Source organism: Lissotriton helveticus, chromosome 5_1 (assembly GCF_964261635.1).
Source record: "Lissotriton helveticus chromosome 5_1, aLisHel1.1, whole genome shotgun sequence".
NCBI classification, from domain to species: Eukaryota; Metazoa; Chordata; class Amphibia; order Caudata; family Salamandridae; genus Lissotriton; species Lissotriton helveticus.
Window position 1 is genome coordinate 771,524,533 of NC_136065.1, and position 1,127,600 is coordinate 772,652,132.

Here is a 1,127,600-nt window from a genome sequence, read left to right on the forward strand (position 1 = left end):
CCGGTGAAGCCACGCCGGCCCCCTGACCCTCTGCAGCCGTGACGGAACCATACCGTGCACGTGCAGATATTTCTGCTTCAAGTATCCCTCAGGCCCACGGAGGAGACGGAGGTGGCGGTCCAGCATCCAGACGAGGCGGTGGAGGAACGCGGCGAGTCCCGACCAGAGCCCAAGCCGAGAGTCCAAGGTCCGAGGTATCCGGAGGCCCACCCGTAACAGAAGTCCGAAGTTCGTCCGTCCGGCGTCGAAGCAGTCCAGTCCAGTCCGAGGCCTTCCGTTCTTGCTGCCCGGTGAGTACCGTTGCTGGGGTAGTATCTAGACAGGGTCAATCTAATTGTCTCTGGTCCGTGGGTTTTGGTGGTACACAGACCCAAAACGAAGTGTCCACTTCGGTGGATGCGGGTCCTGACGTGTCTCTTTATGAGACCGGTAAGTTTCGTACTGTTTTAGCAGTGCATCTAGTTTCTGTTCTAGTCAGTTCAGTTCTCGAGAAAATTCATGTATTCTGTTTTCCGTATTCCAGGTAGTATTCTGTTCGAACTGTTATTTTAAATGTTCTTCATGTATTTTAATGTCGTGGTATGAATGTGGAGTAATTATCGTGTTCATTGTGTATTGTATTGTGTCTAGATTACAGTTCAGCCATGCCCTTATTTTCTAAACTACGTCAGTTAAAAACCAGAAAAGGTCTGCTAGAAGCCTAGGGACAGTCCAGGTCATTTTATGTATCAGAAGCATGGCATAAGTGCCATATTATATCTAGATTTATGGGTGGAGTACACCAAAGAGTTAGAAGAAAAGTATAGATGGCCCGTATCAGGTACGTGGGATGCCGAGTGCATCATGCGAGTAGAAGAAGCATTATGGAAAAAGAAAGCCAGACAGTCACAGAAAGATGCCATCGAGTTATGGCGCAAAGAATCTCATAAAAGAACCGAAAAAGAAATCAGAAAGTCAGAACTAAGTAGAGAATCCTTAGAACGAGCCCAAGAAAGGGAACTAATCGAGATAGGTGAACGAGTTAAAACCGAACAGTCAGACAGACAGAGGAATGCCCTTATTAAGGGTATGTACCCTCTTCTTGCCGAGGGCTTGTCGAAAGCAACCCCGGAGGCATCCAGTAATTTTCCGCCACCATTAGTTCCGACCAAGCTACGTCACAAACCGACCGCAGCTGATATTTTTATCTCGTCCTATTTGGACGACACAGTCCCGGAATATGCAAATCCTGTTCCGCCAGCTCTTGTAAATAATGTAAATCCTGCTCTTCCAGACACCGGGGCACCTTTTGCAGTACCTGCTACGGTACCCCCGGTCCAGCCTACATTACAATTTCCCACTCTGCCAGCACGAAGAGTATCAGTCGACGATTCCAGTTTAGGGGCCGCAGGAGGAGGTCCTCCTGGTACCCCGCCACCACACCAACGTGTAACGTTAGTCGAGTTACATGAACGTGCGTTACAGCGTACGCCCAAATATAAGTCCGTTGCAGAAATCCGACGAGCCCTTACTGAATGCCGCTATGATCCAGTCGCAGGTGATGATAGTACAGTTATATATTCCATCCGTGTAAGACGGGTGACCGGGTATTTGGACACCCTACCGAATATGAAAGAAGATCTAGACAGAATATATCGTTTCATCCGTACAGGGGATGATCCAGAAAGTATTGGCGAAGCCATGTCTCAAAGGAAAGCTGAGATCCAGCTCATGCTATTAAAGTTTCTGATTAATTGTTTAATAAGAGAGCAAGATTACCCGTCCAAAGATCCGGCCGAAATGAGAATCCTGACAAGGTGGAGTGATAATATAGCCGAGGGTAAGCACAGAACCATCAGTAGTATAGAGAGTATGTACAAGAAAATTCGTAAAGAAATAATAAGGTTACACGAGAAACGCAAAGAAGCACAAGTAAGCGAGAAAGAAATGACTCTTCTACTGAAGAGGTAGACGACGAGAATCCCACCAGAATAGCGTATGTAGGTAGAACTAGACTTTCCGACCGACATTCACGTCTAGATTACAAGAAAACTATTCCTCATCCAGCACCAGAACAAGGTTCTCTAGAACAAGTATTTCAAGCTACCGATCACATTCTGAAATCACGAATCGGTTACAGTGAGTTAAGTACCATGCATGAACAAGAACTAGCCCGATCAGCAGTCCGATGGATTACTGATTCTACCACTTTTCCAGACGAAATAGTGGCACAAATGTTTCTGAAACTGCCCCCAGCCGAGCAACGACTGGTGGGTATGTATATGATCCAGCACCTCATTACTCTGTATGAGGGTCAACATTCTGATCCAGGTCCGTTACACGATGTTCTGAACGAGTTACTCCAGTATAGATGGAAAGGTCTAGGTACCGATTTAATTAGTGTCATTCTAGAACAGCGCCACAAATATAGTATGTTTTTGAACCCGCATTTTGTTCATGTCTCACCCCCAGAAAGTAAACCCTTTTACATAGACAGACAGAATCCGTTACGAGAAGTACACCCAGTCAGGACAGCAGATGGTGAAATGCAACGAGTGTTTGTTTACACTCCGATTACAAAGATGGAACTCTTAGAGATGAAGAAATTAATTCCCTGTCATGACAAAGATCCAGCAGGGTTCCACCGAGAATTAAAAGACATGCTCCGTATGGGAGAATACACGTATCCAGATATAATTAAAATGTTAAAGGTCCTGTTGCCCGCAGGGGTATACGAAAAACTCAAGGAAAAAGAATGGGAGGTGGGAGAGAAAAAGATCGACTGGGCAGTTCTAGAAGCTGAAGATAAGATACGAGTACCAGGTACCGGTCTAGGAGAGAAATGTAAAGAATTACCAGAACTATTAATACAAGTTTTGCCAAGATTATTAGCCACTAAAAAGGAAGACTGGGATGCAATCTCAGCCTGTAAACAGAAACAAGATGAAGACACTAGTGATTTTTATTCTAGATTTGAGAAATGCTTTAGTATTAACAGTGGCCTCAAGACAAGTAGCGAGTCATACCCTCATCTTTTTGTTACTAAACTAGTCGAGAATTCAAGTCCACAAGTTAAAAATCGAGTTTTGAAAGTGGAAAGTACCTGGCAAGCTAATACCCCGTCCCAAATGTTACAGATGCTTCAGTATCACCAGAATAGAATCAGAGAAGAGCAAGATCATGAAAGAAAACGTATGAAAGACACAAAAATGAAAGTATTAGTTGCACAATCTGTTCCTCAAGACAGTCAGAAGAGGGGTACGAATCAAGCCAGTCATCCTGCAGTTCCCGTTAAAGGGACATGCAATTATTGTAAACAGCCAGGTCATTTTATAAACGAGTGTGCAGTTCTGAAACACAACATAGCTACCGGTAAGACTAAAGAAAGACCACGTCCGCCTAGACAAGAACAAGTTTCACAGACTTCTCAGCCACAGAATGCACAACAGACAGTTCCAGCACCGCAGCCTATTGCTGCAACACAGCATGTTACACAGCAGATGTACCAGTATGCACAGTCCGAGTATCCAGAGTATCAGCCATATTCATGAAACAGCCTAGAGAGGGAGGTAGGCTTGCCTCTCATCGAGATACCTGTAGATCAAGAGGGTCCCTATGTTCACAGTCAAGTATTAGGGAAAGACAGAAAGTTTCTGATTGATACAGGGGCAAGTAGGACGACCATTAGTCACGACGAGGTTCCAGGGGCTCCGCTCTCAGGCTCTAGAAATGTTTCCCTTGGATTTTCAGGAAAGCCTATTGTAAACGAGATATCTAAGCCAGTTACTCTAGAAGTAGGTCCATTGTCCCGCACTACTGATCTGTTACTTACGAAGTCATGTCCAGAAAATCTGTTAGGTATTAAAACACTGAAAGAATTAGGTGCAGTCATATGTTGTTCCCCCGAGGGAATACGCTTGTTTTTACGTGACTTCAAGGGTCACTATGTATTACGAGATTTTGATCCGAGATTGTCCAATGTTCCACAGCATTTATGGGCGCAAGGTCCAACTGATGTAGGTTATATGCAAATCACACCCCATCGTGTGACTCTCAAGCCAGGTGTAGTGTTACCACGAATCAGACAGTACAGATTGCCACCTGAGGCTGTAGCAGCCTTATCCAAAATTATTGACGAGCTCATGGCTCAAGGAGTAGTTGTAGAAACTGACTCCAATGTATGCAATTCTCCGATCATTCCCGTCATGAAACGTACTGATCCAAATGCACCCCCAGTATATCGATTAGTGATTGATCTCCGAGAGCTTAATAAATGTATTATTCCCCAGTACCCCGTTGTCCCGGATATCTCTTCCCTATTGACAGCCATTGATTCTGAAGCCTCATTTTTTACAGTCATAGACCTCAAGAACGCGTTTTTCAGTGTCCCCATTCATCCAGACAGCCAGTTTCTTTTCGGATTTTGTTTAAATGGAAGGAGCTATAAATTTACACGAGCTCCTCAAGGTTTCACAGAAAGTCCTAGTATTTACAGTCAAGCACTTAAGAGACAACTAGACAATATTCACATGCCAACTGACACTGCCCTGCTCCAGTATGTCGATGATCTACTGATCACAGCCCGTTCTGAACGTGCTTGCGAGCGAGCATCCCTTACAGTCTTGTATTTCCTAGCCGAGATGGGGCACAAGGTGTCCCCTTCGAAGCTTCAATTCTGTGTCCAGCAAGTGATCTATTTAGGCCACTTACTGTCCAAGAGGGGTAGGCAGTTGACACCTGACCGTATCCAGCTAATAGCGAGTCTTCCTCAGCCCAAGACCCAGAAGGAGGTACGTGCTTTTATCGGCCTCACTTCTTATTGCAGACAATGGATTCCTCAGTATGCATTTCTAGCCAAGCCACTGATACAGTTAACGACACAGGAGGCAGCCGTATCGACTGTCCTCCCTTGGACATCTGAACATACACTTAGTTTCAATGAGTTAAAGAAAGCCTTATGTCAAGCTCCAGTTCTAGCTACACCGAACTACAGTAAGCCTTTTACACTTTTCGTCACTGAACGTGAAGGTACAGCATTATCTGTTCTCACACAAGATCAAGCAGGACAATACAAGCCCTGTGCTTATTTTTCGAGCACACTAGATCCTGTAGCCCAGGCTCTGCCTGCGTGCCTCAAGTCAGTTGCAGCCACAGCACTAGCTATCAGACAAAGTGATTCCATAGTATTAGGACATTCCTTGACAGTACAAGTTCCACACTCCGTGGAAGTTCTTTTAAACCGAACACAGACTCAGCACTTGACAATTGCACGTTTAACAGGTTATGAACTGACACTGTTCCAGCCACACATAGAAATCAGACGCTGCAGCGTTTTAAATCCTGCTACACTGTTACCATCAGTTACTTCAAATCCTGCCACACATGACTGTGTGGAAGTAGTTAACACTATGACTAAGCCAAGACAAGATTTGACAGATATTCCATTACCAGATCCCGACCTGACACTTTATGTGGATGGTTCATGTATGAGAACAAGTACAGGAGAACTAGTAGCCGCGTATGCAGTGACTACAGACACTGAAGTTATAGAGACACATCGTATTGACACTCTGTCCGCTCAAGCAGCAGAGCTAGTCGCTCTGACACAAGCCTGCATATACGCTAAGAACCTGAAAGTCAATGTTTACACAGATTCACGTTACGCATTTGGAGTCGTACACGACTTTGGAGTGCTCTGGCAGGAGAGAGGTTTCATGACTTCTCATGGAACCAAGATTCAGCATGGTCTCCTTATTCAAGCTCTGTTAGATGCCATACATTTACCGACATCTATTGCTATCATGAAATGCAAAGCACATACGAAAGTTACTGACACTATTTCCCAAGGTAATGATCTAGCAGATCGCACAGCCAAGCTTGCAGCTCAGACACCAGACATTCCAGTTAATAAGACACCGACACACACTCCAGATCTGACTACATGTATGACAGTTAAGGACCCCACTCAAGATGTCATAGACATCCAGTTACATGCTACTCCCGATGAAATCAAGAAATGGTCCGAACAAGGAGGGGTCCAGACAGATCAGGGATGGGTAACGAGGGGAAAAGCCACATGGTTTCTCCCCGACTCTATGGTTCAAGTCATTATCAATACCGCACATAGTCCAGCACATTTAGGAGAAAAAGCTATGTTAGACAGTATCCAGAACCTATGGTTCAACAAGCACTTACGAGCTGCAGCCAAGCAGAAAGTCCGTACCTGTATGATATGTTGCCAGTTCAATCCAGGTAAAAGTGTCCCGGTGGAACAAGGTGGATTCCAGCCCCCTGACCACCCTTTTGAAGTCCTCCAGATGGATTATATTCAGATGGAGCGATGTCGAGGTTTCAAGTATGTCCTTGTAGTTGTATGCGCTTTGTCCAGATGGACAGAAGCATATCCAGTCCCAGATTACACAGCCGCGACCACTGCCAAGCAGTTGGTTCGTGAATTCTTCCCCCGTTATGGACTCCCTAGAGTCGTATATTCTGACAACGGCCAGCCATTCTCTTCTGAGCTCATGAAACATATTTCCCTTTTGTTAGGGTACCAGTGGAAGTTTCATTGTGTACGCCATCCTGAAGCAGCCGGTCTCGTAGAGAGACATAATCAGACCCTGAAAATTCGAATTGCAAAAGTATGTAAAGAGAAAGGGGTGGACTGGCTAGTAGCTCTGCCAGTTGCTTTGTTTTATATGCGCATGGTCGCACATTCCAGATCAGGTCTGTCCCCGTACGAGGTCGTATTCGGCCGCCCCCCTAATATGTGGGGTACACCTAGACCCCGAAGTATTACCGATGTTTCAAGTAATATGCTGACAGATTACCTAGCTTCCTTGATGTCTGCCCTACACTCTTGTCGTTCACAGGTTGCCGCCGCATTTCCAGACAATACCGAGGTGGCACCGCATGAAATCGTTCCCGGATGCATGGTTCTCGTGAGGAACTTTGATCGTTCAAGTCCGCTGGAGCCCCGCTGGAAAGAACCCAAACAGGTCCTCCTGGCCACCCGTACTGCCGTCAAGTTGGAAGGCAGGAAGGGCTGGGTCCACCTGTCACATGTGAAAAAGTTTTATGGACTAAAAACTGTTACCAAGAACATTCCCGAGGATTTTAAAGACTGCCAAAGTACTATTCTTAAGGACTGTCCCGCAAAAGACACTGATACAAATTCCTCCCTGTTAGAGAAAACTCCGCAGCAGGAGTACAAGCTAAAATTAAGGTCTAGTAAAATAAGTCAGCCAGTTTGATTGTCTAAGTCCTCCCCTAGGTGAAACGGTTAGACCGGTTTCTGACATGTATATAATAGACCCCCACAGAGAGAGAGTTAGTGAGAACTCTAAAAGTTGCACTATTATTTTATGTTTTCTGCTATATTTCAGCATTATGATTTCCTGCACAAGTTATGCATTTTATTTGTGTTTCCCAGTTTCTCATGTAAATAAGTCTGCTAATGTTACAGTAGAACACACGTTTAGTGATCTGCCTCCTCATGAACTCTCTTATCGTCTTGCTATGCGTAATAATTCCTTCATCCGCATGTTACATTATTCACACCAGACCAGCAATGCCACTAATTGTTGGGTGTGTGGTCGACTCCCCCCTTTCCAGACACCGAAGGGAGTTCTGCCACTCTTTCCTTATCCATTTTCACATAATGGTTCGTGTGGAGCATGGTCCACGTTAACGTCATCCTCAAATGATATGTCCCTACTTAACAGTACATATTTTCCAGACAAGCAAGGTCTTCCCCACAGAACAGGGTTAGATCTAGAAAATGAAGTTTATAATTTGGGTAATTATTCTTCGAATTTTATGGTCCTGAATGTTCAGTCTGATTCTACTCCAGACTTACCTGCTATGTCAGTATTACCAGTCAAAGGTGAATTATGTGTCCGAAAGAATGGTTCCGTACATGTAGGTCATAGTGATTGTACTACTATTATCAAGTATAGTGACAGTAGGAAATCTATTTTCAAAGCTTCACGTCATTCTTATTTTGTTTGTGGTCAGACCGCATATGTTCGTCTGCCCCTTGATTGGGATGGTACCTGTTACATTGCCTTCCTACTGCCACCAGTTTTCCTAGCCCCACCTGACTATCATAGGAATTCCCACCTAGTACATACTAGACACAAGAGAGACCTCCCGATTGTCGATTATACTGAAACTGCTCTAGAGCAATACATAGATATCAATAAAGGTGTCTTCCCTTACTTAGGTACTGTCGTAAATAGTAAATTGATACGTAGATTAACCAGAACACTTGAAGCAGTAGTGATTGAGACTACCTCTGCTCTAGGTAACTTAACCGAAGAGCAATCCTTTATGAGAATTGTCGTGCTCCAGAATCGTCTCGTCCTTGACGTCATACTGGCCGATAGGGGCGGGGCATGTAGAGTCATCGGATCTAGTTGCTGCATTTTCATTCCTAATAACGCACCGTCTGTTTATTCAGCTATTACCAGACTCCATAATATTGCCCATATGTTACACCAAAATCCAGGCACCTGGACATGGTCCGGTTGGTTCTGGAATATAATTTCCGCCTGGGGATGGAAAGTATTGTCATTTCTGGGTATTGCAGTAGCGATCATATTCAGTTGCTGCCTCTGTTTACAATGTGGCCCTGCGATTTGCGGCATTTGTGCTACCTCTTGTATTCCTAGTCCCAAGTCCCGTTCTAAATCCAGTTCCAAGAAAATTCGAGACGAGCAAATGATACTATATGAAATGATAGATGGTATCATGAATATTGATGTTTCCTGATGGAAACGTAGTGACAAGGAGGGAATGTGGAAAAGTAAATTTTGCCATGTTCTGTGTCCCTACGTGTCCTCCATCTTATGTTATGTGTGCATGATTAATATGCATATGTATTCCCCATGTTTGATTAAAGACGCAATTACAGTTGTGTCCATCTCTAGTATACTAGTTTCCAGTTCTCGTGAAAGCTACGAGTATTAGGCCTATGTAAAGTTGCGATGCCACGTTTCTCAGTGTGCACGTTATTTCATTGGAAAGTCCCCGTTTCTAGGCCTCAAAAGGGCCCGGACACCAGATTCAGCTTCTGTCTCCTGAGCCCTCGCTGAGGAGCGATACAGCCCCCACCTGTATTCCTGACCCTTCACTTACTTCCTGCCTCACAGTGCCCGGCTCAGCCTGGCTCTGCCTACGAGTCTGCCAAGAGTATGTTATGATTCTAGTTATCAGTCCAGCCCTCCTTCTCTGCATTCCTAAGCTACTGAATCGCATCAATAGTTTCCGTCATTGTCTAGCCTTTACGTCTCCATGTAAGAGAAATACTGCATTTAATGGTCATTTAATATTCCTTTACACGCACTACATGTAGAATAATGCATGCACCAGTCTTAGAGTCTGTTAGCCTTTGCCCTGATAACTTTTGGATTCTATCAACATGTTCTCTAAACATCAGATACTAGATACTGTTTAGGTACATGTCGCCCTGACTCTCCAGACTTCAGTCTCTGCTCCTAGCACAGAGTTCATAGCCCCCAGCTTCTCCTAGTAACACGTCATTGCCAGTTTGCGCGCACCATTAGGTTAGAGGTCCCGGCTCCTTGGGTAGCCCCCTCCATGTTTCCGCCCCATTTATGACATATTCTGTTACGTTTACATCACATGTCTATGTATACGCCTCCTGTTACACCCACTTTCACCCTTATCTTTCGCGACTGCTATTGACCACACCCACTGCTCCGCCTACTGTATTCACTGTAATGCAATTGTTTTAGTATATATATGTTGTACATTGTTATTAAAGCTAGCGCGCTCATCCCAGATCCAGCCCCGGCAGCTGCCGGGCCCTGTCATCCTATTCCTGTGCAGGTTGTCCTGTTCCTGTCCTTTATGCTGTATTAAACCTGCAAACTCCTACTACTACCTCGAATCTTGACTCTTATTTATTGAGCTATCTGTTATTGCTATGTCCAGTCAAACCTAGATCCGGTATTATTTATTTATATACCACACCCTGGGTCCAGATTCAGCCGAAAAAATGGGCGATCTGCCCCCAGGGGGTCAGAAAAGTCTAAAATAATATTTTTGCCCCCAGGAAACGATCCTTGCCCAAGGGGTCGCTTCCTTATGATAAAAAAAATAATCCCTGGTGTCTAGTGGGCTTTTCTGCCCCCCCCCCTCCTGGGTCCAGATTCGCCAAAAAAATGGGCGATCTGCCCCCAGGGGGGGCAGAAAAGTCTAAAATAATACTTTTTCCCCCAGGAAACGATCCTTGCCCAAGGGGTCGCTTCCTTATGATAAAAAAAAGAATCCCTGGTGTCTAGTGGGCTTTTCTGCCCCCCCTGGGTCCAGATTCACCAAAAAAACGGGCGAGCTGCCCCCAGAAGGGGGCAGAAAAGTCTAAATTAATATTTTTGCCCCCAGGAAACGACCCTTGCCCAAGGGGTCGCTTCCTTTTGATAAAAAAAAGAATCCCTGGTGTCTAGTGGGCTTTTCTGCCCCCCCTGGGTCCAGATTTGCCAAAAAAACACGCGATCTGCCCCCAGGGGGGGGGGCAGAAAAGTCTGAATAATTATATGCCCCTAGGAAGCGACCCTTGCCCAAGGGGTCGCTTAGTTTTTTCAGCAAAAACACATCCCTGGTGTCTAGTGGGGGCATTCCTGGTGCAGGATCGCGACGCTGTGCGCGATCCTGAACCAGGAATGCCCTGCATTGGTACATCAGGGGAGCCCCCCCCCCGATGCCTCAAGGCACAGGGAAACGGCCCCCCCGCCCCACCGGAGAGCAGAAACCTCACCTGCTCGCTGGACGTGCTGGAAAGAAATGGCTTCCAGCGCGTCCAGCACTCCCTGGTGACGTCGGCGCGCGCTGAGCACGCTGACGTCACCAGGAAGCGTGGGGGGGCCCGGGGGTGGCAGCAGAAAGTCTTGTCAAAATGTGATTTCTTAAATTTTTTAAAACGCTCCCCACCCTTATCCCCTACAAACCCAACATCCAGCTCCTAAAACAACTTTTTGTAATTAAAAATTCTAATATTTAAAATTTTGATTTTGAATTATTTTAAAACACTCCCCAACCATTATCCCCTACAAACGCAACAACCCGCTCCTAAAACATCATTTTATAATTTAACATTTAAAATATTTAAAATAAAAAAAAAATGATTTTGAATTATTTTAAAACACTCCCCACCCTTATCCCCTAAAAATCCAACATCCCGCTCCTAAAATTTTTATTACAATTTTTTTAAACAATATTTAACAACTAATATTACATTTAAAACAATATTTTAATATAAAATAATACTATGCCGATATTTAAAAATATGATATTTTATACATTCTATATTTTTTATCTCAATATTTCAAACTAAAAAATATATATTTTAATTACGATATTTTTAATTCGATATTTTATACTTCAATATTTAAAAAAAACACAACATTTTTAACATTGATATATATAACATCGAAACTTGATATTAATGTATATCGATATTAAAAATGTGATATTACGACTAGTTACCATTATAAAAAGAATACAACAACATCATGGAGAAAAAAGGTGTGAAGAACTGCAAACAGTTGTGCCAAATCAAGTGCCTTTCATTTCACAGAGTGATATTCAGATCTCTTACAAAGAAGAAGAAACTAAACCTCAAGCTGACAAAACTACAATGACAGCATCAATACGAATAGAGGATCTGGGTGAAGGAACAAGCATTGAAATGAGAAAAGTCACCTGTAAAGTTGAAAGGTCACGAGACAGTAATCAAAGGAGATTAAGAACAAGTGTATCTGTTGATCGAATACCATTGATTATCACTGAGAAAACAAGGTTGAACGGTGAAAGTGACACAGAGAAAGATCAACAAAAGCGGAGATCAAAAAGAGCGAGAGTGCCTTGTCGCAGGTATTCTGCACCTGAGTGGACTTACTACGTGAAAAAGGTACTGAATGTATCATTGGATGAACTGTTTGATGTGAAATCTGAATTGTTTAAGCCTCCATGAAATCATTTCAATACAAACATTGGATAAAGCTGTTGATAAAGTTTTCTGGAAAATACTAAGGGGGTCATTACCATGTCGGGCGGATCGCCACCGCCATGGTGGCGGTGGCGATCCGTCTGACAGAAATGCCTGCCCGCCACCCTTTCCCCCCCGGCCACATTACAATGGCGGGGGGACAGCAGGGGAGGCAAACACCGCCCGCCACTTTTCAGCCCCGGTCGCCTTGCGGCCGGGGTGGAAAAGGGTTCATATGGTGGCGGTGTCTATCAGACACCGCCAGCCATATTTGGATGCTTGAAAATAGGTGCCTTTCCGCGGCGGCAATGCCACCACGGAAAGGCAGGCGGTCTTTGCTTTGGGGGGGCCCCTGCGGGCCCCCCTGGTGAAGGCCGAGGTGGGGGTGCACAGGGGGGGTACCTATGGTACCCCCTTCATTTGCATGTACAAAGCGGCAGGCACCGCGCTGTGCCTGCCGCTTTGTATATGCAAATGCGAAAATGCATTTTTAGCATTGTGGCGGGCGGTGCAGGGTGCACCGCCCGCCACAATGCTAAAAATTAAGGATGTGCCCGCCACAGTGGCGGGCACATCCTAATTCCCCCAACGGGACCCCCGCCCTTATGGCGGGCGGTCCAGAATACCGATAGGGTATATCCTAATGAGGCCCTTAGAGATACTCAAAAAAACTTTTGAAAAAGTGCTAAAAGAATTAAACTAAATATTAATTTCTTTTTTTGGTTTTAAGAAGGTTTACCTAGGCACAAGACTGCAGTAGAAGAGTTGGGATAACATTTTAGAAAAAGACAGAGTAGGGCTAAGGTGGTCTATAAGAACAATTTAAACTTAACGTAATTTTGCGAAAAAGAGAATATTTGAACACACATTTGCAAAGAGACTATTTGGAGAAAGTCTGAATTGAACTCTTAAGCTGTTGCTGTGCACTTGGCTTGAAACGACCTTGCCTTAGAAATAGATGCAAGATCATTATGTTTTATATTTTCATAATAACAGTACTCATGATTATATAATTATTAGCAGGGTTCTGTTTCTCACCTGATAGAGAGATTAGGTCCGCAAACACAACTACAACATTTGTACACACCACTGATGAGCGATTTAAGCATCATTTGTGAGCTGTAAGAGAGATGATTGCACAACCAATGTTTATTCTGGATTAGTGCAAGAATACATACATGCAAAGGATTTTCATGTCTGCATTTACTTACCGTCATCAGCAGCAGAAGTTACATACCAACACAATTCATTGTCATGCAGTTTCATGTAGTGTACATTTGTATATAGACAAGCATATTTTTAATATTTTTATTCAAGCCATGATTTAATACTTTCTAGAGTACCTTTAGTGCAAAGCATGAGTTAACACCTACGAGCAAAAAACTAAGTATGGGCGAAGTGGGAGGTTAGATAGATACTGGCCACAATAGTTATGTACTGCGCTTGCAAGTTGCTAGTTCTACTGTGACACAACTTTCTGCTGAATCATTTTGTGTTAATCTTAAAGAGCATTGGTTACAAACTATGTCTTTCTTTCTTCATATAGATGCTCCTTCCAAACCAACACGGAAGGAGCTGGCTGAAAGGGCCCGGCAACGGAGGCTGGAGGCGACTGTCGCTGAATATCGGCGGCTGGTGGCCCAGGAGGAGGGGGACACGCAGTCGACCACAACATCGACCGATACAGCTGCATCCTCCTCCGCGCTCCCTGGGTCAGCCAGTCAGCGCAGGTCTCCAGCGGTACGGAGCCGGGGTACCGCAGCCACCCGCCACCGCCGAGCAGCAAAAAAATCAGCTGCCCCGCACAGCAGTACCAAAAAAAAGGTTGCACCACCTTTCACTGAGGGTGTCCTACCTCGAGCAGGAGCTGCTCAACACCAAAACCCTGCTCGAGACCCTCCGCAAGGAGCATGCCGACCTGGCCCGAAAAGTCAACAGCAGCCAGCAGTAGGAGGAGACTGTCCCTTGCCCCTTTTTTAAAGACTTCTGGGGGGTGGGAATTGGGAGTTGGATTTTCTACTTTTTTGGGCTTAGTTTTCACGGACATTCGTAGGGGTTTGGGAGGGGGGTGGGTTGGGACTTGCGGGAGATTATTTATGTTAGGGCTATAAATATACTTTAAACTTTATCTTAGCATATGTGTTTTTTACTGCTTTTGAGGCTGGTGGGTGGGGGTTTAACAGTAAGTTTGTTTTCCTGAAACTTAAGTGGCATCTTGATTCAAGTTGTGCAAGTAATTGCCCAAATGTTTTCAAAACTAAGTGCCTCTCACAGAGTAAGTGAATTCAATAGTCCTAGGACCGTCAGTCTCTCGTCTCTCCTAATACTCCATTATACTACCTCCCCCCAAACGCTTATCTTACCTGTAATTTGTGTTTGGAAATAGGGCTAGGCACAGGGCTGGCTGCACGGGAAATGGTGATTAAGGTTGGCAATCCTGGGCGGATGAAATGTCATCATTGTGGTGGTACTAGTGGTGTTACACAGTGGCAGTTGCAGCATCTGGAAAAAAAGAAAATGAAACCTTGTTTGTCCTTACCGTAGCATTAGAACGGTACGATAGAGAATATAGCAGGTGACAGTACACTAGAACAGTGCCACAATGTAGCCCAACAAATGGTATAGTATTGAAAGTATAACTACTACTTGTGTTGAATTTCTTTGACATTGGTACTACTACAAGAAATAGTACTGAAGGTGAAGTACACAGCAGCGTAATCATTTGCCACGCCTAGGAGGAGGATGTTCTTGATGAGCAATCAAGTTGATGGCGCACATGAAAATCTGCGTTCATTTGCCAATAGTCATGGGTCTGTGTCAAGCTGAGTAAGATATATCCTCGGATTCCTTCACCAGCCTGTTGCTATGACCTTATCCTCCCCAGCAAGTGTGTGGAATTATTGCTGTAATTTAGTCACACATCAATCAAAACCACACAGCCCGGGGGAAGAGGGTTAGGGTTTGGAAAATGGATGGGAATGGGGGTTTTTGGGAAAGTTTTGTTGAGAGAAGAAAAAAAAAGCACAGCATGGACAAACAATAATTGAAGATAAACAAATCTTTGGGTACACAGCTATCCATAAATCTTTTAAGTGACATAAAGGAAGTGCATGCACTACTGCAATTGTTTATTTTTAAATTCACTCACCCCTCTCCCTGTCACACGACTGGTGTGTGCAGGCACATGTCCTTCGACAAAAACGAGCGCTGTAAAGGGCGAAATCGCCTAATTTACAAACCGCCATTCTCCTCGCCCTCAGCAGGACACGCCCACTCCGAGGCCACGCCCCCTTCTCCAACACCATTTAAGGCGCGCTGAACTGCTAGCGCACAGGTAACCCTTTCCTCCTGAGGCACAGCCGGGAGTTGTTGTACTTTGTAAGCTTCTGCATTGTTTTAAAACTTTAAATTGTTTATTTTTAAATTCACTCACCCCTCTCCCTGTCACACGACTGGTGTGTGCAGGCACCTGTCCGACAAAAACGAGCGCTGTAAAGGGCGAAATCGCCTAATTTACAAACCGCCATTCTCCTCGCCCTCAGCAGGACACGCCCACTCCGAGGCCACGCCCCCCTCCATCATCCCCTCTCTACAAAGATGTGCATGCACCGGAAGCGCAGCGGACGAGCGCAGCGGGCGCGACGATTGCGCGCCGAGGGCGCGCATAAGGCAAGCTCGTCTGCGCTCGTCCGGGCCCAGGGCCACCCCCCTTACATCTCTAGCTTCAGAGCCCAGATACTACAGTGCTGAAACCCTCCACAGCCTTAGGCCTTCCAGTAGCATGTGCACTCGGCACACCTATCATGCCGTGACCTTGCCACAAGTCTGTCCCAAATGCCATCTACCCCTTAACATCAAACCAGACCCGGAACTCACACATGATTTTCGCATGTTCCTACTGAACTGTCGCTCCCTGCCGAAACATTGCGCCGAAATGGCACTGTTAATAGAGGAACATACTCCAGATATATTGTTTCTTACGGAGACATGGCTGACACCTGAGTCCGACCCTGCGGTCGTAGGCGCTCTTCCGCCAGGCTTCCAAATCAGTCGGCTTGACCGACCCAAAGGGAGAGGAGGAGGTTTGGCAATTATCTATAAAGAACAGTATCATTGTAGAGCTGCCCCTGAAACCATCCCGGACTGTGAGAGTCTTGCCTTTAACATCGAACTCTCACCCAACAGCTGCTTCTCAGGCACTCTAGTCTACCGCCCCCCGGGCCCCCCGAAGCAGTTCCACGGAAACCTACCTTCAAGTGTGGCCGAACGAGTCAGTACCACAGCCAACTTAACCCTGCTTGGTGACCTCAACCTGCATTTTGACTCCTCACTAGACCACATAGCTGCCACCCTAGCAGACGACCTAGCTGCCCTCCAACTCACCCAACGTGTCTCAACCCCTACCCACGTCAAGGGCCACCTGCTGGACCCCGTCTTCAGCAACTGCCCCGATCTCCTAGTCGGCCCACCTATTCCCCTGCCGTGGACAGACCACTTCATGGTTCCCATCAACTGGACCTCGCTCAAACCCCCATCCACTGTACCCACTACCAAGCTCATGCGAGCTTGGTCCCGTCTCGCGGTGGATAACTGGTCCACTAAACTTGCCAGCACTCAACCCCGTGATCACGAGGACCCTGGCCTAGCCAACCAGGCCTACGTCAACTGGATCACACAAACTCTAGACACTACTCTCCCAACAAGTAAGACTACGCTGAAACGCCCCCACAAAACTGCCCCCTGGTACACGGACTCCATCAGGGACAAGAAACGTCTATGCAGGAGGCTGGAAAGACGCTGGCGCTCAGATTACTCGGCTGACAATAAAACCCGCTACCGAGAATCTATCAGCGAATACAAAACGCAAGTTAAATCAGCTCAGGCCACATATTTCTCTGATAGAATAGTGATGACCAAGTCCAAACCGAAGGAGATCTTTCACATCGTGAAACAGTTAACGAGGCCTCCCCCCGCCTTGCAGGTTGGAAAAACCACCACCCACTGCAATAATGTTGCGGAATTCTTCTTCCAAAAAGTAAACACCATCTACTCAGCCTTCCCCCCCCCCCCGAACATATCGCCTCTTCTATCCAACCGAATAAACCCCCAGCACCATACCCCCCCTACAACCCCAATCCACCTTGACTCACTATCCCCTATTGGACCTCACAACTCTTGAATCCTTAGCGAAGAGAGTCAAATCTGGATCCCCTGACGACCCCGCCCCTCCAGACATAATAATGGCCGCCTCCCAGATCACCCTGCCTATAATTAGGGAGGTATTAAACACTTCAATCACCTCCAGCACCGTTCCGGTCGTCTGGAAGCAGGCCATGGTCAGAGCTCTACTAAAAAAGCCCAGCCTAGACCCAACTGACCTGGGCAATTATCGACCCATCTCCCTGCTCCCCTGGGTGAGCAAGATCCTAGAAAGACATGTAAATCATCATCTAGTTAACTTTCTGGAAAGCTTTAACTTACTAGATCCCACGCAGACGGGTTTCAGACCGAAACACGGGACCGAGACCGCCCTCCTCATGGTCACCGAGGAAGCTAGGAAAATCCTGGATCAAGGAGGGTCAGTGGCAGTGATCCTCCTTGACCTAAGCGCAGCGTTCGATACGGTCAGCCACGACACCCTGCTACACCGTATGTCCTGCGCCGGGATCAAGGACAAAGCCTGGCTATGGTTCAAATCCTTTTTAGAAGACAGATCCTTCAGAGTCTTTGAAGGTGAGTCTGTCTCCTCCAGCAGACCCCTGAAGTGTGGAGTCCCCCAGGGCTCCTCTCTGAGCCCCGCACTCTTCAACCTGTACATGAGGCCACTGGCTGAAGTCGTCCGCCCTTTCGGGATTGAAATCATCTCGTATGCGGACGACACACAGCTGGTGGTCTCACTGGCGCAGGAGGACAACCGACCTGCGTCAGGTGGGCTCAGAGAATGCCTAGAAGAGGTGAAGACCTGGATGTCCTCTTCATCCCTCAAGTTGAACGGGGACAAAACGGAGCTGATGCTCCTAGGCCCCCCAGATCTTCGCCTCCCCGACGCCCTATGGCCCCCATGTCTGGGCCCTCCACCAACTCCTAAAGATAATATCAAAAGCCTTGGAGTTTGGTTGGACAGCTCCCTCTCCTTCAACGTGCAGGCCACAAAACTGTCTGCCACCTGTTTTGGCATCATGAGCCTGCTAAAGAAAATCTTCCCCCTCCTTCCCATGGAAGCCAAACAGGTGGCTATACAAGGGCTTATACAATCTCGCCTTGATTTTAATAATGTGCTCTATCTCGGCGCCCCAGAGTACACTCTGCGCAGGCTGCAAACAGTGCAGAACTGCGCAGCCCGTCTACTGCTGGAGATCCCTCGCAGACAATCAGTGAGGGCCGGACTGGTCAGCCTCCACTGGCTACCGGTCCGCCAAAGAATTCTATTTAAGGCAATGTGTATTGCCCATCAAGCCTTCTGGGACACTGGCCCGAGTATTACTCGCGACCTAGTCACTCATTACATCCCCAACAGAAGTCTTCGCTCCAGCCAGACCTTTCTAGCAGTGACTCCCAGAATAAAAAAATCCAGATCCGGCGGCAGGTCCTTTGCCCATAACGCCTCCAGAACTTGGAATGCCCTTCCACTGCACCTCAGGGCCAATTCCAATCTCACTGCGTTCCGCAAACAGCTTAAAACCTTCCTTTTTTAACTCATCGTTTTAGACCTTCCTCCCTTCCCCATTGTCTCTCTGGTAGGTTTTGGTTATTGCTAGCGCTTGGACGCCTCAGGGCAGCAATTCGCGCTCTACAAATCCACATCAAATCAAATCAAAAATGCATGGTTACTGAAAAGTAAGTAGTACTTTAGACAACCGTGAATTAAAGAATGCGACAGTACAGGGCTGCAGTAATTATACGTTTTCACTTGCCTATCTCTGCACTCAGAGTAACACTTTGTACATTAAATTAGGTTTGAAAAATAGCAGAAGTAAAACCTATACAATGGCTGTAGGGATGAATTTAGAAGCAGAGATCAAAGAAATGTAGAGTCACACTCATAGAAGTTCACAGCAATAACATTACTTAAAATATAATTAGAAAAGAACGGATAATGTATCTGTATGTTGTTGTAGGTGTCCTGTTGAATTTGGGAACCATTCCTCTTATTAGCGGGACTCCTCCATTCCATTTGATGCTCCGTCCATCAATGTTGGTGACCAGAAGACACCCTGTCCACTGCCTGCCTGGCGGATGCTGAATTGCGGCTCGCTAATGTGAAGCCTGACTTCATCCTTTTTTTCCCATTGCACAGGCTGAAACCCGGCCTGTAATTATTGATGGAAAAACAGGAAGTTATATTAGAACACCACTGACAAATAAATATAAGGTATGTACGCTGTGTAGTGCAAAAAGTCACACTTAGAGTTTCCTAATATTCAGTACAATATTTTTGAAAGTGCGTACTCTGTCTGAGTCTCCTTTTGAAGGATAAATAAGTATGGGTGAATTAATTTAGCGGATCTTTCCCCTCAAGCTAGGTGTACTGTAAACTGTGTTTTAGAACAAAATTAGACCTTCCCAGCAGTGCTCCCAGACCCTTACTAAACCCAGTCGCAAAAATGTAGAAGACCCCCAATCAGATCTCAAAAACGTGCGATACTGCTAGCTGTCAGAGGCCTAGTAGAAAATGGTGCCCAAACGTACTTTGAAAGTAAAGTAGGCCCAAATCCCCCCTTACCCACCATGGATTGTATTCAAACCACTTGCAAGCAAGCAAAAGTATCCATACCCAGCATTGCTCCAAGACTCGCAAACCCCCCCACGAACAACAGGAACCCCCACAAACAGCCCCCCGAAAACGGTAGAGTGAGCGAAATCTCAGAAAATGCTAAAACTTTTTCACCAGGGATTGTCTCCAAAACACTTTCTTTCGGGTATTAGACCTTCAAAGCAATGGCCCCAGAACTGTCAACCCGGGCGAAAACAAGTTTAACACCCCCAACAAGCCAAAAGGCAAAACCCGGGAAAAGCCACACTTAGAAAACGTTGGGCCCACCTGGAATGCAGTCCAAATGAGCTCTGCAGCTACGCCCTAACTCCCCTTTTCCAACATGGATTTCCTGTAAAACAAATTCAAACAACATTAGAATGTGCCAGCAGTGCTCACAGACCCCAAAACCCACCCCCAACAACCTAAAAGCCCCCCAAACAGCACCCCAAAGACAGGCAAGTGATCAAAAGCGCAAAAACTTTTTCTGCTCCGATTTTCTCCAAACCACTTTTAGCCGGTATTACACCTTCTAAGCAAGGCCCCCAGACCCGTGAACCTGGTCAAAAACAAGTTTCACCCCCCAAAAAGCCGAAAAGCAAAACCGGGAAAAGCCACACTTAGGAAACTGTGGGCCTACCTGGAATGCAGTCCAAATGAGCTCTGCAGCTAGGCCCTAACTCCCCTTTTCCACCATGGATTTCCTGTAAAACAAATGCAATCAACATTAGAATGTGCCAGCAGTGCTCACAGATCCCAAAACCCACCCCAACAACCTAAACGCCCCCAAACAGCACCCCAAAGACAGGTAAGTGATCAAAAGCGCAAAAGCTTTTTCTGCTCCGATTTTCTCCAAACCACTTTTAGCCGGTATTACACCTTCCAAGCAAGGCCCCCAGGCCCGTGAACCCGGGTAAAAACAAGTTTCACCCCCCAAAAAGCCGAAAAGCAAAACCGGGAAAAGCCACACTTAGGAAACTTTGGGCCTAGCTGGAATGCAGTCCAAATGAGCTCTGCAGCTAGGCCCTAACTCCCCTTTTCCACCATGGATTACCTGTAAAACAAATGCCATCATCATTAGAATGTGCCAGCAGTGCTCACAGACCCCAAAACCCACCCCCAACAACCTAAAAGCCCCCCAAACAGCACCCCAAAGACAGGCAAGTGATCAAAAGCGCAAAAACGTTTTCTGCTCCGATTTTCTCCAAACCACTTTTAGCCAGTATTAGACCTTCACAGCAATGCCCCAGACCCGTCAACTCACCCGTAAAGAAGTAGAACACCCCCACAAGTGCAGAGTCTTTCTTCATTGGGTGTAATCCAGCCATCTGCTTTGAGGGAAATAGGAGTCTGGAGGAGGAGGATAGAGGAGCATTTTCTTGTGAACCTGAGGAATGCAGACTGCGGCACCTTCAAAACAATAAGCAAATAAGTGAAGACAGTTCTGCTGATGGGCTTGTTTTTGTGATTAGGTGATTAAAGTTTTTTTATATAGATTTTGCAAAACAAAGAAAGACAGACACACAGGAATAAAAGTGAATAAGGACGAAAAAGAAAGTTAGTGATTCATTGACTCATTTTCAGGGCTCGGTGTCAGGAAAGAAGAGCTTGTCCTCAAACTCTGCTAATTCAGACGGGAGTAGGTCAGTTAACAGGGAAGAACTTCCCTCATCTAAGTTGGTATCCTCCTCGTCTTCTTCCTGCGTGCATACTCGTATTTTGTAATCTGGTGGTATGAAGTGCTGATTCATCTTGATCATTGTTAACCTCTCCACATTTTTGGGCGAGAGGCGGGTCCTTTTGGAAGTTACAATGCCACCAGCAGCACTGAAAACACGTTCAGAAGACACGCTTGCGAGTGGGGAAGACAAGTAATTTATAGCCAGGTTGGTGATCTCTGGCCACACATCTCTTTTCCCATGCCAATACGCCAATGGGTCATGAGGAACATGGACCTCTGTTGAGTCATTCAGATAGGCCTGCACCATCCACTCAAGGTTCTCCAGGGTTCCTACACTTTGCTTACTTTTTTCTGGGACCATTTGAGAAGCAAACCCAAGCTGAGTTAGCCAATCCTCTTCTTCACACAATATTACTGTTGTGTCTGGTGCAGATGATACGGTTGCTGGTGTCGTTAACGGCTGAGAGGGAAAATCACTCACTTCTGCCACAGCCACAGATGTGGATTTTTTTTGACTGCGGATGGCCTGCTGATGCTGATGTACTGCCTTTTCCTTCAATTGCCGTTCTCTTTCAAACCTAGTGGCTGACACAGCTAGCCAATGTTTGTACTTTGTAACATCTGCGTCATCAAAAGGAAAGAATACTCTGCCTGCCACTGCCTTTTTGTACCGTGGATCCAGAATAGTAGCACAAATGTAATGCTGTTCTGTGTGGATCATTTCAAGACGACCATCGCGAAGTAGGCGGTGTAATAACTTCTCCACCAACTCAAATGCTTCTTCCTTTCCATCTTTTTCAAACGTAGAAGACACCGCCTTCAGTTGGTGCTCTAGCATGCGCAACAATGGGATAGCTTTTCCCAAATTACAGTCCTCCCTGCTGACTGCACGCGTGAAGACCCCAAAAGGACGAAGCATGTCTGTCAGGCTTTTAACTAGCTCCCATTGCTCCACCTGTATCCTCATGTCTATCATAGGTGTACCCAGTTTAAAGAAATACTGATTGACTACCGCATACTGCTCATACAGACGCTCAAGCATGTAGAAGGTTGAGTTCCAATGTGTTGCCACCTCCTGGATAAGTGCTTTCACTGGCACTTTACGTTCATGTTGCAGGCACCTCAGCTGCTTCCGGGCCTTAAAAGAATGGTTGAAATGTGTGCACATTCTTCGGCAGGTGGTCGTAACTCGGAGACTGGACTTTCTTCACTCAAGAATTTTGTAACAACCAGGTTTATACAGTGCGCCAAACACGGCACTCTGAAATAGTTACCCTTATCCATGGCCTTAACTACATTGGCGCCATTATCCGTGGAAACATAACCAATCATGCGTTTTCTTGGGGACAGCCATTCAAAGACCTTTGTGTTAAACTCATGCAAAATGTTTTCTCCTGTATGTCTTTTCTCCATGGCAAACATGGCTATTGTTGCATGTTTCCGAGCAGCTTTATAAACTTTGTCCGTGTCAACACCTGCGTTTAGCTTTGCTTTAACCCCTGAAAAAGAGACCCAGTGTGCCGTGATGCACATGTAATCAGTGGCTTGGCAACTGGTCCACATGTCTGTTGTCAGATGTATAGTGTGAACAGCACTCTTCTGCAAAGCTGCCCCAATCACCTCCAGCACATCTTCATGTCGTGCTGGAACCGCAACTCTGGCAAAATAGAACCGGCTAGGAACCTTCCATTTAGGGCAGAGCATTGCAACCATTTCAAGAAAACCCACCCCTTCCACAAAAGAAAAAGGGAGAAGGTCCAGCGCTAGCATTTTAGCCAGCTTAGTGTTATACAGACGCACCATTGGGTGGTTTCGTTCAAATGGCGCATCTGAAAACAACTTGCTTCTAATGGTGGGCTGGACCATTGTACGGGATGATGAAGACTTCTTCGACCCAGTTACGCTCTGTGATGATGAACTTTTTCGCATTGGTATCTCACTCTCCCCCACACTCTTAGTTTGGCTCATATATCTTGCAGGGGGTGTGCTGCTGACAGGGGTACTAGGTGTAACTGAAGAAATGTTTGACGCTTCTTCCTCCTCGTCATCAGCAGATGAAACATCAACGGATACAATTTGTTGACTTGCAATTCGGGCTGCCTTGATCTCCCTTAGGTGCGCATGCCATTTGACAGTGTGCTGTCTCTCAAGATGACCTCTCTGGCCTCCGGTACCATAGTTGGTACCAAGCTTACCACGACTAACTCGAACCTTACAAATGGTACAAATTGTTGGGCTAACACTAAAGAAGTCCCAAACTGCGGACTTCAAATGTCTGTGGGGGGCGGAGGAGGCGATACTGGGAATGCTGCTAATGCCAGATGAACTGGAGGATGTGGGTTGCCGAAATTTAGTGCGTTGTGCACTTACAGCACCACTAATTGAGGAAATGGAGGTCGAGGTGGATGGAGGCCCCTTCTGGCGAGAAAATATGGAAGCTGTAGGTGGTGGTGTGCTAGTTAACTGCATTCGTGGTGATCCCATTGACACGTCGCCAACATCACGCTCAGCAGCATTTTGTCTGTTTGCTGCATGCCCGCTGAGGCTAGAGTGACGTCTATGATGACTGCGTCGTCGTCGTGAGAGTCTTCATCAGCAGGAGTATACCCCACTTCTTGTTCAGCGTCATCATTACACTCCATAACTCTGAGACTTTCGGGGACCTTCCTTTTACGCTTAGCTACCTTTGTCAGATCATGGTGTGCCTCACTCTCAGACAGGCCTGGTGGTTCCCAATTTTCATCCATATCATCAGAAGGAAGGGGGCTTGAAAAAGATGTAGACACCATCCTTGATCTTTTCCTTGCTGGGGATCTGGAAGACAATGAATCATCAGGAGGAGTGGCTTCCTCATATGATACCTCGGCTTGAATGTCGATTTCCTGATGTGCCCCTACTTCGGGAGGAACAACTATTGTGGGCACTTGTGCCGCTCCATGCACCTCTGCTTGCGCCTCTCCTTGCGCCGCCTCTTCTTCCACATGTACTTGGGCTTGTACTTGCACATGTGTTTGTTGTTGCCGCTGTGGTTGTTGAACACTCGTCAGATGAGTTACAACAACCTGTGTTGATTGAGGGATGCTGCTACTTTCTTGCGATGAGCCAACATCACTGCTCGATGGTGATTGAACAACTATACTGGCTGCCTCTGCAGCACTCAAGGGCTTGGACCTAAGTTGGCGTGGTGGTGGTGGCACTGAGCCCAATGGAGCGGAGGTGCTGCTCCCAGCTTGGTGCCCAGCAGACCCCGCTGCTGCTGCAGGCGTACTTTTTTTTCGCCAAAAAATGCGGCGGTCGGCATACCAGTCTCCTTGGTAAGTGGCGCCACTTGCTTCTTCTGCTCCTTACTGGCAACTTTCTTGCTAGAGGAGCTACGGGCAACTTTTTTTGGGGCCATCTTCTTCAGATGTCAGAACAGCAGGCCGCAGTTGCACAAGTTGCAGAGTTGTCTGTGGCCACACGTGACGTTGTGCTCCACACACCGCAGCTGGCCTTCTTCCTGGCACTGATGAGGAACGATGAGGCTGATGATTTGTCTTTCTGCACCTAAAAGCAAACGAAGCCAGAGGAACATCAGTTAAATAAATGTTGCATATGTAGCGCTTCAATTAATAGTTTGCAAGTAAGCATTTTTATTATACCCACCCCCCAAAATGGAAAGACCAATAAAATGCCCCACTGACAGAGTACCCCTGGGCATAATGGATGAAAGCATGTCAGACTGGGTGCAGGCCTATGGCACAACAAAGCATACTGCCTGGCTTCAAAATGGCCCCTAGACCCCCACCACATGGCCAGGCCCTGTCTGTACCAGTCCTCAAAATGGCCCCAACCCACATGGCCATGCCCCACCAACAGCCCAAAAAATCAAAAAACACACAAAAATCACCACAATACAATGCCATTCATGCCCTCCATGATGTTTACATTAGAGAGACCCCACAGAAAGACTCAGTCCATGCACCACTGAGTACCCCTGGGCAAAAGGCCCCAACAACAGCCCAAAAATCGAAAAACACACGAAAATCACCACAATCCCATGCCATCCATGCCCTCAATGATGTTTACATTCAAGACACCCCACAGAAAGACTAGGCCCATGCACCACTGAGTACCCCTGGGGATAATGGATGAAAGCATGGCAGACTGGGTGCAGGCCTATGGCACAACAAAGCATACTGCCTGGCTTCTAAATGGCCCCTAGACCCCCACCCACATGCCAGGCCCTGCCTGTACCAGTCCTCAAAATGGCCCCCACCCACATGGCCATGCCCCATCAACACCCCAAAAAATCGAAAAATACACAACAATTACCACAATCCAATGTCATCCATGCCCTCCATGATGTTTACATTAAAGAGACCCCACAGAAAGACTCAGTCCATGCACCACTGAGTACCCCTGGGCAAAAGGCCCCAACAACAGCCCAAAAATTGCAAAAACACACAAAAATCACCACAATCCCATGCTATCCATGCCCTCAATGATGTTGACATTCAAGACACCCCACAGAAAGACTAGGCCCATGCACCACTGAGTACCCCTGGGCAAAAGGCCCCAACAACAGCCCAAAAATCGAAAAACACACACAAATCACCACAATCCAATGCCATCCATTCCCTCCATGATGTTTACATTAAAGAGACCCCACAGAAAGACTCAGTCCATGCACCACTGAGTACCCCTGGGCAAAAGGCCCCAACAACAGCCCAAAAATCGAAAAACACACAAAAATCACCACAATCCAATGCCATCCATGCCCTCAATGATGTTTACATTCAAGACATCCCACAGAAAGACTAGGCCCATGCACCACTGAGTAACCCTGGGCATAATGGATGAACGCAAGGCACATTGGATGCAGGCCTATGGCACAAAGCACACTGCCTGGATTCAAAATGGCTCCTTGACCCCCACCACAAGGCCAGGCCCTGCCTGTACCAGTCCTCAAAATGGCCCCCACCCACATGGCCATGCCCCATCAACACCCCAATAAATAAAAAAACACACAAAAGTCACCACAATACAATGCCATCCATGATGTTTACATTAAAGAGACCCCACAGAAAGACTCAGTCCATGCACCACTGAGTACCCCTGGGCAAAAGGCCCCAACAACAGCCCAAAAATCGAAAAACACACAAAAATCACCACAATCCAATGCCATCCATGCCCTCAATGATGTTTACATTCAAGACACCCCACAGAAAGACTAGGCCCATGTTCCACTGAGTACCCCTGGGCAAAAGGCCCCAACAACAGACCAAAAATAAAAATAAAAACACAAAAATCACCACAATCCAATGCCATCCATGCCCTAAATCAAGTTGAGATTCAACAAAACAGTTGTATCATGCACCCATAACTAACCCTGGTCCTACTGGATACTACTGTGGCTACCCACAATATTTTTTATTTAATGTTCTGAGAAAGTTCCAAAATTATAGTTGCAGCAACGGTAATGCCTCAAACAAACTTACTTGTGAAATTTCTAATCCAAAAGTGATCCAAAGAAAGTCAAAAAGGCCTCAAATCCAAATATCCAGCAGCATCCACAAAAAGTAATCCTTCCGGGTCAAGATCCAAATCAAAGTGACCAGCACATGAAGAAAGCACTGGAAGGAGCCTGCTGGACAGGAACAGTAAGTTGGAGACTGTGGGGCACTTCCTTCCTCCCACCCCCCACCCCCCAAAATGGACTCCTTGCAAAAAAAAGTGCAGGCAAATGTTAACCTGAGGAGTTATTCTGATAAAAATCATCATTTTCAGAAGGTTTATGCTGACTGCTGGTGGATTTCTTGTGCGAAATTGCAAATTTTGCAATTTTGCAATTGCGAGATTGTCGCTGCCCGCCGCATCTACGTGTTCGCAAGTGTTTACTCCCGCGATGCGTGATCACGGGCCTTTATGACGTACTCGAGTTGACAAACTCTCGCTGTGCAAGGTGGCAAGCCGTGATGACGTAATCGCGGTCGACAAACTCCCGCTGATCCAAAATGGCACAGCACACGCAAACATGGAGAAAAACAACTCTTCAAACGCTGAATGACGGTAAGTGAATGCCGCGCGCCGCAAAATTGTATAATATTCTATTTGTCAAGCGCGACCAAGCAAAAAAATCCGCTTCGTGCGAATTTCCGAATTTTCGGCAAATTCGCGAGAGTTCGCGGATTGCGAATTTGCCAAAAATCCGCAAAATCCACAAGCGGAACGGATTTTACACCCACAGCTTGGTATTATTTTAAACTGTTGAACGCCATAGATAGGGTGAACAGTGATGGCTAGTGCATGTATGACTGGTGGGGTGGGGTGGTGGAATCGACAGACGACGAGGGAAAATAATATTTAAAAAAAATAAAACCTCTTAAGTGAGAGGTAAGTGTTTTTCTCTTTTTATTTAATTTTCCCTCGTCATCATCTGTTGCCATCCAAATGGAACACTAACATTTCACATAGCAAGGATAGAGAAAATAACATTTGAAAAATGGTTGAAAGGAGTGAATTAACAAAGAAAATGGTTTACCCAAAGCTGAAATTAGAGGCAAAAAGAGAACATTTTTGTTTACAAAAGAAGAACCCACACGAGAACCTGACATCTGGGAAGTAGTAGCTGCGAACACGCAACTAAATGAATGGCGGGTACGTGGCAAATTTTACAAGGGGAAGAAACAGCAATTCCAGGAGTTTCTTTTGTTTGTGGACAAGACGCTTACTTCCAGTTACTTGCTAATTGGGAAGGTATTTGCTACTCGGTTATCTTATTACCTAAGATGTATCACCTATACAGTATAGAGGCATTAACAATGACACCAGCACACAGACATATAAGTAGTGCAGAAGATGGAACCCAATTGGTGCAATTACGCCACCTGTAGAAGTTATACTGAATGACGAAAAGATTAGAAAACTGTCAATAGTTGTTGACAGTCTGGCACTAGTAATTCTAGAGCTTTATTAGTTGTAAACACTGAACTGGTGTCTCCCACGAAATCCTGCTTTTTCGGCTGCGGGAGATCAGTATCACGGCAAAACCCTCGCCTGGTTCACATTGTTTCTGACCAACAGGTCCTCGCCCCCCTTTTAATTCTATACACACTTCCTTTGCTGCGGTATACCCCAGGGTTCAGCAATGAGCCCTACCCTGTTTAATGTTTACATTCAGCCATTGGCATTGCTGGCCAAAGCCCGCAACATCTCCCTGGTGTCATATGCGGATGACACGCAGCTTATACTTTCCTTTACCAAGGACCCTAACCAGGATGTCGCTAAAGTTCAGAATGACCAGACCGCCATTTCTGCCAACTGAACTACACCAAATCTGAGATTCTCCTACTAGGCAGAGACTCCCTTCTACTGAGCAGCAATTGGTGGCCTCTGAAGCTTGGCTCTCCCCCTCTGCTGAAAACCGTTGTAAAAAATCTAGGCATTTAGGTTGATAGCGCCCTTACCTTTGAAGATCATGCCAAGTCCGTCGTAGGTAGCTGTTTTGGCTTGCCGCACAGCCTCAATCCCATTTTGTTTTTTTTGGACCCCAACACTCACCAGCTGATTGTCCATGCCACTGTTCTAGCCAGGCTGGCCTATTGCAATGGTCTGCTCCTTGGCTCCAACAAGTCAGTGACTAAAAGAATGCAGCGCACATTGAACGCTGTAGCTTGCATGCTGTTTGCCCTACCAAGGCACTGTTTGGTCTCCGGCCTTCTGCGCCGCCTTCACTGGCTGCCGATAGAGCAGAGAATTCATTTTAAAGCGCTTTGCTTCGCTCACAACATTTTTGCAGGCTCAAGCCCAGTGATTTTGAGTGAACTATGCCATCCCTACATCCCGACATATGCTCTACGCTCAGCCGACCTCCATCTGTTCCAAGTCCCTCGGTTTCACAGAACCAGAGCGGGAGAGCGTTCATTCAAGGTGCTTGCGCCGTCCCTCTGGAATTCTTTGCCTCTTTTCATCAGAAGCATTCCTAACCTTCTAGCCTTCAGAAAGGGCGATGAAGACCTGGCTCTTTCGCTGATCTGTAGTTTCCTCTCCCATCCACTCTTCCTGGCAGTCAGTGCTAGGACGTCCCTTTTTCGGGACAGCCTTGCGCTTTACAAATCATATAATCTAACATAATTTGTAGCAATTAGATCTATGGTTTTGCAAAACAGATTAGCATTATACATTTTACAAGCAGGAAAATGTGGAGTCTACAAGATGCTGAAATCTTAGCATTGTTGCTTGTATATACTTGTAAATACTAGACAAAATTAAGAAAATTCAAGAATTTGCAAAGAACATTTTCATTCTAAAACCTGAATTAGAACAGTTGGAAATACCAAATCCGTTTTGAGAACTTTGGAAAGGGATACACACAATTTGAAACTGGTTTACAACTGCAGGAGGAGGAATCCTCAAAGCTATTTTAATGCCAATATTAATTGTAGGGTTTTGTTTACTTTCTTTATTTGCATTATTCAAAGGATATAGATAATGCATTAACAGAAGAAAAAGCAGAGAAATGAGTAAGAGAATAGAAAAAGAATTAGCATTAAGTTATCGTCTTAATGACAACTATAGAAAATCATTACAATTCCAGACAAGACTAAACTCATGCTGAGGGTGCGCTCTGATGGGAATTTCATGTGAAAGATGTGATGTAAGTTAACCATCAGATAGGAGATGGAAAGTTTTATTAAAAATCTAAAAATAATATCATTAAAATCATATGTGATATGCTAACATGCAATTTACATTGAACAGGCACACCATTTGAAATGTGCAAAATGCAATATGCTATTATACTTTTTACCACTAGGCCTTAAAATGCCTAAAGCAGCTTTAATTTACAAGCGGCTTGCCCAAATGTGCTGGGATGTGCATAAAATGTTTTAAAATTGACCTGACCTAGACATGCTCCTAAATGAAAAGCTTCACATAACACTGACAAATGTTTCTGACTAATAACGGTTTGAATATTTTTTTGATAGAAAGCTTTATCGTTGAATAAAACAATTCATACAAAATACAATACATGAATAGAAATGTTGACTTTTTTGTCATATTTCGTTTTATAATGTAAAGATGTGCTGAATAATACTCTGTATCATCTGATGTTTCTATTTCACATATTCTATTGTTTAGTTAACATACAATGTATTTATTATTAGGTTAAGAATGTAGTCATGCTCATGGGAAAAGAAGGTTTGGAAAAAGTAAAGCTTCATATGTAAACACTCTCATAATAATGTTTCAGATTTCATGATAACTCTCTGTAGTCCATTGTACCTAACGAGAGAAAGGGAGAGGTGAGTGTTCTCAGAAGACTACTGAAAGCTGATTGGATGAGAGGAGTAGAAGATACAATGTGCACAGCAACATTACCTTTTGACTGTTTATATTAGTGCGTGCGCCTAGAGTAGGATAATTCTGTTTTCCAGACCCTTGCTCCATACGCTTTCCATTTCTCCTACGCTGGAGGCTAATGGCTTAATGCTGAAGGCTGAACACTGATTTGCCTTCCTTTTCTGAACCTGTAGTTTGCTACTGCATGATTATTTTGCCTTATTACTTAAGACCTAACGGAGCTGCATGAGTCTCTCTGCGTGGGAAGTTCTTCAGATATCAATTGATTAAATTGGAGCTTCATGCTCTATCTCGTTCTTTCCACTTCAATCTTTATGGGTTCCCGCCAATACCATTTTAGTCCCATTCATAGGGCTTGACGCATTGTTTTTTTTTTTTTTTATTCTTTTTTTATTAAACAGTTGTGATAGTACAGTGGTGGGACGCAAGGCTGCAAAACAATAACAGACAATGGTAAAGACTCATGACCAGTTTCACAGATAAAACCTTTTCTCTGTATAGTCTTAGGGAGGAAGAAGATCAATGCCCAACTCTGCTCTCTGCAGTTCGACTGATGAAGATACACATATTTCACCACGGGATACATTCCATTTAGCTCATTTGTGTTCCTATTTTGCTGGGCAACCCCTACGTTTAAACACATTCTTTTCTGCGAGCATCGCATTATACATGTCATTAGCCTATTTTTGGAACTTAGGTAGATCTCCAAGCCCCCACCCCTGAGCTATGTTTCGCTTGGCAAAAACAAACCCCAACGATGCCCATATGCGCCCAGTTTGGGTCAGGTCCGTGGCCTCCCACACATTTAGTTAACAGAGTCGCAGGGAGTGGACAATGTTTTTCCCACTTACCATTGCAAGTGTAGAGATGATTTTCACCCAGTATGGCTGGACATTTGGACATTCCCTGATCGTGTGGAAAAATTTGCCCTCTGCAGTACACCCTCTAAGACACCCAGGATACGGCCTACGTCCCATCCTGACCTCTGTATGCGTAGACAGGTAAGTTCTATGTAGGACTTTAAGCTGAATGAGTCGTAGTCTCATTGAGATAGCAACTTCTTTGGGGGAAGAGAGGGCTTCCTGCCAGTCATCGCCCTCTAGATACCCAAGGTCCGACTCCCACAACTGTCGGAGACATACCAATGGGTCTGGTTTGTTGTTTATTAATTTCTGCTATGTGAGTGATCTAGCTTTGTGTGGCAGGGGATCTATTAAAAGCTGACCTTCTAGTGGGGAGGCCTCAGGTAGAGGCTCACCCCAGTCACAACAGTGGGTAGTGCATGGTGGATTTGTAGGTAGCGGAACAGCTCAGACCCAGCTGACTGGTATTCTGCTTGTAAATCTGTAAATGGGACCATCTTGTTTCGCTTCACAAATCACCAACTGAGGAAATGCCAGTTAAGTACCACTTATAAAAGTCCGGACATCTACTTAATGTACCGAGTTGCTCGGATTCCCACAGGGGAGTGAGCAGTGTCAATTTCTTGTGCCACCCCAGTGCTTTTGTTGCGCGGTGCCGAAGTGCCACTGTATGGGCCGTGGGACCAGTGAGGTGCTGTCGTTTGGGATTGGAATATAGCGCACGCCGATACTCTCCCCCCCCCGGCCATTATCCATCTGTCTGTGCGGTAGGCTGGTTCAGACAGTGAGGCAAAGACCCACTGATTGACCACCGGAAGCTGGGATGACCAATAGTATTGCTTTAGGTCAGGCAATGCTATTCCTCCGTCATACCATCCCCTGGTTAATTTGTGTGTCGCAATGCGTGGGTTTTTCCCGTCCCATAGAAGAGTTCTAAACTCACTCTCCACACTGATAAAATAGGCATCTGGGACCCTATGGGGGGTGTTTTGCAGCACGTACAAAAAGGGGAGCAGCAGCAGCAATTTAAACAATGTTGCTCTACTGAGCAGAGTAAGGGGCAGCGACCGCCAGTGGAGCACATCGTTGTGCATCCTAGTTAATGGGGCATTAAAATTAAATAAAATTAATGTCATAGAATTTGGCAGGGTGTTGTGTATCGTACATGCCAAGAGAACGGAATCGCTTGGTAGCCACAGCAATGTTGGTGCCCTTGGGCATCCGTGGCACTGAACCCCGAAGCATGAACAGAACAGACTTTGTCTAGTTAATTGTGTATCCGAGTGGGCTCTGAAGATAGCAAAAATATGTAGGAGCAGCTACGTACAACAGGGCATCATCCGCATAAAGGGAGAACAGGGCAAATATGAGGGGCGACAGGGGGCAGCCCTGTCTAGTCCCCCCTCTCTAGGCAGAAACATCAGGAGGTATGTTGGTTAATAACTACTTGGGCCGTTGGGTCTGTGTACAGTATTTGAACCCATTTTATAAAGTGTGGGCTGAACCCCATACGCTTGAGGAAGGCAAATAGGTAAGGCCACTCAATGGTATAGAACGCCATTTTTGCGTCCAGTGACAGCAATGCGGCATCTTCCAGGATAGTGTGAGTTCTCCCCAACACCTCATACAGTCTTCTAAGATTAAGAGCTGTGGTCCGGGTGGGCATAAAGCCTGATTGGTCAGGGTGCGCAAGTTTACATATGATGGGGATCAAACGATTGGCCGGTACCGTGGCAAGAATTTTAACTTCGGCGGGTAACAATGAGAATGGTCGATAGGAGTCACGTCTCGTCACTGGTTTGCCTTATTTATGTACGACGACCACTGAGGCCATCATCGAGTCTTGGGGCAGGACCCCGTTTAGTAACTCTCTGACTACATGGCATGAAGAGCGGGTGTTATTTTTGAGGTCACCAATTTAAACAGTTCTATGGGGAGTCCATTGGGGCCCATGGCTTTACCCGATTTAATCCCGCGTATGGCAGCCGCTAATTTCTCCTTTGTAATGTCCTTCTCCAAGGATTCGCAATAGTCTGGGGTGAGGGTGGAGACCCGGATAGTGGCCAGAAGGTCTCTGGAATTTTGTAGGGTGGTACAAGTGGTGGAGGAGAATATGGAGGTGAAGTGGGAGGCAAAGGCCTCAGCGATGTGCTGTGGGTCAGTCACCAGGGCTACCGCATCTGTCTCAATAAGGGGCACCCAACTCTGTGAAGTTTCTAGTCTCTATAGCCAGGCAAGCAATTTCCCAGTAGTGTCCCCCAACTCATATATTTTGCGGAAACTAGCTCTCTGTTTTGACCTAGCTGTTTATTTAATTTGTACATCAATGGCTTGGACAGTACCCTTGTGGAGTCCTGTATTGACCTGCCTCAAATCGGTAATAGGCCAGTACCAGTATTATTGTATGAGGATGACGCGGCGCTTATGGCCCTCACCCCCAACGCTCTTCAGCATCTTTTAGATAAATTTGTAAATTTTATGGAGAATTTGGGTCTTTTAATTAACATAGGTAAAACGTATGTTATGAAAGCTGGTTGAAAGTTAGCAAAGGAACGCAATGTTTCAATAGGAAATTAGATTTTACCTCAAACATCACCTTTCTCGTATTTAGGAATTTTATTCGATAGCAATGGTAACTGGAAAAGTGCAGTAAAATCGAGAAGAATGCAGTTCCTTAGATCAATTGCGGTTTTGAGTAACTTTTCTAGGAAATTGGGACGCACATTTCCCAGGGATATGTTGAGTATTTATAACGCTAAATGCCGGTCAATATCGATGTATGGTTCTGAGTTGTGGGGACACGTAGATGTTGATTCCTTACAGCTGGTAGAAAATGGGTTTCTTAAAAACCTTTTAGGGCTTTAAACCAGCTATTCTAACTTTGTGTGTCATGCGGAATTGGGCGTAACCTATTTGGAAAACTTGATAAGGGTGCAGCCAGTCCTCCTTTGGCACAAGCTATGGACATCGGATCATACGAGCTTTAAGAGCCATTGTACATGACTGCTGCGGTGCTGATCATGCACTGAAAATACCATGGCTGAAGTACATAAAAAATTTAATGCATGATATTTCTCACTCTGAATATTACAAAAATCATTCAAGAGTATCATTCAAGAGAGTATGCTTGAACAACTTAGAGGAAAAGAGATTAACACTGGAACTTGTGAAGCCCACCGTACCACATAATCAAATCATACTGACCTGTTAAGCGATGCAACCATATTTAATTGGTGTTTTAAATGCTCAACATAGATTTGTCTTGACATGTTTTAGATTAGACATTTTCATCGCTTTGCAAGTTTCCCCAATACCAAAAACTGGTCTTGTCAACTAATATGCTGTCCTTGTGACCAGATCTCTAAACAATCAACTATCCACGTACTGTTTTTCTGAAAATTTTATACAGACTTAAGGATTATTTTTATTAAGCCTTTAATAAAATTGTTAAATTTTAGACAATGCATACCAGCCTACTTATTTTTACAATTGCTCCCGGACTTGTTTACATGTGTGGTAGTGGCAAGATTTTTGAGGTCTGTCATCACTAGAAGGAAGTTTATAACTGCTGCACCCTAAATCTGTGAATGTTTTTATTGCATCTATTTTTAATGATTTGATTAGTTCTTTCCTTTTTAAAATTTGTATTGAATTGTAAGCTTTTATTAATCTCTGTCTGAATCGAATAAAGTTGAATAGAGACCTAGCTGTCTCCGTTGCTGTTGGTAGTCTTGTCGTTTGACACTTGGAGTATGTGTGAGCTGTTCATCGTCGCTAGTCGCCAACCCGTCCTCCAGCTCCTGATTCTCAAGTTCCAGAGTTTCCAATCGAGCCTTCAGTTCCTTCTCGAGTCCCGCCATCAATTAAAGTGCCTGGCCTTTGATTAATGCCTCAAAGGCCCCCCAGATGATCTGATGGGATTGGACTGTGTGTGTGTGTTTTCAGTGAAGGAGTGATCTACCCCATTCAGAAGGACGCTCCTAATATGTGGGATCTTCAGACTCCACAGATTAATTAATAGGGTGAGACGGCTATACTCCTGGGGCAGAATCAGCTGAATCAGAACAGGGGAATGATGAGAGATACCGTGTGCCAGGGACTTGACTTCAGTAAAATAAGGAAGGTCTGCAGCATGTGTGAGCAAATGGTCAAATCTGGATTGACTGCCGTGGGCACCAGCGTGGAAGGTAAAATTCTGCACCAAGGGGTTAAAATGGCGACAGAGATCTACAAGGCCAAAACCAAGAGGAAATCCATCAGGGGAGAGTTATCATGTGGATCGTGTCGAGGGGATGCCGGTCGACCCGGCCATCCACCGTTAGGTTAAAATCACCTCCCACCACCAGGATACAGTCTGGGAGGTCAAGCAGGAGTTTACCCAGGTCGGCCTGGGTGGCTTTTGTAAGCGCCAGAGGGATATAGAGCGACAGCACATTGAGGGGTTTCCCTTCCCATGTCCCGCAATAGGAGTAAATCTACCCTGGCTATCCACCCATGTATTGTTCATTATGAATGGGCAATGCTTGCGAATAAGAATGCCGGTGCCCATGAGCTAGAAGTGAATCCCACGTGTGCCACCAGCCTGTAGCCCCATCGATCAAGTAGTAATACTTTATTCGATACATTACATATCATAAAAGTACAAACATTTATATACATAGAACCGAAAGTACAAAAGTAATACATCCGCCGTCTTTTATACCGCCTTGGCCGCCATAAGTGTGGCAGGGTATTCTCAGACGTGAGTCCCTTGCTCACTTTGCCACTGGATTCAAGCAAGCCGGGCTAAAGACGGCTGGAATGCCAGAAACCGGTCCTCGGAAGCTTGTTTCCGGTCCAGGGAAGGCATGGCTTTGCAGTTCGGGCTGGACTGTTCCCATGAGGCACAGGGTCAGACTGATTTGCATATAGCCATGTCTGAACTGGGGTGGCAGAGTGGGCTAAAGAACGGTGATGGATCAAACCCAGATCTTTTGACTGGGTGTGAGTGTTTGATTGGTTCAGATGCTCCATCCATCACCACCCCCTTTTGTACCATCATTTAAAAAAAGGCTAAAATCTATATACAATAAAAAATTGTGGTTACAGACAAGGTAAAATCAATCTAAAATTCCTCTATATAGGTACGGGGATCTAATTATTAATGTTACTTATCAGCCTGGTCCATATGAGCCAGGCACTAGCCAAGAACTTTGCAATCCCGCAAACAATAAACAGCGATGTAGTGTCCGATAGAATAATACGTAAAGCAATCCTGAAATCTCTGACCCCCATCTCCCTACACACAGGTTTTAACCATCTTGCTCTAGGGAGTTTATAAGCTTTACAAGCAAATAAAAAATGGGTCAGAGTTTCCCTGTTGCACGGACACCCTGGGCAAGTAAGATTGTGGTCCCTCACTCCTTTCCACCCCTCTGTGAACTTTTTGAGGGGATTATACCATACCTCATCTTCAGGAAGAGGGATCTGTCTCTCGGGATTTGGATATAATCCAAAAAAGGCTCCAACTTCCTCAATGGCTTATGTTCAAGGAATTGAATAGTTAGTTGGCCCCACTTTGTACTTTTTGATTCCTCAGACTCAACCCACTCCCAATAGATTTTCTTAACAATTTGTTTGTGAGGTGGCGTCTGAGAATTCCAAAATTCAACCATTCCTAACTTCACAACTAACTGTTTCAAGGAATTTAGCCATTTTATCTTGTTCGCCACATTCAGTTTAATCAGCTCATCCAACACCCTAGTATAGCTTGCTAACTCTGGGGTCCTTCTCAGGCGCACCCAAAATAGCAGTGGGCGAAGGCGTACTATGTCTGCGATTGAGGGTTTACCCATATCGTTATACAGGGTTTCAGAGGGGCTGAGACGGGGAGTGACACTAAATCTCTCACAAACTTGTTCTCAGCGGTAACCAGATCTCTCGTGTTTTCATCCCCCCACAATTCAGAGTCATAAACCGCCGAGCACAGTTCCTTCCCCTCATAGACCACAAGGGCCGATGCTATTGGCCTACTAGTGGTCGCACGCTGGTCTCTCAGGATAACTCCTGAGACCCTTTTCAGGTTTAAGAGCATCTTCGCTAAGTGGGAGTCCCATTTCATGTTGTTACATAGCCTGACCCCCAGGTAGTCAAACTCTTCCACCACCTCTAGTAGGGACCCATCTACGGTAAGATGAACCTTCCTGGCTTTTTTTTGGTAGATAAGACCATCAGCTTGGGTTTTGTTGTGTTCACTGTTAGCCCACACTCTACGCAAAACAGACTAAAGCGGTCAAGGTCAAGTCAAGGTCAAAACATACTTTATTCGATTAAATAAAAATCATAAAAGTATACTATGCAAATACATAAAAACATCATACAGAGCTGTTAATAACTGTACATTTAAAATTCATTAGCAATACATAAGAGTTGTGTGGCACACAGGATTTACACCAAATATCAACATTGTTTCACAATTCATTATAAAGCATATATAAAATGAAGCAGAACCTGGAAATTTAATAATACTGTCAGGCATAAGGTAAACATTCAGCTATAGTCAACTGGAGTCTCTTCCGTCTAGCGCGGATTGATGCAATCAAAAAATTCGCTACACAGAACATGACCCGATGATTTTCCATTAATTGAAGAAACAACAATGCAGGTTTTAACTGTAAAAAGCCCATTTCTCTTAGGAGGGGCTTAATATATTTTGCCCTGCCTTCCGAAAAGAAGGGGCAAAAGAATACGAAATGTATCAAATCCTGATCAGAGAAATTGTCACATTTACATGGCACATTATCCATTGGGGCACACCATTTCTCATAAACACCCAGCAAAAAATGTGCCTGATTAAATCTAAATTTGGTCAGCAACCAGCGATGATAAGGGCGTGTAACAATGGTCAAATATGGTTGCACTGATATTGAAGTAATCAACATAAAATGTGACCTTACTGTGGGTTTAGAGATTTCAGTCGACTCTCTTTCCATTTCTCGGATCTTAATAAAGTTCAGTTTTACCCAGTTGATGTCTTCTTTATTCAAATTTTTCGGGTCTAAGTATAATTCCGGTCGACCTAAAAGTGCTGAAGTTTTTTTAATATAGGTCAGCCATTTAATATCAGCCACTTTGTCCCGCCCCAGACAATCCATAAGAATCTTATGATTCAGTGTAAGTTTGGCATTAAGCCAGGTTCTAATCCATAATAAAAGCGGTGCCATGTTTAGGATGTCCGCGATATATCCCATACCCAGCTCAGAGTGAACCGCAAAAGATGATGTGGATTGGGGAAGGCCCAGAAGGGAACGTAAAAATTTGTTTTCCTCTCTCTGTAACACAGTTAAATCTTTGTAGCCCCAAATTGCTGCCCCATACCTGGCTATGGCTATTGTTTTGGCTCTGTATATCGCCAAAATTGCCTCAGGGGGTTTCCCACCCAATCTTTTCGCAAAGCCTAGGATAGCGGCCGATGATCTTTTTACTGCCACTCTTTTATTGGTAACTTGGGGAATCCAGCTACCTAAATCATCAAACACTACCCCAAGGTATGTAAAGATTTTTACTTTTGATATTACTGCGTCATTGCAAGAGAGGGTCTTGATCTTATTTCTGCCTTTCCCAACGAACATCACATGCGATTTTTCTACATTAATCACAAGGTCTAGATTTCGCATAAAGTTCCCAAAGGAATTTAAAAGACATTGTAAGCCTATGGGTGTCCTTGCCAGTAGTACTGTATCATCAGCATACAGCAAGACTGGCAATGGGGTACCCCTCATGCACGGGACATCTACAGGTGTTGCAGTCAGATTTGCACCCAAAGATTTAATATATAATGAAAATAACATTGGGGCCAAAATACAACCCTGTCGTACTCCCCTCCCTGACTTAAAATCAGCCGTACACTTCCCGTCCTGCGACATGCGTATGGCCGCTGTCAGATCTCTATGCAGATCAGCCAGGAAGTACACCAATGCCTGATCTAACCCCATGTCCAGCAGCATGGTCCACAGCTTTGACCTATTGACTAGGTCAAAAGCTGTGGACAAGTCCATAAATGCCAAGTAGATTGATCCCTGTTGGGCCACAGTGTATTTACTGATTATTAGATGTAAATTGAGGCACTGATCTTCAGTGCCTCTGCCAGGTCTAAAACCATACTGTGCATCGCACAAGATGTCATTGTTGGTTGCCCATGCAGAGATCTTAGCTAGGATCACCTTCCCTAGTATTTTAAAGGACGAGTCCAACAATGATATCGGCCTATAACATCTTGCGTCCCCTCTCTGGCCCTTCTTAAAAATTGGGACAATTATAGACCGTGACCAGGTTTTAGGCAATCTACTTTTATCAATACTTGCTATATTAAAGATATTTGCGAGGACAATTGACCATGTAGTGGAGTTGGATTTGTACATGTCTGCTGGTACCCCGTCAGGGCCCGGGGCCTTATGAGCAGTTGTGTCCTCTATAGCCTTTTGGACTTCTTTAATGGTGAATCTCAAGGGTGGCGCTAATAGTTCACTTACTACTGGTACAAATGGTTCTATCTGAAGGTTGCTACCATATATCTTTTCAAAATGGTTCAGCCATTCCTTTTCAGATATATTCAGTTCCAACGGGGAGTTATCCTTATCACTAAACAAAGGTGTATTTACAATTTCCCAAAATTTGGTGCTATCCCTCAATGTGGCCCTATCATAGAGCGAGACCCAAGCGTTTTCCTTGATCTCCTTCTTACAGGATTCTACTGTGATTTTATAGTTTTTCCGTAATTTGGCCACTGCTTGTTTATCCCGGGGAGACATTTTTAATTCTGCCAGTAGATCTTTATGAGCCTTAGAGCATTTTTTGTTGAACCACCTGTACAGCTTTTGCTCCTTGGGTTTCGTCTTAGACGTTAAATTCGACGCTACTTGCTGGCAGATAGTTTCAAAGGAAGTAATGATATCACCCCCGAACCTAAGCGGGTCCATGCAGGTGTTAATTTCATCTCCCACCTCCTCGGTAAGTTTAGAGAAAAAATCTTCTGGGATAATATTACTCCACTTGACCCGTCTCCCCTGATCTTTAGCAACTAACTCCATGCGTGGAGCAGTCCTTGTATTTGCAGATAGTATTGCTAGGTTTTTATCACATAATTCCATAACCACTAGGTTATGGTCACTAAAAGTTGTTTGCACAGCATTATAAAAAATTACATTCTGTAGCAAACCTGTTGATATGAATATAAAGTCTATGATAGTATTTGCATCCCTTGCACTAAATGTGGCTACCCGGTCATTGATGTCGATGAACTCTGGTTCAGATAAATCGACATCTGCCAATAATTCTTCTAGTGCAGCCCCCTTTATAGAGTGTTCAAAGTGAGGGTGAGGGAGACAATCCATATCTGCATACACCCTATATTGACAGTTTAGCTGACACAAATGTATGTTAAAATCTCCAAACAAAATCAGATGAACGAAAGTAGTTTGACTCTCCTTATAAGTGATTAAAAATTTTGCTAAATCGCAAATATTTGCATTACAGTGCGTACCATGAGGGGCATTATAGAAGTTAACGTAAAGAAATTTGACTTTATTAGGTAAAGTTATTTCGCAGGCCAAAATGTTATGGGATGTTGTGCTTACAATTCGCGCAACTCCCCTATGTTTAACAGAGATCAGGAACATAAGCCCGCCTCGATCTCTCCCTGAACTGGAACCCTGGGCAGCTTTAAAATAAGAAGAATACCCGTCCAGCCAGAAATTACATTCCCTATCCCAGGTTTCTTGAAGCGCTACTACCTCATAGCCCTTTAATTGTTCCAACCATATTGCATCATCTCTTTTAGAGCGGAGACCTGCAATATTCCAACTTGCCATTTTAACAGTCTCCCTGTTTTCCCTAGCAATGGTGGTAATACAATGAGTCTGTTCTAAATCTGTCAAGCAGCTTCTGTAAACCAGATGGGGTTTTAGACATCAGGAGGATGTTGTCTGCAAAGAGTAGGGTTGGTGTTTTTTCCCCGGCCAGGACTGGGGCATCGGCAGTGTCCTCCCTCAAATAGTCTACCACCCCATTTATAAAGAGGGAGAACAATGTCGGGGCCATAACACACCCCTGGCGGACCCCTCTGCTAACTGGCACCCTCTCTGTTAATTGGCCTTGATTCCCCCATCGGACTCTGGCAAAATTTCCCTTGTGGAGCCTAACAACCAACTGCAATAAGTAACTCGGTAACCTCATGTCCAGCAAGACTGTCCACAACTTTTCGCGGGGGATTACATCGAATGCGGTTTTGAGGTTAATGAATGCTAAGTATAAACAACCCCTCTCGATGGACACAGTTTTCCAGTACACCGCACAGAACCTGAAAACCTGGTCCATCGTGCCAACATTCCGCCTGAATCCCGCCTGATAGTGTGTCAAGATGTTATTATCATCTAACCAGGTCCCTATTCTATTAACGACGACCCTGCCAACTACCTTCTGAATTGTATCAATCAGACTAATAGGTCTGTAGTTGGCAGGGTCCTCCCTATCAATTTCTTGTAAATGGTTACAACCTCCGCCCCCTTCCAAGATTCAGGGACGGGGTGTCCAAGTAGAATTAAATTCATTATAAGGACTATAAAATCAGACCATAGCTTTGGGTCGTGCAGAAGAAAATCGCCTGGCAGCCCGTCTGGCCCTGCAGCCTTACCCGGAGTTATGCGTACGATTGCGTCCTGTACTTCCCGAGCTGTAAAGAGTTCCAGCTGATTGGGGGTCTCCGTATTCAGTTCATTGTCTATCCTTATTGTGGGTCCCGGATCCGCTTCTCCACAGTATAATTTTAAGAAATGTGAGTGCCACTGTGATTCGGTGATATGGTTGGATATTGGCTCTGACCCTTTTCTATCTAATTTCTTAACCAGGTTCCAGAATAAGGTTGAATCTTTTGCATTGGCTGCAGCCTTTAGTTGCTGCCAATGGTCATCCTCCCAATCCCTCTTTGCTACTTTAATAATATCGGGAGTAGTCTTTTCTGGCTAGTCTTACCGCTGCAATATTGTTGTTTTTTATGGCTGCTGTTATTGCTTTTCTTTTAACCCTGCATTCAGTAGTGTACCAAGGGCTACCATTCAAGGGGTTTTGTTTGGCTTTAGTCAATCCCCTATTGACCCCTGCAATAAATATCATGCCAATTTTGTCGATTAAGATCTTATAAGTGTCTGGTAAATTAAAATCAGCATCTTTAGGTTTCAGAAGCCTACATAATGTAAGGTCGGCCGTTTCTGCATGGACAAGCTTTTTAACACTGGCTAGTTTTCCCTCGTCACATCTTACCCTGCTCCATTTCATCTTCCGATTACAATTTGTGGGGACTACTTCCTTCGTAATCAACATGGGGACAGCCCTTCTTTCAATCTCAGGCCCCCAGTTTATCTTCATACCGAGTGGATTGTGGTCACTGTCCTGGGATTGTATCACCTCCATATCCAATAAATTGTTCCATGATTGGGTATCTAATACGATATAATCAATACGAGATTGACTACCTATTCTATTATATGTCATGGTCTCATTGGGGTCCGAAGGAGTCCTCCCATTAAGAGCCCGTAAATTGTGTTCCAATGTTAGAGCGTTCATTTGAATTACTCTAGCCGACCATTTCTTAATGGGTTCCAAAGTTAAGGGTGGAATGGACTGCCTCTAATCGTCTTCCATAAAGCCAAATGACTCTTCACCAGGTAAGGGCTCAAATGTACAGTTAAAATCACCCCCACAATTACTTTAGACTGTGGGGGGTATCAGCTAGCGTAGCGTCCAGTAATGATATTATCGGTGAGGATTTACCGCCTATGGTGCCCCTGGCATATAAGCAGAACAATTCCAAGGTCTTGCCACCACTCGGACCCTTAAGGGATAGATATAGTATATCATTTGATGGTAAATTATGGATGGTGACAGTCCAATTCAATGATACACTTATCCATACATGAAGACCGCCAGAAGGGCGTCCTCTCCCCACTGTAGTTGCTGGAATGAAATAAGTGGCATAACCATTTTTGTAGAGTGGGGTCATGCTCCATGTCTCTTGGAACATGCAGATGTTAAATTTGTCAATAAAATCATTCCATTCTGGAATGGCTAGTTTTTTTTGTAGCCCTGCTATGTTCCAAGAGAGGAGATTGATAGTATTAGAAGATGGAGCTATTCCTTTGGGCCTGTGGTAAAGGAGATCAAGTGCCTTACAAGTGTTGCCGATTAGATGTGTCTCCTGCAATAGAGAAATGTCCGGAGCTTGCCTCTTAGGGTATTGGAGCACTACCCCTCTCTTCAATCTATCCCCTAATCCATTAACGTTCCATGTGATAATGCGGAGTGTTCTCATCACAGCTCGGTCTGACATGGTGCATCTAGGTGATTAGGGGTGCTATCCGCTCATACCCCGAAAGTAGGTAGCAAATGGTGATACAGAGATTCCGCCAACCCTGAGTGTGTTTGCATAGATGACATTTGTTGCGCCACAGCCATCACAACTAAACAACAATAAAAACTAAATAAACAAGTCCCCCCCACCCTCAAAATGCCCCCCTCACTCCCCCTTCCTGCCTCCCTGCATGACGGACACTGAACCTCCCGCCACCCCAAACGTGCAGAGTGCCTATCGCCCACCCTTAAAATAGTCGGGAACGTGATCCAACCCCACTCCCTGGGTCATGAATTTGTTTTAGTGTATTTACCCCAGTCATTTTTCATTGAATGTTAGACTGGACCCTAACAAATTGTAAATAACAACAAAACAGCTATACCCCGCAACAGGTGGCAGTTACGTCCTTAGATCTACTGGCAATGGCATCAAATACCCACAAAATACTGATACAGAGCAGTTCCGTAGTAGGTAGACCTGTGCCTGCAAGGACCCTGTCGCTTTGGCCTTGCCAACTGGAAACAGCAGTTTCACTCCTTCAGTCTGCCTGTCGCTGTTCCAGTGTACTCCTCGTCGTGGCATCGCCATCCGGTGGGGACCCTGGCTGGCGGCCTGACCTGTCTTTATTCCCAGTACAACAGATCTTCCGCCCAGAGCACCGCATCTGCCCTTTCAATAGAGAAGTATTGGGACAAACCATTAGGTTGGAGATGTTGCAGCACCAGGTCTTTTATAAACAGATCTGCTGCTTGCCCCTCCGCACGATCTGGCACTTCTAGTATTCGAAAAGATTGGGAGTCAGCGGGCAATCCCGTTGTCTAAATGGTAATGTTCTGCACACTTTCACTGGGAACCTGTTTGGTTCTCTTCTGGTAAATTCGTGAACAATAATAATCCATTCAATGAGATTATTCTCGTTTCAAACTTTCATGTTTATTGATTTCATCTTTTTAATTACTGCGAATCCTTTTGTTTCCATGACATTTCAAATTAACATTTCCCATTTACCCAATGCATTTCGGGTCTATGGTGACCCTTCTTCCGGGGTCTCTATTAGAAAAATCAAGAAAAAATGCAATCAGCCTCATAACCATCTCTATATGTATATACTACTACATCCTAATACATTAGTTAACACTCTGTATTTATATACAAACGAAAAAATCATATGTCAATCCATACATAGCCCAGCTAGAAAATATTTACCCTGTTCCATGGTGGTTTAAAAACGAAAATGACCGTTACATTTACAAGAGCTTCTAGCGCGACTAAGAGAAAGTTTCTAGCGCGACTAAGAGAAAGTTCTGCCTACGTGCTCTCAAACAATACGTCCTGCCTTGTTCTGTTAAAATTAATCAAAAGAAACCAAAGCTTCTCGAGCTTAACAAACGCCCTGCTTTTCATTAGCGCTTACTTACTAGGAAATGCAAACGTCCTCGATTTCCGAAAATGCCAACCAATCCGCTACTACCACACATTAGGTGTAAGGCTATATGCAGCTCTATGCGCTGTGATTGGATAAACATGCGATCGCGTGACCGCAACCACGGACTCGTATTCAGCCCTCATTTAATTCTTAAACAAATTCAAATAAATGTAGATAGCTGGTATAAAAAATACCACGCTTGTATAGAGCATAAGTACCAATGATAATGGACAATAAATGAAAAAATTCCGTTGCATTTCTAAAAAAAGTTCGCACATCAAAAAACACTGCTGTATGTTAATCATAATTATGTTACCACACTATATATAACTCTAAGTTCATACTGCTAATGGTCTGCTACAATAAACAGTTACAAAGCTAAACAGTTACAAAAAATGTGGCCTACACTACCAGAGTTTTCACCATCACTCCTTAAAGAAACATCTTCCAGTGTCTCAATTTATCCGTCAAAAAAGAATCACCTCTGATCCAGAAGATCTGCTCTCCACCATTGACAAACAGATCCAAAAGTACCTACAACGAGGTTACCCTAAACCATTATTGGAGGAATCCAAAATCAAAGTCTTGAAGATGAAGAGAGAGTCTTTACTTGCAACCAAAAAGAGAAGCGAAACTAAAATGACAGTATGTGTTCTGAAACATTCTACACAATCAGTGAAGATAGCCAACATCATGAAGAAACATTGGGCACTCATTGCACAAGAACCTGATCTAGAACCACTAGTTGCTGATCGGATAACGTTTGCATATAACAGGTCAAAGAACATGAAAGAACTTTTAAAAAAGAAAAAGAAACCGGATGTAATCAACCACGAAGGTATGCAGAGATGCGAAAATTGCGTCCATTGTAACAATGTGATGGTAGGACAGATGTTCACACACCCAATGACTGGCAAGAAGGTGACCTTGTTACATTCAGGAACCTGTGACACGAAAAACGTTATTTATGGCATCAAGTGCCCATGTGGAAAATTATACATAGGCCAAACTGAACGAAAAATAAAAGTCAGAATAACAGAGCATAAGAGCAACATTCGGTTGAAAAATTTGAAATCTACAGTGAGTGCACATTGGGTAGAAGCAGGACACAATGTTGCACAATTACGTTTCACCATACTGGAAGTCATCAAACATTATCCTGAGAGAGACTCACATAAACAAAGACTGAGATCCGAATATTTTTGGATAAAGAAGATGGGCAGCCTACAACCTAATGGATTGAATGACAGGATCGAATTATCCTGTTTTTTATAAACAGATTTTGGGAGAGCCGACAATATTTCCATGCACAACATTAAGAGAGAGAATTTCCCTATCCTAAATGGCCGACATTTTTTGTAACTGTTTAGCTTTGTAACTGTTTATTGTAGCAGACCATTAGCAGTATGAACTTAGAGTTATATATAGTGTGGTAACATAATTATGATTAACATACAGCAGTGTTTTTTGATGTGCGAACTTTTTTTAGAAATGCAACGGAATTTTTTCATTTATTGTCCATTATCATTGGTACTTATGCTCTATACAAGCGTGGTATTTTTTATACCAGCTATCTACATTTATTTGAATTTGTTTAAGAATTAAATGAGGGCTGAATACGAGTCCGTGGTTGCGGTCACGTGATCGCATGTTTATCCAATCACAGCGCATAGAGCTGCATATAGCCTTACACCTAATGTGTGGTAGTAGCGGATTGGTTGGCATTTTCGGAAATCGAGGACGTTTGCATTTCCTAGTAAGTAAGCGCTAATGAAAAGCAGGGCGTTTGTTAAGCTCGAGAAGCTTTGGTTTCTTTTGATTAATTTTAACAGAACAAGGCAGGACGTATTGTTTGAGAGCATGTAGGCAGAACTTTCTCTTAGTCGCGCTAGAAACTTTCTCTTAGTCGCGCTAGAAGCTCTTGTAAATGTAACGGTCATTTTCGTTTTTAAACCACCATGGAACAGGGTAAATATTTTCTAGCTGGGCTATGTATGGATTGACATATGATTTTTTCGTTTGTATATAAATACAGAGTGTTAACTAATGTATTAGGATGTAGTAGTATATACATATAGAGATGTTTATGAGGCTGATTGCATTTTTTCTTGATTTTTCTAATAGAGACCCCGGAAGAAGGGTCACCATAGACCCGAAATGCATTGGGTAAATGGGAAATGTTAATTTGAAATGTCATGGAAACAAAAGGATTCGCAGTAATTAAAAAGATGAAATCAATAAACATGAAAGTTTGAAACGAGAATAATCTCATTGAATGGATTATTATTGTTCACGAATTTACCAGAAGAGAACCAAACAGGTTCCCAGTGAAAGTGTGCAGAACATTACCATTTAGACAACGGGATTGCCCGCTGACTCCCAATCTTTTCGAATGTTCAAAAAGTGTTTTCAGACTAAACACTGGGTTAATGTTGCACAACAACGAATGGATTAAATAAGAAGAAAAAACCAAAAATTAGAGTGCTGGATGGACTCAATAAACTTCTAGTATTCGGACATTATTGCGGCACATTCGGCCTACGTAATCGGCAAGTTGATGTTCTAACATGTCCTGGATGACTTGGAGATCCACGACTTGGCGTTTGATGAGGTCGGTGTCAGTCGTTAGATCCTTAGTTGTTGATTCCACCCCTTTGATTCGCTAGGTCATATTCTGCATATCCACCCTAATCAGGGAGACCTCGGAGGCGACGGAGTCAATCCGGCCCTCCAGAGAAGTGTGTACAGTTGTTATGGCTGCTAAAAGGTCCTGTAGTGTGGGGTCCAGCTGGTCCCCCATCGATTTTGGATTAGTCTGTGCCTCCTCTCGGCCTTTTTGCCATATACATTTTCCCAGCTTCGTTTGGAGCGCACTACGACCGCTGCGGCTGCTCGCCATGTTGTAGTCAGTGTGCTGGATGTAGCTAAAGGAGAAATTGGGCCCCGCTGGCTACTTGCCACCACCTGCGTAAGGGACAAAGCCCTATCCTGCCTGTCAGGTTTCACTAGCCGGGCCTGCGCCAAGGAGGACACTCTGCAGGTTGCGCTCTATCCGAAAAATGGGGGGGGAGCACTGACTTGATGTGACTGTCATGTGACCAAGGTGGAGGTCACCTACCGGCATGCTATGGTTGCATTGATGATTATGGCAAAGTTCAGTGCCTATGAGAGAGAGCTGCTCCTCCCCACAGCAAGAAATCTTTATACCTTTCGCCCACCGCATTTCCTTCTCTGTAGATCAGCAGGACAAGTTCCCAGCGCTCCCCACGCCCCACAACAATAAAATTAGGGTACCAGGTGAGTACCTGCAGTCTTCACTGCCAGAGGAGCCGCCGAGTGTTGGAAGCGCTGTTTCTACGCCGCAGTGCGTGCCAGATTCCTGGGGCACCCCGTACCAGTGATGGAGTACAGTTCACGCAGCGAACACCGGCCGCTCTAGATGGTATCAGGGAGGCGAGGGGCATGCGCTGAATCCCGCCCCTTACGGGAGTCAGAAACTCTGCAGGGCAGATGGGGATGGCTATTCTCAGTGTGGGCCCCCTCATTAAGCACAAGTTAGTCCGCTCTACCGCAGCCGTGGTATCCATGCCGTTAGACGGCCGAAGGCCTGCAGGGCGCTTGGTGCAGTTGGTAATCAGGCCCCAGGAGTTGCAGGGTTAGAGACCCACCACGACAGGTGAGGGCAATTTCGGATGGTGTGCAGCCCCCCAGTAGGCACTCGTGGGTATGTCTTGCCGTGATTTTCACTCAATCAGGCGATCAAAGGCCCGTGGGGCATGCTCTTCATTTGGCAGTCACACCCTGAGGGTCCAAGGGCAGAGAACTCACCAGGATTCGTGTGACTGGCTGTCTGATGATGTGCGACCCATCTGGAGAAATGCTGGCCAAGGGTTCATACCGCAGCAGTAGTATCTGCGTAGTCAGGTGGCCGAAGGCCTACGAAGCACGCCTCACGTCTTCTATGACTGCAGCCTGGGTCCGGACAAAAATATCGTTGGATCGGAGCGTCGTTCGGTACAGGAATTCGTCACCCTGCGGGGGATAACTGGTCTCCTTTACAGCGATTTTCATTTAGGGCAAATCTTTTAAATACGGATTTTGCGGGAGTGGTGCGACGGAGCTGAGCTACCGTGCGGCCATTTCCCTTGGCCACGCCCCCGGGCTTGATGCATTGTTGATTATGGTTTGTTCTAACCATATTTTTATTATCAGTTTTGGTAACGGACTGATAATTGAACTAACTGAATAAGGGAAAATTACTAAACTCTTAATGAAATTAAAACCCTTAAAACTTACACCTTAGGCCTTTGAAGATATATGATGCTTCCAAAATGCCCCAGTTTCTTAGTGGCCTGCATATTTTGTTTGTCTCCAGCATCTATTCTTCCATCCAGAGAGGCTTGATGTAAGTTGCCTTAAGGCACTAACAGCTCCAATAAGCGCACCTCATATTCCTATGCTGGAAATAGTCCACACTTCATGAAAAACTTTCTGTGGCCATTTCAAATGAGGGTCATATGAGTTTTAGCAATTCCTTTATTTCCTCCCAATACCTTTTATAGTATTAGAACAGGGCCTATAATTTGACAATGTCAATTTATAGAGGCTCCTACTGAAACCCTTTTGCCAGGTGCACATACTTTCTTGTTGTCTTTGCTGAAGGAGAATCTCCTGCTCCTACAACCACAAAGAGTGAGGAACATGACCGGTAATGTAAACAGGGACCAGTAAAACATGCCTTTTACATTCTTTCCACTCATGGTGTTACTGCTTTAGTCTTCACCTTCTCTTTAAAGTTCTCCTGTGTACTTTTTTAAAGACTTTGTAGCATAGAAAGATACTGAGTCTTTCTTCTGTGTTTGTGACAAACTCTCAATTAAGAAATCATCACATTCCTCCTCCCCCTGTATGTTTGTCCCTGGATAGTCTTATGGAAGATCCAGCTGAATTTTATTCCTGACATCATTACACATGTGGCCTTCAGTCTGATTATGTTCTTTTTAATATACATCAACACGTGCAGCAAACAAGCAGTAACTTAATTTTTGAGTAATAAGGAATGACACTTCCAAAAAGACATAAACCCACTCTCTTTTCCCCCAAAAGATAGTACCTGCGATTTAGGCATGGTTATAGTCTCTTCCTAACGGGACATTCACATTTTTTACGAAACACGTCTTGGTAAATTCAGCGTTTCCTCTATGGTGTCACCTGATTGACAGGATTCAATGCTGCACTGAAGTGCACAACATGTCTAATTCTTGCCATGATAAACACTTAAGGATATCCATACTATGTACCAGAGGGAAACTCCTATCTCTGCAACACTCTGCCTTACCTTTTGGGCACAAATATGTAGACATGGTCCAATCTGCCAGGCCAAGTCCTCCCTGGACTGGAACCAAGCATCCTAGGACCGGTTTCGGGGTTTCGCCCATCATCAGCCAGGATAGCTTGACTTGTTTCCGGTCCAGGGAGGACCTGGCTTGGCAGTTCAGGATGGGCTGTTTCCATGCTGCACAGGTTCACTGATTTGATTATGGCCAGGACTACACTGGGGTAGCATGGTAAGCAAAACAATGGTGGATTTAACCCAGATCGCTTGACTGGGGGTGAATGTTTTGATTTGCATTCCTTCCATCAACTGTGCGTCTTTTGCTTTCTCTTACAATCTAAATGGGACATTATTGCAACACCCACTGCTCTGCAAATATGGAATAAATGCATTAATCAGAATCAACTGCTGCCCAACTGCTGTTACTTGCACTTGTCGGATGGCAATGCTGATAGTGTCTTAGTATACCAACCAGGTCTCAAAGCAATTTTTTTCTTGGGTGTTCTCTTTCATTCACTGTTGAATTCGTAGTCAAAGCGCATCCTTTCAGATGTGAGGTTGTATGAGCAATGTAACCTGGAGAAGATGCACATCCCATCCACCCCACATTAAGTGCATGAGCAGCACCCCAGGGTCTATAACTTCTAGCGTCTGTAAACCTGTGACTGAATGTCACCCCTTCGTAATGTAATTTACGAATTCTGCACTGTGATTACTAATCTGTTTGTGTAACAATGCGCTCCTGCAGAATCACTCCGCAGATACACTCTCCATCTTCACTTGTTAAGCAAGCGGCACAGTGAAAAAATGGTGGTTATGTAATTAAACTTTCAAATTCTCAGTATAGGCTGGCTGCAGCATTCTAGATTGTGTATACTATAGAGGAGCAGTAGGGGTACGCCAGATACAGGCTATTTTGATAGACAAGAATTGGAAAGGTTCCACTTTAATTGGGCATTGCATTATATTTTCAATACTGGAGATAATATATAATGAAAATGCTTTGGCCATCAAAAATGGCCAATATTTAGTCATAAATTATATTCCATCAAGCGCTTCATAAATTTGCCAAAACGCTTTAGAATCTAAATCCTACAAACAAAACCTGTGCACCTCAAACAAAAAAGGTTTACCCACAGTACCTACATGCAGATTGCATATACTGTATTAGTGAAAGTAAATACAATAATGAGATGGATTTTCAACCCATATAGCAAATAAATGGGGACAGTTTATAATGAGTACAGTATAAGATTCAATATGATAGTGACATTAAAGGAAAATGGCACCATCATCCAAAATGAGAATGTGGGAAAACTATGCAGTCAATTTCCACTTATGGGAGGTTGTTTTTAGGAAGATAAAGCTAAAAAGGTAATCTTGGCTTACAAAAACAGGGAATCTCCTGTCTGAACTGGGAATGTTGCTACATATGTATATGTACAAAAACCATGGAAATTCTAGTTCCAAATAAGTAACTCACTAAAAACCTCGGAGAAACAAGTTTTGGCAAGGTCAATAGCTCTCATCTGCGAAACCTAATAGATTTGCCAATAGTTTATAGCCATGATACACAGCATCCCCGATGCCTTGCAGCATGACAAAAAAAAAGTAGCTATGACACACTCAGTCTTGTCATTTTGTAGGTGCATGCACCACAGTTGCATGTGTCTACAAGATGACATGTTTTTAAAAAAAAAAAATGTACAGATTCGAGTTTGATCGGTATATTAAAAAAAAGGAGCACAAAAGTGTTGCGTGGGTGGAGTAAAGAAACGGAGCGCACAGGTGCATGAAGCAACATGGAGGGTGGGTGGAGAGAGGCAATGGACGGGACAAAAGCAACATGGAGTGGGCAGGGGGAGAACCACTTTGGAGAAAAAGCAACATTTAGTGGAAAAAAGTGAGCGTAAACGGAGCATGGAGAGGACTGGGGAAGAAGCACACAGATGACTGAGAGCAAAACAGATTGCGGAGGGGGAGAAGTACCCTAGGCAGACAGCTGGAAACCACACGTCCTCACATAGAATGCTAAACACAGAAGAAAAAAGTAGTTTTTGAAAAGTAAGCAGTGGAAGGACACTGGTCCATAGATGTGCACTCCAGGAGAGGGGCAAACACAAAAGGAAAGAAAGCCCACACAAGCCGATAAATAAAAAACAAGCAAATAAGAGTGAAAAGGGAAACCAGTGGTAAGCAATGGATTGGCTCTAAGCCCATTTAAAACTGATAATAGGTATTTTTGCTAACAGACAGTTTGCGCTCTTAATAGGTGAGATCTAAAAACATGGTGCTGAGCCTCTTATCATTGTTTGTGCTTTAAGCATTTTGTACTTAAAAGGAGCAATCCATTACCCAGTACTGTTCATCCGTTTTCCCCAAACACCCTTATCCTTTTTACATCAATCTGCCTAAAGGCTGTCTGCCTAATTGTTGGGGGTTACCTTAAAAAAAAGTTCTAGCTAAAAGACGTGGATGATGTGGGTAAACCTGGTGCCTGGCTATGTAATCCGGAAAGAAATGCCACCAAGCAATATGTGTACGAGTATAGGGGACAATATAATCATACAAACATGTAAACACATTGATCTTTATTACAAAACGGATACAAAACATGAGTATCTTGCCAAGTATAAATCCAGGTGGTGGCCCTTATATAGATATACAACAAAAACCAGACACTTTCCTACATAAACACGTTTTTTTTGTAAATATTGCAAAATCTTCAACGAAATTCAAGTAGTCAGGTTTGCATATTTCTTATCTCTGTTCCACCCCTGCTATTGCGGCATGGTCTGGCCCATTCCCTTCCAGCTTTTTCCAACAAATAAGTCCTTGCTCTTGGCAAAGACTACAACTGTTCGTCCTACTTTGCAGGCATTGATTTGGCCTACTCCATCATCTCTTCCCATTGACAGCAGCATGGTGACTGACCCTGAAAGATTAAGGGAAAGGTAAAGTCAAGTGAGTTTTCAGGCTTGGTATAAAACGTAAGCTACATACACTTTTTGTGTTTCAAAACTTTGTTCTGACTTTTTAAAACATATCAGAAACTATCAGGGGGAAGATGAAAGTAAAGGAATTTTCAGAAGTGTCGCTGTTACCCTACATTGAACATGTTAGTTTTACACATCAGTGAAAATAATATTCAGTAATTTGCTGTTAGGTCATTAAAGTTAGGTCATTAAATCAAGTTTACATCCATTTCTTTGTTGAGCACCATAACAAAATAGAATTGTATTTTCTGGCACATTCAAAGCTTTACATTGGTGCAGTCTGCTGGTTAATGTATGTTTGCACACTGAAGATGTAAAGTAAAATGTGATATTCTTTGCACATTTGTAGAAAAATTGTAGAATGGATTATTGTATTTTTGGATAGGGAACTTTGAATCTCAGAATGCTAACAAAGAACTGTTGTCCTTAGTCTAACTGTATCTGTTATGTCCATTGTGGCGGTGTTCACAGGGCCTATGATCTACATAGACACATAACACTACTTGGTTGCTATGAGCATACTGCATAAAACTGGCTCAAGAAATAAAAACTTATAAAAAGTATAGGGCACTTTCTACTTTCATTTGCTTGCATAGTAGGTTCAGTGGGAGGGATGTGAAACCGGTGGAAACAGTGGGCATATTTGTTACCTGTATTGAGCTTGGTTAGGTATCTTAATGCTTATTTACCCATGTTGTTCACATAGATAGGCATCTATTTATTGCCTGTGCCGTTAATACAACACTTTGGACCTGATTACGATGTGGGGTGGAATGACCATCCAACCGACGTGGCCGCAGTGAGATTCTGACGGACTCATCTGCGGTGTCTCCGACATCCGCATTATGATGCATACAAGTCTATTCTCTGACTGAAGGAGTCAAAGAAGACTCAGACAGGACTGCATTGGTCAGAGACGACTCCGACAGGACCGCGTCAGTCGGAAAGGCTGTTCATAGGGATTCTGATTCCACGAATGCATTTGTTGTACCACCGAGCAGATTATGATGCATCTGATACTTTGGCGGTTCCATGGTGGCATCAAGAACAAAAGAACCTCCCCTAGAACAAAATATAAATAAAGGCAAACGCTCTAATCTTTGGTTCAAAACATCATCATTGTCCCACACAAGAATTATTTATTTGAAAAGCATATGTCTATTTATTTTCTGAAATGTTTTTCATTTGTAAATCCAAAAACAATACGGACATAAATGTATATACATATCCTATTTACATTTCAAAAACAAATGTGCAGCCTGCCCACTCACAAATTCAATGTAACCAATCACACTCATCCAAACCATCATCAGTCATAGCACTCAACAATATATACAAAAATCACAGACAAATCACAAAGAATTAACATTCATATATATACACCATTTAAAAACAACATACAAAAGAAGAGAGACAACAAAACAACAAGCGCTGACGCCCATTTCGGAACAGGACCGATATTCTCCAATCCTTCGACAGGGCGCAAATGGGTACATGAAATTTTTTTCCAATAATATATCAAAACATCAGAAATATACCAAAAGGTTCAAAACAATAGTCAAATACAATGCTTTTTATAAAGTTTGCGTTGAAAAATGAAATCCGGTCTGCAGCTTCACATCACATTATTCGATCATATCCCTATATTCAGAAAGGGAAGAACAAGACGATACACGATGACAAAAGGGTGCTTCACTGGAGGGCTGAATTTCGGCTCAAATAGATCGTAGATCTAAATCCAGGGTGGAAAATCACAACGTTGGTTCGGTCTGCAGTGCATGAATTCACGCTCCCAAAAGTCTCTCCAATTGGAGAGGGCCTCAGAATCCGGGAGAAATACAGGTAGCCCACAAGAGATCACAGATTCCAATCGATACTCTTGTTGGGGAAAATGGGCAGGGGGCCCAGGCTCTTACAAGGTACCCCGAGGGGAGAATTCCCGTGGCGCATGAAAATAGCGCGTCTCTTCAAAGTATATCATGGCCAGGATCCGACGGAAAGGCTGGTGGCTACAAGTGTAATTTTGAGAAACTAATGTTAAGGATCACAACATCAACCATAGTATGTGTTCACAAAACTACACAGTTGATGCCAATTGAAAGAGCAGACACACCTACCAATCCACTTATATAAATAAAACAGTACAAGGCTATGATCCTTTGCTATCACACTTCTGCAGAGTTGGACTGATCATATTGCTTTCTCCTGTCACACAGCAGCCAGCCCTTCACACTATCATACAGTCATTGCACCACTCACTGCACACATCACAATTATTTTACACTTTTTGTACACTCCTTCAATTTCAGACTGTTGGTATAGAAAGTGTTAATATAGTTAGTGAGGAGTGAGACTGAGAAAGTGCCACTGAAAAACCTCACCTGCACCCACATACAAATGTACATGATTAGACAGCAGTATGTGCCAAATGCTTTGAGTTAATGAATTACTGTAGACAAGCTCAGAGAGAGAACAGATTCAACCTTTTATACATACTGACGGTAGCCAGTAATCAATAAAACAACCAAATCAAGAAGTCTCTAGTACAATACCCAAACCAGTATTCACAGTACCTCCAGAGAATCATCATGTGAGGGGTGGTACAGGGGGTGAGATGCACGCAACCAATCAGCTTTGAGGTCAATTTAGTAGGGAAAGATAAAATGCAGGAAAGATCAAAAAGAGTTGCAATAGGATCACGCATTCTGCTGTGCTGATGTTTAAGAAATAGACACGTAGTCAGATTGAACAAACCAAATAACACGTAATCAGATGGCACAAATAACACATAGTCAGATGATTGCGCCAATGAACATAGGAGGGTGGGAGGCTTGGCTTTAGTAGTGTAATGTTGCTCAAATATACCACATATGTCTATTGTCGGTCACATTATTAATATATATATGATTCAGCAAAAATACACTATATAAAGGGCTACCTGCTGTAGCCAATTTGAGAGTTGGGTAGCAATCCTACCTGGGTTCATCACTCTCCCAGCCACTGTAAAATAAAACCTTTATACTTTATCAATTACTCTTGCTTGTTTTCCTACATCAATTAAAATCTAACCAACATTCTGGTGAGCCAGCCAGTAGAGATCCTGGAGGTCATCACCGAAGGCAACCGACGGACAGGAGACTGTCCGTTGGGAATAGGACTGCACATTTCTCGCAGAAGGTTAGCAGACACCTGTTTGATCAAAAGACTGTCTATTTTCATGGGTACTTCTCCCCCTGAGATGGTGGCTGTCATAAGGTGAGGCCAATGCAGACTACATGAATTATAACAATTGAAGTAAGGTTGTGATAAAGTTTAAAAGAAAATTGTTATGATAAATGAGCACAAGGCATCTAGGGTGTGCATAAAGGAGCTCCACACCACAGACCAGTAAGGAAAGTATTTCTGAGAGAAGAAATATGTCCAAAGGAATAGATAAAAACCTTATTCTACGGTTAGAGAGTCAAACCCAGACCAGGTCATATCAGATGTAGTTTAGAATAAATCAGCAAGTATATTGAAATACATAAAGGCTCTAAAAAGAACTAAAATAGTCCAAAAAGATAGAAGGACAGTTAGCTACCAAATACTAGATAAAAAGCTTAGACACACTGCAGGTAGAATGCGACACATATTACAGGCATGCAAGATGAATAGGAAAATGAATGATTTCTGCAACTCTACTTAAAAAGATATACATTCAGAGGATAAACTGTGGTCTCCCCTAGAACACATACTAAAGGCATTTCTAAGTGACATGAAAAGAATAAACAAATATAACCAAGAATGGAACAGGGGAACCACAAAAGGTTTACATTTGTGGCCAAAAGATGATTCATTTGACAAAGACCTCGTAGCACACACATTAACATGTATCAGGGCTAAATATAACGGAATTAAATTAAATAAAAGAGAGTCCATTCTTAGCTTATGGTCTATATTTAAAAACAACTTTGAAAATCAAGAGGAGCTGCTAACTGAAAGCCCGCTTAAAGATAAGAATAAAGAAACAGAGGCAGAGCCTATGACACACACCTACACCTCCTGCATATGTAGGAATATACCCAAATCTATTGCTCCGAGCAGCAGGGTATGAAAGGTAGAAAAAAAGGTACAAAGGTACAAAAAATCTTTATTGCGTGATTAGTTAAAATCCTTGCAATAGGAAAAACACGTTCAAAACCAGTCTATGTTAAAAATACTCATGAATTACAATTAGACAGGGTAAAAAGTCGTTAAAATACATATGAAATTCCATTTCTGTGCAAGGTTAAAAATACAGTAAACGAACCTGAACATTCCGAATGAACTGTTATCGAATTCCGCTCTTGATTCCGAAAAGCACAAAACTGGTTTGCTCGATCCGCTAAGAAATCAGCATTCAAGGTTCGTCTCGACAACAACACTCATAACAGCAAGGAACTCTTCAACATCGTCAAAGAATTCACCAACCCCACCGCAGCCTCTAACGACATCACTCCCTCCCAAGACCTCTGCGACGCATTATCCTCCTCCTTCTACAACAAAATTGCCGACATCCACAACAGCTTCGAGAATTCTCCGAGCGATCAACCCTCCCAACCCCCCTCAGATCCTACTCCGCCAACTAACAACCTCAGCGCTTGGAACCCAATTACCACGGAAGACACCATTCGCCTCATGAACTCAATCCACTCCGGCTCGCCCACTGACCCTTGCCCCCACCACATCTTCAACAAAGCTGACTCCATCATCGCACCCCATCTCCGTGATATCATCAACTGCTCGCTCAACTCTGCCACCTTTCCAGAAAGCTGGAAACACGCCGAACTCAGCGCCCTTTTGAAGAAACCCACAGCAGATCCCTCTGAACTTAAAACTACCGACCCATATCCCTCCTCCCATTCCCGGCCAAAGTCATCGAGAAAGCCGTCAACAGCCAGCTCGCCGCCTTCCTTGAATCCAACAACTCCCTTGATCCATCTCAATCTGGATTTCGAGCCAAACACAGCACCGAAACCGCCCTCATTGCAGCGACCGACGACATCCGAACACTCCTGGACAACGGAGAAACAGTGGCCCTCATCCTACTTGACCTTTCCGCCGCTTTCGACACAGTCTGCCACAGCATCCTTATACATCGCCTCAGCAACATCGGCATACAAGGAAAAGCCTTGGACTGGATCATCTCATTCCTCGCTGGGAGAACCCAAAGAGTCCGACTTCCCCCATTCTACTCAAAGACCACCGAAGTCATCTGCGGCGTACCTCAAGGATCCTCACTCAGTCCCACCCTCTTCAACGTCTACATGAGTCCTCTCGCCTCCATCGCGCTCCAACACAACCTCAACATCATCTCCTACGCCGACGACACCCAGCTAATCCTCTCCCTCACGAAAGACCCCAACACCGCCAAAACCAATCTTCACGAAGGCATGAAAGAAGTAGCTAAATGGATGAAACATAGCCGCCTAAAACTCAACTCAGACAAAACAGAGGTACTCATCCTAGGATCTTCCCCCTCAGCTTGGGACGACTCCTGGTGGCCTTCCGCGCTGGGCGCAGCACCCACACCCACAGACCATGCACGTAACCTTGGCTTCATCCTAGGCTCCTCGCTCTCGATGTCCAGACAAGTCAATGCCGTCTCGTCCTCCTGCTTCAACGTACTTCGCATTCTCAAAAAGATCTTCCGCTAGATCCCCCTCGAGACAAGAAAGACTGTCACCCACGCACTGGTCACAAGTCGACTGGACTATGGTAACACACTTTACGCCGGAATCACAGTAAAATTACAGAAAAAACTCCAGCGCATCCAAAACGCATCTGCGAGACTCATTCTAGACATCCTGCGCCAAGATCACATCACCGGATATCTAATAGACCTCCACTGGCTTCCCGTTAACAAAAGAATTACTTTCCGCCTTCTCACCCACGCACACAAAGCCCTCTACAATCTAGGACCCGAATGCCTCAACACTCGACTGTCCTTCTACAAACCCACCCGCCAACTTAGATCGTCCAATCATGCCCTCGCCACAGTCCCGCGCATCCGGAAATCCACCATGGGTGGCAGATCCTTCTCCTTCCTGACTGCCAAGACCTGGAACTCACTCCCCACCCACCTCCGCCTTACTCAGAACCACATCTCCTTCAGAAAAGAACTTAAAACCTGGCTTTTCGACAAATAATGTACCCCTTCCCCTAGCGCCTTGAGACCCTCTGGGTGAGTAGTGCGCTTTACAAATGCTTGAACTTGAACTTGAACTATCAGTACAATAGAATGCATATGAAACTTTAGGCAGAGTTTCTGAATTCTAGGTTATGCAGCTTGATCTATCTTTTGATAATATCCTACTTTGATTGAATCGTCGCTTAGTAGTTCAATTTAACCTGGTTTTTGCTTTATTCATAAATCGGACTAGCCTACATGCTAGCTGAGTGTCATTTCCCTCAAAGCTGGCTATTAGTGCTTGCCTGCGTTTTCGTATTCCTCTTTGGTTCCAGAATGGTTTTAATAACAGTCTCCACTCATTATTTAAAGCTGTACAGCTGCACAGTATATGCAGGACATCATCTTTAAAATCGCCACAGGTTCTGCAGTTTATTTTTGTTTCTATACGTTCCCAGGGTGCAGATGCGGATTTACAGGTAGGATTCCCATCCTCAGTTTCAAATAGGACTCCTTCACTTTTCTTGAGAAACCTGTTCCCAAATAAGCTTGTGGCAGAGACTTTGTATAACTCTGAATGACAAACCACCCGTGGGCCCTCTTAGTCAATGTTGCCTTGTCTTCCTCCAGAGATAGTAGCTTAACTGTTTTATTTACAAGCTTCTTAAAGATGAGGCCCATTAAGTTCCCAGAGATCTTGTAGGGCAAGAGATCTTATTGACGTTTGGAGGTAGATCATTGCAGGACTGTCTTTTTTCTTTTCTAGCTCGTTCCATAAGAATGAGTTCAGAGAGCCTTTATCTGCTCCCTTTATCTTGTGCCAGCATTTAGTATACGCTCCTTTTCGAGCTAATTGCTGTTTATCGGAGGCCAAACTCTAGCCTTAGTTGTGCTGGCGATGTGTACTGTGGGAGATTAAATATTATTCGTATTGTTTTTGACATCACTTTTTCCAAAATTGACTCATCTCTCCCTCTCTTACTTTCGCTGCCATAAGTAATGGATGGTAGCAGTTTTGCTCGAAGCAATACTAGTAAACAAGTTAGACTCGGTCCTGCTATTTTTTGCTTGAGGTTTTTTTAATGCCAGTGTGATCCCTCTTGTTTTAATCATTGCTTTTTGTTGTCCAAATGATCCCCTTCTATTGAACGCTATTCCCAAGTGTTTATATTCTTTGACCACTTCCAGCTGTTGACCTTGCAGTTCCCATTTAAGAAAGTGTTTTTGGTCCTTCCCATTGAGTATCATCACTGTCGATTTTTTAAAGTTTATTGATAACCCGTTCTTGTCTGAGAAACTGCTTGTGGTACTAATGAGATGATGCAACCCAACTGGGGTTCTACTTATCAGTGTTAGATCGTCCGCATACAATAAGTTTGATAGTGTTAAACCTCCCTGGTTTGGGCCATGATGGTTACAGGTGTTGAGCTCTGATGAAAGGTTGGAAATAAAGAGGTTGAACAGAGTCGGGGCAAGAACGCATCCCTGCTTCACCCTGTTAGAAGGGGCGATCTCAGGGGCGTGGCTTGGCTGCCGAGCGGAATGGCTGCCTAACTCCGCAGCTCCGCCGATCGAACTAATTAATCCGTATATCCTGACACTGTGACTCGGACCCCACGATCCCTACAGACTGCGGAGAACACCCGCTTGATCCTGTGCTGATTTCGTTGCAAGGAACATCCGTTTATCGGCGATACGAGACGGCCCGGTCTGCGGCCGAAAGGAGGCCTGGTGCATTGCTGGAAGCCGGGGACTCGCGTTGGGACAAGCCGGCCGGAAGTGCACGGCCGCCCTGGTGCGCACAACAGACTCGAGCCGCTTGGGCCCTTGGCGAGGGTAAACAGCTGCGGACATACTGTCGGAGGCACCTCACGGCTAGGCTGGAGGACCGCGGTGAAAACTGCCCCAATAACCACCTTTCTACACGGAGCTACCGCTGGGAGAGCGGCGGGTGCTCGGAGAGATAAATGGTCGCCAGCATAAGCGTGTCGCGGAGGCGTAAGGGACTCACCGCTTCCAACCGTGAGCTCCAAGTAAGCCCTTCCTAACGCTATAATGACTTTAAACAATGCAGACGCTAGACTGAGCTGGTCACAACAAGCCGCGTAGGGCGCCAACGTGGGCACAAAGGAGTAAAGCGGTGCGAACCGCCATTTTGGTTGTGGTCTGGATATAGCGGACGGAGTGTAAGAACGCTGGGCGTGAGGCCCGGGCACTGGCCCTGCATTGCCCCTACTCCACCTCCGCCTGACCGCCCATACAACACCGGAGGAGATCGTGGATATTTGTGATAAAGTTTGTTTTTATCGACATAAAGTGTTACTTACTTAACAGATATAAAGTGAGACTGAGAACTTTCTCCTGGGCGTGTAAAGTTACCCTTACTGTAGCTTACCAGACGACGACACGCTTGCTGCTCGTGGTGGATGGTGGTGGTGCCCCGGTCTCTCACCAACAGCGGACATAAAATACGACCCTAGGTGACACCACTGCGATCAGAGGATCATCGGAACACTTGGTCACACAGTGCCCACGCGGGTCTCGGTCGCGTGCAACAGCCTCCCAAACGACACGTGGCTGTGATTTGCCATGGGAAAACCCGACACAAGACAACCCAAAATCACGTTTGACAAGTCGAGAGAGAAACCGCCAAGACCGGACCCACCGGAGCAGGAAGTATCGGGAGAGGCTCGGCTTGTATTGCCGGCGGATGACATCAGAGCCATGTTCCAGGATCTAAAAACGAGTCTGCAAGGCATAGATACCAAAATGGACGCCCTGGCTGCACGCTTGGACAGCATGACGAAAAGGATGGACAAGCAGGAGGGCAGAGTCGAAGTGCTGGAGACACGCGTGACCGAAACGGAAGAAAGCCAAATGGAGTTGGACAAAAGAATACGGGGTAGGGATAAAGTGCTAACCTTGATTCAACAGAAAAACGAGGATTTGGAAGCAAGGTCGCGACGAACCAACGTCCGCATCACGGGCGTGGCAGAATCCACGGACATAGCCAATATGGAACGCTACATCGAACAAATGATGAAGGACATCTTTGGCGATGGACTGTCGTCGATGTTCCTTGTGGAAAGGGCTCATCGGACTCTAGGACCCACGCCCAAACCAGGTGCCCCACCGCGGCCCATACTGGCTCGTATCCTCAATTACAGAGACAGAGACACAATCCTACGTTTGGCACGCGGAATGGAAGATTTGCAATACAAGGGGAACCGGATTGCCATGTATCCTGACTTCACTCTCCAGGTACAGGCCGCCCGGCGAGAATTCCTGCCAGCAAAGAAGGTGTTCCAGCAGATTGGCACGAAGTACTCTTTAATTTACCCAGCAAAACTGAGGGTGCAAGGTCCAGGGAAGCCCACCTTTTTTGTGGATGCGAAGGCTGCCTTGAAATATGCCAAACAACTTGCTAAGGAGCAAAAGGGCCAGACGGCAACAGAAGAACGTGATGCAACTGAGCAGCTAAGTGACGTTGAATGACACTATGTGCTATTGGTTATGATTGGGTTAACAACATAGACGTGAACCCCCTGATAGACCGAGGGTCTTGCGATCCATACTGGGTATGTCAGGTTTCCCCGAGCACAGGCATACGCTAATTCGTTAGATTAAGGGGTGCTGGGGCTCCTGGAGCAGGCAATGTCAGATCAGCGCTCGATCACCCTGTCATAAGTACAGGGCTAGGTGGCGCCTACCTGCGTACCCCACGGGATGACTCCCACATTCTGGATGACTCAACTACTATTGATGTTAATTGGTATTGGTTGGACGGGAAGAGGGGGGGAATATGCACAACCTGATTGGGGGGTTGGAGCGGGAGGGCAGGGAGGGACTGGGATTTGGTTAATTTGTTTGTCAATGTTACTCTGTAGAGGCGCTTCACTACAAAGGTCACCAATACTCGCTTTGACTGAGAACGCTACCACTGTTGATGTATACGACCAAAATTTGGGGTGCCTGACCGGGGGGGTGGTTGAGAGAGGTTTTGCTAATGGCTAGTATGAGAGGACCCCTGTACAACCAACCGCACACAGCATACACTCTGGTGAACCGCATGCTACACAATCTCCTCGGGTTAATAGCTATATGGCATTTAGAGAGAGATTTGCTACAGGTGAGCCGACGACCCCCCGAGGCGATGCAGTTATGACGTCGATACAGTGCTTATCTTGGAATGTGAGGGGCATGAATGTCAAGAGGAAAGCGAGGCTTATACACTCCTATTTGATACGGAAGCAAGTAGATATCTGCCTGCTGCAGGAAACTCACCTGCCTACCACTGGCACGTCACTGCTTAAGCACACTAGATGGGGGGAGATAGTCCATGCCCCCTACTCGAATTATGCAAGAGGGGTGGCAATCTTAATCCGGAGAGGCCTACACTGGAAAACACATAAGGTATTGACAGATACAGAGGGGAGGTACATACTGATCCTGGGGATGTTGTGTGGAATGCAAGTGTTGCTGATAAATGTTTACGGTCCAAATAATGATAATCCTGAATTTTTCGAGGGATTGTGGCATACGTTACAGACATTTGGCCCAACAGCGATACTGTGGGGGGGGTGATTACAATGTGGTGCTGTCTGATGCTATGGTCAGGCAAGGTACTGCCCGTGAACACCACCCGAGGGCAGCTGAGGCGCTGGGAGACATTATTACGGAGGCGGCACTGGTGGACTCCTGGAGGCTGCTACATCCAGAAACGCGGGCGGGCACTTATATTACAGCACATAGGGCCGCTTGGTCAAGACTGGATTATTGGTTAATGCCTAGGGATCTTCATACTTCGGTATTGGCGGCTACACACCTACCGAGATCTCTGTCCGGCCATGCGCCAGTGAGTGTAACGCTTGCCACCCCAACACAATACATACAGCGTTTAGCTGGAGATTCCCCTCTCATGCACTGCTAGATCAAGTATTTAGAGAGGAGTTACGAGATAAAATAGTGGAATATTTTGAACTAAATGAAGGGTCTGTGGAATCGCCTGGTACACTCTGGGAGGCTTGTAAGGTGGTCACTAGGGGACACTGCATGGCGCTCAAAACGGGAGTGCTGCGGTCCATTAGGGACACACTGGATAGACTGGAAAAAGAACTAGCAGCCCTGGAGGTCACTCTCACTGCGTCACCCACTGACAGATCCCGAGCTGACTTTAGGACGAAACTCACCCAATATCAGGAAGAAGCTGAAAGGGAAGTGACATTCTTAAATAAGTATGTGCAGGCTAGGCGTTATGGGGAGGGGGACCGCCCTGGAAGAACGTTAGCCAACATGCTCCGAAAACCTAGAGGTACGGAGTCTATCATGGAGTTGAGACACGGGACTGGGAGCCTAGTCAGGACGCCAACGGACATATTGCATACAATGGCAGACTATTACGAGACACTGTACACTTCCAAGGTGCAACCGGAAGAACAGGTGATTACTGACTATCTTGACACGATAGCTCTGGCATGGTTCAATAATGGGGCACGTGAGTACATGGATCTACCGATATCGACAGAAGACATACGGGTGGCCATAGCAAGCTTGCCCTCGGGAAAAGCGCTAGGCCCGGATGGTCTAACTGCGGCGTTCTACAAGGAATATGCCGACATACATGTACCTAGGCTTCACAAGATGTACATGGAAGGGATTGAGACCGGGAGTCTCCCCCCATCGCTTCGGGAAGCCATGATAATCACACTCCTAAAGCCCGATAAAGACCCAACAAGCCCGGACTCGTACCGGGCGCTCTCATTGATAAATCTTGACGCCAAGATCTATGCTAAGCTTCTGGCGGAAAGATTGAAACCCATGTTGCCCCAGATAGCATTGTCGGATCAGTCGGGATTTGTGACGGGCAGGTCAACCTCCCATAACTTGCGAACATTGTTCGGCCTACTCCATTACCTGGACCCCAAGGTACAAGCCACGGCTGCCCTGTTAGATGCTACTAAGGCATTTGATTCCCTCGAATGGAAGTTCTTACTGGCACTATTCACCCGCATGGGCTTCAGCCGGTTATTCACACAGAAGATTAGCATCCTATATAATAGCCCAACAGCGAGAGTGAAGGTGAATGGAAAAATTTTGAATCCTATAAACATCACAAGGGGGACCAGGCAAGGATGCCCCCTGTCGCCACTGCTGTTCGCCATCGCCACGGAACCGCTCGCGGCGCGGCTGTGGCAACATCATACCCAACGCAGCATTGGCTTTATCTCTAGGGGGCTACTTGTGTCCATGTATGCGGACGACATAACAGTATACATGCAGAACCCAGCAGACAATTTTGACCCCCTGATGCGAGAACTAGTGAGATATAGCGGTCTAACCGGCATAAACATTAATTGGGCAAAATCCACAATGCTGCCTCTGACAGATGGCACGACCAAATGCCACACCGAATTCCCTATTGAATGGGTGACAGATGAGGTTAAATATATAGGCATAAGGATTAGTCGCTCAATACAGGACATATGGCTATCAAACTACGGAGTAGCGGTGGAATGACTTGAAGGCAAAGTCAAAAAGTGGAAGACCCTACCTCTGTCCCTAACGGGTCGTATAGCCATAACAAAAATGGTAATATTGCCAACATTTCTGTACCTCTTCGCGAACATACCTCTCCCGCTTACACTCTCCTTCTTCAAGCGTCTACGTTCCGCGATTCTGGAGCTGGTCTGGGCCGGGAAACAGCCCAGAGTTACATGGAAATTGCTGACACTTCCTTTCCGTCAGGGTGGGCTAGCGGCCCCGGACTTTGAACTCTATGCATACAGTGCGCAAGCCCAATACTTACACTATTGGCAACATCCGATACCATATCAGCCACACGTGTCGATCGAGAAGGACGTGTCGGCACCCACCCCATTAGCGACGACACTTTATCGTAAATATAAGCGATCACCGGTGGACATAGATACAGTGGAGACGGTAAGGTGGGCCTGGCTGAATGTAGCGAAGCGAGCAGGACTGGCTGAGCTATACGCCCCATCCATGCCGCTGAGTGGTAACCCGCTACTGGAACCTTTGCAGGACACAGCAATATCGGAAAGGGCACGCAAATGCAGTCTATCGGTGGCAGGCGACCTCTACCCCGATGACACATTCGTGACTTTAGGGGAAATCTGCGAGTCCGAGGTGCCCACAGCTTCTGAATTGCTCCTTTATTACCAATTACGAGCGGCATGTAAGGCCCGATACCCGATGTTTCCCGCTGTACCGCCGACATTATCGGCGCTGGAAGACGTATTAGCTAATAGCTCGTCAGGCAAACTGATTACTTGGATATATAAAATCACGCAAGACACGGCTCCGGTGATAAAACCCGACTCAAAATTGCAGTGGGAGGCGGAGGTGGGAATCAATATAACGGACAGGCAATGGGCGTTCTGCTGTACCCAGCTTGAGCACCTGTCGCCTAATTACAGGCTGAGATTGATCCATTTTAATTTCCTACATAGGACGTACCGCACGCCTACACAACTATTTAAAATGGGCCTATTGGCTGATGCTACCTGCTGGAGATGTGGGACTGCAGACGCTAATTTCTACCACTTAACGTGGGAATGCGCGACTGTAAATCAATACTGGACAGAAGTCTTTGTAAAGCTTGGACAAATAGTGGGGGAAAAGATAGGGCCAGACCCACTTTTAGCCCTACTAGGCTTCGTAGCGAACATACCGAGTGCTTCCAGGAAATTGGTTGCCCTCTTGCTCCTGCTAGCAAAAAGACAGATTGCAATACACTGGAAACAAAAGGCCCCACCGGCGACGACAGGGTGGTTGAATTCTGCATTGTACTGTAGGGACCAATTGACAACTTATTGGGAACTAATGCCACAGAGGTCTCGGCCTGCTGATATCTGGCAGCCCTTGACAATCTGGTTGAATGGTGCAGGGATGGAAACGTGAAGCCAGAGATGTGTGGGGTGGGTAACCAGGACTAGAGTGTAAGTGGCCTACGCAGAAGATCGAACTTGGGGAGGGATATGTGTTGACGGGTTGGTAACTGAGAGGCGAGACAATCTGCGAAGATGGGCGCTCATTGTGTGATTGGATGTAGGCGACTGAATGAGCTACGCAACTCATGTGTGTGAGTTAGATTGAGTACCCCCTTAGACAGGTACCCTACGACAGAACTGTGGTGATACTGATACTTACGAGATAAGGGAATGACCGATTTGGTGTGTAAAGCGCTTCTAGTTTGGTTATTTAGTGCATTACAGATTTCAATACAGAAGCAATGTACAAGTGTGTAAATGCGCAACCACACATTGTGGTCCTGATAATTCTTATAATGCTGCCTGCCTCCGGGTTGTTGGCTAAATAGCGGTGTAATTACTTGTACCAACGAATAAAGGTTTTGAAACTTAAAAAAAAAAAAAGAAGGGGCGATCTCAGAGGGCCAGGTTATGCTCACCCGACCACCCCGGGACCCACCTCTCCCACAAATACTGCCGAGTCTTTAACGTGAGGTCCCCACCGGGGAGGACTGCGAGTCTAGGATCGTACACACTGAGCTCACACAACACTTACGAACGGACACCACACCGTAGGTGTTCAGTAAGAAGTTCTTTATCAAACAGTAAGAAGAAATCAGCACTCTTATGTACGAGCGATCGAGGGATCGTAAAGTCTTTGGGAATTCGGGAAGAGGGAAGCGGGACAGTCTCAGTCTTTAGGCCAGTACGAAGCGTACCCTGCGCACAGCTCTCAATCCTCGAGCCGGGGGATACAGAAGACGATGGTCGTACTGGCTGCTTCACTCACTTCGAGTCGACTCAGGTTGTGATGGTAGCGTCGATGGTCCAGCCGGACCAGAGTACTCCTCGAGCCGCGACGAGGTCAGCAGGGCTCGATCTGGAGGTGTTCTTGAGGAGCCGCAACAGCGTCAGCAGGGCTCAGGTGGTTTCACGCCGATCTCTTTCGAGTTCAAGCTCGAGCCGCGTCAGTGTCAGCAGGGCTCCGAGGTCTTAGTTCCGTCTTGGCAAGGTCGAGCTGCGACAGCGTCAGCAGGGCTCAAAGAGTCAAATGTTCAGTTCTCCCAAGGGTCAGCCGCGATCAGATCAGCAGGGCTTTCTTGTCCAGGATACAACTGCCCGCTAGTTGGGGTGCGGGCCTTGATATAGTCCAGGGGCCCTTTGATGTCCGGACCCTCGCAGGCGGAGGCCTCATGACTTGGGGGCTGGTCGTTGGAGAGGTCCCACGGTTGGCTCTTTGATCCTTTGAAGATGCGTCCGGGAATTCCCAGACACCCAGCAGGGTCTGGAGCCAGCACTCGGGGAGGCCAGAGGTGCCATCGAAACTCCCTGGCTTATCTCACTCGGGGAGCTCTTTACCCCCCAGCCGGGACAGGCGCGCCTGGGAGTCTAAGTTTCGCTGGGGCCGGGGTCATGCTAGGCCCAGGGAGTCAGGGGTCTCGGGGAAGGAAAATGGCTGCCGGGCCTTGTGGGTCATGCAGGTTCTGGGCGCTCGGAGCCGGGAGCGGGACAGGACATGCGGGGCTGGTCGTTGATTACGGGGTCTGGGAGTACAGGGAGCAGAACGACCAGGGGACTCTGGGTGCAGGGCTACGCTAATGGGGTGCTGAGGAACGGGGGGAACCACGCCACGAGGCCAGGTCCAACACACGTCCCCCCCAGCTGAAAGGCGGAGAGAACTACCCATCCTCTTGGGGGTTCTCTTTACTGAGGCGAAAGAATCGGGACAGGCCGTCGGCGTTGGCCGGTGCGCAACAGTGAAATCCATCCCCTGGAGGGAGATGGACCAGCGCAACAGTTTGGGGTTCTCCCCTCTCATTTGCATTAGCCACCGGAGGGGTCGGTGGTCGGTCTTGACCCGGAAGTGAGTACCGAACAGGTAGGGCCTCAGGTTCTTCAGGGCCCAAACCACCGCGAAGGCCTCCCGCTCGATGGTGCTCCACCTTTGTTCTCGAGGGAGTAACCTAATGAATGCCACTGGCTGATCTAGGCCTTTGTCATTCATCTGGGACAGGACTGCTCCGATGCCATGTTCGGACGCGTCCGTTTGGACCACAAACTCTCGGGAGTAGTCGGGGGCCTGTAGTACTGGGGCAGTGCACATGGCGTCCTTCAATGCTTCGAACGCCTCTTGGCAGGCGGGGGTCCAGCTGACTTTCTTCGGCTGGTTTTTAGACGTTAACTCCGTGAGGGGGACTACGATGCTGCCGTATCCTTTTATGAATCTTCGGTAGTACCCCGTGAGCCCTAGGAACGCCCGCACTTCCGTCTGGGTCGTGGGGCCTCCCAGGCCACGATCGCATCGATCTTGGGCTGGAGGGGGGCTACGAGGCCGCTTCCGACCTGGTGCCCCAGGTAGACTATGGACCCTTGTCCGATCTGGCACTTGCTTGCCTTAATGGTGAGCCCGGCCCTCTGCACCTCCCAGAGGTGTTGGAGGTGCTCGGACCAGAGGGAGCTGAACACCGCGATATCGTCTAGATACGCGTCGCTGAATTCCTCCAACCCAGCCAGTACCTGGTTAACCAGCCTCTGGAAGGTGGCGGGGCGTTTTTTATCCCGAAGGGCATCACCCGGAAATGGTAGTGACCATCCGGGGTGGAGAAGGCGGATCTCTCTCTGGCCCCCTCTGTGAGGGCGATCTGCCAGTATCCGCTGGTCAGGTCGAACGTGCTGAGATAGCGAGCAGCCCCTAGGCGGTCAATAAGCTCGTCTGCTCGGGGAATTGGATGGGCGTCGGTTCTGGTGACTGCGTTGAGCCCGCGGTAGTCGACGCAGAACCTCAGCTCGGGAACAGCGCCGGGGGCGGCCGCCTTCGGAACCAGGACCACGGGGCTGGCCCATGGGCTGTCAGAGGCTTCGACCACTCCTAGAGCTAGCATCTTAGAGACTTCGGCCTTGATGCAGGCCCGGACTCTGTCAGGGACGCGGTAGGCTCTGTGCTGTACCGGAGGGCTGTCCCCGGTGTCCACGTCGTGGACGCACCAGCCGGTGATGCCGGGGGTGAGAGAGAAAAGGTCCGAGAATTGTCCCAGTAACTGGCGACAGTCCTCACGCTGCTCGGGGGTGAGGGAGGAGGAGAGACTCACTCCCTCTACGGAGCCATCATTTTCCTTTGCACACAGGAGATCGGGGAGAGGCTCCGTTTCCTCTTCCTCTCCGTCGTCAGTGGCGAGGAGCAAACTCAACTCGGACCGCACGAAGTGGGGTTTGAGGCGGTTCACATGGAGGACCCTCAAGGGGTTCCGGGGGGACTGCACATCGATGAGATAGGTCACCTGGCTCTTGCGTTCCACCACCTTGAAGGGCCCGGTTCATTTGTCTTGCAGGGCACAGGGTTCCACTGGGGCCATCACCCAGACCTGCTGCCCGGGGTGAAACTCGACTAGAGTGGCATTCTGGTCATACCAACGTTTCATCTCTTCTTGACTGGCCTCGAGGTTTGCCTCGGCCAGTTCTCGGAACTTCCAAGTCTGGTTTCGGAGGGCCAGGATGTATCGAAACACATCCGGAGGGGGCTCTGGGGCCGCCGTTTCCCAACCTTCTTTGACCAGGCTGAGGGGTCCCATGACGGGGTGCCCATAGAGCAGCTCAAAGGGGCTAAACCCCAAGGATTATTGGGGGACTTCGCGGTACGCGAACAGGAGACAGGGAAAGAGGACGTCCCACTTGCGCCTCAGGGGCTCTTCGAGACCCATGATCATTCCCTTGAGGGTCCGGTTGAATCGCTCAACCAGGCCGTTACCTTGGGGGTGGTATGGGGTGGTGAACTTGAACGTCACCCCACATTGTTGCCAGAGGGACTTCATGTACTTCGAGATGAAGTTTGTTCCTCGGTCGCTCACCACCTCTCGGGGGAATCCCACCCAGGAGAAGATCCCCATGAGGGCCCGCCCCACTACGGGGGCCGTCACCGTTCGGAGGGGGATGGCTTCGGGGTATCGGGTGGCATGGTCCACCAGGACGAGGATAAATTGGTGGCCTAAGGAGGTCCGTGGGTCAAGAGGACCCACGATATCAATGCCCAACCGCTCAAGGGGGTACTGACCACGGGGAAGGGTTGGAGGGGGGCCTTGCGCCTCCCACCGCTCTTCCCGCTGGCCTGGCACGTGGGGCAGGACTTGCAGTGGGCCTCCACATCGGAGCGCATGCCGGGCCAGTAAAAGTGCGTGACCAGGCGGTGATATGTTTTGTCTTGTCCCAGGTGTCCCACCAGGGGTACATCATGGGCCAGGTTCAGGAGGAAGCCGCGGAAGCGTAGGGGTACCACCAGCACCCGGGCTGACCCTAGCTCGGCAGACTTCTGTTCGCTATATAACAGGCCGTTTTCCCAATAGACAAGGTGGGAGCCGGACTGGTCACCGGCGGCCTGGGCGGAGGCCTGCTGCTGCGGCCCAACCAAGGACGGACAGGAGGTCTGTTCTAGGCAGAATTCTTCTCGGGACGGTCCTCCCTCTTGGCGCCACTGGGCCAACTCAGGAAAGTCGTCCAAGCTCGGGGTCTGTTCGACGGCAGGGCCGAGGGGACCTGCGTCGGGGACAAGGCTCTCGCTGGGGGACAGCTCAGGGGTTTCAGATGATCCGTGGACCTCGGGATCCTCGGGGACTGGCTGGGAGTTCTCGGGACTTACCCCCTCTGGGGAGGACACTCGGGTGGTCATGGAACGGGTGCTCACACGGGCCCATTCGGGCAAGCCCACCATCTCCAGGTGAGTCCTTCGTTCTACCTGCTTCCACGGGGAGCTCTCCAGGTCGTTACCGAGTAGGCAGTCCACGGGCATGTCGGTGCGGCCCGCTACTCGTAACTCTCCGGAGACCTGAGCTATTTGGCAAGTGTGGATGGAATTGCCAGCTGCGATCACCCTGCAGGAGGCGTGGAGTACAATTTGGTCTTCTGTGACTAGGTGACACTTTACTGCCGTGATGCTGGCCCCTGTGTCTCGGAGCGCCCCTATGCCGTGGCCATTGATGGTCACCTGCTGTCGGTACTTCTCAGTGTGGTCTGGCAGGGGGGCTCCGGGGACCATTTCCCTATCACTCAGGGAGACTAAAATCATGGCTGCTGGGTCACCCCCCTCGGAATCCTCCCCCTCTTCTTCTTCTAGGGCTACGGAGGCTAGCTGGCGCGCTGGGGGACCTGCAGCAGCGGGTTTCTTGAACAGAGGGCATCGGGGGTCATTGGCATAATGCCCTGGTTGCTGGCAATGGTAGCAGGCTTGGCTGATTCGGGGTCCTAGTTTGGCTGGAGGAAACCCTGCTCTCGCTGTGGGAGGAGAGGTTCCGGACTGGTTTCTGGGGGGGCTTCGTGGGGGCCCTACCTGGGATCCCCTCGGTCTACTCTGACCCCCCCTCCCCTCTGGCGGGAAGATCCTTGCTCGTTTCGGCCATAGTCTCCCCCGGGACCCCGGGGGACTCTGGTGCTCACCCAGCAATCTGCTTCGACGGCCAGCTTCCGGGGGTCAGCCAACTTGCTGTCCAGAAGGTGCTGTCTCAGTTCCACAAAGCAATTCGTGGACAACTGTTCATAGGCGATGAGATCAATGAGTCCCTCAAAGGTGGACACCTTGCTGCACTTGATCCACCCTTCCAAGGCCCGGCTGTAGAAATTCACATATTCCACCCATGTGGTGCCGGGGATCTTCTTGCAGTCTCTAAACCGTTGTCGGTACATTTCTGGGGTGAGCCCGTACCTTGTGAGGAGGGCCTCCTTCATGTGGCTGTAGGATGTTTGCTCGGTGGACGGTAGATCGAGTAAGGTGTCCCTCCCCTCGCTAAGGAATCGACCCCACAGCCCGGCTCCCCAATCCGTCCGCGGAACTCAGTGGGAGGTCATGGCGACTTCGTAGGCCTTGAACCATTGCTGGATATCATTGTTCTTGTAACACCCTTTTACCACATCCTTGGGGATGTGCACCTTGGGTTCCGCCGGGGGAACGGCTTCTCGGGTCCCCGAGGTTCGGTTGTCGTGGCTCCGGTCCTTTAGTTCAATCTCCTTCAGGCCGCGCTCGTACTCCAGTTGGAGTCGTTTGCCTTCATGTTCTCTCTGGAGTTTCTTCTCCTCCAGTTCTCCTTGCAGCCGTAACTGCTCGATGGCCTGTTTCTTCTCTGCCAACTTGAGTTCTCCTTCTATCTTCAGGCGCGCTAGTTCTAGCTCGTGGTTTCGGTTGCGCTCTCGGTCGGTCATCTCCTCCAGTGACAGACCTCTCTCCGTGCTGGGACTCCGCGTCGGGGACTCTGCTCTCTCACCCTCTTGGACGCGGGTTTCGGTCGGGGCCCTCCCTCTCCACCGTCTTCTTCTGGCGGGGGAAGATGGGCTCCAGCCTCTACCCATGCTGTCAGGGCTTTTTGGAAGTCCTCTTTGGTGCTCAACCCAGTGGTAGTAATACGGAGATCTTTGCAAAATTGTTTCAGCTCTCGGTGGGTATAATCTTCCAGAAGGTCCATCTGGAATGTGGTCTTGTCGCTCGTTAGGATGAGACTCATGGTTGTTCTTCGTTCGGGTAGTGTGTCAGTTGTTTTACTGTACGATCCCTAGACGTGGGTTCTTATCGCGTCGCTGCCACCAATGTTAGAAGGGGTGATCTCAGAGGGCCAGGTTATGCTCACCCGACCACCCCGGGACCCACCTCTCCCACAAATACTGCCGAGTCTTTAACGTGAGGTCCCCACCGGGGAGGACTTCGAGTCTAGGATCGTACACACTGAGCTCACACCACACTTACGAATGGACACCACACCGTAGGTTTTCAGTAACAAGTTCTTTATCAAACAGTAAGAAGAAATCAGCACTCTTATGTACAAGCGATCGAGGGATCGTAAAGTCTTTGGGAATTCGGGAAGAGGGAAGCGGGACAGTCTCAGTCTTTAGGCCAGTACGAAGCATACCCTGCGCACAGCTCTCAATCCTCGAGCCAGGGGGATACAGAAGATGATGGTCGTACTGGCTGCTTCACTCACTTCGAGTCGACTCAGGTCGTGATGGTAGCCTCGATGGTCCAGCCGGACCAGAGTACTCCTCGTGCCGCGACGAGGTCAGCAGGGCTCGATCTGGAGGTGTTCTTGAGGAGCCGCGACAGCGTCAGCAGGGCTCAGGTGGTTTCACGCAGATCTCTTTCGAGTTCAAGCTCGAGCCGCGACAGCGTCAGCAGGGCTCCGAGGTCTTAGTTCCGTCTTGGCAAGGTCGAGCCGCGACAGCGTCAGCAGGGCTCAAAGAGTCAAAGGTTCAGTTCTCCCAAGGGTCAGCCGCGATCAGATCAGCAGGGCTTTCTTGTCCAGGATACAACTGCCCGCTAGTTGGGGTGCGGGCCTTGATATAGTCCAGGGGCCCTTTGATGTCCGGACCCTCGCAGGCGGAGGCCTCATGCCTTGGGGGCTGGTTGTTGGAGAGGTCCGACGGTTGGCTCTTTGATCCTTTGAAGATGCGTCCAGGAATTCCCAGATGCCCAGCAGGGCCTGGAGCCAGCACTCGGGGAGGCCAGAGGTGCAATCGAAACTGGCCCACAGGGGAGGGCCAAGGGTTTGACAGAAACCAGTCTCTCAGGGGAGGCGGGAGGTGCCATCGAAACTCCCTGGCTTATCTCACTCGGGGAGCTCTTTACCCCCCAGCTGGGACGGGCGCGCCTGGGAGTCTAAGTTTCGCTGGGGCCGGGGTCATGCTAGGCCCAGGGAGTCAGGGGTCTCGGGGAAGGAAAATGGCTGCCGGGCCTTGTGGGGCATGCAGGTTCTGGGCGCTCGGAGCCGGGAGCGGGACGGGACATGCGGGGCTGGTCGTTGATTACGGGGTCTGGGCCTACAGGGAGAAGGATGACCAGGGAACTCTGGGTGCAGGGCTACGCTAATGGGGTGCTGAGGAACGGGGGGAACCACGCCACGAGGCCAGGCCCAACACGCGTCCCCCCCCAGATGAAAGGCGGAGAGAACTACCCATCCTCTTGGGGGTTCTCTTCACTGAGGCGGAAGAATCGGGACAGGCCGTCGGCGTTGGCGTGGTCAGCACCAGGCCGGTGCTCAACAGTGAAATCCATCCCCTGGAGGGAGATGGACCAGCGCAACAGTTTGGGGTTCTCCCCTCTCATTTGCATTAGCCACCGGAGGGGTCGGTGGTCGGTCTGGACCCGGAAGTGAGTACTGAACAGGTAGGCCCTCAGCTTCTTCAGGGCCCAAACCACCGCGAAGGCCTCCCGCTCGATGGTGCTCCACCTTTGTTCTCGAAGGAGTAACCTCCGGGTAATGAATGCCACTGGCTGATCTAGGCCTTTGTCGTTCATCTGGGACAGGACTGCTCCGATGCCATGTTCGCACGCGTCCGTTTGGACCACGAACTCTCGGGAGCAGTCGGGGGCCTGTAGTACTGGGGCAGTGCACATGGCGTCCTTCAATGCTTCGAACGCCTCTTGGCAGGCGGGGTCCAGTTGACTTTCTTCGGCTGGTTTTTAGAGGTTAACTCCGTGAGGGGGACTACGTTGCTGCCGTATCCTTTTATGAATCTTCGGTAGTACCCTGTGAGCCCTAGGAACGCCCGCACTTCCGTCTGGGTCGTGGGGGCCTCCCAGGCCACGATCGCATCGATCTTGGGCTGGAGGGGGGCTACGAGGCCGCTTCCGACCTGGTGCCCGAGGTAGACTATGGACCCTTGTCCGATCTGGCACTTGCTTGCCTTAATGGTGAGCCCGGCCCTCGGCAGGGCCGTCAGCACCTCCCAGAGGTGTTGCAGGTGCTCGGACCAGTGGGAGCTGAACACCGCGATATCGTCTAGATACGCGGCGCTGAATTCCTCCAACCCAGCCAGTACCTGGTTAACCAGCCTCTGGAAGGTGGCGGGGGCGTTTTTCATCCCGAAGGGCATCACCCGGAAATGGTAGTGACCATCCGGGGTGGAGAAGGCGGATCTCTCTCTGGACCCCTCTGTGAGGGCGATCTGCCAGTATCCGCTGGTCAGGTCGAACGTGCTGAGATAGCGAGCAGCCCCTAGGCGGTCAATAAGCTCGTCTGCTCGGGGAATGGGATGGGCGTTGGTTCTGGTGACTGTGTTGAGCCCGCGGTAGTCGACGCAGAACCTCAGCTCGGGAACAGCGCCGGGGCGGCCGCCTTTGGAACCAGGACCACGGGGCTAGCCCATGGGCTGTCAGAGGCTTCGACCACTCCTAGAGCTAGCATCTTAGAGACTTCGGCCTTGATGCAGGCCCGGACTCTGTCAGGGACGCGGTAGGCTCTGTGCTGTACCGGAGGGCTGTCCCCGGTGTCCATGTCGTGGACGCACCAGCCGGTGACGCCGGGGGTGAGAGAGAAAAGGTCCGAGATTTGTCCCAGTAACTGGCGACAGTCCTCACGCTGCTCGGGGGTGAGGGAGGAGGAGAGACTCACTCCCTCTACGGAGCCATCATTTTCCTTCGCACACAGGAGATTGGGGAGAGGCTCCGTTTCCTCTTCCTCTCCGTCGTCAGTGGCGAGGAGCAAACTCAACTCGGATCGCACGAAGTGGGGTTTGAGGTGGTTCACATGGAGGACCCTTAAGGGGTTCCAGGGGGACTGCACATCGATGAGATAGGTCACCTGGCTCTTGCGTTCCACCACCCTGAAGGGCCGGGACAATTTGTCTTGCAGGGCACAGGGTTCCACTGGGGCCATCACCCAGACCTGCTGCCCGGGGTGAAACTCGACCAGAGTGGCATTCTGGTCATACCAACGTTTCATCTCTACTTGACTGGCCTCGAGGTTTGCCTCGGCCAGTTCTCGGAACTTCCGAGTCTGGTTTCGGAGGGCCAGGATGTATCGAAACACATCCGGAGGGGGCTCTGGGGCCGCCGTTTCCCAACCTTTTTTGACCAGGCTGAGGGGTCCCCTGACGGGGTGCCCATAGAGCAGCTCGAAGGGGCTAAACCCCAAGGATTTCTGGGGGACTTTGCAGTACGCGAACAGGAGACAGGGAAGGAGGACGTCCCACTTGCGCCTCAGGGGCTCTTCGAGACCCATGATCATTCCCTTGAGGGTCCGGTTGAATCGCTCAACTAGGCCCTTACCTTGGGGGTGGTATGGGGTGGTGAACTTGTACGTCACCCCACATTGTTGCCAGAGGGACTTCATGTACTTCGAGATGAAGTTTGTTCCTCGGTCGCTCACCACCTCTCGGGGGAATCCCACCCGGGAGAAGATCCCCATGAGGGCCCGCCCCACTACGGGGGCCGTCACCGTTCGGAGGGGGATGGCTTCGGGGTAGCGGGTGGCATGGTCCACCAGGACGAGGATAAATCGGTGGCCTAAGGAGGTCCGGGGGTCAAGAGGCCCCACGATATCGATGCCCACCCGCTCAAAGGGGGTACTGACCATGGGGAAGGGTTGGAGGGGGGCCTTGCGCCTCCCACCGCTCTTCCCGCTGGCCTGGCACGTGGGGCAGGACTTGCAGTGGGCCTCCACATCGGAGCGCATGCCGGGCCAGTAAAAGTGCGTGACCAGGCGGTGATATGTTTTGTCTTGTCCCAGGTGTCCCGCCAGTGGTACATCATGGGCCAGGTTCAGGAGGAAGCCGCGGAAGTGTAGGGGTACCACCAACACCCGGGCTGACCCTAGCTTGGCAGACTTCTGTTCGCTATATAACAGGCCGTTTTCCCAATAGACAAGGTGGGAGCCGGACTGGTCACCAGCGGCCTCGGCGGCGGCCTGCTGCCGCGGCCCAACCAAGGACGGACAGGAGGTCTGTTCTAGGCAGAATTCTTCTCGGGACGGTCCTCCCTCTTGGCGCCACTGGGCCAACTCAGGAAGGTCGTCCAAGCTCGGGGTCTGTTCGACGTCAGGGCCGAGGGGACCTGCGTCGGGGACAAGGCTCTCGCTGGGGGACAGCTCGGGGGTTTCAGATGATCCGTGGACCTCGGGATCCTCGGGGACTGGCTGGGAGTTCTCTGGGCTTACCCCCTCCGGGGAGGACACTCGGGTGGTCATGGAACGGGTGCTCACACAGGCCCATTCGGGCAGGCCCAACATCTCCAGGTGAGTTCTTCGTTCTACCTGCTTCCACGGGGAGCTCTCCAGGTCGTTACCGAGTAGGCAGTCTAAGGGCATGTCGGTGCAGACCGCTACTCGTAACTCTCCGGAGACTCCCCCCCATTCGAACGGGACCTGAGCTATTCGGCAAGTGCGGATGGAATTGACAGCTGCGATCACCCTGCAGGAGGCGTGGAGTACAATTTGGTCTTCTGTGACTAGGTGACACTTTACTGCCATGATGCTGGCCCCTGTGTCTCGGAGCGCCCCTATGAGGTGGCCATTGACGGTCACCTGCTGTCGGTACTTCTCAGTGTTGTCTGGCAGGGGGGCTCTGGGGACCATTTCCCTATCACCCAGGCAGACTAAAATCATGGCTGCTGGGTCACCCCCCTCGGAATCCTCCCCCTCTTCTTCTTCTAGGGCTACGGAGGCTAGCTGGCGCGCTGGGGGACCTGCAGCAGCGGGTTTCTTGAACAGAGGGCATCGGGGGTCATTGGCATAATGCCCTGGTTGCTGGCAATGGTAGCAGGCTTGGCTGATTCGGGGTCCTGGTTTGGCTGGAGGAAACCCTGCTCTCTCTGTGGGAGGAGAGGTTCTGGACAGGTTTCTGGGGGGGCTTCGTGGGGGCCCTACCTGGGATCCCCTCTGTCTACTCTGACCCCCTCTCCCCTCTGGCGGGAAGATCCTTGCTCGTTTCGGCCATAGTCTCCCCCGGGACCCTGGGGGACTCTGGTAATCACCCAGCGATCTGCTTCGACTGCCAGCTTCCGGGGGTCAGCCAACTTGCTGTCCAGAAGGTGCTGTCTCAGTTCCACAAAGCAATTCATGGACAAATGTTCATAGGCGAAGAGACCAATGAGTCCCTCAAAGGTGGACACCTTGCCGCCCCTGATCCACCCTTCCATGGCCCGGCTGTAGAAATTCACATATTCCACCCATGTGGTGCCGGGGATCTTCTTGCAGTCTCTAAACCGTTGTCGGTACATTTCTGGGGTGAGCCCGTACCTGGTGAGGAGGGCCTCCTTCATGTGGCTGTAGGATGTTTGCTCGGAGGACGGTAGATCGAGTAAGGTGTCCCTCCCCTCGCTCAGGAATCGACCTCACAGCCCGGCTCCCCAATCCGTCCGCGGAACTCGGTGGGAGGTCATGGCGACTTCGTAGGCCTTGAACCATTGCTGGATATTCTCGTTCTTGTAATACTCTTTTACCACATCCTTGGGGATGTGGACCTTGGGTTCCGCCGGGAGAACGGCTTCTCGGGTCCCCGAGGTTCGGTTGTCGTGGCTCCAGGCCTTTAGTTCAATCTCCTTCAGGCCGCGCTCGTGCTCCAGCTGGAGTCGTTTGCCTTCATGTTCTCTCTGGAGTTTCTTCTCCTCCAGTTCTCCTTGCAGCCGTAACTGCTCGATGGCCAGTTTCTTCTCGGCCAACTTGAGTTCTCCTTCTATCTTCAGGCGTGCTAGTTCTAGCTCGTGGTTTCGGTTGCGCTCTCGGTCGGTCATCTCCTCCGGTGACAGACCTCTCTCCGTGCTGGGACTCCGCGTCGGGGACTCTGCTCTCTCACCATCTTGGACGCGTGTTTCGGTTGGGGGCCCTCCTTCTCCACCGTCTTCTTCTGGCGGGGAAGATGGGCTCCGGCCTCTACCCATGCTGTCAGGGCTTTTTGGAAGTCCTCTTTGGTGCTTAACCCAGTGGTAGGGATACGGAGATCTTTGCAGAATTGTTTCAGCTCTCGGTGGGTATAATCTTCCAGAAGGTCCATCTGGAATGTGGTCTTGTCGCTCGTTAGGATGAGACTCATGGTTGTTCTTCGTTCGGGTAGTGTGTCAGTTGTTTTACTGTACGATCCCTAGACGTGGGTTCTTATCGCGTCGCTGTCACCAATGTTAGAAGGGGCGATCTCAGAGGGCCAGGTTATGCTCACCCGACCACCCCGGGACCCACCTCTCCCACAAATACTGCCGAGTCTTTAACGTGAGGTCCCCACCGGGGAGGACTTCGAGTCTAGGATCGTACACACTGAGCTCACACCACACTTACGAACGGACACCACACCGTAGGTTTTCAGTAACAAGTTCTTTATCAACCAGTAAGAAGAAATCAGCACTCTTATGTACAAGCGATCGAGGGATCGTAAAGTCTTTGGGAATTCGGGAAGAGGGAAGCGGGACAGTCTCAGTCTTTAAGCCAGTACGAAGCGTACCCTGCGCACAGCTCTCAATCCTCGAGCCGGGGGATACAGAAGATGATGGTCGTACTGGCTGCTTCACTCACTTCGAGTCGACTCAGGTCGTGATGGTAGCGTGGATGGTCCAGCCGGACCAGAGTACTCCTCGAGCCGCGACGAGGTCAGCAGGGCTCGATCTGGAGGTGTTCTTGAGGAGCCGCGACAGCGTCAGCAGGGCTCAGGTGGTTTCACGCAGATCTCTTTCGAGTTCAAGCTCGAGCCGCGACAGCGTCAGCAGGGCTCCGAGGTCTTAGTTCCGTCTTGGCAAGGTCGAGCCGCGACAGCGTCAGCAGGGCTCAAAGAGTCAAAGGTTCAGTTCTCCCAAGGGTCAGCCGCGATCAGATCAGCAGGACTTTCTTGTCCAGGATACAACTGCCCGCTAGTTGGGGTGCGGGCCTTGATATAGTCCAGGGGCCATTTGATGTCCGGACCCTCGCAGGCGGAGGCCTCATGCCTTGGGGGCTGGTCGTTGGAGAGATCCGACGGTTGGCTCTTTGATCCTTTGAAGATGCGTCCGGGAATTCCCAGATGCCCAGCAGGGTCTGGAGCCAGCACTCGGGGAGGCCAGAGGTGCAATCGAAACTGGCCCACAGGGGAGGGCCAAGGGTGTGACAGAAACCAGTCTCTCAGGGGAGGCCGGAGGTGCCATCGAAACTCCCTGGCTTATCTCACTCGGGGAGCTCTTTACCCCCCAGCCGGGACGGGTGCGCCTTGGAGTCTAAGTTTCGCTGGGGCTGGGGTCATGCTAGGTCCAGGGAGTCAGGGGTCTCGGGGAAGGAAAATGGCTGCCGGGCCTTGTGGGGCATGCAGGTTCTGGGCGCTCGGAGCCGGGAGCGGGATGGGACATGTGGGGCTGGTCGTTGATTAGGGGTCTGGGCGTACAGGGAGCCGGACGACCAGGGGACTCTGGGTGCAGGGCTACGCTAATGGGGTGCTGAGGAACGGGGGGAACCACGCCACGAGGCCAGGTCCAACACACCCCCTTTGTGGTCCTTATGTTTCTTGGTAAACAGTTGCCTGATCCTAGTTTCATTTGCACTCATGTCTCCGAATGAAGTGAAATCAATTGGTTCAAAAGTTTCGGGTCTATGTCCCAACCGGATAGTTTTCCCCATAGTTTCCCCCTATCTATGCTGTCGAAGGCTGACGAGTAGTCGATAAAACAGACGAATAGTGGCTTTTTAACTTTTATAGTCGCATCTATTAACAGTGAAAGAGCAAGGATATTGTCACTGTCCCTGAGCTTTTTTGGAAGCCGGACTGGTTGAACGGAATTACGCCTTTCTTTGATGCCCATTCCGTTAGTTCCTCTAGCTGGAGTCCCTCAAAATATTTGGCGTCTATATCAATTAATGCTATAGGCCTGTAATTCTTTGCGTGATTTCTGCTGCCTTTTTTATAGATTGGCGGAAATAATTGATGCCTTCCAGGTATCTGGAATTCTTCCTACTCTTAAGATGTTTTTGAAGAGGACACTTAGTTGCTCTGCCCAGTAATTCAGTTCCTGTTTATATAAAATTGGTGGTAATCCGTTGGGCCCGGGGGCCCCCTCTTTCCTGCCTTTTGTAATTCAGTTCTTAGTTTGTTTGGTTGTGCATGAAAGAAAGGCCTCCATATCTAGATGGTTTTGGGCTTGTAGACTATGGCTAATAATTTTGGTGTCTTGAGAAATTCTGCCTGTTTCTTTGTTGAAATGATGTAACAGGTAATTTACCCAGGATTCCTCTATTATATACGAGTTGACATTATGGGCCCTTGGATTGTCTAAGTTGTTAACTGAGTGCTAAAATCTGGCGCTGTTGTTAGTTTTTGCATCATTTAAAAGTTTGGCCCATATCTTCTCCGCAGATTCCTGTTTCATTTGCCAGATGTATTTATTTTTTCTACGCTTTAGCCCCCTCAGTTCCGTCTGTATGCCGACGTTCGGGCCCATCTGGCGCAGTTTGCGGATCTTTCTATTAATTTCCCTTTTTATTTGCCTTAATTTGCAGCTTTGACTTGTTGAGAGATTTAATCTTTGATCATTTATGTGCCTACATGGTGTATATTCTCCTTTTTTAGGTTTCGGCTACCGTCGCACTGCGTAAGCAGTGGGCGGAGCCGAAATCTTTTGTCTGTAGTATGGGGGCTGAACACGCCCCTCTTCTCCATTGGCTGGCCTCGTAAATGCTGGCCAGCCATTGGAGGAGAGGAGCGTCACTGAGTTCAGGGCCCGCCTTGACGCGATTCGGGGGCGTTTCCGTGTCTTTTTTTAAGTCACGCCCTCTCCTCTTCCCATTGGCTGGAATTTTACCTTCCAGCCAATGGGAAGGGGAGAGGGTGAAAAACACGCCCCCGAATCCCTACAGGGTGCGCTGTGCTTTCCGAGCAGCGTCTACCGAGGAAAGCCTCTGCCCCCCTGTTTGTGCCGTTGTTTCTTGCCTCTGACTCCCTGTTTGTGCACCCCTTCCCTCCACCCCGCAGCTCTCCTTTGTCCCGCTCTAGCCCCCCTCTACCCATGTATTCTTTGCCGTGCTGCATGCTCGTGATGTATACTAACGGACACACTGACGGCCCAAATTTGCTCCTGCTGGGTGTCGGAGCCTCATGGTGTGCGGGGGAATCCTCTTGTGCCGTGATCTGTCCAGCCTGCACCACGAAATCGGCCGCGGCAGCTGGAGAATCATACGGCCGTGAAGAAACAAAATGGCGGCTCGGCGTTAGATCCTGGCGTATCTCCCGACTCCCGGCACTGTGATTAATTGGCCGAGCCTGGCTGCACACCGCTGGGACTGGATTGGCCGATTATCCTGTTGACGCCGGAGGAGAACGGGCGTCTTGACCGGACCTTGGCGCATCCCCGCCTGAATAACCTTCTGCCGGATGCCGCCGCTGAAGTGGGGGGGGACGAGTGGACCGACGGCTGCCCTGACTATTACCACTGTGGTGGTGGTGCGGTGAGTGGCGTGTAACCCTGCTGGGCTTTCTGGCCGTGCTGGACGCGGCGCTGCCGGGAGACTGCTTCCTTCCCCGCCCCCTCCGTTATCCTGGCTGCATTCCCCCGTCTTGCCCCCTGCCCCGATAGTGGTGCGGGCTGGCCGGGGTGACAGAGAAGCGCTGCAGTGACAATCCTAGGCTGGCGACCTGATTAATATCCCGGAGTTTCCCTCAGCTGCTGGCTCCGTGTAAGGGGTGAGGGGACTGATTTCAGGATCCTGCACATGGTGGGCCCGAATTTCTCATTGCCGGCTGGCGGGAGGTGGTCGGGTGGAGTGCCCTGCGGCCCGGGATGACTGCCACTTTGGCTGGAGGGGAGACGGAAGATCCAGCACTAGCTTTGCCCAGGGCTCCCACCAGGCAGTACAACAACTGGGATCAACAGTATTAACCTCCCCGACCGTCCACCACCCGTGGGACACCCCTCCTCATCCGCTGGGCGCCTACCGCACTGCTACATATCTACCCGGGCTGTTCTCTCTGCCCCTGCTGAATGGGCACCTTCTCACAGCAGACGGACCACGGCGGTATTTTCGACTAGACAGGGCGCCGCAGTGGTGATGTCCCCCTGCGCTGGGCGGTCTGGTGGCACTGCCTCCTGAGTGTTCTTGCCCCCCAGCGACTTGCTCCCAGCCTAGGGCCCCCATCCTCTTGTGTGTTGCGGCCTGAGGGACTTGAGGCGGCCCTCCGTGGAAAAGAACTACTCATCGCTAAGCTGCACCCGTGCTCCAGTGCCTCACTTGGAGCAATGGTCTCTTAAAGGCAGAGTAGCTCTAGCTTCTTTCCGTCTCTCAGCTGCTTTCCCACCTCTTGCCTACACGGAGGACTAAAGCAAGTCTGAGTGCAACATAGCTGGATAAATAAAATAAAGAAAGTTTTTTAGGTCGGAGCCCACCAGACCGTGTGCTGGCTTCTTGTGGACATGCTGAAAACGGACCTAGAAGTGCACTTTTCCCATTGCTAAACACTGCCTTTTTGTTTTGTCATTTACTTTTGGTTCGCTGGCGCAATGTATTAGCTGGGCCAGCCTGTAATTGTCCCTCCCTTGGACCCTTCTGATTGGCTGCTTCTATGCGTGCGCCAGTGTCTGCTTTTCAGGTTTTCTTTTTTTCTTTTTGCGAAGCACTCCATGAGAGTGCATGTGTGTCCACCTGTTGTCTGTCATGTACTTTTCTCCCCACTGCTTTCCTCGGTTTCCAGTGTGCTTTTATTTTTCAACTCCGCTTCTCCCCCACCTGCCCTCCATGCTATTTCCCCTACCTGTCCTTCTGTTCTGATTATTTTACTCCTCCTGTCCTTCTTTCACGTCTCACTGCCAAAATATATATTTATTTTTTAAAGCCTATTAGCTTTGCCAATGCTTGTTATTGCTTGCTCCCGTCCCTCTCCCTTTCCATTTTGCTATTGTTGCTGCTTTTCCCTACTCCTCCCGCCTCCCTGTTCGTTATTGTTGCTTGCCTTGAAACTTCGACCCCTCCCCTGTTGTTGTGGCTTACCTGTCCATCTTCCTCACAGACACCCTGGCTCTGTGCATGTGTGTGTGTGGCTCTGCAGGTATGGATGTGTGTGGGACTCTGTGGGTCTGTGTGTTTGTGTGTGGCATTTGCGAGAGATTAAGCTACTGGCATTGTAAATGACAGTGCCATTTATTTATCTGTTTTGAAAATCAACACATAAAAAAAAATGTTGTCATTTACAATGCCAATAGGTCTGACTTTTTCAAAGGCGAAACCGTTGCATTGTAAATGCTTGTTATTGACAGGTTTTGCTTGTGTTGATCTTGAGTTTGAACTAGCTAAGCCTAAGTTTTTTATAAAGTTCTCCCAGTTGTTAATTCCATCGCCTTCTTGCTGTTTATGAGCTTCCCATCAGATTTTTGCCTCATCCAAGAGTTTTTCGGGGTCAGCCATTTTGTATTTGATCCTCTTGAAATTTGATGTTACTATTAAGTTTTCAGATTCAGTTGGGGATGTTATTGCGGCTCCGTGAGCCATAAGTGTAAGCTCCAGTGGCATATGAGCACTGCACTCTTGCATCCCTATCTTAAAGTCAATAACTAGTTTGAAAAGCGAAAGAGATAGGAAGGTGTAATCTATTGCTGTACTTGCCTTTGAGTTGTGGTAAGTAGCTGAGGGCGGTCTCCAGGGAATCTGCCGTTTGATGCTATCAGGCCTAGACTTGTTAGGTCCGCCGGTAAGTCTTTAGATGCCTTGGTTTGTTTGCCCCATTTACACTCTTCTTGGAGTGGGATACCCAATCGGGAGGATGATTTTCGGCCAGCTGATCATTCCCAGCCTTCCCCGAGAGTATCATGTTAAAGTCTCCTGAAACAATATAATTCGATGTCTCCTCTTCAGTAATGAGCCTCGTTAGTTCCGACACTAGAAACTTTGCACCAGATTTCTTTCCACTCGGATAGCCTTGTAAATGTTAAGGCTCTTCTAGCCAAGTTTCTTGGAGTAGGATTAAGTCGAAGTGCTGGAAATACATTATTATGTCTGCGTACAGAGATTCTGATCCTAGGCCGTTTACATTCCACGAGCAAAACTTTAGATTTGGGGCATTCTTTAGTTGTTCCATGGCCTGTCATTGGCTAGAGTGTCTACTATTAATGGCTTTAGCTACCCAAGACCAGTCTTTTGATGTATCTATCTCGCAATTATCCCCAACTCTCGGGATGGCTTTATCTGTGAACTCCACAGTGATGGTAGGGGCACCTTTTAGCACAGATTTTGTAGGTGCACCCGACCTTGACATTGTTGCAGAGTTTTCTGTATGGACATAGTAATTTCGCAGAAATGGCGCAGGGTAACCAGTTTAGTGAACGGGTTTTATGCAAATCCCCCAAGCTTCTAACTTATGGACTTCCTTTAATATTTTTTCCACTATTTCCCCGGTGGTCCAAGTGGTTTTCGTTATTTCTTGCTCTGATAGATGTGTGAGTCGTACAAATTTGATGGAGTCCAGATCTTGTGTAACAATGCCTGCTAAATTACTAATGGAGACTATTACTTCTGGAGAATATTACTTCTATTTAGAATATCTCCCCGCCCTTTAGATTTATACTCCGGAATGAATAGGATTCTTTTTGAATCGTTCCGCCGGAAAAAAATCCGGAGTGATGCATTTCTAGAGATTAATTTGTGCCCCTTCGACTTTTGGCTTGGTCGGAGCTCATATCCCGTCTGATTTACTTTATCCATTTCTTGGTTTATGTCATCTGATTCTAATTCTACTGGCGTTGTAGATGCTTTTTCTACTGTGGACTCCATGGTGTCGGTTTCCCTGATTTTTAACGTTTTCATATGCTCCGCTGGTTGATCTATCGGGCTTTTAATTGCTGGGAGTTTATTTTCAGTCAAGATTTTCTTACCAGCATTTCCGTTACAGGTAGTTTCCCCTTGTTTTTTTTAATTAAGTTGGATACTATCAGGGTTTTGGCCAGTGGGGTCTCTCTTTTTTGCAAAGCTATCTAGTTTGCGTACAAAGGTGGATTTTTTGCGTCTTCAGTTCCCCTTGGGCAGGGTTCTTTACTAGTTATTGGTTTCTCTTGCGCGGTTGGTGTTTCATTGATTTGGTTTTTTTGCATTAGGTCCCCCGGTGGGCTTTTGGTCGCTATTTGGAAGAAGGTTTTTATGGAGGAGATTTTGTTCCTCCGTTTTCTCTTCATTTTACGTTGTTTTTTCGATGTTTTCCTTTTGAAAAACTGTGCGTTCCCTTCATCTGAGTTACTTTGCTGCTCGACTTGGCTGCACGAATGCTGCTTTTCTAGTAGCGATTTGTCGAGGGGCCCTGTTTGAGCTGACCCCGTGGGAGTGCTACCCTTAGATTACCTTTAATCCAGAGTGATTCTTGGTGTGGAGACCGAGAAATGTTTCCTTGTTTGATGAGTGGTGTGTTTTTCTCTTCTCTTCGCGTTTTTGAATTATCTTGGTGCAAAACCTCCTCCTCTGTTAAATTGAGAGGAGGTTCCCTTCCTAATAAGCTGCCTACTCCATCTCCTATGCCTTCTATTTTTTTAGATCCATATAAGGCTAGTTTGTCTATAATTGAGTAGCAAGCGCAGCTTGGTGGGCTTATTGCCATTTCAGATTTAACCCTCCTGATCAGATTGTTCAGTTCCGATAGTTTATTATCAATACTTGTGACGTGTATTGCTAGGCAGTTGAGAACGGTTTACTGGATATTCATCTTATCGTAGTGCTATTCCATGGCTTTTGTTGATAATTGCATGGTGTTAAGTAGGGATTTCCATAATTTATTCTCTTCTGTAAGTAAGTACTTGGTCTTGTCCTTGGAGGCGTTCCCGTCATCTTGATGTTTTGTGTCACCATTTCCTAGGGAATATGTAGTAACCATTTTTTCCAATTCCTCCGCTGTAAGGGAAGATAGATTGCTTTTTTGGTGACTGGGAATCTTGTCTTGTTCCGCTCCGATCGTCTCTGCTCTGCTGTTAGACGTCTTAGGCATGGAAATTGATTGATATCCTTCCGGCACTTGGACGTCAAAGCTAATGGCCGATAGGTCATGCCTCTTATACTGACGGTTCTGTATTTTCGTATCCAAACTAATATGGAAAGGAGATAGTTCGCCTGGGGACTTTTGAGGGTCCATTACTTTCTCAGTAGTTGTCGATTGACCAGCTATCGTCACAATGTCCTGTTAAAATTCTGAAAAAGTGTTGAAGATGGAAACTGTTGCTCTGGGTTTATCGCCTCTGTTTCTTGCTTTAATTGAAGGGAAGGACGGATCTTTATAACTTGTTCCAGTGGGAGACTTGATGCTTCTGGGAAATTGGTGATAAATAAGTTTCCTAATATTTGCTTGGCGTCATTGTTCCCATTTTCGAACATTTTGATAATAGGGTCCTCCTTCCGCACCTTACGAACATCGAACATTGTTGTTGATTACCTGTGTTGGATCTGTATCTTGATCTAGGGCTTGGTTGTGGCTGGGAGTTCCTCCTTCAACTCCATCTACTCCTTTTGTGTTTGAGGCTTGACACTGCTGTTTTCCATTGCCGTTTCTCTGAGTAGCCTCTGCTGGTCGGCCTGTTAAGGCTGTTGTCTCTTCCCCTTTTTGAGGAATTTTTTCAGGGTATAATGGAGAGGGGAGTCCCTTTGTATTTTGTTTGAGAAGTTTAGCACTGCCCCTGTGTCTTTTACAAAGGAAAATTTGGAGTAGATTTTGGGTTGGAACAGTATTTTTGGTGCTTTCGTGGCTCTATTGATTTCACTATTCAAATCTACTAGCACTTCATGCTCTCGGTTGGCCATTGAATCTGTTTCTCCCTCTCCCGCGTTTTCATGGTTGCTGATGGATGCGTTAGATGGCTCTTTGAGGATCTTATTTTTTTTTTTTCAATTGTTTAAAGCACTTGTGATGCTCCGCCTTTCTTTCCCTGACCTCATTTTAATCCGGTTGTCTCTGTTTCATTGTTACAGCTCTATGTTGCTGCTTGGTTAAGTAAGTTTTTGGAGACCTTCCGTTCTGATTGGAGGCTTTTGGAGCCTCAGGTTTGGGTTTGAACTTGAGCTGTTGATGGCTGTTAAGGCTTTTCGAGCGAGCAAGGCTCACTGGCAGCCCACAACCTGCACCCAACCTAGTTGGGCCAGTTCCGTGGTCAATCCTGGCACGCACTTCGCGACCACCCACTACTGGCAGTCACGCTCGCAGTGTTTACTATTAGAATGTGTTTATTTGACTTTTGTGGCTAGTTGTTTAATCAGCTATTCCAGCGTTTCTTCAGCAGTCGCTATATTGAGCTCTGGTCTCTTATCTCTTGTCTCTCTGTCACTGAACACTTTGATTGTATGGAGGTCCTGTGCTGGCTCAGTGGTGGGCAGCAGCAGAATATGAAAACCCACCAGAAGTACAAAATCCTACAACTATTAATTAAAGCCTAAAAGGGGTACAGACACAAGGAATAGGATTAGCTCAAAGAAATGTGGGGGCTGGACATAACATTGGAAAGTAGAGAACAGGGCACCTTTTATTTGAAATAAATGAAGGAGGAAATGACAGATTAAAAGATAGAGCCAGGGTTCAATGCATTCTACCCGTCAGTAATCGTCGGAGTACTTAAAAAACCCTCATTCACGTAGGCAGGTCATATGGCAGTTTATCTTGATTCTCATTGAACTCTGGCTGCAGGTACAAGTGTTCCATTCTCTTTGATTTTGACTAACAGGAAGCTGAATGGATCACAGCTCCTTCTAACCCCCCCTTCCCTGATTTAAATAGATTAACCACATAATTTGGTGTAGTATCGTATAAGGAGCTAACAGATGCTGCCTCAGAAGATGAATGGGACACAGAGGAAGAACTAGGAAACCTAATACAAACCCTAACACAAGCACCATCACACTATTCCTCTATGCCTGCACCGGTGCATCCAATCATGTAAGGGAATATACATAATAATAATACTATGCCATCACCAACTCAAAAGAGTCAATACAGCACCAAGGATGAGAACCGCAAACTTCAATAGAATAGCAGACAGGTTATAAGCACATATAGGAAAGCAAGTAAGAAGACCAGGAATGACTACTAAAAGTATGAGCTCATCTGCCAATGCTGCATTGATTGTGAGAAATAAAGATAGATTAAGAAGTAGAGATCTCACACCTAAACAAATAATATCTGAAAAAGAAAGGGATATATACGCGAACCCCTTCTGTGATTATTTTGCTGGATGAACAGAAGGACATGCCACACAGGAGAGACCATGGCCCAGGGATGGATCAGTTGACCCAGACGACATGGCAATAGCAGAACGATGCATAAGGGGTGGGAAGGAGACGCAGACTGGAACTATGATTATATGCAAAAATGTCAAACAGTTTGGGAAAAGTATTCAATACAACAATCTAAAAGCCAAATTCAACAAGGAATTTGTGGCAGGGAAGGATATAATGATATGGACACCTACGCAATAATTAGTAGAATAATGCAGTTATCACTAATTCAGAAAGGAGCAGGCCAGTTAAATGATATCTCATGGCCACAGATGGACTACAAAACAAGCTACCGCACCTGTCAGATGGGGCAGCTAAGAGGATCACTAGCTTTGAGGGACATACTGCAGGGATGACCTTATCTATAGGAGACATAAAAAGTCGACTGAGAGGGTAATTGGAAGCCAAACTGACAAGATTTTCTAAACCGCTAGAATTCCAGGACTAACAACGAAAAAGTTTGAAGGATCTCAATCTAACAATTACAGAACAGCAATATGGGAAGCACCGAGGACAAACTATCCCAATAAACCAGATATAGGAGGCATGATTACAGATTCAAACGACCAGATGAAAATGTAACTGATTATGCAATAGAATGAAAGAGAGCTGAAGTCAAGAAACAAAGAAAGCATGAGAGATCGAAGGAAGTAACACTACATTCTATAACATAAAAAAGGGGGCTACCAGCAGATATACAGGCCAATTTAGAGAAAATAGTGGGGTTGGAAACAAAGCCCTGGATGGAAATCCTAGCACATATTGTACACTTTTACAAAAAGAAGGTAGAAAAGGAGAAAGAAAAACTGATGGAAAATGAAAGAGCAGCTGCCAGACTAGTACAACATAAATTTAAAAAAGACAGAAACAGAAGGGGCAGTATTGGCTGCAGCAGTACCCCAAAATGTAACGTCGCAACCACAGCGGCAATATTACAGAAGGAACCAGTCACGTGGTGGAAGGGAAAGGGGAAGTCTTAGAGGAACCGAAAGTAGAAAGAATGCTTCTACTGTCATAAAATGGGCCACATGGCAAGAGAGTGCAGACACAAGAAAGCAGACATGCAGACACAAGCAATGCAGATACAAGGGCAGGGACAACAGATACAAGTGCAGGAAAGTGCCCCTTTTTGCATTGTTTCCCCTCACTTTTTGCCTGACATTGATGCTCTTTTGGCTAAGTGTGCCCTGGGTTCCAGCTAATCAAGTACCCAGGGCTTATTTTCTTTTCCGAAACTGTACTGCTGCACACATTATTGGCAACTCTCTGGCCACATAGAAGTCCCTCGTAAAAGGTACCAAGGGCTCTGTGACCAGGGAAGGCCTTTAAGGGCTGCAGCACAAATTGTGCCACCCTTAGGGGCCCTGTTCCCTGTCACAAACACACTGCCATTGCAGGCTGACATGGCACCCATCCTTGTGTGCCACACCTACAACCCACTGCCTATGGGTGCACTATGCCACTGGGGAGGGTACAAGTGCATGAACCCTGTACCCCTATAGTGTCTAAGTCCATTCTTAGATATTTTAAGTGCAGTAAATCCATAAAGAGTATATGGTCTGGGAGTTTGTCATTATGAACTCCACAGCACCATAATAGCTTTACTGAAAACTGGGACGTTTAATTTCAAACTTCTCAGCACATTAAACCCACACTTAGGCCAGTGTGGGATTTAATGCCCCCTGAAAAACGACCTCACCCTAGTATACGGGCTGACAGTTTGCTCGTCATCTTCCACTCCCAGACATATTTCTAGACCCCTGGGTCGAGAGCCTCCCTCTCTTGAGGTCCTGAAGCAAAGCACATCCAGGGCAGAGGTGCCAAACCTCCTCCCCCAGGATGGGCAGGGTCCACAAAGGGGAAAGTTCAAAGCTTTCTGCCTTTGTGAGCTGACCCAGCCATTTGCTTCTCCCAACAACTGGCCCCCACTGGTTCTGACCCCCACTTTGGGTGGGCGAATCAGCGGGAAAACCAAGATATGAGGAGAGGTGTTCCCACCTTTGCCTACCCCACCCCTCAGGTGGGGGAGGCGAGCTGAAGCACAACACTCAGTCCCTGCCATCTTGAAGCGGGGCGACCCAGCCAACCAGAATGAGGCTTATGTCCTTCTCCCACTGTAGGGTGGCATAAAAAGGGTGTACCCAACCCAAGGAAGGGACCCATTGGTCCCAACCAGTACCTACCTCAAATGCTCCTAAATTTAGTATTTAGGGGCAACCTGGAACCTGCCTCCTCAGTCAAGAATAAAGAAAAAGGACCGAAGAGCTGTGCTGAAGGAAGAAGAGGACACCAACTGACTTGGCCCCAGTCCTTCCGGCTGGTCCCGACCTCAACCTGCTCCAGCAGAATACCACCGTGTCCTGGAGCCAGCAGCTCCCCAGAAACCAGAGGGCCTGCCTTGCCTTCCCTAACAAGACTGTGTCTCTTGTGAGCACAGGATTTGCTCACCAACAGACTCTGGCTCTGGCCAAATCCACACGTCTGCACCATGGAAAAAGCAAAAACAAGGAGAAATAAAGCATTTCTCCATGTTTCGTCAAGTTAAGACCAGGTTTTCCCTGGTCTTAATTTTGACGCTACCTCCTATTTATGCCACCCTTGTAAATAGGGGGCAGAGTAAAAATCAATTGGTGTTGCGGTGGAACACCCACCGCAACACGCACTGCTCACTTCTTTCTCACTAAGTATAGCGTGAAAGGGGGCCTTATTTAAAAGGCAGCCTTAAGCCACATTAAGTGGCTTAAGGTTGCCTTGTAAATAAGGCAAAGCCCCTGTGTGTTTACAAAAACTGACGTACTTACCTTTTATATAGGAAATGTCCCAGTGTGATATCTAGGCATCTATCACACTGTAGAAAAGGTAATCTAAAAAAGTAATCACAATGTAATTGCAAAGTTTCTGAAAAGTAATTTCATCTGTTTCTAAACATTTGACCTACCTGTAACAAAGCCAACTGCATTCAACTGTATTATACCAGAAAAGCACTATTTTACTTACTTGCACCAAGTCTGGCTTGATTCTAAAAATAAAATACAACAAAGAAATATTTCTATACAAAACAATTGGTCTGAGTTCAGTCTTTGAGTGTGTGACACTTCTTGCCTGATTGTGTACAATAAATGCGTAACACTACCCTATGATAAAGCCTTACTGCTCGCCCACACTACCACAAATAGAGAGTAAGCTATTATCTACTTTAACCTCTGTAAGCATTTGGGGGTCCACTGGACTCTGTACACACTATACCTTACTTTGGTATATTATATACAGAACCAAATTCTGAGCCCACCCCAGCAACATAACTTCCAAGGTTATCAGAATCAGGGTACACAAATCCAACAGCAACACAGCAACCCCTCAAAACAGCAAAGACAGAGAGGAATGGTATTGATGGCAGAAGCAAATCCATTCTATGGAAGTATGGGAGATAATGGCCAACAACAGTACATTCAATTAAGTGGCCCACAGAGCATTCTAATGTGTCCATTTTTATTGGTAACGCAATGAATCGGATAAGGAAACCACTGTGACAGTTGCCATAAACAAAATCCCATATACCTTTCTAGTAGATACAGGGGCAACAAAAACATGCATCAAAGAAGAATTTTATTTTATCAAATACAGCTATGGACACACAGAGATTCTCTGGGGCAGTAAATAGGTTTCCATTTACAGAAACAGTCGAGATGGAAATAGGAGGAGCAAACTCCGAAAAACGTTTCGATGGTTCCCATCGGAAAACAGAAAAACGGTTATGCATGCCTCCATCACTAGCAGACTGGACTATGGCAATACCCTCTAAGCCGGAATAAACAAGAAGGAATATGCTACTTACCAGTATGCATCTGTTCTTGGCATGTAGGGCTGCTGACATTCATATCTTGCGGAGGTGTTGGATGATTTGGTTGTGACAGGGGACGTCTAGGATCAGTCTGGCTGCAGCATTCTGGACGGTCTGGAGTTTACAAAGTAGTGTTCGAGGCATGTGGGCTGCTGAATTCATATCTTGTGCATAGATCGTCGCCTAGTGTTGGGTCCGGATGTTTGCACTTTGTTGTCCTGGAAGAGTCTTCGAAGTATCACGAGATAGGTGACTCCTCCCCTGCACTACAGTGCGGATGGGCATCTTCTCCATCGTCAGATTGTTTTTCGCCATTGTGGCAAAGATGGTGTATAGAAAAGTAAGAGATGCCCATGTAAGTATATGTTAAGAATTAACTCCGCAGCTGCAACAGGCACCGGGGAGGAGGGTGGGCGATATGAATGTCAGCAGCCCTACATGCCAAGAACAGATGCATACTGGTAAGTAGCATATTCCGTTCGAGGCATGTGGGCTGCTGAATTCATATCTTGTGCATAGACTGTATAGCAGTATCTCCTCTAGCGGTGGCCACCTGTACCAGCTGCAGCAGTTTGAAAGAGAGTTTTGAGGACAGCCTGACCTACAGCTGCTTGCTGCTTCGCGTGCACGTCTACACAGTAGTGTTTGGTGAAAGTGTGTATGGTAGACCATGGAGTTGCCTTACATATATCTTCTAGAGGAATATTCCCTAGGAAAGCCATGGATGCCCCCATTTTACGCGTTGAGTGTGCTTTTGGGGGAACTGTTAAAGTGCGCTTAGCTTTTTAATAGCATATTTGAATGCATTTAACTATCCATCTGGCTATTCCTGACTTTGAGATGGGATTTCCCTTATGTTGTGGGGAAAAAGGTACGAATAGTTGCTTTGTTTTCCTAAATGATTTAGTCCTGTCAACATAATATAGCAGAGCTCTTCTCACATCTAATGTGTGTAGTGCTCTTTCAGCCACTGTCTGCGGGTTTTGGAAGAAAACTGGCAATTCTATTGACTGATTGATATGGAATGTGGATATCACTTTTGGCATGAATTTAGGGTTAGTACGAAGCACTACCTTATTGTTAAGTATTTGCATGAAAGGTTCTTGAATGGTAAGAGCCTGCAATTAGCTCACTCTCCTGAGGGAGGTAATTGCAATTAAGAATGCCACTTTCCATGTTGAGAATTGTAATTCGCATGAATGGAGTGGTTCAAAGGTATGTCCCATAAGTCTGGTGAGTACTACGTTTAGGTTCCAGACTGGTGAAGGTGGATGTTTTGGAGGGATTATTCTTTTAAGTCCTTCCATAAAGGCTTTGATAGGTGGTACCCCGAAGAGAGACATGTGTTGTCTGTTCTGGAGGTATGCTGCTATAGCAGCTAGATGTAATCTTATGGAAGAGTATGCTAGATTGCATCTTTGAAGATGCAAGAGGTAACAGATAATGTTTTGGATAGAAGCATCAAATGGATTGATTTGGTTATTATTGCAATAAATTACAAATCTTTTCCATTTAGCTGCAAAGAATGCTCTAGTAGTTGGGCGCCTTGCCTCCTTGATAAGGTTCCTGCAATCAGGAGGCAAGTTAAGGTATCCGCACTCTAAAACTTCAGGAGCCAGATCGCTAGGTTCATCTGATTGGGATCTGGATGCCTGATTTCTCCATGGTTCTGAGTTAAAAGACGTGGCGAGAGGCGCAGTCTTTGATGAGGAACTACTGAAAGTTCCAGGAACACTGTGTACCATGGCTGTCTTGCCCATGTGGGAGCGACCAGGATCATTGTGAGTGACTGTTGGCGTAGTGTGCGTGCCACTAGCGGAATCAATGGGGCTGGTGGAAAAGCGTACGCAAATCTGCCTGACCAGTTCATCCATATCGCATTGCCCTGTGAAAATGGATGTGGGAACCTGGCGGCAAAGTACTGGCATTTTGAGTTTTCTTTTGTGGCAAACAGATCTATCTCTGGATGCCCCCATTCTTGGAAGAATGGTTGGAGAACTTGAGGGTGAATCTCCCATTCGTGAAGCTGTTGACTGTGTCTGCTTAGCAGATCTGCTATTTGATTGTCTTTCCCTGGCAGGTGTTGTGCTAGGAGAAAAATGTTTTTGGGAATTGCCCATCTCCATATGCTCTGTGCTAGGTGAGACAGCTGTGGAGAGTGTGTCCCTCCTTGTTTCTGGATGTAATACATGGCTGTCATGTTGTCCATCCGGATCAACACAGCCTTGTTGTACAAGTATTTCAGGAATGCTTTTAGTACCAGAAATACTGCTAGCAACTCTAAGTGGTTGATATGCAGTGTTTTCTCTTTGATTGCAGAGCCCTTGGACTGTGTATTGAAGTAGGTGGGCTCCCCAACCTGTCAGTGATGCGTCCGCTGTTAGTACTACTTGTGGAACTGGCTCTTGGAACAGTCGCCCCTTGGAAAGGTTTTGTGGGTTCCACCACTGCAGAGAGCTGTAAGCTTGGTTCCACTGCAGTGCTAGGCATTCTTGCAATGGACGCATTTGAAGTCGGGCACGAGGGACAATGAATAAGCAGGAGGCTATCATGCCTATGAGCTGCATGAACACTCGAGCTGGCAGAGAGTGTTGTGGTTGAAACTTCTGATTGAGAGCTTGCATGTTGTCTATCCTGGCTGGACTTGGATATGCCTTTGCTACTGAGGTGTTTATTGTTACTCCCAGATATTGCTGTATGTGGGAGGGCTGTAGGTGTGATTTTGGGTAATTTATTGAGAAACCCAGACTGTGCAGCAGCTGGAGTGTCTGAGACATATGGCTTGCACACTGCGCGTACGAGTTGGCTTTTATGAGCCAATCGTCTAGGTATGGAAACACATCTATGTGTTGCCTTCTGAGGTGTGCTGCCACTACCGCTAGACATTTTGTGAACACTCTTGGGGCTGTAGTTACCCGAAGGGGAGAACTTTGAATTGATAGTGTTGACCTTCTATTGTGAACCTGAGATATTTTATGTGAGCTCGATGCATAGGTATGTGAAAATATGCATCTTTGAAGTCTAATGTAGCAAGGAAGTCGTGTTGCAGGAGTAACGGGAGTACCTGTTGTAGAGTAATCATATGGAAATGCTCTGAGAGTATGTATTGATTCAACGGTCTGAGGTCTAGTATGGGTCTGAGGGACCCATCCTTTTTGGGAATTAGGAAGTATAGAGAGTATACTCCTGTTCTTTGGTGTTGAAGAGGGACTAGCTCTATGGCTCCCTTTTGTAGCATGGCGTGACCTCTTGTTGTAGCAGCGTGATGTGTTCTTTGGACTTAGGACGGTGTTTGGGTGGTATGTTGGGTGGAGTAGAAGTGAGTTCCAGGCAGTAACCATACTGGATAATTTGTCTCACCCACCTGTCTGTGGTGATAGCGTTCCAGACTGGTAGGAATTGTGTTATTCTGCCTCCGACCGGTGTTGGGTGGTCTGGAGGGCGTGTGATGAAGTCACTGTCTTTTGGCAGTGGAGGCTCTGGTGCTATTGTCCCCACGTCCCCTGCCTTTGTTATTGTTGCCCCTATAACCTCCTCTGTTGGAACCTTTATTAAAGGATCTCTGTGTGTTACTCTTGAATGTAGAGGAAGTTTGTGATGTGTTTCCTCTTCCTGAGCCCCTGTAGGAGGAGCGACAAAAGGAACTTCTATGTAGTTGAAACTGAAGTGCGCCCATTGACTTAGCAGTTTCAGTATCTTTTTTCATTTTGTCCAGAATGGTATCTACTGCAGGGCCAAACAGGAAATCTTGGTTAACTGGTTGGTTGAGTATGGTGGATTGCACCTCGTTCTTAAAACCAGAGATGCGTAGCCACGCATGCCTGCGTAGTAATACGCTAGTATTAATGGACCTGGCTGATGTATCAGCTGCGTCAAGCACACATTTAATGGAAGCATTAGTTATATATTTGCCTTCCTGTATGAGGTCGTTAGCTTGAGCTTTAAAAGGTTCTGGTAGGTGTTGCAATAAACCTTCAAGTTGGTCATAATGTGCCCTATCGTAGCGTGCTAATAGAGCTTGTGTGTTTGCAATCCTCCAAGAATTTGCGGCCTGTGAGGGTACTCTTTTGCCTGAGGCTTCTAAAATCTTAGATTCCTTGTCAGGAGGGGGAGCATCTCCTGTTGTTTGAGAATTAGCTCTCTTTCGAGTGTTTGCTACTACCAGTAAGTCTAAAGGTAACTGGGATTTAATATAAGTAGGGCCTGTAGGTGCAGACTTATACTTTTTCTCAATCCTGGGAATGAGTACACGCGCTCTGGCTGGGTCTTTGAATATGTCTGGCGCATGTTTTAGTACCCCTTTAAACATAGGAAGTGTTTTTACACTTTTTTCAGAAGTAGGAAAAGTGTCAAATAGAAAATCTTCTTCTATTGGGTCAGTGTGCATGTCTACATTGTGGTATTTTGCTACCCTATCTAGCAGTTGGTTGAAAATGATGGTGTCGTCCGTATGCGACGGCTTTGTAGGGTATCGGGAGGAGTCAGGGATAGGTTGTGTGTCATATGGATCATTCTGGTCATCCCACGTGTTATCTTGTGCGTCAGGATCCTCTGGTTCTCCGAAATTATCCTGAGGATCTTCTCCCATGTTATCTCCCTCATTATAATCTGAATGTGTAGGAGAGTAAGGCACAAAAGGCATGTTAGGAAAGAAAGGAGGAGGAGTAAAAGGCCTTGAGGGAGATGTCCCGAAGTCTTTTCTCTTTAGAGGAACAGGGGAGGAAGTGTCTGTCTCCAGTGGTCTCTTTTTCCGGTGGTAAACTGTAACGTGTCCTGTTTCAGGGTCTATGTACAGTTTAGATTGTTCCTCACTCACTGGATCAGGATGGAAGAGTTCTTCCTCGACTGTCCGTGGCCTTGGCGCAAATGTTTTTAGCGTAGTTACTTGTTTGTGAGTCTTTGGCTCGACGGCCTTTTGTTGTGGAGCTTTTTTCGGCTCCGCTGCCGCTTTTGGGTTTGGGACCTGTTTCGGTTCGACGACTTTGTTTCCGTCGACGTCCTTTGTTGGTTTTACTGTCTTTTTTGGTTCGGTAACCTTCTTCGGTTCGACGCCCTGTTTCGGATCGACCGGAGTCTTCGGTTCGATTCGTTTGGGTGTTTGGGCGTGTTTTTTATGCTCGACGACCTTTTTCGGCTCGATGTTCTTGGTCGAGTCGGCGGCTTTTTTCAGGTCGATGGGCTTTTTAGTGTGATCTTGTTGTTGGTGTTCGACACTCTTTTTAGGCTCGACGGCCGTCTTCGGGTCGAGTGTTCTTTTTGGATCAACGACCCTCTTTGGTTCGAGAGGTTTCGGCTTGATAACCTTTTTGGGGTGGACGGCCTTCTTTTGTTCGATACCTTTCTTCAGTTCGACAACCTTTGGATCGACAACCTTCTTCGGTTCGACCACCTTCTTGGGAAGAGTGTTGCTCGTTCCTGGGCTATCAGAAGGCGTATGTTTGGTCTTCGGAGCTGAGTCAGAAGGCGGGGTCTCTGAAGGAGTTTGTTGATCTCGGCTAAGGCCTTTAGGCGATGCCTCGACCGGAGCCTTCTCTTTCGGTATAAGCAGGGTTGGGGGCTGGGTACTCACTTTTTGCCTGGCGTGATCTGGTCATCGGAGTCAGAGTGGTCCTCAACGGTGATGATTTCTAGATCCGAGTCAGCCGCTTCCGGGAGGTCGTGGTCGTCATCGAAGATGTCCTCCGGTTCCGGTGCTTGCCGCTGCATCTCTTGCCTAGCGGCCCGTCGATTCCGGCTAGTCTTTTTCGAATGGAATTGGGCACACGCTGGGCAATTTTGTTTGTCGTGCTCTGGAGATAAGCACTTGTTGCATACTGAATGTTTGGGGCGCCGCTCATGGAAGCTGTTTTTTGCTTTGGGGCATTTTCGTGTGTGGCAGCAGTTGGGGGACACGGAGCACTCTCGCATCAGGAGAACTGTGCCTGTACGTGGGGGAGGACTCCAGGGACCAGGAGCCTCCAGGAACACTGCACCTGCGATCGAGTCGCAGTCCCCGCCTACAGTTTACTTTTAGCTTCTCGCGGCCCCCGCTTCGCGGGAGCCGCTCGTGGAAGCTGTTTGTTGCTCTGGGGCATTTTTGTGTGTGGCAGCAGTTGGGGGACACGGAGCACTCTCGCACCAGGAGAACTGTGCCTGTACCGTAGGGGAGGACTCCAGGGACCAGGAGCCTCCAAGAACACTGCACATGCGATCGAGTCGCAGTCCCTGCCTACAGTTTACTTTTAGCTCTTCGCGGGCGCCACTCGTGGAAGCTGTTTGTTGCTCTGGGGCATTTTCGTGTGTGGCAGCAGTTGGGGGACACGGAGCACTCTCGCACTAGAAGAACTGTGCCTGTACCATAGGGGAGGACTCCAGGGACCAGGAGCCTCCTGGAACACTGCACCTGTGTAGTCCCGCCTTTATTTCTTCCAATTTCAACAGTCACGGGTCTTCTGCGGCCGTCACAGGCCGGGCCGGGCCACCCCTCTAACGTGTGCCGTACCGTGCCCAGAACTTCTACAGGTGACCTGGACTATTATCATATCTTGTATTATATTGCATGCATTAGGGTTTGCTTTGTTCGATTTGTATAAGACTATCAATAGCGATTATGGCTCAGCTACCAGGGAAAGGCAGGAAGATAGTGCAAAGTATAACAGGGGGCAGTGTGACAGGGACACTAGATAATTTTATTATAAGAGCGGCAGCAGTGTTAGAGCGTGAAATAGCCATCACAGAAAAACGGTTATCCCTGGAACTCCTGGGCTCTAAGCGGTCTTCTCTGGGTATAATTAAAAACGCTATAACACCAGAAAGATCCAACCCCGCGAGAATAAGTGGGACTAGCCCGAGGAATATATGCACAGGTTCAGATGGGTGTAACCCCATTACCTCTGTGATTAACTCCTCAGATAGTATTTCATCTCCCGAAGAACATCGACCCATTGTAATAACCACTAAGATAGCGCTTGTTGTCGATATTCCGAAATCCACAGTCTCATGCCCCATTCAAACAGGGAAAAGGAAAAGGGGCGGTGGCCGACAAATGGGAAGAAGACCGAAAGTCCCCAAGACGATAAACAAACCAGTTAAACTATTTCCCCCTAAAGACAAAATGTTTAATAATACACCCTCCATCCCAATGAAAGTATTGCCAAACATAACATCTAATGCCACATTACACTCTTCTGCATGTGTCACACCCGGTCTCAGTGACGCAGTAGGATTTATATCCCAAATGGAACAGCTGCTTAAGTCATTTATGCCCCCACTTATAGAGAGACTGAAGATAATTAACCAGAATCTAGGGAAGGTACAACAGGCAACCCTAGAAAACACCCAAAAGCTGGAAAGTCTATCAGTCAGCTCTCAAATGGGGGGCTTATCGCTACTCCCTAGCATACAGTCCACAAATCGATCTTTACCATCATGCCCGGCCCCCAACATCTTAGATGCTGAGCGAAGGACCACAACTAATAAGGAGCATGGGATAAATGAAGGAAGAACTAACACACCGGGGGTCACAGGTAACACATGTGCGGTAGGTGTGAGCATCAAGCACCCTAAAGACAATGCCTTGCCATCTTTCCAGGCCGTGGGAACAAGAAACTCAGACGAAAAATCTAGAAATATGGTTAAACTTCCGGTTATTGACCTACCCCCGGAATCGACACCATTGGTGCTGGTCTTGGGTAATGCTCCATCCCTCCCCGAAGGAACCAAAGAGGATTTTAACTAATTAAAAAATAAGGTTACTCATTGGCTGCACTGTAATACCAGGGAGGGGTACATGGCAAGGCATAATGTCATCATGGTTCGCCGTGTGTCCTGGATAGGCAGTTCGCGGAAATCTAGTAATGGTGACTGCTTAGTGGTAAAATTCAACAACCCAGTAATAGCAGAAAGGATTCTTAGAGATGTGGAGAAAGGATGGGAGCCTAGGGGGCAGGGTATAGAGATACTGTCCCTAGGCTTTTTCTACAGGGCAACTACCCAAATTCAACCCAACACTAGGAATGGGGGTTATTATGATAGGATACCCCACTTTAGAGGGCAACAGAGAACGGGCCTGTCACTGTTAAGACCATTAAGGGTGCCCACTTGGGGCGGATTTGGTCTTCCTTCGCCATTTGGGGGTCCAAATCGTTTTGCAGTTTTTTCCGGACTTAATGACAGTGATTGACTGTGTGGGGAACAACTAACCCACAATTCCCATATTAGTAACACCCCATCTATAACCAGCTGCCCAGTAGTCAATCCAGCGCTTGAGCCTGTATCCTCGGCGGCCATACCAGACAAATTTGTTTACCCTTTACCTGATGGGGTCTGGGAAGATAATCGCCCTGAAATAACATTGTCCGACCCACTAGGTGAGGTCGCGCAGGGTACTACTGAGAATCATCGAGTTCATAATGTTCTCTCATGGAATATCACGGGGTTAGCAGGAAAAGTCACAGACCCTATATGGGTAAAGTTTGTTAGCAAATTTATGCTAATCTGTCTTCAAGAAACGTGGCTTCTGAATTGCGATATTTCGATGATGGGGTACAGAGCTTTTTTTGTCCCAGCGACTAGAGCCACCAGTGGTAGAGCCAAGGGAGGTCTTGCAATCTTTGTATCGCTGGCCCTACGTTGCAGCATCAGGACCATCCCCACGCACAATAGAAACATACAGGCTATTTCTCTTGGTCAAAAGGATAGTTCCCTTCTGGTGATACATTTGTATAATGCTACTAACAAAGAAGAAGGTTGTGGGATTGCTGAGTTGAACAGTTTTGTCAAACAGGAAGGTGGCTCTTATAAGAAGAACCTGCTCATTGTAAGAGATTTTAACATTCACCCGTGTGGCGACCCTAAGTTGATTGCCCGGGCCACACTGGGATGCCCACTGATATCGGGTCTCCACTTCGAGCATACCACACAGGGTAGCACACTGAACGATATGCTCGACGAGCAAGATCTATTCTCTGCAATGAGTTTTGCCCCCACACTTAGCAAACAAAGGGATCCCACGTTTAGGGGTAGAGGTTGTGGGACTTTTATCAATCATATATTATTATCCAGACCCATCCTACCACTCCTCCAGGGTTTTTCTATCATTCCAAGTTCACTTAGTGACCATAACCTTGTCTGTGTCACCATAGGAGGGAGCATAATGAAGACTAAAGATAAAGCACACGGTAGTAATAATTTACAACCCATAGACGGAGGGCGCCGGATTAAATGGAGTCAGATAATATCGTCCATCTTTCATGACTCACTTAAGGTCACTTGTGAGGCAGAATTCTTTTGTTGCCTTAATCACGAATCTTCACCCACAGGTATCTTAAAATCTTTTGAAGGGATCGCATCCAAAGTAGGAGGCATGTTAATTGCCCACGGGAGAACTAGCATGCCCACTGCACCTAAATGGTTCTGTCGCTCATGCTCTAAAGCTGCGAGTGACCTTAAGGCTGGGCTGAAAATAATACCCAGGGATAGAGCTTTGCTCTGCACCCTTAGGAAAAACTACAAAAATGCCCTGGCCAAACACAAGGCGGAAATAAAAGAAGTATTATGGAGGGAGCTCCTAGATCCCGTGACCCTATCCAGTAGCGCTAGATTTTAGAGCAACATTAACCGATCACCTTTTTTAGCGGAAGGGGTCAGAGAAGTGGGCTCCAACATTACTGAGGATGAATGGGTGTCCCATTTTGTAGGTATATTTAAAAACACGTCCAGCCAGCCAGACTCACTCGAAAGGTTCACGGGCAAGGAAACAGTGGTGTTCTCTGAAAACGAAATTGAGGAGGGTATTGATAACTTGACCAACAAAAAATCACCAGGCCCGGACGGTATCCCTCCGGACCTTTTTAAATCAAACCCCTCGTTTTGGGCTTGGATCCTGACTGCCGTGGGTAATGCTGCAGCTAATGGAGCATGCCCAGCATCCTGGGGCGTTTCGGCGATTGTACCAGTATATAAAAAAGGGGATTGAAAGTGCACGATGAACTACAGGCCAATCTCCCTGATTGACTCTGTTGTTCAGGTCATTGGGGGGGTCATCTTAAAGAGATTGTGTACCTGGGCAGAGGAGAATAAGATCATCTCGGATATCCAGTATGGGTTCCGCCCAGGTCACTCAACTATGGCCCAGTGCTTAAATCTCTATTTGATCATAGGGAAGTACACCATGGCCCGATCTGGGTCTATCTTTATGGCCTTCATGGACCTCTCATCCGCCTTCGATTGCGTTAATCGGGGAAAGTTGTGGCGGTCCATGGAGGCCATGGGAGTGGAACACAACCTGGTAGACTTCCTGAGGGATCTCCATAGAGACACTAAGGCCAATATTAGATACTCCTATGACCTGAAGATACCAAGGAATTTTGACATTGAAAGGGGGGTTAGGCAGGGGTGTATATTAGCCCCCTTCCTTTTTAACCTATATTTTAATAATTTGGAAGGTTCTTTGTTAGAAACAGGGGCCGGTTATCCGTATGTGGGAAGGCGAGGACTGCCCGTCCTGCTTTATGCGGACGACGCAGTCCTCTTGGCACGCACCCCAAAGGGGCTTCAAACCCTACTTGATGCATTTCACGGTTTTATGGACAAGCGTGACTGTCCATAAACAATACTAAATCTTACGTGATTGTAACCTTGGCTGGGAGGAATAGGCAGAAGGCGAGTTCTGGTAACGGATGGTTTTATTGTGTCTTACAAATAGTCTGTACAGGTTTTTCTGTGATGGATACGTCTCCGGGGTGACCGACTACGACTCGTCTGCTTCGGCTTCTCTCGTGTGGCTGGGCTCCGGCGTTGACCCTCGGGGCTGCTCCTTGGTGGGCTGGTGTCGACGTCCGTGGTTTCTCCCGATGGATACCGGAAAGGAAGGAAACAGGGTATCAGGATACCGGCCAAGAATTATGAGTGTAGAGGGAAAAAGGAGTGAGGAGTTCAACCCGTGACTGTACACACTCTCGTCTGTGAGGGGCCTGTGCTCAGGGTAAGGGAACACCACGGGAAAATCAGGAAGGGTAAATCCAGGTTACTCGGAGGTCTCTCCTCCCAAACCAACCCACAACCTTCCCACGTACCTGGGCCAGCCACACACCTCCCCCGGGTGTGTGGCAGGGCGAATCGTAGGGACGGTGGCCTCCTGGCTTCCTCTCCACCTCCGAGCCGATTCTTCTCACTCCCTCCGGTCTTCCTTCGCTTTTCTCCTCCGCTGTACCGCTTCTCTCCTCCTCCGCCAAACTCCGCTCCACTCCGCTCCACTCCTCCGTCTCTCCGGGTGAACAAGCACCCCGCGTAGGGTCCCGCTTCGCCTTTGACGTGTCGACGTCATCTACGTCACCAAGCCCCGCCCATTCGTCAGGAGCTGTGTAGTTAAAGGGCCAGTGGCCCCCAACCAGGTTGTCATCTGAGTCGTAGTGGCTATTATTGTAGTCCTTATAGACCGGGTCTTGCTGCAGAGGGCAGAGAAGAGGGGAGGGACCAGGTAAGAACTCCTCTGTGGCACCCGCACCGTTACACACCTTCCCCCCCTGGACGCTCCCGATCGGGGAGCGGATGCCGTGACAGATAGTCCGCACCGTTATCCTAATCGAGGGTAACGTCCCCAAACGCACACTATATAATGCAAATTGTCAAGAGTTCGTTGTTCAGTTGAAACAAATAAAGTTTTATTCAAAAATCATTGTTTGTCTTCATTCTTTTTTGGTATTTTCGCTTGTTTACAATGTTATAATCACATCCAAACATTATTCGTAATTTCATTTTCATTTGCCCAATGCATTTCGGGCACTTGGCCCTTCCTCAGGGGCTCAATCTCTTCAAATAACGTGTAAAACAATCTTACAAGAATGACGAGGTATTCACTCCAAGTTCATATCGACGCTACTATGGCGCCAGACTTTTGAGTTTCGAATCTGGACGGATTCATTCTCTTTTAACTACGAGGTTATGACCGCTGAAGATGCATTAAGATACGAACTTGGAGTGAATACCTCGTCATTCTTGTAAGATTGTTTTACACGTTATTTGAAGAGATTGAGCCCCTGAGGAAGGGCCAAGTGCCTGAAATGCATTGGGCAAATGAAAATGAAATTACGAATAATGTTTGGATGTGATTATAACATTGTAAACAAGCGAAAATACCAAAAAAGAATGAAGACAAACAATGATTTTTGAATAAAACTTTGTTTCAACTGAACAACGAACTCTTGACAATTTGCATTATATAGTGTGCGTTTGGGGACGTTACCCTCGATTAGGATAACGCTACAGACTTCTACAGAACCCTGATACTCAGAAGGGCATACCAAACAGCACCTACCGACCAATAATACACATTTACTACCTTCACGCTAAAAAGAAGTGCGACTGTTCTTTCTAAATTGAGGTCAGATAGTCCGCACCAACATTCTCAGAGCCCTTTCGGTGGTGTATGGAGAAGGAGTATGGCTGTAAGGACAGGAACCAGCGCATCACTCTGGCATTATGGACTTATTGCGTGCCATCCACAACAAGGGGGCGTGATCTGTGTATAGAGCAAACGGGCGCCCCTCTAGATAATAGGAAAGTTTCACCACCGCCCACTTGACCCCTAAACACTCCTTCTCTATTGTGGGGTAGCGAAGCTCTCTCGGGAATAGTTTTCTACTGATGTAAAGTATTGTGTAATCGAGACCGTCCTCCGTGGTCTGGGAAAGGACCGCCCCTATACCGTAATCGGAGGCATCCGTGTGTAGGGTGAATGGTCTGGAAAAGTCGGGGGATGTCAGTACTGGTGTGGAAGTGATAAGCCCTTTCAGGGTGGGGAAAGCCTTTTGGAGTACCTCGGTGCTGCATATCGGGGAGTTGGACTTTCCCCGTCCTCTCAGGGCATCTGTAAGCGGGGCGGATATATCGGCAAACTGGGGAATAAATCCCCGATAATACCCCACCAGACCCAGGAATGATCTCAGCTCTCTTCGGGTTGAGGAAAAAGGGGTGTCGGCTATGGCCTTAATCTTCTCAATCTGCAGCTCGATGAGCCCGTGCCCCAGCACATACCCAAGGTATTTCACTTTTTGGTAGGCTACTTTAGATTTCTTCGAATTGACCTTCAATCCAGCATTTTCCAGGGCGGCAAATACTCGATGCAGATGTGTGAGATGGGTATCCCAATCGGGGCTGTAAACGACTATATCATCAAGGTAAGCCGATGCGAAACCCTTCAGATCTTTTAGTACTACATTCATCAGGCGCTGGAACGTAGCAGGGGCCCCGTGAAGGCCAAAAGGGAGGACTGTGAATTCATAATGTCCGTCGTCGGTTGAAAAGGCAGTCTTCCTCCGGTCTTCCTCCCTCAGGGGCACCTGCCAGTAGCCTTTTGTTAAGTCCAATGTGGTAATGTAGTTAGCGTCGCCCAATTTTTCAATGAGCTCGTCCACTTGTGGGATTGGGTAGGCGTAAAAGCTGGAGATTTCGTTTAGGGCCCTGAAGTCAATGCAAAACCGTCAGGACCCGTCGTTCTTCGGGATCATAACGATCGGGCTGGACCAGTTGCTCTTGGAGGGCCTGATGACTCCTAAGTCCAGCATGTCCTGTATATCCTTGCTAATATCACGTCTTCTGGCTTCGGGTACCCGGTATGGTCTTATCCGCACGATCTGTCCGGGAACGGTCTCGATACAGTGTACCGTTAGGGTGGTTCGTCCGGGCAGATTCGAGAATAAGTCACCATGTTGTTGAAGGGCATTTTGTAGTTCGTGCTGCTGCGTTTTGGTCAGCTCCTCATTACATGCCAACTGGTCTAAGGTAGACTGGGTGTCTGTACTGGGGGAGGCGTTTGTCAGATGAACCCCTGTGGGAAGGGGGCCGAACCATTGTTTTAGCAGATTGATGTGGTAAATCTGCGTTTTCTTTGGGGATATCTGTAACTTGTAACTGGTCCGACCCACTCTGGCCACCACTTTATAAGGTCCCACCCATTCCGCCTTGAATTTCTACGTGGAGGACGGCAATAGTACTAGAGCCCAATCTTCTTCTTGTAGCTGCCTCCATTTCTTCCCCTTGTCGTAGTGGATCTTTTGTCGAGTCTGGCTTTTAGCCAGATTAGTGTAGGCCAGATCTCTTAGTTTTCCCAGCTTTATTTTCAGGTTGAGTGCGTACTCCAGCGGCCTTGCGGATTCTTCACCCGTCTCATTCTCCCATGCATCTCTGGTCATCTCCAGGAGGGAGCGGGGCTGTCTACCATACAAGAGTTCAAAGGACAACACACCAAGACGGCTTTGGGTCTGTCTCTTATGACGTATAGGGCCAATGGTAATACTTGGTCCCACTCCGCTCCGTTCACCTCCATCATCTTCCTGAGGGTAGCTTTCAGCGTTCGGTTATACCTTTCCACAAGGCCGTCGGTTTGCGGGTGATACACTGAGGTTTTTATCTGCTGTATGTTCAGGCTACTACACACCTCCTTCATCAGCCGCGAAACGAACGGAGTGCCTTGGTCCGTAAGGATCTCCTTAGGGAATCCAACCCGGCTAAATAGCTCCAACATTTTGTCAGCCACCTGTTTCGTTGTGGTGGCGGTCAGGGGGAATGCTTCCGGGAACCTGGTGGCATAATCGACCACCACCAGGACGTGCTGATACCCCTTACGCGTCTTTGGGAGGGGTCCGATTAGGTACATTCCGACCCGCTCTAAGGGTTTTCCGATGATCAGCAATGGCTGCAACGGCACCGCTGGGGGTTTAGTCATATTCTTGCATTGACAGATATCATATTTTCGGCAGTATTCGGCGGTGTCCCTATAGATTCAGGGCCAGTAGAAATGACGTAGGATGTTCTGTAAGGTTTTTTCAGACCCGACATGTCCGGCTAGCAGATGGCTGTGGGTAAAAAAAAGTATCTGGGGTCTGAAAGCAACCGGTACCAGGACCTGGGAGGGATCGTCTTTCCTTCCTTGACGGTACAAGAGTTCATTGGAGCTATAACATCGGGGATAAGTAGGGGGGTCATCATCCTGGGTACGATGAGCCTGTTCCCAGGCGTTGAAAAGGGTGTTATCATTTGCCTGAGCGAACTTGTAGCTTCTGTCCACCACCCAGGGTCCGGGGTGACCAATGCGGGGGAGGGGTCCTGGGGTCTGGTTTCCGGTACTGGACATAATGGTTCTTGATGTAAGCTATTCCGGAACATTCTTATGAAATCAGGATTGTCTGTACCTATGATAAGGTCTTCCGGCAAGGAAGATAATACTCCCACCCTTATGACATGTGTTTCACCCTGTGACGGCAAGATGGGTACCTCTGCTACTGGGTAGGGTTTTATGTCCCCGTGTACACACCTTATGTTGACTAGAGTCCTAGGAACATACTAGGAGGGTTTTACATGCTGTGTTTGAATCACCGACTGACGGCACCCTGAATCTAAGAGGGCGTGAATGGAGGACCCGTTTACTCTAACACTTACTCGAAAAGAGCTCCCCATCTCCGCTGAGTAGAGTACTGCCTTTGGGAGGTACCCCACCTCCATGGGTTCATCAGCTTGTTTTCTCCTGGGACACATGCGCGCAATGTGTCCCCAATTCCCACAGTCAAAACATTGAGGCCAGTAGTTCCAGGGGGCTCAGGTCTCCATACTCTTTGTCGCAGGGGCTCCGGGATTCTAGGCTGTCGCGCGTCAGGTTTGAAGAGAGGTTTCGAAGGTCTTTCGGTGTCCCCACCGGGGCCCCTAGGTTGGGCTTGTGCAAAGTTCGTGGCCATGTCTATGGCCTGAGTCGTCGTCAGTTTATGGTGTTGTCGTAACCAGCGTTGGGTGGAAAAAGGTAGAGCCTCTAAGTATTGCTCCAAGTATATGCGATCCATTATTTCCTCCTTGGAACTGGTTGCCGGGGTGAGCCACTTGTCAGCTGCCATTTTTAGTCTCACAAACAATGTTCGGGGGTTCTCTCCCGGAGTTCCCCGTTCTTTCCGGAACCTAAGTCTGTAGGCTTCGGCGTCCAAACCTAAATGGCCGAGGATTATTCTCTTTACTTCGTTGTATGGGGTGTCACCATTGGGGTTTGCAACCTGGTAAGGGGCCTGGGCCTCTCCAACCAGGAGAGGGCCAGAAAGAAGGGCCACTTGCTGACGGGCCACCTACAGGCCCGGGCCGCCCTCTCAAAATGTAGGAGAAAGGAGTCCGGATCTTCGCCCCGTTGATATTTCTGTAGGGCCATTCCTGCCGAAGCGTGAGACATGACCCTCTCCTCTGAGGGTCTCGTGATGGGGGTCTCCACCCATGGTTGTAGACGGGTCTCGAGCGTACGGGAGGCAAGGACGGTCTTCATGATCTCCCTTTTAGCCTGGGCGGAATTCAATTGCTGTTCCGCTATCCACTCCAGCCTTTCCTGCCCTTTGGCTAGCTGTTGCAATAGGGTTTCCATCTCTTTGGTACAGATGGCCGTTATGCCCGCATTCTCCACCACTGCAACCTTGGCGGGAGGAATAGGCAGAAGGCGAGTTCTGGTAACGGATGGTTTTATTGTGTCGTACAAATAGTCAGTACAGGTTTTTCTGTGATGGATACGTCTCCGGGGTGACCGACTACGACTCGTCTGCTTCGGCTTCTCTCGTGTGGCTGGGCTCCGGCACTGACCCTCGGGGCTGCTCCTTGGTGGGCTGGTGTCGACCTCCGTGGTTTCTCCCGATGGATACCGGAAAGGAAGGAAACAGGGTATCAGGGTACCGGCCAAGAATTATGAGTGTAGAGGGAAAAAGGAGTGATGAGTTCAACCCGTGACTGTACACACTCTCGTCTGTGAGGGGTTTGTGCTCAGGGTAAGGGAACACCACGGGAAAATCAGGAAGGGTAAATCCAGGTTACTCGGAGGTCTCTCTCCTCCCAAACCAACCCACAACCTTCCCACGTACCTGGGCCAGCCACACACCTCCCCCGGGTGTGTGGCAGGGCGAATCGTAGGGACGGTGGCCTCCTGGCTTCCTCTCCACCTCCGAGCCGATTCTTCTCACTCCCTCCGGTCTTCCTTCGATTTTCTCCTCCGCTGTACCACTTCTCTCCTCCTCCGCCAAACTCCGCTCCACTCCCGACACTCCTCCGTCTCTCCGGGTGAACAAGCACCCCGCGTAGGGTCCCGCTTCCGCCTTTGACGTGTCGACGTCGTCTACGTCACCAAGCCCCGCCCATTCGTCAGGAGCTGTGGAGTTAAAGGGCCAGTGGCCCCCTACCAGGTTGTCATCTGAGTCGTAGTGGCTATTATTGTAGTCCGTATAGACCGGGTCTTGCTGCAGAGGGCAGAGAAGAGGGGAGGGACCAGGTAAGATCTCCTCTGTGGCACCTGCACCGTTACAGTGATGCAGGTAGGGCCGCATCTAAAAAGACAGTACCCTTTTGTGGTGAATGGAGTGAGGGTGCCAAACTGTACAACATTCTCCTATCTGGGTGTTTTGCTAGATCACCGGCTTAACTGGGCTGCACTCTTAAACAAAAAAAGGGGTCAGGTTACCAGGGCAAATGCGGCGCTATTTGGATTTGCAGCCAAAATGGGTAAACAACCAGTGGCAGCTATGCTAAAAATTTATCGGGCCAAATGTATATCCATAGCAAGTTATGGAAGCGATCTATGGGGATACTGTGCTCTTGAGGGTCTTCAGGTGACAGAAAACAACTTTTTAAAGCAACTGCTGAGCGTCCCAAAGGGGACTGCGAATCTGTCAGTTCACAAAGAATGTATGCCCTTCATAACTGACATTTTGGCTTACGTCCTCTTACCTTTTGGCTGCAATGTTGGCTCAATAAGCACCTAGGTCTCACTCATAGTATTCTAAGAGAGGCCCTGAGCCTAGATCATATGACGACCATTCCCTGGTTCAAATATCTAAAAACTTGCTTTAGGGAGCTGGGACGTCCGGACTTTTTTTTAAAACCTGAAGGTATTAATAGAATGGATGTAGCGCTTGTAAAGTACTCCTTCTCACAAATAAAAAAAATAGAAAGAGAGGAGAAAGAATTGCTGAAACCTAGTGTGAGGACACATTTGATGCTTAAAACCTCCCTAGATATGGAGCCGTATTTATCATGGCCGTTGCCAGCATACGAGCGATTAACCAGGTTTAGATTTAACCTTTTTCATTTTTTATTGGCAGTTCCAAGGGGCAGTCATAAAGAGAAGGTGTTAGCACCCTGTGGCTGCGACAATAAGTCTCCACAGGATTTGCTTCACTTTATGTTCTTTTGTAAATACTATGAAATGCCCAGGACTATTTTATTTAAAATCTCTTTAAAAAAAGCTAAACTTGGGGCAAGTACGTCCCGCTCTTTTTTATTTGCAGTTACTTAAACCTGATTGTATCCCTTTTGTGGCCGGTTTCCTGAAATGTGCAATGAATTACAGAAAATGTTTGGATTTTTAATGTTACAGTATTTTAATGGTTTTATTATTGGTCACTCTAGACTCCCTCTTCTTTTTTGTTAATGTTGCTAACAAATCACCACTATCGTTTTTATCTAGGGTAACATGTATACTGTGTTTATAACTAGTGAATGTGCTGTATTTTTATGTGTAACTTTTATGGTTTCTATCAAAGAATACCGAATAAAGTATTTTGAATTTGAATTTACCGAATGTTTGTCAGTATGTGGGAATTTGGAGTGGCATTGTGTGCACCTTTTGAACGGGCTCCTTTCCATCGACGTAAGTTCCACGTGGCGTCGAAAAGGCCCAACGGCCCGCATCGATGACCGGATCGAGATGGAAAGCTTGATCGAGTCAAGAAGTACCGAGCGAGAACAATACCATTGAGGTAGAAGGCCTTCTGGCCTTAGAAAGTAGTTTAGTTTCGGTTCAGAAGTTGGAGTAGAGGAATAACATCCGAACCCAATGGCGGAAAAAAACTATCTGACGATGGAGAAGATGCCCATGCGCGCTGTAGTCCAGGGGAGGAGTCACCTATCTCGTGATACTTCGAAGACTCTTCCAGGACAACAAAGTGCAAACATCCGGACCCAACACTAGGCGGCGATCTATGCACAAGATATGAATTCAGCAGCCCACATGCCTCGAACACTACTTTGTAAACTCCAGACCGTCCAGAATGCTGCAGCCAGACTGATCCTAGACGTCCCCTGTCACAACCAAATCATCCAACACCTCCGCGACCTCCACTGGTTCCCAATCGAAAGAAAAAAAACCTTCAAGCTCCTCACTCATGCATACAAGGACCTCATCAACATTGGACCTGCATACCTAAAACAATCACCTCTCCTTCCACGCACCCGAGACACATCCAATCAGCTGACCTTTCTCTAGCCACCATCCCATGCATCTACAAAACCAGAATAGGAGGAAAGGCCTTCTCCTACCTCGCAGCCAAGGCCTGGACCAACCTCCCCTCCACCTGCAGCAAGTCCCTATACTGCTCCAGTTCAGGAAGGATCTCAAGACCTGGCTCTTCGGATAACCCAAGCACTCAACGGAACTGCGCCCCCCATCCCCCCTAGCACCTTGAGACCCTTGCGGGTGAGTAGCTGTGCTTAACCAACCCTGATTGATTGACTGATTGGTTGATTGATTGATTTATTAGATGGAAAACATTTACACTCACCATCATCTCCAGCTAATCTGAAAGGAAAGGATTTGATGTCCAAACTAAATATGACAATACATTTTGGCTCCAATGGTACAATGGTCCGCACAACTTCATAACAGTGCCGATCTCTACTGCAGCCCCTTTTACTGATTTGACTGCACATCATGGGTTTTACTCGGGAGGAGATGGGTCGCTGCACCACAAATGCTGTCGTTTATTATATGCAAAAGAAACAATTGGTGGACGGAATGCTGGACAATGCAAACATTCACCCCAAGTCACAAGGATCTGGGTTAAATCCATCATTCTTTTGCTCCCCACACCACCCCAGTGTGGACCCAGCCATATGCAAATCAGTCTTGACCCTGTTCCTTGTGGGAACAGTCCAGCCCGAACTGCCAAGCCAGGTCCTCCCTTGACTGGAAACAAGCATCCTGGAACCAGTTTCAGGGCAACACACTTCATCAGCCAGGCTAGCTTGAATCCAGTGTTGTAGTGAACACGAGACCCATGTCTGGGAATACTCTTCCCACTTAGGGCAACATATGCTAAATAAACAATTGATGGATGTAATGCTGGACAATGCAATCATACACCCCCAGTCACAAGGATATGGGTTAAATCCATCATTCTTTTGCTCACCACACCACCGCAGTTTGGACCCAGCCATATGCAAATCAGTCTTGACCCTGTTCCTTGTGGGAACAGTCCAGTCCGAACTGCCAAGCCAGGTCCTCCCTGGACCGGAAACAAGCATCCTGGCAATGGTTTCAGGGCATCACCTTTCATCAGCCAGGATAGCTTGAATCCAATGTTGTAGTGAGCACGGGACCCATGTCTGGGCATACCCTTTCCACTTAGGGCAATATATTCTGTCCATCAATTGTTTCTTTTGCATACGTAGTTACTTATACAACTGTTAACGAGGATGGCTCCTCCAGAAGACGTTCAGGAATTTGAAATTGGTGCAGTGTCGATAAGACTGTGCAGCAGTTCCATCATTATCTTACTATAATGGGCTTTGCACAGCAGATTGTTAGTTGTTCTTCTTAGGCACCTGGCTGTCCTACCTTTCAGTCCCCCATCCGTCCCTGACCCTTGAAGAGCACGCGGGACAAAGCTTTCTGCTGTCTTTTATTCTGGTGAAGCAAACGTTTCCCTGCAGAGATTGTACTGACTCCAGCAAAACTAATCCCAAAGAATCTCCATAGGACATTAACTCAATAAACGTCAGTTCATTAACAGTTTAAGGACTCCAAATATAAAACCTTATTTTCAAATAGTGTTTTGCATGCGTAAGTGCATCTTATGTGAGGCAATTTCAGAAACCTTCATGCCAAAGTCAGAAGTAAGACACAATTACAGAAAACTCAGAATCTGGCCTGCACTGCCAAGGCGTTCCATACAAAGTACTTTTTTTTTTTTAAAGGTAAGGTTTTTTTAATAAAGAGCACAAAAACAGTATTCGCAAGTAAAGTGTTTTGTGTGACATTTTCTTTAGTGACATTTTCAGGTGTCCATTTCTGTGAAGAAAAAGAGACTAACCAGGCCTGGCAGGTACTCAATGATGCTAAAAACTGAGAGTACATTCACAGTACTAACATTTCAAAAGTTGGTCTTTTTCACATGTAGGCTGACACCTATGTTTGTGTAAAGATCCAACTCAATCCTCAGATTATTCTAAGAGAAAGCTGCAACCATTGCTCATTTTCAGGATTGCACATTCATTAACACTTCACCATATGCACGTGTTCATTTCCACATACAAAAAGTGCATTTTCACTTTGTAACTTTCTTTTTCTCCACAGGAACATACAGTGGCGGCTGGCATGGAACCTTGCATGCTGGGGAAAAGTGGGAGTTCAAATATATATTTCTAAAATGTATGTTTTCCGACAGCCATGTCTCTCCTCAGTCTGCTTCTCTGCTCTTCCTGACTACAGTCCGGAAGAAGCAGCAGGAAGCTCCCGGACACGGACACTCCCATGAGTCAATTGCAACGCTGCAATGCAGTGTTGTGATTGGTCTGAGCATCGTGGATCGGCGCTTAAGTCGGGACAGGGATCCTGTGCATATTCCCCACCAGTCTGTGTAGTGCAGCCTGGTGGGTAATATGCATAGAGCGCATAACTGCTTGGCCGGCCAAATACGGCCGTCCAAGCAGTCATGCGCATTTACTGTGCACAGTCCACTCCTCCTCCATGAGCCACGATCCCCTCCCCGCCCAAACCCTGCGCCGCAGCAACAAAAAATAAAACGATAATAACTTTGTTATTATCGTTTTAGTTTTCCCCTTTTCACTGCTATAGGAGCAGTGGGATGACACTCCTCCGCCTTAGCAGAGGAGCCGCCGCTGGGAAAATATTTTGCCCTGCAGAGAAACACCATATCTATAGTCCCATGAATTTTAAGCCTGCCCATTCCCCAAACATACACCTAAATACATGTCCTCATACTCTTAACATAATTAAACCTAATATGATTAAATAAGTAGAAAACTACCTGTAAAAAAAATCTGAATACTGCCAAAAATGCAAATTTGACAGTTTTCACTATCTTTTACAGAAACGTCCAGCTTGAAATGCACACAAACTCACCCAAAGAGCACAGTTGTTCAAATACACATTCCAACAAGCTGGCAGTTTTATTATGTGCATTAATCACTCACTTTGGAGTCTTAGAATCAGGAATTGGATTTTAATTTTGTAAAGGCCTGTAATTAGCACAACTATATTGCACTTATTTGACAAATACCTTAGTGAGTAGGGTCTGAGATGTTTAGAACGATTCCACTTAAATCCTGACTACAGAAAACTCGAGCCAGTCTCAAGCATGAAGAAGCCTGGCACTAGCTCAGCTCGCGGTCGTGCTGGAACCTCAAGCTCACAACAAGCCGAGCTCTCATGTGGCTCAACCTGCCCCTCTCCCTCCACCCTCATGCACAGAAGTAAAAACAAAGAATTAAAGTTTGGGGTAAAAAAGGAGTGACAAGTAAATAGCCATTTATTAGCTGATTTGTACTTAATGAAATCCACATAAATCACTGCTTCCCCACTTAACCAAATTGTGTGATCTTCAGAAAATATCATTTTTACCAATCCTCCTGTTTCTTCACTATCGCATATGAAAGCATGAGAGTTCATAATATCAGTTGCACAAAAACCTATTGTTTATTTAATTTCACTGACTATAATGTTGCTCTGTCTATACGATTCTGGGCCATATACAAGGTTCATGTGACAACTGTCTTGCCTCCTAGTTGACTAATGGCACTGTGGCCAGCATGGGGACAGGGCAGAATGGTTCTATGTTCTTGTTTAAAAACTATAACTAAAGCACTAAAGTATGACATATTAATATCAAAGCTTTCACATGTTAAAGAAATACACTTTTTTAAGAGTCTTCATCATACTTGACGTTATGTACTTTGTTGGAGGATTTAGATGGCAAGCTTTTTCAGAGCTTTGTTTGTGCACAAGCTCTAGGAGACAAGCAAGACCCTCGGCTTGGTTTGCCATATTAATATGCTGGCTCACCCACCTTTACTCCTGAAGGCTCAAAAATGGCCATTGTAAATACACAGGGCTATTCACCGATTCCAAGTAGGTCGTAATAGGGGTGTAATTTATTATTCCCCATCTGTACAACGATTACAAAGATGGAGGTCATAGAGCTCTGGTTATCCCACCCCAGGCGCTCAGCTTGCGGTACACACAGCACACACCAACAAACTTCAAAGGATATGCGTGCATGCTCTCACTGCAGCCAGACCTCCAGGTCTTCAGTACTGAGCTCGGGTAACTTGCTTTTCAGAATGTTTTAATTTAACACTGGTGACTTCAGAGGAACCATACTATGGAACGTGTTGTAGTAATGGTTGTAAATAACCAAGCCGGAAAGGATGGACGTAAACCAAGAAGTCTTTAATGGAAAGTATACACTCCCGTGACCTCAGCCACAGCCTTGCTTCTAGAGCCGCCTCACAAGGTCCCCGGCGCTCGCCTTGGAATGCTGGTCGCGGTGACATTCTAAGTGATGTCACCGCGAGCAGCTCCATTACATGCGAGGCACCGGGGGAGTTTATGCGTGGAAGATACCACACATCCCCCTTCCCTGCGGAAAGAAAAACATAAACATAGCAAACAGCGTTAGAGCACCAAGAGGCACAGAAACACCCAACTGGGTGTGGAACAGTCAAATTATCCTAGGCCAAACGGAAGGGTTAAAAAAAAAATGGACATAACAGATCACATCACATCATTATATACTGATCAAAGTGTCTAGGTGGTCTGGTCACTCTCTTGCTAGGCCTGACGGTAGAGTGGGGAATTATGGTTTGCCTCTTCGTGGTGGAACTAAGGTCCCGCCCAGGGTCTCCCTCCTGTCCCCTTGGATTCTCAGGTGGATGGTACTTCACGACCCTCCCAAAGTTCCATATTTTCCCCTCTTGTGTCTTGACAGCATTGTTGAATAGTTTGGTGATCTTGGTGGGGTCGGTGTATGCTGACCAACTAGCCTTCCCTGTTGGAGCTCTGATCTTGATACTGTCTCCCACCTTGAATTCTACTTCCTTTGTGGCGTTGTGCCGGTCATATTCTTCTTTTCTCTTTTCCATGGCTTCCTTTTGTTTCTTCAAGCTTTCAGCTTCTTTAGATTGGTGTGACCGCCCCTTATGCCACTCCATCCATCCCGGGGTTAGCTTCGTGTTGGGTATCCTGGCGCGGAGCAATTCAAACGGGGTGACCCCCGTCGTCTGATGAGGTGTGAACCTGTATGCTTCAAGCCGTCTCCACGCCTCCTCCTTCCAACTCATTCCGCTGGCTTTGGCCAATTGGATGCTTTCTTTGAGGGTTTTATTGAAACGTTCGACCATGCCATTGGTTTCGGGGTGGTAAAGGGCGCAACGTTTGTGTCTGATGCCTCTTTCCTCCAGGAAGTCCTCCATCTCCTTTGAACACAGTTGTACACCGTTATCTGTAAGGATGTTGCTGGGTAGTCCTTCCCGGATGAACACCTCCTCTAGAAACCTGATGACAGTTTTGGTGGTGACCTCGCTGACAAACTTTATCTCAGGCCACCTGGAATACATATCCACAAGCACCAAAATGTAAGGTGTCCGCTGTTCTCCTGACATGGGGCCCACGATGTCTAATGCCAACTCGACCCACGGCCCAGAAGGGGCCGGCCTGCACACCATTGGGGGCGTCTGTTGCTTCAGGACTTTGTCGCTGTTGCTGCACGGAATGCACTCTCTGATTCTCCTTTCCGTGGTTAGATCCATGCTTGGCCACCAATAGCTCTCCCTGAGTCTTTGCTTGGTTTTAGTGATGCCCAAATGTCCTTCGTGGGCTAATTCGACCAGGTTGTCTCTCACGGTTGCGGGAGGTACAAGTCTCGTGCCCCTGAATAGACATCCGTCTATGACGGACAACTCGTCTTTGATGGCCAGGTATGGCCGCAGGTTTTCATCCTGTTTGTCACCGTGCTTCCAACCGCTTCTTACTCTTTTGTAAACCTCCTCCAAAAGTTTGTCTTCTTCTAGCGCCTTTCTCCAAGTTTCTTCTCCCAACGCCCTCTGGATGGTGCAGACATCCTCCATCTGAAAGTCCTCTTCCTCTACATCCGCCAACTTCTCTCTCTCTCCTTCATCGCCAACAAGCCTAGACAGACAGTCAGCTGCGAGGTTCTGTGTCCCGGGGACGTATTCGACGTCAAAGGTGTATTCTTGAAGGCCGACTACCCACCGCCTTATCCTGCTGGAGATGGCATCCAAACCCTTCTTGCTGAACACCTCCACCAACGGTTTGTGGTCAGTGCGGAGGGTGAACTGGGTTCCCCAGAGGAAGTCTCTGAATTTTCCTAACGCCCAAAATGCAGCCAAAGCCTCTTTCTCGATAACCGAGTAGTTGTTCTCGGACTTTTGGAGTGACCTTGAGGCAAATGCTATGGTTTCTTCTCCCTCTTCTCCAATTTGGGTGAGGACAGCTCCCAAACCCTTCGCACTAGCGTCGGTGGTGACTATGGTTGCCCGGTGGGGTATGTACGACTTCAGACTGGGGGCCTCTGCGAGTGCCTTCTTTACATCCTCGAACTCCCTCTGGCACTCCTGACTCCACCGGAATTCATTCTCCTTCTTCAACAGAAGCCTGATGGCGTATGTCCTTCCTGCCAGGTTCCTTATGAACTTTCCGTAGAACTCTAACATCCCCATAAATGACTTGATCTCGTCCTTGCCCTTGGGGGATGTCAGGTTCACGATGGTGTTTTGTAATTCAGCTTTTGGACATATGCCTTCAGTAGTCACCTTGTGTCCCAGGAAGTCCAATTCAGCACAGCCAAACACACACTTGTCTCTTTTCACTGTGAGGCCTTGTGACTGAAATCTCCTCAGAACGCTTCTCAACCTACTATCATGTTCCTCATGGTTCTTTGCAAATATTAGCACATCATCCTGGTAGCACATGACGCCTGGGATGTCCTTCAACATGTTGCCCATGATTCTCTGAAACACGGCGGCCGCCGAGACTAGCCCGAATGGCATCCTTTTGAATTTATATGCGCCCATGGGTGTCACAAATGCCGTGAGCTCTTGAGACTCCTCGTGTAGTTTTATTTGAAAATAGGCTGAGGTAAGGTCCAGGGTAGAAAAGACTTTGGCCCCTTCTAGCATGCTCATCATCTGGGTGATGTTGGGCAAGGGGTAACGGTCGACCACGACTTCCTTGTTTAGTGCCCTCAAATCGATGCAGAGCCGGACCGAACCATCCTTCTTCTTGGCTGCCACGATAGGGGCCAGCCATTCTGTTGCCTCCACCGGTTCGATCACTCCGGCCTTGCAGAGTTTCTCCAGTTGAGCCCTCACCTCCTCCTGGATGGCAATTGGAAGCTTCCTGACTTTGGCCACGACTGGCCTGGCATTCTCCTTCAGTCTTATTCTGTGGCAGTAGTTTTTTAAACATCCCAATTCTTCCCTGAACACTTCTTGGAACTCTGTTACAATGTCTGCTTTGTGTTCAATAATTTCTTGTACTAGGATCTGGGGATCACAGTTGGGATTAAGATAGACCCCTAACTCTTTCTGTGCCTGCCACCCCAAGATGTTGTCTCCTACTGTGGACACATATACCTTTGAGACCGTTGTTCTGTTGCTGTATTCTACTCTCCCCAGGAAATACCCCTTCATGGAGATGGGGCGACCAGCATACCCCCCTGGCCTCAGATCCATTCTTTTCAAGGTAATCATTCCCCTTGACACTCGTGAGAACTCTTTAGCATTAATGATGGTGATTCTGGAGCAAGAGTCAAATAATGCTTCCACTTCAACCTCCCCAACCTTTATGGTGTCCTTGGGACTGCTGACTTGTCCTCCCTCGACCTGCACCACTATTTCCGCGCACACGGGGTTGCTGGGACTGGGGGCTAGTAACTCTTGTACTTGCACAACAAACTCGTCACACACCACATTCGTCCTGTCTCTACTCTGTCTGCTGACTCCCTGCCCACTCTTGCAGTACTGCTTGAAATGTCCTTTCTTCCCACACTTGTTGCACGTGAATCTGAGAGCAGGGCATTCTCTGTCGTTAGCTAAGTGCCCCTGCTTGCCACACCTATAGCAAGTGCCTTTAAACGTTCCTCCTAACTTGCCTTCTTTGTGTTCTCTACTCACTATTTTCTGGCCTTTTACTACAGACACTGCTTCACATTCAGTCACCACCTCACTGACATTGGCCTTTTCATCATTTTTCTTCTCCCCTGCGTCTAGCTTTATTTCTTTGACGCATTGGAGCATATGCTCCACTTGTTGGGCTATAATGAGGACCTCCCGCAAGGGCGGGTCGTCCTTGAGCCATAGCTCCTCACGCACCCTTTCCATCCTGCACGCCAACACAAATTGGTCCCTGATTCTCTCCTCACTTGCACCACCAAATTTGCAAGAGGCGGCTAACTTCCTTAGGTCGGACACAAAGTCTTCTATCGATTCCCCCTCTTTTTGTGCTCTCTTACCAAAGTGGTACCTCTCCATAATCGTGCTAGTCTTAGGAAGGTAGTGTAAGTCTAACTTCTTAAGACTCACTTCAAATTCATTCAGACCCCTAGCCTCCTGCGCCCCTAACTCTGGGAGATGGTCCATGACCTCTTCGCCTTCCGCGCCTAGATAATAGGCCAATAATGCAATTTTCCTTTCCAAACCCAGGTTTGGCCCACAAACAGTGGCGTAATTCAAAAACACCTTTTTCCATTTCTTCCACTGGATATTGGGATCCCCAGGGGTGGTCAAAAAGAAAGGTGGGGGGGTCACACTCTGCATGTTAGTTTGCTCAGGCCTCCCCTGCTGGCGCCCAGTGAAAATTCACACCTAATGGACACACTGATGCTGAAAACAAAAAAGTAGGATAGCGTGAGCCTTGAGGAGTACACAATTCTTTGCTTCACATTCCCCCTGCGACACTGGACAGGAGCGGGACGGGGAAAATAAATCTTGCACAGTCCTTAGGATAGGGGAAACGAGACACAGGACATTAGAGCGAGTGGTGCTGATGGTTATTATGCAATGTATTCTCAATGTGCCACACCGCGCTCTGCCTATACCCCAGGGACAGTCTGACTAGAACCTATCAGTGGCGGGACAGGAGAGTCCAGAATCCCTCCGTGCACCTGGATGCGCACTTGCAGTACACAATTCAAAATTCACAGTCACAGTTTCCACCCTTTCAGTGCCCTCCAAATGCGCCACCACAAAATACAGTTGATGTTCCTGATATTCAATTCTATGATCCTCCTACGCTGTCAGCCAGTAACAGTGAAGGGCCAAGTCTCTCTGCGCTGCTGTGCCTCAATCCGCTTCCTGCTTTGTGCTTCTCTGATGCCCTCAGGGGTGCTGCTCCTAGACACCGCAGCGCTGAGGGTGCGCCTTGCCTCCCCGCAGAGCTCCACACAGACGCTCCTCGCAGCCCCCTCGATGACTCACAAACCGTCTGCTAACGTGGCGGCCTTTCATGCACAGTCTTTCTTTTCACCGCGCTGTCCCAGTGCGCTGCTTCAGATGAGGGGAAAAAGCCGACAGCGTCGCACAGGCACAAGAGTCTGTAGCGGATCCCTCGCGCTTCTGAGGCGACAGCGCGAGACGCTTCTCTGAAAGGAGGGGGGGGCGCGATCAAAGTCTCTGCCACCGGCCAATGACTCGAGTGGGGCAGTGGGGGCTCGAGCGGAGCCTGAGTCTATGTTCTAAACAGCGCCCTTCAAGAGATTTCTACTCGCCAGCCAGACTGAAGCGCAACTGACCTTAATAGCGCCTAGAGGACACCAGCGCCTGAGTGAGGAAGTCCGTCAGAGCGCTGAAAAGGGGGCGCGCTGGTACTTCATACGTGGACCAAGGCAGTTCCCACGCCTTACACTGCTCACCCCTGGCAGCTGTTCGGCGACCTCGGGACTGCCTTCCGCTGCTTGACACTGTAACCGGAGCCCCACAGCCACATCCGTCTTCTGCTCTGTTCGTCCTCAGAGCTTCTTCTTGATTCCTGGGCGTGTTGAGGTCACAGGGTTAGTTTACCCTCGTCGCCAGTGTAGTAATGGTTGTAAATAACCAAGCCGGAAAGGATGGACGTAAACCAAGAAGTCTTTAATGGAAAGTATACACTCCCGTGACCTCAGCCACAGCCTTGCTTCTAGAGCCGCCTCACAAGGTCCCCGGCGCTCGCCTTGGAATGCTGGTCGCGGTGACATTCTAAGTGATGTCACCGCGAGCAGCTCCATTACATGCGAGGCACCGGGGGAGTTTATGCGTGGAAGATACCACACGTGTGTTTCCACCACAGCTGCAAGCAGCAAATGCATCCAGCCGTCTTGTGATCTTCACAACTTTTTTCGTTATTGCGCTTCTCAAACACTCTGACAAGTAGCTCGTACATGGATCAAAACTGTACAGTATCTTCCTAGACTACAGCAGGCCATGAGCACAAATCACTGTCTGGAAGTTTTACATTTTTTTTAAAATGTGTATCCTATCCCTCACTGCACATTTTGGTTTTAAGGTGGCCAAATTGCTGTATTCCACACCCGTACTGTGAATGGTTAATGCGTCCCCAATAATGACTATGCTCTAAAAACTAGGAACATGCTGCCTCCATCTTCAGAAGTTGTAGCATTGCCATTTCAAACTACTACTTTAAACAGGAAAACTCCACTCCTCGTGACGCTACCGCTATCCTACCCCCTTTACCTACAATTTATGGTCTAAAGGTGAAATTCTGAAAAAATTGTGGCTGCTATGTTCCCCTTAACAATTCATATAGGGACCAGCAGTGGTATTGCAGGCTCTGTAGCAACTTTAAGAAGGGACATCTATTGGTGCCATTGAAGCCTCTTTGAAGGGACATCTTTGTACATTGAGCAAACTTCGTCTGCTCCTGTATGTTAAGCAATACTCCATCCGCAGAGCACCTCCTGATCGGTGGGTGTGGGCAGAAGTTATGGATAATGTGCTGCATAGCTAAACACTTAAAAGGTCCCAAAGCCAAAAACATAGATAAAAGATATTGGGCCATATGTATCAATGTTCGGTTTTGCGATTCTCAAATAGCAAATTTTTGGGAATCGCTATATGAGAATCGCAAAATGCTATGTATGTCGGGTTTGCAAAACATTTTGCGAATCCTACATATTCCTTAATTGCGAATCGCAAATTGCAATTCGCAATTAAGCACTACCTCTCCATTCATTCTTATGGGCCTAGAGGCCCATAGTAAAGAATGGGAAGACATTCTCAATTTGCGATTCCAAATTAGAGAATCGCAACTTGAGAATGCAATTTCAAGTGTGCCAGGGTCTCAAAAGGACAACCTGTTGCACCCCTGAAATGAGCATGGGTGGATATGTGTCTCACATACATGCCCTAGGGGCATGTGTGTGCGCCACATGCCACTTTGAAAAATGCAAAAATTTGCATTTTTTAAAGGAATCGCAAATTACCACCAACCTGTGGTTGGTGGTAATTTGCGATTCCTTATGCCATAGTCGCACAACTTGGTAGCCTCATACACTCCATTTAAGGAATCGCAAATTTTGCGATTCCCTATTTTGCGAGGCAGTTTTCCTTTAATACATACCATTAAGCCTTATTGCGAATTTCGGCGTTTGCGATCACAATTTTGAATTATACATATGGCCCATTATCATTTACAATGCCAATAGCTATAAAGCTCCCAAATGCGAGACCTATTGAATTGCAAATGCTTGTTGAGTAAACTGCTGCCATGTTTCACTTCTCGACTTAGCTATGGTTTTCTGCACTCCTTATAGCCCCCCCCCCCACTAAAATCCCCTTGATGCAAGACTTAATCCAACATCTCACTGCACTCAACGTTCAACCAACTTTTGTGGACTCAGCAAAATGCTTGGGAATAACTCTGGACAGCAATCTCACTATGCATAAACACATCAGCAAGGCTACAAAGGGAGCAAACTTCCAGATAAACATTCTAAGGAAGCTGAAGCCCTTCTTGCCAGTCAACGACTTCATGCTGGCTGTACAAGCTCTAGTTATCCCTCGTGTGGATTATGGTAGTGTCTCTTTATGCGGCCTTCCAAAACCGATTACAGCCTTCCCTTAGAGCCTCAATAAACTCTGCAGCAAGACTCATCACTGACTCGAAAAGAAGTTCCCACATCTCCCCTGATCTAAAATCCTTGAACTGGCTCTCGCTTGAAACAAGAATTAATCTTAAAATAGCTTGCATGACACACAAGGCCTTACACCACAAGGCACCTATTTACCTCGCACAAAAATTGACAATCTCTGGTGGCTCAAGGTCCTCTAGGGGTGCAGATAACCTACTACTGAAACCTCAAAGATTCAATAAAAAGAAAACATATACACAAACCTTCTCTGGGATGGCGCCTAGGATTTGGAATACTCTTCCCCCAGAAACCAGACTGAATTCCTCTACCGTATCTTTCAAAAAGGAAGTAAAAGCGATTCTCATGGCGAAATTTACTTCACTACTCTACCCTGCCCTGGACCTTTTTCAATTGAGACGCTCCTGTTATGTTGTTTTCTGTGTTTTTGCCCTGTGATCCCATGCTGCTGTACTTTACGACTTTTCCTGTGTATTCGTATTTTTGTCCCATGCTTGTTCCTTCCCTCATATTACTGCATGTATAAATGTGTCATGCTATTCATTATGTATAATCAGCTTTGATCATTGGAAAGCGCTCTGATATTCGCAAGGATCTTGTTCGCGCTCTATAAAACCTTCATAATAAATAAATAAATAAATGCCCAACTTGTTCTGCGTGTACTAGCAGTCCTGCATGACTAAATTTCCCCTTTCTTAAGTACTCAGAGGATGTTTTAAAATCTTTCTTGACTGGGGACTCTTTTTTTTTAATCAAAGACTGGTATGGGTTGTTATTCCAAAAAAAGGCAGCCATAGAGATTCAGCATACTTGTAAAAGGAGGTTCCTTTACAGTGAAAGACACAAACACACGTCTATGATGAAAAGGTAAAGAACTTAGGGTAGCACATTTCCTGTTTTTGTATATAATTTCCTGTCAACGGGCATGTTCTTCACAAGGATGGGTTTTTCGTGCAGTAATATCGGCTAGCATTATTGCTCGAAAAACTGAATGTGTAGAAGTGCATGAGAAATTAACAATCAGTAAATCATATACCACAGGACCTGGGGAAAAACTCATAAATGTAGGTCCCAGTCGCAATTTTCCTCTCGGATACAGGATCTCCAGGTGTCGAATTAACACAACCGTATTTCACTCAACTCGTACTCGGACACTATGAGGATAGAAGTTCATTAAGTAACTACACACTACAGAGTATAATTTCAGACACTATTATCAAAAGTACCACTTCACAAAATGCCCTCTTGTCCCACAGCTACACTAATGACAGTAAAATGTTAAGAGTAAAGGGGTTATGTTACCTGGTTTGTGGGATTTGAGGGGTTTGTTTTTCAAACTGTTGATGATATTTGTCACTGCAACCTTGGCATGGACTCCAGCATAATAAGCCATCTTGGGTTCATTCACATCAGCACAATCTCCCACAGCATATATATTGGAATGTCCTTCCACCTGGAGATGTTCGTTAACTTTTAAAGCACCATTAATTGCTAGTTTGCCATCTGTTATAAAAAAACATAATCAATGATTAGTGTTTAAAATGTATCCAGGGATCTAGTAAATCTTTATATTATAAAGTGAAATACATTTCATACCCTCCCGGCATCCAAATTAATTCCTGATGTCACTAGCTGCTTAATACCAGAACACCATTTTGCATTTGTCTATAACAGTTTTTTTTCTGCTTTACATTTTTTGAGCTTGCATTATCCAGATTTTGTAGGCCACCGTAATAACTGCTCATTTGATGTTACTTGAAACATCCAGTTAACGAGGTCATTTACAAAATCCCAGTTTACAACGTATCCCTTAACGGTCCTTTCTGCGCAGAAGCTCCGCAATCTTCACAGGTCTTACCACCTCAAAGGCTCCTTCCCCTATAACCAAATCGGCCTCTCTGCTCCTAAACCTTCTAGCAGACAGTGAACACACTCAAAGCCACGCCCTGTTGTCACTCACTATTATGTTGTCTCTGGAAAAAACAATCCGTCTGAACAACTACATTGCTGACTATTTTAGCTCTACTTCCCCTATCTCCATGTTGTTGACACCACTGAAACATCAATCTATCAAAAGATGTAAGCATTCCAGCTGCGCTCCACTCCGACCAAGCTAGCATAAGACTATATGGAAAGGTGCTCATTTGAGAATTCATTTACACAGATCCCTCACTTTCACACCTGCATCTAAGCCCTTCTTCAATGAAACACATTACCATCCCAATATTCACCACTTTTAAGTTCCATCTTGTGGTACTCCATTTGGTATAGTTTTGTTTTTTCAATAGTCTTCACTCAGTCCTTAATCTACCCTAGCCACGTAGTCCTTGAGCGTCTTCAATCTGAAAGAACACCAGAAATCCACCTCTTTGACCAGCTACATCACGCTTCAACACTCCTATGCTCCCACACACTTGACTGTCAATTCACTTGGGGCTCATTTTAGTCTAAGCCAAATCATAAATCCCATTCAACCACTAATTAATTCCAATTCAATCCATTTCCGATCTGTCTCACGTTAAAATATTTCAATCTCTAAAGGAATATCGCTCCATTAAATATCCAAGAACACCTTAACCATAGGGACTGCAGTGGCGATACGACACAGCATAAGAACACTAAACATAACAGCAACAGTGATGGCAATAACATAAGATTATTTTGTCCATTTAACAATAAAATATATACAATAGGGACAATCCTTAACAAACAATGGCCAATAATTCTAACGAATCCTATATTAGGACCCATTCTGCTGAGTAAGCACTCCAACGCTTTCAGAAGAGCTCTGTCCATGATCAATGTATTAGTGACAAGCAATGTATTAGTGACCAGTAGCAATTGGCCTTCAGAAGGAAAAGGTTCTTTAAATGGAGTTCTTGCAGAGCATGCCGCTATGTGTGAATGTGTCTCAGTATACTGCGGCTTTCAGTGACAAACCGATAACATTTAAGGGGTTTTTCACATGCAAAAATGACTATGCAGTGTACGTCCTAGAATGTACTTGCAAACTTAAATATGTCGGCAGCACCAAATTGCAATTACATGTACGAATCTTACAACATCTAAGAGACATAGTTAACTTTGATCCAATCTATCCTGTAGTCTTGCACTTCAAACAAGCTCACAACAATATTCTCAGTTGTCTCAAAGATTATGATATCGATTTGATTCCCAGGCTACTACAGGCAGGTAACCAGGAATCACTCCTCAGACAACTTGAAAGCCGGTATATTTTGAACTTGGATACCAGAATGCCCAATTGGTTAAACCTTGGGGAGGAGTTACATCATTTTCTGTAGTCAACAGATAGCGACAACTGAGTGTCCCGACAAATTATTAAGTGATAGATAAGGATTGCGAAACTGTGAGTCATGGTGGTTTTAATTTTATATATTAGTATTGTGATTTAAATTCATGCTGCTACCTAATTTTGCACTTTAATCATGCGCTGCACATTACACATTTGGCACTTAATAGAACCGGAAGCCGGGGGTCCAGATTTTCTGTTAATATTCTGTGAATTTTAAGATCGGACTTGATTGTGAAAATGAAAAAAAAATGTGATAATGACATTACAAATCAGTATATAAATTGTTATTAGCTACCAGCACAGAATCTAATGACACTTCCCACTGAGACCGTGACATTTAGGGGTTTAGTTAGGTTTTATCCACTTTTATGAATTTTATTAACTTGATTGATCTCAAAAGGTAGTTTTTGAACGTATGTGTCCTATTAAGGACTAACTTAAATTACAAGTTTCACAAAATTCAGTTTTGATATCAGCTTTCATTGTCCGTTCTATGAATGTCTTAATAATTTTTTGCCTGCGATTCTAACATTGTCTTTTACGTGCCATTTGATGAGTCCTTAAATGTATGCATTTTATATTTACTTTAATTGTTATTTATGTATGGATTACTTAAAAGATAATTACAAGATCTAGTCATGCTCCTATATAGATATATCAGAGAGCATACCCATCAACACATATATCACAATGCAAAATTGGAGGCTGTCTTTCACAACCAAATATGTAATGCGTAATCTGCTTTCAGTGGTTAGCTGAACTAACTATAACGGGGGAATTTCAAAGGTTTTGTATGAGTGAAACGTCCAGCTAACTATAACATGTGTGAAACCTATGGTTTTTTCAATGAATTTGCAAGATTTTTTAAATGCTAATTCCTAACTATAACATGTGTGAAACCTCTGGTTTTTTCAGTGAATTTCAAAGGTCTTGTAAATGATAATTTTTAAATGTATTAATTATTATATTTCTTTCTTTTTATACTAATTTCCTAAATTTTTTGTATAAATATTTATGTTTATTTTTTTAAGTTATATTTCATATTCTCAATGTAAAATAATAAAACTAAATTCAAAAAATGTGTTTATTAATTACATTTTTCTTTCAAAATATTCTATATAATTCTTTTTCCATTGTTTTTTTTGGGGGGGGGATAATCTTGCCATACGCGTACGGTGATCACACTATACTTTGTACAGCAATTTATACTCTGCGCATACACGTCACGAATGCGCTTTGACGTTACGCTTCGCATCTACGCTTCCATGTGACGTCATGTACGGTGTCCCGTACGCGTACGGCACGAAAGTTTCTAATTGTTCAAAAACATATATTTATGTATTTAATGTACATATTAAGGGAAGACATTATCTGGGATAATCATGAAACTAGTTTTTTTAACTTATAATAAGCGTATATTACTTTTAAAAACGCTGTCATCGTCATTACTTTTTTTTCACATTCCATTTTGTTCCTGTTGGACACTTTTTGGGTTCCTGTTCTATTTTTTTAGTTTTCAAAAAAAAAAAACTTGTTAAAAAAATACAAAAAAATAGAAACCAGTTCTTTTTAGAACTACCTACACTGCTCAAAGAAAGAACTATATTTCAATGATAGTCTGTAAAATTTTGACAGAATAAATGTGCAGTTCATGAATGAATGAATGAATACATTACTACTGTATGGTGAATGTGAAACTGCAGAACTATAAGGAAGTGCTACAGCATAAATCTATAAGGTATTTATAGTATAGTGAGGTACTTCCGAAGCACTTGAATGTAACATATCCATATAAATATGTTACAAGTCTATACTTCAATTAGCACTGCTAGTGAAACTACCTGGGTGAATTTGTATGTGTTAGGACATCTGTTGCGTCACTTTCGTGATGCAGCGGTGGTGCAAAAGATGTGCCATAGTGTGTGGTATTCCCAATGACATGCATATGGAAGGTGCATCACATTGTAAAGCCCTGCGCCAGAAGGAGGCTTTCCTGCGCAGGGGGAGGTGTTCTGGTACAGGAACGCCTCCTAAAAGTGACTAAGTGAAATCTATAAGATTTCATTCGGTCACTTTTATGCTTATGCTGCATCAAAACCCTGCATCTGCTTGAAACAGGTGTAAGGATTGACACAGCATTGTAAGCATAGGGCCCCAAAAGCATTGCTGGAGCTGCATTATGTTTCCAACGCAAGTCAAGCAATGTGCCACCTTCACAACACAAATACATCACATATCTGTACCGTTTTTGCCCCATAATACACCACATTGTAAATACAGTGCATCCATGGTGGTGATATCACAGTGCACAATAACTGGCATATCTCTGGGCATGTACCACTTATTGTACATCTGCTGATTACTGTTTAAATGTAATGAATGGATTACTACACACTGATTAATGAGTCACTACAAAACTATAACAGGAATGACAGAGTGTTTCGTGCAAGTGTAAGGATAAAGACTGGGGAATTGAACATATAAAAGGTAAATATGCAGGGCATAGAACAGTGCATGCATAGTCTATAGGAGATTCAAGCAGTCCATGCCCTAAGCCCCACTTTGCACCAACAGTACTTAGGTACTGACTGAATTATTACAATTGTGCAAGCAGAGTGTGTGGCTGAATGCCTAGCAGCTTTACTTTTACAACAATGTATAGATAAACACACACTACTATATGGTTCACTACAATACTGAAACAGTAGTATGATAGTGTTTGCTGGAAGTGTAAGGATACACATTGAGGAATTGAAGGTATAAAAGATAAGTTTGCTGGTGCATAGAACAGTGCATGCACAGTCTATAGGGGTTTGAAACAGTCTATGGGCTAAGGCCTGTTTTAATCCATGAGTATCTAGATAGTGAGTGGATCATTACAGTTCTGCAAAGAAAGTTCCTCACTAAATTTATTACAGCTTCAGTTTTACCACGGTACAATGGAAAAGAACAAACTGCTGACTGGCTCACTACAATACTAAAACATAGCGGTCGGCAGAGGTGTTAGACAAGGGTGTGTTCTTGCCCCACTTTTATTTATTTTATATATTAATGAACTTCACAATGTTTTGTCTAACCAAACCCCGACGTCCCCATAATTAATGGTAATAAATTGCCTGCCCTATTATACGCAGACAATGCTGTTTTAATGGGTCGTACACAAAATGCTTTGAGAATTTTAGTTAGGGGATTTTCAGATTTTATGAATAGTTTGGATCTCTGCACAAATTTAAAAAAATCTTTTATAATGTGATGTGGCCCCAAGAAATGTTCTATTCATAGAATTACTTTGGGCCAAGATTATTTGATATGCACTCGCACTTTTCCTTACCTAGGCTTACAATTTTAGGACAATGGGTCCTGGACTCCACATTTGGCCTATGGACGGACTAAATTTCTAAGAGCTATAAACTCAGTACTAAATCTCCCCAAACCAAAAAGAATTGAGGTGGTTCTGTCCCTACTTAAAATCTATAGGACACAATGTGTACCCACCATGACCTATGGGGCTGAAATCTGGGGCCACATAAACTTGAAAAGCGTTCAGGTCGAGGCAAATAGATTTTGTATGAGGCTCTTGGGTCTACCAAGTTCATCGTGCACCTTTGTATGCAATAATGAGCTAGGAATGTCTTACTTGGAGGACTTTATTAGGTCACGCCCTGTCCTGTTCTGGCTAAAGGTTTGGAAAAACCCAGCAGCCACTTTGACTAGGGAAATTTTGGCTGACTGCCTAAAATGGGACAAGGGCAACAATATCCCCTGGCTGGCCCAAGTACGGGCAAATTTGATTGCGGTTAATCTTGAACATATCTTTAATAATCCTGATCAATTAGATGGTATTGACGGAAAGATTATTCCCAAATTTTATATAAACACTATGGGGAATGCAAGATACGCCCCGGAATCAGTTAATTATCCGTGAAACAGTATATTGTAATGACAGGTGATGGCGGACCCCCTTCGTGCTTACCTTTTAGTTATCTTTTAAAGAATATTTCATGCTGGGAGCATAGCCTTCTCTTTCGTCTCAGATCAGGGTGAATAAAGTATTTACTGTGCTTCCCTATAGGCTATCAACTCAATGTTGAGAATTTGGCCTGCCCATGTGGCAACCTAGGGAAACAGTCTTTGTTACATTTTCTGTTCTTTTGCTCTTTTTATCAGCTCTACAGTATGCAGTTACTGATACCGTTCTTTAGAGCCAAGGGCATAAAGGATTTTAAGGTAGCATACAATACTATTCTCCAGCTTAAAGATGACGACCTTATATATCGAGTGTGTACTTTTCTGAAAATGGCCATTCGCTCACGTTACTCTATGAACTGATGATTGTACGGTCAGGCTGTACAACATGTATTTACTGGTTTTGTATTGTTTGCACTTACACCTGGCACTATGCACAGTTGCACTTTATTTGATGCTGCTAATTGTAATCTATCTGAGATCCAGTGAGTTGTTCATCGTAGCTGCTTCAAAGGGAAAATATTGCATTTTGCACACTGTCACTTTAATACGGTTGTTGTCATCAAAGATATGGATAACCCAGTATTATTTTATTTGAATATTTTAATGCAGATTTTACTATTAATAATGATGGACCATGTACGTGATTATGTGTATGTTTGTACTTTTATGGATAATCTATATCCGAATAAAGATTTTTTACAACTCTAAAACAGCAGTGTCAGAGTGTTTGGTGGAAGTCTAAGGATACCGACTGGGGAATTGAAGGTATAAAACACAAGGTTGCAGGTTCATAGAAGACTGCATGTATACTCCATAGGGATTTTAAGCAATCCATACCCTCAGACCCACTTTGCATATTTTAAATCAATACAAAAATGTAAAGAATGTATAAATGAATCTATAAGTGATTCACTTTTAGTACAATGAATACATTAGTAGATAGTGCTCAAACCTTTATTATTTTTAAACAATACATTTATTCTTCTAACATCTCATAATTTAACAGACCTTCTAAAACAAGTTCATCAGGTATTTCATGCATATCAATTCCCTCGTTAGCAGTTTCGGAATTCATTTGTTCTAAAATTTCAACATAATTTAATGCTGCCAGAAAATCTGTATCAAAGCTTTCGTCTTCGAAATCATAGCTCATGTCTGCAGCACTAATTTCCCCTTCTTCACTCTCATTGCCTGTGACAGATATGATTAGTTCTTCAATTACACTCAAGGTAATATCCAAAATCTCCTCAGTATGAGGCTGTTCTCTTTCCATAATTTTTCCTTTATGTTGTTGCTCGTTGTATAAAAATATAAACAGTTAATTTTAACAGTTTTCGTAATATATAATACAAAACTAGCGTTTTCATCTATTTTGGCCTACAAAAAATATTATATAAATACCATTGTCTAATAACATTCCATTAGTAGAGTTTTACTCATTTACAAAGTTACATAAATATAATTATTTATAAGGATATCCTGTTCTTAGGTTTTCTTAAATTTTGAAACCAGTCACTCCTTATGACTATAGGAAAAGACTCAGGCTGTTGTAGCAAAATACAGTACTAAAAATGTAGAGTATGTCTATGCACCTTACCCATTCCAAAATAGTAAATGTGTTTTAGTAAAATGCAAGAGATACTATTGATTGTCTAGAATAACACTGTGTATCTGTGTATATTTAGATATCATTATCACACTACTTTTTGAATACTTCATGTGTTTTCACACAAATAAACTCTTAAAGACCTATCCAGTACTTACCTTTTAACATAATTAGAAAGTAGTAATTCCTTATATAATTCGAAAATACTCACAACAACAGGTATAGAACACTGGTACTGTCAGGAACAGTAAGCCCAGAAACTCTTACCGAATACATGCACAGGAACAGATGACGCTAGTTCCCAACTCCCCCTTCAGGATCCTCCAGAGACCAAACTTTTTAATCTAATCTCTAAAAAAAAACACGGGAGAAGGGGGATGGGAAAAAATAATAAAGAAGAAGAGACTGGCTCGCGACCTCTGCATTTCCTCCTTGGCACCTTCTCTCTGGCTGTCTTGTTTTATTCACCGACAATCCCTTCTCATGGATACATAACGGAAACTAACAAAGAACAATTATTTAATAACCTACCCTACTCTATCTCTATTCCTTATCTATAATTTAGTCTAACGCTACTAATTACCTACCCATTGGTCTTTCGAACAAGCCTCTCCTCTAGTGTTTATCTGCAACCTTGTAGCTTGCGGTTCTTTATTTTTCTCACTGCTGATAACCTATAATTACATAACATTCATTAACCTAGGACTCTCAGTTTATTGTCTGATTTTTATATTATTAATTTCCTTGTGTTCTTCTACCAACCTTTCTTTATGCAGTTGCTTGTTATCTATTCTGTCAATCCTTGAATATCTTGTGTTTTTCACTAATGTTCCATCTTAATTGAAGAGTCTTTCTGGTATTCCTTACTCAATGTGTTCTTTTCCCTTAAGACCTTGCTTATCACGAATTTTATCGTTTCTTGTTTTAGGTTAGAGAAAATACATCGACTGAGTACATTCAAAATTGTCTATAATGTCAGGTAAGTTTAGTCACTCAGTAACTGGTCATACAATTATTTTCCAAGAATATACTTTTGTCAACTATAACGTATCACTTAGCTTTCTTGTATGGTTTCTTGTTCTCTCTGCTCTACAGGTGCCAAACACGACTGAGACAGTCTTTCCGGAAGGAGCCGCAACGGGAAAATCCACTGCTGTGCAATGTTCGGGCTTCTTCCAACTCGGAAGCTGAATTCTAGTTGCGGGCACGATGACTAAGGTAAGTTTAAACGGAAACCTTCTTTAACTCTCTCAGAAATATTTGTGCTTTCTCTTCAGGAATATCTATGGAGCAATTGAAAAGAGGTCTGAACTCGGGAACGTCTTAGGTGAAGTGCGCACTCGTTAGGAAGCGCGCGCCTCACCAAGGATTTCCCACAGGTGTGTGGTAAATGACTAGACTGCCCCCGCGTCTTTCCTCGAGGCGGCCATCTTAGCATTTCTCTGTTGCACTAAAGCACTCCAAGTCTGTTTCCTTGCAGATTCTTCATCTCTCCTGCGCCAGCTAGGGTTTAGATAAGTCATTATCGTATCTACTGATTGATTAGGGGTTCTGACAAGTACACTCCGTATATAGGGGCTCATTAGGATGGCGGACGGACTTGCGTCCGTCCGCCACCCTAGAGTAGGAGGGACCGTCCGCATGGGCTGCGGCGGTCCCTCCGTGCAAATTAGGATGTGACCGCCACCCTGGCGGTCACATCCTGGATATTTAACATTGCGGCGGGTGCAGCTTCAAGCTGCACCCGCTGCAATGTTAAAAAAGCATACATTGCATATGTATGCAGCAAGCAGCAGGCACCGCGCGGTGCCTGCCGCTTGCTGCATACATATGCAGGGGGGTACCATAGGTACCCCCCATGTGCACCCCCCACCCCCCTTCACCCAGGGGGCCCGCAACGGGCCCCCGCAGTGAAGCTCCGTATGCTTTTACACGGCGGAATATCCGCCGTGTAAAAGCATTTCTTTCTGTGCATCCTAATATGGTGGACGGTGTCTGAGAGACACCGTCACCATATCAGAGCTTTTCGGCCGCGGTTGTAAGCCAACCGCGGCGGAAAAGCTGCGGACGGAAACCAGGACCCACCAGCCATCCTAATGTGGCGGTGGGTCTTTGGTGGGTCCGCTGCGGTTTTTCCGCATCCTCCGGGCCGGCGGTGGATTCCGCCGGCCCAGAGAATGCGGAAAAAACGCCATCCTAATGAGCCCCATAATTTTTTGAAATATCTTCAAAAGATACAAACCATCTTTACACACTTATGTTCTCCATCCATGTTTTGTTACTTCAGCTCTGTTGAAGCACATTCCATCGACCATTTTTAACAGTTACTTGCACTTACCTTAAGCATAATAAATAATAAAAAAATTATATATTATAAAATTACCATCTGTAGAAGACACAAAAGAATACAGTTACAATATAGCTTTTACTACACAAAATAATTTGTAAAGTATTACATTTGCCTTTTTTGCTGTTCTCAGAATATATTGAATTTCACTAGAAACCGTGATTTCAATATTACTCATCACATAACAGCGGGCAAAAAAAAGACAATCAATAAGATTATCTTAAAAAAAAACAATCAACATTCTCAATAACAATCTAAAAAATAGAAATGAAACATATATTAAATGTTTTTTTCTAAGAGCAATTTCTTACGTAAATATGACATGTCAAACAATCATAAAATAACAAAACATTATGATTAATTTTCTTACACTGTAAATATTATTACTTACAAATATATGCTGACAAAATATACAACAAAAACTCGTTATTGGTTTCACATACTTTTCCGCACGGCCAAATAGTATGCGTCAAATTCTTACTTTGGAAATTGTTTAATAGTAATCCTGAGCATCTGCCTCGCAGCCTTCTGATCCAAAACCACCGACATCATTTGCTCCGTCCCCCAGTGCTCATCCCTCAACCCGACGCTATTCAACATCTCAATGGCCACCCTCACACAAGTAGCCCACCATCACAACCTCAACAACATCTCCTACGCCAACAACACCCAGCTCATCCTCTTCCTCACCAGGAAGCCACATACCAAAACACAAGCAACCTCCACGACACAATGAAGGACGTCACCAACTACATAAAGAGCAGCTCTCTAAACATGACCTCGCACAACATGAAGGTACTCATCCTCAGACCCACCCCCTCAGCCTCGGACGACTCCTGCTAGCTGACTACACTGTGGACAGTACCAACACCTACCAACCATGTCCACAACCTAGGATTCATCCTCAAATCCTCCCTCTCCATGTGTAAGCAAGTCTACACCATCTCCTCGTACTGCTATAACACCCTCCACATGCTCCCCAACATGTTCAAGTTCAAGTTCATGAATTTATAAAGCGCACTACTCACCCAGAGGGTCTCAAGGCGCTGGAGGGAGGGGTTTACTGTTTATCGAATAGCCATGTTTTCAGTTCTTTTCTGAAGGAGATGTGATTCGGAGTAAGGCGGAGGTGGGTGGGGAGTGAGTTCCAGGTCTTGGCAGCTAGGAAGGAGAAGGATCTGCCACCCATGGTGGTTTTTCGGATGCGAGGGACTGCGGCGAGGGCTTGATTGGATGATCTTAGTTGGCGGGTGGGATTGTAGAAAGACAGTCGGGTGTTGAGGCATTCGGGTCCTAGCTTATAGAGGGCCTTGTGTGCGTGGGTAAGAAGGCGGAAGGTAATTCTTTTGTTGACGGGAAGCCAGTGGAGGTTTTTTAAGTGACCGGTGATGTGCTCTCGGCGCGGGATGTCTAATATGAGTCTCGCTGATGCGTTTTGGATGCGCTGGAGCTTTTTCTGCAATTTTGTTGTAAATCCGGCGTAGAGTGTGTTGCCATAGTCCAGTCGACTCGTGACCAGTGCATGGGTGACAGTCTTTCTTGTTTCGAGGGGGATCCAGCGGAAGATCTTTTTGAGAATGCGGAGGACGTTGAAGCAGGAGGACGATACGGCGTTGACTTGTCTGGACATTGAGAGGGAGGAGTCTAGAATGAAGCCAAGGTTACGTGCATGGTCTGTGGGTGTGGGCGCAGATCCCAAAGCGGAAGGCCACCAGGAGTCGTCCCAAGCTGAGGGGGAGGATCCTAGGATGAGCACCTCCGTTTTGTCAGAGTTGAGTTTTAAGCGGCTCTGTTTCATCCATTCGGCTACTTCTTTCATACCTTCGTGAAGGTTGTTTTTGGCGGTGTTGGGGTCTTTGGTGAGGGAAAGGATTAGCTGGGTGTCGTCGGCGTAGGAGATGATGTTGAGATTGTGTTGACGTGTGATGGAGGCGAGGGGACTCATGTAGACGTTGAAGAGGGTGGGACTGAGTGAGGAGCCTTGAGGGACGCCACAGATGACTTCGGTGGGCTCTGAGTAGAAAGGGGGGAGTCGGACTCTCTGGGTTCTCCCGGTTAGGAACGAGATGATCCAGTCCAAGGCTTTTCCTTGTATGCCGATGTTGTTGAGGCGTTGTATGAGGGTGTTGTGACAGACCGTGTCGAAGGCGGCGGAGAGGTCGAGTAGAATGAGGGCCACAGTTTCACCGTTGTCCAGGAGTGCTCGGATGTCGTCGGTCGCCGCAATGAGGGCGGTTTCGGTGCTGTGTTTGGCTCGAAAGCCGTTCTGTGAGGGATCCAGGGAGTTGTTGGATTCAAGGAAGGCTGCGAGTTGGCTATTGACGGCTTTCTCGATGACTTTGGCCGGGAAAGGGAGGAGGGAAATGGGTCGGTAGTTTTTCAGTTCTGAGGGGTCTGCTGTTGGTTTTTTCAGAAGGGCGCCGAGTTCGGCGTGTTTCCATATTTCTGGAAAGGTGGCAGAGTTGAAGGAGCAGTTTATGACATCGCGGAGTTGGGGAGCGATGATGGAGTCAGCTTTGTTGAAGATGTAGTGGGGACAGGGGTCAGAAGGTGAGCCAGAGTGGATTGAGTTCATGAGGCGAATGCTATCTTCAATGGTGATTGGGTTCCAGGAGTTGAGGTAATTAGTTGGAGCGGTGGGATCTGAAGGGGGTGGGGTGAGTTGGTCATTGGGGGTATTCTTGAAGCTGTTGTGGATGTCGGCAATTTTGTTGTAGAAGAAGGAGGATAGCGCATCGCAGAGGTCTTGGGAGTTAGTGATGTCGTTGGAAGCTGCGGGGGGGTTGGTGAATTCTTTGACGATATTGAAGAGTTCCTTGTTGTTATGAGAATTGTTGTCGAGACGGTCCTTTTGTAGTGTAGTTCCTATTATCCCAATAGGCTCTGCGCATTGGAATAATACCTTCAATAGTATAGGCCTAGACCAGACGTTAACTAGGTCTACTACTGTCGATATTAGACTTAAAGTTTTGGGTTTGCCAGCTAGCTCAGAGTTCACTAGAAACTTTCTCGAATGTTCAGGAAGGAATTAACTTCCCTGATTAGACAAGAAGGGATTTAGTTTCTGACAACCATAGAACATGACAACTTTGCTCTCCCCTAATCAAGAGTGTATCTCGAGAGTCGTGTGAACAAAAGGCAATTTATTTTACTCAGTCACTACGTGCATTCTTAGTCTCATCAGATTGTAGAGAAAAGGAAGAGACGGGCGTGTTCAATAAAAGATGTTATTTATTGATCAGTCTCTTTTCTCATACAAGAGAAATGGATCGATATTATTGCAATACTTATAGTTAAGTAAAGTGCATACATTAAAAGCAGAAGTATAAAATAATACTGTAAAAACATTGATATGGTTTCTAAGCCATATGAAGGTTTAAAATGAATAAAATATATTACATACACATATAAATTTGGCTAATCGTACTCAACTGGTGTTTCTAGATACGCCTACCCCGTGTACCTGACCTAAGCCTAATACGTGGGCGGGAATAGAAAGTTACAGTTTAAGTTAAGTTTGTTTTTGCCAAGTGACTGACTAAAGAATTCTCTGCGAGGGGTTATTCAGTTCTGTACCTGGAAGTTAGGATGAATGAGTGATGGTATCTCTCGTCTCTGGTCTCGATATTCCAGGCTGCCTGCGAGGGCTACCCGGAAACGCCGGAGCTGGATTTCTCGGCAGGAGAAATAGGCAGCTGCTCGATCTCAGCGCGTCAAGAAGGCGGGGCTGCGCCAGCGGGGTCTGCTCTGCTCTGGGCTTCGGCAAGTCTGGCTGCTCCGTCCTCGTCACCACCGCGTGTCTTTGCATAGGGCAATATCGGTAATATTTATACCTTTAAGGTGCCGAGATTGACGTAAGGATGGACATAGATACGTCAATAAAGATGTCATACGACCAGGTCGTTAGCACATTCTTTTGCTGAAGTTCTCTGTGAAATCAAAACAATGGCCGCAGGGTTTTTCCCAGGTTGTCATAGGTTTGATTTGTTTTGAGAACTCCGTATGCCTTATCAGGGGCTGGAGGAATATCGCTTGTCTAATTAGATGGCAAGCGCTATGACCTAATCAGATAACACGTTCCTGTGCCGTAGTGTGGCTTTATCAGATAACGGTTCCTGCATCATGGGGGTTTTCTGCCTCATGGGATGACTGCTAGTTAACTTGTTAGTTTGCTAACCAGAATAGGGTCAGGAATAGGGGGATCGATACAGAACCTATAGGAATACATCACACCCACTCCACGCTAACTATGGACATATTTACTAATCTATGCATAGTAAAACATACTGTAGAGTATTGTGTATACCTTACCACCCCAAAATACATAAATGCATTTTGAAATTATCAAATATACGGAAAAAAAAGCAGTTACATGTATTGTATGCACTCAAGCTGTAGAATAATGCTAAAGTAATCACGCATTTGTATACATTATTGCTATTTTGTATATGAAAATTTACACATGAAATGGCTCTTAATACAGAAAAAAGGTTCGAGACCATTTCATCACAGAATAAAATATTTATGAACAAACCAGCGGGCAGCTAATGTCTATAAGCTGTCTAAAATTAGAAATTTTAGTTCTCTAAGAATAGTTCTTACTTTAAGCAGAAGATAGTGTCCCGAAAAATATGCAAAAATATTTAGGGGCTGCTGAAAAATTTGCTGTCCGTGAACTGGAGGGAAAATTGTTCATGTGACTTTATTATTAAAGTTGAAGGCCAAATTCAGGGAACGCCGTGTACAAGCTTGCTCAAAAGTCTCTATTTCTGCTCTGGTGAGAACATCATATCATTTAGGCTTTCGAAAAAGTTGTCAACAGCTTCCTGGGAGAGTTCCACTAACTCGGAAATAGGTGTAACCATGCATTCGTGCGCATGATTGTCTCCATTGACATTCTGATTTGGATTGCTGACAGAAGGTCGTACCTGATCGATGCTGCTTTCATCTTGAACTTCACTACCCCTTAATCGTAGTGGTGAAGCTTCCACAAATGCCGTCATCAGGATTGGTAGCCGTTGAGGGCAGCACAAAGCGTGAGCCTTTGTTGGACTCAACAATGTTGCTGCATCCATTGGCGCATCCGATTGTAGCGTCAGACAGGTGTCTAACACGCATTCTTCTCCGCATAGCAGGCACGTTAATACAGGTAAAACACATCGCTGCCACATTGGTCGAAAGGATAGAAACCAAGTCATGTTCAGGTCTCTAAGCCGGAATAGTCCCAGGATTTTTGATATCCGGTCCCGGTATCCAATGGCTAGGATTGTTTCTTCCCTTGTCGCAGGTGTTCTGTCTGTGACATGGTTTGCCATAACGAAACATAAGGACTAGGAATAGGATTCCTGCAATCAGTCCTAAAATGAGGGGAAGTCCGCCAAAAATCGAATGGACGAAATCTGGAAAAATACCCAGTATGGCTTTGAATGGTGTTAATGCCATCGAAAATACTGTCTTAAATACTTTTGAGACTCCACTGGTATCAGAAATATTTAAGATTTCATTCAGGATTTCTGCGAAATGTATGGGGGAATTAGTTGATAACAATGAATGTATCTCTGCAGTCGTCCTTGCGACTTGGAGATCATACGTTTCTTTTGATGACGTGAGCCTTGTCGGCGTCTGAAGAAGCACTGTTTTCATTCTGCTTAAACTATCTATTCGAATAGAAGTAATTTTCAAGTTGGGCCATGCCCTTGCCTCCCTGTCTGGAAAGGAGCTGGGGAACAATGAGTGTCCACAGCACTTGACCTTCGCAGTCGTAGTTACGAGATAAGGAGTCCCGGGCATAAGACTACAACATCTGCGATCTACAATTAGAATGTAACTCCCATTATAGAGTCTTTGAAAGAATGGTTCAATCTCTGTTGCAGGTGCGCCTTGCTGGTGACATGAAAGGTTATTTGAGTTCCCTTCACAGGCTCCATGCAAACTAATTCCGTTACACAGAAGTGTACCGCTTAGTGACATTGCACAATTATTGCCACTAAGAAACACTTTCTGTCCTTTATTACTGACACATGCATGTGAATAGGGCAAGTTCCATGTTGTTTTTATGTACCCTTTTCCCAATTTTTCGTACATGCCAGCCTGTATATATTTTTGGCAGTATTGAAACCTGAAGGTTGATATTGGAATATTTATTATCCCATGTATTATCCATTCACTGACAGGTCGTTCTGACATTGTCACTGGTAATCTCTCAAGTTTCTCAATGCTCAGGATTGTATAATCAGCCCCCTTCTGTGCCATACTGATTTGTCTATCAGTAAGGTTAAATATATAGAATAGTGACGTTGTGTTGATTAAACGCCAAGGCACATAGCCTGAACGCAGATTTTGTAACGTCCAGCCAAGCTGTACAATAGAACGCAATTGGGACTGACCGTGTTGTAATAACAGTAAGTCCTGCGATAATATGTCGATTGCTGAAGACACAATGCTGTCCAAAGAAAAAATTCTGGAGGACAGAGTCATTAACCCATTGTCCACTACAGAAAGTGATTTTTCCAAATTAATACGGTCAATTTCCCGTATCCTTTCTGCTGTCTCAATTTGAGTAACCTTCCAGGCCTCATTGTATGCTGCATATACAGAGGCTGCTATAAAACGCTTTTGACGCTGTTTGCGTGGTCCCATAGTGAAATCACGCAAGTCAGCACCATCAGTAAGTAAAGTTAGGTGTTGCTTAATTTCTGCCAGTGTGGAAGTCTGTAGCCATTGAAGGCATAATTTGCCCACACTGTAGGTGGTTATTATCCCTGGGTGATGTCTTTGAGGATATCTAGGGTCTGGCCTGGTCATTTTGAACCCCTGTGTTTTGTTCAGGAATCTGTCTTGACAGTTATTAGTATCTGTGGGCCAGATCAACCACTTTTTCCAATCTGGATGTGTTCTGTTTTGGTTTAATACATAATTTACGTCTATCTCTTCATCTGTAGAGCTATTGCTGTTCATTGTTGGTTTTGGAATAGACGGTTTATTTAAGTCTTTGATTTTGGCTAGGCCAAGACAGGTGGTTTGTTGAACAGTGTCATTTAAAAATATAATTTGTTCTGGGATCATGCAGGCTCTAAACAAAGATTCTATACCCTGTACTTGCCATTCTTTTGTACCCAAAACACTTTTCAATTCAACATTTTTGTCCCAATAATCAAAACCAAAAGTATTCATTTGTTCAAAGAATGAGTCTGAATATATCAATTTCGTGTTGGTTATCATGGTCTTTGTCCCTGTCTTGTTTGACAATTTGAAATAAAATGTTTCAGCATTACTAATGTTAAAACCTGAAAAGTATGAATATTTGTCGTAAACGGTTCTTGAGCTTCCTTTTGGAGGTGTTGCACAATGTTCCCATTGATTATAATTTAAAACATTTCTAGGTTGTGCAGATCTATGTAAAAAATGGTTACCATAGTGGTTGTAGCAATACATACTATCATAATTTGTAGAACCCTGCAAATAATCATGTTTGGTAAATTTAGCAGACATTACTAAGTCAGACATCATATTATTAATGCTTTCGAAGTCCCAATCATCAGCAAATGAGCTTGGTTTTACAAAGTCACTCAATGAGATCTTAATTTGGTGTGGATATTTCAGGATTTCAACCGGACCATAGATTTCGTAGTCAGTGTTGTCCCATGCTACCCCACCCGGTATAGGATTGGCTGTGAAGTTGGCTGAAGAAAGTTCTCTTTTCTCGACGTGTGAAGATGTGTGTGGTTTGAGGATCAAGTTGATTTTCTGACTTGCTGTGTCCATTTTAGCATATTTTCCCTCAATGAAGCGTCCCAATGTTAGTATCATGATGAGCCAAAGTATGAGGATAAATGCACCAAAACCCACCCAAAATTCGATCCATGGAGAAATCAGATATGTTTCTTTCAGTTGTTTCAAAAGTTCTTTTGCTTTATCTTTAAAGGTTTTTGATGATGGCTGTGTCTTTGATTCAGTGAAGCCTTCAGAGGAATCATCGAAGTTTATGAAGTAGCTGGATGCAGTTCTGTCAATAGTTCCAATTGCTTCAGGATTACTGTTTCTTGCATAGTCGTTTGTTACTTCATTATAGGTTGGTGTGTCTCTGCTAAATGTTTTTATTTGGGTTTTCAGAGGTCTAAGTTCCATTGCATTGTTGCATAGTCCTTGTTGTTCTTCTGTAGGCGTTTCGAATGTGATTAGCCTCTTTGTTAGGACCTCTGTGCTGGTAGCAAACCTTGGTGTTCTGCTACTTATTGGGAGTCCACTTGGCCTACTATTTGTTATCGGCCACATGATTGTTGTTTTACCAGGTCGATGGATACAACTCGGTTCTCCTTTTTACCAGCAAGCGGCGGTAGTACAACTGATCTTGTCCCGTTGACAGACAAGACAGGAACTGCTTTTCTGTAAGAAGGCCCAAATTTCTTCTTTACCGCGATCTTTTCTCTGACTAGATCCCCGACTTTTGGAATCCAGACAGGTCTTGCTGGGACAGGTGGTGGTTCTTCAGTGGTTGTTGGCTGTTGTTTCAACTTTATGTTGCTCAGGTCTTTTCTTGTTTCATTTAAGTCCTGCAAAATAGCCAAACGGTCTTTGATATCAAAGCTTTTTTCCTTCACCACTGAAGTTTGACTGTCAAGGTCAGAGATTAACATCCTAGTTCCAAATAATAATTCGTACGGACTGAATCCCTTCAGAGAATTTCTTGGCAAGTTATTTAGACTACGTTGGACACTTATTAGATGTTTGACCCACCCAGCTCCCGAACCTAATATCCTTTCCGTTATAGATTGCTTTATGCCTTGTTTTTTTCTTTACACCATCCTGTATCCCTCAGGAAGGAAGTGAGAAGATTCCCGCTGTGCTATGCTCATTTGGCCATGTTTCCCATCAGGCTGGAGGGCTAGAGTGAAAACAATGGTCAAACGTAGCATGCTCTAAGCGTATATGCCATTTAGACTCGCAAATCTTTGTATAACAGTCCAGACGTCAGCCGAGTGCTGGTGATCTACATTATAAGTGGAAACTAGCCTGTATATGTTAATCGCAAGCCTTGCTTTTTACTCTTGATTTTTTCTGGAGTGAAACGACGAGGTATTACACTGTTTCTCTCCCCACTGCGATTTCTGTTGCAGTTTGGGCAGTTTTTCACAAACACGGTGTGATGCAGGCTCATGCCTGGCCACCAGTACCTTGATTGTAATTCTTCCAGAGAATCTTTTAGTTTGAGGTGTCTGAGACCCTCGCCCATATGTGCGTCTGCGATTAACAAGTTTCTCCTGTCCATGTTTGGAATCACTCTATCCCCCACTCCAGGGATTCGAGCAAAAGGGACGGAGTTTGCATCGATTATGTATGTATAATTGAGTGGATAGTTGATCGGTAGCGCTGAGCAGTCGCCTTTTAATGACGTTTTCACCGCCAGCACTGTTTCACCGTCAATATACTTCACTGTACGCTTTTTTCGAACTACGGAAGCCGATTTAGTTGCTACCGCTGTGGCTGTCTCAGCCAATCAATTCCCTGCAACGTGAACGCCATCACGCTGATGACTCAGTGAGTGTGTCACGTGAGTCTTTGGTAGTTCTTTTTGTAAAAGAGCTATTTGTTCCCAGAGCAGTTTCTGCTTTATTGTTGCATCTGTGTCATCTTTTTAACCATTTTGAATCCATGTCTGCAAATCGTTGTTATATGATTTGACGCAGTAATATGAATCGGACACTATAAGTGTCGGGAATTCGCGATCCGCATTATCTAGCGCCATTTTCAATGCTATTATTGCAGTCTGTTGTTCTGAATTAGTTTCTACTGAGTGTGTTTTTGTTAATAGAGGTCTTAGTTTACCTCCGCGCCACACTTCTTTTGTAATCTCACATGTGGGGTTGTATGCTTGTTCTCCCCAAACGGAGGGTTGAGCATGTCCGTCTGTATAGATTACACAAGCGTAGTGTCGTAGGGGCAGAATGTCGATTGGCAGAGGGAATGTTCTTTCATATTCTAGATTTTTTAGTTCCTCTAGTTCTGGATCAAAGTAGTAGTATACTTTGTCCGTTGTGATTGAATTCACCCATTGTATCCATTCCGGATTCAATGTCGTTGTTGGTAAATTACATGGGGTTGTTAATGCCTCAAAGGCTGGTTCTGCTGTTCTGACTGTGATATGTCTACCGTCAGCTTGATCTTTTTCTCTAGCTATTGCGGTTTGAACTGCATGAACAATTTTTTCTTCAATGCTGAATTGCTGTTCAGCTTCTGTGTACAAGTGGGATTTGAATGCAATCGGTACCTTTTCTCCCTCATTAGAGGTCAGGTATGTGAATCCGCATCTCCCTGGGATGACTCGAATCACAAGATTGCGTGTGTTATCACGTGTTTCTAATTTTGTTTTAATTAGCATGTCTGTTTGTAAGGATCTCAGAATTTCTGTGTGTATTTGAGTCCAATTGGTTCTTTTAAAATCTGGTTTTATTAGATCATAAAGGGGTTTGACCCTTTCTGCGTAATTTGCAATGTATGTTCTTCCGAAATTTAGGAAGCCTAGAATTGACTGTAGGTTTTTTAGTGTTCTAGGTGCTTGGAGGACGGCACATTTTTCTAGAAAATTGTCAGCCAGGCTTTTGCCTTCACTTGATAATTCATATCCTAAGAACAGGACTGTCAGATGGGCAATTCTGGATTTTTTAAAGTTGAATTTGTAACCCTCTGCTGCGAACCCAAGTATTATGGTGTTCACTCTCTTCAAGTGAGTCTCCAAGTCATCATCTGTTAAGTATATGTCGTCGACATACGATAATGCTTCGTCATCATATGTTTGTAGTAATTCTGTTACTCTCGCTGAGAATACTCCCGGGCTGTTTTTGTACCCCTGGGCTAACCGACAGAATTGTTTTTGAGTGCCATTTATTGAGAACGCAGACAAATATCTGCTCTCTGGTGCTATGTTTTGACAAAAGAATCCATTAGAGATGTCTAATGTTGTTTTGTATTTTTTGCGCACTATGTTATTCATTAGTGCAGCACTATGCGAGTTTTGCACTGCAAAAGTTTTGCAACATGAGTTAAGGTGTCGGTAATCCAAAACTAGACGATATGAATTGTCTGGTTTGGAGACCGGAAACAAAGGGTTGTTTATTTGTGAGGTGCAAGTTTCAATCACCCCCTGGTATTCTAGCTGATCTAGGATTTCTTTTACCTGTTTTTTAGCTTCTTGCTTAATTGGGTACTGCCTTTGTGCAGTAGGTTGTGATTTTAACTGGATTTTGTGAGGAGGAGAGTCCTCATCCCATCCTACGTGATTTTTATATAAAGCAGGAGCTAGAGCTACTGCCCACTTTCTGGCAAGTGTGTATTTTTTATGAATTGGGATGTGATTTGAGAAGGCAGGCATAATTATTTCTTCGCCATGAGGGCACTCCCTGACAAACTCTGGTGGCCAGTCTTTTTCAGCTAGAAGGATGTCATAGCCCTTGGAGAGATTATCCCAAAATAGTCCCCTTATTTTTCTAGTCTTATCCCCCTCTATACGTAATGGTATTTCATATATTTTGTGAGGTTTGCTAACTCTGGTGTCTGCAGTTTCCACTTGAAGATATTCATTCGTGTCCACTGTCTCCAGATGATTCATAAGGACTTTGCGAGCTATGCTCACTTCTGCTGCGCTGTCTAGCATTGTCTGAGCCCACTCTCCGTTTTTCAGTTGTGTCCTCAGTATTCTCGGCATTGTTAACTACCTTGATACTGGCTACCTTCTTTTTTGGAAATTGTAATTTCTTTTTTAGCTGAGCAGGTTCCTTGTCTTTGGACTTGGCGTGCTCTTCTCTTTGTTCTGATCGTCCTCTTCTTTCCGATTTCTGCGAGGAAGTCTGAAAAGATTGAGAGGGACGTGTATCAATGTCTTGATATCTATCAGGCTTCTTTATATTATCCCTATTTCTAAGGTTATATCTTTTCCCAGAGGGGTCACTCTGGGGTGACCTGTGTCTTTGGTTCGGAGATTTTTCTCTTCGCCTAGGAGACCTTCCTCTGGACTGGAATTTCTTTTCTTTAGGATTGGATTGTTTGTTTCCATCCCAGCTCTTTTTCTGTGATGTTGAATTATTATAAAAAAATATTTTTTCAGGACTTTCAATCAGTTGTGGTTTTACTGGTATTCCACCTAAACTATCTCTACCTAGTTCCTCATAGGATTTTTCTATGATTCTGGCAATTTCAGCTGGTTGGTCTGCTATATCTGTCTCTTTTAACCTCTGGCGGATCGCCACGTTCGCTGCTTCTCCCTTTATGTTGGCTAATAATATAGCCGAGACCTGCTTGAAGTCTTTTAGTAATTTCATACCAAGAGTTAAAGCGGGTTCTGGACCGTATTCATCTTGAATTTGTTTTAGCACATCTGGTATTACCGAAATGGATGGAACACCGTGCGTTTTTGCGTAAATGGAAGCAAAGACTGTACCCCAAGTGTCACAGTCCTCAATGTGTGGTGCGATTCCCATTGGAAGACAGATAGTCAGAATCCTGTGTTTTTCTAACGGGGTGGTGTCTGGAAACACCGCCTCTATTTGGGTGATTTTCTGTGCTAGACAGAATGGTATTTGTTCCCGTTTAGCTGGTACTTTACCTAGGCAGGATTGTATGTTCTGAGGTGTAATTTTATTTGTGTTCCCCTGGTGAGGGGTCAGCTGTGGAATTTTAATTGCTGGTTGAATTGTTGAAGTCCGCATCACATATTGGACTAATTGTCTATGTATTTTTACTAATTGTTTTAGCTGTGTTAACAGCTCTGCTGCAGACATCCCATTGATGTCTGGATGTGGTGTGTATCCGGCTAGGACCGGCCACGTTGCTCCTGGTCTACCTAAAGGACCGAGCCTGGTGATGTGATTATTATGTTTTAGGGCGCCATTAAATAAGAGCAAATGCTCTTGAAATTTAAGTGGTACTTCCACCTCCTCGAAAGGAGTGTACTCTCCAGGAGGTTCCTCTATTTTGTAATAGTGGAAGTACTTTGTTACAGCATTTGCTGCTGGAAAATGTATCCATGAATAGTATACCTCTGTCTGCCGATATTCGTGTGCCTCAATTACGAATATGACTGTGCCACCTCTAGGTGTCAGTCCATTTTCTATAAGTTTTAAGGTTATAGATTTTCTTTTGATGACCGGGATGAGTATTATATCCGGGTCAGCATCTTGTAGTGCAGTATCAGCTTCTGCTATGTCAGCTGCTAATCAACTGCCTCTCTTTCTTCATCACTGTCTACCATTTTACCGACAGGATGGTTATTTCTTTTGTTTGCAGATCAGGTTTCTTATGGAAACAAAAATTAGATGCACAATATTTTGGAACGGTGTATCCTTCAACGTTGACTATACCAAGAACCATACATAGGAGTTCCCTCCTGCGAGGTCTGGCGGATATTACCTTTCACCCACTCCAGACGTCTTTAGAGTATTATGGGAGAAGGGGTCTGAGGGAGAAAGCACGACTGAGTTACTCTAAATGTCTTACGTTAGTTTTATCGCCCTTCCAAACGCGTTGGGCGCCATGTAGTGTAGTTCCTATTATCCCAATAGGCTCTGCGCATTGGAATAATACCTTCAATAGTATAGGCCTAGACCAGACGTTAACTAGGTCTACTACTGTCGATATTAGACTTAAAGTTTTGGGTTTGCCAGCTAGCTCAGAGTTCACTAGAAACTTTCTCGAATGTTCAGGAAGGAATTAACTTCCCTGATTAGACAAGAAGGGATTTAGTTTCTGACAACCATAGAACATGACAACTTTGCTCTCCCCTAATCAAGAGTGTATCTCGAGAGTCGTGTGAACAAAAGGCAATTTATTTTACTCAGTCAGTACGTGCATTCTTAGTCTCATCAGATTGTAGAGAAAAGGAAGAGACGGGCGTGTTCAATAAAAGATGTTATTTATTGATCAGTCTCTTTTCTCATACAAGAGAAATGGATCGATATTATTGCAATACTTATAGTTAAGTAAAGTGCATACATTAAAAGCAGAAGTATAAAATAATACTGTAAAAACATTGATATGGTTTCTAAGCCATATGAAGGTTTAAAATGAATAAAATATATTACATACACATATACATTTGGCTAATCGTACTCAACTGGTGTTTCTAGATACGCCTACCCCGTGTACCTGACCTAAGCCTAATACGTGGGCGGGAATAGAAAGTTACAGTTTAAGTTAAGTTTGTTTTTGCCAAGTGACTGACTAAAGAATTCTCTGCGAGGGGTTATTCAGTTCTGTACCTGGAAGTTAGGATGAATGAGTGATGGTATCTCTCGTCTCTGGTCTCGATATTCCAGGCTGCCTGCGAGGGCTACCCGGAAACGCCGGAGCTGGATTTCTCGGCAGGAGAAATAGGCAGCTGCTCGATCTCAGCGCGTCAAGAAGGCGGGGCTGCGCCAGCGGGGTCTGCTCTGCTCTGGGCTTCGGCAAGTGTGGCTGCTCCGTCCTCGTCACCACCGCGTGTCTTTGCATAGGGCAATATCGGTAATATTTATACCTTTAAGGTGCCGAGATTGACGTAAGGATGGACATAGATACGTCAATAAAGATGTCATACGACCAGGTCGTTAGCACATTCTTTTGCTGAAGTTCTCTGTGAAATCAAAACAATGGCCGCAGGGTTTTTCCCAGGTTGTCATAGGTTTGATTTGTTTTGAGAACTCCGTATGCCTTATCAGGGGCTGGAGGAATATCGCTTGTCTAATTAGATGGCAAGCGTTATGACCTAATCAGATAACACGTTCCTGTGCCGTAGTGTGGCTTTATCAGATAACGGTTCCTGCATCATGGGGGTTTTCTGCCTCATGGGATGACTGCTAGTTAACTTGTTAGTTTGCTAACCAGAATAGGGTCAGGAATAGGGGGATCGATACAGAACCTATAGGAATACATCACACTTTAATGCTGATTTCTTGGCGGATCGAATCAGTTGGTGGTGTTTGCGGGTTGCTGTCTTGAGGGAGGTCATGTTGTCTGAGGTTGGTTCTTTTCTCCAATTCTTCTCCAGGGTGCGGCATGTCTTCTTGGATTTTTTAAGGTCATCATTGAACCAGGGAGCTTTTTTGCTGGATGATTTCGACTGGTGTTTTTTCAGGGGTGCTAGTTCGTCCGCACTGTGGGTAATCCATTGCCTGAGGTTGGTGGCCGCTAGGTCTGGGTCCGTTGCTAGGGTGGGAGTGTTTTGGCTGAGTGATGTGAGGAGTTGGTCGGTGGTGATTTTGTTCCATTTTCTTCGGGGAATGGGTTGTGGACGGTTGTGTGTCAGGGTTGTTTTGTAGCTGAAGTGAACACAGCTGTGATCCGTCCAGTGGAGAGCTGTAGTGTGATCGAAGGAGATGTGCTTGCTGGAGGTGAAGATAGGGTCGAGCGTGTGTCCGGCTATGTGAGTGGGGGTGTCAACAAGTTGTTTGAGTCCGAGATTGGACAGGTTGTCCAGAAGGGTGGTGGTGTTGTTGTCGAGAATGTTGTCAAGGTGGTAGTTGAGGTCTCCTAGAAGAATGTAGTTCTCGGAGGCGAGGGCGTGCGGGCTGACGAAGTCAGTGATGTCGTCGCTGAATTGAGATCGGGTACCTGGGGGCCTGTAAATGAGGGTTCCTCTAAGTGTGGTCCTGGGGTCGGTGTGGATCTGAAAGTGGAGGTGTTCGGCGGTTGCAAGATTGTCGTCAGAGCTGGATGTAATTTTGATGGTGTTTCTATGGACGATGGCGATGCCTCCTCCAGTTTGATCGGTGCGGTCTTTTCGAATGATCTTGTAAGTGTCCGGTATGGCTATGGCGATGTCGGGGGCAGAAGAAGCATTCATCCATGTTTCAGTAAGGAAGGCTATGTCAGGTGACGCAGTGTCGATTAGGTCCCAGAGTTCGGTTGCATGTCTGTGGACCGAGCGGGTGTTCAGTAGGATGCATTTCAAGTCATTGTGTTCGGAGCTGTGCGTGGAGGAAGTGTGTTTGGTGAGGGTCCTGAAGCAGTTGAACTTGCAAGAGAGGCAGGCGAATGGGCCGTGGGTACGTCCTGGGGTAGCTTCGCAGCAAAGTGGGGTGCGTCCGGGGTTGAGGGCGAGGAGAGTAGCGGCATCATAAGTTACTCTGGGGGGTTGGGAGCGGCATAGAGCAGGGGGACGGGCGCTGGGCGCGGTCCAGGCGCGGACGGGCGCAGACGGGCTTACCTTTGGCGCACCTTCGGCGTGGCCGAAGCGCGTGGACGCTGCGCGTGGGCGCATCTGTCATTAAAAGCACTTTGAGGGGGGAGGGGCGTGGGAGGGGCAGCAGGGAGGCGGGAGCGGTGCGAGGAGGAAGGGCTCAGGGAGACAACAACAAACAAAATGGAGGTAGTGAAAAGTCGAGTGAGGCTGGGGCACTGATATAATGTTCACAAGCGCTTTTAAACAGGCAGCTTTATTGTTAACAGATAGAGCGCAGCTCCGTTTCCGTTGCGCTGTTTAAATGGCATAAACTATGCTACGCTGCAGAATACCAGAAACGCTGTAGCGTTAATAAGTGGCACAAGCTAAGCAGACTGCAAACTTCACCACAAGCGCTAATCCAAATGCACAACCAGAAGCGCTAATGCAAACGCACAATTAAATTACAGACACACAGATGGTCGGAGGTCAATGGAAGAGTAACGATACCACCAGGAGCCAGGGAGCGTGGGAGCGACCGTGTCTGACGAAGTCAGGGCGGTCACAGCTGTGCTTTCTACGGGGTCTACAGTAAGGGTCAGTGGGTGGGAGGGGCAGCAGGGAGGCAGGAGCGGTGCGAGGAGGAAGGGCTCAGGGGGACAACAACAAACAAAATGGAGGTAGTGAAAAGTCGAGTGAGGCTGGGGCACTGATATAATGTTCACAAGCGCTTTTAAACAGGCAGCTTTATTGTTAACAGATAGGGCGCAGCTCCGTTTCCGTCGCGCTGTTTAAATGGCATAAACTATGCTACGCTGCAGAATACCAGAAACGCTGTAGCGTTAATAAGTGGCACAAGCTAAGCAGACTGAAAACTTCACCACAAGCGCTAATCCAAATGCACAACCAGAAGCGCTAATGCAAATGCACAATTAAATTACAGACACACAGATGGTCGGAGGTCAATGGAAGAGTAACGATACCACCAGGAGCCAGGGAGCGTGGGAGCGACCGTGTCTGACGAAGTCAGGGCGGTCACAGCTGTGCTTTCTACGGGGTCTACAGTAAGGGCCAGTGGGTGGGAGGGGCAGCAGGGAGGCGGGAGCGGTGCGAGGAGGAAGGGCTCAGGGAGACAACAACAAACAAAATGGAGGTAGTGAAAAGTCGAGTGAGGCTGGGGCACTGATATAATGTTCACAAGCGCTTTTAAACAGGCAGCTTTATTGTTAACAGATAGAGCGCAGCTCCGTTTCCGTCGCGCTGTTTAAATGGCATAAACTATGCTACGCTGCAGAATACCAGAAACGCTGTAGCGTTAATAAGTGGCACAAGCTAAGCAGACTGAAAACTTCACCACAAGCGCTAATCCAAATGCACAACCAGAAGCGCTAATGCAAATGCACAATTAAATTACAGACACACAGATGGTCAGAGGTCAATGGAAGAGTAACGATACCACCAGGAGCCAGGGAGCGTGGGAGCGACCGTGTCAAGTGGATCCTAACTAAAAGAAGAAGAACAGTGACACAGTCCCTCATCAGCAGCAGACTACACTGTGGCAAAACACTCTACATAGGAATTCCAGCCAAACACCTACAACAGCTACAACAAATCCAAAAGACCTCCACCTGAGAGATCATCAATGTCCCCTGCTGCAGCCACATCACCCACCACCTGATACACCTACACTGCCTCAATATCAACAAGAGGATCACCGTCAAACTCCTCACGCTCACTTACAAAATACTCTACAACACCAGGCTAATCTACCTTAACAGCAGTAATCCTGAAAGGCCAAATTTTGATCTTACAATTTTGGCTTTAAAAATATTACGTAAGAATTTGGTAACTCTTTAGGCAAACGTTGCTTAAAAACGAATTGACTATCGTTACAATGTATCCAACCTTTCAGACATTTTCAATAAACAGTGTAATGTCCAGATGTTGTAGAAGGTCCATCATGAAAAAAAATTGCAACAGCTACAAAAGTTTTTCCTGATATTAAAACTTGACCAGCTACAAAAGTTTTAATTAAAGTTTCCAAATTTCTTCCATCAGCTCTACAACGTTGCAGCATTAAAATTACATATTGTCCATATCTTTGTAAAAATAATATTGATGACATTTCTGATTTACATTAGCTACACTCCATGTTTTGACTTGCTCCTCTAATTAGATTGTTAAAAGACACTGATTCACGGTCAGGTAAAGTAAAATATATGAATCTTTCAGTGTCTATGTTAGTGCTACATGTAAACAAACAATTTTGACAGTCATGTTGCCATTTAAAAAGGCCAAAAAGGTTTTCAATATCTATACCTTCATCTTCCAGTACACCAAGCATAAACATTAAAAATTCCTGACAATCTTGCTGAATATTCTGCGTAAATTGACTAGAACCAGAACATATGTCCAAAACATTTCGAATATCAGAAACACTTTGTATTTTACTTTTATCACTACCACATTTCTCATAAACAGAATACAACAATGAACAGAATCTTTCGTCCCGATTTTCAACAATTTGCTCTTGCAAACTTTCAAGAACAAAAACAACATTAACAACTACATTAGCATAGCAGTTGACACCACAACTATTTTCAAACCGATAACCAACATTCTCTTCAACACTGTCCTTTTTCTTTTTGCTTGCAGGCGCAACTTCATCTTGTTTTTTTTTCTTTCTCTACAGTTTCACTACAGATATTCTCAAATCTTCTTTTTCTACCTACCACACGCTTTTCAAATACTGGATATTGACCTACATTGGGTGCATATTCTCTTCTTAACCTATTATACTCTTTCACACAATTTGCATCTGCACTAACCTTTGTCTCATCAAAATCAATCAGGTACAATCCAGATAAAGTTCTGACTCAAGACAAAGCAACATATGCCATACCCTCTTTAAACACGGTACTTCCAATATTCACTAAAGCACTATCTACACTTAAACCTTGAGATTTATGAATGGTCACCGCATATACCATACAAATAGGAAACTGTTTTCTGCGTACATACAAGTCTTTTACAAGCAGAAACCGAGATGAACAACGACTAAATTGTTGTACTTCAACAATTTCATCAAATTTGATTTTCAAAAATTCAATCCCATCTCTACTTACATAATTAACAAAATCAACAATTTTACTCATTGCTCCATTTACTAAACATTTTTCCACATTCAAATTACGTCGTAAAATTACCCTACAGTTTACACATGCATACAAATTCTTTTCTAAACCAGCAGTTAGACACCACTTGAACGCGGCACTATAACAGAACTGAAATTTACTAGGCACACTGCACACGTCAAACTGTAGTGTTACCTTCATTTGAGAAAGGAGACAGTCGGTAGTGTGCAGCAGCTTCACTGTGTAAAATGTATAATTACCTCCGAGCAGTGAAAACAGATAGGTTACAACAGTCTGACAAACAGATCTACAAGCTTATTACGCCACTTTTCAGTCACTTTTAACATGGGAAAAGTAACGCAAGGAGCTTGTAAATCTACGTCTGACTTTTCATGAAAAAATCTCAACTCCAGACTCTGCGAGACAGTTTTAATGTTGTTTTCTCTCTCTTTCTCTCTCTCTCACTCTCTGTGACATCATTTCTATTTCTCTTTTAAACTTATAGACACTGCTGTCTCCTTTGACTTGTAGAACAACACCTGAAGTGAAGCTGTGAATTCCACTGGCCGCAGTGTTTGGCCGCAGTGTTTATACAACAGTAAGCACAGAGGCCCAGATATACGATGCCTTCATTGTAATGCATTACAAATAAGTCGGCATATTTATAATCCCGTTGTGCCACTTATGTGTCAGTAACGCAGTAGGCACTTCCACTTGAACGCGGCACTATAACAGAAGTAAAATGTACCAGGCACACTGCACATGTAAAATCGTAGTGTTACCTTGACTTCTAATGCTTCAGCTCATTTAGTCACATCTACATAATTCTAAACTCTAATTTTCTGTTTTGTTTGCAGATTACCAATCGTACGTCTTTTGAAGTCAACTTCACAATTTGTTTTTACTATTGTTTTTTTAAAGTTATTTTTTCTAGTTGTTTATTATACAGTTATCATCAAGTTTCGTTTATTGTTATTCTTTTAATAAAAGTTAATTAAAAAAAACGACATACTACTTTTTGTTTGGGGGGGGGGGGTGACGGTCCACAATAAAAATAATATTTATAATGTTTAACTACTATAGTAAGATGTTCAAGACTAGGATTGAAAAGTACTGAGTTATATTTTCTCTGGATACACTACAACATGGTAAAGAAATCAAACTAATACGAAACAATGTGTACCACATTTACAAACCTCTTGCGACATTTCCCCATGCAAACCTACCCCCCTACAAAATTAACTGTGTGGGCCTCAATGACGCCCCTCAAACCACGGAAACAATAACCCCACAAAGACTTCTATATTGTATGAGAGGGGCTGCATGGCCCTCCGCCTGGTGCCCTGGAGTCCACCACGCCCAGACCCGGTTTCCGCAGTGTCCTGGGGGGAAACAGCCATTACAACGCGGTCATAAGCATGCGTGATCGTCACCACGAAACCATTAGCAAGCATATGACTTTACCACACATGCTTTTACTACTAGTATGCATTTACTACACATGATAAACGCATAATCTTAATAATGTCTTTAAAATGTCTTTGTGTTGACGAACATGCGTTGTAATGGCTATGCCTTACGTCCTTCAAATTAGTTTCTAAGTATACGTGTGACCAAGTCTGATAAGATCGGAGGCCAAGGACAAACACTGTGGCAGGAAATCTCATCGATCACAGAGAAAATAAGCGGAGGGTAAAATGAAAGTAACAGGTACAATAAAAATAACGGAGTAAAACTACTAAAATGGCGGTGGACGGAGTATGTAATCAACGTTTGGTGCCTCGACACTACATTTCAAATAAATATAGATACAATATGTTTATTAATATATTACAAAAGTATAGCAGCGGATGACACACACGACCCTGGATAAGAAAGTGACAAATTTAATACCTGAAATGAGGAGGGGTTTGCTTGCCGAACTTGAAGAAAAAGAAAAAATTGTGCGCTTGGAAACAGGGCTGCGCATGCGTAGAGTACAACTGGTGCAGAAAAAAAACGGAAAGTTTTACATACTATCATAGAAATATAGTTAGTTCTCAAAAATAACTTTTTTCTTTTTTTTTAGCCCCAATGCCCTCACGATCCCAGGCGGATCCCTGCGTCCTTCGACAGCCCACATTGCTTTAACACTCTCGCTGATGAAAAACAATCTTTTTTTCTTACTTGAAAGAGAGAGCAGATTAACTTACTCTCTTTTTCAAATAAGAAAGCGGTTTTCTATGGTAAAGTGGGAGCGGAGACGGTACCGCCCTACCATACCAAACAGCAGTGTCCCGGAAGTACGCATCCCGAGACACTGCAAGAGCCGGCCCTGGGAGATGGTGGACCCCAGGACCATCAAGAGTTCCACTAAGGGGGCCGCACGACCCCCTCCCAACATTAAAAAACCCCGGGGAGTCCACGTACCCGGGACTGGAAGATCATTTTACATATTACTGCCCCAGGAAGGTGGCGGTCCCCGCGACGTGTACGGGAAGAGAGAGAGGGAGAGCTGAAAACATACTTTAAAAAAATATATATTTTTTTTAAAAAGCCTCGTCGGGGTGACAGTCGCCGAGACTGAGGGCAGGAGGACCGTAACCCCCCGCATACTTCAAAATAAAACCACAGAGGGGTGGCGTTCCTTGGTGCTCGGGGCACTTTACAAGCCCCCATTATGAAAAAAATTGCCCCCGGAATTTGCCCCCCCCGGGACCTAATGAACAAAACAGACTTCTAGTTATGTTTTCCCTTTTCCACCGCGTACGAATACCATACGCGCACGCCACGATTTTTTATTTTAAAGAAAATAAAAATTGAGCCTGAAAATCCATGTACGACCCCCTGAGCAAGCCTAGAGGGTCAGGATGTTTCTACCCTGCCCCCTTTCCTTATTTCTCAACTTTGTTTTACTGTTTTCTTGACACTCGGATCTAGCGACGAACAAGATGGCTGTCAACACTTCCTGGTTTGGAGTGTTGACAGACAGTTGACAGCCAATCAGCATGCAGCTCGTGCTCGTAATTGTACGGATTTCCGTACTCGTTCCGTACTTCATCTCTAGATATCGCTATGATTTCACTTGTAATTTTTCAGAAACTACTGAACAGATTTACACCATTTAACAAAAAGCACAATCTGCGAACCAAACTCTTACCTCTCTGCCAAATTTGGAGTAATTCCGTTCAGCCGTTCAGGCTGTAGCCCTGGTTTAAGGTCCCTATGGAAAATTGCATGGGCAAAACACGTTTTGGGACCCCCCTTTATTCTCGGCCCCCGGTTGACGAATCACCCCCAAACTTTCAGGGAAGGAGCGGAACTAAGCAGGCCATATACCTGGAGAAATTCGCGTAGATTCGTCCACCGGCGCCAAAGTTATTCCAAATAGAATGTTGTAGATTTCCTATGGAAAGTAGGTCCTAACTATAACTACCTACTGGCAACCGCCAGTAGGTAATATATATATATATATATATATATATATATATATATATATTATATATTACCTACTGGCGGTCACCAGTAGGTAGTTATAGTTAGGACCTAGCTACCATAGGAAATCCGCAACATTCTATTGGGAATAACTTTGGCGCCGGTTGAGGAATTTGCGTGTAATTTTCCAAAATTTAGGCCAGCTCCGCTCTGCTCCTTCCCTGAAAGTTTCAGAGGGATTTGTGAAGTGGGGCCGAGAAAAAAGGGGGGTCCCAAAACGTGTTTTCCCCATGTAAATTTCCATAGGACGAGCAGACAAGGCTGCAGCCCGAACCGCTGAACGGAATTACACCAAACTTTGCAAAATTGTTGGGACTGGTACGCAGAAGTGCCTTTTCTATATTTGGAGAAAATAGCTCCAGTGTTTTTTTTCGAAAATTAACTTAAAAAAACCCATATATATCTATAGGCGTGCTCCGAGCGCTCACCGGTACGAGTACCGGGGAGCGCACCCGGCGCGCCACGGAAGTTCGCGAGCGGAAAGCTGATTGGCTGTTGGGTGTCTGACAACATTCTAAACAGTCCGGAGAGTCCGCCATCTTGGGTCTCGGTAAAATCGAGACACAAGTGGTGAAAAAAAAGGGGCAAATGATTAAAAAGGGGCAGGGTAGACACCCCCTGACCCCCTAGGTTTTCTGAGGGGGACCTAGAAGGACCCTGAATTTGTTATTTTTTTTTATTTTCGCGAGGTAAGCGCTGGGTGCGTTCCCATGTACGCTTCCCGGTACGCGCACCCTGAGCGCACCACGGGGAAAAACAGTGTAAAAAATTAGAGTAAAAAAATAATTTAGAGTGCTTATAGGTAGGGTAGCTCTGAAAAGAGCTGTTGTGTTATGTGGATGTTTTTTGTACCTACAAGTAGGTACCAATGCAGTCTCAAATTCAAGAGGAAGACTCCATTCCCCTCATCTGTAAAATGTACACCATCTCTCCTATAGATGCCTTGCATGTTGTAACGCAAGTTGTTGTGGTATATGGAACCCATGCCATAGTCTCTGAGGAAAGCAGAAACAGATGTATTCACGTGTCCTTGCTTTCTCAATCTGTGGACAAAATTGGTTGGACCAGTTCCATTTTTGCCTTTGGCATATATTAGAAAATACCAAGGCAGTTTTTGGAAAAAGTGACATCAATTGCCCAAAGATGTCCTTTAAAATCATTTCCAGACCTACCCCAGTCAAAGTGCCCAGGTCATTGCCACCACAGTGCACAATTATGAGGTCAGGGTGTGGTAGATGCATAAAGGATTTTACCAATGGTATTAATTGGTGACTTCTCAATCCTCTCTGTCCAATCCACACAATGTCCACATTTGGTAAATCAAGGTTGCAAATACCTCTGTTACTTGCATATTTTTCACTCCAGTGAACAAAGCTATGACCCACAAACCAGACTTTTGGCATCTTGAAGGTAGATGTGCTTGTATTCAGATGAGTTGTGGAAATGAAATGGCAGTTTGAAAGTAGGAGTTATGAAAAAAAAGTGGTTGAGATTCAGTGCACTTGAAAAACAAGAAATGATTGGTGGTTTCTTAACATTCTCCACTGAAAATTAGGGTGGATGCATCTGTTTTTTGAAAGAAGTAATTCTAATGGTTGAGAAAAAGTAATTGAAAGAAACATTGCACATGATTAGCTACTACATTGAGAGGTCAAACACCCTTGCTGGATTCTTTTGCAACATAGTATGATGAACTTTTCAACTCTGTGCTGAGTTAGGTGGGAGTTACCATGGTAACAGGGTGAATGAGCACTGGGGGGATGGGTGAATATTATGTGAGTTTCAAAGTGTTGAAATGTAGAACCAATTAAAATGTTAGTTTGGTTTTGAAATAGTGTGGGAAGAATTTTAGTTGGTTAAGTCCAGGAATATGTCTGAAGAATTACAGGGAATCAGGGCCATTTGTGGTTGTAGTGTTTCAGGTGCATTTCAGAGATTCTGCTTAAGAACATCCGGTGTGTGTGAGACTGACACTGTTCTAAATCTTCCAAAGCATTTTAAAGGTGAGTAATGATTCTTTTAATAAAGATAGACTGCTGTATGCACTATGCGAAAGATTAAGAAGCATATTGTGCTTCTTTATTCTTGCATTGTGTGTCATGTTTTTTGTAATGCTGTTAAAAAATGTAATGGTGCATATTGGAAATTTATTTTGGAAATGAGTTAGGTTTCTGCCTTGTTTTGTAGTGGTCATTTAAATGGGCTGTGCTCTGTGTCAAAAACGATTTACTATGGAAAATGTTTTCTGGTTAAATGTCTGGGTTTTAAATTTTGGTCAAGGATCACACTGAGTGTCTGTGTGAAATAAGGAATTACATTCTCACATTTTTCAATAATGTCACCTGTGCCTGCTGTCTCATATATGATTCATTTAATGAAGATAGACTGCTGTATGCACTATGGGGAAGATTAAGAAGCATATTGTGCTTCTTTATTCTTGCATTGTGTGTCATGTTTTATGTAATGCTGTTAACAAACTTTAATGGTGCATATTTGAAATGTATTTTGGAAATGAGTTAGGTTTCTGACTTGTTTTGTAGTGGTCATTTAAATGGGCTGTGCTCTGTGTCAAAAACGATTTACTATGGAAAATGTTTTCTGGTAAAATGTCTGGCTTTTAAATTTTGGTCAAGGATTACACTGAGTGTCTGTGTGAAATAAGGAACTATATTTTCACATTTTTCAATAATGTCACCTGTGTCTGCTGACAGTTTGGGTCTCTTAGCTTAAAGGGTACTCTGTGCCTGTGTCTCAAGTCACTTTGCACATGCACAATCTTTCTTTTTCTGTGTGTCATTTCTATCTTTGTCTGTGTGTCATGACATGGGTCTCGTGTGCCTAAGATCACACTGTGAGTCAAGCTTGATTTTAAATGGATCTGGGTGAATAATTTGCTTAGTTGATGTGTTTAAAAGTATGGCAATACATGTATTCTTGAAGTCAGTTAGGCTTTAGGATATGTACTAGTAGGGAATCTTAGGCAGCATTTCTGTTAGGCCTCTTACTTCACAAATAGGCTCTAAGCTGTGCAATCAAGATCCAGGGTGTGCCGTGGAAATGAAAAAGGAATGTTATGTCTTGCTTATATATATGTGGTCTGTTTTTGCCAGTAGAGACTGTGAAATAGTATGAGCAGAGACACACATATTGCATGCAGAGACAGACATGGTAGATTACATGTAACATCCTGGTCACGTGCCTAAGATCACACTGTGAGTCAAGCTTGATTTTAAATGGATCTGGGTGAATACTTTGCTTAGTTGATGTGTTTAAAAGTATGGCAATACATGTATTTTTGAAGTCAGTTAGGCTTTAGGATATGTACTAGTAGGGAATCTTAGGCTGCATGTCTGTTAGGCCTTAGTGTAAGTGTATCACATAGTGAGTGATGTGAGTATTGTAGGAAGTATTAATCATAAGTAAGACAGAGGTGGAAATATAACTCTTGTTTCATAATGTAAAAGATGTTGGAGCTTTTCTTTCAGAAACTCGGGTAAATGGAAGATTAAGAATACTATTGAGTAATTTCCAAAGAAAAGGACTTTCCATATACTATTTGGCCTCGCGGAAAAGTATGTGGATCAAAAGTGAGTTAAGATATGTTTTTTTCTAAGTTTTACATTATTTATTGAAACGTTCTATGGGTTTTTTAAACACAATCTTTTTGATTGTGGTTTTTTTTGCCCGCTGTCATATGAGTAGCATTGAAGTCACTGTTTTAAGTGAAATTCAATATATTCTGAGAACAGCAAAAATAAACCATATAACATGTTGTACGAATTATTTTGTATTTTGTATTATGATATATATATTATTCTCCCCTTGTCTCAAGCTCACTCACCTTTTTCCACCCTCTATCACTCCTCTTAACTCACCCTCACTGACCTTCTCTCACCCTCCCTCACCCCTGTTCCCTTACTCCACTTCCCTCACTTATCCTCATTCCCCATCCTAAACTGCCCTTCCCCTCACTCTGCTCCCACAGTCACCTTTTCACACTCCCTCTGCTTCACTCCCCTTCCCCTTCTTTCCTTCCTTTACTCCCTCAGTCATTCTCCTTCCCTTACTCAAATTACTCCACTTTACTCACTCCTTCTCTCACTCCCTCTGTCCTGTCACATCCTCACTCCTCTTCCCTCATTCCCTCTCTGTTACCTTCACTCCCATTGTCCCCTCACTGTGTTACGCCCCTGCATTCACCCTCACTCACCTTCCATCCCTCATTGTCATGAATCCAACCTCACTCACTCCTCCTTCCCTGTCACTCACTCCCCTTTGCTTAGTCCCCTTTCTTCCTTTAGTTTTCCTAATTCACATTCCTTTAGTATCTTATTCACCTTCACTTCATTTCTCTCTCCTTCTCTTCCTCTCTGTCACTGAATGTATCCATCTGATTATCCTCTTAGTAATTTGCTCTCCCTGTATTTCTTTTTCACTCTCTCTAACCTTGACCATTCCTTTGTTTTCCTTTCTGTGTCCTTCACTCCTACTTTATCTCTTACTACCCTTTTATGACTTTTAATCTCCTGCCTTGTCTCTTGTATTGTGAATTATATATTGTAAATACTATAACTTACTTTTTTTCTCTTCCACAGATATTAAAAATATGTAATTAAGTTTACATTACTTATAAGGTAAGTTTGACATACAAAATGTACTTTCTCATCACTCTTTTCCTTAACCTCACTACTCTTCTCTCACCCACCCACACCCCTGTTCCATTACTGCGCTTCCCTCACTTATTCTCAATCTGCATGTTTACTCCCCTTTCCCTCACTCCCCTCCCACAGTCACCTTCTTTCAGACCTCCTGCTTTACTTCCATTCCTCTCTTCCCTTCCTTCGCTCCTTCACTCTTTTCCCTTCCCTTACTCTCCTTACTCCACTTCACTAACTCCTTCTCTCACTGCCTCTGTCCTCTTACTTCCTCACTCCCCTTCCCTCACTCCCTTTCTCTTAGCCTTACTCTCTCCAACACTTCAGTCTCTCACTCCTCTTCTGCCACGCTCACTTCCTATAACTCACCCACAGTCTTTCACTTACCTTTCTTTGCTCCCTTACTCAGTCCTTTTCTCTCACTCTTTCCTTCACTACCTCTATGTCCTCACTTGCTCAGTCCCCTTGTCTTACACTCACTCGCCTTTATCCACCCTCTATCATCCCTCTTTCCTCAACCTCACTGCCCTTCTATCACCCTCCTTTACTCCTGTTCCCTTACTTGGGTTCCCTCACTTATCCTCATTCCCTATCCTTAACTCCCCTTCCCCTTTCTCTCCTCACACACTCACCTTTTCTCAGTCCCTTTGCTTCACTCCCCTTCCCCTTCTTTCCTTCCTTTGCTCCCTCAGTCATTTCCCTTCCCTCACTCACCTTACTCCCCTTTACTCACTCCTTCTCTCACTCCCTTTGTTCTCTCATATTCTCACTCCTCTTCCCTCACTCCCTCTCTGTTACTCTCACTCCCATTGTCCCCTCAATGTCTAACTCCCCTACACTCACCCTCACTCACCTTCCGTCCCTCATTGTCATGAATCCACCCACACTCATTCCTCCTTCCCTGTCACTCACTCCCATTTCTTTACTCTCCTTTCTTCCTTTAGTTTTCCTAATTCACATTCCTTTAGTATCTTACTCACCTTCACTTCATTTCTCTCCTTCTCTTCCTCTCTGTCACTGAATGTATCCATCTCATTATCCTCTTAGTAATTTGCTCTCCCTCTATTTCTTTTTCACTCTCTCTAACCTTGACCATTCCTTTGTTTTCCTTTCTGTGTCCTTCACTCCTACTTTATCTCTTACTACCCTTTTATGACTTTTAATCTCCTGCCTTGTCTCTTGTTTTGTGAAATATATATTGTAAATATTATAACTTACTTTTTTTTCTCTTCCACAGATATTAAATTTATGAAAAATATGTAATTAAGTTTACATTACTTATAAAGTAAGTTTGACATACAAAATGTACTTTCTCATCACTCTTTTCCCTAACCTCACTATTCTTCTTTCACCCTCCTTCACCCCCGTTCCTTTACTGCGCTTCCCTCACTTATTCTCAATCCGCATGTTTCCTCCCCTTTCCCTCACTCCCCTCCTACACTGACCTTCTTTCAGACCTCCTGCTTTACTTCCCTTCCTTTCTCTTCCCTTCCTTCGCTCCTTCACTCTTTTCCCTTCCCTTACTCTCCTTACTCCACTTCACTAACTCCTTCTCTCACTGCCTCTGTCCTCTTACTTCCTCACTCCCCTTCCCTCACTCCCTTTCTCTTAGCCTTACTCTCTCCATCCCTTCAGTCTCTCACTCCTCTTCTGTCACGCTCACTCCCTATAACTCACCCACAGTCTTTCACTTATCTTTCTTTACTCCCTCACTCAGTTCCTTTCTGTCACTCTTTCCTTCACTACCTCTATCCTCTCACTTCCTCACTCCCCTTGTCTTACCCTCACTCACTTTTATCGACCCTCTTTCATCCCTCTTTACTCATGCTCTCCGCCGTTCTTTCACCCTCTTTCACCCCCGTTCCCTTAGTCTGGTTCCCTCACTACCCCTCATTCCCTATCTTTCTCTCCCTTTCCCTTTACTTTCATCCCCCACTCACCTTCTCTCAGTACCTATGCTTCAGTCCTCTTCCCCTCTATTCTCTTCCTTCGCTCACTCACTCATTCCCCTTCCCTCACTCACCTTACTCAACTTTACTCACTCTTTCTCTCACTCCTTCTGTCCTGTCACATCCTCATTCTCCTTCCCTCACTCCCTCTCTCTTAGCTTTACTACCTCCGTCCCCTCACTCTCTCACTCCTCTTCCGTCACGCTCACTCCCTATAACTTTGGAACACTCCCTCACTTAGCTTTCTATGGTCCCTCACTCAGTCTCCTTCTCTTACTCTTTCCTTCAGTCCCTCTGTCTCCTCACTCCCCTTGTCTCATGCTCACTTGCCTTTATCCACCCTCTATCACCCCTCTTTACTCACCCTCACTGGCCTTCTCTCATTCTCCTTCTCCCCTGTTTCCTTACTCCACTTCCCTCACTACCTCCCGTTCCCCATTCCTTTACTCCCCTTCCCCTCTCTACCCCCCACCACTTACCAGCTCTCAGTCACTCAACTTCAGTCCCCTTCCCCTTCTTCCCTCAGTAATTCCCCTTTCCTCAGTCACCTTACTCAACTTCATTCACTACTTCTCTCACTCCCTCTGTCCTCTCACATCCTCACTCCCCTTCCCTCCCTCTCTCACTGTTACTCTCACTCCCTCCATCCCCTCACTTTGTCACTCCCCCTTCCTTCACACTCCCTTTAACTCACGAACACTCCCTTATTTATCTTTCTATGCTCCCTTACTTAGCCTTCTTCTCTCACTCCTTCCTTTACTACCTCTATGGTCCTCACTCCCTCACTCCCCTTGTCTTACGATCACTCGCCTTTATCCACCCTCTATCACTCTTCTTTCTTCAACGTCACTGCTCTTCTCTCACCCTCCCTCACCCCCGTTGCCTTACTGCACTTCCCTCACTTATCGTCCTTCCCCATGTTCACTCCTCTTCCCCTCCCTCCCCTCCCACACTCACTTTCTTTCAGTCCCCCTTCTTTACTTCCTTTCCCCTCTCTTCCCTTCCTTCGCTCATTCAATCATTCCCCTTCCCTTACTCACCTTACTCCACTTCACTCACTCTTTCTCACATTCCCTCTGTCCTCTCACTTCTTCCTTGCTCTCCTCTCACTCTGTCTGTCTTACCCTCACTCCCTCTGTCCCCTCATTCTCACTTCCCTTCAATCACCCTCGCTCCTCTTCAAACCCTCACTGTCATCAACTCACTCTCACTCACTCCACCTTCCTTCTTCCTCACTCCACTAGCCTTACTCGCACTCCCATTACTTTATCCTCCCTCACCCTCTTTCCCTCAATATCAATCCCCTTTTTTCACCTTGACTAATTTCTTTCCGTCACTCCCTGTCACTCTCCTTCGTTCACTCCACTTCAACTCACTCTTGTTTACAACTCACCTTCTCTCACTCCTCTTCTGACACTTGTTCGCTCTGTCACTTTCTCCTCTTCATTCACTCATTTCATTCATTCATTCATTCAGTACACATTCTCAGAAAAAAAGATTTGCAAAATCTGTAAAGAATATAGCTCTTTTTGGAGAATTGGAGTTAGTTCTTAAAACAACTTTTTTTTTCTTCTTTTCTTTTTATATTTTTTTTAACTTTTTCATAACGATTTTATATTTTGTTTGTATTTTTTTTCAGGGGAAAAACAAAACCAGGGATTCCAAAACTGCTCAACAGGAGCAAAAAAAAGGTGAAAAATGAGGGATGGGGAGGGCAGCCGTGTTCCTCTCTCTTCCGAGCAATCAGTTCAATACTCTGCTCCCCATAACAGAGCAGTTCATCGTAGTCCATGCATAGAATTATGATGCGTGCAAACACCGGCTGCACGTTCAGGATCATTCTTCCACCTTCTCTTCCAGAAGCTGTTGCACCACCAGTCGAGGTGCTGGCCCCATCTCTCGGTGCATTCCGTGCCAGGTCCCTGACACTCTCCCGGGCATAGTTCTGGGGTTACCTTCTTTGCACATGTCTAATCATGGTGGAGTTCCCAAAACTGTATTTTTTCTGGGGTCACCACGTGAAAGAATTGTGTGGCATATCTTGCATTCCACCTTTGGAGCATTTACTTTCTTCTCACCTTCTGGAATGCTGAAAAACTTCCAGATGAAGTGCTCCTTAATTTTTGGTTGAGGAGGGTCCTCATGGAGAAACTCATCAGAGTCACTGCTGCTTGGTGCTCTTGCAGCCATTCTTTCCAAAGAATTGAAGAGGAGAAACAGGGAACAGGTCTTGCTCTCTCCAAAGTGAAAGAGGTAGTGAAGAAAATGGGTGGGGTTTTCATTAGTTGTAAAAAAAACTGTTAACAACCAATGAAAAGTGTTATTTTAAGGTCACATGACTTGACGCGCTTACGCTACGCGCTCCGGAGCGCTTCCGGGGGCGCTTACGCGGCACGTACGTAGGCGCTTCCGGGGGCACTTATGCGGCGCGCCTGCATGACATTTTGTTAGATTTTAGGAAATGCGTTTAAAGTTAAAATACGGTTATTTAAAATCAAAAATACTACTTTTATAAGTATGCCACTGAATGTCTTGCATTATTATTTACTTTAAATACATACTTATATTTTTTTTCGCACGCGGGTATATCGCTCTCGCTACGTGTACGGGTGCGTTTACGGGTGCGCGTACCCTGAGCGCTCCGAGGTAAAATTATCAACAAAAAAAAACCAGGAAAAATACATTGAAAAATTAATTTTAGGGAAAAAAAATATAATTTTATAAAAAATATAATAATTAATAGTTATAAAAAACAGCTATTAAAAAAACCTTAATATTTCACTTTAAAAATCGTAGGTTACAAACTCGTTATAGTAAGGAATTAGCTTTTAAAAAACCTTTGAAATTCACTGAAAAAACCATAGGTTTCACACTCGTTATAGTTAGGAATTAGCATTTAAAAAAACTTTGAAATTTACTGAAAAAACAATAGGTTTCACACCAGTTATAGTTAGCTGAACATTTTACTCATACAAAACCATTGAAATTCCCATGTTATAGTTAGTTGGACTCACTATAACTCGCGCGCCCGCAATCCACTGCTGATGATGTCACATATTACATCATTCATGACATGGTCAGTGACGTCACTGATGACATCTCAAATGACATCACTGATGACATCACTGATGACATCATCCAGTGAATGTGTGTTTCTGTAAAGTTTAAATATGTTTTACATATTGAAGAATGAGTGGATGTATAAGTGTCTGGATGAAGGATTTAGTAGGTGCGTGACTGACTGTATGAGTGAGTGATTAAATGTGTCTTACTGAATGCATTGGTTAGTGACTAAACTGTCTGAATGTGTGCATCAGTATGTCTGTTGTTGTGTAAGCTGCTGCATGTGTTGATCAGTAGTTATATGAGTGGCTATATGGGTTATTGATTGGTTGCCCAAGTATTTGATTGTGAGGCTGAGTGTGTGTGTGGGTGGCTGGGAGGTGTATGACTGTGCATAGATGTGTAAGCAGTTGATTCACCTGGTGTATGGGTTCAAGAGTGCATGTGGAAACAGCTGTATGGGCGGTTGACTGTGTGCATGGGTGTTTTGGTGACTGAATGGATATCTCAGTGCTACATTTCCAAGTAAGTAGATATGTAAAACACAGTGCATGTGAGGGTTGGCATATATAAATGACTATACATGAGAGCCAGTGATTGTGTGAGTGGCTGTATGGATCAATGTGTACTTGGATCAGTGAATGGTATAAGAGAGTAAGTATGTGTTAGTATATGTTTGTATATTTGAGGTGTTGTCTGTATAACTGTATAGATGAGGAAATGGGAGTGTGATTGATTCTTTGCATGACTGATTAGGTGTGTGAGTAACTCCATGGATGAGTGGCAGTGTGTGAGTGTCTGTATAGGTGTATGAGTGCATATGATAGTGTTGTATTAATGAGTGTCTGTATGCATGAGTGATTGTATGTGTGAATGAGTAGATGTGTGTGTAGACCTAGGAATCAGTGAGTGCGTATGTAGTTACTGGTATTGGTGTGTCAATAATTTCAGGAATGGTAGTTTGTATTTAACACTTGGTGTATCAAAGGTTAGATTAAAGTGGCAGTGATCCTCCTGGATCTTAGTGCAGCCTTCGACACAGTCAACCATCGTGTCCTTCTCCAGCGGCTTGCGGCAGCAGGGCTCACCGGGATGGCGCTCAGGTGGATAGAGTCCTTCCTTGCCGGGCGCACGTTCCAGGTATGGGACAGCAATCACCACTCGTCCACCCTCCCCCTCACGAGCGGGGTCCCCCAGGGATCATCTCTAAGCCCTACGCTTTTTAATGCTTACATGGCCCCCCTTGAAGACGTGGTGACACCCTTCGGCATCAAAATAGTGAGTTACGCGGATGACACACAGCTGGTCGTCTCCCTATCCCAACTAGACGACCACCCAGACAATTTGGCAAATTGCCTTACGGAAATCCACGGCTGGATGTGTGAATCATCACTCAAATTAAACGGGTCGAAGACCGAAGTGATGCTCATGGGAAAGCAATGGGTGACCATCCCCCCATCGGTCTGGCCAGACGTGTTCGGGGAAATTCCCACCCCGAAAAAAGAAATTAAGACCCTAGGAGTCTGGCTAGAACCCGAGCTTTCAATGAAAACGCAAGCGGCCAAAACTGCAGGAACCTGTTTTGGGCTTATGCGCACCACCCGCAAGATTCTTCCCTTACTCCCGCCCGCCTCCAGAAAACTCCTAGTCCAAGGGCTAATACTGTCACGGTTGGACTACAGTAACATGGTTTACCTGGGAGCCCCAGAGGCCACCTTGGCTAAAATGCAACAAACATAGAACGCAGCAGCCCGACTACTCATGAACCTTCCCTCCAGAGTGTCAGCTAAACCTGCCATCAAGGCCCTGCACTGGCTCCCTGTGCGTCAAAGGGTGGAATTCAAAGCCATGTGCACGGCATACAAACTGATTAATGGAGTTGGCCCTCCGATCCTCAGCGACCTGGTAACTCCTTATAAAGCTCCCAGATCCCTGCGGTCCGAGAATGAACATCTAGCCAACATCCCCAAATTTAAAAAGACACGCACTGGAGGCCGACGCTTTTCTGTGAAAGCTTCCACCGGATGGAACTCACTCCCCCGCACCCTCAGACTGGAACCCAGCTATCTGATTTTCAGAAAAAAATTGAAAACACTTCTATTCCCTAAATAATGTCCCCCCCTTTTTCCTCCATCTCTTCTGGATATCAAAATCATTACAGCGCGGGGATGCCTTCGGGTCACCAGGCGCTCTACAAGTCGTTAAAAAAAAAAAAAAAGAAAAAAGAAAGTGTGAGCAGGTGCATCGTATTATCACATGGATGATGTCATCAGTGATGTCATCAGTGATGTCACTGACCATGTCATGAATGATGTAATATGTGACATCATCAGCAGTGGATTGAGGGATCGCGAGTTATAGTGAGTCCAACTAACTATAACATGGGAATTTCAATGGTTTTGTATGAGTAAAATGTTCAGCTAACTATAACTGGTGTGAAACCTATGGGTTTTTCAGTGAGTGAATATATATATATATATATATATATATATATATATATATATTACCTAATGGGGGTCGCCAGTAAATAGTTATAGTTAGGACCTATTTTCCATAGGAAATCCGTAACATTCTATATGGAATAACGTTGGCGCCGGTTGACGAATCTTAGCGAATTTTTCCAAACTAATGGCCTGCTCCCGTCCGCTCCTATCCTGAAAGTCTCAGGATGATTTGTGAAGCGGAGGCCAGGAAAAAAGGGGGGTCCCAAAATGTGTTTTCCCCATGCAATTTTACATAGGAATAGTTCATCGCAGCAACAGCCTGAACTGCTGAACGGAATTACACCAAATTTGGCAAAGAGGTAGTCCTTGGTTCACACTTGCGCCTTTTGGTTAAATGGTGTACATCTGTTCAGTAGTTTTTTAGATATTAAAGGAAAAAAATACATATATATCTGGGCGTAGCCTAACGACATATCTCATCGTGAGATCTGATCAGCACTTCATCCAAGAAGTGTTGGCAGCCATCTTGGGACCAATATACATGATAGTACCTCATTAAAAAGCATTGCAGTTAATAGAAGGTTTTAAGACTTTATTTACATTATAAATCATTTGTTGATGGTACCATACTCATTTCATAAATTGTGGTGTGTTCTAACGCGATTTTACCAAGTGAAAAAGCCTTCTGCTAGGATATCATGAATGATGTTTGAGAGAAAACTATTTTCTCATGCTTTTCCCACAGAGGTTTGGAAGGTGATCTATAAGCTACACTAAGAGCATATTTTCTGTAAATTCACATTATCTTTCTCAGTCATGTGAGAATGAAGTCTGACATTCTCAGTAAAACATGTACATCCAACAAGGGCAGACACTGTCAGTTGATTCCTTTGTGTTCTACTCCAGCTTCCCAGTGTTCTAAAGAACTAGAGCGCTAACAGCCTTACTTATGACAAAAGTATAGCACACCTGAAGCCATCTTGATTGGAATACACTGGTAACACTTACATTATTTAAAAAGGAACACAACAAGGGGGTTAATTTTGCCATAGAAAAGTATGATTAGTGCTGCAGAAAGAAAAATTAGGGCACATTTTGAGTGACTTCTCAAATCCTATTCTATTTCAATAAAAAAAATTCTGACATGCAGACTGAAACATGTACTTTCAATACCAGCAACATACTTCCATGGTGAGCAGTAGCTTTATTACAGTGATCTAATGAGCAACTAGAGTGCTAACATTCAGAATTTATGGCAAACGTGTGATATATCTGAATGCCTTCTTGATGGAACCAAAGTAAAACACAAAGTATTTCCTACAGAGGAGACTGTAGTAAATGAGGAAATTAGGAAACTTCATAACAAATAAGTCTCCCAAGATGGCCGCCAGAGACAAAAGAGGCCAAATGTATTACAAATATCACCCAGATGTAGCCCAGGTAAAGCCCAAAGACAGAATGTCCCAGAGTGTTCTAAAGAACAACTAGAGTGCTAACAGTCTTACCTATGACAAAAGTATGGAACACCTGAAGTCATCTTGATTGGAATATAAGGGTAACACTTACAACATTTAATTTGCAAAGGAACAAAATGAGGGGCTCCATTTTGCCATAGAAATTATGATTAGTGCTGCAGAAAGAAAAATTAGGGCACATTTTGACTTCTCAAATCCTCTTCTATTTCATTCAAAAATTCTATCATGCAGACTGAAACATGAACTTTGAATACCAGCAGTAGACTTCGATAGTGAGCAGTAGCTTTACAACAGTGAATTAATGAGCAACTAGAGTGCTAACATTCAGAATTTATGGCAAATAAGTGACACATCTGAATGTCCTCTTGATGGAACCAAAGTAAACAAGCATTGAAAATGCAATAGGTCTCGCCCTCCTTTAAGTTAAAGCAATTCTGTTTGTAATTAGGTGGCTTTTTAGCTTTGCTTGCATTAGTGTTTTTCAAACTTTCATGTACATAACATGCATGCGTATATGTATGCAGGCATTTATATTTGTATTTATATAGATATGAAGATTATATATATGTTTATATATGTATGTATATATATATATATAAGTAGATATATTCACTGAAAAAAACATAGGTTTCACACCAGTTATAGTTAGCTGAACATTTTACTCATACAAAACCATTGAAATTCCCACGTTATAGTTAGTTGGACTCACTATAACTCACGCACCCGCAATCCACTGCTGATGATGTCACATATTACATCATTCATGACATGGTCAGTGACATCACTGATGACATCACTGATGACATCTCAAATGACATCACTGATGACATCACTGATGACATCGCAAATGACATCACTGATGACATCACTGATGACATCCATGTGATAATACGATACACCTCCTCACACTCTAATCTAACCTTTGATACACCCAGTGTTAAATACAAACTACCATTCCTGAAATTATTGACACACCAATACCAGTAACTACATACGCACTCACTGATTTCTAGGTCTACACACATCCACTCATTCACCCATACAATCACTCATACATACAGTCACTCATCAATAGAACACTATCATATCCACTCATACACCAATACAGACACTCACACGCTGACACTCATCTACAGAGTTACTCACACACCTAGTCAGTCATGCAAAAAATCAATCACACTCCCATTTCCTCAACTACGCAGTTTTACTCACTAAACCTTACTTAATCAAACATATACTAACACATACTTACTCTCTTTTACAATCACTGATACAAGTACACATTGATCCATACAGTCACAGGCTCTCATGTATAGTCATTTATATATGCCAACTCTCACTTGCACTGTGTTTTACATATGTACTTACTTAGACATGGAGCACTGAGATAGCCATTCACTCACCAACACACCCATGCACACAGTCAACCACCCATACAGCTCTTTACACATGCACTCTTGAACCCATATACCAAGTGAATCAACTGCTCACACATATATGCACAGAGTCACACACCTTCCAGCCACCCACACACACACTCACCCTCACATACAAATATTTGGGCAACCAATCAATATCCCATATAACCACTCATATAGCTACTGATCAACACATGCAGCAGCTTACACAACAACAGACATACTGATGCACACATTCAGACAGTTTAGTTACTGACCAATGCATTTAGTAAGACACATTTAATCACTCACTCATACAGTCCGTCACGCACCTACTAAATCCTTCATCCAGACACTCATACATACACTGATTCTTCAATATATAAAACATATTTTAACTTTTCAGAAACACACATTCACTGGATGATGTCATCGATGATGTCATCAGTGATGTCATTTGAGATGTCATCAGTGATGTCATCAGTGATGTCATTTGAGATGTCATCAGTGATGTCATCAGTGATGTCACTGACCATGTCATGAATGATGTAATATGTGACATCATCAGCAGTGGATTGCAGGCGCGCGAGTTATAGTGAGTCCAACTAACTATAACGTGGGAATTTCAATGGTTTTGTATGAGTAAAATGTTCAGCTAACTATAACTCGTGTGAAACCTATGTTTTTTTCAGTGAATTTCAAAGGTTTTTTAAATGCTAATTCCTAACTATAACGAGTGTTAAACCTATGGTTTTTTCAGTGAATTTCAAAGGTTTTTTAAATGCTAATTCCTAACTATAACGTTTGTGAAACCTATGGTTTTTTCAGTGAATTTCATAGTTGTTTTAAAAGCTAATTCCGTTGTATATCGACTTTGTAACCTACGTTTCTTTGTATTTTTTTTTATTAGCTGTTTTTTACAAATAATAATTATATATATATATATTTTTTTTTAATTATTTGTTCAAAGTATATATATTTTTTTAAATAATTTTTTCCTGGTGCGCGCACCGGTAAGCTTACCCGTATCATTTTGACTTGGAGCACTCAGGGTGCCCGCACCGGTAAGCTCTCCCGAGAGCGCATTGAGAGCGCTATTTCTGCGTTCGTAAAAAAAATATGTATAAAAACTAAATAATAATGCAAGACATTCTGTACCATACTTATAAAGCAGTATTTTTGATTTTCCGAATGAAAATGATTTTGCATTTTCGTAAAGCTACCAAAACGTCACGCAGGCGCGCCGGGTAAGCGCCTACGTTCGCGCCGCGTAAGCGCCCCTGGAGCGCCTACGTTCGCATCGCGTGAGCCCCCCCGGAAGCGCTCCGGTGCGCGTAGCGTAAGCGCGTCAAGTCATGTGACCTTCAAATAACAATTTTCATTGGTTGCTAACAGATTTTTTTTCCAAAGAATGAAAACCCCACCCTTTTCCTTCACTTCTTCTTTCACTTTGGTGAGAGCAAGACCTCTTTTTTTCTCTGCTTATAATCTGTGGATACAATGGCTGCCAGAGCATCCAGCAGCAGTGAGGAGTCAGATGGTTTCATAGATGAAGAGCCTCCTCAGCCGAAGGTGAAAGAACATTTCATATGGAAATTTTTTGATATTCCTGAGGGACATAAAAAAGTAAATGCTCCAAAGGTGGAGTGTAAGATCTGCCATACTGTACTTTCCAGAGGAGACCCCAGAAGGTAGTACAGTTTTGGTAATTCTACTATGATTCGGCACGTCCAGAGGAGGCACCCACAGAACTATGCCCGGGAGTGTGTCAGGGCTCTGGCACGAGAGGCTCCAAGGGATGGTGCCTTTACTTCAACTGGAGGAGCAACTGCATCGGTGAGGGGGCGACCAGAGCAGCTGATCCCAAATATTCAGCCTATTTTTAATGAGGCCTCCATCAAATGCAAACATTGTGATGCCCTACTTTTGTTATGGGGAACAAAGTATTTTGACCGCTGCCGTCCCCAGCCCTAATTTTGATTTTTTTTTTGCTCCTGTTGAGCAGTTTGCCATTCCCTGTTTTTGTTTTTGTTGAAAAAAAAGAAAAACGAAGAAAAAAAAAAGTTCTTTTTAGAACTACCTCCAATTCTCAAAAAAGAGCTGCATTCTTAAAAAAATGAAAAAGAGTAACTGAAGTGGAGTGCAGTGAGAGAGGAAAGGAAAATGAGTGAGAAAGCAAAGAAAGGAACGAGAGGAAGGGAAGTGAAGTAGGGGGACTGAAAGAAGGTGAGTGTGGGAGGTGAGTGAGGAGAAGGAGAGTGAACATGGGGAATAAGGATAAGTGAAGAAAATGTAGTAAAGGAACGGGGGTGTGGAAGGGTAAGAAAAGAGCAGTGATGTTTAGGAAAGAGTGGAGATACAGACTGGATAAAGGCAAGTGAGTGTGAGACAAGGTGAGTAAGGGAGTAAAGAGACAGAGAAAGTGAAAGAAAAAGTGAGAGTAGAAGACTGAGGGCCTCATTTATGAGGCCATGCGTCACTTTTACGCCGCCGGTGCGTCACTTTTTGTGACGCACCAGTGGTGTTAAAAAAGGACCTTGTTGAGTCATATTTACAAAGTGACGCATCTAGGTAGATGTGTCACTTTGTAAACCCCTGCGCCACATTATACCTGCGTCAGGTATAATGTATGCAAAGGGGGCGTATTGACGCAAGGAAGGGTCGTAGAAGTAACGCAGTGAAATCTATGAGATTTCACTGCGTCACTTTTAGGACGCCGTTGCATCAAAATCGTGCGCCTGCCTCACAGCAGGCGTAAGACTGACGCAGGCCCTTTTACATGGGGCTTGCCCCATGTGAAAGGATGCATTGCTGGAAATTATTTTTTTACTATAATTTTTTACACTGTTATTCCTTGTGGTGCGCTTGAGGGCCTCATTTATGAGGCCATGCGTCACTTTCACGCCGCCGGTGCGTCACTTTTTGTGACGCACCAGTGGTGTAAAAATTGCACCTTGTTGAGTCATATTTACAAAGTGACGCATCTAGGGAGATGCGTCACTTTGTAAACCCCTGTGCCACATTATACCTGCGCCAGGTATAATGTATGCAAAGGGGGCGTATTGACGCAAGGAAGGGTCGTAGAAGTGACGCAGTGAAATCTATGAGATTTCACTGCGTCACTTTAAGGACACCGTTGCGTCAAAATCTTGCGCCTGCCTCACAGCAGGCGTAAGACTGACGCAGGCCCTTTTACATGGGGCTTGAACCCATATACCAAGTGAATCAACTGCTCACACATATATGCACAGAGTCACACACCTTCCAGCCACCCACACACACACTCACCCTCACAGGTCTGGAAATGCTTTTAAAGGATATCTTTGGGCAATTGATGTCACTTTTTCTAAAAAATGCCTTGGTATTTTCTAATATATGCCAAAGGCAAAAATGGAACTGGTCCAACCAATTTTGTCCACAGATTGAGAAAGCAAGAAAACATGTAAATAATTCTGTTTCTGCTTTCCTCAGAGACTATGGTATGGGTTCCATTTACCACAACAACTTGCGTTACTACATGCAAGACATCTATAGGAGAGATGGTGTGCATTTTACAGATGAGGGGAATAGAGTTTTCCTCTTGAATATAAGACTCTGCATTGGTACCTACTTGTAGGTACCAAAAACACCCACATATCACAACAGCTCTTTTCAGAGCTACCCTACCTCTAAGCACTCTAAATTATTTTTTCACTATTTTCTTACACTATTTTTCCCTGTGGTGCGCTCAGGGTGCGCGTACCGGAGCACGCACCTGGGAACACACCCAGCGCTTACCCCGCGAAAATTTCAACAAAAAAAAAAGGTTTTTTGCCCTTCAGGGTCCTTCTAGGCCCCCCTCAGAAAACCTAGGGGGTCAGGGGGTGTCATTTAAACCTGTCCGACTGTACGTGAGTGGAGAAGCAGGAACTTGAAAAAGTTTTCTAATTAAAGCAATTGCAACTTATCTACAGAAAAGAACTGAGTCGTCACTCTTTTGTGTTGTTACCGCTCCAACTGGGTTGGCAGCACATAACATTAAAGGGATTACTGTACATCGTTTATTGATGCTGCCAGTGGAGCACAAAAATAAATTAGAATACCACAAGCTATCTGGAGAAGCTTGTTGTGAAGTTTCCAGAGTCCTAAAAAAAAATGAAACTTCTCAATATTGATGAGGTAAGCATGGTATCAAATTTAATGCTTGCTTTTGTGCATTTAAGAATACAACAAATTCCTAAAACAGAGTATGATGTGTTATTTGGAGGCAAACACGTCATCGTTTTTGGAGATCTACTACAGCTAACTCCTGTGAAAAGACAACCAGTATTTAAAACTGTTACACATGAAGATACCAGAAAGTGCCTGGGAAGCATTGGAAATGTTAATATATGGTTATATTTCAAATATTCAGAACTCATTCAAAATATGCGACAGGCAAAGGATGCTGATTATAAAAGTATTCTTCAAGATATAAGAATTGGAAAAGTGAGTGAACATGGCAAAGAAGCTTTACAGGCACGATTACTTTCAAATTTGTTTCCAAATGAAAATGTTGGTGCAGAGAATATATATAGAAAAATTGCAAAAAATAAATCAGTGATATGCTTGATGCCAACTCTGCAAGAATGTTCAATCTTCAATGAAAAAATGTTAAAGTTAGAAAATCAAGTAATTATAAAACTGGAAGCTATTGATAGAATAGAGCATGAAGGAGCTACTATTATTTTGTCAGAAAAGTTGAAGTCAAAATTGGATTCTTTAGACAAATCAATATCTAAAACGGCTGGTTTAGAAATGAATCTATATGCATGTTTAAATTGTCGGATAATTTTACAACGTAATTTACATGTGGAAAGAGGTTTAGTAAATGGAGCAATGGGTCATGTTGTTGATTTTGTGAATTACCCAAATAGAGATGACATTGAATTTTTGAAAATCAAATTTGATGAAATTGAAGAAGTATAACAATTGAGTCATTGTTTGACTCGCTTTTTGCTTGTAAGAGAATTATATGTCCGCCGAAAACAGTTTCCTGTTTGTTTGGCATATGCAGTGACTATTCATAAATCTCAAGGTTTAAGTGTAGATAGTGCTTTGGTGAATATTGGAAGTACTGTGTTCAAGGAGGGTATGGCATATGTTGCTTTATCTCGAGTCAGAACTTTATCTGGATTATACTTGATTGATTTTGATGAGACAAAGATTAGTGCAGATCTAAATTGTGTGAAAGAGTATAATAGGTTAAGAAGAGAATATGCTCCAAATTTACCTCAATATCCTTTATTTGAAAAGCTTGTGGTAGGTCGAAAAAGAAGATATGAGAAAAATTGTAACGAGGTTGTACAGAAAAGAAAAAAACTAGATGAACCAGTAATTGTAAGCAAAAAGAAAAATGATAGTATTGAAGAGGTTGTTGGATTTTAGTTTGAAAACAGTTCTGGTGTCAACTGCTATGCTAATGTAGTGGTTAATGTTGTTTTTTTCTTCACACTTTACAACAACAGATTGTTGAAAATCGGGACCAAAGATTTTGTTGTTTGTTGAATTCTATCTTTGAGAAATGTAGCAGTGATAAAACAAAAATAGAAAGTGTTTCTGATATTCGAAATGCATTTTAATGCTCCAACGATGCAGACCTTATGGAACAAAATTGACAACTTTAATTAAAACGTTTGTGGCTTCTCAAATATCAATTTCAGGAAGAACTTTTGTAACTGTAGCAATTATTTTCCATGATGGTTCTTCTACAACATCAGGACGTTACACAGCTTATTTAAAATGTCCAAAAGGCTGGACTCATTGTAATGATACTCAATTGACTTTTAAACAACGTTTTTCTTTTGACTTACCAAATTCTTACCTAGTGTTTTTACAACCCAAATTTTAGGGAAAACAATTGGCCTAGGAAGATTAGTGCTGTTAAAAAAGGTTAGTCTGCTGTTGAGAATTACTTTGTAAGTGAGGGTGATCAAGATAAAAAAAAAACTTGTACTTGTCATAGAGGTAGTGTAAGTGTATCACATAGTGAGTGATATGAGTATTACAGGAAATGTTGATCATGAGTGAGGCAGAGGTGTTTTAGATTTGTTGTAGTTGTTGGAGATGTTGGTGACATTTTTTTCCCTTGTAGAGGTTTCTTTTAAAGGTATACAGCTCCTTGGTAAAAAAAGGATGAGCAGAGTGTGATCGGCATACCAGATGATGTTGAGGTTCAGATAGCATGCTAGTTGTTTAAGGTTCTATGTTCATGATAAATAGCATCGGGTGGAGGTATAACCATTGTTAGATGGTTCAAAAGATGTTAGTGCTTTTGGTTCAGAAGGTTGGGAAACGGACGCTTAAGAGTACTATTAAGTAACTTCCAAACTAAGGATTTCACACATACTATTTGGCCATGAGGAATGGTATCTGAAACAAAAAATGACTATTTTGAGTAAATGTTGTCAGCATATGTTTCGACAGTACTTTATTTAGAGTGTATAAGAAAGAAGTAATAATGTTTTGTTACTTTGTGATTGTTGGTGACATTCCTTACTTGCGTAAGAAATTGCTGTTCGAAAAAGACATTTAAGATATGTTTTTTCTAATTGTTACATTCTTCATGAAAATGTTGAATGGGTTTTTTAAACACAATCTTTTTGATTGTGTTTTTTTTTGCTCGCTGCCATATGATGAGTAGTATTGAACTCACTGTTTTTAGTGAAATTTAATATATTCTGAGAACAGCAAAATAAAATATATAACATATTGTACAAATTATTTTGTATTTTGTATTGTGAAATATATATTATAACTCAATTATTTCTTCTCTTCCACAGATATTATATTTATAAGGTAAGTACGACAAACAAAAAATACTTTTTCATCACTTTCTTACTTCTCTTTCTCTCTATCCTTTCTTCACTCTCTCTCTCACTCCTTTACCTTTCCTCATCTTACACCTCTTCCCTCATTCTACTTACTCCCCTTCATTCACCTTTACACCCCTTCTCTCACCATCAGTACTCTTCCTTCACCCTCACTCCTCTTGTCCAACTCCCTCTTTCCCCTGTCTGTCCCTCACTTGTCTTTCCTATCTTCCTCCATCACTACCCTTGTCTTGCTGTATCGATCAGTCTCTTCTCACTGCCCCCTTACTCTCTTTCCTTCACATCATCCCTCAGTGACCTTCACTCACTCCACTTCTTTCACTTCCTCACTCCCTTTCGCTCACTCCCCTTTCCTCCATCCGTCTCTAAGTCTCTTCCTCTGTGTCAGTCACTATAACTGATTTACTCCTTCACAGTCCGTCACTCTCCCTCTGTTTGTCTCTTTTACTGTCTCCCTCTCTCTCCACCAGTCTTCCTTTTCTTTTCTCTCTTTCCATAAATCCTTCTCTCTCACTTACTTCTTTTACCTTTCTCTTAATATGCTTCTTTTTCCATCACTCCCCTTCCCTCACCCTTATATCCCTTCCCTCACTGTCACTGCCCTTCATTCAATCTGAGTCCTCTTCCTCCACTTCATGTTCTCTTCACTCAGCATCACTCTCATTCCATTTCTCCTGCACCCATTCCCTCACTCTTCCTCACACTCTTTCGCTCACTCCATCCGTCAATCCCCTTACCTTATTCCCCTTTCCTCAATCCCTTTTGGTAACTCTCATTCCTTTATCTCTCACTCCTTTCCCTCCATTTCTCTCTTCCTCTCTCCCTCTGTCTCACTCAGTCTAACCACTTCATTTCCTGTCAGTCACTCGCTCTCCCTCTCTTTCTCTCACTCTCTCCCTCTGTGTTTCTCCCTCACTCTTCCTTTCTTTCCCTTTCTGTTTTTTCACTTCTACTTTCTTTTGTATTATGAAATATATATTATAACTCAATTGTTTCTGGTCTTCCACAGATACTTTATTTATACAAAAATATTCTATTAAGTTGTCATTATTTATAAGGTAAGTATGACAAACAGAAAATACTTTTTCTTCACTCTCTTACTTCTCTTTCTCTCTTTCCTATTCTTTAATCTCTCTCTTACTCCCCTTCCTCTACTCATCTTACTCTCCTTTTCTCATTCTCATTACTGACCTTCATTCACTTTTACAGTCTTTCTGTCACTATCAGTACTCTCTCTTCACCCTCACTCACCTTGTCCAACTCCCTCTTTCCCCTGTCTGTCTCTCACTTCTCTTTCCTATCTTCCTCCATCACTACCCTTGTGTTGCTGTATCGCTTAGTCTCTTCTCACTCCCCCTTACTCTCTTTCCATAACATCAACCCTCACTCACTCCACTTCTCTCACTCCCTCACTCCCTTTCGCTCAGTTCCCTTCCTTTATTCCCTCCCTCACTACCCTTTCCTCCATCTGTCTCTAAATCTCTTCCTCTGTCTCAGTCACTATAACTGATTTACTCCTTCACACTCCCTCACTCTCCTTCTGTTTGTCTCTTTCACTGTCTCCCTCTCTCTTCACTACTCTTCCTTTTATTTTCTCTCTCTTTCTATAAATATGCTTCTTTTTCAATCACTCCCTTTCCCTCAATCTTATATCCCTTCCCTCACTGTCACTTCATTCAATCTGAGTCCTCTTCCCCCACTTCATGTTCTTCTCACTGTGCATCAGTCCCATTCCCTTTCTCTTGCTTCCATTCCCTCACTCACCCTCACTCTCTTTCACTTACTCCATCCGAAAGTACCCTTCCCTTATTCCCCTTTCCTCATTCCCTTTTGCTAACTCTCATTCCTTTAGTCTCTCACTCCCCTTCACTCCTTTTCTCTCTCCCTCTGTCTCACTCAGTCTAACCACTTCACTCCCTGTCACTCACTTGCTCTCCCTCTCTTTCTGTCTCACTCTTTCCCTCTCTCTCTCTCTCTCTCTCTCTCTCCCCCTCACCCTTACTTTCTTTCTCTTTCTGTTTCTTTCACTTCTACTTTCTTTTGTATTGTGAATTATATATTATAACAATTTTTTCTTGTCTTCCACAGATACTATATTTATAATAAAAAGTACTAATAACTTGTCATTATTTATAAGGTAAGTATGACAAACAAAAAATACCTTTTCATCATTCTATTATTTCTCTATCTCTCATTTCCTTTCTTCACTCTCTCTTTTACTCACCTTCCTTTTCTTCATCTTACTCCCCTTTCCTCATTCTCCTTTCTACTCTTAATTCACCTTTACACTCCTTCTCTCACTATCAGTACTCTTCCTTCATCCTCACTCACCTTGTCCAACTTTGTCTTTTCCCTCTCTGTCCCTCACTTCTCTTTCCTATCTTCCTCCATCACTACCATTGCCTTACTGTATCGCTCAGTCTCTTCTCACTCTCCCCTTACTCTTTTTCCTTCATATCATCCCTCACTCTCTTTCACTCACTCCATTTCTCTCACTCCCCTCACTCTCTTTCCCTCACTCCATCCGTCAGTCCCTTTCCCTTACTTCTCTTTCCTCATTCACTTTTGCTAACTCCCATTCCTTTAGTTCCACACTCCCCTTCACTCCATTTCTCTCTCCCTCCCTCCCTCTATCTCACTCAGTCTAACCGCCTCACTCCATCTCAGTCACTTGCTCTCTCACTCTCTCTCTCTCTCTCTTTCTCTCCCTCACCCTTCCTGTCTTTCTCTTTCTGTTTCCTTCACTCCTACTTGATCCCTCAGTCCCCTTTCATCTCTAAATCTCCTTCCTTCTCTCTCATTCCCCTTTCTTCACCCTCATACCCATTCTCTCATTGTTACTGCCTTCCACTTGCCCTCAGTACTTTTTCCTCACTCACCTTCCCTCACTCCTCTTCCTTCACTCCTCTTTCCTCACTCCCTCACTCCATCTTACTTACTCTCCTTTGTTTATTCCTTTCCCCCTCTGCACGTTATCCTATCTGTATTTCTCACCCCTTCACTTTCCTGCTCCCTTTTCCTCATTCCCCCTCGCTCTGCTTCTCTCCCTCCCCTTCCCTCACTCTTCTTCCTTTACTCCTCTTTCGTCACTCCTTCTCTGTTATTCCCCTACGTTCACTCCCTCCTCACTATTTTTTCATCTATCTTTCTCTACCTGTCTCCTTATGTCTCACTCATTCTAACTGCCTCACTCCTTCTCAGTTCCTTGCTCTCTGTCTCTCTCACTCTCTCCCTGTCTCCCTTACCATTGATCTACTTAACCTCTCTGTTTCTACCACTCCTCCTCTCTCCATCACTCACTTTCCCTCTGTGTTAATTTTTTACCTTCTTAGTCATTCCCCTTCCCTCACCTTCATACCCCCTCCCTAACTGTCACTATCCTTCACTCATAGTCACTCCCCTTCCCCCACTTCACTTCCTCCTGTCTGTATCTCACACCCCTTCTCTTTTTCGCATTCTTTCCCTCACTCTCCTTCCCTCATTGAAATCCTGACTCCCCTTCTCTCACTCCAGTTTCCTAACTCCCTCCATCCTCTCACTCCACTTCTCTCTTTCTCACTCCCCATCTCTCACTTCCCCTTACCCCCCTTTTCTTATCCTCATACCCCTTCTCTCACCATCACTCCTGTTCTTTTACTTTTACTCCCTTTACCCTGCTCTACTTCTTCCTCTTCGTCTCTTACTCCCCTTTCCTGTCTCCGTCCCCTGCTCTCCTTTTCTCACTCCCCCTCCCTCACTCTCCTTTACTCACTGCCATTCCCTTACTCTTTCACTCCACTTACCTCTATCCACTACCCTTAGTCCTCTTGTTTCAGTCACTCTTTGACTCCCCTTTCCTCACTCATCATACTCCCCTTTTCTCACTCATTCTCTCAGTGCTTTCCTCCTCTTCACTCAGTCATTTCAGTCATTCATTTATACACTACACATTCATTAAAAAAATGATGACACAGTATATTAGAATTATAGCTCTTCTTGGAGAAGTGAAGTTAGTTCTGAAAAAAACTGTTTTTTTTGTCTTGTAGTTTTTTTGTAGTTATTTAACAATTGTATATTTTTTTTGATTTTTTTGAACAAAAAGAAAAAACAGGTAACAAAAAATTGTTCAACTGGAACAAAACTAATAAAAGAAAACAAATTATCTCCTGGAATATGTGTGCTCCTCAATCTTCTTTTCAATTAAATTAACACTGTATTCACCATAACACAGTATCTCGTAGCACATGTTGCAACGTATATGAACATTCTTAAACAGTGGTCAGATATCCAAAGCTCTTGATGTTGGAGAAGCTCCTGCCGAAGATATGCTGGGCCCAGCAAGTGCAGGGTTTTATAAAAGGGCTCGAGTGGATGTCCGAGCATAGTTCATTGGATGGACATTCTTTACATGTCGTACCATGGTATGGATATTAAACAGTAATGTTTTTTAGGATCCCCTCTAAATAAAACAGAGCCACAAATGTTACATGTGAGCTTGGGGGCATTAACTTTTTTTTGCCCCTCTGGGAAAGAAAAAAATTGCCAAATAAAAGATTCTTTCTTTTTCTCCTTTGGAGGTTCCACAACAAAGGTCTCCACCTCACTGTCTGAAGAAGACTGCTGTTCTGCCATGTTGAAAATGGATTGGAGCACGATGTGTCTTCAGGTCCTTCTCTCAACAAAGTAAAAGAGATAGTGAGGGAAGTGGGTGGGGTGTTTGAAGATTCTGGAACAGAAACTACTATGAACCAATCAAAAGTGTTGTTTTCAAGTCACATGATTTTACGTGCGCGCACGCATGCGAGCACGGTGCACGCACGCATCGCAAATGAATGACATTTTACCCGATTTTCATAAATGCTTTTAACAACGTGAAAAGGAGGCAGGGAAGAGACTCCCTGACCCCCTAGGCCTTCTCAGGGGGTCCCTGAAGGACCCCAAGGGGCAAAAAAAACATTAAAAAAAATTAAAAAAATCGCGAGGTGCGTGCACCCTCGAGGCTGAAGTGAGTCAAAAATAAAAGTGGAGAACGAGAAAAAGGGGCAGGGTAGAGACTCCATGACCCCATAGGCCTTCTTAGGGGGTCCCTGAAGGACCCCAAAGGGCAAAAAAAAACTTTTTTTTTTTTTAAATCGCGAGGTTCGCGCACGGTGCACGCACCCTCGAGGCAGAAGTCACTCAAAAACAATAGTGGCGAACGTGAAAACGAGGCAGGGTAGAGACTCCCTGACCCCCTAGGCCTTCTCATGGGGTCCCTGAAGGACCCCAAAGGGCACGTTAAAGTTAGAAATTAACATTTAAAAAAAACTTTGAAATTCACTGAAAAAACCATAGGTTTGACACACGTTATAGTTAGAAATTAGCATTTAAAAAACCTTAGAAATTCACTGAAAAAAACCATAGGTTTTACACCAGTTATAGTTAGCTGGACATTTTACTCATACAAAACCATTGAAATTCCCCCGTTATAGTTAGTTGTACTCACTATAACTCGCGCGCCCGCAATCCAGTGCTGATGATGTCACATATTACATCATTCATGACATGGTCAGTGACATCACTGATGACAGCATGGTTGAATACCAGCTAGCAAACACAGATAATATAGCATTATGAACTGCATATAGATGTTCAGCACATTTCATAACATCATTAATCAAATTCATTTTTCAAAATTGATAAATTGCAAATAATTACAAATAATGAGCTGTCCATCATAAAGCGAAGGCTACCATGCCACTGACACTGCAAATAAAGGGAAACACAAATTCTGAAAGACAATCAAAGAGTAGAGGAAACGTTTCATGCTCATGTTTAAATTTCATCAATAGAGCTAGAGAAATAGTAATTGTTCATAATCAATAAATGAATGATACATCGATTCATCAGATGAACTGTAGTGATACTCAGTAAGGGAAGGTCCATTTATATAGCAAAGGATAATGCAAATCAGAAGGTCACATCTTGATCAAGGGCAAAGATAAAGATTATAATTGATTATATTATAAACTCCCACGTAATTTAGCCAGGGTATAGGCAAAACAAAACAAAACAAAACACACAACTTGCCTAATTCAGTACATTAAAGATGTTATAGTTGTTAATCATTATTTGTCAAGGTGTACTGCCATTTCCTCCCCGCTATTCATGCCTTTCGGGTGCTTGGTGGACAGATCAATGATGTACCTTGATTCGAGGCGTCGTAGCCTTCTAAGCCTGTCCCCACCCCGTGGGCAATGCGGAACATAATCAATCCCAAAGAATCGCAATTTGTTTCTATCTTTGTTATGGTGTTCCGCAAAATGTCGGGCCACTGGGTACGGGGGGTCTACTCTATCAATTGCCCTTAGATGCTCCAGCACTCTCAATTTTAGTTGGTTAAAGTGCTCCCGATGTAACGTAAGCCACACGGGCATACTAGGCAGTACACGGCATAGGTGGTAATGCACATGATAAATTTGTGAATTTTGTTGGTCCTGCCCGCATCCGGTATATCATAATGGAGCACCCTACGGCTGTTGGCACACGCTTTGCATTTACCGCATGGAAAAAACCCACTCATTGCCCTCAAGGTGTTAGTTTGGGCAGTAGGCATTTCCAAATGGCTATGTACCAACATATCCCCCAGGGACCTGGCCTTGCTAAAGGTCACTAGTGGGTGTGGTGGAAGATCTTCTTTCAACACCTCATCGGTTAGCAAGATGTGGCAGTTTTTTCGCATCATTGCTCGAAGTTTATCGGCACCCGTAGAATAAGGTGTTATCATCCTAAAGGTATCTTTTTTAGAGATGTTGGATTCCTTGGGTTTCACTTTAAGCAAATCGTGCCTAGGGATCTTCCTGACTTTTTTGAGAGTGTTCTGTAAAAGTGGCTCGTCATATCCCCTTAGGCGGAAGCGTGCCAGGCAATCCGAGGCAGCCGCCTCGAATTCCCGGTCTTGGGTGCTATTCCTCTTTATTCTCAAGAGTTCCCCATAAGGGATACTCTTGATAAGTTTTGGTGGATGTCCACTTTTAGCAAAGAGGATAGAGTTACCCGCTGTTTCCTTGCGGTACAGCGAGGTGTGGACATGGCCATTTTCAAGATACACCCGTAGATCCAAATAGTTGGCTGCCACCCCACTAATTGTACCAGATAGGTGTATGTTGTAGATGTTGTTATTAAGAGATCTGATGTAATTATCTGCCATGTCTTTGGTACCTTGCCACACGATGAATAAATCATCAATGTAGCGGTACCAATGTACCACCCTTCCACTCTCCTGGCCTTCCTTCCAGCTCCTGGGCACCCGCTCCTCCCACCAGCCAACGAACAAGTTCGCATAGCTGGGAGCGAAGCAGGTGCCCATTGCCGTACCAGAGATCTGTCTATAGAATCTATCCTCAAACAAGAAAATGTTATGAGTTAGGCAAAACTGCACAAATTCTATCAGCATGGTGTTATGATGTGCAAAACGTATTTGGCGTCTGCCAAGATAGTATTCGATAGCGGCCAGTCATGGGTATGGTCGATGATCGTATAAAGGCTGGTGATGTCCATCACCAGAAATAGATAGTCCGATTCCCACTTCATCATAGCCACTTTACTCAAAAAGTCTTTGGTATCTTGGATGTAAGACTTCAATTCCAAAACCAGTGGAAAGATGTAATTGTCCACAAATTTAGACATATTTTCGGTTAGTCCATCGATGGAAGCTACAATAGGACGGCCCGGGGGAGAGGTATTGTTTTTATGTAGCTTGGGCAAGTGATAGAAAGTTGGTATCATGGGGTTATTGCTGCGCAGGAAGATGTGTTCATCCTTACCCAGCATAGAAAGGTTATACCATTTTAGAACCAGATCATCATATTCTCTGATGCTCGCTTCATATACACTCCTGGTGGTGATGGAATAGTACTTTATATCGGAGAGTTGTCTCATTGCTTCATCCCGATAATGGTCTCTTGTCATCAGTACAACATTCCCCCCTTTGTCCGAGGGCTTTATTTTCTTATTGTTCATTAGATCTTTCAATGCTCTTTCTTGTGATTCTGTGATGTTATATGATTTTATTTTGGTATCCTTCCTCTGCTTGACCAGTTCCATAGTTATGGCCTCTGAGAAAGCTTCAATAGCATCCCATGGTGACTGGGGAACAAATGTGGAAAAAGGTTTAAAATGACTCTCATCTCGTTCAATCCCCTGTAATTCTGCCCTTTGTACCATATCCATTCCCGTGACGGCTACATCATCTGTCTCAGTTCTTAGAGCTTCCATAGCTTCAATGCAAGGCATGTCATTGCCTATAAGAGCATTGGTGGCTGTTAGTCTTGTTCCTTGTTTGGATGTTAACTTAATATGTGGTCTCAGTTTGAAGTGTTTATACAGTTTCAGTCTCCTGGTGAACCGAAAGAGATCAATTTTTGTTTGCGTGTATTCCAGGTTGGTGTTAGGACAGAAGGTGAGCCCTAGACTCAGTAGTTCATGTTGTTCCGCAGTAAGGGGTTGGTCCGTGAGGTTAACCACAGTCAAATTGGTCACCTCAATCTGTGTATTGCCCGTTACTTCTTCTTGTTGTTGCGGTAGGATCAGTTCTGGGGTTTTGCTCGCCCTCTTCCTCTTCCTTTTGCCGCCGCCCCCTGATCTCCGGGTTCTCCTTCTTCTTGATGCTCCGGGGGTTTGTTCTCCCCTCCCCTCAGCCAATTCTGTCTTATCAGTTGGAACTCGATGTGAAAAGGAACAGCCCCTCTTCTTCGTTCGTTCCCACAATCTCGCTGTTCATCACCTGATTCCTCGGCTGTGGCATCAGATTCTGAGGTCGCCACACTTGAGGGGAGGGTTACCAAGGTTCCCTGGTTCATGGCCTTTCGTGGTGCATCGTATTTCTTAGCGAACGTTAGGACACGGCCTTGGCGATAATCATTTTCGTCGCGCTCAAATTTTTCTTGTTTGCGCGTCATGATTTTCTGTTGGTACCTAATTAGGCGTTTTTTTCATTGCCTTCTTAAGTTCTTGTACCTTGGCAGTATCTTCTTCCTTATCGATGTCATCCTCCAAGGTCTTGATTTCTGCCAGTGCCCTGTCCCTATCGCTCCATGCATATTTGACCAGTAATTTAAGTATCCCCTCGCAATAACTTTGCGTTTGTTCGTGCCAATCCGTTAGCAGTTGGGGGTCTGGGTGTTCATAAGATGGTACAGTATACACCCTCAGTCCCCTTGGCACCCGCCTCACCTCTATGGAGCTACTCAGACTAGTGTCCTCCCACCACTTCCGGATTTCACGCTCATGTAATTTCTCAAGTTTCAAGATCGTCTCATTCAGCTTGTTGTTCCCCATTGCGATGTCAGTGGATGGGGCCACCGCTGTTGATGGTCTATCGCGCCTTTTAAACATATCTTGCGCAAGGGCACGACGCTCTTCCTCGCCGAACACATCCATGCTAATAGCACGTGGGTAAGTTCTTTCCGGTTGCTGCGCTCGCGTTCCCCTTGGCCGAGCTATTTACTGTATCTGTCGTCTGCCTAGACGTTCTGCCGCAATATGCACCCCCTTCAACAGTTATCACAGATAATATATATCGCATTAAGTAAGCTTTAAAACAGTGAATAGGTACTGCACATTACATTGATACTCTGTACCAGATGGCTTTAACTGACGGTAACTGTAAAATGCCTAGTGCATTATAAAAAGGTTTAAAAATATACATAAAGTGCATAATACCAAAGCAATATAGTACATGTTATACTTTGTGTATCAACACAGACACTGAACAGTAAATGCCTTTCATGTTGTTATGAACCTGGTAATCAACCATAACCACCAAAGGTCATTATGTTAAAAACATTTGCGCTGGTTGCATGGATTGAAAAAGTCTGGCAATCGCGCTGCTCAAAACTGCAATTTCGGGGAGATTGCTGCGTTCCGATGACATTACATAATTATTGAAAAATAATGCAGGGAGCAATAAAATTTCGGCAGGCTCAATATGAAAAGCGACTGCATATATATATATATTCACTGAAAAAACCATAGGTTATAGACCATATATAGTTAGGAATTAGCATTTACAAAACCTTGAAAATTCACTGAAAAAACCATAGGTTATACACCATATATAGTTAGGAATTAGCATTCAAAAAACCTTATTTTACTCACACAAAACCAATGAAATTCCATATATAGTTAGTTGTACTAACTATATATCGCGCACCCGCAATCCACTGCTGATCATGTCACATATTACATCATTCATGACATGGTCAGTGACATCACTGATGACATCACTGATGACATCTCAAATGACATCACTGATGACATCACTGATGACATCTCAAATGACATCACTGATGACATCACTGATGACATCTCAAATGACATCACTGATAACATCTCAAATGACATCACTGATGACATCTCATTTGACATTACTGATCACATCACTGATGACATCATTCATGTGATAATACAATTAACCTCTTCAGACTCTAATATAACCTTAGATACACTCAGTGTAAACAGACACTCACAGACTGTCACTCATCCATGGAGTTACTCACACACCTAGTCAGTCATGCAAAAATCAATCATACCTCCATTTTCTCCACTATACAGTTATACACACCTTACTTATTCAAACATATACTAAAACATATTTACTCTCTTATACAATCCCTGATACAAGTTCACAATGATCCATACAGCCACTCACACATTCACTGGCTCTTATGCACAGTTATTTATATATGTCAACTCTCACATGTACTGTGTTTTACATATGTACTTACTTTGACATGTAACACTGAGATATCCATTCACTCACCAATACACTCATGCACACAGTCAACCGCCCATACAGCTGTTTCCACATGCACTTTTGAACCCATACATCTAGTGAATCAACTGCTTACACATCTATGCACAGAGTCATACACCTCCCAGCCACCCACACACACACTCAGTCGCCCATACAAATACTTGGGCAACCAATCAATAACCCATATAGTTACTCATATAGCTACTGATCAACACATGCAGCAGTTTACAGAACAACAGACATAATGATGCACAAATTAAGACAGTTTAGTCACTAACCCATGCACTCAGTGAGACACATTTAATCACTCACTCATACAGTCAGTCATGCACCTACTAAATCCTTCATCCAGACACTTATACATCCACTCAAGACATATTTTAACTTTACAGAAAAATACAGTCACTGGATGTTGTCATCAGTGATGTCATCAGTGATGTCATTTGAGATGTCATCAGTGATGTCATCAGTGATGTCATTTGAGATGTCATCAGTGATGTCATCAGTGATGTCACTGACCATGTCATGAATGATGTAATATGTGACATGATCAGCAGTGGATTGCGGGTGCGCGATATATAGTTAGTACAACTAACTATATATGGAATTTCATTGGTTTTGTGTGAGTAAAATAAGGTTTTTTGAATGCTAATTCCTAACTATATATGGTGTATAACCTATGGTTTTTTCAGTGAATTTTCAAGGTTTTGTAAATGCTAATTTCTAACTATATATGGTCTATAACCTATGGTTTTTTCAGTGAATTTCATTGGTTTTTTAAAAGCTAATATCTATAGCTGTAAAATGTATTCTTCTTTAAATCCAAAAATATATTTTATATGTTTATTAATAATTTTTTTTAAATATTTTTTTTGTTTCGCTCCCGGTCCGCGAACCGGAAAGCTTCCCGTTAGCTCAAATTGATGCCGCGACCCGGTCCGCGAACCGGTAAGAAATCAACATAGTGACGGTATCGCGTTGCCGCGTAATGCGTCTTATGACGTACTGCGTTAGCGCACCCGGAAGTGCCCCGGGGCGCGGACCGAGGCGCGAAACGCAGCTCCCCGGAAGCGATCCGCGGCACGTCGCGAAAGCGCGACGTATCGCGTTGCCGCGTAATGCGTCTTGTGACGTACCGCGTTAGCGCACCCGGAAGTGCCCCGGGGCGCGGACCGAGGCGCGAAGCGCAGCGACCCGGAAGCTAACCGGGGTGCGTACCGCAGCGCGTAACATGAGCGTGAGAGGTCATGTGACTTGTTATTAAAACTTTTCATTGGTTCATTTCACTTTTGGTTTCATAATGATGTAAGGCTAGGTCAGGTGACCTAAAAATAACACTTTTCATTGGTTGAGAAGTATTGTTTTTCCCAAATGATGAAAAACCCTCCTTCTTTCCTCACTCTGACTTTCATCATTGTGAGAGGAAGACCTTTACTACTATATCAGAAATGGCTTCATTGGTAGCTTCAGCTGGTGCACCCCCACCACCACCTCCACCTCCTCATGGGAAGAGAGGACCACCTCCCCAGGTCATGACCAACACTGAGGAGGAAGAGGAAGAAATGGATGAAGAGGAGGGAGAAGAACCACAGTTCTTAGAAGAGGTGCCCCGGGTTTCACATAAGAAAGCCAGTTTCATCTGGCAGTTTTATTCGATCCCTCCTGGCCAAAAAAAAGTCAATGCGAGGTATGTCACCTGCCTCATCTGTAAAGAAAAATTATCCAGAGGGACGGATAAGAAATATAGTTACGGAAATCATACTATGCACAGGCACATGACAAGGAAGCATCCACTCAATTATAGCCGGGCGGAAATACGGGATTTGCAGGAAAATCCAAGATCAACTCCTGTGGCCAGATCAAGAATACCCATTTCATTGACACCAGCAGAGGCACGGGAAACTGTGCCAAATATACAAGAAAATTTTGGCCACATGATACACTCTTGTATGCACTGTCGTGCGTTGTTAGCATGTGGCAACATGAGCATAAATGCTATAAACCTGGCGTATGAACACCATAATTGCCCTAACCGCCCCCAGTAATTTTTTTTTTGCTCCTGTTGAGCTCTTTTCAATGCCTGTTTTTTGTTGTTTCCCCCCCCAAAAAAAAACCAAACAAAATATAAAATCGTTCAAAAAATACAAAAAAAACTAAAAATGTTCAAAAAATAAAAAAAAAATATAAAACAACAAAAATATTTAAAAAAAAGTTCTTTTCAGAACTACCTTCCCTTTCAAAAAAAAATTGCTAGAATGTTTAGCACTCTGGCAAGCTCTATTTCTTGTGGTTCGCTTCCCGGTTAGCTTCCCGGTACGCGGACCGGGAGCTAACCAAAAATTTTTTTTTTTTTTTAAAAAGAGTAAGTATAAGGAAAGTAAACAGAGAGTGATGTTAAAAGAAAGACAGCTATAGGGAGTAAAGAAGAGATACTGTTTAATAGATCTATTTACCGAAGAAAAGACGGAAGAGGGTATAATTGTGAAAAACAAAATAGATAACGAAGTGAAAGAAAAAAAAAGAGAGTATAACATTAACAAAGAAGAGTTTCTTGGAGAATGTGAGTGAATGTTCAAAATAAGATTAAAACATGAGGAATAACAGAGAGAAAAAATAGAAAACAGAAAACAAAAAATAACAGAAAAAGATTAATTGAAACAGCAAAGAAATGTAAGTAACATAGAGCCATATCATCAACATAGGCAATAAAAGTTTTGCAGCTTTTATTGGCAGAAATGTGTCGCTAAAGCTGCTTTTGCGGCAGAAAACTGCCGCTAAAACCACTTTTGCACCAGTTTTCTGCCAATAAAAAGAGCAATAATTTTATTGGCTGTGTTCATAATATGCCCCTTAGTGTGCTTCAACTACACAGAGAAAGCATTATGAACAAGTAGTGATAGAGTGATCAGTCAAAGACACTAAGAGTAATAGAGACGGAGTGAGTGAACAAGAGTGAGGAACTATGAGAAGAGAGGGACTGAGAAAAAGAGTGGAAGGAGTTGAGTAAGTAGGTAATAGAGAAAGGAATGAGGAAAGTAGCAAAGGCAGGAAACTGAGGGTTAAAGAAATGAAGCAGTGGAACTAATAGAAGTTAAATGTGATAGAAATGTAACGAAAAGAGTACAAAACATTTACCTTATAATTGTCGTTAAATTACTCACTTTTTGTTTTTATACTTTCAATCTGTGAAAGAGAGAACAAACATTTGAAAAATATTAAAACATGTATTTAAAAATTACAAAAGACAAGGGAAAAGATTGAAGGACAAACAGTTTTTCAACAACTTTGACACTTACAGAAGCTTCTGCTTCTCCAGGCCCCCTACACAGTCCTAAAGATATACATTTTAAACTAACAGTATCTTGATGCAGATGAAGTGAGGCCTATCTTAAAACATGGTGCATCTTTTGCATTGCTGTTGTCTCAGAAAAGTGTCGCAAGACACAAAAATTTTAAATAATTGCTTCAGGATGCCAATAAGATGTCTCCTATCCAGAGGTTTGTTTGAGGTGAGGCCTACTCAGGGTTGCAGATGAAATTTCGAGTTGTTGAAGAGAATAGAGGACATAATATATGTGAAGGTCTACCAATGAAGTGAGTCATGTCCACTGCACTCTTGAACAAAGTCCAAACCTCCTATGTTTCCCTGGACAGACCTAAACTTGATTTGCACAATGTGATTCGTAATGATAGGAAACACAGGTGATGTAATTGAAATACGTGCAATTTATTTTGCTCATTTCACAATCACATCACTTGTGTTTCCTTTGCTTAGGTATCTCATTGTGCAGATGTAGTCCAGCATATGAAAGAATACGCAGAAGTGCAGCACTGCATGCAACAACTTTGACACTTACAGAAGCCTCACCTTCTCCATGCCTCCTACACAGTTCTACATATACATCATAAATGCAAACAGTACAGAATTAATTATACATGTTAAATGGTTTATTTTTGCTGTTCTCAGAATGTATCAAAATTCACTAAAAACAGTGACTTGAAGGTATTCATCATATAACAGCGGGGAAAAAAAAACACAATCAAAATGATTGTGTTTAAAAAACCCATACAACATAGCAAATCAGAATTCAGAACTCCTTAAAGTTAACTTACTTTTCATGACGTCAAAGGATGTCCTATGAACAGCTTACACTCTGTTGTGCTGTTATTACTTTCAGCCCGCCACTTTCTGAAAGAAAATCTCCATCGTTTTTAAAAACATGTTACATGCAATAAATGACTTCTTGCTCTCTACCACAAGTTTCCACAAGGCCAAATCTTGTCAGACCCATTTATAACTCTTGGATTTCTTGTAAGCCAATCCCGTCATTTGGCATTTCCGCAACTTTCAGAATTAAAATGTTGAAGATCATTTTCACAATCCTGGAATAGTAATATCTTCCCCTTCTTGCTCAGTCATGTTCTACATTTCCTATGACACTGATACTGCTTACTATGAAGCAGACTTACACTACCTCTATGACTACTACAATTATTTAATTCTCTACATCACTTTTAATCACAAAGCAATGTAAAACAGTAGACAGCATTGCAGACTTACATTCCCTCTACTTTATGTTTTGATTGGCTGCTTCAATTAGCTTATAAAAAGAAATAGTTTTTCTGAACTCATTCAAAGTGCACTTATTTCTCCATGACGTCCAGTCTTATGGTTAGAAGTTATGTCTCTGAACTACACTTATCCTCAAGGCCAAATTGTGTAGGAGCCATTAGAACTTCTTGAAATTCCACAGAGCACATCCCGAGATTATTTCCCTAAAATTTTGGTTTTAAAAACACCAGGTAAGAGTTTTTAAGGTCATACGGCAATTTTTTTTTTAAAATTAAAACAGAATCGTTGCAGAATGACCAGCCATTTCTAGACTTTAAATAAGCTGTGTAATGTCCTGATGTTATTGAAGGACCGTCATGATATATAATTGCTGCAGTTACAAAAGTCCTTCCTGATATTGACAACTGCGAAGCTACAACATTTTTAATTAAAGTTGTCAATTTTGTTCCATGAGGCCTACATCGTTGGAACATTAAAATGACATACTGGCCATATGTTCGTATAAATAATGTGGACATCATTTCAGATTTACATTGGCTACACTCCATGTTGTGATCAGCTGCTTTTACTAGCTTATTAAAGGAGACTGATTTACTGTCTGGCAAAGTTAAATATATAAATCTTTCTGAGTCTACACTAGTAGTACTTGATACCATACAGTTCTCGCAGTCATGCTGCCATTGATAAGAAAGCCCAAACAGCTGATCTACATCTACACCTTCAGCATGTAATACATCAAGCATATACATTAAAAACTCCTGACAATCTTGCTGAATATTTTGAGAGAATTGTGTTTGGCCTGAACATCTGTCTAACAGATTTCGAATTTCAGACACACTTTCTATGTTTGTTCTATCAGTGCTACATTTCTCTAACACAGAATTTAACAAACTGCAAAATGTTTGATCAGAATTGACCACAATCTCTTCTTTTACATTTTCTAGAGAAAACAAAACATTAACCACTACATTAGCATAGCAGTTGACACCAGAACTGTTTTCAAACTGAAAACCAACAACATCTTCAACAGAACCCTTTTTGTTTCTGCTTGTAATTTTAGGTTCATTGACTTTTTGTCTTTTTGCTACAACCTCCCCAGTATTGGTCACATTTCTTCGTTTCCGGCCTACCACACGTTTCTCAAACAAAGGATACTGAGGCAAATGTGGCGCATACTCTCTTCTTAACCTATTGTATTCCTTAACACAATCTAGATCCGCACAAATGTTTGTGACATCACACTCAATCAAGTACAATCCCGATAAAGTTCTAACTCGTGACAATGCCACATATGCCATACCCTCCTTGAACACAGAACTGCCAATATTCACCAATGCACTGTCTACACTTAAACCTTGCGATTTATGGATTGTCACCGCATATGCCAAGCAAACAGGAAACTGCTTACGGCGAACATATAAGTCTTTTACAAGCAAAAATCTAGCAGAACAACGACCAATTAGCTGTACTTCCTCAATGCCATCAAATTTAATTTTTAAAAATTCAATTCCATCTCTATTTCTGTATTTCACAAAATCAACAACATTACCCATTGATCCATTTACCAGACCTCTTTCAACATGTAAATTCCTTCTTAAAATTATACGGCAGTTCAAGCACACATTCAGAGTCTTTTCAAAACCTGCAGTTTTAGATATACTCTTCTCTAATGAATCCAATTTTGTTTTCAGATTCTCAGACAAAATAATTGTTGATCCCATATGCTCTACTCTGTCAATAGCTTCCAGTTTCACAATCTCTTGCTTTTCTAAATGCAACATTTTGTTGTTAAATTTGGCACATTCTGCAAGAGTTGGCATCAAACATATTCCAAATTTCTTCTCAGTAATTTTCTGAAAAATATTCTCAGGCACAACATCTTGTTCTGGATATAAATTTGACAGTAATCGTGCATGTAAAGCTTCTTTCCCATGCTCGGTCACTTTTCCAATTCTAACATCTTGTAGAATAGTCTTGTAAACTTCATCCTTCGCCTGACGCATATTTTCATGCAGTTCAGCATAATTGAAGTTTAACCATATATTGACGTTGCCAATGCTGCCTAGGCACTTCCTGGTATCTTCATGCGTGAGCATTTTGAACACAGGTTGCCCTTTCACTGGTGTCAGCTGCAGAAGATCTCCGAAAACAATGATGTGTTTGCCACCAAATAACACATCATACTCTGTTTTGAGAACTTCTTGCATTCTCAAATGCACAAAGGCAAGCATGACATTGGAAACCATGCTTACTTCGTCAATGATAAGAAGTTTCATTTTCCTCAAGATTCTTGAAACTTCAAAACAAGCATCTCCAGATAGCTTGTGATATTGTAATTTGTTGTCATGCTCCACTGGCAGCATCAGTAAACGATGTAAAGTAATCCCTTTAATATTATGTGCTGCCAGTCCAGTTGGAGCAGTGACAACACAAGACAGCGATGACTCTGTCCTTTCCTGCAAATAGCATGAAATTGCTTTAATGAGGAAACTTTTTCCAGTTCCCGCTTCTCCACTCACGTACAGTCGGACAGGCTTCAACGACGTACATGAGCACTCTTTCTTATCATGACTTAATCCATGATCAATTTGCATGGTAACTTCGTCATATATTTTCCTCTGCTCAACGTTGAGTTGTCTTTCCAACTCTTCTAAGTTAACCGCATCCTCTTGAGCATGTGCCATGGCTCTTTCCACTTCATTCATAGCAGTGGCAGCTTCATTTTCAATAACAGGTCCTCCTAGTGGATCCTGACTCAATGAAGCAGAACTCTGACTGTCCTGAGAACTGTCTCTGGCAATCTCGGCTGCAATCGTTGCTTCCTGCTCAATTTCCGCATTCAACATTTCTACATATTTGGGAAAAGCAGGACATTCTATGGTCTCCTTGGCGGCATTGAAAGAGTCTTCGTAACAGAGAAAATCTCCAAGCAGTTCCTCTTCTGCACGCCAAGGCTTGAAAAGTTGCAAAAGGGCTAAATAGAAAAACTCCTTTTTTTCAGGAGATTCGCCACTCAATTTTCGATGGTTTACCAAGTGGCATTTTCTTTGCTTGACCAGACATCCCTCACTTCCTATTACAGCATACACTCCTTTCTCAGTATCTTCTTTGATGTTCCTCTTGAATATGTAATTTTGAAGAACCTCATACAGACAAATGTAAATGTAAATGTAAATGTACAGGAATTTATATAGCGCAAATCACCGAGCGGTTTCTAAGCGCTTGCTTAGGGAACCCGTCCTGGTATTCCCCTGTGAGATAACCCCGGCAGGGTACCCGCAAGGTGAAAGCCAGGCATCCCGCCGCGAGGGGCCGTTGTGGAGATTAAGCAAGCTATTGCCCAGAGTCGCAGAGTGTGAACCCGTGAATCGATTAGGCACCGGAGCGAGAATTGTCGAGTCCATGGACATTTTTAGGACTCATGACCCCGCCGAGCCGGGAATTGAACCCTGGTCCCGGGCTGACCTCTGCTTCCAGGTCTGCCTCCTCTAACCAGTGAGCCACACTTCGAGTGAGTGAGCCACATTTACATTTACATTTACATTTACATTTTTACAGACAAACATTCTCGAGGTGAATGCTTCGATTTGGATAATATGTATCCAACATGTTGGTCTTCAAAATGTCGGTACTGTTTGGCTCCTTTTCCGCCAAATACTCAATTTCCCGGACAGGTTTGAGAACTCGATTACGCGTTGCAGCAAGACCAAGACTCGCCCAAACGATACTCCTGGACTTGGCATAGAGACTTGCTGAAGACAACCGGTCAGAACATTCGTACGCTCCGATTTCTCGATGCGACAACATCTTCAGACTGAAACTGTACAACTTCTTGCTGAGGCTCTTTTCATGGGAAATGTCCTCCCACATATCCTTCAATTCTGTCTTCTCTTTTTTGGTGATGTAAGACGTCACATACCTAGCCACAGCCATACAGTTATCAGCCACAAACTGTATATCCATGTTAGCATTCCACATGGACAAAATCACCGGGTTGTAGTCATTGATGTACTTGGACTCTTCGTTCCTCTTCAAATTGTATGTGTTTTTAGGTGATTTCTTCATGACATTGTGTCGCAGCGAAGACATCAAACTGTTTACTCTTCCTTTAGAAATCACCGGTCGTGGAAAGCTGAAACGACATTTGGTGTAGAACTTGTCCTTGTTTCGGAATTTACGACGGCAGTACTTTCCACATCGATGGCTTTGGAAACGCAGAACTTTTTCTCTTAGGCTTTTCTTCTCCTTTGCGTTTGGAACAGCACACGTAGAATACTGTTGGATGAAACTCATCACTGAGTCTTCTGGATCCGTTCCAAATTTAGGTGCATCCTTGATCCACAGCAACATATGTATATGAGGAGCACCTCTTGCTTGGTACTCCTTTCTCCAGAAGAAATCCAACACCTCTCCAAGAGGTGGATTCTTCTTATTCATGATGAAAGACATCATAGCTTCAAATCTATGATTGAAGTACCTACATACATTGACTGGATCCAAAGAGCACAGTTCTCCGGGTGTCTTGAATTCGATGTTATCTACGTTAGCATTTGCCTCTTGTAGAAATTCAAGTAAGTCTTCCCAGCCATACTCGGCACAGCTCAGAGTGAGGAACCATGTGGGAGTACCTAAGTTCCTCAGCATACATTTTAAATCACCATGACGACGGTACCAGTACTCATTAGTACCACGCTGACACGCCATGAGATTAATCAGGTGAGAATCCAAAATACTGTCTTGGACATTGACTTTATCCATAAAGTCACTTGCCGAGATGTTTTGCATGTGTATACCACTTTTCAAGATGTGGTTCACTGCATATGACAGTCCAGACAGATCGCTTTCAAACAGGAGATGAAACAAATAAGGAATGCATTGTCGAAACCTAGCATCTCCTGCATACAATCGCAAAGTCCGGTATTCAGAAGCAGGAATTTGATGAGGTCGCTCATCATATCTTCCTCCCTGACCTGTTGGAAAAAGCTGTGGGAAACACCGAGCTTCCAAACTTTCCTCCCAAACACTAATGGGACTCCCTTTGGCTTGTTTCATTTGAAACAACTCAATAGCATTCCCCATGACTTCCTTGGAATGCAAAGGATGAACACTATAATGTTCATATATTTCTTCACTAGTAGAGGGTTCTACTTTCTCAATTTGACCAGCACACAAATCGCTATCCTCTTCCTCACTTACTTCCTCTTCTGCAACATATACATTCTTATAGTATTTATTATTTTTTTTCAAATACAATGTTGCCTTTTTAACTTTCCTAACATCTACTAAATCTTGCCATATTTTCTTATTCTTTGTCAGAACCCCATTAACTAAGATAACCAGAGGTTCCTCTTCCACTTTTTCTACTCCGATTGTGTTAATGTTTTTCTTCAAATCTAGAGGCAAATAAACAACTCTTCCCTTTAATCCTCTCTGTAAATCTGATGGAGGCAATTTCCCTGTCTTTGGCTCCATTCTTACAATAGCCTGAAAGGGATGGATACTTTGAATCAAAATAGATTCATAAGTATTTAAATCCTTCAATTCAGAAGGAATCTCAACCAATTCCAGATTATTATGAACTGCTCTAGCAGGCATCTGGTTTTGATTTAATTTGCAACAACAATAAGTACACACACGTTGATCCAATCCCAAATCAAAACAATTTTCTACCATCAAGTATGTTGCGAAATCCTTCCATTCACTATTATTTTCCCTTTCACTTTTTGCATATAAATCCACTAACTTAGTCTGATTCTTATAATAAGTGCGTCGACAACACACACAAGTGAAATTTGGCCTCTCACTTGATTTGACCTGAAACGTGGCAATTTCCCTCTGGAAATTATCTGTACTGGAAACCTGTACACTATCTTCCACATTACCCGCTTCTTCTTGGTCAATTTCAACATTCTCCTCTTTACTTCCAAAGTAACAAAACTCAATTTCTTCACATATATTCTTCACATCTATTTCAGAACCATGCAAAAGAGCAGCACATAATTTTTTAAGCATAATTGCTGGACTCTTAGCATAATACAACATTCTAACTAATTTCCTCACTTTATTATGATGCACTGCTAGCATCCTGAAATGATGAAAAACACTCTGGCATACTCTCCTGGAAAGACAAGCCAGTGAATGACCATGCAAAACCTGTCACTTCTCTCACTCTGCAAGGATCTAATTCTTGCAACAACCTTATTTTCCGCTTCAAACTTTTCTTATTAAATGACCGTACAAAATCACAAAGCAAATTGATGGAATCCTGTCGCACACTGCAAATACTACTACACTTCCAGGTGTACACAGGACCCTTAGCACGTCTTCCTAAAACCTCATTACCTAACACCTCTTCTGCCTCTGTTGTCACAAGTTTTTCTTTTTCAACTGGACAACCATCTTTCACTTCATAAGCACGACCACTGGTGTCAACTGCATGCACCAAATCATTATCCTGGAAATAACTCTCCTCATTAAAAAATGCCTCACAGCTTGAACTATGCATCCATTCTCCAGAAAAAACTTCACAAAAATTACTACGATTAACTATTCTCTTCCATCTACTATTTCTTTTGAAATCATAAATTGCCTTGTTTAGCTTCCTAATTCTATTGATTATCAAAATAAATAACTTACGTTTAATTTCAAATGCCTGATCAATAACTTTCTCAACTTTTTTTTTTCTCTTATAAAAAACAACTTTCTGTTGACCTTTCTTAATATTTTTTAACAAATTGCCAATTATCCTGTTGCGGAACATTCGTTTACGAATGTCCCTAAACTGTTGTTTCCTTCTACTATCATGCACAGAGTTATCTCTTGCTCTAGCAGTAACATTTTTGATTGGCCTTTCCTTTCCATTTGAATTACTTCTCTTTTTCTGGACTGAAACATTTTCTGTAGTAATATTTTTTTTACTACACATATTTCTTATGAAATATTTTGTGCTCTTACCCGGTGCTTTCTTCGTGACTTGACAAATCTTTTTGTTAGAGGACTGCTGCTTATTTTGTTTCACCTGCTGTCTTTGACGTTTTGCAGCCTTTCTCTGTCTTTCTATTGTTGGCATGGTGAAATCTTGAAATGATCTGCAGTTGAATCTGTGGTAAAATATAATAAAAAATGTTATTAACCACTATTACCAAACAGTAAATCAATAACAGTGATCAAAAACTTAACACACTACTTGACATTTTAAATAGAAGATTTTTTAGTCCTTGGCAAATTTACAATACAGAAATAGCAGAAAAGAAATGACATTTATATTTATGTTACCTGTGCTATTTTATATGTGAATCTGATCTAATTTTATGAGCATATTTTAATATTTTATTGAAGACACTACACATAAACTGTTTTTGAAGGTGTCTTTATTTTTAAATTAAACGGTTTACATTTTTACTTTTTATTAATTATAAATTTTAAAAATAAATGTTTATATTTCCATAGGCTCAAGCAGGTCAGCTTCCCACCCTATGTCATATAATTCGGACAAATCTGCATCCTCATCACGCTCTTCTTCATCCTCAGGATTTAAATCATCCAAGGGATCAACATCCACTGATGTTTCAATTACAAGTTCAATGATGAGGTCAAAATCAACTGATTGCAGATTGTTGCTCATGTTGATGTTGTCTTTATCTTTAAAGAAAGATAACAACAATGAGATGTTGCAGAGTAAGAGACAAATCTCAGAGATTATAATAGTAAAATTGTTTAACAAGAGTAATATTTTGCAGCTATTTTTAGCCATGTCCAGCAATGCTGAGCAGGTGAAGACTATGTCTAATTTTTCAGTGAACAGGACTCATCTCTTCTTAACCTTGGATAAGCCTCACCGACTCTGTGTGTCCTGCACATACTTAAATGTAAAGGGGCAGATTTATGTTAAATGGCACATCCCCAGGCATGCACCAGTTAACGTGCACCGCTGCTCTGCCACCCATGGTGTGCCGTATTTACAATCAGATAGGAGAAAGCTGCGTCAAAACCCTGCGCCTGCTTTAAGCAGGCATAGGTCTTGATGCAACATTGTGGAGATGGGGCACCCCTGAGCCTTGCTTGAGCTGCATCGCACTTGCGATACAACTCCAGCAATCACTACCTTTACAGCACAGATACGTCACGCATCTGTGCCATTTTTGCCCCATGATGCCCCGCATTGTAAATGCAGCACACCATGGGTGGCGGAACAGCGGCGCAGGATGACTGACACATCCCTGGTGATGCACCAGTCATCATAAATCTATCCCTAAGCTTCTTATCTTGTTACAGATGAACCGCCATATGTAGCATGAAACTATTTTGCATTTCCTAAATAGCGAATTTTAAGGAATAAATAGCAATTCTTTACCATTCCTAATTTGCAATGAGCAAATTGCTAATTGCAAGTTACCCATTCATTTCCATGGGCTAGGAGGCTCATAGGAATGAAGGTTTAATTTGCGATTAGCAATTTGCTCATCACAAATTAGGAATTTTTCCAAGGGTGCAGGGGTGTCTCAAAAACACCCTGCTGCACCCCTGAAAAAGAAATTTGGGGGCATATGGCGCACATACATGCCCTAAGGGCATGTGTGGGCGTCATATGGGACCTTTTGTTTTTGGGAAAAAAAGCTTTTTGAAAAGAATTCACAAATTACCACCAACTAGAAGTTGGTGGTAGTTTCCAAATCCTTAATGTCATTTTTTACATATTTTTTGTTTGATACATTGCATTTAAGGAATCGCAAAATTTGCAAATCCTTCAGTGCAATCGCAAAATAAGGAATAGCAAATATTGCTATTCCTTATTTTGCATCAAACTTGTTTGATACATACCATTTGTCTAATTAGCATTCGCAAAGGCCGAAATTTGCAGAATTTTGATCTTTGCGAATGCTAATTAGCTTGATACATATGGCCCCAAGTGAGGCCTGTCTTGCAACATGGTGCATCTTTTGCATCACTGCTGCATCGGTTTCATGTGGCACGTTTTTTTTACACCATGACATATCTGCCTAAATGCATCAATTTGTAATTTTGTCGCCTCATAGCAAATCTTTTGCACCGCCGCTGCATCATAAAAGTGACGCACAGTGGCGCAAAAGAGGCATACACCTATCATAAATCTGTCCCTAGCATTTTAAATGATTAATCCAGGATGACGATAAGGTGTGGCCTATCCAGAGGTTTGTTTAAGGTGAGGCCTACTCAGGATTGCAGATTAAAGTTACGCTTGATGAAGAATACAGAGGAGATAATACATGTAAAGGCCTACCAATGAAGTAAGTAATGTGCACTTTATTTCGCCAGTCATCATAAATGTATCCCTAAGCTTCTTATCTTGTTACAGATGAACCACCATATGTACCATCAAACTATTTTGCATTTCCTAAATAGCGAATTTTAAGGAATAAATAGCAATTCTTTACCATTCCTAATTTGCAATGAGCAAATTGCTAATTGCAAATTACCCATTCATTTCCATGGGCTAGGAGGCTCATAGGAATGAAGGTGCAATTTGCGATTAGCAATTAGCTCATCACAAATTAGGAATTTTTTCAAGGGTGCAGGGGTATCTCAAGAACACCCTGCTGCACCCCTGAAAAAGAAATTTGGGGGCATATGGCGCACATACATGCCCTAAGGACAAGTATTGGCGTCATATGGCACCTTTTGTTTTTTGGAAAAAAATGCTTTTTGAAAAGAATTTGCAAATTACCACAAACTAGAAGTTGGTGGTAGTTTCCAAATCCTTAATGTTATTTTTTACATATTTTTTGTTCGATACATTGCATTTAAGTAATCGCAAAATTTGCAAATCCTTCAGTGCAATCACAAAATAAAGAATAGCAAATTTTGAATTAAGGACATTTTAAGTAATTTCCACATGTGCAGTGTTTTCAAATTATGATTTGAAAATCGTTTTTGGGGAAAAGGAATGGTTTGCAAATTTATGACAAGGACATAATGGTGTATGCTTCTCTATAAGGCATTTCAGTGTCTCTGATGTCATTTTTCCCATATTACATTATAAGACCTTTCCCCATGGAGCACATTCCTTGTAAATATGCTCCCACCTGTGCATGGTGAATTTAGATTTTGACTGTTTGAGTCACATAGCCATGTTAAAAGTGACCCAAAAAAATTGGAAAAGCTTTAAAAAAACACATTCATGTGTCTTAAGGACATTTTAAGTCATTTTCCCGTGGACAGTGTTTTGTAAGTGGCGCAAAAGAGGCATACACCTATCATAAATCTGTCCCTAGCATTTTAAATGATTAATTCATGATGACGATAAGGTGTGGCCTATCCAGAGGTTTGTTTAAGGTGAGGCCTACTCAGGATTGCAGATTAAAGTTACGCTTGATGAAGAATACAGAAGAGATAATACATGTAAAGGCCTACCAATGAAGTAAGTGATTTGCACTTTATTTCGCCAGTCATCATAAATGTATCCCTAAGCTTCTTATCTTGTTACAGATGAACCACCATATGTACCATCAAACTATTTTGCATTTCCTAAATAGCGAATTTTAAGGAATAAATAGCAATTCTTTACCATTCCTAATTTGCAATGAGCAAATTGCTAATTGCAAATTACCCATTCATTTCCATGGGCTAGGAGGCTCATAGGAATGAAGGTGCAATTTGCGATTAGCAATTAGCTCATCACAAATTAGGAATTTTTTCAAGGGTGCAGGGGTATCTCAAGAACACCCTGCTGCACCCCTGAAAAAGAAATTTGGGGGCATATGGCGCACATACATGCCCTAAGGACAAGTATTGGCGTCATATGGCACCTTTTGTTTTTTGGAAAAAAATGCTTTTTGAAAAGAATTTGCAAATTACCACAAACTAGAAGTTGGTGGTAGTTTCCAAATCCTTAATGTTATTTTTTACATATTTTTTGTTCGATACATTGCATTTAAGTAATCGCAAAATTTGCAAATCCTTCAGTGCAATCACAAAATAAAGAATAGCAAATTTTGAATTAAGGACATTTTAAGTAATTTCCACATGTGCAGTGTTTTCAAATTATGATTTGAAAATCGTTTTTGGGGAAAAGGAATGGTTTGCAAATTTATGACAAGGACATAATGGTGTATGCTTCTCTATAAGGCATTTCAGTGTCTCTGATGTCATTTTTCCCATATTACATTATAAGACCTTTCCCCATGGAGCACATTCCTTGTAAATATGCTCCCACCTGTGCATGGTGAATTTAGATTTTGACTGTTTGAGTCACATAGCCATGTTAAAAGTGACCCAAAAAAATTGGAAAAGCTTTAAAAAAACACATTCATGTGTCTTAAGGACATTTTAAGTCATTTTCCCGTGGACAGTGTTTTGTAAGTGGCGCAAAAGAGGCATACACCTATCATAAATCTGTCCCTAGCATTTTAAATGATTAATTCATGATGACGATAAGGTGTGGCCTATCCAGAGGTTTGTTTAAGGTGAGGCCTACTCAGGATTGCAGATTAAAGTTACGCTTGATGAAGAATACAGAAGAGATAATACATGTAAAGGCCTACCAATGAAGTAAGTGATTTGCACTTTATTTCGCCAGTCATCATAAATGTATCCCTAAGCTTCTTATCTTGTTACAGATGAACCACCATATGTACCATCAAACTATTTTGCATTTCCTAAATAGCGAATTTTAAGGAATAAATAGCAATTCTTTACCATTCCTAATTTGCAATGAGCAAATTGCTAATTGCAAATTACCCATTCATTTCCATGGGCTAGGAGGCTCATAGGAATGAAGGTGCAATTTGCGATTAGCAATTAGCTCATCACAAATTAGGAATTTTTTCAAGGGTGCAGGGGTATCTCAAGAACACCCTGCTGCACCCCTGAAAAAGAAATTTGGGGGCATATGGCGCACATACATGCCCTAAGGACAAGTATTGGCGTCATATGGCACCTTTTGTTTTTTGGAAAAAAATGCTTTTTGAAAAGAATTTGCAAATTACCACAAACTAGAAGTTGGTGGTAGTTTCCAAATCCTTAATGTTATTTTTTACATATTTTTTGTTCGATACATTGCATTTAAGTAATCGCAAAATTTGCAAATCCTTCAGTGCAATCACAAAATAAAGAATAGCAAATTTTGAATTAAGGACATTTTAAGTAATTTCCACATGTGCAGTGTTTTCAAATTATGATTTGAAAATCGTTTTTGGGGAAAAGGAATGGTTTGCAAATTTATGACAAGGACATAATGGTGTATGCTTCTCTATAAGGCATTTCAGTGTCTCTGATGTCATTTTTCCCATATTACATTATAAGACCTTTCCCCATGGAGCACATTCCTTGTAAATATGCTCCCACCTGTGCATGGTGAATTTAGATTTTGACTGTTTGAGTCACATAGCCATGTTAAAAGTGACCCAAAAAAATTGGAAAAGCTTTAAAAAAACACATTCATGTGTCTTAAGGACATTTTAAGTCATTTTCCCGTGGACAGTGTTTTGTAAGTGGCGCAAAAGAGGCATACACCTATCATAAATCTGTCCCTAGCATTTTAAATGATTAATTCATGATGACGATAAGGTGTGGCCTATCCAGAGGTTTGTTTAAGGTGAGGCCTACTCAGGATTGCAGATTAAAGTTACGCTTGATGAAGAATACAGAAGAGATAATACATGTAAAGGCCTACCAATGAAGTAAGTGATTTGCACTTTATTTCGCCAGTCATCATAAATGTATCCCTAAGCTTCTTATCTTGTTACAGATGAACCACCATATGTACCATCAAACTATTTTGCATTTCCTAAATAGCGAATTTTAAGGAATAAATAGCAATTCTTTACCATTCCTAATTTGCAATGAGCAAATTGCTAATTGCAAATTACCCATTCATTTCCATGGGCTAGGAGGCTCATAGGAATGAAGGTGCAATTTGCGATTAGCAATTAGCTCATCAACAAAAATACGAAATTTTTTCAAGGGTGCAGGGGTATCTCAAGAACACCCTGCTGCACCCCTGAAAAAGAAATTTGGGGGCATATGGCGCACATACATGCCCTAAGGACATGTATTGGCGTCATATGGCACCTTTTGTTTTTTGGAAAAAAATGCTTTTTGAAAAGAATTCGCAAATTACCACAAACTAGAAGTTGGTGGTAGTTTCCAAATCCTTAATGTCATTTTTTACATATTTTTTGTTTGATACATTGCATTTAAGGAATCGCAAAATTTGCAAATCCTTCAGTGCAATCGCAAAATAAGGAATAGCAAATTTTGAATTAAGGACATTTTAAGTCATTTCCACATGTGCAGTGTTTTCAAATTATGATTTGAAAATCGTTTTTGGGGAAAAGTAATGGTTTGCAAATTTATGACAAGGACATAATGGTGTATGCTTCTCTATAAGGCATTTCAGTGTCTCTGATGTCATTTTTCCCATATTACATTATAAGACCTTTCACCATGGAGCACATTCCTTGTAAATATGCTCCCACCTGTGCATGGTGAATTTAGATTTTGACTGTTTGAGTCACATAGCCATGTTAAAAGTGACCCAAAAAAATTGCAAACGCTTTAAAAAAACACATTCATGTGTCTTAAGGACATTTTAAGTCATTTCCCCGTGGACAGTGTTTTGTAAGTGGCGCAAAAGAGGCATACACCTATCATAAATCTGTCCCTAGCATTTTAAATGATTAATTCATGATGACGATAAGGTGTGGCCTATCCAGAGGTTTGTTTAAGGTGAGGCCTACTCAGGATTGCAGATTAAAGTTACGCTTGATGAAGAATACAGAGGACATAATACATGTAAAGCTCTACCAATGAAGTAAGTGATGTCCACTTCATTGCGCCAGTCATCATAAATGTATCCCTAAGCTTCTTATCTTGTTAGACATCAACCGCCATATGTATCATATAACTATTTTGCATTTCCTAAATAGCGAATTTTAAGGAATAAATAGCGATTCTTTACCATTCCAAATTTGCGATGAGCAAATTGCTAATTGCAAATTACCCATTCATTTCCATGGGCAAGGATGCCCATATGAATGAAGGTGCAATTTGCGATTAGCAATTAGCTCATCGCAAATTAGGAATTTTTCCAAAGGTGCAGGGGTGTCTCAAGAACACCCTGCTGCACCCCTGAAAAATAAATTTGGGGGCATATGGCGCACATAAATTTTAACAACATTCCATTACCTCAAAAACGATTTTCAATTCATAATTTGAAAACACTGCCCACAGGGAAATTACTTAAAATGTCCTTAAGACACATGAAAGTGTTTTTTGAAAGCCTTTGCAAGTTTTTGGGTCACTTTTAACATGGCTATGTAACACAAACATTTAAAATCTAAATTTGCCATGCACAGGTGGGACCATGTTTACAAGCAATTTGCGCCACAGAGAAAGGTCTTACATTAAAATGGGAAAAATAACATCAGGGACAGTCAATTGCCGTATAAAGAAGCATACACCATTATGTCCTTGTCATAAATTTAAAAACAATTCCTTTTCCCCAAAAACGATTTTCAAATCATAATTTCAAAACACTGCACATGGGAAAATTACTTAAAATGTCCTTAAGACACATAAAAGCGTTTTTTGATTGCCTTTGCAGCATGTTTGTATCACTTTTAACATGGCTATGTAACACAAACATTCAAAATCTAAATTTTCCATGCACAGGTGGGAGCATATTTACAAGCAATTTGCGCCACATAATTCATAATTTTCTCCTTAAAGCACACTATTCTCTATCTAAATTAAAGAAATATTTTCTCACCTTAGCAAATACTTTGAGTTTGAAAACAGTCTCAGAAACACACCAATTTGTCTTCAGCAGAGCAAAAGGTATGCACTCCAGAGTCTGCAGCTATCAAAAGCACAGAAATGCTGTAATTCTTCACACATATCTCTCATGTCACCCAATCAAAACTCTTCCCTCACTTTTTTTCAAATGAAAACCCTTCCCCCCTCTGCCATTTCATGCCTTTTCTGCATAGCAACCACCTCTTGGAAGACCTCTGGTGTTTGCAAGTTCACACAACAATGTTGCAATTGAACTCTGAACTCTCAGTGCACCTGCGTATCCACTGCAATCTTTCATTTAATGATTTTTTATTGACCACTCAAAATACATCTTTCAAAGAACACATCCATGCACCCTAACTTTCTGTTTTCAGCAATCAAAATCCACCAATCACTGTTACTGCTTCATGAACACAGAAACTCCACAGTTTTTTTCATTTTAAACTCTCATTTTTTCAACTGCCATTTCATTGCCACACTTCATCTGACTGCAGGAGAACCTCCTCTCACCATGTTTTCTGTCTGGATTGTTGGACATAGTTATATTCACTGGGCTCACAGGTATTCTGAGAACAGAAAATTACCTAACCTCAATTTACAAGATGTGGAAATTAAGTGGTTTGGCCACAGAGGATTAAAATGTCACCAATTGATACCATTGGTGAAAACCTTTATGCATTTGCCCAAACCTGACCTGTTAATTGTGCACTGTGGAGGTAATGATTTGGGCACTTTGACTGGGGTAGGTCTGGAAATGCTTTTAAAGGACACCTTTGAGCAATTGATGGCACTTTTTCCTCAGACTGCCTTGGTATATTCAAATATATGCCAAAGACAGAAATGGAGGTGGTCAAACCAATTTTGTCCACAAATTGAGAAGTCGAGAAAGCATGTAAACAAATCTGTTTCAGCTTACATGAGAGACCATGGAATGGGCTCCATGTACAACAATAACTTGTGTTACTACATGCAAGATATCTACAGAGGAGATGGAGTTCACTTCTCAGATGAGGGCAACAGAATTTTCACTCTGAATTTAAGACTGTGCATTGGTACCTACTTATAAGTACCTAAATGTACCATAAACCCAAAAGCTCTTCTCAGAGCTACCCTACATCTGATCACTCACAATTATTATTTTACTCTAACATTTTTCACTAATTTTCAACAAAGTACGCTCCCTGGGACGCTACCCGGTACGCGAACCGGGAGCTAACCTCGCGAAATTTTTAAAAAAAATGTTTTTTTTCGCACATATAAGCCTCCTCAGCCACCCTCACAAAACCTAGGGGGTCAAGATAAGTCTACCGTGCCCCCTTCTACGCATTCTGAACATTATTTGCCCTCCATTTTGTATCTTAATTCGACCGAAACACAAAATGGTGGACTCCCGTAACGCTTAAGGTTCGCGAACCGGGGCGCTCAACGGTTCGCGTACCGGGTCGCTCCCTGGGAAGCGCACCATCAAAAAAGGTGGGAAAGTAGTTCACAGAAAAGCCACTGGAGACAATTTCACCAAATATAGATTAGCTCATACTACATACCAATCCCTACCATTTTCACAAATTTGATTGGAATTCCATTTAGCCATTTAGCCTGTAGACCTCTCTAAATACCCTGAGGTAAATTACTTCACAAAACACATCTGAAGTGTTGGAATTGACAACCAATTAATATGTTACTTTCATTTTCTACTTTTTTTACCTGACATTTCATTGGTTATATACCTGAATATATATAAAGGAAGAGAAGAAAACACAGCCATTTTGACTACTACTTCTTGGTGTACATTTCAATAGTATTTTCACTAATTCCTTCAACTTCTTTCTAAAGGTAAGTTTTTATTTTTAAAACTGAAGTATATTGTGCACTATAAGTTAATATGGTAAACTTTTTCTGATAGTTATATACTATCCCTCTGTAGTAGTTATAGATTTAGATAGACTTCTCTGTTATAGTTATGGATGGAGTTAGGCTTCTCTTGTATAATTATGAATTTACTTACGTTAAATCACATACACTTTTTTATATTCCTACTTCCACTCTGATACTATACACTGCCCAAAGATAAATTCACTGATAAAAACTGCCTATCTAAAATTAATCCCAACAGTGCCCTATCTCTACTAATATATATTTTTTTAATCTAAATTTCAGGCAAAATGGAAGGCGAACAGAAAGTTGAATTTCAAATTGTCCTGCAAGAGAGCAGCCAAGAAATCATTGATGAAAATGATATTGAATTTTTCGATGAAACTTGGGACAAAGAACTACTGCAATGTGTACAAGCAGTAGATAACCTCCTTGAAAATGAGGACATTTTACACCCTCAGAGACTACAATGTATATTCAATGATAATTATGAAATTTCTGACAATGAAATGTTAGAAAGTTTAATAAATTATGAAACACAATCACAATAAAAAAAAATGCTTAAAAAATAAAGAAAATAAAAAATAATCAACAAAACCAACAATCAATTAACATACAGCATTTGAAAAGTCTATCATTCATTTTTCATTGCAGTACGCTGCCCAGAACGCTTCCCGGTTCGCGGACCGGGCGCTACCCACTTTAAAGCCCTTTTAAAGCCTCCACATTAAACCTAGGGGGTCAGGGAGGATCTACTATGCCCCCTTATGGTTATTTCCCCCTTTGTTTTGGCCTCCTCTTGTCTCTCAATCCTACCGAGAGACAAGATGGCGGCCGCTCCGGACTGTTTAGAATGTTGACAGACACCGGAGAGCCAATCAGCTTCGCTACGCGAAGTTCCGGTACGCGCCCCGGTCCGCGAACCGGGGTGCTGCCCGGTCCGCTGTTACAGATATATATCTTTTTTTAAACGTTAATTTCTCAAAATCCACTGGAGCACATATATTGAGACCTACAAAAGGCACATCGGGCTACCAGTCCCTACAATTTTGCCAAGTTTCGTGCAAATCCATTCAGCCGTTCGGGCTAAAAGTGAGGCCAACCGCCCTATGGAAAACTCAATGTTAAAAACACGTTTTGGGACCCCCCTTTTTTCTCGGCCCCCCCTTGACGAACCCCCCCCAAATTTTCAAGGGCTGCTCAGAAACAAAATGTTCCATTTTCCTGAAACTTTCAGCCAATTCCGTCCACAAACGCCAAGGTTATTAGACATAGAATTTTCAAAAATCCCATAGAGAAAAAATCCTAACTATATATACCTACTGGCGACCGCCAGTAGGTAATATATATATATATATATATATATATATATATATATATATATATATATATATATATATATATATATATATATATATATATATATATATATATATATATATATATATATATATATATATATATATATATATATATATATATATATATATATATATATGTATATATATATATGTGCATACGTGGCCGTGTAGAGAGGCTAGAGGTGTAGAAGTAGAGGTAGAGAGGTAGAGAGTAGTAGAGAGAGAGGTAGAGAGTGAGTAGTAGAAAGTATAGGGTGAGTAGTAGAGTAGTAGAGAGAGTAGTAGAGAGTGAGTAGTAGAGAGTAGTAGAGAGTGAGTAGTAGAGAGTAGTATAGAGTGAGTAGAAGAGAGTGAGTAGTAGAGAGTGATCGTGGACAGTAGTAGAGAGTGAGTAGTAGAGAGTTAGTAGAGAGTGAGTAGTAGAGAGAGTGAGTAGGAGAGAGAGAGTAGTAGAGAGAGAGTAGTAGAGAGAGAGTAGTAGAGAATGAGTAGTAGAGAGTGAGTAGTAGAGAGTGAGTAGTAGAGTGAGTAGAAGAGTGAATAGTAGAGAGTGAGTAGTAGATTGAATAGTAGAGAGTAGTAGAGAGTGAGTAGTAGAGAGAGAGAGTAGTAGAGAGTAGTGGAGTAGTAGAGAGTGAGTAGTAGAGTAGTAGAGAGTGAGTAGTAGTGAGTAGTAGAGTGAGTAGTAGAGAGTGAGTAGTAGAGAGTAGTAGAGAGTGAGTAGTAGATAGTAGAGAGTGAGTAGTAGAGAGTAGTATAGAGGGAGTAATATAGAGTGAGTAGAAGAGAGTGAGTAGTACAGAGTTAGTAGAGAGTGAGTAGTAGAGTGAGTAGCAGAGAGAGAGTAGTAGAGAGTAGTAGAGAGTGAGTAGGAGAGAGAGAGTAGTAGAGAGATAGTAGAGAGAGAAGTAGTAGAGAGAGAGTAGTAGAGAATGAGTAGTAGAGTAGTAGAGAGTGAGTAGTAGAGTGAGTAGAAGAGTGAATAGTAGAGAGTGAGTAGTAGAGTGAATAGTAGAGAGTAAGTAGTAGAGAGTAGTAGAGAGTGAGTAGTAAAGAGAGTAGTAGAGAGTAGTGGAGTAGTAGAGAGAGAGTAGTAGAGAGTGAGTAGTAGTGAGTAGTAGAGTGAGTAGTAGAGAGTAGTAGAGAGCGGGTAGTAGAGAGCAAGTAGTAGAGAGTGTGTAGCATAGATTGAGTAGTAGAGAGTAGTAGAGAGTGAATAGTGGAGATAAGTAGAGAGTGAGTAGTGGAGAGTGAGTAGTGGAGAGTAAGTAGTGGAGAGTGAGTAGTAGAGAGAGTAGTAGAGAGTAGTACAGAGTGAGTAGAAGAGAGAGAGTAATAGAGAGTGAGTAGTAGAGTGATTAGTATAATGAGTAATAGAGAGAGAGTAGTAGTGAGTAGTAGAGTAGTAGAGAAAGAGTGGTATGGAGTAATAGAGTATTAGAGAGTGAGTAGTAGAGAGAGTAGTAGAGAGTAGTAAAGTGGTAGAGAGTGAGTAGTAGAGAGTAGTAGAGAGCGAGTAGTAGAGAGCGAGTAGTAGAGAGTGAGTAGTGGAGAGTGAGTAGTGGAGAGTAGTAGAGAGTGAGTAGTAGAGCAAGAGTAGTAGAGAGTAGTAGAGTGAGTAGTGTAGAGAGAGTAGTAGAGAGTAGTAGAGACTGAGTAGTAGAGACTGAGTAGTAGAGTAGTAGAGAGTGAGTGGTAGAGAGTAGTAGAGAGTAGTAGAGTGAGTAGTAGAGAGTGAGTAGTAGAGAGTAGGAGAGAGTGAGTCCTAGAGAGTGAGTAGTAGAGAGATAGTAGTAGAGTATTAGAAGATAGTGAGTAGTAGAGAAGTAGAGAGTGAGTAGTAGAGAGTAGTACAGAGTGAGTAGTAGAGAAAGAGTAGTAGAGCGTGAGTAGTAGAGTGAGTAGTAGAATGAGTAGTAGAGAGAGAGAGTAGTAGAGAGTAGTAGAGAGTGAGTGGTATGGAGTAGTAGAGTAGTAGAGAGTGAGTAGTAGAGAGAGTAGTAGAGAGTAGTAAAGTAGTAGTAGAGAGAGAGTAGTAGAGTAGTAGAGAGTGAGTAGTAGAGAGTGAGTAGTGGAGAGTGAGTAGTAGAGAGTAGTAGAGTGGGTAGTAGTAGAGAGTAGTAGAGACTGAGTAGTAGAGAGTAGTAGCGAGTGAGTAGTAGAGAGAGTAGTAGAGAGAGAGTAGTTGAGAGTAGTATAGAGTGAGTAGAAGAGAGTGAGTAGTAGAGAGTGATCGTGGACAGTAGTAGAGACTGAGTAGTAGAGAGTTAGTAGAGAGTGAGTAGTAGAGAGTAGTAGAGAGTGAGTAGCAGAGAGAGAGTAGTAGAGAGTGAGTAGGAGAGAGAGAGTAGTAGAGAGAGAGTAGTAGAGAATGAGTAGTAGAGTAGTAGAGAGTGAGTAGTAGAGAGTAAGTAGTAGAGTGAGTAGCAGAGTGAATAGTAGAGAGGAGTAGAGAGTAAGTAGTACAGAGTAGTAGAGAGTAAGTAGTAGAGAGAGTAGTAGAGAGTAGTGGAGTAGTAGAGAGTGAGTAGTAGTGAGTAGTAGAGTGAGTAGTAGAGAGTAGTAGAGAGTGAGTAGTAGAGAGCAAGTAGTAGAGAGTGTGTAGCATAGATTGAGTAGTAGAGAGTGAGTAGTGGAGAGAGTAGTAGAGTGAATAGTAGAGAGAGTAGTAGAGAGTGAGTAGTAGAGTAAGTAGTAGAGAGTAGTAGAGAGCGAGTAGTAGAGAGTAAGTAGTGGAGAGTGAGTAGTAGAGTGAGTAGTAGAGAGTAGTACAGAGTGAGTAGAAGAGAGAGAGTAGTAGAGAGTGAGTAGTAGAGTGAGTAGTATAATGAGTCGTAGAGAGAGAGAGTAGTAGAGTAAGAGTGGTAGGGAGTAGTAGAGTATTAGAGAGTGAGTAGTAGAGAGAGTAGTAAAGTCGTTGAGAGTGAGTAGTAGAGAGTGAGTAGTAGTGAGTAGTAGAGTGAGTAGTAGAGAGTAGTAGAGAGTGAGTAGTAGAGAGCAAGTAGTAGAGAGTGTGTAGCATAGATTGAGTAGTAGAGAGTGAGTAGTGGAGAGAGTAGTAGAGTGAATAGTAGAGAGAGTAGTAGAGAGTGAGTAGTAGAGTAAGTAGTAGAGAGTAGTAGAGAGCGAGTAGTAGAGAGTAAGTAGTGGAGAGTGAGTAGTAGAGTGAGTAGTAGAGAGTAGTACAGAGTGAGTAGAAGAGAGAGTAGTAGAGAGTGAGTAGTAGAGTGAGTAGTATAATGAGTCGTAGAGAGAGAGAGTAGTAGAGTAAGAGTGGTAGGGAGTAGTAGAGTATTAGAGAGTGAGTAGTAGAGAGAGTAGTAAAGTCGTTGAGAGTGAGTAGTAGAGAGTAGTAGAGAGCGCGTAGTAGAGAGCAAGTAGTAGAGAGTGAGTAGTGAAGAGTGAGTAGTGGAGAATAGTAGAGAGTGAGTAGTAGAGAGTGAGTAGTAGAGCGAGAGTAGTAGAGCATAGTAGAGTGAGTAGTGGAGAGTGAGTAGTAGAGAGAGTGTAGTAGAGAGTAGTAGAGACTGAGTAGTAGAGTAGTAGAGAGTGAGTGGTATGGAGTAGTAGAGTAGTAGAGAGTGAGTAGTAGAGAGAGTAGTAGAGAGTAGTAAAGTAGTAGTAGAGAGAGAGTAGTAGAGTAGTAGAGAGTGAGTAGTAGAGAGTGAGTAGTGGAGAGTGAGTAGTAGAGAGTAGTAGAGTGGGTAGTAGTAGAGAGTAGTAGAGACTGAGTAGTAGAGAGTAGTAGCGAGTGAGTAGTAGAGAGAGTAGTAGAGAGAGAGTAGTTGAGAGTAGTATAGAGTGAGTAGAAGAGAGTGAGTAGTAGAGAGTGATCGTGGACAGTAGTAGAGACTGAGTAGTAGAGAGTTAGTAGAGAGTGAGTAGTAGAGAGTAGTAGAGAGTGAGTAGCAGAGAGAGAGAGTAGTAGAGAGTGAGTGGGAGAGAGAGAGTAGTAGAGAGAGAGTAGTAGAGAATGAGTAGTAGAGTAGTAGAGAGTGAGTAGTAGAGAGTAAGTAGTAGAGTGAGTAGAAGAGTGAATAGTAGAGAGTGAGTAGTAGAGTGAATAGTAGAGAGGAGTAGAGAGTAAGTAGTACAGAGGAGTAGAGAGTAAGTAGTACAGAGTAGTAGAGAGTAAGTAGTAGAGAGAGTAGTAGAGAGTAGTGGAGTAGTAGAGAGTGAGTAGTAGAGAGTGAGTAGTAGAGTGAGTAGTAGAGAGTAGTAGAGAGTGAGTAGTAGAGAGCAAGTAGTAGAGAGTGTGTAGCATAGATTGAGTAGTAGAGAGTGAGTAGTGGAGAGAGTAGTAGAGTGAATAGTAGAGAGAGTAGTAGAGAGTGAGTAGTAGAGTAAGTAGTAGAGAGTAGTAGAGAGCGAGTAGTAGAGAGTAAGTAGTGGAGAGTGAGTAGTAGAGTGAGTAGTAGAGAGTAGTACAGAGTGAGTAGAAGAGAGAGAGTAGTAGAGAGTGAGTAGTAGAGTGAGTAGTATAATGAGTCGTAGAGAGAGAGAGTAGTAGAGTAAGAGTGGTAGGGAGTAGTAGAGTATTAGAGAGTGAGTAGTAGAGAGAGTAGTAAAGTCGTTGAGAGTGAGTAGTAGAGAGTAGTAGAGAGCGCGTAGTAGAGAGCAAGTAGTAGAGAGTGAGTAGTGGAGTGAGTAGTGGAGAATAGTAGAGAGTGAGTAGTAGAGAGTGAGTAGTAGAGCGAGAGTAGTAGAGCATAGTAGAGTGAGTAGTGGAGAGTGAGTAGTAGAGAGAGTATAGTAGAGAGTAGTAGAGACTGAGTAGTAGAGTAGTAGAGAGTGAGTGGTAGAGAGTAGTAGAGTGAGTAGTAGTAGAGTGCATAGTAGAGAGTAGTAGAGGGTGAGTACTAGAGAGTGAGTAGTAGAGAGAGAGAGTAGTAGAGTGAGTAGTAGAGAGTGAGTTGTAGAGAGATAGTAGTAGAGAGTGAGTAGTAGAGAAGTAGAGAGTGAGTAGTAGAGAGTAGTACAGAGTGAGTAGTAGAGTGAGAGTAGTAGAGAGAGTAGTAGAGAGTAGTAAAGTAGTAGAGTGAGTAGTAGAGTGAGTAGTAGAGAGTAAGTGGTAGAGAGTAGTAGAGAGTGAGTGGTAGAGAGTAGTAGAGAGTGAGTAGTGGAGAATGAGTAGTAGAGAGTAGTAGAGTGAGTAGTAGTAGAGAGTAGTAGAGAGTGAGTAGTGGAGTGAGTGGTAGAGAGTAGTAGTAGAGAGTAGTAGAGAGTGAGTAGTAGAGAGTAGTAGCAAGTGAGTAGTAGAGAGAAGTAGTAGAGAGATAGTAGTAGAGAGTAGTAGTAGAGAGTAGTAGAGTGAGTAGTGGAGAGTGAGTAGTAGAGAGAGAGTAGTAGAGAGTAGTAGAGTGATTAGTAGTAGGGAGTAGTAGAGACAGAGTAGTAGAGAGTGAGTGGTAGAGAGTAGTAGAGTGAGTAGTAGTAGAGAGTAGTAGAGAGTAGTAGAGAGTAGTAGCGAGTGAGTAGTAGAGAGTGAGTAGTAGAGAGTGAGTAGTAGAGAGATAGTAGTAGAGAGTAGTAGTAGATAGTGAGTAGTAGAGAAGTAGAGAGTGAGTACCTGGGCACTTCTATCCCGCAGCTGGTCTCCCCGTGGTCTCCCTCTGCCGCCGCTGCTTTCCGGCACCAGAGCGCGGCCGCAGTGTGGGAGGGGACTACAATACCCAAGCGCCCTTGTGGCAGGAAGCCACCACCGCTAATTCCGCGCCAGGAGGCCCTTTAAATTCAGATCAATCCCCGCGTCGCGGGACCGCGCGCGGGCTAAGTCCGGGCAAAGGGCGGGCCATCTGTGGCCATCAGGGGCCAGAAGAGGCCGGGCCAGCCCCCTAACACCTCCGCCATTGCTTGGGACTCAAGCACAGCTAAGTGAGCTGCTAGACATTTATTGAATTCCAAAAACTATATAGTATTGTATGATACAGTGTGGTGGGGTACTACTGCCATTAATAGTGATTCGTCTTCAAGTATGAGTAAATCCAGCCATAATGGGGGGGTAGGGGCAGGGGGTGTGGGGACGTTGGATGCTTTCCTCCGACGGGCTGAATCAGTATTGACCAAGGAGATAGAGCTCACAGAGGGGAGACTCTCACTTGATCCACTTAATCAGATTTTAAATCCAGCACCAGGGATAGAGACAACTGGAGGCAGACTTGTCTGCCCCAATTCCCCGCATGTGTTAGCATACTTCTCCCATGGTGACCTGGTGTTGTCTACACATATGTCAAATACTACCTGTTCACCCTCAGCCAGTTCCCCTCCCTCACCTCCCACTACACGCACAAGGCAGCTACGGGCTCCACCAGTTGTTAGAGGTAAAGACCTACCTGGGAAAAGAAAAGCTAATAGTGCTCCTAAAGGAAGTCGCCAAAATGCCAAACATGCTAGGAATAAAAATTCTGCACTTGGGTTGGGAAGCCAAATAGAAAAAGTAACGAATCAGGAAACTCACCCTATGATGCAAGGAGGGAGTAAGTCCAAGACATCCGTGCCAGATTCTATTACTGAGGGTATCATGCCACAGTTCATTGGGCATATGGAGGAAAGGCTTAGGGCACTTATTTATCCAGTCATGGAGAAACTTGACCTAATTGACCGTAGACTCCACATCTTAGAAAAGCACTTATTGAAAGAGCAACCTCCCACTAAAGGGACACAATCTATAGCAGTATGTCCGTACAGTGCTTCCACCTCATCGGCAACTGGCCTGAGTGGACCTTTTGTGGCTCCAGCGGCCTCAGTGCCAAACATACCGGCCCCTGTTACAGGCATAAATCCTGGAGCGAAGTCTGTCCCCAGGGGTCCTGTAGGGAGATTACATCAAACGGGAAATGGCTCTCCTAAGGATGTATTTCTTCACCTCCCTCCGGAGGCATGTCCATACTCTATCATTTTGGCAAATGTCCCAAAAATTCCGGACATCGAGGAGGAGCATTTTTCCACGCTCAAAAATAAGGCTCTCCATTTTTTTAATAAGAAAACAGTGTTAGGAGAACATCTCTTTAAAAATTTTAAGATGGTGAGAAGGGTGGCCTGGGTGGGACACACTGGGAAGGGTATGGAAGGAGACTGTGTTGTTGTGAATTTTAGTTCCCCAGAGTTGGTGGGGCATATCCTGAGGCAGGCAGGATCATTTAGGATCCATCATGACTGTATCAATGTTTTACCATTGGGTTATTTTTATCCACCCACCCACCCACCCACCCACCCAGGAGCCCACAGTAGGAGAGACTACGCAACCCGGGCAGATCCCCCCACTAGTTTTGTCCCATTGAGTAATAGATTTGAGGTTTTCAGCTCACTGGACATTAATGATTGACTGCCATGTGAACTAGGTAAGAAACACTTGGAAGTAAGTCCAGCTAATACCCATAGAGTGTGTTCACCCTTAGGCCCTTGGTCACCGGAAGTGAATCCCTTTGCCTTGGTAGATAATGCATCATTGAGCAGATCTGTCAATATTAACAGTCTGTCCCAAGAGGTTTTTCAAATTGGGCAAAGAGGAAATGGAGGGTTAGCCGATAGTGGACCTCACGGTCAACATAAAATCGATATTGATCCTGATGCAACATCATTGGTCTTGTGGAATGTGGTGGGGCTTAGAAGCAAGGTGACATCACTAGATTGGTTGTCTTTTTTAGATAGCAAAGATCTAATATTGCTTCAGGAAACCTGGCTGGTTGCACCAGAGCACAGACCTGGATATCTTAATTTTTATGTTCCAGCAATCCCAAGTTTGCGTGGGAGTCCCAAGGGGGGTTTACTAACGTGGGTAAGACAAGATAGTAGATATATAGTAAATCAACTGGACACTAAAAGCAGTGATATTCTACTAATTCAAGTTCAGTGCCCGAATCTAAGGTTCTTTTTATTTGTAATATTTATTCAAGGGTTTGCCGGGGAGTAAACCCTTGAACACTATTGATCAGTTAGATGTACTCCTTGAGTTTTATCATAAGAAAGGTAACATCATTGTAGCGGGTGATTTCAATTGCTGCTTTGAACCGTTGGACAGCAATGATATAGATTCCACCCTGGAAGAAGATTGTTCATGGAATATCCCTCAGCTGACAGTATTGCCAATTAAACAGTGGACAGAGGCCGCACTCCAGCTCAAGGTTTTATGTGTTGGACAAGGGCTACGTGCAATAAATGGCAGATCAGCCAAACATGGGGCTGTTACTTTTAATAATGGTCTACGTAAGAGCCGCATTGATTATATACTCACTAATAAAGAGAATTGGCCCAACATCAAGGACATGATGGTAGTTGAAAGGGTCGCAAGTGATCACGATCCATTACTACTATCATTTAAGTTATTTAAATTTTATCACCAGGAGGCTCCCTCAGATGGTGTTGATATTGTCCTTTCAAATGATACTAGACGTATTAGATGGGCAAATTGCTTAGTGAAAGAGGATAAGATACCGGCAATGAGGGAATTGACAATCCAGCCAACAATTGATCTCCAAAATTGTACCACACAGGAGGAGGTGATAGCAAATGTCAATCCGATCCATACCAAATTTTTTAATCAATTAAGTTTTTTTTTTACAAAATAGGTTTCTAATAGACAGAAGAGGCCTGTTAAAAAGGAAGAACAATGGTATGGGAAGTCTTGCAGGGCCACGTATAAAGCCCTGGCAGAGGCAGTTACAACAAAAGATAGAGACAGAATTAAGAATGCCCGTGCTCTCTATAAAAAAGCCCAAAATGATGCTAAACGAGCATGGGACGAGGATTATTGAAGGTAGCTGTATTGTGCTAGTAAAGAACGGTCAATGTGCACCTTTTGGGATATGGTTAAGTGGGGTAGGGGGATTCAAAGTGGAGTACCAATAAACCACGTTTCGCCCAACCTCTGGGTCTCTCATTATGCTTCCCAGTTTGCATCCATAGAAATGGCTAGTGAAACGAGTGAAGATCTTATCCTCTTTAACAAGGATATTACTCCGTTACACTTTGAGAGAACCGAGGTTGAAAAGATATTGAATATTATCCCTAAGGGTAGAGCACCAAGATTGGACCTAGTTCCAGCCGATTTATTTATGCACAATAAGGAGGTCTGGGCACCGTATATTCAATCTCTAGGCATTGCCAATGGCTCACCCATACCTGATACCTGGAAGGGTGCCGAGATCATTCCGATCTTTAAAAATGGGGAGCACTCAGATCCAGGAAATTACAGGCCTATAAGTTTAATAGATTGTATACAGAAGGTGGTAGCAAGGCTTGTTCTGCAGAGAATCTAAGGGTGGATTGAGGAGGAAGAAGTACTGTCACCTCTCCAGGCAGGGTTCCGCAGTCATACAAGCACAATAGATCAAGTTTTTAGATTTGTTTTAATTTATTGGCGGGTGGTAGTGTTGGGGGGGGTACGCTCTTCGCGGCATTTGTCGACCTTAAATCAGCGTTCGACTTGGTGCCACGAGCAAAAATGTGGGCTGTTTTTGTAGAACAGGGCATGCCATTAGATATTTTGTCCTTTTTAATGAAACTACACGAGGACAATTTTGCCCAAGTTTGATGGAACCAACTGGGGAGTGTAACAGATAAGTTTCCGATAGCCAGGGGAGTACGCCAAGGGTGCGTACTGGCCCGACCCTCTTTTCACTGTACATCAATAGGGTGATCAATTACTACGAGCATCAACCATCTGATGCCCCCAAGTTGGATGGTAAGTTGATCCCCCTGTTGATGTTTGCAGATGATACTCTATTAATTTCGAAAACACAACTAGGCCTATTTTGCAAAGACCATGGACTTTCCATAAATGTGAGCAAGACCAAGTTCATGGTCCTCCATAAGTCGAAGCATGTGAGAAGGAAGGTGGCCATGAATGGGGTTCAACTCGAACAGACTCAGGTTTTTTCATATCTGGGTATAACCCTTGCTTCTAAATTAGATTGGAAACATCATACGACCCAGTTGGTTTCAAAGCATGCACAGTTAGCAGGTGCCCTAACAAAAGAGTTACTTCTCTCCCACACAAGGCCAATTGCCCCAGCACTCAAAATTTACGATGCAAAGATTGATGCAGCAGTTCTTTATGGGGCAGAATTGTGGGGGTACATCAATCTTGCCCTATTAACTAGGGCCCAAAATATTTTTTTACGTGGAATCACGGGCCTCCCAGTATCTACCCCCTTGATTCCCCTTTTTTATGATTTGGGATTCCAACGTTTGGAGGATATGGCCCGTTACAGACCAGTGGCATACTGGAGGAGACTGTGGGTTACCCCAGGTCTCTCCCAGTATGCATGGGCATTTCTTGAAGTTAGAGATGCTGACAGGGCACAAAAAATCCCTTGGATGAGGGAGGCAAGGGCAACATATATTGCCATGGGCCTAGTCAGTTTGTGGGAAGACCCAACAGCCAATATATTCCCACCTAGAAAGACATTTAGAGAACTTTACTGGAGCATGGTTTCATTGAAAAGATTTGGTAACTGTACCAGTCTATCATTAATTGCGGACTTTTTGGAACTAAAACACTCAACTGCTCTTGAGGGATATTGTGATTGTATTACCGTTTCTGGGGATAGGAAGAGATACCACCAATTTAGGGTTGGTACATTACCCATTAATTCCTTTATTGCCAAATGGAGCGGAGGCTACGACCCCAGTTGTCCTTTTTGCCTTACTCAACGGGAAAGTATTGGCCACATTTTATTTTTCTGTCCCGAATAAAAAAGCCCCAAGGCAGACTTGGTTGAAACCTATCTGCTTGCAGTTGGGACTTAAAACAGTTTGTGAGTCTCTAAGGATTCTCAAATTAAATAGCTCTCAGCCTGTGGTTATAGCTGCTGCAAAGTTTCTACACTGGATGTGGATAATTCAAGCTCGTAAATTATGTTTACACTGATTATTTATGTATTGCTACCCAAAGAACATATATGGACATTTATTGTACATGGAACCTTCTGTATTCCTCTTTTTTTATCTTTTAAAAATTCTTATATTATAATCAAACGTGTATAAAACTGATGTTAAAATTAATGTTACACGCTAATTAATGTACTTAAATTATTTTTTTAGTAGTTGGATGGTTAACAATTTGTTATATCGTCCTGATGTCACTCTGTGTTATGAAATCAGCTACATGATATCTTACCTTACTGGTTTTAAAGTTATTTTTTATAATGCTGTCTTTTATGATTCCAAAATCGAAATAATGAATGAGTAGTAGAGAGAGAGTAGTAGAGAGTGAGTAGTAGAGAGTGAGTAGAGAGTGAGTAGTAGAGAGAGAGTAGTAGAGAGAGAGTAGTAGAGTAGTAGAGAGTAGTCAGTCAGTGTCAGTCAATCAGTGCCAGTCAGTCAGTGTCAGTCAGTCAATCAGTGTCAGTCAATCAGTGTCAGTCAATCAGTGTCAGTCAGTCAGTGTCAGTCAGTCAGTGTCAGTCAGTCAGTGTAAGTCAGTCAGTGTCAGTCAGTCAGTGTCAGTCAGTCAGTGTCAGTCAGTCAGTGTCAGCTAGAGCAGTTCTGCTGACCTGGTTTTCTGGCTCTAAAGCAGCTCTGCTGACCTGGTTCTCTAGCTGTAAAGCAGCTCTGCTGGCCTGATTCTCTGGCTCTAAAGCAGCACTGCTGACCTGGTTCTCTCTATCTAAAGCAGCTCTGCTGACCTGGTTTCTCTGGCTCTACAGCAGGTCTGCTAACCTGGTTCTCTGGCTCTAGAGCAGCTCTGCTGACCTAGGTCTTAGGCTATAGAGCAGCTCTGCTGATCTGGTTCTCCTGCTCTACAACAGCTCTGCTGACCTGGTTCTCTGGCTCTAAAGCAGTTCTGCTGACCCAGTTCTATGGCTCTAAATCAGTTCTGCTGACATGGTTCTGTGTATCTAGAGCAGCTCTGCTGATCTGTTTCTCTCCCTCTAGAGCAGCTCTGCGGCTTGCAGCGTCACGCTGCAGCACTTCCTCATAAGTCTGCCCCTATAAATTCACCATACAGTACTAATGCATTCTTTCAGTCAATCATGCTATACACATACATTCAACCAAACTTTCAGACATTACCATGCAATTATAGTTCTTTTTTTTAACCAGATAAGGTAGTTCTGAACTTTTTTTTTCTTCTGTTTTTTGTTTTCTATTTTTTTTGTAGTTTTGTAACAATTTTGTACTTTTTTGGTGTTTTTTAAAAATTGAACAAAAAAGGAACTAAGTAAACAGTTAGCTTTTGGAATTCAACATCATTCCAAAAACAAAAAAAGAAAAAGAAATTGCATTTGTGGTTCCGTTGAGCTGCACAAACAGCGTCCACTGACTGTTCACCATAACAGATGATGATTTTGCACTTAGTGCAGTGCTGCTACAGAAAAGCAAATTCTGGGCCAATGTCTACTGGTGGTGCTGAAGTGGATGCTCCGGAGGTGCTAGCAATGCCTGGTGGTGGATTTTTTGTTGGCCCGCCTCATTTCTTCTCGTGCCAGAATCTCCGGATGAATGGTCCGCAGATTTTTATACATACTCGCTACTTCCACAGGAGTATTTCTTGTCACTGCCTCGCGACAGGACCCTGTCACACAGCAAGCATGTGACTTTTCTTGCGTTGACCTTTTTTTCTCCGGCAGGAAAGGTGAAAAATTTCCATACCACTGATTCAGGCCTCTTCTTGGGTGGATCTTCCTCCAAGATATCTTCATCTGAAGAACGATGAGGAGCTTGCGAACCAGATGCCATTTCTCCAATGCAATTTTTCAAAAACACCCAAAAAATTCCAAAACCAGCTCTGGAAGAAGAGATGTCTCTCAACAACTGCTCCAAACAGAATAATTAAAATGGGTGGGGTCCTTCAATAGTTACAGTGGGAAATGTTATGAACCAATCAAATCTTTTTTTTTGAGGTCACATGGGATCCGCGCACCGTGATATCACGAAGCGCGCACCCGACGCAACTTAGCGAAAATATATTTAGAAATAATATAAGTTTATTACAAGTAGAAATATATTATTTTTATGAATACTTTAGATAATTTTTTGCCCTAATATTTACATTAAAGACACGTACATATCACTTTAGAAGATAAAAAATTTCACGGGAGTCGCACACCCAGCGCGCCCCAGCAAGTATATGACGTCAGGTGGAGCCTGCCACCACGCAAGCGTTGCGTACCGTAATACGCATGTCTCGCGAATGTGCAGGAGCAGGAGTTGCGGACCGGTCGCATACCGGTCACGCACACCACGTAACATTGTACGTATATGCCGTAACTGAAAAAAACATGCACTCGTCGCTCACCATACGCGGATCTTTCACGACTTTTCCAAAATGGCAGCTAAAATACGCGGACCCGCTGTGGTAGGTACGCTTTGGGTGCACAACTCCCTAAAAAATTTTGAAATTTTTTTTTAAAGAAAATTATATCAATATATTAAAATATAAACAAAACAAAATAATAAAAAATATTTCAGTTTTAATTTTTTGTTGCCATTTTCAGAAAAAAATATAATTTTGTTTAATAAATATAATATTTATAAATAAACAGTTAAACTCTAGAAATTCAGTACACAAAATAGGTATAACTACTATTGCACTTAATTCAGTGAATTTCTAAGGTTTTTTAAATGCTAATTCCTAACTATAACATGTCTGAAACCTATGGTTTTTTTAAGTGAATTTAAAAGGTTTTGTAAATGCTAATTCCTAACTATAACATGTCTGAAACCTATGGTTTTTTCAGTGAACTTCAAAGGTTTTGTAAATGACAATATTTAAATGTATTAATTCTTATATTTATTTATTGATACTGATTTACTAAATTTTTTTAACTATTTATTTTTACATATTTTATTTTTTAAATTACATTACATATTTTTAATATAAATTGAAAATAAAATGTTTTAAAAGATATTGAAATTCTAATATTGTGTTTTCTTTTTTTATATATTTTTTAATATATTTATCTCTATTTTATATAGCAAGCAATGATATCCTGAGGTCTCTCATGATAACAGGTGAGTAAATCGGAATTCGTAGCTTGGCTGATTTTAGAGGAATATTTGTAAGTTTAAAAAATCGACACAGGGACCCCCTGTATTCAAGGGGAATGTGTTCCCCCTCTGCAAACGCGGCAGGGGGCAAGAGTTTGCAGAGAGCTGAAAGAAGGGGGCATGGCCTCCTGCGTGATGCTGTTTTTTCCCCTTTTTTTAAGAAGGTGGCTGTGTAGCCCCCCTTCTTTTTCTATTTTTTTGGCTCTGGGGACCCCAACCCCCAGGGCCTGCCCCCTAATTTTTTTTAAATTGTATATATGTGGAAGGAGGCAGCCTGACCCCCCTCCAAGGCCTTAATCGGCCCTGGAGACCCCATCCCCCGGGGCATGGCCTTTTTCTTTTTTATTATTTTCAACTTTTGGGAGGGGAGCCACGTGGCCCCCCTCCCGGGCCACTTATGACCCTAGGGACCCCATTCCCCGGGGCAGCCTTCGTATTTTTTTTTTTTACTTCTGGGGAGGAGAGCCGTGTGGCCCACCCGGGGCTGGCCCTCTCCGTTGGGGACCGTGGGGGGGCCCCCAATCTCCCCACGGTCCCGCCGGCTCCCCGCGGCCTCCAGGAGCTGGCACTGCTTTTTCACATTGGGAGCTGCTAAGATGCAGCACCCCGAGTGGAAAAACAATTTGGTTTGAAATTTCAAAGAGATAGCAGGTTTCCTGCTCTCTCTTTCAAAATTCAAACCAAGTTTGCTATGACAGGGCGGGAGCGCCCAGCCCCGGGGACCACCACTCCCCGGGGGTTTGAAATGTGAGGCGGGGGCCACGCGGCCCCCCTCCTGGAGCCATTGATGGCCCTGGGGACCGCCACCCCCCAGGGCCGGCTCCTGCAGTGTCCCGGGGTGCCTACCCCCGGGACACTGTAGTTTGCTATGGTAGGGCAGAAGCCTCGCGGCTCCCGCCCTACCATAGCAAACTGCTTTGGTTTTTAAAAGAGAGAGCAGGAAACCTGATCTCTCTTTCAAAAACCAAAGCAGATTACTTTTCTGCATGATGAGCAGCATGTTAGCTGCTCCCCATGCAGAAAAGCAATGCCGGCTCCCGCAGGATGTGGGGAGCCGGCAGGGACCGCGGGGGGCTTGGGGTCCCCCACACGGTCCCCAACGGAGAGGGCCAGGCCCTGGGGGTTGGGATCCCGGGGCCAGAAGTGGACCGGGAGGGGGGCCACAAATAATTAAAAAAAAGGAGGCAGGCCGGCCCCGAGGGATGGGGTCCCCGAGCCTTAAGTGGCCTGAGGAGGGGGGCTATGCAACCCCCTCAAATTTTTTTTTATTTAAATGTGGCCATGCCCCGGGGGATCTGGTCCCCGGGGCCTGGAATTAGCCACGGGAGGGGGGCCACGCGGCCCTCTTCCCATTAAAAAAGTAAAAAAAATATATATATTGGGGGTCAGGCCCTAGGGGATGGGGTCCCCAGGGGCCAAAAAAAAGAAAAAAAGGGGGCCTACACAGCCCCCCTTCTTAAAAAAAAAAAATCGAAAAAAAGGGATCGGGAGGAGGCCACGCCCCCTCCCTGCACGTCTCTGCAAACGTGCCCCCTGGCACGTTTGCAGAGGGGGAAGTAATTCCCCTTGATTTCTGGGGGTCCCTGAGGGCTAAGTAGCCCACCAGGAACCTCCAGTATGCGCAAGGGGGCTGCCTTGCAGAGAGGTGTAATGAGGCCACGCCCCTTTTTACACCTCTCTGCAACGCAGCCCCCTGGCGCATACTGGAAGTTCCTGGTGGGCTAGTTGGCGCCCAGGGACCCCCTGTATTCAAGGGGATTTAGTTCCCCCGCTGGAAACGCGCCACGGGGCTGCGTTGCTGAGAGGTCTAATGAGTCCACGCCCCTTTTTACACCTCTCTGCAAGGCAGCTCCCTGGCGCATACTGGAGGTACCTGGTGGGCTAGTTGGCCCACAGGGGACCTCAGGATTGTAGAGGAATTCATTTCCCCAACTTAAAACGCGCCACAGGCGTGTTTGCACACATGTCTCCTTAGGCCCCGCCCCCTTCCTTCACTATTGAGCAAAATATTCCTCTAAAATCAGCCGAACTACGAATTCCGATTTACTCACCTGTTATCACGAGAGACGTCAGTGCTGCATCTTTGAGCCCAGTACGGACCCTGAAAAATAAATCTAAGCATACTTACCAGTAACTTGTATGTCCTTCCATAGGAATCTATTGTGTGGTTGTCACCTGAAAAGTTTTTAAGTGTCTATTTTTGAAACATACAAATATTCCTCTAAAATCAGCCGAACTACGAATTCAGATTTACTCACCTGTTATCAGGAGAGACCTCAGTGCTGCATCTTACAGCCCACTACTGATCCTGAAAAGTAATTCTAACCATACTTATAGTAACTTGAACTTCCTTCCATAGGCCAACATTGACTGGTTTCACTTGGAAATTCTTCTAAGTGTGGAGTTTTGGAACTTTAAAAAATTCCTCTAAAATCAGCCGAACTACGAATTCCGATTTACCCACCTGTTATCAGGAGAGACCTCAGTGCTGCATCTTTCAGCCCACTACTGATCCTGATAAGTAATTCTAACCATACTTATAGTAACTTGAATTTCCTTCCATAGGCTAACATTGACTGGTTTCACTTGGAAATTCTTCTAAGTGAGGAGTTTTGGAACTTTCAAAAATTCCTCTAAAATCAGCCGAACTACGAATTCCGATTTACTCACCTGTTATCAGGAGAGACTTCAGTGCTGCATCTTTCAGCCCACTACTGATCCCGAAAAGTAATTCAAACCATACTTATAGTAACTTGTACTTCCTTCCATAGGCTTACATTGACTGGTTTCACTTGGACATTCTTTTAAGTATGGAGTTTTGGAACTTTAAAAAATTCTTCTAAAATCAGCCGAACTACGAATTCCGATTTACTCACCTGTTATCAGGAGAGACCTCAGTGCTGCATCTTTCAGCCCACTACTGATCCTGAAAAGTAATTCTAACCATACTTATAGTAACTTGAATTTCCTTCCATAGGATATAATTGCCTGCTATATAAAATACATATACATTAAAAAATATATAAAATTAAAAAAAGACAAATATTACAATTTCAATATTTTTAAAAACATTTTTTTTTCAATTTTATTAAAAATATGTAATGTAATTTAGAAAATAAAATATCTAAAAATAAATACTTAAAAACAATGTAGTAAATCAGTATAAAAAATATAACAATACATTTAAAAATGATCATTTACAAAACCTTTGAAATTCACTGAAAAAACTATAGGTTTCAGCCATGTTATAGTTAGGAATTAGCATTTAAAAAAACCTTAAAAATTCACTGAAAAAACCATAGGTTTCACACATGTTATAGTTAGCTGGACATTTCACTCAAACCATTAAAATTCCCCCGGTATAGTTAGTTCAGCTAACTATAACTCGCGAGCCCGCAATGCACTGCTGATGACGTCACATATTACATCACTCATGACATGGTCAGTGACATCACTCATGACATCACTGATGACATCTCAAATGACATCACTGATGACATCATCCTTGTGAAAGAGTGGCAGACCTCCTCTCACCGTAATATAACCTTTGATACACACATTCAAAAATAGAAACAAAAATTTTCAAAAAAATTGAGATACCAAAACCAGTTACAACAACCTATTCAGTAATTCCAACATCTACATACACATCCACTCATTCACCAACAGTTCTATATAGTCACTCATACACGTACTCACTCATCATATGTACTCATACACCTATACATCCTGTTATACACCGATACGCATCCATAGTTACTCACACACATACTCGCACATGCAAATAAACTATCAAACATCCATTTACTTGCATATACAGCTATATCCACACCACTACACTTACTTCTACAGAAACGTACACATACTTACTCTCCTAAACAATCACTTACAGAAACACATACTTATTTATACAGGAACTCTTCCGATCTCTCACTCTCACATATACTCACTTATATACATCAATACTCATACATACTAGTTTAAAACATATGTAGTTACTCATAAAGATACTAGACAGTCATTCACTCACTAACACACTCATACACCATCATCATCACAAGCTTTATTTTGACACAAAGTCAAAGGAGCAACACAAAACAAACAAAAATAGCACCCACACAACTGCATATAGATTAAAAAATAGAAAAGTACAATGACACAAATACAATCAATTCATCATAAGATAGAATTCAAACTGGGAAATAATTACAAACTTTAAAATACACAGCTAAAACTTCATAGTGCGAGCAAAAAGGGCAATATTTAAAAAGAATAAAATGCTTGTGCGTGATAATGTTTTCAACAATAATAGTATATAAAATTGGATGCTGCCTGGACAGATAGAACTACTACATCATCTTAGCAAATGCTTTTCATCGTGTCAGGCACGCTTGACCCAGAAAATTTGCCATACAACAGGTTATAAAAGGTCTGGTATCAGTTCTGAGGATTCGAAGTGCAGCATTGTGATCCCGTGTTCCAAACTGCCGGCAGAGCGGGCTCAACCATTTTTCTCGTGATAGTTTGTGCGGCGGATAGGCAAATAAGATATGTGCAGTACTTTCCACAGGGGCCAAACAGCTAGGGCAACCTTTTCCATTATTGGTGGACCACTTTGCCGTCACCTCCCTTACTGGGAGAGAACCGTACCTGAAGTGCATGTAGAGTATTCTATCTCCAGGTAAGGTTCCAAGTATCTAGTATGCTTGTGTAGGTAGAACTCTGTTGTCATTTTACCCAAGTTAGTTCTTCTACTATCGCGTTGGTCCACCCATTCCCAGTATAGGCATATAAGTGCCTCTCTCCTTGGTGGTTCCTGGCTAGCCCAGCAACCACTGAGCCCAATTGCCGATAGCATATTTTTGTGTCACGTATCCAGCCTATTTTCCCCCCGGTATCAAGCCAAATGACCTCACTAAGTGCCTCTGCGTATGTAGAGAGCTCGGGTGTCCTCCTAATGCGAGCCCAGAATAGTAGAGGGCGCAACCTGGCTATGTCGCTTATCAACCGCCTGCCCATATCCAGAAATAGTGGGGTAAGGGGAATATATTTTGGTGCTGACACTAAGTCTCTTAGGAATTTGTGTTCTGCTATGGAGAGCTCATCCAATTTATCGTAACCCCAAACTTCAGCGCCGTATAGGGTTAGCACTGACCACCTTTGCGTTGTATATCTGGAGGGCTGGGGCTACAGGTCTTGTATGGGAGAGGCGATGTTCTTGACTACTGTGCCTGACATACGCTTGTGGGCCAACAACAACTTTCCCAGGTGTGGCCTCCAAGACATTTTATCGGAAAACTTTACACCTAAGTAGTCAAAGGTGTCAACTTTTTCGAGGGGGGTCCCTCCTAACAGTGGGCCCTTCCTGCATGCCCAATGGGGGTTAAAAGCCATAAACTTAGTTTTGCTGGCATTTATGATGAGGCCTCTCATTTCGCAGAAGTGATGGAATCTGTCAACTAAGCGCTGTGGCCCTGCCGGGGTCTTAGATATCAACAAAGTGTCGTCCGCGAACAACAAAGTTGGTATCTATTTCCCCTCCAGGGTCGGTGTATCCGCTGGCTCCTCTAAGAGAAAGTCCACCACCCCGTTCACATATAGAGAGAATAGGGTGGGGGCCAAAACACAGCCCTGCCTTACCCCTCGCTTGACAGGGATAGGCTCAGTGAGTTGACCCGGGCCTCCCCACCTGACCTGGGCATAGGTCCCCTCATGCAGTCGAATTAATAAGTTGAGGACGAAGGGGGGCATACCCATTTCGCCGAGTGTGTCCCATAGCCTGGATCTGGGGACCAGGTCAAAGCCAGTCTTCAGATCGATAAATGCTACGTAAAGACTGGCTTTGCCTAGTACCACGATCTTCCAGTAGATCAAAAGAAATCTGAACACTTGGTCCATTGTCCCGGTCTTTATTCTGAAACCCGCTTGAAACTGGGAAAGAATGTCCCCTTCTTCAGACCATGCCTGGATCCTTTGCAGTAGCATCCGACCAAATACTTTCTGCATAGCATCGATCAGGCTTATTGGTCGATAATTAGCGGGAGCATCCCTGTCTCCCTTTTTGTATATTGGAACTATTTCTGCGGACTTCCAAGTCGCTGGGACAGGTGCACCTTTAGCTATGGCATTAGATAGTATTAAGATGTAGCATGTCCATTGGGCACAATCAGCCAGGAACAGATTGCCTGGTAGGCCGTCTGGACCTGCGGCCTTTGCAGGGACTATTTTACTTATTGCCGTTTCAACTTCCTTAGACGTAAAGAGTTCCTCCTCTAATGGATACCCAAATTGCCCAGTTGGTTCGCCCTCTTGGCCGTCTCCTGCTATACAATATAGAGCCCCTCAAAATGTTTAAACCATACTTGGCTGGTAATGTGGTTTGCGGGCGGGCGCGGGCCTGATCTACTGCCCCAGGTGACCAATTTCCAAAAGAGATTGTTATCCTTAGATAAACATGCAGCATTCAGCTTTTCCCAGTGGGAGACATCCCATGCTATCTTAGCCTTACTTTGGGCAACTTTGTAAGAAGTTCTAGCAGCTTTGATTTGTATTTTGTTCTTCCCCTTTATAGCCTTAATTAAGGCCAGCTTATTTTCCCTACAATCCCTATTAAACCAGGAGTAAGGGTCCTTGGCAAAGTCACTTGCTTTCGCCTTTTTTGGTGTGGTCAAGAAGTATGCATTGATTTTGGTGATTGCATGCTCGTGGATCCCGGATACTTCTAGAGATCCTGTAATACTAGCTGCCGCAGTTCGAAGCTTTGCCAAGCCAGGAGCTAGTTCTTGTTTAATGCTCGTGATTTTACTCTCGCTAATTGCTACCTTTTCCCACTTCAAGATCTTTTTGCAATTTGATGGAACTACATTTTTGGTGACTGCCGGGGGCAGCATGTTCGCTCGCTCCAAAGAATTAACAACCCAAAGGGGTTTCAGGGTTAGGCACAAAGTGTTATGATCGCTGTCTGTTGTTGTGCCCACTTTCATATCAATGAGATGGTCCCATAGTCTTATATCTAGAAGGATATAATCAATCCTTGATGGGCCGTAAGTTCTATTAAAGGTATTGGCCCCTACCTTATCGGATTGTGACCTGCCATTGGTGGCTCTTAGGCCATACTACATAGTAATAGAATTCATTTGGAGAACATAGTAATAGAATTCATTTGGAGAACCTGAAAAAGACCTAGGTTTTCAAAATGTGGATATTAAATAGATTGCACAGAGAGGATTAAAGTGGCACCAATTGATTCCTCTAATTAAAACCTTTTTGCATCTCCAACTCCCTGATCTCATGATTGTGCACTGCGGTGGCATTGACCTAGGCACATTGAATGGGGGAGGACTGGAAATCATAATGAAGGATACCTTTGCACAACTGATGGTGCTTTTGCCTCAAACTGTCTTTGTATACTTTAATATATACCAAAGACAGAAATAGAAGTGGTGAAATCAATTCTGTCCACAGATTGAGAAAGCTAGAAAGAATGTCAACAAAGCTGTTTCAGCTCACCACAGAGACCATACAATGGGCTCCATCTATAACAACAATCTACGTTTTGATATGGATTACATCTACAGAAGTGATGGAGTTCACTTCACAGATCAAGGGAACAGAGTCTTTCTCAAAACCTTAAGCTGTGCATCCGCTCCTACATGTAGCTCCAACAAACTCATAACGAAAAAAATGCTCTTTTTAGAGCCACTCTATAACTTAACAGTGAATCTTATTTATTTTTTAACATACATAATCTTTTTTAATTTTTTCCAGGTTTGTGAACACGTCACAAATCCACAAAACAAAAGTACAAATTCAATGTACTACAACACAATACACTTTTCAAGTTTATTTAAAAAAAATGTTTTTTATATTATTACTTACTCTATCAAATTTAATGTCATTATTAACTTAAATCTCACTCACTCTATAAAAAAAAGTTCACAAATGCAACACTACTTTCTGAATTATATACTATTAAATTATTTATTTGAGGTGGATCCGCAAATCCACCGCAATGTTACACTGGGGGGGGCGCGCTGAGAGCCGCGATGGCGTCACAACTCCTATCACGAGAGAAAAAAAAATAATTAATGCCCCTGTTGGACTTGGCCCTTTTTGCAGGGTCATCCCTGAACTTTTTGCCTTCCTCCTCGATTTTTTATGACCTGTTGTTGGCTGTTTTATGACTCTGGGTACTTTACCACTGCTGATCAGTGCTTAAGTGTATATGCTCTCCCTATTGTAAATTGATGTATGGATTAGTGACTCCATGATTGGCTGATTTGTTTTACCTGTCAGACCCTAGTACAGTGCACCAGGTGTGCCCAGGGCATGTAAATCCAAATGCTGCTAGTGGGCTTGCAGCACTGGTTGAGCCACCCACAGAAGCAGCCTTGAAAAATGTGTCTCAGGTCTGCCATTGCAGAGCCTGTGTGCAGTCTGTTACTGCCATGTTGGCTGGGCACGTGCACCCATTTGCCAGTCCCTAAACATGCCCTTTTCTTCATATCAGACACCCCTTTGGTAGGCCCAAGGGCAGGGTGCATTGTAAGTATAAGGTAGGGCATGCCCTGGTGTGTGTGGCATGTCCTAATAGTGAATTACAGCCATTTTCGTTTTTCACTATTGCAAGGCTACCTGTTCTCCATAGGCCAGAATGGGCAATTAGATTATTACATTTAATAATCCTAACTGACTCAGGGAACATGGTAGAAATTTGAGTTTAGTATGCCTGAACTCAGAATGATAAAATACATCTTTTAGTGAAGTTGATTTTAACATTCTGTGTTTGAAAATACCACAAGTAGGTATTTTCTTGTCTAACTATCCAAGCCTGCCTATGCTAGGTGTGTATTCCTTGTCTGGAGTTTGAGTGACAGGGCTGGGGGATTCCTGGAGACAGGATGAGTCAGCCCAGTGGTGAATTGAGAGATCTGCATCTAGATGAGTGGGAGGAGTTGCACCTGGGACCTGAATAGGGCTGTGCCTGCCTTCCTCAATGCCGATGTCTGATGTCTCTGCCCTGCACTGTGAAAGAAGAGGAGTCATGTCAACAGAGTGTTCCAGGGCTGTGCCTTTCTTCCACAATGCTGGCTCCACCCCCTGTGGGGCTTCGGATGTTTCTGCCCTGCACTGTGAAAGGAAAGAAGGAGTCATGTTACAGAGTGCTCCAGAACTGGTTTGGACTGGGCAAAGGCCCCATTGCCCCTAGAGGACAAAGGATTTTAGGGTATAAATATTGGGACCCTGATCCCAAGAAATTAGATCACTTTTGGACAAACAAGAAAAACCTTTGCTGAGGAGAGGAACCTGAAGAAACTGAGGAGAGACTATTCTTAAGCTGAAGTGCTGCTTGGGGGATTAGCCTGCAATGGTTGCCTGACTGCCAAAGAAAGAAGAAAGGACTTTATGTGCACTTTATTCAACTTGTAAAGGATCTCCAAGGGCTTGAGAGAAGAGCTTGCCTCCTGCTGAAGTCTCAGGGACAGCAGACTTCAACCCCCAGCTCCCGAGAGTTCCTTGGGAAGTGCCTGCTGCTGTTTTGGGCCTTCTGAGGGACTGCGTCTCGCAAGTAGCTGGAAGCGCGACTCAAGAGGAAGAAGAGTGTTGCTGCTGCTGCCGTCGCATGCTGGATGCCGCCGCTTTAGCTGACGTATTGCACCGCATCGAGAGGAGCATCTCCCAACAAAGAGGAAGCGTGTCGCCGTCTTTGCTGCTGCTGTCGCATCTTGAATGTCGGCGCTGTAGTTGTTGCATTGAGCGGAAGCGTCTTGCAACGTCGGAGAAGAGTGTCGCAGCCGAAGCTGTTGTCATCGCATCGCGGAACAAGGGTGTCACCACTGCAGCTGAAGCATTGAATCGAGACTTCTCGCATCATCGGAGAAGCGTGCTGCATCTGGAAGATCTTCACGTCTTTATTTCTTTGCACCGGAACTTTGCTGCATTTCCATCGCTGCAACACTTTTGTTGTGGAAGCGTATCGCATCGTAAGGTACATTGACTTAAAGTATTGCATTTTAAGAACTGAACAGAACTAAGTTAAAACTACCATTTTAAGTACAGTATTGTGGATTTTTGTTGTTTATGTTCTTGTGTTAAGTCTATATAAAGAATACTTATTTTTGATATAAAACCTGTGTGGTGTCCATCTGTAGTGTTGTCACTTGATTACTGTATGTGGTCCCAAATGCTTTACACACTGTCTCTGAGATAAGCCTGCCTGCTCGTGCCAAGCTACCAAGTAGTGAGTAGGAGTGTACCCCCCTTACCCTGACTAGAGGCAAGGGACCCTACTTGTCACAAGTACCTACCTGTGCCAACTAGAGACCCCGAAATCTAACAGCCCCCCAGTTCCATTACCGGATGTCAACCTGATCCCCCGGAGGCTGGCCATTAAAAAAAAAAAAGGAAGAGGGGCCGATTGCCCCCGTGCCATTTTTGGCCCAGGGAACCCCATCCCGGGGGCTTGGCCTATCCTTTATTTATTTATTTTCTTTTGAAAATGGAAGGGGGTGAATATCCCCCTCCCAAGGCCGATTTTGGGCCCGGCAAAACTTTATTTATAGAAGGGGGGCCACTTTTGACCCCTGGGACCATATCCCCCGGGTCCAGCCCAGACTTTTTTTTTTTATAAATTTTGGAGGGGGGCCGTGTGGCCCCCCTCTTCAGGCCTTGTCTAAAACAAATGCTGATTCTTCCGTTCTCGTGACTTCATTCACTCCGGACAAACTGACGCAGACCCAAAATTCGGTGCAATACTTATTTAATTGTAATAACGCCCTGCACCACCTGCATATATATATATATATATATATATATATATATATTCACTGAAAAAACCATAGGTTATAGACCATATATAGTTAGGGATTAGCATTTAAAAAACCTTATTTTACTCACACAAAACCATTGAAATTCCATATATAGTTAGTTGTACTAACTATATATCACGCACCCGCAATCCACTGCTGATGATGTCACATATTACATCATTCATGACATGGTCAGTGACATCACTGATGACATCACTGATGACATCTCAAATGACATCACTGATGACATCACTGATGACATCTCAAATGACATCACTGATGACATCACTGATGACATCTCAAATGACATTACTGATGACATCACTGTTGTGATAATACGATGAACCTCTTCAGACTCTAATATAACCTTAGATACACTCAGTGTAAACACAGACTCACAGATTGTCACTCATCCATGAAGTTACACACACACCTAGACAGTCATGCAAACAATCAATCACACCTCCATTTCCTTAACTATACAGTTAAACACACCTTACTTACTTATTCAAACAAATACTAAAACATATTTACTCACTTATACAATCCTGGATACAAGTTCACAATGATCCATACAGCCACTCACACATTCACTGGCTCTTATGCACAGTTATTTATATATGTCAACTCTCACATGTACTGTATTTTACATATGTACTTAATTTGACATGTAGCACTGAGATATCTATTCACTCACCAATACAGTCATGCACACAGTCAACCGCCCATACAGCTGTTTCCAACATGCACTTTTGAACCCATACATCTATGCACAGAGTCATACACTTCCCAGCCACTCACACACACACTCAGTCTCCCATACAAATGCTTGGGCAACCAATCAATAACCTATATAGTTACTCATATAGCTACTGATCAACACATGCAGCAGTTTACAGAACAACAGACATAATGATGCACAAATTAAGACAGTTTAGTCACTAACCCATGCACTCAGTGAGACACATTTAATCACTCACTCATACAGTCAGTCACGCACCTACTAAATCCTTCATCCAGACACTTCTACATCTACTCATTCTTCAATATGTAAAACATATTTAAACTTTACAGAAACACACAGTCACTGGATGATGTCATCAGTGATGTCATCAGTGATGTCATTTGAGATGTCATCAGTGATGTCATCAGTGATGTCACTGACCATGTCATGAATGATGTAATATGTGACATCATCAGCAGTGGATTGCGGGTGCGTGATATATAGTTAGTACAACTAACTATATATGGAATTTCAATGGTTTTGTGTGAGTAAAATAAGGTTTTTTAAATGCTAATCCCTAACTATATATGGTCTATAACCTATGGTTTTTTCAGTGAATTTTTAAGGTTTTGTAAATGCTAATTCCTAACTATATATGGTCTATAACCTATGGTTTTTTCAGTGAATTTCATTGGTTTTTTAATAGCTAATATCAAAACCTTTACAATGTATTATTCTTTAAAAAGAAAAATATTTTTTACATGTTTTTTATACAATTTTTTTTTTATTTTTTTTTGTTTCGCTCCCAGTACGCGTACCGGTTAGCTTCCCGTTAGCTCAATCCGGAGGCGCGACCCGGTACGCGAACTGGTAAACGTTCCTTTAGCGCACCTCTCGCGTTACAAAACAACATCGCGACGCTTCGCGTCAGCATGACGTTTCGCGTTCTCGCGTAATACGTCATATTACGTGCTACGTTCGCGTACCCGGAAGCGCAGCGGTACGCGAACCGGAAGCGATCCGCGGCGCGGCGCCGACCGCGTAATGTAAACATAGCAGGTCATGTGACTCGATAATAACACTTTTCATTGGTTCATTTCACTTTTGGTTTCCTAATGATGTAATACAAGGTCATGTGATCTAAAATGGACACTTTTCATTGGTTTAGAACTTTTGTTTTTCCCAAATGATGAAAACCCCTCCTTCTTTCATCACTCTGACTTTCATCTTGGTGAGAGAAAGACCCTTTATTGAGACTTTGTGATGGCTTCATTAGTAGCTTCAGCTGGTGCTAGCCCACCACCTCCACCAAATCCAAGAAAGAGAGGACCACCTGCAGAAGTAATTCTGCAAGAAGAGGAAGAACAGGAAGAGGAGGAAGAGGAGGAAGAGCATGAGTTTTTGCCAGAGGAGCCCAGGAGGTACAATCGACAGGAGAATTATATCTGGCAATTCTACAGAATTCCTGAGGGGCAAAAGAAAGTGAATGCTCGTTACGTGTTTTGCCGCATATGCGGTGACAGATTGTCAAGGGGCACTGATAAAAAATATAGTTATGGCAATCATACTATGCATCGGCATATGAGTAGGTGGCACCCAAATAACTATAGTGCTGCCCAGCTACGTGACCAACAACAAAATCCCCTCCAAATGGCAAGAAGATCGGTGGTTCCAGAGGTGTCGGGACCAGAGGCGAGGGAGGTGATTGCAAACATCCAAATGTTGTTTGGGCACGTAAAACAAGTGTGCGTGGAATGTGGCGCTTTCATCTGCTACAGAGAAAGTAGCATCACTTTGATTTTGCGAGCAATTCAAAATCATATTAATGTTTGCACAAGACGCACCAAAAAATAAATTCTTTTTTTTTTTTTGCTCCTGTTGAGCCCTTTATAATGGATCGTTTTTGTTTCCCCCCCCCCCCAAAAAAAACCAAAAAATTTTTAAAAACGTTCAGAAAATACAAAAAAAGTAAAAAAATGTTCAAAAAATACTAAAAAAAATATAAAACAACAAAAACATAAAAAAAAAGTTCTTTTCAGAACTAACTCCCCATTATAAAAAAATTGGTAGAATATTTGGAACTCTGCCAACCTGTATTTCTCTTAGTTCGCTCCCGGAGCGCTACCCGGTACGCGTACCGGAAGCTAACCAAAAAAATATTTTTTAAAAAAGAACAGTAACTATAAGGGAAGGAAATACACAGTTATGTTAAAAGAAAGACAGCTCTAGGGAGTAAACTAAGGATACTGTTACCTACAATCCACTGTTGATGATTTCACATATTACATCATTCATGACATGGTCAGTAACATCAACAGCAGTGGATTGTAGGTAACAGTATCGTTAGTTTACTCCCTATAGCTGTCTTTCTTTTAACATAACTGTCTATTTCCTTCCCTTATAGTTACTGTTCTTTTTTAAAAAACATTTTTTTGATCAGTCATAAACAGTGACATTAATAGAAACAGAGAGAGTGAACAAGAGTGAAGAACTATGGTCCTCCTCAGCCACCCTCAGAAAACCAAGGGGGTCAAGATACATCTACCGTGCCCCCTTCTACCTATTCTGAACATTATTTGCCCTCCATCTTGTATCTTGATTCGAACGAAACACAAAATGGTGGACTGCCATAACGCTGCTGGTTTGCGAACCGGGCAACTTCCCAGGAAGCGGTCCCAAAAAAAAAAAAGTTGGGAAAGTAATTCACAGACACTAAGAGTAATAGCATCTCCATCTGAGTGAGTGAACAAGACTGAGGAACTATGAGAACAGAGGGACTGAGAAAAAGAGTGGAAGGAGTTGAGTAAATAGGTAATAGAGAAAGGAATGAGGAAAGTAGCAAAGGCAGGAAACTGAGGATTAAAGAAGTGAAGCAGTGGATCTAATAGTAGGTGAATGTGATAGAAATGTAACGAAAAGAGTACAACTATTTACCTTGTAATTGCCGTTAAATTAATCACATTTTATTTCTATACTTTCAATCTGTGAAAGAGAGAACCAACATTTGAAAAAAAATTAAAATATGTATTTAAAAATTACAAAAGACAAGGGAAAATATTGAAGGACAAATAGTTTTTCAACAACTTTGACACTGACAGAAGCTTCTGCTTCTCCAGGTCCTCTACACAATGCTAAAGATATACATTTTAAACTAACAGTATCTTGATGCAGATGAAGTGAGGCCTATCTTAAAACATGGTGCATCTTTTGCATTGCTCTTGTTTCAGAAAAGTGTCGCTTCAGTATGCCAATAACATGTCTCCTATCCAGAGATTTGTTTGAGGTGAGGCCTACTCAGAGTTCAAGATGAGATTTACACTTGTTGAAGTGTACAGAGGAGATAATATCTGTGAAAGTCTACTAATGAAGTGAGTCATGTCCACTGCACTCTTCAACAAAGTAGAAACCTCCTATGTTTCCCTGGACAGACCTAAACTTGATCTGCACAATGTGATTCGTAATGATAGGAAACTCAAGTGATGTAATTGAAATATGTGCAATTTATTTTGCTCATTTCACAATCACATCACTTGTGTTTCCTTTGCTTAGGTATCTCATTGTGCAGATGTAGTCCAGCATATGAAAGAATACGTAGAAGTGCAGCACTGCATACAATAAATTTAACACTTACAGAAAACTCACCTTCTCCATGCCTCCTACACAGTTCTACATATACATCATAAATGCAAACAGTACAGAATTAATTATACATGTTAAATGGTTTATTTTTGCTGTTCTCAGAATGTATCAAAATTCACTAAAAACAGTGACTTGAAGGTATTCATCATGTAACAGCGGGGAAAAAAAACCACAATCAAAATGATTGTGTTTAAAAAACCCATACAACATCAGAAAATAAAATTCAGAACTCCTTAAAGTTAACTTACTTTCCATGACGTCCAAGGATGTCCTATGAACAGCTTACACTCTTTTGTGCTGTTATTACTTTCAGCCCGCCACTTTCTGAAAGAAAACCTCCATCGTTTTTAAAAACACGTTACATGCAATAAATGACTTCTTGCTCTCTACCACTATTTTCCACAAGGCCAAATCTAGTCAGAGATATTTATAACTTTTGGATTTCTTGTAAGCCAATCCCATCATTTGGCATTTCCGCAACTTTCAGAATTAAAATGTTGAAGATCATTTTCACAATCCTGGAATAGTAATATCTTCCCCTTCTTGGTCAGTCATGTTCTACATTTCCTATGACACTGATACTGCTTAATATGAAGCAGACTTACACTACCTCTATGAGTACTACAATTATTTAATTCTCTACATCACTTTTAATCACAAAGCAATGTAAAACAGTAGACAGCATTGCAGACTTACATTCCCTCTACTCCATGTTTTGATTGGCTGCTTCAATTAGCTTATGAAAAGAAACAGTTTTTCTGAACTCATTTAAAGTGCACATACATCTCCATGATGTCCAATCCTTTGATTAGAAGTTATGTCTCTGAACTACACTTATCCTCAAGGCCAAATTGTGTAGGAGCCATTAGAACTTCTTGAAATTCCACAGATCATATCCCGAGATTATTTTCCTAAAATTTTGGTTTTAAAAACACCAGGTAAGAGTTTTTAAGGTCATACGGCAATTTTTTTTTGAAAATTAAAACAGAATCATTGCAGAATGACCAGCCATTTCTAGACTTTAAATAAGCTGTGTAATGTCCTGATGATATTGAAGGGCCGTCATGATATATAATTGCTGTAGTTACAAAAGTCCTTCCTGATATTGACAACTGCGAAGCTACAAAATTTTTTATTAAAGTTGTCAATTTTGTTCCATCAGGCCTACATCGTTGGAACATTAAAATGACGTACTGGCCATATGTTCGTATAAATAATGTGGACATCATTTCAGATTTACATTGGCTACACTCCATGCTGTGATTAGCAGCTTTTACTAGCTTATTAAAGGAGACTGATTTACTGTCTGGCAAAGTTAAATATATAAATCTTTCTGAGTCTACACTAGTAGTACTTGATACCATACAGTTCTCGCAGTCATGCTGCCATTGATAAGAAAGCCCAAACAGCTGATCTACATCTACACCTTCAGCATGTAATACATCAAGCATATACATTAAAAACTCCTGACAATCTTGCTGAATATTTTGAGAGAATTGTGTTTGCCCTGAACATCTGTCTAACAGGTTTCGAATTTCAGACACACTTTCTATTTTTGTTCTATCTGTGCTACATTTCTCTAACACAGAATTCAACAAACTGCAAAATCTTTGATCAGAATTGACCACAATCTCTTCTTTTACATTTTTTAGAGAAAACAAAACATTCATTACTACATTAGCATAGCAGTTGACACCAGAACTGTTTTCAAACTGAAAACCAACAACATCTTCAACAGAATCCTCTTTGTTTCTGCTTGTAATTTTAGGTTCATTCACTTTTTGTCTTTTTGCTACAACCTCCCCAGTATTGTTCTCATTTCTTCGTTTCCGGCCTACCAGACGTTTCTCAAACAAAGGAAACTGAGGCAAATGTGGCGCATACTCTCTTCTTAACCTATTGTATTCCTTAACACAATCTAGATCTGCACAAATGTTTCTGACATCACACTCAATCAAGTACAATCCCGATAAAGTTCTAACTCGTGACAATGCCACATATGCCATACCCTCCTTGAACACAGAACTGCCAATATTCACCAATGCAGTGTCTACACTTAAACCTTGCGATTTATGAATTGTCACCGCATATGCCAAGCAAACAGGGAACTGCTTACGGCGAACATATAAGTCTTTTACAAGCAAAAATCTAGCAGAACAACAAGCAATTAGCTGTACTTCCTCAATGCCATCAAATTTAATTTTTAAAAATTCAATTCCATCTCTATTTCTGTATTTCACAAAATCAACAACATTACCCATTGATCCATTTACCAGACCTCTTTCAACATGTAAATTCCTTCTTAAAATTATACGGCAGTTCAAGCACACATTCAGAGTCTTTTCAAAACCTGCAGTTTTAGATATAGTCTTCTCTAATGAATCCAATTTTGATTTCAGATTCTCAGACAAAATAATTGTTGATCCCATATGCTCTACTCTATCAATAGCTTCCACTTTCACAATCTCTTGCTTTTCTAAATGCAACATTTTGTTGTTAAATTTGGCACATTCTGCAAGAGTTGGCATCAAACATATTCCAGATTTCTTATCAGTAATTTTCTGAAAAATATTCTCAGGCACAACATCTTGTTCTGGATATAAATTTGACAGTAATCGTGCATGTAAAGCTTCTTTCCCATGCTCGGTCACTTTTCCAATTCTAACATCTTGTAGAATAGTCTTGTAAACTTCATCCTTTGCCTGACGCATATTTTCATGCAGTTCAGCATAATTGAAGTTTAACCATATATTGACGTTGCCAATGCTGCCTAGGCACTTCCTGGTATCTTCATGCGTGAGCATTTTGAACACAGGTTGCCCTTTCACTGGTGTCAGCTGCAGAAGATCTCCGAAAACAATGATGTGTTTGCCACCAAATAACACATCATACTCTGTTTTGAGAACTTCTTGCATCCTCAAATGCACAAAGGCAAGCATGACATTGGAAACCATGCTTACTTCGTCAATGATAAGAAGTTTCATTTTCCTCAAGATTCTTGAAACTTCAAAACAAGCATCTCCAGATAGCTTGTGATATTCTAATTTGTTGTCATGCTCCACTGGCAGCATCAGTAAACGATGTAAAGTAATCCCTTTAATATTATGTGCTGCCAGTCCAGTTGGAGCAGTGACAACACAAGACAGCGATGACTCTGTCCTTTCCTGCAAATAGCATGAAATTGCTTTAATGAGGAAACTTTTTCCAGTTCCCGCTTCTCCACTCACGTACAGTCGGACAGGCTTCAACGACGTACATGAGCACTCTTTCTTATCATGACTTAATCCATGATCAATTTGCATGGTAACTTCGTCATATATTTTCCTCTGCTCAACGTTGAGTTGCCTTTCCAACTCTTCTAAGTTAACCGCATCCTCTTGAGCATGTGCCATGGCTCTTTCCACCTCATTCATAGCAGTGGCAGCTTCATTTTCAATAAGAGGTCCTCCTAGTGGATCCTGACTCAATGAAGCAGAACTCTGACTGTCCTGAGAACTGTCTCTGGCAATCTCGGCTGCAATCGTTGCTTCCTGCTCAATTTCCGCATTCAACATTTCTACATATTTGGGAAAAGCAGGACATTCTATGGTCTCCTTGGCGGCATTGAAAGAGTCTTCATAACAGAGGAAATCTCCAAGCAGTTCCTCTTCTGCACGCCAAGGCTTGAAAAGTTGCAAAAGTGCTAAATAGAAAAACTCCTTTTTTTCAGGAGATTCGCCACTCAATTTTCGATGGTTTATCAAGTGGCATTTTCTTTGCTTCACCAGACATCCCTCACTTCCTATTACAGCATACACTCCTTTCTCAGTATCTTCTTTGATGTTCCTCTTGAACATGTAATTTTGCAGAACCTCATACAGACAAACATTCTCTAGGTGACTGCTTCGATTTGGATAATATGTATCCAACATGTTTGTCTTCAAAATGTCGGTACTGTTTGGCTCCTTTTCCGCCAAATACTCAATTTCCCGCACAGGTTTGAGAACTCGATTACGCGTTGCAGCAAGACCAAGACTCGCCCAAACGATACTCCTGGACTTGGCATAGAGACTTGCTGAAGACAACCGGTCAGAACATTCGTACGCTCCGATTTCTCGATGCGACAACATCTTCAGACTGAAACTGTACAACTTCTTGCTGAGGCTCTTTTCATGGGAAATGTCCTCCCACATATCCTTCAATTCTGTCTTCTCTTTTTTGGTGATGTAAGACGTCACATACCGAGCCACAGCCATACAGTTATCAGCCACAAACTGTATATCCATGTTAGCATTCCACATGGACAAAATCACCGGGTTGTAGTCGTTGATGTACTTGGACTCTTCGTTCCTCTTCAAATTGTAAGTGTTTTTAGGTGATTTCTTCATGACATTGTGTCGCAGCGAAGACATCAAACTGTTTACTCTTCCTTTAGAAATCACCGGTCGTGGAAAGCCGAAACGACATTTAGTGTAGAACTTGTCCTTGTTTCGGAATTTACGACGGCAGTACTTTCCACATCGATGGCTTTGGAAACGCAGAACTTTTTCTCTTAGGCTTTTCTTCTCCTTTGCGTTTGGAACAGCACACGTAGAATACTGTTGGATGAAACTCATCACTGAGTCATCTGGATCCGTTCCAAAAATAGGTGCATCCTTGATCCACAGCAACATATGTATATGAGGAGCACCTCTTGCTTGGTACTCCTTTCTCCAGAAGAAATCCAACACCTCTCCAAGAGGTGGATTCTTCTTATTCATGATGAAAGACATCATAGCTTCAAATCTATGATTGAAGTACCTACATACATTGACTGGATCCAAAGAGCACAGTTCTCCGGGTGTCTTGAATTCGATGTTTTCTACGTTAGCATTTGCCTCTCGTAGAAATTCAAGTAAGTCTTCCCAGCCATACTCGGCACAGCTCAGAGTGAGGAACCATGTGGGAGTACCTAAGTTCCTCAGCATACATTTTAAATCACCATGACGACGGTACCAGTACTCATTAGTACCACGCTGACACGCCATGAGATTAATCAGGTGAGAATCCAAAATACTATCTTGGACATTCACTTTATCCATAAAATCACTTGCCGAGATGTTTTGCATGTGTATACCACTTTTCAAGATGTGGTTCACTGCATATGACAGTCCAGACAGATCGCTTTCAAACAGGAGATGAAACAAATAAGGAATGCATTGTCGAAACCTAGCATCTCCTGCATACAATCGCAAAGTCCGGTATTCAGAAGCAGGAATTTGATGAGGTCGCTCATCATATCTTCCTCCCTGACCTGTTGGAAAAAGCTGTGGGAAACACCGAGCTTCCAAACTTTCCTCCCAAACACTAATGGGACTCCCTTTGGCTTGTTTCATTTGAAACAACTCAATAGCATTCCCCATGACTTCCTTTGAATGCAAAGGATGAACACTATAATGTTCATATATTTCCTCACTAGTAGAGGGTTCTACTTTCTCAATTTGACCAGCACACAAATCGCTATCCTCTTCCTCACTTACTTCCTCTTCTTCAACATATACATTCTTATAGTATTTATTATTTTTTTTCAAATACAATGTTGCCTTTTTAACTTTCCTAACATCTACTAAATCTTGCCATATTTTCTTATTCTTTGTCGGAACCCCATTAACTAAGATAACCAGAGGTTCCTCTTCCACTTTTTCTACTCCAATTGTGTTAATGTTTTTCTTCAAATCTAGAGGCAAATAAACAACTCTTCCCTTTAATCCTCTCTGTAAATCTGATGGAGGCAATTTCCCTGTCTTTGGCTCCATTCTTACAATAGCCTGAAAGGGATGGATACTTTGAATCAAAATAGATTCATAAGTATTTAAATCCTTCAATTCAGAAGGAATCTCAACCAATTCCAGATTATAATGAACTGCTCTAGCAGGCATCTGGTTTTGTTTTAATTTGTTACAACAATAAGTACACACACGTTGATCCAATCCCAAATCAAAACAATTTTCTACCATCAAGTATGTTGCAAAATCCTTCCATTCACTATTATTTTCCCTTTCACTTTTTGCATATAAATCCACTAACTTAGTCTGATTCTTATAATAAGTGCGTCGACAACACACACAAGTGAAATTAGGCCTCTCACTTGATTTCATGTCAAACGTCGCAATTTCCCTCTGGAAATTATCTGTACTGGAAACATGTACAGTATCTTCCAAATGACCCTCTATTTCTTGCTCAATTTCAACATTCTCCTCTTTACTTCCAAAGTAACAAAACTCAATTTCTTCACATATATTCCTCACATCTATTTCAGAACCATGCAAAAGAGCAGCGCATAATTGTTTCAGCATAATTGCTGGACTCTTAGCATAATACAACAGTCTAACTAACTTCCTCACTTTGTTATGATGCACTGCTAGCATCCTGAAATGATGAAAAACACTCTGGCATACTCTCCTGGAAAGACAAGCCAGTGAATGACCATGCAAACCTGTCACTTCTCTCACTCTGCAAGGATCTAATTCTTGCAACAACCTCATTTTCTGCTTCAAACTTTTCTTGTTAAATGACCGTACAAAATCACAAAGCAAATTGATGGAATCCTGTCGCACACTGCAAATACTACTACACTTCCAGGTGTACACAGGACCCTTAGCACGTCTTCCTAAAACCTCATTACCTAACAACTCTTCTGCCTCTGTTGTCACAAGTTTTTCTTTTTCAACTGGACAACCATCTTTCACTTCATAAGCACGACCACTGATGTCAACTGCATGCACCAAATCATTATCCTGGAAATAACTCTCTTCATTAAAAAATGCCTCACAGCTTGAACTATGTATCCATTCTCCAGAAAAAACTTCACAAAAATTACTACGATTAACTATTCTCTTCCATCTACTATTTCTTTTGAAATCAAAAATTGCCTTGTTTAGCTTCCTAATTCTATTGATTATCAAAATAAATAACTTAAGTTTAATTTCAAAAGCCTGATCAATAACTTTCTCAACTTTTTTTTTTCTCCTATAAAAAACTAATTTCTGTTGACCTTTCTTAATATTTTTTAACAAATTGCCAATTATCCTGTTACGGAACATTCGTTTACGAATCTCCGTAAACTGTTGTTTCCTTCTACTATCATGCACAGATTTATCTCTTGCTCTAGCAGTAACATTTTCATTTGTCCTTTTCTTTCCATTTGATTTACTTGTGTTGTTATGGATTGAAACATTTTCTGTACTAATATTTTTTTTATTAGAAATATTTTTTATGAAATATTTAGAGCTCTTACCCGGTGCTTTCTTCATCGCTTGAGAAATCTTTTTGTTAGAGGACTGCTGCATTTTTTTTTTCTCCTGCTGTCTTTGACGTTTTGCAGCCTTCATCTCTCTTATTTTTGTAGGCATAGTTGAATCTGAGGAAAAATATAATAAAAATGTTAATAAAAAAATATTATCAAACAGTAAATCAGTAATAGTGATCAAAAACATAACACACTACTTGACATTTTAAATAGAAGATTTTTTAGTCCTTGCAAATTTACAATACAGAAATAGCAGAAAAGAAATGAGATTTATATTTATGTTACCTATGCTATTTTATATGTGAATCTGATCTAATTTTATGAGCATATTTTAATATTTTATTGAAGACACTACACATAACCTGTTTTTGAAGGTGTCTTTATTTTTAAATTAAACGGTTTACCTTTTTACTTTTTATTGATTATAAATTTTAAAAATAAATGTTTATAATTCCAAAGGCTCAAGCAGGTCAGCTTCCCATCCTATATCATATAATTCGGACAAATCTGCATCCTCATCACGCTCTTCTTCATCCTCAGGATTTAAATCATCCAATGGATCAACATCCACTGATGTTTCAATTACAAGTTCAATGATGAGGTCAAAATCAACTGATTGCAGATTGTCGCTCATGTTGAGGTTGTCTTTATCTTTAAAGAAAGACAACAACAATGAGATGTTGCAGAGTAAGAGACAAATCTCACAGATTATAATAGTAAAATTATTTAACAAGAGTAACATTTTGCAGCTATTATTTAGCCATGTCCAGCGATGCTGAGCAGGTGAAGCCTATGTCTAATTTTTCACTGAACAGGACTCATCTGTTCTTAACCTTGGATAAGCCTCAACGACTCTGTGTCCCCTGCACATACTCAAATGTTAAAGTGCAGATTTATATTAAATGGCACATCCCCAGGCATGCACCAGTTAATGTGCACCACTGCTTTACCACCCATGGTGTGCCGCATTTACAATCAGATAGGAGAAAGCTGCTTCAAAACCCTGCGCCTGCTTGAAGCTGGCATAGGTCTTGACGCAGCATTGTATAGATGGGGCACCCCTGATCCTTGCTGGAGCTGCATCGCACTTACGATACAACTCCAGCAATGCGCCACCTTTACAGCACAGATGCGTCACGCATCTGTGCCTTTTTTGCCCCATGCTGCGCCGCATTGTAAATGCAGCACACCATGGGTGGCGGAACAGTGGCGCAGGATGACTGTCACATCCCTGGGGATGCGCCACTCATCATAAATCTATCCCTAAGCTTCTTATCTTGTTACAGATGAACTGCCATATGTATCATCAAAATATTTTACATATTATAAATAGCAAATTTTAAGGAATAAATAGCGATTCTTTACTATTCCTAATTTGCAATGAGCAAATTGCTAATTGCAAATTACCCATTCATTTCCATAGGCTAGGAGGCTCATAGGAATTAATGTTGCAAGTTGTGATTAGCAATTAGCTCATCACAAAATAGGATTTTTTTCAAGCGTGCAGGGGTATCTCAAGAACACCCTGCTGCACCCCTGAAAAAGAAATTTGGGAGCACATGGCACACCTACATGCCCTAATGGCATGTATGGGCGTCATATGGGACCTTTTTTTTTTTTAAAAAAAAATTCTTTTTGAAAAGAATTCGCAAATTACCACAAACTACAAGTTGGTGGTAGTTTCCAAATCCTTAATATCATTTTTTACATATTTTTTTTTTATACATTGCATTTAAGGAATCACAAATTTTGAATTATTGACATTTTAAGTAATTTCCACATGTGCACTGTTTTCTAAATATAATTTGAAAATCGTTTTTGGGGAAAAGTAATGGTTTGCAAATTTATGACAAGGACATAATGGTGTATGCTTCTCTATAAGGCATTTCAGTATCTCTAATGTCATTTTTCCCATATTACATTATAAGACCTTTCCCCATGAAGCACATTCCTTGTAAATATGCTCCCACCAGTGCATTGCAAATTTAGATTTTGACTGTTTCAGACACATAGCCATGTTGAAAGTGACCCAAAAAAATTGCAAACGTTTAAAAAAAAAAACATTCATGTGTCTTAATGACATTTTAAGTCATTTCCCCATGGACAATGTTTTCTAAGTGGCACAAAAGAGGTATACACCTATCATAAATCTGTCCCTAGAATTATAAATGATTAAATCAGGATGACAATAAGATGTGGCCTATCCAGAGGTTTGTTTAAGGTGAGGCCTACTCAGGATTGCAGATTAAAGTTATGCTTGATGAAGAATACAGAGGAGATAATTTATTGTAAAGGCCTACCAATGAAGTAAGTGATTTCTACTTCATTGCACCAGTCATCATAAATGTATCCATAAGCTTCTTATCTTGTTAGACATCAACCGCCATATGTATCATATAACTATTTTGCATTTCCAAAAAAGCGAATTTTAAGGAATAAATAGCGATTCTTTACCATTCCAAATTTGCGATGAGAAAATTGCTAATTGCAAATTACCCATTCATTTCCATGGGCTAGGAGGCTCATATAAATGAAGGTGCAATTTGCGATTAACAATTTGCTCATCACAAATTAGGAATTTATTCCAAAAGTGCAGGGGTGTCTCAAGAACACCCTGCTGCAACCCTGAGAAAGAAATTTGGGGGCATATGGCGAACATAAATTTTAACAACATTCCTTTACCTCAAAAACGATTTTCAAATCATAACTTCAAAACACTACACATGGGAAAATTACTTAAATTGTCCTTAAGACACATAAAAGCGTATTTTGATTGGCTTTCCTGCATGGTAGGGTCACTTTTAACATGGCTATGTAACATAAACATTCAAAATCAAAATTTTCAATGTACAGGTGGGAGCATATTTACAAGCAATTTGCGCCACAAAGAAAGGTCTGACATTAAAATGGGAAAAATAACATCAGGGACAGTCAATTGCCTTATAAAGAACCATACACCATTATGTCCTTCTCATGAATTTAAAAACAATTCCTTTTTCCCAAAAACGATTTTCAGATCATAATTTCAAAAAACTGCACATGAGAAAATGACTTAAAATGTCATTGAAACACATGAAAGCGTTTTTTTATTGGCTTTCCTGCATGGTTGGTTCACTTTTATCATGGCTATGTAACACAAACATTGATAATTAAAATTTTCATGCACATGTAAGAGCATATTTACAAGCAATTTGCGCCACAGAGAAAGGTCTTACACTAAAATGAGAAAAATAACATCAAGGACAGTCAATTGCCTTATAAATAACCATACACCATTATATCCTTGTCATGATTTTAAAAACAATTCCTTTTCCACAAAAACGATTTTCAAATCATAATTTCTAAACACTGCACATCAGAAAATGACTTAAAATGTCATTAAAACACATGAAAGCATTTTTTGATTGGCTTTCCAGCATGGTTGCGTCACTTTTAACATGGCTATATAACAAAAACATTCAAAATCAAAAATTTCCATGCACATGTGAGAGCATATTTACTAGCAAATTGCGCCACATAAATCATAATTTTCTCCTTAAAGCACACTATTCTCTATCTAAAGTAAAGAAATATTTTCTCACCTTAGCAAATACTTTGAGTTTGAAAACAGTCTCAGAAACACACCAATTTGTCTTCAGCAGAGCAAAAGGTATGCACTCCAGAGTCTGCAGCTATCAAAAGCACAGAAATGGTGTAATTCTTCACACATATTTCTCATGTCACCCAATCAAAACTCTTCCCTCACTTTTTTTCAAATGAAAACCCTTCCCCCTCTGCCCTTTCTGCCTATTTTCCATAGCAACCACCTCTTGGAGAAACTCTGGTGTTTGCAAATTCACACAACAATGTTGCAATTGAACTCTGAACTCTCAGTGCACCTGCATATCCAGTGCTTTCTTTCATTTAATGATTTTTTATTGACCACTCAAAATACATCTTTCAAAGAACACATCTCTACACCCTAACTTTCTGTTTTCATCAATCAAAATCCACCAATCACTGTTACTACTTCATGAACACAGAAACTCCACAGTTTTTTTCATTTCAAACTCACATTTTTTCAACTGCCATTTCATTGCCACACTTCATCTGACTGCAGGAGAACCTTCTCTCACCATGTTTTCTGTCTGGATTGTTGGTCATAGTTATATTCACTGGGCTCAAAGGTACGTTGAAAGCAGGAATTTACCTAACCTCAATTTACAAGATGTGGAAATTAAGTGGTTTGGCCAGAGAGGATTAAAATGTCACCAATTGATACCATTGGTGAAAACCTTTATGCATTTGCCAAAACCTGACCTGTTAATTGTGCACTGTGGAGGTAATGACTTGGGCACTTTGACTGGTGTAGGTCTGGAAATGCTTTTAAAGGACACCTTTGAGCAATTAATGGCACTTTTTCCTCAGACTGCCTTGGTATATTCAAATATATGCCAAAGACAGAAATGGAGGTGGTCAAACCAATTTTGTCCACAAATTGAGAAGTCGAGGAAGCATGTAAACAAATCTGTTTCAGCTTACATGAGAGACCATGGAATGGGCTCCCTGTACAACAATAACTTGCGTTACTACATGCAAGATATCTACAGAGGAGATGGAGTTCACTTCTCAGATGAGGGCAACAGAGTTTTCACTCTGAATTTAAAAATGTGCATTGGTACCTACTTATAAGTACCTAAATGTACCATAAACCCAAAAGCTCTTCTCAGAGCTACCCTACATCTAATCACTCACAATTATTTTTTTACTCTAACTATTTTCACTAATTTTCAACAAAATACGCTCCCTGGTGCGCTACCCGGTACGCGTACCGGGAGCTAACCTCGCGAAATTTTTAAAAAAAATGTTTTTTTTTCCGCACATATGGGCCTCCTCAGCCACCCTCACAAAACCTAGGGGGTCAAGATAAGTCTACCGTGCCCCCTTCTACCCATTCTGAACATTATTTGCCCTCCATCTTGTATCATAATTCGACCGAAACACAAAATGGTGAACTCCCGTTACGCTTAAGGTTCGCGTACCAGGGCGCTCACCGGTTCGCGTACCGGGTCGCTTCCTGGGAAGCGCACCATCAAAAAAGGTGGGAAAGTAGTTAACAGAAAAGCCACTGGAGACAATTTCACCAAATATAGAATAGCTCATACTACATACCAATCCCTACCATTTTCACAAATTTGATTGGAATTCCATTTAGCCATTTAGCCTGTAGTCCTCTCTAAATACCGTGAGGTAAATTACTTCACAAAACACATCTGAAGTGTTGGAATTGACAACCAATTAAAATGTTACTTTCATTTTCTACTTTTTTTACATGATATTTGATTGGTTATGTACCCGAATATATATAAAGGAAGAGAAGGAAACACAGCCATTTTGACTACTACTTCCTGGTGTACATTTCATTTGGATTTTCATTAATAACTTCAACTTCTTTTTAAAGGTAAGTTGTTATTTTTAAAACTGAAGTATATTGTGCACTTTAAGTTAATATGGCAAACTTTTTCTGTTAGTTATATACTATCCCTCTGTAGTACTTATAAATTTAGATACACTTTTTTATATTCCTACTTCCACTCTGATACTATACACTGCCCAAAGATAAATTCTCTGATAAAAACTGCCTATCTAAAATTAATCCCAACAGTGCCCTACCTCTACTAATATATATTTTTTTTATGCAAATTTCAGGAAAAATGGAAAGTGAACAAAACATTTCATTTGAAATTGTCCTTCCAGAGTCCAACACAGAAATCATTGATCCAAATGAGATTGAATTTATGGATGAAACATGGGACCAAGAACTACTGCAATGTGTGCAAGCAGTAGATAACCTCCTTGCAAATGAGGACATTTTACAACCTCAGAGACTACAATCTATATTCCATGATTATGAAATTTCTGACAATGAAATGTTAGAAAGTTTAATAAATTATGAAACACAATAAAAAAAGTTTAAAAAAAAAAAAAATAATCAACAAAACCAACAATCAATTAACATACAGCATTTGAAAAGTCTATCATTCATTTTTTATTGTGATACGCTCCCCAGTACGCTTCCCGGTTCGCGTACCGGGCGCTAACCACGAAAAAAAACAAAAAAAAATATTTTTTTTTTTTGCTTAGCGGGGCCCCTTTAAAGCCTCCACATCAAACCTAGGGGGTCAGGGAGTATCTACTATGCCCCCTTAAGGTCATTTGCCCCTTCGCTTTTGACCTCCTCTTGTCTCTCGATCCTACCGAGAGACAAGATGGCGGCCGCTCCGGACTGTTTAGAATGTTGACAGACACCGGAGAGCCAATCAACTTCGCTACGCGAAGTTCCGTTACGCGTCAAGTACGCGTACCGGGGCGCTGCCTGGTCCGCGCTTACAGATATATATCTTTTTTTGAACGTTATTTTCTCAAAATCCACTGCAGCACATATATTAAGACCTACAAAAGGCACATCGGGCTACCAGTCCCTACAATTTTGCCAAGTTTCGTGCAAATCCATTCAGCCGTTCGGGCTAAAAGTGAGGCTAACCGCCCTATGGAAAACTCAATGTTAAAAACACGTTTTGGGACCCCCCTTTTTTCTCGGCCCCCCCTGGACCAACTCCCCCCAAATTTCCAGTGGCTGCTCAGAAACAAAATGTTCCATTTTCCAGAAAATTTCAGCCAATTCCGTCCACAAACGCCAAAGTTATTAGACATAGAATTTTCAAAAATCCCATAGGGAAAAAATCCTAACTATATATACCTACTGGCGACCGCCAGTAGGTAATATATATATATATATATATATATATTAAAAACGGGAGGGGGCGGAGTGGCCCCCCTCCGGTTCCAATATTGGCCCCGGGGACCCCATCCCCGGGGCATGGCTTCACGTTGGAGACCACAGGGGAGCCCCAATTCCGCGGTCAGCCATTGAAATCCCTAATGGCAAACCAACGCGTTTCAAGCAGAACGGTCTTGATCACGGTTTGTGTCAATCCTGCTACAGTTTCTATTTATACATAAATGCCAAAAAAGTCCATTATGAGGCATTATGGGAGATGTAGTCCATTAGGTGAAAAAGAGTATAAAGTAAGTCCACACTGTTCATTATTGAAAATTATTGCAATATTGCTCATGTTCCCATAGCTGTTTGTTAATAGAATTTCTAAACCAGATAGAATCACAGTAAAATTGTTTAGAGTTCAATATTCTTTGGTTTACTTATCACTATCATCTCCCTGTTGTGGCTGAGTGCCACAGTTTGAGTTCCATTGCTCAATCTGCGATTTGTGTTGACAAGCTTCCATAGCTTCCATACTGGTAAAATGTGTTTTATCAGGCTAAGTGGCATATATTATTATGGAATTTTTGAGATTATATGGGGAGAATTATCTCCAATGTGTTACTTGTAGCTTGTCCTTGTTGTTTCATCTGAGTGATCTTATGATTCAACAGAGCTTTTTACATATGATTTTGTAGTTCCGTTTTTCAATATGACTCTGATCGAACTTCTGGGAGCTGTTTAGTCTTACACAGGATTATAGGTGAACATGTAGTTCTTCGTTCCCATTTAATCCATATGGTTGTTTGGTACGGAAAATAATTATCAATTTTTGATTCCAGGTGTTGCAACTTTGTTGTTCTGTCCCCGCCCCTCTCACTTGGGGGTACTGACACAATGCCCCAGTATCACATTTGTTGCCAGCTGTAATCCTTATGTGTGCGCATGTGTTTTGTCATGGCATAGTTTATGTCATTGTTCTGTATTGCGCAAATGTGTTCTAAAATTCTCAGAAGGGTGGTCCTTAGCATACTCTGCCAATTGCTCCATGAGCTTGGACTCGGAAGGATGGGACCCCACAGAAATCTTTTTTTTCTTTTTTAAAAACAATTTTTATTGACAGGAAAAAGAAAACAATCTTGGGCATATATAGCATTTTCCTTGCAAACAGAGAGGGAGTCAAATCAAGAAATCCAGTACATTAATACATAGAAGAGGGTAACATCAGTATCCAATGAGCGTCCCCCCCCTGTCCCCCTAGCTCCACATTATCTTCCATTCTATTCCGAGTCATTGTCGCTATCAAGTTGCGGTGGTTTGCAAATACACCCCCAGTACTCATTCCATGCACCCCAGATCCTGGTCCATTTCCGCCGACATTTACGATTCAAGTACACTGCCCTCTCAGCCATCATTGCAATATCTAAATCTGAACACCAATCCCTAAGCTTTGGCACCGAATGAGACCCCCAAAGTCTGGCAATATTCCTTTTTGCATGCATGATTCCCAATGTGACCCAGTCCTGCATGTAATGATTAAGGTCAGTAGGCTCCCAAATGTTCAACAAGCAGCAACGTGGCTCTGGGACCAGGGAGTCCCTTACCACCTGTGATATAGTTCGCATAACTTGAGCCCAGAAATCTGCAACCCGAGGACAATCCCAGATGGTATGGAAGAACATCCCTTCCTCTCCGCAGCCCCGCAGACAGTACTTATGTGCAGCTTTCCGTATCTTGTGGAGGGTGACTCCAGTATAGTAAATCCGGTGTAGAATTTTCAACTGTATTAATCGGAGTCTAGATGTTATGGCCACCTCTCTGTCAGGTGCCCCACAAGACTCACCGGTCCGTTATCACCACCTCAGGAACGCCATGGAGGCGAACCACGTTGTTCACGAACACCAATGCCAGCTCTGCCGCGGTGGGTATTTTGGGCAGAGGCACGAAATGAGCCATCTTGGTGAGGTGATCCACCACGGTGAGCACTGTGGTATGGCCGGTTTTGGTCAACGGAAGCTCCACCACGAAATCCATGGAGATGGTGTGCCAAGGATACGGTGGTACCGGAATGGGACGTAGATAGCCCACAGGGGTTTCCGACCTGTTTTTGCCGTGTAGGCATATGGCACAACGGGAGACGTGGTTTCTTGTGTCAGTTTCTACTGTTGGCCACCAGAATCTTTGTACTAGATCAAGCGTCTTGTGGTATCCCGGATGACCGGAGAGAACGTGGTCATGACACATGCGGATCGTTCGTTGCTGATAGGGCTCCCCAGGTAGATACAACTTGTTTCCCTTGACCAGGAATCCGTTCTCACGAACCACGCCTTCGTGTCCCTTCTCTAGGGCCGCGGGATCTATTCCGTCCGTGTCCTTACGTAGCTGGGTCATGAATTCCGAGGAGGCCACTACTCCCTGGAAGTGCTGGTCCGAGATGACGGGAACTGGTTCAGCGTTTTCGGCGGCATCCTCTGACTCGTCCAACCTTGAGAGAGCATCCGCCTTGGCGTTGTCCTTACCGGGTCGGTATGTGATGGTGAAATTGTATTCAGTAAAGAACAGGGTCCATCGTAGCCGTCGGGCGGTAAGGGCGCGTGCAGAGCGTAAGAACTGCAAGTTCCTATGATATGTGTAAATGGTGACCATGTGTTTTGCGTCCTTCAGGTAATGACGCCATTCTTCGAACGCCGTCTTGATTGCCAGGAGCTCCCTATCCGACACCGTGTAGTTCTTTTCTGCAGGCTGTAGCTTCTTGGAGTAAAAGGCCACCGGATGTAGCTTTCCGGTGTTGGCATCCCTCTGTGATAACACGCCTCCCAAGGCGTCCTTAGAGGCGTCTGCCTCTACCACGAAAGGCTGATCGGCGTCTGGATGTATAAGCACCGGGGCTGTGGTGAACCGCATTTTTTGTTCCTGGAACGCATTGTCTGCTTTCTGGTCCAAACAAAAGCGCTGTCCTTTGCGCAATAAGCGCGAGATAGGTGCCACCATTCCGGAGAATCCAGAGATGAAACGGCGGTAGTAGTTGGCAAACCCCAAGAACCGCTGCACCCCTATCACAGAGTCCGGAGTAGGCCAAAGAAGGATGGCCTCTACTTTCTTGTTGTCCATCTGTATTCCTGCTGGAGTGATGAAATGTCCCAGGAACTCCACGGAGGTAACGTGGAAAACGCTTTTCTCCAGTTTTACGTATAGCCGGTGTTTTCCCAGTTGTCGTAGAAGCGAACGCACGTGTTGTACGTGTTCGGTGATGGTCTGTGAGAAAATCAGGATATTGTCTATGTACACGATACAGAAGACGTCGAGGAACTCCCTCAATACCTCATTGATGAAGTACTGGAACGCTGCGGGGGCGTTGCAGAGTCCGAAAGGCATGACCTGGTACTCGAACAGGCCGAATTTGGTCCGGAAGGCGGTCTTCCATTCGTCACCCTTCCGGACCCTGACCAGATGGTAGGCACCCCGCGGATCCAGTTTGGTATACACTGAGGCGTTCTTGACTTGGTCCAGGAGGTTGGAGATGAGCGGGAGCGGGTATCCGTTTTTGAGCGTAATTGTGTTCATCGCCCTAAAGTCGATGCAAGTCCTCAGGTCCCCTTCCTTCTTCGACACAAAAAAAAGGGGGGATGACATCGGGGACCTGGAATGGCGGATGAACCCATTGTCCAAGTACTCATCCAGATAGGAACGTAGGTGGACGTTCTCCTTTTCGGTAAGGGAATAGATCCTGCTACAGGGCAACGTAGAGCCGGGTATAAGATCGATCCGACAATCAAAGGAACGATGCGGTGGTAAGGTGTTGGCTCCCTTTTTATCGAACACTTCTGCCAGTCCTCTGGTACTTCGGCTTGGGATACCATTCCCATGCCTTGTCCTGGTAACGACTGGGCTTGTATGGAATGGATACCATGCATGTTGTCCTCTTCGTAGCAGGTGCTACAGCAGTGTTCGGAATCCAAACAGATAACCCGAGACACCCAGTGGACTCGAGGATTGTGGTTTACCAGCCATGGTAGGCCCAGAATGACTTTGAACTGTGGTGCGTCTATGACGTCAAAGCTGATGGATTCGGCATGGTGGTTCGTGAAGCACATGGTCATGGCTTCGGTCTGGTGTCTGATGAGACCGGATGTCAGGTCCGTACCATCAACTGCCTTCACCGTTTCTGGTTGGTTTTTAGGCACCGTGCTCATCCCCAGGGTTTGTGAATAGGCGGTGTAGATGAAATTGCCAGTGGCTCCGGAATCAAGCATAGCGATTACCACCCAAGCGTCGCCCGTTTGGTTCCACAAGGTCACTTCCATGCCTATGTGGTGGTTGCCGTCGAAGACTGCAGGGATCGCTGTCGTGCAGAAAGAAAAACCCAGAGGACGAACCCCTGTGTCTACTGGGTTGTCTCGTTTCCCGTCTTGTTTCCTTTGTCAATGGGAAAGACGAAGGGCCGTTTGTTCCGTGTGCGGTTTGGTTTAACCGGGCACTCCCTGACAAAGTGACCGCTCTTCCCGCAATATAGGCACTGGTTTTGCTTCCTCCTTTTTTCTCTCTCTTGGCTGTTTAGGGCCCCTCTGATGCCTCCTATCTGCATGGGTTCCGGGGTGTCGCTTGGCGGGGAAGCTTCTTCTTTGCCTTTTTCGGGGGTCTTCTCCGTGAAAGGGAGGAAACGGTTGTCGCTGTTTTTTCCTTTTTCTGTGTTCCTCTCTTGCAACCGGAAGTTCATCTTGACCACCATGTCAATAAATGGCCCTATCATGTCTGGAGGGTCGGGGTGTTGGGCTATGAGGTCCTTTAGGTCATCCCGCAACCCTTGGTAAAACACTGACACCTTTTTGTCCTCTGGCCAATGCGCCTCGATGACTAGTCGGCTGAAAGTCATGATATAGTGGAGAAGATCACTGTTACCTTGCCTCAATCCGAGCAACTGGTTGTCTGCGGCTTGTACAAACGTGTGACGGGCGAACATTCGTCGCATGGTCTCTTTGAACGTTGGCAGGTGGTTTAGCATGGGGTCATCGTTTTCTACTAGCGAGATGGACCACTGCGTGGCGTCCCCGCCCATGTATGACAGTATAAATGCCACCTTTGATGCATCGTCAGGGAAGGCAGATGTTCTGGCCATGAAATGCAGATGGCATTGGTGGATAAAGACGCCATACTTGGTGCTGTCGCCATAGAAGTGTTCGGGTGGAGCCAGCTGCACCGGGTGGGGCGTGACGACTTGGATAGCAGTGTCCTGACCGGTGGCAGAGGAGGACCCCCCAAAGGTGAATGTAGGCGGTCTAAGCAACCCCTCTTGTCTGGCTCTGGGACTAGGAGTGGTTCCCCAAGGATTGGTGACAGCAGCCGCCACTTGGCCCTGTAGGGCCGTCATATCATGGCGTAAACTGAGATTGTCTGCCTGCATGGCAGCCAGCAAGGCTGCTATGTCTTGCAGGGTTACCTCTGGTTCTCCCATGTCGTCTGGGCAGAATGTGTCAACGTGGGCTTCTGATTCTGTCAGGTGCCCCACAAGACTCACCTGGGCTTGTGAAGTGTTTCTGCAGAGATGACAGGGACCACCGTCCCTGTTCCCAAATAACCCCCGTGGGGAATAACACCCGTCACGGATTGGATGGATCCAGGGATGGGGGCCAATAAAGCAATAGGAGTGGCCTTGGTGGATGGGACGTAGGGTAGGGTCTTGGCACAGCTGAGAAAATGAGAGAAGACCAGATTAGGACGTGGAACTTTTCCGCACTAGAGAACACCCCACAACACACATGCAGGAAGGAACCCCTGGCTCCGGTACTCACCAAGACACACTCGTGCCGAACCAGGGAAGAGGCCAGCAACGTAGAGTCCAGGTGCCTTGATGCCTTGGAGAAGAAATGAATGAGAGCGCTCCTGCGCAAGAACCACCAAGTACAAACAAACAAAAGAAAGCGCTCCTGCGCGTAAGTGACCAGAACTAAAACTCCAGGGTAAGCGCTATAGCGCGGCCCAGTGCATGTAGGCACATGCCATAGAACAGCAGTGTTCCTACGCTTCTCGCGTTAGGTCACTAGTAGTAGCGCTCCTGCGCAACTACCAAAAGCAAGGGAAAAATGAAGCAATGTCTGTCACAGCGCTCCTGCACTTACTAACAGGGAAAGCAGCAGCGCTCCTGCGCAACTGCCAAAAGCAAGGGGACACACAAGCAATGTCTGTCACAGCGCTCTTGAGCTTACTGACAGGGAAAACAACAGCCCTCCTGCGCAACTGCCAGGGAAGGGTTAATCCTGGAACACTGCGCTTCTAGCGCTCAGCAACCGGTGTAGCGTCTAAGCTCTGGGGGCTCCGGGAAACACAGGCCAGCGCAACCCTAGCCCTTCAGAAACAAGCTGCCAGGAATAAGTCACGTAACGCATGCAGGCTCTGGAAAGCGTTACCGTGACTCGTCGTGCCGAGGAACCTCCAGGGATTAAGTAGGGCAGAGCCGAATCACTGCCGTCTGCTGGGCTCCGTGCACACTCGGGAAACGGAATCAGAAGCACCGAACCGGAGGTGCTTCACGCCTTTCAACTCAGGCCCCCGGAAGTGATGACATCGGCCGGAGGACTAGACCGGGATACTACTTCCGGACGGAAGTGAGTATTCCCGCATGCTTGCTGTGGCGCCCGTAACGGCGGAAAACCGCCACCTGACACTCTCGTGGTGAGGAGAGCGCAGTTTGCCAATCCGACTTGTCGAACTCTCCCACCTCCCTGGTCCTGGCCGCCCTGAGCTTTAGAGTAGGATCAGGCAGATTATTAATACGTTTTCGGTAGACAAACGAGGTCGCCTTTTTAGGCATGTGTTCCGTCAGAAGCCTATCCTCTAGTGGGGTGGATTCAGGTAAATCCTCACCTGGATGAATCAGCGACTTCAGGGCATGACTAATTTGCAAATACCGAAATCGTTCCGAGTGCGCTAGATCATATTGTCTCACGAGCTGTTCAAAGGGAAGAACGGCACCCCTCTTCCAGAGGTCTCCCACCGTGGAGATGCCTATCTAGTCCCAGGCCTCAAATCCTTTACTGTTACACAGACGGCCTAGTCTACGTGACGACCAGAGCGGTGTCATCTGCGTAAGTGTGTCCTTACATTTTAGGCGGGCCGAAGCCAGGCACCACAACCTCACCGTAAGGGCCGAGCAAGGTCGCTGCACTTTTTTTATCATAAAGTGCGGCCATTACACCGCCATTGCCTAGATCATACCTGTCCGCTTTGAATGTGGGCTTCGTCTGCGGAGCGTGCAGCCATTGGTTTATGGTCTTCAGCTGTGCCGCCCAGTAATATAGTTGAACATCTGGGAGTGCTATGCCTCCATCGAACCAGCCTCTAACTAACTTTTGCCGGGAAATGCGCGCCGGCTTGGCCCCCCAAAGGAGACCTGAGATCAAAGTGTCTATGGCTCTGAAATATTTAGGAGGTAAAAGAAATGGAGTGTTTTCGAAGATATAGAGTAGCCGTGGCAGACTCATCATTTTAAATAATGCCGCCTTTCCCAATAGGGTCAGCGGTAAGGTGTGCCAGTGCTTTACGTCGGTACGAAGGCGTTCCAATGGGGGCGTCAAATTATGTTGAAAGAAGGCCTCCTGGTCGGGTGTCACCCAGACCCCCAGATATTTAAAGGGCTTGGCAGTGATCACCAATGGGCAATCAGCCGGAAGCTGTGGTGGGGGGCCTTTAAGGGCAAATAAAACAGACTTGGACCAATTAATGGTATACCCCGAAGCCCGTCCAAAGATTTCAAAGATGTTAAGAAGTACTATAATCGAGCGTCTGGGCAGGGTCAGATAGAGGAGGATATCATCAGCATATAATGGTATGCGGTCCTCCCATGTCTCAGTCCAGGTGAGTCCTTTAATCATGGGGTCCCACCGTATCCATGCTGCTAATGGTTCAAGGATCAGGGCGAATAACAAGGGCAATAGGGGGCATCCCTGACGCGTGCCCCGACCGAGTTGGAACTCCCTGGAGATATGACCATTAGCCACCACATGGGCAAGGGCCTTAGTGTAAAGTAGCTCCACCCACACACAGAATTTGGGTCCGAAGCCAAATTGCCGAAGAACCGCGAAAAGATAAGGCCAATTGACCATGTCGAACGCCATTCGAGCGTCCAGTGAGAGGATCACCGCCGGTTCAGGAAGATTCGGTATTTGCGCCATCACTGCATGGACCCGTCGCAAATTAAGAGCAGTATTTCTGTTTGGCACGAACCCAGTCTGGTCCGGGTGTATCAGTTTCTCCAAATATGGGGTAGGCCGGTGAGCTATCATTTTTGCCAAGATCTTTGCCTCCGCATTCAATAAAGAAATCGGACGGTACGAGGTGCACAGGTCATGAGGTTTGCCAGGTTTCGGAATAGCAATTATTGTGGCTGTTCGTTGGTCTCGCGGCAATTCCCCCCTGCTCAAACTATCTACAAACATCCCCAGAAGGTGTGGAGCAGTTAGTTCAGAGACTCGCTTATAAAGTTCTATGGGGATCCCATTGGGACCAAGGGCTTTACCCGATTGTAAAGAGTGGACCGCAGCAATAACCTCATCCTGTGTGAAATCATTGTCCAAGGCCGAGGCCTCGTCCTCCGATAGAGAAGGCATTTTTATATCCTTGATATAGGTTTGCGCTTCTTCTGTAGACATGTGTGTGGTGGGGGTATAAACTGTTTCGAAATGATTAGCCAGGGCGTCTACAATGTCCATTGGGGTAGGGACCAGTTCGCCCTCCGGGTACGGAGTTGCGCTATCGTCCTCTGGGCCTTTTCTTTCCTATCCAACCATGTCAAGAGCTTCCCCGCCTTATCCCCTACCTCATAGATAGTGTGTTGCATGCGTTGCAGCCGTTGTCTAACCTGCTCCCTTTGATATTCCGTGAATTTGGATTGTTTGAGATGCATTTGTAGTGCGGTCTCTTCAGTGGGGTCAGCCTCCTGTTGGGCCTGTAGCACGGACAGATCAGTTAGGTTCGAGCGTGTGTATGTTGGTATTTGTCTCTCGCCTGTGACCTGTTATCGAGGCTATAGCTCGTCCCCTGAGCACCGTCTTATACGCCTCCCACAAAACACCGGGTGATTTTACTGAGTCTGTATTTTCTTGGAAAAAATGCTTTGTGACCTTAATCAGTTCTTTCCTAATCTTTGAGTTGTGTAAATAGCCTGGAGAAATCGGAAAGGTACGCCTCAGGGCTTTGACATAGGAGGTGTAGGTCATAGTGACCGGGGAGTGGTCGGAGATACCACGCGGGCCTATCTTAGTCTCCACCAGGTGAGGTAAACTGTCGGCAGAAAGGAGAAAATAGTCAATTCGGGAAAGGCTATTGTGAACCCCGGAGTAAAAAGTGTATCTGCGACCCCGAGGGTGTTGGAACCTCCACCCGTCCGTGAGTCCCAGTGCGTCTAGAAAGCCTGCCAGTCGGCGTCCTGCCTGGGTAGCGGTCTAGTTCGTCATTGATAACTGCTCCCCATCCGGCAGCGTAAGTAAAAATGCACTAAGGGCGGGAAGCACAACAGCGTGAAGGGCCGGGGGAACATAGACTGTCACAACATTAAACTTCCTCCCTTCCCACAGGCCTGAGACCGCCGCGAATTGTCCCTGTGTGTCCTTCCAGACCTGCTGTACAATGAACGGGAAGCGCTTACGTACTAGTATGCCCACCCCTCTAGAGCCCGTCGTAAACTCTGAATGCACTACCATTGTATACCCCCAACGGTCCAAAGCTTTGCAGGACGATCTCCCAGATGTGTTTCTTGAACCAACACCAGTGCCGGGGCTGTGCGGCGAATGTACTGCAATACCAATCCACGTTTAATTTTGTCTCCCAGCCCATGAACATTCCAGGTGAGTAAGGCAATAGGAGCCATAGGGGTCATCCAGGGGGCACTAACTTCCGCCGTAGCGCTCGACGAGTCTACCTCTTTCATCACAATTAAGACATCTCTGTGAGTCCATCTCTGTAGCATGCAGCTTAACAATTAGAACTTTTAAAGACAGCCCAGAATTACTACTAACAACAAACCTTAACAACCCTCCCCCCGTGCGGCCGGAATCTGTGCAGTGACATAGCAAACAATACCACCCTCCCACCCTACCACTGGAACGTCCCACTGAATCCCCTCCACCCCCCTCCCTGCTCCCCTGCCTGTGGACTTCGAACTGCCCACCCCCCAACCCAGCAGAGTGCCTGTGCATTCCCCACCCGTGCTAAATGCGCAGTGGTGAAGCGATCCCCTCCCCCCGCGGCAGTCTATAAAGCCAACAATACAGTACAGCCTGCAATCGTGGATAATAGCCTAAAGAACATTTTCAGAACATGTCTAAACAATTTACAAATGAAGCACATTACATACCCGGAACCTTTAAATCCTAGCACCTACACCCATTCACTCCTTCGCTGACATCTCCCCCACACCCCACCCAATACTTGCGAGTGTTAACAAGGACTAGTCCATCGAGAGGCCGCAGATGTCCCTCACTCCTGCTCAGACAGGCCGCTTGCCCCCAGCTCGTCCCCCGTCGCTGTAGTCTCAGGTCTGTCACCAGTCCTCCGCTCTGCAGCATTACGCCGGCTACCAGTCTTGTCACCAACCTTTGTCCAACCTTCTAACCAATCCCAGGTTGCATCCGGTGAGTCGAAAAACCACGGTTTACCGTCCCATTCAACTCTCAGTTTTGCCGGAAAAAGCATTGCCTATTTAATGTCCCTGCTGCGGAGTTCCTGTTTGACTGCCTGAAAGCTTCGTCGTTGCGCCTGGACACTTGCCGTAAAATCAGGGAAAAAGGAGACCTCGTAATTGTCAATCTTTAACGGGTGGCCCGTTTAGGAGGCTTGCAAAATATTATCCTGGTCCCGAAAATTGAAGACTCTGGCAATCAGGGGTCTAGGCGGGGCCCCGGGTTTGGACCGTCCGCCCAGCACCCTATGGGCCCGTTCTATGGAGAAATAAGCGGAGAGCGCCTTAGGCTTTAGGTGTTTCGTGATCAGCTCCTCCACATAAAGATCCGCTGCAGGCCCTTCTGTTTTTTCCGATACCCCAAGAATTCTTACGTTATTTCGGCGGGCCCTCCCTTCGTAATCGTCCAGCTGTTGTGCCATACAGGTCTGCTTTTTTTCCATGTCGGACATTTGGCGCTGCAGCTCAGAAGTGTCTTCTTGTAGTGCCGCCGTCACCACCTTGAGCTCCCTCACTTTCTCGTTCATCTGCTTAAAGTCAGCACCGAGTAGGGAAACTTCTGTCGTGACTGAGTCTATGGATGTGTGCATCCCCCCTATGGCAGCCAGGACGTCATGTAGCGTGGGTTCTTTAGTCGGGGGGGATGACCCTTTTGCACCGTCCTTGTCCATTCTTGGCGAATCTGATTTGTCTCCGCTTTGGTTCCATGCGAATTTTGACAACTTCGCCTGAGCGTTAGTCTTTGAACCTCTGCCCCCTGCAGCCATTTTCTTTCCCGAAGTGAGAGGCAAGCCGGTGGCACTCACGGGTGCGACTGCGTCAGTGCTCTTTTATCCGCCTCCTAAACTGGGGTCCCCGTGAGATGTTCAGTCCCACGTCCAGCAGGCCAGCATGAGGCTCGCCTTCCGTCCCACAGCCCTCCAGAACCGGGTCGCGCCCACCAGCACCGCTTATCCGGCAGAGGGACTTCACCAATCTGTGGCCAAGAAGCAAGGCCGGGCGCGTCCCGTCCGGAGCAGGCCTTGTCAGGGGAGGGGGAGTGGGACAAAGGTACAGGCCGTAGCACGGCGGATCTTCCGGGGCTCCCAGGCGCCTCAATATGTCAGGTGCACTGCAAATCTGGCTGTGCCTCCAGTACTGTCTGAGCCCAGAGATTACTCCCCAGGAGGCAAGCGCAGAATCTTGGCTGGTGGATGCACTGCCGTCTGTAGCGTGAACTTCAATAGGCCTGAGGGAACACTCAGGCGGTGGGCCGCGTCTCAAGGGTCAATCCTGCTGCCGTCGCTCCTCTCACCAGCCGGGCCTGGACCGCTTCATTGCCTCTTTATCGGCGTCGGCCGCCGGTAGGCCGCAAAGCTGGGGTCTCGACTTTTGCCCCGCCCCGGGGCTGATTCTGACACACAATCTGGAGTTAGCAACCGGAAAGCCACAGTCTTGGTTCCCCCACGGTGTTCCACCGTCGCTCTCAGGGGCCAAGCCCCCGTCCGCCTGCAGCCGGGTGGGGAGGGTAGCCGGGGGGGCCGTCGAAAGCAGATCCGGTCCCTGCTCCGGTCACCACATCGGAGTCGCCATCTTGTGTGCCTCGGCCCCTGAGTCGGTCGGCCGCTCTAGCACCACTTCTCGGGGACAGCGGCCCCCAAACACTGCACCGGAGCCTCCCCAAGGGCGCCAGCCATCCAGTCGAGCACTTTGGTGCAAATCGGTCCGGGTCCGTGGGCTGTACACGGATACATCGCCGCGGGCAGGGTAGAGCTCGCTTAAGCTGCGGCCATTACTCTCGGCCGCTAGCCATGCCCCTCAGAAATCTTTATAAATTTTCACAGAGACCTTAACTCGCTCATATCTAGACGGGGGTACGGGGTGAGGTCAAGCTCCTCAACCATATTCTGTGCAGCAGTCATTTATTTTAGTAATATAGGGGGATCTTTTTACCCAATGTCAAAAAACGTCTAGAATACTTTTACCACTAACTATGGTAAGTTTTAGATGTTTAAAATGTTACAGGGACTTAAACAAGGCCCTAGCAAGACTTTAAGAATGTAGAAAGAATTCAATTTAAAAAAATGAGCTGAACTAAAGGCATATTTTGTATTGAATTTGTGTGATCAGTCCAACAAATACAAAGCCGTAGACCCCACCGCTGATCCACCAATGTAGGAAGATGGCTCTGTATATACTTTACCACAGAGTCCAGGGAGTCCCCAAATGCACTGCATAGGAAAAGGTAGATAGAACCTTACTCTAAATTTAGTGGTAGCTGTGTTGAGCAGTTAGGCTTATCAGAAGGTAATGTTAAGCATTTGTTGTACACACTCAGGAAAGACTCGATGTCACACAGTCAAAAACTAAATCTAGGCCAATTGTTTCTATAAAAAGTTGTTACTTTGTTATGTTTATTACTAGAAGCAAGATTTACTTTGCGACAGGTAAGTGATACTTTCAAAACAATAATACTCTTCAAAATACGGTAAGTACTGGTTTTATATAAGCATACATGTTGCTTTGCAGTATATTAAATATTTTTAAAACTCTTTGGAATACTTGTAATTACTTCAGATTACTTTCAAGTTACTTTCCAGTTACTTTACTAACTTAGTGAAAAACAAAAAAATAACACAGTTTAGGCACTACAGTACATTAGTAAGCAGGACAACTCATTTGTGGACACTAAATTACTTTTTTGCACTACAAGGCAGAGTCAACACAGAAAATCTTTCTGAAAAAGGCCTCGCCGTGCAATCCTATGGGGAAAATGAGGTTAGTACTTGCATGTAGGTACAATAGCTTTTGGTTTGGTCCTTTTGAGGGTAGACCCAAGGTTTCCCAAGGTTCAATTCTGCACTCAAGGTGCACCACCAGCTGCACTAAGGCAGTCAGGTGCGGAGGTCAGGGGTGCCAATGCTAGTCAATAGGGACAAGGGGCATATCAGTTGGAGGCTGCTCACCTGCAGGTAAAGCGGCCTTGGAGGACAATCTTCAGAAGTTAATTAAGGTGAGTACAAAGGGTGGCCCAAGGCAGCACCAAAACCACAGCACCAGCGGCAAAGAGGTAGCCGGCTGCAGGGTGCTCACAGGAGCGCTGGGCGGCTAATGTTACCCTATTGAGATCGTCGGTTGTGGTTTCAGGCTGCAGGCTCAGACCAGGAGGTCTTGTCGATGGAACCAACAGCCAGGGGAGGAAGTTGCGATTCAAAGCTTTGGAGTAACACCATTGGTTCTGGTCACCAGGACACAGGGCTGGAGGATGCAGAGGTGTCTTTGGCGGTCAGGTATCTCCATACATTGCAGGTTTTGGTTGAGGGGGGTCTTGGTGCAGAGGCTACAGGCGTCATCACAAGGCTGGGAGATGTCACCCCTAAATGTATTCGGGCTCGAGACAGCTGGGAAACCTCTTCTGGACCGGTGGACTTCCTGGACTCTAACGTGGGCGTCGAGTGCAGAGGTAGGTCTGGAAGATGAATATTCGCAGTTCCGCAGGGTCTTGGAGTTTGCTGGGCAATGGACCTTTAAATACTTTGTTCAGATGAAAAGCTCCGCACAATTGTTGCCATGGAGCGATATGGGTTACTTATGGCAGTGTTTGTAGAAATCTCATCGTTTAATATTTAGCGAGTCGAGACTTCTAATGTTAAATGTGCATGAAACCATCAGCAATCAGCGTTCCGACACAATCAGAACAGGCTTTTTTGTTCGAGTCAGAACGCTGAGTAACCCATATCGTTCCATGGCAACAATTGTGCTAAGCTTTTCATTTGGACAAAGTATTTAACGGTCCAAAGGTGCTTTTATCTTGAGGGTCTTCAGTCTATTTATGAACTCTCTGACTTGAAGATGGTCTTTTACATGTTATACAAGATAAGACTGAAACATCGACATCTGTATCCCACTGATGTTAAAATTGTTACACAGGAGTTAATCATTGTATTTTTGATGATGATTCCATTTGTAAAGAAGTGAAAGAAATGGGTTTTCTCAAATGTGATCATGAGATAAGATTATTATGAAGATTATCAATCTCAGTCATTTTTGTTTATGTGAACTGTGTTTTGTACCCTTTGTTGCTACATTATTTATTCACGTAAATTTGTATAGGAAAAGTATACACCCACTTGTTTTGTTTTTAATATGCTCTTTTGTGATTTTAGCAATTGATTTCAGTAATTCATATCGTTGAAGCCATTAATCTGGCCAACATAAATTGTTTGTTAAATATCCGGCTTGATTGTGTTGAAAAGAAATCCCTTAAAAACACTGTTACCTGATACCTATTTCTTGTTACCCAAGCTTCCAACAGCGTATTGGGTTGCCCAAATTTCTTGAGAAGCATGACTGTATTTTATAGCAACTTATTTCAAGAGACAGTGGTCTCTGAGAAGAACAATGATTAGACATTAAATAAATATAGCCCAATCTGTACAATATTTGAGCCTTTGATCCATTCAGAAAAAAATACATTTTAATATGCAAATATATAGAATATATACAACATGTGAATTAGTAACAGTGGGACACAAGCCTGTGTCCAAAGACTCACATAACAAGAAACACAGAAGAGGGCTCAGGCAGCATGTGATTGTCTGTATAGGATCATTACGATAGAACAGACAACAATTGTGGAAGGTCACCTTTACACACAAAGTAGCATATAAATCATAGTGTATAAGGTAGACAACTGTGTCAATGGTGTTTCGATACTTAACATGAATATAGGATCATCATCCGGACTGTCAAAATAGCGTGCCTGAAAACATTTTGCCTGTAATTAACTTGCATCAAGAGCAGGTAACGGAGCAGCGCAGAATGGTTGTTGGATAATCCAAGCGTGAATCGGACCTAGTTTGTGGTATGAAGCGGATAAATCTGTTCAATGGTAGGGGTAATGTACCCCAGTACCGGTAGGTTTAGGAAAAGGAACCGCAGAGTCCTGGATGGGCGGCGGTTTTGATGGTTGAGCTGTCTGGATAAGCGGCGGCAGAAAATCTGGTCACAGGATGTGAAGTGGCATACCACAAACTTGGTCCGATTCACGCTTGGATTATCAGAATTTTGCCCTGCTCCGTTCCCTGCTCTTGACGCAAGTTAATTACAGGCAAAATCTTTTCAGGCACAATATGTTCACAGTCCTGATGATGATCCTATATTCCTGTTAAGGTTTGAAACGCCGTCGACACAGTTGTCTACCTTATACGCTATGATTTATATGCTACTTTGTGTGTAAAGGTGACCTTCCTCAATTGTTGTCTGTTCTATCGTAATGATCCTATACAGACAATCACATGCTGGCTGAGCCTTCTTTTGTATTTCTTGTTATGTGAGTCTTTGGACACAGGCTTGTGTCCCACTGTTATTAATGTACATGTTGTATATACTTGCATATTAAACTGCCTTTTTCTGGCTGGATCAAAGGCTCAAATATAGTACCGATTGGGGCTATATTAAATTATTGTCTAATCATTGTTCTTCTCAGGGACCACTGTCTCTTGAAATAAGTTAACTCCCAAGGTCCCTGACCGATCTAATTTGGGTTCCCTTGTTCCTTATACATGTATTTTATGGCAATGGCTTCATAATGCGCTACTAGGATATGACTCTGAGTTTACTCTGTGGAACTACTGGAAGTGCTGCAATAATGAGGAGTGGAGTAACTGTTACAACATCATACATCATTTGCTTATTAATCCGATTTTTCACTTGATTTGATTTGAAAATGATAAAAAACAAGTATCTTTCATGTTTCTTCCTGGTAGGGTACGACTACATTGGAACTACAGGTATGATGTTCTTGTAGACATGCGTACTTCTGTATTCCACCTGGTGAGAAAATGTATGTTAGATTGTGTATGTCTGAAATAAATTATGAATCGTTGCACAACTCCAGATGTAGTGGCACAAAATAATGACCTGGGCACTGTGGTGGGTTTGCCAACTCCCATAGTGAGGATGGCAATGTCTATGAGAAGGTATGAGAGTGGTCTGCCACACACTCAACAATACCAACAACTAGGTGATGGTTGGAATGCGCGAACTGCCAGACCAGTTTGTTCCTGCACAAGCAACCCAACACCAGTTTTGACCTGGTCGGGTTCATCAGCTGGGTATAGCTTGATTCTAGTGGCACAGTGAGCATGGGACCTACATCTGGGCATACTCGTTGCATTTAGGGTGTCAACTGCAACAACAAAAACAAAGGGGTGGATTGAATGCTTGAATCAATCTCAGCACTGGCAATCACCTCGGGCAGCATTCCAGTCCATCATTTTTTACCCACCATGTCACCTCAAGTTTGGACCCAGTCATGTGCAAATCAGTTTTGACTCTATTCCAATAGGAACGGTCCAGCATTAACTGCCATGCCATGTCCTCCCTGAACTTTAACACAAATAACCAATGACCGGTTTAGCCCTGACTAGAGCTCATCAGTCTGGTATAGCTTGGTTCCAGTTGCACAGTGAACAGGGGATCCCTGTGTGGGCATACCCGGCGCACTTGGGATGTCAACTGCAACAACAATAAGGTCATAGGTGGAATGCTTGAAATAATCTCAGCCACTTGCAATGGCTCAGTTGATAGACTGGGGTGCAGCCAGAGCGACTGCAAGCAGCTATGATTAAATCAAACATTTCATCCATTAACTAGTTGTTGTTACACGCTCAACATGTCAGGCTGTTGGGGAAAAAGTGGCCCTGATGAGCAAAACTTGACAGTGGTCAGTTCAGGTTCCTTTTGCATTTAGAGGTGCAGCCGATTGCTAGAATTTTGTTTTTCCGGTTTTTTTTTATAGCGTATACTTGAACCGAAGATATTGGTTATCAGAGCGCTTTACATGAGCACAAGTTTTGTTACAGAGGGATACATAATTTTTTTTTACACACGAGGAGAATAAGTGATTTGCCTAGAATCACAGGATATTGAGCGTCATTACAGAGACTCGAACCCGGTTCCCCATATTTGAGGTCGACCGCCCAAGCCGTTAGGCCACATCCTATGTAATAAACAATAATCCCCAATAAGTATCATATTATAGTGCTGACTATGAACTTACGGAATGCACCACTATATCCAGTAGAGTTGATCTTGATTCCTGTGCAGCTAATGACTAAGTCACTAACAATAATGTCCGGACTCTTGTCCAGCTTCACCTCAATTTTCTCTTGTGTATGGTTCATGATTAGTTCCTCCAGGTTGCTGACTCTTTGACCTGTAAAGAAATTAAAACACATGCCATGAGCAGCAAACATAATACTGTCTAATGGAAAAGAAGTTGTATGAGGCGCATGCATAGGACACTACTGTAATACAATCAGTTAATATTAGAATGTAATCTATGACAAATATCAAACCCAATAAAATAAACAATGCCAAAAAGAGATGTGATTCAAAGAGTGGAACTGGAAACAGAACAAAAATAAGACTAAGTTGATCAAAACATAATTGAAACAATTGCTGGCCTTTGACAGGGAGATCTTGATCAAACCATCAGGTTGGGGGATGTTTGTTGCTACCTTTGTACTGCCTTAGATCTCTGGGTTTTCTCTACATGGGTTCATGCTGGGAATGGTCCTAAGGGGTAGAAGGGCCCTGTTTTACAATTGTCTGTTTAACCGTCCTAGAAGGGAGTGGATCAGGCCTGGGAAGCTCAACAAAAACCTGATCATGAACCTTTGAGTCATGCCTGTCCAAGGATCTGCCATTAAGAATACCTCTGCAACTAAGCATATCTTCGTTATTACATTACCAAACTGTGAGTTTGAAGGCAGACAGCTCTAGGGGCGAGAACCCATTCAGGAAAGTATCTACATCCACAGCACAACATCATATAATGCAGTACTATTCCAGTGTGGATATGGGTACATGCTAAAAGAATACTCACTCCCGTGACTGGGAAGTATACTTCAGCATAATTCAACATAAGGCAAGTAGGTCTTATCACAGAATCTTTCTACTCCTAGCAACGGGATACTTATTTACGGTATACTGAGTGGTGTGGTCTTGAGACACCTGCCATTCTAAAATATAAAAATCTGGATGCCTTTCTTAAAGCCTAAGACTTTCTAAACTTACTGTACTTTAACATATAGCTCTATCGCAGGGATACAGGAGGGGGTGATTTGGTGGTAGCTGTCCCTTTTAATTCTATTACATTAGGTCTTGCTTGGAAGAATGTCTATGACTGTGGAGGTACTGCATCCTATGGATTCAGTTGCCCTGGGCATCCTGGTTTTATGGGCTGGTTTTTATGGAGTACCAGTGAAGAAGTTTTTCGGACTCATTCTCAGTTTCTCATGGATGGTTTGCTAAAACCACTAGATTGCTCAAAAAGTTTGCCACATTGGTGCACCAGGAGCATCTGCTTGGAGTAAGTAAGTAATACTTTATTGCTTGATTGACAAAAATCATTGCAATTAAATCATTAGTATCACGAGTAAAAACAATTTTCTTATTCACGATGAATGTACAACTGTTGGGAAAAAATGGTCACATGCCGTACTAGAACATGGATACCACAAACACATTTTTTATCGCAGTCGGTCATTTATCATAAAACTAATAACATATAACAGTAAAATTCCCAGGAATATATAATAAAAACCATAGACATTATTTAACATGGTGCAAATAAGCTTTAAAGTGCCTAAGTGCAAAAGCTGTAAACCTTATGTGCCATTGTGCAAATATAACAATAGAGTGCCCATATGCTCTCATACTCTTTAGAGCCTGATTACCAAAATTGCCTAAAAACAGAGTCATTGGGTCAAACTGCAAAGACGTTCCAGTATCAGTAGCCCAAAACAGCACCCTTATATGTCCTGAACCATTAAAACATCCCTTAACAATAGTAATACACCTGTAGATTTAAACCACAGACACCAGCAGTTTTTCAGCAATTGTTAACATTTTTATAATTTGACATATTAATGGAACTGAGTCCCCCGATGAACATTAAAAAAGTGCAAGGCGAGCTGATCATACCCTCTTAAGGAATAACGGTTTTATTAGCGCACAAGTTTTTAGCAATTTAGTACACATACACACAATATGTAATAAGGTTTCACATGGCCACGCACATAGTCTACATTCTGTAGTTGGCCATTGTTGTATCCAAGTCGGTGTGCCCTACTTAGTTGCGTATATGCCAAGTATTCATTTAAAAATGCTTCCTGGCTAGCAGCCGAAGAAGATGGCCGCTGCCTAGGGAGTCTTCGTGGTCCACAACCCATCCCCGTAAATCCGTACACTTATCCGGCGGCTTTTTCGTCTCCTAATTGCAGCACGTAGTGTCAGAAGACCCCGTGCGTCCGGTGTTCTTGGTCCGGAGTCAATCGATTAATCTCTGAGGCGACAGCAGTACACAGAAGAAACAGCCCTAACCCGGCGAGGTAAGCCGGGGACTAAAGTTTGCACAAAGTCGGCCGTGGCGTCCACAGTGGCTGGAGCTCACGGCAAGGCGAAGAGCGGTGTGAGGCCAGGACGAAGGCGGACGGGCAAGGCTCCAACACAGCAACTGCTTGCGACTGCACGATGATCAACGGACAGCGGTGCGCACAACTGGGGGACTCCCACGCCTGCACGAGGACAGCAATGAAGGCGCAAGCGACGCTCTGGAGCCCCTACGCAGCCAGCAATAGTCCGGGGAAAATCATCAGGGGCTCCAGAAAGCAACATTGGGAGCCAGCGTGCCGGTGAGAAGTGCAACCCCCCCACCCCCTCCAGAACGTCCCCACTCCAGCTGAACGGGGGTAAGAATACGGGCACTACATATCGGCGAGGTATGACACAGTAATATTGACGCACCATATTAGCAGACAGGAGGGGAGTCACATATACTGGCAACTTACCGCTAAGCAGAAGAATTAAGGCCCCTCCCTGAGCGTCTGCCCATACAGTGACCCGTGCCAACAGTGCCACTGACGGAGTGGGTGAGCAAACGCAAAGCCGGCGGGAAAGAGGTGCGAAACCCTACAGGCCGCATGAGCTACGATAGCCCACTGGCTGGTGGCAGCGAGTACCACCCCGGACCCTAACCACAACACGCAACAGCCTCGGCGACAAGATGAGCAGTAGAAACCTAAAGGGCCCGAATCAGGCGAAACTTGAAAAATATGCCTACACTAAATCGCAGCCCGATCCCATTGGCCAAAACACTGGGTCTGCATCAAGCTCGAAGGCCACAGAACCACACAAAATCACGTTACAGGACATTATGACCGCATCCCTGGACACATCCCTGGACTCTCGTATTGGGACCCTTTCAGTGGAACTTTCATTAATCCGAGCAGACTTTAACAAAATGTCCGCCAGAGAAGCGGAGGTGGAAACCACAGCAACAACCCTGGTGATTGACACCACCACACTCAAGAAACAAATATGCCAGCTCGAGGCGGATAACAAGCTGTTGTCTGCTAAACTGGAAGACCAAGAAGGTTGATCGAGGTAAAACAACATCCGCCTCATAGGTGTGCCGGAACAGATAGGTGGCCCAGCCCTCGACCTTTTTGTTGAAGATCTCATTGCAAATAATCTACAGCCACGAGCCTCTCTAGCTATTTCTCTGTGAAGAGAGCGCACCGGGTCCCCGGAGGAAAACAGAGACCGGGTCTCCTCCACGACCCATCCTGGCCCGTATTTTTAACTACAGAGACAGAGATGTGATATTACAAGCTTCAGGCGCCGCCCCTCCATTGCGTCTTGACAACAGTACGGTTACCATCCTCCTGGACTACACTGTAACAGTCACGAAGCAACGCTGTGGCTTCCTCGAAGTCAAGAAAGCTCTCCGAGACCGTTGAAACAAGTACTCAATGCTGTTTTCCGCGAAGTTAAAAGTGGAGGCCGAAGGTAAAGCATGTTTTTTTCTGACACCTGAGGATGCCCAGGAATGGCTGGAGCGTTGGCTCCGGGTCTCACGATCAGATCGCTCTGGAGGAAGCAACGGACAACGTGTTGGGAATGAACTGACAGAGGGACCGGAATAGGCAAATGCGACGGGACAGACTGCTGAACGCCTAAGGGAGAGAGTGAACACGACTTAGATGTAGAGGTGGACTGGCTCTGATGGAATGGCGAGACTTACTAACCTATCGACTGGGTCGGCGGAAACCCAAACAGTACTATCCAGCCACCAGCGCTGTTGCTCCATCAAGGCTACATTTCAGTACAGGACAGTTTCCAGTCCAGGTCCTGAGGAGAACCCCTTAAAAACACGTGGGTTCGAAACGCGTTGACTCTATGCTGGAACAAGATTCAGGAAGGGCATATCAGGACTGTAATTGCAGACAAAGTCCACCTGGTTTTTGACCCTTGGATTTAGAAGGTTCCAGCATAATCAAGCAAGCAGGCCAGCTAAAAGACTGAACGGCCCCTTGCTTGTTGGTTGGTTTTATATCAGGACTGGTGCCTCAAACATTGAATGAAGATAGGCATTTTCTGTCTGTGTTTTTGTATATATGGTGTAAATGTAAATATGTCTCATTTATAGTGTTCGTTAAATTTGTGTTTTGAATACAGTATTTCTATGTGAATTTTGTCACTGAAATGGTATTAATGTTCGGACATATATGAATATTTTTGAAAATGAAGGACTGAGTAAAAATTACTAAATGAAAAGTGTGTCCGCTTATATCTATTGGATAAGTGGTACTAGATTAGGTCCTTATAAACAATCTACCTGGCCATTTCCTTTGCTGTTTCAAAATAACACCCGAGGCAGCTCTCACGCTTGAAGCTGACCTCACGACGGATGAAATACAATTAGCTATAGGGACTATACACTCAGGGAAGGCAGTGGGGCCTATACCAATCGAACTTCATAAAAAACCAGCTGATACTATCTCCCATATCTTCTGAATATGTACCTCGAGAGTCTGGAGGCGGGAGAGCTCCCGCGGGATCAATGTAGGGCCACCATAGTGACAATTCCTAAACTAGGTAAACCTACCGAAGAATGTACCTCATACCGCCCAATATCACTGATTAACGCTGAAGCTAAAATCCTTGCTAAATTCCTCGCAACGAGATTACCCCCATCTCATTGCCCTAATACACCCGGACCAATCTGGCTTCATGCCTGGTAGGAACATGGCCCTTAATTTGAAACACATGCATGGAGTGATGGCCCGTATACCTATCATCCAAGAATCAGCACAGTTCTCTCACTGGACGCCTGTATGGCGTTTGATATGGTGGAGTGGCCTTTCCTCTTCGCCATTTTATAACATTTAGGCTTCGGCCCCAAATTTTGTGCATGGGTGCACTTTGGGTACTCGAAGCCTCTGGCTCATGTAACAGTAAATGGTCACATGTCGGAGGATTTTCCACTAGGGCTTGGAACATGTCAGGGGTGTCCCCTCTCACCATTACTGTTCGCCCTCGTTCTGGAGCCCTTGGCTGCATGGATTAGATGGGAACCGACTATCAGAGGGCTCATGTGGGCGGCAGATTGGGAGGATTGGATCTTCCTGTATGCCAATGACATATTATTATACATGACATCTCCCAGACGATCCATTTCGGTGCTCCTAAATATCTGTGACCTTTATGGTCGGGTCTCTGGCTACACTATTAATTGGTCCAAACCCATTATATACCTACTTTGCGTCACCCCCGCAACTCCCGACAGGTTGTAACCTGCAGATCACGGAGGGGAGTTTTAAATATTTGGGTATCCATATCACACCAAGATCTGACAAATTTATTTTAAAAAATCTTATGCCCCCTTGGAACGTCTCAAACGTGACACAACACATTGGCATTCCCTACCATTGACATTGCTTGGAAAAGCAGCACTTATTAAAATGATGGTGCTTCCCCACTTTCTATATGCTTTGGAGAATACCCCGTTTCCCGTACCATCAAGCTACTTTAAAGCAATAGCGGCGGAGGTCTCCAGTTTACTATGGCGGAGCAAACCGGCATGCATTGCCATGGACAAACTGGTCCGAGGTTGGTCTGATGGAGGCATAGCTCTACCGAACATACAATTATATTACTGGGCATCGCAGTTGAAACTCCTTAATCAGTGGCTACATACCCCGCAAACAGACCCCGCGTTCAAAGCAGACAGATATGGGTTGAGAGATGGAGGCCTCATGAAAGCACTATACACCAAAAAGATGTCTACCCCAGTAATCGGACCAACGGCACATACAGTAAAAATGTGGTACACAGCACGTACAGAATTGGGCTGGAATAGGGTCATTACCCAGCTCACTCCACTTTGGGACACACAACGACCTGTAGGACTCAAACAGTAAAGGTTTCCACAAGTGGGACGCGATAGGCATCTCTACGGTGGGCGACTTATGGATCAAGGGTGAGATGGCTACTTTTGCACATCTACAGAAACATTACAAGTTGGAGCCTTCTGAAAAGTTCAGATACATGCAGATCAGGCACGCACTAACGGCAGTTATACCAACTGACATCATACTACCGGAGGCCTCCCCCTGGAGGATAGGTTACTGACCAAATACATGGACAAGAAGGCTACCTCTCTCACCTACCATAAACTCACTAACAATTTACCTGATCCAATACAAGCGCTACGGCAAAAGTGGTCTATTGAACTGGGGGACCTCAATGACACAGACTGGCAAGAGGCACTCTCGTCTCCTCGCGAAGTAGCAATACCCTCACGACTGAGATTGGTACAACTTAAGATACTACTTCGCACGTATTATAACAGAGTGACCCTGCATAGAATAGGGAGTGCCATGAATCCGCTCTGTTTGAGGGATTGCCGGGAGGGGGCACGTTCTACCATACCATAGATAACGGTAATGAGAACTATATCTGAAGTAGGGGAAATCTCAATGGTACCAGAACCCAAAAGATGTCTATTAAATATATGGGCGCCCACTGATCTTAACCACGCAGCACAGGATTGGGCGGCCCTCTGAATGATGTTTTCCAAATGCAATATAGCCAGATTGTGGTGTTCACGGAACTCGCCAACGCTCCGTGATTGGTGTAAAGACATGGATGAGGCCATGATGGCAGAGAAGGTGGCATATGTCAATCGGGATGCCCCTAAAAATAGGGTAGAATTTGGGGAGCATGGAATAAGTATAGAGGGTATATTTGTACCCCACCCGTCAGCAGATGATGAGGGTTCAGAGTGAGGGGGTGGTGAGGAGAGCAGGGGGTTTATACTATTATATTTCTTATTCAATGTACTAACTGTATTATTGATGGTCATAAATCAATGGAACAGCGTGAATTTCTCAATTTGTATGACTTTATTAATCTGCCCTGTAATTAAGAAACAGAATTTTAAAAAAATATGTTTCCTACATATGAGCCAAGAAATAGGCAGTCAAATTGGGCTGGATTCGCCAGGTTTGATGAGAATTAATCACAGACCAAGCATTTGTTTTTGCCACTAAAGCTGCCTTATATACTATACTAGATATAGGCTCTGGCACGCTGGGCTAATTGACCCTCTGCCTACGGTGCCAAACCATGGATGGTACCCTTATACATACGGTGTCACAATGCTCAGCGGTTCCTAAATTCTGGCGGGCTATAAATACATGCATGTCAGAGGTTTTGGGATGGGATACCCCAAACTCCCCACGATTGACCTTGCTCCACATCACTGATGGTATTGGGGGTAACATATACAAACTGCAGCTATTACTCCTCGGTCTAACACTGGTGAAACGAGACATAGCCAAGGCCTGGAAAGATGCCTCCCCACCTTCAGTGGGTGTATGGAAAAAGAGTCTTGATTTGTGTATGGGGTTGGATAAAGCACGAGGTTGCCTTCAAAAACACTTCAAGATTTGGAAGAGATGGGCGGAATACCGGAGACTATCTGAAACCCCTCCTAGCTGCAACAATAGACTAGCTATGGATGATGTGGGATAAATATGATTGCAATTGCTCTTCTGCTTGATCTGGGGGGTTATGTACAGGATGCACTTGAATTTATATCAAATGTATGACACTGCTGTTCATTGTTGGGGAAATATGTTTGACAACATCTGTTTTTCAATTGCTATAGTCAAATCAAAAAGTTGACATCATTAATGTTACTATGTACATTCTACTATTTGGAAACCTGGTCACTGTAGACCAGCTACGGCTGTCGAAAATAAAATGTGTTGTGAAGTAACAAAGCTGCCTTATCCTCATTAAGTGAATTCATTTTAATCTTTCAATTTAAAATTGTTCAAAACTAGGCACTGTCATTCCTGGAAGCCCTGACTGTAGATAAAAACTCTGAAGGCATGTTAAAATATGGGATCGCCTGGCATCTGTATAGACAGGCGAGTTATTTCACACCACCAGTTATTTGCTAAAGAGTCAGGGTCAGTTAAAACAGGTAATACATACACTTCAAAAATGCTTGGAGTAGTCTTTGTATTCCTTTGGCTACTACTGCCTTCCCTGCTTTGCACCCAGTAATTGACAGATGCGATGTCTGGGCACTTGATTGCCATACGATTACCAGCCAGTAGGAATTGCTCCTCCATATGCATTTCAGTGGTAAAAGGTCTCTGTGCTGGCTGGCCTGATTGACCTGGTTCTGAAGGTGTTTGAGAGCATAGATTCTGCCTTTCATTTTCATGGCAAATCTTGCATTCAGCTGCACTAATCTATTTCCAGACATTCTGGGGCAATTTCTGATGGTCCTGGGTCTTTTTAGTTTTTGAGCTCCATTTTCTGTTGGTCTCTGGCAGTAAGAGGTGGAAGGCCTCTGTCTGGGAGTCTCCAGGGTGGTCAGTGTCAGATTATATTGAGTGGCTTTTGTTCTTCAAACATTTGCAGTATTGTCTTTGGTCACAGGGGGATAATACATCCTTCGAAGTCAGTTGGATTGGTGATTATATCTGCCTCTAGGTACACCTACAAGTGGTGATCACTGTTGGTTGGGGTCGAGGCTCACGCAGCATTGATGTGGTGATTTTTGTTCCTTCTCTGGGACAGGGTTGCATATTCTAGTCTTTAGTTTTTGTGGTTCCTATGGTTACTGAGGTGTTCTGGCTGATGTTAGACCTCAGTCGGCTGATAGGTTCAATTACATTTCTGCCCTACCAGTATTTACTAAGATTGAACTTATTGGTAAAACCTGTCTTTATTAGGTCTCAGGATGCATATCGTCATATCCTGTTTGTCCTCCTTCACTACAGAATCCTTGATTAGCAGTGTATAGGTAAAATGCTCTGATTCGTGGTGTTACTGTTTGATGCTGGCTCTAGTTCTGATCCTCTTGTAGGGCTACTCAATTTGAGTGTGGCTATGGTCCCTCCCTGGATTACTGGTTGCCTCATTACACCAATTTACAGCTTGCCACGGCTCAGCCCCTGCAGTATGTGTGCAGTGTTTTTTGCATTTGGAATTCCCATCTTTCTCCTGCACTGCATTAGGGGTTCTTTGAAGCATCCACTTGTAGTAGTTTTTAATGCTGTTCTTTATCTTTGCCTTGAAAATGAGGCTGGTTCCCAATGCTCATGAAGTTGGTGATGGTCCATGCTTAGACTCCGCCCTTCACACCATGTCGCTATCTAGAATGGGAAATCCTCCTATGTCTCTGTTGTTGGCTATTTTGAACATGAGTGGCTGGGCTGGTTCCGTTAGGGCTCCAAGGGATGCCGGCTGTAGAGTTTCAACAATTTTCAAGGTCAGTCCTCCTGCAGGCTGTCCAATCACTTCAGTTGACTCTGGAATATTGATCTCTATTACGGGTTGGACATGCTGTCTCCTTTGGTTCAGTAGTTTCTGTGGGTATTTTTTCATTACTCCTTGACCCACCTAGAAAGTTTATTGTTGCCCCTTACGTTTTGACTCTTTGGTTTGTAACGTGCTACAGCCCACTAAGTGTGCTTTTGGTCCAGATTTCCATGTTTCTTCTGCCCTGGTTCCAGATGTTTGTAGGCAAGCGACTGGGCCTCCCTGTCCACTTTTGTGACACTTTGGCGTTTCCATACTCCTGAGGCAGCAACATCGGCGATGGGTTCAATAGTTATGTCAGAATCTTGCCCTTGGTGTATTTTGTCTACATTAAAGGTCAGTGTGTTTGGCATTTATTGGGCTGTTGTTTGTCTTTCAATGTGTTGTTCATAGCTCCACCACTGGTTATTTCTTTGGTATATCCTCAGTATGTAATGACTAGAACGAGGAACCAGAAGACTTTTGGGTTTTAATTCACGCATTCATGTCAAAGCCCGAATCTGGAACAATACTGCCATACGTGTTAAAGGAAAAACTATCTCCTGGCCCCACTAGAAACAGGTGGGTATTTTTACTTTAGATCAACTTCTGCATGATGGTGAACTCAAACCCTTTGCACAATTGTCTGAAGAATGTGGTCTTTCGTTATATCAAGCAACAAAATATACTCAACTTCATCTCTGGCCTTACCAAAGTTCTAGGAACACATCCATGGTCCGTCCAAACTTAACCAATAGTATCCTACCTACATACCTGGGGGACTCATAAAGATGTTATTTCTGGTTTATACAAGCTATTTACACTACAACTATTTTCCCAACCCTTATCGTGTGCTCTCCGCCTCAAATGGCAAACACGCTTATCGGTTACTTATGATGATGAAGAATGGATTGAACTTCTGGAAAATTTAAATAGAGGTGCCAGAGAAGCACAACTGCAGTTTTGCTTGTTTAGAATTTTACATGATTGGCATTGGTCTTCAGCAAAATTAAATAAAACTGGACTCCTCCCTCATACCAATTGTTGGAGAAGTGATGCTCCTAGTTGCGACATAGTCCGCATTATCTGTATTTACCCTATGGTTCAATACTATTCGTCCTATATAGGCCAGGTTTTACAACACAATTTGCCTCTGGGTTTACTGTTAAAATCAGCTACCATCCTCTTGCATGATTTCCGAACTTCACCACACCTTTCCAAACTGCAACGCTGTCTTTTACATACTGCTCTAGCCACAGCTAAAATATGTATTTTACGACAATGGAAACCTCTGATTCCACCCTCCCATGAGTCTTGGTTGGTGACTAAGGTTCAAACCGCCTCCTATGAAAGAGTCATTTATACTTTGCATGAGCAGACAGAATTATTTAATCAAGTCTGGGCCCCCTTTTTACAAATGAATACTGATACTGAAATAGACAATGTTGCTCACCCTATAATGGATACTACAGTACCTTAACTAGTCACTCCTTCTTATTTTTCTTTCATCCCTGTTTCTACTTCTTTTTCTTGCTATTCTCTTTATGCCTCCTTCCCTCTCTCAACCTCATTGTTACAGGTTTGGGTAATTACACTGGGAAGATATGATAAATCCCCTCCTATCTTGTATCCTATATCTTCTATCTTGTATTTACATAATTGTTTCATAGAGTATACTATATTGTATATTCTGTTCTATTGCACAAGTTACTTACCTTCGGTAATGATATATCTGTAGGAAACATTAGTTAGTTATAGATTCCTTACCTTAGACTTACCCCCAGGCGTCAAACTGGACCCAGAAAGTTTTTTCGTCAGTAGTACCTCTACGCGTCGGATGGTGGCATCGGTTGGCTCCGCGTCAGAGTCGTGGTCACCAGGGTAACGTCACGGTAGCTACTTAGACGCCGCCCTCGTGCGCTAACGTCTGTTCTTTCTTTTTCTCCGCCAGCCAGTGCAGATCCGGGAAGATCGGTACCTCAGTCATTTTTTCACTAAGTTTTTCTCGACTTTTGTCAACGTCTTGTTTCGAGTCTCTGACTACGAAAAGGTGCACGAGGGATGCCCGATTTTAAGGCCTTCGGTTCCTGTAACTGATTGATGTCGGTGACGGATCCGCACCGCGTGTGCCTCTTTTGCCAGGAGCGCAACCACAACCCAAAGTCGGGCTCCGACTGTCAATTGTTGATGCGGAAGGCTATGCGGGAGCGGTCCCGAAAGCTGCTTGAACGCTGACAATCGGCTCAGAGACAATCAAGGTAACGGTCAAGGCACCGGTCGCAGAGCCATCACCATTCTGGTTCCAAATCATCGAAGTCTTCGGGGTCGGGTAAGTCGAAGCCAAAGAAAAAGTCGAAGAAGCATCGTCGCTCTTTGACTTCTCATCGGTCGGCTGATTCAACGAGGCACACGGGTGGTGCCACTCCCACGGCGCCGCGCGCAGAGCCTAAAGGGTAAACTCCGAGCTTGTCTCCTTTTCCGGGACCCGGAGCGACCCCAGCCAGCTTCGTACATTCTACGGAGTGACGTATGCCATCTTTGAGTGGAGCAACCCCGCCGACACACCTTCGGGCCCCGCGGGTTCGATTGGGGTCTTTGCTGCCAGCGGCTATGGCCCCTGCGCCGCAGGTCCCCCTTGGATCCAGACCTGGATCCGGATCGGCGCCGGCTGACCTCATTACGCCTCCACTGGCGCCGCTTCCTCAGGCATCGATTCCGCTGCCGACGCCAGTCGTGCCCCCTTGAATCTTGTATTTATATAATTCTTTCATAGAGTATACTATATTGCATGTTCTGTTCTATTATACTATATCACATTTATATTTTTCTTCATTAATATTGCTTTCCTATTTAATCATTTTTCCTGTCCCTCCTTTATTCTCAACTCTCCATCTTTATCATTCATTATTGGAGTTTCTGTATTAGACTACCTCTGTTCTTTTTCACAAGTGGGCTTCTATATTTTCCTTATATTTTTTTATTGTATTATCTGTTTACTAGTAAGATAAATTTGATTGTCCATCTAATAATCCTTTTTCTTCAGATTTATGGCTATATGCACCTTTCTGAATTAATTCATTTAACTATTTATACTATTATGCAATGTAATCCGCGTTCTTGTATTACAAACTCTTGTATTGAATTATATTTATAAAATACTAATAAACAATTTCAACACAAAACAAAACAACACGCCTGTGGCTGGTTACCGGCGTTATTTAAATCACGCTGTGCTTCCAAGGGCAGGCCCGTCCGTGCCCATCATCACCCGGAAGAGGCTGGGGTTGGGCCACCCACCCTTGGCTTCTTCAATGGGGAAAGATCTGGATATTGCCAGTTTCTTTTCATTGTTGCTTGCCTCCTCAGGCTGCCGAATGAGGGCCCCTCGCTGCAGGCATCAATGCCAACAGGAAAGTGAGAATGTAATTGCTGCCTGCTTTGACATTTTTGGGTATAGAAGGCACTTGGAACTTTGTGGTTTTTTTCTGAAATAGTGGATTTCTTGTGGGCGACATACGGATTGAGGTCCATTATATAACATGGGCAAGAGGAAGCATAGGGCACTTGACAAGGGGAGAGCAGGACTCTTGGAAAAATATCTAAACGGAGCAATGGGTGCATTAAATAAAGAGATTCTTAGGACAGAAGCTAAATTGAAAGACACAAGGAAAGTGGTGACTGCGCTAATTGAACATTACCTGAAGTCCCTGTCATATTACTAAGGCTCCCTGTTTTCCATTTTTACAGATTTTTACTGATAAATACAGACAAAAAAACTTTTATTTTCTTGTCTGTAATTATTTTTAAATGTGGATAAAAACGGAAATTGGGTGCTTTTTGAGTGATTCAGTGCCTAGACACCTGCAGGTATCAGTGCGCTTTAGAAATTTTCATTTAATTTCTAAATACACTTTGCCATGACTGCCAGGCCAATAACTGTGTGGATTGATAGGTAAGGGGGTTAAAAAAGGAATTTTAGTAAAGAGGCTTAAACTGCAGTAGATATGCACAAGGCTGATACTGAAATGTGCATATTTTAATATAAGTGCATTAATTTATCTTCTGCGGGTGTTCATATCACTGAAACCTGGCAGGCATTCAAGCTTGAGAGCATATTTATTGGTTAAATAAATGTGGAAATATACCAGTTTCAGCTTGATTTATTTCACAAACCCCATGATAATTATGGATAAATACAGATAAAGTTGACCAAAATTAAATATGGATAAATACAGAAGGAAATGTCAAAAAATAAATACCATAAAACCGGGAGCCCTACATATTACCAACAAAGGAAATGATCAATGATTTGGTGCAGCTGTGTAGCACCAGTATGGGGCATTTACCCCCAGATGGTACTCAGGAGTCAGCTGTTTCATTCCTCTCTACCCATGATATGGGTTATTCTCCTAAAAAGAAGTCCAAGACAAAGCTGAAGGGGCAACAAGTTATTGCTATCTAAGATGCCCCTTTACATAAGGATCTTGATAAGATCAGTGGGCTGAGTTCTAATGTAGAGAGGCTTCAACAAGAAATAGAAGATAGGCTTCTTCATCACTGTAAAGACCTACCTGTTACCATGGAGCAGCATTTGGTGTCCATGTTAAATTCAATTAATAACAGACTCTCTGTGATTGAAACTCTGATGAAGTCCTGTGCTGGCCACTTGGACCACATGATTAACACTGAGACTGTCTCAACTGGAACTGCCTCATTTTCTCTCCCAACTGGTAACTCACTGGTGTCTGTCCTTGTGAGGGGGGGATCTCCAGGGACCTGAGGAACCCTAGCCGGACAAAAATAACTGGGTCAAGGAACACATGAGTGTCTAAGTGATGCACACATATTACTGAGCAGTCAATTTCTTAGGCCAGAAGTGCCAAGGGTCTCCTTTATGCCTGCCCTCAATTTTCCTTCATAGTCTGCTTCCTGAATGGAGGTCCTGACAAGAGCATCCTCCCTTCCTGATAAAGAAGGCGAGTTTAGGGAAGAACTTAAAAATAAATGTGTCCAATGGCTAGGTTCCAGGATATGTTTAACCAACATCAATACCCTGTATCAAAATATGATTATGATAAGGTGAGTAGGATGGGTGGGGAAAGCCAGTAAGAGAATTGAGGGAGATTGTATGGTTTTACATTTTCAGGATCCTGCTCTCCTGGGAAAGATAATGCAGGTATGCGGGCACAAGGAACTTTTACTGTCTGCACAAGATGTAATATGATATGTTTTATGTTACATTTATGCATGTATTATTTCTGTTGTAATGAATTTCTCACTTGCTGTGCTTTTATGCCACAGAATTGTCGTGAAATAAAGCTCTTTTTGATTGATTGATTGATTACTGTAATCATCTTTTTAACTCTGTTACTGAAGAGAAATGTACTATTAAACGTATCCTTATGCTTGTCACCCTAGGGCTTGGGATAATTTTAATAGGAGGCTACATGAAGATAAATCAACAAATACTTGGAGGCCTCCAAGGATGCTTGCACATGCAGTTTTTAATACTGCTATGCACTCCTTCTACTTAACCAAATAGAGCATATAGTGCAAATTATGGCATTTTAAATATTTGCTGAATAGTGTATGATTTAACACCTGTCCTGATTTCACTGGAAAGTAAAGCCATAGCTCTCCACGACCTGTGCGTCTACAGATTAACGACAGGAAGAGTATTCTTTGAAGTTTTTTTAATTGCCATTTGACATTGTCACAAATTGAACTGTGTCAGCTGTCTTCTGTATTTTTTTTAAATCTCCTGAAATGTAGGGTAAGGCTACTAGAGGAAACAAATAGCTTGCTTGCTTTCCCAAGAGTTTTTCTCGGGAAACATCCTTTACAACGAAACTTTTTATACGCAGTACCTTTACAACGCAGGTATTACAAGGCAAGTCGTTACAACGACTTGCACTGGAGGGCGCTGCAGGATAGGGAATAGTTTAATTTACTATCCAAAACCTTCCCTACTTTCCACGGGGACTGGAGTTGGAATGGTGAATTAAACTATTCCACTATCCAGCGCCCCCGAACACAAGTCGTTGTAACGACTTGCGTTGTAAAACCTGCGTTGTAAAGGCATGCGTGGAAAAAGCATGCGTTGTAACGACATACATCCGTTTTTCTCAGTGGCGTAGCTAAAGCTTTTGCCACCCGGAACGGTCACTGAGCTTGCTGCCCAGTGACAGCCAGTGCAGGTAAGAGCTGGGGATGGGGGGGAATTGGGGTAGTCGACGGACAACACAGAGGGAAAAATAAAAGAAAACCACTTACCTTGCGCTCGCTGAAATTGCTCACCTCACATGAAGTACCACCGTCCCCGAAAAAGTGCAGCACCTGTGATGCATTGGCCAGCTCCAAGCCCAATCCACTTTAGTGACAAACCCCCACTGTGCTTGGCCTTCAGCCATGTGCAGTGGGAATTGGCCGCGCAGCCTGGCCTATGGCCAGACCCTGCGCCTAAACCGCAATGGGACAATCAACTCCGCTGCACACAGCCTTTGGCCGCAGAACATGACAAGTGACAGGCCCTGCATCCAACCTCCCACGAAGTGAGAAAACCACCCCTGTGGAGTGTTCAACTCCCTCAGCGCAGGGCCTGGCTGCCACGGGGCATCCAACTTCCTCTGTGTATAACCTTCGACCATGAGCTGCACACAGCATTTGGGACACTGCTACCCTCTCAATTTTTTTAACTACTATTTTTGGTTCCGTAATACTCCAGCAGTAGTAGTAAAATGTAGGAGTATCTTGTTACCTTACAAGGCCCCATGATGAGCCCCATGGGAGTACCACACACCACTGGTAAAACCAATTATGAAATACATAATTATATACTGGTGGGAGGGTGTTACCACATGGATCTGTGGGTCAGGGTGTAGTCTACTCACCCTGCTCCCCTTACATGCCCTTTATTTTTTTTCAGGACTCAGGAACTGAGCCACAGTGTCATGTAATGGCTGACGCAACATTTTACTCAATGCTGTAGACAGTATTTCAGATTCTGCTGTGATAAAAAAGCAACCTTGACCAATCAGGTACAAGTGTTTTTGGATTTCAGCCTACAGGTACTCCAACGGTACTGCACTGCAGAAGTACAGTGGGACCAACTGTCCAGATATCTCTAATTATATTCTGAGGTTTAACCCCCTTCATGCCTATCTATCTATCTATCTATCTATCTATCTATCTATCTATCTATCTATCTATCTATCTATCTATCTATCTATCTATCTATCTATCTATCTATCTATCCATCTATCATCACTGAAAAACCAAAAGGTCAGAGGGATAGTTAGGGTAAAATGTCAGTTACAAAGTACCATTTTAAACTAAAAAAAACATTGAATTTTACCAGTGAAAGTTATCACATAACTACAACTCATGCCATAAAAAAAGTTAGAACTCTCCCCCCACAACACAGAGTAATGTTATCAATAATGTTATTGAACATGTCATGAGTGATGTGATATTAGAGGTAATAAGCACTGCATGGAGAGGACGCAAGTTATAGCTTTTTAGGGCACAAGTAACAGCTATGTGAGATAACTATAACTGGTGAATTTCAGTGGTTTTGAAGGATTAACAATACATTTTAACTGATATTTTCGTCTACCTATAATGTCCCCTTAACCTTTGTTTTTTTCAGTAAATATCTAAAGTTTTGTTTAATGTAAAGTAAAATATTATTATAATTTGTGTCTGTAACGCCACTTAAACCTTTGTTTTTTTCAGTGAATTTCACTTAAAGTAAGATGTCCATTGCCGTGAGCGGCCTAGTGCCCAACCCCTGCGGTCATGCACAGCTGACTATGCCATATAAAATTATAAATGGTGTGAATTTAAATAAAAGAGACTTGAATTTGTCATAGGGTCAGAGCCCCAAAATATAAATTGTGGGCCTATTGGCTTTATGAAGGATTCACTGACAAAATATGGACTACAAAAACATATTTGAAAAAAATATTGAGGTAAAATAGAGAATGTAAAAATATCGACTCCCTATACTTAACCAGGTAAGTACAAAAATATTTAAAAATAATGTTGATGTCAAACATATAGTTGTACGAAATATCGATTTTTATACATATAAAATAAAATAATAAATATTAAATATATTAAATGCACTGCTGATGACTGCACATATGACATCACTCATGACATGGTCAGTGACATCACGGATGACATCACTGATGACATCTCAAATGACATCGCTGATGACATCATCCAGTGACTATGTGTTTCTATAAAGTTTAAATATGTTTTATATATAAATATATGCCTGGGTGAATTGAAGACTGAGTGGGTGTATAAGTGTCTGGGTGGAGGATTTAATAGGTGTGTGACTGACTGTATAAGTGAGTGATTAATTGTGTCTTACTGAATGCGTGGGTTAGTGACTAAACTGTGTGAATGTCTGTATCAGTATGTGTGTTGTTGTGTAAGCTGCTGTATGGGTTGGTGAGTAGCTACATCAGTTTCTATATGGGTTATTTATTGGTTGAATGAGTATCTGCATGGGTGCCTGAGTGTTTGTGTGAGTGGGAGGGTATGTGACTTTGTGCATAGATGTGTGAGTGGGTGATTCACTGGGTGAATGGGTTCAAGAGTGCATGAGGAAATAGCTGTATGGGTGGGTGAGTGTGTGTATGGGTGTGTTGGTGAGTGAATGGATGTCTCAGTGGTATATGTGCGAGTAACTACATATGTGAAAGGCAGTACATGTGAGTGTTTGAGTATATAAACGACTATATGTGAGAGTGAGTGATTGTGAGAGTGACTGTATGAACGAGTGTGTGCTTGTGTCAGTGATTGTATAAGAGAGTTAGTATATGTTAGTATCTATATGAATAGGTGAGGTAGTAAATGTATACCTGCATAGGAGCGTAAATGGCAGTTATTGATTCTTTACATGACTGGCTAGGTATGTGAATAACTATGGATGAGTGGCAGTGTGTGAGTGTCTGTATTAGTGCATATGATAGTGCTGTATTGATGAGTGAATGCATGTATGAGTGAATGTTTGGGTGAATGAATGGTTGTGTGTATAGTTAGGAATCAGTCAGTGGATATATAGTAAGTGCTATTGGTTTGTCTATGGTTTCAAAAATGGCAGTCTATATTTTAGAGTGGGGTATCAAAGCTTATATTAGGGTGTGAGGAGGTGCATAAAATTATCACACAGATGTTGTCATCAGTGATGTCATGAGCGATGTCATTTGAAATGTCATCAGTGATGTCACTGACCATGTCATGGATGATGTAATATGTGACGTCATCAGCAGTGCATTGCAGGGGCGTGAGTTATAGGACCTCATCCCCTGAGGCATGCCCATATCTACATCATTTATAAAAAAAAACATTTTAAAGGGGGGGGCGCGTGGCCCCACTCCCAGGCCACTTTTGGCCCCGGGGACCCCATCCCCCGGTGCCTGGCAACTCTGTTGGGGACCATGGGGGGGAACCCCAATGCCCCCACGGTCCCGCCGCCTCCCCGCGGGAGCGGGCATTGCTTTTGCGCAACGGAAACTGCTAACATGCAGCTTCCCTTGCCCAAAAGCAATTCTCATTTCCTTTATTGAAGCGAGAGGAGGTTTTCCTCCTCTCGCTTCAACACTCGCTTCAACGAAGCAAACTAGGGTTTGCTATCACAGGGTTAGAGCCATGCTCCCGCCCTGTCATAGCAAACGGCAATGTCTCGGTGGTGGACACACCGGAACGTTGCAGGAGACGGCCCTGGGGGTGGCGGTCCCCAGGACCATCAAGCGCTCCAGGAGAGGGGACGCGCGGCCCCCTCGGTCTATTTTCAAAGGCCTGAGGTGGTCCCCTGGGCTGCAGGAGGGCTGTGTGCCCTCCCGTACCTAATTTATACAGCCCAAGGAGGTGGCGGTATAATTATCCAATTGCCCACTGGACCTGGCCCACCTGGGGGGTAATTTTTTTTTTTAAAAAGTGTCCGGATTCGCGCACCCAGTGCACATTCAGAAGCTTAAAAATAAATAAATAAATTGGGGGGTACTTGTGGGACCCCATGGGCAGGCCTAGGGGGTCAGGGTCTTTCTACCCTGCACCCTTTTCTTCATTTTTCACTTTCTTTTACTGTTTTCTTGTGACTCAGTTCTACTAAGTCACAAGATGGCTGCCAACACTTCCTGGTTTGGAGTGTTGGCAGCCAATTACAATTAAGCTTGTGGTCGGGAGGGTACCCGAACCCACTTTGCCCCTAGATATCGATATTTTTATTTTTTTATTTTCTCAGCAACTACTGAACGGATTTACACCATGTTAAAAAAAGGTTGCTTTCTGAACCAAGAACTACCTTTTTGCCAATTTCTGTGTCATTCCGTTCAGCAGTTCGAGCTGTAGCCTTGGCTAAAGTTTCCAATGGAAATTAACATGGAGAAAACACTTTATGGAACCCCCTTTTTTCTGAGCCCCGGCTTGACGAATCATGAACAAAACTATCAGGATAGGAGCTGACCTGCATAGACCTTTTTTTGAGAATTTCACAAAGATTCGACAAACAACGCCAAAGTTATTAGCAAATCAAAAAATGCTTATGGAAACTAGGTTCTAACTATAACTACCTACTGGCGATAGATAGATAGATAGAGAGATATACCAATAACATAAAATCTAATGAAAAAAACGTTATATAATAAATTAAAACATTAAACTATTAAAAAAATCTATGAACTTAAATTTCACACTACAGTCAGTAAAACAGTAGGGAAAGTGTTGGATAGTGGATGGGTATAAATTACTATTCCCACTCCAATGAGTGCAACAGTAGGGAAAGTGTTGGATAGCGTATGAGTAAAAAATACTATTCCCACTCCAGTGAGGGTCACAGTAGGGAAAGTTATGGATAGTGGATGGGTAAAAATTACTGTTCCCGCTCCAGTCAGTGCAACAGTAAGGAAAGTGTTGGATAAAGGAGGGGTAAAAATGACTATTCCCACTCCAATGAGTGGAACAGTAGGGAAAGAGTTGGATAGCGGAGGGTTAAAAATTACTATTACCAGTCCAGTGAGTGCAACAGTAGGGAACGTGCTTGATAGCAAAGGGATAAAATGTGCTATTCCCACTCCAGTGAGTACAATAGTAGGAAAAGTGTTGGATAGCGGAGGGATAAAATTTACTATTCCCACTCCAATGAGTGCAACAGTAGGGAAAGTGTTGGATAGCGGAGGGCTGAAATTACTATTACCACTCCAGTCAGTACAACAGTAGGGAAAGTGTTGGATAGCTGAAGGGTAAAAATTACTATTCCCACTTTAGTCAATACAACAGTGGGGAAAGTGTTGGATAGCGGAGAGGTAAAAATTACTATTCCCACTCCAGTGAGTGTAACAGTAGGGAATGGGTTGGATAGTGAAGGGGTAAAAATTACTTGTCCCACTCCAATTATTGCAACAGTAGGGAAAGTGTTGGATTGCAGAGGGATACACACTACTATACCCATTACAGTCAATTCAAAATTAAAAACAAACAAAATATAAGTAACAAAAAATATTTGAAAAACAAAATGTTAAAAAATATATAAATATGAAAAAAGTAAAATAGAAAAATATTTAATTTTATAAATTAAAAAAAAACATATTATAATGTTTAATACATATCACAAATACCTACAATAGTATATTAAAAAATATTAAAATATTTTTCAAACAAATATTTTTAGTTAGAAATTATTTATAAACAAAAACATTATTACATATATTTATTTTATGTACATCCTACCCTATAACACCACACAATTCACAGCCCACATCTAAATTAAAAATAAAATGTACGTCCATAATAAACATAATTAATTTTCTAATAAATAAATATTATTAATTTTAAAAAAATTAAAACACATAGAAAATAATTAATTTCCCACCTTTTACCCCAGTAAACCCCACAACCCTCACCTCAAATTAAGTACACAATTCCTATATTGAATTTTCCGTCAATTAAATATTTTTAATTAACAACTAATTACTAATTAATTAAAAATAAATTACTTCCCACCCTTTACCCCAATAAACCCCACAACTTGTACCTAAAAATGTTTACACAATTTCCATATTTAATTTTCAATCAAATAATTAATAATAATTAACTAATTATTAATTCATAAAAAATGAATTACTTCACACCCTTTACCCCTATAAACCGCACAACCTGCACATAAACTTAATTACAATTTCCATATTTAATTTTCAATTAGTTAAAGAATAATTAACAACTAATTATTAATTAATTAAAAATACATTACGTCCCACCCTTTACCCCTGTAAACCCCACAACCTGCACCTAAAAGTAATTACACAATTTCTATATTTCATTTTCAATTAGTAAATATTAATTCAAAACAAATTATTCATTCATTGATAAACTACTTCCCGTAATTGACACTATAAAATCTCAATTTAATAAATAAAAAAAGATCAATAATGTATTATAATTAAATTACTTCACAACCTATTCCCCTATAAACCTACAACCAGCTGCAGAACTAAAAAACACAAAATGTAATTGAAATAAAATTGATAACCACGAAAGATTTAACACAAATATTAAAAATACAGGAACCATATTTATATGGAAAAATACATCACATACATTTAAAATATATACTGAAATACATAACACTAATTAAAAAAATCGATATTTTAAACAACTATATTTTTGCTAACGATATCATTGACTTCTATACTGTTAAAAACAATATTTCTTAACTTCAGAATCGATACTCTTGACCATGATATTCTTGCTGTCAATATTTCACACTGACGATATTTAGAACTCAATATTTCTGTAGTTTGAAATTTCCAACTTGATGTTTTGTCTGCACACCTAATAAATTTGACTGGGTGTGAGTGTTTGATTGGTTCAGATGCTCCGTCCATCACCACCCCCTTTTGTACCGCTTTGGCCGCCATAAGTGTGGCAGGGTATGCTCAGACGTTAGTCCCTTGCTCACTTTGCCACTGGATTCAAGCAAGCCAGGCTGAAGACGGCTGTAATGCCAGAAACCGGTCCTCGGAAGCTTGTTTCCGGTCCAGGGAAGGCATGGCTTGGCAGTTCGGGCTGGACTGTTCCCATGAGGCACAGGGTCAGACTGATTTGCATATAGCCATGTCTGAACTGGGGTGGCAGAGTGGGCTAAAGAACGGTGATGGATCAAACCCAGATCTTTTGACTGGGTGTGTGTGTTTGATTGGTTCAGATGCTCCGTCCATCACCACCCCCTTTTGTACCGCTTTGGCCGCCATAAGTGTGGCAGGGTATGCTCAGACGTGAGTCCCTTGCTCACTTTGCCACTGGATTCAAGCAAGCCGGGCTGAAGACGGCTGTAATGCCAGAAACCAGTCTTCGGAAGCTTGTTTCCGGTCCAGGGAAGGCATGGCTTGGCAGTTCGGGCTGGACTGTTCCCATGAGGCACAGGGTCAGACTGATTTGCATATAGCCATGTCTGAACTGGGGTGGCAGAGTGGGCTAAAGAACGGTGATGGATCAAACCCAGACCTTTTGACTGGGTGTGAGTGTTTGATTGGTTCAGATGCTCCATCCATCACCACCCCCTTTTGTACCGCTTTGGCCGCCATAAGTGTGGCAGGGTATGCTCAGACGTGAGTCCCTTGCTCACTTTGCCACAGGAGTCAAGCAAGCCGGGCTGAAGACGGCTGTAATGCCAGAAACCGGTCCTCGGAAGCTTGTTTCCGGTCCAGGGAAGGCATGGCTTGGCAGTTCGGGCTGGACTGTTCCCATGAGGCACAGGGTCAGACTGATTTGCATATAGCCATGTCTGAACTGGGGTGGCAGAGTGGGCTAAAGAACGGTGATGGATCAAACCCAGGTCTTTTGACTGGTTGTGAGTGTTTGATTGGTTCAGATGCTCCGTCCATCACCACCCCCTTTTGTACCGCTTTGGCCGCCATAAGTGTGGCAGGGTATGCTCAGACGTGAGTCCCTTGCTCACTTTGCCACTGGATTCAAGCAAGCCGGGCTGAAGACGGCTGTAATGCCAGAAACCGGTCCTCGGAAGCTTGTTTCCGGTCCAGGGAAGGCATGGCTTGGCAGTTCGGGCTGGACTGTTCCCAGGAGGCACAGGGTCAGACTGATTTGCATATAGCCATGTCTGAACAGGGGTGGCAGAGTGGGCTAAAGAACGGTGATGGATCAAACCCAGATCTTTTGACTCGGTGTGAGTGTTTGATTGGTTCAGATGCTCCGTCCATCACCACCCCCTTTTGTACCGCTTTGGCCGCCATAAGTGTGGCAGGGTATGCTCAGACGTGAGTCCCTTGCTCACTTTGCCACTGGATTCCAGCAAGCCGGGCTGAAGACGGCTGTAATGCCAGAAACCGGTCCTCGGAAGCTTGTTTCCGGTCCAGGGAAGGCATGGCTTGGCAGTTCGGGCTGGACTGTTCCCATGAGGCACAGGGTCAGACTGATTTGCATATAGCCATGTCTGAACTGGGGTGGCAGAGTGGGCTAAAGAACGGTGATGGATCAAACCCAGATCTTTTGACTGGGTGTGAGTGTTTTAATTGGTTCAGATGCTCCGTCCATCACCACCCCCTTTTGTACTGCTTTGGCCGCCATAAGTGTGGCAGGGTATGCTCAGACGTGAGTCCCTTGCTCACTTTGCCACTGGATTCAAGCAAGCCGGGCTGAAGACGGCTGTAATGCCAGAAACCGGTCCTCGGAAGCTTGTTTCCGGTCCAGGGAAGGCATGGCTTGGCAGTTCGGGCTGGACTGTTCCCATGAGGCACAGGGTCAGACTGATTTGCATATAGCCATGTCTGAACTGGGGTGGCAGAGTGGGCTAAAGAACGCTGATGGATCAAACCCAGATCTTTTGACTGGGTGTGAGTGTTTGATTGGTTCAGATGCTCCGTCCATCACCACCCCCTTTTGTACCGCTTTGGCCGCCATAAGTGTGGCAGGGTATGCTCAGACGTGAGTCCCTTGCTCACTTTGCCACTGGATTCAAGCAAGCCGGGCTGAAGACGGCTGTAATGCCAGAAACCAGTCTTCGGAAGCTTGTTTCCGGTCCAGGGAAGGCATGGCTTGGCAGTTCGGGCTGGACTGTTCCCATGAGGCACAGGGTCAGACTGATTTGCATATAGCCATGTCTGAACTGGGGTGGCAGAGTGGGCTAAAGAACGGTGATGGATCAAACCCAGATCTTTTGACTGGGTGTGAGTGTTGGATTGGTTCAGATGCTCCATCCATCACCACCCCCTTTTGTACCGCTTTGGCCGCCATAAGTGTGGCAGGGTATGCTCAGACGTGAGTCCCTTGCTCACTTTGCCACAGGAGTCAAGCAAGCCGGGCTGAAGACGGCTGTAATGCCAGAAACCGGTCCTCGGAAGCTTGTTTCCGGTCCAGGGAAGGCATGGCTTGGCAGTTCGGGCTGGACTGTTCCCATGAGGCACAGGGTCAGACTGATTTGCATATAGCCATGTCTGAACTGGGGTGGCAGAGTGGGCTAAAGAACGGTGATGGATCAAACCCAGGTCTTTTGACTGGTTGTGAGTGTTTGATTGGTTCAGATGCTCCGTCCATCACCACCCCCTTTTGTACCGCTTTGGCCGCCATAAGTGTGGCAGGGTATGCTCAGACGTGAGTCCCTTGCTCACTTTGCCACTGGATTCAAGCAAGCCGGGCTGAAGACGGCTGTAATGCCAGAAACCGGTCCTCGGAAGCTTGTTTCCGGTCCAGGGAAGGCATGGCTTGGCAGTTCGGGCTGGACTGTTCCCATGAGGCACAGGGTCAGACTGATTTGCATATAGCCATGTCTGAACTGGGGTGGCAGAGTGGGCTAAAGAACGGTGATGGATCAAACACAGATCTTTTGACTCGGTGTGAGTGTTTGATTGGTTCAGATGCTCCGTCCATCACCACCCCCTTTTGTACCGCTTTGGCCGCCATAAGTGTGGCAGGGTATGCTCAGACGTGAGTCCCTTGCTCACTTTGCCACTGGATTCCAGCAAGCCGGGCTGAAGACGGCTGTAATGCCAGAGACCGGTCCTCGGAAGCTTGTTTCCGGTCCAGGGAAGGCATGGCTTGGCAGTTCGGGCTGGACTGTTCCCATGAGGCACAGGGTCAGACTGATTTGCATATAGCCATGTCTGAACTGGGGTGGCAGAGTGGGCTAAAGAACGGTGATGGATCAAACCCAGATCTTTTGACTGGGTGTGAGTGTTTTAATTGGTTCAGATGCTCCGTCCATCACCACCCCCTTTTGTACTGCTTTGGCCGCCATAAGTGTGGCAGGGTATGCTCAGACGTGAGTCCCTTGCTCACTTTGCCACTGGATTCAAGCAAGCCGGGCTGAAGACGGCTGTAATGCCAGAAACCGGTCCTCGGAAGCTTGTTTCCGGTCCAGGGAAGGCATGGCTTGGCAGTTCGGGCTGGACTGTTCCCATGAGGCACAGGGTCAGACTGATTTGCATATAGCCATGTCTGAACTGGGGTGGCAGAGTGGGCTAAAGAACGCTGATGGATCAAACCCAGATCTTTTGACTGGGTGTGAGTGTTTGATTGGTTCAGATGCTCCGTCCATCACCACCCCCTTTTGTACCGCTTTGGCCGCCATAAGTGTGGCAGGGTATGCTCAGACGTGAGTCCCTTGCCCTGGATTCAATCAAGCCGGGCTGAAGACGGCTGTAATGCCAGAAACCGGTCCTCGGAAGCTTGTTTCCGGTCCAGGGAAGGCATGGCTTGGCAGTTCGGGCTGGACTGTTTCCATGAGGCACAGGGACAGACTGATTTGCATATAGCCATGTCTGAACTGGGGTGACAGAGTGGGCTAAAGAACGGTGATGGATCAAACCCATATCTTTTGACTGGGTGTGAGTGTTTGATTGGTTCAGATGCTCCGTCCATCACCACCCCCTTTTGTACCGCTTTGGCCGCCATAAGTGTGGCAGGGTATGCTCAGACGTGAGTCCCTTGCTCACTTTGCCACTGGATTCAAGCCAGCCGGGCTGAAGACGGCTGTAATGCCAGAAACCGGTCCTCGGAAGCTTGTTTCCGGTCCAGGGAAGGCATGGCTTGGCAGTTCGGGCTGGACTGTTCCCATGAGGCACAGGGTCAGACTGATTTGCATATAGCCATGTCTGAACTGGTGTGGCAGAGTGGGCTAAAGAACGGTGATGGATCAAACCCAGATCTTTTGACTGGGTGTGAGTGTTTGATTGGTTCAGATGCTCCGTCCATCACCACCCCCTTTTGTACCACCTAATAAATTGCATCACACCAGGTGATTTAAACAGGGCCAGTTGGTCTGGCAAACACAAAACGTCCCAAATGGTTTCCAAATAAACTTTGATAGTGCCCACTATAAGACGTTGGAGGAACAAAGGGAAAACAAACATTAAAGCATCCTACAGTTTGGCTTATAAAAGGTCAGTCTTGAGGACTTCACACCGAGCCCACATCTTCTTGATCTTCTTCAGATCTCGGGCAGGAGTGGCAGAGCTAGGAAGGCACACAGGGGTCTTGTGCTGTATTTCATCCAGAATGCATCTCTTACCAAGCAAGAATTGTGGCAGGGACTCCAAATAGCAACGATTTTGACACTGCACATTCTTGACGGTGCTCATAAAATCTTGCAAGGATTCTGGGCACTTCCGTACCACCTCGGGATGCAGATGCCATTTGTAATCTGTCAGGTGGCACCATTTAAGGATCCCACAAGGTGGTTCATTTAAAGATCCCACAAGGTGGTTCATGACCAGGGAGATGTGTGACACTCCAGCCAACCCCAGAGGAAAAGATCCTCTTGGCACTGGACCCTGGACCCCACCATGCTTGCAGCAGTACCACTTGGCAGTGGTATTGTCCTTTACAGGAAAGCCTCCAATGCCAGATGAATGGGCAGGACCTCCAACAGACTTTATATGGAGTCTGGGTTTTGCCAGTGAAGAGAGTAATATGATCTCTACCTCCACTGAATGATCTCCACAATCTCGCAGTGGCACATCTGTCACTAGCATCAGGTCTGAGTGGGGAAGGGAGAACGGCCTCCGTGCTGGTCCAACTCCGGTTGAGCAGACTGCGTGGAGTTGCGTCTGAAACCTCTGACAGGTTGCCTTGGTGCAGCAACCACTGGGAATCTGAATTCCACTGTAGAGCCCCCATATATCTCCTGGTGTAGTAAACAAAAAGGATGCAGGAGGCTTATAGTACTAGAAGCCTCAGAGTCGCTCTCACCGAGATCCAGGACTAAGACTGAAACATCAGGATCATAGACAAGTTTTCTGGACTCATTGCAACAGAGCAAATGCCCTCAACTGCACTGTGTCCAAGACACCACCTTTAAAAGGATTCCCCAATGTTGTCATGAGATGGTCCCCGATTGACTGTAGTGAGCCTGTCTTAAAAAGTCAGTCTTCAAGGTAGGGAAAACTGGTATTTCGTGAGCACCTAAGGCGCACTGAAAAGGTGAAGGGGAGCACATAAATTGAAAATGCTCTAAGTCAGCTCTTGGTCTTCCTTACCACAGGTAAAATCTGTGAGACTGCAGGACAAGCATATAAAAATATGCGTCCTGCAGGTCAATTCGCAAGAATGCAGGGCAGGCAGAACCTGGGCCAATGTAAGCATTCTGAATTGGCCCTTCTAATAGAAAGCATTTAGAGGAGGAAGATACTAAATAGGTCGAAGCCCTTCATTCTTCTTCTGCACGAGGAAATAGCAAGAAAACCAACATGCCCCTATTTCTGAGTTCAGAGTCCTCTAAATAGCTCCTTTGCAGAATAAAGCTTGCACCTCTAGCATTCAAATGGACAGGGCTTCACAGAAAGTCGTTCTGATTTGGGATGAAGGTGTGGCAGGGCAGAAAGAAACAAAGGGCATAGCCATGATGAATAATTTGGAGGACCCATCTGACAGATGTGATAGAGTGCCACCCTGAAAGAAAGTGTTAGATTCTGCCTTCGAAATGTATATCCATAAGGGAGGCCTGTACATCTCCCGAGTAAGCGGTAGACTGGATCCATGTATGGTAACAGAGCAAAATAGTGGTGACAACCGCCCACCCAAATCAGTAGTATCAAGACTGCACTAATCACGCACTTGGCTGCATCTTGGCTGTCTTGAATGGTCCGAGCCAAGGAGACTCTAAGCTCTTCTGTGACTGCCAGCAAAATATCGCTGCTCACGTCCCAAAAGGCATGTACATACTTGCTGAACACATAAACAGCACTGACCAACCTCAAAGCTAGGTGAGCTGAAGAAAATGTTGTGTTTACAAACACCTTAATCTTCTTCAAGTCCCTATTTGGGGGTACATATGGAATGAATTGGGGTTCACCTTGCAGGTGAAAGCCTGGACCACCGGACTCTCAGATAGGATGCTGTGTAAGGAAATCAGGGTCACCAAGAGCTGGTCTCTGGCATCTGGTGATGTGCCTTTTCGCCAGCGGGTACGAACAGGGCTGAGACCAAGCATCCGTTAATGCGTCCAGGAGGGCTTGGATTGGAAGCAAGGCTAATATGAAGCTGGATCAGACTGCAAACCCCCGGTAAGGACATTTGCCTTAACTTCAGCCAAAGGTAGTTGTAGGTCCATGATCTCATACACTGTCGAATTACTGTACCAAAGACGGCCCTCTCACAGTAAATACTGTCAACATCTTAATGAGGAGTGGGGGGAGTTAAGTCATCCCCATTCCCACCATTGTTATCTCCAAGTGGTGACAAGCTATGTTCGGACTCAGGCAGTGAGAAAATGGAGCTCCTGAGGGTTGCTCCATGGTACTGGAAGCATAAGGTCAGGCTCTGCTCTGCCACAGACTGTGTCGGCACCGGCATTGATGAAGACGTGACCAACGTGGGTCTCAGAGCTGGAGGATGAATCCACTGGCGATAATCTGGTTGAGGGCCCCTGTGGATGTTTGGGGCCTAAAAGCATGCCAGATGGGGCCAGAAGAGTGCCAAATATAAGCAGCATGGCCTCCTTAAAGGCCTCAACCTGAAATGGGGTCACCAATGGCCTGGAGAACTCTGGCGGCATCTGGATCACTTCTTTTGATACAGAATGGTGAGATGAAGTAGAGTTTCATTTTACTTTCTGCTCGGACTTCAACTTACTGGAGGACTTCGACTGAAAAGAACAATTCTTATGGGAGTGATCTCAGAAGAGAAAGCCAGTGAGGGCCTTCGACTTGAAGCGAGAGGAAGACTTATGCAAGGCCCCTTACTTCTTCTTGTGTTCAGCAAAGTACAGCTTCGCTTTGAGAGGTCCAGGATTGCCTTTGGGTGCTTGAGAGCACTCTTCACATGACTTGAAGTCATGTTGAAAGTCCAAACACCAAAGGCACACGACATGCGGGTCCGTGACCGATATCTGCTTTCTGCAGTCTCACCATGGTTTGAAGCCTGAAGTTTTAGGAGGGGACATCCCTTCCCTACCACACTGGATTTGGTTTTGGGGATCATGAAAACACAGATGAAAATGAAAGCAGAGCTCCAGATCTGCTTTGGAAGGTGCAGAAAGAAAGGGACTGATGTTGGTGCGCAGGGGACAAACTTATATGCACCTACGGTCCATCACTTCCATTCAACCCTAATAGCTGCCAAGGTTTCAGATTGCTTAAGTACGACATTTTCATTATTTCAGAGTAATTATGAGTGACATTCAGCTACTATGAGTGGCACTTTCTTGCGAGCAAAATCAGGCAATGAAACGGATGGAAACATAAATATAAGAAATTACACCCATTTGAGCAATGAGAAACTCTAAGAAGATCTTAACACTGCTGCAAATTAGAAGAAATGGAAGGGCACTAACCTTGCGCCCTGCTGTAATTTTTAAAAAGACTTTACTTATGCTCATGATGATGCGCTCTAAGTTAGTAAATTAAATTAGGATTGATTGGTGAAGAGTGACTACTATAATGTCACACGTGGGTGAAAGGTCTTGATGCATCACCCTACGAGTTTTGTGATGTAGCACCTGTGTTAAACCCTGTTCCTAGCCTTATTCAGTAGTGTAAGCAGTACGTCTGGCATGTTGGTTAAAGAGGAACAATGCATGCTTTTTAATTAAGTGCAAGCAGACTTAATAAAGAAGAAGGTATAGTTTCTTACCTGTAATTCTAGTTCTCTCGTAGGGATATTTCCATGATAGTCATAAGCTATGAATTGTCCAGCCCATGTGCAGGGACCACAGAGCACTTTATCCAAATATGTTCTTAAGTGATGAAGTTTGCCTTTCTCCGGGAAGGCCTTGAAAAAGTCACTTAAGAATGTCAGAATGCAGCCTAGGTAAAGGCCACAGAGGTCAGAGTTCTTCATCTTGTAATAGCAAAAGATGGGACTGTGAGAATATATGCTCTCAGAAAATATCTTTTCTGTAATAGCACAGAAAAAGAACCTTCACAAAGCCTTTTGCTATTAATAGAAAGATATGAAGAAGTGCCTGACCCTGTAGCCCATAGGCTGCCATTATAAGTATAGAAAAAGTAAACTGTGCCTTTAAAAGAAGAGAGACCACCAATATCCCATCATCCTCAGCCAGAGGCAGTTACCTCAATTCTTTTTGAAGACTATAGATACCTGATAGTAAATGTAGCATGAGATAATGTGTCCACTCCACCGGGGAGGAGGGAGGGCTGCTTATGACTATCATGGAAATACCCCTACGAGAGAACTAGAATTACAGGTAAGAAACTATACCTTCTCTCGTAGGGATTTCCATGTATAGTCATAAGCGATGAATAGAGTAGCAAGCTCATCCCCCTAAGGCAGTGGAGTAGACAGACGGGTACCAAATGTGAAATCCCGTTAGGAAAAAAGATTCCTGAGGGATGCTTGACCTACTTGTGCATCCACTCTGGTATCTGTGTCAAGGCAGTAATGCTTAGTGAATGTATAGATAGACCTTCATGTCGCTGACTTGCAGATAACTGCTAAAGGGATATTCTTCATAAGGGCAGCAGTAGCCGCCTTACCCCTGGTAGAGTGAGCTTTGGGCATACCAGAAAGGGATTTATTGGCTAGTTGATAGCAGCAGAAAATGCAAGAGACAATCCACCTAGAGATTGATTGTGTAGTAGTCGCTAACCCTGCGTGGACTGGACCATAACTGATGAACAATTGTTGAGAGCTACGAATGGCTTTAGTCTTGTCCAAATTTTAATGCCCTCTTTAAGTCCAGCGAATGGAGAGAACTCTCTGCTGGAGAAGAAGGGGTTGGAAAAAACGTGGGCAAAGCAATGGTTTGATTCACGTGGAAATCTGAGACTACTTTAGGGAGAAACTTGGGACGTGTGCGTAACAATCCCTTAGAGGAATGGAACACTGTGTAAGGCTCATGAGTGCAAACAGCCTGAATCTCACTAACTCTCCTTTCTGATGTAATAGCCACTAGGAAAGCGTTTTTCCATGTGAGATGATGTAAAGAAAGTTTGTGGATGGGCTCAAAGGGAGGCAGCATGAGATGAGTCAGTACTACGTTCAGCTCCCATGGAGGAGAAGGGTGTCTAAAGGGAGGATAAACCTTCTTTAACCCTTCTAGAAAGTCCTTAATGACTGGAATTGTAAAGAAAGAGATTTGTGAAGGACTTTTCCTATATGCTGTAAGAGCAGAAAGATGGACTCTTATTGAAGAGTATTGAATGCCCGATTTGTCGAAAGACAATAAATAGGGAAAAATAGCTTCTTCCTGGCAGTAAGTGGGATCAAACTGGTTAGAAGAGCACCAAATACAGAATCACTTCCATTTAAAGGCATAATCTGTTCATGTAGATGGTCGCTTGGCTTCCTTTAGGATGTCCATACAATCCTGAGGCAGGTTTAAATGACCATACTGAATTATCTCAGGAGCCATGCTGCCAAACTCAATGATGACAGGCTGGGATGTAGTAGTTGGACTTTGAACTTCGTGAGGAGGTCCGATCTGCAAGGTAGCCTGAGATGTGGACAGATAGACGGTGAAGAAGGTCTGGGAATCACAGTTGTCTCGGCCATTCTGGGGCAAGGAGTATCATCTGGGCTGTTGTGAACGCCAGTTTCTGCAGGACTGTTGGTATTAATGGTATTGGAAGAAAAGCGTAAAGAAATGTGTTCGACCAGTCAATCCATAGGGTATTTCCCAGAGATTGTGGATGGTAAAATCTGGAGGCAAAGTTGTGTCATTTTTTGCTTTCTTTTGTGTTGAACAGATCTATAGAAGGTGTGCCCCACAGACTGAAAATACTGTCCACAACTTCTTCGTTCAGAACCCACTCGTGGTTGTCGTCGAGAACCCTGCTGAATGTGTCTACTTGGATGTTCTGGTCCCCAGGAAGGGGAGTCGCCACCAGTGTAGATTCCTGGCAAGGAGCCAATGCCAAATCGATTGGGCTTTTTGTGACAGATGTCTGGACCTCGTTCCACCCTGCTTGTTCATGTAGTACATGGTGGTTGTGTTGTCTGTTTGAACAAGCAGGTTGTTGGTCGTGAATGATGGGTGAAAACCCTTGAGAGCCAGGTGTACTGCTCGAAGTTTGATGTGAAACCTTCGTTCTCTGGGGAACCAAAGACCCTGTACTTGTAGGTGGTCCATATGTGCTCCCCTGCAGAGCAGAGAAGCATCTGTGACTACGGTCTGTGTCGGCGGAAGTGGGTGGATGGAGATTCTTCTGGGAGCACCACCACTGAAGAGATTCCACTGCATGAGTTGATATTGTAATCTTGTCCTCCCAGTTCCCCAAGACTTGGTTCCACTGGTCCTCTAAACATTCCTGGAGAGGACGCATATGGAGGTGAGCGTTAGGAGTCAGGAATATGCAGGAGGCAACCAAGCCGAGGAGTGAGGAGATTATGCATACTGATAGATGGGTAATCCGCTGAAGGTTGTGAAATTTTAGGAGAAAGGAAAACCGTTATTCCTCCGTCGGTAACACATTTTCCTGTAGTGTGTCGATGGTAGCTCCTACGTAATGTAGAGTCTGAAAAGGCGTTACAGTGGGCTTTTTGCATATGGACAAGCAGACCCAAGCGATAAAGCAGATTGCATGTCCTTAGGAAATGTTTTTGGGCTTCTGAGATTGTGGCTGCTTTGATGAGCCAGTCATCCAGGTAAAGATATATAAAGATTTTTTGTTTCCGAAGATGCACTGCCACTACAGCCATGCATTTGGAAAATGTCCGGGGCGCTGACTTGTGGCCAAATGGGAGAACCGCATACTGGTAGTGATTGTGTCCCAGGCCAAACCTGAGAAACCTCCGATTAAACTTTGTTATTGGAATGTGAAAATAGGCGTCATGAATTTGTTGGATAAATGTGATGTAAGAGCAACTTTCAGAATTTTTCCTTTTTGATCCACTTGTTTGCGATGCGAAGGTCGAGAATCGGCCTGAACTTGAGTCTGGGTTTCTTCTGCACTAGAAAGTAACGGGAGTAGATACCTTGACCGCGTCGGTTCTGTGGGACAGGTTTGATCGTTTTTTTGTGGCACAGGATGTTGACTTCTTCCTGTAAGAGCTTTAGGCGAGACGCAGATGCCTTCAGAGGGATAGAAGGACGTGGGGCAGTGAACCTGTGATGATAGCCATGATTGACAATATTCAAGACCCAGGCCTCTTTTGTGAAGCATTTCCACTCGGCCAGATAATTTACAATGCTTCCCCCTACCGGTGTGGGTAACAGAAGAGGGGGAAGTGAGGATTCATGGTTTTGGTACAGCAGTTTGTCGTCCTCCTTGAGTCGTTTGTTGGGAGTTACGACCTCTCGGAGGTTTGCGCTGTTGGTACGGCCGCTGGTATTGTTGTGATTTGTTTGATTGCCATTGAGGGGTTTAAACCCTATGACAGGAGAAACTTCGGTGGTAGGGGCGAAAAGAGCGTTGCTGGTTTTTTCTCATTTCTCTAGCCCCACTGCTTTTAAGGTATCCGTTAGACCTGGCATAGCTTGGCGTGATTACCCCTGACTTTTTGTCTTTGCCTCCTGTGAAGTTAGATGCTGTAGGTACTTGCCACTGCTAATCAGTGTGCAAGTACAGATGTTCCCTGAATAAATTGTAGTGGTGTTTGGTTTATTTATTTATTTTATTTATTTTGAAGGGGTTTTATAGATAGAGAACAAGATCCTGTCTTTGATTGGTATATTTGCCTTACTAGCAAGATCCCTAAGTGATGTGCACTGTGTGTGCCAGAGCTAGTACTAAAGAAAAGCGCAGAGAGGGAACACAGGTCTTCAGTGTAGGGCCTGCGTGCATTATGCTAAATTAGCATGTTGTCATGACAAGTACTACCACTTGTCAGGCCTTACTTTCCCTTTGTTATACACATGGGGCACCCCTGTAGGACGTCCTGGGTAACCCCTAGGCAGGGTGCAGTGTAGGTAAAAGGCAGGACCTGTGCCAGTGTGGGTGCTAGGCCCTGACAGTGGAAAAAACTCCATTTCATTTTCCCTGGTAAAAGGCCATCCTGCCCATAGGACAGAATGGGGGAGACTGGGTGTAGTATTGTTAGCCTAGTTTCCCAAAAATTGGAAATAGAACAGTGAAGTTTGGTATGTCTGAACTCACAGCCTCATAAAGCATCTTTTTTGGTAGATGGTTTTGTCGCTGCGTGTCCAGAAACGCTGTTTGAAAAAATGGCTGAGTTTGTGCTTTAGACCTTTTGTGTGTCTCAGCAGAATGTGAATTGCCTGCCTGGATCTGGGAGAGTTGAGAAAGGCTTAGGGAGGTCGTGCCCCAGGGGAGGGGTAGAGACAGCGCCAGGCTGCCCTGCACCTGGAGAAGGGAGAAGGAGAGGCTTTGTGACGTGAAAAGGCCTGGTTCAGAGCCATAAAACAATAGACCCATCTCCCTCTGAGTGATTAAAGATCCAGGCTCCCAGTATTAAAGAGAGGACGGTGACACTGGGGGGGGGAGATACGCAAGACTGATTTAGGGAGGTGTCGGGGACCCCTGAGCACAAGGAAACTTCAAAGACAATGAGGAGTATAACTGGAAGAACTGAAACCCCAAGACTTTGGTTATGTTGATGATGTCGTCGAGAAAGGTCCCAGTATCGTTCAGAGAAGTGCTGGGAGCGCTTTGAAGACGCCGTGGACTGGTCGAGTCTCTGGCAGCTTTCACCTGTCCGCGATCGGGAAGAAAGCCTCTGCCTCAGGAAGAGTTTCTGAATAGGATCCGGAGACACTTAAAACCTTACTTCATGATCGGGGGCTTGTGGGCAGTTGTTAGCTCTTGACCGAGGAGAGACTGAAGGGGGACTGCAGTGGGTTGTGTCCCCCCTTCTTCCTTCGCAGGACTCTGCTGTGTGCTGCGTCCTGTACCCCAAGGGCCCGAGGTGAGCTGGCTCCCTGTTCGGAAACACAGGAACATAAAAGTTTCCAGGAAGTCTCAAGTGGCGCGGTGGTGGGACCGTGTCATGACAGCCTGAGACCTCCGAAGCGGTGCCTTAGGTGATCGTGGGGACCCGGAGCGAATCAAGATTCTGACATACAGGGTGCGTGTATAGGTGCGGCTACAGGTGTTGGAGCGCCTGTGGATTGTGGGCATCGTGGAAGAGAGCAAAGATTTGGGACGCGCAGGGGGTGCGTGTCGCAGTGCAGTCCAGGCACTAGTGAAAAGTGCCGGGACATCGTGGGCACTAAGAAGGAGTGAGTCTCCGACACGCGGGTCGGAGTGTGGTGGTGCAGCTAGGGCGTAAGTGTAGAGCGCCTGGTACCTCGTGTGCACCAAGAGCAGAGGTGAGACTCAGATGCACAGTGTGCGTGTTGTGGTGCGACCCGGGCGTGTACACCAGGAGACGGAGTGAGTCTCGGACGTGCCAGGGGTGCCTATCGAAGGTGCCACTGGAGGTTCTGGTAAGGAGTCCCGGAGAGTGGTGAGCACCAGGGAGCGAAAAAGTCCTAACAGCGCTGGAGAGGAGGGCCAAGTGATCGGGCCCTCGATGGCAACGTGAGATAGCACCAGCGTCGTGTGATAGGCTTCGTGGAAGGAGGTTGTGCTGAACGTTGGCCGCCGGCCCAGCAGCCCAGCAGGAGCTGAACTACCGGTGCGAGCGTGCCTTGCCCATGGTGACAAGGTTCTGGAGTGAGGCCAAGCCGCTGCGGCGGGAGAGGAGAGTGGGGTTGTGCCCCCCCCCAGGTAAAGTGGATCATCGCCTTGGGCGGGGTGCGGGCCCGGAGGGACACTCTCTCGGCCTCTCGCTGCTGGCAGCTGTGTGCGCCTGTTGCTTCGGCCCAGATCTCGGTCTGTGCTAGCCCTGGATGGAGCAGTACAGGGGCCAGGGCCCGGAGTAGAACTTGGGTGTCATCGTTGATCCGTGTTGGGGGCAACCGGTCGCACTTCTAAAAACTGTCATATAACATTTCGCATTTTTGCTGCTAACGAACTATCGAATTATTGGACAACGTCTGACACTAGAGGTGCTTAACGAACTCAACTACGTTATGCTTCTCTTACAGGATATAGGGTCATAGCGTAGCGCACTGCATTGGTTGTTTACTGCACTGTACTGAATTGCACTGTGACGCATTACCTTTTTCCTTCCTTGCACAGGGCATGCTGGTGGTGTTACGCATTGCATTGTTTTTCTATCGCACTGTACGTAATTGCAGCGTGATGCATTGCTGATTCCTTCCTTGAACAAGGCATGCTGGTAGCGAACTGAGTTTCATTATCTTGTGTTGACTCAGCACATGATCTTGACGCTACGCATTGCATTGTTTCACTGTGGCACCGTACAGGAAACCATCGTTAAGTAGTGCAGTATTCCTTGTATTTTGCAACGTGTGTGAATCTAGTGATATAACGTACCTAACCTGTTGAGAACGGTTAAAAGTCACCATAAATGTTGGTTAGAAGCGGTGGTTGGGGATTAGGACCGTCCAACCCACCGGAAACAATATTACCCAGTATATATATATATATATATATATATATATATATATATATATATATATATATATATATATATATATATATATATATTCACTGAAAAAACCATAGGTTAGAGACCACATATAGTTAGGAATTAGCATTTAAAAAACCTTGAAAATTCACTGAAAAAACCATAGGTTATAGACCATATATAGTTAGGAATTAGCATTTAAAAAAACGTATTTTACTCACACAAAACCATTGAAATTCCATATATAGTTAGTTGCACTAACTATATATCGCGCACCGCAATCCACTGCTGATGATGTCACATATTACATCATTCATGACATGGTCAGTGACATCACTGATGACATCACTGATGACATCTCAAATGACATCACTGATGACATCACTGATGACAACATCCAGTGACTGTATGTTTCTGTAAAGTTAAAATATGTCTTACATATTGAAGAATGAGTGGATGTATAAGTGTCTGGATGAAGGATTTAGTAGGTGCGTGACTGACTGTATGAGTGAGTGATTAAATGTGTCTCACTGAATGCATGGGTTAGTGACTAAACTGTCTTAATTTGTGCATCATTATGTCTGTTGTGATGTAAACTGCTGCATGTGTTGATCATTAGCTATACGAGAGGCTATATGTGTTATTGATTGGTTGCCCAAGTATTTGTATGGGAGATTGAGTTTGTGTGGGGGTGGCTGGGAGGTGTGTGACTCTGTGCATAGATGTGTGAGCAGTTGATTCACTAGGTGTATGAGTTCAAGAGTGCATGTGGAAACAGCTACATGGGCAGTTGACTGTGTGCATGAGTGTATTGATGAGTGAATGGATATCTCAATGCTACATGTCATAGTAAGTACATATGTAAAACACAGTACATGTGAGAGTTGGCATATATAAATAACTGTGCATGAGAGCCACTGAATGTGTGAGTGGCTGTATGGATCATTGTGAACTTGTATCAGGGATTGTATAAGAGAGTAAATATGTGTTAGTATATGTTTGAATAAGTAAGGTGTGTATAACTGTATAGTTGAAGAAATGGAGGTGAGATTGTTTCTTTGCATGACTGACTAGGTGTGTGAGTAACTCCATGGATGAGTGACAGTGTGTGAGTGTCTGTATACACTGAGTGTATCTAAGGTTATATTAGAGTCTGAAGAGGTTTATCGTATTAGCACAAGAATGATGTCAAATGAGATGTCATCAGTGATGTCATCAGTGATGTCATTTGAGATGTCATCAGTGATGTCATCAGTGATGTCACTGACCATGTCATGAATGATGTAATATGTGACATCATCAGCAGTGGATTGCGGGTGCGCGATATATAGTTAGTGCAACTAACTATATATGGAATTTCAATGGTTTTGTGTGAGTAAAATAAGTTTTTTTAAATGCTAATTCCTAACTATATATGGTCTATAACCTATGGTTTTTTCAGTGAATTTTCAAGGTTTTTTAAATGCTAATTCCTAACTATATATGGTCTCTAACCTATGGTTTTTTCAGTGAATTTCAATGTTTTTTTAATAGCAAATATCATAAGCTGTCGAATGTCAAGTACGTGGTAAGTAAAAACATTTTCGTGTTTATGCACACTGATCTGCTTTGAATGCTGCCCCCCCACCTCATTTCTATTAGGAGTACTCTCTCTTTGCAGATAGTGAAGGGTAGTTAACGCAGGCCTTTGCCCCCGTTGTAATCCGTCGTGCCTGCTTCTCTCTCCATTTGATTGATTGTTATCCAAGCATTTACTGTTTTAGAATTGGTTCTCTTTGGTTCATTCTCTATTTACAAACAAGCACAGAGTCGCAATACTCTGTTTAGTCTTTGCAGATAGTGAAAAATCGTGTAAAAAAACAAAAGGAATCGAGCAAAATCAGTAGGCCACTAATGGGATCTCTTTTTGACCTCGCTAAAACGGCCCCCGAGGGACGGTGTGATGGCGCGGACTCGGAGGGGGCGCTTGGCTCCGGCCCCCTCCCCAAGTTGTGTTGCCCTGGTGTGGCCTGAGATTGCCCCCGACATAGGTGGCCGGCTCCCGGGGTCAAGCGGAACTTTTTGCCTTTAGGTGACTGTTCCATTCTTGACCTTGTCCCACAATCCGTTTGACCTGAAGACACGCTGTAGTGGGGCGCCCCTTTACCGTTTCAGTTGCCATTCCGCCCGCTTTTGCTACACTGTGCCTCTTCCGCTATTCAGCTGTTTACCACCCGCTCTTGCGACTACAGCGTTTCGCTCACCATGTAGTTGAGTTGCTCCCGCTCTTGCGGTGCAGCGATAGGCGGCTGCCACAGGACTCTCAAAATGGCGGCCGGCTCTTCAGATTTGGGCGTGGTCCACTAAAATGGCCCTGCAACACCTTGGAACTCGGACGCTTGTCTGCTAGGGCTTGGGCTCCATTCTCGAAAGCGTCCCGTCAGCCTTGAAGATTCTACAAAAGTCTTGGGGGCCCCCGACTCCCGCAGGCTTCTGGTGGGGAGCGGCTGCCATGATTGCTCGTGGAATGGCCACGACGGAGCTACGAGATGATGGTGCTCTCATGCTGACGCCAGCTTCAGTCTGAAACATCCAGAAACACTGTAGACTACCAATTCGATCAGTTCCGGTAGCGCCCCAACGTGACCCGGTAGAGAAGAACTTGCCCTCCCCTCTTTGACTGATGGTTCTTGTTGCCTGTCCCTTCTGTTGTCATTTAACAGAACTATTTAGCCTGCTGAAAGGGGTTGTGTTCCGACCGCTGGTTGGTGGAGACATTTTGACTATATTCTGGACCTGCGTTGTCGCGTAATGCGTCATATGACGCGCCGCGTTAGCGCATCCGGGGCGCGGCGCGCAGCGCGTAACGTAAGCATAACAGGTCATGTGACTTGTTAATAAAACTTTTCATTGGTTTTCATTTTACTTTTCTTATTCTAATGATGAAAGGCTTGGTCATATGACCTAAAAATTACGCTTTTTATTGCTTTCGAACATTATTTTTTCTTAAACATATATGTTATAATGTTCCAGGCTAACGTACTTTCCCGGAAAATTTTCAACTGTCCTGCAAGTAAAATATATTCCTTTTTCGAGAAAAAGGGCGTTTCTTCGTCCCATGACGGAGCCGTTGAGCAAAAGAGGCTCGGCCTGCTGTCTTAGTCGCCGATACGCCTGAATATCAGATTCTTATCGATCACTTTATGTTGCAGAAGTAGAAACACAACAGCCCTTGACCATTTATCTTTACTGCGTTCCTGCGTATTATACCTTTTACCCTTCATGTAATTGGACTGCTTTATTTCACTTGCCTTTTACTGATTCGAAAACAGTGACTATTATTAAAAACTTTACCAATGTAAATACTACTACCATGTTTTCTTTTAAAAACCTTTATTGTGAAAATGTCAGTATACAAATACGGGCCTATAACCACGTGGGCCGGCCACGGAGCAAACTGTAATCGTATATGATGAGGAGACATTTACACTGTAGAGGAACGTAACGGGCGGGCCATTAGGTTGCAAGAACTAAGGTGTCTAACAGTTGCGGAATCGGTGGACGTACATTTTATAATTAAAATACGACAGGGCCAGTTACAATAAAATTATCTAGATATACATTTGAGGGCAAGTACCATGGGTGACGTTAATTCGAACTTTCAATAGTACAGTAATCAATAACACATCAGAACTTAATATCAATAGGGATGTCGAAATATTCAATCAATTCTCATCCCCGCCCGCCATGTGCTTCAAAACTGCATACGTATCTCGTGATATCAAGGTTGTGCAACCAGTACACAACAAGGAGTTACGAGTCCCATTTATTCCGGCGCCATTTTGGGCGAGGACGGGCAGGTCCAGGATATAGTCAAAATGTCTCCACCAACCATCGACTATGATGATGTTCATATGCTGTATTTATTAGAGTAACACTCATCTGTCCACATGAAATTAATTTGCCACAATCTAAACATGTCATTTTAATCTTTCCAAAGTTCTTCTGAATATTTGGGACCGTTTCCCTTGCCTCTGATGCTGTCAGTGCCACTTCTTTGGTGAATGTACTGGCAGGTCGGGGGTTGTCCTCCAAATCTCTCTTTTGTGCAGCACTATAATTAATCGGTGCCACCTCTCCATATGACGATGCATGGTATAATTACCATAACTATATTTTTTTTCGGTTCCTCTGGAGAGTACATCGTGGCAGATGAGGCAGGTAACGTACCGGGCATTTACCTTTTTTGCATGTAGAGGAAAGGAAAAAAAATTCGAGCGTCCGAGTTCTAAGGTGTCCCATGGCCATTTTAGTGGACCAGGCCCAAATCCAAAGAACAGGCCGCCATTTTGAGAGTCCTGTTGCAGCCGCCTGTCGCTGTAGCAGCAAGAGGGGGCGAAACTCAGCTAGACGGCGCTCCACTGCAGATGAAGTGCCTCAAGCTGGAGAGGCGGGAGAGGCTCGTTTGCGCCGCCTCCCCCCCCCCCCTTCGGGCACCCCACGCCGACTTTCGGCGCAGCATTGTAGGATGGCCACACCAGTGCGGCAACTTGCTAGACACCACCTCGGTGCCATCCGGATCTCGGCGCCCCACTGCAGATGAAGTGCCTCCACATGGAGGGAGAGACTCGTTTGCGCCGCCTCCCCCCGCTTCTCAGAACTCTCAACTATGACACCACCTCGGTGCCATCCGGATCTTGGCGCCTTGTGCTGGTTCCGGCCTATTCACACATCGGTCCGCTACTGACGCCACCTCACAGGCCAACGGGGCGCCCCACGCCGACTTTCGGCGCAGCATTGTAGGATGGCCACACCAGTGCGGCAACTTGCTGGACACCACCTCGGTGCCATCCGGATCTTGGCGCGTTGCGCTGCCTTCGGCCTATTCGCACATCGGTCCGCTACTGACGCCACCTCACAGGCCAACGTGGTACCCCACGCCGACTTTCGGCGCAGCATTGTAGGATGGCCACACCAGTGCGGCAACTTGCTGGACACCACCTCGGTGCCATCCGGATCTTGGCGCGTTGTGCTGTCTTCGGCCTATTCGCACATCGGTCCGCTACTGACGCCACCTCAGAGGCCAACGTGGTACCCCACGCCGACTTTCGGCGCAGCATTGTAGGATGGCCACACCAGTGCGGCAACTTGCTGGACACCACCTCGGTGCCATCCGGATCTTGGCGCGTTGTGCTGCCTTCGGCCTATTCGCACATCGGTCCGCTACTGACGCCACCTCACAGGCCAACGGGGCACCCCACGCCGACTTTCGGCGCAGCATTGTAGGATGGCCACACCAGTGCGGCAACTTGCTGGACACCACCTCGGTGCCATCCGGATCTTGGCGCGTTGTGCTGCCTTCGGCCTATTCGCACATCGGTCCGCTACTGACGCCACCTCACAGGCCAACGGGGCACCCCACGCCGACTTTCGGCGCAGCATTGTAGGATGGCCACACCAGTGCGGCAACTTGCTGGACACCACCTCGGTGCCATCCGGATCTTGGCGCGTTGAGATGCCTTCGGCCTATTCGCACATCGGTCCGCTACTGACGCCACCTCAGAGGCCAACGGGGCACCCCACGCCGACTTTCGGCGCAGCATTGTAGGATGGCCACACCAGTGCGGCAACTTGCTGGACACCACCTCGGTGCCATCCGGATCTTGGCGCGTTGTGCTGCCTTCGGCCTATTCGCACATCGGTCCGCCACTGACGCCGCCTCACGTGCCAACGGATTTTCTACGCTTTTTATAACCCTATGCCGCATAACAGGTCATGTGACTTGTTTATAAAACTTTTCATTGGTTCATTTTACTTTTGGTTTCCTAATGAGGAAGGCTTGATCATATGACCTAAAATAACACTTTTCATTGGATTAAAACATTTTTTTTCCCCAAACGATGAAAGCCCCACCTTGTTTCTGGATGTTTCAGACTGAAGCTGGCGTCAGCATGAAAGCACCACCATCTCGTGGCTCCGTCGTGGTCATTCCGCGAGCAATCATGGCAGCCGCTCCCCACCGGAAACGTGCAGGAGTCTGGGGCCCCCAAGACTTTTGTAGAATCTTCAAGGCTGAGGGGACGCTTTCGAGAATGGGGTCCAAGACCTAGCAGACAAGCGTCCGAGTTCCAAGATGTCCCAGGGCCATTTCAGTGGACCAGGCCCAAAAAGGAAAGAGCCTGCCGCCACTTTGAGAGTCCTGTGGCAGCCGCCTATCGCTGCACCGCAAGAGTGGGCGCAACTCAGCTGAATGGCGGATTTTGGCACTGTGTACCAAAAGCGGGCGGAATGGCAACTAAAACGGTAAAGGGGCGCCCCACTACAGCAGACGAGCCTCCACCTGGGGAGGCCCGTTCACGCCGCCTCACCCCAAACCCCCCCCCCCCCCCCCTGGAGCGCCCCACGCCGTTATTCGGAGCAGCATTGTAGGATACCAAAACCAGTGCGGCAACTTACTGGACATCACCTGGGTGCCATCCACATCTCAGCGGGGAACATCCTTTACAACGCGGATGTTACCCTGAAGTGCAGTTACGACGCGTCTTTTACAACGCAAGTCGTAACCACGACTTGCGCTGGAGGGCGCTCGAGGATAAGGAATAGTAGATTTACTATTCAACACCTTCCCTACTGTACGTAGGCTGGTGTTGGAATAGCAAATTTAACTATTCCTAAGTCCAGCACCCCTACAGCGCAAGTCGTGGTAACGACTTGCGTTGTAAAAGACGCGTTGTAATGTACCGCGATGTAATACATCGCGTGGTAACAACGTACATCCCATCTCAGCGCGTTCTGCTGCCTTGGGACTATTCGCACAACAGACCGCTACTGACAATGCCTCCCCCGGGACGCCCCACGCTGTTTTTCGGAGCTGCATTGTACAATACCAAAACCAGTGCGGCAACTTGCTGGACATCACCTGGGTGCCATCCACATCTCAGCGCGTTCTGCTGCCTTGGGACTATTCGCACAACAGACCGCTACTGACGAGGCCTCCCCCCGCACCCCCCGGGACGCCCCACGCCGTTTTTAGGAGCTGCATTGTAGGATACCAAAAACCAGTGCAGCACCCAGGTAACATCACCTGGGTGCCGTCCAGAACTCAGCACGTTGTGCTGCCTTGGGACTATTCGCACAAAACACAGCTACTGACCATTGTTGCTTCTTTTTTCTAAAAAACTTTTACATGTATTTACTGTTTTTGTTGCGTTGTATATATTTATAAGTTATTAAAGTTTTATAATCCTACTACTTTGTTGGAGTGCTATATATTTTTAATGTGACACATAATTGTAAAAACTTTGATGTACAAAGAGGCATCCCTGGAATCTTCCGCTTCAGGCTGGGTCCCCTCCCCAATCACAATACAGGATGGTTTTCAGATAGTAGGAGCGCGTGTGGTGTGACGGATCTCATCGGGTGGGGGCCTTGATCTACTGTAACTCCTTTGAAGAGGGGTGATTCTTTACAGCTGGAGCCATAAACTACATCTGCAGGGCTAGGTGATAGCCTGGGACCGGCCTGGACAATCGGACACATAGGAAGAGGAGTGTCAGAGGGTGCGGTAGTGAATAGGGCGAAAGGGAGGTGTCGGGCGGGCACAGGGTGTGATTCTCAAGGAAGAGCAGCGCAGATGGGGGGAGGTTTATTGCCCATGCATAAGACAGAGAGCGGGGGTGACCAGTGCCTGGGGGAGATGCTTGCGAGGGTGGGGTGCCATGCTAAGGATCCACAGCGTGCAGAGAGTGGGTCTGGTCAAGGCATCTAAAATGGCTGCCATGCACGACAAAAGTGTGGCATTTGAAAAAAGGCAAGATGGCGCAGACAATGTTTTTCAACACTTCCTGATTTCCTTCGAATCGAACATTAACAGACGTTATCTCTCCCACACTACCGGTCCCCCTGGGCTTAAACGCCGAGATGGTAGGGACTGCATCCCGTGGAGATAGGCCGAGACGTCACTCGGCAGAAAAAAAAAAAATATCAAAAAAAGTCTATAAACATACAATAAGTTAAAAGTCAATCATTCTTGTTTCCTTGTAGTACGCTCCCCAGACCGCTTCCCGGTTCGCGAACCGGGCGCACCCCAGGAAAAAAAACGATTTTTTTTTGGTTTTTTTTTGCCCCGCGGGGCCCTTTTAAAGCCTTCACATCAAACCTAGGGGGTCAGGGAGGATATACTATGCCCCCTTATGGTCATTTGCCCCTTCGCTTTGGCCTCCTCTTGTCTCTCGATCCTACCGAGAGACAAGATGGCGGCCGCTACGGACTGTTTGGAATGTTTACAGACACCGGAGAGCCAATCAGCTTCGCTTCGCAAAGCTCCGTAACGCGAAAAGTACGCGAAACGGAGCGCTACCCGGGACGCTGTCACAGATATATATCTTTTTTTTAACGTTAATTTCTCAAAATCCACTGGAGCACATATATTGAGACCTAGCAAAGGCACATCGGGCTACCAGTCCCTACAATTTTGCCAAGTTTCGTGCAAATCCATTCAGCCGTTCGGGCTAAAAGTGAGGCCAACCGCCCTATGGAAATGAACATGGGAAAAACGCGTTTTGGGACCCCCCTTTTTTCTCGGCCCCCCCTTGACGAACCCCCCCCCCAAATTTTCAGGGGCTGCTCAGAAACAAAATGTTCCATTTTCCAGAAAATTTCAGCCAATTCCGTCCACAAACGCCAAAGTTATTAGACATAGAATTTTAAAAAATCCCATTGAGAAAAAAATCCTAACTATATATACCTATATATATTCCCGCTCCGTGTACACCTGCCTCCCGCACTCGTGGGCTGGTGCTTGCTTTGTCGGGGGTGTGCCCGACACGTAATATCTGCTCAAAAAGTTCTCAGACCGCTGTCACGCGGAAGAAGAGATAGCAGCACTCCAAGGGTAAATGCACAAAATGTATTCAATAAATTTTGTGCATTTACCCTTGGAGTGCTGCTATCTCTTCTTCCGCGTGACAGCGGTCTGAGAACTTTTTGAGCAGATATATATATATATATATATGGGAGTTGTATTGTGTGGTCATTTCGTATATCTTTTTATATAAAGTATACTTGTTTTGTACAAACTCGTGTGGAGTCCATTTGTGGTGACATCATTGGGATTGCTGTGGGTGTGGTTGCACAAACTGAACACTCGTGCCTTAGAGATACGCCTGGCTGCTCGGGTCAAGTTACTAAGGGGGTCACAGGGGGTCAGCAGGGCTGTCTCACACGGTGTCCTTTCTTGGCCTAACGTGGGACCAGGGGGGTCCGGGTCGCACACTTGACAACAAAGGTGCGCGTGGGAACGCCGGCTTCTAACAGTATCCATCTCTGTTTTCACACGTGACATCTCGTCATCAGCGTGTGAACCGAAAAGAGTGGAGCCAGAAAATGGTAAGTTCTGTAGGCGTAATTGTGCGTCTGGTTTTAGAGATGTTAAACTCAGCCATGCGTGCCGACATTGGGATATTCCATGGCAGTAGCCATTGGTAGCCAGGAGTGAGGAGTCTGCAGCCGCGGTGATTATTTGATTGGAGACTATCGCACCCTCTTGCACTACTTCTAGGAAATCTTGCCTATGCTCTTTAGGGAGTTGGTCTGCGAAGTGCAAGATTGAGTCCCACAAGGAGCGATCATAACGTCCTAAGAGGGCCTTGGCACTGGTTGCTTTTATTGATGTAGCAGCCATGCTGCAGATCTTGCGTCCTGATGAGTCCATATTTTTGCTTTCCTTATCGGGGAGAGATGTCGCCGATGGAGAAGTAGCGTGAGACTTTCGTGCGGCCAGAATTACCACCAAATCAGGAGGAAGATCAGTCCTTAAGATCAGAGGATCTTGTTCCGGTGGGCGGTACTTCTTGATGAGCCTTGACGGTGCAGATTTTGCCGCCGCCAGTTTGAGGAACAACTCCATGGCTGGATCAAGCAGGCCGGGCACTAGAGGAAGTAGCGGTCCAGACGCCGTGCATTGATGTGTGTGTAATAAATAACAGATGTTGATGAAGTAGGCGTCTCCATAGGCATGTTCAGTTTAGTAGCACCCGAACCAGGACATTTTTAAAGGCATTAATGTTATCTATCGGAGAGGACCAAAGTGAAACGGACAATGTAGGAGAGTAGTCTCTAGTAGACAATGACGTGTCTCTATGGTGGTGATGGCGTGAACGTGATCTGGACCTGCGGTAAGAGTGGTGCAGTGAATGTCGTGATCAAGTGGAGGATCGTGAGTACCCATGTCGAGATCGACATCGCAATCTCAAACGCGATCTTCTAGGAGCCGGTGAGGTCCGAGGTGCCGCAAGAGGAACCGGTGCTGATATTATTGGAGTCACCGGAAGCTGAGGTACTGGAAGCTGAGGTGGTAGAGGCAAAGCCGGATTAGGAGGCCCTAAAAGAACAGGTGCAGGTAATGCCCCAGTGGAAGATTCAGGTATCTCCACCAATGAAGAAGATCTGGAGTGAGAGTCCGATGAGGAGTAGATTCTCCTTCTTTTAGATGTCTTTCTTCGCCTCGACGCCGATGATCCCTTCAACATCGATCTTTGCCGTCAACTTTTTGACTAATATCTGCTCCTCGACACCGAACATCGACCACGCAACAAAGAGCGAGTTCTCGAAGTCAACCAATCATGGAGTCAAGGTTTAGCTGTCTCCGTCGACCTTCCATCTCTCAGCAATGGAGAGTCAGTATCCCCCGACGTCGAAACTTGTCTTGACGGCTGTCAACGGTGAGAGCCAGAAGCGATATCGAGCCAATCAATGACGGCGAACCTGTCGGCACCGTACCTCCATTCAACATCGACAGCCATGACGGCGACGTCCTCGACGGCAACCTCCTCGGCGTCGATCAGGACCGTAAGCGTTTCCTAGATGATAAACACCTCTCACGTCCACTAGGGGTTGAGGTAAGGGCTCTGGATGGAGATTTTCTTTCCCTTCGCTCAGAGGTCCCACTGGTTACCTGCTGTTTTCTTATCTATTCTCTTCCCTGCAGGTGAATCTTCTCCCTGTCATGCAGGGTACGTCTGGAGAAGGTCTTGCAGATGTTATAGGAGCTAGGAAGATGAGAGGAAAGCAAACACAGAATACAGACATCATGAGAATCTGTTTCAGCTTTTTTTCTGCCACACCTAGGGCATTTGTTGATAAGAGATGGCATTATGAAAAGGAAAAAAAACTTTGCTTCACAGAGAAGGACAAAAGACATTAAGTGAAGCAAAAAGCAATGAAATATGAAGAGTTAAATTGAAGAAAAAAAACTAAAAAGGTTGAGTTCAATTCTACAAGGGTCCAGTAAGAAGGCGCCTGGAACAATGACGCACACTTTACATATCTTGTTGTCCTGTGGAAAGGGCCGGAGGTTGATAGCCTTGCTCTACGCTGCGATGAAACGCGACTTGATCCCTCCGGTGCCGCCTTCTTGGGCGGCTTGGGAGGCGGACTTGGGAGCCCCTCTGGATCAGGGACAGCGCAGGCGTGTGGGGATATTAACACGTCGGGTGTCTTGCAATGCCTGCTTTAAGCTTATTCACTTCAACTTTTTACACCGCACATACCTCACCCGCTATCGCTTAGTCGCTTTTCTGACAATAGACGAGACAATTGCCCCAGGTGTGGCGGGAGGGGGGCCGGGTTCCTGCATTTGGCCTGGGAGTGTCCGCTGGTTGCGAATTTCTGGACGGACGTGGTGGCCCGTATTCAGTCCACTACTGGTCTCCGTATTGAGCACTCCCCCTTGCACTGCATGTTAGGGCTGATCCCCAGGCCCAAGAGGCGGAAGCTCCCGTTTAAATTGTTACAATTAATGCTGGTCCTGGCCAGGCGCAGGGTAGCCATGGCGTGGATGGGACAGAGGGCCCCTGAGGTGGATGTATGGCTTAGAGTTGTGAGGGAATGGACACTTGCGGAGGAAACGCATATGCAGCTCTCTAGAAAGGATGAGAAGTTACAAGATGACTTGATGGCCTGGCGAGTTCTGTGTCTGGAGGGTCTGAACACAGAGGATCACTCATCACATAGTGACTCGGAGGGGACTAGTGCCGAGTTATTTTCAACATCCGAGTGGGGCTCTGGGGGGGAGGGGGAGGAGTACGACTGAGGGGTGTATTCTGGGGTGTGTACCTGATGTGGGGTCTGGTCTGAACCTCACTTACGACGTTTGTTAATTGCGATGTGATGATGACCCGTGACTTTTTTTGATTTATCTCTTTTATGATTCAGAGACTGTCCTAATCCGAAATGTGCCGTAATGAGTCTGTCACCCTGTAATCAATTATTGTTCTTACAAGATGCCTGGGGGGAGGGGGGGGGACCTATTGTTGTATTCTGTGCAATTGCAATTGAACAAAAACAAAGTTTTTTTTAAAAAAAGAAGGCGTCTTGAAAAAAGAACTGAGATAACTGCATCTGACTGAGCATGATGGGATATTGGTGGTCTCTCTGCTCTTAAAGGCACAGTTTTATTATATACTTATGGGAACAGGGTCAGGCACTTCTTCATATATGTCTATTCATAGCAAAAGGCTTTGTGAAGGTTCGTTTTCAGTGCTATTACAAAAAATATATTTTCTGAGCGCAAGATGAAGAACTCTGACCTCTGTGGCCTTTTCCTAGGCTGCATTATGACATTCTTAAGTGACTTTTTCAAGGCCTTCCTGAAGAAAGGCGAACTTCATCACATAAGAACATATTTGGATAAAGTGCTCCAGGGTCCCCGGACATGGGCGGGACTAATCATCGCTTATGACTATACATGGAAATCCCCCACAAGAGAACCATTTATTATTTCAGTGCAGGAGTCGCAGTGTATCCGAGGAGCTGGAGGTGGTGTGGGGTGAGGTACCCTTGCAGTGAGTTACTGCACAGATAGCAGGCTCTGATGTTTGCCATCTCCATGCTGGGCTCGACGGGTTGCTAGACCGTGTCTGAGGACGCCTGGTCACATGACACCTGTTACAGAGTGCTTGGCCTGGTCTACATTTGGGCACCTTTGAAGCCGCGGGAAGGGCAGCACCGTACGTATAGGATAAGTCTAACACAGCACAGCAGATCTTGTGACCGAGGAACTGCCTAATGTATAATCCCACCTGGGGAGACACTGCTATCAATGTGTTCTGAGGTTGTCAGCTGCTACCCTGGCTGAGATGATAACAGTGCCCGGACAGTGCAAACACACTGCTTGAAGTATTTTTTTAGTTCTAGTGTCCGATTTTGGAATTCTATAGGTTTTTCTCTAATGCAGACATACCTGCACGTAGTATTTGCTACAAGCCTCCTTCTTTTCAAGCATGGGGTTTCAGATGTTACTGGCTCTGCAGAAACTCACTTGATGATATAGGCACACACGTGGAATATACTCACATGGAGCTGGAGTGAGAGGCGGCTCGAGCAATGTGTCGGGCGACCACTCAGACAGGGTGGCAGCTTGAGGCCCCCAGGTACGGCCATGTCTCCTGCACTGTGAAAGCTATTCATGCATGCGCTGAGAATCAAAGGATTTAAGGGCATGTGCACATTGAATCACGTAGGACTGATTATAAGGGGTTGTTCCTATATTAAGACCATTTTAAAACTTTAACAAAGACGACAAGTTTGACTTTATTTTAAGCGTGTACTAAAACTTAGAGCAGCTCCATGATGGTACAGGCCAGCAGCAGGGCGCGACAATTCCTCCCTTCATGGCATGGGCTGACGGCAGCGGTCCAGGACTCGACAACTCGTGCAGGCTGCAACCTGCTGACCTTGAAGCACCACTTTGACAACTATGACGACCGCTGCGGTCCGTGCCATCAAATTACGGCCTAGCAGTGTGAACGGCGGAAGGATGCTGCTGCCAAACTTAAGCTGACTGCAAGCTACTACAGGTTTGTGTTGTCAATTTGTCAGAAGTAGCCATTAAGCATGGCAAATCATGCAGACTCTTTCGAGTCCTCACATGATGTCAGTAAATCTAAATGCTGCATCGCTGGAGATGTTACATTGTAGCCGAAGCCCCTCTAGCCATCCCAGAGTGAGCTGAGCCAGCCCCCAAGCCTGCTGCAAGCAGTGAAACTCGTGCAATGAGAGCTTTCTATCAGTGCCGCAAATCAGTGGTGCTAATTAGCAGCCGGCGCTCCAGCTTGACAACTGAGGTGATATAAATGAGTGACTTAACATTTCAGTGAGACAGTGCAGACCCCAGCACTGAAATGCGTTAACGCCTGATGCGTGGTACTTGGCAGTGATTTGGTGTTGCTGTACCCGGTTTCTTGGGATGTTGTAACATCAGACCAGATTTTACTGGGAAGTATTTCAACACGGAAAAATTGCATGAGTCTTTGGCTGTAGAACTTAGCCTCCCCTTGTTGTGTAGTTCCTAGGACCTAAACTGAAGGGCTTGGTGTGCAGACAAACTCTGGACACCCCCACAAGATGAGTCAGCCATTAGACCAGCTACCCCTATGGTGCCACTATCACCCCCTGTATTCTACAGCAGTTTAGGTAGTTTCTAACAACCATTGAACATGACAACCTTGATTTCTCAAGTATCGTGGAAAACAATATGGAATCTTTCGCTCAATCACTCGTGCCTACTTTTCTCAGAATAGACATAGAATGACAATTGTAACGGTTTCAATAATCATTTACTGGTCAAGCGTCAGTCTAGTGTGAAACATATTAGCTGTGACAATCGAAAGACAGGAGCAGACAAATGTGATCGCTAGCACCAATATTGTAAATAGTAAATACATTTCTACCATAGTGCTAGTAAGTTGAATATAAACAGATTATAAAAAACAATAGCATTGGCGTACTCCTACAATCTGTAGCCTACCTAAAAGGACCTAGCCTAGATATGCAGGTGAAGCTTGTGTATGTAAATGTCAGGATAATCCTAATGGAGCCAAGAAACCCCTGGGGATGTACTAACCCCTCCCCTAATGGTTCTGAATGAAGGGCCCCGTCTTTACGTCGAGATGGCACCACGCAAGGGATGTTAGGTCTCTTCCTGTTGAAGTATCAGCCTGGAAGGAATTCTCCTCTGTTCTGTAAGGGAGAGTGAGGGTCTTTTACACTAAAGTGGTCACTCCAGGGTTTCTTCTAGAATCAACATGTTTTGAAAACATTCACTAATCCTCTTCTAAACCTTTTCTAAACAAACATAATCAGGCACAGCTGGCTGTTGGCCATGGATGAAAAAAAGCAGTAACCCTTATTCAGAATAAATCTGCCATGCCTGGGGACATGTTTATGTACGTCAGGTACAGGGATTAAGATAGGGTACCAGGAGCCTGACGTCAGCGACAGAAGTAAGCTACTAGGTAAAAGGTCACCTGTGTTAGGACCGTTATGTCGTGTGGATGGGACAAAATGTATGTAATTGGTATGTACATGATGGGACTATCCTAAAGAACATGACACCCAAACCTCATCAAAAGGTCAACAAGGTCAGCTATGTAACGACGGAAAATGCTAAAAAAAAGGCATAAAATCATGTATATTAAAACATACTAAAAAGGCACTTAAAAAGTCTTTAAAATGTTCATAAAAGCAATGTCTACATCAAAAGCATTCTTTACCTAGAAAAGGGTTCATAAAAGGTCCTCTATATGTTTGCATTGTTTTTCTGAGCACCTTGAAAGCCACTATGTTCAGATAGAACAGAGAAGAAAAAGCCAAGTCAGTTCGACGTTCAATTTGGTACATGTTTAAAAATTCCCAGCACAGGAGAGGACAGATTGTTCAAGAATCCTGCGCTGAAGACTCAACATCATCGAACATGTCATGCGCAGGAGGCAGTCCTTCTAGAACCTCCAGTATATCAAGTGAGCAGAGGTGGTCATCACTGGTACCCACGGCAGCCGCTAGGGAAGAATTAGATACCTGCACATCCCTGGTTGAGCCGATCTCCATTCCAACAGGATCTGAAGCGTCCCGTGGAGGCTCTAGGAACTCCATCATCAACATGGGAATATGCTGTGAACAACTGTGCACATGGGCCCATAAAGGTGCCAGGAGCATGACTATGTACGGGGGCGCAACCGATTGAAGTGTCAGACAGAGGTCCAACACGTGTCCGAATCCGCTAAAGAGGCAGCGGAATCCTGGCAGAATGCAGTCAAGCCAGGCAGGTCTGAAAGACAGGAACCAATGCTCACTCAGCTCTCTAAGCCGAGGTATACCCAGGAAGAACACCAATCACGCAACGTAGCTCAAGCAGTGTTCTCTCCATGTCTAGAGTGATGCTGACATCCATTTCGAAGCAATAGGATTAAAATCAGGATGGCTGCCACTGAAAACAGGACCAAAGGAAGCCCTCCAAAAACGCTTCCAAGTACGGAGTATATAAATGATGGAATCACTCCGAAAATGGTTTGAAAGGTGGTTAACAGACCTGATCCAATGCTCTCAAATAAGTGTACTATCCCCCCGTATCAGACCTGTTAAAGATATGATGGACCATTTCTCCGAAATGGAGCGGGAAGTGTGTACGGACCACAGCCTCTATCTCTGCTGAGTACCTTGCAACTTGGAGATCAAAGATCTCTTGTGCGGAAGTTAGGGCAGCATTTTGCTGAAACAGCATGGCTTTAGTCTGCTTAGAGAATAAAACCCTATATTGGAAACATTCAGTGAAGGCCACAGTAGTGCCTTGTTACTGTGTGAGCTGGGGGAAACAATACATGCTTACAACAAATAACCCTGGAGTTGACGGTCACTAGATAAGCAATGCCTGGCGTCACACCACAGCAGCCTTGGTCATTCAGCACCAAGTAACTCCCATTGGAAAGTAACTCAAAAACGGGATGAATTACAGCAGCTGGGGAACCCTTCAGGTAGCAGGATAAGTTGCTATTGACGCATTACACGCCCAGTGAAGCAACACTTCTTTACACACTAAAGACCCACTCAAGGCATTTTCGCAGTTCGTACCATTCAAGAAACCTTCCTTGTCCTTATTCCTGCTCCTATATGTGTATGGCAACTCCCAGGTTTCGCATATGTATCCTTTACCCAACACTTCATACCTGCCTACTGGGTAAAATGACAGGCAGTATTGGAATTGCAATGCTTGAATTGGCAGTGTGATTTAGCCATGGATTAACCTTTCCGTAGACGGTGATTCTGCTACAGTAAGAGGTAACTTCTGTAGGTTTTCAATGAGCAGCACTGTACTTCGCATCTCTGCGTGCCATGGTCAATTGTCTTACGGTCAGATTGTAGGCCAAGAACAGATTGGTGTCTTAAATGTATCGCCAGAGAACATGGCCAGAACGCAATGATTGAAGCGTCTAGCTTAGAAGCATAATAGCACGCAGCTGAGACTGCCCATGCTGTAGAATAGATCTTGTTCCATTAAGACGATAGCTGAGGACATGATGTTGCCCAATGAATAAATACGAGACAAGAGTGTGGTCATTCCTTTGCCTACCACAGCGCAGGCCTTTTGTAGGTTAATTCTCTCTATTTCACAAAGTCTCTCAGCAGCTTCCTGTTAATCAAATCAATCAATCATGTTTGTTAAGCGCAACTACTCACCCAAAAGGGTCTCAAGGCACTGGGGAGGAGGGGAGGTGCGGGTTCCAGTCCATCAAGGAGGAGGTCTATCGAAGAGCCAGGTTTTGAGGTTTCTTGTGAGGATGGGGAGCGATGTTGTCTGTCTAAGGTGGAGCGGTAGGGCGTTCCAGGCTCTGGCCGCCAGGAAGGAGAAGGAGCAGCCTCCCGATCTGGTCTCTCTGGTGCGGGGTACCACGGTGTAGGAGAGCTGGGCTGATCATAGAGTCCTTTGGGGTGCGTAGATTTTGAGTTGGCTGTTCAGGTATGCTGGTCCATTTTTGTGGAGGGCTTTGTGTGCGTGGGTGAGAATCTTGAAGGTGATTCTGGCCTCAACGGGGAGCCAGTAAAGTGTGCGCAGGTGCTGGGAGATATGGCAGTTTCTTGGCAGGTTGAGGACCCGTCTTGCGGCGGTGTTGTGGATGTTTTGTAGCTTGCGGGTGAGGTTTTTGTTTATTCGGCATAGAAGGTGTTGCCGTAGTCAAGTCTGCTGGTGACGAGGGCGTGAGTGACGGCCCTTCTATGCTTGAGGGGTATCCATTTGAAGGTCTTACTTAGGAGGCGGAGGGTGTGAAAGCAGGAGGATGCGACGGAGTTGATCTTGGGGTCCATTTGAGCTTGGAGTCCAGGATGATTCCAAGGTTGCGTGCGTGGTCCATGGGTGTGGGTGAGCTTTCGAGGGCAGGGGGCCACCAGGTGTAGTTCCAGGAGTCGGGTGGGGGCCCATGATGGGTACTTCTGTTCTGTCAGTGTTTAGTTGTAGGCAGCTGCTTTTGGTAAATTTGGTGGCAGCTTCCATGCATTCTTGAAAGTTGCGTTTGGCTGAGTTGGGTTTGTTGGATATGGAGAGGATGAGCTGGGTGGCATCTGCGTATGAAACAATGTTGAGTCTGTGGGTTCTGACAATAGGGGCGAGCAGTGCCATGTACATGTTGAAGAGTGTGGGGCTGAGGAAGGATCCCTGGGGGACTCCGGAGGTGGTAGATGTGGGGTCCGAGAGGAAAGGAGGGAGTCTGACCCACTGCGTTCTGCCAGAGAGGAAAGAGTGGATCCAGTCGAGGCACTTGTGCCAGATCTCTGCGTCGTGGAGTCTGCGTGTTAGGGTGCGGTGAGAGACTGTGTCAAAGGCCGGAGATGGTGAGGAGGATGAGGGCTACTGTTTCTCCTCTATCCAGGAGGGAGGGGATTTCGTCTGTTGTGGCGATGAGGGCGGTTTCTGTGCTGTGTTTTTTTCTGAAGCAGGATTGGGAGGAGTCGAGGATGTTGTGCACTTCGATGAAGGTGGCGATTTGGCTGTTGATGGTTTTCTCAATAACTTTCCCTGGGAACGGGAGCAGGGAGATGGGTCTGTAGTCTTTGAGGTCGGTGGGGTCCGCCGTGGGCTTCTTCAGGAGGGGGTTGATATTGGCATGTTTCCAGTTGTCGGAGAAGGAGGCATGCACCAGGTAGCGGTTGATGTTGTGGCGAAGTATGGGTGCGATGGTATCGGCAGTTCTGTTAACTATGTGGTGGGGGCAGGGGTCCGTGGGGGCCTCGGAGTGGATTTACTTCATCATCTTCAGTGTGTCTTCGGTGGTGAGGGCTGTCCAGCTGTCAATCCTTGGCTTCAGTATGTCCGGGTTGACTGGTGAGGGTTCAGTGTGTTGGTTGTCTTCGTCAAAGTTGTTGTAAATGTTCTTGATTTTGTGGTGGAAGAAGGTGCTGAGTTTGTTGCAGAGGTCTTGTGAGGGAGGGATGTCAGTAGACTCACTGATGGGTTGGGCGAACGTCTGGATGATGCTGAAGAGCTGTGTATGGAGATTCTGTCTTTGATCACTGTTTTTCTCGTATTTCTGATGAGTTGGTGGTGGGCATTGAAGGCGGCTCTGAAGTTGTTGTGGGCATCTGTGGATTTGAAATACCTCCAGGTCTTTTTGAGGCGGCGGCATGTGCATCTGGACTCTCAAAGTTTGGTGGTAATCCAGCTGGCCTTCTTGGCGTGTGTGTTGTTGTTGTTCTTGAGGGGGGGCATGGTGTTGGTGCTGTCGGAGATCCATCTGTGCAGAGTTCAGGCTGCGGTGTTGGGGTTGTCACCTTCTGCGGTGGTTGGGGTAGAGTTGCCGAGTGAGGAGGTGAGGTGGTAGTCGGTGATTTTGGTCCAGTTTCTTCGTGGGAGCAGGTGCTGGTTTCTGTGGATGGTGGGTGTTCTGAAGGTGAAGTGGATGCATCGATGGTCTGTCTACGGGAGTTCAGTGGTGTGGCTGAAAGTGATGGAGTTTCCTGTAGTGAAAATGGGGTTGAGGGTGTGTCCTGCTGAGTGCGTGAGTTAGGTCACGATCTGACGGAGTCCAATGTTGTGGAGATTGTCCTGTAGGGAGACTTTCCAGACTTCATTGTAGATGGTATATAGTATGGTATGTTTAGTAAAGGAAGATGCACAGTCCACTGTGTATGTCAAGATCCTTTATTGTAAGTTCCTTCCAAGATGATAAGTACAGAAGTAAAAACCCCACCAGGAGCCAGCTGTTAGCAGCTCAGCCTGAGTTAACCAACTGCCACAGTCAGGTAGAGAGAAACACTGTGAGCCAGAGAGTCACCCAGGCATTCTATGATGTCACAGATGACAGTACAGTCTATCTAGTGAAGAACAGTGGAGAGGACATTTACTACACATCCTCTTCTCTTATGGAATAGGAACAGAACATAGAACACAATAGGCAAAATACCTCAAATGCAACATCAGCAGAAAAGTACAAGAATGAACCAAATGAGATGTTCAAAGATAATATTAGCATGAGGTATCATTAGCAGAAATGTGAACAAAGAAAAGTAAATGTAATACTATATGCCTCATCCCCCTCCCTTAACGAACCAAAGCAGCTAAGCTAAGTGGTCACACTCAAGACCTCCCCACACACATGGGTACACCACAGGGTAAACACCCTAGAACAGTGGTTCCCAAACTTTTGACTCCTGAGGACCCCCTCCGAATCACTACTGGAAGCCGGGGACCCCCAAGCAATTTGTCCAATTTAAATTTCAAAAAATTAAAACAGTAATCACTGCACTAAAATGCATAGACACACATTAGCACCCCTTCCACATGACCAGCTTGCTTCCTGATGGAGCCGGTCGAGAGGCTCGATGGACGATACTGAGTGAAAGCAGGAGAAAATAGCAGCACAGTGACTCTGTGGGCTTAATCTAATGGCCTGGCGACTAATAAAAAGCAGCCTGTAAATGACAGCTACTGGCTCTATTCTAACCTGAGGCCGTGCTAATCAGATGACGTCACATGCACCCACCTCGGGAATCAGACTCAATGCCCAGCTGCCACTCTTGTTGAAAAGTAACCAAGAGGGGAAGGAAGGAACAAGAGTTTCACGCTTACTTGTAGCAAATCCACAGCAAGCGCAGCAACGTGTTTGAATCCTTTCAATTGAGCAGAAAGGTTTGCACGCATACATGAAAAGAAGGAAAGGCCTCTGTTTTTACAGTGCATTTCTTTAAAAGTGTCCGGCTCAACTGAAATGTAAAGAAAGGAAGTGTCACATTTACTTTGAAGTCTTGCTGTGGTTCTGCAGACTCTAAACACAAAGATAAAACATGCCTCTTTCTCATGTGCTTCTACGCCAGACTCAAAGTGCTCTGTGTTGTGCTGCTTGGGGAGAGGGGGTTGAGCTGCAGCCTGGTGCTCAAAAGGCACAGAGGGACACGTTGTAAAGGCACAGGCTCACAGAAGGCATTTGAGCTCTCACCGGCAGAGTCCACTTGAGTGTGTGCACTGCAGAAGGTATGGCCCGAGGCTCATTACATTCACTGACTGACGTAAAGAGTCAGTGCCGGGGCTGCCCAATGGCTACTTTCATTCCCAGCCACTGTGTTTTTGAGAAACAAAAATCGGCTGCAGCGCAAATGGGCGGCATGTTATGAAATTTGCACTGCAGTGAGGAGCAATCATGGCACCAGGGCAGTTATGATCCGCGACTGGACCCGATCTTACTACCAGCGGCAGACTCGTAAAAGTACCTCCTGCTGGCAACATGTTGGAAGAGTCGCTCCCACAGCGGTGGTAATTATTAATTAAATTGATCCCACTGTGACAGGATTGACCCGACCCCATCCGACACCGGCGGCCAGGCTGAGAGAGAACCACGGACCGCAGCGGTCGCTGGAGTGGTTGTCCTCAGCCCAGAGCAGTCACCAGTTCAATGCGTGTACCTGCCAGAATTATGAGGCCTGTCGTTGGTTGCCGCGGGAGTGAGAGTCCATGACTGTGGGCCGGCCTGTTGCCCTGGCACTGGCTCGCCTCGCCAAGACTATGGCTGATTCTCCTAGTTGTAGTTAACTTGTTATGCCTTTAAAGGCGCACTGCAGTCATTTAGTGCTGCCTGGGGCCGTGTTACCGAGAACTGTGCAGTCTTTTTTTGTGCATTATGATTAGCGCATTAATTCGTTTGGCCGGGGTGACTTACCGCCTGATTCATCAAGCTAAATTGCACTCGCAAAGGGCAAGATTCTCAGAATCTTGCCTTTTGCGAGTGAAATTTTTGCATTTGGGATTCATCATCCCAAATGCAAAATTCGCTATTTAAGAATTCACACATTTGCGAAGAATTGAATTTAAGGAATCTCTATTTGAGATTCCTTAAATGCAATTCATGAAGCATTTTAAAATTGCGAAATTGCAATTTTGGGCCGCTATTTACCGAGAGGTCAGACCTCTCGGTAAATAGCAAAAACTTAGAAAAATGCATTTAAATGCATTTTTCTAAGTTGCATGTTACACACACACATGTCCTTTGGACATGTGTGTGCGCAACACCAATGTAGATTACATTTCAGGGGTGCTACAGGGTGTCCTTTGGACACCCCTGCACCCTTGAAATCGCATCCTTATTTGCGATTAGCTAATTGCTAATCGCAAATAAGGAATAACTCCCCATGCATTCCTATGGGCCTGTAGGCATGGGGAGTTATTCCTTATTTGCGATTAGCAATTAGCTAATCGCAAATAAGGAACATGTAGGAATCGCAATATTTATTGCAATTCCTACATGAATCCCGTTTTGCAAGTCCTTAATAGCGATTCGTTATGAATCGCTATTAGGGGCTCGCAAAACGGGAGAATGATGAATCAGGCTGTTAGCGCCTTTGATGTGGCAAAATAAACTTGCAAGTAGCGGGCAGCACGACGGACCCTGGGCGGTAGGCCACTCAGCTATTAAAGAATTTTAGCAGTGTGAGCTAAGTCTTTATGAAATAATTAATACAGTCTCTGTGTTTCCCAATGCTTCATGCTACTCGGGAGAAAGTATCACTCATGGTTGTTGAAATGACTCACTCATAATTACTTTAAATTATGAAAATGTCACACAGCAGTCTGGAACCTTGGCAGCTATGGCAGCTATGTTACACGAGGCGCTGATGAAAGGAAACACATTGTTATTAAAGCATGCGTGCGCTTTTACTGTAAATGCGTACACACTAATTAAACATGCAGTTCCAGATGGAGAAGAGCCCTGCAGCGCGGTCAAGGTGCTCCGATGCTTTGCAATCTCGAAACACAATTGTCTGGGCCAGATTGTATTGTAGTCTTGCCTGCCGCCCGGCGCCAACATTCACACCTCTTATCTGCTGTGAGGGCGCATGGGCGTTTTGTTTTTTACTAAGAAGTTGGGCACTCAAGTCCTGCGGACCCCCTGGGAATGTTTCACGGACCCCTGGGGGTCCGCGGACCACAGTTTGGGAAACGCTGCCCTAGAACAAAAGTGAGTGTAGACGGAGACGCTAGAGAGAGACACAATAGGGGTAAAATTCACTCAAGACAAAAGAGAGCAAACCCCTTTCACAAAAATTCACCAAAGAAAAACAATCTTTTCAAAGAACTAGAGCTTCCCCTGATAAAGACGTGCTGACACTAAAGATATGATAAATTCACAGCTCAAAGTCTTACCAACATGAAACCCTGGCCACGAGTTACAAGAAGATAGACTTAGACCAGAACATAGTGCACAAACAGTCTCCACCAAAAGCAGGGGAAAGCGCAAAGTAGAAACTTTGAGATTAAAAAAAACACAACCTCCCCTAAATAGGGTACACCACAGGATAATAGACCTGGGAACAAAAATGGGGCATGGACTACCCACAAACACCACTACATGGGGCATGGACTACCCGCAAACACACAATCTCCCCTGAGTAGGGTACACCACAGGATAATGAACCTGGGAACAAAAATGGGGCATGGACTACCCGCAAACACCACTACATGGGGCATGGACTACCCGCAAACACCACTACATGGGGCATGGACTACCTGCAAACACACAATCTAAAAAAAATATATATATATATATAAATGGGCATTGACTACCCACAACCACACAACCTCCCCTTAGTAGCTCCAAGCAGTTGCCAGAAGAAGAGACCATGCCAAACACACGCTCACCCAAAACATGCCTTTAGAAGCTAAGCACTTCAAAAGTAAATGAATAAATAAACACAAGACTTGAGCTCCGGTGAGCGGTCTCTCACCCGGGGTCTTCGTACTCAGCTCTCCACAGTTGTCGCTGAATATTGCCATAGAAACAATATCTCAGAGAGTCAATTAGGAAAGTCAAAAGCTCCGTTGTGTTGCTCTCAGCCTTACCGATAGATGTCGTGTTCAACCAGACACTCAAATTGCCCAAAAGGTGAAGAAAATGTAGCACCAACCATGCTTTCCAGGAAGCAGGCAGCACCACGTTTGCAACAACTTCTTCACTGCGATTGCTAGGGCGAGGAAAGGACACCGAACACGGCCGGTAATCTGAAGCGTTTCTAAGGAAATAAAACAAACCAGGGCCAAAATCAAAATGGCGGCACGCTGTCACGTCCGCGCCGGATGGTTCGCGGAAAAGACTTGCTGTCCAACGTTGCGCCGTAGTAGGCAAAGAAGAAAGCATCACAGAAAGCGTCACAGAGGAGAAGATGATGATGGCATCACAAGACAGGTAAGACTGTATGTCTCGAGAATGTGTGCGCGGCAGAGCTTGTGACTCGTTTAAAATGTGGCGGTTCCACTGCCATGAAGTCAAATGCACCATGAGTGCAGAAAATAGTAAATAAAATTGCCCAAACACAGTCCAGCCTCCTCAAAGACACGCCTCGGCAGACCGCAGGCGCTGTACGTAACCCTGTCCAGCCTCCCCAAAAGACACGCCTCGGCAGAGCAGAGGCGCTGTGCGTATGCCAGTGCAACCTCCTCAAAGACACGCCTCGGCAGACCGGAGGCGCCGTATGTGTCTAAAGTTTCAACACAAGAGTTATGTTGCCGCTTGACGAAAGAAACCACTCTGGATCTACCCAACACCTTTGTTCCATAACAGGCACAAGCTGCTGTTAGACAAGAAACTAGTTGCTGGGTAGACTTGTAAACGGTAGAAGTCCTCTAGATGACAGCAGACACCAAAGAAATGACAAACGCCCAGGGTGCAGGCTGTCCAGATGGAGCAGGACACTGGTGGGGTCAGCTGGGCGTTACCTTTGGGTTTCAATTGACGTCTTGAAGCTCTTAATGTCTTTACTTCCTTTTCATTAGGTTCCTTGTTGCTTAGTTGTCCTTATTCTTAACTGCACATGTAGGTTAATCCAGTTCAAATCGTCGCCAAATTGTAGTAAAGGAAGATGCACAGTCCACTGTGTATGTCAAGATCCTTTATTGTTAGTTCCTTCCAAGATGATAAGTACAGAAGTAAAACCCCACCAGGAGCCAGCTGTTAGCAGCTCAGCCTGAGTTAACCAACTGCCACAGTCAGGTAGAGAGAGACACTGTGAGCCAGAGACTCACCCAGGCATTCTATGATGTCACAGATGACATAGTACAGTCTATCTAGTGAAGAACAGTGGAGAGGACATTTACTACAGTATGGTATATAAGAAGTGTTTAACAAGAAATCCCTAATATCTGTGTTGTGTGATAGAAGGGACAAGTGTTGTTTCACCTGTGAAAGGGTTGAGGTCTTTAGCCAATCTAGGCACAACATCCGGGACAATATAGGAAATCACTACCCCTGGGTCGTCTGTGTGTACATAGCGTGGGTTGGGCCAGTGGATACTAAACGCTTCGGTGGCACCCTTGAATCTTGAGTTACACGTATTTGTGTCTACAGGCCAAACCAACTAACCCTTCCAATCGGGAGATGATGAATTGTACGTATTTTTACCAGGTGTCCCTTCACTTGTTAGTGTGTTATTTGAAATACCCTTAATAGGTTTGGGTGAAGGCATGCTCGGTGTCTTCAGGTCATTGATTTTTGCAAACCTGTAACAGAAAGTCTGTTGCACTGTACTGTTCAGGAACATCATCTGTAATGGCATGAGGCAGGATCTGAATAAAGACTCAGTTCCCTGAAACTGCCACTCTCTTGCCCCCCAGATAGTTTTTGTGTCTATGGTGTTTCTCCAGTAGTCGAAACCCTGTATAGACAGTTGGGAGATAAAAGGTGCTGAATATATCAGCTTTGTGTATGTAAGCATCATTTTCTTCGCAGTTGCATTAGTTTGTGCACGTTTGTAGTAAACCGATTCTGGGTCTGATGTATTGAACCCTGAAAAGTATTCACATTTCTGTGTGAATGTGGCAGAACTACCCTTTGGTGGTGTTGGGTAACGTTCCCATTGATGGTACACATTAGCAGTGCATGGAATACTTGCTCTATGCAAACAAGCATTGGCATAGCCAATAGGTCTCGCCTTTGGGACCTTATAAGTGGACTACTGTTAACAACGTTTGCAAAAAAAAACACTAGAGCAGTAGAGACCTACCTTTCTAGGTAAAGAAAAGACAATCCAAGCATGCGTAAATACATTCTCCACCCCCTCCCCCATTAGCTATGCCACAACCTAGTTAGCCCCACTCTGTCTCCCAACCTTCTGCCTGAAAAACAATTTACTTAAGGAGACATTTCGGTTCTCCTTTCAGGATGACTTGACCTTTGTCCCAAAAACCGGGACATAAGCTTAAAATTAAGGAACGCGTCGGGACACCGGGACAGTCCTTGGAAAACTAGGAGTATCCGGGCGTCCAGTCACCCTATCCAGAATGCACCCGTGTCCTACTGAGTGGGCATGGCTCGCTTGCTGCCCTTGTTCTGTGTTTTGGATTTGTCACGCAACCCCTGTGACTTCAATGGCCTTACACTGATGGCAGCACTCCCACTCTGAAAACTGTTCTAGCATCACTGCCCACAGCAAGCCAGGCCGATTAGCTTTGCCAAGGTTTGTTAGCAGTATCAGATGAGTAACAATACTGAGAAGCTAGAACTGAAACATTTTCAGTTCTGACAGTGAGTGTGGATTAAACATTACCAAGATCAGTTGAAGGACTAGTCTCTGGGCTAGTCATTCACTTCAGTTCTCCCCCTCACTCCTTTGCAGCCGCAGACAGCGCACGTTTTTCTCCACGTCTGATTCTCCATCTGCATGTTTGATGCTCTGCAGCTTGAAGTGCTTCTCGTATCCGCTGTAAGCACTACGTTTTCTTCTAATGTCACCCTGTCCATATTTAAACAGATTGCACCTCCTTCACATTTTAGCCCATACACACAATTATGAGGCACATGAGTGCATCCCTATGTGCACGCAGCAGAGAGGCCAAGGATCGGTTGTTGTGTAGGTAGACTTTATGACGCAGCCTTAACTGTAGGTCACGGAAGTCACCAAAGGTTGGGCTCGTCAGCATCTTCTCCCAGACCTCATGCAGGGAGGTTGAGGCACATAAAACGATGCTGACGTGACAATGGGCATGGAAAGAGAAAGAGGGCTTTACACTGACCCTTTCAGCTTGGCGGAGACTGTGCCCAGTGTGCCCCTTGGTGATCGGTATATATTTCAATATTGTGCAGCACAACGGCCATTCAAAAATGCATGATAAATCGAAATAAAATTATGGAAAAACACCCATTTGCAACTTTGTGCTTCTTTTTATAATGGTGCTTTCCTTTGCAGGGATTTAAAACCAAGCAGGTGGACAAAAGTAAACACACTTCTGCCGTGAAAGTACTCAATATTGCACTACAAAAATATACAGGAACCATGTGCAAATTTGCCCGTGCAGCAACGAGTCCCTTGGCTGAAGGAAAAGTAATACCTTTTGACTGACATGGGAAGGAAAGTGAAGTTTATTAGAGTTGCAGCTGGGGTAAGGCTTGGGACACAGTTGTGTATCATCAAACAATTCCAAAGGCACCCAAAAACTAATATTTTTAGCATTACTTAGCTCTACAGATATTTGGTGTGATAAGAAAACATACGCTTCCTACACAGTTATTTTCTTACAGACAGAGCTCTGTAAACAGTGCATATATAAAACAGTTTCCAATCGCAGATGATGCCCGTGCTATTAATTATATTTTGCATTATTATGTATCGCGGACCCAAGGTGGCACTTGTTTACACAGGATGATGGGTTTTGGGTGCTGTTAGCTATCTGTCCACTCACAGAATGGCCAGTAGAAGGGTACACTACGCGCCTCAGAAAAGGCCACATTCATGTGTTCTAGAGAAGAGCAATCTACCAGTCCTCGGCTCCTACAATTTTTGGCCCCTCTGCTGAAACCGTACCCAAATTCCTTTAGCCTTGGATCAACCCTCTCCCTGGTACGTCATATATAATCTAACACTGGGAAGAAGAGAGTGGACAGTCTTGGTTCACATGTGGCCCCCAGATCCTTAAATAAATTAGGTTTAGAAAACAGAGAGAAGGTGTCTACAATTGTATTTAACTTGAAAAAACAACAAACATCTAACGAAAGCCATGCATGAAGTTTGCTGCATGTGAAACTACTGAAAAACACAAAATAACATTGTACGTACTGAAAACTACAAAAATACATTTAAAGTTGGTAACAAAGATGGCAGTGTGAGCGGACGGAGAGCTCTGGAACTCCAGCCGACGGCCCACATAGCGCCAAACAGCAGCAGCGGAGAAGGCGCGGAGTCTGGGGGGACCCCAGAGCACTGGCTGGAGTTAGCGGAGGCGGCTGTGGCCCGGCTCGGCGCCCGGAACTAGGAGGCCTGATCGGCGGCCATGGTGATGGGTTCCGGCGCTGCGGGCGGCCGAGCGGGAGATTCCGGGAGGATGCTGTGATTAACGGAGAAGCCTGTGTCGGCGGCGGAGCGGCTGACAGAGAGAGCCGATTTGCGAGTCCGGAGCTGGGGGCGACTGGTGGCAGGTAGCGGCCGGCGGCTGTGAGAGGCCGCGGAGGGACCTGCGGCTGCGGATCCGGACCGCGGCGGGGCCACCATCTTGGAGCTGCCGCCGCTCGCGGGCCTGAGTGCTTGGCCACCTGTTACAGGTACGCCATGTTCTACCAATCTCAGAGTTACTGCCTGTCTGCAGTTCTCTATGATGTTTAGACCGTTCGCAAATTTGTCTCTTTCCACACTTGCACTGCTACTTGCAGGTTCAGTCATTTTGAATGGAGAAAAAAAGTAAAGGTTTAGGAGGTAGGGTTTAGCACTACATGGGAACCTTTAATCCCTACAAGCTTGTCTAAACCTTCAGCCAATAAACAGGGTGAACTTGCTCAGCTGAAGCAGATTTTTCTTCCCACTTCAAACGTCTCAGAAAAATATGAGTAGGGCTGTCTGAGAAAGCACAACTGAACTACTTAGATTTTACAGTTAATATAAGAACCAAACCAACGTTGGCGGCGTCATGTCGTGTAGTTCCCAGACTGGGCGTTTTGGATGACCAAAACTCAGGGCTTGGTGCGCAGACAGACTCTGGACACCCCCACAGGATGAGTCAGCCATTAGACAAGCTAACTCTACGTTGCCAATACCTGCCTTCTGTATTCTACAGCGGTGTAGGTAGTTTCTGGCAACCACTGAACATGACAACCCTGACTCGTCAGGTATTGTGAAAAACAATACAGTATCTTTCGCTCAGTCACTCGTGCTTACTTTTCTCAGAATACACATAGAATGACAATTGGAATAGTTTCAATAATCATTTATTTGTCAAGGGTCAGTCTACTGTGAAACATATTAGCTGCGATAAACAAAAGAGGAGCAGACAAATGTGATTGCTAGCTCCAATATCGTAAATAGTAAATACATTTCTACCATAGTGCTAGTAAGATGAATATAAACAGATTATATAAAACAATAGCATTGGCGTACTCCTACGATGCGTAGTCTACCTAAATGTACCTTGCCTAGATATGTAGGTGAAGCATGTATATGTAAATGTCAAGATAGATTCTAATGGAGCTAAGAAACCCCCGGGGAAGTACTAACCCCTCACCTGATGGTTCCGAATAAAGGACCCCGTCTCTGCGTCAAGGATGGCACCCCGCAAGGGATGTCATGTCTCCTCTGCCTGTCGAAGGATCAGCCTGCAGAGTCTCGGTCCAGCCTGGAAGGAATTCTCCTCTGTTCTGTAAGGGGGAGTGAGGGTCTTTTATACTAAAGTGGTCACTCCAGGGTTTCTTCTAGAATCGATATGTTTTGAAAACATTTGCTAATCCTTTTCTAAACAAACATGATCATGCAGAGCTGGCTCTTGGCCATGGATGAAAAAAAGTGGTGACCCTTATACAGACTAAATCAGCCGTGCCTGAGGACATGCTTTATGTACGTCAGGTACAGGGATTAAGATAGGGTACCAGGAGCCTGATGTCGGAGAGTAAGCTACTAGATAAAAGGTCACCTGTGTTAGGACCGTTTTGTCGTGTGGATGGGACAAAATTTATGTAATCGGTATGTACATGATGGGACTATCCTAAAGGACATGACACACAACCCTTCCCTCCCACTATCTCCCCACACCCCCTCACCTTTACCCAGTCAGAGGCCGCAAAATACATTTAGCCCCTGCTCAGAGCAGATGTTAAACATATGCCTTAAATCCCACTGAACTGGGAATTCCGTATTGGTTTCCAACTGGTAAATTAGGTCCCACATGGGGCTTAACTCATAATTGCATTGTACTGGTGTGGTGTTACTACACAGGAAAAGATTTTGAGTGTGTGACTTTACCACACCGCCAGTACTCGCAACTAAGAACCGAACCTTTCTACAGTAGTTCTTGAGCAGATCAAGATAAACAAATGATAACTGGTGCATGCCAGCATAGCATTCATACCAAAATTGTCATTGCTTGCAGTATTTTTCTCAACAGCCATTTGTGCTTAGAATAGTAACAGTCTAAAGCTTTGGGAAGTAATATTGCTTTTATTAACATAAATATATATTAAAAAAGTATTTCATAAATTCATTGCGCAGCTCCTCACAAAATCATGAAAAACTGGAAGGATAAACACACCTACCTAATACTAGCTTCACCCCTTTCTTCAGTAGGATTTCCTTCACAGCCTGACGGACACTGGGCTGCAGACTCACATCAGCTAAAGCAATGTGGGAGTGAATGAGAGTGACCTAGGGGAAACAAATGCAGAACCATCTGACAGAGTTACCAAATACATTTTGAAAAATAAGCACTGAAAGTATAACAGACTATAATAGTGCGCAAAAATCAGGAAAGAAGGCCCAACTGTATAAAGCCATTTTGCAGTCAACAACCCTGTGATTCACAAAATCACAGGCTTTGCGGCCACATGATTTTCTTTTTATTAGTATTTACTGAACCCCATTTTGCAAGCCAGTAAATTATTTCCACCTCGCAAAATGGGTTTAGCGACTGATACCAAATAGCATTTCAGAAGGAGTGTGAAAGGGGAATCCCCTCCAAATTGTAATTCAATAAAGTATGTTACAAAGGGTCTTTAGCCACAGTTGCTGCTTCAAACCATTGATCAGTTACTCAACACCTCAAAGGAGGAAGAAACTTCTGTAAATAGTCTCAGGCCAACTCGGGAGAATGGGAGGAGGCAATAATCTGCAACAATTTCTTTAAGAAACACCGTTTGCTTAAGAAAAACGTGTTACTCTAAAACGCAAACACTGTGATGGTTGTCTACTGTTCACTGCAGATCACCATCAGCATGTTTGTAGGCAATTATAGGGGGTCACAAATAGCGACCTGCCTGATTAATATACTCATGTACAAAAAGAACAGATGATGGTCGGAATGCTGAACAAATCAAACATTCACCACGTCACAGATCTGGGTTAAATCCATTATTATTTTGCTTGACATGCCTTTTCAGTTTGGACTCAGCCATGTGCAAATCAGTCTGGACTCTGCTCCCCATGGGAACAGTCCAGCCCGAACTGCCATACCAGGTCCTCCCTGGACCAAAAACAAGCATCCTGGGACCGGTTTTGGGGTATCACCCCTCATCAGCCAGGCTAGCTTGAATCCGGTGGTATAGCGAGCAAGGGACCCATGTCTGGACATACTCTTCACACTTAGGGTGACAAATGCAAAAAGAACAGACGATGGATGGAATGCTGTACAAATAAACCATTCACTCCCAGTCATAGATCTGGGTTAAATAATATACTCTAGGCAGGCCATTCTGAACTGCCTGTGGCTAGAAATTTTGTGATTTGACCTATTAGTATATACAAGTTGCTCACACAATCAGATACAAGAAGCAAAAAGTCATTCACCAATATGCCCCCACATTTTGCGACTTGCCTCTCAGTACACTCGGTCCAAAGAGAACGATTTGCAATATACAAAAGTATTCCAACTGAGTGACCCCAATCAATTCAGCTGATGGCTTACTAATGTAAAACGGACATCAGTTTGTGTATGTGTTTTATGTGGGAGCAGGACATCCTAAAGGCAAAATGTTCCATGCCAAGTGGCTTGGCACCCAGGGTTTGTACCCAAAGAGAGTTGTGTATTGTATTTGTTTTATTTTATAAATGTTAAGTAATTTCCTTAGTTTGCTATGCACACCTCAGTCATTAATATGCAGTAAACATGTTCTTTTCACTCTTACTCCTCCCTCTTCTTTTTGCTCCTCTGTCCCGTCTACTGCTTATCCCTGCCCTCCTCACTCCTCAAGGAGCCACAAGCATTCCGAGCCCCCAAGCAGGTCTGCAAGGCATTTTCCACAGCCCTTGTATTCAATCCTCTACCCACTGGTCGGCAATCCAGACACCCAACCATTGTGGCGGTTTGTCCCACACATGTCAACGCTAAGTTTGCTCACTTGCACGTTTCTATTTCACATCTTCAAGTCACATCGACTCTCTGCTAAATATTCCTCCTCACCATTAACTGATGGTTGACATCAGAATTCTATCACAAACCACTAAAGGTCTCTTACATCTGGTGAAATGGGAAAATAAAATCTCTGTTTACTGCAACAAACAGAAAGGAACCATAATTCTCCTACAAGAGACTCATATTGAGTCTTTTAATGATGACAGAATCTATTGCCTTTGGGTCACACAGGACATCACCCTATTTGCAAAAAGCAAACAAATCTGAGGTTTCCGTCCTCTGCCACACACACTATTATCAAGGCAGATATAGTTAATCACCAGGATCTTAAAGAAAAACAAAGAGATAGCCGTAGTAATATATCTATGCTCCTAACAATAACTTGCCTGCCTTCTGGCAGGACCTGGACAAAGGCCTCTCACAAATCCCAGATAAAGTGAGTGTCATTGTAGGGGTGGACTTCAATCTACCAATGAGCTGCGTCCGGGATAGAATCTCCTCACATAAATTTCCGGGCAGCAGATCTCATAAACAGATGACATTTTACTTCAAGATAAACAACCTATTCGACACCTGGAGACTATTCAACCCAAAAGGGAGTGAATAGACGTCCTAATCCCCTCATCACCATACCCTCATGAAAATTGATTACATCCTAATAGATAAGACCCTAGTCCCCTTGGCACCCAAGATTGAGCCCATACTAATTAGCGACCATGTGTGCATATCTATCGATCTTTCTCTCGCAGGTACTCAGCCACCACCAAAGGTTTAGAGCCTCAACAACTCACTCTTGAAGGATGACCTATCAAAAATTAAAATCAGTGAAATAATCCAACACTTCCTGTAATAAAACAGAGCAGGGGACACCTCAGATTCGATTTGTTGGACGCCTAAAAAGCCTCTCTCAGAGGCACCTTAATAAATCTAGTTGCTACCAGAAACAAATCCCTGAACAAGTGTCTCAACTCTATCTAATCAGAGATCAAATCCCTAAATGAATCATCGGACACTCGCTGGCTACCAAGAAATCCCTAAGCTGCGCAGACTGCAATATGAATACAATCAACTACTAAGTATTAGAGTTCAGAAATGGGTGGACATTGGCAACCCTGAGAAATCAGCCATTGGAAACAAAGCTGGGAAGGCCCTTGCTAACTATCTGAAACACTCCAAAAACAAAACCATCACCATGGCCATCAAAACCAAATCTGGTGTTACGGTTGCCTCCCCACCGGAGGTTCTGGAGGTCTTCCATAACTTCTACTCTGACCTCCACACCGGAAACAATACAACCAACCGCAAAGATTGCGTTATGTATCTGTACACCTGTTCGCTACCATCAGCCTCAGCAGAAAACAGATCCCAACTCATTGACCCAATCACCTCGGAGGAAATCCACAAAGCCATTAAAACCCTCATGCCAGGTAATGCCCCAGGACCTGATGGGTACTCAGTGTTTTTGCAATCTATTCCCCACTCTTCTATCATCATAAATTCTTTATTTCGACAGTGTGTTTGTCATAAAAGAGCAGTTACAGATGTATACATTTAAAAATGCTAAAACAAAAATAAAAATTAACCAATAAACGATTCATTAAAACTGATGCCTTAAACAGTGCTAAAGTGCATGATAGATAATTAAGCAAAACCCAGCACAAAATAAGGCACATCAACCCCCGGGTGGTCCAGTCACAGTCATAGATCTAGTCTTTAGGGGTTCCAACAGAGACCTCCTCCTAAACCACATTGCAGCTAGAAACTTTGTTACAGCGAAAACAACAACCGGGGAAAGATCGGACTTAAGAAACCTGAAGGCTTGGGCACAGTGTGTTAAACCCAGGTTTTTACATAACGGGACAAGCCAAATCCTCCTTGGAGTGGCATAGGCAGGGCAAAAAAAGATCACATGAACCTCACTTTCAAGACTAGCAGTACATCCTGGACATCTCCCAGAGGATGAAATGGTCCATTTCGAAGTCAGCGCTCTAATTGGCAAGGATCCATGACGCCACTGAAAAAAAAGCTTTCTCGACATAGTGGGGCTAATCTCATCCAGGACTTGCTCAAAGTGATAGTTATCCTTGATTACTAGGAACGTAGCTGTTAATGATCCCATGTCCTTGGTAGATAGTAAGCGTGCCCTTTTGTTTTCCCGGAACAGATTAGCCAACTGCTGTCTCGAAATGCCAGCACATGCCTGCTCCGGGTCAGTCCACAGTGCCTCAAGGCCTAGATTCAAAAGTTCCCCTCTGACGTGCATAAGCCAAGATAGTTTAGCAGCATTAGGTAATCGCAAGATCTCAGATAACTCTCCCCTATAGACACTCAACTCTGGGGTAACCCAGAGCCGCCTCCAGAAAGTTAATGGTCTTAGGGCCAGATCTTCTTCTATGGACCGGATCCCCAAGTCAAGTCTAAGAGGAACCAGAGGGGTGCTAGGTGGTAAAGCTACCAGCTGCCTGAGAAACCTATTCTCTGCAACTGCAATCCCCGGCACAGGCTTAAAACCCCAAAGCTCGGCCCCGTAAGTTACTGCCCCACGTGCTCTTAGTTTGTAAATTTCAAGAGGGGGGCCAAGCGGCTTAAAAGCAGATTTATTCAGTAGTTTCACAATGCCCCCTGCTATCTGGGTCAGCTTGAGTTGTGATCTTACTTGATGGTGTGCCCAATTAAATGATTCATTGAGGGTCAGGCCAAGATACTCTTCTATCAGAACCTCTTCTGCCCTTATTCCAATCGTATGTCCCCTCCGGCCGCATCTCTGGCTTGGCCTCAGAGCCCTCAATAGTTGTCATTGCGAAGGAAGGAAAGGATGCAGTAGACTTCAAAAACTAATGGCACATATCATTAATCAAACAATCAAAGAATGCTTTATTCCATTTTAGCAAAAGTATAAAATCATAAAAGCAGCAATTAAAATAGTCCAATTCATACAAAATCACCTTTAAAAACATCATTCTATACAAACGTTAAAAACTGTACATCTGCAATATTAATGAACATTCCATACGTAGATAGCACTTGTCTCTATCCATATTATGACAAACAAGTTATTACATTTCGTCTCTTCAGAATGCTCTTTAACAGACCGGTCATAATCACAATGCAATATTCACTATCCAGTTGTTGCAAAAAGATATAAGCTGGGCGGTATTGCCTCCATGTGCCCTGCTTCAACTATTACCTTCATCCACCTTGCACGATCATTAATATAATAATGACAGAATAAAACCATGTGAATGGTAGATTGCTGAGAGACATTGTCACATGGACAAAGCGCCAAGTCCCTTGACCAGTCATTTTTCATTGGGAAAGTTACAAGGGGATGAAATGAATCGAATCTAAACCTGGTCAGTATATATCGGTCAAAACCCTTCAAGCAGTAACGCAGATAGGGTTGAATCGTGATTTTTTATTAATTTCCCCTGTTAATCTAAGCATTTTGAAGTGGCTCATGCATAATTGTTTCAATGCTTTTCTGGATATATCACAGACCGACTCCGGATTATCATAATATTCCGGTCTGTTTATATCGTTTAACAGCTTTGTAACGTAATTTAGTCATGGAATATTTCTTGCCTGGTCCAAGGCCATAACATCCATAATAATTTCTCTATTTAATCCCAATGTGGGTGTGGACCAAACTCTGTGCCATAATAAAATTGGTTGCAATTTAATAAGATCCGTAATAAACTCGATACCCAATTCAGCATGGCAATTAAAGACAGATGTACTCTGTGGAACCGCTAAAATGTATCTTAAAAAACTATTTTCTACAATTTGAATTGACGCAACATTGCAAAAACCACAAATGCCCGCCCCATACATTGCTATGCTCCTGCATGTTGCTAAATATATTTTTATTAGGATCTCCGGTGGTCTTTTACCTAATTTGTGTGCAAAATTCATTAATGCAGCGGTCGATCTTTTAAATAGAAGGGTCCTACTCCTAACTGCTGGACTCCAAGAGCCTGCACGCTTGAGAACTACACCTAGATAGGAAAAGGTTCTAGTATACTCAATTTTAACATCATCCACTTCTAGATTTTTATCCTTTTTTTGTCCTTTCCCACACAACATTACAACATTTTTTTTGCACTTAGTTTTAGGCCCCTACTGGCCATAAACTCTGTGTATGTGGAAAGTGCTCTCTGGATTCCTATCTTGGCTCTAGCCATTAGTACCGCGTCATCCGCGTAGAGAAGGGAGACGACCTGCTTTTTGTTATGTCTTGGGGAGTCTATAAAGTTGGCCCTCAATTCCTCCACCAAAGTGTTGGTATATATGGAAAAGAGGAATGGGGCCAAGACGCAGCCTTGTCTAACTCCCCTCTCCACGCAGAATGACTTGGTACACTCTCCCTTAAGGCCATATCTAACCTTTGCTGAGGCTCCTGAGTATAATTGCCTTAAGAATTGCACAATAGCTGGCTCGACCTTCATATCCTCTAAAATGCTCCATAGCTTATTATGTTCTACACCAGTGGTTCCCAAACTGTGGTCCGCATACCCCCAGGGGTCCTTGACACATTCCCAGGGGGTCCGCAGGCAACAATTTCAAAAGCACTTGAAAGTATCTTGTCTAATTAGCAGTTTTCAAACAACAATAAAAGTGTCAAGATAACATCAGTGATTAATGTACCTGCTGGGGAGAGAGGAGAGTTTTGTCCAGTGGCAGATTTGAATTATCTAATGAAGCACAGAGGGTTAACATGCCTACTGCAAAGAACATGTATAATGCATTTTAAAAAACAGATTATTTTGGTACTGTGCAGTTCATAAGTGACAATCGTAATCTATCACAGTGACCTATAAACTGTCATCAAAGAGCTGCTTGCAAACTGCAAGGTACAAGTTAGTGACATGCTTTTCCCAGTCTTTCTAAAAAGGTTTATTTGGGTGGAAATATATTTTTATTGTTAAAGTCAATGCTAACTACTGTGTTATGTTCTGAATGCTGAGTTTGTGCTTTTCCAGACCAAGCACTGTTTAAAAATGCCTACCAGTATGAATGACGTGAATTCTACACCTTGTAGTCCCCTTTGCCTTATGTGACATTTTTTATACACTGATTTACATGTATGATTCACTGTCTCTATATGTGTGTGATGTAAAGTGATCTCTCTCATACAATGGTATGATAGATGCTATACAAAATGTAATACATGTGACAGAGGGGCTATGGAGAGATGAGAGGTAATGTTGGAGGGTGATAGTGGGGGAATCATTGAAGAAACCCAAAAAAGACTCTCGTATTCTGGTGCATAGTAAGGACTTAATTTACTATTCTTTAAAAGCTAATACAAATCAATATGTAATGATAACTGTGATGTAGACCGTACCATTGTTTCCTAAAAGTTTTTTAAGCGGGAGCATCCCAAAGCCACCTTTGTAGAAGTCAGGCTCACTCACTGCACTTGATGTGCACCCTATGGGGACTGGTCTGAAAACATTTGCCAGGGCTGCTTTGGGTTTCCAGACAGGCCCTGGCAGGAGCAGGAACCTCATACTGCAAAATAAAACCAACCATTTAAAAGTTAGTCATGGAGATGCAGCACCAACCTTCCCATCAATTTTCTTCATTGTTTCCAAATTCTTTCAATATAAAATACAACAGAAGTGGCAGAGAGAGTCGTTAGCCTCCTTGGCTTAACGACACGCTCCGCCACTTCAGAAACGCAGGGCTGCACCTATATTTACAAGAATATGATGCAGCCCTGTGTTTCCCCTACGCTCACGCTAAACTTAACTTTGTGGCGCCAACATAGGCACCCTTGCACCATAGTGCAAGGGTGTCTGTGTGCAGGAGAAGATTGTTTATGTACAGTAAGGTCCCCCTTCCTGCACATAAACAATTTTGAAATGATGGTTTGTCGTCACTTCTATATGTGCTGCTTAATGCAGCACACATTGAAGTCACAAAATGTCATTTTTTTAAAAGATTGTTTATGTGCAGGAAGGGTCATCTTCCTGAACATAAACAATCGAAGGGGTTGCGCAAAAACGAGGAGAATCAAAGCATTTCTCCTTGTTACGTCAAGTTGAGACCAGGTTTTCCCTGGTCTTAATTTTGGCGCTGCCTCCCATTTACGCTGCCCTTGTTAATAGGGGGCAGTGTCAAAATCAATGGGTGTTGCTGTGGAACAGCTACTGCAACACCTACTGCCCCCCCCTTTACGCTAAACATTGGGTGAAAGGAGGTCTTATTTACAAGCCTTAAGCCATGTTAAGTGGCTTAATGCTACCTTGTAAATAAAGCGAAGCCCCTGTCGCCATGGGAATATCGCAAAAAGTGACGTTCTCATGGTGATAGGGGCTTGTAAATATGCCCCTAAAATACCTACTAATCCGAGTATTTGTTTTGTGTGCACATGTGTGTTTATTTTTTTCAAATTACTGTTTTAATGTTTGAATTTTAAATCTTACAAATTGCATGGGGGTCCCCAGCTTCCAGTAGTGAATCAATGAGGGTCCACAGAAGTCAAAAGTTTGGGAACCACTATTCTACACAATCCAAGGCAGCCGTGAGGTCTGCAAATATTGCAACAAACGCCCTGTCTTTGCTTGGGTATACTTCCCTTGTAATAGTGTAAAATTTAAAACCTGCTCTACCGTGCCCATCCCTTCCCTAAACCTATATTGAACCGGGCTTAGAATACTGTTATCTTCCAGCCAGGTTTGAAGTTTATTTAGCACCACTCTTCCTGCGACTTTCATTAATGAGTCCAGGAGCGATATTGGCCTATAACTAGAAGGACTCTCCCGGTCCCCTTTCTTATAAATGGGTATGATGACCGATTTGGACCAAGACTTTATAAACCCTTCTGAACAACAAGCCCCAGGGACTCGTGTCAGAAGTGGGGCCCAAAGATCAATAGTCATCTTAAATAAATCAATTGGAATCCCATCGGGACCTGGGGCCTTATTTCCCTTGCTTTAATTATTCGCCAATAGTACTTCTTCAAGGGCGATCTCAATTGCAATCGTCTGAGCCAGCTCACAAACCTCTGTTTCCCTGTGCTCAAAATCGCTTACTACATCAGTAACGTCCCTGCTATAAACCTTAGAGAAGAACTGGATCCAGGTAATTTCATCGATCACAATTTCCAACCTAGCACCTCCTTTATTCACAAAAAAGGGGCATTCACAGCCTGCCAGAATGAACCAGAATCTCTACGCAGAGAGGCCTCATACAGATTATCCCATGCCTGTTCCTTTATTTCTCTTTTACGAGTTTTTCTTAATAAGTTATAAGCCTTCCTACAGGCTCTGATATCCTCGCTGTCCCTAGTTAGCTTACTAAGTGCGGCTTTAAGCAGAGAATAGGTTTTGGTACACTGACTATCAAACCACCCGTTACCCTTTATATGTTTCTTATGATTCGAGATAGTCATGACCTTTTGAATAGTTTCCGTGATCTGCGTGAAGGCGTTTAGAATATCAGCATTAGAAGTATCCTCATTTAGACATGTTAACATTGGTGTTAAGGCCTTTGTGACTATATTCGTATTCGTCAACGTTGGGTCTTTTTTTCCCCATCTTACCGAATATCCATATCCAAGTCCCCACCCCATATCAAAATGACCTCTCTTCCTTACACAATAACTTGATCGGTTAGATCCTCATTAAGGTTTTTTAGCACATCTGCATACTTAACTTTATCCATATTGTTGTAAAAGTTTACAATTAACAGCATTGTGTGCAGAGGCAAATAGATGGAGACCATTTGATAGTAGGGAGTACTTTTTGACATTTTTATGTTCTGGACTATCAGCATGTTTGATATATACACGCATATTCCCCCTCTGTGTCTCCCATGAGTTGACCGTAAAGCAGGGACATGGAATGTTTTATAATCGTTCAGATGTTGCTCGGATAATAACCATGTCTCTTACAGACATATTACATCATAATTCCAAATAAAATCACTCCACACACCATCGTTAACTTTTGACTCAAGGCCACAAATGTTCCAAGATAGAATCTAGACAGTCCCGGGGGTAAGTACAGAACTAGTGACCATGTCACATTCTTCACCTGCATCTACCACCGTTGTTTTTTCTTGTGGAGGGCTGTTAACAAAGGCTATATCTGGAGCGGTAGGGTCGAGAGAAGGCCCTGTTCCATTAAAATTTGGTTCAACCAAAATGATTGTTGAATTTACAGTTGACAAAAAATCATTTTCCCTATGGGTTTCTTGGTGGTTTTTATAAGCCCAGTGTTTAAAGGGTATTGTCTTCTGTATACAGGAAACGGCAACCCCACTCTGGCATTCTAGTTGGGTACTATTTATACACTGCTTATTAGGCATATTCCTTTTTGACTCAAGACTACCCAAATCATAATCATTGCCATGATGTCAATCTACATCCTCTAAATGCTGTAATCCTCCAAACCTATTTTTCACCGCTACATTGTAGGTCTGTTTATTTGCATGATGGAAATTACCCAAATACTGATCTCGCCTCCCAGTCATACGTGGACGATAAAAAAAGCCTAATGGGAGGACATTTATTTCATCCTTACTCAACCCATTTGACCCAGCACGGTTTAGAATTTCACAAACCAATGATGGTGACCCCAGGGTTAAAACTATACAATCCCCCTTTAGGACCCTTCTGTCCATGCCCACCCATGAGACCCGTCTCACCATCTTAAATGCCTCGAACATCTCATTCGTTAGGCCACTCTTACTGCCTAAGTGATAAATGGTCTGATTCCGCAAGATGGCCCATGATTCTTTATCATGCTCATTTATTGATGGGACATTTGCTAGAACAATAGTATAGGGGGCCGCAGCGGGTGGAAGGTTTAAGGTAATGAGTTCTGGGGTGGCCCTTCGGAGAGTCGATCCTACACGCCTCTGGTCTGAATAGGATTCATTGGTGGACAGCATCCCCTTCTCTTCTTCATCACTACTTCCTATTGCCCTCGGGCCTTCCTATTTTATAGGCCCTCTACACCTTGATGAAAAACCCTCCCTTGCGGATTGTAATACATTGCTATGATCACTTCCTCCCCGAATCGAGGTACAGGTAGTCTTCTCAATTATTTTTTCACCACTCTCCGTTCCAACCATCTTGGGAGTGTCAGGAGCTAAATTACTTAGTTTGTTTATAATGGTGATTTGACTTGCCTCTACCTTACTTAGATTAGATTAGTCTGTTCTCAATTGGATCAATGAGTGCCTTTATGATAGAAGTTGAATCGGAAAAAAGGCACTCAATTTCCGTGACAATATTATTTCCTTTCCCTTTATGTTTACTTTTACAGGTGTTACTATTTTTTACCAGATTTGACCTTTTCCTTGCTTTAGTGGGCCCTGTAACTGACTTCCTCGACTCTAGAATTTGTGCAGGAGCGTCATTTTTTGACGATGCCTTTGGTACATGCACCAGGGGTGGATGACTTGTAGGGGGAATTTTCTTTGTTTTTGTGCAGGCTCTCTTGGGGGGAGGGAGGGCCAATATATCTGGATCATCTGATGAGATCTCGTCTCCGCCTATAAGAATACAACCATTGTTTGAGTCCATTGGTAATTTTGGGGAGCCATGCAGATCAGATAACGATTCCCCTAAAAGGCTAGGGACCCTGCTACCCTCCACTGAATTTAAGGCCTCCATGTCCTTAATCAGGGCGTCTTCCACACTAGATATATGCTTTTCTATTGCTCCCACCGCCCCGGTCAAATATTTCATTAGCGTCATATAATCTGACTTCACGTTAAGGGTAGACTGCCCCAAGATTGTTTTATTTACTTTCCTTTTTCCCATCTCCTTAAATTGTACAAACCGGGCACATGTACCAGAGTCAAATCCAGTAGGACGAAGTTTCAACAAATAAGGTCACACTGTTGTACACTTACAGTTTTTGTCCCAAGGAACCAAGAGACGGTGCCCAGCCCGGCCTCCTTCGGGCTGTGCTTCGCCCGGGCGAGCCCACGCCGCAGAAGCCCCAGCGATGTTTTATCCTCCTCAGTGTAAATGGCAGTGACCTGTGACCTTGCCTGTAATCCCGTGAGAGCGCGCTGCCTTCTGGAGACTGAAGTCCCGGCAGTCCTGCGCTCCGTGGAAAAAGGTGTCCGAGTATGCAGTAAGTCAGAGGCTCTCAGCGGGCAGGTCCCTGGACAGCACAGCACAGCAGCGAAGAGCAGGTATTGTAAGTATTCAAATGGGCGTCCCAATATTGACTGTAAAATATACACCAAAAATCCTGGGGAAAATATTGGAGAAAGCGACACCAAAATTCATTGCCCATACCCAAACTGGTAAAAGGTAGGCTAGCCGCCGACAATATTCGAGTCTACAAACACTCGTAAAAGAGCTTAGTCATCACCCTGCCAATCGCAGCAATGGCTCTCAACGCGGAAAAAGCCTTTGATAAGGTCTCATGTACCTTCGTACAGGAGGCACTACACCAATCTCAACTAGGCGAGAACTTCATTCAAGGGTGAGTGCTTCCTATGCAACACCAATGGCGAAAGTCAGGATTAAAAGCTACTTATCCAACTCATTCCCATTAGGCCAAAGAAACAGACAGGAATGCCCCTATCCCTACTCCTGTTCCTATTAGTTATAGAAGCCCTCTTATGTTCTCAAAAAGAGAATAAAAACATCAAAGGTGTCCAATTTGAATCGGGCAGGCAACTTGTTGCAGCTTACGACGCCGACGACATTCTAATCTTCACTGAAGACGCAGACAAAGCTATTCCCCACATTATATTGGATATCAACAACTACTCTTAGGTATTTGGCTACATTCTTAACCACACCAAAGTGAAGATCTTCCCCATGAATATCGACTGCACCCCCACGATTCTTGGCAACTCTAGCCTGAAATGGCAACCTGAGGTGCTCAAATATTTAGGCATTTGGTTTAGCAAAGATTTTCAGGTCACTATCTCAATCAACGAAAGAAAAACACTTTCCAAAATAAACAATTTATTAAACTCATGGTCTCTCAAACAACTAATAGTGTGGGGTACGGTTGATTAATCGAAAATGATGATAGCGCCCCTAGTCAACTTCTTCTCCAGGATGCTTCCCATAAACTTATCTAATTCCTTCTTTAAAGCTGTGGAGAAGGCTATCTTGAACTTCATTTGCAAGTGGAACAGAACTAGGACCGCCAGTCCTTTTCTAACAAGCATTGGCATAGCCAATAGGTCTCGCCTTTGGGACCTTATAATTGTTTAGCCATGCAACAGTTGATGTTGTTGCACAAAGGATTTTGTACTGCATAACTAAATACTTATAAGGTCCCAAAGGCGAGACCTATTGGCTATGCCAATGCTTGTTATAACACTGAAACACACACATGGGCCGCCACAGCAGAAACCCTTTCACTGCTGCGGCGTCACCCTTCTCACTCTGCCATATCACTGTTTTGCTAATCTGTTCAACCTCATCATATGAATGATCAATCAGCAGGAAGGGTGTGAAAGAGAAATGACGAATGAAACAAACTACCAGGAAATACTTTCGGAATAAACAGCCTTAAACAAACACCAGCACGACACACAGGGGGGGTGAAGATTAGAGGTGAGCTGTGGGCAAGTCAACAAACTAATAGGCAGGGCCGAGCCTGAGCCCACCTAACGAATACCCCCTAAGGGTCAGCTTGAGCATGAGCCGAGCACCCCAATATTTTGCATGTAAAACGTGTAACAAACAAAATGTAAAAATATGGCTAAGTCATCCGGACGTCCCTGGGCCAGCAGATGGAGACTCTTAACACCAAACTAGACACCGTCTCAATAGAAATGGGGCTGATCAGGGCAGACCTCTCGAAGGCGAATGAGAAAGTTAAAACGCTGGAAGTAAAAACGACAAGCCTTATTGACGACGTGAACCAGTTGCAGCAGGAGGTGCGTGATCTTCGGGCCTCGAGGGAGTCTACGGATCGTCGGCTCGATGAGTATGAAGAGATGGCCCGACGCAATAATGTTCGCATTCTGGGAGTCCTGGAAAAGGCTGAGGGGCAGGCCACAGATCTATTTGTTGAGAACCTTATGCTTAATCATCTCAAACCCAAGGGCCTCAGTAAGTTTTTCACGGTGGAGCGCGCTCACAGGGTGCCGGGTGGCAGCCCCAGGCAGGGGCAAATCCTAGACCGATCATTGCGCGTGTCCTCAACTTCCGAGACCGTGACACCATACTGCAAGCGGCCCGTGCGGCGGACCCTTTGGAGTTTGAGAATGCGACGCTCCTGTTGTTTCCGGACTTCACGCAGGCGGTTCAGAAGCAAAGGCAGCGGTTCCTTTCGATCAAGAAGAAGCTGAGGGACAGGGGCATGAGGTATGCAATGATGTTTCCCGCCCGCCTGCGGGTGGAACTGGATGGGAAGACCTGGTTTTTCGATAATCCTGAAGTGGCAGCGGACTGGCTGGATACCATTCAGTGGCCGGACTCGGAGTCCAGCGATTAAGGGGAAGCAGAAGAAAAATTACGTGGTGCAGCGTGAGGCCAACAGGGGGTTATTGAATAATGTTTTTTGGGAATGTTCCAGTGGGGGCTAATGCTTGGGTTGCCAGCAGATTTGTGTTCATATGTCATTGTGTTATTTTATGATGCGGGTATATCCACAAAGAGTCGGGGGGGTGGGGAGCAAGTCCGTTGGCCCTCCTCTATTTTCTACTTTTAGATTTTTGTGGTGTAGTAGGGGAGACAACAGGCACACTGCTAGTTGGGGATGAGCGAAAGCTGTATGCAGGGAAGGGGGATAGAGGGGGGCGTTTTTGGGTTGGATGGGGGTGTTTGGGGTTTGTTTTTGTATTATTGTATGTCGTTTTATTTTACACTGGGTGCCATCGATCTATCCTGTTCTCTCTGGAAATGGTGATGTCTTCCGTTAGAGGGGTGGTCGGGATTTCCGCCTTGAGTTGGTATGTGAATGGGCTGGGAGATAAGATCAAGAGGGGTATGGTTGGCCAGCTGATTCGGAGACACTCCACAGATGTTGTGTTATTGCAGGAGACTCACCTTATGGGAAAGCGGTGCATGGCACATCATAGAGGGGGCTATAAGTTGGTTGTGCATGCTGGTTTTACGACTGGATCGAGAGGGGTTGGGATCTTGATCAAGAGTTCCTTCCCACTGGCCATACAGGCCACATGGACCGACAATAGGGGTCGATATGCTGGTATATCGGGGCTGTGGGAGGGGCAAATTGTAACCTTTTTGTCTGTTTATGTTCCTCCGGCCCTTCAGTCCGATACATTTCATGATTTGTGCAAGATTTTTTTGACGTTGCCTGTCGGGTTATTGATTGTTGGTGGAGATTTTAATGCAGGTATGGATGGGAAGGTTGACAGGAGCCCGGCTCAGGAGTTGTTGCCATCCCGGAGGTGGTTGGCTGAGTTTGTGGAGACTGTGGGTTTGGTGGATGGCTGGAGATTTCCGGAACCCTTGTGACACTCAATACACTCACGTTTCGGCTGCACACAAGTCCCTTTCTAGGATAGACTATGTACGGATACCTACGGCACAGGCGGCGTGGCTCCGAGAGGTGCGCCACTTGGCGAGAGGGGTTTCGGACCAATCTGGATTGGTTTAGACCGTGGCAGGCGGGATGTGGCCAGGGTTGCACCAATTAATGCTTGGCGGTTCCGAGACCCAGCGGCTAGGAAAGAGATCGCACGTGTGGCCGATAGCTACTTTCAGGAGAACGTCGATTCGGTGGACTCCAAATGTTCCCTATGGGAAGCGTATAAAACTGTCCTTAGAGGGGAACTGCTATCGTTTATTTCCCGTAAGAAGAGAGAGCGGCGCGCTGAGATGGACAGGGTGGAATCGGAGCTGCTTACGCTGGAGTGAGAGGTGTTGTCTGACTCCTCCCCGGAGGGTCAGCATCGCCTGCGCCTCCGTCGGGATGAGTATCGGAGCCTGGCCCGAGATAATGCGAAGAAACAATTGGCAGATACCCAGAGTAGAGTGTACGAACACGGGGATAAGGCAGGAAAGCTGATTGCCTGGTTGGAAAAGGGGGAATGGGGGTCGCGGCTGGTACCGGTGCTGCATCCCATTGGTTCAGATAAAATAAAGGATCCGCAGGAGATTGTTGACGCATTTGCGTGCTATTATAAGTCGGTTTACGCGGCTGAATGTACATACTCGGAGTCCGAAAATGCGGACTTAATTCGTGACATCCCAATGCCCACCCTATCGGATGAGGACAGGAAATTCCTGGACTCCCCATTTACTAACGACGAGGTGGCGCAGGCGATCAGAGGGGTTCGTTCTGGTAAGGCTTCTGGCCCCAACGGGCTCCCCATTGAGCTCTATAAAGTGAACGCGTATAAATTGGCTCCCTTTATTAGAGAAATGTTTACAGAAAGTAGGGAGAGGGGTCAGCTTCCGTATGATCAGCGTGTAGCAAATATCATAGTCCTGCACAAGGAGGGCAAGTCGAGGACGGAGTGTTCCTCCTACCGACCGATCTCTTTGTTGAATGCCGAGCCCAAAGTTTTAGCGAAACTACTGGCGACCCGATTGGTTACGGTCATCACGACACTGGTTCACCCGGACCAGTTGGGTTTTATGCCTCGCCGTAACACGGCTCTTAATCTACGCAGGTTGCATGGGGTTCTGGGTGGGGCATCACAAATACATGAGCCGACGATTTTGTTATCCTTGGATGCCACCATGGCGTTTGACAGAGTGGAATGGCCTTATCTTTTTGCCGTCCTGGGAAAGTTGGGCATTGGCCCGGAGTTTGTTTCTTGGGTCCGCCTCTTATACTCCGATCCACTGGCCCGGGTAGTTGTCAATAATCATAGATCAGCTGAATTCGCGTTGGGGAGGGGCACCAGACAGGGTTGTCCTCTTTCCCCGCTGTTATTTGCTTTGGCACTCAAGCCGCTTGCGGCTTGGGTCCTTTGGGACAGATCGATAAAGGGGATTAGGTGGACGCTCGAGTGGGAGGATAAGATATCGTTGTATGCGGATGACATCTTGTTGTATTTGACATATCCCCGAGCTTCGCTTATAGCATTTTTAGACGTTCTGGAGGTGTTTGGAAGATACTCCGGCTTCGCCATCAAATGGGCAAAGTCGGCCCTTTTTGTCTTGAGTGGCGATCCCCCGGAGGTTCCTGCAGGCTGTCCGGTTAAAGTGGAAACGGAGGGATTCAAATATCTGGGTATTTATATCTCCTCGGACTCTTGGAGTAGGTACTTTAATAATTTGCTGCCACCCCTGGTTCGGCTTAGGCGAGATCTGGTCCGATGGAAATCGCTTCCGCTCTCCCTTCTTGGTCGTGCTGTTCTGTTTAAGATGATGGCCCTTCCTCGTTTCTTGTACGCGCTTCAAAACTATATGGACCCGGTTCCCCCGTCATATTTCAGGGAGGTCGAGTCTCTCCAGACACAACTTCTTTGGGATGGCAGGCCCCGAATCGCATTTACGAAATTGACATTGCCATGGTATGACCGGGGGATTGGCCTGCCTAACATGCGTTAGTATTACTGGGCGTCCCAACTGGCGGCGGTGAATCATGCAATCTATGGCTCGCCACTTGACCCTGGCTATGCTATGGATCGTGGCCAGGTACCCGCGGGGGAGTTCTCCAGGGTACTGTATGCTAGACATGGGCGTTTTCCCCTGGTGGGGCCAACGGCGGCTGCTGTCCAGGTGCGGCATGAGGCTACCCGCTCTCTTAAATGGGGGGGAAGGATTACTCTGGCTACGCCTCTCCGGAATGCGGAACGCTTGGGAAGTCTCTGGAAATCTAAGGGTTTTGACAAGTGGGACCTCATGGGGATTTTCCGAGTGGGTGATCTCTGGGGTAAAGATGGAATCCTCCCGTTTGAAACTTTGCAGGAACGCGATCAGCTGCAAGGGAGTGAGCGGTTTCGCAACCTCCAGATTAGGCATGCCCTGCTGGCCGCCATTCCACGGGATGGGACGCTCCCAGAGGCGTCCCCTTTGGAGGATCGAGTGTTGGACGGTCATATCCCAGCAAAGACGATCTCTTTGATTTATAAAAAGTTAGTTAACCATACGGAGGATCCCATTGTGGGTCTTAGAGACCAATGGACAGCTGAGGGATTGATCCTTGATGATGAAGCCTGGAGGGAGGCTGTGGCCTCTCCAGGGTCGTTGCAATCCAAATGAGACTCAGGTTGGTCCAATTAAAGATCCTCCATCGCAGCTATGTCACCGGCCCGCGATTAGTGTGAATGGGTTTGGCTGTTAGTGATGAGTGTAGGAGAGGATGTGGCGAGGTTGGAACGTTTTTTCATGTGGTGTGGGACTGTGCTCTCATTCGGGGGTATTGGTCCGCGGTTCATGCCAAGGTGCGTGAGGTGTGAGCTTTGAATTGGAGGCGCGGCGTTGTCTTTTGAATGTTTGGGAACCCACTGACCTCACGACCCATGGAAAGGTGTGGGCCACGCTGGCATGCGGCATCACCAAGCGTAATATCGCTCAACTATGGGGGGCGACTCAGCCGCCTACTATTGGAAAATGGATGGAAGATCTGGACTGGTGCATGTTTAGAGAGCGGGCTTTGTATGTGGCCAAGGGGAGGCCCAGGAAATGGGGCAACATTTGGGGGCCCTGGAATGTATATAGGGGCGATATCTGCGCCCCTCCTGCCGTACCGGATGGCCCTGTATTGTCGGAAGATCCCTGAACCCAAATGTCGATTTCTTTTTTGTATTTCTCTGTTTTGGAGGACATACCTATTTGTAATACTTGATACGATGCAACCCAGTGTTTTATTGTATGTGTTTATGATTTATTTTGTGTGCATTAAAAAGAAGTTTAAATAAAAAAAATAAAAAATATATGGCTAAGTCAAAAGAACCAAGATCCAGGTTAGTTATTTTGTGCCCCCTACACATGGCCTGCATAGTTTACATACATACATTATTAGAGGCTTTTCAGCCATTCACTGGAAATGATTTTACAAATGCTGCTTTTTAAAAATATAAATGCCGATGTGAAGCCCTTGTTGCAGGGTTTCTGTACTCACACAGAACTGTGCACAGAGGAGTGGAACCTCGGCAAATTAGGGTGTCCCAAAACTTACCTTAGCAACCAACTCACCCCTTACCGAGCTAGCTACAGTGTCTCATTGGACATATCAAACACCCAATGTTTAGACAAACCAGAACATGAACTTACAGTACCTCAGGGTACGTGGGACTCATGAACACTCTTTCGTTATATTATCATTACAAACCAGAACATGGAGTAAAGAAGACACATGTGCATTTGAAATGTTTATTTACTAATGCCGTCTTCTCAGGCGCAGTATCTTTGATAATACAAGTATACTTATTATCAGTAGCAAAATTATCAGCATAGTTACTAAGACATAAAAAGCGAATGGTGACAGCATGTTAACATGCTGTAATGAATAAGAGTTAACAACACTTATATCTCACCCTCCCTAACACATATATTATATTATTATCTAAGAAGGTCTCTTTGGGTTGTTTTAGGGCGGGCCCATACCTTAGTGTCCTAGCATGAAGGAATCACATCAGCATACACCAGCTCTCTCTGCATGTGCACCGCATCAAGTGTGTTAACAATTCTCGTGCAAAGCAATATCAATCCCGCCTCAAGCCCAAGTTGGCAAAGGCTGCACTTGTGTTATGACTATGAAGGCGTGGAGATCAGACCTCATAACAATTCCATATCGTGTTGCTCCTGAAACTTCAGCACTCTCCGTGCAGACATGTTTTATTAAACAAAGCAGATATCAGAGCAATAACATATTATTCTCACATTCACCACGGCAAACCACTAGGTTGAAAGCTAAGTCAACAATTAAGGGTCGTGTGCAGAAGTTGCAAGAAAGGAAAAATGGCGTTTAAATCTGAAATGTACCTATGCTAACTTAACACGAAATATGGATATATAGGAGCTATACAACACCCCCCCATGATCCGAGAACGGACTAAATAAGGTAACAGAAGTGCCATCACATGAGAGCAGAATCCATTTAAAAACGAGCATGAATAAAAATTCAATTATAAAAACTAATGCTAAAAAATAGCCCACAAATATAATGTGGCTCAAGCCAATAGGCAAGCAAAAATAAAATGTCTTGACCAAAAGTCAATAAAATCAAGGAAATGCTATCAATCAGCATGCCAATCTGAGGCAGTGTCTATGATAAGACCGTATATGAAAAGTAAGCTGCAACAGCCTCAAGGAGGAAGTCACTGTCCTCATCCGAAAACAGTTCAGCCATCCAGCTTAAAAGATGAAAGGAACATACGTGATCTTCCAGCACCGGATCCTCTATAACCATCAGAGGACAGCTCGGTGGGTTTTCAAGAAAACTTTGTTCCAAGAAATTTCGCGCTGCCGACAACACATCCCAGGGACCCATTAGTCCATGTGCCACCGCCAAGGCCATAATCCTTTCGTCAGAACAAACCAACTCGTGAGCAATGATAGGACTCATCAGTTGATCAAAATCGACGTCAGAAGATGCTGGTCCGCAGAGACACAAATCAATGGCCCAAAGGAAATCACAGGTCAGGCAGCGAAATACAGGCTGGACACAGGTGAAATAGGAGAACCGAAAAGATAATCCAAACGCCGTGCTTAGAGTCGCCAACGGCAGTGTGCCATAATAATCAAGCATGCGGTTGCGAAACCGCGTCAGTAGTAGCTGTGCGTGGTCTTGCACAGGAAGGGCATCCATATTTAAAAAGGCAGAAAACCACCAATGCGCCTGCCGCTAAAGCAAGTAAAAACGGGAACCCTCCAAATAAGGAAGAAAAAATAGAATGGAAGAAAGCAGGGATGACTCCAAAAATCTTCTCAAAGGAAGTCACGAGACCACCGCTAACAACTTTAAAAAAATGTGCTAGGCCCGTTGTGGAGGATGCGTTAAAGATAGAACGGACCATGGCTCCGAAATGCAAGGGCAAATCAGTGTTTAAAAGAGCCTGAACCTCCGTGCGGGTGTTAGCAATGTGAAGCACGAATGTTTCACGGGCCGAGCTCAAGGCCACCTCTTTCTGGGACAATAGAGCTCTTATTCTAGCCATGCCGCTGAATTCTGCTCCCAAGGTCGGTATCTGTGGCCAAATGGAAGACTCCCTATGTTCACGTGTGGGAGGATAAAGAACATTTCTGCAGCAAATAACTCGCTCACTAACTGTTACTATGAAAGCTATACCTTTAATTAAACCACAACAGTTTTCATTATTGAGCATTAAATAACTACCATTCTCTAACAACTTAAACGTGGGGATGATAGCAGGAACTGGCGTGCCCTGTAAAACGCAAGCCATATTCGGGCGGTCCTTATTACATGAACCGTGTAACTGTATGTGTCTGCACATTAAAGAATGATCTGGCGTCTCAGTGCACTCATCCCCTGTTAGATAAACCTCTTGGTCATCCTTGAAACATCTGTATGTGTATGGGAGTGACCAGACCTCATGAAGAAAACCGCTACCTAAGGGTTCAAAACGACCTATTGGCACATATTTCATACAATTTGAAAACTTATATAAAGCAAAAGGCAGTGTTATTAAACCGTGGATAAGCCACGTAGCAGCGGTGGATTCTGCCACAGAAAAAGGTAAAGATTCCAACCTTTCAATATGTAGCATGGAAAAGGAAGCATCACGCATTGAAAGCAAGCGTTGTTTGTCTGTCAAATTAAACGGTGCAAATAAAGAAGAAACGTTCATGTATCCCCAGGGAACTTTACCCATTTTCAGAGTCTGAAGTGTCCACGCAAACTGCATGATTGAACGTAATTGATTTTGACCATGGTATAATACAGATACTTCATCATGTACAATATCAACAACAGACGACACAATATTATCCAATGTGTAAATTCTTGAGGAAAGCACGTTAATGCTATTGTCAACAACTGCAAGAACTTTCTCAAGATTTGCCTGATCAATAGCCCTAAGGCGTGAAGCAGCCTCAATTTGTGAGAGTTTCCAAATTTCATTGTAAACACCATATAACCAGCGTTTCGACCTGCCACTAGCTGGGCCCTTAATGAAATCATTCAAATCCACGTCTGCATTCAGTTTGGAAAGGTGATACTTAACCGCAGGTAAAGTTGAATGTTTCAGCCAAGCCTGACACAACTTGCCAACTGAGTAAGAGGTGACAGTATGACTCAAATCAAAACGGGGATCAGATCTAACAGTCTTAAAACCGTCAGTTATATTTAAAAATCTTTTTTGGCAAGCATCAGCACTACGGTGCCAAAGCAGCCAACCCTTGGGATTCATACTGGAAATGTTAAAGGAGGAATTCAGAAGCAGAGCCTGTATTTCTCTAATGGACAATTTAGTAAAATTACTCCAATTCTCATATTCCTCCAACTCCGGGAAAGACGGGGTGTTTAACCTTTTAGATGTAGCCAATCCAAAGCACGTGGTCTGGGAAATGGTTTCATTCAAAAACCACATATGATTTGGGATGAGACATGCACGGTGCAAAGCCTCAGTGCCTTGTACCTGCCAGGCCCTTGAGCCCCAAACTGATTTAAGGTCTATGGTATCCTTCCATAACTCATACCCTCCAGTAACTAATTGATCCAGGAAGGCCTTTGAATATAACAATTTTGTATTTGTAAGTCGAACCTTGGACAGTGGCTGTTTGTTAAATTTAAAATAAAAGGACTCGGGATTGGACTGATTGAAGTCAGTGAAATAAGTATACTTTTTTAGAAACGTTTCTGAACTCCCTTGTGTAGGTGCTGGGCAATGTTCCCACTGAGTAAAATTAACCGCATCCCTTCGGGAAGATGTCTTGTGTAAGAAGTGATTGCCATAATGTTGGTAACAGAACAATTCACCATAATTAGCAGATTCTAAATATAAATCCTCAGCATCAAAAGCAGCATAATATTTCAAATCAGAAAACAAACTTTCCACAGCATTAACATCCCAATCATCAGAACGAATGTTTTGTTTCACCACATCCCCCATATTAACTCTTAGTACATTAGGGACATTAACGACTTCCGTTGGACCATGAATCTGAAAACGAACTGCATCCCACGCGATTCCATCCAGAACAGGCCACGCTGTGATGTTAACCAAAGTCAAGTCTCTTTTTAATCTGTGTGTAGAATGTGAAGAGGAAAGTGGGGCCAAAGTTCCATTTAAATGAGTAATGCAAGTTCTCTCCTCGACATAGTGTCCATTCATAATCCGAAAAAAATAAAACACAAAACCAATTGACATAAAAAGGTAAACTGAAAAAAGGACCAGCCAAATGTATATCCAAGGAGGTATCAAAAAATGTTTTTTAAACAGGCTGGCATATACTGCAATTTTAGAGGGTTTTTTCGAGGCAAGGGAAGCAGAGTCAAATGAAAATCTGGATTCCGTGGCTAAACGAGCTTGCAGGTCAGGCATGGACAAATCAGTGGGGTATGTATAGTCTGTCTCATCAAGATTAGTTCCTGGTAAGTTATTCAATAATGGACTGGAAATAGCAGGTAATTCGATGGCCACCTCAGGTTCATTATTAGAAGCAGTGGGCATAATTGAATTTCTCACAATGGAAGGACAGGAAACAGCCGGTGTCATGCTAAGAAGAATCGGCCACTCTGTGTATCTTGACATTGTCAATAGAAATAAACCTGTTTTCCTTACGACCTGGAAGTGGTGGTAGAATGACTGTTCTTGTGCCCTTCACTCCAAGCACTGGGACTGGAGCTCGATAGGAGGGACCAAACTCTTTCTTGTTGTCGATCTTCTCTCGAACCAGTTCTCCAACTTGGGGTAGCCAGCCAACTACCGGGATCTGCAACGCATCATCCGATGTGGAGGGCAAATGTTCCTTTGCAAGAGTGTCTCTCGTCTTTTGTAGATTCTGTAAAATATTGCAATGTTCATCTGCGTCAAAGGAAGTGGCGCGAACCACTGAGTCTAGACCGTCAAGGTCAGGGACGAACATCTTGATGCCAAAGAGCATTTCGTATGGGGTCCGCCCACCCAGAGACCTTCTAGGGAGATTATTAAGAGCACGCTGCACGCCATAGAGGTGGGCCAGCCAGTTTCTGCCAGTGCCTATAACTCGGGCTGTCAAAGATTGCTTTAAATCACGGTTCATTCGTTCAACTACACTATTACCCTCGGGTCTGTAGGGTGACGAAAACTTGACTTGGACCCCCATCGAAGTCATGGCATCCTTATACGCCTTAGAGGCGAAAGCCGGACCCTGATCCGAATGGAAGGTACCACAGGCAAAAATCCCTATAAAGATACGCAAATCTCTGATGACAGTCCGGGAATCAGCGCTGCGATGTGGCCATAACCACACAAAGCGTGTGCATGAGTCAACTGCTACTAAGATGTATTTATACGCAGTATCAGATGAAAATGGACCGCAGTGATCTAAATAAACGCAGCCTAGTGGTTTATTAGAAATGTACAACTGAGTCTGAGGCGGACGCGTAGCAGTTGAAGGTTTAATCTGCTGGCATATGTCACAAAGAAGGACATAATCACGCGTCTGTTTGTACAGTCCCCGCCACCAGAAACGTTGTTGTAGTTGCGTTACAGTGGCTGAGACGCCCGCATGCGCAGACGCCACACCTTCATGAGCCGCTGTAATCAAGTCTGTTCTGCGATCCGAGTTGGGAATCAGCCGTTCCCCAACATCAGGAATTGTCACAAAAGGAACCTTTTCGGGACTTAAGTGGTATTTATACTTCGAAGGGAATCCCGAAGGATGTTTACTTCCCTTCTCAGAGGCAGCAACCGCTGCCAAGATGTCGCTATCAATCTTGGTTTTAGACCTAGTAACCGCTGCAACTAAGTATGTAGATACTGCTGATTTCGCCGCTTCATCAGCAAGCGAGTTGCCAAGAGCGTGTACTCCCACGCGCTGATGACCGAGAGTATGAATCACATAAACGAGTGGCAACATAGCCTTAAGCTCTGCCACTCGAACCCAGATCATTTTATGTTTTATTGTGCTACCCTTGGAATCACGAAAGTCATTTTGAATCCCAAAGAACAAGTTTTCACTGTAAGACTGGACACAGTAGTAAGAATCACTTACAATTAGAGTAGTAACACTTGGATCTGCGTACTCCAAAGCTAGTAATAGAGCACGAAGCTCTGCTAATTGTGCAGTGCAATCGCCCAGGGGCAACGTGTGTACCTCCCTGGAAATGAACTCGTCATTCAACATAGCACCGACCACAATGGCGCATGCGGAAACGTAGGCATGTTTAGAGCCATGCGCAACCTGCGCCGACCCATCAGTGTAAATGATGCAATGGAAGTCCTCCAAAGGTCGCATCGCCAGAGGAGCAGGATGAACGAATTCATACTGCAAGTACTCCTGTGACCGTAAGGAGGCGTCAAAAATAAACATGACATCTGCGGATGACAATGACGCAGCCCACTGAATCCACCGAGGGTGCAAAGCCTTTGAATTTGGTACACTGGCTTTCGTGACTGCCTCCAAATGAGGACAGGGTGTTACCACCAGCATGCGTTTCCCCTGTGACAGAGCACGTTCTTTTAGAATTGCCATCTGTACAGCAGTTAAAACCTTTTCTATGGTGGGAAACCGCATCTCAGCCGAGGTGTACAAGTGTGACTTGTAAGCAATAGGTACTGTGTCACCTTCATTAAAAGTGAGGTAGGTGAAACCCACCGTCCCAGGAATTATTCTTATTACCAGGTTGGTGTGGTTATCACGAGTCAGTAAATATTTAGAAGCGAGCAGATCAGCCTGCAAGGATTGCAAAATGGCTGAATGCTCAGGCAGCCAGCATGATTTTGAGAAAGTTGGTTGTATCAAAGCATACAAAGGCTTGATACGCTGGGCATATTCCGGAATGTAAGTTCTGCCGAAATTCAAAAAGCCCAGTAAGGATTGTAATTTTTTCAGAGTCGTTGGTGCGCGCAATTGTGCGCACTTCTCCAAGAAGTGAGGAGCCAAACCTCTACCTTCATTGTTGAGCTCATAGCCCAAAAACAACACTGTATGTTCAGCAATGTGCGACTTTGCAAAGTTGAATTTGTAACCCATGTCTGCGAAGTTGCAAACAAGAGAATTCACACGACACAGATGCTCCCAAATATCGTCGTCTGTGAGATATATATCATCCACATACGAAAAAGCATCAGGGTCGAGTGCCTCCAGAATAGAGACAATTCGAGCGGTAAATACACCAGGACTATTCTTGTAGCCCATTGGAAGACGCCGGAATTGCTTTTGGACTCCAGCGCTTGTAAAACTGGTCCATTGGGAGCTAAAGCTGTCCAATCTGTGGGCATAAAAACCATTGGATATGTCAAGCGTTGTCTTGAAACGCTTACGCACGAGACTATCCACTAGGGCAGAGCCGTGGGTATTCTGTACCGCACAGTTACGGCAATGCGAGTTCAAATGCCGGTAATCCAAAACCAAACGATATGATCCGTCAGGTTTATTCACAGTAAAAAGGGGATTATTCATCGGTGACACACACGTTTCAATAACTCCCTGATATTCCAATTGTTCAAGGATTACTGCGACGGAAGATTTGGCTTCACGTCGAATGGGATATTGAGGTTGAGGCTGCGGCTGAGACCGCAACGGAATTTCGTGGCAAGGCGACAATTTATCCCAACCACATTGGTTACGGTACAGAGCCGGCGCGAGAGCCCGAGCCCACTCTTCTGCAAAATGCTGCGCATGCTCTTTCGAGACAGTGTTCGCGAAACTGGGTAGGATTACCTCCTCCCCTCGCGGTGCCGCGAGCACAAAAGGTGGGGGCCAGTCAGCCTCCGAAAGTAAAATATCATATGTGGAAGACAGATTCTCCCAAAATACACCTTTAACGGTACGCTGTATGTCACCTTCAATTAACAGGACGATTTCATATTGTCTTTCAGGGGGAGCAAGTCTCGTATCCGCTGTTTCTATCACAACGTAGACATCAGTCGCTGTCACCCTCAGTAGTGGACGCAGCGCCTCTCTGACTATTGTTATCTCCGCCGCGCTGTCCAGCAAGGTCAGAGCCCACGTCAGATTCCGAAGCCGCGTTCTCACTATCTGTGGCATATCGATGCGCTGTTAAGGCTGCGACTTTCTTTTTCGCAAACTGCGGACGCCTAGGCGTAGAATCCTCCTGCTTCACTGCGCCGTCCGTCTGGCGGGACTGACCACGTCCTTGTTGGCCACCACGTCCACGTCCACCCCCTCCTCCTCCACCGGTTTTCTGTGCCGATGCGTCCTGAAAGGAACGAGGAGAGCGTTGATCAGAAACCTGAAAACGATCAGGTGATTTAATCATCGCGCGGTCGCGCAAATCATAAACTTTTTCGGATGGCGCAGGAGCTTCTATTGCAGGAAAAGAACCCTGAGTCTGCATTGTCTGCTTCCCCTGTGTCTGTTTTTTAGGCCAATTTTGTTTCTTGGACTTTGGCTGGGCATCTGTCACTGCAGACTGCCCCTGTGGTTGTTTTTTCTCCTTCACTGGAAAATATTTCAGACCTCTACTTGTGCGGCCAATCGTTTTATAAGCGGCCACCACAATCTTTGCTAACTGGCGGGGTTTGTCGGCATCGGGCAGAGCAGCCAAAGCATTCGACACCTGAAAGTTAACTGCATCTCCTTTAACATTGGAGAGAATGAGATCACTTACAATCTCAAAAGAACCACACAGGCGCATACCCAATTCAACCGCTGCCTCTGGACCGTGATCATTCTGAACACGTCGAACGATTTCAGGCAGGGCAGTCATAGACGGGGTGCCGAAGCACCTTGTATAAACTGCCGCAAATGTTTTTCCCCAGCTGTCACAGTCAGCAAGTTCAGGAGTAATATCCTTCGGGAGAGTAATCGTCAACATTCTATGTTTATCAGCAGGAGTGGAATTCGGAAAAACCGCTTCCAGTTGATCAAACTTCTCTGCTAGCCAGAATGGGAAGTCATCGTTGTCAACAGGACGCGCACCAAAAACCGAATTTACCATCACTGGATTGAGACGCATTCCGCCTCGTTCCAAGGGAGCGGCCGCACCCCCCTGGGGACCACCAGGAAGATGTCGACCGATGTATTGCACTAATGCACGAATCACGGAAATGGAAACTACATGTAGCCGGCGAATTTCTGCCAGGGTACAAGCCCCGTGATTCGGGTGCGGGGTAAAGCCACCCAACGCAGGCCAATTAGTACCTGGAATAGAGAGTGGACCTAACCTCGCACGGGACAAAGAGTGGGGGAGGGCGCCATCAAACCAAACTCGATGCTGCCAATGATCAATAGGTATTTCCAATGCCCTGTATGGCGTATATTCAGCCGGGACATCCGAGGCGGTGTAGGAGTGGTACAAACCAGAATTAGCGTCCACAGCCGGAAACGTAACCCAAGAGTAAAACAACTCGTAAGGAAACGCCGGATCCGCACTCACCACGAAAATCACAGCCATCCCATCTACTGGGACCTGGTACGTCTGAAGATGGTTGCGTATCGCTACGCGACTATGCTGCGCAATAGCCACCGCTGCCGCCATCACAGAATTGGAAACAAGAAAACACAAAGAATACTTTGTAGCACAACTGGGTAGTAATTCAAAGAAACCGTTTAAGTAAGAATCAAGCTTGAATAAAGACCTATTTCAAAAAATAGGTAGGTTTCACCAACACCCCGTTTTCCGGAAACGGATGTGAAGGGGTTAAGGCATGAATGATAAACTACTCGAGTGTCATGATATAAGACCACCGAAACCGTTGGGCGCCATGTTGCAGGGTTTCTGTACTCACACAGAACTGTGCACAGAGGAGTGGAACCTCGGCAAATTAGGGTGTCCCAAAACTTACCTTAGCAACCAACTCACCCCTTACCGAGCTAGCTACAGTGTCTCATTGGACATATCAAACACCCAATGTTTAGACAAACCAGAACATGAACTTACAGTACCTCAGGGTACGTGGGACTCATGAACACTCTTTCGTTATATTATCATTACAAACCAGAACATGGAGTAAAGAAGACACATGTGCATTTGAAATGTTTATTTACTAATGCCGTCTTCTCAGGCGCAGTATCTTTGATAATACAAGTATACTTATTATCAGTAGCAAAATTATCAGCATAGTTACTAAGACATAAAAAGCGAATGGTGACAGCATGTTAACATGCTGTAATGAATAAGAGTTAACAACACTTATATCTCACCCTCCCTAACACATATATTATATTATTATCTAAGAAGGTCTCTTTGGGTTGTTTTAGGGCGGGCCCATACCTTAGTGTCCTAGCATGAAGGAATCACATCAGCATACACCAGCTCTCTCTGCATGTGCACCGCATCAAGTGTGTTAACAATTCTCGTGCAAAGCAATATCAATCCCGCCTCAAGCCCAAGTTGGCAAAGGCTGCACTTGTGTTATGACTATGAAGGCGTGGAGATCAGACCTCATAACAATTCCATATCGTGTTGCTCCTGAAACTTCAGCACTCTCCGTGCAGACATGTTTTATTAAACAAAGCAGATATCAGAGCAATAACATATTATTCTCACATTCACCACGGCAAACCACTAGGTTGAAAGCTAAGTCAACAATTAAGGGTCGTGTGCAGAAGTTGCAAGAAAGGAAAAATGGCGTTTAAATCTGAAATGTACCTATGCTAACTTAACACGAAATATGGATATATAGGAGCTATACAACACCCTTAAGTGTAGGCGCCCGCGGGACCTGTGCAGAAAGGGTGTAAGGAGTGAGGGAGGGGTCGGGCAGACTAGGGAATGGCTGTGGGAGGAGGAATAAGGAAGTGTTCACACTTGCTTTAAGAAAGGCTCCGTTTGTGCTCAGAGCGTGGGGAGGGCTTGTGATGCGAAGCAGGAGGGGGGAAGCTTAATGATAATGCACATATAAGTAAGGATTCAGATCACATGTAAAGCAACTGTGCAGATAAACTGAAAAAGAACAGGCAAACACACACTGTGCTTGATACCTTGAAAATGTGCCGTAGACATTTCTATAACACTGAAACACACTCATGGGCCGCCACAGCAGAAACCCTTTCACAGCTGCTGAGTCACCCTTCTCACTCTGCCATATCACTTTTTTTCTAATCTGTTCAACCTCATCACATGAATGATCAATCAGCAGGAAGGTGTGAAAGAGAAATGACGAATGAAACAAACAACCAGGAAATACTTTTGGAACATACAGCCTTAAACAAACACCAGCCCGACACACGGGGGAGGGGTGAACGAAGATTAGAGGTGGGCTGTGGGCAAGTCAGCAAATTAATAGGCAGGGCCGAGCCTGAGCCCACCTAACGAATACCCCCTAAGGGTCAGCTTGAGCATGAGCCGAGCATCCCAATATTTTGCATGTAAAACGTGTAACAAACAGTATATTGCTAAGTCAAAAGAACCAAGATCCAGGTTAGATATTTTGTGCCCCCAACACATGGGCTGTATAGTTAATATACATACATTATTAGAGTCTATTCAGCCATTTACTAGAAATGATTTTACACACGCTACTTTTTAAAAGTATAACTGCAGATGTGAAGCCCCTACCTTGTAGGCGCCCACGGGACCTGTGCAGGAAGGGTGTAAGGAGTGAGGGAGGGGTCGGGCAGACTAGGGAATGGCTGCGGGAGGAGGAATAAGGAAGTGTTCACACTTGCTTAAGAAAGGCTCCGTTTGTGCTCAGAGGGTGGGGACGGCTTGTGATGCGAAGCAGGAGGGGGAAAGCTTAATGATAATGCTGAAGTGGAGGTCAGCATTTACCGTCATTATCTTCGGTCCGTACCGCATTGATGCGGACTAACTACAGACCGGTTCGAGTCTCCCTTTAAAATGTTTTTTTTTTAAACGTGGTAAATGGGAAACAAAATATTAAATATGCCTATCGCATTACGGCAAATGGATGAACTCCCAGAGGGTGAATGCAACAAACAACAACAGAAAAAGCAATCTTGGTGGGTTGGGGGTAGGGAAAAACAGAAAAAAATATAAATGGCGATGTGAAGCCCCTACCTTGTAGGCGCCTGCAGGACCTGTGCAGGAAGGGTGTAAGGAGTGAGGGAGGGGTCGGGCAGACTAGGGAATGGCTGCGGGAGGAGGATAAGGAAGTGTTCACACTTGCTTAAGAAAGGCTCAGTTTATGCTCAGAGGGTGGGGAGGGCTTGTGATGCGAAGCAGGATGAGGGAAGCTTAATGATAATGCCGAAGTGGAGGTGAGCATTCACCATCATTATCTTCGGTCCGTACCGCATTCATGCGGACTACAGACCGGTTTGAGTCCCCCTTTCTCTCTGTACCTCATAAAACAAGTTGGCAGGTATGCTACAGTAAGCTACAGTTATCGCTATCTGCAAGGACCTCCACCCCCTCAACAAGCAGGGAGCTGCGCGTGTGTCTCAGCTGCAGCAGAAGGGCACTCGGGCAAAGCAGGAATAACAAGCATTGGCTGGCCACGAAATTTTTTTTTTAAACGCGAGTGGTGACCCGAGTGGTGCGCACGCGCGTGACCGCAAGTGCTACTTTGCCGGCCACCAGCTTGCTATTACGCGCATGCGCGCGCTCTTGTGCGCGTTCTAGGAAGCTGGTCGCCGGGAAAGTAGCACTTTTAAAAGCCCTACTAAATGTCTCGGCCAGATCAGCGCATGCACTGGATCAGGCCGAGACCTAAAAATGAACAAAACCAGAGGAGGCATAAACATGCCTGACTTCCGCAGATACCAACAGGCATTCCTAGACGCTCAGGGTATCGGGTGGTTTAATGAGATGACTAACCCCTCCCCCATCACTCCAAATGGAATACCATCTACTCTACCCCATCCCGCTAAATTCACGCTGTCCATTTGCGGTCTCCTAAAACTACCCATGGCCCTTTCACTCCTCTTAGTAGCAGATACAGTATCAGCTCTTTTATAAGTTGATAAAATACTGACCAACCATCTCATCGACTCTAATATAGCCGCTCTATGGCATAATCACAAAATCAAACTAGATGGCAGATCCCTATTCTGGAAACAATGGTCTGAAAGAGGTGTTAACTCTATTGGAGATTTAGGCACAATACTTAACCCCACTACATTAGCTGGCCTGAGTTCACACCCGACCTTCGACTGATATAATTTTACAACTTCTTAAAAGACAAAAAAGCCACTAGGAGGTTCCTGAAGATGCACTATCCAGACCTCTCTGGCCTAAGGAAATTAAAAAGATTAGGTCATACCACTTCTCACATCTATAAACTATTAGATCCTCAAAAACTATATCTCCTCAAAAACCTAAAAAAAGAAATGGTCCTCATATATCCCAGAACACCTAGTCTCACATGTCTCAGACACTTCCTGCCATAGAATCTGGCACTCTCCTTTCCTAGCTAAAACTACATCTGCAATCGTACAATCAGGATTTAGGTTGGTACATAAATCCTACTGGACACCATCCAGGCTACACAAACGGGAGATCCTGCAATCTGACAAATGCTGGCGCTGTGGGGAATCCCACGGCTTGCTTGAAAATATGTTCCTCACATGTAAACTGGTCCCACTAATATGGTTTAAAATACAACAACCCATTCAAGACATCTTTAAAATCTAGTTTACTCCAACCCTTCCGACTTCAACACTTGGCCCTGCGGCACACTACCCTAACATCTATCTATCCGCGCATGACTCACTTGTACTCGACTTTATGCTAGCTCTAGGAACAAAAGTAGTTCTACTGGAAAGGAAATCCACCACAGAAATCCCCTTCAAGAAATGGTGGAACATTTTATGTGCTACAGGAAGCGCAGACAACATTATGTATACAAAAGTATACAACAACACACAAACGCCTGGAATACACTTAACCTTTATCTTCAAAAAGTGGATCCCCATAATCCCTGAATACCAGTGTGTCAATCATATCCACCCTCCATAGCTCCTGAACTTCAGTGTGTCAATTATGCCCCTCTTCTAAAGCATTACAGACCTACATTCACCTGCCTTTACCACACACCAGGGGACAGTTCCCTCTCTACTACCACCCCTGTATTTTCTCTCTTTCTATCTCTCCTACCTTTTTCTATCTTCTTTTCTGATCCAACTTTTTGCACACTTCGGAATTCCTGCCCCACATAAGATGCCTCCGCTTTGCTCTCCCCCACCACTGGGTACACCATCTTGGTCCCCCTACATTTACTCCTATTCTGCAATACTGGCAACTCCGAAGTCACCTCACCTCTTATTGTTGACTCCTACCAACATACCACACCTTGTTCACCTTATCAATGCTTACCAACAGAACTAAGTACTGTTTTATGCCTCCCCCGTAGTGTACATATACTTATTACTATGTAACAGTTTTTCTTTTTCCATGCTTCAGAAAATAAAAAATATTTGAACACAAAAAAGTAGGTGTTTTTTTAGCTGAATTAAGTTTGATAGGATCCATTTCATATTGCTATTTACATTTTAATCTATATCATACAGTACTTGTAGATTTTAATTTATGCTGTTCTAATTGTGATTCTATTTTTACTAAAAACTTTTGCAAAAGTGGAATTCATTAATATATCATTGGAGTGTAGACACATTGCCAAAGCTTGTCTGCATGTACGTACTCCCCGAGTATTAAAACGTTTCTTGAGTATGATTTTTCTTTCAATTTTCAGTTCTGGGCAGAGACACAGCAGGTGAATAATGTTCTCCTCTCCTAATTTACATAGCCTACATAATGTATCTTCTTCTGACTTTAGCCACGGCGGGAGATGACATAAGCCCAGTAATATGCCAAAACAAGCTTTTGTGAAGAATTGTTTATATTTCAACGTCCATGGAGTTTCCAAGTGTGCTTGAACTTTAATTTTTGGAAAACCATTCATTATTGGTCACACAGGTTTTCTTTTTGCTAGTATGCCTTTATCCCTTACCAGCGATAGATTTGTTATTTTATTGATAGCTTTTTTAAATGATTCCAGAGTTATTGTAGTCCCTCAGATTGGGGTCACAGCGTATTCTTCTAATGCAGCATTTAAGTATTTCCAGGCCTGTGATTTCCTATTGACGTGTATTTCCTACCATAATAATTGAGACATTTGATTTTCATTGTCGCTTTTTAATCTATTCCTTACTTTAATAAATTGTCATTTTCTCGCATATAATTGGTTAGTTAGTCCAAACTCCAGCCTTATTTGCGCTGGGGATGCATGATTAGGCAACTGAAAGAGAGTTTTAAAAGTTTTTTGTGACCGCATTATTAATGGTCACAGCGTCTTTCCCACTTAGGGCCTCACTGCCATATGTTAAGGTAGGCATCAATTTTGCTGATATAACCTTTAAGAATGGGCGGTAACTCAGGTCACGTAATGATTTCTGCTAGATCCTAAATGCAGCTATCAAAGCATTTGCCTTCCTTTGAATATCTGTTTTTTGCGGGAGAAAATTTCCATTAGCATTGAATAAAACTCCGAAGTATTTGTATGATTCTACTTGTTCTAGTTGCACTTTCTCCAGAAACCATTTGGATTTATATTGTAATCTTGAATTTTTGCTAATCACCATAAATTTGGTCTTTGTTTTGTTTATCACCATTCCGTATTCTTTTGAATATAATGCTATTCGATCTATTAACCGTTGTAACCCCACTTTTGTTTGGCTTAGAAGGATGACATCATCTGCATATAGCAAATTGGAGATCTGTTTGTTGGCTAGTTTAGGCGGGTGTGCATTTACTTTGTTCAGTGCATTAGTAAGATCTGCTAAAAACAGATTAAAAAGTAAGGGGACCATATTATGGAAGGGATTGGGGGCAACGTCTACAAACGTCATTTGTTGCTCTTGGGGTTGGTTGTGGCCAAGCGGGACCTGGCCCGGGCATGGAAGTCGGTGAGGGCTCCCCCCCTGTCTGCTTGGAGGGCTGGGTTGGATTATTTTATGGGTCTGGAGAGGCCGATCTTTGAGGCGAGGGGCTGCCCACGCAAGCACTACAAAATTTGGAGGCGTTGGGCTGACTATCGTGGCCTGTTCTTGGACCCCCCGGCAGAGCAGGAGGAGGACACTTGATCGCAGTGACATTTCTGGCCCGAAGCGGCGAGGCCCTGGAGGCATTACACCTACTTTCTTTTTCAGTTGCGGCTATACACGTGTGGTAGGGGGGGTTGGGGGGGGTATCTGGAGTGGGGAGGGGGGGCAGAGTTGTGGGCTAGGGTGGGTTGCTGGGGAGTTCGTATACTGAGCATATTCTGAGCCTGTTTTATCATTTTGCTGCTTATGGAACTGCTATATTGATATTGTTGTGGTGATCTTCGGGTGTGGAGACGCCACATTCTTGGTGCTCATTTGCTCAATAAAATTGGTTGTGAAAAAAAAAAAAAAAGTAAGGGGACCAATACACACCTTTGCTTTAACCCTGCCGTGGGGAAAATTTCCTTTGTTAGCGTAGAGCCATCCCCCATCCGTACTCTAACCCAAGTGTCAGCATTTAGAAGTTGAATTCATTTTAAAAGTGACACTGGGATATCTTGTTCCTGCAACTTTCCCCACGGAAGGTGTCTGTGCACACAATCTAAGGCCGATCTAAAATCGACATAGCACAAATACAAGGGTTGTTTCATTGAGATAGTTTTATCCATTAGTACGGATAAGGCTAATATATTTGTTGTGGTTCCAAGTTCTTTAATAAATCCTGTTTGATTGGGCGGGAGTATCTGGTGTTCCTTTGCCCATTTTGATGAATTTGATAATACAACTCCTGCAAATAGTTTGGCATCTGTGTCTTGAAGAATTATTAATCTGTCATTTTCAGGGTGAGCCCAATTTCCTTTTTTATAAATTAGGAATAGTAGCAACCCTCTCCAAGATTCGGGTATTGTCAATATCCTGGCTATTTCTTTAAAAACTGCGGTTAGATATTCTGACTATAGATCCGGATCTTCCTTATAAAGTACAAACGGAATACCGTTGGGACCTGGTGCCCTGTCGTTTTGTTTTTATATTAATTTAGATAGTTGAGTTTTTGTTACATCAAATTCATGGTCCAGTTCCTGACTTCGTGTATCCATCATATTCCACTTGCCATCAAGATTCATTGTTTTCCGGACGGAGTTTAAGTGTGTTGCCTGAAAACGAACCCATTATTTTTCAGTTAATGCAGATGATACCACTGATTTATTAGGTCTTAATAGACCATTTATCTTTTTCCAGAATTCCCTAGAATTCGTTTGGTTACTAGCGTAGAAAATTTTAGCCCAAAGATCGTGCTTAGCATGGTTTCTTTCGTTCCAGATTAATTTCCTCAAATTTTGATTTATATTTTTTAATTTGATGGACAATTCCTTATTATATGGAAACTTAATTAACTGTCTCCTGAGATTGTTACGAGGCTTTCTTATATTCCTTTTTGTATAGGATAAATTAATATTATTATTCCCTTTCTCTTTTGATTTATGTTTTTCTTGGCTTTCTCTGGAGGCACACTTTATGTCAATCCTCTTGCTGAAGTATACTTGGTTCCAGCTGATTACTAGCTTTGGAGTTTGCCCTTGTGTTATTCTTCTTGCACATTTTGATACCAGCTTTCTATTGAGATTTGAATTGCTAATTCTCTAGATAGCTACTTTTTGCCTTCTGTAAATATCTTTACTTTCAACAAACCTTTATGGCTTTGACTTTGAATATTGTCTTGCGTAGGTTTATGTGATTTGGCTTGGACCCAGTCTAACGAAGACTCACAAAGTCTTACACCAACTGAGATAGTCCTAATCCTATGCATTGAACCTCCTGTTTATTTTAATTACAGTGTCAACATTATTCATTTCTTTAATTGGTGTTCCATTTTTTTTGATTCAGTGTTTCCTTACCTTGTGAAATTGCCCTTTCCTTGCCTTCACTCCACCATCAACCTCCAATTCGTCATTCGCTCTCCTTCACCTGACTTCACTCAATGCGATACTGCACTAATGATCTTCTCTCTCAATCCTGCTCTCTCTAAACCTCCTGACTTACACCTTCCTCCCTAGTAATCACTCTCTCCGCATACAACCATTACGCTCACCCTTGCCCACAAGTCCTACTCATGCAATTAACTCGCTCTCTTCACACTCTTCTCTTCTTCTGTCCCCTTGCTCAGTTTCTCCGTACTCACGTGTCCTTCCATTGCAAACTCCCATCCCTCACTGATATTGCTTTGTCATCCAGACTCACACTTGCCTCTTTTTCTCGCTCTCCCACTAACCACCACCTGACTTGTACCTTTTACACATACTAATGATTCTCACTTTACACTCATCCTCATGTCTTCTTTTCTTAAGAACACATGGTCTTCCCGCCCCTTCAAGCTCCCCAATATCACCCTCCCCTTGCTCTTTTGCATAAGGTAAACATGTACATTCTTTGCTTATGTGGTGCAGGAATATATATCATGAGTAGAAAGGTAAAATAAATGACAAAAATAAATATTTTTCAAAGTTAGTTAGAGGCTTCAAGATATGAAAGATTAACAACATGTAAACGCCTATTAAGGATGTGCTTTGGACGCTGGAGTACGATGACTGTCTGTCCATGTAGCAGTGCAGCTTCAGAGGTTCAAAATAAATGGAACTGGTTCAGGAAAGAGGACTACGGTTCAGTGGTTTTCGAGAAGGAGAGGATCCAGGTTAAGTGGTGTAGGGCAGTGCTCAGATACAGGATGGTAGATGAGGAAACATTTCAAGACTGCAGTTTAGATACATATTTGCAGGTGCTGAAAGGAAGGTAGAGATTAAATGATGTTGGGCACAGCTGAGCTCCAGTCATTTAGGAAAGACTGTGCTCTTCAACTGTACAGTACAGAGTGTATTGGTTTAAGGGTACATGAGCGAGGCCACTAATTAATGAATGTAGGACAGATGGAATGCATTATGAACTGCAGGAGATAGGTCAATGGTGTAATAGAAAGGGCACTGATTAGGATGTGCAAAGGTGAGAAGGCGCCATTCTATGAGTACACAGTTGAGGGTACAATACAGAGGTGCAGAAGAAAACAAATGTCTTCATGAGGGCAGTTGATGACATTGGTTATGGGGGTGCAAGACATGGTAGGAAGTACAAGAAGATAGCAAAAGTGAAAAGAAAATAAGAACATTTGAAGAAATTGATAGTAAGGACAGAATGAGTGTCGGTGCAAAAAGGAGGAAAAATTGTGATGGCTGGAGGGCAGAAAGTGAACCAGCTACAAGTACATTGAGATGAAGAGATAACAAAGGGGCATGAAAGATGGTGAGAAAGGGAGAAATAACAGAAAGAGCTGAAGTAAACCTTTGCAACAAGTGACACATTTGTCTTTTAAACCAAAAGCTTTTTAGGTTAGGCAATGTCTTAGGGAAAATGTGATGCAAAATGCACAATTTTGCCTTCTATTTTAAAAAAATCCTGAGGTAGAGAGGCGACCCTGCCAAACGCTCTTGATGAAACCAGGCTTATTTGCTTGACTTAATGCAATCCAGCTCTGGGCATAGTACTTGTAGGCAGCTGGCAAGGCCAATGTTGGAAGTGTACAGGCCAGTTGGGGAACTGGGTGGTGGTCTCCTTAAAAAACAATTTGGGCCACCTTCACTTATTTTTTTCACAAATTAAATACAGAAACAGCTTAATGTTGGAATTCTGTTACGCACTTCATATGAATGAGAGACCAAATATGAGTGGAAGGCAACACACCTTGTCGACTGTAGGTGGGATGACAAACAAAGTATCTTTGCTCAGGTCCGACTGCCTGTCAGAAACCACACACTCAGTTCTCTGGAAAAGTTACTCTTAGCTCTGGTTTTCTGAAGAAAAAAAATAATTATGGGCTTTGTATCATGAATGTTGGAATATTTGTGGCAGTGAGTGGAATATATAGAATTAACAAAACTGTATTTGGTAGCTAAATGCCTCATCTGGCACCAGTTGCCCTTTTTGCACACTGCTGAACAATCCTAAGCATCAAGTAACTCTTCAACATATATATTAATTGAGAAGGTTGACTCATAATACGTTGTTATAGCAGAAGAACCTCAGGGAAATTATGTAGTATTTTAGTATTTCTGGATAAGCAAATAGGCATGGAACTTTTTTTGTAATTTTCATTGCTATGAAGCACATTGACATTAATTTTTATGTCAAAGTAGGTAAGTCTATCTTTGCCCCAAAGCCTTAATTCAATGTTTACTACTGTTTTGAGACTGTAATTAGAAGACGAACTACAGCATGCATTAAAAAAACTGTCTTGTCTGTTTCCATTGTTTGTCATCTGTTCCACCGCTTTGTTTTGTTAATTTCTTTCATGTACCTACAATGAAATATGTGGTAAAAGTTGGAGAAAAGGATGGAAGATGCATACTAAATTGATAGTGAGGAGAACGTGTCTACAATCATAAATGGCTATGCTTCACTGCATAGTTGCAAGTTATATGCAAGAGGTGTTTTGTTACAGATCGCATAACCAAAACACCAACTCAGTTATTTCTAGGCATGGCTCATATTGTGAAGCTAAAAGACATCGTCTGGCCAAATGTCTGAGGAACAGTAGATTTTTTTCAGAATTCTCTGAAAGTGAAAAGAAAGGAAAATATTTAGACGTGAACAGAAACCTAGATTCTGCAAATAGAGACTCATGATGTTTTATTATCAACCTGAATGCTCCTGTCAAAAGTGATTTTATAGGTAGGCTGAGGCACTTTCAAAAGATCCAGTAATCATATGTACTTTTATAAGAAGCACCTTATTCTAATTAACATCCTAATTGGTATGACAGCTGTACGTGTGCACTTACTTTTTCAGACAAAACTTCTGCATGTTGGCAGATTTTTTTTATTTATCAAACAATGGCAAACTAAAATCGAAGTGTGCTTATCAAACAAGGTTGGATTTATGTACTGTGAGGACTTGGTGAGGACTACCTGAATGTCAAATATATATGTTTATATGTACAACCTTTATTTTAAGAGTATACTTTGTTTCACATTACTGTATCCACTGTGAAGCTATGTCTGACACTTGCAGACTGGCCCAAATCTTAAAAGTAACGTGCATGACAATTTGTAAACTAAGCACCCAGGGCCTGATTCACAAATTGCACTTTATAGTACGTTGTGGAGTACTACAAAATGTACTGAAAATTGCAATTCACAATCTACATCTGGAGGTTTATGCCTCTGCGTTACCTATACATATATGTGCGGCATGGTCCACCCAGATTGTTAAATGCCCTTACACTTAAGTATACGTTTTAGTGGTAAATGTGTGGGACTGGAGAGAGGGGGTAGGAAAACGGAAAGACTTACTTAAAAAGGTGTTTCATGGTCATGTGGAGCACATCGAATTGGAAAAATCACAGACAAAGTTACAAAAAGTATTACAAATCGATTTCAATGTATCCAGTATAAATTCATCATTGATTGTGCATACAAATCTCAATTTAGATACAAAGATTAAATGCGTTACAAGAAAGGTACAAAGAAAGATTAATGCCAACATGTAATAATCAATTATTAAAAGTCTAAAGAATTTGTGAAAGAAGAAAAATAATATAAAAGGAAGAAGAAAAGTTGGGGAGGGTACCCCAATCACAAATGTCACCCTAGATATGTATGATCAGAGAAACATGAATAGTGCTTAAAGAAAAAGAAAAGAAGGAGAGAAAGCTGTGGCGCCAAGTATGTCAAATAAATAAATAATTATATGCCACTGTTCCCTTATTTATGTTGGCAGTAGGATCAGGTGTTTCAGAGAAGGAATCCAAGAGCATATTAGGGCAAAATGGAACAGAGATGATAAATATTCTCTGCAATACAACACTGCACATGCCAACCTTTAGGATATTAGAATTAAATGTCATGCCCTTGAAATTGTCAATACCCCACCAAGAGGAAATAGAATGGCCATCCTCTGTAAACAAGAGGCGAAATCGCTCCTTAGACTGAGAACAGTAGATAGGGGCCTGAACATTGACAGGCAGTTGTGTCGTTTTCTGGACATAAATTAATGGTATGAGGTAGCCATAGGAAAAATAAAGCCTTTATTTTGAGTGAGTTGTCCATAATGTGTACAGATATTAGGGTTTGGCATTATTATAAATGAGAACATTTCAGTGATTATAAAACATTTGACGTTGGTTATGAATGTCACACCTATTGCACCATACCATCTTTATGTTTGAACCTATTCCATGATTCTTACAAATATGTTTGTTAGAAGTGCATGTTGTCATTAGCTGGTAGCTGGTAGACTACCTGGTAGACTACCTAGATGTTACCATTAAGTGCTCGGATGATCAATTATATACCACCCTATTTAGAAAGCCAACTGAGCGTAACACCCTGCTCGAATACCATAGCGCTCATCCAAGGGGTCTCAGGGACGGCCTCCCATACGGCCAATTACTTAGGATCAGCCATAACTGCAAGTTTAAAGAGGACTTCTTCCAGGAGGCCGAGACAAGGAATTATTTCTTGTTCCAAGACACCTATTACAGGCAGTGCAAGGGTACATCAAGGGGGACAATTTTTGCCCCCAACTTTCCATTCTGTTTGTGGATGATTTGGAATCCGACATCATTCTCAATACCACGAATCCACACTGTGACAAAATTCGCCTTTGGCGCAGGTACATCGACGATGTCCTTATGATCTGGGGTGGGGACCAGAATGCACTAAAGGAATTCTGCGAATGGCTAAATTTGAGCCAGCCAGACCTCAAATTTACATTTAATTATGACACACACCAGGTAAACTATCTAGATGTTAACTTTAATTGCTTGGATGATCAATTATACTGAGCGTAACAACCTGCTTGAATACCATAGCGCTCATCCAAGGGTTCTCAGGGACGGCCTCCCATACGGCCAACTTCTTAGGATCAGGCGTAACTGCAAGTTTAAAGAGGACTTTTTCCAGGAGGCCGAGATTCTATGTAGAAAACTTACATCAAGGGGCTACCCTAGGAAACTAGTGAGACGGGCCATGAAGAGAGCATGGTACGCCCATCGAGATCACCTACTCCAACCACAAGAAAAGAAATCATTGACTAGGATTACCTGTGTCACCACATTTAGCACAGTAAGCAATAAACTGACCAAACTAGTAAAAAAACACTGGTCAGTGTTAGACCCGTTGGAACTTAACACAGGAACACCACTGTTTTCATTTAAGAGGACGCAACATAAAAGATCACCTAGAGAGGGCGTCCACTCCTACTAGAAAGAACAACACTATTCAGGCATGTTTCAATCTAACGCCTATCCTTGGGCACTATAAATGTAATCACTGCATGGCATGCGACTCCACAACCAATACCAAAGTATTTGAATATGACAATTGTAAGCATGTGTTAAAGTCATTCACCAATTGCAATTCCAAAAATGTAATCTACTGCATTGAATGCCCCTGTAAATTACTCTACATTGGCCAGACAACCCAGCAGATAAAAACCCGGATCTCCCAACATAGAAGCAGAATCCATTGCAAGGTATCCATGGCACCACTTGTGGAACATTTTTTGGCACATGGACATTCAGAAAACGATTTAACGTGGCAGGTGATGACCGATAAGCTGTTGTCTAGCACAAGGGGAGGCAACCAACAAACCATACTTAATCGTCTGGAGTGCAAATGGATTTATAATTGCAAAACCATTGAGAAAGGACTCAACACTCTTGATGAGTGGAACACATGCATTTGACATTATGTATTGTAATTGGCTGTGTTATATCTGTAAACATCTGACTATGTATTTTGTATCCAATGTATGATTCATGGTATGCGAAGCTACAGCCCAAACAAACTCCCCGCTATTGAGCTTAAAATGCGCCCCTTTTGGTCCCCCCCTTTTTGCGTATCACCGGACCGTCTAAGTGGCTTCTAGTAACGCGCACGCGTGGCTCTCTGCACAGTACATATGCATATGACCGACAAATTCACCTCTATGTCCAAGACAGACCCTTTATCACTGATTATGCCGTATTGACTCTACAGACACTCTAGTTGCTGCATCTCCACAGAATAGCAAGCATGCGCAAGAGGGATACTGTCCCTCGAGCTCCATAGACGTATGCGAGCACTGCCTGGCACACATACAGCACATGCGCGAGAATAACTTCTCACAGCGTGTGCGTGCAATTACAGGAAGCAAATATAACGCTGCCTTCCGCCTCTCGGCTTCCTCTGACTAAGCAGCAGCTGATTGAATCAAGGGAGGAAAGAAAACTAATCACGGCCGCGGAATGCGACGATTAAGTAAGTGCACCCTGACTCCCCATGCCGGATAATGGTCATTTATTCAGCCTGTTTCAAATTCTAAATCTCCACCGTTTCCCTTCCAGATCCCGGCAGGAATCCGACAAGCACACTGGTAATTATACTGTGCCCTTGAATTATAATCACTCTCGCGGTTCACGCCCATGCAGTTTCCATTGAGTAAGCCATACAATGTGCCTAAACTCTGTTTTTTTTAAATCCCAGGTCGTTGCGCCCAATTGAACTGATCCCTTTGTAATAGTTTGAGCACCGCGCAACTATCACATCTGACTCACAAGTAAGCATTGTGTAGATTGTTTCCACTTCATACCTGTTTCTCGCCATGCAGACACTGATTGATTCCCTTGTCCTAGATCGCACAGAGTGAAAAATCCTTGAACTACATAAGCGGTGTGGATGAGACCTAACCGGATCTGATCACTCTTACTGTAAGACACCTTTTAGCTTCTCTTAAAGCTCAGATTAGCTAGCATCACTCAGGAGAGCAAAAAATGACGCTTTGCACTTTTCCCACATAATAGATCTCTCCCATGACTGAACCTTAACTTAAGCCAAGCTGCACCCCGACCTTCTGAGTTGAGCGTCTCCTATATTCTCCTTTCCAATAATTGGGTCTCTAAAGGAAGTAAGTTCAGCAGCATCTAGAACTCTATAGCGCGCTCCTTACCTCACAGTAACTAGCATCCAGAACGCACCCTGTGCGCCCCAACCACGACTGCCTGGTTACCTTTTAATTAAATATGTGAACAATGTGCATGCCGACAATGCCTATCATGCCACTGGGAGCACTAAGTCACTATGCTAAGAAAACATTGAATAGGGCAAAGTGCTAATTTAAACTTACCTTACTCCAGTTTCAGGCTGCTCACCCTGTCCCGATGATGATCTTGACTTACTAAAGATCGAAACGTTGTCCACCCCCCTCAAGGAACAATTCCCTCCATTGTATATATTTTTGTGGATTACCCCTTGTTGTTTATGTGATATTTCGTCTACCTTCACTTTTTCACTCAAGTTACGATATGCACTCCATCACTTATGTGAGCACCTGAACGTATATCTACATGTTGAAAATACGAAATGATTAAAATTTCACATGTTGCCTTACTCGTCTGCTCCCAGATTGATTTAATATCAAGTTTAAGTAATTGCTTTCGCGTTGTTGGACCTAATTAGGCCACCCTTGAACCATTGTTCTCCTTATATACATCACAACCCCAGGCACACTTTATGGGGTACCCTTGTTTCCTTAAACCCCACGTCATTAGCTGATATACATTAATAATGGGATGGACTTCCTTTACTGATTTATTAACATCTTGTGTAGAAAAACAACCTTTTCCTCTCACTTTTTCACCTCGCCTTCTTATTGTACTTCTCTATATGTAGTTAGTTGTATTGTTCCAATATGATGGGTTTGTTTTCCATTTCAAGGGTATTAGAGGAAGCAATCGGAGTATACTTAATTTATTTCTTGGACTCTGATTCTTTGACTGATACCGTGAAAAATGTTGAATATTCTTTGTTCTGTAAAACATTTCTGTTGTGTACTTAGATACTGGTGATAAATATTGTGTATCTTTAGTGTAACCAATTTTGAGTGGTTCCAATATGGAGGCTTTGTTCCCTCTTTTCTTCAAATGGGTCTGCAAGTGTGACCTATCCTCTTTCTTTGTTGATAAAAGTTGGTAAAAACCAGGCGATAGGAACATGTTGAACGTTACTGGTTGGCTAAAGACACGTCTAGTTGTTGATTCTGACATCCGTGGTAATTGTTGAGACCAAACTGTTTATTGGTAATACTCTTGGCTGCAGTTTGTGGTGTACGCGCACTGTGTAGCTTAGTTTTAAAACTTTATGGTGTATTTTCTATTTCTTCAGTGATAAAAGCATGGATGCTGTTTGTCATACTATCACGTTTTTGTGTTAGGGATTTACTTTATTTAACTACTATATTTGACTTGGCGCTTATCGTATCACTGCAATTTTTTTTAATGACTAGAAGACGTTTTGGTGCTTGTTACATTGTTTCATTTCTGCTTTTGGTGCCTAGTATTTTGCTACTTTTTTCTCTTTGAAACAACTGATATAGGTATCGGCGGTCCAATCATACGTGACTATTTATATGCTTGCTAGAATGTGGAATGTTGCATCGTTCTGCCTCGTATGTTCCTTTCAGATAATATCATCACATATGAAGCACTTTACAACATAAACATTGATATGTGCTAGGGGGCGAGGCTTAGCCAGCTGGAAAATAGCCGCACCTTGAAAATCCTGTAGGTATCCAGCACATCGCCGCTTCAAAATTGCAGCATCGCCACCCACCAGCTCTTGTGGAGTGCCCTGAGCAGTTTTTCACCTACCTGGACTGCTGTTTGTCCGGGAATCGTTCCAGCTGCATGTCCCAGGCCCCGTTCTGGTGGTGCTCGCGGCCTCCCCGGCCCTTCTGCTGCTGACTGCGAGGCCCTGACTGTCCCCTGCTCCACAACTGACGCAGCATCTCAACTCCACTGACGCTGAGGCCGGTAAGTGCTGCTTGCTCTTGCGAGAGTGCTTCGCGGCAGGGCTGGGGGCCCGCTCGCTGTAGCGCCTGGCCCAGCCTCTGCTCTCCCGGGCGCCTGATCTCCTCTATTGGCACCCGCGGCTCAGGCCTCCCCCATTGGCCCGGCGAGGCGAGCAGCGCGCCTTCCTTGACTCCCTCAGTCTTATTTGCTGCGGGCTCCAGTTCTCTGCCTACGGTGTCCGCTGCTGTTGAACCGGCCCTGCGGGCTTTCGATCCTTCCCGCGGAGGAGTCCTCGCCCTACCGGGTGTGCAGTTTTCCTGGGGACGACCGGGTGACACCCACCTTAAGGCCCTCCAGTTGACCTCTGGTGGCCGTGGGCGGCGGACGGTACTACCCGCGGATACATCCTGGCTGCATCTGTTACGGGCCCCCTAGCCCAACCTCTTCTACTCCCTTGGGCCTGGCCACCTGCTCCTCTGTGGTCATGTCCTGCTGTACGGGCGCTGTGTCCCCCTGACCTCTCCCTGGCCGCCTTTACAATTGGGTTGGTCTTCAGCTTCTTTTGCACTTCTGCTGCCCGGGGGTCATTCACAGTGGTCCACACCTCCCGCGCAGGACACTGCTCCTCTTCCATCCGTCGTGCCGCGTCGGCCGTCCTCCTGCGGGGGCCATCTGACGCCGTTCGCTCTCCAACTGGAACCCCAGTGACAACTTCCAGCTCACCAGTGTATTGTGCCGAAGTTGCCTGCCGGGCCCCACCTGGTGCCTTTCTTTCGCTGCCTTAAGAGCGTTGAGTTTACCATTGTGCGGGCAACCTCTCCTCTGCTATCCGGCTGCCACACTCTCCTCTGACCCTTGGCCATGGGACGAACTGACCACAAGCAGCCCAAAATTACCTTCGACCAGCGCCGCCAGACGCGGCAGGAAAGTGCCGGCGCTGATGGAGGTGACCCGCTGGCTCCATCTGACATGGCGCAATCTCATGAAGATGACTTGAAGGCAATACTGCTGGATGCCAAATCCACAGTCACCACCATAGCGACGCAGCTGGATCAACTATCGGCATGCCTGGACACAGTAAAGGCCCGGGTTGACTCCCACGATGCCAGACTCCTTCACGTTGAGGCCAGCGTTTCTGATGCGGAGGACGCGGCTACCCAAGACCGCCAAAAACTACTTCAGTCTAGCAGCTGGCAGTGATCTGCAACAAAAACGAGGATTTGGAAGCGCGCTCACGCAAAAGCAACCTTCGTATAACTGGAGTTCCTGAATCCACTAACATCCCTCGCATGGAAGATTATGGCTGGCTCGGGAGCCCTTAGGTGACGTCCTTTCACCGTTTTTTATTGTTGAGCGCGCTCACATTCCCTTGGCCCCCCTCCTAGCCCCTGGCCTCCCGGCTCGACCCATGATAGCCAAAATACTGAACTGCAGGGACTGCAACGCCATCCTCTGGGCGGCCAGGGAAAAGGGGGACATTCGCCATCCGGGCAACAACCTCTCATTTTATCCCAACGATACCGTTGCAGTTCAGGCAGCATGCCTTGAATTTGTGCCAGCCAAACGGCTCCTACAGAAGCATGGGATTCCCTACTCGCTAACGTACCCGGCCAGACTGCGGATCAAACAAGGCACAAAGACTATCACCTTCCCGGATCCAGGAGAGGAGCTGGTGTTTGCTAAAAACTCGATAAGTCCCATCACCCTTCGCCTTCTAACTTCAAAGTTGCTGGTGCTGACAACCTCAGTGACAATGACTGACTCATACATGGACTCTATTCTTGGTATCCTTTGAAGTGTTTTTTCGTTTAGTTTTTTTTATCCTCCTTTACATGACTAACACTGACACTCCATGGGGCCGCTGCTTGGGCTCTTATGCAGCCCCCCAGGTTTTTACGGCTGCTGTGGGCTTTGCTTTTATTGTCAATTATGTAATCTGGTCCCACAGTATTGGTGGTCTCTGTTATCTTTCTGTGTTGGGCATCTGCCTGTACTATTGGCTTGGCCACCCTGTCTTCCCGACAGGGGTGTACGCTGGGCGACACCAGGCCCCACGGGATGATTCCCACTTTGGTCATTGATTTTCCCCTTCCCAGTTGTGGTTCCCTTGGGTGGGTAAGGGCGGTATCTCAACCTGAATGGGGGGTTGGTGTGGGTTGGGTCATTCGGAACTGTTGCCTCCCATTGAGGCGTGTTTTTTGTTTTTGTTCACATGTTCTTATTTTCTACATCTCCTCAGTATGCACCACATCACCACTATGCTTGATCACCTCACTGTGTTTGTACTCAACCCCTTACTCTCCCTCAGGTTGGTATTCGCTGGTTCTCGACCACTTACTTCCCACTTGTTCCGCTTTTTTGTGATTCCCCCCATGGTTAGGTCGCCCCTAATTGAAGGTACCTGTTGGCTCCATTGCATTCATCCGGCGACTGCCCCGTCCCTTTTGCCTCCTGGTACGCTAGCTTCAGCATGCACACCAGCTTTCTGCCACATTCTGGCATTATTGCCCTGTGCCCCATTTTTCCCATGGTCTAACATAGGATGACCGACATGTTGGACTTGGAATTGGAATGTCCGCAGTCTTAATGACCACCGTAAGGCTAGGCTCATCCACTCCCACTTACTCCAGTATAAAGTTGACATATGCCTTTTACAAGAAACCCACCTGTTACCTGCGACCGCTACTAGACTTCAGTTGCGGTATTGGGGTGAACTGCACTCTTCTTTCTATTCCTCCTATTCTCAGGGTGTATCCATTTTGATTAGGAGGGGTCTCCCCTGGCATACCATTCAGGTACTTACTGACCCAGCTGCCCGGTACGTCATTTTGCATGGATCCCTACTGTGTCAGCCTATGACGATTGCGGCGGTGTACAGCCCTAAGTTGAATGACCCAGATTTCTTCACTCACATTTGGTACCTGGTCTCATCCTTGGAGGAGAGGAGGGGGTGGGGGGGGAGGGATTTTAACATTACACTTTCTGCAGCCCTGGATCGCTCTGGCTCCTACTCTTCCCACCCTCGCTCCACTGCCCTCTTTCAGTCCATACTCACTGACAACTCGCTCTATGATGCATGGCGTCACATGTGGCCTGAGGCCTGCGAGGGTACTTGTGTCACCGGTGCTGGCGGCTGCTGGTCACGTATTGATCTTTGGATTACCTCCCCGGATGTCCTCACTTGGCTAACCTCTGCCACCAATATGGCACTCAATTTTTCTGATCATGCTCCAGTACAGCTTCGCCTTCGTCTTCCTAATTTTCGACTTTATATAATCCTCCCCCTCTCCCCAGAAGCTGGTGACCAAACTATATACACTTACCCTGTCGACCGCCTCCATCTCCAGTGATCGAGCTCATAGGGCTTGGGGCGAGGATCTCGGTGTAGACATTTCTCAAGCCGATTGGTTCTACTGTTGCATTCAGACCAAAATACTGTCTCCCAACTATCGTCTGGATTGGCTGTGCCCTAAGGTGTTGGATTTCTGGCGGGCATATTGTCTCTGAGATTACCTCCGCGCCGGTTTGTCCCGACCCGCCGTTATGCCTGCTGGGCTTTGTTAAATTTTGACCGGATGCCTCTCGCCGATTGGTTGCGATGCTGCTCATTCTTACACGGCGTAGGGTGGCCAAGTGCTGGGGGTGCAGGCCTTCTCCTCAGTTTGCCCAGTGGCTCGAAGAGGCCTCTAGATGTCAGACATTATTATCGGAGTTCTAGGACCTAATGCCTGCTAGGTCTCACCCGCTCGACATTTGTGGCCCCCTAGTGACTTATCTTCACACCCGACCACACCAGAGTCAGACTAGCTCCCCCGCGCTCCCCGCCGGCAACTCACCCGCGGCGGCCGCCGGTGCTTTTCAGTAGCCACTTTCCTCCCTGTCCCCATCTCTCTCCTGTCGGACCTGCTCCCTTCTCTAAGGTGCTGACCTCATATTCTGCAGCTATGTACTGCGTTAAGGTGCTATTGTCGTATTCGATTGATGTTGCTCTATTTTTGCTGGACTCCGTAAATGTGTAATTATGTCCGAAGCTCTGATTTGATACACATTGGTATTTTGATGATGTTGATTCTGCCAATAAAGGTTATGAAATGTAAAAAAATATATATTAACATTGATAGGGTGAGTTCAAGGCCCTCTCAACATGCCATCGCATTCTGAGTGGCAAAGCTCCTGTACCACTTCAGAGTCTGGTAACCCAATATGAGCCCACTCGCAACCTACGGTCCTCTCAGACTGGGCTACTAAGAGTACCCAGAGTAAGGAATGCATGAATGGGAGGGAGATCTTTCAGACATCTAGCCCCCAGATGCTGGAATGTCTTACCACCAGAACTGCGTCTTGAACCATCGGAAATCGTATTCAGGAAAAAGCTTAAAACTCACCTTTTTAGCAGGTAGCCTTAGAGGGAGGGGAAGACAGCAACCACTCACTTATCATAGCGCGGGGACACGCCAGTGGCGTCACCAGGCGCTCTACAAATGCCCTATAATAATAATAATAATAATAATAGGTGCTGATATACTGACAAGGTTCAGTGTTCCTTGTCCTATCAAGCAATTTAATTGATCTTTTATTTTATATACCTCTGTGCAGGCATCATTATTTACTATTGAGATAACCTGGTTGGCTGTGCAGAATTCCGAAGTGGTTATGAGTTATTTGATAGTATCACAGGGAATAAGGGACCATTACATACAGAATTTGTAAGTCCTCAATCGTTGACAACTATACTCGATACTTGGTCCGGGTGGTGTGCCTGAACATTATGATTTCAACTAAAAGTACATCTTTTTTACAGATTAGTGTGTCTACTGCACGTTGGTTGCTCTACTTACAGCCTTAAAATTGTTTCCATACTGTGTACTATAAAAAAAAAGTGGCTTACTATTAGTTGTTTTGATTTTTTTTCATATTTTATTCAGTAGGGATTCTTTTTTCACATCAAAGGTACATTTTCCATTACTAATTTTTATTTTGGAACATTGGTACATTCATTTAATTATTAGATTATGAGTTGGTCTTCGACTCAGCTTTCTTTTTCTTTAACACTTTGCACCGTTTTTTCTCTGATCATACAGATCTAAGGTAAAATTGGTGATGGGGTGCAATCCCCATCTTTTCTTTTTCCTTTTCCTTTTATTTCCTTCTCTCACATTTTGAATTTTTATAATTAACTATTACGTGTCGGCATTAATCTTTTGTGTTTCTACAGCCCTGAGGAAGTCTAGTAGACGAAACACATGTTGGCTGTGGCCTTTGATTGGACATATCATAGGAAGATTAATCTCTTTTCTACTTGTCTTCCATCTTTTGTCTAATCTACATATACATTACATGCATTGTAAAATTGTAGAAGCTCTGTCTATCGCTGCTATATTGGGTTGCATCTAATAGATCGGCCTAATGGTCTAATGCTTTTTTTAAAAACTGTACTCGTAATAGCATCTTCAATCATTGTATTTTAAAATTGAGCTTTCTATGTACAATCAATAATTCATTTATACTACACACATTGTAATACATTTATAATACTTTTTGGAACGTTTTGTGAGATTGATCTAATTGGGAGAGCTCCAGTTGAGCATAAAACATATTTGATAATTACTGTCTGCAATTCTCATTTTCTACACTTTTTTGCAGCAGTGTGTGTCGACTGTCACCTCTAAGATTGATTCTACGATCTTTACATTGACCACAGATTGTTAGTGGGATTGTGTGGGTTGATTTTTCCCCTGCTGAAATTTGTAATAGTTACCTCAAAAGGGAGTTGGGATTATGGAGGAGTAAAAAGGGTTTAGGGAGGGTCAGAAAGGCATTTAGGGAGGGGAGGGTCGATTTAGGGAGGGGCGACACTCACAGACACAAGAGTAGGCCAATTGCATTATTCTGAGGTTGGAGACATGTCATTTATACTTTTGTAGTAAGTTTACACTTGGAGTTCGCAAATACCAAAATGAGTAAATTTACACCAAAGAGTAAACTTGGTCTGAAGTTTAAGCAACCTTTGAGATCAGGCCCATGTACTTTAAACACATCACATGTGGCTAGGCCTAGACAGTTGGTTGTAGTTATACAAAAGGAAAAAAGATAGATGTCCAAAATAGATAAAAGGGGGAACACAACAAAAAGATGGATTCTTTCACACCAAGGTTTCTTTTGTTTGAACACTAATAACTGTACAAATATAGGTGAGGCCCACAAAAACTGATAGCTTCGGACGGACTCTCATTAAAGTGGTCTAAGGTTGATGCAGATTTGCTAACTAAAAATGTTTTAGTGAAATGCAGGTCTGAGATAGAAACCTGTCTAAGCGAGGATGCCCTGGATGCAACAATAGTGAACTGCCCTGTAGATATTACCAGGGTGGCTAGAAATGTATTGACAGTACAATTCAGTAATAAACCGAAACAATATTAAAAATTATTATTAATAATTATTAAAAAAGGCACTGCACACTAAGCCAAGATCATTACCCAACATCCGCCAAGTTAGGCTAGACTGCAGAAGGGCATTAAAAGAAAGAAAACAAAACCCTTTCTAACGAAGCTTGGGACTCCTTACATAACGCCGCTGAGCAGAAAGATAGTACTGCTTTCTGGAAGGTCTTGAGAACCTCCTTTCTAGCCCCAAGCAAAGGACCCTCAGTGGAGATAGCTATCATAGAAGAAGCTTGAATTACCCACTTCTCCAAAATATATAATGAACAAGGGAATTTAGGGAGCCATCCGGAACATTGTAATATAAATACCTAGGAACATATTAATCTAGAAATTACCCTGGAGGAGGTGACTAGGGCTCTGGCACATAGTGCGGGTGGTAAAGCACCCGGGCCCGATGGGGCACCAGTTGACCTGTATAAACACAATGTTACCCTGTGGGGGCCCATACTGACACAGGTTTTTAATGGCAGTATAAGGTCTACCCTCCCTGTGACATGGGCACAATCAATAATAATTCCAATTTTTAAAAAGGGCAATCGTGAAGATCCAGGATGCTATAGAACTATTTCGCTCCTAGATTCAATGGTTAAGGTGATAAGGAGGGTCATGCTAGAACGTTTAGCAGACTGGACCGAGGAAAATAAGATTTTATCCGACCTGCAGTATGGGTTCCGCAACGGCCTTGGCACCATTGAGCAATCCTTAAACCTCACAATATTGATAGGCAAGTACACTAGAGCGAAGAAGGGCAGCCTCCATCTGGCCTTTGTTGATCTCACCGCAGCCTTTGATTCAGTCAAGCACAATAGGCTGTGGGAGATCCTTGGAGGGGTGGGGGTTGATTTACAAATCATCACGCTCCTACGCCCATTGTATAGTGACACGTCAGCAAGCGTCCGTTTTGGCCAACAGGGAGAATGCACTGAAGCCTTCCCAATTAGGAGAAGGGTCAGACAAGGTTGTGTGCTGGTCCCCTTCCTTTTTAACCTTTATATAAACGGACTGGAAGATGCACTGCTTCTTCAGGGCAAAGACTTTCCCCAAGCTGGTGGCAGATTCCTTCCCGCACTTCTCTATGCGGATGATGCCATAACGATGGCACGCACTCAAAACGGCCTCCAGAGAGCCCTGGATATTTTTAGTACATTCATGAGCGATCTTGGTCTTGAAACTAATATAACCAAGGCGTATGTTATGAGGTGTAACCAAGGGACGCAGAAGACCTGTGAAATGTTTGACGGGAAAAAGTTAGCATCAACAAAAAAAAATCTTACCTAGGTGTATTTTTTAACTACCATGATTCCTGGGCCCCCGCCATATCCGCCAAAAAATCAGCCTTTCCTAGATCTACTGCTGCACCAATAAACTAAGCTAGTAAGTTAGGTAGGAAACCGCCCACAGAATTGCTGCATATATATATAAAGCAAAGTGCGTTACCATGGCAACCTATGGAGACGGGGTGTGGGGATTTGTGGACATTATTCCCCTACAAACAATCGAAAATATGGTCATAAGGTACATCCTCTCTGCTCCTCCTAGTACATCTACTTTTATTTGCCACAAGGAGTTAGCTCTCCACCATATAGCAGACCTGGTAAAATTAGAGCCTATTCTTCTGTGGCATAGAGTCTGGTGTAAGGACCAGACAGGGCTGAACAGAGAGATTTTAAAAGATAACCTAAGACTAGAGGGGGCCCTTAGAATCCCTTGGATCAAATTTGAACGTGACTTTATGAACAAACTGGGCCACCCTGATTATTTTTTTAACCCCATCTTCATTGATGGAGATCCCTAGAAAGACTTTAAAGAATGAGGGCATCAAGTTCCTAGAAGCTAAAAGATTGCACGGAGAATCTGTAGCAAAAATAGGTGTGAGATGCCATCAATTGTTACATACTATCATAGGGATGGAGCCCTACTTGTCTTTTGTACCAGGAACTTTTGAAAGATTTCTTCTCACTAGGTTAAGATTAGGTATCATCCATATGATGATGACATTCCCAAGAATTAATAATTGGTCTCGTATTCTAATACTGTGCCCTTGCGACAACATCTCTGCCCAATCCACCTTGCATCTAGTCTTGTGAATTTTATCATGAGCAAAGGAAAGCTTGGATTATTCCTCTTTTAAGAAAACTTGGGAGGCAAGATGGCGGCGGCTCGCTAGGTCGCTGTGAGGCTGCTCCCAAGCCAGCCCAGTGATGAAACAGCATAGTGAGAAAAGAATGTAAAAAATATCCCGGTCTGGAAAAAATGTAGTTACTGGATTTGAAGCACTTACCCTCGGTAATGTCGGAGATCAACGGAGCCGGTTTCAGTGAACAGCGTAATCCGACTTTGTTGCAGCAGCGTATGCTGTTCTACACTTCATTAATTGGTGTCACTGTCCTGCGGCTCTTCACTCGCCTGCAGACCAGTGGAGGAGCTGGGTTGATCGGACGGAACGGAACTCCGGAGTTTCCAGCTCCACAACTGCATACAGTCTCAACTTTGGCGATTACCAGCGATAGAATGGCGCCAAAAAACGCTGCTGCTGTGGCCGCCGCCGCAGCAAAGACAAGAGCAGCAAAGCAGGCTATGCTCAGAGAAAGGGAGCTGGCTGCTAAACGAGGCGGTTCACGTTTGGAGAGTGGTGGCAACAGCGGAGATGTTGCTGATCTTGAGACAGGGGCAGAAGCAGGAAAAGCAAAAGCCCCGAGACGACAGCAAAGTGCTTCTGTGATGGATCTGCTCCGGAAAGCTCCTGGGTCAACCTCCGCTCCGGCTATGATTTCAGCTCCTGTTTCTCAGCCCTCTGCAATCTTGCTGGTAACTGACACTGCTCTGAATGCTCTGAATGCTAAACCTATGCCTATAGCGACATCTAGTGGGCAAAAGAAAAATGATATAACTAAAGAAAAAGAGAAAAATGTGAATATCAATAGTAACAGCTTATTAACTTCAGGAGGGGATTCTCCAGTAAAAAACGTGGAAATTACAGATATAGCGGCAGGTATATCAGACCCTAAAGGTGGGGCGAATACGGACGCAGATGCAGATGCAGATGCAGAATTACAAGGTATGGAGCACCTCTCCTTATCCGAAACTCCTCCTGTTTCTTCTTCTTCTATTCCGATAAACTCTCTGATAGTACAATCCTGTACAGCAGGCATGATAGAATCAGTATCATCAACAGAAAAAGCGCTAGAAAGTACACCAACAGTTTGCGAAGTCGCTAATTCTGTAATTGTACAGGAAATATTGCAAAATCAGTCACCAGACATCGCTCCTGAGAATAATTTTGTGGCATCTGATCTTAGAGATATCACAAAAAATCTGGGGGGCTTGTTGGAGGCCACTGAAGGTAACGAGATGAGTCACAGAGAGGCGATAACTCCTGATCCTACTGATACTGATAGGGACCCATCAGACTTTTACTCACTATCAGAGGGGATAGAGGATGCAAGATGGTCAGAGGATTCCGAGCTAGAGATTGAAACAGACACAGGCTCTGCGACAGAGAGTGACCAAGAGGAAAAGACGACAGAATCCAGGGAAAATAGAAGAACTATCATACGAAAGAAGAGAGCCCAGGGGCTTACATGGGACTATTCAACGTCGATCGCCCTGGGGGGTCAAGAACATATCAATGTATCCCGGACAGCTCAAAGGAGCTCTACCCAACAACCAGAAGCCACACTCTCCACGGTAATGGATACAGTCCTTCAGGCCATTGCATCACATCGAGAAGAAACATCAAAAGATGGGCGCAAAGCACAATCAGCGCTGCATAAGGTTCAGGGTGTAGTGCGCAAACTGTCAAGATCAGTAAATGCCTTCAACACTAGAATGACGGAGATGGAAGAGCGAATAGTCCTTAATGAGGCAGAGGCTACAGTCACACAAGAGAAAGTTGAATCTCATGAGGCAGAATTAAGTGATGTCAGATGGAAGCTCGAGGACATGGAAAATCGTTTACGTCGTAACAACCTCCGCGTACTTGGGATACCAGAAAATATCGAAGGTTCCGATATCCGAGCTTTCATCATTCAGCTCTTTAAAGACACTCTTCCAGAACTCTCTTCATGGGACTGGGAGCTCGAAGTACAACGAGTGCATAGAACCCCATTTACCCTGAAACCCACTAGCAAGCAGGGGAATTATCCACGGGCTGTCCTTGTATTTTTGGGAAATTTCCTCCTCCGACAGGCTATTTCGGAAAAAGCCAGGCCAGAAGCTCGTAGGACCAGAGACACCATCTCTTATTTTGTAAGACCTGATTTCTGCCACACGACAGTGGAAAGGAGGTGGCGTCTGCGACAGCTCATCAAACCCTTTATGGAGAAAAGAGCACAAGTCTACTTAAATAACCCAGCTAAACTGAAAGTTATATACAATGGCCAGACTAAATACTTTACCTCTGAAATCAAAGCTAAAGAATTCCTAGATAGCCTCTCTTAAAGACATGCTGGCGAAAATACGAGAATAAGTGATTCTCTCAGTAGATACTAAGGGGGGAAAAAGAGGAAATAGAGAAGTCTGATATTCGTTGGTGGCTAATCCAGTGGAATATAGAAACTATATGAAACTATATGGGTCTATTCTGAAACTATATATATATAATGTCTCTTATTCTCGTCCTTCTTTTCATTAGTATCTCTTTTTCCTCTCTTTCTTTTCTTTTTTTTTTTCTCTTGTCTTAAATGACTTTATTTTGAATTCGAACCTGGCTTGGGAGTGTCTCTCCAACACCAAAGACTCTGATAGAGTCTAACTGCCTCACATCGTGGAGGGAGGGGGGGTGGGTTGCAGGGGGTTGGAGGGAGTGGGAGGGGGAGGGGGAGGGTAAAAGGGAGGGGGAAAAAAACGAAAAAAAGAGTGTGATCTGTAGAGCGATTTGTAGTACCAAAAATTGTGATGAATATTTTGTGTTTGTGAGTAACCGAAGTAATGTATGCTATATCATGACTAACCTAAATTGGGAGAGAAATTGCAATTTATGGTATTGGTCTAAAATGAACTATAGAGATGCCACAGGTTTAATTGGTTTATATATTAAATGGGGAGAGTAAAACTGAGATGCTGGAACATAGCAGGTCTTAATGATGGGAGGAAAAGGGCCCAACTTTTTCAATTACTGCGCCAAGATCCTGTGGACATCCTCTGTATTCAGGAAACTCACATAGCTGGCTGCGATAAAAATCTGTTAAAAATTCCCGGGTTTAATTTGCTTGCAGCAACAACACAGACAGCTAAAACACGAGGGGTCGCAATCTTGGCTAGACCAGGATTAGGGAACCCTAGACGCCAACTAGTTGACAAACAAGGCAGGTGGGTTGTGGTTCAAATGGAGTCAGATATAACCATTTGCTCACTTTATGGTTCAAACCTGGACGATCCACAGATTTTCACCGAGCTAGAACTAGAACTGGCCTCTTGGGCCGGCCCACTAATTCTGTGTGGAGACTTCAATATAAATATTGAAAAATTAGTAAATAATCGACTCCCACAGAATTATAGTGGCCGTAAACCCAAAGTTTATAAAGCAGTCTCTCAACTGATGGACAGTCACGATTTAATGGATGTCTGGGATATGCTGAAGCATAACGCGAATGGCTATACGTATTACTCATATCCCCATAACAAATATGCCCGGCTAGATTATATCATGACATCACTACACAAGACAGCTTTAATAAATATAACCAAATCCCCCAAAACCATCTCTGATCACAATGCATTAACACTAACCTTTGAACTGGACAATTTTAATAGACCCAACACTCAATGGTCATTTGACCGAAAGCTCCTTACCAATCCAGACTATATTAATCATATTATATTATTTGCTCAATCCTTCTTTGATAATAATCAATACAGTGCACCCAGATTTAGTGTATGGGACTGTTTTAAGGCAGCAATTAGGGGAGAGACGATTGCATATGTGGCAAATTATAAGAAAACTCAGGATCGTACTAATAAACAACTAAATACTGAATTAATCAATCTGGAAACAGAACATGCCAAACAGATTCAGCAAGGAAAATCAACCTCCGATATACTACAAAAATTACTGATTACAAAAACAGAAATCAATAGTTCATTAACTCAAAAAGCGGCAGAAATTTATCAAGCGAATAGAGCTAGAATCTACGAAGCAGGAGAAAAAGTAGGGAAACAATTAGCTCTTAAAACCAGACAGAAACAAACCTATAATAGAATAAAAAATATTGAATATGAGGGTCAACAATATACTACCTCTCAAGACATCGCAGAAGTGTTTAGGAAATATTATCAAAAATTATACCAAAAAGAGAATGAACATATATCTACAAGAGATATGAACATCTTTCTTAGAGAGTGGGTACCGGAATCAGAAATACCTAGAATACTTGACAGTGTTGATAGAGAAGAACTGGAGAAAGAGATCACAATGGAGGAAGTAGAAAACGCATTAGCAGACTTAGCTAACGGGAAGGCGGCTGGGCCCGACAAGATCCCATTAGAGCTGTATAAACTGTTGGGCAAACAGATACTACCTTACCTACTAGATCTGTTTCTAGGGGTACAATATCACTCAGATACACCGGATTCATGGAAGCACACAAACATAGCAATATTTCCGAAAAAAGGTAAACCCTCTCATCTCCCCTCCTCATATAGACCAATTTCACTCATAAACTCAGACTCAAAGCTTTACTCAAAGATACTCGCAAATCGTCTAAGGGGAGTGATCAAACATCTCGTATCCCCGTGGCAACATGGCTTTATTCCAGGGAGGGGAACAACTGATCATACTCGAAGAGTCATTGCCTTATTTGACATCATGGGCGCCACGGGGGGAGAGATGTCAATGGTCCTATTAGATGCTGAAAAAGCGTTTGACCGTGTGTCTTGGCGGTTTTTATGGGAAATTTTGAAATTTAACAACTTTGGTCCTGGCTTTATTAAAGCCTTGAAAGCCTTATATATTAATCCTAAGGCTAAATTATCAATTGAGGGTTTTGAGTCAGAGTATGTCGAGGTACAAAGAGGTACTAGGCAGGGTTGCCCGTGCTCCCCGATATTATTTGCCTTAGTAATCAATCCCTTAATCTTAAAGCTTCTTAATTCTCCCCAAATCCAACCAGTAAATGTGGGTCCATACTCTACTAAAATATTGGCTTATGCCGACGATATTGCTGTCCTTACAACCAAACCAGCAGATGCAATAGCTGAAATAGAACAATTAACTCAAAATTTTGGACTTCATTCTGGTTATTCACTCAATAGAGATAAAACCATGGTAATATGTACAAATAATATCACATATGACAGTCCCTATAAAGTGAAAAACGCAATATATCTTGGGGTGAATATCTCTCCGGAAATAAAAGTAATTAATCAGCTCAACTACGATCCATTGCTTAATTCAATAAAAACAGACTTAAAGAGGGTAGACAATCTACACCTCACAATAATAGGTAGGGCTAACTATATTAAAATGAGTATATTTCCTCGTATACTCTATCTATTCCGAGCTATCCCATTGATGGCCGATTACACCATTATAAAAATCCTGGATTCAACAATCTCTAAATTCATTTGGAATTACGGTAAGATAAGGAGAGCATTACCAGCTTTAACTCTTCCCCCGAATAGAGGCGGTCTAGGAATCCCGAATTTGACATTCTATCTTTGGGCTACACTACTTCAACAAATGGGCTTGCTTTTCAAATTAAAACCTCTCAATTCACCTATCACAAACACCTACATCCCCTCTATTTTTGAACTGGGACTAGGAGATAAATGCCGAGGATTACTGTTGAAACAGCTTGAAGCATCTTATTATAAGAAAACAAAGTTTAAAGTAATCGAAGATGTATGGAAGGTGTGGAAACTTGCTTCTAAACAGTTAGGTATACCTAAAATAACAAGGTATATCTCTCTCTGGCATAGTGAGGTTATATCATCATCCCTAAAAGATACTGTCTCTAGGAGATGGGAAAATTCAGGCATATACACACTTGGCCATTTTTTTGGACAGAACGTTGCTCCATCCTTTGAGAGATTTCAGCAGAGATTTGATATACCAACTACAGATTACTTAAAATACTTTCAAGTTTATACCAACATTCGTAACTCTAAAGCCATCATCAACCTAGATAGTTTTAACTTTTTTTCTGTTATAGGGAAACTAGACACCAAAATAGGTACTCTATATAACTTATTCTCTCACTCCTCTAAGGATGATTTAGAAAGTGTTGAGAGGTCCTGGGCACAAAAACTTGGTAATTCTGATGTAGATATCAATAAAAGTATAACTCTTTACACAACTTTATTTTTAGCACCTAACCTTAAAGCACAATACTTTAAAACCATTTACAACCTTTATTTTACTCCGGCTAAACTGTTCACATGGGGTATGCGATTAGATGACAGATGCCCCAGATGTAGACAGGGACAAGCTAATTTGATTCATATGTTTTCCGAATGTCCGAAACTAAATAACTTACAGACAATGATCGAAGGATTCTGGATTCAAGTTTTTGGACGGAACCTCAGATCCTCCACCACTTTATATCTTTTGGGCCACGATGAATCTTTAGGCCATAGCGTAGAGGAACAGAGAATTGTATTTCTGGGTACTGCCGTTTTCCGCATTCTTCTAGCGGCATGTTGGAAAGATTCTAATGTTCCCACTTTTCAGATGTGGCTCGGCCGATTTCTTGCCACCTACAAGCAGGAGATGGCTATATATCGCACAAGGGGTAGGAAAACAAGAGCTAGGGGTACTCAGATTTGGGCCCCAATTTCGAACTGGTATCACAATGTAAGATCCTCCACCTGATATGATAAGGGCTGACAAGGAACTACATGCTAAGAAAATGGAAAAAATGTATTATTTATAATTGACCCCTCTTTTCATTTTCCTTCGCCTCTTCTGTTACCTTCTTTCTTTTTATTCTCTTTTCCGTTTTCCCTTTTTATTTTATTTATTTATTTATTTATTTTTTTTTTACTTTCTTTTTCCTTTTTTCTGTATTTTTTTCGTTAAAATTTTACGGATGTTGTATTGTATTATTAAGAATTTATTCTCTACTGTACAAAATACGTTTTTGTTTGACTACTACAGATCATGCTCAATAAAAAAAAAAAGAAAACTTGGGCTTAGGCAAGGTTTTTACTCCAACTATTAGAGAACGAGCACATAGCATGGCGGGTAGCTCAGTTCTTAAAAGCTGCACTTTATATAAGGAAAAGTATTTTATTGGAATAGCAATGCATGTATCATGTTTTACTTCTTTTTAATTGTACAATTATATGTACCATTTATTACATGTAAATATTATGCTGTGTTTTTAAGTTTTGTGCTTTTATGACTGTTTTATATAGCAGCCGAATAAAGCTTTCCTTGACTTGACTTGATAGCTCCAGTATTAGACACAGTGGGCAAATTGATGGTTCATCTGTTGAGAGATGACAGGATTAACTTGGGATGTATGAACTCACTGTGGTAAGCCATATTCCCCTAGCCATTACTGGGTGTTGGGTGCTGGGTGCTGAAACAAATGGAATCAACTTTGACAATTAAAACACAATCAAGATTTTTATATCATCATACTAACAACATTACTGTTAATGTAAAGACAACTGGCTTGCTAGTTTTGATGAATGTTTGGAGTAGGAGTTTGGAGAGGTGAGGATTGTATTGATACATATATTTTTCTTAGAATACCTGATAACAGAGTTTGAATTTGAAATACTTTTATGAAAGAATTTCCTTTTTTATCAGTCTCCTGGCTTCACAAATTGAGTCAAGGTAAAATATCTGTAATTAGATATGAACTTGCAGAGGCAAATATAAATCTAGGGATACTATGTGAGCAAGCATTGAGTGATAATGGTAGGGGAAGTGACTTCTAATTCCCCTTGAGCTACCGCGGTGGATGATAATAAAGGAAGTGATATAACAGGACACCGTTGCCAATGATAAGAATGTGTATTTTTGCAGAAATATTGTTTAGTATTTTCGTCAATGTATAACATACGAAGAACAATCCCTAACCACGCCCAACCCTGTGCCCAGCTGCAGCACTTCACAAGCGGGAAACATTCAAAATATATATAAAGTACTTGAGGCAGTCTCCAACACTCCCCTCTGGGAAGAACCCAGCCACAGACATATTTCAAGATTAACACAGCTCAAACAATAAACTAATGTGCTTTCAGTCACACTGGGTAAAAAACAGTTGTTCCACTTGCATATTGTAGTCTATAAAGGGCTTCCAAATCTTCGAAAAATTTGCCTCTGTACTTGAGAGATCATCATAAACAACACAGACTAATCTGAGAAGCATGGCCTTGTCCCATTTGTTCTAAGAATTAAGTAGACCACAGCTCTCTGCAAGTAGCCCATGAGCTAGGTGGCTTGTCAAGCACTTCTAGGGCTTCATGTCTGCTGACAGTTAATCACTTACCAGCCGTCAATCCCTCACTAACATGGCTATGCCACCTTAAATGCATCACACTGCACCGTCAGTGACATATTCCATGACCAGTTGGACAGAAAGCATTCCTCTATCCTCCTAGCCAATTCCACCTTAAAAGTGGGGTCCGTAAAATGGCCCATATATAAAGTCCACAATTCCCTGACAGACTGCACCAAATGCTCCAAATGGTTCTTGGCTAGGTGGGCATGATGTGTAAGAAATATAAGCTTCTGTTGGTTCTTTCCGGGACTTAGGACATGAAAAGATCTATAAAGGAATATCATGCATGAACATGGATGAAACCCATTCTCTTGAGGTGCAGGCCCTCATCCTGGAATTTTGCCCCCTACTCTTTAGACATCATTTCAGTTGCAGCTCCGATGAGACGCTTACTGCCCAACTCAGGGTCCCAAACAACACTCACATCACATCATTCAAATCATATCCACTGGAATGAAGCTACACCAGACTAATGAGCACTAACAAGGGTGAAACTGGTCTTGGGTTACCCAAGTTTAAGTTCAGGGAAGACCTGGCCTGTGAGTTCACACTAAACGGTTCCCATTGGAGCAGGGTTAAGACTGATTTCCATATGACTGGGTCGAAACAGTTGGCATTGTGTGCACAATAATGATGGACTGGGATGTGGCCTGAATAAATACCAGTGGCTGAGATAAAATCAACCATCCCATCCACCTATATACTTCAGGGTAAATATTAATCAGAACAATATTTTGGTGAGTGGCAGATCCACAGCGGCACTCTCATGAGTCTACCATCTGGATGCCTCTTCACTTTCATCAGGAACACCCTCAACTGCACTATTACAGGCTATTACTATTACTATTGTGATTATTTTTTCCCCAAAGGCGGCATTACACATATATTATGCACGTCACTGTAAGATTGACTTAGAAATTGAGTTATTCTAATTTCATAATGATTGAGGGTCCCTTTAATAGTTCATAGAAAAGTTGAAAAACATTCTGTTGAGCACTATCATCACCATGTGATTCTGTTGGGTTCACATGCGACATGAGAGTACTGCCTGTCCACTAAACAAACCTAAGTGTATCCCACATGATGGTATAAAAACACAATGAATCTAACAATTCATGTCCCATATGAGGCCAGGAAAAGAAAAGAGGGTGAGAAAGCAACGACAAAAGTGAAGACGAAGAATGTCAAAATTGTATAAAGGTCCCAAAAGAATATTTTTTTAAATAAGATGGGTATGCAATGCTCCCTCACAAGATTACAACTCAGAAACCTATTTACCCACTCATTTATGGGGTTTGCGAATGTGCTTCAGCTCACTACTGATCAAATGGTTCCAGGCTGCTTCAGTATAATTACTGTAGCCCTCTCACGAAGTTCGTTCTCATCTAAAAAGCAGTTTAACCTGAATGGTCATCATCCATATTGTACAGTGTTTTATTAACGTATCTTGTAGAAATCCTCAGTAGAACTGGACATTATTCAATATATACTTGGATCACACATGGATTCTTATTCCAATAGGTTGTTGTATGTTGTACAAGGTGGCCTCTAGTCTCGTGTTCCTACATTTATCCCCAATATAAGGACAATTTATTTATAATTTAGTATGCATGAGTACTGTTTATTCATGTGGAAAGCTATATGTAGTCAATGTCTAGTCTTGAGTAATCACAATCATTGTAATGCTTTCTCAACAGTTCCTTCTACCTAACAAAAATAATTCCAATGAGCCAAGAATATGCCTACCAAATGTATCCCTTCACTGAGAAATTCTGAGCATACAAAACAAGGCCTTCAGTGATTCACCAGTAATCAGAGACCATAACTGAAAGTACTATGCCCGGTACAGAAAGTCTATTAACCACCTGGCCTCCTCTATCCCTGCAGACTAATATGCATTTTAACTTAAATCCAGCATCCACCAAAAAATAAGAAAGGACATCCTTGTATCTTGTGGCTGCAGTAAGAACCCTTCCTATTTCTGATATTATAGACTGTCTATGTTCTGTATGTGATGTCATATTGTTCCTTAGGCTTAGGAGTGTCAGGAGAAACCAATAGAGACTACCCAAGGACCATGCTGATAACTTGGTAAAGAGTCAGCATTAAAAAGATATACACAGTGTTCCATAAAGAAACCCTATACACTAACTAAAAGGATCTTTTCTAAAAAAACTCATTAAGAGTTGGAGAAGAATGAATAAGCAATTAACTTCTCATAAAGAGTAGTTCTGGAAACTCAACTGAGTTCTCTACAGCTGCAGTAAAACTTGTACATGAGAGAGCTATCTTTGCATTAGCATTGATCACCAAGAATACAGATGTAGTCACCTTAGTGGAATAACAAGCGAAATCAAATCTCCATAAAGATGAGTTTCAAGATAAGGAAAGATCCAGCAGGGAGACCACTGGAATTTGAATTCAGAGTCCAAGTCGGAGAAATAGGAGAATCTCTGCCGAACTACCTAGGAACACTCAATAATATAGATTCATACTTTCGTATCATTTCAATAAGCGTCTTCTGTTGATATCTAATAGGAGCAGTTCACGAGGTGCTGTCGTCATTCACAGGATGCTCCTTCTTCTGATTGCCACAGTTTGTACCCTCCTTGACATTAGTGGATACAATTTATTCAATACTTGTTACATGAGGGAAGGTTCTTATGAGAACTCTTTTACCTAAGCTAGAGCTCGACGTGTGAACAATAACTAGTCAGTAATATGAAAGCCTCTATCAATATTATTCAGAAACATCATTCATAAAGTCTCCAAGTCATCATTAAACATAAAAAGCTAAACATAATAAGCTCATTGTATTCTAACACATGATCTAACATGGGGTGAGGAGCTGCATAAACACAGTGTTATAATCAGCATATTTCTGAAAGATGTTATGCTGTATATAATTAGTCTGCTATTTATTCTTGTGCTGATTTTCAATATTTTTATTAATGTATTTTGAAGTTTTTAAGTATTTGGATTGTTGTATTTCGTGGATAGGGTTTTTTTTATTATTTGCTTCATTGTGTGCTTTTGTGATTTTCCTGAAAAATCCAATACATCTATTCACTAATGTTAAGCAGGTTTCTAAATATCTCGTTCATGTAACTGTGAGCAAGAGTGAAGTGAGAAGACGTTTAGGCCTTGTTAATATGCACGTTAAGAAATGGTTGTTTAGTGCAAAAACATTCTCTGAAACACGCATTAATATACATGCATTTAGTCAATGTATTTTCACAGTTTATTTTACTGTGATTTTAAACATTACACATTTGTTTGCTAAAAATTATTTCCAAACATAAATGTTTCTACAACTTGTTAAGCATTTTAAACGCAATTGTAGAAAGATAATAAAGTCGGTTATCTAAATTCGTGTTCACTTCTTCCATGAATGTCCAGCATAAGGGGGTGTCTCGTGAACATTCTCCTTCATGTGAGCAGAGGTTACTGACAGCCAGATGAAGGACTGCACAATGACTTTACAAGCAGAGTAATAAACAGGCTGTAAAATGTACATGTGTTTAGTTTGATTTGTCCATTAGCTCATGTTGGTGAACACAATGTTCTTCAATGTAACTCACCAGTGTACTCACTGCTTCAAGACCGAGGTGTCGCTTTTAATGCAAATAATGTTTAGTGAAGATGGGCTAGAATTATGGCAGTGAGGAAATAGAACTAGGGATGCCTATCCACAGAGCTGGTAAGAGCTACGATTGGCTAGAGAAAATGCAGTAACTTTTTTTCTTGAAATCCATAAACGTCATGTATGGGTTGTCACTGTGACCGTGGGCTTTCCCTTTGCAACCCCTGGCCTCAGATGCCTAAAGGCAGTGGCTGGCAGAAAAGTTGAACAACGGCCCTCATGAACCTTTATAATATTTTGCATGTCCTCCAATTACCACAAACATTTGAGTTTATGTTTTATATAAACCAAATGTTCTTGTTGTAATAAAAACAGAACAGTAAGGCACACTGTACAATCAAAGTATCAAAATTAATCCAAGAAGGCAGCACATATCTGAACATCACATTAACCATCCATTTGATCTGAATAATCCCACCAATCTTCCCACAATCTTACGGTATTTATGTGAGCATCCTCTGGACTTATAAATGGACTCCTCTGTTTTCTCACACTAGTCCATTGCTTTACACAGACCTCCAATGTTGGGCGATGTCGCTTTTGGCAATCGTTGTCCCAATACCAAGCAGGGGAGTTTTTCTCTTCGACCCCTTATGTCCTCCAGGTTTCCAAGGAGAGTAATACAGGGAGAAAGATTAACAGATCTTCCTATTTTGCACCAGTATTTTTCCATAAAAGGGCAATTTCAAAACACATAGAGGAAATCACAATTGGCAGTATTATATCAGAAGCAAGAATGCGAGGGAATTTAGCCACCTCGCCAAAGTTTCCTAGAGGGGAACTAAGTAATGTGTAGATGATTTAACCATAGGAGACACAGCTGCAAGGGAATCACAAGCTCGCGTGGAGCCACTTTAGCTTCTCTCAAATCCCTTTGCTCCATGACGCCCACCCAGATTTCCCACTGTTCTTCAAGCTCCTCAAACAAATCAGGGGCATTTCTAATGAGTGAAAGGGGATAAGAGCACACTGCCATCACGTCTCAGCGTCATTACCTCTAGGCATCTTGGTTGATGTAGTACATTGTTTTTCACTCAGTACAAAGGTCAAAATAATATTTGGCTAATGCCATATTTTTTGTCGCGTATCTATAGACATGTGTTTCTGGATTCCTCCGTCATCAGTAGGGAAAGGTTAGGAGGTGGCTGGACATGCTGCCACTTAATTTTCACAGCAAAACACACAAGATGATGGACGGAATGTTGCACAATGGCAAAACATTCACCCCCAGTCACAGATCTGGGTTTAATCCATCGTTATTTTGCTCACCAAGCCACCCCAGTTGAGACATGGCCATATGCAAATCAGTCTTGACCCTGTGCCTCATGGGAACAGTCCAGACCGCTATACAGGCTGATGACGGCTGATAGCCAGAAACCTGTCCTTAGATGCTTGATTCCGGTCCAGGAAAGACATGGCTTGGCAGTTCGGGCTGGACTGTTCCCATGAGGCATAGGGTCAAGGCTGATTTGCATATGGCCATGTCTGACCTGGGGTGGTGTGGAGTGCAAAAAAACGATGGATTTAGGCCCAGATCTCTGTACTGGGGTGAGTGTGTGACATTGTTCTGCATTCTGTCCATCAATTGTTGTTTTTGCATTTGTCACCCCGAGTGGGATGTGTATGCTCAGACGTGAGTCCCATGCCCTCCACACCACTGGAGTCAAGCTATCCAGGCGGATGACGGCTGATAGCCAGAAACCGGTCCTTGGATGCTTGATTCCAGTCCAGGAAAGACATGGCTTGGCAGTTCGCGCTGGACTGTTCCACTGGGGCACAGGGTCAAGGCTGATTTGCATATGGCCATGTCTGACCTGGGGTGGTGTGGAGTGCAAAAAAACGATGGATTTAGGCCCAGATCTCTGTACTGGGGTGAATGTATGACATTGTTCTGCATTCTGTCCACCAATTGTTGTTTTTGCATTTGTCACCCCGAGTGGGATGGGTATGCTCAGACGTGAATCCCATGCTCTCCACACCACTGGAGTCAAGCTATCCAGGCTGATGGCGGCTGATAGCCAGAAACCGGTCCTTGGATGCTTGATTCCGGTCCAGGAAAGACATGGCTTGGCAGTTCGGGCTGGACTGTTCCCATGAGGCACAGGGTCAAGGCTGATTTGCATATGGCCATGTCTGACCTGGGGTGGTGTGGAGTGCAAAAAAACGATGGATTTAGGCCCAGATCTCTGTACTGGGGTGAGTGTATGACATTGTTCTGCATTCTGTCCATCAATTGTTGTTTTTGCATTTGTCACCCCGAGTGGGATGGGTATACTCAGATGTGAGTCCAATGCTCTCCACACCACTGGAGTCAAGCTATCCAGGCTGATAGCCAGAAACCGCTCCTTGGATGCTTGATTCCGGTCCAGGAAAGACATGGCTTGGCAGTTCGGGCTGGACTGTTCCCATGAGGCACAGGGTCAAGGCTGATTTGCATACGGCCATGTCTGACCTGGGGTGGTGTGGAGTGCAAAAAAACGATGGATTTAGGCCCAGATCTCTGTACTGGGGTGAGTGTATGACATTGTTCTGCATTCTGTCCATCAATTGTTATTTTTGCACTTAATTTTCACAGGCACAATTCCACTCAGGGTAAGCAGGCGCTCCCAAGCTCGTCAGCTCAAGCAGCTCGAGGGAGTTTTTTAAAAACAGTGAAAGGGGATAGGGGCACACTGCCATCACGTCTCAGCGTCATTACCTCTAGGCATCTTGGTCGATGTAGTACATTGTTTTTCGCTCAGTACAAAGTTCGAAATAATAATTTGTTGCATCTGGATTGGGTTTTGAAACTGCTTGCCTGGAGCCTTGCCTGGCCCCACGGAAAACCCGGGAGGGGAAAACCTTTTTAATAGACGTGTGAGCCCTGTCAAGGGACGTGAAAGTATTGACGAACTTGCCCAGCTCTCTAATAAAGGGCTCTCTGAAGAGACCACCCTGGGCAACCGCTCCTGCCTCAGAATCAGCTACGTCTCCTAATTTTGGGTCAACCTTGATCAAGATAGACCTCGTTCGCTCTGTAGAGAGCGCACAATTTGCGTTGCCAAGAAAAACCCAACCGCGCCCAACAAGACAGGGCCTCTGGTGAAATAAGAGCTCCTGTGGTTTTGGCATCCTCTGCCATGTCTAGGATCATAGTGAGGGGTCCCAGGACGCCCAGTAACTTATCTTGGCACGCCCTCCAAGATCTGTACATCCCCTTTTTGGGGTCCTTGATGAACTTCGCCAAGAAAGTCGCCATCCTAGGATCTAGTTCTGGAGGCTGTGTGACTTTGCCGTCTACGGAGGGACGTGGGCATTGCGATCGCAGGCAGCTACAGGCCTCTTTCCCCATGGAAGTCCGAATTCTGTCTGCCACCTTGGTGGAAGGGGTCCATTCTGAAGATCTGGGATGCATAACTAACTCGGGGTCTAGCATGTCAGAACCGCCCCCTACCCCCTGAGACTCAGTCGAAACGGCACTAGCTGCTGGGCGCCAACGTCTAGATGGGCCGGGTTCTGCATCCGTGTCGCCATGGGTGTCATCCCTGTGCGACAGACTAGGGGGAGTAGTATGAGTAATCGGAAGGGGTGGTATCCAAAGGAGTGGTCTGGGGTTGGTTCTGCACCAGAAAGGCTTCCCGTAAATGCTCAAAAGTGTTCTGGTCCACCCCATCCACCTTGGGACGCTTGGCTGGGATCGGTTCACCCCCTTGCGCGCCCTGGGCATTGGTAGGGGCATTGGCCGGTGGATGGGCCCACTGAGCACATATGCGCTCCAGCTTTTGCGCCAAATGGTCCTCTATAGGAGCCATCACCTCCTCCAATGCCCGGTAAATGGATGCATCTACTGTATCGTAGAACTCATCGTCCCAGGGCAGTTGAGCGAGGGGATCCTCCTCCCATTTCATATCGGCCTGTTCAGACATGCTAAAGGGTCTACGACACTGCTAACCTAAAAGGGGGTCAGGTGTCAGTGGTACCTCCACAGCCGGAGAGACTGCGTATTAACCCCTTGAGTGTTGCCGTCAGCCAATGGTCGTCGCGAGCAATATCTTGCCAGTGCTGCGCACGTATGTTGGCCGACGCGGCCGCACCCGTTTCTTCGAACGTTCAGCACTGGCGCAGAACCCGCGAAGCAACAAACGGGTTAAACACTGGGCAACCAGCAAGATTACAAAGGGAGACCCCAAGAAAAAACTTGTAGAGGGAAAAACAACCCCCTGGGACACACCCTGCACTGAGTATACATATCACAGGCCTTAACCCCTGGGAGCGTGTCCCTGCAGGTCGGACTTCAACCTGCTGCTGGTAAATACACCTCAACGGGCAACAATAACATGTAGCAGCACACACACCGACTCAGGGTAAAACCTGAGCGTCAGAAATAGCCAGCGGTAAACAATACCAACCCATCTGAAAGGGCGTCACTGTCCAGGGTCAGAGGGGCACAAGCAGCGGGAGCGGAGCCTGGAAACCAACTGACAGGATTTCCAAACTCCGTGCTTGATGCCAAAGAGCTGGAGGCGCGCTATGCGAGCTCCACAGCGCCCCCTGGTGGTCGAAGGCAGACCACGACCCGCAGCAGGTAAACAAATTCAGCAACGCGTACGCCCAAAGGTGGACCAGCGAGCCAGAGTAAGAAAAATGAAAAAAACGGCAAAGAAGAAGGAACACACACCGCGCGTAGGGCCACCAAGCAGACGCTACGCGTGAGGGAAAAGACAATGCCTATCGGCTGAGGTAAAGAAAGCACAACAGCAACAAAACATTATGCACAATGAAATCAATCGAATCAACATATTGTTTAGTCGCGGTCGGGGGTGTAGAAAAGAAACAGCACCGCGACCGAGTCAAAACCGCATAACGAAGCAGGCAAAGTACGACAAAAGGAATTTCACTCATCTCATGTCTGCGAGCAGCAAAGAAAGAGGAAGGGCAGTGGCTTGAAGAGGGACTATATGTGGAGCCCAGTGTTGTGATTGGCCTATGCACTCAGGGATATGTTGTCCCTTGTTTGTTTCTTTTTGACCACTTTTTCCCGAGGGTGTTTGGGTAATGTGGTCTAGTTATCAAGTTTTAAAATGGCTGCTATCAAAATAAAGCATAGGAAGAATAGCATAATCCGAAGCCTTCGGTCCTGACATAGAACTACTTAATTTGTTTGCCCTGACAGATGTCTTTCAGCTTAGAAATTTTGATAAGGTCCCATTGCCCAAATCCTCTAATTAAGGCACTATGAAAACATAATTTCCACAGTCAAATAGGCATGTCAAGCATGAGTTTTTTTTTTACTCCAACCTATCCAGCAAAGGGCCGAGCACCAACTCAGAAGCCACATCCTGGGAGCGAATCTGTGATAGGATCCCCCTACATTAGGATCAGTATTCTTTCTCAACCAACTAGGGAGTTTTCGGTACAAAATGCAGGGTTTTCATGTTCCTTGTACAGACAATCATTCAGCACCAAGATTTGTGAGGTCCAGTAATAAAGATGGAGGTCAGCCATACCCATACATATGCCTGTCCTAGGTGGATTGGGTGCATTTTTCGAATGCCATACATGGGATCTGATTCGTCCATATACAGCAGAACATGCCCTGGTTCTAAGGTCCGTAAACCAAATCTGAGGCTTGCCAAGGGGGGAATTCTGAAGACTATATAGGAATCTAAGCAGTACCCTCATTTTAAAAAGAGCTACCCTTTCAAAGATATTGAGCTCAAGCTTGGGCCACCTACTTAAGGATTTTCTTGTCTGAGCAAACAGTGGGGATAAATGTAGACTCCATGGGAGTCCTGGCACCAAAGTAATACGTAGGTCAATGTATTTGAAGATAGGTTTGCAGATGCAAAGACAGGCATGCCACTCTACTGTCTCTGCCCCCAGTGATTATCCCATTAACCATCAGGACTGAGGCTTCAACGTATAGCTCTAGCATCTGGATCAGTCAGGGTCCTGTATTGTGGGGACGGCTCACAAATAGGAGCACATTACCTGCATAAAGCACAATGTGGTCTTCTAAATCTCCCTTTCGACAAAACCTCCACTCCTGAGCACAACCATTTACCCACTCTCCCAGAGGCTCCATCGCTAGGGAGAAAAGGAGTGGCAATAAGAGACAGCCTTGTCTGATCTCTCTGTGAATTTAAAACAGAGGTGATAGGGTGCCGTTCACTTTCACAAGGGCTTGGTGTTGGCATATAGAGCTTTAACTTATTTGTTGTACTGTTAGGTCCCTTGGAAAGTGGTATGCAAAATACCCAGGGCCTGTACTTCAAAGGCTTCTAGTGGGCTGCAGCAATGATTGTGCCACCCACAGAAGTAGTCTTTCAAACTTGTCTCAGGTCTGCCACAGCAGGTCCTGTGTGTGCAGTTTACTGCCACTTCGATTTGGCATTTAAAACTACTTGCCAAGCCTTAAAGTCCCCTTTTATTACATATAAGTCAACCCAAAGGTAGGCCCTAAGTAATCCTAAGGGCAGGGTGCCAAGTGAGTAAAAGGTAGGACATGTGCCTGTATGTTTTGCATGTCCTAGTAGTAACAAACAGCCTATTTTGTTTTTCACTACTGGGAGGGATACCCCTCTCATAGGCCAGCATTGGGAATTCCTTAATACACTTTTAAGCTGTAATTTCCGATCAGAGAGGAGTACTATTTTTATGCTTGATATGTTTGGAATGGTAATGATAAATCCTCCTTACTGATGGAGTTGAATTAAACATTCCTGTTTTAGAAATGCCACTTTCAGAAGGTCGACACTTCTCTGTACTTACTGCTATTTGTGTTTGACAGCCTGTCTCCAATGCACATCTGGGTTGGGCGGCAGCTACACTTTGTGCATTCCCTCTAGACAGCCACAAACACAGGAAGGTGAGTCTCACCTGCATTTTGAGCACTCATCTACATTCTGATGGGTCTTCCTGGGCAGTGAGGAATGGGAGGGGATGACCCTTATACTTCAATACGTAGTGTCCTGTCCACACACAAAGCACTGAGTTACATCCCTCCCCCCCCCCCCGCTGGCAGCCTGGCAGACAGGACTGGGTTGAATGTGATCCTTGTGCACTGACTGGGTTGAAAGGGATCCTTGTGCACGTCAGAGAGTTCCTTTGTTGTCACCCTCTTAATAAAATGCACTTATGGGTAGATGTACTGGGTCTCTGACCTCCTAAAATCAGACTGTTCTGGATCCTGAACTGAACCTCTGTCAGAAGGACTGCTGTGCTGCTTATAAGACTCAACTGGATTGATTTTCTGGAAGGACTGCTGATCTGCATTTTTGCCCTGCTGTCTGCTGCTTCATGCTTGACTCTGCTGGAAGTATTTTGCCTTCTGGGGGTCCTACCCTTGCATGAGGTGCCCCCTCCAAGCTCTGAACCTCAGAAATGGGTTCTGCAGTTGTTATAAACAAAAACCGACACATTGCATCGACTGTATGCGAAATTGTGCCACATCACCCTTCAATGCCGATGCAGAAGCTGCCTGACGATAGCAGGTCCACAGTTTGCGAGGCTCGATGACAACACTGCACAGCTCAACGACGATACATTGCATTCACTTCAATGGAGATTGCCAATGACACAGGACTCCCTTTGCACGGCTCGATGATGACGCAGTAGACTCTTGATGTTGACAAAAGCTCAATCCAAGGTATTTCTTCAGCAGGGGTCCTGTAGCCGGCCTGTCGTAGATCGGGGTTCGCCTGAACTTTCAATTTGCACCGGTCCCACACGACCTCAAGTAAACTTTTGCCCACGTGTGACTTCTAAGCACCATTTTTGATTTAATGTTTAGAAATTCATCTTAACTTCTATACATTGGATTATTGTTGTTTTAGTCTTGTTTTGTTCAGAATTTAATAATCTAGTTTTCTTAACCTGCTTGGAATCTCATTGTTGCTGTGTTGTAGTGTAGTTCCTATTTCCCTTATAGGCTCTGTGCATTGGAATAATATACACTATAGTTTTAGCATAGGACTGAGGTCAGTATGCTCCTATCGAGTACATTAAACTTCATTACTTTTTGTGCCAGCTAACTCAGAGGTCACTAGAAACTTCTCGAATGAACAAGAAGGGATCAGTTTCTGACAACTGCATAAACATGACAACTTTGTTTCCCTTTAGAATCGGTACAGTCTCAGAATCGTGGAAACAATAGGTAACAGTTTCACTCAGTCAAACGTGCATGCTTCATTTCTGCAGAGTCACACAGAAAGAATAGACAGGCGTTTCGATAAAAGGAATTATTGAACAGTCTTATTTCTCGTGCAAGAGATATGAGCCGTTACGATAGTTAGACAATATGCAAGATATAAAATGTACAGCGTGAGCAGTAGGAAGAAATAATACTGTAATAGCATTGTCTTTTACCCATGACCTATATTCATATACATACATAAATAACACAGGCTAAAAATGTGAATACTAGTCTGGTGCCTAAGTGTAGTACAAGGTAAGAAGTAGGTGCTAATTTCTATAGTATGGTATGCTATAGTTTAAAGTTTAGTTAGTAAGTATGCCAAGAGTACCTCTAGGTTCTAGTGTGCTCCATACCTTAGAATGAGAGAGGTTGGATTCTCTTTCCGGGTCTCGATCTCTAACACCCCGCGAAGGGAGTCAGAAAACACTGGAGCTGGATTCTCTGCAAGGAGGATGACAGCGTCTGGTCAGTGTGTCAGGCGGGAACTCAAATTCCTTCCAAACTTGCCGTGGTGAGACGCAGCCGAGCCGTGCAAGTATGCAGTCATGCAGCCGGTACGTAGCCGTAACTTGCCATGGCAAGTGAAGGTATATTTATGCCTGGAAGGTACTTAGGAATGCTAGCATTGACGTAAAGTCGGGCAGAGGAAGACGTCATGAATGAACCCTTAGGGTATAGCAGTTCATGCATAATAAATGAGTTCTTGGAGAAATCAATAATCCAAGCAGGAAATGTCCAAATGGCTTAACGGTCTGGTTTCTAAGAACTCATTGTGACGTGGGATGGACGGATGTAGGTGACCATGCATGTATTTGGATTGCATGGCCAATGCCTAAATAAGGGCTGGGATTCTATGCCTAAATAAGGGCAATGCGAATTCTGCCTATATAAGGACATGATTCAGTAAACCTACGTACGGGTATCTAAATCGACACACAACAGTGTGTGTGTTGCACAAATACTTTTCACATTGCCTCTTTAGATAAGCCTGACTGTTCTGTGCCAAAATAAAGAGGATGAGTACAGGTTACCTTTTAGTGTGTATCTAGCTTACCCTGACTAAAGTGGTAGTTTCTGCCTGGGTGCATATCTCATCCAACCAGGAATCCCATTTCTAACACCACCTGTAACATTATATTAGCCAGGACCTTGGCGTAAATCTTAATCTCTACATTTATGTTGGAAATCAGAAACCAGGAGGGACATTGCTCTGGAGGACATCCTGCTTTATGAATGTGTATTAATGAATTTCAGGTAGTTAAAGATCGGAAAGAAATTGGCCTGTCTCTATGGCCTCCTAGTACATATTTAGTAGACACAGAGAGAGGACTGATTTACATTTATTATGGTATCCAAGGAGTTTTGCCTGGTTTTATGTCACTAATGTGGAGCAGGGTCGGTACTGAGTTGCATAAGGCAGGCCTTTGTCTAGAGTGGCATGGAAGATGAAGAATTATGGATAAGAATGCAGCCCCAAGCGACTGCCAGTGGACACAATGAATTCAAGCATTTAATCCATCACCCTGTAGTTGTTGTATCACTAATGGCTACCTCAATTTCCTCCATTGTAATAATTTGTTACAACACATTTCTAACTATGTGTTCAGCATCACTGGGAGGAGGTCATCCATTGGGGAGGTGGCGGGTTTACATGGGTTTCATTTCTGCTGTACACAGAGGTTTATGTAATAAGAGACCAAAGCTAAGACAATCTCCACTGCAGTGTTGACTTTCCTGTTTGAGTCCATTAGCCCTACCACGTGCCATGCAAAAGGGCTTTGACTAATGCATTTTAGTGGGGTATCTGCCTCACCATATTAAAATGTTTAGTCAATCATTTCTAGCTCCTACCAGCGAGACAAGATGCTGGAGGCAGGTACCCAGGCTATTGGTATATAAATAAAGCAGCCACAGGCAATAAGAAGGTGGGCTTAGATCAGAGAGAAGTGATCAATTGTTGACCTGATGGCCTGAACCTCAGTTTGGTATTAGAATGACATTCTGCTTTAAAAGCACTACCCAGTGACATGCAGACTAGAGCCTTAGCAGAGGAGCTCTCAGCTGGAGCTACTATTAGAGCACCTTCCAAGGCCAATCACAGCACACCCATCCCGGCCTCACCCCTCAGCATATATTCCGCATCATTCAGTAACACTCAGCCCAGCCCAAAGATGCTCTGGCTCAGCTTGTCAGCGAGTCACTAGGAAACACATGACTCTTGTTCCAGGTGAATCAGTTCATCACTGGGATAGTTAAAACTTAATATATTGCTTGAGGGTCATGATCATCTTGGTACACAGGCCGTGATGGTAAGTCAATAGTGTGGTGGTCACGGGGGGAATCCAATTACAGCCCCATTGTTTGGTTTTACTTGTGAGAAAGTGTCACTACTCCCCCGTGAGGGTCTCAAGGCGCGAGGGTGGGGAATGCTGCTACTGCTCGAAAAGCCAGGTCTTGAGGAGTTTTCTGAATGTCAGCAGGTCTTGAGGAGTTTTCTGAAGGTCAGCAGGTCTTGGGTCTGCCGTAGGTGGATGGGGAGGGTGTTCCAGGTCTTGGCGGCGAGGTGGGAGAATGATCTGCTGCCGGAGGTCGCTCTTCCGAAGCGGAGGACTGTGGCGGGGGCAAGGTCAGCGGAGCGGAGCTGGCGGGTGGGGGTGTAGAACCTGAGTCGTCTGTTGAGGTACGTTGGTCCGGTGTTGTGGAGGGCCTTGTGTGCGTGGGTGAGGAGCTTGAAGGTTATCCTCTTGTTGACTGGGAGCCAGTGGAGGTCTCTCAGGTGGGGTGTGATGTGGCTGCGGCGTGGGATGTCGAGGATCAGGCGTGCAGAGGCGTTCTGGATGCGTTGGAGCCTTCTCAGGAGTTTGGCCGAGGCTCCTGCGTAGAGGGCGTTTTCGTAGTCCAACCTGCTGCTGACGAGGGCTGGGTGACCGTTCTTCTCGTTTCAGTGGGCATCCACTTGTAGATCCTGCGGAGCATGCAGAGGGTGTTGAAGCAGGAGGAGGATACGGCATTGAGCTATTTAGTCATGGAGAGGGTGGAGTCGAGGATGACCCCTTGGTTGCTTGCGTGGTCGGTGGGTGTTGGTGTGGTTCCCAGTGCGGTCAGCCACCAGGAGTTATCCCAGGCCGAAGGGGTGGACCGGAGGATGAGGACCTCCATCTTGTCAGAGTTCAGCTTCATTCGGCTGTTCCTCATCCATTTAGCGACGGCCTTCATTCCTTCGTGAAGATTGGTTTTGGCAGTGTAGGGGTCCTTGGTGAGGGAGAGGATCAGCTGGGTGTCATCGGTGTAGGAGATGATGTTGAGGTCGTGCTGACGGGCGACGTGGGCGAGCTGTGGCATGTAGATGTTAAACAGAGTTGGGCTGAGGGATGAGCCCTGGGGTACGCCGCAGATGATCTCGGTGGCTTTGGAGCGGAAGGGGGGGAAGGCGGACGATCTGTGTTCTGCCGGAGAGGAAGGAGGTGGTCCAGTACAGGGCCTTCTCTTGGATCCAGGCTTTGCGGAGGCGTATTCGTAGTGTGTGGTAGCAGACCGTGTCGAAGGTGGCTGACAGGTCCAGGAGGATGAGGGCCGCCGTTTCTACGTTGTCCAGCAGAGACTTGATGTCATCGGTGGCGGCGATGAGGGCAGTCTCTGTGCTGTGGTTGCTGCGGAACCCGGATTGGGAAGGGTCCAGGATGTTGTTCTCCTCGAGGTAGCGGGTAAGTTGTTCATTGAAGGTCTTCTGGATGACCTTTGCCGGGAACGGGAGCAGGGAGATGGACTGGAAGTTCTTGAGGTCCTTGGGGTCTGCCTTGGGTTTCTTGAGTAAGGCGTTGATCTCGGCATGCTTCCAGCTCTCCGGGAAGGTTGCTGTCTCGAAGGAGGTGTTGATGACTTTCCGGAGATGGGGTGCGATGGATGTGCTGGTTTTGTTGAAGATGTGGTGTGGGCATGGGTCTGACGGAGGTCCGGAGTGGATGGTGTTCATGATCTTGATGGTGTCATCTTCGTTGATGTTGGTCGAGGAGAGCAGGCGGTTGGTGGGGATTGTGGTTGTGGGGGCGGAGGTCTCAGTGGTTGCCGGGCCGTCTTGGAGTTGAAGCTGTCGTGGATGTCTGCGATCTTGTGGTGGAAGAAGGTGGCCAGCGAGTCGCAAAGGTCTTGCAAGGGTGGGACGTCGTTGGAGCTGGGGTTGGAGAGTTCCTTCACTACGTTGAAGAGCTCTTTGCTGTTGTGCGCGTTGTTGTCTAAGCGGTTTTTGAAGGAGGCCCTTTTGGCGGATCTGAGGAGGTGATGGTATCTGCGGGTGGCGTTCTTGTGGGCTACGTGGCTGTCCAGTGTTCGTTCACAAAGCCAGATCTTCTCCAGCTTTCGGGAGGTTTGCTTGGAGGCCCGGAGGTCTTCAGTGAACCAGCTGGCTTTCTTGTTGGTGTGCCTGTTGGAGGGTTTCTTGATCGGGGCGAGGGTGTTGGCGCAGTCGTTGATCCATTGTCTGAGGTTGCGGGTGGCGGTGTCGGGGTCGGTGGGGTCGGCGAGTGGGCTCTGGGCGAGGGTGGTGGTTAGCTGGTCTTGGGTGACTTTGCTCCAGGAGCGGCAAGGCATCTGTTGGGTGCGGGGGTGTGTGGTGGGTTTCTTGAAGGTGAAGTGGATGCAGCGATGGTCGGTCCAGTGGAGTTCGGTGGTGTGGTTGAAGGAGACGTGGGGGCTTGCGGAGAAGATGGGGTCAAGCGTGTGACCGTGGAGTGGGTGGGTGTTGTGACGTGTTGTCTGAGTACGAGGTTGGCTAGGTTGTTGATCAGGGTGGTGGAGTTGGTGTTGTTGTGGTTCTCGAGGTGGAAGTTCAGGTCCCCGTGGAGGATGTAGTCCATGGAGGTGAGGGTGTGTGTGCTGACGAAGTCGGCGATGGAGTCGCTGAACTGTAGCCGTGGTCTGGGGGGTCTGTAGATGAGGGTTCCTCTGAGGGTGGTGTTGGGGTCGGTGTGAATCTCGAAGTGCAGGTGTTCGGCGGTGCTGAGGGTGTAGTCCGTGTTGGCCAAGACTCAGAGTGTTCCTGTGGACGATGGCGATTCCTCCTCCTGCTCCGTTGGTGCGGTCCCTGCGGGTGATCTTGTAGCCTTCCGGGCTGGCTATGGCTATGTCGGGTGCCGAGGCGGGGTTCAGCCAGGTCTCCGTCAGGAAGGCGGCGTCTGGGGAAGTTGAGTCGAGTAGGTCCCAGAGTTCAACGGTGTGTTTGCGGGCAGAGCGGGTGTTGAGAAGGATGCATCTGAGGTGGTTGGGTTCTTTCCTGGTCGGCAGCAGGGTGGGGCGGATGCTTGTGAAGCTGCAGCTCCGGCAGGTGAAAGCTCAGTGGGTGCGCTTTGGGTGGCCAGGAAGCAGGAGTGTGATCGTCCGGTGTTGAGTGCGTTGAGGGTTCTAGCATCGTAGCAGTGTCGGGCGTCGTGGCGTTCGCGGGGTCCAGGGGCCTGGTGCTGGGCGCGGTCCAGGCGCAGACGGGCACAGATGGGCTTGCCTTAGGTGCACCAGCGGCGCACCCGCTGCGCATTAGTGTTACAGTGTAATTCCCTCTGCTACTGACTCGGGTAACTACGTATAGACATAACAATCCCTTGCATCCATAGTGTCAACATACTCATAAAGCAACTTAAAATAGGCATTTGAAGAATAATCTGCTCTAGATGCATCTACATGCAAAACTATATATGCTAGTGTGTGCAAACAAACTATTATCAGTAGGAATCAGAGTCTTGGAGGTTACAGTAGGCTTAAGCTCACCTACCTTAAGCTATCTGCACATTTAGCAGGAGAACGTCTTTCATAAATACACCAAAACTAATGAAATGTCACAGATATCAATGTGAAAACTTGCTAGCAATGTCTATGTTGGGGATCACCAGGAGGGGATATCTCCAGTTGCCTGCCAATTTATCAACCTCCTGTATTTGTCCCCCCATTCGTAGACCTGCCTGTTTGAGGCAATCCAGCACTGCATAGCATTCTGTTGCAGCCCCATTGTTTGGTTTTACTTGTGAGAAAGTGTCACTCGTAGTGTTACTTCGAGTAGAATGTCTTACATAAATATACTAAAACTACTGAAATGTCACACATATCAATGTGAGAACTTGCTAGGAATGTCTATGCTGGGGATCACCGGAGGCGACTTCTCCAGCTGCCTGCCAATATATCAACTTCCCGGATTAGTCATCCCTTTCGTAGACCAGCCTGTTTGAGTCAATCCAACACTGCATAGCTTCCTCCAGGTAAAGTTGTTGCAAGGAGGCCCTATCAGTCGCTAGTTGGTGCAGGAGCCCTTCTCAGTGCTTGGTGAAATTCTCAAGTTCAAGTTTGATAATTCTTGCCGCCACACTGGTGACATGATTGTTTTCCTACTTTTTCCCTCATAAAAAATGCTTTGGTCTTTAAGCACAAGGTGGCCTTCCCTGCAGCCTACGGCATTCCTGAGGACTCTAATAAAGCCTTGTTAAGCTCTAAATAGGTTTCCAGTTCTTACACTAAAAATTGCAATTGTGTCCTGTCAACCACACACAAAGCATTCAGATGCCACATGGGATGATCCCCTCGCCCTCAGGCTCCCATTTTAATTTCTATTGGGGCAGTGGCATAACAAAGGTCCATGCAGCCCCCACTGTGTGGCTGGGGGCCTGGGCTCCAGGGGACAACCGAAAGAACAGTAACCTGGCCTGAGAGCTTCTGTTTGCATCTGGAGGGGCCCCCCCCTCAAGTTTCATTACACCACTGTACTGGGGAGTGATCGGAGATCCCTCCGGTAGGATGCTCTCAGCACATCAGGGGCTAGGAAAAAGAGAAAATAATAACTAGATATGGTTTTGTGGGCAGCTGAGATATGGGCGTCTTCTTTGGCATGGAGAAGTCATATTCACCGTACATCATATAATCATATGAACGTTGTTCAATCGGCCAACACAATAGGCCCATGTGGCCTTGTAGATTTAGTCCCAGTTGAGTCTCCCACTGGATCAAATACCTTGCTAAAAATCCCACCCATCATAGTTAGGTCTTGTGGTAGTCCCAATACCAGAGACTTGAGGTACCACAGGTAAACTTTGAATGCTGTGGGCGAATGTATGCATTGATGAAGTTATAGTGCTTCACTTCCAGCCAAACTCCCACTACCATAAACCTACCTTAGACATCACTAGCAACCCGAGAGACAGACGGGGGAGGTTTTGCGTAGTTAAATGGCTTTGCCCCTCCCTTGAGCATGTCGAGTGACCAGCATGGCATACTGTAGTATACACGAATCTGTCCAGGATGGGGCAATGCAAACCAAGGAGTTGGGTTTCCTGAAAGAACAGCACTGCCACAGACAGACGCCTAGCAAATCTGAGCACTGCATCCTCTTGATCGGATCACTGAGGAAGCCGACATTCTATGACATGACACCAAAGGAAGTCACGTGGGCCAGGATAACTGGGAAAGCAGTTTGACCCTGTTAATGGGCGCTAGAACGGGATGCACATAGTGCACTGTGGGAAACCCTATGCAGTGGTACCCATCGTGCAAGTACCTTTGGAAAAGTGAGCACAGTAATTAAGAACAGAACATAATAGACATCTAAATAACCAGTCTGTTAACCTCAATCACCCCTAACTACCCGATCCCACACTTCCATCCCAGAAGCATTTGTCACCCTAACAAACCCCATTTACCAAAGAAAACTGATGAGTTTGGTACAGGCAGAGCCCATTCCTACGCATTAACAAAAAATGAGGATAAGTTGTTGATGGCAAAAGTAAAGGTACACAAGGTGAGAGTAGAGACAGGGAATTCACCAATCTTTCTCTAGTAAAGAATGGCTTATGACAGTTTGACTCATGACTGACTCATCCCAGTTTAGAGAAGATACCCTCTCTGGTTACAAAATCGGGACCTGGGAGGGCTAGGCAGCAGGGCACTCCTTGCCTGTGTATCGCTTACCAGGTGATTTGGCTTTGTTCGTGTATTCACCCATAGGATATTATCTATTGTATCGGCTTGGATTCCGGGTGCTAGAATCTTCGGCTGTCTGTTAAGCACTTAAGGACAGCTCTCAATATATACGACCCGACGTTAATAATTTTTATTGATCGTGTCATCTTAGATGCAATATTCCATTGCGATCTATTGAAAGTGAGCTCGGATTACACATTTTTTTTAAAACACAGTTGACAAGCATATGGTAGCTAGTTACCCCTGTTACAGACAGGCCAACTTGAACTATTCGTGGCATACCAGTTCCTGTGTTCTGAGATTATCTATATTCCTTTTTGACGTACATCTTTCTTGAACCAGAACCTTTCAAAAACTTCTGTTTTATATATTGTACAGAGCCCGATTCACTATACATAATTGGGTTGAGTGCATTAGTTACAGATGTTTTTGAACACTGATTAAAATGTGAATCCAGCCCCCTGATGAAGGATGGTTTAATTATAGTGTACTTCCGAATAGCGCGTTGGAACATTTCTTCTGTGTTTGTACATTGTGAAGTATTATTTCTATTTATATGTATTGTATGTCATTTTATATGTATGTCGAGGGCATAATTGCATTGTGTCTTTGGGTTCACTACATGTTTGTTTGTTAATATGGGGACGTGTACAGCTTATGTATGGTTCTTCATCATGTTCATGGGGCTCTCTCTCATTTAATGTACTATATTTATGTATTTGTTTATTCGTATCAACAATGTTTGAATATGTACATGAGATACTAAAAGGAAAACATTTTTTCTGATCTATAATTTTTGATAATAAATTATTAAAACTATGAGTCTCTGGGGCATGTTATTCTGGATGATTACCGGAATTCGAAGTGTTAACGTGGGGGAAGTTTTTTGTTGTGTATCGCACATGATCAACCACAGAAAGAGTGGGGTTTTGCGTTGAACCCTTTATTTCAGCTGCCCAATCCCTTTCTGTCTATGGGTGTCAAAGAAGAAGGAGCCGGAGCCATGGAGGACTTTTGAGTCTAGCTGGGAAAATTAGCATGCATTTAAGGTTCATCGCCTGCAAACTCTGTTTGACTGCATTAAAGGATTTTCTTTGTTTTTGAACCAATGAGTATAGTCGGTAAATATCGTAATCCAAGGGGACTGGAAGGACAGGATCTCCACTGTTCTTGAGCCCTTAAGGATTGCCTCCCTGTCTCTAAAGTTCAAGACCTTAGAAATGAGGGGACAGGAAGAGAGGAATGTTGGGAAGGGGATGCTGTGTTAGCACCCCGTGGACACCCTCTAGGATATAGCAGTGCGAAAGTTTGTCGGGTGGCAGCAAGGAAGTAATCCACGTTTCCAGAAAAATGTTGTGCGACAGCCCCTCCTTCCCCAAAGCATTGTTACTCCATGATCTGTTTTAAGCATCTTCAACTCATTCCTCCAGCATTTTAAATGTGTGGTGAAGCTGTGTGATGAAGCGGGGAATGGTGAATTTTAATTCTATGGCTACATCTTCCAGCTCAGCAATGCACTGTTCTGTTTCAGAGACTATCAACCACAATATGTAGGTCTTGTCTGTACCCACGTCTCCTATCCTGGCATCGATACAGTACAGAAGGCGTTCTATTGCTTGGAATATGGCGTCAGTACCAAATGATTTTGGTCTGCGACTGTGAATAGACAGGTCGATCCCTCCTCATAAGTGTAGCGTTGATTTATGATGGTGCGCCTGTGCAACTAGTCTGATACATTGCAAAGTCCACCCGACCCATGGCACAAGGGTTCAGTCATGGGTAGGGACCACAGGTGGGTCTGGAGGGGGTCCAAGGATTCTCCTGCCTCATGGCCACAGATGTGGCAGGGTGATATATAGAGTGCCCTAGATGTACGTCCTCTCTACGCAGGTGGGCTGCTGGTCTCACCCAGTGAATCAATGCTGCAGCAGGCCAGGAGGTGGTGGGCTGGATTGGAGGGAGTCGGTTTAGCACACTGCAGGCCTGATGAAAGCAATCCATGGCTATGGAGCCCACAGAGATTTTAATTCTGCATGTTCACTGCAAATCAATGGTATCACCCTCCACCTGCCACCAGCTCACCGGTGGTGCCATGAGGCACAGTCCAGCTGCTGCCGAAATCCTCAGGCCCTCTTCAGGGGCAGTGTCACATACTGAGCACTGATCTGTGCGAGACCTACCTCTGCCACTCGGCCAGTACATCAGTTCTGGCGGGTTAGTGTAATGGCACCACTTACCTCCACTCTGCAGACAGTGCCATCATATGTAGTCTGGATGGAGTGGCCGACGCCACCACAAGGCCTTTTACACAGGTCCTGTCCGCTGACTTCTCCTCACATGGCCGGTTATCTTCAAGAGGGCCACTCCATTTACTGTGTATCGCTGGATGGTGAACCCAGTGCTGTAGAGTCCGTCCCTCCATATGTGCCTCATTCTATCATAGGCAGGCCGTCTTATTTGAGCAATCACTTAAAGCAAGCCCTTTGGCCACAACATAGGCTAGCTGCCGAGCAGCACTACCATTTTTTAGACCATTTGGATTAGGTCTTATTCCTGGGTCCCTGCCATCCATCAGGTGAGTCAAAGTCAAAATCCTGCCCCATTCCCTTCCTGCAATTGCAGTTTTCTGGGAAGGGATGCGGTAGTGGTGCCGGGTCACCTGCAACAGGATGCAGGAGAATAGTTAGGAAAATGTCATCCATTGCATCAATCCAATCTTTCTCTCTCCTCTTTCTCTCTATTCTCCCTCACTGATCTCTCGCTCTTTCCTTCCTTATCGCCTTCTGTCTCTTGGAGCCTACCGTGCCTGCTCCATTTACACTGAGGAAAGAGAAAGATGTACCAACAGCTTCCCTTCGCTTTCAAAATCGACCTCCAATGGCTCCAGCTCACCGGAGAAAGGCCCAATAGAAATAGGCGCTGCAGCACCCCCATGCAGTAGTTCAGGTGAATAAGCAATAACGAGGGCTTACATTTTGTCACATTTGCTGTGCCTTCGAAGATAGAGGTCAGGCTATGTCTTCTGACAAATTTCTGCGTATTCTTTCAACATGGAGACAGGTGTTTATTTTTCTGTACTTTCTCTGACTGCAAAGTGAGAAGACTTTGTAATGAGAACTATGTGACAATTTTATTGGGGTACACGGATTATGAAAGGATGTCCATTTTTTTCCAAAACAACAAATTAAAATACTTGGAATTGAACTGTACAAATACTTCACACTATAAAAGCATTGAGGATATAGCACCGAGAGGAACATTATTTTTTCATAATTCTGAAGTGTGGTAGAAAAAAATATTTTAATAAGATCAAACAAATAAAGACATTTTACTTGATCCGTTTTGCGAATGATAAACATTCATAGAAACCCAATTTCCACACATTATTGTTTGTGCACCATATAGGTTTATCGGTAAAACTACATGCCTGATAGTGTGCTACCACATCATGCCTTCGTATAGATGTGCAAAAATCTGCTCTAAAACGAACCAGCCACATACTACACCCTCAACAATCTCATGGTGAATGGGCTACAATTTTTGTTTATGCGATGCTTGGATTTTTCACAACCCCTAGGAGTTGAGTGATGTAACCCAGATGGCAGCAGCCCCATTCCGAAAATTGTTCCAGTGCCAATGCCAATGGAATAAAAGGCCAGTGCAGTCCTGGTATCTAGTGGGAATTCTCCACTGAGGTGCTCCTCAGCTAACCTGTCAGCTTAGGAAGGCATGAAAGACAACGTGCAGCAGGATGACAGCAGAAAGTAAACTATCTAAATAGTACATTGATTTTGCTAGTGGGGGTGGACTAGGCAAATTGTGACTCCTTGACATTGGCCGACTAAGCATGTGTGGGGAGTAATAGAACGAGCATAAAAGCAAGAGAGTAGAGGGAGAGAGAATAGAGAAAGAGGACTAGAGGAAGCAGAAGGAAGATTGGATGAAGACTTGCAGGTCAGTGACAGAGAGAGAAAGACAGGTGTGTGCCTATTTCTGTATGTTTGGGAAAGGGAATATAGAGACAGCGGAGAGCAATGGAGATCAACAGTGAAATCAGACGTGAAAGAGTTGAGAGAGAGATTAGGAGGGACAGAAAGAGGTTACGGCAGATGTTACAAAGAAGTGATAAAGAGACAGATGGGTGACAGAGGTAAAGGAGCAACACAAGATGGACAGCTCAGGAAGGGACAATCCTGAGAGACAGCGAGAGCGGGATGGGCGGGTGTGTGAGAGAGCTGATGAAGAGGCAAACTGTAGTTGGAGATAACTTTGAGAAAGATGGGAGAGACAGGTGAAAAGGGGATTTTATTTATTTTGAAGGTTTTAGAGCGCAAACAAGATCCTTGTGGATATCAGAGCGCTTTCCAATGATCAAAGCTGATTATACATAATGAATAGCATGACACATTTATACAGGAAGTAATATGAGGGAAGGAACAAGCATGGGACAAAAATACGAATACACAGGAAAGTCGTAAAGTACAGCAGCATGGGATCACAGGGCAAAAACACAGAAAAGTCATCAAAGATCATAACAGGAGCGTCTCAATTGAAAAAGGTTCAGGGCAGGGTAGAGTAGTGAAGTAGATTTTGCCATGAGAATCGCTTTTACTTCCTTTTTGAAAGATATGGTAGAGGAATTCAGTCTGGTTTCTAGGGGAAGAGTATTCCAAATCCTAGGCGCCATCCCAGAGAAGGTTTGTTTATATGTTTTCGTTTTATTGAATCTTTGAGGTTTCAGTAGTAGGTTATCTGCACCCCTAGAGGACCTTGAGCCACCAGAGATTGTCAATTTTTGTGCGAGGTAAATAGGTGCCTTGTGGTGTAAGGCCTTATGTGTCATGCAAGCTATTTTTAGATGAATTCTTGCTTCAAGCGAGAGCCAGTTCAAGGATTTTAGATCAGGGGAGATGTGGGAACTTCTTTTCGAGCCAGTGATGACTCTTGCTTCAGAGTTTATTGAGGCTCTAAGGGGAGCTGTAATCGCTTTTGGAAGGCCGCATAAAGAGACACTACCATAATCCACACGAGGGATAACTATAGCTTGTGCAGCCAGCTTGAAGTCGTTGACTGGCAAGAAGGGCTTCAGCTTCCTTAGAATGTTTATCTGGAAGTTTGCTCCCTTTGTAGCGTTGCTGATGTGTTTCTCCATAGTGAGATTGCTGTCCAGAGTTATTCCCAAGGATTTTGCTGAGTCCACAATAGTTGGTTGAACGTTGAGTGTAGTGAGATGTTTGATTAAGTCTTGCATCAAGGGGATTTTAGTGTGGGGGGGGGGGGAGGCCTATAAGAAGGAATTCGGTCTTTAGAGCGTTCAGTTTTAGATGATTTTCTGCCAGCCAAGTGTGGGTGTTCATGAGTGTGGTGTTAAGCTGTTTGATAAGCAATAATAATGGGACCCCCTCAAGACTAAATAAAGTCAGGGAAGGAGGGGAATGAAACAACTTACCATAAAGAACAAAATACCCTAATCTAATACATGAGTTAAATATAATAATCGTTCAAATCATAATTCAATATTGGTGACAGGAAACACAATAATGACTTTTGTTACTTCAAGAAAATATATGATTTTTTTTTAATACATTAGATATAGATCCTATTTCTTTGCATCCAATAACATTTCTTTATATCTTGAAAAATTGCTATTTTTTTATAAAGACAACACATTTTTATATTTTTATATAAACAGAACCAATATAGAAAAGACATAAAATACATGAGAACTATACATAATTCATAACCCCTGGAGGAGAGAAGAAAAAACATCAACATACACACACACTCGTAACAATCTCAACATTTTCACTCTAACTGCATACATTCCCACACCATTTAAAAAGTAGGAAGTTAATTCATGAATACAAGTCTCCAAGATCAATGTGAGACCCCGCACTTGGTCGACGCGCGTTTCGGCGGCTCAAGGCCACCTTCTTCAGGACCACTTCCAATAAAAGCACCCAATTATCCATGGGATATTGATATATGCGCAAAGTATCGTAGATACAGGAGGGATTCTAATGAGGTACATCTATCTCGAGACAAGACATTCACGATCTGTACATCATCCAATATTTCAGTCACTCTATGCCAGAGTCCTGTACTCTCATAGACTAATAAATTCTCTTCTGATACTGAGAGGAGCAACATGTCCCCTATAAAAGATAAGAAATAAATTTGGGATCAACGAGACTCTGTGCATAGTCCTTGAAGCTTTTGAAATAAGTCAAGTAACTCAGCGGAAGAAGGGAATTTATTAGTCTATGAGAGTACAGGACTCAGGCATAGAGTGACTGAAATATTGGATGATGTACAGATTGTGAATGTCTATGTCAAAGGCTGAAGATAGGTCTAGCAGGATGAGTAGGCATGATCCATTCTGGTCAAGGATTTGTAGCGCATCATCAATAATGTGAGTCATGGCTGATTCTGTGCTGTGTCCTGCTCTGAAGCCTGATTGGTAGTTGTTAAGGAGGTCAAAGTGATTGATATGTTTAGCTAGTTGGTGGTGCACACATTTTTCAAGCAGTTTGGCCAGTGTAGGAATATTGGATATAGGGCGGTAGTTGTTAAGATCCGTGAGGTCAGCTGTTGGTTTCTTTAGGATGGGTGAGACCTGTCCGACTTTGAGGGCGTCTGGAATGCAACCTTGTTGCAGTGAACTGTTGATGATTTTGGTCTATAGCGGTAGTAGCCACTGGGTTAGGTCTTTAACAGCGTTAGCCGGGAGCGGATCGATGAGGTGGTTGGAAGGTTTCAGGGCATTGAGAATCTTACCCAAAGCCTCTTCAGAATAGGTGTCAAAGGAGGACCAGGCTGCTTTGATCTTAAGGTCACACTTTGAAGGGATTTGGTGTGGCGTAGTTGGTGGTGACGGGGAGGTTTGTGAATGAGGCAAAGAATATAGTAATAGGTCATTTAGGAGATCCTTCTCGAAGATGTGGGTCTTCTGAGTAAAGAAGGCAGAGAATTGTTCACAGTTGGGTTGCGGTTGGGCGGCGTCTTGTAACCGTTGAGGTGAGTCCTTAGTTTGAGTTTTGATTAGCTCAAAGAGTTTTTTTGGGCGATGTCTAGCTTGGTCTAGTTGGTGTCTGAAGAAGTCTGCTTTGGTGCGCTTGATCTTTTTGTAATAGGCATTTCTCTTTTTCCTTAGTAACTTGAGGTGATTAGTAGACGGGACTGATCTCCAGTTACGTTCAGAAACTCTGAGAGAGCGTCTGTCTTCATTGAGTAGGCTATTGTACCAAGGTTTTGAGTCTTTAGTGGAGACTCTTTTTAGTTGAAGGGGGGGGGCTACGTCATTGATTATTGCAGTCATCGAGTTGAGGTAGTGGTTGGTGAGATCATGGACGTCTGTGGTACCAGCAGGTGGCAATAGAAGGTTGTAGCTTGAAAGAGGTAGTGTGTTTGGGTTGAGTAGTTTAAAGTCTCTTTTCCAGATCTTAGGTTTTGTGGCCAGAACGGAGTTAGATTTTACTGTTTCCTTGAAGGTGATGATATGGTATCAGACCAGTCGCAGGGTTGTATCAATTCCAACTGAATGACTTCAGTTGTGGAGATTATTAGATCCAAGGTTGAAACTTTCTTATGTGTAGGGCACTCCGTCGTTGTTGTCATTCCAGTGGAGATTGAAATCGCCAAGGAATATTTGGGTATTTTGCCGACCGTTGTTAGTTGAAATCCTATCCATGAGGTGTTCCGAAAATATGAGGTTGTCGCCTGGTGGATGATAGATGATGTGAAGTGAGCAAACTGGTTTGCCGTTGCAGCGAAGGTCTAGGCAAAAGTATTCGCAAGAAGGGAAGACCGGGGATGTGGCTCTATTTACATTGATGGTAATACGATGAATACAGGCTATACCTCCCCCTATCTTATCGATTCTGTCTAATCTGATGATGTCGTAATTCGGGGGAACTAGAATGTCAATCAGTGGGGTGGAGGAATCTGTTAACATTAGCAGGTCTAGTTCCTGTGAGATGATGAGCTCAGCTATATCCGCAGCATGTCTGGAGGCAGATCTACAGTTTAGGAGTGTGCATTTAAGACGGGGAGTAAAGAGGTACCAGTAGGGGTCTTGGGTGAGAAGGACGCTTCTAAAGTTGCTATCGACGACACCTCTATTGTTATGTATGGCAGCTCTGAGTGGGTTGGGGGGGATAGTAGGTATGATCAACTGAGTAGAGATAATTGAATTAGTGGGAGAGGGTTCGTAGGAGTGTAGAAGAGAAAGATCGCTCTCAGAGAACGGATTGATGCTTCGCCTAGGGTAAAATAATGTATTGTGGAGGGGAACTGAATTCCAATTGGGTGGAATGAGTTTAGGGGTGTGAGTTATGTGGAGTGATCGATCATTCGGGTTAAAGGCTCTTGAGGAAATATTACGCCAAGGTTGACCAGATACAAGAACCTTGAAAGAATGGAGCTCCTTTTTAATATGGTGTAGAGCCAACATTATTTCCTCAAATCTACGGTCGGGTTCATTTAAGCACGGGGTAGGAGGCTGTGTTATGCATGTGGATGGCTGCAGAGGTGCGGGTATGGATAGTGTTGGAGGTAGTGTTGTGTGAGAGGGTGGATGAGTGGGAGATGTAGATGTCTGAGTTGAAGGGGTGGGTGGTTGTAATGTGGGCGGGGACGGGGAAGTAGGGGCGGGGGGTGCTTGTCAGGGGATGTATGACATTACAACGCATGCTATTACAACGCATGCCTTCACGGCGCAAGTTTTACAACGCAAGTCGTTACAACGACTTGCGTTAGGGGGTGCTGGATAGTGAATAGTTTAATTTACTATTCCAACTCCAGTCCCCGTGGATAGTAGGGAAGGTGTTGGACAGTAAATTAAAACTATTCCCTATCCTAGAGCGCCCCCCAGCGCAATTCGTTGTAATGACTTGCGTTGTAAAGGTTGCGTCGTAATGGTAGTGCGTTGTAACAGTTGCGTTGTAAAGGATGTTTCCCCTGGTCAGGTAGTCCATTATCATTGCAGTAGTGTGAAGTCGAGACATGTGACAACCCAAGACTTTGGAGGGGGTGGGTGTTGTTGGGAGAATACGTGTGAGGAGTATCATTATAGGGCAGTGATGCCGAGGCCGGCGGGATGTTGGAGGATGTAGATGGCTGAGTAGAGGGGGTGTCTGGTTGTAATGTAATGTGGGAGTGGTAAGGATAGATGAGAGCAGGGGGTGCTCGGAAGGTAATGCGTGATCACTATGTTCCTGTGGTGTCAAGACATGTGGCAAAGCATGACCTTGCATGGGGTGGCTGAGACGGGGTGAGTACTTGAAAGGAGTAGCAATATAGTGCAAGGATGCTGAGACAAGAGAGGTGTTGGTGTTAGGGTGGAGGGGAACTATAGTCTTGTAATGTAGGGGTTCAGTATCTGTAGGTGGGACTTATGCTGTATCTGCCGTGTTGGGAGGTTGAATGTGTGGGATTGTTGAGGTGTTGTGAAGTGTGAGGTTAGGGGGGGTCGTCTGGGTGTAGATAACGTAAGAGTCAGACGCCAGTGGTGGACGGGGAGGACGAGAAGCGAGGAAGATCGGAGTTCTGGGTGGATTTGGTGGGGTGGGGTGTAGTATATTGGAGGGAGGGGTAAGATGAGTGTCAGCGTCGGAGTCTGATGTCGGAAGAGGACAGGGTGGTAGCGGGAAGTCAGGCGTGTTGTTTGGTTTTGGTGCCGTAAGATGTGGTATGTTAGCGATGTGGGAAAATTGGGTGGAGATCTCGTAGGACTCCAATGTCGGAAGGGGGCGGGGAGGTTGGGGGTCAGGGTTTTCAGACTGGTTGAGTGAAGTGACTCCCTGTGCGAATGGTACTGGATGGAGATTGGGTAACCACATGGGGTTTGGACACTAGGTTTTTGATGGTAGGGAAGATGTTGTCCAAGAGATTAAGATTGCGGTCTGTGGCTTGGATGAGGATAATACCGTTATTGTATATGGTGATGGTTGCTGTCTCATGGAAGAGCTGGAAGGGTGAAATACAGAAGATAATACCATGTGCGGTTTTCCTCGAAGAAGAGATCGAGAGTGAGGTGAGGAATGCTTTCCTCCATTGGGCTATTCGCTTTGTGTGGAAAATGAGGTCAGTGGTTGTGATCCCGTTGTGTGTTGAGAATTAGGGATCGGCAAAGAGTGTTTCCGGGTGCCGTTTTATAGAATTATGTTTGAATCGTTTGGCTGATTTTTTTGTGAGGTTGAAAGGGTAAATGATGTTGTAGGTTTGTGTGCCTGCGAGTTCCATTATGAGGGCAGTACAGAAGGTGAGATGATATGAGAATAGAGTGTGAAAGGGAAAGGGAGCATGGTATGAGGAGAGGGGTGTGAAGAGGGGGGTCGGTACGGATGAGGGAGGACAGTCACTAAGGAGGTGGCTGTGGGTAGTTGTTAGCGGGCTGTGTGGGAGGCGGGGGCAGGGTATCAGGAGTTCTGGTTGTAGTCCGAGGTGCGGGTGTAGAGTTAGATTGAGTTCACGAAAGTGGGCGGGAATGGTGATGAAATGTAGTGGGAGGGAAGGTGAGAAAGAGCCTTGTGCGGGTACCTGGTAAGTGTGGAGGCGTGCTGTAGGAGGATGGGAAAAAAACCTATAAGGAAGTGGCTAGATAGTCGTAGGAGAAAACGGGGGTGGGATCTCAAGATTCATGTTGGATATCAAGATTCATGTTGGAAGAGGTGGGAAAGAGGGAGGAAGGGGAAAGACCAAGGTTTGGGGAAAGAATAGGGTGGGGTATGACACCAGAAGAAAGAGTGGAGATTCTCGAACTGGAGTGAAGGTCTGCGGACACTTAATTGTAAGGATAGTTCTAAGATGTCCGACACATTGTCATTGTGTAGTCCTTTGTCTATGTCCATTAAGTGTGTGGACAATCTGAAGTGATAGGCTACGTGCACTCAATGGAAAAGGCAGTCTAAGATGGCCGACACATTCCCAATATGTAGACCCATGTCTAAATCCATTAAGTGTGTGGGCAGCCAGTGTAGCCCTATTTCTATGAACTCTAGGGCTGATGTGGTTCTGATGGACATCACTAGTAGTCCTATTTCTCTGTCCACAGGACTGTAAAGGGAAGAATAGTCCTATTTCAGTTAAGACTCCAAGTGGTCAACAAAGGGACAGAGAAAAGAGACAAGCATTTACAATGCAATGGTCTCATCTTTGTTAAAGTTAGAGCTATTGGCATTGCTCATGACATTATTTTTGTTTTTAAAACATATCAATAAATGGCATTGTCATTTACAATGCCAATAGCTTAATCTCTCGCAAATGCGAGACCTATTGCAATTGCACCCACAAACACACACAGAGCCACACACAGAGCCACACGCACACACACACGGAGCCACACGCACCCACCCACACCCACAGTGCCACACACAGAGCCACACGCACCCACTCACACACACAGACACACAGAGCCACACACACAGAACCACACACACACACACAGCCACACACACACAGACAGAGCCATACACATACACAGCCACACACACACACAGAAACAGAGCCACACACACACACACACACAGACAGAGCCACACAGACAGAGCCACACACACACACAGAGCCACACACACACAGACAGAGCCACACACACACACAGAGCCACACACACACACAGAGCCAAACACACAGAGCCACACACACACAGAGCCACACACACAGAAACATCTGCTCACACCAACATAAGCACACATAGAATCACATGCTTTAATACAAAAACACCCAAATACATGTCCACACCATCACACGCACAGACATGCACAAGCACACAGAAATGTGAACATAGTCTTTCATACACGCACAGGCGCACACACACACGTGCGTCCGCACACACCCCCTCATACACGCACAGACGCTCACACAAAAGCACAGTATGCTGCTTACTTAGGTGCTTCAAGGTCGGCTTGGGCAGTGGGGAAGAAAACCACACACCCTGATCTCACATGGGTATGTGTTGAGTGCAGGCGAGTTGTGTGAGATCGGCTCGCAAATATAGAATGGATGATGATGTTGGAGTGAATTAGTGGACTGGAGGCCTGTATGGGTATCAAATAGGCAGCCAAGTGTCTCTTCCGGTGGGTGACCCTCTAGCGTATGTGGTCGCAGCCTCCCGGGCACGGCGCATGGCAGGCAGCGGCCTTGAATCCAGAAATATGGAGTTGACCAGGTTATCGTCCCTGGAGCCCCCGCTGGCGCAATCTTAGTTGGGGGCAGCCACCCCTCCGCCTCCACTCACCGCAGTGCCCAGGAGGGGGGGGGGGGGGGGGTCAAGTCCCGCAAGGGGCCCAGCAGGTCTTAGGCCTTGCCACTATTTCAGCAGGCCATTAGGAAATATGGCGGTCTTCTATGCTCATCTGGCCGCACCGCCCAACGGCTGCACAACAGTCCCCGTGTGCAGCAGGGTCCCTGGGGCGGTCACAGCCGCAGCAGCGCAGGCAGGTCAGCCGCTGGAAAGGGAGCCAGAGTCTCTGATCGCGCCACAGTCCCCCAGCGCAGCCAGTGCTTCTAGGGTAACAACGCACTGGGCCGAGCGCCGGTGAGCCCTCTCGCCACGTTCCGCCCGGCCGCTGCCGCAGCCAGCCAGGTAGGGGGTAGTACTCCCTCTCGCCGCACCGGACCAACACAGGGGAGATGCGGGCCCCACAGCACCCGCAGCAAGGGCCCCCAGCCAGCGCGTAGCACTCACCGCGGCAGTCCAGCACGGTTCCGTCCGGGTCCTCCAATGCTGTAGACGCCTCTGCAATGCACTGTCAGAGGGCAACAGCACCAGAGGACAGTCTCCTTTCGTCTCGGGCATCACTCCACGCCCAGTAGGTCCACAGCTAGTTGGGGCCAGGAGCACAGCAGGTCTCCGTCTCCCCAGACCGTCAGCGCCGCTCCAGTCAGCGCGCTAGTGTCTCCGGCCGTTTTCCAGGGCGCCGCGGCCGCCATTTCATGATTGTCAGTGGCAGGGATCAAAGGACGAGTAGCTCGAGATCGGGCCGATTTGCGATCTACAACGGGTCTCGCAGGGAGCAGGGCAAAAGGGCCGTCACTAGAGGCCGGATACTTACCCTCGGTAGATGGCAGCAAAGCGAGCTCCAGCAGGAAAGTGGACCACGCCGTGACACCACCATGTTTCTCCAAGGTCCAGCAGAAATGGCTCAGAGAATCGCCCTGTCTTTTTTGGATTCGGGGGCGTATTTTTCTTTCTCTCCTCTCCCCATTGGCTGGAATTGAAAATTCCAGCCAATGGGAAGAGGAGAGGAAGAACCTAAAAAAATACGCCCCTCAATCCGAAAAAGACGGGGCTTAAATGGACAGACGCCCGTCTTCTCCAATGGCTGGCCTCCGTTTAGGATGCCAGCCAATGGAGAAGAGGGGCGGTTTCAAGTCCACTCTGGAAAACATAAGATCTCGCCGGCGAGACTGCGCAAGCACAGCCTACGCAGGTCGAGACCTAAAAAACAGGCATTAGTCTTGGATTGGGGTGGGCTCTTAGTCATTTGTATTTGCAACCACGGCCACTTTGAGAAGATACAAACTGAGGGCAATGCCATCTTAAAAATAAATGTAATTGACACCAAAAGTGCTGAACAGGAAATAGTATAAATAAAAAGATAACTGATAAAGTCAAAAGACCAACCATGAAGGAGGTATCGTTACCTTAAAAAGATGAGCAATGATGCGGCCGTATTTTTGATGGCAAAAACCGTATCCCTTAGTAGGCGGAGGGCTGTGCTTGAGAGGAGAGTTGGTCGAGCTGAGCTATTTGCTTTGATATAAACCTTTCCGTTTCAATCAGCCATTGTTTTCAGCTGAGCTAAACTGAACCTGCGAGGGCGGGGCCGAGCTGCGAATAAGTTCCAAACCCCAGGAGACTTTGTTCCAGGTCGCAACCGGGAACGTCGATATCTCGAAACCTGGAGCCCTGCCGCAAAGGAATCCACCACTTCTGAAAGGCACTGAAGTCTTAGTGCGATGAACTCTGCGAGTCAGAGTTCGGGGCACGCCAACACAGCCTCAAAATGGAGAAAACTATCCCCCACGAAGACAATAGCACCAAGTCGCCTCAGGGGCACTTTAGGAGCAGCAACCCTTGGAGGCTCGGAGGCTCGGGTCGTGTCCCATTGTACCTGCGTTCCCGATCGACCGCTTGGCTAATAGGTGGTGGCCGGACCGACCGTTGCAGTGGCAGTGAGGTCCCAAGGTTTCCGATGGCTCTGGTGCCAAATCCAATCCCGCCGCAGTGGTTACAGGGGCCCTGAGCAATCAGGTGGGGAAGCCAGGGGACGTGACCCGGGGTCTGCACGGCAAGCGCGGTGCAGGGTCGAAACTGCCCGGGGGAAGCTCACACCGGGAGCGCATCAGCATGCCACTGCCCATACAAATCTGTGATCGGGGAAGCAAGGCATGTGATATAATTAGTCTGATATCACTTATGCTACTCCAGGCACTTTGTTTACTTGATATCCATGTTGAAATCCTTTCTACTTTTGAGATGCTGATTGGTAAAGGATGCCAGGAGAATGCATTTCTCCTATTGATAAAAGCCTGACTGTGCCTTGTCAAAGTTGATGGAACATTTAATATTGTTTTGTAATGAACCCAGATAAGAAACATGCTGGCTCATGGAACTGCTGTTTTTCCATGTTATATACCTTAGTTAGATGTAGTGCATATTGTCTTTGGGGGAAATAGAATACAAAAATGCTCCATAACATCAACAGGTTACATAATAGAAAATGTATTATGTTCATGCATTGGTGTTTCCTTCTAATGGGTTAAGAGGTTTGGGAAAAGGTGTTACAGAAATGTTTTTCTGTAAGTAAACGCTCATTTGTAGAAGGAGGTGTTGATTGGGCAGGCAGATTAAATGTGCACCGTGGTGGTGTAAAGTGTGAACTGCGATTGTTTTGCTCTTGTTCCTTGTGCTGCAACTAATGCAATGCTTGCATGTTATGGGATGTTGAAGTTGTTTGTGCACGATGTTTGCACATAAGAATGTTTGTAATTTGTTGCATGCTACTCGTCAGTTCTACCACTAGATGTTGGTGTAATGAAAGTACCAGTGGACTTGCTCCATGTGGCTGGACCGGTGGGGATTGATGTACTTACCTCTTCCATTGTAAGGTGCCTTTTTACACTCTTCATGTTCCACTGGGTTCTGGCTTCTTATGTTTAAGATCGGGCTGTGGTGCACGGTAGGGCAGAATTATGTATGGTGTATATTTCCTGTACTTTTGTGCACTTGTTTAGGCAACGGATTAATGATGTCACTTAAGGAAGGTTTAGTTTTAGGCTCTTTGTGTTGCATGTCCAAAATGTGAGCGTAGGTTGGTTTGTTAAATTGCATATTTATCAGGTAAGTGTTTAGTAGGGGTGGAAGATCCTTCTCCTACCTGGCGGCCAAGACATGGAACTTCCTCCCCATCCACCTTCGGCTGACCCAAGACCATCTCGCCTTCAGGAGACAGCTCAAGACCTGGCTGTTCAAGCAGTAGCTGCCCCCTTCCCCCAAGCGCCTTGAGACCCTCCCGGGTGAGTAGTGCGCTATACAAATGCTATGATTGATTGATTGATTGATTGAAGTTTATAAGTTGAGCCCCATGGGAGACGGTGACATTGGTCACCGTCTAATTTCTTTAGGTGGTGTGCCCAAATTTCCTACCCTCCTTGGGGGCTAGAGTGGATGCAAGGGGGCTGTACGATAGGGTGCATTCTCCATGCTGCTGTGACAGTTCTTGTGTGTTTATAATGGGCGGGATGAGCATGAATGAGATGTGGTATTTAGATTCACTAAACTCTACAGGTGGGCGGGGGGCTATCTTCTTGGGTCTAGGCATGTTATGCCACGATACAAGAATTGTGCAAGGTGAGGCTGTTTGTGTTGCAGTTGGTGCTGTTGCTTGAAAAGGTTTGGGCAGTGGCACTTTGTACTTGAGTCTTTGGAATACATTGGTTAGCATGGTTGGATGAATTGGGGCGTGTTCTGTTTGGGAACGTGAGGTTCATTCTTTTGGATGTTTGGTAAAAGAGAGAGATGTGTTATAATTGGTGAATGCCATTTGCTTCTTGATGGTATGTCCTGTGATAGTTCTGTGAGTGATGGCGCATTGTCCTTTAGGATTATGTGTGTGAGCTGGAACCAGCAGAAGCTGCGCATGAACGGAGTTAATAAAACATTGCTCTTGCTGGGCTACTTACAGTTATACTTTTCTTTGATATTTATGTTCGTGGTAATAATACTTCTATTTATGTACCTGTCTGTCTTACCTCGACACACAGTTTCAACCAGTCCCTTGGAGAAGGGCATGGCTTTATATACAACATGCAAGCACTCTTACTTTCACCCTGTTCCCCTTGTGCTAAAACGGATCACTTTTATCACAGCTTAGCGTAATTTCATGGTTTATGTGTTTTATTCCAGTAAATAGCAAGAAGCGGCTCCCCACTTTCACCTTGTCACACCAAACAGTTCTAAATAGAGGAAGTGATGTCTCTACCCATCCGGGGAGGTTGTCCCAGCAACAGAAGTTGCCTAAAACATATGTCTCCACTCTTCGCTCGCACTTGCTCCTTTCTGCAACACACATTTGGATAGGAATACTACTCTTTCCTTCCTACTCATTTCCTGTCTTTTGACTTAGCTCTCCCTTTTCAATCTTTAAGATGCGGGGGAGTAATGGGGATCTGGAACAGTGAAAACCCAGGACCTAACGAGTCCTAACAGCCCAAAATCAATTGTATGCAAGTCTGATGCTGCAAATGTATACTTCTGACAGGTAGATATTACCTACTACAAACATGGATTCAAAAGCACCTCTTTTTGTGTTCTTATGTTTATGAGCAGTACAGTCCATTATTGTTGCATTGTAACCTGAAACTGTCTGGTGGTGGCTATTGGAGCCATATAAACCAACAATAATAAAATAAATAAGCAGATTGCACACCGCAGAAAATAGTGAAGAAGGGAGCAACATGATGAGTAGTACATACCTCTTTATCTGGATAATCAGTTTTCACCTCAGCAGCCATCTCCACACCAGCAGCACCACCTCCTATCACTACAATGCTGTTTGCTTTTTCGACCTTTACATACAGGGAGACAAAATATCATGTTTTATTTGTTTGTGTAGCATTTGTGAATCTTCCACTGCCTATCTCAACATATACCTGTACGAGGGCGGGGGTGGGTGGGAGAAGGGAGAAAGAGATTTGCTAGCCAGTCACAATCCCAATCGGGGATTTCAAATGTAAACATTTTGAATCATCTTGATGTACGTTTTAACCATACACAACTTACTAAAACAGAAATAAAACCTTGGATATTAGTCTTCCCTCTACTAAGTAGAATATTTACTAATGAATGTTTTCCTACTGCCAACAGTATATTGTTCAAATGTGGGGCAGATACCCCAATAAGATCACCTCCAACATCATGATTCCTTTACACTCTCAACAATCCCACAAGTGTACCATGAGTCTCTTTATCTAACCATTATACCTTTTGGTGGAGCATACAAACACCGATTAGTGTTCTTAGTGTAGTGAAAAGCCGTCACATTGCCAGGTCTTTGCATTTTACATAGGCTAGATGTTTTTTCATCTCTCAGCACGGATTTCCAGAGTTTGATTCTTGGCATTCGAAAGGCTTTTCCAACACACACTCTTCATCAAAATTTGAGAACAGACAAAAGATGTAGCGGCACAAAGTTTTCCAGATGGCACTCATGAATACCTTTCTTTTAGCAAAAAGCTAGGTCTCGACATACAGAAAATGTGAAGAATGATGTGCAAAAATAATTTTTTTTAAATATCTTCTTTCTTCACTGAAAGCCATTGATCTGTCTAATGTGTTCGGAGCGGGAGTCTAATTTCCACACCACCAAACATCAAAAGTCTAGCAGCAACATGTTGAATGTTCTTTAATTTGTTCACCTTCTTGCTCAGCTGTCCCACATATAGGGACATGTTTCAATCTGATTAAGTAGTTAGCACAGTAATTTCGTGTGAGAAACAAAAGAACGGAAAATCCTTGGTCACACAGATAGGTAGAAATAACAGGCACTATAACTGCTGAAATTTGATTGAATAACATAGGTTACAACCGATCGGGTCCCCCGTGTTTCTCTCAATATTTGAAGGAGTGAGGCATGTGTCTATGGAGCTATGCCTTAAGGTTCCAATTCAACTGTTGAGAAAGTTGTGAGTGAGCACAGTTTCTGATTTAGAGGGGGTTCACGTAAAGCAACGGATATTCATCCCCAACGCCGCTGCAGAGGCCAACCCCTCTCCTAAAGTCTAACATAATCTGCATGTTGCTCATTCTCATACAGAAACATATACCAATTCCATGCTGCAGCTGGGCCAGAGGTGTCATACAGACAATGAACAAGAGCAGGGAGAGAGGCAAGTTCGAGGGTCCCACAGGGACTCACCTGTGGGTGAAGTAAAGGAGCTCAGCTAAACTCACAGAGGTCTTGTATTAGGAAATAACTTAATACATTATACCGCCATTCCAATTAAGAAGAATATAGCAAGATGACGCAAGAGGGTCTGATAGGTGGTGAATTTGAAAGCCTTCAAAACATTCAAAAGGATTAGGGCCCTAACAATGCCATCCATCGAACACACATGCAACTCATCCAGCACTAAGGCTACAACCACTTCTGTGCCAATTTCAGGGTGCAACTTTGTTTCAAATGCTTGTCGGATTGAGTAAAGGTCTATAAAGTCGAGGATCGGATTAATTACCACTCGCTTAAATAGCTAGGCCTGGAAGTTCATGGCATCTATGGCATTCAAATTAGGACTATTCAAGGGGTGGATAATTATCGCTTTTACTTTCCATGTACTTCAAGAGCTGTTAACGATTTTTAGCAAAAGAGGGAAGATAGCTTATATGGCTAAACTTAGAACTTTTCTGGGACAGTGTTTCAAGTCCAACAAGCAGCCAAACTATGTCAGTCAGTCATAAGCTTTTATTCGATATGCAAGATATCTTATAAGCACATTTACAATATAATCATTACAGTGTACAAAAAAACATTGCTTTAAGAAGTCAGTATAAAACACATTTAAAAGGGATAAAAGGACATGAAGTGCCCATTGATAAATTAGCTAAAAAAGAGAATTAAACCGCTACTGACAATCTCTTACAACGAATAAGCCAAAACTGTTTTAAAAATGTTGCTGTTCCACACACAATAGGGGGGGAAGTGTCCGTAATTAGGATGCGCAAGGCTACTAGGTGGCTACGTGTACCCATATTTCGGAAGAGAGGTTTCAACCAGAAGCTCCTGGGCCTTGCATAGTCCGGGCATTCAAATAGGACGTGAGCAATGGATTCAACCTTGTGCGGACAACAAGCACAGTTAGGGGAAGATCGGGCCGCTGATGTCCACTTCGATACCACAGCACCTAGCGGGAGAGATCCAACTCTAAATTTAAAATAAAGAGCTCGGTCAAGGGGGAGGGTGATCAGGTCCAGGTAGGGTTCAAAGGCCACAAAGTCTTTAATATGTAGGAAGGAGACAGTGGACTTACAGTGGTTCGAGTTTGTAATTAGGCGCTCCGCCGTCCATTTCCAGTAAAGCGTCTTGACCACTTCTTTTGGAGGGGCTGAACGCGATGACCAACAGTCCCCTAGTCCGATCTTCTCCAAGAGCTTTTTAGTTTCCCTTAACCATCTGATCTTAGCCCAACCCCCCAGACTCATTATTTCCCCCAGACCCTCAGCGTAGGATTTTAATTCTTCACCCCTCCAGATTCGTGTCCATAGCAGGAGCGGGCGAAGCTGAGCCTGATCTTTAATGTTTTTACAGCCCGTATCCAACAACACTGGTACAGTTGGTGTGCTCAATGGGATAGAGATAATGGACTTTAGAAGCTTGCTCTCCGCTATCGCTAGGGCATCCAAACGGCAGTGGCCCCACAGCTCTGCCCCATACAAGGCTGATGTCACTACTTTGGCCTTGTAGATATTGATTACTGGGGTAAGCGATCTCCTAGGTGAGGCCCGGAACTCCCTTATGAGGGCTCCTCCAACTCTCCTATGGTTTAGGACCATTTTGTCAATGTGATTTGCCCAAGTCAACTTATCCGTAATCCGAATACCCAGGTAATCGAATTCGGCTACTTTCTCTAAGGCAACCGAGTTAAGTGTAGGTGGGCGGCCCAGTTTCCTAGGTGGATTTAAAACTAGATATTTTGTTTTGTCCACATTTATTATTAAACCTTTTGCAGCACAAAACTCCTGAAAACGTGTTAGCAATTTCTGCAGGCCTTGAGGGGTCTTCGAGATCAGAAGCGTGTCGTCCGCAAAAAGCAAGGTGGGGATACGGACTCCTCCGAGACAGGGGGCGTCGGCTGGTTCTTGTTGAAGATGTTTTACCACCCCATTCACATATAGTGAAAATAGGGTGGGCGCCAAGACGCAGCCCTGTCTTACGCCCCTGGACACTGGTATCTTCTCAGTGAGCTCTCCGTTTTTACCCCAACGGACCTGTGCAAAGGTATGGGCATGGAGACTAATGAGGAGGGACAAGATGTAAGGAGGTAATCCCAACTCGTTAAGCACCCTCCAAAGCTCTTCCCGGGGGACTAGGTCAAAGGCAGTCTTCAGGTCTATAAAGGCCAAGTAAAGACTACCCTTGCCCAGTTCCACCACCTTCCACCCCAGTAGTGCCAACCTAAACACCTGCTCTATTGTCCCCATACAGCCCGAAAACCTGCCTGAAAATCTGATAGGATTTTATTCTCCTCCACCCAATGTAGGATCCTTCCAAGGATAGCTTTACCAGCTATCTTTTGGGTGGAGTCTATCAGACTTATGGGGCGGTAGTTCCCCGGGGTTTCCCTACACCCTTTTTTGTAAATCGGGACCACCACCGCCCCTTTCCAGGATTCTGGCACTGCCCCTCCCATCATGATGTCGTTTAAGAGAGCGGCAATGACCCTTCCCCATTCCGCTGGGTATGCCTTCATAAGATCCCCTGGAAGGCCATCTGGGCTCGCTGCCTTGCGAGGCGCTACCCATCCTATAACCCCCTCAATCTCTAGGGGAGTGAAGAGATCATAGGCATGGGGTTCAATTGCTAGTGTAAGCTCCCTCCCGGCATTTAGTTCCCCATCTGGAGGGAGGTATAGGGTCCCGAAGTGTTTTATCCAGTTTTGAGGAGGGATGTTGCAGGGTCTCATAGATCCATCAGGTTTATTCCGTGTGGCTATGAGATTCCAAAAGGCCCTTGAATCCCTAACTTTACTAGCCTGGAGCAGGTCTTCCCAGAATTTGTCTTCCCACTCCCCTCTAGCAAATTTAAGGGACTTGTTATAGGCCTTCCTTGTTTCCTGTATCTCACCTCGGGATTTGTGTTTAACTGCCTCAACTAACTTTGCCTTGTGATCCCTACATGTTTGGGTATACCAACCATCAACAGGTTTTCTAAATTCTTTGTTGCCTAACTTGTTGGGATGTGAGGTAAACACGCTAGATAAGGCTTCTACCAAGGAGACAAAAAGCCCACTCGCTCTGCCCACCCCTTCTAGGGAGGGTCCGAGGTTTGTTACCGCATGATTTAAGAGGGTTTGAATTTCCCTTACCTTTCCCTCGGAAAGAACCAATTTCGCCCATTTTATTCGTCTTCCACAGGGGGAGACTTCAGAATCATCCGGGGGTGCAGCTACCGGGTAAATATTATCCTTTCTTAAGGGGCACCACCACTGATCCATACTTAAAGAGAGTGAGTTTTGGTCACTCTCAGTCGTAGGGACCACCTGCATGTCCCTTACGTAAGACCATAGACACACATCTATCAGGATATAATCTAACCTAGAGGTGTGTCCTGGCCTGTTGTACGTGTGGACACCCCCCCTATCCGAGGTTGTCCTCCCGTTTGCTGCCATTAAATTAAATTCAAGGCTCAGGGAGTATATCTGGAGCGCCACTTCTGTCCACCTTCTGATCGGTGGGATTTCCAGTACCGGAATCCCCAACCTACTATCATCCTCATCTTGGTCGAGGGAAACGTCCGAGCCCAGGGGCTCGAACGTACAGTTCATATCGCCCGCAACCAATGTACGCGTCTTGTGAGGGGAGTTTTTTAGCAGGGTCTCGAGGAGTGATATTACGGGAGACTTCCTCCCTCCCTTGGTTCCCCGGGCGTAAATATTGAAAACATTTAAGACAATTCTTCCCCTTTGATCTATTAGGGTAATGTTTTGTATGTCCGGGCAGCCTGTGGGAAACTCCACTACTCTGCAGTCTAAGGAGGCTGCGACCCATATGAGAAGGCCACCCGAAGGTCGCCCTCTCCCTGATACCGAGACTTGTGCCGGGGAGGAATAGGAAGAAAAAACCCACCCTATGAACCGGCACCAAGCTCCATGTCTCTTGGAAAAGGCACAGAGAGTGCTCATCAGCCCATGCAGTGAATTCAGGTATAGCCAATTTTCTTGCAATCCCTGCGACATTCCAGCTGCAAACCTTAAAAACTAGGTCCGTCACAGCTGAAGTGTCGTTGGGCGCCAGAGTGTCCCTGTCTATGGTCCTCCTCAAGGGTATTTGAGGGGAGCAGCGATCTTGGGGGGTGACTAAAGAGGCTGCTATCCCACTTACAAGGTTTGCATGGGTAGATGGTACTCCTGATGGCTCTACTCTACTCTCGATTTCCAGTCAATGAGGCCCTGGTGCCCACAATTGGTTCTCCCTTGGACCTCCCGTGACCCCAGCCCAATTTTGACCAGAAACAGGGGGACTTGAACTTCCTCCAATTAGGACAACACTTTGCCTGGGGTAAAAATAAGAAAGATCTACCAGTTTAACCCCTGGAACTCCCATATTTTTTTTTTTATTTTTTTATTTTTTTTTTTTTTAAAAACCTTTATTTGAGTAAGCAAAAAAGTACAAGGATGGGCCTACAACCACACGGGCTGGCCGCTAAAAGAGGAATGGACACATATCATATATGCCCGCAGAGGTAAAAGTCGATCAACAATGCAATACTCAGCTCTATTTACAGGACAAAAACAGATTTTATTTATATGAAAAACAAACACACACAAAAGGCGAAAGTATAGTACCGAAGGTCAGCTCAATGGATGTAAGGGGGGGACAGCAACAGAAGTACAGTAGCAAAACACCAAGCACCGAGGAGCTCGGAGGGAGGGGGGGGGAAGGGACCCAGAAGTCAGTACAAAAAAGAGAAGGGGGAGGGCCGGAGACACCAGCACAACCCCTATATGAAAGGTTCCAAGAACGCCCGCCTATGGAGACAGGGCAAGCCCAACAGTGCCCACAAGGGGAGGAGTACAAATGTCGCCACGGTAGTCGTTCCAGTGACCCCACATCTTCACCCATGCCCTGGGTCTACCCCTGGCCACATAGACAGTTTTCTCACGGAACATGGACCAATCCATGTTATCCTCCCATTTCGAGAGGTCCGGGGGCCTGGAGGCCCCCCAGAGTTGTGCAATGTCTCGCTTCGCAACCATATATCCCAGGGTGGCCCATCTAGTCTGCGCCACCGAATAATCCGTGGGCTCCCAAACATTCAAAAGACATCGACGGGGTTCCGGACACAAGGACACACCTGTCACCACAGCCATCACGTCAAGCACGGCCGCCCAATAAGCAGCCACCACCGGGCACTCCCAGAGAATATGTAGGAAAGTAGCACGCAATCCACACCCACGCTTACACAGTCCATCGGAGGAAAAGCCCATCACCACCAGTCGCGGTCCCGTCACGTACACCCGATGAAGGATCTTCAATTGAACCAGACGGAGACGAGCCGGAATAGCCACCTCCTTCGGGGAGGAGAGGGCCGATTGCCAATCCTCATCGTCAAGTTCCAACCCATCACCCGTCCACAATTCCCGAAGTCGGGCCAATAAGTCGGACCGATTGTTAATCAACTTTTTATAGATCAGGGAAATAGTGCTGTCAGGAAGATGTCCATCAAGGATACGGTCTTCAAGGGGGGGAAGAGTCAGGTGGAATCTCACCAGGAGCAAACACCGAAGTCAGGGCGTGTCTGAGCTGTAAATAACGAAAGAATTCCCGACCACTCAGGCCATAGTCAGCCTGGAGGGCCTGAAACGAACGCACAGAACCCTTAGAGTACACATCCCCCACCTTGGAAATCCCAATCATGTCCCAACGGTCGAAACCCTTGGAAGACCAAAGACCGCCCAGACGTTCTGAAGCATAAAGCGGCGTCGCCAACGTCAAGCGACCCTCCCATCCCAAGCTCACATTCGCGGCACGCCACACCGTCAAAGCAGTCAGTGTAGGTCCCACAAGATGGCGCCCAGCGGAGCGAGAATAAAGCACTCTGTTAAAGTCACCTCCCGGAAGCTGAAGTTTATCCAGTTCAAACGCCGGATTACGACCTGGCGAAAACATAGCGTGATTGATAGCGGACAGATGGGAAGCCCAGTAATATCTCTTAATATCGGGGAGCGCCATGCCCCCATCATACCACGGGATGGAAAGTTTCGCGAGAGCAATGCGCGGACGCCCATCCCAAATAAGCTGCCTCTGGAGGCTCTCAATCTCCCGAAAATAGGACTTAGGGATAGGATCAAAATAATTCTGGAGAGCATAGAGAAACCGTGGCAATGACATCATCTTAAACAGGGCCGCCCGACCCAGGGGAGACAGGGGAAGTCTGCGCCAACGGGCAACGTCCAAACGTAGCCTAAGTAACGGGGGAAGGAGATTACGATCAAAACGAAGGGACGAATCCAAGGTAACAAAAACTCCCAAGTATTTGAAGCCATCCCTGGCCACCTGAAGAGGAAGTCTGCTCGGCAACGGAGGCAAGACACCAGACAAAACATACACACAGGATTTAGTCCAATTGATGACGAGGCCTGAGTTAGCGCCAAAGGACACAAGAACGTCAAATAAAACAGTTAAAGACTTGCGAGGGGAAGTAAGGTACAAAAGGATGTCGTCCGCATAAAGCGAGACGCGGTCTTTGAAGTCCGGGGCCCAGCGAATCCCTTTAAGGGACGGTTCCCACCGGAGCCAGGCCGCCAATGGTTCAAGAGCGAGCGCAAACAACAACGGGGACAGGGGGCAACCCTGGCGGGTACCCCTGCCCAAGGAGAAGGGAGCCGACACTCTACCGTTTACCACAACTTGTGCCAGAGGTTCTGCATACAATAACTGAATCCAGCTAATAAACTCGCACCCGAATCCGAATTTCTCAAGAGTCGCCCATAGATAGGGCCACTCCACAGTATCAAAGGCCATAGAGGCATCCAGGGACGCCAAAATGGCCGGCTCAGTCAGAAGCCCCGCCCTCGCCACCACGCCGTGAAGGCATCGCAGATTCAAAGCAGTGTTGCGATGCGGGATAAAGCCAGACTGATCCGGATGGACCAAATCCCCGAGAACCGAGAGGAGACGAGTCGCCAAAAGTTTTGCCAAAACCTTGGGTTCAACATTTAACAGGGATATGGGTCTATATGAGGAACAGAGGTCACGTGGTTTTCCATCTTTAGGGATGACGACAATTGTCGCCAGGCGCTGATCATAAGGAAGGATGTTACGTTCACGAGATTCTAGAAACATGGCGCGAAGATACGGCGCCATCTTATCGGGGCGTAGCTTGTATAACTCAATGGGCAACCCGTTCGGGCCCAACGCTTTGCCCGAGCGGAGTGAACGGATAGCAGTCGCTATTTCATCATTCGTAAAAGGGGAGTCCAAAGCAATACGGTCCAGGTCGGTGACACAGGGCAAAGTGATATCGCGCAAGAGTAAGCGGGAGTCAGCCACGTCCCTCTCAGACACGGGAGCATACACAACACGGAAATATTCCGCAAAACGATCAACAATGGCAATCGGATCAGTCACATTCTCACCACTCGCAGACTGAATCACAGGCACCACACGATTCACTCTTTCCTTCTTGTCCAACCACGCTAGGAGTTTGCCCGCCTTATCACCCACATCGTACAATCTGCCTTGTTGCTCACGAAACATCACCTTAGCAGCGTCTGTGACCAGGGATTTATATGCAAACTGTTTCAGACCCAGGGCATGGAGCTTCTCAGGCGTGACACCAGAGTCCAACTCATCCTCCAAAGCAGAGATCTCCCCCTCAAGGTCCACCACCTCCCTCCTCCCGGCTTTCTTGGCTTCAACAATCAAGGAGAGGGCCTGTCCACGAATCACAGTTTTAAAGGCTTCCCACAGGGACACAGCCGAAGGGACCGACCCCTCGTTCTCCAGGAAATATGCATCTATGGACTTGAGCAAGAGGGTACGAGTCACAGGAGAGGAAAGATACCATGGGTTAATTGGAGCCACTCGGCCCGCTGTCTCCACCCCAACCTCGAAACGAAGCCAAAGCGGCGAGTGGTCAGAAATACCCCTCGGCAAATGCAAAATCTCGCGAACCGCTGACGACTGGGCCGCGGGCATCAGGAAATAATCCAGCCGAGACAGACTGCCATGAGCCCCAGAATGGAAAGTATATTGGAGCTGAGTGGGGTGCAAAAGTCGCCAGCAGTCCACAAGGCCAAAGGTATCTAGAAACCCACCCAACCACTGCTGAGCCTGCGGAGTATCCCTAGGGGGATGGCGATCGTGAAGGCCGGAAAGCACCGAATTAAAATCTCCGGCCAGGAAGAGAGTACTTTCAGGGAGATCTAACAAAACACGGCCCAAATCAGTGAAAGTAGAAGTCTGCAAACCCGGGGGAACGTAAACATTAAAGAGAGATAGGGTGCGGCCCTCATATCTACCCACCAAGACAGTATACCTCCCACGGTCATCCTGAATCACCTCGTCAATCGCCAGGGGGAGGGAGGTTCGAACAAGGATACCCACACCCCTAGATCCGGAGGTGAACCCCGAGTGCGCCACAAGGCGGTAGCCCCATCTATTCATCGCATTACAAACATTACCAATCAAATGGGTTTCCTGCATGAAAACAATATCTGGTGACAAACGCCGTATACAATTCAAGACCACACTGCGCTTAATACGATCTCCCAGGCCATTAACGTTCCAGGAAACAAACTTCAACCCCCTACCCCCCATCCCAACCACCCGAGCCCATACCCCCCATCCACGAGCAGGACACCAGAAACAGCAACAGAGACAGGAGCAATTCGCCTTGAAAACAACACACAAAAAAGAAAGAACTTCCCAGCCCCCCTCCCCCAAACTGAAAGGAAACACCCCCCACCCTGCACCCCTGCAAAAAGCTAAAGAGCCACCCCAACCTGCAGTGTGCCTGTCGCCCCATAACCCCTAGTCTACACAAAGACCCCGGAGGAGGAAAGGTCTCCGTTCCACCCGCCCCCGACAAACATCAAGAACGAAAAGTAACAAAAGAAAGATGAAATAATCACAATGCAGAGGAACGCCGGTCAACAATCCTGAAAATGTGTTCAAAATAAAACATGTGAGCCAAACAGTCAGATCTCCACACCACCCTCGGCACCACCAGGGCGAGCGGCGGATTCAGTCTCAGGAGCACGGTCAGGCAAGGAGTCTAGCCAGTCATTAACAGCATCTGGGCGATCAAAGAAAAGGGTACGCTCATTATACTCGATCCGAAGTCTGGTGGGATAGAGCATAGCATAACGTAAGCCCCGATCCCGAAGACGTTTCTTGGCCCCACGAAACTCCATACGTTGTTTCTGAACTTGTTGGGAAAAGTCCGGGTAAAAGTTCACCGTAGCATTCTCAAAGGCCACCGGGCCCTTCACCCGTGAGGCCTGCAGGATAGCGTCCCGGTCTCTATAGTGAAAAAGTTTCGCTACAATGGGTCTCGGCGGGGCTCCCGGCCGAACCTTGCCCCCCGGAACACGATGTGCGCGTTCCACCGTGAAGAACTTCGTAAGGCCGGAAGGGGCAAGATGGTTCAAGACCAGATCCTCAACCAGGAGATCCACCGAGTGGGGTTCAGGGTTCTCCGGTACACCAACCAGGCGAACATTGCAGCGACGTGCCCTATTTTCAAAATCCTCCAGACGTCGGGTCATGAAGTCGTGCACCCGACGGAGATTGCCGATTTCTGTCTGGAGCTCAGAGACGTCCTGTGTGAGGCTGGACGATTTAATGTCCAACGATTGCACCCTTTCATTCGTCTTGCCGAGATCAGCACGAATAAGATTAACCTCAATAGCCACGGTGTCAAGTTTATGGGCCAAGGCCTCGTACTGCTGGCCGGTGGATTCCCTCACACCCGAGATAGCGCCCATGATGTCCTGTAGGGAGGGCTCCGCCGACTCTTCAAAAGCTCGTTCGGACGCCGTACTAGAACCAGGCAGGGCAGCTCCGGGGGACCCCTTAGAATGAGTATAGCGGTCCATGACATTTGATTGAACCGGGGCTCCGCGCAGTGGTGCTTTCGTCTTGCGCGTCTCTCTGTCCCCTCTGCCCGCCATTTTGAAGATGCGTCACAGGACAAGCCACCAGGGCCGACGGGCCCAACACCCAAAGCACAGGATCAAAAGTACACAAAAATGAGGGGCACAACTCGGGTAGAGGTCGCCAAGCCAGCAAATAGTCCGGAGGTAAACCCAACAGCCGATCCGCCTCCAGGTCTCAGCCGCAATGCGATAGTCACACCCGTGGCCCAAGTCGGAACAGAATCGAAACCGAAACTTAGGAAGGGGGACCCACAAGGCCAGATCTCCTGCCGTTGTTGTTCAATTCCAGGACGGCTACAGAACCGCACCCCGTCCCGGGCGCACCCCGAGGGCGGAGTCCAAAAGTTCAGACCATCATATCTCAGGAATAAAAGATCCAAATCAATTTCTGAAAGGTGCCAGGCTGATCAGCCAAACGTCCTCCACACGAATTCTTGTAAGAAATCAGGATTCAGTCAGGATAAAGTGCCGGGGGCGGCGAGGGTCCGGAGAGCGCTGTGCTCAAGCGGCCATCACGGATGCCCGCCAAGCTCCTCCTCCAACTCCCATATTTTTAATAGGAGTACAAATCGCGGGCACTACTCTTGGGTCTTGAAAATTTATAATTATACAATCCCCCTCCTGAGTCTTTTTCCCCTGCCCCACCCACCCCACTCTGCGGACACCCAGAATGATTCCATCCACATCCAACGGGATTGGCCTGTTTGCCTTCAGCCAGTGGATACACTTATTCTTAAGTGATTGATGGTTTTCCGACTGGCCTTCTTTTAGTGGAGGCACATTAACCATAACAACAACAAAAGGTTGACAGTCTGGTGGGAGGTTTACTGGAGGGATTCGTCGTACTAGATTTCTAGGCACCGGTAAGGTGGTGGTTGGGGCAGCAGGTTGGACTACAGGTCTAGGGGCTTTCCCTGGCGCTAACCCGTTAATTTTGTTACATGCGCCTAGTTTTTGGGAGCCTTCCATTTTGCCACTAGCTGACTGTGGCTGCTTTTGTGGAAAAGGGTTAGGCTTACTTTTATCTGGCTCTAAATATGATGGTGGCCCCTTCTGTTTTGGTCCTGCTTTCGGACGGGGAGGAGATTTAGGAGCTGGGATTAATGGACTATAAGAGACAACTTTATCTGGACATATTGGGGGCTTAGGGTCTCTCTGTGATCGTAGCTCGTTCCCCTTTGCGCCCATGTCCTTATTTTCACTCACTCTGGTTATTTGTTTAAATGTGGTTTTGAGTGAGTGGAACCCGTCAAGGGTTGATTGCTCTAATTTATCTATCCGCTCCCCTAAACCCTTGACCTGTATTAGTAGCGGTTTCAAGAGACTGTATACTTTCTCGAGGATATTTTCAGCTGCTACGGGGTCAGTGAAGTTAGGAACCTTAACAGTGTTAGCATCTATGTGTAGCCCCTTAGAAGAGATCAGAACATCCCCTTCAGAGTCAGCTTCATTCACTATAGGCCTACCCCTTATGTTTCTCATCCCAGATCCAGGAGACTTTCTTGCTCTTTGATAAAGAGCAGCCTGTCTCACTAATCTACCCTTTTTGCATTTACGTGATTTTTTACTTAAGGGCCTATTCTCCTGACTAATCTCGGGAGTTTGGCTGTTGGGGGAAACCCTCACTGACTCCCCTTCTGATATAACTAAGGAGGTGGTGAGCGGTTTTGAGGGCAGAGAATCACTGGTGGCTTCATGTGGAAGGTTAGGTGGAGAAGGTGGAGACAGCTTACTAAGTCCACCGTCTTCCTCAGTAACTATGGGTATAAGTTCGGTCAGATTTTCCAGCCTATCTATATTTTGCTCTATGCTTTGCTCTATACCAGCCAGCTGGGGGGGTCAGAGGAAACGCCAGGCACACTAGATGGAGAAACAGATTGAACCCGGACACTAGCCGGTGTAAGCGACTGGGCAGCAACCCCCAGGGATGAACGTCTTGAGGGGAGGTACACCTCTGATAAATGCCGCTCAGACATAGCAATCTCCTTTTCAATCACCGCCGCCACCCTAGTGATAAAACGGTCCATAGATCCTATAACAGGGCTCGCTGCAATTGACCCCCTTTCGCCTTCACTCCTAAGAAGCTTCCCAGAGCGGGTAGACATGATTGCGGGGAACAGCTCGGGGACTCACACTGGACGTATGTACTCACGGCTGATGGAAAGGAAAGGGACGTGGCCCAGCCCAGCCTTGACAGCCCCTGACGGCCACAGACGGCCCGCCCTCTGCCCGGGCTCCGCCCGGCGCCGCCCGCGCGCGTCCGCGACGCGGAGGAAGCTGTTCCCTTTTGTGCGCCTCCTGGCGCTCCTGGCAGGAAGAGGAAGCGGTGTGGACGCAGGGCGCGCTGGGAGCTGTAGTCCGTTCACAGCGTCAGGGACCCAGCGTCGCTGCGAGATCTTCCCTCGTGCAGGTAAGGCAGGCAAGCAGGCGGTGAAGCGCTAAGACCCCTCCTCGGGCCGGTATGCGCAAAGAAATGACTCCCAGCTCCTCAGTGGGAGCTGTTCCCTTTTGTGCGCCTCCTGGCGCTCCTGGCAGGAAGAGGAAGCGGTGTGGACGCAGGGCGCGCAGGGAGCTGTAGTCCGTTCACAGCGTCAGGGACCCAGCGTCGCTGCGAGATCTTCCCTCGTGCAGGTAAGGCAGGCAAGCAGGCGGTGAAGCACTAAGACCCCTCCTCGGGCCGGTATGCGCAAAGAAATGACTCCCAGCTCCTCAGTGGGAGCTGTTCCCTTTTGTGCGCCTCCTGGCGCTCCTGGCAGGAAGAGGAAGCGGTGTGGACGCAGGGCGCGCTGGGAGCTGTGGGAGCTGTAGTCCGTTCACAGCGTCAGGGACCCAGCGTCGCTGCGAGATCTTCCCTCGTGCAGGTAAGGCAGGCAAGCAGGCGGTGAAGCGCTAAGACCCCTCCTCGGGCCGGTATGCGCAAAGAAATGACTCCCAGCTCCTCAGTGGGAGCTGTTCCCTTTTGTGCGCCTCCTGGCAGGAAGAGGAAGCGGTGTGGACGCAGGGCGCGCTGGGAGCTGTAGTCCGTTCACAGCGTCAGGGACCCAGCGTCGCTGCGAGATCTTCCCTCGTGCAGGTAAGGCAGGCAAGCAGGCGGTGAAGCGCTAAGACCCCTCCTCGGGCCGGTATGCGCAAAGAAATGACTCCCAGCTCCTCAGTGGGAGCTGTTCCCTTTTGTGCGCCTCCTGGCGCTCCTGGCAGGAAGAGGAAGCGGTGTGGACGCAGGGCGCGCTGGGAGCTGTAGTCCGTTCACAGCGTCAGGGACCCAGCGTCGCTGCGAGATCTTCCCTCGTGCAGGTAAGGCAGGCAAGCAGGCGGTGAAGCGCTAAGACCCCTCCTCGGGCCGGTATGCGCAAAGAAATGACTCCCAGCTCCTCAGTGGGAGCTGTTCCCTTTTGTGCGCCTCCTGGCGCTCCTGGCAGGAAGAGGAAGCGGTGTGGACGCAGGGCGCGCTGGGAGCTGTAGTCCGTTCACAGCATCAGGGACCCAGCGTCGCTGCGAGATCTTCCCTTGTGCAGGTAAGGCAGGCAAGCTGGCGGTGAAGCGCTAAGACCCCTCCTCGGGCCGGTATGCGCAAAGAAATGACTCCCAAACTATGTGTAATCAGTGTCTCACACTCAAGAGTCAAGATGCAAGAGAACTTCTCAAAGCTGATCTACTATTCCTGATGCAGCCACCCTCTATATCCAGATTTAGTGGCATTGCTATATTTTTTGTAAATGTTAACTCTGACCGTTTGAACCTTAAAATTCAGAGAGAATCTGCTAATAAACCGGGCCGCTGATATACCGTAAAAAACAATTGCTGATCCGAGATTTTCATTTTTGATATGTGTTTTTAGATCATTAGAGAGGTAAATTAGTTTGGGTAGACATTGCTGACCTGGGCAAAATTTTTCTGGATTACATTTTTAAAAATGGCGTATGTGTTGCAGTGATGAGATCATATATCAGGAACCATGAGACCTATATACTGCATTTTGGTGTCAAAACTTCAGAGCAACCCTTCTGCCATTTTCCAAAATGGGCACTCTATAATGATGTATTTTAGCCATCATATTGATAATTACTTTTAATATTGTTATAGTTTCAGGTTTTCTATTGATTCAGAATCGTAAACATGAGCGAAACAGGTGGTAACAGATGATCTTTACCTCCTAACAGAGTGTTGAGAACTACAAAATCTGAGAACTCCTTCAACAACAAAAAAATGTGACATATACTAAACTAATTAAAAAGAAGAGCTAACATCAACTGCGGCTGGACAGAAGAAAGAGAACATTTCAGAAATTTCTGTAAATACCAATTCTCTTCTATGGGATTTAGTGGTAATGCTGCAGTGACTGAGAAATAGTTGCAGTTGCACAGTCGGCACTAAGATGCTACAGCTGATATTAGCAGTTTCAAAGTGTTTTTCAAGATAAATAGCAAGATCAAGAATAGAGATCTTATCCCATTAATCACTTTTAAGAGACCTAAATGAGGATTTTATTCATCTGCAATCTAAAAAAAAAAAAAATCCGATGGTTGTCAGACCAAAGAATGGATGTTGTAGCATTGACAGAAACAAGTCTGTTTGGGTACTAACAATTATTATTATTTTATTTTACAGAGTTTTATATAGCGCAAACTTGACCCGAAGGTATTGGGTATCAGAGCGCTTTACATAGCACCAGTTACATGAGGACACTTTCATTTTTGTTAGGCAAGGGGAGATTAAGGGATTTGCCCAGAATCACAGGTTTGCCGAGACTTGAACCCAGTTCCCCAGATTCGAGGTCAATCGCCCTAGCCGTAAGGCCAACTCCTCTTCTCAATTAGAACTTTGGAGTGAAATCCTAATATCCACATTCATATTTGTAATACAAGTTCAAACAGTAGGAATGACGGGGTTCAAAGCAAAAAAGGAGAATTACTGTAATTATTATGTAAGTGTGTAACTTCATTGTTGAAATCTCTGCTGATTAAAAGATAAACTGCATTCCAGGTACTTACTTCTTTTGCTAGGTTCTCATATGTCTGGATGGCTAATTCCATATTAACTGGCTGGTTAAACTTGCCGGGAAAGGGCCCATCACTTCCTGTAGCCAAGATAAGATGTGAAAAGTACAGTTCCTGAAAGGGAAGTATAGACCACTGTCAATAGGGTGATAATGTTTGCATTTCAAATCCAAAATTCAACAAAAACCTGCTAACTGTCACCACAATATTTGTCCCAAAGGGAATCAAAGTACAGACCCAGGAAAACATAACTTCAGGGATTGTGAAAGAATAATATTTAAAATAGAAAGAACAATCTTCTGTGCTAAGGTGATGCCTCACCCCAACACGGTTGCTTGTAAAAACGGGAATTTATTGGCTGCTTAGTCAATTTATAAGTATTTCACAATAAGCGGATTTTCTGCTTTGCTACACATCACTTCCGGCTTAGCTTGTTGCCTGGAACAAACAGTGTTCTTGGAGTTGCTGCATTCTCATCGTTTTGGCTCATTTTTGTTGACAGTTGGAATATTAATATACTTAGCATTCTAAAGAGGGCATGGAATAGTGCTTGTGTTTATTTTTATTTTTTTGCCACTTTGGCTCTTCCATGTTTTTGGGTTTTGATGCAGAGTATTGCTGGTTACCTACCAGTGAAAGAGGAATCTAAACTTCAGTGAGAACTGTCCTTCAAGATAATAAACATCACTGCTGCAGGAGGTTTGTCTCATCTCAGTTCACTATACCTTAATGTAGAACTGAATATGCTGATTTGAATGCAGACATGTGGTGTCGTCCTTAGATATTCCTGGTAAATTGTCAGCATACCACTAATAGGACAAATGAAGCAGGATTTCAATTCCATCTTTATCTTGGCTCATTTCCTGTTGCACCGGATGATCATTTTATTGCTTAACAGTCCCCATTTCAAGAGGGCCTTTGTCATGTTTATGCCCAAAATGGGCCTCCGGCAAAATACCTCTAGACATCATCATCTATATATATCTCTATATCACCACACATCACCAATCTGAATTTTTAATAACTACATTAGAAAAGTGATCAATGAAAGCACCTTCCTGTCTTTTTATAAGTGACAGAACTCAGCGGTGACAGGCAATTGCCTTTTTTGCAGAGGGTGGTGAGATTAACAAATTATGAACCAATGCCCAGCTCAAAGTCAACACTCAAAGAATATTACAGATCTACCATCTGTAGGATCCGTGTAATCTTAGGAATGCAGGTCCAAGAAACAATATCTAATGTGACCTTTGCTCCTTCCACTGTGGAGAAAAAGAGTACTGAATCTCTTGAACACCATATACTTTGTAAAGAGCCATTTTGTCCTTCAAGGGTCCCGCAAACTCCACAAATTGACGCTGAGGGGAGTTTTCCCTCTCTAGCGGCTCACCATTTGTAATTTGTCAAGCATTCACGAGAAAAAATCATGCGTCATCACGGGCAGTCGTGGCAGTTCGCGAATTGTGCTTGTTTTTGCCTGAATTTGTGCTTGTTTTTATTTCTTCCCCAGATCGTCTGTCACTGTATTTTTCACCCGCTTTTTGCCTGAATTTGTGCTTGTTTTCCCCAGATCGTGTGTCGCTGTCTTTTTCCCCTGTTTTTCACTTAGATTTGTGCTTGTTAATTGCCGTTTATCGTCGCGCTTTGCCCCCGCTTCCCGCCACCGCCTTGAGCCCCGCCCCTTTTCTCTTCTGTTTCCCTCCCCGCTCCCGCCTCCCAGCTGCTCCGCCCACCCGCGCACTTCGCCTTAAATGGCGACCGTGCGAACGCGCAGCGGTCACGCGCAGCGGGCGCGCCGATTGTGCGCCGAAGGCGCGCCAAAGGTAAGCCCGTCTGCGCCCGTCCGCGCCTGGACCGCGCCCAGTGCCAGGAGCCCTGGTCCCCACCGACGGAAGCCGACCCGACGAACCTACAGCGCCGCCGACCTCATCGCACTCAACACCGGCCACATCCCAGGATGTCACCGAGCCGCCCCGAAGCACACCCACGGACCTTTCAGCTGCCACGCCTGCAAGTTCACCTGCATCCGGACCTTCCCTGCACCCGCCAAGCCGAACTCCAGCAGCACCCACCTCAAGTGTATCCTGCTCAACACCCGCTCCGTCCACAGACACGCCGTAGAACTCTGGAACCTGCTCGACACCACCGCCCCCGACGTTGCCTTCATCACCGAGACCTGGATGAACGCCTCCTCAGCCCCAGACATCGCCATCGCCATCCCAGAAGGCTACAAGATCGTCCGGAGGGACCGAGACAACCAGACCGGAGGAGGCATCGCCATCATCCACAGAGACACCATCCGCATCACTACCAACACCGATGACACCCTCACCACCGCCGAACACCTGCACTTCCAGATCCACACCAACCCGAAGACCACCCTCAGAGGCACCCTGATCTACCGACCCCCGGGACCACGCACACGATTCAGCGAGGACATCGCCGACTTCGTCAGCCCGCACGCTCTCCCCTCCGCCGACTACATCCTCCTGGGGGACCTCAACTTCCACCTGGAGAACAGCAACGACCGCAACACCATCACCCTGCTCGACAACCTCGACAACCTCGGACTCAAGCAACTGGTGACCACCCCCACCCACCTCGCCGGACACACTCTCGACGCCGTCTTCTCATCCAGCAAAGACGTCACCTTCAGCCACGCAACAGGACTCCACTGGACGGACCACAGCTGCGTCCACTTCACCTTCAGAAGAACGACGATCCACCACCTCCAGCAACAGGTTGCTCGAAGAAGCTGGAACAAGATCACAGCCGACCAGCTCACCGCCTCCCTGAGCCAGCACCCTCCCGCCAACTCAGCGAACCCCAGCCAGGCCGCCGACAACCTCACGAAATGGATCAACGACTGCGCAGACGAACTCGCCCCTCTGAGAACCCCACCCAGCAGATCCTGCAGCAGAAAAACACCATGGTTCACCGACGAACTCAAGAGCTCCAAGAAGAACTGTCGAGCCCTCGAGAAAGCCTGGCGCAGAGACCCAACACCGAACAACATGACTGCCCTCAAGCTCGCCACCCGGAAACACCACCAACTGATCCGCGCCACCAAGAAAAATGCATACAAGGACCGGCTGGACAACAACGCACACAACTGCAAGGAACTCTTCAACATCGTGAAAGAGCTCTCCAACCCCAGCGCCGGAAACAACGACATCACCCCATCGCAAGACCTCTGCAACTCCCTCGCGTCCTACTTCCACAACAAGATCACGGACATACACAACAGCTTCAACAACCAACCAACGCAAGCCACAACCGCAACGACGCCACCCACCACCACCCTCCGCACCTGGACCCCGATCAGCACCGAAGACACCATCCGCACCATGAACTCCATCCATTCCGGATCTCCGACTGACCCCTGCCCTCACCACATCTTCAACAAGGCCGACGCTGTCCTCGCACCCCACCTGCGGGACATCATCAACACCTCCTTCGACTCCGCCACCTTCCCTGAGAGCTGGAAGCACGCCGAACTCAGCGCTCTCCTCAAGAAACCAACAGCAAACCCCACCGACCTCAAGAACTACCGTCCCATCTCGCTCCTCCCGTTCCCGGCCAAAGTCATCGAGAAGACCGTCAACAAACAGCTGGCCGCCTTCCTCGAGACGAATGGATCCCTCGACCCCTCACAGTCCGGCTTCCGAGCGAACCACAGCACCGAGACCGCCCTCATCGCCGCCACCGACGACCTTCGAACCCTGATGGACAACGGAGAAACAGCGGCCCTCATCCTCCTGGACCTCTCCGCGGCTTTCGACACGGTCTGCCACCGCACCCTAGTACAGCGCCTCAGCAACATCGGAATCCAGGAGAAGGCACTGGAATGGATCACCTCCTTCCTCGACGGAAGAACACAAAGAGTCCGCCTACCACCGTACAAGTCAGAGGCCACCAAAGTCATCTGCGGCGTCCCTCAAGGATCCTCACTGAGCCCCACCCTCTTCAACGTCTACATGAGCCCCCTCGCGACCATCGCACGCCAACACAACCTCAACATCATCTCCTACGCTGACGACACCCAGCTGATCCTCTCCCTGACCAACGACCCCGACACCGCCAGAGCCAACCTGCACGAAGGGATGAGAGACGTAGCCGAATGGATGACGACCAGCCGCCTGAAACTGAACTCAGACAAGACGGAGGTCCTCATCCTGGGCTCCACGCCCTCCGCCTGGGACGACTCCTGGTGGCCCCCCGCCCTGGGCACCGCACCCAAACCGACGGACCACGCACGCAACCTGGGCTTCATCCTGGACTCCTCCCTCTCCATGACCAGACAAGTCAACGCCGTCTCCTCGTCATGCTTCAACATCCTGCGCATGCTACGTAAGATCTTCCGGTGGATCCCCACCGAGACGAGGAAGACGGTCACCCAAGCCCTCGTCACCAGCCGACTGGACTACGGCAACGCCCTCTACGCCGGAACCACCGCCAAACTCCAGAAGAGACTCCAGCGGATCCAGAACGCCTCGGCGAGACTCATCCTCGACATCCCCCGACGCAGCCACATCTCCGGACACCTGAGAGATCTGCACTGGCTCCCGGTCAACAAGAGAATCACCTTCCGGCTCCTCACCCACGCGCACAAAGCCCTACACGACCAAGGCCCGAGCTACCTCAACAACCGGATCAACTTCTACACTCCCAAGCGCCTCCTCAGATCAACCAACCACGCCCTCGCCGCCGTCCCCCGCATCCGAAGAGCGACAACAGGAGGAAGATCCTTCTCCTACCTGGCCGCCAAGACCTGGAACTCACTTCCGACCAATCTGCGCCTGACCCAAGACCACCTCTCCTTCAGGAAAAAGCTCAAGACCTGGCTGTTCGAGCAGTAGCGGCACCCCCCCCCTCCCAGCGCCTTGAGACCCTACGGGTGAGTAGTGCGCTCTACAAATGACCTGATTGATTGATTGATTGATTGACCACTCACGTTGAGAAATCTGCCATTCGCGTTGAGGAAGCTGCCGCTTGAGTATAATGTCTACTCAAGTGGCAGAAAGCATCAGCGCCCTATGGTACGACACGTAGTGTCGTTAGCGTGGTTTTAAAGTGAGGGACAAACTCCTGACGCTAAAAATCAGTGAGAGCAGTGCGATTTAACAGGCGCCGCAGAGTTTTTGGGGCACTTTGTGGAGTTCCATGGAGTAAAACTCTGCGAACTCCGCCCAGGCCTAATCTGAATACCCTACAATTATTAATCACCTAAAAAGCTGTCCTTTCCAAGTCACTGATGGGTAAAGACATGTAAAACATGAAAGCAAACAGTTGGCCACCTTATGACAAGGAATGAGTAAAGATATTGAGCACAAGTTAAGTGCCAGCCCATCTTGGTTGTTAAACCTAATCTAAAATTTTGATTGGACAAGACACAAGAAGTAGCTGTTAATAGCACCAAGTTTGATAGTAAACCTTAGACAACTGGCTGATGCTGACAGTTAGAACTTTGAAAAAGGTGCAAATAATGTCGAAATTAATTTAAAAAATCATTCCTTTTACTCTATGCATATTGAATACAATACACTGACAGCTTTGAGAATTATTGGAAGATTTAACCTGCAAAGGACGTGAGGCTATCAGAATGGAAAGAGGTACTTAAGTTAAAAACTAGAATTGTTTGGATTTCCACTGTAAGTATGAGATACTGGAAGCATTCCTTACTGTACTATTCGGTCTTAAGGTTTCATGCGCTTGTTTACAGACTGGGTACAGTGACAGAACGTTTTTTAAAAAAAAGTTTAAGTCCCCAAAGCTATGTATAGTTTGAAAAGGAAATGCAAGCCACAAATACATTTAGTAAATCGCCTTCTTTTATTTCAAATAAAGTAAGAGTTCTGATCCCAGACAATATTGAAAGCAGCTGGCACCCGGGCTGTTACACACATTCCAGTCAATGATGATAGAACAGCTAAGGTGAAGGTACAGATCAGCAAATGCCTCGGGTGCGGAGAGCAGGCAGTGAAATGGACGGGCTACATGTACCTGGCAAACGTTGTAGTGAGCCAAAGCTATGCTCTCAAGATACCTTTTCCTGATAGCTACAATAGCTTTGTCCCACTACACTTACTTCGCCACTCTCCAGAAGAACTTGCTGCCTTTCCAGGTTAATTCCAATCAGCTGTCCTTGTTTGAAATTTTCCTGAAAGGTGTTGGCATAGGGTATGAAAGTTTTCCGGGCAAATCCTGTTTAAAGAAAAAAAAAAAAACTAGATTAGTGCCATTTGTAAGTTACTTCAGAGAAATGATTTTCCAAATGACCATTTGCTACCCTGCTTCTCCAAGGCATAGTTACACTAATCGTTACCTCAGCAACTGCTGCTAATATTTCTTCGCCTCTCAAAAATAGTGTAGTCCAAGAGAAGAACACAGTGAACTAGTGTCCCCTTTGCTTTGGCTGTCTGAAGGTCCACAATTCACTAAGTGGTAAACTAGAACAGCCTCTTTACAACCATAGGGGCTTACTTTTTGGATCTACCATATACACTTTGAAAACTGAATAAGCATATACACAACACAGGGTCGTGACTGCAGCCAACAAAGGGAGCATACACTGTGCTGAATTTGAAGGAAATAACTTGAACAAATGGATAGTAAATGAGTGAGGTGACTACAATAGTGAAATAAAGTTACCGCTCTCTACGGAGGCTCGAAGAGCGGCAACATTATGATGAAATGAGTCCCTCATATCCAGAAGCAGGAAGGGGACGCCCCAAGACTTCAGATGGCTGGCTGCAGCAGTCCCTGCAAAGCCTCCTCCAACAATCACCACACGCACAGATTCATCGACTGAAAGCGTGGATCCCATCTCTACAAAAAGATGCCTAAGATATTAAAACCAGATACATTTAGTAAAAGGTAGAGATATTCACATATGACAACATTTAGACATTCAGTGGTTTAATCATTTTTTTATCCAAACGTGTTTTATTAGTATTGCCATAAGAAGGAACAAGAATACAGTGAAAAAAATAATCATGTGTGAGAAGACATTGCCACGGAATGAGTAGCATAACGGAATCGTTCAACACAATCAAATGGCCAGTTACAATCTGAATCAGCCAATTGCAAAACAATAATAGGAACAGAACAAAAAGCAAACATTACAATAGCAAAAACAATCAAGCTCCCACTGTGAGAACCACCACCCACTGTCCGCGGATGTTCAGGTCAGTAGCGACTGGATGGTTTTATCTAATTTTACTTGTAGCTTGTTTGTTTGCTTTAAAGATATCGGCTAGTTTTAGACAGTTTTAATAGTTTTGATATAGTCAGCACATATACTTCTAGCGCATATATTTTTACCTTGTCCTTGCACCTTGCCCAGTTTCTTTCTGTTATTGCTCTACTCCCACCCACTCGCCGGTCTGCCGCGGTATTTCCGTTTGAGTGTAGAAGAGAGAGCGAGAGCAGACATGCATCCTCTTCCGGTTTCTGCCCGAACAAGTGGGAGTTTACGGTCTAGCTGTATACCAGATCTCCTATTTAACCAGCATGCCTCTGCTGACGCACACAGCGAGCACGCCGCTGGCGCGCCAAAGACAAGCTCGTCTGCGCCAGTCCGTGCCCAGCTGTCACCAGGAGCCAGGACCCCTGCATCTTTTACATTAGCCACCACTTCAACATCGAGATGTGTCTACTCGGCAGAAGCACTTAATGCAATTAGACTCCTGGGTAGTAGGCAGCTTTCACGCAATGCATGTAATACAGCCAAACCCTCTGCCATCTTTGAAGGTCCTCTTTCATGCATACATTGCCATTTTCAGAGCCATACGTAAGATCAAGAGGCGGTAATACAGGTTACTTCATCCCAAGAGGATCAGAGGTCAATCTTACCTAAGTCCTCCCTTTCCCCTCACTTCCCGTCCCCTAACCCCCATCCATGGCGGCAAGCACTTTTTAGGTCTCGGCCTGCCAATGCGCTTGCGCATTGCTGGCGGAGATTATAGTAAGGGCAAAGAACAGTCTACCAACGGCGGATTTGCCACAGTTCATGTGTCTTTGCGCGTGCACAAACCAGCTATGTCACAAACCACCATTTGTCTGTGCCTAATCACACTTCAAAGGCTGCCGCCCCCGCCCCCCGAGTGCACATCGCACTCTCCTACTTCCTCTCCCACCTCCCACGGCCGCTCTTCCCATTCACGCGCTCTGCAGGTTACCATTTGCCAGCATGCGGCCGCTAGCGCTTTCATCCCTATCACTCCTCCCTCTCCTACTTCCCCTCCCATCTCCCAAACAGCATCGAGCCGCGAAGACTGTCACACGCTGCTACTACTATGTGCATTTTGTATCCTACTCCATTCCTTGTTTTCATTCATAGAAGCAGCATGAACCATGGGGCTGAAACACATGCAATGTTGCAAAAATAATTGTAATACTGCTTTGAAGTTTACATTTTTTACCACAGCCTTCTTCCTCCCTCTGTCTCCACCGCCCTGTTTGCTGCCAAACCCGTCTCCTCTCTTCTCTGTCACTTCAGGTACTTCCTCCCTCCTCATTTGCTGCACGTTTTCTCTCGCTCCTATCTCTTCTCTCCCTGTCCTCTCCTCATTGTTTTTAAGCCCCCCCTTTCCTGCACCCTTCTTATTCCTTACAAGTTCACCCGCACCCCCAACCTCTTCTGCAGCCTGTCCCACACTCCTCAGCCGCGGCCTGCACCCCTTCACCCCTCTTCTGTTGCAACCTGTGCCTTCTTTCTCTGTCACCTGTTCCCCGCCCCATTTTCAGCAGCCTGCACCACTCTCTGCACTCCTGTTTCTGCAGGTTGTACCCCTGTTGTACTCTTCCTGTGCCACCCGTTCCCTCCTTGTTTCCACAGTGGTTCTTTTCTTTCCTCATTACATGCCAGCACCTTTTAATACATCAGCACAAGGTGTGCGCCGCACAAAAACAAAGGCCTATAAATTACTCCATTCACAGGGCTTTAAGTGGGATGAAAAAACTGGGGGGTGTCTCTCAATGTGGCGTGGTCTATATAATTAAAAGTGTGGCTTAAAACACCTAAGCTAAAACCCGTTCTTAGCATAGTGTGCTGTCCGACTTATTTTGCTGTTTCTCTCACTGCACCCAGAAATGTAATACAGCAAGTAACATTATACCTAACAGCCAGGACTATTGGCTTTGTCAATGGTTGTTACTACTGCCCTGTGAACGCACGTGCCCTTGTGCCGCGATTGCTTTCCACCCTTGACACGGGCTCCCCTCCCCCAACGCTCACTGCCACAACCCCAGCCTGCCACTGCAATTACATGCCCCGACACCAATGATCAGTGTGGCAGGGTAAAGCGTGCTATCGGTTTCCGTGACTTTGCTGCAGGTTAGAGTATTCTTCATGAACAAAACATGCATTAAGTAGATGCCATTGCCATCAAATAAACCATACATTTCTCATACACAGAGCAGAATTACTGGCCACTGGGTCATGAGGCACGAATCTTTGGAGAAGTCAGTCTATGAAGGTGACATTCGTCGTAGTGCCCTTTTGTGTGCTCCTATCTGTATACCCGTGTTCTCTCCACAGTTGTCTTGTGTGGCCACTTCATATTCTCTTCTTACTTCATTCCCTCGTCTCCTAATGCTTTACGTCAAACTCCGTTTTGTACATGTAAATTTTTCCCACCAAGTCTGTTCACAGTTTTGCCCCGTTCGGTTAGTGAGTCCTACACCGACCAATCTTGTATTTTGTTTTGTAGTTTTTATAAAGCGCAAATGCGACCTACAGGTTTAGGATTGCTTTACATGAGCACCAGTTATATTATATAAGGACAGATTCATATTTATGTAGGGAGCTCTGACCATTCCGCCACATCCTCTTCAAATGAATCTCTGTGCCTCATCACACTTCAAAGGCTGCCGCTCCCCGTCCCCATGTGCACATCGCACTCTCCTACTTCCCCTCCCACGGCCGCTCTTCCCATTCACGCGCTCTGCAGGTCACCATTTGCCAGCATGCGGCCGCTAGCGCTTTCATCCCTATCACTCCCCCTCTCCTACTTCCCCTCCCACCTCCCAAACATCTTCGAGCCGCGAAGACTGTCACACGCTGCTACTACTATGTGCATTTTGTATCCTACTCCATTCCTTGTTTTCATTCATAGAAGCAGCATGAACCATGGGGCTGAAACACATGCAATGTTGCAAAAATAATTGTAATACTGCTTTGAAATTTACTTTTTTTACCACAGCCTTCTTCCTCCCTCTGTCTCCACCGCCCTGTTTCCTGCCAAACTCATCTCCTCACTTCTCTGTCGCTTCATGTACTTCCTCCCTCCCCCTTTGCTGCCCGTTTTCTCTCACTCCTATCTCTTCTCTCCCTGTCCTCTCCTCATTGTTTTTAAGCCCCCCCTTTCCTGCACCCTTCTTATTCCTTACTGTTGTATGCTGCCTGCGCGTGTCCCAGCACGCGAGCTTCTGGAATGTGGAATGCTCCTACGCTGTTCTGGGTGAGTTGGTGCTGGACTGTCCTGGTGGGCAGTTGGTGGTTGTCTAAGCTGTTCCCTACCTACAATAAATCTATCCTATGAAGACTACTTGATGTGTGGACCTCCTATGTATCATAACATACTGGCGACGACGGGAGCAACCCTGGAAGATTACGAGTCCTTAGACTGGTAGAGGAACGGCGTTCACGTTGGTTCCAGCAAGAAGTAAGACTGTGATTTTATATTTATGCGCACTGAAAGCGCCAGCGGCGGGAAAAAAAAGGATAAAATAACAACCCTTGTGCCTTGATAGCACCCGCGGCTGTGTTTGACTTGTTGTTACAATTTAAAGTGCGTGCGCAATCATCTTGTGTATCCCTGCTCGGCGGCGGTTACAATCAGTGCATTTGATGGCACCCGCGGCTGATTTGCTTAAAAATGTACCGCCTGTAAAGGGTACACAAATGCAGGGGAATTGAACATTGGGAAAACGTCGTGTGATTTTTAAGGCCACTCACTTGAGCGCATTGAATTCCCAACTGCGCAGTAGAACGTCGAGGCTCACCATTCCTCTCCTCTGCTGCACTGACGTCGGGATCAGTTTGCAGTGCATGCTGGGTGTGACATCTCACATCTCCTTTTTGGATCGGCCATCTTGGTTAGGGAAAGTTCGAGGAGCTCGTTCAGCAAAAAAAAAAAAAAACATAATTTTACTGGGAAAACGGCACTTGTATTTCACTGTTTACAACGATTTTAAATTGTACATTTTCACAACGTGGAGTGGAAATTAATACATATTTATCCAAAAAAAAAAAAAAAAAGTGAAATTTAATTTTTTTTTTTTATTTGAAGAAAAGAAAAGGGAAACTTATCTATTTCTTTTTGTTTGTTCCACAACTTTAGCAGTTATGTCGAACATTATGGTTCCACCACATTTCCTACCCGTAGCAGGAGATCCTATTATGGATTGGGACTTGTGGTATCCTATGTTCCTGGCCTATGTCAGTGTGTTGGAAGAAGAAGGTTGTTCGGCAAAAAGGAAATTAGATTTATTACGCTTGTCTTTAGGTGGACAAGGGCTAAAGGAGTTATCGGATTTGCCTCCCTTGGAAGACTCTGACTCTGAAACAAATGTTTTTGAAATTGCTGTCAAGCAACTTACCATTAGATTTGGGAAAAAAGTGAACACAGTAATGGAACGTTTTAAATTCTACTCAAGGTCGCAAAAGGAAAACGAAACTATAGAGAACTATATTTCTGCGTTACGTGCTCTGGCTGGTTCCTGTGCTTTCGACACAATTAATTATGAACAGGTGCTCAGGGACCAGATCATGATGAAGACTAAGAGCAAGAAGATACAGGAAAGATTGTGGTTAGGAACGGAAACTTCACTTAAGGCTGTAGTCAATATAGCCAAAGGGATTGAACAGTCAGAAAAGTTCGTTTCCGAAATAAGAAGTCAGGGCCAGGGCATTTCCGTCAAGATCCAAGAATCTGTACCTGAAGTGTCCGTTGTCAGAGGTCAAGCATTTCAAAAGAAACCTGTTGTTTCCAATTTTAAAAGAGAAGGTTTCACGAGAGATAACAGGTTTAATGAAGGTTCCATGAAAGATAATAGGTTTAATAATAGACGCTCTTTTATTATCTGTTACAGATGTGGAAGTTTTGAGCATGTGGGGAATTTTAAAAGTTGTCCTGCTCTAAATAAGATCTGTGTAAAATGTAAAAAAACTGGTCATTTTGGGAAAATGTGTCGTTCACCCCAAAAAGTTAATTGTATTTCTGTGGATGAAGAAGAGTTTGACGCAGAATTTAGTGAGTTCAACTGCATTTCCTGTGTATCTTCTGACGAATGCAAAAGCTTCCCTTCTGCTTTATTTTACATTGACGGTAAAGAGGTTTCCATGCTAGTAGATTCCTGTGCTTGGTATTCCATAATTGGGAGAGATGTGTTCGAAGAATTGTGGCCTAACAGAGAGTTCATTTGCCCCGATATCAAACCGGGCAGCTATTCTGGCCACAAGATTGGATTAGTTGGTTTCTTTTGGGCAAAGGTTGAATTTAAAGACAGGTTTACTCAAGCCAAAATATATATTGCTAACAAAGGGGAATCACTTTTAGGCTGGCCCCATCAGAAAGAGATGGGCATTAAATTAGACCCCAATGCCTCACCCCCTGTATATATTGACGCAAGCATTTCATGGCCAGTTTGCATGGTAGCCCCGAATGACAATGAATTTGTAGATAGCATCAAGAAGGAATTCCCAAAAGTATTCAATGAGAAGTTAGGCGAGTATGCCCAATTCAAACACAAGATCATTCTTAAAGACAATGCGGTACCTGTAAGACATAGGGTGAGGAATGTACCGTTAGCCTATCGTAGCAAAATGAAAGGGATTCTTGATGACCTAGTTAAATCCAATATTATTGAACCTATTGAGTCTTCCCCTTGGGTTTCCCCTATCGTTTTGTCCTTAAAAGCCAATGGCGAGCTTCGTTTATGTGTGGACCTTCGAAGCCTCAATAAGGAGATATGGTCGGACATGCATCCCCTACCCAAGATCAATGAGCTCATTTCCACCCTCTCTGGTGCAAGCGTATTCTCCACCTTAGATCTTGCCAGTGCATACCACCAAGTTGTCTTGCATGAGAATTCTAGGAATCTTACAGCTTTTGTCACTCCTGAGGGTATGTTTCGCTATTTACGCATGCCGTTCGGCCTTGCCAGTGCTGCATCAGTGTTTCAGCGCTTAATGAAGGAGGTGTTGAATGGATGTGATGGGGCTATTGCATTCCAGGACGACATCTTGGTTTTTGGCAGTAATGTTCAGGAACATGATAAGAACCTCAAAGCTGTGTTGGGGGGGATACAATCAAAAGGGTTGACCCTCAAGTTTGCCAAGTGCAAATTCAGACAGGAGAAGGTAGATTATTTGGGACATGAGATTTCCAAAGAAGGGATAAAACCTAAATTTGATCATATTTCAAGTATTTCAAAGGCCCCTCCTCCTACCAATAAGGACCAATTGTATTCTTTTCTGGGGTTAACTGAATACTTTAGCAAGTTTGTGAAGAACTATGCTTCCAAAGTGGCTTCTCTTCGACTGTTGCTAAAGAAAAGTGAGAAATTTGTATGGGGAAATGAACAGCAATTGCAATTTGATGTGTTAAAAAGAGAAATCTGTTCTGCTCCATTTTTGAAACCTTTCGTTGTGGGTCATGAATGCATTGTTTCAGTTGATGCATGTAATACTGGGTTGGGTGCAGTCCTGATGCAGAAAGGTATGGGTGAAGAAAGTATTATTTCTTATGCTTCAAGGACATTGAAAGGTGCTGAGTGCAACTATTCGACGATCGAAAAAGAGCTATTAGCGTGCACCTGGGCAGCCCAGCATTTTCGACAATTTTTGTGGGGCACAAAATTTGTGCTCAGAACGGACCACAAGCCTTTAGTAAGTATGTTGTCTGCGGGTGGTGGAAGGATTCTTACTGCCCGGTTGGCCAGATTAGCGGCCAAACTACAGGAGTATCAATGCACTGTGGAGTATATCCCTGGTAGACTCAACGTGCATGCCGACTGCATGTCAAGGTTAGCTTTACCTCATCACGAAGTCGAACTCTCTGATGAGTGTGATGTAGCTTACACTATGAAAGACATTAAAGTGGATGACTCAGAGGTCATCAGTGAGAATCTTTGGGTGGAAGCCATGTCTAAGGATAATACATTGGGTTTAGTCAATACTTATCTTAGATGTGGTTGGCCTGAAGAAAGGAAGTTGACGGGTGAATTAAGTTCATTTTTTAAGGTTAAGGATGAACTCATGTGTTCTAACAACATTATCACCAGGGGTGACAAGATCATTCCTCCTTCGTCAGTCAGGGAAAATTTAATTAAGATTGCTCACGAGGGTCATATGGGCATGTCCACCACGAAGAGGAGGTTAAGGGAGTACTATTGGTGGCCTTCTTTAGATGCCGTTGTGGACAGATGGGTCAGGAATTGCGTTTCTTGTTCCAATAGTGACAAGAGTGTGAAACCACTATCCTCCCCAATCACTCCCATTGAGTATGCTGAAGGGCCTTGGAGAAGGTTGGGCATTGACATCATTGGTCCTTTAAATTTGCCTGGCTGCAAGGAGGTCTATGGGTTAGTTTTAATAGACTATTTTTCGAAATGGCCGGAGGTCAAAATTGTTGAAAGAATCACCTCCAAGCAGGTCATTGATTTCCTCAATAATGTCTTTTGTCGGGAGGGCCTTCCTTCTGAGGTGATATCAGATAATGGAACGCAGTTCACTAGCAGTGAGATTGAAACATTTTTTAAAGAACATGGCATATCTCATAAGAGGGTTTCCAATTATAATCCTCAAGCCAATGGCCAGACCGAGCGCTTTAATAGAGTGGTCAAGGAATCTATTCAGTTAGCGGTCAGGAATGATTTGAATTGGAAAAAAGCATTAAGTGCTACCTTGCTTACATATCGTACTTCACCTAATTCGGTGACGGGGTGTTCCCCTTTCGAATTGTTAAGAGGTCGCAAACCTGGATCTAGGTTGCTACCTTGGTGGCTGAAATCCATTGGTCCCAATGTGTCTGCTTTCAATGCCGAGGAAATGGGAGAACGTGTCAAGATTTATCAAGAAAAAATGGGCAAACGTTCTGTGGAAAGTATTTCACGCCACAAGGTCAAAGTTGGCGATTTGGTGCGTGTGAAATTTGGGAGCTCGTCTGCCAGGAATTGGGCTAAGTGGTCGGATCCTGTTAGAGTGCTTGAAGTGTTTAGTAAGGCTGTGCGGGTTGAAGGGGGAAAAATTTGGAATTTCAGACGTGTCTCTGTCGTTAGATCTGACAAATTGGTTATGAATTCTAGAAAATGTCTTACTCACTCTAATACTGAGGATAATGTTCAATTGTTTTTGGATGATTTCAATACTTTGCAAAACTCTCAGGTTTCGCTGCCTATTAATTCTGATGTACCTGTTGTCACCACCCTTGGCCCGCAGGAGATTTTCAATGACTCAGATGGTTTAGTTGATGTCGTTGAATTGGGACCTGTGGTTCAAGATGAGTCTGTGCAAAGAGATGCAGACGTGGTACCCAGAAGGAGTGTTCGTGTCTCGCGACCACCTGCAAAAATGAAAGATTATGTTTGTTCTTAGTTTTTTTGTTTTTTGTTTTTGTTTTTGTGTTTTGGGGGGGGAGGTGTGTTGTATGCTGCCTGCGCGTGTCCCAGCACGCGAGCTTCTGGAATGTGGAATGCTCCTACGCTGTTCTGGGTGAGTTGGTGCTGGACTGTCCTGGTGGGCAGTTGGTGGTTGTCTAAGCTGTTCCCTACCTACAATAAATCTATCCTATGAAGACTACTTGATGTGTGGACCTCCTATGTATCATAACACTTACAAGTTCACCCGCAACCCCAACCTCTTCTGCAGCCTGTCCCACACTCCTCCGCTGCGGCCTGCACCCCCTTCACCCCTCTTCTGTTGCAGCCTGTGCCTTCTTTCTCTGTCGCCTGTTCCCCGCCCCCTTTTCAGCAGCCTGCACCACTCTCTGCACTCCTGTTTCTGCAGGTTGTACCCCTGTTGTACTCTTCCTGTGCCACCCGTTCCCTCCTTGTTTCCACAGTGGTTCTTTTCTTTCCTCATTACATGCCAGCACCTTTTAATACATCAGCACGAGGGGTGCGCTGCACAAAAACAAAGGCCTATAAATTACTCCAATCACAGGGATTTAAGTGGGATGAAAAAACTGGGGGGTGTCTCTCAAAGTGGCGTGGTTTATATAATTAAAGGCGTGGCTTAAAACACCTAAGCTAAAACCCGTTCTTAGCATAGTGTGCTGCCCGACTTTTATTTTGCTGTTTCTGTCATTGCACCCAGAAATGTAATACAGCAAGTAATATTATACCTAACAGCCAAGACTATTGGCTTTGTCAATGGTTGTTACTACTGCCCTGTGAACGCACGTGCCCTTGTGCCGCGATTGCTTTCCACCCTTGACACGGGCTCCCCTCCCCCAACGCTCACTGCCACAACCCCAGCCTGCCACTGCAATTACATGCCCCGACACCAATGATCAGTGTGGCACGGTAAAGCGTGCTATCGGTTTCCGTGACTTTGCTGCAGGTTAGAGTATTCTTCATGAACAAAACATGCATTAAGTAGATGCCATTGCCATCAAATAAACCATACATTTCTCATACACAGAGCAGAATTACAGTTGTCTTGTGTGGCCACTTCATATTCTCTTCTTACTTCATTCCCTCGTCTCCTAATGCTTTACGTCAAACTCCGTTTTGTACATGTATATTTTTTCCCACCAAGTCTTTTCACAGTTTTTCCCCGTTCGGTTAGTGAGTCCAACACTGACCAATCTTGTATTTTGTTTTGTAGTTTTTATAAAGCGCAAATGTGACCTACAGGTTTAGGATTGCTTTACATGAGCACCAGTTATATTATATAAGGACAGATTCATATTTATGTAGGGAGCTCTGACCATTCCGCCACATCCTCTCCAAATGAATCTTTTGTACCACTACTGCAATAGCGTGCTGCACACCTTCACTTTGGTATCTACTGCAGGTAAAAGTTGGGCGGGGTCAGATGGGACCCTTTAGTGAGTTACATACCTAAAACAGTAGACCTGTCTTCAAACAACCCCGGGCAGTTTTGAACATGTTTGAGACGGCGTGCATGCATGCTTGCTGCAACCAATGATTGTGGTAATATCAGGGGAAACAGCCTTTATAACGAAGGGTGAACAACAAGATGCCTTTACAATGAAGGCATTACGACAAAGTTCTCATGATACTTGTTTTTAACATGCTTTCAGTTTAGGCAGTTTCGGTACTAAAATGTACTTTCAGCTGTGTACTTCTAGCAATGACCTCCTTCATGATTTCGGACCAGTAATGTGAGTGAGACATCCTGTCCAAAATAAACATGCACACCCTCAGCGAATGACTGCAGCAGCAGTTGGATGGTGACGGCCGGTTTGGGTTGGTGGTGAGTGTAAAACAGGTAAAGTAGTAGCCCCACGCTACTTTCACCACTCTCTTATCCCCTACTATCACTACCCGCTCACAGCTCTTCCACACTAGCAGTTCCACAATACCCACAACAGCCATATCCCTCACAAACTAGCAGTCTTACACTACCAACAACACTTGCACACTCCTCATAGAGTAGCAGTCTCCCACTAACAGCACTCTCACACCTTCACACTACTTACAACACTCGCACACCCTTCATAGACTAAAAGTCTCACACGCCTCCCAGACTAACAGTCCTGCACTACCGGAAGCACTCTCACACCACTAACATCCTCTCACTCCCCTCACATGCTGGAAGTCAGACAGTACCAGTAACACCGTCACACCCCTTGCAGACCAGCAGCGAAGCCAACAGGTCCAGCACAGGCACTGTAATTAAAGCACACAGTGTTGTGTAAAATACCCCTCACACACCAACAGGCCCCTTGGTGTCATGCTTCATCATCGGGGTCTTCGCACCCCGCTGAAGGGATGCGGCACGCTTCGACCTGCGACTACGCGGGAGCGTTGACAAATCAGACTATGTGTGGTGTGTGTTGAGTGCAAGTGAAGTAAAAAGATTTTTATTAAATACCCCTAGCTGGTGCTGTTAAAAAATGTGCAAAGGGACGAGGTTTTCTGTCTTAATTAGGGACAGAACCTCTGGTGTGCGTCGACATGTTTCGGTACGGGTGTACCTTCTTCAGGACTGGGCACAACTCCCAACCCTACTCACGTTTTTCTAAAGAAAATGGGTTTCCATTTATTTATAAAATGATTACCTTCATTAAAGGTGGCTATAATGTGCCTACAGCGGTTATCTGGTACATGTATTTACATGTCTTGTGATCTTGGTTGGCTATTACCTCATGAGCAAAACTCTGGCATCAAGGTAGGTAGGTGGATCCACAATGAAATCCGCCTATATTGGCCTCCTTCTACCACCTTGTGCTGCTCCGCCGTGAAAACCTCGTCCCTTTGCACATTTTTTAACAGCACCAGCTAGGGGTATTTAATAAAAATCTTTTTACTTCACCCACTAGCCAGGTACTTTTTAAACTTATCACTACACCTCCCACTCACATCCAAAACCCTTCACTTGCACTCAACACACACCACACATAGTCTGATTTGTCAACGCTCCCGCGTAGTCGCAGGTCGAAGCGTGCCGCATCCCTTCAGCGGGGTGCGAAGACCCCGATGATGAAGCATGACACCAAGGGGCCTGTTGGTGTGTGAGGGGTATTTTACACAACACTGTGTGCTCCTCCCCCCCTCCTGTTTCTCCCTTTTACACAGGTAGTAGGATTCTTCTTGTTTAGTTACTAGTGCCCGTGGAGTAGGAATCCTACTTTATACTCTACCTCCCCTCTTTGTTAAGTATAGACTGTAATTAAAGCGCCACCCTCAGGTCGGTATTCCTAATGCCTCGGTATGGTAAAGCGCGGACACAAACTACGCAGAATGCACATTGGCGCAGTTTGTAATGCGCTAATATTACCCACGAACAGGGGCGGCTGGTGACATTTGAAAGTGGTGAGGCGTAAACTAATTTGCATATTGCACCGCAGCGAGCGCAGCGAGCGAGCGAGCCCGAACCACCTTGCATCCATCCATACATCATTCATGCATCCATCCACCCATCCATCCTGCATCCATCATTCATTCATCCACCCATCCACCCATCCATCCATCATTCATTCATTCATGCATCCATCCATCCACCCACCCATCCATCCACCCATCCATCATCCATTCCTGCATCTATTCATGCATCCACCCATTGAACCATCCTGCATCCATCATTCATTCATGCACCCATCCATCCATCCTGCATCCATCATTCATTCATCCACCCATCCTGCATCCATCATTCATTCATACATCCACCCATCCATTCATCCACCCATAATTCATCCTGCATCCATTCATGTGTCCACCCATCCACCCATCCATCCACCCATCCTGCATCCATCATTCATTCATGCACCCATCATTCATTCATGCACCCATCCATCCTGCATCCATCATTCATTCATCCACCCATCCATCCACCCTGCATCCATCCTGCATCCATCATTCATTCATTCATCCACCCATCCTGCATCCATCATTCATTCATGCATCCACCCATCCATTCATCCACCCATCATTCATCCTGCATCCATTCATGTGTCCACCCATCCACCCATCCATCCACCCATCCTGCATCCATCATTCATTCATGCACCCATCATTCATTCATGCACCCATCCATCCATCCTGCATCCATCATTCATTCATTCATCCACCCATCCATCCACCCATCCAGCATCCATCATTCATTCATGCATCCTCCATCCATCCATCCACCCACCCATCCATCATCCATCCTGCATCCATTCCTGCATCCACCCATCCATCCATCATGCATTCATGCACCCATCCATCCACCCTGCATCCATCCTGCATCCATCATTCATTCATCCACCCATCCTGCATCCATCATTCATTCATGCATCCACCCATCCATTCATCCACCCATCATTCATCCATCATCCATCCATCCTGCATCCATCATTCATTCATGCACCCATCCATCCACCCTGCATCCATCCTGCATCCATCATTCATTCATCTACCCATCCACCCATCCTGCATCCATCCTGCATCCATCATTCATTCATGCATCCACCCATCCATTCATCCACCCATCATTCATCCTGCATCCATTCATGCATCCACCCATCCTGCATCCATCATTCATGTATTTTTATGACCATATAACTTGCACACAGCTTGTCAGTGTTTAATACCAGTCTCGAACCTTGTACTCCAGCACCAATGATACATGATTAATATTAATTGTTTTTAAAAACATGTATTTATTCGACACCAATTTCACACCTTAGTCGGAACATCATTTTTATTTGTTTTTTAAAATATTTATTTATTTAACACCAAAGTAAGTCATGTATCCATTTTTATGGTTCGATAAGAGGCTCGAACCTGGTTTCCCAGCACCAAAGTCGGCCGTGCTATCCGTCAGGGGTTATGTAACCGGGCTATGTAGTGACCAGCCAATCCTGCGCCAGGATTGGCTGGGGGGGCACCATGACTCCTCGCCCAGTCGCCCTGTGTTACCCCGGGGGCTGCGGCCCGCCCCCTGGTCCTCTCTCTAAGGGGGAATTCACAAGAAAACGATCTGCGCATGCGCGGGCATGTTTGTGCCCAAAAATACACTTGCGCAGCTGCAGCAGCCCGATCCTTCCCCCCCCCCCCCACCCCCCCTTGTGCACTCCGGGAAGGTCGGGTGTCTCCCGGTTCCCGGCCGGCAGATAGCGCGATTTTTTAAAATAATTGTGTTTGGCTTCTAGTGAGGACGTGGTGGGTCCATGGGGCTTAGTGGGGCTTCGCCCCTACGCCCCAATGGACGCACCGCGCCTGCCCACGAACCAGAATGAAAACCCACTCCCGTCTGACACGTGGTCCCCAGCTTTTGGTTGCTGTGATACTTTTCAGTTTTTTGCACTGCGCGGCGGCTTGTCTTAGGTCACGGGCAGGTTTTATTTAACACAAACGCGAACATTACCTGAAGGTGTCAACAACACACACAACCACACACACAACCACACATACAACCAGACATACAACCAGACATACAACCAGACATACAACCAGACACACACCACCACACCGTCAGTGCACTTTTTCACCAGGCACAGACTCCATCAGTCGTCAGTGCACGCTTTCATCGGGCACAAACACCACCAGCTGTCAGTGCACACTTTCACCGGGCACAAACAACACCAGCCGTCAGTGCACGCTTCCACCAGGCACACACCACCAGACGTCAGTGCACGCTTTCACCAGGCACACACACACCACCAGCCGTCAGTGCATGCTTTCACCAGGCTCACACACACCACCAGCCGTCAATGCACGCTTCCACCAGGCTCACACACACCACCAGCCGTCAGTGCACGCTTTCACCAGGCACACACACACCACCAGCCGTAAGTGCACGCTTTCACCAGGCATACACACCCCCAGCCGTCAGTGCACGCTTTCACCAGGCATACACACCACTAGCCATCAGTGCACGCTTACACCAGGCACACACACCACCAGCCGGCAGTGCACACTTCCACCAGGCACACACACCACCAACCATCAGTGCACAATTTCTACAGACACAAACACCACCAGCCATCAGTGCACACATCATTTCTTAACGCATCCACAATTAACTATTGTAGTAATCACAGTATGGCGCACTTTACTTTTAAACATATTCATCTAAAGCACAGCATACCACCATTGCTACAAAAATACATACACATTTTTTTGGCCTACAATTTATAGACTTTTGTTGCAGTTGGTGTTGCAATATTTAGCAATGCCAATAGCTCAAACGTAATTATTCCGAGACCTATTGTATTGTAAATGCTTGTTAAGTAATGTGAGATCCTTGCCTAGGCATGCCATTGACCTATGGGATTTGCTTACTCATCGAGACTTGGCTCAAACTGGCCTCCACTCCCTCTATTGCCCTGGCTCTACCTGAGAACTCCCACATTTTAAGGTTGGACAAGGAGGTCAGATGAGGCGGAGGCATCGCTATTATCTATAAAGAGTCCTTAATAATTTCTATAATTGAGAAGAACTCGGAAGAAAAGCTTGAGATTTGTATCTTTAAAATCGAGCTCCTCCCAGAACTGTTGGAAAGGTGCCCTGGTGTATCGCCCACCTGGGCCACTTTTAGATTTCACTGCCAAATTGTTGGAAAGAATTGCTATTCATGTTATCTCCTCCAAACAGTTTATGATTTTAGGCAATTTTAACATTCACTGTGAAAATAGTTAAAATGTAAATGCTGCTCAGTTCCTTGCAGATTTAGCCTCTCTAGGACTGAAAAAGACTAACCCAGGCCCCACCCATTTGGCGGGCCACACACTGGATCTCATTTTGACCAACTCTCCACGCGTACATACAGAAGCTTCCCGTACTGTTGTTTGGTCTGATCACTCCATGATTAATTTTCAGATCCTTGAAAATAATGTAGCTCCTACCTTTAATAAGTCCTCTCACAGTGTTAGGAGACAATGGCACAAAATTACCCAGGATGCCTTTATGCAGGAATTTAAGGGCCCTACTATGGGAGAGTCAGGAGATTTCAACTCTAGATTAGATGAATTGCATGGAACTATAAAAGCAGCTATAGATACTCTCGCCCCTCTAAAACAACAACACAAAGACATGCAGAGGCATCATGCAGCCTGGTACTCACCCGAACTGCGTAAAGGGTAAGCAAGGTGCAAAAAAGTAGAGAAATATTGGCGACAGTCTCATAAACTAGACAAGGACATTTTTAAAAATGCACTAGCACTATATCACAAAAATATAAAAAAATCCTGGAAAGCACATATATCGCCATCCAATTAAGCCAGGCAGGTAATTCCACTAAAGAACTTTATAAAGTCCTTAAATCCTTTACCCATCTCACCTCAAGTATTATGTGATAACATCACTGACCATATTGAAGAAGAAATTAACAAAATAGATGATAAATTCCCTAAGGCCACAAATACTCCGAAAGCCACACCCAGTTCCACCTCATCTTTCACCAGAAATACTTCTCTTCTGGAGAGAAATATTTCTCTCCAGAAGAAGTTGAAAATAAAGTACACAAAGTTCTTTCTCCTTCCTTTGGCAGTCAGGCAACCACTGCAGGCCAATCCCCCAAGGAGCACTTCAGCTTGGGAATAGTCTCTCCTCAGTTTTTTCAGGTTCCTCTCCTCAGCAAAGGTTTATACTTGTAGTCCAAAATTGATCTAATTTCTTGGGATCAGGGTCCCAATATTTATACCCCAAAATCCTTTGTTCTCTGAGGGGAGAGGGGCCTGTGCCCAGTCCAAGCCAGTTCTGAAGCACTCTGTTTACCAGACTTCTACTTCCCTTTCATAGTGCATGGCAGGAACATCAGACGCCCCACAGGAGGTAGAGCCAGCATTGTGGAAGGCAAGTACAGCCCTGGATCACTTGTTTGACAGTATTCCTTCTCTTCTTTCAGTGTGCAGGGCAGAGACATCAGCCACACCCCAGGAGGTGGAGCCAGCATTGTGGAAGGCAGGCACAGCCATATTCAAGGTTCAGGTGCAACTCCTCCCTCCCATCTAGATGCAGACCTCTCTATTCACCACTGGGCTGACACAGCCTGTCTCTTGGAAGCCCCAGCCCTGTCACTCACAAATCCCAGACAAAGAAATAAATAACCTTGCAGAGGCAGGCTTGAAAGGTTAGGCACGCAAATACATACTTTCTCAAAGTGGTATTTGCAAACACAGAATGTTAAAACCCACTTTACTAAAATATGTATTTTATCATTCTGAGTCTAGGCATACTAAACTCGAATTTCTATCATGTTCTCTGAGTCAGTTAGGATTATAAAATGTAATAACTCTAACAGCCCATTCTGGCCTATGGTAGCCTTGCAATAGTGAAAAACGAAAATGGCTGTAATTCACTATTAGGACATGCCACACACATCAGGGTTTGTCCACCTTATACTTACAATGCGCCCTGCCCTTGGGCCTACCATAGGGGTGTCTGATATGAAGAAAGGGGAAGGTTCAGGGACTGGCAAATGGGGGGGACTTGCACAGTCAGCATGACAGTACCAGAGTGCACGCAGGCTCTGCATTGGCAAACTTTAGACACATTTAACACGGCCGCTTCTGTGGGTGTCACAACCAGTGCTGCAAGCCCACCAGCAGCATTTGATTTACAAGCCCTGGGCACACACAGTGCACTGTACTAGGGCCTGCCAAGTAAACCAAAGCAGCCAATCATGGAGTCACCAATTCATACATCAATTTACAATAGGGAGAGCATATGCACTTTAGCACTGATCAGCAGTTGTAAAGTGCCCAGAGTCATAAAATAGCCAACAGGTCAGAAAAAATAGAGGAGGAAGGCAAAAAGTTCAGGGATGACCCTGCAAAAAGGGCCAAGTCCAACACCCTGTGTTTTAGGAAGTCTCGCACCGGGGGCAAGAGCTTTTCCTATTTGGCTCCCCTATAGTGGAATCCTAACCTCCTTATCTCTGCAAGTGCACTGATCTCCTTACTTTTAGAAAACTTCTGAAAACTGAACTTTTCCGCGACTAATATACTGGACCATTACTTCATAGTGTGGAGATACCCCTGAGGGGGTCATTGAGGTGCTTTACAAATCTTTCATTCATTCATTCATTCGGTCATTGTAGCACCAAAGAATAAAGAGAGAAAAAGGAAAACCCCAAGCAGACAGGGGTGAGGGGGAAGAAAAGGAAGAAAGGAGATGTTTCCTCCTGCCCATTGTCACCATCCACCCTCTACCCTCCACCCAGGCAACTCTTAGGACATGAATGCCCTGATCTCGGCCTCCAGAGGTCCGTCCAATTGGGGACATGTGTTTATCTGTTTCCCACGATAGACAGCCCAGCATTCCCAGATTTTGAAGTATTTTTTAATACAGCCCCTGGCTAAGTATATATGCCGTCTCCAGGCTGTCTCTCCAAACCTCCAATGAAGGAGCTGAAGTCTCCTTCCAAGCTCTGACAATATCACGCTCAGCCACTATTAGGCCTAGACACAAAAGTACATATCTATAGCGATTGACATCAATATTGTCCAAGATGTGAATTATAGTGCATCTCGGAGATCGTGGCATTGGAGACCCAACACCTCCTCAAAATAGTCATAAGCCCCATCCCGAAATTGGGTGAGGACGGGGCAGCCTCAGACCTTATGTAGCTAGTTGCCTGGAGCGGACAAACAGAGAAAACAATTAGCTGAAGTGATGAGGCCTCATGTCCACAGCCACACCCTTGTATAATAGACCCTATGAAAATACCTCAGTTGTATGAGGTGGAATTAAAAAGCAATCATCGCTTTAAGTGAAGAGCCCAACGCCTCTCTCCAGTCGTCGTTCAGGGGGCTGAGATCACGCACCCATGCTTCCCTAAGGGCATGAAAAGTTTCTCCAGCATTGATCTCCAGTGAACGGTAAATTACCGAAATTTTATGTTGTGGGATATTTGCTGGCAATATTTTAGCCTCAAAGGGGCTGTACTCTGAAATGGGCATCATTGTGACAAATAGGGCAAAAATGTGTGACAGAGCTGCAAATACTTTTGAAATTGTGACCGATGGAGTTGGAATTCATCTTTAAGGGCGAAAAAGGATTTGATTACAGCCAGTCAAGGACATCCCCAGTCTAGAGATGTATACGAGGTTCCAGCTGCGCAACCCCCTGCAATTCAGCCCCCAGACGATGGACTGGAGTGGTTTTATCATTTTGATTGTTTTTTTTTCAAATAATCATCAACGGAAATCTCGTCCTCTGCTCAACTACATTAATAGCACCTCAAAGATTAACCCATTCAGTAAAAAAAAAGATGTTTGCCTACAAGCCGTTAAGAAATTCAGTGTCAGAAGGGACCTGTTAGGAATAATTAGAACATAGAGCCGTTACTCACATATAGGGGATCACCTGGGACAGAGGACCGGCAATCAGAAACCCGGGTAACTCTTGGTCCGGGTCTTTGTTTCAGGAAGTCGAGGGAGGACCTGACGTCAACAACCAATCAGAGCAGGTGCTTCAGGGGGAAAAGGACGGGCTGGACGCACAACGGGGTGACGTCATTGGAGCTGTAAGAGAACGCCAAGAAGACCCACGAGGAATCGGACAGATCGAAAAGCCGGAGAGACGAGACACCGCAACGGAGGAGAGAGGAGACACCGCAACGGAGGAGCCCGCTGAAGACGGTGACATGGAGGAGTGGTCCGAAGAGTGGTGGATCCCATTCTCCCCCCAGGAGGGCGCAACCGCCGCCGTATCTCAGGAGAGTTACGGCTTGGACGGTGAGTGACTCCGTACACCGGGCACAGTTGAGCCATAATAGGAAGCGGGAGGGAAGCGGCAGGGACGTTTGGGGAGGAGGGAGGAAGGATTAACAGGACACTGTTAATAGCGCTAAAGACAACATTGTTGTAATTTAACCTATGTTCCCTAAATATCTTCCCTGAGCACTACCTCCCGGCACTTCCCACTTGACCCTCACGCTAGGCAGCCAAGGTCACAAGTATGATTTTGGCCATCCAGTTATCATCACCTTAGGAGGTCAAACGTCGAGTGAACCTCCCTCAACTTAAGACCCTGGACAAGGCACCGGGTGTGGTGAAGGTTTTCCCTCTTTTGGTATACTTAAAGAGTTCTGTGGCCAGAACACTTACCGTCCTCCTTGTCTTTCTCTTTGAGCATCCTGGGGGTCGGCAGACACCAGAGAAACCAACAAAAGAAGAAGACCCTGAGTACACCAGCCCAAGGACTCTAAGCCCTAAGAAGACACCACAGCCACCCTTAATTTCTTTAATAAACCGCCCAATTGACAGAACATTAAAGCCTCCTAGCTTCTATTTCTGCCCATCCCTCCCACATTCAGCAAAGGATTATCTTCCACAGTGAATAATAGAACAAGGCAAACTTTAAATCACTTTCTTAGAGGTATGTAGCAAAGACGTAAAACATGATTTTGATCATGACAGTGCCACCTCTTCCACATCCCCTTGCATAGTGACTAATCAGTGCAAATCATTCGGGTATTGTAGAAAACATCATGGTTATTTTTTAAATGAAAGAGTATCAATCAGGTAAGATAGAATTTCAATGACTGTAATCCTCAATTGGGAAAAAATAATGAAGCATTTTTGTCAGAGTTTGTGAGTAGGCTTTTACCACTTTCACAGTAATTTGGTAATGAAACACTTTTAGGCACATTGTACTATTATTGTTTTACCAGTGCTTTACCATGCTTTATCAGTTCTATTGTACTGTATACATACTTAGAAAAAACAAAGGGAGTTTGATTTACTTCAAAATGTATCCAACTGTTGGATGTAGTGGGAAAGAAGGAAAAATAAAAAGTGAGTGAGAAAGAAAGAGAAAAAAATGATGTTATCACTTACATCATGTAAATTAAATGCTGATGATTTACTGAACGTGCAAAATGGGACATCCCTTACTAAAGTTGCTCATAAAACTTAAGGCAACACGAAGTATTCCACACACACTCTCTAAATAAACAATAATTAAAATCCTGAAAACACATGCATCATTCGAATCTAAACAATCCTTACTTATGTCCTAAACAAGGTTACTTATTATTTCCGCAATTTAGAGCGATGTGCTTTCCCGACTAATCAAATCAATTACCAGTAAATTAAAAACATTTTGTTAAAACAGTACTGTACTCTCACAATAAAAAAATTCTCAGAAGAAAAGTATATGCAAACTTCAGAGCACAATTTGGCAGATGTCCAAAATGCGAATCAGTTTAGCATGATCAATAAATACATTCAATGAATAAAGGAATTTGGAGTGACACAGAATGTGCAAATATAACAAAACTGGAATCAGTATAATGTACACATGTGCATGCTCACATTATACCATACAGCACGTCACTGCAAGTCTTCAGAACATGTCACCTCACCTCTACTCAGTACGTTTCTAGCTTTAAATCCTAGTCCCAGCCTCATCCCAGAACATGTTACTTTACTTCCGCAAGAAGTGCCTCCATTTCCTGTCTAGAGAGTAGTATTTATTCCAGCCCAGGGAAACCGCCTTTCCATTGAAACCTGTGACCCAACTTGCTAGGGGAAGGCACTGCTCCAGTCTGGGATGTTAATTCCTCCAGAAGCTCCAGGCAGCTCCTTTCCTTCTGTGTCTGGCCCTTCAAGACCCATGTCCTCTCCCACAAAGGACACCCACATGATACCTGAGGGACTTCCCTTACCTACTCTTCACTCCCCCTTGATGACAGAGTCTACTCCCTCCTGTTCAAAGATCTGTAACAGATAAATCACCTTCTACTTCTGGCTCTCTAGTTCCTTTATCTATTCATCTAATCTGATATATTTGCTTACATAAGGTAGTCATTCATCATAGAAGACCCGAGTAGCTTGATAGGTTAAAATTCGATACCATTGTGTGGTATCTTGGTATTGCTAATGTGAGGGCTTGCCATCGAGTTAACATGGAGAATGTATAACATACGAAATTCCAACAATGGGATATGTAATAGAATGGAAAAGTACTTTGGAATGGGTCTAAAGTCAGTTAATAGCTCGTGGTTTGGTGGCTCGAAAGTTTCCTGTACACTGCTATACCCAATTAAACTTCTTCACTTCACACTTGGAGGCTGATTATGATGTTGACTGGAGTTTCCTCTGCTGAACATCATGGCTCATTACGATGCAGTCGGAAAAGGCTCCGACCATCGGTCGGAGCCTTTCCGACCGCTTCGTAATATGCCAGTCGGATTCCTTTCCGACCGCTTCATTGTGATGGAGGCAGTCATAAAGGAATCCAAACAGTCATTCGACTGGCTTTCGAAGTGCTCGGAGAACCCATCCGTCAGTCGGAATTGGGCCAGTAATCCTAAGGGTGGCTCTTTCCACCCTTGGGATTATGACGACGGGTTTTGGCAGGCTTTCCGTGCCGCCTTTCTGACACAGAAAGGCTGTCGGAACTCGACTTCAGGGGCCCCCAGCAGGGCCCACTTGGGTGCACAGTCTCCGGTTGGACCCCAAGGGGGCACCTATGGTGCTCCCCTGTCGATCCGTGTACCAGTGACAGGCACTTGAGGTGCCTGTCACTGGTTTACAGCCAGAATACATGCTCCCATTGTAAAGTATAGAAATGCGCTGAACAATTTCAGTCACATCCTAATTAGTCGGTCGGTACTAATCTGTGTGGGTGTATAACTTCTTCACACTGGTGACGAGATGGTGAAGCTTCATTAGATGCTATTGGAGAACCCAGAGTTCTGAATAAGTTTACTAGCACCTATTCATTACTTCACGGAGAGTGACCTATCAGGGAGTGTTTATGCAGTCTCAATTAAGAAAACGTCTCAACACCCTCATAAACGCCAAACGGGAGTTTGCTTAAGATACCATGTTTGGCTGTGCTGCGCACCATTGTTTGGAGGATGATCGCGACCTTTTGTTACATTTTAATGTACTTTTTAATGCACACACACAGTTTTCTTACATTTAAAAGGTGGAGCGGTGATTCACTTGAACTTGAAGCTATCATTTGTCACCGCTGGCTGCACTCTCCTAGTGACCGTGTTGGTTGCTCACTCTGCCGTGCTCTCCAAGTGATGGTATACGTTGCTTGCGCTGCTTCCGTCTGGCGTGACGGAGCATCACTATCTGCGTGTTGCTGCTGACGCACGCAATGTCTCTTTGGCTGTGCTGTTGTAACGCTACTGGGGCGCTCGTTGCGCCCAGTTTCATTGTTGGTCTCTCTGTTAGCGGGGATAACAATCCAGCCAGCTATGCCCGGCCTAAGGAATTCTTTCAGGTGGTGAACCGCTTTTCCTAGGATCATTAAAACACTGTGATTTTAGTTGACCACAGATAGCTGCATTATTTCCTGGATCGCGAGAATATCTACTAAAGTGGGTTTTGTTTTCTTCCTTTTTTGTTATTCTTGATTATTTACAGGGAGTCCTTGGGTATGTGGATCGTGCCCTGGCATTGTCTTTCTCAATTACTTTGAACGGTGTAAAACGTTAAATTCTGAAATGATTGAAGGAGGGTTTATTTTCTTTGCGGTTTGTTGCTTTCTGTAATTTTATAGCAGATTCTCGGGAGTGTAACCGCACACTGGTGTAGTGATCCTCAGCTCCCTTGATCTGTTCTCAGACTTTGTGTGATCATTTGAACCATGGACATATTTAATATACTTGCAGTTGCTCCGTGGATATCTGTTCGAAACATAGTGACCCTGCACATATATCTTAAGGGTACAAAGGTATTAATTTGCGATGATCATTTTGATAACGGACATATTTATTATATGTTCTAGTGTTCATGGATTTGTGTTTGTATATTTAGAGTCTGGGTGCATATATATTGTGAGGATGCAAAATATTACTCTACCACAGTTTTTCTTGTCCTCTTCAGGGGAACCAAACATCAGGTTGTCCAAGAGGAAGAAAGTGTGCTAGTACTATACCTATGTCTGCGGGGTTTCCTTGAGTGCGGAGAGGAGAACCTCTCTGCTTCTTCACTGTCTTGGGCCTGAAGGTCAGGAGGTTTTCAAAGACCTCCCTGGTCTGGAGGAGAGCGAATCAGAAGATTTAAAAGAGTTTGAGGTGTTATTAAAAAAATAGACAAACACTATCTTCCAAAAGTGAGTACCATATTCGAAAGGTACCACTTCGGAAGAAGATTTCAGAAACTGCAGGAGTCTGTTGAGACATACATCACTGAGCTGTGCAACTTGGGTGCCACTTGCAAGTTCAAAGATACCTTAGTGGGAAAACACCAATTTATGTTGGGTTGTAATATTGAGAAGAATAAAGATGAGTTGTGGCAGAAGGATGAGCCAAAGTTGGATGAAGTGTCGCTTGTAGCAAAATGGATTGATCATTCTCTTGCCTGTGTGGCAGTGATAAAAAAGGATAGTGGCTCAGCACCCATAGAGAAGGTGCACAGAGCAAGGTGTATGCACAGAGTCTGCAAAATGCATTGCCAAGCTCTCTTCTATTCCTTCCATTTCCAACCCTAGGAAGCCTTTTAAAGGCAAGTGTTTTAAGTGTGGTATGTTGGAACACCTGGCGAATGACAAGTCTTGCCCTGCACTGCTGGCCAATTGTCATGGTTGCAGTACATCTCAACAAAAAAACTAAACAGGTGAAAGAAGTTGCATTTGAAGATGAAAATGACCTTGGGTATGAGGAGTTGCATTGTGGTGAGCTGGTGCTTCAGGTAAGATAACACAAGGGTAAAAGCCTTATCGATGGTGTCAATGGGAATGGTATGCTGTTTGATTCTGGGGCAAGAATTTCTCTAATCCTGAATGATTTTTATCACAAAAGATTAAGGAGAAAGGTTAAGGTGTTTAAAACTGGCATTAAACCTTTGGCCCATGGTGGTAAACCGATAAAATTACTTGGGTACTTTTTAGGTGATCTTGAGTACAGGGGTCACTTGAATGCGGGTAAGATTTACATCTCATATAAAGGTGATAGTATCATTAGCTGGTTTCACCAGAGGGACCTCAATGTCCTGTCAGATACTAATAATGAACCGTGTGTTGCCCTGAAGGATATATCATCCTGTGGAGAGTCTGAGAAATTGGAAGTGAAAGCAGATACTTTGAACAACGAGTAGGGTGACATGGTTCATGGGCTACACCATGACTTTAAGGAAGTTTTTAATGAAAGTTTAGGATGTCAGTCAGTCAGTCAGTCAGTCAGTCAGTCAGTCAGTCAGTCAGTCAGTCATAAGCTTTTATTCGATATGCAGAGATATCTTATAAGCACATTTACAAAACAGTCATAACAATGCACACAGTAAAAGCATAGCTATAAGAAGTCAGTATGAGAACTCGTTAAAAAGGATAAAAGGACATGAAGTGCCCATAGATAATTTAGCTAAAAAAAATTAAACCGCTACTGACAATCTCTTACAACGAATAAGCCAAAACTGTTTTAAAAATTTTGCTATTCCACACACAATAGAGGGGGAAGTGTCTGTAGTTAGAATACGCAAGGCTTCTAGGTGGCTACGTGTGCCCATATTCTGGCAAAGAGGTTTCAACCAAAAAGTCCTAGGCCTTGCATAATCCGGGCACTCAAATAGGACATGCGCGATGGACTCAACCCTACTCGGGCAACATGCACAATTAGGGGAAGTACGGGCCGCTGATGTCCATTTTGATACCACAGCACCCAGCGGGAGGGATCCAACTCTAAATTTAAAATAAAGGGCTCGGTCAAAGGGGAGGGTGATCAAGTCTAGGAAGGGTTCATAGGCCACAATATCCTTGATTTGTAAGAAGGCAACAGTGGACTTGCAGTGGTTCGAGTTTGTAATTAGGTGCTCCGCAGTCCATTTCCAGAAAAGCGCCTTGACAACTTCTTTTGGAGGGGCTGAGCGTGTTGACCAACAGTCCCCTAGTCCGATCTTTTCCAGAAGATTTTTAGTTTCCCTTAACCATCTTATCTTAGCCCAACCCCCCATACTCATTATTTCCCCCAGGCCGTCAGCATAGGACTTTAGCTCTTCACCCCTCCAAATTCGTGTCCATAGTAGGAGTGGGCGGAGCTGGGCTTGATCTTTAATGTTTTTACAGCCCGTATCCAACAGCACTGGTACAGATGGTGTGCTCAATGGAATAGAGATAAAGGATTTTAACAGCTTACTCTCCGCTATTGCTAGGGCATCCATACGGCAGTGGCCCCACAGTTCTGCCCCATACAAGGCTGATGTCACTACTTTGGCCTTGTAGATGTCGATTACTGGGGTAAGTGATCTCCTAGGTGAGGCCCGGAACTCCCTCATGAGAGCTCCTCCTACTCTCCTATGGTTGAGGACCATTTTGTCAGTGTGATTTGCCCAAGACATCCTATCCGTAATTCGAATGCCAAGGTAATCGAATTCGGCTACTTTCTCTAGGGGAACAGAGTTAAGTGTAGGTGGGCGGCCCAGTTTCCTAGGTGGGTTTAGGACTAAGTATTTTGTTTTGTCCACATTTATTATTAAGCCTTTAGCAGCACAAAACTCCTGGAAACGCGTTAGCAATTTCTGCAGGCCTTGGGGGGTCTTCGAAATCAGAAGCGTGTCGTCCGCAAAAAGCAAGGTGGGGATACGGACTCCTCCAAGACAGGGGGCGTCAGCTGGTTCTTGTTGGAGATGTTTTACCACCCCATTCACATATAGTGAAAATAGGGTGGGCGCCAAGACGCAGCCCTGTCTTACGCCCCTGGACACTGGTATCTTTTCAGTGAGCTCTCCGTTTTTACCCCAACGGACCTGTGCAAAGGTATGGGCATGGAGGCTAATAAGGAGGGACAAGATGTAAGGGGGTAGTCCCAGCTCATAGAGCACCCTCCAAAGCTCTTCCCGGGGGACTAGGTCAAAGGCAGTCTTCAGGTCTATAAAGGCCAGATAAAGGCTGCCCTTGCCTAGTTCCACCACCTTCCACCCCAATAGTGACAACCTAAACACCTGCTCTATTGTCCCCATACCCACCCGAAAACCTGCCTGAAAGTCTGATAGGATTTTATTCTCCTCCACCCAGTGAAGAATCCTACCAAGGATAGCTTTACCAGCTATCTTTTGGGTGGAGTCTATCAGACTTATGGGGCGGTAGTTCCCCGGGGTTTCCCTACACCCTTTTTTGTAAATCGGGACCACCACCGCCCCTTTCCAGGATTCTGGCACTGCCCCTCCTATCATGATGTCATTCAGGAGAGCGGCAATCACCTTTCCCCATTCCGCTGGGTAAGCCCTCATAAGGTCCCCCGGAAGGCCGTCTGGACCCGCCGCCTTGCGGGGCGCTACCCACCCTATAACCCCCTCAATCTCTAAGGGAGTGAAGAGATCATAGGCGTGAGGTTCAATTACTAACATAGGGTCTATCCCAACATTCAGTTCCCCATCTGGAGGGAGGTATAAGGACCTGAAATGTTCAACCCAGTTTTGGGGCGGGATATTACAGGGTCTCATAGCTGCATCGGGTTTGTTCCGTGTGCCTATGAGATTCCAAAAGGCCCTTGAGTCCCTACTTTTACTAGCCTGGAGCAGGTCTTCCCAGAATTTGTCTTCCCACTCCCTCCTAGCAAATTGGATGGACTTATTATAGGCCTTCCTTGCTTCCTGTATCTCACTTCGGGATTTGAGCTTAACTGCCTCTACTAACTTTGCCTTGTGAACCCTACATGTTTGGGTGTACCAACCGACAACTGGTTTTTTAAATTCTTTGTTGCCCGACTTGTTAGTTTGTAAGGTAAACACGTTAGTTAAGGCTTCTACCAAGGAGACAAATAGCCCATTGACACTACCTGCCCCTTCTAGGGATGTTCCGAGGGATGTTACCGCATAATTTAAGAGGGTTTGAATTTCCCCTACCTTTGCCTCTGAGAGTACCAATTTCGCCCATTTTATACGTCTGCCACAAGGGGAGACTTCAGACTCATCCGGGCGTGCGGCTACCGGGTTAGTGTTGACCTTCCTTAAAGGGCGCCACCACTGGTCCATGCTTAAAGAGAGTAAGTTGTGGTCACTTTCAGTCGTGGGGACCACCTGCATGTCCCTTACATAAGACCATAGGTTTACATCTATTAGGAAATAATCTAACCTAGAGGTATGTCCTGGTCTATTGAACGTGTGGGCACCCCCCTATCCGAGGGTGTCCTCCCATTAGCTGCCCTTAAGTTAAATTCGAGGCTCAGGGAATATATCTGGAGCGCCACTTCTGTCCACCTTCTAATCTGTGGGATTTCCAGGACCGGGATCCCCAACCTGGTGTCCTCCTCGTCTTGATCGAGGGAAACGTCCGAGCCCAAGGGCTCGAACGTACAGTTCATATCGCCCGCAACCAAGGTACGCTTCTTATATGGGGAGTTAGTTAGCAAAGTCTCGAGGTGAGATATTACAGGAGACTTTCTCCCACCCTTGGTTCCCCGGGCATAAACATTATAAACATTTAGGACAATTCTTCCCCTTTGATCTATTAGGGTGATGTTTTGTATGTCCGGGCAACCTGTAGGGAACTCCACTACTCTGCAGTCTAGAGAGGCTGCGACCCAAATGAGAAGGCCACCCGAAGGTCGCCCCCTCCCTGTTTCCGAGGTTTGCGCAGGAGAGCAATAGGAAGAAAATCCCACCCTATGAACCGGCACCATGCTCCATGTCTCTTGGAAAAGGCACAAGGAGTGCTCATCAACCCAAGCAGTGAAATCCGGTAGAGCCAATTTTCTTGCAATCCCTGCGACATTCCAGCTGAAAACCTTAAAAGCTAGGTCCGTCACAGCTGGGGAGTCGCTGGGCGCAAGAATGCCCTTATCTGTGGTCCTCCTCGAAAGTATCTGAGGGGAGCAAGGATCTTGGGGGGTATCTATAGAGGCTACTAACCCACTTGCAAGATTTGTTTCGGAGGGTGATACTCCTACTGGCTCTACTATACTCACGGCTTCCAGTCAGCAAGGCCCTACAGCCCACAGTTGGTTCTCCCTTGTTTAGGATGTCTGCCTAACTATACCCACAAGATTGAAGTCAAGGAGAAGGCTTTTCCTGTGGTATGTAAACTGCGTGGGGTACCGTTAGCTTTGAGAGAGGTGATGCTCTCTGAGCTCAATAAATTGATCAGTGAAGTTATCATTGTGGAGACTGAAGCAACAGAATGGCTCGTGTCTGTGGGTCTTGCACGTTAGGCTTCTGAGGAAGTAACACTTTGCGTAGATCTAAAAGCCCTTAACAGGCCTATGGTTGCAGATAGGTACACAACATGGCGGAGATGATTGATCAACTTGAAGGTGCGGTTTTGTTCTCCACATTAGACCTCAACACTGCGCATCATCTTGTCAAACTTGATAGTAAATCTACTGACTTGACATCTTTAATCACAACTTTCGGACTGTTTAAGTTCACGAGGTTGCCTTTTGGGTTACATTCGGCGGCCTCTGTGTTCCAAAGAGCTATGGAAGAAATTTTGGGAGGTACTCGCATTAAACTTTACAAGTACGATGTTTTGATCCATGGCTCTTCCCAAGGGAAACACGACTGCAGATTGTGATTTGTATTGGGGAAGTTCAGAGAATGGGGCCTCACATTGAGGGAGACTAAGTGTAAGCTTAATCTTGCTGAGATCACATACCTGGGACATAAATTAAGGGGTGGGGGTCAGGCCAAGAAGCAATTGGTGTAAACCATTGGGAATCTTCTAGCTACGGGGTGCCGGGATGATTTGGTCACCTTCTTAGGGATGGCCGAGTACTATAATACATTTGTACCAGGATTTGTAAGGTTGAGTACATCCCAGGGACGGAGAACAGGGTGGCTGATTGCCTTTCATGCTTAGTTTCAGTGCAGACTGAACCTGAGGCCAAGATGGAAGATGACCATGGGACTTGGAGGAATTTGAGGTATGTGAAGTCACTGAAGGTGTTGTCCGTGAAGAGGGATGGAAGAACATGTTGAGGAATTATTTGGTGTTACAGGAAGTGACCAAATTAGTCACCAAGGGTTGGTGTGCAAAAAAGGGACACGAGTGAAGATATTCTGAAGAAATGGAAAGTGAGATAGGAGTTGTCTGTGAGTGATGACGTACTATGGAGATGCAGAAAACAGGTTACTCCTGTCTTGGTTAGGGAAAAACTCATTTAGTTGGGTCATCAGGGCCAACAAGGGATTACAGAAGCCATGAAAGGATCAGACTATATTTCTGATGGCCTGGTATAGGCGTACTGGTAGAAACGGTTGCAAGAGACTGGAGTGTAGCACAAGTGATACAGTATGCAAGACCAGGGTGCAGACTATGGTTGTGAGAGAGACTCCAGTCAGGATTTGTCAAAAGGGGACCTTGGACATTTTAGGACTGGTCACTAGGAAACATGGTCATTCCTATGTACTAGTAATATTAGACATGTTTTCAAGGTGGCCGGATATACGCATCACACAATGCATAAAGACAAACATTGTCACTGGGTTTCTTGATGGCTTTTTTAGTAGAGAAGGGTTTCCCAAGTACATCTTAACGGACAACGGCGTACAACTAGTTTCCAAAGAGAGGGAAGATTTTCTTTATCTAAAATGTAAAATTAAACACAAGAAATACTCTAACTTCCCAAAACCAACGGCATGGTAGAGAGATTCAATAGAGTATTGAAGGAGTCCATCTAAATCGTGAAAGCTCACAACAGGGATTGGAAGTCTGAGATCCTTGAGAGAGTGAGAATGCACATACTTTTGCCTCAATTAGTCACATGCAAATTATATTTTGACCTGTTCAGAGGCAGGAAGCCCAATTCAGTAATGTACCCATCTTGGATGATCTGTAAAATTTGGATGAGTTGTCAAACAATGTGAGGTGGAACGTGGCACAGTAGGAAAAGATTTGGAAAAGGAAGCATCAGTTTGATGTTAGATATGCCACTTCCAAAACGAAGGTAAAGGTGGGTGACAAGGTGAGAGTAAAATATCCTCAGAAGTGCGGAGCACCTACATGTTCTACTCCATTCAGGGTTGTCAAGGTGTTCCACAACTCAGTGAAGGTAAATGATAACCACATCTGGAATTTGAGTGGAATGGTTGATTCATAAAGTCATACAAGTTCTGAGGAGTACACGTAAAGGTGTTTCTCCCAAATTCATAGTGGACTATGTATGAAATTGAATATGGTGCATGATATGTAACATGCTTGTATTTTGCTTAGCTATTGAAATACTGTTTCTATATATTATTAGAATTCTTGTTTTATGTATTTTTAGCTCTACACATTTAGTTGTATGTGTTTTCATTAGTGTATGTTGCATTAGCATTTATTTCACTCTTGTTCCAGAAAATACTGGAGGGAGGTGACAGGTATCTTGGTATTGCTAATGTGAGGGCTTGTCATCTAGTTAACATGCAGAATGTCTGACATACAGGATTCTAAGAATAGGATATGTAGTAGAATGGTAAAGTGCTTTGGAATGGATTTGAAGTCAGTTAGCAGCTGGCAGATCTGTTGGATGGGACATTTTCTGCACACTGCTGTACTTCATTAAACCTCATATTTACACTTAATCTGTGTGGGTGTTCAACTTTGTTAGAAATGGTGGTTTCTAGATGGCAGTGCCTTGCACCATTTCCTATTAGGGGGCCTTCCTTTTAGTCAGGGTAAGGGGATTACACAGCTCAGTTCCTTGGTAGCATTGAACGAGCAGTCAGGCTTATCTCAGAAGCAATGTGTAAGGCATTTGTAAATAAACACATAGTAATACAGTAAAACACTACAAATGGACACCACACCAGTTTAGAAAAATAACCAACCTTTACCTAAACCAAACAAGACCAAAAAGAAAAAAGTCCAACATACACAACCATAGATATCACTTAGAAAAGGTTCAACAGTTCAGTCCATAGGAAACTATGGGCGTGTCACTTTTTAGTGCAAAGTACCTAGGATGCATCAACAAAAGACAAAAACAGGCGCAGGGGAGATTAGGTGCCAAAAACAAAGCGATGGGTCAATTCCTTACTCTCATGGGAGGGGATGCGTTGTTTTCTTACTGCCAGAGGAGGTGATGCATCAATTTTCAGACACACTGCCTAGGTTCCTTAATGCTGGGCAGCATCGATGAGACCTTGGCGCACAGGCACGATGCGTGGTTGATGTTGCAGCGGCAAAACAGACGCTAAGTTGATCCTCACGTCCACGAGCAGGTAATACGTTGAATCATCAGCTGCACAGCAGAGCCTGCATCAAAGTCGGAGCGGGTGCCTCGGACGTCGGAGACACAGTGCTTGGGCTGCGACGATCTTGGAGCTGCACAACTGGCGCTCCGTCGACTCTTCTGCCGCGGTGATGCGTTGATTTTTCAACCGCATGGCAAGCGTGCGGCAGGAAAAATAAACACTGAAGACCTGTGCATGGAGTTTCTTCTTTTCTTGCAGCAAAATCCACCTCCAAGGGCCCAGACCTCGAAATGGCGCCACTAGGCAGGTCAGAACTCCCAGCAGAGCAGTTCATGGGCTGTAAATTAAGTCTTTGATTGCCCTCAGACTTCTAAGTTGGAGGCAAGCACACACAAGCCATTGGAGAACCTTGGTAAGCAGGATACAAGAGCAAAGTCCAGTCCTTTTACTGTCAAAGACAGAAGGAGCAAGCAGCAGACCAGCATAACACATTAAACAAGCAGAGTGGCAGTTCACCTCTTATAGCTTTACAGCTCTTCTTCTTGGCAGAAGCTCCTCTTGGTCCTGAAGTGTTCTGAGGTTATGGGGTCACAGCCCCAGTACTTATACCAGTGTTCTGCCTTTAAAGTAGGCAAACTGCAAAAGAAAGTCTTTGGAGTGCACAAGACCATGCCTTTCCCATACCAGGCTCCAGACACACTACAAGGGGTGGAGACAGCTTTGTTAAAGGACAGGTACAGCCCTATTCAGGTATCAATGACAACTCCTCCTCCCACTGTAGCTCAGGAAGGCCCATCAGCCTGGTGATGGCCATCAGGATATGCAGGGCACACCTCAGATCCCTTAGTGGGACTGTCTACAGTGAATGCACAATTAGCCCAACTGCCAGCCTCAATAAGACATGGATTCCACAGGCAGACAGAGTACACTGAATGGCATAGCTAGAAAATGTATTGGTCAACAAATTGTAAGGGCAGACATTTTTCCTACACAAACAAAAACCAATACACAAACTCAGTGGCAACTTAAACCGGTTGAAGGTCACCATAAATGTGGAAACTGTTCTGCTTGTGACTCTGTAATTGAAGGATCTGAACTCATACATAACGCCATCAAATGGCGGCATTCGAAGTTCACCAATTGTAAAACCAAAAATGTTGTTTATGCCATGCTTTGCCCATGCTCCAAGCTGTACATAGGCAAGACAAATCAGCAGATTAAAAAAAGTTTTGGCTGCACCTATGATTGAGCATTTTATTGAAAAATCCCATAGCAAAAAGGACTTTAAGTGGGGGCGTGGCCAAGACGGCGAGCATGGCGGACGTGGCTTGAGCGAGCTCCGTCCCGCCGCCAGCGATCCTTCCTAATATCCTGCGTCGCCCCGACCTCTGTCCGCCCTAAAGTGAGCGGCTGTCCGCGGGAGCAGGGGGAGACGGCCCGACGGCGATATGGGGGCACCGGAGGCGTGATCTCTGCCGCCTCCGGCAGCGCAGAGCCGAGACAGCGGTGAGGCCTACATTGGGCGCCGGAGCCGGGGCCTGGATTTGTGGGCGCCCCGCCCGGAAGTGAGGCGACGCCGGACCGGCTGGGGTGTGGAGAGCCGCCCCGCCCGCGCGACCGGTGGGGCCGCGGCGGAGCATACCTGGCGTAGAGTGAGCGGCGTTAGAGACCCACCGGCGGAGAGACCAGTGCCCGGACTCCTACGGTGCGGTGAGGGGGAGCCGCGTGGAGTGCGGCCTGGTGGGGGAGGGGACGCTCCTGCGGAGGTGCCTGGCCCCGATCGGCGGCCGAGTCGGACCGCGGGGTTTGTGGCCCTCGGAGCGCCGGGAGACGGCTGGCATCCGATCTCTCGCTACTCCCCACCATAGCACCAACACCCCCCCCCCCTCCACCACCTCCCATCGATCCTGCACCAGCCCTCTGTGCCCTGGGCGCCAGTGGGGCATTACCCATCACTCGGCAGTCGGGCCGGACCGCGGTGGGGGACACTGGCCAACTACGACGGCCCTATTGTGCGCCTGTGGATTGCTGACGGACGTCTTTGCCGGGTGCCACGAGGGGGGGCCGGAGCTGCCATCAGCATCTCCTGTGTCGGTGGGCACAGCCACATTCGGATATCCTGACTCCACCACGGGGCCCTCCTAAGGTGGCTAGACTCTTGGTTGTGTGGTGGTGTGGGACGCCTCCTGTGGTGCAGTGCGCCGGGCCTGCTTGGGGTGCTACTCATTGGACGCTACGGGATCGGTTGGGGCTGTCTCTGTACCCCGCCATCCCCGGCAGACGGGCGTGAGCCCCACGAGAACAATGACTAGAGGAAACAACAGCGGCGGCTCTTCCAAGCAGGGCCCGATGGACAAATTTGCGGGGCCGAGTGGGGATGCGGGGGCCTCAGGAGGACAGCAGAGCTCGGGACCAGATAATGCGGCGCTAATGACAGCTATCACGCAATCTAGAGATATGCTGGATGCGAAGATCGGTGCGGTCGGAGCGGATGTTACCCTGCTTCGACAGGATTTGCGCAACGCTGTCGCCCGCATCATGGAAACTGAGACCAGGATCACGGAGGTAGAAGACGACGTAGTGATCCTCAAGAAGAAGGTAGCTGCCATGGAGGGAATCCAAAAGGGCCTGGCGCTGCGAGTGGAGGACGCGGAAGGACGGGCCAGAAGAAATAACTTGCGCTTTGTGGGCTTTCCGGAGGACTGTGAGAAAGGGAATATGGAGGCCTTCTTGACTCAGTGGCTGGAGGGGTGGCTTCCGCCGGAATCCCTTTCGCGCTGCTTCATCATCGAGCGGGCCCACCGGGCCTTGATTCTGAAGCCGCCCACCGGGGCTCGCCCCCGGGCCGTGATAGCCAAACTGCTCAACTATCACGACAGGGACACCATCCTACGTCAGGCTCGCGCCAAGGACCCCCTCATGTTTGAAAACCACAAAATCCTGATTTTCCCGGACTACACCAGGCTGGTCCAGCAGCAACGACAATCCTTCACGGCAGCGAAAGCACGCCTTCGTGAGTTGAAAATCCCGTATGCCCTGCTCTACCCGGCCCGCTTACGGGTGGTGTTTCAATCTCGCACTCAATTCTTCAACTCTCCGGAGGATGTATTTGAATGGACGGACGAAACAGTGCGGGTTAAGCTGCACACTCCTCCGAGGAGGGGCTCGGATTCGTCATCCACATCGGAGCCCAAGAAGGTGCCCCGCAGGTCGCGCAGCAGGAGTAACTGGAGAGCGCGCTCCAAGAAGCGCCCGCCTTCCCAGGAGAAGACTGTGGAGGAAACTGAAGCGACGGATTCTTCCCCCCTGAAGTCTTGAGTCCCTGTGATATACTGGCCCTAACAGATGTTTCCGGCTCATGGGGCCGTGAAGGTGCTTAGAGGTGCAGGGCAGACAGATTCGGATATCGGACTTGCCATCTGGACTACTGCTAACTACATAGTGATCCGTGGGTGGATCATGGGTCGGGAGGCGCTCGAGAGAGTGCGGGTCTTCTCCCGGAGTTAGTTCCCACGTTGGGTAGAGGGTAGTTGGACACTTAGTGGGTAGTTGGGAGGGATCCATTGGTGTTGTGGATCTCCGACCTCCCGTTGGGGGTCTGGGATCGCCTGCACCGCGACAGGTACTTCAATGTTGCTGAGGTATGGGGTGGGGGGCTGGAGGGGGGGTTGTTGGTGTAGTTTGAGGCTGGGGGGGGTTGGCGGGGGACGGGTAGGGGGTTGGGGGTAGGGGGGGAGTTGTGGGTGTGGGTAGGCCTAGGGTAAGCACGGTGTATGTGAGGGTCTGGAGGATGGTAAGAGTCTGTATGTGGCCTCTGATGCCCGACAAACTGAAGATCTGGCCCCCTGATGGCGACTGACGGACAGGGGGCGGAACCCCCACGAGCTTCATTGCGCATTTTGAGCTGGAATGTAAGAGGGGTGCTCGACAGAATTAAGAGGGGTGCAGTTTTGCATATGGGGAAGAAGGAGAAGGCGGACGTTCTACTCCTCCAGGAAACTCATCTCATGGGCACCAAAACCCTTAGCTTACGTAGATATGGTTATGACCAGGTGTTCCATGCAGGGTTTACGAGGGGATCCAGAGGAGTTGCAATATTGATACACCGTCGTGTGCACTATACGCATGAAACGCAGTGGCTGGATGCGCATGGCAGGTTTGCCTTGGTCAAAGGAAAGGTGGGGGAGGGGCCTGTGGTATTTGGCAGTGTCTATGCGCCGCCCCCGCTGCAGGACGCCCTGTTGGAGCGGCTGTTTGATGTCTGGGCTGAAATCCCGCATGTGTTAACTATCGTGGGCGGTGACTGGAATGACGTGATGAATGGGAGGCTGGATCGCTGTAGGCCAGGGGGTGATCAGTCGCCTGAGGCTACGACAAAACTGAGCAGATTGGTGCAGGGGCTGGGTTGGGTGGACGTTTGGCGCTATCAGCATGCTTGTGGTCGTGAGTACACGTTTGTGTCTGCTGTTCACAAATCCTTTTCTCGCCTCAACTACCTTTTTGTCCCCCAGCCCTGGATAGGACGGGTGGGCTCTACCGCAATACTCCCTAGGGGACTATCGGATCACTCCCCGGTTTCATTGACACTGCTTTTAAACACAAAGAGACAGCCGTTCCGTTGGCGCCTTGCTACGTGGCACTTGCAGCGCGATGATTACCAATCGCACATGAGGGAGGCTATAGCGCACTACTTGACCGAAAATGACGGCCCTGATACGGACGCCATGACCTTGTGGGAGGCTCTAAAGCCGGTGCTCAGAGGCGTGGATATAGCGTGGTGCGCGGCAAACCGTAGGGCCCGCGGGCGGGCCATAGCGGAGGCGGCGAGTCGGGTTAGTAGCCAGGAGGCCGACTGCACGTCGGGAGAGAGTGGCGCAGCGGTGGGGCAACTGCTTTATCTCCAACAGATGTATCATTCCTTACTGTTAGATGAAGCCCGCCATACCTGGCTGGCTATGCAGAGTAGAATTTGTCAATGGGGGGATAAGTCCGGCTCGATCCTCTACAGGTTGTGCCAAGGTACCTTTCAGGCCCAGCCCCTGCCTGGGCTCCGAGACGACGCGGGAAGCCCTATCACTGACCCGGAGGTCCTGGCTGAGACCTTTGCTCGTTACTATGAGACGCAGTACGCGCCCCGGGAGTCTCTAGCGGCGGAGGACATCGACAGATTCCTGGCTGATCTCCCGCCTCGGGCGCTCTCGGATGAGGGCCGAGCCCGACTGGACCTCCCCTTGTCTGCGGAGGAACTGGGAGAGGCTCTGGGTGAACTGAACGCTGGGAAGGCCCCTGGGCCTAATGGTTTCCCCTGCGAATTTATGGAAATGTTTCATCTTCAACTGGGGATGCGCTATAGGAAGGCACTAGAGGCGGCTCGGGACTGTGGATGCCTTCCGGCGGACTGGCGACATGCGGAGGTGGTCGTCTTTTGCAAGCCTGGGCGGCCGCCGGATCGCCCTGAGTCATATCGTCCGATTTCCTTGCTAAACTTCGAAGCGAAAATTTTAGCAAAAGCCTTGGCGAAACGCCTTTGTCCCTATATATCGGACCTGGTCCATCCGGATCAGGCCGGTTTTATGCCCCACAGGGCGACTCGACATAACATTCGCAGGGCGCAGTTGGTGGTGGAAGCGGCGCGAGCGGCGGACATCCCGGCGGCCCTTTTACTGGCAGATATCGATAGAGCGTTTGATTCCCTGAGCTGGCCATATCTTTGGGCGCTGCTTCTACGCCTCAACCTAGGCCCCCGTTTTCTGTCCTATATTCACTTACTCTATACTGACTTGACAGCGGCGGTGCGGGTTGCGGGAGCGGTGTCCAGTTCCTTTCTGATAGGCCGGGGTACGCGGCAGGGGTGCCCCCTCTCGCCCTACCTGTTTGCACTAGCGATGGAGCCACTGGCGGCCTGGGTGAGGATGGATGCACAGTTGCGTGGGGTGGAATGGGTGGGAGGTCCGACTGACAGAATCGCGCTTTATGCCGATGATGTACTTTTCTTTCTTACGGACCTGAACAGATCCGGTCTCAGGGTCCTTGACATAATGCGCATCTTCGGCGACGTGTCCGGCCTCCACTGAACGTACAGAAGTCCAAATTGTGGGTCCTGGGAGATAGTGGTGACTTGGGTCCTTGGGCTTCGGCCCTGCAGGAGGCGGTGGGAGGCCTTAAATATCTAGGTGTCTTTTTGACGGACGTGCCGGGAGTGTCGTGGTCCCGCAATGTTCTACCCGTGTGGGATAGAATACGATCGGACATGCAAATATGGTCCAGGATGCCGCTGAATGTGTATGGACGCTCGGCCATCTTTAAGATGGTAGCCCTACCTCGCCTCCTTTATCAGCGTCAAAATTATCCATACCCGATATCGCGGCAGTGGTTTCGGCAGGTGGATTCGGCGTTGGGTCGGTTCCTGTGGACGGGAGGGGCAGTGAGGGTGGCGCTTCGCACATGTTTCCTCTCGACGTACTGTGGGGGTCTGGCAGCCTCAGACATTCAGTCTTACTATCAAGCGTCACACCTGCTGGTCCTCAATGAGTGGTGGTATGGGGATCGCGGCGACCCGACTTACGCCCTGGAGAGATACCTTATGGACCCGCACACGCTCCATACGATATTATACTCGGTGGCACTCCGCAAAAGGCTCCCGGCAGTCACACAGACGGTGTTCCGGGTGTGGCGCGATGCACTCCGCCGTATGGGATGGTGGAACAGGCTGACGGGGGAAACCCCGCTGTGGCACAATGGGAGGCTGCCGGCTTTGGCTTCCCTGCGGGGCTTTGGTGGCTGGGACGCAATTGGCGTCTCGGCGCTGGGTCACGTTATGAGGGGCCCGGTCCTTAAGTCGTTTCAGGCTCTGCGGGATGAGTATGATATGTCCCAATCCCAATTCTTTAGATACCTGCAGCTTCGACATGCCCTGACCCCTACCATAGCGAACTTGACTTCTTTGCCAGAATTCAGTCCTCTTGAGGCTAAATTGTTCATGGGGGAATTGGAAACAAAAAAAATCTCTAGTATATACCAGACCCTAGTCACCCATTGTTCCCCCTCCCTTGACAAATTGCGGTTGGTGTGGGAAGGAGAGTTGGGGAGTTTGGAAGAGGAGGATTGGAGGGAGGCCCTGGAGGCCCCTAAGGGAGCAGCGATTGCGGTGCGCTTGCGCTTCATTCAATTCAAGTACCTCCATAGGGCATACTACACGAGGGAACGACTGTGGAAAGCGGGACTGATTGCCTCCCCGGACTGTCTGAGGTGCGGCAGTGCAGTGGGATCCTTTCTTCATACGGTGTGGGAGTGTGTGAGACTGCAGAGATTTTGGTCAGGAGTGTGGGAGTGCCTGGAAGAGGTGCTGGGCTGGGAGCTCCCCCGCTCGCCGAAGTTGGGCCTTCTCCATGTCATGGAACAGGTGGGGGGGGATTTGTACAAGCGGCATTTGCTCCTATTGGGCCTCATAGTGGCCAAGAGGGATATAGCTAGGGCCTGGAAGGCTACTAGAGCCCCACTGCTGGAGGTGTGGAAACGAGGTTTGGATTTTAACATGGGACTAGAACGTCCGATATTTGAAGCGAGGGGGTGTCCTGCAAAACATTATAAGATCTGGAAGAAATGGGCTGACTACAGAGGCCTTCTGCTGGATCCCCCGGAGCCTCGGGTCACCGACGCAGATCGCGTCCGTACTGGCTTAGGGTGACGTGGCTCACGTGCAGCGTTTACGATTGCTAGGCTCCTCTAGATGGACAATACAGACACCGTGCGGGGTGGAGGGAGGGTTCCGGGTGGGTTAGTGGTGGGTGGGAACTGAGGGATTATTAGCTGGCTGTATTTGAATGTGATGTTTTCGATATGCCCACTGCCTCTCTGCTACTTAGGGAGCGGTGGATTATTGCTATTATGCTGTCAACTGCCAAAACCTAATAAAATTTGTTCTGAAAAAAAAAAAAAGGACTTTAAGTGGACAGCGCTGTCAGTCTTAGAAACATCTAAACGTGTACTTGATATTGACACTGCCTTACTTCAGAAGGAGGTGTACCTCATATTAAAATACAATTGCCCAGTCACCAGACTCAATGGAATGACAGAACTCTCAAAAACATAACTTTTTTTTTTAAACTATAAGTCCCACAATGCATCATGTCAGCGGTCAGAATGACCCCTTTCTGAATCACACTGCTATTGGTAGTTCATTTTGTACTACAATTCCCATGATCACTTGTGCAGCGGTGCATGCGATATAGTTCCAACGAGAAATGCCCCCAGTTACCTAATGTGCATTCATGCTGGTCGATGTAATGTCATAATTCACCCACGCTACAGAAAGTAAGCGTGGCCCCTTTGGTTTGAGCAGTCTGCTCTTGCACTATGGCCCGTAGTGGATACTAAATTGACACGTTTAATTTTGTACTGCAATTCACATGATCATTTGCGCAGCGGTGCGCGTGATATAGTTCTAACGAGCAATGCCCCCAGTTACCTATCGCGCAAATAAGGACTCTCACACAACTCTGAATATAGTATAAAAGGTCACCTTTATTACCAGGACAGCCAAAGACAGACCCGCAACATAACTTTTCCAACAAACTTTATCTTTATTTATTTCTCCAAACCTTTCATATAACCATTTCCTTTTTCCAATTCTTTCTTTTCCGATAACATAACTTGTTTTGATACCATCCTTGAGTTTTCCTTCTTCTTTTTCCATCTCTTCCCCCACCTACCCTCCCAAGCCCTCCCCCTTAGAGAAAGGATGAATCCGCTCTAGATTATCCAATCCCCATCACACACGCCGACGAGACAACAAAAGAGTCTGCCTGAGTTGTCCTGAGGTGACATCCTGACACATTGACCTAACTCAATAGGTAGGCATGCCTGCACGACTTTATGATCAAGCTGCGAAAACTTTCTTTGCAGCCTTTTTTTTTTTTTTTTTTTTTTTTTATTTTTATTTAACAACGTAAAGACACCACAGACACAACAAAAACACCAACCCTTGATTTGTTGAAATCCGGGCGGGTGGGTGGGTCAAAAAGCGACTCCACAGTTCACCTCACTCGCTCAGAGTGACGTCGCCCTCCCTCCCCACCCTTCACTTGACCCTAAACCCCTCCCACCACCCAATCAGGTCGCGTGAGGTCGTCCCTCGCGCGAAATCCCCCAGGGGGACATTGGCTTTGCCAAGTGCCCCTGGGGGCCCATCGCGCAAATAAGGACTCTCACACAACTCTGAATATAGTATAAAAGGTCACCTTTATTACCAGGACAGCCAAAGACAGACCCGCAACATAACTTTTCCAACAAACTTTATCTTTATTTATTTCTCCAAACCTTTCATATAACCATTTCCTTTTTCCAATTCTTTCTTTTCCGATAACATAACTTGTTTTGATACCATCCTTGAGTTTTCCTTCTTCTTTTTCCATCTCTTCCCCCACCTACCCTCCCAAGCCCTCCCCCTTAGAGAAAGGATGAATCCGCTCTAGATTATCCAATCCCCATCACACACGCCACCCAGGAAAACCCTTGAGTTTTCCTGCCCCACCCTCAGAAAACCCTCCCCTAATGCAGAAAACATAGTCCGCTCAAGACAATACCTAATGACGGAGAAGGAAAAACCTCATTTCCCCAACTTCTTCCCTTCCTTACTTTGGTTTGGAGCACCACAAATCGACACACCAGAGGTTGGCCAACGTATCTCTGAGCTCCATCAAGTAGTATGACTGCCCCATTTGTGATAGATGAACCCCGTCTTCCCTTAACAAGTGCATCATTTCACCATTAAAATGCTCATGGGCAATGACCGTAATTCCCATTGCCACACAGTATGTCTTCAATGCTTTGTTAACTTTCTTGCGGGCCCTCTCAACCGCGGCATGAACCCTGGCACCCCTCCACTGGCTCCTGTACATAAATTCTGTCCACACAAGCCTGGCCCCTTGCCATCTGTCCTTAATCACAGCCAAATCCAGCTTCATCTGCTTGATTAAAGCAAGACCTGAACACTCCACCAAGTCATTTTCCCCCAAATGTAGGATCAACAGATCTGGAATGCCCCACACTGCAGCCATTTTGTTCAGTACTGAAAACAACTCCCCCCATTTCATTCCCCCTAAGCCCTTCCAAATCACCTCATGATCGTTGCCATATAGTCCCAGCCCTCTCCCACACAGCTGCTGTTCGGCAAAGTTCGCAGCCCACTTTACTATAGAATGGCCGACAATCCATGTCCTCTTTTTTCGAGGAAAATCCGCCACTCGACCTGTGATGGAAAAAGTAACATTAACTAACTGACTTCCACAACGAGTAACTCTTTTTTTTTTTTTTTTTTTTTTACAACCGGACATATTTAAAACAACAATTCGATTTCCATCTACCAATTCGCTGCAAATCTTCTGCCCCCCAACCCAACCTTGCCGCTTCTGTAGCCGCACCTATTCGGAACGAATGCGTCCCAAAACAGTGCGAATTTTCACCCACGAAAATCAATGCCTTCCGTAAAACCGCTAGAAACTGAAAACAAGTTAACTGTGTTTTGTTCTTATGGCAGAATATCCCACCCTCTCGAAACACTCCTGAAGCCATAAATGCCTCCCACTCCCCAACAGGACAGCAACCCTCCACCCCACTCCTGCCCAGTCGCACCAACATCCCTCTTCCTGCCTGGTCTGTCTTTGACCTTCTCAATGTGATTTGCAACACACCACTACCCAACAGAGCAATATCAGATGACCGGATCCCTTCTTGATTACGTAACCCCAATAATTCTGATATCCTAAATGCACCGAAAAACAACCATATCATGCATAACTTGAACCGAAACCATTCCCACTCATCATAACAACAGGAGGGCAACACCCCCAACAATTTATGTAACAAATTGAACGTAATGGGGGCCCTCAACTTCTTTGCCTGCCCAAAGGACCTCCCAAAACCCTTCAGCATTTTCTGTAAACGAAAACCTTTCTGCACCTCACACCCCAATTCTAGCTGACTATAAAATGAAATGCCCGCTAACTTGCCAGAAATGGTGGAAGGCGACAAACCTTTATCTATTAAACTCAGAACAAAACACCACATAAACTTTTCATCCCGCACCGCCGAGCCATCCCTGCCGTGCTGTGCGGTGTAAATCAAAAAACCAGACCATGCTAGCTGATAGCTGCGACGCGTGGCTTCTGATAAGGACTGCTCCGCAAACTCTGCCATCCTCAATTCCCCAGGTCCCACATGTTCGGCGGAATCGGTGTTCTGCATTGGTCCGCTCCAGGCGCCAACTCCCGAAACCTCTGCCACTGGCAACGAGACAAAGCGTCGGCAATTGAATTGTTGACACCAGGGATGTGTTGGGCTTTAAACACAATATTCAGCTGCAGAACACGCAACATGAAGGCCCGTAACAATTGCAACACCTTTAAATCCTTTGCCCGCTGCCCGTTCACCAGAAAAACCACCGCCATGTTGTCGATGTGAAACAACACGCAGCGGTCTCTGAACTCTTCGCCCCAAATCTGCAGCGCCACCAACAAGGGAAAGAATTCTAAAAAGGCAATGCTGCGGCCTTGCTGCAACCACTGTGCCGGCCACTGCTCTGCACACCACCTTCCGTCCCAGAACACGCCGAAACCTAAGGCCCCAGCCGCGTCCGAGAATATCTGCACTGGCCAGACTGTGTCCTCAGACACAAAATTGATGGACACGCCATTGAAATCGTCCAAAAATCGTAGCCAAATGCTCAAATCCTCCTTGATTTTTGCTGTCAAACGTATGTGGTGATGCGGCAAGTATGCCCCAGCCAACGCAAAGCCCAGCCGCCTGCAAAATGTCCTGCCTGCCCTGACAACTCGACAAGCAAAATTCAAATAGCCCAGAAGCTTCTGGACTTGCCTCAGCTGCACTTTTTTAGCTCCCAGTATTTCATGCAAAAAAGACCTGATCTCTTGTACTTTTGTTCTGGGCAAACGGGCCACCATCTCCATTGTGTCTATTTCTATGCCCAGGAAGGTCAACCGAGGCGTTGGGCCTTCCGTTTTGTCCTCCGCCAAAGGCACACCAAACTCTTTAGCCAAGTCCTGGAAACAAGCCAAGACTTTAGTACATTGCTCCGTCTCCGCTTTGCCCACAAACAAAAAATCATCCAGGTAATGGCATACAGCTGCGTGATCTGATCGCTGGACTACACACCATTCCAAAAATGTACTAAATGTTTCAAACAAGGAGCAAGAGATAGCACAGCCCATGGGTAACACCCGGTCCACGTAATATTCTCCTGCAAAGTACATACCCAGCAAACTAAAATCAGCTGGATGAATAGGCAAAAGGCGAAAAGCGGCCTGTATGTCACATTTTGCGAGGTCAGCTCCTACCCCTGCCTTGCGCACCAATGCCAACGCGTCATCCACTGACGCATATGCCACTGCTGAATCGGAAGTGGAAATGAAATCGTTAACTGACAGCCCCTCCGGCCAAGACAGATGATGTATCAGGCGGAACTCACCCTTTGCCTTCTTCGGGATAACACCAAGTGGTGACACAATTAGGTTTGGTAAGGGACAAAATTTGAAAGGGCCAACTACTCTGCCTAATTCCACTTCTTTCATTAACTTCACCTCCACCACCGACGGCAACTCCTTAGCTGACTTCAAATTATCAGCCCAACGTGAAACTCTGGGGCCTTGATAACCAATCCTAAAGCCGAGTCTAAACCCCCAAAATAACTTGGCCGCTCCTTCCAAATCCGGGTATTTTTCCAATGCGCTCAACATGGCCTGTAACCTAATTGGAGTAGGCGCCTTTTGGCATAAGAGGCGGCACAGATCCTCTCCCCCCCCTCTGGCCCCTACCATGATCTCCCGGGTGTTGGTTAGGGAAGCATTGGAAGACAGCATGTCTGCCCCCACACTGGGAGCATTCATGTTTAAATTTACAATACTGGCGCACGCAGGAACCTCTGTTGAAGCTCCAACATGCTCCAGTTGTGGGCAACTGTCCACGTCCGACGCCAATTGCCCCTTGTGTGGCGGGACGCTGAGAAAAGGGCCGGTAAGGAATCGGCAAACCACTGGCTGTGTGGATCGTGTTGGCAGAAGAATGACCTGTCATCCACTGCAACCACAACTCCTGATCAACCTCCCCCCATGGCTTATCGTGGAATAAACCCATTCGCGCCCTAAACTCCTCATCGTAGTTCAGCCAAGCGTAACCCCCTGCCTGCAAATGTGCTTTTCGTATGACATCTAAATATTTGAAAAGCGAAACCGCCCTCTCAGGGTACCGTTCACTGTATACGCTGGCATAAATCAAAAAGGCCGCTGTCCAGTTTTCTATTGTTTTAGGAACTTTGGGACGACGGGACAATTCAGCCTCCTCCTCCTTAGAACCTTCCTTTGCTTGCAATTCCCTATGAAGGAGCCGAAACACATCTACATATTCATGATCCCAAATACGCTGCCTAGTTCTGGTTGACAAATGTATGCCCAACGGCATTGATACTCCCATGTAAGGCAATCTCGTACCACTCACTTTCGGCAATTCACTCTGTTCCGAACTAGTAACCGATGAACCCGGGCTTTCATATCCCGGCCTCCCCCCATCCCCTGACACTGCCTTTACATGTTTGCTTTGCTGTGAACCTGAGCCGTCCCCAACCTCCACCCTCACTGGACCACCCTCTGCAGGCGCCCCACCTGATACACCTTCCAACGGCCGTGTCCAAGCAGCCCACCAGTCCGTCTTACCTGCTGGTAACTGCGCAGACCGTTGCCGAAAATCCTCCAGACCATCACGCCGATGACGTCCGCCTTGCATCCCGTGTGCCGGTGAGAGATCCGCTCCAGAACTCTGTAACACACTGGTAGAAGTTAAACTCGTTTCCCCCCTCCCCACCCCAGTTCTACCACCCTGAGACAGACCACCTCTCGTCCCATAAACATTCTCTTTATCATAATCACCAAACTCATTTTCGAGGTGTTGTTCACCTTCCGACCTTACCAAACTCCTACCTGGCCTATTGCCAGACGCCAAGTTAGTAACAGCACCTTGAAACTCAGACTCGGGCCTCCGTGCAAAGCGCCCAGTCGCTGATGTGAAATCCGCACCAGATCCGCCTCTCAAACTCGCCCCCCCCCGAAACACCGCGCTCTGCGGCGCCGCCTGTGGATAGCAGAACTGCTCATCTGGTACCATACCAGCAGCTCCAGAAAGGTACTCGCCGCTCGAGCGAGGACCCACACCATACTTACCTGCCTGAGAAGCTGAAATACCCGCCCTGCCTGACCCAGGCAGCTCTGTATGTTCCACCCACACCCATTGGCCTTGTGAAATCGCAGACCCCATGCTATGACATACCTCAGGACACACAAGCGGGGGCCTGACATTTGAAAACATTGAAGTGGCTTCTTGCACCTGCCTGCCCTCCCCCTTGTCACCCCTGCCCCCCCACCTCCCACCCTTGAACTGCCTTGCTGGTTGTTTCCGTCGCACCCCACCCAACCCCTGTTCCTCCTGCAAAAACTGAACATCATGCGTTAAATCAACATTAAATTCCTCCTCCACCAATTGTCTCGGGGGGCCCCTAGGCCGGGGAACAAGAATGTTCTGGCAGTCCTCGAACTCAACCAGCTGGTGTTGCTCATCGACGTCAGATGCGCCTCCCTCGACCTCCTCGCCTTCCTCCACTCCAGAAAGCTCATACTCCTCAGCCTCGCTATCGCTGGAATAGTCCACTAACATTGGACTCCGCCTGGCAGCCTCTAAATCTGGCGCAATTTCAATTTTCTTTCCGCTCGCCTGCTGCCCTGCTGCCCTCACAGGTAGACCTGAGGTAGCCCTCATGCTAGGACGTGGCGCAGATTCGCAAGGCTCCTGGGACGTCGACGCTCTCTGCGCTTCAAACTCCCTGTCAGCCTCTCCTTCAAACAGCTGGACCTGAGACACGCGCGTGTCAAAACTCACACCAGCGCTGCCTCCTCGCCTGCCAGCTCTACGACGAAGGGGTGCCACACTGACACTGCGGCCCCCCCTGAACTCACTTGGGGCTGACAACGAGCGCGGGGGCGGCTGCTTCTTACCCCGGCCTCCTCGGCTCGTCGATCGCGCTCTCCTGACCCTCGCCGCTGACGTCCTCACGACGCTGTCCTCCTCCTGACGGTCGCTGCGTGCCGACTGACAAGCCGCCACCGCCCGAGACACGCCTTCCGCTGCCAAGCGACGTGGACGCTTAACCACAGCTGTGTCAACGAAAGCGCCGGGCCTCAACAAGTCGCTCCTCCCTACCGCCACCAAAGCTCGCACTGCTTCCAGGGCAATCTCCTCCGACGACATGTTTCAGCAACTGACTGAAATTCTATCTAACAAATCACTCGCAACAGCGACTGACAGCTCTGACAAGAAGTAAACGGGCGCCTCAAAAAGCGACTCCACAGTTCACCTCACTCGCTCAGAGTGACGTCGCCCTCCCTCCCCACCCTTCACTTGACCCTAAACCCCTCCCACCACCCAATCAGGTCGCGTGAGGTCGTCCCTCGCGCGAAATCCCCCAGGGGGACATTGGCTTTGCCAAGTGCCCCTGGGGGCCCAATCTGCATTCACGCTGGTCGATGTAATGTCATAATTCACTCACGCTACAGGAAGTAAGCGTGGCCCCTTTGGTTTGAGCAGTTTGCTCTTGCACTGTGGTCCGTAGTGAATACTAAATTGAAGTGTTTCATTTCTTTAGGAAATCGGGTTGCCAATGATTTGAAGTACGTATTGTCAGCAATACTCGCGTGTGGATTAAGGTACACTTCAATCTTTGTCATAACCAATAATAAATGGTTGAGAGATAAATAGAGCCACAGTTACTAATGACAACTGGTGTTTTTTTTCTGTAGACAAACAAGGGATGCCATTTTGCATTCGCATTTGCTAAAAGCTACGAGCTACACTGCTGTTGTTCAAAATTGGTATACATACGCCGTACGAACATCCTAAGAATGCGAACTGATGGTGACAACTAGTTCCCATCAGGTAACTGCGGCTTTCTGAGTGCTTAACCCAGTTGGAGACTAGGAGAGTTTTTTAATTTACTTACACCCGTTTTTGCATCATTTATTTTGTAGAACACTCTGAGACCCATTAACATGAAGCCCTGATGAGAGTCCCAGTACTACAAGTCTGGGCCTTGAAACGCATTGGCATCTTTAAACACGGAGGAACTGTGAATTAATATGCTTGACTGAAAATTATCCCCTGCTTATACGCATAAATGAGTTCCCTGTGTTAGGCATTTCCTTTAGCTTGACACAATTGGTAGTTCCAAGGCTCGCCTAATTGTCAAATGAAATGGTGTAAATGTAATGTTTTTTTTTTAATCATTGTACATAGCGATGTCACATTTCACGGTTTGTTGTGAATTGTTTAATGTATTGTTTGTACATGTCATTTGAAAATTAAGTGTTTTTATTCCTTTCATGCATTTGAATTTTGGTAAAAAAATATAGGAAAATAATTCTAAATGGAATGGTTAAATAAATAACCCATTCAAACAGAAAAGGTAGTTGTTTGATTGATGCTCTAAGGTAAAAGAGCGCAAGTTGTGAAAGAGTCAGGTCCCCTTTTTGTATTTGATAATTATTACGGCCCTACCTGACCCCTGTCCTTTGGGCCTAAACCCTCCAGATGTGGCCCTTTCTAAAAGTGGCATTTTCAAACACACAATTTAAAAATCAACATCACTAAAAGATATATTTTTTAATTCCGAGTTCACAGGACCCAAACTCCAAATCTCTATCTCTTCTCAACTGAAATTTACACTTGCAAGATGTCGCAAGACAGCTCCAATGATAACCTATGGGAGAAAGAGTCCTTGCAATAGTGTAAAACAAAATTCACAGTATTTTACTATCAGGGCATGTAAAACACACCAGTACTTGTCCTACTTTTCACATACACTGCACCCTGCTGATGGGGCTACTTGGGTCTACCTTAGGGGTTCCTTACATGTCGAAAAAGGGAAGGTTTGGGCCTGGCAAGTGGGTGCACTACATAAGGAGGGCCAAAAGGGAAGAATATTTATAGACCAACCAAATTTGAATCCCCTATTTCTTACAATCACAACAACAATAAAATAAGGTGGTCTCGAGATTTGTGTATGTCAGAAGTATAATCTATACATTCCTGTTCCCACTAACTATCTCCTGTCAGAGTAGTGAGAAAAAAGGCAATATGATGCAGACGACTATAATCAAGAAAAGTGAAGAAAGAGGTGAGCCGTAGCCACTCGAGGATTTTTGATATCCCATCATTGCACATAAATGTGTGCCCAGTGTCATCATCTGGGTATTACCAAACAACTGTATCAAGTTCTCCCTTCAACATTAGGAAGAAACAAGAGCAACAGTTGTATCCTCTTGTGGATTCTCACAAGACAAAAGTGTGCAAAACAAGGAAAAATGTTCTTCCAAAGTTACTGTGAAAAAGCAGTGCATGTAGTGAAAACTGTGAGATAAAATAGGATAAACTCCTAAGGTATCTAGTACATCCGTTTCCTTGGTATATATTCAGCAGAGTTTTCCAAATTAAAATCAAAAGTGCAAGTGAAAGACAGTTATGACTTAATCACTGTCCATTTGGTCAACATGTTTCAGCCCTTGGGACAGCGCTCCCATGGCTTTCGTCAGGACCTCTAAGAATATAATGTCACTGCAACATTAGATAAAGGATAAATACATACTTTATATATCCTGTTTCAAACCCTTGGAACAAGTGTGATGATTGATGAAAATCTAATGGAAAAAAATGAAAAAATACAAGAAAAATAGTCTCTGGAGTCATTAATTTAAGTGCCAACATATCGAAATATAAGGACATATAATTATGAAAAACAAAGTGCTTACCACTACTTGTTCAGGTCTAGACCTCACCTCTCTCGGATCCCGCTCGAGTATCAATATCTGAGGCCCCGCTCTAAAGGGTAATCAAATGATTATTCCACTCAAAAAAGCCTTAAATATAGACTCTCCTTGCTGTTTAGTAAATCAGCCCCCACTAAGTAGTGGAATTATCAGTCTAAAAACTCTAATCTCTATTACTAAGACACATGTAGGAAACAACGGCAACCAGCCAAGGTGAGCCTACCATATATGTTGGTGCTCTTAAAAAATGATAACGAGTTTGTCCCGTTTTTAAGCAGTTCTATAAAAGATGTAATTTTCAAAATTATAAACAAAAGCACTGGTCATAATATCAAAAAACTTGTGTCTTCGTGTATATAGTAAAAAAAAAAAGTAAAGCGTGTATGCAGGCGTTAAGAGACAGCCACTGCTTAACCGCTAATGCCTCAGATAATGCCAGCCGCATACTACAGTAAACTTCATAATCTCTCTCTTTATAGTGTTAGTTCGTGTTGGCAAAGGAGAATGTCTTAGAACAGTTAGACGGTGCTACCCGGCATATAAATAAACAAGAAACTGATACTCCGGCTCAAATTGCCACTGCCTTAGGTATCCGCATATTTACAAAGGTCATTCTGTTTACCCATACTGATTAGATTTCGAGCAGGCAGCGAAGTTAGTATTTAGTCATGCAGACAAAACAAACGAAAAAAAACAAAATACGGCCCTCACCGACATTCCAATGAAGAGGCCTCATCCTGCGGCTATACTCGCCTCTCTGTCGGTACCTCGGCCTGAAGACTCTCGCTGGGTGGAGGTAACTCGACGGAGAGGTCGGCATGTTTAAATACAAAACCGCCCAGGTGTCCCTCATTAACCAAATGTTAGGCGCGTATCAACGACGTTGCCACAATGAACTACAACTTAAACGAAGGAATGATGGGACATGTAGTTCTCGTCCCTCTCGCGAAAATATAACCGGCAATTAGGCGTTTAAATAGGTTAAATCTACCTCCACTAAATTAATCTGACCTTATGGAGAAATATGGCAATCTGAAAGGTGCATGATTTGGCGATGTGCACTAAATTCGAATAGAACAGCACTCCAGAGAAGTTAGAAACTACCAAAACCCCGCAGGCATGCTGGGAGTTGAAGTTTTAATGTCGATCAACCAGAAAAAGACGGCTGACACTCATGGTCTCTCCATGTTAAGTCATAATGACAGTAATCAATTTACTTAATAAGTAAAAAAGATGTACAAAAACTTAACAACAGGTATTAACACAAGAAACTGCAGAGGGGCATATGGCTTAAGTCAGACTGCCTATCAATGACAGCAGAGATACCACGTCTCCTGTGTAATATAGTAATTAATGTTCTGGTAAAGAGTGTCAGTTTTTGAACACCAGTGTAGCTGACGCAGTTACCAAATTGCGATCTTCGAATGGTGTATAAGGCTATGTAAGAATCTTTATCACTGTGAGGCAAATCTTCCAGTGATAATTGTGTTATAGCAACATGAAAATCATATGAAGGTGTACATCAGATTCATCAATTAAACTCGAAATCAACTTCACTAAAATATATATTTTTTAATTCCGAGTTCACAGAACCCAAACTACAAATCTCTATCACTTCTCAACTGAAAGTTACACTTACAAGATGTCACAAGGCAGCTCCAATGATAACCTATGGGAGAAAGAGTCCTTGCAATAGTGTAAAACAAAATTGACAGTATTTTACTATCAAGACATGGAAAACACACCAGTACTTGTCCTACTTTTCACATACACTGCACCCTGCTCATGGGGCTACGACGGTCTACTTTAGGGGTTCCTTACATGTCGAAAAAGGGAAGGTTTGGGCCTGGCAAGTGGGTGCACTTGCCAGGTCGAAATGGCAGTTTAAAACTAAACTCAGACACTGTAGTGGCAGGTCTGAGACATGGCCGCAAGGCTACTCGTGTGAGTGGCACAATCAGTGCTTCAGGCCCACTAGTAGCATTTGATTTACAGGCCCTGCGAACACCTGGTGCACTTTACTAGGGACTTACTAGTAAATCAAATATGCCAATCACGACTAACTAATCATAACCACAATTTACGCAGGGAACACATGCACTTTAGCACTGATAAGCATTTCTAAAACCAGCAAAAATGACATGCCCGTGTTTGTTCACACCTTGCTTTAAAAACTCGCCGCACCACCACAGCCTGTCGCCCGACCCCACTGGGACCTGTAAGGGGCTGCTTGTTGCTGGTTGCTCCGGGAGGTCACCTTTGTCCCGACGATACCGGGGACTTCAATTCCCAGCTGCCCTAGCGGCGGGGAAGCCACAGCCACGCCGGAGAGCGCCAGGAGGCGTACAAAGGGTGCCTGGGCTCCTGCAGCGCGGAAGCCCGTGTTTATTCTCACCTTGCTTGAAAAACTCGCCACACCACCACAGCCTGTCGCCCGACCCCACTGGGACCAAGGGTGCCTGGGCTCCCGCAGTGCGGGACACGCACGGAAGTGCCCGGGCCAGGGGCGGGCCCGTCCGTGCCCATCAGGGGCCGGGCCACACCCCTTACGTCGCCATTTAGAACCCCAAGGTACTGTAGCTGGGAAGTAGATTGGTGGACTGGGCAAAAGCATCAAACAGCTGTTCCTCATCTTACAAACATACGCCAGGAGGCGCCTGTAGTGTTGTCTTCCGACATTAAGGATCCAGGGTACCTCGAGGCCACTGGGACAGTCTTATAATAGTTAATAAGGTACTGTCTATTGACTTATTCATTGATATTTCGTCAAATACAAGCCCAATATAAGTCCACCATTTTGTGGGATGAGCAAGCGCAATGCAGTTGCTCTCTGGTGGGGGGGGGGGGTAAAGGGGACTCTCGATGCCTTCCTCACGAGAGCAGAATCACTACTAGTTCACAAAATACAGCATGCTGAGAAGAGACTTTCTGTGGACTCGCTCACAGAGCAAAAGCGATCCTCTTTGGGCAGTATAGCCATGACTAAATCTCACCCAATGCTGTGGCTCCCATAGGTCAAGTTGAGCCAAAAAGCGGTAATAATACAAAGGGCTTAACCCCCGCCTTTCTTTCGCCACAGGGGGCGGACCTGTTAACTCAATCCACTGAATTGTTAGCTGATGACATAAGCCCGCCACATATCAACATAGAAGAGATTGAGGGGGACTTTGAATTAAACTCTGTGTTATCCCACGGGGCAGGGATGGGAGAGGGAGAGATTGCTCCGGCATCAGACTCAACCGGCGTAGAAATCATCCCGAATGAAGGCGGGGGATGGTCACCCAATCCAAAAGGGCCTTAAAAGTCCAAAGCACGCCCAGTAGTGTTGTCACCCCATTGGCTGACCCCATGGTCCCAGTAAAGCGAACCGGGGGGGGGGGGATTCGGGTAGCACCACATTCCTAAAGCTAAATCGAAACAGAGGGGTGTGCCTAACGCGACCAGGGCCAAAGAAATAGAAGGGCCCGTAGTTAACCATCAGTATCAAAATTGCCGGGAGGCGGAAATAAATCTGGGGTGGGACAAGGAACTGTGGTTGAGGTTGGAAACAATGCTAACTATCCATCTAGGGCCGGTGCATGAGAAAATAAATTTGACAGAAGGGAAACAATCTCTGCTTCTTGCCCAGAGTAGTATCCTGACTACGATGTCCACGGGGCAATATGCTAGTAGTTTGGGGGCATTAGATGGCTCCACATGGTTCTAAGGTAGTTACCCCACGAGAGAGAATTGATGGTAGGAACCACGAGGGTAAACAGCCTGATGGTACAAAGGAGGCTGTAAATAATGGGTTAATCGTGTGGCCTACCGAGGGAAACGTACCAAGATTATACATCACATCATGAACTAACAGGCATACAAGGGCGGGAACCTCAGTACAAAATCCCAACCCTAACAGCCCCCATAATTACAGAGGGAAGATCACCCACACCTCATGATGCACCGCCTACATTAGCTGACCACGCACAGTGTACTCCGGACCTGCCGGTCCTAGACCTACCTTCGGCATCATGCCCATACACAGTAGTCCTGACAGTGGTCCCGGCCTGTAGCGGTGATAGAGAAGAAATGCAGCAAAGGCTGATTAACAAGGCGGCCCACTGATTGAACAGAAATGTAGGTTTTAACATGGCACGCCATAGGCATATTCTAATGACAAGAAGGGTGTCCTGGATTGGAAATAGTAGGAAGTGCTTTCCAGGTGACAGTGTGATCCCAAACCTAAGGCATCCAGGGTTGGTTCGAGATCTTCTTAATCAGTGCAAGGGGCCCTACCAGGAGGAGGGCGGCTCAAGCATTAGAATACTCCCCCTGGGATTCTTTTATAGGGACCTGAGGGGTGTAAACAACCGAGATAAAGAGGGGCAACATCTAGACGGATCGGATCGGGTGGGCCTGACTGTCCCGCTAATTAACCGGTATGCCCCTCTCTATAATTTATATAATATATAAACATTATTTTGCACCGCCGTTTGGTGGGCCCGGTTCTGGGGTGGTGAGGGAGCGCCATGTTGGTGTAGCCTGCGAAGCCTGACGCCGCCATCTTGGTGCGGGTCGTGGCGCCTGGGTTGCTCTACTTCCGCCGGCCTACTTAAGGCGGAACCTTCGGACGATCCTTCTTGGCAAATTGGTGCCTGCAAGGGTAGGAGGTAGACGCTGTGATAAAGGGCTGCGCGATTTTGCGCTAACGCGCTTATTTTTAAAAGTAGCATAACGTTTCATTTTTTGTGTGTATAATTTGTGATTTTATAACAAATACTTCCCATTTGCCTTAGCGCTTGTTCTGGCCCCTCACCTGCATTTAAAACATTATTTTGCACCGCCGTTTGGTGGGCCCGGTTCTGGGGTGGTGAGGGAGCGCCATGTTGGTGTAGCCTGCGAAGCCTGACGCCGCCATCTTGGTGCTGGTCGTGGCGCCTGGGTTGCTCTACTTCCGCCGGCCTACTTAAAACTCCACCTTATTCAACGCGCAGCGGTGACGCGCAAGGTGGCGCCTTCCCTGCGCCTGAGTCGTGCCAGAGTCCTGCCCGTCTGCGCCCGTCAGCGTTCCGGCAGCAGACGGTGCAGGACGGCTGGCAGGCTCTTTTTAAGTTGCTGGTTCGGTACGTTTTAAACTCTTATTATGTGCTATTTTTATTCTTCAGAGACTCTTTCTGATCTCCGTCCGCCGCTAGGGCGCTGCCACTCGGTCTTTCCGGGACATCGGACCTTAAGGAAAGGGTGTCAGGTTTGTGGTTGGCGAGCCCCTCCATGTAATAGACCAAAACATATTTCTTCGGAAACTACTATTACTTGCTTACTCCTTAATACACGTTCATTAGGCTGTCATGCCTTAGATATATGGAATTTACTTGATAACTCCGACATATCTTGTCTTTTTCTCACGGAGACATGGTTGAGTGATACCTCGGCCCCAGATTTAGCCAACGCCATCCCACCTAATTATTCCATCTTTAGGAGAGATAGAACATCTGGGCGTGGGGGCGGTGTAGCAATTATAGTCAACAATAAGCTGCACTGCACCACTTTTACGGTAGATAACATCCAGAACACCGAGGCGCTGGGCTTCACTCTCCATTTGTCTCCTCATTATGCTTGTACTGGTATTTTGGTATATCGTGCCCCTGGTCCTTTAGGCTCTTTTCTGGACGAGCTACAGGTTGCTCTTTCAGTTCCATGTCTCAAATCTAAACACTGTTTATTTTTGGGTGATTTGAATATACATATGGACGAGGCTGTAAACCCCGACACGATGAAACTTCTGGAGGTTACGGCTACACTAGGACTTACTCCTTTCATTCATGATCCCACTCACAATAAGGGTCATACTTTGGACCAAGTATTTTCCACTGTTTTGATCAATGTACTCGCTCCCCAACCCGTATTATGGTCAGACCATTCCCTAATCACTTTTAGTCTTTCAAGTGTCTCTTCTTCCAGATTGAACTCCGTTAGTTCTGCCAAACGTTTGTTTAGGCCTTTTCATCTGCTAACTAGTGATACGTTACTCCAGGTTTTGGCTCGTTCACCTTGCACTTTGTCCGGTGAGGTGGAAGTTGACCTACCCCGTTATACGGAGTGGCTCACGGCCATACTGGCGGATCTCGTGCCTGAGAAAGTTGTCAAACCTGGAATGAAACGTTCTTCTGCTCCTTGGTTTTCATCTAAGCTTAGAGAATTACGTCAAAATTGCAAGAGAGCCGAAAGAACTTGGAGGAAAGACTATAACCCTCGTGAGAGAGAAAAATTTAAAGATCTGACCAAATCCTATCATAGGATGATCTGGAGTGAAAAAAAATCCTTTCTTGAACGGCGGATAGATGAATCGGATAATTCCTGTAAGGAAATTTTTAAAATTGTTAGAGACTTCACTTCCCCATCCTTAGCCACTTCTGTGCAGTGTCATTCAGAATCTTGGCTGAATGAACTTGCACATTATTTTGTTGAGAAAATAACCACTATTCAAGCCGACCTTGCCATTCACTCCATTCAGCCTCGGGCTGTGGATCCTGATGCTATTTCTCTTGCTATTCCCACTCTCTGGGAATTTCCGCAGCTAAGCCTTACTGCTTCATTGGATCATTTGACAAGCTTGAAATCGGGCTCTCCCCTTGATCCTTGCCCGGTCTCGTGTCTTAACAAAATAGCCTCTGTGCTAAATAGTCCCATTAATTCCATTCTAAATTCCTCATTGTCTTCTGGCATTGTGCCACAGGCCTGGAAGAGCGCCTGTATTATTCCTTTAATAAAAAAACCAACTTTGGATCCCATCATACATGCCAACTATAGGCCTATTTCCCTGCTCCCTGCTCTGGCAAAGGTGGCGGAAAGACATGTGCACCGATCCATCTCCGATTTTATCGAGACTAACAACTTATTGCACAGTACTCAATCTGGGTTTCGTGCGAATTATAGCACAGAGACCACATTACTGGAAGTCACCACCGCCATTAGGGAGGTTTTAGACTCAGGAGGAAAGGCCATGTTGGTTATGTTAGACTTGTCGGCGGCGTTCGACACCGTTCCCCATGACACTCTCCTAATTCGACTCTGGGATTGTGGTCTAAGGGGGACGGTGTGGAAATGGCTTAAATCATTTCTAGCCAACCGTCGACAAACGATCTGGGCGCCACCTCACTCCGCAGCTATGTCAGCCCTGGAAGTGGGGGTCCCTCAGGGGTCTATTCTTAGCCCCCTGCTTTTTAACATCTTTATGGCCCCCCTTGCAGAGGTTGCGGAGTTGTTTGGCGCCCAGATCGTGTCTTATGCTGATGACACCCAGCTCTTGTTCACTCAGAATAAGAACGAGGTGTTTGATGGGACCCGCATCAGAGGCTGCTTAGAAGCAGTCTTTGATTGGTTCAGGAGGCATGGCCTGAAATGCAACTCCGATAAATCGGAGCTGCTTTTTTTCGGGTGTGTCTCCGAACCAAACTGGAAGAACTGGTGGCCTCAGGATCTTTTTCCCCCTGCCAATGCCAGTACCAAGGCTAAAAACCTTGGTATTATTGTTGACAATGAGTTGACTTTTGGACCTCAAATAGCCTGTCTTGCAGGGAAGTGCTTTGGTATCCTACGGATGCTCAGGAAATTCCTCCCTTTGATTTCTGTGAATCATCGAAGGGTTATTGTCCAGGCATTGGTAGGGTCGCGCCTGGACTATGTTAATGTCCTTTATTTAGGTCTTCCTAAGTATCTTGTAAGAAGACTCCAGGTTGTGCAAAACTCAGCTGCTCGGGCCATTTATGGTCTACCTAGACGAGCTAGTGCTTCCAATTTGCTGAAGGAATTGCATTGGCTTCCTATAGCCAAAAGGGTGCTGTTCAAAAGCCTGACGCTTACCTATAAGGCCCTCCATGATTTGGGCCCTAGGTATATTAGAAAGCGCCTTGCTTTGTACCAACCGAGCAGAGCTCTTCGCTCCGCCTCCTTGTCTACAATGCGCGTTCCATCCATCAAACGAGCCAGACAAGGGGGGCGTTCGTTTCATTACCTGGCCCCACGTGCTTGGAATGAACTTCCAATTGCTCTTAGACAGGCCCCTAGTCTGTTGTCTTTTAGAAAGGCATTAAAAACATGGCTTTTTATTTAGGAATTGTGTTGTCTTTTATTCTCAGTTATGTTTCCTTTCCATTAAAGGTCCTCTTCGCCAAAGCGCCGGGACACTCCATTGTGAGTAGCCGTTGCGCTATAGAAGAGCCAATTAACATAACATAACATAACATATAATGTATCGGCCCTAAATGATATAGATTGACTGTCCAGTGGGATGTCGACTGGGAATGGTCCTAGACGGGAGAGCCCGTCCCTTAATGTAGGCTTAGAAGGGATAAACATGCCAAAGACTAACGAACCCATTGTACCCGCTGGACCTGGTGAGTACATTGGGCCCGGTCACGATAAGAATACCCAAGCTCTCAATGTACCCCATAGTCCTAATATCCGCCCTGTGTTAGAGAGTCCTGTCGTCCCCAGACATGTTGACGTCGAGATAATTTCCTGGAATATAGTAGGACTATCCTCAAAAATACAAAACCTTGACTGGTTAGAGTATATAAAGAAATTCCAGGTTATTTGCCTACAGGATACGTGGGAGGTGGACAGCAGTGAGTTTGCTTTAGAAGGATATAAAATGTACTTTCTTCCAGCTCGCAAGGCAGCCTCTGGTAGAGCAAGGGGCGGTTTGATTACATATGTGGACTTAAGGTTACAGGGGAGGTGGGACGACTTGGGCTGGGAATCGGATTTCATGCAAGGGATCAGATTTTATAATAAGGGTCATAAGTTAATTTTTATTAACTTTTATAATGCCATTGTAGTGGGACAGACCACACTAAGATTGGTCGAGTTGGAGTGCAGGCTGGCAGGAATACAAGATCAAAGGGCGTCGAGGTCCAAGTTGGTGTTACTTGGTGATTTCAATTGCCACCTGTGCCCCCATTTAAAAATTAGCAGGGGGGACTGGTCCTCATGCCCATTGGAAGAGGGCCTGCATTTGGAGCATACAAGGGAAGGAAGGGAGTTAAGTAAGGTGACGGGCATACATGCCCTCACATACACTATGGTTTGATTAGAGTGGGGGAGGATAGAACGGTTCATCCTACTTTCAAAAGCAGAGGAAGGGATTCCTTTATTGATTTTATTTTTGTTACCAACACGTTAAAGTGTTGGATTTCAAGTTTTAACATACAGGTTAGCATTTTTAGTGATCATAACCCTCTGATTATGTCGCTCAGGGACCCAAACCCGAATAAGCATTCTGTGAGAATGGGGGCCAGTCGCACAATAAGTGCCACTGATCAAGGAAGGAGGGTCAGATGGTCCCATATCAATGGTGAAGCCTTTTATAGAGCGTTAATTTCAGACAACGAACAGCAGGTTTGGAAGTGTTTAGATGTATCAGTGGATGGGGCAGATCGGGTCTAGGCCTTTGAGGGTGTTGCCCAACATATTGATACCCTACTTAGGAGCAGAACGCAGAAAAAGGGAATGGATGATCCAAGGTGGTTTGACCGTCAATGCTCCATTGCCCTGAGGGAACTGAAGTCCGCTCTAAAAACTGTCCCTAAAGATAAAATAAAAGTGTCCTCATGTCGGGCTTTCTATAAACAGGTTACAAAACGACGTAAAATTACATTGCAGCAGCAGGCGTGGGAGAACCTGAGGGGAGCGGCCAAGTCAAAGGACTCGACCGCCTTTTGGAAAGTTATAAATGATCCTTGTTTCCAAGACACAAATAAACCAAAGGTAGTAAGCCATATTCTACCAGAGTCTTGGTTTGAGCACTTCCACGGCCTTTACAATCATGGCAGCACCAATGATTCGCCAGAAGTAGAGGAGGGGAGCGAGAGTACCACTCAGATAACATTCGCCCTGGGAGAGGTAAAGTTGGGCATCGAGGGTCTGACACGGAATAAGGCCCCGGGTCCAGATGGGATCCCACAAGACCTTTTTATGAGTCAGGTAGAACTTTGGGCACCCATATTAACTAGAGTTATTAATGCAGCAGTGGAGTCAGGTATGCCAGTATCTGGGTCCTCAGCCATAATTGTCCCTATTTTTAAAAAGGAAAATAAGGATAGCCCACTATGCTATCGGCCCATTACCCTTATTGATGTGACAGTGAAAGTACTAGGCAGGGTCATCCTCAATCGGTTAATAGATTGGGCGGATGAACACCACATAATCACTGACACTCAGTACGGATTCAGGCCGGGTCGGTCAACTGCCAATCAATGCCTCAACCTATATTTATTGGTAGCCAAGTACACTGTCGCTAGTCATGAGACAGTGTACTTGGCTTTCATGGATTTGACGGCAGCTTTCGACCGGGTGAATCGTTGGAAATTGTGGGAACTAATGGGGGCCCTTGGTGTAGATCCGGGACTGGTGAACATTTTACGAGTATTGCACTGGAACACTTTTGCCCAGGTTAGATATTGATGGAGCGAGGTGGCAAATGCAAAATTTTGTGTACCCCTCGTAAAGTTAATGTCCCATAACAGTAATGTTCACTGATTGCATGTTTTTCGAAATTAACCAACCATAGAATAAAGTGCAAACATTATGTTTTTATTACACATGGGGAGAACTAACTTTGCTTGCATGTCGCAAATAAAACGTAGCTAATATGTATTGTTAAGGTGTTGTGAATGAATGCATAGCTTGGAAATTAAGCAAAACACAATTTAAATGAGCTTATTGTATTCATTTATGTGGTGGAGAGGTCGAAATATAAGTATAAAATGCTTTTATGTAGCTTATTTGCTAGGTAACAACTAACTGGGAAACATTAGTTAGGTGGGACGTAAACAGAACAGGTTAAAATTCACAATTTAACATAAATCTGGGTTTGTTTTTGCAATAGTTCCAAAAGTGGCCTCTGAGGCCTAGTTTGAAAATGGATGGTCGGGTAAACTGTGAGCAAGAGCTGAACTGCGCAGGCGCGCCAAAACCTGCAAGTCAGAGTGAACTGCCTGTGCTAGAGGAGGTTCAAGGCTGAAGTGGCCCGGAACCTAGGATGTGTGCCAAGCATGGATGATGTCGTGCTCAGAGCCTAGGAGAGTTTATGGATGTTGCCACTCAAGGAAGCGCCTAGGCCAAGTACTGTCCTAAAACAAAGCCCCTTTCTTTTTTCGCTGACACGTTGTGAAATTCATGCTGTAAAGGTGAGATGATGCTCACCCAACCCAAAATTGTCCAATGAAATTTGGAATAAGAGATGTTAGATACTTTTAGATAGATTAAGTTAGGGAATTTAGGGTATAAAAACCCCTGGATTTGTCTAGTCGGGGTCGCTTTTTCCATTTCTATCGGAGATGCTGCCCGATTGCTGACCGATTCCTGGATGTAAGAAATCTAACTTTCTTTACTTGTTTGCTTTGCAGGATTGAAGGATAAGATGAGGGTGTTAGTTAGGGATGTTAGGGATGTTAGAAGAAAATTGAAGTTGGAACTATCCGTTCTTTGCTAATTTAACTGTTTTCTAAAATAAAGCGATTTTTCTTGAGTTCTAAATAAAATGATCATTTTGAAATAAAGTTTAAGATTTTTACTGAATAAAGATTTACTAATACCTAAATGTTAGACATGCTAAATTTTGGCTTTGAATAAAAATTAGAGAAATGAAGAAGTAAGAGCTGGTCTTTGAATTCTTCCTATGCCTAATTTTCATTCTAGCAGATCCATTGCCATTATGATGGTGTGTCTGAATAATTTAAGTCTGAAAAAACATGATAAAATGTCTTTAAATCTGCAGGTGTAAATAATAGTTAAATAGGTTTAGACGCTCCACCAAATGATACAGCTTTTCTCCATTGTGATTCACCAGAGCCTTGAAGCCAAGAGTAAGTGAACAGGGTAAATGCGCAGTGTTATGGGCCCCACTGATGCATGATTTTTGTGGTTTAAGGTTTCAGGGAAATGGTGAGTATTGATTAGAAATGATTTTTGGAGCATCGCTGGATCAGGATATAATGAGGAGGGGAGTACCACTGACCCTTTTCCATGTTCTAGGGGGTGAGACAGGGTTGCATATTGGCGCCTTGCTTATTCACCCTGTATATAAATGGCCTGGACCAGGTGCTTGGAGCCCTATGGTTGGACTCTCCAAGGATAGGAACGAGAGGGATCCCTGTTCTGCTGTACGCGGATGACGCAGTGCTTCTCGCGCGCACCTCGTGTGGGCTCCAGTGTCTGATAGATGGTTTTGTCCGCTTTATGGAGAGTTTAGACCTGTCCCCCAATCTTTCAAAATCATACATAATGTAAGTGGCAAAAGCACTGAAAAGGACATTTATTTACAGGATTGGTACTCACTGTCTGGAAAAGGTGCAGGTGTTCTCATATTTGGGGATTCTACTGGACACCCGCCTTAGTTTTAAAGCCTTTGCAGATGAGAAATGCCGCACACTAGCTAATTGCTCCGGGGCAATTATGATTTTTGCGCGAAGGCTGGGTCGGTGGTCCCCAGAACAAATTTTGAGATTGTATATGTGCTGTGCTAAAGTTCTATATGGCAGTGAGGTCTGGGGTTTTATTGACCTACAATACTTACAAATTGAAGAGAATAAATACTTGCGGCGGCTGTTGAAAGTGCCCCAGAGTACACCTCCCAATATTATCCATGAGGAATTGGGTGTTAGTTACATTAGAGAGAAGTCGAAACTCAAACCCCTAACATGCTGGATTAAAATCTGGACAAACCCTGAGGCCTCACTAAGTAACCAGATCATAATGCTGAGGATTCACTCCAGCAGAGATACAGATGGTGTGACTGATCTACACCCTTCTACCTCAACTAACGGACACAGTTACCGGACACGAACAGCTACTCCCCTTTGGAGGGGTTCTCCAAAATCACTTCAACAACGCTAGTTCCCAACTCATCTGGGACTCCATACACACACCTACAGTTCTCTTTCTCAGAAGAACACAATATCCTTTCAACGGCGCGAGTCTCCAACCGAAGTGGGACCTCCCAAACGCCACAAAATATATGTGCTCATTACTTCTCTAGTCCTGATGAAGACCCTAGACTGAGGTACTACCTGCCCTTACCATAGGGGTCGAAACGTCGACAGTATTTTCTTCGACATACACGCTACAACAGAATTAGCCATATATGGCCACCGTGTAATGTTTATGTAGGGAACCTTGTGATCTATACAAGACTGGAAAAGTTCCTTGATTGATGCAGAATTGTTCGCATGACACAATTCCTTTTCCATGTCCCCCTATCTATTCCAACCACACCCTACCTTACTTAATCCAACCCCCTTTTCCTTTACACCCACCGAGCACTGTATTGAATAATGACTCCATCAATTATTATGTACTGTATGAAATGAAATATAATACATGTGAAAGTACTGGATATCACTGAATACAGCTGAATTAAATTCAGTTTCAAATTTCCTCAGTTTTTGTGTGTACCTCTTAACATTTATTGGTGAAATTATGTTATGAAATGTTATGTAACCGACCATTTTGTTTTGTAACTACAGATCATAATGGACTGCATTGCCCACGACCGGGGCCGGAACATCCCTTGGCTTAAGTATATGAGGGAAACCCTAACAGGCATGGGATGTGCGGATTATTTTAACCATCCAACAAAGTTGTTACCCCGGGATAAGGCGCATGTCAAGGCTGAACTTCTAAAGCATTTACGTGCACATGCATCAACGATAATTGCATTCGCAAACGGTGCGAATCGCAATTTCCGGCTGTTTGCGAATGCAATTATCAAAATTGCAATGCATCATGTATTTCGCAATTTTAGGAATCGCAATCATGTTGCGATTTCTAAAATTGTGATTGCATTTCAGAAATCGCAATTTCAGATTTCTGAAATGCAATGCATGATCATTTTTAAATTGCGAATTTTCAATTTGGACGGGGTAAATTAGCATGAGGTTGAACCTCGTGCTAATTTACCGAAAACCTTCAAACATGCAGAAAAAAGCATTTTTGAAAGTTGCATTTTACACACACACATGTCCTTGGGAAATGTGTGTGTGTGTAAATTGCACTTAAGTTTAATTTCAGGGGTGCAGGGAGGGGTTCTTTGGACCCCCCCCCTGCACCCTTGAAATTGCATTTTCAATTTGCGATTCGCAAATTGAAAATCGCAACTTGTAAATGCCTTCCCATTGATTCCTGGCCCAGAGGAATCAATGGGAAGGGTTTTCCTTAATTGTGATTTGCAATTTGTGAATCGCAATTAAGGAAAATTAAGAAATCGCTAAACAAAAAGCGATTTTTTAATGCATACCAATTTGCGATTTCTTAATTGCGATTCCTTAATTTTCGCAATTGAGAAATCGCAAATGGGCACTTTGATGCATGTGGCCGATAGTATCTATTAGGGAAGAAAGGGAGTTGATCAAACCATCTGTGAGAGCTTACCTGCTGACCAAATCCTGCCTGGGCATCGAACCTTATCCGTCTCTTATTCATAATGCCCAGGACAGATTTATAATGACTCGTTGTAGGCTGAACCTACTGCATCATATCTTAGCAGTTCCGGCAAGATATACAACATTTATAGAGTTGAAGGGCCTGTGCGGTTGCGACCAACGGCCTCCGCAGGATACCCTTCACTTTGTTTTATTATGCCCCTATTATGCTGGCCCCAGGAAGCTATTTTTAAAACGCGTTCTAAAGAACGCCAGCTTCAAGCAGGCAAAGGTGGCCCTATTGTTTCTGAAATCGTCCACAGAGGTTTTAACACTGTTTTGCACTGTATATTTTTTAAGGTCGGCTGTGAGATTCAGAAACACAAGAGGCGAGGGGTGAATTTGCATGGCTGTAATATTTATTTGTAAAAATGTTTTAATAATGAACTGTGCGGGGGAGGGCAATTTTTAGTATCAATGGATTAATTACCTGTGCACCTTATCTGATTGATTTTATATGTAACCCCCCCCCCCCCAAACTCACTCCGACCCCTCCAACCCAGGAGATTCTACACATGATCCTAAAGAAGAATGACATTGGAGAAGTGGCTCAATATATGAATTGATTGCCCATGTATCTTAGCCTGGTTTTAATTTTATTAGCGGATGTTCTTTTTAAACTGTACTTTTATGGTATTGTATTCATGCTGAATAAAGTATTTTGATTGATTGATTGACATGCAGCACACCGTCAAAAACAGGCGGTCAGAAGCAAAAAAGACAGGGGAAAAACAGGCAAAAGATGCCAGGTCTAACAAACTCCTTCACACAGTCCCAAGAAAATCATTGAAAATATGGGAAACATGGACTTCAAACCAATAGAAACCATAATTTCCATAACAGGAATGGGAAGAATGTCAACTCAGACTCTTTCCTTCAAGCTCTCTTGGCCACTGAAAAACATTTTACAGACAAAATCAGGTAAAATCCTTGCACATTTAGAAAGAATTGTTTGCTCTTAATCAACTTACAGTTTTAATTCCACAAAACCAAACTCTATAACAGAATAAAAACAACCTGTGCAGAGATTCACACAGTGATACAATGTCTAAGAAAATAATGAAATTAAAAGAACTGCACTAAATGCAGAACATGTGTATGATGGTGTAAACCGGTAAGCTATAGATGACAAAAAGACAATAAATGGAACTCCAGAAAAGAACTGTTGCATATATACCTCTAATGCACTTCTCCACCCATGTGACACCAACATCCGTTCTTCCTCAAAATACTTTTTTTTTCAGCTTGGTCTGAGGGACCAACTTCCAAGGTGCCTTTCTGAAAATGGGCCAAGAAGAAACTCTTTTCACACTTCACAAATCAAAATACTCACAGACATCTGTAATGAACAGGTGATTGTACTAGGGCTCCCTGCTTGTCTTCTTTATCATTAGCCTCATTAACATATCCTTTTCAAATGGTGAAGACCCATCAATCTCATCGCATCCCATCTGGCGATAATTAACACTGCCCTGAAAAGGTCAAACGCTGACTCTGAAGTATCGACCAACAGATCTTTTCAGCAAAGAAGCATTACTCTCCGGAAAATTAATCAGAGTATTCACAAATATCTACTCCATATCAATTCTGTAGGTGGACAACTACCAAGAGAGCCATCATCAAAATAATTCAATACCAAGGGCCTCATGCCGAGTGCCCCAGTAATCCTCATTGAACCGGTCATGGACGTTAACAGCCCTATCAGTTTACATACATGTTGTAGTGTTTAACACGGATTACATTGCGGGAAAGGGTGTAGAAGCAGCGATTCCCAAATCCTATTTGCCAGATACTGAGACCTTGGTACTGGCAATTTTGGGCAGCAAGAAAATAACAGGGATTATTCCGGGGCATACGTAATGAGGCTCTTAATCCAATTTTCCTTGTTTAATTCTTCACCTTGTAGTGTATCAGTTAAGGATACAAGCTCTTGTTAAATGTAGACTTTAATAACACACACAGCCATCTGCATAAGCAGAAGCTACGCATGAGCTAACATCTGGCACTTCGATATACATTCAGTCCAGTTAAACGTCCTTAAAATCAACTAAAACAAGCATTGCAAAGACAATAGATCTGGCATTGGTTGCCAGCATTTTGGCTTTACTTATACTTTAGTTTTGTCATGAGTTTTGTAAAACTTTATTGTTGAGGAAACAGCTGGACTCTCACCAATATAAAAGAAAGTGGCTAACAGCAAAAAATATTTTCGGTCTCAATAATCACACATTTGCATAGCTGTCACTAGCACTTAAGAGAATTACTTTATGTATGGATGTGCTCCTTGGGAAAGATCACAATCCGGTCACTCATAGTGGGGTTAGCCAAAGGCGATTCATTCTGCCCCTGGCATTCCATCGCCGACTCTACTTTAAATATGGCTTGCTCACAAACAGTGGTCAACCAATCTGCAGATATGCATCGACCTTCAATTCCGTTTTAAAGACCGTTCTTGATTGCATAATAACTTTAAGAGAGCAAAAAAGCAGGAGGAGTTCCATTCCCACACTTAGGTTTTCTGCCACATTTAAAGCGGAAAAACTGAAGTGCAAAGCGCTAGAGAGGAAATGGTAGCTCAACTTTTTTTGAAGAAGATAAATTCATGTATAAATGAGCCCTCAAACAGTTTAGAAAACATGTTTAAAATACTAAAGCCTTTTTTTACCACACAAATCAACAAAGCAGAACATGCACCTTGAACTATTTTTTTAATTGTGAAACCTCTGCTAAATCCTTTCTTTACAAAACCAAACTATGCTGCCATCACAAGAGTTTAACGATAGCCTATCTGAATTGTTTCAGGTTAAGGTGCTCAACATGGACTCCAAGTTCTCAAATACCAAAGGAGCTGTGTCAGTGTTACCTGGCCCCATCGCCTACACTTGCAACTCGCATCTCGCGTCCTTTGAAAAGCTCTCAATTAAGGATTTTGAGAGTTTAATCCTAAAAACCCAATCGGGATCTGCTTTGGACCATATATTCTCAAAAGGGCTTCTCAGTCCTTGAACCCACAGATCAATGCCCTCTTTAACCTTTCCTCTGACTCTGGCTCAGTACCAGCATATTGGTAGGAGGCGTTGGTCTTGGCTCTTTTAAAAAAAACTAATCTAGTCGCCACATGTTCAGCTAACTATAGACCCATCATTCTCCCTGCTTGTGGAAAGTTGCTGGAATCTATGGTATATCACCAGATTACCAATTTTATTGACGAGACTAACTTTCTACAATCTTCACAGGCTGGCTTCCGGGCAGGCTTTAGTACAGAGACAGCACTTTTAGAGGTGACAGAGTTTATCAAAACCTGACTTGATCATGGCACAAATGCCATTGTGATTTTGCTGGATCTCTCAGCTGCTTTGGACACAGTGTTGCATGATATTCTTCTTCAGTGACTGAAGAATGCAGGAATGGTCAGCGCCTTGTGGAAATGGATCTAATCCTTTTTTACCAATCAAAAGCAAGTAGTTTATCTTACCCCTTTTTCAATGCACTACAGAGATGTCAATTGCAAGAGGACCTAGTATCGTCAATATCTATATAGCTCCCCTTGCTGCCATTATTCAAGAGTAGGGTTTCAATGTGGTGTCCTACGCTGATGTCACCCAGTTGATGTTTGCTTACAAAGCGCTGGAAGTCTCAGTTTCAGACAATATTCAGGGCTGTCTATCAGTAGTGGCTGAGTGGATGGACAAAAGGTGTCTCTGTTTAAAGTCTGAAAAATATTATGTTTTGATATTCGGTACATCCCCCATATCGAACTTGACTCAGTCAGTCAGAAATATTTATTCGGCTATATTCCAAGCCATAAAAGAATACATCATACTTAAAAAAAAAAAATCTGATTAAAGACACAATAAAATTAATGAAAAAACAGTTTACAAATGTCCAGATAACTATCTCTTAGGTCAAATATTACAAATATAGGCACAGCGATATTTGTACTAGGGATGATAAAAAGACAGAAAGGGAGGATCTACATACTTGCTTAATGGCAACAATTTCAAACATTATCGTTAATAGGTGTGGGAAACAATCACACACCAAAGGATCTTTAATCCTGAGCACAAGTTATATTATAAACATAAAGTCATTTTCCAACAATATTCCAAAGTCCGACTGCAGAATAAATATATTTATAGACCATTAAACAAATAAATTCATTCTTTAAAAGCTGAAGACAATGCAAGGCAGTCTGACATTTTCTTATGTTAAGGAAGTGGTATTAAATAAGCACGCCTTGGATTGGTATAAAAATTACAGAAGAACATGAAGTACAACATGCTCTGTATGGAGTTTGAGTCACATGGGCATGCATCCAATCTGGGGTCAAAATATACATTTTGTGGATAAGATACCAGAAAATAAGAGGTTCCAAACCTAAACCTTATAAGATAGTATAGTTTTGCATGGCTAAATTGAAAAGAAAGGTAAGGCTCAGTGCCTAGAGAACATACTAGAAGGGAGTGTTTGATAACCCTTTTTCCCCCATCTCCTGGATGTCTCTTTTCAAATAAGAGTACACCAGAAATTATTTATTCAAATTAGCCCTTGTTATTTTAGTAATATTTCCTGGGTTGTCTGAACAGTCCGACAATCCCAAATTCTTCAGCTGGGCTTTTACGTAAGAGATCCAAGGGATTTTATTTGTCCACTGTAATTTTAAACAATCTGTGATAACGGCACGGTGCAGGGCTGTTTCTTATTTTACCCAGATATTATACCACAGTAATAGAGGTGCTGATTGTATACGTAAGGACAGGGGAATCACGCCAAGTTCACGATGACAAATAGTGGCGGAGCGCTTGTTGGAACAGTCAACAGGCATTTCAAAAACCTGTTTTCAGCTCTCTGTAGGCCAAAATTATTACAAACCCCCCAGACTCCAGCACCATACAAAGTAGCAGCACACGTACGTGCCTTGTAGATTTCAATAATTACTTTTAATGGGTGTGAGCCTAGTTTTTTGGCAAATCTAAAGATGGCCTCCAGATTTCGGTTAAATCCCCAAGTCCTTGCCTGCATTAACTGAAGCCAAGTACTTTTGGAATCAAAGAGAATTCCTAAATAAGAAAAGGTAGGCACATAAAGCAGTTTCTCACTGCCTATAAAAAATTTCTTTACAGTTGTTGGATGATTGCCCACCACTATAATGTGGGATATGGCTACATTGGCCTTGAGGCCAAGGTCATTCATAAAATTGTTAAAACTAGTTAAAAGCCGTTGTAACCCCACCCCAGTTCTAGATATTAAAACACAGTTGTCTGTATATAGTAGCACCAGTAACGACCTTCGGCCTATCTGGGGAGCATCCACGTTCTCATTTTTTATAAAAGTTTCTAAATAAATGTATATACAGACAGAATAAAAATGGGGCACGGACACAGCCCTGGCGGACCCCGCGGCTCATTTTAATCGGGGCAGTGAGTTCCCCATCTGTTCCGTAGCAAACTCTCCCCGTGACATCCTGATGCATGGGTGCTATAAAATGCACAATCGCTGGTTCTATGGCCATTGCCAGCATCTTCTCCCAAAGCTTTCCTCTCTGCACCCAATCAAAGGCAGACTTCAGGTCCATACACCCTCGATAAAGGGACCCCGGCTTTGCCAGGGTATATTTGCCTACAACCAGGTGCAGATTGAGGCACTGCTCTACCGTGCCCAGGCCTCTTCTGAAGCCATATTGGATATCAGAAAACTTACCGTTCTCTGTTACCCAGGCCTTCAGCCTTTCTAAAATTACTCAGTTCATGAACTTACAAGTGCTGTTAATCAAAGACATCGGCCGATAAAATTTGGGATCCACCCAATCACCTTTTTTAAAGACGGAGACTATTGTCACGGATCTCCAGGTATCAGGGGGGCCTTGAGCTACGTAGCAACTTAAAATATTTGTAAGCAGCGGGAGCCACAGGAACGTGTTAGCTAAATACAAATCCGCGGGGATACCTTCTGGGCCTGAGGCCTTATTCCTCACAGTCTGGGTTAAGGCTCTCTCTACCTCCTCTAGTGTTGGGGGTGCCATAGTTATTGCCCCATGATTAATATTAATGCTAAAAACAGGTCTACTACCAATTTTATAGAGACCCGAACAATGTTCGACCCAGGTCTAAGGCATAATTGCCACATCAATTTTTCCACTACTGGTCCCATTAAAATAATCCTGGTTAACAGTCTGACAAAAAAGTTTAGAGTCTCTGCTCTGGCAGGCTACATGCAGTTGTTCCCAAGCTTCATGTCTAATTTCTTGCTTGCGTTTCTCAAGTGCCTGCTTATATTCAAGGCATGACTGTTTTACCTCTATTGGATTTTGGGGTTATATTTTCAGTGTCTTAATTAATTTGTTGTGAGAAAATGTGCAGTCGTCATTAAACCACCTTTTGGTGCTCTGTGGCCTAGACCTAGGTTCCTTTATTAAAACAGCCTTTATAGTCTGTTATTGCCTCGAAAGATGTTACCATGACAGAAGGATGTATACTATCTTCCAGGCAATCTAGGACTTAGGTCAAGTTAGTTGTTATAATTTGATATAAAACCCGATGAGGGTTTATGGTAGACCACTTCAGCAATAGCCCTTTTTGTCATATATTAATGGACCTGATCTAACAGATGCGGATTGATCATCAGATTCTGTCACCAACTCTAAAGAAATAGGGTAGTGATCACTATGATAAAGTTTGTGTATGGTAAAAACCAAGGAGTGGGGTTTAAAATACTCAGAAAAAGCAATAAAATCAATTAAAGTGCCTTGGCCTCTCCCAATGTATGTTACTAAATCGGTGTCTACTAAATTGATGAGATCCACAGTAAGGAAACCGGAAAATGTTGACAATATTGAATAAAAAATATTCCCACAGGGATCTTGATTAAAATGAGAACTACCATCAATATCCCCAGCTACTAGATGGCACGCTCCAAGTTTTGAAAGGGGGCATAATTTGCATTTGAAATCACCTCCCCAAAAGACTAGGAAATCCGTGTGCAACTCCTCTATGTGGGTTGATAATGCATATTCCAGCTCTTGGGCAATACTTGTATTTGTAGCATTAAAGTTATTATGATAAAAGTTCACGAGGACCAATGTCAAAATATTTCCTGAAGGAAATGTTAATATTCTGGAAATGCGTTAAATCACACCTATTCTTTCCTAACCTGCCATTCATTGTCATCGAAACAAGTGTCAGTAAGCCTCCTTTTGCATGTCCACCCAGGGAAATATTAGCTGGGGTATGGATCGAATAAAACCCGTTTATATGTACAATATCTCGCAGCCATGTTTCCTGGAGGCATACTATGCTATACTTTTTCATGAAGGCAACCCATTCTGGGGGGGCGTGGCTTGACTGCCGAGCGGAATGGCTGCCTGAAAGCGCAGCTCCGCCGATCGAGTAAATAAATCCGCCATCTATCCGTTCTAAACCGACTCTGGGGCTCGGGTCTAGGGTCCCGGACACGGACGGACGGAGCGACCCCGCTACATCCGTGAGAGACTGCCGGAGCTGCGCCCGACATATCGGTGTGACTCGCCTCCCTGGTCCTCCGGCGCTGAGAGGCCTGCGGCGGCGTGTGAAGCCGGGGACTTGCCCTAGAGCTGACCGACCGGAAGTGGCTAGAGGACCGGCGCCGCACCTGTTGAATACACCGCTGGGGCCGGCGGCTGAGGGCCCGCCTGCGCCCTCTGATTGTCGGACGGCTGGTGGCGGCGACTGGAGGCGGCGACAACTGCACGCGCCTTCGCCCCGGACGCTGGTGTGAGGGCGCCTAACAGGAAAAGAGGTGCCGGTCGGCGCTGAGAGTGGCGCGGGCCGCGAGGCCGAGAGGAGGAGCGAGGCTGAGACGCATAAGCAGCGGTGAGGAGCGGATGGGATACCCGGTGTACATGCTCCCGCTGGGCGGACTGAGACTCTGATGCACGTGGCGCCCTTAGACCCCTTCTCTTTGTGGAGGTAATTGTGGGGCGCAAGTTGAGGGTGTAGGAGTGCGTACCGCCATTTTGTCCTGGTGTGTGAGCCCTGACGTCGCGGCACTGGAAGTGGGTGCCGTAATTGGGTCACTGTCTATGATTTGCCTCCGTGTGTGCTACTATAGTACTACATCGACATATGAACTGCAGAGACTGGTGATTGCCCATGCAGGGACCTTGCATGCAACACGAGCGACTATCTTGATGTGCCATTGGCTGCCATATCTGCCGACCAGTGCCGCTGACTTTGGGGCCGAGCCACGTTGCTGAGAGCTGGCCCTGGCGCGGGCCACACTAGGCTCGCAAGCGGACGCCGCTATACATACAGACGCTTGGGCTGCACGACGTCGAGGGTAAAGGGGGGATCCCCGCTGGCCCTAGCGGAGCACGACACGACCAGACGTCGCCATGGGCAAACCAGACACGCGGCAGCCCAAAATAATGTTCGACAAAACGACCAAGAAACCGCCGAACCAGGACCCACCGGATCAGGAGCCTTCAGGGGCGGCCCAGCCTGTACTACCGGCAGACGACATCAAGGCGATGTTTCAGGATTTAAAATCGAGTCTGCAGGGCATAGACGGTAAAATGGACGCACTTACTGCACGGATGGACGGCATGTCAAGGAGAATGGACAAACAAGAGGGTGTCGTCGGGGTGCTGGAAGCACGTGTGACGGAGACGGAGGAATGCCAATCGGACCTTGACAAGAAACTACGGAGAATGGACAAAGTGCTCTCCCTGATCCAATTGAAGAACGAAGATTTGGAAGCGAGGTCCAGAAGAAATAACGTGCGCATCACGGGAGTGGCAGAATCGACAGATATTGCGAATATGGAACGCTATATAGAGCAGATGATGAAGGACCTATTTGGGGAGAATCTCTCCCCCATGTTTCTGGTGGAAAGGGCGCACCGCTCATTAGGTCCGGTGCCCAAGCCTGGAGCTTCACCTAGGACAATCCTTGCTCGCGTGCTGAACTATAGGGACAGGGACACAATACTGCGGCTGGCACGAAATATGGTGGATTTGCAGTACAAGGGGAATCATATTGCTATGTATCCAGATTTCACGCTTCAGGTGCAAACTGCGCGGCGGGAATTTTTGCCCGCAAAAAAAGTGTTCCAGCAAACCGGCACAAAATACTCTTTGATTTACCCGGCAAAGCTGAGGGTGCAGGGACCGGGTAAACCCACCTTCTTCACGGACGCAAAGGCGGCATTGAAATTTGCCAAACAGCTTGCTAAAGACCAGAAGGGACAGTCGGAGACCCGACACCAAGGGGACACTGACCAGCTAAGTGATATTGAATAATGTCCTATATTGTTGGGTGCGACGCCGCTGGGGCCTGTATATTACGGGAGGGAAGATGTAGCACTGCAAATTGACATGATGGGGCGCTCACTGCTTAACTGAGAATGTATCGTACCTATTATTACATAATTCAGACAGCTCTTATCAGATTGTTGGTGCTTCGCTTGGTTCGGGGGCCGATGGGCCCTGCAGCGCACGGAGTCGGGCTGCGCTCGATCGCCCTGTCAAAAGTACAGGGTTAGGAGGCACACACCTGCGCACCCCAAAGGATGTCTCCCACTACCTGGTTCGACCATCTAATACTATTGTTATTTGGTTTTGTTGGGCTGGTACAGGGGGGGATGAATGCACGACCTAATTGGGGGGTTGGAGCGGGTGGGAAGGGTGGGTTGGGGTTTAGTTCTGCTGTGTTGGTTCTGTTAACCTATGAAAAATCTGTGTTGAATATGTCACTGAAGATCTCCTGTATAGTGGTCACTGGCACTAATGTGAGGAACTGGGGATGGAGCCTGGCACGGCCGTGTTTCCGATTGCCCGTTAGGTTGGGGCTTCTAAGCTGCAGTAACAATGTCTCAAGCACTATGCAAATCCGCTTGCCCATTCCTGTTTTAGTATCGTGATGGCCACTGGAAACGGCTTAGAGAATGGAATGCCCAATAGCTCGACTGGACACGCCGAGTTGAAGTCCATAACATGCTTATCTTGGAATGTAAGAGGTATGAATGATAGGAGGAAGGCGAGATTGGTACATGCCTATTTGTCGAGGAAACATGTAGATATTTGCATGCTGCAGGAAACACATCTAAATACCACAGATGCCCCGCAACTCAAACACACCAGATGGGGAGAAGTGATACATGCCCCATACTCGAATTATGCCAGGGGGGTGGCGGTCTTGGTCCGCAGGGGCCTACATTGGGTGACACAACGAGTGCTGAAGGATGGAGAAGGGAGGTACACGTTGATTCTGGGAATGCTGTGCGGAATCCAGTTGTTGCTGGTGAATGTTTATGGCCCGAATGATGATAATCCTGATTTTTATGAGAAACTGTGGGAGAAAATGCGTCCCTTTAGCGATGCTGCGATCCTGTGGGTGGGTGATTTCAATGTAGTGCTGTCTGACGTATTAGACCGACAGGGCGCTGCCCGCGAACACCACCCGAGGGCGGCTGAAGCACTGGGAAGCATTATCATGGAGGCGTCCCTGGTGGACTCCTGGAGACAATTGAACCCGCGCGGGCGGGTACTTGCATGACGGCTCATAGGGCCGCGTGGTCGAGACTGGATTACTGGCTGCTATCCAGGGACCTACATGCCTCGGTTTTGACGGCAGTGCACTTACCTAGATCGCTTTCGGACCATGCGCCCGTGGGTGTAACACTGGCCACTCCCGCTCAGTACGCACAACCATTCAGCTGGCGATTCCAGTCACAGGCCTTACTAGACCAGGTGTTTAAAGAAGAACTAAGAGAGAAACTGGAAGAATTCTTTGAGTTAAACGAAGGGACCGTGGACTCGCCTGGCACGCTTTGGGAAGCCTGCAAGGTGGTGACTAGGGGATACTGTATGGCTCTAAAAACGGGAGTACTCAGGTCCATTAGGAACACATTGGACACGCTAGAGAGGGAGTTGGCGACTCTAGAGGCTGAGATTACTGGGTCGCCCACTGCTAGTAATAGGGCGGCGTTCAGGACCAAACTCACGCAGTATCAGGAGGAAGCTGAAAGGGAGGTGAAATACTTGCATAAATATGCTCAGGCCCGGAGATATGGGGAGGGGGACCGTCCTGGGAGGACGTTGGCCGCTATGCTTCGTAAGCCCAGAGGTGCGGAATATATTTTGGAACTCGTCACTGACACTGGCGAATCTGTCAGGACTCCGGATGATATCTTGCACACTATGACCACCTATTACGAGGACTTATACACCTCCAAAATACAACCAAAAGATGAGGTGATAACGGAGTACCTGGACACAATTGCACTGGCTTGGTTCAACAACGGTGCACGTGAATATATGGACTTGCCTTTAACACAGGATGACATACGAATGACAATAGCCGGCATGCCTTCCGGTAAGGCGCCGGGACCCGATGGCCTTACGGCGTCATTCTATAAAGAGTACGCAGACATCATTGTCCCTAGGCTGCATAGGATGTACATGGAAGCGATTGACACTGGGTGCCTTCCCCCGTCGCTCCGAGAGGCCATGATAATAACGCTCCTAAAGCCAAACAAGGATCCCACGAGTCCAGATTCCTATAGGCCACTCTCACTGATAAATCTAGATGCCAAAATTTATGCCAAACTGCTGGCGGAACGCCTGACACCGATGCTGCCCCAGATAGCGCTATCTGATCAGTCGGGATTTGTGGCAGGTAGATCTACCTCGCACAACTTACGCACATTATTTGGACTACTTCATTACCTAGACCCCAAAGTCCAGGCAACCGCTGCCTTGTTAGATGCCACCAAGGCATTTGACTCCCTCGAATGGAAATTCCTGCAAGCTCTGTTCACCAGAATGGGATTCAGTAAACTATTTATTCAGAAAATATGCATCCTCTACAACTGTCCTATGGCACGAGTGAAAGTCAATGGAAAGATCTCGCAGCCTATACATAGCACTAGAGGGACCAGGCAGGGCTGCCCATTGTCGCCATTACTGTTCGCCATTGCCACAGAACCGCTCGCGGCGAGACTCAGGCAACACCACACCCAGCGAAGTATAGGCTTCACCTCCAGAGGATTATTGGTGTCCTTATATGCAGATGACGTGACGATCTTTATGCAAAACCCGGCGGACAATTTTGACCCCCTCATGAGGGAACTGGTGCGATATGGTGGCCTGACTGGCATTACCATACATTGGACTAAGTCCTCGATGCTTCCGTTGACGGACGGCACGGCGGAATGCTCTACCGAATTCCCCATTACCTGGGTAGCGGAGGAGGTAACATACTTGGGGGTCCACATTAGCCGCTTGGTTCAAGAATTATGGCTACTGAATTACGGCACGGCAGTGGACTGGCTAGAAACCAAGGTGAGGAAATGGGTCACCTTACCGCTTTCAATGACGGGCCGCATAGCCATAACCAAAATGGTTGTACTGCCCAAATTCCTATACTTATTTGCAAACATACCCCTGCCACTAACCTTATCCTTCTTCAAACGCGTGCGATCTGCGCTTTTGGATCTGGTATGGGCGGGAAAACAGCCGAGAGTGCAGTGGAAGGTATTGACGCTACCTTTTCGACAAGGTGGACTGGCGGCCCCGGACATTGAGCTATATGCGTATTGCGCTCAGGCCCAATACCTGCACTTCTGGCACCACCCGGTCCCATATCAACAGCATGTGGCAATTGAAATGGACGTTTCGGCACCCACTCCTTTGAACACAACGGTCTACAAAAATTATAAACGCGCACCGGAAGATGTGAACACCGTGGAGACGGTTAGATGGGCGTGGCAAAACATAGCAAAACGGGCGAACGTCACTGAACTATACGCGCCGTCTATGCCACTGGGCGGTAACCCGTTACTAGGCCCTTTGCAGGACGCGGCGATAACCGAAAGGGCGCGCAAGTGCGGGCTTCTGGTCGCGAGTGACCTATACCCGGACGACACATTTGTGGAACTGGGTGACATCTGTGTTTCGGACACGCCTACAGCATCTGAGTTGCTACTCTATTATCAACTTCGAGCGGCATGCAAGGCGAGATACCCGACGTTCCCAGCGGCGCCGCCAGCGCTCTCAGCGCTGGAAGAGGTGCTAGTGAACCAAATCCCCGATCAAACGGATTACCAGGATCTATAGGGCAACACAGAACACGGCGCCATGGACGCGACCTGGTTCAAAAACGCAGTGGGAAACGGAGATGGGTCTAAGCATAACAGATAACCAATGGACGTTCTGTTGCAGCCAACTTGAAAATCTATCGCCCAATTACAGGCTGAGACTAATACACTTTAATTTTCTGCACAGAACTTATCGCACGCCAGCGCAGCTCTTCAAAATGGGGTTGTTGGCCGAGTCCCGATGTTGGCGCTGTGGTGCTATAGATGCAACCTTCTTTCACATCACATGGACATGTCCTCCCGTGCAGCAATACTGGGTAGAGGTGTTCACGAAACTGGGACACATAATAGAAGAACAGTTGTCTCCTGATCCACTGGTGGCTCTGCTGGGATTGGTGGCCGCTATACCCCGAGCCTCGCGGAAACTGGCCGCTATGTTGCTCCTCTTGGCGAAGAGGCAGATTGCACTACATTGGAAACAAGGGGCAGCTCCAGGGGTGAAGGGCTGGATTAACTCTGCCCTATATTGTCATAATCAATTAACTACATGTGGGGAACTCCTCCCGCTGCGATCTAGGCCTACTGATATTTGGCAACCCTTGACAGCCTGGTTGACTGGCGAAGACGAGGATGGGTTGATACGGTCATGAGGTAGGCATGAAAGTACTACAATAGACTGGAGCTGACACGTGGGAGGCTGCCTGATATGACAAGGTGCTTGGTGAACTGGAGATTGACTGGCGAGGTGATTGAATGAGAATGACTCCTAGCAATGTGACCACTTATGGACGTATGGATGAGAGGCCAGGTGTGGCTTGCCCATTGAGATGGCTCCACTTCCCCCCCACCCCCCCAACCCTTACATTGCTGCGACCTCCCAGACTCACTCCGGTAAAGGTGACAAGACACTGTAAGTACGAAACAATTAGACGTACCACAACACAGACCTATGTTGGTTTAGTTATGAATGTTTGTTTTATAGTTTTTCTTCTCTATTATGATAATGCACGAAGCCGTATTGGAAGTTATGTACAAATGTATGACCACATCATGAGGTCGAATTGAAAATACAGATGCTGCCTGCCTCCGGGTTGTTGGCTAAATAGCGGTGTACTGACTTGTAAATCTGAATAAAAGTCTTTAATCCAAAAAAAAAAAAGGCAACCCATTCTGTGATTTCTAATTTGTGAGACAAACCTGCAATATTCCAGAAGAGACTTCCACAAGTGGTCATGTTATTTGGGCAGGCAGGCCCCTCCTCTATAGAGGACGGAGATGAAACCAAGCCCTCTTTGGGTCCCGTGCCCGGAGATATACCATGGGAAGTTCCAGCTCTCCGCACGACATAACATTCGATGGTGATAGAGTGCTCTCTAACACTACACGTGAGGTAGTGCTAGCTAAGTTAGACATCACAGGAAAAACAAAATTATCCACACCCCATGCATAAACATTGGGCATATCTTCTTGAAAACTGACATTGGGAAATGCTGGAAAATTCCCAACAGAGTTAACACTATCTATTACGGTCATAGAGGGGGGTAATGACTTGACCACCTCTGACACCTGGCTATTGGGTAGTGTGTATAATAAACTGCAATTAACCCCAGACAAGCTCCAGGCCGAAGAGTGCAGTCAATCTACATACTTTAATGGAGAAAAACGGTTAAGAGTTGGGATAGCAAAAGCAGATGACAAAATAGCAGCTGTGGTTTCAGGGCCAGGGCCTCTATTTATTTCCGGCTTATAAAAGTACCCCAGTGGAACGGCCTCAATGGGGCTCCTCACGTTGCCACTCCGGAGGAGCATATCCATGAGCCAATGGACTAGGGACCTATCCCTGAAATTAACAATACAATAGCCTAGATCTGTTTTTGCTTGCGGACTCACCCATGACACCCGTTCAACATTATTTATGTTGTAAAACAGTTTGCTGCTACTTAGCCAGTCCACAGCTTTTGCCAAACAATGAACAATTTTATTCTTGAGCTGCTTCCAATCCTCTTCTTTGTCGGCTGGCAAAGGTGGGACATTTTTAAGAATGAGAATATATGGGGGCATTTGGCGGGAGGTGAAGTGTTCTTTTGATGTCTTTCCGATTACCACTTAAAAGGGTGTTATGTTGACCATCTACAGAATTAAATCCTACAGTCTCCCTCTGCCTAGGTGTTAGGCCTAGCCGACCATCACCCCAAGTTTGCACTTCGACTGTCTGTGGTATCAATAATTGCAGTGCAGTCTGAGAGATGTTAATAGCACAATCTTCATCTAGGGATACCAACTGTCGGGGTATTTCTTTTGGTATGCCCTTTGTGGAAAAGTAAATTTTGCCATGTTCTGTGTCCCTACGCCTCATCCATCATATGTTATGTATGCATGATCAATATGCATATGTTATTCCCCATGTCTGATTAAAGACGCAATTACAGTTGTGTCCACCTCTGGTATGTTATTTTCCAGTCCTCGTGAATACTACGAATATCAGGCCTATGTAAGTAATGTTGCCACGTTTCTCAGTGTGCACGTTATTCCATTATAAAGTCCCCGTTTCTAGGCCTCAAAAGGGCCCGGACCACAGATTCAGCTCCTGTCTCCTGAAAGCCTCGCTGAGGAGCGATACAGCCCCCACCTGTATCCTCGACCCTTCACTTACTTCCTGCTTCGCAGTGCCCGGTGCAGCCCGGCTCTGCCTCTGAGTCTGCCAAAAGTATGTTATAGTTCCTGCTATCAGTTCAGTCCTCCTCCTCTGCATTCCTAAGCTACTGAACTGCATCAATAGTTTCCGTCATTGTCTAGCCTTCTCGTCTCCATGTTAGAGAAATACTGTATTTAATGGTCATTTAATATTCATCACGCACTACATGTAGAATAATGCATGGTCCAGTCTTAGAGTCAGTTAGCCTCTCCCCTCATGACTTCTAGTTTATATCAACATGTTCCCTAAACAGTAGATACCAGATAGGGTTTAGGTACATGTCGCTCCGACCCTCCAGACTCTAGTCTCTGCTCCTAGCACAGAGTTCGTAGCCCCAGCTTCTCCTAGTAACACGTCATTGCTAGTTTTCGCGCACCATTAGGTTAGAGGTCCCGGCTCCTTAGGTAGCCCCCTCCAATGTTTCCGCCCATTCATGACATATTCTGTTACGTTTTGCATCACATGTCTATGTATACTCCCAGTTACACCTACTTTTACTCTTATCTTTCGCGACTGCTACGCGTCACGCCTTCTATTCCACCCACTGTTACGCCTACTGCAATGTAATGCTATGTGTTCGCGCTATGTATATATGTTCCTGCATTGTTATTGAATGTTAGCGCGCTCATCCCAGACCTAGCCCCAGCAGCTGCTGGGCATCTTTTTCCCCTACTGGGTCCCAGTTGTCCTGCTGGGCCCTGTCATTCTGCTCATCCTATGCAGGTTGTCCTGATCCTGTCCTTATGCTGTAATAAACCTGCAGAAACTCCTACTACCTCGAATCTTGACTCTTATTTATTGAGCTATCTGTTATTCATTCATTCATGCTATCAAAAATAGGGTATTATTTATTTATTTACCACACCTTGTTTGGATTAATACAAATGGAGTTAGGCACAACGCCAGAGCCTGAGACATGCTTGGAAACACTGGAATCAGTTAATATTTTTAGTGATGTGTCAATACTGTTCTGCACTCCCATCAGTAGTTCATCCCCATATCGAACTTGAATCATTTGTGGACACCGAAGTAGGTCTTCCTCCAGCTCCTTCTACTACTGCCAACAAGGTGAGGGTAAGGCTAGACAATGCTCTATCATTTAAATGACATACCAAAGCTATTGCAGTAGTTTGATACTACCTGATGAAATCTTTAAGAAAGGCACTCAAATTCCTGCCGGAACACACTAGAAAACTGCCAACAAGGTGAGGGTAAGGGTAGACAATGCTCTATCATTTAAATCACATACCAATGCTATTGCAGGAGTTTGATACTACCTGATGAAATCTTTAAGAAAGGCACTCAAATTCCTGCCGGAACACACTAGAAAACGTTTTATTCATGCATTGATGACATTTAGACCCGATTATGCCAATGTGCTGCTTTTAGGATCTTCCCGGGCCGCCCTCACATTTTTCTAGTCTCCCCTTGTTGTGTCTATTATGACCAAGCGCCAGGACGTTCCTACGCTCCTTTTGGAGCAGCTGTTTGGGCTCTACAAATCCTAGTCAATCAATGGCTGAAGTAGGCTGGGCCATAACACCATGATGTAGTGGGCGGAAGAAAAATGTGAATGACTCAACAACAGACCAATGGATGAAGAGGGATGGCTCAAAGTCACTGTAAGTATGAACCTTTGGCAGTGGATGATATCCTTGGAGTGCATGAGGATGATGCACAGTGGGGCGTCCCGTCTCTTACCCTCAAGCCTGTGAGGAAATGGTCTCCTGTAGTCATTCAATTGAATGCCTTAATGATCGAAACAGGTTTAAGAGCTGCCAACGGCCGTACTACCTCCGATGCTCAGGGAGCAAACACCTACAATAGAGTATCGTGTGAGAGTAGGATTGACTACATAATGGTAGACAGGAGGGCTTGGAAGTCAGTGGTGGATATGGTCATTATACCATCGGTGGAGAGTGACCACAACCCCCTGTCCCTTACATTGCTAGATCCATGGCGCAGAAGGGAGCGTATATCATCAAATAGCGGGGGGCTAATAACCAAGCAAATTATACCATCCAATTGTAATAGATTTCTTAAGTGGCCTAAGTTCTGTCTGGACGAACCTAGACTGAGCGCGCTGGATGGAATTCTTGATGAGCAGTCACTAAGGCTATCTGTAGTATGCAATGAGACGGCTGGGCCAGCTGAGGTAGAAGCCATCTATACTGCCACTATGGATCAGATTGGCAAGTTGTTAACGGTCCCAGCCAAAAAGAGTCTGGCAACTATCAAACCAGCCCAGAATTGGTTTGATAGTAACTGTAGAAGGAGGAAAAACAATCTAATTATTGCCATTAAATCTTCCAATCCAGTATCTGTCCGGCTGGCCAGACTGTACTATAGACAGGCTATAATAGCCGCCAAAAGGGCTCGGGAAGAATCCCATTGGGAAAACCTCAGAGATGCAAGCCAAGCTAAGAATGGTAACTTATTCTGGGCATTAGTCATAAAATTGACTGGCTGCGACTCGAACCAAATTCCAAATCATATTACAGACAGTGAATGGTTTGAACATTTTGCCAAACTCTATGGTGGGAATGAAGTGTCCGGGATTCCAGGGCATTTGAGCGGTGCTCTGGATGCTGGTTCCCGGCGGCTCGTACCCACTAGAGTTGATAAAAAAGAGGTTCTTACGGCAATAGCTAAAATAGTATCTGCTAAAGCCCCAGGACAGGACGGCGTGCCAGGTGACCTTTTTAAAGCCAATACTGACGGTTGGGCAATTTATTTTTCTACTCTGACAAATGCACTGCTAGCTGGTTCACCTGTTCCTAATTCATGGAAGGCGGCCGAGGTGATTCCTATCTACAAGAGGGGCCCTAGGGAGGATCCTGCCAACTATCGCCCAATTAGTCTTATAGACGCTGGGCAGAAATTGGTTGGCAGGGTTCTCCTGGAGAGGATCCTCTTGTGGGTAGAGGAGAATAACATCATCTCTCCCTTTCAGGCAGGCTTCAGGGCATGCACAAGTACGGTTGACCAAGCATTTAGGTTGTTACTCCTTCACTGGAAGGTGGTTACCATTGGCAAAGGCAGTCTATATTTGGCATTTATTGACTTAAAGACCGCCTTTGACCTGGTTCCTCGAGACCGCCTGTGGTTAATCTTGGAGGAGATGCGGATCCCCCTACCAATCCTAAATCTTTTGGCCCGCATGCACGATGGCACCTACGCCCGTATTAGATGGGTATCCCAAGGGCAAAAAACTGATAGAATACCTGTGAATCGAGGGGTACGCCAGGGCTGCGTGTTAGCCCCAACACTTTTTTCGTTATTTGTGAATGGTGTAGTCTCTTTTTTACTTGAAATAAACGCAGATACTCCGGTTCTGGCGGGTGATAAAGTGCCCAACCTGATTTTTGCAGACGACACGTTGTTGGTCTCAAAAACCCCGTGGGTCTGCAAAAGTTGTTGAACCGCTTCTGTTTGTTTTGTAAGCTTAGGGGCCTTGTCATAAATACCTCGAAAACTAAGCTCCTTTACTTTAACTCAAGTAAGTCTTCCAGATCCACCCTCTCCCTTGATGGAGAATCACTGGAGCGTGTAAAAGAATTTGACTACCTGGGAATCAGAATTTCACAAAACTTAAAGTGGCAGCCTCACATTGATAAAATGGTCTTAAATCATAAAAGGGTGGTTGGTGCATTAGGGCGAGAACATCGTATGTCCATCTCCAAGCCCATTGTTCCTGCCTTGGATATCTACGCTGCTAAAGCTGTAGGCAGCGCCCTTTATGGTGCAGAGTTGTGGGGCTTCGATTGCATCAACGGCCTGACCACCTCTGAGAACAAGTTCCTTAGGGAGCTGGTATCCCTTCCAAGGGGCACCCCCATTAAACCATTATTGAGTGATCTGGGTCGCCGCTCTATTCAGGACCTAGCCAGGTTACGGCCTCTCTTATACTGGGCTAGGTTAAGGCGGACCCCAGAGTTCTCAAAGTACCTAGATGGTTTGAAAGAGGTCATGAACCTTAATGGCGCCCACAAAATCAACTGGATCCGCAATATAAAGAAACTTCTACACGAGACTGGCTTGCCAACTGATTGGGAGCTTGGAGTTTCTTTATCCAAGGCCGAAACTAAGCGAGTTTACTGGAATTGGGTTGATGAGCAAGACCTAAGGGACCCAAACCAAGGAAGGTTGACCGAAGCTTTTAAACAGCACAAACCTAAGCCTCGCTTGGAGCCTTACTTGGATTTTATTAAGAAACCAAGAAACAGATCCCTATTTATTCAGTTCAGGTTGGGAAACCTCCCCCTCCATGATTTCACCTGTAAGTGGAAGCCCCCGTACCAAACCTCACCTGACCTCCCAATTTGTGAAGGTGTCACTGAAAGTATCGCTCACATTTTCTTTGCATGCCCAGCCTATGTAAAACCCAGACAGAAATGGCTTAAACCCGTGTGTTTATTGCTCAGAACTAGGGATCATTCCTCAGCACTTAGAATACTCAAGGCTGACACTAGTACAAGCTTAGTGTGTGGGGTTGCCAAATTCCTGAGCTGGGCATCGCTGATCAGATCAAAGGCTACGAGATGACCTTAGTTTTAGCTAAATTCTTAACATTCACAAAGCTGCTAATGTTTAATATGCCTTTTAAACCATTCATTGTAATAAGAATGTTTTTATTGTAACCTACTGTTTAAAATGTAATATCTATGAATTGTGTTTTTTATGTTTTGTATGTGCTTTTATGATATCTTGCATATCGAAATAAAGCTTTTGATGATTTTATTAAAATCAATTGCCAGACCACGCCAAGGAGAGAGGGTGAGAGAAATAGAGAGAAGGGGAGGGCTATTTGCCATGCTTTTTTCTCAGGTTTGGCCCATATTTTATTGAGAATGTTTATACAAGGCCACCAGACCACGTGAGCAAACACTCAGAATAGGGAATGACGGACCTGGCTGTGCATGTAGCCCTCAAGCAGCTTTAAACAGTGCAGTTGCCCTTCCTGTTTGAAAGATATTTATGTTCGTATGCGGTCGCTCGGGGTGGATGGATATTGCAGGACTTGGGGGCTGGCTCAGGAGTGTCAGAATACAGGCAGTCAGCTGACAATAGAAAAGGACTAACATATTCAACATTGTCGGAGTTCCTTTCCGTAATGCTGTACATGTCGAAATTAAAAAAAGTCTGTTCAAAAGCCTGGGTTTGCAGAAGAATGTTGTAATTCACGCCCTCTGTGTGTTCTGGAAATCCTGTCTTATCATGTGCACAAGATGAGGCCGGAGAGTGATAGAAAGTAGCACTCAGATTGAGGGTAGGCAGGTTGATAGATATCTTAATTACTGATTGATACAAATTAAAGCAGTTAAAATAAGGAAGCGCTCCAAAACTCATGGAGTCCTATCACAAAATGGTGCTGGGGTATAGCCCCAAAACCAATTAGTGTTGAAGCAGTTAGGCATTATAAAACAAATAGCATGGCATCTTATCCTCAATTTTATCAAATGGCAAACCTTTTGTGGGTCCGAGTATAATGTGTACTTTATGTCACATATGTCTTCCCTAAGGTCTTTCCTGGCTCCATGTATCTGGTGGCAGAGTCGATCACCGTAGTTCTCCAGGTGCTGCAAATATCCTCTCGTGCCAGTTCCCCAAAACGAATTCCATGGCTTTGCACTGCTGACTGCCTAAGGAAATGGGCAGGCTATGTTGAATGAACATACTCTACCACAGCCAAGCCTATCTAATTGCTGAACATAGCAGACACGCTCCTGAAATTGGCAACAGATTGTATTGAAACTTCATGAAAACAGAAAATGTCAATCAGCAAACTTAACAATCCTCACGCTTCTGATCTCACTAGTGCTGGGGATTGACAGCCGCTGCACAGCAGGGCTGATTGGTGGGTAGGGGCTGACTCTGCCTATATCCTTTATACTGGATCAAGCGCGCAGCGCGCTCGCGCAGCGGGCGAGCCGGCGGCGCCCCAAAGGCGCGCCAAAGGCAAGCCCGTCTGCGCCCGTCCGCGCCCTTCCGGGCCCAGGGTCCATAACCCCTGCCCTTGGCATACGGTATAGTTTCTCGGACCTGCACCAACTTAAAAGTCCTCCAGCACCTCTTGATAAAAATGCCGCTATCCTCCTCAAAGCTGAGGGCCTACTAAGGCCCCACCCTGAGAAAGCATCCGATCGATCGGGGAGGGCTGCCACCCTCCAAAATCCCTCCCCGACCCTCACCTTTGCCTCTCTTAACACTCGCTCACTCCAAAAACATCATCTAGAGGTCTTCACCCTGCTACAAGATGAAACTATCGACCTCTTGGGTCTCTCTGAGACCTGGCTGGAAGATTCATCCACCCCCGACCTGGTAGCCGCCATCCCGCCGAACTACAGGGCCGTCTATCATAACCGGCCAGGCAGCTCACGCGGTGGTGGGGTGGCCATGCTATACAAAAATACCTTGAAAGCCGAGACCCTGCTCGCGGAAAGCATCGAAGGGGCGGAAGTACTTGGGGTCAAACTCCACTCTCCCTCACGGTGTATCATCGCCATAGTCGTGTACCGTCCCCCTAAAACACCACCCAAGTTTGTCAAGTGGTTGGTGGAACTGGCACACGATCTATGCTCCCGTTAACAATGCCTAATTATATTGGGCGACTTTAACTTCCATTGGGAAGCATCCCCCAAGGAGAGCAAGCCACCCTCCTAGATGAAGCTCTGACCGCTCTCGGACTGAGCCAATCTGTTACTGGCCCAACTCATGCTAAAGGTCACACTTTGGACCTAGTCTGGACCTCACTGCCCCTCACCAGCCCTCCTGTTATACATCCCTGTGCCTGGTCCGATCACTCAATCATCTACGGCACCTTTCAACCCCCCAAACTAGGACTCCAACCTCCTCCTAGATGGAGGGTAATCAGAAGCTGGAACAAAATTAGTGCAGTCAACCTCGCCCCTGCCCTCAGACTGTCCGGCCCTCCAGACTATCCATCTGGAGATATCAATGCAAAAAATTATGCACTAACAAAAAGAATTAACAAGGCCATAGATAGCCTTGCACCCGCTCGTAGGGAAAGGATCAAAGATAAGGGGAAAGGAGCCCCGTGGTATAACGACAAACTACGCATTTTGAAACAACAGCTTTGCCAAGGGGAAAGAGCCTGGCGGAAAGCATACGACCCTCCCACCCTCTCACATTATCTTGAAACCTTCTTAGCATATAAACACGCAATACAGACTGAAAAGGCGGCTTATTATGAAAACAAGATTGTGTCTGCCTCCAACACTCAGAAAGAAACGTTTAAAGTGCTAAAAGAACTCCGACAGGTCAAAGAACAGAAACCTGCCTTTAACAAAGAGGATTGTGAGAAGTTCCAAACCTTCTTCACCTCCAAAGTGGCGGACCTCTTGATTACCATCGAGAATACTCCTAAGCTGACATGCTCGTTAAACCCAGTCCCCATCGGCCCTTCCCTAGAACTCTCCTTCACGTCCTTCCCTCTGCTCACACACGAGGCCCTGGGGCCACTCTTCGGACGTGTGAAATCTGGTTCCCCAGCCGACCCCTGCCCACCCAGGATCTACAAGCTGGCCCTCCCCGAAATCGAAGGCGAGACTCTCTCACTCCTGAACATGTCTTTGGAAACAGGAGTGGTCCCGAGTGCTTTCAAGGAGGCGCGCGTGATCCCCCTTTTGAAAAAACCTGGGGCCGACACTAAAAACTTGAAAAATTTCCGGCCCATATCCCAGCTCCCTTTTCTCGCCAAAGTCCTTGAGCAACATGTGCTCTCCTCCCTCGCGCACCATCTAGAGGCCAACGACCTCCTGCAATTCAACCAGGCGGGCTTCCGACCCCATCACAGTACCGAACTAGTGATGCTGGCAGTCCTAGACGATCTGAGACTGAGAGCCGAGTCGAAGGACCCCTGCGCCCTGATTTTGTTAGACCTATCCGCGGCCTTTGATACCGTGAACCACGAGTTACTCCTGTCGCGGTTGTCCGATTTCGGGGTGCAGGGCATTGTAATGACATGGCTCACATCCATCCTAAAAGATCGCTCCCAGAGAGTGCAGTTGGGGGAAGCCGTATCCAGGTCAGGTACCCTTCCATGCGGAGTCCCTCAGGGATCCACACTGTCTCCCCTCCTATTCAATGCTTACCTTCAGTCCTTGATAGCTGCGCTCAATCAGTTGGAGTGCCAGATATACAACTACGCAGATGATACTCAAATTATCATTCGGATAGACAACTTCTTACCAGCCCACCAGAAAGTTCAGAACATCCTAAAATTCACAATAAACTGGATGTCGGCCAACTATCTCAAGATCAATCCAGATAAGACGGAGGTGTTGGCAGTCACCAATGACGCCAACCTCTGGAACTGTCTTTTTTGGCCACCAGAGTTGGGCAAATACCCTGAGCCTGCCACGGCAGTCAAAAGCCTGGGAATAAAAATTGACAGCAAACTTACCTTGGCTCCACAGGTATCCACTACAGTCGGGGTCTGTTCCAACATAATCAGACAGCTGCGAAAACTGGCCCAGCTACTCACCTTTGAGACCCTCAAACGCGTGGTAGTAGCACTCATCCTATCCCGGCTGGACTACGGAAACTCACTTTACCTAGGACTCCCAGACTACCAACTGACCAGACTTCAGACCACCATGAACGACGCGGCTCGACTTGTGTTTAAAGTCCCACGCCGCACCCATGCCTCCCCCCTCCTTGGCCAGCTACACTGGCTCCCCATCAGACAGAGGATCAAGTTCAAGGGCTTGTGCACTGCACACAAAGCCATCTATGGCAATGCACCAACTTACATAAAGAATAGCCTTACGAACTACGTCCCAACTAGAGCACTTCGATCCTCGGAAGCCAGGATGTTAGTCTGCCCCCGCACCCGCCTATCCTCCATGGGAGGCAGAGCCTCCTCGTCTATCATTCCACAGATCTGGAATCGACTGCCTGACAACCTCTGTAAGGAACACTCCCTGTTACCTTTTAGGAAACACCTCAAAACCCTCCTGTTTAAAGAAGTCTGGGGCACGCAATAAAGTACCTTCTCCCCTCCCTCAACCCAAGCAGGCCCCTCTATCACAGCGCTTAGAGACCGCTGGTGATAACGCGCTTTATAAATATAAATTACAAATTACAAATCAGTCTTCTAACTAAACACTCCAAACAAACACATGTAGCCGCTAAAATCTACAGAACCTTAAACATTATAGTTCGAAACAGCTAAGCAACTCCATACAAAGTAAATGCTCGATGATAAGCCTCTACTTCCGCTCCTTCTAGTTTGAACAATGGTGCGCTATATGGGATGCTTCATTCAAGAATAAAAGGTCCCTAGTGTTAGCACAATATACATTTTAGACGCTACTCAGACCATGCTGGATCCCCGAAAATCTTTGCAAAACAGGCCTCAGCGCATCCAACAAGTGCTGTAACCGCAACACTGAAACAGGCTACCTTGATCACATGCCCTTTCATTGCATAAAACCTAGACCCTTCTAATCACAAATTGAAAACACCATTAATGCGCTCTTTCATATTACCTTCCCATTCAATCATATTGCTGTTTGTCTAGGGCCAGGGTCCCTCTCTCCTCTACTCAACATAAACCACCATGACTTTCAAATACTACATCTACTCTTATGTATTGGTATCAAAAACATGTTAAGCAAACGGAAAACTTAAAATAATCCCTCAAATCGTGCGTGGATGTGTTTACTAAGAGGGCTGACAACAATGTAGTCAACCGCTACTACAATTGCAAAAAGATCACACAAATGATGGAACAAACTAGATTAATTCATGCAGAAATCCAAACCCTGCCTTAAAAGGAATATTGTTTTTAACAGTCTTTCTTCCTAGAGACACTCTACCTTTCAAAGAGGTAGCAGATATTTGCCTCGCTGCAAAAGCAACCCTTAGTGCTTGCTGAGACCCCTTTAAGAATGACTGTCATGCAGAGCGACAGTTAAGCTGACAACATTGAGAACGTTCAAGCTTTCCATTGGATCCAGCCAGCCACACCGACGAGAACACTGCTTCAGAAAAATAGAGTAAGTCAGAAGGTAAACTTTTCAGTTGAAAGAACCTGGTCCTTCTAGTAGACCCGTGCTCCTTTTGCCTTTGCTTTTGACCCAGTATAGCGCAACCAGGTTCTCACAGTTGGGGCTATGAGCTTTTTGATACTAGAAGACTCAAAACACCATTAAAATCATGTCTCGGGTTCCCCTGATCCCATTTTTGCCATTTTGGTGTCTATTTGATCAATGAATTTAAAGTAGAACGTGGGATGGGGTTTTTATAGTGTTTTCAACGTATTAACTGTTTTGTTACTGATAAGTTCTTTACACTTGTTTTATTTTAGTTACGTCTGACTGCTCTTCACCACAGCTACCCAGGAATAAACAGGCTACCTTGATCACATGCCCTTTCATTGCATAAAACCTAGACCCTTCTAATCACAATTTGAAAACACCATTAATGCGCTCTTTCATATTACCTTCCCATTCAATCATATTGCTGTTTGTCTAGAGCCAGGGGCCCTCTCTCCTCTACTCAACATAAACCACCATGACTTTCACATACTAGATCTACTCTTATGTATTGGTATCAAAAACATGTTAAGCAAATGGAAAACTTACAATAATCCCTCAAATCGTGCGTGGGTGTGTTTACTAGGAGGGCTGACAACAATGTAGTCAACCGCTACTACAATTGCAAAAAGATCACACAAATGATGGAACAAACTAGATTAATTCATGCAGAAATCCAAACCCCTATAATTAGTAACCTTCCATGTTTCCCTACCATACTCTTGCATTCTCACCAACACCCCGACTATATCCTCCAGCTTCTTAATATCCCTGTGCCCCATTACAATTTCAGCGCCACCCAGGAAGCACCTTCTGCTGCTCTATGTTTCAATCTCTAATGCTCGAACCTTTTCCACTCTCTTCTTCCTCCTTCTTACCTCATCTCTCTTATATCTACTTTCTCCTCTTTCTATTTTTTTTCTTTCTACTCTTTTTTTAAACAAGACCTGAAATGCAAATACTATTTTAAATAATCCTCCACTTTCTGTAATGTAAATGTACCTACAGTATCTTGTCTCTACATGCTGCATGCATCTGCATTGCACATTGAATATACCATTGAGAATTACTATTTTCTTGTTTTATTAAAAACAATTTTAAAAACACTGAAAACTAAAATGGATTTATATAGAGCTTACTACTTTAGATGAGGCGCTGACGCACTAAATGGCGAGCTACCAGAGGGCCCAAAGTTAGTTTTCAGTCCATTGCTCATTGGGCTTAATCTTGTTCTCACAAAAGAAACAATTCCATTAATTTACTCTAGTTTCTTTGTGGCACATTAATAATCTAGCTGTTAGCAAATGTTTGATGGAATGAACAGATATTGTTAGTTGTAGGGATGGGGTATCAAAAAAAGATATGACTGACAGGCATGTGATTTAGAATAGTCTATATACATAAGAGGCATGCAGGTTATAGAGGTGAAGGAGAGGGGCATTCAAAATAAGAAGGGAAGGGAAATTGAATACTTAAGTCAAGATGAATTTGTCAAGCAGGGTTTTAGGAATATAGGCAGTGGAGATTTTTTTTACTATAGAAAGCAGTCAGTGAATGTAAATATGATGAAAAAAACTTGTACATTCTGCCTTAAAAGGAATATTGTTTTTAACAGTCTTTCTTCCTAGAGACACTCTACCTTTCGAAGAGGTAGCAGATATTTGCCTCGCTGCAAAAGCAACCCTTAGTGCTTGCTGAGACCCCTTTAAGAATGACTGTCATGCAGAGCGACGGTCAAGCTGACAACATTGAGAACGTTCAAGCTTTCCATTGGATCCAGCCAGCCACACCGACGAGAACACGGCTTTCGAAAAACAGAGTAAGTCAGAAGGTACATTTTTCAGTTGGAAGAACCTGGTCCATCTAGTAGACCCGTGCTCCTTTTGCCTTTGCTTTTGACCCAGTATAGCGCAACCAGATTCTCACAGTTGGGGCTATGCGCTTTTGGATACTAGAAGACTCTAAACACCATTAAAATCATATCTTGGGTTCCCCTGATACCATTTTTGCCATTTGGTGTCTATTTGATCAATAGAATTTAAAGTAGAACGTGGGGTGGGGTTTTTATAGTGTTTTCAACGTATTAACTGTTTTGTTATTGATAAGTTCTTTACACTTGTTTCTTTTGAGTTACGTCTGACTGCTCTGCACCACAGCTACCCAGGGCTAAACCAGTTTAAGTTAAAGTAACATAACTGGCCCTGATACAGAATAATGACACTATTACTTCAAGTCAAGTCAAGTCAAATGATCTTTATTCGGATTGTAAAACATCCATAAAAGTACACGTAAATTCCAACAGAAATGAAAAACACACATTACATTCCAAATGATTACAAATTCATAGCAATACATCTTTTTCCATGTGCAAAAATGCAATCGTTAGTGCAAATATACAGTGTGCAATAAGCAAAGTGCAAAATGTGACACTATTACTTGACGAGTTCCCCTAAACACCCCCCAAAAAAATAACACACTATATCACAAGGTGGCTTTTGTCCAGACCCTACATTTTACAGGAAAATTAACTTGATCTGCATTGCATTAAATGTTGGTCTCCTAAAACTAATCTGTTATTATGTAGGACATACCGTCTGTACTCTTGTTCAGAAGTACAGCCCAGTCTGTGTCAGAAATAATGTCTTCCTGGAATCAACTTACCCCCACTTTTTTTTTTAAATGGCTCCAACAATTTGCATTACAGATACTTGTGCAGCTGGTGTGAGAGACATCCAGGAACAGCTATCTTTAAAACGTATCTTACATGATAGCATGGTGCCTAAACCAATACCATAGCCCCTATGTATCAAAGGTGTTAAAGGCACAGGCACGCTTCCTTTAATTATTGTGTTAATTTTTCCACTTTTGACTATCCCCCAAAAGGAATGTACATCCTCACCAGGCAACCTAAGGGTTTTTGGGACATAACCTCACAACTATCAGCCAAAAGGTCATGATAGCGGTGAAGAGCAGCAAAGAAAACCTGATGCGATACCAACACTTTCTGCAAACATCAATGTGCCCTCCATAGAACACGGTTGGTCCTGCACACAGCTTCACAGTAACAAAATAGACGCATACCATGGCACACACGTGCCCTCCATGGAATCTCATTCATCCTGCTAACAGCTTCTCAGTTATAAAATATATGTGTACCATGGCAGACACAGTGCACCACACACAATGAAATGGGGTATGGGGTAAGGATCCAAGGTATGGAGTACTGGAGAGGTGTTGAACAGGCTATCCACTAGGTCCTTTAAATTCCTGGGACATATTTAAAAATATCCTGTTCCCTGAACCCAAATCAAGTGCCCCCAACCTTCGAGCCTCCCCAGTAGCCACACTCAACTAGGGATAGGAGGTACACTTTGGATGCATCCTCTGGCAAAGAGAGCAAAATTACTCTACAGCTGGACATTGTTAAAAGCCTGGCGTACTTCAAGGGGACTCAGAAGGTGTGGAGTGAATTGGAGGAAAAATATGGGCTGCCCAGAAAAGGTTAAACAGCAGCAGGGTGGCACAGCTTTCCTCCAAAAAGTCCCATAACTACAGGTTTGAAGCTGCACACAGTGATCTTAAAGAGGAGCTAAGACTGAATCTAGCAATCCAGTAAGCAGTGTTCCCCCATCCGTAAGGGACAGCAACAAGGGCCTGCAGGTGGTGCTGCTGAAATTGTTGGAAAGAAAAATATGATTCTACAGAGGCCAAACGGATTGTAAGCTATGTATGCTTTCTATTTCATGTGATCCCTGAATGATAGACATAAGTGTGTGTAGTGTCAATGGGTTTGTAAAGGTTTATGTTGGTTAGGCATGCCTGGATTTGTACTTGGAATGGGCTTCAATTAATGTGAAAAGCCAGAGCCATTAGAAAATAAGTTTTTGGTGGGGTCCTTGCAGGCTCTAAGGCACTGGATGCCAGATGGTGATTCTTTCAGGTATAGGTGTGTGCCAGTGCCGTGCTGGCGTAGGTGTAGGTTGTTCTCATTCCTAGCCCGCTATTACTGGAACACACTTCCTATTCATGAACGAGAATGTACTGCTCATCGTAACTTCAGGAAACTATTGGAAACCAAACTGTTTTAATATTAAAGTGCACTGCCGATGTTCTCTCTGCTGCGCCGAGATATCCCTTCGGAGAGGATTCATGTGCATTACAAAGAACCTTAATAAAATTAAGAACTGTAGGCAGTGCGAGAATTTTGTGGCTCTTGAGACCAATCAAGAAGGTTGCAGGGGAGAACTTGGGGCTGCATACATGACTGTTCTAGCTGGAGCCTTTCAAGTTTTTTATACATGCTGAATAGGTTTTTGGGTAAGCTGATTTAACAGATGATGTGTGGATATGAGCGGGAAATGTACAATGCTTGCTGTCTAGTCTGTAATTGTTTTGTTTATGGGGAGCTAGCACTTACTCTCTGTCTGTGCTACATCTATTCTGCTTACATTTTCAACAGTACCATAGAACCATTGGTTTAGCCCACACGTTTTAAACCAAAATGTACAGAGCTTATACGTGTATTCCCTAAAGGAGCAGGGGTTCACACTGATAAATAATTATCCCTGCACCCCTGTACCACAGAATGTGGTTAAGTCCAAACACTAATCCCTACCACTGGCAAGGTAGTGATCAGTCTTAATTAATACCATGCAGAAAATTGTGGGTTGCCTCAAGAGAAATCTAGCGGTATGCACTGACTCTTTGCTGTTAGCGGCCTTTTTTGCTTTTAGCGCAGGGACGCCCCTTTGCTGGGGCAGCTGTTGCGCTCTACAAATCAGCCTAACCTAACCTAATGTGGAAAAAACTGTTACTCCTGCCAGAGTATAGACTAGTTCATGTAAATTGGGCAATGGATGGCTATCAATCCATATTTCGTTATTCAGACTCCTAAGATTCACACATAAACGGGGATCTCCTGAATGCTTCAAAGCTATAACCATAAGTGAAACCCATTGTGATGATTTCATCAGCTGAATCACTTCCTTCTTGCATAAACAATACAACATTTCTTTCAATTTCAACATTTCAAACATTAAGCCTGACAGTACCAAGTTGACAGTTGCATTTTCCAACAAAATAATTGTGTATTTGAATCAAACACATTTTCCTAATTTGTCAGAAACAAAACCCAGAAAATTCTGCCTTTACATCATTCATAAATAGTTCATGTTTCCTTCCCCCACAGTGTACACAGGTGGAAGGGCGTTTGGGTTTAGTTTTATAGTTAATTCTTGTTGATGTGGCCATCCTAAAATCGAATCACCTTTAGTAGCCACATACATTTTCCCACAAGTTTTCTTTTCCTTAAAACAAATGTTAGCCCAAATATTACTAAGCAAAGGCAATCCTGTGACTAGTATAGCCTCCACGACACACACAAGGCTATATCAACCTTTCATTCTGCCAATTCAATTTGTATAATGCTTTACTGATAATGCTACACCAAGCAATGGAATCCACCATAACTTCTACATTTTTTCTATTTATGCCGATCACACATTTCGGAATGGTATTCACCCCCCCAACCCTAATACATCATACTGCGTTGGAATTCAACACAGTTACACAACTTCTCAACGACAGGACATCCTTTTTAAACGCCTGCCACATTTATAATGATTGGAAAAACTTTTCTTTTTGTTAGCAGCAATTCTTTTCTCCTTATCATTCCCAATAGCATTTGACACCTGCACTTCCACCTGTACAAGACCCATGTGTTTCCCAATCTCTACTACCATTTCCACTAGATCCTCTAATCTTTTGCACAACCTTTTCAGATTGTTCAATAATCTGGGCAAAAGTAACAGTAGTACTCAACGTCTTGCCAGTCCCCACCCAAAGTCTTTCTTGCATCTTCTTACTTTTAGTTCTAATCATGACCAGGTCCCTGAAAACCTGTTCATATGTTATGGCCTCATGCTCATGCAATGATGCAAACGCTCTAATAGCCAATACATATTCCTCTATGCTTTCTACTACTTATTGCGCTGTTGAATAAAAACTTGAACCATTCCATTACAGTGTTAACCATTTTACCATTTCTATTGGTCAGTTGTTCTAAAGCATTGTCAAAAACATTTAAAGTTCCTGGAGTTTCCACAGGTGGTAATGTTTTAAATTCTTTGAGACCCACTCCATCCAATGTATGTTTAAATAAGGGTAATTTTCTTTGAGGAGTACACATCTCACCTTCTAACACCTCCACATAGGCTAAAAACATTGGATATCAGAGTTCTCATTCCATAGGCGGTTCACCTTTGTTTTGTAAAAACGAATGAAGTGGAGCAATGCTAGGTATATCTGAATATTGGTGGTTTATGGCTAAACAACAATAAAACAAAATCAGGTAACAAGCAAAACTATTGATGCAAGAACAACAAAAACTTCCACTCGCTAATAATTAACTCCTCTTTGTGAAGGCAGACTTGATCCTTAGCAGCTCAAAAAACTGGAAATTGCAAAACTAAATAACAATAGCGAGTCTTTCATGCACTCCTGTATGTAGAGTACAACTGTTAAAAATTGGTGAGGATTTCACTGATTGTTGAAATGGTGAACATATCACCATAGGTATAATCTTGTTCGCAGTAGCCTTTGATTAAAAAATTGGTGAGCGAATCACTGTGAACACGTTCTTGAATGCATTATAATGGTGAACATATCATCGTATATATGGTCTGGTATCCGGGAACCTCTAAAATGGTCAGCTTATCACAGCATATACAATCTTGAATGAGTCTTTCAATGCGTCGTACTCAAAATGGTAAGCATATTACCATTAGCTCTTAAACAGTTTGGACCCCATCTAAGATGGCTGACGCTTTGCGCTGTGCATTGCTGCCTGAGTCACTCACCCCATTGTCATGCACTTGAGACTGTGCAGGTGCTTGACACCTCAAGAATATACTGCATCAAGCACTTGGGAATGCACGTGCAGTTTAACCAGCAGCTTCAGTAACTGCTCATGAGCAAACTCCCCCTTGCTTAAGTAACTGCCAGTAAAGCCAAATACTGTTTTAAAGCTTAAGTTAATTTAGCCACCCCGGGGCCCCCAGAGGCTCGCTAAGCAAAAACCTGGCGATTTCCACTCGTAAACGTTGAATATCACAGCTAGACTTCGTGGTTGCTCCTGCTCCCAGTCGTCTCCAATATGTAGTAACAAAGTACTCTGGTACAATGGTTTCAAAGTATGTTTTTTCCACACAAATGGAGCAGTCAACGATCAGTCAGAAACAGAGCCCTCTCTGTCTAACTGCCTTTCCTCAAACCACCTAAACCTTCTATCCCACAGCATTCCACCCACAACATTCCACCCACACCCTGTCCCTCCCAGATTCCAAGATGCAGGATATAACAACATTCACGCTCTTTGAGTGCAGCCTGCCACTTGTGACATGTTATCAAGAGTAGGCACATCCATGCTCACAGAAATCTGCTTTTACTTTTTAGGCAGTAGATTGTTTATCTTTGTCACAGCTCGGTCACAGCTCACATCCAGCCTCGGGCAGACCTCTTGCCTTGTAACAAATCCAGTTATCTACAAAGATCAACGTGAATAAGCAGGCATAGCAGGGTTTTTAACCATGCAGCTATTTGTGTGCATACATGTTTTAGGAGACAATACGCCATGCGCTGGTGACAGGATACGCAAAACAGTCTCGTGTTTTCAGATCCAGAGCAAGCAAATATCTATTTGCTGATGCCTCAGAAATGCCGGAGCAAAACTGGTATGTACTATGCATCCCTTACAAATTTGTTGGGGCAAATTCACAGGGACCTCACCAGAGCATCTAAGGGTGCAATCCTGAGCTCTCAAAGGCAACACTAAGCCGCTACAGGCTAGAGACTGAAAAAGGATGGCATTTGGCATCCTGTGAAGGATGCCTCCTAGAAATCACATTAATCTGTCCTCGCAAACGTCCAAGCACAAACGTCCAAGCACTAATGGGAAAGTATATGTAACAGAAATAGTGTAGCTAATAAAAAGCCTGACACCAAATGCTAAAAGGGGAGGTTAATTTCTATGTCAATGGGCTGTTTCCCAGACTTGCCACAGAATATTTGTAAATATGTACTGTTGTTTCTAGGTCAGGCCCTTGCCATCTCCCAACTTCGTTTCAACCTCATGCTATCTCCTGCTCCTTGCTTACCTGCTATTTTGTTCACTCTCCTACTTCTCCCATGCTCCCTGTTTCCCGACCAGACCACCAGAGCAGTAAGATCAACTACCCACAATGCACTATCATTCTGTTTGGTAAAAGACAAAGCATTTGGGAGAACTAGTGCTATGCTGAGAAAAGGTACATTTAAATACACCGCCAATGCACCAAACCATTTCTCTCAGACAGCTGCTTCCGAACTGTTGTTCAAGCCCTCATACTCTTGCATCTGGACAGTGGTAATGTCCTACTCCATGGTCTTTTAAGGCTCCACCCTAGCACCCTTTAGTGACGTCCACCATGCTGCAGCATGTTTCATGCAGGGTCAGATATATAATTGCATCATTCCCATCCTGAAAGATCTGACCATGTCATGTGTGATGTAATATGTGAGTTCATATGCAGTTCATTATAGGGGGTACGTTATAGTTAGATCAGGTAACTATAACTGCTGAATTTCACTGGTTTTGTACGAGTGAAATCTGAGCATAACTATAACGTCCTTGTAACCTTTGTTTTTTACCTGTGAATTTCACATTCCAACAAGTTCTTAATGTTATTTACAAACTATAATGTCTATATAAACACATATATGTGTATGTATATATATATTCAGTAAGACACGTTTCATCACTCACTTACACAGTCAGTCACTCAACTACTAAATCATCCATACAGACACTTATACACCCACTCATTCTTCAATGAACCTTGGCGCATATATCATATATAAACTTTACAAAAACACACAATCGCTGGGTGATGTCATTAGTGGAGTCATTTGAGGCAGGGGTGCAGAAAGAAGTGAAGCGCAGAAATAAGTATCAGAGGTGCTGAAAGAGGCACCAAAAGTTCAGAAAGAGGCAACAGAGGTACAGAAAGAGGCAAGAGAGATGCTGAACCAGGCAGGAAAGATGCAGAAAGAGTGAACAGGGGTGCAGATAGATACAAGAGTGTCACGACTGCCAGGTCACGTTTACCATCAAAGATGGCCGCCCGCAGCGCGCATGTGCAAGGAGGTCAGGCAACAGTTAAAAGCCTGACTTCCCCCAAGAGCGGTGTTTCGCGCTCTAGTGTTTTTGACCTTGCGTCGCGTCACTTCCGCCTAGCCGCATTCACTCACTGTTCCAGTTTACAGAGCATCTTACGTTTCGGAATACCTTCGTTGTTGCGGGACAGGTATTCCTCCCGTTTTGAACTCCCTCTGAGCACCTTGCCACTCAAAGTGTTTCGCTGCTCAGTGCAGTGCCGTGTCAATCCCTCACTTCGCCTTCGTCCTTTATTTTCAGGGCGGACTCGGGGATTCCCTCTCCATTGCTCAGTGCCGTCTATCCTCTCCACTGCTCCCTGGGGTTAACCAGACTGTTTCTCCCGGTTCCGCCCACCGACCGGACTTCGCGTTCCGTCGGTCGGCCGGACTTGGGTTTGGCAGGTGGTCGACTGCTCCAGGAGCATTGTGGTAGTTGGGGTCCACCAAGAGTACTTCTATCTTCTCCCTATTCATTTATACTCCCTTTTTGTTTCGGACATCCATATGGTATCGGATCCTGGCATTCGTCACAGTCTGGAAACTTAAAGAACTGGTAAAAAGCGCTTTGCGCTATTTTCCTATTACTACTATATGGAACCATCTGTATGCTTATTTTTGTTACTATGTTTCAGAACCTGCAGGCTTGCGAACCAATTCTAGGACTTTATTACCTCCTCTGACTAAGCAGATCAAGATAGGGTAAGACCAACACTGTAGCGCTAGTCAAAAGCAGCATTGAGTAAGCACACCCTGCATACACACTTGTCTTCACTCATATAGGCTGCCTAAGAGTCGTTATTGTTGTGGTCCGGTCCTTTGAACACTCCTGGGAGCAAGTTTTAGTTACCAGAATTGTAGGAGACTTCAAGAAATTCCCTAGGTAACTACATATAGAAACACATTATATTGCTGTGCGTTTTCTATTGTTGCATGCTGACCAAAATCCTTTCTTTTAGCTCCTGTCCCCAACCTGCTGGATTGTCCTGTCCAAGGAATCTTTTTCCCCCTTCCTTTCCTTGTTTTGTTCCCTCCTTTCCCTCCATTTCACCATTGTGTCCTAGAGTTTGATAGACACAAGAGGTGTAGGGGGGACGGGTTGGGCTTGTCTTCGGTTCCTGACACTCCTGCGGAAACAGCACTTGGATCCTTACAGAGAGGAACAGAAAGAGAAAAGAGGGGTGCAGATAGAGGCAAGAGAAGTACAGAAAGAGGCAAGAAATTTGCTGAAAGAGGCAAGTGAGATGCAGAAACAGACAAGAAAGGTACAGAAAGAGACAAGAAGGGTGCAGAAAGAAGCAAGACAGTTGCAGAAAGAAGCATGGAAAGTGTCGAATGAAGCAACAGGGGTGCAAAAAGAGGCAAGAGAGGTGCAGAAAGAAGAACAGTGCAAAAGAACCAACAGAGGTGCAAAAAGAGACAATGGAGTGGTGGAAGGAGGCAAGAGAACTGCAGAAAGAGGCAAGAGAGTTGCAGGAACAGGCAAAAGAGGTACAGAAAGAGGGAACAGGTGGGCAGACTGAGGCAAGAGAGGTGTAGAAAGAGGGAAGAAGGGTACAGAAAAAGGCAAGAGGGATGCAGAAATTTGGAACAGTAGTGCAGGAAGAAGCAAGAGCAGTGCAGAAAGAACCAACAGAGGTGCAAAAAGAGGCAAGAGGGGTGAAGGATTGCACCTGTTCACATACCCACACAGACAATCACGCACCCAGTCACAGACCCACTCAAGACACACGCCCACTCACACACCGACAAACTCAAACATGCACTCGCATATCCCATGCAGACCCGCAAACCCACAGTGAAGCTACGCGGGCCGTGCTGAGCGTCGCAGTACATCTGTGGATTTGTGGAAAAACCCCAGCAAAATTGGGCTTCTGCACAAGCTGAAGAAGCGTTAACCCACTGGGTAAAGTCCCCCGGTTGCGCAGCCAAATTCCCAAAAGGGACTGATCCAATGAAGTTCAACAGGTAACCGAAGAGTTAAGGTTGCCTAGTATTTATTCTACATCATCGTTCAAATGAAATTCCAATTTTTTCAAGACTAAGTGTCATCAAAGACATGGATGAGTCAAATTGTTTGTACCCGATGGGTCAGGTAGTACAGACACAATGCATTTAGGGCAGAGCCTTTAGTCAGGGTAAGTTAGATCGAAACAATGAAATGGAAAAAGCCAGAAGTCATTCTAAAAGGAGGGGTCATCAACATTAGGTCATACACATTCACTAATAGAAGTCTCGTACCCCCAATACAACGAATGCAGAAGTAGAACCTTCCCCTGATCATCAGTTTCAGAGCGGATTAACTTAAATGGGATCTCCCCGTTTAATCAATATTAACACTCCTCTTGAGTATGCAGAATACGAGGAGACGACTGATAGCTGCCCAGCGGGTGCCCACCTTTTGTTCCATGTGCTTATTCAGGTGCGTTTCCTGCAAGAAAGCCACCTGAATCTCATGTTGGTCTAAGTAGGCAAACACCTTGCGAATTTTGTCAGTATTATTTAACCCTGCACATTCCAAGATAATAAGTTAATAGAACCTACAATGTTTAAACATATCCATTCGTAGCCATTTCTTGTAATACCTGTAAATCATTTGCACATCTCTGCACAGTAAAATCACTGACGTGCAAACTGCACATCGCACCTGCCATAAAATAAATACAGCTAAACCAACCCCCACCCACTTCAGCACCCGCAACTCGCCAAAGCCATCCCAGAAACAGAGGAACAAAACCCATACTAGAAACTTCAAATAAGAATAATTGTGGAGATCACCCATGTGGGGACACCACAGTACAGTCAGTCTCCCAGAAGTGAAGGGAGATGGCCAAATGATATAGAAACACTGCTCAATAAGAACCTAATCATGCCCAGGAGGAATACAGTGGGTTTAATAAACATTTGCAATATTGTACAATACTAGTATCGTCATGCACTATTTACGGTGGGGAATCCAGCCAAGCGAGGTCCTGCTAGCGCCGACCAATTACAGTGATTACACTTCGCACACAGGCCAGTTTGTAGTAGGTGCTTCCAAGAAATACTCAGGAATTACAACAGTCATCATTGTAAATTGTGGTGTCAGGCCATCAATCCTCCTCCTTGTCCAGTGTGTTCGAAGCCCCGTGCTGGTTCCACTTCAATGACTTGGCATAGTCCATAGCAGATTTTGGGTTGGTATATATTTTGGCTTTTTCCGTGGTACCAATATGCAGGCAAGCCGGGTACAGCATGGCATACGTAACACTTTCTGCCATCAACAATTTCTTGACGGATTGAAATTCCCTTCTGGCTGCCTGAACCGTTGCAGTGAAGTCTGGATAAATAGCCAGGCAATTGCCCTGCTAGAAGATAGTTCCTTTCTCACGAGACATCCTCAGTACCAAATCTCAGTGTCTATAATTGAGAAGTCGGGCAATGATTGATGATGATGTCTCGGCCGGGCCCCAGGGGGCGGCTGTGCCACCAGAGTTCTGTGTGCTCGCTCAGCAATCAACACCGCTGATAGATTCTCAGGGCCAAAGATCTTAGACATCCGACTCCAGCCGCCCAGTGTTGGTGGATTCCCGCAGGCCCATAAGGCGTAGGTTGTTGTGCCGAGATCTAGCTGCGAGATCTTCGTTTTTAGCTTGATTTAATGCAAGTACTTATTCCATATCGAGGGCTTTTGATGACACGCTTTGTAAACTGTCCTCCACATCCGATATGCGCTTCTCAGCTTCCCCCCCGTCGAGCACCCTGCTTGTCAAGTCTGGCAGACATATATTCAATTCTGAGATGCAGGGCATCAATTTTGCAGTCTATGGAGTGCACGATCCCCTGCATGCAGGGTAGCATGGCCTCCAATGTCAAAGGGCTCTCTGATGGGGCATCAAGCTTGGAGTCTGAAGTGGCTCTTTGCAGTACCTTGCCCGACTTCCGTGACTCAAAAGTGAGACGGGCTGGGTTTTGTCAGGTTTGCCTATTATGTGACCTAATGTGTGTCTTCCAAGGAATCTCGTGACGGCAGCAGGCCCGAGCAAGCAAAACAACAGGTAAGTGGGACCAGGAGCAAAACAGAGTATCACACTCAGGCCAGTCACAGCGTCACACCAGCAGCAACTGCGTTGTCCAGCAAGTAGTGTCAACCAGCACCTCCAAACGAGACATGCACAATGCTTAGAAAAACTATCGTTCACAATCTTAATCCAAAAGCACGGCAGTAAGGAGGGGACGTGCCCAGCACCAGTGCAGGGTATGCAACGTCGCCTCTGCGAGTCAGCCACGACTTCAGAGCACCGGAGCTGAATCAGGAACGCAGCGCCAGGGGATTCACACCTCTATCCATGCACAGTGCTATCAGCGGTAGGGGCACTCCATCACCAGAGTCAAGCCTTGTGCACACAGAGGGGACTAAATCCAGACTATGTCAATATATCCACTGCCATAAAAAAAGAAAAATGCTCCTTTAGCGAGCCCTCAGTGAGGAGTAATGTGCACTGCTGGAAGACAGGCCCCACCCCACCACCAAGCGCACACAGGTAGCAGGAGCAGGCCACCCACATGGGCACACTTAGCCAAGGCCCCCTGCACGCAAAAAGCGGGCAACTCCAGCCACTTTTATCAGTTGCCGCCCAATATCAGGATCCCAAACAGGAGCTCTTACTACCTCTTGACTGCCCACATCACCTCACCAATGTTAAAGTGTCCCGCTGAGCTCCGCAGCTGACGCCCAGCAGCAGCCTGGGAAGGATCCGCAGCGCACCAGAGAAGCGCCTTGCCACCTGGGTCGCCTCCAGACAGCTCATAGGAGGTCACAGCAGGCATCCAGACCAGCGATCAAGCCATGTAAGTCGTGTGGGCGCCGGCGGATCAATTTGCGTGCTCGGTAACCCTCAGGCAGCCACGCCGCTTCGCCTCATCGATGTCCCCCGCCATCTCACAAGGTCGCCATTACGACCACAGCGCCACATGTGCAACCGATCATAGAGCACAATAATCCGGGCAACTTCCCGTTCTTGAACCGCTCCGATGCTGTCAGCTCTAGTCCGGCTGCAATTTCCTCCAAATTCCTGTATGGATTGTCATGAAAAGAGTAGGATATTGCACAGATTACAAATTCGGCCAGCGGAGCTGCACTACAGGGCAGCCATCCTGCTGTGCGCCCTCTAGCGCCCCCCAGAGGGTGGGCATTTGTGTTGGCTAGTGCTATTGACAAGTATACCAGGAAGATATTAAACAGCAATGGTGCTAACACACAGCCTTGTTTTAATCTCGTAGAGGTTTGGATCTTTCTAGAACACTACTGCAATCTCCAATCTTTACATGTATCCAGGTCTTGGTGTTTAGTAGGTTAATTACTTTTAATAAAGTCGGTGGGGTACCCATTCTTGACAGCTTAGCCCATAAGATATTTATGGGTACTGAATCAAATAGCAACTTAAAGTTAACAAAGCATAAATAAAGCAGTACTTGGTTATTCAGGGTTATGTCGATTTGTAGAGCTAGTGCCATCAAGTTAGATAGTTTGCCCATTCAAGTCCGGTAGCCTGTTTGAGAAGGAGATCAAGCCATTAAACCAGAGTCCCAGAGAGCCAGATCTTGGAGTAGTAAGCCGGCAAAATACTTGGACTCAATATCCAAAAATATATTTGTCTGTAATTAGCAGGGATGTCAGGATCTCCTCCCTTGGAAATTGGGTGATCACTCATGGTTTTTCCAGGGAAAATAATCCTCCAAAGCAGGAAATAATGAAAATAAGAATTAAAAAGAGAAATAGATGACAACAGTAATTTTATTTCCTCAGGGCCCATTCCTAAAAGTAATATACCATTACGTCAGTCAAACTCTTCAGGTTGCAGAGATGTACAGTGTTTGTCCAAAGCCACACATTGCAAAGAGCACAGATGTAGCACACGGGGCCACCAACCCTCTAGGTGGGCTCCATTCATCCTAAGAGCAATGAACATATTACCCACCATACCGTCCAGTACCACCCGACAGGAACTGGATCAAAGTAACTGAAAACTGTTGAATCAACACCCTCAGCATCTCACCCCCAGATGCCTCTTTCGATCTCGAGGTGGTTGATGAAAAGTTCAACTCATGGATCACCGAATGCACCAACATAGTTGCTCCCCTCAAACCCACCAAATCATGCAGACCTCCCTAAACACGCCCGTGGTACACCCCAGTTCTCAATTCCTCCTAGCTCTTCTGCAAAAGTCTTGAAAGAATCTGGCGCTCAAGAGAAGCACTCACCGACAGAGCTAATTTCAAACTAGCCCTCAACAGATACCACCAGCTCCTGAAAAATTGCCAAACAAAACGCTCTGACTCGAAGCCAGCTCAAACCACAGCAAGGAACTATTCTGCAGCATGCGATACCCTCGCAGACTTCTCCTAGAGCAAAATCGCCGACATCTATGAGCACTTAGACCCCCACCTCCCGTAGCGGATCTCAGCAGACTCCTCAACCTCACTGACTCTAACAGAAACGCAATAACTACGTGGGAACCGCTCTCTACACAGACCCCGCCGCCATCATGAACACAATCCACTGAGGATCACCCAACAATTCCTGCACCCACCACATGTTCAACCTGGGGAATAGCGCCATCAGCAAGGAACTCACCCCAATACTCAATTCATCCATCTCCTCTGCCTCCTTCTCAGAGGGATGGAAACATGCGGAAGTCAAACTGCTCCTCAAACAACCCACCATAGACCCCAAATAACTCAAAAACTACCAGCCAATCTCCCTGCTCCCTTTCCCCGCAAAGCTTTTGGAGAAAGCAATAAACCTCCAACTCACCAACTACCTAGAAAACAACAACCTCCTGGACCCCTCCCAATCTGGATTCTACACAAATCACAGTACAGAAACCTCACTCATCACAGCCACCGATGAAATCAGGGGTCTCTTAGACAGAAGTGAGACAGTCACCCTATTCCTCCTCGATCAATCTGCAGCCTTCAACAACATATCCCACTACACCCTTTTACACACGCTCCACCAGATGGGGATCCGAGGGAAGAACCCAGAGCGTCTGTATCCTACCCTACACCTTGGACTCAAAGAACATAATCTGTGGCGCTGCCCAATGGTCCTTCCTCAGCCCAACCTTGTTCAACACGTACATGGCCACCCAGGCCACCCTGGTAATATCCTATGGCATGAATATCATCTCCTTTGCTGACAATACACAGCTCATCCTCTCCTTATCTTCTTTCCCCACTAACACCAAATCCAACTCCCACAGGGGCATGACCAGTGTTGCCAGCTAGATGCTGAACAGGTGCCTCAAACTCAACACTGACAAAACAGAGATGCTCGTCTTAGGGAGCAACACCTCCCCATGGGACAACTTTTGGTGGCTACTGAACTTGGCCACTCACCCACACCAACAGAACATGCAAGGAACCTCGCCATGATACTCAACAGCAAGCTCACTATGAAGAAACAGATAAACGATGTCTCGTTTTCCTGCTTCCTCACCCTACACATGCTCAGGAAGATCTTCAAGAGGCTCCCCATCAGCACCGGGCACACTGTCACCCAGGCACTCATCACTAGCTGCCTGGACTACCGCAACTGCCTATACGTGGGGATCACCTCACAACTACTAAACAGATTCTAGATCTTCCAGAACACAGCAGCCAGGCTCATACTCAACCTTTAAAGGTGGACCAAATCACTCCTCACCTCAAGTCTCTCCACTGGCTCCCCATCAGCAACCGGTGCCAATTCAAAGTGCTTACCCATGCCTACGAGGCCCTACAAAACAAGGGACCGGCCTACCTCAATCACAGAGTGAATTTCCTCAACCCATCAGACCACTAAACTCTGTTTCCCTTTCCCTTGTCCACACATCCATTAAAGGCAGAAGTGGTGCCGTACCTTCTCCTACCTGGCTGCAAAATCCTAGAACAACCTCCCCCCCTCCATCTTCGAACAGCCCCACCCTGCAGGATTTCAGAAGATGCCTAAAAACTTTATTATTTGACTAGCGTCCTTCGGCAGCAGCATCCCCAAGTGCCTGGATACCCTCATGGGTGATAAGCAGCGCTATACAAACCCTGTTTGATTAACAGATTGAACATATGTGAAATATGGGAGATTCCAGGGCCCCTAATCACACTCTGCAGGGAGGCCCAATCATTTTGTGTTATATTTGAGGAGTGGTGGAGCTACTGACAAGGTTTTGTTGAAAGAAAAGCTAATTGCACCATTTTAAAGCTTGACATTCCATAAAGGCTGCAGGGTTTTTGCCTGCTGGGCATGCATATGTTTAGAATTACTAAGATGCATCTTGTCTGCATATTTACTACAAAGAAATTTGTTCTGGTGAATGTGGGAAAAATCCTTCAGTTCTTATTTTATGACAGGAAAATCTGCTCATGGTACAGCTTAGAAAATGGCAGCTATACATATCTTGATTGAAAGGTGACTTACTCTGTGGGAGGAGTGCATGCTGCAGAGCTCACTTGTGTAGCAAGCATTTAGCAGACTGAAATCCCTTTAATTCTTTAGATTAAAGTGGCATAACTGGTTGGGGTAATTTTGCAATGTATTATTTCAGAGCCGACTGGTACTGTTCCCTGCATAAATGGCAGGTATATTATATTAGCATCGCCATCATCTTTAGTCGTTTTTTTTAATACAAGCATAAAAGTACAGGTAAAACTTTCACATATGAAATATCTTCATATCAACATTGTTCAGCTGATGGTCCCAAGGGTGGGAGTTGTCCCATTCACCAGATCACAGTGAATGGGGTCCCTTTCGCTGCCCTGTGGGATACCTGTGCCAGCCAGTCCATGATAGTGGAAAACTGGATTTCCCAGAGCAGTGTTTGCCAAGACAGATATGTAGGGTAACCCAGGCTCATGGGCAGTACCTTTTCTACCCTATGACCCTGGAATAGGTGGGGGAAGAGGCCTAAAGAAGGGTCATTGTCAGTCCCCAGATGTCCAATGATTGCATCCTTGGCAATGAATATCTACAGGTGAGAGAAGAGCTGTGTCGGGCCTTCGTGCCTGGCGAGCCAACACCTCAGATTTCTGGGGGTACTGTCTTCCGACAAAGTTTGGAGAAGGCATAGGAAGAGGAAACAATCCATAGTGGGACGACCAGTTGGTCAGGGGTTACCTGCCGTGAGAAAAGAGCACCCCAGGACTGACCCGGGCGAGGCCACTTCTGACCTGGAGGTGCTGCCTCGGGTGATATAGCACACTCTACAAGTTCTGAATGATTGATACCTTATTGATACGCTGTTGTATTTCATAATAATGTCCAACCTTGGCTCCACAAGAGGATTAAGGGTACACACCTCTCAATAATTGCTTTCCTATGTGGAAAGGATATGTGAATGAATATTATATTCCCATGCCCTTGAACTAGCAGGTAAGCTAAATCTAAATGGGAAAGTAGCCTTGTTGCTGTATGTGCGCTCTACCAATTCTGCCTAGGTTTGCTGTTTTATGTTTACTTCCTTTTTATAATCTTTATTTAATATTTTTCTTATGATAACAACAAAAAGAAAAATTGTAACCATTGTTGCAGTTTTTAACCTCCTCCCAATTTTTAGGTTTCACTTGCGCTGTGCTTGTGAAATCTTAAAAGGGGCTTCTACATCCAACCCCCTCTCTTTCTGGCTTCTCATTGGTTCCTGTGTGTGTCACTTACTTTTCATCCATTTCTATTGGCTGTAGCATATTTTCCTGAATTTATCAGCACTTGTTCGTTGTCTGCTTCTCTTATGGGTTTCCCATAGTCGAAATACTGTTAACATCCACTTTGGTGGCACTATTTTTCCATAAAATGTTGCCTCTTTTTGCAGCAGATTTATATAGCAATTTATCACCTGGAGAGATTAAGTGATTTGCCCAGAATCACAGGATGTTGTGCCGGAGAGACTTGAACCGGGATCCCTAGCTCTGGAGTCAGCAGCTACGGCCGACACTGCACCACATCCTCTCCAATCCGTGTCATCTGTCCGGGAGCTCTTTCCTTTGTCCGGACGATGAAACCGATGCAGTACCAATGCTTGTTAATTATTGAATCCCAGTGCAGTTCTTCTGGCTGTTCTTTTTTGTAAAATATCTTATCTTACTATGCTGTATTTTCATACTGAAATTAATATATTTCACGTATTTTTGAGACATGAAAGGGCGGTTTGATTAAGTGTCCACGATTCATATTCATGGGTTTCAACATGCTAGATTAGAATAGGCCACTTGGTACAACATTGCCCCTTCAAAGAAGTAGAACGTATCAGGCTTTGTCTTGCACAAAAGCTTTCTTTACTGGCGATTGATGTCAGAAGAATTTCATCAGCAAAAAGTGTCTGGATTTTATTCTAAAAAAAACATCTTGGAAGGATTTTTCAAAACTTTGGGTCAGGTCAAGCCTCAAAAAGTGAAGCAAACGTACGCAAAGTGTGGATCAACTGATACTTTCCAGCGCAATTCTTTTTATTTGAAAAGTTGGCTAAAAGTAATGCAAACAGTGCTTACGTGTGGACCTGCACCCTACAAAACCGGTTTGGTATTTCTATACATGGCCATTCCGGCACGAAAATACCAAACCATTCAGAGTTACCTGGCCCCTCTGACAGCTACTCCGGGCAAGTCCTACTGGAGTCCCAAATAGTAGTGCTTTTCCCACAAGTTTTTGCATGCAATGGAACTGGTCTCAAGTGCACTGGAGAAGATAGCAGGGCCACTTTACCATCAGTCCTATCTAAGGTGGAGAGATCCTGGCTCAGTAAAGCTAAAGTGTATTTCCTATTTGCATCCGTGACTGCTCTGTTGTTACTGCCTTTAAAAACATTCATTCACCTGGCAGCTGTCTAAACTGATCAACCTATTTCACATAGTTTGCATGTCGCATAAGCCCCTCGATGCTACTCGATACCACTAGATGTATTTTAGCACGCCCTGGGGACGAAAGGCATTAACAACCCGATTACAAACAATTGAGCTGCAAAGACCCATTTTTAGGTCTCGCATGCACAGAACCTGCACTGTGCTTGTTAGGTTTTGTCTGCACAGCGCTTGAACTGTGCTTGTGAAATGTATTGTTTTAATATATCTTAATGGGCTTTACATCCCGTAAACCTTCACTTTTATTGGTCTTTAAGCTTGCCAGTTTACATTCCTCTGTTTCTATTTCTTGTAGCCTGTTCTCCCTTCTGTGTCTCTCTTACCAGTTTTCCATGACCTAACTATTCATTCGCATCTGCATTAGTGGTTCAAACTTTTTTTGGGGGTTAAAGCTGCATACAGTTTACTGTTTACATTTTATCTTTCCCTCTAAATACATATTGCAACATTTTACAACTAAACAGCCAGTCACAAACGCAGTTATCTTGCGGGCACTAGGGTCATGATTTGAATTGTGCTGCAGGTACAGTGACACACGGGGACCAAAGCTCTAGGAACCCCTCTAAACACTAAATACTGCTATATTTTACTACTAAACAGGCAGTCACAAGGGCAGTTACCCTTTAGGCAACAGCGTCATGATTGAAATGGTGCAGCAGGTGCAGTGGCACCGGGGCCAAAAGTTGTCATAACTCAGCTAACCACCAAATATTGCTCTATATTACTACTAAACAGGCAATCACAAATGCAGTAATCCTGCAGATACTAGGGTAATGATTTGAATGGTGAAGTAGGTGCAGTGGGTGCAGTGGCACTGGGTCCAACCGTTGTCACATCTCCACTAAACACCTAATATTGCTATATTTTACTACTAAACAGGCAGTAAGAATTGCAGTTACCTTGTAGCTAAAAGGAGCATGATTTGAATGGTGTAATGGCACTGTGGTCAAAAGCTTTAAGGACCCCGCTAAACACCGATCATTGCAAAATTTTACTACTAACCAGGCAGTCCCAAGTGCAGTTACCTTGCAGGCAATACTGGCTCATGACTGAAATGGTCATCACCCAGCATGAGCTGTGACCCATACTGGCTCTAAAATATTTGTATAGGTAACTACTAAACAGGCAGCCACATCAGCAGCTACCTGGCAGGCACTAGGGTCATGATGTCTGTGGTGCAGAAACTGCAGTTACACCGAGGCCTAAAGCGCTAGGAGTCCCTCTGAACACCAAATATTGCCCTATTTGCCTACCAAACAGGCAGTCACAATTGCCGTTACCTTGCAGTTCAAAGGGGCTTGATTTAAATGGTGCAGCAGGTGCAGTGGCACAGGCGCCCAAAGCTCTAGGGACCCCTCTAAACACCTAATACTGCCATATTTCACTACTAAACAGGCAGTCACAATTGCAGTTACCTTACAGGGTCTTGATTGAAATAGTGCAGCAGGTGCTGTGGCACCAGGGTCAAAACATGTTATAACTCCTCCAAATAACACATATTGCTATATTTTACTACCAAACAAGCAGTCACAATTGCAGTTACCTTACAGTTAAAAGGGGCTTGATTTGGGGCGTGGCCAAGATGGCGGCTTGACTGGACGTGTCTCGAGAGGCTCCCCGGCCCTAAGCCCCATTACCACGTAATTTCCAGCTATCACCCCCCGTGCCTCAGCCCAAATCCAAGCTCGACCCTCTCTACTGCCTTGGAGAGCTGCCGCTCGGACTCCTCTGGGCGTTTGACCGCCGGTGGCCCCGCATTCCCGGTCGCCGGGGAGGACGGCGTGTTGGCGACGGGGGTCTGAGCCCTTCCACAGCGCGGCTACACCGCGAAGGCTGCATTCACCACGCCGGAGCGCCGTGGCATAACCCACCGGACTGCAGCGAGACGTGCCCGGCGGCCTCGGGAGCTCCCCGGGGGACGCGGTGCGTCCCGAACCCCCTGGACACAGAGCACCACGCAGACGGACCCCTGGCAACTCTAAGCCCCGGCGTGGGCCTACCAGGAGGCCGGACTGGCCCGACTCCGGCGGCCCCACAGCGCCCACATCCCGCGCACATCCACCCTGCTCTGCCGAGGGACCGCCGACCGGAGACTTGGGCACCAACGGACACCGACAACCCGCGGCTTCTGCTGTAGCTGGGCCCGGTGCACCGGCGAAGAAGGTTAGAGCCCTTCCGCCGCGCGCCGGCTTCCCGGTGGCTGCGGGAGTAGACGGGCCTGCCAGCCCTGCGGTCGGCCGCCCGAGCACGGATGCCCAGAACACTACACGGCGGACCACCTGGGGACCGGAGATCTCAACCCTCCCGGGTGGCCTCATAAGCAGCGGACCGCCGACCTCGGGCCCCGGCGTGGGCCTCCAGGCGCATACCCGCGCCCTCACCTGGCGGGCCTACGGACCCTTGACCCGTGGGGTGCGCCGGCCTCCGGTCCTGCGCACTTTCGCCGGCCATCCCCCACCTCATCAGTGGCCCCTGGGGGGGGCGCGCCGGGATCGGTGGCTTTGCTCCGCAGGTGCCTCGTGTGCCCCAACGGGAGCCCTCTGGACACTCTGGGCCCGGGCGGTGGCACAGACTCACCCCACAGCGCCATTCACCAGGCGGGGAGTCGTTCACCCGCCCCCACACCTCACCGGAGTCTCCCCCGCACCCCTGCTCGCCAGCGGAGAGTCACCACCTGAGCTGAGGCCTGCTCTTCCGGCCCCTCCGGGTACTGCGACCCCGCCGGACGCCTCCTGCCACTCTACGCCCCGGCGTGGGCCTGCTCGGGGGTCGGAGGGATCTCCAACCGCCACCCCACCCACAGCGGACGTCTCACTGGGCGGCGTCGGCCCGCCACCGGAGGAGCCCCGGAGCCCCCCCATCCCCTGATTTCCCGGCGGAGGGATATGCTGACGACGCGAGGAGCCACACAGCAGTACACCCCCGCATTGGAAGCGACCCCTTGGACGGGGGGCATCAGGTGAGCGGCGCCCTGCGACCTGGACTACCGCTTGCTTCCCCCCCCTGGGTCCCCGCACTCTAGGCTGGTGTCCCTCGACAGCTGAGGTCGGTGTCACAGCCCGACTGGACATTACCCTGGGCCCCCGCTGACCGGAGCCGTCGGTCCGGGCTTCCTCCCTGCTGCCTGCTGTCCACCGGTTCCCCGCTTGGTCCAGAAGTGGACACCTCCGCGACCTTCGGTTGCTCCAGGGGCACTGCTCTTCAACCTGGCGCCTAAGCACTCTTCCTAGATCCACGTTGCTCTTCCTCACTCAGGCATAACCTTGCCCAACGAGGCGCAGTGGCCCCACCCTGACTGGCCTGGTCGCCTCTACCCCCACCACCTCACCGGCCACGACGCGCCCTGAGCGCCACCCTTGCGGCGCCACACGAGAGACTTTTCCTCTGGCCGCCCCCGCGGCACCCCGCGGAGCCTCTTCTTGGGTCGCCGCTCCTCGCCTCTTCAAGGGTCCCGGCGCCAGCTCTGGTTCGTCCACTACCCTTCACGGTTCATTTCCTTGCTGGGCGATCACTCGACGACCCCCGACGACGCCCGCCAGCTGGCCCACCACCCTGCTCTGGACACAATGACGCACTCTAGTCGCAAAGGGACCCGGAACGTGGTGGAACTTATGCATAAAGCAGCGTCGAAAGGTGACAAGACCCAACCACAGACGTCCCCGAAACCCCCCGCGAGCCCTCAGCCACAGGATGAAGACTCCGCTCCGGTTACAAAAGCCTTCCTGGCCTCCCTCTTCAACACACTGCGTGAAGATTTCCAAACTCTAAAACAGGACATGGCCGGGGAACAGCGCGAACTCCATCACGACATTGACGGCCTAGGTGAGCGGGTTGCCTCTTTGGAGGAGGCTGATCGGTCCCGCAGTGAAGAGGTGGAGAGACTTCAGCAGGAAATCCTGCGACTTCAGGATCAACAGGTGGACTTACAGTCGCACTCTGAGGACTTGGAGAACCGCTCCAGGCGGAATAACATAAGGGTCAGGGGTGTCCCGTTGAACGCTGAAAAGAACAGTGTGACCACCTACCTGCAGGACCTATTCAGGCACATCCTAGGGGAGTCGGACGACTTCGACATCCGAATCGACAGGGCGCACAGGGTGGGCATGGCACGCAGGGCGCCAGCACCACCTCCGGACATCCTAGCATTCCTGCCGGACTTCCCCCTGAAGGAACGCATCCTTAGAGAGGCCAGGAAAGCGCAGCCCATCAAATTCCGCGATGACCCTGTGGCCCTTTTTCAGGATCTCTCTAATATCACCCTCCTGAAGCGCAAATCCTTCAGACCTGCGACGAACTTCCTGAGAGAGGCCGGGATACCCTACTCCTGGGGCCACCCGTTCCGTCTGGTCTTCAAGTGGAATGGATCCCTTCACCAGCTTAGATCACTCCGCGACACCTGCTCCCTACTTGGGATCGACGTGCCGGTCAGCTCAACCTCCAGGGACGCCTCTCCGTCCCGGTCGCAAGGAGACCCACCTCGCCCTGCAACTGACGGCTGGCAGACGGTCCGCAGGAGGAGGACGCCGAGAACCATCCCAAAGCCAGACCCGATCACGGCCGCCCAGGAACGAGAGGCTGCAATTCAGGAAGTGGCAGATAACACAGCACCCGACCTGTAGGATACTGCCCTTGTGAACCTTGCTTAGCTTGGGGGTGTTCTCTCATTCGCACATTGCTTAACTGGGGTCTGGGCCGGGGAGCCGCCAATTGGGCTGCAACCACGGTACCCCTTTCTTTGACATTCTACGGTCCTGTGCCCTGCACGACTAGGCCCGAGACTTTTCCTGGTTTCTGTTGGGGGGAATGTTCTGGGAGGGGGTGGGGAAGTTGGGGATGGGGGGTTCTGCATTTGAGGGGAGTTGGGGAGGTCCACTCTGTTGGGGTTAGGGTGGCCACGGGGGGGAGGGAACTGTTGGTGGGGACCAGTACGCCATGGGGGGTGGGGACCAGTACGCCATGGGATCTTTACACACACCAGAGTTTGCCCACGTTCTCCACCGCTGCGCAGCGTCTTGCAAAACTGAACCCGTTCGCCCCTGTGTGCCCCAGTGATGGCTGACACGCTCAAAATCCTGTCTCTTAACGTCAAGGGACTCAATAACCCGATTAAGCGCAGGGCTATCGTCTCCTACCTGGAGAACTCTGAGGCCGACGTCTGCCTTCTGCAAGAAACCCACCTCTTGGCTAAGGATTGGCACCGGCTACGCTCCCGCGCTTTCCCACAACAACTCTTCTCCTCTCTCACGTCCAAAAAGGCTGGGGTGGCTCTGCTCATATCACGGCGCTTCAAAGGCAAGGTAGGGGCTAAAATAGGGGAAATCAAGGGGCGCCTTCTAGCCCACGCCTTCCAGATAGGCAACACCACCTACGCGATAGGCTCCATCTATTCCCCCAATACGGGTCAGGAATCCTTCTTGCTTTCCGCAACCTCAGAAATGCTTCAAGCACCTCACACATACATGATACTTGGGGGGGACCTTAACCTCGTCATGGATACAGTCAGGGATAGATCGGGGCACCGTTACGGAGACACAGGGGCGATCTCGCAGAAAGGCACTACTTGGCTGCATGATAGGGACATCTCGGACCTTTGGAGGCACGCACACCCACTTACGACGCAGTACACATTCTACTCACACGTACACCACACCTACGCACGCATAGACCACTTCATGGGCTCATCGACCCTCATTCCCCACATCGCCACAGTGTCAATTGTTCCGGCTGCCCTCTCCGACCATCAAGCTGTGGAGCTGACGCTTAACGTGCCCCGCACGCCACGCACTCCGGGGTCGTGGAGGCTTAACGAAACCCTCTTACAAAAACCGGCGGTCACCCGCCAACTTCATAAATGCATCTCAGACTACCTGGCTACCAATGACACCCCTGATGTGTCGATGTCGTCCTTATGGGGGGCTTTGAAAGCTGTCGTTAGAGGGGAGCTGATAGCGATATCAGCTGCAGACGCCAAACTTCGCAAAGAAAAGAGGAGCGACCTTTCCGACAAAGTCGCGGAGTTGGAGAGAGTTCACAGCCGCACTGGCGCCCCGAGAATTTGGCGCCAACTCAAAGCCGCCCGAGCTCAGTTGGCTAGCCTCGATACCGACAGAGCAGAATTTGCTGCTCTTCGCCTCCGCCACACGTACTACGTGGGGGGCAACCGCACTGGCCGGCTCCTGGCCAGCGCCTTGAAAGCCAAACTCCAACGCTCCAAAATCACGACGCTGCTAGACGACGCCGGCGATGCAGTTACTGAGGACGCACAGATTGCCTCGACCTTTCGCTCCTACTATGCCTCTCTGTATAGCGCAGATAAGGCATTACCGACAGCCATTGACGCTTACTTGCAATCGGCCAACATTACGCCGTTATGTTCAGCGAGCGTGGAAACTCTTGATAGCCCCATTCGTCCCGACGAGGTCCTCGCTGCCATTGCACGCCTCCGTCCGCTTAAATCCCCGGGCCCTGACGGCTTCTCATCGGGCTTTTATAAGTCCTTCGGCCATGTCTTGGCGCCTATTCTCGCCAGGCTCTTTAATTCCTTTGAAGGGCCAAGCTCCATCCCGCCCGATATGCTTGCAGCCGACATTGTGGTCTTGCCTAAACCGGGCAAACCCCCTACACACTGCTCCGCTTTCCGCCCCATCTCCTTACTCAATCTCGATCTGAAGCTGTTTACGGGGGTATTGGCGGCTCGCCTGGGCCCCTGCCTCCCGGGCATCCTCGAACCGGACCAATCGGGCTTTGTCCCGAACCGCCAGTGCAGTGACAATACCAAACGACTCCTGCACCTCGTGGACAAAGCTCATTTTCAGGTTTCCGACTCTGCCCTGTTAGCCATCGATGCAGAGAAGGCTTTCGACCGTGTCGACTGGACCTACATGCAGGCTGTGCTGCAACGCTACCGCCTGGGCGACCGATTCCAGGCCTGGATCGCGAGCTGCTACCACCGTCCCTTGGCGCGTGTCCGGCTGGGTGGCCTCAAGTCCGACCCCTTCGAGATACAGAGGGGAACCCGCCAGGGTTGTCCCCTCTCACCACTCCTATTTGCTCTATACGTGGAGCCCTTGGCACAGAAGATCCGCGATAACCCCCACATTTTAGGTATGTCTTTCGGCGGCGAACCCCACACGGTGGGACTATACGCAGACGACATTATCGCCGCGTTGGACCGTCCATCTAGCTCCATACCAGCGCTCTTGACGGAGCTGGAACAATTCGGCGCGGTGTCGGGTTTCAAGGTCAACCAGGGGAAATCCCTGATATTGCCCCTTGGCAGCCATGCTCTTTCCAACAGCCCGCCAGCCGCCTTCGGTTGCCAACTGCGGTCCACCACTCGACTGCCTTACCTGGGGATTACCCTGACCTCCTCCACGGTCTCGACGGTTACCCACAACTACTCTACCTTATCATCCCAGATCCGGGCTGACCTCGCACGTTGGTCAAAACAACCCCTCTCCTTACTTGGGAGGATCGCGGCGGTAAAGATGTCGGTCCTACCCAAAATACTATACATCTTTCAGACCCTCCCGGTGTCGCCGCCAATGGGAATGCTAGCTGACCTCCAACATGATCTTCACCAATTTGTGTGGGAGAGGAAACGCGCCAGGCTACATCGACGAGTGGCACACAGGACCGTGGACGAGGGCGGCCTCGGGATCCCAAACTTGCTGCAGTACTTCCAGGCCTCGCAAATTCGATATCTAGTGGAGTGGTATCGGCCCGAATCAGAGAAGAGATGGCTCTTCCAGGACAGGGCCATGGCACAGACCTCCCTGTGGAAGATACCGTTTCTTGCTCGCCGACACAGGCCACGTTATCTCATCCGTTCCCCTATTACTCGGACCACTATGGCGACCTGGGACATGGTGGCGGTCAAAAGGGGCCTCACGACCTTCCCGTCCCCACTTACTCCACTCTTTGACAACCCCGCATTCCCACCCGGCACGGATACTCGAGCTTTCTTGCAATGGCGTGACACACCGTGCCGATCAGCTGGGCACCTCTTTGATACGGAGGGGTTCCTCTCTCTCGCGAGACTATGGAGTGGATAATCCCCACATGTATCAATATTTCCAAATCCGCCACTGGCTCTTGAGCCCGGACGTTGCCCCCCTGGTGGGCCGGCAAATGACGCCGTTCGAACGCTGGCTAGTGTCCAAAGACTCAGATAAACATCTTATCTCAGACCTCTATCGGATGCTCTCCCCTGCTGCTGACACTGCTAAAACCGCTGGGCAGCGGCGATGGGAAACGGAATTTGGAGGACCTCTTTCCACGATAGAATGGAACCACATATATTACAGGGCCGCCCACACTACCCGCAACACCAAAGCCAGGGAATCGGCGATAAAATTGGCTATCTACTGGCACCTTACCCCGCCGAGACTCAATCAAGGCAACCCGACCCGTAGCGCATTGTGTTGGAGAGGATGTGGCAGCCGGGGAACACTGACTCACCTCCTATGGGACTGTCCCGCCTTGCCAGAGTACTGGAAGGTCGTCCTGGACGATATTGACTCCACGTTCGACACTGAGATCCCACGTTTCCCAGCATATACACTCCTAGGCCTTCCCAATGCGCTTACATTCCCCCTAAGATCAGCTTGCGGCAAACAGATGGGCATCGCCATGCAGGCGGCATCGCAACACATCCTGTCGCTGTGGGGCTCTACTATCCCACCCACCCACACGGGCTGGCTACACAAGCTGTGGTTCACATTGGGCATGTTACGGATCCAGGCAACACTAACACATACTACTGACGCATTCCGCACCACTTGGCAGCCGCTCCTGATGTTACTCTCCAGGGAATTCCACGAAATCACCTGCCCGAAGTACCTTCGTATCCTACGACTTACAGACTGCATGATGGACCGAACGCAAACAGAGGCACCTTGATATATTTAGACTACTTATACCTCACAAGACTTCTATGGAAGACTGGCGTACTGGTGGGGTGGGGGGGTGTTGAATTGGGGTGTTAGGGGGGGAGGCGGGTTCTTAAGGCTGGCTTGTTTACCTGTCGCCCCAATTGGGGGAGTCTTTCGACTTCCGGGCACTGCCTTTACATTTGAGCATGCTCGTCCTGCTCACCTAACGCTTATTAAGAGAAGACGTGTCTGTCTGTCTCGCTTGACTAAATTGCCTGTTGATTGTCCTTCGCAATGCCATGCCTTTTCTTTTTCTCCTTGTTCTAAAACTCAATAAACATACTTTGAAATTAAAAGGGGCTTGATTTGAATTGTGCAGCAGGTGCAGTGGCCCATGGTCAAAAGCTCTAGGGACCCCAGTAAATACAGATTATGCTAAATGTTATTACTAAACAGGCAGTCATAAGTGCAGTTATCTAGCAGGCTCTAGGGTCATGATTTTAATGGTGCTGTATGTGTAGTGGCACTGGGGCCAAATGCTCTAGGCACCATATTAAACACTGATTACTGCTATGTTGTACACTTAAATAGGCGTTCTGTAACTTATATTGTACAACTACTCAGCAAGGTACAACTTAAAACAAAACACAGCGTATTATTAATCATATAGGCGAAACCTAATGCATTTACTAATGCTTGTTCCTACTGATGCGATCCATGTCATGGGTGTACCCCATACTGTGAGTGTATACCACTGTTTCATTTTGGTCTCTGTGCCATGCATGGAACAGTCGTACAGTACACATATCTCTATACAATTTCTCGATCAGAGCCCACCTACCCTTGCTCAAGTGGAGGCAGAGTCTCTGAGAATTCCGACATCGCACCCGCCCATATTATCAAGTCATCCACCACCTTTTCGTCTCTCCTGGTAAGTTTAAATTAAATTCCTCAGTCAAAGCCCACTCCAGTGTATCCTTTATCCATGTGTGTTTACTGGGGTCTCTCCAACCCATGTCAACAATGGGCAGTTCCAGGATGAATGTAAGAAGGATGCTCTATCCCACCTCCTCGACCTCCCCCGCCACCCCACACATCTAGTTTATTCTATGAGACAGTGGTCCCTATTATTGGAAACAATGGTCTGTAAAAACAGACAAAACAATGATCATACACTTAATAGGTGAAATGACTTTTTTCCAGCCGGACACGGAATTTATTTTCAATAGATTAGAACACTAATTTGAAAAAAAATGGAAGAACCATTTGGTGTCAAGCGGGCACAGCCGTGACCCTTACAGTACAAGACAAGACAACAAAGAACTGGTGGCCAAGAGGCAAAGCAAAGGTTGCATCTGTATACTTTTAGTCAGTTGTTACAGATTTTAAATTACATTACATCACACCACTGCAATTATTAATATTTCAGTCATATATTGCATTTGGGGGTTCAAAGGTCGACGACGTTTCAATGCCGTATTCAGATCTAGGGCATCATCATCAGGACAAGGAATGACAATTGTTGTCTTAACCATTAGTTACACTATGCCCTTAGTCACAGTACTATACATAAAACAGGTACATTCATAATTGGGGAAAAAAGAAGGAAGAAAAAGGTATATATATCAGTTTTAGGCATGTTACTACGAAACTACATAACCATTGTGAAGTAACATGATTATTGTGAAGTGAAGAAAAAAGTGAGAGTCGACGAGTGAACTATAAAAAGGTTTTATCAAGCCGCACTGGTTCAGAATTGCCGTGAAGGGTGACGGTAAGAGTGAACTTGCTGTACAATTGGTATCATTCACTATCACAGAACGGAAGGGCATGTGCCATTTTTTCGAGATGGTAAACAAGTAGCTTCCGGGATTTACTTCTGCTTTTTTTGCCCAGCCCCACAGCTCATTACAAATGTCTTTTTTATGTTGATTTTTAATTCTAAGTTAGCCATTAATGAATGATACCTATTAAGGGCACATTGTAATTCTAGGGAGGTTCTTGCTAAGATCACAGCATCTTCCGCGTAGAGTAGGGCGGGTATTGGATGCTTCTTTAGCAACGGCAGGTCCTGGCTCCCCTCTAGCATGGCTTTTGCAAGACCATTGGTATAGAGTGTAAAAAGGAAGGGAGCCAGGACACAACCCTGCCTACCCCCTCTCTCTACTTAGAACGGTGCCGTGAGCTCCCCGCCTGCACCAAACTGCACCCTGGCCGTAGCATTTGTGTAGGAATCTCTGATGAAGTTAACTATAGAGATATCCATGCCCATTTCTATTAGGATAGTCCAAAGTTTGGCGTGACTAACACAATCAAAGGCAGCGCTCAGATCTACATAGGCCATGTAGAGCTTTCCCCCCTTAGCTTTCACATATGTTCCCATAAAAAGTGACAGATTAAGACCTTGTTCCATGGTGCCCCGACCTTCCCTGAACCCAAATTGGAGATCAGACAGTACATTGCCAACTTCTGGCCATTGCTGTAGGCGTTCAAGAAGCAAACGGCCTGCCACCTTTCCCAAGGAATCCAAAAGGGATATAGGACGATAACAGGTCGGATTCTGTCGGTCTCCCTTCTTAAAAATTGGGACTAAGATTGAATTTGACCATGAATCGATAAGCCCCTCAGAACAAGTAGCTTGTAATACTCTTGTCAGTATTGGTGACCATAAGTCCATATTGCATTTGAAGAAATACACTGGGACCCCATCAGGGCCCGGGGCCTTTCCTCCGTTGCTGGACAGTAGAGCATCTTCAACATCTGGTAAGTTAATACCAAGGTCTATGGGGAAAGATACAGGACTAGGAAGGCACCTTATCGTCGAATTATTGTCTGTCACAGATTTTACATCCATGTTTAGGCTAAAAATGTTCTATCCAGTGGTTTTCATCAATAGCAATTTCAACTGTCGGCCCATGATCCCCTTCTGAAAAAAAAGGGGTTTTGAGAACTTGACAAAAAGCAGCACTGTCCTTATTTCTACAGCTTTTATGTAGTTCAGCCCAGAGTTCTTTTTTCAGCTCTAGTTTTCGCGATTTTATGGCCTGATAATATGCTCTTCTTAGCTGTATAATGCTATTTCTATCTCTCACCTCAGCGTGTAGAGCAGTTTTTAGCTCACGATATGCCTTAGTACAGGTCTTGTTAAACCAATCTTTGCTCTTCCCATTATTATTTTGTTTGTTTAACAAATAATATTTTATTTATCTCCTTGGTAATTACCGAGAAGTTACTTAGCACCTCCTGGTGTGTGGATGAGGGATCTAAACATTTAATTATCGAATCAAATTAATTCACTACTACTGTTTTCGCAGTTTGCTGTGGGCCAACTTTTGCCCATCCGAGGTAATATCCATTTGTTCTATCGATGGACAGATTTATCGGCCCTAACTTTCTTTCGGACTTATGGCTATCCGCATTAGAGGGGCAGGAAAGAGAAATGCTATTTGGAAAATGGTCACTGGTTGAATTTTCGTGGGTCTTAAAGTTAGTCAGACGGATAACATTCCTATCGGTAATGAAGATGAAGTCTAGAACGGTACTGGCACCTCTACCGTTGAATGTTTGCGAGAAAGGGATTGGTGGTGAAATTAATTAATTTGCAAATCCCATTTCAAGTAAAAATATTGTCTCATTTAGGCATTCACCACTTATAGTGTGAGGGAAATGAGTTAAGTTAACACTGTTTTCATCAGATAAACCAAATGTTAAGTTACTACTTTGATTGCATGGCGATATGTTAAAATCGCCCCCCATATCACCAGAGGTGGATTAGTGCTCCTACTTCGAATCTCCAGAAGAGTGAAGCAAATTTCTTTTAAGATTAAGATCAAGTGGTCCTTGTGCATATTATTATAAAAATTGATCAAAACTAACTTTTCTCTCTTATTCGTATGAATAGTTACAATTTGGTAATTGGGATCAGATTTCATGTAAGTTATAGACCTAAACACCAGGAGATTTGAAATATAAACTATCAGACCTCCTTTAGCCCTACCAGAAATCGAGGGAATAGCGGGTGAAAAATAAGTCTTATACCCCTCCATATGCATTGTTGTACTGGCCCATGTCTCCTGTAGACAGAGCACCTGAAATTTAACAACTAAGGCGAGCCATATATCATTAGTGATTTTTGATCGTAGTCCCGCTACATTCCAAAATAAGATATTGCATGTTTCTTCATTCGTTACTTCCAGGTGGTTACAATCTGGGACATTCTGCCTTAAAGAAATATCTGAATCAGTCCCCGAAATTTCTGAACCATTCTCCCTAATAGTGTGCGGAGCCAAATCTACATTTATTAGTGTTCTGTTTGAGACAAGGGTCCGAAACTCTGAGGGATGAAACAATACAGTATGTGACACATGTGAACTAGGGTAATTAAATTTTTTAAATATCTACTCATTTAGGAATTGAAATTCAAAGTAACAACAGTTAGGAGCTGATAGCAACTGATTTAAAAAGGACCTTATTCACATTTAAGAATATACAATGTGCATTACTATTCAAGATTTTTCCTATGCCTAATACAAATTTTTAGGAATTGCACAATATTTTTCACAAAAAACTCTGTTTCCAGACATTGTAAGGCGATGAAGGCTGGGCGACATGATCTCAGACCAAAAATTCTTAAAATTGGTTTTATCCATCTTCCCCTCCACTCCTTATAGAACTTGCAAAACAAGACCACATGCATTGTCGACTGGGCAGATATTTCATCGCAAGGGAAAAATGACAAAACCTTTGTCCAGACATTAACTTTCGGAAAGGATGTCAAGTGATGGCATGTGTTCATCCTAAACCGTATTAGCACAAATCGCTCATACCCATTCAAATTGAAAGTGAGATATGGTTGTATTGTTAGAGTGGTTTGGATCATTAGATTGTACTGTACTGAACACTTGTTAGCTTCAGTAAGCAATCTAAGCCCCTCCAGATGCCCCATGCTCTGCTTTTTAAACTGTTTACTCTGGATCTGAGCTATCAACGCTAGATTATAATAATACGTTGAAAGGCCCAGGTCAACTAAAAACGTTTTCACGTACATGAGCCACCCAATCTTATCGACATTATCAAGGGCGAGGCAGTCCTTCAGTATCTCCCGATTAAATTCTGTTTTTGGAGACGACCAAATACGATGCCATAAGAGAATTGGTTGTGCTTTTATGTCAGCAATGTAGGGTATTCCTAGTTCCACATGGCAGTTATACGTTGATGTCCCTCGAGGAACTGCCAGCAAATACCTCAAAAAGGCATTTTCCACTTTCTGTATAGCATCTACCCCACAGAAGCCCCAGATTACAGCCCCATATATTACCGTACTAGTGCATTTGGCTTGGTATATCTGAAGCATTTCTGCCGGGGGCCTCCTGCCTAGCCTCTGGGCAAAATTGACCAATGAGGTAGTAGCCCTCACAAAAAGGAGTTTCCTGGCGATTATTGCTTTTCTCCAGGAGCCCTTGTTGTCAATTGAGATGCCTAAATAAGGGTATGTAACGGTTGGTTCTAATTTCACGTTTTCTATGAAGATGTCCGTCTGCTTTTACTGCCCAGCCCCACAGCTCATTACAAATGTCTTTTTTATGTTGATTTTTAATTCTAAGTTAGCCATTAATGCATGATACCTATTAAGGGCGCGTTGTAATTCTAGGGAGGTTCTTGCTAAGATCACAGCATCCTCCGCGTAGAGTAGGGCGGGTATTGGACGCTTCTTTAGCAACGGCAGGTCCTGGCTCCCCTCTAGCATGGCTTTTTCAAGACCATTGGTATAGAGTGTAAAAAGGAAGGGAGCCAGGACACAACCCTGCCTAACCCCCTCTCTACTTTGAACGGTGCCGTGAGCTCCCCGCCTGCACCAAACTGCACCCTGGCCATAGCATTTGTGTTGGAATCTCTGATGAAGTTAACTATAGAGATATCCACGCCCATTTCTATTAGGATAGTCCAAAGTTTGGCGTGACTAACACAATCAAAGACAGCGGTCAGATCTACATAATCCATGTAGAGCTTTCCCCCTTAGCTTTCACATATGTTCCCATAAAAAGTGACAGATTAAGGCCTTGTTCCATGGTGCCCAGACCTTCCCTGAACCCAAATTGGAGATCAGACAGTCCATTGCCAACTTCTGCCCATTGCTGTAGGCGTTCAAGAAGCATACGGCCTGCCACCTTTCCCAAGGAATCCAAAAGGGATATGGGACGATAACAGGTCGGATTCTGTCGGTCTCCCTTCTTAAAGATTGGGGCTAAGATTGAATTTCACCATGAATCGATAAGCCCCTCTGAACAAGTAGCTTGTAATACTCTTGTCAGTATTGGTGACCATAAGTCCATATTGCATTGGAAGAAATCCACTGGGACCCCATCAGGGCCCGGGGCCTTGCCTCCTTTGCTGGAGAGTAGAGCATCTTCACCATCTGGTAAATTAATACCAAGGTCTATGGGGAAAGATACAAGACTAGGAACGCACCTTATCGTGGATTTATTGTCTGTCACAGAATTTACATCCATGTTTAGGCTAAAACTGTTGGAAAAATGTTCTATCCAGTGGTTTTCGTCAATAGCAATTTGAACTGTCGGCCCATGACCCCCTTCTGAAAAAAAGGGGTTTTGAGAACTTTCCAAAAAGCAGCACTGTCCTTATTTCTACAGCTTTTATGTAGTTCAGCCCAGAGTTCTTTTTTCAGCTCTAGTTTTCGCGATTTTATGGCCTGATTATATGCTCTTCTTAGCTGTATAATGCTATTTCTATCCCTCACCTCAGCGTGTAGAGCAGTTTTTAGCTCACGATATGCCTTAGTACAGGTCTTGTTAAACCAACCTTTGCTCTTCCCATTATTGTTTTGTTTGTTTAACAAATAATATTTTATTTATCTCCTTGGTAATTACCGAGAAGTTACTTAGCACCTCCTGGTGTGTGGATGAGGGATCTAAACATTTAATTATCGAATCAAAGGAATTCACTACTACTGTTTTCGCAGTTTGCTGTGGGCCAACTTTTGCCCATCTGAGTGGCAATGGCCGCTTAACCGAGAGCTCCACACTGTAGGAGAGCGACTAATGCCCTTTTCCCAGTGATTCCCCGCACCAACTCGAGCGGAAAGTTGTGTTTTCGGGTCCTAATGTCATGCGGTGACCTCCGGCTTCCTGACCTGCGACCCAGCTCGGCTATCTACGGTCCTTTCAGCTATTTTTGTCCGCCCGCACTCCGGCGCGAAGAAGGCTCCAAAATGGCGCCCTGTCCCGGACACACTGCCTGACCACGAGGGTTGATTACAACGCCCACGGCCGACCTCGACTCCCCACAGGGCCCAGAGAGGGAAGAAAACACCAAGACACTCCACCGGACCCCTACCAAGGTGTGTTGACCCTGCGCAGAGACCGCTGCAGTGGAAAATCGGCCCGACGTGCCTGACTTTAAAATGGCGGCACCACCGGATCTTCGATCCACCTGTGAATATTGTCCCTGACTAAGTGCCTCACGACATGGTGCAGCTGAATACCGCCACAAGCACCTATTTTAGACCCCACATGACGAGGGATGTCCTGGGCGCCGCACGGAGGGGGTTAAACGCAGCTTAGCGCTCGACTTACCCCATGGTGGTTTCACTAAATCCTGAAAGAGGACCACAAAAGCCCCCTGCTGCCTCCACACTGAAGGTAATGTTGCTCCAGATCTAGTATCTTTGGCCACCCATGGGATGAGGACCAGCCCTACACCTCGTGTCCTTCGCCACACGTTTGAGTGCCTCTGACCCTCACGTGACTGTCTCCAAAGGCAAGAAGTGCTCTGACCGGACTTCCTAGTGAGCTGTGTGTGGTTCCTGCCTCCACTTCGCTGTGCAGTGTCCTACTCACTACCTACCTGCGACCGCTGCGCCCATTAATACCGTCTTCCAGCTAAAATCTCCACGCCATCTCTGGGCACTGCTGAATCTCAAACTCCTCCTTTCAACTCGCTCCAGCTCCAGGCGGGGACCTGCTTGTGAGCTGGAGTCTCGGCCACACAGTACAACTTTAGCCGAATCAAACCCAACTAAGCCTGGTTAAACCACAAAGTGCGGAAACCGCGGCTAGAAGACTCGACTATAACTTCAGTTATATCTCTTGTCGTGACCATCATTCTAGTCTGCAGCGATGTCGAACAGAGAAGATAGGACTATTGTTAAAAAAGTAAAGCCAGACCCTACGATCTCGGAATCACCCATTATGAACAAATCAGACATGGCAGCCACGATGGAAATGATTCTTAAGAAACTAGCTGACCTCCATGATCTCAGTAAATCCACCAAAGCTAACACCGAATCCATGCAGCTCGAACTTACAGCGATCAGGGCAGACATGAGCGCACTGAACGCAGGATTGGGGGTGGCCGAGCAACGCATTAGCGATGTGGAAGACCTGTCGCAACAGTCAACGAAGAAAATCCAACGCCTATAGAACACAACTGAAGCTCTGAGACGTCACAACGCTGAGTTGGAAGACCGGAATAGGAGGGGGAACATCAGAATTTTCGGCATACCAGAGAACTCTGAAAAAGACGCAGACTCATGTGTGGCCTTCTTGGAATCATGGATCCCCATGATCACTAAAATAGACTTCCCACACGGCCTCGAAATGGACAGGGCGCACAGGAGACATTGGGTGGAATTGGTAGGGAGGGAGTTACTGGGGGCTAAGATGTCCTAGATGTCTAGAGGTTCTACCTATTTTTTGTACTGTTTTTTGCTTATGTTTTTTCTTTGCAGGTACAACACTCACTTTTTATCGGAGCGTACACCTTTTGATACATGTGGTAACCTCTACCCTTTACTTATAGCAGCACCTCCATACACTGAATTATGCAGGCTATCACGCTCTGCGCACAATAAGTCAAAGATACTTCCATTACCCGACCCGCGCGGACAACCACGACACCACACCCATCATACACTTTTGATACCAGACCAACTCATAGCGAACACGGCACACACCGATGTCTAGCGCCAAATCGTTAGCAGACGACCTTAACATAATCTCCCTGAATGTCAAAGGTCTTAACCACCCGGTAAAAAGACGAAACATTTTTGAATACCTTGCTAAAACAAAAGGGGACGTTATCTTACTCCAGGAGACCAAGCTGTCAGAGGAGGACTTACGCTTCTTTGAACATACACTGGGTGTCACATATTCTGAGTTCTCCCACGACACACAAAAAAGGCGGAGTAATCACAATGCTGGCGAAAAAATCCAACTTAACTCTAATCTCACACACACATGACGCAATGGGTAGATTATCGGTGACACACCTCCTAAGAGAAGACGACCCTATACACGTGGTGAATATTTATGGCCCCAATGCTGACGACCCCGAATTCTGGGACTCAGTCTCTCGCTCGATGGAACACATCCCACTAGACGACTTACTAATAGTGGGGGGCGACTTCAATCTCCCCCTTGACCCAATTTTGGACAGACAATCCAAATGCATATTCCACCCTTCCCGCTCACATGAAGCTCTCTTACGCCTTTGTGAACGTTACTGCCTAAAAGACTCGTGGCGTCTCCAAAATCCAGATGGTAGGGACTATACCTTCTTTTCGGCCCCACATAAATCATATTCACGCATTGATTTCATCCTGATATCAAGCCCCTTTACACACCTGATAGAGGAAACGGAAATAGCCCCTAAATTAGTTTCCGACCATGCCTGTATCCGCACCAAACTTGCGGGCTCTCGCTCGATTCTGCCCCCTAGGAGATGGAGATTTAACAAAGAAACCTTATCTGACCCCGCTAACAAACTGCTCATTACTAACGCCATTGAAGAATATTTATTACTAAACGATGTCCCAGACACTACGCCTAATACCTTATGGGACGCACTTAAAGCTACGGTCCGTGGGGTCATTATCGGTATTAGAGCAAAAACTAACAAGGCACTAAACAAGGACCTAGAACAACTGGAACAACAGATCAGGCTCCTAGAATCCAACCACAAATCCAATCCCCTTGATTCCAAATGTTTAGAACTACTGACTCAAAAGAAATATGAATACAACACCATCACTAGTAAAAGAGCAGGTGTATGGATAAATTGCTTCAACGCACTAAAATTATGTGAGGGAAACAAAGCAGGCAAACTCCTTGCTTCCTATCTAAAACATAAGCAGAAGCTATCTTCCATTTCCTCGATAAAGGACTCCACAAACAACACACATACTACACAATCCAAAATCCTAGAAACTTTCAAATCCTTCTACGAAGACCTTTACAAAAATGATAAAACACTTGACATGGCTGCCTGTTCCGACTATCTCGCTTCCCTACAACTCCCCAAGTTATCAGAAGCCGATAAATCTCAACTAGGCTCCCCCATCATGAGTGCAAAATCACAACGGCCATCAAGTCACTAAAAAGCATTAAGGCCCCCGGGCCTGACGGCTTCTCTGCGGCCTTTTATAAAGCCTTCACTAACCAACTCAACCCTGCACTCCAAAACCTTTTTAACTCCACGGTGTTCAGTGGAAACATCTCCCCCTCGATGAGTGAAGCCACAATTATAGTCATCCCCAAGGAGGGGAAAGACCCTCTCCTAACCAAGAATTATCGCCCCATTTCTTTGATAAATCTTGACTGCAAGATTTACGCTAAAATCTTAGCGTCTAGATTAAATTCCTTCCTCCCAAAACTAATTAGCCCATCACAGGTTGGCTTCTTGAAACATCGGATGTCGAACGACAACACCAGACTACTATGTCATATACTGGAGAAAGCTAAGACCTCTACTTCCCCAATGGTGGCGATAACCTTAGACGCGGAAAAGGCCTTTGATAAGGTCTCATGGTCTTTTCTCCAACAATGTATGCACAACTTCAACCTCGGTCCTTCCTTTATCAAAATGGTGATGGCCCTTTACTCCTCTCCGTCAGCAAGAATAGCAATCAAAGGCAACCTCTCCAACCCGTTCCGTCTCTATCAGGGCACCAGGCAAGGCTGCCCACTCTCCCCAGCACTCTTCCTCCTAGCCCTTGAACCCCTTCTGACTGATATTAAGCGCAATGAAGATATCGCCGGAGTCTCTTTCGGCGACACCCGGGTAAAGTTAGCAGCCTACGCTGATGACATCTTAATAGCTACAGAAGACCCCGCTAACTCTATCTCGGGACTCATGTCCTCAATCGGTAAATACTCAGCACTATCAGGCTACAAACGAAATAAAGACAAATCTGAAGTCAAGCCCCTAAATGTCCACACCACCAAGGAGGTCCTGGGAAACTCGGGACTAGCATGGCAAACGGATGTCATCAAATACTTGGGAATGGAATTTACTGACTCCCTTCTGAGCACACTCAGACACAACAAATCTACTACTACCCTTACCAAAATTAAACGCCTCCTTGATGGTTGGTCTCCCCGGTTCATCACCTGGTGGGGTCGGGTAGAAACCATAAAAATGATGGTGTCCCCGCTAGTCCACTACCTCAGCACGATGCTACCCCTCACCCTCTCTAAAGATTTCCATGCTAGGCTTGACAAAATGATTTCCTCCTTCCTCTGGCAAGGCAAAAAGGCCAGAATTAGCCTAAAAAAGCTACGATTGGATAAAAACCTGGGGGGCGTTAATCTGGCGGACTATAAGCTATACCAAACTGCCTTTCTGGCCAGACAGGGCTCGTTCTGGATAACGGCACAGACGGACTACACCCCGGTGTGGCTATCCGTGGAAAAATCACTTCTCCAAGGCCTAGACCCCTCCTCTCTTTCGACCATTAAAATTCAACCCAACCTAAGCTCAGGCCCCATCTTTAAAAATACCAAGTTGGCCTTGCTCCAAGTGAGCAAACACCTACCACACCAATTTCGGAAATCAAGGTGGGAATCGCCTTGGCAGAACAACACTTTAACATATAAAGGGAAACCTCTCCACTATGACACGTGGATATCCAAGGGGATACACTTCCCACACCAACTCTACGAGGGTTCATCACCGCTCCCTTTTAGTGCACTATCCAATAGATTTCAGCTCCAACCCATGGAATTCTATAACTTGCTACACATCAAAGTGGCAGTAGCAAAGGCAGACTTAACCGATCACACCCCCTCCCTCCCCAACTTCCTCAATACGCTCAACAGACTAGGCCATCAAGTTTCGAGAATCTACAAACTAATCCACCCACAAAGCTCCGCCTTGAATGACTCCCTGAGACTGTTCTGGGAATCTTATTTGTCCACACCAACCTCAGAAGTGGAGTGGGCCAGAACTTGGGAATCCACCACACGTCATAAAATCAGCCCTACTTTGTCCCAAAGTTCTGGCTTCTCCACAAAGCCTTCTGGACTCCTAGGAGGCTATTCCTACACAGCATCAGGGACGACGACACTTGCTGGAACTGTAAGGAAGGTAGTGGAGATCTCGAACACCTTATTCGTAAATGTCCATGTGTTACCTCATACTGGGACAAAATCTTTGATTTCGTCAACAAAGTCCTACACGTCCAGCTGCAGAGAGAATTCTCAACCCTCGTGTTGGGATTTGCCAAAGCCACCTCACTCAACGATAATGACAAAGCCCTACTTGACGTACTTCTGACGGCGGCGATTAAGATCATACTAAATACCTGGAAGGACACAACGAAAGCCTCCTTTCACCATTGGCTTAACTGGGTCTCCAATCTCAAGGGAGCCTACAATATAGCCCTATCCTCTACCCCTTGGCGCCCCCCTTATAGGAAACTATGGACCTCACTGGATGCATACTTTGACTTACACAAACCACCATGATTACATAATGCTACTACATTGTTATACATGGTCGTTAAACCATTCATATACCTTGTGTGCCCGCTTGTAGACCTATCTCCATATCAGTGAACTGTTGTAACGCTCCTAGACTTTATTTCTCTTTATTATTTCTCTTATGTATTTCTGTATGTATAATTTATATGCACTTCACCTGCTCCTCGAGCTCGCCTCCACTATGTATTCTTGATTTCCTTCATGTATTACTTTTCTTTTTTTGTACTTATGATTGTTTTACATGCTGATCAAGTCTTAAACTCCCAATAAAAATTTGTGAATTTAAAAAAAAAAAAATTATCATTTAGGCATTCACCACTTATAGTGTGAGGGAAATGAGTTAAGTTAACACTGTTTTCATCAGATAAACCAAATGTTAAGTTACTACTTTGATTGCATGGCGATATGTTAAAATCGCCCCCCATATCACCAGAGGTGGATTAGTGCTCCTACTTCGAATCTCCAGAAGAGTGAAGCAAATTTCTTTTAAGATTAAGATCAAGTGGTCCTTGTGCATATTATTATAAAAATTGATCAAAACTAACTTTTCTCTCTTATTCGTATAAATAGTTACAATTTGGTAATTGGGATCAGATTTCATGTAAGTTATAGACCTAAACACCAGGAGATTTGAAATATAAACTATCAGACCTCCTTTAGCCCTAAAAGAAATCGACGGAATAGCGGGTGAAAAATAAGTCTTATACCCCTCCATATTCATTGTTGTACTGGCCAGTGTCTCCTGTAGACAGAGCACCTGAAATTTAACAACTAAGGCGAGCCATATATCATTAGTGATTTTTGATCGTAGTCCCGCTACATTCCAAAATAAGATATTGCATGTTTCGTCATTCGTTACTTCCAGGTGGTTACAATCTGGGACATTCTGCCTTAGAGAAATATCTGAATCAGTCCCCGAAATTTCTGAACCATTCTCCCTAATAGTGTGCGGGGCCAAATCTACATCTATTAGTGTTCTGTTTGAGACAAGGGTCCGAAACTCTGAGGGATGAAACAATACAGTATGTGACACATGTGAACTATGGTAATTTAAAATGTAAAATATCTACTCATTCAGGAATTGAAATTCAAAGAAACAACAGTTAGGAGCTGATAGCAACTGATTTAAAAAGGACCTTATTCACATTTAGGAATATACAATGTGCATTACTATTCAAGATTTTTCCTATGCCTAATACAAATTTTTAGGAATTGCGCAATATTTTTCGCAAAACACTCTGTTTCCAGACATTGTAAGGCGATGAAGGCTGGGCGACATGATCTCAGACCAAAAATTCTTAAAATTGGTTTTATCTATCTTCCCCTCCACTCCTTATAGAACTTGCAAAACAAGACCACATGCATTGTCGACTGGGCAGATATTTCATCGCAAGGGCAAAATGACAAAACCTTTGTCCAGACATTAAGTTTCGGAAAGGATGTCAAGTGATGGAATGTGTTCATCCTAAACCGTATTAGCACAAATCTCTCACACCCATTCAAATTGAAAGTCAGATATGGTTGTATTGTTAGAGTGGTTTGGATCATTAGATTGTACTGTACTGAACACTTGTTAGCTTCAGTAAGCAATCTAAGCCCCTCCAGATGCCCCATGCTCTGCTTTTTAAACTGTTTCCTCGGGATCTGAGCTATCAACGCTAGATTATAATAATACGTTGAAAGGCCCAGGTCAACTAAAAACGTTTTCACGTACATGAGCCACCCAATCTTATCGACATTATCAAGGGCGAGGCAGTCCTTCAGTATCTCCCGGTTAAATTCTGTTTTTGGAGACGACCAAATACGATGCCATAACAGAATTGGTTGTGCTTTTATGTCAGCGATGTAGGGTATTCCTAGTTCCACATGGCAGTTATACGTTGATGTCCCTCGAGGAACTGCCAGCAAATACCTTAAAAAAGCATTTTCCACTTTCTGTATAGCATCTACCCCACAGAAGCCCCAGATTACAGCCCCATATATTACCGTACTAGTGCATTTGGCTTGGTATATCTGAAGCATTTCTGCCGGGGGTCTCCTGCCTAGCCTCTGGGCAAAATTGACCAATGAGGTAGTAGCCCTCACAAACAGGAGTTTCCTGGCGATTATTGCTTTTCTCCAGGAGCCCTTGTTGTCAATTGAGATGCCTAAATAAGGGTATGTAACGGTTGGTTCTAATTTCACGTTTTCTATGAAGATGTCCGTCTGCTTTTATTGCCCAGCCCCACAGCTCATTACAAATGTCTTTTTTATGTTGATTTTTAATTCTAAGTTAGCCATTAATGCATGATACCTATTAAGGGTGCGTTGTAATTCTAGGGAGGTTCTTGCTAAGATCACAGCATCCTCCGCGTAGAGTAGGGCGGGTATTGGACGCTTCTTTAGCAACGGCAGGTCCTGGCTCCCCTCTAGCATGGCTTTTGCAAGACCATTGGTATAGAGTGTAAAAAGGAAGGGAGCCAGGACACAACCCTGCCTAACCCCCCTCTCTACTTTGAACGGTGCCGTGAGCTCCCCGCCTGCACCAAACTGCACCCTGGCCATAGCATTTGTGTAGGAATCTCTGATGAAGTTAACTATAGAGATATCCACGCCCATTTCTATTAGGATAGTCCAAAGTTTGGCGTGACTAACACAATCAAAGGCAGCGGTCAGATCTACATAGGCCATGTAGAGCTTTCCCCCCTTAGCTTTCACATATGTTCCCATAAAAAGTGACAGATTAGGGCCTTGTTCCATGGTGCCCAGACCTTCCCTGAACCCAAATTGGAGATCAAACAGTACATTGCCAACTTCTGCCCATTGCTGTAGGCGTTCAAGAAGCAAACGGCCTGCCACCTTTCCCAAGGAATCCAAAAGGGATATAGGACGATAACAGGTCGGATTCTGTCGGTCTCCCTTCTTAAAGATTGGGGCTAAGATTGAATTTGACCATGAATCGATAAGCCCCTCTGAACAAGTAGCTTGTAATACTCTTGTCAGTATTGGTGACCATAAGTCCATATTGCATTGGAAGAAATCCACTGGGACCCCATCAGGGCCCGGGGCCTTTCCTCCTTTGCTGGACAGTAGAGCATCTTCACCATCTGGTAAATTAATACTAAGGTCTATGGGGAAAGATACAAGACTAGGAAGGCACCTTATCGTGGAATTATTGTCTGTCACAGAATTTACATCCATGTTTAGGCTAAAACTGTTGGAAAAATGTTCTATCCAGTGGTTTTCGTCAATAGCAATTTCAACTGTCGGCCCATGACCCCCTTCTGGAAAAAAAGGGGTTTTGAGAACTTTCCAAAAAGCAGCACTGTCCTTATTTCTACAGCTATTATGTAGTTCAGCCCAGAGTTCTTTTTTCAGCTCTAGTTTTCGCGATTTTATGGCCTGATTATATGCTCTTCTTAGCTGTATAATGCTATTTCTATCCCTCACCTCAGCGTGTAGAGCAGTTTTTAGCTCACGATATGCCTTAGTACAGGTCTTGTTAAATCAACCTTTGCTCTTCCCATTATTGTTTTGTTTGTTTAACAAATAATATTTTATTTATCTCCTTGGTAATTACCGAGAAGTTACTTAGCACCTCCTGGTGTGTGGATGAGGGATCTAAACATTTAATTATAGAATCAAAGGAATTCACTACTACTGTTTTCGCAGTTTGCTGTGGGCCAACTTTTGCCCATCTGAGGAAATATCCATTTGTTCTATCGATGGACAGATTTATCGGCCCTAACTTTCTTTCAGACTTATTGCTATCCGTATTAGAGGGGCAGGGAAGAGAAATGCTATTTGGAAAATGGTCACTGGTTGCATTTTCGTGGGTCTTAAAGTTAATCAGACAGGTAGCATCCCTATCCGTAATGAAGATGAAGTCTATAACGGTACTGGCACCTCTACCGTTGAATGTTTGCGAGAAAGGGATTGGTGGTGAAATTAATTAATTTGCAAATCCCATTTCAAGTAAAAATAATGTCTCATTTAGGCATTCACCACTTATAGTGTGAGGGAAATGAGTTACGTTAACACTGTTTTCATCGGATAAACCAACTGTTAAGTTACTACTTTGATTGCATGGCGATATGTTAAAATCGCCCCATATTACCAGAGGTGGATTAGTGCTTCTACTTCGAATCTCCAGAAGAGTGAAGCAAATTTCTTTTCAGATTAAGATCAAGTGGTCCTTGTGCATATTATTATAAAAATTGATCAAAACTAACTTTTCTCTCTTATTCGTATGAATGGTTACAATTTGGCAATTGGGATCAGATTTCTTGTAAATTATAGACCTAAACACCAGGAGAATTGAAATATAAACTATCAGACTTCCTTTAGCCCTACCAGAAATCAAAGGAATAGCGGGTGAAAAATAAGTCTAATAGCCCTCCATATGCATTGTTGTACTTGCCCATGTCTCCTGTAGACAGAGCACCTGAAATTTAACAACTAAGGTGAGCCATATATCATTAGTGATTTTTGATCGCAGTCCCGCTACATTCCAAAATAAGATATTGCATGTTTCTTCATTCGTTACTTCCAGGTGATTACAATCTGGGACATTCTGCCTTAGAGAAATATCTGAATCAGTCCCCAAAATTTCTGAACCATTCTCCCTAATAGTGTGCGGGGCCAATTCTACATCTATTAGTGTTCTGTTTGAGACAAGGTTCCGAAACTCTGTGGGATGAACCAATACAGTATGTGACACATGTGAACTAGGGTAATTTAAAATTTAAAATATCTACTCATTCAGGAATTGAAATTCAAAGAAACTACAGTTAAGAGCGGATAGTAACTGATTTAAAAAGGACCTTATTTGCATTTAGGAATTTACAATGTGCATTACTATTCAAGATTTTTCCTATGCCTAATACAAATTTTTAGGAAGTGCGCAATATTTTGCGCAAAACACTCTGTTTCCAGACATTGTAAGGCGATGAAGGCTGGGCGACATGATCTCAGACCAAAAATTCTTAAAATTGGTTTTATCCATCTTCCCCTCCACTCCTTATAGAACTTGCAAAACAAGACCACATGCATTGTCGACTGGGCAGATATTCCATCGCAAGGGCAAAATGACAAAACCTTTGTCCAGTCATTAACTTTCGGAAAGGATGTCAAGTGATGGAATGTGTTCATCCTAAACCGTATTAGCACAAATCTCTCATACCCATTTAAATTGAAAGTCAGATATGTTTGTATTGTTAGAGTGGTTTGGATCATTAGATTGTACTGTACTGAACACTTGTTAACTTCAGTAAGCAATCTAAGCCCCTCCAGATGCCCCATGCTCTGCTTTTTAAACTGTTTCCTCGGGATCTGAGATATCAACGCTGGGTTATAATAATACGTTGAAAGACTCAGGTCAACTAAAAACGTTTTCACGTACATGAGCCACCCAATCTGCATTGTTGTACTGGCCCATGTCACCTGTAGACAGAGCACCTGAAATTTAACAACTAAGGCAAGCCATATATCATTAGTGCTTTTTGATCGCAGTCCCGCTACATTCCAAAATAAGATATTGCATGTTTCTTCATTCGTTACTTCCAGGTGGTTACAATCTGGGACATTCAGCCTTAGAGAAATATCTGAATCAGTCCCCGAAATTTCTGAACCATTCTCCCTAACAGTGTGCGGAGCCAAATCTACATCTATTTGTGTTCTGTTTGAGACAAGGGTCCGAAACTCTGTGGAATGAAACAATACAGTATGTGACACATGTGAACTAGGGTTTGTAGTGGTCACAAAGCTATTCAGCCTGCAGAAAGCAGGATTTGCCCGAATCCCAGAAAGTAAGACTTGTTGTTTGAATGACATTACCAGAGTTGGTGGTGTATAACTCAGTCAATCTATTTCCTCCAAGTTTGAGAAAAGGTCAAATCTGTTCAAATCAGGGACCTCCAGAGTCATGAGCAGATCCTTGAGGCAAAGAGGTCTCCTTTTGATGCAATTTCATCAGGCACAGCTTCAAGCTTGCCCTGCAGGAGGATTTTGGGCTCCATAAAAATACTAAGTCAAAAGATAATATTTTACTCTAAGGTGAACCCACTTGATATATCCAACCCACACTCCATCTCGGCTGGTCTGAAATCATGCCTGTACTGAAAACTTTAGAAATTCATATCTCTAATTCCCCTAATTGGATTGTTGTCATTTTGGTGCCCAATACAAATAATAATCCGATTTCTTACAGTCAGTGAAACATATCTTTTATATGTGCTAATCAAGTTAACTTGCTGTTTGTTTTACTATTTATTTCACTTACATGAGTTTTAATTTAAGTTGTGAAGAGCACTACAAAAACATACCATGATCAGAGATCTCATATGATATTCATATATACAATACTCATGACTTAGGTGGAGACATCAAACTTTTAAGCAAAAATGTATGTCATTCAAGCTTTGTCCATCGTAAAACACCCCCACTCCAATGCAAGTTAATGGGAAATGACATTCCCCTTGTTTTTTCTATTTCACCCTTCTGGCTGTCCAAAATGATAGCATGTGTGACCATGCCCCTTATGTATTTTTTACGCATCCCTGACATCAGGTAGACAAGTTTGAATTATAGAGGGAACAGCATTAAAGCACTCATTATATGTCGATAAGTCGCCCTGAATAATTCCTGTTATTTCGTGTCCTAGAAATCACTATTCCCAGAGGTTCAAGTTACGGGGGAGGATGGAAATAGGGATTACAAAGGTTTCCAAATACTTGGTCTGCTAGCAGTAGGTGACATCTCTGAGTGAAACATCACAGAGCTGCTTTATTCCTACATAACTCATAATTATGAATCCACTAGTAACGAGGGGCAATGTGTGCTCAGTTTCTGAAAACAATCTCTTCAATAGTTACTTGGATTTTCACCATTGCCTCACATAGTCATGAGTGTAGCTGGAGAGATATTTTTACTTTTAATCTACGATGAAAGACTACACATGCCCTGCAAAATGTGTAAACGTACAATGGTCTTTTTTATGGATGGTGTAACGTACATGAGAGAAGTGGACATCTGCTACATAAAATTACAAGTGAATAAAAGAAGCTGGTCACAAATTGTGCAGCAACCTTTTGAGATCACTATTTAATTTTGCAACGGGTCTATATCCTAATAGTTCACATTGCAAAATCGTCAGTCATTGGCAGTTGCAGAACTATCAACCTAATAAACATTTAAGTCCTACCTTGTTCAACATCTACATTGCTTCCACGGGTTCATCCCAATATCCTATGCGGATAACACTCAACTTAGAGCTTCTCCTTCAATAAAGCAACCCAGGCAGCTCAGGTCACCTTCTCTTCCGACATGCTGGCAATCACTCAGTGGATGCGAAACAACTTTTTACAGCTAAATGTCGGAAAGACTAAGATCATGCTTTTTGGAGAGGCTCCACTGCTGTGGACACCAGAGTGGTGGCTCAGAGAGATGGGAATTGCCCCAGCACCAAATACAACAGTAAAAAACTTAGGGGTGCGTCTTGAGCAGACTTTAACCATGGAAGATCAAGTGACACACACAGTTAGCTCATGCTTCCATGTGCTTGGCCTGCTGAGAAGAGTTTTCCCCTTTCTTCCCGATTCCACACGGAAGACTCTCAAGCAAACATTGGTGTTGAGCAGATTGGATTACTGTAACGCCTTGCTGATTGCAGCTAACGAGTCCTCTCTGAATCGCCTTCAGGTAGTACAGAACACGGCAGCTAGTCTAACCCTGAATGCCCCATACAGAAAAGCCATACTCCCCCTTTTACAACAGCTCCACTGGATGCCTGTGTTCAAACAAGTGAAATTTAGGATCTGCTGTATGACACACAAGGCAGTGTGGGGTAATGGACCTACTTACTTAGCGGAAAACCTCCACCGCTAGATTCCCCATAGGGACCTCCGCTTCGGATCAAAATCCCTTCTCAAGATACCCAAGGTCAAGAAAGACTGGACAGGTAGAAAAACGTCCTCTCATACGGCTCCCTTCCTTTGGAACCAACTCCCCAACTCATAAAGGCAGTGGCTGGACCATCTGAAGTTTAGAAAGGCTTTGAAAACTGCACTATACTAGACTTGCCTCCATGTGACAGCTTCCTTCTGTGGGTCCGCGAGCACCGAGATACCCCTTTGGGGGTGATTCATGCGCTATACAAATCCACAAATCAAGTCAAATTAATTAGCAGGCTGTTTTTTGGGTGCCCGTGGTAGCCTACAAACACAATGTTGCAGTCCTGCAAGTAAACACAGACCATCCTCAGTCCCAAACTGTAACCCTTTTTATTTTCAAAGCAGCCATGATCCTAAATTAAATGGATTTGCTTTAAAAATAGAAAAGCTTTCTGTTTGGGAAAATGTTGTGGGCGCAAGACCACTATCTACACCTGCCAGAGGCTGCCGACAGCATTCACAAAGGGGACACCAAGTCCTTTACGAAGCTATTACCACCTCTGTTGAGGTTTCAGTAACTGATCAATGATTTGTGCAGCGCAACAATTAGGAAGGGATGCCCCTTTCATGCCCACTCCTAATTGCGAATGGAGTGAAAAACTCATTTTGCGATCAGAACGGCTTTTCCAACTCGCAAAATAGGTTTAGGAAATAGAAAAAAAGCAATTACATTGATGTAGCAAATTTCAGGATTTGTACATCTGCTAAGTTCACAAACTAATGGTGGGTCAGGTAACATGGCACAATTTTTAATATAAATAGCAAAGAATTCCAGGTAGGGCATGGTTGTGGTAAGCTTATTCACTTAAATATAAGCAATATTATCCCTTTAGGCTTGGAGAATGCAGTTAATTTCTACGACAAATCTCCACTAATGTCTCCTCTGCAAACAGTGCTCTTTCTCCTCTGGGCGATACAAAAGGGGATAATGGACGGAGCGTTTGAACAAATCAAACACTCACCCCCAGTCAACTGATCTGGGTTTAATCCATCACCATTCTTTAGTTCACTCGGCCACCCCAGTTCAGACATGGCTATATGCAAATCAGTCTGACCCTGTGCCCCATGGGAACAGTCCAGCCCGAACTGCCAAGCCATGTCTTCCCTGGACCGGAAACAAGCATCCTGGGACCGGTTTCGGATTCATAATCCTCATCAGCCAGGCTATCTTGAATCCAGTGGCCAAGTGAACAAGGGACTCACGTTTGAGCATACCCTGCCACACTTAGGGCGAACAAAGCGATACAAAAGGGGATAATGGACGGTATGCTCAGACGTGAGTCCCTTGCTCACTTGGCCACTGGATTCAAGATAGCCTGGCTGATGAGGATTATGAATCCGAAACCGGTCCCAGGATGCTTGTTTCCGGTCCATGGAAGACATGGCTTGGCAGTTCGGGCTGGACTGTTCCCATGGGGCAAAGGGATTTCATTTCGCGGCCGCGTTTTTTCTGCCCCTGTTAGGCTCGTTTTTTTGTGCCTTTGCCATCTTCTTTCATCACATATTCACCCTCCAAAGTCCAAAGCTATCTGGTCCTAGCATACTTACTTGCACTAGTTCCTTACATGCAGGTTGACACACATGGCAAGTTTAAAAATAAAAACTTGAGATTAGACCGGGTCATTGACACCCATGGCATTTTTTGGGGGGATCAGCCCGGGTCAGGTTTTCTTGGCACTTTCAGAACGTGTGACTCTTTAGCTAATATATGGATACCCTCCTAGAGAAAGTTTATCTCATTGGCTTTTTTCGTTCACTGTAGTTCAGGGTATGTAGGTTGCCACATCGTTTTCAGAGATCACCTGTCACCACTGGTAAGTAGAAGTGGCCCAGAGGAGAAAGCGATACAAAAGGGGATAATGGACGGAGCGTTTGAACAAATCAAACACTCACCCCCAGTCACCCCAAATCCCTTTGAAGTCAAGCTGCTGAATGATAGGGAATCTGAAAGGCCTCTAGGAACCTGTAAAACAAGCTCTTGGCATTGCTGTGGGGAGGGGGGAGGAGAAATGCGAGTCACGGCCGCCAGGCCGTGAAGTGTGAAGCAGTGGGCGGGAAAGAAGATCCCTTTGAAGCTGCTGGGCAGAAATGCGAGCTCACGGCCTGGCGGCTGTGAAGTGTGAAGCAGTGGGCGGGGAGGCAGGAGCAAATGGTATGGGGAGCCTTTGAAGAGCAAGCCAGAAACACCAGGGGGGCAGAGAAGCAGATTGCCTAGGAGGCAGGCAGAAGGCTCGGGCTCGTGCATGTGCACATGCACTTGTGGAAAACCTCTTTTTGGTAGACCTTAGTTTAAGTCTTGGTTTCACTGCTATAGACTCGTCCTATTCCATTCCTGCGGAATGGGAATAGGCCGAGACCTAAAAAACGGGATATTTCACGAAAATAGAAGAAAGACTACAGTTTTACTTCAAGCGAGCTTACAGAATGACAGGCTCCTCAGTAGAGCATTACAGAACAGGCAGTTAGAACATATATAAAATGCATTTTTTAAACCCAGAAGCTTGCCTGTTAATTAAATTGCTTTCTTGAAACAGCTTCTAACTATCCCTGCTTTGTAAAACATAAAAAGCACCTCCTACAGTTTTCAGTCGACCCTCTCCAAAAACAGGGACAGGAGCGAAATTTCTTGAAATCTGCCGAGACAGCAAGTGAAACACCGGGACCGTCCGGGCAAATCCGGGTCAATTGGTCACCCTAATCAAAGCGAAAGTTTGTAAAAGAACAACACCGCGAGCACAGTTAGCAGTTCTTTTCACTAGATCCCAGAAACAACCTAACCAAGTCTGTCGCGGGGCCACTAGAGCGCATACATACACGTTTCCGTCTGTTCCATCTGTGTTAATGACAGTGAACATCGGCGACCTTTACCTACCTGGAAAAATCTGGATTTGTAAACGAGTACGGTGGATCTTGAGCAATTTAGGAGATCTGACAGCGAGGCGAGGATGTTCTTTCCTGTGATATCAATTCGGATCGAGCTGGGAAGTTGCAGAGGCGCTTAAACGGAATGAAAGCCACGAACTCACTAGCAGAGCTTTAACAGACGAATATTGCATGGCAACCGTGACTCAGCAGTGACAAAAAGCTATCTTTGTTGAGTAAAAATGTCGACACTTCGCAGCAGGATACGAGCCCTAGGATCGAGGCAAGAGGACATCAGGGAAGCAATGCTGTATATCCGTGCTGCCACCATGTGGAGATCTGCAGGTACTTGACAGCGGTAAATGTCTACACAGGAAGGAGACCATCGATTTGTGTTGATGAACCTTTGGCGTTTTTGTGCACTCTAATACTAAATCAACACATTTTAGACTAGTTAAAAAATAAGCATTCTTTAAAAGAACTCCATAAAGTACCACCTTCAAACCAAAGCTAAGGCACATATGCAAAATCCATATACAACTTTAGTATCCCATCAGAACACTTGGGTTTTGGGTTGATTTATGTGCAAATGATGCTATTAAGTGCCCAGCAGGACAAATAAAATTGTAAACATTTACATTATGTATTTAATTTTCTTTTATTTTGCCAAGTCTTCATTTCTTACATTGCACTCATATTTTTTTTTGTTTTTGCTCGGGAACACTGTTTTAAAAAGATTATGCATATTTTATTGCAAAGTGACTTTGTTTCTTTCGTATGTGTAATTTCTGAAATGATGCTTTTACACATAATCGTGCAGTACACCCCAGTCCACCCAACTCCAACCCTCCCTACTTTAATCCACTCCAATCCACCCCACCTCACGCCACACCAATCCACCCCATTCTAATCCAATCCACCCCACACCAATCCAATCCAATCCACCCCACTCCATTCAATCTGTCCCACTCAATCCGATCCACCTCAATTCAATTCACCCCACCCCAATCCAATTAACCCCACCCCAATCCAATCCACCCTATCCTACCCCACCCCAGTCAAATCCACCCTACCACACCCCACCCCACCCCAATCCAATCCACCCCACCCCATTCCATTCCACTTCACTCCATTCCACCCCAATCCAGTCCACCCTACTACAGTCCTCCCCACTCAATCCATTTCACCCAACTCCAATCCACCCCAATCCAATCCAATCCAACCCACCCCACCACACCCCAATCCAATCCACTCCATTCCAGTCCACCGACCCACCCATCCCAATCCAACACACCCCAATCCTACCTACCCCATTTGAATCCACCCAACTTCAATCTTATCCACCCCATTCAATCCAACCCACTCCATTCCACCCACTCCACTGCAGTTCATTCCACTCACTCTACTCCAATCCACCCCACCCTAGTTTAGTCAATATTACTCAATCCAAACCAACCAGCCCACCCCACTCGAATCCAACCCATCCCACCCCACTCCATCCAGTGCACCACACTCCAATCCACCCACTCCAATTCACCCCACTCAAATCCAATCCACTGCACTCCAGTCCACTCAACCCCATTCCTGTCCAAAGCACTCCACTCCAATCCAGGCTACCCCCTCCAGTCCAGTCCAATCCACCACAATCCAGTATAATCCACCCCACTGCACTCTAGGTCGCCCCACTCCAGACCACCCTCCTCTAATCTAATCCACCCCACCTCAGTACTATTGCTTCAATCCAATCCACCCACCTCAAACCAATCTAATCTAACCCACCCCAATCCACCCAACTCAAATCCACCCCAATCCAATCCAATCCGTCCCACTCCCTTTCGATCTACCTCATTCTAATCCGATCCATTCCATCAGATCCACCTTCTCCAATCCACCCCACTCCACTTCATCTAACCCACTGTACCACAATCAAATCCATCCCAATCTACTCCAATCCAACCCACCCCACTATCTCAATTCACTCTGACCCACCCCACCCTATTCCACCCCACTCCACTCTGTGGCACTCCACTCTACGCCAATCCACTCTATGACATGTCACTCCATTACACTGCACTCTACGACACTGCACTCTACGACACTACATATACAACACTCTCTTCCTCTGAACCACTGAACTCTATGACACTGCACTCTATGACACAACACTCTACGACACTGCACTCTACAACACTCTCTTCCACTGAACCCTCTACTCAACTATATGACAATCTACTCCCACTACTCCACTCTAAGACACTCTACTCCAACAAATTCAGTCTGCGACATTCTAGTCCCCCACTCCCCTCTAGGACTCTCCACGCCACTAACTCAATGGCGGCTCCTCCACTAAGGTAGAGGAGCGTCGCCCAATACACATTCGCCCAGCACACTTTTGGAACCGCCAAAAGTGATGCTGTCCAAAAGCTTTTAAAAGATTGAACAATAAAGAATTACTGCAAACTGAAAACATCGACTTTTTCGTGAAATTGGAAAAAACTGTTATTGATTTATCCATTTGTAACAATCGTTCTTCAAAGTGTGCTGGGCGAATGTGTATTGTTGGATTGTTGAGGGTTGGTTTTTTGAATCCGCCCTTAATTTAAGGGAGTATAGGGAATTGTACTCTCAGCCCCTTGCACCTTCTCTATTTATCAATACTGATAGGGTACCTTTTAGACTGGTGCTGACATTCTATGCTTTGATTCCCTCTTTTGCTTGTGTAGAGGAGCGTCGCCCCACTGCTTTTAAGCAGTGTCACAAAAGGAAAAATGAAATGATAATAACTAAGTTATTATAATTGTATTTTTTCCTTGTTTCTGCAGCTTGGCAGGTGGGATGTGGCAGAGCGGGGCTGCTCTGCTAACAGAGCAGGGGAGGGGAGGAGTGGTTTGCACTCCCTAAAATGCGCATGTCAAGTCAAGTCAAGTCAAAAGATTTATATAGCGCGCTACATACCCTTAGGGTCTCAAGGCGCTTGAGGAAGGGTGGGGAATTACTTGTCGAATATCCAAGTTTTAAGTTGCTTTCTGAATGCTAGGTGGTTCTGAGTAAGGCGAAGGTGAGTGGGAAGTGAGTTCCAGGATTTAGCTGCCAGGTAGGAGAAGGATCTACCTCCCATGGTGGTTTTGTTGATGCGAGGTACAGTGGCAAGGGCTTGGTTGGAGGATCGTAGCTGACGGGAGGGGGTGTAGAAGGACAGTCGTGTGTTGAGGCATTCGGGTCCAAGTTCGTAAAGTGCTTTGTGTGCGTGGGTTAGGAGGCGGAAAGTAATCCTCTTATTTACGGGGAGCCAGTGGATGTTTTTCAGGTGACCAGAGATGTGTTCTTTACGCGGGATGTCTAGTATGAGCCTGGCTGAGGCGTTCTGGATGCGTTGGAGTTTTTTCTGGAGTTTTGCGGTGGTACCGGCGTATAGGGTGTTTCCGTAGTCCAGGCGGCTCGTGACCAGTGCGTGGGTGACCGTTTTTCTAGTTTCGGTGGGGATCCAGCAAAATGTTTTTTTGAGCATGCGAAGAATGTTGAAGCAAGATGATGAAACGGCGTTGACTTGTCTGGTCATCGAGAGTGAGGAGTCCAGGATGACGCCCAGGTTCCGTGCGTGGTCCGTCGGGATGGGTGCTTTTCCAAGGGCCTCTGGCCACCAAGAGTCATCCCAGGCGGAGGGGGAGGTGCCTAAGATGAGGACTTCTGTTTTGTCTGAGTTCAGTTTCAGACGGCTGTGCTTCATCCATTCGGCTACTTCTTTCATTCCTTCGTGTAAGTTGGTTTTGGCGGTGTTAGGGTCTTTGGTGAGTGAGAGGATCAGTTGAGTGTCGTCAGCGTAGGAGATGATGTTGAGATTGTGTTGGCGAGCGATGGTCGCAAGGGGGCTCATGTATACGTTGAAGAGGGTGGGGCTAAGTGACGATCCTTGTGGCACGCCGCAGATGACTTCAGAGGCCTCTGACTTGAATGGTGGGAGGCGGACTCTCTGGGTTCTTCCGGTGAGGAACGAGGTGATCCATTTCAGTGCTTTTCCTTGGATTCCGACGTTTCTGAGGCGTTGTAGAAGGGTGCTATGACAGACTGTGTCGAAGGCAGCGGAGAGGTCGAGGAGGATGAGGGCGACTGTGTCTCCATTGTCCAGTAGAGTTCGAATGTCGTCTGTTGCTGCGATAAGTGCGGTCTCAGTGCTGTGTTTGGCTCGGAAGCCGGACTGTGAGGAGTCGAGGGATTTGTTGGTTTCGAGGAAGGTGGCGAGCTGGTTGTTGACAGCTTTCTCGATGACTTTTGCCGGGAATGGAAGAAGCGAGATGGGGCGGTAGTTTTTGAGTTCGGCGGGGTCAGCTGTGGGTTTTTTCAGAAGGGCGCTGAGTTCTGCGTGTTTCCAGCTTTCCGGGAAGGTGGCGGAGTTGAGGGAGCAGTTGATGACATCTCGGAGGTGTGGTGCTATGATGGAGTCTGCTTTGTTGAAGATGTGGTGAGGGCATGGGTCAGTTGGGGATCCTGAGTGGATGGAGTTCATCAGGCGGATGGTGTCCTCGGTGGAGATTGGGTTCCAGTCGTTAAGGATGTTCAAGGGGGGTGAAAGTCCTGCAGAAGGTTGGGTAGGTTGGTCTCCGGGTCGGTTGTTGAAGCTGTTGTGGATTTCTGCGATTTTGTTGTGGAAGAAGGAAGCTAGGGAGTCACAGAGGGCTTGGGAGGGGGTGATGTCGTTGGAGTTGGCTGATGGGTTGGTAAATTCTTTGACGATGTTGAATAATTCCTTGCTGTTGTGGGCGTTGTTATCTAGTCGGTCTTTAAATGCGGCTTTCTTGGCAGATCGGATTAGTTGGTGGTGTATGCGGGTGGCGTTTTTGAAGGCGTCCCTGGTGCTGGTGTTTGGGTCTTTTTTCCAGGCCTTCTCGAGGGAACGACAGAGTTTGTTCGATTTCTTAAGATCATCGTTGAACCAGGGGGCGTTTTTGCTGCCTAGTTTGATTTGACGTTTTTTCAACGGTGCTAGGATGTCGGCGCTGTTGGATAGCCATTGGGTGAGGTTAATGGCTGCTTGGTCGGGGTTTGAGGAGTGGGCGGGGGGGTTTAGAAGAAGCGATGAGGAAATTTGGTCGATGGTGATTTTGTTCCAGTTTCTTCGCAGGGTGGGTTGAGGATGGTTGTGGATTGTGGTCTTATTGTAGATAAAGTGAACGCAGCTGTGGTCCGTCCAATGAAGAGCTGTGGTGTGACTGAATGAGACATGTTTGCTGGAGGTGAAGATGGGGTCGAGTGTGTGACCTGCAATGTGGGTGGGGGTATTGACAAGTTGTTTGAGTCCGAGGTTGGCGAGATTGTCCAGAAGGGTGGTGGCGCTGCTGTCATTGCTCTTTTCCAGGTGAAAATTGAGGTCTCCCAGTAGAATGTAGTCCTCGGAGGGGAGGGCGTGTGGGGTAATAAAGTCAGTGATGTCGTCACTGAATTGTGCACGGGGTCCTGGAGGCCGGTAGAGGAGGGTGCCTCTGAGTGTGGTCTTGGGGTCGGTGTGGATCTGGAAGTGGAGGTGTTCGGCGTTGGCAAGGTTGACGTCTGAGCTGGTTGAGATGTGGATGGAGTTCTTATGGACGATAGCGATGCCTCCTCCTGTTTGCTTGATGCGGTCCGTACGGATGGTCTTGTATCCTTCCGGGATGGCAATGGTGATGTCTGGGGCTGAAGAGGCATTCATCCATGTTTCTGTTAGGAAGGCGACGTCCGGTGAGGTGGTGTCTAGTAGATTCCAGAGGTCGATGGCGTGTCTGTGGACCGAGCGGGTGTTGAGCAGGATGCATTTTAGGTGGTTGGTGTCAGGTCTCTGTTTGGTGTTGGTGGATGAGGAGTTGGTTTTGGTGCCGTCGAACTTGCAGGAGTTGCAAGAGAAGGGTCCATGGGTGTGTCCAGGAGCGGCTTGGATGCAGTTGGGGGAACGGCCGGGGTTAAGGGCTAGGAGGGTGGTGGCATCGTAAGTGATGCGAGTGGGCTGGGCATTACGGGAACCAGGGGGTCTGGCGCTGGGCGCGGGCTTGGCGCGGACGGGCGTAGACGGGCTTGCCTTTGGCGCACCTTCGGCGCGGCCGTAGCGCGTGGACGCTGCGCGTTGGGACATCTGACATAAATGGAGAGTGGAGGGGGCGGACCGTGGGCGGGTCAGCTGGGAGGCGGGAGCGAGGTGGAGGAAGGGCCAGGGGTTCCGGACAAAATGGCAGCAACAACAACAAACTCCGGAGCAGTGGTAGCGTGGGTGCCCGACAATATGCAAATCACGCTATCATACACAGCAACGAGGTGCGCGCTAGCGCTGCTAAAAAATATTAATTCAAGCTCTACGATATGGCCAAGGGCTGTGCAGTCGAGCGCTGCGCTGGGGGTGAGCAATCTGCAGTAGGCGCTACAATAGAGATCACAAAAACAGAGTCAGGCGCTACAACACCGGTCTGCAGTTAAGCGTCACAATGCTAATGCCACAAGTGGAGACAGGCGCTGCAACACAGATCTCAGCAGAGGAGGAAGCAGGGGGAGCGACCACTCGTATCCAGGGCAGGACGGTCACATGAATGTTTGCCTGGCCACCTGGGGCCAGCCAAACATTTGTGCGCACTTTGCATGTTCTCCATGCAGGGGAACATGCCCAGCCTCCCGTTTGCTGGCTAAGCGCTGATCCATGGCCCTCAGGCCAATTACAACGCTGTATTGCAACGTTGTTACATTGCAGTGTTGTGATTGGCTATCCGGAGGCTAGGAGCCGGGTGCATCCTGCTTCCTGCCCTGGAAGCAGTGAAGAGGATTGAGAGAGGCGGCGGCGGGCAGCAGACTGGTAAGCGTGTCGTTTTTAAAATGTCATTCATCCCTCCCCCCGCAACCCCCCCCCACCGCCTTCAAAGACCTGCTGCCACTGCACTAGATTTTAGCCATGCTAAACTGTAGCCACACTGGTATACAGCATGGCAAAACAAATTGCCTGTATAGTTAAGACCTATTGGCTTTACCAATGCGTGTTTAATAAAAGTGATGCATGTGCAAAGACAGCCTAGTTTTAAAAAATGCATAATGTAGTAGCCAAGCATGTGCTATGCTATAAATTAGGTGCTTGAGGCCTTTTTGACTATGTTGTGGAGCCAAAGTGCTGTCCCTTACCTGCTGCCTCGTGCCCCTGGACTCAGCGCTCCTCTATCCCCGCTGCTGTCAGGACACCGCAGCGCGGCCGCCGGGACAGAGGACTACATCCCCTAAGATCTTCTGCGGCTGGACGCCGCCTCCAGCAATCAGTGTGCGTCCGGAGGCGCTTAAAACGAAGGATTGCCCTCGGGGGAGCGGGAGGCCTTTTTGACTGTGTTGTGGGGCCAAAGTGCTGTCCCTTACCTGCTGCCTCGTGCCCCTGGACTCAGCGCTCCTCTATCCCCGCCTTCGCCGCCGCTGTCAGGACACCGCAGCGCGGCCGCCGGGACAAGGGACTACATCCCCCAAGATCCTCTGCGGATGGACGCCGCCTCCAGCAATCAGTGTGCGCCTGGAGGCGCTTAAAACTAAGGATTGCCCTCCGCGTCGCGGGAAGCGCGCAGGTAGCGCCGGGAGAAGCCTGGGACAAGGGCGGGGCCATCTGTGGCCATCGGGGACCAGAGGAGGCTGGGCTGGGCCCCCCCGTGGTCCATCAAGCAGGTACTTTTTGAACTGACTAGTAGCAGTTTGCCAAAGAATACCCACCTCTGCAGACTTTGGACATTGTAAGACACGGCCGGAGAAGACTGTATACTACCTATGAAGGGCTTGATTCGATTTAATATTTGAATAGTGGTGGGGCTTTCTTGTTGTTGTTACTCTATTGTTGACAGTGTATTAAGACAATTGAGAGGTAGAATATAGTGCAGTCTACTGCAGAATGAGCATGGCCACCAAACCAAAAACCCGCTCTACCAAGAGTAAACCCCGTACTCCAATTATACCCCCTAAATCACGCCCAATCACCATCAACACAGCAGGTCAAATAGCAACTCCAACGGCAATTGACTTAATGCTGAGGAAGGTCATAGGCGTAGTTAATGGGGAGATTGAGCGCACGGAGAGGAGTTTATCCATGACACCTACAACTGTGTCCCTTACACCCACACAAGTCTTAGATCCAAACTCATGTGAAACCCCACTCAATGATATTCAGGATAAATCTTCAGAACCTATCCCTTGTGCCCAACTGGTAATAGATGAGGGAGGCCAATCAGACAGGGTTGGAAAGAGTATTGCCCAAAAGTAGAGGGAAAAAAGGACCCCAAAAATTCACGCACCAGGAAACAGAAACTAACCAGAAAAGACAGTAGGGCAAAAGAGATAGAGGATGAGGTAGAGATAATAGAAGCCCCATGTCCCGTAATACCTCTAGGGTGGTTGGATCCTGGTTGGATCCTGTAATTGCAGAACTTCCAAAACATCTAGAGGCTTTTATAGTGAGCCAAATAAAACCACTAGTGAGTAAACTAGATAAGATAGCAAATGAACTCCACAAACAGGGCAAGATAAGGGAAGCCTCAAATACTAGCCCAAATGTAACCTCCACTGCAGTAGGGTCGTCTTCAACCAGGCAATCCCCACCTAAGAATAACTGTGTGAGCAATGAGCAATGCACCATCGTACAAGTCCACGCACTGCCCAATGCCCCAGCTCAGTTGGGGCAAAAAAGCACACAAAAAGGTGGGAATAAGGACAGAGTCAATACCTTGGGACATACAAATGTGACACAAAACCAAATAGGGAACCCCATATCTCACAATCTGGCAGATAACTACCAAACAGGCCATGAGCAAAATGACAGAATGCATTGCCCCCTACCATGTATAAATTTACCCCCCGAAGCAAGTCCATATGTTCTTGTTTTCACCGGAGTACCGGAATTAAGGGTGGGTCAGAAGGAGTCACATATGGAACTAAAAAGTAAGATTGTTCATTGGTTGAACATTCATAGGCCACTGCAAGGGGAGGAATCTGGAGAAATCTTACATGTGAGAAGGGCAAACTTGGATTGGTAGCAGGAGGAAAGACATTGAAGGGAATTGCATTATAGTAAATTTTAGGAATCCAAACCTAGTGGAGTACATATTGGTTAACCACAACAGGAATGCCACGAGTACTATACAATCTATGCCATTAGGGTATTTCTATCCCAGAAAATGTGATATCTTCCCTCCAAATCAGGCTCAGGGTAGGAAGGGCAGAGTAACAGATGGGCACTGGGCAAGGAATTATGAATAGCGTGGTTTCCCCACAGTAAATCAGGGCAGTGCTCAGTTGTCAAACAGATTCAGGCCTTTGCAGTCCCTGGATAAGAATGAATGACTATTCCATTCAAGGCACAGTCATGATGGGACGGTCAGTCAGTTGTCCAGTGACTGCATCGAACAAGGGGGTCAGGGAGTACAACATGTGAAAGGGCCTCCGACCCCATTACTAATACAGGAATGGGGTGAACAGGGGGTCAGGCATATGAGGAATGACGAACTTAGGTTAAACACGCAGGGCAGTAAGGTAGTAAAGGTGCCAGGGGGAAGGATGAACATTTTGTCCTGGAATATTGCAGGTTTAGCTGTAAAATTTGAAAATGTTGAGTGGAGAAATCACATATGTGGTTTTCACATTCTAGCTTTTCAAGAAACGTGGGCAGTCAACTCCTCTCCCTATCATTTAGAGGGCTACAAGTGCTTCTTCGTCCCAGCCCAAGAAAGTAGAGCAGGAAGGGCTAAGGGCGGGTTAGCTATTTATGTTGACCTTAACTTAGAGGGGAAATGGACAACACCATTCTGGACATCACACACCCTCCAAGCAATAACATTTCAAGGGCAAGGGTTAAAACTACAGTTATTTAACATCTACAATTCAGGACCTATAAACCGTAAGAATTAGATGGTAGACTCACCTATGAAGCCGAACATAGGAAGGAGGGGGGAGAACCAATCGTGGTACTTTTGGGAGATTTAAATTGCCACCTTTGCCCAAACCTGATCCCTGTTACAGCTGATTGGGATGCGTGCCCAATTAAGAAGGGGCCACACCGGGAGCATAGCAAGGAGGGAACGATAATAACCAATGTACTAGACACCCACACGTTGGCACACACGATCGACCTGATTGCCCCGGGTCCTGAGGGAACGCTTACCCCAACATTTAAAGGAAGGGGATGCTCCTCTATTATAGACTTCATAATGATATCCGTTTTTGCTAAAAACTCAATCTTAGAAGCTAGAACTGAATGGAGTATCTTCAGTGATCATAACCCCTTAATGCTAGAATTAATACACACGGGTCGCCTGGATAGGAATAAGCATGTAGATATAACTCTGAGGCCCACGGATCAGGGGAGGCGATTAAGATGGGCGAAAATTAATGCGCAGGAATTTTATAACAAACTACTAGAAAAAGGAAAAAAATATGTCGAGGACTGCTTAGATCCCTCAATAGAGGGTTCTGAGCTAGTCGCGACTTTTGGGTCGTTAACTAAACTGGCAGACTCCTTATTGACAGCAAAGGGCCCGATAAAGATTAGTACACAGCCAAGATGGTTTGACACCAATTGTTCTAGAGCTTTAAGGGACTTAAAAGCAACCCTGAAAGCTAAACCCAGGGACAAGGTCGAAGTAGCTAAATGCAGACAATTGTATAAAATAAAGGTAAAAGAGAGGAAGACTACTCTTCAAGCAGAAGTCTGGGCTGACTTAAGAGAGGCAGGAGAAAACAGGGACTTCTCAGAATTTTGGAGGATTGTAAACAGGCCCTGCTTTCAGGACTGTAATGCCCCGGCTATTAGCACTAATATCCTCCCTGAGCAATGGGTCACCCACTTTGAAGGTCTCTATAACCACAGCAAGGAAACTACAAAAGAAGGGGGCTGGGATGGTACACGGTGCTCAGAAGTAGAGCTCTCACTAACAGAGATAACAAAGGCAATGCAAGGGCTGACACGAATAAAGCCCCAGGGCCCAATGGGACCCCCCCAGACCTATACAGAAGTAACACTGATCTGTGGGCGCCAATTCTGACGAGGGTTTTAAACGCAGCTATTAAATCAGGCCTCCCCCGATCTTGGTCTACAGCATTAATTGTCCCTATCTTCAAGAAAGGGAGTAGGGATAATCCGAAATGCTATAGACCTATATCGCTAATTGACATTTCAGCTAAGATATTAGCCGGGTGGTACTGAACCGTCTTATGGCCTGGACGGAAGAGCAACACACTATAGCTGACACACAGTACGGGTTCAGAATGGGTAAATCGACCAGTGACCAGTGCCTTAATTTGTATTTGTTAACCGCTAAGTACACTAAAGCTTGCAATGGCACTGTTTATATGGGGTTTATGGACCTGGCAGCGGCCTTTGACAATGTGAACAGGAACAAGCTGTGGACCATGATGTTTGATTTGGGAATTGACCCGGGTCTCATAAATATTCTAAAAGAGTTGCACTGGAACACCACTGCTAGGGTCCGCTTTAGCACGGAGGGGGGACTGACTGACCCTTTCCCATGCTCAAGTGGAGTAAGGCAAGGGTGCATTCTTGCACCCTTTTTATTCTCGCTGTACATCAATGAGCTTGAGAAAACCCTTAGTGCAATGGAAGTAGACTGCCCAAAGTAGTAACGCGTCAAATCCCGGTACTGTTGTACGTGGATGACGCGGTCCTGCTTGCACGAACAGCCCGGAGTCTTCAATACCTTGTGGACGGATTTGTTAAGTTCATGGAAAATCTTGATTTGTCAGTGAACCTAAGCAAGTCCTTCGTCATGGTGGCAGGTAAAAAACCCTCCAAGAAATTTGTGTTTAAAATAGGGAATCACATATTGGACACTGTAAGCACTTTTCCCTACCTAGGCCTTTTGTTTGATGGTGAGATTCAGTTTAGTTCCCTAATTGAGGAACGCTGCACGAAGTTGGTTTCCGCAAACGGCGCCATTTTAAACTTTGCACGTAGGCTGGGCCGCTGGTCTTCCGAACAAGTGATGTGTTTATATGGCTCGATAAGCACGGCAAAGGCTATATATGGTGCCGAGGTTTGGGGTTTTAGGGACTCTAAAAAATTACAGCTGGAGGAAGATACATTTCCCCTGAAGATCTCTCAGGCCATTCCAGCGGAGATTGCTCATAGGGAACTTGGTACCCCATACATCACAGATTTGATAAAGATGAGGCCAATTATGGCATGGCTCAGAATCTGGATTAATCCAGAGGCGGGATTGAGTAGGGAAATTGTTGCAGATTGTCTGCAAAGGGATAAGGGTCAGCATATTCCATGGCTAAATTTTGTCAAAAACACACTAGACTCCATTGGCCAGCATACTCTTTTTAGTAATCCCTCCACGATTGCCCCCAATTGTAAACCATTAGTCATGAAACTGCTGCTGGAAAATTATAACATGATCAGAGTAGGCACTGAGTCATCAAAGCGTTCAGTAGTGGCCCATTCTTTAATTGACAACGGGGAGGGTATGGAACCCTACTTATGGCTGATTCATAATCAGCAGGACAGGTTTTTAATGTGCCGTTTTAGGTTCAATTTGTTACATAATATATTATTTTATCCCTCTGGTTTTACTGTAACGATTGAGCAGAAGGGTGCCTGCGGCTGCGACAATAGGTCTCCGCAGGACACCCTTCATTTTGTACTCCTTTGTTAATTTTATCAGACCCCTAGGCGTAGTTTCCTAGTCGACATTTTAAGAGAGAAAAAAATTGCGTCATGCTAAAGCTGCATTACTCTTTTTACAAAGAGCAAATGATACTCGCACTTTATGTTCTGTGATAAGCTTTTTAAAAATTGCTGTCAGGCTACGGAACACACGGGATTAAGCTATGATGTACATAAAATCTGTATTCTCTCTATATGAATTTTATTAGATATGTATCTGTTTCTAAACTTACATATAGTTCAGTATTGTAATGTAAATACATTTTATAACTTGTATTTTTATGATGGTTTTTATCATCGAAATAAAGATTTACTGACTGTCTGACTGAGGTGCTTGTGGCACTGAAACATACTTTTTTAAGCTGGACTATAAGCTCTGCAAATGATGCACTGAATTTCACAATATCATCCACTAGGATTGTGAGGTCAAGACTTCCAGAAACAAGGGTTTGTAGTATACTATGGTCAGAGGCTGGAAGTAAACTTACAGGGGAAGTAATCAGTCATTCAAGAATAGAATTTACTACCCCTGTCAATCCTCAAATGTCTTCCATGGATGTACCTCTGGGAGATGATCAGCTGTAAAGTTCTCCACGACTATTTGGTAGAATTCTGAAGCATAAGAATCATATTATTATCAGCTTGCAAAGTGGTTTTGGTTTAAAGTGTTGTACACCAGAATTGAGACTTGGCACTTTCATTCCAAGAGCTACTCCAAGAGCTGCTCACAAGTGTTTGTATCCGGAGGTTGTATATTCTGATTTGGAAGTAGACGGCCCTAGAGCACAAGAGGAGACAAATAAGAACATATGGCAAGTGTGCTTCCAGTACACGTATGTAATGCCATCTTGGTGCCCATGATCACTACGCAATTGATCTTGCCTAGATACAACAGATTCTATGGCATGACCGGAGGCTTCGGATTATACTTTTCTTCCTTCGCTTATTTATTACTGATACAAAACACAGCAGCCTTAGAAAAGCTTCAACAAATGCTTATGTTGCAGAAAAACAAAGAAGCATTCAGAATAAACCATGTAATGCCAAAAGACAAAACTACAATTCCCATGAGTCCGCTATCACAGTCCATAATGTAGTCCTTCCACCATGTCCATTGAAGGTAGATAACCAGTCCTTCCTCAATCTTCCTCCTCTTTCTTCCCTGCTCACGCAGCCAGTTAAGTGCCTGATTGATTTTTTCTTTGTTATTGTTCTGATGCTGTTCTCGCCGTCTGTTTAGGGGACGGGGGGAAGGGGGGCTCGGTTGTGACTTGTATTCCTTTTCAGAGCCCTCAGTTGCGGGAGCGGTTTCGCTCCTTACACGACTTTTCACCCGGGTTTTGGTGCGGTGCATAAACACCCACTAGAGGGCGCCCACACGTCTCATTGCTCCTCCGAGCTCTCTCCTCACTCGGAGGAGCCGCGCTAAGGAGACGGTCTGTGCTGGAGTCTTGCCCTCACCGCCCCACTGTACGCCCGGTTACCGGGTCTGCATTTGGCCCGGATTTATACTGTTTACGTATTGTGGCTCGGACCGCGTAAAACGCCGACAGGCAGGTTTGCACCATAGCAGTTTTTTGTGTGGTTCGATGCGCGGTGGGGCGGCAAGACCTGGTCCTTGTAAGGAGGGTCAGCGCGTTGGTGCAGCCCTGATAGCCAGTGTTTTGGCCCAAAAGCGTATTGCAGTCCCTGTGGTCTGCCCATAATTGGTACTGACACCCTCTGGTGGGGTTTGTGATTAGGGGAGCACTTGAGTCCCATTCCTTACCAACCAGCTATGGACAACCAGGATGGTTATTATGAGGAGGAGTCATACTCATATTTAAATGATGAGGAGTTTTACCAGGCGGTAGATAGCTCAATATACCGTTGCGTGACTGAAGTGGTAGGGCCCATGGAGGACCGCCTTTCAGCGCGCATTGTAGAGGAATGCGCTAAAATCGCGCAAGCCCAGACGGGAGTACCTACTGGTCTCCCGGGCCCATCTGGTGAGGGCCCTCCTGCCCCAAAGAAGCCCTGCAGGGGGGGACGCAGGAAGGGGGCCAGGGGGTAGACAGAGGCGCCTTTGAACGTCTCAGGGACGCTTTTTTTAGCTAAGGCGACTGCTGTCCCCTCCGCGCCAATTTCTGCACCTGAGCCCTCTGTGGCCGTAGAGACAGCCCTTCCATCTCCGGGATTAGACTCACCGGACATGGATAATGATGATGAGAAGTCGTGCGCTCTTGGCGCCCCTCGAGCTCGGCCGCAGAGTTGCCCCGGGACAGTTCGGGCATGTTGGACCCGAATGAAATCATGCATCCGCGGTCCGCGGCCTGGACACCGGGGGACACGGTGGCAAAGTTCGTGGCAAGTCGCCTGCGTAACCCTTTGGAGAAGGAGGCTAGGGGATGCCTGAGAGGGGAGTCCCTGAGGCCCATGATGGAAGGTAAAGTGGCCTTGACACCAGAATTAGATGCAAAAATTGCCACTTTCCTTGCCAAATTTATGAAAGACCCGCGCAAGGGCATTGACCGCTCTTGGCGGTCATGTCAAAACCAAACTGTTGGACGCGGTTGGGCCCGCCACAAAGATCCTCGACATGGCGGAAGAGGCGAAAGCCACAGGTGCTGTTATTGCGCCCGAGGTCTTGTCGAACTGGGCGCAGCAAGTAATAATTTTCTTGGGAAACGCCAATTGCGCCCTGTCGACAGAACGCAGGAGATCACTACTAATCAAGCTGGACCCAAAGTTGGGGCATTTAGCTTCCTCGGAAGCAGGCATGGTAGCCCAAGGTGGTCTCTTTGGGGAACCGTTTATTAAGGAACTAGGGAAATTTGTGTCCACTTTTACATCATTGGACAAAGCCCAATCCAGCATCAAACGCGTTTTTCAGCAGCGTTTCTCCCAAGGGGCCGGTCGTGGTAGGGGCCGCTCGACCGGCCGTGGCGGACAGAATGCCAGTAGTAGAGGGCAAGGCTCCGGAAGAGGCCAGTACCAAACCTCAGCCAATTTCACCAACTTTTACCCCACGAGAGGACAACGCTTCGGCGGTCGGGGTTACAGGAAGAATTCTGGATCCAACAATTCCAACGGTGAGTGTTATCCCTGCAGATCAGGTGCTCATTGGGGGACGTCTGGCGGCCTTTTACGAGGAATGGGCGTTGCTTACTGCAGACGTTTGGGTCTTACAAACCATGCGCGGTTTTCACATAGAGTTTTACGATCGACCCATTCAGGTGGGATTCCCATGTCCCATGGTTTTTTCAGAGTCCGACGCGCAGTTGATAGACGAGAGGGTCTCCGACTTGCTTCGCAAGGGTGCCATTCGTCAATCAACGCGCCACCCCTCTGGGTTCCTCAGCAATGTGTTCCTGGTAGACAAGACTGATGGGGGCAAGCGTCCGGTAATCAACCTCAAAGAGTTCAACGGGTGGTTGGTTTACCGGCATTTCAAAATGGAAGGGATTCACCTCCTGAGCAACGTGCTCCTTCCCAGGGATTGGATGGTGCGTCTGGACCTCAAAGATGCTTACCTGGTGGTCCCCATACACCCCCCTCACCGTTGTTTCCTGCAATTTTGCTGGAGGGACAGGGTGTTCGAATTCACCGCCCTTCCATTCGGTCTTTCCTCTGCCCCGTGGTGCTTCACAAAGGTGCTGCATCCAGTTTGGAATTCCTGCGAGGACGAGGTATTCGGATGATTGTCTATTTGGACGACATTCTTCTGATGGCCCAGTGCCCAGTAACCTTGGGCTCTCAACTCCCACAGGCGGTCTCGCTTTTTCAAAAGCTAGGTTTTGTCATCAACAGTGCCAAGTCGGTTCTGGTCCCGTGTTAAAAACGTACCTTTCTGGGGTTTGTCATAGATTCAGTCGAAGCCTCGCTCAGCCTTCCCTCGCGGAAGATGGCCAAGATCCGGCACACGTTAAGGCAGACGATTGCGAAAGACCGGACTTCTCTGAGACACATAGCCAGGGTGGTGGGACTCTTGTCGTCCTCCATCCAAGTGATTTACCCAGGGCCGTTGCATTACAGGGCACTTCAACGGCTCAAGGCCCAGCATCTTCGGAGGGGCATGTCCTACGATCAAATGGTGCCCCTCTCTGCGGAAGTCAAGGAAGAAATGTCATGGTGGCTGTCACACATGGACGCATGTAATGGTCGGGCGATCTTCGGGTCGGTCCCAGATCTGGACATAGAATCCGACGGCAGCAGGTCGGGTTGGGGTGCCCGGTGCGGAGATTTCTCCACAGGCGGCGCTTGGTCCTCCGAAGAGCAGAAGTTGCACATCAACTGTTTGGAGCTTCTGGTGGAATCTTTTGCAGTGCGCTGCTGAACCAAGGATTCAGCGAAGTCCTGCGTGCTCCTAAAGATGAACAACGTATCCGCAGTTCGCTACGTCAACCATCTGGGAGGGCCCCGTTCTCGGGCTCTAGCGAATTTAGCGAAAGAATTCTGGGACAACTGCCTAACGCATCACATATCTGGTGATCAGGTGATCAGGTGGCAGATTGGCATTCCAGGTATCTGCGAGATTCCAGTCAGTGGAGGTTGGACTCTCAGGATTTCCAGTGGCTGAACGAGCTGTGGGGTCCATTCTTGGTGGACCTGTTTGCGTCTCGGCTGGATCATCAGCTTCCACGGTTCTTCAGTTGGAGGCCGGATCCTCTGGCGGAGGCAACGGACGCATTTCTACAGGACTGGAGTCAGGAGAGGCCTTTTGTGTTTCCTCCTTTCTCGATGGTGGTGCGGACGGCGTCCCAGGTTCGCCGTCAGGAGGTGGAGATGGTGTTGGTAACGCCGCTCTGGAGGTCTCAAGTCTGGTTTCCAGGTCTTCTGGAACTTTCTTGGGATTCTCCAATCCTACTCCCCCGATTTACTCACCTCCTGCTCAATCCGGATCGGGAGCCGCATCCTCTCATCGTTCAGGGTTCTCTCCGCCTCATGGCATGGAGGCTTTCCGGCGACGTTGGTCGCTCCCAGGCCTCTCGAAGTCAGCTGAGGGCCTGCTGTCCAAAGCCTGGGCAAACAGTACGGCGAAGCGCTATAAATCCGCTTGGACTAAGTGGATTCGTTGGTGTCTTCGAAGGGACTTGGATCCCCTGGTCGCAGGGGTCTTTCCGATCTTACATTTTTTGGCCGAATTGGCGGCCAGGGGCCTAGCATATCGAACGATTAACGCTATGCGTTCAGCGATTTCAGCGGGCCACCATCCGGTAGAAGGATCACCGGTTGGAACGCATCCTTTTGTTTGTAGGCTTTTGCGAGGTATTGTCTCTCGTTGCCTCCGGAGCCTCGGTATTCGGTCCTTTGGGACATCAATGTGGTTCTGAACCTCTTCTTGTCCTGGCAACCTAATGCGTATTTGTTTCTGAAGGAACTTTCTGCCAAGTTGGCTATGCTTTTGTGTCTAGTGTCTTGCCGGAGAGTGTCGGATGTCCGTGCGTTGGACGTTTCAGCACGAGTTTTTTCCCCGGAGGGAATTACTTTTACAGTGGGACGCCGCACAAAATCAGCATCATGGGTTATCGCATACCAGGCCTTTGTGGACGTTCCCAAGTTGTGTGTCGTTCAGTGCTATAAAGACTTATGAGGACAAGACTCTAGACATTCGTCCTCCGGGCGAACAACAACTACTAATTGCCTTGCGAAAACCACACAAAGCTGTCTCCTCCCCCACCATTGCCAGGTGGGTGCGATGGGTCATGAAAGAAGCAGGCATTGACACTAAGCGTTTTGGAGCTCACTCTGCCAGGGGAGCCATGGCTTCTAAGGCTTTTTCTGTAGGGGCTCGCTGTAATGATGTCCAAGCAGGTTCCGCAGGAGCGTCAGGAATCCGAAGAATATTCCACAGCCTTCCCCTACGGCCTTCCGACTCTATCAAGCACTAGAGTAACGAATGGCTCGCCAGGGGAAAACAGGGAGACAAAACAAGGAAAGGTGGGGGGAAAAAACAAGATCTTGATGGGGTTCTTCAGAATGGATGTATGGTAACTCAGAATGGACACTTGGCAACAGGTGGGCTGTAAGAAAAGGAAAATATACAATCTATCTAGATCGAACACAATACATACATATATCCTGTCTATTTATGTATATGATACTACATACCACATTTGTTTTGTCTAGGTCGTAGAACTGGTATGTGGGATAATGGTAGGAATTTGTCTTGAGCTGTGACAAAGAAAATAACAGTAAGCACTGTTTTTCTAACCTCGTACACATAAATATAAAATATCTGATTTGTTAACTTCTCACTCTGTATATGGTAGAAGACTACTGGACAACATCCACTATTCTGATAACACTGAGCTGATGCCAACACCAATGAACGTTGCATGAAGATCTATGAAACAAAACATACACTCAGATTTCTATTATAATCACAACATTAATCAATATATATGTAGGCAGCGCAGTGCGCTGTTACCGTGATTCTAAGTCGTGCAGGTTGTAATCTGCGCCCCACTCTGGTCCACGCAAGAACACCAGAACACATGTGAGGCTTGTCAAAGAATAAGCAAAAATGATGATGTGTTCAAGGGGAAATTGGCACAGTGTGAAGGAATGCCAAGGAGGGAAATGTGATGCCCAGCCGGATGGCGGAGAACAAGCCCGGCCGCCGGGCGGAGCACCTGAAATGAGGAGGAAGGATGCGGAGCAGGGAGGGAACTTAACTAAACTAAGAGGCCCCAGTGTACCCAGCCGGATGGCGGAGACTAAGCCCGGCCGCCGGGCGAAGCAACTCAGGAATGAGGAAAGGACTGAGTAATGAGCCCGGCCGGGCGGCGGAGACTAAGCCCGGCCGCCGGGCGGAGCAACAAACACGAGACAAGGACAAAAGTTGAGCCCAGCCGGATGGCGGGGAATAACCCGGCCGCCGGGCGGGACTCCACGGAATGGTAAGCGTTCTCGTCACCGGGCAAACGCAACGAGACACCAGGGGACGCCTGGGAATAGACGTCCGTTAATCTCCTTGATACAGAGGGGGGAGAAGGAAGGCCGGAGCTCGCACACGAGCGCGAGGGCCGGAAACACTCCCACCGCGGAACCGGAAACAGATCAGCAAAACAGGAAGACAGGCAACTGGAGACAGGACGGAACATCAGAATCAATGGAGCTAGACGCAAGAACGTAAAGCGTCGCTCCAAGAGTAATGATGTCTTAAATAGTGTTCTTAATTAAAGGGGCAGTGTGTAGGGAACCTCGGGGCATGACACTCGCTTGGAGTATTTAATGCAAGCAGCGGATTGGTTCTCAGATTCCACATTTAAAAGGTTTTATTTTAAACCAGTGGTGGATCTCGCTCAGTTAGTGGTGAGTAAGCTTTGAACTAGCATAATCCGAAGCCTCTGGTCCTGCCATAGAATCGAAATTGGCCTAGCTAACGTAACGGTAAGATTCAATTCTATTAAGGACACGGAGGCGAGGATTATCCCACCCAGGAGTTCGTTGATTAAGAACCCACCCGTATGAAAGTAAGTAACTGGATTTTACATTCTGTTCGTGTATCATGACAGGATTTTTTTGCTGTTCCTCTGCTTGTATGACTGTAAGTGGGGTTATTGTACAACGCTTACGCTGTCGTTTTTCTGCTAGGAAATGACGGTTCCAAACAAGACCAATGAGAAGGGAGCGTAATCTGAGCGAAGAAAGAGGAGGAAGATTGAGGAAGGACTGGTTATCTACCTTCAATGGACTTGGTGGAAGGACTACATTATGGACTGTGACAGCGGACTCATGGGAGTTGTAGTTTTGTCTTTTGGCATTACGTGGTTTATTCTGAATGCTTCTTTGTTTTTCTGCAACATAAGCATTTTTTGAAGCTTTTCTGCTGTGTTTTGTATCAGTAATAAATAAGCGAAGGAAGAAAAGCATAATCCTCGCCTCCGTGTCCTTATTAGAATTGAAACTTACCGTTACGTTAGCTAGGCAAATTTCGATTCTAACCCACAAAGTCCAGACTCGCCATAGGAGTCAGCCCATTGTAGGACATCTAGAGGAAAACACAATCAAAAATAGAAAAAATCACCCTGCCTAGAATGATGAATAGTGGTCCCAGGTAGGATCCGTTGAGATTAAGGGGGAGCAAGATTCAATGAATACCCAGGGCCAAAAAGGCGAATAGACCACAGTTTTTATAGAAAAAAAAAATATTTTTTAATTATTGTTGTTTAATTTAGTTGGAGTATGATTGCCGTTCCTGATGGTAAACACCGTAATAACGCCAACGCGCGTTTCCGTGTAGGGCACCTTCGTCAGGGCTGGCACAGGTGACTGGGGAGGGGAACACACTGGCTGAAACAATTCAAATAAAGGATATTTTAAGTATATCACAAAATGCAAGGGTAACATAGCATAGGGCAAAATACCATATTTTCAAAATTCTCATAACATTTCCTATATTGCACATTTAGATAACATATTTAAGTGTGTTCTAAACATCAAGTGTATAAGGCATATCAAAAAGTGGTCTAGGTCTGGGTATTCGCAAGTAGCTTCCTGGATATGATGCCCCGTGGACAGGCAATAAGTCCGATCCATAGGGATTAGATAGGTGAAGACACAGAAAATCTCTACTCACACTAAAGACATTGTTCAATCATTCTTCCTATTATAGGTTCTCATGCTTAAGATCCCTATTGGATTTTGAATGGGCTTTGAGAGCCCAAATCTTCTCCCCCAGGTAAAGGAATGTTATAGGAAAGGGAATTAAGGGGTCATACCTGATGTAAGCGGAGGTAGAGAGTCTAAGAGACAGGGTTCTTTCAGGAAAGTCGTAAAAACAGGTAGCAGGAACTCCGGGTGTGAACAAGGAAACGATCACACTAGAAGGATGAAAGACAGAGGGGATGAGAGGTGAGTGGATAGAAAACAAGGGTCCATAGTCTACCGCGTATTGCAGTAGGGCTCCTGGTGAGATATGGGGTTTCTACAATAACAACATAGGCATGGGGAACGAGGAGATTAGGGGAACAAAGTGGTCCAGGGGAGAACTCACCGGATGGATAGGTGGGAAGCAGGTCAGTCATAATGATCTGGTCAATCGATTTAGGCAGGGTTTTACAAGGAAGAGTCTTCCATTCATGTGGGAGCTTTGGATAAACAACACGGCATATTTTAAATGAAGGTTATTTTACCCCCAAGGGAGGGGTAGGATGCCATTAATCAAGCGGAGAGATGGTTAATGGCAGATGGAAGATAGCCTTATAGGCGAGCTCACCTGAAAAGGATGTCACGGGAGCCGCCGCGTCTGGATACTAATAAAGTAGGGGGGCTGATAATGGAACAGTCTCGGATAGTAGGTAACCCCGAAGGTGGCAGAAGGTTATAGGAGGTGGCGCTGGCAAGCACGCCCTTCAGTGTTACTGTAGGCCCCCGGAGGGGCACGATACACGTCTACCGCCGCTTGGGGCCCTGGGGGTGTGCAAACCTGGTGAGGCACCGCCGATTCTGAACGGCGACAGCGGACAGGACAAAACGCAGTGGGGGTGCGCACACGCCAGCAACCAACAAGTGAGTGCAGCACGTGAAGGGCCTCCCTGCTGAGGGAAGGATCAGGCCAATCGAGATTACAGAATACGGGGAGCGACTTACCTACCTGTCCAGGGAGCTGGTGGACCCTGCACTAGGGTGTCGGACCACTGAAGTGGCAAATCCTTCCACCATGAGGCCTAAAGGGGGAGCCAACACCCAGACGAACAAATTGGATAAATACGCTGTTCCTCTGGGACAAGGGCAGACTGGTTTGGCAGCTGAAGACCCGGCGGGCCAGAAGGAACCGTCCCTATCCTCATAATGACCGCAATCCAGACGTTGGGTACGAACCTAGAAACTAAAATGGACAAAATCTCCATTGAAATGAACCTGCTGATTTGGGTAAAACTACGGAGCGATCTAAGGCCAGCGCAACGGGCATTGCTGCGCTACAGGCCTCGGAAAAGAAGCTTGAAAGTCGGACCAATGACCTAGTACACCAGCACCGTCAAATGGCCCTTCGCCTCGACGATCAGGAAGGGCGGGCTCGAAGAAGCAACATTTGCCTGGTAGGTGTGCCGGAGGGAATGGAAGGGCCCAGCGTAGAACTGTTCCTTGAGGACTTGATCCTCACGCATTTGAAGCCGAAAAGACTTTCCAATATCTTCACGGTGGAACGGGCTCACCGCGCACCAATTCCCAGGCCCAAGCCGGGGGCACCGCCCAGGACCATCATCGCTAAAATACTAAATTACAGGGACCGCGACGCCATCCTGCAGGCAGCGAGACAAAAGGGAGACCTGCAGCACGAGGGAGCCAAGATTCGGTTTTTCCCTGACTTCACACTGAACGTCCAGCAGGAACGGCGATCCTTCTTGGGCGTCAAGGGGGCGCTCCGAGACAAAGGCATAAAATACATGATGTTCTTTCCTGCCAAGCTAAAGGTCATCTCGGGGGTAAGTCCCTGTTCTTCACCACGCCGGCGGAGGTCCAGAATTGGCTTGACACAGCAGCCCCGACCGAACAAGCACGACAAGATCATGGCTCATGGAGGGACCACCGGGCCGCATCCCCTGGGACCGCGGCGGGCGGATCGGAAGTAGACGTACAGAGCCAACGTTCGTGGCGTTCCAGATCCGCCAGTCCGAGGTGGGACACCATCCGTGACACAGCTGCACGCTGAACATGAAAGCTGCGGGACCACGCCTTGCTGAACTGTAATGTATATTGCGCTGGGGCTGATACAAAACTTTGACCAGACTTGGGGGTGGTACGGATATATGCCCAGTGACTACTTAACTCTGCTGCTAGGCTTTGGGTGCTCCGCGGCTGAGGGTGACACACTGTGAGAGGGGTGGGGTAGGTATGGCGGCTGGAGTTGAGGCAGGCACGCATTTTCCTCTAAAAGAGTTTTTTGGGAAGGGGTGGTTTTTCCTCACTCCCGGGATGGGACAGGGCGAAAGGCACTCTGCTAATTTGGGTTGTGGGTAGTTTGAAACCTACAGAGCAGGGAGCAGGGTGGAGGGGAACTGTTGGGGGGGGATGAGTCATACTGACGCAGCGAAGGTCTTTGGGGAGGGGCTGGTTGAACTGTGGGGGATGTTTTGATGTCTTGCAACAGCCATGTTGGGGCGCTTGGGCCAGGTTGGGGGGGGTGTGGAGGGGATTTGGGCACTGTTTGGTGTTGTCACAGCATAATGAACTGAATGTTTCAATGCAATGTACCAGGAAATTCAAGGGTTTTATAGGACTTTGCTCTACCAACTGTGATGGGGTGGGATAAAAGCCTAAAGATCATGAGTTGGAACGTCAACGGGCTGGGGGACAAACTCAAGAGGACCATAGTGCTGCAATTCATTAAACAACACTTGCCGGATGTAGTGCTCCTGCAGGAGACCCACCTCCTAGGTAACACCTGTCACGCGCTAAACAGATGGGGATATTCCCTTGTGGTTCATGCTGGCTTCACCTCAGGATCCCGCGGGGTGGGAATTATGGTGCGACGTACCCTCCCCATAGTCATAGACCACACAGATACAGACACACTGGGTCGATTTGCGGCCATCTCGGGTAAATGGGAGGGTCGTAGGCTCAACTTGGTGACCAGTTATGTCCCACCTGCGCTTCAAGCACACTCCTTTCAGGACTTAGGGAAATTGCTTCTTTCCCTCCCGGACGACAACTTTTTGTGGGGGGCGACTTCAACGCGGTGATCTCTGGACACTGTGATAGATACCCCCCAAGGGACATGCCTGCTAGCCACACCCGGTTGGCTGATTTCGCTGAGACGTTTGGCCTCACCGACTTATGGCGTTTCAGGCACCCCAATGACAGACAGTACACCTTCTTCTCAGGCCCTCATGGCTCATTCTCCCGCCTGGATTACTTATTTACACCACTGCAGTATGGCACCGCCGTTCAAGACGCTACTCATTTAGCGCGGGGAATTTCTGACCACTCCCCCTTGTTGGTCCACCTCACTATAGGGGACAGACGGGAGGGAAGTATTGCGCCTATCAATGCCTGGCATCTTCGGAATGAGGTCACACGTAAAGCTCTAACACTGGCGATCAGCCGTTACTTTGAGGAGAATGAGGGGACAGTGGACTCTGCAGGGGTGTTGTGGGAGGCCTTTAAAACAGTACTCCAGGGGGAGGCGCTCTCGGCAATTGCGAGCCGCCGTAAGGAACGGGAGGGGCAGCTGGTCCAACTTGAGGGCGAGGTACGAGACCTGGAGGTGGTGGTACTTGATAGGGGTGACCCGGAGACTACCCAACGATTGAAGCTTAAGCAGGCTGAATATAAGGCACTGGCCACTGATGCCGCCAAAACTGTTCTCAGAGACAGGGAGGGCAGGATCTACGACCAGGGCGACAAAGCTTGCAGGCTCATAGCCTGGTTGGACAAAAAGCAGCAACAACAGAAAGTAGTGGTGGAACTCAGGACTGAGTCGGGAGAGATCATTACTGAACCACGTGCGGTGGTCAAAGAGTTTGAGCGACACTATTGGAAGGTCTATAGTAGAGGGTCTGATCGGTCAGAGGAGGACTCAGTGGACCTTCTGGCGGACATCCGTCTACCGTCCCTCACTGAGACAGAGCGGGAAACATTAGAAGCGCCGCTAACTACAGAGGAACTAGGCCGAGCCATCTGTGACCTTCGCTCAGGGAAGGCCATGGGGCCTAACGGGTTGCCCATCGAACTCTATAAGCTCAAGTCGGACGGCCTGAGCCCCTATCTGAAGCGGATGTTTGAGGAGAACAAGGAACAGGGAGTGTTGCCAAGGGACCAACGGATAGCCACTATTGTGGCCATCCCTAAGGAGGGCAAACCCAGGGATTCGTGTGCATCTTATAGGCCTATTTCTTTGCTCAACGCGGAGCCTAAGATCCTGGCTAAGGTCCTTGCCAATAGGCTCAAACCAGTCCTGCCATCGCTTGTTCACCGGACCAGTCGGGCTTTATGCCACATCGCAACACGGCACTCAATCTCCGTCGACTGCATGGTGTGGTGGGACGTTACCACACCCTCGGCGAGGAGGCAGTAGTTGTATCACTTGATGCCGCTATGGCGTTTGATACTTTGGAATGGCCCTATATGATGGCGGTCCTCTGGAAACTGGGCTTTGGCCCTACATTTATTGGGTGGGTGCGTCTCCTCTATTCGGAGCCCCTGGCCCAAGTCACAGTGAACAACAAAATCTCTGAGGTCTTCCGCCTGGAGAGGGGGACAAGGCAGGGGTGTCCCCTCTCGCCTCTGCTTTTTGCCCTATCTTTGGAACCGCTATCTGCCTGGATCAGACAAGACCTTTCCATTAAGGGGCTCCAGTGGACAGAAGGATGGGAGGACATGATATCGCTCTATGCGGATGACATCCTCCTGTACCTCACTAGACCTCGCAAGTCACTTATAGTGGCTATGGACATTTTTGCCAGCTTCGGGAGGAACTCCGGATATAGTATAAACTGGGGTAAATCTGTCATGTATGTCCTCAACGGCGACTCGCCGGTGATCCCCAGTGGCTGCCCAATTGAAGTGGCCACAGAAGGGTTTAAGTACCTTGGTATTTTTGTTTCTAAAGATGCTGCTACCCGATACGAGAGGAATCTCGTGCCCCCGTTGCAACGGTTTAAAAAGGACTCGGCATCGTGGCGGAAGCACCCACTGTCCCTGCTAGGCCGGGCGGCGCTCTTTAAAATGATGGCGCTACAGAACTACCCCGACTTGGTGCCGCAGCTGTACTTTAAATCTCTCGAAACCACGCTTCGGGAGCTCCTGTGGGCCGGAATGCCTCGCATCTCCCTCCAGAAGCTTAAACTAGGCTGGTTCAATGGGGGTATAGCACTCCCGGACATCTGTAAATACTATTGGGCTGCACACCTTGCAGCGATCAATCATGGCACCTACGGTGACGGTAATGACCCGGGGTATGGAATGGACAGGTGGGTTCTGCCGGCAGGGAACTTCGAGGCGTCGTTATATTCAAGGCCGGGAAGATACCCGCTCACTGGGCCCACCAAACACTCAGTACAAATTTGGCACATAGTGCAACGTAAATTGGGCTGGGCAGACACCCTAACTCTCGCAACCCTGCTCTGGGCCTCTGAAAAACTGGGTACCTTAGGACGCACCAAGAGGTTCCGCAACTGAGACCTGATAGGGATTTCTCACATTAGAGATCTATGGGGTTCCGGAGGCGTGGTGTCCTTTGCTTCACTCCAACAGACGTATGAGCTTGCACAAATAGAACACTTCCGGTACATGCAGGTCCGACACTCCCTCGAATCGAACATCCTGGCAGGGACGCTTCCCCCAACCTCGTCCCCCTTAGAGGACAGACTACTGGATGGTCACCTTCCCGAACACGCCATCTCCCTCACTTACAAAAAAATCATTAACAACTCTCCAGATTTCCTCCAAACCCTGAAAACTAAGTGGGGGGCTGATGGGCTGGAAATAGATGAGGAGGAGAGGAACAGTGCGCTAGCATCCCCTAAGGAGGTGGCCATCTCGGCTTGACTCCGCCTGATCCAACTTAAGATTCTCCACCGGGTCTATATTTCAGGGACTAGATTGCAATTAATGGGCCGCAGTGCAGACGGGCTATGTCGGAGGGGGTGTGGAGAGGCAGGGACATTCTTCCACGTCATATGGGAGTGCCCAATGCTCCAGGTCTATTGGCGACGGATACACCAATGTATGCAGGAGGTATGGGAGGTTGAGCTCCGGGTTGAGGCAAAAAGATGTCTATTGAATATATGGGAGCCAACGGATCTGTCACCCCGTGGGAGAATCTGGGCCACACTTGGTTTTGCCATCGCAAAAAGGAATATTGCTAGGCTGTGGGGGGCTGCTGGGCCTCCAAAACTTGGTCTCTGGAAGTCAGACATGGACTGGTGCATGCTACAGGAGAAGACAGTGTATGTAGCTAGGGGGTGCCCGAAGAAATGGATTGATATCTGGTCTAATTGGAACGAATATAGGGGTCATATTTGCGAACCCGCCCTGATTGCCCGGGCCGACGAGCCACTCGCACTTCTAAATGTACATTAAAGAATTGTAAGGAACAATGTTGAAGGTACCCAACCCCTTACCCATAATTGTTTTCCAGGTACAATTATATATTCGGTTTAATCAAAAAAGAGACTAGCTCTAATTATTTGTAGCAAATAATTATTAAGGGAGGGGGAAGACTCTGGTATAGTTGGTGGCATGCTTCATCATCGGGCCCACCCAGTAGCACCTAGCGTGCTCCGGGTGCTACTGGGTGGGCCCGATGATGAAGCATGCCACCAACTAGGTTGGTGGGTGAGGGCTTTATGAACACACTTGCCAGGTGTTCACACTCCGTGACAAAACATACCAGAGTCTTCCCCCTCCCTTAATAATTATTTGCTACAAATAATTAGAGCTAGTCTCTTTTTTGATTAAACCTCATATTAACCCGGGGACATGGACTAGCTTTCTGGTCCTATCTCTCCCTCTTGATCACGCAGCACAATTATATATTCAGCACTGTATAACTGTGATGTACACCACTGTTTGCTGAAAAGTTTATAAAATGTATATAAAAAAAATATAAAAAAAAGAAAACTTACCAGTCACCAGCTGTCAATGCCCAGAACACATGAGTTGTTTCGGTAAGACACTGACAGCTGCTTGTCACATCAGATCACTGTCTGAAGCTAGTTGCAAATGACATTCACAGCATATGTAGGAAAAAACTTTAAATAAACGTGAAAAACATACCCATTCCAGGAAGGATTACAATGAAAGAACGAAGTGTCAGCTAGTAAAAAGAAGAGAGCAACTGAGAAGCCAATCCCTAAGGTATGTCTAAGTGTGGCCGCGGGTGAAACAAAGAGTTAACTTGTGCAGAGGGATGCAGTTGATGAAGAGCCCCAAACTACCTATAATAAGAGGCTTCACAAATTCAACAGACTGACCAGATTAAAAAAACATAAAAAGACATTTAAAGCAAACCCCCCTGGGCCTCGGCAAAATATCCGACTAACATCTAGTATTCAGGTGATGGCGCGAGATTACCAGCTTGGGTTATTTCTAAAACTCCATACTCGAGGGGCGTGGCCAAGATGGCGGGCTGAGCAGACGTGCCCTCCGTGAGCTCCCGTAAGCCCGAGCCCTCGGACCATTGATTAGCGCTGATCTCCCCCCCACATGCCTGGGGACTGGCGCCAGTAGCGAGGAGTGTCCGAGGTGTATACGGCGGCTCAATTTGAGGCACCGAGAGTCCCGGCGGACGCTGATACGGGGCTGCGAGGAAGGCCGGTGGAGAGGCCCCTGAGCGCTGCGAAGGCCGAAACCGAGCGCGACGGTGCCGGAGAGGAGCGGCCTTGGAAGCGCACGGGCTGCCTTGGGGAGACGGGTGAGCCCTGCCCGACCCGCTGGTGCCCGGAGGGGGGCGCCGGCTCTCCTGCAGCCCTGAACCGGCACTACTGCGGAGAGTGCGCCACGTTGGTTCGCCGAGCCCGGCCGCGGTTCGGCCGGTCCCGCACTTGGTGCGGAAGAGGAGGGCGAGCGGGCGGCCGCGAGGCGCAGCCCAGCCGGAGGCAGCTGTCGGACGCCGCTCAGGGCTGCCCTGACGCATGCATTGGCTGGGGACCCCGTGACGGCGGTGCTGGGCCGCTGTAGGAACGCAACGCAAGTCCCCGGCTGCAACCGGAAGTAGGCCCCTGATCACGAGGCCTCCCGGCCCAAACCGGACGGATGGCCTGGGAGGAACGGGGGGCCCTGGCTGTACCGCCGGTGCGGTGAAGATTCTGCAAACCTGCTGTACCGGCCCCGGAGGGGAAGCTGTGACCTCTGAGCGGACGGGACCCCGGCCACCCCCTAGGGAGTCGGGGCTCGGGGTGTCTCCGAGGGGCCCAAAGGCAAAGGAGTGAGCCGACTGAGACCCAGATTGCTGCGCTTGCGGGCCCAACCCCCGGGGAACACCATCACTGGAGGGGGGACGCACCTGGCTTGCAGCAGGACACTCTGACGCCACGAGGGTGGCCCCCCAATAGACACTTGAACTGCGGGGACCCTGACCCACCCCTGGGACCCGGATTGCTGGGGGACCGCCGCCGTAAAGACCTCAGGAGAACTGCAGTGAAGGCCGGTGGGCAATCGGTGCTTGCTTCCCCCGGGCTGGCGCCCTATTTCCAAAGCAGGGGAGAGGAAGGACTTGGCGGCGCTACCCATTGCTGATCTGGAAATCCTGGGCCCGACCCTGCACCGAGTTTGAGGACTCAGACGCAATACCCGGCCTGAAAGTTGAGGTGAGCGGGACACGGTGGGTGTAGCTGCGGGGCTGCACGACCTGGTGAGCGGCGACGGCCGGCCTGGTTGGGCCCGCAGAGCAAAGAGAGTGGCAGTGCCTGACTGGCGGCACTACAAAGGGCCCGGGAGTGCGCTTTCCCACGCAGAATGGCCAGCAACAAGGGGTCCAAGAAGGGGGAACGAACCTTACCGGAAATGTTGAACAAGAGCACTGCGAGGTCAGATCGTGGGCAGCCATCTTCGAGCCCGCCGGGTGGCTCTCGGGGAGCGAATGGAGGGGAACCCCCGCTCACCAGATCCTTCCTGGAATCCCTCTTCAGCTCCTCACGGGAGGACTTCCAGACACTGAAGCAAGAGGTGGCTGGAGAGGTGCGTGAGGTGCGGAGGGAGGTCGACAGCCTGGGTGAGAGGGTAGCCACAATGGAGGAGGCCGGACACGCCAGGGACGAGGAGATCTCGCAGCTGCAGCAGGAGGTGGTGCGGCTCCGGGACCAGCAAATCGATCTTCAAGCACATGCCGAGGACCTGGAGAACCGGTCCCGGAGAAACAGCATTCGAGTCCGGGGAGTTCCTTCCGGAGCAGAGGAAGAAGACGTGGCTGGTTACTTGAAAGACTTGTTCAGAGAGGTCCTGGGGGAGCCGTCCGACTTCCCCATCCGGATAGATAGGGCGCACAGAGTGGGCCTGCGGCGCAGATCTTCGGCACCTCCTCCGGATATCCTAGCGTTCCTGCCAGACTACCCTCTGAAGGAAAGGATCCTCCGGGAAGCGCGACTGAAGCCATCCTTGGAGTTCCGAGGTCATCGGGTGGCCCTCTTCCAAGATCTGTCGGCGATCACGTTGCAGAAACGCCGGGCCTTCAAGATCGCTACTGACTTTCTGCGGGAGCACGATACTAGGTACTCGTGGGGCCACCCCTTTCGCATCATCTTCCGTTGGAGCGGGACCTTGCATCAGTTACGCTATCTCCAGGACACCTGTGGAGTGCTGGGAATCACGGCGACGGAAGAAGAAACCCCCGCTCCGAATCGCTGGCGAGTCACTAGAGATGGCTGGCAGGCGGTCCCTGGCCGCCGATCCTCTGCCTCCTCCGCGCGACCGGATTCACCCACTATTCGAGCTGAGATGGACAGCGCAGTGCGGGGAGTGGCCAGGGACACGGCGTCCGGAGATGTTGCACTGACAGCTTGAGGAGAACTCCGGGGGGAGATCGACATCGCTTTCACTGTAATGCAGGTTTGAGGGTCCGGGGGAGGGGGGGGCGGGTTGCTGAGTAGTGGCTGGACGTCCACTTTTGTACTTATCCACAGACTTGTCCGTTGAGGACCGGACTGGGACAATGGGATCTTGGGGACGGTTGGGGAACTTGGGAGGGGGGGGTAGGGGTTGCCGGAGTGGTTTGGGTCGAGGGCTGGAGGCGGTTGGGGTGTTGAGGAAGGGGGGAGGGATCCGGGAGTTGGGATGGGGGGGAGGGTCGTCCAGTGCACAGTACGATTGTTGGAGGTTCTGGAAGTGGTCACACAACTTAGTTTGCCTGCGTCAGGAGGCTATATGTACACATACATCTCCTTTTCTGCCTTGCTGCTTTTGGCGCCACTGTGGGCGCCTTTGCGCCCTGTCTTTTGCGGGCGGGCTCCTCTTGCTTGCTGCCTTCTTTCTTTCTATGCCCCCTACTTCTTTTAAGGTAGTTACCCTGAACATTAGGGGTCTGAACAACCCTGTCAAACGGCGAGCGGTGCTCTCCCTCCTTGAGAATACACACGCTGACATATGCCTTCTACAGGAGACGCACCTGCTGCCGCAAGACACACATAGACTGCGCTCCCGTAAGTTCCCATCACAGTTCTTCTCATCTAGCTCCACCAAGACGGCGGGGGTGGCAATACTGGTATCCAGTCACTTTAAAGGGGAGGTCCTCCACAAGCTTGCGGAACAAAAGGGTAGGCTGTTGGCGTATCGGTTCAGAATTGGGGGTCTTATGTTTACAATTGGATCCCTGTATAGCCCCAATGACCGACAAGAACACTTCCTGCGATCATCAGTCGAGGATATCACTGCCTCACAAGATAGATATGTCATTATCGGAGGGGATTTTAACATGGTCTTTGATTCGGCTATGGACAGGTCGGCACAGCGCTACCCGCAAGTCGGGGAGTTCTCAGCCGATGGTAAGGAATGGCTGGCGGAGGTGGGGCTCCTTGACCTCTGGCGCCACTTGCACCCAACAGACAGAGACTATTCGTACTACTCCCATGCGCACAAGACGTAGGCGAGGCTGGACCACTTGTTGGTCACGTCCCCGGTGCAGGCGCTAGTCTCGGGATCGGACATAGGAGTGCTGTCCCTCTCGGATCACACCCCGGTCGATGCCACGTTGAGTTTACCCCCAGTGGCTCTCCCCCCTCGGACGTGGCGCCTGCGAGACACCCTGCTGCACAGGAAGGTGGTGGTGGATCGTATTGAGGGCGCTATCTGGGAATACCTGACGCACAATGACAACACGGACACCGCCCGGGCTACACAGTGGGCGGCTCTGAAGGCGGTCCTCAGGGGGGAATTCTTAGCGATCTCCTCGGCCGAAAACAAAGAGAGACAAGCTAAGAGGGAGGAACTCACCGATACGGTCCGCGAGCTTGAACAGATCCATCGCAGAACGGGGGCCCCTAGAATATGGCGACAGCTTAAAGGAGCAAGAAAGGCCCTAGCGGCTCTGGACTTGGACCGAGCGGAGTACGCTGCACTCCGGCTGCGCCACACCTTTTACACAGGGGGTGACCGTTGTGGCAAGTTGCTGGCCAACAGACTCCGAGTGGCAGGCCAGAGTCAACTGGTGAAGGCGATCTCTAGCCCTACGGGGACCACGGAGACGGAGGATGCCCACATCGCGGCCGTTTTCCGTGGGTTTTATGAGGAACTTTACACTGGGGAACCGCCGGATGAACCGGCCGTAGCCGCATATTTGGACTCGGTTGCTTTGCCCTCCCTGGACCCCTGCAGGCGGAACACCTGGACAGGGATATCAGGATAGAAGAGGTGATCTCTGCCATCGCTCGGCTTAAGCATGGCAAAGCGCCGGGCCCGGATGGGTATACCGCGCTTTTCTACAAAACGTTTTGCACATTGCTGGCCTCTATTCTTACCCGTCTTTTCAACTCGTTTGCCGCGACGGGGGCTATTCCGCCTGATCTTTTGCGAGCTTCTATCACGGTGATCCCCAAACCCGGGAAAGACCTGATGCACTGTGGATCATACAGGCCGATATCTCTTCTGAATGTCGATCTAAAATTGTATACGGGGATCCTAGCCGCTCGTTTGGCCCCGCACTTATCCGGTCCTATAGACCCTGACCAGGCCGGTTTCGTACCGGGGAGACAGACGGTTGACAACACGAAACGGATCGTCCACCTGCTCGAGAAGGCCTCCCGGATTCCGGGGGAACGAATGATGTTAGCGGTGGACGCAAAGAAGGCGTTCGACCGAGTGCACTGGCATTACCTGGAACAAGTGCTGGTGAAGGCGGGCATAGGGGACAAATTCCGCTCCATGGTCTTCAACTGCTACAGACTCCCGACTGCCGTGGTTCGGGTGAATGGGTATGCCTCTCGGGATTTTAACATTGAAAGGGGCACCAGGCAGGGGTGTCCACTCTCACCCCTGCTCTTTGCTCTTTATATGGAGCCGTTCGCCCAACGGATACGGAACAACCCGGCGGTGACTGGTGTGCGGATGGGAGGTTTTACACATGCTATAAGCCTCTACGCTGACGATGTCATCCTGTCGCTTGACAAGCCCCGGACAGCCCTACCGGCCTGCGTCGAGGAGCTGGCCTCCTTTGGCGCGGTTGCGGGGTTTAAACTGAATATGGGGAAGTCGGTGGCTCTGGATGTCTCCCTTGACCCGTCCACCAGGACAGACTTGCAGAGCCGATTCCCCATGATTTGGTCGTCAGAGGCAATACCCTATCTGGGGATCCAGATAGCACCCACCTTACCGGCCATGGTGTCGGCCAATTACACAGCACTAGGTGTTAAAATCAAGGAGGAGCTGGGCCGTTGGAACCGCGGCACCCTTTCCTGGCTAGGTAGGATAGCTGCGGTTAAAATGACAATTCTCCCGCAGGTGCTATATTTGTTTCGGGCCTTGCCGCTCCAGCCGCCGGTGGGGTGGATCCCGCAGCTACAAGCGGACGTATCGCGCTTTATTTGGCAGGGGAAAAAACCCAGAATGCGTAGAGCCCTCTCATTATTGGCCCCTGAGGCAGGAGGGTTAGGGATACCTGACTTCCGTTGGTATTTCCGGGCGGCGCAGTTACGTTGTCTTGTAGAATGGAGTAGGTGGGAGTCCGATAAGCACTGGCTCTTCCAGGACCAGGCAGTAGCGGGGCGGCCCCTGCAGGAAATCCTGTTTTTGCGCCGGATTCATCAACCCAAAAATTTGTACGCCTCTTTTGTTACACGAGTGCTGTTACGGGTTTGGGATGCTACTGCGACTACGTGCGGCCTCACCTCTTTCCCGTCGCCCCTCACGCCGCTGGTGGATAACCCAGATTTTACCCCGGGTATGGAACGGGGAGCATTCGCGCATTGGAGACAAGCAGGGTGTAGGGCCTTGTGCCATATGTACGACCAGGAGGGAGTGATCCCCTTCGTACAGTTCCGCCAGGAGTTTTCACTTCCTGAGACTGAGAGGCACCGCTATATGCAGGCCCGCCACTGGGCTCTCCAGCCACAGGTGAGGGAGACTGCAGATAGGCGCTTTTTACCTTATGAACAATGGCTGCTTACGCGTACTTCGGATTCAAAACTGATTACAGACCTTTATAAGTTACTGCAACCACCATCCACGCACTTCTATAACCCGGGGAGAGAGAGGTGGGAAAGGGAACGGGGGAGGACACTGAGCCCTAAGGAATGGGAGAACATATCCTATAGAGCAAGGCATTCGGCGTACCATATGGGCCTTACTGACACACTAACTAAAGTCTCCACTTATTGGTACTACACGCCGGAACGGGTGCACAAATTTGATCGCAGCAAGGAGGACACATGTTGGAGAGGGTGTGGGCACCGAGGTACACTTACACACATTTTATGGGATTGCCCCCTCCTGGACACATACTGGAAGGAAGTGCTGGACGACATTGATACACATTTTGGCATTGAACTGCCGCGCTTCCCCGCATACACCTTACTAGGGCTCCCGAATGGACTAATGTACCCCCTCAGATCTCGTAGGGGTAGGCAGATTGCCATTGCGCTGGGCTCAGCAGTTCAAAATATCTTGATACATTGGCGCACTGCCACGATACCCTCTGTCACGGGCTGGCTCCATAGATTGTGGCACGTGTTGGGCATGGAGAAGTTGTCGCTGATGGTGGCAGGGGATATAACGCAATTTTCAGAACTTTGGCAGCCATTTCACTCCCTGTTGTTGACGGAATTTAAAGAAATGACCTGTCCCAAATACCTCCGCCTCATGCGGCTCACGAGCCCCGCAGCACAGGCCCCGTGACTTGGTGGGAGACACACTTCCCCCGCAGGCGGTGATCTAGATATTGGCCTTGAATGATGTCGGTGCACTGGACGTAGAGGGCGGGGGGGAGGGGGGTTGGGATCCGGGAGTTGGGTTGTTGGGGTTCAGGGGGGGAGTTTGAAATGGAAATGTTATCTCATACTGTGACATGGCACTCCAGGTATAGCCGAAGGGGACTGATACAATACATTGCATTTAACCGTTTCAGCTGGAATTGGGGTTCTCCCCGCCTGAACAGAATGTCTCATGTTGATGCTAATTGGTCCTTGTATGAGGTGTTGAATAAAATACTTTAAACATAAAACACCATACTCACCTGGGCCCATAAACAGTCACACAATAAGCTGGCAATCCTAGCCGCTGAACGATCAGAATGTTATCTGCCTTGAATTATAATTTACCTGTACACCTTTTATTACCAAATCTTATCACCTTTGTATTTAATTTCCTCTGGTCGATAGATCAGATGGTTAACATAATAGGCATAAAATAACGTTTACTCCAATTTCTTTGAATGACCTCAGACTCAGGAGAGTTTTTAAAAACTTTATCTATGCAATATTTTGTGAGTCAAATACCAATACATGTCAATCACCAACTTCTCAAGGAGGAAAATAATGATCAAAGCAAAAATCCTTAAAGACTTAGTAAAATCTCTAGACATTGGTACCTGGAAAGGGTGAGAAAGGGATACAGTACAAGGAGATACCACACAGATGTATATTTACCTTGAATGGTGCGAGGACCAACCCATGTACCACCCCCAAATGTTTCAATATTCATGTATTCCCTTCATTTGATTGGTCAGTGGGATGGGGAGAGGTCATCACACCATACTAATATGAAGTCATCTTCTTTGGTTTAATTGTTCTAGGTTCCCGCCCCTAATTTTACTTTCCCATGCTTTAATCCTCCCAGCAACATTCACATTATTTTATGTACAATGTATATAATTTTATTCGTATCTTCTTACCCTCTCCAGGACAAGAGGTAAAGTTCTCAGGCGCGTCTTCTGGTCAACTGTATTTTGGCAGCTATTCAATGTCATAGCTTGAAGTTCGACAGATTCCCACGCACATGCGCATAAACATCCAAGATGGAGATTTCAGTCACCCTTCAGGCCCAAATATGAACTAATAATAAAGTCAAAGAAGAACATTTTAGAATACGAAAATAAATTAATGCACTGTATAGCACTTATTCCTACTCTAATCCCATTATATTATTTTAACTATTGCATTAGCAGATTATTAAGACATGCAAAGTTTAGTTTAAGAATAGCCATATGCATTAGAATGTGAGGTTCAAATCGGCCATTTTAAATACTATTGCGCAGCTGCAAAGTACTCCCACCAAAAGCAAAGGACGTTATACTACGTAGATGCAGTAGACGCATGCGCAAAAGGGTTCCCACGTTTTCAGCAGCCATTTTAAGAAACTCTGATTAATTGTCAGTAAAGCACATTTAAAAGCTTCCCCTAGATAAAGAAAATGTTGTGTGGTGCAATTATTAGTAATCACAAAACATGTTGGTTAACTTGTTACATGTTTTTTCGAGAGGGCTGAGTCCAAGCAAGTTTCTTACTTACAAAACCTTGCTCCATCACAGGGTTTCAACCTCCATAGCACACGCTTACAGGTGGTGGGCTAATCGTCGCCTTATGATTGTAGGCCACAGGTAACGGAACTTACATTTGCCTTGAATTCTCTTATTTGCAGGGTAGAGCCCCTTGAAGTGTTTTCTTGTAACAACCCCAGGTGACAAAGAACAAAAAGCACTTTTCAATACCAATGCCTCAGTCACATCATTTGTATAAGAATACAAGCAACTAAAGACAGAAACATGCAAAGGCCCCTGGTATGGAAATGATGAATACCCATTCTAGGTGAAACCCTCCCCTTCACATCATACCCTCTCCTGGCCTGGAATTTCCCTGGAAAGCGTGGCAGTTGTCTACGAGAGGGTTGGTGAAAAGGAGACTTGGGCTTTGAAGGCTGCTTGTCTGAAGAAGGCTGTTTCAAGGAACAAACGTTTCCTCTTCCTAATTTGTGGAGCTTTCCCTTCAGTTCCAACCCAAATAATTGATTTCCCTGAAAAGATAACCTGAGGATCTACGCTTTCCGAGCCGAGTCTGTTGGCCAGACGTTTAATACCAAGTTCCGCCTGGCAGACATACATGCACCTCCAGAAAAAGCCCTGGCTCATGCCACATCAAATGATATATCAGACATGTACCCCACTTGCACCTCAATTTGTTCCACATGGCCAGAAGAATCTGATAATCATCCAGAGGCCGGAATAGAGCCTTAATGTCAGAAATCAAAGACTGGGCCACATAGATGCCTGATGTAAGGGCCACATAGATGCCTGCTGTAAGGGCCACATGAGAGCCAGAAAAGACCTTCTTTAGGGCGGCATCAATTTTTTTGTCTGTAGAGTCTTTAATAACTGCATCCTCAGCTTGTAAAGTTCTCCCAACCAGACTAGCAACAAATGAGTCAATAGGGACAGAATCTGGAATATTGAGCTGCATATCCTAAAGGGGATATAGCTGAGCCGTAAACCGTGGCAAGGTTATCTTACCCGGGTCCTTCCACTCCCTTTTCAGGACCTCCGTAATGTAAGGATGCACAGGGACGTGTAAAAGCACCGCACTCTGAAACTGCCTAAGTAGGGAACTGGACGAAGTTTACAGCATCTCTGCATCCAGAAATCTATATTTCTTTTTACATGCATAATGAGATCTGGCAACCCGTCCTTCAATATATAATTTCGTTTATGCTTTTCTGCGCTAGGAACATCCTCATCACAGACACAAGCTCCAAAAAACTTTCCCTGATAAGGCTCTTGGATCCCACCTCGCCACTCTCTCTGCATCATTTTGAAACAGTGCAAGAGATAAAGAATCTGAGGAGTAAGAGGACTCCACATGACATACCGGGCTTTCCCTAATAAACAATGCTAAAGAAATGCTCTAAAAGTAGGCTTTAAATCTATTTGTTTTGCATTGTTCATTTGGAAGCGCCTGCAGCTCCCCAGCAATAAAATTGTCCCCTCTGCAGTGAACCTGGGCCCCACCCTGCCACCCCAGCAAAAACGCCTAGTAGCTCTGATGACACCTCTTCCTTGAATGCTCACCCATAATGACAACACTCAGGCAAGTCAACAATCCAAAACTGCCCACAGATATTGAAGAACCAAACAGCTATACGAATTCAAACTTACCGTATTGCCGGCGTTCTGAAACTCCCTCTCCCAGCCAAAATGCGAGGAGAACAGATATTAGCTGGCACATGCGCATAGGCCTACCTGTCGCACATGCTCCGTTGAACCTGGAAGGAATCCTGATGCTGTGACCATAATGCGCTGAAAAAGCATTACGCACTGCTCCCCTTCCGTTCTTGCCATGGCCGCGTCTCCCTACTAGCCCAGCAGACAGGGTGACACGTATAAACTCCAGCCGACCCTCCCACCAAGTTGAAATGCTGACCAGCAAACTATACTGCACCAAGTAGCTCAAGCACCCTCAGGAGGAACATATGGTGTCATGGGCGCTAGGCCGACATGCTGGATAAATGATGGCACCCACACATTGTGTAGGGTACTATAACTGGCCTAGGCCACGTGCGCCCGGCACCTTTTATTTGCAGGGTCACTTGACCAGTGACCCCTGTGATGGTTGGGGGTATGGTGTGAGGAGAAAACAGGCAGAACTCTAGAACGTGTCCAGCAGGACAGTACATTCCTCCCAAACTTTAATGAAAAAGAAAGAAACGAAAAGTTCAACCTATGAAGAAAAACAAACAACAATGCACAGCACAATGAGTCTCTTCAGGCCATTTTCTTGGTGGTGCTGGAGCTCTGGACCACTCGGTCAGGAAGCTTTGGTCCAGAGATTAAGTTCAGACTGACCTGGTCTGGCGGTGCTGGAGTCTATTTAGAAAGTTCAAATAGCGGTGCATCTGGAGCGGTGGGGGAGTCCACTTTGGAGATCTTCTTGCAGGCACTCAGGCTCCGGTGGACAGCCTACCTGCAAACACAGAGGTGACCTTGGTGGATGAGGGCTTTCCTTGGAGGCGGTGATGCTTCCTAAGATGGCCGACGGGTAAGGGGCTCTGGCCGGGAGCTCCCGGGCTAGGGATCGCCTTTTAGCAAAAATCCTAGAAATTAGCCCCCATCGAAACATCTCCACCCCTGGGATTTGAAGGCTACAATTCAGCGATCCTCCAGGGCTTTTCTGATGCGATCACTGAAAGAGAGGAAGACTTCCACAGCAAAAAGAAAAACCACAGCCAGCGAAATCCTAGTAAAATGGCCAATTGCATGGTATGAGAGGAGACGGGCTCGGGATCACCCTTTGGTTGTTAATCCAGGGCCATCACCTACCTTCCGGACACTGCCACTATTGCACTGTATCCCGCTATAACAGCTTCTCACTGGCAAAAACAAATAATGATTCTTGGATTACCTTCGAGGCGGCGGCCCTTCACATTTCCCGTGGTAGCTGCCTTGGTACCCGATATGTTTCCACCGGTCGGAGCAGGGAGAGAGCACTGCAGCAGCGGTCCGTGCAGGTAACAGTGGTGGGGTGGTGGGGCCAGGTAAGGGGGTATTTCAAGGGATGATGGATAGGGAAAATTCATTATTTATTTAATTTTCCCTCTGCATTGTCCCTTGGAATACCCCATTAAGTGGCCCCGCCGCTTTTACCTGCACGGACCGCTGCTGGAGCACCCGGTTCCTGTCTGGGGCCCTCTCATCCCCTTGGCGGCCCCTCTTGCCGTCCAGGTGTTGGAACAGCCTTCCTCCACTGGTGAGTCGTTTGGGGTCTGAGGGGTCTCCACTCTACTTCGGAATGGTTGAGGTTCTTGGGACGGGCGACCATGGATGGAATCCACCATCCTATGCGGTGAGAGTTCTTCTTTGGGAACATAGTTTGCAGCCTGTCTCGTCCGTGGTATTAGGTGTCGGCGGCCTGTCTGTGCTTAGCAATGGACTGCAGAGATCCTCTCCTGCTCCCCCATCGCTTCTCGTCGGCATCCTGTTGGTGGAGAAGGTGGGTGCGAGGTGGCCATGTTACCCCCATCTGTTGGCCTTCTCGGCAGTCTGCTAGTGTCGGCTCTGTGAGCGTAGCAATAGCGCTGCGCTGCGGTGCCGCGACCATAACCGGTGTGTGGTTTTTGCACCGGACTCAAATAGGTCTCACTTTGTTCCGGCCCGGTGGGATGGACTGACCCCGAGTACCACCCTAGTCGGTGCCGGTCTGCGGGACCTGAATTTAATCTAACAACCGTCTGCCCAATTCCCTATCTCCCTCTACTCTTTGTTACCTGCATCAGTGTTTATCCCTTGTTCAGCTGCATTTCATAGGTTTTGTACATTGCTGTTTGTATCTACTTATATGTAACCTGTGCAACTATCACATTCTCATCTATGTAAAGCGCTCTAATACCTCCGGGTCTAGCCAGCGCTATATAAAACTCAGAAAATAAATAAATGCTTCCCTGTCCCCGCTGGCAGAGCAGCTTCAGACTTGCTTCTGCTGCCTGGACTCCCCTCTCACAGGAGTCTCCTGGAAGGTCTTCCTGTCAGGCTGCCATGGGATCTTGTGGACTGTGCGGTCCATGTGTGGGCCACGCGAAGGCGTTCCTGAGGAACTGCCAACAGGACCACAGCCTAGTCGCTCATGTAAACGGAGAGGTGGTGTCTCAGTTTGTGTGATCTCGTTTTTTGGTTCTATGCCATCTTCAGATGGTCTTTGGGAAAACCAGTACCCATCTGTGACCTCCATGCTTTCCGGGGCCTGTCGTGGAGCTGCTGCTGACGCATCTCTCCGATTCAGATTCCCCTCTCAGAGGAACTCTGTTAAGGCCCTTGCCCCTGGATTGCCACGTGACTGCGTGGGCTAAGCGGGCCCTTCGTAGCGGCGCTCAGGGGTCGCTGCAGAACTCCCAACGGGGCCACCGCCAAGCCTTGTTTAACCCCAAGTGTGGATAGTCCAATGGTCGGTAAGCTCTTCTTCGGCAGGCTTCAGGTTTACAGAGGCAAGCAGAAGGTTCTTGGGTGGCTAGCCCTGTTGAACTCCTGATGTCTCGAGTGTTTGGATCTATTCTGGTGGTGCAATGCTCCACAGATGTTCTTGGTGATGATGCACTTTTATGACGGATACAATCATTTTCTTTCGGTTAGGCAACATGTGGCGATCTCTTGCTTTCGGTGACCTTGAGGAGTGCGGACGACTGGAGGGACTTCATGCCCACTTACGGCAGGTGCACTTGCTAGATGTGGTGCCATCGATGCCAAGCAGCCGGTGACAGGTGAGTAGACGGTCGAACTGTGAAGCGTGGGGCCTGGACGCAGATCGCGCTTGCTAGCGGCTTACGTTTGGTCCTCCCGCAAAGCTGTCTCCAGTGACGTCCCTGCACCCCTGTGGCTGGCTTGTGCTGATGAATACCTTCTCCAGTGTTGGCATGAGTTCTCTGTCCTGTCTCTCTTCTCCTTTTCCTTCTTGTGTGCCTGTGGTGGTTGTTTGCCCTGTGGTGTCATGCCACTCTCCTTTCCTCCTTGGCAGACTGGTGTCATGCCACATTCTTCTCTGTCTTCTTACCAGACCCGTCACTTGGATAGAGTGTCCTGCTACATATCTCATATGCGAGCCACATGGACATCTTGCTGGTCATGTCCGGTTCTTGTGACGATCATTATTTTGCTGTTGACCAGTTGCAGGTCGGCCTGTTGGTAGGATGTGCTTCTTCTCCTCGAAGACCTCTTGCAGGCCCCTTCCCCTCCTTAGGAGTTTTCACGATGCTCCTCTGCACTTCACTCAATGGCGTTGTGTTTGCACCTCGAGGCGGCACCATCATGACACTTGATCCTGCCTCGGTTCAGCCATGCTTGGCAGGGTGGGTCACTCTGAGCGACGTGCTCCTTGCTTTCGGTGCGAATGTGGCATCCGGCCACATGTCACCTGTCTTCGGAGCACACATTGCAGTGGCATCTTGCCATGTGGAGTGTGCAACTTTTCTCTTGCTTGTCTGGGGCCACTGGTGACTCCGTCTTGAGGCAGTATGAGGGAGGACACTCTGCCATCCTCGGCCCACTGGGGGGATTCGCTGGTGCAGTGGAGATGTGTCTGCAGCTTTCGACACGGTAGACCATAAACTTCTTCTCAACACCCTTAAACAGCAGATCGAAGCAGAAGGCATGGTGCTGAAATGGTTCACTTCTTTCTTTCACAACCGTTCTCAACAAATCAAAATAAACAATGCAACTTCTGAAACCTCCACTATAACCAGAGGTGACCCTCAGGGATCAGTCCTCTCAAATACTCTATTCAATATCTACATGGAGCCCGCACTACCATAATTAATCAAGCCAACATCACCTACCACCTCTACGCAGACGACATCCAGCTCTACCTGGAAGTCTCCTCTCCAACAGACATTTGCCGCCTTAATGATACTCTAAAAAAATATCCAAAACTGGCTATCACACAACCACTTAAAACTCAACCAAGACAAGACGGAAATCCTTCTCCTCTCAAAAACGGACAAACCCACCAAGCCCAAGAATGGCTTTAGCTTATGGAATCCCTAAACTTCGACCTAACTCCGGCCTGCTCCAAGTCATTGGGTGTCTTGCTGGACCCTAACCTGAATATGAGCTCACACATTAAGGATAACCGCAAGGAGTGTCCACTACAAATTAAAACTACTCAACAAAATCAAGCCTTTCCTCCCACCTGATGATCTCAAGACTGCAACGCAAGCCCTGGTTCTAACCAGACTAGATTACAGGAACGCTACCCTCGCAGGCTCAGCAAAATCTCACCTGGCCCCCATGCGCACCACTCAAAATGCAGCAGCAAGGATGGACACTGAAGCTAAAAGGCACAATCATATCTCCCCCTCCCTGAAAGAGCACAAATGGCTCCCTATTGAAGCTTGATGTCAGTTCAAAACTGCCTGCCTCACCCACAAAGTCCTTCACACTGGTGAACCAGTCTACCTGGCAACCAAGCTCACCAATGCAGGCAAGAAACCTGAGGAGCACCAACAACCTACTTCTCATTCCCCCAAGGAGGCGCAAACAAAAAGCCCTGACCTGCTCCTTCTCGGGTAATGCCCCCAAAATCTGGAACTCCATACCAGCAGATCTCAGAACTAACCCCTCCTTCATGACCTTCATAAAAAACCTCAAGAATCTCCTCCGCGCTCAGCACCTTTAACCTTCAGCTCAACACACCGTCAACTACCATCTTCATTTTGATATGTCATTTGGTATGTGTCTGTTCTTTCTTATTTCCTGTGTTACATGTTGTAAAGCGCTCTGATACCCTTGGGTCCTGCTAGCGCTATATATAGCTCTTAAATAAATAAATAAAAAATAAATAGATGTGGAGGCTCTCTGCTGCCTTCAGCATTGCTTATATCTCTTTGAAGAGGTCTCTCTCTCCTTGGCATTTGTTGGTGCTGACAAGCTTCTGGGTGTATGTGTCGCGCACCTCGGACTTCGCGCTCTTGAACCTTTAGGGCACACTCTTATCGAGCTGGCGTGCCCATTTTCCTGACTTGTGGTGATGTCTGTCACGTCCCTGCTGCAGGCACCATATATCGTAATCACACGCTGGACACAAGGTGGGTGTAAACACGATTCTTTATTCTTTATTTCTTTCTTATCTCGACGCTGTTCCCACACGTCCGTCCCCGTCCTCGTTCTTGTCCAGACTGTCCTCTTCCTGTCCCCTGACCGGATGTGGTGTCTGGTGACCTGGTCACCTCCCTCATGACCCACAGGGTCCTAGTGTCCTCTGTCCCTAGCGTCAGGTCACTACATCTCCCCCTTGTTGCAAACAAATGTTCATGGTGCTATTCTCCTGCTCATTGTCGTCGTGAGAAAAGAAAGAGAGAGAGAGAGAGAGAGAGAGAGAGAGAGAGAGAGAGAGAGAGAGAGTCAGTCTCGTCGACCCTTCTCCCCAGTCTCTGGTTCCTACTTTCTTCTACGTATTATCATTGTTCCTTTGTACCCCTTCCTTTGTCGTCGTTTCCTGCCATCATCCTTTCTTCTGCTTCTTAGTCGTCCTCCATCGGCTCTCTTTCTGTCAGCCTCTCTTCGTGTTGATCGTTGGTCTCTGCCCTCCACTTTGCTTCTTGCTCCTCTCTTTCTACGGCCGCCCTTTGCTGTGCTCTTTTCTTCGCTCATTTTTCTTTCTTCTCTTTGCTTGCTATCGGCATGTCCTTTTTCTTTTTTATAGGTCATCGTTATCAGGCCCATCGTTTTAGCTCATCAGGCATGGTCCAGGGGCATCGCCTTTTAGCACATGAATGTCCTCCTTCTTTATTTTGTCCTCGAACCTCAGTTCCTCTGTGAATTTTCCCAAATTCGTTACCTCTTTCTTTGACCCCCAGGTGAACACTTTCACCTTGGACGCTCTCAGTGTCGGCTTCACTTCCATTTTCTCGTATTCTGATACACACATGACGTTGCATGTCGCACCACTGTCCAAAATAAAGTCTGCTTCGTGCGCTCCTACTCTTATCTTTGCATTGTCTGTCTTCCCTCGGCTGCTTTTGTCTGCTGGCTCTGTGTGTACTTCCGACATGTTGTATAGTCTTTGCACTTTCTCTTCTTCCTCTTCTTCGCTTGACCCTCGTGACATACTTCTCCTTTCGTTTTCGACATACCTGACGTGTCTTGTTGTCGACTCCTGTTGTCTTCCTGTTCTTTCCTTGTCGCCTCTGACTTGTGCACTATGGCACATACTGGCGTAATGATTTCTTCCGCCACATCTTCGGCACGTCTGGCCAAACTCTGGGCATGCGCCTCTGTGAGGAAATCCCATTCCGCACTGGAAACATGTTCCTTCGCGTGATCTCCTTTTCTTTTGTTCCCTCCAGTCATTCCTCCCTCGGTCTGTGCGATCTCTGTTTGTCGTGAAGTGTGCGTTTTCTATTTCAACGCTCTTCCCTCTTTCCATTTCCTTGGCATGCTCCGTTGCTCTCGCCTCTGCTCTTGCCAGTGATAGGATGTTCTCCAACGACGTTGGCTCCTTGAGTATTCTTGCCCTGAATCCTGCGTCGCGACAGCCTTCTATGAGTCTTAGTCTTATTGCCTGCTCGTTATCGAATTTGTCGAACTCACAATGTGTCACCAATGTTCTCAATCTTGTCGCGAAGTCATCTAGTGTTTCGTCTGCTCGTTGACACGCAACCGTGAATGTGTATCGTTCGAAGTCAATGTTTCGTTGTGGGTCGAATTTGGCTGTTAGGCATTTTTTTAGTTGGTCATATGTTTTTGTTTCTTCAGTAGGCAGTGTCACCAGAAGTTCTTCAACGTCATCCCCTACTAAGTTCAGCAGTAGCCCTCGTTTCTTCCCGTCTGCTACATCTGTATCTTCTACGTATCTTTCAAACCGTCTGATCCACTTCTCCCACCTTATTCCTGCCTGTGGCTCCGATAGGTTGAACGGTAGTGGGCTCCTGTATTGCGCGCTGGGCTTTAAGTCTGCCATTCTTTCCTTTTTCTATGCTTTCCTTGTCTCTTTTAGCCTTTTCTAGGCTTTCTCTGTCCTTTTCTTGTCTTTTATTCTTCTTCGTCTTCTGTTATTCTCCTTGTCTCTTCTAGCCTTTTCTAGGCTGTCTTTGTCCTTTCCTCTTGTGTCCCTTTGGTATCCTCTTTTCCTTGTCCTTTTCTTGTCTTTCCTCTTGTGTCCCTTTGGTGTCCTCTTTTCCTTGTCCTTTTCTTGTTTTTGCTTCGTCTTCTTTTTTTTTTTTTTTTTTTTTTGTGTGTTATCCTTGTCTCTTCTAGCCTTTTCTAGGCTGTCCTTGTCCTCTCCTTGTCTCTTTTAGCCTTTTCTAGGCTCTCCTTGTCTCTTCTAGCCTTTTCTAGGCTTTCCTTGTCCTTTTCTTTCCTTTTCTGCTTCTATTTCTTTTTCGCCTGACTCTGGAATGGCCGCCCTGTTTATTCCTATGGCCTTTTTCTTTTGTCCTGTTTTTCAAAATGGCCGCTCTCTTCTCGCGAGATTTCGCTATTGAAATCTCGCTCGCCTGACCCTGCGATGGCCCCTTCGTTGTTTCTCTCTTCTCATTGGCTCTCCCCGCCTGACTGTCCAATGGCCGCCGAGGTCTGTTCTTGCTCTCGCAAGATCTCCTATCTCGAGCGCGAGGACCTCGCGCTTTAATTTCTGGCACTCGCGCTGTGCCTCGAACGCTTCTTACCGCGTTCTGCTGTGGCTCCATTGGACGCTCTCGGGGTGGGCTCCCGTGTAGCTCCTTGCGTCTTTTTGGCTGGCCTCGGTCACGCCCGTCGATGTCCTGCACGCATGGCAGTTCTTCCACCCTCGTCGCCAGTTGTCACGTCCCTGCTGCAGGCACCATATATCGTAATCACACGCTGGACACAAGGTGGGTGTAAACACGATTCTTTATTCTTTATTTCTTTCTTATCTCGACGCTGTTCCCACACGTCCGTCCCCGTCCTCGTTCTTGTCCAGACTGTCCTCTTCCTGTCCCCTGACCGGATGTGGTGTCTGGTGACCTGGTCACCTCCCTCATGACCCACAGGGTCCTAGTGTCCTCTGTCCCTAGCGTCAGGTCACTACAATGTCCATTCACCACTGGGGCATGTGTAGCAAAACCCTTGTTTGCGGTGGCATCGGACAGCCAGTGGAAGTTGAACGCTCTATGCCCATCCTCAACATGCTTCCAAGTGGGGGTTGCTTTCCTTCTTGGTCTTTGCTGCTCTTGACTATTTGATGCTGGTGCAGCTTTAGGCTTCTTGGAGCTCTTGGTGAGGCGCGATGCTTCACCACTAGGTGGCACTGCAGAATCAGTCCTAGGTCTTGGCAGCTTTCTTGATGCTGCGGGCTAGGTGCAAGCTGTGTTGACACGCGGTAACTTCACGTAATTCAGAGCAGTCCTCTTTGCAGCTGCAGGCTGAAGTGAGCTTTGTTTTTTATCCTCAGGGAGTGGTGGGAGCTGTGAGCTGCTCAAACTGGATTCACTTCCTTCCCTGGCAGCGTCATCTATGTTAGCCTGATAAAGGGACTTGCCAGCTTTCTTACGCATGCTGTGACCAATTCCCTCAAGTTTGCTTCATGCAGGCCACTATTCTCGTATGCGGTGTGTCTCATTGACCATGAGATGGCGCTGTGGGCATTTCATAGAAGGCTACAGCAGTTTCCCTCGTGCTGTGGGCCCTTTTGATTTTCTCGAGTGCTGCTAAATCGTAAGTGCCGGCTTGGGACGTTGGCACTGCAGTGTTCGCAGCAGCCTTCCTTACTATCACAGTTTGTGCAAGCAAGTTTCCCCATGTGCATCAGGGTGGCTAGTGTTTTCAGTCTGGTTGCTGGACTTGTGGGCACGTTGCTCCCGGTTTCACTAAGTGCTGCCTCATGTTCCTCTTTGAGGGATGTGGACTCATGGGTGCAGTTGGGCCTCACTGTGAATCCTTGCTGCCTAGTTGGAGGTTGCTGGGCACTGCAGGCCCAATCAAACGGCTCAGGAGGCCAGCAGTCTGTCTTCTTCTGGCAGTGTGAGCAGGTGGACACGGGGGGGGGGGGGGGTTATGGTGCACTGAGCACCCTTTCTGGCTGTTCCTCGTAGCCTCGATGGGCAGGGTGCGTGGAGGATGGCCACTAGGTGGAGCTGCAGCGTTTGGTCCACATGCCTCACCAGTCTTTCCTGGTACTGCGGGCCTCTGCTCACAGAAGAGATGCAGATACCAGGCCGTATGCTGCTTTGGTGTGGTGCAGCGACCCAGCAGCTAGGTCATTGGTTCTCACAAACTTTCTCTCGGGGGCCAAATTTACAGTGTGGTTTGTGTCGGAAGGCCGTACCGGTGGGGGCGTGGTAAGTGGGGGAGGGGGCAGGGCTAGAGAAACAAAAAAAAACTGTGAGGTTGAACACAGGTCCCTGCAGCGGACGCTTTCAATTACTGAGCCACCAGACCCGGCATACACATATCTTTCTCTCCCTCTCTCTCCCTCTCTCTCTCTCCCTCTCTCCCTCTCTCCCTCCCTCTCTCCGTATGTCTCACTCAGACTATCTCACTCCTTCTCACTCCCTCTATCTCCCTCCCTCTCTCCCTCTGTTTCACTCACTCTGACTGTCTCACTCCCTCTCTCTCTCTGTCTCTCCCTCTCTCTCTCCCTCTCTCTCTGTCTCCCTCTCTCTTCGTCTCCTTCTCTCTCCTTCCCTATCCCTCTCTGTCTCCCTCTCTCTCCTTCCTCCTCACTCTGTTGCTCTCCTCACTCTGTTGCCCTCCTCACTCTGTCGCCCTCCCCTCCCTCCTCCCTCCCTCTGTCTGTCACCCTCCTCCCTCCCTCCTCCCTCCCTCCCTCTGCCTGTCACCCTCCTCCCTCTGTCTGTCACCCTCCTCCCTCCCTCTGTCTGTCACCCTCTGTCTCCCTCCCTCTCCCTTTCTCTGTCTCCCTCCCTCTCCCTTTTTCTGTCTCCCTCTCTCTCCCTCTCTTTTTCTCCCTCTGTCTGTCTCCCTCTGTTTCGCCCCCTCTCCCTCTCTTTGTCTCCCTCTGTCTGTCTTCCTCTGTCTCCCCCCTCTCCCTCTCTTTGTCTCCCTCTTTCTGTCTCCCTTTCTCTGTCTCCCTCTCTCTGCCTCCCTTTCCCTCCCTCGCTTTCCCTCCCTCTCCCTCCCCCTCCCTCCCTCGCTCTCCCTCTGTCTGCCTCCCTTTCCCTCCCACCCTCGCTCTCCCTCCCTCGCTCTCCCTCCCTCGCTATCCCTCCCTTTCCCTCCCTCCCTCACTCTCCCTCTGCCTGCCTCCCTTTCCCTCCCTCGCTCTCCCTCTGTGTGCCTCCCTTTCCCTCCCTCCCTCGCTCTCCCTCACTCTCCCTCCCTCCATCACTCTCCCTCTGTCTGCCTCCCTTTCCCTCCCTCCCTCGCTCTCCCTCCCTCTACCTCACCCTCTTCATCTCACCCTGCCTGTGTGTGCCTGGGCTAAGACAGCTTCCGGGCACACACAAACACACAACCACACAGCCGCACCCAAGCACTTCACAGGACTTTAAAAGACCATTTGTATGTTAATGAGGCTTCTGTATTTCACCTCTTAGTGCCACTGCAGCTGCACTCTGACTATCACTGGAATGCCCGGGCCCCCACAGAGCAGCAGAGTTTCAAAGTCGCGGCGCGCAGGACACTTTAATTATTATTTTTTTTAAAACATGGGTAAATTGTCTGCAAGGTCCGCGGGCCGCCAGGGAAGGCTTTCCGGGCCGCTGCCAGGCCGGCGGGAGTGCCCGTGAGCTAGGTGGAGCTGCAATGATTTTCCTGGTGCCATGGCAGCTTCACTGTCTCTGCAGGACAGACGTCTCGGGCTGCAGCACTTTACCAATCCGGCCCATGACTCTTTTCAGGGTGAGAGGGTATCGGAAGTTCGCGATCCTTTATTTTCTGTTTTGGGTGACAGAGCACTGCATGCATAGTGAGGTTTGGTTCTTCCTTACCCTGTAGGCACTTCTCAAGTGCAGCAGCAGCTTTTCAGCAAGGCCGCATTGCTCTCACGGCACTCTTGCGGCCTCAGTGCGGTGCAGCAGTCTATAGTGCGGTGGCGCTGTAGCCACTCATCGTGTTGCATTGCAGCTTGTGGTACTGCCTCGTCGTCAGCAGGGCCATCTGTCTGGACTCCTCTTGCAAGGCCACACTGCCTTTTCAGGGTGGCATATTTGTGCTGGTGCATGAAAAGTTGAATACATTGTCGCATCCATTTTGTTTCAGGCTCCTCACGCTGGCAACACTGCTTTGGCCTTTTTCCACTCTGGTTAGGCTTCCCGCATCACCACCTTGCGATCAGGTGTTGCTCTCATGCGCTGCAGAGAGGACTGACATCAGAAAACATGGTGATGCATAACGTATGATTCAGAACAAATGAAGGCATGCCCAGACTGGAAATTTCCAGACGGAGGCAGCTACACAAAGGAGGTACAGAAGGATAAGTTTCAATCCTGGGACCGGGCGCACACAATCTCTATGCCAAGGTCATTCTGCCTGCGCCCATCACTGGACTAGTGGGAGCAGGCCTCTATCTAGTGGGAAAGGGATGCGCTAATAAGAACAGTGTATTCATTAGTACAGCAAGGCCCAACCTTGGAGAATAAGAAAATTACCAAAGCTGCTTCTCGCAGGGGCAGAGAGAGAGATTGGTTTCGCTCATGGACCAAAATGGCGGGCAAATATAAAATGGTGCTGCGAATGCTAACTTATGCAGAACAATATATAAACAACACAGCTAAGACATTTTTATTGTAACGGACCCTACTTTTAGCAGAAGCTAACTATTTAAAGTTACCATAAAGAAATGTAGAACATGTTGCAAGGATAACAAACATCACTATAAGCTGGTGTTCACATAATCAGTCTTCAAAGACACCCTCATTGATCTGCATAATGTCCTCAATGTCCTTCGGTAACGTGGTTGCAGGACTAGTATCATGAACTGATATTTTCTGTTTTGGGGTGAGAACATTTACACAGTATGTGCAACATGCCGGGAGACAGTGTTGATGGGCTTATGCCCTAAAAGCTCCACCTCTCCCAAGAGTATTTTGAAAATTAGGAGGGATTCCGGGAAGTATAAAGTTGTGGTACCCCATCCTACTATTAATCTTCCCCCTCGAAGCTACCCTTTTGTTGCTATACTAGTCAATGTCCCCCCACTGAAAGCCGGAGAGGTAGAGTCCTCGGATACACTGTTAACAAACCTAAAGAACTGGTGTAATGAAAATTGTTCCGGGGAAAAAAAACCATCTCTTCTAGTATAAACATGCGTAGACGTGTAGGGTGGTTGGGTTATACAAAAAAACATCTGAAGGGAGATTGCCTCATTGTGAATTTTAACAAACCCAACGAGGCGACACGTCTTCTCTGGGATGCTTCAAAATTAGATCCTGAGGATGGAGGCATTAGAGCTATGCCACTGGGTTTTTTCTATCCTTGGACTAGACTGAGTAACTCGGGAGTGAAGAGATACCAGACTCGGAACTCTTGTGACCCAAGTAGGCCTACTGAAAGAAGCCCTGTCTATCAACCTAGCTGGGTAACAAAAAAATCGGGGTTGTTACCTAAGCCTCACAACTCATTCAGCAAGGAGCCCAGGGAGGGTCTGGTACTATCTAATCGGTTTTCCCCTTTGTCCAAGGTGGGGAGATAGATTGACTGGTTGGCCCAGCTTATTCGACCCAAAATACACAACATAATATTGCAAACAACATAGAGGGGACGGGGGAGACGGTAAAAATGTTAAGTTGGAATGTTGCAGGACTACGCACAAAAAGGGACGATAATGTCTGGTTACATTTTGTGAAACAGTATGATGTAGTTGTGTTACAGGAGACGTGGGATTGGGAGTGTAACTTCTGGGTAAATGGGTACATTTCGTACTTTACAGCTGCCCGCAGCTCGACGGCTGGGAGAGACAGAGGGGGACTTATGTTTTTGATTTCAGTTAATATAGCAGGCATAGCTAAGGTGGTCGACTCCCTTTCCCCTAATTACCTAATAGTGGAAGTAAGTCTGACAAATAACACCAAAGTATTACTGATTAATCTTTATAACTCAATGCAAGGAGAGTCCCCAAATGAGTATCTTCACTCATTGATCAACTTTTTAATATTATATAAGGAAAATCAAACCACTTTTGTTCATTATATCTTGATGGGTGATTTTAACGTTCATTTATGCAATCTAAACTGCCAGTATAGAGATAACGATGGTCCCGACTACTCAACCCCCCAACATTTTGAACATAACACTAAGGGGGAAGCTCTGGAAGATCTCCTTTCAAATACTGATTTATTCGAGGTAGGATTTTTTGATAGGAGTGACCGTGTTGTAACGTACAGAGCCAGGGACAGCGAATCAATTATAGATTACATGTTTATATCTCCTGGACTCTTAAGTTTTGTAATTTTTTATAATGCCATACATTCAACTTTTAGTGACAATAATCCAGTAGTGTTAGAACTCAATAATAAAATCTCTTTTCTTAATAAAACGGCCACCTCAGAAATCTTAATTGAGGTTTAAGCTAAAGATCAAGGGAGGAGGCTAAAATGGAACAAAGTCACTCCCGAAGATTTTCTTAATACGATTAGTATGAAGGTCGGGGCTGAATTAAATACATGTGCTGATCCACTTAAGTATGGAGGGGATGTAATTGCCTCTTATGAAGCGATTTGTCTCCAGGTGGCGAATTAACTCACAGTAAAGACCCAACATAAAGCACATCCAGAAAAGGGCTGGTTTGATCACAATTGCACTAGAGCTCACAACCAGCTCATGAGGGCCCTTAAAAAGAAACCTAGGGATAAACATCAAGTATCTCTGATCAGGAAAGAGTATAAATCCATTGTGCAGGCACGCAAAAATGAAATTAAAAAAGAGGCTTGGGTAGCATTAATGGGCAAGGCCACAATGAGGGATAGCTCTAAGTTTTGGGCAATAGTCAATAATCCACTGTTTACTGGCACCAAGAACGCATTGCTAGAAGTTAACATTGCAGAGACAGACTGGTTAAATCACTTCGAAAGGATCTATGGGAGCAAATTAGAGCTAGAAATATTTGAGCCCCCTATCACCGAGTCTCCATTGCTACCTTTGAGATTCACTGTAGAGGAAGTGGGGAAAGCGATAGAGGGTACGGCTGGACATAAAGCCCCCGGCCCTGATGGTGTGCCCTCTGATATGTATAAGGCCAACCCCAAATACTGGGCCATAATTTTAGCTAATGTTTTTAATTCATCTGCTTCATCTACTGCAAATGGGTTTCCGGCATCATGGTCACGTTCCATTATTATCCCCGTGTTTAAAAAGGGCCAAAGGGGGATCCTAGGTGCTACAGGCCAATATCTTTATTAGATTCTTCGATTAAAATACTAGGGAAAGTAATCTTAGCCAAAATAACAGCCTGGGCCTCTGAGAAAGACATCCTATCAAACGCGCAATACGGCTTTAGAGCTGGCAGAGGCACGGAGGACCAATGTCTTAATTTACATTTAATAATAAATAAATATATGGTCGCTGCTAAGGGCTCAATTTTCTTGGGCTTTATGGATCTGTCCATGGCCTTTGACCTAGTTAACAGGTCGAGGCTGTGGACCATGCTTCTGGATCTAGGCCTTGATCGGGCATTGGTGTATTTTCTGGCCGAGTTACATAAGGATCTGACTGCATCTATAAGGATGACACAGGAGGGGAAATGTACGGCAGGGTTTAAATCAGGAAGGGGGGTGCGCCAAGGGAGCATAATAGCCCCAATGTTATTTACTTTATACATTAACTCCCTGGAAGATAAGTTGGCAATGGCGACAGCAGACATTCCGCGTATGGGAGGAACGCCCATCCCAGTACTCCTATATGCGGAGGATGCCGTCTTATTAGTACGGACCCCATTAGGGTTACAAAGACTACTTAATTCCTTTGGTGATTTTATGAAATCATTGGACTTAGTGATTAACAACGGGAAATCGCACGTTATGTCTCTGGGCTCAAGAAAGAAATTAAAACATTTTACTGTAATGATTCTGCAATCTCCAGAGTGAAAGTCTTTACGTACCTGGGGGTCGTGTTTGACGACAAAGGGTCTTGGGTCCCTCAACTTTCCACTAAAGTTACAGCTGTGAGAAGATCGTCCGCTACAATACTAGGCTTCGCTAAGAGGCTGGGGGGTAAACCGTGTGAAGCGATTTTATCCATATACAAAGCAAAAACTATCGCAATTCAAGGTATGGGGCTGCAATATTGGGGTATAAACAACCTGATTCCATCCAGTGAGAGGAAAATAAATTCCTCCGTGCCCTTTTAGCTCCTCCCCAATCAACGGCCACTTTTGCGGTCCATCTTGAGTTGGGTAAGGGCTATATTTCAGACATAATAAACTTGGCCCCTATCTTATTATGGATTAGAACTTGGTTGAACCCGCATCTCACCCTGAATCATAAGATCTTTAGGGACTGTATGAAATTAGAGAAAGCTGAGGAAATCCAATGGTTGTCCTTTATTAAAATAACATCTAGGATCCTGGGGCGTCCATAGATTTATACAAACCCAGAGGGTTTGATAAAAGCTGACCAAAACTGGGTTAAAAACTAATTTCATAAAGATTAGAGAGCTAGAGCGGGAAGCGGTAGAATTAAGAAAACCGATGGTAAGGGCCCATTACCTGCTTATTTCGTCTCTATCCATTCTTACTATTGTAACGATTCCCTTTCACCGATGGCTGCTAACGAAATTTAGATTTAATCAGATTCATTTGTTATTAAGTGATATTAAGGGGTGGAGTAGGCTGGAGGATGCTGCACCTTGTAAGTGTGATGACCACTCACTCCAAGACACGATGCATTTCATGTTTTTTTGCCCCTTTTATATTGAGGGTAGGCTAAAGTTTATTTTTCCATTGTTAAACGACAAGGGATTTTTGCAGGTTAAACCAGCACTACTCTATTTACAATTAATGGAATTCCTGGTAGTCATGTTTGGTGTTGCAAGCTTCCTTGTTGCATCGATTCGAAGTAGGAAGACTAGATTGACAGTCCAAATGGCGCCGGATCACCTAACATATTGAATTACATTGAAATGGATAAACTGATTTAATTGTAAAATCGTTTTTTTATCTGCCGCAATTCCATGAAATTCTGGTATTACCTTTGTATGTATAGTATACAGACAAACTGATTTTTCTGTGTAATTGTTTTTAAAGTAGTTATTAATGAGAATCTATCAAACTTTGACACTATTTTGTATTATGTATAGTATACTTTTATGATTTTTACTAATCGAATAAAGTGGTTTTGATTTGATTTGATTTACCTGTGTCATCAATCATTCATCTCTCAATTATAAGATTAAAAACATCATAAATAAGAATTGGAGAATTTTGGATAATGATGAAGATGACTTACAATTTCTAAAGCCACTGACAGCGTACAGGCAGAACAGAAACCTAAGAGATCATCTGGTACATACTAGAAATCAAACGAAATCAGGGGGAGTCCAGACATCCATTACTGGTCATCCGATGATACAAGGCAATCACAGATGTGGGGCATGCCACGCGTGCGATGCCGCGATGGTAACAGATTTCATCGATTACAATGGCATGAGAGTTCATCTTAAATCCTTTACCAATTGTAGAAGCAGTAATGTTATTTACATGATTTTCTTTCCATGTGGTCTCGCATATATTGGGGAGACTGGACGGGAATTTCGGATAAGGTTTAGTGAGCATAAATCTGCGGTGAGAGCGAAAAAAACATTAGCACCTATGGTACAACACTGTCTGGATAATGGTCATAGTGAATCAGAATTGCGTTGGTGCATTCTGGAAAACGTCCAGCACAAATTGGGCCAATTAACAGAAAGTACCTGAAAAAAACGTGAGACTTTCTGGACCTTTCATTTAAACACCGTCCGGAAAGGATTAAATGAAAATATAGCATGGTATGTCACCAAAAAAATATGATGTAATCAAGTTGATTACCCTTGTCCCTTGTCAATTTACAGATGACGTTGTCTTAGTAATTGTTTTTGGTACATATGTTGGTGTATTTAGAAGGTATAGCCATGACAAAAATGTATCTGTAACCCATTACCTGGCCTGTTCTGTAGAATATTATATTCATGTGAAGTAGTCCTATATCACTTCAAGTAGCTTTTCGTTTGGCATGCTATTTGATTAGGCCTCTTACACGATTGTTCGTTGTGCCTATTTGTGTAGTTATATGCGACTTCTCTTTGACCATTATAAAATGGCAGATACTTTCGCGATCGTAAGGTTTCCCCTTTTTCCTCCCAAATGATAGATTTGCTTTGGAAACTATGTCGCATAGAATACAAACGGCATTGGGGGTCGTAAATAGGTTAATACTATCGGTATAATCGTATGTGAGATCTCGTCGTAAAATAACGAATTCCTATAGGGATACAACTAATTCTAAATGTTCATGTATAAAACAGTGTAGCTTCGTAATCATTCGGATACGAACATGATTTGCAGACTTAGGAGTATTTAGTATATGAACATTGAAAGTACGAAATACAAACATTCACCAATTGTATCACTAAAAGGAACTATGACCCTCTTTAAAAATGGCGCTGACATTAGATACAACCATATCGGCTCATTACCATCAACATATTCTTGGGTCATGTGACTGTTTGTTTTCGCGCCAGTAGGGGGGATTTAAAAAGGGATTCAATGTCAAACCCAAATACTACGGCGTTTTCTGTGGCGTGTCGGGCATGGTGACCAAAGGAGAGGATTTGCGAAATAGGAAATAAATGGTGAGTGAAGCTATGGGGGGGTCCATGTAGCTTAAAGATTAGGTAGGCGAAAGGACTAGACTTCGTAATTAGCAGTACAAGCTTTTACATTTATTGCTGTATGGAATGGCAGGATTTTTTACAAATTTAGAGTACAATATGACCTCGCTGTTAGCCGTGAAACCTATATTAACAAATATGCCATACCTTGAAGGGTCTTAAATCGCCTGACTAGCCCCTGCATTTTCTGGAGGAATTTATAACACGCAGAACTATGTTTACCTTAACAAAGATCAATATACACCGCTTGTTCGGCCATCGTATTAAACAACAATATCATCTTTGTGCTAAGACATGGGCCTGGGATTTATGCAACTTTTGAAATTTCGCAACGGTGATGAACAACTAAATTGCATTCATCACAGCTATGTGATGAGTTGATCCTGCATCTAAATGACCCGTTGATATCATGGTAGTCTGTCTATTCCCGATGTTATCTCAAGTATTAGATTATTTTGGGAGGGATAAAGTATATTAGGGTAGACTTTGTACGAAAAGTTACAGACTGAGTCTCCCTCTTTACTCAATAAATACTCCTTGTGTCCTCATTCAGGTCGATTTTTTGAACACCACTATAACGACACAAAAATAAGAATTTGGAGACACAAGTAAATGAAGATGTCATTGAAAAATTGAAAGGTCAGTTTGAACAAATTGATATCCTTTTGTCATTTCTGGGTTGAGTACAATAGAATTGATGAAATTAATAGACTCTAAAATATGTATTCCTTACAGTTAATTCTAATTGAGATCCGCTCTACTGGATATTAAAACAAGAAAGAAGGCAATGCATATTCCAACCTAATTTCTCACCTGGGTAAGATAATTGGTTCACCATTTGATTACATTAGGATGAACACAAACTTGATTTGTAAATATTTAGGTCCATTTATGCTATCATTTTTTTAGAAACAATCACTGAAGGGTTAGATTAGCCCAGCCAACGCCATCTAATGCTACATGCCCTGAGAGCTTGTAGAGGGTAAGAATACTTTCTAACCTTTGGGTTATAATTTGACTCTAGGCGTTATATCTATAGGGCTCCCTTTTGAAAACTACCAAAAGTACGCTGACTTTAGTGACTGGTTGTTTAATTGATAAGTAGGCTAGGTAATTTTTTAGCAATAGAACATCTGAATGCTCCCTTTCGAACTATATTCTTTTCACTCTCTGGGTGATTGTAGGATGTGGGTGTAAGGTGTGCTTTCCAGGAAAACAAGATATGTATATAGTTAAAATTGTATTTGATTTGGTTATTAACCTTCAGAGCAATTTAATTGATACAGGTACCTGATGCTGTATTTGTAATTTCAGATACCCTGTATCCACACTATAAGGAGGCAAACTTTTATCTGTCGGTCCTGAGGAAGGTGGTACAAGCCCACCGACACGCCCGTCAACCTGGCGTGAAGAGTCACTTATATTATCTGTGTTACCTCAACTGCAGAAAAAAAGAGATTGTCCTGACTATTAAGTGAAGTGTTTGTAGATGAATGCGTGAGTAGCGTATGTTTGTTGATAGGTGTGTGGTTTTCAGGGTTCTGTCAAAAAAAGGAAAACATTTATTTTATAATATATGTATATAATGAGTACTTTTAAAAAAAAAAAGTTTATTCGAATTAATGCAATGGAAAAGAACAATATAATGAAGATTGAAAAGAAATAAGAAAAGTAATTTTGATATATATGTGAAAAAATGAATAAAACAACTAAAAAATATTCTCGAATAAGTGTACCTATGTTGAACTGAAGGAAATATTTCTTTGAAAGTATCAGAGTAATACCGATTAAGAATTTAAATTGTGGCCACAAGGGAATATCTTGTATTGTTGTTGATGCTGTCCCCTCTTTTCCCAGGCCAAAATTACCTAATAGAGGGGGTCCCAAATTTATGCTGAAGAACTCACTTGAGCCTCCTTGGCGTGGTCCCTACCAGGTGATCTTGGTCACTACGACAGCTGTGAAGTGTGGTGGTCTTCCAAATTGGGTGTATGCATCCCACACTCATAGAGACCTGTGTCCAATTAAACGAGAAACAACACCTCTCCCAGAAGAGCTATCAGCATGGTCAAAAGGCCACAGGAAGAGGGTAGCCAATCAGTAGGGGACCAGACAAAGCTTAAGACACATTCGAATGATCTGATGGGGGTCTTGACGAATATGAAACTGGGTCTGAACTCGATGAAGTCAATGCTGTGCTGATGAACGAAACGGATTTGTCCCTAACGAAAGAACTAATGCTTTGGGATCGTGAGTAGTGGAAGAAAACTGGCCAAAAAATAAATAAAGGAGAAGGTTGAAGTTATCATCTGAAAGAGCTCTTGCGGCCATATTCGGGGCATCTCTGGAATCCAAGTTGAGTGGAGAGAAAAGTGAAGGATCAAATATCGGAAAATCTAAAAGATCGAGGGTGCCTTGATGAAGGTACACTTCTCCTAGGTGGAGTTATCTGGCTACTAATGACAACAAGAGTGACTTCTGGACATTCGGGATAATAGTGGAAGTTTTTCTGAAATGTTTGGAATTTGATTTGAACTATCTATTTTCTTTTTCTCTACCTTATCCAACAAGACTAGGTGCTTGGAGGGACTTAGTGCTGAATGAGACTGAATTTCCCTATTTGAATCCAGAAGAATCTCATGTGCTTTTTGATGGACTGAGAATAATGTTGTTGGAGATGCTTATTAATTAACTTTGCCCTCATGTTATTAGAGAGAATGAATGAATTTTGTTGAGTTGCTTAAAAGAAAAATACCTAGGCTCGAGTGGAAAAGGAATAGAATTAGGGTTACCATTTAGAACAACATTGAGTAGGGCTAGGGAAGCCTTGCGAATATTGTATCTATTGTAAATAAAGTGCCCATTTAAAGACTGTTTTGCAATTTGCACAGGTGGAGACTGACAGCGAAGAATCTGTTGCTGCTATTTGCCTGCCCTCTTGGTTTGAATCTAAATGGTATGGAAATGAATAACAATAGTCATAGATGTAGCTACATAATATGCACAATATTAACGTTATTAGTGACAGGCTTAATAGCGCTAATTGCAGGATTACGTTTGAGCCCAACAAAGGTCAAGGAACAGAAACATGCGTCTGTACAGAAACCATCACACAAAGTAGGTGGAGGGTTACAATCATTAGGAGGGCACAGTTTACATACTGATTCATCTAGAGGAGATTAGACATTAAACACTAACACAAATCTGCTCTATGAATTTGTCAATAGGATGGACGCAAGGGACTGTTATATTTGTATGCAGTTACCTTCTTCAGTGGCTGAGGGAATTACATACGATCACATCCCATTGACATATGGCATTACACATAGTCTACTCTTGAGTATTTTCTATTGTAGTATGTTTATCTAGGGACCTGTATCGATACTCCTATTTCTGACCCTTGTCCGGTTATAATTCACTAATATCCATACAACGGCACAGAAACCCGTTTTCAGATTAAGTCCTAGCGCATGCTGTCACATTGAGCAAGCACTATTCCTCCAGCCCCCTAGAAAGCACACTGAGTTCTCTAAACAAACCAAGCCTCAGCAAACCTGGGAAATCCCCACCTGCTATGTTTTGATTTCGTCCGAGAACTCCAGTAAAGAATGTAAGAACGACCAGTTCTTAATGACATCTCTTATTGACGTCTTATGTCCATCCTTACGTCAAACCCGGCACCTTTCAGGTATAAATATACCGACGCTGCCCTAAGCAGACACGGTGGTGATGAGCTTGGAGCAGCGATACCTGCCGGAGAGCCCAGCTGATGCGGAGAGCCCACGGACGCTGCCCCTCCCTTTTTGACGCGCTGAGGAAGACGCTGCCTTTCCTCTTGCCGAGGAATCCAGCTCCAGCGTTTCCAGCTTGCCCTCGCGGGTAACTGGGATACCGAGTCCTGAGAACGAGATACCAGCCCTCCTGCCTTCTAAATCCCAGGTACTGAACTGACTAACCCCTTACAGAGAATTCTTGAGTCAGATTCTTGGCAAAACAAACTTAACTTAAACTACTACTTATTTACTCCCTCCCACGTATTAGGCTTAGGTCAGGTACACCGGGGTAGGCGTAGTTAGAAGCACCAGTTGAGTACGATTAGTCAATGTATATATGTATGTATATCTTTTATCCATTTTAAAGTATCATATGGCTAAGAAACCATATCAATGCTTTTACAGTATTATTTTATAATCCTGCTTTTACTGTATGCACTTTACTTAACTATAAGTATTGCAATTGTAGCGATTCATTTCTCTTGTATGAGAAAAGAGACTGATCAATAAATAACACCTTTTATTGAAAACGCCCGTCTCTTCATTTCTCTACAATCTGGTGAAACTAAGTATGCACGTATTGACTGAGTAAAATAGCTGTCTTTTGTTTTCACACGACTCTAGAGATATACTCTTGATCAGGGAGAGCAAAGTTGTCATGTTCTATGGTTGTCAGAAACGAAATCCCTTCTTGTCTATCCAGGGAGGTTAAATTCCTCCTCGCCTATTCGAGAACGTTTCTAGTGAACTCTGAGCTAGCTGGCACACAAAACTTAAGTCTAATATCGTCAGTAGAAGACCTAGTTAACCTCTGTCCTACGTCTATACTATTGAAGATATTATTCCAATGCGCAGAGCCTATTGGGATAATAGGAACTACACTACATGGCGCCCAGCGGTTTGGTAAGGCGATAAATCTAACGCAAGACATTAGAGTAACTCAGTCGTGCTTTTTCACACAGACCCTTTCTCCCACAAATACTCCAAAGACGTCTGGAGTGGGTCAAAGGTTAAAATCCGCCAAGCTTAGTAGGAGGAGACTCCTATGTATGGTTTTTGGTTTATTCAACGTTGAAGGATACATTGTTCCAAAATATTGTGCACCTAATCTTTGTTTCCCTGGAAACCTGCTCTGCAAACTTTCATTAAAATAATGTCAACTAACGGCGACAGCAACGAAACCGGTGAAACTGCAGTAGATGCAAATCCACGTGGTTTCGATGTTACAGGGTTTAACGAAAATGAACCGGGTGCAATACTCATCCCGGTCAACATAAGAAAAACTATAACTTTAAAACTTATAGAAAATGGACTGACATCAAGAGGTGGTACAGTCATATTCGTAATTGAGGCACATGAATATCGGCAGACAGAGGTATTCTATTCATGGATAAACTTTCCAGCAGCAAACGCTGTAACAAAGGAATTCCACTATTACAAAATAGAGGAACCTCCGGTAGAGTACACTCCTTTCGAGGAGGTGGAAATACCACTAAAATACCAAGAGCACCTGCTCTGGTTTAAAGGCGCCCTAAAACATAATGATCACATCACCAGGCTCGGTCCACTAGGTAGACCAGGAGCAACATGGCCGGTTCTAGCCAGCTACACATCAAATCCTGACATTAATAGAATGTCAAGCGAAGAACTCTTAGTTAAAATATAAGAATTAACACAGGCATACAGAGAATTGGTTCAATATGCAACTGAGGATATAACGATCCGCCAGAGGTTGAAAGAAACAGATATAGCAGAACAACCATTTGAACTTGCCAGAATCACAGAAAAATCCTATGAAGAACTAGGAACAGATAGTTTGGGTGGGAAACCAGTAAAACCCCAACTAACTGAAAATCCTGAAAAGGTATTTATTAAAAATAATCTAAACACTCCAAAAAAGAGCTGGGATGGAAATAAACAATCCACTCCCAAAGTAAAAAGATTCCAGTCCAGAGGAAGGTCTCCTCGGCGGAGAGAGAGATCTCCGGACCAAGGACACAAGTCTCCCCAAAGGGAGCCCTCTGAGAAAAGATACAACCTTAGAAATAGGGATAATTTAAAGAAACCTGATAGATATCAAGATATTGATACACGTCCCTCTCGATCTTTTCAGACTTCCTCGCAGAAATCGGAAAGAAGAGGACGGTCAGAACACAGGGAAGAGCACGTCAAGTCCAAAGACAAGGAGCCTGCTCATCAAAGTAAAAAGTTACAATTTCCAAAGAAGAAAGTAGCCAGCATTAAAGTAATCAAACATGCCGAGGATACTGAGGACACAGCTGAAAAACGGAGAATGGGCTCAGACAATGCTAGACAGCGCAGCAGAAGTGAGCATAGCTCGCAAGATCCTGATGAATCATCTGGAGACAGTGGACACGAATGAATACATTCAGGTGGAAACTGCAGATACCAGAGTTAGCAAACCTCATAAAATATATGAAATAACATTGCGTATAGAGGGAGATAAGACTAGGAAAATAAGGGGTCTATTTTGGGATAATCTGTCCAAAGGCTATGACATCCTTCTAGCTGAAAAAGACTGGCCACCGGAGTTTGTCAGGGAGTGCCCTCATGGCAAAGAAATGATTATGCCTGCCTTCTCAAATCATATTCCAATACATAAAAAATATACACTTGCAAGAAAGTGGGCAGTAGCCCAAGCTCCTGCATTATATAAAAATCATGTGGGATGGGATGAGGAATCTCCTCCTCACAAAATCCAGTTAAAATCTCAACCAACTGCACAGAGGCAGTACCCAATTAAGCAAGAAGCTAAAAAACAGGTCAGGGAGATCTTAGATCAACTTGAATACCAAGAGGTGATTGAAACTTGCACCTCACAAATGAACAATCCTTTGTTTCCTGTCTCCAAACCAGATGACTCATATCGTCTAGTTTTGGACTACAGACACCTAAACTCATGTTGCAAAACTTTTGCAGTACAAAACTCACACAGTGCAGCACTAATGAATAGCATAGTGCGCAAAAAATACAAAACAACATTAGACTTCTCTAATGGATTCTTTTGTCAAAACATAGCACCTGAAAGCAGATATTTGACCGCGTTCTCAATAAACGGCTCGCAGAAAAATTTCTGTCGTTTGCCACAGGGGTTCAAGAACAGCCCAGGATTATTCTCAGCGAGAGTAACAGAGTTACTACAAATATATGATGATGAGGCATTATCTTATGTCGATGACATCTATCTAACAGATGATGACTTGGATACTCACTTGAAAAGAGTGAACACCATAATACTTGGGTTCGCAGCAGAGGGTTACAAATTCAACTTCAAAAAATCAAGAATTGCCCATCTAACTGTCCTGTTTTTAGGATATGAATTATCAAGTGAAGGCAAAAGCCTGGCTGACAATTTCCCAGAGAAATGTGCTGTAATCCAAGCACCAAGAACGCTGATAAACTTACAATCAATTCTAGGTTTCTTGAATTTCGGAAGAACTTACATTCTAAATTATGCAGAGAGGGTTAAACCTCTCTATGACCTAATAAAACCAGATTTTAAAAAAATCGATTGGACTCAAAAACACACAAAAATTTTGAGATCATTACAAACAGACATGTTAACTAAAACAAAACTGCAAACACGCGACAACACACGTAACCTTGTAATCCGAGTCATCCCAGGAAGATGCGGATTCACATACCTAACCTCTAATGAGGGAGAAACTGTACCAATAGCATACAAATCTCATTTGTATACAAAAGCTGAAATGAAATTTAGCCCAACGGAATAAATTCTAACCGCGATACAAACTGCTGTAGCGAAAGAAAGAGCCCTAGTACAAGGAAAACGAATAATCATCGTGACACCTGTACCAGCCCTGGAGGCGGTAACAAAGGCAAGCATTCCAAATGCTAAAGCACTACATCCGAGATGGATACAGTGGGCTAATTCTCTTGCCGCAACAGACGTGATATACGAATTTGATCCTAATTTAAAAACACAAGAATTTCTCCAATATGAATTTGAATGTCCTCTGCCGACCGAGATCCTGCCTCTTGAACATTACGGCTGTATAATATATACGGACGGATCAGCACAGCCCGCAGTTGGGGGTAAACAAGCTTACAGTGCTGCGTGCGCGATTGTTAAAGGTCGCTGGCACGAAGGAAAATTTAGACCACTGGTCACTAAAACGCAATCCCTAGGAGATTGTACAGCTCAGCGAGCTGGACTACTAGCATTTAAGATGGCGCTTGAAAATACCGATCGCGAATTCCCCACACTCATAGTGTGCGATTCATATTATTGCGTTCAGTCTTACAATGAATACTTGCAGATCTGGGTTCAGAACGGTTTCAAAGATGCAAAAGGTGGCACAATCAAGCATAAAACGCTTTGGGAACAAGTAGTTCTTTTACAAAAGGAACTACAAAAGACTCACGTGATACATACACTGAGTCATCAACGTGATGGCGTTCACGTTGCAGGGAATTCATTGGCTGATGAGGCAGCGAAGTCAGCTGTCCAAACGGCTTCCGTAGCTGCCATCACCCGGTCAAAAACAAAAATAGACAGCGAAATATTACAGGCTGTCAGCGCTACAGTAAAAGATGCGATAGAAACACTCCCGAAAGGCTTTCCAGTAAAGTACTCATACATAACTGATGCGAATAACGTTCCATTTGCTCGAATCCCTGGAGTGGGGGATAGGGCAATTCCAAACATGGAATATAGGTTAGGACTCATTATAGTGGCACACGAGGGGCTTGCTTCTGTACATGCTGGCGTTTCAGCCACAGTATCGTTATTAAAACAGAGATATTGGTGGCCACAAATGAGAAGACAAACTAGGAACTATGTTCTAGAATGTGAAATATGTCAAAGAATGAAGGTATCAACCGTGAAACGACCAGCACAGATGCCCCTTCTAATCTCAGATAAACCATTAGCATGTGTTTACCTGGACCACTGCGGTCCCTTACAAATAGGATGGCAACTATAAATATATCATGGTCGCAGTGGATTCATGCACGAGATTCATTTGGATGTGGCCCCAGCGCTCGGCTGACGCCAGAACTGTTATAAAAGATTTGCGAGTCTTTATCGGCACATACGCAATTGGCATGCTACATTCTGACCAGGGTCCTGCTTTTAGCTCTCGAGCTTATAAGGAGGCCATGACCAGCATGGGCATTGCATTGCGGTACTCTTGTCCCTTTCATCCTGAGGGAAACGGAATTGTGGAAAGAAAAAACCGTGACATAAAGCAATCTATAACGGCAAAGGTATTAGGTTCGAGAGCTGGGTGGGTCAAACATTTAATAAGTGTCCAACGTAGTCTTAATAATCTGCCAAGAAATTCTCTGAGAGGTCTCAGTCCGTACGAACTATTGTTTGGGACTAGAATGTTGATCCAGGACCTCGATAGTCAAACTACAGTGGTGAAAGAAAAATGCTTTGATATCAAAGATCGTTTGGCTATTTTACAGGACTGAAACGAAAAAAGGAAAGACCTGAGCAACATAAAGTTGAAACAACAGCCAACAACCACTGAAAAGAAACCACCTGTCCCAGCAAGGCCTGTCTGGATTCCAAAAATCGGGGCTCTGGTCAGAGAGAAGATCGCGGTAAAGAAGGAATTTGGGCCTTCTTACAGAAAAGCAGTACCTGTCTTGGCTATCAACAGGACAAGATCGGTAGTATTACCGCCCCTTGCTGGTAAAAAGGAGAACCGAGCTGTATCCATCGACCTGGTTAAACCACAATCATGTGGCCGATAACAAGTAGTAGGCCAAGTGGATTCCCAAGAAATAGTAGAACACCAAAGTTTGCTACAAATACAGAGGTTCAAACTGAGAGACTAATCACATTTGATGAACCTACAGTGAATCAACAAGGACTATGCAACAAAGCCATGGAACATAAACCTCTTGAAACCCAAATCAAAACCTTACATCAAGAAACACCAATCTACAATGATGTAACCACTGACTATGCTAAGGAAACAAAGCAAATTCCAAAAGCAAAAAGGAATCCAGAAGCAATTGAAACAATTGACAGAACAGCATCAGGCTACTTCATCAACTTCGATGATTTTTCTGAGGATTCAAGTGAACCTGAGGAACAGCCAACAACAACAAAAACTTTTAAAGACAAAGCAAAAGAACTCCTTCATCAACTACAAGAAACCTATCTGATTTCTCCATGGATTGAATTTTGGGTGGCACAAGGTGTATTTGTCCTCATATTTTGGCTCATCATGGTACTATGCTTGGGACACTTCATTGAGGGAAAATATGTTACAATGGACACAATAAGTCAGAAAATCAACTTGGTCCTGAAACCACACAAGTCTTCACACATCGAGAAAAGAGAACTTTCTTCAGTAAACTTCGCAGCCAATCCTATACCCGGTGGGGTAGCATGGGACAAAACTGATTACGAAATCTATGGCCCGGTCGAGCTCCTGAAGTATCCTCATCAATTCAAGATTTCATTAAGTGACTTTGTAAAACCAAGCACATTCGCTGATGATTGGGACTTTGAAAGTATTAATGATATGATGTCAGATCTAGTGATGTCAGCTAAATTTACAGAACATGATTATTTGCAAGGTTCATCTAATTATGACCAGATGTATTGTTACAACCACTATGGTCACCATTATCTGCATAAATCTGCTCAACCTAGAAATGTTTTAAATTATAACCAATGGGAACATTGTGCAACTCCACCAAAAGGCAGTTCAAAAACATTTTATGAAAAATTCTCATACTTCTCAGGGTTTAACACAAGTGATGCAGAAACATTTTATTTCAAATTGTTAAATAAGACGGGAATGAAAACCATGCTTACAAACACAAAATTAATCTATTCAGAGACATTTTTTGAAAAAATGAAAACATTCGGTTTTGATTTCTGGAACAATAATATTGAAAACAAAAACAATCTGGGGTACAAAAGATTGGCAAGTGCAAGGTATAGAATCATTATTTAGAGCCTGCATGATCCCAGAACAAATTATCTTTTTGAATGATACAGTTCAACAGACAACCTGTCTTGGCCTAGCCAAAATTAAAGACTTGAACAAACCGTCTATTCCAAAACCAACACCTGACAGTAATAGCACTACAGATGTTGAAATAGACGTATCCCATATTTTAAACCAAAACAGAACACATCCTGTTGGAAAAAATGGTTGATCTGGCCCACAGACACAAATAACTGTCAAGATAGATTCCTGAACAAAATACAGGGGTTCAAATTGACCAGGCCAGACCCTAGATATTCCCAGAGACAACATCCAGGGATTGTAACTACTTACAGTGTAGGGAAACTCTGCCTCGAATGGCTACGTACATCCACACTGGTAGAAATTAAGCAACACTTGACTTTACTTAAAGAAGGTGCTGACTTGCGTGATTTTATTATGGGACCACGCAAACAGCGTCAAAAATGTTTCATAGCGGCCTCTATATATGCAGCTTACAACGAAGCTTGGAAAGAAACTCAAATTGAGACAGCAGAGAAAATACGGGAAATTGACCGTGCTAATTTGGAAAAATCACTTTCTGTTGTGGACAATGGGTTAATGACTCTGTCTTCCAGAATATATTCACTGGACGGTATTGTATCATCCGCAATCGATATAATAGAGCAAGACTTACTGATGTTGCAACACGGTCAGTCCCAATTACGTTCTATTGTACAGCTTGGCTGGACGTTACAAAATCTGCGTTCAGGCTACGTGCCTTGGCGTTTAATCAACACAACGTCATTATTCAGTATCTTTAACCTTACTGATACACAAATCAGCTTGGCACAAAAGGGTGCAGATTATACAATTCTGAGCATTGAAAAACTTGAGAGATTACCATTGACAATGTCAGAACGACCTGTCATTGAATGGATAATACACGGAATCATAACTATTCCAATAACAACTTTCCAGTTTCGATACTGCCAAAAATATATACAGGCAGGCCAGTATGAAAGGTTGGGTAAAGGATACATTAAGTCAACATGGAACTTACCTTATACACACACATGTTACAGTAATAAAGGACAGAGTGTATTTCTTAGTGGTAATAATTGTGCAAAATCACTAAGTGGTATACTTCTGTGTCAGGGTATAAGTTTACATGGGGCCTGTGAGGGGACTTCAAATAACCTTTCATGTCACCAGCTCGGCACACCTGCAACGCAAATAGAACCATTCTTTAGAAAGCTTTCTAACAGGAGTTATATTCTAATTGTGGATCACAGATGTTGTGGCTTGCTGCCAGGAAAACCTTATCTAATAAGCGTGAGCTCCATGGTCACTTGTTGTGAGGGAGTATTGTTTCCGAATGACACTCCAGACAGGGAGGAAAAAATTTGGCCCAGTTTGAATATCTCTTCTATTCGAATTGATACTTTAAGCAGAATGAAAACTGTGCTCCTACAGACGCCAGTTCACTTGACGTCATCAAAAGAAAAGTATGATCTCCAAGTTGCAAGGACAACAACAGAGATACATGCATTGTTATCAACAAATTGCCCCCTACACTTCGCAGAAATGCTAAACGAAATCTTAATTATTTCTGATACAAATGGTATCACGAGTGTATTTAAGACCGTTTTTTCGGGACTGTTAACACCATTCAAAGCAGTCCTGGGTATTTTTCCTAATTTCGTCCATTACATCTTTGGCGGACTTCCACTCCTGTTGGGACTCGTAGCAGGCATTTTATTTTTGCTACTCCTGCTTCGTTATGGCAAGCCATGTCACAGACAAGACTCCAGCAACAATGGAAGAAACGATCCTAGCTATACGCTACCGGGACCGCATAACTAAAGTCCTTGGATTAGCCCGGCTAAGAGATCTGAATATGACCTGGTTTCTTTCGTTCAGACCCATATGGCAGAATTGTGTTTTACCTGTATTGAGGTGCTTGCTATGCAGCGAAGAATGCGTGTTGGACACCTGTCTTACACTACAATCAGAAGTACCATTGGATGCAGATACCTTGTTGAGTCCAGTAAAGGCTCATGCATTGTGCTGTCCCCAGCGGCTACCTATCCTTATGACGGCATTCGTGGAGACTTCACCACTACGATTGAAGGGTAGTGAAGTACAAGATGAAAGCAGCATCAACCAGGTACGACCTTCTGTTAGCAATGCTGATCGAAACATCACTGAAAGCGAACATGCGCATGACTGCATGGTAGCGACATTTTCCAACTTGGTCGAACTTTCACCTGAGGCGGTAGACTGTTTTTTTGAGAGTCTGTCTGAAATGATGTTTTCACCGGAACAGAGAGAATAACTTTAAGCAAACGTGCACACAGCGTTCCCTGAACTCTGAATTTGGCCTTCACTTTTGGAAAACAAAGCCACTGAGAACTATTTTTTCTTCTTCCCCTGAAAAACGAAAACTTTTTTTCCTAATCCAAAATATTTACCTTTTTGGCACTTATCTTCTGCTTAAAGTAGAACTATTCTTAGAGAATAGAGCTTCTATTTTTAGGAACTCTAGAGACAATACATTACCTCAACCTCTAGCTTATTTACAAGTAATTGTATTTATATGTGATGAAGTGGTCTCGCACTTTTTCTTCTGTATTAAGAGCCATTTCATGTGTAATTTCATAAATCATTCATGCTGATATAAAATGTGCATCCTTTTCTGAATGATTACACTGCTTGAATGCATACAGTACCTATACTCATTTTTCGTGTATTTCGCATAAGCCATTTTTCAAATGCAAAAAATGTATTTTGGGGTGGTTTGGTATACACATGCACTATTAGTTATGTTTACTATTGCTTAGGTTAGTAAATATGGACATAAAAGCGTGGAGTGGGTGTAGTAGGTTTATCTAGGGACCTGTATCGATACTCCTATTTCTGACCCTTGTCCGGTTATAATTCACTAATATCCATACAACGGCGCAGAAACCCGTTTTCAGATTAAGTCATAGCGCATGCTGTCACATTGAGCAAGCACTATTCCTCCAGCCCCCTAGAAAGCACACCGAGTTCTCTAAACAAACCAAGCCTCAGCAAATATGGGAAATCCCCGCCTGCTATGTTTTGATTTCGTCCGAGAACTCCAGTAAAGAATGTAAGAACGAGCAGTTCTTAATGACATCTCTTATTGACGTCTTATGTCCATCCTTACGTCAAACCCGGCACCTTTCAGGTATAAATATACCGACGCTGCCCTAAGCAGAGACACGGTGGTGATGAGCTTGGAGCAGCGATACTTGCCGGAGAGCCCAGCTGATGCGGAGAGCCCACGGACGCTGCCCCTCCCTTTTTGACGCGCTGAGGAAGACGCTGCCTTTCCTCTTGCCGAGGAATCCAGCCTCCAGCGTTTCCAGCTTGCCCTTGCGGGTTACTGGGATACCGAGTCCTGAGAACGAGATACCAGCCCTCCTGCCTTCTAAATCCCAGGTACTGAACTGACTAACCCCTTACAGAGAATTCTTGAGTCAGATTCTTGGCAAAACAAACTTAACTTAAACTGCTACTTATTTACTCCCTCCCACGTATTAGGCTTAGGTCAGGTACACCGGGGTAGGCGTAGTTAGAAGCACCAGTTGAGTACGATTAATCAATGTATATATGTATGTATATCTTTTATCCATTTTAAAGTATCATATGGCTAAGAAACCATATAAATGCTTTTACAGTATTATTTTATAATCCTGCTTTTACTGTATGCACTTTACTTAACTATAAGTATTGCAATTGTAGCGATTCATTTTCTCTTGTATGAGAAAAGAGACTGATCAATAAATAACACCTTTTATTGAAAACGCCCGTCTCTTCTTTTCTCTACAATCTGGTGAAACTAAGTATGCACGTATTGACTGAGTAAAATAGCTGTCTTTTGTTTTCACACGACTCTAGAGATATACTCTTGATCAGGTAGAGCAAAGTTGTCATGTTCTACGGTTGTCAGAAACTAAATCCCTTCTTGTCTATCCAGGGAGGTTAAACTCCTCCTCGCCTATTCGAGAAAGTTTCTAGTGAACTCTGAGCTAGCTGGCACACAAAACTTAAGTCTAATATCGTCAGTAGAAGACCTAGTTAACCTCTGTCCTACGTCTATACTATTGAAGATATTATTCCAATGCGCAGAGCCTATTGGGATAATAGGAACTACACTACACTATGGTCAAGGTCATTTTCATTAATATTACCTAAATTATGATTTAGTCTTTTCAGAAGTCCCGCTGTTTAAACATTTGAACTGACTTTCTTATACCCAGAATGCAGAAACTGTTAGCAGATATTTTGCCTCAATTAAAATGTTAGACGCCACTGCTTATGTCCATAGGTATAATTTGACCTGTGTCCTTACTGACATTGAAAAGAAACTCCTAGAGCAGGTGAAAGATAGAAATAGAGCAGTGAAGACTAACGGAGCTAAAAGAGTTTGTGTTAAGAGTTGGTCACCGGAAGAAGTTGAACATCAAGCTGCAGGGAACACTGGAACATTGACATTAGATTGTCAACACCAAGGGAAATGTGCATACACAATGATAAAATTGAGCACGATACTAGGCACATAGGAGAAAGGGAGTGTGATCACACTTTTGAGGTACGAGGACCTTGAAACTTAATTCTGGATGGAACCGACCCTGTGATTCCTGGATATTATTCTATTTGTGGGAAGAATGCTTTTTTTAAGCTGCTGAATAAATGACATGGCACATGTTATGTAGGTGTAGTGTTTCCAAAGATCTATTGTGGAGAATTTTGATCATCCTGTTTGGTAGGAGAAATTTATGTCCAAATGAGGTGCCACTGCTGCAGAGATCGTGGAAGATATTTTTGGAGCAATAATTCCACGTATAGGAATGATAGCGAATGGCATGAAGATTGCAAGACTTTCCACTGTAGTTGATAACTTGTCTACTAATGCAGCTGGATCTTTGTTGGTGGTAAATACTGCGATGTTTGCTATTAGGGCTATGGTTTTGTAGAACCGTCTTGTGTTAGACATTTTGTTCGCAAAGGAAGGTGGAGTCTGCTGGAAGTTAAACGTTCAACAATGTATGCCGCAGATAAAAGTAAAGACTTACAGAAATTCATAAGGAATATTACTGACTTACATAAAGAAGTGATTAGATTGGCACCAGAAGGTGTTTTTGATTCAGTTGGACATGGATTTAGTGCTGTAGGTAGATGCTTTGCAGATTTGGTAAGTGGTATAGTTGGTACTATTTTGAGACCGCTGTTGATTATTGATCTTTTCGTAGTAGTCCTGATTTTGGGTATGAAGGTGTATCAGAGATACAAGGATCTGAAAGGAATCTTACGAAAAGAGAAGACCTGAAGTTAGAAAGGAAACAGAACAAATATTACAAAGAAATGAAACGGTTGGAGGAGTTTAAGAGAACATTAGTTGCCACAACAAAGGTTTAATTTGAGATTCTGTGATTCGCCATAAGAGGGGGGATTAGAGAAGTGTAATTTTGATCCCATCTGAGATATTGTAGGAGTGCATCATATTTGTTCGTAGTCAGCGCAAGAATATATTCTGTGTAATTAATGTTACTAAATTTAGTGGAGTATTGCATGTTTAAAGTGCTCCACATGAAATACTCCTGTATAGAACATCATTAATAAAGATTTGTGTGACATTTACATATTAAAATGGCAGGACAAGTTAAGATAAATGTGTCCAATTGTGTGGTTATTAAACTACAATTTGAGCTCTTTAATGTTTAAACATTTATATGTATAACCAGAATTAATTACATGCAGGTGCATTTAAATTGATGAGTTGTAATTCTTTACAATGTATACATGTACTTAAAAGCTGCATTTTTGTGTGTGTAGAAATGTGCACGTTGTCTGTAACACTGTGCACTACTAACTTGTCTAAAGTGTAGGTCTCGAGACACAGTCTTGTCCATCCTCACGTTTGGAGACTTAAGATGTAGATCACATTTGACCTTCTTTGCAGAATGCGTTTTGCTTGTATTGTTTTTCCATTACAGGTAAGGAGAGAGAAAGCCTCATTAGATTAGAATAGGAGGTTTTGTTTTCACTAGGTAGCATGGTATGAGAAGACGAAGTTGGCAAGGAGAAACACGATAACAAGCAAGGAGACAAATTCTCATGAGAGAGGAAAGGAATGACCAAGCGTGAGCGAAGTTGGAACTTATTGATGTGGGATATGTTGCGAAAGTTATACAGTTGTGCCAGAGCTATGGAAATTGATCGATAAAGATCATGTGGCATAGTCTACTCTGACTATGATTGACATTTTATGCTGTACAAAGTAAGGGAAAGGAGAGTCATCTTAGGGTTTTCACTGAGAGCAGACCTATGCTTCTGCTTGTGTGGCTTTATGATATTTGATCCATGTTTGGAGTACCTTCTACAAAAGACTCCAACAGCTGACACTTTTCTGATTCCTCCTTTACCAAATGCTTCTTAGTATCAGATTGCCCTTCTTAAGGTAGTGTTGGGAAAGATAGCTTGCTCAAACTCATTAAGGAGAATCATCTGATGCAATATAATGCTCAGTTATTTTTCCTGATCGTCTGCATCATCATCATCATCATAGAGCTAGTCACCTGCCTTTGCATTATATATGGTAAATCTCTTCAGGAGAGATGGACTTATCTTGGTCTTTCTGTACTTGTATATGATTATGTAAAGATTGGTCTATATAGATTTGTTTCTAAAGTTATAATTAAACCCTACTAAACTCAGACTAAGTTGTCGAGTAGATTAATGTGTGACCCCACTTGGGTTACACTGTACTGAGAGGTTAACTCTGATGATTTTTCTCCCTCTACCTCTCATGCTGCTAGAAAGGTCACACCTGTGGAGATGAATTGAGTTGAATGGGCCCAGGCTTCAACAACTGTATGTAGCAAATATTTCACCTAATGCTTTAACTGATGGCTAGCTGACCACCAATAGGCAAGGCCCAACTGCAACACTTCATAATGGGTAGTTCATGGAAGAAAGAAGGTCTAACAGATGGGCTTGCTATTCAACCATGCACATAGGCACGATTGGGGCACATTACTTGGAACAAAATAAAAAAAAGGAGTTGATAGAATCAAAAGGGAGCACCTGGAGAGTGTACTTGTCTAAAGTGTTTGTTATGGGCTATGTATGGAATGTTTTATTAGCATCTCTTGGCGGGTGTTCTAGGCTTATGAGCATCACTTTGAGAGGCTATGCACAGCTGCTGGGAGACGTTGTGTGTTATACCTTGCTTTGACTAGTAATAAATTGTTTGTTCATCCCTGCACATGGGCTCCTCATTTGCTATTACATATTTTGATGCCTAGTGGTTCCTGAACCCAGAGGAATAAACTTCACTCGGCACCTCTGGGAACTGCTGCTGACACTCTCATAGGATTGCGCTAGTGTAATTTGAAGTCTTTGTACTAGGCGAGTGCATTTGTATGTCAACTTTTACTATCAACAGTTACTAAAATATTGGGACAGTGGAACTGTCGGACAGGGATGTATGTTGTTACAACGCATGCTTTTACCACGCATGCTTTTACAACGCAGGTTTTTCAACGCAAGTCGTTACAACGACTTGCGTTGGGGGTGCTGGATAGTGAATAGTTTAATTTACCATTCCAACTCCAGTCCCTGTGGATAGTAGGGAAGGTGTTGGATAGTAAATTAAACTATTACCTATCCTAGAGCGCCCCCCAGCGCAATTTGCTGTAATGACTTGCATTGAAAAACCTGGGTTGTAAAGGCACTGGTGGTAAAAAGTTGCGTCGTAAAGGATGTTTCCCGTCAGACAGACATGTTCCGCATACTCATATTGTGAGTAACTGGCTGCATGCGCCAATGATTTCTTGTGCCCTTCGTAGTTGGTGATGGTATATTAATATACACCCCTTTATTTGCATGCTTTACTACAAGCCATTTATGTGCACTTGATACAGATTTTCAAGACTTACCTATCGCTATGACTTTGCCAGTGGAGGTGTTCTGTTCGATATTGGATGCCTAACTCAACTTATGAACTCATGCAGCAAGGAGTTTTAGATTGATTTCACGTATTGCACTTGTTTTACATTGGTGGTAGTCATCTTTACAGTGATTGGACTATTCACTTGCTGATAGTTCTGCACATATTTTACAGGAGTTTCAGGCATTACCTCACTTATTGTTCAAACATTCTTTGCAATTTTACAACGTTCTCCCACAAACTTATCATTTGGTGTACTTTTCAACATGCAAAATGCAAATTTAGCTGCAGCATTTTTACCAGAAGTTGGTATACAGAAACTGAAATAGGAACAGTGGTCTAAAATGTTTGATAGTTATCTTATAGCAATAGATGGTTCTAAGTTTTATCCGGTGAGGAAATGAGCCATCCTATTCAATTGTTTAGGCTCAGAGGGCAAAGGATTTGTAATCATTTGCCTACATTAACTTCTTCACCCTCAGTTGAATGGGATATATATGATGAAGCACAACTATTTCAAAAATGACACTAGCAACATTGTGGAAAGGCATAGATTCTTCACCCACCATCAACAACAGCATGAGTCAATTGTCAGGTTCTTGGCAGAACTCAGGTCTTGCATCAACTTGTAAATTTGAAGGGAATATTGATAACTCTCAGAGAGAGCAAATTGTTGTTAACTGTTACGACAGTAGAACACAGGAGAAGTTGCGTTGCTGCAGGAATCCTACTCTGCAAGAAACAATGGAGATTGTGAAAGGGATTGGTAGATCAGTTATGACTTCCAAAGAGTTGTGGATGTTTACACAAATGTCTGAAGTTGAAAATGTGAATGCTATTGTTTCAAAGACCAATGTTATTTCTAAAACCCGCAAGACAAATAATTGTTTCAGATGTGGTTCAAAGTCTCATATTGATAATTTTAATACTTGTCCAGAATTGTGAAAAACGTGCATTAAATGCAAGAACAAGGATCATTTTGCTAAAATATGTAGAAGTACTAAAAAGATGGTATTGTTCAATGAACAGCATGCTTCTTCTCAGAGCACAGAGGACTTGAGTGATCATCACTACAAGATGGTATTATCCATCAAAATGTAACTTCAGATTCTCCTAAAAAGGGGTTTTACGTTGTCTGCTGTGTTAAACTTGGAGAGGTGATTCCGGAATTCACTGTAGACTAGGGGTCACCCATTACTATTGTGACTGATGAATTATCTTTAAAAGAATGGGGTCAAGTGGTTCTTGGACCTCCTGATATATGCACAGTGGCTTTTGGTGGGTTCACTATTGATATGATGGGTTATTTTTTAGAAAATGTCACCTACAAGGACAGAATGATTTTCACAAAAGGTTATCATGTAAACAGAGGGTGCAAAGTATGTTGAAGGAGAGACCATGGGTCATTTGGAATGTTATTGAGACAGGAGAATGACGGTCCTATTTATTTGGTTGATACCCAAAAGTCTCCTGTTGTTTCTTTTAGAATCGCTGTTTGATAAATACAATTCTCTATTCACGGATGCCTTGAGTGTTATCAAATGTTTTGAGCACAGAATCATCCTAAAACCGGATGCTATTCCAATGATACATACAGTAAGAAATTTTTCACTGGGCAGTAGGAGTCATTTAAAGGACCATTTATAAAAGTTATGCTCATTGTACTAGTGGATTCATCTTTGTGGGTCCCTCTAATTGTTGTTGCTAAGAAGAAGACAGGGAGTTTGAGATTATGTGTGGACCATAGATCATTGAATACAAATATTTGGTGGATTGCTCCTCTAGGCCCAAGATTAAGAAAATGCTGGCTCAACTGAGTCAAGCCATAATGTTTTCCCCCTTAAATTTAAGGGCTGCTTATCATCAGGTTGAATTAAGTCATGAGTCTCATTCTTTGACAACATCTAACACACTTTTTGGGGCTTTCTGGTTTAACATGCCATTTGGTTTGGCTTATGTGGTATCAGGTTTTCAGAGTTGAAGTTTCAAATGTTTGATTCCATAAACAATGTGTTAGCACATTAGGATGATATCTTGATATTTTTTGTCACTGAATAGACTCATCTGCAGATATTGAGTGGAATATTCAGAATTTTACATGATCATGGTGTGACAATAAAATGTGAGAAGTGCCGTGTTATGGTAAGATAGATTGAGTACTTGGTCACTGTAATCTAGGGAAGGGATAAAACCTAGGGTTTACCTGGTGGAAGCTATAAAAAACAGTTGTAGGAAGCTGGCTCTGTGTATACTATACGAAAGTGAGGTATAGTGTGTACAGTGTGCAGTGGATCCCTAGAGGTATTGCAGAGGCTAAAGGAGATAATACTTACAGTTCTATTTGAGGTAGTGTATTCAAGCTGTTAGGCTTATCAGAGGGCAGTGTGAAGCATTTATTTTGCACATTCAGGCAAGACTTAATCCTGACCAATTGGTAAGTATAAAAAATGATACTTTGTATTTTATTTAGGAAATACTTTTCTGTCTGAAAGAAAATACTTGGTATTCTGGATATACAGCTGGTGCATTACTGAGAGAATAATATGCAATACTGGGGGATGAAAGACAGGTGATGGACTTACAAGTAAGTACCTGGCTTACAGTCCATTCTTCGGCTGGTCTCAGGCGGACACTGCGGGCAATGCCGGTCGTGGGGGACTTGGGGCTCACAGAGGTGCGGGTTTTAGTATTAACGCTGCGGCAGTCGATATGGGTAATGAGATTTACCCTAGTGGCCCACGGAGAGTAATGTGGTAGGTTGGTTTACAGCAGACTGCCAACGCGGTTAACGTTGCGGTCAATGGTGGCTGGCTGTTGTCATTTGGCTGGAGGAGTTTTGATGTCATTAGACCATCACGGGGAGTTTGCAGTCGGGCAGTTGGGCCAGATGCATTGGAAAAGGCTGACAGGGCCCTTGCAGGAGGGCACAAGCTCTCGGGCACCAGCTGGACATAGCTTAGGTCATGGGGCCGAGAAGATCCCTCGAGGTTGTGGAGGGCGTCTGGCTGGACGCTTTTGTTCCGGCAGGACATAGTGGCGTCAAACCAAGTGTGAGTTCTCTACCACTGCATTTGGGGAGCTCTTATGTAGAAGTGAGTCGTGTTGACATCAGTGTCAGTCCTCACTGTGGTGGTTCTTGTACCAGCGGACACGAGGGACTAGAGCCTCTAGTACGAAGGGAGATTCCTGGTGCTTTGGCAAAGGTTGCAAGGCCTCTGGGGTTTCTTTGAGGTAAGGCAGGTTTTCTGGAGGGATAGCAGGTCCAGTGGTTGAACCGGTTGCAGGTGGCGAGGTTCTGGCTGAGTTTTGTCTGCACGGATTCCAGTTCCTGGTCCAGCAGTGGTCCTGATCCGTCTTCTTGTGGTAAATAAATAAATAATACCCTATTTTTGACTAGGCATATAGCATAACAGATAGCTCAATAAATAAGAGTCAAGATTCGAGGTAGTAGGAGCTTTTGCAGGTTTATTACAGCATAAGGACAGGATCAGGACAACCTGCATAGGAACAGAGGTGACAGGGCCCAGCAGGACAACTGGGGCCCAGCAGCTGCCGGGGCTTGATCTGGGATGAGCGCGCTAACTTTTAATAACAATACATTGACTTATATACATAGCGCAAACACATAGCATTACATTGCAGTAGGCGTAACAGTGGGTGGAGCAGAAGGCGTGACGCGTAGCAGTCGCGAGAGATAACAGTAAAGGTAGGTGTAACTGGGCGTGTACATAGACATGTGGTGCAAACGTAACAGAATATGTCATGAATGGGCGGAAACATAGGAGGGGGCTACCTAAGGAGCCGGGACCTCTAACCTAATGGTGCGCGAAAACTGGCAATGACGTATTACTAGGAGAAGCTGGGGCTACGAACTCTGTGCTAGGAGCAGAGACTAAAGTCTGGAGGGTCGGAGCGACATGTACCTAAACCCTATCTGGTATCTGATGTTTAGGGAACATGTTGATATAAACTAGAAGTCATGAGGGGAAAAGCTAACTTGATTCTAAGACTGGACCATGCATTATTCTACATGTAGTGCGTGATGAAGAATATTAAATGACCATTGATACAGTATTTCTCTAACGTGGAGACGAGAAGGCTAGACAATGACGGAAACTATTGATGCAGTTCAGTAGCTTAGGAATGCAGAAGAGGAGGACTGAACTGATAGCTGGAACTATAACATACTTTTGGCAGACTCAGAGGCAGAACCAAGCTGCACCGGGCACTGCGAGGCAGAGAGTAAGTGAAGGGTCGAGGATACAGGTGGGGGCTGTATCGCTCCTCAGTGAGGCTTTCAGGAGACAGGAGCTGAATCTGATGTCCGGGCCCTTTTGAGGCCTGGAAACGGGGGCTTTATAATGGAATAACGTGCATACTGAGAAACGTGGCAACATAGCTTTACATAGGCCTGATATTCGTAGTATTCACGAGGACTGGAAACTAGCATACTAGAGGTGGACACAACTGGAATTGCGTCATTAATCGGACATGGGGAATAACATATGCATATTGGTCATGCACACATAACATATGATGGATGAGTAGGGACACAGAACATGCCAAAATTTTACTTTTCCACATTCCCTCCTTGTCACTACGTTTCCATCAGGAAACATCAATATTCATGATACCATCTATCATTTCATACAGTACCATTTGCTCGTCTCGAATTGTCTTGGAACGGGATTTAGAACGGGGCTTGGGACTAGGAGTACAAGAGGTAGCACACATGCTGCAAATCGCAGGGCCACATTGTATACAGAGGCAGCAGCTAAATATGATCGCTACTGCAATACCTAGAAAGGACAGGACTTTCCATCCCCATGCGGAAATTATATTCCAGAACCAACCGGACCATGTCCAGGTGCCTGGATCTTGGTGTAACAGATGGGCAATTTTATGGAGTCTGGTTATAGCTGAATAGACAGACGGCGCGTTATTTGGAATGAAAATGCAGCAACTAGATCCGATGACTCTACAGGCCCCGCCCCTATCGGCCAGTATGACGTCAAGGACGAGACGATTTTGCAAAACGACAAATCTCATAGCAGATTGTTCTTCGGTTAAGTTACCTAGAGCAGAGGCAGTCTCATTTACTACAGCTTCAAGGGTTCTTGTTAACCTACGGATCAGTTTACTATTCTGGACAGGTCCTACAAAGAAGAAGAAACCTTTATTGAAATCTGTATACTGTTCTAGAGTAGTTTCAGTATAATCGACAATTGGGGACTCCCTTCTATGTCTAATGTGTACTAGATGTGTGTTTCTGTGATAATCAGATGGGGCTAGGAAAACAGGTGGCAGTAGGAAGGCAATGTAACAGGTTCCCTCCCAATCGAGGGGCAGACGAACATATGCAGTTTGACCACAAATAAAATAAGAATGACGTGAAGCTTTGAAAACAGATTTCCCACTGTCACTATACTGGATAACAGTAGTACATTCACTATGACCTACATGTATGGAACCATAACTACGGACACATAATTCGCCTTTGACAGGTAGTACTGAAATAGCAGGTAAGTCTGGAGTAGTATCAGACTGAACATTCAGGACCATGAAATTCGACGAATGATTACCTAAATTATATACTTCATTTTCTAGATCTAAACCTGTTCTGTGGGGGAAACCTTTCTTGTCTGGAAAACATGTACTGTTAAGAAAAGACATATCTGTTGAGGATGACGTTAACGTGGACCATGCTCCACACGAACCATTGTGTGAGAATGGATAAGGAAAGAGTGGCAGAACTCCCTTCGGTGTCTGGAAAGGGGGGAGTCGACCACACACCCAACAATTAGTGGCATTGCTGGTCTGGTGTGAGTAATGTAACATACGGATAAATGTGTTGTTGCGCATAGCGAGGCGGTATGAATATTCGTGAGGAGGCAGATCACTAAACGTGTGCTCTACTGTAGCATTAGCAGACATATTTACATGAGGAACTGGAAAATACAGATAGAACGCATAGCTGGTGCAGGAAATCAAAATGCTGATGAATAATATGAAACTCAGAAAAACGATACATTGAATTGAACTTCGACTGACTCTCTCACTATGGGGGTCTATTTTATACATGTCAGAAACAATCTAACCGTTTCACCTAGGGGAGGACTTATACAATCAAACTGACTGACTTATTTTACTAGACCTGAGCTTTAACTTATACTCCTGTTGCGGAGTTTTCTCTAACCAGGGAGGGGTTGTAGTAATAATGTCTTTTGCGGGACAGTCCTTTAAAACAATGTCTTGACAGTTTTTAAAATCCTGGGAATCCTGGGAAATGTTCTTGGAGACGGGTTTCAATCCATTGAAAAGTTTTACATGAGAAAGATGGACCCACCCCTTCCTGCCTTCCAACTTGACGGCAGTACGGGTGGTCAAGAGGACCTGACGTGGCTCCTTCCAACGTGGTTCCAGCGGACTTGATCTGTCAAAATTTCGGATCATCACCAAGGAGCCTGGAACAATCTCGTGCGGTGCCACCTCGGTATTGTCTGGAAATGCGGCGGCAACCTGTGAACGACATGAGTTGAGGGCAGACATCAAGGAAGCTAGGTAATCTGTCAGCATATTACATGAAACATCGGTAATACTTCGGGGTCTAGGAGTACCCCACATGTTAGGGGGGCGGCCGAATACGACCTCATACGGGGACAGACCTGATCTGGAATGTGCGACCATGCGCATATAAAACAAAGCGACTGGCAGAGCTACTAGCCAGTCCACACCTTTTTCTTTACAAACTTTGGCAATACGGATTTTCAGGGTCTGATTATGTCTCTCGACTAGACCGGCTGCTTCAGGATGGCGTACACAATGGAACTTCCACTGGTACCCTAACAAAAGGGAAACGTGCTTCATTAACTCTGAGGAGAATGGCTGACCGTTATCAGAATATACGACTCTAGGGAGTCCGTATCTAGGGAAGAATTCACGAACCAACTGCTTGGCAGTGGTCGCGGCTGTGTAATCTGGGACTGGATATGCTTCTGTCCACCTGGACAAAGCGCATACAACTACAAGGACATACTTGAAACCTCGACATCGCTCCATCTGAATATAATCCATCTGGAGGACCTCAAAAGGGTGGTCAGGGGGCTGGAAACCACCTTGTTCCACCGGGACACTTTTACCTGGATTAAACTGACAACATATCATACAGGTACGGACTTTCTGCTTGGCTGCAGCTCGTAAATGCTTGTTGAACCAAATATTCTGGATACTGTCTAACATAGCTTTTTCTCCTAAATGTGCTGGACTATGTGCGGTATTGATAATGACTTGAACCATAGAATCGGGAAGAAACCATGTGGCTCTACCCTTCGTTAACCATCCTTGATCTGTCTGGACCCCTCCTTGTTCCGACCATTTCTTGATTTCATCGGGAGTAGCGTGTAACTGTATATCTATGACGTCTTGTGTAGGGTCCTTAACTGTCATGCATGTAATCGGATCTGGAGTATGTGTCATGTTAACTGGAATGTCTGGAGTCTGTGCTGTAAGCTTGGCTGTGCGATCTGCTAGATCATTACCTTGAGAAATAATGTCAGTAACTTTCGTATGTGCTTTGCACTTCATGATAGCAATAGATGTCGGTAAATGTATGGCATCTAACAGGGCTTGAATAAGGAGACCATGCTGAATCTTGGTTCCATGAGAAGTCATGAAACCTCTCTCCTGCCAGAGCACTCCGAAGTCGTGTACAACTCCGAATGCGTAACGTGAATCTGTGTAAACATTAACTTTCAGGTTCTTGGCGTGTATACAGGCTTGTGTCAGAGCGACTAGCTCTGCTGCTTGAGCGGACAGGGTATCAATACGGTGTGTTTCAATAACTTCGGTGTCAGTAGTCACTGCATACGCGGCGACTAGTTCTCCTGTACTAGTTCTCATACATGAACCATCCACATAAAGTGTCAGGTCAGGATCTGGTAACGGAATGTCTGTCAGGTCTTGTCTTGGCTTTGTCGTAATGTTAACTACTTCCACACAGTCATGTGTGTCTGGATTTGAATTAACTGATGGTAACAGTGTAGCAGGATTCAGGACGTTGCAGCGTCTAATTTCTATGTGTGGCTGGAACAGTGTCAATTCATAACCTGTTAAACGTGCAATTGTCAAGTGCTGTGTTTGTGTTCTGTTTAAAAGAACTTCTACGGAGTGTGGAACTTGTACTGTCAGGGAGTGTCCTAAAACTATGGAATCACTTTGTCTGATAGCTAGAGCTGTGGCTGCAACTGACTTGAGGCACGCAGGCAACGCCTGGGCGACTGGATCTAATGTGCTCGAAAAATAAGCACAGGGCTTGTATTGTCCTGCTTGATCTTGTGTGAGAACAGATAATGCTGTACCTTCGCGTTCAGTAACGAAAAGTGTAAAAGGCTTACTGTAGTTCGGTGTAGCTAGAACTGGAGCTTGACATAGGGCTTTCTTTAACTCGTTGAAACTAAGTGTATGGTCAGATGTCCAAGGGAGGACAGTCGATACGGCTGCCTCCTGTGTCGTTAACTGTATCAGTGGCTTGGCTAGAAATGCATACTGAGGAATCCATTGTCTACAATAAGAAGTAAGGCCGATAAAGGCACGTACCTCCTTCTGGGTTCTGGGCTGGGGAAGACTCGCTATTAACTGGATACGGTCGGGTGTCAACTGCCTACCCCTCTTGGACAGCAAGTGTCCTAAGTATACCACTTGCTGGACACAGAATTGAAGCTTCGAAGGTGACACCTTGTGCCCCATCTCAGCAAGGAAATACAAAACTGTCAGTGACGCTCGCTCGCAGTCACGTTCAGAACGGGCTGTGATCAGTAGATCATCGACATACTGGAGCAGGGCAGTGTCAGTTGGCATGTGAATGTTGTCTAGTTGTCGCTTGAGTGCTTGACTGTAAATACTAGGGCTTTCTGTGAAACCTTGAGGAGCGCGTGTAAACATATAGCTCCTTCCATTTAAACAAAATCCGAAAAGAAACTGGCTGTCTGGATGAATTGGAACACTAAAAAATGCATTCTTAAGGTCTATGACAGTGAAAAACATGGCTTCGTAATCAATAGCAGTTAACAGGGAAGAAATATCTGGGACAACTGGGTACTGAGGAATAATACATTTGTTAAGCTCTCGTAAATCAATCACTAATCGATATACTGGGGGTGCTCTTGGATCAGTACGTTTCATGACTGGAATGATCGGAGAATTACATACATTGGAGTCAGTTTCTACAACTACTCCTTGAGCCATGAGCTCGTCAATAATTTTGGATAAGGCTGCTACAGCCTCAGGTGGCAATCTGTACTGTCTGATTTGTGGTAACACTACACCTGGTTTGAGAGTCACACGATGGGGTGTGATTTGCATGTAACCTACATCAGTTGGACCTTGCGCCCATAAATGCTGCGGAACATTAGACAATCTGGAATCAAAATCTCGTAATACATAGTGACCCTTAAAGTCACGTAGGAACAGACGTATTCCCTCTGGGGAACAGCAAATAACTGCACCTAACTCTTTCAGTGTCTTAATGCCTAACAGATTTTCTGGACATGACTTAGTAAGTAACAGATCAGTAGTGCGGGACAATGGACCTACTTCTAGAGTGACTGGCTTTGATATCTCATTAACTATTGGCTTTCCTGAAAATCCAAGGGAAACATTTCTTGAGCCTGAGAGCGGAGCCCCTGGAACTTCGGCGTGACTAATTGTGGTCCTACTTGCCCCTGTATCGATCAAAAACTTTCTGTCTTTCCCTAATACTTGACTGTGAACATAGGGACCTTCTTGATCTACAGGTATCTCGATGAGAGGCAAGCCTACCTCCCTCTCTAGGCTGTTTCATGAATATGGCTGGTACTCTGGATACTCAGACTGTGCATACTGATACATCTGCGATGTAACGTGCTGTGTTGCAGCAATAGGCTGCGGTGCGGGAACTGTCTGTTGTGCATTCTGTGACTGAGGAATCTGTGGAACTTGTTCTTGTCTAGGCGGACGTGGTCTTTCTTTAGTCTTACCAGTAGCTATGTTATGTTTCAGAACTGCACACTCGTTTATAAAATGACCTGGCTGTTTACAATAATTGCAGTTCCCTTTAACGGGAGCTGCAGGATAACTGGCTTGATTCGGACCCCTCTTCTGACTGTCTTGAGGAACAGATTGTGCAACTAGCACTTTCATTTTCGTATCTTTCATACGTTTTCTCTCGTTTTCTTGCTCTTCCCTAATTCTATTCTGGTGATACTGAAGCATCTGGAGCATCTGGGACGGAGTATTTGCTTGCCAGGTGCTTTCGACTTTCAAAACTCGATTTTTAATTTGTGGACTTGAATTCTCGACTAATTTGGTAACAAAGAGATGAGGGTATGACTCACTACTTGTCTTGAGACCACTATTGATACTGAAACATTTCTCAAATCTAGAATAAAAATCACTAATATCTTCATCTTGTTTCTGTTTACAGGCTGAGATTGCATCCCAGTCTTCCTTCCTAGTTGTCAATAATCTGGGTAAAACTTGAATCAGTAATTCTGGTAATTCTTTACATTTATCTCCAAGACCGGTACCTGGTACTCGTGCCTTGTCTTCAGCTTCTAGAGCTGCCCAATCGATCTTTTTCTCTCCCACCTCCCATTCTTTTTCTTTTAACTTTTCATATACCCCTGCGGGCAGCAGGACTTTTAACATTTTAATGATATCTGGGTAAGTGTATTCTCCCATACGGAGCATGTCTTTTAATTCTCTATGGAACCCTGCTGGATCTTTGTCATGACAGGGAATTAATTTCTTCATTTCAAGAAGTTCCATCTTTGATATTGGAGTGTATACAAACACTCGTTGCATTACGCCACCCGCCCCTTGGACTGGGTGGACTTCTCGTAACGGATTCTGTCTGTCTATGTAGAATGATTTACTTTCTGGGGGTGAGACATGAACAAAATGCGGGTTCAGGAACGTTCTATATTTGTGGCGCTGTTCTAGAATGACACTAATTAAATCGGTACCCAGACCTCTCCATCTATACTGGAGTAACTCGTTCAGGATATCGTGTAACGGGCCTGGATCAGAATGTTGGCCCTCATACAGAGTAATGAGGTGCTGGATCATATACATACCCACCAGTCGTTGCTCGGCTGGGGGCAATTTCAGAAACATTTGTGCCACTATTTCGTCTGGAAAAGTGGTAGAATCAGTAATCCATCGGACTGCTGATCGGGCTAGTTCTTGTTCATGCATGGTACTTAATTCACTATAACCGATTCGTGATTTCAGAATGTGATCGGTAGCTTGAAATACTTGTTCTAGAGAACCTTGTTCTGGTGCTGAATGATGACAAATAGACTTGTGTTCTAGGCGTAAATGGCGATCTGGAAATCTAGATTTTCCTACATACGCTATTCTGGCGGGATTCTCGTCTTCCTCTTCTTCGGGATCAGAGATACTTTCTTTCTCGCTTACTTGTGCTGCTTTACGCTGGTCGTGTAACCTTATTATTTCTTTACGAATTTTCTTGTACATACTCTCCATAGCACCGACGGTCTTGTGCTTACCCTCGGCTATATTATCACTCCACCTTGTCAGGATTTTCATCTCGGCGGAATCTTTAGACGGGTAATCTTGTTCTCTTATTAGACAATTGATCAGGAACTTTAATATCATGAGCTGAATCTCGGCTTTCCTTTGAGACATAATCTCGCCAATACTTTCTGGATCATCCCCTGTACGGATGAAACGATATATTCTGTCTAGATCTTCTTTCATATTCGGTAAGGTGACTAGATACTCGGTCACTTTTCTTACGCGGAATGAATATAAAACCATATTATCCTCGCCTGGGACTGGATCATAGCAACATTCGGCAAGGGATTTTCTTATTTCTGCAACAGACTGATATCTAGGCGTACGCTGTGATGCTTGTGCATGTAATTCGGCTAACGTTAAACGCTTGTGTGGCGGCGGGGTTTGAGGAGGACCTCCTCCTGCGGCCCCTAGACTAGAATCGTCGACTGACATTCTTCGTGGCGGAGCGGGAAGTTGAAACGCTGGCTGGACCGGGGGTACCGTAGCAGGTACTCCGGTGTCTGGAAGAGCGGGAAGTGCCTGATTTACAGGGACTGGCGGAGCGCGAACAGGATTTGCATATTCTGGGACTGTGTCGTCCAAATAGGACGAAATAAAAATATCAGCTGCGGTCTGTTGGTGACGTAGCTTGGTCGGAACTAATGGCGGCGGGAAATTACTGGATGCCTCTGGGGTCGCTTTTGGCAAGCCCTCGGCAAGAAGAGGATACATACCCTTAATAAGGGCATGCCTCTGTCTGTCTGACTGTTCGGCTTTGACTTGTTCACCTATCTCGATTAATTCTCTTTCTTGGGCTCGTTCCTGGGATTCTCTACTTAACTCCGACTTTCTGACTTCCTTTTCGGTTCTTCTATGCGCTTCTTTACGCCATAACTCGATGGCATCTTTCTGTGACTGTCTGGCTTTCTTTTTCCATAATGCTTCTTCTACTCTCATGATACTTTCGGCATCCCATGTACCCGATACGGGCCATCTATACTTTTCCTCTAACTGTTTGGTATACTCTACCCATAAATCTAGATACATTATGGCACTTATGCCATGTTTCTGATACATAAAATGACCTGGACTGTCCCTGGGCGGGACAGGAACTGCTTCTTCTAATAAACCCTTTCTAGTTTTTAACTGACGTAACTTGGAAAAGAGCGGCATGACTGAACTGTAATCTGGACACAATACAATACACAATGAAAACACAAAATCACGTCGCACTCATACCACAACAGTAAAATACATAAAGAACATTATAAATAACAGTTCGAACAGAATATTACCTGAAATACTGAGAACAGAAACAGAACAGAATTTCTCGAGAACGGAACAGACTAGAATTACTGGATGCACTGCTGTAACAGTACGGAACATACCGGTCCCATAAAGGGACGCATCAAGACCCGTATCTACCTAGGTGAACACTTCGTTTGTGAGTCTGGGCACCACCAACCCACGGACCAGGAGTCAATTTAGATTGGTCCTGTCTAGATACTACCCCAGCAATGGTACTCACCGGGCAGCACGGAACGGAAGGCCTCGGACGGGACTGGACGACGGACGACGAACGACTTCAGTTACAGGTGGGCCTCCGGATACCTCGGACCTTGGACTCTCGGCTTGGGCTCTGGTCGGGACTCGCCGCGTTCCTCCACCGTCTCGTTTGGATGCTGGACCGCCTCCTCCGTCTCCTCCGTGGGCCTGAGGGATACTTGGAGCAGAAATATCTGCCAGTGCACGGTATGGTTCCGTCACGACTGCAGAGGGTCAGGGGGTCGGCGTGGCTTCACCGACGCGTGGGGAAAGGGCAAGTCCCTATTCGGGCGCCATTATGTGGTAAATAAATAAATAATACCCTATTTTTGACTAGGCATATAGCATAACAGATAGCTCAATAAATAAGAGTCAAGATTCGAGGTAGTAGGAGCTTTTGCAGGTTTATTACAGCATAAGGACAGGATCAGGACAACCTGCATAGGAACAGAGGTGACAGGGCCCAGCAGGACAACTGGGGCCCAGCAGCTGCCGGGGCTTGATCTGGGATGAGCGCGCTAACTTTTAATAACAATACATTGACTTATATACATAGCGCAAACACATAGCATTACATTGCAGTAGGCGTAACAGTGGGTGGAGCAGAAGGCGTGACGCGTAGCAGTCGCGAGAGATAACAGTAAAGGTAGGTGTAACTGGGCGTGTACATAGACATGTGGTGCAAACGTAACAGAATATGTCATGAATGGGCGGAAACATAGGAGGGGGCTACCTAAGGAGCCGGGACCTCTAACCTAATGGTGCGCGAAAACTGGCAATGACGTATTACTAGGAGAAGCTGGGGCTACGAACTCTGTGCTAGGAGCAGAGACTAAAGTCTGGAGGGTCGGAGCGACATGTACCTAAACCCTATCTGGTATCTGATGTTTAGGGAACATGTTGATATAAACTAGAAGTCATGAGGGGAAAAGCTAACTTGATTCTAAGACTGGACCATGCATTATTCTACATGTAGTGCGTGATGAAGAATATTAAATGACCATTGATACAGTATTTCTCTAACGTGGAGACGAGAAGGCTAGACAATGACGGAAACTATTGATGCAGTTCAGTAGCTTAGGAATGCAGAAGAGGAGGACTGAACTGATAGCTGGAACTATAACATACTTTTGGCAGACTCAGAGGCAGAACCAAGCTGCACCGGGCACTGCGAGGCAGAGAGTAAGTGAAGGGTCGAGGATACAGGTGGGGGCTGTATCGCTCCTCAGTGAGGCTTTCAGGAGACAGGAGCTGAATCTGATGTCCGGGCCCTTTTGAGGCCTGGAAACGGGGGCTTTATAATGGAATAACGTGCATACTGAGAAACGTGGCAACATAGCTTTACATAGGCCTGATATTCGTAGTATTCACGAGGACTGGAAACTAGCATACTAGAGGTGGACACAACTGGAATTGCGTCATTAATCGGACATGGGGAATAACATATGCATATTGGTCATGCACACATAACATATGATGGATGAGTAGGGACACAGAACATGCCAAAATTTTACTTTTCCACATTCTTCTTGGGTCTGTTGAGTCTGAAGAGGTAAGGCTCAGCGGTGCCCCTAAATACTCAATTTAGGGGTGTTACAGAGGTGTCAGGTCAGGACCAATGGGTCCCTTCCTTGGGCTGTCTACACCCCCTTAGTATGCCACCCTCTAGTGGGAGGGGGGAATAATCCTCTTCCTAATTGTTTCAATCCGATCATCTTCAAGTTTCCCAAATAGGGGTCAGAACCAGTGGGAGAGTAATAAAAGAGGCGCTCTTGTGATCTGGCACCCCATGATGACCCTCAACTACCACCATTTTAACTGACTTTAGTGTGTTATTTATGCCTGCTTCTCTTCTGTCTTATAATCTTGCTGTCTTTTAGTGAGAGCTGTCACGGAGTAAAACAGTACACTTATATTATTAGTGCTTACTATTGGATTTGACATGGCCTCATGTCTGACTTTGCCTTGCTCCTGCCTACACAGCAGTGCTTGGAATTCTTATTCAAGGTCTTTTTGCTCCTCACTTGTTTTTCACACCTCACTGACCAGAGTGAACTGGGTATTATCTGTAGAATGTGCAACTCTGCCTCGAAGTAAAAATACAGGGGCTTGGTCAGCCACTGTCTTGGTCTAGACGCAGACTGGTACCAGCCAGCTCATTTTTTTCCAATGAGAAACGGGCAGGGTTTTCTAGAAGCTTCGCCTCACGTTGAATAATGATATTTAAGCTGGAAGCTTTCGTGGGCCAGGTGCAAGTTCACCACAGAATAGACGTATTGGTGTGGATTGGTGCTGGAATTTGGGTCCCAACCGAACTCCTTCCTGGGCTGTTGAAAAGGACTTCTTACAGCTAGAGTTGGCAAGGATGTTGCAGAATCAGTCGGTGAGATGTTCCTAACCACTCTCGCTCTCTTGTATATATTTCTACTCTTTGCTATCTGTATATACTGCATTCTATTTCAATTGTTCATTTAATCATTCATTTGATATTTTGGGAATCTGCATTTACTGATATATTTGGCTTACCTTTTTGAACATAGCATTAATCAACAGTTTATTTTTATCTACCATGACTGATATATTCGGCCTGTCTTTTTAAAATGTTGCATTAATAAACTTGTGTGTGTTATCTCAAAAAGCACCTGAATTTGTCTTTATGCCTCCATAGTGAGTGCTGTGCAAATGTGTATTATTTAGAGGTGCAGTGGTGTTATTTGCCTCCAAAGTGGGAGTGCATGGGTTAGGTGAGGATTATTGGTGAGAAGTCACATTCATTACATCTTGGCGTCATTCTCACAGGATTAAAATGTTGAATTTAAAAGGGGAAAATGCTTTCTAAAATGTCCCAGATGTCAATTGAGGTATTTCAGAGGGTGCTGATCTCTCTCAATGAAGGAAAACAATTTGGAATTTCAGACAGTAACAGTAGTGTCATCTTGAATATATTGTTTAGCATGTATCAAAAAGTTGAGCATTTAGAACACGAATGTAGTGAGCAGAAAAGAGACTTGGTTGATGTTCAATTTGAAAATAAGTTTTTGAAAACAGAATTTAGCATGTGCCAGGCTCCGAAGCCGTTTGCTTTGACCAGCAATGAGTCATATGTGAAAAATGTGAACTTAGAGAACGTGCCAAATAATCTGTAGGCTTCGAGGATGTTCCTCACCCAGAAAGGAATTTAAAAGGAGATAAACAGGCCAGTCTGTTAGCGATCGCTGGTTCTAGGTATAAATCAGACATGACCGTGAACGATGAATTTTGCTCTACATGGAAAAAAGCTATTTTGGAAAATGAAATGCGGCAATGTGTTTTTGACTCTGCACAGCAGACTGTGCAGAATGTTTCAAGCATGTGGTCAATTCAGAAAAGAGACAGTGAATTTCATGTGCCAGTTCAGGAGCAGTATAAGATTTGTAGTTACTGTAAAGAACAAGGAATGCTTTTAAAGTTGTGGACTGTAACATTTCTTAACGCTGAACAAATACAGATGCTTTTGTGTTTTTGAGCATTGAAAGACACTCGGCAGATGATAGTTAGACACAATGTGATTTATCCATGGGAGGAAGCCACGGTTATAAATGGTGTATACGGACAGAGACTGCAGTTTTGCATAAACAGTTTGCGCAAGTCTCAACAGGATGTACAGGGGTGGAGTGTGAGACACAGAATTCCCCAGTGAAGCGGCAAATTGTACTGCAAAGCGCAGCTACTATGCATGACAGAACATTTATTTTCCTTACAGATGAAAAGACTAAAATCTTGGAGACAGAGGTGGTGACATACGATTCAGATTTGGTGTACATAATTACATTCGAGCACCCAGGAGATAAAGATCATACCTTGGTATGGTCTAAATGTTGTTCGAAAGAGCCTAGCCCCTGGTATGATAGCTCTCTAGCGCTTATTAAAAAAGCCTGTAGACAGGCTGAAAGGCTGTGGAGGAAGTCGTTCGATCCTGGGATGAAGGCTTGCTACCTTGCTAAAATTAAAATCTACCACAGGGCGGTGTGTAGAACACGAGCAGCCTTCTATGCCTAAGAGTTTCAGAATAGCTCGAATCCTTCGAAACTCATCTTTAAGGTGCTTAAGGACCTGATGGCTAAGAGGGCAACGGCGGCAGAAATTTGTACGGACTCCCATTGTGAGGGCCTGGCCTCCTTTTTTCTCGAGAAAGTTCAAACCATCTATCGAACTTTCCCGATTGGTTCATCTATCTCGGAGCAGGTCAGCTTTAATTTGGGAGGATACAAATCTCTCACTACCTTGCCCTCCCTTTCCTTGGAGGCCTTTGATTCTTTGAGCCTTAAAATCAAGTCAGGATCTCCTGCAGATCCGATGAAACCGGCTCAGCTCAGGAACTTGTCGCCGTTATGCCGCACTCCGGTGCTTTCTTTGATCAACCTGTCTTTATCTTCAGGTGTAGTACCCATCAGGTGGAAACAGGCCTTAGTTACACCTATCTTGAAGAAAGCTACCCTTGACCCCCTTAAACCTGAGAACTACCGCCCCATTTCCTTGCTTCCTTGGTCTGCGAAAGTTGCTGAGGCCCATGTGAACGGAATCCTGTCGGACCATTTTACCAGGGCTAACATTTTTGACCCCATCCAGAACGGTTTCCGTGCGGGCCACATCACGGAGACGGCCCTACTCTCTATGGTCGAACATCTGCGTTCTGTGCTTGATGCGGGTCGGACAGCGGCACTACTGCTATTAGATCTTAGTTCCGCGTTCAACACTATCTCGCACAGGATTTTGCTTCAGCGTCTAGAAGAAGTAGGTGTCACGGGTTCCGCCTTATGTTGGTTTCGTTCTTTTCTTGCTGAACGGTCCTTTAAGGTTGCGATCCCGCCTGGCAAGTCTAAATCTTATCCGTTGGATCTGGGTGTCCCACAGGGCTCATCGTTAAGCCCCACTCTATTCAACCTTTACGTGAGGCCGCTGGCTGCGGTCGTCAAGCAATGGGGCTTAACGATGGTATCATATGCAGACGATACGCAGCTGGCGGTCACGTTGAGTGGGGACTCAGATATGGAGGCTCCCAGGTTCCGCGACGGATTACGGGCAGTGGCCAACTGGATGAATTCCAACTGTCTCCAGTTAAATGCCAAAAAAAACGAGGTTATGGTGGTCGGCAAGCAGGCGGAGTTATGGGGTGACCGGTGGTGGCCGCCTGAATTGGGTGTGACCCCCTCTCCAGCATCGGAGATAAAAAACCTAGGGGTTTGGTTTGATCCAACCCTCAGTTTCATCTGTCACACCAAGAAGGTGGCGGCTACCTGCTATGGTATTATCAGAGGCTTAAGACCTATCCTTAAATTCTTTGACACACCAACCAGACAACTGGTGGTTCAAGCGTCAGTGTTGTCCCGGCTGGATTATGCTAGCTCGCTTTTGGCGGGGATTAATCAGTCGGAACTCACCCGGCTGCAGCGTGTTCAAAACGCTGCAGCCAGAGTGATGATAGGTCTGCCAAGGCAGTGCTCGGTCTCTAGTACGCTGCGTTCTCTCCATTGGCTCCCTGTGAACCAGAGGATCAAATTCAAGGTACTTTGCCTTGCGTTTAAAATCCTCAAGGGTACGTCCCCTCAAATTCTGGAGAATTTGTTGGTACCTTATGTACCCTCGCGAACCCTCAGATCTCTGGGCCAAAATCTGACAGTTGTTCCGCGCTTTAGGCTGAGCAGAGCCGGTGGTCGCTCTTTTCGAGTGTTAGCGGCGAGGTGGTGGAACTCTCTCCCCCTCACACCCGGGCGCTTGATGACCACCTGCAGTTTAGACGCGCCATCAAAACTATTTTAATTGTTTAGCCTTGAAATTGTTTTCTGCTGTTCCCTTTTTTTCTGGCTTTTAACGGAGTTGTGTTTTGTGTACCTTGTTAAGCGCCAGGACGCCCCTTTGCTGGGGCAGCTGTGCGCGATACAAATGTGAATAACATAACATAACATAACAACAAACAGGTGGGTAGAAAATGAAGGGATCCATATCCCCCTAGATTTACTCAGAACTATGATTTCTATGTGTCAGGATTCACAAGTGCAGACTCGGTTAGACAGGACTGTGGAGCATTTTCAGAGCAAGGGATGGGAGGTAAATCCCGCCAAATTACAAGGACCCTCTCAAAGTGTGACGTTTTTGGGTATTCAGTGGCATCAAGGACACAGAGAGATGGTGCCCCAAGTGAAACAAAAGATCAGAGAATTTGCAGTGCCCTGAAACAGAAAGGAAGCCCAGAGGTTCATTACTTTTTTGGGTTTTTGGAGACAGCACATTCCTCACTTGAGTCAGATTTTGACCCCTTTGTACAAAGTTATGCGAAAGAAAAATGCATTTGAATGGGGAGAGCAACAACAGATGGCATTTGAATTAGCAAAAGAGGCTATACAATATGCTTTGGATTTGTGGCCAGTGCAGGAGGGGGGTGTTGAGCTGAATGTGACAGTACAAGGACCATAGACCAATTGGAGTTTGTGGCAGAAGCAGGGAAGAATGAAAGTACCTTTCGGGTTTTGGACAAATAAATTGCCAGACGCTGGAGAGAGGTACACCCCCTTTGAAAAACAGTTGCTTGCATGCTATTGGGCTCTGGTGGATACTGAGCAATTGACCCTAGGGCACGATGTCATTTTGAGACCTAAAATTCTTATAATGCAGTGGGTGATGAATTCCCCCAAGACTCACAGAATTGGACATGCCAGCATAATCAAATGGAAGTGGTATATACAGGATAGGGCCCGGGTAGATCCCAAAGGCACCGTGGTGTTGCATAAGCAGGTGGCACAGGTGCCAATAAAAGAGACAGAGGTGTTATACCTGAAATACAGGCGTCTTCTATAAAGTGGGCTAAGCCATTTAGCGAATTGTCCATGGAGGACAAGAGGCATGTGTGGTTTACTGATGGTGCATATGAATGGTTGAAGGTACACTTCAATATAAATGTCTAGATTATCAATTTGTGGGTGTTTAAATAATTGGTGCTATGACACTTTATCCGCTGTCAAATCGGAGTACTGATGGTGCAGCCAGGTATGTAGGGGCTAAGAGGCACTGGTAGGCAGTGTCATACAATCTTGTGACCCAGAAATTGTTAACGATTACTGGAGAAGGAAAGAGTAGTCAGTTCACAGAACTATATGCTGTGTATCAAGCTATGAAACAAGAATTGCCAGGAACATGTTATATTTACACTGATTCATGGTCTACTGTCAATGGGTTAGCAACTTGGCTTCCCATGTGGAATGATCATAATTGGATGATAAATGCAAAGGAAGTGTGGGGCAAGGAATTGTGGAAAGAGATCTGGACCATGATGACACAAAGTACAGTTACCGTATATTATGTAGATGCTCCTTGCTCCACCGACTCACTTGACCGCTGGTTTGCTCAGTTGACTGGGGGTGAGTGTTTGATTTGTTCAAACACTCCGTCCATCATCCCCTTTTGTATTGCTTTGTTCGCCCTAAGTGTGGCAGGGTATGCTCAGACGTGAGTCCCTTGTTCACTTGGCCACTGGATTCAAGATAGCCTGGCTGATGAGGATTATGAATCCGAAACCGGTCCCAGGGTGCTTGTTTCCGGTCCAGGGAAGACATGGCTTGGCAGTTCGGGCTGGACTGTTCCCATGAGGCACATGGTCAGACTGATTTGCATATAGCCATGTCTGAACTGGGGTGGCTGAGTGAACTAAAGAATGGTGATGGATTAAACCCAGATCATTCGACTGGGGGTGAGTGCTTCATTTGTTCAAACGCTCCGTCCATCATCCCTTTTGTATCTCTTTGTTCGCCCTAAGTGTGGCAGGGTATGCTCACACGTGAGTCCCTTGTTCACTTGGCCACTGGATTCAAGATAGCCTGGCTGATGAGGATTATGAATCTGAAACCGGTCCCAGGATATTTGTTTCCGGTCCAGGGAAGACATGGCTTGGTAGTTCAGGCTGGACTGTTCCCATGAAGCACAGGGTCAGACTGATTTGCATATAACCATGTCCGAACTGGGGTAACTGAGTGAACTAAAGAATGGTGATGGATTAAACCCAGATCAGTTGACTGGGGGTGAGTGTTTGATTTGTTCAAACGCTCCGTCCATCATCCTTTTGTATCGCTTTGTTTCTTTTCCAGGTCATCATTCTGTCTGCCTGAGTCCCCGTATGAGTGGGACCCTCCCCCTTCCCTTCCCCCCTCCCCTTAAGCCAGGAGTGATCCCCGAATGGTGGAAGCTGACGTCCTGTGGATGAATGAACCAGATGGGGATCTGCTTTGCCAAGACCAATGAACTGTTTAGTGGAGATGGAGTTAAATGTGAGAAGGCGGTGTGTCTTTCACACAGAAGGACTGTTTGTTTAAAAAGAAAAAAGAACAAAGATATTCGGCATTTGGAGAAAAATATTTTTTGAGTTAAAGAGCTGCTTTTATTTTTTATCACAAAATATATATGTTTGAATGATTTAGCAGTAGAAGGTCCAGTATTAGCCATTAGAGACATTAGGAGCATTACTGAGTTCATATGCTTGCATCATTTATCTTGTGTTATTCTTGCTGGATATCTAGATATGCTTGAGTTATTTCTACTTGCTTTGAAACATGCTTTTGTGATTTCAGTGTTTTCTAGTTGTGTTTTTCAGTTAAGAAATGAAGTCTTTCAATCATGGCTGTGTTTTCAGGTAAAACTTGCTTTGAAGAGATTATCACTTGCTTTTATGATTTCATAGTTTTATATTTGTGTCTTTCAGTTATGAAATGAGGTTCTTTCACTTGTAGTTGTCTTTTCAATTAAGAATGTAGTTTTTGAATAGTTTTTGTTCTTTCAGTTAAGAAGTGAAGTTTTTCAACAGTTTTTGTGTCTTTCAATTAAGAAATGCAGTTTTTGTGCTTTCAGTTGAGAATTGCAGTTGTTCATTAGTAGTGGTGTCTCTAGTTGAGAGGGTCCGTTTTTGATATATGTGGATGAAGATAGTCGAGGGTCAGAGGTGTTATGTAATAAAAGAGGCACTCTTGTATCCTATGATGACCCTCAACTACCACCATTTTAACTGACTTTAGTGTGTTATTTTACCATAGCCTGGATATATGAGACGGTCCTGCATATGCCTGCTTCTCTTCTGTCTTGTAATCTTGTTGTTTTAGTGAGAGCTTTCTAGGAGTAGAACAGTACATTTATATTATAAGTGCTTACTATTGGCTTTGACCTGACTTTGCCTTGCTTGTTAATTATGAGTGCTTACTATTGGCTTTGACATGGCTTCATGTCTTACTTTGCCTTACTCCTGCCTACACAGCAGTGCTTGCGATTCATATTCAAGGTCTTTCTGCTCCTCACTTGTTTTTCGCACCTCACTGACCAGAGTGAACTGGATATTATCTGTAGAATGTGCAACTCTGCCTCGAAGTCAAAATACAGGGGCTTGGCCAGCCACTTTCTTGGCCTTGACGCAGACTGGTACCAGCTAGCTCGGTTTTTTCCAATGAGAAAGGGGCAGGGTTTTCTAGAAGCTTCGCCTCACGTTGAATAATGATATTTAAGCTGGGAGCTTTCGTGGGCCAGATGGAAGTTCACCACAGAATAGACGTATTGCTGTGGAGTGGTGCTGGAATTTGGGTCACAACCAAACTCCTTCCTGGGCTGTTGAAAAGGACTTCCTACAGCTAGTGTGGCAAGGATGTTGCAGAATCAGTCGGTGAGATGTTCCTAATCACTCTCCCTCTCTTGCATATATGTTCTACTCTTTGCTATCTGTATATATTGCATTCTATTTCAATTGTTCATTTAATCATTCATTTGACATTTTGGGAATCTGCATTTACTGTTATATTTGGCTTACCTTTTTGAACATTGCATTAATCAATAGTGGTTTTTAGTCTGGCATAACTGATATATTCGGCCTGTCTTTTTTTTACATGTTGCATTAATAAACTTGTGTGTGTTATCTCAAAAAGCACCTGAATTTGTCTTTTTGCCTCCAGAGTGGGAGTGCTGTGCAAACATGTATTATTTAGAGGTGCAGTGGTGTTATCTGCCTCCAAAGTGGGAGTGCAGGGGTTGGGTGTGGCTTATTGGTGAGAAGTCACATTCATTACAGGGAATCCGTTGCTGATAGCAGCAAAAGGCTGGGGGTAGCTAACAAAGGCAACAGGTCTTGGAATCTCCCTCTTCGTGGACCCTGCCCATCCTAGGGGAGCAGGCATGACACTTCTGCCCAGGATGTGCTTTTTTTCCAGACACAGAGAGTGGAGAGCTCTCTACCCAAGGGTCCAGAAACATGTCTGGTGGTGACAGATGGCTGGTGGCCAGTCACACCAGGGCTGGTTGTGTTTCAGGGGGCATCTCTAAGATGCCCTCTGAGTGCATTTTACATTAAAACAAAAACAGGCATCAGTACAGGTTTAATGTGCTGAGAAGTGTGTTACCATAACCACACGTCTCAGTCTTCAGTAAAGCCACCATGGAGCTCGGAAGTTTGTGATAAGAAACTCCCAGCCCATGTACTCAAAATGGCTTTACTGCACTTACAATGTCCTTGAATGGCACATACACTGTAGGGGCATAGCACTCCTTCCAATGTGCCCTCACCTGTGGTATGGTGCATCCTGCTATAGGGGTGACTTGTCTATGGTACAGGCAGTGTTTGTTAGGCATGGCACCCAGGGATGGGTGCCATGTCGACGTTTGGGTTTGGAGTCCCACACTGACACACAGGCTGCAATGGCAGGGTGTATGTGTCAGGTGAGGAGTATCTGAGGGTTATGTAAAACATACTGCAGCCCTCAGAGGCTCTCTCTGGTCACAGGGTCCTTTGGTACCAGTGCTACCTTTTCAAGGGACTTACATGTGGGCCAGATGTTATGCTAATTGTGGAACACTAGTGCTGGAGCCTGGTTAGCAGGATCCCAGCTTACACTTCAGTTAGGTTGGCATCAGTTGTAGGCAAAAAGTTAGGGGGTAACAACACAAAAAGGAACACTTTCCTACAACAGCCATTCTCCTACTGACAAGGATCAATTAAAATACTTTCTAGGGTTGTGTGAATACTACTCTAGATTTGTAAAAATGTGTGCATTTTAGATTGAACAATTGAGGAAACTATTGAGAAGTGCTGTGAAGTTTGTTTTGGTTACTGATGAAGAGGAAGCGTATAAATCTTTGAAAATCAGGATCATAGATTCATCTGCACAGCAATCTTTTGAAGAAAGTGCTAATTCTATTTCTACAGTGGACGCCAGTGTTGTTGGGTTGGGGGTGGTTTTGAGTCAGATGGTGTGAGGTAAGGAGCACGCAATAGCATTCACCTCTAGAAGTCTCTCCAAATCAGAACACAATGATAGCACCATTGAGAGAGAGGCGTTGGCTTGTATGTGAGGAGTTACTTGTTTTTCCATGTATTTGTGGAGAAGGAACTTTCCTCTGGTTACAGATCATAAACATTTATTATATTTGGTGACTGAGAAAGGTTTTACTAAAGCAAGTCCAAAACTTGTCCGACTTTTGTCCAAAATGTATACATTTACTTTCAATGTCAGGCATATTGCTGGTGGAAAGAATTCCTGTGCAAATTTTCTATTGAGATGTCCTTTGACATGCACTGTTGGTGATCATGATGTGGATGATGTGGAAAGTGTTGTGGGATTGATTGATGGAGTAATTGTTTCCAGAAAAGTTATATCTCTTCAAGAATTGAAGGACTGTTGTTGTTGGAGTGATGTTTGCCAAATGTAGCTAAAACAGTTCATAGTGGAAGGCTGGCTAAGGGAAAATGCATTGGTTGAGGTAATTGTGCTGTTTTCAAAGGTCTAGGATGAAGTGTCTACTGAAGGTGGTTTGATTTTAAAATGGAATTTGTTAATCCCACTTGCTGTGCTCAAACGTTGGCTGTTGGAATTTGCTAATAAGGGAGATGTATGTCAGATTGGCATGAAACGATAGCTACGAGAGTGTTATAGGTGGCCTAGAATAAACACAGATGTCGACATGTTTGTGGTTAGTTGTGCCATGTGTAGAAGGCAACTGAATCTCTTCACATTAGCAATACTCACCTGCAGATTTCCATAAGGCACTCTTGGAACAATTAGGTATCTATTTTAATGAAACTTTGTTCAATCTACAGGAGAACCTCAGGTGTGCATTTGTCCTGATTGATTACCATTCCAAGTGGGTGGAGAGTAAGTTTTTTTATGGAACCTAAAACAAAGGTGGTGATTGAATATTTTAAGTCTCTATTTCACAGGGAAGGTTTGCCTTCTGATAGTGGTTTGCAATTTAGGTCTCATGTTATACAGAAGTTTTTATCTGATTTTATTGTCTAGTATTTGACTATGGTGTTATATAGGCCACAAGGTAATGGAATGGCGGGAAGGGTAAACAGAATGTTGAAGGACATCATACAAATGGCAGATGCTTCTGACATGGCCACCTTCTTGATGTTGAAAGGGAAGCATTCCTCTAATGAGTTCTGGAAAACAATTAAGTTGGGCAAAGTATGCCTGATTTGTATGATGTTTTTCAGAGTGAAGGCTGCCCAAGACAGAGCCAAGACAGGGTATGATGATCTGAAATCTTTTAAAGATTTTTGACTTTGTAGTGGGTGATCTAGTGAGAGTTAAAAAATCATTGGGTTCCAGGAAAGGTAATTTCAAGTATTATCCTTGGGTGCGTGTGGTTAGAGTCTCTTACCATGCTATCATGGTGAAGATTGGAAAGTGGTGAAGCAAGAGGTGTGCAGCTAAGCTTCAGAACAATCTACGTGATGTGCAAGGATCCATCCATGATTCAGGTGGTTGGTGGCAGGATAATGGTATTCAAGTTAGGACCTCCAGGGTCAGTGAACCTGATTTTGAAAGAGGGGGAGATGCTCCTATTTTGCCTCATGCTGAGAGCATTATGGAGTTGGGTTGTGCTGGTGAAACTCTTAGTCTTGAACGTAAGAGAGCAAGAAGGCAAGTTCTTGCACTTAAGCATCTTAAAGTGTATGTTTCATCTTCTTTTTCGATTTAAAGAGAATTATTGAACTTTAGTTGTTTTAGTTGTTTTGTTTTTTGGGGGTGGATCTAATCCCCAGAAAATCCCTCTGGAGGGTCTTGCCATACATGGGGGTACATGCCTATCTCTTAAAAGCATTCATCAAGCTACATACCTAGAATTATGCACAGGTCACATGTGGAACCTCAGTGCGAGCTAACTGACCCCATTCCTGTAAACTAGGGATGCAGGGTTGTGTGTTGGACCTAACCCTCTTTCTCCTTTACATCAACGATTTAGTCGCACATCTGGAGAATTGTGAGGGTGATGTTCCGCCTCTTGCAGAGGCTAAGGTCCCAACCCTACAGTTTGCAGAAGACGCCCTTGCGCTATCCAACTCTCCCATGAGAATACAAAAGCTTTTAGATAGCTTTAGGGCCTTCTGCAAGCAGCAGCACTGGAGATCAACCTTGGTAAGACCAAATACAAGTCTGAATCCCACTCTCAATGGTGAAAGTCTGGAGTGTGTTCTAGTGTTTGATTACTTGGGGGTGACTCTTTCTGATCATTTTGACTGGTTATTCCATGTCCAGAAGTGTAAAATTAAGCTTGAGCAATATTGTGGGGATATCTTGAGGGCCCAGCCCAGAGCAGCATACATCTACATACCGTCCAAACACTCCAGCCCTGGAGATATGTAGGTGCCAGGCACTGGGAGCCTCACTGTATGGTGCTGAATTTCAGACATCTCCGATGTTAGGTCCCTTGAAGTAGTAGAAAATAGGCTCATGAGAATATTTAAATAACCTCCCAGCTAGTACTCCCCTGTGCCCATTACAGCTAACCTATGGGCTAAGGCGAGTCAATTACATAATGGGCTTGAAACCACTATTTTATTGGTGGAGATTGTGGTCAGCTCCTGAGCTCATATTCCTTCAAGGGGCTCTAGAAGAGGGTATGGACTAGTAAGATTTCTTGGTATAGGGTGTTCAGGGATCGTCTGAGGCAGATTGATTTTGGTAACCTTTGGTCCACACCAGCAGATGCTGTATTGGTATGTAAATGTAAATGTAAATGTATGTGTCTTGTAAAGCGCACTGCTGCCCTGAGGCGTCGTGGCGCTGTAGACCGCTGGGGAACCCGTCCTGGCTATCCCTGTGAGATGGTCCCTACTGGGTATCTCCAAGGTGAAACCAGGCATCCCCTGCGAATGTGGGGGGCCGTTGTAGAGATGAGGCAAGCTAATGCCCAGAGTTGCTGAGTGTGATCCCTGGTTAGAGTAGGCACTGAGGCGAGAATGATCAAGTCCGCGGACCCTGGTCCACGACCCTGCAATGTCGGGAATTGAACCCTGGTCCCGGGCCGTTCTCTGCTTCCGGGTCTGCCGCCTCTAACCAGAGAGCCACACCACTCCACTACACAGGCATTGAAAAGCACCTATTGGCACAATGTAGATCAAAACATTTTAAGTTCCTCTAGGGTGAGCTCCCTCACTGCTTCTTCTTGGAGTTTACAATTAACTATTGCTTTGAATCATTTTTGGATGAAGTGCTAGGATCCTGTATACTAAATTCTGTCTAGGGACATTACCAATTCGTGCCTTTACTGCCACATGAAGGTGTGGGAACTCTGACTCTGATAGAACTTGTCCATTTTGAAGTGGCCGAACATGTAGTTTTATTTTGCCCAGCCCACAATGGACCGAGGAAGAAGTGGATATTTCCAGTTTGTTGCAATTTGGGTCTGAGGAATTATAATACTGTTTTCAGAATACTTAAAAGCAACACATGGCAGTGTATTGGTTTTGCTGTTTCAAGGTACCTGATGTCTATGTGGAGGCTAAGACAGAAAAAGCTGCCCACTTGATGTTTTTTTTAATATATTCCATTGTAGTCCTTTTATTACAATGTATTTTTGCAGGATCTTTTACATGTTTTGTATATTTTATCTTGATCTTTTTTTACATACTGTTTTTACACATGTATGCATATTCTTCTATGGCCTTTTGGCAGAAAGAAAGATTGTTTGACTAGACGTGATTCGACATATCATGCACATCATATCATCATATCATGCACAAGAACATCGATGTAAAAAGCATATTTGCAACCTACAGAACACAGCAACCTTTGCTGCTCAAGTGGATTTACTGTGATCATGACCGGTCATGAATTGTCACTACAGTGCATTTCATTGTGAGTTAGTTCGTGAGAAGATGTCATAACTTGGAGAGTGACATTCTAGACCAGACTGTCATAGAGTTTATCTTTCGCTGCACATACTGGAAATTGCAAAATAGGTGTGATTGATTCCCCTAGACCATTTCATTTGTGGTACCAGTCGTTTGGGAATTCCTGTAGAATTCAAAAGTTATTCAAATGGGTAGTGTGATTGGATAAGTCATGGGACCCGATTCATGAGCAAGAGTGAATAAGTATACATGATGAAGTATGGAAAGGAACGATCCCTAAATTTAGGAAGGGAAAAGAGATTCTCCGGTTGAGAATCATTTCGATAAAATAAATAATCTTTGGAACCAAAATTCGGAATATAGGTTTTATAGACATTGAGCAGGGGGGGACCACTTCAGCCCAACAGAGTTCTCTTTGAAACATTTACAAAACACTCTAATGTTTTATTTAACGAGGCAGAATGTAACATAGCAGGGCGGGTGTTCGACTGGCAGTTTAGGACTATAATTAATTCCTGGTTTAGATTTTTATATTTGCTTATTTAACTAAGTGTTCCAACACTTTCCAAACCATTTCAATGGGAGTGGTGTTTCTCGGCCTATCTCGGACTTACTATTGTTGCAAAAAATATTTAAACACCCTCACGTGTAGGCTTTCACTATCCCTGTGCTTGACCAACATATATATTTTCTCACTTTCCCTTAGCCTTTGCCACATTAAAATATGTCACATATCTCAGTGGGGGGCCTGAGCAGTGTCTTATTTTTCTTTCCACGACCTATTTTGTTGGCAGTTGGGGCTCTGAAGAATTTATAGGTCTCAGAGAGGTGAAAGGGGAAAATTACAGAACTGCCAATTCACAGAACCCTCCCAGGTTCGGTGTGTGACATTTTTCACAAAAAAATAGCTTTTACCTAGTGTGGCATCTCCTGATGTCCATGCAAGCTATCGCGCCTGCTCGCAGCACACTGGAGTCCTTTTAATATTGATTTCTAAAGTATTTTTATGATCTGTTTCTTGTCCGCACTCCGTTTTCACAAAGAACAAGAGGAGCCCTCTCCCTCTTCTCCCTCGTGGGCAGAGCAGAAAAGAGAAGGTGCAGCAGCACAGCCGCACAACATAAGCCCTCTGTTTCCATGCAAACAGAGCACAGGCGCTGACAGGGCTGCACAGAGTGCCCTTTCAGGAAACGCCCTCTTCGGAGCAGCACCAGCGCGTGCACTTTGCCGAAGTGTTTTTGCAGAGGGAAAGGGAACCTGGGCTTCACTGTGCTTTCAGAGCGAATGGAAATCTCTCCTGCTGCCCGTGCAAATAGGTGCTTGATCGGTAGGCTGCGTTAGGTATAAATTGGCTCGCCGCTATGAATAGAGAGATGTGTTTTAGGAACTTGATTTGATAAGCAGCCAGTGATGGCTGACTGTCTTTGAAAGAGTCTGGGCGTAAAATTCTAGCCATGAATTACAATTTGTGAGCGATGTCAAAATGGCCATCTTTCTGGGCTGGATTTAGAGAGGTTTTCCACAAGCTTAAAAAAATGGTTAGAACGTGAACTTTACATCACAAATTTCAGATAGATTTGCAAAAAGTAAACATGGGCTCTGAAGGGGCACTCGTTCAACATATCAGTACTTTGAAGAGTGCTAAGCAAGCATGACTGACCCCATCTCCGGTGTTGAGGGATTAACTGTGGCCAAATGGCAGTGGTGGCTGCCAGCTTCACAGAGTGTTGAGGCAGGCAATTGGATGTTGGGTCCACGGAAAACAGTAAACTATAGTAATTAAGTTCATGCCTGCATGCATTTCATTATCGTTTTTAAAGTTAAAGTGTGTAACTTTAAAAGGGTAATGTAATCCTGGCGCTGCTCCCATGGTGTTAACCATCATGAGAGAAGTGCCAGGATTGGATGAAGCAGGATCTCTCAGTGCTCCAAAGGGCACTGGTTGCATGTGCTTCCTCTCAACCCAGCTGTCCAAGACTGAGGTTTAAAGTGCACATGTCTGGCGGGCCGTCGCAAGAGACATGCACTTTAAACTTAGGGGCTTACTAACAAACCCTGTGTGCCGCCGGAACGTCCCTTTATGTGCCATTCTGATGGTGCACAGGGCTTAGCCATATCTACAAGGCCACATAAAGCCACCCTGTGTGGTGAAAAGGCCAGGCATATTAGTTTTTGACCTTTTCTAGAGACACATTCCTATGGTTCTTTTTCGCAGCATGAAAGTGTGAAGGGGAGGGGTGGCGTGGCTTGCCAGTCAAAATGGGGGGCATACTCTGAAACAGCACCGTGTTCAGGGCCCGGTTATCCGCCATAATCATCCGTCTGCTGGCATCATGTCCCTTCACAAGCGTGCTTACAGTGCAGCAGGCAGCAACGCGCACTGTGTGGGTGATTGAGCACAAGAAAAGCTGTGGCCCGGGCACTACAGGCTACTAATGCTGGAGCTGCGGATGGCGTGACTCAAGGCCATCTTGGGAAGACGAGCGGAGAAACTAGCACGATCAAGTTGACACTCTCGTCATGGCTGCGGTGCTGCAGCGGCTGAGAAGAGTCGCAGCGGACGAGAGGCGGAGAGCGAAAGATGACTGCAAGTGTGTGCAAGTCAGGCGGTAAGGAGCAGTGGGGGAGAGCATACGATTCCGGCTCCCTCCAGTGTTTGGCTCCAGCAGACGCACTGAGAGAGACGCTGTCTTTTCTCTTGCCGAGAAATCCAGCTCCATTGTTTCCAAGCTACCCTTGTGGATTGTTGGGAAATCGAGTCCTGAGAGAGAGATACCAGACCTCCTTCATTCTAAACCAAGGTACGGAGCTGATTAGACCCGTAGAGAAATCTGGATAGATTCTTGGCAAAAGAATACTGAAACTAAGCTACACCTCACTTACTTCTTCCTTTGTACTAGACCTAGGTTAGGTACACCGGGGTAGGCGTATTTTAGAAGCACCAGTTGAGTACTTTTAGCCTTTATTTATTAATGTATTTATTCTATGTTATTTTACATGGCTTAAAAACGATATCATTCTTTTACAGTATTATTTTATAATACTCTTCGTACTGTATGCATTGTACTTTGCAATCAGTATTACAATTGTAGCAGTTCATTTCCTCTGCATGAGAAAGAAGACTGTTCAATAAATACTTTTATTGAAAACGCCTGTCTCTCTATTTCTCTGCACCTCTGGTGAAACGAAGCTTGCACGATTGACTGAGTGAAACATCTATCCATTGTTTCCGCGACTCTGAAGATACGTTTTTATCTCGGGAAACAAAGTTGTCATGATTTAAGCGGTTGTCAGAAACTAATCCCTTCTTGTTTATTCGAGAAAGTTTCTAGTGACCTCTGAGCTAGCTGGCACTCACAATTAAGTCTAATATGTTCGATAGAGACCTAGTCGACCTCAGACCTACGTCTAATCTATAAGATATATTATCCCAATGCGCAGAGCCTATTGGGAATATGGGAACTACACTACATGGTGCCCAACGTTTGGTAAGATGATAATTTAATGCTAGATACTAGAGTAACTCAGTCGTGCTTTTCACACAGACCCCTTTTTCCCGTAAAATACTCCAATAGACGTCTGGAGTGGGTGAAGGGATAATATCTGCCAAAACTGAGTAGGACGAAAAATCCTATGTATTAGTTTTTGTTTTTTTGTTCAACGTTGAAGGATACAGTGTTCCAAAAAATATTGTGCACCTTATCTTTGTTTCCTTGAAACTTGCTCTGCAAAACTTACGGTCAACAAAATGAGTGACGATGAAAGGGATAGAGCTGCAGCAGCAGCTCAGGCAGTTTTAGACAACACAGGTCTCCAACAGGATGAACCAGATGCTATACTCAACCCTGTAAATGTAAGAAAAATTATAACTTACAAACTCATAAATAATGGAGTATCATCGAGAGGTGATAAAGTAATCTTTATTATAGAGGCACATGAATTTCGGCAGACAGAGGTATTCTATTCATGGATTCTGTTTCCTACAGCGAATCCAGTAACACATGAGTTCCACTACTACAAAGTCGGGGAATCTCCAGCAGAAAACGTTCCTTTCGAGGACGTTGAAATTCCACTAACTTACAAAGAGCATCAGCTCTGGTTTAAAGGCGTCCTACAACATCAAAATCACTTTAGCAGGCTCGGTCCACTAGGTAGACCAGGAGCAACATGGCCGGTACTAGCCAGCTATTCACCACATCCTGACATTGAACAAATGACAGGTCCAGAACTGTTAGCTCAGCTAAAACAGTTAATTAAAATACATAGACAGTTGGTTCAATATGTCATGCGAACTTTAACAGTCCAACCTGCTATAAGGATTCCACAGCACACCCCTCATCAACACAAACAAAATTACACCACAGACTATACAATCAGTCATTGGTAAATTACCAGCAAAAAGGGAGCGAATTCCGTTCTGGTTAGCTCAAAAAATTACTCAGATAGAGGCAGTATTTCCTGATAGTACACCTCATGAGGAACACAGAATTCTAACAATCGGTTTACCAATGGGGATCGCACCACACGTGGAGGACTGTGACACTTGGGGTACAGTCTTTGCTTCGAGCTAAACAAAAACACATGGTGTTCCGTCCATGGCGGTAATACCAGACGTCCTAAGACAGATTCAAAATGAGTACGGACCAGAACCTGCCTTAAATCTTGGTATGAAGTTACTAAAATATTTCAAACAGGTCTCGGCAATACTATTAGCCAACATAAAAGGTGAAGCAGCATCAGTGGCAATCCGCCAAAAACTAAAAGAAACTGATATAACAGAGCTACCATATGAACTTGCAAGAATTATTGAAAAATCCTATGAAGAACTAGGTAGAGATAGTTTGGGTGGGAAACCAGTAAAACCCCAACTAACTAAAAATCCTGAAAAAGTTTTTATTAAAAATAATCTCACTACTCCTAAAAAGAAGTGGGAAAACACTAAACAGACACTTCCTAAAGAGAAGCGTTCTCAGTCCAGAGGTAGGTCTCCTCAACAGGAGCCCTCTGAAAAGAGGTATATCCTCAGAAATATGGACAGTTTGAGAAAACCTGATAGATATCAAGATACTGATATACGTTCCTCTCGTACCTTTCAGACTTCCTCGCAGAAATCCGAAAGAAGAGGACGATCAGAACAAAAGGAAAAATGAGTGAAGTCCAAAGACGAACAGCACGTTCTAAAAAATAAGAAAACTCAATTCACCAAAAAGAAGGTAGCAAGGGGGGCGTGGCCAAGATGGCGGGCTGAAGAGACGCTCTTCCCGTGAGCTCCTGAAGCCCCGGAGCCCTTGACCCTTCCTACGCTGCTGATCTCCCCCAGATCGAGCGCAGGGGAAGGCGAAAGCGACCGAGAGCCCGGTCAGAGCTGTGCTGAAGCCTCCGGAGGCGTTGGAGCTGAGAGCGACGTCTCGCTGCGCTAGCCCCTGACCCGGGCGGGCGTTGCGGCCCGGACGCGGCGAACCGAAAGTAGAACGGCCGCCCCGCGGCGACCCGGGGCGGTGGTGAGTTCCCGGGCCGCCGACCAGCGAGGAGCCTGCTGTGCCCCCCTCCTGTGACGCCGGGGCACCCTAGCGGGAGGTGGAGAAGGACACGGCGCGCCTCCCACGCCTGACTGGAGGAGGAGCTGGTGAGGCGCGCTACGCGACCCCGGGGATTGCCGGAGCCGAGAGGACTTGTAGGCCGGAGACGCCGGCGGACATCTTTTCTGGGGGCCCCGGCTGCGGGAGAGCCGTGCGAGGGCCTGGTGGACGCCTCTGCCTACCCGGCCGGTTGTGACACAGCTTTGGGAGCGGTTGGCGGAGGGCCACAACGAGACTTGGTGATCCTGCTCACTCCCGGGCTGTTGGCCCCTGTCCCTGCGCTGCCGGGCCTCACTCCCTGGTGGGCTTCTTGAGCCGGTGCGCCGCCCCCGGGGCCCCTCACACACTTGATCGGTTGGTGCATGCTGGCCTGGAGGGGCCCAGTCCGTGCTGAGTCTACCGGGCGGCGGGGCACGCCCGGGCAGTGGCGGTTGAGTGCCGAAACGCCCGAAGCCCTTGTGACACTGTGCTGATCTGCTTCTGGACCGCAGGGGACCTTTACGAGGGCATTGCAGTTGGATATTGGTGGTTACCCTTCCTCGCCCGCCTGCAGGGGTTCATTGGTTGCCGCGCCCGGGCGTGGGGCGCTACCCCGGGACCCGAGACTGCGCTAGACCGATTTGCTGCGGAGGCCCACGTGGTGCACAGCCCACTCTCACGCTCCTCTCCCTACGACGCACCCCTACCTCGGCGATGTCAGGCAATAGAGGGGGAAAGAAAGGGGATCGCACCTTGCCGGAGATGCTGGGCAGGGGCGCCCTGAGACAGGACAGGTCCCAGCCGACTCCGAGTCCCTCGACCGGCTCTCGCGGGGCGGAGGGGGGTGAGCCCCCGGTCACCCGGTCATTTCTGGAATCGCTGTTCAGCACCCTCAGAGAGGACTTCCAGACGTTGAAACAAGAAGTGGCTGGCGAGGTCCGAGAGGTGAGGAGAGAGGTCGACTCGCTTGGTGACCGGGTCGCCGCCATGGAGGACGCTAATCAATCCGGAGACGAGGAGGTCGAGCATCTGCAACAGGAAGTACTACGGCTTCGGGATCAACAGATCGACCTCCAGGCCCATGCCGAGGATCTTGAGAATCGGTCCAGGCGCAACAACATCAGGGTCCGGGGCGTTCCGTCTAAGGAGGAAGGGGAAGACATCGCGGCCTACCTACGAGACCTGTTTCGGGATATTCTGGGCGAGGCGGGAGATTTTCCGGTGAGAATCGACAGAGCGCACAGAGTTGGACTCCCGCGCCGGGCCTCGGCGCCACCCCCAGATATCTTAGCTTTTTTGCCGGATTTTCCTTTGAAGGAACGGATCCTCCGCGAAGCACGTCAGAAACAGCCGGTGAGCTTCAGAGGTCACCAAATTGCTTTATTTCAGGATCTATCCACAATCACGTTGCAGAAGCGCAAGTCCTTCAGGATTGCTACGGACTTTCTGAGAGAGCCGGCGGACATCTTTTCTGGGGGCCCCGGCTGCGGGAGAGCCGTGCGAGGGCCTGGTGGACGCCTCTGCCTACCCGGCCGGTTGTGACACAGCTTTGGGAGCGGTTGGCGGAGGGCCACAACGAGACTTGGTGATCCTGCTCACTCCCGGGCTGTTGGCCCCTGTCCCTGCGCTGCCGGGCCTCACTCCCTGGTGGGCTTCTTGAGCCGGTGCGCCGCCCCCGGGGCCCCTCACACACTTGATCGGTTGGTGCATGCTGGCCTGGAGGGGCCCAGTCCGTGCTGAGTCTACCGGGCGGCGGGGCACGCCCGGGCAGTGGCGGTTGAGTGCCGAAACGCCCGAAGCCCTTGTGACACTGTGCTGATCTGCTTCTGGACCGCAGGGGACCTTTACGAGGGCATTGCAGTTGGATATTGGTGGTTACCCTTCCTCGCCCGCCTGCAGGGGTTCATTGGTTGCCGCGCCCGGGCGTGGGGCGCTACCCCGGGACCCGAGACTGCGCTAGACCGATTTGCTGCGGAGGCCCACGTGGTGCACAGCCCACTCTCACGCTCCTCTCCCTACGACGCACCCCTACCTCGGCGATGTCAGGCAATAGAGGGGGAAAGAAAGGGGATCGCACCTTGCCGGAGATGCTGGGCAGGGGCGCCCTGAGACAGGACAGGTCCCAGCCGACTCCGAGTCCCTCGACCGGCTCTCGCGGGGCGGAGGGGGGTGAGCCCCCGGTCACCCGGTCATTTCTGGAATCGCTGTTCAGCACCCTCAGAGAGGACTTCCAGACGTTGAAACAAGAAGTGGCTGGCGAGGTCCGAGAGGTGAGGAGAGAGGTCGACTCGCTTGGTGACCGGGTCGCCGCCATGGAGGACGCTAATCAATCCGGAGACGAGGAGGTCGAGCATCTGCAACAGGAAGTACTACGGCTTCGGGATCAACAGATCGACCTCCAGGCCCATGCCGAGGATCTTGAGAATCGGTCCAGGCGCAACAACATCAGGGTCCGGGGCGTTCCGTCTAAGGAGGAAGGGGAAGACATCGCGGCCTACCTACGAGACCTGTTTCGGGATATTCTGGGCGAGGCGGGAGATTTTCCGGTGAGAATCGACAGAGCGCACAGAGTTGGACTCCCGCGCCGGGCCTCGGCGCCACCCCCAGATATCTTAGCTTTTTTGCCGGATTTTCCTTTGAAGGAACGGATCCTCCGCGAAGCACGTCAGAAACAGCCGGTGAGCTTCAGAGGTCACCAAATTGCTTTATTTCAGGATCTATCCACAATCACGTTGCAGAAGCGCAAGTCCTTCAGGATTGCTACGGACTTTCTGAGAGAGCATGATACGCAGTATTCGTGGGGGCACCCCTTCAGGCTTATTTTCCGGTAGAATGGGACACTGCATCAAATGAGGTCCCTTCAGGACGCGTGCGGAGTGCTGGGTATCACTGCTGCGGATGATGATGTCCCTACGCCACGCCGCCGCACCTCTAGGGAGGGCTGGCAATCGGTTCGGCAGCGCCGGACCACGCTCCCGCCTCCCCGCCCGGACTCTCCCACGATCAGGGCGGACATGGACAGCGCCATACGGGAGGTATCCGGCTCCACATCGACTAGTGACGTGGCCTTGACGGCCTGAGCATCATCCGGGGGGAGATCGTCTTAGCACCACTGGCTCTGCAGGTTTGAGGGTTCCGGGGGAGATGGGGACTTTGGGGGGGCATTGATGGTGGCTGGACTTCCACTCGGACACTTTACCACAGACTCGCCCGCTAGGGGCTGGACTGGGACATTGGGGATTTCTGCATAGTTGGGGCTGCTGCTGCAGGGTGCGGGAAGGGAAGGGGGTGGGGCTCTGGACGCGGGGTGGGGATGGGGAGAGTTGGGGAGTTCGGGGATTGTTTTGGGAGTTGGGGAGGGAAGGATTCGGGGTTCGGGTCGTGCCACTATTGCCTCATGCTGTGTTTCTTGTGTCCTCATGTCACCTCACTGGGACGGGGAGGGGCCTGCTTTGAAGGGATTTCTGAACTCATGCTGGGTTAATGCTCTGATCTCTTGTTGCTGTTGTCGCCATGTCCCTCTTGCGTTGGGCGGGGAGGTGGGATGTCGTGCCTGCTGTGGGTGGATTTTGCCCCGTCCCGCACTGCCGGCCTGTGCTGGTCCCTCTGCTGTCTCAAGCCCACTTGCCGCTAATTTTTTGATGTTTCGCCATGGCTCTTAGAGTTGTCACTCTCAATGTCAAAGGGTTGAATAATCCGGTTAAGCGCAGAGCTATACTGTCCTTGCTTGAGAGCACCCAGGCGGACATCTGTCTATTGCAGGAAACACACTTATTGGCCCGAGATTGTCCCAGGTTGCGGTCCCCGAGGTTTCCGGTTCAGCTTTTCTCCTCTGGGGCTACTAAAACGGCGGGAGTAGCTATCCTGCTATCCAGAAGGTTTAAGGGGGAGGTGTTGTCCAAGGTCGCAGAACAGAAGGGGAGGCTCCTAGCATACAGGGTTAGGATAGGGGGGTTTCTGTTCACTGTGGGCTCAGTGTATAGCACCAATGACCGTCAAGACCACTTTTTACAGTCTGCCCTGGACGATATTGCCGCTACCCCAGACAGACACATAATCGTTGGGGGCGACCTGAATATGGTCTTTGACTCTTCCCTGGACAGGTCCGTACAGCGCCACCCACACGCCGGGGAGTTCTCGCGGTTGAGTTCCTCCCACCTCAAAGATCTGGACATGCACGATCTTTGGCGACGCCTCCACCCCACTACGCAGGCATATTCCTATTATTCCCATGCACATAGGACGTATGCGAGGCTGGACTATCTCCTGGTTACGGGACCGATGGCGGACTTGGTGTCCACTTCTGAGATAGGGGTCCTCTCCCTGTCTGATCACGCTCCGGTGACGGGGTCCTTCCGACTACCGTCGGAGCCTCGGTCCCGCGGGGTCTGGCGTCTCCGTGATACCCTGTTGCACAAACCAGCGGTACTGAAACAGGTGCGCGCTGCGATTGCGGGGTTCCGGGAACACAATGAGAACGAAGACACCTCCCGGGCGACACAATGGGCTGCCCTGAAGGCGGTGCTGCGTGGGGAATTTATCGCCATATCCTCGGCGGAGAATAAGGACCGCCAAAAAAAGAGGGACGAGCTAACCAACACCGTGCGGGAATTAGAACAAGCGCATCGGAGGACGGGGGCCCCCAGGGTGTGGAGACAACTCAAAGCGGCCCGGGAGTCACTCTCCGCGCTCGATATGGATAGGGCGGAATATGCGGCGCTGCGCATGAAACATGCGTACTACACCGGGGGTGACCGCTGCGGCCGCCTGCTGGCGAATAAGCTCCGGGTGCAACGTCTGCGTCAGCGAGTTACGGGGCTGTCTACCCCTGACGGTCTAGTGGCCGCGGACGACCCCCAGATTGCAGACGGATTCCGCCGTTACTACGCCGACCTGTATACAAGTGATGCCTCCTCCGCCCAAGCTGGGTCCGATTACCTTGCATCGGTCGTCCTCCCCGTCCTCACACCGGAGCAAGCGGAACACCTGGAGCGCGATATTCGACCGGAGGAAGTGATTAGCGCTATCTCCCGCCTCAAGCATGGGAAGGCCCCGGGTCCCGACGGCTACACCCCACTTTTTTATAAAGTGTTTTGCCTAGAGCTGGCGCCGCTGTTGACGCGGCTTTTTAACTCGTTTGCCGAGCCTGGGGCCATCCCCCCAGATCTCCTACGGGCCACGGTGACAGTCATCCCTAAGCCTGGGAAGGACCGGGCAGAGTGTGCCTCTTACCGGCCGATCTCGCTACTCAATGTGGACCTCAAGCTCTACACCGGGGTTCTGGCGGCGCGCTTGGCACCACACCTGCCGGGTCTTGTGGATCCAGATCAGGCGGGGTTCGTCCCGGGCCGTCAGACGGTGGACAATACTAAAAGAGTCGTCCACGTCCTGGAAAAGGCCTCCCGCGTCCCCGGAGAGCGCATGCTACTCTCGGTTGACGCGGAGAAGGCGTTCGACCGGGTGCACTGGCCATTCCTGGAGCACGTACTCACCAAGTTCGGTATAGGAGAAAAGTTCCGCACCCTCATATTTAATTGTTACAAATCTCCTACGGCGGTGGTGAGGGTGAACGGCTGCGACTCTGACCGGTTCGCGATAGAAAGGGGGACCAGGCAGGGGTGCCCACTTTCCCCCCTGCTCTTCGCTCTCTACATGGAGCCTTTTGCCCAGAAGATCCGGGGCAATCCGGAGGTGACCGGTGTCCGGATGGGGGGCTACATCCACACTATCAGTCTGTACGCGGATGATGTGATTTTCATGCTTGATAATCCGAAGGAATCGCTCCCCGCTTGCATTGCTGAGCTGGACGCCTTCGCGGCGGTGGCGGGGTTTAAAATGAATATCCGAAAGTCAGCGGCCCTTGACATCTCGCTCGCCCCCGCCACACGGCATGAGCTGCAGAGTGCCTTCCCCATGCAATGGTCTAGGGGTCTGATCCCATACCTGGGGGTACTGCTGGCGCCATCTCTACCTGCCATGGTTACCGCTAACTACGCGGCCTTGGGTAAGAAACTGAAGGAGGAACTGCTCCGTTGGAGCAAAGGTACGCTGTCCTTACTGGGACGGGTCGCCGCGGTCAAGATGACCCTCTTGCCGCAGGTATTGTACCTATTCCGGGCCCTACCACTCCAGCCACCGAGGGGGTGGATACGTCAGGCTCAGGCCGACATCGCTCGGTTTGTCTGGCAGGGCCGCAAACCCAGACTCAAGAAGTCCCTGTCGACGCTGGCGCCCGAGTCCGGTGGTCTTGGGATTCCGGACCTCCACAAATATTTTCAGGCGGCGCAGCTGCGGTACCTGGTTGAGTGGAGCAAGTGGGAGTCTGACAGACATTGGTTGTTCCAGGACCAGGCGGTGGCGGGGAGGACTCTACAGGAGGTGCCTTTCCTTCGCAGGCCTCACCGACCCCCCAATCTCTACGCGTCCTTTGTCACCCAGGTCCCGCTTCGTGTCTGGGATGCGGTGAATCTTAAACATGACCTTACCTCTTTCCCGTCGCCGCTTACTCCGTTGGTGGGGAACCCAGACTTTCATCCTGGAACGGAACCCGGAGCGTTCTCGCTTTGGCAGACGGCTAGATGCTGCGCGCTAGTCCATATCTATGGCCCTGAAGGAGCCGTGCCGTTCGAAGACCTTCGTCGGGAATACCACCTACCTGAGACTGAGCGGTTGCGCTATTTGCAAGTTCGCCATTGGGCGCTTCAGCCACAGGTCCGGGAGCTGGCCGATCGGAAACTTACCCAGTACGAGCTGTGGCTAGCGACGCGCTCTTCGGACGCCAAGCTTATATCTGACCTGTACCGACTCTTGCAGCCCCCCCCCCCTACCACATCTATAGTCCCGGGAGGGCTCGCTGGGAGCGTGAGCTGGGGAGGGAATTGAGCCATAAAGAGTGGGATGACATCTCCTACAGGGCGCGACACTCTGCATACCACACTGGGTTAACAGAGACCTTTACCAAGGTCTCCACGTACTGGTATTACACACCCCAGAGGTTACACGAAATGAATCATCATGTCCCGGACACCTGTTGGCGCAACTGTGGGCAAATAGGCACGCTTACGCATGTTTTGTGGGATTGTCCGCTGCTGGACCAGTACTGGAACGACGTCTTAGACGAAATAGACCGGTGCTTTAGCATTGAATTGCCTCGCCTCCCTGCTTATGTCTTATTGGGGTTGCCCAATGGGTTGATGTACCCTCTGCGATCTAGGAAGGGCAGACAGATAGCGATTGCTTTGGGCTCAGCGATCCAAAACATACTCATTTATTGGCGTACCACCACACTCCCTAGCTCCGTAGGCTGGCTGCTCCGGTTATGGCACGTTCTGGGGATGGAGAAACTATCTCTCACGGTGGCAGGGGAGGTGGATAGATTTGACGAACTGTGGCAGCCTTTCTTAACACTACTGCAATCGGAGTTCAAGGAGATTACCTGCCCGCGCTACCTTAGACTGCTGCGACTCACGACCCCAATTGCATAATCGAAACAGTGTGTGGGTACGTTGGAGGGCTGGAATGTTACGCGAAAGTGTGAGCTGTATGTGACGTTTGCACAGGCACGAAGGGTGAGGGTGGGGAGGGGGGGGGTTTGGGGGGGTGGATGAGGGAGGGGGGAGTTTGGGGGGTTGTTGGCTCTGGATTACGTCGTCTCAGACCTTTCACGAACAACTATGGCTCAATGACTGGGCAGCTGCCGATATGTGATTTTCAGTTGGTTATGTGGGGAGGGGCATGGGCAGATACTCACCATGACGATTGTATTCCTTGTTTGCCCTGTTTTTCTTGTTTGTGGAAATGCAATAAAATACTTTAAACCTAAAGAAGGTAGCAAGTGTAAAGATAAGACATGCCGAGGATCTTGAGGACACAACTCAAGAACGGGGAGTGGGCCCAGACAATGCTAGACAGCGCAGCAGAAGTGACCATAGCTCGCAAGATCCTGAAGGATCATCTGGAGACAGTGGACTTGAATGAATACATTCAAGTTAAAACTGCCGACACCAGGGTTAGTGTACCCCATAAGTTATATGAAGTAACACTCCGGATGGAGGGGGACATAACTAGAAAAATAAAAGCACTCTTTTGGGAGAAGCTATCTAAGGGTTATGACATTCTTCTAGCTGAACAATACTGGCCACCTGAATTTACCAGGGAGTGCCCACATGGCGAAGAGATAATTATTTCACATTTTTTGGGGGCGACTTTTCACCCCAGACCGCTGGCACAGCCAAAGTTGCATTTGCACTGTATTTTCTTCCATGTTCATACCGATTATACTCCTATTTACTCAATTCGTACTCAGTTTTTTTCTCTTCACAAATTCCAAACTTTCGTGCAAGAAAAGCAATTTCCTAAAGCTTCTCATGTTCAAAACGGGCCATCCGAACCTCTAATTAAGAACACGTACAAGTGCTGTATTCTTCAGAAGCGTTTATTATATACCAATGCATTTCGGGCCCAGGTTGACCCTTCGTCAGGGGCAACTGCTTAAAAAACGCCGTCTTCGCCTCTCCATGTTCATGAACATGGAGAGGCGAAGACGGCGTTTGGTATATAATAAACTGCTTCTGAAGAATACAGCACTTGTACGTGTTCTTAATTAGAGGTTCGGATGGCCCGTTTTGAACATGAGAAGCTTTAGGAAATTTCTTTTCTTGCACGAAAGTTTGGAATTTGTGAAGAGAAAAAAACTGAGTACGAATTGAGTAAATAGGAGTATAATTGGTATGAACATGGAAGAAAATACAGTGCAAATGCAACTTTGGCTGTGCCAGCGGTCTGGGGTGAAAAGTCGCCCCCAAAAAATGTGAAACAGTTTCTTACGTGCAGTTTGGGCTAAGCACGTCACCAATGAGCACGCTACAATTTAATCTACAGATAAAGATGGAGAAACATTAGGTGGACCAAAGGTGTGCAATTCAACTTCAAATCATGTTGTTCACGAAGAGATAATTATGCCAGCCTACTCAAATCACATTCAAATTCATAAAAAATACACCTATACCAGAAAATGGGCTGTAGCCCAGGCTCCAGCAATATATAAAAATGACGTAGGATGGGATGAGGATTCTCCTCACCATAAAATCCAGTTAAAAACTTAACCTACAATGCAAAGGCAATATCTTGTTAAACAGAAAGCTAAAAAACAGGTCAGGGAGATTTTAAATCAACTTGAATACCAAGGGGTGAATGAAACATGCACCTCAGCTATGAACAATCCTTTGTTTCCTGTCTACAAGCCAGACAATACATATTGTCTAGTTTTGGACTTGAGACACTTAAACTCTTGTTGCAAAACTTTTGCAGTACAAAATGCACACACTGCAGCACTGATGAATAACATAGTGCAGAAAAAATATAAAACCACATTAGATATTTCTAACGGTTTCTTCTGTCAAAACATTGCACCAGAAAGCAGGAACTTGACCGCTTTTTCAATTATGGGGACACAGGGGCAATTTTGCCGTCTCCCCCAGGGATTCAAGAATAGTCCAGGGTTATTTTCAGCCAGAGTAACAGAGTTACTACAAACGTACGATGATGAGGCATTATCTTATGTCGATGACATCTATCTTACAGACGATGATTTGGACGTACACTTGAAAAGAGTGAAAACCATAATACTTGGGTTCGCTTCTGAAGGGTACAAATTCAATTTTAAGAAATCACGAATTGCCCACCACAACTCCCTATTCTTAGGATACAAACTTTCAAGTGAAGGCAAATGCCTAGCTGCAAACTTTCTAGAGAAATGTGTGCTGCTCCAACCTCCAAAAACGCTGAAAAACGTACAATCAATTCTAGGTCTCCTGAATTTTGGAAGAACGTACGTTCTAAATTTCGTAGAAAGGGTTAAACCTCTCTACGAACTAATCAAACCTGATTTCAACCCAACTAATTGGACTCAAAAATACAGAGACATTTTGCGTTCAGTGCAAACAGACATGTTAGCAAAAACACAGTTACAACGTGTGCAACCTTGTGATTCGAATCATCCCAGGGAGATGCAGATTCACATACCTAACCTTTAATGAAGGTGAAAAGGTACCAATAGCTTACAAATCACACTTGTATACACAGGCTGAAATGAAATTCACTTCAACAGATAAGATTCTGATAGCGGTTCAAACTGCAGTAGCAAAGGAGAGAGCCCTCGCACAAGGAAAACGTGTAATGATCGTTACACCTGTACCTGCTTCAGAAGCAGTGGCCAAAGCGAGCATTCCAAATGCTAAGGCTTTACATCTGAGATAGATACAATGGGTTAATTCTCTTGCTGCAACAGACGTTGAATAAGTTTTTGACCCATACTTGAAAACACAAGAATTTCTACAATACGAACACGAATGTCCTCTGCCGACTGCGATTCTGCCTCTAGAACATTATGGATGTATAATTTATACAGACGGATCAGCACAGCCCGCAATTGGGGGTAAACAAGCCTATAGTGCTGCGTGCGCGATTGTTAAAGGTTGCTGGCGCGAAGGTAAATTTAGACCTATGGTCACTAAAACTCAATCACTCGGAGACTGTACAGCTCAGCGAGCTGAACTACAGGCTTTCAAGATGGGGCTTGAAAATACCGATCGCGAATTCCCCACACTGATAGTGTGCGATTCGTATTACTGCGTCCAGTCTTACAATAAATACTTGCAGAACTGGGTTCAAAACAGTTTCAAAGACGCAAAAGGTGACACAATTAAGCATAAAATGCTTTGGGAACAAGTAGTTCTATTACAGAAAGAACTACAAAAGACTCACGTGATCCATACGCTGAGTCATCTGCGTGATGGCGTTCACGTTGTAGGGAATTCATTGGCTGATGAAGCCGCGAAGGCAGCTGTGCAAACGACTTCCGTAGCTACAATCACTGATTCAAAAACAGAAATAAATGGTGAAACAATGCTAGCTGTCGTTGCCACTAGCAAAGGTAGCGGAGCTACGAAACCTCCAAACTATCCACTCGAGTATACATACATAATTGATGCAAACTGCGTTCCTTTTGCTCGAATCCCTGGAGTGGGGGACAGAGTAATCCCAAACAGGAAATGCAGAGGTGCTTTGATACAGGATGCACATATGGGAGAGGGTCTGACACATCAAGGGATCTAAAAATCTCTACTAGAATTAAAAAAGATGTACTGGTGGCCAGGGATGAATGCCCATATTTACAAATTTGGGATTAACTGTGATGTCTGTTACAGAGATCATAGCTTTAACAACCACCATATACCTGACTACAGTATAGCCAGCCCAGTTCAGACACCACTGTTACATAGCATTAGACTTTCTACATGCAGACGTCACAATGGACGGATGCGGTCCCACAACTATTAGGACTCTTCATTTGGATGTGGCCTCAGCGCTCGGCTGACGCCCAAACTGGTATAAAAGATTTGCGAGTCTTTATCGGCACATACACAATCTGCATGTTGCATTCTGACCAGGGTCCTGCATTTAGCTCTAGAGCTTACAAGGAGGCCATGGCTAGTTTGGGCGTTGCATTGCGGTACTCATGTCCATTCCATCCTGAGGGAAATGCGGTAGTGGAAAGAAAAAACCGTGACATAAAGCAATCTATAACAGCTAGGGTATTAGGCTTGGGTGACGGGTGGGTCAAACATCTATTAAGTGTCCAAAGTAGTCTTAATAATCTGCCAAGAAATTCCCTGGGTGGAATCACTCCATATGAATTACTGTTTGGTACTAGAATGATCATCCAGGATCTTGATCATCCCACTTCAGTGGTGGAACAAAAACCTTTTGATATCAAAGACCGTTTGGCTGTTTGACAAGACTTAAATGAAAGGAGAAGAAACCGGAGCAACACAACACAAAAGCCAACGACCACTGAAGAAAAACCACCTGTCCTAGCAAGACCTGTCTGGATTCCAAAGATTGGGGATCTAGTCAGGGAAAAGATCGCGGTGAAGAAGGAATTTGGGCCTTCTTACAGAAAGCCAGTATCTGTCTTAGCAATCCACGGAACAAGATCAGTGTTACTACCGCAACTTGCTGAAAAAAGGGAGAACAGAGTCGTGTCCATCGACCTCGTCAAACCACATCATGTGGCCGATAATAAGTAGTAGGCCCAGTGGACTCCCAAGATGTAGCAGACTACCAAATCTTGCTACAATCCAAGAGGTTCAAACTGAAAGACTTATCACCTTTGATAAACCTGCAGTAAGAAAAGAAGGACTATGCAACAAAGCAATGGAACTTGTGCCTCTTGAAACCCAAATAACAGTTCGTCAAGAAACACCTATCTACAATGATATAGCCTCTGACTATACAATTATGATAAAGGAAGAAGCAGCTCCAACGATTCAAAACAATCCTGATGCAATTCCAACAATTGACAGAACTGCCTCTGGCTATTTTATCAACTTTGATACATTTTCTGGGGTTCCCAGTGAACCTGAAAATATGCCAGCAAATAAAAATTTCAAAGAAAAGATAACAGAACTCTTTCATCAACTTGAAAATACATATCTGGTTTCACCATGGGCTGAGTTTTGGATTGTGTTAGGTGTACTTTTTCTCCTACTTTGGCTCATTCTAGTTTTAAGTTTGGGAAATATGATAGATGGAAAATACAGTACAATGGACACAGCAAGTAAGAATATCAACTTACTCCTGAAACCTCACAAATCATCTCATCGTGAACGAAGAGACCTGTCATCAGTGAACATCACAGCCGTTCCTATACCTGGTGGTATAGCATGGGACACAACTGATTATGACATTTATGGCCCGGTGGAGCTGTTGAAGATTCCACACCAGTTTAAGGTTTCTTTGAGTGACTTTGTTTCACCCAGCACATTTTCTGATGATTGGGACTTTGAAACTGTTAATAATATGATGACAGATTTAGAAATGTCAGCTAAATTCACAAAACATGCATACTTAGAAGGTTCATCAGGTTATGAATAAATATATTGTTTTAATCATTATGGTCACCATTATTTGCACAAATCTGCAAACCCTAGAAATGTTTTTACTTATAACCAATGGGAACATTGTCCGACACCGCCAAAAGGCAGCTCGAAAACATTTTATAAAAAGTTTTCATACTTCTCAGGTTTTAATGTCACAAATCCAGAAACGTTTTATTTAAAAAATATGAATGAGACAGGAATGAAAAACATGTTGACTAATACTAAATAAATTTATTCTGCGAACTTTTATGCTCAGCTGTCTACATTAGGTTTTAACTTTTGGAAAGACAACATTGAGACAAAAACTGTCTGTGGCACAAAATATTGGCAGGTGCTAGGTTTAGAAGCCTTGTTCAGAGCCTGCATTATCCTTGAACAAATAATGTTTTTAAATGACACTGTTCAACAAACATCTTGTCTTGGCTTGGCTAAGATAAAACATTTAAACAAACCGTCCATACCTAAGCCCACAACTGACAGTAGTAGCACTGCAGATGAGGAGGTAGAAGTAAAACAGATTTTACAACAGAACAGAACTAATCCTGATTGGAAAAATGAGTTAATCTGGCCCACAGACACAAATAACTGTCAATATAGATTCCTGAACAAAACACAAGGGTTCACAGTAACTAGGCCAGATCCAAGATATTCCCAGAGACAACATCCAGGGATAGTTACAACATATAGTGTAGGAAAACTATGCCTTGAACGGCTACGGAAATCCAAACTTCCAGAAATTAAACAACACTTAACTTTACTTAAAGAAGGCGTTCATTTACGAGACTTCTTACTTGGACCTCGTAAACCACTTCAAAAACGTTTCATATACGCCGGTATATACGCTGCTTACAATGAAGCATGGAAAGTCACGCAAATGGAAACTGCATAAAGAATACGAGAAATTGATCGTATTAATTTAGAGAAAGCTCTCTCTGTAGTGGACAATGGGTTAACGTCTCTGTCCTCCTGAATCTATTCTTTGGACAGCATTGTATCCTCTGCCATTGACATAATAGAGCAGGACTTGCTAATGTTACAACATGGCCAGTCTCAATTACGTTCTATAATGCTGCTAGGCTGGACGTTACAAAATCTCTGTTCAGGCTACCTACCATTGTGTCTAATCAACACCACGTCTATGTTTACTGTATTTAACCTTACAGATGAACAGATCTCTTTGGCACAAAGAGGAGCAGAATATACGGTGCTGAGCATAGAAAAACTGGAAAGATTACCATTAACTGTTTCTGAGAAGCCAGGTTTTTTTTTGCAGAGTTTTATATAGCGCGAACTAGACCCGAACCGAATCAGGTATCAGAGCGCTTTACATAGCTTTACATAGCACCAGTTACGTTACATGAGGACGGACACACATTCATTTTAGGCACAGGGAGATTAAGTGATTTGCCCAGAATCACAGGAGGTTTTGGCGTCGTTACCGAGACTCGAACCCGGATCCCCAGGTCTGAGGTCGAGCGCCCTAGCCTATTATGTCAATGGTAGAGGATACAATGCTGTCCAAAGAATAGATTCAGGAGGACAGAGACGTTCCAGTTGTGGAATGGATAATACATTGCACCATCACGATACCAGTGACAATTTTCCAGTTTCAGTTTTGCTTAAGACACATACCAGCGGGCCTGTATGAAAGGTTGGGTAAAGAATACATTAAGTCGACCTGGAGTTTACCATACACAAACAAATGTTTGAGTGGGGGAAAGGAGGTATTTCTTAGTGGAAAAAATTGTAAGAACTCGCTAAGCGGTACACTTTTTAAAAAAAAATTTTTTTTATCCTCATTAGCCTCATAGCCACCCATATGCACAAATGAAACTCAATACGATACCGTCCATGGGCTTTTATCTCATACGCCAACTTTAACATCCAAGGCTTGTGCTGCCGCCCAGTAGATATTAAGCCTCTAACTTCATGCTAGCCGAAAAACCCCGAGACTTCAATCTCTGGCAGCTGCTACCTTATCTGTATAGCCTCCATTAGAGGAAAAGGCCGCCAGCGAGATAGGCCAAGACCTTAATCATCAGATTTTTATTATTTCCCCCCTTAACCAAAATGTTGTAAAAAAGGTAACCAAAATCTATACTTTCTCCTTTTCTGACCCAAAGAGTCTAATTTAGCAAAGTATCTCATGACTTTTACCCAATCCAGTAGTGTTGGGGATGTAGCCGAAACCCATAATTTACAAATCTCCCTGCGGGCGAGTAAAACTCCATAGAACACCAATTTAGCCTTGTCCGTAATATTCTTACTTTGCAGGTCATATCGTCCAGTGATAATAGGTTCAGGGCTTACCTCCATATTTACATCAAGCACCTTTGATAAGCTTTTCCTTACATCCTCCCAAAACTCTCTGTTGTTTGGACATTGCACAAACATGTGCAGATCGTCTACGTTGATATTTCTGCATTTAGGGCATTCCACCATACCTCCACCCTTGAACTTCGAGAGCCACCGAGGAGACCAGTAAGCTCTGTGGATAGTGAACAAAAGATTTCTCCTTAAATTTGCAGATTTAACCACTTTATACAACATAGCCATCGTTACTTGCCATTGTTCTTCTGTAGCGATGTCTGGCAAGCAATCTCCCCACAGAGCCTCTGGAAGCTGGAACGCGCCGTCTTCAGTTTCCAACATTGCCCAGTACCATAAAGCAACTTCTTTCTTGTATGCTTGACTAGAAAAAAGTTTATCTTCCAAATCGTTCTGCCGACCGATATCGATCTCCAGTTTGCTTGCCCAACTTTGAATCTGGAGGTACTTAAATTTTGAAAATCCCTTCCCCCAGGTAGCCTCGCCCTGGCCCCAGTCAATCAGTTTTCCGCCCGGAAATAGATCTCCCCAACAGTCTAACCCTGCTGCTCTAAGCGGTGTAGCCAAGGCATCCTGAGACCAGAGTGGAGAGCCTGGGGCATCCCATATTGGTGCCCTATGTCCAGCGGTACACTTTTGTGTCAAGATATTAATTTACACTGAGGCTGTGAGGGTGCTTCAAATAACCTTTCTTGCCACCTGCACGGTTCTCCAGCAGCAGTGATAGATCCAGTTTTTAGGCAGCTATCCAATGGTAGCTACATAATGTTGAGTGATCACAGCTGTTGTGGAATTATGCCAGGTATAGCTTATCTAGTTAGTGTGTTAGCCAGGGTCACTTGTTGTTTGCAAGTATTGTTTCCTAAAAGCAAGACAGACGAGGGAGTCGCTGTTATGGCCTTCACTGAATATCTCTTCTATACGAATTGATACTTTAAGCAGAATGAAAGCCATTCTTTTGCAAAAAACTGTGCCACTGACCTCGTCCTGAGAAACGTATGATCTGCTAGTCGCAAGGACTTCTGCCGAGATACATGCCCTATTATCAACAAACTGTCCAATACATTTAGCAGAAATGTTAGGTCGTATCTTAACCCCTTCGATGCTGCTGACGGAGCGGTTCCGTCATCAGCATCGGTTGGGCTGTGCTGATGACGGAACCGCTCCGTCATCGGCACAGCCCTTCGTGCCTTTAGCAGGGGTGGCAGTGGAAGACTTTCTGCTGCCACCCCCGGGCCCCCCCACGCTTCCTAGTGACATCAGCGCACACAGCGCGCACCGACGTCATCAGGAAGCGCTGGAAGCCATTTCTTTCCAGCGTGTCCAGGCACAGGAGGTGAGTTTCTGCCTCCGGTGGGGCGGGGGGGGCGTTTCTCGGTGCCTTGAGGCATCGGGGGGGAGGAAACACTGTTTCCTCTCACCTGATGTCCCAATTCAGGGCATTCCTGGTGCAGGGTTGCGCACAGCGTCACGATCCTGCACCAGGAATGCCCCCACTAGACACCAGGGATGTCTTTTTTTGTAAAAAGGAAGCAACCCCTTGGGCAAGGGTCGCTTCCTCGGGGACATACATTAATTCAGACTTTTCTGCCCCCCCCCGGGGGCAGATCGGGTGATTTTTTCTCGATTCTGGACCCAGGGGGGCAGAAAAGCCCACTAGACACCAGGGATTGTTTATTTTTGGTAAAAGAAGCGACCCCTTGGGCAAGGGTCGTTTCCTGGGGCAAATTAATTATTTTAGACTTCTCTGCCCCCCCTGGGGGCAGATCGGCCATTTTTTTGGCTGATTCTGGACCCGGGGGGGGGGGGGGTAGAAAAGCCCACTAGACACCAGGGATTGTTTTTTTTTGTAAAGGAAGCGACCCCTTGGGCAAGGGTCGCTTCCAGGGAGCAATGTTAATATTTTAGACTTTTTTGTCCCGGCTGTTTTTTTTGGCTGATTCTGGACCCAGGGTGGGGGTAGAAAAGCCCACTAGACACCAGGAATTGTGTTTTTTTTAAAGGAATTGACTGCTTGGATAAGGGTCGCTTCCAGGGGGCAATGTAAATATTTTAGACTTTTCTGCCGCCCTCTGGGGGCAGATCGGCTGTTTTTTTTCTGATTCTGGACCCAGGGGGTAGAAAAGCCCACTAGACACCAGGGATTTTGTTGCTCTTCAAAATGGAAATGACCCCTTGGCCAAGGGTCGCTTCCTTGGGCCCATAGTTTTTATTGAATATATTCTGACCCCTCTGGGGCAGATCAGTGTCTTAATTTGTCCTTTCTGCCCCCAGGAAGGAGCAAAAAACACCACTAGACACCAGGGAAATCTTTTTTTTAAATGGAAGCGACCCCTTGGGCAAGGGTTGCTTCTAGGGGGCCCAAATTTAAAAAGATTTATATTCTGCCCCCCATGGGGACAGACACCCCATTTGTGACATACCCTGTGACATAGCCTGTTGTAATGTGTATTGTTTTTTTCTTGTAAAGTGTAATGTTTTATTTTCTTTTTAGACTGTTGCAGTGTGCGGTTTCGTTACTGGTGGTTCTGCTGTTTGTGTAGTTGCATGTTGCAACGAAGCCTGGATTGTTTGGCAGCCTCTTAGCCACCCCAAACTGATCTCTACTGATGAAGGATACTATCCAGAAACACGAGCCATGTCTCATGTCTAGAGACACCTTTTACTAAGCACCTGCTTGCACCAACCTTGGTGTAATACTTACAAACTTTGTCCTGAATCGTGTGAACTGCATTTACCAGAATGCGAAGGGACGACCCGGCTGAGAGGTCAGGAGTGTGCTCCCTCTCTGTTTCTCGTTTTTTGTGTTTGGTAAGAGACCTTTTTTTGTACAATTTTAATGTAAATGTTTTTTTTGCAAAGTGTGTAGTAATACGAGTATGTTTGGTTTCTGTTTTTTGTGATTGTGAAACATGTTTTGCATTTGTGCTTGATGTGTATTTTGCTTTCTGTAGATGTAAGTTTTTTTTCTTCTTTCTAGTGGGATATCGTTGACTATTTGCTGTGTCTTTGCAGAGTAGGTGCTGGTGAGTGTGGCTGTATTTTGTAAGGGATTTGTATATTTTTTCAGTATATAGATCTTTGTGATAAAGGCTTACATTTTTTTACCTACTTTGCACAGTGTTGGTTGTTGAGTTTTTTGTGCAGTCTCCTTATATACGGATAATGGCTAGCCGCCGGATTACTGCTCAGCAAGTTGTTGGAATGCTTTTTGATTCTTCCTCTGACCATGAAGCAGAGACTGACTCTGATTCTGAGGCAGAGGTGGGTGGTGAAGATTCTGGTAGTGAGTTTTCTCTCCACATGGCATCGTCAGATGATGAAGATACTCTGAGTGCTGATGAAGCTACTTTTGGTGTGGATGAAGTGCCTGTGTAAGAGGAGGACATTGCTGTGCTGATAGTGCGGCAGGAGGCATCTGGGGTGCAGCCTGGGGCTGCTAGACTTCACATTGGTATAGTGAGAGAAGAGGCAGCTGGGCGGCAGCCTGGGGCTGAAAGACTTCCTGTTGGTACAGTGAGGTAAGAGGCAGCTGGGTGGCAGCAGGGGGTTGCAAACCTTCCAGTTGAAAGTTCTGACCTCTGGGTTGCCCCAGGCATGGTGCAGCCGGCATTGCCAGACTTTACTGGTGTTCCAGGGTGTAGGGTGAGCACTGAAAACCTTTTGCCGATTAATTTTTTTCATTTGTTTATGGATGATGTGTTTTTGGCAGAGATTGTTGAGCAGACTAATTTGTATGCAGAACAGTTTTTGAGGTAGAACAGTTCCAGCCTTAAGCCCCACGCTAGAGCTACCCGGTGGACTCCCACAAATTTGGAAGAGATGAAAAAGTTTTTGGGTTTAACTTTTTTGATGGGCTTGCTTAGGAAAACATCAATGACTTCATATTGGTCTACTAGTCCCTTGATGGCAACAGTTATATTTCCGGCAGTCATGAGTCGTGATAGGTATTTGCTTCTGCTTCGGATGATGCATTTTGTTGATAATGATTTAGCTTTGCCACGAGATCACCCTGATTGTGAAAGTCTTTTCAAGATTCGCCCTGTCATTGATCACTTTGTCGATCGATTTCCTGAGATCTTTGCTCCTGGGAAAGAAATTGCAGTGGATGAGTCTTTGGTGTTGTTCAAGGGCTGCTTGGTATTTAGGCAATATATTCCTAGTAAGAGGGCACGCTATGGAATTAAGCTTTATATGCTGTGTGACAGCCGGACTGGATATGTCTCTAATTTCAGGGGGTACACCAGTAAGGAATCCAGGATTAACCCCCCTGGTTGTCCGCCCACTTTTGGAGTGACTAAGAAAATTGTGTGGGAACTTGGTAGAGGATTTTTTAACAAAGGCCATCATTTATATGTAGATAACTTCTACACTGGTGTGCGGTTGTTCAGGGAATTAGCCAAAGTGGACACTGTTGCTTGTGGCACAATCCGCTCTAACCGTAAAGGTTTCCCAAAAGAACTTGTTTGTCAAAAGTTTGCTCGGGGACAGTGCAGTGCATTGCGCTGTGAGGAGCTTCAACTGTGAAGTTTTCAGACAGGAGAGATGTCTACATGTTGACTTCCATACATGATGAAAGCACTGAACCGGTGACTGTTTGGGGCCAGGTTACAGAAGCGTGCAAACCTGTGTGCATTTTAGACTATAATAGGCACATGGGTGGTGTTGACAGAGTAGATCAGAGGTTGGAACCGTATGCTGCTTACATTTGGTACAAGAAGTTGGCTATCCATCTTTTCCACTTGGCAACCTTTAATGCTTTTGTTGTGTTCCAGCAATCTTGTCCTCAGTCAAAGATGACTTTTGTAAAGTTTCAGGAGTCTGTAATAGGCAGCCTTGTTTTAGTGGAACAGGCAAGTGTTCCTAGAGTTGGAGTGGTGGAGGATGTTGCCAGATTGAAAGATCGCCACTTTCCTGATCAAATTCCTTATACATCCTCAAAAGACTTTCCCATTCGGAGATGTAGAGTCTGTTGGCGAAGAGGTTTGCGGAAGGAGGTTTGTATGTACTGCCCCGACTGTCCTTCTAACCCTGGGCTGTGCGTACCTGCTTGTTTTATAATGTACCACACGCAAAATAATTTTTGGGAGCATCCATAAGTGGTAAAGTGAACTGCCTGGTCTCTATTCTTTAAAACTTATTGTTCAGTTTCAAAGTTGGCATTTGTGTAATGTATTTTGTTTTCTTTGTTGTTGTATTAGTAGATTTGTATCAATTTGCAATTTGTTTTTTTATTTATATTGAAAAAAAACTAAAGAATGATGTTGGTTTGCGTGTAGTGTCGATTGTCTGATGGTGTGCATGGTCTGGCGCTTGGCTGGCGGTGTCTGTGGACTGGTGCTTGGCTGGCGGTGTCTGTGGACTGGTGCTTGGCTGGCAGTGTGTGTGGACTGGTGCTTGGCTGGCGGTGTGCGTGGTCTGGTGCTTGGTTGACGGTGTGCGTGGTCTTGCGCTTGCCTGGTGGTGTGTTTGGATTGGTGCTTGGCTGGTGGTGTGCCTGGACTGGTGCTTGGCTGGTGGTGTGTGTGGTCTGGTGCTTGGCTGGTGGTGTGCGTGGACTGGTGCTCAGCTGGCAGTGCGTGGGAAGTGACTTAATGCTGGTTACTACACACAGTGCTAGCTGAGCGCCATTCCATGTAATCCATGAGTTTGTGTAGTTGCTGTGTGTAACCAGGAGGCGGGGCACTCACCCCCTGTAACCCGGAGTGTGCCTGTACAATGTGACCCCCCCCCTCTTGTCTCCACAGGTGTCAGAGAACACAAGCTGGAACCACGTGGAAGAACAGTACAGCTGTGATGAGGAAGACATGGAACACGGTCCCTTTAACTGGCCTCGACCAGGTGACGAGGAGGAGGAGCCCGACATCACCTTAAAGGACGCCCAGCTGCCGGACCAGGTGTGTCTTTACACCGGAGGAGCGGTCAGAGTGGAGCGGAGTGGAGGTGCGGCGTGGAGCAGAGGAATCGAGCAGAGCAGAGGAGCTGAGTGGAGTGGAGGTGCGGCGTGGAGCAGAGGAATCGAGCAGAGCAGAGGAGCTGAGTGGAGTGGAAGTGCAGCGGCGTGGAGCGGAAGAGAGGCATGGAGCGGAGGAGAGGCGTGGAGCTGAGGAGAGGCGTGGAGCGGCGTAGCCGAAGGCAGCATTTCCAGGGAAGGGAGCGTGGTAACAGCGGAGGCGTCAGCAGAGACAGAGGGCGGCGGCGCTTCAGGAGCGGCAGCTGTATCAGGAGTCTCACCGGGAGAGGAGGAGAAGCCGGGAAGAAGACGCCTCGGATTCCTACGGAGACCATCAGTAGCGACGGATCCAGGAGGACAACGGACCCACGCGTCGCCCAGCCACTCCCCCGGAGGGGCGTGGCTAACAGAGGTGCGTGGAAGGGTTGCGGGGTGGTTACGGTTCGAAGAAGGGAGAACCTTAAATCCCTTAGAGTAAAGTCCTGTGCACGTCCCTCACATACCAGACCGTAATAGAAGCACTGAGTGTTCCCTCACCCCCTTTCCCAAAAGCAACAGTTGTGTCTTACCGAGAACTGATACCTCCTCTGTTTCTGTCTCCCCCTTCGGTGGAACCTGGGCCAAGACGGATCCCGAAGTGAAAGGAAGGCGGAGCCCGACCCGGCGCAGAGAGGAGGGTGTCATCCGCAAAAGCAGGAAGGAAAGAAGCCGCTCTCCGCGTCATTTACAGATCAGACAGACCTGTACAGACAGACTGTTTAAATCAATAAAGCCTAGTTTGAACCCTACTAAGACTCGTATCTTGCCTATCCCCACACAGCCGGTCACAGTGGTGGAGAATGCGGGCAGCCCACCCATCTGCGTAACGAAGATGGAAGAGATCCTGCAGAGACTAGCTAAGGGACAGGAACGGCTGGAATGGGTGATTGAGAAGCAGATACAGTCGGCCGACACCGATAGAGAAATAATGAAGGCAGCCGTGACTGCCCATGCCCTGGATCCTGTGGTAGCTACGGTAGCCCCAACGGCAGGCACAGTACCCCACAGCATCGGTGGGGTGTCACTACAGAAATATATTCCTGGAGAGGACCCGGTTGCGTTCTTACTCAATTTAGAAAGGGCTGCAAGGGCGTGTGGATGGCCTGTGGCCAAGTGGCCTTTTTTTCTTGCCCCCCTGTTGGTTGGGGAAGCACAGGCCGCCTATCAGGTGGCTAATCCCACGGGAGACACCACATATGCCAACATCAAAAAAATTATTCTGGATCATCTGGGTTTGGACACTGAGGCCTATCGGATCAGATTTAGGAAAGAGAGGGGTGTCCCCGGGGAAACCCCCAAAACATTGTTTGTGCGTTTAAAGATGGCGGCAGACAAATGGCTGACCCCCCAGGTGTGTACCAAGGAACAGATAATGGACAGGGTGTATTTAGAGCAGTTCTTGGAGGCCCTGCCGTATGCCACTCAGAGGTGGTTAAGACAACACCATGATCTCACTGCAGCCCAAGCTGTCGAGATGGCCACCACCTTTACGAGGGCCCAACCCAGACCCTCCTCGGGGTGGGAGCAGGAGAAACTAAGGCCCTCAGTGAAACCAGAGAGAAAACCGGTACGGATGCCGTGAAACCCAAACCCTGGCGGCCAGAACCCCAGTCGCACAGTGGTCCTCAGTGCTTTGACTGCGGCAACTGGGGACATATCGCCCGGATGTGTCCTAGGAGAAAACCCAACGAAGAGCCCATGGAGGTCGGATACCTCCCTAGAACAGTGTTGTACTCGGCGGAGATGGGACCGGCCTTCAGAGTGAGTGTGAGGGTGAATGGGACTCACATACAAGCATTGCTAGATTCGGGGTGCCGTCTGTCCGTGGTACAGTCCCAACATGTGAAAGCAGCCCACCTACTCCCCGACGACCTGGTCTATATTCGATGTGTTCATGGGGACGTCCGCTCCTATCCGGTAGCACTCCTCCCCATATACCCCACGGGGGGTAGGCCGCAGAGCATTAAGGTAGGGGTGTTGGATACTCTCCCGGAGGACCTCATTATAGGGACGGACAACCCTGCATTTCTGGAGATGTTCCACGATAGCCAGGGAAAACAAGAAGGGAAACTCCCTAAGCTGGCTCTGGTGACCCAGGAACCATGGGTACTGGACCGCAGTTTCCGGTTCTCGCAGTCCAATGATGCCACGCTCTTCAACGCCTGGGACAACGCACAGAGGAACCAAGGCCTGAACCCCGTTGTTTATCCCCGTTTCTTTATAAAAAGTGAGCTCCTATACCGACAGGGAAATAAAGATGAGCCAGAGCAGCTGCTCGTCCCCCTGGCGTTCAGGGAACAGGTATTGTTCTATTCACATGCACACCTCGTAGCCGGCCACACAGGGGCCGAGAAAACGACCCAGAACATCCTCCGCCATTTCTACTGGCCTGGCATATATAAGGACGCCATGGAATATTGCCAGAAGTGTGAAACGTGCCAAAAAAAGAACAAGACTCGCCCCCCAGCGGTACCCCTACAGCCGCTCCCCATTATAGGAGTGCCGTTCAAACGAGTGGGAATGGACCTTATCGGACCTCTGCCAAAGACCCGGAAAGGGCACCAATATGTTTTAGTGATGGTGGACTACGCCACCAGGTTCCCCGAGGCGTTTTCACTATCCTCCACCACCACTCGGCAAGTTGCAGATAAAATGCTTGAACTGTTTTCCAGAGTGGGGTTCCCCAAAGAAATCTTGATGGATCAGGGGACCCCGTTCGTGTCTAAGCTAATGAAGGAGGTGTGTCATCAGCTCAACATACACCAAATACGTACCGCGGTATACCATCCGCAGACCGACGGTCTCGTGGAGAGATATAACCGAACATTAAAGACCACCCTGAGGAAAATGTTGGAGGTGAACGGGTCGGACTGGGATCAAGTATTGCCCCTAGCTCTGTATGTGATAAGGGGGCAAAAACAGAGCAGTACAGGCTTCTTGTCTTTCGAACTGCTTTACGGAAGACAACCAAGATCCCTCCTGGACATGACTAAGGAGGCGTGGGAGAAGGAGACCCCCGAAGAGACTATGAACACCTTGGAGTATGCCAGAAATCTCAGATCGAAACTCGGAAAGATGAGGGATCTAGCATATACCAACCTAGAACAAAGCCAGAGGAAGCAGAAAACGTGCTACGACAAAGGGAAACGGTGGAGGAGGCTGCAAAAAGGGGACTGGGCTTTGGTGTTGTTACCCTCCTCCCATCAAAAGTTTAAGGCCGAGTGGGGAGGGCCTTATCTTGTCATATCCACCATCGGAAACACCAGTTACAAACTGCAGGTGCACCCCCGGAAGACCCAGGTGTACCATATAAACATGCTCAAAAAGTGGCTGGGACCTCCTCCTACAGGTGTACACTTGGTCGAACAAACTCCCCCAACAGACAGGAGTACCCTACGACATCTCGTGATCAACGACGAGTTGGTGGCTCAGGAGAAGAACGAATTAATGACAACCCTAAAGCAGCATTCCCCTGTTTTCTCAGACCAGCCGGGACGGACATCCTTAGCAGAACATCAGATAAGAACATATCCAGGTCAGGTGGTAAAAATCCGACCATATCGCGTCCCAGAAGCCAGACGAAGAGGGATACAACAAGAAGTAGACGATATGCTGCAACTGGGAGTGATCCGTCCCTCAAATAGCCAATGGTCCAGTCCGATAGTGATGATACCCAAACCGGATGGTAGTCGCCGGTTTTGCATGGACTTCCACGCCCTCAACGAAATATCCACCTTTGATGCCTATCCGATTCCCAGGATCGACGAATTAATAGAAAAACTAGGAGAAGCCAAGTACATTAGTACCATTGATTTAACAAAAGGATATTGGCAGGTGCCCCTGCGGGAGGAAGACCGTCACAAAACGGCCTTTTCCACGGACTCAGGACACTATGAGTTTATTGTCCTGCCCTTCGGGCTCCATGAAGCCCCTGCCACCTTCCAGAGATTGATGAACAATGTATTGAAGGATCTAACGATGTTTACAACCGCATATCTGGACGACATCGTAGTGTTTAGTCCGGACTGGCAAACCCACCTAGCCCATCTGGATCGGGTGTTGGGGACACTCGCGAAAGCTGGATTGACGATTAACGCAAAGAAAACACGCTTGGCTTTCCAGAAAGTGAAGTATCTTGGATACGTGCTCGGGCACGGCCTCATTGAGCCCCAAATTGAGAAGGTCCGAGCCATTGCCGAAACCCCCTTCCCGAGCACCAAAAAGGAGATGCGTGCCTTCCTTGGACTTATCGGATACTACAGGCGGTTCATCCCCCAGTTTGCCCAGCTTGCTGCTCCCCTCACGAACTCCCTCCAGACCAACTTCAAACAATCCGGGTTGTTATCCCCCACATTGGACATGTTGAGCGCGTTCGCCGCGCTAAAACGAATGATCACCACGACCCCTATCCTGACCTCGCCGGATTTCACCAAGCCGTTTTCACTACATACCGATGCCTCGGATTATGGAATAGGGGCGGTTTTATCGCAGACAGGGGAGGACGGGGTGGACCATCCGATACTATATGTTAGTCGGAAACTGTTCCCGAGGGAGTTAAAATATCCGACGGTGGAAAAGGAATGCTTGGCCATCAGATGGGCTGTAGACAAACTGGCCTACTACCTTGAAGGATGTCCCTTCACACTGTATACGGACCATGCCCCCCTCCAATGGATGGCCCGCAACCGATCCAATAATCCCCGGGTGTTGCGGTGGTTTTTGGCACTGCAGCCGTTTGCCTTCACCGTGCGTCACAAAAAGGGAGTGGACAACACTGGGGCGGACTACCTGTCCCGTAATCCCCTTCCCGAACGGAATTGTCCTGGGGGGGAGGTGTGTAACCAGGAGGCGGGGCACTCACCCCCTGTAACCCGGAGTGTGCCTGTACAATGTGACCCCCCCTCTTGTCTCCACAGGTGTCAGAGAACACAAGCTGGAACCACGTGGAAGAACAGTACAGCTGTGATGAGGAAGACATGGAACACGGTCCCTTTAACTGGCCCCGACCAGGTGACGAGGAGGAGGAGCCCGACATCACCTTAAAGGATGCCCAGCTGCCGGACCAGGTGTGTCTTTACACCGAAGGAGCGGTCAGAGTGGAGCGGAGTGGAGGTGCGGCGTGGAGCAGTGGAATCGAGCAGAGCAGAGGAGCTGAGTGGAGTGGAGGTGCGGCGTGGAGCAGAGGAATCGAGCAGAGCAGAGGAGCTGAGTGGAGTGGAGGTGCAGCGGCGTGGAGCGGAGGAGAGGCGTGGAGCGGAGGAGAGGCGTGGAGCGGCGTAGCCGAAGGCAGCATTTCCAGGGAAGGGAGCGTGGTAACAGCGGAGGCGTCAGCAGAGACAGAGGGCGGCGGCGCTTCAGGAGCGGCAGCTGTATCAGGAGTCTCACCGGGAGAGGAGGAGAAGCCGGGAAGAAGACGCCTCGGATTCCTACGGAGACCATCGGGAGCGACGGATCCAGGAGGACAACGGACCCACGCGTCGCCCAGCCACTCCCCCGGAGGGGCGTGGCTAACAGAGGTGCGTGGAAGGGTTGCGGGGTGGTTACGGTTCCAGAAGAAGGGAGAACCTTAAATTCCTTAGAGTAAAGTCCCGGCACGTTCCTCACATACCAGACCATAATAGAAGCACTGAGTGTTCCCTCACCCCCTTTCCCAAAAGCAACAGTTGTGTCTTACCGAGAACTGATACCTCCTCTGTTTCTGTCTCCCCCTTCGGTGGAACCTGGGCCACGACGGATCCCGAAGTGAAAGGAAGGCGGAGCCCGACCCGGCGCAGAGAGGAGGGTGTCATCCGCAAAAGCAGGAAGGAAAGAAGCCGCTCTCCGCGTCATTTACAGATCAGACAGACCTGTACAGACAGACTGTTTAAATCAATAAAGCCTAGTTTGAACCCTACTAAGACTCATATCTTGGTAACTAGACATAATATCGACTCCATAATATCGAATGGACAAAATATCGAGTTAAAAATATCGACAATAATAAAATATCGATAACAAAAATATCGTTGAGAAAAATATCGAATAAAATAATGTTAAAAAAATATCGAGTACAAAAATATCGACTCAAAAAAATCGACAAGACAAAATATCGATAAATAGTGAAAGTAAAAAATATCTATAATATGTAGAAAAAATGTTAAAAAATAAAATAAAATTATTAATATTAATATAAATTGTAGTTAATGTTTAGGAGCGGGATGTTGGGTTAATAGGGGATAAGGGTGGGGAGTAATTTAAAATAATTAATTAATTAATATATGTTTGTAAATAATTTTTATTATTAATTAATTGGTAAATAATTATTATTAATTAGTTAATTAATTAATATAATTTTGTACATATTTTTTTATTAGTAATTAATTGGTAATTAATTAGTATTAATTAGTTAATTACATTAAATAGAGTAATTATTATATATATAATATTTTGTTATTGTTAATTAAATCATTGGGAAAAAATTATATTAATTATTACATTAAATTAATTACAGCTAATGTGCTAATATATTAACTTCTTTGTTATTTTTATAAATTGTAGTTAATGTTTAGGAGCGGGATGTTGGGTTAATAGGGGATAAGGGTGGGGAGTAATTTAAAATAAATGATTAATTAATATAGGTTTGTAAATATTTTTTATTAGTAATTAATTGGTAATTAATTCATATTAATTAGTTAATTAATTAATATAATTTTGTACATATTTTTATTAGTAATTAATTGGTAATTAAATAATATTAATTAGTTAATTACATTAAATAGAGTAATTATTATATATATAATATTTTGTTATTGTTAATTAAATATTTAGGAAAAATTATATTAATTATTACATTAAATTAATTACAGCTAATGTGCTAATATATTAACTTCTTTGTTATTTTTATTAATTGTAGTTAATGTTTAGGAGCGGGATGTTGGGTTAATAGGGGATAAGGGTGGGGAGTAATTTAAAATAAATGATTAATTAATATGTTTGTAAATATTTTTAATTATTAATTAATTTGTTAATAATTAATATTAATTAGTTATTTAATTAAAATAATTTTGTACATATTTTTTATTAGTAATTAATTGGTAATTAATTAATATTAATTAGTTAATTACATTATTTAGAGTATTTTCTTTATATATAATATTTTGTTATTGTAAATTAATTAATTGGGAAAAAATATTATTAATTATTACATAACATTAATTACAGCTAATATATTAACTTCTTTGTTATTGTTAATTAATAATTAATTGGTAATTAAATAATAATTAATTTTAGGTAAAGGAGTATTTTTAGGGTTCAGGGTCAGTTTTGGGGTTTTGGGTAAAGGGGTATTTTTAGGGTTCAGGGTCAGTTTTGGGTTTTTGGTTAAAGGGGTATTTTTAGTGTTCAGGGTCAGTTTTCAGTCTTTAGGTAAAGGGGTATTTTCATGGTTCAGGGTCAGTTTTGGGCTTTTGGGTAAAGGGGTATTTTTTAGGGTTCAGGGTCAGTTTGAAGTTCTTGGGTAAAGGGGTATTTTTAGGGTTCAGGGTCAGTTTTCAGTTCTTGGGTAAAGGGGTATATTTTTGGGTTCAGGGTCAGTTTTCAGTTTTTGGGTAAAGGGGTATTTTTAGGGTTCAGGGTCAGTTTTCAGTTTTTGGTAAAGGGGTATTTTTAGGGTTCAGGGTCAGTTTTGGGTTTTTGGGTAAAGGGGTATTTTTTAGGGTTCAGGGTCAGTTTGAAGTTCTTGGGTAAAGGGGTATTTTTAGGGTTCAGGGTCAGTTTTCAGTTCTTGGGTAAAGGGGTATATTTTTGGGTTCAGGGTCAGTTTTCAGTTTTTGGGTAAAGGGGTATATTTTAGGGTTCAGGGTCAGTTTTCAGTTTTTGGGTAAAGGGGTATTTTTAGGGTTCAGGGTCAGTTTTCAGTTTTTGGGTAAAGGGGTATTTTTTGGGTTCAGGGTCAGTTTTGGGTTTTTGGGTAAAGGGGTATTTTTTAGGGTTGGGTCAGTTTTCAGTTTTTGGGTAAAGGGGTATTTTTTGGGTTCAGGGTCAGTTTTGGGTTTTTGGGTAAAGGGGTATTTTTTGGGTTCAGGGTCAGTTTTCAGTTTTTGGGTAAAGGGGTATTTTTTGGGTTCAGGGTCAGTTTTGGGTTTTTGGGTAAAGGGGTATTTTTTAGGGTTCAGGGTCAGTTTTAAGTTCTTGGGTAAAGGGGTATTTTTAGGGTTCAGGGTCAGTTTTCAGTTCTTGGGTAAAGGGGTATATTTTTGGCTTCAGGGTCAGTTTTCAGTTTTTGGGTAAAGGGGTATTTTTAGGGTTCAGGGTCAGTTTTTAGTTCTTGGGTAAAGGGGTATTTTTTGGGTTCAGGGTAAGTTTTCTATTTTTGGGTAAAGGGGTATTTTTAGGGTTCAGGGTCAGTTTTGTGTTTTTGGGTAAAGGGGTATTTTTAGGGTTATTGGTCAGTGTCCAGCACCTTCCATGATATTAGCTTGACTGGAGTAGCAATAGTAAATATTAATTGGTCAGTGTCCAGCACATTTGCATATAATTGTACATTACCGTGTTATTATATTATAAAATAATGCAACATGGATGTTTTCAAAAAACTTTATTACATTTTTTTTATTTTTTTATGTGTACTACAATACAATCACAATCAAAAAGAACATAACATTTTTTTGAAATGTAGTATTTGCAGAATAACACATTATCATTTATGTACATGTTGTAAATTATCACACAAAATTATTTAACAACATTTTTTCTGTAAATAAACATATTTATCATCATTAACTTTGAGTAACAAGTATTTATATTGAAATAAATAACAAACCAGTTTTTTTTCAGCTTCTTCCATTTATATTTAATAATGTTAATATTATATATTAATATTATTAAATATTTATTTTTTAAATTTACATTTTTATAAAGTAACATGACAAATATTATATTTGCTCAAGATATGGAAATACAAATTAAGACATTTTTTGGTACATATTTCAGACAATGTTGTTTTTAAATGAAACATATAAATATATTATGTTGTAAACTTTATAACTGTATAGGGGAAGAATATGTTTAATAATAATATCTGGTATTGGCAAAAGATTATTTATGCAATGATATACTTTTATAATACTTAGAAATTATTATAAAACATTTTGTAATAATTAATAAAAATAATAACAAATATATTTATTATTATTATTATTATTAATTACTAAACATAATCATTTATCTCTTCTTTTCTGAAAAACATACATTCAGAGAAATAAAAATACATTATTTCAGGGTATTGGTTATATATTAAATGGTTATAATTTTTTTATTAATAACAATAAATAAGTTATATTATTTATTATTATTAATTATTACCATAAACAATTATAATGTTTAGTTATAAACAAACACAAAGTTATTCAAATAAATGTACACAATAAGAAATTATTTACATATATTATTTCAAGTGTTACAAAAAATTGTAATATTATTAATATATAATAATTACTATATATTAATTAATATTAAATATATTTATATTTTTTAAACAGTGTAAATTATAATGAGTCTAGTGTATTAATTTGTTAAAATAACAATGTGTATGTATTATATTTTTTAACAAAAACATTGTATTTTCTATGATACCTTTTCTAAAATGGTTTAAGGGGACTACTTTTTTACCGCGTAAGGTTATTGCGCTTCATTCAGGACTGGAGAAGCTCGCGGTTGGGAGTTGCTTCGCGTGGAGAGAGGTAAGGTTAATTTTACATACAATTTATAACAGAGTGGTAATGTTTGAGGGTATATTCGAACTGTGTAGTGTTTTTGTGTGTATGTATGAATTGTTTATGTAGCGTTTAGGTGAAATGTCGTCGTTATAGATGCGTCGTGTATGTTTTAGTTCTAGTGTTATTTTAAGTGTTAGGAAATGTCTTCTTACATGGTTAATGTTAATTGTGAGTGTATTTACAAATGTTATGGGCTATTTGTGGGTGGGTTTCGTTATGTATGTTTTTTTACAGGTTCCGGTTCCTCGCATGAAAACTACATGGAAGGAAGCGTGTTTTTTTCAGGAAAAACTAATGTATGACTTATTATGGTTTTATTTTGACATGTATCTCCTATTTTTCGTGTTTGCCAGGAGCGGATTTAAAAGTTTTTTAACATTTTTCGGGTTTTTGGAGGGTTTCGTATTGGATTGATACATTGATATGCGTGACCGTTTTTTTAAAGTTGTGTGTATATCACTTTAAATACTAAAGTGTCCACACTACTGTTTTCGGGATTTCCTGGAGCGTTTATTTCATTTTTACATATTTTTCGGGTTTTGGAGGGTTTCCCCTATTGGAATTGTCCTACATTGCAATGGATTGTATGGATTGTATTTTGCTTCATTACGTCTTTTTCATCTACAAAAATTGTAAGTATTTAAAGTACTTTTTTTATTGGGTGGGAAATGTCGATCTTTATGTAATGTGTATGTGTGATGTAAATATAAATATTGCATATTTGTTCAGAAATAATGTCCCAAATTTTGATAAGTTTCTTAAACAAATATGTATTATTTATAATTGTTTAGAAATGTTTATGATTTTTATATTTACCATTATTGTAAGAAGACATTAGTATATTTTGTACACATTTTTATAGTAGGCTTTTAGCTATTATTGACAGGTATTCTAATCCTCTAGTTGTAGGATATAGTGTGACTTGACTTTGCAGTAGTTGGAACATTTGTTTAGTTTGTTTAGTTAGTTTTGGACCAATTTGGGTCACAGATTGTTCCATTCTTAGTTCTTGATAGCTTTGTTCTTTTTTCAAAGCTTCTAGTAGGTTATGGAATGTGGGTTTGGCTCTGCTTGTGGTAGCTTGGAAAGCATTATGCCACCCTTCTACACTGTTGTTTGTTTTAGCCTCTTGGTTTAAAGTACTAAGATAGACATTCCACCAAGGGATTTGGAATTTGGGTTGGCGTCGATGTCCAGATCTGTGCAACCTTCCCACCCAAGTATCTTTGAAATAGTCCAGTAATGGGGTTAGTTTATCTTCATTCCTCTTGTAATATGTGCTGTCAATTAATAAATTATAGTGTTCCGCTACATCGGTAACAGGAACGTAGGCCAGTGCTATCAATTTTTTAATTTGATAGGCAAAGGTGCTATCTGTTGAGTATAGAATACTTAAAGTTGATTTCTGGAGATGTCTCCATATGCTCTGATTGAAATGATAGTAGCAACCCTGGATTGCTGTGTGGGGAAATGTTTTCAAAATGCTATTAATCATAGCTAATTCGAAATCAATAATTATTTTTTGTGGAAAATAATTATTGATTTCATTTTTGAGAACATTTAATATTTCTGTATAAGTGTTTTGCTGTTTGTTAGGTAGCAAACAGTAAATGAAAGGGATGTTATAGTTATGGTATAAACCGTGGATGGAATATAGTTGATAAAAAGGTTTTGGGCATGGTTTAAATGTTCCATCCATCATCCATTGGGGACACTGTTGGATTTTTCTTAAATTACTTGCAGTTGCAAACATTATGATTCTGTTTGTACTGCTTTCATTGTCAAAAAGGATACATTTGTCTTTATTGTGTGTGATGCACATTTCTGGTGACATAATAATTTCCTCAAAAGTAGTAGGGTTGGGTTGGGTTGTGGTAGTGAGTCTTTTAGTGTATGCAATTGTGCGTTTAAGGGAGTCAATAGAGGGTAGTTGACCTGAAGCATGGGCTGGGACTTTTAACAGTTCTTCTTTAAGGATTTGTGTTGTTGGTTTATCACTTTGTGTGCTAGCAGTTTTTAGACATTCTAAAGCATCTCTTATTTCAATTTCTGTGACATTGGGGGGATGATTGTGTTCCCTGGTAAATAACACATTAGTTTCCTCAGTAGTAGCCCTTCCATAACATTTGTTTGAGTAATATTTGGTACATTTCCAGAAAACTTTTCTACCACTTTGTCTTTCCTGATTATAAACATAACCCATATAACATAACAGTAATTTATTTTTCTGTGACATAACAAATTCTGCACCTTCTGTCATTTTGTTTTACTTGTTCTAGGAAAGAGTAGAAAGAAACACAAGCATTTACAATGCAATAGGTCTCGCAGTTGTTAGAGTTTGAGCTATTGGCATTGTAAATGGCAATTTTTTTTATTTATGTGTTGGTTTTTAAAACATAAATAAAAGGCATTGTCATTTACAATGCCAATAGGTTAAACTCTCACAAATGCGAGACCTATTGCATTGCAAATGCTTTTTTTATGTAGTTGTCTGTGAAGTTCCACTTGCAAGGCAATACCGGACAAGTAAACATCTAGTAATGACCCCTTCCTCAACTGACCCCAAAACGTTCATGTGCCTCTGTGAAGCGCACTTAAACATTGGATAGCTAACATATGGTTCTGAGTATTAAGCCTGCACTTCGAAACCCAGAAGTACCTGGTGTGAGCAGAGGTTCCCGAACCTTGAAACAGGTTTACGAGGACCTCCATTAAAATGGTTAAGAGTAGAAATCACAGAGTAGCATACCCATCCAGCACCATAATCATAGTTCCTCATGGGGAGGTAGCCGGGACACTCCACGGAGTAGCTGAGCGCTATATAAATCTCTCCATAACATATACTTAAAAATAAATGGCGAAATGTTCCACGAAACTCCTTCATCAAACAGATCAGGTGGAGATGAGAGAAATTCACAAGTCTGTGCTCCCGACTGACTCACAGCTACATCACAAAATGATTGTTTGACACAGGAAACACCAGCCATGGATTCTGAAAACGGAAGGTGTGTATGTGTTAAATATCTAGAACGTTAGCACCAGGAGACTGGGGAAGAAAAACTTAACGATGCACGCACCTCTCACCTATACGGCCAACAATATGATTACAAGCACGCAGAGAGTGCTGCATTAAAAAGGTACTTGATGGGAAGGGTGCCTTCTGGAATAGAAGGGGAGGTTTGGACAACTCAATTTATTGTAGCAATTTCGTGTGCAACGCATGTTGTTACCCGTCTGCACAGGTCTATATACAGTTACGTCCAAGTAATTGCTCCATTATGTGACATTTATAGTGCAGCATGACATGTTGTCTTTTAACCAATTTGGGGAAAGCTGGGGAAAACAAAAGAAATAAGCATTACAAAACATTCCAGAGACAAATCTGCTACGGCAAACATAACATAGCGCTTAGTACAACTTACCTTGACATCGCTGCGATCCGCCATTCAGTGCAAGCGTCTCATTGGGGCACATTATAAGACCGGAGCTGGGGAAAACAAAAGAAATAAGCATTACAAAACATTACAGAGACAAATCTGCTACAGCAAACATAAGATAGCGCTTAGTACAACTTACCTTGACATCGCTGCGCTCCGCCATTCAGTGCAAGCGTCTCATTGGGGCAGATTATAAGACCGGAGCTGGGGGAAAACAAAAGAAATAAGCATTACAAAACATTATAGAGACAGATCTGCAACAGCAAACATAAGATAGCGCTTAGTACAACTTACCTTGACATCGCTGCGCTCCGCCATTCAGTGCAAGCCTCTCATTGGGGCACATTATAAGACCGGAGCTGGGGGAAAACAAAAGAAATAAGCATTACAAAACATTCCAGAGACAAATCTGCTACGGCAAACATAACATAGCGCTTAGTACAACTTACCTTGACATCGCTGCGATCCGCCATTCAGTGCAAGCGTCTCATTGGGGCACATTACACAACCGGAGCTGGGAAAACAAAAGAAATAAGCATTACAAAACATTACAGAGACAAATCTGCTACAGCAAACATAACATAGCGCTTAGTACAACTTACCTTGACATCGCTGCGCTCCGCCATTCTGTGCAAGCCTCTCATTGGGGCACATTATAAGACCGGAGCTGGGGAAAACAAAAGAAATAAGCATTACAAAACATTACAGAGACAAATCTGCTACAGCAAACATAAGATAGCGCTTAGTACAACTTACCTTGACATCGCTGCGCTCCGCCATTCAGTGCAAGCCTCTCATTGGGGCACATTATAAGACCGGAGCTGGGAAAACAAAAGAAATAAGCATTACAAAACATTACAGAGACAAATCTGCTACAGCAAACATAAGATAGCGCTTAGTACAACTTACCTTGACATCGCTGCGCTCCGCCATTCAGTGCAAGCGTCTCATTGGGGCACATTATAAGACCGGAGCTGGGGAAAACAAAAGAAATAAGCATTACAAAACATTCCAGAGACAAATCTGCTACGGCAAACATAACATAGCGCTTAGTACAACTTACCTTGACATCGCTGCGCTCCGCCATTCAGTGCAAGCGTCTCATTGGGGCTCATTATAAGACCGGAGCTGGGGGAAAACAAAAGAAATAAGCATTACAAAACATTCCAGAGACAAATCTGCTACGGCAAACATAACATAGCGCTTAGTACAACTTACCTTGACATCGCTGCGCTCCGCCATTCAGTGCAAGCGTCTCATTGGGGCACATTACACAACCGGAGCTGGGAAAACAAAAGAAATAAGCATTACAAAACATTACAGAGACAAATCTGCTACAGCAAACATAAGATAGCGCTTAGTACAACTTACCTTGACATCGCTGCGCTCCGCCATTCAGTGCAAGCCTCTCATTGGGGCACATTACACAACCGGAGCTGGGAAAACAAAAGAAATAAGCATTACAAAACATTACAGAGACAAATCTGCTACAGCAAACATAAGATAGCGCTTAGTACAACTTACCTTGACATTGCTGCGCTCCGCCATTCAGTGCAAGCGTCTCATTGGGGCAGATTATAAGACCGGAGCTGGGGGAAAACAAAAGAAATAAGCATTACAAAACATTATAGAGACAGATCTGCAACAGCAAACATAAGATAGCGCTTAGTACAACTTACCTTGACATCGCTGCGCTCCGCCATTCAGTGCAAGCCTCTCATTGGGGCACATTATAAGACCGGAGCTGGGGGAAAACAAAAGAAATAAGCATTACAAAACATTCCAGAGACAAATCTGCTACGGCAAACATAAGATAGCGCTTAGTACAACTTACCTTGACATCGCTGCGCTCCGCCATTCAGTGCAAGCGTCTCATTGGGGCAGATTATAAGACCGGAGCTGGGGGAAAACAAAAGAAATAAGCATTACAAAACATTATAGAGACAGATCTGCAACAGCAAACATAAGATAGCGCTTAGTACAACTTACCTTGACATCGCTGCGCTCCGCCATTCAGTGCAAGCCTCTCATTGGGGCACATTATAAGACCGGAGCTGGGGGAAAACAAAAGAAATAAGCATTACAAAACATTCCAGAGACAAATCTGCTACGGCAAACATAACATAGCGCTTAGTACAACTTACCTTGACATCGCTGCGATCCGCCATTCAGTGCAAGCGTCTCATTGGGGCACATTACACAACCGGAGCTGGGAAAACAAAAGAAATAAGCATTACAAAACATTACAGAGACAAATCTGCTACAGCAAACATAAGATAGCGCTTAGTACAACTTACCTTGACATCGCTGCGCTCCGCCATTCAGTGCAAGCGTCTCATTGGGGCACATTACACAACCGGAGCTGGGAAAACAAAAGAAATAAGCATTACAAAACATTACAGAGACAAATCTGCTACAGCAAACATAAGATAGCGCTTAGTACAACTTACCTTGACATCGCTGCGCTCCGCCATTCAGTGCAAGCGTCTCATTGGGGCACATTATAAGACCGGAGCTGGGGAAAACAAAAGAAATAAGCATTACAAAACATTACAGAGACAAATCTGCTACAGCAAACATAAGATAGCGCTTAGTACAACTTACCTTGACATCGCTGCGCTCCGCCATTCAGTGCAAGCCTCTCATTGGGGCAGATTACAAAACCGGAGCTGGGGAAAACAAAAGAAATAGGTGAGAGGACACGCCAGGATTTAAACCCTACCCTCAGGGTAAAACACTGATTACGGATGCGGGAGCATTTAGTCGATTCAGCGGCCAGAACCAGCGAAAGTGCAATGCGTTAAAGAAAAGAAAAGAAAAAGGTACATGGACGAAACAAGACGGAGGGAAGAGAGGGGAGGGGGGAGGAGAAATGCGACACGGCGGGAAGGGGCAGGCAGGATGACTCAGGGGAGGGGGCGGAGCGGGGCAGAGCGGCATGTGGGTGTGAAGAAGCCGGGCCTTTGAAGTGAAGCTAAGCTTCACTTCAAAGGTGTCGGAGGAATGCGGGCGGCTGTGCACGCGCTTTTAAGCTCAATGCACATGCGCATTGAGCTTAAAAGTCACGGGCACTGCAAGGAATCGCCACGATTCCTTGCAGTGTGGATAAAGAGTGGATAACTCGCAATACTCTCGCCTTGCTCGATGCGCATGCGCATCGACAGGCGAGACCTAAAAATCAAAAAACATATATTTCACTTTGTGGTGCAAACATAATTAATGATGTATTTATACTTACAGTAACTAAAAGTAGTAATCACAAATGCAGAACTGTATTTTGAAGGATTTTCTTGTATGTATTTCTTTATTTACTATTGGTATGAAAATATAGAAATGCTACGTTAATGTTTACACATAACAAACGTTTTTCCTAGGAAAAAGCAGTTTTCTATTTTGCTTAGTAGTACATTTGATGTAAACATTACATATACTTACTTGTTTAAATAGTTGAGTTGTAGTATTTGGTGGAGTACATCAAGGTAGTAAAGTTCAGATCTGTAGAGAAGATAGAATAAATAAATGTAAAATATTATAAATAATATTTGGAACCGTTGGGAAATTTGAAATATTTAAAAGTATACATACTTCTAAATAAGTAGTTTTGTTTGCTGTAGGTAGAATAGATGTATGATGTATTCAGAATATCTGTAGAGGAAATATAAAATAAATAACATGGTGTTAAGAACATAGTTTTCGTTTTTTTGGAAGTTTTAGACAAATTACAGGTATACTTACATTTTTTACAAGGGTAGTCTTGTCTTTTGGTATAGTTGATGTTGGATGTTTTTATTGGATCTGTAGGGAAGATGTAATATGCAAGATATGTTGTTTAGAAAATAGCATTTTTAATATTGGGTGTTTACTAACAAAAACATATATACTTACATGTTTAATTAGTGTAGTTTTATACATTTGTAGTGTTGAAATAGGAAAATCTCAGAATATCTGTGAATAAAATGTTTAAAATAAAGAATGAATCTTGTGAAATAGTGTTTAAAAACAGCAGTTGGTGTATAACAGAGCATTAATATATACTTACTATCTGATTTTCCAGGTGTAGAAATAGGAGCATGGATTAGGAATTTATTTGGAGTAGTTTCTATCAGAAATGTAGGAGGAGATACAAATTAAATAAGTGCAAGAGTTAGGAGATATAAGTAAAATAGTAGACTACTAATTTAGATTTCTAAATAATGCACTGTAACTTACTTGAATAATTAGCTAGAGAGCTGGATCTTTAAAGATGTTTGTTCAGGAACAAAATCTTCAGAGTGCTGGCATTTTCTTTGTATAGAGTTAGCAGCAACAAATGGTAGAATGCATGTATCCCTTTTATAGTATGTGTATTTTGTGTACTTTGATTTGATTGGTTGTAGGATGAAATGAAGCATTGTATAGGCTAGTTTGAATTGTTTTTATGTTAATTGGATAGTTTGTTGATGTGAGAATGGTGGTATGTGGGGATTTCCGCATTAAAGCAGGTTAGTTGTTAAATAAAATAGATGTGTAAGTGAAAAAAAATAATGAAAATGTTAGTTACATGTAAAGAATATTTTTCAAATGATAGAACGCATTTAATAGAATGTATAGCAAATGTAGATAAATAGGAATGTTATAAAAGTAATAGGTATTATATGTAAAATGTATTTTGTATAGAGCAATGACTTTTATTGACGATTAATATGGTATTTTAGACATGAAAGGGTACAAAAAAGAACTCGATATTTTATTTGAAACAATATTTTTGTACTCTATATTTTAGTAGTCGATATTTTTGTAGTGTTAGGGGTAATTTCATGAAAAACGATATATTTGTAGTCGATATTTATTATGGCGATATTTATGTACTCGATATTCTAAAGAGTCGATATTTTTGAGTCGATATTTTTGTAGTTGGTGTAATAAGTATACAAAGTCGATATTTTTGTCGTCGATAATTTTTCAACGATATTTTAGCAAGTCGATAATGTGACCGTCGATAATATTTCAGTGATCCTCATATCTTGCCTATCCCCACACAGCCGGTCACACTGTGCCAGGAATGTTGACGTGTGAAAGTGATGGGCCCTTGAATGGCGTTGTCTGCTGGTAGAAGTGTAGTAATGTGATGGGTCCGCGGCTGGAGGTGTGAATGTTTTATATGTGTCACACGTATGAAAGGTGTATGTAAATGTAAATGTAAATGTATTTGAGCTTGTAAAGCGCACTGTTACCCGTCCATAGGTCTCCTGGTGCTGTATAACTCTGGGGAACCCGTACTGGCTTTCCCTGTGGGATGGTCCCTGCTGGGAGTCCCCAAGGTGGAGCCAGGCATCCCCGGAATTGATGGGGCCATTGTGGAGATTAGGCAAGCTAATGCCAAGAGTTGCCGAGTGGAACCCCTGATTAGAGTAAGCACCGAAGCGAGAATTATCGAGTCCGCTGACCAAGGTCCATGGCCTGTAAAGAGGTTGGTGCCTTGTCGTGGCTTTACAGCTCACGAGCTGTGAGTCAATGGTTCAGTTTCACGTCCTTTCCATTATTAACAGTGCATTTCATTTTTTGGGAAATCACTTGCTAATACAATTGTATATACTGAACCATCATTCACCCTCGGGCCAAATCCATCCAGTATGTGTGTGTTTGAGGACTTGATGTCTGTGTACTAATTGTTTTTTGGGTTTTTTTTTTTAAGCAGGGCACACCTTGTCACTTTTTTGTAAATGTTGTGATGAGTTGCTTTTGTGCCTGGTGGTGTGAATGGTCTTCTGTATGTCAGGTATGAAAGGTGTGTGAATGGCCTGTAAAGCGGTTGGTGCCTTGAAGTGGCTTTACAGCTCACGAGCTGCGAGTCATTGGTTCAGTTTTTTTGTCCATGTAATTGACAATGCATTTCATTTTTGTGAAATCTCTTGTTAATAAAATTATATATATTGAACCATCACTCGCCCTCGTGCCAAATCCAACCAGTATGTGTGTGTGTTTGAGGAATAGCTGTGCAGGGATCTTGGTCTTTTTAGTCTCTCTGCCAAGGTGTACATTCCACCTACGAATAACCGACCAATTGTAGATATTGTTGAAAACCCATGGGAGTACATGGTGATGTCTCTCTGGTGAAATCTAACAATTAATTTTATTCACAATATCCTGCAAAACTCACAATGTCCGTCATATTTTCCTTGCAATATTGCGCCCAAATTGTCACGCTGTAAACAACGAATTTTGACAAAACTAATTGGTTTACCTAGGGGGTCACATGGGTTTTTCACTCCTTCCTCGGTTGCCATGTAGGGAAACCTAGCAAACCCACACATTTCTGGAAAGTAGACACCCGGGGGCTTTCAAGGGGTATGGCTTGCATGGATCCTCCAATGTTCCTTTACCCAGAATCCCTAGCAAACCTTAAATGTAGTTGAAAAAAAATTGTTTTTTTACACATTTGTGTGTGTAAAAGCGTGGCATCACTGGGTTCACACAAATTTCCTCCCACCCAGCGTTCCCCCAGGTCTCCCGATAAAAATGGTACCTCACTTGCGTGGGTGGCTAAAGGACCCACAACAGGCAAGGGCCCAAAACCTAATGAGGCGACATCAAAATTACCTATCACAAACCAACCTGGTTTTGCAAGGGGGTTCCCATGAGTTTTCGGCCCGGGGCTCGGCGGCCATCTAGGGAAACCTACCTAACCCACACATTTCTGAAAACTAGTAACCCGGGGGACTCCAGCGAGGTATAGCATGCGTGGGTCCCTTATCATTCTCCTACCCAGAATCCGCTGCAAAGCTCAAATTTCACAAATGAAATCGCTTTTTTCTCACATTTCTGTGTGGTAAAGTTTTCGAATCAGCGTCGATCCTCAAATTTCCTCCCACCCAGCATTACCCTAGGTACATAATAAAATACCATTGCAAGTTGCTGCTCAGTTTTTGGCTCTGGGTTCGTCGGGTTCTTGGCGAAACTACAAGTCCTGTATACCCCCACAACCAGGAAGGTCTAATGGATGTAACAGTATATTGCTTTCAAAGAGCTGTCAAAATTACAAGAAGTTACAGGTGAAAACGTTCAGACAAAAGGCTGTTTTTTTCAACTAAGTTTTCAATTTTTCCAATATTTAACTGTTAGTTTCTATAAAGAAACCTTCACGGATTTGGACAAATTACCCCTTTCTGAATTCAGAATTTTGTTTACTTTCTGAAAATGTATAGTTTTCCAGGATCCATTATTTCTTTCAAACTCATTTCTACCATTAACTGGAAGGAGGTTGAAAGCACTAAAAAAAGCAAAAATAGGCTATGTCACAGAAAAATGCCAAAACAGTGTGAAAAATGTTGGTTCTCTGACAAAAGACTGCCATTCCCTAAAACCTGGGAAAATGCTGATTTCAGCCCACAAACCCTTTTTTGATACCATTTGCAGGGAAAAACCCAGAGGCTTTCATTTGCAACCCGTTTCCCCATTTTGCTGAAAAAAACACATTTTTTACTGTATTTTGCTTAATTTCTGGGACCCTCCAAGGGAATTCACAAACCCTGGGCACCTTTAGAATCCACATGATGTTGGAAGAAAAGGACACAAATTTGGTGTGGATACCTTATGTGGTCAAAAAGTTACAGGGGCCTAAGCGCACACTACCCCAAATCACCAAAAAAAGGCTTAGCACAGGAGGGGAAAAGGCCTAGCAGCGAAGGGGTTAAACATGTCTGATACCAGTGGTATTGTACATGTATTTAAGGCAGTTCTTTCGAGACTGTTAGCACCCTTTGAAGCAGTCCTAGGCATTTTTCCAAATTTCGTGCACTCTGTGTTCGGCGGCCTGCCTCTTATTTTGGGACTCGTAGCAGGAATACTTTTTTTGTTTCTTGTGCTCCGATATGGCAAGTCCACTCACCAACGATACCCAGACTACCATGGAGGATGCCCTCCTAGCCATGCGGTACCATGACAGAATTACACAGATTCTTGGCTTGTCTCGTTTAAGAGATCTGAATACCACATGGTTTCTTTCATTCAGACCAATCTGGCAAGATTGCATCTTACCTGTACTACGAGAAATCTGCACACAGCGTTCCATGAACTCTGAATTTGGCCTTCACTTTTCATAAACAATCCTTCCAAAGCTTTGGAACTCTAATTCTCTACAACTCATTTTTACTTTTTCCCCCCAAAAAATAACTTGATTTTTTTTTGGCACAAAGTAATCTGCTTAAAGTAGATCTATTCTTAGAGAACAAGAAAATTCTTTTTTGAACACTTCATAGAGACAATATTTGACCTTGCCCTCAAAACTAAAACATTATATTATTTCTGCTATGGGATGGCCTCGACCTTTTTTCTGTCCTTAAGAGCCATTTCATAAATGTACATTTCGCTATTCATTTAGCTAGTATTAATACGTTGCTGGTTTGTAAACACAAGGTTTAGATATCTTTTAGTGCTTATAATTTAGTAATGTTAAACATAATAAAGTGGAGTGGGTGTTGTATATGAATTTAGGACCCTGGTGTAATTTTCCCGATTCATGCCCATATATAGGTATAAATCACCCTATCCTTATATAAGCATAGAAATCATAACCATATTTAGACTTAGCCTATGCAGTCTAAATACGGCATGGCTACTTTCACTAGTTCCGAAAATCCACAACGATTTCTTAGAAAACCCCACCTTCAGCAGTCAGGGACTTCCCCTTGCTTGAATATTGATTTATCCAAGAACTCATGGAGTTTTCAAAGAACTGAGTCTTTGATGACGTTATTATGTCCCAACCTTACTTCAAACTCGGTACCTTCAAGGCAAACACACTGCGGTTTGGATCAGTTCGACTATCTACCTACCCGACACAGCTCGCCGAAGCAAGTGCCTAAAGAAGACGACCCTCCGGCAGACGCACTGAGAGAGACGCTGTCTTTTCTCTTGCCGAGAAATCCAGCTCCAGTGTTTCCAAGCTACCCTTGCGGGTTGTTGGGAAATCGAGTGCTGAGAGAGAGATACTAGACCTCCTTCATTCTAAACCAAGATATGGAGCTGATTAGACCCTTAGAGAAATCTTGGATAGATTTTTGGCAAAATAATACTGAAACTAAGCTACACCTCACTTACTTCTTCCCTTGTACTAGACCTAGGTTAGATACACTGGGGTTGGCGTATTTTAGAAGCACCAGTTGAGTACTTTTAGCCTTTATTTATTAATGTATGTATTCTATGTTATTTTTACATGGCTTAAAAACCATATCATGCTTTTACAGTATTATTTTATAATACTCTTTGTACTGTACGCATTGTACTTTGCAACCAGTATTCCGATTGTAGCAGTTCATTTCCTCTGCATGAGAAAGAAGGCTGTTCAATAAATACTTTCATTGAAAACGCCCGTCTCTCTATTTCTCTGCACCTCTGGTGAAACTAAGCATGCATGATTGACTGAGTGAAATATCTATCTATTGTTTCCGCGACTCTGAAGATACGTTTTTATCTCGGGAAACAAAGTAGTCATGTTTTAAGCGGTTGTCAGAGACTAATCCCTTCTTGTTTATTCGAGAAAGTTTCTAGTGACCTCTGAGCTAGCATGCACTCACAATTAAGTCTAATATGTTCGATAGAGACCTAGTCGACCTCAGTCCTACGTCTAATCTATAGGATATATTATTCCAATGCGCAGAGACTATTGGGAATATAGGAACTACACTACAGCAGCAGATGGCCACTTGGTGCCAGCAGGCAAGACAGAAGCTTGCTCAACAGTCAGTCGCCCTCAGGGGCCCATTGCAAGGACGGGAGTGTCCCGGGAGCAGTCCATGGGGGCGCTGCCCGGTGCCTGCATTGACTGAAATTCGCAGACATCCAACTGGGCTCGGGGGCTGTGTTGAACCCAGGCCTGGTTGCAGGAGGTGCGTGAGCTGCGCATCAAGAGCACAGGGCTCACAATCAGGCACTATCTGGTGTTCCATGGTTAGCTACAAAACACAAAAGAGCAGATCAAGTCTTGGAGAGGTGTGTGCCTGCAATAGCAGACGTGTGGTACTAATGGTGAGTACGTGAAACAAAGGGTGCCAGACAAGAAGACTATTGGCGGCAGGAGGCTGAAAAAATTCCCATCAGACCACCCATGTGGTGGAGTTTGCGTCATGTGGGAATTAATGATCATGCCATCCCAAGTCCGACCAAATAGTGCCGGAATAGATGTCAAATAAATATGATCATTATGTGCATCCTAAAGTAATGTAAACTAAGAAAGTGCAGTGCTCAAAAATAATTAAAATTGGCTACCCAGACTCCAAAGAACGTTCAGACTAGAAGTCCGAGTGTCAAAGATTAAAAACACGCTAGGTAGTAAGACTACCCTATGGCGCTAGACAGTGTGGTCGACATGTTTCAGCCTTCAGGGCATCTGACCCGGCTTTCTTCAGGACCTTTGACAACAATTATAGCTACTGCAACTACAAATGAGATGTCATAGTGAAAAAATATGATAATAACAAACATGTACTTGAAAAGTTACATATATATCAGAAATTTGGAATACTTAAATGTCCACTGAAGGGAAAGTAATAAATCTTCTTCCTATCAGAAAAACCAGAGAGACAAAATGTCAAGCAACACCAAGTGCCACATAAACACCATAGCACACACACGAAAAGACAATACAGACACACCTGCATGAATAATTTACATTCTGCATTCGAGAGAAGCATAATAGCTTAATCACATTGAGGGATTTCCTCACGGTGATACTCACCCAGCTTTGTGTGGGTGATGGCCTCACCTCACCCGGCAACCGCTCGGGAGTATGAGGCCCCGCTCTGTAGTGTAGAAAAAGGCACAGTAAGCACACAACTTTACCGTGCCTGACCAATTGCTCTACACTTAAAATCCAACAAACGTGTGGTAGTTACCCCTCTGCCGAACTCAACACCAACAATCATCAGAGCTTACAAGAAGGGTATGATGTTAGTCATATTTGCAAGGCAATGTCCTAATACTACTGGATACCTCTAGTTAACTCTATTTGACGTGATACATTTATAACCATGGCCTATTTTGCAACCAAGATGCCTAAATATTGGATGGATGTCTTAACATCCACCCTTAGGTAGCTAACTGAGCCTATCTCAATGCTAAAATGCTAGATTACAAAGAAATATCAGGGAGCAAGGCCACCACCCCAACGAAGAGTAATGGGGACGAGGGGCCACATTGGCTCTATTATCTGTGGCTGACTCAGTAGCGTAACCTGCTGAGCAGAGCTACACTCCAGTAAAGTAAGGCCCTAACCGTCTTACCTATCCGTCGGTGCCTCAGAACTGATGGCGAGCGGAAGTGGAGGTAAGCTACAGCAAAGTCCTTCCTCCTTAAGTAGTCGCCCCAAGTGAGGCAACGAGTCCTCCAAACTGTACCCCATGGGCAGGAAAGCGCAAGGTCCCGCAGGAGAGATCACTAGCTTGTAGCGCATGCGTGGAGAGGTGACAGACACTGCTCTCTCGCGCATGTGCAGACAGCAGTTAACGCAAAAACCCCCTACAAACAGCTAAAGATGTTAGTCGTGTAATATTACGTCGTGTCGCTCGCAGCAAATATGAAATGCCGATTAAATAGTTTACTTTTTAAGTGGATTAATTTCAAAGATAAATTAGTGATTTCCCTAGATATGAATGAGTGTATGCCCCTAGGAAATTAATCCACTTAAAAAGTAAACTATTTAATCGGCATTTCATATTTGCTGCGAGCGACACGACGTAATATTACACGACTAACATCTTTAGCTGTTTGTAGGGGGTTTGCGTTAACTGCTGTCTGCACATGCGCGAGAGAGCAGTGTCTGTCACCTCTCCACGCATGCGCTACAAGCTAGTGATCTCTCCTGCGGGACCTTGCGCTTTCCTGTCTATGGGGTACAGTTTGGAGGACTCGTTGCCTCACTTGGGGCGACTACTTAAGGAGGAAGGACTTTGCTGTAGCTTACCTCCACTTCCGCTCGCCATCAGTTCTGAGGCACCGACGGATAGGTAAGACGGTTAGGGCCTTACTTTACTGGAGTGTAGCTCTGCTCAGCAGGTTACGCTACTGAGTCAGCCACAGATAATAGAGCCAATGTGGCCCCTCGTCCCCATTACTCTTCGTTGGAGTGGTGGCCTTGCTCCCTGATATTTCTTTGTAATCTAGCATTTTAGCATTGAGATAGGCTCAGTTAGCTACCTAAGGGTGGATGTTAAGACATCCATCCAATATTTAGGCATCTTGGTTGCAAAATAGGCCATGGTTATAAATGTATCACGTCAAATAGAGTTACCTAGAGGTACCCAGTAGTATTAGGACATTGCCTTGCAAATATGACTAACATCATACCCTTCTTGTAAGCTCTGATGATTGTTGGTGTTGAGTTCGGCAGAGGGGTAACTACCACACGTTTGTTGGATTTTAAGTGTAGAGCAATTGGTCAGGCACGGTAAAGTTGTGTGCTTACTGTGCCTTTTTCTACACTACAGAGCGGGGCCTCATACTCCCGAGCGGTTGCCGGGTGAGGTGAGGCCATCACCCACACAAAGCTGGGTGAGTATCACCGTGAGGAAATCCCTCAATGTGATTAAGCTATTATGCTTCTCTCGAATGCAGAATGTAGATTATTCATGCAGGTGTGTCTGTATTGTCTTTTCGTGTGTGTGCTATGGTGTTTATGTGGCACTTGGTGTTGCTTGACATTTTGTCTCTCTGGTTTTTCTGATAGGAAGAAGATTTATTACTTTCCCTTCAGTGGACATTTAAGTATTCCAAATTTCTGATATATATGTAACTTTTCAAGTACATGTTTGTTATTATCATATTTTTTCACTATGACATCTCATTTGTAGTTGCAGTAGCTATAATTGTTGTCAAAGGTCCTGAAGAAAGCCGGGTCAGATGCCCTGAAGGCTGAAACATGTCGACCACACTGTCTAGCGCCATAGGGTAGTCTTACTACCTAGCGTGTTTTTAATCTTTGACACTCGGACTTCTAGTCTGAACGTTCTTTGGAGTCTGGGTAGCCAATTTTAATTATTTTTGAGCACTGCACTTTCTTAGTTTACATTACTTTAGGATGCACATAATGATCATATTTATTTGACATCTATTCCGGCACTATTTGGTCGGACTTGGGATGGCATGATCATTAATTCCCACATGACGCAAACTCCACCACATGGGTGGTCTGATGGGAATTTTTTCAGCCTCCTGCCGCCAATAGTCTTCTTGTCTGGCACCCTTTGTTTCACGTACTCACCATTAGTACCACACGTCTGCTATTGCAGGCACACACCTCTCCAAGACTTGATCTGCTCTTTTGTGTTTTGTATCTTAAAGACAGGGGAGCGAGCAGACAGGTCATTAAACAGTCCCCCTGACCCTCCACACACCCTTCTTGTTTCTCAGTTCCATGGTTAGCACCTGAGGGGCAACAATGAGACTGGCCAGTGGCCGTGCTGCGAGGGCACACATGCTTGCAAGTGCCCCTGCTAGTGAATCCATCAAGCCCTGTCACACAGAATAACTCAGCAGGCAAAGAGCACCAAACTTATAGATGCTGCTAACTCAAGCACGCCTGAGGCCGGCAGCCAGGGTCTTTCGCATGAACCCCCGCTGGGGCAGCAGGTGGAGTGGCAACACTGCTCCCTCAACTCTGAAGTGTCAGCAGGCTGTAGTGACAACACCTGTGATGCCAGTCTACTCAACGGGTCTAAGCTCACACAGTATAGTTCTCAGCAGGCGAGCAGCAAGATGGGGGGAAGCGAGCTGGAGCAGGCAAGGCAGCCAGCCAATCGAGGCCGCCAAGCAATCTTGCCCAGACCAGGAGGGAACAGATCCTACCGGGCCCTTTACACTGAAATCAAAAATTGGCACATTACTCAAGGTGGTGGAATAGATTGGGACTTCGCTAACACACACTAGCTCATCCATGGAGGGCCGCATTGCCAAGATCACATCTGACTTTACATTGCTGCCTGCAGACCCCTGCAGGCTAGCAGGGAGGGTCAGTGAAATGAAGGCAGAGCTGGAGGAGGCCCTCCCAGCCCTTAAGACCACGTCTGCCAAGATGCAAGATCTCACTGATCAACTGAGTGCACTGGAGCGCAGAATTGCTGACTCTGAGGCCGCTCACATCGCAACAATGTCTGTGTTGTTGGCCTGCCGGAGGGAACAGACTGGCTGGGATGCAGTGGCATACACGGAGCAATGGCTGAAAAGCCTGATGCCGGCGGATGCCGCTTCTTTACAGTGAAAAGGGCCCAAAGGGTGAACTCTGGCCGCCCGCCACCAGGCACTGGTCCGCAGCCATTCCTGTTCCGTCTGCTCAATTTAAAATATCGGTATGCAGTGCTCCGAGAAGGGCGTAAGTTAGAGACAATCAAAGTAGATAACACATCGGTCCACTTCTTTCTGGACTATGCCCTCGGAGTAGAGAGGCAATGAAGCACATTTCTGTCGGTGAAGAGGTGAATGCGAGAGCTTGATATTCAATACTCCCTTCTCTTCCCTGCACGTCTGTGGGGGATTGCAGAAGGTTCTGCTCACTTTTTTAGCACCACTAAAGAGGCCTGTAATTGGCTGGAAGCAGCAGGGCATCACACAGCACCAAGCAGGGGTGATGGCACTCGCAAGACCACCCGAGCACCTGGGGCAGCCAAAGACAAAATCGCAGGAGGGCTAGAAAATCACCCACAAAATGTCACCCAGTCCCAGATCTATAGCAGGTGATGCAGGAGAGGTGTAAGGCCCAGGGGACGGTGGCCACAATATGGATCTGGAGTCTCTGGAAATTTGGATACCTCTTCGGTGCTCTCCCTCAGTGAGGACAGTTCTCCGCAGTGTGGCCGCCTGGGGATGACTCGCAGAGACTCCCAACAGTGACTCCTTAAATTGCTGGTGACTTAATATGTTGATCGTTAGACACTCTTGTATGATTCATGGTCAGTCATACCAATATACACACTGCCGACAACCACACACAATGCGCGCTCAACACGACGATGCCCATGTCACAGCACCTGTCCGACCACAGCCATTGGCCTCGGCCGCGGTCGAAATACATGCACCGCATCAAAGATGCTTGCCGCAAAGCATATCCACTGACACACTGGGACAGGGCCTAGACGCTCGCAGGTCCTGCCCCCTCCAACCGCCTCAGCCCACCCCCTAGATAGGAGGCACGGTGTACATATAGTTTGGGCAGACACATGTTGTCCCTCTGCTCATTTTAAGTTGCAAAGCGAAATGCTTACCCCCCTCGTTAGTTTGCCAACATGCTGTTATTGTACCAAGGAAGCCACCAAAGATGCGTCTCCTGCCCGAAATGCATGTGTGGCCTGCCCCCTGTGTCTTGCCCTCCCCACGCTAGCTTCCGCTCCACATTAGCATTCTATGCCACCTACCACCCTAGTTACCTAGAACATTGGAGGAATGCATACGCCAGTGCGCAGATGCGAAAACATACGTTTACATAAAACGCCATGCAGCCCAAATAGCACTATTGCAGGAAACACACTTGGCACAACTGGAGATTCGTAAGCTTCAAAATAGGTGGAGGGGCCAAGAATTTTCTACGGGCTATTCCTCCTAAGCTAGTAGTTTCCTCATTTGGATTTGCCTGGGTACTCAATACACGCATGAAGAGACAGAAATAGACCTTTATGGATGCTATGTGCTATCACAGGGTAAACTAAATGGGAGGCAGATTATTCTAGGCTCCATCTACTCCCCAAACACCGATCAGGCAACATTCTGGCAGGCTATCTATCTATCGAGTATATTATCCCGCTGGAGGGAGATTTCAATGCAGTACTAGATACAAACTTAGATGGGTCCTTCCCACCACTACAGCTCGCTGCAGCCACATCTAACACCAAGGCCTTAGGGAAATGGATGTGCCACTGGGGTCTTGTTGACATATGGAGGGCATTGCATCCTTAGGAGCGCCTACACTTACACTACTCTCACCCACACACACTGCACATGCGCATTGATTGGTTTGTAGGAAGTGCGGCACTTCTTGCCGAGAGTGCCGGAGCCAAGTATTTAGGCCGCACGCACTCGGATCACAATCCTTCACAATACAGATGCTCAACAAACACACTACACAGGTCACCCACATGTGGAGGCTGCAGCCTACGGCACTGGAGGACCCCTCACTTCAGGGTTCCCTTAGCCACTACTATTGAAAATGATTATGAAACAAATGCGGATTCGGTCCCGGATGCGGGTGTCATGTAGGACGCAAGCAAAGCGGTGGTCTGTAGGCAATGCATGGGGCTTAGCTGGAGCATGTGTCGACAATTAGAACAAGAAGCAACACACATCAAGGATGCCGTCATCCAATTAAATGGTACAAAAGGGGGTGGTGATGGACGGAGAATCTGAACCAATCAAACACTCACACCCAGTCAAAACATCTGGGTTTGATCCATCACCGTTCTTTAGCCCACTCTGCCACCCCAAGTTGGCAGGGTATGCTCAGACGTGAGTCCCTTGCTCACTTTGCCACTGGATTCAAGCAAGCCGGGCTGAAGACGGCTGAAATGCCAGAAACCAGTCCTCGGAAGCTTGTTTCCGGTCCAGGGAAGGCATGGCTTGGCAGTTCGGGCTGGACTGTTCCCATGAGGCACAGGGTCAGACTGATTTGCATATGGCCATGTTTGAACTGGGGTGGCAGAGTGGGCTAAAGAACGGTGATGGATTAAACCCAGATCTGTTGACTGGGTGTGAGTGTTTGATTGGTTCAGATGCTCCGTCCATCACCACCCCCTTTTGTACCACGTCATCCAATTAAAGTCAGATGTAGCAAACACAACTGGTACCCAGCGTGCACTAGATAAGCTGAAGCATGACCATGCCAAAGTCATGGCGAGACTGCAGTGCATAAATTATGCCGCACTTGCAGTGCGCACCCATGCAGCAACAGATAGATCAGGTAGGCTGCCAGTGACACTGATCAGACAGGAACATTCACAACTTATGGTTCTTTCACTGCAATCAGCATCAGGGCATCTATTGACCCGCCAACATGACATACTTCGTGAGTTCACAACCCACTATGCCAAACTGTACAAATCGGTCCTACAGGTGGCGCCCCCAGACCTAGACTCTTATTTGCGCCCGCTGCCACTGCCAGCAGTATCCGCAGAACAGAGGGCAGTACTAGAGTAACCGATAATACCCATGGCTGTGCGGTCAGCCATACATTCACTGGCAACCGGTAAGGCGACCGGCCCTAACGGCTTTCCTGCAGAGTGCACCACAGTGCACAGGAGTCATCTGTCCTCCCTGAGTCACTTAGCTAGTTGCTGCTGGTCTCGCTCCCCAAGCCAGATAGGGATCTGGAGCTGCTAGGCTCCTACTGACCGCTGGCACTATTGAACACAGACTACAAGGTATTGGCCAAGATACTAGTGTGTAGACTAGCTCCCCTGGTGCCGTATTTAGTGCATACAGACCAAAATGGCTTTGTGCCCGCTTGCTGCAAGTCCCTAATAATACGCTGATAAATACCTGGCCTGTTACTCCAAAGAGAGCTAGGCACACTCAGGTTGCTTAGTTTTCGGCCTCGAGAAAGCGTTTGACACCCTGGAGTTGGACTTTTTATCCGGTGCCCTCAGCAAGTAAAGGCTGGGGGAACAATTCCTGGGTCTGGCTAAGTTGCTGTACACACAGCCCAAAGCCAAAATCAAGACAGGTCCCTATGTGTCTCGGGTGATCCTGATTGAAGGTGGCACTAGACAGGGATGTCCTTCCTCCCCAATGCTATTCTCTCTCACCATTGAGGCCTGGACATGTCTCTCCACCAGACCGGTGTAGAGTGGGGTATACCCCTGGTTGATGGCACACACACGGCTTCTCTGTATGCCGATGACCTGATGATTTACTTCTGGGATGTCCCTGTGCCAGGCTCAGCGTTTTAAAGGGTGCTGCTATAGTTTGCCTCATTGTCAGGGCTGAGAGTAAACTGGGGGAAGTCATGCTTGTACCCGTTTGCCAAGACCACCCCTGATCCAGAATTGGTGCTGGGTGGTAGACCGGTGCCATGGCAGAGTCATCTGGGAGTCCGACCCGTGGCGGCCGTGAGGTCGCAGATGTCCTTTTTGCGACCCTCCCACTAACCACCATGGGCCATATTGCGCTCCTGAAAATGGTGGTGCTCCCCCGGCTGCTCTATCATTTCACAAACTTGCCAATATACATCAGACCCTCATTTTTTCACACTCTAGAGCAAGACCTGAGACAATTCATATTTCATGGAACACGTAGCAGGAAATTGCTAGCAAAACTTTACCTACCCATTGACTGAGGTGGATTAGCCGTCCCCAACATGGAGCACTATTAGTTAGCATCGCAACTGCAATGGGCAGCTCACTGGATCAGTGGCATGCAGCTGGCGGACACTGTTACGCAGCAACCCAGCCACATGCAGCCTCAAATCATGGCCTTGTTCCACCCTGGCAGGAGGAGTGCAATCCTGGTTCAACTCCTGGTGTCAATTGCCTACAAATGCTTTTGCTGGAGCCTAAAGCTCACGAAAGAGACTACCCTATATGCTCCCTCCCTACCCATACTTGGCACACCAAGTTACCATTGCGCAGCCTCAGTTGCAGAGCTTGCTACCTGAGAAGCGGTAGGTTTACTGACCTGTGAGAGACCCGTATCAGGACCAGCAATTAGTGCCATTCCACACACTGGCTGAGGACAGTGGCCTGCTGCAAGACCAATTCATTTTATATACCACATTGATGCGGGCGCTGCAAGACTTGTGGGGAGACATGACTCAAGAACCCGTGACTCATCTCACTGTTCAGTATCTTCAAGAGCTGGGCACTGGCAGACACCTTAACAAATGGTTTGCTGAGTCCCTATGAGCACACTCGTCACAGCCTCTAACGTCACTCAGGCAGTGCTGCGACGCAGACCTACAGAGGCAATGCACCTACCGCGATTGGTCAGCCATTTTAGAAGGACCTACACATATCCCGAGGAATGCCCGGTTCCATTTTATATAATATTACATCCTTCAGAGGGCATATATGACACCAGCCAAGATCAACAGATACTTTAATCGGACAGATGCACATGCTATGGGCCTGCACAACTCTCACCCCCTATTGGGAAGCAGTCACAACGCATTTGGCCAACTGCACAGGTCGCCTAGTGCTCTTGGAAAACTCGCCTACTGAGCCTGTACCGGAGAACCAAGAAGCATAAAGTAACATCATGATTTATAGACCTTGGACTCATTGTAGCCAAGCGCTTAATCACTAGGCGCTGGAAGTCGCCGGAGGTGCCAAGTGCAATAGCCTGGCTGCAGCGGTTGATGTCCTGGGCATAGGCAGAGAGCATGGCATTGCATTAAGAGGACTCACTGGGTCTGCGGACGCTCCCACTGGCAGCGGCGTGGGATGCAATACTGCTAGTTCTTCAGAGCTTGGGGCAGGATGACCCAGAGCCCCCCAGGACCCCATGTGAGATAGTTGACTTGCAAGGTCCAATGGTAAATGCAGGGCACATTGGGCGCTGCTGGGTACCCCACAATACAGGGATTTACGTTGCCTCAATCGCAATGCACCTCACGTACATAACCAGGACATGCTATATCTATCCACTCAGCTGCAGCTAGAATCTCATACCCTAAGCAGGTATATGAGATGTGCATACAATCTTAGTGCACATCTCAGGGGTAAAGCAGAGCACCAAGCCTGGAAAGGGCTGTCACATGCATAAAATGGTACAACACAACTCTATCCCAGTTTTTAAACTCCCCGTTTACTAAAACATTAACACACACGATATATACTGTGTGACGTGCAAAAAAGCAAGGCATGCATGCACTTGTTACGCAGGATACCTATGCTATATGTCTTTTTGTGCAATGTGTGCATGCCTTCGACTTGTGCAGTTGCTTGTCAAATTGTATCAAAAAAGGTTAAAATTCATTAAAAAATTTAATAAAAATGAAAGTGTAAAGGGGAAAATAGTCGCTAATAATAAGTCAATTAGCCATTATTCTAGTCACATAGTAACCCACTTACAACTACATAAGGTTAGTTAGTTTATTCCAAAACCAAACATAACTGGGCATAGAGACACCTCAACACCAGCGTATAAAAATACAAAGGAATTAGCATGAAGCCAAATCTGCATATCCAATTTAGACAGTGCAGCATAAACAAAACTATCAATTCAAGAAGTAAGATACAATTGAATCAAGAAGCATGAGTCCAAATTTTCCTTTATCGAAGTTTGGTGAGTGAAAAGCATTAAATCTATCCCAACTCTAGGGCTAAGATGACCTCCCTACATAAGCATTTTCAGTGGAAAGGAAAGGTGTCGGACCAGGTAGAGCCCCCGTCATGCTTCGTGGTTCAGCACACTTCCGAGGAAGAAGCAAGATGGCAGAGGGCCGAGGCGAGAGCGAATGCTGGACACCGCAACAGGATACTAGGTACCCAATACTAGTTATCTAAGACTGTATTCGGCATCATGCAATATCATCCCTTATGATCCTTTGCCCGCCTTGCTGTTTGTGGCCAGGGAGCTGCAGCTTTACTCATAGCCAGGAGAACGGCTGAATTTGGCTGAGCTGCGACGTTGCTATTGAGGGACTGAGGAGTTTCCTGCAGCAGAGATACATGAGACAAAAGAGACTCGGTTGCGGTCTCTGAAATTTTGAGGTGAAGGTGAGCTAGGACGAGGGGTGCAGGGACCCGTGGAGAGCTTGTGCTGTGTTGCAAGGAGGGGCAGACGAGAGCTCAGCAAGATCAATCTCATCCACTGGGAAATAGCACCGTGCATGCACACACAGGGGACTGGTTTAGTAAGTTAATTACTTTGCATTGTCTCTCCTGTGCCCTTGTTTACGGTGCATGATCAATGGTAGTGCCTAGTAGATCTCCCTGGGAGAAGGGGGGGGGGCAGACATTCTCCAAAGACAATAGGGCCAAAAGAGTTAAGAACTCCGAACAGGCTACGGTTAAGGGGCAGATAGCCACAAAGGAGGTGATGTGGTGCAATTGATTAATTAAACTAACCCCAGGAAGAAAAGGAACAGGGACTCCTACCTGCTAGGACCCTGACAAAGCTTGGACGAAGTTTGCCTACTTTATAGCTCACACAATCTCAAGACAGCGCAGTAAAGCGATGAGCCAGTGGACCCCAGTCGGTTTGCATAATTCGGCTTGGAAGGGTTGAAATCAGGGGTTGAAGCACCTTGAGAGGGAGGTCTAGGCCCCTTGCAAGCAGGGAGAGCAAGACGGATGCAGAAGAGGTCCATGCACTGTGGATGCAGTGTGTGGCCAACTTGCGACAACTATGCTTGGAACCAAAACTATCAGAGCAACTAATACCTCAATGAAGTGCATTTCAAGAGATCCTTCAGCGAAAAAGTGCACTACCAGGAAGAAAACGCAGACAAAAATTTTTTTATTAAAATGGATCCAGGACTCTGAATAGTTCAACTCCATTCCCATTACCAGGCACAGCTGGACATACCTTTTTCTGAAAGATCGAAGGCAGGATGGAGCCCACAAAAAATGGTGACAATCTCTGAGTCCCGCCCCTACCATTGTAGAAAGAGACCCCACAAAGCAGCCCACTAAGCATGGGCGGATTTTGCGGATTGGCAATCCGCGAACTTGCGTATTTACGGATTCGCAATCCGCGAAGATCCGCGAACTCTAGCGGATTTGCGGATTTTTCCGTTTTTTGTGTTGGCGCGTGTTCGCGCCGATTTTGGGACAAGTTCGCAATTGCGAACTTACTTTTCGGCTTGCAACGGCCGCGACTATGTTGTTTCTACGTCTGGTTTATCATCACAGGTTCACAGCACCCTCTGTTTCACCACTGCCACCCTCTGGGACACCCATGCCACCCTCTAGTACATCCTCACTGGCACCTATTAGGTTTATTTATCACTGTAGATTATGGTGGTTGAAAAAAGCAAGCACACCTGCCCTTCTTCAACTGCCATCAATTAATTTGTGTTTCATTAATGTGTCAGTAATTTTGAAAGTTCCAGTCTGGCTGGCACCTGCTTCCTTCCTTATCTGTAATTTGCTTTTTGTTGCAGTGAAATTTTTTTTTCACAGGACCTTTATGGTGCTATTCTATGAGCCTGCTGTTTGGGTCATAGCAGGGTCATAGAATAGTTGCAAACTCTGGAGGGGCCCATCAGGAAGCACTACCTTGAATGTTACTAATGTTAAGTTTGAACTTTTGCACCTGCTCATTGCTTTCAGTTTAGCTAAAATCGTTTTTTCTGCAATTTCGCGCGTTTTTTGGGGCGCGAATCCGTGCGAGATCGATTTCGGAAGCCGCGAATACGTGCGAATACAAAATTGTTTTTGTTGCGACGTGTATGTTCGCGTGATCTTGCGCGTGTTCGCGAGGCGCTTCTAGCTATACGTTTGCCAAGTTACCCTATCGGTCGTACACGGGCGCGGCCATCTTGTTGGCGTGACGTAATTCCGTTTCCGCCCGCTATGTGTAATCTCGCAAAGTGTGCTGCTCGCTAGTACAATTTCGCGTGTACTCGCAAGGAAAATCTCGCGCGAACTTACCCACGCGGTCGTGAACGGGCGCGGCCATCTTGTTTCTCATTCATTGCTATGGTTCTGGGCATGCTTTCTCTATCCTCTCTCAATCTCTGCCATCCTTTGCTTGTTTGAAGTTTTTTTGATCTAATTTTACTTATTATCTAACCCTCTATTGTTCTAGCTCTATATTTTTGTGTTTTCTGCAGCTTTTAGTTACTTTGAAACTACTTTTTTAAACTCTTTTCTTTTCTTCTTCACTATTCTATTTCTTCTTTATCATTTAAGTTTATTTCTGCCCAGACCATGGTAAAGGGAGCCGGGAAGCACCCTGAGAAGGGGAAGGGTCCCGCACCCCGTGCCCGGCTCCCGTGCGGGCGTTTAAGGGGGGAGCAAGTGGTCCCGAGGGAGATCTTCAGCGCGGAGGAAGTGGCGGCACTGATCTTCCACGTCCAGCGCCGCCTCCCCAAGACGATCCTGGGAGGCGGCAAGATCGCGACCGGCTATGGCATCCGGGAGCGCCGCCAGCGGTGGGAGAAGGTGTGCCGGGCCATGTACAAGATCTCTGGGGTCCGGCGCACATATAACCAGGCCACCCACCGCTGGACCGATGTCATGGACCGGGAGCGGGACTTGCTGGACGCGCTCGGCGTAGAGGTCCCCGGGCTTGGTGAGTAGTAGTAGTAGTACATTTAGTACTCTGTTTTATCCTGCTCTGTTATTTGCAAATCTTTGTTCTTTACCAAGAGCAATAATGCTGCCGATTACATTGAGGTAAATTATATTTCAAAATCTTCTATGCATTTCATTTTCAGGTGCACTGCTCTCCTTCTCAGTAGCCTTGCTTGCTACTATGCTTCTTTGTTTTGTATGTTGTGTTCAGAAGCATTTCATTGGCCTGAGAAATTATGTATGAGTGTACTGTAAAGAAAAGAACTGCGTAATGCTAGACAGTAAGGGTCATATTTTCAATTACCGGCGCATCCCTGCAAAGTAGCAGGGATGCGGCAGTAATTGTGTGCCATGCCACCACCACCCATTGGCCCAAAACGTCACAGAAGCCTTACGCATCTGTGCCGTAAAGGCAGTGCATTGCTGGAGTTGCGTGCCAACGATGGCGCAGCTCCAGCAATGCTCTGGGGTACCCTATCTCCCCAATGCTGCATCAAGCCGTACGTCGGCTTCAAGCGCGCAGGGTTTGAGTCATGCATCATTGTCCTAAAAGTGACTGATTGACATCTTGTAGATTTCCCTCAGCCACTTTTAGGTTTCGTTCCTGCGCAGGTACGCCCTCCCTTGCGCCGGAACGCCCCCTGATGGCGCAGGGCTTTACAACGTGATGCATCGCCCATATGCCCATATGTGTTTTTTTTTTTAATATATACGCCGCACCAACACCATGGCGAGTCTTTTGTTCTGCCGCTGCGTCAGAAAAGGCACGCAACAATGGAGGAAAATCAGCCGCAACTTCCGCAAGGGACTTATAAATCAGCCCCAACAGACTGAAGTCCAGTCCTTCCTTTAGACAGTCACATGGCTATCAGAAGAAATAGTGGCGGTGGTGGCGGGTGGATTGATAGTTTGAGTATTCACTGATCTGCAAGCAGGATGGACTTTGTCTGTCACGTGTTGCGCACTGCTGCCTGCAGTGCCAGGCCTAGGCAAACCTCTTTAGTAGTCTGTTTTTTGAGTTACATAGGAACTTTCTAAGTCAACGTTCCGCAAATCAGGCAATACGAATAACGTAGTATACCACATGAGATAGATCCCGTGGAATAGTTGTCTATCTATTTGCTATTCTTCCAAAATATGTTGTTATTGTTCTTTTCAAATGTTTGATTTGGCTGAAAAATCTCATCCATGTTTTCTGGTTTTTCTTTCTTTCATGTTGTACATCAGCTCCCCCCAAGGGCAAGAGGACACAGGAGGAGGGTGCTGAGGATGCAGGCCAGGATCGGGCAGGCGAGGGCTCCTTTGCTGGCCCCAGTAAGTTTACATTTTAATAAACAGTACCTATTTTTTCCTAGCGTTCCTCATTCGATTTTTTCTAAATCGTCTTTGATCTTCTTGTAGACTGGATATAAATTCTTATCCTGCCTCGAATATGACTCCCTGTGGTATTACTAGACTATTCTTATTAGTCTGTCTGTGTAGCTAACTAAGATTGGACATTTGGCAATTCCATTGGACTCCCATTATATTCAGCAATACCTCTATGCACTGTCTCCTTACTGACTAGATAGTGTGGCAGAGTCATTCAGCTCCCGAAGTCACCGATTATAGATCCCCAATGATCTCTAGATTATCGTACGCAGGACAAGAGAGTAGTACGGAGTCACAGCACAGTCAAGAAGTGTCAGAGGCACTCATGCTTGCAAAAATTCCAAAACCTTTAGCTCATCCACTCTAGTCTAGAGGAACAAAAACCACAGAGTCTATTTAAGTGTAAAAGCTTTATTAAAAGTAAACACATTTATTAAAATCTACTTTGTCATAAAACTATTTAACTGTAAACGGAAAAGTGGTTAGTGCTGACGATTAATTGGACACATTTCTTGTGGTCGAGCCGAACTCTCACCTAGTTTGAACTTGATCCTGGTCGTGTTCTTAGGACTCAGGAGTCAAGCTTCTGTCTGTTAGGAGAAAAAGTGGTGCGTGTTAATAATCAAAAGCAAGCATTCATCAGTTGTGCATAAAAGTGCAGCAAGACAACAGCCTTCCCTGGAAAATGGGACATTTTTACTATGGAGTAGACAGTCACAAATTATTACATTGTATTCTGTTTTTTTAACATTTCTCCTAGACCAAATATTATATAGTAGTGAGTGGTGTATTCTAACATTCTTAAATGTACTTTGTAGGTGTAACATCTGGTGACGGGGCCAGCGCGGAGGTGGCTGTGTTGGACTTGGACTCGGAGGCCTCTGGGGAGGAGGCGGCGTTAGAAGAGCTGGTGGCCGTTCCTGTGGGGGATCAAACGGTGGTGGCGGAAACAGGTAAGCTATATATTCCTTACTTATTGAGATTGAAGACTGCATAGTGTGCTTTCTGCACGGGTGTATTACAATTACAAATCAACCAGGTAGTAGCCTCCTCGAAATGTACTTCGACTTAGCTGTGAAGTTTTTGGTGAGAAGAATCCCAATAAGTTCTTAGACGAACGTGATGGATGGGATGAACGAAAAGCGAAAGAAGGGTGTAAGTAAGTGGAACGCGAACTTGTATGATGGCTGGCAAAGAAGAACGATATGTGTTTGCTTGGACCCAGAGGTGGCTGGGAAGGAAAGAATATGGTATGGTGCATGGCTGGGTCAATGATGAAGCAAGGATGGGTGGAAGGACAGCAGCCTGGGTGGGTGAAACAGAAACTGTATGTGTGCGTATACTTTGACTGAATGGATGCCTGGAGCATGGTATTCTCTGACTCTTACATAGCACATGTGTATCTAGAGAGAGTAGATGGTCGCCAGGTGAAGTAAGTGTTACCTTGAAGAGCATGTACCACCGCACCCGCACGTCCGTCCCAGTGCAGGGAAGGCAAGGAAAAGAAATTGTAAATGTGTCCAATACTACCATGAATAGTAGCAGTACTTTGTATTGCGTTTGCATTCACAGCATATATCTGGTTATTACGGTGGACACTCCGTACCTCTCTTAATAACTTTAGTTTACTTGTAGTACGTCATTCATGTGTGGGTGTATCACTGTTCACTCAATATTAAGCAAAGCACCTAAAGTCATCTCATCTGTCATTAAATACGTCCCATGTGAAGTGATAGATAATCAAATTAGTTAGCTTCTTCAGTTTCCTTTTCTAGTACTCATTTGCACTGTAGGCTGAAAGGTAAATTAATTAAGCAGTAGCCCTTGTAACAGAGTATTCTCAGTGCCACCCGTAATAGAAAAGTAATAGCTTCACCACCTGCATGTACTGGACCGGTACAGTAACGCAAGTCTGTCTCCATCATCATGGTGTGCAACTTTTTTTCTCGGGTGCAACTTCACTGTGCTGTGTCCATGTCATTCTGCCGGCTTGCATAAGATAACGTACCCATTTCCCTAAACAAGAGAGAAGAAGAAGAATAAGACTGGTGTACTGTCATAGTCGACTGTAATGGAAGTCCATAGTGGTCGTAGAATTAGTTCATTAAACTACCACTACTGTTAGAGCAAGGATGCAGAAGTGGGAGGTTACATAGATACTGTCCTCAATAGTTATGTACTGTGCTTTCAATTTGCTACTTGTACTCTGTGACCCAACTTTCGGCTCAATCACTTTGTGTTATTAATAAGGAGCATTGGTTACAGACTATGTCTTTCTTTCTTCATATAGTTGCTCCTTCCAAATCAACAACAAGGAGGGAGCAGGCTAGATTGGCCCGGCAACGGAGGCTGGAGGCCACAGTCGCCGAGTATCGGCGGCTGGTGGCCCTGGAGGAGGAGGAGGACACGCAGTCGAGCGGGGCAACATCTTCGACTGTGACCACTGCATCCTCCTCCGTGACTAAGCCAGCGGGACCGAGCCGGGCTAAGAAAGCCGACCGCCACCGCCAAGCAACCGAAATACCAGCTGCCCCCCACAGGAGCTGCAAGGAACGCCAACGCCGCCTACGAGTCCGCATGTCCAACCTGGAGCAGGAGGTCCTGAGGTATAAGAACTTGGTTAAGGGCCTCCGCTCCGAGCTTGCCACCCTCCGCAAGGAGTATGATGCCCATGCCGCATCATGCACCAGCACCAGCACCCTCCAGTAGTGGAGTGTCCCTTGCCCTTTTTTTATAGACTTTTGGGGGGTGGGATTTGGGAGTTGGGATCGTTTTGGGACGTTTCAGAGACAATCGTTGGGGTTAGGGTGGGTGAGGGAGATTATTTTGTTAGGGCTAAATAAATATATTTTTCAACTTTATCTGACCATACCTGTTTTTTACTGCTTTTCAGTCTGGTGGGTGGGGGGCGGGGGTGTAACAGTAACTTTGTTTTCCTGAACAGTCGTAGGACTTTAGTAGTACAACCGTCAATCTCTTGTCTACTCTGAAATAATACTCCATTATACTACCTCCCACCAAACGCTTATCTTACCTGTAATTTGTGTTAGAAATTAGGGCTAGGCCCAGGGCTGGCTCCAGGTGAAATGGGGATTAACGTTGTCAATCCTGGGCGGGTGACATTTCCTCATTGCGGTGGTACTAGTGGTGTGACACAGTGGCAGTTGCATGCCTATGGAAAAAAAGAAAACGAAACCTTGTTTGTCCTCCTTACTGTAGCATTACAACGGTTACGGTACGATCGAGAAAATAGCAGGTGACAGTACACTAGAACAGTGCCATAATGTAGCCTAACAAATGGTAAAGTATTTGCTTGCAAGTATAACTAGTACTTGCGTTGAATTTATTTGACATTGGCTACTACTACTAGAAGATATAGTACTGAAGCTGAGTAAGTCTAGAAGATATCCTCGTATTCCTTCACCAGCCTGTTGCTGCTATCACCTTATCCTCCCCAGCAAGTGTGTGGAATTATTGATGTCATTTTAGTCAGACATCAAGCAAAACAACACAGCCCGGGGGAAGAGGGTTAGGGTTTGTAAAATGGATGGGAATGGGGGTTTCTTTTTGGGTAGGTTTTGTTGAGAGAAGAAAAAAAAAGCAGAGCATGGACAAACAATAATTGAAGATACAGAGTTTACAGACAATCTTTGGTTACAAACTAAAGGTAAGCACATGCAGTCACACTCATAGAATAAAAGACAACAATGGATACTGTATCTGTATTGCGTATGTTGTTGGAGTTGTCCTGTTGAAATTGGTAAGTAAGTTGCATGCAGCAAACAATTCCTCTTATTGGCGGCACTCCTCCATTCCAGCTGACGCTTCGTCCATCAATGTGGTGGTGACCACTGACAGAAGAGACACCCTGTCCACTGCCTGCCTGGCGGATGTTGACTGAAACCCGGCCTGTAATTATTGAACGGAAAACAGGAAGTGCTATTACAATACCACTGATAAATAAATAAAAGGTATGTACGCTGTGTGGTTCAAAAAGTGACACTTTGATTTCCCTAATAGACAGTACAATATTTTTGAAATTGCGTGCTCTGTCTGAGTCACCTTTTTAAGGATCAATAAGTATGGCCAAAATATTATAGCGGATCTTTCCCCTCAAGGTGGGTGTACTACTGTGTTTTAGAACAAAATTTGACCTTCCCAGCAATGCTCCCACCAAGACCCTTACTAAAGCCAGTCGCAAAAATGTAGAAGAACCCAATCATATCTCCAAAAACGATGCCTAGCAGAAAAATGGTTACAAAACGTACTTTGAAAGTAACAGTAGGCCCAAATACAGACCGTGGATTGTATTCAAACCACTTGCCTGCAAGCAAAAGTATCCATAGCCAGCATCGCTCCAACAGTGCTCTACAACAACAGAACCGCGTTGCAATAGAACCCCCCTAAACACATGCAATCCTGCTGCTAGGGCTAACCCTAACGAACCCTAACTTACAAAAAGTGCCAAAACTGGTGTTTCCTTATGGATTTTGTCCAACAAACTTCTAGCCGGTATTAGACCTTCCCAGGAATGCCCCAGGCAAGACCCGCCAACCCACCCGCAAAAAAACACCCGACACAACACCACCAAACAGCGAAAAAGCTAAATCTCATACTTACAATGTCTCTCGGCCTTCGGTCCAAACGCGGCGCTGTGCAGCTAGGTCGTCATCATCATCAATCATCATAACTCCTGTTTTCCACCACGGATTTCCTGAAAAGCAAATGCAATCAAGATTAGACTGTCGCAGCAGTGCTTCGACAGAGACCCCGGCCGCAACCCACCCACGAACAGCAGGAAGCCCCCCAAAACGCTACATTGAGCAAGATGTCTGAAGAAATGGCAAAAAAAAGGCTTTTCCTTAAGGATTTTGTCCAAAACACTTCTATCCGGCATTAGACCTTCCCAGGAATGCCCCAGCCAAGACCCGCCAACCCACCCGCAAAAAAACACGCGACAACACCCCCAAACAGGGAAAAAGCTAAATCTCATACTTACAATATCTCTCGGCCTTCGGTCCAAAGTAACGCGCTGTGCAGCTAGGTCATCATCAATCATCATAACTCCTGTTTTCCACCACGGATTTCCTGAAAAGCAAATGCAATCAAGATTAGACTGTCGCAGCAGTGCTTCGACAGAGACCCCGGCCGCAACCCACCCACGAACAGCAGGAAGCCCCCCAAAACGCTACATTGAGCAAGATGTCTGAAGAAATGGCAAAAAAAAGGCTGTTCCTTATGGATTTTGTCCAAAACACTTGTATCCGGTATTAGACCTTCCCAGGAATGCCCCAGGCAAGACCCGCCAACCCACCCGCAAAAAAACACCCGACACAACACCCCCAAACAGCGAAAAAGCTAAATCTCATACTTACAATGTCTCTCGGCCTTCGGTCCAAACGCGGCGCTGTGCAGCTAGGTCGTCATCATCATCAATCATCATAACTCCTGTTTTCCACCACGGATTTCCTGAAAAGCAAATGCAATCAAGATTAGACTGTCGCAGCAGTGCTTCGACAGAGACCCCGGCCGCAACCCACCCACGAACAGCAGGAAGCCCCCCAAAACGCTACATTGAGCAAGATGTCTGAAGAAATGGCAAAAAAAAGGCTGTTCCTTATGGATTTTGTCCAAAACACTTGTATCCGGTATTAGACCTTCCCAGGAATGCCCCAGGCAAGACCCGCCGGCGCCAACCCACCCGCAAAAAAACACCCGACAACACCCCCAAACAGCGAAAAAGCTAAATCTCATACTTACAATATCTCTCGGCCTTCGTTCCAAATGCGGCGCTGTTCAGCTAGGTCATCATCATCAATCATCATAACTCCTGTTTTCCACCACGGATTTCCTGAAAAGCAAATGCAATCAAGATTAGACTGTCGCAGCAGTGCTTCGACAGACACCAAAAATTACACACAAACCCCCGGAACCCCGCCAAAGAGCACCTCAAAGGCAAGCAAGTCAGCAAAAACGGCAAGAAATTTCCACCTCATATTTGGTCCAAAACACTTTTGTCCATTATTAGAGCTTCACAGCAATGGGCCCAAAACCGTCAACTCACCCGCAAAGAAGTACAACACCCCCACAAGTGCTGAGTCTTTCTTCATTGTGCGTAATCCAGCACTCTGCTTGGAGGGAAATCGCAGTCTGGAGGAGGAGGATAGAGGAGCATGTTCTTCAGAACTTGTGAACCTGAGGAATGTAGACTGCGGCACCTTCAAATCAATAAGCAAACAAGTGAAGACAGTTCTGATGATGGTCTTGTTTTTGGGATTAGGTGATTAAAGTTTGAATTAAATTAACTGTGCAAAACAAAGAAAGAGAGACAAAAAGCACACAGGAATAAAAGTGAATAAGGACGAAAAAGAAAGTTCTTGATTGATTGTCTCATTTTCAGGGCTCGGTGTCAGGGAATAAGAACAAGATTTCGTCATCATACTCTGCGAATTCAGGCTGGATGAGGTCAGTGGCACCGAACAGAGAAAAAATCCCCTCATCTACGTTGCTGTCCTCCTCGTCTTCATGCGGCGTGCTTTCTCGTACTTTGTAATCTGGTGGTATGAGGTGCTGATTCATCTTGATCATTGTCAGCCGCTCCACATTTTTGGGCGAGAGGCGGCTCCGTTTGGGAGTTACAATGCCACCAGCAGCACTGAAAACACGTTCAGAAGACACACTTGCGAGTGGGCAAGACAAATAGTTTATAGCCAGGTTGAAGAGCTGTGGCCACAATTGTTTTTTGCCATGCCAATACTGCAATGGCTCATCATTAAGGAAGACCTCTGTTGAGTCATTCAGATAGTCCTGCACCATCGACTCAAGGTCATCAACTGTTCCTCCACTTTGCTTACTTTTTGCTGTGCCTGTGACATTTTTTTGAGAACCATACCCCATCAAACTTAGCCAATCCTCCTCCCCAGCCACTGTTAGTGTTGTCATTGTGTGTGGTGCAGATGATCCAGTTGCCGGTGTCTTTAACGGCTGAGAGGTCACTTGTGCCCCAGCCACAGGTGCAGAAGTGGATTCTTATTACTGCGGATGGCCTGCTGATGCTGATGCTGATGTACTGGCTTCTCCTTCAATAACCTGCCGTTCTTTTTCAAACCTCTTGGCTGACCAGGCTAACCAATGTTTGTACTTTTGAACATCTGCATCAGCGAAAGGAAAGAATGCGTTGTCTGCCAGCGCCTTTTTGTAGCGTGGATCCAGAATAGTAGCACAAATGTAATGCTGATCTGAGTTGATGTTTTGAAGACGTTCATCACCACGTAGGCGATGTAATAATTTCTCAGACAAAATGAAATGGTTTTTTTTTTTTTCATCTTTTGCAAACTCAGAAGAAACCGCCATCAGTTGGTGCTCCAGTATGCACAACAATGGGATAGCTTTTCCCAAATTACAGTCCTCCTGGCTGACTGCACGCGTGAAGAACTCAAAAGGACGAAGCATGTCTGTCAGGCTTTTAACTATGTCCCATTGCGCCTTACTCATCCGCAGGTCCTCCTTCTGAGATGTAGCCTCTGTCAAGAAATAGTGATCGAGTACCGTATACTGCTCATGCAGACGCTCAAGCATGTAGAAGGTTGAGTTCCAACGTGTTGCCACCTCCTGGATGAGTGCTTTCACTGGCATTCCACGTTGAAGTAGCAGTCTCCGCAGATGCTTCCGGGCCTTAAAAGAATGGCTGAAATGGTTGCACATTTTGCGGCAGGTGGCCATTACCTCGAACGCTGGACTCTCTTTATCACTCAAGAATTTTTGAACTACCAGGTTGATACAGTGCGCCAAACACGGCACTCTAACATGGTCACCAAGGAACATGGCCTTAACTACATTGGCGCCATTATCCGTGGAAACATAACCAATCTTGCGTTTTAGGGGGGATAGCATTGTCAAGACCTTTTTGTCAAACTCTTCCAAAAGGTTTTCTGCTGTGTGACTTTTCTCCAAGCCAAACATGGCTAGTGTTGCATGTTTCCGAGCAGCTTTGAAAACTTGGTCCGGGTCAACACCTGCGTTTAGCTTTGCTATAACACCTGAAAAAGAGACCCAGTGTGCAGTGATGCACATGTAATCATCGCCTGGGCCACTGGTCCACATGTCTGTTGTCAGATGTATTGTGTGAACAGCACTCTTCTGCAAAGCTGCCCCAATCGCCTGCAGCACATCTTCATGTAGTGCTGGAACCGCAACTCTGGCAAAATAGAACCGGCTCGGAACCTTCCATTTAGGGCAGAGCGTTGCAACTAATTCAAGAAAACCTACCGCTTCTACAAAAGAAAAAGGTAGAAGGTCCACAGCTAGCATTTTAGCCAGCTTAGTGTTATACAGACGCGTCAGTGGGTGGTTGCGTTCATATGGCACGTCTGAAGTAAGCATTGTTCTAATGTTGGCCTGGACCAAGCATTTACGGGCTGATAATGACTTCGTTGACCCAATTTTGCTCGCTGGTGAACTTTTGTGCGTTGGTGTCTCACTCGCTCCAACACTCTTAGTGTGCCTCACATTGGGTGTGCTGCTGACAGGGGTACTGGGTGTAAGGGAAGTGTTTGACACGTCTTCTTCCTGCTCGTCAACATCAGATGAAACATCAACGTTTCCTTGATTTTGGCCTTTCTTGATCGCAGCTAGGTGCGCAAACCATTTGACAGCGTGCTTTCTCTCAAGATGACCACTCTGGCCGCCGGTACCATAGTTGGTACCTGACTTACCACGACTAACTGCAAGCTTACAAAGGGTACAAATGGCAAACTTTGGATTTTTGGGACAAACAGTAAAGAAGTCCCAAACTGGGGACTTGAAGTGTCTGTGGGACCTGGAGGAGGCGGCGATACTGGTGGTGGTGGTCATGAAGCTAATGCCAGATGAAGTGGAGGATCTGGATTGCCCAACTTTTGTACGTTTTCCACTTTCACCGCCACTAATTAAGGTCGAGGTTGACGCAGGTCTCTTCTTGCCAGAAAGAAATATGGAAGCAGGACGAGTTGGTGTACTACTTAACTCCAATGATTGTGGTGTTTCCACTGCCTCCTCATCGACAACATCATCATCATCATCATCACGCGCAGCAGCTCTTCGGGCTAGGGTCAAAATGTCTGTTTGCTGCATGCCCACTGGGGCTGCAGTGACCTTTATGATGACTGGGTCGTCGTTGGCAGAGTCTTCATCAGCAGCAGTATCCGCCACTTCTTGTTGAGCCTCATCACACTCCATAAGTCTGAGACTTTGGACGAGCTTCCTTTTACGCTTAAGTACCTTTGTTGGATCATGGTGTGCCTCACTCTCAGACGGCTGTGGTGCTGGTTCCCAAGTTTGATCCGTATCATCAGAAGGAGGTGTGCTTGAAGAGGATGTAGACACCACCCTTGATCTCTTCCTTGCTAGGGTTGTGGAAGACAATGAAGGATCAGCAGGAGGAGTGGCTTCCTCAAATGATACCTCGCCTTGATTGTCGATTTCCTGATGTGCCCCAACTTCGGGAGGAACAACTATTGTGGGCACTTGTGACCCTCCATGCACCTCTGCTTGCGCATCTCCTTGCGCTGCCTCTCCTTCCACATGTACTTGGGCTTGTACTTGCACATGTGATTGTTGTTGCGGCTGTGGTTGTTCAACACTCGTCAGATGAGCTACAACAACCTGTGTTGATTGAGGGACATTGCTGCTGCTTTCTTGCGATGAGCCAACATCACTGGTCGATGGTGATTGAAGAACTATACTGGCTGCCTCTGCAGCACTCAAGGGCTTGGACTTAAGTTGGCGTGGTGGTGGTGGTGGCACTGAGCCCAATGGAGCGGGGGGGGTGCTGCCAGCTTGGTCCCCAGCAGATCCCGCTGCTGCTGCTGCAGGCATACTTTTTTTTTTACTCCAAAAAAAGGGGCGGGCGGCACACCAGTCTCCTTGGTAACTTGCTTCTTCTGCTCCTTACTGGCACCTTTCTTGCTAGAGGAGCTACGGGTTACTTTTTTTGGGGCCATCCTCTTCAGAGCAGGTCAGCAGGCAGCAGTTGCACGAGTTGCAGAGGGTTCTGTGTCCAGACGTGACGTCGCGTGACGTTATGCTGCACACACCGCTGCAGGACTTCTTCCTGGCACTGGTGGTTCTCTTGAGTCTTCTTGTGCACCTAAAAGCAATGGAAGACAGAGGAACATCAGTTCAGTTATACACCCCAAAAATTCGACAAAACACAGAAAAATGAGCACAATCCCATGCCATCCTTGATGTTCACATTGAAGACACCCCACAGAAAGACTACGGACATGCAAGTATGCAACACTCACTACCCCTGGGCATAATGGATGAAAAGTAGGCAAAATAAGTGCAGGCCTCAGACACTGCCTCTCCTCAAAATGGCCCCTTACACCCCAGGCACATGTTGCCTGTACCAGCCAGCACTCAAGATGGCCACCACCACCACCCACATGGCCAGTCCACATCAACAGTACACCCCCAAAAAACAGAAAAACAGCCAGAAATCACCACAATCCAACGCCATCCATGATGTTTACATTAAAGAGAGTGAGACCACACCACAGGCACACTCAGTCCATGCACCACTCACCACCCCTGGGCAAAGGGCCCCACCAGCAGCCCCCCAAAAACGACAAAAAACAATAAAATAAGCACAATCCCAGCCCATCCATGGCCTCAATGGTGTTTAAATTCAAGAAGACACCCCTCAGAAACACTAGGCCCATGCAACACTCACTACCCCTGGGCATAATGGATGAAAAGTAGGCAAAATAAGTGCAGGCCTCAGACACTGCCTCTCCTCAAAATGGCCCCTTACACCCCAGGCACATGTTGCCTGTACCAGCCAGCACTCAAGATGGCCACCACCACCACCCACATGGCCAGTCCACATCAACAGTACACCCCCAAAAAACAGAAAAACAGCCACTAAATCACCACAATCCAACGCCATCCATGATGTTTACATTAAAGAGAGTGAGACCACACCACAGGCACACTCAGTCCATGCACCACCCACCACCCCTGGGCAAAAGGCCACACCAGCAGCCCCCCAAAAACGACAAAAAACAATAAAATAAGCCCAATCCCAGCCCATCCATGGCCTCAATTATGTTTAAATTCAAGAAGACACCCCACAGAAAGACTAGGCCCATGCAACACTCACCACCCCTGGGCAAAGGGCCCCACCAGCAGGCCCAAAAAAACGACAAAAAACAATAAAATCAGCACAATCCCAGCCCATCCATGGCCTCAATGGTGTTTAAATTCAAGAAGACACCCCTCAAAAACACTAGGCCCATGCAACACTCACTACCCCTGGGCATAATGGATGAAAAGTAGGCAAAATAAGTGCAGGCCTCAGACACTGCCTCTCCTCAAAATGGCCCCTTACACCCCAGGCACATGTTGCCTGTACCAGCCAGCACTCAAGATGGCCACCACCACCACCCACATGGCCAGTCCACATCAACAGTACACCCCCAAAAAACAGAAAAACAGCCAGAAATCACCACAATCCAACGCCATCCATGATGTTTACATTAAAGAGAGTGAGACCACACCACAGGCACACTCAGTCCATGCACCACCCACCACCCCTGGGCAAAGGGCCACACCAGCAGCCCCCCAAAAACGACAAAAAACAATAAAATAAGCCCAATCCCAGCCCATCCATGGCCTCAATTATGTTTAAATTCAAGAAGACACCCCACAGAAAGACTAGGCCCATGCAACACTCACCACCCCTGGGCAAAGGGCCCCACCAGCAGGCCCAAAAAAATGACAAAAAACAATAAAATCAGCACAATCCCAGCCCATCCATGGCCTCAATGGTGTTTAAATTCAAGAAGACACCCCTCAGAAACACTAGGCCCATGCAACACTCACTACCCCTGGGCATAATGGATGAAAAGTAGGCAAAATAAGTGCAGGCCTCAGACACTGCCTCTCCTCAAAATGGCCCCTTACACCCCAGGCACATGTTGCCTGTACCAGCCAGCACTCAAGATGGCCACCACCACCACCCACATGACCAGTCCACATCAACAGTACACCCCCAAAAAACAGAAAAACAGCCAGAAATCACCACAATCCAATGCCATCCATGATGTTTACATTAAAGAGAGTGAGACCACACCACAGGCACACTCAGTCCATGCACCACCACCCCTGGGCAAAAGGCCACACCAGCAGCCCCCCAAAAACGACAAAAAACAATAAAATAAGCACAATCCCAGCCCATCCATGGCCTCTATTATGTTTCAATTCAAGAAGACACCCCACAGAAAGACTAGGCCCATGCAACACTCACCACCCCTGGGCAAAGGGCCCCACCAGCAGTCCCAAAAAAAAGACAAAAATCAGCACAATCCCAGCCCATCCATGGCCTAAATGGTGTTTAAATTCAACAAAACAGTTGTATCATGCACCCCTAACCAACCCTGGTCCTACTGGATACTGTGGCTACCCACAATATAATTTATTTAATGTTCTGAAAAAGTTCCAAAATTTTACTTGCAGCAACTGTAATGCCCCAAACAAACTTACTTGTGAAAGTTGATTTCTAATCCAAAAGTGATCCAAAGACAGTCAAAAAGGCCTCAAATCCAAATATCCAGCAGCACCCACAAAAAGTAATCCTTCCAGCTCCAGATCCAAATGAAAGTGACCAGGAGATGGACAAAGCACTGGGAGGAGCCTGCTGGACAGGAACAGGAAGTTGGAGACTGTGGGGCACTTCCTTCCTCCCCCCCCCCAAAATGGACTCCTTGCAAAAAAAAAAGGCCATGCAAATGTCAACCTGAGGAGTGATTCTGATAAAAATCATAATTTTCTGAAGGTTTATCCTGTTTGCTGGTGATTTTCTTGTGCGAAATTGCAAAATCTCTATTTCGCTAGTGCGAGATTGTTCCTTTCCGCCGCAACTACGTGTTCGCAATTGCGAACTCTCGCGAGGTGTGCTGTGCAAGGTGGCAAGCCGCGAGTACGTATTCGCGGGCGACAAACTCCCGCGGGAACACGCAGCAAGATCTAAAATGGCGCGTCACTCGCAAAGAAAAACAACTCGGCAAACGCTAAAATGACGGAAAGTGAACGCCGTGCACCACGCCGCGCGCCGCAACCAAGCAAAAAATCCGCCGCGAGCGGATTCACGGATTTTCGACAAATTCGCGAGCGTTCGCGGATTGCGGATTTGCCGAAAATCCGAAAAATCCGCGAGCGGAGCGGATTTTACGCCCATGCTTACAGCCCACACGCTTTCGAAGGGGATACTCCAAGAAGATGGGAAGCAGGCATATCCTTTGTTTACCCAGGGGGTTTGAAGGGGATGAAAAATAGAACCGGCCAGAGTCAACTAGCACCCAATTGATTTCTAATGTAGATTTGCTTGTTTTAACTGCAGTTGAAAGCGTCTCACTGCTTGACAACGTGCAAATGGGAATAGAAGATCCGATTCCCTTAACAGTAGAATCAGCACCGCCCTCCACGATCAAGTTAACACTAAATCAGATACTCAATGAACTTCCCAAAATGAAGCTTCCACAAGAAACAGCACATTGTAAAACCAATGAACAAATGGGCCAGATTAATGAGAATCTGCATCAGATTCTAGTGCCGGGACACCCCTGTGTTGGGGTAGCTGTCGCGCTTAATAAATTACAGTATTATTTCGACCTACATGACCCAGGTAGAGCTGAAAACAATCTGATCAAATTGCAAACGAAGCTAGAAGATCTCCAGTTAAAGCTAGACCATGTAGAAAACAGTGCTCAATGCACAAACCTAAGATTTGTGGGTATACCGGAAGATCGTGAAGCAAGGCAGTCGCCACTCCAGCTAATAACGGAACCGGTGCGCTAAGTGCTGCTCCCCCAAAAAAATCTCAGGACACCGGCAATCTGACTATTAATCGAGCACATTGAGTACCCGCTATCCGTCCTTAAAATAAAAAAAATCCAAGAACAATTCTCATCAATTTCGGAGCTGTCCTGATTAAAGAAAATATTTTGACTCAAGCAATCCAAATAAAGGCCTTTCCTGCCCCGGATAACTTTTCATTTCAAATATACTCGTACATGTAGATACTGGCAGCACGAAGACGTAGAGACTTCATTGGAATGATAGATGAATTAAAAAAAACAATGCTCCTGCTGGTATAATTCAGCAATCCAAACTAAAAATGTTGTACAAAGGTCGATCCCATATATTTCAGACAGTGGATCGGGCTAAAGAATTCTTGGTTATAGTTAAAGGAGATCGGGGAACAGAAAATTGCATTTGTATTAGATAGGATCTTAGAACACCCATTAGCTAAAGATCAACTCCAAGCTGAATTAAGATAATTTGAGAATATACCTACCCAGAATCTTTGTTTGTTTCTTTTCTTTGTTTTGTTTCCAGCATGGTATTAGGGGGCAGGGAGTGTTGCACTGCTCTCTCCGGGAGGAGCTCTAATTACCATTCCAAGGTACTATTCTAGGGGGAAGGGGGAGGTGGGGTGGTGGATGAGGGCACAGGTGGTGTTAGACTTGGCATCTTTTAACGTGTTTCCCCTGAGTTTTTGTTGTCTGACCGCTTTTGACTCTGTTTTTGCTGGCGTAGTGTGTCTGAGCACACTTTTCACTGCTAATCAGTGACAAAGTGCAAGTGCTCCTGTGGTAAATTGTGTTATTGATTGGAGTTTCCATGATTGGATCTTTGATTTACTTGTTAGTCCGTAGTAAAGTGCACTGAGTGTGCCAGGGCCTGTGAATCAAATGCTACTTGTGGGCCTGCAGCACTGATTGTGCCACCTACGTGAGTAGCCCTGAAAAGGTAACTCAGACCCGCCATTGCGGAGTCTGCGCTCAGTTTGTAATTGCCATGTCGACTTTGCCAGTGCACCCACTTGCCAGTCCCTCACCTTCCCTTTTCTTACATGTCAGCCACCCCTAAAGTAGGCCCAAGGCACCCCTGTGGGCCGGGTGCAGTGTATGTGAATGGTAGGACATGCCCTGGTGTGTGTGGCATGTCCTGAATTAAGGCCAATTACGTTTTTCGCCAATGCAAGGTTATCTGTTCCCCATAGGACAGAATGGGGAGGTTGTTTATAACATCTTATAAACATAGTTGGCCCGGGGAACTAGGTGGGAAAATAAAGTTTAGTGTGCCTGAACTCAGAATCTAAAGATGCATCTTTTCGTGAAGGTGATATTACATTCTGTGTTTGAAAATACCACTTTTAGAAAGTAGGTATTTTCTTGCTCAGTCATCCTGTTTGTCTCTGCAGGAATGTGGATTGCCTGTCTGGGTTTTGGATAACAGAAGGCTGGGGAGCAGGAATTGCTCCAGTTTAGGTGGGTCAGGAATAGGCCTCGGCTGCAATTGGGGAAGGGGGAAGAGATTTCCTTGCACCTCAAAGGGCCTGGTCTGCCTCTGATCATGCCGTCTGCCAGGACGTCACACCATAGAAGGCAGAACTGGTTCTAGCTGGGCACAGACACTCTCTGCCTAAGAGATCAAAGAAATTTGGGATATAAATGTTGGGGCCCAGACCCCTGAAGTTTGGAACTCTTTTGGTCCAAGAAGATTAGCAAGAAGAAGAGCCAGAGAAGCAGTGAGGAGGAACTACCACTTTGCTGTGTGCTTTGCTGTGTTGGCCTGCAGTGGCTGCTTCTGTCTTGGGCAGTGAAAGGACTGGACTGAACTTTCTGCAATCTATTTTGTGTGTTTCTCTAAGGGCTTGAGGTAGAGCTTGCCCCCTGTTCAAGAAGTCTCAGGAACAGCAAAGACTTCAAGCTCTTCAGCTCTTCTGCTGCAACAGAAGAAATGCAACCGGACGACGTCTATGACGCCGCTGCTGACTCCGTGTCCTGAAGGCACTGCAGAGGGCACCGCCGCAATGCCGCACCGCGAGCCTGGTCTCACTGACGACAACTGCTGATGTAGCCACCGAGCCGCTGCTCGCACCGTGACCTGTGGGCACCGCACTCCGCACCGCTTCGCTTCACAAGGACGCCTTGGTATCCCCGATGATGCTGCTCCATGCCAAAATCTATGCTGCTGCTTGCACCGTGGTTTAAGGGCACCGCTCGTAAAGTTACACAACACACCGCCCTCATCCTGCACCGCAGCCTTGGCCTACCAACGCCAGCGCCATCGACTCCAGTTCGTCAGCCGACGACAGCACTTCAGCAACGACGACGATGCTGTTTGCACCGTGACCTGCCTGCACCGCAGCGAGCACCGCATTCACTTCGCACCGCGACCCTGGCCTCACTGACGCCACCATCTGACTCTGCCACCGAGCCGCTGCTCACACCGTGACCTGAGGCACCGCAAGTCGCACTGCTGCATTTCACACCGCAGCATCCGACGCCTGCCAACGCCAGTGCTCCTGACTCCAACAAAGAGGAGATCAATCTGCAACGCGTGTGACTTCGAGGGACCCGACAACTCCTGCACCGACCTCCTGCACCGACGCCTGCGGACGCCGTGCTTTCGGAAGCTCAACAAGAGGTCACCGAAGCCCTGCATTTCTAAAAGGTACTGTTTGCGGGTCTTCCCGACACAGTAGCTGGCCCGCGATGCCGTGGTCCGCCAGAACTGTTTACGATTTATATGTCCATGAAGCTGTGATAGCCCCGGACGGAGCTATCGACATCAAGGAACTATTTTTCTAGCATCATTTGATAACCGGAGATTTTCAAGTTCTGTATTGTGGATTTTTATCGGTTTTGGTTTTGTCTTAAGTATATAAAAATATTGGATATTTTTCTAAACTGGTATGGTGTCATTTTATAGTACTTACATCTATTACTGTTGGTTATGTGCAAATGCTTTACAAACTGCCTCTAAGATAAGCCTGACTTCTTGTGCCAAGCTACCAAGGGGTTGAGCATGTTTTTTTTTAGGATTGTAACTCCCTTATCCTGACCAGAGTGGTGGTTTCTGCCCGACTTTGGCACATGCCCTAGCCGACCAAAAATTATATTTCTAACATTGGTTGTCAGCGGTGAGGATAGGACTTGTGTTTGCACTTAACTTACAGTGATTGGTGTCACAACTACCATATTGCAGACCATTACGTGCCACATACTGGTTCCTTTTCTTTTTGGCCTATTTTTGATCTTGCCAGATTGAACTTGCTACTTCATCATGCCTGAATCAAGAGCATCATTTGTTGCATCCCTGGAAATTGCCTTTGAGGAACATAGTTTGGAATCCTACAATGTTAGGGAATTGAAATCAATTTGCTGAAACGTAAAAGTCCAAGTCAGAGGCAGTCTGGTGATCTCAGTGGAGAGGCCGAGGAGCCTATTCCTAGGGTTGATGTGCTTCTGGGAGGGGGGAACCCTCCAGGCCAGGCAGCAGTGGCCTGTCCTCAGAGGAGCTGGAGGACAGGCGGGAAGCAAGGAAGTTCGTGTTGGAGAAACTCAGGATAGAAAGTGTAAGGGAAGAAAAAAGAATAACCATGGAGGAAAGGAAGATGATCATGAGCGAAGTCTTAAGGAGCTGGAGCTAAGGAATAGAGCCAGCTCAGATGGTGGCAGCAACTCATCAGGCCAGGCAGACAGAATTGTCACATCTGTAAGAATGTAGGCAAGGAATTCAAGAAGGGGGACAACATACAAAGGTGGTTTCAGGGTTATGAGGCAGTGATACACATGAATAGGGTCCCTGAGGAGAATTGGGGAGCAGGATTGGGGCCTCTTTTTCCGGAAGACGCCAGGGATACTTTATTAGCTTTGGGTAAGGGGTAACACCTCACCTATCCCAACATGAAGGACACCCTTCTCACTAAGTATGGTCTTACTCCTGAAAAGTACAGGGATCAGTTCAGGTCCAGTAAGAAGTCTGATGCCAACACTTGGTTGGAATGTGTGGATGTGTTTTGCCGGTCACTGGATGGCTGGGTGAAGGGCAGTAATATGACAGATTTTCAGGGGCTCTACAATTTGATTGCATGGGAGCACTTGTCTAGTCTATGTTTAGCAGATCTGCGCCAGCACCTTGTTGATAGTAAGCTGACTGACCCCAGGAAGCTTGCTTTGGAAACGGACCACAGGGTGAGTACCAGGGTCCACAAGAAAGCATTTGGGGAGACTCAGCCAAAGGTGGGCAGGATCCCCAGCAGAAAAGTGGGGGGACAAGGGTACAGCACAGGAGTTCTCTAAAGGGCCCCAAACTAACACCCAGGGTAAAGGTTCCCATCCCCTCGGAGATAAGAAACAAGGGGTCTCATCAGGAAAGCCTGCTGAGACCGGCCCCTGCAAGTGTTTTTCATGTGACCAGGTGGGTCACATGAAGGGGGACCCCAAGTGCCCTAATAGGGAACAGCCACCCACAAGTGGGCAGTCCAAGATGTTGGCTAGTGTAGAGCTTGGGGAGGAGGAGTACCCACAGGAGGGTGGGTACCCCACAGAAATGACCTTCGTCTCACTAGGGGACAGTGAGATAGTCCCAGGAAACCCGGTGCCCCCTAACACAAAGAAATGCAGCACCTGGGTGACCATCAATGGGAAAAGGTTGGAGGCTGTCAGAGATACTGGAGCCAGTGTGACCTCAGTCCGGTGTCACCTGGTCTCTGAGAAGCAGGTAGTCCCAGGGGCATTCAACCAAGTAATTGCGGTGGACAATTCAGAGCACCAGTGTCTGATGGCGCAGGTTGCCTTTGAGTGTGGGGTCTCAGGTCCCTTGAGGGTGGGTGTGAGCCTTTCCATGCCTGTAGATTGTCTGCTAGGTAATGAGTTGGAGCAGTCCTTATGGAAGGATGTTGAGCTCAGGACTCACTTGGAGATGCTTGGGTTGTCAGAGTGGTACAAAAGGGGGTGGTGATGGACGGAGCATCTGAATCAATCAAACACTCACACCCAGTCAAAAGATCTGGGTTTAATCCATGACCGTTCTTTAGCCCACTGGGTTGTCAGAGTGTGCATGCATGTCCACTCGGTCAATGATGGCCAGAGAGGGTGATAAAGAGGACTTGGAGCCTGAAACAGTGGCCCAAGTCCATCCCTAGAGAAAGGGCAAGGGGTGTGGGAAACCAGCCCTTGAAGTTCCCACGGACCGGGAAGAGGCGGACCTTGAGGGGCACGCCCCAGTGCCTACAGGGGAGAAGGTAGCTGAACTGGGGGACATCTCTGATGAAGAGGGCCCCACCAGGGAGGAATTCTGCAAAGAGTAGAAGGAGTGCCCTTCTCTGGTGGGTCTGCGGCGGCAGGCCGCAGCCCAGGTGACTGGTAATCAGTCCAGGTCACATTGCATATACTGGGAGAATGATCTACTGTACAGCGAGCCTACGGTCGCTGAGCCTGGGTCAGCCCGTGTGCTGGTGGTACCTAAGTACTTCAGGACCTTCTTACTGGGTCTGGCTCATGACGTGCCTTTGGCAGGACATTTGGGGTAGGACAAGACCTTTGACAGGCTTGACACCCATGTCTTCTGGCACCAAATGCGAAGGAAGTCAGATGGATATTTCATGTCTTGCCCAGCTTGTCAGGCAAGCGGTGAGAGTGGGAAGAAGGTCAAAGCTCCTCTCCAACTTTTCCAGTGGTTGAAACGCCCTTTGAAAGGGTAGGGATGGACATTGTGGGGCCACTGGATCCCAAGACAGCCATGGGCAACAGGTACATCCAGGTCTTGGTGGACCATGCCACCCCATACCCGTAGGCCATCCCTCTCAGGACAACGACGGTGCCAGTGGTGGGCCTGGCGTTAATGGGAATCTTTTCCCGAGTGGGGTTCCCCAGAGAGGTGGTTTCTGACAGGGAGACCAATTTCATATCCAAGTATATGACATGCCTGTGGAAGGAGTGTGGTGTAATCTACAAGTTTACCACCCCTTACCACCCACAAGGTAATGGTCTGGTGGAGAGATTCAACCAGACCTTGAAGGGCATGATTAATGGTCTAACAGAACCCATGATGCGTAAGTGCGACGTCCTCTTGCCATGCCTTCTCTTTACATACAGGGAGGTATCACAGAAGTTTCTTGGGTTCAGTCCCTTTGAGCTTCTGTATGGTCACCCTGTGAGAGGACCTCTGAGTTTGGTGAAGGAAGGCTGGGAGGCAGCTCCCAGTAAAACTCCCTAGGACGTGTTTAGTTACATGCTGGCCTTCAGAAACCAAACTGCTGACTTCAGGAAATTGGCTCAGGTGAACCTTGAAGCAAGCCAGGAAGAAATGGAAAAGTGGTATGACCAGAATGCCACTCTGGTCGAATTTCAACCTGGGCAAAAAGTGTGGGTCATGGCCCCAGTGGAACCTTGCGCCTTGCAGGACAAGTGGACTGGGCCATTTGAGGTGGTGGAGTACAAAAATGATGTTACCTACCTGGTGGATTTGCGGGCTCCCAGGAACCTCTTAAGGGTCCTCCACATTGAACTGCCTCAAACCCCACTTCGAAGGGTCCGAAGTGAGCTTGCTCTGGCAGACAGATGATTGGACGGAAGAGGAGAGTGAACCTCTCCCTGACCTCCTGTCTACCAAGGAGCATGATGGGTCAGTGGAGGTGTGATCCTCTCCCCTACACTGAGCCCAGAACAGCAAAGCAATTGTGACCAGTTGTTGGGACGATTTGCCCCACTGTTCTCTCTGACCCCAGGTGTTACTCACTGGTGTACCCATGATGTGGACACCGGTGACAGCCCTCCTGTGAAGCACAAGCTTTACAGGTTGACTGACCGGGTGAAGGCCAGCATTAAAGAGGAGGTCTTTAAGATGTAAGTCAATTATTTAGAATTGTGTATTAGGATCGTAGGAATAGTTTGTTTCTTTCTTTTTACCGTCTTTTTTACCGTATTTGCCTGGTTTAAATAATTTTACACACCATGCCATGACGCGCAATGAACTTTTGAAACGCTGGAATAGGAGATGAGCCCGTAACTACTATATTAGAACTTGATAACAATCTGGTTGCTGTTATACCTCTTGACATTCTAAACATCATTTATAGGATAGCGTTTATTTTCAACCTATATGCACTGTTCCTTTATTCAATCATGGATGAATTTATTTTGATGTCCATTTATATATCTTGTATAATATTGACCATGGCGCGTAACGAACCTTTGAAACGCTAGATCATGAGATGAGCGTGTAATCATTATACTTAAACCTGATAACCAATAGGTTGTGGTTATATCATTAGACATTCTAATATCATCCTAGGGATAAGTATACATTGTTCCTTTATCATGTTACTGGTGAATTAACTCTGGCTCATTAGGCTTATACTATGTTGATGTTCATTTCCGGGGCGTTGGCCTTTTTACATTTTCTGTATTTAATTGACAGTTTTACAAACTGAAATTTACTATATGTGGAATTTATGGTTTCTGTCACCTCATGCATTATATCTTTTTGATTATAGATATATATCCCTGATGAAGGCTCAATAGCAGCCGAAATGCATTGGATTATGCATATGTTATAAGGATGTTAATCAATCGAATTCGTTTGAAATTGAAAATGAATTTAAGAGAATGAAGACATTTTTGAAAATAAGATAAATAAATGAATACGAACTGAACAACTATTGTGATTAATTGAAATTCATCAACAATTGAGAACACCCCATAGGGGTCATATGAGCTGTGACTAGGGGACGTCTCCCAAATGGGACACGCTGCTGTATTTTGATTTTGAAGCACTCCAGCACGGAGGGTGCACCCTAGAGCACGCCGAACTGAATAATTAAGTGCATACTGAGTGTGCTAGTGGGACTATTACTTGGTCTTTAAGATGTAGGCATGAGGGGTGATCGAGCCTTCCAACAGTCCCTGGGCCAGCCCCATGGTCTTGGTCCCAAAGGCTGCTGCACTCAGTGCCATTCCAGAACTGCGGTTTTGTGTGGACTACCATGGGCCCAATGCCGTCACCAGGACTGATGCACACCCCATTCCCAGAGCTCATTGATCGGTTGGGAGCTGCCAAGTTCCTCAGCAAGTTTGATTTACCGTCTGGGTACTGGCAGATTGCCTTAACCGATGGGACCAAGGAGAGGTCATAATTTTCAACCCCAGGAGGACATTACCAGTTCGGGGTGATGCCCTGTGGGTTGAAGAATGCCCCTGCCACCTTTCAAAGGTTCGTCAACCATGTGTTGGCTGGGCTGGAGGATTTCAGATCCGCCTACCTGGATGACATCTCAGTGTTCAGTTCCAGCTGGGAAGATCACTTGCAGCACTGAGGCTCCTTAATTTTGACTCCATCTTACATTTGTCGTCATTTTATGTTGCCTTTACACAGGCTGCATGATTCACGAAGTGTCTCTGCCCTTTGGACTGCAACGTGTTGAAAACCCCCTCTGTCCTTGTTTTGAAACCCATCTCAGACACCAGCTGGCCTAACTAATTCTTGTCTGGACCACCTAATCCCTGTAGCAACTATCTGTAGGGGCTATATGTATCATAGTTCCGTTTTACGAATTCTAAATAGCGATTTTTAAGGAATCGCTATTTAGAATTCGCAAAACGGTATCTGTGTATAAAATCGCTTTTTTATAGCGATTCCTTACCATTCCTAATTTGCGATTAGCAAATTGCTAATCGCAAATTACCCATTCATTTCTATGGGCCAGGAGGCCCATAGGAATGAAGGGGCAATTTGCGATTAGCAATTTGCTAATCGCAAATTAGGAATTTTTTCAAGGGTGCAGGGGTGTCTCAAGAACACCCTGCTGCACCCCTGAAAATTACATGTGGGGTCATATGGCGTACATACATGCCCTAAGGGCATGTATGGGCGTCATATGGCACCTTTGGTTTTTTTGAAAAAAGCTTTTTTAAAAGAATTCGCAATTTACCACCAACTAGAAGTTGGTGGTAATTTGTGAATCCTTATGGGCATTTTTTGAATATTTTTTCTTTGATACATTGCATTTAAGGAATCGCAAAATTTGCGATACCTTAAGTGCAATCGCAAAATAAGGAATAGCAAATTTTGCGATTCCTTATTTTGCATCATACATGTTACATACATACCATTTAGGTAATTAGCATTCGCAAAGGCCAAAATTCTGCGAATTTCGGCATTTGCGAATGCTAATTAGCTTGATACATATGGCCCTGAGCCTTTAGTATTCTTCTCTTGTCGTATCTTATCATTTGGCCTTCGCTATTCTCTCCCTGTGTTTTCCTATTACACAACCTTTCTTTTGAAGCATACAGACATGTCCTGTCATTACTGATTGACCTATAGGTGGTGTAATTGATTGACTTATCGGGTTGGGCAAGAGCACGACTCAAGGGGGATGTTCTGGTTACATGATGCCTTGTTTTGAATGTTTTCCTATTCGCTAATATTTGTCAGATCTTGTATGTCCATATTAGGCATTTTGCATGCTTGCAAAAGCTAGGACTGCCCCTTACTTTTATGCTGAGTTTGTTTTAATTTAATGTTTTATAACATTATTGTTGTAGTACCCTTGTCCTGATGAAGCCATAAAGATTCCAGTGGCGGAAACGCGACCGCGACAGCGTCGACATCCTTGTGATTAGGAGCCCCTTCTCAGTTTATCTTTGTTTGTATATTCAGGCGCCTTATGCAAAAGAAAGTTTTGAGAGAAGTTACATCTCAGGCGTATTTGGGATCTCCATTATAGATTTATATCACTCGAAGTTAGGAGTGTATAGTGTGTGATAGGTCGTCCATTGAGATCTGTCTATGGGTACACTTTTTGTATATGTATTGTATAGATTGTATTTGTGATTTGTATATATTGCATTGTATTGTGTGTGTATATAGTGAATTTGTTTTTCTTATATATAGTTGTTTTGCGCCATCTCCTTTTTGTACATGTTTATGCGTCCTCAGAATTTTGCAAGTAACCCGTTATATATTTAGTTGTATAGAACAGGATAATTAATCTTTTCATGTTCTTAAATTAAAATTGAATTAATCCCTCAATACTAGTTTTTTCTACTTTTTCATCTTTTTGATGCTCCTTGTCCAGGTATGGGAGGGTAATTTGGGCAGAACCCCTGTTATTGTTTCAGAGTTTGTAACCCTAAGCATATAAAAGGCCTCTGTGTTCTGTACTCGTTAGACTGCCTCATTCAGTTGCTAAGGCTTCTGTGTGACGTAGTCTCACTTATAAGTTTAATAAAGATGTATTTTCATATTTCAGCTTCTGTGCCAACTTCTTTGTTATCAAGTATTAGTGAGATCCCTGAGAATGAAGATTTCAGTTTCTTCAAATGGCGCCCAACAACGCGGGCCTCATCAGAGAAGTGACTTTCTGAAGGAGTGATCTTGTCAGGAGACTGAAATCTACTGAGGAGGACAGGACAGGACTCTTCTAAGGAAAGTACTCTGTGCACAGGGATTCTGGGGATTCTCTGTCTCTGCAGCCCAGTATATTTCTGATCTTCCTGATTTTGATCCTCCACATGATGTCACTCCTGACTGAGAACATTTTTGGCGTGAGTATTCTAAAAAGACTGTTAGGTCATTCAGAACTTGGCAGTTAGAAATTGGACAACCTTTTGATTGGTAAGAGTAAGGTAGTTAGTAACGCTTACTATAGCTTTGGAATTTTGGAATTTGTGTTGGCCAACTTTGGATATGGATTTGATATGCAAATTGCAATTTGTGTAGACAAGTAATGAGGAGATTTTTCTCTATCTGGTTTTGTTGAACGATGCACGTACGAAAAGTACATTAAGCACTACTTTGATTATAATACTTGCATATTCTGCAGTATTTTTGGCATACCTGTTTTCAAGCTCACATTGAAGAATGTGTTGTTTTTATGTGAAGTAAATTAGCCTGCTCCCCTAAAAGGAATACTTTAATAGGTTTAAGTATACAAACATATTTCTTCCTTGGTGATTCTGTATACCCAGGGAATTAAAATATGGACATAATACATACAAGGATACTTTGTTCTGTGCAATTTTTTTTATATGTAGAACGTTTTTTGGTGTTCTGCTCGCCAAAGCTAGTGAATTGAGTGTATTTTCGCTTCTTGGACATACATCAGTCTGTTGGGCTGTTTTTGCAGTCTTTTGGAACACTATTGAGAAGCGCTTCTTGTAAATATTACTTACAACTAGTATTTACAAATGGTTTGGTTTAAGTACAGTCTGTGGGCTGTCCTTGGTTTCTGTCCTGAGTATTGATTTGTGGGTTAAATGTGTGTTTAAATGTCTAATAAATGGTTAAAGCGCGCTGTATTGTGTGTCCTGAGTGTTTGACCCCTTTCTGTTTATGTCTGAAATGAGCTCAATGTGTGTTCGTGGTTTTCTTGATGTTTTCAGTCTATTAAGCAAAATGTCTAAAATGCTTAAAACCTCAAATTAAAAATTCACATTCACTAGGAATAAAAAAAAGCCTCAAAAACGAACATTTTGTGTTATGTAGAAAAATAAACTTATAGCATTTTCTACTTACATACATTGTATTAGATATTAACAAGCAAACATTTCAGCTGAAGTACATTTTTGCTGAACTCAGACGCATATTATAGAACACGCATTGATGTGTCTTAGTTTGAAAAAGACTGCCACCGTGTTCATGTTAAAACTGAGAGGAGAACTTTTATTGCCGCTGAGCAAATAGCTGTTGTATTTGTAGGTCACAGAATAGACAGGAATATTTACTCAAGCCAGAACTTTGCCCTCAGTTGCACGGGTGAATCTTGGCATTTCAGAATGTTGTTTTAAAAAGGTTCCAAAACTAAGGTTCATTATTTTGTATTACAGGAAGACATTTCAATTAAGGGTTTTCCTTTCTTTAAACATTTTTGTAAGCATATTCTTGGTTCTGTTGCTAAATAAAAATTGTGCTTTTTAGAAAGAAAAAATGTGGCGCCAAATTTGTTATGTTTCAAGTTAGACTTCTGTGTTTAGGCTTATAAATAAATGCGTCTAAAATGATAGGTAAGGGATGTAGTTTGCTTTTATATGTGGAATTATCAAAAATGATTGGGTTTATTAAAAATAATTATTAAAAATAAGTGCTACAAAATTAGTTTTTTACTATTCATGAAGCTTAATGCTCATACTGTGACCTCCTAGCATTATAATTTAATTTAAGTTGTGTTGCACTGCATAATGAGGACATTAGCATATAGAATTTCACTTAGCGCAGGCGTAAAAAACTCATTTTTCTAAGGATTTACATGAGATATGTCTAATGTCCAATCTCTGCAATTTGTAAAGAACATTCTGAGGATGATTAATATGTATCACAATTATAGGATATTTATTTTTAAGTGCCCCAAATATCAAAGTCAAATTTGGGTGAAATAGACCATTCAGCATTCTTGCCATTTACAATAGCTTTAAAGTGCTTTAGACTTCAGTAAATGCATACATTTAGGTATAACACAAATTTGCAGGTTGTTCCCATTTGGGGTTGCTTTTAATGGCTCAGTGAACCAATGTGCCTGGTGCAGAGGTTTGAGTTTAATATCAGGGTTGAAGGTTTTACCTCTAGCTGGACCTACTGAGACGTTCATCCATTTAAGGTTGATGAGCTGAGTACTGTTGCATAGGGTAGTAACACACATTTGTTCTAAAGCTGGTATGTTATGGTATTATGTTCTGCGAATTATTCACAGTAACTGTTTTAATAATCTAAGTATAGAAATAAATTGCAGCCCCTAAAAGGAGTAATATATATAACATGTGTTTTTAAATAGAGTGAATTATTGCAGGTTAGGAGGAATTAGGAAGGCCTTTTGTCTTTGACAAACTTCTTAGTGAGCAGAAGCTGGGGGCTAGGAGAGCTGCAGAGGCTGGCTCAAATCGCGCTGAGGTGTTATCTTTAGTTTCCCTGTAAACAATGGAAGCAGGCTGTCATGTCGACATCTGTGACCTCGTCAATTAGGGCCTTCTCTCTGTGAAGTGCAGAATGACCTTGCTAAATGGGCCTCTAAAAGGGGGGTTTCTGGTTTCTCTATAAGAAGATCAATACATTAAAGAACTTAATTCCAAAGGGACAATATGAAAAAGGGTTTCTTTGAAAGTCCCAACATCATGCTAAATGCTCTGCAAAAATGATACATTTGTATCTCTGTTCTAAAAAAAAATAATAATAATATCCTCTTGTTGCTTTTCTTTGACAAAAAAGGAGGTATTGCATTAAGTCTTACACAGAAAATAAGAGGAAGCTCTTCATTAAAATTTTGAAGGCTACATGCCTAAGTGAGAACGATTTGCCAATTAAGAATTATTTTTCACAGTGGAAATTGTGGCGCGAGGCTAACATGGAGTGTCAGTGAAACAATTTTACTTTTAGAAAGTTAAAATGGCTTAATGTTGCAAGCTGACTGACAAGATGGTAACAGTTAAGTAATGGAAATGTATTTTTGTGTTTGTTATTATGTATCATGTTTTGTCTTCTGATTAAAACTTATAAAGCATATTTGTTTGAGATGAGAAATGTCTCTCTTTTGTGTGTTGTGTATTTTTTGCTTCTGCCCACAGATCATTCATGGAGTGTTCTGGGTGATTTTAAGGCTGACAAGACACGTGAGTTTGGTTGGTTGAAAAGAGATGTGTTTTTGCGTAACTCCTTTGGAAAGGAATGTTCATGTGGTTTTCATGTTTGTGTATTTGGTCCTATCATGAATTGTTCTTGCTGGCCCTGTATGTCAGAAGTGACACAGTAGATTGTATTGACAGCCGATCACCACTGACTAGTGACCAGCTGTCAAAAGGAGGGTAAGGAAAGTAAAAGAAGGTGTGAGGAAAGTAAAAGAAAGTGTGTAAAACAAAGTGTAATTTTGATTTTAAACCTGACAAATTAAGCAGGCCTGAATATTGGGTTTTGGGCTGCAGGTTCACAGTGCATAAAGTGCATGACTTGAAGTGTGTGCGTCACCGCTCATTCACATGCTATTGTTTTGTCTATGCTTTTTGTGCTTGATATACAGCAAGTATATCTGATGGCTTGACATGTGCGTTTTGTGCGTTTTTTTTGCATGTTTTTTGTTTTATGTTGCTGCTTTTGATACTATTACAAGTTTACCTGTGTTGTGAAGGGATATACATGACGATGCATATCGCTGCACAACAGTTAGGTGGATATGCTCTGATACTAAATTTCACAGATATGATATTTTTCATCCTGTGAGCAAGACAGACAACACTTCACCAGTGCATGTCTAATTTGGCTATAATGGTATTGAAGAAAAATAAAAGAGATATACAGGATCAAAGTGTGTCACCTGCTGTTAGTCACGCTATTGCCCCCTTCCCTTAAGGAACAGGCAGCCCTAGATTTATGTATCCTGATTGTACGTAAGAATAAATTATAGATCTGTGACTCTTGTACATGGTGACCTGATTTCTATATTACATTAGTCAGTTTTGTTCTGCTTCCTAAAATAGTGTATGGCTTTGTACCATAAAGGAAACAAGGTTTCATTTTTTTCCCCTGACAAAGGAACTGGAACATTTAGCTGAGATTACCGTATATGGTGTAGCGGCCAGCGGTAGAGCTAACATTTGTGAACTATGTTGATTTTTGTGTATGACCCCCACTCTTGGTGTTGTGTCACATGCCTGACGATCACCCAAGTAATTTCTTGTTCTTCCTATAGATTTTTCTTTTGTCACTTCTCCCCTGACCGATGTCGCATTGTGCCTAGTTATTAGGGATTTTAGCTTTGTCCTAGTTCCATTTCCCTTTTCCATATTCCTTTCACCAGTCAGTCTTTTATTATTGTTGGTATATTGTTTAGGTTCATACTTCCAGACTGCAGTAATGTACCAGAGACCCCCATATTATGTATAATTCCCTTTTGTATAACCAGACTGGTTTTTAAGAATTTTCTTTAGGCCTACTTCGATGTTTTCCAGTCTGACCGTCGTGGTAGTGATAGACTGGTTAACTGACTCAATACTATAGTAAGACAAGTTTTCCACCTCAATAGGAGATACCTTACATTTTTTTTTTGAACATGACAAATTTTCAATGACTATTTTAATTTGGATTTTTTACCCCTTCGTTCCTGCTTCTTTAATTTTTGGTGGGATCAGATGTGTTCTAATCACGGAAATACTAGGACTCTCTAGTTCTTGTCTTTTGTTCCCACATTTTGATCATTAGCCTGTGTATTGCATAGTGCACCTGATGCACAGTTATTAAAAGGGAGGTATCTACATGTCCCTGATAATCTGTATTATGCGATTTTTCTTTTGAGATGTTCTAGATAAGGAATTTAGGAACACCTAGACTTAATCATTGAGGAAAAATGTTTACCCCATTAGACAATGCCACCATGTGCGAGGACATCCATTCAGATAGAATTCCCATGTAGCTATCTACCCTTAGATGGCAGAGGATAATGAAGGATACCCATTTGAAGAGATTAGAAGTATTGCCTTTGAGAATGACGGTGTGTTCTAGACCAGAATTGTCTCATGGCGTATAGCCACTCCCTCACAGATTGCAGGCCACCTGCTTGCAATCCTCTTGTTAAAAACAATAAACAGTTTTTTGTACTAAATTGAAGGAAACTAACAACTGTGTCACATTTCCTACGTCACTAGGTTGTGCGGGATTAAGTCATAATAACCTGCGGAACTTTGATGTAAACCTAATTCCCATCAGTGACAGCTATAGATGAAAAGTCCCAGCACCCAGAAAAGAAGCAAGGCTGGACAGCGATCGCCAGCGCGCCATCAATGGTATCTCCAAAGCATCGTACTTGCTCCATCAGACGACATTGGACATCACAGAACCAGTTTCAGTTCAAAAGAGCAAAAGAGAAGTATCCCTGTTGTTTTGAGGCTTCAGTTTTTCACCTGTCATGTGCTGGTAACCTCTGACAGTGTGCAGTCCCTTGAGCCCCTTGGCCTGAGTTTTGGCCACACACCCCCTTTTCTTTGCTCCAACGGAAAGGCAGTGCACCGGAGGATCCAAGATTGGCAAAAGGCACTACATTGTGGTACCTATGATTAAATGAAAGAGCAGCCCGAGCATCCTCTGACACCGAAATGCGAGTGTTGGAGCCTGAAAGTGTTGCTGAGTGTGAAAGTCTGTTGCTCTTTCCTGATTAATAGTACTTGGATCTGCATGAGATGATCTGTGCCCATGACTAACGAAGACCACAATATCTGTAGTGCCTGCAGCACAGGAAATATATTGGTGCACTGCATTGAGACATTGAGACTTTCAAAGTGAGCTGTGAGTGTTTGCCAGGAGGGCACTCCAACGGATACTGAGAAGTACTATTTTCATGAAAGGCCTGAATGAAGAGGCCCATGCGGAAGAAAACAACAGAAGCGGATTTAATGGACAATAGAAGCCTGCCAGAGAGGCTTGGACGGACTATGGGTATTTCCCGTGCGATTGCATAGAATGGGTGTTAGGAGACTGATTCTTATTGTTTTACTGGCATTGTCAAATAGTCACTGAAATATATAGGAGCCCTGAAAATGTTTGCTAAATAATTTTAGGATTTGCTTTTGCCTAGGGTTGTGAAAATAAAATGATAATCCTGTTTGTAATAGTGGTCATTACTTTCTTCTGTGTCAGAGGGTCCCTACCTGCCACGAGTCCGAAGCTGATCACTGTCCCTCTGCCTCGGCGAGTGCAGGACAACCACGCCCCCTCTACGGCCACCTGGGTGTACCCGGAAACGAGAGCCACCTCTGCGACGTCATTCCCGGATGGCCAATCCGTGACATCGACGGCGCTGATAGCGTGACCCTTGGAGCAGAGCAGGGCGAACGCGGAAGCAGAGGAGGAAGCACATGTGGGGTTCGCCATTGCAGAGGAGGACGCCGAAGCCGGATTGCCCGAACCTGAAGCCGGACCAGTCAACAAGCCGAGAGGCCAACGGAACCACGCTCCGCCCAGCCACACTTCACCTGGAGAAGTGTGGCTCCGCAAGGTACGGGCGCGCATACGGGGAGCGTTTGCCAAGGAGGGAGGGAACGGGTAGAGGGTAGCGGGGTGGTCCCAAGAGGGAGAGACTGTGCGCAAGCGTCACCACCTTCACGGGTTGTAAGAGCACGGTACTGGTCCCTGGTGATCCCCCTCACTTCCCTCCCCTCTCGCCATACTTGGTATCGACCACGCCAGTAACCCGGCGTATCCTTTCTTTTTTCCTTTGCCTTTGAGTGTCTCGGAGCCTGAAGACCTGGGGACTACTGACAACGAAGGAACAGCCGACAGACTCCAGCCATTCCTGACATTACGAGACTTTTCTGCTTTATTCCTTTTCTTGCTTTAATAAAATCCCAAAAGGGACTAAACTGTCCACTCGCTTGGCCATTTCATTCTTCCTAGCCCATACCACCCCAGGACAACCGTTACATTCTGCTATCTGAATGGTAAAATGTTTTGTTCTCTTTGTATTCCTGCTGATAGCTTACATATTCCTGCTTTTATGAAATGAGTAGAATGCTCACCTAGCAATCAATTAGGATTTGCCTGTGTAATGGCAAAAGGAGGGCTTGAGGTTCCTTAATTTTGACTCCATCTTACATTTGTCGTCATTTTATGTTGCCTTTACACAGGCTGCATGATTCACAAAGTGTCTCTGCCCTTTGGACTGCAACGTGTTGAAAACCCCCTCTGTCCTTGTTTTGAAACCCATCTCAGACACCAGCTGGCCTAACTAATTCTTGTCTGGACCACCTAATCTCTATAGCAACTATCTGTTAGCCTTTAGTATTCTTCTCTTGTCGTATCTTCTCATTTGGCCTTCGCTATTCTCTCCCTGTGTTTTCCTATTACACAACCTTTCTTTTGAAGCAAACAGACATGTCCTGCCATTACTGATTGACCTATAGGTGGTGTAATTGATTGACTTATCGGGTTGGGCAAGAGCACGACTCAAGGGGGAATGTTCTGGTTACATGATGCCTTGTTTTGAATGTTTTCCTTTTCGCTAATATTTGGCAGATCTTGTATGTCCATATTAGGCATTTTGCATGCTTGCAAAAGCTAGGACTGCCCCTTACTTTTATGCTGAGTTTGTAACCCTAAGCATATAAAAGGCCTCTATGTTCTGTACTCTTTAGACTGCCTCATTCAGTTGCTAAGGCTTCTGTGTGACGTAGTCTCACTTATAAGTTTAATAAAGATGTCTTTTCATATTTCAGCTTCTGTGCCAACTTCTTTGTTATCAAGTATTAGTGAGATCCCTGAGAATGAAGATTTCAGTTTCTACAGCACCTCGGTGAAGTGTTGAAGGTGCTGCTGAGGGCAGGCCTCATGATCAAGGCCAGTAAGTGCCAGATCGGGCAGGGTTCGGTGGTGTACTTGGGACACCAGGTAGGATGTGGCCAGGTGGTGCCCCTGGAGGCCAAGATTGACCCCATTCTGCCTTGGGAGTCCCCCAAGACGCAGACAGAAGTGAGGGCCTTCGTAGGATTCACCAGGTACTACAGGAGGTTTGTTAAGGGGTATAGCACCATTGTTGCCCCCTTAACAGAGCTGACTTCCAGGAAGCAGCCCAAGAAGGTGATCTGGACTGAGTCCTGCCAGAAGGCTTTTGATGCCCTGAAGGCCGCCATGTGCACGGCACCTATGCTCAAGGCACCCGATTTCTCTAAAGAATTCGTCATGCAGACTGACGCTTCAGAGCATGGAGTGAGAGCGGTGCTCTCACAACTGAACGAAGAGGGCCTAGACCAGCCTATAGTCTTCCTTGGCCGGAGACTACTCCCCAGAGAACCGAGGTGCAGTGCCATTGAAAGGGAAGCTTTCGCTGTTGTATGGGTACTGAAGAAGCTGAAACCATACCTGTTTGGGACTCACTTCTGGGTTCAGATAGACCACAGGCCCCTCAATTGGTTGATACAAATGAGGAGTGAGAAATCAAAACTGCTGAGGTGGCCCATCTCCCTACAGGGAATGGACTTTACGGTGGAACACCGTCCTGGCACAGAAAACGCCACTGCAGATGGTCTCTCTAGGATCTCGCACCTTAGCGAAAATAACTCCCAGGAGGGTGGGTAGTTCTCCCTGCTTTCAGCTGGAGGGGACATGTGTTAGACTTGGCATCTTTTAGCCTGTTTCCCCATAGTTTTGCTTTCTGTTTTACCGGTTTTGATTCTGTTTTTGCTGGCGTAGTGTGACTGCGCACTTTTCTCACTGCTGATCAGTGGTAAAGTGCAAGTGCTCCTGTGGTAAATTGTGTTATGGATTGGTGTTTCCAATATTGGATATTTGTTTTACTTGTTAGTCCCTAATAAAGTGCATTGAGTGTGCCAGCGCCTGTGAATCAAATGCTACTAGTGGGCCTGCAGCACTGATTGTGCCACCCGCGTGAGTAGCCCTGAAAAGGTAACTCAGACCCGCCATTGCAGAGTCTGCACACAGTTTGAAAGAGCCATGTCGACTTGGCCAGTGCTCCCACTTGTGAGTCCCTCACCTTCCCTTTTCTTACATTTCAGCCACCCCTAAGGTAGGCCCAAGGTACCCCTGTGGGCTGGGTGCAGTGTATGTGAAAGGTAGGACATGCCTTGGTGTGTGTGGCATGTCCTGATAGCAAATTTTGTTGTTCGCCATTGCAAGGCTATCTGTTCCCCATAGGACAGAATGGGTTGTTTGTTTATAACATCTTATAAACATAACTGGCCCGGGAAATTAGGTAGGAAAATAAAGTTTAGTATGCCTGAACTCAGAATCTAAAGATGCATCTTTTCGTGAAGGTGATTTTTACATTCTGAGTTTGAAAATACCACTTTTAGAAAGTAGGTATTTTCTTGCTCAGACATCCCGTTTGCCTCTGCTGGAATGTGTACTGCCTGTCTGGGTTTTGGATGACAGAAGGCTGGGGAGCAAGAGTGGCTCCAGATAGTCTAGGTGGGTCAGGAATAGGTCTGGGCTACAATTGAGGAAGGGGGAGGAGATTACCTTGCACCTCAAAAGGCCTGGTCTGCCTCTGACCATGCTGTCCCCACCTCCTGCCAGGAAGTCACACCAGAAAAGGCAGAACTGGTTCTGGGTTGGGCACAGACACTCTCTGCCTAAGAGATCAAAGGATTTTGGGATATAAATATTGGGTCCCAGACCCCTGAACTTTAGAACTCTTTTGGACCAAGAAGACTGCCAAGAAGAAGAGCCGGAGAAGCTGTGAGGAGGAACTACCACGTTGATGTGTTGGCCTGCAGTGGCTGCTTCTGTCTTGGGCAGTGAAAGGACTGGACTGAACTTTCTGCAATCTACTTTGTGAGTTTCTCCAAGGGCTTGAGGTAGAGCTTGCCCCCTGTTCAAGAAGTGGCAGGAACAACAAAGACTTCAAGCTCTTCTGCCCTCAGCAACGGGGACTGTGTGTTTTGTGCTGCAACAGAAGAAAAGCAATGGGGCGATGTCTACAATGCCGCTGCCGACTCCGTGTCCTGAAAGCATCTTAGAGGGCACCTGCAACGCTACATCGCGACCCTAGTCTCATCGACAATGCCTGCTCACGCCGCCACCGAGCCACTGCTCGCACTGCGACCTGTGGTCACTGCACTCCGAACCGCCTCGCTTCACAATGATGCCTTGGTATCCCCGACGCCACCACTCCACGCCAAAATCTATGCTGCTGCTTGCATCATGGTTTGAGGGCACCGCTCATAAAGTTACACAATGCACCGCCTTCATCCCGCACCCCAGTCTTGGCCTACCAATGCCGATGACAGCGCTTCAGCAACTACGCCGCCGCTGCTTGCACCGTGACGAGCACCGCATTCACTTCGCACCGCAACCCTGGTCTCACTGATGCCGCCATCTGATGCTGCCACCGAGCCGCTGCTTGCACCGTGACCTGAGGGCACTGCATGCCACACCGCTGTATTTCGCACCGCAGCACCCAACGCCTGCCGACACCAGCGCTCCTGACTTCAACGAAGAGGAGATCGATCTACAACGCATGTGACTTCGAAAGCCCCGACAACTCCTGCAACGACCTCCGGAACCGACGCCTGCGGATGCTGTGCTTTTGGAAGCTCAACGAGAGGACACCGACGCCCTGCATTTCTAAAAGGTACTGTTTGTGAGTCTTCCCGACACCGTAGCTGGCCCGCGACGCCACGGTCAGCCAGAATCCTCTGGATTTGTTGGTAAACAACGCCGTGATAGCCCTGGACGGAGCTGTCGACATCAATGAACTATTTTTCAAGCATATTTTGATAACCAAAGATTTGTAAGTACTGTATTGTGGATTTTTATTGGTTTTGGTCTTTTCTTAAGTATATAAAAATATTGGATATTTCTCAAAACTGGTGTGGTGTCCTTTTGTAGTGCTTATGCTGTATTACTGTTGGTTATGTGCAAATGATTTACACACTGCCTCTAAGATAAGCCTGACTGCTCGTGCCAAGCTACCAAGGGGTTGAGCAGGGGTTATTTTAGGAGTGTAACTCCCTTATCCTGACTAGCGTGGTGATTTCTGCCCGACTTTGGCACATGCCCTAGCCGACCAAAAATCCAATTTCTAACAGGAGGGAACACGCCCATGACAGGAGGGACTTTGACCTAAAGGAGGGGGGATATTGGGTCAAACAGAGGTGGGGGATAAAAAAGAAAATGATACCCACAGGCAGATTGAGGAGCAATTGGGGAAGACCTTGGGCCGGACATAGACAAACCAATTATGGTAGGAGAGCAAGCCATATTAAATTGGGAAGGAATACCCAGATCGAGGTTGATCCGAAAGAGTTAGCTAGTATGAATGGGTGAGAAACAGACACTACGGATAGCCTCCTGTAATATTATGGGGCCAACAACCAAATTAAGTTAAAATCTTCACTTTAGTGGCTAATGACAATCCAGCCGCAAGTTATCCTATCCTGCTGCAGTAGAACCATTTTAAGGACCCTTTACCTCCACCTAGGTGGCCCAATTTTATATCTCAGTCTTTCCAGGCATCAGCTGACGAAGAGCCAGAGGAGTAATATTATTAACACACTCGTAGTCATAGGAGGAGATTTTAATATTATCCAGAATTTAGGGGTAGACTCTTCCCATGAAAATTTGGGGAAATAATTTGAGGTTTTGCACTAGTAGACCCCAGGGGAGCCCAGAATCCAACCACAAGAGAATTCACTTGCTTCTCGAAAGACATAATTCAGCATCATGGATTGTTTTTTTTTAAATTTCCCACCCATGGGAAAAGGGAAAGTCCTGGATTATTCCAAACCCTTTCTCGGATCATTTGGTCCCCGTGACAGAGATTAAAATTAAGGCAAATCCAGGTTAACGCCCAAGGTAGACGCTGGATAAAACTCTGTTTACTGATAAGAGCTGGGTCAAAAATATGCAAACATTGCTTATTGAATTTTACCAGCGGAATGTGGGATCAGCTCCACCCTTTCTAGTCTGGGACTCCTGCAGGGCCTTCATTAGAGGGGAGGCATTATCCCATAAAGCAAACATCGTACAAAGTAGAAAGGACACTGCCAGACAACTACAAGAAGAGCTAGACCACGCAAGCCAACTTACTCAAGAGTCTACTCACAAACAACAGAATCTAGATTAAGAAAAGCTAGACAGAGTATTAAACACTTTTATGATCTCCAGGCAATAGCTAACCAGAACAGGTGTCCACAACAATGGTACGGGGAAAGCGGACATGTGGGCAAATTATTGGCATGGTCAGTGAAAAAAGGAAGCAATAATGCTGCCATCAAATCTATTTTTGACGAGGATGAAGAGCAAGTAGTACAGCAAAAAGAAGGACATCAATATGATCTTAATGGCACTTCATAGTTGACTGTACTCTGCCCCAGCACCAAAATCTGATGAATTGGTCAACAACTACCTTAACACAATGGGGCTACCTACCATAACCTGGACACAAAAGGCTCGGATTCTGGAGCCAGTCTCTGATATCGAGGTCCAGGAGGCTATCAAAAATACCCCAAGTGGAAAAGCTTGTGGTAGCAATGACCTACTCATCGAAATCTACAAAATATTCATGCCACAGATTACAAGTTTGTTGGTATAAGTTTTTAATACAATTCTAGAGGGATGCCAGATTCCCAAAACCTTGTCTGATGTAGTTATAGTTAGCTTCCTGAAGAAGGGTAAGCTCTCAGATGATCCCGGGTCATATCGCCCAATTAGTTTACTGAATAATGATTATAAATTATTTACTATATTAATGGCGACTAGAATATCTCTCTAGCGCAAAAGCTGGTGAAGGAGGATCAGTGTGGCTCTTGGCCATAATTCACATTTTTTAGTGCAGGCTATAGTTTACTTTTCATGGTCCATGAAGAGCTCTATCCACTTGGCCTTCAGGGACTTAACTAGTGCCTTTGATACTGTTAATCGAGACACATTGTGGGAGATGATGGAAGACATGGGTGTGGACAAATCACTAGTAACCCTTCTGCGTAGGCTACATGCTAATTCAAAAGTCACCATAAGTTTTGGCAGTAAGGGTTCCTACAAAAAAATTGGTAATAAACCTGTCCCTCTGCTTTCATACGCAGACTATACAGTAGTATTGGCAAGGACAGTCATGAGTCTACAGAAATCCCTTGATGCTTTTACTGATTTTTTGACATCTCTTGATTGAAAAGTTAATTTGATCAAAATGCACATAATGGTGTCTGGCCCGAAGACCACAAAAAACAAAACATTTATTGTCCAGGGAATGAAGATAGAAAAAGTAAATGATTTCTTGTATCTGGGTAACTTATTTATTAACCAGATGAAGTGGGAACCACTTTTAACCATTAGAGCACAGCAGACTAGCAGGGCTGTGGATGGCCTGTTTCGGTTTGCCTGTAAACTGGGGCACAAACGTGCCCCAGCCCTAAATGCATCGCTATTGCTACATATAGGGTAGGGACCTGGGGTACAATGGAAGCAAACAGCTCTAACTAGTAAAGAATAAATTCATCAAGAGACTACTGATGGTCCCAAAAGTGCCCCACTATATTTTGCACCATAGAATTGGGCAAAGAGTTTTTATAAGATTGTATTGGCTGTGCCCCTATGTACTTATGGGCTAAGATTTGGCTCTCATTTGATTTAGCATTTTCAAGAGAAGTTATTAAGGATACCCGTAACACATATACCCCCAGATGCATCAAGCATTCATTTTGCGATTCCTTATTAGCGAAAAATAAGGAATCGCTAATAAGGAATAGCAAAATGGTATTCAAGAAGAAATCATTTTAAAAATAGCGATTTCTTAAAATTCCCTAATTGCGATTCGCAAATTGCGAGTCGCAATTAAGGAATACCTCTCCATTCATTCCTATGGGCCTAGAGGCCCATAGGAATGAATGGGTAGAATTTTCAATTTGCGAATCGCAATTAGCGAATTGCAAAATGTGAATGCGATTTCAAGGGTGCAGGGGTGTCCAAAGGACACCCTGTTGCACCCCTGAAATTGATCTGTGCACATATGTTGCGCACACACATGCCCTTAGGGCATGTGTGTGCGCAACATGAAACTTTGAAAAATACACTTTAGTGCATTTTTCAAAGTTTTTGCAAATTACCATGAAGTTGTACTTCATGGTAATTTGCGTGCCCTAATAGCGAAATCACTATTTTTTAAACTTTAATGCATTGCATTTAAGGAATCTCAATTTGAGATTCCTTGAATGCAAGTAATCGCAATTTAGAGAATTCTCAATTTGCGATTTTTGCATTTGGGATGATGCATCCCAAAAGCAAAAATACCGGTCGCAAAGGGGCTGATTCTGAGAATCTGCCCCTTTGCGAGCGGTTTTTAGCTTCATGCATCTGGGCCATAATGCTTTAAAGAACCCCTAGCTATGCTTTGTGAGAGAAAAGTCTCAAGAAATAAGTCTAGGATACTTCTTTGAAAACACTAAAAGAATCCCTCCAAATGATAATTGTCACCAATAAAGAGGCGTTTTTCACCGGGGCAATGTGCGCAGCAGTCAATTGCAAGGTGACATAGGAGTGCTCCCTTTGCCTTCCGCCCCTCCACAATTTTATCTATCTTTTACTACTAATTCCCAAATTAGATTTTACCTAATTTCCGACTATGCACCATGCACTTTTTGTTACCTTTTCCTCGTCAAGGAGAATGGGCAGGCAAACTTATGCCTTGCCCATGTGATCATTTTTCTAGGCACAGCACTTCTTCTATTTTGCACATTATATAAGTCGGTAAGAACCAGATTTCTGCTCCCATTGTTAAGGAATATTAACCTGTGTACATATAATGATGGTTTTAAATATTTGTATACATTGGCCTCCATTGATATCTGCGTCACTGTAGCAAACTTAATGAAGGGCTCCATCAAGATCAGAAAGCATTATGAGTGAAATTGGCATAGGATCATCAGGAGGTGACTTTATTATTCCAATTGTCTTTTTAAAATTATGCTTTTTAATTGCCTGTGCTGACATTTTATGAATTACTGTTTTTTAAATCTTTCTTTGCTGAGGGATGCTGGGAGGAGTAGTTCTCCTGACCTCCGCTTCCCCGGTCAGCCCGATCCTCCGGTGTGCAAATCGGCAAGAAAGTGCTGGTGCTGGCGGTTGTACTGGGCCCCCTTTTAGGCACCTCCTGGCGCTCTGCAGCTGGCCGTGCGTGATGCGCGGCGTGGAGTTCTGCGAGGGATGCTGGGAGGAGTAGTTCTCCTGTCCTCCGCTCTCCCGGTCCGCCCGATCCTCCGGTGTGCAAATTGGCAAGAAAGTGCTGGTGCTGGTGCTTGTACTGGGCCCCCAGTAAACTGTATTTTAAAAGTTGACACTTAGAAACGTTTTCACATTGAATCACCGATGTTATCCTATGGGAGGAAATTCACTTAGCAGGTAAGTAGTGTTATGATGTGGAGTAGTGTGGCTCACTGGTTAGAGGCTGCAGACCCGGGAGCAGAAGTCGGCCCGGACCAGGGTTCAATTCCCGACGCGGCAGGGTTGTGGACTTGGGTCAGCGGACTCGATAATTCTCGCTTCGGTGCTTACTCTAATCAGGGGTTCCACTCGGCAACTCTGGGCATTAGCTTGCCTAATTTCCTCAACGGCCCCATCAATTCCGGGGATGCCTGGCTCCACCTTGGGGACTCCCAGCAGGGACAATCCCACAGGGAAAGCCAGGACGGGTTCCCTAGAGTTATACAGCGCCAGGAAACCTACGGACGGGTAGCAGTGCGCTATACAAGCTCAAATATATTTACATTTACATTTACATTTATGATTACTTTTTCTTACTCACTGTTAGATCCTGGATCCAGCACGGGTGCATCTCCTGTAAACAGTTGAAGAATGCGTTTAAGGGAAACATGCAATTTTTAAGGAATATTTGTAGTTTCTGAAAATCAACACTTAGAAACTTTTCTGGTGAAAACCAGAGAATGGGTTCCTATTGAAGGAAATTCAAGTTACTGGTAAGTACGGTTAAAATGACTTTTCAGGGTCAGTGCTGGGCTAAAAGATGCAGCACTGGGTTCTCTCCTGATAGCAGGTGAATAAATCGTAATCCGTTGTTCAGCTGATTTTAGATGAATATTTTAAAGTTTCAAAACTCCACACTTACGAATTTTCAAGTGAAACCAGAAAATGTTATCCTATGGAAGGAAAGTGAGTTATCAGCTTTTAGGTAAGTACTCGACTGGCAGAGTTAAGGTTCTGGGCATAGACTCAAGGGTCTCCCAGGGTGTGGTAGTAACAGTTGGTACACCCTTAGCGGCACAGGGGCAGCCGGGTGCAGAGGTAGTTAGGCCCAATGTTATCCAAAGAGAGGCAGGGGGCCTTCGGTTGGTGGCTGCTGGCAAGCCGGATACGCGGCTGTGGGAGCTGGTCTCCTGGTCACTTGCTCAGGGCAAATAGGGAAGTAGATTAGGACAAAGGTTGCACTGCCAGGGGCACTCGGGCGGCTGGGTGCAGGGTGCTTTTGAGCCGTCGGGCGCTCAATGTTATTCAATGGAGATCTTGGAAGGTGAACAAAGGCTGCAGGCTCAGGGACGGAGGATCTTCAGGAGCGACCAACACTTTGAGGGGTAAGTTGGAATCTTGGAGGATAGGTAGGTACCCCGGAGTTGGGCACAGGGGGCCAGAGGGCGCCGGGGTGTCTTTTGATGTCGGGAAATCTTACCCTCTTCTGGTCGCGGTTGGAGGGGTCCCTGGTTCTGAGGTTGCGGGCATTATCGGGGTTGTCGAGGAGGGTCCTTGAGCACTGGATTCCAGGTCAGAATTGCCGGGGGGACTTCCTCAGGGTCTTTGTTTACCCAGGCACAGGCCGGGCTCGGCGGGTGCAGAGTGTGCTGGTTTTGCAGTTCCTGGCTGGCACCAGGGGTATTGCTGTTTGAGCAGAACCACTGCTCATGGGAGTCCCAGTCTCTAAGAGGGTCAGGGCAGACAGGTTCTCCGGGATTCTCAAGGTTGCTGTCCGCAGGAGACGCCGTAATTTAGCAGGTTCTAGGATCAACGTGCCTGTAGGGCTAGGGCCAAATCAGTTGGTGTCGTCCTCGCGTTAGCAACTGCACAGCAAGTCTTCTTCTTCTTGGTCTTCTTTCTTATTTCGATATCGGGATCTGAGGAAAGAAGGTTCAGGGTGCCCCTAAATACTACATTTAGGGCATTACAGGTAGGGGAAGGGTAGGGACCAATAGGTCCCTGCCCTGAGGTGGGTACACCCCCTATCCTTCTCCTCTCCTGTGAGAGGGGGCAGGAGCCTATCTCTGATTGGGCAGGGCTCCCCATCCTCAAGATGGCCGGAGCCCGGAGTTGTGCTTCACCTCGCCTCTCCCACCTGAGAGGTGGAGTTGGCACAGGCTGGCACACCCCCTTTCCTCACGTAGGGTTTCCCGCAGTCTTCCCGCCAGAGTGGGGGTCAGAACCAGTGGGGGCCAGTTGCTGAGTACAGCAAGTGGCCTGGAGAAGCTCACAAAGGTGGTATGCCTTTGAAGCTTCACCCTGCCCATCCTGGGGGAGGAGACCTAGCACCTCGCCCAGGATGTGCATTGTTGCAGGCCCAGGAGAGCGAGGGATCTCCACCCAGGGGTCCAGCAACATGTTTGCTGTGTGGCAGCCTAGGCAGCCTCTCAGACTAGACGTGGATTGTAGGTTAGGTTTCAGGGGGGATCTCTAAGATGCCCTCTGTAGTGCATTTTACTTAAATCCCACAGTGGCATCAGTATGGGTTTAATGTGCCAAGAAGTTTGATATCAAACTTGTCAGTCTTCAGGGTAGCCATTAAGGTGCTGTGGAGTTTCTAATGACAAGCTCCCAGCACCATATACTCTTAATGGCATCACTGCACTTAAAGTGCCCCGGAATGGCCCTGGGTACAGTAGGGGCACAGGGCTCATGTACCTGCGCCCACACCACTGGCATAGGGCACCCAGCTAGAGGGGTGACTGATGTATGCCAGGGCAGTTGGTTTGTGGGTCTGGCACACAGGGATGTGTGCCATGTCAACTCTTTGTTTAGTTCTGTACCAGGACACTCAGCCTGCAAAGGCAGTGTGTGTGTGTCAGGGTACGGGCCCCTAAGGGTGGCACAATAAGTGCTGCAGCCCCTAGGGATCTTCTCTGGCCACAATGCCCTGGGTACCTAGGGTACCATTTACCAGGAGCTGACATGTGGCTAGAGATGCCAATTGGGTTTTAGTTTCAACATAGTTTGTAGGGAAGGAACACAGGCCCTGGGCACCTGATTGACAGGGGCACAGGGCACACTCAGTCAAAGCACATCAGTAATTCAGCAAAAGTGGGGGCATACCATGCAAGGAAGATGGCACTGTCTCACACCCCCTTCCTCATTGCTGCTTTCCCCCTCCCTCCTTACCCCTTCCGTCCATCATTGCTTGTCATGTAATTGCTCTTAGCTTGAGTTATCAGCAACATTAGAGCAGTTGTAAGTTGTAGGTCTTCTGTGGGGACACGGGAGGTAACTTAAGGTCAGGATTCGGCAGTCCCTTACTTCATTTGGGAACAGGAGGATGTGAACTGTAAGGGAGGCAAATGCCCCCATGGATTTATTGATGTGCTAGATGAACTGTGCACTTATGAGCTTTTGATAAAATGCTCTCAGCTTTGATGCATTTCATGATACCCAGTTGTGGCGAGGAGCTGCTTGCGGACTCCTCCTCTGCTGTAGGGACAGATCAATTACCCCCTTACCTGTTGTCTTATCCCTTTCTCTGTTTCCAGCCTTCCACCGGACTGAGCGAGATGCACTGGACCTTTAATTACTCTTCAACCTTGGCTTCCACAACGGATCACATGTCCTTGTCAGCTGATCGTGACTCCTTCAAAGAGCTGGATACGAGCCACAGAGGTGGGTCACCAGCCCCTGGTCGTGGGGTAGCGGCATCCTGGAGAGCAGAGAGAGAGAAGCGGAAACCTTCTTTATTTCACCGGGACTCGAGGACCCATAAACCTACATCGGGATGGAGCCGGGAGCCCAGCGAGACAAAGAGGCACCATTCCCGACCGAGGAAAAGAGGGAGCCGGACGGCTTCCGGCAAAACACAAGAGCCAGCCACGGCCCAGGAGGGTTGTGGCTTCTAAAGGTACGGGGCCACCTGAGGGCTGTGTGGGAGAAGGTGAAGGCGGGAGAGAGGGGCGGGCAGTCTGACTAGATAGAAGCTCAGCCACACGTAATTCACTTTAAAGAAATAGCGTGTCTCATGGTGACGGTCGGGTGCTTAGTCCTTCACTCCTTTTCCACTATATATTTTAGTTAAGGGAACGCCCCCCTAACCAGGTCTTTTCTTTTCTTTTTATTTATGGCCCTGCATTTTCAACACAGAGCGAGGATTCAAAGCCTGCTGTCCCCAGGAAGCGGAACCTCAGGAACTGACTCCCTACTCTCTGAAGCAAAAGAGTGAAGACCTCCCTAAAGGACATTCTTTCTTTCCTTTGTTAATTCTTATTATAAAACTTCGGCCAATTAACCCTTTTTGCTTGAACTTCCTTACCGTCTCCTGTCTCCTTCTCCACTGCGCTACACCAGTGTTACCAGTAGAGAGCAAGAGATTTGTCTCCTTTCCGCAATCATTCTTGACTGGCAGATGTGGATGATCTGCCCTTTGCATCCCATGGACTTTGCACAATACATGCTGTCAAAATGAAATACATTGTAAAATTCAGTGTTTGGAGCCCTTTTCTTATTTCTGCTTCTTTTCCCGGCAAACCTGTGCTCCTCAACCTTAGTCTGTATTAACATCTGCATGAGCTCAGAGAACCAACTGATCTGTTCCGTCCTTGCCTTTCAAAAAAAAAAGTGTAACGCTGACACCCTGGAATATCAACAATTTGCAGATAACATCATTGTTAATATTGAGAAAGTCTCTGTCAATATGAATAACAACACATTCATGTATAAAATTAGAGTTGAATCGTTATTGATGAATTCGCACCTTTATGAATTCCATGCCAAGCCTGACTCAGAAATACGTACTCAGGCAGGCTCTGAGACCCTGGCCCGAGGTCCCTGATTGACAGGTCACAGGTGGGGTGGCACGTAGATGACAGACAAACGTGTGAACAGGAAGCCTCAGATAAATATCACAGATAAGCTCAGCAACACCACAATGGTCCAGGGAGATTGCCCCAATAAATCACACATACACGAGTTCCCAAAGCACCATAAAGTCAGATGCAACATGACGTTATAAGCACATAGCCAATCAGGACACAGCACACACAGTACATGCAGTGATCACGCACTTTCCATGCTGGACATCTGGGCATGTTACTGTCCGAGGGCCAGGTTGTGCTCACCCAGACACCCCAAGATCCACCTCTCCCACAGAACTTGCCGAGTCTCGATGTGAGGTCCTCGCCGGGGAGGCCTTTGGGTTTGGGATCGTACACACTGAGCTCACACCACACTACGAACAGACACTACACCGTTGGGTTTTAGGAACAAGTTCTTTATATAAGTAAATAACGAAGGAAGCACTCTTATATACACAGTGGCCAAAGGACCACAAAGTCTCTGAGGATTCGGGAAGGGGGAAGCGGGACAGTCTTTTAGTCTCTGGGTCAGTACGAGGCGTACCCCACGCACAGCTCTCAATCCTCGAGCCGGGGGGTATGGTATGGTGGTTGTACGGGCTGCCTCACCTTCGTCGAGTCGGCTCGGTCGTGATGGTGGTCTCGATGGTCCAGCCGGGCCAGAGTACTCCTCGAGCCGCGACGAGGTCAGCAGGGCTCGATCTGGGGAGGTTCGTGAGAGCCGCGACAGCGTCAGCAGGGCTCGGATGGTCTTTAGGGGTCGAGCCGCGACAGCGTCAGCAGGGCTCGGATGGTCTTTAGGGGTCGAGCCGCGACAGCGTCAGCAGGGCTCGGGTGGTCTTTAGAGATCGAGCCGCGACAGCGTCAGCAGGGCTCCGGTGGTTCAGTTCCTTAAGGCGAAGAAGGAGCCGTGACAGCGTCAGCAGGGCTCCGAGGGTTACAAGAGGGCGAGCCGTGACAGCGTCAGCAGGGCTCAGAGGTTCCAGATGAGTCTTCTTAGGGTCAGCCGCGATCAGATCAGCAGGGCTTCAGGTCCAAGATACAACTGCCCGCTAGCTGTTGGGCGGGCCCAGTTATAGTCCTTTTGCTCTTTGATCTCCGGACCCTCGCAGGCGGAGGTCTCAAGCCCTGGGGGCTGGTCGTTGGCGAGGTCCGGCGGTTGGCTCTTTGATCCCTGTGAAAGAAGGGTCCGGGAATTCCCAGACGCCCAGCGGGTCTGGAGCCAGCCCTCGGGGAGGCCAGAGGGGTGATCGAAACTGGGCCACAGGGGAGGCCCAAAGGTGTGACAGATACCAGTCTCTCAGGGGAGGCCGGAGGTGTCATCGAAACTCCCTGGCTTATCTCACTCGGGGAGCCCTTTACCCCCCGGCTGGGACTGGCGCGCCTTTGGAGGCTGGGTTTCGCTGGGGCCGGGGTCACGCTAGGCCCAAGGAGACAGGGATGTCGGGAGGGGAAGATGGCGTCCGGGCCTTGTGGGGCATGCCAGGTCTAGGTGCTCGGAGCCGTGAGCAGGACGGGGACATGCGGCCTGGTCGTGGGTTTACGGGGGTTCGGGCTCATCGGGGGTGAGACTACCAGGCTGCTGGGTGCAGGCTATTCTTACGGGGACGCTGCACAGGGGCTCAGGGTCAGGCCTACGCTCGCAGAGTTCTGAGGGACAGAGACGGGCCACGCCACGAGGCCGGGTCCAACACGCGTCCCCCCCAGCTGAAGGCGGGGAGAACTACCCATCCTCTTGGGGGTTCTCTTCGCTGAGGCGGAAGAATCGGGACAGGCCGTCTGCGTTGGCGTGGTCAACACCAGGCCGGTGCTCAACAGTGAAGTCCATCCCCTCGAGTGAGATGGACCAGCGCAGCAATTTGGGATTCTCCCCTCTCATCTGCATTAGCCACCGGAGGGGTCGGTGGTCGGTCTGGACCCGGAAGTGAGTACCGAAGAGGTAGGGCCTCTGCTTCTTCAGGGCCCAAACCACCGCGAAGGCCTCCCGCTCGATGGTGCTCCACCTTTGTTCGCGAGGGAGTAGCCTCCGGCTAATAAATGCCACTGGTTGGTCTAGGCCGTTCTCGTTCACCTGGGACAGGACCGCTCCGATGCCATGCTCGGACGCGTCCGTCTGGACTACAAACTCTCGGGAGTAGTCGGGGGCCTGCAGGATGGGGGCGGTGCACATAGCGTCCTTCAACGTCTCGAACGCCTCTTGGCAGGCGGAGGTCCAGCTGACTTTCCTCGGCTGGTTTTTGGAGGTTAACTCCGTGAGGGGGGCTACGATGCTGCCGTAATTTTTGATGAACCGGCGATAGTACCCCGTGAGTCCTAGAAACGCCCGTACTTCCGTCTGGGTCGTGGGGGCCTCCCAGGCCACGATGGCATCGATCTTGGGCTGGAGGGGGGCCACGAGGCCGCTGCCGACCTGGTGCCCGAGGTAGATTACAGACCCTTGTCCGATCTGGCATTTGCTTGCCTTAATGGTGAGACCAGCCCTTCTCAGGGTGGTCAGCACCGCCCAGAGGTGCTGGAGGTGCTCGGGCCAGTGGGAACTGTACACGGCGATATCGTCCAGATACGCAGCGCTGAACTCTTCCAGCCCAGCCAGTACCTGGTTAACCAGCCTCTGGAAGGTGGCGGGGGCGTTCTTCATCCCGAAGGGCATCACCCGGAAATGGTAGTGACCATCCGGGGTGGAAAAAGCGGATCTTTCCTTAGCTCCCTCGGTGAGGGCGATCTGCCAGTATCCACTGGTCAGGTCGAACGTGCTTAGGAAGCGAGCAGCCCCGAGGCGATCAATAAGTTCGTCGGCTCGGGGGATGGGATGAGCATCGGTTCTGGTGACTGCGTTGAGCCCGCGGTAGTCAACGCAGAACCTCAGCTCGGGAACCGCACCGGGGGCGGCTGCCTTTGGAACCAGGACCACGGGGCTAGCCCATGGGCTGTCAGAGGCTTCGACCACCCCGAGGGCTAACATCTTCGATACCTCGGCCTTGATACAGGCCCGGACTCGGTCAGGGACGCGGTAGGCTCTGTGCCGTACCGGTGGGCTGTCCCCGGTGTCCACGTCGTGGACGCACCAGCTGGTGATGCCGGGGGTGAGGGAGAAGAGGTCCGAGAACTGTCCCAACAACTGGCGACAGTCCGCGCGCTGCTCGGAAGAGAGGGAGGAGGAGAGACTCACCCCCTCTACGGAGCCGTCTTTTTCTTTTGTGGACAGGAGATCGGGGAGGGGCTCCGTTTCTTCTTCTTCCCCATCGTCCGTGGCGAGGAGCAAGCTCAACTCGGACCGGGCGAAGTGGGGCTTGAGGCGGTTCACGTGAAGGACCCGTAAGGGGTTCCTGGGGGACTCTACGTCGATGAGGTAGGTCACCTGACTTTTGCGTTCGACCACCCTGAAGGGCCCTGTCCACTTGTCTTGTAGGGCACAGGGCTCTACGGGGGCCATCACCCAGACCCGCTGTCCGGGCTGGAACTCGACCAGAGTGGCATTTTGGTCATACCACCGTTTCATTTCTTCTTGACTGGCCTCGAGGTTCGCCTCGGCCAGTTCTCTGAACTTCCTCGTCTGGTTCTGGAGGGCCAGAATGTAACGAAACACATGGGGGCTCAGGGGCCGCCGTCTCCCACCCTTCCTTGACCAGACTGAGGGGTCCTCGGACGGGGTGCCCGTAGAGCAGCTCGAAGGGGCTGAACCCCAGGGACTTCTGGGGGACTTCGCGGTACGCGAAGAGGAGACAGGGAAGGAGGACGTCCCATTTATGCCTCAGGGGCTCTTCGAGACCCATCATCATCCCTTTGAGGGTCCGGTTGAAGCGTTCCACCAGACCGTTCCCCTGGGGGTGATATGGGGTGGTGAACTTGTAGGTCACCCCACATTGCTGCCAGAGAGACTTCATGTATTTCGAGATGAAGTTGGTCCCTCGGTCGCTGACGACTTCTCGGGGGAATCCCACCCGGGAGAAGATGGCCATGAGGGCCCGCCCTACTACAGGGGCGGTCACCGTCCGGAGGGGAATGGCTTCGGGGTAGCGGGTGGCATGGTCCACCAGTACTAGGATAAAGCGGTGCCCCAAAGAGGGCTGGGGGTCGAGGGGGCCCACGATGTCGATTCCCACCCTCTCAAAGGGGGTACTGACCACGGGGAAGGGCTGGAGGGGGGCCTTGCGCCTCCCGCCGCTCTTCCCGCTGGACTGACACGTGGGGCAGGACTTACAGTGAGCTTCCACATCGGAGCGCATGCCCGGCCAGTAGAAGTGGGTGACCAGGCGATGGTACGTTTTGTCTTGTCCCAAGTGTCCCGCCAGGGGCACGTCATGGGCCAGGTTCAAGAGAAAGCCGCGGAAGCATAAGGGGACCACCAGCACTCGGCCGGACCCTAGCTCGGCGGACTTTTGCTCGCTGTATAAGAGGCCGTTTTCCCAATATACCAAGTGGAAGCCGGACTGGTCACCGGCGGCCTGGGCGGCGGCCTGCTGCCGCGGCCCAACCAAGGATGGACAGGAGGTCTGCTCTAGGCAGAATTACTCACGGGACGGTCCTCCTTCCTGGCGCCACTGGGCCAGCTCAGGAAGGGCGTCCAGGCTCGGGGTCGAATCGACGCTAGGGCCGAGGGGACCTGCGTCGGGGGGGAAGCTCTCCCCGGGGAACAGTTCAGGGGCTTCGGAGGGTTCAGGGACCTCGGGGTCCTCAGGGGTCATTGGGGCCGCCTCCAAGGTCGCCCCTTCGGGGGGTGACCCTTCGGGCGGTCATCGACCGGGTACTCACACAGGCCCATTCGGGCAGGCCCACCATCTCCAGGTGGGTTCTTTTCTCAACCCGCTGGCATGGGGAGCTCTCTAGATCGTTGCCGAGCAGGCAGTCCACCGGCATGTCGGAGCGGACTGCCACTCGTAACTCCCCCGAGACGCCCCCCCACTCGAACGGGACTTGAGCTATCCGGCAGGTGCGGACGGAGTTATCGGCTGCGATCACCTTGCAGGAGATGTGGGGAACAATCTGGGCTTTGGTTACTAGATGCCGTTTGACGGCGGTGATACTGGCCCCCGTGTCTCGGAGCGCCCCTATGTGATGGCCATTGACAGTCACCTGCTGTCGGTACTTCTCGGTATTGTCGGGTAGGGGGGCTCCTGGGACCATCTCTCTATCACCCAGGGAGACTAACATCATGGCTGCGGGGTCAGCTCCCTCGAACTCCTCTTCTCCCTCCTCTTCTTCTAGGGCTACTGAGGTGATGTGGCGCGCTGGGGGCCCTACAGCGGCAGGCTTCTTGAACAAAGGGCAGCGGGGGTCATTGGCATAGTGCCCTGGTTGCTGGCAATGGTAGCAGGCTTGGCTGACTCGGGCCCTGGTTTGGCTGGGGGAAACCCTGCGCGCGCTGTGGGAGGCGAGGTGCTGGGCTGGTTTCTGGGGGGACTGCGCGGGGACCCTCCCTGGGATCCCCTCTGTCTATTCTGGTTCCCCCCTCCTCTCTGGCGGGAAGACCCCTGTTCATTTCGGCCAGAATCTCCCCCGGGCCCCCGGGGGACTCGGGTGCTCACCCAGCGATCGGCCTCGATGGCCAGTTTCCGGGGGTCAGCCAACTTGCTGTCCAGGAGGTGCTGTCGGAGTTCCACAAAGCAATTCAGGGACAAATGTTCATACGCAATCAGGTCAATGAGCCCCTCGAAGGTGGACACCTTGCTGCCCTTGATCCACCCCTCGAGGGCCCGGCTATAGAAATTGACATATTCCACCCAGGTGGTGCCGGGGATTTTCTTGCACTCTCTGAAGCGTTGGCGGTACATTTCTGGAGTGAGCCCGTACCTTGTGAGGAGGGCCTCTTTCATGTGGCTGTAGGAGGTCTGTTCGGCAGACGGTAGGTCGAGTAGGGTGTCTCTCCCCTCACTCAGGAATCGACCCCACAGCCCGGCTCCCCAATCTTTCTGTGGAACTCGGTGTGAGGTCATAGCTACCTCGTAGGCCTTGAACCATTGCTGGATGTCATCGTTTTTATAATATTCTTTGACCACATCCTTGGGGATGTGGACCTTGGGTTCCACCCGGGGACCAGACTCTCGGGTCGCTGCTGTTTTGTTGCCTTCGTTCCGGGCCTTTAGTTCGATTTCCAATATGCTGCGCTCGTGCTCCAGCTTGAGCTTCTTTCCGTCATGTTCTCGCTGGAGCTTCTTCTCCTCCAGTTCTCCTTGCAGCCGCAGCTGCTCGATGGCTAGCTTCTTCTCGGCCAGCTTGAGTTCTCCTTCCATTTTCAAACGGGCTAGTTCTAGCTTGTGGTTTCGGTTGCGTTCTCGGTCGGTCATCTCTTCTCGAGACAGACCTCTCTCGGGGCTGTAAGTCCGCGTCGGGGACTCCGCTCTTTCTTGTTCCGGGGCATGGGTTTCGATCAGGGGTGCTCCCCCTCCATCGGCTTCCGTCGGTGCTGGAGGTTGGGCTCCGGTCTCCACCCAGGCTGTTAGAGCTTGTTGGAAGTCCTCTTTGGTGTTTAATCCCGTTGACGGGATATGGAGATCTTTGCAGAATTGCTTGAGCTCACGGTGCGAATAGTCTCCCAGAAGCTCCATCTGGAAGGTGGTCTTGTCGGTAGTGACGCTCATGGCTGCTCTTTGTTCGGGTAGTGTGTCAGTACTGTACGATCCCTAGACGTAGGTTCTTATCGCGACGCTGCCACCAATGTTAGAGGGGGCAATCTCCGAGGGCCAGGTTGTGCTCACCCAGACACCCCAAGATCCACCTCTCCCACAGAACTTGCCGAGTCTCGATGTGAGGTCCTCGCCGGGGAGGCCTTTGGGTTTGGGATCGTACACACTGAGCTCACACCACACTACGAACAGACACTACACCGTTGGGTTTTAGGAACAAGTTCTTTATATAAGTAAATAACGAAGGAAGCACTCTTATATACACAGTGGCCAAAGGACCACAAAGTCTCTGAGGATTCGGGAAGGGGGAAGCGGGACAGTCTTTTAGTCTCTGGGTCAGTACGAGGCGTACCCCACGCACAGCTCTCAATCCTCGAGCCGGGGGGGTATAGTATGGTGGTCGTACGGGCTGCCTCACCTTTGTCGAGTCGGCTCGGTCGTGATGGTGGTCTCGATGGTCCAGCCGGGCCAGAGTACTCCTCGAGTCGCGACGAGGTCAGCAGGGCTCGATCTGGGGAGGTTCGTGAGAGCCGCGACAGCGTCAGCAGGGCTCGGATGGTCTTTAGGGGTCGAGCCGCGACAGCGTCAGCAGGGCTCGGATGGTCTTTAGGGGTCGAGCCGCGACAGCGTCAGCAGGGCTCGGGTGGTCTTTAGAGATCGAGCCGCGACAGCGTCAGCAGGGCTCCGGTGGTTCAGTTCCTTAAGGCGAAGAAGGAGCCGCGACAGCGTCAGCAGGGCTCCGAGGGTTACAAGAGGGCGAGCCGCGACAGCGTCAGCAGGGCTCAGAGGTTCCAGATGAGTCTTCTTAGGGTCAGCCGCGATCAGATCAGCAGGGCTTCAGGTCCAAGATACAACTGCCCGCTAGCTGTTGGGCGGGCCCAGTTATAGTCCTTTCGCTCTTTGATCTCCGGACCCTCGCAGGCGGAGGTCTCAAGCCCTGGGGGCTGGTCGTTGGCGAGGTCCGGCGGTTGGCTCTTTGATCCCTGTGAAAGAAGGGTCCGGGAATTCCCAGACGCCCAGCGGGTCTGGAGCCAGCCCTCGGGGAGGCCAGAGGGGTGATCGAAACTGGGCCACAGGGGAGGCCCAAAGGTGTGACAGATACCAGTCTCTCAGGGGAGGCCGGAGGTGTCATCGAAACTCCCTGGCTTATCTCACTCGGGGAGCCCTTTACCCCCCGGCTGGGACTGGCGCGCCTTTGGAGGCTGGGTTTCGCTGGGGCCGGGGTCACGCTAGGCCCAAGGAGACAGGGATGTCGGGAGGGGAAGATGGCGTCCGGGCCTTGTGGGGCATGCCAGGTCTAGGTGCTCGGAGCCGTGAGCGGGACGGGGACATGCGGCCTGGTCGTGGGTTTACGGGGGTTCGGGCTCATCGGGGGTGAGACTACCAGGCTGCTGGGTGCAGGCTATTCTTACGGGGACGCTGCGCAGGGGCTCAGGGTGCAGGCCTACGCTCGCAGAGTTCTGAGGGACAGAGACGGGCCACGCCACGAGGCCGGGTCCAACAGTTACCCACTGGCCGCGTTGGGTCTATGCAAGGTCGAGGCCTAACAAGATTCCTCATCGAAGGCATTGATTTATGACTCCAAACACAGCAGTTCACATTCCGTACCAAAAAATGATGCAGGAACTATTTTATGGCATTCAATGAATTTTATAAAATCCCATGTCAGATCGTTTGTAAGTTAAGACAGTCCTTAAACCCTACGCCTGTAACTGTTCTCCCGTCGTACTGTTTAATTAAATGAACTGTTCCTGTTTTGCCAAGGTATTTCATGTTTAAGCAACACCATCTCTTAGCACACATCCTTTTACTTGCACTGTTCAGTAATAGCATTCCCGGTTCATTTAGTGCTTTAAACACACACAATACAGTATGGACTGTGAAAACATCGTGCCTAGCGGTCTCGTTTACTTGTTAAAATTATCTGAGGGTGTGAGTTGTGTTAATGTCCAAGGTAAACAAGTATGAAACCTCTGAAAGCATCCTGCTATAAAACTAGCTACAAGAACATACCTCCAGGACACAAGTTGGTTGTACGCCCGGATGTACAGCATCCACCCACTACTTTCACAGGGTGAATGCCGTCCACCCTGCCAATAAGTTGGGCCCCACTAAATAATGTGCTGTTCTCATCCCGGTGTAATTTTCAGACACCGGTACACATCCAGCAGTGTCTGCACGTTGTCTGCTTTCTATCCCCAACAACGTGCAGACGGGGAGGGAGCTCTTTATTTCAGACTCCTGCTGGGCCCATAACAAAGGCCAAATTTGAGGGGTCATAAGGCCTCCTTTTGTTCAAGTCTCCTGGCTGGGGGCAGTTAGGAGCTTCACGCCTAGATGCAAATGCAGCAGAGGGGAAACAAAGGCTCACACCTTGTTAGCACTTCACACATAGTTAAGGGAGGCAGCTTTCCACTTCGTTCAGTCCCTGTATGTGCACTGTAAGAATGTCATATGTGATGGTCTTACCCAGTATTTACACAAAATTAATTGTATTTATGCTAGCAATTACCACCACCTCAGTAGGTGTTAAAATAATTTAAGTACCACTATTTTTTCTTGTATAGCACTACTCAGCACAATGCAGGGTGTCAGAGCGCTTTACATCACACGTACATATTACATATACAATAAATCATATGCATTTGTAAATCAACGTACTGAATGTGCTACATAAAACAGTAGGTGATTAGAAGGTGTAGAAATCATAAATCGTCTTCCGTAGCTCACAGTGCTATATTAGAAGGATTACAATGCAACTACAACGTAAGGATCTATGTGTTAAAGCAGTAACCTACTAACCCATTTACATAAAAGAAAATATGTGGTTTGCATGTTACATGAGGTGCTTTGCAGGAGACACATTAACCCTATAGGCTACTTTGAGTCAAAACTGAGGCTAGACAAAACACAGACCTTTCCAGCAAATGCATTAACCTTCAGAATTATCTTACAATTATTATTCACTTAGATTTACTGGGAACATACAGATCTCTGCAGCAGGTGCCTTAACCCCATAAGATAGTTACAAATACAGTCTTTGCAACCAATTAAGCAGAACAGTTTAGTGTCAGTTTTCGTCTTGTTGCAACTATCTTTGTGGCAGAGTTTTAAAAAAAAGTATAAGTTGAGGCCCAGATTTTGCGTCAGGGTCAAGTCACTTCTCTGGCACAAGCCTGACCAAAATCAATTTTGGGATTAACCATACAACACAAATCCTGTTTGTAAAAAAAAAAAAACAAAGGTAAAAACAAGGGGGCACATTGCCCTTCCTTGCAATACCTTGGTGTAACAAGAAGAAATATATCCACTTCTCATTATTTCCTCTTTGCATGTATGTTGCATTCTGCAGCACACATACAAAGAGGAAATAGCCTCATTGGATAGTTTTTGCATGACTTTTGTGAAACCAAAAATATGCAAAGCAGCCCGTTGAGCTGCCTTGTGTTACCATGCATCAGGTAGATTTTACATGAGTGGTGCATAGGCGTTGCCGTACATCCATCCATGTTTTTGGTGTGAAAATAATATATGCAGTCTTCTAAAGGCAAGCACACTAGCTTTCCATTGATCAGCTCCCCAGTTCCACTTCTTTGTAAAAGAATCAAGGTTATTCCCTATTTATGTGAGGCGGCATTTCAACTCGGCCCGCTAGTGAGTTCAAGTCTTAGAAGTTCCTTGATGGCTTTGAGAAATTTAAAGTGCCTCCGTGCCGTAGCGTGTCAGTCAGAGCAAGCCCGGTATTGTTGGTACTGTATTCAGTCTTACCCACATTCGCAGTAGTGGAGGGTCAGAGTGTCCAGACTCGCTTCTGAGGCCCAGTGGTGAACAGAAGATTCAATCAATCAATTAATCAATCATAACACTTGTATAGCGCACTACTCACCCGGAAGGGTCTCAAGGTGCTTGGGGGGAGGGGTCTGATACTGCTCGAACAGCCAGGTCTTGAGTTGTCTCCTGAATGCAAGATGGTCCTGGGTCAGCCGAAGGTGGATGGGGAGGGAGTTCCATGTCTTGGCCGCCAGGTAGGAGAAGGATCTGCCTCCGGTGGTGGCTCTTCGGATGCGTGGTACGGCGGCGAGGGCAAGGCTAGTAGACCGTAGCTGGCGGGTGGGCGTGTAGAAGGTCAGGCGGTCGTTGAGGTACTTGGGGCCCAGGTCGTGGAGAGACTTGTGTGCGTGGGTGAGAAGCCTGAACGTGATCCTCTTGTTGACGGGGAGCCAGTGCAGGTCCCTCAGGTGGCCGGAGATGTGGCTGCGTCGGGGGATGTCCAGGATAAGTCGGGCGGAGGCGTTCTGGATTCGTTGGAGTCTTTTCTGTAGCTTGGCTGTGGTTCCGGCATAGAGGGTGTTTCCGTAGTCCAGTCGGCTGGTGACGAGGGCCTGGGTGACCGTCTTCCTGGTTTCGGTCGGGATCCATCGGAAGATCTTGCGAAGCATGCATAGGGTGTGAAAGCATGATGAGGAGACGGCGTTGACTTGTCTGGTCATCGAGAGGGAGGAGTCCAGGATGAAGCCCAGGTTGCGTGCGTGGTCTGTTGGCTTGGGAGTGGTGCCCAGGGCTGGGGGCCACCAGGAGTCGTCCCAGGCGGAGGGCGATGGTCCTAGGATTAGGACTTCCATCTTGTCTGAGTTCAGTTTCAGGCGGCTGTTCTTCATCCACTCGGCGACGTCTTTCATCCCTTTGTGTAGGCTGGTTCTGGCGGTGTCGGGGTCTCTGGTGAGGGAGAGGATCAGCTGGGTGTCGTCGGCGTAGGAGATGATGTTGAGGTTGTGTTGGCGTGCGATGGCTGCGAGAGGTCTCATGTAGACGTTGAAGAGGGTGGGGCTGAGTGATGATCCTTGCGGTACGCGGCAGATGACTTCGGTGGCCTCGGATCTAAACGGGGGGAGGCAGACTCTCTGTGTTCTTCCGGCGAGGAACAAGATGATCCACTCCAGTGCCTTCTCTTGGATGCCGATGTTGCTGAGGCGTTGAACTAGGGTGCGATGGCAGACAGTGTTGAACGCTGCAGAGAGGTCCAGGAGGATGAGTGCCGCTGTTTCCCCGTTGTCGAGCAGGGCTCGGATGTCGTCGGTGACTGCGATGAGGGCGGTCTCGGTGCTGTGGTTGGCTCTGAAACCTGACTGCGAGGGGTCGAGGGATCCGTTCGTCTCGAGGAAGGCGGCAAGCTGTCTGTTGACGATCTTCTCGATGACTTTGGCAGGAAAAGGGAGGAGCGAGATGGGGCGGAAGTTTTTGAGGTCGGTGGGGTCCGCTGTTGGTTACTTCAGTAGGGCGCTGAGCTCGGCATGCTTCCAGCTCTCCGGGAAGGTGGCGGTGTTGAAGGAGGTGTTGATGATGTTCCGGAGTTGGGGTGCGATGGTGGAGTTGGCTTGTTGAAGACGTGGTGGGGGCAGGGGTCGGTTGGAGATCCGGAGTGGATGGTGTTCATCGTGCGGGCTGTGTCTTCGGTGGTCACCGTGGTCCAGGTGCGGAGGGTGGCGATTGGGTGCGTTGGTTCGGTGGTTGGGTGCGTGGATGGTGCGCCGAAGCTGTTGTGGATGTCGGCGATCTTGCGGTGGAAGAACGAGGCGAGAGAGTCGCAGAGATCTTGTGAGGGAGTGATGTCGTTGTTGCCGGTGCTGGGGTTGGAGAACTCCTTGACGATGCTGAAGAGTTCCTTGCTGTCCTGGGCGTTGTTGTCCAGTCGTTCCTTCAGTGATTTCTTCTTGGTGGTGCGGATGAGCTGGTGGTGCTTGCAGGTGGCGTGTTTGAGGGCGGTCATGTTGTCAGTGGTCTGGTCGAGGAGCCAGGCTTTCTCGAGGGTGCGGCAGGTCTTCTTGGAGTCCTTGAGTTCGTCGGTGAACCAGGAGGCCTTCTTGCTTCTGGGTCTGCTGGGAGGGTTTTTCAGTGGTGCGTGGTCATCGACGCAGGCGGTCAGCCACTTCGTGAAGTTGCGGGCTGCTTCGTTGGGGTCCGTTGTGCTGGCGGGTGCGTTCTGGCTGAGGGAGGTGGTGAGCTGGTCGGTGGTGATCTTGCTCCAGCTCCTGTGAGGAGCCTGTTGCGGGTGGTGGTGGGTTGTGGTTCTTCTGAATCTGAAGTGGACGCAGCTGTGGTCGGTCCAGTGGAGTCCGGTGGAGTGGCCGAAGGTGATGTGCTTGCTGGATGAGAAGACGGGATCAAGCGTGTGGCCGGGCTAGTGGGTGGGGGTGTTGACCAGTTGCTTGAGTCCGAGGTTGGCGAGGTTGTCCAGCAGGGCGGCGGTGTTGCGGTCCTTGTTGTTCTCCAGGTGGAAGTTGAGGTCCCCTAGGAGGATGTAGTCTGCGGAGCGGAGGGCGTGTGGGCTGATGAAGTCCGTGATGTCTTCGCTGAATTGTGTGCGTGGTCCCGGGGGTCTGTAGATGAGGGTGCCTCTGAGGGTCGTCTTTGGGTTGGTGTGAATCTGGAAGTGGAGGTAGATTCGATGCTATGGTAGAGGTGGCAGGCATCCACACCCTCCTCCGCCTATGTAGTAAGCCTCCCTGAACATGGCGGCAGGTATTGGGTCCTCTTGGTTTGTTGGGTAGTTCAATCGTTGCTCTTCCTCTGTGAGTAAGGGCTTACTCCTCTCTCACTTCACCATGGCCCTGCTCCTGGCACACTGGGTTTGTGACAGTGTACACAGGAAAACTGCCCCTTCATGTCACAGTATAGCACAGTGCAATGGACCTCATCTTGATAGAGCATTGCACCAGGATGACAGCCCTCAATCATCACCGTGGCCACCACCTGGCATTCAGAAGTCATGCACAGCACACAGATTTTTTGAATTTACTTTCTGTAATTCAGCCACTAAATGGACATCTTTTTATTTCTCCTATTTCACATCAAAGGTCAATGTTTTGTGCTTAATTATTGGTGCATGTGGTTAGTGTGTGGCTGGCAGGCATAAAGCCACATGAAATCCAAGTGTCAAATGTATTATATATATATGTGGATTAGATTCCTATTACTATATTCCACGAAGGAGTGGCTGAGAAGTGATACAGGATTTTCTCACCTTCCCAAACAATTAACGAAAGAAAAACAACAGGAACAAAACTCTACTGTGCTTAGCCTATCTCTCCATACCAACCCAAGGGGCTCACCCTATGATATTAAAAAGGCTCTCACCCACTGGAATTCCAAGTGGCATGCTTCATTATAGAGTCTTCGCCCAGATAGCTAGGGTATATGGGTAAGCTCAATCTTGGTAGCCAAGAAAGCTCTTTGATTATTGGCTGGGATCCTAGATTTAAAATAGTCTAGTGTATCCTGAGGGTTAATTTTCAAAGGGCACCCTGACGGAGTTCAAAATAGCAGAGAATGCCCTAAGGGAATTAGTATCCTCTGTAACTCTTGGTCAACATGTTTCAGCCATCACAACAATGCCTCACTGGGCAAGTTGGCTTTCATCAGGACCTCACAAGGATCCCATTAACGTCCTATTTGTTTGGATTCAATTGTGAAACTTCGATTCACCATACTCATACATGCCATATATACTGACCCATTTGGTTGCTATGTTCGCATTTCCTTAGTAGCGTCCTATTTAGAGCTCCATGAGGGTAAAGAGGCAGGTGGACTTGGTAGTAAAACTTTCATCACAGGTCTCTTCCCGACCGTGAACCTATTTGGTTCCTCCTTTTGCCACATACAAGATTCTTATCACACATGGTGCAGCATTACAGTCTATTAAATCAAACACAAGAGAGAGATTCACCTAGGATGACAGAATTTGGTCAAGCTGGGAACCCGGTGTTGATATTATTGTGGCCAGGTGTGTATCACTTTGACTCAAGCATGCACTGCTGTTTTGGTATACTTCATTGAACTACCAATTTAATATGTTTGTGAATTTCATTAACAATATTTATTTTCATATGCTTCATATGCATCATAATCATAACATCATCATTGTATATTTCATTTGTATTCAAAAAACAGTTACAAAACAATCACTGTTTTTAACAGACAGTAAATAAAATATTTATAGATCTTCGCCCTTCACCAAATGCATTTTGGGACTGGCAGTCCCTTTGTCAGGGGCAAAAAGCCTATTGATGAAACACAATGTAAGCTTTCCATGCTCAACCGAGGCATTATGTACCGCAACTTAAAAATCCATTATATTACCCTACCACCAAATATATTAGTTACTTTAATGTCAATCCTTAGTGGAGCCCTTAACCCCTTCCCTGTGCCGCAAATTCTGCCGCGGTCGGGGCTAGGGGGTGGGCGTTCAGCTCTGGTACCTATGACGGCTCCACACCGTCATGAGTCACAGGTGGCGTGGAGCCGTCATGACCCCGCCCACTCACTAATTAGAGCCGCGGGGGCGGAGCGGCAGCGGCATGACAGCTCCACGCAGTCGTGAGCACACGCCACCCGTGACTCATGACGGCTTGGAGCTGTCATGAGCACAGAAAGGGTTAATTCAGTTTGCGTGTCCATATTATATGCTTTCCCACATTCCAGCAGGTGTAATGCCCACCAAAAGCATAGTCATGTTATAGCCAAAATCTGTTATCCAAGTCAAGTCAGTCATATAGTGTGAATTCCAAAACTTTACTCTAACAGAACCTCCACCACACCCAATTTGTAGCGTGTACTTCCACAACAGAACAAGTTCTCACTCACGGTCAGCCTTTGCGATGCTGCTAAAAGCATTGTTGCCTATGTGATTTATTAAGAATATACAAGTTTGTAAACCTTGAAAACGGTAAAAACCTTTTAACCAACCAATTCGACCGAATCGAGAACATACCTGCTTCTCGAGTATGCCAATCTTAAATTACCTCAACCGTATGGTCTCACAAGATGGAATCTGTAACAATATATAAATTACCATTACTTTCATCGCCCTCGGTTTAGCTTCATAAAATCAATAAAATGCCATGGCGTGTGAGCTCTCTTCTTACGGTAACACGGTGCAAAAGACTTGGCGTATCTATTCAAAATTGCGACAGTTCAGTACCTCGCTTCTTGGTCTTTGCGATAAGTAACTGTAACCAGGGCCCTCCGCAGTGCCCCGGTGCCGGGCGGGAACTGACCATTTGTGACCCCCCCTCTTATCTCCACAGCCCCGCACACCCCAATATGGACCGGACCAGAAAAAATACAGCTGCGATGAAGAGGAGGAGTGGGGGCCCTTTAACTGGACCGACGGCCCGATGGAGGAGGAGGAGCCCGGGACTCTGATAAAGGGCGGTGTCGATAACCCCCAGGTGTGTTACTACACCGGAGGAGCGGACAGTGTGAAGCAGAGCGGAGTGGCGGGAAGCAGCGAGGAGGAGTGGAGCGGAGTACGGCGGAGCAGCGAGGAGGAGTGGAGCAGCGGAGTACGGCAGAGCAGCGAGGAGGAGTGGAGCAGCGGAGTACGGCGGAGCAGCGAAGAGGAGTGGAAGAGTGGAATACGGTGGATCAGCGAGGAGATCGTAGCAGAGGCGGAGGGACCGGTGAACCAGGAACCGAGAGCAGAACCGACAGCCCGAGAACCAGCTGGGACCAAGGAGCCATCGGGAGGAAGAGAAGAGAGTGGGACGGACGCAAAGGAAAAGCCTGGAGGCCAACCCCACCAGCCGCCCAGCCGTACACCAGGAGGGGTACGGCTAGCAGAGGTGCGTACTCGCTTCCTGGGGTGGTGGAGAACGAAAGGCAGACGCCTGACCTAGATAAAGCAGATACCCTTAAAAGCCTGGGATTCCTACACTACAAAACCCCCTTTTGTTCCTCACGTTTACTGATACTTGCACTGGGTGTATTCCTCACTTCCCCTACCCTGAGTGTTGATACTTACTCCGCTTGTAAACTGATACACGCCTCTCTTCTGTTTCCTTGTTGGTGTCGGCGAGCGTGGACATAACGGAGCCTCCGAAGCCCAGCAGAAGGAGGAGCCCCGTCCGGAGAAGGGAGGAGGGAGTGCTCCGGAAAGCCTGACAGGAACGCAGCAGATCACCACGAAAAGGAGCGACGAGAAAGACTTGTACTGATACACTGCTAGAGAAAATAAAACCAGGCTTAACCAAGACACGCCTCTTGCCCATTCATAGTCCCGCGGTTACAGTAACTGAATTCAAAATCCCGCGAGATTATCTCTCCGTCTCAACTACGGGCGCCAAAGTGTGTTTTTCACCTAATTGCTCAAAGTATTAAAATCCATCTCAACCAACAAAAGCAGTCCAGGAGACTAAATGCGTACTTGCCACGAGTTTCATTATGTTAATAAACAATGCGTCCTTGTGATCGTCGATTCTTGTGTTTATCAAGTGTCCCCACCATATTAGTGATCAGTCCACATCAGTCAGTTAAACATGTCTCTCTTTAGAATACCATATCTATACATCAATTCAATGCGTATAACATTTCAAATTACAAATCTTGTATATAATTTACAATTGACAATGATTACAGTCATGCTTACAGTTGTTGGGTAATCAAGTCACCTATGCAGATCTATATGTCTTGCATCATAGATACCATGTAGACTTTCACATGACTTATGTTTAGAGCTACCTTTCCTCTGCCTATGTATGTCATGAATCTTAACTGGAGAGAGGCTAAGTATGTGTGTATGTGAAACATTGATCTTCTAGATTTATAAAAAAGCATGCCATCTCAAACTTATCATTCAGACCTGTCAGCAACAGTGAATTATTATTTTTTTTATCCAAAACGCTTGTTTTTGTAAACGTCTTTTTGAATTGTCTATGTCCTCCTGTTAAGGTATCTGTTCTATATTTTGAAATTCAAGTTGAGAAATGGTATGGCGTTGTTGTTCTCAATGTGTTGCCACGCTGGAATTCTGGTTCTTATTTCTAATGGTGCTTTTATGCTCTGTTAACCGGATTTTCATTTTCCTTTCTGTTTTCCCTACATATAGTAGGCCACAGGGACATTTAATGGTATATATTACATTTGATGAATTACAGTTGGTAAGCTGTGTCAATTAGATTTTTTGTCCTGTCATGGGATGTGTTAACATGTCTCCAAGTATTGCGTTATTGCAATGAATGCAATTTCGACATTTCGCAGCACCTCCTATTTTCGTTTGTTGTCTGTGTTTCTCTTTAGAAAGAATTTCCTTGAGGTTCTTCCCACGTGTGAAGGCGAACAGTGGTTTATCTTGAAATAGACCATGGAAATGAGCCTCATCTTCAGATAGTTCCCATCGTTTAGTGATGATACTCTTTATTTGACTCAATACTGTCAAATATTTAGACACAAAAACTTTTCTTTTAGATGCTCTCTTGGTCTGTTTTTCCAACAATTCTTCTCTTTGCTGGGATATAGCTCTTGTCTTGCGTTCATTAAGTAGAGGAACAGAGTAACCTCTTTCCTTGTAATGTTTTTCTTGTATTAAAATAGTTTCTCTGCAAATACTGGCTTCTGAGGTAATGCATTTAGTCCGAAGAAATTGTGAGTATGGTAAATTTTTTACCAGAGTGGGTGGATGGAAGCTGTGAAAAAGTAATGAATTATTCCGATCAGTGTTTTTTTTTAAGTCGTGTGTTCATCTTCTTTTGATTAATTTCTACCCATACATCAAGAAAAGCAAATCTACTTTTTTTGATAGGGTGCGTAAATTGAATCCTTGGGCCATGTTCATTCAGGAGTCTGATATTCCATACCAAAGCCTTATTGTAAATGACATTCACAAACATATTAAATTGGTAGTTCAATGAAGTATATCAAAACAGCAGTGCATGCTTGAGTCCAGGTGATACAAACCTGGCCACAATAATATGTATTAGTACATGCTAGGCAGGCATATGGGAAGCATAGCACGCAAATAGGGTTTAATCTGATTCACTAAGTAATTAAAATAAATGTAAAAATATTGACAAGCAGGAGTGCAAAATCTCCCCCACTCTACCAACCCGGTGTAAATCCCAGGTTTTCTGCTTTCACATTGTTCATTTCAGCCATTAGATGGACCTATCTTTATTTTTCCAGTTTTACATCAAAGGTTAATACTTTTGGTCCAATTCAGATGTCGTTCAGAAGGCCATCCCAGAGCTGTCCGGAGTCGGACCTTTCAACCGACTCGTCCTGGGATCTGGTTCTACCAAACGACGCAGTTGCCCAACAACCTTTACTTACCGAACAACTTGGTCACTCCGAATCCATCCTCACTTTCCAAATGAGAAGCCTCCAAAAACGCAGAATGGAGTCGTCTGGTGGCATTTCCCAGGCCCATTCTGAATGCCCAAGTACGATGCATACGTCCCAATCACTTGCCACAACCAACACATCAGAGCATCTGGAAGGGGAGTATTTCAGTTCTGATTTGCCCCACAACACGATTCCTGCGAACGAGACGGTTCAGCCACATATCCCATTGCACATGTCATCCCTATACTCTACATCTATGAGCACTACTACAACCGCAACCGACAGGGTCATCGCAGATGGTAAGTCCGACACCTATCATTACACAATAATGCAACTACCCCGCAAAATATTATACAAGAGAAAGCAGGAGCGTAAAACACAGCCATGTTGGGGGGAAGAATAGTTCCAGCAATGTAGAAGAAATTTGGGGGGGCTAATTCTTCAAGACGTTCATACTCAAAGGGGAGCTGGGTGACTAATACCCCAAGCAATTTAGAGGCAAACCTTGGGCTGGGGGTAAACACCTCCATCAATGTAGAGGCAGACCTTGTGTTGGGGTGCCAATACCCCCAGCAGTTCATACCCAAAGGGGGGCTGGAGAGCTAATACCCCAAGCAATGTAGAGGCAAATCTTGGGCTGGAGGTAAACATCCCCATCAATGTAGAGGCACACCTAGTGTTTGGGGGGCAATACCCCCAGCAGTTCATATCCGAAGGAGGGGGACTGGGTGACTAATACCCCAAGCAATGTGTACCTGAACAATGTAACTGGTGCTCTTGCAAAGTGCCTCAATACATACATGCTTCAGGAATTCAGTAAAGAAAAGATCCAAAGGTCATTTTGCAGGAAATGCATTCCCACACGGTGACAGCATAAGTAACTTGCAACTTGAGGAATGGGAAGAGTGGAGATGCTGGTGCTCTATGGACTGTTGGAAAAAATTAAGCCTCATCTTCTAGTAAATCGTCCTTTAAAAACATGTGAAATACTCATTTGTTGATGCACAAACATGACATACCAGTCACACACATATGTGTGTGTGTGGAAGCTGTTTCAGCCTGGGCTGACGCACACATTACGAGGGGGCTGAAGCCCATAAAGTCCTATGGGTGTTAACTTTGATCAGAAAGTGCTCTGATTACGCTTGGATTGGCTATGAGTGATATTGGACCTTGGTTGATGGTCTGGGACACCATGGTCACATGTGGGCCACGGTTTTGAGCACCTGTAAAACACACCAAGAGACTGACTTACTTCACATGTCCCCACCAGGCCACTGCAATGTGGCACAATATGTTGTCCGCTCACCAGCTGTGCTGTAAATTTAGGCTGGGGGACAGTCTTTGCAGTGTACTCACCTTTGTGCACTGCCTTTCATGCCTTTACAAAAGCAATGTCATCCTCCCCGCCCGCCCATCTTTTTCAGGTCATGGCAGGTGCAGGGAGGCTGCGTCATATGTAGGGGCCCTGCAGGGAGGCAAGTCTCATTTAGACAGTCCAACATAAACACCACCATCTTGATTAACAGCAATGTGCCTTTGTGAAACCTCCCTTGACAGCCAAAAGCACAAAGGCTACAATGAAAGAGATAATCACAGAATGTTTGCCTTTTACTTAAAGAGTGCCAGAGCATCCTTTGGATCCAAATCTGACCATGGGTCCCTAGCATGCTGTGCATGTCCAATGAGGGAATGTCATCATCAGGAGGTACACTTAGCACACAAAATTGGTATCAGAAACACACTATTGACGGTAGAATAGGAATTTACCTAACCACACATGTATGTATCCCAAAGTTATTGAACGAGTCCACAACAACACACACTGAAACATCACAGAGCAATAGAAATACAATGTTTGCACAAAAGTATGACATTGGATACCTCTGTGTACCGAGGGTGTGGACCGAGGGCGCTGCACATAACTCACAATCTGTATGTGTACACGGTCATCTTTGGAGAACAGCACTCGCAGCAATTATGCATCGACCTTCTCAGGCTGTAGTGTGTGCCGCAAACAAATATCCCATTTTGAATGTGCACATTGTGTCCTACAGAGTAGTAGGACTATGCATTAGTCTCAGGACGTTGGATCCACCAACAGTGGTGAGGATGCCAGGTAAGGGGGCTCAATCTGTGGCTCCCAAACACAATCAAGATAGCCATCCTCAACCAGGGGATATGAGTACATCTTGTGAGAATGAGGGGTATGTGCAGAATGAAGACTGCTCTGTACAAATTTGGGACTGAAACACTGTCTCAAAATCTATGAAAATGTCAAGGAGACATTCCACAAAGACATATTGACATCAAGCTCTAGGGAGTCAGCAGGAGGTCAGGAGCAGCAGACCGGTCAGTTGCAGTGAGGTACCTCTACCTATATGTCCGGCTGAGTCACAGACAACCCAGGAGAATGGTCTCAGAAGGCTGCAGAGGGGCTCTGCTCATGCAGGGACACCCTCTCACATAAAACCCAGCACCCTGCCTTCAGGATTGTAAAGGCTTGCAATAGTGGTGACTTACAAGTTTTAAGTGTAGTGACCAGTAGATATAGTAAACCTATATCTAAAGTAAGTGGTGCAAGCACCATCTTACACAGGCTGCAGTAGAAGACCTAGAGGTTCATTTTGCATGACCTCTCATGGGTGGCCTAATACATGCTTCAGCCCAGGGGAAGCCTCTGGAGTACCTATGCCCTGGGTTCATGATGTACCCTATACTTGAGACGTATAATGGTACCCCATTATCCAATCTGGTGTGTACTAAAGTACATGTATGTAAATTTAAGGGAGAAAGCAGGTAGACTGGGGTCTTGTTTAGCAGGATCACAGTCAGACTAGTCAAAACAGTGAGACATTGTGGCATGGGTGAATGAAGGGGCCGGAGACTGGCTCTCGGTATATAAGGTTTTGTTTTGACAAAGGTTTTCTTTTATCTCATAGTTAGTCTTTCACGGGACAGTATAGCAGGGTCCGTTGTTGCTGTTATACTCTGGGGTCTTCTCGGGGTCTTAGCTCCTCTCGTGTGGCCCACTGGAGTTTGCTCTTCCTCGGTTACTCCACCGCAGGACATGCAGAAAAGAAAGATATAGTGGCCGTCAGGTAACAGTCCTGTTCACACAATACCCAATGGGGAACCAAGGAGTGGGGGGGAGCACCGCTGCCAAAAGTGTATATACACGGTTTCCTATATATACAAAGACGGTGAGTGAGTTGTGAGGAAAGCTTGAGACAGGTGGGGAGAAATAGGGGGAAAGGGATGGAGTATATATAGGCTTTCCTGTTTTCAGTTTCTATTTTTGGTAAATTCTGGTGGGGTTTTTTCCAGTGTTTTCAATATCTTAAAAAACAGTTGTTGTCAGTGGTTACACATTTTCGCGCCACTAAAAACAACAGAAAAAGTGTTTCTCCGGTGTTTATGGAACGTTTTGCTTTTATTATTGCTTGCTTTCTGCACTGAAAGAACGTGGTATATAGACAGTGTACTTATAGTGTATATGAGGACCAAATAGATGTTTGCAAATTAATCTTATTGTAGTACACCATACAATACTTCTTCAGTGAGTCTTTGGGTCATGTGCGCTAGCTCTTTCCTGCCCATGTAAACTTCTGAGAAAAGGCCCTCTCAGCATTCGTAGCCCATTGGGCTGAGAACCACCAGCTAAGGGACACAGTTGGGATGACTCTTTCTTTGATGCCACATAAAGCACAAAATGATAAATATTTGCGTTTTAGTTCCTGTGCATTAAAAACCAGTGCACCAGAATGGACTAAAAAGTCAATAGTATCCCTCATTAACTCTTAAGATTATAAAGATACTTTCAGCATACCATCTAACAAGTGGCAAGGATCTACTACAGGGAATCACTACAGCTCGGGTATCAATTTTGACAGGTCATCACCCAGCTTTTTTATATACGTAGCTGAATCACTGCAAATACAAACAATATCACTCCAATCTTTGTTGAACTTGGAAAGAACCTTTTTTGCAGAGCATTAGAAGTGACACTCCGTTCCATGTTTTCCAAAAGTCTGGTGTCATGTTTTCATCACTATCCCAGATGCTTGATGATATATATATTTGTCACTATACGTTGCATAGAATGTTTAAAGCCTGAGGTGTTGGCAATTAACCTACTATCAATAGTGACCCACTAGAAAATATGGCATGATGTATTAAGGGTTTTTACCCATTCTCTGTGGGCAAATGTGATGACACATATTAGGACAGATTTTTATGAAACCAGCCATTTTACCTATCGGTGAAAGAATCAAATGCAGCCAAAATATCAAATATGAGTTTGATATTTCCTAATTCTCCATAGTTTATAAAATAATTAAACTAGACCTAAAACATGGAACTAAACCCTGCATCTTTAGACCAAAGGCCACAAAACTGAAAAAGTTAAAGGAAGAAGAAACAATATTTTAGTGGCATCCCTAAAGAACAAAACTCAAGCAGAATAATGTTAGCCAGTCTTTCTTACTGCTACTTGTATAACAGTTACATTGTATTGACCCCTTCAGTAAGAAAAAAATGACTTTCACTCTCTTTTTCCTTTCTTTGAATGGCATTTAGTTTGTGGTTGTCCAGGTGTTTTTTCAGTGTTTATATGTTTTCACCGGTGAGGGCTATTTTTCTTTCAGTGGGGTTTTATCAGTTATTATAGGTTTAAACCTAAAACCCCACAGCCTAAGTATATACAAAGAATGCCCCACAGGCAGAAGCCGGTCGGATGAGCTAACTTAGAGACGAGTCTCCCCGCCTCCCAACCCAGCTCGACACACGCTGCCATACCTTGTTGAGCCACACTCCTCCGAGAGTGTGGCTGGGCAACTCGTGGGGACGGTGGCCTCCTGGCACAGCAACTCCATCAGGTCGTTCTTCTCCCGTCTTCTTCTTACGTCAATCTCCTTCTCCACACTCCACTTGATCTCCACAGCACACCACAAACTCCTCCGGGATGTCGTCACACGCCGTTCTTCTTACTTCCTTCCTTTTGTCCAATCCCGTTGTGCGTGCGTCATCTGATGGCGGGGCCTCATCGTCTATGTACGCCCAATTAAAGGAACCTTCTGATGTATCGCCGGCTTGGGCGTTCCATAGTGGCTGTGAGTCTGTATTCCAGTCGCTCTGGTTTAGGTGGAGAGAGGGGAGGGTAGTAGAGTCAGCGACCCACCATTCTGCACATGGGGAGAACCCTTCTGCTTGCCTAGTCTCCCCGCTACATACCTCCCCCCTGGTTTCTCCCGATCGGGGAGAAGACAAGACCTAGGTAAGAAATCTGCATTACAATTCTCCCTACCCTTTTTGTCGGATGTCAAAGGAAAAGGGCTGTAAAAACAAGACCCACCTAAGTATTCTGGGATTCTGGGACTTGTTTTTGTACATCCACTGTAGTGGAGCGTGCTCAGTATAGAGGACAAAAGCCTGCCCTTCTAAATAATACTTAAGCTTCTCCACCGCCCATCGTATGGCCAGACACTCCCTTTCTATAGTAGGATATTTCATTTCCCTTGGATGCAACTTCCTACTGATGTATAGAATGGGGTGTTCTAGACCATCGGTTCCTATTTGTGATAGCACGGCCCCTAGACCCGTATTTGAGGCATCCGTAGCCAGAAAGAATGGTTTGGCAAAATTGGGGGATATAAGTACAGGACTAGTGGTTATGGCCATTTTTAATTCCCGGAATGCCTGTCTCGCCTTTTCAGTGGGTGATTGTAGTTGTGTGGGTCGTGTGTCCTTCTTTAAGAGGTCTGTGAGGGGACTTGCTGTTTCTGCAAAATTGGGTAGGAACCTCCTGTAATATCCAATCAACCCTAAAAAGGCTCTCAAGTCCTTTTTGGAGGATGGAAAAGGTGTATTTACTATTGCCTTTATCTTTTCTTCTTGGGGGCAATTACGCCGTCTCCTAGCATAAAACCCAGATATTCGACTTTGGAGAAAGCTGCCCTTGATTTCTTTGCTTTAACGTGCAGTCCTGCTGCTTTTAGGGCTGTTAGGATGGCTTGGATGTGGACTAGATGTTCAGTCCATGAAGTACTGAAGATGACGATATCATCCAGATATACTGAACAGAACGATCTATAAGAGCGGAGCACCTCGTTCATCAGTCTCTGGAAAGTTGCCGGGCCCCGTGGAGCCCAAACGGAAGGACGTTGAATTCAAAAAGTGCCTCGTCAGTGGCGAAGGCCGTCTTACATTTGTCTTCTTCTCTTAGGGGCACTTGCTAATAACCCTTCGTTAGATCGAGCGTGGTGATAAAGCTGGCCTCTCCTATCCGCTCGATCAACTCGTCCACCCTGGGTATGGGATACGCATCAAAAGGATATATTACGCTCAGGGAGCGGAAGTCCATGCAGAACCTGGTTGTTCCGTCTGGTTTTGGTACCATTACAATCGGTGATGACCAACTGCTCCTGGAGGGCCGTATCATCCCTAGCTTTAGCATTTCTTGTACTTCTCGTCTGACGTCCTGTCTTCATGCCGCGGGTATTCTGTAGGGTCTCATTTTGATATGTTTCCCTTCCTCTGTCTCTATTTTATGTTCGATTAGGTTGGTCCATCCAGGAGTGTCTGAAAACATGGTTGCAAATGGCTGCAGGCTTGCAAGGAGTTCCTCCTTCATCTCTTGGGATAGGTCTTCATTTACGGGTAACTGTTCTAATGTAGATGTGCTTGATGCTGTGGGTAAACCGAACTGGGAGACCTTTGGGAGAGATCCCAACCATTTTTTTAGGAGGCTGATATGGAAACATTGTTGCCGTGAAGGAGAGATCTGTAACGGGTATGTCGTATTGCCCAGTGTTTCTAGGATGGGGTAGGGTCCCATCCATTCACTCTGGAACTTTTGTGTGGTTGATGGCAACAGAACCAATGCCCAATCACCTACTGACAATTTCCTCCATTTATTTCCTCGATCATAGTGTTGTTTTTGACGCTGTTGGGTTTTTTCTAGGTTTGAATATCCCAGGTCTCTCGTTTCCCCATTTTACTCATCAACTGTTGCGTGTAGTCTAGGAGTGATCTTTGTTCGTTCAGGTCTTCCTTTTCCCATGCCTCTTTAGTTATCTCGAGTAGGGACCGGGGATGCCGTCCATATAGCAACTTGAATGCGGAGTACCCTAAACTGCTTTGGACCTGTGCTCTTAGTACATAAAGGGCTAAAAGCAGGATTTGATCCCAATCCTTACTTTCTAGTGATAGTATTTTTCTTAGTGTGGTATTTAGGGTGCGGTTGTACCGTTCCACCAGACCATCAGTCTGGGGATGGTAAGCCGAGGTACGTATCTGTCTTAGATTCAATAGTTTGCACACTTCCCTCATGAGGCACGACACGAACGGTGTTCCCTAGTCCGTTAATATTTATTTGGGGAATCCTACCCTCGAGAATAGTTCTAAGAACACAGCAATTTTTTGGTTGTAGGGGCTCGGAGGGCAAAGGCCTCGGGGAACCGTGTGGTGTAATCAACTATCACTAAGGCATAGGTGTTCCCTTTTGATGTCCGAGGAAGGGGCCCAATAATGTCCATCCCCACTCTCTCGAAGGGGTTCCCTATGATGGGAAGGGGCTGCAAGGGTACGGCTGGGGGTTTATAGAGATTCTTTTTTTGACATATGTCACAGGTTCTACAGTACTCAGTGGCCTCTTTGTATATATCTGGCCAGTAAAAACATTTTAATATATTTTGAATGTTTTTTTCTGAGCCTGAATGTCCCGCCGTCAAATGGGTATGGGCATAGAAGAGAATTTGGTCCCTAAAGACTTTTGGTACCACTAATTGACGGGGTACGTCGGCTCTCCCATGGTTCTGAGGCTATCAGGGACGGGCTTGGGTTTCTCCTTTCTTTTTCTGCCTCCCTTACCTCTGTTTGGAATAGGGATAAAAAATCAGGATTATCAACGCCTATGATTAAGTCCTCCGGTAAAAACTTCACTGCCGCCACTCTCACTGTACAAGTTGGTCTCCCCACAGGATGGAGGGTTACTTGGGCCAGGGGATAAGACTTCACATCACCGTGAACACATCTTATGTGTACTATCGTGTCTGGGAGTACCTGATGTGGAAGTACTCGTTTTTTTTTGTATAACTGACTGCCTACATCCAGAATCAAGTAGTGCTCTTATGCTTTTGCAATTGATCGTGACACGTACATAGAATGAGGGCCCCATCTCCGTGGTGTACATCACAGCCTTCGGGACGTATCCCTCCTCCATGGGCTCTTCCGTCATTTTTCTCCTGGGGCAGAGGCGGGCAATGTGGCCCCACTCCCCACAGTCAAAGCACTTGGGACCTTTTATTAGGGGTATCTCCATCTTGATGGGTCTAGGTTTTAAGGGTTCAACCCCGGTTTTGAGTTTTTTCTCTAGTTTCGGGGCCAGGGTTGTTTTGGCGCTTTTTCAATGTCCCAGGGAAGAGCCCTCGGTTGGTCCCTAGAATAGTTGGCAGCCATTTCGATGACTTGTGCTGGTGTTAGTCCTGAGTGCTGTTTCAGCCACCTTTACGTCCCGTACGGGAGGGCCTCCATGAACTGTTCTAAGTATATACTGTACATGATGTCCTCCTTGCTCCTGCTTTCTGGTCTTAACCATTTGTCTGCGGCAGTTTTCAGCCGAAAAAATAAAGTTTTGGGATTCTCTCCCAGTACCCCCTTCTCCTTCCTGAACCGGACCCTATAGGCTTCGGCATCAAGCCCAAGGTGATCCAATAGTATGGCCTTTATATCTTGGTATGGTGTGTCCCCTGTAGCATTTGCTACTTGGTATGCCGCCTGGGCCTCTCCGGACTACAAGGGTGCTAAAAAAAAAGGCCATTTGTCCTCTGGCCACCCACAGGCCCTTGCGGCTCTTTTGAAGTTCGTTAGGGAGGCTTCTGGGTCGTCGCCTGTTACATACTTCTGCAAAGATATTCCAGAAGGGTGGGGCACGGGAGCCTTTCGCTCTACAAGTGGAGCTGCCCCAGGATCTTGTATTGCTTTTTGCAAACCCTCTATCTGGGCAGCCATGGGGTTCTTGAACACCTCTCTGTCCGCTTGGGCCGAAGACATCTGGCCCACTCCAGCTTCTCCTGCCCTTTAATGAGATGTTGTATAAGTTGATCGATCTCGGGTGACAGGACGGAAGGGGAGGATCCCACTTCTGACACCAGTTGTGGCGGGGGTGTAGAAAGGGGCCGGAGACTGGATCGCGGTATATGAGGTTTAATTTTGATAAAGGTTTTCTTTTTTCTCAAAGTGAGTCTTTCATGGGACAGTATAGCAGGGTCCGTTGTTGCTGTTATACTCTGGGGTCTTCTCGGGGTCTTAGCTCCTCTCGTGTGGCCCACTGGAGTCTGCTCTTCCTCGGTTACTCCACCTCAGGTCATGCAGAAAAGAAAGATATAGTGGCCGTCAGGTAACAGTCCTGTTCACACAATACCCAAGAGGGAACCAAGCGGTGAGGGGGAGCACAGCTGCCAAAAGTTTATATACACGGTTTCCTATATCTACGAAGACGGTGAGTGAGTTGTGAGGAAAGCGTGAGACGGGTGGGGAAAAATAGGGGGAAAGGGATGGAGTATATACAAAGAATGCCCCACAGGCAGAAACCGGTCGGATGAGCTAACTTAGAGACGAATCTCCCCGCCTCCCAACCCAGCCCGATACACGCTGCCGTACGTGGTTGAGCCACACTCCCCCGAGAGTGTGGCTGGGCAACTCCTGGGGACGGTGGCCTCCTGGTACAGCCACTTCCTCCAGTCGTTCTTCTTCCGTCTTCTTCTTACGGCAATCTCCTTCTCTGCACTCCACTCGATCTCCGCAGCACACCACAAACTCCTCCGGGGTTTCGTCACACGCCATTCTTCTTGCTTCCTTCCTTCTGTCCAATCCCGTCGAGCGTGCGTCATCTGGGGCGGGGCCTCTTTGTCTATGTACGCCCAATTAAAGGAACCTTCTGATGTATCGCCGGCTTGGGCTTTCCATAGTGGCTGCGAGTCTGTATTACAGTCGCTCTGGTTTAGGTGGAGAGAGGGGAGGGGAGTAGAGTCAGCGACCCACCATTCTGCACATGGGGAAAACCCTTCTCCTTGCCTAGTCTCCCCGCTACAGACATCAAGCAAAAAGTGGGGGTAACCATAAGAAGCAGATCCTACTTTCCAACACTCAACATATGCAGCATGCTTCTCCCAAACCTTTGCACTGTGAGACACATGCACCATGTTGAAAAATGTAAGCATGACCTATGTGCAATTGTGTTTTAAAAGAGTAAAGGTTTGTGACTTCTTGTCACACTCATAGCCAAAATAGATGTGGATGATGACACATATAAAATGCTAACACAAAAATCCTGACAACATACTGTCAAGGGGAACATACTCCACAAACCATATGCAATTCCAGCATTACTAACATCATCGTATGCTTACACTAGTAATTGTTCATGATTTACAGTTAACTAAAAAACAATGGGCCCGATTCACAGAACTAGCTTAAGACAAAATCCTAAACTTACGACCATTTTGGTATTCACAGAAGACACTTACTCATTTTGGTATTCTCAGAAGGCACTTACTCATTTTGGTATTCACAGTAGGCACTTACTCATAGTAAGTGCCTTCTGTGAATACCAAAATGAGTAACTTACTAATTTTGAGTAACTTACTCATTTTGAGTAACTTACTCATTTTGGTATTCACAGAAGGCCCCTACTCATTGATGAGTAAGTGCCTTCTGTGAATACCAAAATGAGTAACTTACTCATTTTGAGTAACTTACTCAAGTGCCTTCTGTGAATACCAAAATGAGTAAGTGCCTTATGTGAATACCAAAATGGTAGTAAGTTTACGATTTTGTCTTAAGTTAGTTCTGTGAAACTGGCTTTATTCAGAATGAAAATGAAGAAACGTAATCAACAGAAGGCCAATGGTTAGTCCATAAATGTTCTTATGCCCAATGGGCCAAAACACCTTGCTCATTGACTGTTGCATGCACTGAAACTGCAAGGGGTTACCTCCCCTGAGAGGGGCACCTAGGGGACATGCCAGGCACCAAAGGGGACAAACTAGTGGGGACGGGGTTGGGTTTTAGGAGGGAAGGGTGGTTGGGTCTACTGCAGTAGTAGCTTCTGATTGAGGGGAGAGGGTTGCTCAACTGCAGTGTTTGGCTTTAATTGAGGTAGTGGGCAGCTGTAGTGGTAGGGGTAGATGGAGGTTCAGATAGGGTGGCCTTAACTATTTTGGGAATTTTGAAATGTTTGAGGGGAATGTCAGGAATTAGGATGGGACTGTTTTTTAGTGGGGGACGTTGGGACCTAGGTACCCGGCAGGTCTGGTAAACTATGGGTTGCCGGAGCTCATTTTTTATTTTGAGACAGGGGCGATTTTCTGGTTGGGGTTGTTTATTTAGGTTGTTTCTTTTCGGGGGCAGATGCTGATGCCCGGTCAAGGGGGAGGTATGTTTGCTTCTTGGGAGGGGGGTATAGATTTGGGTAGGGAATAATTCAATTGTGACAAGGTGGGGTGCCTGTGCCTAGGGGGGAACAGGAGAGGAAAGGGTAGGGGTGTGGAGACAGAGGGTTCTGAGGTCTGCGGGGTATCTGTGGATGTACATGTGTCATCTTCTGTCATGTCCCTGGTGGAGAGTGTGCTGTTTGTCTCCTGACTGTAGATGTGTGTGGTTTGCAACTTGTGTCTGTGTGTTTGTGTGCTGCATGAGGCTGTTGAGGTGGGTGAATGTGTGTGTTTCCGTGTGCTTGGGCCAGGTAGGATAGTTGGGGCAGTTGATGGGGAAGAGGTAAGAGAGAGGAGGGACTGCTGGAGCAGGAACACTGCTAAAACAACAGTTGATGGACAGAATGCAGAACAATGTCATACATTCACCCCAGTGCAGAGATCTGGGCCTAAATCCATAGTTTTTTTGCTCACCATGCCATTCCAGTTTGAACCCAGCCATATGCAAATCAGTCTTGACCCTGTGCCCCATGGGAACAGTCCAGCACGAACTGCCAAGCCAGGTCCTCCCTGGACTGGAAACAAGCATCCAAGGACCGGTTTCGGGCTTTCAGCCCTCATCAGCCTGGATAGGCTGTTCACCCTATGTGGGAAGGTTATGCCCAGACGTGGGTCCCTTGCTCACTACGCCACTGGAGTCAAGCTATCCTGGCTGAAGACGGCTGATACCAGAAACCGGTCCTAGGATGCTTGATTCCGGTCCAGTGAAGACATGGCTTGGCAGTTCGGGCTGGACTGTTCCCATGAGGCACAGGGTCTAGACTGATTTGCATATGGCCATGTCTGAACTGGGGTGGCTTGGTGAGCAAAATAACGATAGATTAAACCCAGATCTGTGAATGTTTTGCCATTGTGCAACATTCTGTCCATCATCTTGTTTGTTTTGCTGTTCACCCTATGTGGGAAGGGTATGCCTAGACGAGGGTCCCTTGCTCACTACGCCACTGGATTCAAGCTATCCTGGTTGAAGACGACTGATAGCCAGAAACCGGTCCTAGGATGCTTGATTCCGGTCCAGGGAAGACATGGCTTGGCAGTTCGGGCTGGACTGTTCCCATGAGGCACAGGGTCAAGACTGATTTGCATATGGCGATGTCTGAACTGGGGTGGCTTGATGAGCAAAATAACAATGGATTAAACCCAGATCTGTGAATGTTTTGCCATTGTTCAACATTCCGCCCATCATCTTGTTTGTTTTGCTGTTCACCCTCTATGGGAAGGGTATGCCCAGACGTGGGTCCCTTGCTCACTGTGCCACTGGAGTCAAGCTATCCTGGCTGAAGACGGCTGATAGCCAGGAACCGGTCCTAGGATGCTTGATTCCGGTCCAGGGAAGACATGGCTTGGCAGTTCGGGCTGGACTGTTCCCATGAGGCCCAGGGTCAAGACTGATTTGCATATGGCGATGTCTGAACTGGGGTGGCTTGGTGAGCAAAATAACAATGGATTAAACCCAGATCTGTGAATGTTTTGCCATTGTGCAACATTCCGTCCATCATCTTGTTTGTTTTGCTGTTCACCCTATGTGGGAAGGGTATGCCCAGACATGGGTCCCTTGCTCACTATGCCACTGGAGTCAAGCTATCCTGGCTGAAGACGGCTGATAGCCAGAAACCGGTACTAGGATGCTTGATTCCGGTCCAGGGAAGACATGGCTTGGCAGTTCGGGCTGGACTGTTCTCATGAGGCACAGGGTCAAGACTGATTTGCATATGGCCATGTTTGAACTGGGGTGGCTTGGTGAGCAAAATAACAATGGATTAAACCCAGATCTGTGAATTTTTTGCCATTGTGCAACATTCCGGCCATCATCTTGTTTGTTTTGCTGTTCACCCTATGTTGGAAGGGTATGCCCAGACGTGGGTCCCTTGCTCACTGCGCCACTGGAGTCAAGCTACCCTGGCTGAAGACGGCTGATAGCCAGAAACCGGTCCTAGGATGCTTGATTCCGGTCCAGGGAAGATATGGCTTGGCAGTTCGAGCTGGACTGTTCCCATGAGGCACAGGGTCAAGACTGATTTTCATATGGCCATGTCTGAACTGGGGTGGCTTGGTGAGCAAAATAACGATGGATTAAACCCAGATCTGTGAATTTTTTGCCATTGTGCAACATTCGTCCATCATCTTGTTTTTTTTGCGAGACACTGCTGCCATCAGTGTGGAGGCCAGAGCCTGATTTTATCTCTAGGGCAGACATGTCAGAATGAATGCCATCCAAGAATGACAACATCTGTGTCAAAATAGTGATATGCACATGAAGGACATTCAGCACTGATGTCTGCCCCACAGATATCTGCCTCAGGATGTCGATAGCCTCCTCACTGAGCAAGGAAGACAGGGCAGGGGGGTGAGGTACCTGGCATGAAGGGGGCAGGTGTCCTGCTAAGGGAGCGGCCACAGACACTGGTACTGGTAGCAGCTGTGAGGGTGGGGATGGTAGTGGTGGTGGTAGTGGACTCTGAGGTTGAGGATCCAGTCACTTTCCCCCCCACCACCAAATGGGAGTCTTCACTGGAGCTGTGATCTGCTTCTGAGTCTGCTGATGTAGTTGCAGAGCTTCCGCCAGTAAGGCTCCCCTCACCCTCTCCTTCACTGGGTCCCTCCTTTTCCGACTCATCACTGGACCCAGACTGACGTACTGCCTCTACCATATCAATGTCACTGTCTCCTCCGCTGGCCACTGATGATGCTGTGACCAAGAATGGAAATTAATCACATAAGTCATCCATTTGTAGTTGACACATTCTGTGGTTCTGAAATTCTGGACCCTACTGTTGTCCCGGTATCGAGGTCCGATACCCGTGTCCCGAAACATCAACGTACCATGAGGAATTTGGTATCGACGAACCGATAATGATTAGGACATCATTCCTATATATTTGCATCATGATCGAGACATGCTAACACCCCCGAATCGTAGTTTCCGTCCTGACCCCTCAGACTCCATTTTGTAAACGGTATCCATCTTGTGTCTTGCCCTCACGATAAGTCAATTAAAGGTCGAGCTTGATCTAAAAGGACACGTCCACCTTCCCTGACTTCCCCCTGACCTGTCCCAACTGACTCCCTTGCCTCCAGCCAAACCTGTTTGAGCAGCTCCTCGCCCAGTGGCCAAACACGATAGCATCAATGCACAACATACCACAACCCATTCATCGCGTACAGATCATGTTTTCTACACACATACGTACCTCTTTATGTTCCCTGTTTATGGCCAGTTTTATGACTAGGAGGTGCCTTCTTTTATTGGGGCTTCACCGATATCTGATGGGAGTTCCGGGCCTGGCTAGGTAATCTATCACGAATCGGACATCTAAAATACGGGCTTGCCTACATGACTTCGCTCTTTTGTATTATTGTAGAAATATGTGTATAGCCATATCATAAACTCAAGAATTCTTGCTTGCAGCTATTATTTCTGTATATAAGGAGAAGGCTGGTTCTGTAAAAACGAACAGTCTCCTGAGAACACATGACCCGTGTTTGTCGTGCTTCTAGGACACCTGTTACTTGGTAGCTATCAATAAAACTTGATCTCTGACTCGACTAGAAGACTCCGTGTTTCTGTGGTCTGGAACAGGGAGAACTCAGAGGTCTTCGGGTGTTATCCCCTGGCACCAAACGGGTTCCTAAAAACCCGTTACCTCAATTGGTAACATCACAAATCTACAGAGATCAAAAAAAATAATAATATTGAGTTTTGCTAATACCTCTTGCTACATTAACATACATGGCACTTGTTAGTTTGCCAGTTAAACAATGGTCAATCACACATGATTTTATCTGCAACATTGGGTGTATCAACATCAAATTACACAACCACAAGGTCAACTACTTCATTATGTAGCATTGTATGTATCGTCTTGTGCTCCTGACGGTCTTGTGTCCTGACATACCTGTCTTTTCTCCTGCAAGGGAGTTTGGCCATCACAATGGGAATAGGAATCCCACAATTAAATTTAGACTAGGTATCCATTCTGCTAACCTTAGTCATCAAATGGGGAACCATTGGCTCATATTTCACATCTCAAATGTCTTCCTTGTCAAACATTCACATTGCATAGACATTGTATGAGTCATGTCACGCAGATAACAGCGATTACCATGTGTCCTGTAAGTTAGGTTATCTACTGTCTGTTCAAACATCTGACTCATCGCAGAGGCACTAAGGTAGTAGTCATAGCTACGGTGACAGGCACATGGCACACTGTCTTGTGTCACCTATGCACAGTGTCATGAAGAAAATTTTGAATGTTTTGCACATTGAAAACAGCTCAGGTTTTACAGATGTGAAAAATGGTCTACACACTTCCAAGTCTGATGACTGTAGCTTCAAAATGCTTCAGGTGGAGCACCATGCCACTGTTACGTCTGGGCACATTGTCTGTAGAGACTATTTTTACTGAACCTATATTTGTCATGAGTCCACTCAACACTGTGTACCAATCCTGTCTAGACTGCTCAAGTCCTTATTTGTATGGGCCAAGTTGGAATGTCCCTCACCTCTTTTAGAAATATTGATGACTTTGTACAGCTTTTATTGGTCCTGTTTATCTTCTCATTTTGGTAACTTACTCCAAAAGCCTTTACACACATGTTAACTGTTGTGAATGTGTACCTAACATCATACCTTACAATTGCAGCCATGTTTCGACCGGTGGCCACCTGTGTTTGACACTGAATGGCTTGTGTTGTCACCCTAAGTGTGCAAAACAAGGATCCCCTGAACAGTAAATTGTTCAATTCCTAGGACAGGGAAAATAGATTCAAGTAAAAAATAACTCCTAGGCAATCAATCATGGAAACAAGTAGGTTAGGGAAAGTTCAGAAAATAGAGTTTATATAAAAAACATTTATTTTAATGAAATCGTTAAAAAACTTTGCTAAAAGTTGTATTAATAATACAATGTGTAACACAATACATATAATCATAAACACAAAATTAATCAGATGAATAAATTAATTAAAATAGTGACAAAATTGACGCGCGTTTCGGCGTACTCAACGCCTTCTTCAGGAGTAGCCACAAAGTAACCTGTAAGTAATAACAAATATATATTCAATAACACCTATTTATCATATATGTTATACATCCATTAACAGTTTTCTTAGGTGTTATTATGTCTACATAAGGCAACAGATCACTTTTTTACATAAACATCTTTAAAAGAAGAGAAAAGACCTAATCTGTATTCCATAGAAATCCCTTCATAACAAATCATGTTTCCATACATACAATAAATTCTGTTTTCTGGGTGCTCATAACGTACTTAAGACCCTATCATCATAATTGAACTTTAAAAACATATTTAAAACTGACATGTCGCTCAGGCATGAAGAGACTTACTTTCTATATGTTTTGAAATTCAAGGCCAAATTCTGGAAAATTGAAAAAGGCTTCAGAGTTCCTATTAGGTCTCTCAACGTATATCTGTAGAAGAGATCTCACTATCAGTCAAGATAAAGACATGCTGAAATGTCAAAAGTGAATATGGATATTGATGTTAAGTAGGTAAGTAAACTTACATTAAATTCTTATATGAACGACAATCCCTTAAAAATCGTGGAGATATTAATGATGTAACTGGAATTCTGTGGTAGAGGTGCTCCTTTAATGGAACTACAAAAAATCATGGTAAATATTATGTTCGGTATGTATACATTTCTAATCATGTAACCTCCTATCTTAAAAGTGTCCGTGCGGAAGTCCTGGCTAGTTATAAAAACCGCATCTGGATCGACAACCACGATAGAGGCAGTCTATTTTGTAGAAACGGAAGGAGAAAAAATACATTATGGACTTATCCTTCTTAACTTGAATTCGACAAGATTACATACCGAAGACAAAATAGTCCGGATATTACCTGGACAGATATCGAGAGCCTAGTTCTGAAGGACAATGTTCCCACAGTGCAGCTATTTCAACAAAGTGGCAAGGGGTCAATCTAAAATTACAAATCAAAAGCATGAGAGAGTAAGTGAACCACAGAGACGGTTTTATTAAAGCTATTAGATGCCTCTTCTGTGAAGAATTACCTTACTCGGCTTCTGTTTTCATCGCGGTACGGGGAAAAAGAAGGCCGCCGGCGTCTGAAGTCGAGAGGGAGGAGATATCAATTCAATCCAACCTTCATGAATCTTAAATACTTGCCGACCAGGTTGCGTGTGTGATTACGTAACAGCACACGTGCTATTTCAAAGATTAGGATCGTGAAAATACGGAAGTCTAAAAAACAGAAGAAAGGGTCTATTTACAATCTCTACTGATATGTGGGTTTATATAATTCAACATATAAGCTCTATAAGAGTTCTTAAATGAAAAAGTAGTTCCCACATACATACGATGACACGTAACACAAAAGAGGGACAAGCGTTCTGTTTCCCTTGTTACCGTACTTTAGTAGAGTATTCCAACATAACTACTATATACTATGGTCCTTTTTCATTAAAATGGCCATGGTATATTTCTAATAGGCTCTATAAAATAAAAGAAATAGTTTTTCTTAATAAGAGATATGGGGGAATATTACCAATGACATGCGAAAAATATCGCATTCGATATTTAGCGGGGAAAATTTTATCGCCTAACATCGCAAGGGAATATCGCAGCCGTAGCGAGGTATTATCAATACTCCGCTAGGCGGCGATAATTCCCCGAAAATGCGATAAAACCATGCGATAGAAGTAGCGTGACGACGCTAACCCGTCGCACGCTAACGTGAAAAAAAGCACGTTGGGCCTATCAGCGATGATTATCGCTAAACCAATAGGCCCAAGGCTACCATATAACGCGTTAGCGGGACGAAAAAATGCCCGCTAAATCGAAAATCGTTGCTAACAATGGAAAATACAGAAAATGATGGTGAGCTGCCAGGGACAAGTGCAGAGGGCAGAAACAACAGCCAGGAAGGCCAGGCTGAGACCCAGGGAAAGGCCAAGAGGAAGAGGAACCCAAAGTTCATTCCGGATGAGAACCAGGTACTGGTTGAAGAGGTGACGGGACACCAGCAGGAACTCTTTGTGAGTTCCACCGTCACCATGGCGAGGAAAAGGGATATATGGCAGGACATAATGACCAAGGTCAATGCCGTTGGGGACCACAAGAGGACAGTGGACGAGTGTAAGAAGCGGTGGCACGATACAAAGAGCAAAACAAAAAAGAAACTGGGAGCAAACCTAAGGGCAGCAAGTGCGACGGGAGGCGGTGGACCAGCTCCACTGGAGGAGCTGGATGAGCTGGAGGAGCAGGTTGCGAACGTCATCAGTGAGGAGACTGTTGTAGGAGTCACAGGCCAGGATTCTGCTGTACTGGAAGTCACACAACAACACCAGGGTGAGTGTCAAACAGGAACAGGTGGAAGTGGGTGGATGGGCACAGTGGCACTCATGTACCATGCAAGTCATTACATTGCATACCCTCATGTACTGTACAACAAGTCCTGGAGAGCCCTGGGCATGCTGGCATAGGGACACATCACCAGGAGGATGAGGGCAGAAGTTTTGCTGTTGCACAGTTGGCTCATGATGTCGTCAGTGGCGGCCATGAGTTCTGGCAGGGTGCTGTGGACTTGTATGATTCAGGCCTGGGATGGGTACAGGATGTTGTTGTCTACCAGGTGTTGGGCCAGTTGCATGTTGAGCAATTCCCAGTGATCGGCCCTGGAAACAGGACCAGGGAGAAATGCTGGAAGCACTTGAGGTCCTTGTGGCCTGGCTTCGGCTTGTTGAGGAGGGTGTAGATTTAGTTGTGTTCCAAGCACCATGGAAATGTTGCTGTACTGTAGTCAGCTCAGATAGCAGCATCTGCCATGTTATATATGTGGTGTGGGAATAGGTGTGACAGGGAGCGTGAGTGGGTGCAGTACATAACCTTGTGTATATTGTTGCTGTTGACATTGGACCGGGAGGTCAGGTGGCATGCGCTGCTGGTGTACACAGGGGAGGTGGGCCCTGGCATAGTTTGCGTGGGTGTCGTGTTGAAGCTGTCATGGATATCAGCGAGCTAGCAGTGGAAGAAATTGGCTAGTGATTTGCACTGTTCTACTCAGGGAGTCATGTTGTTGGTGTTGGCGCTGGAGTCTGAGAGTTCCCTTACGATGCAGAAGAGACCCTTGCTCCTGTGTGTGTTGTCATCCAGTTAGGATTTGAAGGAGCAACCCTTGGCCAATCACAAGAGGTGGAGATGTATGTGTATGGCATCCTTGTGGTCTGCGTGGTTGTCTGGAGTGCATATGGTGACCAAGATCCACTCCTGTTTCCGGCATCCAACTCTGGATACACACCAGCACATTGGTGAACGTGGCGGCTGGCCTGCTGGTGTGGGTTTTACAGGGTTCATTGAGTGGCACAAGTGTGTTGTCACAGTTGTACATACACTGCCTGAGGTGGCGGCCTGCAGCGTTGGAGTTGGTGGAGTTGTTGTGTGGCCTGTGGGTAAGGGTGGTGATTAGCTGGTCTACAGTCATTCTCCTCCAGCAGTGGTGAGTTATCTGTTGTGTGCGGTGGTCTGTGGACTGTACATTGAAGGGGGAATGGATGCAGCACGGTACAGTCCTGTGGAAACAGGTGGTGTGTACTGAAGTAACGTGGGTGCCTGTGTAGAAGGTGGTGTCCAACGTGTGATCAGCGGCGTGGGTGGAAGGGTGGGTGAGTGTAATGTAATGTAATGTAATGTAATGTATGTATACTTGTAAAGCGCACTGTTACCTCGTTACGTGGTGTCCTGGCACTGTATACCGCTGGGGAACCCGTCCTGGCTGTCCCTGTGAAAGGGCACCCCAAGGTGAAGCCAGGCATCCCCGGCGTTGCTGGGGCCGTTGTGGAGATTAAGCAAGCTATTGCCCAGAGTTGCAGAGTGGGACCCATGGTTAGCGTAGGCACCTAAGCGAGAATTATCGAGTCCGCGGACATTGACCCAAGACCCTGCCGCGTCGGGAATTGAACCCTGGTCCCAGGCCGACCTCGGCTTCAGGGTCTGCCGCTTCTAACCGGTGAGCCACACTTCTCCACTATGGTTGGGTGGGTGGGGTGACGAGTTGGCTGAGGCTGAGGTTGGCTAGTGTGGCCGACAGGGTTCTGGACTTGGAGTTGTTCTTGTTCCTGAGCTGGAATGTCAGCTCCACAAGGAGGATGTAGTCTGTGGAGGTGAGTTCATGGTTGCAGGCGAGGTAGGCGAGGGATTTGCAGAATTGACAATGTGGTCTGGGGGGCTGCAGAGGAGTGTACCTCTGAGGGTGGTGTTGGGGTCGGTGTGGATCTGGAAGTGGAGATGTCTGGCAGTGTTGAGGAATTAATCTGCGTGGGTGGTGAGCTTGAGGGTGGCAGTGGTGACCCAGAGGGTGGCAGTGGTGAACTAGAGTGTGGCACAGTTGAACCAGAGGGTGGTGTGAAGAACAAAATGGTGTCAGGTGTGAACCAGAGGGTGCTGTGAGGAACCAGAGGGTGGCGCAGGTAAACTGCCTGGGAGACCTGTGTGTCTGAGCCCCGTGCAGCAGAACTGCCCCTGAGCCCTCCCAGTGTGATTATATTATTTAGCACAATTGCCTGTAGGCCCTCAGGGTGTGAGCACATATTGTGCCAAGTTACCCCCTGCCCCCAGTACATATATACCCGTAACGCACAGCACGATCATGCTCTTGCACCATGAAGTCTTGTGCCAGGATACTCCATATCTGTGTTGGTGGTACCACCGTCAGTGCAGTTAAAATGTAAAGTCATACCTACCTACACAGCACCAATAAACATCTGTCCCCCTTGCCACAGGTATGTGCATGTACCATGCGTGCAGCACCTGCATGCCACTGCACCCTACTGCCCAGCGCCAGCATAGTCCTGTATGGGGCATTTAAGTATGAGATGGGATATTGTCCATCAGCAGCAGCTGCATGCGCATGAACACACTGAGCAGGATCTGAATGGCTATGTACCAACACGCGCAGCAGAGCAATCTTGGACAGCTGAAGGATTCTGGGTTCCAGACCAAAACGTATATTAGCATCCATGACTTTCGCAAGCGCCATCCCTGTGTAGCTCCTGTGACAAGGTGCCTGCATTCTCCGCACCTGCTGCTCTGCTTGGTCTCTGACCCCTCCTAAACAAGATGCATGTGAACTCCCATAGAAGCTCTCCCTGTTTGGCAAACTCCACCACACACTAGCAGTATGAAACATCTTCTCGGCCGTCCCAACTATAACGTCCAGTTCACTCAAGGGACCTAGTTGCATTATGGTGTGCTGGTAAAGTGACAGGCACATGTGGGCACATATTTTTTCAAATTGCTACACAAGTACGCCAGCAAATTAGCAAACATGTGGAGTGTCTTTGCATCTAGTGCTAAATAGCAGATTGCAAAGTAGCAGATTTTGCCCATACACAATACATCATATGTAATCTGTCAACCATGCAAGTCAACAGATCCCACAGCTAAGGTTTACTTAACACTATATATGCATCCCAGTAACAGGTTGCATCCAAAGTCACACATACAGGGATCACACCACTGATTACCAGAGAAGCATACAATGTGTGAAGACACACACTCTGCAACCTACCTGACACCAATGCAAGTAGTAACAAATTCAAAAGTATTTATTGTATGAAAAATAACCTTTCTGAAACTACACTAAACACTAAAACTAACACTATATCTAAAATCCCTACACACATATAAAACTAAACTACACATGTAATACTAACTAAACCCTACTACACAAACTACAAAACAACATCAACCCCCCCACCCAAAGAGAAAAGAAACTTAGCCCCAACACTATCTTAACCTAACATCATCTCACTACACTAAACTAACTATACATATTCTAAAACTAATCTACATCTAAATCCTATTATACAACTATCTACAACAAAATAAGAAATAACAAGGAGGGAAGGCAGAAGAGGGTTGTGGGGCAGAAGAAGTCCACATTTACGGAATCCCAAGTTTGACTCCAATGTCATTCACCCGCCGGTTCAGGGTAAGCATCTCATTTTTAAGATCGAGGAGCAAGTTATTATTATTCCTGGCCAGCTCAATTAGGATCTTGTGTAGGGTGTCAGCCATTGGCGGCGTTGTGGTGGGTGCCCCCAGATCCTGGGTTGTTGTGGCCTGGGCTGGTCCCTGTGTAGTGTAGTTCCTATTATCCCAATAGGCTCTGCGCATTGGAATAATACCTTCAATAGTATAGGCCTAGACCAGACGTTAACTAGGTCTTCTATTGTCGATATTAGACTTAAAGTTTTGGGTTTGCCAGCTAGCTCAGAGTTCACTAGAAACGTTCTCGAATAGGCAAGGAGGAGTTGAACCTCCCTGGATAGACAAGAAGGGATTTAGTTTCTGACAACCATAGAACATGACAACTTTGCTCTCCCCTAATCAAGAGTGTATCTCTAGAGTCGTGTGAAAACAAAAGACAACTTATTTTACTCAGTCAGTACGTGCATTCTTAGTCTCACCAGATTGTAGAGAAAAGGAAGAGACGGGCGTGTTCAATAAAAAGATGGTATTTATTGATCAGTCTCTTTTCTCATACAAGAGAAATGAATCGATATTATCGCAATACTTATGGTTAAGTAAAGTGCATACAATAAAAGCAGAAGTATAAAATAATACTGTAAAAACATTTATATGGTTTCTAAGCCATAAGGTGGTTTAAAATGGATAAAATAGATACATACACATATACATTTGACTAATCGTATTCAACTGGTGTTTCTAACTACGCCTACCCCAGTGTACCTGACCTAAGCCTAATACGTGGGCGGGAATAGAAAGTAGCAGTTTAAGTTAAGTTTGTTTTGCCAAGTGACTGACTCAAGAATTCTCTGCAAGGGGTTATTCAGTTCTGTACCTGGAATTTAGGATGAATGAGGGATGGTATCTCTCGTCTCTGGTCTCGATATTCCAAGCTGCCTGCGAGGGCTGCTCGGAAGCGCCGGAGCTGGATTTCTCGGCAGGAGAAAGCAGCGTCTCGTTCTCAGCGCGTCAGGAAGGCGGGGCTGCGCCAGCGGGGTCTGCTCTGCTCTGGGCTTCGGCAAGTCTGGCTGCTCCGATCTCGTCACCACCGCGTGTGTTTGCTTAAGGCAATACCGGTAATATTTATACCTGTAAGGTGCCGAGATTGACGTAAGGATGGACATAGATACGTCAATAAGGATGTCATACGAGCTGGTCGTTAGCACATTCTTTTGCTGAAGTTCTCGGTAAAATCAAAACAATGGCCGCAGGGTTTTTCCCAGGTTGTCATAGGATTGATTTGTTTTGAGAACTCCGTATGCCTTATCAGGGGCTGGAGGAATATTGCTTGTCTAATTAGATGGCAAGCGTTATGACCTAATCAGATAACACGTTCCTGTGCCGTGGTGTGGCTTAATCAGATAACGGTTTCTGCATCATGGGATGGCTGCTAGTTAACTTGTTAACCAGAACAGGGTCAGGAATAGGGGGATCGATACAGAACCTATAGGAATACATCACACCCACTCCACGCTAACTATGGCCATATTTACGAATCTAGGTATAGTAAAACATACTGTAGAGTATTGTGTATACCTTACCACCCCAAAATACACATAATGCATTTCGAAATTATCTAATATACGGAAAAAGCAGTCATATGTATTATATGCACTCACACTGTAGAATAATGCTAAAGTAATCACGCACATGTATACACTATTGCTAAGTTGCATATGAGAATTTACACATGAAATGGCTCTTAATACAGAAAAAAAGTTCGAGACCCTTTCATCACAGAATAAACATAATTATGAACATACCAGCGGGCAGCTAATGTCTATAAAGTTTCTAAAAATAGAAATTTTAGTTCTCTAAGAATAGTTCTTACTTTAAGCAGATGATTAGTGTCCCGAAAAAATCGTAAAAATATTTTGGGGCTGCCGAATAATTTGCTGTCCGTGAACTGGAGGGAAAATTGTTCATGTAATTTTATCATTAAAGTTGAAGGCCAAATTCAGGGTGTTTGGAACGCCGTGTGCTAGCTTGCTCAAAAGTCTCTATTTCTGCTCTGGTGAGAACATCATATTATTTAGACTGTCGAAAAAGCTGTCAACAGCTTCCTGGGAGAGTACCACTAACTCGGAAAAAGGTGTAACCATGCATTCGTGCGCATGATTGTCTCCATTGACGTTTTGATTAGTATTGCTGACAGAAGGTCGTACCTGATCGATGCTGCTTTCATCTTGAACTTCACTACCCCTAAATCGTAGTGTTGAAGTTTCCACGAATGCCATCATCAGGATTGGTAGCCGTTGAGGGCAGCACAAAGCATGAGCCGTTATTGGACTCAACAATGTTTCTGCATCCATTGGCGCATCTGATTGTAGCGTCAGACAGGTGTCCAACACGCATTCTTCTCCGCACAGCAAGCACCTTAATACAGGTAAAACACATCGATGCCATATTGGTCGAAATGAAAGAAACCAAGTCATGTTCAGGTCTCTAAGCCGGGAAAGTCCCAGGATTTTTGATATCCGGTCCCGGTATCCAATGGCTCGGATTGTTTCTTCCCTTGTCGCAGGTGTTTTGTCTGTGACATGGTTTGCCATAACGAAATATAAGGACTAAGAATAGGATTCCTGCAATTAGTCCCAAAATGAGGGGAAGTCCGCCAAAAATCGAATGGACGAAATCAGGAAAAATACCCAGTATGGCTTTGAATGGTGTTAATGCCATTGAAAATACTGTCTTAAATACTTTTGAGACTCCACTGGTATCAGAAATATTTAAGATTTCATTCAGGATTTCCGCGAAATGTATGGGGGAATTAGTTGATAACAATGAGTGAATCTCTGCAGTCGTCCTTGCGACTAGGAGATCATACGTTTCTTTTGATGACGTGAGCCTGGTCGGCGTCTGAAGAATCACTGTTTTCATTCTGCTTAAAGTATCTATTCGAATAGAAGTCATTTTCAAGTTAGGCCATGCCCTTGCCTCCCTGTCTGGAAAGGAGCTGGGGAACAATAAGCGTCCACAGCACTTGACCTTCGCAGTCGTAGTTACGAGATAAGGAGTCCCGGGCATAAGACTACAACATCTGCGGTCCACAATTAGAATGTAACTCCCATTATAGCGTCTTTGAAAAAATGGTTCTATCTCTGTTGCAGGTGTGCCTAGCTGGTGACATGAAAGGTTATTTGAGTTCCCTTCACAGGCTCCATGCAAACTAATTCCATTACACAGAAGTGTACCGCTTAGTGACATCGCACAATTATTGCCACTAAGAAACACTTTCTGTCCTTTATTACTGACACATGCATGTGAATAGGGCAAATTCCATGTTGTCTTAATGTACCCTTTTCCCAATTTTTCGTACATGCCAGCCTGTATATATTTTTGGCAGTATTGAAACCTGAAGGTTGATATTGGAATATTAATTATCCCATGTATTATCCATTCACTGACAGGTCGTTCTGACATTGTCACTGGTAATCTATCGAGTTTCTCAATGCTCAGGATTGTATAATCAGCACCCTTCTGTGCCATACTGATTTGTTTATCAGTAAGGTTAAAGATATTGAATAGTGACGTTGTGTTGATTAAACGCCAAGGCACATAGCCTGAACGCAGATTTTGTAACGTCCAGCCAAGCTGTACAATAGAACGCAATTGAGACTGACCGTGTTGTAACAACAGTAAGTCTTGCGATATTATGTCGATTGCTGAAGACACAATGCTGTCCAAAGAAAAAATTCTGAAGGACAGAGTCATTAACCCATTGTCCACTACAGAAAGTGATTTTTCCAAATTAATACGGTCAATTTCCCGTATACTTTCCGCTGTCTCAATTTGAGTTACCTTCCAGGCCTCGTTGTAAGCTGCATATACAGAGGCTGCTATGAAGCGTTTTTGACGCTGTTTGCGCGGTCCCATAATGAAATCACGCAAGTCAGCACCATCAGTAAGTAAAGTTAGGTGTTGCTTAATTTCTGTCAGTGTGGAAGTTTGTAGCCATTGAAGGCATAATTTGCCCACACTGTAGGTGGTTATTATCCCTGGGTGTTGTCTTTGGGAATATCTAGGGTCTGGCCTGGTCAATGTGAACCCCTGTGTTTTGTTCAGGAATCTATCTTGACAGTTATTAGTATCTGTGGGCCAGACCAACCATTGTTTCCAATCAGGATGTGTTCTGTTTTGGTTTAATACATAGTTTACGTCTTTCTCTTCATCTGTAGAGCTATTGCTGTTCATTGTTGGCTTTGGAATAGACGGTTTATTTAAGTCTTTGATTTTGGCTAAGCCAAGACAGGTGGTTTGTTGAACAGTGTCATTTAAAAATATAATTTGTTCTGGGATCATGCAGGCTCTAAACAATGATTCTATACCTTGTACTTGCCATTCTTTTGTACCCCAAACACTTTTTTACTTCAACATTTGTGTCCCAATAATCAAAACCAAAAGTATTCATTTGTTCAAAAAATGAGTCTGAATATATCAATTTCGTGTTTGTAAGCATGGTCTTTGTCCCTGTCTTATTTGACAATTTGAAATAAAATGTTTCAGCATTACTTGTGTTGAACCCTGAAAAGTATGAATATTTGTCATAAAAGGTTCTTGAGCTTCCTTTTGGAGGGGTTGCACAATGTTCCCATTGATTATAATTTAAAATATTTCTAGGTTGTGCCGATTTATGTAAAAAATGGTTACCATAGTGGTTGTAACAGTACATACTATCATAATTAGTCGAACCCTGCAAATAATCATGTTTGGTAAATTTAGCAGACATCACTAGGTCATACATCATATTATTTATACTTTCAAAGTCCCAATCATCAGCAAATGAGCTTGGTTTTACAAAGTCACTCAATGAGATCTTGATTTGGTGTGGATATTTCAGGATTTCGACCGGACCATAAATTTCGTAGTCAGTATTGTCCCATGCTACCCCACCCGGTATAGGATTGGCTGTGAAGTTGACTGAAGAAAGTTCTCTTTTCTCGACGTGTGAAGATGTGTGTGGTTTGAGGATCAAGTTGATTTTCTGACTTGCTGTGTCCATTTTAGCATATTTTCCCTCAATGAAGCGTCCCAAAGTTAGTACCATGATGAGCCAAAGTATGAGGATAAATGCACCAAAGCCCACCCAAAATTCAATCCATGGAGAAATCAGATAGGTTTCTTTCAGTTGTTTCAAAAGTTCTTTAGCTTTATCTTTAAAGGTTTTTGTTGATGGCTGTCTTTTTGATTCACTGAGGTCTTCAGAGGAATCATCGAAGTTTATGAAGTAGCCGGATGCAGTTCTGTCAATTGTTCCAATTGCTTCAGGATTACTGTTTCTTGCATATTCGTTTGTTACTTCATTGTAGGTTGGTGTGTCTTTACTAAATGTTTTTATTTGGGTTTTCAGAGGTTTAAGTTCCATTGCATTGTTGCACAGTCCTTGTTGTTCTTCTGTAGGCGTTTCAAATGTGATTAGCCTCTTAGTTAGGACCTCTGTATTGGTAGCAAACCTTGGTGTTCTACTACTTATCGGGAGTCCACTTGGCCTACTGTTTGTTATCGGCCACATGATTGTGGTTTTACCAGGTCGATGGATACAACTCGGTTCTCCTTTTTACCAGCAAGCGGCGGTAGTACAACTGATCTTGTCCCGTTGATAGACAAGACAGGAACTGCTTTTCTGTAAGAAGGCCCAAATTCCTTCTTTACCGCGATCTTTTCTCTGACTAGATCCCCGACTTTTGGAATCCAGACAGGTCTTGCTGGGACAGGTGGTGGTTCTTCAGTGGTTGTTGGCTGCTGTTTCAACTTTATGTTGCTCAGGTCTTTTCTTGTTTTGTTTAAGTCCTGCAAAATAGCCAAACGATCTTTGATATCAAAGCATTTTTCCTTCACCACTGAAGTCTGACTGTCAAGATCTAAGACTAACATCCTTGTTCCAAACAATAATTCGTACGGACTGAATCCCTTCAGAGAATTTCTTGGCAGGTTGTTTAGACTACGTTGGACACTTATTAGATGTTTGACCCACCCAGCTCCCGAACCTAATATCTTTTCCGTTATAGATAGCTTTATGCCTTGGTTTTTTCTTTACACCATCCCGTATCCCTCAGGAAGGAAGTGAGAAGAATCCCGCTGTGCTATGCTCATTTAGCCATGTTTCCCCACAGGCTTGAGGGCTAAAGTGAAAACATTGGTCAAACGTAGCATGCTCCTAGCGTATATGCCATTTAGACTCGCAAATCTTTGTATAACAGTCCAGACGTCAGCCGAGTGCTGGGGATCTACATTATAAGTGAAAACTAGCCTGTATATGTTAATCGGACGCTTGGCTTATTACTGTTGATCCTTTCTGGAGAGTAACGCCACGGTAGTATACCGTTTCTCTCGCCACTGCGATTTCTGTTGCAGTTCGGGCAATTTTTTACAAAAATGTGATACTGCAGGCTCATGCCTGGCCACCAGTACACTGATTGTAATTCTTCCAGAGAATCTTTTAGTTTGAGGTGTCTGAGACCCTCGCCCATATGTGCGTCTGCTATTAACAACGTTCTCCTGTCCTTGTTTGGAATTACCCTATCCCCCACTCCAGGGATTCGAGCAAAAGGGACGGAGTTTGCATCGATTATGTATGTATAATTGAGTGGATAGTTGATCGGTAGCGCTGAGCAGTCGCCTTTTGATGACGTTTTCACTGCCAGCATTGTTTCACCGTCAATGTATTTCACTGTACGCTTTTTTCTAGCTACGGAAGCCGATTTAGTTGCTACCACTGTGGCTGTCTCAGCCAATGAATTCCCTGCAACGTGAACGCCATCACGTTGATGACTCAGTGAGTGTATCACGTGAGTCTTTGGTAGTTCTTTTTTTAACAGAACTATTTGTTCCCAAAGCAGTTTTTGCTTTATTGTTGCACCTGTGTCATCTTTGTAACCGTTTTGAATCCATGTCTGCAAATCGTTGTTATATGATTTGACGCAGTAATATGAATTGGACACTATGAGTGTCGGGAATTCGCGATCTGCATTATCTAGCGCCATTTTCAATGCTATTATTTCAGTCTGTTGTTCTGAATTAGTTTCTACTGAGTGTGTTTTTGTTAATAGAGGTCTTAGTTTACCTCCGCGCCACACTTCTTTTGTAATCTCACATGTGGGGTTGTATGCTTGTTCTCCCCAAACGGAGGGTTGAGCATGTCCGTCTGTATAGATTACACAGGCGTATTGTCGTAAGGGCAGAATGTCGATTGGCAGAGGGAATGTTCTTTCATATTCTAGATTTTTCAATTCTTTTAATTCTGGATCAAAGTAGTATTTTACTTTGTCCGTTGTAATTGAATTCACCCATTGTATCCATTCCAGATTCAATGCTGTTGTTGGTAAATTACACGGTGTTGTTAATGCCTCAAAGGCTGATTCTGCTGTTCTGACTGTAATACGTCTACCGTCAGCTTTATCTTTTTCTCTAGCTATTGCGGTTTGAACTGCATGAACAATGTTTTCTTTAATGCTGAACTTGTTTTCAGCTTCTGTGTACAAGTGTGAGTTGAATGCAATTGGTACCTTTTCTCCCTCATTAGAGGTCAGGTATGTGAATCCGCATCTTCCTGGGATGACTCGAATCACAAGATTGCGTGTGTTATCACGTGTTTCTAATTTTGTTTTTATTAACATGTCTGTTTGTAAGGATCTCAGAATTTCTGTGTGTATTTGAGTCCAATTGGTTCTTTTAAAATCTGGTTTTATTAGATCATAAAGGGGCTTGACCCTTTCTGCGTAATTTGCAATGTATGTTCTTCCGAAATTTAGGAAGCCTAGAATTGACTGTAGGTTTTTTACTGTTCTAGGTGCTTGGAGTACGGCACATTTCTCGAGGAAATTGTCAGCCAGGCTTTTGCCTTCACTTGATAATTCATATCCTAAGAACAGGACTGTTAGATGGGCAATTCTAGATTTTTTAAAGTTGAATTTGTAACCCTCTGCTGCGAACCCAAGTATTATGGTGTTCACTCTCTTCAAGTGAGTATCCAAGTCATCATCTGTCAGGTATATGTCATCGACATAAGATAATGCTTCGTCATCATATGTTTGTAGTAACTCTGTTACTCTCGCTGAGAATAATCCTGGGCTGTTCTTAAACCCCTGGGGTAACCGACAGAATTGTTTTTGAGCGCCATTTATTGAGAACGCGGACAAATATCTGCTCTCTGGTGCTATGTTTTGACAAAAGAATCCATTAGAGATGTCTAATGTTGTTTTGTATTTTTTGCGCACTATGTTATTCATTAGTGCAGCACTATGCGAGTTTTGCACTGCAAAAGTTTTGCAACATGAGTTAAGGTGTCTGTAATCCAAAACTAGACGATATGTATTGTCTGGTTTGGAAACCAGAAACAAAGGGTTGTTCATTTGTGAGGTGCAAGTTTCAATCACCCCCTGGTATTCTAGTTGATCTAGGATTTCTTTTACCTGTTTTTTAGCTTCTTGCTTAATTGGGTACTGTCTTTGTGCAGTAGGTTGTGTTTTTAACTGGATTTTGTGAGGAGGAGAGTCCTCATCCCATCCTACGTGATTTTTATATAAAGCAGGAGCTTGAGCTACTGCCCACTTTCTGGCAAGTGTGTATTTTTTATGAATTGGGATATGATTTGAGAAGGCAGGCATAATTATTTCTTCGCCATGAGGGCAGTCCCTGACAAACTCTGGTGGCCAGTCTTTTTCAGCTAGAAGGATGTCATAGCCCTTGGAGAGATTATCCCAAAATAGTCCCCTTATTTTTCTAGTCTTATCCCCTTCTATACGTAAAGTTATTTCATATATTTTGTGAGGTTTGCTAACTCTGGTGTCTGCAGTTTCCACTTGAAGATATTCATTCGTGTCCACTGTCTCCAGATGATTCATAAGGACTTTGCGAGCTATGCTCACTTCTGCTGCGCTGTCTAGCATTGTCTGAGCCCATTCTCCGTTTTTCAGTTGTGTCCTCAGTATCCTCGGCATTGTTAACTACTTTAATACTGGCTACCTTCTTTTTTGGAAATTGTAATTTCTTTTTTAGATGAGCAGGTTCCTTGTCTTTGGACTTGGCGTGCTCTTCTCTTTGTTCTGATCGTCCTCTTCTTTCCGATTTCTGTGAGGAAGTCTGAAAAGATTGAGAGGGGCGTGTATCAATTTCTTGATATCTATCAGGCTTCTTAATATTATCCCTATTCCTAAGATTGTATCTTTTCCCAGAGGGCTCACTTTGGGGAGACCTGTGTCCTTGGTTTGGAGATCTTTCTCTCCGCCGAGGAGACCTTCCTCTGGACTGGAATTTCTTTTCTTTAGGATTGGATTGTTTGTTTCCATCCCAGCTCTTTTTTTGTGATGTTAAATTATTAAAAAATACTTTTTCAGGACTTTCAATCAGTCGGGGTTTTACCGGTATTCCACCTAAACTATCTCTACCTAGTTCCTCATAGGATTTTTCTATAATTCTGGCAATTTCAGCTGGTTGGTCTGCTATATCTGTTTCTTTTAACCTTTGGCGGATCGCCACGTTTGCTGCTTCTCCCTTTATGTTGGCTAATAGTATTGCCGAGACCTGCTTGAAGTCTTTTAGTAATTTCATACCAAGAGTTAAAGCGGGTTCTGGACCGTATTCATCTTGAATTTGTTTTAGCACATCTGGTATTACCGAGATGGATGGAACACCATGCGTTTTTGTGTAAATGGAAGCAAAGACTGTACCCCAAGTGTCACAGTCCTCCACGTGTGGTCACAGTCCTCCACGTGTGGTGCGATTCCCATTGGAAGACAGATAGTCAGAATCCTGTGTTTTTCCAACGGGGTGGTGTCTGGAAACACCGCCTCTATTTGGGTGATTTTTTGTGCTAACCAGAATGGTATTTGTTCCCGTTTAGCTGGTACTTTACCTAGGCAGGACTGTATGTTCTGTGGTGTAATTTTATTTGTGTTCCCCTGATGAGGGGTCAGCTGTGGAATTTTAATTGCTGGTTGAATTGTTGAAGTCCGCATTACATATTGGACTAATTGTCTATGTACTTTTATTAATTGTTTTATTTGTATTAAAAGATCTGCTGCAGACATTCTTTCGATGTCTGGATGTGGTGTGTATCCGGCTAGGACCGGCCACGTTGCTCCTGGTCTACCTAGTGGACCGAGCCTGGTGATGTGATTATTATGTTTTAGGGCGCCATTAAACAAGAGCAGGTGCTCTTGAAATTTAAGTGGTACTTCCACCTCCTCGAAAGGAGTGTACTCTTCAGGAGGTTCCTCTGTTTTGTAATAGTGGAAGTGCTTTGTTACAGCGTTTGCTGCTGGAAAGTGTATCCATGAATAGAATACCTCTGTCTGCCGATATTCGTGTGCCTCTATTACGAATATGACTGTGCCACCTCTAGGTGTCAGTCCATTTTCTATAAGTTTTAAAGTTATAGATTTTCTTATGTTGACCGGGATGAGTATTATATCCGGGTCTGCTTCTTGCATAGTAGTTTCAGCTGCTGCGAGTTCAGCTGCTATTCTAACTGTTTCTCTTTCTTCATCACTGTCTACCATTTTACCGTCAGGAAGGTTATTCCGTTTGTTTGCAGATCAGGTTTCTTATGGAAACAAAGATTAGATGCACAATATTTTGGAACAGTGTATCCTTCAACGTTGACTAAACCAAGAACCATACATAGGAGTTTCCTCCTGCGAGGTTTGGCGGATATGACCTTTCACCCACTCCAGACGTCTTTGGAGTATTATGGGAAAAAAGGGGTCTGAGTGAAAAAGCACGACTGAGTTACTCTAATGTCTTGCGTTAGTGTTATCGCCTTTCCAAACGTTTGGGCGCCATGTAGTGTAGTTCCTATTATCCCAATAGGCTCTGCGCATTGGAATAATACCTTCAATAGTATAGGCCTAGACCAGACGTTAACTAGGTCTTCTATTGTCGATATTAGACTTAAAGTTTTGGGTTTGCCAGCTAGCTCAGAGTTCACTAGAAACTTTCTCGAATAGGCAAGGAGGAGTTGAACCTCCCTGGATAGACAAGAAGGGATTTAGTTTCTGACAACCATAGAACATGACAACTTTGCTCTCCCCTAATCAAGAGTGTATCTCTAGAGTCGTGTGAAAACAAAAGACAACTTATTTTACTCAGTCAGTACGTGCATTCTTAGTCTCACCAGATTGTAGAGAAAAGGAAGAGACGGGCGTGTTCAATAAAAAGATGGTATTTATTGATCAGTCTCTTTTCTCATACAAGAGAAATGAATCGATATTATCGCAAAACTTATGGTTAAGTAAAGTGCATACAATAAAAGCAGAAGTGTAAAATAATACTGTAAAAACATTTATATGGTTTCTAAGCCATAAGGTGGTTTAAAATGGATAAAATAGATACATACACATATACATTTGACTAATCGTACTCAACTGGTGTTTCTAACTACGCCTACCCCAGTGTACCTGACCTAAGCCTAATACGTGGGCGGGAATAGAAAGTAGCAGTTTAAGTTAAGTTTGTTTTGCCAAGTGACTGACTCAAGAATTCTCTGCAAGGGGTTATTCAGTTCTGTACCTGGAATTTAGGATTAATGAGGGATAGTATCTCTCGTCTCTGGTCTCGATATTCCAAGCTGCCTGCGAGGGCTGCTCGGAAGCGCCGGAGCTGGATTTCTCGGCAGGAGAAAGCAGCGTCTCGTTCTCAGCGCGTCAGGAAGGCGGGGCTGCGCCAGCGGGGTCTGCTCTGCTCTGGGCTTCGGCAAGTCTGGCTGCTCCGATCTCGTCACCACCGCGTGTGTTTGCTTAAGGCAATACCGGTAATATTTATACCTGTAAGGTGCCGAGATTGACGTAAGGATGGACATAGATACGTCAATAAGGATGTCATACGAGCTGGTCGTTAGCACATTCTTTTGCTGAAGTTCTCGGTGAAATCAAAACAATGGCCGCAGGGTTTTTCCCAGGTTGTCATAGGTTTGATTTGTTTTGAGAACTCCGTATGCCTTATCAGGGGCTGGAGGAATATTGCTTGTCTAATTAGATGGCAAGCGTTATGACCTAATCAGATAACACGTTCCTGTGCCGTGGTGTGGCTTAATCAGATAACGGTTTCTGCATCATGGGATGGCTGCTAGTTAACTTGTTAACCAGAACAGGGTCAGGAATAGGGGGATCGATACAGAACCTATAGGAATACATCACACCTGGCTGGGTGCAGCTTGACCCGGCCCCTGGCTGCTGAAAATCGGAATTGCTGCTGTGGTTGGGATCTGAACAACAGGTGAGGCCACTGTCTTTGTTTTTTTGACTCGGCCAGCCTTGCCAGTAGCCTTGGAGCTCTTAGCTTTGTCATGGTGTCCTACAGCCTCTGGCATCGAGCGCCAGGTCCCATCCTTCCGAGCAGCCGCGTAGGTTCGTTCCATTGCTCTGTACCCCTTCTTAACCCTGCGGATGTGAACCCACCGTTCCTTAGCCACATTGAATGCATGTGTCTCCTCTGCATTCATGTTGTCTGAAAATAAAAGGAAATGTCAATCCCAAAAGAAGGACACTCGGTCATTTGCCTATCATCATAATATTTGGCACTAATCACATACCACATGGGAGGCAACACACATGTGACATCCTGTAACGTCTCAAAGTGACCTGACCACATAATTGACAAGCCCTACTTTCCACAATACAGGCCCTGGAACGTGACATGACAGTACATGGCATGTGTGATGTACTGACAAATTAGACGCCAAATGAGACAGTGATAACATGTCACCATTGTGCATCCTGAGAGTGTGCAAGTAGTCCAATTAGCATTAGTAGTGTGGCAATACCCCTCCATGGGCAGCACCACCCTCATCTGACCCTGTGACACACTGCTGCTACTGCTGTACGAGGCACATGTGCAGACATGTGTGTCTATCAGAAAATGTGTACAGGTCATGTAGTCACTGACAAGACAGCCACTCTTTTACATGGTTGCCAGTGTGGCTGTATGTATATGTCAATGGGAAATCAATGTAAGCTCAGCCTACATGCATGGGAAGAAGACCGGGACACCCCTACCAACAACAGGTGTCAAGAATATCAAGAAAGTTCTCCACAATATTGCTGCATACATCGACAGGAAACAGATGCAAAACCCGCTATAAAGGCCATGACAATATGCACCTGAGAAATCACATCGCTGTCCTGGTCATGGGGTTAAGGATCTATCCTAAGTCCAATGATGTTCAATCTGTACTTGAGCCTGTTGGGCAACGTCGGGAAATTGTACGGCTCATCTAAGCGTATTGTATGCTGACAATAACCAGTAACTGAGTACATGTGGGACAAACTACACTGACACACGTCTCTGTAGTACAAACAGCATGTTTCACATGAGTAACTACAAGAGCATCAACAAACTCAAACTAAACAGCAGTAAAACAGACATCAGTCAGTTTGGCAGCCCTGAGGTATCTTGGTCACATGAAAGGTGGCAGCTGGAACTGTGCTCCTGTCCCCCTTGCAAACATGTGATCTTAGACCTACGAATAACAAAACTACATGCCCTGTCCTGGACAAAGCTCGTCAGCCAGATAATTGTCACCTGCTACAGGTTCATGTGTAAAATATGGAATTACTTCAAATGCCATCCTATTGAAGCAAGGAACACTTTGCTGCAGGGCCTGCCCATCAGCCACACCAATTACAGCAATCCTCAGATTGCATTACTACATTTTAAAATTTGTGTCAAACAGCAGACCCTGCAGAATCTGGCAGCCACACTGACTCACAACCTGTCGCCTCTAACCTCTTCCACACCTACATAGAAAATACACCACAGGCTCATCAAGCGGCAGAAAAGGCAGTTTAACAATCAGAGTTGCATGCATGACATCCTGTCTAACCCTGGACCTAAAGACCTCATAAAAGAGAAGACCTGGGATGGGCAAAATAGACCCCTCAGATCCTGGTATAAAACATTCATGACCCAGTCTTGTGTTAGTCCCTCTCAACATGGCTACGCTAGGTAACTGCTCTTGCCCCTTGGTGGTGTAATGAACTGCCCCCTCACCCATTACCCATCTATCAACACAAACTGTCCTGTGAAAGTTGGTAAACTTGACTGTTCCCAATATGTGGTGCAACATTGCCTGGAACCTCTATGGCACAGTTGTATCTGAATTACACTGCAAAAGGACCTTCAAACCTTGTGTGGATGATTTGTGATCGATTCATACCTTACACATGACATGACCTTAACCTGGCATGATATGGGAATGTCCCAGGGCATATTAGTAAACCTCAATGTCCGCTTCAGTGGCAGTGTACTGCAGATGAAGCGTGGATACCTCTTCTGGCTGGTCTTGATAATATGTAGCCATGTGTGAAAATCCTGTAGTGTAATGCCTGCATGATCCATGGATCATTGGCTATTTACCTATAATCTGTGCTGGATGTCATGCACAGGAAATCAGAGCTGTTGCATTGTCCATTCATGGACAAAGTCACAACTTAGATAGATATGCGTCTAACCACACTCTCATACATATTGTCTGAATAATAACATAACAATACTATGCACCTTGTGGCCCCGTGACATGCGGAACACACCAGCATTGCAAAACTACCGTGTGTTGCATTAGTTAATGACATCCATTACATCACACATGGCAATTAACATTACAATTACTCACCAGTGGCTTTTGGGTCCCTGAAACGATCCACGTCACCCACCCTGTGTGATGGGTCGCCGACCATCTGGGACTGAACCAAATAAAATATGTGTCATTGCATGGCATCCAGAAACTTTACATAAACACGATGAACAACTTTTCTGTCACAGGAAATGCTACATCACCTTGTAGGGGATTCACACATTGTACTACTGACTCTGTGCACTTTGATTGGCATGCACACATGGGCTTGCTAATGCAGTGGTGGCCAAACATAACATTACCACAGTCATACATGCAGATAACATTTGGGTTATGCCATTTCTAAGAACCATGTCCACACAGGCATCTGGTGTAATTTGTACTGCGTATGATGGTAACTATGCATTTTGTAAGAGGCTGATACACAGTCCTTTGGGATGTAAAACACTCTGGAGCTGTCAAACTCACACATTGCATAATCACCTGGCAAGGATATATCTACACAAGACCCATGTACAGGGGCTATGTAGATACAGTCCTGCTGCTCATGGATTTGAGCATCTGGCACACTGTGTACTGTCCTGTACATAGGTCACACACACACAGGCACTGCTCAGATATGTACAGTTACACATACTGGACACACACACATCATCCTGCACACCGTCACTGCTCACATATCTTTGACTGACTACAGCCGTGATGGGCTCATAAATGCTAACATCCTCTGTGCCTTGCCACCCTTACTGGCATGCGGTTATTCACCATCACATAGTAATGTGAATGCAAGTGACACACAGAATACCTCAGTCCCACATCTGGTCTGCATACTGCAAATATGTGTTCACACCTCAATGATAAAGTGACTACTCACTCCAACTGTCAAATCATGGAGCTATACATATAGGGACAGTAGCATTGACTACTCACACACCTACTCTACTGTAGCACACCAAGGGACAGTATTACAGGTAATTGTGCATTCCACCAAATCAGCATGGAGGCAAGAGTAAATGTGCACCATGACCCAACTCACATGGTGAGCTGCATTTCCCATGCTGCGCACCATGCTGCTAAAATGGCACATATGCATCAGGCATCTGTGCTGTAAATGCAGTGCATTGCAGGAGTTGCGGCGCAGCTCCAGCAATGCTCGTGTGGCCCAATCTTGTCAATGTTGCGTCAATCCTCATGCCTGCTTCAGGCAGGGCAAGAGTTAAGACACAGCATTGCATGAAAGTGACTGACAGAAACTTGATATATTTCACTCTGTCACATTACAGAGGTGTTCCTGTGTATGAATGCCCTCACCTGCGCCAGAACGCACCCTAAAGGGGCATAGCTTTAGAATGTGACGATTCTCCCAGAATTGTGATATTGTACATACCCTGCACCATGGCGCTAATTTTGCGCAGACGCTTTGTCACATAAGTAATGCAACTGCGCCGCTAAAGAACCCCAAGTGTCTTGTAAATGAGGTAAAATGTGCCTGAAAGTGGGAGTCCAAATTAATCTTAACTGAAGCGAATCATGTGCAAATCACATAGGGACATATGTATCAACATTCCGTTTAGCGATTACTAAATAGCGATTTAGAAGGATTTGCTAAATAAAAATCGCTAAATGGTAAGTATGTAGGAAAATGCTTATTGTCAGCGATCCATTAATATTCCTAAAGTGCGATTAGCAAATTACTAATCTCAAACTTCCCATTCATTTCTATGTGCCCGGAGGCCCATAGGAATTAATGAGAAATTTGCGACTAGCAATTTGCTAATTGCAAATTGTGAATATTTTGTAGGGTGCAGGGGTGTCACAAGAACACCCTGCTGCACCCGTGAAAATGACATGTGTGCATATATGGCGCACATACATGCCCTAAGGGCATGTATGAGCGTCACATGGCAGCTTTTGATGTTTAAAAAAAAGGTAATTTCAAATATTTCGCTACTTACCACCGACTAGAAGTAGGTGGTAATTTGTGAATCCTTAATGGCAATTAGGAATGTTATTAGCCTTGATACATTGCATGAAAGGAATTGCTAAAGTAGCTATTCCGCAAATGCAATCGCCAAATAAGGAACGGAAAATGTAGCGATTCCTTACTTTGCACCAAAAATGTCTCATAAATACCATTTCGCGAAAAAGTGTTCGCTGACGCCGCAAATTTGCGAATTACTGCGTTAGCAAACACATTTTGGCTTGATACACATGGCCCATAGGGAAATGACATTGTCATCAACACTCAGTTACAGTATCACTGCAGCAGGTGTGTAGTTCGGCCACAACTTACCAACAAGGGCAGCAGCTCAGCATCCTACATGTGTAGGTACAAGTAGGAAGGTAGCTCCAGGCAGCCCCAAGCACGTCTGTACTATTTGTACACTTAGCCCCCCCACATGCCACGTTATGTTGCCGTTGCTTACAAGTGGTCCATGAGTGATGATAGCCTCGTCTTACATGTGCTACTCCCCCATGGTGGACACGTGACATAGGGCATTCTCTTCCAGTAAACTTCGCGGTGTGTGCACCAGCATGTGTAATGTCAGATGTTGATGTTACGATGTCACGTAGTGGTTGAAATGCAATTACAGAAGTGTTGAACTGGTATCTATGAATGACCCAGGGGTGAGTGTGTATCCACATATACTTGTCTGTCCAGCTGTAGAAGGTGTCTTCACCCAGCCATGTAAAATGATTTTGATGTTGCAGTTATGCATGTCATGGTGATGGTTATGGTCCATGGATACTGCAAAGTATCTGGTCAGCATAGTGAAGTGTTGGCCTTGTGGATCTGTAGCTGGTAGTTGTTTCCGGGCTGAGGTCTTGTGACAGACAAACTAATGTTGTACCCACCTTAGACGCAACATCAACTTGTAACTCAAATGTGTCCATGACTTTTACAGTGTTCTAATTCATAGGCCCTTTCCCCTGTTCATATGGCGCCACTTTTCACCGGCCATAGCAACATTACTGGCCATTGCATGACCTATTTGCTGCTCTTATCACATTCCACACCTGCATCTTTGAGGCATATGTTCAGGTACCTCATTGACGCTATGGCCATTTGTGCCGATATGTACTTGACATTATACATCAACAATGAGCTTGGTAATATTCAGGATATGTAACTTATACGGGCCCTGGTTATTTATACAGCACATCTTGTGCGTGCTTCCATGAGAAAAATAATTGGCTGGTAATCCGAAACATTGTTCACATCTTAAGGGTCAGTTTACCGCTGCTACAACGGACATGGTTTGGACAAGTGTCTTGATGATTGGCACCATTGTGTATTGGGATGTTGCAATGACTATTGGCATCATGTACACCATTTCACACACTCCAAATTTGTGTGATTCACACAACATACCCACGCCATTATACATGGATTGGGGAAATGGACTCAAAATAGGAATGTCATCCTCATCACAAACAGAACCCTAGTTTGCTAGTATTTGGAGCATGTCACACAACCATTTGACATAGTGTAGCCTACGTAGTACCTTGACAAGTAGAGTGTCATACAGTTGACACAGTGCAGGGCATAAGTGTACTGCGTACACATTCCCTACCTCCATTGCGAATTGTCTCATCTGACCACTCATTGGGACACGTAACTGTTTAATGGGTACAGTGACCATGCCAGACAGTAACACATAAACATGTTATTTATTTGACCATTTTATTTCACAGACACCACGTGACTGACTCAGGCAAAATAATTGGTGATGATGCGGTTCCTCCGTGCAAGTCCAGCAGCATTTGGTGTGGGGTGTACAGCACCAGCCTCTTCTTCTTCCTCATCTTCATCAGGTGGTTCTGGCACTTGGATCCATGGGGCTTTGGTACGGACACATATGTTGTTCAACACACGACATGCCATGATAATTTTGTTCACCATTTCGGGACTGTACAGCAGGCTGCCACCTGAGATATCCAAGCACCGGAACCTGGACTTCAAGACACCAAATGTCCGCTCTACAATGGACCTTGTGCGTATCTGTGCCGCATTGTACTGCCTCTGGCCAGGGGTGGTGGGGTTACGTACTGGTGTCATCATCCATGCTCTCAGTGCATATCCTTGGTCCCCTGTGACATACAAGGGGAAGCAGAATTAGTCATTGTTTGTGCAGGATGTGTTGTTGATGAGCATGGATGTGTGTGTTGGGATGGATGTCAAGTTGTATATCAAGTTGCCCATGTGTTTAAGCTGAATGCTGTAGTGCATGTTAGCATGTGATTAGGGCTCACTGCTGTGACTCCATCCAACATCATTTTAGTGTGCAGATGAGTTGCATGTGTGGCTCTTTTCCCATCTGCAACAGACAGTGATCCACCTACTGCACTGTAATTTATCTGAGCTATATGGGTGTCATGATTACACACAACACACACTTGAGCTACTGTGCGCCAGCTTTCAGCAATCCTGCTGCAGAACACAATGCATGCTTCTCACGGTCATGGTCTGCAACTAATCACCAGTCAGCTACCCGTTACATGCATGGCCCATTGTGGCCTTGTTAGGTTCAACAACGACATCACCTCCAGCATGTGCAACACCATCCACTACCTGTACTGTGTGCTCCTTCCTGTCCTAGACTCCAAACCAAATGACATGAGTGCTCAGCAGACATAATTAAAGTTGCTATATCACATCTCCTATGTTTCAGATATTTCAGTATAAAGACTTTTTATTATTCTTAAATACATACTAAACACAACTAAGGGCCATTATGAATTAAGGCCATCCGCTTTCCAAGTTTAGACTGGACAAGTATGCAATAAGTAATAAAGCATATTAACCCCCCTCAGTTTTAATGCCATCCTGCCCAGCCCATCAATGAACCACAATCGTGCATGAATACTGGTTCATGATTATTATACAACGCCTCACGTTGGGCATGCACATTGACCATCAACTCCCATCCCCCCACCCCGGCCGATGGTGCAGTAGTGTACAATCTATGTTTCTCAAAATCACAACTGCTGTGTGTCATGTACCAATGAGTCATCGTACGCTCTATAGTCTTGTTCTCTATAACCTCCTATGTTGCGGGTGCCTCTCACTGTGCTAGTCCCTCTGTATCCGAATGGAGCTACTCATGCATGTCCCACTCCCACTTAGGACACTGAACTACCTACCTCCTCCCAGTCTATTATCCAGAGTCCCACGGCCAGGGCCTCCCATGCATGTGAAGCTTCAAGCACTTTTTCATGATGGGACCTATGCGCCAGCTGCATTCAGATGGAGCTCTCACTCCCCGGCCATTTGAGTATCGCTGCCTTCCACCTAACAAAGCTGGGGCCAGGCGCTGCCTTCCAATGTGACGTATTTCACTCTTGGCGGGAATGATGCCTAAATCCACCAACTTACTAGTCATGTCATTTGTTTATAGTATGTGGGAACCAGTGCAGCAGGCACGTCCCCTTGTCCGTATCAATCTTCTGTCTAGTCACCTTGCAGAGCACCCCGGTCTCCTCCTCCCAGTACGTGCCCATCCATGGCCAATCCCAGAGCCTGTGGTTGAGGTCTGCTCCCTCAGCTCGCCATCGGGGACATATCGCCGTTTTGAATTGGAGAGATTGATGAATTTTAGCTGGTGTGAGGTATGCCCTATGTGACACAGAGAATTTGATCACCTGGAAGCTAGCATTCCTAGTACCCTTCCACACCCTTCAAACCATCGGTGAGCAGGCCGTCTACGGGATGTCCCTCCCAAGGTCCTCCGCCCATTGCTCCCTCAATCTTTGTTGCGGGGTAAGCACATCCCCTGACGTCTGTTTAGAGAGGCTGGTAATTGCCTTGTATGTGCCTGCTGCCATCACCACATTTTGACATACTCTGCTCAGCGGGAGTTCCTAAAGACCAGCACCCAAATGTATTTTATGAGCGGCACTCAAGGCTGCGTGCATCAGTATGTGGCCTTGCGGGAGGCCAAAGGCTTCTTGCTGCACACTGTAGGGAAGCAGTGCTCCGTCTGCGTACAAGTTACCAACTATCTGCAGGCACAGTTCCTCTCACTCCGCCAGACCAGACCAATCACACCCCTGTTGCAGTGCTGTGAACATGCCCAGTGGTATCGTGGGTGCATGATGCCTCAGCACTCCAATCCTGCTAATGGAATTGTTCACAACAGTAGCGAAGGCAAATATCCGCCATGGATAAATCAGCGATCCTGAGTCTCTGCAGCAGTATCAGAAATGACAACACATGTTGCAGTAGATTAGGCGATGTCTCCCTCTCCGGCCCTCTGACCTCCAGCGCTATCGCCAGAGTGAGGGACTGCTACTGCGCAGATAGATAGTATAACTTGAAGTCTGGAGTAGCCAGGCCGCCCTCCGCCAGCGGCCTCATCTGCCTCTCCAATGCTACTCGCCGCCCACCCGCAACACATATAAAGCCTCCCCCCGCTGGCAAGCATTGTCTTCAATGAAACAATACACAATACATAATAATGCCAAATTGAGCACTAGGCGCATCAGCAGGCAATGTCCCCCAACCAACCAAATCACAAACCTCAAACAACCCACACCCCCACTGACCCTCCCAGCCCCACAAGAACAGGCACCAACACTGTGAATTCCATCCGAACTGGCACAAATGCACACCTCATTCTAAATCAAGGCAAACCTGCCATTACCATCCAATGGAGGTTGGATAGGGCATAGGTCACAATCTGCTACTAATCAAATAAACACAACATCCAATGCTGCCCCCCCATTTCCCCGAATCATCCTGCCTCCCAGGACTTCCCTGAGCCCATCACCGTTCCACGCCAGCACTTCACCCCCATTTGCTGGTGAAACAGGCACTCATCGCCCCCCATGTGATTCATCTCTGCCATCTTCAAACGACTAATAACAACACGTCAACATTATTACTCAAAAGCAAAGTCCCATCTCCACAGACCCTCCTATAGCTACTTATCCAACAATCCGTCAGCTGTCCCAGGGGTGAACAATGGCAGTGCCTGGTTGTCCGATACAGAGGATTCACCCTCCGAGTGTTCCTTTCCACTCCCATGCCAGAACTCAGCCGACACAGTGTTTTGCTATTTCCCAGAGATCGCCACCACCGCAGCCAGTACTGCCTTGCGTTCAATGGCAGTGTGCAAAGCCAATGGTTTCCACTGGCCGCACCTGCCTCGCTGTAGTCGTTTTGATCCGCAAGGCTGGGAGTTGCAGACCAGCTCATGCGCCTCCCCCTCCTGATCATCCTTTCCTGCTTAATGGGACTCCAACCATTCCCAGGCCTCCTCGGGTGTATCATGAAAGTGGGTTTTACCGTCCAACACTATGCGTTATTTGGCTTGCAAATATTGAGAATATTGAATCCCTTCCACATGCTGTTCTTTCTTCCCAGCTTGGGAGGACATACGATGGCGCTGTGTGGCAAACGAGTAGTCTGGAGAGAGAGTGACGTTGCTGTTGTCCACTTGGAAGGGGCCATGGCAGCGGCCTTTCCGGAGTAGCAGGTTGCGATCTTAAAAGTGCTGTGAACACGACACCTACGGTCTTGGAGCAGGGCCCTGTGCCGGCGGACTGGCCGGGACATGATGCGCCCGTTCCAGAGTGTACACATTGAAAGTCCCTCAGGGGCCACAACAGACCAGAGCCAAGTCTCAATGTACACCTCTATGTCCGGCCCCTCAATTTAATCAGGAAGGCCCAGCATGCGGATGTATTTGCGCATGTTTCAGCCTTCCGCGTCCTCAGCTTGCCGCTCCACTACTGAGAGACGGTCCAAGAGCCCTTCCATTGATGCAGATGGTGCCGTCTGTGCTGTGCCAACCTCCTGAAGAGTAGCTTCCAACTGTTTTAGTGAGTCTGCAATTCTTGAATGGTCTGGACGCAGTAGGCCGAATCAGTCACAACTTGTGCAATGTCATGCTGAAGAGCAGTGCTTGTGTCCGTGATGGCCAACAGGATATTGTCAAATTGCTGCAGTATACCAGCATTCTGCTGCAATTCCGGTTCAATCCAGTCTTCCACCAGTAGGGAATCTGCGTCCGACGGCGATGGGTCCCCCTCCTTCCGACCTCGGGGCTTGCCCATGGTTGCAGCTGGCGATGTACTCCAATCCTGTGCCCCCGTCTACTCACACACACTGCACAGTCCTGTTAAGCTGCACCTCCCGTGCGTCTTATTGAGCCATCCCGGCCTCCTCACAAGCAAGGTCACTCTGCACTGGCCCCTACACTTGCGTCCACAGCTGTGGGGCCCGCTCAGCAGCTCTACCACCGGTAATTCCTCGCTCAGTGGGCAGTTCCGGGTGTGCACACATCCTCTTTGCAGTGCAGATTGCAGCAGCCCGCCACCACTGGGAGGTCTAACTTCCTCAAGGAACTGCCCACACCTCTATCGGTGGCCGTCGCTGGCTCTGCATCCTTTGCGCCCCTTAGCAATTTACACTCAGTCCACGCACAAATCAACAGGGCAGTCCAGTGCCATCACCAGCCTATCCCTCCCTCAATCCACAGTGCGTTCACACAGCTCCAATATTGCTGGAGGTGGGGGTAGGGTCTGCAGCTTCTCGAGAGTCCGTCACCCTCCAAACAGCGCCGCTTTAACTCAGTTACGTTGGGGCAAGGGGTGCTCCCACCCAGGCGCAAGTCTACAGCCCAGCTCGCTTTGCCCTACAAGAAGTCCAAACCCCACCTGCTCAGCCTCCACAGTCGTGATCTGCACTTTCAGGGTAGGGGCCGTCAGTAGCAGGCTTCAGATGCGACCCACTGCACTCACCGAGGGAGGCTCAGCAAACTTCGCGGGGCATATCACATGGAGGGCCGAGCGGTGTCGTCCACAGTGGGCTTGCTCCGCTCTTACGGGCAACCGCCTGCCGCTCCCTTCACCAGCGCACCCCCAGCTTGTGGCCAGCCACACCAGTCACCTCAGGCCCTGCCCGTATCTCTGCCGTGCCGGGGGTCAAGTCACTGTCAGTGCGGGAGGGTATATCTCGGAGCCCCCGTCCTCTTTCGTTGCCCTCCTTGCTGGGGCTGCGCAACCGGCGTTCGATCAAGGCTCCACAGTCAGCAGTCGCAGAGCTGTGTTCAACATCAGGGCCCACCTGTATTTACAGAGGCCAGAGTGGCTGCACACATAGCCCAGGGTGTGTGTGCTCCAATGTTCGCTATGGAGGCGCCGTTCCTGCTGTCGGCCGCATCACACTGCCCCCCCACCCTGTCATATGAGGGTGCCAGCGCTCCCCAGGCAGCCGGGAGCAGAGCCACAGGTCCACACTCCTATATTAGCAGCGTCACAGCTGGGCACAGCCATTACGGAGACTTTGCCCCGGCGCCATATGAATGTGGGTGGCAGCTGGTACTCCTGCTCCATCACGCAGTTAGTGCAGCCCCCACTCGCTCCTCTCTGGGCAAGTCTTGGTGCCCCTCCGCACCAGGCCGCCACCCGCTCCTGTGGCTCTGGTTGTGGAGTCAGGAGGCATCAATCCTAGGATTACTATGGGGGATTAGGCGCGGAGGTCAGCGCTCACACAGCCTTCCCCATCGGCACAGACACCACGCACCAGTTGACATATTGCATCTCGGACATTAGGCTGACTACCACCATCACCACACTGATCCGCAATGCTGGCAACACCTTGGAGTTGGCATTATGCACAGCTCCGGCCATCACCTTGGCACCTGTATACGCACAGTCCAGCCCAGTTCTTAGGAAACATACAAGTCATACACACCAACAGAGCATTGGGTACACACCAAATGAACTGCAGAGCAGGGCTGCCACGTTTGTACATGTATGTCAGCATTGGTGAAATGGAGACAAGTAAACTTTATATGGTGGACACAGCAACAATGACATGACACACTTGATTACGGTCACACAACTGGCTAGAGACCTGTCCTTCCGCAAGCTGATTAATCTACACATTAGCTTCCATGATTCTGTATGCAACACCATACACAAGGGACACAAGGCGACGTGAGATGCACATTGCGAAGACGTTGCTTGTTGATGATTCCACCCCTGTAATCCTCGATGCTGTACCTGGAGGCTCGGGATTTACAAGTTTTGATCATGTGTGACAAGGAGGGATGGTCTAGCAATGTCTTAAAGACTTGATTGCACATGCAAATTGTGATAGAGTGCAATACAAAGATGTTGAGGATGTGTATCCACACTCAACATCATTGATTCAAATTACACAGCATGTTTCCTGAGTTGCAACTGCAGTGGGCCAGGATCTCACATGACTTACTTGGCTGTTGGTATTCATTTATCTACATTGAGGAACACTTAGCAATAAGTTCCTCATCCCAGATGATCTGTACATACACTTAGTAGGATTTGGGAATACAGGGGTACCATTATTGTGTGACGTGCTCATGGTGCAGCACGTGAAGCAAATTGGATATTGCTCACACACAACAAGCACTTCACTTCCAGGTGGCATTCTTCACTGACCTGACTACCATGGAATTGTTTTTGCTTGTGCCCATTTCCATGGTCCTACCAACATAGTAACACTTTTCCCATGCCATGTCTACTTGTAACACCATGAATGACCAATCAAACAGTGGCACACAGGCAGTGAGATGAATCATGACAAGCACAATTTTTGGCGTTTTACATGATTGTGAAAGCATGTTGGTTCCAGACATTGACATTGCCTACAGACGACTATACACCTGCTTCACATTGGCACACAATGAGTTGGCACCATGGTTCACCGACAATGCCAGGTCAGCTATGATGTCTACAAAACAAATAATTAATACATGTACTCACAGTAGGTACTGCCAATGGTGCAAACACTGACATTGCCATGTGAGAAGGGTGGTTTCAAGTTCGACATTTGTATGTCTACTATCTTTGTGGCCAAACACAGTATGCATACAACTGGGTATGACCACATGCCTTTCCGCCTCATGTTGCCGTAGTAGACAGGGATGCAGGTCCTACCCCACTATTGAGCGTACTTACACATGTGAACAATCATACACAAAAAACAGGTGTGAAGACAATACACACCACTATAGCAGCGTGTCACGCAATAGCTAAGCGGAATAAAGTAACATTATATGCACCTGCACTCCCCCTGCCATGTCACGCAGCACTGTCCGTTACACAGGAGTAGGGTCCATTGCGGTCTCTCCGTGAGGTTAGCATTCTGCAGATGGTGTACTTATATCCTGAAGGGCACTACATGACAGACATTGCCTTAGGCTATATCCATACGCCCTCTCCACTTTTTAATTATTCCTGCTTTTGCCTACAGTGGACTATACATGATCAATACCCAGACTCCCCCTCAGAACCACCAACACTACAGGCCCTGCAGTTGCTCCTTGTCTTTCCCTCAATGAAGTAATTAATTTCCTACCTTTAGAAGGCGGTGCAGGAGGAGATGGGCAGGGGGACAGACAAAGGCGTACACAAATGGAATACCGTATTGTATCAGCCTGTATCTGTGGAGGAGTGGGTGAACGTCAATCTAACAAATTTGTAGAGCGCACTACTCGCCCGTTTGGGTCTCAAGGCGCTGGGAGGAGGGGGAGCCACTACTGCTCCAAGAGCCAAGTCTTGAGTAGTTTCCTGAAGGAGAGAAGGTCCTGTGCCAGCCGTAGGTGGTTAGGCAGGGAGTTCAATGTCTTGGCTGCCAGGTAGGAGAAGCATCTTCCTCCAGCGGTGGCTCATCAATGGTTTTCTCCAGGAGGGTGCTGAGCTCTGCATGTTTCCAGCTCTCCGGGAAGGTGGCGGATGCGAGGGAGCTGTTAATGATGTCCCGGAGTTGGGGTGCGATGATGGAGTAGGCTTTGTTGAAGATGTGTTGTGGACAGGGGTCAGTTGGCTGGCCGGAGTGGATGGTGTTCATCATGCGGGTGGTGTCTTCTGAGCTGACCGAGGTCCAGGTGCAGAGGGTGGTGGGGGGTGGCGCAGGTTTGGTGGTTTGCTGTGTTGTCTGTGTGCTGATGCTGTTGTGTATGTCAGCGATCTTGTGGTGGAAGAACAAGGCAAGTGAGGCGCAGAGGTCTTGCGAGTGTGTGATGTCATTGTTGCAGGCGTAGTGATATGAGACCTCTTTGATGATGCTGAAGAGTTCCTTGCTGGTGTGGTTGTTGTTGACTAGTAGTTCTCTGACTCTTGTCCTTTTGGTGTTTGGGATAAGCTGGTGTTGTTTGCGGACGGCGTTCTTGAGGGCTGTCATATTTCCTGTTGACTGGTCATGGCGCCAGGCTTTCTCGAGGGTGCTGCAGGTTATCTTTGGATTTGGATTTTGTAGTACAACGAGGATTTGTTGCTGCCAGGTCTGCTGGGAGGATACTTCAGCAGTGCAAGCTCATTTGCAATGTTGTTGAGCCACTGTGTGAGGTTTGGGGCAGGTTAGTTGGGGTCCGTCGTGTTGGTGGGAGGGTTCTAGGTAAGGGAGGTGGTGAGCTGGTCAGCAGTGATCTTGCTCCAGCTTCTATGGGGTACCTGTTGTAGGTGGTGGTGAGTCGTGGTTCTCCTGAAGTAGAAGTGGAAGCAGCTGTGATCTGTCCAGTGTAGTACGTTGGAGTGGCTGAAGGAGATGTGCTTGTTGGAGGAGAAGACGGGGTCAAGCGTGTGGCCGGCATAGTGGTTGGGGGTGTTCACCAGTTGCTTGAGTCCGAGGTTGGCGAGCTTGTCCAGCAGGGTGGTGGTGGTGTTTTTGTCATTGTTGTTCTCCAGGTGGAAGTTGAGGTCCCCAAGGAGGTTGTAGTCTGAGGGTGTTTGGCTCTGTGAGAGTGCCTCTTAGGGTGGTGTTGGGGCCATCCAGAATGGCTATGGCGATGTGGGGGGCAGAGGAGGCGTTCATCCAGTTTTATGTGAGCATGGCAACATCTGGTGATGTTGTGTTGAGGAGGTTCCAGACTTCAACTGTGTGCCTGTGGACAGAGCGGGTGTTGAGCAGGATGCACTTGAGGTGGTAGTTTCTGGGGCCTGGCCGGGCGGGTGTGGTGCTGGTCCGGAGGCAGGTGAACTAGCAGGGTTGGCAGGTGAAGGGTCCGTGTGTGCATTTTGGGCTGGCTTGGTGGCAGGTGGTGTTCAAGTTGGCATTGAGTGTGTTGAGGGTGGCGGCATCGTAGTTTAGACCGGTGGACTAGTGTTGTTGAGGGCCAGGGGACCTGGCGCTGGGCACCGTCCATGCGCCGACGGGTACAGACGGGCTTACCTTTGTTGCACCTTCGGCACAACAGCAGTGCGTCCGCTGCACAACAGCAATGGAGCAATAGTGTATGAAAAATAATACCACTCAACACTCACACGGGCTACAAAATGAGAAGGGATGAGGGCAGGCACACAGGGACCCAGAAGGCAAGGGGCACAGGCACTCAAGGGGGGCCATGCAGCAATGACACAGGTGATTCAGCGTCGATCCGAGGAAGGGTCAAAGATGGAAGAGCGGACAGGGCAGACGGAGCTGCAGCAGTGGGTAACCAACCTATCCAAGAGTCAAGGGTCGCTGTCTCCACTGCGCAGCATCTGCGAAATAAGGGGAGGAGGGGAGGAGGGGTCAGCTGGGAGGCGTGAGGCGTGAGGCAAGGACAGCCAATGGGATCCAGGGTGCGGTGAGGCACGGGTGGAAGCATGGGGAATGACATGGCCGGAGGCGCTAGCACCTGCAAAGTGTGCCATCTGACGAGCTGCCTCACCCCCAATGTCAACTTTCTGATCATTACTTTACTAACTGGGCACCAAACATGCCACTCACCCGTGGAGCTCCATATATTGGTTCTCAGGGGAAATGATCATTGCAAGTGCTGTGAACAATCCGGGGCAGTGTTTATTACTTTGTCCTGGGGCTGTATTCCTGGTCACCTATGCTGAGAGGTAGTATTGAGATACTTACATACCACGATGGGTTAGCAGTTTCCGTGTATACCTCTGTTTGACTACTTCATCATACTCTGCACATTAAGGGGACAGTGGCCAGGTTGGTCAGATTTGCTCTCAGCCTGGATATACGCCACATCTTATTTACATGGAATAGTAGGGCGTAGGCAGGTATGGAGTGCTGGCTGGAAGACTTGGATTACTGTAGGGACCCTGTCAACTTATGCTGTAGAACTGGCAAGGACGTCTGAACCCAAGTACAACTGGGGTCAACTGCTGAGTTGTCTTTCTCCTCCATCACCTGTAAGTGTCACCATTCATTCTTCCACGAATCATACTTTCCATAGTTAATTGTAAACCGTGGTTGATGCGACACCTATATCATCAAGCAAGAAATAATATGAGGTATGAACCTTATGTTTTTGTGCATGCCCGTGCTGTATTATCCACTGATGTCTCTTGTTTTTAAAGTATGTACAGCCGTAGATTGCAGTATTACTGTGTTATGTTGTGAATATGTACATTAACAATGTAATGAGGAAACAGTCCTGTATCAGCTCCATATTTGAGGGTCAGTCTCCATATACCTAGAGGTGTACCAGGTAGTCTGCATCTGCCTCACATGTGTCGGCGTACGCCATACAGCCTTAGCAATTATGCACACATTGTAGTGTGCTACAGGGTCACTGACGGTAAGTGACATGCAGCAGTACTACACTAGCACACTAAATGGCAACATGTCAGTCTCTCCTGTGGTATTCATCATGCCTGCCCAGCACAGGACATGCACAGTGGGAGTTGTGTTGCAAGTTTGTTTGTGAGTGATGTTTCTCCGTCACACATGCATGTTTCACACATCTTGCAACTTTGGGTAGGGGGACAGGGATGTATAACTTGCAGTGATTTAGGTCTATGTATCTGGCTACAGTGACCACATTTCATGGTGTCAATGTGTCTGGTCTGGGCTGTTGTTTTTGGACATCTTGAGGCAGATTTACACGCCCCTTGCATCTCATTTGCAACGCCATTGCGTCACTTTTGTGCAGGGGTACTTACAACGTGAGGCATCTGGGAGATGCGTAACATTGTAATGCCCTGTACCACATGTAGGCGTTCCTGTGCAGGGGGGGCCTTCCACCGCTGGGACACCTCCTAAAAGTGGCGGAGTGAAATCTACAAGATTTCACTCAGTCACTTTTATGCCCATGCTGCGTAAAAACCCTGCGCCTGGCTGAAGCAGGTATAAGGATTGACGCAGCATTAACTAGATGGGGCCCCAGAGCATTGCTGGAGCTGCGTGGCACTTGTGACGCAATTCCAGCTATGCATGACTTTTACGGCACCGTTGCGTCACACATCTGTGCTGTTTTTGCACCATGGTGCACCGCATTGTAAATGGTGCCCATCCATGATGTCGGAGCTGTGGTGCACAATAACTGGCACATCCCTGCTGATTAGCAGGAAAGCCCCAGTTATTGTAAATGTGCCCCCTTGTATGTGATATGGTGACATTGATATTGGTACATTTCTGTTATGCATGTATGTGCTGTAGATGGTAGTGGTATGTTGGATTACTACTTACCAACTAGGACTGCTTTCCCATATGTTCCATCCTGGAAGCGCTGGTTGATGACTGACTGCTGGAAAATATACGAATCATGCACACTCCCTGGGAACTTTGCGATGACATTTGTGAACATTCCACGGTGGTCCACTATTGCATGCACATTCATTGAGTGAGTGTGCTTTCGGTTTCTATATATGTGTGCACTGTCCGCAGGTGGCACTAATCGGATATGTGTGCAGTCTATTGCACCCAGTACTTGTGGAAATCCAGCTATGGCGTAGAAACCCTACTTGACCAGGAGCTGTTCACGCACAGTATTGGGGAAGTGTAGTTCCTGAGGTATCAGGCTGATTATGCCATCCAACACAATTGGGAGTAATCTTGAAAAGGCTGCCTGTGAAACTCCACCCACTCTGGATGTTGTGGGTTGAAATGTCCCTGAGGCCAGGAAATGCAGCACAGCCAGTAGCTTTGTTTGCGGGGGGATATTGGTTATCCGCTGGGTTGCTGGTGTGAGCCTGTGGCCAATGTGGTTCAGTATATACTCAATAGATGTCCGTTTGAGCCTGTAGTGGGATATGAAATCCTGGGGTTGTAGATCTCCAAGGACAAGTCGTGTGCGCATTGGCCGCCGTCGTCTTTGCCGCTGCCTTGGTGGTGGTCCAGGAGGCGGTGGTGGTGGCGGTGGGGACTGTGGCCTTTGTGGGACTCCAAGCTGTATGATTACTGCCTCCATGGCGTCTGCAGGTCCTCAGCTCTGGGGTGGGGCTGGGCTGGCCTATGTCTCCTTTTATTGGATTTTTTTTTCTCCAGTTTTGCTGTTTTAGAACTGGTTTTAGCAGTTCTTATTTATCTCCAGCTTAGGGGAGTTAGCAGGAAAATTTTCCCCGCTAAGCATGTCCATGCGTTAGTTGTTAATAGTGCGATATCGTTTTAGCGAGTTTTTTGGTGAAATTTAGCGAGGGTACGCCTACCTTGCATATCATTAGCGATATTTTTCGCTTCCGTGTTTCGTGATATTTTTTTCTGTAGCTAACGCATGGAAACAGTCGCTAGCAGTAGTTAGCGGCAGCTTGATCATAGGGCGATAGTTTTATCGCCGCTTTAGCGGGAAAAATTCCTGCTAAAGCGGCGATAAGGCCCTTGGTAATATGCCCCATGAACTTTAACTAGGAATCGTTACCTGCATTAAAATGTTCTAATCTGGAAAATTGCCCTGGGAAGGCAAATAAAGTTTTGTTGAAAGTTACATGATGTCGGAAACAAGGGAAACAGAACGCTTGTCCCTCTTTTGTGTAAGGTTTTCTTCCCTGCGCTAATATACATACATCGTATGTATCTGTAAACTACTTTTTCATTGAAGAACTCTTATAGAGCTTATATGTTGAATTATATAAACCCACATATCAATAAAGATTGCAAATAGACCCTTTCTTCCGTTTTTTAGACTTCCGTATTTTCACGATCCTAATCTTTGAAATAGCACATGTGCTGTTACGTAATCACACACGCGACCTGGTCGGCAAGTATTTAAGAGTCATGAAGGTTGGATTGAATTGATATCTCCTCCCTCACGACGTCAGACGCCGGTGGCCATCTTTTGCCCTGTACCGTGACGAAAACAGAAGCCGAGCAAGGTAATTCTTCACAGAAGAGGGATATTACAGCTTTAATAAAACCGTCTCTGTTGGTCCACTTACTCTCTCATGCTTTTGATTTGTAATTTTAGATTTATCCCTCTCCCTTTTGTTGAAATAGCCGCACTGTGGGAACATTGTCCTCCAGAACTCGGCTCTCGATATCTGTCCAGGTAATATCCGGACTATTTTGTGTCGGTATGTAATCTTGCCGAATTCAAGTTAAGAAGGATAAGTCCATAATTTATTTTTTCTCCTTCCGTTTCTACAAAATAGACTGCCTCTCTCGTGGTTGTCGATCCAGATGCTGTTTGTATAACTAGCCAGGACTTCCGCACGGACACTTTTAAGTAGGTATTTAAAATGAATCAGATTTAGAGTAACGTTCTGGGAAAAAGATAGGAGGTTACATGATTAGAAATGTATACATAACGAACATAATATTTACCATGATTTTTTGTAGTTCCATTAAAGGAGCACCTCTACCACAGAATTCCAGTTACATTATTAATATCTCCGCGATTTTTAAGGGATTATCGCTCATATAAGAATTGAATGTAAGTTTACTTACCTACTTAACATCAATATCCATATTCACAGTTGACATTTCAGCATGTCTTTATCTTGACTGATAGTGAGATCTCTTCTACAGATATACGTTGAGAGACCTAATAGGAACTCTAAGCCTTTTTCAATTTTCCTAAATTTGGGCTTGAATTTCAAAACATATAGAAAGTAAGTCTCTTCATGCCTGAGCGACACATCAGTTTTAAATATGGTTTTAAAGTTCAATAATGATGATAGGGTCTTAAGTTCATTATGAGAACCCAGATAACAGAGTTCTGTGGAATAAGATTAGGTCTTTTCTCTTCTTTTAAAGATGTTTATGTAAAAAAGTGATTTGTTGACTTATGTAGACATAATAACACCTAAGAAAACTGTTAATGGATGTAAAACATATATGATAAAGAGGTGTTATTGAATATATATTTGTTATTACTTACAGGTTACTTTGTGGCTACTCCTGAAGAAGGCGTCGAGTACGCAGAAACACGCGTCGATTTTGCCACTATTTTAATTCATTTAAAAAAAAATCTTTTTCATCTGATTAATTTTGTGTTTATGATTATATGTATTGTGTTACACATTGTATTATTGATACAACTTATAACAAAGTTTTTTAACGATTTCATTATAACAAATGTTTTTTATATAAACTCTGTTTCCGGTACTTTCCCTAACCTACTTGTTTCCATGATTGATTGCCTAGGAGTTATTTTGTACTTGAATTGTGCTGTAAAAACAAACAATGGTCTTAAGCAAGGGTGTCTTTTAGCCCCAATGTTATTTTCTTTATACCTCAGTGACTTACCACATCAGCTACAACAGGGCTCGAGCTTGCCTCCAAAAATTAATAAACAAAGCATTTATGCGTTGCTTTACGCGGATGATATAGTGATGTTTGATCTGACTCCCTTTGGATTGCAAAAATTGTTAGACATCCTGTACAAATACTCAATTCAATTCATAAGCTTTTATTCGATTTGAAAATACAAATCATGCAAGCAAAACGTTAAAATACAATTCGTTATATATACAGAAAATGACTCAAAAATGTATGCATATAAAAACAATTAGTGGGCAACAATTGATAGTAAAAAATATAAGCAATATGGAATTTGTACAACAGAATCATATATGTACAGACAGGAAGACAGTATAATTGTCACACCAAATGATGTTTCCTGGCAGCTGTACGTTAAAGGGATCCGAACGACTCTAATGGGCCCGGGAGGATAAGTCAGATGTATGAAGAAGGACCATACTATACATACTGTGAGCATAATATATGAATGATAATTCGGCAATTACAAAAACACTTAAGTACAGACAGGAATGTATAAAATAAAAATAGCAGCACTATACATTTCCTGGCAACTGTACATCTCGAAGGACATAAAACGGGCATAATACGAAGTTAAAAAAGTTTTATATACAACATCTACAGATCATTAATGTACAGACAGGTATGTATAAGATTATTATAACACAATACTTTTCCTGGCAGCTGTACATTTCAAAATAAAAGTAGCCACAAAAAAGCAAATATCCACATTCTCCAAAGCAGATAGTAATATCAAAGCAGTCTTTGAAGTTCGGGTATTATATTTTATAAAAATAGGCTTAAGGTATTTTACCCTTAAAAAGTGGTAAAATTTGCAAAAAAGTAAAAAATGGCAACAGCTCTGTCGCGAGGTATTGTCACACAGGCAAGGAGTCTCGGATCTGACTTTCTGGTTTGGAAAAGCCACAAGGTGATGTACAATGCCCAGTCTGACTCGGGTTAGTACAAATTGGTGGAAGGGACGAGTCACGTTCACAAGGTAGGATTGAAGCCCCGGGATTAGATTCAGTTCTTTATAGAACTTCACGGTGGCTAACCTACCCTGCACTTTGTCTCGCTCAGCCTTTTTAAAATTTAAAAACGTTAGCTTGATTACTTTTTTAGGAATAGCGACTGCCGATTCTGGATCAAGAAAGACATCAATATCAAATAACAGTTTATACCAAAATTGGATGTATCTCAGCCACTGTATACGTGACGAATAGTCCAGACCTATACAATCAAGGATAATCTCTTGGGTGAATCGAGTCTCTGGCTTAGCCCAAATAGAACGCCACAATAAGAGTGGCCGGACGGCTGCTAAGTCAGATATAAACTCGATCCCTACCTCATCATGGGTTAATTGTACAGAGGCAGAAGAAGGGACACATAACAATCTCTTTATAAACTTGTTTTCATCAATTTGGAGCGAAGGACCTTCACAATGACCCCACACACCCGCCCCATACAGTGCAGAAGAAACACAGCGGATGTTGTATATATTAATCATATCTGGGATGCTTCTCGAGTCTAGTTTAGAAGCAAATTGAAATATACTGCTAGTGGTCCGCAACATTTTCAAACTGATATTATCGAACTCCGAATTCCATGACCCATTGTTGGTATAGGTTATTCCCAAATAACAGAAAGATTTAACGTGTGTCATTTTATCACTATCCAAGAAAAAGCTGTGCTTCGGTTTGTTTACAGCCTGCCCGCATGACATAACGTAAGTCTTGGATTTGTTCACACAGAGCCTCCTATTTTTGATAAACAACATAAAACTATCAATTAGGCGCTGTAAGCCAATCTGGGTACGGGATAAAAGAACAGCGTCGTCCGCATATAGTAAAAGTGGGACGGGTTTACCTCCAATCAAGGGGGCGTCCGCTGGAATATCAACCAGGGTACGGTCAACACAATTAATAAAAAGGGAAAATAAAAGAGGGGCCAAAACGCATCCTTGGCGAATTCCCCTTGAGACTTTAAAGAAAGGGGTACATTCACCTAGGGTGCCGTAACGGACCTTACAAGAGAGTTTTTCGTAGAGCCTGGCTAAAAAGTGAACAATTTCCTTCGGTGCCCCTAGCTCTAGCAAAACCTCCCAAAGAATAGCGTGATTAACTAAATCAAACGCGCTGCTCAAATCAGCAAAACATAAAAAAAGATTGCCCTTTTTGGCTACAGTATGTTTATTAATAATAAGGTCCAGATTTACACATTGCTCCAAAGTGCCCATACCTTTCCGGAAACCATATTGCACTTTAGTTAAAATATTTGAATCAGTGGCCCAGGTTTCTAACCTTTTGAGCAGGATCCTGCTCATAACCTTTACTGAGGCATCCAGTAAAGAGATCGGCCGATAATTGGAGGCCTCAGATTTGCAACCTTTCTTGAATAGGGGAATTATAACCGATTGACCCCAAGAAGGAGGGAAATTGCCTTCTGCCGCACAATTAAAAATCCTCACCAAAATGGGAGCCCACAAGTTCGGTTCGGCTTTAAATAAGTCGATGGGAACCCCATCCGGGCCTGGGGCTTTCCCCCCTTTACTATTAGAAAGCCCTTCATAACCTTCCTCCAAGGTTACTCCCAAGGGGAGGGGAGTCCATGGTGAAGCCTCAGTAATTGTTACAACTATGGGTACCCCTTCTGGGTTAAAGATGTTAGTAAAATGGATAATCCAGTCGTTACATGCAACATAGGAAGTTAATTCCGGGATGCCATCTTTATTGAGGAAAGGGCTGTTAATTGTTTCCCAATATAGTTTGCAGTTTTTGGTCTCTGCAGCTTCATTTAACTTATCCCATGCTTCACTTTGTAGGGTCTTTTTCCTGTTGTAGATTGCCATTTTGTAGTTAGCCCTAAGTTGTTTAATTCCGTTCCTGTCTCGTGGTTTGATACCTAATGCCTTCTTCAGTTCCTGAAGGGCAAGTATACAAGGTTTGTCAAACCATCCCTGCTTCGTAACTCTATTGGATGATGAAGCCTTGGTAAAAATACCTTCGATAATAGTATTAATGGTGATGAAATGTGACAATAGGGAATCAGGGTTAATTACATTTTCTAAACAATAGCTGATTTGTAATTTACAGCTAGTTATAACCTCCCTCTGTTTGGCCATGGAGTTGATTCCAGACCATCTGATCCTCAGACCATTTGGTCTGATAGGTACTAGGTCAGTGGAGCACATTTCTCCTGTCACGGATGATGTGCCGTGACCCAGGAGAGTGATGCGGATGCTATTATGGTCACTGAGACTTTCCTCTTTAATATACAGGTTGGAAAAGTCTCCTGTACTGGACAACAATATATGATCTATAAATGTCCCGGCATCCCTTCCTGTAAAGGTGGGACATGTAACTTTCTGGATGTTTTTGTTGCAGTTTAACAGGTGTAGGTCTAGTTTAGTTAACATTTTGTTAAGTATAGAACCATAATGACAGTGTTGGAAGTGGAGGAAGTCCTCCCTTTCACCCACTCCCCCCCATTGGTTAGACATTACTGTTCCATGGCCACAAGAATTCCCTTTAGACAGGTGGCATGGCTGCAGGTTAAAATCCCCTGCTCATATGACATCTACCTTTCTGTTCGAAATGCCCATAACCCTTTCAATTTCCTTTTCAAGGGGGAATAAAATATTCCCTCTGGAGGCGTCAAAGATATTATTGTAAAAATTTACAATGACCAGGTCAGTTCCCTTGCTGCATCCAACCCTCACTACCTGACTGTGGGTTCCCACAGTCGAACTACTTCTGACAACATAGTTACACATCTTATTAGACAAAAGCATCAAAAGACCCCCCTTGGCCCTACCTGAACTAGATTTGGAGGCATTAAGACAGTGAGATGAGTAACCTTCGATATTAATTTGTTCCCGGCACCGGGTTTCCTGGAGGAGGATTATGTCAAAACCTTGCCCAATAAACCTGGACCAGAAGGGGGAGTCTAATTTCCCTGCAATACCGGCAATGTTCCAGGAAATAAGGGTAAGACCGGCAAACTTGATGGTATCATAGGCAGCCATCACCGGCTGGGGAACCCAGGGTATAATCGGACTAACTTCCAGGGTACTTACAGCCAGGCCAGAACTAGAGTCGTCAGAAGACGCACTCACTTCGGAACTAATACGTGAGACCCCTTTACATAAGTGCCCACCCGCAAGCTCCTGGGTGGTTTGGTTGTTACTTAGAATAATATTGAATGGAAAGAGTTCTGTGGGGCTACCTTCATTTACCAAAACATGCCGTAGGTCCATCCGTCCAGCGAAGGGAGCACAGTCCAAAATAGGGGCAACTGCAACTCTGTCGTGGCTGGATGGCCTGCTGACATGGGGGGACCCTGACTGCTTAATGGCTGGCCGGTTGGAAGATGATGGAGCACTAAGTCAGTCGACCATCTCCAGACAGTCAAATCTGTTGCTGGTGTGGATACCTTGCCATCCATTCCCCATAAGTTGGCCTTTATTGGGGTACCAGGTACGGGGTACCCAGTCCCTATTCCTGCTCTTTTGTGTCATCCAGGGACCTCCACAGTTCCATGCTTGTTCTTGAGGAATAACCCAGTTGGGGGGTAATATTGGGGGATGAAAGTTAAATACAGGTGGATAGAAAAAGGAGAGCCGCTGGGTATCAATTCCCCCCTTTTTCTCCAACTCTGGCCACGAGCAGATATGATTCACCGAGGATGCGTCTTCGCAGGTAACAATGACGCAGTCCCCCTGAGTGCTCTTTGGACTTACCCCCACCCAAGATACCCTACGAACAGAGGATATTCTACAGGTATTAGTGGGCCGTAGTGGCCTGTTGATACTAAGCCATTGGAGAATTTTATTCAGGAGGGACCAGGAAGGTTCATCGGTACCTGCTGGAAGTTCCGGGACTCCTGTTAGGATAACCGTAAATGGAGAGACCTCTGGTGGCAGATGAACTGGGCGTTTAGACTTTGGGCCCCTCTTAGCAACTATATGATTTAATTTATGGGTCACCGGTGGTTTATCTTGGGGTGGCTGCAGAGGCCCCTTAGCCGCGGTTGCATTAGCAGCTGTGGGTAAAACTGCAGGAGAGGGTTGGCTGATGTTTAGTTGACTAAATAAGTGTGACTGAGGTGTAGGTTGAGGTGTGGATTTGTCATTGGATTTGGGAATAACACAGTTGTTTAGAGCAGGTAGTGAAGTGACTAAAGGCTCTTTAGTTTTTGCCTGTACTTTGGATGTAACAGGCGGTCTAGGTGAGTTTACCGGTGTGAACCCAGAATTAATTGCTACCGGTACCCCTCCGGTATTAGTAGGTCCCACCCTATTCTGATTGGGTATTTTGGTGAGGAGTATGGCAAGTTGCTTTTCAATTGCCATGATACTCTTCTCCAAGGGTTCGAGATGGATTTTTAGTAAGTCCCTGAAACTGGCAAGAAGTTGTAAAGTATCACTGTCGGACAGACTGGAACCTCCCTCTTGGGCATTGTCCAGAGTGGGACATTGCAGGTTGGATAAATCTGGAGTAGCAGAGTTTCTACTGGGCGGGGCATTGTTGGATAATGGTACAGTAGGCCTATTCTTTTTGTTAGTAATATGGTGGTCTGTGTTGGTGCTACCCTTTTTGTGTGCTTCTATCTGTTTTGGGACAGCACCTTCTCTGACCCCCCTAAGCTTATTAACTTGTGCTGGATCCTGTACCGGGTCTTCGGACTAGATATGGTCAAGGTCTGGGGTTGTCTCAAGGTTCCCAGTCGATTCCAGTTCCAGTGACAGATTGGTGGCTGATAAATCTACGGCACTAGGGATGGAATGAACTTGTGCTGTAGTGCCAGACTGTATTAGAATTGGGATAGGGGTAGCTGATGGCAGTGGGGTTAAGGCTGCTGCTATGGGGCCCAATGAAGATCTCCGAGCAATCGCAAGATCCTGGGACACCCTACGTTCCAAAACGGCTATATTTTGATTAATGGCCTCGGTTGTTTTAGTAATGAATAAATCAATAGGTCCTGTAATAGAGGCAGCTTTGAGGGCTGTTTTGCTTCTTAAACCCCTAGTCATAGTTACAACAGTTAAAAGACTCTCGATGAAATGTTCAAATTCCAAAGTTGATGGGCAAAGTTAGTACCTTTGGAACAATAGCAGGAACGAACGTAGCAAGGGGGGTGGCCCAGCCCAGCCTGGTTCGGTCTGGAACGGGCTGAAACGGGCCCGCCCTTGGCCCGGGCTTCGCCCGGCGTCCCGCGAGACGGTGAGGATGCTGCTTTTGAGCGCCTCCTGGCGCTTGCAGGTGACGCGGCAGGGCGCTGGGGCTTCTGGGGGTTGTGGTGTGGTCCGCGCTCGTCTCCGCTCGGCAGCCCCGCTCTGATGTTAGGAGAGCGCAGGGCGGCGGGAGACAAGCAGCGAGGCGTCCACGGGTGTTTCACGCAACCCCAGGCACTGGACAAACGAAGAGTAACAGCAGGTCAGCAATTGGCAAAGGTTTCCCCCACTTGACCGTGAGGATGCTGCTTTTGAGCGCCTCCTGGCGCTTGCAGGTGACGCGGCAGGGCGCTGGGGCTTCTGGGGGTTGTAGTGTGATCCGCGCTCGTCTCCGCTCGGCGGCCCCGCTCTGATGTTAGGAGAGCGCAGGGCGGCGGGAGACAAGCAGCGAGGCGTCCACGGGTGTTTCACGCAACCCCAGGCACTGGACAAACGAAGAGTAACAGCAGGTCAGCAATTGGCAAAGGTTTCCCCCACTTGACCGTGAGGATGCTGCTTTTGAGCGCCTCCTGGCGCTTGCAGGTGACGCGGCAGGGCGCTGGGGCTTCTGGGGGTTGTAGTGTGGTCCGCGCTCGTCTCCGCTCGGCGGCCCCGCTCTGATGTTAGGAGAGCGCAGGGCGGCGGGAGACAAGCAGCGAGGCGTCCACGGGTGTTTCACGCAACCCCAGGCACTGGACAAACGAAGAGTAACAGCAGGTCAGCAATTGGCAAAGGTTTCCCCAAATACTCAAAAGAAAACTTCTTAATCCCAAATATAAAGAAAACAAAAGTTGTAGCCTTTTCTGGGAGGAAATCAAGCGCTAAATATACCTGGAGGCTCGGTGGAGAAAAAATAGATGAAGTAGATGAATATATATATTTGGGCAGGACTCTCTCAAAGAATTTAAAAAATACAAAACACATAGATAACTTAATAAAGAAAACTGATCTTCATGTTGGAGCACTTTCTAGATTTTACTGTGCGACTGGTAGCAGGCATTTTTCCTCACTGTTAAAAGTATATAAAGTAAAGATTCCTGCTGTCCTATCCTACGCGACGGAATATATCCCTATAAAGCAGTGGAGTTACATGGATCGTAAAGAAGGAAAAATCCTGAAAAGAATTATGAAGGTATCCGATTCTATACCAGTTCACGTTTTAAGACTAGAATTTTCTATAACAAGTTCCTATGCTACGGCTGTGGCGAACGTTATAAGATGGGCATATAACCTCCTCCATGCAAAGGAGGGAACGCTTAGATTCTTGTTGAAAAACGAAACTTTTGACTCTGGAGCAGCTCAGCAAACTTTTTTAGGGAACATGACAGTTGCATTTCGAATGGCTAAAATTTGTCCAGATATTTTACTCACTTGGTCTGTATCTCAGTTGAAACTTTTTCTTAAATGTTTTACCTCAAAATTGAGCTATGATCTTGATCTTGCGCATAGCGAAAAAATATTTACTTACAAATCTTTCACAGACCTACTGGAGTATAAACATATACAGCCGTACATTGGGTTTTCCCTTACGCATAGTGCGAGGAGGGCGATCTCAATGTTACGATTGGGCATACTGCCTGTGCAATCTTTTAAATCTAGATGGTCATCTGGGGAAACTCCTCTGTGTTCCCTTTGTCAAGGGGGCATTCAGTCCATAGAGCATTTATTATTTGTATGCCCCAGTCCTAATGTAACAGTAGCACGTGCTATGTACCTTGATCCAATATATCGCACCTGTGGGATCAAAAGGGTAGTAGATTTATTAACAGTATGTAAACAGCCTCCGAACGAACTAGTATGTTACAATTTTTATACATTTTTAAAATCTTTGTTAATTTTATACTGAACTATGAAGTTAATTTCTCTTTGTACCTATCAATTGTTTGATGTTAAATTTGTGGTCCTCTGTTGAGTACCAACACAAATAAAATCCTTTTGACTTTGCTGTCACCCTTACAGAGCCAGACACATGGACTCACTCTTTTGAATGGAGAGAATGGAATATTCAGCAATATCATGTGTAAGGTCAGTGTGACATGAGACCAGAGTTAGCATTGCTATGATTGTCCCATGGGATACATTTGATCACACTGAGCATCACAGCTGCAACCAAATATTGGCGCAATGACCAAGCCAAACTCACCTAGGCCTGAACATAGACAACACATACTGCCCGAATGTATAGCATGGGCTTTCCATAATTGAGTGCTCCAATTCTAACATACTACACTGATTTGTTAAAAGCACACTGAGAACAGGCTCACCCGTCAGTCAATGTGCAGACACATATCAAGCTATTGAATTACTGCTGAAGCTTATTGACATGCACATGTTTCCTGAATTAGTGCTGATCACATGTGTCCATCATCCCCTTTGGTATCGCTTTGTTCGCCCTAAGTTGGCAGGGTATGCCCAGACGTGGCTCCCTTGCTCACTCTACCACTGGATTCAAGATAGCCTGGCTGATGAGGATTATGAATCCAAAACCGGTCCCAGGATGCTTGTTTCCGGTCCAGGGAAGACATGGCTTGGCAGTTCGGGCTCGACTGTTCCCATGAGGCACAGGGTCAGACTGGTTTGCATATCGCCATGTCGGAACCAAGGTGGTGAAGTGAGCTAAATAATGGTGATGGATTAAACCCAGATCAGTTGACTGGGGGTGAGTGTTTGATTTGCTCAAACGCTCCGTCCATCATCTCCTGAGGAAAGGTTCATAACCAGCCATCTAATGATCCTTCAGCATATGCATCTTTGGAAAATAATAGTGGATTTGGCTGACTTACGACCTGCAAAAGGGCCATCAGCCCAAGATATTAAAACATGCATGCTTAAAAAAAGAGGTGCGACAAGGCACATACTCATCCCCTCCTTGCTGCTGTTTGACTTTCAACTGCTCATTGCTAGTAGTGCAAGGCTATTGCACATGTCCAATGGCAATGCACTATAATCATTACTCACCTGCTCCTCTGGTTTGCCATACAGCTGGTTGTGTAGTGGCAGGAGTGTGTCCAGCAGAGCCTGGTTCTCCTCCTTAATGAAAACTGGGACTCTGGGCTGTGTCCATGCCATAGTAGCTCCCAGAGGATGAGGTAACAGCAGCAGACAGATGAGGAGGTACAGTAACGATGCAGGTAGTGCAAGCAAGTGAAGTCTCTAGGGAACAGGCAGAGATAAATCTAAACAGCAGAGGCGGTCTCAAATCCATGCATCAAAAGTGATAGGTTTGCATCGGTCACAGTTTCCGAATCAGTCCAATGCATTACATTGCTTGCAAATGACAAGTTCAAAAACTCATCATCGGACCACGACTGACTTTGATATATTGGTGATGCAAGTTAACCAAGTCCGATTCCACGTGAAGGAGACATGAGCCTAAACGCACGTCGCTCACCATAACAATCAACAGCCAATGGCTGTGATTCAATCAGTTTGGATGCGGATACCGCGTCCTTTGAATAATCAGTCTGCAGAGCAAAAACTTCTGTGATTGTTGTATTTCTGTGTATTCCTTGTGTGGATGCATTTGTTTTTCAAAATAAAATGGACCTTTAAATGAATAAGATGCTCTCCCATGAGAAGCTAACCATGAGGGGCACATGACACACTGTTTTATTGGCAAATACCAGCATGTCGCAGGAGAAATCCAGGTATACGTATAGGATTGGTCAAAGTGCCAATTACAATTTTGTGGATGTACATGTGCATTCTTGCATTCTCACTGCATTTGGGGACTGTATGACCCATTGTGCAATTGTTGTGATTTCAGACTGTAGATGTATGTCGTGTCAATAATGGCTAAAGCTGTTACCTTTAAATAAGTAGACAGTGACATTATTCAGCCGCATCAATCAATCAATCAGTGACACTTATAGAGCGCGCTACCTACCCGTAGGGTCTCAAGGCGCTTAGGGGAGGGGGGGGGGTGCCGCTACTGCTCGAACAGCCAGGTCTTCAGCTTCTTCCTGAAGGAGAGGTGGTCTTGGGTCAGGCGCAGGTCGGTCGGGAGGGAGTTCCAGGTCTTGGCAGCCAGGTAGGAGAAGGACCTTCCTCCTGTAGTTGCTCTTCGGATGCGGGGGACGGCGGCGAGGGCGTGGTTGGCTGAACGGAGGTGGCGTTTGGGAGCGTAGAAGTTGATCCGGCTGTTGAGGTAGCTCGGGCCTTGGTCGTGTAGGGCTTTGTGTGCGTGGGTGAGGAGGCGGAAGGTGATTCTTTTGTTGACGGGGAGCCAGTGAAGGTCTCTCAGATGTCCGGAGATGTGGCTGTGTCGTGGGATGTCGAGGATGAGTCGTGCTGAGGCGTTCTGGATCCGCTGGAGTCTCTTCTGGAGCTTGGCGGTGGTACCGGCGTAGAGGGCGTTGCCGTAGTCCAGTCGGCTGGTGACGAGGGCCTGGGTGACGGTCTTCCTGGTCTCGGTGGGGATCCACCAGAAGATCTTCCGTAGCATGCGTAGGATGTTGAAGCACGCCGAGGAGACGTTGTTGACTTGCCTGGTCATGGAGAGGGAGGAGTCCAGGATGAAGCCCAGGTTGCGTGCATGGTCTGTCGGTTTGGGTGCGGTGCCCAGGGCGGGAGGCCACCAGGAGTCGTCCCAGGCGGAGGGTGAAGAGCCCAGGATGAGGACCTCCGTCTTGTCCGAGTTCAGTTTCAGGCGGCTGGTCGTCATCCACTCGGCTACCTCTTTCATCCCTTCGTGTAGGTTGGCTCTGGCGGCGGCGGGGTCGTTGGTCAGGGAGAGGATCAGCTGGGTGTCGTCGGCGTAGGAGATTATGTTGAGGTTGTGTTGGCGTGCGATGGCCGCGAGGGGGCTCATGTAGACATTGAAGAGGGTGGGGCTCAGAGAGGATCCTTGAGGGACGCCGCAGATGACTTCGGAGGCCTCTGACTTGTACGGTGGTAGGCGGACTCTCTGTGTTCTTCCGTCGAGGAAGGAGATGATCCATTCCAGCGCCTTGTCCTGGATTCCGACGTTGCTCAGGCGCTGTGCCAGGGTGCGGTGGCAGACAGTGTCGAATGCCGCGGAGAGGTCTAGGAGGATGAGGGCCGCTGTTTCTCCGTTGTCCATCAGGGCTCGGATGTCATCGGTGGCGGCGATGAGGGCGGTCTCGGTGCTGTGATTGGCTCGGAAGCCGGACTGTGAGGGGTCGAAGGATCCGTTCGTCTCGAGGAAGGCGGCCAGCTGCTTGTTGACGGTCTTCTCGATGACTTTGGCTGGAAACGGGAGGAGCGAGATGGGGCGGTAGTTCTTGAGTTCGGTGGGGTCCGCTGTTGGTTTCTTGAGTAGCGCGCTGAGTTCGGCGTGCTTCCAGCTCTCAGGGAAGGTGGCGGTGTCGAAGGATGTGTTGATGATGTCTCGCAGGTGGGGTGCGATGACAGCGTCGGCCTTGTTGAAGACGTGGTGAGGGCAGGGGTCGGTCGGTGATCCGGAGTGGATGGAGTTCATCGTGCGGATGGTGTCTTCGGTGCTGATCGGGGTCCAGGCGTGGAGGGTGGTGGTGGGGGGTGGTTGTTCGGTCATGGTGTGTGTTGTTTGCTTGTTGAAGCTGTTGTGTATGTCCGCGATCTTGTTGTGGAAGTAGGAAGCGAGGGAGTCGCAGAGGTCTTGCGATGGGGTGATGTCGTTGTTTCCTGCGCTGGGGTTGGATAGCTCTTTCACGATGTTGAAGAGTTCCTTGCTGTTGTGTGCGTTGTTGTCCAGCCGGTCCTTGAATGCAGTTTTCTTGGCGGCGCGGATCAGCTGGTGGTGCTTCCGAGTGGCCAGTTTGAGGGTGGTCCTGTTGTCCGGTGTAGGTTCCCTTCTCCAGACTTTCTCGAGGGCTCGGCAGTTCTTCTTGGAGCTCTTGAGTTCGTCGGAGAACCACGGGGCTTTCTTGCTGCCGGGTCTGCTGGGTGGGGTCCTCAGCGGGGCGAGCTCGTCCGCGCAGATGCTGATCCACTTCGTGAGGTTGTCGGCGGCCTGGCTGGGGTTCGCTGAGCTGGCAGGAGGGTGCTGGCTCAGGGAGGTGGCGAGCTGGTCTGCTGTGATCTTGTTCCAGCTTCTGCGGGCGGCCTGTTGCTGGTGGTGGTGGGTCGTCGTTCTCTTGAAGGTGAAGTGGACGCAGCTGTGGTCCGTCCAGTGGAGTTCTGTGGCGTGGCTGAAGGCGACGTCTTTGCTGGATGAGAAGACGGCGTCGAGTGTGTGTCCGGCGAGGTGGGTGGGGGTGGACACCAGCTGCTTGAGTCCAAGATTGGCGAGGTTGTCGAGCAGGGTGTTGGTGTTGCGGTCGTTGTTGTTCTCCAGATGGAAGTTGAGGTCCCCCAGTAGGATGTAGTCAGCGGAGGAGAGGGCATGCGGGCTGGCGAAGTCGGCGATGTCTTCGCTGAATTGTGTGCGTGGTCCCGGAGGTCGGTAGATCAGGGTGCCTCTGAGGGTGGTGTTCGGGTTGGTGTGGATCTGGAAATGCAGGTGTTCGGCGCTGATCAGGGTGTTGTCGGTGCTGGTCGTGAGACGGATGGTGTTCTTGTGGATGATGGCGATGCCTCCTCCCATCTGGTTGGCGTTGCGGTCCCTCCGGACGATCTTGTAGCCCTCTGGGATGGCGATGGCGATGTCGGTAGCTGAAGAGGTGTTCATCCAGGTCTCCGTGAGGAAGGCAACATCAGGGGCTGTGGCGTCTAGGAGGTTCCAGAGTTCGATGGCGTGTCTGTGGACGGAGCGGGTGTTGAGCAGGATGCACTTCAGGTGGGTGCTGCTGGTGTTCGACTTGGCGGGTGCTGGTGCGAGGCAGGTCCGGATGCAGGTGAACTTGCAGGCGTGGCAGCTGAAAGGTCCGTGGGTGCGTCGTGGGGTGGCTTGGTGGCATTCTGGGAGTCGGCCGGTGTTGAGTGCGATGAGGGTGGCGGCGGAGTACGTCAGGCGGGTCGGTCGGGGTCTTCGTAGGCCAGGGGTCCTGGCGCTGGTCGCGATCCGGTCGCGGACGGGGGCAGACGGGCTTACCTTTGGCGCGCCTTCGGCGCACAATCGGCGCGCCCGCTGCGCGTCAACGCTGCGCGTTCGCACGGTCGCCATATATGGCGAAGTGCGCGGGTGGGCGGGGCAGCTGGGAGGCGGGAGCGGGGAGGGATACAGAAGGCAAAAAGGGGCGTGGCTTGGTGGCAGTGGCGGGAAGCGGGGAGCGGGGAGGAAACCAAGGGACAAACAGTGCAAATAACAAAATAAGCAGCAACAATACAAATATAACACTTTACCCTAAATACAGAAGTACAGCCTTAAGGGAGGCTAGCAGAGACGACAGCAGGGCACAGGGAGAGAAGCGGCGCCCTGGGGCTACCACGGACCGCGTCGCTCGAGGGAGGGGGCGGGGTCCAGCGGCAGCAGCCGGGGAGCGAGGCAGCGAGTCAGAAGGCGGAGGGGGCACTCGCAGCAGCTGGTGGCCGTGCGGCGCGGGGGTGTCCTACAAGTAGGTCACACTCACCTGCGTCGCACGGTCGCCATATATGGCCAAGTGCGCGGGTGGGCGGGGCAGCTGGGAGGCGGGAGCGGGGAGGGATACAGAAGGCAAAAAGGGGCGTGGCTTGGTGGCGGTGGCGGGAAGCGGGGAGCGGGGAGGAAACCAAGGGACAAACAGTGCAAATAACAAAATAAGCAGCAACAATACAAATATAACACTTTACCCTAAATACAGAAGTACAGCCTTAAGGGAGGCTAGCAGAGACGACAGCAGGGCACAGGGAGAGAAGCGGCGCCCTGGGGCTACCACGGACCGCGTCGCTCGAGGGAGGGGGCGGGGTCCAGCGGCAGCTGTTTTGTAATGTCAATTACTAGTCTATCTGTGTGTCCAAGACTTCAGTGGATGGTGCAGTTACATCTATTTGCATCATCAACATTGGACATAGTTTGTGTATGTGATTGTATGTGTAATGTAGACATGACAACATGACAGTGTCCATCCTGTGACAGTGGTGGGCATGATTGCATTTGTGAGCCGCTGTGTGTACCAGGTGTCACACATCTCTTGCATTACATGATCCTATCCTGTCTACCTACTCAACATGTATTTGTTCACAAAAATATAAATGTTCAATATTTTTCTGTGTAACTGTTGAGTGTGTGATGCTTGCTCACATTGATGATGTCAGACACTAGTGATTTAGACACTACACCACTCTATTTGCTCTGTCACTATACCTCGGTAACATGTCTGGGAAGGGTACCGATGCTGGGATATGTATCTAAGGTCATCCGTGCAAAACTGAATCTGTATTTCAAATGTTCTGTAGCTTCAGTTGTGTTCATATTTTAGGCTGTTTGTCTCAATGCATGTTGCTTGCTACATTGTGACCTGGCACCAACTGTTTTTACACTCTACACATAGGTACCACAGACAACCTCCAGTGTACAGGCCCTTTCCAGACCTACAGACCATGAAAGAACGTGACACGATCAGGAAGTACCGATTCACAAGGTCAATAATTGAACAGTTGTCTGTGCAGTTGTGACCTCATTTGCAGCCTGGTCGTATGTATCCAACTTCACTGATGCCCAAAGTGAAGGTTATAGCAGCTTTACATTTCTTTGCCACCGGTTCTTTGCAATGCACAGTGACAACATCTGGTAGAATGTCACAAATCATGTTTAGCATTGTCCTTTGTGACGTTTTTGAGGCATTGCTCTGTTACCTGGACCAGTCCATAAAGTTCCCAACACCTGGAGAGTTGTCAGACATCAAGGGGGAATTCTATGCCATATTATTGGCTCCATTGATGGCAACCACGTTGCATTGGTCCCGCCACAGGCAAATGAGGTGGTGTATTGCAACTGCAAACATTACCACTCCATCAATGTCCAGGTGGTATGTTTGGCTGACATGTCTATCTCCAACGTCTGTGCCCATTTTCCTGCTCGGCACATGATGCAGATATCATGAGAAACAGCGTCATCCCCCTTTTGATGTCTCAGCTACAACCTGACTGTGCCTGGCTTGTTGGTAGATGATGTGGCATATGGGTGTTGATTGTATGTCAGATAGGGCTCTGTTAACCAAGGACTGATTCTTATTTATTTCTGTGTTCAATGTAGTAGACTCTGGGTACCCCAACAAGCCTTGGATACTGTCACCACTTTGTAACCCAGTCAGATCTGCAGAAATGCAGTTTAACGAGGCCCATGGTAGGAGCCAGTGAATCATTGAGCCAACTTTGGCCTCCTTACGACCTGATTCCACTGTCTGATTCGGACGGGAGGAGCCATCCAATATGTCCCATTAAAGGTGTGCAAGATCATCACAGCTTGCTACATGCTCCACAACATGTCCATACAGAGGAAAATACCACTCATACCGGATGATGGAGACCAGCAGCCACCAGCGAGGGAGGATCCTGGACTGGGACATGATGACAGTGGGGATGATGATGATGATGGCGTGGATTTGAGACGATAGCTTAATCTAAACTTTTTCACGAGTGTAATTATGCAATGAGCGGAGGAGACTACCCCCAATTGTTTGTTGTTGTGTTGTTGGTAGACAATGTGTATGTATGCTTGTGAGTGTCTGAAAATTGTCCTGAGGTTTGTTGTATGATAAGTACATGAGTTGACATGTACAGTGTTACCATGAATTCTAGCTAGTGTCCACACTGTAAATCTTGTGCTTCAGATGAAATTGTTTGCTAAATTGAACTGGCTTACTCCTGTGTGCCTAACTATATTCTATGTTTCTCCTTACCAGGGTAATTTGCTGTGTCAATTGCCGAGTTGTGACCTCACCAGACCCCTGATGCTTTGACATACTCCAACATTGGGCTGTTGTGGAATTCCCTGGCATGCACTTTCTTTTGAACTGATGGACATTGATCTTTACTTGAGATCATTTTGTTACTGTGTGATTTCATTAGACATTGGGTTAAGGCACCAGGTTGTATCAGGAGAATAACCTGTGCTCCACAATGAGGTGTGTCTTGTCTGTTTTCACAAATCCAAGGATTTTTCAGAAGCAAAACATGCTCCGTGATGTACTGGTTTGCTTACAATGATTGTTGATTGTGCTTGCAAATGGTGCTAGTCTTTTAGGCAATAGACTTGCATTGCATCTGTACCATGTCCTACGGGTTGTGTGATAACCCGGTTGTTTCTATCTTTCATGCTGTGACAAGGTACACACACTGACAAGCCAGAAATTAACATTTTTAAAGTGATATGTTACCAATGTAGTTGACACTTTCTTCTTTGAGATTTTCTGTGTCATTTCAATTTTTACATTTGGCATTCAAAGTCACAACATGAGCAAGATTTAGGGCAAAGTGATTGATTTTAGTGCATAACGTGAGGAAATCAGTCCACACGATAGTGGTGTGCTCAACAAAAATAAAAAACAAAGTGCTGATATGAGTTGTTAGTGTTTGTTGATGGGCTATACAAAGTAGATCCAGTCATTTGAGTCCATACTCCATCTTGGACCCTCTAGCCAATGTGGGAAAGTTCAGTGACAGTCAAAGAAGTGAATGCTTGGCACACAATGGAGGATAGTAGGAGCAGGTTGTCACTTCCTGGGGGTGATGCGTAGCCATCAGTCTCTAATAGGTTCCTCTTTGGGCGACCCTTTTTAGTCATGTCATCAATTTTGGTGATGAACATGCCCAGTATTTCATTTTGTTCTGCCTGCTGCTGTTGAATTTTCCTGAGGATCCCAATGACCTGGCCAAAATCTCCTTGTGAGTCCTCATATACATTGCGTCTCCTCATCAGCACCACCAGCTACATGATGGCGCAGGTCACCACTGCCCATACCACCAACCCAACCCACCGAGCAGGGCCAGTTGGTCCTGACACAAACCTCCTTCATCATTGACAGGGGTGGTGTTGTCGGGCAACTCCAGAGTGCCCCAAGTTGTTGTGCTGTTGGTGGCTTCTGGGACTGCTGAGTCAGTGCAGGTAGGGGTCAGCAGGCTGTTGTCAGCTGAGACGGGAGTGGTCATAGAGGATCCTGATGTGCGGCCACTGGTGCAGTGTGGTGACCCAAACCAGATGAGCCAGGTCACTCCTTGTTGTCCGAAGAAGGATGGGAGACATCAATGTCAGAGAGCTCCTGGTTGACCAGAGACTGGGACTGGCTGTCCTGGGTGGTTCCAGTGGTATTCTCAGCTAGCCCCGTGGGTACAGAAACAACACAATGACTGCTGTGAATGTCCACTTCCCCTCAAATCATTTATTTATTTATTTTGGTGTTTTATAGAGCACGAACTTGACCTGTTAGGGTATCAAAGCGCTTTACATAGTCAAAGAGTCATACAATAGACATGATATCACAAGAATATACTGTACATTAGGGAGGGGGGGTGCTGCATACAAAGCGCTGAGAGCGTACACGGATAGCCAATATTGATGGAGGGAGAGAATTTCACTGCATAGTTATCCCAGGCCACTCTTATCACTTTCTCAGCATGACCCCTGTGTAGGCCCTGCTGCTTAGAAGTTATAGGCCTCAGTTATGTTGGCCTGAGCACTGCCATTTTGTTTCAGCCTAAAGCAGAAGCAGAAAGCAGGTCTGACCCAAACTTCTCCCAGCTCCACTTCTCTGCGAGGCCTCACACTCCTTCTAGGCCCCCACCCTACTGTATGCTAGGTTCACGAACGATAAAGGTCAAGTTCCTCTCGAGTCTTGCAACACACCCCAAGCCCCCACCTTAAAGCTGTGAACGGGGAAAAGGGAAGTTCCCACCACAGCTACTTCAAGCCGTCCGATAAATGAGGATAAATGTGGCTGATCAGTATCACAGACTGGCACATAAACGCATGAATAGTATCCTTCGAAATAATAATAACACATTTCTGTCGTCAATGATAAATTAATGATAAACTTCCAGTCAAAATGGCAGGAACTCAGTACAGTCGCTAAAGACCCCATGGTTTCTTGGTGGGGAGAGGTCGAAGGAGGAAGGCAATAGTCTCTGAGGTCATTGTGGGACGGGGTTTAGCTAAGGAATTTACCCATGAGGAAGGATTTAGCCTCCTTTTTGAAGCATGCCAGAGAGGGGATTCTTCTAATGGCGGGTGGAAGGAGGTCCATATTCTTGGTGCAGCCCCAGTGAACGCCCGATTATAGGTTTTTTGTTTCCCAAAGCGTGCAGGCTGGAGTAGGAGGGGGCCAATCGTGAGTTTCTCCTTCCTCCGGATATCACCAATTTCTGTGCGATATACGCAGGGAAGTTTGAGTGTAGGGCCTTATGCGTGATGCATGCCAGCTTGAGGTTTATTTTACTTTTTTTATTTTCAAAGTTTTATATAGCGCTGGCTAGACCCGGAGGTATCAGAGCGCTTTACATGAGTATCAGCGATTTACAGGATACATAGTTATATTAGTTGAATCAACGAGTAACATGTTACATAGTTACATGAATTTGAATCAAAGAACCACAGGGGGAGGAGGAGGGGGAGGGAAGGAGACACGAACAGGGAGACGAGGAAAAACAATGTCAGATGACCGGCTGGGTAGGTGACGGCCAAGGGGCCAGACTCCTCTAAAGCTGTATAGGACAGCTCCACCGGGCAACGGCCAAGGTTGCTCAGGCTCTGCGGTACGTAAAAACAGTTTAGGGGTCCGCTAGTGGGCGTCGTCATAGTTCCATCAAAGGGGGAGGGAAAGAGACACAAACGTGGAGACAAGGAAAAACAATGTCAGATGACCGGCTGGGTAGGTGACGGCCAAGGGGTCAGACTCCTCTATAACTGCATAGGACAGCTCCACCGGGCATCGGCCAAGGTTGCTCGGTCTCCGTGGAGGGTACAAACAGTTTTAGTATCCACCCAAGGGGCGTCGCCATCGTTCCATCGAAGGGGAATAGAAGGAGACACAAATGGGGAGACGAGGAAAAACAATGTCAGATGACCGGCTGGGTGGGTGATGGCCAAGGGGCCAGACTCCTCTATAGCTGCATAGGACAGCTCCACCGGGCATCGGTCAAGGTTGCTCAGGCTCCGTGGTAGGTAAAAACAGTTTTGTTATCTACATCAGTTGAATCATTGAGTTACGGATTACATAGTAATATCAGTATGAATCAAAGAATCACAGAGGGAAGCGGAGGGCGAGGGAAGGAGACACAAACGGGGAGACAAGGAAAACAATGACAGATGACCGGCTGGGTAGGTGATGGCCAAGGGGCCAGACTCCTCTATAGCTGTATAGGACAGCTCCACCGGGCATCGACCAAGATTGCTGGGGCTCCGCAGTTGCCAAAAACTGTTTTGGGGTCCGCCCAGGGGGCGTAATACCAGGCCATGCCAACTGGTCATGCTTGGCCCCTCCGCTGTGCGGCACAGTGTCCCACTAGGTGTCCCGGCGCTCGGGGCTACCCACGGGGGCACCCTAAGAATGTGCAATGTCTCTAGTGTCAAACCAGGGGGTGGGGGGTCCTCTGTGAGCCACCCACTCGACGATGAAGGCCCCCAGCATGGGACAAGGTCCAAAAAGTCCAGGGCCCTGATGAGGACCGGTATGTGTGGCCGGCAATGGGTCCTTTTTGCTGCTCAGCCTCCTTGACTGGCCAGCGGTCAGTGTGTGAGGGGGGAGGGGCGCGGTCTCAGTGACCGGAGCGGGATCTTCCTTCTGTGCCCAGGGGTCCAGTCTGTGGGGGAAGAGGGAGTGGGGGCCATCCCCCTACTCACCACCAGAGCACTGTTTCTACTCTCCTTGGGGGACCCCTTACCTCCCTTTGTGCCGGCTCCTCTCCTCCACTATGCCAGGATACTCGTTTGTGCACCCGTCCCACTGGCCGGCTGAACACACACTCCCTGAGGCCGGTTATTGGCTGGGGCAGGCGCGGTCCTCCCCGCAGCACCACTTTGCTCTTCACACCTCCAGAGGGAGGGAGGGGGCAAGTGATCAAGTCCACGGCCATCCTGGACCTCCGCAGTACAGCCTCCAGTCCCGCATGCGGCCGGGCCAGTCTGCCGCACAGCCAGCTGTCACTTAGCCAGGATCCCGGATCTATAGGGGCGTGGTCTGTTCCCCTGATTCCCAGTGCGCCCTCCGACTCTTCCTCCGCTGGCCACCGCCTCCGCACACACCGCAAGGCGCCCTCCTCCGCTGACACTCCTCTCACTGGCACCCTGGGGACACGGCCACCGCAGTGCAGCCAGCTGCCATTTTGTCCTTCGCCCAGCCTGTCAAACTTTCACTATTTAAAGGCGTCCCAGTCGGTTTTTCTCTCCGCACTTCAGACCGGAGTTTGCATCCTAGGTTCGGACACCCAATCCGGGGTTTTGTGGTCCCGGATCACAGTATTAAGGCAGGATTACTGCAGGATCGATGATCGTCCAGCGGAGCTCCGGTAGCCATCTTGCGTTTCACTCATGTCACTTTGTGACATGAAGGAAATGCCTCGAGAGTAAGCCAGTTCAACGCTTTCAGGTGAGAAGTGATGTGATCAAATTTCCTTGGGCCGGTAAGTTGTCTGGCTGCTGCATTGAGGCAGGCTTTTAAGGGTGCTAAGGAGATCTAGGGTAAACCAGAGAGGGTGGAAAGCCATATTCCAGCCTAGAAATAACTAGTGCTTGGACTGCAAGTTTTAGGTCGGGAGCGTCAAGAAAGGGTTTCAGTTTCCATAGGTAACTCAGGTGGAATCTGGCTGATTTGGCCATTGAATTGATGTGGTCTTGCATGTTTAGGTTGTAATCCAAGGTAATTCCCAGAGATTTGGCCGAGTCCACAATGGTCGGGGGACAGTTTAAGGCTGTGAAGCCCCCTTCATCGATGATGCTGGTCTATTTTTTGGGATAACTATGCATTTTGGACAAGAGGGGGATTGATGGACATGTCCAGGTATGTGCATAAAGGGGCATGTTGTGTTTAGTTCATATTACATGTCCAAAGACATTGGCTGGTTCATGACACCCTGTGAATGACACAGGTGTGCTTGTGTTGTCCTTATCTTTACTTTCACAGTGGGATACATACACTTTCTCTCACTATGTAGGTATTTTTTGTGCCTGTGTACTGGGCTTTCTGGATGTCTTTAGCAGTCACCTTTGTGTGGTTGCCTACACACTCACATTCTGTTAACTTAGCCAGAAAGTTGTGAGAATTGAGTGAGTGAGTTGCTTCTTGTTATCATCCTATTATACAAATGTGAATGGTTGTGAGTAGCAAAATGTGTGACTGGTTAGCTTTGTGGCTACACACATCATGTATTTTGTACATTGAGTCCATGGTCAGATGAGTTCACAAACTCTGCTTTCTACCGTTTTGTGGCAAAGAACCATGATAAACTGGTGTTTGAGTGCTTGGGCTCTGTCTGTGAAACATACACCCCTCCCCCCACCCAGCTACACCAGGCCACCAGGAAGAGTGTTCTCCAGACAATGTTGGTAAGTGTTTTTGCAAGATAATGTCACTGGTGGCTGGTGTTTGTAGCACATAGGCTAATGTGGCAGTTGTGATAGTTTCAGACAGCAGTCCCCACTCTCTGCCATCTTGCTAGTACACATAAACTCACTGTGAGGTATACATAGCCCTCGATGAAGTGGTTGTGGTGTGTGTGTAAGAGTGTTTGCTGTTCTTCAAATTCCCACCTGGCCCAGTCCTACATACACCATCCTGTCCAGCGCAAACAGGCCAACAGGACATGAGCTTACCTCACAGTGTGTCAGAATGTCCCTGCCAGCTGTCTGGCACTTGGAACGGGTGTCTGACTTGAAGAAAACTCCCCTCATGGCCTTGTGCTCCATACACCTTGCCCCAGTCTCTGCCATTTTATAGTTAAATGCCCACTCACTGTCAGGTAATCAGTAAGTCAGTCAGTCAAAACACTTTATTTGATTACTTAAAATCATAAAAGACAGTTTAAAAACATTCATATTAGTATATACAATCAATCAATCGATGGTAACAAACGTTATACAAAAGGCAATTTAAAATCAATTGAAAAGACAGATAAAACTTCAGATAAAAATCAGCCAGGGTTATTCTGTACAATTGATCTTTTGCTATTGATTCGTACAGCAGCCACCAAAAAGCTAGCAACAGAGAAAATAACTCGGGTACTTCTTAGCATCTGGAGAAAAGTAAGAGCAGGTCTGACTTGTATAAAGCCCGCCTCTCTAAGAATTGGCAGTAAAAACCTTTTACAAATCTCCGCATAGAAGTCGCAGAACATGATAAAGTGCATCGTGTCTGGTTTAGACAAATTATCTCAACTACAAGGATTACTGTTTTCAGGTTTACACCAAATGGGGAAAACGCCAAGGGACAAATGGATTAAGTTGAACCGGAATCTAATTAAAAGCTGGCGATTGAAAGGTCTGGTGACGATATTTAAGTATGGCTCGAGTGAGGGTGAAGTTAACAGTACATAATTAGCTTTAACACATGGTTTCTGTAACTCCAACTTCTCACGTTCCATTGTCAACATAGTAAGGAAGTTTTTCTTAGTCCAGCTTATGTCCTCCTTGGTAATAGAGGCCGGTGAGGTGTAAAGCTCGGGACGCCCTAGTTTAGTAAACATTGCTTAAATATACATTAACCAGAGCACCCTGCTAGCACTATCCAGGGTAAGACAGTCACGTATAATCTGGTGATTCAATGTAATTTCTTGGTTCAACCATGTCTTTAACCAACATGTCAGCGGGACAGCTTTCAGCTGATCTGTAACATAGCCCAGTCCCAATTCAGTGTGCAGCGAATAAGTAGGGGTGGATTGGGGTACTGCCAAAATGGATCTCAGGAATTTATTTTCCGCCACTTGGATCTTCTCATGGGATGTGTATCTCCATACCGAGGTGCCATATGTAGCTATGGCCGGGCATTTAGCTTTATAGACATTCAAGAGTGCCTCCATTGGTCTTGCCCCCAGCCGCTTTGCAAAGCCCATCAATGATGCGGGAGACCTCGCTACAGCATTACTTTTTGTATTCTGTTGAGGTCCCCAGATACCCTTTTCATCGAAAAGTACCCCAAGATAAGTAAAAACAGGGACCTTGGTTACCTCAGCACCATTACAAAAAAAGGGACGTGGCTTCAAGCTCCTGTGACGTTTACCAGCCACCATGACATGTGACTTTTTACTGTTGACCTTCAGATAATCATGGTTCATAGTGGGCTTGCATGGCTGAGTGGGAGGAGAAGTGTTTGTAATTGCCAGAACTGCCATCAGGCCCAGTACTACACACACTCTTTCCACCATGCAAAAACAGCACCCCTGGAACTATGCTTTCCTGCGAGTGTGTGGATATATACTGACAAAGATGGTTGACACTGATACCTCGTGTTTTGAGCACAAGTCACTGTTAGTATTTGTGAAAACGTCATACACCAGTGCCCAGTGCCATACATCCTGCTAGTTAATTTAAAAACACTGTGGTATGATTTGTTCCTGTTGGTCTGTTTGTGATGGTTGAGAAGGTTTGTGTTAGACAGTGCCTGATGTGAGTTGTAACCTTTCCAAATACTCCTCTTCCCACCAGCCCAGCTAACTCCTCTGAGACTATGGGTAACTGGCAGTGAGGGTAAGTGTGCCAGCAAGGATGCTCACAGTATTGCATGGTTAGACTTGAATTGATAGCGCTACAGCGGTAAGATAACCCACTAGCCACCCCCCTGGTTGTTTACCTTTCCCGCCTGAGCGGTAACATTGGTAACGGTTTCCGTTCAATTTTTACAGTGGTTGGACTCGATAACGACAGACGCTTAATCTAAACTCCTACTGACCCCTTATTATAACATCGGGCAGCAATAGTTAGTTGGTAAGAGAGTTCATTTACATCTCACTTCTCCGAGCGAGGTTCACGCTTACTGTCCGTCACATCATTTACACAGGGTGTTATTTAAATTCTGGCCTATTATCATTCACCCGTATACACGCGTTGAGAACTTTGTTAGGTATATTCCTTGCAGCTTAAACACTCAGTGTCATTAAGCTCAGTTTTACATATAATTTCTCCTTAGGCACCTGGGTGCGGTTAGTTTCTTGCAGCATTTTCCATTCGCATACCACACACGTTTCTTCACGGTGCACCTCTCTTGCAGGGAGCTATCACTCGTTCATTCTTACCCACAGGGGACTGCTAATTATTTAAATCATACACTCTTTTTTTAATTGCACACTCCTTTTGGGAACGAATGTTAATTCTAATGTCATAATGTACATGATTCCGTGTTTTGTAGGAATACAATCGTTTTTATTTAACCTTGCAGTGCCTGACTTCGGACTGAGGTGTGCAATACTGATTAACAAAGTACAGATTCACATCTACTTAAGAAATTCCCCTGAAGAAGAGTCGATCCGACTCGAAATGCATTGGGAAATGTTAGAATTTTTGTTTATGTGATTATTATGGATGGAGAACAATTTGATTGAAAAATTTATATATTTTGATTTCATGTATGTAAATAATTTTTGCTGATATGTTTTGAAACTATGGTTATGAAATAAGCTAAAAATTGCAAAAATTAAAGTGACTGAAGCATTTGCTTGTAAATATTTGAATAAGTTCTACAAACGTACTGACATATTTGAAACCTTAGGGACATTTGGAGATAGCTCCCGGTTCTAGACCTAGTTTACACTAGGCCTCTACATAGTAATTGCCAGAACTGCCATCAGGCCCAGTACTACACACACTCTTTCCACCATGCAAAAACAGCACCCCTGGAACTATCCTTTCCTGCGAGTGTGTGGATATATACTGACAAAGATGGTTGACACTGATACCTCGTGTTTTGAGCACAAGTCACTGTTAGTATTTGTGAAAACGTCATACACCAGTGCCCAGTGCCATACATCCTGCTAGTAAATTTAAAAACACTGTGGTATGATTTGTTCCTGTTGGTCTGATGGGATGGTTGAGAAGGTTTGTGTTAGACAGTGCCTGATGTGAGTTGTAGCCTTTCCAAATACTCCTCTTCCCACCAGCCCAGCTAACTCCTCTGAGACTATGGGTAACTGGCAGTGAGGGTAAGTGTGCCAGCAAGGATGCTCACAGTATTGCATGGTTAGACTTGAATCCAAATCCCAAAACACCATGCACCAATGTCAGGCATCTTGCTGTTCTACTTCTATTCACTGTCAAGTAGGCATAGGCCCAGATGAAGTAGTTGTTCAGTGGGGGGTGTAGTAGTGTTTGCCATTCCTCAGACTCCCACTAGGCTCTGTCCTTCACACACTTTTCATACCCAGAGACAACTGACCACATGTCAGAATGGTTTCCTGAGAGTGACTGGTAATGCATTATGCAAGATGTGTGACACTTGTGCCTGGTGTCTGTTTTGGCCACACATCCCAACAGTGCCTTGTGGTCCACACATCATTCCCCAGTGTCATCAATCGTACCAGTACATATCTACTCACTGTCAGATAAGCTTAGTTACAGGGGGATGTTTGTGCTGGGTGGATAAAGTGTGTGTAGAACAGAACCCGCTTGGAGATGTAGTCAGGGCTCACACTCCTCCCACCCATCCTGAATAGCCCACAAGGAACCATGCTTACCTGACAGTAAGTGTAAATGTACTTGCGAAATGGCTGACACTGGTGCATGTTGTTTGACTTTGACGGTAACACCCAACAGGGCCTTCTACTCCAGACACCACAAAGCATTGTTGGCCATCTTGCTAGTCCACTTCCCCTCACTGTGGATTTTGAATAGGCCCAGAAGTGTTACCTAGTCTGGATGGGGGGAGGAGTATTTGTAATGGCTACAACTTGCATCAGGCCCTGTCCTACGTACACCTTCACACCCAACTCAAACAGCCTAGCATGTACTACGCATACCTCACAGTGGTGCAAAATGTACCAGCCGGATGTCTGACACTGGTACCTGTTGTTTGACTTGACTGCAACACACATCAAGGCCTTCTGCTCCAGAACCATGCAGCAGTGCCAGCCATCGAGGCAGCACATTGCCACTCATTGTCAGGTAAGCAAAGTCCCATGTCAATCAATCAATCACTCAATCATATCATTTGTAAAGCGCACTACTCACCCATGATGGTCTCAAGGCGCTGGGGTGGGGAATGCTGCTACTGCTGGAAAAGCCAGATCTTGAGGAGTTTTCTGAAGGTCAGCAGGTCTTGGGTCTGCCATAGGTGGATGGGGAGGGTGTTCCAGGTCTTGGCGGCGAGGTGGGAGTGCCATAGGTGGATGGGGAGGGTGTTCCAGGTCTTGGCGGCGAGATGGGAGAATGATCTGCCGCCTGAGGTCGCTCTTCGGAAGCGGGGGACTGTAGCGAGGGTGAGGTCGGCGGAGCGGAGCTGGCGGGTGGGGGTGTAGAAACTGAGTCATCTGTTGAGGTACGTTGGTCCGGTGTTGTGGAGTGCCTTGTGTGCGTGGGTAAGGAGCTTGAAGGTTATCCTCTTGTTGACCGGGAGCCAGTGCAGGTCTCTCAGGTGGGGTGTGATGTGGCTGTGGCGAGGGATGTCGAGGATCAGGCGTGCAGAGGCGTTCTGGATGCGTTGGAGCCGTCTCAGGAGTTTGGCCGAGGCTCCTGCATAGAGGGCGTTTCCATAGTCCCAACTGCTGCTGACAAGGGCCTGGGTGACTGTTCTTCTCGTTTCAGTGGGGATCCACTTGTAGATCCTACAGAGCATGCGGAGGGTGTTGAAACAGAAGGAGGAGACGGCGTTGACCAGTTTAGTCATGGAGAGGGTGGAGCCGAGGATGACCCATAGGTTGCGTGCGTGGTCGGTGGGTGTTGGAGTGGTTCCCAGTGAGGTCGGCCACCAGGAGTCGTCCCAGGCCGAAGGGTTGGATCCGAGTATGAGGACTTCCGTCTTATCCAAGTTCAGCTTCAGTCGGCTGTTCCTCATCCGTTCAGCAACGGCCTTCATTCCTTCGTGAAGGTTGGTTTTGGTGGTGTGGGGGTCCTTGGTGAGGGATAGTATCAGCTGGGTTTCATCGGCGTAGGAGAGGATGTTGAGGTCGTGCCGACGGGCGACGTGGGCAAGCGGTGCCATGTAGATGTTAAACCGGTTTGGGCTGAGGGATGAGCCCTGGGGTACGCCGCAGATGATCTTGGTGGCTTCGGAGCGGAAGAGGGGAAGGCGGACGCTCTGAGTTGTGCCGGAGAGGAAGGATGTGTTCCAGTCCAGGGCCTTCTCTTGAATCCCAGCGTTGTGGAGGCGTGTTTGTAGTGTGTGGTGACAGATCGTGTCGAAGGCGGCTGACAGGTCCAGGAGGATGAGGGCCGCCGTTTCTCCGTTGTCCAGCAGGGAATGAATGTCATCCGTGGCGGCGATGAGGACAGTCTCGGTGCTGTGGTTGCTGCGGAACCCAGACTGGGAAGGGTCCAGGATGTTTTTCTCCTCGAGGTAGCGGGTCAGTTGTTTGTTGACGGTCTTCTCGATGACCTATGCCGGGAACGGGAGCAGGGAGATGGGCCGGAAGATCTTGACGTCCTTGGGGTCCGCCTTGGGTTTCTTGAGTAAGGCATTGATCACGGCGTGCTTCCAGCTCTCAGGGAAGGTTGCTGTCTCGAAGGAGGTGTTGATGACTTTCCAGAGATGGGGTGCGATGGATGTGGTGGCTTTGTTGAAGATGTGGTGTGGGCATGGATCTGACGGAGATCCGGAGTGGATGGTATTCATGATCTTGATCATGTAAGCTACTGGGGCTAGGTAGGAAGGTATGTGGAAGTTAGAGCCTGATGGTAGATGTAGCCAGGGCAAACACTCCTCCTCCCAACCAGCATAACCACCTCATCTGTGGCAATGGCTACCTGAAAATGGATGAAAGTGTACTAACAAGTTGGCTGATGTTTTGCTCACAGGGCCTTGATGGGAGTTGGTTTAAAAATCAACACCATGCATCAGTGTCAGCCACCTTGCCAGTCAACTTCCCGTCACTGTGAGGTAAGCATAGGCCCAGAGGAGTTAGCAGGGCTGGGTGTAAGGATGGGTATTTGCAATGGTTAGTCACATCAGGCATTGACCAAAACACACTATCCCACTTAACAGCAAAAGCCTACCTGCAATCCAGCTTCCCTGACAGTTAGTGTGAATTTACTTGCAAGTTTTTCTAACACTGATGATTGGTGCCTATTTGTCCACAACTCCTAGCACGGTGTAGTTGTCCAGACAGAAGTTCCCAGTGTCAGCCATTATCCTCCTCCCACACTGCCCAACAGGTCATCTGGGCCTATGGCTACCTGACAGTGAATGGTAACCTACTATCAAGATGTGTAATGCTGGTGTATGTTGTTTGACCTAACTACAACTCCCATGGAGGCCTTGTGCTCCAGACACCTTTCAGCAGTGTCAGCCATCTTGCTCGTAGATTTCTGTTCACTGTAAGGGTTGCATAGTTCCAGTGTGTCTGTTTAGGCTGTGTATGAGGAGAAGTATTTGCTGTGACCACAAGTCCCATGGGACCTGTGCCCAGATCACCTTCTCAGCCATCCCAAACAGCCTACCTGTGACTCCTGTGAGTGAGTGGAAAAGTGCTGGGAAGATGTCTGACGCTGGTGCATGTTGTTTGGAGCACAAGGCCTTGGTGTGAGTTTGTGAGGAGTATGTACATGATAATAGTTTGGTGCATTTTCAATTTCATTGCAGGTGTAGTTGTTATCAATCTGACATACACATAACATGCTCTTTGGCTCTATTTTTTTCTATATTAAAACAGTCATTTTATTAACTTTATTCTTTACAGTGATGTCTCTAGGGGGTAATTGGTAACTTTATTGGATTGTGTATTGGGTACTTACGAGTCTCTGGTGCTTCTGTGAGTCCATAGATGCTCTCCAGCGGAAGGATGGCATGCACTTTCTCCTCCCAGGAAGTGAATTGCACAGGTTGTGCAGGAAGGACACCGCCAGTCTGCTGGCTGTGTGTGGGTTCCCTGGCCAGCAGCTTTTTGTCCATCCTTAACACATCACAGTACCCGTTTCTAATATCATCTATTGTGCGCATGCAAGGGGCTTGAGCGTTCATCTTGTTGACTTTCCTGTCCCACATCCTTTTTCTCTTTGACGAGGGAGTCTGTTGGACTTGGTTCCCAAATAACTGTTACTCTACTCTGAGAATCTCAACTACAAGCACTTCCAACTAATTTTCTGTGAAACGTGGCTGTTTCTTTGGGGCCATGGTGAGGGTGGGTATAAAGGTGTGGGTGAGTGTGAAGGTGAGGGACATTGTGAATGGGAAAAAGAGTGTGTGTTTGTGAGAATATTTGTAATCAAACAAAAATCAGTGCAAGTAGTTTGGTGGGTGATGTGTGAGTGTATGAGGTGGAGAGCAGGCAATGTGTGGCAGATTTACTGAGGTAGCAGCAGTTGTGTTGTAGCAAAAGATCATGGACATGTTTTTTTACCTTTATATAAGTGGATTGGTGGGGGTGGCAATTTTTAGGGGGGGGCATTTTCAATGGTTGTTTTGACTGTTTTTGACTTTTCACAATTGACATTTGTTACACTGTGGGAGGGTAGGTTTGATATACAGGCGAGGAGGCTTTAGAAGTGGTTTTGAAGCAAGTGGTTTATTGAAAACAGATGAGGTTGGGGTTGAATAACTAGTCAGTTCTTTGGGTTCCTCCTCTTCAGATGCTTCGTCAGATGAGCTGGATGTCTTGTTTTCCTTCTCCTGGTCTCCACGGTGATCGTCCCGGAGGCTCATAGGAGGGGAATGAGACAAAGAAGGGAACCGTAAGTAGTCTGTTTTCTGACTCAGTGCTTTGTCTTCCTGCACCACACCGTTGTGCTCACTATTGGGTTAATTGGTGAGGAAAGATAGTAGAACTGATATTCCTGGGAGCCCAAGAGAATTAGTTTCATGAAGGGGGGGAATTCAGAGTGAGGGATAGGCTTCTAATGTCGAGTTCAAAATACGAATGTGGATCCTATCCGGTATCAATAGCAAGAGAACTATGGCTGAATTAATAGAGTTTAGAAAGATGAGAGGAGCGCTCAGTTATAAAGTTTAAACAAAACTTATTCCTGTCTAATCCAAGGGTGCTTCACTACATGCTTGTGATGGCTAGCACAAAAAATGAACAGAGAGACTAAGTAGAGAGGACCTACTTGTAGTGAGCACTGTTCCTACTTGAAAACATATAGTTTTCCAACAATGTGACATAAAGGCTACTAATAACTTTATACAAATAGTCAACAATATAAGAATTTCATGTACTCTTTTTTAATTTTTCAATAAGAGCACTAACTTCCAAAATATAAACATAGATACAGAGTGTTCATGTATCCTAATATACACATATACTAAATATGGATCAATATACCTGACATTAAATTGTCAGTAGATGCATCACTAATACAATATTTACATATTCCTAAACCATGAAGAAAGTATTATACAATAATGTTCATGTATCAATATGGGTTGGTTGTATGAAGATGCGATGCCCAATGCATTTCGGGACCAGAAGGTACCCTTCTTCAGGGGCGATGTCCTAAAATATACAAAAAGCTCATCAGTACTATCAAAATGACATGTAGTTTATTTTAACATGATTATTTCTATCTGAAACTATGAGACACGGCAAAGGGGGGAAAAGAACAGATACCAAACAGTATAGTAGTACAAAATGAGGGAAAACTTCCTAATTGTCTTCTACCTTACAATTAAAGCAGAAATACATAGTACAGGTTTCATGGGATATTAACATGATTGCAACCTTCTGAATACATGGCTATGTCCTCTATCTCAAACAAGAATATAAAGGAACCAAAACATTTCAACACAAGACCTAAAATGGTGTTCTCCAAACTAGATAATAACCAGAAGACATTATGCAGAAATGATTCTGTGACATAAAAAATGGGTGTGCAACCACATACTTAATGAAAATGCTATAACAGACATTGTAAAGAAATTGCAAACAGTTGAACATATGATGATCAAACAAATACGTGGATAAGTACTGCAAGAATCAATAATACAGTAATAATCTAGATAATGTGCCTTCAATATACTAAACCATTAAGCATATAGTACTCATACTCCTTGTGCTCAGTTTTCCAGCATAATGCCAGAATTACATAGCTCACGTACCTTAGAGAAATAATGATACACGTTGGCTAAGGTAAGAATCCTAGTTAGACTCTTTGGACGAAACTCCAGCAAAATACACTACACGGTACATCCCAGAAAACAGGACCGCTAGATGGATTGAAATAAAAACGAGGAGTAAACAGTACTATAATCATAGGAAGTATAAGAATTCACTGAAACAACTATATAAATTGTACCTAACGACCAGGAGGCCTCACTAGAGATGAATGGTTGTAGCTACAGGAGACGATTGCTCGTTGTTTCTAGGCTCACAGGACCCTATGGCTCCACCGAAAAATAATGCACAACTATGGATAAAATGAAATATGAATTTGTGGTCGTAATGTCATTCATGAGAATACATGCGATTGTTCCAAGAACTTGCTGGTACACCTCTGCTACATCTTACCTAAAGGTTGTGCTCGTGTTTACAGCGTAATATGAATTTCAGAGTGCTCGTTGAAGACACTATGGGATGAGGATAAGGGGCAAAACACTAGGAGACATGAAAATAGCCTATCAATGCGTGTACGCTATTACAAAGTTGCTACTGAATAAATAATAAACTCTAACTATATTACCTCCTTCGCACAGAGAAGAGCGTGGTAGTAATGTAGCCCAAATTTTTTTTCATGAACGAGGACTATGAGTGATTTAAAAGAGTCTGACCGCTAAAAAACACATAAAAGAGTATCTGTCATATTTAATGCCTTCCTGTTCTGTGATCATGTATAAAAAAGAAAGAAGAACCTGGGGTAAACTTACACTCAAAAGAGAATGTAAGTATGATGGTGTGGTATTTCTCCTGTCCCTCCGTGGCTATGTGAAGAAACGTTGTAGCGGCGTAATAAGAGTCCACTCGTGAAGAGAGGCTGCTAGGTGAACACGGGGATCTGGCCAATAAGAATATATAAAAGAATATCTATCGTTAATAGTGGACTACTACTTTCAGATAAAACTAAAGAATAGAAAGGAACTGTGGTATGGGTTATTTACCTCCGTGGCTAGATGTAACGCTCAACCGATATGGTGTGTTACTGTGGCAAAATCTCAGGTGAACGCGGAAGGATACCACACAGCTATATAAAGAATTCCCGATATCTCGGGAGTGGAGGGGAGATGGTGGGAAATGTAGTCCCCACAAGAGAGATTGTATAACTCAAAACTTTATTGTGTTGCACGGAACTATGCGTAAATAAACGGTGCCTGTCATGGATATAAATAATACACGAGTATGTGCAACCCTGCAGAATAACGGGTCCTACAGAATTTAAAACAGATGATGGGAATCCGAAAAGAAAAGGGAGGAACGGATGTCGACCACTCTATTAAAACACTGCTTAACATCGTCCTCCGCCCTAGGATGTAGAGTGGGCAGAACTGTTCTTAACCTAAACATGTATGGATGTTGTAGCTAATGACGCATCTACACAACAATGATGTTTATCATGAATGTATATATGCTATACAATACATAGTACAATCCTAATAATGCAAGTTAACATAAAGGTAGATAATAACATAAAATGTACCAACGTCACTTGTCTAGGTGATCGCCAGCAGTGCAAAAACATATGATGGTAAACCATTATCAAGAGCTCATTCTGTCAGAAACCTTAATAAGAACAAATTATGGGTGACTGATAATACAAATAGACATAATGGTAAATGATGACGTAGGTTGTGGCTACGTCACTTATCTAAATAATCAACAATATTACAGAAACATCAAATGCTAAGCAACAATAAAAGACTATGGAAAACCTTCCTATAAACCTATTGTGGGAGTCACATATGTTGCTAGTGAAGAGAAAATATACATTATGAGGAGATGGTGAGATTCAGAGGTTGCATAAGGATCTATAAACCTATCTGGATCATAAAAAACAACCAAGGTCTACACGATCATTAAGACCATTTGGGATAGTTGTGCATAAAAGATCTATCCAGTAGATTTCACGCTGTAATAGGCGAGCAGAATTGTCTTGGCCCTCCTTTTTCTGTACTATCTCTATTATCTGCGCACGCAGTTGCGCTATGTTATGGTGGCTTTCATCCCAATGAATAGCTATGGGGGTAGTTTTGTTTTTAGCACGAATGTTGCTCTTGTGCTCTGTGAGCCTAATTTTTAGTTTCCGTTCAGTCTTGCCCACATAAAATTTACCGCACGGGCATTTGAGGCAATAGACTAAGTTGGTGCTGTTGCAATCAGATGTATGCTTTAAATTGATTTTTCTACCTGTCATAGGATGGGTTAAGATGTTGCCGGTGATAATATTGTTGCAATATATGCAATTCTGACATTTCATTGTTCCCTTAAAGTCAGTTTGAGTTTGTGGGTTACTAGGTGTTCGAACAATATCCATCAAATTTCGGCCTCTCGTATAAGCAAATATGGGTTTGTCCTGAAAAATACCTTTGAACTCACTTTCATTTTGGAGTAATTCCCATCTTTTGAGAATAATGCGTTTGATTTTATTAGCTGATGTGGAAAATTTGGACACAAATGTGAATTCGTGTGTCCGTGCTTTGATAGCCGGAGACAGTAGTGATTGTCGATCATGGATGGCTAGTCTATCAATGCATTGGTCAAGTATTACAGAGGGATACCCACGCTGTTCAAATCTGCTCCGATGGATTTGAATTTGTTTATCGAATATTTCTTTCGTAGTACAGATTTTTTTTAATCTAAAAAAATGAGAGTATGGTAAGTTAGTGATTAGGCTTTGTGGATGGAAACTAGTATACATCAGCGTATTATTTCTGTCTGTGGGCTTAGTGTGGATGTCTGTTATAAGTCTTTTGTTAACCTGATCCTTGATGACAAGCACATCCAGGTAATGAACTGCACTCGAACTTGTGTTGTGAGTAAACTGAATCCTGAGATTCTTTTTATTGAGATCAACAATCAGCTCTACAAGGTCTAACTGTGTCTTACACCATATCAAAAAAATGTTGTCAATGTAACGACCATACATTACTTGCCCTTGATTCCACTGTTGATTCATTAAGATGTGTTCATGCTCAAAACGTGACATAATAATATTAGCATAGGCTGGAGCCCCAGAGAATCCCATGCTGGTGCCGTTCATTTGCCCAAAAAATTGGTCTTGCCACTGAAAATAGCTGTTATTTAGACAAAAGTGTAACAATTTTAGAATGAAAATACTCTTATCTTGGCATAACTTCATCTGTAACAGTACCCATTCTACTGCTTCCATCCCTTCTTGGTGATTAATGGATGTATATAGTGCAGTAACGTCAATAGTACACAGTATCCAATCATCCCTAAAATATTCTTGAATCGATTCCAACTTGGTCAAAAAATGGGTGGTGTCCTTAATTTTTTGGGCAAATGAACGGCACCAGCATGGGATTCTCTGGGGCTCCAGCCTATGCTAATATTTTTATGTCACTTTTTGAGCATGAACACATCTTAATGAATCAACAGTGGAATCAAGGGCTAGTAATGTATGGTTGTTACATTGACGACATTTTTTTGATATGGTCTAAGACACAGTTAGAACTTGAAGAGCTGATTGTTGATCTCAATAAAAAGAATCTCAGGATTCAGTTTACTCACAACACAAGTTCGAGTGCAGTTCATTACCTGGATGTGCTTGTCATCAAGGATCAGGTTAACAAAAGACTTATAACAGACATCTACACTAAGCCCACAGACAGAAATAATACGCTGATGTATACTAGTTTCCATCCACAAAGCCTAATCACTAACTTACCATACTCTCATTTTTTGAGATTAAAAAAAATCTGTACTACGAAAGAAATATTCGATAAACAAATTTAAATCCATCGGAGCAGATTTGAACAGCGTGGGTATCCCTCTGTAATACTTGACCAATGCATTGATAGACTAGCCATCCATGATCGACAATCACTACTGTCTCCGGCTATCAAAGCACGGACACACGAATTCACATTTGTGTCCACATTTTCAACATCAGCTAATAAAATCAAACGCATTATTCTCAAAAGATGGGAATTACTCCAAAATGAAAGTGAGTTCAAAGGTATTTTTCAGGACAAACCCATATTTGCTTAAACGAGAGGCCGAAATTTGATGGATATTGTTCGAACACCTAGTAACCCACAAACTCAAACTGACTTTAAGGGAACAATGAAATGTCAGAATTGCATACATTGCAACAATATTATCACCGGCAACATCTTAACCCATCCTATGACAGGTAGAAAAATCAATTTAAAGCATACATCTGATTGCAACAGCACCAACTTAGTCTATTGCCTCAAATGCCCGTGCGGTAAATTTTATGTGGGCAAGATTGAACGGAAACTAAAAATTAGGCTCACAGAGCACAAGAGCAACATTCGTGCTAAAACAAAACTACCCCCATAGCTATTCATTGGGATGAAAGCCACCATAACATAGCGCAACTGCGTGCGCAGATAATAGAGATAGTACAGAAAAAGGAGGGCCAAGATACTTCTGCTCGCCTATTACAGCGTGAAATCTACTGGATAGATCTTTTATGCACAACTATCCCAAATGGTCTTAATGATCGTGTAGACCTTGGTTGTTTTTTATGATCCAGATAGGTTTATAGATCCTTATGCAACCTCTGAATCTCACCATCTCCTCATAATGTATATTTTCTCTTCACTAGCAACATATGTGACTCCCACAATAGGTTTATAGGAAGGTTTTCCATAGTCTTTTATTGTTGCTTAGCATTTGATGTTTCTGTAATATTGTTGATTATTTAGATAAGTGACGTAGCCACAACCTCTGCATCATTTACCATTATGTCTATTTGTATTATCAGTCACCCATAATTTGTTCTTATTAAGGTTTCTGACAGGATGAGCTCTTGATAATGGTTTACCATCATATGTTTTTGCACTGCTGGCGATCACCTAGACAAGTGACGTTGGTACATTTTATGTTATTATCTACCTTTATGTTAACTTGCATTATTAGGATTGTACTATGTATTGTATAGCATATATACATTCATGATAAACGTCATTGTTGTGTAGATGCGTCATTAGCTACAACATCCATACATGTTTAGGTTAAGAACAGTTCTGCCCACTCTACATCCTAGGGCGGAGGACGATGTTAAGCAGTGTTTTAATAGAGTGGTCGACATCCGTTCCTCCTTTTTCTTTTCGGATTCCCATCATCTGTTTTAAATTCTGTAGGACCCGTTATTCTGCAGGGTTGCACATACTCGTGTATTATTTATATCCATGACAGGCACCGTGTATTTACGCATAGTTCCGTGCGACACAATAAAGTTTTGAGTTAAACAATCTCTCTTATGGGGACTACATTTCCCACCATCTCCCCTCCACTCCCGGGATATCGGGAACTCTTTATATAGCTGTGTGGTATCCTTCCGCGTTCACCTGAGATTTTGCCGCAGTAACACACGATATCGGTTGAGCGTTACATCTAGCCACGGAGGTAAATAACCCATACCCCAGTTCCTTTCTATTCTTTAGTTTTATCTGAAAGTAGTAGTCCACTATTAACGATAGATATTCTTTTATATATTCTTATTGGCCAGATCCCCGTGTTCACCTAGCAGCCTCTCTTCATGAGTGGACTCTTATTACGCCGCTACAACGTTTCTTTACATAGTCACGGAGGGACAGGAGAAATACCACACCATCATACTTACATTCTCTTTTGAGTGTAAGTTTACCCCAGGTTCTTCTTTCTTTTTTATACATGATCACAGAACAGGAAGGCATTAAATATGACAGATACTCTTTTATGTGTTTTTTTGCGGTCAGACTCTTTTCCATCACCCATAGTCCTCGGTCATGAAAAAAAAATTGGGCTACATTACTACCACGCTCTTCTCTGTGCGAAGGAGGTAATATAGATAGAGTTTATTGTTTATTCAGTAGCAACTTTGTAATAGCGTACACGCATTGATAGGCTATTTTCATGTCGCCTAGTGTTTTGCCCCTTATCCTCATCCCATAGTGTCTTCAACGAGCACTCTGAAATTCCTATTACGCTGTAAACACGAGCACAACCTTTAGGTAAGATGTAGCAGAGGTTTACCAGCAAGTTCTTGGAACAATCGCATGTATTCCCATGAATGACATTACGACCACAAATTCATATTTCATTTTATCCATAGTTGTGCATTATTTTTCGGCGGAGCCATAGGGTCCTGTGAGCCTAGAAACAACGAGCAATCGTCTCCTGTAGCTACAACCATACATCTCTAGTGAGGCCTCCTGGTCGTTAGGTACAATTTATATAGTTGTTTCAGTGAATTCTTATACTTCCTATGATTATAGTACTGTTTACTCCTCGTTTTTATTTCAATCCATCTAGCGGTCCTGTTTTCTGGGATGTACCGTGTAGTGTATTTTGCTGGAGTTTCGTCCAAAGAGTCTAACTAGGATTCTTACCTTAGCCAACGTGTATCATTATTTCTCTAAGGTACGTGAGGTATGTAATTCTGGCATTATGCTGGAAAACTGAGCACAAGGAGTATGAGTACTATATGCTTAATGGTTTAGTATATTGAAGGCACATTATCTAGATTATTACTGTATTATTGATTCTTGCAGTACTCATCCACGTATTTGTTTGATTATCATATGTTCAACTGTTTGCAATGTTTTTACAATGTCTGTTATAGCATTTTCATTAAGTATGTGGTTGCACAGCCATTTTTTTATGTCACAGAATCATTTCTGCATAATGTCTTCTGGTTATTATCTTGTTTGGAGAACACCATTTTAGGTCTTGTGTTGAAATGTTTTTGTTAGTTTATATTCTTGTTTGAGATAGAGGACATAGCCATGTATTCAGAAGGTTGCAATCATGTTAATATCCCATGAAACCTGTACTATGCATTTCTGCTTTATTTGTAAGGTAGAAGACAATTAGGAAGTTTTCCCTCATTTTGAACTAGGATACTGTTTGTTATCTGTTCTTTTCCCCCCTTTGCCGTGTCTCATAGTTTCAGATAGAAATAATCATGTTAAAATAAACTACATGTCATTTTGATAGTACTGATAAGCTTTTTGTATATTTTACGACATTTCCCCTGAAGAAGGGTACCTTCTGGTCCCGAAATGCATTGGGCATCGCATCTTCATACAACCAACCCATATTGATACATGAACATTATTGTATAATACTTTCTTCATGGTTCAGGAATATGTAAATATTGTATTAGTGATGCATCTACTGACAATTTAATGTCAAGTATATTGATCCATATTTAGTATATGTGTATATTAGGATACATGAACACTCTGTATCTATGTTTATATTTTGGAAGTAAGTGTTCTTATTGAAAAATTAAAAAAGAGTACATGAAATTCTTATATTGTTGACGATTTGTATAAAGTTATTAGTAGCCTTTATGTCACATTGTTGGAAAACTATATGTTTTCAAGTAGGAACAGTGCTCACTACAAGTAGGTCCTCTCTACTTAGTCTCTCTGAATTAATAGAGTGGCAGTCAGGCGCAAGATAGTGTCTTAGGGGTCATGCAGCGTGAACACATAGGAACAACCTTGATACCTCCCGTTACGAACCTACCCAACACCACCTCCCACTTCCCACTCACAATAGCAACCACATAGAACAAGTGTACTAACAGGCCCCGCCGCAACTCTCCTCCGAGTTGCGGCCGCTCCACAGCCTCCTCCGGGCACTACCAGTCTTCACACCAGCATTCGTCTCCGTCCTGGATCCCTGGTATCCCGGCGTCCCGCCTATCAGGTCCCGCATCTTCTCTCCGCTCTCCCGGGTCCTCAGGCGTTGCAATAACGTGTCCCGCGTCTTCTTTCTGCTCTCCCAGGTCGTCCGGTGTTGCAGAATCGGGTCCCGCATCTTCTCGGCGTCTCTCTCCTTCCGCGCCACTCACGACCCCTTCCCCTTGACCTCTGAGCCTCTTCATTGGTTCGAGGCCGCCGCTTCCGGGTGACGTCGCGTCCACTGCTGGATCACGCTGCTGGTCGTGTTCCTGTGTAGAAACAGGAGAACATTGTGGAAGTCCCGTATGCTGTTTCCGTGCTGGTTCCCGAAGTACAGGTTCTCTATCCAGCGTTTCATAGGTAAGCCCCGGGTCCTCCTCACATCCCCTTTCCCATGCTGTCCTTCTTCTAAGGATAGGACTTTGTGGATATCTAGACAGGTAATCTACGTTTCCCTGTTCTTTTCCTTTTCTGTGTCTAGTATGAAACTTGAAAGGTTGTAGGGAAAGAAACCATCGGAGCACCCTCTCATTATGTCCCTTGTTTCTAGCTAACCATTCTAATGGGGCGTGGTCTGTAAAAAGGGTGAATCCCTCCCCTTCCAAATAGTATCGTAGGGATTCTATGGCCCATTTAATTGCGAGGGCTTCTTTTTCGATGGTAGCGTAATTCTTTTCCCTAGGAAAGAGTTTACGGCTAATGTACAGAATGGGGTTTTCTCCTTGGTCAGTCTCTTGTGATAAAACCGCTCCTAATCCCTGATCGGATGCATCCGTTTGTAAGATAAAGGGACGGGAATAGTCAGGGCTATCTAGGACAGACTCCGATGTTAGAGCGTTCTTGAGTGACTCAAAGGCCTGTTCTACAAAATGAGGAGGAGCCTTCAGGATCTCCTCGGTTTTGCTGTTCTTTTGTAGTAGATCGGTCAGGGGTGTAGCCATTTGGGAAAACCCAGGTATGAATCGTCTGTAGTATCCCAACAGTCCAAGAAAAGCCCTTAGATCTTTTTTTGTTCGGGGAAAGGGAATTTGAGAGATGGCTGATAATTTTGACTGTTGTGGTCTTATGACTCCCTCACCCAATAGATAACCTAAGTATCGGACCGTCTGAGAAGCTAGGTGACTTTTGGCTGGATTTATTCTCAATCCATGGGAACCTAGGGTCTGAATAACTTGGAATAAATGGGACAGATGTTGGTCCCATGTATCGCTGTAAATCACGATATCATCAATATAGGCACCGGCATACCTTTCCTGGGGTCTCAATAATGTGTTCATAGCCCTTTGAAACGTGGCGGGTGCACCATGTAAGCCGAATGGAAGCATTTTGAAGTGGTATAATCCATCGGGCGTTGAGAAGGCGTTTTTTTCTCTATCTTCTTTTTTTAAGGGTATTTGCCAATACCCTTTACATAAATCCAGGGTACTGATATACTTCGCTCTTCCTATTCTCTCTACCATTTCATCTACCCGTGGAAGGGGATAGGTGTCAAACTCGGATATTTTGTTAACCTCCCGAAAATCTATACAGAATCTGACCGAACCATCTGGTTTCGGTACGAGTACAATGGGAGAATTCCATTCGCTCTGAGATGGTTCTATGATATCCATCTCCATCATTTTTTTGACTTCTTCCTTTATGGTTTGGCGACGAGATTCTGGTATACGATTAGGCCTCAACCGGACTCTTTTCCCTGGAGGTGTTTTGATAGTGTGTTCCACTAAAGTCGTTTTTCCAGGGACTGTGGAAAACACAGGGGTAAGGGGCTCTAAGGTCCTGATCAGGCCGTTTTTTAAATCTGCCGGAAACTCAGGAGCAATACACTGATGGAACAAAGGAGCTTGGGGTTGTACGCTATTTACCGACACAGGCACCAGTCCTTCCCATTTTTTCAATAAATTAACGTGATAAATCTGAGATATTCGCTTGTGGGGATCCATCTCAATTCGATAAGTAACAGGGGTCACTTGTTGTATCACTTTATACGGACCCTGCCATTGTCCCAAAAGTTTCTGATCTGAGGAAGCCATCATAAGTAATACATTGTCCCCTACTTGGAAAGTCCTCTGCTTGGCTCCTTTGTCATATTGAGTCTTTTGGGCAGTCTGAGCGTTCTCTAGGTTGTTTCTGACTAGCTCTCTGATTTGCCTCAAATTAGTTTTTAGGTTCGAGACATATTCTGGAAGTGTACGTGCATTGTCTGGTTCTTTCTCCCATTGTTCTTGGGCCATATCTAATAAAGTACGGGTTTTATGCCCATACAATAATTCAAAAGGTGAATATCCTGTACTTTTCTGCTCCTTACATCTGATGGCAAACAGGGCTAAGGGAAGTATGTCCTCCCATTTTCTAGCTTCGAGGGCCAACAGTTTCTTTAAGGTAGCTTTAATGGTGGCATTATATCTTTCCACCAATCCATCCGTTTCGGGATGGTAGGCTGCGGTCCTGAGTTGTTTGATTCCTAACTCAGTGCAAATATCTCTCATCATTTTAGACACAAAGGGTGTCCCTTGATCGGTTAAGATCTCTTTAGGAAATCCTACTCTTGAAAACACACCGATCATTGCTTTAGAGATATTGGCAGTGTCTGGTCGGCGAAGGGGTATAGCCTCAGGGAATCGAGTGGCGTAATCCACTAATACTAGAACATATCTACATACACTTCTGGAGGGTAATAGAGGTCCAATGATATCCATGCCTACACGGTGAAAAGGTTCGTCAATGATAGGGAGAGGGCATAGGGGTACTCTGGGTGGCTGGTAACAGCTATTCCTTTGACAAATAGGACATTCCCTACAATATCGTTTGACCTGCTGATATATCCCTGGCCAATAAAACTTTTCCAAAATATCCTTCTCGGTTTTCTCAACCCCAAAGTGACCTCCCATGAGATGGCTATGTGCAAGATAGAATACTTTCTCCCTGAATGGTTCGGGGACTAATAATTGCCCTTTCTGTGTAGGACCTCCTTTCCTATACAACAGACCATTTTTAGTAAAGAAATAAGGACATACATGTTGGGGGTCTTCCTCGCTGAAGGCCCTATTCCATGCTTCCTGAAGAACAGGATCCTCTCGTTGAGCAGCGTGGAAGTTTCTGTCTGTTTCCCATGGGTTTTCGAGAGGTATAATTGGCATCACCATGGTGTCCTTGCCTTTCTCGGCTCTTCTCTGTCTGCGACTCTTCCGGGGTTTGGAAGAAGGCCATTCTTTATCAATATCTCGGGAAAAAGGGGCGGTTGCTAGCCACTCCTCTTCAGGTAACGAGAATCCCTCTAACAGTTGTGGTAGTTTAGGATAATCGTTTCCTAGAATGGCTTGTTCAGGTAGCTGTGGTATTAATCCTACATTTAAGGAGGTCCCGGTATCCTGAGAATGTTGGATTTGTACCCGGGTAGTGGGATATGGTTTTATATCCCCATGTACACACTTAATGGCTACTGCCCCGTCTATGGGTCCTAGGGTGTGTCCAAGATATTGAGGCCTAACGACGCTATGCAAACAGCCGGTATCAGCTAAAGCAGTAACAGGCTGTCCGTTTACAGACACAGTACACCTATACGGTGGAGACTTCTTTTCAGTGGGGGAGCAGTAGTAGTTACGGGCCATCCCTATCTCCATAGGCTCCTCTTTTTGTGGACAGAACTTGGCAATATGTCCCATTCCCCCACACTGATAACATTGTGGCCCCACTGAGGGTGGTCTGATAAGTGGAACAGCGGGTAAAGGTCCACTGGGAACAAATGAAAAAGGTTCTGGTTTCTTAGCCACTATGGGTCGAGGTGGTCGGTGATTAACGCTTCCCCCTGTCTTCCCCGTTGTGTCTTCTCGTCCTTTTTGGAAGTCCTGGGCTCCGCTGTATGCACTAGCTATCTCTACTGCTGTTTCCAAAGTAAGGTTAGCCTGTTGTCGGACCCACCGTTGAATCGAAGGATGAAGTGAGGCTAAGTACTGCTCTAGATATATCTTGGCCATGATCCCATCCTTATCGGTAGTTGTGGGTTTTAGCCATCTATCTGCCATGTCCTTCACCCTAAAATATAGAGCACAAGGGGTCTCTAGTGGTCCTTCTTTCATTTGTCGTAACTTTATCCGATACGTTTCATTGTCTATTCCTAGCCTTTCTAGAATGCACTTCTTGATATCGGCATAGGGTACTGTTCCTTGTAGAGTGGCTGCTTGATACGCTGCTTGCAGGTCTCCAGATAAAAGGGGACCCAGATATTGGCCCCACTTGTCTGCCGGCCAAGATGCCGCGGTGGCCATTCTCTCGAAATTACTAAAAAAGAAATCGGGGTCTTCTCCAGCCACATAACGCTGCAATACTACGGATGGCAAGGTGGTAGGTCCTCTTTGTTGTCCGAGGACCTCTGTAAGCTTATCCAAGGCTGCTCCTTGAGTTTGTCCTTGACCTGCCAATACCTTCTGGATTTTGTCACGGTCTTCTTCGACGACCGTTAGAAAACGTTCCATAACATTTCCTAGGTGTTCTTGATTTTCGGCCATCTTCGCTAAAGCAGCCTCCATTTCGCCTTTCGATCCCACTTCTGATATCACTTGTGGGAGGGCAGGTTTGATATACAGGCGAGGAGGCTTTAGAAGTGGTTTTGAAGCAAGTGGTTTATTGAAAACAGATGAGGTTGGGGTTGAATAACTAGTCAGTTCTTTGGGTTCCTCCTCTTCAGATGCTTCATCAGATGAGCTGGATGTCTTGTTTTCCTTCTCCTGGTCTCCACGGTGATCGTCCCGGAGGCTCATAGGAGGGGAATGAGACAAAGAAGGGAACCGTAAGTAGTCTGTTTTCTGACTCAGTGCTTTGTCTTCCTGCACCACACCGTTGTGCTCACTATTGGGTTAATTGATGAGGAAAAATAGTAGAACTGATATTCCTGGGAGCCCAAGAGAATTAGGTTCAAGAAGGGGGGGGGAGAAAGAGTGAGGGATAGGCTTCTAATGTCGAGTTCAAAATACGAATGTGGATCCTATCCGGTATCAATAGCAGGAGAACTACGGCTGAATTAATAGAGTGGCAGTCAGGCGGACGATAGTGTCTTAGGGGTCATGCAGCGTGAACACATAGGAACAACCTTGATACCTCCCGTTATGAACCCACCCGACAGCACCTCCCACTTCCCACTCACAATAGCAACCACATAGAACAAGTGTACTCACAGGCCCCGCCGCAACTCTCCTCCGAGTTGCGGCCGCTCCACAGCCTCCTCCGGGCACCACCAGTCTTCACACCAGCATTCGTCTTCGTCCTGGCTCCCTGGTAGCCCGGCGTCCCGCCTATCGAGTCCCGCGTCTTCTCTCCGCTCTCCCGGGTCTTCAGGCGTTGCAATAACGTGTCCCGCGTCTTCCTTCTGCTCTCCCAGGTCGTCCGGTGTTGCAGAATCGGGTCCAGCGTCTTCTAGGCGTCTCTCTCCTTCCGCGCCACTCACGACCCCTTCCCCTTGACCTCAGAGCCTCTTCATTGGTTCGAGGTCGCCGCTTCCGGGTGACGTCGCGTCCACTGCCGGGTCACGCTGCTGGTCGCGTTCCTATGTAGAAACAGAAGAACATTGTGGAAGTCCCGTATGCTGTTTCCGTGCTGGTTCCCGAAGTACAGGTTCTCTATCCAGCGTTTCATAGGTAAGCCCCGGGTCCTCCTCACATACACAGAATGACATGGTTCAGAAACCGCGTTGGATGCAACTTTGTCTGTTTGCGGGCTAAACCGAGTCTGATTCGTGACCGTAATACTAATCTTCAGCATTTCTGAATGAGTCAGTCACATCGGACTTGTTTGCCGATGATTTGCATTCTGGACGAGTCGGTGGGATTTAACATGCATTGCATCGTACTCCGTTGTTCGGTAAGCTTGCGCTCGAGTCAGTTGGAAAGCAATCCAGTACCGATTCATTTGGAATACTTTTCTGAATGAGATCGGAATCGGGTCTTTAAATCTTGGCAAATTAGGTTGATGCTGGGATGGTGATCAGATGCTGCAACTGTGCACTTTTCACTTCAAAAAAGGAATGTCCTGCATAATCCTGTTTGCTCCCCAATAACCAAGATTTTTCAGTTTTGTGCAGAAGTATCTAAATCTGTCACACCACAACAAAAAATGACATACAAACATTTGAATTTGTGTGCTTTATTTACCAGTTCCAATCACTAAATGTTGAAGTGCTGTTTAAAACAAGTTGCATTTGTGCAACTCTGGGAATTTGAGAGCTCTGGATATGGCTATTTTAAATGTTGCCAAGTTGTTACCCTGCCGAGGTATGGGTGGTTTTGTTTTGTGTGCTTCTCACACCTACCTACTGCACCGATGTTGCACAGTTTGCAATGTACTGTATTAAAACAGGAAACATCCATCACAAAGCATGCATTACAATGCATGCTATAACAAAGCAAGCCATTACAGCGAAACTACCATTAGAACGTATGCTATTACAACACATGCCATTACAATAAAACTACCATTACAATGCATGCTATTACATCGGGTTTTAAGGAAAGTACTTAGGGCTAGATGTAGGTAATTGAAATTCATCGATACTGTATTTTAGAATCGATAAATGTAATGTAGGTAAATATTCGGAAAGTATTACCGAATCGGTACAATTCGGTATTTACCGATTCGGTATTTACCGATTCGGTAATTCCCATTCAATCCTAATGTGAATTACCGAATTGGTAAATACCGATTCGGTAAAATAGGGAAACATTCAAGGGTGGCAGGGTGTCACATTTACACCCTGTAGCACCCCTGAATAGTGCTTGTGTGCACATGTGGCACACATAAATGCCCTAAGGGCATGTATGTCTGTCACATGGCACAGTTGAAAATGCACAAATTTGCATTGTCAAAGGTATTCATTATTTACCACCAACTAATAGTTGGTGGTAAATAACGAATCCTTAAAGCACATGAGCACTCTTTAAAGTGCTTCCTACATGTCATTTACCGATTCGGTAAATATGGAATCGGTAAATAATGATTCGGTAAATACCGAATCGGTAAATACCGATTCGGTATTTACCGAATCATCCCCTACATAGGAAATGGCCCAATACCGGTCGGTAAGGCTGAAATTTACTGAATTTTAGGTTTACCAACCGGTAATGGGCCACCTACATCTGGCCCTTAGTTTTTAGTGTTTACTTTATTTTTTTCAATTAATCTTTGCTACACATTTTAAAGTTATTTTAAAATACATTAGTATATAGATTTAAAGAGGATTTGACACAAATTTCTAAATTGTTAGAGGGTTTTACACCTTTTCTGTGGCACAGGATTGGCGGGAATTTGGGGATTTGGATGGGTAAGTTTGTTAATACTTGGGTATTAATTTTAATTTCATGGTATTTTTTTTTAAATATTTAGTCCTAATTTTAAACTGATTAAAAAAATATTTTAGTTCATTAATTAATTTTTTTTTCCACTTTTCTCCAGAAATTGATTAACATTTATTATTGCAACTGTACTATTTTAACATATATATATATTTTTTTTAAAGGACATTTGTGGTTTTAAATTTTAATTTAATATAAAGTATTTGATGTAATAAATTATAAAACGTAATTAGCTCAAACAGATTGCATGTACACAGCAGAAAGTAGTATAACATATAATAATTAAATTCATTTTTTTAAAAATGTAAGTTAAAAGAAAACAATTAGGACGCAGAATAATTTCTAATTATTAATGTTTTATTTTAAAATAAAGAAAGAAATTAATTAGATTTTTTTTTAATTAATTCATAAACATATATATTATTTTTATAAATTTTCAAAATTAAAAAGTACCACAAAGATTTACATTCACATTTAAAAAAAATATTTTACATTTTACCTACGGTTTTCAATTGTATTCAATGGGTGAAATTGTCCTTTTTTCCCTTCTACTTTTACAGATAACATACACGGTTGGGCGCATCGTTCTACAGTCGGTGGAGCAAGATAGGAAGCAAAAAACTCAGGTAAGACAACCTTTAATTATTTAATAGACTTTGTGCCTGGCAAACTTTTTTGTAAGGAGAGTCGAGGGAGGTAGTTAGTATGTAAGTATTTAGAACTGTGTTTTTATGTTTTTCACAACAATTTTATTCCTATGCAGGTAGCAGTTGTACGCTCATGTCGGGTGATGTTTTTTTTTTTACACTGTTGGTTTAAAAAAAAGAGAACTCTGTTGACAGAATGATTAATATTTCTTTTACACCAAAGTGTAAAAGAAACAATAGTTTTTAAAAACATTTTTGGTTGTGTCGCAAACTTTTTACGAAGGCAGGTGTTTTCAAGGAACTTTGACCACATGCAATTTGGTAGTATCCAGATGGCATGGATCGTTAGAACAAAATTCTTGGACAACTTGGAGTACTTTTGTAATTTGTTTTATTGCTATCTGATTGTTTTTGAAGCATTTCAATGTTTGGGTTTTGTTTTTTCTCACATGTAGAAAGAAAATCAATGGAAAGAGGATTTGATGGATTTTTTGTTGCATTTTTTGCCAATCTTTTTTACTTTTTCTAGATTTGTTTTTGCCATGCGTTTTGTTTTAGTTAACAGATTTATTTGCGTTGCAGATAAACATGCCTAAGCCAATCTGTGACTTTTTTGTTAGCTAGGCCCGTGCTTTGGATTGGGTTGTGGAATATGGTTACACAGTTTGGATATTTGCGGAGCTGCAGACTCTTGCTGGAATTTGGATTTTTACAGACGAACAAGAGTCGAAGAAAGAAGCCAACTGAAGGTAGAATCCCGTTTTTTCTAATGTTTGTAAACAATTGTTTTAGAGAGAAATCCAATTTAATTTTAATAAAAAATGCAAATCAGGCAAGTAAAATAGAATTGGTGTTAATATTAGTTAGAAGTGTAGTATGTGTGCAATATTGTCTAGGTAGTCTGAAGCCACCATCAACGAAAACTGTTGAATTTGTCCCAGTTGTCTCTCAGACATTTCTTTTGTTCTTTTGGAAATTTGTGGATTCAGAGTACCAGTCAATGATTGCGCTATTCTCATTCCTTGGAAACTTTGCTCCTTCTTCAAAATGTCCAAAAATGATAAAAGTTTGGTTGTTTTTTTCCAATTGACTTGAAGGAATTGTGCCATCCCTCAAAGGCATTATTGGTCTTTGCTCCTCCCTCTAAACAGGTCATGTAACAGTTCCACCACTTGACAGGAAACCTCAGATTCCTCCTGTGACCCGACTTGCTTAGATGGCCAATCCAAGTGTCTTCAAAGTAATTTAGGAGGGTGCCCAAGTTTTCTTAATTTGCAGTGAAATAGTCTGATTCTGTAATTGAAGTGTAGTATTCATCCACACAGTCAGGAGGAACAAGGCACAATGCTGTTAGTTTTCTTTTTTTATTTCAAATTCCTGTTTACTGTCTGATATGTAATCCGCAACTAAGGATTTTCTTTTTTTTTCGCCAATATTCCTGTGAAAATTGAAAAAAACATCCTTGAATTTGGGTTTCTGGATACATTTTAGTTATGTTAATCATTGATAATTCAAAATCAACTATCACTTTTCTAGGGCTTTTGTTTTGTGTTTTAGATTTTAGTACAGTTAATAATTCAGTGTAGGGGGGCGCTAGGAGGCGCACAAGCAAAATGGCCGCACTAGTGTGAGGCTCCTGCAGTTCGGTACAATAATCCGATAATTTATCCTGCCCAGGGGGTCCCAGCACATATTCCGTTATACCGGAGAAGAGGGTATGATCCAGTGACCTGGCGCTGTGTTCGAGAAGCCTTCTGAGTGCTGCCGAATGCCATTGCAGCTCCTCCTTTGGAATACCACTGGTGTAGACTGACACGCTTGTATCCCCTGCCAGGCAGAGTGACATACGCAAGTGCCATGGCACCCACGTGGAGGCTGGGCCCAACTCCTAATGCTGCAAGAGCTTGCGGCGCTGTTGACATAAGGGGTGAATGTGCACTAATCCGGACCCTGTGGGCGCTTGACAGCTCCCACATCTGAACATACGGAGGATTGGCAGCAAGGGAGGGCTTCATGTCCTCTACTGAACTTCCTGTCCCTTAACAGTGGTGTACCGCGGACTGCAGACACATGCTTCTGGATGATCACGGGCGGGTAGACACGTCCCTGCTGCTACTTATGAGGCTGGCTTGAGACATCCCTGGTTATACGCGGTGGCGAACGGAGGATTCCATATTCGTACCTGTCATTTCTGCCATTGCTGAAATCCGCTGGCGCTGTGGCAGACCTAAATGGCCATTGCTGACGCATCGTACCACTACCGCGAAAGGTGCCTGAAGCGCTGCAGTGACTGTCTTCACCGCACAGACACTCTCCCCTTAAACCAGGGGTCTCCAAACCGGTCCTAGAGGGCTGGATCCATGCCAAATTTTGTGCATATCCCCATTTAGATACATGTAGTTATTTTAAAAATCTGCCATGGATCCGGCCCTCCAGGACCGGTTTGGAGAACGCTGCTAAACTCACTGATCTACACTGGGCAAGAAGCCTGCAGAGACTGTGTCTGCTCGACTGCATCGTTTGTCCCCAGCCAAGCTTGCCATGTTGAGGCCGCTCAACACCCACGACCTCATTCAATCTGTGCGCTCTGTACCGGCCTCTCCACCCCATCCATTTGGTTGGCCTCTTACCCCCAGTGCAGTCTGCGGCCATGAACAACTGATTTGGCCTACCCACATCTCAGAATACCCGATATACTGCAGATATTTAATCATTAGAGAACCTGCCACACGTCAGCCTGAAATAGCGCATATATGTAGCAACCACTACACCTTGCCCGCCTGGTATCCTGCACCTCTTTGAAGCAAATCCTGCTGTGTTAACTGCCTGCATGAACTGTCCAGCTCTCCCAGCCCTCCTCTAAACGAGTAATGCTGCTAGGGGTCACACGACTCTCAGTAGTTCCCCACGAACTTAAACACAGCGGAGTGAACGCATGCAAGCTTGCATATACTGCATTGACCACTACAGTAGAAGCACATGTAAAGCGCCAGCCTCCCACACAACACCCCGATGGTACAGGATGTATTGATTGTTGCCGCCCGTAGTAATAAGAACACTGACTCACCAGAGCTGACCATAAATACCTGGGAGGATACCTCCGCTGCCTAGTCTCTACGCACGAAGCTCATCACTGCATGACCCACGGCTGGCATCATCATTACTGATACCGAATCCTAAACATGGGTAAGGCAGATATTAAACAAACCCGGCTGACATTTGGAGCCAAAAAGAGTGACAGTGTGCAGCTAGACGATCAAGATAATGCCAGAAAAGAACTTGCACGGGGGTCGACATCCTCACAAGATGACGACATGAAATCTCTCCGCCTAGAGATGAGACAAAGTCTTACTTCAATGGCAGATAAAATGGATGCTATGAACAGTCGGATGGATGCCATTGTACACAAGTTAGATGACCATGATGAATGCATCAAAGAAACAGAACGCCGAATCTCAGATGCTGAGGACACCACTTCACACATTCAGACACATGTAGCACAAATGGATAAGCTACTTAAAATTACTGCTGCAAAAAAACGAAAACCTCGAAGTGTGCAGCAGGAGGAGTAACATCTGAGTCCTTGGCAATCCTGAGAGCACCAACACGGGCAGGATGGAGGAGTTCATTTGTGGAAAAGTAAATTTTGCCATGTTGTATGTGCCTACGTGTTCCCCATATTATGTCATATGTGCATGATCGATATGCATGTATTCCCTTCTGATCGATTAAAGACGCAATTACCGTTGTGTCCATCTCTAGTATGCCAGTTTCCAGTCCTCGTGAATACAACGAATATTAGGCCTATGTAAAGCTACGTTGCCACGTTTTACAGTGTGCACGTTAATTCATTGAATTATCCCCGTTTCTAGGCCTCAAAAGGGCCCGGACTCAGATTCAGCTCCTGTCTCCTGAACATTCTCCGAGGAGCGATACAGCCCCCACCTATATCCCTGACCCTTAGCTTACTTTCATGCCTCGCAGTGCCCGGCTCGGCTTGGCTCTGCCTCCCAGTCTGCCAAGAGTATGTTATGTTTCTAGTTATCAGTTCAGCCCTCCTTCTCTGCATTCCTAAGTTACTGAATCACATCAATAGTTTCCGTCATGGTCTAGCCTTTATGTCTCCATGTAAGAGAAATACTGTATTAATATTCATGGAATATTCCTCGCACACGCACTACATATAGAATAATGCATGCACCAGTCTTAGAGTCTATTAGCCTTTGCCCTGATAACTTTTGGATTCTATCAACATGTACTCTAAACAACAGATACTAGATATGCCTGGGTACATGTCGCTCTGACACTCCAGACTTTAGTCTCCTCTTCTAGCGCAGAAGTCATAGCCCCCCAGTTCTCCCTAGTAACACGTCCTTGTCAGTTTGCGCGCACCACTAGGTTAGAGGTCCCAGCTGCTCAGGTAGCCCCCTTCATGTTTCCGCCCCATTTATGACATATTCTGTTACGTTTGCATCACATGTCTATGTACACGCCTTCTTGTTGCATCAGTTTTGTCCTTATCTTTCGCGACTGCTACAAACCCCGCCTACTGCTACGCCTACTGTATTGAATGTAAGGTATTTTGTTTAACTATATATATTGTGCACCGATATTAAAGTTTGCTAGCCAATTCCCAGATCCTGCCCGACAGCTGTCGGGCCCTGCCACCCTATTCCCGTGCAGGCTGTCCTGTTCCTGTCCTTTATGCCTGATTAAAGCCTGTCAACTTCAGCTACCTCGAATCTTGACTCTTATTTATTGAGCTACCTGTTTACTGATTATAGTCAAAAATAGATCCGGTAATAATTTATTTATTTACCACATAATGGCGCCCGAATAGGGACTTGCCCTTTCCCCACGCGCCGGAGAAGCCACGCAGGCCCCCTGATCCTCTGCAGCCGTGACGGAACCATACCGTGCACGTGCAGATATTTCTGCTTCAAGTATCCCTCAGGCCCACGGAGGAGACGGAGGTTGCGGTCCAGCGTCCAGACGAGGCGGTGGAGGAACGCGGCGAGTCCCGACCAGAGCCCAAGCCGAGAGTCCAAGGTCCGAGGTATCCGGAGGCCCACCCGTAACTGAAGTCCGAAGTTCGTCCGTCCGTCGTCGTAGCAGTCCAGTCCAGTCCGAGGCCTTCCGTTCTTGCTGCCCGGTGAGTACCGTTGCTGGGGTAGTATCTAGACAGGGTCAATTAATTTGTCTCTGGTCCGTGGGTTTGGGTACGCAAATCCAACACGAAGTGTTCACTTAGGTGGGCGCGGGTCCTGACGTGTCTCTTTATGGGACCGGTAAGTTTCGTGCTGTTTTAGCAGTGCATCCAGTCATTCTAGTAAAGTTTCTGTTCTAGTAAGTTCTGTTCTCGAGAAATTCATGTGTTCTGTTTTCAGTATTTCAGGTAATATTCTGTCCAAACTGTTATTTTAAATGTTACTTCATGTGTTTTCAATGTCGTGGTATGAGTGATTTGTTTTCTTAAGTTATTATTGTGTTTATCGTGTATTGTATTGTGTCTAGACTCCGGTCTAAGTTATGCCTCTGTTCACGAAGTTACGTCAGTTAAAAACCAGAAAAGGTCTGCTCGAGGAAGCAGTTCCTGTCCCGCCTAGGGACAGTCCAGGTCATTTTATGTATCATAAGCATGGCATAAGTGCCATATTATATCTAGACTTATGGGTGGAGTACACCAAAGAATTAGAAGAGAAATATAGATGGCCCGTATCAGGTACGTGGGATGCCGAGTGCATCATGCGAGTAGAAGAAGCATTATGGAAAAAGAAAGCCAGACAGTCCCAGAAAGATGCCATCGAGTTATGGCGCAAAGAATCTCATAAAAGAACCGAAAAAGAAATCAGAAAGTCAGAATTAAGTAGAGAATCCACAGAAAGAGCCCAGGAAAGGGAATTAATTGAAATAGGTGAACGAGTTAAAACCGAACAGTCAGACAGACAGAGAAATGCCCTCATTAAGGGTATGTATCCTCTTCTTGCCGAGGGCTTGCCAAAAGCAACCCCGGAAGCACCATGTAATTTTCCGCCGCCATTAGTTCCGATTAAGCTACGTCACAAACCGACCGCAGCTGATATTTTTCTCTCGTCCTATTTGGACGACACAGTCCCAGAATATGCAAATCCTGTTCCGCCAGCTCCTGTAAATAATGTAATTCCTGTTCCTCCAGCCACCGGGGCACCTGTTACAGCACCTGTTACGGTACCCCCGGTCCAGCCTACAGTACAAGTACCCGCTACATCGGTCACTCTGCCAGCACGAAGAGTATCAGTCGACGATTCCAGTTTAGGGGCCGCGGGGGGAGGTCCTCCTGGTACCCCGCCGCCACACAAACGTGTAACGTTAGTCGAGTTACATGAACGTGCGTTACAGCGTACGCCCAAACATCAGTCCGTTGCAGATATTAAACGAGCTCTTACTGAATGCCGTTATGATCCAGTCCCAGGCGATGATAATATGGTTATATATTCATTGCGTGTAAGACGGGTGACCGAGTATTTGGACACCCTACCGAATATGAAAGAAGATCTAGACAGAATATATCGTTTCATCCGTACAGGGGATGACCCAGAAAGTATTGGCGAAGTCAGGTCTCAAAGGAAAGCTGAGATTCAGCTCATGCTATTAAAGTTTCTGATCAAGCAGCGCAAGTAAGCGAGAAAGAAGACGACTCTCCTACTGAAGAGGTAGACGACGAAAATACCGCCAGAATAGCGTATGTAGGTAGAACTAGACTTCCTGACCGACATTCACGTCCAGAACACAAGAAAGTTTTTCCTCTTCCAGCACCAGAACAAGGTTCTCTTGAGCAAGTATTCCAAGCTACCGATCACATTCTGAAATCACGTATCGGTTATAGTGAACTTAGTACCATGCATGAACAAGAACTAGCCCGATCAGCAGTCCGATGGGCTACTGATTCTACCACTTTTCCAGATGAAATAGTGGCACAAATGTTTCTGAAACTGCCCCCAGCCGAGCAGCGACTGGTGGGTATGTATATGATCCAGCACCTCATTACACTGTATGAGGGACAACATTCTGATCCAGGTCCGTTACATGATGTTCTGAACGAGTTACTCCAGTATAGATGGAAAGGTTTAGGTACCGATTTAATTAGTGTCATTCTAGAACAGCGCCACAAATATAGAACGTTCCTGAATCCGCATTTTGTTCAAGTCTCACCTCCAGAAAGTAAACCGTTTTACATAGATAGACAGCATCCGTTACGAGAAGTACACCCAGTAAGGACAGCGGGTGGTGAAATGCAACGAGTATTTGTTTACACCCCTATCACCAAGATGGAACTCTTAGAGATGAAGAAATTAATTCCCTGTCACGACAAAGATCCACCAGGGTTCCATCGAGAATTAAAAGACATGCTCAGAATGGGAGAATACACGTATCCAGATATTATTAAAATGCTAAAGGTCCTGTTGCCCGCAGGGGTATATGAAAAACTCAAGGAAAAAGAATGGGAGGTGGGAGAGAAAAAGATTGATTGGACAGCTCTAGAAGCTGAAGATAATATACGAGTACCAGGTACCGGTCTTGGGGACAAGTGTAAAGAATTGCCCGAGTTATTGATACAAGTTTTGCCAAGGTTACTAGCCACGAAAAAGGAAGATTGGGATGCAATCTCAGCATGCAAACAGAAACAGGATGAAGACACTAGTGATTTTTATTCCAGATTTGAAAAATGTTTTATTATCAACAGTGGTTTGAAGACAGGTAGCGAATCGTACCCTCATCTTTTTGTTTCTAAACTAGTCGAGAATTCAAGTCCACAAGTTAAAAATCGAGTTTTGAAAGTCGAAAGTACCTGGCAAGCTAGTACCCCGTCACAAATGCTCCAGATGCTCCAGTATCACCAGAACAGAATCAGGGAAGAGCAAGAACATGAAAGGAGACGTATGAAAGACACGAAAATGAAAGTACTAGTTGCACAATCTGTTCCACAAGACAGTCAGAAGAGGGGTCCGAATCAAGCCAGTCATCCTGCAGCTCCCGTTAAAGGGACATGCAATTATTGTAAACAGCCAGGTCATTTTATAAACGAGTGTGCAGTTCTAAAACACAACATAGCTACTGGTAAGACTAAAGAAAGACCACGTCCGCCTAGACAAGAACAAGTTTCACAGACTTCTCAGTCACCACAGAATGCACAACAGACAGTTCCAGCACCGCAGCCTATCGCTGCAACACAGCATGTTACACAGCAGATGTACCAGTATGCCCAGACAGAGTATCCAGAGTATCAACAGTATTCATGAAACAGCCTAGAGAGGGAGGTAGGCTTGCCTCTCATCGAGATACCTGTAGATCAAGAGGGTCCCTATGTACACAGTCAAGTATTAGGGAAAGACAGAAAGTTTTTGATTGATACAGGGGCAAGTAGGACTACTATCAGTCATGATGAGGTTCCAGGGGCTCCGCTCTCAGGCTCTAAAAATGTTTCCCTTGGATTTTCAGGAAAGCCTATTGTTAACGAGATTTCAAAGCCAGTTTCTCTAGAAGTTGGTCCATTGTCCCGAACTACTGATTTGTTACTTACGAAGTCATGTCCAGAAAATTTGTTAGGCATTAAAACATTGAAAGAATTAGGTGCAGTTATTTGCTGCTCCCCAGAAGGAATCCGATTGTTTTTGCGTGACTTTAAAGGTCACTATGTATTACGTAATTTTGATCCAAGGTTACTAAATGTTCCGCAGCATTTATGGGCGCATGGTCCAACTGATGTAGGTTTTATGCAAATCACACCCCATCGTGTGACCCTCAAACCAGGTATAGTCTTGCCACGAATCAGACAGTACAGATTGCCACCTGAGGCTGTAGCAGCCTTATCCAAAATTATTGACGAGCTTATTGCTCAAGGAGTGGTTGTAGAAACTGACTCCAATGTATGTAATTCTCCTATCATTCCAGTCATGAAACGTACTGATCCAAATGCACCTCCAGTATATCGATTAGTGATTGACCTTCGAGAACTTAATAAATGTATCATACCCCAGTATCCAGTAGTCCCAGATATTTCATCCCTATTGACAGCTATTGATTCCGAAGCTACATTCTTCACTGTTATAGACCTCAAGAATGCATTTTTCAGTGTTCCCATTCATCCAGACAGCCAGTACCTTTTCGGTTTTTGTTTAAATGGAAGGAGCTATAAATTCACACGAGCTCCTCAAGGTTTCACAGAAAGTCCTAGTATTTACAGTCAAGCACTTAAAAGACAACTAGACAATATTCACATGCCAACAGACACTGCCCTGCTCCAGTATGTCGATGATCTACTGATCACAGCCCGTTCTGAACGTGACTGCGAGCGTGCGTCACTTACAGTTCTGTATTTCCTAGCCGAGATGGGGCACAAGGTGTCCCCTTCGAAGCTTCAGTTCTGTGTCCAGCAAGTGATCTACGTAGGCCACTTACTGTCCAAGTGGGTAGGCAGTTGACACCAGACCGTATCCAGTTAATAGCGAGTCTTCCACAGCCCAAGACACAGAAGGAGGTACGTGCTTTTATTGGCCTCACTTCTTATTGCAGACAATGGATTCCTCAGTATGCATTTCTAGCAAAGCCACTGATACAGTTAACGACACAGGAGGCAGCCGTATCGACTGTCCTCCCTTGGACATCTGAACATACACTTAGTTTTAATGAATTAAAGAAAGCTTTATGCCAAGCACCTGTTCTAGCTACACCGAACTACAGTAAGCCTTTTACACTTTTTGTCACAGAACGTGATGGTACTGCATTATCTGTTCTCACACAAGATCAAGCAGGACAGTACAAGCCCTGTGCTTATTTCTCGAGCACATTAGATCCAGTAGCCCAGGCTTTGCCTGCGTGCCTCAAGTCAGTTGCAGCCACAGCTCTAGCTATCAGACAAAGTGATTCCATAGTATTAGGACACTCCCTGACAGTACAAGTTCCACACTCCGTGGAAGTTCTTTTAAACCGAACACAGACTCAGCATTTGACAATTGCACGTTTAACAGGTTATGAACTGACACTGTTCCAACCACACATAGAAATCAGACGCTGCAACATTCTAAATCCTGCTACACTGTTACCGTCAGTTACTTCAAATCCTACCACACATGACTGTGTGGAAGTTGTTAACACTATGACTAAGCCAAGACAAGACCTGACAGACATTGCATTACCTAATCCCGACCTGACACTTTACGTGGACGGGTCATGTATGAGAACTAGTACAGGAGAACTAGTAGCCGCGTATGCAGTGACTACTGAAACTGAAGTTATTGAAACACACCGTATTGACACCCTGTCTGCTCAAGCAGCAGAGCTAGTAGCTCTGACCCAAGCCTGCATACGTGCCAAGAACCTGAAAGTAAACATATATACAGATTCACGTTACGCATTCGGAGTTGTACACGACTTCGGAGTACTCTGGCAGGAGAGAGGTTTCATGACTTCTCATGGAACCAAGATTCAGCATGGTCTCCTCATTCAAGCTCTGTTAGATGCAATACATTTACCGACTGCTATTGCTATCATGAAGTGCAAGGCACATACGAAAGTTACTGACATCATTTCCCAAGGTAACGATCTAGCAGATCGAACAGCCAAGCTTACAGCTCAGACACCAGACATTCCAGTTAACACGACACAGACACTCACTCCAGATCCGACTACATGCATGACAGTTAAGGACCCTACACAAGATGTCATAGACATACAGTTACATGCTACTCCCGAGGAAATCAAGAAATGGTCTGAACAAGGAGGGGTCCAGACAGATCAAGGATGGTTGACGAAGGGAAAGGCCACATGGTTTCTCCCCGACTCTATGGTTCAAGTCATTATCAATACCGCACATAGTCCAGCACACCTAGGAGAAAAAGCCATGTTAGATAGTATACAGAACCTTTGGTTCAACAAGCACTTACGAGCTGCAGCCAAGCAGAAAGTCCGTACTTGTATGATATGTTGTCAATTCAATCCAGGTAAAAGTGTCCCGGTGGAACAAGGTGGATTCCAACCCCCTGACCACCCTTTTGAAGTCCTCCAGATGGATTACATTCAGATGGAGCGATGTCGAGGTTTCAAGTATGTTCTCGTAGTTGTATGCGCTTTGTCCACGTGGACAGAAGCATATCCAGTTCCAGATTACACAGCCGCGACCACTGCCAGGCAGTTGGTTCGTGAATTCTTTCCCCGTTATGGACTCCCTAGGGTCGTGTATTCTGATAACGGCCAGCCATTCTCATCCGAGTTAATGAAACATGTTTCCCTCTTGTTAGGGTACCAGTGGAAGTTCCATTGTGTGCGCCATCCTGAAGCAGCCGGTCTCGTAGAGAGACATAATCAGACCCTGAAAATCCGTATTGCCAAGACATGTAAAGAGAAAGGTGTAGACTGGCTAGTTGCCCTGCCAGTTGCTTTATTCTTCATGAGGATGGTTGCACATTCCAGATCAGGTCTGTCCCCTTATGAGGTCGTATTCGGCCGCCCCCCAAACATGTGGGGTACACCTAGACCCCGCAGTATTACAGATGTTTCCAGTAATATGTTGACAGATTACCTAACTTCCTTGATGTCTGCCCTACACTCTTGTCGTTCACAGGTTGCCGCTGCATTTCCAGACAATACCGAAGTGAAACCGCATGAGGTCATTCCAGGCGACCTTGTCCTTGTAAGGAACTTTGATCGTTCAAGTCCGCTGGAGCCTCGTTGGAAAGAGCCGCGACTTGTCCTCCTGACCACCCGCACGGCCGTGAAGTTGGAAGGCCGCAAGGGGTGGGTCCATCTGTCCCATATAAAGAAGTTCCATGGAGTTCGAGAAAAAACATTTCCAAAGAACTGTTCCATTTCTAAAGACTGCCTGAAACCAGACTTTAATCTGAATCCTGAACTGAAAGTTCCTCTGTTAGAGAAAACTCCGCAACAGGAGTATAAGTTAAAGCTCCGGTCTAGTAAAATAAGTCAGCCAGTTTAATTGTCTAAGTCCCTCTCGGGTGAAACGGTTAGACAGGTATCTTACATGTATGAGATAGACCCCCATAGTGAGAGAGTTAGTCAAAACTCTATAAGATGTATCGTTTTTCTAAGTTTCTTATTGTTTCTAAGTTTGATGGTTACTTGCACAAGTTATGCATTACATTTATGTTTTCCAATCTCTCATGTAAATAAGTTTTCTAATGCTACAGTAGAGCACACATTTAGTGATCTGCCTCCTCACGAGTTATCCTATCGTCTTGCTATGCGCAATAATACATTTATAAGAATGTTACACTATTCACACCAGACCAGCAATGCTACTAATTGTTGGGTGTGTGGTCGACTTCCCCCTTTCCAGACACCGAAGGGAGTTCTGCCACTCTTTCCTTATCCGTTTTCACATAATGGTTCGTGTGGAGCATGGTCCACGTTAACGTCATCCTCAAATGATATGTCCCTTCTGAATAGAACATGTTTTCCAGACAAGCAAGGTTTCCCCCATAGAACAGGGTTAGATCTAGAAAATGAAGTTTATAATTTAGGTAATTATTCTTCGAATTTTATGGTCCTGAATGTTCAGTCTGATACTACTCCAGACTTACCTGCTATTTCAGTACTACCAGTCAAAGGCGAATTATGTGTCAGAAAGAATGGTTCCGCACATGTAGGACATAGTGATTGTACTACTATTGTCGAGTATAGTGACAGTGGGAAATCTATTTTCAAAGCCTCACGTCATTCTTATTTTGTTTGTGGTCAGACCGCATATGTTCGTCTGCCCCCCGATTGGGATGGAACCTGTTACATTGCCTTCCTACTGCCACCAGTTTTTCTAGCCCCATCTGAATATCACAGAAACACACATCTAGTACACGTCAGACCTAGAAGGGAGATTGAGTCCCCAATTGTCGATCAAACTGAAACTGCTCTAGAACAGTATACAGATTTCAATAAAGGTTTCTTTTTCTTTATAGGCCCTATCCAGAATAGTAAGTTAATCCGTAGGTTAACCAGAACCCTTGAAGCAGTAGTGAATGAGACTACTTCTGCTCTAGGTAACTTAACCGAAGAGCAATCTGCTATGAGATTTGTCGTGCTCCAAAATCGTCTCGTTCTTGACGTCATACTGGCCGATAGAGGAGGAGCATGTAGAGTCATCGGATCTAGTTGCTGCATTTTCATTCCTAATAACGCGCCATCTGTTTATTCAGCTATAACCAGACTTCATAAAATTGCCCATCAGTTACACCAGAATCCAGGCACCTGGACATGGTCCGGTTGGCTCTGGAGTATTATATCTGCCTGGGGATGGAAAGTATTGTCATTCCTAGGTATTGCAGTAATGATCATATTCAGTTGCTGCCTCTGTATACAATGTGGCCCTGCGATCTGCGGCATGTGCGCTACCTCTTGTATTCCTAGTCCTAAGTCCCGTTCCAAGACAATTCGGGACGAGCAAATGATGCTATATGAAATGATAGATGGTATCATGAATATAGATGTTTCCTGATGGAAACGTAGGGCACAAGGAGGGAATGTGGAAAAGTAAATTTTGCCATGTTGTATGTGCCTACGTGTTCCCCATATTATGTCATATGTGCATGATCGATATGCATGTATTCCCTTCTGATCGATTAAAGACGCAATTACCGTTGTGTCCATCTCTAGTATGCCAGTTTCCAGTCCTCGTGAATACAACGAATATTAGGCCTATGTAAAGCTACGTTGCCACGTTTTACAGTGTGCACGTTAATTCATTGAATTATCCCCGTTTCTAGGCCTCAAAAGGGCCCGGACTCAGATTCAGCTCCTGTCTCCTGAACATTCTCCGAGGAGCGATACAGCCCCCACCTATATCCCTGACCCTTAGCTTACTTTCATGCCTCGCAGTGCCCGGCTCGGCCTGGCTCTGCCTCCCAGTCTGCCAAGAGTATGTTATGTTTCTAGTTATCAGTTCAGCCCTCCTTCTCTGCATTCCTAAGTTACTGAATCACATCAATAGTTTCCGTCATGGTCTAGCCTTTATGTCTCCATGTAAGAGAAATACTGTATTAATATTCATGGAATATTCCTCGCACACGCACTACATATAGAATAATGCATGCACCAGTCTTAGAGTCTATTAGCCTTTGCCCTGATAACTTTTGGATTCTATCAACATGTACTCTAAACAACAGATACTAGATATGCCTGGGTACATGTCGCTCTGACACTCCAGACTTTAGTCTCCTCTTCTAGCGCAGAAGTCATAGCCCCCCAGTTCTCCCTAGTAACACGTCCTTGTCAGTTTGCGCGCACCACTAGGTTAGAGGTCCCAGCTGCTCAGGTAGCCCCCTTCATGTTTCCGCCCCATTTATGACATATTCTGTTACGTTTGCATCACATGTCTATGTACACGCCTTCTTGTTGCATCAGTTTTGTCCTTATCTTTCGCGACTGCTACAAACCCCGCCTACTGCTACGCCTACTGTATTGAATGTAATGTATTTTGTTTAACTATATATATTGTGCACCGATATTAAAGTTTGCTAGCCAATTCCCAGATCCTGCCCGACAGCTGTCGGGCCCTGCCACCCTATTCCCATGCAGGCTGTCCTGTTCCTGTCCTTTATGCCTGATTAAAGCCTGTCAACTTCAGCTACCTCGAATCTTGACTCTTATTTATTGAGCTACCTGTTTATTGATTATAGTCAAAAATAGATCCGGTAATAATTTATTTATTTACCACACATTGAGAGATTTTTGCATGATACAAGGGTCCATCGATAATCGCTGTTACAGATCTAGCAAGTACATATTCCGACCATTCGCCTGTAAAACTAATGCTCACCCCCCCGAATATGGCACTCCATGCAGTGTCTGGAGATTATCACCCCTAATGCTGCTTGACGCCGCATTCCATAGCGAACCAGGACAGGAAATCTCAGATTTTTTCCAGAGGAACAGGGGGTCTGTAGATAGCGTCAAAACAATTTGGGAGGCCTTCAAGGTTACAATCCATGGGTTTTACAAGTTCTGGAGTCCTACGCGACATCCAAGGAATATTGAAGAAACTATAAGCAGAGCTCAAGAGACGCTGCTCTCTATGGGTGCAGATGGGAAGACCCAACGCGAATTCCGTGAAAAGCTTTCGAACTACACAAACACTGCTGATCGCGAGACTAAATTTAGAGGTAAATACTGGGTGGCCCAAAAATACGGAGAGGTTGAGTACCCTGGCAGGGCTCTAGCAGAAACAATATGAAAACCCTGCTTCTCTAATTATGTCGTAGAAACTGTTGGTCTAGGGTGAGTGCTATACAGAGACACTGCTGATATACTGAACATGTTTACTGCACACTATTCTACACTATATACCTCAGGTAGACAAGACTCTCTCAATCTAGATAGCTACCTAGAAGATGTAGCTTTGGGATGGCTGGGCGACTCACAGAGAGAATTCCTATGTGCCCACTTTGAATTGGATGAGATACGGGAAGCCATTATGCATATGAAAACCGGCAAAGCCCCTGGACTACACGGGCTTCCTATTGACTTCTACAAAACATACAGTGATCAGTTAGCCCCCATCCTAAAAGAGGTGTATGAAGATGCTCTTGAGACAGGAACGCTCCTACCCTCCATGAGATAGCCGCTTATTACCTCCCTACTAAAACCTGGGGACCAGCGAATCAATGTCATTCTTATAGGCCACTGTCCCTCATCAATAATGATGCTAAAATTCTCACTAAGATCCTAGCCAATAGATTACATTTATTGATGGAGAAACTTGTCCTTCCCGATCAGGCTGGGTTCATCCCAGGTCGTGAGACCACACACAACCTACAAACCTTTTTTTTCCATATTACATAATGTGGATCCCAACCTGGCATTGGAAGCGGTCTTTTTAGATGCCACTAAAGCATTTGAATCCGTTGAATGGGACTATCTACAAGGTGTTCTACAATGTAGGGGCTTCCCTCCACTGTTTCTCTTGTGGATAGGTCTGTTATACCGACTCCCAACAGATAAAGTATTGATTAATGGGCGGATGTATCCAGCCTGCTACATCACATGGGGCACTAGGCAGGGTTGCCCACTTTCCCCCCAGCTTTTTGCCATGGCAGTTGAGCCTTTGGCAGCTAGGCTACGGCAACATCACCAGGATAAAGCGTTACGCTGTAATTTACGCCAGATACTCATATCACTTTATACAGATGATATCACCCTTTAATTTAGTGATCCTCTACACAACATAAACCTGCTTTTGCGAGAATTCATCATCTTTGGGAAGCTATCCGGAATACACATCAATTGGGGGAAGTCACAAATATTCCCTCTCACCTCTGCAGCCATACACTTTCACCTGCATTATCCACAAGAGTGGTGCAACTCAGACATGCGCTATTTGGGCATACACATATCCAGAGATAGAAAGGAGCTAATGCGCCTCAACTATGGCAAAACACTAAACCACATCATAAGCTGCGTTACACAATGGATCTCACTGCCTCTTTCTATGGCAGGACGCACCTCATTAATTAAAATGGTGGTTCTCCCACAGCTGCTGTACTTGTTCCTTAATATCCTGTATCACCCTGGTAGACACTTCTTTAGGGCACTACGTTCCGAAATGATCAGATTACTATGGGGGGGGGGAAACAACAGCGGCTGCAATGGAATGTACTTACCAGGCCTTACTCCCTAGGTGGATTTGATGTCCCGAATTTTGAGCTATACTATGTATGTGCCCAAGCGCATTATGCTTACTACTGGTTCAACCCACCCAAATATATGCCACAGGTTGCAGTGGAGCAGTGGTTGGCAGACCTTGTCACCCTAGCAGGCATGATATGTGCCACTCCTCATCCTCGAGACAAAGAACCCAAGTCGATCACATATACGGTCGATTCTGACCCTGTTAAAAGGCCCAATGCTTTACTCACCATTACTCCCACTACTTTATCATCCCCGAATGCAGCTACTCTAGGAGACAGGGTTTTGTAGGCTCATAGAATGGACGAAAATCACAACTTGGGGAGACCTCTTCCATAATGGGACGTTCCGTTCTCCAGAGCAAATATTCTGCGAGGTCCCACCATCTAGACGTATTTCTTTATGTGTGAATCCGACAAGGGCTATGACACATTACCCCGGCGTTTCCACTGGAGCCCCCTACATTGGCCCCTCTGCACCTGATACTACAAGCTACCTCTCCAGGGCATGCTGTCTCCACACTCTATCACACGATACACACTCAGCAGGAGACAGCCCCATGCCCCGCTCGTGCACACTGGAACATAGAGCTAGGCCATGAGCTCTCAGCTAAACAGTGGACACATTGCTTTCTAAAGACAGAACAAATTTCAGCGAGTAGCAGACTCCGCATTACGCACTTTAAATTTTTACAACGCTTATACCATGTACCTGTTAAAATGTCCAAATATAAGCTAAAAGACTCCGATAGATGTTGAGTTGAAGGGGACGATTTTCTCCATTTAGCCCGGGGCTGTCCTAGTATACATGACTATTGGAGGCACGTCTTTGAGGCTCTAGAGCAAATGACAACACTGTCCTTGGCGCGCACACCTCTAGTGGCTTTACTGAGTTACACTGAACTAATAGATAAGCCATAGCGCCGCTACCCTGCAACCGCTCTGTTACTCACCAAATGCTGTGTTGCATGCAGATGGGACTGAGAGAGGGCACCGAAATTTAGGATTGGCTCTCTACTTAATATATTGTCAGGAACAGCTGAATAACTTTGCGGAATTGCTCCCTCTGGCATCGTGGCCTAAGGATATTTGGGATCCTTTGAAAGGCTTCCTCATGACACATCCATTAGATGCACCTGCCACAAATGAAGAAATACAACTGCTATAGGTGTATTAATCTGAGTCGTCACAGGGTGACTTCTGTACATACTCCTGTCCACTAATTAGCCTTCCCCATACCACTACACCAACTGTGTTGTGCACTATCTGTGTACTCTTACTTAGCTGCAGGTATTAAACAATGTGGTTTATCGTGAATTCTCCAATGAATATTGAATAGTACAATAATTGCTGCTCTTTCCGCCAAATTGTTCGGTTTATGCTCTGGGGTTCCAAGACAGTATTATGGACAAGGTTAGTTTCACTCTCTGCCGCCGAATGCTTCTGCCTGGAATGTATACAATCTGTAAACTTGCATATTTATGTCTGTGAAATGATGGATTCTTCTGTTGTTGTACTATCGCTTTCAAAATTAATAAACACAATAAAAAAAAAAGATTACCATAAATCTTCCCAATAGAAATTGCTTTATCTTTTATTATTCTCTCAATGGTTTCCACTCTCTCACACTTAGCGCAAAAGAAAATCCCTGACTTGGTGAAACTTAAAAAAGTCCCTCCAATCAAGATTATATTTCTTTTTCATCTCATCAAAGGAGCGAAACCTCGAGGGGGAGAAAGAGCAGCCAATCTAGTCAATTCCTATCCTAGTCCATTTCCCCATATAGTAATCTCCAACAAGCTCAGGTAGATTGTGGTTATTAAATATAGGTGTATAAAAAGATAGTCTGCAAATTCCCAGAGTTCTACCTACAGCACTCCACACTTAAAAAATACTAAAAAGAGTCTTAAAACAAACTTTTTTATAATATCTGTCATGTAGTTGTTGCCACAGGCATCCTACAGTCTCTCTCCCCAACATGAGTTCAAATGGAGAAGTAACCTTGTCTGTTCGTATGCTAACCCTTAACAACTTGCGTCTATAAATCTATGTGAAGGCCCAATAGTATCATTTCAAATTCTGGAGAGCCTTGTCCTTGAAAGGGAGAGAAACCAACGGGCTCGTCGAGGCCATGAATAAGCCCACATAAACCAGGAAAATATATTTTCCATAATTTTAAACCATTGGGGAGTAAATTCCAGAAATATGGCCCTAAAGAGATATGGGATTCTTGGAGCAAAAAACATTTTTATTACATTACACCTGCCACCTATGGATAGATGTCAATTGTTTAACCTTGACAGATCTTTTGTGGTTCTTTCCATAAGGGGTCCTTGTTATCCCTAACCACATTAACTAGTCTTGCAGTCATACTAATACTAATGTGGCCTTTTCAACTACCTGGTTATCTGTCAACTTTATCATTAAGAACAATCTGTGTCTTGTCTCTGTTCAGAGCATATCCAGAAATATACCCGAAATGTTCAGCCTCGTCCTCCATTGCCACTGACTATGGTAGAGCTTGGATCCTGTGTTACAAGAGCAATATCTTCGCATACGCCAAGGTAGTAGAAGATGCGACGAGTGACAGTGAATGCATGCAGCCCACTTTTTCTCTGGCCCATCCAGGGATATTATATGTTTCTAGTATGAAATTATTGTTTTTTGAAAAATTATTGCTCAAGATGGAAATGTTTGTTTAAATAGTATTTTTTTGGAGTGATTTTAAAATGTTGATATGTTTGAACTTTTTCTGTATTTTAACTATGTAGGTAATAGAGTACTGATATGGATGTATATTTGTTTGACATACAGGACTGCATTTAGGATCATGCATATTTCTAATAATGAGAGTAATATTAATGTCTTGAGAAAGGTGGTATAAAGTGAAACAACAACATCGAAACACGTCGACTCGACGCATCCTTTGCACAATTCGTATCGTTGGCTGGATCGGTAGATACCAAACGGCAGTCAACGTATCTGGTTCCAGCTAGCATTTCTTTTATAAATGTGTACTTTTGAATGACATTTGTCTTTTTCTTCTCTCTCTCTCTCTCTCATTACTTGTAGCCTTGGTGTTATTAATATGTTTTGTTAGCATAAGGGTTTAGTTGTGTATGAACTGTATTTCTTGTATTTGTATGAATTAGTATTATCAGGAAATTTTCAATGTTTTTTTAACTATATTGTTTTTAACAGCGTGTTCCCTTTTTATAAAAAAAAACAGATATACTAAGTAAATAACAAATAATCCTTTTTTAATAAACAATTGAACCAATTTCTAAAAATAAATAAAAATAATAATAATAATAATAAATCAGTGGATGTTTAGGATTGCTTAGCAGGGAGTAAACTGTACATTAAGGGAAGTACAGTGGTATTAATTTAGGCAAGAATAGTGTATATTTTGGAAAATGGATGGGGTGTGGATTTAAACCTCCCATCCATCATCCAAATATCACTAGTCTCCAATTTTACAAAGTTACATGGTGTGCTAAAGATTTGTATACATTTTTTAGAGATTTTGTTGTCATGCAATAGAAAGATTTCATTAGTAAAAGTGACAGTAAGTTCAGGAGGAATATTAATATCAGTGTAGATTTAGGGTATTACACGTTGCGGGTTACTTGCCTGTTCTTTTCTATATATAATTCGTCACATATTTGGGATAGTAAGCATAGAACTTGCTACATGCATAGGAATGTGTTGTGATACCGCCCTCAAAACTGCACCACAGGGTTTATTGGAGGTGGATGCCAGGTCTTTCATTTGATTAATGTTTTCTATAACCCCAGTCTCCATTCCAGAGGCAGACTGGTTATGCTCTGTAGTCCTTTTAACAGTGTCCCCTAGAGTAACCACTGTGCCTGTGCAATAGGATGAGTAATATTACACACACCTCCAATGACTCCTGGGCTCAGTTAGTCTCTCCTTACAATAAAAGTGACCAGCATGTTTCAGGAGTCTGTTTCCTCTTTGGGACTTTATAAAAGTGGCTTGTCTTCCTAATGCCATTTTAGAAATGTCTGTAAAAGAAGGGGGAAAACGTTTTTTAAGTTATATGTTCATAAACGAATGTTTAATCTGCAAAGAAAAACTTGTTAGTTACACATGTTTGACTAGTGAGATTTTAGGAAAGAATTTTTTACAATGTATTGCTTTTAATTTTTAATTTTATATTGTTTGTTTTTTTGAACCGGCAAAAAAAAAATATTTTTATGTTCTCATTTGAGATTTTGAAGAACATGTTCTTTGTTATCTTTTTGGATTTGGGGAGCTGTGATTTTCACATATGGTTTGTAGTTGATTACTGTTTTAAGAAAAAGAGGTATTTTATATAGTTACATTTGTTTGATTCACCTTTGGCTGTTCGTTTGTCTTTTGGTTGGTATAAAATTGTTTCTTTGGATGTTTTTCTTGAATTCAGTTTTCTCCCTTCTGGGTGATGTTGTGAGGTCTAAAAGGAATAGTGGATTTTAAATGATTGATGTTTGCTTAGCTATTGGCTTCGTTAAAAGAAATGTTTTTGTTGGTTTTGGTGGTAGCATTAGATTTTTCAACTGGTTTACCTGTTAAAAGCCTTTTGCTTGACAAAGTACTGCTGGAGATGATGTTTTGCAGTCCAGATGATGATTTTCAGTTTATTGAAGCTGTCCAAAAAAAACAACATGACTGTATGTTTTATTTGATTTTTGTTTGCATTTTATAAAGCAAGAACTGATCAACTCCCCCTACCACTGACCAGTATCCTGAGGCTAGCACCCATAGAAAATAGATTGGTGATTTTGCCCCTCACAGCTGACCAGCACCTTCCCTGTGCGAAGCACCCTGCAGAGTTAGAATAGTAATTTTTCCCCCTACCATTAACCTGCACTTTCCCTAAAGTAAGCGCCCTGCTAGTTAGAATATCAGTTTTGCAGCCCACCACTGCCCAGCACCTTCCCTGAATCAAGCATCCTGTGGATGTAGAACAGTTATTTTGCCCCCTTCACTAATCAGCACTTTCCCTGAGGTAAGCACCCTGCGAAGTTAGAATAGTAATTCTGCCCTCCACCAGTGACTAGCAGTTTCCCTGAGGCAAACATTGTTGAGTTAGAATAGTAATTTTGTCTCCCTCCACTACCAGCACTTTCCCTGAGGCAACCACCCTGCGGTGTTAGAATAGTAATTTAGCCTCCCAGCACTAACTGGCACTTTCCCTGAGGTAAGTACTCTGCGGAGTCAGACTAGTAATTTTGTCCACCACCACTAACAAACACCTTCCCTGAGGCAAACATCACGTTGAGTGCAAATAGTTACTTTGCCTCCCAGCACTAACTAGCACCTATCCCTCGGCTAAGCACCCTGCGAAGTTAGAATATTACTTTTGCTTCACAACAGTGACCAGCGCCTTCTCTGAGGCAAACACTCTGGTGTTACAATAGTATTTTTGAGTCACATCACTTTAGGACACCTTCCCTGAGGCAAGCACTTAAATCTAAATTACAGAATTTGAAGAATATAAAGGTAAAAATATAATTTGCTCTGTATAAATTATATTTTTCAGTATACTCACATTAGATTTCCAAATGATTTTTTTGGCGAAAATCGATTGTTCTATGTTTTTGGCAATATTCTGTTAAAATTGAAATAAAAAATACATTTCTGCTTTTGAGTTAAAAAATTTAACGTAACTGTAGTTTAAAAAACACTTTCTTTTAAAAGAAAAAAACTATTTTCCTGCTAGGTCAGTTTTTCAATTTCTGTGATTTGATTTAAAAAACTTTTTACGGTATATCATTTAATTGACAGAATTAAGAAGCTGTTTCGTTTAAAGCATACACTTACTTTGGTCAATAGATGGCAGTGTTTGAACTTTCAAGTCTATGTTCTCTCCTCTTACTCCAGCTGAGTGTGGTCACCATGGAAATCAGTGCACCACTGAGCACAAAATGGTGGTCGACAGCATTTATATGTTTTTGGGGGGTAAACTGTAATCTAAAAGAACATATGATTTGGAAATGATTTTCCCACTTGAATTAGAAGCTGACAGAATGCATATTTATTATGTGCAATGTAAAATGTAGATAAATATGTTCCGTTTTAGAATGGCAGCCATTTTGATGGATGATAGGTTGGCTGCTGCAATGGAAATAGTGGAAGGGCACCTGTTTTTTTTGCTTCTATGACCCTAGTAGAGCCTGCTTCTTCCACTGACTGTAGTGTTTTTCTTGGTAGAAATGTTTTGTTTGTACTCGTTAATGTAAGATATTTTTTCAAATATTTGTTTAAATAAATATGAACAAACTATTACACATGTATTAAAATGTATGCATCAGTATTAAAATTAGGGCTCAGATATTTTTGTTTTAAATAAAATTAATTTCACAGGTATTCAAAATAATACACAAGTAGTAAAATTAATACCTGGGCATTAATGAAGTCCCTCACCCAATACCCCTGTTTCCCTTGCATCCCATACCAGAGGTTGGGTTACTAAAAGGACAGTTTTCTCTTATTCATAATATGATATGTATTATCCGTTGCAATAGTATACATTGTAATACTATGAGTTGTGAATATATGCATTGGAAAGGTAGTTTCTATATAACCCTTTTATCATGCGTTGTAATGGTTTGTGTTTTAAAAACACGCTTTGTAATGGTAGTACTGTTGTGAAAATTGAAATCTAAAGGTATGCATTGTGATGATAAGTGTTGTAACGTCATATATTCTATTATAACACAATAACACACGTTGGCTTTGTTGTTATGATCCTCTTAGGTATGGGAGACTGATGTAATTCAGAGTTATGTTATCTATGAAATTAAATATCATGTGTGCTTACCTAGGACTTGCTCCTTCAGTACGAGGTTACAGTGAATAGGTGAGCCCACAGGTCAGCGTTGTTGTAAACAAGTAGGCCATCTATGGTGCACCTTGTTGCATTGTAACATGTCTAGAATATACAGAGGTCTGATTAGCGAGTATAGTCTAGTGTAGATTCTGATTACTGGCGATAGTTTGTGGTGTCTCTCGCTTTTCCTACATCTCCCCTCCTGGGTAGTTTTTCTATACAAACTAGTAATATTTCCTTTCCGAAGGCCAATATTTACTTGAAAGTGCTAGTTGGGACTGGAATTACATGTGCCTTTTTTTATGAATTAACTTTGTCATCAATTCCTTTTCATCCCTGTATACTGTGCAGATTACACATATTTTGATGTGGAGCTGATACCTCTTACTTTGAAATGTATGGTCCATTCTTTGGGCATGCTTTCTAGTCATACTGATTCCAGGGTGGGCTGTCAGGTTGCGCTAGTAAATGTGAGGTTGGTTTAGGTATAGTTCTGCCAACAATGAGAACCAGAGAGATGTCTGCTGCTCAATGTGGGGGTGACATTTTGGGGGCCAGCGTCTTTCTGTAAAAAGATAAATGCAGAACCCCAAACATTTTATTACGGTCCTATTGTTGAATGTCAAGGTTGCAACAACCTTTTTCTTTCAGTACCCTAAAATTGCTTATTCCTGCAGGTTCTTTTTTTCATCCCCTTTTCAGCATTCATCATTGTTTTTTTATCTCTCTTCTTTCTTCCTTTTCTGTCTTTCTCTCTTGCTTTGGGTCATTGTCTGCTGGCGAAAAATAAGTCCCAATGTCCTAAAATGAGTGCAGGTGGGTAAGGCCTTACTGCTGTTCATGTGCTCCTGAGCTGAAGGTCTGGGGAGGACTGAGTAGGTTAGTAATAGCAGGGGCTTCCTGCTTATTAGGTGCTCCTTCCCTGGAGGGCTCGAATAATTTTGTGACAGAAAGGGGCCTTGCTGTTTTTTTAGTTGCTCAGCATGTAGGCCATTGTCACATTGGCCCTGTGTCCTGTGCAAGAAGAGTATCCCCTCACTTTCATTCCTTGTCTGTGCCAAACATCTTAAGGATTTTGGGGGCCCTGGGCCAAACATATTTTTGGGCCCCTGTTCGGAACAGATTTGAATTTATAATCCAATTCCTGCTCTTTGATGCCCTCTTTCAGCTGGTCACTGGACAGAGCACTACCATACTTGTCCAAATTCTTAATCTATTTACATCTAATATTCAAGGACATTGACGTGTGTTTTCAATATTACAACACAGTAGCAGCTCACTAAAATTACTGAAAATAATCTCAGTGACATCCTACCATTTCTCATATGTGATGGCCTGTTTGATCTCAAAGACATTTTTTATGGATGTTGCATGAAACATAAACACATTTTTCTGCAAAATCTCTGTGATAGGTTCTTACTCATCGCCCATATTAAAAATAAATTTGAAAAACGGTATTTAAAACAATCTGTTTGAGGAGTATGCATGGTCATTAGGGCAAGATTCTCTGCAGAACAGAGCTGTCTCTATCAGGGGGATCCCTGAAAGGCTGGGGCCCTGGGCCAGAGCCCACATTGCCCATGTCTTAAAACGTCTCTGGTCTGTGCATGTGTTATGAATAGTCCTCAGGATCGTTTTGTTGAAAGGTAAGCCCACCTCTGAATCTAGCCAACACCTGGATAGCCATTACAGCACAGAGTGTTGACAGGATTGAGTGAGGGGAAAAAATAAAGAATAGCAAGGAAGGAAAGGATGGGGACAGCAGGGAGGGAGATCTGAAAGACACAAACAAACACAGGCATAAGACTAACTCCCTATACAGTAAATGGGTAGCTTTTATGACTGTTGCTATGAGGTTTCCTACCTGTAAAAGAAAGAATAAAGCCTTGAGGATGTGAAGAGGTACGTAGGGTTGGATATGCTGTAACTATATGGATACAGAATATATACATGAGTGATACATACTCCAACGTAACAAATAACACAATGCTTGCTACGACAAACCAGTTCCTACTCTAAGCACATACCTATATAAGACTTCAGTAAACCTCACAGGGGTAGAGTGTAATCCACACCTCCTAATCCCCTGTTAATAGAAAAGCCAAAAGAACAAGTTACACATCTGTACATATATATATATGATCCGTGATACCCATTCACTCACAGTGATTGTTATGTCTCTCAAAGCTCCTCTGGAAATCCCAAAGGTGGAATTCCCAACTAATACCTCTTAGCTGGGTTCCAGGTATAGTCATATGTACACAAGAAAAAGATCACACCAAAATAAGTAACTATCCAATGTTCGATAGTTACAACTGAAATCACCGCCGTTGGCCGACAATACCAACCGGGACAAATCCAAAGTAAATCCCAAAAGCAAAACACCAGCACTAATCAAGGTCTCAAATAATGCTTTACAGCCGGAGGTGGAAGGAAACAACCGCCGCTGAGAAGGAACCCACAGCGTCACGGTAAACACACCCTTACCACACCAGCAGGACAGAACTCCAAAGACGAGCAAAGCTACGGGTCCGGAATCACCGACAACTTGCTCCGGACGAATTTCCTTTTTTATCGCATCGCGGAAGCGTGATGCGCCGCAAGGAATGCCGGGAGTTGTAGTCTTTTCCCGGAGGATGCCGGGATTTGTAGTTCGCGGTACCTCCGCGATCGTAACAATATGGTCATATGTGGCCTGACGCCAGAGTTGCAGAGATCGGGATTCAAGTTTGAGTCCCAGCGTCTGCTCAACAACCTGTGATTCTGGGCAGATCACTTCATCGACCAGGCCCTTAAATAAAAAATAGGATCATGTGTACTGTAATAGGTACTCATAGATAGAACTGTGTTTTTTGTATATGGACATCACCTGCTGGTTGTGAAATACATTTATGACTAGATTGTACAGATACATTTTCCAGTTTTCTTTACACCCCAGACTGCCTTTTCCTCGTTTGTGAATTCTGAATTTTGTTATTACATGTTCTATTCCCAGAGATTCCAGTCTTACCCTTTCTCCTTGACTTTGTGCTAGATTTCTGATTTATGTGATGATTAGAGTCTTGGACACAGCTGGTTGGGAAAGAGTATCTAACGGCATTGTGCAGGGCGTTAAGACTGCAAGTAAGTATTCAGTAATCAGAACTGCAGTGCTCCTAGTCTTTACCAATGTTACTTGCTCTGTAAGCTTTAAAAGGCTTAATTTACTAAATATTTCTCTACAAATTAGACCTCAAAGAGTAACCAAATGGTGTTCCATGAAAGTGCATGCCCCTTGAATGTGGGCCACGCCCCTTAATTGTGGGCCACGCCCCTTGAATGTGGGCCACTTTTTCCGTCAGTGCCCGGGCCAAATTGGGATCCCAATCCGACCCTGGACTGCTACATACGGAATATTATGCCTGGTTGAGTAGGCTGGCGGTAGAGTTAGTTTGTTCAATCCTTGGATAAAGGAAGCTTTACACTGACAAAAGGCAACATTGTTTTATGTGTAGCTTACAAGAGTGTGAGTCTTCTGCCTAACTCAGGAGGATTTGCATGTTTACTCGAATTACGCTCAAAAGTACTCATGATTGACCTGCTAAACATATATGTGAGATCTGATGTCACTTCTTGTTGTGATGCCATTTCCTGTAAAGTCGTGGCTTGTGATGCCACTTCCAATAATGTCAATTCCTGTGATGCCAGCTGTGATGTCATGCACCGTGATGCCATGTGCCGTGCTGTCACGCACAGGGATGTTACTTGCATACTACCTAACTAGGTCTCTCCCCTCACTTCTTTTTTTAGGAATTGTGCCCTGCACACCTTCCCAACCTGCTTTCCCTGACAGACACAATTCGTCCAATTAATGTTTTTAATTATTTCCGAACATTGCATTACTGTTTGCAATGAAATTGTATATGTGCAGCGTTTTCAGACAGAGGCTGGTACCTCGTTGTAGCACTATAAATACACGTGTCACTATTTCCGATATCAGCATCTAGCATTCAGCTTTGAGGACACGCATGTTCTATGCTGTTTTAAATTAACCCTAAGCTACGCGAAGACGTTCTCGCACTACGCGAGCTTCGCGAGCGTGCGTAGTAGCTTGCTGGACCCGTTCGCGAGCCGTTTTTCTTGCTCGGGAGCGCGTTGTGCATGTTCGGGGTGCTGTCTGCGTGCTCGGGGGATTGTAGCGTGCGACCTTACCCATGCGGTGGGCTATGGGCGCGGCCATCTTGTTTTTTCAATTGTCCCGCCCGCTCGCGTCCCCTATTTCCTCTTACGGGTCGCGCATAACGTGTTCGCGTTGTGCACGTCATGTTCAAGGACACAACTACTTCTTCCCGCTGACAAAGTGCGTGTTCCTGTGAAATCGCGCGTGAACTTACCCACGTGGTCGCGATGGGTGCGGCCATCTTGTTTTTCACACTATATGCTATGGTTCTGGGCCTAGTTTTCTATCCACCTGTAATCTTTTTAATCCTAACTTATTTTCACAGTTTTTCTTACTTTTTTTTACTTATCATCTATCTCTCTCTGTCCCTAAGTTTATATTTTGCAGTTTATTTCAACGTTTCCACCTTTTTTTACTTTTCTACTGTTTTATTTTACTTCTTTATTTAAGCTCCTACTTCTTCCCCCTAACTTTTTTTCCTTTTGTTCTAACTTCTCTTCCACCTCCACCTCCACCCCAGAACCATGGCAAAGGGGAGCAGCAGAACCGGCTCGAAGGGCAAGGCGCCTGCACCCAAGAGCCGGTTGCCTTGCGGCAGAATGCGACCTGCAGGGGTGCAGGCCCGGAAACTTTTCGGGGAGGCGGGAGTGGCCGCCCTGATTTTTTTCTTCCAGTGCCACCTCCCCTTGACCTTGGCAGCAGGCGGCAGGCCAGGCTCCGGTTACCTGCCAGAGGAGCGTCACCGCCGGTGGGCGAAGGTGCGCCGGGCAGTCTTCCGCCTCTCGGATATCCGGCGCACCCACCAGCAGCTGGCCCACCAGTGGGCAGACATTCTGGACAGGGAGCAGGACCTGTTGGACCTGCTAGGTGTCGAGGTCGTAGGGCTTGGTGAGTAGCTAGTAATATTAATATATATATATAGTATTATAAGTATGGTGTGTAATTCTTGGATGTATAAGTAACACGATTACTGGTGCGCTTAGTTACATTGCAGATCAATTCCGTCTCAAAATCTTCTGTTACCGTATGACACAGGTGCTGCTCGCCACTTCTCTTACTGGTTTGTAACTGTGCGCTAGCTTGGGCTGGTGATTATTGATGTTAGAGTTTACTTTAGAGAACTGAAGTTAGTTAATGCTATTGCTAGAGTCTAGTCCTTACATTGTCCTTTAGTGAAATAGTGGTGGATGGATAGTATTAGTTCATATTTTTTTAACGGTCTGCATGACGCGGCGCCTCCTCTGTCACTGAATGCTTAGTTTGTTCTTATTTATCCCACCCCTCCATAGAACCGATCTGAAGTTTGTTTACTGAGTGGTAGGCTTAGCAGCAATAGCATTGTCACGTCAGTCAGTAGCAGTTCATATGACGCAAGCAAACAACAATTTCGTGTATGCACAAATTTATGCATGTGTCCTCCATCTCATCTATGCATGTTTGCGGGCAAAAATAAAATTGAAATGCCGACTTACTGAACAATTGGCCCGTTTGGATCCTGGAATAGGTGGTGTAGGTCAGGTGGTACTGGCTTCATTAGTATATTCTGCAATCAGAATGTTTATGGAACATTTTATTAGTGTTCTATAAGTAGACGGTCTGTGAATCCTGCAAGCCAGTAGTCATTTAGACTTCGAAGTCAATTTGATTGCAATTGTTGTTTCCTAAAATGTTTGAGAGGATTTTTGAATGATGTATTTGTTTCACAGCACTCAAAGTTTTTCTTTCTTTATTATTTCTTACATGATCAGCACCACCCAGGGGCCCGAAGATGGGGTCCGAGTCGGCGGGACAACCACCAGAGGAGCGCTCCTCTACCGAGGATCCTGCTGCTGGCCCCAGTAAGTCCTACAGTGCTTATATTATCAAATATATTTCCCTAACTTTTTAACGCACCTTATTTTTTCCAACCTCTTAAGCCTCCTTCCTAATTAAATGTTAGCTAAACCTTCTTTGGTCTTCAATTTGTTTTCCAAATTTTGGGTATCTAATGCCATCCCTGACTTTCAATTCATTCAACTGCCTCTGCCCGATGACTCTCTGTGCTACTACTATTAGACTGTCTTTAGCTAAGCTTGCCCTGTTGGCCACTCTTTAGTTAAGGTATTCTTTGGAATAAAGCTGTGATAGAATAGCTGAAGCCACTGGGTCCACTCCTGTCTTTTGCGTTGTTCTCTGTAATCTCTAGTCTTTGTCATTTCCCACACCAAAAATGCGCAACCAGATGTTTGCCTACTAATTTTTGTTCGGTTATTATACTACTACTACTGTTGTGGTTATTCTCTGCACAGGCACATACAGAACTATGCACAAGAAAATAGGATGTTGGTGATAGGGATGTTGGACCTTACTTACACCCTAGTCACAGAACTCAGTCAGAAGAACCCACAATTCAACGACAGTCTACCTACCTAAGTGTCTCAGTCATAGTCATGACTCATTTGTCCCACTCCCGACCCCCACACAAAGATAGTTAGATATACCCAATGATTTTATTACACAACCCAGAACAGAAGAACACCCTTTTGCTCACTCACTCGTTTAAGTTCACAACACCCCAGACACTCATAATATACCACAGAGTCTATGTGCAAGTTTAAAAACTTTATATTTTTTAAATACAAGCTTTGTATTGTTGTAACTTGTAAGTTGTTCCATGAAAAACATCCAGCTCCACCATGCAAAATAAAGAAAATTAAATGCTATACATTTTTGTACAACTAGTGCACGATAGAGAATTGTGGGAATTGTGGGAGACCCCTCACCGTTGAACGTATACTGGTTACACATGCATCTTTTGAAAGCTCTGCTAATCTCTGGTTCGTAGAAGGCAATCTTCTCATCTGCCTATGAGAAAAATGTTGCACGTTAGACAGTGAATACAACTATGCCAGTTTTTAGCAGTCATGCCAAAAAGTGTAACATTATGGATAAGCAAAAGGGATTAACAATACTGTAAGTAAGTAAGTAAGTCAACCTCTTTAGTTGTATGCAACACTCATGTGGCCTCAAAGGTGCCTTTCTTACTGTGCAACAAGCTGTGAGGTAACAACATGGGTAAAACAGTAGACCCCGATCATTCTAAAATGGTTACATGGCTCAGGCAAACTTTCCAAAGACTAGAGTAGGAGTAGAGATTAGATGACCCTAGGGACCATCTAATAAAGTAAAACTAAACTCTGTCTAATGACTGCTGTACAGTAGTATGCAATTTGGACTAGTTACACTTACAACGCTATATGTTGTACGTAACTGTTTTTTCAATCTTCCTTCCTGGTGAAGTACAACTAGCAAAATAGGGGGAGGTATGCAGGCATCTAAAAAGGTGTACTTGCTTTTATAGGTGCACAATCACTACCAACGACCAGTGCCGACGGGGCCAGCGGCGATACTACTAATGCCATCCAGGTGGGGACAGTGGCTGCGGCACCTGCAGTAGCACCAGTGGGGGAGGAGGAAACTTCAGCGGTGGGCGGTGGTAAGTTATATTCATTACTTATTTGCATTACTAGGTGGAAGGGGAACATTTCCCTGACTGTGCTAGGAGACTTATTAAGAAAGTATGAATTTGAAATTGTACTGGACAATATACAATGTTTGAAGAAGACACCCTTTTCAGCATTACCAGCGTGAGTTGAGTAAACAAGGCCTCTTCTATCAGACTCCAACTCAGCTGTGAAAGTTATGGAGAAGACTAAATGTCAGATCAGATGACCTTGAGGGATGTGTTGAACAAAAAGGGAAAGAAGTGAACTAGGTTGGAAGGAGGAAGGACGAAAGAGATGTAATAAGACTACCATAGAAGGATACTTTGGACGGTTCATGCACGTGGCTGATATGAATCCGATGCATGGGTTGTTGAAGGATGGGTAGAACTGGTAGGTGAAAGAAGATGCATGCCTGGTTGGGCAAAACAATATGGGTGCATGGATATAGAGGATAGCCAGAATCATGAGCAGAGTTTGTGTCAATGAAACCCAAGGCAAGGAAGGAGTGGACGCATGGGTGGTTGTTGGTGAAAGTGAAACCAGCTAAGGCGATAATAAAGAATGATAGACATTTACTTTTAATGGGTGGATGCCCCCTAAATGTATTGTATTCATCATAGGTGGAGACTGTCACTGGAAGCAGAGTCTTACTTTGAAAATATAAAGGAGATACAAAAAAGACTGGTGTTCTTCTGTGTACTCAAGTCCACCCATAGTACTAGGGCAAGTATAATGCCGGAAAAAGCTTCAACAAATGTTACAGGCAGGGGAAGCAGGAGGATAGATTAGATAGATACTAAAAGTTGCCACCAATCGTATGTACTGCGCTTGGTAGTGCTACTATGCCACTATGTGTTGAATTAATTTGGAAGAGTTTCCGTTACAATTCTGTTTCTTTTTTTGTAGATACTCATACTCCTTCCCAAAAACCATCAAGGAAGGAGTTGGCAGCCAGGGCCCGGCAAAGGAAGCTGCAGGCCATTGTGGAGGAGTACCGCCGGCTGGTGGCTGAGGAGGAGGAGGAGGAAGAGGCGGCGGCAGCAGCTGCTGCCTCTACCAATGCCCCAGGCCCCAGCCAGGCCCCACCTGCAGGAGTACGGCGCCGTGGTCAGGCAGCCGCTCACCGCCGGCATTTAACAACATCTCCCGCCCCCCCACATCATGGATGCAAATGTAGGTGCCGTGCCTTTCCGCAACACATTCTCCTCCGGGTGGCAAAGCTAGAGGATCAATTAGAGGAGCATGTCAATATATTGGTGGACAAACACCTTAAAGCCCGCCGATTGTAATGGACCCTGTTCATTTGCCCCCTTTTTAATACTTTTGTTGGTGGGTGGGAATTGGGTGTTGGTTTTTTTTGTGGGCCATTCTTTGGACTTGGACATTGGTTGGGATTAGGGTGGGGATAGGGGTGGGATAGGACTAGGAGTATATTTGTTTATGTACACAAATAAATGTCATTTATTTTCAACGTACACATATGATGTTGTTTTGTGGTGGGGTTACTGTTGTATGTCACAAGGTTTACTCTACATACAGGGCAGCAGCCAGTGTTTGATTGAAATAATTTATTAATCGACCACATGTGTAACAACATCATGCAAACAGATAGATGTGTTACCCCTCACTGAGTTATATTTGTCCTATTTGTACTACCAGTCTCTCCTCCATTATACCTCCTAGCAAACTTCTCTTCTTACCTGTGATTGATGATGATTAAGTTTGGCACTGCAAGCAGGGCTGCATGGTTTCCCAAGACAACGGAGAATATGCCGTGGTTGTGTGATGGTAGAAGTAGACTAGACACTGGCACTAGCATTGGAAAACAAAAACAAAGAGACAGTCATTTGCCTGAGACAGAATGTGGGAGAAGTTGAAGAATACAGTACATAAGACTGACCCAAAAAAATACAAACAATATTGCAACTGCTAGTGCTAAACTCAAAGAAAGCAATGGTGTCGGGGACTGCCAAGTACAAGAAGATAAATGTAGTTGTGTTGAAAGAGTCAGTAAAACACAATCCAATTCGTAAACTTAAATGCTGTAAAATTAAATTCAAACAATGCCACCAATTATTTAGATGTATTCGTTGGCTCACTTTGGGAAATTAATTGCCTTGTACACTAGTACATACAATGAGCTTAGGTGGGCAAGCAGAAGAGGATCCTCGCCCTGCCTCATTGACATTTGATTTCATTAGTGTTGCTTTCACCACATCTGCCCCAGCAAGCGTGTGATCATTTGTTGGTGTAGATTTAATGTAGTAACATCACACCTCAATATAAAACCACACAGCCCGGGGGTAGAGGGTTATGGTTTGATGAATGGATGGGAACGGGGGTTTGGGGAAAGGTTTGACAAAGAAAAACAGTACGCATGGAGACAACAAAAGCAAAACAATGAAGACGATGATTGATGATCCACTACTACCCAATAAATGTTAAGTCAAGTAAGAAAAACGAAATTGATGCATGATGAAGGTTTATTATTAACTTGATGGTTAATAATAAGTGGTACTTACTTAACTACTACTACACAATTCAAAGGAAGTATTTCTTATATATAATATGAATATGACTTTTGCCTAGGCTGCATGCCCTCTGAGAAACCGTAATACCTGATGTAGCGGGCTGAAAGCTAGCAAAGAAAATTAAGAAATAGTTTAAGTGAACAATCAATTACCAAACACCAGCGTAAAATAAATGAAGAGGAAAAAGGAATCAAAGAAAATTACGAAAATGATACTAAAGTTAATGTATTATCCAGGGCCAAATGTGTAGTTGTATCTCGTCATTCACCTTTGTCCTCCCTTCCATGGACACTGTGACTGAATATCATTCTTGGGCACCTCTGGCTGGATGATGACGAGGATTGATAAGGTAAGTGTGAGTTGGTGCTCCACGTATAATAGCGCGGGGATGGAAGGCCGGCCTGTAAGTGTTGATGAAAGAAGAAATGGGGTATTACAAAATAAGTTAACTGAATGAAAACATAAAAATCAATTACGGTGTAGTGCAAAAAAGACAAGACTCGTGAGCGAGAAGATTTTCAGACTGAGGCTGCTTGGATACATTGATTAACTCTACTCTTTTAGTTGCACAGCAGTCATCGAAAAGAACAACAAGATAGGAGCCAGCTCAGAACAGTTACAGGACCACACCACAACACCGGGCCATAAGTCTGTGGCCCAAACTCCATTTACCTACATTGTTCATAGTTTCAGAGAAAGGCATATACAGCAACCTAGCATTTTCCAAAACAAGTGATTAAATCAATGCGCCAATGTCAGTCAATCATACCACTATTCTATTCCACCACTGGACACACATGTAGCCTAGGTCTGCTGTGGTTCTTGTTGATTGGTTGTGTGTTTACCTTGTATTCCACTTCCTGAACATATTCCATCAATCACCTCAGATCAAACTGACTGACAGCGGGCAAAGATGGTATGGTGGTCATCATCATCTAGTGTGGCAAGTGTACGTGTTCTCCAACAGACCACCAACAGCAACTCAGTCTGTAGTGAGTGACTACGATTAAGGCCAGACTGCACCTGCAGTAGTAGGAGTACAATTGGATACATATTATTAAACAACATGGAAACATTGACCATCACTTGAGACACAAGTACTTTGTTAATTATATTAAACTACTAGTATAGTTCTACTTCATGCACATTTGCTCTGAGTCAGCAAGCATCCAATGCAATGTATGGCATCATTCATTTCATATACCTGTCTTTCTCTTCTTTGTGGCTGTCAGATCACAGATGCAGCAGAGCCTTCTGAAAGTGATGACGCGTTTACTTTAATTTTGGAGCCCTGCTCAAGTTCTGACATTGAAGAGTTGTGTATGCCTGCAGACAGAGGTGTAGCCTTAAGACAGTGATGCATTTCAGATTGGAAACAAAACAGAAGATGACTATAGTCATGTACGTTTCACTTGTTGTGGAGAGACTGTTAGAGGCTACATTATTGCACTATTGTCGATCTCCATCCAATGTATGGCAAGATGGAAATGTATTTAGGGTGAGTCAGGAAGATGGAGCAGGACTCTGATGAGTGTAGTGCACAGTAAATGCTCAGATGTGCAACTCCAATGGGTAATTAAAAGAGAAAGGAAGATGGTGTTGGTTTTGATTAAGTTTGAACCAGAAAGACAGATACAAACAAATAAAGGAAGGGAGAATGTAACAATTTAAAAGCCTAGTTGTCAGGGAAGAGGAGTTTGTCCTCAAACTCTGGTGGTTCTTCGGACAGAAGTAGGTCATGTAACCCACTAGTTATGTCTTCCGACTCGCTCTCCTCTTCCAGCTGTGATTCACGTATTTTGTAGTCTGCTGGTATGAAGTGCTGATTCATTTTGATCATGGTTAACCTCTCCACGCTTTTGGGTGAGAGACTGGTCCTTTTCACAGTTACAATGGCACCAGCAGCACTGAAAACACGCTCAGAAGAGACACTTGCAACAGGGCAAGCTAGATACTTTATCGCCAGCCTGCTGAGCACTGGCCATTGGTTACTTGTCCTATACCAATACACCAATGGGCTTTGCTCCATGAACACCTCTGTTGTATCATCCAGATAGGCCTGGATCAACCGCTCAATGTTCAGCGGTGCTTGGGTTTGCTCGTCCTCTTTTACTTTGCAACTGCAACAAACTTACCCATCCCTTTCTGTAGAAACCAAGCAGCTATTATTTTGCTTGTGTCTGATGGATCAGATCCTGTTGGTGCTGTTGTTGTTATTGGTTGTGTTGGTGACGGATGTATGACATTACAACGCATGCTTTTACATCGCATGCCTTTACAACGCAAGTATTACAACGCAGTCCATTACAACGCATAGTGCTTTGGGGTGCTGGATAGTGAATAGTTTAATTTACTATTCCAACTCCAGACCCCGTGGACACTAGGAAAGGTTATTGGATAGTAAATTAACCTATTCCCTATCCTAGAGCACCCCCCCAGAGCAATGCGTTGTAATAGTTTGTGTTGTAATGGTTGCGTTGTAAAGGCTCTGCGATGTAAAAGTTGCGTTGTAAAGGTTGTTTACCGTTGGTGACTGCTGGGAAGCAAACGCACTGCTCTCATGCTGTGAAGAAGAACTTGACTCTGTAGGATGCTCAGTAGTAATTGCACTGTCCTGGGCTGGCACTGGCAGGCCTCTAATTGAGAGTCATTAGTTTTCTAAATCAGTGGCTTCCTCAGCTATTACAGTTTTGTACTTGGCAACATCCCCTTCTGAAAAAGGAATTACTGCATTACTGTTCACAAATAATTTGTACCGTGGATCCAAAATTGTGGCAGTAATGTAATGTTGATGTGACACAATCTTATTTTGAATCCTTGTATCCTCAGATAAGCAGCCGGCTAAGGCCTTTGCCAAATAACATGCTTCAAGTTTTCCTTCAACACCTTCGTATGTTTCAGACACCTCCTTCAGCTCTTGCTCTAGCATGTACAATAATGGGATAGCTTGGCCCATAGTACAGTCCTCCCTGCTGACTGCACATGTGAAGACCTCAAAAGGAAGTAGCATCTCTGTCAGGCATTTAATGAGGTCCCATTGCCACACCTCAACTGTCATGGCTTTAATAACAGTTGGATCCCCTGATCTTCTTGTCATTGTCATGACATAAGCATTAAGTGGTATGTACTGCTCAAACAGCCGATCAAGCATGTAATAAGTAGAGTTCCAACGTGTTGGTACCTCCTGGATGAGTGCTTTAACTGGCATTTTATACTCACGTTGAATGACACATAGCTGCTTCCGGGCTTTAAAAGAATGGTTGAAATGCGTGCAGATTCTTCTGCAAATGGTCAGTAAGTTGCTGACTTTGTTTTCATTTCTCAGAAAGTCTTGAACCACAATGTTAATGCAGTGTGCCAAACACGGGACCCTGAAATAGCGACCATCTTGCATGGCTTTAACTACATTACTGCCATTGTTGGTGGCAATAAAACCAATGTTAAGGCCTCTTGGTCGAAGCCATTCAAAGACCTTGTTGTTAAACTCATCCAAAATGTTTGCAGCAGTATGTGATTTCTCCATAGCAAACATGGCTACAGTAGCATGTCTGCGAGTATCATTAAAAATCTCAGTACTGTCAATGCCTGCAGATATCTTGTCTCTAACACCTGAAAAAGAGATCCAGTGTGCAGTGATGCACATGTAATCAGTGGCTTGGCAACTGGTCCACATGTCTGTTGTCAGGTGGATACTATGCACAGCACTCTGCTGCAAGGCTTTTCCAAGCAATTCCAGCACGTCGTGGTGTAGTGCTGGAACAGCAACTCTGGCAAAGTAGTAGCGGCTGGGAACATTCCATTTTGGGCAGAGGGTTGTCACAAATTCCAGGAAACCCACCCCTTCAACAAAAGAAAAAGGGAGAAGGTCCAGTGCTAACATTTTAGCAAGCTTAGCATTGTACAAATGTGCTATTGGGTGGTTGCGCTCGTACTTTCCCTCCTGCCTAAACATGCTAATAATGGTATGCTGCTTGGTATTTCTTTCAGTTATGCTCGATGCAGTACTTCGCGTCGCAGACTTCGCACCCGTACTCCTTGGTGTCTCCGGGTTACTCTGGTGCCACTGAGATGTTGCTGATGCGGAGGATGTGGGATCTACCACTGCAGTGCTGGGGACAGGGGTACTTAGTGTACCACTACCAGATAGAATGTCTCCCTCTTCTTCCTGTTCGACCCGTGGACTTACTGCTTCCCCACCAACATTAATGGTTCCTGCTTTTATGCTACGTAGGTGGTCCTCCCACGTGATTGCGTGGTGTTTTTTCATATGGGTCATTTGGCCTCCGGTACCATAGTTTGTACCAAGCTTACCACGACTAACAGAGGAATGACAAATGGAGCATATAGCAATGTTTTCCTCTTTTGCGCTAACTGTAAAGACGTCCCACACTGGGGAGCATAACTTTTGTCTCCTGCTAGAGGTGCCACTTCCAATGCTGGATGAACTTGAGGTTGTGTGTTGATTTTCACTATGTGGCTGCGCAGTAGTCCCACTACCTACTTCTGCTGAGGTGGAACTTGTGCTGGATGTAGGACACTGCCGGCTCTGTGCAAATGTAAAAATGGAAGCTGGAGGTAGTTTTGGTGCGGCCTGTGTTGGTGGTATGCTTGCTACATCCCTAGTCGCAGCCATTCTTGATAGGGTTAAAATGTTGGTCTCCATGTCCTCAGGGCCAGGAGTAATGCTTGTGATGACTGGGTCTGACTCGTCATCACCATCATTATCAGGCTGTTCAACATCGCACTCCATAAGTGCAAGGCTTCCTGGAACCTTCCTTTTCCCTAGCCTGGTCTTCTTGGGATGTCTCTCCCTCTCATGCTCAGTTTGTTGTGGCTCCCAATTGGGATCAAGATCATCAGAAGGGATGCTTGGCGAAGTACTCAATGGACTAACCCTCCTTTTCCTTGGTGGGGATTTGGAAAACAATAGATCTCCTGCATGAGGGGCTTCCTCTTCTTCTTGCTCTGCATCAGGCTCAATTTCCTGGACTGCCCCGACTTCGGGAGGAACAACAACTACTATTGCGGGTGGTGGTTCTTGAACAACAACTATTGCAGGCGGTGGTTGTGGTTGTTGTTTTCGTTGAACATCTACTATTGCGGGCGGTGGTTGTGGAACAACTACTATTGCAGGCGGTGGTTGTGGTTGTTCTTTTCGTTGAGCATCTACTATTGCGGGCGGTGGTTGTGGAACAACTACTATTGCAGGCGGTGGTTGTGGTTGTTCTTTTCGTTGAGCATCTACTATTGCGGGCAGTGGTTGTTGAACAACCACTATTGCGGGCGGTGGCTCAGGTTGAACATCTACTATTGCGGGCGGTGGTTGTTGTTCACCACTTTTCTGCTTTGTTCCCTCTTGCGTGGAATGTGTACTACTTTGAGATAGCGATAAGTTCAGGTCAGGCTCAGTATCACTGCTTTCCACCATTAGGCTGGCTACCTCTTCCCCACTCATCTGCTTGGGCCTGGGTTTTTGGCTTGGGCCCATTGATGTGGAGGTGCTGGCCCCAGCTTGGACCCCGGTCACTGCTGCTGCAGGCGTACTTTTTTTACCCAAAAAAGGTTTTCGGGTCAACACCAGACTTAAGTGTCACTTCCTTCTTCTGTTCTTCCTTCTTCTTCTCAGCAACTTTCTTGGTCTTGGAGGACCTGGTACCTGCTTTCTTTTGGCCCATCTTCTTCAGATGTCAGCAGCAGCACTCAGTTGCACAAGTTGCTGAGAATGATGTCTGGTCAGGTGAGTCTCACCACACGTGACGTAGTACAGAAGGACGTCCGTCTGGCAGTAGAACAGGCGATGAATGATGACAGACACCTCCTCTTCAGTCTTTTGTGCACCTACAAGCAAAGAAGGCAGAAAAACATCAGTCGAATGTGGATTTTTTTTAGCTTTAATTTTAATTACTACTAGAAGTATTAGTACACGCAATAAGAGTAAGAATAGCAAAGAACTAAAATGCAAATGTAGTGGAAGTGGAACTTGTTTATCCTTAATTTGTGCATTATTTCGGATGGATGCAGCATCAGTGACCTACAGCAGATAGCAATGGGTATGTGAACAGTAGTAAGCCAACAGGAACAATGGCAAGACACAGGCCAATTTGTCAAAAACAAAACAGCACACTACTACTACCACCACAGCTCCTAGCCACGTGGGCACTCTCATCACAGGTACATGGGTAAAGGCCAGAAAGCAATAAACTCAAGCATGCCTATACCCCTATATGGCCAGAAAAAGGAGGATGCCTGTTAAACATCACAGGTTAATGCAAAAAAGAAAATCCCCATGGCTAAAAGGTTTGAAAGTTACACAACAAAACAAACAACAAAGGCATTTACAGTTTTTTACACACACCCAAACAGTTAACTACACCCCAAACACCACATTTGAAAATTCAATGCATTGCCACCCATGCCCTAAATGATGTTAAATTCAACAGACAAAATGGAAACTGCTACATCAAGCATCCACGCTGACTACCTCTGGGACTCTAGGCCTACTGGCAGAAGAAATCACACAAGTTTGTAGGCCTGCGACAAAAAAACTTAAGCACGATGGAAGGTCACACAAAATGGCCACCCCCACATGGCCTGGCCACCCCCAACAACATGAAAAGAAAGAGAAGACAGACAATACATGCCTATGGCAAAAGGACAATGCTTGGCTTCACAAAATGGCCGCCCCGCCACCCACATGGTCAGGCCACCCTCAAACAACAAAGTACATAGAGGACAGAAACAGTAACATGCTCCAAAAACTACAAGCAAACGACAACCTAAGGAGTTTCTTTAGCAAAATGAACAGCATCAACATTTTCGGGAAGGTTTTATGCAACTCGAGACATATTGCTCGCGAGATTGCAAATTTGGCGTGTTCGGCAGCGCGAACTGTACAAAACGTCGTTATTGCGTGCCCGAGCACGCACATTGAGCGCGCGAAGAAGACAAAAACTGTAAGGTCGCGTTGTCGCACTGTGCAAAGTTACCAAAACTACGCGAGCTGAATTCTAGGGTTACCTAGTGCGCAGAAAAAGCCATATTATTCAACACACACCCAAAACCTGCAATTCAACACCAAAAACACATTTTGCCAATCAATCCAAAGCCATCCATGACCTACATGATGTTACACTTACAACTTAAACATCACAATAACAGTTGAACAACTTTCATGCACCCATGATGATGACTCTAGTAGTACCCTTGGGCCTACTGGCAGAATAGGCCACAAGCTTGGAGGCCTATGGCAAAAACACAGAGGCTACTAGTACCAGAAAATGGCCGCCACGACATGGACAGGCGGTCACAACAAAAAAAAGAAAAGGAATAAAAAAAATAAGAAAGGAATAAAAAACAGACAAAGCAGGCCTATGGGAAAAGCAAAATGCATGGCTTCACCAAATGGAAATGGGCACCAGCCCCATGGTCAGCCCACCAACAAGAAAGTACATACAATTTAAATAAACTCAAGCAGGTCTATCTATAACCCTATATGGCCAGAAAAAGGAGGATGCCTGTTACACATCACAGGTTAATGCAAAAAAGAAAATCCCCATGGCTAAAAGGTTTGAAAGTTACACAACAACACAAACAACAAAGGCATTTACAGTTTTTTACACACACCCAAACAGTTAACTACACCCCAAACACCACATTTGAAAATTCAATGCATTGCCACCCATGCCCTAAATGATGTTAAATTCAACAGACAAAATGGAAACCGCTACATCAAGCATCCCCGCTGACTACCACTGGGACTCTAGGCCTACTGGCAGAAGAAATCACACAAGTTTGTAGGCCTGTGACAAAAAAACTAAAGCACGATGGAAGGTCACACAAAATGGCCGCCCCCACATGGCCTGGCCACTCCCAACAACATGAAAAGAAAGAGAAGACAGACAATACATGTCTATGGCAAAAGGACAATGCTTGGCTTCACAAAATGGCCGCCCCGCCGCCCACATGGTCAGGCCACCCTCAAACAACAAAGTACATAGAGGACAGAAACAGTAAGTGGTCCATACTCCAAAAACTACCAGCAAATGACAACCTGAGGAGTTTCTTTAGCAAAATGAACAGCATCAACATTTTCGGGAAGGTTTTATGCAACTCAAGACATATTGCTCGCGAGATTGCAAATTCGGCGTGTTCGGCAGCGCAAACTGTACAAAACGTCATTATCGCGTGCCCGAGCACGCACATTGAGCGCGCGAAGAAGACAAAAACTGTAAGGTCGCGTTGTCGCACTGTGCAAAGTTACCAAACTACGCGAGCTGAATTCTAGGGTTACTTAGTGCGCAGAAAAGGCCATATTATTCAACACACACCCAAAACCTGCAATTCAACACCAAAAACACATTTTGCTAATCAATCCAAAGCCATCCATGACCTACATGATGTTACACTTACAACTTAAACACCACAATAACAGTTGAACAACTTTCATGCACCCATGATGATGACTCTAGTAGTACCCTTGGGCAGAGTAGGCCACAAGCTTGGAGGCCTATGGCAAAAACACAGTGGCTACAAACGCAAAATGGCCGCCACCACCTGGGCAAGCCACCCACAGAAAGTAAATGAACTCAAGCAGGCCTACACTAACTACATGAACTACTAGGGTAACCTAACTTTACTAAAAAAAAATTAAATTCCACTACAACAGAGTATGCAATTAAATCCAATGCCATCCATGATGTTTTACAGACACCACGGAAACATGGTTGGACCCGTGGGTACCTCTAGGCCTACTGGATGAAATTTCAAAGACATACAACTTGGACCCTCATGAAAGTACAGGCCTCCCTCAATAATAATTTTTAAGAAAGATTGAGAAGCACAGAAAACTGTAGTTAAAAAATAACCAAACCAAACATTTACAGTACACCAGTTCTCAATTCTCAAACTTACTTGTAAAAGAAAAGTTCAAATCCAAAATTCCTCAATAAATCCAATAAAATGCTATGATGCAGCAGACATACACAAAGAGTGATCCTTCCAGCTCCAAATCCAAATGAAAGTGAACACCACATCGACAAAGCACTGGGAGGAGCCTGGTGGACAGGAACAGGAAGTTGGAGACTCAGGGGCACTTCCTTTCTCTTGAAAAAAAGAGTGGAAACAAAAAGAGGACTCCTAGCCCAAAAAATACAGCCAAATCACATTCTGAGGGGTTTTCCTGAGCAAAATGAACATTTTTGAGAAGATTTTAACATGCTTGAGAGATATTTTATGCCAGATTGCAGTTTCTGCGTGTTCGGCAACGCGATCTTACTAACATGGCGCTGCAAGGAAGATCGCGCGTCCTAATGACGTGTTAGCGCGTCCGAATGACGTTATCGCGTTCTCTCAGTCGCATGGGATTGTGCGGCCGGATTCCAAACATCGTAGCGAACGCGACCGGGAGAGAAAAGCGAGAAAGCGAACGCAGAACCACGGTAAGTCATTACCGCGCACGCGAGAATGCTATGGAGCGCGCGAGGAAGAAAAACTACTACGCTACAGATTGCGAAGTAATCGACAACTTCGCGCTCGCTGCGAAGTTGCCGAAAATTCGCAAACTCCGCGAACGGAGCGTAGTTCTCCACCCAGGGTTATTTAGGCTGAACTTGACCCAAAGATATATGAGCCCATTACATGAGCACCAGTTAACATTATCTTTGCTCCTTCCTTCCACCTATCACTTCACAAGAAGTGCAAGTGGGACGCTTCGCATAGACGGTTTTGCTTACTTTCACCCCCATATGCAGCAGGCCCCCCAACGCAAGGTTCGGCTGTCGGGAAAATAAAAGGGACTTTGATGATGTCTCAACTTGTTTATTCCGATGCTATGCCTTAAACCACCTCCATCCAGAACTCCAGGACAACACAGTAATCTTCTTAGCATCCTTGAAATGGTGGACTCTAGCGCTGAAGTTTTGGTACCTATTTTATTACAGATCGTAAATTAAAAAGTGCAACATTTTAATGCCGGATTTAAAAACTAAAGTGAAAATGTGTTTAACGATGTTTTTATAATGTTGTTTGTAAAACGCCCCGCCTATTTTCAGATATAATATTTTTCCCTGCATGTCTAAAGTAGAGCATTGTATTGCAGGGTGTGGATTAACGGATTATCCTGCCATGCTTCACAAGTATTGAACGTTCTCAGCGTCTGCATGTAATCGTTTAGCAGTTAGCACATGCCCTGTGCTTACTCTGAACAAAGCTCAAAGATCACTATTGTGTTCCCGGAGTTCTGGACGGTGGTGGCTTAAGCAGATAGCATGGGAATAAACAAGTTGTGACATCATCAAAGTCACTTTTATTTCCCCGTGAAGCTAAGGAAAACCGTCGATGCGAGGCGTCCGAGCCTTCCGCCGCATAACATCCATCCTACAGACAAATAAGGGGATGCCTACAGGCTGAGTCAGTACGGCCAGTGGACCCTCAGGGACAGGAAGCAGTCTCCATAGAGATAAGGCTGTAAATTCTGGATGTGAGAGCTGGTTTCCAGTTTGTGACTAAAGCCCAATATTCAATTTTTAGGTCGAGCGTAGCAAAGGACCTCTAGTATACTTTAGTATACTCTTTTACTTATTTAGGTCGAGCGTAGCAAAGGACCTCTAGTATACTTTAGTATACTCTTTTACTTACTTGAATGTGGGACAGGGTAAGTGCACGCGCTTTCCCTCGCCGATTTCACCTCGTGGGCGCGCACGCCCAGGCCGGCGCCGTGCACATCCCCTGTCCCACTTTCACCGCAAGTCAGCCTCTCGCCTCTCGCGCAAGCGCATACACAGACACACTCACAACGCATGCACACACACATACAAACAAGCACACACACGCGCAGGCACACATGCAGGCAAACACATACACAGGCACACACGCAAAGCCAACAATTTGTCCTCAACACCTCTCACGTCTGCATCAAATCATCAATGTGCAATCAGTGCCTTGGGCCTATCGCGCATTTACACCCAGGAGAAATCCGTGAGAGAAAAGTCAAAAGTTCAGAATACCAACTTGTGGGATTCCATGCAGGAGCTGACAATGTGTCCAGGAAAAGCTCCTTGAAGAGGAACGCAGGGAGCTGCTCGTACGATCAAAGGGAAGCCTAGATATCAGGGGGAGCGGCATAGACGTGTCAAAGGCTGCTTTCAGCAGAACATAGCGGCAGAAGCTGCCGTCATCAGAGGAGATAAGTCACCTCTGCGGGGATCACAGCTGCTTCGACAGAGCTGTGACCAGGACACACTCCAGGCCTGAGGCCGGCCAGGAATCCCGGGCGGCGGAGGTGCGCGCGGATCTGTGAAAAGGGCACATTCGAAGGACTCTGCGGGTGTGCAGGGCACGGCAGCCTCCGGCGCGCGCTGACGTGGAGGGATTTTAAACAAACGGGTGATAGCTAACTGCGGATTATTGTAATAGCAGCAAGTGAGTGTGTGTCGGTGATGAAGCAGGAAAAGACAGGGATGCAAGAGCGTGAGCTTTTCAAAGAAGTGAGGGTCCGGTGACAGTTTGTGAGTGAGTAAAGAGCTTGTTGCTGAGATCTGCCTTTAGGGTCAACTGTCAAGTGCCAAGGTGCAACAAAAAACGGGCTCTACTTTCATCGTTTTGTAGTCTAGAAATTCAGTGCGAGTGGGTTGGGTATACATTGTGTACAATTCTATAAAACAGTGGCCATTTTATGGAAACGATAACTATTATTAATATTATATTATTGTTGTTTTGTTGCTGGTGTTGACAATAATACATATAACCCTGGTAATATTCTCAATGCCAACAATACAACTACTACTGCTACTACTACTATTGCTACTGCTATTATTAATAATAATAGGGTCATATTTGGTACTGGGCATCTTCCAGCACTCTTTTATTCCCCATGTGTAGATGATTCCCTGGGTGCTTGTAAATGCTCCATGCTGCAACGCACTGCTCCTCTACTTAGCCTCTCTGAAAGCTTGCTGAGACCACGGCAAGGTGGGTAAAATCGCTTTATAAAAAAACAAATACAACAACATTTATAGCAAGCCTTTATAAAGTTTTTTGAAAGTCTTGCATAAAACATGCATTCCAGCTCCAACACGTGTGCCCTACACCTTGTAATAGCATTACACGCATATATTTGTTAGAGTTGTTGTCAGCAAAATACATATCAAACTTCCGAGGTTCCCAGCCACGTACTAGTCCAATGATTGATAAAAGCGGAAACAGAGCCTCCAGCAAACCAAAGCACTCACGGTATCATCACAATTGTGTCACCAGAGCAATAGGATTATCTAAGGCATTACTGAAGACACCTATTGTGTGACCTTGTCCTCCGTGACATCACACTGCTATTGGAAAGTCATTGGTACTTTACACTGCTTGTACTCTATGGGGAAATGTTTTCGCCTTATAAATGCCCCACGTTTATTTTCTAATTGCACACAAATGATTTTGTCGGAACTCGCTTAAATTTAAAAAAAAAAAATTACGAGTAGCCAGTCTAAGGCATAAATGCAGCCCCTGCAGCGCAAGGGGCCTCCACGCTTAGGGGGTCTCCTTCCAGCACAGGGCCCATGAATACTTGTGAGGTTACGGGGGTGTCAAGGGCTGCCTTCTCCTCACATTCTGCAGGTAAACCCATCATTTTACATTGCGCCACTGAACCTGTCATTAACTGAATCCGAGATGACAGGCAATCAGATCTGATAGCTGTATCAACTTTCATGTTCCCCTGAACTGCAAACGGAATTTAAGTTGAAACAATAGTTTAAAAAATATAAAAACAAGCATTTGCAATGCAATAGGTCTCGCATTTGCGAAAGTTTAAGCTATTGGCATTGTTAATGACAATGCCTTTTTTTTCTGTTTTGAAACCAACATATAAATAAATGGCAATATCATTTACAATGCCAATAGCTCAAACTCTCGCAAATGCGAGACCTATTGCATTGCAAATGCTTGTTTTCATTTGGTGGTGTTTGTACGCTATACTGCAGAAAGTTTCACAGAAGTACTGCTTGTGTGAGTTTACTTCAAAATGGCCCTGTATTATTACTCGTAATCTTTTGTTCATATTCGATGCGATCTAAATTTCTCTAAAGTGCTCTTTATCTGGCTGCCGGCCAAATAGTGTGTAATGTTATGTTATGTTAATCCAACATGTATAGCGATTTTTATCCAATGGCTTGCAAAATAGAACATATTCTCTGCCATTTAACTAGCAGCCATCTAGATGTTTAAAACTTCACTGTTTATTCTGCTGCAGGCTAAATAGTAGGGATGATATACTGTTTGACCAGTGGCCAGATTAATAGTGTGAATAAGATCTTTAGTTAACTGTAAATGAGGAAAAAAGGGATTCCAGACAAATGGTGGTGGCCATCTTGTTGTAATGTGGGTGCAGCATTGTTGAAGCATTTGAAAGTAAATAAGTATACAAATGTACAATTAGATGTACAAAGGTAAGTTCATAATGCAGTAATTTGCCCTTGAATACCCCTTAATAACCCATCCATGTTCCTAACAAGTTTCTGTCGCCACCTTTTTAGGTCTCTCCTGTTGCATGCAAGGTATTTTGTTTACTTACGGGGGATAGAGTCAGCCCTTTGTTTACCATTGGTTGGCTTCATTGTCAATCTTATTCCCTTGCTTCGGTTTGGTCAGAACTTTCTGGATTCACTTCTCTTCTTGTGTTTGCCCATTCATTGGGGCATTGCCCAATTACTGCTTCCTTGCCTAATGATCTTCCACTGCTCCTTCTTTTGAAGCTATTTTTTGGTGTCGCCTGTGGCTGCCCACATGCTCTCTTTCTACGGGATCTATTGTATTTTAAACAATACTAAAAATGGCTTAGAACCCACCCATTACTTACCATTGATTGGATTCTTTATCATGCTCACTTCTTTTCTTTTCATTGGTCAGCTAATTTCATTTTGCTGGTGGTTTTGCTCCAGACAGCTTTGGGAGGATTTGGGTTTCACTTATTTAGATGGGACATATACACACTACACACACGCACCCACACCCACACATGCATACCCCCCTTCCCACACACACACACACACGCACACAGCAGGAATTTGGTTTCATTCAAAACACACACACAGACAGCAGTTTTGAGCAGGAACATATCACATGAATCACTCCACTCCACACAATGCCACTCTATGCCGCTTTACTCCACTGTATTCCCTCCACTCAATAACGATGCGACTAGCACCCGGTGGCAGTGGGTGGTCGCAAGCTGTGCAAACGCGCTTCCTGCTTTCCTAATCATTTTTTAATTTATGTTTTTAAAAACTGTGTTTGCTCTTTGCTGTTACTCACCGCCTATTCACCCCAGCCCCGGTCCGACACGGCTCTGTGCCGCTTGATCGGAGGGCTCTCGGGGTTACCCCTCACTTCCGGGTAAGGTCAGCGTTCCAGACTCCCGCGCTCGGACCTACTTAGGTGAGGGGTTGTGCGCATGCGTGGGCCGACGCGACTAGCACCCGGTGGCAGTGGGTGGTCGCAAGCTGTGCAAGCGCGCTTCCTGCTTTCCTGATCATTTTTTAATTTATGTTTTTAAAAACTGTGTTTGCTCTTTGCTGTTACTCACCGCCTGTTCACCCCAGCCCCGGTCCGACACGGCTGTGTGCCGCTTGATCGGAGGGCTCTCGGGGTTACCCCACCCTTCCGGGTAAGGTCAGCGCTCCAGACTCCCGCGCTCGGATCTACTTAGCCCAAGCCCTCAAGACTCACCTTTTCTCCCTTGCATTTTCACTGCAATAACCTCCCACTCCCCTTCAGTGCTAAATCCGTCTATAAGCGCCAAGAAACCGCATGGTGAATGTGCGCTCTATAAATTATTTTCAACTTCAACAACCCTACTGCAACATGTGCCACTCCACTCTACGATGCTGTACTCCACTCTATGCCATTCTACTCTTCGCCACTCCCCTCCACTTTATACCACTCCATTCTATGTCACTATGTGCCACACCCCTCTATGACTCTCTACTCCACTTTATGTCACTCCACTCTACTCCACTCTACTATACTCCACTCTATGACACTCTACAAGAGTGGTTCTCAACCCTTTGCATTCTGGGAACCCCACTTAATTATTACAGGAACCCCTGGAATCCGGGGACTCCCACTGAGTCATTACAAGAAGCCATGGGCTCCGGCCTCGACATTGTCGAAGATTTGAACCGCAAAACAATACACAAAAAATGTAGAAGGAAGCATTCATAAAAAAATACACAAATCATGATACATTTTATTTAATTCGCAAACATATGGAAGCTCTGTTGACCCCCATGTCACTCTATGCCATTCCACACTATGCCAATCTACTTCACTCTAAGTCACTCCACACTACACCACTGTATGCCACTCCGCACTACGCCAATTTACTTCACTCAACGCCACTCCTCTCTATGCCACTCTACTGACACTATAACACTCCACTCTCTACCACTGAAGTCTGTCCCACTCCATTTTACTCCTCTCTATGCCACTCTACTCTACTCTATGCCACTGTGTGTGATTTTACTTCCCTCTAAACCACTCTACTCCACTATACGACACTGCACTCCACACTTATGCCACTCCACTCCACTCCACTCTATTCCACTCTACTCTAGGACACATCACTTTATGACACTCCACTCTGAAACATTCTACACCACTCCACTCTATGACACTCGATTTCAATGTGTATATATATACCTGCCCTTTTACTTTGGCGTGGGGCAGAGCAGCAAGGTGATTCGCTGTACTGCCCTACGCCAAATTCCCATAAATGAGGGCCCAGGTGTCTCTTCATGCTGTCAAGAAAAGCACATATTGGCCCACTTTTGGCATCCTTTTTGTTTCAATATTGATTTATTGTTGAGCATGTACCCTTTATTGTCCCTGTATCTTGTGTTGAAACAAGTTCAATTCTGGGGTGTCTTTCAATACAAATATTCTCCCTTCAGTCTTTAAGCATGAGGAACTTAAGCAGTGGGTTATTTTGATGAAAAACAGTGTATCAGCACCAGACATTCTTCACATCTTGATCTGTTTGAATGGACAGACTCTAATTTCTGCAGTGACCAAGTTGTGGTGGGGCACAAGCCTACCCGAGTTACATTCCCAGCTTTCTTATTAAATCAAATGATGTGATCAAGACAGATGTATTTTATTTGTGATGAACGGAGATAATACAGTGGATGGAAATTTCTCCAAAGAAAAAAAGCATTGGCAAAGCCAAAAGGTTGTGTTTGTCCAGCACCGCTGAAAGTTTAAACAAAAGTGCTATGCCGTGGTCAGTGGTTGACATGTCATAGTACTTTTTGAAACATTTTGGACAGGGTGATAGGCATCTCAGATTGAGGAAAGGCATGCAGCACAGATGGTTAGGAAAGCTCCAGCCCCCTCTCCTGCCAGCAATAAAAACAAGTGCTGTGATGCAGTAGGTGATGGCTGTTTCTTAGCGCTTTTTTTGTTTTGATTTGAAACCATCCACTGCTGTGCAACATGGCTAAAAACATTGAAAAAGTCAATAGCTTGTGTAGGCGAGACCTATTGGCTTTGCCTATGCTTGTTTTATAAATGGGCAACACAGACCGAACAAAAAATTCAACTTACATTCAACTCCAGCAAGTCTGCATGAACATTAGAGGAGGAGGATTCAACAGATCCTTTAGGAGACCGAATTAGCAGTGACCCAATGCAGATGATCTATATACTATTCTGTAGAACACAAAGCACAGTCTCCACACACTGGACGGGAAAATTGAAGCTCTCACCTACCGTATGGGTAAAATGACAGAGAGCGCTTTGCCAAACATGCTTCTGGTATCTGAGACTGAAGATGACACTACTGAGGGGAAAGAGACCCAGGCTAAAATTGAAAAGGAGCTTACAATGATTTTGACCAAAAACAAAGGCTTGAAAGATATAGCAAGGAGAACAGTATCAGAAAAGTGGGAATCCTGCAATCTTCCGCCTCTGCCTCCATGCAGTTGTGAGAAGTTGGCCTGGTATATGATGTCCACAGTTCTGTGGGCACCTTGTATCAGTCCAAACAATCCCTTATGGTGGTGGTTGTAAGTCAACCTTATAGACAAGCTATCCTAGGGGTAGCATGGACTAAGCAGCCTTAAAGGCTTAACTCAAAAGGACATGTGAAGCCAGCTGTTTTACCATATACAATCCTGTAATACCAAATGAAAGGACACCACACAAGTTATATATTATAAAAAATATATGTATTTATTCTCAGAATAATCCCCACTACTCTTTATGAGCAATGAAGCACAAGCGTTTAAACAAAAGCACAATATAACATATACAAGTTGCACGTTTTTGGATGAGGCCGGTGGCCACTCAAACCATATATCAGAAAAGTGGTATAACAATCACTAATCGATGGGAGGTAAGGCCTAGGGCCTTGTGAATCGCTGGGACTACACTGGACTAACCACAGTTAGGACGGGAGTAGCCCGCGGGATTCGGGTGCAGTGCAGGAAGCACAGCTTGTACCAATGCAAAGTCAATGGTGCGTAAAAGTTATCGTTTCACAGATTAAGTAGTCTTCCGACTGGACTAGGACTACCAAACTTTGGACTTAGGCACTAGAGGTGTGTACCAGTGTGGGAACCCTGGCGCTAGTAAGTTACCTCACCCACAGGAAGCGGGTGCACAGGTGCCAACCTGTGTCGGGTTTCGTCACGCAGTTCGATGGTGCCTGAGGATGAAGATGCTGCAGGCGTCCAGGAGAGAAGTGTCCGGTGCGATCCAAGGGTGGATCGAAGTTGAAGGGTATCTGAAAGCAGAGGGGACAGAGTCTGGGTCACCAGCCAGTGACCAGGAAGGAACCAGGAAGGAACCAGGCAATGTCGGGCGCAATCAGGTCGATGTCGGGTGCCTTGTCTCCGCTGCCACGTGGACTCTGGGGCACCGCGGATGTCCTGGAGTGAATCACGAGCTGTCCCACAAAGGCTATCACTGTTGGCGGTGTCGGATTCACGATCGATGTCAACAAGCCTTGGCAAAGGCAACCCACGCAGGATTCAAAGAAGGCTTAACACTCGGACCACCAAGGTCTGAGCGGGTGCTCCTTTTCAGGGGAGTGAGTGCCAATCTGGAGCAACCAGATCAGCTGTGTAAATTTGTAGGTTCGTCAGTTCTGGGGCCACTAGCCAAGGGGCAAGCGACCGGACCAACGCGTCAAGCAGAAAGATTCAAAAGGGCCCCACGCAGCACTCGTCGAGTGTGGAGGGGCGAGCTTCGGTGCACAAGCTGCTCGGGGCTGGGGCTTCTCAGACTCCAATGCACAGCTTCGAGGGGGCCTAGGATGCTGCACGGTCAGCGCTTCGTTGTTTCTCCAAGATGGCCGCTCCCACGCTTCAGGTCGCCTCCACGGGTCTCAGCTCTGCAGGGACTGTGGATCGGGCTGTTACAAGGCAGGCACGCTGGGTCTTGTTGATCTCTGTTGCTCTAGTTCCAGCGGGAACTGCAACAAAGCAAATGTCGAGGTGCTGGATGGTGCCTGTTTGCACAGGGTGGTCACTCCTTGACCACAAGGGAGATTCTTCAGTCTTCCACGTTGAGTGGGATGTCGAAGGGTCCAGAGTTTAGTTTCATAAGTTTCAGTCAGGATATTCTGATGTGCATTGGCACTGCTCCCACCTACATTCCAAATCTGGGGGCTGGATTACCTGCTAGGTCCCTCCTATGGGTGGGACCCAGGAAGGGGGTGGTTACACCCCTTTCCTTTGTCCAGTTTGCTGCCAGGACTGGGGCTGGAGTGCCCCAGAACCGGTTTGACTGGAATCTGCCCAGGGACACCTTGCTCATGCTAGAGCACCATCTCACATAAAACCAAGCACTCTGCCTCCAGGATTGTTAAGGCCTGCCATAGGAGTGACTTTTAGGTATATATGTGTCCAGATATAGGTTTAGACATAGGTATACTACATCTAAGCAAGGGGTGATTACACCACCTTGCCCCAGCTGTGTGAACAGCCAGTTGTGTCGATTTAAATACCAGCCAGGGGTGGCAAAAGATATGCTGCAGCCCATGGTAGGCCTTGGATGCACCTATGCCCTTGGCACCTATAGTGCACTGTATAGGGGCTGACAAAGTGTCCAGTACCAAATTGGTTACGTACCTATAGTACATGGAGTCCATTTAAAGAGAGAGCAGATAGCCTGGGACCCTGATTAGCAGGATCCCAGGCCAACTAAGTCGAAAACCAGCTAAACACAAGGCAAAAAATTTGGGGTAACCATAGTCAGGTATCCACCTTCCTACAGCAGTCTTTTGTCAAACAGCTTTTAATAGGCATACTGGGTTGTGATACCTTTTTGACCCTCTGTGGGGTCAAGTGGGAGTATCACTTTTAGACTTCATGGCCAATCCCGAGATCCAGCCCTCGGCCGATCATTACCAGACTGTTTTGCTTCAGGGACTGTGATGCTGATCACTGCAAAGCAAAATAATTCTGCAAATTAAGATACTCTGGATCTGACAGCTCAGTGTTTCCGGATTTTACTCAATAGGTGCAGGAACCCAGGAAGTTCTTCCTACCAGTCAGGAAGCAGCCACAAGCTTTGAACATGGGCAACAGGATCCTTACATCTACAGACCCCCTTAATAAATGATGAAGGCACTAAAGAAAGATTATAACGCTCACCTGTCAGGAGGAGACTGACGGAAGTGGTCACAACGCCCTCAGCGATAGGAGGCAATAAACATTTATTTCCTCTATCAGTCGCCCACCCTGGCTTGTTTTGGTAGCTCAGTCTATGTTACATGGTTGACACATTGCTCTAAATATATATTTTTATGTAAAAATGTAGAGTGCTAGATATTACTCTGGTAATGTTTTTAAGTACTGCTCACATGCCGGTTTCTACCTTATCATTTTACAATGGTTCAGACTGTAATTCATTTTACTGTAATTCACTGTAATTCATTTTCTTTATGTTCGTTTTCAAAACAGCTAATTAATGATGTATTTATAAAGCGCACATTCACCACATTGGGTATCTTGGAACTGAATAACAGATGTATATAGTTACCCAACTCAATGGTACTCATTTTATTGACCTCAGAAGGATGAAAAGCTGAGTGGAACTGCTAGAATTTGAGTTTATCACCATGAGGTTGAACACCGGCCCCTACAGTGGGGGCATTATTCCACTGAGTCACCAGACACGGATATCAGAGAATCTAAGGTCAGATGTTCCAGACAATATGTACAGGGGACCCAGGGAAGTAATTCACCACATCTTAGTAGCAGAGACTGCTTTCAGCAGAGGGAACGGGGGTCACAACGCTCACCCTCTTGCTTTCTTTGCTTTTCTCATAAATGTATTTCGGTTTTGTTGTTGTTTGGGTGGGACATGGAGGAATGTTGTGAGAAGTTGGCCTGATGTATGATGTTCACTATTCTAGTGAGCACCTTGTATCAGTCCAAACAACCCTTATGGTGGTGGTTGTAAGTCAACCTTATAGACTAGCTATCCTAGGGGTAGCATAGACCTAAGCAGTCTTAGGCTTAACTCAAGAGGGCATGTGAAGCCAGCTGTTTTACCATATGCAATCCTGTAATATCAAATGAAAGGACACCACACAAGTTATATATTATAAGAATATATGTATTTATTACTAGAATAAGCCTCTGTACTCTTTATGAGGGCAGAGGCACAAGCGTTTTAAACAAAAGCACAGTTAAACATACAAAAGTTGCACAATTATGGATAGGCCCAGTGGCCACTCAAACCATATATTAAATAAGTGGTATAAGAACCGCTTTACGAACAGTGGTAAGGCCTTAGGAATCGCTGGGACTACACTGGACTAAGTGTAGTTAGGACGGGAGTAGCCCGCGGGATTCGGGTGCAGCGCTAAAAGCACACGCATGCACCAATGCAAAGTCAATGGTGCGTAAAAGTTATAAAGTTACTGCTTTGGAAGTCTTCCAACTGGACTAGAACTTAGCCACTTAAAACTAGGACACTAGAGGTGTAAACCACTACAGGAGCACCGGTGTTGTATCGTTACCTCACCCACAGGAAGCGGGTGCATAGGTGCCAAAGTGTGTTGGGTTTCGTCGTGTAGATCTATGGAGCCTGGAGATGAAGATGCTGCAGGCGGCCAGGAGAGAAGAGTCCGGTTGGATCCAAGGGTGGATCGAAGATGTAGAGTACCTGAAAGCAGAGAGGACAGAGTCTCGGTCACTAGCCAGTGACCAGGGTGGAACCAGGAAGGAACCAGGCGATGTCGGGCGCAATCAGGTGGTTGTCGAGAAGCTTGTCTCCGTTGCCACTTGGACTCTGGGGCATCGACCCAGGAACGGATCACGAGCTGTCCCATAAAGGCTCTCACTCCCCTTAGATATTCACTTCAAACTAGAGGAGGTCTATAAAGCTTTGGGGGAAAGTTCAGTCTCTAAAGCACCAGGACCAGACTCTGTTCCTATTGACGTGTTTAAAACGTATCCAGACCTATGGGTCCCTCTACTCACTAGAGTCCTGAATTGTATGGGCAAAAGAGGTCTGATCCCAACATGGAAGGAGGCAATCTTGGTCCCAATTTACAAAAAGGGGGACAGGAATGATCCTGCCTGCTATCGGCCTATCTCATTGCTAGATGGCTTTATGAAGATGGCAGGCAGGGTCATTCTTACTCGTATACAGGATTGGCTGGAGGGACAGGAAGTGCTATCACCTTTCCAGTATGGGTTTAGGGGAGGGCGGGGGGCAATTGAGCAGGGGCTGAATCTATCCCTAATTATCTGTTAATATATACACGCAAAGAAAACTAACCTATACGTGACATTCGTGGACCTCAGCTCTGCATTCGATTGCGTTTTGCACGACAATCTCTGGCAGACTTTGAGGGACATTGGCTTGGATAATAAAATAACAGACTACATTAGAGAACTCTATGCTTATGCAGGAGCACGAGTAAGATATGGCCAGAGGGGGGAATGTAGTGAGCTCTTTAAGATTAATAGAGGGGTAAGGCAGGGCTGCATATTGGCTCCCCCTGCTATTTAACCTCTACATTAATGGGGTGGGTTCTTGCTTATCACAACAGTATCATGATTATCCTGTAATCAAAGGCAAACCCATCCCCATTCTACTTTACGCTGATGACGCGGTTATCCTCTCGCAGACAAAGGTGGGTCTTCAGAAAGCCGTACAGACCTTCACCAACTTTATGAAGATCAGAGGGTTACGTGTTAATGTCTCGAAGACGTTTACCATGTCGTGCGGCCCAAACAAACAAAGATCACCATGTCTAATTACTTTAGATGGAAGGAAGGTGGAGTTAGCCGACATCTTTTGTTATTTGGGGGTTCATTTTGGTAGACAAGGCACGTGGAAGCCTGCTGTGAATGCAAGGGCCCTGGCATTTAATAGAGCAATTGGTGCTCTTATGAGCTTTGCGAAAAAAATAGGGAACAGGCCAGTTAGGGAGCTCCTCCAAATATTTAAATCGAAATGTGTGGCTATTGGGGCTTATGGGGTGGGCATCTGGGGCTGGCAACAAGTGGAGGCGATACAGCGAATCGAGAATAGGTTCCTGCGATTTATAACAGCCACACCGAAGAGCACTCCTATATATGTCTTACATGCCGAAGTTGCTCTACTTCACATTACGGACACTATAAAACTAGCCCCTGTTTTACTTTGGCATAATGTCTGGACCAACCCCGCCACAGAATTGAATAGGTCTATTATAGAGGACTGCTTAAGTTGTGATGGGATGAAAAATATTAAATGGCTTAGTTACATCAAGAATTTTGTCAGTGAAATTGGTCATCCTGAATATTTTACTGACCCAGCCTCACTGGAACAGCTCTCGCGACCCATGTTCAAAAAGATTTTGTTGGAACATTTGGAATTGCAAAGGTGAAAGGAATAAAAAAATCTGTCATGAGCCACGACGAAGTGACATCTCAGAGGAGTCCTCAGTTGTATCTTGTAATAGATCATCCCCTACAGCATCGTAGGCTCCTGACATACTTCCGCCTGGAAACCTTTTACAGACTGGTATCATTTCCGAATTGCAATGACTGGGCGAGAGTAAAAAGGCGGTGTCCTTGTGATGACAAATCATTCCAATTAAATATACACTGCACTCTTTTTTGCACTTTATACAGCCATTCTAGACGACAAATCTTAAAACCCCTCTTGCTAACCTGGGGCCTAAGGAAAGCAAGAGACGCCTATAATAAACTCAGGTCTTTAGAAGATTACCTTACCATCAGCACAGTGAGCCTCTACTTGAACACAATTTTGAGAGTGAGAAGGTCCGTGGTCATGGGTTAGCAAGAGATAATTAAGTATTTTTAACTACTATGTATTTTGATTGACTGCATTGTTTTATCTCTTTTAACTTCTTTTATCAATTTAAAAAAAAAACATCTATCATTAGTAATGTTTAGTTCTGATTGGAAAAGATGGAATTTTAATTGTGATTTTATCTGTATACTTTTATGAATTGTGAATTCAATTCGAATAAAGTCTTTGAACTTGAACTACTGCTTTGGAAGTCTTCCGACTGGACTAGAACTTAGCCACTTAAAACTAGGACACTAGGGGTGTAAACCACTACAGGAGCACCGGTGTTGTATCGTTACCTCACCCACAGGAAGCGGGTGCATAGGTGCCAAAGTGTGTCGGGTTTCGTCGTGTAGATCTATGGAGCCTGGAGATGAAGATGCTGCAGGCGGCCAGGAGAGAAGAGTCCGGTTGGATCCAAGGGTGGATCGAAGATGTAGAGTACCTGAAAGCAGAGAGGACAGAGTCTGGGTCACTAGCCAGTGACCAGGATGGAACCAGGAAGGAACCAGGCGATGTCGTGCGCAATCCGGTGGTTGTTGAGAAGCTTGTCTCCACTGCCACTTGGACTCTGGGGCATCGAGGATGACCAGGAACGGATCACGAGCTGTCCCATAAAGGCTCTCACTGTCGGCATTGACGGCTTCCGGATCGGAGTGAACAGGCCTTGGCAAATGCAACCCATGCAGGATTTGAAGATCGCTTTTTACTCGGACCAGCAAGGTCAGAGGTGCTGCTCCTTTTCAGGGGAGCGAGGGCCACTCAGGAGCAACTAGACCAGCAGAGTTGTTTTAACGATTCGTCGTCATAGAGGCCACTAGCCAACAGGCAAGTGACTGGACAGACGCGTCAAGCAGGAAAATGCAAAAGGGCCCCACACAGCACTCGGTGAGTGTGGAGGGGTGATCTTTGGTGCAAGAGCTGCTCCGGGATGAGGCTTCTGAAACCCCAATGCACAGCTTCGAGGGTGCCTCGGGAGCTGCATGGTCAGCACTTTGCAGTCTTTTCTAGATGGCCAGTCCCACGTCTCACGTCGCATCCACGGGTCTCTGCTTTGCTGTGGCTGTGGATCGGGCTGTTGAATGTCTGGGAATCTGGTTCTTGTTGATCTCTGTCACTCAAGCTCTGGTGGGAGCTGCAACAAAGCAAACCATTGGTCGCTGGATGGTGCCTGTTTGCACAGGGTGGTCACTCCTTGACCACAAGGGAGATTCTTCAGTCTTCCACGTCGAGTGGGATGTCGAAGGGTCCAGAGTTTCATTTCAAAGTTTCAGTCAGGATTATCTAAAGTCTATGGGCACAGCTCCTACCTTTATTCCAAATCAAGGGGCTGGATATCCTGCTAGGTCCCTCCTATGGGTGGGACCCAGGAAGGGGGTGGTTACACCCCTTTCCCTTTGTCCAGTTTCTCACCAGAGCTGGGGCTTGAGTGCCCCAGCACCGGTTTGAACTGGGCTATGCATGGGGAGCCTTGTGCGCCCCAGGCAGTGTCTAGTTTCACTCGCCCTGCCTGCCTCAATCCACTATCTCCTGTCTGGGGTGGTGCAGCACCTCCCTGTGACAGGAAACCTTTTGTCCAAGCCTCCCCTGCCAAGTTTCGGTCAGCAGCAGGAGGCCAGACTTGTGTCTGTTGCAGCAGCATCCATTTTGTGATGCTGAGGCTCTGGTTAGTTTTAACCGCATTTACTGTTACCCACATGTTTTAGCCCTCTAGAAGGGTGGAATGCTACCCCCGTCGCCAGACCTGGCGAGGGGGTAGTATTCCAAAGTGTATGACACCTTACACAACATGTATTGATAAAGCCAAACCAAAGTTAGCAATAACCGCGAGGATTATAATACACTTAAGAGTATATGGTATGGCAATATCCCAGAACAGCTATAAGGACATGGTTCCGAAAGCTGCAGACAGGCTCAGCTCATGCTAGAGCACCATCTCACATAAAACCAAGCACTCTGCCTCCGGGATTGTTAAGGCCTGCCATAGGAGTGACTTATAGGTGTATATGTGTCCATATGTAGGTTTAGATATAGGTATACTATATCTAAGCAAGGGGTGATTACATGACCATGCCCCAGCTGAGTGATCAGCCAGTTGTGTCAGTTTGGATGGCCAGCCACGGGTGGCTAAAGACATGCTGCAGCCCCTGGTAGGCCTTGGATGCACCTATGCCCTGGGTACCTATAGTACACTGTACAGGGGCTGATAAGGTGACCCAATATCCAATTAGTTATGCACATCGGGTACATGGAGTCCATTTTACAGAGAGACCAGATAGCCTGGGGCCCTGATTAGCAGGGTCCCAGGCCAACTAAGTCAAAAACCAGCTAAACACAAGGCAAAAAATCTGGGGTAACCATAGTCAGGTATCCACCCTCCTACATAACCCCCCCCAAACGAAAGGAGATAAGGCTATCCTTGACCAGGTAAGCCTATATTGCCTGAGTGGCCATATAAGGAGGAACCTGCACTGGCATGGCTACCCACTATCTCATGGTCCACTAAGCAATCCCTCACCCTAGGGGTATCAGAGGGTCTCCACCATAGGGAATTACTACCTGTAGTGTGTTTTGGCAAAGTAAAAGGCTGGTGTTGAGATGGAGTACTGAAGTGAGGCTCCACTAATGTAGGGCTCAACTTCCTCCAATCACTATCCATCATGGATGCCTTTCTTTCCATGACTGAGTTGCACTGTGCTCTCAGGGTCAACCTCTGGCTGCCTACAGCTGGAGGCTGGGTCCCTTTTGTTGGCTTACTGGAGGGACAGGTCATGTTTGGGGCCTTTGGGTCCCAGGTTTGGCTGTGCCCAACAGTGTCCATCTGGGGGAGGTCCCTAATTAGTTGTAAGGGGGATCCCTCAGGAGTTTTTGAATTCTTCACCTGGCTAGGGCTGCTAGCTTTGGTGCCCCTAATCTGCTGATGGGGGTGTTTTATTGGACAGGGGGTCCTTTGGGGTCCACTGATGACCTTGACCTCTGCAGCCCTGGGCTGACTGAGGCAGGGTAGAGAGGGGCAGGTTACCTGCTCCAGACTGTGTCGCACCTTGGAAGAGTCCACTGACATCAGGGGCTCTGCCAGGCTAGGCCTAACTACCTCTGGGGTAGTTTCTTCACAAGGGGTAAGATCAGTTCCCTAAGGAGGCTGATCCTTTCCTAAAGTCTGGTGGGAGGGAGATTTCTCTTCCTCCTCAATGCTCTCTGTTTGTGTGGAGTGATCCATAGTTTCAGGCTTCACAACACATGAATCTGTTTGAGTTTGGGCTGTGGTTATCACAGCCCCACCAACCTTTTCAGGAAGGGACTCAGTTTGGGTATGGGCTGTTATCATCACAGCCCTGCTAACCCTTTCAGGGAAGGAATCGGTTTGAGATTGGTCTGAGACTGGCACAGCCCTCCTAACCTGTTTAGGAAGGACATCTTGGATTGGGGCTGTGGCCATCACAGCCCCACTGACCTTTCCGTGGAGATTTACCATTTTAGAATGGGTTTCTTGTTCTACCTCAGACCAGGCTGAGATTTCTAAATCATTTCCCAGGAGACAATCTACAGTCAAGTTTGGGGACACTGCCACTCTCTTTGGGCCAGTGACACCTCCCCAGCTGAGATTTACTACTGCCATGGGATGATTTGTCTGCACTCCATCAATATTGGTCACCTGGTATGTGCCACCAGGTAAAACTTGCCTTGAGGGGACTAGATTATCAGTCACCATAGTGATACTAGCCCCTGTGTCTCTATAGGCCTCAACTTTCTGACCATTGATGAGGGGCTCCTGTCTGTACTTGCTCAAAGTGTTTGGACAAGCAGTGAAGTTGGCAAGCCCCATGCCATTTTCACAGACAAGAGTAGCTGTAGTTGGGGACCTGGTTAGGCCAGAGTCCACATGAGTTCCAAAAGTAAACCCAGCCAAATTCTTGGGGGTGCTCCCACCACCTGGGGGATTACTACTAACTGTAACAGGAGGTGTTGGAGCATTACTTGGAGGAATATTTTCTTTATTGTTATACTTTGGGCAACTGCTATCAGTCTTCCAGTGGCCAGTCTGCTTACAGGCATGTCAATAAGGTTTCTTTGGGTTAGAGGAAGTGTTTTGGGACCCACCCCCATCCTTGGAGTTTTGGGGCCCTGTGGGAGACTTGTCTTTTGATGTATCCCCACCTTTCTCTTGAGCCTTGGAATTATCCTTCTTTTGGTCATTACCCTGATTCTTAGGCCTAATCCTGGTTCTGACCCATTTGTCTGCCCTCTTACCCAATTCTTGTGGAGAGACCAGATCTGAGTCCACCAGGACTTGGTGCAAAAGCTGTTTTTGACAATTACTAAGGATCTGCTTCCTCATAATCAAATTATACAATCCTGTATTGTCATGTACTTTGCTGCCAAGTAACCAACCTTCCAGAGCCTTAGTAGCACAATCTACAAAATCAGTGCAGTCCTGAGTCTGAGCTTTTTGGGTATCTCTGAACAACAACCTGTATTGCTCAGTGGTTAGGCCAAACCCATCAATAAGAGCACTCTTCAGGACAGTGTAGTTTTTAGCATCCTCAGGTCTAACAGTGAGGAGCTTATCTCTCCCTTTCTCAGAAAAGGAGTACCATAAGATTGCTGCCCACTGATCTTGGGGAACCTGCTGTACCATGAAGGCCCTCTCCAGAGCAGTCATCCATTTGTGGATGTCATCCCCTTCTTTATAGGGCGGCACAATCTTTGTCAGGTTTCTATTGTCATAGGACCTGTCTTTATCTCTAGGGATATTGCTGCCACCAGTGGAATCTAATCCACTAAATTTTTGTTCCCTTGCTAAAGCAAGTTTAGCTTGGGCCAGGGCTATCTCTTCCCTCTCTATCTGGAGTTTGACAGCTCTCATCCTGGATATCCCCCTGATCATCTGAATCTACTTCCTCCTCTTCATTTACCTCTGGGGTGATGGTCTCATCATCTGGGGGTTCACTCCATCTCCTGAATTACCTGAGGGCCCTGCACTAGACTTCTCAAGAGCACCCCTTTCTAGGACTCCTATCAGGATAGGAATGGTAGGGTTGTGACTCTATTTCAGCCCCCTTGTAGTGAACAAGGCACTCAAGTCTCTGAAGCTGAGGTTGTCATAGCTGGAAGGTGCCTTGGTAAGGTCACCTGCCACAGGGAGAGAACTGGGTTGCTCACCTGTGCCAGACATGACTCTAGTGAGGTGTAAGTGGTGCACTTACCTACACTATGTGTTTTCCTACTGGAACCTTGCTAGTGGGTTGTAGTCAGGGTGTGCTAAGCCCTTTGGTCTACAACTACGAAGTTCAGTAGAACTTAAGTATGTAAGCTTTGTTTATATGTACCTATGGTACTTAATGTGATCTTTCAAATGATATAAGATTACAATTGGTAAACCAACAGCAAGCTCAAATCCCAACCGCTGCACACCAATGTGAGAAGTTGGCCTGATGTATGATGTTCACTATTCTAGTGAGCACCTTGTATCAGTCCAAACAACCCTTATGGTGGTGGTTGTAAGTCAACCTTATAGACTAGCTATCCTAGGGGTAGCATAGACCTAAGCAGTCGTAGGCTTAACTCAAGAGGGCATGTGAAGCCAGCTGTTTTACCATATGCAATCCTGTAATATCAAATGAAAGGACACCACACAAGTTATATATTATAAAAATATATGTATTTATTACTAGAATAATCCTCTGTACTCCTTATGAGGGCAGAGGCACAAGCGTTTAAACAAAAGCACAGTTAAACATACAAAAGCTGCACAATTATGGATAGGCCCGGTGGCCACTCAAACCATATATTAAATAAGTGGTATAAGAACCGTTTATGAACAGTGGTAAGGCCTAGGGCCTTGGGAATTGCTGGGACTACACTGGACTAACTGTAGTTAGGACGGGAGAGGCCCGCGGGATTCGGGTGCAGCGCTAAAAGCACACGCATGCACCAATGCAAAGTCAATGGTGCGTAAAAGTTATAAAGTTACTGCTTTGGAAGTCTTCCGACTGGACTAGAACTTAGCCACTTAAAACTAGGACACTAGAGGTGTAAACTACTACAGGAGCACCGGTGTTGTATGGTTACCTCACCCACAGGAAGCGGGTGCATAGGTGCAAAAGTGTGTCGGGTTTCGTCGTGTAGATCTATGGAGCCTGGAGATGAAGATGCTGCAGGCGGCCAGGAGAGAAGAGTCCGGTTGGATCCAAGGGTGGATCGAAAATGTAGAGTACCTGAAAGCAGAGGAGACAGAGTTTGGGTCACTAGCCAGTGACCAGGATGGAACCAGGAAGGAACCAGGCGATGTCGGGCGCAATCAGGTGGTTGTTGAGAAGCTTGTCTCCACTGCCACGTGGACTCTGGGGCATCGAGGATGACCAGGAGTGGATCACAAGCTGTCCCACAAAGGCTCTCGCTGTCGGCGGTGTCGGCTTCTGGATCGGAGTCAACAGGCCTTGGCAAATACAACCCATGCAGGATTTGAAGATTGCTTCTTACTCGGACCAGCAAGGTCAGAGGTGCTGCTCCTTCTCAGGGGAGTGAGGGCCAGTCTGGAGCAATCAGACCAGTAGAGTAGTTTTAAAGATTCGTCGTCGTAGAGGCCACTAGCCAATGGGCAAGGGACCGGACAGATGCGTCAAGCAGGAAAATGCAAAAGGAGCCCCATGCAGCATTCGGTGAGTGTGGAGGGGTAATCTTCAGTGCACAAGTTGCTCGGGGTTAGGGCTTTTCAAACCCCAATGCACAGCTTTGAGGGTGCCTCGGGAGCTGCACGGTCAGCACTTTGCAGTCTTTTCAAGATGGTCGGTACCACGTCTCACGTCGCCTCCACGGGTCTCAGCTTTGCTGTGGCTGTGGATCAGGCTGTTGGATGTCTGGGAATCCAGTTCTTGTCAATCGCTGTCACTCAAGCTCCGGAGGCAGCTGCAACAAAGCAAACCATTGGGCGCTGGATGGTGCCTGTTTGCACAGGGTGGTCACTCCTTGACCACATGGGAGATTCTTCAGTCTTCCACGTCGAGTGGGATGCCGAAGGGTCCAGAGTTTTTATTTCAAAGTTTCAGTCAGGATTATCCAAAGTCTATGGGTACAGCTCCTACCTTTATTCCAAATCAAGGGGCTGGATATCCTGCTAGGTCCCTCCTATGGGTGGGACCCAGGAAGAGGGTGGTTACACCTCTTTCCCTTTGTCCAGTTTCGTGCCAGAGCTGGGGCTGGAGTGCCCCAGCACTGGTTTGAACTGGGCTATGCATGGGGAGCCTTGTGCGCCCCAAGCACTGTCTAGTTTCACTCGCCCTGTCTGCCTCAATCCACTATCTCCTGTCTGGGGTGGTGTAACACCTCCCTGTGACAGGAAACCTTTTGTCCAAGCCTCCCCTGCCAAGTTTCGGTCAGCAGCAGGAGGCCAGACTTGTGTCTGTGGCAGCAGCATCCATTTTGTGATGCTGAGGCTCTGGTTAGTTTTAACCGCATTTACTGTTACCCACATGTCTTAGCCCTCTAGAAGGGTGGAATGCTACCCCCGTCACCAGAACTGGTGAGGGGGTAGTATTCCAAAGTGTATGACACCTTACATGACATGTTTTGATAAAGCCAAACCAAAGTTAGCAATAACCGCGAGGATTATAATGCACTTAAGAGTATATGGTATGGAAATATCCCAGAACAGCTATAAGGACATGGTTCCGAAAGCTGCAGACAGGCTCAGCTCATGCTAGAGCACCATCTCACAGAAAACCAAGCACTCTGCCTCCAGGATTGTTAAGGACTGCCATAGGAGTGACTTATAGGTGTATATGTGTCCAGATATAGGTTTAGATACAGGTATACTTTATCTAAGCAAGGGGTGATTACATGACCTTGCCCCAGCTGAGTGATCAGCCAGTTGTGTCAGTTTGGATGGCCAGCCACGGGTGGTTAAAGACATGCTGCAGCCCCTGGTAGGCCTTGGATGCACCTATGCCCTGGGTACCTATAGTACACTGTACAGGGGCTGATAAGGTGACACAATATCAAAGTAGTTATGCACCTAGGGTACATGGAGTCCATTTTACAGAGAGAGCAGATAGCCTGGCGCCCTGATTAGCAGGGTCCCAGGCCAACTAAGTCGAAAACCAGTTAAACACAAGGCGAAAAATCTGGGGTAACTATAGCCAGGTATCCACCCTCCTACAAATGTTATTCTCTGTTAGTTGAGGGTCGCACTGTGGGAGGGATAGGACAGCTGGGGATAAATATCAGTTAGGCATTATACAGTTACATCCACACAAAGGAAGAAGTCTTCGTAGTAAACAGTATCTGGGCATTCATATTGTTATATTTTTTTATAAATATGATTATCCCACAAGCTCAGTACACCTTTCCTTAAATTATTAACTTGATATACTAGAGCTCTTAATGATCAAAGGATACTTCGAAACATTTCACAAAGGCACTCCGTTGACGTCACATCCATACAGGAAACACACTTCACCAAGCAGTCTGCAGGTGGGCTTACTGACAGACTAAGATGTATGTGTCCCAATTCCACACATAGGTCCTAATTACGAGTTTGGCGGTCCAGTGGACAGCCGTATTGGTGGTGACGGTCTGAGCGCGGTGAGCTCGGCAGTCCAACCGCTGTATTACTATTTGCACGGATCGGCGTAAAGACCACTGCAGGACTTCTGAGTCTATCAGCAAACTGCTGGGTTCACAATTTCACAAAGGCAGCAGTCATAGGGCGGCACAGGGGAGGAGCACTGCCATACGAATTAACCTGTTCATAAGCAGACCACAGTGGTCCAACCGCCTAATTCAAGGTGGAGGTGATAAAGGCTTTGAAATGTGTACTCACCCCTTTCTTCTTCTTACAGGCAGATTCCAACATTGATCCCTTTCCCCAGGTCCCCCTTCACAGCAGGGTCTTTACCCTGAGGTTTATGACCCTGTGTGCGGTGATCTACAGGTGAGTCCTTTTCATACAATATACCCATTGCCAGGACTGCCCACCTATGGGCCACACCTTAGTAATGGATATATGGTATTGTCCCACATAAATCTTGCATATGTGTGCATCGAACACACATGCAGTCGAAATACACACACAGGTATTAATATATTTGGTATTAGTTCTCACCACTGCTGCAAGATCCATGCCTCCCCACCACCGGCCCCATGGTCAACACCTAATACAGTGGGGGCCCCACTTCTGGCCTAACTATGATAATCCTCAGTTCTTTGACAACCTGCAGCAGTTTTTCACCTGCTTTCAATAAAAAACACTAATATTGGGCCCCAATTTTAATTGCAATTTCAATTCAGTTTCAGAAAGGTTCAGTGCCCCCCCAGAATACTTTTGCTGTCAGCCTGTGAATTAAATTGTATTATTGCCAGAGATGGTTTATTGGATATTTGGAGGCATAGAAATCCAATGCTTAAAGAGTATGCACATTAATTTGCAGTACATAATATAGAGATTCATATTAATTATATCCTGGTGTCTAAGGATGTTGTCTCATGGCCAGGTTCATACACTCACTTTCTCTGCACTTACTTCAATGATTCTCCTGTTTTGATAACATTGTGCACACCAGACAGACGCCCTACATGCTTTGGGTGGAGTTTTGCCTCTGGGTCCATACTGGATGCAGTATGCAGATCTAAAATGGCCTCAGCCATAAACTAATTTTGTGATCCACATCTGGGAACTATTGAGAAGTACAAAACTGTATGGGAGCATGCTCGGGTATTGCGGTCTCTACACACTTAACTGACAAAATTAGAACATTAATAGATTATTTTAAAAAACACATGTACAAACAAATGACTCACATACACTGAGTAAAATATAAACCAGGCATCGCAGATTCCAAGAATTCACAGATCATGAAGTCTAGCACACAGGCAAATATGAGGTTGCAAGAATTTATGGAGAATTAGATAACAACATAATTATCTGTACACAGCCTTCCCAAGATACACCACTTTATAACTCATCGTTGATAGTCATACAATTTAAGCAATACAATACTATACTACAGTTAATTTTATACCTCTTGAGCTGAAACTGAGCTGCCTGAGGTTTCTGAATACCTCAATGAATTGACGACAATAATTATAATTCCAGATTATTAGATGGGTATCCAGGCGCTGGGGGCCGTCTGGGAGATTAAGTGAGCTATTACCCAGAGTCACATGATGCTGAACTACACTACGGTGTTAGTCGCTCAGGCCACTGCGCCACACCTTTCCCTAACTCTGGCATGGATGGAAACTGAACATAGGGACACCTAACAGCTCTTGAATGCCCTGAAAGAAATAAAAGTTGTTATAAGAGCTATGACAAGTGGATGTGCTACAGGCTAATTTTGATAAAAAGTTTGCAGAAGAACTGACCTCACATATCATGACTCTCTTGGAAACAATGGTAGAGAAGGGATGTCTTCCTCCCACTATGTGAGAGATGCTAATAATAATACCCTTGAGCCAGACAAGTCACCTGACTTATGATCCTTCTACCGACCCCTTGCATTGTTGAATACCGACCCAAAATTCTTAGCAAAAAATAAATCGAACGTAACCACCTTGCCCCGTTATGGTACTTCATGTTTACAGTTTTGGAGAGGCTCAGAGGGGGTGGGGAATTCTTGGGACTGATTACACTATTATACACAGAGCCCACCGCTTGTACCCATGTTAATGACAAAATCACTAAACTCGCTGCTGTTGGCAGGGGGACCCAGCAGGGCTGTGAAATGCCCCCCCCCCCCCACCCCCTGTGCACTAGTGGCTGAACCATTGCATGTGCAATTAGTGAACGTTTAGCAGAAAAAGGGCTTAGATTCTCAGGAAATTGACTGATAGTATCGGCTTATGCTGATGACCTTTTACCTTACGTCAGGGGCCCTGTCATTAATCTTTCTTCTTTCCTACAAGAAATCCTATTCTATGGGGATCTATCAGACCTAGAGATTAACTGAGATGAGACCTTCATTTTCCCATTAACAGAGGCTTCATGTACCTACCCTTTAGACCTTCCCTTAAAATGGACATCCTCGAAGTTTGAGTCCATGGAGACCCCAGGATCACAATAAGCAGTAACTATGGCACAACCCTACGCAAATTGTCTGACAAAATAAACACATGGGTTGAAATACCATTCTCCTTAGCGGGATGAAGCTTTACTGTGAAATTGATAATACTCCCACAGCTTTTGTACTTTTTTCTGAACATAACCTGAGAATTCTTTAAACATTTAACGAGACTTATAATAAAACTGGCATGGGCAGGTAAACATCCAAGAATTAGATGGACCACGCTCATCCTTTACTAAGAGCAGGTGGGCCTGGCTTTTCCCATTTTCAAGCTATACTACCATGTTGCACAAGGACAGTTTGCTCATCATTGGATACATAATGCGCTTCCCATCTTTCCATTATACCTCCCATGTTTATGTTTGGAGGGTAATGTAGTATGCCCTGTCACCCTAGTGGAGAAAGTTTCCGCAAACGCCCAAGGAAATAATAACTGTATAGACCAGGTAGTGAGCACCACTTATGCATGGCACTGGATGCTGAAGTGAAAGGGTAGTTCACCGTCATACACTCCTAAATTCAACATCAACAGCTGTGCATGGCTGCCAATATTTCAAGATTGTGGGAAACGTTTCAGTTATAGAGACTATGGAACAGAAAGGTTGGCAGTTTGTTCTCTGAAAATAAATGCAAATCACTTGAACACATCTGAGATCAAGTCCAAACACTAACGCCATTAGATGTATTTCTTTAATATGTGATCCGACATGCCCTATGCTCCTTGCTTGCAGACTTTCCTGTGAACCTACACCCCTTATAACATTGACATACTTAATTAACTCAACTAGTCCCAAACATATAATTTCACATTTATATGCTTTGACTAGGAGTTCTGCCACAGAAACCCTCCAAAAATCCAGCATTAGTTGGCAAACGGACATTGGGCACAATATCATAAACAAGCAATGGATACACTGCAGTCAAGCTACAAATCAGATCTCAATAAATAGTAGATACAGACTGATACAGTTCTAATATGTACACAGATTCTGCCATACCCCGGTACAACTCCACAAGTTGGGTCTGAAGGACACTCTTTGCTCGAGATGTAGAGAAACGAAGGCTGAATTTTCACATATATTTTTAACTGTACTGCCATAAACAAGTATTGGTGTGATGCAGTCAGTGAACTCAGTATAATGATAAATGTCACTTTAGATCCCGATCCATTCATGGCTTTGCTAAGTTGTAGTAAGAATATACCAGCACCAGGTCGCAAATTTGCAGTAGTATGAAGTTTTAGCGAAGGGGGAAATAGATAGGGGTTGGTAGAGGCCCTCTGCTTACTATTACGGGTTGGATAAAAAAACTAGGCGATACATTATCGCCGCTTTTATCGGCAGGAAACTGCCGATAAAGCGGCGATAATGGCCTTGATAATATGCTCTATGAATTCCAATCGAAGCCCATGTTAGATGTGAACACATCTAACATGGGCGATTGGGATAGCGGCGATAATGGCCTTGATAATATGCTCTATGAATTCCAATCGAAGCCCATGTTAGATGTGAACACATCTAACATGGGCTTCGATTGGAATTCATAGAGCATATTATCAAGGCCATTATCGCCGCTTTATCGGCAGTTTCCTGCTGATAAAAGCGGCGATAATATATCGCCTGTCCTTGATAATATGCCCCTTAGGGGCTTATTACGATGTTGTGCGGCCTCAACACCTCCAAACACTGTTGTGAAATTGGGGCCGACCAAACTGCAGTCGGTGGTCCTGACTGCAGTTTTACAATGCAATCGCACATGGTGCGGTTTCATCCTCCCATTTCTCGATGGGAGCTTGTGCTGGGGCTGTAAACTGGTCGTAGCACAAGCTCCCTTAATGAAATGGAAAGCTCTGCTACACTGTGTAAGGTTGAACCAAGATGCCTGCCACACAGTGCAGGTATTAACGGGGGGCAGCATGGGTGCCCACTCAGTCCCCAACCAGAGGCCGCAAGAAGAAGGGACCATGGGCCCCAATAATCGCTATCCGACAGGTTTTCCATGTCAGAAAGCCTGACATGGAAAGTCTATCTGAAACCACCATTGTAATCGCCACCCTGGAAACGCCGTCCATAGGGATTATGGTGAGGCCTCCGACTGGCCGACGGGCTCAAATCCAGCCGGAATGACCAGCCAGTTTTACTTTTGTCCTGCTGCATTGTAATGCAGCGGTCAAAAGTGAAACCCACACAATGTTACTCGGAAAGCCTCTGACCTGCGGTCGGAGGCTTTCCAAGTCTCATCGTAATGAGGCCCTTAATATACTAGATAACCATGGCAGACAATTTTAGCAAGTTAATGCCCAAGAGGTCCAGGCCTAAAGATATTTGGGCCCCACTGTATATGTATCAGATCAACTACACTTCTAATTATTCAACAGTTCATCCTAATAAGAGTTCAACAAGACGACAACTTTGTTAGTGCGAGTTAAAACCCCTTTTGTTGGTAGATCCAAGACCATATATAAGCTGGTCTATGAACATTTTCTTTGAGACTCCTAAACCTTTTGTAAAATGCTTTACGTCTGTAACCATCCCAGATACGTAAATCATTGGCTGGACTGACTTTTTGAATCATGATAATTCTACATGTAACTGTCTCCTCCTATGTAATACTTTTTATCTTTTTAAAATCAATAAAATTCGTGTTTTTTAAATAAAAAAAAGATTAGTAAATCTATACTTCCCCTTGTATGCTTTTCTTGACAATATTCCATTACCTCTACGATTCCATCTATTATTTTCTCAAACAATCTGTGCACTACATATTTTTGAGAAACGCTAAAAAAGGATAGTATAAATAAGAATGAAATAACTTGGATAGGCACATCCAGATAATGTTTGGAGGAAAACATTATGGAAGAGGGTGGATGCCAAAATAACGTGCTGGGGAGCGTTGCTGCTAAGAGCATATTTATTTAACCCAAGCCATGTTAGTTTCCGCGAGTCTCAATGAATGCGTTCCAGAACAATTTGTAATGCTCTGATGTGTTATCATTCAGATATTAGATTTGTTACTGTTAGTGCCACCTGGTTAAGATCACCCAGCGCCATGTGCACTGATGGAAAACTCACACATTGCAGCTGCCGCAGCATAACTATTCCTGCCCAGTGTACCCGACCTCTTCCGTTTGCCTAAAAATGTGTAGTTTTTCCATATTTAAACTACTCTTTGAGATACTTCTACACCTTACGATAACGTTGTCGGGACAAAATGGTGTTGATAATTCAACTTTATTGGTAGAACGAGTATGCAATTGTATTTGTAACAAGTTGTTTGTTTTAACTCTAATTGATTTGTTCTGCTGGAGGCAATGTTCCCTTGAGTAAGGACGCTTCCGCAGGAGGCCCTGGGAGAAGTTGAAGGGGCGCAGTGTGCAGCAACCGAGAAGACAGACGCGGGCACTGAGCCTCACGTTGTGATGACCCCTATTTGCTCCAAATTGTATTGAGAAATTTAGTGGCAAATGTAATCACACATCTACTAGAAACCAAAACAGACTGCTCAAGAAAGATTTTTCCAGGCCACCTTAAACATGCGATACGCACTTCCCCTCATTGCCAATTTGTTAGGTCACGCAGCGTGGCCTACGAAGTGTGCACTGAGTGCTGGGAAGGAAAAGATGACACCAGTTACTTTCTCTTTGTCACCACGAGGTTGGGACCCGAGCCTCTTTATTACACCCGCGTATACGTCATGGCTAATTCCAATCCCGTCATACATGACGGGGTCACTCATGTATCCTCCTCCCTCACTTCACAATTTGGGATGTTTCAATCCCAGCATAACAGCGGCCGGGGCAGGAGCCTTGGTGGAGATGGGGCTAGGAGTGTGTCTGGTGCGGTGCCTGGATTGGTGGAGGTAGGAGGCGGGCAGGAGGGTCTGGGGAGCACCGCATCCACACTTCAGTAACATGACATCCCCCCTCATGCCCTGATAAGATCGGAGTGCCACTGTTGATTGGGGCAGCAGATGGAAGAATTAGTTCTGCATATCACAACACCCTTGCCACCAAGAATTGTCAGCCCCGCTAGCACTCCCTTGAAGGCGCTCTGGCAAACAAGTACCGCATTGGCCCCTGGCAGCAGCAAACAAATATTGAAACTGCATTCAGCTGCCCCCCAACGCCCCCGGGGGGCTTGCCATGCCATTAAACATTCCCACTGCTCCGGGGGCATCACCTCACAATGGGTAAGGAGAAAGCACAGTAGACACAGCAAACCAAAATGGACCCATTTGGTGCTACAGGGACAGGCATGGGGGCCCCAATGGAGACAGGGAGAACAGCACAGGAGTTGCAGGGCCCTACGGGAGCCAAAATCCTGGAGGCTATTGAAACATCACGCTCAGCTCTAGAGACCAAAATAGACCTCGGCTCACAGGATGTTAACTTGCTCTGCTTGGGCCTGCGCAAAGTGACGGAAACATCCTTGGCTTCTGAGAAGGATGTAACAGCTTTGCAGGAGGAAATCCACACCTTAAAGGCGATGGTTGATTCACTTACAGAGCTTACCAGAAAGTTGGAGGAGAGACTCAAAGACGACGAGGGTGCGCACATTGCTGTAACCAAACTTCGCTTTGTGTGGTTCTCAGAGGGGTCTGAGGGATGATTTCCTGAATTCTTTTTGAAACGCTGGCTCAACTAATAGACTACAGACCCAAATGCAATATTTAAAGTGTTTGTGGTAGAGAGGGGTTACAAGTCTCTGACACCCCACCCCCCGCCAGGCTCACTGCCATGAACAAGGATAGCGAAACTCTTACTACAGCGACAGGGACACAACCCTAAGAGAGGAGCATGAGTCAGGAGACCCAACATTTGTAACTCTGTCATGCACTTATTCCTTGACTACAAACAGCAGGTCAAGCACCACAGACAGGCCTTAGTTGTTGTCAAACAGAAACTGGGGACCATGGAACTGTGCTACATGTGCTAATTTCCTGTGATATTGAAGGTTCTCCAGGCGGGTAAAGCGTACTTTACCACACTGAGGAGACATGGGAATAGGTGAAAATGCAAGGGGAAACCAACCTCGGACCTCAGCAATTGGAGACTCCCACTCCTGGACACCAAAGAGGCGCAGGTCTCACCTGGCCAGTAGATGCCCACCCAGGAACCGAGGCAGCACACAGGCGGAATACCGTGTGGTAGCCCAGAATACTTAACCATGAGCATTGAAGAGGAAGCCAGAGCCCAGGTGGAGGCAATCACGGGGACACCGATGTCGGAACGTTAGGAAGACATGATAATTGAAATAATAACAAATCCTGACCCAAAAGACTCCTGATGTGGTTGCAGGGGTCAATAGAACATGGACGGCAGTAGTATAGTGGACTGGGTGTTGTAGGACCCTGGAAAATTATGCACCCCCTCATTGACTAGTCCTAGTCGGTGAGGGAACTGTGTTGATGATTGGCCTGGGGACACGGGCAGCATGGATAAACTGTAAAAGTTTACCCCCCCACCTCCTGCCTCTGCTGCTGGAGTCAGGGGTAGGTCTTGTGATTTGCTAAGATCGAGGGATATTATGTTTTGTTGTTTCCCCTTGGTAAAGGGCATAGACTCATGCCCAATGGTATATCTCGGTAATCAGCCATCACAGAAAAACGCCCAAAGCCTAAAACAGCCAGGTTTTCAAGTGTTTTTTTAACATGGCAAAATCATAGCAGCAGCTATGATGATGCGAAGGTTTTGTCCAAGTCATGGGTCAGTAAAGGAGAAAGCTCTACCACCAAAATCTGGAGGCGCGAATTCAGAGAACAGTCAATAGCACCTTGTCGCTGGATCTTAGAGTTCTAGCGGGACAGTAGTGATGCAATTTTGTCTTTAGGTACGAGGGAGATCTACTCATCAGAGATTGTGCGTAAGGCAGAAGGTCTAAAAAAAAGTGCATTTTCTGACTGGAAGCCAATGCAGAGCTCTTGAAATAGTAGCAGAGAGAGAGCCTGCTGGGAGGTTACAAACTAGGTGAGCAGCTGTATTTTTCACCACCTGGAGTTTAGACAAAAGGGTGTAACTGGTTGCCAAAAACAATGCGAGGCTGTAGTCAAGTCAACTTATAACTAGGGCCTGGACCAATGTTTTTCTTGCAGATGATGGTAGCCAAGGAAAGACTTTACCCAGTAGCCGAATGGTAGCAAAGCAGGCCCCGCACATTGCGGAGATATGGCTTTTCATGGACAGCTCGTGGTCTAATTTGACACCCAGATATTTCGCAACTTGCCTGGGGGAGGGGACTGCTCATAGTTTAGAAGGTCACCAGTTGGGGGAACAGAGGTGCTGAGTTTTGTCAAACAGCAAAATGTCTGTTTTTTTGCTATTCAGTTGGAGACAGTTCGCCGTCATCCAAGCCGCGATCATCTTCCTGCAGTCCAGAAATCAGTGCTTTCACCATCAATAGCCTGTCCCAACAAGACGATCAGCGGGCTATCATCTGCAGATGAAATGACATCGAAGCTACAAGATTTGGCCAGTGGTGCTACGGACATGTTAAACAAGGTCGGGCTCAAGGATGGGCCCTGCAGCACCCCTTTGTTGATGGAAACAGTGTAGGATTCAAACCAGCCCAGAAGGATCGTCTGTGTACAGCTGGCTAAGTAGTCAACATAGGGCATGCTGTAAGATATCACCCCAACACCAATCTCATACAATCTGCTCAGCAGTATTGCATGAGAAACGGTGTCAAAGGCACCAATATATCTAACAGCACAAGCATGGCAAGACAGTCAGCATCTAGACATAGGCGGGTGGTGTCAGTAAGTCCCGCCAACGCACTCTATGTGCTCTGGTCAGCTCTAAATTACGATTGGGAGGGATGGAAAATCTTATAGTCCTCCAAAAAGGCCATGAGCTGTTTGTTTGCAAGGCTTTTCAACATTTTCCCCAGTAGTGGGATAAAGTGAGACGGGGCAGTAGTTGGACAAACTTTTGTGGTCGTCAGTCGATTATTTAGTATTGCAGAGATCAGGGCGGTCTTCCAGTCTAATGTTATTTTGCCCAAGCCTAAGGAATGATTAAATAGCAAAGAATGGTAGGGTCTATCAGAGTCAGGAGACTGGCCAACATCCTTGGGGGACATATCTTCGTAGGCGAGCGGATTTAGCTTTGGCTAAAAGCCCAAGGATTTGGTGTAAGGTGAGTGAATCAAACCAGTCTAGATGAGGGGTGGAGTCAGAATGGGGTGCAATAAGAGAGGTTTAATTAATCTGACTCTGGCAAATAGGAAACTTCTTATGAATTGCATCACGCTTATTCTCAAAGAAATCAGCCAAAGAGTAACATGATTGCCCAGAAGCTGGGATGGCCAGGGAACAAGCATGTGGCTTATTGAAATTGTTGACCACTTTATAGAGCTCTTTGGAAGGGATGTGAAGGAAGACTTAAGAAAGCTTGCACCACTGGAAGCTGGGATTGGAGCTAAAATCTGTTATTTTTGTATAAATGTCAAGTTTGTTCTTTTGTGCCATTGCTGTTAAAGTGAACAGAGTAAGGACTGGGGACGGGGAACATCGTTTGCAACGCAACTTTCACTCCGCACTACCATTACGACGCAGCTATTACAACGCAAGTCGTTACAACGACTTGCGCTGGAGGGTGCTGGTAGGATAGGGAATAGTTTAATTTTCTATCCAACACCTTCCCTACTATCAACGGGGACTGGAGTTGGAATAGAAAATTAAACTATTCCACTATTCAGCGCCCCCAACGCAAGTCGTTGTAACGACTTGCGTTGTAAAAACTGTGTTGTAATGGTAGTGCGGAGTGAAAGTTGCGTTGTGATGTCATACATCCCTGGGGACGGCACCATTCTCTGGCCCTAAGGGGGGGAAATCTCTACCTAATGGTGCTGAGGTTCTGGATAGACACCTGCATTATAGAGTTGCATACTTGGGAGCATGATACACACCATTGTACACTACAATTTATGGTGTGAGGGGGGAGTTATTGTAGATTGTCTCAATGGGTGGGGCGACGTAGTTACTACTCGCATGTGTTTACTCTGAAGAGGGAGATGGAGGACTGTTTTTTCATGGCTTAGCGAAATCACAGTTGTACATAGAGCATGGGGCTCTGCATAGGGGCCATCATGGTGAGGGACCCGGGGGAGATGGGAAGGAGATAACCCTTGGGGGAAGCCAAAGCACATCTGGAGAATACCAGACAGGATAGGATGACTGCCACAATTATTATGGTCACCTGAATTGTACGATGTCTGAATACATTTGTAAAGAGACTCAGTGTGCAGTTATACCTGAGGAAGTAGGGAGACAGCATAGCATTCACTCAAGAACATTAGCTCTTGGATGGAGAGGTACAGAAACTGGGGAAAAAGTGGCAATGGGGTCTTAATCTGGATTGCACCCGGTGTACCATTCCAGATGTGCTACATCAAAACCAACATGGAAGGCAGATATGTTCTGCTTTATGGCACTCTAGATGGTTGTGAGATATGCCTCGTAGATCTTATATGCCCCCAAGATAGACAACAAAGAATTCTTTGTTGTGGTAAGGAATTAATTGACCCCGTAAATAGATAAACCACTTATATGGACTTTAATTGCATTTTGGGCAGCTCAGCAGACCTCCCCCCGAACTGAAAACTAAACCCAACAGGATGTCCCAGCTCAGAGAATTAATGCTGAATATTAATTGTAAGGATGTTTGGAGGCCTGGCCCATCCCAACAGCAGGGTGTTCTCATGCTACACCCCAGGGCACAAGGCATTGATGAGGCTTAAACCTGAAACCATCAAAGATAAAACCTATAAATTAGAGACTGAAGTAGCACTTACAGGCTATTTTGAAAACAATTCGATGACCGAGAGTGGAATCGGAGGCCCTCAAGGTGATCATGCAGGGGGAATGCCTCATTAGAATTTGTACAAGAGAAGTCTTACTGAGAGTAAGAAACTGTCCTGAGTACTCTCAAGGCATCAAAACATGCGTAGTTATGAGGGTAAATCACATGAAGCTCATAAACTTTTAGGAAATACTTTATTCCTTTGATAAATCCAAAAGGATATCCATAGAAACAAAAGACTTGTTATCACGTTTTAAATATCCATTTTAAAGCGAATCCATTGTAAATTCATGGAGCAAATTAACACAAGGTGAAATGGAAGACCCCAATGCATTTCGTGCTATGACAGCACTTCTTCAGGGGGATATAATTCTAAAAAGAAAGAAGACAGAAACACTTTGTAGATCGCTGAAATCACAGGAACTTTGAGAATACACAAATATGCCGAGTGAGAAAAAAAGGAAACCTCCATATCTAGAAAACTCCATGCGAAAACGCGGTGAAAAGTGAGATAGGTAACTGCTTGTGTTAACAAAACGAAGAAAATGGTAAGTAACTGAAGTAAGCAAACGAACCAAGGTTATTCACGATCATTCAGTGTGAACGAAAAAAACCGTGTGGAAAATAGTGAAGTAAGGAACCAAAGAGCATGGATATGTAAGAAAAAACGTGACCCATGTAAACAAAATAAAGACCCAGTGACATAAGTAATCCGTCACCTAAACCAACGAGGCAATACTGTAAGGCTTACCCATCACCGAAGAAACGAGTGTGTACAGAGGAACACGTCTGGTAACTCGGGACACAACCCGGAAGACGCCAGTGGGAACTGGCACCCGTTATCAAGAAAATAAATTAAAATGGAAGTAGGACTAAAGGGAGTCAAGCTACGGCAGGTCGCACCAGATAGCGAAAAGGAGATAGACAGAGGACTGGAAAGTAAACAAACCCTAAAGGTAGACGGCTGAAACTGGTGGAAGGTGAAAATTAATGAGCAAAGAAAAATAGCGCGTCGAGCAAAGGGAGAAAAACAAACAAACACGAAGAAAGGACAAAAAAAGAAGTCAATAAGAAATACATGTATACGAAATACGAGCAATATTCAAAATACAAAAAATGAACAGGTAATCACCAGTACACAAAAGGACACAAGGCACAGCATACACAGAAATACAAATCCGTTAAATGCACAGGTTAAAGAGAGATCAAATGACCAATGAAATAGAGATAATTACAGATGACAACCAAGTTCAATTTTATCATTAAGCCCCTTGGGTTGAAGGGCTTGTAAAAGGTAAATCCAGTGGAGTTCACGTTGCAACAAGTATTTACTGTTGTCTCTGTGAGGAATTTTTTCAACCATCTCCAAAATTAGATAGCGCATTTGACTGAGGTTGTGAGAATGTGACACAAAGTGAGCAGCTAAACATGATTTCAAGTTCTTAGTCCTGATATTGCTGCGATGCTCGTTGAGTCTGATTTTAATTTTTCTTTCTGTTTTTCCCACATATGGGAGGCCACATGGGCATTTAAGCATGTAGATAACATTGGTGGAATCGCAGGTAGCAGAAACATTAAGATGGATAGGAGTTCCTTTAGAAGGGTGACACAGTATATTTCCTGGTATAATACTGTTACAGTGGCCACAGTTATGGCAGGGAATGGTACCTTTGTGTATCACCACATTTTGCTGTGGAGGATGTTTGAGAAGAGATTGTACATTTTTTGATCGTTGGTAAGCAAAGATCGGAGGTTTCTCAAAAATGTTATTGAAATCTTTCTCCAAAATTAGCATTGGCCAGTGTTTGCGAATCACTTCTTTGATCTTTTTGGATTGGGTGGAAAATTTTGATACGAACACTGTACGATTCTCATCATCAAGATTAGTTTGTTTGGGTTTTAACAAATCATCCCTGTTAAGGCACATAGCTCTGTTTTCTGCAGTTTTAATGATTTGAATAGGATATCCCCATTGTCGGAATTTTGTGATGATTTTGTTACTGTCTTGTATGTATATTTCATCAGTAGAAGCAATTCTTTTCGCTCGTACAAGCTGAGAGTAAGGCAAGTGGCGTTTCAAACTGGGTTGATGAAAACTGCGAAAATGTAGATAATTGTTGCGATCGGTATCCTTAGTGTGTATCGATGTGACAAAACGGTTGTTGACCAATTTAATGTTCACGTCAAGAAAAGATATTTCAGTTCTGCTGTGAGTGTGGGTAAACTGGATCCGGTCATTGATATTATTGAGTGAAGATATGGCATTGGTAAGTTGAAATTCGGTACCTTTCCAAATTAAAAAAATGTCATCAATGTACCGATGGTAAGAAAGCAAAAATGGTTCCCAGTTATTGTCTTTCAAAATGTGTTGGCTTTCAAAATAATACATGAACAAATTCGCATATGCTGGAGCAGCACAGTTGCCCATAGCGACTCCAGACAGTTGCAGATGATACTGGTTGTTGGAAGACTTGAAATAGCTGTGATGAAGGATAAATTGCATGAGTTCCAAAATAAAAACCTGTAAATCAAGCGGTTTAGTGGTTTGTAGAAGAATGTTTTCTAATGCCTCAAGTCCCAAGTTGTGGGGGATCGATGTGTAAAGAGAACTCACATCAATAGTTGTAAGAATAATGGGTTGATCAAGAGGAATGTCAATTTGATTAAGTTTTCTCAAAAAGTCTGTGGTATCCTGCAAAAATGTTGACATTGCTCTGACACTGGGTTGCAGATGTTTGTCGATGTAAAGGCCAATGGGCTCATGGATTGAACCACAGGTGCTAACAATGGGTCGGAATGGAGGTTTTGTGGGGTGTTTGTGGACTTTGGGGAGTAGATAAATGTACGGTATTTGAGGATGTTCTTTGATCAAATATTTTTTGTCTTTTTCAGTGATTGTGTTGGCACGGACTGCATTGTTGACTATGGTCACCAGGATAATTTTGAACTCATTGGTAGGATCAGTATTTATCTTCATGTATAAATCTTGATTATTCAAATGAGAATCCACATTTTCCGACTAGTAACTGTTGTCAAGGGCCACAATCGCGCCACCTTTGTCGGCTTTGGTGATTTTCAGTTCTGTGTTGGAAGCTAGTTGTTTCAAAGCTTGTCGTTCATTCAGAGAAAGATTGGATTTTATGGGAGTAGTAGATGAAAAAATCCCATGTAGTTCACGTTGTACCACAATTTCAAAGTTGTCTAGAACTTTGTGGCTGGTTGGAGGAATGAAAGTACTTTTTGGGCGCAAGCCCATCAGAGTGTTTTCTTCACCAGTATTGGTTGGAACACACACATTGGTAAAGAAGTGTCTCAATCGTAATGTTCTCATGAACTTAAAAAACGATATGGTGGTGTTAAGTTCATCAGTTTGGTGAGTAGGTACAAAATTTAAGCCCTTTTGTAGGACTTGCTGTTGAGGCATTGTCAGAGGAGTCTTAGAGATATTTATGATTAGATTCTGTGGCTCCTGGTTGATTTGGCTGGAGGTAATGAAGTGGTGTTTCCTGCGAGACCTCCTGGGTCTCCGGACGATGAGTGGCCTACCCCTAAAAAAGGATCGGTAACATTTGAGGTTTGAGAATTATTTGTGGAATCTCCACTTTGTCTCGATGTTGATACTTGCTCAGATGATTTCGTACTTTGTTGGGGACCTTGTTGTCGGGGTTTACCTCGAAATTGGCCGGTGCGTGATGGTTCCTCAGAAGAGGTAGAATCTCCGTCTGTTGATCTATTTGTCTGAGTACGGTTTTGTCTCCTAGCTGCATAAATCTCAGCCCAATTGTACACTTCTCCCAACTTGTAGTCGACAGTGTCGCGCTTGAACTTCCTTAATTTACGTTCATTTATTTCTTTCACATATTTATCCAATTGAATATTCACTTCTTCCAAAGATTTAGCAAGTTCCTCAGATGTTAACTTGGTACTGAGTTCGTGTTTTAATTGTTTAACCTCATTTTCCAATTCTTCTAGTAATTTCGACAATTCTTCTACAATCAGAAGTATTAAATCCAAGGAACATTTATTTAATATTCCATACCACTTTTCGGTGAAACGCGGATTGTTCTTGCACAAGGTAGACTTCAAAGGGGGGCGTGGCTAAGCACGCAATGGCGGAGGACGTGCTCGGGTAGAGCTCCGTGAAAAGCTCCCCTTCCCCGAGCCAATTATCCGCCTAAATACATCGCGGCCGCCGGAAATTGCAGTCGGACACCCGCGGGGGTCATCTCGACAGCCTGGCCGACTTTTGACCCGAGGCTCCGTCGGGCCAGACCCCGGCCTGTCCTACGACCTTCCTGCAGACCCGGAGGCCTCCCGGCCGGCGGTGAAGTCACGAGAGACCGGGGCTTGGGCCCAGCGTAAAGGCCCCGGCCCACACTCCTCGGGGGCCGCCTGCGGACCGCTGCCACACTAGGACCGACCACCGGGGGTTCGGCGGAGGCCAGCCTCGCCAATACTGCCCTGACCAGCGGACCACGACGGCCCGGCATCCACGCTGCAGCCCCTGCAAGACCGCCACCGGCGAGCCTGAAGCAACCTAGAAGTGAGACCTGACCCGGTGAGGAGGGGGAGAGTCGGACGGCCCCTGGGGCGCCGCACAACACCAGGCACTACCCGGGGGGTCACGGACACACAGGCGGGCACGGAGGAACCGGGGCGGAGAGGCCGCCCACAACTCGCCACCGCGCCCGGCCCACACTCCCCAAGGGCCGCCAGCAGCCTGCTACCGCTCAGAGGGCGACCGCCAAGGGCTCGGCGGGGGCACAGCCCTGTCGCTGCTGCCCTGACCAGAGGACGACGAGGGCCCAGCACCCACGCCGCAAAACCAGTTAAACCGCCACCGGCGCGCCAGAGGCGACCGAGGAGCGCGAACTGATCCGGTGAGGAGGGGAAGAGTCGGGCGGCCCCCGGGGCGCCGCACAACACCGGGCGCCACCCGGGGAGTCACGGACACGAGCGCGGACACGGAGGGACTGGCCTGCGATCAACGGCTGGTGGCACAGCGGACATCCCCCCCCCCGCAGTGAGGACACCTGAAGTGACATTTGCGGACTCCCCCCCCCCTCCGCACAGGCACACGTGCGGGGGGAAAAAAGGCCAGGAAGAGGTGACCGACCACACACGAGACGCCCGACCCCTGGGACACCCGCTGCACTAGGGGCTGCGCGGCGGAGCTGGGCCACGGGGGAGAGGAGACCCACCTGACCCCCCACCCCCCCCCCCCTGCGAAGGCGCCGGCCACGGTCGAGAGGGGAGCCTCGGACCAACGGACCACCAACCCAGGCGGGGGGTGATCCCAGAGGTGACACCAGAGTGGCGGAGACAACGACTCTGCTGGACGTGCACCCCCGCACATGTCAGGAGGGGTGCGGACCCGCACCGGGACTGGTGGGGCCCCGCAGAAAGGGAAAACAAACAAGCAGCTCGACAAAATGGCTGCTGAACAATTGGCCACGAGACTGGACAGCGTGCTGGCGGCCGTCGAGCGAATGGAACAATCGCTCCAGCAGACCAGGACCTCCCTAGAGTCGAAGATAGACGGCGTGGCTGTGGACCTGACCCTCCTGCGGGACGACCACAGGAAGTTGTCCGACCGAACCAAGGTCCTGGAGGGCGCGATGAAGGAGATCGAGCCCAAAGTCACCCAAACGGACAGGCACGTGCAGGACCTCCTGACCAGAGTAGAGTTCCTGGAGGACAGGGCCGAAGATGCGGAAGGGAGGGCGAGACGCAACAACATCAGGCTCGTAGGGGTCCCGGAAAAATGGGAAGGGAACCACCCCGCACAACATGTGGAAGACTGGCTGCGGACCCTGTTGCCTGAAGGCACGCTCTCGCCCCACTTTGGAAGAGGTGTGGCGCCGCGGCCAGGGCGACTGACGCTGGAATCTGGGGACCACGGTTCGATCCCCGGCTCCGGCGGCAGGTTAGCCCAGCACCATGTGACTCTGGGCAATAGCTCGCTTAATCTTCCCGACGGCCCCCAGCGCCTAGAGACCCTTACGGGTGATTGTGCGCTTTACAAATGTGGACTTTACTTTTACTTTTACTTTACTTTGTCGTGGAACGCGCGCACCGAGTACCGACCAGGCCCTACACGACCGGCGCCAACCCAAGACCACTACTTTTCAGGATACTGAACTACAGGGACCGTGACACAGTGCTGCGGGAAACGAGGCGGATGGGTGAAATTCGCATAGACAATGCGACGATCATGTTTTTCCCCGACTACACCATCCAGGTGCAACGCCAGAGACACGACTTCCTGGAAGTTAAGAGGAGGTTACGCACTGCAGGCCTCAAATACTCCTTGCTCTTCCCCGCAAAGCTGAGAGTGGTGGCGGGGGACAACACGTACTTCTTCGGGACCCCCGGGGAGGTCAGCGAGTGGCTGGACGGAGGCACAGACACGGCACCCAAGCACCATCGTGGGGGCGAGGCAAGGCCCAGGCGGCGCGGCCCACGGCACCGCCGGAGACACGGAACTCAACAGTCCCGGCTGGCGGGGGAGGGGTCGCGACACTCTCCCCCGTTGGATCAGATGCTCCAGGAACAACGCGATGCAATGCGGAAAGTTTCCCAGCTCAGCAACCCACCCTCCCAGGAATCACACCGCGAGGACGGACAGCAGACAGCGCCCAGCGACGACGACGAAGCCATCTACGGGATCCCGAACTCACAGATCTCTGTGGAATTGCCGGTGGTCACGCCGCAAACCTCAGACCTGATCCACTAGCCCCACAGGAGAAGTCTGGAAAATGACAGTCCAGGCGGGGGGAATGCGGCAATGGTCGACGGGACGCTGAGGCGCAGCCAGCGCCAGGTGCAGCCGGGGGTGCGCTCGTCTCCCCCCCTGCCTGCCGAATGGACAGCAGACCACAGAAACAGTGAGTACTGCCTAAGTGGCGTTGGTGGTTGACGGGACTGGTGATGGTGGGGTTGCCCCTTGACCCGTGCTCATCCTTGGCCGTCTGCAGATGTGGCCTGGAGGGGGAGGGGTGCCCTCCCAGACAGGGGCTGTGAGCCCGCACAGAACCGCGACCCTTCCCCCCCAATGGCCGGGGTCCACACATGCGGGGTCCCATGGGGACCAGAGCGACGTCGTGTGCCAGTCCACAGCCGGTGGCCAGCAAACGGCCTGCAACCTGAGGCTCGGGGATGGAACTGGAATCCCTTTAACTGACTTAACTTCCTTTTAGCCTCAACCGTGCTTATGCGCACTGCCCCTTAGACTGGAATTGTTGTCCCTCTCAATTGAGATTATGGACGGTGGCCCGTTTCGCCACTGCCCCTTTGGTATTTCAGTGGGTCTCACCCACAGTTGGTTAATGTTGTTTACTGTTTTTTCCCTACCTAATGTCTACCTGAACAATGCTAAGTGTACTACGGGGGGTGGAGATGGGCATGCTGAGGATGGCGATGGGAGAGCCCCTGGTGGAGCTGCTGTTTGTGCGAGGGATGGGGAGGAGTACGCGCCGCTAATATGACTTCGATTAAGATATGCACCTGGAATATCAGGGGAATGCACACACCCGCGCGCAGATACCAGATATATTCCTACCTGAAAAGGCAGCAGGTACAGATCGCACTCCTGCAGGAGACACACCTATGCGGGGCGGAAGTGGCTGCACTACGGCGCAGGTGGAGGGGTCAATTATATGCCACAGAATACTCCTCGTTTGCCCGTGGGACACTACTGTGGGTTAGGCCGGGCACCCCCTTCACAATGTCGGAGGTGCTCACGGACCAGGGGGGGAGGTATGTACTAGTGAAGGGTCGGATGGACGGGCAGCCAGTAGTCCTGGCGTCCGTTTACTCTCCGAACACAGACCAGGGAAGCTTCCTGACACACCTATCGGAAAAATTGGCGCCCTGGCACGGAGTCCCCTGGGTACTGGGAGGAGACTACAACACAGTGCTAGACCCTGTACTGGACCGCTCGACCCCGCCCAGGCCAGATGCTACATCTTTAGGGGTTGCGAAGGCGTTCACAAGATGGGCGACACAGTGGGACCTCAAGGATGCATGGCGCGCGCACAACCCAGACACCAGGGTATATTCATATTACTCGGGGGCACACACGCTACATGTCCGCCTGGACAGATTCATGGTGACAACGGAAATGCTGCCGCACATTACTGAGTCGCAATACCTCGGCCGGACACATTCAGACCACAACCCACACACGCTGGCAATAGCATGGGAACGCCCACATCCACCCATACCCACGTGGCGGCTGCAACCCGCTCTGCTGCTCGACGCCCCCTTCAGAGACGCCCTACAGGCCCGAGTAGCACAGTACTTCACCGACAACGCGGGCACGGCGTCCTCCCCGAGTGTGGAATGGGACGCCTTCAAAGTGGTGATACGGGGTCACTGTTTGGGCACACAAGGGAGCATACAGAAGAAGTTAGAGGCAGACCTATGCAGGGTGGAGGCGGACTTACTCCGTTGGGAACGGGAGGCGGTGATCGGCGCGGGTGACCGGCTAAGGGAGGCCCGTGAGGAACATGCGGCGCTACTAGAAAGACTGAGGCACGTCAACTTCGCGGCCCACTCAGCGCGGGTGCACCAACACGGCGACAAGCCGGGGAGACTGCTGGCTTTGCTGGTCAAACAGGAATCCCGCACAGAACCAGTATCCGCTATTCGGACAGCTGGAGGGGAGATCGCGTACACACAAAGCAAGATACACCAGGCATTTGTGGGGCACTACCAGGCCCTATACAGGTCACAGCTGAGGGTCTCAGCGGCCACCATTGCGGATTTCCTAGCTGACATCCAACTGCCTTCCCTGACGAACGCGCAACAGGGAGACTTAGGGGGCCCATTCACCCAAGAGGAAATGCGAGAGGCCATCTTCGCATTGTCCAACGGCAAGTCTCCTGGCCCCGATGGCCTGCCTGCCGAGTTCTTCAAGGCCTGCTCAGACGTACTGGTCCCGGAGATGCTCAAGCTATATACACATGCGATCGAGGACTCGGCGCTCCCAACCTCACTGAACGAGGCGAACCTGGTTTCGCTGTTGAAGCCAGGAAGGGATGGCACGTGCATGGGGTCCTACAGGCCTTTAGCCATGTTGAACACGGACTACAAAGTATTCACCTCCCTGCTGGCCCGCCGCCTGACCCTGGAGGTCCCGGCACTGGTACACACAGACCAAAACGGGTTCATGCCGGCGAGGAGCACTTCCCGTAACTTGCGACGTCTCTTCCGAGTCCAGGAAGCGGCCACAATACACTGGCCGAGGTCGGGGTGCCTCGTCTTAGACCTGGAGAAGGCCTTCGACTCGGTGGAGTGGCCGTACTTAGGAGCGGTGCTGGACAAACTCGGTGTCGGGGATGCCTTCATGGACATGGTCGGGCTGCTATACCAGAGACCTAACGTCTGCGTACGGACGGGCAAGCTGCTGTCGGAGACGGTGCGGGTACGCAGGGGTACCAGACAAGGCTGCCCCCTGTCGCCCCTTCTCTTCTCCCTGGCCATCGAACCCCTGGCAGCTCTACTGCGGGACAAGGGAGTGGAATGGGGGATCCCGCTGGCTGACGGGGTGCACACAGTCTCGCTATACGCGGACGACCTATTACTCTATGTGCGAGACCTCACTGCGGTGCCTGCAACACTGTCGGACATATTCCGGACCTTTGAAGAGGTGTCGGGCCTCAGGGTCAATTGGACCAAGTCCGGAGTGTACGCCTTCAGCCCGGACCTGGAGGAATGCGAGGTACACCTTGGTGGCGCCCGGCTTACCTGGTACCCGACTACGTTCAAGTACCTCGGGCTGCACATTTACAGAGACCCGCAGAATATACTGGAGGGCAACCTGGTGCGCGCCGTGTCCTCGCTGAGGGCCCAGATGAACTTCTGGAAGACCTTGCCATTGAATGTGCCTAGCCGGATCGCTCTGTCTAAAATGATCGCGCTACCGAGACTACTTTACCACTTTGCAAATGTCCCACTGTATGTCCCCACAAGGATATTCCGCGAACTGGAGTCGATGCTCCGCGGCTTAATCTGGAACACGGGGCGCCCACGAGTAGCCCTGGCGAAGTTGTACTCCCCGACGGCGGAGGGAGGGCTGGCGGTCCCCAATATGGAGTTGTACTACCTGGCAGCACAGCTGCAATGGGTCACGTACTGGCTTAGTGACTCACACCTCGACGACACCGCCAACGCGGACTACCAATGGACGCACCCGCAGGTGTGTGCCCTGTTTCACCCACTGACCAAGGGACCTCGCCCTCTGCCCCTGCACATGGCCGTAGCCCGCAAATGTTTCCTTCGCTGCTTGAAGCTGACAAGGAATGTCAAGCCGTATGCCCCCGCCCTTCCCCTGCTGGGCACCCCCCGGAGGAATGGGGCGGTGTCGCTACGCAACATGGAACCCTGGGTTGCCGCCGGAGTGGAGACAATGGGAGACCTCTACACGGACGGGGGCCTGCTTCCTTTCGCGGAACTATCGGAGAGCACTGGCCTGCCGGCGGGGCAATTCCTGCTCCACGCGTCAGTGGTGAGGACGTACGCGGAGTCCTGGGGGGATATCCAGGAGGAGCCACCACTCCATCACTTGATCCAATACCTACATGTAATGGGCAGAGGCTCCCACATTACACACTGGCTGGCACAGGCGCTCCTCATACACACCCAGAGGCCCACACAACCGATTAGGGACAAATGGGCGACCCAACGAGGGAGGGAATGGACAGACAAAGAATGGAAACTGGTCCTAGCCAGCCCTGTGAACATCCCACGTAACTCCCGCTTCCGCACTATTCAGCTGTACATACTACACCAGGCATATCTGTCGCCAGACAGAATAAATAAATACTTCGCGACAGACACCACAGCCTGTCCCAGGTGCGACCTGCTGGATGCCGACATCCTGCACATGCTTTGGAGTTGCCCGACTCTGTCTACATACTGGGGGGAGGTGACATCGCTCCTGACACACAGCACAGGCCCGGGGCTACCCAGCACGTGGGAGGCATGCGTTCTTGGGCTATACAAGAGGACTAAACAAAATAAAACACAAGCCCGGTTCTGGGACCTAGGCCTTATCACGGCCAAGCGCCTGCTCACCAGGCACTGGAAAAGAAGAGAACCGCCAACCCCCGCACACTGGTACACATCCTTTCTCAACTGGGCCAGAACAGAGGGCACGGCACTGCGAGGAGAGGAGATAGCGGGTTTGAGACAGTTCCCGATCGCACACGTCTGGGATGACATCCTGGGGTCCCTGCGGGGGGAGGGCGAGGCCAAGGGGCTCACGCAGAGACAGCTGAGAAGGGTAGGCGCCCCGCGAGCGGCGACACCTTAGACAGGGCTGCGCGCCGCGCTCACCCCCCCCCCTTCCATGAGAGCAACACCGACCCCCCGACACACAAGACACGACTACAGTCGGCCACACACATGAGGGCCCTCCACCACACAATGGCCCGACCACTGCTCTTAGCACCATTGCCTTGACACAGCCCCCACGAGTACACTCCCCCCCTCCCCCCCCCATTTCCGACCCCCCTTACGCAATCCCATGTTAAAGGTTTCGCACTCCTGTTCTTGCTAGCCACGTGGATACCCACCATCACACGGCGGCGGACAGGTGCCGCTGACTGGACACTCGGCAGGGAGCACGGGAGCGGGTGACACCCACCGAAAGTGCAACAGGGGCGACACACATGTCTGCCACACACGCCGTACACTGAACCGACAGATGGGGGGACACTACCGCTCACCGAACCTGCTCCCCACCAGCTATACAGCTAACCATACAAGCGAGCCATAGATCCCACATTTTACTGATGCGCCACCAGCGCATGCCTAACAGGTTGATGGGACATTGGTGCCGTGCGCACCGATGGTGCGTGGTGCAGCACTGGCATCACGGACACACTGGGACATACCGATGTGAACAGCCCTGTTTTATGTTGAAGAGTTAATGGTTGAATTATAGAAAAATGTAAAATGAGACGTCAATTATAGAAATGATCGTGTGCGAAATGCAAAGAGTATGCATAATCTACTAATGACAAGGCACGCCAGACAATGAACGGGACGATGCATAATGCCTTCCCCTGTAATCCTATGTCCCAACAATACACGGACTTCTTGCAGCCGGCCCGCAGGGTTGTAGGCTTTGCTATATGTACTGCACTTTTTTTTTTCACAATAATAAACGTCTTCAAAAAAAAAAAAAAAAGGTAGACTTCAAAGGGATTCGCAAACCACGGGGAATGCGTTGTACTCGATGGTATCGAATTAATGTGGAGGCATGTAGCCTTTGGTTGATCTCTCTTTTTGCTGTGAACAACAGTTGTCTAATGTTAGATTGAACAGATCCAGAACTGGATTTGATGTATTCAGGTTCCTGTATCAGCGAGTAAATACGATCAGTATCATCAGTGTTAAACTCTAAAATATCCGCTTTATTGCTAGTCATACCAGCAATATCTGCATAAGACATGATTAAGGTGGGTGCTAGAGCGGTGTAGAACCAGAGGGGCAAAATAGTACAAGGAAGAGCAAACCGCTGCACTCCAATAATGGTGGATCAGTGTTCCAATAGTAATTCGAGGTAAAATTATTTCTAGGTACTCAGAAAAACACCTTCCGGTTCCATAAGGTGTGACACAAATAGTACAAGAAAAGTCTTACTGAGAGTAAGAAACTGTCCTGAGTACTCTCAAGGCATCAAAACATGCGTAGTTATGAGTGTAAGTCACATGAAGCTCATAAACTTTTAGGAAATACTTTATTCCTTTGATAAATCCAAAAGGATATCCATAGAAACAAAAGACTTGTTATCACGTTTTAAATATCCATTTTAAAGCGAATCCATTGTAAATTCATGGAGCAAATTAACACAAGGTGAAATGGAAGACCCCAATGCATTTCGTGCTATGACAGCACTTCTTCAGGAAATATACTGTGTCACCCTTCTAAAGGAACTCCTATCCATCTTAATGTTTCTGCTACCTGCGATTCCACCAATGTTATCTACATGCTTAAATGCCCATGTGGCCTCCCATATGTGGGAAAAACAGAAAGAAAAATTAAAATCAGACTCAACGAGCATCGCAGCAATATCAGGACTAAGAACTTGAAATCATGTTTAGCTGCTCACTTTGTGTCACATTCTCACAACCTCAGTCAAATGCGCTATCTAATTTTGGAGATGGTTGAAAAAATTCCTCACAGAGACAACAGTAAATACTTGTTGCAACGTGAACTCCACTGGATTTACCTTTTACAAGCCCTTCAACCCAAGGGGCTTAATGATAAAATTGAACTTGGTTGTCATCTGTAATTATCTCTATTTCATTGGTCATTTGATCTCTCTTTAACCTGTGCATTTAACGGATTTGTATTTCTGTGTATGCTGTGCCTTGTGTCCTTTTGTGTACTGGTGATTACCTGTTCATTTTTTGTATTTTGAATATTGCTCGTATTTCGTATACATGTATTTCTTATTGACTTCTTTTTTTGTCCTTTCTTCGTGTTTGTTTGTTTTTCTCCCTTTGCTCGACGCGCTATTTTTCTTTGCTCATTAATTTTCACCTTCCACCAGTTTCAGCCGTCTACCTTTAGGGTTTGTTTACTTTCCAGTCCTCTCTCTATCTCCTTTTCGCTATCTGGTGCGACCTGCCGTAGCTTGACTCCCTTTAGTCCTACTTCCATTTTAATTTATTTTCTTGATAACGGGTGCCAGTTCCCACTGGCGTCTTCCGGGTTGTGTCCCGAGTTACCAGACGTGTTCCTCTGTACACGCTTGTTTCTTCGGTGATGGGTAAGCCTTACAGTATTGCCTCGTTGGTTTAGGTGACGGATTACTTATGTCACTGGGTCTTTATTTTGTTTACATGGGTCACGTTTTTTCTTACATATCCATGCTCTTTGGTTCCTTACTTCACTATTTTCCACACGGTTTTTTTCGTTCACACTGAATGATCTTGAATAACCTTGGTTGGTTTGCTTACTTCAGTTACTTACCATTTTCTTCGTTTTGTTAACACAAGCAGTTACCTATCTCACTTTTCACCGCGTTTTTGCATGGAGTTTTCTAGATATGGAGGTTTCCTTTTTTTCTCACTCTGCATATTTGTGTATTCTCAAAGTTCCTGTGATTTCAGCGATCTACAAAGTGTTTCTGTCTTCTTTCTTTTTAGAATTATATCCCCCTGAAGAAGTGCTGTCATAGCACGAAATGCATTGGGGTCTTCCATTTCACCTTGTGTTAATTTGCTTCATGAATTTACAATGGATTCGCTTTAAAATGGATATTTAAAACGTGATAACAAGTCTTTTGTTTCTATGGATATCCTTTTGGATTTATCAAAGGAATAAAGTATTTCCTAAAAGTTTATGAGCTTCATGTGATTTACCCTCATAACTACGCATGTTTTGATGCCTTGAGAGTACTCAGGACAGTTTCTTACTCTCAGTAAGACTTCTCTTGTACTATTTGTGTCACACCTTATGGAACCGGAAGGTGTTTTTCTGAGTACCTAGAAATAATTTTACCTCGAATTACTATTGGAACACTGATCCACCATTATTGGAGTGCAGCGGTTTGCTCTTCCTTGTACTATTTTGCCCCTCTGGTTCTACACCGCTCTAGCACCCACCTTAATCATGTCTTATGCAGATATTGCTGGTTTGACTAGCAATAAAGCGGATATTTTTGAGTTTAACACTGATGATACTGATCGTATTTACTCGCTGATACAGGAACCTGAATACATCGAATCCAGTTCTGGATCTGTTCAATCTAACATTAGACAACTGTTGTTCACAGCAAAAAGAGAGATCAACCAAAGGCTACATGCCTCCACATTAATTCGATACCATTGAGTACAACGCATTCCCCGTGGTTTGCGAATCCCTTTGAAGTCTACCTTGTGCAAGAACAATCCGCGTTTCACCGAAAAGTGGTATGGAATATTAAATAAATGTTCCTTGGATTTAATACTTCTGATTGTAGAAGAATTGTCGAAATTACTAGAAGAATTGGAAAATGAGGTTAAACAATTAAAACACGAACTCAGTACCAAGTTAACATCTGAGGAACTTGCTAAATCTTTGGAAGAAGTGAATATTCAATTGGATAAATATGTGAAAGAAATAAATGAACGTAAATTAAGGAAGTTCAAGCGCGACACTGTCGACTACAAGTTGGGAGAAGTGTACAATTGGGCTGAGATTTATGCAGCTAGGAGACAAAACCGTACTCAGACAAATAGATCAACAGACGGAGATTCTACCTCTTCTGAGGAACCATCACGCACCGGCCAATTTCGGGGTAAACCCCGACAACAAGGTCCCCAACAAAGTACGAAATCATCTGAGCAAGTATCAACATCGAGACAAAGTGGAGATTCCACAAATAATTCTCAAACCTCAAATGTTACCGATCCTTTTTTAGGGGTAGGCCACTCATCGTCCGGAGACCCAGGAGGTCTCGCAGGAAACACCACTTCATTACCTCCAGCCAAATCAACCAGGAGCCACAGAATCTAATCATAAATATCTCTAAGACTCCTCTGACAATGCCTCAACAGCAAGTCCTACAAAAGGGCTTAAATTTTGTACCTACTCACCAAACTGATGAACTTAACACCACCATATCGTTTTTTAAGTTCATGAGAACATTACGATTGAGACACTTCTTTACCAATGTGTGTGTTCCAACCAATACTGGTGAAGAAAACACTCTGATGGGCTTGCGCCCAAAAAGTACTTTCATTCCTCCAACCAGCCACAAAGTTCTAGACAACTTTGAAATTGTGGTACAACGTGAACTACATGGGATTTTTTCATCTACTACTCCCATAAAATCCAATCTTTCTCTGAATGAACGACAAGCTTTGAAACAACTAGCTTCCAACACAGAACTGAAAATCACCAAAGCCGACAAAGGTGGCGCGATTGTGGCCCTTGACAACAGTTACTAGTCGGAAAATGTGGATTCTCATTTGAATAATCAAGATTTATACATGAAGATAAATACTGATCCTACCAATGAGTTCAAAATTATCCTGGTGACCATAGTCAACAATGCAGTCCGTGCCAACACAATCACTGAAAAAGACAAAAAATATTTGATCAAAGAACATCCTCAAATACCGTACATTTATCTACTCCCCAAAGTCCACAAACACCCCACAAAACCTTCATTCCGACCCATTGTTAGCACCTGTGGTTCAATCCATGAGCCCATTGGCCTTTACATCGACAAACATCTGCAACCCAGTGTCAGAGCAATGTCAACATTTTTGCAGGATACCACAGACTTTTTGAGAAAACTTAATCAAATTGACATTCCTCTTGATCAACCCATTATTCTTACAACTATTGATGTGAGTTCTCTTTACACATCGATCCCCCACAACTTGGGACTTGAGGCATTAGAAAACATTCTTCTACAAACCACTAAACCGCTTGATTTACAGGTTTTTATTTTGGAACTCATGCAATTTATCCTTCATCACAGCTATTTCAAGTCTTCCAACAACCAGTATCATCTGCAACTGTCTGGAGTCGCTATGGGCAACTGTGCTGCTCCAGCATATGCGAATTTGTTCATTTATTATTTTGAAAGCCAACACATTTTGAAAGACAATAACTGGGAACCATTTTTGCTTTCTTACCATCGGTACATTGATGACATTTTTTTTATTTGGAAAGGTACCGAATTTCAACTTACCAATGCCATATCTTCACTCAATAATATCAATGACCGGATCCAGTTTACCCACACTCACAGCAGAACTGAAATATCTTTTCTTGACGTGAACATTAAATTGGTCAACAACCGTTTTGTCACATCGATACACACTAAGGATACCGATCGCAACAATTATCTACATTTTCGCAGTTTTCATCAACCCAGTTTGAAACGCCACTTGCCTTACTCTCAGCTTGTACGAGCGAAAAGAATTGCTTCTACTGATGAAATATACATACAAGACAGTAACAAAATCATCACAAAATTCCGACAACGGGGATATCCTATTCAAATCATTAAAACTGCAGAAAACAGAGCTATGTGCGTTAACAGGGATGATTTGTTAAAACCCAAACAAACTAATCTTGATGATGAGAATCGTACAGTGTTCGTATCAAAATTTTCCACCCAATCCAAAAAGATCAAAGAAGTGATTCGCAAACACTGGCCAATGCTAAATTTGGAGAAAGATTTCAATAACATTTTTGAGAAACCTCCGATCTTTGCTTACCAACGATCAAAAAATGTACAATCTCTTCTCAAACATCCTCCACAGCAAAATGTGGTGATACACAAAGGTACCATTCCCTGCCATAACTGTGGCCACTGTAACAGTATTATACCAGGAAATATACTGTGTCACCCTTCTAAAGGAACTCCTATCCATCTTAATGTTTCTGCTACCTGCGATTCCACCAATGTTATCTACATGCTTAAATGCCCATGTGGCCTCCCATATGTGGGAAAAACAGAAAGAAAAATTAAAATCAGACTCAACGAGCATCGCAGCAATATCAGGACTAAGAACTTGAAATCATGTTTAGCTGCTCACTTTGTGTCACATTCTCACAACCTCAGTCAAATGCGCTATCTAATTTTGGAGATGGTTGAAAAAAATCCTCACAGAGACAACAGTAAATACTTGTTGCAACGTGAACTCCACTGGATTTACCTTTTACAAGCCCTTCAACCCAAGGGGCTTAATGATAAAATTGAACTTGGTTGTCATCTGTAATTATCTCTATTTCATTGGTCATTTGATCTCTCTTTAACCTGTGCATTTAACGGATTTGTATTTCTGTGTATGCTGTGCCTTGTGTCCTTTTGTGTACTGGTGATTACCTGTTCATTTTTTGTATTTTGAATATTGCTCGTATTTCGTATACATGTATTTCTTATTGACTTCTTTTTTTGTCCTTTCTTCGTGTTTGTTTGTTTTTCTCCCTTTGCTCGACGCGCTATTTTTCTTTGCTCATTAATTTTCACCTTCCACCAGTTTCAGCCGTCTACCTTTAGGGTTTGTTTACTTTCCAGTCCTCTGTCTATCTCCTTTTCGCTATCTGGTGCGACCTGCCGTAGCTTGACTCCCTTTAGTCCTACTTCCATTTTAATTTATTTTCTTGATAACGGGTGCCAGTTCCCACTGGCGTCTTCCGGGTTGTGTCCCGAGTTACCAGACGTGTTCCTCTGTACACGCTCGTTTCTTCGGTGATGGGTAAGCCTTACAGTATTGCCTCGTTGGTTTAGGTGACGGATTACTTAAGTCACTGGGTCTTTATTTTGTTTACATGGGTCACGTTTTTTCTTACATATCCATGCTCTTTGGTTCCTTACTTCACTATTTTCCACACGTTTTTTTTCGTTCACACTGAATGATCTTGAATAACCTTGGTTCGTCTGCTTACTTCAGTTACTTACCATTTTCTTCGTTTTGTTAACACAAGCAGTTACCTATCTCACTTTTCACTGCGTTTTCGCATGGAGTTTTCTAGATATGGAGGTTTCCTTTTTTCTCACTCGGCATATTTGTGTATTCTCAAAGTTCCTGTGATTTCAGCGATCTACAAAGTGTTTCTGTCTTCTTTCTTTTTAGAATTATATCCCCCTGAAGAAGTGCTGTCATAGCACGAAATGCATTGGGGTCTTCCATTTCACCTTGTGTTAATTTGCTCCATGAATTTACAATGGATTCGCTTTAAAATGGATATTTAAAACGTGATAACAAGTCTTTTGTTTCTATGGATATCCTTTTGGATTTATCAAAGGAATAAAGTATTTCCTAAAAGTTTATGAGCTTCATGTGATTTACCCTCATAACTACGCATGTTTTGATGCCTTGAGAGTACTCAGGACAGTTTCTTACTCTCAGTAAGACTTCTCTTGTACTATTTGTGTCACACCTTATGGAACCGGAAGGTGTTTTTCTGAGTACCTAGAAATAATTTTACCTCGAATTACTATTGGAACACTGATCCACCATTATTGGAGTGCAGCGGTTTGCTCTTCCTTGTGTCATTAGAATTTGTGGCACACACCAACAGCTTAAAATGGAGCTACAGGACTGTGAACAGCTGCTGGACAGAATATATGCAGGCGAACCGGTGGCGCCTATATATTGCTACCACCAGATAACTGCCAGGCACAGACTATGCCTTATGCGATAGATTAGATTGCTTCATGATGCGTGAATACAGACAAAAACCCCATGCAGAGGGAGACAAGACAGGGCGAGTATTGGCCCCAGCTCCTCAAACGGGAACGACCACCGCCAGTGATGCTAGCCCTGACCCATCCTACGGGTGAGAGGGTAGCCAGCCAAATAGGAATCAATGAACTGCTCAGGTAAAACCTACAGGGGAGATATATAGGGAAAAGGCTCCATGACTTCTGCTCAGAATGACTGACTTTCTAGACTTAGTGACCAGCCCCAGACTAACAAAGGAACAATATGAGAGTCTGGAAGCAGGCTTTGGTACTGATGAGTTAGTAGAGGTAGTCAATGAGTTGCAAGATATAAAGAGTCGGGCCCTGGCAGATTGCTGGTGGAGTTTTGCCCATTATACTCCAGTAGGGTAATCCCTCAACTGCTAGATACCCTATGGGAGGACAGGCAATTAGGAGAGCTCCCAGCCTTCAGGTGAGGAGTCACATTTATTATTGCTCCCAAAACTAGACAAGAGACCTCAGGGACCCGAGTTCCTATTGCCCACTTTCAGTGATAAATGTAGACACCAAACTACTTTCCAAGACCTAAGTGACACGCCTCTGTAGACTGTAACTGGTCTGATTGGTGAAAACCAGTGTGGCTTTATGCCAGGCTGGTGTGCCCACATGAATATCAGACGACTAGTGCATGTTAAGCATGAAGCCCAGAGAGATGGCATGCCAGGGGCAGTAATAGCATTGGGTATTGACAAGGCGTTTGATACCATTAACTGGGACTATCTTTGGAGAGTACTCCATGAGATGAACCACAGTTCCTACAATGGACTACGTTACTATACACTCACCCTGTAGCGAGGATATGCACATGAGAGATAGTCTCAGAGGGTGTAGACATCACCCGAGGGATGAGGTAGGGTTGCCACTTGTCCCCACTCCTGTTTGTCAAAGCCGTGGAGCCCCTGACGGTGTACTCTAGGGATGTGTTGTAGGATTGGAAAATATAGGTGGGGCACATCCCACATATTGTACCAATGTATGCAGACGACACCATGGTGTACCTCAGGCAGCCGGATCGGTCGATCCCACTACTATACTGGGGGTTGAGGGGTTTGGTGCGGCCTTTAGCCTCAGGGTTAACAAAACATGACAGTGCTGTTCCAAATTGGGGGTGGGGTGCCAGGCCCAGAGCTTACCTGGATATCCAGGGAGCATACAAGCCTGACGAGCAGTATAATATTAACATGGCAATGGGTGGTGGAGGGACCCCAAAGCTCGGTCAGGTTCTGGAACACACACCCCATTTCGGTTATGGGCAGGGTGGCTATTAGCAAAATGGTGTTTTTGCTGAGATAGCCACATGTTCTCCAAAACTCATTCTGCGCAATACAGAGGACAGTATGTCAAGAAATGAACACCCTCTTGATTTCATTAGTATGGGCAGGCAAAGGGAGCAGGGTAAAGCTGGACTCCCTAAAGCTAGATAAGTTGTTAAGTAGCCTGGGACTCCCTGACCTTGTATTACTATTATTGTATTACCTGGTAGAATTACTACAGTATACAGTATAGTGGTGTGAAGAGGGACAAAACATATAAAAAGATTGCTGGATTGAATTGTGAGGGAAATGGAGCTTCGCCAGAGGCTGATGGAGGGGTCAGAGAAAAATAAAATACAAAAAAGGATTACTTTGAAAGAGATAAAGGGTACCAATTATAAAATGTAGGTACTGACATACTCGACGTATTTCATGGCATATAAAGCACCAGTTGAAAAATATTGACACACTTGAGGAATTTCTTGGCACGTGGACACCAGTGGCCAAATGCTGGTACTGTTACAATGAAGGTGATTCTTGGCATTAAGGTGGACAGCCTGGGGTATGGGAACATGGCAACAATGTCAAAAGCTGGCCCTGTCATACTGAGGTAATTTTTGACTTAGGGGTCACATGGCGCTGCCAGAAACAACACCATTTTCATGTTCACGTTTCTTAAGGTGCCTTCTTTCTACAGCACAGTGACTTTTGCTATACATATGCATACATGTCAGGGCAGAATAGAATTCTTGGAAACAACATTTGCTTACATTTCAACTTTGTAGGCACACTATTATGACACATTGAACGTTCAGTACAATGTATAGAGTTCACAGCACAAATGTCATGGCTTATTATTCCCCAGGAGGTGACAACGCCATCTGGCTAACATAAACAATTGTGGCACGTCTGAGGCTTCAATATGGCAGCATTGGGCTGTTCATGTCATCTCCACGAGGGATGTCCCACTCTACACCAAGATGGACAGCCTGATGACACTTGCTCACAGGGACTTAGATCACCCGGCAGGGATTTTTTGCCAGATCTTCCACCCTAGGCAAGATTAGGTTAAGGAGCGCTAAGTAGGAGCTCACTATTAAAGCACATATATATGCCAGCATACATGCATTGTTTTAGCACAGTTGTAAAATGATTCATTCTCTCCACTGTTCCACCGCTAATCATGCTAATATGTTTAATTCTATTAGTAATTGCAGCATATGTATTTCACTCAAGAATCTCACTACTAAGTGAGATTCTTGAGTGAAATATAAATAAATTATATAAAAATAAATAAATATAAATTCAGGTTCAATATAAATATTGAAACTGCAGGTTGTGTATTTATTTGGGGATGCATGAGAGTCAAAACGAAAAGGTTCTAGATCTGTTACCATGATTTCCTTAGGGAGTCAGGGTTGTCATGTTCTGAGGATACACACACATTTGTTACCCTGGGAAGTTAGGGGTACAAATGTTGCACTGTGAGCTAGCAGGACAATAGGTCAACATCTCCTTAGGGGGTGTGTGGAGATGTTGTCCAACAAACTCATAGTTTTACCGATGATGTACAAGCTGTACAACATGGCACACAATATCTTTAGCTTGGGTTCTTATTTAATGGATCAGCTGAGTAGTTGTCTTTTGTATACCCAAAGACCCCTACTTACCTCTTAACAGGAGACATCCTTGATATTAGGGAAAACTCCCCCTCAGCTGTGTAGGTTTACCCTATGAATTGGCTGTAAATTGTTCAAGCTTGAACTTTCTAAAGCATTGTCCCATAGTAGTACTCTCTCTGATATCCACATACTTTGATGGCTGAACATACTGGAAACTGCAGACATGCAGTTACTCAGATGCTCCAACAACATGGTGTTACACTCATGCGTTGGGACATTTCCTTCATGGTTAAGGCCCACAAAGCATTTAGGAAAAAGTTATTCTATTCATGGGATAAATTCCAAGCAGCAAACAATTGCACAAGATTGTTTCACAATTATACTGCAACTAACGTCTCATGTAACAACACAGCTTACGAAGGTCTACAAATACCACTAACACACCAAGAACAGCAGTATTGGTTTAATGGTGCCCTACCACATATTGTAGAAGAAGTTAGACTTGGTCGCCTTAGCAATGAGGGAGCAACATGGCCATTCTTAGCCGGCTACACACCACATACAAATATAGCTAATTTAACAGTAGTACAAATATATACACTATATAACAGTTTAGTCAGAATATACAGAAGTTTTACACAGTTCGTTATGTGAAACATGACCATAAATCCTGCAAGAGCTGTTCAAGCTGCTCAACCACAATTGGCTACACCCAGCATCAGCCCGCAAGCGATTAATGTAGTCATGAGTAAAGTTCCTGTCAGGCTAGAGGAAATCTCATTTTGAATTGCAAAAAAACAAGTCAGCTTGAAGCTGTGCTTCCCTGTTTGGGACACCGCGGAAAACATGTGATTCTTACAATTTGCTTTTCAATAGGAATGGCTCCTCTAGTGACAGACTGTACCACTTGTTGTACAGTGTTTGGTGCAGTATATACTAGAACTCATGGTACACTCTCATTAGCTGCTTTGCCAGAAGTATTAAAACATATTCAGAAGGAGTATGGGGCATCCCCTGCCCTGGACCTGGAGATAAACAGATAGACACTTTTGCTGCAGTATCTGCCATAATGTTAAGTAACATTAGAGGGGAAGCACCAGCACTGGCCATAGGCCAGCCCTTAAGTGATTTGCTTCCGGGACAGCAGGAGCGCAAATTACCGAAAATTATCGAATAATCTTAAGCAAAAGTGGCTAGAGATAATTTGGGAGTCAGACCTAGTACACCACAGATTATAAGTAATTCTGAAAAGGGTAACTGCAAGTAAGCACCTGATTCTTCAGTAAAGAAGTAGTGGAATAATAATAAAAATTAAAAAAAGACTAAGACAGAGGGTGGGTCTCCTCAACGGGAAGCCACTGAAAAGTGCTATAAGTTGTGCAACCGTGAAACTATTAAAACACCGGACAGGTATCAGGATGCAGATACACGTTCATCTTGTTTCCTTCAGTAATCATCTGAAAAACGCCCAGAGAGAGGTGGACAGTTAGAGTGCAGATCAGAAGAGTAGTTGAAACTGAAGAAGGACTCCCAACACTCATCTGAATACATAGTAAAAAAAGGAAGACAAGCCTAAACAGTCAAAGCCTCAATTCAAGAAGAAGAAAGTGGGTGGACTTAAAATAAAGCATGCCATGGATATTGAGAACACTGCTTCTGAATGGGGAATGGGCTCTAGACATGCTGGACTGCGCAGCAGAAGTCATAACAGTTCATCAGAACCAGATAGATTGTCTGGTGGCAGAAGCGTTGAATGACTAAATCCAGGTGGAAACACTGGTAACCAGAGTGAGCATTCTGCATATCGAAGGGGATATACAACTCCGAATACATTTTCTGTTTTAGGAGAACTTGTCATTCGGCTATGAAATTCTCTTGGCTGAAAAAGATTGGCTACCAGAGTTTATCAAGGTTTGCCCTAACAGAGAAACTGTAATTTTACCTGCTTTTTCCGGCCTTGTCAGTTAAGAATTCATACGCCATGGAGTGGGCGTTAGCAGCAGCTCCTGCATTATGCTACAACCATGTGGGGTGGGAGGATGGTTCTCCTTATCACGCAATACCAGTGAAGTCAGCCCCACAGCCTCAAAGCCAATATCCCATGAAAAATGATGCTAAAAAACAGGTTATAGAAATACTCAGACAACTTGATTGCCAAGTAATATAAAAGCTGCACCTCTCCTAAGAATAATCCCTCTTTTCCAGTAATAAAATCAGCTCATTCATATTGTCTACTATTAGACTACAGACACCCGAACACAGCTACATGCACATATCCTGTATAAAATGCACATAGCCCACCACTAATGAAGAACATAGTGCGCAAAAAATATAAAACAACACTATAGAATCTATAGTATAGATCATGAATGGAGTTTTCTGCAGGAATATAGTGCTTGAAAGCATGTAATTGACAAGCTTCAGCGCTCTTCGTTCTTAAAAATACTTCTGTCGATTGCCTCAAGGATAAAAAAACAGCCCTGCTTTATTTTCAGCCCGTGTTATGGAACTGTTACAAAATGTTGATGACCAAACATTATCCTATGTCAATGATATATACTTGACAGATTATGACCTTTCTATACACTTGAAAAGAGTAATTTTCAGTATATTGGGATTTGATCATATGGGCTAGAAATAGAATTTTGAAAAATCTAAAATTTTCCATTTCAATTTCCTGTTTTGAAAGTACGAGCTTTCAAAGAAGGAAAAAGCCCTGTGACACAGTTCTTAGAAATGTTTGCACTCTTACAACCACCAAACGGGGAACATCCTTTACAACGCAACTTTTACAACGCACTACCATTACGACGCAACTTTTACAACGCATGTCATTACAACGCATTGTGCTGGGGGGCGCTCTAGGATAGGGAATAGATTTAATTTAATATCCAACACCTTCCCTACTATCCACGGGGACTGGAGTTGGAATAGTAAATTAAACTATTCACTATCCAGCACCCCTTAGCGCTATGCGTTGTAACGGCATACGTTGTAAAAACTGCAATGTAAAGGTAGGCGTTGTAAAAGTATGCGTTGTACCATCATACATCCCCACCAAACATATTGAAGAAACTTCAGTCCATAGTAGGAGTCCTAAATTTTGGCAGAACTTACATTCCAGATTACAGAGAACGGGTCAAACCATTCTACGTTTTGATGAGTCCAGATTTTTCAAGCACAAACTGGACCACTGAACATACACATATCTTGAGTTTAGTATGCTGATATGCTACCTTCAAAGCACTCACACACACATTTAAACACCACAAACCTGGTGATCCGAATAATCGCAGGCGCTTCAGGGTACATCTATATTACATTCAATAAAGGTATCCCAGTACCAATTGCATATAAATCGCATTCATACACTAGTGCTGAAATGCGTTTGGCACTGACAGAAAAGATTATCATGGAGGTACAGACTGCTGTGGTGAGAGAGATTTCAGTGCCGGCCTTAAAGGCTGTCACGAAAGGCAGGGTGCCTAACTCTAAATCATTATATCCAAAATGGATATAATGGGTCAACTCTCTCACCGCAACAGATGTAGACTACGTGTTTGACTGTATTGTACTACACAAGCATTCTGACAAAACAAACATGAATATCATCTGTCTAATGAAGTATGCCTCTTGATCATTATGGTTACATCATCTATACTGACAGCTCTGCCTAGCCTTCCGTAGGGTCAAAGCAACAATATTCAGCAGCGTGCACGGCTGTAAAAGGGCACATGCTGGATGTAGAATTCCATCCGCAAAAATACCTACATGCAGTCACTAGGTGACTGCACTGTGCAGCTGGCAGAACTCATAACCTTGATTCTAGCCCTGGAAAATACAGATCCTGGATTACCCATGCTTAGAGTGTGTGATTCGTATTATTGTGTTCAGTCATACAATGAATACTTACATTACTAGAGCCAGAATGGATTCAGAGAGTCTAAAGGGTACACAATATAGCAAAAGAGGGTTTGGGGGCCGGTGGCTAAGCTGAAAGCATGCTTGCCACAGACTTATGTGAGTCATACCTTGATTCACCAATGTATAGGCATACACGTTGGAGGTAATTCAATGGTTGATGAAACCACAAAAGCAACATTGCAAACTGTTACACTTTGCCTATGGCAGCAAAACTATTGGTGGGTAGGTCTTTACAAATAGACCAAGGACCTTGTCCCTAAATGTGACAAATGCCAGGAGATGAAGGGTTCCACTGTAGCATGCTCACCAAAGAAATCTCTTTTATTCTAAAACAGGCTTCTCGCTTGTATTTGTCTGGACCACTGCCGCCCCTTACAGTCAGATGGGTCTTACAAGTACATTGTGGTTATAGTTAATTCCTGCTCTTGATTACTGTAGGTCTGGCCACATCGATAGGCTGATACCCGAAATGTTATAAAGGACTTAGAATAGATCACATTAAACTGCATTATGTGGCTGGTTCTACACAGTAGACTGAACTATCTCTTGGGTAGTTTTCTGTGTCCTTTCACTACCATACAGGATATCCCATTGGAAGCTTTGATCAAAATGAAACTTCTTCAACCCCGGCTGAGGATAGCTAGCTATGAAGTGTCCCTTCTACCTGCTACATCAACAACTCTCATTCTGAGGTATGCAAAGTATTACACTGATGAACAAGAAATTAAGCAGTACAAGCTTAAGAAGAAATTCATATTGGCTCAGGGGAAGTTTACTCAGAAAGATTTTCAGAATCATTTGTATGCAGGAAATCAAGCTGGAATGCAAGATGTTTGAATGCAGATTCAAAATGTTCAAGGAGGATTTGGTGTTTCACAGAGTAGAGGTCGAGGTGATTCCAGTTGACCCAAATTCTGGTGTAGATGTTGCCACACTGAAGAAAATGACTCCTTACCACCTTAGTATTAATATCGAGTATTGGAAGAGGGAGTGTAGACTTAATCCAGATAAAGTAAACGGAAATGTCCAAGTGCAAGGAGGAAATCAGATGCAGATTGAAGAACACACCTGTTCAGCAGATGCAAGTGATAATGCAGAAACAGGTTCCAATGATGCAGGTTCCAGAATCCCAGATGGTCCCCCAAAACAATGGAAATGCTAGCTTTAATATTATTCAGATGCCCAAAGCAAACTAAATCCATTTAAGAAACAGAACCCATTTCAAACAATTCTCAGTGTTATCAATTACAGTTTTGGCTCTAACAATTCCCAATGACAGTGCCTGAGAAGGGAGGAAGAGTGCGTACTTGGCGCAGTCTTGGAGGTAGACCAGAGTGGACCATTTGTAGAAGGAGAAGTTAATGGCCGCCAAGTGTCATATTTGATTGACACCTGTTCTACCCAATTCACTGTTAGAACTTTGGAAGTTCCAGGCTCATCCCTCTATGGATAGAAGATCCAAGCTGTAGGAGTTTCAAATAAACAAATCACCAATCCAATCCCGTTGCAGAAAAGGTCCCTGTACAAATTGGTTCATTTGTAGAAAGTTTTCAGTTTGTTGTCTGCGACTCTAGTCCTGTAAAACTTCAGGAAGAAATATATTGTGCAAGTTACATTTCATAATTTACTGTATACCGGATGGTGTTGAGTTTCAAATGCATGATAAGGACGTAGAGTTTACATTGGCCCAACAAGAAACAGCTGTTGGATTATATCCAGCTAGAACAATTTGAACAATTAGCACCAGATTTAAAAGCGACAGTAAATCCAGAAGTGTTGAATTTTACAGGAAATGATATCAAGCTGATTAAAGGTGTAGAACCTGTCTAAGTTACAGTGAAACCTAATCTTGTGTATCCTAGAACACCACCATTCAATTTGAGCCCTAAAACAAATGCAGGAATGACACCAGTAATTGAGGACATGCTGAGAAATTGGATTTTAAGAGAAATTGTCGGAAAGCCTTGCAACTCTCTGATCATGGGTTTATAGAAGCCCAGTGGTAAGTATCGGATTGTGCAGAACCTCCGAAAGATTAAGAATATAGTTGTTTCATGTTGTCCTGTGATGTCGAATCCAGCTACCATACTTTTCCAAATACTGTGCACTGCAGAATGGTTCACTGTTGTGGACTTGTATCAGGCTTTCTTCTCTATTTCATTGCATGAGGACAGCCAGATTGTGTTCTTGTTAGAGTTTTGGTATGGTGCAGAGTTTATTTCACAGGGTTATACAGAGAGCCAGTCCATTTTTAACCAGATCTTGAAAAATAATCTTGAATCAATGTAGATTCCCTACAGTTAAGTTCTCATGCAATACATTGATGACGTGCTTGTGGCATCAGATACATGAGAAGCTTGTAAACAGGATACAGTTTCACCATTAAATCGCCTGGCTGAGAAAGGACACAAAGTGTCTCCAGGTAAACTGCAATACTGTCAGAAACAGGTCCAATACTTTGACATATCACTGAGAAAGGAGCAAAGAAAGTGTTACATGTAAGAGTCGAGATCATCTTACAGGGTGGGGTTTTAAGATAGCAGTGAGAGGACAAATTATTTCTCTATCGGCCGCCTAGTCGAGAATTTGTCGAGCTAAAATAGCTGAACTCCAGCTGGTAGTAGAAAGGGCTCCGGTCCTGAGGACTGTGTCAGGTTCCCCATCAGCTTGAAGATGCCAAACAGGCGTTGAGGGATTTTTTGTTATTGGAAGAGATCAGTTGCTCCCGCACCTACCAACAATGGGTGTACGAATATAGCCAAATGGTGGGAAAATTGCTACCTAGCTCCACTAAAACTAGACTAGAAGCAGTTATAATCTCGAAGGTGATAGATCCTAAAACTGGAGGAGAGGTATTAAATAGAGATGAGATTGCGCAGGTTTTTATGGAGCATTATCAGCAGCTCTACACAATGGAATATCTAGTTGGGGAAGGTGTCGTTCAGGGGTATTTTGATTAAGTAAACTTCCCAAGACTATCCAATCTTTTGGTGGATCAGTTTAAAACTGATCTAGAAGGTAGAGAAATCTTGGCTGCAATAAAATCAATGGCCGGAGCAAAAGCATGCGGGGAGGATGGACTCCCAGAAGAATTTTACAAGGTATTCGCAAAAGAATTGACTCCGCCCTTGACTAAACTTTTTTATTATATTAAAAATGGGGGGCTGGTGCCCTTGACCTTTAATTTAAAGAGGTGACAGTTGTCAGTTTTGAGAAAAAAGAACAAAAACCAAAAGATATAAACCCTTATAGACCGATCAGACTCCTCAACGCTGACTATAAGATCTTAATGAAGGTCTGGGACAGTGCTTAATTTGTGCCGGTGCTTCCCGATGCTTAGCACCGGCACTTATATCTTAGGGCCAGGTCTCCATTCTAGACGAGCCCACATGCAAATGAGCAATAATTGCGCATTCTTGGAGTAGGTGCCACTGTTCCAGTCTCTCCTCATCGCTGTGAAGAGCTGATATCAAACATCAATGCATGCACGCGTAAAGTATTTCAAATCTGCCGCCCGCCTAAATGTGTGCAGCACGCCTCACATTACCGCCAGAAACTGAAACTGCAACTGCCTGGGGCCTGGGCTGGGTCTCGACTTAGGTCACGTCACACCCCATTTCCATTGTCATTCATTGGTAGCGCGCAAGCGGAATGCACTACCAATAATCATTAACAAATATATTAGCCAGGCCCCATCCATCTTTAGTGAATCATACAGGTTTTTTTTTCTCAGAGTTTTATATAGCGCGAACTAGAACCGAACTGAATCAGTTATCAGAGCGCTTTACATAGCACAAGTTACGTTACATGAGGACACACTTTCATTTTTTATTTTTTTTTTAGGCACGGGGAGATTAAGTGATTTGCCCAGAATCACAGGGGGTTTTTGGCGTCGTTACCGAGACTCGAACCGAGTTCCCCAGGTCCGAGGTCGAGCGCCTTAGCCATTAGGCCAACCCCTCTGTTCCCCGAATAGGACCAATCAGTAGTTGTTTTTACCCGCGGCCCGCCCAGCACACTGCGCAGCTACATTCATCATTATCACAAGACAGAAGCAATCGGAGTATCATGAAGCAGGCCTCCTTTGCCGCTGATTAATTTAAACTAAGAAATCTCTCTCGAAATCCAGGTAAGAAACGGATGCCTTTGACCAGCGTTATATGTGTCTACAATCCAGCGTTAAAATGGTTTGAATGTGGCTTCTCACCAATAAGCCACACCCAATCACTGCGCTCCCACCTGGGAGGCAAATATACCACTGCACCTTTGAATAATATAAATTTTTGAGCATGTCTTACCACCCCTGGCACAGCAAGACTTCAACACAAAACAAACAGCACCTTTTGAAAAGGGATTTTATTTAACAAAATGCAAAGACTCGGTTTTTGTAGCGGAGGAGCTTCGCGCGCAACCGAGATGGCCACGTGAGCAGAGGGCTCCCGAGACCTTTGCCACCTCCCGCATCTATCCTGAACATTATCCTGATTATGACAACGGGTTATTGAAGACGCAACCCAGCTGATATAATAGCTGCTTTCAGAAATCGATTTGGACTCCGGGAACCGTAACTACGGCACTTAAAACTTTTGTGGCCTGCTCCATGACACTGCCTGGGGCTCGAGTCAATGTGGTGCCCAGGTAGTAATTGAACAACAACGGGCTACGGGGCCCTGCTTACAACCCCGGAGATAACTTTCGGTTTCGTTTTTGGCTCCTCTGCCTTCTCCTGCCTCGAGACAACTCTGACAACCCGGGATGCACTCTGACCCCGCAACTCCACTGTTTGATTGCCATCGAGTGTCTCTAGTCGTGTGACATCGGGTTGGAACTTGTTTCTGGTGATCCCGGAGGGTGAATCGAGAGGCGTCATTTTTACCAGGTCTCGAGGGCCCCTCAGGGGCGCAACACCCAATATGGCGGGCAAACCCGAAAGCGAGAAACGGAAGACCAAGACCGTTCACCGGGGGCGCTATTCAATCGAATATCATGGATCGTTCCACTCATCCCAAGGGGTCACCCGGTGTTACGAGTAGGTCCCTGGGAGATGCGGGAGACGACTCAACGGCGGTGGACGACTTGACCCTACATGATGTCATGGGCGCCATTGCTAGTATGAAGACCTCTATCGGCCAACAATATGAGACTCTGGCCCTAAAGCTTGACACTGTGGCAATCAATGTCAACTTAATCAGGGCGGATTTATCAAGGACTAACGAAAAAGTGAAATCCTTAGATTTGAAGACCTCCAGCCTTACGACTGATGTTTCCGATTTACAGACAGAGGTTCGCAAACTGCGATCCTCTAATGATCTCTTTTCTCGCCGGCTGGAGGACTTTGAAGGTCGGGCCAGACGCAACAACGTACGTATTATTGGGGTCCCTGAAAAACCGGAAGACCCAGCCGTAGATCTCCTAGTCGAGGACCTCATCCTAAACCATCTTGCCCCCAAAGGCCTGAGCAACTTCTTTACGGTGGAACGCGCACACAGAGTGCCGGGCGGGAAGCCAAAGCTGGGCGCCCCACCGCGTCCCATCATCGCCAGAATTTTTAACTTTAGAGATAGAGATGCTATCCTGCAGGCGTCGCGGGTGGGTGGCCCTACGAAGTTCGAAAACACTACGGTGAGCTTCTACCCAGCTTTCACCCAGTTCGTTCAGAAACAAAGGATGGGGTTTCAGGGGGTGAAGCGACGATTGAGAGACATGGGTATGAAGTATGCTCTTTCCATCTCGGCTGCGTGTAGAATACGAAGACCGGACGTTTTTCTTTGACCGCCCTGAGAATGTGAGTGACTGGCTAGATACGTTGCCCATGCAGTGGGATCGCCCTGAATATTCTGAAGGAGCTGTAGGCGGCCCGTTGGAACAGGAGTGAGCAGTGGTTTCGTATTTCTGGACATTGTACACAACTGGCAGCTGTGGTTCGATGACTTTTACAATTGCACTATTTGTGGTGGAATTCCCAGAGGTGGGGGGGGGGTGAGACTCTTTCCTCCTCCGGGTTTCTTTCTGTAGACTAGTTTAATGTTAGGGCGACAGGCACACTGCAAGTTGGGGTGGCTTTTGAGTCTAACGCAGGGGTGCAGGGTGGGGGGTATGTTTTGGGTATTTGTTGGGAAGTGGGGGGGGGGGTTTGTGTGTGTTTCACTTTGTTTCAAGGCAACGCATTGTTTAACTTCTAGACCTGGGTGTTGTGCTCGCTGTGGGGCGGATTCTGCATTTATTTCCTGGGATGGGGGTAGGGGGCTGAAGTTATTGTGCTGGAATGTTAACGGGTTGGGGGACAGGATAAAACGTGGTGCTGCAGCTACTGAGGCGCCTCTCCCCTGATGTAGTGTTAATGCAAGAGACACATCTGATCGGAAATACATGCCACGCCATGAATAGGCGAGGCTATCGTCTCCTGACACATTCTGGATTTACTACTGGTTCTAGGGGGGTGGGTATCCTAGTCAGGGGTTCCCTCCGCCTGGAGGTCGACGATATAATCCTTGATGACAGGGGGCGCTACGCTGCTCTCACTGGTAGATGGGAGGGGAAGACTGTCTCTCTGCTTTCCGTTTATGTTCCTCCTGGCCTGCAGACTGCGACCTTCGCTGATTTGGGGAGAGTCATTCTGAAGCTTCCGGAAGGCATTCTGGTTGGGTGGTTTCTTGGAAACACTGGGACTGGTAGATTGTTGGAGGCTACTGCATCCGGGACAATCGCAATACACCTTCCACTCTGGTGCTCACAGTAGTCTCTCTAGACTTGATTATGTCCTGATGCCGGCAGCGCAGGCCTCTTCAATCAGGGAAGTCAGACATCTGGCTAGGGGTATCTCAGATCACTCCCCACTGTGGCTTATGATCGATACGAAGATGGGAGCCGAGGGTCGTGTGGCCCCGATTAATCCTTGGTATCTCCGTGACCCCAAAACCCGGGCGGAGTTGATCAGGTCTCTGGATCATTATTTTGCCGAGAATGTGGGGTCTGTGTCCTCTTCTGTTTCGATGTGGGAGGCTTTCAAGACGGTTATCCATGGCCAGGTGCTGTCGTTGATTGCTGGCACCAAGAAAAACAAAAACGAGGCGGTAGTCCGCCTTGAGACCGAAATAGCTGAGTTGGAAAGGGATTTGGAATTGGGTATCACTCACGACAAGATTCATCTCCTCAGTCTCAAACAACTTGACTATAGGGTGTTGTTAACGGATGCTGCTAAAGTCATGAGTAGAGAACAGCAGGGACGTTTATATGATGTGGGAGATAAGGCGGGGAAATTGATTGCTTGGTTGGATAGAAAGGAGAGGGCGAGTCGTGTGGTCCCTGTGGTTGAGAGAGTGGATGGAGTGAGAGTGACTGATCCTGCCGAGATTGTGGAGTGTTTTGAGGAATATTTCCAAAAAGTGTATTCCCCAGTATCCGACAGACCAGAGGAAGACTCACATCTGCTGTTACGAGACATTGCATTGCCCTGCCTGTCGGATTTAGATAGGGAACTGATGGACGCAGCACTTTCCGTTGACGAGGTGGCAACTGCTATTCGCTCTGTATGCTCGGGAAAAGCTATGGGCCCTAATGGTCTTCCCATCGAGCTTTACAAGCTGCGTCCTGACAAAATGGCGCCGTATCTGCGTTCTATGTTCCTGGAGTCGCGAGACGTTGGCTCCCTCCCTCGGGATCAGCGACTTGCGACCATTGTGGTGATTCACAAGGAGGGGAAGCCGCGGGATCGCTGCGCATCTTATAGGCCTATTTCGCTTCTAAATGCGGAGCCCAAAATCCTCGCGAAATTGCTGGCGCACCGTTTTATAAAGGTGATTAGCGACCTGATCCATCCGGATCAGTCAGGTTTTATTCCACATCGTAATACAGCACTGAACTTGCGGCGCTTGCATGGCGTTCTTGCGAGAGCAGCGTCAATGCGTGAACCGGCCATCTTGGCTTCCTTAGATGCTACGATGGCCTTTGATACGTTGGAATGGCCGTATCTCTGGGCTGTTCTTGCAAAGTTCAGTTTTGGTCCTGGTTTCATCGGCTGGGTGAAACTTTTGTACGAGGAACCATTGGCTCAGATTGTGGTGAATGGTCAGGTTTCTAAGTATTTTCTTCTTGGGAGGGGCACGCGGCAGAGGTGTCCGCTGTCCCCGCTTCTTTTTGCCCTCGCCGTAGAACCCCTGGCTGCTTGGCTGCGGTGGGAGCCATCGATGAGGGGTATTCGGTGGACCCCGGATTTGGAGGACCGAGTGTCACTCTATGCGGATGATATCTTGTTGTATCTTACGTCGCCTCGAAAGTCGCTGATTGTATTGTTTGATGTGTTGAACTCGTTCGGGAGAAACTCCGGTCTTGTGATTAACTGGTCCAAGTCCTGTATCTATGTACTCTCGGGTGACTCTCCTTCTTTGCCACGCGGTTGTCCCATACAAGTGGTGAGGACGGGATTTAAATATCTGGGAGTCTTTATCCCGCTCCAACGATTAAAATCCGACGTTGTGGCCTGGCGCAGACTGCCATTGTCCCCCCTCGGGCGTGCAGCTCTTTTCAAAATGATGTCTTTGCCGCGGTTTTTATACGCGCTGCAGAACACATCCGATGTTATTCCGGCGAGCTACTTTCGGGAGGTGGAGAGTTTGCAGAGACAATTGATATGGGGCGGACGTTCGCGTATCGCCTCCCAAGCTGACGCTTCCCTGGTATGATGGTGGTATTCCACTTCCGGATATAAGGCGATACTATTGGGCTTCTCAATTGGGCGCGATTAATCATGGAATGTACAGTCCTGCGTCAAATCCTGCGTTTGAAATGGATAAATGGCTGTTGCCGGGTGGCGATTATAACAGGGCGCTTTACACCAAATCTGCTGGGAAGAAACTTTCGGGACCCACTAAGATAGCGGTGCGGGTGTGGCAATGTGCTAATGCGGCAATGGGATGGAGGGATCGACTGACTCGAGCGACTCCGCTCTATGCATCTGAAAGATTGGGCAGCCTGTGGAAGACGAAAGGTTTCGAGAAGTGGGATATGATTGGTATCTGCAGGGTGAGTGATATCTGGGCCAAAGACAGGGTTAACACTTTTGAGGAGTTGAAAGTGGAGTATGATTTGAATGACAAGGAATTCTTCCGTTATGCGCAGATTCGCCATGCGCTGAGTTCGGTTTTTCCTGCAGGTATTGTTATCCCGGAATCATACCCACTTGAAGATCAAGTGCTTGATGGATACGTTCCTGACAGCACTATTTCCTTGATATATAAGAAATTGATTAATGATCGAGTTAATTTGTTGGTTCAACTTAGAGAGGTTTGGACTAGGGATGGTCTGGAGTTGGATGACGAGGACTGGCAGTCGGCGATATCCTCACCGAAGGAGGTTGCGATTCCGGCTCGTCTTTGACTCGTACAGCTTAAGATCCTGCACCGGATCTATGTGACCGGTCCTCACCTGATTCGTAAGGGATATTCTGTGGATGGGTTGTGTAGGCGTGGAGGCGGTTTAACCAGTACTTTTCTCCACATAATTTGGGAATGTCCGGAAGTGGTACGGTTCTGGAGTCGAGTGCATGATGTGATGGAGGAGGTCACGGGCATCGCGCTGTTGCCTGAAGCAAGGCGTTGCTTACTGAATGTTTGGGAGCTGACTGATTATGATGTGGCGCAGACTCAGTGGGGGACCCTCGGGAATATGGTTGCCAAGAGAGATATCGCGCAGTTGTGGGGCTTCCGGAGACCGCCCTCGGTCCTGGCATGGAAGGAAAATATGGACTGGTGTATGTTTAGAGAGAAGACGGTGTATGTGGCGCGCAACAGACCTAAAAAGTGGGGTAAAATCTGGGGCCAATGGAACTCCTACCAGGGTGATATATGTACACCTCCCCTTGCAGATGTTCCGGATGTTCCATCTTCCCCCTGACCTGACATTCCTAATGATGTTTTAGCTTTAATGTTTTATGATTCTGAATTTCCCCCCTGCTCCCCTCCTCCTGCACTGATGATTTGTATCAAATTGTAATGCACTTCCCCCTTCGCTGAGCGCTTCTCCATCTGTTCTGACTTTTATTGCCTTTTTTGTTTATGTTTATTTGATAATAAAAAGAAATATAAAAAAAATGCAAAGACTCTCTCACTTTTATAATAAGGTTTGGGGTTTATTACATAATACTCTCTAAACACAGGCTGTCTCAGATACCAAATGCATAAGATTTAAATATATGAAGCAAACCTATAATCTAAAGGCATGAATCAATAACTGAGAAAACTTATACTCTAAATGGCATCAATCAATAATTATACTGATTAATAAACAAGCAATAACTGATATAAGGTAAGATACACTGGCCGTCCTGCAAGAGATCAGAAAGATATATATATATATATATATATATATATATATATATATATATATATATATATATATATATATATATATATATATATCACACACAGTAGAGGATCACTCTAGATGTGCACCTCCCACACCACAAAGAAAACACCTCAATTGATCACAGCCACTGGCTCACATCACAATGGCAATAATCACACAACTCAATACATCACCTGATGCATACACTGCCCACTTCTGGCCGGGGGAAGTCTTCACACAGCCGGGGATCAGAGCTCAGCAATCAGGGTTCAATTCGAGATAGACACGTCTGCCCTCACTCTGAACCCAAACTCCCAAACTTCCAAACTTTCACCAAACCAGTGACATAACAAAGCTTCTAGCAAGCCTAGCCCCCCCCCCCATTCTCATGATAGCCCGTACCAGTCTGCTCCAAGGCCACTGCATCGGTTGATCAGGCCTTTGCTATGGCTTTGAGACGGACCATGTACATTCCTCTGATAAGAACCGGTTTCCTCCAGTCAGTAAAGTGTGAAAAGCTGGAGGAAAGCAAAACATGCCCTCTTCAGCTCTGCAGCTTCGTGCAGGCACAGAAAATGGATTCAGTAGCCATGCGCACAGAAAGGCCCAAAGCAAGATGGAATTGAAAAGCAAGATGACATGAAAGCATGTCAAAGGCAATAGTCAGCACTACCATAAAGCAAGGTAAAGTCAGAAAACAGAATGGTCAAAGTCAATAGTAAGAACTCATAATTCTCACCAATGCACAATACAATACACATTCCTGCACAACTGCACGCCTTCAAATGCACATCCCACACGCTCTGCTCTTGGCAAGACTGTCCCACTCCGTAACAGCTCCCACTGAAAGACAGCAAGATTACAGAACAGAAGAGAAGCAGGCAAATGTAGGACCATCCTACATTAAGGAACACACTAAAGTCAATTAAAATGGTGGTGGTGAGGGTCATCATAGGGTGCCAAAATCACAAGAGTGGCTCATTTATTACATTCCACCCCATGACCTTTGACCATCACCATTCACATATATCAAAAACTGAATCACATAACTAAAGACATAACTATCAATGAAGAACTGCATTTCTCAACTAAAACTATGATTGAAAAACTCAGTAAAACCACAAAAACATATAATAATAATAATAATAATAACTGAAATTGTAAAGCACCTGGTTACACCATACTGGTGTGTCCCCGCTCTGAAAAAGCCAGCGTAAAGCCCGAGCACTTCACCTGCTGTTGCTTTCATCTCACTTACAGTCCTACCTTGCCCTTACCTACTCTTTGGGAAATAAATGAGTTTTCAGCCCTTTGCGGAAAGCTGCCTCTGCCGTCTCCAACCGGCGATTCATCAGCAGTCTATTCCATTGTTGGGCTGCTAGAACGCGGAAGGAGTGTTCTCCCATTCTCACACTTTTGAAATTAGGAACTTGGACCTGTCCTGTCCCGCTGGACCTAAGTTGTCGGGATGGGTGGTACAAGGTTATCAGTTTGTGGAGATATGAGGGCCCTTTCCCTTGTAGGATTCGGTGGCCGATACACAGGGCTTTGAACATTACCCTTTCCTTGATTGGAAGCCAGTGCAGTGTTCTCAGTGCTTTCTTCGAGGGTGCTCTCTTGGGCAGCGTCAGGACCAGACGTGCCGCTGCATTCTGTGTGTGTTGCAGCCTCTGAGTTCACTTGGCGCTGGCTCCCAAGTAGAGGACGTTCCCATAATCCAGCCTTGATGTGATCAAGGCCTGGACCATGGTTTTCTTAGCTGAGAGTGGCAATAGGTGCAGTGTTTTTTTAAGAACCCTCATTATCCCAAAACAGGTGCCTGCCACCCGTTTGGTATGGTGTTCAAATGAGATTTTAGTGTCGAGCCATACCCCCAAATTCTTCACCTGTTGGCTTGGAGTGGGAAGAGGACCTAGCACTGATGGCCACCAGGCCGAGGTCCAGACCGATGGAGCCTTCCCCACAATCAGTACCTCTGTCTTGTTACCATTTAATTTGAGGCAGTTGTTTGCCATCCAAGCTGCCAGTTCCTTCAAACAGGAGCTGAAGTTGGTGGCGGCCTGTCCCTCTGGCTGTGTCAAAGTCACAACCAGTTGAGAGTCGTCTGCATAGGACACGACTTCCACCCCGAACTTGTCCGTGATTTCTGCTACCAGTGCAACATACAGGTTGAAGAGAGTTGGGCTGAGACTGGATCCCTGAGGTACTCCCTGTTTCAGGCAGATGTTTTGGATCGAAATGGCCCCTGTGCCACTTGGAAGCAGCAGCCCCTCAGGAAGGACACCAACCAATCCCATGCTTTACCCACCACTCCTCCCCTTTTCAGGCCCTGTAGTAGCGTATGGTGGGCTACCGTGTCGAATGCGGCACTGAGATCCAGCAGGATCAGTGCCGCTGTTTGTCCTTCGTCCGCATATTTCCTTAGGGTCTCAGTAGATAACAGTAGCGCTGATTCGGTCGAGTGGAGAGCACGAAAGCCCAATTGGGAGGGGTGGAGCAATTTGCCTTAATGTGGGCAGTCAGCTGGTTGTTGACGGCCTTTACCGCAATGTTAACAAAGTATGGCAGGAGTGAGATGGAGCGCAGGTTCTCTAATTGCTCCATACTTATGTTGGGCTTTTTTTTCAGGAGGAGCACTACCGCCTCTTTCCAGGTTTTCGGCACCTGCCCTGAATTGAAGGAGAGCTCTAATAGATGTCTGATATAGGGCTCTAACGTCTCCATACTCTCCCTCAGTACTTTCGGTGGTGCTGGGTCCTTGGGGGAGCCAGATTTGATTTTGCCCGCTATTGCGCATAGGACCTCCCTAGAGGGGACACTAAAGTTTGTGAGGCATTCCGTATTATTAGCCTCAGTGGATATTTCCTCTCCCCCGCTGCCTTCTCTGGCTGCGTTCGGAAACGAGGAGTATATCCTCTCCACCTTGTGCGCAAAGAACTCTGCCACCCGGTTGCAGGATTCCTCTGACCCTATCATGGGGGCCTCAGTGCTAGCGAGATCGGAAATTTCCTTGTAAACGGAGAACAGCTCTTTCGCTGACTTGTCCGCGCCCTCTATCCTACTGCTGTAGTGGGTCCTACGGATTTTCCTGATTAAGGTGTGGTATTCATAAAGACTAAATGTATACTTGTTTCTGTCGTTCATAGAGAAATCTCTTCTCCACTGTCTTTCCAGGCGTTTGCATGCTGCTTTTTTTCCCGCAGTTCGTCATTGAACCATGGGGCAAATTTGGATTGCCTCCTAGGTGCAGTGTTCGACCAGGGCTCAGTTATGTCCAAAGCCTCCATAAAGCGTTTGTCGAGAGCCTCGCACGCTGACTCTATTTCCAGGGCCCCTGGGGGCTCGCCTTGTCTGAGGGTTTTATTGAACACCTCTGTGGAGAAGTTAGCCCATTTCCTACGCCTTTCTCTTTCTCTCGTTCCCACCTTGCCCGGTATGTTGGTATCTGTTGTCGCCACCTTAAGTGTGATAAGAAAGTGGTCAGACCATACCACAGGAGTGGGGGATTCAATAGAAAGCTTCTCCCAATTCGCGAAAATCGGGTCAAGAAGATGGCCCTGACAATGGGCAGGCCGTTCAGATTTCAGATTAAGTTGGAGGACTGCTAATTCCTGTCGCAGTTCTTGTGCCTGGGTATTATTGGCCTCATCAAAATGAAGGTTCAAGTCTCCCAACAGTAGGAACCTCTCATATTTGAGGGCTGGCAGGGTGAGGTTCTCAATTAAACTAGAGGCAAGCCGCATCCCTGGTCCTGGTGATCTATAAACCAGGAGTCCCTTTAAAATATGGTTGTCTGAAGCTGAGATCGCGAAGAACCCAGATTCGCTGTCCGCGATATTCGCAGATTCTATGGTGCATTGAATCTCGTGTTTGCTGATTATAGCGATCCCTCCACCCCTCCCTGTGGGTCTATCAATCCTACAGATGGCATATCCTTGAGGGAGGGCCTCTAGGATGTCAGGTGCTGAGGCATCATTGAGCCATGTCTCAGTGAGAAAAAGAACATTTACCTGCCCTTCTACCAGGTGGTCATGTATTTGCACCCTATGTTTTGCTAACGATCTGCAATTGATTAAGGAAAGATTATGTGTCTGACCCCTATTCCTAGATTTCAGCTGTCGACTAGCCGCGTAGGAGCAGTGATTGCATTTATGGTCATGACTGTTCGGTTTCATACTATGCTTGCACTTATCACCCACTGACGGGCATAAAGCGCGCAGCTGCTGAGAGTTGTACTGCCTTTTCAGTGTCAAACCGGCATAGGTACTGGCCCCTGGCCCCGGCCGGACGTGGACAGGCGCAGACGGGCTTGCCTTTGGCGCGCCTTCAGTGCGCCCGCGGCACACCCGCTGCGCGTCCTAGGCATTGGTTCTTTTATGTGCTTCCCGCCTGAGAGTGAAGAGGGGGCATGTCGCGCTCTGCCGGTCCGCCCTCCACGCAAGCAGCAACAGCTGTGGTGGACCGGGGTCGGAGCGAGCAGCGAGCGGAGATTGCAGGCAGCCTAAAATCACAGGTAAGTAAATTTTCCCAAAGTGCAAAACGAGTTTTTTAAAAGTTTAAAATGACACCTTAGTGCCCAAGCATACAGCCAGAGGCAACGCGACTTACACAGCACCGCCCGTCCCAGTCAATGGCTCTTTATGTGCTTCCCGCCTGAGAGTGAGGAGGGGGCGTGTCGCGCTCTGCCGGTCTGCCCTCCACAGAAGCAGCAACAGCTGTGGTGGACCGGGGTCGGAGCGAGCAGCTAGCGGAGATTGCAGGCAGCCTAAAATCACAGGTAAGTAAAATTCTCCCAAAGTGCAAAACGAGTTTTTAAAAAGTTTAAAATGACACCTTAGTGCCCAAGCATACAGCCAGAGGCAATGCGATTTACACAGCACTGCGCGTCCCAGTCAATGGCTCTTTATGTACTTCCCACCTGAGAGTGAGGAGGGGGCGTGTCGAGCTCTGCCGGTCCGCCCTCCACACAAGCAGCAACAGCTGTGGTGGACCGGGGTGGGAGCGAGCAGCGAGCGGAGATTGCAGGCAGCCTAAAATCACAGTTAAGTAAAATTCTCCCAAAGTGCAAAACGAGTTTTTAAAAAGTTTAAAATGACACCTTAGTGCCCAAGCATACAGCCAGAGGCAACGCGACTTACACAGCACCGCGCGTCCCAGTCAATGGCTCTTTAAGTGCTTCCCGCCTGAGAGTGAGGAGGGGGCGTGTCGCGCTCTGCCGGTCCGCCCTCCACAGAAGCAGCAACAGCTGTGGTGGACCGGGGTCGGAGCGAGCAGCGAGCGGAGATTGCAGGCAGCCTAAAATCACAGGTAAGTAAAATTCTCCCAAAGTGCAAAACGAGTTTTTAAAAAGTTTAAAATGACACCTTAGTGCCCAAGCATACAGCCAGAGGCAACGCTACTTACACAAAGCAAGTCTCAACTGAAAGACATAATTTTGTAATTTCCCAATTGAAAGCAAAACCATTTAAAACTACGTGTCATAATTAAAAGAAGCTGCATTTCCAAAATACATGTAAAAGCAATAACTCCGGTGCTAAACTAAAAAGCACAAAAATACATATCTGGATACCTGTTGAATGGATACACAAAATAAATGAATCAAGCTTTTGAATGCTCCTAATGTCCCTAATGGTTAAACTGGAACTTCTACTGCTAAGGCAGCTGTAGGAAGGTGGATATCTGACTATATGGTTACCCCAACTTTTTTCCTAGTGTTTAGCTGTTTTTTTTATTTAGTTGGCCTGGGATCCTGCTATTCAGGGCCCCAGGCTATCTGCTCTCCTGTAAAATGGACACCATGTACTTTAGGTACATATCCAATTGGGTATTTGGTCACCTTTGTGAGCCCCTGTATAGTGTACCATTGGTACCCAGGTCATAGGTGCATCCAAGGCCTACCAGGGGCTGCAGCATGTATTATGCCACCCTGGCTGGCCATCCAAACTGACACAACTGGCTGATCAGTCAGCTGGGGCATGGTCGTGTAATTACCCCTTGCTTAGGTATAGTATTCCTATAACTACCATTATATATAGACACATATATACCTATAAGTCACTCCTATGGCAGGCCTTAACAATCCTGGAGGCAGAGTGCTTGGTTTTATGTGAGGTGGTGCTCTAGCATGAGCTGAGCCTGTCTGCAGCTTTCGGAACCATGTCCCTATAGCTGTTCTATGATATAGCCATACCATATACTCTTAAGTGCATTATAATTCTCGCGGTTAATGCTAACTTTGGTTTGGATTTATCAAAACATGTCGTGTAAGGTGTCATACGCTTTGGAATACTACCCCCCCCCCCCGCCAGTTCTGGCAGCGGGGGTAGCATTCCACCCTTCTAGAGGGAGAGTTGAGTTGAGTTTGAGTTTAAAGCATTTGTAGAGCGCACGTATACCTGGCGGTTTCATGGCGCTGTGCGGAAGCTGAGCTCAGGGGGGCAGGAGGGGCGGGGAGGAGGGGGAGAAATAAGACGATTATGATGGGAAGGCTTGTGAAAAGAGCAAGGTTTTGAGCGCCTTACGAAACAAACTGAGGATATAGAGTGGAAGATTTAAGGTGGGCGTGGAGAGAGTTCCAGAAGGCACGTGCAAGTGTGGAAAATTTCGTGCCCCCCCACTTTTTCCGCCTGAAGCGGGGAACTGTCAGCAATTGTTGAGAGGATGAACGTAATTCTCTGGCGGGGGCGTAGGCTTGGATTGCCGAGGCGATGAAGGCAGGGGCTACGCCAGCCCGAGCCTGAAAGGTAATGCATCCTAACTTGAACTGAACTCTTTCTTGGATAGGGAGCCAGTGCAAGGACTTTAGGAGTGGGGTGACATGGTGGAATTTGCCCCGATTGTAAACCAGGCGGGCAGCCTGGTTTTGGACCAGCTGTAGTCGTTGCATACTGTAGGCGGGCATGCCGCAGTATAAAGCGTTGCCGTAATCTAGGCGAGAGATTACCATCGCCAGGACAATGAGTTTCAGGGCGGAAAAAGAAAAGAAACGGGAGACTTTGCGGATGGTTCGGAGTGAAAGAAAGGAGGAAGAAACCACTGAGCTAACCTGGGAGTGCAGAGTGAGTTGGTTATTAAGTTTGATCCCCAGAGTTTTCACAGAGGAGGAGGGAGGGGTGGGGGACCTAGGGAAGGGGGCCAGAAGAGAGGGGTCCAGGGACTGGAGCAACCACCTGTCAGAACCAGCTCGGATTTGTCTGGGTTTAACTTCAGGTGGTTGTAATTCATCCAGTCCCGGATAAAGATCATAATGGAAATTCGCCATGGACTCAGGGGAGGAGGACAAAGAAAAAATAAGCTGGAGATCATCCGCGTAATTGTAGACGGAGACCTCCATTTGCTGAAGGGCAAAAATAAGGGGGCGATGTACATATTAAATAACAGAGGGGAAAGGGAAGAACCCTGGGGGACCCCGCATTGCACCTTCCGGAAGTCCGCCGAGTAGTCGTCCAAGCGAACAGCTTGGGTGCGGTCCCTCAGGAAGGAGGACAGCCAGACCAAGGCTGAGCCACCGACCCCCGCCGCTCTGACACGAGAGAGTAAGATGGCATGATCAACCGTGTCAAAAGCGGCGGAGAGGTCGAGAAGGACCAGGGCCTGGGGGTGGTTGGTGTCCATACCCTCTCTGAGGTTGTCGAGGACCGATAGCACTACGGATTCCGTGGAGTGTGCGGGACGAAAACCGGCCTGACGGGGAGCTAACACACCATTTTCCTCCACAAAGGAGCTGAGCGCTCTGGTGACATGGCGCTCCAGCACCTTCCCTAGAAAGGGCAGGAGTGAGATGGGGCGGTAGTTAACGAGAGAGGAGGGGTCGGCGCCAGGTTTTTTGAGGATAGGGACGATGATGGCCGATTTTAAAGGTGGAATAACCGTGCCCTGGGACAGTTAACTATTGAGGAATTTAAGGGGGGGCTGCGTACAGACCGAGTAAATATGTCTCAGGATGTGTGCAGGGCAGGGGTCTAGAGGTGAGCCTGATTTAACCAGAGGAACAAGAGAAAGAAAGGCCTCCTCTGTCAAGAGAGGGAAAGAGTCAAAGCGTGCGCCGACCGATGGACATTGAGGGTCGACAAAGGAAGGGGGGGGAGAAGGGATATTGGCTTTGATGTTGGAGATTTTGTCCAGAAAATAAGAGTTGAGAGAGTCGCATAAAACCTGGGAGGGGGTGGGTTTGAGGGTGGCTCTGTCTGAGTAGGCAAGGTCGTGAATGATAGAGAACATTTCTCTAGGCTTGTTTTCAGCAGCTATGATTTTAGAGGAAAAGTAGGCAGTCTTTGTAGTCAGAATGTTTTTTTGTATTGAGACAGGAGGATGGTGTACTCGATTTTAAGGTCAGGGCAGTAGTCTCGTCTCCAGGCCCGCTCGGCCTGGCGTACAGTGAGTTTCAATGCCTTGAGTTCCTCGTTAAACCAGCGGTTAGCGCCGTTCATACGTCTAGAGGACACCCGCCTGAGGGAAGCGACCGGGTCGCAGCCTGACAGGAGCCAGGTGTTAATAGAGTCGGCTTGTGCGGAGGATGACAGGCCGTGAAGATCCGGGCTGGATGCAAGGAGTGTTGTGGAAAGAGCGGACAGATCCACCTTGTTCCAAGAGCGCGCCCAGGTGTTTTTGGGGAGAAAGGGCTTAGTGACTGGGCTAAGGTGTAGGGAAAAGGACAATAAAAAATGATCAGACCAGGTGCAGGGGGAGATAGACAAGGAGGCTATAGGGCAATTTAGGGACCAGATTTGATCCAGGATGTGGCCCTGATTGTGGGTGGGGGAGTGAACGTGGGAGACAAAGTTGAGGGAGCAGAGGGTGTCCGAGAATTCTTTAGAGATCGCGCATTCTGCGGGGTCGGAGGGCCAGAAGTTGAAATCTCCTAGTATCACGATAGAGGAGTTGTTGACCGCTAAGGTGGCCACTAGGTCTTGGAAACCGGGGAGAAAGAGTTGAGAGGGTTGGGGGGGACGGTACATGAGCAGGCAGGTGAGAGGTACTCGAAAAGACAGTGAGCGGGCAACTAAAAAGTCTGATGATCCAAAGGAGGAGAAAGTTAGCGGCTGGAAGGAGAATTGTCTGCGGGCAATCAGGGCGACGCCGCCTCCCGATTTGCCAGAGGGTCGGTCGGCGCGCAGAGCATAGTAAGCAGCGGGAAGGGCGGCTAGCAGAGAGGGAAGGGAATTGTCACAAAACCAGGTCTCTGTAAGAAATAAGAGATCCGGTTTGTGTGTGTCCAATAAGATGAAAAGTTTGTGACAGTGCTTAACTGCTGACCTGGTGTTAAGATAATAGACAGACAGGGCAGTCGGCACGGGAGGGGCAAGGGGGACAGGGGAGGGGAGGGTAAGGACAAGTGAGAAGGGGGTGAGCACAAGGCCGTTAGTCCAAGTCTGTCGATGTGTGACATCACGGAGTCCTCCAAAGGCCATGGGCCTTGGAGGGTGTGGAGCTGGGTAGGAGAATATTGAACCATCTGGGCATTATGGAGGGCCCCTGGGCCCGGTCGGCCGCGGACAAGCGCAGACGGGCTTACCTTTGGCGCGCATTCGGCGCGCAGACGGTGCGCCCGCTGCGCTCGTCCGCTGCGCGTCCGGAAGATGCACATATTTTATGGACAGGTAGAGAGGCGGCCGGGGGGCGTGGCCTCTGAGAAAGGGGCGTGGCCTCCGGGCTCGCCGGATGTCGGCAAGAGATGGTTTGCTTGGGGGCCGCGGCAGCGCTAAATCCGCTGCGCGAGCTAAGCAGAGTGGGAGCAAAGTAGGTAGGTGATGGCAACAAATATTCTGTGACTTTCAATACAAATATTAAAATGCAGGTTTAAAAACGAGTCTCGCTCCCGGCTTTCCGCCTCAAGAGCTCGGTGCTTACAGGTGACATGAAGTTGTAGCTTTACCCGGTTAAAGTTAAACAGAGCCTCAGCATCACAAAATGGATGCTGCTGCCACAGACACGAGTCTGACCTCCTGCTGCTGGACGAAACTCCGGCAGGGGAGGCCTGGACAATAGGTTTCCTGTCTTGGGAGGTGCTGGCACCTCCCCAGACAGCCTGTAGTGTATTGGGGCAGGGTGGGTTGAATGAAATGAGACACTGCCTGGGGCACACAAGGTGCTCCATGCATAGCCCGGTTCAAACCAGTTGCTGGGCACTCCAGCCCCAGCTCTGGCGCGAAACTGGACAAAGGGAAAGGGGTGTAACCACCCCCTTCCCAGGTTCCACCCATAGGAGGGACCTAGCAGGTAATGCAGCCTCTTAGATTAGTACAAAGCTAGGAGCTGAGTCTAGAGACTTTAGATTATCCTGTACTGAAACTCTGAAATAAAACTCTGGACCTTCAACATTCTACTGCAATTAGAAGACTGAAGAATCTCCCTTGTGGTCAAGGAGTGACCACCCTGTGCAATCAGGCACCACCAGTAACTTGCCAGTTTGCTTTGTCGATGCTCTAGCCGGAACCCGAAGACTTATCGATGCAGCCTCTGGACTTCCAGACTTCTCTGACTTCGACCCACATCCACAGCAAAGCTGAGACCCATGGCGGACACGAGAGACGTGGGACCGGACACCCTGCAGTACCTGCTCTTCGCTAATTGTGCAGCTTCTGAGGCGTCCTCGAAGTTGTGCATTGGGGTTTGAGCAGCCCCAACCCCGAGTCATTAGTGCATCGAATCACAGCCCTCCACACTCCACGAGTGCCGCGTGGGGCCTGTGCCTGCATTTCTCCTCAATGCGTCTTTGCGGTTGCTAGACTGTTGGCTAGTGGCCCTCCTGAAGACATCCTTTTGAATCAACACTGCTTACCTGATTGCTCTAGGCTTACTCCTGCTTTCCTGTAAAGAGGAAGCTCCCCAGACCTTGCTGAGCAGAAGCCGATCTTCCCTTCCTGCGTGGGTTGCCTTTGCCAAGGCTTGTTGACTCTGATCCGGAAGCCGACACCGCCAACAACGAGATCCTTTGTGGGACAGTCCGTATCCAGCTCCTGGTTGTCGTCAACACCTCCTGGTCCACGTGGCTGCAGAGTCAAGCTTCACCTCATCACCTGATTGCATCTCGACATCGCCTGGTTCCTTCCTGGTCACTGGCTAGTGACCCAGACTCTGTCCCCTCTGCTTTCAGGTTCTTCACTTTTCCGATCCACCCTTGGATCCACCCAGACATCTTCCTCCTGGTCGCCTGCAGCATCTTCTTGCAGCTCTCCATAGGATTCGACGACGAAACCCGATACAAAAGAACACCTATGCACCCGGCTTCCCTGGGTGAGGTAACTCGAGTACTCCGGTGCTCCCGTGGGAAACAACTATCCAAGTGTCCTAGTTTAACTGGGTTTTTCCGTAGGCCACCCGAAAGTGTCCGAAATCAACTACTTTGTAAACTTTACGTTCCCATTGAAAGTCTATGGTAACTCGCGTGTGTGTTTAGACACTGCACACGCATCCTGTGGGTCTCCTACTTCCAGTCCTTTGGTTGATCAGTGTAGCCCCAGCGATTTCCTAGGCCCTAGGCCTACTCACCTTTCCTGCAGTGGTTCTTATACCACTTCTTTAGTATATGGTTTGTGAGGCCCCTAGGGCAGAATTGTATTTGTGCAACTTAAAGTATGCTTATTGAGTAACTTGTGCTGTATCTCGAACTCTGACCTCATAAAGAGTGCAGAGGGGTTGTGTTAGTAATAAATACATATATATGTGATATATACCTTGTGTGGTGTCCTTTCATTTGGTATTCAAGGGATTGTTATTGGTAAAACAATTGACTTCACATGCTCTCTGAAGTGTTAGCCTAAGACTGCTTTGTCCATGCTACCACTAGGATAGCTGGTCTATAAGTTTGACTTTACAACCATCACCATAAGGGTTGTTTGGACTGATACAGGGTGCCCACTAGAATAGTGGACATCACATATCAGGCCAACTTCTCACAGCAGCCAAACTAATATGAATTGCCCGCTGAAAAATAAAAGCAACATCAACAGGTTTTTCTCTGTTCAGTCTCTAGCTCAGAAAATATCTGCTCAAATTGCAGCACAATGTCTCAGTTGTTGACCTTCATTTGTGTTCAAACTAACAGTTCATCTGTGTGAAAGACACACAGCTCTTGCATTTTGTTTCCCTCACGTGTCCATAAAACAACTCCAATTGCATCACATTCTGCTGCTCACTATTCACTTGAAAACCAACAGTCTGTCTGTGTGAAAGGCACACAACCTTCTCCCTAGTCGCGTCATCTCCATCTCCAACACATCAGTTCAGTTCGCTTGGCATAGAAGGACCACATCCGGTCCGGTCAGCCACAGGACTTCAGCTTCCACTGTCCGGTGATCACTCCAGGCTTAGGGGGGGGAGGGAAGGGGCGGGAATCCCACACATACGGGGACTGGGCGCCTCACGCACACCAAGGCGCTGCAGTATGATGATCTGAAAAAAGAAAAAAGCATCACTCTTCTTGCAAAAAACATTTTTCATCACTGTCTGCATAGCTCTCCTCTAGATCTGAGGTATTGTCTGAGAATTCTACCCACGCTTTAAGCTCTGAATCCTTGGTATGAGAATAAAACTCTCTTTATCTCTGTACAGCAAGAAGGGCTGGGGCAGTTTCCTTCCTGACTATTTCTCCACTCACTGCTGGATATGTGCTCCCCTTATCTATTAGCAGAACCCCAAGACACTTCATCTGCTCCAGTAATTTTCCTTTCGTCAACCGGCATTTCACTTTCTATGGGACTTGTCTGGCTTGTGCATTCTGGCACATAAGAATCACAATTCTGATTAAATCTAGGGGAAATCCCTTCATTTTCTGCCCACCTGCTTGTATGATCTTTATCTCCTAGGTGCTCGTATTTAGGTATGCACACCAAATCTGAATCGTGTCTCCAAGACTTTAGCCTTGTCGTCTGTAAGGAAATCAAAGGTTCAGTCATGCTCCTTCAGCACACTCTGGGGAATCTTATATTCTCAATCTCTACCCCTGGACTTTTCATCAGGACCTGAGAAATCACATTGTATTTCATTGTAATACTCTTTGTCCAGTATCTGTCAATGTGCAATAACACAAAAGTATCTGTAACTTTTAAAAACATATTTTCCCTTTCCCTATTCCTTACAAAAACTACAAAGAACACATTTCTCTTGAACTGGCACACATAATACAATCAAATTTCTAAATTGACTATATTTTAAAACCATTCTACACAAACTGCTTGTGCAGAGATAAAAACATTGCTGCATTCATTTCCTAAGATAACATTCCTCCCTGTAAAACAAAATTCATTATTCACCAACATGTCTAATTTATACCTACGAACAGCGATCGTTAACTCAAATAAAAAAAACTGGTCTGTTCATTTTCCTCACGTTCTGTAACCTCACATTTTTCACATCTGACTCATCCTAGCTGGTCAAAACAAATGGCTTGAGTACATGTGTAATTCTCTCTTCAGAAAAAAAACGAACTTGTTTTCAAATTGCTTTAAAAATACATCTCTTCAACTAATGTTCAAATCTGTTTCAAGGATGGCAAAAGGACACCTTTTAACTCATATTCTCTGTACCTCTTTCCCACTTCATTTTTTCAAACTATCAGAAGCTGCTCTCAGTGTGCTGTCTCTCAATCCCCCTTAAGTGCTGCACCGCCTTCCTATGATTTCCAAACAACAAGAGAGAAGCGTCAATACTGATATTGCAATTCATATATCTTAATGTCTTCCAAATAAAGAATTCTATTCCATACTGGGAAATGCTATTTAATAGCTGTTTATTCACCAAAATTTAGACTGCAGGTTATATTTGATGAACCTTAGTACATCATGTCATTAATGGATTAATACAAATAATGAAAAAAGGACACGAAACAAGATAAAATCACCATCAAACCATCATGTAGTCACTACTCATACATATCACAGTCATCCCACTAACATTCACACATTCATACAAGAGAGCTTCACACAACTTAGGGAATTAAAAGGACCAGTGTGGAAAGTGATAGATCTGCTAAACAATTAACAAACATTCAAAAATAGATTTTTTGCAAAACAATACACCAAAAGCAAATATGTTCAATAAATTATTTTACAGAATTTTTACAAGGATAAGCATATCATGAAAATGTCCTAATGTCATACAAGTCAAACATCAGGAAAACATTAGCAGATCATAAATACGCCTACGCGTTTCAAATCCCACCAATCTTGGGGATTCTCTTCAGGGCCAAGTAATTCACAACGTGTGGATCCGGAGAAACAAGTTTCTGGCAGGAGATTCCTACAATCTTTCTCACCAGGGGGGAAGCGTGTCCTTGATGGAGGAGGGTGTGTGGGTCACTGCTGCGGGACCGGCGGGTCCCGGGGCCGTGGGTAGCAGTGAAGGGATTCTTTCAATTAATGTCACAACTCCAATAAGAAGGAGAATTTTGTATCCCCGCGAGACAATTCAAGTATTGGGTGCCGTCTGGAGTCAGTCAGCGGTCGGGATAGCACTAATCATCCACGCATGCGCAGAGCGAGTTTCCTAAGATTTCTGCGGAACCTAACTGGTCCCATGCTAAAGATAACCTCCTTTCTGGCCCTCACCTTATTTCCTTCAAGGCTGAAGTGCCATGCACGCCTGCCAACTTTCACCTGCTCCTATCTGCTCTGCGACTCTCCTCATGGGGGGGAGGAAACCTACGCCTTTGCAAGCCTCCCAAACATCCATGTCAAAGAAGCTGTCTCTGCCTGCTGGGGAGAAGAGCTGGGATGACCCCTCCCATAGGAATTTCTCCTCAGTCTTCACAGAAAGCCTGACCTCTTCTCAGCGCTGCTGGATAATCTCACTGCAAGCCTCCCAAACATCTGTCTTAAAGACGCAAGCACTTCACCATCACTGACTGTATATTTCATTTCTCCTCCTGCACCAGATTTTCATATGCCATCCACTCCCAGGACCCATTTCATGTCCGAGATGGAAAACACCCTCACATTTTTTCTTAACCCTTTCACCTCTGGTCAGAATGAAACAGAATTCACAAGCTAAACATTTTATTCAACACTAATACACCACTGTCTACCTTTCTTCTGTTCTTATCTCAAAGCTGCAAACTACCCCCTGTTAGACCATGAGTCTGTATTTCACTTGTTCTAGTGCACATTTAATATGCGTGTCTATTTAGCACAAATTCACACCACATGTGGAATCACTTCCTATGTTAAAATAATGTACATTCTAGTACTTCTAATCAGACCATTTTTTTACATTTGTTACATTTTACAAATTAAGAACAACCAGGACAACAAGAAACTCTTTCCAGGCATTTTCAGAAAAGGACCAAATTCATTAATTTGCCTGGGGAAGCAATTGCAAATGCTCCTTTTATTTTATCATGTTCTCAAAGAATCCAAACAATTTCAAGTGCTTTTTCCAAAGACTTCAAACAAAGAACATCCCACATTTCAAGGTTCCAGTCAATTCCAACCTTTGAACGCACTGCTCTCCTATTAACCCTTCCTCTGCTTTTCCTTTACTTATTTTGAATGATACAAACCTTATCCTTTCTCTGCCACAGTCTGGTAAGTTTCCCACTTATCTATGCAAAAATATATTCTGACAGGTAACATTGCAGAGGTATTTTTGGCTCCACAAACCGTGTCTCTCACGTCTCAAATTCACACTGCAACTGAACATACTTTGTATACATTTCTTAATAAACACTTGAAAGGGATCCAGCCCTTTCTGCCTACCGTAGCAAATTATTTATAAGCACTTTTACAAAACACACTTAAACACACACTCCAATTCGCACTCAATCCAGCACAATTAGCCCACTCACGGGCTAGCACACCATATGGGCTACCTCCCATCCAAATATATACATATATCAATTGGTATCTGAGAGTCTGCTTTTAATTTCTAGAAAACATATTTCATCACCTTTTAAATCAACGTTCATATCCTGCCGACTACGCCATATATGTTTTGAATGTGGCTTCTCGCCAATAAGCCACACCCATTCACTGCGCTCCCACCTGGGAGGCAAATATACCACTGCACCTTTGAATAATATACACTTTTGAGCATGTCTTACCACCCCTGGCACAGCAAGACTTCAACTTAAAACAAACAGCACCTTTTGAAAAGGGGTTTCATTTAACAAAATGCAAAGACTCTATCACTTTTAGAATAAGGCTTGGGGTTTATTACATAATACTGTCTAAACAAAGGCTGTCTCAGATACCAAATGCATAAGATTCAAATATATATAGCAAACCTATAATCTAAAGGCATGAATCAATAACTGAGCAAATTTATAATCTAAATGGCATGAATCAATAATTATACTGATTAATAAACAAGCAATAACTGATATAAGGTAAGATACACTGGACGTCCTGCAACCTGCAAGAGATCAGAAAGATATATATATATATATATATATATATATATATATATATATATATATATATATATCCATACTAATATTATAAAGAGAGAGCCCAAACCTTTGAGGCGGGTAATCTCAATAACCACAGCACCAATCACAACACCCAATACAGCGTGGGAAAGGGCAGTTGCAGCAGAAGGACATAGGCTATGCAGACGGCCACCATATACATTTTTTTAAAATTGTTTTTATTCACTTTTCAAGACATAGTGGTGTTCATCACAATCATACAGTGCAAGACATACAATTGTACCGTAGGACACCATATACATTTAAAAGGTAAAAGAACCGTGCCAGCAAATTAGTCCCTTGTGGGCGTGTCTGCGTTGTTCTGTGGGCGTAGGGTGGGGGCGTGACTAACACTGGGGCCGTGTGGTACGGCCATCACATCGTGGGCTGTGGGCGTGACAAACGCTGGGGGCGTGACAAACGGTGGGGGCGTGTGTCCGCCCTTCATGCCATGTGAGTCGTACATACAAGCGCCAATTACGTTGCTGTGCAGCATCAAGGGGCACACTGGGGGCGTGAGAAACGCTGGGGGCGTGTGTCCGGCCTTTATGCCATGTGAACGCAATTGCGCCGCATCAAGGGGCACACTGGGGGCGTGAGAAATGCTGGGGGCGTGTGCTACGTTCTGCCCTTCATGCCATGTGGGTCGTACATTAATCAGAAGATCGTCTGCTGTGGCCGTGTGCTGGGGGCATGACCAACGCATTCAGCTGGAGGCCTGGTAAGTAACATTACTGCAGCCTCTCCTGCGCGATGTTACTGAACTCTCGCATTCAACTAAATCAGACGCACCTGCTACCATCAACCAGAGCTCTAGCCGGGCTCAGGCGGCGGATAAGTACACTAATTACACGCGCCTGATAACATCAACCAGGGCTGCAGCTGGGCCTCAAGCGGGGGAACACGCGCCTGCTAACATCAAACAGGCCTGCATATGGGCCTCAAGCGGGGGAACACGCAAATGAGCGTGTCTGCGGGGACAATTACTGCAGCCTCTCCTACTCGCTGTCACTGAACTCTCTCATTAAACGGATTTACCCGCGGCTGATAACTCTCTCATTCAACGACATTACACGCGCCTGCTAACATGAACCAGAGCTGTAGCCGGGCTCAGGCGGCGGATCACTACACCAATTACACGCACCTGCTAACATCAACCAGGGCTGCGGCTGGCCCTTCTCCGTCCCTATTCTAATGAAACAAAAAATGTTGTCTACCGCGAGATTTTAAAATAAATTGCCCTTGCCAAATACACACGTTACACACATTCTATTTCATACCCGGACAACGTCGGGAAGGGCTGCTAGTATATATATATGATGCTGCACAGCAACGTAATTGGCGCTTGTATGTACGACTCACATGGCATGAAGGGCGGACACACGCCCCCACCGTTTGTCACGCCCCCCAGCGTTTGTCACACCCACAGCCCACGATGTGATGGCCGTACCACACGCCCCCAGAGTTAGTCACGCCCCCACCCTACGCCCACAGCACAACGCAGACACGCCCACAAGGGACTACTTTGCTGGCACAGTTCTTTTTCCTTTTAAATGTATATGGTGTCCTACGGTACACTTGTATGTCTTGCACTGTATGATTGTGATAAACACCACTGTTTCTTGAAAAGTTAATAAAAACTATTTAAAAAAATGTATATGGTGGCCGTCTGCATAGCCTATGTCCTTCTGCTGCAACTGCCCTTTCCAACGCTGTATTGGGTGTTGTGATTGGTGCTGTGGTTATTGAGATTACCCGGCTCAAAGGTTTAGGCTCTCTCTTTATAATATTAGTATGGGTATATATATATATATACACACACAGTTGAGAATCACTCTGGATGTGCACCTCCCATACCACAAAGAAAACCACCTCAATTGATCACAGCCACTGGCTCACATCACAATGGCAATAATCATAAAACTCAATGCATCACCTGATGCACACACTGCCCACTTCTGGCCGGGGGAAGTCTTCACACAGCCGGGGATCAGAGCTCAGCAATCAGGTTTCAATCCAAGATAGACACGTCTGCCCTCACTCGGAATCCAAACTCCAAACTTTCAAACTTCCACCAGACCAGTGGAGGCTCCCCTTTTAATACAAATCCAAACATAACGAAGCTTCTCGCAAGCCTCACCCCCTCGTTCTCATGAGAGCCCGTACCAGTGTGCTTCAAGGCCACTGCATCGGTTGATCAGGCCTTTGCTATGGCTTCGAGAGGGACCATGTACATGCCTCTGATAAAAACCGGTTTCCTCCAGTCATTAAAGTGTGAAAAACAGGAGGAAAGCAAAACATGCCGTCTTCAGCTCTGCAGCTTCGTGCAGACACAGAAAATGGCTTCAGTAGCCTTGCACACAGAAAGGCCCAAAGCAAGATGGAATTGAAAAGCAAGATGACATGAAAGCATGTCAAAGGTAATAGTCAGCACTGCCATGAAGCAAGATAAATTCAGAAAACAGAATGGTCAAAGCCAATAGTAAGAACTCATAATTCTCACCAATGCACAGTACAATACACATTAGTGCACAACTGCACGCCTTCAAATGCACATCACACACGCTCTGCTCTTGGCAAGTCTCTTCCACTCCGTAACTGCTCCTACTGAAAGACAGCAAGATTACAGAACAGAAGAGAAGCAGGCAAATGCAGGACCATCCTCCATTAAGGAACACACTAAAGTCAATTAAAATGGTGGTGGTCATAGGGTGCCAAAATCACAAGAGTGGCTCATTTAGTAGAAATTGTACCATCATGCTAAATAATGTTTAATAGTGTGGGCCCCATGGCTGCAGCTCTTCCTGGACTGCTGCTGGCTTTTAACTTTTGCAGCAAAATCTTTTTTTAAGTGAAAAGCCAGCAGCAGTGGCGGAAGAACTGCAGCCGTGGGCCCCACATGATAAAAAGTGATTTTGCATAATGAGCAATTTGAAAGCTTTGTAGACAAATATAACACTGAAACCTAGTACACAGCTGATGGCAGAAAAGCAAGACTATCTGAACGTGCTACTAGACAAAAAATTGCCTCTAGTTGCAGGTTTAGGTAATCTAGTTTTTCTGTAATCAGTTGTGTGCCATTGTTCAGTGTTATGATACACAAAGCATTAAAATGAGTGGGGTGGAGAAATTAGCTCAGTTGTTTAATGCAACCATTGATGCTGGCAAAGTGCAACCGGAAGATCACAGGGTTGGATTCCAACAGATGCACTCAGCCTTTCATCCTTACTTTTGTTATTTAAGCCTTGAGACTGGACTACTAATGTTCGCCATATAAATATATAATTTATTGTTGCTGCTGTTGTTTCGAAGTGAGCTTCTCAAGGTGAAAGTTCTCCTGGCTAAGATAAAACATTGATTTATTATGGCTGCACAGGAAGAAGAAATAGTGCTGTTTGTGATACAGCTCAGCATTTTGTATCGGAGGAGTGCGCTGCAAACTAGGCTCTTTATGAGTGAAGTGTGGGTGAGGGGTGATTCCTCTCAGCCTCCCCTGTGAGTACAGGCCTTAAAGGCACAGTTGTTACATCGAACCGCCAAGTAAGCCTTCAGAGGTTGCTTCCTGTGAAAGTCACAGCAAAGATGCGCCTGATCACTGCCAGAAGACACTTTGAAACGACTGTGACTAATCCCTGCCTCCCAAGCCATTCCAATAGCTTTGGGGGCCTGTAATACTATGAATTGTCACTCTTCTAAGAATGTGATGGTTAGTAGCTGTGTTTCTACTGTCATTGGCAGGTGGGAGGGGCACTGTGTGGTGCAAGCTGCAGTGGTCTCCCAATGGGAACCCCAGCACTTATTTTTTTACAAATTAAGCACTGGTCTGGGTGCAACGCGTTTTCACCCGCAGCTCAGGAAATAATTCACAAAGATCAGACTGAGTTTATAGCTGGTAGATCAATGGCCGAAATACCGAATTTTTAATACAAGCCATTGGATTATTGCAACACCAACTTAACCCCGGCTTGTATTATGATGGTTGATGCGGAAAAAGCTTTCGACCTGGTTAGTTGGAATACTTTGTTTTTAGCTCTTGGTAGATTTGGTATCTCTACCCAGATTATTCTAAAGCTGCGAAATATCTATCAGGGGGCACATGCTCAGGTGGTAATAAATGCAAAATGGGTGGGTACAGTAAAAATAAATAGGGGGACAAGACAGGGGTGTCCGCTTTCCCGTTTATTGTTTACGTTCTTTATAGAACCATTGGCCATCCATATACGTGAAAATGATGCAATTAATGCCCCACTCTCGGGTATGGCCAAGCTAAAGCTATTTGCAGACAACATTGTTTTATACTTGAAACCCAATAGCCAGAACTTGGAGTTGGCTATGAGGGAATTTAATGAATTTGAGTTAATTGGGGCTATGAAATAAATCAAAATAAAACTGAAATTCTTATTTTGAATACTGACACAAATTTTCTCTCAGCCAATCTTAAAATACAAGCAGCAAAACCCGACCCCATACAATATTTAGGGATTTATTTCTCTGCTCAATACCAACAATTATTTAAGTTGAACTATGAAAAAATACAGGGTAAAATAAAACGACTGTTGGATAGGTGGTTGTTACTTCCTTTAACCTTGGTAGGACGTGTATCTCTTATGAAGATGTCCATTCTCCCGCTACTTGTCTTTCTGTTTATTAATTTACCGATTAAAATTAATATTAACTATTTTAAAGAATTGGAAACCATGTTTAGACAGTTCGTTTGGGGGAAAAATACATCACCGTTAAGCTTGCTTCGTTACAACTAACTATTAAACAGGGTGGACTGGCCTTACTGCATGTACGTACTTACTATGAAGCAGCCGTCCTAGATTTATCAGTTTGTTTATTGGCTTTAAATGGGTTGAAAGATAACTTTTTTTTGGAGAAAGTGGTGCAGGAGCGGGGTCTCAAATTCCAATATTTCTAAAAACCTCCAAACTACCGAAAGAAATGAGATATAAGACGTTAAAAGATTACTCCAACCGACTTCAATTCTTTTTTAAGGGAACAGGCTCCTCAGGGTTCTACTATTTAAAATTGGGAGAATGTAAAAACCTCAATCTCCAAATCCAATCCCATCACTTAAGTAACTGGAAAGCTTGTGGTTTAGTAGAGTTAATATATTTTGTAATTCAAGACAGGGTAATTACCTGGCAAGAGGTGCTGATGAGAAGTGGGGATGAGAGACACCCTGCCCGTTTTAAGTCCTTGCAGATTGTTAACTTTTTGAATCAACAGAAGTTTTCTTTTGGAGCACCAACCAAACTTGGCGACAGCCCTATTCGAAGCTAAAATAAGTGGAGTGGGAAATTGGTATTGTCTGTTGTGCAACCAGGGTCAATCCCAATTAATGGAGTGCCATCTTGAAAGGGTGACGCGGGTAACGCAATTTGCCTTCTCCAATCAAGAATGGGAAGTCATATGCTTGCGAGGGAACAAGGCTCTGAGAGCAGCTAATTTCAAAAGAATGGCATTTCTATCTCGGTGGCTGGCTTACTTCACACCAAAAGCATTAAACAGAAAATATCCGGAAGTTGAAAACAGATGCTTTCGCTGCCAGGCAGAAGGTGAAGGGGACTGGCTCCATATCTTTTTTACATGTCCTAGAAAAGGGCCTTTTTGGGAGAAGATTTTTTCAGCCTTAAAGAGAGCAATTAAGAAAAGGATATTGCCAGAGACCGAGGTGGCCATGTTCGGAATTAGCAAAGATCGGAATAATTTGAGGAAGGCTGAAGAGATTTCTCTTTCTATTGCCTTCTTAGTAGCCTGCTCTCTAATTCTTCAGAACTGGAAGTCAAGGGAGGTTCCCACGTATATTAAATGGTTCTCTAAAATGAAACAGACTAGGGCTTTCGAGGAAGCCCTGTGAGTGGGCACTTCCAAAAAGTTTATTGAGAATTGGAAGTTTTTTTAATAATTTGGAATATTGGACTGACCAGGAGTATTGTACTGAAAATAGAGTTTGGAAGGGTATCAAGGTGAATCCGCACTTTAGCACAAGCACTTTAGTACAGAGTTATTCTCTGGTCTCTCTGCATGTACCATTTTAACTCTCAAAATAATTCTGTAGCTAAATATGATTGTTATATCTAAGACGGCTTCTCTGCTTTTCTTTTTTTTCTTTTATCTGAGTAATGAATTTGATCTTATTTAAATGATAACTTATGAATGAGTCTGTTATTGTATTTCACATGTGATTATTGTGTTCTCAATGCTCTGCTCAAAAAAAATTATTTAAAAAAAAGAGATCATCTTACAGAGGAATCCGCCTCAAACACAAAGGGGAGTCAGAATGTTTTTGTGAATGGTTAGCTAGTGTAGACAGGGGATACCAACCCTTTTACTTGTGGCTAAGCCTTTACTGAGGCTGACACCCAAAGATGTGCCTGATCCAATTCCAAGGGACAACAATTACTTAAAAGGTTTCCTAGAGCTGACAGAAAGTCTCTGTTGTGCCCAGGCACTAGGAATGCCTGATTACAGTAAAATAATTACACTGTTTTGCAATGGGAGGGAGGGCTGCACTCTGTCAGTGCTTACTCAGATGTAGGGAGATGCAAAAAGACGTGTGGCTAACTTTTCAACTACACTCTACGTAGCTGCAGTACTGCCTGGTTGCCCTAAATCAGTGGCAGTTTGTATCAGGAGGAGTGAGAACATACTGATGGGATACCCCTTAACTTTTACGGTCCCTCACTCTGTGGAGATGTTGCTCATCAGAACAAAATCCCATTACATGACTAATAGTAGGCTTACTAGGTACGAGCAGCAGATTTTAGCAGCAGATAATATAACATTAAAGCTCTGTCTGACTCCAAATCCATTCACACTATTGAATGTAAATGAAGGTTGCAATGTGTCAGGAATCTGCACACTACACCTAGTTTGGCACCCTGTTTGATTTGCCGACATCCTCAGGGATTCCAGCTGAATAATATTGTGGTAAGTGTTTAACATAGATATAGTACATGCTACATTTTATCCTTATGCTGAATCATATTACAGGATGTGTTTACCATATATTTATTACAGGGGGCCAGGTATCCTTATTTGTGTTTTGTGCACTAAGCAATGGTTGTTTATTTTATTGTACCAGAGCGCTGAGTGAGTTGCGCGCTGACTTTTGTTCATTGTTTCCAAGGAAACAAGAATTCCAGGAAACTAAGTCAACCCAATCATGGGTTGTCTTCACAGCACTCTGCACGTTCCCGACACACGCGTAGCAACGAGGCCATCAACACCCTGTTTTTGGCTATAAATAGCCACGCCCCCTGCACTCTGTGCTTCACTTTGTTATCTTCACGGAGATGGCGCCCACATCGAGGATCCCCAAGAGCATCAGAAGCATTGTTAAGAGCCGGCTCCGTTGAAAGACAGCAGGACATTCTTCTTCAACTTCACAGCAAAGTGATTTGGTTTTCCGGCAATGTGTGATTGTGCTTGTTTGGCTGTTTATACTTAGCGCTCCAGATTTACAAGCATGTGAATGCCTAAAGAAAACCTTTTGTAGTATTCAGACTGGAATTCCATTTGGGGACATATGTGCATGAGAATAATCAGCGCATTTATTATTTTATGGTGAATTCTAAAGTGGTCTTAGGTTATTTGTCTAAGAACAAGTGAAGGTGAGACTTGTTGCACATTTACAGAATATGGCATCTATTATAAAGGAAACGCTAATTTGCGGTTGTATGGCAATTTTTTATCTCCTTCTTGTTTCATGTGAAGCTCGTTGAGGGATGGTTAAGCATACATTTACCTAATCCTCCAGTGATGTGAGACTCCTTATTCAGACATTGATCCCCTACCACATTACATGTGATACTTCTTTTATCATAACAGGTGAATATTGCCATAAGTAATGCATGTGTGTTTCTGATAATGTTATTGCCTGCCATAATTTCTTCGCTAATAAACAGACTTCCTTTATTATGTAGACAGACGAAAGGCAGTTCGGCAAGTTAAGAACTAGGATCCTGGCTAGTCCAGGTAGCAGAACGCAGCTGTGTTTTTTTCTCTTTGCCTCTCATCCAAATCCCCTTGCCTCTTGGGATATATGCAGGAGCTACTGTTTCTCTCAGTAGTGAAGAGAGATAATAAAGGAGGGTTGGGGTACTGTCATCGCCCCTGCGGACACCCTGGTTTTCAGGTGAGTGGTTGGACACCATTATCTAACACAATGGAGAGGAAGTTGAGCATGATTGTTTAGATGTCACCGACTTATACATCAAGCGAAGTCCAGATATAAAAATTGAACCTTTGATTGAGCATGATTATGTAATGTTTGCTGGTGGCTGATGTTTGAGAAACAATGAAGGGACCCTGAGAACATCTTACACTGTCTGAGCAATTCAAAAAGTTGTAGAAGCTTCCTGGTTTCGAAGCATGACTTCAGCACAAGTCACAGAATTAATTGCTCTTACAAGAGCTTGCAGGTAACAGCCCAATTGAGAGTGACCATATTTACATATGGGCAGCATGGCTTTGGTGTTGTCCATGATTTTGGATAGTTATGTACATAAAGAGGCTTCATGGCCACATCTGGAACCCCAATTAGGAATGGGAAGCAAGTAAGAAAGTTGCTGAAGGCACTGCAGATACCAGCAGAAATTGCAGTTGTTAAATGTGCAGCTCACAAGAGTGATAATTGATATGGTACTGTTGGAAATAGATTTGCCGAAGAAGTTGCACGGTATTGTGCACTTGTGGCTTGCATATTTAAAGGGGCTTACTCCAATGACTCGGAAGATGACACTTTCTTCTTAGTGTTGTTGTCAGTTGCTGATACATGGGAAGAGCTTAAAAGGTTACAGGAAGAAGTCTCAGAAGCAGAAAAACAGAGCAGGGTGTGAGAAAAATGCAAATGACATTTTGATGTCAGCATATGGGAGACCAATATTGCCGGATAGTTTGTAGTTTTCAATGATATGATACTTTCATGGTTCAACATATCTATGAAGGGATGCAATAATGAGAATATTCAAACAGAATTGGTGTATGCCTAGATTTAAGATACTTGCAGAAGAATTGTGCCATCAGTGTGTGACATGTCAACATATAAATGTAGGGAACAGAATACTAGTAACAATAAATCACAATGGGACGATCGGGTGGACATTTAACAGGATGCAAATGGACTTCATCAAGATGCCTGTTTGTAACACATTGAGATACAACTTGGTTATAGTGTCCAATTTCTCTCGATGGTTGGAAGCCTACCCAGCACTGAGAAATGACAGTCTCACTGTAGCTAAACTGTTGCTGAGGATGTTAATCCTGAGGTCCAAATTGCTGGTTTCTTTGGATTCAAATCGTGGGACACATTTTAGTAATGAGTGTAGGAAGCTGGATTTATGTTGCAGTAAACCCCTCCCCCACACTTTTTTGCCAGACTACTGATGCGCTTTGACTCTATGGGCCCTGGGTCCCTGCCAATCAGGTTCCCAGGGCCTATGTTCTTTCTCAAAAACTGTACCTTGTCCCTCCAATTGGCACCTCGCTGGTCACTTGTCAGTCCCTTGTAGAAGGTACATGGGTATTAAGAGCACTGTGGCCAGGGAAGGCCTCTAAGGGCTGCAGCACTTATTGTGCAACCCTTTGAGGCCCTGTATCTTTACACACACATCGCCATTGCAGGCTGCGTGTTTTTGTGCAGAACAAAGTGAAGAGTCGACATGGCACACATCACTGGTTCAACAATGGAGTATGTACATACAGGACACGACAGATTGTTTGAAGCGCATCAATGAAGTTATTATTTCACCGGGAGAGCAGATTTGGTTATGTACTATTGACATTTCAGCATTGTACACATCTTTTCCGCATCAGGAGGGAATAGAGGCAGTTGAGTGGATGTTGTTGAGGCACAATTATGATGAAGGTACTAATGTTTTTTTGTTAGAACTCCTACACTTTTGTTTGTACCATGGTTATTTTTGTTGGCAGAAAACATTTTATTTACAAAGAACTGGAACCTCTATGGGTTTTACTGGGGCACCAACTTTTGCCAATATTTTTAGGGCCAGATTTGAAGAGAGTAATATACTGCAGAATGACCAATGGGCAGAACATTTGAGACTATATGTCAGATATATTGACGACATTCTAGTAGTATGGAAGGGTCCGCATGATTTGTTAGTTAGTCTTTTGAGCACACTCAACGATTGCCATGATCAGATCAAAATCACATACTCTATTGATGCTACCATTATGAACTATCTGGACATTCTGATTGAGAAACAGGGCTACAAATTGAACACAAGGGTGTACAAGAAAGCTACTGATCGGAATAGTGTGTTGCACTATCACAGTTTCCATACCATGTCACTTAAGAATCATTTACCATTTTCCCAGTTTCTGCGGGTACGTAGAATATGTTCAGAGGAGGCGCAGGGATTCTGTGAGATGGAAATTCTTGCTCAAGCGTACAAAGAAAGAGGTTACCCTGGGGAAATTTTAGAGGCAGCTAGGCAAAAAGCAAGCGCTATGGACAGAAAGGAACTATTGGTCAAGACTAAGAAGGTACCACTTAAGAGGGAGGTGTTTGTAATTAAGCATTCAACAGCAGCCAGAGCCATAAAAAGGAGCATTCTAAAGAGATGGGAGGTCATTGAACAGGAAACTGATTTCCAACAAGTTTACACAGGCAAACCCATGTTTGCACTTACTAGGTCAAAAAACCTGAAACAAATCTTCAAACAACGTCATGGCAGACAGGGTACACTACACCATAAGGGAATGGTAAAATGCCATAATTGTAGCCATTGCGGCAACGTCATAGTAGGGGATGTGTTTCCACACCCCCACACAGGCAAACAAATTAAGCTGAGGCACACAGCGGATTGCAATGCACACATGGTGGTGTATGCCATAAAATGCCCTTGCAGGCTGGTGTACGTGGGCAAAACCACCAGAAAGGTTAAAGTTTGCATTACAGAACATAAGAGCATGATAAGAAACTGTAATTTAAAATCTAACTTGGCAGTGCATTGGAAAAACAGACAACACTCCATTCCGCAATTACGATTTACTGTGTTGGAAAAAATGGATGAAATGTTACATGCTGACGTCAACCGTCAATTGTCTCAAAGAGAAACATATTGGATTCACCATTTGAATACACTTGAACCATGTGGTCTGAATGACAAATTGGAAATGTTATGTTTTTTATGAAGCTGTGATAATTGAGTACTTATGCAATTGTATATTATTAGGTTATTTTATAACACCAAGTTTGGGGTTTACATTTGTTTAAAAATGAATCAATGAGGTAGCATGATAGAACAGATGAGTTTTTGGCAGGCATAACTTTGATATATGTTATTCAAGGAGGTTTGTTTAGTACCATGGAGGGACACTTGGTTTGAGCATCGTGTCAACAGTGGTATCATGTAATTTGATACCAAATATCATTTTAATTAGTATAAGAGGTGACAATATCATATTAGAAACACGTGACCGTAGTCAGAAGGCAGTAGGTTCGACAATAGCGTTAACTTGAAGTGTTTACAGTCTCTCTACTTGTTTTTTACCATTCTAAGATGGTGACCGAATACTACACTGTTAGCATTACAGTCCGTTTTCAGTTAGAATTGTTTTGTTTTCCACCAACTTAAGATGGCGGCACCACGTAGGTTGGGCATAATGGTAGTTAGTTTTTTGTTACTATGGTAATGACGTCAGACAGGGTGCGTTACTAGGAAGGAGGTACAGCGCGGTTTTCATGGCATCAAGCGAGAGTTGCAGTTGAATTACGAGGACGAGAGGAAGGGTCCAGGTAGGAGGCGAATGTACAAGAGTGATTCTTGCTTATTTAGAACCACTGGATGGACACGCATAGATGAAACATTTATTTTTTGCAGTGCCGAGTGAGGGCAGGGCTTAAAGTTGACACCAAAGATCGGCTTTGTTACTAAAGTGAAAGTCGGAACACACAGTGGAACCAAGGTATGACTTGTGTAGTTTATGACTATTTTCGATTGCAAGGAGTTTCGCAGTAAATGCAGAGGCTGTAATTTGTGTTTACAGTATTGGGGCTTGTGATTCTCTGGTCCAGTAGCGTGATTTTGCTAACAGAAGAGCATTCGAAGAGGAAGTTCAGGTAGGATAAAGCCGGTGTGATTATAGAGTGATATTGCACAATAACACCATAAGATGCAGGGAGTTGATGCTTATACTTATGTTTGTTTTCAGGTGCAGAGCAGCACACAGGTTAGTTTAAGGTACTTGGCTGACAAACACACAGGGTTAAGGTGGCACGGAGTAACACTTTTTGATTGAGATTATGGAAGCACGTGTTTGGACACTCTTTTAAACTACTGTTGATTCATTTTTTAACAAATAACCCAAACACCGAATCAGAACCAAGGTGTAGGTTTACTGTATCCCTATAGATTTAACGATAAAAGATACATACTTAGTTTCTACTGGTTTAATTTCAGTATTCCCCTGAAGAAGGTATTATCATACCGAAATGCATTGGGACAGAAAATACAACATGCTGTGAAGAAAATGGAGAACACCAAGGAGTTATGGCCGTGTTGGCCGTGGAGTAGGCTGGACCCTTTTTCAATGCAAAACACAAGATATGTCTAAACCACTCTTCCCTTTTTTACACAAACACAATTTAAAGGTCAAGAAAAATGTATTATTTAAATTCTGACCAGGTCTACGTATTTCATACCTTTCACTTTCTTTTTTTGTTTTAAAGTTTTTTACACGTTAATTAGCAAAAAAGGACCAACTGTACAAATATTTACATTACTATACATGACAATTTACAAACAAAATTGAAACAGTACATCTGAACATTAAATTAAACAACATCATCCATACCAAAAGAAATTATTAAACGACGAAAAACATACAAAAATTCCTATACATTTGATTTCAATAAATGAAAGACAAATTCAAAAAAGGCGAAATGAGGAATGCAATCAAATTAATGAAACTGTTCAATACTATCTAAGCTAACTAGTGATGTTGGATAGCTATTGTGAACAAATTATTCCTCCAAGTGTGCCATGCCGACGCGTTTTGAAACCAGGAAACCAGTTCCTGGAATCTCATCAGGGCCTTTTTTTCTTTTTGTCGAATTGTAGGCGAGGGACTGTGGGTAAACTGTCTTGTTTTGTTGAATTAACCTTCTTTCTTATTTGCGATCACAAACGTAGTGATGGTGTGGAACAGGCTTTTAATTTGTAATTTTCGACTCTTGTGGCGTTATCAGCTGTGTTTACTCCATATCTTCTAATATTGGGTCACAAGCTGCATGTAGTAAGTATCTGATTGTCTGCTATAGCTGACACGCTGCCATCGAACCGCACACGTTTAAGTTCCTCCAATGCGAGTGTCTCGTAGGTGTATCACAAGTCCCGGTCGATCTCTGAAGAAAATGGAAACATGATGTAATGTTGTTCATTGCACAGAACAGAGTATACTTATAAAGGACAACGTCTGAAAGAAGAAACACGACACGTTTAATTTGTGGATTGAACTTGTTTACTGTTTATTATTTATTTGATTTCTCGATTAAGGCAGTACTGAATGGCACATAAAACTATACAGTGATCTTAAATATTTGTTCTAAGAAGCACCTACGGGACAAGTGACAAGTGCGCCACTCTCAAACAGTACACTGTTTGGTTGACACAACCCTGTGTGCCAAGCCTACAACCCACTGCTCTGGCATAGGTCAGCTACCCATCTAGTCGGGGGCATACCAGTGGTAAGAGTACAGGTGCATGAGCCCTGTTCCCCTATAGTGTCTAAGCCAATTCTTAGACATTGTAAGTGTAGCATTGCCATTAAATGTATATGGTGCTGGTAATTTGTCATTACGAACTCCACAGCACCATAATGGCTTTACTGAACACTGGGAAGTTTGGTATCAAACTTATCAGCACATTAAACCCACACTGATGCCAGTGTGGGGTTGAATGAAAAATGCACTCAGAGGGCATCTTAGTGATGGCCCCAGAAAAACGACCAGCGTCTGGTGGGTTCCCTGACTGGAACACACCAGCCTGCCACTATGAGACATGTTTCTGGACCCATGGGGTGGGAGCCTTCGCTCCCTAAGCCCAGAAACAAAGCCTTTCCTTGGGCAGAGGTGTTCACACCTCCCCCAGGCCAGGCAGAGCCATCTGTGGCAGGGCAACTTCAGAGGCCTTGTAGCTTTTGTAATGTGACCCCCAGCCTCTCCTGCTCTCAGGAGTAGGCCCCCTTCCTGTCTCCCCTCCTTTTTGGCAGGAAGACAGGTGGGAACAATGAGCCATCCCAGAAGGTGAACCCACCTCTGCCAACCCCACACCTCAGGTGGGGGGAGGCAAGGTGAAGGGTGTAGTCACCCTAAGGTCAGTAACCCATTGGCTACTGCCCCGAGTCCCTTAAACCCCCCCCCCTACATACGGTATTCTGGGGGCAGCCCTGAACCAAGAAAGCAGATTCCCGCAACCTAAGAAGAAAAAGGACGAAAGAAGACACCCAGCAGAGAAGACTGCAGAGAAAAACTGTCTTGTCCGTACCGGCCCGTCTGCAGTTTCCAGAGATCCTGCACCAAAAGTCACCTTGTCCGGCAGCCAGCAACCTCCAGAACCCTGGGAGGGCTGACTACCTTCAATAAAGACTGGATTTCCTTAAGTTCTGAGCTTAAGTCCAGGAACTTTGCTCCCACAACCTTGTGGCCTGCTCGTAAGCAGCCACCAACCGGAGGTCCCCTATCCCACTTTGGATAACTTGGGCCTCAGCACTCTGCACCCGACCGCCCTAGTGACGCTGAGGGTGTAACAAGAGTGCATCCTTGACCTTGGGGGGACCCTGAGTCTAACCCCAGAAACCCAACTCCGACAGCACATTATTTACCTGTTAAAGATAAACCTATTTCCTACCATAGGATAACATTGACTGTTTTTCTATGAAAAGTTTTGAAGTGTGGAGTTGGAAAATCTATGAAATACTTTAAAATTGTAACCTAATAACGAAAACACTTTTACTTACCTGTTCACAGAAAATGTCCCAGTGTAGTATCCAGGTATAGCACACTATGTAAGAAATGTCATCTGTAAAGTAATCTACTTCACATTCCATTGAAAAGCCAATACAAGGTATATGTACAATATTTCAAAGTATTGCATGTCTAGTAGTTGTATTGTAATCAGTCCAAAGTATATATACAACTGCAATTCAAATGATATTATTACTACACTTCAAACTGTTTTTACTGCAAAGTATGAATCACTTACCAGTGCCAGGCGTGCTTGGTTCTAGGAAATAAAATAACTAAAAGAATATTTTTATTCAAACAACATTGATCTGAGTTTAGTCTTTGAGTGTGTGACAATCATTTGCTGCTTGATTGTGCACAACGAATGCTGTGGATTACTTTGAATACATTCTTTGACATTGTAGTGCTAAGTGATTTGTGAGCTGAAGGTAAAGTTTCTGTACAATGGCCATGTGCAGAGCCAGCAAGAGATGTTCACACTAATGCACCACCTCCCGTAGTCATTTCCGAAAGACGCAGTTCATGCAAAGGATATTGATTGGGTGTAGATTGAATTCATTTCACAAGGGCCAAACGAATCAGTGCATGAGTACTGTGAATGGTTGCTTTAGGTATTTCAAAAGCACAGTGGAAAGAAATATCGAGGATCAAGTGATATGGGTTTTTTGTGTCCCATTTTGTTATGGGGCTAAAACCAGAGATCAGTACTCACATTGAACAGAGTGCTGTGGATTACTTTGAATACATTCTTTGACATTGTAGTGCTAAGTGATTTGTGAGCTGAAGGTAAAGTTTCTGTACAATGGCCATGTGCAGAGCCAGCAAGAGATGTTCACACTAATGCACCACCTCCCGTAGTCATTTCCGAAAGACGCAGTTCATCCAAAGGATATTGATTGGGTGTAGATTGAATTCATTTCACAAGGGCCAAACGAATCAGTGCATGAGTACTGTGAATGGTTGCTTTAGGTATTTCAAAAGCACAGTGGAAAGAAATATCGAGGATCAAGTGATATGGGTTTTTTGTGTCCCATTTTGTTATGGGGCTAAAACCAGAGATCAGTACTCACATTCAACAGAGTGTGATTTGCTGACGGACGCAATTGTCTCTTAATGGGACACAAAGTCGCCACTTTGTCTGAATTTGATTAGAGTTGCATCAGCATCTTGTGTATGAAGAGAGTGATCGCAGGTAAGATAAGCACAGTAAACCCCAAGAGACAGGGTAAGTGAGGAAGGAAATGCTCAAAGAAGAAGCCACAGTTGGGAGGGTATGTGCAAAACAAGATCTGAATGTATACAGATGCCACATGTAGGAGGGTAGGTTTTGAATGTCACTGAGAGTCACATTGAATAAGCCTAAGGGCCTTTTTAGGAGTCTGGCGGTGCACGGACCGCCAGACTCGGAGTGGCACGGTGAGGTGAGGTGGGGTTGTTTGAGCCTGCTGACCATCTACTATCTATCCCCCAGTTATCAACGGTAGGGCTTTCCACAAGCACTTTCTGTGTGATTGTGAGTGTTCTCCAGGCTGTCTTGGTCGCTTTGTCCACCGAGATCCATTGAGTGCAGTCTTGCTAGGGTGGGAATGTATGATAATAGCAATAAGATGTTTCTTCCATTCAGAATTTCAGGGTTTCCTCTGGATTTGCATTCAGGTCAGGTCTGTGTGCTGCCCAGTTGTTATTCACCCCAAGAGTCATAACCCTGGGCCCCAATTGTGTAACGGGATTCCAGGATTTATCAAGGACAGTGCGATTCGAATGTGCACTTTTATTATGTAACGTAAACTAACAGGCAGGCTGTTGTACCAGTTATTGTGTTTTAATATGCATGAGGTTATGTAGCGTAGTATGTTTTCCAGATCCATGACCTGACATCACTTGGTGTCATCGTGGAATGTTCGTAGACTATTTATGTGACGTCACAGTGACAGTCTGACAGTTGACAGATGACTCTTACGGTGTACACTTTTCTTCCTTCTGCGCCCAGCGGGCCCTTGTTAACCTTTTAAATAAAGTAACATTATACTTCTATTGAGATTGTCGTAACTTCCACACTACAATTGGCGACGAGGGCGTTGGACCAGCGAGGGCCTGCGGGTGAAATATTTGAAAAGGAAGTGGGTTTGATTGAAGAAGCTCGCTATCGGATTTTAAATCGAGGGAAGAACAAAAAAGAAATTAAGCGGAGTGAGTACCGTATTGAAGCTGAAAGGCCCTGCCGGTGAGAGAAGCAAGCTGTGTGTGTTAAAAGGAGCGCTGCAGATACGTGTGAGATTATTAACTGCGTAAAAATGAACAAGCGCTGGAATAAGCTTTTTTAACGTGAACGCACGGCGTGAACTTGAAGAGTACAGTGATCAGCTGGCATTTTCGGCAAAGTGAACTGAAGTGAGAGATCGGGTTTTTGTTACCTGACGATTTGGCGCGAATTCCTGTCAGTACCAGGCAGAGGCTGAAGACGCTCAGATTCACCTCAGATGTACGCGTGAGGCATGCTGGGATAGGTAAACAAGAATCCCATTGGACAACGTCATCATACGTCATGAGCGTAAACAGCGTGAGGCCATTTTGAATGTTGTCTTTGCCTCTGTGAAGAAATTGACGAGGCAGAAAACGAGCGCTGGTGCGTAATGCAAATCTGAGAGCTAAGTTTAGGCGAAGGATATAACCAAGTAAGTCCGTGATTAATATGCATACGACGTAAAGATAGTAGCGGAAATTTGAATTTATGGCAGAACGTGTTGAGGAGCTGTAAGTGGAAGCATAGTTTGCTGACTTGAAAGAAAGGAAATATACCAATAAGATCTCATAAACAAAGAGTGGAGGAAGCAAAACAGCAAAAAGGATTATAATATAATAAAAAGAACTTTAAGAAATATCTGTTCTAACAAACCTGAGGAAGCATGGCTGAAAGCAATAATATATGTGCACCTCCACGTTTTCTGGATGTCCCTGGTAAACCCACAATGAAGTGGAAGAAGTGGGTTAGGGCGTTTGAAAATTACATCATATCTATTGATGGGAAAGCTTTTGATGCAGAGAGAAAGTGTTCATTACTTTTTGGATTGCTAGGAAAAGCTGGGCAGGATGTATTTGACAGCCTGCCCGAATATGAAAGTCCACCAGGAACTTTTGTACCGTTAAATGAGTACCAGGAAGCTTTAAAGAGGTTAGAGAAACAATTTGATGAGGAGAATAACATTATGGTGGCTAGGCACAAGTTTGCTCTGAGGAAGCAACAAGAAGGGGAGACAGTTGATGAGTACATTGCGTGTTTAAGGATCCTAGCTGTAGAATGTGAATATGAGGAAATGACTGACGTGTACATAAGAGATCAGATCGTTTTCTATTGTTATTCTAAAAAGGTGCAAGAAAGATTACTGGCATGCAAAAGGCCAACCTTGCAAGAGGTTGCAGATATTGCAAGGGGGATCGAGAGGTCACTAGTATCTACTAAAGAGCTATCGTTGGCTGGAAATAACACTAATGTATTTTATTTGCAGGATAAAAAGAAGGGTGAAAGCAAAAGTTATGAGAAGAATTGGGGTGAAAAAAAGGTAGGAGGTAAACACCTGAGTTGTTTCAGATGTGGGTCTACAGATCACTTAGCAGATTACAAGAATTGCCCAGCAGTTGGTAAAAAAAGTATGCTCAATATTCTACCCTATGCAAAACTAAAAGAACGAGTAGTAATATGAACCTAAACACTGTGGGAAGTTTTGATGAAGAAATGTGTGCAAATATTGTTTTGTATGTCGAAATGGTGGATGGTAAAATAAAGGGTCCAATTGGGGATGTAAAGATAGGGGAGGTCGAGCTGAAGTTCACCGCGGATTCTGGGTCTCCCATAACTACCATTTCGGATACCCTATTCAATGAAAAGTGGCAGAATGTTGAGCTCACTGAGTCGGATGTAAATCCTAAAGCATTTGGGGGGAAGGAGATAAACATGTTGGGATATTTTAATGACACAGTCTGTTTCAGGGGGAGAACAAAAGAAACTAAAATCTATGTGGCAGAGAAAGGGAAGATATTAGTGGGATGGAGAGATCTAGCCCAACTAGGTGTCATTTTGAAACCTGGAGCCAAAGACCCACTTGTCTTGAGTGAGGAATGGGTGAACAGTGTGTGTGTAGAGGAGGAAAAAGGTGATTTGACAATAACACTAGACAAGTATAAGGATGTGTTTAAAAATGAAATAGGATGTGTCAAGGGTTTCAGTCATGACATTAAATTGAAAGAAGGAGCCATACCATGTAAGCATAAAATGAGGGCGGTTCCTTTGTCTATAAAAAAAGAGTTAAAAATGGTACTTGAGAAATTAATGGAAGAAAAAGTAATTGAGGAAGCAGATGAGTCAGAATGGATTTCTGCCATTGTTGTTTCCAAGAAAAAAAAGACCGGAGACATTAGGTTGTGTGTGGATCTGAGGTCGCTAAACAGAAATATAATTGTAAATTGTCACCCTCTACCAAAAATTCAGGACATACTTCAGTCAGTGTCAGGTTCAAAATACTTTTCATTAATTGACTTGAGGGCTGTGTATCATCAAGTTTGTCTGTCTGAGAGGTCTAAAAAATTAACTACTTTCATTACACCATTTGGAGCGTATAGGTATGTGCGGCTTCCATTTGGATTAGCATCTTCCTCTGGTGTGTTTCAGAAACTGATGGACAACCTGTTTGGGGGAATGAAAGGGGTAGAAGCCTTTCAAGATGACATTCTTTTGCATTCAGCATCCGAGCAGGAACATATGAATCTAATTGAAAAGGTGCTGGAGGTTCTGAAAAAGAAAGGCATGACAGTCTCAAAGGAGAAATGCAAATTTTTGACGAATAAAATTGAATATCTGGGTCACATATTGACGGCAGAAGGTATCAAGCCAAAAGAGGACCTTGTACAGGCCATAAGGGAAGCACCAGAACCAAAAGATAAGGCAACTCTTAAATCGTTTCTTGGCCTCAGTGAATATTATGCCAAGTTCATACAGAAATATGCAGATAAGGTGGAACCACTCAGGAGAATGTTAAAAAAGAATGTGGCGTTCAAGTGGTTGATTGAACAAGAACAGGCTTTTAGAACTGTCAAAGAGGAAATAGCAAATGCTTCTGCTTTGAAACCGTATGACCCAAAACTGGAGAATATAGTAACTGTGGATGCCAGTGCTGAAGGAATTGGCGCTGTTTTCTGTCAGAGAGAAGGAAGTAATGAAAACACTATTGCTTTCATTTCTAGGAGGCTGAATGAGACGGAAATCAATTACAGTACTATTGAAAAGGAAACTTTAGCGTGTGTGTGGGCTGTACACAAGCTTAAGGACTATCTATGGGGTAAAAGTTTCACTTTGGTCACTGACCATAAACCTTTGACATACATGATGGATGGTGAAGGAAGAGGTAATGGCAATGCCAGCTCAAGACTGATAAGGTTGTTGTCAAAACTACAAGAATTTAATTTTAAAATAGTGCACATAAAAGGGGGCAAGAACAGTAGAGCAGACTGCTTGTCACGATTGCCCATATGGAGTCAAAAAGAGGAGGTGCAAGATGACACAGAATGTGTGGTGGCGCACATCGATGCCACAGTGATGTGTGAAGGATCCATAACTGAGAAAGAGTGGCAGGAAAGCATAGCTAAGGATACTGTATTAGCAAAAGTGAACAATTATGTGCGATCTAATTGGCCGCCCATAAGAAACATGCCAAGAGAACTGAGAAGTTACCAGCAAGTAAGTGAAGAGTTAACGTTAGAAAATGGTTTTTTGAAAAGAGGTGAAGTTTTCGTGCCACCATATGAACTCAGACAAAAAATCATAAAGCTGGCACACAGGGGACACCCTGGTATCACGGCTACTAGGAACATAATAAGGATGCATTACTGGTGGCCAGGTGTGGACAGTGAGATAAGAAACCACATAGATGTATGTGAGCAATGTTTAAAGTCTGATAAGCATTGGAGGATGCAAAAGAATGAACTACAAAAGGTTGAAATCCCAGATGGCCCCTGGGCAAAAATTGCAATTGACTTTGCAGGACCATTCAATTTGTTATCAAATGACTGCAAATACTTGATAGTTTTGACAGATTACTACTCAAAATGGGTATGTTACAAATTTGTGAATGCTGTCACTACAGTTGTGGTTATTAAATTTTTGAGAAAGATCTTTGACAAAGAGGGACAACCTAAAATACTGGTGTCGGATAATGGTTCACAATTAGTTTCCAGTATGATGAAGGAATTCTTAGATGGTTCTGGTATTGTTCAAGAAAAGACACCGTTGTATAGTCCAAAGAGCAACGGCCAAGTCGAAAGAATGAACAGATTCTTCAAGGAAGGGATTCAAATGGCAATTGCAAATGAAATGGATGTCAAAGAGTTTATAAGGACAAAGATTAATACGTATAACAATACGCCTAATGAAACTACCAAACAAACTCCATTCTTCTTGATGAGAGGTAGAGTGTGTAACAACATTATGACACCCAAAATAGGTGGATGGAAAGTAACCGATGTTGTATCGACAGAAATTTGTGAAAAAGAGCTCAAAGTAAAAGAGAACATTGAAAGAAAACAAATGAAAGCCAAAGCATACTCTGATATGGTGAACAGAGTGAAAGACAAATGTGTGACACCATGAGATTGGGTGTTGGTTAGAAAACCTGGATTAATAAGCAAGGGTGAATCTAAGTTCAGTAAACCTATGAAGATCTGTAAGGCTTCTAGTGGTGCTGTGTACATAGAAGGCGAAGGATGGCGTAGTAAGGACGATGTGGTAAGACTGAAACGAGGTCAAGAGGAGATAATATTGAATAATGAAGGAAAGGAGGAAGGGAGATGTGGTGATAGTGTGCTTGAGTGGGAAGACATATCTGAGACGCAAAACCTGTCACATGCTGCTGCCAGACCCAGTGGTTCGCCGCAGATGGGAAGACGGTCTAGGAGTTCATTTGTTGAAAATAATGACATTGCTCTAGCCCGGGAAGACTCTATAATGTGCCCAATTCCTGAAGAAGCTAGTTCCTCCACAGCAGTCAAGGAGGACTCTGCTTTTACACCTATAGTAGGTACAACATCCAGGGTCGGGTAGAGCTGTCAACCTGCCAAAAAGATTCCAGGACTACATAATGGAGTAGAGACTGTTCTGGTTTTCAAATGTGAAGAAAAGGAGGTGTTGTACCAGTTATTGTGTTTTAATATGCATGAGGTTATGTAGCGTAGTATGTTTTCCAGATCCATGACCTGACATCACTTGGTGTCATCGTGGAATGTTCGTAGACTATTTATGTGACGTCACAGTGACAGTCTGACAGTTGACAGCTGACTCTTACGGTGTACACTTTTCTTCCTTCTGCGCCCAGCGGGCCCTTGTTAACCTTTTAAATAAAGTAACATTATACTTCTATTGAGATTGTCGTAACTTCCACACTACAATTGGCGACGAGGGCGTTGGACCAGCGAGGGCCTGCGGGTGAAATATTTGAAAAGGAAGTGGGTTTGATTGAAGAAGCTCGCTATCGGATTTTAAATCGAGGGAAGAACAAAAAAGAAATTAAGCGGAGTGAGTACCGTATTGAAGCTGAAAGGCCCTGCCGGTGAGAGAAGCAAGCTGTGTGTGTTAAAAGGAGCGCTGCAGATACGTGTGAGATTATTAACTGCGTAAAAATGAACAAGCGCTGGAATAAGCTTTTTTAACGTGAACGCACGGCGTGAACTTGAAGAGTACAGTGATCAGCTGGCATTTTCGGCAAAGTGAACTGAAGTGAGAGATCGGGTTTTTGTTACCTGACGATTTGGCGCGAATTCCTGTCAGTACCAGGCAGAGGCTGAAGACGCTCAGATTCACCTCAGATGTACGCGTGAGGCATGCTGGGATAGGTAAACAAGAATCCCATTGGACAACGTCATCATACGTCATGAGCGTAAACAGCGTGAGGCCATTTTGAATGTTGTCTTTGCCTCTGTGAAGAAATTGACGAGGCAGAAAACGAGCGCTGGTGCGTAATGCAAATCTGAGAGCTAAGTTTAGGCGAAGGATATAACCAAGTAAGTCCGTGATTAATATGCATACGACGTAAAGATAGTAGCGGAAATTTGAATTTATGGCAGAACGTGTTGAGGAGCTGTAAGTGGAAGCATAGTTTGCTGACTTGAAAGAAAGGAAATATACCAATAAGATCTCATAAACAAAGAGTGGAGGAAGCAAAACAGCAAAAAGGATTATAATATAATAAAAAGAACTTTAAGAAATATCTGTTCTAACAAACCTGAGGAAGCATGGCTGAAAGCAATAATATATGTGCACCTCCACGTTTTCTGGATGTCCCTGGTAAACCCACAATGAAGTGGAAGAAGTGGGTTAGGGCGTTTGAAAATTACATCATATCTATTGATGGGAAAGCTTTTGATGCAGAGAGAAAGTGTTCATTACTTTTTGGATTGCTAGGAAAAGCTGGGCAGGATGTATTTGACAGCCTGCCCGAATATGAAAGTCCACCAGGAACTTTTGTACCGTTAAATGAGTACCAGGAAGCTTTAAAGAGGTTAGAGAAACAATTTGATGAGGAGAATAACATTATGGTGGCTAGGCACAAGTTTGCTCTGAGGAAGCAACAAGAAGGGGAGACAGTTGATGAGTACATTGCGTGTTTAAGGATCCTAGCTGTAGAATGTGAATATGAGGAAATGACTGACGTGTACATAAGAGATCAGATCGTTTTCTATTGTTATTCTAAAAAGGTGCAAGAAAGATTACTGGCATGCAAAAGGCCAACCTTGCAAGAGGTTGTAGATATTGCAAGGGGGATCGAGAGGTCACTAGTATCTACTAAAGAGCTATCGTTGGCTGGAAATAACACTAATGTATTTTATTTGCAGGATAAAAAGAAGGGTGAAAGCAAAAGTTATGAGAAGAATTGGGGTGAAAAAAAGGTAGGAGGTAAACACCTGAGTTGTTTCAGATGTGGGTCTACAGATCACTTAGCAGATTACAAGAATTGCCCAGCAGTTGGTAAAAAAAGTATGCTCATTATTCTACCCTATGCAAAACTAAAAGAACGAGTAGTAATATGAACCTAAACACTGTGGGAAGTTTTGATGAAGAAATGTGTGCAAATATTGTTTTGTATGTCGAAATGGTGGATGGTAAAATAAAGGGTCCAATTGGGGATGTAAAGATAGGGGAGGTCGAGCTGAAGTTCACCGCGGATTCTGGGTCTCCCATAACTACCATTTCGGATACCCTATTCAATGAAAAGTGGCAGAATGTTGAGCTCACTGAGTCGGATGTAAATCCTAAAGCATTTGGGGGGAAGGAGATAAACATGTTGGGATATTTTAATGACACAGTCTGTTTCAGGGGGAGAACAAAAGAAACTAAAATCTATGTGGCAGAGAAAGGGAAGATATTAGTGGGATGGAGAGATCTAGCCCAACTAGGTGTCATTTTGAAACCTGGAGCCAAAGACCCACTTGTCTTGAGTGAGGAATGGGTGAACAGTGTGTGTGTAGAGGAGGAAAAAGGTGATTTGACAATAACACTAGACAAGTATAAGGATGTGTTTAAAAATGAAATAGGATGTGTCAAGGGTTTCAGTCATGACATTAAATTGAAAGAAGGAGCCATACCATGTAAGCATAAAATGAGGGCGGTTCCTTTGTCTATAAAAAAAGAGTTAAAAATGGTACTTGAGAAATTAATGGAAGAAAAAGTAATTGAGGAAGCAGATGAGTCAGAATGGATTTCTGCCATTGTTGTTTCCAAGAAAAAAAAGACCGGAGACATTAGGTTGTGTGTGGATCTGAGGTCGCTAAACAGAAATATAATTGTAAATTGTCACCCTCTACCAAAAATTCAGGACATACTTCAGTCAGTGTCAGGTTCAAAATACTTTTCATTAATTGACTTGAGGGCTGTGTATCATCAAGTTTGTCTGTCTGAGAGGTCTAAAAAATTAACTACTTTCATTACACCATTTGGAGCGTATAGGTATGTGCGGCTTCCATTTGGATTAGCATCTTCCTCTGGTGTGTTTCAGAAACTGATGGACAACCTGTTTGGGGGAATGAAAGGGGTAGAAGCCTTTCAAGATGACATTCTTTTGCATTCAGCATCCGAGCAGGAACATATGAATCTAATTGAAAAGGTGCTGGAGGTTCTGAAAAAGAAAGGCATGACAGTCTCAAAGGAGAAATGCAAATTTTTGACGAATAAAATTGAATATCTGGGTCACATATTGACGGCAGAAGGTATCAAGCCAAAAGAGGACCTTGTACAGGCCATAAGGGAAGCACCAGAACCAAAAGATAAGGCAACTCTTAAATCGTTTCTTGGCCTCAGTGAATATTATGCCAAGTTCATACAGAAATATGCAGATAAGGTGGAACCACTCAGGAGAATGTTAAAAAAGAATGTGGCGTTCAAGTGGTTGATTGAACAAGAACAGGCTTTTAGAACTGTCAAAGAGGAAATAGCAAATGCTTCTGCTTTGAAACCGTATGACCCAAAACTGGAGAATATAGTAACTGTGGATGCCAGTGCTGAAGGAATTGGCGCTGTTTTCTGTCAGAGAGAAGGAAGTAATGAAAACACTATTGCTTTCATTTCTAGGAGGCTGAATGAGACGGAAATCAATTACAGTACTATTGAAAAGGAAACTTTAGCGTGTGTGTGGGCTGTACACAAGCTTAAGGACTATCTATGGGGTAAAAGTTTCACTTTGGTCACTGACCATAAACCTTTGACATACATGATGGATGGTGAAGGAAGAGGTAATGGCAATGCCAGCTCAAGACTGATAAGGTTGTTGTCAAAACTACAAGAATTTAATTTTAAAATAGTGCACATAAAAGGGGGCAAGAACAGTAGAGCAGACTGCTTGTCACGATTGCCCATATGGAGTCAAAAAGAGGAGGTGCAAGATGACACAGAATGTGTGGTGGCGCACATCGATGCCACAGTGATGTGTGAAGGATCCATAACTGAGAAAGAGTGGCAGGAAAGCATAGCTAAGGATACTGTATTAGCAAAAGTGAACAATTATGTGCGATCTAATTGGCCGCCCATAAGAAACATGCCAAGAGAACTGAGAAGTTACCAGCAAGTAAGTGAAGAGTTAACGTTAGAAAATGGTTTTTTGAAAAGAGGTGAAGTTTTCGTGCCACCATATGAACTCAGACAAAAAATCATAAAGCTGGCACACAGGGGACACCCTGGTATCACGGCTACTAGGAACATAATAAGGATGCATTACTGGTGGCCAGGTGTGGACAGTGAGATAAGAAACCACATAGATGTATGTGAGCAATGTTTAAAGTCTGATAAGCATTGGAGGATGCAAAAGAATGAACTACAAAAGGTTGAAATCCCAGATGGCCCCTGGGCAAAAATTGCAATTGACTTTGCAGGACCATTCAATTTGTTATCAAATGACTGCAAATACTTGATAGTTTTGACAGATTACTACTCAAAATGGGTATGTTACAAATTTGTGAATGCTGTCACTACAGTTGTGGTTATTAAATTTTTGAGAAAGATCTTTGACAAAGAGGGACAACCTAAAATACTGGTGTCGGATAATGGTTCACAATTAGTTTCCAGTATGATGAAGGAATTCTTAGATGGTTCTGGTATTGTTCAAGAAAAGACACCGTTGTATAGTCCAAAGAGCAACGGCCAAGTCGAAAGAATGAACAGATTCTTCAAGGAAGGGATTCAAATGGCAATTGCAAATGAAATGGATGTCAAAGAGTTTATAAGGACAAAGATTAATACGTATAACAATACGCCTAATGAAACTACCAAACAAACTCCATTCTTCTTGATGAGAGGTAGAGTGTGTAACAACATTATGACACCCAAAATAGGTGGATGGAAAGTAACCGATGTTGTATCGACAGAAATTTGTGAAAAAGAGCTCAAAGTAAAAGAGAACATTGAAAGAAAACAAATGAAAGCCAAAGCATACTCTGATATGGTGAACAGAGTGAAAGACAAATGTGTGACACCAGGAGATTGGGTGTTGGTTAGAAAACCTGGATTAATAAGCAAGGGTGAATCTAAGTTCAGTAAACCTATGAAGATCTGTAAGGCTTCTAGTGGTGCTGTGTACATAGAAGGCGAAGGATGGCGTAGTAAGGACGATGTGGTAAGACTGAAACGAGGTCAAGAGGAGATAATATTGAATAATGAAGGAAAGGAGGAAGGGAGATGTGGTGATAGTGTGCTTGAGTGGGAAGACATATCTGAGACGCAAAACCTGTCACATGCTGCTGCCAGACCCAGTGGTTCGCCGCAGATGGGAAGACGGTCTAGGAGTTCATTTGTTGAAAATAATGACATTGCTCTAGCCCGGGAAGACTCTATAATGTGCCCAATTCCTGAAGAAGCTAGTTCCTCCACAGCAGTCAAGGAGGACTCTGCTTTTACACCTATAGTAGGTACAACATCCAGGGTCGGGTAGAGCTGTCAACCTGCCAAAAAGATTCCAGGACTACATAATGGAGTAGAGACTGTTCTGGTTTTCAAATGTGAAGAAAAGGAGGTGTTGTACCAGTTATTGTGTTTTAATATGCATGAGGTTATGTAGCGTAGTATGTTTTCCAGATCCATGACCTGACATCACTTGGTGTCATCGTGGAATGTTCGTAAACTATTTATGTGACGTCACAGTGACAGTCTGACAGTTGACAGCTGCCTCTTACGGTGTACGCTGTTCTTCCTTCTGCGCCCAGCGGGCCCTTGTTAACCTTTTAAATAAAGTAACATTATACTTCTATTGAGATTGTCGTAACTTCCACACTACACAGGCACGTTCACCATTGTATTCAGTGATAGAAAATAATGTGCACTGATAAGCCAGTGCTCTCTCGCTCGCTCTCAGACAAGACGGTTTAAAAGAGAATCATATTGCACAAATTATATTACATTTTATTGGGGAGGGGTATGTTCAAGAGGCAAGAGCCCACCCTTTTCATGTTTGATCTTTTCTACAAGACCATTGCTTTGAAATCAGGGCCCTCTCCCTCTGAAAATCGTTCCTTTCTCTAAGCGGATTTTTTTCATTACCATTAATATCTGCAGAGCGGTCGTCGAGGACTTTAAAGTTGTTCTGAATACGCAATATGTATTTATCACTTTGAAAAATGCTAAAGATGAAATGTAATGTGTGCCTTGAGTGCTGCGTGATAGTGAAAGAAGGGAGGACTGATTTGTTTCTATGTTCTCACATGTAACAGATGAAACAAGTCTGGTGCGAAATCGGCTTTCTTCAAGTTTTGTTTAAGTTTAGTTTCAAATATTTATTTACAGCATGATTAATGCGGCTCTATGCTGTTAAGACCAAGGGCCCGAAAAGGCCCTAATGGATCGTGTGATATAGCGCACAGTAAACATTGGAAGGAAAGTCACCGCAGAAGCATCAGCATCAGCAGAGGGGCAACGTAAAAAGGGATTCAATATGGCGGACAACTCTTACACGGGCATTATGTTTATCTGAATACATCTGTTGGCCAATCACACGTTATTGACTATCATGTTCATATAAAGGGGCATTCGGTTTTTTGACTGCAGTCACAGGGGAATTCCTCTTGTCATGAATTTCTGGCAATTCACTTTATCTACCCATGATTTAAACACCAAGAATGTGTCAAGTAATTATGGAAAGCACAACTGTGTAGCTCACTGTCAAAGATTGCTCCAGACACTTTCCCAGATTTCTGCTTACCTCATTCCTGCTTCCCTGTAACCAGCTCTCAGCTGCACCACAAGCTGATCCGAGTACAGCACTTCACTTAAGTTATCCTTCTCCAATAAAAGTTGTATTAGAAGAGCCCTCCACCCCTTAGAACTCAATGAAATAATCAAATATGTAAGTTTGCCTTGTGCAGAAAATGTTCTTGAATCGAACATGGCCTATATAAACTACTGAGGTGAGGGGCGAGGCCCTGACTGCACAGTTGGAGGACATTAAGGTATACCTTATTATGCTCTGGGAGGTGAAGGGGTCTGCCATTGGATATCATCAGGGATCCCTGTCACTTGCTAATCAAATGTCGCCAGGGGAGTAAACTAAAAATGCGAGACTGGTGGAAAAGAGGGCATTTAGTCTTTTTTTGCTCTACAAAAAACCGTTTCTGCAGATTCAATCAAAGAATATTTTATACCCAATGGTAAAGTGGGTCCTGGGGATGCTAACCTTGAGGAACAAAGGTTGTATAAACAGCCACACAGTCCTGGGAAGAAATCTAAACTGGGACGTAGCTATCAGGAACGCAGCAAGTGCAGTGTCACAGGAGCCCAGATACCTGAGGGGCCCAAGGAACATAACAATATGTTCCTGTATTTTACTACTCTACAAGAAGTCACAGTGTGCCTTTTTAGGTCTCGCGACCTGCAGTGCACTGCGTAGCAGTGCTCACGCAAGGCGCGTGAGCTTTAGTAGGTAAAAAAGGGGAATGTGAGCTGACCTAGGAATCGCACACTCTTGTGCATGTGCATTTCCTTTTCAGCTCCCCCATTTGCCTTTGCATGCGTCTTATTGTAAAAGACTGTACGCAATTGGCCCGAAGCACGCGCATAGCTCCTCCCATGGCCTATTGGTGTCTAGTACGCGCACCAAGCGCGTAATAGACACCAATAGGCTGTGGGAGGAGCTATGATTGTGCCTACACAGGCGTGACGTGCGTGCCACTTGTTCTTAATTGATTTTCCTCGGGTTTTATTTTCCTTTTGGAAAGGCAGCCAAGGGTTTATTTTTTATATTATATTTTTTTCATGCAGCGCCACATCTACAAAAATTGTGGCCACACACCTTTCTTTCATTTTGCGCAGCTGGTCAAACTATTTCTAAAAATATTAATTTCTTTAATGCAGCGCTGTAATCCACACTTGAATTTCAAAAGTGGCAGCAGCGCGCCTTTCTTTTCTTCGGCGCGGCGGCTCGCCCAAATATTATGTGGCCAGCTACGGACAGATGAGTAGTCTCGTGTTTCCGATTCTCTCCCTCCCACATGACCTCTGTGTGGCTCCACACCCCACACGGAGTGCAAATGCACACTTGGTGATGTTTCAGCTCATCATGGAGTACGGCAATGGAATAGCTGTACTATTTCATTGTTGAACTCCACGTTCATTCACTCTCCGGCGCTCCCGTGCTCAGATTCCACCTCACTTCCAGCCTTTCTGCCTGATGCCCCCTTTAGTTTCTCAGAAATACATGACCAAGCATCTGGATGTGACGTCAACTAAAGTGGCAGGTAAAGCGTGGTGCCCCCACGCACCTTGCCGCTCCCATGCCTCGGACCTGGCATCGCCCAAGGGGCTCACTCAGCACCTTTACCCAAATAGCTCAATCAGCACCCTGCACAAAGTGTTCAAGCAGCACCCTGCACAAAGGTCGCCTCAAACATGTTGCACAAAGACAGCCCCACCACATCCAGCACTTTTGTGCAAATTGTTGCATGCAAAGTCTGTGCAAAGGGCACACCGATCACCTTTACACAACGTGTCCCCCCAGCACCCTGCAGAAAGTTCGCACCATGGCGGTGCATGGAGGCCACAGCCACACTTTACCAGTGAAGCATGCTTGGAGTTTGCTGAAGGAGGCCTCCTGCACACTTTGTAGTGTGGAATCTGGCACTTTCACCACGGGCACGAACCTGCGAAAACCGACTTGAGTTATTAACACGATCTGTGAAGTGAGTTGTTTTACATATGACATGCGTCCCAAAACGAAGAAAACTGCATTATGTTGAATTATGCAGTGTCTGTTAGATGTGTGATTCACAGCAACGCCCTTATCCTCCTTAACACACACAAATCTCAAGTTTCTTTCTATTTCTTTTTTTAGTGTAATACTTAACAGCTTTAGCTACACCCCTGCTTGTCACCTTTTCATCAGCACATAAGCACTTACATTCGTGTGTTTTCAGGCGCAGCAACAGTGAAAGAGAGACTTCCACCAATTCCCAAGCTCTAAAACTGTAGGAAACAAAAAGGTTATATCCTCTGACCAACACACACAATCTGCAAGTAAGGCAGCAGTACCATTCCCTCCATTTTTAGGTCTGGCCTATGAGGCACTTTATTATCCGATATAATATTGCATATATAGAGGGGCTTTGGTCACAGGGCTCATCCATTGTTTTTTTTTTAAATTATGATTGTTTTCATCCACAACAGCATAGGGCAATCGGGCAACCACTTTTATAATTGCATTTATATAGCGCCTACTACCCCTGACGAGGCATAGAAGTGCTTTTTAGCGAGTAGCTCGCTTATTGCCCTTCATTTTTAGTGACTACACAAAGCCTGTGTGCAGTGTTCTCATCCACCTAAAATTGTTCCTTTCTCCTCCGTAATAAAAATGGTTAAAAGAGTGTTTTATCTGATTTTTATATTGGCCTCAAATACCAGCTATTTATTGTGCCTGCAATTCGGTTGCCCAGTTGTGTGAATTGTTTTCCCTGGCGGTTAGATTCCTGGTCTTCTCCCATTTAGCACCAAATTCTGTCATTTCTGGACATGCAGCTGGTGACTCTATGCTACTAGGAACTTCAGGTCTAAGCATATCCCAGTTTCAAGGTGCCTACAAACCCAAACTCTGAACAAAACAATGTTTCAAATTCTCATGGCTCTTTACCACCAACATTGAGACGCTTGATTTCACTGTGCCAGGATCTTGTCTTTCCCCAAAAGGTTGCATCTGTTGTGCTGTGTCATGTTCACAAAATTCCAAGGGATCGTGATAGGCTAGTGACCCTCCCCGAATAGCATTTAAAGAGTTACTCTTTCGAGCCAAAGCCTGCGATCCTCCATGTTCTCAATTTCATTATCAATAGGATGGCAGTCATAGTCCGTTAATAGTTTCAAACACTATTATGCTGTGTGTAAAGAACCTGAACCTGAGCAGTGTTCTAATGCACACATATTGATATATGTGGTGATAAAAAACAACTTTAATAACTTTGCTGCACTGTATATGGGGTCAACCTATGCACCACCCCCTTTGAGCTGGGCCTTGACTGCTCGACCAAGCTGTCACAGAGAGCTGAGGAGACTTGGGGCAACTACGTTCCATAGCAGACAGTTAGTAGCGGACATCTGCAGTCCTACCTGAGATAGTGATCAAATGTGACGGTGACTGCAAGGATTGGAGAACATACCTGAAACAAATTATGTCCATATGGAACAGGTGATATCTCTGACCTAAAGATCATTTCTGTATAAAATTATTCATGATATACTCTGCGAGCTTCCCACTGCTGAATCAGGCCTTCCGTCACGATATCAGTCCATGCCTGCTGTCAGATAAAGTGGTGGATATGATGCGCAAAGGTGAGTCTTACAACAAGTTTGTGAAGGAGGAGTTCAGCAAAGATGCTCTGAGGAATATGACTGTGAAGGGCATCGTGATGTCGGGGCAGTACTGCTTCATGCTGAGTGCCATGCGTGACTTCAGCACCATGTCACAGATCTTGCATATACTTGCATCCCTGTCTATGAGTAAAAGAGCTCTAAAATTGTGGACATCATCTATGTCAAGGACCTTGGAACGGTGGACCCGATGACTGAACGCCCCTCAGCACCATCACCAGGTTCTACAACCACCCACTGCACTTTGTATTTAAAGTCACCAACATCGATACAGTGCTGGTGGAGTTCAAGAGAGGTGAGGCCAAAGTCTAGGTCTTGTAGACCCACACATTTATCACCAGGATTTGCTTATAGCACGGTTTGGTGTTTGAGAGAACTGGATGCTATTTAGTTCTTACTGTACCTTTGCAATGGACAGCCAATTAGTTTCAGAGTGTTTTGCAAGCTAAAGCTTCTGTGCCTACACAACACTACTACCCACCCCATTTTTAGTTTGTAACTTACCAAATAGCGCAGCTGTCTGGTTTGCCAAAGACTTCTTGGGGACATTCAGAAAGCTTCACTGGGAATGCATTTGGTCCATTGTTTACCAATGGCTTTGTTGTTTGTAAGTCACATATGCTTGGTTGCTGACTTTATTTGTTTTAGAGTGTCCAGCTAGAGTTTGTACCTCCAGTAACCCTATCCTTTCACCAGGGTTCGATTTCTACTTTCCACTCTACACCACTCCAAGCCCCTGCACTCCACTCTGCACCACTCTAATCTGCATCACTCTACTCTATGCTAATGCCCTCCATTCCACTGTACTTCACTCCAAGCAAATGCACACTACACCATTCCATTCTAGGCCTTTCCACTTTACTGTGCACCACTCCATTCTATGCCACTCCACTCTGCAACACTGCACTCTAATCTGTACTACTACATTCTGCACCAGTGCACTCTATGCCAATCCCCTCTACGCTACTCTAATCTACTCTGCACCACTGCACTCTATGCCGCTGCACTCTACCCTGCACCACTTCACTCTATGCTACTTCACTCTACTCTGAAACAATCTATGACCTGCACGTTATGCCACATTACTCCATACCATTGTAATCTATCTGCACCACTCCACTTTGCACCCCTCTACACTATGTTATTATTTGCAATACCAATATCTCAAACTTTCGCTAATGCGAGGCCTATTGCATTGCAAATGCTTGTTCTTCCTTGCACGTGGGTAGGCCCTTGGCACACTTGCTACCTCACTGATTTAGACTGAATACAAAAAAGATACTCGACTACGGTGAAAGAAATGGATACTACTGAAGCGTGGGTAACTGTTAATGGCTGGTATTCTTTGCTGTGCTGGTGTAACCTTCTGTGCGTGAAGATAATGCCGGCCTCTTCCATGTCCCACTCCTGCTAAAAGTACTGAATGCCTGAAGGCATGGTAGAAAGAGAGCACAAGATCTACAACGTTTAGGAGAGGTAAAGCATCTGTAGAATGCAGAAAGCTTGTGAACGCGTATGCCAGTACTACCAGTGCTAGAATCAGTTTCCTTATATTTGTCTTGACGATCATGACCTGGAAAGAAAAAATCCCCCCAAAAACGGAAACAGCAATGCCTCCATCTTGAAATTAAAAAAGAACAATTGATGGACAGAATGCTGAACAATGTCATGCATTCCCCCCAGTACAGAGATCTGGGCCAAAATACATAGGTTTTTTTGCTCATCATGCCGTTCCAGTTTAGACCAAGCCATATGCAAATCAGTCTTGACCCTGTTCCCCGGGAAACAGCTAAGCCCGAACTGCCAGGTCAGGTCCCCTCCGAACTGGAAACAAGCATCCTAGGACCGGTTTCGGGTTTTCTTCCCTCATCAGCCAGGCTACCCTGACTCCAGTGGCATGGTGAGCACGGGACCCCCATTTGGGCATACCCGTCCCACTCGGGCGATAATTGCAAAAAGAACAATTGATGGACAGAATGCTGAACAATGTCATGCATTCACCCCATCGTAGAAATCTGGGCCAAAATCCATCTTTTTTTGCTCCCCTTGCCATTCCAGTTTACACACAGCTGTATGCAAATCAGTCTTGACCCTGTTCCCCATGGGAACAGACCAGCCCAACCTGCCAGGATAAGGTCCTCTCTGGACTGGAAACCCGCATCCTAGGACCGGTTTCAGAGTTTCACCCCTCATCAGCCAGGATAGCTTCACTCCAGTGACATGGAGAGCACGGTACCCACGTCTGGGCACACCCGTCCCACTTGGGGCGATAATTGCATAAAGAACAATTGATGGACAGAATGCTGAACAATGCCATGTCTTCACCCCAGTGTAAAGATCTGAGCCTGTGTCCATCGTTTGTTTGCTTCCCGACGCCATTCCAGTTTACACACAGCCATGTGCAAATCAGTCTTGACCCGGTCAAGGACTTGTAAACCTGGGAATGCTACAAAAAGATACACCTCCACAGGAGAGGTGTAACAAGGAAAAATATATTTATTTCTCCTCTATTTTGCTGCAGAATGCACAAAGCATAGAAAGATGAAAATGCCTCTCAGGATTGATTTTGTGCAGAAAGGTGCCCCTCCTACACAAAAACAATCCTGCCTACAACACAGCCACCGTTGCTCTATGGCGCAAAGGTGCCTGTGTTGGCCCTTGGTTGCCAAATCGTGCCAGCGCAGGGGGAAAGAACAAGAATGCACTGTATGGGATAAATACGGTGCATTCCTGCCCTTTCCCTGTGATGCAGGGCAGTGCAGCAAGTCAACATGCACTGCTGCCCTGCATCACAATTTTCATAAATATTCCCCCTATTTTTCATATTGCAGCTCTGTCTCTCCTCCATTCAAATATCCAAAAGTGAGGTCTGACATGCGCACAGTCTCTGGAACATGTAGCAGGGTCAGTGAAGTAGATTTGAGTGTAGGTGAGTTCGATTTTTGGAGGTTCTATCTTATTCTATGGCTGATTTATGTTTTTTTTATAACCAACTTTATTTAGAATTTTGCGGCAAGACACAGCATAACACAGTGCAAGACTTGGTCGATGTACATACATGGCATTATAGCAAGCCCAATCATCAATAGTAAATTACACTGTACAGTTATATCGATACACCATACTAGCTACACGATTTCCCCCATATACATTCATGCTTCTTAGGGCAGCCAGGAGCCTCAAGGATCGACTTCTCCTGAAGAGCGTACCAGTCCACCCCTGCACACCAGCTTCTAACAGTCGGTGGCTTATGTTGTTTCCATTAGCGGGCCATATCCCACTTGGTAACCAAGCAAGCCATCCCGCGAAAAGCACATTCAGCTCTAGGGGCTCCTACCTCCTCCATTAACCCTAATAGCATAGTAGGAGGCGTTAACTCCAGAGTAGGGCCTAAGACAGAGGACAGTGTTTGGCCCACCTCCTCCCAAAAGCGCCTCAGCACTGGCCACTCCTATGATCATTGGAAAAAATCTGCTGCAGGAAGTGCGCAGTGAGCGCACACCGCTTTCGCATGGGGGAGCAAGTGTTGTATGTGTCTTGGGGTGAGGTACGTTGCATGCAGACAGCTAAATTGAATCATATGTTGAAATCGCAAGCTCCTTAGGTGCCATACAAGTCTCCCTCCAATCTTCTTCATCAAATCTCCCACCCAGGACTCCCACCCCTGCCTGGCCTTCTCAAGGCCGTCAGGGGCATGGATCACTAGTGGTCAGTAAATCAGAGAAATTGTCCCTTTACCCAGCAGCCCAAGGAAAATGTTTGCCTCCCATAGACTGAATGTGGACTGTGAGTCATTCGGGAACTCATGAGCTTGCAAGGCGTGGCGCAATTAGAGGTACCGAAAGAACCATGAGTTAGACAGAGTGCTCAACTTTTAACTCCTGAACTGACATAATGCTCCCCCCATTATAAACATCTTCCAGGTACGAGATCCCAATATAATCATATTGCAGAAAACCTTCCAGGGTTGAAAGCTGACCAAGACACGTTTCCCGCCATAGAGGGGTCATCCCAGTCAGGCGATAATCCCAGCCAGTGATGCGAAGGGCAGCCCTCCAACAATTGAGGGACACCCGCTTGCAAGAAGGCAATATACACGGTAGACACGCTCCGTACAAAATATCAAGCAGACGATGTATACCCAGCGAATGAATTTCCAACCAATAGGCTGGATCATCCCACCCCCGTGAACCAGTCGTCAACCATTACCAGGTGTGCTGCACAGTAATATAAGTGGATGTCCAAAAGCCCAGGCCGGGGTCAAAAATAGACTTGGGCAGTTAATAAAATTCCAGCTTGTGCTGACCGCAAGCCCACACAAAGTTAATAATCCTAGCAGTCAGGGAGTGGAACCTTTTGCGGGGATGGAAGAAGGATAATTACCCAGAACGTACAAATAGTGCGGCAGGCATACCATTTTAAAAAGGGTAATACGCCCCCGGGGTTCAATGGCAGATTGGCCCAGCGGCAGAGATCGCAATCAAGTCACAGGTCCAGCCCTAAGAAGTTAAGGGCCCAGGCCAAATACAGGATAGGGTACACGTTAACCCCTAGATAATTAAAAGAATTATGCTGAGTCGGAATATTGGAACACCAAACCCGCTCCAGAGCATCACCCTTTACCTGCACTAAGCAGGACTTGCCTTTATTAACCTGGGTCATGGATGCCTCACCGTACAGCTAAAGAAGTTTCAGACAACGGGGCCCAGAACATATCATCTGCATATAGCGCTATGTGGTCTTCAAGGCCAGTCCTCCAACACCAGCCCCAAACCTGGGTATAACAGCGTATACCGTACTTGACGGGAAATACAGGAGGCAGGACCTCATTCACATTGACCTGAGAAGTCAGGGAATAGTAGAGGAGATGAACCATATTACAAAACCCCACTTCCAAGCCAACCCAGCAAAGAACTCCGTCCATAAAATCCCAAGACACTGTATCTAACATTTTGGTGAAATCAACTAGCAAGAGGGTCCAAGTGCCATCAACATCTGGTGCCTGGGACGTTGCTGTGTGGACCCTCCTAATATAGTGGCACATGCTAGGGACCGACAAAAATCCACACTGATCTGGGGGAGCCAGATGTGGTAGGACCTGACTCAGCCACATAGCTAATACTTTTGTATAGATCTTAATGTCAGTGTTAATCTGCGATAGGTGGAACACTGGTCCCTGGGGAGACCCTCTTTGGGCAGGACGACAATTGTTGTGCAATCTAATTCTAGTGGAAAGGACCCCTGCTGATGAGCAGCTGTATAAAAGTTCAGAAGATGGGGACATAAAATCTCACCCAAGCAATTGTAATATTCAATGGGATACCTATCTGGACCAGCCGTCTTTCTAGCCTGCAACCCCGACACCTCAGCACTCACCTACTCCAGCCTCATGGCTTGGTCCAACTCTTGGGCCAAGACATTGGTTATAGTTGGCAGCGGTATCCTGTTGTGGACGTGGGCGGGGATGGGGAGGTCGACTCCGGGACAGTAATAGGCGGGGAGACAGGAATTCTCTTCAAACTGGGCTTTATTTTTATGGTACGTCTGGTCCGAAAGGTAAGTCTGTCTCTTGCGAACTCCACTTTGTTCGTGGTGGCGAGGTCTTGGGGATCTTCCGGTTGACTTCTGCTGTATACGCTTCCGCTGCGCCGTCTCCGGACCACCAGGGAAAAGAGACCAACAGAGGGAAGCCGTTAGTAAGTGGTCTGTTTCGGACGTACCCAACTTGGGACCGAGTGATAGTGAGGGAACACCAGTGCTGTATATAGCCTTAACGTGCTTGTGCTCGTGGTCAGGGGGGAAGGCAGTGAGGGAGGGGTAAGGAGGGGGGACAGGTAATGGAGCACACAAGGGTGAGACACGCACTGGGTTATTTACACTATTTACACCGGGGCGCTCTTTTTCCCCACCCAGGTTGCCCAACGCCGCCGTACCTGAGCAAGCCACACTCCTCCCTCGGGAATGTGGCACGGCGGAACACGGGGTCGTTGGCCTCCTGGCTCTCCTCCGCTCTCGCTCCTCTCTTCTTCTCCGTTTTCCTCTCTCCTCGCTTTCGGCTTCTCTCCTCTGCTTCCGACCTCCGAGGTGATGACACACCTCCCGTACAGGACTTCCTGCCCTTTGACCAGTCGGGAGTCTCTGACGTCAACAGGGGGCGGGGTCTCGTCCTGCTCGTCACATTCCCACTTAAAGGAGCCGTGGTCTATTGCACCGTCCCGTTCGGACAGGCTGTCCCAATCTGCTCTCGATGCATCTGTCTGTGGGTAAGGAGGGGAGTTATGGACAGGGGTCCACCAGTTCTTCAGGCCCTGCACCCCGACCCCGTTACACCTGTCTAGGAGGGAATTCACAATTTACACTGGCGACGGGAGACATCGTGAGTATAGCCCCACTAAAAGTCAGCAAAGGTCTAAGGAATTACGGGAAATCCTCCTGAGGACATCCAGAGTCCCGAATCACCGAAACCACTTGGTTGGACATACTGTGGGTTGCCAGCCAATACAATAATTTACCCGATTTATTGTCCGAGGCATATACCATCTGGATAGAAGCCCTCCTGCATTGTCTGGCCGCCTCCAATGACACCTGTTGCAATTCTGTATGCGCTATGGTTAGGAGACGATGGGAACGCCAGCTTCGCTTCACCGACCTCGCCCTCGCCACCGTTCAACGCATCCACAGGTCCTCCACTGGCGGCAGATCCTTCTGCTACCTCGCGGCCAAGACATGGAACATCCTCCCCACACACCTGCGACAGACCCAGGACCTGCTGACCTTCAGCAGACTTCTCAAGACCTGGCTGTTCAAGCTTTAGCTGCACCCCCACCCCCGCTCAGCGCCTTGATACCCTCACGGGTGAGTAGTGTGCTCTACAAATTAATGATTGATTGATTGTCTCAAGTCCTCCTGTCATTCTAGGTTACTTTTTATCTCAGTTTAGGATATACAGAGAGAAAAGGGAAGCGAATTAACTATTTAGCGCACCAGTTGTTACTTCCACCTGTTTGGGATACCTATACTTTAGAGGATCTGGACTGACATAGGTTACAGCCAGGTGGCTCGCAATGAGCTAACCCGGGTCAAATGATCATTGAGTTTACCATATCTGGCAAGATGTAATCACTGGCTCTCATCTCTAACCCTCCTAGACTGACAAAATAGCAACTTGCAGTTAAATCAAGACTTGAGACAGACCGGATTGGCTTTGGCATAACACACAATTATGGGGCTTCTTGGAGAATGTGGAATGGCTCCCCAAGTTTCCCATAGCTCACATTCATTAAACTAGGGCTCGATGGGCACCATTGAAGGTTTTGGGCCCCCCAGGAGGGTCTCCCCCCCCCCGTGAAGCAGGGGTGTAAGTGCCTGCATTAAGCACCTGAGCAGTGGTAGCCTAGCCTTAATGCCGCAAGAGGGCAGTTTCTTTATCATGTGCTAAGTGGAATCCTAGATGGATGATGTAGGAGAGTAGCATCTGCTTACTATGGTTACCCCCACTTTTTGCTGTGTTTCACTGATTTATCGACTTTAATCTGGCTGGGGCCCTGCTAACCAGGATCCCAGCCTAGCTGCTTCCTCTCTAAACTGATTGCATGTACATTAGGTACACTCCAAATTGGTTACACTTGTGAGTCCCTAGTACATTGTACCTTAGGTACCAAGGGCATATGTACCCCAGAGGCCTACCAGGGGCTGAAGCATGTATTATGCCACCCCTGGGAAGCCTCCCAAAATGGCAACACAGGGCTGCTCCTGCAGCCTGGGTAAGGTGGTGTAAGCACCCCTACTAAGATATAGTATACATATATCTACCTTTAAAAACAGACACATATAAACCTATAAGTCAGTCCTATGGCAGGCCTTGACAATCCTGAAGGCAGAGTGATTGGTTTTGTGTGAGAAGGTGCCCAAGCATGACCTGAGCCCGTCTGCAGCTTTCAGAATCCCTTTCTCATAGCTGTTCTGTGATGCAGCCATACCATATACTCTTAAGTGCATTATAACCTCGCGGTAAATGCTAACTTTGGGATGGCTGCATGAAAACATGTCGTATTTGGTGTCAAACACTTTGGAATCCTACCCCCCCCCTACCCTCCCCCACCAGTCCTGGCGGCTGGAGTAGAACTCCACCCTTCTAGAGGAGAAGACATGTACACCTTTACTTAATCTGTAATAGTTTTAAAGAGCCCTGGCATCACAAAATGGATGCTGCTGCCACAGACACGAGTCTGAACTCCTGCTGCTGGACGGAACTCCGGCAGGGGAGGCCTGGACAATAGGTTTCCTGTCACATGGAGGTATAACCACCTGTCCAGACAGGCTTTAGTGTATTGGGGCAGGGTGGTGCATTCAGTGAATGCTTTTCAGACAGTTCCTGGGGCACACAAGGTGTGGCACACTAGGTGTCCCTGTGCATTTCCCAGTTCAAACCAGTTGCTGGGGCACTCAGCCCCAGCTCTGGCGGGAACTGGGCAAAGGGGAAGGGGTGTAACCACCCCCTCCCCAGGTCCTCCTGTAGAATGGTAGGGCCGAATTCGGGCCTAGAACCCTTCAGTATTTGCCCGGCGTTAGCCGCCTCTCATACCATTCGAGATTACCAAAAAAGAGGCAGGCGCTGGAGACAGAAGGCAGGAAACAGGAGTTTATTCCGACGGAGCAGAACACGTCAAATCAGACAACAGGGTATCTTCTCGAGGTGCTCTAAACGCATCCTTGAGGCCTGGCCTCTTATACACAGGTTTATTGCTTTATTACATGAAACACATTCTTGTCAATACTTGATGTACGGAAAGACATCCTCGGAATCCCCGCTTCACCCCCGTTCCCACACATATTTACAGTAGAGTTCCCACCTCAACCTCAGCATGTGGTGGTTGTCGCGCAGCTGGACATTCTGCTGGGAACGGGAAAGTGAGCGATCGGTCGGATCTGGAGGTGTGAGGGTATTGATTAACCACCGCTCCTTTGATGTGAGGCGGGGTCCTACTGTAGGGGGCAATAAACTGCATCTGCCGGGCTAGGTGATGGCCTGGGATCGGGCTGGACAATCGGGCAGGGAGGAAGAGGTTATCAAAAAGGGGCCTGTTCTTTGAATGAGATGAAAGAGCGAGGGGGTTCAGCACGGGATGTGGCTCGGAGACAGGGTCGCGCTAGAGGTGCGCTTATGGTCCAAGCAGGAGAAACCGGGGGCTGTCGGGGCGCGGGGGAATGCTTGCGAAGCTGGGGTGTGAGGGGGAGAGGCGCGCAGGCTATTGGCAGTGGGCAGAGAGGTCGTGACACAAAAATGGCTGCCACCTACTTTCGCGATGGGGCCTAAAAGGGACAAGATGGCGTGGCTACTGTTTTCATGGTTGTCGCTCAACTTTCAACAGTGGCTGTGGTGAACATAAATGAACGCCGCTTATGTATACCGATTTTAGTCATTTTCCACAGTCCCCAGTTTTTATCATGAGTTAGTTCATTTCTGTTTATGTCTGAGGTAAGGACGTACAAGCTGACATCTAGTTATACTAATAAGGGAAGCATGTGGCTGGGCTGTCTTATCGCGGTCTGTGGTAGCCCATATGTATTACGGGCAGATGGAAATAATCCTGCTATCAATGTTAACAGAATCGTACATAACCACAAGTAGTCGATGCGATAGGCGAGGAGGCAGTGCATACAAAATTACATTAGCTGTGTCGTATGTTAGACCTTGGAGACGGGGATATTATTTAGACGATGTAGGAAATTCGTACGAATACAAACATGATGTCATACAAAAATGTTCTGGCCAAATAAGGGCTATTAAATCATGATACAGAGTTAACGCTTTCTTAGTTATCCATGTACAGTTGAAAGTGACCGCTGTAAGGTTTCAAAAGCTCAATTGGGTGATAATCAATACAAGTAGTTGGGAGAGGAATTCAACTTAATACAAGGGACAGTCAAGGGGTTGCAATGTTCAACAAGCATTGGAAATGCAATAGGTCTCGCATTAGGAAAGTTTGAGCTATTGGTCTTATAAATGACATTTTTTTATTTATGTGTTTTTTAAAATAGCTAAATTAATAGCTTTGTCATTTACAATGCCAATAGTTATAACTTTCGCAAATGTGACACCTATAGCATTTGTAATGCAACATTTTTTGTATTTACGTGACTTAGATGTATTGATATTACAAATAACAATGGCTTTTAATTTTTTTAAATAATTAATACTTAAATGATTTATTTAATTTGTAATGTCAATAGCTTAAACTTTTGTAAATAACTTTTGTGAAGATTATGTTCAGTGTTTTTTATTGTGACGAAAATCCAAGAACAGAAGTGAAATATTAACATCTTTTTGTGATTTGTAATAAAGCTTGAAAGCTTGAAAACAGCTTGAAACATTGAAAGAACATATTTGAACCAGTGATGCTGTGGTGGTGCTGAGTGATGCTGTGGTTGCGCTGAGTGATGCTGTGGTTGCGCTGAGTGATGCTGTGGTTGCGCTGAGTGATGCTGTGGTTGCGCTGAGTGATGCTGTGGTTGCGCTGAGTGATGCTGTGGTTGCGCTGAGTGATGCTGTGGTTGCGCCGAGTGATGCTGTGGTTGCGCCGAGTGATGCTGTGGTTGCGCCGAGTGATGCTGTGGTTGCGCTGAGTGATGCAGTGGTGGTGCTGAGTGATGCTGTGGTGGTGCTGAGTGATGCTGTGGTGGTGCTAAGTGATGCTGGGGTGGCACTGAGTGATGCTGGGGTGGCGCTGAGTGATAATGTGGTGGTGCTGAGTGATAATGTGGTGGTGCTGAGTTATGCTGGGGTAGCGCGGAGTGATGATGTGGTGATGCTGAGTGGTGCTGTGGTGGTGCGGGGTGATGCTGAGTGATGATGTGGTGATGGTGAGTGGTGCTGAGTGATGCTGGGGTGGTGCTGAGTGATGCTGTGGTGTTGCTGAGTGATGCTGTGGTGGTGCTAAGTGGTGCTGTGGTGGTGCAGAGTGGTGCTGTGGTGGTTCTGTGGTGGTTCTGTGGTGGCGCTGAGTGGTGCTGAGTGGTGCTGCTGAATGATGCTGTGGTGGTGCTGAGTGATGCTGTGGTGGTGCTGAGTGATGCTGTGGTGGTGCTGAGTGATGCTGTGGTGATGCTGTGGTGGTGCTGTGGTGGTGCTGAGTGGGAGATGGGGAGAGGGAAAAAAGGAGAGAGGGGGAGAGAGGAGGGGGAGAGAGGAGAGAGAGACGGAGACGGAGACGGCGAGAGAGGAGAGGGAAGAGAGGGAAAGGGAGAGAGGGAAAGGGAGAGAGGGTAGAGGAAGAGAGGGGGAGGACGAGAGCAAAGGACGGAGGGGAGAGAGAGGGGAGGGAGAGAGGGAGGGGGAGAGGAGAGCAGGCAGAGGGGGAGATGGGGAGAGGGAGAAAAAGGGGAGCAGGGGAAGGTAAATAGAGGGAGAGAGGAGAGAGAGTGGGAGAGAGGAGAGAGGGAGAGGGTGAGAGAGGAGAGAGGGAAGTGATGGAAAGGGAGAGAGGTAGACGGAGAGAGAGAGAGTGAAAGAGTGAGGGGAGGGAGAGAGAGAGAGAGAGGGAGGACGAGTGGGAAGGAGGGAGAGGAGAGGGAGTGGAGTGAGAGAGGGAGATAGGTAAAGAAAAATAGAAAACTGGGAAGCCTTGCTTCAAAAAGAGGCATACCTTATCCTCCAATTTAATAGCGTCATGACAGGATTGAACAACATGACCGAACTGTCAAAAGCGTAAAAAACACATTTCCCATAATGCACCATATAGGGTCACCGATAACCAAATGCTGTTGTCAACCATTATTGGCTGAGATGCCTAAAATACATTTCGCATACACTTGAAAGCGGTGACACATATATGCGACTCCAAGAGAAAATGCTTTTTGCCCGCTCGTGAACAACCGAGGAAAGCAGATACAATAGACGATTAAACAAAGTTATGAAGATATAAGGTAAGCCCAGCCAAGGGACACAAACGTGACTGAATGCATAGTAAGAAAATCATGGGCCAACAGCTAAACCGGCTCTGATATTTTCTTTCAGAAACGCGAGCTAATCACCCATGGGAGATTGCACTCTGAAACAAAAGGAAAACGGCCGGGGCGGGAGTCTGTCGCGCTGAGGTACGCATTAAAAAATAGAAAGTATTATTCAAACGTACTTGTGCAATATGATACTAAATTGATCAAATCCGTCTTTTGTAGCACCTAGCACTGAATATCGGACAAACCAAAAATCGAAAGCGGCTGCTCTGAGAAAATACATAGCATTCAGGTATGCCTAGACTTTCATTCACTAAATAAAACAGTAGCAGGCTACACGTACAACTGAGTGAAATGAATAATATGAGTACATCTTCCACAGAATCCTGTATAAACATTTTCCGGCACAAACAGTGATGGAAAACGCGCGGATTCTCACTGCCGCCAAAAAAGGTAGGAGAGAATAAATTACTGAAAATCCTAAACCAAATCCATTGAGGACGTAATTAGTGACGATCTGTGGTAGACTGTTTAAGAGCAAAAAAACGAAACAAGTTAAAAGAAACAAAAAGCTACCTAGATCGTGAAAAAGTGGGATCCCTGGTCACCGTAGCATGTAATCGACCTCAGCAGCATGAAATCTTGAAGTGCACGTTTGTGAATGTTCGGCCAAATGGTGGGGCCCACGAAGGACTGCTGTCCCTTGATAGAAGCCCTTTGAAATGCACGCATAGGTGATCTGCTGGTTGTGTCCCCGGGGCGCTTGGAAGGCAGAGTCGGGTCATCCAAAGCCAATACCAGCGTGCTCCGGGAGAGAAGGTGGATGGGTGAGAACATGAAATGGGGAGGGGTTGCGAGAAGGGCTAAGGAATGAGCAGATGGTCCTGTTTATGACCAGCGCCGTGCTTCAAGAGCCTGGGGGAGGGGGGGGGAGGAGAGCGAGTGGGAGGGAAAGCTTATGGGGTGTGAGTGAGGCCAAGCGCGCGCCTGGTTTTCAATACTATTTACTGTTCTGGCCGCCTTCGGTAACACTTATTTTCAATGTGCTTTGAAGCTGTTTCTACGTTGCAAAAGCGCTATACAATTTAATCTCCAATTACGTTTAAGTGTAATAGATGTTTTACATACAGGCAGCAGTACACAACATTAAAACATTGTAAAATACGCCATTGCAAGTAAAAACAATGGTAAAGAAAAATAGAAAAATGGGAAGCCTTGCTTCAAAAAGAGGCATACCTTATCCTCAAATTTAATAGCGTCATGACAAGATTGAACAACATGACCGAACTGTCAAAAGCGTAAAAACCACATTTCCCATAATGCACCATATAGGGTCACCGATAACCAAATGCTGTTGCCAACCATTATTGGCTGAGATGCCTAAACTACATTTCCCATACACTTGAAAGCGGTGACACATATATGCGACTCCAAGAGAAAATGCTTTTTGCCCGCTCGTGAACAACCGAGGAAAGCAGATACAATAGACGATTAAACAAAGTTAGGAAGATATAAGGTAAGCCCAGCCAAGGGACACAAACGTGACTGAATGCATAGTAAGAAAATCACGGGCCAACAGCTAAACCGGCTCTGATATTTTCTTTCAGAAACGTGAGCTAATCACCCATCGGAGATTGCACTCTGAAACAAAAGGAAAACGGCCGGGGCGGGAGTCCGTCGCGCTGAGGTACGCATTCAAAAATAGAAAGTATTATTCAAACGTACTTGTGCAATATGATACTAAATTGATCAAATCCGTCTTTTGTAGCACCTAGCACTGAATATCGGACAAACCAACAAGCTCTCGGCATTGCGTGGCGGGAGGGGGCGGGGGGAACGTCGAGGGCAGGCAGGATGACTCAGGGGAGGGGGCGGAGCGGGGCAGAGCGGCATGTGGGTGTGAAGAAGCCAGGCCTTTGAAGTGAAGCTAAGCTTCACTTCAAAGGTGTCGGAGGAATGCGGGCGGCTGTGCACGCGCTTTTAAGCTCAATGCACATGCGCATTGAGCTTAAAAGTCACGGGCACTGCAAGGAATCGCCACGATTCCTTGCAAGTTAGATAAAGAGTCGATGAGCCCCTATAGTCTCGCTTGCTCGATGCGCATGCGCATCGACAGGCGAGACCTAAAAAGGGTTCGTCTGTCCAGTGTCTTTTTACAGCGAGCCATCACTGGTAAGCTCTCAATGTTTTTCTTCTTTCGTTGGCACTGTTGAGCACCGGCGGTGGAGCTATGCGTCCAGCTCTACTTCAGATCTCGCGTTGCAGGGTGTGGCCATTCTTTGTTCTCGGACCACAGTCCTGTGTTTGTCCTGTTCCTTAACTAACCTATCATAGGTACCTTAGGCGGGGTACCCGCATTCCGTTCTTCCTTCATGACAAACCCTATTCTATCTTTTGTGCTGTCTTTCGTCTCAGAGTCAAGTTAAAAAATTCCATATGAAAAAGGGGGGTGATGGGGGCGTGCTTTGGGAGGCCGAGGGAAGAGAGGGTGGAGTGGGATCAGATCTGAAACGGACCAAGGAGGGCAGAAATTTCAAGCAAGTGGGCCCACCAATCGGGCACAATGGGCTGGGACTTTCGGCACGAGCTCATCAACGTGCAGGGGCTTCTGGGTGGCCCTTCTTTCCTTCACTTTCCACGTTGAGAACGGTGCCTTGTCCCGCAACTCTTTGCTCTGCGGCTCTACCTAGGTCGAGGTCATAGATATTCCCCGATCTGCAGCCAGGCTGTGCGTCACATCCGGCCTCTCTCCTCCTGACGACTGCACGTTATCCTTGAATGAGTATAAAAAACAATTTTTAGAGAATTGGCAGGGGAAGATGTTTACACACTTTAATTTCTCTCCCAACCCCAAGTAGTTGGGGAAACGTTCATTGGTCACGATAGGGTGGATGCTTAGTAATCCTTACATCGGTGTATGTTGTTAACTCATGCATCATTGCTGTAGTGCAGGTTGGCAAGCATTTTTTTTATTTTCAAACAACACGTCTGTCTGGCGTTTTACTCTTGTTATATTTGCGAACGTGTCAAGAAGTCTGATGTCTAAAAATTACATCGTTTATCGAATTCAAACCGGCTCCTTCAGTAGAGACTCGCGTTTGTCTAAAACAAATCCTGTTGAGCTATATGTTTCTTCAAGGTCTGTTAATTTATAAAAAATGTGAAATGCTGTTATCATGGGACTATAGCTACAGTCTTTAAGATTTTCCGGGACGGCTGGTACAGAACTGGGACCATTCTGGAGGAACGGGGACGTATCGGACATTCTATTTTTGTACAATGGGCGGTGGTAATCCGAACGATGAGGGTGGTGTTACCAAAGTACTTAAGACAAAAGCCACTGACATATAGTTCCCTTTTTAAGGGTCAGATTAGGGGACATCAGTCGTCTCACCTGTCCTTTCTTTCTCAGCCAATTAAGTTTCATCATTTTACAGAAAGGAGAGGTAGTAATATGGCAAAAATACGATCGTTTTGTTTCTGTCAATTTGTTCAAACACTGTCGTGTCTAAGAGCCAATTATTCCCGTACCGGCGAGGTACAGTGTCGTCATTTATTCAAAAGGGAGCGAGGGAGCCCTCAGAGGGAGAGAGCGTCGTGCGTACCAAATAGGCTATTAGTACACGTACAACATAAAAAGAGGGAGAGAGAGAGAGAGACGTGTACAATAATAGGCTATTCAGTGCACACACATATAGATCAGTACGGGTCAGTTTCACGTAAAAAAAACACAAGCTGAGGGAAAACATAAATTCATAGTTTACGTATACACAAATACCAGATAGGGTGCGACAGTACATACATCAAGTACGAAAACTTAAGATAAAACAGAGGGCTATTTTTGGCGAAAGAGCCTTTTCATGCGTGTTGCATATTTTCAGTACTCCATTTAATTCATTTGGGGGTCGAGCTCTTCGTTCTCCTTCCTTCCTAATAGCAGACAATTTCTGTTGGTAACCTCGCTTCAATAAATACTTACTCCTTTTAATTGGTTGGACACTGGTCCAGTCGTGCTTATACTCACGGTGGGGCCTTCCAACATCTAACAAATGACGATCCGAGTTGAGGTAAAGGAGGGGTGTCTGTCGGATGTGCGATGGTGCAATTCTGACTTTTCTATGAGGATGGAAGAAGAGGGGGTGAATCTAAAACATGACAATATCCCTAATTTCTGGGCTGAGGGGGGATTTTAGATGAATCCCAACCCGGGGTATCCTTAACTTTTCTCATCTAGTCTGCACATTAAGTTGACTCACTGGTGCGCGTCATTTAGGGCGTTCATTTGGGATATCGGTTGGGGTCCGAGGTACTACAATAACCCTTCAAGTTTCTGGCGTAGGCCACTCTCCCATTCACTAGCTCCGGAGAGGGAGAGAGTCGTTCCTAGGTAGGGTAAGTGCTATATTCTTTCTCGTCCTTCACATGCAGGTATCATGTTCGGGCTTGTTTTTCTTATTCCATTAACCGCTCGATCCATACCTCAGTCATACAAAAAAAAGCATTCGTCCGTCAACCCAGACGTGCGCCACACATGAGCATTCATACAACACAAATCGGGGCCCACGCGCGCATTCATACCATACAATTCTTCTTCTTTCTGCGTGTAACACGGTGCATTCTGGGTCTTCTCCATACTCCAGCTGAAATTCCGATATTAACCTGCAGAGAAAGAGAAGGGGGGGGGTGACAGCGTACAAAGCACATCAGCGCGCAAAAATACGAAAATGTTTTTACCTACCACGTGCCTAACTTATCTTCTTTGGGAAGCAGTACCTTGCATCTCGGCATTGCAGCCCAGAGCAACTGGTCTATTGTCCTATTCATAGATATATCTAAATATCCAAATCTTTTACCTATTGCTTATGCTGCAGGAATGCAAAAATACGACAGATCTTCACTATTCTTTTCGTATTGTTCGTATGTACCATGCCTTTCTAATTTTTCATAACCAAAATTGCTTCATTTTACTTTTCCTTTATTTATTTTGAAAATAGTAGCCTTTATCCGAGAACCTACCAATCTAAGTGACTGATATGAGGCTAGTTCTACATATTTTAATATATATATATATATTTTTTCTTTTAAAACCTTGATTGGAAAAGATGTCAGCATAAAAATACGGGCCTGCAACCATACAGGCCGGCCACGGGGCAGACGGGAAATGTATGAGGTAAGGAGAGATTACACTTGTAGTATAGGAGTACGTGATGAGCGAGCCATTGTAATTGGAAAAACTTAAACGAGACAAATGGTTGCAGGATCAATGAAGGTTGATTTTATAATTGAAAGTAAAACAAGATCAGTTACAATAAAATTGTTTATACGCATACCATGGGCGAGCATCATGAGTAGCATAACTTCGAAAATACAATAATCAATAGTGAATAAGAACCAATATCAGTAGGGTTTTCCTCATGCCCAGTCAGTACCCTTCCCCACCCGCCACGCGCTCAAGGACCGTATACTTATCCCATAATATCAAGGCTATGTAACTAAAACGTCATAAGGAGTTGCAAGTCTCGCCTATACTGGCGCCATTTTGGGGCGTGGCCGGGTGGGTCCAGAGTATAGTCCAAATGCCTCCGACAACTAGCGGCCGGACCAGAATCCCTTTCGGCAGTTCAAAAAGTTTGTTAGCGCCAACAGAAAGAACAGGCTGCATGAACGGTGACTCAAAAGGGGAGGAAGGCAAAAATCTTCCCTACCGGGTCACGCTGAGGTCCCACCGGAGCTGATCGAGTGTTTCTTGGTAATTCAGACAAAAGCTGGCGTCATCATGAGAGCACCATCCTCTCGCGGCAACGTCGTGGCCACTCCGGAGAGCGGGACAGCAGGGGTATCCCTCCACAGATACGTTGAATCAGTCTTTCCTTCGATACCAGATGTGGATAAAGTGGCGGTCGCCCGAGGCAGTGGCATATCCATGGGGGATAGTCGAGCAACAGTGGCGGTGGCCCCCACCGGAAGCCTGCGGGAGTCGAGGGCCAGTGACTTTCGTAGAATTTTAAAACTGAGAGGACGTCTTCAAGAGTGGGGCTCATGCCCGAGCAGGCAAGCATCCGAGTTCCAAGGTTGCCCAGAGCCATCCTTGCGGGCCAGGCCCAAGTCTGTGGAGCCGACCGCCATTTCGTGAGCTCCGTGGCAGCCGCCTGTCGCTGTACCGCAAGAGCGGGTGCAATTCAGCCGGATGGTGGATGAGACGCTGTAGCCGCAAGAGCAGGCGAAACTCAACCGGCCGAGTGAGGCACTGTGCCGCAAGAGCGGGCGCAACTCAGCTGGTCGAGTGAGGCACTGTGCCGCAAGAGCGGGCGCAACTCAGCTGGCCGAGTGAAGCGCTGGGGTGCAGCTGAGGCACCTCCACCTGGGGAGGTGGGGGAGGCTCGTTCGCGCCGCCTCTCCCTCCCAGTGCACCCCACGCCGTCTCCTGGTGCAGGTATATGTGATGGTCGGACCAGGCAATAAGAGGGGGGGTGTCATCAGCAAGGCATTCACCCCCCCCCCCCCGTGGCTCGCTGGATGCCACCTCAGGGAGGACGAATGGGAAGGCCAGTACAACAACATCATGGCTGTGGTGCTTCCGGGCCATCCACCCACCGACCTCTTCGGCCGATGGCTGCCAGCAAGGCCTTGGCGCATTGGGTAGCCTCCGGCCTATTCGCTCAACGGGCCGCTACCGACGCTACCTCGCCGGCTGATGGCTTTTGTAGACTTTTTATAGCCCAAAGCCTACTAAAAAGTAGCTCAAAGTAGCCCAACATTGAAGGCGGGACAGGAACAGCGTTAAGCAGACGGCGAATGCATTTTGGCTTGTTGTTGCAGCCGCTGCCATGTAAATAGTTGTTTAATAAAAAGTTTTAAATAGTTGTTTAATAAAAAGTTTTAAATAGTTACTTTGCTGGGGTGTTGTAGATATTTATAATAGTTGCATATTGTTTGTCGTTATTTGGGCGGGGTGGGCGGTGGAGCCGGGTTGTCTTGCAGCCATCATGGCGTCGAGCTCGATTCTTCTCACTAGTTTCATATTTCTCATGAGGGGTTGTTCCTAATGTTTCTATTTTAGCGAGGTCAGAAAAGAGATCTCATCAGTGGCCTACTGATTTTGCTCGATTCCTTTTGTTTTTCTTAACGATTTTTATGTTTTTGTTTGCTAGCACGATACAGCGGCTAGCCCGCAATTTTTATATATATTTATGTCCTTTTTATTAGGGGCGTCCTCCGGTGGAGCCGGATGATCTACCTCTAATAAACGGTCCGGGCTGAACCAACTACCAACAAACGGGGCAAAGATAGGCATGACGGGTTACAAAGGGGACAAAAGTCTGCACTACCTATCCTTCACTATCCGCAAAGACTAAACAGAGTATTGCGACCCTGTGCTTATTTGTGAATAGAGAATAACCCAAAGAGAACCAATTCCGAACGATCAATGTTCGGTCAAACAATCAATCAAATGAGGGATAAAAATAGGCACGACGGATTACAACGGGGGCAAAAGCCTGCGTTACCTATCCTTCACTATTCACAAGGGCTAAACAGAGTATTGCGACTCTGTGCTTTTTTGTAAATAGAGAATGATCCAAAGAGAACCAATTCCAAAACAGTAAATGCTTGGATAACAATCAATCAAATGGAGAGGGAAGTAGGCACGACGGATTACAAAGGGGGCAAAGGCCTGCGTTACCTACCCTTCACTATCTGCAAAGACTAAACAGAGTATGGCGACTCTGTGCTTGTTTGCAAATAGAGAATCTCTCAGAAACAATGAAATGAGTAATACTAGTATTTTCAAACAATCAAACAATCAATTCGCAATTCGTCGTGTTTACACGACCTTACCCGGACCGCATGGACAGTTTCCCGTCTTCCGCTTCCAGCGCCTGATCGTCCTCTATTCTCCGTAATTGCTGTGGCACTCCTGATGGTTCCCAGTCAGGACCGTAGATCACTCGAGAGAGGTCTGCTCTGAACCGGTGAAGTTCGGATGATCGGCTGCCAGGCGAGGGTCTATCGGGCAGGTGCACTTCCCGATCGTTGCAGTCATTCACTCTGTCGTTGGGACCTCTCTCACTGGATCCACGCGTCGCTGATGGACCCCACGTTTGGGACGCCAATTGTAGAATGGTAGGGCCGAATTCGGGCCTAGAACCCTTCAGTATTTGCCTGGCGTTAGCCGCCTCTCATACCATTCGAGATTACCAAACAAAGAGGCAGGCGCTGGAGACAGAAGGCAGGAAACAGGAGTTTATTCCGACGGAGCAGAACACGTCAAATCAGACAACAGGGTATCTTCTCGAGGTGCTCTAAACGCATCCTTGAGGCCTGGCCTCTTATACACAGGTTTATTGCTTTATTACATGAAACACATTCTTGTCAATACTTGATGTACGGAAAGACATCCTCGGAATCCCCGCTTCACCCCCGTTCCCACACATATTTACAGTAGAGTTTCCACCTCAACCTCAGCATGTGGTGGTTGTCGCGCAGCTGGACATTTTGCTGGGAACGGGAAAGTGGGCGATCGGTCGGATCTGGAGGTGTGAGGGTATTGATTAACCACCGCTCCTTTTATGTGAGGCGGGGTCCTACTGTAGGGGCAATAAACTGCATCTGCCGGGCTAGGTGATGGCCTGGGATCGGGCTGGACAATCGGGCAGCGAGGAAGAGGTTATCAAAAAGGGGCCTGTTCTTTGAATGAGATGAAAGAGCGAGGGGGTTCAGCACGAGATGTGGCTCGGAGACAGGGTCGCGCTAGAGGTGCGCTTATGGTCCAAGCAGGAGAAACCGGGGGCTGTCGGGGCGCGGGGGAATGCTTGCGAGGCTGGGGTGTGAGGGGGAGAGGCGCGCAGGCTATTGGCAGTGGGCAGAGAGGTCGTGACACAAAAATGGCTGCCACCTACTTTCGCGATGGGGCCTAAAAGGGACAAGATGGCGTGGCTACTGTTTTCATGGTTGTCGCTCTACTTTCAACAGTGGCTGTGGTGAACATAAATGAACACCGCTTATGTATACCGATTTTAGTCATTTTCCACACTCCCATAGGTGGGACCTTAGAGTTAGTCCATCCCCTCAACTTAGTATAAGTATAGAAACCCAGTCCCTAGTACTTTAGCTTACCCTGGACGAAACTCTGCAACATATAGCCTGGAACTTCAATATTCTATTTCGACTAGAAGACGGAACGATCTCCCTTGGGGTCAAGGAGTGACTTCCCTGTTCAAACAGGCACCAAAGAAGCATCTTGCTGGTCTGCATTTTCGAGGCTTCCGCCAGATCCCAAAGAATCTGCAAAACAGGACATGCACTTTCAGACATCTCTGAAGCCGACACTAGATCACAGCAAAGCTGAGACCCGCAGCCGACATGAGAGACGTGGGACCGGAACTCCTGGACACCGTGCATATTTGCTAGTGCACCTACTTTCCGAGCTTTCCCAAAGTTGTGCATTGGGCTACTTGTAGTCCAAGCCCTGAGCACCATCTGCACTGAAGATTGTGGCCTACACTCCACGAGTGTCCCATGGGCCCGCTTCTAGCATTTCTGCTCGAGGCCCCTTCGCGATCTCTGGTCCGTCAACTGGTGGGTCCCCACAAAGGCAACTCTTTTGTTTCTTGGGCTTTCCTGGTTGCTCCAGATGTGCCCTGACTCCCCGCCAAAGGGTGAGTCCCTCAGACCCTGCTGGTCTTCTCCGAAGCCAATCTCTGCATTCTGCATGGGTTGCTGTTGCCAAGGCTTGTTGGGTCCAATCCAGATACCGACGCTGCAGCACTGGACATCCAATGTGGAACAGCTTGAATCCAGTTCCTGGTTGTCATCGACATCTCCTGGTCCTCGTGGCTGAAGAGTCAAGCTTCACCTCTTGCACCTAAAATCACCCGACATCGGCTGGCATTCTCATACTGCCTCCCTGGTCACTGGCAAGTGACCCAGACTCTGTCCCCTCTGCTTTCAGATTCTTCAGATCTTCGATCCACTCTTGGATCCACCCAGACATTTTTCATCTGGTCTCCTGCAGCACTTCTTTGCAGCTTTCCATAGGAAACGACGACGAAAGCCGGCACGAAAAGACAACTATGCACCAGGCTTCCCTGGGTGAGGTAACACGAGTACTTTGGTGCTCCCGTGGGTCTTGACTCTCGAACTGTCCAGTACTGAAGGTGTTTGCTCCCAGTCCACTCCTAAGTGTCCTTCTTCTTTAAAAATCTAATCGCAACTTTCTCCATTGAAATCAATGGTGATTCGTGGCTGTGTTTAGACACTGCACGCGTCCCCCGTGGGTCTCCTGCGTCCCTACCTTGGGTGGTTCCTGGTTGTCCCAGCGGTTCTACAGGCCCTAAGCCTTGTCTCTATGTTCACAGCGGTACTTATACCACTTTCTTAGTTTATGGTTTGTGAAGCCCCTAGGGCAAAATGTATACTGTGCTAATTTACTGTGTGCTGCTTAAGTTTAACTTGTGTACTTTTGCCTCTAGTCTCATAAAGAGGCTAGAGGGATGTGTTTAGAATAAATACATATATATTTTATATATACCTGGTGTCGTTCTCCTTTCATTTGGTCATTCACGAGATTATAGACTGGTAAAACCAGCTGCTTTACATTCCTTCAAGCCTTAGCCTGAAGGCTGCTCTCCACAGCTACCACTAGGATAGCTTTCTATAAAGGTTGTCTTAAACCCACCATAAATAAGGGTTGTTTGGACTGGTGCAAGGTGCCCACTAGAATAGTGGACAGCATATGCCAGGGCAATACCATGAATTTTTAGGAACTTTAATAGCATATTGAGTTTTCTAAAATCTTGTTAAGGATTAGATTAGTAAGAAGTATGTATTTAACAGGCAAGGCAAACATGATAGTTTTTTCAACAACAAAGTTAAGATTGGTGTGGTTATAGTTTATTTATTTTTGCAATCAATGGCTGTTATGCAAACCTTCTGAAGGCCATTGAAAT

The 1,127,600-nt window shown here is 45.5% G+C and overlaps 1 protein-coding gene and 1 long non-coding RNA gene across 4 annotated transcripts; one reads left to right on the plus strand and one right to left on the minus strand.

The window, feature by feature from the left end:
- Window positions 1-53,350: 53,350 nt before the first annotated feature.
- On the minus strand, window positions 53,351-609,365 carry AIFM2 (AIF family member 2, ferroptosis suppressor). Of its 3 annotated transcripts, none has more exons than XM_078643245.1 (9): window positions 609,065-609,365; window positions 466,351-466,541; window positions 465,788-465,903; window positions 459,694-459,813; window positions 443,303-443,395; window positions 344,161-344,248; window positions 275,898-276,053; window positions 127,138-127,338; window positions 53,351-53,709 (listed from the first exon to the last, which is right to left on the minus strand). In XM_078643245.1, exons 2-9 carry the CDS (start codon window positions 466,523-466,525, stop codon window positions 53,555-53,557), a joined length of 1,104 nt encoding a protein of 367 aa, XP_078499371.1. In that variant the 5' UTR covers window positions 466,526-466,541; window positions 609,065-609,365; the 3' UTR covers window positions 53,351-53,554. The 3 variants fall into 3 exon arrangements, with proteins under 3 accessions (XP_078499371.1, XP_078499370.1, XP_078499369.1); XM_078643244.1 differs by having other exon boundaries at window positions 344,161-344,269; window positions 466,351-466,527; window positions 609,065-609,363; XM_078643243.1 differs by having other exon boundaries at window positions 344,161-344,269; window positions 609,065-609,362.
- On the plus strand, window positions 387,026-387,427 carry LOC144754907 (uncharacterized). The gene is made up of 3 exons (XR_013594788.1): window positions 387,026-387,128; window positions 387,215-387,243; window positions 387,354-387,427. It is a non-coding gene; the product is annotated as an uncharacterized LOC144754907 (long non-coding RNA).
- Window positions 609,366-1,127,600: the final 518,235 nt, after the last annotated feature.

Excerpts from the sequence above, each read along its gene's own strand:
- AIFM2 (XM_078643244.1), bottom strand. The coding sequence starts at position 466,525 with ATGGGATCCACGCTTTCAGTCGATGAATCTGTGCGTGTGGTGATTGTT. Across the intron at positions 344,270-443,302 it reads CTGATTATCCAGATAAAGAG|GTCACTCTCATTCACTCCCA; the intron begins GTATGTACTACT and ends TGTTTCCCCTAG. Across the intron at positions 127,339-275,897 it reads TGGATATAGTGGTGCATTCC|ATGGCAAACTAGCAATTAAT; the intron begins GTAAGTTCATAG and ends TTTTTATAACAG.